The sequence below is a fragment of the Neofelis nebulosa genome, chromosome 4 (genome assembly GCF_028018385.1).
Source record: "Neofelis nebulosa isolate mNeoNeb1 chromosome 4, mNeoNeb1.pri, whole genome shotgun sequence".
Classification (NCBI taxonomy): domain Eukaryota; kingdom Metazoa; phylum Chordata; class Mammalia; order Carnivora; family Felidae; genus Neofelis; species Neofelis nebulosa.
This window is the reverse complement of record NC_080785.1, coordinates 116,300,372-117,314,856: the sequence shown is the minus strand read 5'-3', so window position 1 is coordinate 117,314,856 and position 1,014,485 is coordinate 116,300,372. Positions and strand designations below refer to the sequence as shown.

Below are 1,014,485 nucleotides of genomic sequence, written 5' to 3'. Positions count from 1 at the left end.
GGCCATTAGAATGTATTATTCTATGAAGAATCTGTTCAAGTCTTTGCCCTGTTTTTAAAAAAGCTTTTTTTTATTATTCATTTTTATTTATAAATAGAAAAGAAATACTCTACGACTCATCCTGTCTTGGAAATAATTAGAAATTGATTCATTGGTGCTGTGATACGCGTAACATGTTCCCAGGTTGGGGTTCTCTCTATTCTGTAGCTAAGGTCTCTTCTAGGGGATGTTCAGTTATTAGAAGATGGAACCTCTCTGAAGAACCTCTAGCAGGGAGGATGGAGGTCATGATGTATCCTCGGTTGGCACTATTACTTGTTAAGTCTCCATGGAGAACACTGGCTTTCACATTGTCCATGTACTTCTTTCCAGCTCATTGACTGAATATTTTAATACTTGGTAATCTAATTTATAAAAGTTGAATCAATCATCTGTTGAGGTAACTTAACTATTGGCTTCCCATCCAACATCTATTTCCCCCTTCCTTCCTACTTTTTACTTTGTTTAGTATCCATTCCTTCCCCATTCAGCCAGTTGCTGCAGAGAAGGTTGACAGCACCCCAAAATCCAGGCTGGGCCTCAGTGGTTTGAAAGTAATGCTGTTCCTGATTTTTGCAACTGGCTTAGGATGGGCACATGAGCTACTTCTGGCCATGAGATGTAAGGGCATGACTGTTGAGGGCTTTTGGGAAAAGTTTCCTCTTTATTGAGAGAAAAACCTCAAGAAGATGAGCTCTCTTTGCTGCTTTGGGACATTTCTTTGTCCATATGTGATGCCTGGGGTCACTTGAAATAGCTTACTACCAGACTGAAAAAATAATCTGACACTGAGGACTTCCAAGCAGAGAGATGTACAAAAATCTGAGTCCTTGACACCAACATTCAGCCACCAAAGCACTCAATCTAGAGGGCTCCTTCTGCCTCTGGACTGCAAGCTTCCTGAGTCAATAAATTTTCTTACTGATTAAACTAGTTACCTGCAGCTAAAAGCCTCCTAACACAAATGCTGTGTGTATTGCTATTTATTTTATTATTTTATTAAACTATATAACAAAGTATATAGTTCAGTGTTCTTAATATATTCATAAGGTTGTGCAACCACCTCCACTATTTAATTCCAGAACATTTTCATCACCCAAAAGGGAATCCTGTACCTATTAGCAGCCACTCCCAATTCCCCTCCCCCAGCAGCACCTGGCAACCCTTAATCTACTGACAGTCTGACTCTATGAATTTTCCTATTCTGGAAATTTTATGTATACGGAATCATACAATATATGGCCTTATAAGTTTAGCTTCTTTTACTTGGCATAATGTTTTCAATATTCATCCATGTTTATATCTCCATTCCTTTTTATGGCTGAATAATATTCCATTGTATGGATAGACCACATTTATTTATCCATTCACCAGTTGGTGGATATTTGGATTCTTTCTACCATTTGGCTCTTATGCATAACGTTGCTCTGAATATTTGTGCACAATTTTTTGTGTGAACACATGTTTTCCAGTTCTCTTGGGCATATACCTGGGGGTGATATTGTTGGGCCATATAGAAGTCTATGTTTAACTTTTGGAGGAACTGCCAACCTGTTTTCTACAGCAGCTTATACCATTTTACATTCCCACTAGCAGTATATAAGGGTTACAGGGTCTCTACATCCTTGCCAACACTTGTTATTGCTGGGTTTTGTTTTTTTTTTTTTTCATTCTGGTCATCATAGTGTGATGTGAAATCTTCATAGATGTGAAGTGGTACCTTGTTGGGATTTTGATTTGCATTTCCTAAATTACTAGTGATATGAGTTTCATGTGCTTATTGGCACTTGTACATCTTCTTTGGAGAAATGTCTTTTCAAATCCTTTGTTTTTAAATTGGGTTGTTTTTTATTGTTGAGTTATAAGGGTTTTTTATATATTCTGAACATTAGATCTTTGTCAGAGATATGGTTTGCAAATATTTTCTTCCATTCTGTGGGTTGTCTTTTTTCATTTCATTGATGGTGTCCTTTAAAGCACAAAAGTGTTTAATTTTGATGAAGTCCAATTTGATTTTTTGTTTATGTTTTTCATGTCTAAGAAACTATCATCTTTTTTTTTAAGTTTACATATTTATTTTGGGAGAGAGTGTGCATGTGAGTGAGGGAGGGGAAGAGAGAGAGAGGGAGAGAGAATTCCAAGCAGGGATTCTAACAGCACTAACAGCCCACAGCCCAATTTGGGACAGGATCTCAGGAACCATGAGATCATGACCTGAACTGAAATCAAGAGTCAGACGCTTAACCGACTGAGCCACCCAGCCATCCCTAAGAAACCATTGTCTAATCCAGCTAAAACTAATACCTATGTTTCCTCCAAGAGTTCTTCAGCTTTGGCTCTTACTGTATGATCTCTGATTCAATTTGTATGTGGATATCCAGTTCTCCTAGAACCTTTTGTTGAAAACATAATTCTGTCATGGTACTCTGTCAGAAGCCCAGTCATAAGTGCAGGGGCTTCTTTCTGGACTCTCTATTCCAGATATATATATATATATATATATATATATATATATATATATATATATATATAATTCTATTCCATATATATATATACATATGTATATACATATACACTCATATATGTGTGTGTATATATATATATATATATATACACACTCATGTAGTACCATAGTCTTGACTCCTGTAGGTTTGAAGTAAGTTTTGAAATTAGGAAGTATGATTTCTCCAATTTTGTTGTTAATTTTGAAGATTGTTTTAGCTATTCTGGCTCTCTTGCATTTCCATATGAATTTTAGGATCAGCTTATCAAAGAAAAAGGATCAGCTTATCAATTTCTGCCAAAAAAAGGGACAACTATTTTAAAAGAGAATGCATTGAATCTGTAGATAAATGTGGACAGTATTACCCTCTTGACAATATTAAGTCTTACCCATGAACACAAATGTCTTTCTAGTCTTTTTCAGTTTATTTATTTTGAGAAAGAGAGACAGATGTCCCCTGGGGAAGGGACAGAGAGAGGGAGAAACAAAATCCCAAGCAGGCTCCATGCTGTTAGCACAGAGCCTGATGCGGGGCTCAAATCTGTGAACTGTGAGATCATGACCTGAGCCGAGATCAAGAGTTGGATACTTAACTGACTGAGCCTCTCAGGTGCCTTAACACACATGTCCTTCCATTCAGTTAGGTCTTTTTGTAGTTATTTTCAAAGGACTTTGTAGTTTTCAGTGTAAAAGTCTCTCACCTCTTTTGTTTAAATTGCTAAGAATTTTCATCTTTTGATTGTAAACGGAATTGTTTTGTTGTTGTTGTTGTTATTTTGCTTGTTTTTTTAAAAATTTATTTATTGTCTAATTTACATCCAAGTTAGTTAGCATATGGTGCAATGATTTCAGAAGTAGATTCCTTAAGTCCCTTACCAATTTAGCCCATCCCTCCTCCCACAATCCCTCTAGTAACCCTCTGTTTGTTCTCCATATTTATGAGTCTCTTATGTTTTGTTCCCCTCCCTGTTTTTACATTATTTTTGTTTCCCTTCCCTTATGTTCATCTATTTTGTATCTTAAAGTCCTCATATGAGTGAATTCCTATGATATTTGTCTTTCTCTGACTAATTTCTCTGAGCATAATACCCTCTAGTTCCATCTACATAGTTGCAAATGGCAAGATTTCATTCTTTTTGATTGCCGAGTAATACTTCATTGTATGTATGTGTGTGTGTATATATATATATATATATATATATATATATATATATATATATGCCACATCTTCTTTATCCAGTCATCCACCAATGGAAATTTGGGCTCTTTCCATACTTTGGCTATTGTTGACAGTGCTGCTATAAACATTGGGGTGCATGTGCCCCTTCGCACACCTGTATCCCTTGGATGAATACCTAGTATCTCAGTTTCTGGGTCATTGGGTAGTTCTATTTTCAGTTTTTTGAGGAACCTCCATACTGTTTTCCAAAGTGGCTGCACCAGTTTGCATTCCCACCAGCAATGCAAAAGGGTTCCTCTTTCTCTGCATCCTTGCCAACATCTGTCGTTGCCTGAGTTGTTAATGTTAGCCTTTCTGACAGGTGTGAGGTGACATCTCATTGTAGTTTTGATTTGTATTTCTCTGATTATGAGTGATGGTGAACGTTTTTTCATGTGTCTGCCATCTGGATGTCTTCTTTTTGGAAGTGTCTATTCATGTCTTTTGCCCATTTCTTCACTGGATTATTTGGTTTTGGGTGTTGAGTTTGGTAAGTTCTTTATAGATTTTGGATACTAACCCTTTATCTGATATGTCATTTGAAAATATCTTCTCCCATTCTGTCAGTTGCCTTTTAGTTTTGCTGAGTGTTTCCTTCGCTGTGCAGAAGCTTTTTATTTCGATGAGGTCCCACTAGTTCATTTTGTCTTTTGTTTCCCTTGCCTCCAGAGATATGTTGAGTAAGAAGTTGCTGTGGCTGAGGTGAAAGAGGTTTCTGCCTGCTTTCTCCTCTAGAATGTCGATGGCTTCCCATCTTAAATTTAGGTCTTTCATCCATTTTGAGTTTATTTTTTTATTTGGTGTAAGAAATTTGTCCAGGTTCATTTTTCTGCATGTTGCTGTCCACTTTTCCCTGCCCCACTTGCTGAAGAGACTGTCTTTATTCCATTGGGTATTCTTTCCTCCTTTGTCATAGATTAGTTGGCCATACATTTGTGGGTCCATTTCTGGGTTCTCAATTCTGTTCCATTGATCTGTCTGTTTTTGTTCCAGTACCATGCTATCTTGATGACTACAGCTTTGTGATACATCTTGAAGTCTGGAAGTGTGATGCCTCCAGCTTCAGTTTTCTCTTTCAAGATTGCTTTGGTCATCCAGGGTCTTTTCAGGTTCCATACAAATTTTAGGATTGTTTTTTCTAGCTCTGTGAAGAATGCTGGTGTTATTTTGATAGGGATTGTATTGAATATGTAGATTGCTCTGGGTAGTATTGATATTTTAACAATGTTTGTTCTTCCATTCCAGGAGCATGGAATATTTTTCCATTTTTTGGTTTCTTCTTCAATTTCTTTCAAATAGTTTTCAGTGTATAGATTTTTCACCTCCTTGATTAGATTTATTTCTAGGTATTTTATGGGTTTTGGTGCAATGTAAATGGGATAAATTCCTTCATTTCTCTTACTGTTGCTTCATTATTGGTGTAGAGTGCAACCTATTTCTGTGCATTGGTTTTATATCCTGCAACTTTTCTGAAATGATGGATCAGTTCTAGCAGTTTTTTGGTGGAATCTTTTGGGTTTTCCATATAAAGTATCATGTCATCTATGAAGAGTGAAAGTTTGACTTCCTTCTGGCCAATTTGGATGCCTTTTATTCTTTTGTGTTGTCTGATTGCTGAGGCTAAGACTGCCAACACTATGTTGAATAACAGTAGACATCCCTGTCGTGTTCCTGACCTTAGGGGGAAAGCTCTTAGCTTTTCCCCATTGAGGATGGTGTTATCAGTGAGACTTTCATATATGGCTTTTATGATCTTGAGGTATGATCCTTCAATCCCTACTTTCTTGAGGGTTTTTATCAAGAAAGGAAGCTATATTTTGTCAAATGCTTTCTCTGCATCTATTGAGAGGATCATGTGGTTCTTGTCCTTTCTTTTATTGACGTGATGTATCACACTTATTGATTTGTGGATATTGAACCAGCCCTGGATCCCAGGTATAAATCCCACTGGGTCATGGTGAATAATTCTTTTAATGTATTGCTGGATCGGGTTGGCTAATATCTTCTTGAGGATTTTCGCATCCATGTTCATCAGGGAAATTGGTCTATGCTTCTCCTTTTTTAGTGGGGTCTTTGTCTGGTTTTGGAATCAAGGTAATGCTGGATTCACAGAAAAAGTTTGGAAGTTTTCCTTCCATTTCTATTTTTTTGGAACAGCTTCAAAAGCATAGGTGTTAACTCTTCTTTAAATGTTTGGTAGAATTCCTTGGAAAGCCATCCGGCCCTGGTCTCTTGCTTTTTGGGAGATTTTTGATTACTAATTTGATTTCTTTACTAGTTATGGGTCTGTTCAAATTTTCTATTTCTCCTATTTCAGTTTTGGTAGTTTAGGAATGTCTCTAGGAATTTGTCCATTTCTTCCAGATTGCCCATTTTAGTGGCTTATAATTGCTCATAATATTCTCTTATTATTGTTCATATTTCTGCAGCGTTGGTTGTGATCTCTCCTCTTTCATTCTTGATTTTATTTATTTGGGTCCTTCCCTTTTTCTTTTTGATCAAAGTGGCTAGAGGTTTATCAATTTTGTTAACTCTTTCGAAGAACAAGCCTCTGGTTTCATTGATCTGTTCTACTATTGGGTTTTGGGGGTTTTTTTTGTTGTTGTTGTTGTTTGGTTTTTGTTTTTTTGTTTTGTTTTGTTTTGGTTTTGGTTTTGATAGCATTGATTTCTGCTCTAATCTTTCTTATTTCCTGTCTTCTGCTGGCTTTGGATTTTATTTGCTGTTCTTTTTCCAGCTCTTTGAGGTGTAAGGTTAAGTTGTATATCTTTCTTCCTTCTTTAGAAGGCTCGGATTGCTATGTACTTCCCTCTTATCCTCACCTTTGCTGCGTCCCAGAGGTTTTGGGCTGTGGTGTTGTCATTTTCATTGGCTTCCATGTACTTTTTAATTCCCTCTTTAATTTCTTGGTTAGTACATTCATTCTTTAGTAGGATGTTGTTCAGTCTCCAAGTATTTGTTATCTTTCCAATTTTTTTCTTGTGGTTAATTTAGACTTTCATAGCGTTGTGGTCTGAAAACATGCACAGTATGATCTCGATCTTTTTGTACTTGTTGAGGGCTGATTTGTGTCCCAGCATGTGGTCTATTCTGGAGAATGTTCCATGTGCACTCGAGAAGAATGTGTATTCTCCTGCTTTAGGATGAAATGTTCTGAATATATCTGTTAAGTCCATATGGTCCAGTGTGTCATTCAAAGCCATTGTTTCCTTGTTGCTTTTCTGTTTAGACAATCTGTCCATTGCTGTGAGTGGGGTATTGAAGTCCCCTACTATTATGGTATTAGTATCAATGAGTTTCTTTATATTTGTGATTAATTGATTTTTATATTTGGGTGTTCCACGTTTGGAACACAAATGTTTATAATTGTTAGGTCTTCTTGGTGGATAGACCCCTTAATTATGATATAATTCCCTTTTTTATCTCTTGTTATAGTCTTTATTTTAAAATCTAGATTGTCTGATATAAGTATGGCTACTCCAGCTTTCTTTTGGAGACCATTAGCAAGATAGATGGTTCTCCATCCCTTTACTTTCAATCTGAAGGTGTCTTTAGGTCTAAAGTGGGTCTCTTGTAAACAGCATGTAGATGGATCTTGTTTTCTTATCCATTCTGTTACTGTATGTCTTGATTGGAGCATTTAGACCATTGACATTTAGAGCGAGTACTGAAAGATATGAGTTTATTGCCATTATGTCGCCTGTAGAGTCAGAGTTTCTGGTAGTGTTCTCTGGTCCTTTCTAGTCTTTGTTGCTTATGGTCTTTTGGTTTTTGTTGTTGTTGTTGTTGTTGTTGTTTTTCTGTCTTTTCTCCCCTCAGAGATTCCCCCTTAAAATTTAGTGCAGGACTTGTTTAGTGGTCACAAACTCCTTTAATTTTTGTTTGTCTGTGAAACTTTTTGTCTCTCCTTCTATTTTGAATGACAGCCTTGCTGGGTAAAGAATTCTTGGCTGCATATTTTTCTGATTCAGCACACTGAATATATCCTGCCACTCCTTTCTGGCCTGCCAAGTTTCTGTGGATAGTCTGCTGCAAACCTGATCTGTCTTCCCTTGTAGGTTAGGGACTTTTTTCCCCTTGCTGCTTTCATGATTCTCTCCTTGCCTGAGTACCCTGTGAATTTGACTATGACATGCCATGTTGATGGTAAATTTTTGTTGAATTTAATTGGAGTCCTCTGGTCTTCCTAGGTTTTGATGTCTGTGTCTTTCCCCAGGTTAGGAAAGTTTTCCACTATGATTTGCTCACATAAATTTCTACCCCTTTTTCTCTCTCTTCATCTTCTGGGATCCCTATGATTCTGATGTTATTCCATTGTAATGAGTCACTGAGTTCTCTAATTTTCATTTTGTGCTCTTTTGCCTTAGTTTCCCTCTTTTTTTCTGCTTCATTATTCTCCATAAACTTGTCCTCTATGTCACTGATTCGCTGCTCTGCCTCATCCATCCTTGCCTCCATGGCATCCATTCTAGATTGCAGCTCAGTTATAGCATTTTTTATTTCATCCTGACTAGATTTTACTTCTTTTATCTCCACAGAAAGAGATTCTAATCTATTTTCAACCCCAGCTAGTATTATTATTATTGTGGTTCTAAATTCTGGTTCAGACATCTTGCTTGTATCTGTGTTGATTAAGCCCTTGCTGTCATTTCTTCCTGTTCTTTCTTTTGGGGTGAATTCCTTCATTTAGTCATTTTGGAGGAAGAAAGAGAATTCATAACGTAAAAAAATTTAAAATTAAAAACAACACAAAGAAATCAAATAAAGGATGCTGGACCCTAGGTATGTTTTGGTCTGGTTGTTGAAAGAAGCTTGATAGATTAGAGAAAAAAGGGAAAGATAAGAAAAGAAAAAAAGGAACAAAAAGGGAAAGATAAGAAAAGAAAAAAAGGAACAAAAAGGAAAACGTTTGAAAATTTGAAAAAAATGAATGCAATAAAATAGAATAAAATGTAGTGATGAAAGTAAAAGAGAATTTTTAAAATTTACAAAACTAAAAAATATAGTAGAAAAAATTAAAGAAAAATGTTTTTAATAAAAATGAAAAATAAAAACAGAGTTTTCTTTCTGTATTCAAGAATAAGAAAAGAAAAGAAAAAGAAAAAACATTGAATAAAAGGACCAGTGAACACAATGAAGTATGACTGAAGTTACATCTGGTTTCCCATTGACGTCATGCTATGAAGCACTTTATACTCTGTAAACCAAACAGGCAGAGACATGTGTTGGTCAAGAGCGCTGTTGGCCCATTTGGGTGGGGTTTAGTGTGATGGCTCTGTTCTCCACTAGATGATGCTGCTTAGCTTCCTTGGGTGGATTGACATGGTTCGCGTAGGCACGTATGCGCATGCGCAGGAGGGGTGAAAGTGGCCTCACCCAGCTACCCGCTCTCTAGTATCAGAACTCTGTGTTCTCACTGACCAGCAATCAAGCAACCCTCCTTTGTCTCTGACTTCTCTCCACTCTCTGCTTCTACACTGTCTGTGACCAAACTGTCAGGATACCAGGTGGCACCTCCATCCTGAGTTTTATCTCAAATGGGGCTGTGTTTCCCAACCACTCACTTCTGAGGGACGGCAGCTTTCACCCGCTAAGACCTTCTAGGGGAGGGTCTTGCTGAGGAATGGCCAGGTGCCCACCCACCCCCAAGAATGTTCTGGAGACCACATTGCTGCCGATGCCCAGAGACTGCGGCTGGGTGCCAGCCTGCCCCAGAAAAAGTTCAGGAGATTGTGCAGCTGCAGTGTTTCAGGGATTATGGAAAATCACAACACACATCTGGAGCCAGGCTTCGCCTTTAATGTCCTTGTTCCAGAACCAGTGAATGTGGTTGTTCTCCAGGGTCTGCTGGCACCTTTGCCTTGGGAGTGCTGCAGAGCCTCTACAGATGTCCTCCAATAGGGGAACCGCCTCTCCCCTGTGGCCTGAGGATCCCCAGACCTCACTCTGCTCTTGGGGATTTGCCCTTCCCACCAGAGCACTGCCAGGTATCGAGCTACGGAGTTTCAGACTCTGTGCTCCCCCTCTTTATAGAGTCATAATGGAATTTAAACCCTCTTCTTTCTCCTTTCTCCCTTTTTAGTTCAGTCCCCATGGCTGTTTCCACTTTTCAACTTTCTCTCCAGCTCCTTTTGGGGGGTTGCTTTTCCCATACTCTCCCCCGCATCTGTGTCCTCTCTCCACAAGCAAAAACAGCTCCCTGCCCTCCACGGCTTCTCTCTCTCCCGGTTTACCTCTCCACATGGCATACCTGCCGAGTTCTGTGGTTCAGGTTGTGCAGATTGTTGTGTTAATCTTCAAGTCAGTTTTCTAGGTGTGCAAGATGGTTTAGTGTTGATGTGGCTGCATTTCAGGGATGAGAGACACAAAAAAACTTCCATGCTGTTCCGCCATGGTGGCCTCTCCCTCAGAATTGTTTTTTTAATCTCATTTTTTGGATTATGCATTGCTAGTACATAGAAATAGAATTGATTTTTGTACATTTATATTGTGCCCTGAAACCTTCCTATACTCAGTTATTAGCCCAATAGTTCCTTTCTTCTTTCTTTCCTTTCTCCCTTCTTTCTTTACTTGTAATTTCTTCTTCTTTCTCCTCTTCCTCTTCTTCTCCTTCTTCTCCTTCTCCTCCTTCTTCTTTCTGGTGTTCATTTCTTAGGATTTTCCATATTCATGATTATGTCTTCTGAAAATAGAGACAGTTTCTGTCTTTCCAATGTGGAGACTTTTCTTTTTCTTGCCTGATTTTCCTGGCTATAACCTACATTATAATAGTGAATAGAAGTGATGAGAATAGATACCCTTGTCTCATTCATTATCTTAGAGGGAAAGCTTTCAGTCTTTCACTAGTAAGTAGCAGTAGTTTTTTCACAGATATCTTTCGTCAAATTGAGAATGTTATATATTTCTGTTCCTAGTGGGTTGAGATTTTTTTATCATGCAAAGGTATTGGGTTTTGTCAAATGCTCTTTTCTACAACTATTGAGATGACCATGTGATTTTTGTTTATTGTTCTATTGATATGATTACTTGATTTTTGGATGATGAACTAACCTTGCTTTTCTGGGATAAATCTGATTTTGTAATAGTGCATAATCCTTCCTATAGGTTGGTAGATTCAGTTTACTATGATTTTGTTGAGGACTTTGCATCTATATTTACAAAGGATATTGTCTATATATAATTGTCCATATATAACAAAGCATGTTGGTCAGTGGTTTTCTTATGCCTTTTTCCTGGTTTAGGTATCAAGGTAACTTTGGCCCTTTATAATTTTTATTTCTGTAAGGTTGGTAATAGTGTCCCCTCTTTTATTTCTGATTTTAGTAATTTGAGTCTTCTCTCTTCTGTTCCTGGTGATCTGGTCAAATGTTTGCAATTTTATCTTTTCAAACAAACAACTTTTGGTTGTATTAATTTTCTGTATTGTTTTTCTGTACTCTCTTAGTCATTTCTACCATAATCCTTATTATTTATTTCCTTTTGCTCACTTTTAGTTCAATTTGCTCCTCTTTCTCTAGTTTCTTAGAGGTATTAATTAAAGATAGGTTATCGATTTGACATTTTTCTCCTTTTTTTAAAGTTTATTTATTTATTTTGAGAGAGAGCAAGTGTGTGAGCGCACTTGTGGGGAAGGGGAAGAGAGCAAGGGAGAGAGAGAATCCCAAGCAGGCTACGTGCTGTCAGCGTGGAGTCAGATTTGGTCAGTCTGATAGTTCTCCTTGTCCTAAAGTCAGTTTTGTCTGATATTTACACAATAACACCAGCTTTCTTTAGCTTACCATTTGTGTGGTGTATCTTTTTCTGTCTTTTGTACTAGTGCATAGCCCTAATGCTTGATCTTTACTCTTAAGGTGTAGCCTTTCTGAGATGTCAAATGAATGTCCAAGATACTCAGTGTGGTCTGTCCACTGTGACTGCTATGGAACTCCATCAGGTGACCACCAGTGTCTTCATTCAACCCTTAGTGACAGCATTTACTCTCTGCTGGGCCTTGCAGAGTCTCCCTGTACATGTGCACCACAGCCCCTGGCCAAGAACCTATCAGAAACACCCACATGGACTTCTCCCCCTATCATCCTCCCCTGCATAACTCCCTTCCCTCTGGTACTTTGCCCTGCTAATATCAACGACTTCAGCAGATTCAAACTCTGCTCTCTGCCACCATCCTACACTGTGGTCTGGAAAGCACCTCTAGGCTGAACATCAGGGTGAACATGATGCTTCACTTGTGTGTGTCCCTTCTTTCCCTCTGGCTATTGCATTTTTCATGGATGAAAGTGAAATTCCCATTATTACTTTTTTTAATTTCATAAGTTAAAATGAACACCATAAAAGATTAAAAGTATATAGGAAGTTATATGGTAAAGGGTAAGTACCTCCACCATCTTGACTCTAAATATCCCAGTTTCCCTCCCCAGAGGCAACCAATGTCACCAGCATCTTAGCTATCCTTTCAGAGCTATTCTATAGCCATTCCTTTTTAAAAGCAAGAACTACAGTATATCACAAACCTGGCCTAACAGGCACTTCTGATGTCCTGGCCATACTCTGTGTACTTGCTGTACACACTGACTCTGCTTCCAACTCCAAGCACCTGAGTTTTCTTGCCTACAGGTTTCTTTTGGTCACAGGAGTCCTCTAGCATGCTCCAGGGCAGAGTATTGTAGTGCCAGGAACTTAATCCCTCCCTCTAAGAATTGACATCAACCAATGAGTAGCAGGAGTCCATATATCAGAACGCCATCTTCTTGCCTCTCTATTGAGATCACTGAAGTGTGTTCAACACTGTTTCCTAGAGCTCCCCAGAGGGATTGAGGCTCAGTTACTGAAAAATTAATTTGCTCAGTAGCATACCCTTTGTTGGCTCCTCCCCCTTTCTCATCTCACTTCCCTCTCCCCTACCAGTGCTTCCTGGGATAAACTATTTATATCCACTTTTCTGTCTCAAGGTCTGCTTCTGGGGAAATGTGACCCAAGACACTGTATCTTAAAGTTTGATTTGTTTGTCTAGCAATAGATGTCTGAGATCACTCCACACTGATTCCAGCATCCAACCACTGGTCGACACTGCCATGTGGCTCAGGCCACCATTGCCTCTCCTCTGGATTACTCTGCAGTGACATCCGAAAAGTTTTTCATGCTTTTGCTATTGTCTCCCATTCCCAGCCCATCTTCAACCCAACACCGGGAGTCCTGCTAACTCTTTCAGGACCTGCTCCTGCTAACTCTCCTCTGCTCAGAGCCCTCTACTAGCTCCCTATCACAGAGTAAATACTGAAGTCCTTGATGGCCATTAGGACCCTATATGAACTGACCTCACTTATTCTCTCCCCCTTACTTTGTTCCAACCACTCTGGTCTCCTATATTTCTGGAATATACCAGGTACTCTTCCACTCACCTGGGCACTCTTGAGCCTTTGCTCTGGCTGTTGCCTCTGCCTGGGGAACTCTTCTTCAGGTATCTCTATAGCTAGCTCAGTCACTTCATTAAAAAAAATTTTTTTTAATTTATTTATTTTTGAGAGACAGAGAGAGACAGAGCATGAACAGGGGAGGGGCAGAGAGAGAGGGAGACACAGAATCCAAAGCAGGCTCTAGGCTCTGAGCTGTCAGCACAGAGCCCGACACGGGGCTTGAACCCATGAACCATAAGATCATGACCTGAGCTGAAGTCGGACGTTCAACCAACTGAGCCACCCAGGCACCCCTAGCTCTGTCACATCTTTCAGGACTTCATTCACACACCTTCTGTGTGAGGCCTTCTAAAGAAACAGTCTAAATTTTAACACTACTCCTGCACCATTCCTATCTTCTTTCCCTGTCTTATTTTTTCTCTTTATCACTTCTCACCAACATGCAATGCCCTTGTTCTTCTTTGAATGTCTGTTATCTTCTCACTAGCCAAATGTGAAAACAATCTCAATATAGTGTATTATTATTACCACCTTCGTCATCCTATTTTATCCAGAACTGGTTTATAACCTGGGCACGCTGTGCTGTAGTCATTCACACGTCTGTCTTCCTCATCAGGTGTTCTTCAGTCCTGGGCTCAGGGCTGTTTGAGCTACGTGTCCTCGTGCCCAAGACAGGGTCTGACAAAGCCAAGACCCCTGTAAGTATGTGTTTAATGAAGCCAGGGGTGTCCCTTTCTGGCACCAGGTATGGAACAGGCATCAGATCAGACACCAAAATGAAACCAGAAGGAGAAAGCTTTCTTTGAGCATCTGGAATTGGCAAGACTGCCTTCGGGGCAGAGAGAGGAAGGTTCTGGTTAATTCCCCAGGCTCACTGGTAAAAGTCCTCAGCACAAACTTCAGGACTACTGGGGAGGGATGGACAGAGACATGGGGCCCAGGACTCTGGCTGAGCTGGGTTTAAGTCCTGCTCTGACACCACCTGTGTGACTTTGGACAAGTCCCTTCATCTCCATGCGCCTTGTTGCCTCATCTGCAAAAAGGGCATGATGGTATTTACCTCAGGGCGTGACTGTGTGCTTTGGGGTACCACTGTGGCACCTGACACAAAATGGATGCTGAATATATGACCATAGTAGGCAAGTTTTACCAAGCATTTCCCATGTGCCCAGCATCATAAATAACCCTTCATAAGCACAATCTCATGTAATCTTCACAGAACACTCCACCAGGGAGGCACTATCATCACCTACGTTTTACAGATGAGGAAATCAAGGTTTAGAGAAGTAATGTGATTTTGCCCAAAGTGACCCAGCTAATTAGATACAGAGCAGACTTCAAACCAAACATGTCCGACTCAGAATCTATGCTCTTACTCTCTCCCTTTCCACAGACATTCTCAGGGGTTCCTTCTCTTCTCCTGCCCCGGAAGGAGCAGGAGGCAGCATTACCTAGAGGTCAGGGACCTGCTTATTGAAGATACTGTGTTTACCTTTCAGCTCTCTCACTTACTGGCTGTGTGTCATTGAGCAAATTTCTGGCACATTCTGAGCCTCTGTTTCTGTATTCATTTCCCAGCGCTGATGTAATGAATTACCATAACTCAGTGGCTTAAAACAACATAGAATTATTATCTCACAGTCTGCAGCTCAGGAGTCCAAGGAGCTCAGCTGGGCACTGTGCTTGGAGTCTCACAAGGCTACAGTGAAGGTGTTGGCCAGCCTGGGCCCTTACCCGGAGGCTCTGGGGAAGAACCCACTTTGGAGTGGAGGCAGGTCGTAGGCAGGATTCAGATCGTGTGGCTGCAGGACTGAGGTCCTGTTTCCTTGCCAGATGTCTGCTGGGAACCAGCCTCTGCTCCCAAGGGCTGCCAGCTCTCCTTCTCAGGCTGGTCCAGTCTCTCCCATGCTTTGGATCTCTCCAGCTGCTCCTTCTGCTGCTTCTTTCTCACCCCAGCTCTAGAAAGCTCTCTGCTTTTAACAACTCATGTAATTAGATTGGTTCCACCAGACAGTCTCCCTATTTTAAGATCTGTACGTTTAACTACGTCTGCAAAGTCTTTTTGCCATGTAACATAGCATAGTCACGTGTCTTTGGGATTAGGCCATTGACATCTTTGGGAGCCATTCTGCCTTCCACAGTTTCTTTTGTTCCTTTATGCAGCGAGTATTTATTAGCTTTGTAGCAGATACCATCAGGTGCTGTCAGTGCATGGCCAGCCCAGCTCCCCACCGCCGGCACCCACATCAGCTGGATGCAAGCTTTTTCCAGATGCCAGAGTGACTTTGTGGAGTCCATAGAGTAGGACAGAAGTGCTGGGGACCTCACACCCACCCAGGAGCAACCCTCAACCTATGGCTGGTGCAATTAGTGGCTAAGCCCCAACTCCATCACTCTTCAGATGGGGTAACTCGGAGGGGTGCATCTATACTGGCTCCAGACAGGTTTCATCTCCAGCTGTCCACACTGGTAACTTAACAGAGCAGTTTCCTGGGTTCCCCCTTTTTCTGCTCACTCCTTATTGCCTACCTCCGATCTTGCCAAACAAACTATTTCTGCTGGTCCCTCATCTCAGGGTCCCCTTCTGGGGCAACCAAGACAAGCACTTGCAACATGACAGACACTACTCTAGGCAGTTTTAATATCTCTGTTTTACACATGGGGAAACTGAATCACAGAGGAGTGGTTTGCCCACACAGGTAGCATCTGGCAGTCAGGATTCGAACCCAGGCAGTCTGGTTACAGGGTCCCTGCTCTTATTAGACCATGCTGGCTTTTCCCTCAGCCATAAGTTAAAACCATGTTCTCCATCTCATAGTGTCACTGAGGAATTAAATGAGATAGTGCCTGTAAAGGCTCCATTGTAACAACGGCACACAGTGAGCACTCCGTAATTGACAACCAGAAACAACACCACCACTGCTAATAGTGGTAGTAATAATTCCCTCAGACGCAACTCTGAGGCCAAAGGCTGGGCCAGTGGCTGGCCAGTTTAAAGAGGACCGGTCACTGTACAGGCAGATCCATTATCTGGCAGGGACTAAATAGCCTGGTTAAGTGCAGAGGAAGGTGGTAGGTGTTGTTATAGCAACTGATGAGTCTTTCTGTGTCCTCACAGCCAAGTGGGCGGTGGAGCAGGGGAGGAGAAGCTCCAGATAGGAAGCCAGCAAGGAAGCAAAGTGGGGGGGGGGCAGACCAAGGGACATCCCCCCTCCTTGCCCCATCCTGGCCTGACAGCCATGACTTCTATGCCCTGAGACTAGCAGGGCGCTAGGCAGGCTGCTTCCCTGCTGGGGCTGGGGGCACAGAGGTGCTCGGAGGCCAGGCACAGGGGAAAGCACAGGAGCCGTACCTTCAGGCCCTCAGCTCTGAGTAACCACGGGCAGTCAGTAAGCTTTGTGGAGCCAGGAAAGCAGGTCCCTCGCCCAGGGCAGAGTGAGTGCTCTGGAAGCACTCTTCCGAGAATAGAATCTGGCAGCTTTGACAAGGGACCGGTCTGGTCCTTGTGGACGTGGGCAGAAGAGCTTGCTAATAATGCCTAATGGTGCAGCCATGTCCAAGCTGAGAAGCCAGATAACCTCTCTTCCCTCTCTCCCTCCCTCTGCCTGCTATGGTACTGATTCATATCTTTGCACTGTCATCCTCCACGAGTGGTGTGGCCTCCCTCCCATCTGTCAGTCCATCCATCCATCCATCCGTCTGACCACCCACGCACGTACTGAACTCTGCTGCATGCCAGGGAGTGAGCAAGGTGTGTGGGATTCAGCTGTAAACAAGAGAATCATGATGTTGACCTTCTCAAAACTCATAGACTTATGGGAGAGGCAGACAGACAGGCAGATGATGACCCCACAGAGAGGAGAGCACACAATGTAGGTGGTAGACCAGGGGTTCCCAGCTGATGGCCTGTGGGATGAGTTCATCCCATTGATCTGTTTTTAGAGTATTTTGAAAATAAGAACACTTAACATGAAATTCTTAGTTTTTAGTTTCTCATGAAAAATAAGGGGATCTGGTCCCTGAGGTTCATGGTGGCAGTTGCTAGAACCTAGCAGCAGAACCCCTCAAGTTCTCTCCAGCTCCCGCTGCTCCATGTTACCCTACACCTGGCCTAGCTCCTCCAGGCATTTCAATCAGCCTGCCAGGAGCAGGGTCAAGAGGACTCAAGACAGCAAAAAAATACCTCAACCTCAAAGGTCTATCCTCTGAATAGCTAACAAGGCTGCGTCACGGTGGAAATCACAGCCCTTGCTCTGGTGATGCTATAGATGGAAATGTATACGCTGGGGAGAGATGGGGTGAAGGCTTCAGGGAGCACCATCCTAAACACAGGCTTGGGGACCCTCAGGCTGATATCACCAGGTGGGGGGCCCTGAGGACCATCAATAACCCGGCCAAGTCTCCAGCATAGGTGTCCTGGCTGCCGCATCTGCTTCTGTAGCTTTGCCCAATTCAGGGCATTCTCTAAGCTCATTTCACCCCCCAAGATGGTTCTGGGCTCTCACTCTAGGCATGTCTTATAGGAACTTGGATTAAGGAATTCACTGGAGATCTGTGCTTCAGCTAGGGGTCTTAGGATGCAAACAACAGAAAGGGACTCAAGCTAACATAAGCAAAAAGGAACTTAGTGGATTCATATCGGGGGATCAGAACTAAGAGAAGGCTGGAGAACTTGGCTGGGATGGAGGCAGGAGCCAAAGCAGTGCCAGAAGGTGAGGATGCTAGGACCTCCAGAGTGGGACTGTAGTGAGGGCAGTCTGGTCAGTGTGCCACCACCGATGAGTAAAGTCCAGCTACTTTCATGTCCTTGTCCTTCTGTTAGAGTTTCAGATTCCAAAGAGATATGATCAATGCGCTTGTTGATGGGTCCTCGGTCAACCTTCCAGGCAGGAGGAGGTTTCTCCCCCTCCCCCGCCTTCACTCCTATTAGCTATACCAAAGGGTAGAGGGAACTCCTCAAAAGAAAATTGTCAGAGGGGCGCCTGGGTGGCGCAGTCGGTTAAGCGTCCGACTTCAGCCAGGTCACGATCTCGCGGTCCGTGAGTTCGAGCCCCGCGTCAGGCTCTGGGCCGATGGCTCGGAGCCTGGAGCCTGTTTCCGATTCTGTGTCTCCCTCTCTCTCTGCCCCTCCCCCGTTCATGCTCTGTCTCTCTCTGTCCCAAAATAAATTAAAAATGTTGAAAAAAAAATTAAAAAAAAAAAAGAAAATTGTCAGGGATTGGAGTAAGACTTTTTTGATATGCCTAATTTTGTAGATTTGACTCGGGAAACATCCAACTACTTTACATGATTATAAAATAAAATTAAAGTTTAAAAAATCACTAAAAGTAAAAAATAAAATAAAACAAGCCTTGAAAACACCATTGTTGGGGGACCTGGGTGGCTCAGTCAGTTAAGCGTCCAACTCTTCGTTTGGGTTCAGGTCATGATCTCACGTTTCATGAGACCAAGCCCCGTGTCAGACTCTGTGCTAACAGTGCAGAGCCTGCTTGACATTCTCTCTCCCTCTCTCTCTGCCCCTCCCCTGCTTGGTCTCTCTCTCGTTCTCTCTCTCACAAATAAATCAACTTAAAAAAAAACTTTGCTGATATAACCACAAAGAGAAGAATTATGATTAAAGATAGAGTAATTTGACTGTACACCTCCAGTAGGATATACCTGAAGAGCCCTAAGGAGAGAAATGACTGCAAAAGACAAATGTGTTAAGTGCCTACCATGTGTCACCTTCATGGGAGATGATAGGGAACACTGATAAATAAGGCAAACATCCCTACCCTGTGGAATCTGTTGTTTTGTGGCCTCTGCTATCTGCAACCTTTTCCAATATCATCCCAACCTCCTTAAAAATTTTTTTACTATAGGTGCGCCTGGGTGTCTCAGTCGGTTGAGCGTCCAACTTCGGCTCAGGCCGTGATCTTGCGGTTCAAGTGTTTGAGCCCCACACTGGGCTCTGTGCTGACAACTTTGAGCCTGGAGCCTGCCTCAGATTCTCTGTCTCCCTCTCTCTCTGCCCTTCCCCTGCTCATGCTCTCTCTCTCTCTCTCTCTTTTTTTCCTCTCTCTCTCAAAAATAAATAAAAACATCAAAAATTAAAAAAAAATTTACTTATGGAAAATGTCAAACATATACACAAGTAGACAGAATAGCATAACAAGACCCATGTGTCCTTCACCTGGAACCCCCCATTATCATTCCTGTTTTGTTCCACCCCACCCCCCCTTTACTCTGTTACCTCCCATATTACGCTAAAGCAAATTCCAGATTCCATATTATTTCAACGTGCCTTCATAAATATTTCAGTATGTCTCCCCAAAAGATAATAACTCTCTAAAAGAATAAATAACCACAATACCATGATCACATGTAGAACAAATAACTCTCAGTAGCATCAAATCTTCAGTGTTCAGATGTCCAATTATCTCATAATCACTATAAAACATTTTGCAGATTGTTTACAGATTGTTTGCTTCAACAGGATCAAATAAGGTTCACACACTGTGATTGGTAGATATGTATGTTTCTAGAGACTCTATTAATTTATGGGTTTTCTATTACTTTTCCCCTTTAAAATGTATTTTTAAAAAAACTGGATTGCTTTTTCTGTAGAGTTCTCCAGAAAATCAGAGTTTGTGGATTTTGGAGACTGCATCAGCGTGGTGATATTCACACATTCCTCTGTCTTCTGAATTTCCTAGGAACTGGTAGTTGATCAGAGCTGTGGTGTCCAAGATAGTAGCTGCCAGCCACACGTGGCTGCTGAGTACTTGAATGTGGCTTGTCCAGGTTGAGATGTGTGTAAAAGGATCGAAAAGAGTTCACTGATCATTTTTTGTGTTGATTATATGTTGAAATGATAATATGTTGGGTTAAATAAGATCTATTATTAAAATTAATTCCACCTCTTTCTGTTTACTCTTTTTCAGCATACTTTCCAGAAAACTTAAAATTACATATGTGACCTGGGTAACTCGCATTTGTGTGTATTTCACTGAATAGTCCTGAGCTAAGGGCTTGATCAGATTTAGGTTCAATTTTCCAGCAATTTCAGGGCAATGCTGTGTTCTTCCATCTGGAGGCACTTAGTGCCTGCTGGCCTCCCTTTTTGTGATGCTTGTGGCCACTGACGCTCAAAGCCTGGTGCGTGAATCTACGAGCGGTTGCAAAATTCTGATATTCTCATGCTATTGTTTCATCTTTCTTTATTAGCTGCCATCTATAAAGAGAAACTTCTTGGGACACCTGGGTGGCTCAGTCAGTTAAGCGTCCGACTCTTGGTTTTGGTCAGGTCATGATCTCACAGTTCATGAACTCGAGCCCCACATTGGGCTCTGTGCTGACGGCTCAGAGCCTACTTGGGATTCTGTCTCCTCTCTCTCTGACCCTCCTCCCCCCTCTCAAAAATAAATAAATAAATTAATAAATTAATTAATTAATATAAATTATATACACACACACATATTTAAGAGAGAGAGAGAAACTTCTTGTCATCTTAGGGAATTTAAGTCATCTCTTCAGAGAGGTTTCCCCTGACATCCCTGTATAGGGTAATTCATGGTAGTCCTTTTCATTGCCCTATTTGTCTCCTTCATGGCCCTTGTCACCGTATGCCATTATCACTGTATCTGCTTGCTTGCCCGGTGCTACAGGAGTATAAGCCCCAGGAGGGAAAGGACCAGTTCTGGTTTCCTCATCCATGAAATCCCAGTGTCCCACCCTAAGGAGGTGCTAGAGAAGGGTCTGTGGAATGAAGGGAGGGATTCTGAAATGGACAAAGCTCCAAATCATAACACAGGAAACCGGAGCTTGAATCCCAGCTCTGCCACAAGCTGAGGGTTGGTTCCAGCCTCTTCAGGCCTCAGTTACCTCCAATGGGGCAAGCAGGTGGGCAGTCCAGTCACTGGAGCACAGTTTCAGCCCTGATGGGCTCTCATTCTGCAAATCTGGCTTCTCCTCAGCTCATGCTTCTAGAGGCCTCTCTCCCACCAGGGCTGAGCTGGGGCCAGGTGGCAGATGATTAAAGCGACACCCCACAGCTAAGAAATCCAAAAGCTAATTAACTGCAGCCCAGCAGACTCAAAGGAAGCCAGTCTGGCCGCTGCACTGATGGTGGGTGGCATTAATACCTAATGGTCTATTCTAATCGCTGTCTTTCCTCAAGTTCCTCCTGTTTCCCAAAGCACTTTCAATCAAGCAAAGAGCATCCACAGAGTGAGTGCTTCTGAGCCCTGTCCCCTGGAGGAAAGAGGCCAGGAAACAGAAAGCCACCCCACCAGGAGCTAACAAGTAAGCTGGCCAGACAAGATGTAACATTCAGGGAGGGGGGAAAAAGCTATCAGGACAGGGTGAGGGTGTGCCACACCTCTCTAGTGTTTGTCCCTCACAGCATGCAGGGTCATTCATCTCCATGAATGGGATTATCCCGCCTGGCCTTTGGGGAAACTGAGGCTCAAGATCAGGACCGCTTTGGCGAAGGTTATACAGGTAGTGAGTGGCAGGGGTGGGAAGGCAACCCACAGTGATCTATTCATTCACTGATGATAGTGAGGGGGCACCTGCTGTGTGCTGGACAGTATGCCATGCATGGGGAGTACACAGACATCTTAGGGCAGGTTCCCGGGAAGGGCAGCCCCAGTCGGGATACTAATGTACATGTGGGGTGGGAGCTAAGTGAGGATGCGACCTTTGCAGGGAGGCCGGCTTTATTCTGGCCCTTCAAGGGTGCGTAGCTGAGCTGGTCCCACCTTGAGGCCAGGGGGCAGGATTTTGGACCTGTATCAGTCATGGGCCGCAGACCCTCCCAGGGGTGGAAGGCAGGACCTCGCAAGCAAGGGGGCTCCCATTTGGCTGAGGGAAATTCTCAGAAGAACTGGGAGGGACACCAAGGGGACACCCTATAGTAGGTAGTACAGGAGGTAAACACGGTTCCTACTTCCAGGGCCTTGCAGTTGCAAGGGACCGTTGTATCAAGGAACACCCCTAGACCTGCTGATGCCGCCCTGTAAGGATCCTTGCACTTATGCTTCTCATGGGAAGTAGAAGAGATTAACGGTCGTTATGACAATTTCGTGAGAACTACTATGTGCTGAGCACCGTTCTAAGCACTTGAGATAGAATAGTGGAGTGGGACACCGGGGTGGCTCAGTCAGCTAATGTCCAGCTTCAGCTCAGGTCATGAGCTCAGGGTTTGTGGGTTCAAGCCCCTCATCAGGCTCTGTGTTGACAGCTCAGAACCTGGAGCCTGCTTCTGATTCTTTGTCTCCCTCCACCCCCTCTCTGCCCCTCCCCTGCTTGCACTTTGTCTCTCTCTCTCTCTCTCTCTCTTAAAAATAAATAAAATATTCTTTAAAACTTAAAAGAATAGTGCAGAGAAAAAAAAGTCAGAGCTTCTATTCTGATGGGGGATGGTGCCACCCTGCTACACAACTCTAGGAGGTGCCATTGTCCTATCACATTGAAGTCTGTGTGAATAGTGACTTCTGGAACTGTGCAGTGCACACCCTGTGCCACAGACCACAGCTACACCACTTGGGGGAAACAGATAATAAACAACATAGGGAAGTACAATATGTGTCACAGTAGATGGCGAAAAATGCTGAGGAACATAAAGCAGAGAATACAGAGAGGGTGTGGACATGTGGGAGGGTGCAATTTTATGCACTGCCAGGGACAAGCTCACCGAGAAGATTACTGCATCCGTCAGCATCCCAGCAGGGAACAGCTGGCACACCGAAGTGGGTCATTGGAGGAGAATTAGCGGAGGGACTATTTACCATGATGTGAGCAGGATGGGGAGAAACCAGGAACAGTGGAGTGAGACTACTATGACCCTGAGGCTGGCGGCAGCAGTGGGAGGAGGGGAGGTACACATGACAGAAGGCAGAGACTATATAGGGAGGGCACCTGACAGGGCCACCACCAGCCTTCAACAGTCACCTAGGAGGGAGCCCTGGGAATAAATACCTGACCTCGCTGCTTTTCATGGTGCCCTCTGTAGGCCAAACACAATGGAAGCCAGTGGGTGAAAGTTCTGTTGATTTAGTGCCTACAGTCAGCACCCAGGAGATGGAGCAGGGTGGAAGTCGGTGGAGAGTGGATCCAGGAGTGCAAACAGAAGCTACACAATGACATTAGAGCAGAGACCTAAAGAGGATAAATTCCAGTGGACATCTGGGAAAGAGTATTCCAATCAGAGGGAAGAGCATGAGCAAAGGTCCTGCGGTGGAAGGGTGACTGGGGCGTCTATGCCACAGCAGACTGGCCTCTGGCTGGAGCGGAGTGAGGGCAGTGGATGAAATCAGAAGGTAACAAGAGGCTAGGTAGAGACGATTGTCTAGGTGTTTGAGATGAGGAGCCCTGGGAGGGTGCTGAGCAGAGGAGGGGCCCTCTCTGGCTTCTGTCTTGACAGATTCCTCCGGCTCAGTGCAGAGTTGAGGCGCAGCAGGGCAGAGGTGGAGGCAGGGAGAGCAGAGAGGAGGCTCTGCATCAGCCCAGGTGAGAGACAGAGGCTGGGACAGAGTGACAGGAGCAGAGGTGGTGACATGCGGTTGGATGTTGATTCTGTTTTGAAGGTAGAGCGACAGGCTCTTCTGATGGATTGGTTTGGGGGTCTGGGAGCAAAAGAACTTGTTAGTCTTGTCTGTTATCCTTCAGCAACTTATTCATAGCTGATGTGCACTCTTGCTAAGATGTAGTTTCGGGAAGGAGAAGCTACAATATCTACAAATTCCCTGTGAAGCTCTTCTGGGGGTTATTGTTGGTCAGGGGCAGGGGATAGAGCATAAGGGCAGTGTTGTGATTCTGCTTAAAAGTGATGTCTTTGTTTCTTAGAGTTATTTTCTGAAATGCTTGCAGTTGAAGCCATAAAAAGACTAGAATTTGCTGCCTAATAATGTGGGAGTGAGCAAGACTACAGAGGAAATGGGTTGCCACAAATTGGGAGTTACTGAAATTGGCTGGTGGCATGTGGGGTCAATTACACTATGCTCTCTACTTGTGTGTAGTTTTTAAAAAAATTTTTTAACATTTATTTATTTTTGAGAAACAGAGTGAGACAAAGCGTGAGCAGGGGAGGGGCAGAGAGAGAAGGAGAAACAGAATCTGAAGCAGGCTCCAGGTTCTGAGCAAGTGTTCAGCACAGAGCCCAATGCAGAGCTCGAACCCACGAAACGTGAGATCATGACCTGAGCCGAAGTCAGTCACTTAACCAACTGAGTTACCCTGGCGCCCCTTTCGTTTTTCTAAAATGAAAGGTTTTTTAAGATCTATACTGTGGATCCTTGTGATGGAACTGTTCTGTATCTTGACTATGGCGGGGGGGGGGGAGAGTCATATGAATCTACATAGAGGATAAATTTGCAAAGAACCAATTCTGCACACACACACACACACACACACACACATTAATGAATGCATCTAAAACTGAATAGTCAGAAGATTGTATCAATGTCAACATCCTGTCAATATCAATATTAGGCTATCCTTGTGAAAGGTGTTGCCATGGAGAGAAATCCGGGGAAGAGTATAACAGACCTCTCCACAGTATTTCTTAAAGCTGCATGTAAATCTACAATTATCTCAAAAAATTTTTTAAAGTCCCCATAAAAGATTAGAGGAGAAATTAACAAGTGTTGGAAAGGTTGTGGAGAAATTGGAATGCTTGTAGATTGTTAATAGGAATGTGAAATAGTGCAGATGCTGTGGAAAACAGTAAGGTAATTCCTCAAAAAATTACACAGAGAATTACTATATGATCTAGCAACTTCACTTTTGGGAATATACCAAATGAATAAAAAACAAGGACTTAAAGAGACACTTCTATACACATGTTCATGGCAGCATTATTCACAAAAGCCAAAAGGTGAAAACAATATATATCCATTGAATGGATAAATAAAATGTGGTAAATTCATGCAATAAAATATTATTCAGCCTTAAAAAGGAAGGAAATTCTGACACATGCTATAATATGGATGAACGTTGACAACAGTGTGGTAACTGAGATAAGCCAATCACAAAAGGGCAAATATTGTATTATTCCACCTCTGTGAGGTCCCTAGAGGAGTCAAGGTCATAGAGACAACAAGTAGAACGGTGGGTGCCAGGGGCTGTGGGGTGGGGAATGGGGAATTCATGTTTAATGGGGACAGAGTTTCAGTCGGGGAAGATAAAGAGTTCTGGAGATGGATGGTGGTGATGGTTGCACAACAGCGTGAACATACTCAATGCCACTGAAATGTACACTTAAAAATGGTTGAAATGGCGAATTTTGTGTTATGTATTTTATAACAATTTAAAAAAGAGATGAGAGGAAAGCACGTTCATTGATGTTTCAAAAAAGGTAAAAATGGGTTATAATCAGATGTCAACAGATTCCCTCATTCTCTGACTAGAATGACATAATCAAAGGCAGAGGGAGCCATTGACAGATTCTTCTACGTGTCCTATGTTTCCATTAAAATGCCGTCAAAAGAATCCCAGGCAGTGCTCTTCCAGACAGTGGTGACATTCCCCAATATGGGAGTCACTAAAACAGTGAGAAATCAACCACCAAATGACCAACCAACACCTGTGTGCCAACCATACAAGAGGCGTCACCAGACTCTGATAACATATATTGGAGGCACAAGCAACTGGTTAACTCCTACATATCCTTCAGATCCTAGCTCCAATGTCCCTTTGTCAAGGAAGTCTTCCCTGATTCCCTGGGATAGATGGTGCATCTCTATTTCAAGATCACTACGTATCCCAGTTTGCCCAAGATAGTCCCAGTTTATGACACTTGTCCAGGCATAATTATTAACAGCACTCACTTTCACTTACAGAAGGGTCCAGATTTAGATGGTAAATCAAATGGTCATCCACCCGTTGCAGACCTTTCTAGCATCCCTTAATTGTGACTAGTTCACTGTGTAATGTCTCTCCAGCTGTGGTGTAAAAGCTCCCAGAGAGCAGGGACATGCCTGCCTTGTTCACTGCCAAAGTCTCACTGTCTCTCTGTTTATTAGGAGCTCGGTAATACTGATTGGATGAATGAATGTTTCCACTGCTTTGTGAGTGTCTGTGGTGGCCGTGGAGCTGCCCCTATAAGACTCCCTGAGAAGGGGCACCTGGGTGGCTGAATCGGTTAAGCATTTGACTCTTGGTTCCGCTTAGATGATTTCACAGTTTGTGAGTTTGAGTCCTGCATCCAACTCTGCACTGACAATGCAGAACCTGCTGGAAATTCTCTCTCTCTCTCTCTCTCTCTCTCTCTTTCTCTCCCTCTCAAAATAAATAAATAAGCTTAAAAAAATATTTAAAAATATTTTAAAAATGTAAAAGGTCTCCCTTCTAGGAAGAGTGTAATTGGCTGACTGCCTCCAGCGGCTGCCCCAGGTGGCTCCAGGGCATGGTGGTGGTAAGAGAGCTTGGTCTTCCCTCCCAGTGGAGACCCTACAGTCAGCCAGTCTTTGCCCTGGGGCTCTCCATCGGCCTGGCCTCAGCTTTCTCAGTGCCACTAAAAGTCCAAGGCCTCTTCCTACTCAGCTTTCACAGGTGTCCGAATTGCACTTGGACGTGAGGCTCTTCTGTCTCCTTCTGTTCCTCCTCCCCTTTATTATTCCTCACAAGCAGCTCCCCGCAAGGTCCTCTGCACACCTCTTGTCTTGGGGTCTGCTTCTCAGGGGACCTGGACTAGTGTTCCGTCACCATAAGACCATGAGGTGGTAACATGGGTCTGATTCTCTTCTCATGAAAACACACCCCCACCTCCTCTGGAAGGAGAGGAGCCGCTGCCCAGCCCACTCTCTCATTGCTCTTGTTCTGGCCAGAGCTGTTTTGCTTCCACAGATTTTTCTTTGCCATTTTCCACTTATTCTTCACCAATTAGCTCAAGAAAATGTCTCCATCCCTCTCCCTCCTTCCCTCTCTCTTTCTTTCTTTCTCTTTTTCTCTCTGGGTCTCAACCTTTGAGAGTTTCTCTCCAACTCTGACTTTAACTCCCTCTTTCAAACATTGGCTTTATGCACATGAGTTTCTCCCGTGACATAAGCTAAATCAAAACGAGTAAGAGTAAGATAAGAAGACCTGTACAACTTGCAAGGGCCTTGACAGTGTCCAGACGTTGTCATCAGCATCTCCACAAATGTCTCGTCTCCTCTAATTAAATCTGCCTTTCTCCAGCTGCAATATTCAAGATCAATTAAACAGATAAGGGGCGTTGATTCAATGGCTCTAGCTCCAGCAGCACACAAGCTTGGCTGCACATTAGAATCCCCTGGAAGCTTCTTAAAAACAGCAATGCCCGGGACCCACTGCCAAAGGATTAAAATGCTGATGCCAGGGCCCCACTCCAGAAGGTTCAGATTTGATTGTTTGGAGGTGCATCCTGGGCCTCAGCTTCCCGAGGGATTGGATTGTGCAGTCGGGGTTAGGTACCACTGATACAAGAAGTTTCCCACGTGGGTTAGTTAATCCTGTCTGGTGGGTGCTGCTGTCTCATTTTGCAGGTGACGACACTGAGGCGCTGAGACTTGGAGACTCTAAGAGGCTCTGAGACTTGAAGGAGAATCCAAATGCTCTGATCTTTTGCTGGGAAGAGGGAGCATCAGAGATGGGAGAAGGGCCAGCAACCTCCCTCTTTTCTCCCCCCAGTCTATCTCCACCCAAGCAATTCACCAGCTGTCATTTATGGTGTCATTCTCTACTATAAGACTGGAGGCCCTGTTGTTATAAGAGTTTTTCTTATGCAAACATCCTGTAACAGTTATTTATCTGATTACCGCCACCTCAGGGGTCAGAGTCTTATTGTCATGGATTTGACTATAGAGCCCAGCACTGTGCTTGGCCAAAAGTAAATGCTTTAAAAATGTTGAAAGATTATTTGGACATATGTTGAATGGGAGGAATGGATAGATAGACAGATGGACAGATGTGAATGGATCGTGATAAGCAGATATACGGATTTGAATGAATGAATGGGCAGTAGATTGGATGGATGGATGAATGGATGGATGGACGGTTAGATGGGTAAATGACTGCAAGAATAAATTTGTCTATAGCCTGCCTTGTGTCACAAAGGATTTGAGATGCTCAAAAAGATTCAAGATACTTATAATAAAATTTAAAAGTAGAATTTTAGTGCAGTCTCTGTACCTGGCTTCACTCTAGGCATTAGAACGCATCTGTGAACAAGAGACAAAGATTCTTCCCCTTGTGACCCTTATATTTTGGCAGCATGAAACAGACAATAAACAATAAACATAACAAATGAATAAATTATATGGAGTATGTTAGAAGGCTAAGAGCTATTAGTGAGAGAAAAGAGCAGGGAAAGAGAGACTGGAAAAGCCAAAGAGGGGACACCATTCTAAACAGGGAGAGGAGGGAAGGACTCATGGAGAAAAGCAAAGACCTCTGAGCAAAGACCGGAATGAGATGAGGAAGGGAGCCCTGCAGGGACCTAGGGGGAGAGCATCCCAGGTGGGGGAGAGGGCCTGTGCAAAGGTTTTGAGTGGGAGTGTGCCTCTCTGTTTGAGGGATAATATCAGAGGCCAAGCACCTGGAGCAAAGTCAGTGGATGGGAGAGTAGGGGATCAGAGGTCACAGAGTGGCCAGATCACATAAGGCCTTGTTCATGATGGTGAGAACTTTGGTGTTTTTGCTGAGTGATGTGAGAGCCACAGGAGGGTGTTGAGCAGAGGAGGGATGAGACCTGGCTTAGATTTTAAAAGGATCCTTTGGGCCACTCTTTTAAATCAGTAGACCACCGGAGGTTGGACTCAAAGCAGCATGAGCAATGAGAGGGGCGCCTGGGTGACTCAGTGGGTTGAGCATCCAGCTTCACCTCAGGTCATGATCTCAGTGTTCGTGGGTTCGAGCCCCATGTCCAGTTCTGTGCTGACAGCTCGGAGCCTGGAGCCTGCTTCGGATTCTGTCTCTGTCTCTCTCTGCCCCTCCCCTGCTCACGCTCTGTCTCTGTCTCTGTCTCTCTCTCAAAAAGTAAATAAACATTAAAAAAAAAAAAGAAAGGGCAATGAGAAGTCAGCCAGCTAAGAGGGGATGGGGGCTCACACCAGAGCAGGGGCAGCAGAAGCGATGAGAGGTGGTTAGAGTGTGGGTATCTTCTGAGGTGAATCTAGCAGGAGCTCATGGCAGTTTGGGTATGGGTGTGAGAGGAAGAGAGGAATCAGCTTTGCTGCTGGCAGTTTTGGCCTGAGTAACTGCAAAAAAGCAGTGGCCACCAATCTAAATGGGGACAGTTGGGGTCAGGCCAGGATTTGGGGAGGGGCACAATCAGGAGATCAGTTTTGGACATGAGAGGTTTTGATGTGCATGGGCATCCAGTGGAGATGTCAAACAGGCAGTCGAAATTCAAGAGAGGTCTAGGCTGCAGACATAAATGTGGAGTCACACACACACACACACACACACATAAATGGTATTTAAAGTGCTGACGTTGGGTGAGGTTAACAAGACAGTGATACAGAAGAGAAGAGCCTCGAGGACCAAGCTTGGTGTCATCCCAGCATCAAGAGGCTGTGGAGAAAAGAAAATCAGTGAAGGAGAAGGGGAGACCAGTGAGGTAGGGGGATGAGTGGGAGAGCACAGGGTCCTAGAAATCCGATAAGAGAAGGGAGCGGTCACCTGTGCCAACCCATGTAAGAGATGGAGCTGAGGATTGGGCATGGATTTTGCCATGAGGAGGCCACTGGCCATCTTCACTAAAGGTGCACCCGTAGTGCAGCAGGAGTGGCCGCCTAATTGGGATGGGTTTATGAAGAAGGGGAGGGAGGTATCAGAAGGACTGAGGATAGACGGTTCCTTTGAGGAGTTTTGCTGCAAAGGAGAGTGGTAGCTTGTTACTTGGGGGTTCCCAGTGACCTTGTCTCCTGGTATTGGAGTCCTTGTATAGTCCCTTCCCCTGGATCTAGGCTGTTCCTGTGACTTTACCCAACAAAATGTGACAGAAGTCATGCTGTGCCATTTCTAGGCCTAAACCTTAAGACAGCCTGGAAGCTTCTGCCCTGCTGGACCCCAGGCAGCATGCTGTAAGAAACCCACGCCACACGGCAGGCCACATGCAGGAGAGAATGGAGGCCCTGCGCTCAACAGGCCAAACCAAGCTCCAGCCAGCGGCTGGCACCAACCACAGGCCTTCTAAGATCTCAGCCCAGTGGAGCCTCTAGAAGGCTACAGCCCCAGCTGTATCACCACATGTCTCAGGTGAGCTGCCCGGCAGAGCCCTGTCAATCCACAGTACGGAGAGATAATAAAATAATGGTGATTGTTCAAAAAGCATTAAGTTAGGGGTGAATGGCTACACAGCAATAACTAACCCAAACAGGGAGACACATAGGAGTAGTTACAGGGGAAGAGGAGTCAAGATTTTCTTAATGGTGATGGCATCACGATTTTTTTTATTGAGTTATAATTGACATACAATATCATATTCATTTCAAGTGTACAAGACAGTGCTTCGATATTATTATATATTACAAAATGATCACCATTATAGACCTAGCTACCATCTGTCACCATACAAAGTCATTATAATATTATTGGCTATACTCCCTATGCTCTACATGACATCCCTGTGACTTATTTATTTAATAAGTAGAATTTTGTACCTCTTAATCCCCTTCACCCATTTCACCCCTCCTTCTGCCCCTACCCTCTGGCCACCATCTGTTTGTTCTCTGTGCCTATGAGTCTGTTCCGGTTTTGTTTTGTTTTGTTTTTTGTTTGTTTTGTTTTGTTTGTTCTCTTTCTTAGATCCCACATTTAAGTGAAGGCGTACTGTATTTGTCTTTCACCATCTGACTTATTTCACTGAGTATAGTCCCACTTGTTTATTTTTGCTTTTGTTTCTCTTATGTGTGGAGAGAGATCCAAAGAATGTTGCTAAGACTGATGTCAAAGAGATTACTGCATATGTTTTCTTGCAGGAATTTCATGGTTTTGGGTGTTACATTCAAGTCCTTAGTCCATTAAAAAATTTTTTTTTGATGTTTATTTATTTCTGAGCGACAGAGACAGAGCATGAGTGAGGGAGGGGCAGAGAGAGAGAGGGAGACACAGAATCTGAAGCAGGCTCCAGGCTGCAAGCTGTCAGCACAGAACCCAGTTCAGGGCTCAAACCCACAAACTGCAAGATCATGACCTGAGCCAAAGTTGGACACTTAACCGACTGAGCCACCCAGGCGCCCCAAGCCCTTAGTCCATTTTGAGTTTATTTTTGTAGACGGTGTAAGATAGTGATTCAGTTTCACTCTTGTGCATGTAGCTGCCCAGATTTTTGTTGTTGTTTTAAAGATGGGATAAATAATGACATGTTTGTATGCTGATGAGAATGATCCAGAAGAGGTTAAAAATGATGCTGTGGGAAAAGAGAGCAGATGAAGGGGGATGGGGCCCAGGGCACAAGAAGAGGTACACGAGCTCATGGGCAGTTCACCTGTGGCAGCAAGTAGGAAGCCTGAGTACGTGGGTGGAGACACTGGTAGGGAGGTCAGTGCATGGTGGGTGTGTGAACATTCTGACTGCTTTGATTTTGTCAGTGAATAGGAAGTGGAGAGTGTGGGCGGTGGGGGTTGGGGGGAGGCACTAAGGTTGTAGGGGAGCAGAGGAGTGAAACAGTAGTCTAACAGAGCTGGAGAGCCAATGGATAGACAGGTACAGCCCAATTGCCAGGCAGTACCAAGGGCTCTCTTGACGTTCAAGGTCACGAATTTTGAAGTGAGCACAGTCAGAGTGGCTGTCCAGCTGCTGCTGCGTGGGGGGTGGACACAGCATTGGCTGAGAGTGGACATGACCAGAGCTGTGGCTCTGCCAAGCGAGTACGGAAAACACAAATAATAAATGAAGAAAAGCAATTCAGTGGGGAGAGCAATTCAGATCAAAAGCTCAAGACGGTGGGGTGGGGGGGTGCAAAATTAGAAAGCCAGACCCTGGAAGGGTGGGGGAAGGAGGGAGGGAGGGAGGGAGGAAGGGAGGAAAGAGAGAGAGAAAATAAAGAAGTAGTATGATCCTGTTTTAGATTGGTATTGTTAGGCAACTGCACCTGAGTGGGGATGAGGTTCAGGTCCGGTAAGGAACACATCTGGACAAGGAGTGAGATGGACAGCTGAAGCCCTTGCCCCAGCCAATCCCCTCCTCACCACAGTCCCCACCCTGCCCCAAGACAAATTGTCTCCTTTCAAATTTGGTTCCAGTTCTATTTGCTGTAGGATGGAGCTTCCTGTTTCCCTCCCTCCCTAGACTTCCCCTTCCCAGCTCATTAGGGACTGCACCCCAAGAGGCTTCTCTCCCCAGAACATCCTTAATAGCCAAATCCAGCGGGGAGAAGTATTTCCAGCAGGGCAGCAGGAAAACCAGCTTTTGGCTTCCAGTCTGGGAAAGTGAGGTGGCCAGCCACACGCAGCCTGGACCTAGTGACCTCTCGCTGGAGGCACATCTCAGAATTCTGGGAGGAGAACCAGATCTCGTCAGAAGATGGGGCCCCCTCGCTCTCCCACAGCTTTCTGTGTATCCTCAGAGTGGTCAGCGGCTCTCCTGGTTCTCAGCGGTCACTTGTTAAAAAAATACAGATGACAGGGCCCCTACCAGAAACCGGCAGTAAGATCCAGGGATCCTTATTTCTCACAAGTTCTCCTAGTGATCCTAAGCCACAGCCAAGGTCAAAAACTACCAATCTGTCTCTTTGGGCCTCGGTTTCCCCATCTGTTATAAAAGTTAACCGAAAGGTCTAGAGGTGCTTTCCAGGCACACACGTGGTTTGAGCTCCACAACAGCCCAGAGGGTGTCATTATTTCCAGTTATGAGATGGGAAGAAGGGGGGTTTAATAGAGGCAAAGGGATGAGGGATGGGCCACGGAATCTCTGAGGGTTTTTTCAGTGTTGGGGTTTGAGGAATCTGGGAGGGTCTGGGTGGGCTGGCGGAATCTGCCTCCCAATACCTAGGGCTGACTCAGGCTCTCACACACCCCAGAAGTTCAGGTGAGTCCTATGAGCACCAGGTGGGGCCGGTGCGTCCAAGGAAAAGCACGTCACTGCACATACGTAAGTGAGGTTCCCTCCCCTCCCCCACACCCTTTCTCTTCCTCACACCACCCCCCCCCCCAGCTCCTCCCTGACCTGTTGCCGCCCAACCCATGAGGTATTTTGGAACTCTCCACTGCCATCGCTTTACTCTTTCCTATGTCGGAGTGAGTGATTTCTGCCCAGCGTGGAGACGAGGTGAGTTGGAAAATTGGGAAAAGGTTCAGTCTGGCTGAGTCACTTCAAGGAGGAAGGTGGAGAGAGCAGTCTGAGCCAAATGCCACTGCTTCCATGTGCGTCTTCCGTCTTGACAGTAGACATTGAGAAGTGGTTGGCGAGGGGAGCCCCATGACGGCATTCTCAGTTAAGAAAAGTCACTCTGCTCCCGTGCTGATGGAAGGGAGAATGTATTGGAAGAAGCAAGCCAGGAGGTCTACGTATAATTATGGAGCTGTTGAAATCCTTCAGGTAACCCTGGCCTAGACCAGGGAGTGGGAGGAGGAGAAAGGACAGGAGGTGACCGCTACAGTGGCAGATGATTAGCCTGAGGGGGCGCTGGTTTTTGGCTTGAGAGCCTGAATGATTGTAGGTATTGTTCACTGAGAAGGGGAACACAAGAGGGAGGGGAACATGTTATCTTCAGAATTATGCACTGAGCCCCCCTGGAACATGGGACTTTGTAAAGGTACTGAAGTGCTAACATGTCCTCTTGGGTGAGATGTCTGGGAGACTGTTTCTGTCTTCATGGTGGGAGAATGTCTGGTGTTCTGTCACTAAGGTTAAGGTCCCTATCAGCCCCACAAGAGCCCTCCCCACCAGAGAATGGGAAGAAATATTTTCAAATCATATATGTGATAGGGGTCTAGTATCTAGATTCTATATAGAATTCTCACAAATCACTACTTAAAAGCAAGCAATTCAACTAAAACATGGACAAGGTATCTGAATAGACATTTTTCCACAGAAGCTATACAAATGGCTAATAAGCATATGAAAAGATGCTCAATATCGTTAGTCATTAGGGAAATGCAAATCAAAATCACAATGAGGTATCATTTCACACCCACTAGGACAGCTATATAAAAAACAAGACAAGTGTTGGCAAGGCTATGGAGACTTTGGAACCCTGCAACATCGCTGATGGGAGTGGAAAATAGTGCAGCTGTTCTGGAAAGCAGCTTGGTGGCTCCCCAAAAGTTAGGCATAGAATTACTATATGACCCAGCAGTTCCATTCCCACATGTGTACGCAAGAAAACAAAATACATATATTCACGCAAAAACTTGTACAAGAATGTTCATAGCAGCGTTATTCATAACAGCCCAAAAGAAGTAACAACCCAGTGCCCATCAGCTGATGAAAGGATACAGAAAAATGTGGAATATCCATACAGTAGAATATTATTCAGCCATAAAAAGGAAAGAAGTCCCACTATAGCATAGGTAAACTTTGAAAGCGTCATGCTAAGTGAAAGAAGATGGTCACATTAGACAACATGTGGTAGAGTGGATTCCATATGTATGAAAGTGCAGAAATCTATAGAGACAGAAAGTGGATTAGTGGTTGCCAGGGAATGAGGGAAGGGGGAATCAGGAGATATGGAATTATTTTGGGGGGTAATGGTAGGTAGTGGCAATGGTTGCAAAATATTGTGAATATACTAAAACCACCCAAGAAGCAAAATAAGCCCTTCTTCCTGCTGTAGGCACTGTGGTTGGCCTTGGCCCCAGCTCCAAGATCTCTCACTCTGCACAACCCTTTGGCTGCAATTCTAACACTCAAATTCTTCAGCCAAGCCTCTTCCACAGACCCAGACTTGCTCAGTCTTTCCATTCCAACTATGCTCCCTTTTTGCCTTCACATCCCCAGGAGCCTCCCAGGGGCTCACCCCACCCCATTAGCCCTCCATGCCCCTTCCTCTCCACCAGGCCACCTCCCCATTTCAGAACCCGGCTCCCTGCTCACCTCTTCCTGGAACCTCCCCTAGAGGGTCCCCCAGTGGCCTCCCATCAGCCCTTTGCATTTGTAAAGACACCAAATTGCCAAGTCTTAACCTGGGCTCTGCCACTGAAGGCCTCTGTGACTCTTCAAGAATCATATAACATTTTCTGGGTCTCACTGTCCCCATCTGTAAAATGTACACTGCCATGTGTCTTAGTCTGCTCAGACTTCCATGAAATACCCTGAACTGGGTGGCTTAAACAACATAAATTTATTTTCTCACCATTCTGGAGGCTGGAAGTCTGAGATCAGGGTGCCAGCATGGTCGGGTTCTGGTGACAGCTCTATTCCTGGCATATAGATAAGCCACCTTCTTGCTGTCTTCACATGGCCTTTTCTCTGCATTTGTGCATAGAAAGAAGGACAGAGAGGGAGGAAGAGAAAGAGAGAGAAAAGGGGAAGGAAGAGGAAGAAGAGGAGAAGAAGGAAAAAGGAGGGAGGGAGGGAGAGATGGAGAGAGAGAAGGGAGGGAGAAAGAAAGGGAGAGAGACAAAGTTCTCCTTGGTGTCTCTTCTTATAAGGCCACTAATCCTATCATGAGGCCCCACCGTCAAGACCTCATCTAGCCCACATTACCTCCCAAAGGCCCCACCTCCAAGGGGTTAGGGTTTCAACAAACAAATTTGGTTCAGAGAGGGGAGACACAAACAGTCCATAAATCCGTGCTTATTTGCTGAGTGAGAATCCATGGAATTCTGTAGGTTTAAGGCTTTATATATGCAACATGCCAGGCCCTTGTGAAGGGTTATTATTTTTCATCAATCCCATATAAGCATGTGTGTGTTTCTTGGCAAGTGAATACCATATGCCCTTCATAAGCATATGACCTCCAGTCTGGTGCTCAAGGGCAGGGGATGTGTCTGCTGCTTTTGAATGTTCTCTTAAACTATGAGAAACTACCAGGAGCCAGAATCCAAAATTCTTCTCTCCCTCCTGGGATCCTAGAGCCCTATTGCCTTGGGTCATACATATTTGAGTTTCTGACTCTCAGGCCTGACCATCAGGTTCTTAAGTGCAGGGGCTCTGCAGGGAGACACTTCACCACCCTACACCTCAGTTTTTTGTCTGTAAAACAAGGATAAGAGTACCCATCTCACAGCATTCCTGGGAGAGTTAAATGAAAAACCACATTGTAAGCTCTCAATAAATGTCAGTGATAAAGATGAATATGATGTATTGGTTACCTATTGCTGCATAATAAATCACCCCGACACTTAGTGACTCGAAACATCAATAATCATGTGTTCTCTCTCGTGGTTTTAGTGGATGAAGAATTCAGGAGTATCTTGGATGGGGAATTCTATCCCCAGGTTCCTCATGAGGCTGAGGCTTTAGTCATCTGCAGCCTTGACGGAGCTAAAGGATCCAGTTCCAAGTGGCTCACTCACATGTCCCCAAATTGGTGCTGGCTGTTGGGGTGGGTGGGTGGGGGCCTTGGTTCGTCTCCATATGGGCCTTCCCACAGAACTCCTTGAGTGTCCTTATAACATGGTAGCTGGCTTACCCAGTGAACCATCCAAGAATCCAAGGAGGAAGCTACAATACCTTTTATGATCTAGATTCAGAAGCCACATGCTGTCACTCCTGCAAGACTCTATGGGTCAATGCAGGCCAACCCTAATTTAATATGGGCTATGCACAAACATAAATACCAGGAGGTGAATGTCATTGGACCCGTCTTGAAGACCCAACTACCACAGATGATGAGAGTATATTCTTTCATGTGAGATCAGGTGTCCAACAACTAGAAAGTAGCATAGCCAGGATTTGAATTCAAGTCTGTCTAGCTCAGACTACAAGATCTTAACCACTACCCTTTGTTGACATCCATTTTCTTCATGCAAACAATCACATACTCATTCAGCAAACCTTATCTAAGCACCCACTGTACTATGAGTGCACTAGATGTTGGCAATGCCCTTGTTCTCAAGGAGACCCAGTCTAGAGGGGGTGTGGATGGCAGAGCTGGATCCAGCTCCCAAGTCCTATGGCTTCTCATTCGCTGTTCTTTCTGTTCTGGGATACTTGCATCAGAGGGGAAAATGAAGCCTCACAACTCTTTTGGCAGAAAGAGGTGGAGGGGAATTATAGAAAATGAACTGAATGTGAAACCAGGAGTTCTGGGTCTAGGTCTTTGACATTTTTGATGCCTCTGATGCCTTTTTGATAAGTCCCCTCCCCTCTCTGGGCTCAATTCCAGAATTGCCTGTAAGGAACTTACGTGTGCAAATAGTTCATTCAGTGTCATTTATCAAGCACATACTATGGACCATATACTGGTCTCAGTGCTGGGAACACAGCGAGGAACAAGATAGAGTCCCTGCCTTCCAGCTCCTCACATTCCAATGTAGGCTGAGAGACAATAAACAAACCAACAAAGAAAAAGACCACTTGGGAAAGCCATGAGAACCATAAAGGGTGAAGTGATAGGCAGGGGGGGCGCTACTTTATCCAAGGAAGGCTTCTCCAAAGGGTGGGAACTGAGTACAGACTGAATGATGGCGAAGTGACCATGGAAAGATTATGGGGGGGTGGGAGAGAGGATGAGGGTCCCAGGCAGAGGGACCATCGAGTGCAGAGGCCCCAGGACAAGAGATTGCTGTGTTTGCCTGCATCAAGGAGACTAGAGTGGCTGAAGGATAGTGAGCCCAGGGAGGAGGGCAGCAGATGAGGACACAGGGGTACAAGGGTAGATGATGGGGACACTTGCAGACCTCAGAGAGACGTGTGCACTGAATTTTAAGTGGGGTAGAAAGCCTTTGGACGATTTTCAATAGAATGATCTAATATGTATCAAAAGGGCGCTCTACCTATTGTGTGGGAGTGGGTTGCTTGTCTCTCTAATATATTCTTTAACAAGTTTTTATTAACTTTTTTATTGTGGTAAAATATACACAACATAAAATTTACCATTTTAGTCACTTTTAAGTTTACAATTTAGTGGCATTAAATACATATAAAATGTTGTGCAATCATCACCACTACCCATTTCTAGAACTTTTACATCGTCCCTAACAGAAACTCTACACCTATATTAAGCGTTTCAGGGGAGCCTATAGTCATGTGAAATCTTTCAGCTAAAAGTGACAAAAAGCCCAACTCAAGTAGAATTACCCCAAGAAGAGAAGCTGTTGTTTCACAAAAGCGAAAAGTATAGGTTAGTCTTCAGGCATGACTGGATCTAGGAGTCCAAGCAATATAATCAGGAAAAGGGCTCTCTTTCTTTTGGCCCTGTTTACTCAAGTGCTGGCTTTATTCTCAGGCAGGCTTTCCCTTCTTGGTGGCAAAGAGGGCTGTCAGCATCACCAGGCTTCCATTTCACCAGCTCAGCAACCCCAGGAGAAAAGACAGGATTGTTTTCCAAGAATTCCAGCAAAATTTCCAGGGCTAACTCTCATTGGATCAATCTGGGTCATGTGCCAATCCCTGAACCAATCACTGCATTCCACCAGAGAGCTCAAACATGCTGATTGGTCAGGGTCACATGTCCTACAGCTGAGAAGTGGAGTCACCCCCACTTTAGGTGCACAGCTGGAGGTTAGGAAGGAACTCAGTTTTTGCAGGAAAAGCAGGGTTCTGTCACAAGAGAAAGGGGGAAACAGGAGCTGGACAGGCAAAACAACATCAGGCCAACCACCACAACACTTAAAGATGTTACCTCTTCCTATCTTTTTCTCAGCAAATGGCTCCACCCTAGCATGAAAGGAAAAATCCTGACAGTCTCCATAACTATTTCCCCTTCCCCCCAGTATTACCAGTTGCCAAAGCGTTTTTCCTCAACCCCTGGAAGCTCTTCTCTCAACCCCAATCCCTTTTACCCCTGCCAGAACTCAGACCACATAGCCCCAGCTCTTGGATTATTGCAACCCCCTCTATACCACTGTCCTCTCTTCTTCCTTAGAGAGCTTTTCTAAAGTCCAAATCTGACCACAACTTTCAGGACCTTCTTTGAGCTCCCCTTCAGCTTATAAGGCTTAGTCAGGTCTGACTGCTGCATGCATCTGCAGTCTCATCCCCCACCACACCCCCACCCCAGTCAAATTCTCTTGGAATTCACCCAGTGCCTTTGCATGCTGTTCCTTGTGCCTGGAATGCCCTTATTGACATCTTCTGCTTCACCTTCAGTTCAAATCTTTTGAAGTTCAGTTGAGCCATCACTTGTCCCAGGAAGGCTTCCTTGGGAACTTCTGCATCCCACAACCACCCCACACACAGTGTAGTTAATACCCCTCCTGGGTTCCCACAGAGTGCTACGTGCTTACCTCTTCATAGTGCCGAGGGTAGCATATTACTTTTGAAATAGTAGCCTGTGTGTGTTTTTAACTAAAATGAAATTTTAAAAACTGAGGTATGATTTACATATAGTAAAATGTACAAATACTGAAATTTTTATCTATACGCTTGCCTGTGCTGTATCTCTCTCTCTCTCTCAAAAATAAATAAACATTAAATAAAAAAAAAAAAACAAAACGGGGCACCTGAGTGGCTCAGTGAGTTAAGCATCCGACTTTGGCTCAGGTCATGATCTTGTAGTTCATGGGTTCAAGCCCTCCATCGGGCTCTGTGCTGACAGCTCAGAGCCTGGAGCCTGCTTCAGATTTCTGTGTCTCCCTCTCTCTCTCTGCCCTTCCCTGGCTTATGCTCACTTTCTGTCTCTCTATCAAAAAGAAATAAACATTTTTTAAAAACTTAAAAATTTTACCTTTGTATATACCTGTGTCACCATCCCAAAGATCGAAGTGTAGAATTGTTCTAACACCTGCTTCCATTGCCCCTTCTAGGTCAAAAACAGTCCCGTTCCCCACCTCTCCCCCAGAGGCAACCACTTGTAAAACCATAGATTAGGTTTGCCAGTTACTGAATTTCACATAAGTAGAATTATATAATATTCACCTTTTTTTTTTTTTTTGCATTTGGTTTCTCTTATTCAACATAATGATTTTTTTCTTCTGTGTTGTTGTGGGCAGCAATCATTCATCCACTTTGATTACTGTGTGGTATCCCATACTATGGATTTACCACACTATTTATTCAAACTCCTATTTGAGTAGATAGTTAGGTTGTCTCCGGCTTGGACCATTATGAATAAAGCTGTTAAGATTTATGTACAGTTTTTGTGGACATGTTTTCATTTCTCTCAGGGACATACCTGTGAGTGGAATTTCTGGATCTCAGGCCGATCTTTGTTTATTAAAGTTGCCAAGCAGTTTTCCAAAGTACCTGTGCCATTTTGCATCTCCACCAGGTGTGTATGAGAGTTCCAGGGGCTCCACATCCTCGCCAACACTTGATGTTGTCACTTGTCTTAAGCTTAGCTGTTCTGATGGCAGACGTGGGGGAAGCTCCTTGGGTTGTTTTTCATTCTTGCTAATTTCTGTTACCCGGAAGTCTTATCTTAAGATATTGTCTCAAGGCTACTTCCTTTTTCTGGCTCTGCCAAAATAAAATAAAAAATAAAAAAATAAAACAAAATCTTTTCTTAGCTTTTGAGTTTCTAAAGTCTAGGATCATGAGAGCAACAGGAAAAGGTTGTTGTATACTGATGACATGATGAATATGGGAAAATGCAGGGTATTGAGGAGCAAGGCTCCCCTCCCTGAAACTAGATAAGAGCTTCCAGATGTAAAAATGTGTTAAGGAAACCTAACTCAGAATTGAAGTAGGGAAGCCATGGTAGAAGCTTGTGTAGCACAGCAGGAAGAAGAAAGCTTTCCTCTGGATGGGCAAAGGAGGGTGCCCTTGCCTGTAGCCCAGGAGAGGCCCCCACTTCTTCAAACTCTCATTTTCCTCCAATGAACTTGGGTTCAAAACACCCCCCCAACTCCATTTTTTCCTTTATAAAGAACACTCTCCTCCTTTGTTCTGGAGATTTGCTTATGGTCCCTTACAGTTCGCTTGTCCTGAATTACAATTCTCTGCTATTTCTGAATGAACTGGATTTGGCTGGCTGAATCACTTACCTTTTTCTTTTAAAAGGTTGACACAGACAAGAGTAGGAGAGAGAGCTGGAGCAGCAGCAAAGGGAGAGATGGGTGGTAAGAGCTCCTGAGGAAAGGGACACTTGAACCTGCCCCTTCTCTGGACATATCCGAGCTTGGAGTAAAGCCCTAGAATCTCCAGATAAGTTCAAAGAAATTGAACGTGGAAAAGCCTGTGCTTACAGACAAATGGCTGTGTTTGGCTGGGCTGAAGAACCTCAAATGTCTACCAGAGTTCTCTGTACCCCAGGGGCCATGGGAGCTGAGCAATGGGTCCTGTGCATTTGGAAGGACCCAGGAGCAGCTGAGGGAGGAAATGAGACTTAGGGACAAGAGATAACTTAGCAGTGCCCTGTGCAGGTGGTGACCTCTCCTCAGACAGGAACAAAGATGTCTTAACAGATGCCAGAGTGGATAAGTGATGACGCACCCCAGATGTCCCCGCAGCAGTCCTCGAACTGACCTACTACCCCCAGAGAAATAGGAAAAACCTAACTTACCTGAGATTAAGGATTTCTACCCAAAATGGGCGATCAGAGCAGAGACTGAGCTCACCTAATAAAAACTAAAGTTACCTTTCTTGCTCACCTGAGTTCATGAACTGAAATTGGACCACTGTTGTACTTTTCACACTGTATTATATTTGTCTCTTTATTTTCCTTTCCTCTTCTTGAGACTAAGCAGCTGGAGGTCAGGAATAAGGTCTGATTTGTCCTGGAATCAGCAACCTTCTGTGCCAGGACCTGGCACACAGTAGAGGCTCAGTGAAGACTTGTCAAATGCTGATTGTAAGCTCCTTGAGGGAAGGGAAGAGGAAGAGAGCTAAATAGTTGAGCACGTCCTCTGTATAAAGCCCTGTGCCATATTGTACACATTGGCCACCCTATAAGGTTAGACTATGATTACCTCATTTTACGGATAAGCATATAACAGCCAACATTTACTGAGTACTCACCATGTGCTAGGCATTGCTCTTAGCATTTTTCATGTTAACTCATGTTCTCCTCCCAACTTCCTCTACAACCCAATGAGGTTAATACCACTATTATCCTCATATTATAGACAGGGAAACTGAGGCATAGAGCAATGAAGTGACTTGCTAAAAGTTGTGATAGGATTTGAGTCCAGGCTGATTGATTCCAACACATATGCGCCCATCTCCAGCCCGTTCCATTACCCATTTCCAGCCCGGTGCTCATGCTCCCTGCATGGTATGCCTGAAACCCTCTTCCTTCTTAATCCCTGCCCATCCTACTGGTGAACTCTTCACACCTTTTACACCTCCTCTGACTTCCTTGATGCTCAAGAGTAGAAATATGCATTCCAACCTCCCTTTACTCCTTTGTTCCCATAGCACTTTATTTTTGGGATTTGTGTGAGTTAGGATTAGTTTATCTGTATGAAAGAGAAGATCCAAAATAACAGGGTGATAAGCAAAATAAGTTTCTTTTTCATGTAAAAGAAGTATGGAGATAGACAGTGCAAGATGGATAAAGTCACATGACCACACCTTGCTGCAAGGGAGGCTGGGAAATCCAATCTTGTAGTTTGATATTGAAAGAATGGTTGTTAAGAGGCAAAGCACAGTCTCTACCATGTCACTGCTTTAGCATTTACCACATCATCCCTGGGATGGTGTCTTCGGATATCTTTCTGCACAGCTAGATTATCTTGAGGGCAGATTGTTGTCATCTTCACTCTCTTAGCCCAAAGTCAAGCACATGTGGAGATGCTTGAGATAGAGGAATAAGTGACTAGGTGTTATTTCTTTCAATGCCCCAGGGGCCCATAACATGGTTCTCGCTCACAGTAAGCCTCCAATAATTGTTCAACTGAAATGAATTTAAATGTTCTCGGCCTTAGTGTCCACATTTTTAAAATGGGTACAAATGACTTCAAAACTCACTCCTAGATTAGACATGGTCAGAGTCCACTGTATAAACTTTGAAAAATACCAGCTAAACATTAAAAAATGAAAACTTAGCCAGAGATAGATGCTGTATGTAGCTTTCAGTCTTCCAGTATTTCTTCTGACTAAACACATATACATGTTCTGCATATGAATAGAATCCCATGGTGCATACATTTCATAACTAGCCATTTTCACTTAAATAACGTATGACCCAACTTCTGTTTCTGCTCAAGACAAACTAGCTTGCAGAGAGCAATTCTCCCAATAAACAACTCGAAATCCTGGCTAGAACTGTCAAAAAGAACATGAAAATCTGTTAGAAGGCATCAGAGAGCTCTCCAGGAAGCCAAGACCTGAAGGATCAAGATCCCAGAATGAAAAGAAACACATAGAGGTGAGCCCAGTCTTCTGTGTGACTTCCCCCAGGCCTTTGCCAATTCCTAGGTAACTAGATGGGGAGACAGAAGCTGAGAAATGGAGAAGCAGTCATATGGGGCTGGAGGGGCAAAAAGAGTTTATGCTGAACCTATTTCTAGGCCATATGTGTTCTCCTGGAGTATATATGAACGTCCATTGGAGTTCACAGACATTTTCCATACGTAGAGTTTTTGGTCTCTGCAGTTTTTGGTTTGCAGCTTTACTGCCACTGCCAGGCTTAAGCTCCCCATTCGTCTCCACGCATCCTAGCCAGAGAGAGAGAAAGACAGAGACAGAGAGAGAGACAGAGAGAGAAAGGCAGATAGGTCAATTTAATCTCACTTCTGGTTTGTGATCTTTCAATGAATGAAAGTGCTTTTCTAAAAGGAAACCAAACACAGATCCTTTTATAACAGTTATTTGGGCATTTTCCCTAATTACCAAAGTAATACAAATTTACTAAAGAAATATTAGGTAATACAGATAAATAAACACCAAAAGCACTATCAATTTTCCTCTCAATTTTCCTCTCCTTCCCACTATGCCTAATGCAACTACTTTAGGGGTTTTTTTTTTATACACAAATAGGTATATTTTTTCACAAAGTGAGTTTATGCATACCTAGTCTTTTGTAACTTGCCCTTTTAACTTTACATAGCATAACCCATTTTGACGTAATTCCATAGTCTCTAATATTACCTTAACAGTTGTAGAATGGTCCATTCTTTCGAGATACTATAATTTATGTAACCAGTTCCCTATAGTTAGATATTTGGATTATTTTCCATCTTCTCCTATTGTATACAACACTGCAATGAACATCTTTATGTATATCTTGGTGATATCTAAATGATTATTTGCTCAGGAAAAACAGGGTATGGAAAAATAGACCGAACTTTTTATTTATTTTTATTTATTTTTAATATAATTTATTGTCAAATTGGCTTACATACAACACCCAGTGCTCATCCCAACAAATGCCCTCTTCAATGCGCAACACCCATTTCCCCTCTCTCCACCCCCCATCCACCCTCAGTTTGTTCTCTGTATTTAAGAGTCTCTTGTGGTTTGCCTCCCTCTCTCTAATTATTTTTCGCCCTCCCCTTCCCCCATGGTCTTCTGTTAAGTTTCTCAAGTTCCACATATGAGTGAAAACATATATCTATCCTTCTCTGACTGACTTATTTCACTCATAGACTGAACTGTCTTAAATGTTTATTTAATTTTGGGAGAGAGACGGGGACAGAATCCCACACAAACTCTACACTGTCAGCGCGGAGCCTGATGTGGGGCTCGAACTCATGAATCATGAGATCACGACCTGAACCAAAATCGGTGACTCAACCGAGTCACCCAGACACCCCTAGACCGAACATTTTTAAAGTCCTCAACATTTGCTTCCAAAGTGCCCTCCAGGAAGCCTGTATCAGTTCCCACTCCACCAGCAGTGTGCACTCCTAACCTATGTGCTTTACTTAAGTGGGGAAGGAAGGGGTAGGTCTTATTCCAGCTTGACATATGCCATTCTTGCTCACTTTCCTTTAAATAGATAAGCTTCACGGTGTGCCAGTCTAACGACATTTATAATGGAGAAGTCACACTAACTGTCCAAGGCCAGAAACTCTGGAACTGCATCTGGGCCAAGTTGAAAGGGTCAATTGCAATAACTCTAAATAACATGCTCGATACTTGGCTGTGAAGAACTAACATCTGTTCTCACAAACTGAACTGGAAGTATAACAAGAGAAGGGCCATCTTGCCTTCTTTGGGCAGCTATCTGAAAAATGACCAGTTGGAGCTCTCAGCACCCAGAGTGCAGAGTCCCTGGAGGAAATGGCTGAGTTCATAATGTGATGGGTGTGGGGAGCTGGACTGAGCACTCTTCCCAGGTCCCCTGGGCCATAGCTTGTTGCAGTCTGGGAGTCCAACATAAGTGGCATTCATTTCCTCTGGGTCTTAAAGGCTTTGTGATTTCTAGTGTCCCTGGGCAAATGCAAAGAAAATTCCTTTGGTTAGTGAGCGATATAACACTTTTCAGCTGTTACTTTAACTGGGATTTGTTTCAGTTCAAGGGGCATGGGTTCTATGACTGGGTTCTGTGGCTGCCCAGCACCAATGCCCCAATGCCCCATTATCCTGCTAAGAGCACCCTGATTTGCTTTTAGGGAACCATCCCCCACACAATCCTAGTCCTTATAACTTTGGAGGGGCTGACCCCACTTCCTGACTCTAGCTATAGATATGTAACTCAGGCTTAGCCAATCAGAGCAATTGTGATAGGTTCAGGGCTGGACATGTGACCCAATCCAGGCCAATGGGGGTCAACCCTGGGATTTTTGCTGGAAGTTTTAAGGTAGTGATCTCTTTGCTTTGAGGTGGCTTAATTGCCCATTTCTGCTTTCCTGTGGAAAGACTCAGCCTGCTAATAAAACAGACACAAAAGAAAACAGTCAAGACATAGAGGGAAACAGATTCATGACAACTTCCTTTGAGCTTCTGGCACAGACTATGTCTGAATCCAAAATGTCTTCTTAAAATTTTCAGTTCAGAACTCTTTTTGGCTGAACCTGGTTATAATTGGGTTTATGTTACCTACAACCAAAAGAATCACCACTAAAACCCTGGGTATGACACAAGTATCGTTAGTCTCATGTAACAGACGAGGTCATTGAGGCTCAGAGAAGCAAAGTAAGCACTGAACTAACAAGTGGTAGAACAGATACTTTTCATTTACCCCTTCTTAATCCATACCTCTAATCTCTACTCAGGGGCTCAACGAGTCCCCCTTTTCTAGCTTTCTTCCACCAAGCACACAAGTATGACCAGGCTCATGGAGCTAGACTTATCTAGGTTCCAGACCTGGTTCAGCATCTTCTTAACTGTCTGCTCTTGGAATGACTTGCTAGCTGTATATGCTGAACTAGTTTCTTCCCCGATTTGTGCCTCAGTTTTCTCATCTGCAAAATAGGAAGCTAACAATATCTCCCTCACAGAATTGTTGCGAGGAGTAGGTATATCAGATTATGTCTAATGATCTGAGAGCCTGGCACATGGTAAATATGAGAAAGGGCTTACTATTATTTTTCTTCTGCTGCCTATATGTTATTAGTAAGTTGGTTACCCACCTCTGTCTCACACACCCAGGATGTGGCCTGAGTTATGATCTATCAGTTCCAAATGCTGCAGCAAAACAAACAACACACACCCTGCCCGCCAGGGGCTTCAAATAATGTCTGACCTGCTCTTTCTAAAATGCTGATGTTTCTAAAAGTGGTGATCACTATGGGCTTAGTAGGCCTAACACCAGCCTGGGAAGTGAAACTTTGGAGAGGAATTTCAAGTAAGCAGACTTTTGCTGAATTGCAGAAAGGAGAGGGAATGGAAGTGGACCCAGACTTTTCCAAGCTCCCCCCAACCTCTTACTTCTGTCAGCCCCACAGCTGTAGGGGATAGACTGCATTTCTCTTAGAGTTTGTAACAGTTGCTACCCCAAGTGCTAACTCAATTCCTCCTAAAGGGGCATTAGTCTGGTAGAGTGTAAAATATGCCAGCCCTGGAGATTCACCAGGGAATGGAGGGGGGCTAACTGTGGATTCAGAGTGAGTTCTGGTTGAGGGGTATGCTAATGAATAGAAGTCTGGTTAGAGGAACAAAGGGGGAGTCCCTTGTCTCTCTGATTCATGAAGGTCAGAACTGGTACCCAGGGTGGTAACATGGCTTGTCAGCTATCCTGAACCCAAAGTCTCCTATCTCTGGGCATCACCATCAACGTTTTAATCCCTACCTTGCAGACAGGTTCAATGGTCTATGAACTACCATTTATGGAGTACTTGCTAAGTCTCTTATGTAAATGACCTCATAGGACTTTCCAGCAGTCCCAGGGAGATGAAGATTACAGCCCAATAACCGTGACCTTGGACCTTGTAACCAGGTTGCATAGAGTGGATTCCACACTAGCTGTGTGACCTTGAGCATGTTACTTAACCTAGACTCTGTACCTCAGTTTTCTCCTCTGTGAAATAGGAATAATAATAATTCTTACTTATTCAGGGTGTCATGAGGATTAAATGAGTAAGCACCTGTAGCTCTTAGAAGAGTACATGGCACTATGACAGCTGTTTTTATTAACTCTCATTTTGCACATGTGGACCCTGAGGCCAGAAAGAGGGATCATTAACATACCACACACAGCTTGTGAAGCTGGGTCTCAAACTAGTTTTAAGTGATCCCACAACTACTGAGTGGAATTGCCTTCTACTCAGAGGAAGCTAAAACCCCCACCATGCCCCCAACCCACATCCTACCCCCCCCCCCCCCCCCGCCAACAAACAGTTCTTTTCCTCTCTCCCTCTGAACTTGGGTGTCTCTTCTGAAGTGTTGAGATAAGATCTGAGGCCATAACTGCTTAGAGGTTCAAAAGTTTTCCCGGTGCTGAGGAAAGAAAACTTTGGCACTCCTCCCCAGTTTTGGAACTGAAGGCAGCCGGTAAGAATTCTCAGGCTCCCAGAGTCACGGGGCAGAGGCTCCGGGGGACCTGTAGAAGAACCACCCTCCACCCCCGCCCTTGCAGTCTCCCGTGGTCCCAACTCTAGGTTCAATCTAGCACAGGATGCCAATGGAAACATCTTCATTTTGAAACTTGAGCTCATCTGGAGGGGCTAAGGAGAAATAGATGAGGGGTGTGGCGTTCTAGACCTTGGCTGGCGGGGGGGGGGGGGGGGGGGGAATGTCTCTCTAGTTCGCCATGAAACCTCTAGGGTGGCGTCTCTGTCAATCTTACAGTTTCTGCATCTGTCTGGCTCTGTCCATCTGTTTCTATTTTGGCCTCTCCAGCAGGAATAAGTGGAGGTGGGGGCATCACTAGATATCTGTCGTTCAGTCTGTCATTGACTTTGCCAAACATCATCTCTCTGACTTTCTAGCTCTGCTTCTTTGTCTGGACTTACCTATTTCCGCCCGTCCGCCCGCCCTCAGGTAAGTGTGGGCGGTGGGGAGTTCTCGCCAGGGTTCTGACCCTTCCGAAACCCTTCTCTCCAAACCCGAGGAGCTGTCACGCTGCGCGGAGCTCGAGGCCGGGGTGCGCGGCAGGAGGCGGGAGAAGGTGTCCGAACCGAGCCACAGGCGCCCCCTCGCGCCCCCTCCCGGCGTGGGGGCGGCCCTGGGAGCGCGGAGCCGGAGGCGGGGGCGCCGCAGGCCCGCGGGCCCGGGTCTCCGCCTCCCTCCCTGGCTGGCCCCCCTCGGCGCGCCTCCTCCTCCGGAGCCCCGCCTCCGCAGTCCGCGCCCCCGCCGCCGCCGCCGCCGCCGCCGCCGCCGCCGCAGAGCATCGAGCAGCTTGGCCGCCGCGCCCGCCGCGCCACCAAACTTTCGCCGGAGCCGGCGCCGGTGAGTCAGAACGGAGCGCGGGCAGGGCGCGGGCAGGGCGCGGGCAGGGGCCGCAGCGGGGCCGCAGCGGCGGGGCGAGGCTGTGCGCTGGCCGCTGGGGTCTGGGCATCCCTGCGGAGCAGCACGGACCTCGGGAGCCGGCGGGCGCAGGGTGGGCGCGCTTGGGGGCCCTAGGGACACCGGCGGCTCGGGGAGGGTCCCGCGGCGCGGCTCGCTGCACTGCACCCGCCCTCATACTCCGTTCTAGCGCCTCGCCCCGACGCGCAGACACCTGTGGCTTCCCCGGGGTTCGCCAGGGCGCGCGCCCAGAGCGTCTGCCTCCGGGTTCTGGGGCGGAGAGGGCGAGTCCCCAGCTTTTCCAGAGCTGCCCCTGGAGCTGAGTTCGATGCTAACCGCAGTCCCAGCCCGTCTGTGGAGTGCGTTATCTGTGCCAGGCGCTGGGCATCCGGTGCCTGTTGGGATTCTCCCTGCAACGCCAGGAACCGGGTGTTATTACACCCATTTTAGAGAGGAGAAAACTGAGGCTTAGAGAGGGAAAGTTGTGCCAAGGAGGGCGACCAAGTCAAGGAGAGAACCAGGGTTTTGAGCCCCAGGAGGCCTGACTCAAACCACATAACCACACGCGGAGAAGCCCCTGGTTCAGCGTCACCGGGGTCCTCAATGGGAAGCATTGAGACCACCGCCAGAGGTCTTCGGCAAGCCCAGGAGGGACGGACCACCTCCTCATTGTACCGAGGGGAGGATCCTTTGGAAAAATGGGTGGCCATTACTGCTAGGGAGTGGATTTTGGTGGCCGAAGCGCGTAGGGGCTGCTCTTTCAGGGCAAGAGTGAGCGGGGACCAAATTCTGGAAGTTGCTCTGGATTTTTCTGGAAGGAGCCAGCGAAGTCAGGAGCAGACACTGGAGAGCAGCAGTTCTTTATGGATGTCGCTTTCTCCCCCTGGGTGACTGTCCCCCTCACACCCACCTCCCACCCCCCTCAGAAGACCCCTTCCAACGCCTTAATCTCTTTAAGGTGTCCTCTCTGCCTGGCAGCTAGTAGTGCAGAGATGCTGCGGGCAGAGTCGCTGTCCTCCGGCAGGGGGCTCCCACCTCAGACCTGGAGTCCGAAAAGAGGGGACAGTGCTTGTCCTGAGCCTGGCTGAAAGGTGCTGGGGAATTCCTTCTTTGGTGAGGGGTGGGCCACTGTGAGTGGAGCACAGATGGAGTGTATTTCCAGAACAGGAAAGAGAGGGGAGTTGGGGATCTGATATATGCCCATTCTTGGCAGTCAGGAACCAGCATGGACTGAGAGGGGGAGAGAGAGCACCGACTGTAGTGTCATTATGCATTATCCCATTTAGTTCTCACAGCAACCTTACAAGGTAGGCACTATTACTACTAACCTCATTGGACAGATGCTCTGTTGAGGCTCAGAGAGGTTAAGTGACTTGCCTGAGGTTGCCCAGCTGGTCCGTGGCAGAATTGGGATTTCAACACAAGTCTTACCTGACTCCTTCCAGATTATCAGTGAAACTCAGGCTGCAGATAGGTCCCTCCTTGTGGCTGGCAGAAGCAGAGTTAAAGAATGGGGTCCCTAATGCCTGCGCACCATTCTCCTTTTTCTCTCATGGATGTCCTCGAGGGGACCTGCTGCTGGGTGGGTCCTCATTCACAGGAATCCCTGCCAACCCCATGTAAGTACACTAATATGATTCAGGACTTGCTAGACCCTGCTATAAGCCCAAGGCCACCTGAGGCTACCTGGCTCTATCAAGAGGTATTGCCCCTGGTGGAGAGAGAATCTGTGGAGAGGGGAGGGAAAGCCTGGTACCGTTTTCCAGTGTGATGCAGAATCCTTCTAAGGCAAGAGTTGGCCCAGCACTCCCTGTCTGTGATTTCAGAGCTGGGTGGAGACTGGAGCAGCCTCAAGAGGCGCCTGCAGCCCGGGGGAGTTTGGGCAGTCCTGAGCTGGGAGTGGTCCCCCTTGGCCCTCAAGTGTCCAAGGAAGGAAGAACTTGTATGTGAACCTCCTGCCATTGGAGTCTGTCAGAATTCCATGTTTGCACTTTCCTTTTCACAGTGGAGTTGTGCCTGGTGGAAACGGAGTGGCCTTTTCATAACAAAGAGGAGGGAAGCATAGCAAATGCTGCAAAAGTGTGGATCCCGGGGCTGGCTCAAATTCCAGTGTTGTTTATGAGCTCTGTGGCCTTGGGCCAGTTGCTACGCCACTCTGTTCCTCAGTTTCCCCATTTCTAGAATAGGAATGTTCATAGCACCTCCCTCACTTTGTTGCTGAGAGAATTGCGTTCAGATGCACCAAGTACTTACATGGTGCCATGTCATACATAAAAGTGCTGTTTAAACGTTAGTTGTCATGAGTGTTAGTATTAAAGTCAAACAGGCCCAGCTTTATATCCTGGATCTGCCGTCTGCAAGCTGCCTCACCAGTGCAATCCTCTTGCTTTCTCTCATCTGTCAAGTGGGAGACGTAAGTGGTTTGTCCCAGAAATCTTAGTGTGGTCTCCAGCTTTAAATAGCCTGAAGCCCGATGTCTCAGGGCAGACTTACTGAAACTTCTGGCACTCCACTAGGAACTCATAAAATGCTAAGCGTTCCCATAATTGTCACTGTTAGGGTGAAGCCCACTGCTTCAAGCAGTTGCTTGAACTTCATTCTCTGGCTTGGTTCCGTGGGCCATGGGTTTGGGGCAATTTTCTAGTGTCTGTGGGCAGGACAAAGGTTCTTCCTATCTTTCCTACCTTCCTATCTTCTGTCTTAAAATCCTCTCTTCACAACATTTCTCAGGCCCAAGCCTGAGCCTCTTGGTGGTTATGGGATGGCAGAGGGTCGGTTTGAAGTTCGCTTCATAAGATCTGCCCCAGCTGCCCTGTCCTCACTAAGGCAAAGGCCTCAATAGAACACACTACTGAAGCCTGTCCTGTTGACTCGGGATATTTTGTGTACCTTCCAGGTAAGTGGAGTGGACACATCCAGAGTTCCAAAATTTTTTGCCCTTAAAGACAGAAAGTGAGGTAAAGAAACAAAAACAAAAACAAAAACAAACAAAAACAAAACAAACAAACAAAACCTCAGGGTTAGAACTCCAGCCCTAGACCTTTGAACTGAGTGACCTTGGGCATCAGTCTTTTTATCTGCAAAATGGTCTTTAATCGTATTTCCCAGTGTCTGGTTCTCAGGATTAATACCAAGACGGAAAAGCAGAGAAAAGAAGGAAAAAAGCAGATAGTACAAATGGCAAAGAATTACATGCAATTGTAAGTAATTCTCATTAGCATTCAGGCCAAGCCTTAGCAGTAATTGCTACTGATCCAAGACGTTTTATCTGAAAGATGTACCTGGCAGAGGGATCATTCAAGCCTCAGTCACCTGCTGCCCTCCCTTTCACAGTGACGCTGAGCATTTCTGAATCTTGGGATGTAATTATAATAAAGCTCCCGTATCTTATTTATAAGTGACTCACTTCTGCCATTAATGATGGCAGAGGACTCAGGCACACACTCATTGGGAACAATGCCGCTGATGCTGTGGAGGGCGGGGGGCAGGATGCCTCTCCTCTTTTATGCATTCATCTTTCCTGCTGTAATTCTCCAGTGATAATGCAGGAAGATCACATGGGCTGGGATCAAAGCTGACAGCTCTCAATTTGTGTAGCAGCTTGCATGGCAAGGCCCATTGAAACTTGCCTCTGCCAGCAGAATGGATGTTAGAAATCTTTACATCACAACAGAGAGGATGGAGTAGAGGAGATTGAGGAAGGCATCTCCAGGGAGTGATTAAAAGCATGGACTCTGGTGTTCAGCAGACCTGAGTTTGAATCTTCATTCTGCCAGCTCATTAGTTGTGGTATGACTTTTGGCTATCTTCCCACTATCCATTCTGATAGAGCAGGGACTTTGTCTGTCTCATTCACCATGGTATTCACAGCTCCTGGTGCATAGGAGGGGTTCATGAATGTCCGATGAATGAATAAATGGATCTATGAATGACAAGTTGCTTGATTGAACCTCAGCTTTCTCATCTGTCAAATGGAGTTAATATAACACCCACCTTGTAGGTTGTTGTGAGGACTGAATAAGGAAATGTTACGCACAGAGTAAGCACTCAGCAATGCCCTTAATGAGAAATTGATGAGCAGAGGCTGGCCTTATCCGGGAGGGAGAACTTTTTCCCCCACACTCAGACCAGTAAGAGGCAATAATGCTGGTCATAAGAATCCCTGTATTTACATAGCACTCTATAAAGTGCTTTCGTATCCATTGACCCCTAATAACTAGGAGGTGGAATATAAGCCCAGTTCACTCCGATCTGCTCCCTCTTTCTGCTGAGCTCTCTGTTGCTCCATTGGGGATGGGAAGGTGTAGTATTTAGTCTTCCATGAACATGGTATCTCTCTTCATTATTTAGGATAGCTTTAATTTCTTACAGTATAGTTTCTTAATTTCCCTTGGTGGTCTTGCACATCTTTGGTTAGATATAGTCCTATTTATTTGATATTTTGCATGCTATTATAAATTAAATATATATATGTGTATTTTTGCATTAATATTCTGTTGGTTACATTTTGGGAAAATATGTTAGCATCTTGTATATTGATTTGTATCTAGAAATCTTGCTAATGTCTCTTACTAATTAAAAAGATGTATTTGTAGATTCTTTTGGAAGAAGTGTTTATAGAATTGTAGGAGGTGCAGGTAACAGTTTTTCTTCCTTTCCAGTCCTTTCAGGGTTTTTCTTTTTTCTTTTTCTTTTCTCTTGCCTTACAGTCCTTAAGACTTCAGTATAAGAATGAATTAAAGAGGAAATACTGGGCATCTCGCCTTTTTTAACTCTTATGGAGCAGCTGTCCACATTTGACAATTAGGATAATGTTTACTCTAGGGTTTTGGTAGATAATTTTCATCAGATTAAAGAAGTTTCTTTCTATTCCCACTTTGCCACATGTTTATTTTTTTTTTCTTTTTCTTCTTCTTCTTTGTTTTTGTCTTCTTCTTAGGTCATAAATGGAAGTAGAGTTTTTGACATATTTTTTTTTCTACATCTGCTTAGATAGTCACATGATTTTTCTTTTTCAGCCTGTTAACATGGTAATCCACAGTGATTTTTGCACTTCTGGAATAAACCCAACTTGGGTCATCCTGTAGTATCTTTATTGCTGGATTATTTCTGCTCACCTGTTATTGAGGATTTTAGCATCATGTTTTCATACGTGAGATCCACTGGTGATTTTCCTTTCTGGTGCTTACTTGTCAGGCTTTGGTGTCAAGGTTACACTGGCCTCATGAAACGAGGTGGGCAGTGTTTCTACTTGTTCAGTTCTCTAGAAGAGATTGTGCAAGCTGGGTGGTGTTCATGTGAGGAGTTTGGTGAACTCAGCAATGAGGACCCAGAGGGTGGAAGCTGAAGAGAAGGGTGGGGAGGACAGCTGGTTTCAGCTCTGTCCAAAGTGGAACTTTCTACCAGTGGGAGGTTCAGGCTGCCTCAGGTAGGGGTTCGGGGACTCTGAAGCCGGCTGTCCTGAGTGCTGTGGGGAGAACCTAGCCTTGGACACTGGGTAGGGTTGTTGCAACCAGGGATCCTGGATGGATGGAGTTCAGCCTAGGGCAAGAGTCTGATGCCTGTGAGCTCCCCTTGAGCGTCTTCCTGCTACTAAAATTGACGTGGCTGCAGATAGTGTGCTCACAATGAATTATTACTCCCTGGTGCCCACAGATGGAGGGACTTGCCTCCACGGACCATTCATCTTCCAGCTGGTGGGAGAGGCTTTCCCTCTCTGTGATATCCATTTACTTGGAATCCCCAATTAGGACCTGGGGTCACACCCCTCCTACTGGTTCTGCCCCTCCCCCTGTCCCACTGCAGGTAGCTAGATTTGGGCAAACTTCTCTGCCTATTCTTCCCTCAATCCTCTTTCACAGAAGCTCCAGGCACTGTCCTAATTTGGATCCTGTATCTTAATCCCCATAATAATGCTACAAGGTAGTTACTAATATCTCCATTATTCACATTAGGAAAACAAGGTTTTTGGTTGTCATTATTTGAATGGTTTCATATTTCACACTAAGTTATCCTTCTCTAAGCTGTTTGAATTTGAGTGTAAGATACAGATCTGACTTAATTTCCCTTTCCCATATTTAACCAGTTGCCCCCATCCTGTTTACTCCATCTTTCTTCCTTTCCTCACCTGTGTGCCCCCTGTATCAGATACCAAAGCACCCTGTATGGTCAGAGGCAGAGCCGCAGCACTGGGCACCTCCCAGGGGTGCCGTTTGCACGGTTTCCTGTCTTGGGCATCAGGGTGTGTGACCGGGAAATCCTGTCATTAGTAGGTCTCTTTCCAGGCTGTCTATTCTGGTGTTGGACTTTCCACTGATTCAAGCGGCCAACCATCAGACAGGATCATGGCAGTAAACGGTGGGGAAATGCCAACCAGGCACAGCACAGGTGGAGAAGAGCGGGGGAGGCTTGTACCATGTCACTTTGATGATTATCTGTGTACTGTACTTTTTAATAGCTGGCAAAGGCGTCTGCTTCCCCCTGGCTTCTTCTTCTTCTTTTTCTCTTTTAAACTTTTCTAGGCAATTTTCACTCGGCTTATTCTTTCTGAGACCTTCGTTTATTTGCTAGCTGGCTTTTCTGTGTTCCTGGAGAAAACCATCATTAAATACATCCGTCCTACTGTCGCTCTCCCTGCCCTACACAAAACACTGTCCATCGCCAGCCCACACATGTGGTCTGGAACATCTGCCAATGACTGTTGATCCTGAGCCCATGACAGAAGCCTCATTTTCTTTCCTCTGTCCACGGCACCTAACTGCCTAACTGGATCCACCATAGTGGGCCTGACATGGGCCTCTGGCGGATCTAGTTTCCGCCTCCCTGGGGAAGGATGGTCTTAGGTCTTTAAAGTACTTCCCACGAGCTCCCCAGAGCACACTGGGGGGAAACCTGAATTCTGCATTTAAATCAGATCATCACAATCTCTTGAAAGCAAGTTCATGTGAGACAGAAAGAGATAAAATGTGGTTGTGTATGTACATTAAGTCATATAAATGATCCTCAGAATTCAGCGCAGGGTAAGAGCAAATATTCTAGGGCCAGATGATATAGGTTCGATTCTAGGTCCACCACTTTCCAGAGTGTGTCTGGGGCAAATCACCCCCCCATCTTTCCCTTGATCCCCTCAAGTATAGAGTGGGGTTAGTGACCATATTAACTTACAGCATCACTATGAGTAATGAACAAGTCATGAAGTTTGAAAGAATTAATATTTAAAAAGGATTTACCACAGTCTGGCAACTCATAAATGTTTATTAAGTACCAATTAATAAATACACTATATGGATTTCTTTTCCCCTAAGAAATTGGGAATCATTTTGTCATGTTCCAAAACAAACCCCACTGGGTTTTAAAAGTTGAAATTGAGTTCATCCCATATATCAATTTCTGACTCCTGTGTGATTGGTGCTTTCTGTGTGAAGATATGTTCTCAGATTAGACTGGAAGCTCCTTGAGGGTGCTTTGGGAATCTACTCCCGAAGCCAAGAGCACACTGTATACACTGTATGTTAGCTAACTTGACAATAAATTATATTTAAAAAATAAAAATAAAAAGTGCTAGGGGGCGCCTGGGTGGCTCAGATAGTTAAGTGTCCAATTTCGGCTCAGGTCATAATCTCACATTTCATGGGTTTGAGCCCGCATAGGGCTGTGCTGACAGCTCAGAGCCTGGAGCCTGCTTTGGATTCTGGGTCTCTTTCTCTCTCTGCCCCTCCCCTGCTCTCTCTCTCCCCCCCCCAAAAAAAAATAAATAAACATATAAAAATAAAAAATAAAAAATTCTAGAACTCAGAGGCAGTGAGTTTAGTGCCAATAGTTGGGGTTTCACATCCTGGTTACCTCTCTGACCTCAGAGGAGGCATTTTAACCCCCCTGGCCTTGGTTTTCTTATCTGTAAAAGGGAATAATAATACTAGTAATAATAATTCTCACAGCATTATTGAGAGTCTCTTCTCCCAAACTTGCAGTGACTATGCCTTCTCATCACTGAGGACTCAGATATCCCTTCCTTAGAGAGGCCTTCCCTCACCACCTTGTTTGGGTCACCACCCCCCACCCCCACCCCAATCCAGTTCCTCACCATTGATTTTCTTATAGGTCCCCATCAGACTGCCAGCTCCAGGAGTGTCAGGATGTTATCTGCCTCGTTTACTGCTATACCTACAGTGACTCCATTGACTGGCACAAGCACCTAGTAGGTGTGCACTGAAAAACATATTGGATGAAGAAAGTGAGATCACAGCTAGAGCCGTAAAGACAAGGACATGCCCCAGTCACGCAGGTGGCAATGAACACCATTGAGATGGCGAATGTCCCTGGTACTTTGTAGCATTCATACACCTAAAATTGCTTTTAGGCATTTCTAGAGTAGTAAGAAACACTGAACAAAGATGGGTTCTTTTCATGGTTGTAGCAGGAGCACAATCAATATTTGTCAGTCGTTTATTGATTGATTCTCACAGCACCCAACACTGGGCTTGACTGAGGCCATGAGAAACTCCATTGACAAGTTAGGAATGGAGGCAGGGTTTCTCTCGCTGTTCTCTCCTGTTGGGGCTAGAAGGGCCGATAAATAGCACTCCTTTGTCTGGCCTGACTTCAGGCCCAACTGAGAGTTGGCAGCAGGAGGACAGCATGTCACCATTGGCACTAATTGGAGTGACCTTGGAGCAGCGGGGTGGGCTAAGGCTGATTGCCAGAATTCGACGGGTGTCCCTGCCTGCCTGGGTGCTGGGCCCTGCAGAGGGCCCCTTCTCCCTCCTGGTGGGGAGCAGAGTCGGATACATGCTCCCTGCAGGTAGGCCGGCTCCTAAGGGAAGCAGAGAAGGGCATGAGTAACAGTTGCCTTATTTCATCTCTCAAACTCCCTCATAAACATGTGGGAGATATCTCTGTGAGATAAGAATTAGTGTGCCCATGTTATAGATAAAAACAACTGAGGTCTGAGATGTTGACTAACTTATGCTAGAGTGGAACTGGGGAGACCAGTAAGGAGGCTATTGCGGTTGTCCAGATGAGACAGGATGATCTCTTGGACCAGAGGGCGGTGGCCGTGGGGAGGCGGGGACACTGTTTTGGAGCAAATGGATTAGGACAGACAGGTGGTTGAACGTGGGAAGTCTGGCCGGGGCACTACTTGGGGGTCAGTATTAAAGCACCGCCATTGGGTAAACTCGTGGGTTTTTCTGCTTGCTTCTTGTGTTTAGGGTAGAATAGATGTAATCCTCCTGGGCAAAGATTATTCAGAGAATTAAGAATTCCACAGGCACCACATCAGCACATCTCAGAGGAACTGAAACTGATGATCGCTCACTTTCAATTGGAAGTGCTAGCTGGAGCGTGCTGGGAGAGAATGAAAACATACAGGGCTCAGGTTGGGGGCCAAGGGAAAAGACGCTTGGGTCTCTAAGAGGCCTTGTAAAGAAGTGGGTCCTTCACGGCCCCTCTCCCATTTCCTCCCTCCTTCAGAATTGACAGTTGCTGCCCCCACTGTCCTGTCATGTTCCCGGAGGCCCAGCTTGGGCTTAAGCCTTGCTCTCCCTCCCCAGGACCCCCTACTCAGCTTCCCTGCCCCCAGACAGCACCCTGATGTCCCCCCAAAGACTCTTTGCCAGGCACAAATCTGATCATGTCACTTCCCTGCTCAAAATCCAATGGCATCCTTTATAGCCATTAAGTAGAGTGAAACTCGAGTATCATCACTTGGAAAGATGGGAAAGATACATGGGAAATGTATCATTAAGTGAAAAGAGGATATGGCAGAATAGCTCTGACAACGTAGGATGGCACAGTGTGGTAGTCAAAAGCATGGGCTCTGGGGTCACGCTGAGTTTGATCCCCAGCTCTGCCACTTGGTAGCTGTGTGACCGGGAGCAGGTTATTTTTCTAAAAAAATTATTTAGTGTGTATTTATTTTTGAGAGGGGGGAGAGAGCGCACAAGGGGGGACGGGCAGAGAGAGGGAGCCAGAGGATCTGAAGTGGGCTCTGTGCTGACAGTAGAGAGCCCAATGTGGGGCTTGAACCCATGAGCTGTGAGATCATGACCTGAGCTGCAGTCGGACGCTCAACCAACTGAGCCACCCAGGCGCCCCCAGGAGCAAACTCTTAATGCCTCTGTGCCTCAGACTCCTCATCTGAACAATGGGAACGAAAGCAGTACTCAGCTCCCATAGGGCTGAGAGGGCTACAGGTGGGCTTAGCCCAGTGCTTGGCTCCTAGCAGCACTCAGTAAATGCCAGTCATTATCATGGCCATAATTGTATATGTTCGCATGCATTTATAGGCACCTCTCTCTCTTTTCATCTTATTCTTCAGAACTCAGATTAGAAGTCTCCTCTTCCAGGGGTGCCTGGGTGGTTTGGTCGGTTAGGTGTCCAACTGTTGATTTTGGCTCAGGTCATGATCTCATGGTTGTGAGATCAAACCCTGTGTTGGGCTCCGAGCTGAGCATGGAGCCTGCTTAAGATTCTCACTCTCCCTCTGCCCCTTCCTCCCATCTCTTTCTCTCTCTGTCTCTCTATCAAAAAAAAAAAAAGTCTCTTCTTCCAGGAAGCCTTGCCTAAACACCCCTTTCCCCTCCACTTAAAGGCTAGGTTTGAACTCTTCTCTGGACTCACAGCACCCCCTGGTCTTACTTCTACTATGCATATTACCCCATACTGTAACCATCTCTGTCTACTCATGGCTGTAAGCACCTAAGGACATGGCCTGTGGCTGGTTCCTCATTAGATTCCGGGTACCCATCACATTGGGAGGGACATAGGAAGCCCTCAGAAAATACTTGTTGGATGAAAGAATGGGAGAATGGATGAATGTGAGCAGGGCTTTGAAACATAAGGTTTCAATGGGTGGAGGTGTAGAGGAAGGACATTTTGGGCAGAGGGAACAGCATGAGCAAAGGCACAAGAGGTGGAAAGATGCACTCTCCAGGAAGAGCAAGCAGGCTGGTCAGACCACATCGTAAAGTGTGACCAGAGTAACAGAAAGTCCTGAAGGTTGGGAGGTAGGTAGGGAGCATAAAAAATGTCTTGTGTAAACAAAAGGAAAGTCGATGCAGTGAGGGTGGGCACAGAGAAGGAAGGGGTCTCTTGAGGGACATCATTTATACCCTGATCCTCCAGACTGGCTTAGGTGCCTTTGTGATGCCGTGTATTCAGCATCATGTAAAATAAATACCTAGTTTATCTGTCTCTTTCTACCTCTAGACTGCACACCCCTCAGAGATGGAAATTTATGTTTTCTCTCTCTTTTTTCTAAGACTCTCCTTGCCCACGAAGATCAGCTATTTCCTCCCCCACACCTGCTTTCCTCTGCCACATAGGGCTATAGATACGGTTTCTGTTGTGCCTTCCAGTATGTGGATCCTAGTACAAATCTCTCCAGGTTCTGTGGGAGTAGAGGGTTTGTAGCTTCTCCCCTTAATAGAACCATTCATAGGACTCTGCTTCCTTCATGGGATTCTTGTATCAAGCCAGAAACAGAAGGACTCTTGTAGTTCATTCCTCGGTCAGACGCGGACATCAGTCTTTTGACCAGAGGCCTGCAAAAGAAGAAGTTCTCAATTAAGTTCTTGGGGCTAAATGGGGTCCTTGCCAGATCCAAACAGGCAGTGCTGCCTGGGCCAGCAGCAGAGGTATGGGAAGATAAAAGCAGGAGTTGGAGTCTGTTTGGGGGGATTGTGCCCCTACTGTGTGCTGGGGATGTTGCAGTGGACAAACACACCCATTGCCTTTAAGGGATGGTGGAGAAGACAGATGCTGGACAAGTCACAGTGGAACAGGATGCAAGGTTCTCAGATGGGAAAGCGTAATGTTCTGGGAGGCTCAGAGAGGCTAAGTGACTCACCCAAGGTTGCACAGCCAGGGTAGCCAAGCTGGCATTTGAACTGAGATCCTCTGACCTCTTTCCTTAGTGCCATGAAGCCCCTCGAGGTAACTGCCTAAAACATTTTTAGAAGTTGCTCAGTGTAATGCAATCCTGATTCTTTGCTGGGTACCTCAGGACGCATTCTTCTATTCGTGTCATCCATAAATATAGAAAGCATATCTTTCTAGGGGCAAGTTCCAGGCAAGGTAGCAGGAATAAGTCACAAAGCTAAACCCTGGGTTTCCTGTGTTAAGTCCTCACTAATACCCAGAGTTTTCACTGTTTTCTCTCTGTTACAAGCAGAAAAAACAGACAAGTAGGGAAGAAAACTCAAGGGAACATTTGGCTCCACGGATTGGAGCAGAGAGCTTGAGTGAGGGACAGGGATTTGGACACCCGGGTCGCCCGTCAGTGCCGAGTTCCATAAGGGCGAGCTCACCATGGCTGTTCTGAACACCGAGGGCTTCCTCTGCGTCCCGGGTCGCTAGGGGAAACCAAGCATTTTCCTGATGAATGCATCTTAACTCCCTTTCATCCCAGACACAGAGCTCTGTGTTTGTGCACTAAATGTTACTTTGAAAACAGTGCAGTTGGGAGTGGATCTCGTCTTCTGGGCTTGTTGTTTTGTAATATTTCCCTCACACATCTTATTGGCCTCACCTAACACGAGGCACCGGTCATAATGGCATGCACTGAGCATTTACTCTGAGTTGGATGATGTGCTGAGCACTTTATATGTGTCACTTTATTTGGTCCTCTGAATAGCCTCGTGAGGTCAAGACTGTTGTTGCCCTGGGTCAGTGATGAGGAGCCCAGGATCACACAGCCAAAAAGTGGAGGAACTGGGATACAAAGCCAGTCTAGAGCCATGACAGAGTTGGCCCCAGAACCCAGGTCTTGTGACCCCTGTGGGCACCACCTCTGGCTTTGGGCAGACCGTTCTCTTTCTGAGACTTCTCACATCAGTTCCAGACTCCAAGCCAGAGTTCCGTCCATGGGGTGTTTGCACACCGGCCCCATCTGCACTGGACAACTTACCCTTCCCCAGACACACCTCATGAGGTATGGTGCCACCAGCCTCCCGCTTCCCCTGCCCACTCAAGCCCTAAGTTCCCACTGAACTGTACACGTAAAACAAGTGAGTTTTATTCTAGGGATTTTTTTATTGTGATAAAATATGCATCCTAAAGCGAGTGAATCTTACGGTATATAAACTATGTCTCTACAGCTGTTCTAAAAAAAAGAAAGGAGTTAGGAATGCTGGTTCCATGGTGACTCTTTCAGGAAGGCTTCCCTGTTAGCAGGTTGTTTGGGGTTATAGGGACTAGAGATGCACCCTGTTTAACCTCAGTTAATGGGGTTTATTTTCTGTGTATAGCGGGATGTGAGAAAGACAAAACACAGGGTCACCACCATACTGCCAGGCCCCACAGAGAGCTGGAGTGTTGTTTGGATCCACTGGAGACTCATTAGCCTATCCTGTCTCTACAGTAGTGTCCTCTGCTCCCTTCTCTAGGATGGAGACAACGAGGGGCCTGAGCTCCTCACTGCTTACTCCTTGGCTTTGGCTCTTCCTGCTTATGCCAACTAATTCTTCTTTTTGCTCCACTGCACCTTTCATTCATTCAGTAAACATTTACTGAGCACTTACTGTGTACCAGGCCCGCCTCTAGGCGCTTGGGATACGCCACAGACGAAGATTCCTGCCCAGGTGGGGCTTATAGTCTGCTTCCTGGATTCTGCTCACCCATGTGTCTGTTGTCCCTGGCTTCTGCTGGCCCGTGACGTGACATCTGTTGTGTTATCATTTCTGTGACCTCATAGCTTTTGATGTTTGTCCGTGATTTCTACCGACTATGGCTGCTTTGTATGTTTCACATTCTGCATTTTGAGAGGCAGTCTTCTAGTTCAGGTAGCCAGTATCTGGTTGTCCAGAAACTTTGCCCCAGGCCAGCCCACAGACAACCCGTGAATGCTGTCGAGGACCGTTCTGGGTGCTAAGGTAAAGGGATGAATGAGATGAAGGGTCCTGCCTTCTTAATACTTATGCTCTAGTGGAAGGATGGGCAAGGCGTAAATCAACAAATGAATATAAAATGCAGTGTTGACGAGCAGTAAGTGATAAGCAGGGTAGCAGATTGAGGGATGTCCATTTCCATAGGTAGGAGGGGTGGCATTCGAATCGAGTGAGGACCCGAAGCATGCTTATATCTGAGAAGGAAGCATTGTGGGCAGAGGAAACAGCAGGGCCCTGGGCTGGAAGTGGTTTGGAATGTTCTAGAAAGAGGGAGGAGGCCTGAGTAGCTAGAGCAGAGTATGCAAGGGCAAGTGTAGGGGATCGGGTCAGAGTCATGGGGCCAGACACGCAAGGCCCTGTTGGCCACTGTGAGGACCTGGCTTTTGTCCAGAAGACCCCGGGAACCTCCAGTGACATGATCAAATGTGCAGTAAAAAGCATCAACCTGGCTGCTGTGTGGACGATACACCGAAGGAAGGGAAGAGTAGTTCCAGGGAGGCTAATGCTGTCATACAAGCAAGGCCAGTGGTGGCCTAGACCAGGGTACAGTGTGGACACGAAGAGAAACAATGGGCTTCTGGGTCTCTTGTGAAGGTAGAACTGAGCGTAATGGTATACTTTCCTGATATACTTTCCCCCAGTCACCCAGGCGGACACAAAGGTTGCCTCCTGTCTGCTCCTGAGGTGCTTACCTTGCGTGCCACTGACGAGTTTCCCGATCTATAACGAGAGGATGATAATCACACCTCCCTCCTGGGGTCATTATGAGCGTGCAGGGCCCTAGCGGGGCCCCTGGTGCAAAGTGGGTGCCCGGTGAGTGATGGCCATTGTTGTCAGGAACATGGGAGGCAGGCAGCATGCAAGGGACCCCTCTGGGTTGGACTTCTCCCAGTGGACTTCAGGCAGCCCTGGTTCTGCTCTGACAGGCACCCTGGAGTCGGGACCTTTCAAGTTGAAAGTGGAGGGACAGACCCCTTTACTGAAATCCAAATAAGAGCCTGGGGCTTGCCCTAACTTATTTCAGTCCTCACGGCCCCTCAGAGCAATGGAACTCCACAGCCCCATTCTGCAGGGTCTCGGAGAGGTGAAGGGATTCACCTGAGGGCCTGTCGCAAGTGATGGGGTTTGGGCCTGAACAACTGATCCCTGGCCAAGAGTCAGGGTGGCATAGTGATGAAAGGCCAGGGCTTAGGGCCCACAGAAGTCTGAGTTTGAATCCTGGCTCTGCTCTGTATGGTCCTGAGCATGTCCCTTCCCCCTCTCTGTGCCTCAGTTTCCTTAGCTGTGAAAAATGGGACAACACTGGGCTCCTTGCTTGGTTGGGGTGAGGCCTAAGGGAGGTGCTGGATGTCAGGTCTTCAATGGGACCCACATAGAGCAGACATTCAACAGCTGAGACCTCTCCTGTGTTGCCCCCAGGCCTGTGTCTCTGTGGCTCCTGCCTGGCATCCCTGCCAGCAGTTTGAAGTAGATGCCTCGTTGCCAGATGCTGTCATGGAAACCAAGAGATGGGGGAGTAGGAGAGGCCTGGAGGAGGTCTGGGGGGAGGGGACATCATTCCCTTGCTCACCCTCTGGCCCACCTCAGCCAGCTCATTACAGCAGTGATGGCTCAGAGGAACAGAGTGGGGGCGGGAAGCCAGGCTGTGATGGAGGAGACAAAGGCTGGCTGGGCTCAACTGGAAGCTTTGTTCCTGTAGGGAGTGTGGGACACAGGGCACCACCTGTGGGGCCACTTGAAGCCACCTCCCAGGCCCCCCAAGGCTTGAGCAGGCTAGAGCCAGGATGTGACTCACTCTGGAATCCCTTGTCTAGCCGTTCCTTCTGCTCCCTTCAAGAGGCAATACATTCATTGTCTTGCCCTTTGAAACAGCCTCCCCACAGCATCTCTGTCAAGTCAAAGCCGACAACCCTTCTGACTGTTTCTCTGAATTGATATCAAAAATCAGTTGCTCGCTGTCTTGCAGCAAGAACAGCTCCATTTGGAGACCGAGTCTCCCCATCCAGGTGTCCTTCAAAAATTAGATCCCTTTTGACACCTTGTCTAGAGGAAATGGTCCTCCTCCCCCTTCTCTATGCCCCAGCCCTCTGGAACTACATCCCACACCTCGCCTTCCCACAGCATGTGGACGCTGTTAGGGCTCCCCTCCCCTATTCAGAAGGCACACCTGGAGCTCTGCAGCTTTGCAGGAACTCGGGAGGAGGACCCCAGGGCTTGCAGTCGTACAGAGCCGTGTTGGAATCCCCACTTGCTCTGCCGTTTACACACTGTGTGATGGGTCAGTGACCCCTGGGAGTCCCAGTTTTCTTACCGGTTCCAGGGGATTTGAGAGTAGGATCTGCCTCACGGGACTCAGTGAGTTGACCCAGGTAGAGCATCAGCAAACTGCATTACTGTGCTCGTCACTTCACACCTTTCTTTCAACTCAGGAGCAAGGAAGGAAGCAGAAAAAGACAACCCCTAGACACACTTTGTTTATAAAATTAAGCCCTTTCTCTTTAAGATGGATAGAATCTGCTAAAGGCTTTCCTTGGAGGAGATGTTCTCAGCTTTGGATCAGTGCGCCAGACATTTATTGCATACCTACTATGTGCCAGGCTCTGTGCTAGGTTCTGAGGAAATAATGGGGGGGCAAGGCTTTGGAACCTGCAGCATGGTGGGGAAGGCAGACCCATGTACAGTCAGTCTCCACGTGAGAAGATATGTGCTATGGTCTAAATGGACACAAGGACTGCAGCTGCAAGGATGCCCGTGGGGTTATGGGGCGGGCGGGGGGGGGGGTGCGGTGATACGTGATACTTATCTCAGCCTAAGGATGCAGTAGCATATTTTTCAAAGATAAGCAGGATGTAATTTAGCACAATCAGGTGAAATGAGCTCATAGGCAGAAGGTACAGCCTCAGCAGAGGGAAATAGCATCCCAACCAAATAGCATCGTGTGTCCAGGAAATCGGAAGGAGTTAGGGTTTGCCAGAGCATCAAGTCAAGCTCATGGGCAGGGGGTGGTCGGAGATGGACATGCCTAGAGAGTTAAGCAGGTCATTAGGGATTGACTCCCTTGGTCTAACCTAGAATCTTTTCATTGCAATGAAAGTTTCAGCATCCCTGGGAGACCAAGTGGGCGGGAAACTTTTTTTTATTTATTTTCCAGAAACTTGCACTTCGTGGAGTGGTCCCAGGACCAGCAGCAACTGCATAAGTTGGGAGTTTGTTAGAAATGGAGAACGTCAGGCCCCACTCCAGAGCTGCAGAATCGGACTCTGCGTTTTAACAAGGTGGCACATATGCAGCTTACAGAGTGAGGTGACGCAGTGCCGAAAAGCACCCAGACATCACCTGCTCTGCTCCCAGCTCCCTAGTAAACGTGGGCTCGTGGCTCTTCAAGCAGTGCAGGACCGTCATTAGGCCTGTGTCATTGGTCTTAGATGAAGGCTGGCAAGGGCACTGCCCCAATGTTGGGATAGCCCTAAACGGGGATATGTCTGAACTGCTTTTACCACCTCCCTGGAGTCTCTTGCCTGGTCTCAAGCAGAATCGAGTGGGACATATTAATACAACTTTTTTACTTATTCGGCAAGGGGGAAGCTTTCTCTGTTCCTTGTTAACAACAGTCTCCAAAAGAAAAGATATTTGGGCAGGAGATGTGGCAGGTGCTGCTTACTTGGCCCCCTCCCTGAGATGGCTTGTCTTCAGGGACAGGGTGCCTAGACCTTGTGCGTGTCACTTTTATAGCTTCTTTGTTCATCCATGTGTTCTCTTGAGAAAGGGACAGTGGCTACAAAGTCTCTTGTATCTCCCAGGACCTTGAAAATCAGACCAAGTGATTTGGACTTCTACCAGAGCACGAGGGAGCCACTGAGGAGTTCCAAGGAAGGGAGTAACAAGATGAACACTGCTGGTTGAAAGACCACTCTGCCAGCAGGGAGGAACTGGCATTAAGGGCTTGGAGACATCAGTGCAGAGGCTAGTGTTATTGGAGTCCAAGTGAGAAAGATGAGGTCTGGGTCTGGCCAGTGGCCCTGTTTGGTCACACTGCACCAGCCCATACTTTGCCTTGCTCAGTGGGTAATGTCGCACAAATTCCAAGTTTGTAACCTATCTAGTCTCCAGGAGACAGAAGCAGCTGCTAAGTTTGAAGCAGTCACTTAGAACTAGCTGAGAATAAAAATTGGAACCTTCTGCAGGTCATACGTGGCCAGTGAAGTCATCTATTTAGATCTGGACAGTTTAGGAACTGCTGGCCGGGCTCTCGACTTCCCTTGGGAACTCCCCCGAATTCTCACACCAGCCCCTGGGGTGGACGTGGAAGGGTCTGTTGAGGACTCAGGACCCCTGGGCCCAGCTGAGAAGGGGGAGGAGGAGAGAGAAACACAGCCTCAGAGTCCTTCTGTTGCCTTCGGTGAATCTCACTAGGGAGAAAGTGTTTCCCAAAGCCGCTCCGTGGAACCCTCAATAGAAGGAGGTTCCATGGTCGCATAAGTCTGGGAATGCGGCATATCACATCCCCTTCTTAGGGATTCACGATGCCCAGTAAAGCGTGAGGACTTCAGCTCAGACAGAACCTGGCTTTGAATCTCAGTTCCACCACTTCTTGGGTTGATTCAGTCTCATCTGCAAAATGGGAATAATGGCAGTACCAATGACATAAAGTTATCAGGAATATTTATGAGATAATGTGTAGCATCCGTCTTGTACATTAGGAAACACTAAAAGAGAAGCTTTAAAATTATGATATTTTAATAGTAGTAAATATTTGTATCAATAAATACAAATACAAATTATTACTGTCTTATTATTTTAACTTTAAAGGCTCTGAGAAATCCTGCAGTAGGATCTGCTTGACTTTGCTTAACCTAATGTTTCTGAACTTTATTTGATCTTGGAGTCTCCTTTTTCACGTAACATACAGGACTTTCTAAGAAATTCATGCTCTGTGGGACTCTGGGAAATACTGATTTTTGTGTTTAGGGAACAGTCTGGAGAAGTCAATGTCTCTGAACCAGGATCCAGTCTAAATATGGATCCTTGTGGGCATAAAGAGTTGTGTTTCATTCTCAGTGCCTTATCCATCTCCTTTTCCGCCTAAGATTGTCACTCAGGAAGAAAGGCATGAGCTAACCATGCCAGAGTTGTAGGGCTAGCAGTATGGGGTGAGGCTTGAGAGTCTGGCTCAGGCCTCAGAAAATCCTACTCATCCTTCAGTAACCCACTCCAGTGTTAACTTTTCTCGGAAGACTTCCCACCTTGCCAAGGCAAAATTACTTGACCTTTCCCACTTGAGAAGGCCCATAGCCTCTGGAGCAAATGTCACACTCAACATGTACCACGTTTAACTATAGTTATCTGTTATGTAACTGTCTCCTCCCAGCTAAACCATGTACTTCTTCAGAGCAGGAATCCATGTGTGTTATCTCAGGACTCTCAGACAACACTTCATCAAGACCAGATTTCATTCATCACCTTCTCTGAATTCCTTATGACTCAGCCAAAGAGAGGAGGAGTGAAGAGATAGGTCTGGCTCTTCTGAGGCTGGCAGAGGACATCTCCACCCTGACAACTCTGCTGGTTCCCATTGCCTTGGGGGAAAGAATCATTTCCCTCCGATGGCCACATGCATGGTTCAAGACCTGCCCAGGGTCTCTGAGAATAGAAGCCAGGAAGCAGGAGATGAAAACTGGGTGTACTGAGAGGAATAAAGAGAAGAGAAGAGGATAGTGAAAGAGCAGAGAAACCCACAAAGGAATGGTGATAAGAAAAGCCAGCTCCCAGGGCCCACTCCAGAGTTTGTATGCCATGAACTGTAAACTTGGCTTGTGTAGAGCTAGGTGAGGGCTCTGAGGCTGCCTAACCTTGGGAGGACACAGCTGTCTCCAGCACTCTGAGGCTGGCATGGGCCTAGTGCAGAGGGGCCCTGGCTGATCCTGGATGCTCAGAGGCCAGAGCCAGAAGCTGGGAGGCAACACCTGGCTGTCCCCATAGCCTACAGACTCAGCTCAGGGCATGCCAGAGCCCCAATGGTAGTGAGACGAGTGAGGAAGGTGAGCTCAAAGCCAGCGTGGAAACGGGAGGAGTTTTGGGCAATAGAATGCTCCCCCCACCCACACCACCCAGGGCAACCATTCAGTAGCATGTGAGGACTGATTCAGGCCTAGATCTAACATGGTCCCAGCAGGGGTGTCTTGGTTCCATGGTTCATATGGATCTCCCTTAGTGTCTGGAGATACCAGGATGCGGGTGTGGTTGAGACGTGAAACCTGGTCACATCTCAGAGTTCCAGCTGGGGAGGATCCTGTGGATAGGCGACAACAACAACATCATGATAAATCAGCTTCTGTTGTTACTGAGCACTTAATGTGTGCCCTGTCACAGTCAGCCTCATTTAACCTGCACTACAACCCGGGGGACAAGGCTATTTTACCCCGTTTTGCAGATAAGAAAGCTAAGGGCCAGCAGGGTTATACGAATTCCCCCAAGTCATATAACTTGTGAGTAGTAAACCTGGGTTTCAAATTAAGTCTTTCTGGTTCCCAAACCCTGGTGACTATCCTTAGGCTATACTACCTGTCATCCCAAGGAAATGGGAAAGATTCCCAGTCGTATGGACTAGACCAGTGGGTTTGCATCCCTCAGACCCAGTGCTCTCTTTTATTACTAATAGTTCGTGATACCCTCTTTCCCATCCTAAAATGCAGTTCATACATGGACCGAGCAATCTACCTACAAATATTAAAAATGGTAGTGGTAACAGTAGCCATACACTAATCTTGTGGTAAAGGAGACATAAGAGGAAAGCCATTTATAATGCAATACTAATACATGTTTCACTCCATAAATGCTTGGGCACACCCACACTCAAAGATCTTCTGAAGCAGACACATGCCTGCAGTCACATCTAGAATCAGGTAAAGGCATGGGTACAAAGGTAGGCAGATACAGGCGTGTTGAGTCAGCAAGTCAAATGCCACCCGGTGACTCAGTCCATGGTAAAGCTCCAAACAAAACAATGCATCACCTTCCCCGATGCATGATCAGGGCAGTATTAAACGATTCAGAGCAGATTGAAACCACGCAATGAATTCTTGTGTTTGTATGTAAATGGACGGAGGCGTTCTAGATTTAGATCGTTATAAACACGTGTCTCCACCTACACAGAGTCCAGGAAACATTTAAAAGTAGGCAAGACAAAGGACAGTGCTTGCTGTATGAGGCCTCACTCACTGCTGCCCGCTAAATGCCAGTTGTGCCCTCCAAATCATGGTGATGATTCAGAACACGCCCTCCATTTCCAGATGCTCCACAGCTGATACCTCCAGACGTCACCACCACCACCGCCTGTTGAAAGCCATCTCCTAGGCTAGCACGGTGGGGTGATGGGGTCTAAGGTTTAGAGAGGTACATGGGCACCATGATTCCCACCCCACCATGCTAGCTGTGTATTGCAGGCCTCTGGCTTCAGTTCCAGATGCCACCTGCTGGTGACACCTTCTGGTGTCCAGTGTCTCAAGTTGGCTCAGGACCTGGGCAGGATGAGCCTATATATAACCAAGTAGGAAAGAGAGAATAGAAATTAATGAATATTGAGTGTTTACTCTTAGCTAGGCCCAAGGTTATACTGTTAATGAGGGCTAAAGCCAAGATTCAGATAAGACTGACTCCAAAGGGGATAATCTCTAATTTTTTTTTTTAACATTTATTCCTTTTTTGAGAGACAGAGAGAGACAGTGTGAGCAGGGGGAGGACAGAGAGAGACACACACACACAGAATTCAAAGCAGGTTCCAGGCTCGAGCTATAAGCACAGAGCCTGACACGGGGCTCAAACTCACAAGCCGTGAGATTGTGACCTGAGCCGAAGTCAGATGCTTAACCGACTGAGCCACCCAGGTGCCCCAAAGGGGATAATTTCTATTGTGCTTTTTAAAAACTAAGGTTGCAATTTGGGAGATTAATGTAATGGGAGTGTTAAGGTAATGGTATATACTCCAGAGCACAGTATGGGGTCAAGTACAAACCCAGCCCTACTCTCCATCAGCTGAGTAACTTTGAAATGGCACTTCCTTCACTTTTTTTTCCTGGTGAACTCCTACTCATCCTTCAAAACCCAATTCAAACATTACCTCCTCTGTGAGTTATCCTCTGTGAGTTATCCCCTAGCTCCTCCAGGATGAGGGAGTAGTCCCTCCTTTGGGCTCTATGCCTCTATGCTCCCATCATTAACTCTTACCATGACACTTATCACCCTGTGTTGTGATTCCTGCTGTGTCTGTCTCTTCTACTTGATAATGAGCTCCTTGAGGGCAGAGACCTTGTCTGATTCGTTTTAACACCTCTGCTTCTTTCCCTCCACCCCCAGTGCCCAACACAGTGCCATCCAGGTCCATCACAGGCATGAAGAAGTAGAGAATTTATCTTTGACTGAATCAATTCACTTTGCCTGCTAAGTTGCTCACAGAGCAGACCCTTCATGCTGGGTGAGTAAGTGGAGCAGGTCACAGTCACCTGGGATTTATGAGCTGTTTATGGCTTCTCTTTAAACACAGCAGCTTCTCAGTTGGCACAGATAGAGACAGGAGTCAGCCTGTCCCTGCAGCAATTCAGCCTCCCTCTGAAGAGATGTATCCAAAAGAGTGCCCTCTGTGGGGGTTCTTTCAGACACATCTGCTTCCTGCAGGCATCTCTGTTATTTTGGCCCCTCTACCCCCACACCAGAGCTTCCCGAAGCCGAGAAGAGGGGGCTGGCTTGCATTTAGATCCAGGCCTTGGAGGGAGGAGATGCTGTTCGCCTGTCCCGGCCAGCATTCTTCGTCACGCAGCCTTCCGCCTCACGCATACTTAGTTCCTCTTGTCTCCCCTGGGGTTCAGGTTCATGTCCTACCCAGACTGTGACCTCCGAGCACCGTCCTCCTTTCCTTCAGGACCCAGCTTGTCCTCCTCACACCGGTGGGCCATACGTTTGGTCCATTCCCCCGCCTCATCTATGGGCATGTCCCTGTTAAAGAAAGGTGCCAAGTTCATGGGCTTTGGGAAGAGACCTGGTTTCAAATCCCAGGTCCTTATTTCCTAGCTAGGTGCGTGCAGTGGACAATGTTGGTGTTCTACCCTATGTCCTTTACAGTTTCTCTGTGACCTTCCTCCAACTCACGGTGCTTTTGCCTCCAAAGGTACACACCATGACCCTTCTCTGAAGGGCTGCTCTTGGGCTATGAGCCATTTTGTCCACAAGTGCAGAGATCCAGAAGTGTCCGAGAATTTATACGTTCACTCCCATCCCCTCAGCCCTGGACCAAAGACTGTTGGGTGTGGGAATCTGGAAGCCCATCTTCCATGCCTTGGCTGGGCCACCCCTGGGCTGTGTCAGACACTTCAGAACTCCCGCGCAGGATACCTGCTCGGCTCCCTCTCCTCACCCCCCTTTCTGCTTTCTCCCCAGACCCTTCCCTTGGCACATCTCTCACTTATGAATCCGTCCCTCTGGCTCTGTTTCTGGAGAACCTGGCTTAAGACAGTGCCTCAGGTGGGTAACTCCACACTTCTGAGCCTCTGTGTTCTCTTCCGAAACTTGAGGCTAGTAGTGCCTATGCCTTAGGGATTAAATAAAATAGATGCAAGGTTCCTGGCCTATGGCATGTTGGAAGCCCACACATAGTTCCTTTTTTTTCTTTTCAGAAAGTCAGCCAGAGAGCATGCGTCTGGAGAGTGGGAGCCCCAACTTGTGTTTCAGGAAGTCTCTTTGCCTCCCTAGACCTCAGTTTCTTTTTCTTTCTGAATAGCTTTGTTAGGATATACTTCACAGACCACACAATTCACCCATTTAAAGTGCACAATTCAGGGGCGCCTGGGTGGCTTAGTCGGTTGAGCGTCCGACTTCAGCTCAGGTCACGATCTCGCGGTCCGCGAGTTCGAGCCCCGCGTCGGGCTCTGGGCTGATGACTCAGAGCCTGGAGCTTGCTTCCGATTCTGTGTCTCCCTCTCTCTCTGCCCCTCCCCCGTTCATGCTGTGTCTCCCTCTGTCTCAAAAATAAATAAACGTTAAAAAAAATTAAAGTGCACAATTCAATGGTTTTTGGTATGTTTACAGAGATATGCAACCATCACCATGATCTAATTTTAAAACATTTTTATCACCCCACACAAAAAAGCCCTGACCCATTACAGTTACTCCCCATTTCCTCCCTCTTCCAGGCTCACCCCACAGCCCCTGGCAACCGCCAGTCCCCTTTCTGTCTCTATGGATTTGCCTCTTCTAGACATTTCCTGTAAGTGGAGTCATATAATGTGCGGTCTTTGGTGGCATCAGCTTCTTTCATTGAGCATAATGTTTTCAAGGTCTGTTCATGTTGTGGCCGGGGTCAGAATTTCGTTCCTTGTGGTGGCTGAGTAATCGATTGTATGGAGGGTGCACACTTTATGTATCCATTCATCATTGGATGAACATTTGGGTTGTTTCCACACTTGAGCTATTATGAATAATGCTGCTATGAACAACTTAAAAAAAAATTTTTTTTTAACGTTTTATTTATTTTTGAGAGAGAGAGAGAGAGAAAGCAAGCTGAGAAGGAGCAGAGAGAGAGGGAGACACAGAATCTGAAGCAGGCTCCAGGCTCTGAGCTGTCAGCACAGAGCCCGACATGGGGCTCAAACCCATGAGCTGTGAGATCATGACCTGAGCCGAAGTCAGGCGCTCAACTGAGAGAGCCACTCAGGCACCCCTGCTAGGAACAGGTTTTTATGTGGATATATGTTTTTATTTCTCTTGGCTACACACACACATGCACAAATTCCACTCCATGTATGTATATGTAGGAGTGGAATTTGTGTCATATGGTAACTGTGGGTTTGCTTAACTTTTTGAGGAATTGCCTATTTTTCAAAGAGGCTGTACTATTTTACAGTCTCATTGAAATGTATGAAGGTCTTAATTTCTCCCACATCCTCCACAACACCTACTTGTCTTTTTTATTTTAGCCTTGCCAGTGAGCGTGAAGTGGTATTTCATTGTGGTTTTGAGTTGCATTGCCCTGACGGCTAATGATGTTGAGCATCTTTTCATGTCCTTATTGAGTATTTACAGATCTTCAGATAAAGGTCCATTCAGAGTCTTTGCTTATTTTTACTTGGGCTGTTTGCTTTTTTATCGTTGATTCGTAAAAGTTCTTTATATTTTCTGGATTATTAGCTCGTTATCAGGTATATGACGCCTCAGTTCCCTCATCTATAACTTGCTGTTCCCAGGTTATGATACAAAGTATGTAAGGTGCCTGACAAATACCGGGTAGCTGTTAGTTGTTATCATTAATAGAACACACTTTTATTTTTTTAATTTATATTCAAGTTAGTGAACATACTGTGTAGTCTTGACTTCAGGAGTAGAGCCTGGTGATTCATCTCTTACATAGGACACCCAGTGCTCATCCCAGAAAGTGCCCTCCTTAATTCCCGTCACTGATTTAACCCATCCCCCAACCACCTCCCTCCAGGAACCCTCAGTTTGTTTTCTCTATTGAAGAGTCTCTTATGCTTTTCCTTCCTCTCTGTTTGTATCTCATTTTTCCTTCCCTTCCCCTGTGTTCATCTGCTCAGTCTCTCAAATTGCACATAGGAGTGAAATCATGCGATGTCTGTCTTTCACTGACTGACTTATTTCCCTTGGCATAATCTCCTCTAGTTCCATCCATGTGGTTGTAGGTAGAAAGATTTCATTCTTTTTCATCACTGAGTAGTATTCCATTGTGTATGTATACCACATCCTCTTTATCCATTCATCAGTCGAAGGACATCTGGGATTTGGGCTGTTTCCACAACTTGGCTATTGCAGATAGCGCTGCTGTAAACATTGGGGTGCAAGTGCCCCTTTGAATCAGCATTTTTGTATCCTTTGGATAAATTCTCAGTAGTACAATGGCTGGGTCGTAGGGTAGCTCTATTTTTAATTTTTGAGGAACCTCCGTACTGTTTTCCAGAGTGGCTGCACCAGCTTGTATTCCCACCAACAGTGCAAAAGGATTCCCCATTCTCCACATTCTCGCCAACATCTGTTGTCTCCTGAGTTGTTAATTTTAGCTGTTTCGGCCACTTTAGACAGGTGTGCGGTAGCATCTCAGTTCACAGGGCCAGATAGGCCTCCCGATAATATTCCATCTGTCCCTCTCCTCTATCAATTTCACAGATGAAGCAACTCATGCCAGAGAAGGAAAGTTACTTCCTCCTCTTGGATTCAGAAATGGCCTAAAGCATATCTGCAATGGAGCCCAGCTGTGTGACCTTGGGCAGGTTACTCCTCTCTGTGCACCCCCATGTTGTTATGTGTAAAAGGGAGGTGAAGGAGGGAGTGTAAGCTCACCTGCTCTGAGCAACTTCTATGTGGTAAGCATTGCCTGAAATGCTTCCAGGAGCATCTTCTCGTTCAGTCTTCCCAACTTCCCAAAGTCATACGTGTTCCTGCGTGCCCATTTACATGTAGAAACTGATACTCAGAGAGATGAAGTCCCTCACCTGAGGGCTCACGTCTGGGAAGTGACAGCATCGGGATTTTCTAACCCCAATGTCTGTCTTCTCTTTTGCTGCCACAACGCGTGTCCTGGGGTACTCCATCCTGGGTTACCCCAGGAAGGGACTTTTTCCTTTTTTTCTTTGCTAATATCGATTGTGATTATATCAGAAACTTTCTAATAACCACAGAGGACACCTGAGGAAAAAGGAAAACGCACTTCCCACTCTGATCCTATCTGATGCTTTCATCATCTTTAGACTTGGAAGATTTTAGGGGCACCTGGGTGGCTCAGTCGGTTAAGCGTCAGACTTCGGCTCAGGTCATGATTTCGCGGTCCGTGAGTTTGAGCCCCACGTCGGGCTCTGTGCTGACCGCTCAGAGCCTGGAGCCTATTTCAGATTCTGTGTCTCCCTCTCTCTCTGACCCTCCCCTTTTCATGCTCTGTCTCTCTCTGTCTCAAAAAGAAACGTTAAAAAAAAATTTAGACTTGCAAGATTTTGAATGTAGTCCAGGCCCAGCTGAGACCCACCTTTTTGAGGTGGTGGCCTGAGGAAGCCAGAAGTTTAACCATCCCCAAGGGCAACCCGAGCCTAGACTGTGCTGGCTTTGGGAGGTAAAGATCCCTTGGGCCTCTCCTTGTAGAAGTCAGGCAAGTCTGTGTTCTCACTGGGTGTGTGTATGGGGGGGGGGTCTCTTGGACAGGGGGGCTCAGATTCTAAAGCAGTGGTTCTTAGCCGAGAGTGATTTTGCCCCCACTGGAGTTTTTTCCCTACAGGTATTTTTGGTGGTTGTGACCTGGGGAGGGTTGGGAAGAGGTGCTACTGACCTTTCGAAGGTACAGGCCAGGGATGCTGCTAAACATCTTAGAGTGCCCAGGCAGCCCCCCAAAGAATTCTCTTGCCCCAAGGTGCCAGCAGTGCAGAGGCTGAGAAATTCTGTTCTAGGCAAATACAGCTGCAGGATCGGACCTGCTTTTCCCAGGGGCCCACAAGGGGCATGGGCACGTGTGTATGTGTGCATGGGGGTGACTACTGCTAAGGAAGATCTTCTCTACTTGATTCCTAGGGATCCTTGTCTTGTCCTGCCCCCCTTCCTATGTTCTGGGCTGGACGTTGCAAATAAACTTGTGATGAAGGCAGGCAGCAGGAAAGCTTGCTCTGTTGTTTTAAAGCACCCAGGATCCTGTTCCCCTGCTGGGAGGGGGCAGTTCCCTGCCACTCAGAGAGGCAGATGATGAAATGGTTGGCTCATGTTTTGTGAAGCCTGGCGCCTCTTGAGGGCAGGCCCCGTGTCTCATTCATTGCTCTTTCTCCGGTGCCCAGCACAGTAAATGAGCGTAGAAGGACTTTGCTGAATGAAAACTGGTGGCCAGAGAAGATATTTCCTGGTGGTTTAAGAGCCACCCCAGTCTTAGCCTATGGCCAGCCTCCCACCTCCCAACTTTTACGACCAAGTCACATGTTAATATAATGGAAGCAACTAGCTATGGCAAATTCGTTGCGTCTGACAGGCACAATTCTAAGTCGTTTACATACGTGAACTGAGTTCATCTTCACACAACCTATGAGAGAGAGATTATTGCTATATTCCTACTTGATGGATGAAGAAAGTGAGACAGAGAGGGTAAGTAACTTGTTTGCAGTCACACAGCTCAAAAGCAACAGAGGCAGAATCTGAACACAAGTGGTCTAGCTCCATGCTCTTTATCACTGGATATTTTGCTCCCTTTCTTAAAAGCTGCCAGCAAATCCCAGCCTGCCCTCCCCGTCTCATGTTTCTGGGGCCACCTTTCTCCCAGACAGACATAAGAAGCTAACAAGTCAGGCATTACTAATGGGAGCGGAGGAAGCACTTTCCTAACGTACCCAGATATTGTTTTTGAAGCCCGAATGAGAGAATCAGACTAATTGTGGTAGGATAAATGGGCATGGGGTTCATCCTTGGGGCTTCTGGCTTTATTTTTCCACTGTTTTTAGCTGTTCTTAAAACAAATAATGCTCATAAGGAAAAACTGCCGATAGCTGCTCATTGGATAGCAGGCCCCAGTCATACACCCTCAGACAAAAACCTGGGGGATTGTGAGAAAAGTCAAGTGCCTCTGGGTACTAGCACTATAGAGTCAGATTGAGGGGGTCTGGAGTGTGAACCTTATGAATGGGTATTTTTACCAAGCATCCCTGGAAATTCTGAAGTACAGCCAGAGAGGGCAGGAGTCTAGAGCATTGCCTGGGGGAGGAGTGGGGCTCAGAAACCTGCATTTTCAGACACCGAGGAAGAAATCAACTCCTGCTTCTCATTGATGATGAAAGCATCATTCAAGTTTTGTCTCACAATTGCCTCCTCCGGGAAGCCTCTCCTGATTCATAGAGGCGAATTGCTCCTTCCCTGACCCCTGCACAGCACTTGGTACACCCATTACAGTTGATGTCACAGAGTAGTTATTTGTTTATTTGGCCCTTTTGAGTGAGAACTGTGTTTTCTCAGCTTCTGCACATCCAACACGGACTCCAGCGCTGGATATGAAGTTGGTGCTGGATGCGTGTTTATTTATTTATTTTTAATGTTTATTTATCAGGTGCACAGACGGCTCAGTGGTTAAGCTTCAGCTTAGGTCACGATCTCATGGTTCGTGAGTTTGAGCCCCAGGTGGGGCTTGGGTTCGGCTCTGTGCTGACCGCTCATAACCCAGATCCTGCTTTGTATTCCCTCTCTCTGCCCCTCCCCCACTTGCTCTCTGTCTCTGTCTCTCAAAAAAATGAATAAACATTTAAAAAATGTTTTTTTATTTGTGAGAAAGTGTGAGAAAATGTGTGCTTGTGCACACGCACACATGGAGGAGGAGCAGAGAAAGAGGGAGAGAGAGAATATCCCAAGCAGGCTCCACGCTGTCAGCACAGAGCCCAGTGCGGGGTTCAAACCCACAAACCGTGAGATCACGACCTGAGCTGAAATCAGGAGTGGGACGCTCAACTGACGGAGCCCCCCCAGGCGCCCCTGGATGCGTGTTTATTGAACAAACAGGTGACCAAGCAGACAGGATACTTTGGCCTTTGTCGAGAGCTCCTGGTGGTCTGGCCTACAGACTGAGAAGACCTGAGTTCTAACTTTGTGACTCCCTATCATCTTGACTTTGGGCTATTCATGTGCTCAATGTGAGTCCTCATTTGCTCATCTGGAAAATGGGAATAATATTAGTGCTTTGCTCTTGGGGAGCTCCGATGATACAGGAAACAGTGTGATGGTGGTTTATAAACCCGAGGTGCCATGCTGATGTGGGGTGAAGGAGGAAGAGGATGTCCATCTTGTTCTGGAATGTGGGCATTCTGAGAGATGCTGCTTATGGCAACTTCTGGGCTCTGAGCCTGACTTCCCCGGGTCACGGCACTCAGGGGAAGCAGATGGAAGTTCCAGATATGAGCACGTGTGACTCCCAGGGAGCAGTTCACTGGGTTGTTTGGTATTATGTGGAAGCCTTGACCTCCAACCACCTTCCCTTGAGAGAGTTTTCCTGCTCTTTCTACCCACCTTGTGGGGCTCCTAAGGGGTCCCTAGACCCCTGCCAAGCAGGATCGGGCTGTACATTAAGTTCTTTTTAGTGCTGCAGCTCTAAGGTCAGACTTAGCATTCCAAAGGTCAGGCCCTTTCATCTTGCAAGGAACTTTCCCTTGAGAGTTCTATATCCTTGGGGTGTGCACAGCCAGAACTTCAGATTTATTAACCAGCTTTCAGAAAGCTGCACAGCTTGGCTCTGATAAATCAAAGTGATGGACATTGCTGGCCTGAGAACAAGGGACAGCAGCTCTGCCATGGTGGCGGTGCACTTAGTAGTCAAAACTGTGGCTTTTACTATCGCACTTTTGTCCATTACCAGATGACCGAATCCTGGAAGCATGACATAGGCATTATTATTATTATTATTATTATTATTATTATTATTATTATTATCATTTTGCAGAGAAGAAAACTGAGGCTGCGAGAGGTGAAATAACTTACCCAAGGGCAAACTGCTTCTCTCTTGAGAAAGCTGGGATCCAGCTCGGAGCTGGCTGATAACCATTCACTGCCCCTAAGTGGGTGAAGGGGAAGAAGAGGCTGACTTTTATGCCTGGGGTGTCCCCCTGTCTTGGGGGACCAGGATCTGGGGCCTCTCTGATCCCCCACCTCCAGGGTCAGGAGAGCATTAGCACCAGTTACAGGAAATAAAGTAGCACAGATTAGAAGATCTGGCTGTAGCCTCACCTGCACCACAGGTGTGCTTTGGTTAATGTGGTCATGCATGAAAGTGCCTGGCTCCAGAACAGGTAGGCAGCCCGACACACAGAAGAGCCTGGAAGTAGACCTGAATACTTAGGAGAATGTAATGTGTATGTAAGGTGGAACTGCACATCACTGGGGAAAAGACACGTCACTCAGTGAATGGTGTTGGAACAGTTGGAGAGCTGCCTGGGAAATACTAAGTTGCACCTCAACTCACTCATTTCACCAGAATTAATTCCAGATTGATCAAAAACTTAAATGAAAAAAAAGATAAAATACCAGTATTTGAAGAAGATAAGAGATTTTTAAAATAAGCTCAAATTGGATGGAGATGGCCTTTCTAAAGTACAATGTACAAAGATGCACCAAAAATGTTTGATAAATTCCAACTTAAATGTCTTTATTATAATACTATAAGCAAAGTCAAAAGACAAATAAGTCACCTGGAAAAAATATTTGTAAACATATATCCCACACATGAGCTGATTTTCTTAATATATAAGGAGTCCTTACAACCAGTAAGAAAAAGGTCAACCCCACAGAAAAAAAAGTCAAAGAACATGAACAGAAAAGGGGGGATTACAAAAGGCATTTAATCATGTAAAATGATGCTCAACCTCTCTTATTAGAAGGATTGTGAATTAAACTATGATCATATCACTCCAACTTACCAGAATGGCAAAGATTTAAAAGTTAGACAAGACATCCTGTTATCAAGGTTGTGCAGAAACAGACACCCTCAGAAATTGCTAATACTGCGCAAAGGGTACAGCCTACGGAGAGCACTTTGGATCTTACGAGATTTTAAATGCACAAATCCTTTGACTCAGCGATGCCACTTCCAGAAGTCCTTCCTACAGAAGACTAGCACCCAGGTGAATCAGCGATTGTATGAGGAGAGTCTGAAGTGGCAAAAGCTTGGAAATAACCATAAACACCCTCTATAAGATACTGGTTAAATAAAGGACCATATAGCCATAGATGTCTTGCTCGGTAACTGTGGAAAAGAGTGACTCCAATTCATATGAAATGACATAGAATGCCTTTCAAAGGCCATTTGTTTAAAAGAAAGAAAGAAAGGGAAGGAGGGAGGGAGAAGGAAGGAGCAAAGAGTTTATGTCAACACTTATGCTTCTGTGCACATAGTTTGGTGCAGGAGACACAGGGTGTTAGTAACAGAAGTGCTTCTGGGAATAAGATCTCAGTGGCTGGGGGAATGGGCTTAGTTTTTTCCTTTCTTTTTTCTTTTTTGATTGAAGTACAATTAACACAGTGTTATAACAATTTCAGATGTAATGATTCAGCAGCTCTGTACATTTCTCAGTGCTTGTCAAGATAAGTGTACTCTTAATCCCCTTCGGCTGTTTTACCCCTCCCCCCACCCACCTCCTCTCTGGTAACCATCAGTTTGTTCTCTGTGTTTAAGAGCCTGTTTTTTTTGTGGGGTTTTTTGGTCTTTTTTCTTTGTATTGTTTCTTAAATTCCACATATGAGTGAAATCATTTATTATTTGTCTTTGCGTGAGTTATTTCACTTCGCATTATATTGTCTAGGTCCATCCATGTTGTTGCTAATGACAAGATATCATTCTTTTTTATGGCTGTGTAATACTCTGTTGAGTGCGTGTGTATCTCACATCTTCTTTCTCCATTCATCTATCAGTGGACATAGGGTTGCTTCCCTATGTCGGCTATTGTAAATAATGCGGCAATAAACATAGGGGTGCATGGATCCTGTCGAATTAGTGATTTTGTTTTCTTTGGGTAAATAAACCAGTAGTAGAATTGCTGGACCATATGGTAGTTCTATTTTTAACTTTTTGAGGAACCTCCATACTGTTTTCCACAGTGGCTGCACCACTATGAATTCCCGCCAACAGTGCACAAGGGTTCCTTTTTCTCCACATCCTCACCAGCACTTGTTGTTTCTTGTGTTTTTTATTTTAACCATTCTGACAGGTGTAAAGTGATACCTCATTGTGGTTTTAATTTGCATTTCTCTGATGATGAGTGATGTTGAGCTTCTTTTCATGTGTCTGTTGGCCATCTGGATGTCTTCTTTGGATAAGTGTCTGTTCATGTCTTCTGCCCATTTTTAATCAGATTTTTGTTTTTTGGGTATTGAGTTGTATAAGTTATACATTTCGGACATTAACTTCTTATCAGAAATATCATTTGTAGATATTTTCTCCCATCCATTAGGTTGCTGTTTTGTTTTGTTGACAAGCTTTTTATTTTGGTGTAGTCCCAACAGTTTAATTTTGTACTCTATTTTCTTTAGTATCATTTTTTTCTAACTCTGGGCACAGGTGTATTTATGTGTGTGTGTGTGTGTGTGTGTGTGTGTGTGTGTGTGTATGAACAAAGCAATGCAAAAACATCTGGAAAATAGGGGGTACTTAATGTATCAGTTTCCTCCCCCCTCACTGAACCTCAGTTTCCCCTTCTGCTAAACTGGAATGCTAAATTCCAGCACTGCCATTCTCTCTGGGTCATTGTGAGCAGCAAAGGCAAGAGTCAAAAGAGAGCATGCTTTGAAAGGGGCCCATTAGTCTACTAATGTAGAATATCAGTAGTAATAGTATCATTGCTGTTTAAGGGCATCCCACATGTAGCCCCAAATAGGGCCCAGCCTGTTTGCCCTCATGGCTGAAACTCTCCCTCTCTCAGCCTCAGTGTTTTCATCTGTAAAGTAGGCCCATCTAGAGCTCATGTTGGGGGATTCCTGACCCTGCAGGTCCAGAAGGCTTCCTGCTTATTCCAGCAAGAGCCATCCTAGCTCCTCTCCTGCTCAGTTGACTAGAGGCCACCCCAGATCATGCGCTTATTAGCCTTCCATTCACCCTCAGGGTTATGTAATTCCAGACCTGGCTTCTTCCCAAACCTCAGGGTAGGGGGGATAGGAGGACCCAAAGGCCTGGAATGAATCAACCTCAGGGTCATTACCGTGAGCCCTGCTTGCCACTGAAGACAAAGATATCTTTTTCTTGTGGCAACAGAATGATCTTAGCAAACCAAAAGTCTTTTGTCTCCTGTGACACAAATGCGGGGAGCCCCTAGGAAACTGGGATAACCCATTTGGAAAGCCAACTGAAAATGTATCTTTAAAGTGTTTTTTTGCTGGCAACATGCAGGTGCCAGGTCTCCACAGTCCCCCCGGTTCACTTGTTTCCCCCATCCCTGGTGTCTGTGCCTGGGCTGCCGGCATAGAAAGTCCTTGTGACCCCTACTTGACCTATTCCTCTGCATGGAAGTAAGGTTCTTGGCTTAGTCATCTGCACCTTCCCATTCCTTCTGTCAGCCTGTGCTGCATGCTTGTTGACTTTAGAGATGAGTAAAGCTATGCCCAGAGAAGGGTGGTGAGTTATTCAAAGTCAACCAGTGGCAGGATGGCAGAGCCAGGACCAGAACACATTTGTGAGCCCAGAGGAGAATAGGGTGATAGATGATTCCTTCCTGTGGGAAGGGATCTTTCTCGAGCCCCCTTCTACCACCTGGGGTAAGGGGATCAGCAGCAGCTGCCAGGAATCCTCTTGAGCAGATGTTCTGACATATTGTGACCCACAATTGTTCCTATGAGTGTTGGGCAAGAAGGAGGACTTTGCAGAGTTCCAGGGTTTGGGAAGAAGGGAAAAATGTGGGAGGAACATTGGTCTACTGTTGGTGTGTTTGGGGTCCATGGACAAGCCATGCTGCCTCTCTGCATTGATTTCCATAGCTGTGATCCACCCACCTACCTCCAGGTGACCAAAGGGCCCAGAGGAAGGGCTTGAGAAGGGCTGGAAGCATTGCTGAGAGATGGAAACATCTCGTCATCTTGTCCTGGGTAGTCCTGTCCCCTCTTCTCTTTCTTCCTCTTCCAAGTGTGAACCAGGTGCCCCTAGTGTTTGCCCCCTAAACTAGTTTCAAGTTCAAAGGAGGTTAGACAAGAAATTATAATCTGGAGATGCCTGGGTGGCTCAGTTGGTTAAGCGTCGGACTCTTGACTTTGGCTCAGGTCATGATCTCACAATACATGAGTTCGAGCCCCACATTAGGCTCTGCGCTTATGGCATGGAGCCTGCTTTGGATTCTCTCTCTCTCTTCATCTCTCTCTGCTCCTCCCCTACTTGTATTTCCCTCTCTCTCTCTCAAAATAAATAAAATAAACATTAAAAACATTTTTAAAGAAAATATGTTCTGCAAGATGAATGTTGGAGGCTAGGGAGTCAGAGCGAAGGGGAATTAAGTACTCAGTTTAGGATGAGAAGGAACATCCAGGCTCAAGATCTCAAATTAGAATACAGTATTTATGGAGAGACAAAAATGCATCTTTAAATATTACTTTGGGAGTGACCACCCCTTGATGTTGCATATAAAGAGGCCATTCATACCTGACACATCATTGCTATTTGCTCCCGCCAGCAAGAAGAACCCCTAACGTGAGGTGTCTGTTGTTTCACAAATATGTTAACTCAGAAACAAGATCAAAGTCATAAGAAGACATTCAAACAGAGAGGGATCTCCTCTGAGGTGCCCTCATTTTGGGGTTAAGAAGGGTGAAGCCCAAAGATGGGACATCCCCTATTTTGATCACACAGTGCATTCCTGGTAGCTGCCCCAACTGTGCTTCAGACATTTCGCCCGAGCGTGTGCAGAAGTCCACAGAAGAAAATGCATGTCTGCTCTGCCTTTCCTCGCTATAAGATCCTAAATGCTTCCCGAAGGCAGGGGTGGCATTGGACTTGTCCACTCATCTCTGTCCCGTTGTGCATACATTCGGCAGAAACAAAGTATTTGCACATCAGTGATCTCTTCTGACCTTCATGGAAACCCTTTGAGTGAGCAGGCAGGTCTTGTTTCCATTGCACAGATGCCAGAGAGCGCTCAGCGAGGTGGGGTGTTTTGTCCAAGGTCACATGGCTCGTGTGTAACTGTAACCCAGATTCTTTACTGTCAGATAAATCTGCTGTCCTTCTGGATCCAGGGGACACCCTCAAGTTCATGTTGTAGACCAGCCCAATGATTAAGAGCATGGCTCTGCATTCATACTCCAGTTACTGAAGCCTTCTGTGACTCACTTTCTTCATCTGTAAAGTTAGGACGGTAATAGTACCCATCTGCCTCAAGAAGAAGTAAATAAATACATACAAAGCTCTTAGCATAGTGCTTGGGACATAGTTAGCACTCAGTGGATATTAGCCAGGCCACTAATGAGACACTTGGCATCAGTGGATGGGTAGTTTGGCAATTCTCAAAGGACCTTAGCAGTCCATGACATATAACAATTTGTTGTTTTTCTGAGACAGAAGTTAACTACTCACATGGAATGATATTATGATGATCATCTTAAAACATACACACATACTTTTTTCTGTGTGAAAAACGACCACTAGGGGAGTGAGAATAGTGTAAAGCCAGGTAATTGAGGGGAGAGACAGGCAGGAAGCATGTGTCTCTAGAATGACTGTGTGTAGGCAGAGAGCCAGGAGCCTTTCTGGAGCAGTACAGGAAGTTTCTGGGAAACCTTATGGATGTTGGCAGAAGGGTGTCATCCAAATGGCATTTAGCCAGGGCCCTGGAACACCCAGTCCTGCCTTGCAGGTCCCAAGGGGGGACGTAAGTACCCAGAGGACACTGAGCAAAATCTCAGTCTGCAACCCTGGCTCCAGAAACCCACCCACCTGGCCCCCGAGTGAGCATGACCAGACCAGACTGGAAGGGCCCCTTCCCTGGTCCTCACTCAAGCCCCAATGTTACCACCCCAATAACGAGAAGAGACCCAGTCGTCTCCCATGCTGTCCCAAGAGCTGCCCCAGTCTGCTCACCTCAGGGCTCCTGAGGACAGGGCAGTGGGCCAGCTACGTGGAAAGAAGAGCTGGTCCTCAAATTTGTTGGTTTGATACTGGGTTGTCCAAGCACAAATGCAGATAGACAGGTGGTGTACGTTAGTGGGTTGGAGTAAAATTGGCCATGCCCCAAGTATGGTATTAATGAGGTGTTTTATGACAGTTGTTTTCCCTAGAAGTGATAGAGAGTGATATATTGTCCAGGGTGGTACAGTGCAGTCAGAGAATATGGGAGATGGAGGCAAACGGACCAACAGCCAGATCCCAACTTTGGCCCTGTGTAATACTATGCATTTGGACAAGCCATCTCATTTCCCCAAGCCTCAGCTTTTTCAACTGTAAAATAGGAAGGATATCTCCTACCCTACTTGTTGTAAGGATTATTGATGATATAGGCACTTGCTTGGTGATGGCCATCACATCGGGGCTCCTACTCTATGCTGGATGCTTACCCACCTTCTCCCTAGTATTCTGCAAATTTCACAACTTTTGGTATACCAATGCACTAATATTTACCTAATAACTTTCTAAGTCAACTCACTTTTTAGTTTAAGCAATGTAACCATGAAATTACAGGTTTGATACGCTTTTTTTCCTAACATGCCTTACAACATATGCATAACTATTAAAACAACACTTTTCTTTGTGTGAGGCCAAAAAAAAAAAAAAAAAAAAAAGGAAGGAAGGAAGGAGAAAAGCATCAGTGTGCTAAGCAACATTGGTATGCACACCACACTTGGGGACGCCCAAATGTCCAAATTTAATTCCCAAGCCGTCCTGTCGGGAGGAGGATTTGGGAGGAGAATGACTCCCTTTTTCAAGATAAAGAAATGGATTTCCCGCTCAACAGCACACATCCAATCAGTACCTCTGAGAAGTCAGTTTGACATTCCTTCAAGACATTTTCTTTTTTTTTTTAAGTTTATTTATTTACTTTGAGACAGAGAAAGAGAGGGTGAGTGGAAGTGGGGTCAAAGAGAGAGGGAGAGAGAGACAGAATCCCAAGCAGGCTCCGCGCTGTCACTGCGGAGCCCGTGGATCTGGATGTGGGGCTCAACCTCACAAACCATGAGATCATGACCTGAGCAGAAGTCAGACGCTTAACCGACTGAGCCCCCCCAGCTGCCCCAAGACATTTTCTTGTTAAGAGGGATCTTTCAGACCCTCAATCTTCTTCTTGACTGTAACCAAAAAGAGAAAAACATGGTAGGGAGTGCTCCTTGGAACACGCAGCTTTCTGAGAGGTTGTTTTCCTTTTGAAAAGATTCATATTCATCTCAGTCCCTTGTAAATCAAACCTGAACCTCCAACGTGAGGGGAAAACGTAAACAACTTTGAATGGGTTGACTGGACGGTGCCAGCTGTGGGCCTTCAAAGCCAATTTGTGCTTCCAGCCAAACCATATTTAGGCATATCTGCCATGAGATTCCTTGACAACCTCCCTGCTCCCCCCTCCCCACACCCCAGCCCACCTTCGCACTCATGGGTTAGCTAGAAATCCCCTCCACCTCAGTGGAGGGCTTGGGGTGGTGGCCCTGTTGGACCTCAGGAATCTACATGTATTCATTGGAGCCAAGCCACCTTCACGACGGCATGCCTTAAATTATGAGGTATCTGGAGACTCTAGTCCTGAGGCACTGCCCCTTGCCTTTGTAGTGCTGTCCCTCTTGTAAAAGCCTCAGTTCAGGGGTGCTGCAAGAGTTCTCTAGGACTCTCTGGGCTGCAAGAGACAGAAGCCACCTCAACCAAAGAACTCCTCATAAGGATACAGAGGCATCCCAAGGAAATCAGGGCAGGACTGCAACAGAGCCTCAGGAAGGGCTGGAACCAGGAGCCACAGTGCATCAGAGCTCCCCGCCCCCTCCCCTGAAAGCCTTCCCTCTCCCAGTTACTTCCTATGTGTCTCATTTATGCCCTGTTCTGAGCAGATCATCTGTCCCTGCTTCCAGCATCCTTGGGGCAGAACGTGGCCATCCACAGCCACCCAGAGAGAGAGAGAGAGACTGAAGTGCTCTGTCAGGCCTAATCCCACGCTCCCAAGGAAGGGACTATACAGTCCGGCCTTCCAATCTCTTCTCCTCCCTGAGCCAGTGATCTTCTCACAACGTAATCTGGTCATTGTCCTCCTCCCCCTGTGTTTGCCTGTGTTATGGGTTTTGGATGTTTATTTGTCTATTTCTGTTCAACCGCTCACTCCACCAGGATGGGGATAGGTCTGTTTATGCTCCTAGCACCTAGCAGTTGCCCCTCAATAACAGCAATGCTTCTGCTGGAGCCTTGAACCTAGTCATCCCTCAGAGCCTTCCGGAGCAGCCGAGTTTCAAGCCCGTATAAAATATTTGAGATGCTGCGCTTTTGGAAACTGTGTACAATGCCATCATAGGAAATTATATCCCAAATCATAAGCAGCTGTTCAGCTCCTCAGAGTGTGGTCCATGGACCAGCAGCATCAGCATCTCCGGGGACCTTGTTAAAAATGCAGGATTTCAGACCCAACCCCAGCCCTACTCAGGAGGAATCTGTATTTTAACAAGTGTATTCACGTGCACATTAAGGTTTGAGGAGCACTGGGTTAGGACATCCTTTCATATGTTCCTATATCCTCCCTTGATTTCTTTGCATTTGTAAGTGCTTCTTTAGTGTTGGACTTCCTTTGTAGCCTGTGAGCCTCCTGAGGACAGGCGCCCTGGCTGTTTTGCCCAGCTCCTTAACCTCAGTGCCTGGGGTGTGGCCTGGTATACATGGTCAAGGATGGTTTTTTCCCCCTGAAATTATCCCCCAGAAAAGGGTCCATATGACATCTTTCATATTCTAGAATACTCCATAAGTCATTTGTTTTGAACAATAAGCCCTGTCTGGAAGAGGCATATTAATGTTGAAAATGACCTCAGTGCTAGTTTGGATGTTTATAGAGGTCACTCAATGGGTTCAGTGAACAATGCATAAGGAAATGCAACCCAATTTAGTCATCATTTCTGGAAAGTATGACTTCACGGTTGTAATCACTGGATATCACCGTACATGCCTTTTGAAGATCGTCTTAAAAAGTATTGCAGTATGCTGTTGTGTTGTAGGGTCGTGACATACATCCACTGAATTATTAAAAAAACAACAACAATAACAACAACAACAACAACAGCTCATTGAAGACTTTCCTCGCAGCTGCACACTGTCGCTCATGCTACAGCATCGGGTCGTGAGTAGAAAGTCCCTGCCTTGCCTTTTCCCAACAGGTCATTGAAGGTGATCAGTTTTACTTCCTGACCTGGGAAATGGGGATGCTGTTCTCCACCTCTGCTTGCCTTTTGGCATCATGTATTCCACTAACTGGCTGAGGGCTGGACATCCAGTTTTGCCTGGCCTCTGGGTTGGGTGTGCAGGGGGATGGTGGTGCCATTCTCTGGGATGGAGAAGGGAAGAATGGGGACTTTCTGTTGAAATGTCTGACTGAGCTGAGGAGGGAGATCCCCATCCCTGGGCCCACCCTTACAGCAAGAAAGTAAAAATATTCTGGGGGTGGGTGCAGCCATGGAGTTTGTGGTGGAAGGTGGGAGTGAAGGTTGTTTGGACCCACATTATAAGGGATCTTTGTGGAATTCACACTTTAGACATGGGGAGCCAGTGAAGAGTCAGGATGGTGGCATGATCTGATTGACATCTTAGGAAAATCCCTCTAATAACAACATAGAGAAGGGATCAGGGGGTGGGGGGCAAGACTGGAGGCAGACAGACCAGTGAGGAGACATGGGCCACCTGAACTGAGGCAGTGATAGGAAAACAAAAGGTGAGAAGGGTGGATGTATCAGAAGTTTCCAAAACAGACACAGGGTGGCGAGGAAAGAAAGTTACTGAAGGTAACTTCCTGCTTTCCAGGTGCATGGCTGATAAGGTGGGGGGACCCAGTCCCTGAGGTAGGTGCCCCGGGAGGAGGTTTGGAAATGCCAAGTTTGAGTTGCACCTCCAAGAGAAATTGTCCAGGAGACATTTAAATATGTGGGTGGGGCTGGGAAGACCTGGGCAGATTTAGGGGCCACCAGGATCAAAAGTGAGGGCAGGGATACAGAAGGCGAGAGCTGCTGTCCAGATGAGAGGCAATGGTGGCTCAGCCCAGAAACAGTGGCAAAATGACCCAGAGAAGTGGATGGAATTGAGAAACCTGTAGAAGGCAGAATGGACAGCACTCAGAGATGGTTGGAATGCCAGCGATGAACTGGAGGTGAAAGTCAGAGGTGGTTCCCCCTTTTCTAGCCACAGCATCTGAGAGGAGAGCAGTGCCACCCATGGGACAAGACGTAGTTTGTGGGGGCAAGATGATGACTTAGTTTGGGTTCTTCTCAAAGCAGAGCTTGAGGCAAGGATTTGGGTAAGCCATTTTTAAAGGAGGTGTTCCAGGTGGGAAGTGAGCCAGGCAAGGAGGCACGCTGATGAAAGTGTATTGTTGCACGGGTCGCTGCTGCGGGCGCCAGTGCCTCGGCCCACCTGGGAACTGATGACGGACTCTGGACCACACCTGACAATGGTCCCTGGTAGCTGGTTGAGCGTCGCTCCTGGGATGTTAACTCTCCAGCACTTCTATGCTGTTCCTTGTTGTGGGTGGAGAGAGAACTTTCTCTGGTGGTGTAGACAGCTGTCTCAGAGTAGACCAAGGAGGTGTGGGCAGGACACCAGAGGCGTTTGCTACAGGTCATGACACAGCTCAGATGGGTTGAGTCTCAGACATCTGAGACTTCCAGGCGGAGATGTCCCCAAACAGAAGATGATGACACTGCAGTAGGCATCAAGGATTCCTGACACTGTGCCCTGGAAGGGTGGTGGGTCTTTGTAAGTGTTTAGAGCCTGTAATTATCAGTGGTCTGGTTGGACCCCTCAGATGAACTCCTCTCCCACCCCTGGGGCTGGCTGAAAAGCCAGTGCTTTAGAGCTCAGTTCACTTCTCACAGAACAGTCATCAACTGTGAGTACATCCCTCCCTCCGTCTCTGTGTATTGAGAGTGCCACTTGTCAGTGGTTCCAAGAAGTGGGGCTCATTAGGCAGAGAGGAAGCTGGGGACCTGGAGAAGACAGGCTCATCTGAGAACAAACTAAGAGAGCTGGGGTGTGGTGGGGAGTGCCACCACGAGCACATCACCGAGCTAAGTGAGTAAGCGAGCAGAGAGTGAGTGGAAGGAGTGCCGGCCCAAGGGATGATGCCGTATCCCCGGTCCTCACTGCACCCTCTCTAGCCACAGAACGCAGGCAGGCATGGAACAGGTTCGCATTTCTTTTTCTTGCCCTTTGCAGTGGGACGATATGCTTCTCTCAGCACCACCCAGTAGAAATAGGATGCCAGCCACAAATGTAATTGGAAACATCCTAGTAGTCACAGTTTTCAAAGTAAAAAGAGACAGGTGCAATTCATTTCAATAGTAAATTTTATCTAACCCAATATCCAAAATACTATCATTTCAACATGTAACCAACATAAACAATTATGAATCAGATATTTTACATTTGGGGGTGTGGGGCTAAGTCTTCAAACCTGTGTGTATTTTACACTTAGAGCACATCTCAGTTCGGACCCACCACATTCAAGGACTCACTAGTCACATGTGGCTGTGACCACTTACTGGGTGGCCCCAGTCCAGCCTGTCTGCCTTAAAGAACCATGGAGAGGAGCCAGTTCAGCCCCACCCATCTCTCTCTGAGCATCTCTTCGTTGTAGGTTCTGATCATCATAATACAATAATTATGGTAATTGAGAATTACACTGTGGTGAGAGCTTTATGGACTTGACCTTATTTCAGCCACATGCCCTGCTACACATATATTATTATCCCTGTATTATGGGTGAAACAGTTCAGACTGAGTAGGGAATAGAACAGAGACATGGGCCCTGGTTCCAGCATTGAGGGGCCCGGGTTATCTTTTGTGCACAGATTGGAAGCCACTTCTGCACAAAGCCTTCCCAGAGCATTCCCCCGACACCAGCCACCATGAAGTCATTCCTCCCTCCCCTAGGCTCTTTGCTATCTGCGTATCTTGATAAACCATGCTTATATCTTCTCTCTCTGCTGCTTGTGAGCTCCCCAAGAAAAGGGCTGTGTGGCGGTCATTTGTGTATCTCCCTCCACCCCCCAATTTTACTCTGCACATAGTAGGTGCTTGAAAATGGGGAATAAATGGAAAGACAAGTAAATTAATATTAATATTGCTTCTTCCTAATTCATAAGAGAGAAAGCGTTTCCCCTAAGCATTCCCCCTGGCTGATAGATGAGTAACTCATTTCCCTGCTCTGGGGCTCAGCTTTTCCATCTGTAAAATGAGAAGGTTAGATTAAATCTCTCACTCCAAGAAATTCCATGACTTGGTAGCATTTTATGTTAAGGGTCTGCTCTGTGCAGGGCTCTGCAATACAGATAAGAATTAGACAGGTTTCCTTCCATCGAGATACTCAGGGTCTAGGGTGGAGGTTCTGTACCTTTGTGGGGGGGACTAGATCTCTTTGATGGCCTCTCCCCAGGGTGATGCTCCTCCCCTCTTTGAATCTGTGGGCAGTTTTAGGGAATCCATTCAGTTTAGACAAAAGCCTCCAGAGGCCCACTCCTTCCTTCCAGCCTTGTCTGAGCTGGAGCTAGGGGCCACGGAAGCATACCGTGTTCCCCAGAGGAGACTTCAGTGCAGAAGGAGAGGCAGATGTGCAAATAAACCACTTGTCTCCAGCTGGAGAGGTGCTGAAACACGCAGGCCCTGGTGACTGCTGGAGCTGCTGGGGAATGCTGGGGAAAGGCCTGCTGGTTGTTAGGAGTTTGCTGGGTTCTCAAATGAAGAAGGCCTCTTTCAGGGAAAGCACACGGCACGTGCACATGCCCCGGGGTGTGAAAGGGTGCCGGCTTTTATGGACACTGAGTAACTATGCCTCTAGAACAAAGCAGAGATGAAACCGGGGAGATGGGGGTGGGAGGGGCAGGGCGGCAGAAAGGACAGAGAATGGCAAGCGGGAGAGGAGCCAAGGGGAGGTGGCCGAGTACTGGGTACTTCGGGACATGCCGTAAGAGTGGGGATCAGGGCGGGAAGTCTCTACAGAGGTTCACAAGGACCTCAGGTCAGACGTGGGCCTTCCAAGAAACGGGCTGAAAAGTCAACACAACCTCAGACCCTGTGGGACAAGGGCTGTCTGTAAATTCAAGGTGTTTCCAAGGCTGTCGCTGCCCCCTGAGAAGGAGCCTTCCGGGCAGAAAGCTGTCCTAACCGGGCCTCATCATGGGCCTGCTGAGCTGCCAATAGGAAGCAGGTCTAGCTTGGAAAAATGAAAGCAGGGAGCTTTTCCCTTTGTGTGGTCCCATGGCGACTCTAACTCTGGCCCTGTACCGGCCTCCAGAGGCTGTGGTTAACATTTGGGGAAGTTAAAGGAAATCATTTTCTGGCTGCCCAGGCCCCGGCGGGCCTTCCTTTTTGCTAGAATTGCCTCAGCAAGGTGTCTCCACATGGCTCCCCTCACACTGGGCAGGCACCAGGCGGAGAGAGCGGAATGCCTTTGAATCATTCAAAGCTGAGAGTGTGGGTTTTTCCTTAATATGTGTAGTGGTGTGGTAGATGGAGTATTTCATGGTGGGGAGATGAAAAGGAACCTTTGGGAACAAATTAACTAGATCCTTTCTAAGGTTCCTTCCAGATTTAACACCCTGATCCTGCGTGGTGCCAGCCTCTAGGCTGTGTACCCTCTGCTGTCCCCTAACCAGACTGCTTTTTGAGCTAGTTATACAGATGCTTCTGACTGCTCCTTAATCAAAAGGAATGGGGGCAGGAGGTGATGGTCCATTGGGACCTATTGTGTGCCAAAAATTGTGGGGTTTTTCTGAAGTTGTTTTTTTTTTTAAATTTTTGAGAGAGAGAGAGAGAGCATGAGCGGGCCAGGGGCTGACAGAGAAGGGGACAGAGGATCTGAATCTAGCTCTGCACTGACAGTGAGCCTGACGTGGTGCTCGAGCTCACGAACCACAAGATCATGCCCTGACACAAAGTCGGACGCTCAACTGACTGAGCCACCCGGGTGCCCCCCAATTTGTTTACAATAACATGACGTGAGGGAGGGGGTTATGATTCTCATTTGACAGATGCATTCACTGAGGCTCAGGGAGATGTGCACATTTAATATGAATACAGGACCCGTGTGATAAACCCTAAGCCAGGAGCTAGAGAAACAACAGAGAACACAATGTAAGTGTTGCCCACGCTCAAGGAGCTTACTGTCTAGTAGGGGAGAGAGAGACCCTAGTGAAACACCCCCACACGTAAATGGTATTAGGAGAGTCAAGTCTGGGCTAGGGAAGACTTCCTGGAGGAGGTGACCCTTGAGTTCAGATTGGAAGCATGAGTAAGTATTAACGAAGCAGAGAGTCGGGAGCCGGATGATCAAGCAGAGGGAAAAGCACTTTCAAAGCCCTTGAGGCAGGAAGGAGCTTCGATCTTTCCCAGGGCTCAGAGGTGTGTGTGGCTAGAGCATGGAGAGGGTCATAGAAGGCGATATTCACTGAATCCTGGGAGGAGTAGACGGGGATCAGCACCACATGACCTCCTGAGTCCAGAGTGAGCAAAGAGATTGCATGAGAAAGAGAGCAAACTAGATTCTAGGTTCTGTGCCTGTCATACCTGTGATCTCATTCAATCCTGGAAGCCACCCAGGGGTAAATATTTTCGCCATTCCATTTTATGCAGGAGAAAACTGAGGCTCAGAGAAGGCAAGTAAGCATGGCCCCACGGCTGGTCAGAGGTGGCGCTGGGCATCCTACCACATTCAGTTCCAAAGCCCAGGCCCTCCTCAGCTTCTCACCTCAAGGGCCTGGACACGGCAGGTGCCATCCCCACACCACCCGCCTGCCACGAGCCTCCTCTTCCAGGTGCAAGATTTCCCGCAGGGAGAGCCCGGGCACACGCCCCTCAGCCCCGTGTTTTTGGCTTCTGGCCTGCCTCTGTGGCATCCTTGCTTGGAATCAGACAGAGAAACTTGGGGTCTGGTAATTGTATTCCATTAAGCCTAATTAAGATGCAAATTTGTACAGTTAATGAAGAAGGCAATTTGGAGGCAGTTTGGCTGGTGACACAGGACCCTCCTCGGTGCCGCTCCTCTCAGTAGGTGGGTCTGAGGATATGGAAAATGTATGCACCGCCACTCACCAAGCTGCCTCTGGCCGCTCTCCAGGGATCAATCCTTTCTGCTGAAGAAGGACAACCCAGCCCAGGTAGAACACACTGTGCACAAACGACTCAGATCACATAATCCCTGACGCGGGGATCACCTCGTTCTGGGCCCTTGGACCCCCACGCACAGGCTCTGCCCTGCCCAGGTCCCCTTATGTGGGTAGGAGGGCCAGAAGCAGTTTTCTGGAACCAGACTGCCTGGGTTCGAATCCTGATCCACCCTCACCAGCTGTGTCTTTGGGCAAGTTTCTTAACCTGGCTGGGCCTCAGTTTCTTCCTCTATGAAATGGGACACAAATAGGTCACTGTGAAGATGAAGTCAGATAATGCATGGAAAGTGCTTAGCAAGCCCCTGGCACGTGGATGTTGGCCACTGTGGGTAGCAGTTCTGCCCCCAAATCCTAGGCTCACAAACTTCTTTTTGCTGCCGTCAGAGGTCTCTCGCCTTGGAGTTGGACTTTACTCAGGTCCTGGATCCCCTGTCCCTGTGGTCCACCTGGCTGCAAAGCTAGGGTACACCCAGCCTCTGACCTTTGACATGGATTGCCACTTATGGTTGGTTGTTCTCCCATCCTTGGATACCAGAATTGGCCTCTGACCTGGACTTTCTTTCAGTACCTGATCCCACTCCTCCTACCACCTGGCTCCCCCTGCACCTGTGGCCAGATTCATTTATAAATACATTACTCAACTGAAATCATCATGATTATAGCTGATATTTGTGGAGGGCTCACTGGGTCAAGCTCTTTGCCTACAATCATGTTATTTTGTCCTCACAACAATTTATAGATGCAGAAGCTGAGACTCAGAGAGGTAGAGTGACTTGTCCAGGGTCACACGGCTGGTATGGTGGGGAACTGAGCTCAAACTATGTCTGTCTGGCTTTTTAAGCCTTTTGTCAAGCTACTCGAGAATTCCCAGGTGCCTGCCATGAGCCAGGCCCTATGCCCAGCACCTGGGGCAGAAAACACTGTCTGTAACTTCGAGGGCCTCGCAGACTTGTAGGAAAGAACAGACAGGAGGACAGACCGTAACAGCAGGGTGAAGTCCTGTGGCGGAGGGAACCCATGGGGGGAGCACTTGGCTAGGGAGTTGAAGGATGGGTGGAAGTCTCTGGAGATTTGCAGTGGAAAGGGCATTCCTGGAGGTGGGGAACAGCAGGAGCAGTGGCATGGAGGTGTGAGATACTTGGGTGTATTGAAGTTTGGGGGTCAGGAGTTGGTAGGCAGGGAGTGGCAGTGGGAGGGGGAGCCAGGAAAGGCAGGTGGAAGCCAGATCACGCTGACCCTCAAAGGCCAGGCCAAGTCAGAACTTGGCAGAGGTTTAGAGTGACGTGTTCAAGACTCAGACAGACCTGGGCTTGAGTCTGAGCTTTTCCGCTCACTGGCTGTGTGACCTTAGACAAGACTTTACCTCTCTGAGCCTTGGTTTCTTGGTCTATAGAATGGAGGGGGGTGGTAATCAAAAGGCCTCCCTTCCAGATTTGTTGCAGGAAGATGCACAAATGATCAGGACCGTCTTTGCAAAGTGAACCTTCCATATGCACACACTGTTGCCCTCATTTGGGAGGCTAGGAGATAGGGAGCCACTGCAAGAGCCAGGGGACAGGGGTGGCCATCCCCTCATGTCCACTGGGTCTGTCTAGCCTGTGCCCTGACAGCTGTCAAGAGGGATGGGTTTTGTGGACCACCCAAACCAGATCAGTGGGTAGAGAAAAGGGGGAGGTTTCCTCATTCAGAAGTTTATTGTTTAAAGGTGAGAACAGTCTTTCCACATTGTACAGTGTATACAAGAGTGGGGCAAAGAAGAACTTAAAACTGTGTATTTCAGGGGTGCCTGGGTGGCTTAGTGGATTAAGCGTCCAACTTCATCTCAGGTCATGATCTCCTGGTTAGTGGGTTTGAGCCAACCCTCTAACCATGGGTCATGACTGTTGGGCTCCGTGCTGATGGAGTGGAGCCTGCTTGGGATTCTCTCTCTCCCTCTTTCTCTCTCTCTCCCCCCACCCCACCCCTTCCCCGTATGCTCGCAGGCTCTCTCACTCTCAAAATAAATAAATACACTTTAAAATATTTAAAAAATAAAATGGTATAAGGGTGTATATTACAAACTTTCAGATTCCCTTCACAATCTTTTCGCATCTGTTTCTTGTTGTACCCATTCTTCCCTTAACACTTTACCTTAAATGAATTTTATATTGACTTTTTTTTTTTGCTTAACTTTGTCCTGACACAATACTATTTATTAAATCAAAAGCTTAAAAAAAAAATGTCACTTAAAATCCTACCGAGATAAAACTGGGGATTTTCAGGAAACTTTTCTCCCAGGATACACACTTATCCAATTTTGCATAATATGATTATACACTATTTTGTGCCCTTCTTAATTTGACAGCCATGAACATCTTCCCACATCAACAGAAAAAGCCACATCATTATTAACAGCTGCATTTTTTCTCAGTGTTCACATGAGCCAATATTTAACCAATCCCGTAATGATTGTTGTTTATATAGTTTCTGGTTTTCCAATAATAGAAACAACTCTGGTGAACACCTCTTTGTATGCTGTGGGATGACAGATTCTCAGAAGTAGGATTGCTGAGGAAAAGGATGTATATTTTAAAGACTTTGAGTACAAAAAAAAATTACCAAACTGCACTCCTGGAAGAGAGCCCTAATTTATCCCACCACAGCTGTAAGAATGCCAGCTTCCTGCACATTCATCTGCCTTGGATTGCTCATGTTGATAGGAAAATAAAAAAAGCCCAATTAGGAAATACAGTTGACCCTTGAACAACACAGGTTTGAACTGCATGGGTCCACTCGCATATAGATTTTTTAACAGTATAAGACTGTAAATGTATTTTCTCTTCCTTATGGTTTTCTTCACATTTTCTTTTCTCTAGCTTACTATAAGAATACAGTATCTAATACATACATAAAATATGTGTTGATGGATTGTTTATGTTATCGGTAAGGCTTCCAGCTAATAGTAGGCCATTAATAGTTAAGTTTGGGGTGAGTCAAAAGTTATACATGGGTTTTTGACTGTACGAGGGGGTGGGGGGTTGGTCCCATGACTCCCATGTTGTGCAAGGGTCAACTGTACTTAGCAAAGAGATTTGGAAATTGTTTATTTGTGATGGTAATTTTTTGAGAGAGAGAGGACAAGCAAGGGAGAGAGGCAGAGGAAGAGAGAGAGAGAATCTTAAATAGGCTCCATGCTCAGTGTAGAGACCAACGTGGGGCTTGATCCCACGACCCTGGGATCATGACCTGAGCCAAAACCAAGAGTTGGATGTGCAACTAACTAAGCCACACAGGTGCCCGTGATGGTAATTTTTATGTAGAGGCTCTTTATTCTTTTCTTGGCACATCTGATCTGATAATAAAACTGCTTCTGGTCTGTTTGGTGGAATTAAATCTATCAGTAGTTTACAGTGTTTGCCTCTTAGCCCTGTGACTTCCAGAATCTCTTCTGTCTTAGCTCAGGCTGCCACAGCAAAGTACCATCGACTGGGCGAGTAAACAACAGACATTTACTTCTTACTGTTCTGGAGGGTAGGAAGCCCAGGACCAGAGTGTCAGTATGGTCAGGCTCTTGGCAAGGGCTTCCTTCCTGGCTTGCAGACAGCCTCCTTCTCACTGTGTCCTCTCATGGCAGAGAGAGGACCCTCTGGTGTCTTTTCCTCATCTTATAAAGGCACTAATCCTATCATGGGGTCTCTACTCTCATAACCTCCTCTAAACCTCATTATCTCCTAAAAGCTCCATGTCCAAATACTATCACATTGGAGTTAGGGCTTCAACATATGAATCGAGGCGACGCAAGCATTCAGTCCATGGCATCTTCTGTGAAGACAAGTTTGGGAACCAGTGGGCTAGATCAGCACTTTCATGTGAGTTTTGTCTCTCCAGCGGTAGCCAATCAGCCCAGTTGTCTATTGAGTCTCTACTACATGCCACGCTCTGTTCGGTATACTCTCTTTGTGTATTGTGTCAGTGGAACATCCCTACAGGGAAGTAATTATTAACTCCATTTTGCAGAGGAAGATCCTGAGGCTCAGCTAGTAAGAGATGGAGCTCTGATTGGGAGGCTAACTCCAATTCCCTGCCCATTGTCACTCTGCTGCCTCCCCAGATAGACTGTAGACATGACTTGTGGAGGGTAGGGGTATGTCGTGCTTGTCTCTGGGTCCTATCCCAATGTCAACACAAGGTAGATAGAATCTAGTCCAGCTCTTTATGGGTAGAGTGAAGACCTTAGCGTTAGATGACTTGGGTTTGAATCCCCCCTCTGCCCTTACCAGCTCTGTGGCTTTGTCTTTGGCTTTACATCTCATAAATGGGGTTCATAATCTCTACTTTGAAAAACTGCTTTGAGGACAAAACCACAAATAATGTATGCACCTGGTACATAGTAACTACTAAATAAACTTCCTATTTTTGGTATATTCATTTAGTCCCCCAAAGACCCCTGGATCCAATGAATGGAGCACCATGGAGTTAGAGATAATTCCATGGACTCTCAGTATAATAACATCATTCATTCACTGATTCATTCACTCAGCAAATATTGATGCAGTGCCTGTTATGTGCCAAGCATCAAAATCCAGAGATGAACAAGATAAAAGGTCAGCTCCCAATGAGCTTACCTGCTAGGGGGATTGAGATAGAAGATAAAGTAGCAAGCAAATAAATCTATTTCAGTCGTGCTGGGTGCTATGAGGAAAAAAAGAAAGCAGGATAAGAGAAAATATCAAGCAAGCAAGTGAAGAGATAGAAATAACAAAAGAGAAGGCTTGGGCAGGAGAATTCCTTAGACCAAACGGACAAGTAGGGATCAGACCAGAGATAAAAATGAACGCACATGGGAAATTTTTAATTAGCAAATTTGGTGCCTAAAGGAATCAGCTAACAGAGCTCTCAAGCCAACGTTGTAAATCCTGAGGAAGGGGGTGCCAGCCAGGCGCTAGAGCTAGTGGCCCCCAATTGCAGTGATTATAATAATCACAGACGTTGCCCATTGAGCTCTTTTGTTTCCAGCTGCTAGGGGAGTACATTATTGCCGCCACATCAATTCAGCACAATGAGAAATGAAATAGTATTTCATAATCAGGATGAGACCTTGTTTTACCTTTCACACCAGAGCAGGTCTGACACCCTCCCCAGTTCTGGCCGTAGGCAGGGCAGCTCCAGACCCCAGGGCGTGGGCCTCAGGACCCAAAGAGCAAACCGTGGGCAGTGTTGGAAGCTCAAGTCAGGATAATAAATGCAGAGCGCTGGGATGGACCTCAGCAAGGAGTGGGCTTTCAAGATTCTTCTCTGCTGAGATTTGCCTAGGAGAGTTCTCAGCCCTGCCAGGAACTAAAACATCCTTCTTGAGAAAGGATCTGGGGCCACTTCCTGTAAGCTTAGATGCATGCAGCTCCTGGCCTTGTTCCTATGGTTTGGGCAGTGTTTCAGATCAGAATCATCCGGGACTCCTTATTTGAAATGCAGCTTCTGGGCCTCATGCCAGACCTCCTGGGTCCAGTTCCCCGAAACCTGCCTTTTGACAGGCTCCTCAATGGTTCCTGTGGCCTCCAGAGTTGGGGAATGGTTGGTTCGTAGGGGGGTACCCTTCAGGAGAATATTTGCAACCAGGATTGTCCTAGGACCACCAGAGCATGTGCCTGCTGCTGTCAGATGGCACTTGCCAGTCAGGCTCAGGGGCAGGGGCCTGGCCACATCCCCAGCACTGTATTTTTGCCTCAGAGAGAACTGCAGCAGGAACAAAGGCAGGAATTTCAGGACTTGGTCTCTGTCATGCTGTGAGGCAGTCTATGTGAGAAGGCTCTGACATACTTCTAATGAGAAGGAAAAAGAAAAAGCTTTGTAGATATATATTCTGGAAGCAAATGTGTGACTTTCAAATGGATTGTTTTCCAGCCTGGACACAATTTTCATTTCTCTCTGGTGAGTCATTACAGAAGTTACCTTTTTTTCTCTGCTTCTTTCAAGCGAAGGACACGTTTCATGGAGGGGCTGAGACCATCCCAGGGACAGGCCTAGCAAGTTTACACTTTGCCGAGTCCAGTTAGAGGACCCACTGAGGCCATCACAGGACCTCACCAGTCCTGTGCTGTGGGGGCCACAGACTCTCCTGACAACCAAAGGGATGGTCATGCCATCCCTGTTAGATCAGGGTTGTTTTCAGGCTATATAGCTGCCATCATGGTGGGTTTAATGAGAAAATGTCCACAAGTACCCTTTGGCATTCATGCAAATAACAATCAGACCATATGGCATAGTAATGAAGAGCATGGGTTCTGGGAACCATCTTCCAGCAGCTTCTCATCTCACTCAAAGTCAAAACCAAAGTACCTACCACATCTGCAAGGCCCCATGTGAACTAATCCCTGCCATCCTCTGCCTTCCTCTGTCACTCAGCTCCAGACATACTGATATCCTTGGTGTTTATCAAACATGTGAAAGATGTGTCCACCCCAGGGCCTTTGCACAGGCTGTTCCCGCCTCCTGTGATGCTTTCTTCTAGACCTTTGCATAACTCATTCCCTCACTTCCTTAGGCCTCTGCCCACGTGCCACCACATCACCCTGACCATCCTTTATACAATAGCACACTGACCCCAGCCATAATAACCTTCTTGTTTTCTCAGAGCATTTATCACTGCCTAATGTAGTATTTATTTACTGTTTTGTTTTTTTGTTTTTTTATAAACTGGCTCTGCTCACCAGAATGGATGGGAACTTTGTCTGACTTGGTTACTGCTATTTTCCCAACATCTAGTATATGTCTAGTGTATTATAGACCCTTAATATTGATTGATTACTTGATTGAATGAATGCCTAGCTTTGTTTCTTGCTAACTGGGTGACCTTGAGCTTCTTAGCAGTTTCCAAGTCTATAAAACGGACATGATAATAGAGGCTTACGTATTAAATGTAAGTCCTTTGCATGGCCAACACAATACAAGTGCTCCCTGGTGATAACTGACCTTAGACTATTATTACTTAGACCAAAAAATTAAGATAGAATGTACTAAAGAAAAGGAAAGAAGTGTGCAAAAGGCTGTCATGCTGAGAGATGACAGAGGTTCTGACCGGGTCAGGTGGTAGGAATCAGAAAAGCACCTCAGTAGGGGTAGCACTTGAGCTGGGCCTTTGGGTTGGGCAGGATCTCAGCAGGTCAGGAGGTCAGTACATTTTATAGAATGGTGGTGCAACAAAAAGGAACTGCGTGAGCAAAGACACAGGAGGCAGAGAGTTCAGGGACTGGTCAGGCTTGCTTTTTTTTTTTTTTTTTTTTCCCCGTTAAAAAAAACCGCTTTTAAAGTAAGAAGTGAGGAGGTATTGTATACAATCAAATAAAAATTCAGGTTCTGCCTCCTGTCAGCTCTGTGTCCTGTGACATTACTTAACCTCTCTAAGCCCTGGTTTCCTTATCTGGAAAAGAAATTTTAAAAGTACTTAGCTCCTAGCATTGTGCTGGCCATTTAACAAGACAATGCGTATAATCCCCTAGCACCACACCTGGATTCTAGTAAGAGCTATAAATGTGAGTTGGTGGTCCTGGAAAGAAGCAGACCTGGGGGTAAGGAGCCCCGGGTGAAGTCTTCACCTCCACCCCTGACGTGCTTGGTGATTTTGCCAAAGTCGCTTGTCTGAGGTCCAGTGCCTCCTGATTCTCCTGAAAATCCTGTCCTCTGTAAGAACTAATTACTGAGGCTGGTAGCTGCTTGCTGGGACCTGTGGCACTCGGGGCTGAACCTGCTCATACTTGTGTTTCCTCCAACAGAGCAGAGCCTCCCGTGGCCCCAGGAAGCAGCAGGCAGTGAGAGGTGTGGAGTCCCCAGTGCCTTCCTGTGCATGCCTGTAGCAGGTGAAAATGCACTGGAGACACAAGACGGAGACAGTAAATTGCTTCCTGTTGTCTTATGTCGGGAAAATAGTGCTGCTTTTACCCTTCTAGGCTTGGGCTGCCTCCCACAAGCCTTGTTTGCCTCTCCCACCTTTCTACTGCCTTTACCAGGCTGTGTGAGCTTAAAGAACAGACAAGTGGAGAGCAGTGACTCGGGAAGGCTTCCCTGCCTCTCATAGTCGTTTTTCCTAGCCAGTGTCCTTCACAATCCTGCTTCCTCAGGACAGGGAAAGAGACAGCCAACCCTTGATTCCTTGACTGTATTGAGAGGAGAGACTAAGTCAGATGGAGGAGTCACTGAGGTTGCTGCTCCCTGAATATCTGGACACGCGAATAGGAGTTCGTAAGAAAATGTAAAATATAATTCAGTCAGTGCACTGGCATCTACTAGACATTCACATTTAATCTACCTTGAATTCTCAGGAAGATTCTAAGAACCCCCTTCAACTGACAAATCCTTTCATGTTAGACACCTCCCCACCCCAGAATGCTGCAAGGAGTTGTTTGACCTGTTTTTCTGTTTCTCTCCCTTCCCTTCCCTTCCCTTCCCTTCCCTTCCCTTCCCTTCCCTTCCCTTCCCTCCCTTCCTTTTTCTTTCTTTCTTTCTTTCTTTCTTTCTTTCTTTCTTTCTTTCTTTCTTTCTTTCTTTCCTTCCTTCCTTCCTTCCTTCCTTCCTTCCTTCCTTCCTTCCTTTTTTTTCTTTCTTTCTTTCTTTCTTTCTTTCTTTCTTTCTTTCTTTCTCTCTCTTTCTTCCTTCCTTTCTTTTCTTTTTGCATTTGTTTTCTTTTCTTTCTCTCTTTTTCTTTCTGTCTTTCTTTCTGTCTTTCTTTCTCTTTCTCTCTTATTGTGGAAAAATGAACAGAACATAAAACTTATATTTTCACCATTTTTATGTGTATAGTTCAGCAACATTAAGTGTATTCACATTATCATGCAGCCATCACCACCATCCATCTCTAGAACCTTTTTCATCTTACAAAATTAAACCTCTGTACCCATCAAACACTAACTTCCCATTCCCCCTTTCCCTAGCCTTGGCAGCCATCATTCGACTTTCTGTCTCCACAGATTTGCCCTAAGGATAGAATCGTACAATGTTTGTCTTTTGTGACTTGCTTTTTCACTTAGTACAATTTCCTCTAGGCTCATCCCGGTTGTAGTATGTATCAGAATTTCATTCCTTTTTGAGGCTGAATGATATTCCATTATATGCACAGACCACATTGTGTTTATTCATTCATCTGTTGGTGGATTGCTTCCACCCTTTGAGTGATGCCACTCTGAACATGATTATATCAGTTTCTCCTTCAAATTGTGCATTAATCCTTTCTTCCAATTATTGTGTAGTTGTTCTGATGGCAGTTAGCTAACACCTCTCTTTAACATCTACACCCTGGGCTCAGGAACTGGGGGAATAGCAAAGCAGCAGGAGGCAAGGGTCAGGGTGGGGGTGAGGGACAGCCAGGGTTGGTCAAGACAAGGAACCAAAAAAAATGCTGTATATTCACAGCTGTAACTTCCCTGGATTAGGAAGGTTCTCTTGGTAACCATTTATGAAGACTATGATTATTTCCTAGTGTCTGTGATTGTTTTCATAAGAAGCTAAGTGGTTCCCATGTTATTATAAAACCCAAGAGTTGTATGGAATTTTAACTGAAATACCAAAATCTAAGGCTATTTGCCTGTCATTCATCCATTTGTTCAACTTCTTCTGAGTTTACTGCTCTATTTAAATTGTTACAATCAGTGGAGGTTTTACTGAGTTCTGGCAAACAGAAAGAGGGGGGAAAAATCAGTAGAAAAAAGTAGAATTGAAGCAGATTCCCATTTAGGAAAAAGATGGGAGGCTGACAAGAAAGTACAGTGGTTCAGGTTGCTGACTGCTGACACATTGTGTGGCCAGGGCCAAATTACATACATGTCCAGGCAGAGCAAGTGGTCCTCTATACCAGTGTGGTGTCAAGGCACTGGGAAGAATCCATCCTCCATCCTGAGTCAACTCCACCTCTCCCTTCCAATCAAGGTGCCTCACATTCCACCATTCAAGCACATTAGACATGCAATGATAGTTGTCCAAATGTGTCAGAAAGGGTTTTCCATTTTCAGAGCCACTCTCTAAAATGCAGATGTTCCTTCAAGAGAAGTCTGAATTTTATAGCCATAAGGACTTTTAGAGTTCCTCTAGCTCAATTGTTATCAAACTGTACTCTGAGGAATTTCTGGGCATACTGGGGCAAAGAAGGTCACAAGAGTCAAGCAGATAGGGCTCTGGGACCCCCATTCCTCCCCCACTAGTCAGAGCAATCTGCTTTTATCTGATTATAAACTTTTTTTTATATATATATAAGAACCAGTAGTTGAACTACCAAGGAAAGTGGTGTGGGATTTGAAAGCATCTGATCTAGTGCAACCCCTTTGTTTGACAGAGGAGGTCCAGAGAAGCTGAAAGTCACACAGCAAATTCATTCAACAAATATTTACCAAGCACCTACTATGAGCCAGACACACAGTAAACAAACATGAGTGGACAAATCCTGTGCCAGGAAGAATGGGCTCTTCTCTTTAGGGTGGGTCCTCTGCAGATTTGCAGAGGATGGGGATTGGACACATGGGGAGCGTCAGCAGGGAAGGGGACAGCCTTCCCCCCACCACAACGTGTGCCTGCCAGATTAGCCTTGTACCCCACATATGAGCGATGTCATCTCTCCTGTACATGCAAAAAGGAACAGGCATATGTTCTCCTTAGCGTATTGTTCTCCCACTGTATTGTTCCATCCTTGCTGATGCCCTACAATATGTGTACCTACTGTGTGCTGAGCAGTGCTGGCATATGAGGCTATAAAGCTGATGAGGGCATGGCTCCTGTTGCCAAGGAACCTCCTGCCTAACAGGAAAGAGAAAAGCTCCAGACAAATGACCACGCTGCAGAGTCAGCACTAAATGCCAGCCTTGGCATTAGGAAGGGAAGAGACACATCTATCCAGGGGAATGGGTCCTCTCTTATCTTCCTAGATTTTTAGTTAGGAACTTGGATGTTGGAGTCTGGAAGCCCTGGATTCAAAGCCCAGCTGGGCCATGGAACCATGGAGTCTGGGCAAGGGACAGGAACAGAGTTTCATATGAAAAATGTGGGTGATAATGATAGTTCCTTCCTGATGGGGTTGCTGTGAGATTATACATGATGAACACTTAACCTCAATAGATGTAGCTCTTATTTCTAGGGTTTACAAATAAGGCAATGGTGGGAGAGAAACATTCCAGACAAAGGCACTGCCCAGATACAGCGCCCTGAGGGCAAAGCAGGCAGCCTTGAACAGGACACTCCATGTGCTGGTGCAAAGAGCCATGGAAAGGAAGGTGTGATGGCAAATGACACAGGAAGGTGGATCCAGTGGCAGTAGGGCTCTTCCCATCCCAGATTGAGGACATAGGCCCCCTAAAATCGTTTATTAGCTTTGATCGTTTTCTTATAGAATCCTTGGGATTTTGTGTATGTAAGATCTTGTCATCTGCAAACAGAGAGGTTTTACTTCTTCAAGTCTGGATGCCTTTATTTCATTCTCATGCCTAATTGCTGGGCTGCCTTTAGCTCCTTTTATTTTTGGCTAGGTGAGAACCAGGCCTGGCAGGGTCAGAGAGAGGGACAGACTACCCTTTGGAGGGCTGGCCAGACAAGGGAGGGCACGCAGGCATAGCCCTGTGAGTGCCAGGGCAGACCTCTCAAGCCCCACTGTGACAAGTGCTCCCAAGCTAATGAGCAGAGGGGAGGACACAGGGAAATGCTTTTCTGTAGCACTCATAGCTGGAGCATATTTCTAGAGCATTCAGTAACTGGTTCTTGAGCAGCTCCCTGGTTCTTGGGGCTGAGGGCACAGAGATGACTCAGACTTAAATTTGGCACCCACGGTCTAATGAAAAAGTCTGATCAGTAATTAAGGTATTACAACTCAGCTTGACAAGGGTTACAACAGAGGTCTGTACAAAGTTCAGAAAAAACCTAGGGAAGGAAGCCAAGGAGCCCCGTCTACTAGAACTCAGCCTTAAAGGAAGTGACATCAGAGCTGGTTGTAAAGAATTAATTGAGTGTATTGCCAGGCGGAGAAGAGAGGAACAGGCAGCCCAGGAAGAGAGAACAGCATTTGCAAAGGTATGAGGGTGTGCGAGAGCCAGGCCTGTGGAGACAAAGTGGAGTATCGAAGAGGGAAGTTGGGTCCCGATGGAAAAGGCTCTTGTGTGAGGTCAAAGGTTTTAACATGCAATGCGCCACACTGCTTGGCCCTCTCCCTCGGTTTCCAGAGTAGACTATGGTTTTGAGTACTTCTCTTTGGGGCTTCTGTGGTGCTGATCGGAGTAATGGGCAAAGAAGACAAGGCACCAAGAAAGCGAAGTGGATTTATATTAGAAGTGCAAGGTGCCCTTCAGCTAGGTCAGAGAGATTGGTGTGTGGAAGATAGAAAAAATGCGAAGAGGGAACAAATGCAAGCTACAGTTTTTGAGGGGAGAAAGGGAGATTTGCTGGCAAGCAGCTGACACAGGAAGTGGCACAGTAGGGTAATGGATGGGAGAAGAGGTGCTGTGGGAGTTGTTTTGTTTTGTTTTTGTTTTTGTTTTTGATTTTACCTCTCTTAGAATCTTTGGTAAATGTTTAAGTTATTTTCCAGCTGTTTTCTTCCTGGATGTTGGACTTGAATCTCTTCTGAATGCAGTACCATGGTTAGACTGGACACAAGACAGCCCAGTTTCATTTGGGTTGCCAAATGGGGAGGTGGGGGTTATCCTGTGTGTCCTATTTGTGGCCTGGCAGCCATGGCAAGCCATTAGAGTTTCATTGGGAGAAAGAGGTGATTGGATGTGTGGTTTTTTAGAAAGATTATGTGGCTTCTGGGTTGAGGGGACCCAGATCAGAATCAGGATGACTATTTAGGAAGCTGTGAAACAGTTGAGCAGAGATATTATCTACGTCTGAACCAGAGCAGCAGTGGCCCAAATGGCCATTATCTCTGCTTTTTAGCAATCTGTGGTGCAAATCTTAAAGCAGCTCTAAGTACGAGAGGCCAGCAGTTGGGAAGGAAATTCCCTTTAACTGTGGGGTAGTTCAGATTTTAATACCCTACCCTAGGGCCTTAGATTTTCTTTGTGTAACTACACACCAGGAAGGAAGTTTATTTGAGTAGGACAGGGTTTCACCTGAGAGACTCACCTGTCACTTCTGCAGTGCTTGGAGACATCTAGACAGGACCACTTTCTTTTTGGTCTGTTGACTCACACATACACTCCAGGAAGTTTCTCTCTGGGAATTTATAGAGTCTGTCCTTACATTTGCAGAAGGAAGCAGCCACATGTAAGGTTTGCAGTCAGTCACTGGGGAGATGATTGCTGTTGGCACTGGCCAATTAACCAGCAGGACAGAAAGTTCTTGGATGAACAAGGACACAGCTCCAGCCTTCCCAAAGGCACATTGGAACAGGGGGAGAAGTGGGAGCCTTACTCATGTTTCCATCTCCAGCAGCTTGGCCTAGCATAACACCTGGTACTGCATCATTGCTTAATTAATAGTTCCTGAATATATTAATGAATTAGCATAACAAGAAGCCCTGAAAATGGTCACATTAGGTCAGGATTGTGATGTGTTAAAAAGAATTCATCCATTCACTCATTCATTATTTACTCAGCTCCTCCTGCCATTCAGCTTTGGATTAGGCAATGGTTCATAGTCTTGGCTGAATCTGAAGAGTTTTCAAAAATCCTGATACTCAGACCACACGCCAATCAAAATCAGAATCATTTGTGAGGGTGGGAACCAGACATTAGTGGTTTTTGGTTTGTTAAGTCTCCCTGTAGGATTCCAGTGTGCAGCCACAGTTAAGAACCTATGGGCTAGGTACTGGAATAATAGGTGAATATCATATTGTCCCTGCCCTTATAAGGATCAAAGTCTAAGTGAAGGATACCTGAGTTAATTAATTAATTAATTAATTAATTAATTCAGTCATTCATTCTCTCACTCATCCATCCATCCATCCATCCATCCATTAGAATACAGAACATTAAATGCCTTAATGGAGATATGGAAACAATACTGTGGAAATCCACAGGAAGAAATGTTTACATGTGGCTAAAGGATATAAAAAAGCTTCAAAGAGGAAGGAAATTTTAACATGAGTTTTGTATGATAAATAGAAGTTCAGTGGTGCCTGGCTGACTCAGTCAGAAGAGAATGTGACTCTCGATCTCAGGGTCATGGGTTCAAGCCCCACATTGGGTGTAGAGATTACGTAAACAAACAAACTTTGAAAAGAGAAGTTCATCATCTTCCTTCCTTCCTCCATCCTTTTCTTCCTTCCTGTCTTCCTCCCTTCTTTTCTTCCCATCTTCTTTATCGACTTTCCATCCCTCTCTTTCTCCTTTTCATCCTCCTCACCTGGTTGTTGCAGGCAGGCTCTGAGGTAGGCCCCGAAGGAGAGAATAGTGTATGAAAATGAGGTCCCCGCTCTGAAGGTACATCCTCTTCCACAAGGAGGGAATAACATGTGTAGAGCTTGAAGGCTGAAAGAACTTGGGGTGTCTGGGGACAGTGGTTTCATTATTATTGGAGTATACAACATCATGCCAGCAGCCTAAAGAATTTGGACTTTTCCTTAAAGGCATTTAGGAGCGTAATGATGGTGTGATGAGATTTAAAACAGTGCTTACCACATTTTAGGTGGCACCTGAAGTGACTATAAATTGCACACTGTCACGGTGTTGATTAATATTGAGTCACGTTGGTTTTCATTTCTTCTGATTACTTGCAGGAGAGTCTCAATTTAGTACAGGTAGATCTTTAATACCTATATTGCAAGTATTCATCTTTTTTTTTTTTTAATGAAGAACCTTCCTCAAAATATCTGGCTAGAATTTAATCACATTGTTTTGTTGTCATCCTATTTATTTTAATATAAAGCTTCTAGTAAATGGCAAAAAAAAAACCCAACAAAAAACAAAAACAGAAGACTGGCTTTTCATATGTGGTAGTAAAATAAACTTGAGCTTTAAAAAAAAAGTGGATCTGTTAAAAATATACATCAAGTAAATGATGGTACAAAAAACACATTGATGCAGCAAAGATTATAATGGGAGTAGGTAAATCACAGAAGGAGAGATCCATCCAGTTCATCAGTTTTTCTCTTTATGGGTCACGCTTTTGGTGTCAAGTCTAAGAACTCTTTGCTTAGCCCTGGACCCTGAAGATTTCCTCTAATAAATTTTTCTAAAAGGTTTATGGTTTCATGTTTTACATTTAAGTCTGTGAACCACTTTGGGTTCATTTTCTTATGAAGTATGAGGTTCCGAGTGAGGGTCCGTTTTCTTTTTTGCCTATGGATATCCAACTGGTCTAACTCCATCTGTTGAACACACCTTTTCTCCAGGTAAATTGATTTTGCACCTGTGTCAAAAATCTCCTGGACATATTTGTGCAGGTGTGTTTCTTGGTTCTCTATTCTGTTCCATTGGTCTGTGTCTACCCCTCCACCAATGCTATGGTCTTGATTATTGTAGCTATATAATCCGTCTTAATATCAGGTAGTCGGATTGCTCCCATTTTATTCTTCTTTTAAAAAATAATTTTACCTATTCCAGTTCCTTTGTCTTTCCCTATAAATTTTAGAATGGTCTCCTCTGTATCTACAAGGCATCTTGCTGAGATTTGGATAGGAATGCCATTAAATCTGTACATTGATTTGGGGAGAGTTGACACATTTACTATGCTGAATCTTCTAATCTGTGAGCACTGCATATCTCCCCATTTATTTAGATCCTTTATTTCTTTCATCAGCATTCTGTAGTTTTTAGCATACAAGTTCTTCTTTTGGAAGAACTTATACAAATTCTTCTTTTGGAAGAACTTATACAAGTTCTTCTTTTGGAAATGTATTGATTTCCTGTCATTCCGTAAGGGTATTGTCGCCAAGTGTGAGATTCTGAGTTGACATTTCTTTTCCTTTGGCATCTGAAAATATTGCATCACTTCCTTTGCATCTCCATATTTTCTGGTGAGAGATCTACTGTCTTTCTCATAGTCAGGTGTTTTTCTCTGGCTGCTTTTAAGACTTTTTCCTTTAGTTTTCCAAAGTTTAATGTGTCCTGGTGTGGGTTTTGAGAGAGGGTTATCCTGTTTGAGGTTTACCCAGCTTCTTGATTCTGTGGGTTTATGTCTCTTTACCAAATGTAGGGAGTTTTCAGCCACTATTTCTTCAGGTACCTTTTCATCCCCACTCTTTTTCTTGTCAACTTCCAGGACTATGACTACATGAATGTGAGGTCTTTTGTTATACAGTCCCACAGATCCCTGGGGCTCTGTTCTTTTTTTTTTTTTTTTCTTCTAGACTGTTTTCCTTCTGATGTTCAGATTGGGTTGTTTCTATGTCTTCCAATTACTGATTCTTTCCTCTGTTTCCTCCATCCTGATGTTGAGCCCAACCATTGAGTTTTTATTTCAGTTACCAGATTTTTCAGTTCTAAAATTTCCATTTGGTTCTTTTTTTTCCTTCTTCTTCTGTTTCTTTGCCCAGATTTTCTATTTTTTCATGTGTTGCAAGCATGGTCCCATTTGCACATTGAAGCATTTTTATGATGGTTACTCTAAAATGTTTGTCGGCTCATCCTAGCATCCCTGTCATCTTGGCAGTGGTATCATGATTGCTTTAAAAAATTTTTTGATATAAAGTCTTCCCAGTTTTCCATATGAGAAATGATTTTCAACTAAAATGCATGCATTTTAGGGGTGCATTTGAGACTCTGGATCATATTAAGTTTTCTGTTTTATGAGACACCTCTTTGGCAGGGGAAGCAGGGGGCAGTGGGAGGAGGGTGTACTGCCTCATTACTTCCAGGTGGGGGTAGAAGTCCAGGTTCCCTGCTCAGCTTCTGTGACATCTGAAGAGGGAGGGTTCTTCATTACTTATGAGGCCGGGGAAGTTCTGGCTCCCTACCAGGCCTCCAGGAATAACTCCCTGGCTGGGAGGGGTAGAGGTGCCTCCTTACTGTTCCACATGTGGCCTCCACTGACTCTGGAGGGATGGGGTACAGGGCCTGTCTCTGCCTGAGGAGGATGAAAGTCCCTCCGAGGGAATGTAGGACCACCACTCCAGCAGGAAGGTCAGGTTACTTTGTAGCCTGGCAAGGGGGGACATCTTGGCTCCACCCAGCCTCTGCTAGCCAGGATGGGAACGCGGCTCTGGTGTTTTCTGTGGTGTTTGGCTGAAAATAGAGCAGTTTTCATCTAGAAGTTTTCTATTTTGCTAGGCTGCCCCTTTCCTGTCTTTTTAGCTTGAAGTCTCAGATATATAGGGCCAAACAAGAGCCCAGGGAACTCATCACTGTGTCATTCTTTGGGTCCTGGGATTCCTAGCTGGTCTGCCTTTGCCTCTCCACCTTTTAGACTTGTCTTATGTTTGTTTTAAGTATAATGTTCAGGGTTTTTCATTGTATTTGGCAGAAAAATAGGGAAAAATAGGGAAAAGTGACTGTACTTAATCCCCCCTGAACCAGATGTGCCAGTATGTTTTAAGAGGTCTCCAGGTACCCAGGGTTGAGAACCACTGATATAGGCCATAAGCTTCATGAGGGCTGGGGTTGTGTCTATTCTTTACCTGTAATAACTTCTGTACCTGATGCCTCAATAAGGATTTTTTGGATGGATGGATCGGTGGAAGGAAGGGAGGATGGATGGGTGGGCAGGTGGATGGGTTGGTGGATGGATGAATAAATGAATGCATATGAGAATGGAACGAGCAGCCAGAATGATTCACTCTCACCAATGCCCCCATACACACATACCTCAGTCTAGCTAGACACACGCCTGGCCCCAGCACCAGTAGGGGGCTTGGCCAGCAGGTGGCGCTGAGGAGCCCCAGGTGTGGTCCTGGGATGACTGCTGCAGTGAGGTCACTTGACTGAAGGAGACAGACATTAAAGAAACTCCCAATTACCTAGGAGCACTCTCTTATAAACATCTCATCTGCTTCTCCTTTCTCTTCTGCCAGCTCTTTTATTTACCTCAATATCATAAATACTTCTTTTTTTCTCTCTCTCAAGAAGAGAACAGACTGGATAACTTTGATCATCAAAAGTGCCTTTCTCAAGGCTTAATCTCCAGGGATTTGGAACAAAAATAAAACATTATTCATCATGTCCTGAAATGATACGTGTGTGTATGCTGGGCCCGGTGGTGTGTGCAGTGTCTTTGTCTAATGTTAGCACAGATGTTCATAGTTCCAATTCCATGAAATCTTTATTTGAAGTGTCTATTCACTTCTCTCTTTCTTACTAGAGTGAAAAGGTGAGTGAGCTAGAGCAGGAGGTCTGAAGCCCACTCAAATATCCTAGAAGGTGGGTATTACTTGGGCCTTTAGCGAACTTGGTCTTCAGTCATTTTTGGACCTTAGTGCAGGGCACCAAGCCCCATAAATTCCAGAAATCTCTGTTTCCACACCATTAAAATGGAAGAAAAAAAAATGATCCCTTTATCATAAAGTCAGTGTGAGAATTCAGTGAAGCAACATGGAAACCCTCCTAGCCCAATGCTGGTATGTAGGAAACCTTTGAAATCTTACTTTTCTTTTTGTTCATTGCTTTTCAAGGCCAGAGAGTAAGAGAGAATGGAGCTGAGATTTTTATACTCCTCTGTTTACCATTTAGTGGTAATCATCCTTCAGTGTCCCATCCCTGGCCTCATTTCAGTATCCCAGCCTGTCCCACCAGGGGTAGGGCATGGGAAGCAGAGACAAACAAGTCCAACCTCCCAAAGTCTTAAGCCAAGTTATCAATGAGAGAAGATCACAGAGGCACAGGAGGAGAGGGGTGATGTCACTCAGTCACGTCCATTCCACTTCTAAGGATTAAGAAGTTATGTGTAACATTGTGCCCCTTCCACAAGAAACCACGAGATTTATTTTATCTAAAACTCAGTTCCAGCTAAAGCTGTCTTTCTGTTAAGCAACTATTTTGCTTTCATGCAAACAACACTAGAATCTTGTAATTGATCCTGTTTTCTTCTTTGTTCTGGCTCCTGGGAAGCTCAGAGTCAAAACTGTGGTCCAACTCTAGTGGTCCATTAGGATCCACCTTAGTTTCATCCTTATTTGCCTAACATTCTTTACTCCCCTTTAAAAAAAAATCCTAGTGCCTGGTAGGTATTTTTAGGGAGCAATACTAGTGTATGAAGATAGGTTTTTAAAACAGACAGAGATATGGAAACCTAGACAGCCCCTTGCTTGAACTACTGAATTTTTTTTAATCAACTTTTTTTGAGATATAATTTACATACTATGAAATTCACCCATTCTAAGTAAATCATACAATTCAATTATTGTTAGTAAATTTCCAGAGTTATACAATCATCATCAGAATTCAATTTTAGGGCATTGCCATGACTCTCAAAGATTCCTTCCTGTTTCCACGTCTAGTTTCGGGCAACCACTAATCTACTTTCTGTCTCTATGGATATCCTATTGTGGACTTTTTACGTGAGTGGAATCATACAGTGTGTTGCCTTTTGTGTCTACCTTCTTTAGGAGTTAGCATTTTGGTTTTGCAATTTATCCTTGCTATAACATGCATCAGTACTTGGTTTTTTGGTTTTTTTTAATTGACAACTAACATTCCATTGCATAGTTATACCGTCTTTTGATTATCCATTCACCAGTTGATGAAAATCTGGGTTGTTTCTACTTTTCGGCTATTATTAATAATGCTAGAAATAGTCACATGCAAATCTGTGTGTGGATCTCTTGAGTAGATATCTCGGTGTGGAACCACTTGTTATTATGATAACTATGTTTAACTGTTTGAGAAACTACCAGACTTTTCCACAGTGGATACACCATTTTACATTCCCACCAGCAGTATATGAGGATCCTAATTTCGCCACAGTCTTATCATTATCTGTCTTTTAAAAGTATAGTCATCCAGTAGACGTGAAGTGGTGTCTCATTGTGATTTTGATTTGCATTTCCCTGATGACCAGTGGTGTGGAGCATCTTTCCACAAGCTTCTGAACCACTCCTGTACCTTCTTCAGTGAACTCTCTATTCAGATCCTTTGCCCATTTTTAAATTGGGTTATTTGTCTTATTGAGTTGGAACAATTCTCCAAATATTCTGGATACATCAGACATACAATCTATCAGATATATGATGTACAAATATTTTCTCCCATTCTGTAGCTTTTTCCTTTCTTAGTGGTGCCTTTTGAAACATAAGAGTTTTAAATTTTGACGAAGTCTAACTTAGCAATTTTTCTCTGTATGGGTTGTACCTCTGGTGTTGTATCTAAGAAATCTTCAGCTAACTCTAGGTCTCGAAGCTTTTCTCTTATGATTTCTTCTGATAGTTTTAAGAGGTTTAGCCGTTACATTTAGGACTAATGTCAGTTTGAGTTAGTTTTTGTGTGTGGTGTGAGGGAAAGGTCTAGATTCATTATTGTGCATGGAGAGGTCAGTTATTGCACCACTGGAGCCATTTCATTTGTCCCCTGCCTTCTTCTCTCCCTTCCTCTACTTCAGCATGCCTGCAGATGAGCAACACCGCTCCTCAGTGGCAGCCGTGGCCCCCACTTTCTTGTCACTTCAGTTCATGAGACCAACAGACTCTCTTGGCTGTACAACCCCAGTCCCAGTTTTCCAGAAGAGAGAATGGGACTTGGCCCTTCCAGGTCAGAGGACATCCCCTAGTCCAAACACATGTCTAAGGATCAGATTTACCCTGCCAGGGGCCCACCCCTAGGTGGATGATGGTCCTCAGAGAAGGAAGCTGGTGAGCTGGGCAAATACCCCCACAAGGAGTCTATTCCAGGGTCATTTCTAGGGTCATTATCTTATATTTGGCATTCCGGATTCCCTTTGAACTAGCTTGACATTTCCAGCTTGGGGCTCACACAGGTCATGCCCTCAGAATTTGTTTTTGCTTGACCTGCATTCAAGTGCTCAAGAAAACAAATAAAACAATTGAATAGTTGGCATTTTAAAACTAAAAGATTTCGTGTACAAATCCAGCTTTTATGCTTCATTTTAAAAATAGGCAGATCTGGGTCTACAGCAGTTGGTGGCATCTGAGCAAAGAATATACCCTCCAGGGTGCCCCAGTCCCCTCCACTCCCTCTTGCTCCACACACAGTCCCCGTTCTTTTTTTTTTTTTTTTTTTTTATTGTTTATTATTTTTGAGAGAGAGAGAGAGACTGAGAGCAAACAGGGAAGGGGCAGATAGAGAGGGAGACACAATCAGAAGTAGGCTCCAGGCTCTGAGCTCTCAGGACAGAGCCCGACGTGGGCCTCGAACTCACAGACCGTGAGATCATGACCTGAGCTGAAGTCAGACACTTAACCGACTGAGCCACCCAGGTGCCCCTAGTCCCGCATTCTTATTAACTTTCCCTCCCTGACTCTGTGAGACATTTGAATATGTGCCTGCACCCCCAGAAAACTCTTCAGGGGTGCTCTCATCTGCCTCTTGCATCTTATCCAGAGACTAACTCTTAACCCAGCACTGCCCTCGATTCGAAGTCAGACATGTTCCTGCAGCACTGAGTTCATAACAGGATTTTGCTATTTGCAGTCTGCTTTCTGCACCATGTGTCAGTAGCATTGACACCCAAGTCTGGGTGTTTTATGGAAATTATGCCTTGGCCAGATTCGGTGAGAATCTGCTGCACTTGGGGTACTTCATGCATGGCACCTCTCTTGTGTAATTAGAGCAAATAAATTAATATTCAGACTTACTTGACTAAAATAAGCATCCAGCGCCAAGGATTCCCAGCGAGTAAAACAGTTGGGAATAGGGAGTGGTGGGTGAGGCACTTTAGAATCCATCAAGAAAGGAATCCCAAACTCTCACTTTTCACTAAAGAAAATAAAAGCTGTGTTAAGACTGTGGAAGAGTTTCCTTTGAAAACATTTTTTTCCAGTGGAATACCTCTATTTTGTTTTGAAAAATGAATGCAGTTCGTTCCTGCTTTTTTCCCTGTTACAAAACTAAGATGCTCTCATTGTTGATATCTGGGGAAATGCCAGGAATAATCAACATCACCTCCCACCCAGAGGAAACCATTGTTAACATAACGTAATAGAGACTCACCCTCATTCTAAACCTGATAATAGAATCATCCTGCACAAACAACATCTGTTATAAATTTAATTTCATTATAAGCATTTTTCCGTATAACTAATGGTGCTCCATAAATGTGATTATCAATGACCGCATGATATTCTACTCTGTAGCTATCCCATAATGTATTTCATTTCCAAATGTTAGATTTATTTCCTCATACTGGCTATCATAAATGATGTTGCAGTAAGCATCCTTGTGTGTGAATCTGTACTCATCTTTTGGATTAGCATGAGAGAAATTTCTAATAATGAAGTTTCCAGGGGCACCTGGGTGGCTCAGCTGGTTGAGCGTCCAGCTTCGGCTCAGGTCGTGATCTCACAGTTCATGAGTTTGAGCCCGCATCAGGCTCTGTACTGGCAGCTCAGAGCCTGGAGCCTGCTTTGGAATCTGTGTCTCCCTCTGTCTCTGCTCCTCCCCAGCTCATGCTCTGTCTCTTTCTCTCTCTCTCTCCTTCAAAAATAAATAAAAACATTAAAAAAAAAGTTTCCAGCAAAAAGTAGAAAAGTTACATGAAAGGTATCAATATTTCATCAATTAGCATAAATCTTACCTCGAATTTGTGTTGGTCTAGACATCCTCATGAAAAATATGCCCATGTCTTCTGTAGTTAGATCCTCCTTCCTGTGTCTCTTGCTGGCTCTCATCCATGTGGTTTTCCAGAGTCCATCCAACAAACTTCTTTTGAGATCTGTTATGTGCCGGCCTGATGCCAACATGGGAGAATGGCAGTGAGTGAAAAGGTGTTGCCCCCGCCATGAAGGATGAGACGTACCCTTGATGGTGACCGGTGTCTCACTTCAGAAACAGAAATAGTGGATGCTTTCCATGTTCTAGACGTGCTCCCTGTTTAGTTAGGGAGAATCAGCTAAAGAAAGAATAGTAAGCTAGGTGATGTAAAGGGAAGTGTTAGAAGTGATGTGGGGACACCAAAGGGGGTGCTTTAAGGCAAATGGTGTCCCAGAGGGGGGAAACAGCACAAGCAAAGGCATAGAGATGTAAAGACTCACCATTCCTGCAATTCCCTCCCAATTCCTCGAACTCAGCTCTGTACTTTCATTCTTTCTTCTCTTCATCCTTAAATTCTTCTGCCTTCCTCCTGGAGAACTTCTACTCATCCTTCAAAGCCCAGCTCACAGAACACTCCTTCTCCAGTGTTCTTCTTGGCATCCATACTCCACCTTGAGAGTGGCTGTTTCTCCTTCCTCTGTCCTGTCAGCTGCTTTGATCTTACCTCAGTCATCATTTTTGTCCCAGTTACATTCTAGAATTTTTAACGTTTCAAAAAATTTTTTTTTAATTTTTGATACTGTTCATTTATCTTTTGTCTTTATTCTCACGTTAATTGACGAACTCCTTGAAGTCAGGGGTAGTGTATCAGTTAAGATTCAGTTTGGCTGTGTGTGATAGAAAACCTATGCTACCTAGAAGTGGAGAGCCCTGACTTATTTGGCAGCTCTTATAGTCATCAGAGACCTCAGCTCCATCCAAATTGCTGCTTCAATGTTCTTGTTTTTTGACTCTTCCTCATGGTCCCAACAAGGCTGCTTAAGCCCTGTTCATCCTATCAATATTCTGGCCAGCTGGAAGAATGAAGGGCCAAAGAAAAGAATACATCCTCCCTTTAGGGCTGCTTTTTGTAAGTTGCAAACTACACTTCTGTTTCCATTTCATCGGAACTTAGTCACATGACCATACCTAGATACAAAGGAGTCTGGAAAATGTAGTCTGTACTCCAGGCAGCTGTGTATTCAGCTAAAAAATAGAAGTCTGTTACTAAATAGAGGAGAAATAATTGTGGAAGACCATTGGCAGGTTTTGCCACAGTGAAAAACAAGGTCAAAGATGATTCCTCTGAGTCAGACTGGGCCAGCTCTGGGATCATTGTGTTACCCAGAAATGGAAGAAAACACAACAGCTACTATTAGTTGAGTATGTCCTATATGTCAGGCACTGTACTAGGTGCTTCCACCCTATTTTAGAGATGAGGAAAATGTAGACTTGGTGCAGTGAAATATCTGGCCCAGCTAATTAGAGCAGAAACAAGATTAGAGCAGAGATTAGCTGGTTTACAAAGTTTAGGTTCTTAACCACTGGCCAATTCTTCCATCCAAGTGAGCTCCACGCCTTCTGTGAATCAGCATTGCTGAAATGGCTAGAAAAGTGGGAAGGTGAGGCCACTGGGAGCCTCATTTAATGTCTAGCATCTCTCCAAACCCACCAATTCCTCTTGCCTTCCCTTCCTATTAGCAGAGATCCCTACCTATTGGTCTCTTTTTTATCTAAAACCAATATCTGCAAGTTCTACTTAGGTAAATAGTTGCCACTGAGAAAGGAGTATTTCTAATTTGGAGTGAGGTCCAGGACACCTCTTCTTGCATACCTCCCATGATGGGGGGCTTACTATATCAAGGCAATTCATTGCATTGCTTTTAGTGGAGAACTGTATTCTTTGGCAGTTCGAGGTGCTTATTCTTCAGTTAGTTCTCAACTAAGGACCATTTTGCCTCCCAACGGATATCTGGCAATGTCTAGAGATATTTTGGTCTGTCATGACTGGGAATGGATGAGAGGGTGCTACTGGAATCTAGTGAGTAGAGGCCAGGGATGCTGCTAAACATTCAACAAAGCACAGGACAGTCCTTCACAGCAAATAATTATCCAGCTCAAAATGTCAACAGGACAAAGGTTGAGAAATAGACTAAGGTTTGAATCTTGACATCGCCAGTCTCTTCCTAGCTGTGTGACCCTGAGTAGGTTGCCTTGCCTCTCTGAGCCTGAGCTGTTTCCTCGTGTCTACCTTGGTGATCATCACATGCCCTCCCTATGTGCTTGTGGCAGGCATTTAATAACTGATATCTGAAAAGCCCAGAGCTTGGCTCCTTACCATCGTAGCTGCTCTCATCAACATTCCCAGGATGTGGAAGGAACGTTGACTACCTTTGTTTATTTGCTGGCACATGGGCCTGATTAGATTACACTGTTTGTAATCTTTCTGGAAAAAGTCCCACTGCAGCTAATGGTTTTGGAATGGAGCCATTCCCTTAATTCAAAATTAATGGCTTGCTCGTGCACACAAGCCTCTTAGAGAGAAGGGATTCATTTCTGCTGATCCCCCAGTCCTTGTCACCTGGGAATTGTCAGAGCTTTCCCACCCCACTGTCTCAACAACCCTCCCGACAGCCCAGGGAGGTAATGATGCTTTCCCTACTTTACAGGGAAGGTAATTGGAGACGTGGCTGTTGACCCAAGCTCTGCACAGCCCATCAAGTGGCAGAGCCCGGGTGAGAACTTTCTCCTTCCATCACCCGCTTCTTTAGGGACATAGTGCTATAAGGAAGCTACAGGTGCCCACCTTTCTCCCCCAATTGCCCTGTCCACAGTGCCTCCTCCAGCTTCTATTCCCTGTCCCCCAGAGCACACCCTCTAGCCTGCACCATCTCTGTAGGCTTGGCCTTGATCCCAGAGACGGGCACCTCAGAACCTGATGGGGTCTGGGCAGCCTGAAGGGAGCATGGATGGCCTCCCGTGTAGCATTAGGTGCAATGAGGATCCACGTCCCCGGATACTTCCTGCTCTCAGCCTGATGTCCCTTTGGCATTTATAGAGAGAAAACCATTCAACCATCAGTTTTTCAAAATGCAGATGTCCGAGGGAAGGGAAAGCACCTTGCATTAGTTATCTCACTGAGTAGGGCATGTTCAGGGATTGGGTAAGAGGAATGGAGACCAGGAATGGCATACGAGCCTGTGACCCAGGCAGCCACACAGGCCCTGTGCTCAGGAGGGCCCCTGTCTCGGTTTCATGTTCTGCTGTTGCCATCTTGAAATTCTTAATAATTTTTTAATATTTAATTTTGCCCTGGGCCCTGAAAATTACATAGCCAGCCCTGAGTGAGACAGGAGGTCAGTGTTGATGTGGCTGCTCCTTCTACCCTCTGGGTGCCCACCCTGTGGGACCCACTTTTTAGGGTTCCCTCAGGCTTCCTCCTCTTTCCCTGACACCCTCACCCCCACCCCGCATTCCTCAGGGGAGGCAGGTGCCAAGATAGGTCTGTAGTCAGCAGGTGGGTGCTCCATTTGCCTTTCCAGGAATCCTGCTCAATTCCATGGTTTCAGAGAACAAAGTGGATTTTCTTACTTCTGAAGCAGATCACTGAGCCGAAAGGAACTTTTCACCAGTAGATATCTGTTGAATGATTTGTAACACCCTGCCCCTCACTCACTGACTCATCCCTTTACCAAATATGCATTTATCTTTGTCTAAGCAAAATAACATGTCCAAGCTACAAAGGAGAACATGTGATAAAGAACTGTGCTTACAGAGATAGGAAGATAAATATATATAAATTTATATATATTTATATATATTACTTATATAAATATATATGTGATATTAATTTATATGTGTGTAAATTTATAAAAATATATTTATGTGATATTAATTTATATGTGTGTAAATTTATATATATATATAAATTTATATATATTTTTATATATGTGATATAGAACTGTGATATATATATGTGATAAAGAACTGTGCTTACAGAGATAGGAAGATAAATATATATATAAATTTATATATTTATATATATTATTTATATAAATATATATGTGATATTAATTTATATGTGTGTAAATTTATATAAATATATTTATGTGATATTAATTTATGTGTGTAAATTTATATATATATAAATTTATATATTTATATATATTATATAAATATATGTGATATTAATTTATATGTGTGTAAATTTATATAAATATATTTATGTGATATTAATTTATGTGTGTAAATTTATATATATATAAATTTATATATTTATATATATTATATAAATATATATGTGATATTAATTTATATGTGTGTAAATTTATATAAATATATTTATGTGATATTAATTTATGTGTGTAAATTTATATATATAAAATTTATATATTTATATATTATTTATATAAATATATATGTGATATTAATTTATGTGTGTAAATTTATATAAATATATTTATGTGATATTAATTTATGTGTGTAAATTTATATATATATAAATTTATATATTTATATATATTATATAAATATATATGTGATATTAATTTATATGTGTGTAAATTTATATAAATATATTTGTGTGATATTAATTTATGTGTGTAAATTTATATATATATAAATTTATATATTTATATATATTATATATAAATTTATATATTTATATATATTATATATATAAATATATATGTGATATTAATTTATATGTGTGTAAATTTATATAAATATATTTATGTGATATTAATTTATGTGTGTAAATTTATATATATATGAATTTATATATATTTATATATATTATTTATATAAATACATATGTGATATTAATTTTCCCCAACATTTTCTCACTCAAAATATTGATAGAAAAGTTGGAAGCAATGTACAGCGAACACCTATATATCTACCACCTAGGTTACAAATTAACATTTTGCTCTTTTTGCTTGATTATATGTCTGTTCATTTATCCGTTCTTCTAACCAGCTATCCATCCAACTTGTTTTTTTGATTCATTTCAAAGTAAGCTGCAGACCTCAGTAGATTTCACCCCTAAACACTTAATATGCAACACTAATTTCTTTTCGGGGTGCCTGGGTGGCTCCATCAGTTAAGTGGCGGACTTTTGATTTTGGCTTAGGTCATGGTCCCAGGGTTGTGGGATCGAGCCCCACATTAGAGTCCACGCTGAACATGGAGCCTTCTTGGGATTCTCTCTCTCTCTTCCTCTGTTCCTTCCCTGCTCTCTCTCTCTCTCTCTCTCTCTCTCTCTCTCTCTCAAAAATTTTTTTTCCTTTTTTAGTCAAAAGGTAAAAAGTAATGATTTTTATATAAAAACAAATCATTTTCTGTCAAATACAATTATTGAATGACAAATAGTGTACACATAGTGAAAAGAAATTCTTGGTTCCCCTCTGTGTGCAATGAGGCAGAGAGAGAAATAAGAGAGAACTTTCCTCAAGGTAACAAGGAGAAAAGAGAAACATCTCTGTAACAGAGGGTGGTTGGAGCTACCTTGAGAATACCAAGCTGTGGGAATGTTTTAGGGAACAGCTTCCTGCTTCCTCCCAATCAAAACTGAAAATCTGAGATGAACTTCCTTAGCCTCTTTCCTCCTTGAGGTGGCTGCGGACTATTCCAGGGGGTGTGAACTTGGGCAGAACTGAAGGTGAAACTGCAAGGTCCTGGGTCTGGGATGTAGAAGTGGAGAAAGGTACAGGCTGATGTGGTGGATTTGGGGGTTATTATCCTCACAGAGCTGATGGCTGGGGTGGACGGGGTTGAGTGGGGAAGGCTCTCAGGCTGACAGCGGAGAGTGACAGGAGCAGAGAGCAGGACTGGGGCACAATAGAAGATGATGCTGTTCAGAAGAGGCACATTCAAAGAAGGTGGAGGGTTGCTCTGGCGGGCAGTTCAGAGCTGGAGGAGAATATAGAAAAGTACCCAAAGCAAGCCTCTAAACAGGGTACTTGGAAAAAGCCTGTAGCGATCACCTGTGCCATCTTTCACATTTGACCCGTGAGAAATTGTAGGCTGAGAGACCACTCTGAGTATTCGTGGCAGAGCTGGGGCAAAATTGGTGCTACCCAGATGGTGCTTTTCCAACAAAGTAACTCAAGGGTTCCTTCCACAAGGATCAAATGCCTTAAGGTCTTGCTTTTTATTTTTAAAAATATCACACAAATTTAGCTTTCTTCTCAAGAATTTGTCTGGCTTTGTCTTAATGTTACAGTAGTCTGTTTTTGCTAAATTACTGAGAGATATTTACACTCTGTTAGGGTTTCTAAATTTTCTTCAGAATCATACTACTTTTTGATGAATATCAAAATCTCACAACCTCTTCCAGAAGTTTTAATTCCCTGCTTCCACCTCCCACCCCAATTAAGGATCATCAATAACAGTATACAATGTGTTTTCAGTGTAGCCTTACTAGCAAAGAAAGTGTTGTTACATATTACTTTGCACAGTTTATAAAATGAAATTTTTTTCAAATATAAAAACAAAATAAGTAAAAAAAGTTAAAATATGTTTTCTCAAACAACATAACTCCCTTCCCTTTTGAGAACCATTAGTCTAAAGGGATGTGTAGATTTATTCCATGCTTTGGGCACCCTTGTAACCTCCCCCGTATCAGTTAGAGATGCTTTTGGCTGCAAGTAAAAACTCCCACAACAGTGACTTAAGCAAAGAAGACATTTCATTATTTCCCATTAATAACCAGTATGAAGGAAGAAGATTCCAGGGTTAGTTCAGCAGCTCAGTGATAATAGGACTCTGGGTTGGCATCACAGTGGTTTTCTTGGTATTTCCCTGATGGCCCCAAGATGACTGCCATAAGCCCCAAGCATCACCTCCTATAGGGAGAAGGGGGCAAGAAGCAAAACTTTTCTTTGTTTTGATCATTTGTCAGAGAGAAAGAAATTTCTAGAACCCTGGCTTTGCCATGAGACTTCCCCATCTACTTTCTTGGCCACAGTTGTGTCTTGTGCCCAATCCTAGACCAGCCACTGGCAAAGAGGAACTAGAGTGCCGTATCCAGCTCAGACCAGTCATGATGCAGCCCACCTTCCCAGAACACATGCCACATGGGACCTACACAAACTTTGCATTGCTTTTGCCCAACTCCCTCGCTAGAATGTAAACTCCATGGGGGCAGAGATTTTTGTTTTGTTCACTGCTATATTTCCAACACCCAGAACAATGCCAGGAATTCACTAAATAGTCATTGAATGAGTGAAGAAATGAATGACTAAGGAAGGAAGGGGATTTGGACCGTAGGCTGTATCTGCTGCTCCCAACAGCATACAACCCCATTTAGATCAACTTGATGGTACCAAGTGACTCTACCGATCTCCAAGGCTCTGGCCTTAATCCTTGTGTCTTTCTTCCTAGGGAGGGAGCCCCAGCTGGAGGCTGCTCTTGTGCCAATGACCCTTCCCAATTCTTCCTGTGTCATAGAAGACAAGATGTGCGAGGGGAATAAGACCACCATAGCCAACCCCCAACTGATGCCCCTGGTGGTGTTCCTGAGTGCCATCTCCTTGGTCACCGTGGGACTCAACCTGTTGGTCCTCTACGCTGTACGGAGTGAGCGGAAGCTACACACTGTGGGGAACCTGTACATTGTCAGCCTTTCTGTGGCAGACCTGATCGTGGGAGCTGTTGTCATGCCCATGAACATCCTCTACCTCCTCATGTCCAGGTGGTCCCTGGGCCACCCTCTCTGCCTCTTTTGGCTTTCCATGGACTATGTGGCCAGCACCGCATCAATTTTTAGTGTCTTCATCTTGTGCATCGATCGCTATCGCTCTGTCCAGCAGCCCCTCCGATATCTTAAGTATCGTACCAAGACCCGAGCATCAGCCACCATCTTGGGGGCCTGGTTTCTCTCCTTCCTGTGGGTTATTCCAATTCTGGGATGGCATCACTTTATGTCACCGGCCTCGGGACACCGGGAAGACAAGTGCGAAACAGACTTCTATGATGTCACCTGGTTCAAGATCATGACCGCCATCATCAACTTCTACCTGCCCACCTTGCTCATGCTCTGGTTCTATGCCAAGATCTACAAGGCTGTACGGCAGCACTGTCAGCACCGAGAGCTCATCAATGGATCCCTCCCTTCCTTCTCTGAAATTAAGCTGAAGCCAGAGAACCCCAAGGTGGGGGCCAAGAAACCAGGGAAGGAGTCTCCCTGGGAGGTTCTGAAAAGGAAATCAAAAGATGCCAGTGGTGAGCCTGTCATGAAGCCACCATCCCAAGACTCAGAGGAGATGAAATGCCCAGGTGTCTTCAGCCAAGAAGAGGACAGAGAAATGGACAAACTCCACTGCTTTCCACTTAACATTGTGCAGATGCAGACTGAGGCAGAGGGGAGTGGCAGGAGTTATGTAGCTATCAACCAGAGCCAGGGCCAGCTGGAGATAGATGAACAGAGCCTGAGAATGCGTGTGGCCAATGAGATATCAGAGGATCAAATCCTAGGTGATAGCCAATCCTTTTCCCGGACAGACTCAGACACGCCCCCAGAGTCAGCATCAGGGAAAAGCAAACCTAGAAGTGGGTCTAGCACAGGACTGGATTACATCAAGTACACTTGGAAGAGGCTCCGCTCACATTCCAGACAGTACGTGTCTGGGTTGCACATGAACCGAGAACGGAAGGCTGCCAAACAATTGGGTTTTATTATGGCGGCCTTCATCCTTTGCTGGATTCCTTACTTTATCTTCTTCATGGTCATTGCCTTCTGCAAAAGCTGTTGCAATGAGCATGTGCATATGTTCACCATCTGGCTTGGCTATATCAACTCCACGCTGAACCCCCTCATTTACCCCTTGTGCAATGAAAACTTCAAGAAGACATTCAAGAAAATTCTCCACATTCGCTCTTAAGGGAGGCTACAAGGGGATGCAACCAAAGTGACACTTAGGCTGTCCCTGAAGAAAATGGAGGATGAGACCTGTGAGTTGCCAGGCACCTGGGCTTTCCAGAGTCAAAAGAATAGTCTTAAGGACTAGGTAGCTTGGAAGGTTCTTAGACCCATTGGCAGAATAGCACATGTTGGTGGTCAGCAGAGAGATTGTACTCTGAGTAGAAAGCAGGATATTTCCAAGAGAATCAGACCTGGATGAGTTCTCCTGCTCCTCAGGAAATGTGGGAGCCTCAGACTCTCACTGTCATTCAAGTTTTCAGACTTGAATTAATTGGAAACTGAAGGGACACGTAGGTAGAGTTTTACTGGAGAATTAGAACTCTCAAGCCTTCCTGGAATGGAGTTCTATGACTGTGCAGAGACCTCACATATGCAGATAGATGCTGTCCCCTTCCAGGGATCACCTTGATAGGCATGACAGCTATTCCATTGTGACTGTCACTTCTCAGAACACCTCTCCTCTGAGCCTCTCCTACAGCTTTCTCCAGAACCAGTGTCTGAACCACCTTGGAAATTCTGCTTTATTATTTCTCACTCATGCACATCTTAGAGTTGATAGGAAATTTTTCAGCTTGTACATTTCCTTGTTTGCAACCCCAAATTCCTTTTGGCTATTAACAGAATAATGATAAAAGCTGCCTTCAAAAGAAAAAGAAAAGGCGTGTTTTTAATGGTTGCACAATGAAAGCATTAAAAAAGGGAATGGGGAGAAGAAAACTATATCTCTTGAGTGCTGGGCCAGGCTTACCCCCCTTAAGCTCCGTGACACTCCATAGCAGGTGGATGGTGTCACTAGAAGAGCAAATTGTGATGTAGCAAGGTGACATAAAGTGCCCAACATCACACAGCTAGTAATGTGAGAGAGTTAGAATGAGAACCCTGTGGGGTTCTGGCTCATTGTAACACGTTTCCTCCAAAAGGCAAAAATTTGTCCTGTTAAGTATGTGCATGTGTGTGCACACACACACACACAGACACACACACACACACACACACACACACATGCACGCACAACTATTCCTAAGAGTGGTGACAATTCTCAAAAGGATATGCTGAGAGAAGGAAAAGCTGGCATAGAATATTCCTGAGGCGGCAGAAGGTGATACTTTGAAGGGACAGTATGCATTTTTATTTGTGAGTTCTGCTGTATTCATTGAAGAAAAGTCATCATGTTCTTTTATACTCACACCTCTTTAGTAAAAACTAGCAAAGGCATGGGACGTACAGTTTTCCTTGGTGTTTACATTGCAATCTGGTTGTGATTTATATTTTAAAACTTAATGCTAAACTGTAATGTATGTAGCCAAATGGAGTGCATGTACAAGCTGGTATTTTGTGTCCTGTGTTCCTGTTCGCATGATGTTAAAAATGACAGATTTTTACCTGCCTAAAATATGATATTTGAAACTACCTTGTTATGAGTTTGATTTATTTAATTCTCCCTGAGTCTCTTGGACTGAGAAGATGTATTGAAACATGCTGTCAAATATTATAAGATATGATACAGGATTGCTCTTTGGTTTCTGGTCGCATGTGTAAATGTCTTTAGGAAAGAACTTTTTATAACAAGCCTCACTGTCTGCTTGGCATCCCCCAAAGCTCTTCTTGGTCAAAATTGGGGGAGCTAATGAGACTTTTATCCTGGTTTTGAAAGCTGTAGCTGGTCTGTTTCTAGGTCAAAAAGCCTTTCCCAGAAGACCTGTGAGAGACTTGCTCCCCAAGATCCCTCAGCTTGCTCCCCAAGATCCCTCATAATGAAGGAGTTTTAAAAAGATCACCTCCCACAGACAAATGGCTAAGTGCCCATTATTCATGTTGATGAATGGTTGAGGCAACTAGTGAAGAAAAGTGGTTATAAGCTCTGACTTTGGGTCAAAGAGACCTGCATCTGAGTCTGATAAGAAGAAATGGTCAATATAAATTGTCAGAACACAAAAAGCCAGGCCCGTGCATTATTGAATACAGTGTTTATGGTGCATGCAGAGCATCTGGTACATGGTGGGGACTCATATGTAGTTTTAAAACATACTGTGCATATCATATGCCAGGCCCCATGCTTTACCACTGTTATCTAATTCAGCCTTTACACGGATCTCATGAGGGAGACTTCTGTATTTTTACAGCTAGGCAAACTGAGGCACAGAAAGAAACTGAGGAATGGGCAGACAGAAAAGGAGAAGTAGGAAGTGGGGGGCAGAAAGAGCATAAACCAAATGGCATAATATTCATGCACTCAAGAAAAATCTACATTCAAAAACATATTCTTCATTAATGTATTCATAAGTTAAATATATTCAAAGGGAAAATAAACCATCCTTAGCTTTTGATAAGTAGAAATTCCTTCAAATGATTCTCTTAAGATCATGTGAAAACCGGTCAACTACTGCATCACATAAATCTTTAAAAGCTTGTGAAACTATGCCACCTAATAGAAATTTCTATAAATCGTAGAAGCTGGTCATGTTAATAAAAGTGTTCATTCAGAAAAGCCATTAGTCTGCAGATTGGCCATTTGATGATTTGGTCATTTGGCTACTTGGCTTGCAGAAAATTGCTGGTCTCTCTTTTTAAGATGGGCCTTCCAGAGGAGATTTAAGTCAATACAGGGTGAAAAGGCTGCTGGCTGAGATGCATTCTAAGTTCCTTAAATAAATAATGCTTTTAAGATCTAATTTGCCAATATGTCATTCCACAGTGTTTTGGGCTTTCAACGCCTAGGCTGTGCAGCATATGCTTCCCATTGAGCTGCAAGACAAATGATGAAGGTGGATTGACCTGAATCTCTGTGATCTTGAATAAATGTCATGGGCCTCATTGCCTTGCTGTGTCCAAGAACATTCTCTGCCTTTTTCTGTGTCCTTGTCTGGCCTCTTTCATGATGCTCCATCATCTTGGTGCCCCAAGGCATGAGCATCAGTTCCAAAGTCCAAAGCTTAAAGAATCATCCTGTGTCTACCTTTGCTGCAATCAACTCTGAAGGGGATTGGGGGTCAGGTGGGACATGTGGTACAAACATGGCTGAAGGACCAACAGTTCCTAGAGAAGTGGAATCATTGTGAGCTGGGTTGAAACTCCAAAAGGTGTTAACTATAAGAATCTTGAAGTCTAGCAGAGGAAACAAGCTTTTAAAGAACTAACTCAACCCAGGCTCATATAGAGTGAAGCCTAGAGGTAGATGGGTGTCATCCTACTGTTGTTTTTTTTTTAATCAAGTTTGTTACATTCAAAATATACAGTAAAATTTACCCATTTATAATGTAGAGGTCAATGAATCTTGACAGATGTACACACCCATGTCATCCCCATTTCAGTCAAGATATAGAACATTTCCATCATCCCAGCAAGTTCCTCATGCTCCCTCTATGCTCCAGGCAACCAGTGATCTGACTTCTAGACACTATAGATTAGTTTGGCTGATTCTGTAACTTTGCATAAATGGAATTATATGGTATGTATTCTTTTTTTTCCATTTTGTCTAAGATTCACCCACCTTTCAATCAGGTTTATTATTATTATTAATGTTATTAAAGTATAGTTGACAGTGTTATATTAGTTTGCAGTGTACCTGTAGTGATTTGACAATTTTATACATTACTCACTGCTCACCACAGTAAGTGTAGTCATCATACAACGTGATTATAATACTACTGACCGTATTCTCTATGCTGTACTTTTCATCTCCATGATTTACTTATTTTACAACAGGAATTTTGTGCCTCTTAATCCCTTTCACCTATTTTGCCCACCACCCCACCCCCCTCCCTTCTGGCAACCACCAGTTTGTCTCTGTATTTATAAGTCTGTTTCTTTTTTTTTAATTTATTTATTTAAATTCAAGTTAGTTAACATACAGCGTAGTATTGGTTTTGGCTGTAGAACCCAGTGATTCATCACTTACATATGACACCCAGTGCTCATCCCAACAAGTGCCTCCTTAATGCCCATCACCCATTAGCCCATCCCCCCACCGCCCCTCCAGCAATCCTCAGTTTGTTCTCTGTATTTAAGAGTCTCTTATGGTTTGCCTCTCTATTTTTATCTTATTTTACTTTTCCTTCCCTTCCCCTAAGTTCATCTATATTTCTTAAATTCCACATATGAGTGAAAACATATGATATTTGTCTTTCTCTGCCTGACTTATTTTGCTTAGCATAATATCCCTTAGTTCCAACCACATTGTTGTAAATGGCAAGATTTCATTCTTTTTTTTAATGTTTTTATTTATTTGAGAGAGAGAGAGAGAGAGAGAGAGAGACTGAGTGTGAGTGGGGGTGGGGCAGAGAGAGAGAGGGAGACACAGAATCCAAGACAGGCTCCAGGCTCTGAGCTGTCAGCACAGAGCCCGACATGGGGCTTGAACTCAGAAACCATGAGATCATGACCTGAGCCAAAGCCGGAGGCTTAACCAACTAAGCCACCCAGGTGCTCCTCTACATATATGGATCTTTATCCATTCATCAGTTGATGGACATTTGGGCTCTTTCCATAATTTGGCTATTGTTGATAGCACTGCTATAAACATTGGGGTGCATGTGTCCCTTTGAATCAGCATTTTTTTTAAATTTTTTTAACGTTTATTTATTTTTGAGACAGAGAGAGACAGAGCATGAACAGGGGAGGGGGAGAGAGAGGGAGACACAGAATCTGAAACAGGCTCCAGGCTCTGAGCCGTCAGCACAGAGCCTGACGCGGGGCTTGAACTCACGGACTGTGAGATCATGACCTGAGCCGAAGTTAGACACTCAACCGACCAAGCCACCCAGGCGCCCCTGAATCAGCATTTTTGTATCCTTTGGATAAATACCTAGTAGTGCAATTGCTGGGTCATGGGGTGGTTCTATTTTTAATTTTTTGAGGAATCTCCATATTGTTTTACAGAGTGGCTACACCAGTTTGGATTCCACCAGCAGTGCAAAAGGGTTCCCCTTTCTCCACATCCTCACCAACATCTGTTATTTTCTGAGTTGTTCATTTTAGCCATTTTGACAGGTGTGAGGTGGTATCTCACTGTGGCCCTGATTTGTATTTCTCTGATGATGAGTGATATTGAACATCTTTTCATGTGTCTATTAGCCAACTGGATGTCTTCTTTGGAAAAGAGTCTATTCATGTATTCTGCCCATTTCTTAACTGGGTTATTTGTTTTTTGGGTGTTGAATTTGATAAGTTCTTTATACATTTTGGGTACTAACCCTTTATCAGATATGTTGTTTGCAAATATCTTCTCCCATTCTGTCAGTTGTCTTTTAGGGTTGTTGATTGTTTCCTTCACTGTGCAGAATCTTTTTGTCTTGATGAGGTCCCAGTAGTTCATTTTTTTTATTTCTCCTGCCTCCGGAGATGTCTAGTAAGAAGTTACTGTGGCCAAAGTCAAAAAGTTTGCTGCTGTTTTCTCCTGTAGCATTTTGATGGTTTCCCGTCCAACATTTAGGTCTGTCAGCCCCTTTGCATTTATTTTTCTGTATGGTATAAGAAAGTGGTCCAGTTTCATTCTTCTGCAGGTCACCGTCCAGTTTTTCCCAGCACCATTTGCTAAAAAGGCTTTTTTCCATTGGATACTCTCTCCTGCTTTCTCAATGATTAGTTGGCCACACATTTGTGGGTCCATTTCTGGGTTCTCTATTCTGTTCCATGGATCTATGTGTCTGTTTTGTTTGTTCATTGGTTTGTTTTTTAGATTCCACATATAAGTGAAATAATATAGTATTTGACTTTCTCTATCTGACTTACTTAGCTTCATAGGTCTTTCATAGGCCCTTCCTTGTTGTTGCAAATAGCAAGATTTCATTCCTTGTTTATGGCTGAGTAATATTCCAAAGTGTGTGTGTGTGTGTGTGTGTGTGTGTGTGTGTTTGTAATAACTTCTTTATCTTTTCATCTATTGATTGACACTTGGGCTGCTTCTGTATCTTGGTTATTGTAAATAATGCTGCAGCAAACAGAGGGGTGCGTATATCTTTTAAAGTTAGTGTTTTTGTTTTCTTTGGGTAAATACCCAATAGTGGAATTACTGGATCATATGGTATTTCTATTTTTAATTTTTTGAGGGACCTCCACTCTGTTTTCCACAGTGGTTTCACCAATTTATATTCCCAACAGTGCACAAAAGTTCCCTTTCCTCCATGCCTTTGCCAACACTTGTTATTTCTTGTCTTTTTTCATACTAGCCATTCTGACAGCTGTGAGGGGATATTACTGTAAGATATTACTATAGTTTTTATTTGCATTTCCCTGATAATTAGTGGACATTGAGCCTCTTTTCATGCGTCTGTTAGCCTTCTTTAAGTCTTTGGAGAAATGTATACTCAAGTCCTCTGCCCAATTTTTAATGGGATTATTAGTGTGTGTGTGTGTGTGTGTGTGTGTGTGTGTGTTGAGTTGTATAAATTCTTTATATGTTTTGGATATTAATTCCTTATCAGATATACCATTTGCAAATACCTTCTCCCATTCACTAGGTTGTTTTTGTTTTGTTGGTGATTTATGATGTGTAAAAGCTTTTTATTTTGCTGTAGTCCCACTAGTTTATTTTTGCTTTTGTTTCCCTTGCCTGATGAGACATATCCATAAATACGTTGCTAAGGCCAATGTCCAAGGGATTACTGCCTATGCTTTCTTGTAGGGGTTTTATGGTTTCAGGTCACTTAGGTTTTTAATCCATTTTGTGTTTATTGTTGTGTGTGGTGTATGAAAGTGCTCCAGGTTCATTCTTTTTCATGTGGCTGTCCCGTTTCCCCAGCACCATTTATTGAAGAGACTGTCTTATCTTCACTGTATATTCTTGCCTTCTTTGTAGTAAATTAATTGACCATATAAATGTGGGTTTATTTCTGGGCTCTCTGACCTGTTCCACTGATCGATGTATCTATTTTTCTGCCAGTCTCATACTGTTATTACTACATCTTTGTAGTATATATTGAAATCTGAGATTATACCTCCAGCTTTACTCTTCTTTCTCAAGATTGCTTTGGCTATTTGGGGTCTTTTTTGGTTCCATACAAATTTTAGGAGTATTTGTTCTAGTTCTATGAAAAATTCTATTGGTATTTTGATAAGAATTGCAATGAATCTGTAGATTGCTCTGGGAAGTATGGACATTTTAACAATATTCTTCCAATCCATGACCATGGAACATCTTTCCATTTGTGTCATCTTCAATTTCTTTCATCAATGTCTTATAGTTTTCAGAATATGTCTTTCACCTCCTTGGTTAAATTTATTCCTAAGTATTCTTTTTGGTGCATCAACTGGGTTTTGAAGACAGACAGGGTTACACAAACAGAGGAAGTATGAGGCTATTGCAGGGGTGGAGATATAAAAGAGCAGAGAGTGCTTAAAACACCAGAATTAATTTGATGTGACCCAAGCATGCAGTCTGAGGAGGCAGTGGCAGGAGCGGAGACTGCTATAGGGAAAGAATTTGCAATGTTGAATTTGACCTGAGCCTTGCACTCCTGAAGCTATGGCTTTTCAACACCCTCCTTCCACTTTTTTTTTTGTGCTCCATAAAGAATTTATGGCAAAGAAATATCCATTCCCTTATGACTTAGGTAAGACTCATGGATACTTGTTCACCTGCGACAAGGCAAGACAATCCTTCTGAACTAATCGTTGCCTTAAAATGTTTAGCTGAGCTACTTGTATCCACTGATCAATCAAAACAAAATGCTTTATTAACCAACTTTAGTTAAGCTTCTCCCATACCCTTCAGGTTCCTTATTTTTGATTTACCCTCAGCCTGAGCCAGCATACGACCCCTCCAGAGAATAGGCTGACGTCAAGGTAAAATATTCTCTGATCTACTACTATCCAATCAAGCCACCCTTTACTCCCACTTTCCCACACCCAGTTCTTTCTAGCCTTCTTCATTCTTCCTTTTGAAGGAAAAATCCTTTTTGCCTAGCCCTTAAGACACTTGCAGATCTTTAGGTCAGAGTGGCTCCCTATTGCAATAGTCCCTTCCCTCCCTTTCCCCCTACCCCTTGCAATAATCCTTTTGAATAAAGTATCTCCTTACTAAATCTGGATTTGTTTTCTTATTTGGCAGAGTCAAACACACTTGCGTTAGAATCCTATCCCCAAAGCTCTTTAACCTTCAGCAAGACACTTAACTTTTCCTAGTCTCTGTTCATGTGTAAGATGGGGGAGAATATGATACGTTTCAGGGCCTTTGTGGAGATTAGAAGATATGACAGCCTGGAAACATAGTAGTTAATAGTAGTCATTACTGTTACTATTGAATCTTTTGAGCCACATCAGAGTCACTTTCATTCCTTATGAACGAATGCCCTTATATGTCACATTAAGTTTGTACTCATTGTGTCTTCAGTACCTGACCAATGCTTGGCACATAGTATATGCTCAATAAATAATTTGGCATGACTGCCTTTATCCCACTGACAGCGGGGAGCTATGAGAATTATGCCTAGTTTAGAAAGAGCAGGTTAATCACTGGCGACCTTCACGGGCTTTTACCTATTAAAATTCTCATCTGTCTTCACACATGCCTCCTCACTGACACCTGGGATACGTTTAATGCCGCCTCTCTTGGAAAATGGAAATGACCGTAATTCCTGTCATCCTCTGAAATCGAGAGAAAGCGGAGGAGTTTTTTTCAAAGCATGACAGGCATAGACGCATTCCCATAGCCAATAAAGTGGCTTATCACCCGAAGCTCAGCCCTTATCAGAGGGCCTCGCCCACCTGCTGATGCTCCGCCTTCCCGGCAACTCAAGATCCTCCCACTCAGGCTGGTGCTAGGGGCTCATTTACCAAGTTGGCTCGCGCCTCCGTGTGCGCATGCGCACCACTGACCGCAGGCGGACGGGGCGGGGACAATTGCGTCATCGGGGCGCGCGCTGCGGCCGACGCTGTGGTTGCCGGAAGTTGAGTGGCGGTAAGTGAGCCGCGCTGCGGAGGGAGTAGTGGGGTCCTGCGGGATGGGTTTTGGAGGCCTGGCGGGAAGGGGTGAGCTCGGCTGTGAGGACGAGGGTCGTGGCAGAATTCAGGTTCCTTCCTCCTCCAGGGAGTCACTGACTCCAGCTCTCGCCCTCCTCCTGCCACGTCCCGTCGGACTGGTTTCAGCCCGGGGTCTTCTGACTAGAAACCTCCTGATGTTCTCAGTCCCTCCTGGCGTCTGGCAGGGATGGTTCTCAACCTTCGATGTTGGGACACCAGAGATAGGACGCCAGTTCTCATCCTGGCTTTGCCCGGGATTTGCTGTGTGACTCTGGCATGTCACCTCTTTGTGAGCCTCTCTTCCCTCATCTGTAAAATGGGAGTGATAAAAACGTCATTTGTGAAGCCAGGGTGTTAAATGAAGTCACTTCTTTCTCAGGGCATTCTAAGCTAAGGTTTTCGACTCTTCAGTTTGGTCCAGGGATTACAAACTTTAGTGCTTATTCTATCAGGTAAAGTATAAATGTAGGTGTAAGGAATTTCCATGTCAGAAAAAGTCAAACTTATATTTTTACTGAGTTGAGTTTTATAAGCAAGCACAGTACTAACATTTATGAAATTGGAGAAGTGAAGACAAAACTTTTGTGTTGCACGCGTGTAATCTCTTGATTTTTAAACACTGACGACTACAATTTTTTTCAAAGCTAATTAAACAAAATTTTTTTAATTCTGTAAATAATTTTTTTAATTCTAAGTTTTTTAATTTAATTAAATTTTTAATTTAATTTTTTTAAATTAATTTTTTAATGTGCCGGAACTCAACTTCCGGCAAATACACAGGTGTATCTGTGATTGCCAGTTCCAGACCTTCAGACCTCTGGGTCCCAGTCTGCCTTTCCCATTGCATACTTGCATTTCTTCTATGACACCCCTGCCCACTGGTTAAATTTCTTTGGTGGCAGAAAACTATTTCTGGTTATTCTTGTTTGGATTTCCCCTAACTCTGATTTAAGTCTATACCATAATCTCGGCTCATTGTCCCTCCTTCAGACTCTTCGGATCTCCCTTCCAATTTATTGCCCACACATCCTTGAAGGCTGCTGGTTTGTTTTCCTCTTCACACCATTTCTTCTCCAGGCTGAGCACATTTAATATATTTACCTGTAGTAAACTCCATAACAACCAAAAATTTTGTGATGTGCCAAGCATTACCATAAGTACTGGTGATGGGGGGGGGGGTAAAATTAGACCGATTTCAGGGAGCCTACTTTTTGATCCTGGTGGTGGCAGTTGTGGTGATTGCCAATAATACAGAGCTTTTAGTGGGTGGTAGGTGTTTCAGATCCTGTTAGTATCCTGTTCAGATACTATCAAAAAAAGAAAAAGAAATGGTAATGGGATGGAGAGTACCTGTGGGTAAGCAGAGGGAGCTGTTTTAAAAGCTAGCTGGTTGGGGTGACTTCTCTGAGGAGGTGACTTTGGAACTAACACTTGAATGAAGAAAAAGCCAGCCTTGCGAAAGCTCATCTTGCCTAATTATACTTCCATCCCCCAGTTCTGTGCTGTAGTCTTGTTAAACTGTTTACGGGTTGTATCTCACTTGTAGCCTTTGGCTCCTGCTGCTCCTGCTTCCTAAAAGATCTCCCCTTCCCCCTCCCATTTTTCTTGGCCAACTCCTCCCTGCCCCTCATGTGACAAGATTGTGAAATTCTTAAAGGAGTTGTGTACCGGACTCTTGTTCAAGATGCCCATCCCTGTCCTTGAGGAATTCACTATTTTTTAAGTCAAGGACATAGACAACAGCACTGTGGAATGCAGCTATTGTAGAGATTTGCCAGAGGAGGACTTAGGGTGATCACAAGTCAGGCTGAGGCATCAGAGAAGTTTTCTGTGAGGAGGCGTCGCTTTACTCAAGGCCTGAAGGATGAGCAAGATTAGTCAGGTGAAGAGGCATGGGAGGTGGGATGACATTGCAGACATTGGGAGTGGGGAGGACTGTAGGTAACTTGCATCGTTCACCTCGGCTAAGAAGTGACTGTGGAAACGTAAGCAGGAGGCAGATCACAAAGGACCTTGCGGGCAATATAAGGTTGTATAATCTAATATATGATATATAATTAGGAGCACAGAATTTGGACTGTAAGTTACATGCTGGCTTTGCCATTGAACTAGTTTTGCTACCTGGGGCTGGTCACTCCCTTTCTAAACTTCAGTTTCCTTATCTGTAAGCCATCCTCCCAGGGTTGCTGTGAGGATTGAATGGTATATGTTACCCACTTGCTAGATGGTAAATGATCAATAGTAGCAGTTAATATTACCGTGCGAAGAAGTTTGCACTTTATTTTGAAAGTGTGGTGTCAGAGAGTTGCAGTGAAAGTTGAAGAAGGGGTGTGATGTGCTCTCATCTATTTTAAGTTTTTTAAATATTTATTTATTTTTGAGAGACAGAGAGCCAGCAGGGGAGGGGCCGAGAGAGGGGGGAGACACAGAATCCGAAGTGGACTCCAGGCTCTGAGCTGTCAGCACAGAGCCTGACGCGGGGCTCGAACCCATGAACTGTGAGATCATGACCTGAGCCGAAGTCGGACTCAACCGACTGAGACACCCAGACGCCCCTGCTCTCATCTGTTTTAAATTACTCAGGCTCTCCCATGGTGACTACACTGGACAGGGCAGACCCAGCAGGAAGACCAGTCAGGGCACTGTTCTGTGGTCCACGTAGCGGAGGAGGAAGGCCTGAACCAAGGCAGTGGCTAAGCCAAGGGAGAAAGATGGGTGGGTTTAAGGGGTAAAGGAGGTGCTGGACTGGTAGCTGGATAACACCACATGGGGAGAGGAGGAAGGTGAATTGGGATACGGGGTGCTGAGGGATGGATCCTGTGTGTGGACATAAGTAATAACAAAATTCTTTTGATTAGTGGCCCTTGGTTATCCCTCACTTCCTTGGAGGTTTTATTTGGAAATCCAAATGGCCTCTTTTATCCACTTTTCCCTTTGGGAAATGAAGTTCAGGACTGCCTTCCTCCTCCTTTTTCTGTTTCCTGATCCTTCTACCTATCTCCAGTATAAGTAAGACCTGGTTGTGTATTCAAGGAAGAATAATTAGATGCTGCTTTGTTACCCAGTAGGGAGTATCCATCTCTGTGGTCTTGGCAGACTGGGTAACAGCTCAGTCTCATTCCAGCCTCTGCAACCCTCCCCACCCCCACCCCCCCAACCATGATCACCTTTGGGCTTTTCTCACCTTCTTTGTGATTACTTTCCTTTGAACTTGTTCCTGTTTGACAGTCTCTCCTTGAGTGTGTAGTATAGAAAGGAAGTCCTCTTTTCTCTAGGAGTCTGACCAGAGGGAGCAGGACTGTACTTTTTTTGTGGAGACCTGAGGCCCCCTGTCTTTGCTGTAGACACACCTGCCCTTGACACTGTCACGCTGTGGGCTCCCAGCACTGCTTGACACTCCCCCTTGTGTTTGGACAGCTCTCTTGCCCATGTTCTTGTCTTTCAGATTTCCATTCCTCTCCTAGCCTCCTAACCTGGACTTTGACTTCACTAAGTTGCAGCCATCAATGAAGGCTCCTCAGCTTCTGTCACTTACTGACTTGTCTCCAGCTGACTGTATCACTTCACCTCTGTGAGAGAAATGTGTTTAAGGCTGATTCTTTTACTTGTGCTGAGGTTCCATTGTTCTGTTTGTTTCCTGTTTAACCATCTCTTCTTATTTAAATATCTGGAAAAGACGAAACACCTTCACATCACATCACATCACATCACATCACATCACATCACATCACATCACATCACATCACATCACATCACATCATCTCTTCCCATCCACGTTTGTTGACTTCCTGAAGTCATCATTTGCTAAAATCCTTCTTCTGTCCCACCTGTCCTCCAAAATTGGCCTTCCTCGTCTTCAGACCTTCACGTTGCCCGAACCCCTGAAAGTTTTCCCTTACCTTTTGAATTCTGAGCACATTTCATATTGCTGATATTCCTTTGTGTTATCTGTCTGGCCATTTCCCCCTCAGCTTCCATTGTGGGTCCCGCCCCCTCCTTTTGTTCATTAAATGCTAGTTTTCTCCAAGGTTCTGCCTTATACTCTGTGCTCTTCTCACCCACAACTTCAACTCCCACTTATGTGCCAAGGACCCCTGTTCTGTATGTTGAGCTGAGATCTCTCCTGCAGGCCAGGCCTCAGACTCAGTGAGTCCAAAATTAATCTCAGGAGCTTCCCTCCAAAGCTGCCCTTCTTTCTACATCCTTTCCTCTGACTCATTCCCCTTCTTCCATTTAGTCATTCCCATCAGAGCACTGCAGTTGTCTTGGCCTTTTCCCTCTCCTCCCATCCCAGGCAGTCATCAGAGTTCTACAGATTCTCCTTCCTTGATGTCTCCTGACACATTTTCTCCTCCATCACTTCTCCCATTACCTTAGTTCAGGCTCTTCTTGCTTCTTGCCTGTATTCCTGCACAACCACTGAGCCGCTTGCCCTGTCTGGTGCTCACTGGTACTGGAGTATCATTCCTAAAATACAGATCTTTGCTAAAATACAAATCCCTGCTTCTTCAGTCCAATTTAGATACCCCTCCGTCCTCCCATAACACCCTGTACAAACACTTATACTATACCATATGGTACTTGCTTTATCCACAGATTGCTATACTGTCATTCCTGGTATGTATAACCCTCAAAACTTAGGTCCTGAAAGGCAGAGACCTTAGTCTCTTTTGCCATTGAGTGCTGAAATACAGCACGGGAACTGTACATAACATAATGTTTGTTGAAGGGATAACTAAATGGAAATCCCCATGTCTTTCACACATGTTTTGTTGATAACGTCAGTCCTATTTTAGAATGACTTCTGTATCAGATACATGCATTTTCTTTTTTTAAAATTTTTAAGTGTTTATTATTCTGAGAGAGAGAGAGCTCGTGCACAAGTGAGGGAGGGGCAGAGATAGAGGGAGGCACAATACGCTGAGCTGTCAGCCAGAGCCTGATGTGCGGCTCAAATTCATGGACCACAACATCATGACCTGAGCCAAAGTCGGATGCTTAACTGACTGAGCCACCCAGGTGCCCCTCAGGTACATGCATTTTCTAATCGAATCCTCACAATAATTCTGTACAGCAGATAGTGTCCCATCTTACAGGTGGGGAAGAAGGCTCAGAAAAGTTAAATGACTTGCCTGAGGTTGTGTGGCTAGACGTAGCAGATGTGGGGTTTTTTAATTTTTATTTACTTTTATTTTTTTAATGTTTATTCATTTTTTGAGAGAGAGAGAGAGGGAGACACAGAATCTGAAGCAGGCTCCAGGCTCCAAGATGTCAGCACAGAGCCTTACACGGGGCTTGACCCCACAAACTGTGAGATCATGACCTGAGTTGGATGCTTCACGGACTGAGCTACCCAGACACCCCTCAGAGGTGGGATTTTAACTGCAGTCTCTCTGGCTCATGAAGCTGTGTCCTTCCATTATCATACTGCCTGTTATCAACAGTTCCATTATCAACAGTGCCTGCACTGTTGTCCAGCTGTTTTTTTGGACTGAGGTTTAAGACCCTGTATTTACCTCTGAAATTTTTAGTCTTGTTAAAATAGGCCTGTTATTCCAGGTGGTCAGAATCTTTTGTATTGTGAAGTTTTGTTATCCATCATATTGCCTATTCCTTCCTGCTTCGTGTCATGTATAGAATTGATAAGCAAACCTGTATCAATCATCAAAGTCACTGGTAAATGTAGTAAGTATACCTTTTTGAATATATTTGTTTATGTGGTTTATGTGTCTTTTTCCCTGCTCTAAGCCCCTAACACAATGTTCAGCACACATCAAACACTTAGTAAATATTGATGAATATTCATTCATGTAGATAAATAAAAATAAATAGATTAGGACCAAAGACTGAACCAATGACTTATCACAGTTAGCCCCTTTCTTTTATATATATGTATATTTTTGTTTATACATATAATTGTATTTATTATACTACTTATTATTAAGATTTATTTTTGGGAGGGAATCCCAAGCAGGCTCCATGCTGTCAGCACAGAGCCCAATGCAGGGCTCGATCTCACAAACCATGAGATCATTTCCTGAGCTGAGATCAAGAGTCGGATGTTTAACCAACTGAGCCACCCAGATGCCCCTATTAGTTCCTTTCTTATTAACACCAGTTCATACCGTAACCAGCATTCTTCAGATGAGAATTGGTTTTCTCATCTCATCTCACCATCGAATTACTGGTTCGTAGTCTCTCTGATTATGTTGGAATCCAATTATGACAGCTTCATCTTGTCTACCAGGATATTTGGAGTGGTCTTTTCAGAGGCCTTCCTAGGTCCAGATATCCTATATCCTATATCTGGTTCTTCTTTGATCAAGGAAGAAATGCAGTTATTCTCACGACTCCTTCTTAAACCATAGTGGCCTCTTAGGATTAATACTCAAGACTACCATATACAGTTGTGCAGGTTGTGCGCTGCCCAAGAGGCCACATCTGAGGGGGTTTTGTTTGGATCATAGGCATCATGAATTTACTTTTGTAGTGACGATTTTCTGGCAGACAAAGGTAAAATGTCTTGGGTCAACCTAATCAATGTATTACAACAATTTTCTAAGGAAAGGAAGTAAAATGTCTCCAGGAGGGGGTATAGTTTTCTAATTGCACAGAAGTGACATGTGGTCTGGAATGGCCCACATGCCACCTTTCCTGAGCAAAACCTCTGTCCACTAGGCTGTAGAATCCATCCTTATTCTTATCTTTGGAAATCAAATATTTTGGAAATCTGGTAACATGTGTTGGGTTGGCCCAATTTTTCAGCACCTCTTCCTTTTCCAGGAGTTCTTAGATATCACCAGAAATGAAACCACAGAGCCTCTGTTACTCAGAAACTAGCCTCCATAACTCAGCCAGCTTTTAGGAAACCATGCCACATTTTACCTGTTGGTTGACATGAAGGCTCTCTAGCGATGCCGGTGAATCCAGGTGGCTGTCCCTCGTATATAGAATGAAGCAACATGACACTGTTGATTGGTGCAGTTAACAAAAAGGACTCTGAAGCAGGCATGCTGTTTCCATCTTCCTTGTGTTGTCTTTCTCCTCTCTCACAGGCTCTCTCAGCTTTTACTATCCCTCCCTCGTGGGCTTGCCACGCCCCACAACACTGGTATCCAGTGCGTCCATTCTCAAAAACAGGCTGAACAAGAGCATGTTGTATGTGAAGGTTAAGGTTATTATAGCAGAAGGAAAACAAAGGAAAAACTTCCAGGAGTAACCAGTGAGCATGAAGGTTACAGTTTGAAGACAGTGGAGGTGACTGCCAGTTCTCTCATTGACCAAGGTGGCATGCATGGAGGTGAGGGAGACAACCCGTCCATAATAGCAGTTATCCTGCCTGCTTATGTGATCAGCTGTGGCCACCTAACAGTACAGTCACACACACAAAAAAGCCGCTTTCGATGACTCGGTGTCTTGTGGAGACCTCAGTTTGGCCCAGGGGCATCTTGACTGTAATGCGATTTTTAAAAGGAATTGAGGCTTCCGAACCCAGCTGGTTCCCCTGTAGAAGTCCTGAGTTTTCATCTTCCAGTAAAGCCTAATCTGTCTTCGAAGTTTGGAACTTTGCCCCCCTCCTTTTGGAAGGGAGGGCCTGTAAACCTCCCTCTTTGGCAGCCTTGCACATTATTTCCAAAACTCGTGAAGTTGCAGGACGTCATTAGCCGGCAAAATGTGCATTGGCTTCGTATGCCAAAGAGGACCCCTCCCCACTCCTGGCCATCTCCCCTTTTTTTTTTTTTTTTTTTTTTAACCCATCAGCTTACATACTCTGTTTGTCAGCAGGACTTGGCCATGTGGTTTGGTGCTTATTTTAATGACTGCCAGAGCTCACAGCCCCGCAGCTGGGAAAATGAGAACAGAAGTCTGCTCTATGTGCTCCATTTTGGCCCAGAGACGGTACTTCAGGGCCAAATTGCGGTTGTTCTGGCTCTTCTGCTAAGTGAATGGCCCCACGTAGCCTGCGAGAAATTGAACTCAAAGTGCTCCTAACCCTTAGCACTTGTTCCTCTGGACTTGCCCTTGATGACCTATAGCAGGAGACCATCTGTTTCATTTTAATTAAACCTCTGCTGTGACTGCAGTGCTCCTTTGAGGGAGGTGAGGCTTACACAAGGCACGTTTGAGATGGAGAAAGTTTCACAGTGAGCACGGAGAAGGGCAGCTGCATTAGGCAGGCAGCGTTGGCTAATGTGAGGTACGGGGCATGTGTTGACAATCTGAGGGCACTACCACTTAGGCTGACTGCGCCAGGCCCCTGAACAGGCACATCACGCCCTTTCTCATTTAGCTCTCCCAACAACCTCACGGGTTGGCTGGAATTATCCTTATTTTACAGATGAGGAAATCAAGGCACAGGGGATGAAGTTACCCGCCCAAGGCTCCTCAGCCAGTGAGAGGTGGAATTGGGAACTCATGCTTGGGTCTCTCTGAAGACCGGGCTCCCCACTGTCACATTAGCATCCTTTCTCTGAACGACTGGAAGTTCCCCTGCCCTCCCCAAACAAACAAACAAACAAACAAAACCCCAACAACATACAGGGAAAAGTCAGAGCAAGGCATTTTTATTAGAACAGTTAGGCTAGTCTGTTTCTCTGCTGTCCCTCCAAGGGTTTAGTTTCCCTGAAGACAGGTTTGTTTGTTTCATCACTGTGATTTTTGTTCATTTTCTACCAGTTGACTTCTTCATTTCCAGAAATCCTACCCTGGCTTAATATCTGCTGCATCCAATCCTATTGCCTACCCTCCCTTGGAGGGAGACCAGTTGGACAGACTCACCAGGGAGCATTCCTGGTCCAATTAATTACATAAGCAGTAAAGCCAAAATACTTCCGTCTTCAGCATCTTTAATAACAAATGCCAGAAAAATTTATGGAAATGATATTTCTTTTATACTTATTTAGAGCAATGAGTTTCTTTTCACCAAAGCTAGATTTTAAATAGGTCATCTGTTAACTATTAAGTGAATACAGGAAGGTTCTGTGTAGGATCATTATAGCTTGAATATAGGGCTTTCGATTTTACTTTTTTTGTTCAGGTATAGTATGCATATGGTAAAGTACATTAATCGTAAATATATAGCTCATGGGTTTTTGTATATGTATGTGCTCTGAAACCACCTCCCAGCTCAAGGAAAATGGAATGTTTCCAGCTCCCCAGGAGGCTTCTTACTGCCCCTTTCCAGTCAGTAGCCCCATCCCACCCTGTAATTACTATTCTAACTTCTTTCACGTAATTGGTTTTGCCTGTTCAGTGTAGCATAGGCTGGGTGTGTGCAGGCGCTAAAATTGTCTTCATGTTTTATTTTGGAACAGTTCCAAATTTGCAGAAACCTTACAAGAATAAGACAGACCTCTCATATACCCTTCTCCAGAGATTCCAGGCAGATTTTGTCCCAGTAGCACCCTTTATGAAAGCAGAGTGTCAAGCCAGCATCACATGTTGCCCCCGGTCATCGTGTCTTTCTCTTTTACTCTGGAACAATTCCCTAGTCTTCTCTTGACCTTGACACTTTTTTTTTTAATGTTTATTTATTTTTGAGAGAGAGAATGTGAGCAGGGAAGGGGCAGAGAGAGAGAGACAGAGAGAGACAGAGAGAGAGGCAGACACAGAATCGGAAGCAGGCTCCAGGTTCTGAGCTGTCAGCACAGAGCCCATCATGGGCTCAAACTCATGAACCAAGAGATCATGATCTGAGCTGAAGTTGGACGCTTAACCGACTGAGCCACCCAGGTGCCCCAAGATCTTGACACCTTTGAAGATTGTAAGCCAGTCTCAGTCATTTTGTAGAATGTTTTCCAGTTTGGGTTTACCTCACGTTTCTTCTCAATGAGACCCACGTCATATGCTTTCAGCGGAGTGGTATGGATGTTTGTGCTTTTCACTGCATTCTATCAGATAGCATATGTATCTGTGTCCCATTGCTGCTGGTGTTGACTTCAATCCCTGCATTAAGATGGTGTCTGCCAGATTTTGTCACTGTAGAGTTACTTTTTCTCTCCTTTGAAATTAATAGTTGTTTTTTTGTTTGTTTTTTGGTGGAGAGATACTTTGAGACTGTGGATGTAGGCTTTTGACTTCTGTACCTATGGGAATACTTTCAGGAAGAAAGATCTATACTAACTTTATACTTGGTTGGGTGGGACTTCATTTCAGTTGATTTGTACATGCATATCTCTTATCCACTAAGATCTTAGTCCTGAAAAACGATAACATATTTATTTCTAAGTCATATGGCATATTTCCAAGTGTTCTTCATGATTGCTTGCTCTAATCTCCATATTCCATTGTAATAAGCTTGGAGTTTGTCTTTCCAGTCATAGAAGCCTGGGTTATTTCTTTCTCTTGCTTCTTTTATGGGAAGGTACCCATAAAAGGTTTCTAGAACTCATCTTAGTAACATTTGGGAGCCGTTCTGCAAGTGATTATGGTGTATTGAGGGGGATATGAGCCAGGATCTGTATCTGTAGAATTTACAATCAGGTTGATGGAGGTAGACAGATCAGCAAAATGCTGAACAGTAATACTAAATGTAGAGGTAGTTTAGAGACAGAAGTGGTTAACCAAAGCCAAGGGAGAAGAGAAAGCAATGGGTAAAGAGAGTGAAAGGGAGCTCTGGGAAGGCTTTATGGAGCAAATAACCTCTGAGCTGGATTTTGAAAAGTGCCAGTCACAGGAGTAGGGATGCCTATCAGACACAGGGAGCTGTTTGTTCAGGGTTGTGGAGGCAGGACAACAGGTGTGTTAGAGGGGCACCAAGCAGCTGGATGTTTCTTCAGCATCAAGTCAGAGGTGAAGAGTGGCGGGGCCACTAGGGTGGCCCCAGAAAAGTTGGGAGGCAGTATCAGGGATCAAGGAAAAAGTAGGAAGGAAACCATCAGAGGTGTGGTAACATGCCTGTTTTGCATGTGCATTGCCACTAATGCCATCTCCTTGCATGTTATGAGCTTCAGTAAATGTTAACTGAACTTCACGGTAGCTTACTGATGCTGATATATGTGTGTGTGAGTGCTCGTATAGACTACGTTTTCCAGTTCATAAAGATGTATTTGCAGCATCACAAGGTTTCTCTCATGGACCAGCAACTGTAACCTTGCAACCTGCTTCACCCAAATAACAGGTTTGGAAGATCATCTAGTCTGAGGGTCTGCAAACTACAGCCTGCAGGTCAGATCCTGACCCACACCTTTGTGTGTGTGTGTGTGTGTGTGTGTGTGTGTGTGTGTGTGCGCGCGCGCGCACAGTCCATAAGCTAAGGATTGTTTGTACATTTTTCAAGAGTTGTAAAAAAGAAGAAGAAACTATGACAGAAACTGTTTTGGCATGAAATGACTAAAATATTTACTGTCTGGCCCTTGTCAGAAAAAGCCTGCCAAACCCTGGGCTCGTCTGACTGCCTGATACAGTAAACCTTTGTACAATATGACTTGGCAAATAATCATCTTAATATATGCTTGAACACTTCCACTAATGGAAAATTCATTATCTCTCTGGCCAATCTGTTTCTTATTTGGACAATTCAGGCTATTAGTAATTTGTAAAGTCTGCTGTAATTTGTCTCATTACTGCCTCCATGTAGTGGCCCTTTTTGAGGGGAAGGGAACTATTATTTCATGTCAACATTTACTGAGCTCCTAATATATTCTAGGCAGTGTGGTAAGTGCTGAAGAAAGATGAATAAGACATGATTGTTGCATCAGAGATCTCTCAGGTGTTATTTCTTGGAACCAAAGCAGTTGTGCTGGTAGTCTTATGTCTCCTTCATTCCCCATCTTGCCATTGGGTTAGGACTTTTTTCTTTAATTATTGTATTTATTTCTGTATTGTTGTTCTACATACACAAAATTCATTGTATTTTGAACACAAAATTCATTGAAGTCTGAACACAAAATTCAAAGGGAATAGGGCCAGACAGTTTAAAATAACTCTCTCCACACCCCTGTCTCCTGACTCCATAGCTTCTTTCTTGGGAGGCAAGCACTATTACCCATTTCCTGTGGGGATTTGACTTTGAAGAATAGCACTACCCAAGGTTTAGGACCATTTGGACAGAAACTTTTGGTAAATATTCAGACAGTGGTATTTTTTGAGCTTGTCCTTATGTAATTTGCTGAGTGTGACTTAGTTTTATTTTCATAAAAGCCTAAAATTTGCACCACTTTTGGGTGGTAGACACAGCCCCAAAAGGGTTTGTATTGCTTAACCACCCATCTGCGATTTCAGTTTAACCTTGGCTGGATGTTTTGGTTACTGCTGGGATTCTTTTCCATTACAGCATTGAATCTTCATCAGATCCTTTCCTCTTTCAGTGGAAGTGACACAATCCCATCTTGTGTAACTCCTGGGTTTCACATCCCAGATATGATAGAAATAGTCTGAAATAAAGTTAACTCACACTTATATTGATGCCTCTGTCAGTTTCTTTCCTGGAATATGTCCGTATGTAGTGTTGAGGTATGATGAAAGTCCTATTTTAACTTTCTAAGCTAAGCAGAAGCTAGAATTCTGACCTTGGGGATATATAGGCAAGCCTTAATTTTCATGAAGCAGGTGATGTTTGGATATAGGTTAGTTACACATAAATGACTTTGCACCTGTAACTTACTGCTCCCTCCAGATTTCTATTCTGATCATTTCCTCTTAAATCTTCCCTTCCAGCTTAAGGAAGATGGCAGCATGACATAGATGTATAGGTTCCTAAGTGATACATTTATACTTGCATATCATATTTAGATGTTTCCAGCAAATTCCCCATCACGTGTTGCTGCTCCTGCTGCATAGGACCCTTCTGTTTTCTGAGCCTGTCAAGCAGGAGTTCAGCAGCTGAATACCAACCACATCCTCTTGTGAAATAGGCTCTTGGGTTCTGTTTGAAATTTCTTAAAGATCAAATAAGTCAGAAAATGTTTGAAGGATGTGCCTTTTATGTAGATTACTGTCTTAGTATGCCTGTCGGTTATCTTCTAAGTGGTCTTCCTGAATCACTTTTTCTCAGCCACTGAAGTGCTGTACAGAAGAGTTTTCTCTTTTGTTTCTGGCGCTGGTAAAATTCCATCTTGATGACCTCAGTAGGTCGTCAAGATGATGGTGAGTTCCTGTTAACCTTTAAGAGTAAGTTGTGGATGACTAAAGCATTTAGGGACCTGATGACCCATCCCGTGGAGGATCTCAGAGATCCATTTGTACCACTGTCTGCACTGTGTTGATTTCCTTCCATATTGGATGATTACTCTGGCCATGACCTTTTTCTTTTGACCCTGTTGGAGAGGAGGTTAGTATGTAAATGTTTTTCAAAATGGTTATTGTTTTTAGCATATGTGGGGCTGATGGGTAATATTCAGGCTCTGAAAAGGGGTGTCTTCTTTCAAGGCGATACACTATAGTGATGAGAGTTGGGGCTTTGCCGCCAGTCAACCTGGGTTATAATCTCAGCTCTTCTACTCCCTAACTGAGTGACTTTGGGCAAGTGACTTGATATTTCAGTGTCTCCATTTCTGTTCTGTAAAGTAGGCACAATGCAACCACTTTGGGGTTGTCATCAGATAATATGTAGAATGTTTAGTGCTTGGCACAGAATATACATTCAATTAGAACAGTTACTACTACTACTGCTGTTATTTAAAAAGTTTTTTAGGGGCACCTGGGTGGCTCAGTCGGTTAAGCGTCCGACTTCAGCTCAGGTCACGATCTCACGGTCCGTGAGTTCGAGCCCCGCGTCGGGCTCTGGGCTGATGATGGCCCAGGGCCTGGAGACTGCTTCCGATTCTGTGTCTCCCTCTCTCTCTGACCCTCCCCCGTTCATGCTCTGCCTCTCTCTGTCTCAAAAATAAATAAACGTTAAAAAAATATTTAAAAATAAATAAAAGTTTTTTAAAAGGTATGATCAAAAAAGTAAGTATGATTCATGATGGCAAATCCTGTAATGGAAGTTTTCATCTGTCATTACAGAGAAGGGGGCCATTGATGCCCACTGACTGTGGGCATTAATGAGAGCTTCATCAAGAATCTTAGTAGATGAGAGGAATTTCCCTGGTAGAGAGGGGGAGAGGTCTCCTAGGGAAAGGTGAAAGGCTGGGAAACTCTCTGTGGAGTAAAGCCAGTAAGATTTTGTTTGTTTAAACAAGGGAGCCCCCTGCACAGATCAGATCTGGTGGCAACGTGACAACTTGTTTGGAGAAGACAGGGACAGAAGGCAGTGACCTGTGAGCATATTACTGCAGGAGCCAAGGTGTGAGATGGTGGGCCTGATGTGTGGCGGGGAGGACGGAGAGAAGAGAAGCTGACTTGGACAGGAAGCACGAAATCACATGTTTGGAATATGGACTTTGGGTCCTTGTCCTCTTCCCTCTTCCACTTTCCTACCTGTATGTCCTTCTGTGGACTTCTTACCTCTCTCAACCTCAGTTTCTTCCTCTTCAAAATTGGAACTGTCACTTCCTAGGGCTTTTTGGAGGAGTAAATTCAGGTGCACACCCTGCTGTGGTGCCTGGTCCCTGTCAATGCTGCGTAGCTGTCGCTGTCATCTTCGTCTCATTCCGGAGGCCCGTTTAAGTTTGAACCTCTAGCAATTAGTGATTTATTGAATATGAGAGAGAGGAGAATTGAAGATGACTTTGAGGTTTTGACCTTGGATGTAGGTGGTACTATTATGTAAACTAGGACATGCAGGAAAAGGGGCAGAATTTTGCAAAAAGAAATGTTTAGTTTGTATTTGTCAAACTTGAGACGTCTCTGAGAAATTCAAGTCCTGGCTTTAGTATACGTGTTGCTAAAGCGAGCACGTCCAAGTCCTGGCTTGCTTGCCTGACTGCCTGCCTTATTTATTTATTTATTTATTTATTTATTTATTTATTTAAATTTATTGTCAAATTGGCTTCCCTACAGCACCCATTGCTCATCCCAACAAGTGCCCTCCTCAATGCCCATCACCCACTTTCCCCTCTCCCCTTCCCCCATCTCCCCTTCCCCTCAGTTTGTTCTCTGTATTTAAGAGTCTCCTTTGGTTTGCCTTCCTCCCTCTCTGTAACTTTTTTTTTCCCTTCCTTTCCCCCATGGTCTTCTGTTAAGGTTCTCAAGATCCAAATATGAGTGAAAACATAAGGTATCTATCTTTCTCTGACTGACTGACTTCACTTAGCATGACGCCCTCCAGTTCCATCCACGTTGCTGCAAATGGCCACATTTCATTTTTTCTCATTGCCAAGTAGTATTCCATTGTATATATAAACCACATCTTCTTTATCCATTCATCAGTTGATGGTAAGTCCTGGCTTTAAACTCACTTATACAGTTGACCCTTGAACAACTTGAGGAACAGGGTGCTGATCCCTATCCATGCCAACTTTTGACTCCCCCAAATCCATGTATAACTTCTGACTCCCCCAAAACTTAACTACAAATTATATATATTTCTCTTAATTCCAAAATCAGCCAAGTTGGGAAAACTGAAAGCTAGGTAATAATCTTGGCTCAAAACTCAGGCAGTAGGTGTGAACGATAGTCATAGTGTGACTCTTCATACCTTCTGCTGTAGAAATATTACTCTGTCTGGTCACAGGGATGGACAGGATGGAACGTGAAGAGACCTCCCCCACTTCTGCTTTTCGGAAATATCAAGTTCTCTAGTGTTGTGCTGGAGGAGGTGTATCCCTGAGAGTGTGTGCAGGGGTAGGGGAGTTATAGTGTGTGCGTGCCTGATTGCTGGGGGAGGGGTCAGAGGGAGATTTCAGGAGGAGAAATATTAAAATACATATATAGTAGAGTAAGATGCAAATTTTCCATGCATTTAAAAGATAAAAGATGAGATGTCAAAAAAAAAAAAATTCGGGTACTGTGGTTAGGTGGGCCAGAAACTTTTTTGTTCTCCTCAGGGGGGGTGCTCAAGTGCTTTCATTCAGAGCTGTGACAGGGCTTTGTGTTTCTGACCGGCTGGGCCTGGGTTTTTTACTTGTGAAGTTCTCCAGGATCACACAGGAGGGCACAAATTTCTGAGACTATGATTATGTCGAAGAAGGAGTAGTAGCACTTGTACACCAGTCAGACCGACTTGAACAAGAAAGGAAGATGCACAGAGGTGAAGGCCAGAAAGGCCTTAGAAAAAGGACTTCACTTAGAAAATCAGTTGTGTTGCCAGGAGGCTAAACTTGGCAACACGGGCACATTACTCAGGGTGGTTTTCAGTTATGTCTTCAGGTAGCCTGCATAGCTCCCATCACTTTTTGTTTGTTTTGATTATGCCTTATTATAAATGTTTTTTTTTTCTTTCTCACCACATTTGATGCCATTTTGCTGTGTTCCGTTTTGTTTTTTAGTAGGCGAGAAATAATGGCAGCAGCTACGGGGGATCCTGGGCTCTCCAAATTGCAGTTTGCTCCCTTTAGCAGTGCCTTGGATGTTGGATTCTGGCACGAGTTGACCCAGAGGAAACTGAATGAATATCGGCTGGATGAAGCTCCCAAGGACATTAAGGGATATTACTACAATGGTAGGAGACAGTTTACTCCGTATGCCATCATCTTCTGTCACCTTCTCTGCCCTCCAGAATAGGGTCAACTTTCCTTTAGAAAGGGACACTCTTGTCTTGTATAATTAATGATCTTCACTGTTTTCTATTTTTACTTCTTGTCTTAATTTCTTTCGTTTGTCATTCTTTAAATTTGTTTATTTGCTTATTTTTATTTGAGTGTAGTTCAGCCGCAATGTTACGTTAGTTTCAGGCTTACAACATAGCAATTCAACAAGTTTATAGGTTATGCTGTGCTCACCACAACTGTAGCTACCGTCTGTCACCATACAACACGATCACAGTGACGTTGACTGTATTCCCTATGCTGCACATTTTATCCCCCTTTTACTTCCTGACTTTTGACCCAAGTTCATTTTCACTTCTTTCCCTCTGTTGTGGGGAAAAGAAAGGGAGTAGCGAGACCCCAGTTAATTAATCCAAAGAATGAATACTGATTACTTAGAATTGCTGGGGGAGGAGATTAGAAATCATTTCCCCCAGTGAATCTTTCTTTTTTTTTTTTTTTTTTATTCTTGACAAATTTCTGAGATTCAGAAAAGCTGTGGCATCTTCTGCTAAGTCCCTGTTGAGTATGGATGACCAGAATTGCACAGGGCAGTTTGGGCTCAAGAAAAAGAACAAAATTATTCACAAACGTTTTAGTTATGAATGCTGCTATTACTGACTCATAATGGAAAATGTGATAATGCTTCTGTCCAGGTGATTCTGCTGGGCTTCCAGCTCGCTTAACATTGGAGTTCAGTGCTTTTGACATGTGAGTATTTTTTTTTTTTTTTTTTTTTGCTTAAAATCTAAAAGTGTTTGCTTTTTGTGAGGAGTGAGCATTCTTAACTTTGCACATAGGTGGACCACAGGGAGAACTGGGGGAGCCCCCGGGAGCAGGGCCAGGTCCTTGATTCTTTTGTCCCCACTATAGCACAGAGACAAGTGTTAGATGCTTAGGACTATCAGATATATTATTTTCAGCAGGTAATTATCAGAGCCTGTTAGGTCCAAGTATCATCTAGATTAATTGAGATTTAGATAATATCCCACCTGCTTTTGATTTTAGTTAGTACTTTGTGATCCTTTATTGGTACTTCTTGACTTACTCCTTTAGATGCCTATCCATGGGCATCAGTGAACATATTTATTAGACTACTTCTGTATACAAGCCACTGTGTAAGGCATTATATTATGGGAATACTCAAAGAAATATGACATATCCCCTCAAAGGGTCTTTTTTCCCTGGTTGAAGGCCACAGGGAGCGCTGGAGAGAAGACAGACATTCATTAACTTAATTATGTGGGTGTTTTCACATACATAATCCTTTTCAGACCTGCCAGATGTGAATAATCTCTATTTTTTCAGACAAGGAAACAATGGGTCAGAAGGTAAAGTGGCTTGCCCAAGGTCACATGTGGCTAAATTTAGGAAGCAGGGATGAGAGAAAAGTGAAGTAATTTCTGAGGTTGTAGTCTTAGTAGCTGGGGGCATTTTATTATCTTCTACAGAGATAGACCAGGAAGTAGATACAATTTTAAGAAGAGGTGAGCTTGGTTTAGAACCTGTTGAGTTTGAGATGGCATCATCTGGTAGAAGTGCCCTGGAGGCACTGGAGTCAAGGAGGAAGAGTCATCCAGGTAGAGGAGTCGTGAGGCCATGAGAGAGGAAGACTGTTGTGTAAGAAGAACAAAGGACCAGAACAGGGAATGGATCTGATTGGGGAGTCTGCAAAGGAAGACACGGAACTAGCAGAGTAGGCAAGAACTGTCGCAGAGGAAGAACCAGAAAAGCGTTACAGAAACCAAAGATGTATGCTTTCAGGAAGGAAAGAGATGATCAACAATATCAGAAACAGAAAGGTCAGAGTTCAGTGCAAGGGTCATTGGATTTGTTGATTAGGCCCTTTGCAGTTCTTGAGAATTGTTTCCCAAAGTGAATTTTACACAGAAGGGTGGAGCAGAAACCGTGTTGAGGGGCTATAAGACAATTAAAGGTTGAAGAATGGAAAGCTTCAGAGTGGTCAACGTTTTTTGCTTTCTCCACATTAGCAGTATCAAGTTGCAGGATGTGGGGAAGGCCACGTGGTCTTTGTAAGTACCGCTTGGCTTTTCAGAGTAGCAGTAGTCAAAGACTAGGGTGTTCCGAGTAAAGTATCCCTAGAATATATCTTTTATTTTTATTTGTTTGTTTATTTATTTATTTTTGGCTTTTTAAGTTTTTTTTTTTTTAATTCCAGTTAGTTAACATACAGTGTTGTATTAGTTTCAGATATACGATGTAGTGAGTCAACCTGGTGCTCACCGTGCCAAGTGTACTCCCCAGTCCCCATCACCTATTTAGCCCATGCCCTTATCCCCTGCCCCTCTGGCAATCATCAGTTTGTTTTCTACAATTAAGAGTCTGTTTCTTGATGTCTCTCTCTCTCTCTCTCTCTTTTTTATCCCCTTTGCTCATTAATTTTCTTTCTTAAGTGCCACATATGAGTGAAATCATATGGTATTTGTCTTTCTCTATTTCACCTCCCATTATACTCTTTAGCTTTATCCATGTCATTCCAGATGGCAAGATTTCATTCTTTTTTATGGCTAAATAATGTTCCATCATATATATTATACATACATACCACATCTTCCTTATCCATTATATCCAATTATCCACACACACACACACACACACACATACACACACACACGTCAATTGATGGACACTTGGGCTGCTTCCATAATTTGGCTATTGTATAATGCTGCTGTAAACATAGGGGTGCATGTATCTCTTTGAAACAGTGTTTTTGTATTCTTTGGGTAAATACCCAGTAGTGTGATTGGTAGAATGTAGGGTAGTTCTATTTTTAACTTTTTGAGGACCCTCCATACTGTTTTCCACAGTGGCTGTACCAGTTTACATTCCCACCAGCAGGGCATGAGGATTCCTTTTCTCCATATCCTTGACAACACCTGTTGTTTATGTTGTTGATTTTAGCCTTAGAATGTATTTTTTAAATCTCTCCAAAAGTCAATGCATTTGATTCCTGTATATCAAATTGCAAAATTTAATTGCATAAGATAAATCCAAGATGATATTAGCCCTTTCCTCTATAGCAGGTAAGTCAGAGATTTGATATGAGATAAATAATACCCCATACTTTGAGGGGAAGAATGGCTTAGGATAAATAAAATGCAGTCTTGATAAAAATATATTAGTCTTTATACCTTTAAAAGGTATGTGTTGGTGTTTCTTGTTGTCTTCAGAGGTTTCTTGCTCTGTAATAAATTCCTTGTGATTGCTTGTCAGAACAAATCAAATCCTAGTAATCGGTCTCTTGTTTTGGTAGAGACTAACTTACCTTTGAAGCAATTGCAAGATAATAAGGAAAAGAACCAGCAGAGTACAAGCATTAAATTATCTGAAGATGATCAAGGGAGTATATCAACAGTGTAGTTTTAATGTGATCTGGAGAATCTAACATTCCTTGCAAGCTAGACTTGCTCCCACCTTTATTCTGACACTAGACTGGTTTTAATGAAGATTTTAATAGTTTTATCCTTTGGAACAATCAACTATAGAAAAAGCTGTTCACAGAAGTTAGGTTTGATCAGATAACAAAATCCAAACATCTTACACTTGAGTGATCCAGAAATTTTGGTTGAAGGAGATAAGAAAATCTGTGATCGTGCAGGTATGACTTTTACATAAATTGCTCTATTTGGTCATATTTTTTCATTGTGCTGTTGAATACTCACAGTGTGCAAGGCTGTGTGGTGGGCCCTTGCGGGGATGAGCAGGAATGAGACATGGCCCCAGTGGTGGAGCTGGACCTGGAAGGCCTGTATCTACATTGGATTAACTCTGTTACCTAGGATAAGTCTTTTTAGTTTCTTCCTCTTCAGTTTCCTCATCTCGAGTGCTTGGCTTCTGATGTTCCTTCTGCTTTTAAAAGTCTGTGATTTTCTGAATCTCTCTGTCTTAGGATGATTGGTGCTTTGGTCTTAGTATTTGTGTCCCTGTCCAAATTCGTATGTTGAAAACCTAATGCCCAAGGTGATGGTATCAGGAGGTGGGGCGTTTAGGAGGAGGTTAGGTCAGGAGGCAGACCCCTCATGAATGGGATTGGTGCCTTATAATAGACCCCCAGGCGGCTAACCCGCCCCTTCTACCCCTTGAGGTAGACTTGGGCAGTCTGTGACGGGAACAGGGCTTTCACCAGAACCTGACCATGCTGGCACCTTGATCTTGACTTCCAGCCTCTAGAACTATGAGAAATAAATTTCTGTTGTTAATAAGCCACCTGGTCGGTGGCATTTTGTTGCAGCAGACCAAACAGACTAAGGCAGCTAGGGAGTTTAATGAAAGTGCTTGGAGCTCCACAGAAGAAAGGAGTTCTTCGTATCCAAATTATTTTCATTATTAATCTTCCTTTGTTTTTATTGCTGTTCATTGGCTTGGTTTGTAGGGCAAATCTATAAATTTATTCATCAGACACTGAATGTCTCATAAGTGCAGGATGTGTAGGTGTTAGGAACACAAAGACTTAGGAAACACAGAGCTCTGGATAGAGGTAGAAAACAAATATTTGCATTGTAGTGTGCTCTGTGCTGTAATACATGTGAAGAGGTAATCGTTATTTTGGAAATACTTATTGATTGCTTCCTCTGTGTTGTAACAATAGAACATGGTAGGCACTGGGCATGCAGAGAAGAATAAGACACAGCTGAAAAGCTCTCAGTCCTAGTACTCGTTTATAGATGCCAGGCATATCTCAGCTTCACGTAGCCCCAGATCAATCCCTTATCCTTGGAGTCCCCGGAAGCCTAATGGGGACTCTCTGCCAGCAGTTAGCACCGTAAGATCCTCCTCTCTACACATATTAGACTCAGTTAGTGGTGAAGTAGTATTTTGTCAGGCATCAACTATCTTTCACTGGAGATTGCTGTCTTTGGGTAGGGTGTACTGCTGAACCAGTCCCACAAATGTAATGGCCCAAACACAAAGGAGGTTTATTTCTTGCCCACTTAATAGTCCAGTGTTCTGGACTATGGCTGCCTCATTCTGGAGGGCTTGCTTGAAACTGAATTGTCAGGGGCATCTCGTTGGCTCAGTGGAGCATGCGACTCTTGATCTCAGGGTCATGAGTTCAAGCCTCACATTGGGTGTGGAGCCTACTTAAAAAAAAAAAGAAAAATGACAGGGCGCCTGGGTGACTCAGTCAGTTAAGTGTCCAACTTCAGCTCAGCTCATGATCTCACAATTCGTGAATTTGAGCCCCATGTTGGGCTCTGTGCTGACAATGTGGAGCCTGGAGCCCGCTTCGAGTTCAGTGTCTCCCTCTCTCTGCCCCTCCTCTGCCCCTGCTCACACTCTGTCTCTCTCTCTCAAAAATAAATAAACATTAAAAAAAAAAAAGTAAAAAAAACCCAAACAAACCAAAAAACTGAATTGTCACTTTACCTTGCCGGGTAGAGACATGCTTCCCTTCACTTAGGTTAATTGGTAGGAGCGTGAGGGCTTACCTGTCTTATAAGGAAGACTGGGAAACATGGTGCCCAGCTACAAGCTGCACATATGTACTCTATTTCTGTTTAAAAAGAAAAGAATAGATTTTGGTGGACATTCTCGGCATAAATGTGAAACTGACTTATTAAAAAAAGTTTTCGTTTCTCTGGGCTTTCCCTTGAGGAACTTTGTAGTCATAAGAAGTATTTTCTTTTCTAAGCCTCAAGTTGGACATGATTAGGGCATAACCTTTGCCCTTAAAAAAAAAAAAACTTTAAAAAATAGTTAAGGAATGTAAGACTCGTAGGCAAAATCATCTGGGACACAGGCTCTTAGTCTCCGTTAACTCCTTAGCCCCTAACACGTCTGATGTGTGCTAGTTGCTCAAATAACTTGAAATGTTGAAAGCAGTCTAAATGCATGGCTGTCAAAATGGGATGTGGTGTGGGTGGTCGAGAGACACCGGTGGACTCTGTTAGAACATGTTGCAAACAGAAACTCACAGATTATTAGGGAAAGCAGAGATACTGGCACATGCCCCCAGGCTGAGTATGACTTCCTAGGTTCCTAGGGCATGCAGAGCTGTGCGTGTGGAGCAAAGGTTCCTCCAGGTGTGAAGAACAGCCTCTGTCTTTCTTTTGGGGGATTTATCCTGTCGTGGCCACCACCCTGCCTGTGTGTTCTGGAAGCTCTGGCCACATGCCTGCCTTTGGCCAGGTGTAAATAACAGGTGCAAACCAGCTTCAGTACTTTCCACAGTAAGCACCGTGAGACTGAGTGAAGTGAAGGCCAAGTTTCTAGAAGTAGCATCCCCAAGCAGGCCCAAGCTAGAGGCCTTTCTAAGATCAATCCTTTACCTGGTTAGTCTATATATCATTGTGAATTCACTGTTGGCTTTACTATATGGGGAAGATTTCTAATTCTGATCTCCTAGCAGCTTTATTTAGATATAATTTATATACCACAAAATTCACCCTTTTAAAATGTGTAATTCAGCAGTTTTTAGTGTATTCACCAGGTTGAGCTGCTGCCATCACCAATTTCAGAACATTTTCATCATTCTGGAAAGAAAGCCTAATCCCATTAGCAGTTACTCTCCCTTCTTCCCTCCTCCCACCCCTGTCCCCCGCCCCCTCCCCCTAGCCTGGCAACCACAATCTGCTTTCTGTGTATGGATTTGATTATTCTGGACATTTCATATCAATGGAATTGTAGGAAACTAAACTAATATGTATCTAGGATCCAGGATTTGGACCACATTCTCTTGTTTCCAAGTCCAGGGCTCTTTCCACTCCTCATCTGAGCCACTTCTGTGCAGAACAAGTGAACTTGAACTTGGAGAGATTGGCAGAATGGCTTTCCCTCCCACTATCACCCTTTAAATTTATTTCCTTGGCCACATCCCCTGGTAGAGCTTTACTCATGAAAAGTTCTTCTCCTTTGAGACTTCGGTTGTCCGCTCTGATTAACTTGCATGAGTACTGATGTTCTAGGAGCCTGGCCAGTGTGCTGGCAGTTGCTCAAATTCTTGTGATGACACTTTGATACTGCATTCACACACCTGGGACATTCGGGCACTTAGGAAGAAGGGTACCTTCCTCTTGTGCTAGTATCAGATTAGCTCAGAGGTTTGCTCCTTCTGTTTCAGCAGTAATTTCTTGAAGCCGAGTCTGAATGTAGAAGGCCTAATGTGCCAACCACTGTGCTTCCTTCCTCCAACCTCTAGGCTGAGTTTTGCCCCTTTTTGATGTCTCTTTCTCCTTAAGACTGTCTTTGATGTCCTCCTATCACATGGCTGAAAAATATTTTATTAGAGTAGCATTGTGAGAAGCAACCTGTTTGCTGACTTGTCACCCTCCAAGGGAAGGCTCTGACCATGTAAAGTTACTTTTTCCCCAGGATTTGACATTTGAGCCCCACAGACAGCATTTGGCAGAGCCCTCTGCCCCCATTGCACCCCTCCACACCTCTTCTAGGTTTTGATCTTCTGCTTGCAGCCCTTTTGGACCCAGTTTTACACAGACTCCAAGTGAAGAGACACAAGGTCTTTGAAACCACACAGCTCCCATCAGTGCAGTCATTAAAAATGTATATTCTCTCTGCAGTAGTTATAATTGACAACGATATTAGGCGTATGTAACCTCTGAAACACAAATCAGTCATTTCAGAGAAGAGACCAGATGTTTCCACATCTGAATTTGTATTCAGAAGTAACTCATCTTCTGCTCCCCTGATTTTGACTATAAGGGGACAGTGTAGAGTGCGACACACATGTGACACAACAGATTGGTAGGTAGCCCAGGTATGACACATATTGTCTGTATGACTCAGACGACCACCAGGAGTTTGCTTAGCAGCAGCTCTGCATGAAACCTGTTTGGGCTGGGGAGGTCTGGGGACAGTCAGAAGAAGGAGACGAGTTCCCTGCCTGCAGGGAGCTTGCTGTCCTCTAGTTAGGTGTATATGACAATCTAAAATGGGACGCTCAGTTTCCTGTGCCAGCCATTACCAGAGGAAATGGGAGGGGCCTCCTGGAAAGAAAGGGTTTGGAGCAGAGCCTTGAGGCCTGGGAGGGTTTGAGTGGGGAGTAGGCAGTAGGCAGCCCACTACCTTGGAGTGGGCTAGTTCTGGCTTTAGATTCCAGCTCTGGCTATTTTTATGTGACCTTAGGCAAGTTACTTAAAGCTTTAACTGAAAGAAAAAGCTGTTAAGAAAATTCAAACATTGTGTAGTTCTTGGCACAGTAGAAGTTCAATAAATGATGCTTCCCTTTCGGGTTAAAGATGGGAAACAGTAAAAACTAGGAAATCAACTTATACTGGAGGAGGGGCAGTGGAAGAACAACATGCCAAGAGATTAGGGTAAAGGGAATATAGAGGCTGTGTGTGTGTGTGTGTGTGTGTGTGTGTGTGTGTGTGTGTGTGTTTGTGTGCGCGCGCGCACAGTGCCTATTTTTAGTTCCTAAGCGAGGATATTCATCTTTTCCCAAAGAAATGTGTGATTGATCTTCTCTTTGCCCTACAGAGCACTGTCTTTTGTCTCCCAATGCTGTCCTGGCTGTGCCTGCCTAACCATGTTTCTCCTGTGTCCAGGAGTGCTCCCACCCCAGCCCACTGCTGTCCGGCTATTGGAATGCTCTTTAACACCAACACACTCGAGGCTTTCAAGGCCGCAGATAAGAAGCTACTTTTGGAACAAGCAGCAGACGAGGTTAGCTGGGAAAAGATGATGTATGTATTCTGTTTTCCGTGGTCTCGGTAGGCGCAGTGTCTCTGATCAGGTGCATGCGTCTGTCATGGAAACTAGCATATAGTCGGTACTTGAAGATAGTTGTGGGCTTTGGTTTATTTCCCCAGCTCTCCTGCGTTGGTGGGAAAGTCAGGGAGAAGATATTCAGGCTTTCAGCTGGGGATAGGCAGGAGTTTCATCACAGGGCAGTTGTGAAAGCTTTGCTGTTGCTCTCTAATTAGCATTCTGAAGCAGCTTGACCTGTCCCTGAGAGTTCTATTCCTGTGTCTGCATGGCCTTGGGTTCTCTGTTCTTTGTGCTCCTTGGCTTTCCAGTCCAGTCCTAAGCACTGTAATGCTCTCTGAAATGATCGCATAGTCTCTCCAGTATACTTCAGGCTAAATATAAACTATTCCATCTGATTTACAAGGCACCTGTGGCCTGGCCTCTGTGGTCTCTGTGGCTTTTATCTCCTGTCACTCTTGCCCTCACCTTCTCTGACCCTGTCGTAGCAAATCACTTATAATTACTCCACCTACTTTGGTTCTCACCTCTGTCCTTGGGACATGGTGTTCTCTCTGCCGGGAGTGTCTTTCCCTTAACTTGTTCATATCTGAGTTAGTGTGAGGAATTAAAATGGTAGGACAGTTTATCCCAATCCCCTCTAACCCACTTAATCGAGTGGTCTTCTCACTAGTCTTAAATGAAAGAGTCTTATTTAGGTGGGTGCCATGGTCAGAGAAGGAAGTCTTCTGCCTTTGGTATCCCTTACATCGCTCGAGATGCATGTAGCTTGTGTCCCAGGTGATGATGGTTGTCCTTGGCCTGCCACTCAACTGCTCCTGGGCTTCTGCTGTGGCTGCACATTTAAAAGGCTGTCTCCAAAGAGTTGGGTCAGGTCCTCATCCACCATCAAAAATCACAGATTGCTTCCCACAGAAATCCCACCCCTTGTGCTGGGGCTCAGCCTTCACCCCTGTCCACACTCCCCAGCAGTTCCCACCCTCTCAGTTTATCAGAAGCGGGGCCTGCTCTTCTCTGGTCCAGCTCCTCCAAGGTGATCATGTCAATAGCAGGAACTTCTCTTTGCTAATTTCCCTCTTCCACCCAGTGGCTCCTGTGGGTGCAACCATTTGTCTTGTTTAGTAACACAAAGTATAGCAGCTAATCTTAGCTACTAAAACATCTTGTGATCAACAGCTGCAGCCCAGTGCCAGCTTCTGCTTCTGGCCACAGTACTTGCTGAGTATGCATCAACTCCTCATTGTCTTACCTTCCTGTCTCAGGGCAAGATAATCCCAAACAACACTTCCAGAAATCCCCTATACCTAGTTCAAATCACCGCTTCCCGGAACCCCTTCCTGCTTCCTTTCCCTCCCACCTCCCCAGCCCAGTTTGGAGCTCCTCCCAAGATTTCCACATCTTTTTGAAGTAGCACATCCTACCTGTTGGTGCATTCAGACAATTATGCCTGTCTCCCTCCTGGGACCCAAAGCTTCTTGAGGGTAGGGACTGTGTCTTTTATTCTGTAATCCTGATGTGCCTGGTAGATAATAGGCAGTTAGTAAATATTTGTTGGAGGAAATAATGAAGGCATGAAAATGTCCTGGTTGCCTCCTTGGATGCTGAGACTCACTGAGAGGAGGACTCTGCATTCTCTCCGTTTCCCCAGGCCCCTCATGGAGTGTGGCTGGTGGAGAGGCCGTGCAGAGTGGCCAGAGTGAGGTAACAACCCACTTTATTGCCTGGGGTGAGTGGTGCTGGGCCCTGGTGCTCTTCACCTCTGTGCTTCTCTTGAGAGTGAGAAACTCAGAGAGGCCTGAGAACCTGCCTTGACACTTCTCTTTCTTCTGGCAGATTTGGGAAGCCATAAAATCGGGCGCTGCCCTCGAAAACCCTGTCCTCCTCAACAAGTTCCTCCTCTTGACATTTGCAGTAAGTAAATAGAATCTCGGTCACATTTAGACTGCTGAGATGCCCTGGCCGAGCCCTGGGTGCCAATAGGGCAGTCTGTGTGCTTCTCACTGAAGCTATTACCTGGTGTTATTTAAATCAGAGCTGGTCAAGAAACACTCATTTGATTAGTGGCCCGAAGGCGCTGGCACTTATCACCGGTGCAAAATTAATTCATTCTTACTGATCTTACATACTGCATGGTTTATGTAACACAGTGACGCAAGTCTTGTCATTCGGGACACAATAAAATCAGCTTCAGGGAATAGTGGTTCTTTGTTGCTAAAGTCTTTATTCAGTATAGTCTGTGGGGCTCAGTTGCTGGGTCCACCACCATAAGAAAAAGATGACATCTTGGCTATCCTCCAGCAGCTTCTGGACTAGAGGAGTTCACACTGCTCTACACAGTTTGTCCACACAGTTGTGTTGTTTTTTTTTTATTATTAAAAATTTTTTTTTACATTTATTTATTTTTGATAGAGACAGAGCACAAATGGGGGAGGGGCAGAGAGAGAAGGAGACACAGAATCAGAAGCAGGCTCCAGGCTCTGAGCTGTCAGCACAGAGACTGATGTGGGGCTTGAACTCACCAGCCATGAGATCATGACCCGAGAGGAAGTCGGATGCTTAACTGACTGAGCCACCCAGGTCCCCCAACAGTTGTGGTTTTTTAAGAAAGAAAAATGTTTTGTGTAAATGTAACATCTGCTGCCTAGGGAAGTAGGGGGAAGGACTTGGTCTTGGTGATGGGTGATATGGGGAAATGAAAGGGTTGATGATAGAGATATGAGCCACACACACACACACACACACTTAACACACATACATGCAGGTGTATGTACACATATATGTACATGAGTGTATGTCTCTATGTATCTACATATGAAATGAATTTAGCCTTTATAATTAGGTTGACTATATAATATTCTGTCAAGTGTATGTTCTATAGGTTCTTGTACATCTAGGTTGTTTCTAATATTCACTATTTTGTAAAATGCTGCAGTGAACAATATTGGCCATACCGATTTTTTTTTCCTGTTCATTTTATTTCTTTAGGATAAATTCTCTAGAGAAGGCATATAAACGTATCGACGTTGATGTGTATTAAGTGTACTGTTTTACCAGCTTCATCAGCTTTGAATATTAATCTTCTTCCCCACATCTATCTTCCTCCTTCCTTCCTTCCTTTCTTTCTTTTTTTATTTTCTTCTTTTCCTTTTTCCTTCCCTTCCCTTCCCTTCCCTTCCCTTCCCTCCCCTTCCCTTCATCCTCCCCTCCCCCCTCTCCTCCACTAACCTCTTTCTTTCACCAAGTTATAGGTCTTACCTTTCTTCCTACCCCATGAACTAATCCTGTTTCTTCTGAATGCTGCCTGATTTGCTGCCCAAGGCAAAGGAGAGAATGATAAAAGTCATACTGAAGGTCATGCCAAAGGCTGGCTATCTATAAGGAGCACATTTCCTAACGAGTTATAATGCTTTCTGTGTAATAGTGGGGGAGATAGAAAAATGTTTAAATTCTTCATGAGATTACTAGCTGCAATTTGGCATTAATAATTTGTCTGTAAATTTGAGCAGTTTTGTAGATCTGCCACTAAGAGAGAGATAAGTGGTGCTAGTTAAAGATTTCTGGGTTTGTTATTTTAACATCAATATATTTTCTGTACCAAGAATTCTAGTTAGTAGAATCTGACAATTTGCATTTAATAAGAAAAATAACATTAGCTCTTACTTAAAGTCTTAAGGCATTTCCTAGAGTTAGCGCGTGTATTGGCCCTGTTGCCCTTTTTACTGACCATTCTTAGCCTACCTTAACAAAAAAAATTAAGTCTCTGTCTTTTAAAATCTTCAAATACAAAGGGCTTTGTGTTTAATTTTATCAAGATCCTTTGTATCCTGAAAAGAATTCTAAGAAATTCAAGCCTTTTGACTTTTGAAGATGATCTGATAAAGCTTCTTAGAAATTATGAAGTCCTTCATCTTGAATTGTTTAACCTTTGACTAAAGATCAGTTATGACAGATCATTTAAATACAAAGAAGAGAGTATAATCTCTGGAGGTACTTTTGCTTTTCTTTCTGCTGTTTTTAGGATTCAAAGGAACAGGCACTTCATTAATTTCTATTTTGTAGTTTGTTTTGCTATTGTCAAAAGGGAATTGTCAGTTGATCAATTAATGGCAGAATTAGAGACTGGAATCTATAATGACTAGGCTTTCTCATCTAGACACACATTTATGTATACATTTATATTTATTTAAAAAGTTATCTAGTATGATTTCATTTATATGAAAATCTCAGAATAGTCAAATTCATTGAGACAGAAAATAGATTAGTGGTTCCTAGGGGTTGGGAAGAAGGGGGAATGGGGAATTCTGTGAATGGGTATTTCTGACTAATAAACTAATGGGAGTTTCTACTATTGGAGTTTTCTTTTTGGGGCAATGAAAATGTTCTGCAATTGAGTGATGGTGGTACAACCTTGTCAGTACCCCCAGACAAACATTCAGGTGTATATTTTAACATGGTAAATTTTATGGTATGTGAAATCTGTCGCAAAAAGTCATCAAACAACTATCTATTGTTTATTCTTAGTAAGATTAAAGAAGAAACGTTGATTAGCCAAATAAACAGACTGATGGAGAAGCTGCCAGACACTGAGATAACTGTGAGATCCCACAATATGAGTGATTCAGGCCACAAAGGCTGCAAGAGTTCAGGGCAAAAGCATCCAACCTGGGTGGAAACAGTTATCTAGAACAGCTTCATGAGTCATTGCCCCTGCCTCACTTCCCCTGGTGGGGGAGCCATCAAATACACCCCTGAAGATGTAATCTCATATCGCTGATGCTCCTTTGCTCTTAGAACCTCTTCTGTGACTCATGACTCACTTTATCTCTGCCTGTATAGAGAGTGAGCTGCCCAAGGGCTGGACTGGGTTTTATTTATCTTCTTATTGTCAGAGTGTCTAATGTATTACCTTGTACATAGCAAGTGCCTAATAATTATTGACCTGAATTTCACCAACAAAGTATTTCTGAAAGCAGCATGTTATTATCTCAGGCATGTATAGGTTATGGATAGCACAGCTTCTTCAATACCATGCTAATTCATTTGACTGTGAAGAGCGATAACCATGTTTGGTGGCTGTGCCTCCCCAGATGGGTCGTTGAGTATGTGTGGTTCTGCGGAGGAAGCTGATATTTTGGAAATGGAATTCTGCTTCCCTCTCCACTAATCAATATCTTTGTTTGGCTGAAGTTCTTTTCTTCACCCCCCTATAAGCTTCAGTTTTCTGTCTGTAAAATGGGATAATAGTTACCTCTTGGGATGGTTTTGTGTACTACACAGTGATGATGATAATTGTCAACACTTTCTTTAGCAAGTAGATGATAAATATGTTTATCATGATATATTATTGTTTGGTGTGTGGGTATATTTTAGGAGAAAGACAGAAATTCTGTATTCTATCCTGAGTTCTGTTGGAGATAAGACTTTCTGACCAGGTGATTCTATGTTGTGCACCTCAATGTGTCTTAAGTGGTGTTGGGGAATTACATCAATGAATGCATTTCAGTTTCATCATTGGTTATAATCCTCTTATATTCTTTCTTCTAGGATCTAAAGAAGTATCACTTCTACTATTGGTTTTGCTTCCCTGCTCTCTGCCTTCCAGAGAGTCTACCCCTCATTCAGGGGCCAGTGGGCTTGGATCAAAGGTTTTCTCCAAAACAGGTATCAACAAATAAAGCAAAATGCAGGTAAAATTGGACTTAATGAGCTTGAGTACTTTATCTAAAGACAGGCAGTTGTCTGAATGAAGAGTTGGTCACTGTGGAATCCTCCAAAGGTGGCACTAGGAGCAGACTTATTTACAAAATGTTTGTAGAATCATTCCAAAGGAGTAGTCCAAGATACTTTTCCAGGTATTCAGTGACATTTGCTGAAAGGCTAAGCCAGTAGAGGAGCTATAGGAACATGTTGAAAGTCTGCAAGAATTTGCCAAAATGTGGTTTTCACTTTCATTGTAGAAGATCCCAAGGCACTAGTATACTTTGGGAAGAGAGTCTTTGAAACCAAATAGAAGACATTCCACTACCCTCACACCAAGTTGTGGAACTTCTACATCAGGAATGGTACACACAAAGGTAGTCTTTGTGGTCTAAGGAAGACCATAAGAAAGAGGTGGTCTGAAGGAGGGCAATGAAAATAATCAAACTAGTACAACACAGACCCTCAACCAGATATTCTGATTGTCATTGAGGCAAGGTTTGAGTGGCAGGATGATTTGGATTCATGAAGCATGTCAGTCATTAAACCATGGATTCTAACACCAGGGAGAAACCCTTATTGATGAAAAATTAGTAATTTTGTTTAGTATAAATCAAAGGTTGTGGTTTTGTGGAACTAGTTTCCCAAGAATAAGTGTAAGTAGAGGAAAAGGATTACGCCACGAGGACTGACTGCTGATGGATATGGAATTTCTTTTAAGAGCGACATACATGTTGTAAAATCATTATATTGATGGGGCTCCCAGTTGGCTCAGTTGGAAAAGCATCTGACTCTTGATCTCACGGTCATGAGTTCAAGCCCCACATTGAGTATAGAGATTACTTAAAAAAAAAAAAAAAAAAAGGCAACTTTAAAATTAGTTGATGGTTACATAATCCTGTGAACATGCTTAAAACGCACTTAATTATGTATTTTATGTGGGTGAATTATATAATAAGTGAGGTGTGTCTCAATAATGCTGTTATTTTATGGAGAGGTTCAGGGTAAAATTAATCAGTGATGGATTCAGTGCTTGGTTATTACAGGAGCTAAATAATGTTTGGAGCTCTCTCTGTACACCTTTGTGGTTAACATCTTAGGGAACCACCATGCTCCACCATAAAAATGTCTCCTTGTGTTCCTAAGACACCACCATGCACATGGGAAGTGTTACACAGAAGTGAAGTGGTATTATTTGGAGGGCACTTCTGTGTTCATTTGCTGCAAAAGAGTAACAGGGGTATGCTCAGTCATTTCCAGTCTTCTGGCTTGAAAATACCTTTTATGTTAATTTTTAGCTCAGAATTAGATGTGTGATTGGAGAATAACTCAATGTTTCCTGTTCTTAGATTCAAGCCCTTGAGCATGCATATGATGATCTTTGTCAAACAGAAGGAGTCCCAGCGCTACCTTACTTCTTAATCAAGTATGATGAGAATGTGGTGCTGGTTTCCCTGCTTAAACACTACGGTGATTTCTTCCAAGACCAAAGGACAAAGGTCAGAGAAACTCTGAGTTTCATTTTATTATCCATTAAGAAAGAAAAAAATCTGATGTTCATGTTATGATAGACTACTACACAATTCAAACTCACTTAGATTTCTTTGGCCCTCCAAAGAATGTTGTAGAACGTTTCTTTGTCTTCACCCTCTCCCACCCCCTGCCATTCCCAGATCACTTTCTCCTCCATTTACCTAGCTCACCTCCTATTGGGTTCCTCACTTCCTATTAGTGTTAAAGTTATTTCAGTTTTTGTTGCACTATATTTTGCATCTATATTTTAACTTATTTCTAGAGTTACCATGTATTTCAGGCCCTGCTTACCTCTCTCCTGGACAGTTAGTCGTTTTGCTTCTGTCTTGCACACCACCACAATAGAAGAATCTGCTTTAAACTGCTCACATCCACCCTATCTTTCAATGATCACAAGTTAATGGTGTCTTCCTTCTGGCTCCAAGCCACCTTTCCTGCCTCATTCTTCCACTATTTTCCTCATAAACCATTGTTCCAACCAAGTTTTCCTGTTGTTGTTGGTTTTTTTTAATGTTTATTTTTATTTTTGAGAGGGGGCAACAGAGAGAGCAAGATGGACGATCCAAAGTAGGCTCTGCGCTGACAGTGCAGAGAGCTTGAAGCAGGGCTTGAACTCACAAACCGTGAGATCATGACCTGAGCCAAAGTCAGACACTTAACCAACTGAGCCTCCCAAGCACCCCCCACGTTTTCCTGTTTTTAACTAGACAACCCCACCACCGACTAATCAAGTCTACCTAGGACTTTTTCTATATCTCTCTTTGACCTTGCATTGTGTCATCTGAAATCTCTACCTGTGAAGATCTTAAGAAACTCTCCTTGTTGGGATCCTAGCTCCACAGTGAAGCCTTCTCATAGATCTTCCCTTTTCTGATCTCACTACATTTATTCCCTGTTCTTCATTTACTGTTCTGTCCTAGATAGTAAGCTCCCAAGGGCAGGACTGTGTCTTATGTATCTGCATCTCCATAGTGTCTAGCACTTGTCTTAGGTCCTCAATAAAAATTCTTCTGAATGAATCAAAAAGTACTGTGAGTGCCTTTTAGAAGTAATGAGAGATGTAGTAAGCTATCTCAGCCATATAGGAGATTGTAAATTAAAAATAAAAAATTAATGAATTTTATGAAGTCGTGAAATCAAGTGGGATAATTTCACTAACCATGTAGACATATCAGAGTTGAGAAAAGAGAGACCTCTAACTGATGTCCTTATTATTCCTTAGCCTGAACTTAAGATACTTTAAGTACATTTTTTCCCCATTTACATTAGCATTTTCCTTCACAAAATAATACTTTCTTCAGTGCTATGCACTCTATTTTCTATCCTCTTCTTTTCTGTCTTTTTGAAAAATACCAGTTGTGATCCACTAAGTGATTTGGACTCCAAAATGGGTCATCACTGTAGTTTGGACAATGTTGTGTGCCAAGTTTGAGAATACTGTCAGATAAATGAACTACACTAAGTATGGTTCCATTCGTTATTTTCATTTCCAGCTGCATCTTTCTGCTTTTAAATTCTCACAAAGCTATTCAACTATTATTTTAAGTTTTTGTTTCTTAAGTAAGCATTTTGTATATCTCCTACTAATCTTTTCCTGTTTTTCAAAGACTAAGATTATACTATATTCTCTTTTGTAGATTTTAGCATGATACTGTCGCAGTCTGTATCAACATCCTTTCTGATAGATAGATAACGTGACATTTTTGACTTCTAGTTTTTTCATACGTCTTCCTTATTAGGATTCTCCTTGTGCATCAAATTCCTGCCATCCCCCCACTTACCTTGAATTATTTCTTGGGAAGGAAGAGTTTCTAGATAGAGAATGACTGGGTTAAAGAGTTTGGACACTTGAAGGTGTCCGATCGGTAGTGTCCTGCTAAGTGTTTGACAGCTAGCTCTCAGGTGGGGCAAAACCCTGACTGTGTAGCGTTTGCTTCTTCCTGGGGTTCCAGTACTCCCGCTGTGGCCGGCATCAGGCTACCAGTGTGAGGTCCCAGAGCGCAGAGATGGGGAGAGTTGGTAACAGCTCTCCCCTTTCTGTTCCAGCCAGCTCTGGCTCACCATTGCTTATTATAACTGGGACTCACACACTGTGTAGTATGCCCTCCTGCCAGCCATGCACCTTTTACCAGCATTGGGATGTTACACATTTTACACATCTGCATTGGTTAAGGACTGGCCTTGTTTAAGTTCTTATTTCCCTCAGCGAAATGTTATTCCACACTGGTCACGGTGATGCTGCATCACCAACAATTAGTTGTCTTTCAAGCCACTGCTTGTGATTCCATCAAAAACAGCCCATATCACTGTTCTGTTGCCAGTCTTTTAGGAAAGCTTGCTTGGGTCTTCTGCTTTCTTCAGAGTAGTCATTGAAGATTGGATGTTTGGGATACATTTTGTAATTTTAACAACATTAGCCTTTAATTCTAGGGTTTTAAAAATCTTCGGACAAGAGTGATGGCCAAGGAGCAGCAATTGGTATGCTATTAGCAGGGCTATTTCTTCACTTAGCAAACTCCACATCTTGGCAGCTGTCTGTGACATCGCTGTGCATTAGATACTTGAATTTTTGTCCTGTACTTTTAAAACATGTAATCACCTTTGCGCATTTCCTGTTACATCAAGTGTTTGAGTAATAGATGTCCATTTGTCAGAGAAGTGTGTTTTATGGGATCAGTGTGGAAATTTCTCTAGCCCAGGGTACTCAAGTTGACAATTTCACCCTCTTTTCTTTCTCACATTGAACTTTTTCAGCAAATAGCTGGGTGGACCATAGCCAGAACATGACTGAACCACTTCAGTGAATTGTGTGCTCTCAGCCAAGTAGAAAGGAGCATTTATTTCGTCAGCCTTATAAACAAAGTTGTTTTTTTTTTCCAATTACATTTTGTTTTTTTCTACTGATTTGTGTGATAAAAGGAAGTGATTTGCCTAGCTTCACAGAATGACTTTGTGGCAAAGCCAATTGGAGAACGCAGAACTCCTATCCCATGGTTATTTCTGACTGCTGCTCCCACCAAACAAAAAAAATCTATTTACCCAAACAGTTTAGCTGGCCTACCTAGCATTGTGCTGACTAATAATTCCTACAATGATTGAGGTACCTGATTTGGTTCTGAAAGCACTTAAAGATTTTGAAATCACTTTTGAATCATCAAAGAAATACTAAATGACGTTCAGCCTCATGTCAAATGTGTTCCGTCATTTTCCTGTCTGGATGCTTGCTTTTTGTACTCATGCATGCCTCACGTGGGTAAGAGAGTTACTCTGAAGCATCTCCACGTCGACCTCCCTTTATGGGTGATAGATTTCTCTTTAGCAGTTCATTCCAGCCCTGTAGCTCCTCTTAGGTCAGGTTGCTCTAAGAAACTTATTCCTGTTTTTTCCTACTCAGAAAAAGATTTCTTTTCTTTTTTTTTCTTATTGCCTTCCTACCTCCTGGCCTTTGTATTTAGTGTCAGAAATATGCTCATTCTTTGAAATTAGGCACCCACCTGTAGTATCTAATATGATAGTCTAACTTCTTTAATTTAAATTCACTTAGTTCTGAGGCATCCAGGTGGCTTGGTCAGTTAAACGTCCAACTCTTGATATAGGCTCAGGTCATGATCCTGCATTTGTGATCTCACGGTCATGAAGTTGAGCCCCGCATCGGGCTCTCCGCTGAGTGTGGAGGCTGCTTGGGATTCTCTCTCTCCCTCTCTGTCTCTCTCTCTGCCCCTTCCCTGCTCACACACATACACTCTCTCTCTCTCCCTCAAAATAAATAAATAAATTCACTTACTTCCAACTCTGCATTTATAGATGATAACACCTAAATGTAGAAAATATTTGATAAACTGGAATTTATCCCCTTGTTTTCTCTGCGGGTTAGGAAAAGAGAACCTTGAGACTGAAGGTAGAGAACTATGTAACAGTAAGATTGAACTGAACAGAGAGGTTAGTGAAGTTACTACAATAGAGTTTATTTACATTGCTGTTATAGTTCACATCATTAAGTGCTTGCCTTGTTTCCAGTGTCTGTGTCCAGACAGAGTTCTCCAAAGATGAGAAACCTGGCATAGAGAGGTCATATGAGAGTAGGTGACTCAGGACATTGGATAAGAGTCCAGGTTTATTGAGTCACATTTGAAAGTTTGAAACTCAAGAATCTCTATACAAAAAGTATTCTCTGGATTGATACTATCTGGATTCTTCCCAAATAAAACTTAAGTAGCCTTTAGACACCCAGTAAGATTGAACCTAAGAAGTTTATATTGTCTTATAACCTATGTAGGATTTTTTTTCCTCTTTAATGTTCTTTAAAGTTCTGTAATTCTGAAACTAGAAGGAATCCTTTGAGATGAAATGATACAACCTCTCCATTTTATAGGTGAGGAAAGCACTTCTCCAAGGTCTGTTTTCCCCCTATACTTGTATGCCTGCCTACTCACACCCTAAGGCTGAAAATCAGGTAGCTGTAGAATTAGGACGCATGCCTGCTGACTTCCACATCAGCTTTTTTCACCACGTCAGGTCATTTCCTTCTAAGCTGCTTGAAATGTCACAGAAGTAGAATGCAGGTGTCTCCCCTCTCCCCCTTTTCTTGCTGGATAATAGAGTTGTACATGTCTTTGATGAATTTTTAAAAATTTGAAGTTGAAGCGATGATCAATAAATGTAGTTTGTCCAGCAGATGCCTTCTGTCATGATTGACAGCAGGCAACAAAAGTGTCCCAGGTGGTGGTGGTGGCAAACGGGACCAGAAGAATTCAAGGCAGACAGCTTCTTTGTTCATAGGGAGCCCTGGGTGGGGAAACATCATTCTTCGAGTTCTCTCGCTTCTCAGAGCAAACCCTGTGAGATTAAACTGTCACATTCTTACCCCGGAGAATCCCAGGGTCAAAATGTCACTGGAGGGAGAACCTGTGCTGTTGAGAAAGGACAGGGGAAGAAAAGGAGCCAGCTGAGATGCTGCACCATGGTCCTCGATGTGAGCTTCAGCCATCACCTCCCTCCAGCCGCCCCCCAGGATCCCTGCCTGGAGATGGGGCATGAGAGACGGAGCTTTCCATATAGCGGGGCATGGAGAAACTGGCCGGTTCTGTCATTTGTTCGGCACAGTTTGCTGATTAGCCGGTACCATGCCAGGCACCAGGGATGGAAAGATGCACATGATAGACGACCTTGCTCCAACACTCACAGAGCTTAGAGGCCAGCAAGAGAAACAGATGTGAAATGCATCCTGTGTGACCTCCATTCTAAAATGCTTTCTTCTTCACATTTTAATTTTTCTAAAGTCAGGAATTTCTTGCAGTTGTTTTGTATCTTTGATGTCGTGACATTTCCTTTTCTGTACAGTTTGAGAGTGGATTTTATAATCTGTGGTGCCTTTGAATCAAGAAAATACCCTGGTTTAACAAATAATCACAACCACCGTGGGAAAAACATAGTATGCAATGAACTCCATTTTAAGCAATCCTAGACCTGAGGTGGCTAGTGCCAAAATGATGGTGCACACAGAATCACCAGAGGAGGTCACAAAGCACGTGGGTAATGGTACCGAGGGAGTGTGTGTGTGGTGGACCGTACTTTGAGAAATCGCTACAGACTCTCAGGAGGTCTTTGTAACTTGGCTGTACTTTAGAATCACCTGGGGAGCTTTTAAATAAAACAACTAATGGCTCAAGCCACGTGCCAGACTGATGAATGAGAACTTCTGGAGATGGGACCCAGGCAACAGGAATTTTGAAAGCTTCCCAAGTGATTCTCCTGCACATTCACATGTGAAGACCAAGGCTGGAGAGGGTTGAGGGGCAGAGTAGTGCTCCCTACTCACTGCAGATCACCTGGGTCCTTGTTAAAATGCAGATTCCGATCCAGCAAGGCTGGAGACAGGGAGTCTGAGATTCTGCATTTTTAAAAAATGTTTATTTATTTTTGAGAGAGAGAAAGAAACAGAGTGTGGGAAGGGGCAGAGAGAGGGGGAGACGCAGAATCTGAAGTAGGCTCCAGGCTCTGAGCTGTCAGCACGGAGTCCAACACTCGGCTCGAACTCATGAATTGTGAGATCATGACCTGAGCCAAAGTTGGATGCTTAACTGACTGAGTCACCCAGGCACCCCTGAGATTCTGCATTTCTGACAGATTCCCAGGTGATGCTCTGCTGGTGCATGGACCACATTTTACAGAGAATGGAAAGACAGAGCCAATCCAGACTTTTCAAGGTAATGAAAAATGGCCCCCCAGGCTTTTTTTCTTTTGTCTACAAGACCACCTTCTGTAATGGTTTGCAGAGTAAGTCTGTGGACAGGTCCAACTGCATCAGAATTACTTAGGCGAGGCTCATGACTGGGGATTTGAAGGCACCGATAATAATATTAGCAGCACTACACGTGTGGGGGTTTCATGTCAGTATCACACTCTAATCCTCACTACCTCTCCGTGAAATAGGTGCATGCTTTGATTCAGATTTTAAAAGCTGAGGCCTGAAGAATTTGACTCATTTGCCCTAGGCCACTCGTGTAGTAGGGGACAGTACTCAGAATAGTCTCTGCAAACTCTATTTGTAAAAGCTTCCTGGATGCTGATGTTTCATCTCCTGTGGAAAAAGAAATCTCAAATAAAGATATTCTGTATTTCCTGAAATGATGCTCATACATTTGGATCTGCATTGAATTAAATATGAATCTGTCTGTGTGCGTTAAAGACATGAAATGGATCTAGGCAAAAATGTTTAGTGTTAGGAGTAAGAAAATTTCATACAGGGAGGGTAGCAAAAACAGAATATCCTTCAAATAATACAATAATTGTCTGATAAGACAATAGTAAAATTCATTTTCAGATATTTTTACTGAGCACAGATGAAGGCTAATTAATTGTCCTTCAATAGGAAATAGAAAAAAGTTATTGTACACCAAAACAATGAAATGCTCTTCAGCCACTATTGACAGTGATTGTAGACTGATATTTATTGGCAGAGAAGAGAATTCACAATAGAATAAGAGATATAAAACAGTATCTATAGCATGATATAATTTTTCTTTAGCAATAAAATTATATACTAAAATAATTGTACAAGTTATACTAATAAAATATATTTATTCAAAGATAAAGTTATGGGAGGTTACACACCAAGGTGTTAATGTTGGTTTTCTCTGGATGGTGATCTTAGAGACCTACCTTCCTTCCTTCCTTCTTTCCTTCCTTCCTTCCTTCTTTCCTTCCTTCCTTCCTTCCTTCCTTCCTTCCTTCCTTCCTTCCTTCCTTCCTGTCTGTCTTTTGTTTCCTTTCTTTCCTTTCTCTGAATATGGGTTAAGATTCTGCTTTGTGTTTAACATATTAAGCATTTCAGTAAATAAATGGAATTGTTCGAACTGATCCCATTCTTATAAAACTAACTGGATCTAGAATAACCAAAATTCTGCCGTGTTTTTATTTAACCCAAAAATACACCTATAAAGGAAACCTGTGGGTTGATTTATGGTTCTCTCCCAGCTATCTTTCTTCCCTTCCTGACTTCCTCTCTCCTTTCACTCACTCACCCTTTTCCTTCCCTCCATCCATCCATTCATCCATCCATCCATCCATCCATCTTTTCATCATTCAGCATGCATTCACTAAGTATCTGCTGTGTATATATGAACTGATCATGGGGAGATGAAAAAGATACTCCCTGGTCTCTAGATGCTCGCTGCTTCTTTTTTTTGGATACACTTTTCATTTTGGAGTAATTTTAGATTTATAAAAATTTGAAAGTACAGTAGAGGGAGGGTTCCCATATACCCTCTCCCAGCTTCAGTTTCTGTAATGTTACCACCATACATTAGCATGTTACCTTTGTCAAAACTGAGAAACTGGCATTTAGGTTACTATTACCTAAACTCTAGACGTTATTCAGCTTTTACCCGTTTTTCTCACATCTTCCTTCTGTTTCAGGAGCCATTCCAGGAGACCACATTGCATTTTGTTGTCATGGCTCTTTTGTCTCTTCTGGTCTATAGCAGTTTCTCAGGCTTTCCTTGTTTTTGATCACCTTGACAGTTTCGAAGAGTATTGGACAGTTATTTTGATAGAATGCCCCTGAATTTTGGTTTGTCTGATGTTTTTGTATGATTAGGGTTATGGGTTTTGAGAAAGAGTGCCACTAAGGTGAAATAGCCTGGTCATCACATCATATCAGGGGTACCTGCTACTCACATGGCATCCCTGATGTTGTTAAACTTGACCACTTGGTTAAGGTAGTCTTTGCCAGGTTTCTCCATTGTGTGGTTACTCTTTTTTTCTTTGGAAGTGGGTCACTAAGTCTGGCCCACTGTCAAGGAGGAGAAGGATTAAGCTCTACTCCTGGAGGAGGCAGTATCTGTATATATTGTTTGGAAATCTTCTGTAAGGAAGACTTGTCTTTTCCCCTTCATATATTTGTTTATTCCATCATTTATTTGTATCAGTGTGGACTCCTAGGTATTTATTTAGTACTTTGCATTATAATCCAATACCACGTTATTTATTTTGTTGCTCAGATGGTTCCAGCCTTGGCCATCGAATGCTGTTTCTGTTGGTTCTTGTGTCCCCTTGATGTGCCCCCATGCTTTTGTTTGTTGAGCACTTCCTTACTTTTTTTTTTTTTTTAGTTTATTTATTTTGAGAGAGAGACTGCATGCACGCACACAAGCTGGGGAGGGGGAGAGAAAGGGAGAGGCAGAATCCCAAGCAGGTTCTATGCTATCAGCACAGAGCCCAGTGTGGGGCTTGAACTCACAAACTGTGAGATCATGACCTGATCTCATGAGTCAAGCTCAAGAGTCAGACACTTAGCTGACTATGCCACCTGCACCCCCTTCCTTACTCTCTGGTATACAAGATGCTACAGTCTCTTCTTGTGTTTTCCCTGTTCCAGCCCTAGAATTAGCCATGCATTCAAGGAGCCCTGATTCCTTTTATTGGAGGATGGTATTTAGAAATTAAGATCTGGGTGCTGCATGCTCATTGTCTTTTGAAAGGAAGAAGAGAAAATGAAAAATGGTATGTGTAATGTACAAATTGCTATGGAAGCACAACGGACAGAGTGACTGTTCCCACTAAAGGGAGTCTTCACTGAAGAAATGGTATTTGAAGTTGAATAGAGTTTTCCAGACAGAAGTCAGGGTTGAGGGAGTTGGAGGGGGAAGGAGTAGAAAGAAATATATGTTAGCAGTATCAAGAGCATCTGACTGTAGACTTAGAATGGCAGTGGCCCTTCTTTTATTTTCTCAGTACATAAACATTAGCAATCTTCACAGATTGTTATCTTTTTATTAGAGGATGGTCTCTGTGTGAGCTTTGACAGTTGACTGTCTTCTCACCCCCTGTTTTCCCATGCAGTCTTTCTTCTTTCTACATGTACCTAGTTCCTACTCTGCCAGGCCTACTGCAAGGCATTGGGGTGGTGCAGAGAAGAATTTTATAGCCCCTCCATCCAGAAGTTCTGGGGTCTGGTGTGAGATCCTTTTGCTTTCTTCTCTTCCCTCTAGCCCTTCATCAAGTGTCTAATTCTTAGTGCTTTTGCAGAACAGCCTATAAAGGCAAGAGGAAGTATTAGCAGTGTCTGTACTGTGAAACTGACACAATGCTTGACTCACAAAGTCTTTTCTGTTCACAGATAACGATTGGTGTATATGATCCCTGTAACTTAGCCCAGCACCCTGGATGGCCTTTGAGGAATCTTTTGGTCCTAGCAGCCCACCGATGGTATTTACATGTGTGTGTCTGTGTCTCTGTCTGTGTCTGTCTGTGTGTCTCAGTCTACCTATTTTGGACATTGTGTCTGCCTATATCTGTCTCTTTTTTCCCCCAAATGCATGTTTTCATTTCTGGCATGGAAACCACATAATAAATCCATAAGTCAGTCATGATCCAATTTCCATCAATGATGAACCCCTAAGTAGGTGTGTTATGGAGCTGCAGATTCTGACCATACTGCAGTGAAGATATTTCAGAGTAGGGGCAATCACCCAGAGGTCCCAGTCCCCAAATTCTCCAGCCCCTCCCTCCACCTGTCTGGGTCACTCTCAGATCGATTTTCCTACTGTTACCATCTTCCTCTTCTCCTAGCCCTAAAATAATGAAAACAGGGTATCTAAGAGGTCAGTATACATTTGAAAAGATGCTCAACATCATTATTCAGTGGACATAAAATATAATGAGATACTACTCAGTATTAGAGATAATGAGGTACCATGCTGAGATACTACTACATACCTACCAAATGACTTAAAAAAGATGACAAAAAAAAAATGACAATACCAAGTGTTGTTAAAGATGTGAATCAGTTGGAGCCCTCAAACACTGCTAGGAAACTGGCAGCATCCCCCAAACTTAAAACTATCTGTGGCTCAGTGATTTCTTTCTCAGGTACATAATGCACAGAAATGTGTACTCAGATAGATATAAGCAAACACACGTGCAAGAATTTTTATAGCGGCAGTATTCTTAATAATCAAACACCGGAAATAACCCGGATGTCCTTCAACAATGAAATGGATAAGAAATTGTGGTGTATTCATTGTGATGGAATGTGATGTTGTAGCGAATCTGAGTGAAATACTGATACAAGTATCAACACGGATGACCTAATGTTGAGTAAAACAAGCTGTACCTAGGAGAATACGTACTCTGTGATTCCTTCTAGGTAAAGATGAGACCAGACAAAACCCAGGAATGGACGTGGACAGTAGAGTAGTAGTTACTCTTGAAGGGGGGTAGGCAGTGACTGGGAGAAGGCATGAGATGAGCTCCTTTATATTTAAGATTTGTGTACTTGTCTTTGTATCTGTTTTACTTACATAAAAGTGCTTAAAACAAATGAAGATAGCTAAATTATAGATTTTCCCCAGAGGGAGAATGGTTACACTTGCTTATCCAGGTGGTGAGTCTGTAGAGTGCACACAGGCCTCCTAACTAGTACTGACTGAGGTGCTGTTTCACAGAATATGAGTTCAGGGAGTGAGAAGGAGGCCCAGAAGAAACCATGTATGTCTTAGAGGTTCTTTTTAACATCTTGCAATCTCTTTTCCCCTGCATTGATGATTCATTTGTTAGAATTATTTATTTGCAACATGATTGTTATATAAAATTCACTTAGAAAGCAATCACAGCCAACTCACTGCTCAGCCTCTAAACATTTGGACAAAGGAGAGCATACGTGTATGCATTCAAAATCTCTCAGAGGTTAAAACCATGCCCCAGGGGTGTCAGGGAGGCATAATTACAATGCTTTGAATACTCCAACTGGTTTTGCTGAAGGTCTTATGAGAGCTCTTTCTTTTCCTTCCTTAAAAAAAAAATGAATTAATTAAAACCTGGCACCTGACATCAGGAGTAGCAGTTTCCAGTCTGTTGAAGTCCTCTGCTTCCGAGACCGCACCATGCAGGGGGTGAGAGACATCGCCCACAGCATCGTCTTCGAAGTGAAGCTTCCAGAAATGGCATTTAGCCCAGGTAATTTGCCGGTCGTTGAGAATGCATATAATTATCATTTATCAGAAACCTCAGCAAGTCTAACTTTCCTTTCATCCCTTCACAATGGCAGCAGAAGGTAGAGAAAAGTACAGCTCTTACCTCTTTGCCCATGGGAACACCTCTCTTGAACAGAGGGCACTGCTCTGCTATTCAGAAAGCAACAAAGGCAAAGATTGTCCTCAGGAAATTTCCTCCAGGCCTTTTTTTTTTTTTTTTTTTTTTTCCGGACTTGAAGATTTTTTTTTCTCCCTTCCTAGTTTTTGTTTCATATAAAATCTTTATTCCTGACCTTTCTTAGAGGAAGAATGAAATATTAATTTATTTACAGATTTATTTGTTACATAAAGTTATATGTGATCCTGTTCTCCACATAGTAAACCAGTTAGCAAAAGTGCCATTTCTCCTTCCGTGTTTAATATTCTTTGTAAGATCCTGTGTGGTAGATATCATAAGTTAGGAAACTTGGGCTCACAGGTATTTTATAGGGGTGTGTGTGTGTGTGTGTGTGTGTGTATGCATATGTTTATGTGTTTATATACATGTCACAAAGATAGAATACATACTCAAATTCGAGTAAAATAAAGATGATAATACCCACCTCATGGAATATTCCCTAGGGCAAATCTGGGTCCTGTGTAAAAGATATGCAATGTCTGGCGTAGGTATTTAATAAATGCTAATTTATGTTAATTTCTTATCTTACGCCAATCCCAGCACTCTCCAAAACGATCCCTCAGATTTCTATGACTTTCATGCTTTCCAGGGTACCTTTACATATGTTGTTTAATCTGCTTTTCACCACATCTGCGTTGTTCAAGACACATTGCTTTCTTTATAGTCTAGGGTCATGTGCTTAAGAGTGTGTGTGTCAGGGAGGGCAGTGGTAACATCTCTTCTGAGATGTCATTTCTGGAGTGCAGAAGTCAGAAGGCTTTAGGATTGACTCTGACAGCATTTTATTGGTGATTCTTTGCCACAGCACTGATAAGTGTCTTAAATAGATTTCTCGGAAAGATTGAGGGTGGACTCGGCTTGGTCAAGCAGAGGAGAAGGCTGTAAGTTCAGAGCCCTAAGAAATTCACTGCTTCCCTGCTGTCTAGATAGTTGCATTTGATTTAGCACCCTCTTCTGGCACATTGTAAAATAGCTTCCATGTACTCTTAGCTTAGGTGCCATACCTTTGTTATTAAACTGCAATTTGTAGATAGTTCTAGGGGAATGGGTGAGTTAACTAACAAGTAATATGTGTCTGGTCTATGCCCCACAGGCCACTAGATGCCTTCCAGACTAACTCACTCACTCAATCTTGCCAGCCACCCTACAGAGGAGGTACTTTTGTTTCCATTTTTATGATAAAGTCATTGGATGATTCTTCCTCCCCATTCCCAATTATCTTGCTGATATGTGGTGAAGCTGGCAAACCCCAGAAACATTGCACATTTCCTTTTGAAAAAGATGTTTTTTGTCATCCAGTAATGCCTCTGCTACATTTTTTTATGCTTGATACTGAGTGTAGATTATGTGATTTAGGAAAGGCAAGTTTTCTTTCTTTTTTCATGTAAATTAATATTATCCCTCTTAGCTACAAATAAAACCTTAAATAAAACTTTGTAAAGAGTTATTCTATAGCATAACATGAACTGAAGGTATTGATATAGTAGTAGTTTATGCTATTTCGAAGACATCCTGTAGTTGCAATGGCACTGGTATGAGAAGTATGGTTTTAAATATCCTCTGTCATCTTTGGCTCCTCGTGGTATGGCCAAGCCCACTGTCCACTGCTGATAGAAAAATTATTCTGGTAGCCGGCAGAAGGAGGCAGCAGACTCTGCAGAGAGTGGGAGATCCTTCATTTCACGTCCTTGATGTTCTCCTCCTGATTGTTCACCTGTGAGAAAACAAGACCTAATTTTCCCCCTAAAACAAAATGTTTTTCTATTTGGGGCATGTCTTATGGATGTGATTTATATAGAGGCAGATAGGATAGATCAAGTATATTTTTTTCATTATTAATAAGCTTAAGGTATATCTAATTTTCTTAGAAATGGCTGTAACATTTTGAGAACAGAGATGTTTTCACTTGAAATGAGATTTTATTTGTACCATGACTTCTTATCTGTAACAGGAGAAAGCTTAGGCCAGGGTTATTAATTGCAGAACTAGACTGTGTGGTTTGAAGTTCTTTTCAAGTTTTTGGCTATATGTTAGGGATGCATTTTTTTTTTTTTTTTGGAAATTAAATGTAAGACTAGTGAGAAAAGCAGACAAAATATGAATTAGTAGCATGTCTGAACTCCTTCCCCAGAAAAAAGAATTTTGAACTCTTAACCTTTTTTAAGAACTCAAATCTATTACATCAGTTCTAATTTTTTGTTATATTAAAAAAACACATGTGTGCATCAGAGTGCCTGAGTTGTAATGGGAAGGGACATTTGTTTTCTGGCTCCTCACTGTGAATGATATGTCCAGCCATACTGGGGCCCAAGTAGCTTTCGAGGATAGTTGGCCCCAAGGTTTTCCCTTCGTCATCCTATCGCAGAAAGGAAAGATTGTGTCAAGGAAATCTACACCTTCTAGGTCCCATAATTATATTGAGCAATACTATTTTTAAAAACTAAGGTCAAAAGTGGAAAAGTTCCCAAGGAAAGGAAAATAGAAGTGTTGACAGCCATCTAAAAGTAGGAGAATGGCCAAAGAACACCAGAATACAAATTAGAAACATAGACTTCTTCCCAGTAGTCCTGTACATTTTTAAGTCCAGGAGTTTCTGTTCCTTCAAAGACTGTTACTTAAGGCAGATACTGGAGGGGACGCTGGCAGGGTAGATTGTGACTGAGTGAATTCCCTGTTACAGAGTAGAGGCTTTCTTGTGAATCTCACGTACTTGGTGAGAAAGGGAGAGTAACAGAGGTCCTAAGATGTGAAGAGGGTAATAGAGTGAATGGCCCCCCCATTAGCAGATTGCCAGCAAGGAAGTCAGGTTACCATTAAGGTAAGAAAGTGAGACTTATAAGAGGATTTTGTAATAATAGAATAGAGCAGCCACAGGATCCTTATCCTCCAGTGCTGCTACACAGCATTGCCTGTAGCACACTTCAAGAACTGGGATTGGAAATTCAGAGGCACCGATTGCAGAGATTAAAAGAAGTTGGTAGAGAAGAGAGAAGTCAGGGAAGGGGAAAGACTGACTAGATAAGGATGAGCTTAAAGGAGAGGGCAGCTTAACAAAGGGACAGGATAGGTGTGTGGAGACAGGGTTGAGAGGTGGAGCAGAGTGCTGTGGTAAGGATGAGGAACGGAAAGGATGCACTGAACGTAGAGGTTCAAATCCTGATGGGAAGCTCAGCAGAAAGTGTGCTGCAGTCATGATGGCTGGTCTTCCGCGGATAAGAGAGCCTTGCACCGGGTTATACCTATCCCAAGTTGGGTTGTCTTTTTTCGAGCAGCTCCCAGGAACTGCAGAAGTTGAGGCGGCTCAGGCCAGAGTCCAGGGCTATTTCAGAAGCCCCTCTGCAGGAAAACCCTGGTCTCTCAGCGAGGGTCCTGGTAGTAGAGGAAGGTGTTGAGCAACTGCTTCAAGTACATGCAAATTCAGGTCCCTGAGCCGCTTTGAGAAAGAAGTGAACTGAAAGCTTCTTAATGTGTGCGCCATCTTGCCACTTGACTTACATGTTTTTATTCGTCCCTCCTTCATTAAACGTACTATTTTATTTGCCTTAAGATTGTCCCAAAGCAGTCGGATGGGAAAAAAACCAGAAAGGCGGCATGGGACCGAGGATGGTGAACCTCAGTGAATGTATGGACCCTAAAAGGTATATTTTGGAAGCTGTTTTCTCCCAAGGGGACCGTTGGTAATGAGGACACACAGCAGGTTCTGTCAGGCCAACCACATCGCTCACATCAGTGCAGGGGGTACCATTCACATTGACAATGAGTGTTACTCCACTCTTTGCTGCCTGACTTGATTTAAGTGTGGTTGTGAGAATTAACCACCTGATGGAGGTCCTGAAGGGCACACAGTTCATCTGGTCTTCTAGACATTATAAATTTTGTTCTTGCTTTGATCTGAGTCTCTCAAACCTAGTTAGTTACAGATACCTGCTACCTTGTAGTCCTTATTCGTGGCCTTTTAATTTCATCCTATTAGCCTACATTGAAGGACGTTATAAGAAATATTTCATAGAAATTAGTGTTGTATTTAAGGGATAAAAGTGCACCCTTTTTTGAGGGGCCAGTGACTCCTCTAAGTGGTCATGCTTCCATTTTCACTTTGGCTGCTAGGGACTCGGTATCAGATTTGTGGCCTGTCGGTAGCAGTTACGGAGATCCACACGGGCACACGTGCTGTGCTGTTTCTCCTCGCTGTTTCCCTCAAGCTTCATCTTATTTTCCCTGTGATCTCATTTTGCTTAGTTAGGATTTGGTCCTCATTTTCTTATTCAGGTGCTTTCTATCTTTTTAAGACAAGATTGGGGCATAAATGAGTGACTGAATGGATAAATAATTCTGTCGTTTTCTAGGTTAGCTGAGTCATCAGTGGATTTAAATCTCAAATTGATGTGTTGGAGATTGGTCCCTACTCTGGACTTAGACAAGGTTGTGTCTGTCAAGTGTCTGCTGCTTGGAGCTGGCACCTTGGGTTGTAATGTCGCTAGGACACTGATGGTAAGTTTGTGGGGGCCAAATGGTACCTCTGAAGCCGTGGCTTCTCCTCTTATCTTAATATACCAGATTGCTTTCCTCCTCCCAGAGTTACCTACTCCTCTTTCCCTCCCATCCTTCCTTCTTCCCTCCCTCTTTCCCTTTCTTTTTTCTTTTGTCAGTTATCTTTTTAATTATAAAAGGAACTCATACTTTTATCACAAAGTAGAAACAGAAGGTCTTTCTCTACCTTCCTCTCGTCCCACTTTCCAGAATTCAGCAGACTTCCTAGATTAGTACACAGTATGTCCTTCCCTGACGTTTTCATAGGCACTTGCAAATAAAGAGAGGGACATTTGTCACCTTTGCTGTCATTTATTTATATTTGCAAAAATTGGATCATAGCATACTGTCTATAACAGGTTTTTATTCTTAACTCAATAGAAAAATAATTGTGGCTCTCTATATGTTCTATATTTGGTATATGTAGTATTTTGTTGTATGACTCTGCCCTCACTTTATTTCGATTTCAGCATATTTTTTTGAGATACTGTTGAAATGAACATTTTTAGATCTTTACATATCTATGGGATTATTTGTTTAGGCAGAAATCCCTATAAGTAGAATTATTATGTTAGGATGTATTGTGTGTATGCTATATGTATATGTGTGTATACTGTGTATATATATATGTATAGTATATACACACATACATACATACATATATATACTATACACAATATATACTATATATACTATTATATATATATATTATATACTATATACTATATATACTATATATATATACAATATATAATACGTATATATGGGTTTTTTTCAAACTAAATCACCTTCCCAAAACATTTTATGAGCCTGTACTTTTAGAAACATATATGACTTTTTAAGTTGCTTTTCTTTTACTAGTGAGGGTGAGTCTTTAGTTTTGTTTCCTTTGTGAATTTTATTCTATTCATGTGATTTTATAATTAATTGACACAAAATACATATGGTATTCTCTTAGCATCTTTTTTTTTTTTTTTTTTTTTTAACGTTTATTGATTTTTGAGACAGAGACAGAGCATGAACGGGGGAGGGGCAGAGAGAGAGAGGGAGACACAGAACCGGAAGCAGGCTCCAGGCTCTGGGCCATCAGCCCAGAGCCCGACGCGGGGCTCGAACTCACGGACCGCGAGATCGTGACCTGAGCTGAAGTCGGACGCTTAACCGACTGAGCCACCCAGGCGCCCCTCTTAGCATCTTTTAAAACTCTCTTTATCTTTTTAAAAATCTTTCCTCATTCCTAATGTTGCATGTGTATGTTTTCTCTTTTTTTCTCTTATTCAGACTTGCCAGGGAGCCTTGTCTACTGTATCAGTCTTTTTGGAGGGCTAAGTCCTTGATTTATTTTTTAGTTCTATAGTTTTTGTTTTTGTTTTGTATTGCTTTCAGATTCATTAACATCTATTTTTATCTTCATTAGTATCTTCCTCTCTTTGTGGAATTTATTTTATTATTCTTTTTCTGGCTTCCATAATTAGGTGCTTAGGTTTTCTTAATATTTTTAAAAATGATAAAGTCAGTAGAGACCCACTGTAGAAAACTTGTAAAGTATAAAAGTTACGAAGCAGGAAAAGAAGATACCCATTTTCCTACCACTTTTTCACTTATTTCCTTTCAATATTTGTTAAATACATATTTAAAATTTTTATTTGATTTATAATAATGCTCCTTGCTAATTTATCTGTTACCCTTGTAAACACTTTCTCATGTCATTAGAAATGATGCTTATAAAGCATTTTTAATGACTAGAATATGCCTTCTTCTATGATGAATATAATGTACTGAGACACTCCCCTAATGGTAGGCATTAATATGTTTCCAATATTTTACAACTATAAATTATGTTGTGGAGCATTTTTGTTCATATTTCAGATTACTTCCTAGGATAGATTGCTGTAAGTATTTTCTTAGGATATATTGCTACAAGTAGGTTGAAAGATATGAACATTTGAAAGATTCTAGATACATATTGCCAAATTGCTTTCCAGAAAAATTAGATCAGTTTACATTCTCAACCCGTGCAATAGTTTTTTTCATCTCCACATCCTCACCAGCACTGAGTATTATCATTTTCTTCAATGAGTATTATCGTTTCCTTTAATCTTTACAGATTAGCCATTTAAACCGTGTAGCATCCCAGGAAGCCAAAAGTTAAGTGCAAACCCGCACTCACATGTGGCTAACCCATAGTATGTTTGTAATTTATTTGGCTTTCTTCCCACTGCCCAGTATGTTCCCAGACTGCCTTCCTTGCAGTCCTCTCAGCATTGCTTTAAGGAATGTAAAAACACTTGAGAAGTAAATGTCCTCAAACCAAGCACAAGTGACTTTTGGGTTGTTCTTGTCTTTATTCCACCTCCACAGTAGGTTGCTTAGCTGATGAAAGTCACTTACAAAACTGGGTGAGTAGATCTGAGTTTACCAGTGGGCTTTCAAAACCGATAATGTAAAAACTATGCTTTTGAAAGGATAGATTCTGGCCTTTCATTCTCAACCCTGAAAATGAATCTTGGGTACTAGTTGACTGTCCCCTGGGAACCGTCAGTTTAATTGAGTTTCAGAGTCCCTAATGGAAGGCTATTGAAATAAGAGAGAGAGCAGAATTAGCTTTGTAGCCAATCATGGCAGGGGCTTCTCTTCGATCACTGTGCCTATTTATGATATGCTGAAATGCACACACTACACCCCACCCTCCAGAAAGCAGTCATCTCTATTTGGTTGCAACTCTCAGGATCTCAACCCTTCCCACCATTAACCAGATCTATGACCTTCAGTGATTTCTGGGCTACACTTTGCATATCTGTGAAACAAAACAGTTGGACTAAGGATGTTAGAGATGCCATCTCAGTTTAAAATTGTGTGGTTCTATAATACTTTAAAGGAATTATAATTAAAGTGTATGAAATCATGCAAACTATTTGAGAGAATATAGAATTGTCCCCTGTATTACCGAATATTAACAAGCCCTTTATGTCTTCAGTAGTACAAAATCTTCTGCGATGTTATACAACAGAAAATAACTTGTAAGTCATTTTTCTGAGGCATTAATTCAGGCTTTAAGTGAGTTTTAATGTGAGCTGTTATTTATATTTAATTACTCATTAAGGGAAAGCAAGGACATTTGGGGGCTTATCGCTAATTCTTTTAAGACAGCAACATAGACAATTCTCATGGGACTCACCTCCAACTCTTTCTCTGGTGCCACTGTCAAAAATAATGACTTATTAGACCCACTCTGACATTTCTTAGATTCATTACTGCAGGAAACTAGGCACCGGGTGTATAATTATTTTTGTCTTTTAAAGGAAGCTGGCCTTCTGTTAATCAAAAACTGAATTTGCACAATTCAGTTTCTAAAGTTTCCTGTATTTTGAGATTCCCAAGGTATTGCAAAACTAAACCTCTTTATAAGTTGCAAGAGAGACACCCTGTGAAATGTTCATCAGAAACACACCATGATCTCTTGTTTCCATGCAGGGTTGGGGTGTCAGACACATCACATTTGTGGACAATGCCAACATCTCCTACTCCAATCCTGTGAGGCAGCCTCTCTATGAATTTGAAGATTGCCTAGCAGGTGGTAAGCCCAAGGCCCTGGCTGCAGCAGAGCGGCTCCAGAAAATATTCCCTGGAGTGGTATGTTGATGCTATTCAGGAATGTTGGAGGTTTTCTCCTGTAGCTTTCCGTGCTTAATTTTGGGGAATGAGGGCCTGTGGTATTGGTAAAAGAGAGTCAGATGTTTGTCACTTACTACCTGGGCCTTCATCATATGGCTAAGCCTCTCCTTATCTCAGAGATGGGGATTAAAAAACAAAACAAAACTCGTGTTTATTATTGTGAAAATAAAATGAAGAGTGAGAAAATGTTTTTGTGAGTGGCAAAGTATTACCTGAGTTTAAGTTGAGGAATTTGGGAGTATGCGTATATTTATATCCAGCTTTGTTTGAAAGGGATTTATTTATTTTTTATTTTTTTTTAATGTTTATTTATTTTTGAGAGACAGAGCATGAGTGGGGGAGGGATAGAGAAAGAGAGGGAGACACAGAATCCGAAGCAGGCTCCAGGCGCTGAGCTGTCAGCACAGAGCCCGACGTGGGGCTCGAACTGTGAGATCATGACCTGAGCTGAAGTCGGATATTTAACCAACCGAGCCACTCAGGCGCCCCGAAAGGGATTTATGATAGCTCAGATACAGGATGTTATTTTTCCTTCATCACCAAAATACTCAATAGTTACTGAATACAGGTTTATGAAGTTAAATTGGATGTAAGTCCACACAGAAGGATGATGTGGCTACCTGAGCTGCTTGTATTTGAATCAGACTGTTCCCTTTAAAAACATACTAGATAATAAGAGACAAGTCATTTAGCTCATTTGATTCAAAATCTGGCAAGATTTTTTTTTTTTTTTTTGAGGTCATCCACAAAAGAGAATCTGCAACTTGCACACTTAATCAGTTGGTCTGACAGAAGTTAGATTAGATATCTCCGAAGCATCTGCGACCACTTAGTGCCACAAGAGGCTCTCGGCCTCAGCTAAAAGATAGCCCACTTTCTCAAAGTTTTTCTGTGTAATCACTCAGTATTATATTCATTTATTTCAGAATCTTTTGCTTGAAAAGAAGCAACATTGATGGTTTTGTTCATTTCACCAGCAATCTTGAGGAGCATGGTTTATTGGGTTTAATTCAACACTAATGATTAAGCGCCCACTGTGTATCCAGTTAAGTGCTAGAGGCCAAAAAGAAAAATGTTACAACCCTGTCAATTGAGGAGGCGTATTAGTTAGCTTTCTGCCACATTATTGCATATCACACAGTCCTAACCTCTCCCTGCCTTGTTATTATAAGCATTTATCTCAGGCTCCCAGGTCTGCAGATTGACTGTAGCTTAGCTGCTGGGCTAGGCTGGACTCCAGGCTTTAAGTCAGGTTCCAATTTGCTCTGTAAGTCATTGTTTTAAAATCTGGGCTTACAGAGCAACAGTCTGGGTCATGCTCTTCTTCTGGTAGAAGGTGGGAGTGTAAAAGGATTGGTGAAAACTTATTATACCTCTAAAACCTCAGCTCACCAGTGACACAGTGTAGCATCTTCCATTTATATGCCCAAGCCAGTCACAGGGCCAAGCGCAAAGTCAGTGGGGTTTGTCAGAATACTCTGCCTTTCTAGTGGGAGGTCCTGCAAAGTCATCTGGCAAAGGGCAAAGACATTCTATTAGTGGGAGGCAGTGCATAGTTGGGAAGAATAATCCAGTCTGTCACTGGAGAGTGTTATGAGCTCCCCTCAGGGCTGAAACAGACCTGGCTTTGAATCTGAATTCAGCTACTTTCTAGTTGCCTGAAATTTTTCCTTGCCCAAATGGTCTGTGACCCAATGCAGTCCCCCCTATTTATTTGTACAGCTGTTCTGTTACTTATTAAATATTTCAGGCCTTCCGTATGCTAGGGACTGGGGCACAAGCAGGAAAAGTTCTCTCTCCTCTCCGTGGAGCTTCTATAGTCCAGAGGGGTACATGGTCCCTAACACCTAATTTTGTAAACAGTTGTAATTGTTAAGTGCATGAAAAAGGAGTTCGGTTTCTGTGAGGGCGTTTACCAGGCAGCCTGACCTAAGCTAGACTCCCTTGAGGAAGCTAAGTCCTGAAGGATGAGTGAGTGGGAGTCAGCTAGATGAAGGGTGGCAGAGCTGTCTGCAAACGCCTGAGGCAGGAGACAGCATGGTGTTTCTGTGGAACTGAAGGAAAACCAGGAAGGGAAGCACTGACGTCAAGGAAGACAGAGAAGGGGCTAGGGCAGAAGCAAAGGCCGGGTCACGCTGGGCCTTTGAGATCAAGTTCACCTTTTCTTGAAACCATCAGCTTACCAGGGTCGAACCTCCTCTTCAGCACTTACATTGTGCTACTGTGTTTTCCCTACTGGGTTATTCAGTCCTGGAGGCCAGGAGCCAGGGTTTTTATACTTTCATCCTTCCTGCCTTGTAAGCAATAATAGATAATGTACAGAACCCATTAAAGTACTAGTGTAATCCATCCATTTCCTGCAAAGTACTTGTGAAACTATTTCACCTGCCAATTACCCAGACTTACGGCATTTTCTTTGTATGTTCAGTTTGGTGTAGTTTTTTCATTCAGCAGATACTTACTCATCCCCTTACACCAGGCCACAGACACAGGCTAGTCCTAAGTGAACAAGATGTGAAAAGAACTGCTCTGCTACAAATACCCTGTCTAATCCCGGGGTTGAATTAATTGAGTCGGAAACAAAGTAACCTTTAAAAAATCAAATAAATATTTGAAATTACCTTTTTTTTTTTTTTTTTTTTTTTTTTTTTTTTTAAATACAAGGCAATGTAGGATTGTGGAACCACACCAGAGGTTTTAAAACCCAACTCTGGACATCTGTTTACAACCCTGATGAGTAAATGGTATTGGACCAGCTCTTCTATCATAAACAATTACACAGCTGGGTAAAATATATAAAATGACTCTCTCCAGGCAGTGGAGTAGTGAAAGGCCATGGTCCTAGACAGAAGGGAAAGAAGGAATGTTTGTCCCAGCCCATTGCGTGGAGGTACTTTCTGGCCTTTGCTAGAGCCCATGAGGAGCCCAAGGAGATATTCTTGGGTTTGATGAGCTGAGGAAACTGAGATCTGAGTTCAGAGCAGCTAAGGGGGCTGAAACATGCAGGACAGAGTATCAGACATGCAGGAGCTGAGCAGAGGAGGGGTCTGGATAGCATCTTGAGCCTTTGACCAGCTCAAGTCACATGTGTTCAGGGCATGACTCTGTAAAGCCGGGCAAAAAAGCACTACCATCTATTGTGAGTGGAATGGAGACTTCAGAGCTACCCCAAGGCCATGAGACATTGGAGACTCACCTATCCAGAGTGGAGCTCCCTCATTGAACACCCTGAGCCCTTAGGTGACACCCCAGTAAGGTCAGAACTACACATAAAAGCTAAACCACAGAGCTTCCAGCAGAAAGCAGCATAGTGTTCTCGTGATAAACAGATTATCTAGGACCCAGGAAATACTGACCATAAGTGGAAAAATGGGTAGCTTGGATCTCATCAAAACCTAAAATTTTCAGGGGCACATGCATGGCTCAGTTGGTTAAGCATCTAACTCTTGATTTTGGTTCAGGTCATGATCTCACAGTTTATGCGATCAAGCCCTGAGTTGGGCTCTGTTCTGTGAGATACTTAGGATTCTCTGTCTCCCTCTTCTTTGCCTCTCTCTCTCTCATTCTGTCTCTTTCCCTCTCTCTCAAAATAAACATAAAACACACACAAACACACACACACACAACCTAAAACATCTGCTTCTCAAAAGGTGCCATTAACAGAATGAAAAAGGTGGCCAAAACCCTACAGGGTAGGTCTATTTGGCGAGAAGCTGTTCCCCAGAATCCATAAACAACCCCTACCACTCGGTAATAAAAGGACAGACAAGTCTTTTTTTAAGGGGGACAGATTGTGGAGGTACTGATTTCATAGTGAAGATCTATAAATGGCCAGGGCACACATAAAAACGCTCAACTTTTGTAGTCTCAGGAAAATATGAGTTAACACCATGGAGATCTATCACTATCCTCACTGCAGTGGGTCAAGTTAAAAAGACTGACAGGGGGGCACCTGGGTGGCTCAGTTGGTTGAGCGTCTGACTTCGGCTCAGGTCATGATCTCACAGTTTGTGAGTTCAAGCCCCGCATCGGTCTCTGTGCTGACAGCTCGGAGCCTGGAGCCTGCCTAGGTTTCTGTGTGTCCCGTTCTCTCTGCCCCTCCCCCACTCACACTCTGTGTCTCTCTCAAAAATAAACATTAAAAAAAAAAAAAAAAAAAAGACTGACAAGGCTGAATGTTGTCAGGCTGTGGAGCAACCAGAACTCTGCTACTAAAACAACCACTTTGTAAATCAGCTCAACAGGTTCTCATGAAACTACACCTACCTAATTACCCAGAAATCCCACTCGTGGATGTTTACCTAAAAGAAACGAAAACGTATATACCCTAAAACACTTATGGAAGAATGTCCATAGCAGCTTTGTTCCTAATGGCCAAAATTTAGAAATAACCCAAATAGCTGTCAGTGAGAGATTGAATAAACAAATCGAGGTATTTTCACAATGCAAAAAGGAGCATGCTCTTGGTACTTAACAATATGGGCAAACCTCAGAAGCATTATGCTGAGCAAAAGAAGCCAAACACCAACAGATGTATACCATAGGATATCATTTATATGAGGTTCTAGAATAGGCAAAAACTAATCTAGGGTTTAAAAGGTGGTTGCATCAGTGGTTGTCCCAGTGGCGGTGAGGAGTAGTGGGGATTGACTGGGAAGGGGCACACGAGCATATTCTGGGGTGATGAAAATGTCCTGTGTCTTAAGGTATATACAGTGGTTCACCTGCAGTTTGTTGAAACACAGCCAACTGTACACTTAAAATCTATGTATTACACTCTTCTGTAAACTATACTTCACCCTGACTACACATATGAATCATGGGGGTAGTTTGAGAAAATATTGATGGCAGGGTCCCCTCCCAGAAATTCCAGTTGAGATAGTCTGGGGAGAAGCCTGGGCATCAGGAATTTTCAAAACTCTTTGGGTGGTTCTAATGCACAGCCAAGGTTGAAAACTACTATGTTGAAACTTGCCAAATTCTGGCCTCAGGCGTGTGGACCAAATGGTGGGCTGAGAGCCAGTCCTACAGAGGCTTGCTGGCTGCAATTTTAGCAAGCAGAGAACGATTTAGGTTAGTAAAGTGGGTATGGATCTGTATTACTGAAAAGGTCAGAATTGGCGTTGATTAATTATGCTTTGGTGTCACTATTGTACCTAAATAATACCAAGATCAAGCTACCATCTTCTCAAATGCTTTGTCAATTGTAATACAACAGTAAGGTATTAACATTACTGTGGTCTTTGCTTATTGTTTACCACAGTATTGAGTATATACATGATACTTAATGAGTGAATTCCTCAATGAGGTCCAGATAGTTGTCTTTGTAATGTTTTCATTGCCAAATTGGACTTGTTTTGAACGCTCTTTCTGAAGTCCTTTCTGCTTGGTGTCTTTTCCTGCTTTGCTTGCAACATTTTTTTTTCTTTCATTCTTTTAAATATCGTTGCCTTTGCTACCACTGTCACTTTCTTGAATTCCAGAGATTAGGTTCAAAGTTTAAGATAAGGAGAAAATAGCTACAATCCACAAAATAGAATTTTCCTTTGTAAAAGGACCTACTTATTCTGCCCCCTGAGCTGTTTTTCTAGTAGGTGACGGGTTTTGGCAAATGAACGAGAAAGTTGATGTTTTCACACTCCTCCTTGTGGCCAGCACTATGCAGGGGATTAAGGGTGTATGTAGTTTGTGACTCTACAACACTTTCTTTTCTGTGGACAGTTAATGTCCCTGACTTCACTGACACCCATATGTGACTCACTGTTAATCTGCCAAGACACTGTGGGGCCAGCAGGGGACAAATAGTACATTACAGAGCTGTTCTAAAGCCCCTGAGGAGAACCCAGGCCACCAGGTAACTTCTATGGACAAGGAATGAAGCTTCACTTCAGTACCACACTCTGCTACAGCTCAGCCCCTGTCCCTTTCCCTCTCAAACAAATATCTGCACACTCCTAAGTAGATTTTCTGATTGTAAGTTAGCAAGTACAGTTTTTAGTTTAGAGAGGTTTTTTTAAAAATGCATATACCCCTAAGAAGATTAAGACAGTCAGTCATACTAATCTTACATAAATTTATTAAATCAAATGTTTTCTGTTATAATATCCTATTTGGAGATGTTATGCACTAAGAAAATCAGTGGGGTGGGGGGCAATTTGGGAAGAAGTAGGGAGAAACAACTCAGCTAGACAGAGGGGACTTGGGCAGACACAGGGCATTTTGATAGAGGTTCTTGGCCTCAGATTATAGGAAAAAGTCAAAGGCACCATTTTCTTCAGTGTCCCCCTTGGCTCAGATGGACATGCCTCCCTCCTTTGGAACTAGGATCCGTATGTCTCTACTTGCTGCTATATATATCCAGGCTCAGGGACCTGGGGATGACAGGATAAGATAGTCTAGGATGTAGAGGTGAAGAAGGTCAGGGCACGGGTAGCAAAAGGAACAAGCAGCATGATCGTGCACAGAGAAATTTCTGGTTGCAACTGACCACACTTACATGTTCGTAGCTATGGGGAGACACAGGTTCTAAGATACCACCTGTGTTTGCTTCAGACATCCGTATATCTGGGTTTTTCCCTAGAATGCCAGAGGGTTCAACATGAGCATCCCCATGCCTGGACACCCAGTGAACTTCTCCAGCGTCACCTTGGAGCAGGCCCGCAAAGACGTGGAGCACCTGGAGCAGCTCATCGAAAGCCATGATGTCGTGTTCCTGTTGATGGACACCAGAGAGAGCCGCTGGCTCCCTGCCGTCATTGCTGCGAGCAAAAGAAAGGTAGAGTGTGTGGATCCTGGGCTCTTGTTTCTGGTTGTGACTTAATGTACCATCACCCTGGAGGGAGAGGTGTCCTCTGTCTGCCTTCCTTCCAGAAGAGAGATGTGCTGTGTGTGACCCAGTGACATGGTGCCAAAGGGCTTCCGCTGGTACGTACTGTCTTTGCCTCACGCATCACTGTCCAGTATAATAGTTATTCTTTACTATTTAATTTTCATAGGAACCTTTTGAGACACTGTATCTCAAAGGGATATTCTACTTACATTAAAACGTAAGCTCCAAGGGGCACCTGGGTGGCTCACTTTATTGGGCATTCAACTTTGGCTCAGGTCATGATGATCTCCTGGCTCAAGAGTTTGAGCCCTTCATCAGCTCAGAGCCTGGAGCCTGCTTCAGATTCTGTGTCTCCTTCTCTCTCTCTGCCCCTCCCCTGCTCATGCTTTGTCTCTCTCTCTCTCTCAAAAACAAATAAACATTTAAAAAAAATCTTTTTTTAAACATAAGCTCCAAGAGGACAAAGACGCTCTTATTTACTCTTTGGTCAGTGACACATTCAAGGGCCAACAGTAGTGAATGGTTAAATAAATCCTAGTACATAAATGTGATGGAATAATACGCAGCCATGCACAACGTGTTTTCAAAAACTTTAATAACATGGAACATACCACATTATGTTAAATAAGCAAGATATGATATTGTATATATTTAATATAAATTGTTTATATAAACACATAAACATTGTATCTGTTTGGGCGAGGACGTCGGGAGGGGAGGCAAGAAGGGAGAAAGGAAGGGAGGGAAAGAGAGATCGGGAGAAAACAATGGGAAGAAATACCCCAAATTATTAGTAATAAGTGTTTGAGCCATGAGATTGTGATTTTTTTTTCTGTTACAGTTTTTCTTTATTTTCCAACTTTCTTTATAACCAGAAATTTCACAGAATAAGTTATAAGTAAGAGAAGTTCTTCTAGTACAAATGAGAAAACAAACGTCCTTAAAAATCTGTGTGAAGTTCTTCTATTACAAATGAGAAAACAGTCGTCCTTAAAAATCTGCATAGTGTGTGAATCATATCTCAGTGAAGCTGTTATAAAAAAAGAAAATCTATGTAGGCGTGTCAGATGATAGCATATGGTGGAAAGAATGAGGTTGAGAACTCTCTAGACTTGGTTTGATGCATTTACCTCTTACCAGCTAAGTGACCTTGGGCATGTTAGTGAGCTGACTGCTCTGACTTTCAGGATCCTCATCTGTAATTGGAAATGTGTGCTGGGAGTTTTAAATGAAACCAAATGAGATAATTATTGTTAATTACTGGTCAAGGGTTTGTGTGTGTGTGTGTGTGTGTGTGTGCACTTAATAAATCCTCAGTATTGGGTAGCTTTTACTAGTATTGGCTTCCAAGACTCTAATTATACTCATACGCAATTACTTATAAAATAAATTCTGAAAGTTGACCAAGTATGAAATTAGCCACGGCTTAAAATATAAGTGTCTCTTAACTCTAGACTTTTATTCCTTGAAATCCACAGCTTGTCATCAATGCTGCCTTGGGGTTTGACACATTTGTTGTCATGAGACATGGCTTGAAGAAACCTAAGCAGCAAGGAGCTGGGGACTTGTGTCCTGGCCACCTTGTGGCACCTGCCGACCTCCTGGGCTCATCGCTTTTTGCCAACATACCCGGCTACAAACTTGGCTGCTATTTCTGCAATGATGTGGTGGCCCCAGGAGATGTAAGTGGATTTCTCTGTGCTTCCAAATATTTCCTACAACTGTCTTGTCCACTGGGGCAAAGAGGCCCGACTGTCTTTTATGACTATTTAAATATTGTCTTTTAACAAAGAGAAGAATTCTCCAATTTGGGGGGTGACATTATCCCACCATAACCCTTGATTGGCGTCGTCAGCTGTGCACAGCTGTTCCTTGTTCACTAATATAAACGTAGTGACCAACCACTTTTGTAGAAAGCCCAGCAGGGAAACTGCAGGATAGACTGGTCCCTGGAAGCACTCTCTCCTTTGAAGAGAGCATTAAGTAAGGGGTCTGAAGACTTGGACACTGCCTCATGGGGTGATTCCAAATAAGGCTCTTACGCTTTCTTTGCTTCTGCAGAATCGGGCTGGGCCCCTTATAAGGTTGTTAGATTTAGCAAGTGAAAATATATGGGCTTCCCAGTTAACTTGGAATCTCAGGTAAACAATATTTTAGTATAAATTTGTCCCATGCAATATTCAAGACCTGCTCATACTAAAAAAATATTTCTTGTCTATCTAAAGTTCAAATTTATCTGGGCATCTTGTGTTTTATCTGCCAACCCCAGTAAGGGAGGGAAGAATACTTTCCCTGACTACTCATAGTGCAAGGTGGGTCAAAAGTGAAAGTGCTCTGAACAGTAAGCAGTACACTGTTCACATGTAAGATTCTGCCTATAGTGTTAGTGCCTCCACACAAGGCACAGTCTGTAGGAATGGTCTCTTACCAGAACAGATCATCATGCACAGTGAAGGAAAGCATAGGTGTCTCTCTACCCTCCTCTTCATTTTCCCCTTCTTTTAAAACTTGTTCCTGAATAACTCCTACCTCTTTTGTATGACTGGTTTTTATGGCCTCCCAGTATAAAGAAAAAAAGATAAATATTCTCCATGTGAAGAAGGCTGACTTTATGATCTTCATCAGTGGTATTATACAGCTGGTCCCATTATTTCCTCATTATCAACAAGTAGGATTGTGGGTCGAGTAAAGTTGTATCTGTTCATAAGGTGAAAATTTCAGATTCAAAATTATCCCTAACAACCTCTTAATTTGCCTAAAGGTGGAAGATCAGAATTTCTTTAGTTGCAACTAAAGACGATTTGTGTTTGAAGCCCTGTCATAGCAAAACTACTTGTATTTCAGCCCAGGGGTCACATTCAGGGGGACACAATGCCCACACTGTGAGAGGCACATAGGAACTGAGGACTGGAGGAAAGGCACGTTATTTATTGTCCTGCCTCACAGGCACTCTGAGGCATTGGCTCAGTTAGAGTGGCAGGGCAGAATCATTTGTGCTATTCAAATGATTATTCCTCTCCATGTCTCTGTTCCTCAGCTATCAAGCACAGAGGATTGAATTTGAATCAGTTAAAAGAGCATATGGTGCAACTCCATGTATGAGGCAGTTAGGCCCCTAATCTTTAATTTGTTCATAACTATTACTCCTTTTTAGCATATTACCTCATTTAGTTACCTAAGTTATGTGTTTTGTTTTTCTTGGTACTTACAAGAGATGATGTTATTTGAGGCTGAATGTTCTTTGCCCACAGTGAGTGAGTTATCTGGTTATGTTGTATCGCTTTATCATGGACGAGTTTCATGCTTCAAACAGCGACAGTTGAGTGGACTAGAACTTTGAGCACACATCAATGATTCTTTCTCTGTAGTCAACAAGAGACCGGACCTTGGACCAGCAGTGCACTGTGAGTCGCCCAGGACTGGCCATGATTGCAGGAGCCTTGGCAGTGGAATTGATGGTTTCTGTTTTGCAGCATCCAGACGGGTGAGTTTACTGTTTAGACATGGTTATTTAAACAAAGAAAACTTTCGTGTCTCCCTTGGCCTTTTCTTGGCCTGACTCTTCTGAGCATTGTGTTGTTCTTTCTGTCCTCAAAAACACAAGACTGAAAAGCCTGGTCTGATTCATTGGCCTGGGGGGAACTTGTCATGTGATCTTTGGGGCTACATCTCTGCATCCTTCTGGAATTGACCTCTCCTGGAATTATTTGGTAACTGACGATAAGGAAAAACAAACATTTTGGTGGGGGCCTTTGGGACCTTCATGCTTTTATTCTGTTAGTAGGTTTTAATCTTAACTGTGAACATTTTGTAAGACAATGCATGAATCCCATGTGATAGAAATTGCACTGGGCTGTATGTGACATCTTCAGTGATACGGCCAAATGGGACTTTATTTTGCTTACGCAGCAAGAAGCCTAGAGGCAGGCAGTCCATAGTTGCTACACAGGCTTTGTTATGCTATCAGGGACTCAAGTTCCTTCTTATCATTCACTCAGCCACTCTTAGCTTTCTTCCTTATGCTTGTCACCTTGTGGTCACCAGATGATTGCTTCACCTCCAATGTCGCTTCTGTGTTAAAGTTAAGAACACATGTCAGCTTAGCTGAGGTTCCCCTCTTTTAAAGAGCTTTCCTGGAAGACTCACCCATTGATTCTAACCCCTGTATCACATGGCCACCCTTTGCTGCAGGGAAGACTGACAAATATGATTGTTTTGCTTGGGCATACTACCTCTCCAAAAAAAGTTGTGGTAAGATAGACATGGAGAAGGGTATTGGATAGGCAAACAGCAGTGTCTGCACACTAATTTTTTTAAATTATGCATATATTTTAAACCCCAGGAGAGATTATTATATAGTTGGTATTCATTATGTTTGGCTAACATTTTCCTTTTTTGTTACTTTTCATTTCCTTTTGCATCTTCGAGCTTCCAGCCGAGGCTATTACTCTTCTGACAGAAGAATGCCTTTTATTATTAACTTCAGGAATGCTATGAACAAGATATTTCAATTTTTTGTCAGTCTGAGAATGTCTTTATCTTCATTCTTAGAAGATATTTGTGCTGAGTGTAGAATTCTAGATTGGTGGTAATTTTCTTTCAGCACATTTAGAGTAAAAAACTAGTGTTTCTGGCTGCTTTTATTGTTGTTGAGCAGTTTGGTGTTTATCTCACTGCTGCTCCTTTGATACAGTTTGTTTCTCTCCCTCTTTCCCTGCCCTGAGTTGCTTTTAAGGTTTTCTTATTGTCTCTGGTTTTCAGAAGTTGGACTATCATATACCTACTTCTGTATTTATTCTGGTTGTGTTTTCTAGTGCTTCTTGAATCCATGGCTTGATGCTTTTCATCTGTTGTGTAAAATTCTCAGCCATTATCTCTTTAAAATATGACTTCTGCCCCTTTCTGTCTTCTTTCCTTTTGAGTCTTTGATTACGTATCAGAATTAACCTATGCCCTTTTCTGTATTTTCCAGTACTTTGTCTTTCCTTGCTTTAGTCTGCCCATTTGCTTTTGGCTTCCAGTTTGCTAATTCCTATTTCTTCTGTATCTAAGATGTGTCAAGCCATCCACTGAGTTTTTGTGTTTTTTTTATTGTTTATTTATTTTTGAGAGAGACAGAGCATGAATGGGGGTCTGGGGGGCAGAGAGAGAGGGAGACACAGAATTCAAAGCAGGCTGCAGGCTCTGAGCTTCAGCATGGAGCCTGACGCAGGGCTCGAACTCAACGAGCTGTGAAATCATGACCTGAACTGAAGTCAGAAGCTCAGCTGACTGAGCCACCCAGGCAACCCTGAGTTTTAATTTAATTATTTTATGTTTCAGTTCTAAAATTTCCATTTGATCTTATTTTATACATTTCCTGATCTCTACTGAAATTGTGACTTTGATCTTTGTCATTACTTGAAAACACTTAATTGTGTTTTTAAGTCCTTAATCAGATACCCCCATTATCTGGATCTCCTGTAAGTCTGTTCCTCTTGTCTATTGGTTTTTGGGTTGTTTATTTGTTTTTTGGCTTTTGGTTATCTATTATCTCCTCCAATACCTGGTATTTTTTTCTTTTCTTTTTTTTTTTTTTGTTTTTGTTTTTAAACAAAACCTTTGTATTATGGAAAACTCAAACATACATGAAAGAAAAAACATACAGAAAATAATAAATGCCATTATATATACATACCATCCAGCCTCAACAGTTACCGACATATGGCCAGGCATTATTTATCTATACAGCTATCCACATTTTTTCTCTTCCCACTGGCTTATTTTATTTTTTTTATTTATTTTTTTTAATGTTTATTTATTTTTGAGACAGAGAGAGACAGAGCATGAACAGGGGAGGCTCAGAGAGAGGGAGACACAGAATCTGAAACAGGCTTCAGGCTCCGAGCTGTCAGCACAGAGCCCGATGCGGGGCTCAAACTCACGGACCGTGAGATCATGACCTGAGCCGAAGTCGGCCGCTCAACCGACTGAGCCACCCAGGCGTCCCGCCACTGGCTTATTTTAAAGCAAATCCAAGACATAGCATTTATCTTTTTATAATACCTTATGATAAAGTGTCCCTACTATTTTACATATAAAGACAAATTAAAAGTGATGCTTTCATATTACCTCATATCCAGTTAGTTTTTAATTTACCTCAGTTTCTCGAATCTGCTTCTTGTTGTTGTTGTTGTTGTTGTTGTTGTTGTTGTTGTTTTGCTTGGTTATTTTTGAATGACTACTGGACATTTTTTATGAAAAATTACAGAGATGAGGTAATTTACATTTCCTTCTGGCAAACTGCTAGGCAAAGTGGATTAGCAGTACTAGAACTAGAATTAGGGCTTCTCTATTTCTGATTCATTCCCTAGGATGTAGCCCACCTTGTTCCCAGCCCAAAGCCTGACATATTTTCCATAATTTCTCCTTATTGTCAGACCCCAAACTCTAGTTTTTCCTTCCAGTCCATTTGTCTGTCCATATAACTCTTCAGCCTCTGATCCTATAGCCACTGCTTTTGGAGGTTGGCAATCACTATGGCAGAAAGCTCCCCTTTGCAAATGCCTTGTTTACCTCATGGGCTTCTCTCCTCTCACAGATCTTGGCTCTGCTATTCTGCTATTGTGACAACCTGGTCTACCAATGCCATACCATTTTTTAAAAATATATTTTTTTAATTTATTAAACACTCATAGTGTAGTAAGCTTGCATGTGAGCATAGAGAAATGAGCAGGCTGGTGTGTTTTGCTTCAACTTGACCTTGGCTTTTTAGTAGTCTATATGTTTACCATACTGTATATATGTTGTATTAAAGATACAAAACTTGGCACAATTGTGATCTGCTCCAGGCAAGAAGACCTTGCTTTATGACCTACAAACAGTAGATTCATCTTGTAATAAATAGAAGTGAGACAAAATTAATTAAAAAAATAGAATCAGTAACTGTTTTAAGGTTTATTTATTTTTGAGAGAGACAGAGACAGAGACAGAGCACAAGTGGGGGAAGGTTGGGGGGGGGGGTGGACACAGAATCTGAAGTGGGTTCCAGGCTCTGTGTCAGCACAGAGTCTGACATGGGGCTTGAACCATAAACCATGAGATCATGACCTGAGCCGAAGTCAGACCCTTAACCGACTGAGCCACCCAGGTGCCCCAAATCAGTAATTTTAAGAAAGAAAGAAGGAAGGAGGGAAAAGACGAGAAAGAGATGGAGGAAAGAAAAGGAAAGGAAACAAAAAAGAAAATAAATGATTAAACACTTGAAGATTCTCTCCATAACTGTCTAAGGCTCTGCTGCCATGTGTAGGCTAATGAAGGCTGACTGAAGCCAAAAGGACGTTTACACCTGCCTATCTGACAAATACACTGTAATTTGTTTTATTTGTCAGGTACTCATATAGTGCTTGCTTTGTTCTAGGCACTGTTCCAATCACTTTGCAGGAGTAACTCATTTAATCCTTATAGCAAACCTATTAGGAAAGAACTATTATCTGACCTGTTTTTGATGGGAAAATTGAGGCACGGGGAGGCTAAATTGTTGAAACTTACATAGCTGGTAAGTGGTAAAACGGGCCTTTTACTCAGCCAGTTTGGCTCCAAACTCTGTTTTTAATCACCCTGCTATACTGTTTGTAACACAGGCAGGAGAGAATTGAATTTTCAAAAGATTTGTTTTTCCAATTCTCAGAAATTAACTTGAATATTCTATTGATTTCATGATTCAAGGGTGTTTTTTTTTTTTCTATGCAAAATCAAAAAGACGACCTCTGTACAGTGTTGGCGGCATACGTAGCTAGTCTGGGTGCAACAGAGTTAAGCGAAAATAAACAGCTTTTTTTTTACTTCCTCTCATCTGCGTCATCCCCCTGGGCTACCCCTGCCTTCTCAGTGTCGTGCGGCCTCCTGACGGGGCATATCTGGGACCAAATCTTGGAGAGACGATTCCACGATTCCTTGATGCGACCCCTCTCTCTCCGACGTTCACCCTGGTTGTAGGACAAAACCAGGTCCTATGTCGTGTGTCTTCTGTATCGTAAGGAAACATCTCACTGTTGTTCGGGAAGGAGTGCATTCATTCTCCTTCCCAAATAATCCCTCACTGTTCTGCCTCACAGTAGCATTCATATCACCTCAGTTAATTAAGGTGGGAAAGTTTTCCATTTCAAAATTTCAGTACAGAAAGGTGCCACGGTTTTTGACAAGACTCTCTCTCAGAGTCAGGGAGTTGACCTTAATTGACTTATCATATGCCAAGCATCGCACTTGGCAGTTTTTCCAACTTATTCCTGATTTAGTCCTCATAACTGTCTTGTTCCTATTTTATAGTTAATGCAGTTAATGGACCCAGAGCACAGAGAAGTTAAGCAGCTTGTCTGGGGTCACAAGCTCTGGCCTTTCTGACTCCAAAAATTCATGTTGCCTTTTTTTTCTTCTTCTCCCCTCTTCTTCCTCCTTCCCTCCAGCAGAAATTAGGTTTTCATTAGCTCTCCCCCTGGCCAAATTGTCCTCACAGGTGTCAAATATAAACTTTCGTTAAATGAGTGGCTCTAATTGTTTTTCTTTTCTCAGGGGCTACGCCATTGCCAGCAGCAGTGATGACCGCATGAATGAACCGCCAACCTCTCTCGGCCTTGTGCCTCACCAGGTTAGTGATCTGGAAATGAAGGCATAATTCTGGACCCGGTCCCAGCACTCAGAGGGAATGCATTTGGGGTCACTTGACCACACCATCAGCTCAGCCCACCACTTTTCCACACTTCTTATCCTCTAGCTGCCCTTGAGTTTCAGTGGGTTCACTTTAAGACCACCTACAAGGTATCCCATTCTGTAGGATGGCCGTGAGGAGAATTCATGAACAAGCAGCAGCATCCAGCCTTTGATGCATTTAGCATGTTGACCAAAGGTCTCATAATGGAGAAGCAAGAACAGACTTCGGAACTGGCCAGACGGCAGTTTAAATCCCAGCCCTACAGTTATTAAGACGGCCTTCCTTGGCCAAATCCCTAAACTTGTCTGAGCCCCAGTTTTCCCATGTATAAAATGGAGACAGTCATACTGACCTCACATGGTAGTTGCAGAGACCAGAGATGGTCTGCAGAGGGCTCAACAGTGGCGCTGGCATGTCACAGGCCCTCAGTGAAGGGTGCTTGCTATTTTTGTTGCTGTCGTTTGTTAATATTATTGACTCCCTAGCTACATAAAAAGCCTTCTGGGTATGCATGGGAAAACCATTAGAGGTGTCAAAAAATCGGGTTTCTTTTCAGAAAAAGAATCTGAAGTATCATGAAAGAAGATCCATCGCATAGAGAGGGAAAGAGAAAAAAAGTAGTGGAACGAAAACTCAAATTCACGTTGCCTCGCCAGTAGTTTTGTTACTGTGTTTTTTGGAGGAATAAAGACGTATTCCAATCTCACTTTTTGGAAGTCATTTCTCTAGGCACCATACGTGTATTTCAGTGTGTAAGAGGAAGGCTGACCCCTGTGAAGAGGTGATGGCACCCCACAGTCCTGTCTTGGGGTGTGAGGACAGGCTCAGAGCTGAGGGTGAGAGCAGCCCACTGAGCCCACATTTGTCTCCGCCTGCCTCCCCACCACCTGCCTCCTGTCCTCTAGGACAGCCCTGTCATTTTCCATTTGAGGATTCGAATCAGAAGAGAGGACATTATTTGCCCAAAGCCACAGACACAGGCAGTGGATGAGCCAAAACCCACACCTAAACTTGCACTCCTACTGGTGTCCTTCGTGAAGTTTTGTGAGTGAAACTTCCCTGGCCTGCCCAATGGAAGCGTTCCCTTCAGGTCACTCCTCCAGCCCTCCTGCGCTAAGACATCCATCAGACACCTTGTGTTAGGTCACTGACCCTCCCCGAGCTTCAGTTTCCATATCAGTAAAAGCAAGTGCTTTACCTCGTGTCCAGGATTATGTCTGTTATGAGGCTTTGTAAACCATAAAGCAGTGCAAATGCAGCTTTTCCAGTCTGCCTCACACAAGGTGCCATTTATTTGACATGAATGTGTTAATCTTTCTAGAGAGACATTTCGGGTAGGACCCAAAAGACGCTGTAGTAACCCTCCATCAGAAGGAAGCCGCCCTCCAGAGCCGACCCTTGTATTTATGCTCTCGAATCTCCTTCGAATCCCCACCCACTTCCCCTCTTCACACGTCTCCAGTCCCTTTCTTCTGACCTTGAGATGTGCCCTCATCTCCTTTGTAGATCTCGTACTGAGAAGGGCCTTAATTAAATTTTCAGTCATGCCCCTGCACTTCTTTCCTTCTTTAAGTCCTTTATGTTAAATCACAGTTGTTGTAGTTTTCTCAGTGCTGAGGCCAGAGGGCAAAACAGTCCCTTTATTGAAGGGGTCCAGTGTCAAAATGCATGTGCCCATGTTTTTAAAGTACTATGGCAACTAATCCCTCTCAGTGTCATTTACCCCCATTGAGCCTCACAATTGTTTGTCATTCACCGACTCTTCTGGTTCTTTCTCCTCGTTTTCAAATGTCTGAAGGATTATTTTGGTTGTTGGCCATCTCTTCATTTAGTCTTTTCAAAGGCTGAAGAATAACCCAGCCATATATGGAAAAAGCCCAGTGCTTGTGGGTGATTAGTTGCTTACATTATTTCAAGTTTCAAGCCTTTATTTTTAGCTACTATCTAAAAAAGACAGTGGAGAAAGAACTTTAAAATTAATCAGGGTTGTGTGGTTCCTATTTATAGGCTTTAAATTTCTTCTTTTTTTTTTAAGTGGAGTAAGTCCATTTATGCAACTGTGTTTTGATTAGGAGAACATCGTTTCCACAAAAACACTGGGCTGTGTTGCAATGCCCTGCTGCAGACTCAGCACTTCCCTCCTCCTTTTCCTGGCTCTTCAGATTTCCTCTTGGATAGGAACTTAGTAAACCCCTTTTGTGTGCTTTGCATACAAAGAACAACCCGTGAGTTCCCTGGGCTCCTTTTTTTGTTCCCCAAAGGAGAGTGTGTGCTAATTGGCCCCTGTGGAAGGAGCTGTAGTAGAAAAGTGATAGCCCTTGGCCAGGAATCACAAGGGCCCCCCACCAGCAGCTCATTGTGTAATCTGGAGAAAGTTGCTTAACTTAGCCTGTGGGCTCTGTGTCCCTGCTCTCCATGTCAGACTGGGGAGGCATGAGGATTACTTACTTGATCTGCCCGTGGGACCACAGGCAGAATTTGGCCCAGCCAGAGATTGGCCAAGTGCAGGAAAAGGCTTGATTAGGCTCTGACATTGAGTGGTAGTCAGCCCGGGGGGGAAAAAAAAAAAACACCTCTGATTGATTTTGAAAACCATGAGAAAACCATTTGAAGGTAAGAAAATAGGCTTACGGGTTTACTCTTTTTTAAAAGTGTCTGGCCCAGTGTACGTGGACGGGATTCTGCAAGCAGCCACCAATAAGTGTAGCCCTCTTTCTGTCTGTAAAGACAATGGTTTTGGCAATTTAAATCATCATTTTATTGATGTATAAAATGCATCAACTCATACAAATCATTAAGTATACAACTTGGATTATCACAAAGTAAGCACCATTTATGTACCCAGCACAAAGATCAAAATAAAATGTTATCAAGCATCCCCAAAGCCCCCTTTGTGCTTCTTCCAATTATTATTGCATCCTTCTTACACACAGGCAAGCATCTCTTGACTCTTAACACCATGGGACACCTTTGTCTAATTTTGGACTTTCTGTAAAAGAAATAATATAGTATAGTGTCCTCTTTGGAGCCTGGCTTCTTTTGTAGAGAAAACTTTTTCATTGCAGATCTTAGCATAGTATTATTCCTTTTGCTTCCCATCAAGTGGGATCTTAAAAACAAACAAAAAAAAGTTGTCTTTTCCTGGCTCCTGGGTGGTAGCTGAGTTATTAAAAAGTTAAAAAAAGGTATAGGCCACTCCTGATATCTCCGGGAAGTGACGGAAATTGGCAGCCTGTGGAGCTGCTGATCATTTGACTGGACCTCTGTCAGAAAATGAAAAACAAGGTGGCAGTCCAGTAGTCGTCCAAACACCACAGTCATTAATATAGCAGTCAGCTCCTATCCCACTTGTGGACCAGGCAGTTCACATTTTTTGTCTTTGGGTGAATGTACTCTTGGCTCTCAAGTACTGATGAATAAAGACCGTGAATATGTATGCCCTTCCTAGGGGTTTGGACTTGCCAACCCCATGGTTCTCTTGGGCTCTTGAATTCTTTCTTTTAATTACTTTCAGAAAAGCAGAACAAAGCCCAAACTAGGGCAGGACCCTGGGAGAGACCTGGCCTGGGAAATCTCGGAGACAAGTGTGATAGAGAGCTGGGGTCGCTAGCTATGCCTTGGGCTGCTAGTTATTTGGCCTGTCTGCACAGGCTGTGCCCCCACAAATCCTCAGGCCTTTTGCTTTTAATAAGCTCCCTTTGCTCGGAAATGCTTATTGCAGTGTGCCTCTGGGGATATGAATGGACTGACTGCTGAAGAAAGAGATTAAGAAGATAAGCAATAAAAGCCCATTTCCTGAGAGGTAGCCCAAAAAAGGGAGTCTCCTTCCCCCGCTGTTTCTATACCCGTCCGATTGATGATAATGGGAATGGCAGGAAAAAGGGACAGTCTAAATGTCTGGTGTTTCTCTATATCAGATGTTGTGGTTTGTGACCTATCCATCCTCCCAGACCCCCTTCCATTCAGCTCTCCCATCAGCAGATGATTTCCAAACACTGTGCCAGGTACCATGATGTTCACAGAAGTTCAGTAACTGGCACAAGGTCACCCAGTGTTTATCCCCTTTTGCTTTTGGAGTCCTCTAAGGTTGTGGATATACCCTACACTATTTGGATGTGGTAGGACCTGGTTCCAGCTGGAGGCCCCTGAATAGAAAGAGGGATCTGGTACAAGGTCTGACAATATCCGTGCTTTCTGTGTGGGGCCCTAGAAGAAGAGACGGGGATTGGCCTTACTTGGTACATGACGGAGGGGATGAAGTACACCTGGTGCCAGAGCTCAGATGTGCCTTAGCATCTCTTGTCCCAGAGGACTGGGGCATAAGTTTACCAGTTCAAGGATGTTATTTGTGCTCTATGAGTTTTGCTCACCTGATGAAGCCGTCCTGTTTGAGAGGTCCCACGTGGGAGGCAGCCCAAAGGCTTTGTGATCATCTAGATCCGATTAGAATCCTGCGTTTGCATCTTAATTTCATTTTCATCCATCCATTCTTTAGCTCCTATTACAAAAGGATTTGAGGCAGCTCTCATCACTTGTTACTATGTGGCCTTGGACAGGTTACCAATCCTCTCTGAATTTCATATTTTATACCAGTAAAATGGGAATAATCATGGGGCACCTGGGTGGCTCAGTTGGTTGAGCGTCCCACTCCTGATTTCAGCTCAGGTCATGATCTCACAGTTCATGAGTTTGAGCCCCGTGTTGGGCTCTATGCTGACAGTGTAGAACCTGCTTGGGATTCTCTCTCCCCTCTCTCTCTGCCCTTCCCTTGCTCTCTCTGTCTCTCTCTCTCTCTCTCACTCAAAATAAATAAATAAACTTAAAAACATGATTGTCACTTCAATGTTTTAAAAAGAATGGGGATAATTATATAATATACTCCTGGAATTAACGTACAGATTACATCACATTTATCAAGCACAGTTCCGGGCACATCAGGGACACTTGTAAATATTGGTTTTATCTTTCTCTTTTGCTTTTAATTAAAATGGTAAAATGGGAGCTTCTGTGCTCTGCTAAAAAGGAAGTTACAAAGAATCTTCATAAAACTCTGGAAGCAATGAGTGTGTTTGGAAGGGTTGCAAAGACTGGCCAGCTCCATTCTGCAGGATTTTTCTAAGAATGATGCTGGCTCGTTTCCAGCTCAGTTCTTCTGTCCCTCGGTGACTCCAGTTTGATAAGGAGAGGTGGATCTTTGGGAGTCGCCGACGCCATTGTCTGAAATGAAGATGACTGTGCTGTGCCTGGGGTTTTGCAATTGCTCAACTCCCCATTTTGACATTTATTTTGATTAAGACTCTTTTCAGCATCCAAGAGTGAGCTCTTGGAGTTTGGAGTTCATTTTTATTTATTCAAACTCCAAGCTCTAGAAGTACTGCCAGGCTTGCCGGAAGCTGGTGTGAAGTCAAGGCAGCAGGTTCCGTTGTGGCTGTGCTGCGCCTCCTCAGAGTGGCTATATGTCTGTGGGCGTTGGGTGTCTGCTCCCCATCGAGGCAAGGTGGGCTTGGAGCTCAGGCTGATTTCACTCAGTTTTGGCATGCACACTGCCTGTGGTAGCCCAGAATGGAAGGGGCCCCTTTCTTCTCCTGATCTACTGACTTTGTAGCCAACTGGGCATAAACGACTGAAGATAATTTCATTTACCCAGGCCCTGATAGCCCCTATCTAGGTATTGTGTTTTTGGGTTTTGTAGGGCTGTGTGTTTGTTTGTTTGTTTGTTTTAATTCCTATGGCCTTCTTTTTCCTTCTTCCTTTTTTTTTTTTTTTTTTTTTTTAAACCTCACCCATGCTCTGCAGCTGTCTTCCCCAAGCTTTGGAGCCAGAAGGAACAGAACTCCGAATCCTGGCTTTGTCATTTAGTGGTTGTGGAACCTTGGGCAAGTGATGCTACTTCCCCGAGAAAGTTGTGAGGGTACATTGAGATAAGTGTGCAGAAACACCCAAGAGCACAGGGCACAGGATGGTATTCCCTCTCTTCCTGTTTTCCATGTTATTCCAGGACATGCCTTCCCGCACAGCTTGCAAGGAGGAGAGGGAGCAGCTGTTTTCGTGGAAGAGAGAAAGGAGAGGGGTTAAGCACTGTAGGGGAGGGACAGGAGAGGCAGAGAAGATGGGTGAGAAAGATGTTTGGTGAGTTTGAGGCCCTGCAGGGCCGCGGGCGTGCCAGTAACAGAGCTAGGAAAGCACAGTAAATAAGGTTGAGGGGAAGCAGTCAGGATCCGCTGGGCCATTTGAAAGGCCTGGACCCTCACCCTAAAAGCAGTAGAAAGTCATGAGCTGGATATGCCATGGTAAGATTTGGCTGCTGCCTGGAGAATGGACTGGAGGAGATCTAAGTGGGTCTGGGTATAGACTAGCCATATATATATATACATATATGTGTATATATATATGTTAATATATGTATGTGTATATATATACGTGTATATACATATATATATATACACACATGCATACATACACACACTGTATATATATTAGCTGGCCTTTATGTGGAAGACCGCCTAATCCAGGGGTTCCCATGTCCAGCTGTGCCTCAGAGTCACCTTGGGAGCCATTTCAGAATTACATTTCCCGGCCCTTTTCCAGATCCACTGAGTGACAGTCTCCAGAGACATTAGGCATTTGAGAACCACAGCTTCAGTCTATTAAAAATAAATGGCTTCTCGGTGTCATCCTAAGGGACAAAACACAATTCTCGTCAAGTTAACACAGACCAAATCCTGCTCTTTGAACATGCCTTTGAGTTTTGCGCTCCCATCAACATGAGTTCGGTTTCCAGAAGGACCCTTGACACCTTGTCCCTAGCACACACCTCCAGCCTAAGCATGTGTTCTGCCTGTGCGCCTATGGAGCTAATTAGGCATGCACAGGTGTGCCTAATGATTTGGGCTGGGATCACCCACTGTGCTGCTGGGACCGCTCAGGAGGGAGGCCAAAGAGAGTTTAAAGGCCCCGCTCTGAGACTTTTGCATATCTCCTGCCGGGTTTTTACTCCTGCTGATAAGGGGAGCCTGTCCTGCTCACTAGGCCCTGTCAGCCAAATGCAAACACCACCTAGCGCCTCACTAGGATTTGACCTGGGGGATTTCACCTCAGGCTGCTTTCACCCTTGTTGGGGCCTGTGGGCCATGAGAACTAAGGGAGCCAAGAAACCACAGTGGACTGTGTTTCTTCTAGGTTCTGTCATTCCCAGGTGGGCCTTTAAGGATTCAGGGGGTAGCAGTGATACCTCTTAGAGTTGGTTTGTGTGTGATTTTTTTTTTTTTTTCCTAGAAGGCAATGCAGAAAACTGAAGCTGGAGATTATTTTGAGCATGGGAGACTGGGGGGGCAATACGGACTTATAATTTTCCTTTGTGCCTTTCTGAACTGTTCTGAGAATGTTAAGATTATAAACAGTTTTTTTTAATTTACCCTTTTGAGGTATAATTTATTTTTTTAATGTTTATTATTTTTGAGAGAGACAGAGACTGTGTGAGTGGGGGAGGGGCAGAGAGAGAGACACATACATACATACATACATACATACATACATAATCCTAAGCAAGCTCCAGGCTCTGAGCTGTCAGCACAGATCCCAACTTGGGGCTAAAACTCATGAGTTGTGAGATCATGACCTGAGCCGAAGTCGGACGCCCAACCAACTGAGCCACGTAGGCGCCCCTTGAGGTATAATTTATGTATGCTCATTTAAGTGTGCATTTTAATGAATTTTGAGTGCATACACTCCACTCGTATATAACCACTACCACTCCAAGTGAGATACAGAACATTCCCAATCACCCCCAGAATTTGCTTTGTGCCTTTACTTGGTTAATATCCCCACCCTCAGTCCTAGGCATCCACAGATCCATTACCATATGGGCCATTTAAATTTTTTCCTTATTCTTTTCTGTGTTGAGAGGAAAAAAACAATATAAACTTAAAAAATAAAATGTGCAGGGAAGCAGGCAAGGTTTGGCCCCTCTAAGGAATTGCTCTTACTAGCCTGAAAGTTAGGTGGAGAGGCCTATGTGTGTTTGTAAAATTAGCACTTTCCCCCTCTCAGTATTCAGAGGAGATGATTTAAAAGGAAGTTAAATATTTAAATATTTTGTTTAAATACGAAAATGGGAGTAAATCTCCTGTTGGAGTATGGGTTATTTTTTGTTGTTGTTTGCTCTTCTGTTTTCTGTCATGGGCTCATTGTTTTTATTTATAGGTAGAGTTAAATCTTTAAAAATAGTTCTTTAATGCCTGCCCCACCCCCATAAGGAAAGATTGACAGCAAATACTAATAATAGACTAAGAGGTGACAGTAAACTGTGTGCAGTCCCCAAAGTTAGAGAACTTATCTTGAGCAGTGTCGGGAGGCCTTACTTATTAGTTCCCATGTGGATGGGGAAATGACTTTAATATCATTTTATAAAGCCTTTTCATTTGCACATTATTTGGGATGTGGGCAAAATGAGGTGTGGTGGTGCTATCTTTAGAAAACATGGAAAGAATGGGAGGTTTGCTAAATGCTTCCATCTGTTTTCTGACATCTAACGGGAGATGTTGAGTGTTTAGAGCAAACCACAGGAAGGTGTGAATAAGGTTGATAACCGAAAGCCCCTGTTTCACATGCTTGCCTGATGAGAATCACCTGGGGGCTCTTGTTAAGCATACTGATCCTCAGGCCTTACCCCAGGCCTTTTGAATCAAGTTCCAGGGGATTCTTCTTATCGGGCAAATTCAGAAAAATGCTGAATGAGCATAATGCTTCCTATACCTTCTAAGTAGGCACACTTCTAAGTAGGAAGGTGATGGTGAGTTTTTCTCTGCCTAAGCAAAGGACAAATCCTTATAAACTTCTTGGATTGTGAATTGAGGACTGGCCTCTTAAATAGGTGTGAAAATATTTATAAGGATTTTGCCTAGGGTGCCTGGATTTTAGATTTCTCTGCGATTTCTGTGCATGTCTAAGGAAGGGGCTAAAATTTTAAGTAGCAACCTCTGCTCTTTAAATTTTACACATTTCTTGTAAGCTTGAGGGAATGCAGAGCATATTGTGGAAGCTCAGTGCATTTTTAATACTGGGGATTTAAAGCATTGTTGATGGGGAAGGGCTTCAAATTGCCTGGAAAATGTAAATGGTGTTAAGTTGGAGTTTTTCTTGTGGTCTGTCTGGGACTTGTTTTCTGTGTATAGTTCAGATATGAATAATTTGATAGGCTTTGGGATTTTTGTGTTTTTGTCATTCATTTCATAATAATATGCAGTCTCTCTTATAAGCATATCACTGTGCTGTGGGCAAATGGATATAGTTCAACCTGTGTCTTGCCCTCTAAAAGCAAGAGAAATAAAAAAATATTTTTAAGTAATAGTAGCACACAAGCTGATTCTAAAACTCAGAGAAAGACAAATGACCCAGAATAGCCAAAATAATCTTGAATAAGAACAAAATTAGAAGACTCGCACTTCCCCAATTTTAAAACTGATGACAAAGCTACTATAATCAAGACAGTGTTGTATTATCATAAGGATAGATTTATAGACCAACAGAATAGAATTGAGAGTCCAGAAATGAACCTTTACACGTATGGTCATTTGATGACCACTCAACTGGGGAAGAAGAGTCTTGTCAATGAAATGCCGCGACAACTGGATTTGTACATGCAGAGGAATGAATTTGGACCCTTAATGTACAAAAGTTAACTCTAAATGATCATAGACATAAATATAACAGCTAAAACTGTAAAACTGGAAGAAAACTTAATAATCCTCATGACCTTGGGTCAGACAATGGCCTCTTGTATATGACACCATAAGACAAAGCAGCCAAAGAAAAAATAAATAGGACTTCATGAAAATAAAAAGTCTTGTGCTTCACAGGACACCATCAAGAAAGTGAAAAGATGACCCACAGAAGGGGAGAAAATATTTGCAAATCTTATGTGAAAAGAAGCTTCTATCTAGAATATATTAAAAAAAAAAAAAACTCTTAAAATTCAACAATAAAAAATTCCAGTTAAAAATTTGGCTAAGAATTTGAATGGTCTTTTCTCCAAAGAAGCTATATACATGGTCAAGAAGCACATGGAAAAATGTTCAACATTATTAGTCATTACAGAAATGCAGACCAAACCTCAATGAGCTACCACTTCAGACTCACTGGGATGGCTGTACTCAAAGAGACCGTATGAAGTGTTGACCCTGAAGTCAGAAATGTAATATGGTACAGTCACTTGGGAAGAGTTTGGCAGTTCCTTAAAATGTTAAACATATAGTTACCATGTGACTCATTAATTCCTAAAATAATTGGAGTTACTGCATCTGCCCAATTTTGTAGATACCCAAAAGAAACGTTCAACTGATGGATAAACAAAATATGGTGTATCTATTTAACAGAATACTATTTGGCAATAAATAGGAATGACGTACAGATACTTGGTGTAAAATGCATGAGAACATGCTAAGAACAAGAAGCCAGTCTTGTATGATCCCTTTCTAGGAAATAAGCAAAATAGACAAATCAGTAGAAATAGAAAGTAGATTAGTGGTTTCCTGGGGAAAGTGAAGAATGGGCACTAATTGTTTATAGGTTCACGGTTTCTTTTTGGGGTGATGGAAATGTTCTGAAATTAGATATTGGTGATAATTATTCCATGAATATACTAAAAGCCTCTGAATTGTATACTTTAAAAAGATAAATTTTATGGTACATGAATTATATCCCACTAACATGCTGTTTTTTGTTTTTGTTTTTTTGTTTTTTTAATAACTAACGGAAGGTATTTAGTGGTAAATATCAAAAGGAAGGATTCCAGATGATGGAACATTGTCTCTATGCTTGGTGTAGGTAGATTGAGGATTTATGAAAGAGGTGTGTTTGCATTGAGTGGCTTTTAAGGAAGATGAAGACTTGGCTATGTAGCTGTTTCCAAAAGGAAGAGTTCTGAGTCACAGAATTCAGCCTAAGATGAGGTCAGGAACTCAGGAATGTCTTTGGAAGTCCAGCTTGGTAGTTATACGGGGCCAGTGAGAAGTTTCAATTTAAGACATAACTGGAAAGGCAGGATGGTCCCAGATGAGTGGGGTGGGGGTGGAATCTTGAATGCCAGCATAAGGAATTTTCTGCTGTAGAAAATTAATAAAAAGTGACACATCTTGGAGCTGTGTATTGGAAAAATTAATCAATGGCAGAATGTTGCATTAAATGGAAGGGAGAGAGCTCACCTGTGGAGATAACCATTAGGAGTCTGATGCAATTGGTTTGAGAAGGTTTTCCTTTTTAAAATTACCTGAAACTAATTGATTGAGCCCTGGGCCTTCTGATACCAACTTGGTGAATTTGAAAGGCCTCATACACAGATGTTATTTTTACTTCATTTCCTGAGAAAATGAATCACAGTTTCCTAGTAAAGAGCTGTCTGGGGGTGCTAAACAATAGTATGTGGGCCCATGCTTGGCCAGTCCATTCATTTTGGTCTCTTTTTCTTCTGTTACTCACCACCTGTGTTTTTTGTTTTTATTTTTTCCTTTCCTGCCTTCCTTCCTGCTTGGTCTTCTGTCTCTCTTACCTTCAAAACTTTCACCTTCCATCTGCAATCATGAGACAGTTTAGCAGAGAAAATTGCCAATATTTCTTTGTACAACGTAAAACTAGATATTAGTTGTAGGAGAAAAAAGAATGAAGAAAATCTTTTCATGAAGCCCATATGGAGGCAGTAATATAGGCTATATCAGTGAATACTTTAATGGAAAATATGCAAAATATGATAACATTTTTCCTTAAGTGAATTTAATATAAAAGGAATTGAGGTGTGAGAAGGCTCACTATGAGAATTCTTTTAAGCCTGTAACTTGCTGATCTCATAGGATCTCAGCATTCCCATTTATGACCTACTTCAAAAGTCTTTTCTAGAAGTTTGATGTCTCCTGTTTTGGTATCCTGAATAGCAAACTTAAGACTCTGATTGTGCCTCCAGTCCTGTATGGTGAAATGGTCACCCACATTCCTGAGACTGAAAGAACTAGAAGATTGTCACATTTTCACAGGTTCACAATGAGGCCATTTAACTAATCTCAGCTATCTAATTTATCATTTCTACCAAATGGTCTTTTGATCTTGGATTGCATCATTAAGGGTATTTGAAAGATTGCCATGGCCATTTTGATTTTCCAGTCTGAACATGAAATTAGACAGGTGCAGTGTGGGCATGAAGGTGGAGTTATCACATTGCAGCAGGAAGCCTGTTTGTTTAAAGAGTTTGTCAGGTTTTGTTTATTTTTCTTTTGGGGTGAGTGTGGGTAGGGTGGCTAAAGGCAGCAAAGGTGAGGCTTGGTCCTTTTGCTCTTTTCAGGTGACACTGTTGATTTGTGTTGAGACCTAATATCGAAAACAAACCTGTGATACCCTGAGAGAAAGGGAGGGAGGGGGTGAGGTAGGAGAGTAGGGGGCAGGAGGGAGGGTCAGGGCCACGTTTGGAGTCAAGACTCCTACTTTTGAATCTTAGCTCTGCCACTTTCTGTTTTCCTGAGCCAAGTTGCTTCACCTTTCTGAGCCTGAGTTTTATCAACATAAAATGGGGGCAGTTGGGAAGATGAAATAAATTAACTCATGAGAGGATTCATGTTGTCTGACTTATTATAAATGCTGAGTCCTGTGGACACTTCAGCGTTTACCATTCATGTTTTTTGTAATAATATGTTAATGATATACACAACAGTTTAAAACTCTCCTTTTGGTGTAAGTATAGTTCTAGAGGGGTATAATGTTCTCAATAAATGACTTAAATCATAGTTTGTGGAACCTGGTCACTTACAGTGGATATCCTTTAAAATGGCAGCCAGTTGTAGTCTAGAAGTTTATGCTCAAGGTGGCACTGTTTCCCCATAAATTTGGTGATTTTTTTTTTTTTTTTTTTTTTTTTTTTAATCAATCCCTGTCTGTTTCAAGTCAAGCAAATAACCGGATATATATTTAACACCTTCTCTGCCTCGGATAGTCCCCAGGCCTTCTCACCTGTGACACCCCACCCACTATCATACCCTAGATACTCAAGTTTACCAATATTCACTATAACTTGCATGTGAGAGGTGAGCCATCATTAAACTAGTTGATCTGTTAAATTTTTTAAGACATTTCTTACAACAATACTTTACAGTTTACTGCTTTCATTGTGTATTTTGGTGTTTTTAGGTCTCACATACATGAAAAGGTTGTAGGCCCCGGCTCCTAATGTAATAAAGGACATGATACAGTTCTTCCTCAAACTGATTGTGGTACAAGGGAAAATCTCTATGCCGAACTTTATTTTTGCTAGTAATCTGTATCAGGACCACCATATTGTTTGCCACTTCTTGTCAGAAACTACAAATATGTTTCACAGGTATGGGCGTTCTGAGCTTGATGTGAATTGTTTTGTTTTGTTTTTAGATCCGGGGATTTCTGTCACGATTTGATAATGTCCTTCCTGTCAGCCTGGCATTTGACAAATGTACAGCTTGTTCTTCCAAAGTAAGTCACTCTGCATTTGAGGGACTTGGTTTTAAAACTGAGCCCATCACTGTACCAGCCAGAGGCACTGAAACCAACTGAGAACTTTTCGGCAGGGAGGGGTGGGGTCTAAAAAACTGGAAAGGATTTTCTAGGTGTTGCTGATCTGTATTCATTCTCACAGAGAAACCAGCCTGAGAAATTTTGATTTATAGTGTACAAAGAGAGACTGAATTAGATAATACAGTTCTGTATCGATACTTGCATCATGTTAATTTTCAACTTGAATATGAACTTCAGTAGGTTTTGTTCTTCCCCTGAGGTTCCTCCTTTGCATGGACCATCATAGAGCAATTTTTAAGTGTTACTCAGATGAGGGGGGGATACTAGGCAGTCCTGGTGGTGTGTCTTTTGGAGATCTACATAATGACAAAAAATAAACAGAGATTAGGGGCCTGGATAGGGAGCCCATCAAAGGGCCCCTTCAGCTTTGATCTTTCCAGAGGCTCTAAAAATAGAGCTGGTATGTCCTCCATTGTAATGGGAAACGGCTGATGTATCTCAAAACCACAGTGATGACATCTCATTTTTTTTTTAATTGTTTTAACGTTTATTTATTATTGAGAGACAGAGACAGAGCATGAGCAGGGGAGGGGCAGAGAGAGAGGAGGAGACACAGAATCTGAATCAGGCTCCAGGCTCCGAGCTGTCAGCGGAGCCCAACGCGGGGCTCAAACTCACAAACTGCAAGATCATGACCTGAGACGAAGTCAGACACTTAACCAACTGAGCCACCCAGGTGCCACACATCTCATTTTTTAATAGGTCTAGATATAGTCTAAGTTAGCTGTGCCTGTATACCGTGTGTTATAGCTAATTTTCTTTTGTATGCCTCTAAGCCTTCTGATGCTCAGTGATATAACCTGGGTTTTTAAAACCCAAGCTTATTGACAAGGCTTTCATGTTCAAGCGTTATGCAAAATAGAGTTGGGATCATTAATCCCAAACTCTGGCCTCTCAGTTCTAATTCAGGACTTCTTTGCCACGTAGCCTACATTTGGCAGTATGGAAGGGATTGAATTCTAGGGAAATTCCCTCCACTCTGAGTTGATAAGGTTTAAAAAACACAAACAAAAACTTTGGGGCACCTGGGTGGCTCAGTCGGTTAAGGGTTCAACTTCAGCTCAGGTCATAATCTCAAGGTTTGTGGGTTTGAGCCCCACATTGGGCTCTGTGCTGCAGCTTGGAGCCTGGAGCCTGCTTCGGATTCTGTGTCTCCTTCTCTCTCTGCCCCTTCCCCACTCACACTTTGTCTTTGTCCGTCTTTCAAAAATAAATAAAAAAATAACAAAAGTAAAAATTAAAAAAACTTTACTTGGGTCATATCCTATGAGAAGCACAATCCTAACCAGGTTCTCTAACAGCTTAACTCAGATTTGAGAATGTTGATAAATTTGGTTAATTTTTGTTGCTTAAACATTTAGAGCAGTTTTTTTGTTCAAAAAGTAAACTGGGGTACTTGGGTGGCTCAGTCAGTCAAGTGTCTAACTTTGGCTCAGGTCATGATCTCACGGTTCACGAGTTCGAGCCCCGCATCGGGTTCTTTGCTGACAACTCAGAGCCTGGAGCCTGCTTCGGATTCTGTTTCTCCCTTACTCTGTGCCCCTCCCATGCTCATGCTCTGTTTCTCTCTCAAGAATGAATAAACAGTAAAAAAAAAATTCAAAAAATAGGGGCGCCTGGGTGGCTCAGTTGGTTAAGCAACCGGCTCGTGATTTCAGCTCAGGTCATGATCTCATGGTTCATGAGTTCAAGCCCTGTATTGGACTCTGCACTGACAGCACTGGAGCCTGCTTGGGATTCTCTCTCTCTCTCTGTCTCTCTCTGTCTCTCTCTCTCTCTCTCTCTCTTTCCCTCCCCTGCTTGTGCACAAGTGCTCTTTCTCTCTCTCAAAATAAATAAATATGAAAAAAATAAAAAATTAAAAAAAATTAAATTATGAACCATAATTTAAAAAAGAATAAAAAATGAAGTAAACTAAGCAGTGTTATTATTATGCATCCCAAGTGTCCGTGTTGGGATTTAAAGCTTACCACTTGGTCACTAGTTACTCATAAGTTAATTCTTTTTGTCATCTCTTTGAGATATCTTCTATCTGTTCAAGTCAAGGCCTCAAGGATGTCTACATGCACTTCTGTCTTCAGAAATGCAAGTTTAAGATTATATGCTTTATAGTGAGCACATTTTGTTTTCTTTGAATGGCTCGTTAATTGGTCTCAAAATAACTTGGCAGTATTAATTTTCATACTGAAATCATTTGGCACAGGTGCCCAAAGATTTTCTGTGGCTTTATGCAGATTAGACTAGTCAATGAAATAAAGATAATTGAGTTTTCTAAGTGAAATGCAAGCACTCCAATTCCTTCTTGTTGACTTTCTTAATTGAGTTAGTCCTGGAGATACTGTTTGTGAAGAATCACAAGCATACCAGCTAACCAAGGTCCCTTATTTTCTTTAAGAAAGAATCACTTTGCATTTTTCTTTCACACTTATTGTAAGCATTACATTAAATATAGGTATCACTTTTTTGTTAGCAAACTTAATTCTTCTTGGTGGTCATTCTGAGAGTCCTGCTTTACATAAACATGTTGGACGATTTAATACAAACTGCCTTGGATTTTAACAGCTGTGCTATTCCCATAGCGATCACTTTTCATGTGGTCTGGGTATTAAATTTCTTTTGTGCTGAAAAGGTTGCTTCACTGGCGCACGTATTTCCTTACAGTAGAAACACGGCCTTTACTTACTTGGCGAACTTCTTTATTCGCTTAGAAGAATGTCATTCTCTATTATCTGCAAACCCAACATTAATACTTTGAAATGACAAATCCAATTACAGTTTCATCTCTGTGCATGTGAATTTTTCTTAATGCATACTTAGCATAATATTTTTATACTGAGTCATATCATAGTTGTTATTGTTTCAGAAAGATTCTTTGGGGCTAAAAATGACTTTTTAAAAATTCTCCTTTGATATCCATGAAGTAATTTTTTCCTGTGGTAGTTTTTGATATTTTTGCTTCCCCCCCCTCCCCCTCCAGGACCAAGGCCTCATTTGTGTCTTAATTTAATACAAATGTAGGCAGAAAGATGGGGGAGATAGAATAAGCTCTCAGTGCCGAGTAATAATGCTCTGTTGATCACCGTGTTTATATACATGTATAGACCTTTTATAAGGCCTGAGGTGGGGAAAAATATACTTCTCTGTGACTGGGAAGGCTGAATCATCTACACATAAATCATTTCTTATCTTGTTTGGTTTTAACTTGGCACTGTTCAAACTTACAGAAAAATTACTGAAGAATCTGGAGGAAGAGGGTAGTGAAAAGGCTCTTTCGTTCCAATTTCCGTATATCATAAGACTTTCTAAAATGACAATGTCTGCCACTGGAATTTCAAAAAATCGTATTTGAAGCTATACAAGTTGTTTTTAGTTCTCAAAAGGAATTTAGAACCGAGTCAAGTTTTGTAGATTGCTACCAGAGGGAAAAATAGAATTTTAAAACCAATGTTCTTAAAAGAATTTCTCATGATACATTGAATTAGTTATTATGAACTTTCACCTAAATATTTTGGGGGGAAGCTTAGGGTCTTTGTGGGGGGGTAACTTTCTATTTTGATATAATTTTACACTTACAGAAAAGTTGGAAGAATAGTGCAGGGAACCTCCTTATATTATACCCAGATTGACCAATTGTTTCTATTTTGCCCCATTCGTGTATGTGCCCACTACCCTCCCTCCCTCCTCTCTTCTTCCTCCCTACCTTTCTCTTTTTCTTGAAAATTTGAGAGTAAGTTGGAGACCTTGTGGTTCTTTCCAACTAAACACTGTACTTCAGTGTGAATTTTCCTAAGAAAAAGGAGTTTCAGGCAGTTTAATGTTGCCACAATACTAATCTAATCCAGTCTGTATTTCAAATGTTGTTATTTGTACCAGAAATGTTCTTTATTGTTTTTTTCTCCCAGTCCAATTCAGGATCTAATTCAGGATCGAGCATGAATTTAGTTATCATATCAATCTGGAAAAGTTCCTTAGCCTTTCTTTGTTTTTCTTAACCTCAATATTTTGATATTTTTGCCAGTTATTTTGTAGCATTTCTCTCATTTTGGGTTTGTCTGATGTTTCCCTATGATTAGAGTCAGGTTATGAATTTTTGGTAGAGGTACCAAAGATGTGATGATATATCTTTGTGTCAGGAGGCACATAATGTATTTTATCTCCTTTGGTGATGCTAATTTTCCCCTTCCTATATTTGTAACTACCTTCCCCAATGGTGAGAAACCTGGCTGTCATTATCCTGGATGTATTTACTCACTTCTCAAGTCTGGAATACATAGAAAGTAGTTGTTTCGTTTTGTTTTTTTTTTTAATGTGTTTATGTTTATTTATTCTGAGAGAGAGCAGGGGAGGTGGGGGGGGGGTGAAGAGAGAGAGAAAGAGAGAGAAGAGCCCAAGCAGGCTTCTCACTGTCAGCATAGAGCCCGATGTGTGGCTTGATCCCACAAACTTTGAGATCATGACCTGAGCTGAAATCAAGAGTCAGACACTCAACCAACTGAGCCACCCAGACGCCCCCATGGAAAGGGAGTTCAAAACTGCTAGCCCATATTACTGCAGAAAATAAACCTACTAATTAGAGTTCGATTTTTGTGCGTGGTTCTTATTTCCTAGGTAGAATTTATATACAGTGGAATGCATGAATCTTAAGAGAGAACACTTCTTTATGTTTTGACGAATGTACACATGTATGTAACCCACGTTTCAATCAAGATATAGACTGTTTTCCTTCAGCTCAGAAAGTCCCCTTGTCCTACTTTCCGGTCTGTCTCGAGGAAGGGGGACAGTATGTTGAATATTATGACCATTTTCTTTGCCTATAAGGAGAAAGCTGAGCACCTTCTGGTGTTTTATGCAACCATAGCCCAGTTCCTGGGACCCAGAAGTTGACTAGAAACTTGTCGTGGATCAGTAGTCCAGAGCAGGGCTGTGCCTGAGGCAACTGCAGTGGATATTCTTGTGGTTATTGCACAGTCTGCCACCCACAATCTTTGTGATACTGCAAGAATAGCCTTTTAGGAAGAAGCAGGCCCCATTCTTTGTTTTCATACCATCTGGGACTTGCCCACTGCACAGATGTAGCAAGATGTGCCCAGAAACCTGATCTTGGGATTTTAATTAGCAATTAGCAACCCTAATAATACCTTTGGTGTTTACTCTGCCACAGGCTCTTCTGTTGATGGGTTATGATTAAACTTCCCAAAGTGATTGCTGTTAACCTTTTGTGTGCATCTGTGTTCTGTGTCTTGAGGAACGATAGGGGTGTAGGAATAATACATGTTAGCTGGTATCCTCATAGAATAAATTATATGTTTTTGTTTGTTTGTTTGTTTTTGCCTTTATCCTAGCCAACCATTCGATTTTTTTTTTGTATTATGTAATCCTAACTTTCTTCTATCATATTTCCTTATTACTTAAAAAGCATGAGATAACAGTATTCAGCTTAGCTATTTAAGCTTTGTATAAGAAAAAAACTGTCCCTGAGCAATCTGGTGCCTGAGATTCTACAAATGCACCCTTTAGAGGATAGAAAGACAAGTCATAGGGGTGCCTGGGTGGCTCAGTTGGTTAAGCAACCGACTTTGGCTCAGGTCATGATCTCAGGTCTGTGAGTTCAAGCCCCGCGTTGAGCTCTGTGCTGACACCTTAGAGCCTGGAGCCTACTTCAGATTCTGTGTCTCCCCTTCTCTCTACCCCTCCCCTGCTCATGCTCTGTGTCTCTCTGTCTCTCAATAATAAATAAATGTTAAAGAAAAAATTTTTTAAAAAAAGACAAGTCATAGATATGCAAAGAGAGGTTAAAGTTTTGCTGTATGGCTGTTAGCTGGTATTCATTTTATTCAACTGCCATTTGAATCCCTGCAGTGGACAAAGATGATAAAAATAGCCACTGCCTTTAAGGAATGCTATCTAGAGGATGAGACTGACCTATAAGCCAGCAGTGATATATAAACCATATCATGATATGCTCTGCAGTCAAGGTACATCCTCTTGTGGTAGTGTCATATTCCTACTCATTTTTCAAACAGGAGAGAACGGGGTGGTCTTGCAGAAAGTGACTTCTGAGTTGATGTTAAAGGATGAGTGGGAATTTCTAGAAACACGTGGGAGATAGAACAAGATGAAGGCATTGTAGACAGGGGGGATTGCATGAATAATAGTCACAAGAAAGAAAACATGGCACATTTATGAAGCTGTTCAGTATAGCAGTTGTGACAGTACTGGACACCCAGATCCGTACAGACTGTCCTGTTTGTGAGTGCTATTTCAATTTCAGCTCTTCTTGAGTTGGAATGTGGTAGACTTGGTCTAGCATTTGAGGCTGCCATTTTGAATTTTACAATTCCATTTAAAATGGTTTCTCATCTAGCACCAATCATAGGGAGTTTCCTAGCCTAAGGAGTCCAGCAGCTGCAACAGGGTGGTGTAGAGGCCAGGAAGTCATTCAGGGGATTTCCAGGGTCTTGGCTCTGAGTCCCTTGCTGGCTGCCTGAGTGACCACAAGCAAGGTGCTGCCTGCTCTGTCCACCTCCTTTACTTCTTTTGTTAAATGAGTCAGTCAGATGAACAAAGCTTTGGCTCTCTATTGACACTCAAAGTTAGTAGCTCTTATATTTTCCTTTCTTAATTTTATTCTTTATTCCACAGCAATCTATTTTAATTATAGAAAAATCAGAAAATATATTTAAGGTTAAAGAGGATAATCAACCATATTCCAGCCACTCAGACCACAGTTAGCCATTGATCTCTGCCCTTCTTGACTTAAGAAAGACAATTGCTATGTATAGAGGTATGTATAGATAATTTTTCTCTCTGAACATTCCTATTGTATGTCTGAAATTAGCTTTCGAGAGAGGGATTTATGGTGCTTCATCAAGGATACTCCCTGCTTCTCTGAGTTGATAGGGTTTTAAATCTCAGTCATTTATAAGGACTGGCCAGAGCCCAGTCGGAAGAGCTCTCCAAAGTTTGTGCCAGGAATTTTTGCATACAGCTTCTCAGTGGCAAATATTACTCAAAACTGGGCTGCAGCCAGCTTTTCCTTCTCCTGTCCAAAAGGGACATAAATCTCTGATTTGGAAAATGATGAGTAACCCCCAGGTTCCCTTTCCCTATCTCATTTACCCAGTGAGGCCTCCAGTCTTCTGTTGTAATGTGTGATGGATTCCATGTGCATGGTCGTGTTGTATAAGCTGTATCCCACATCTTGTGCTTAGCAACTAGTGTTTCCCAGTCTCCAGAGCTGCTTGGTTCCCTAATGGAGGCAGAATATCCAGCCAGAAGCAGTATGGAGTATGTAACTGCAAGCTCTAACCTTGGAGCTCTTGGCTCTTCACCTCCTTGAAAAACCTTGGACATTTCTCCCTTTGCTTCAATTTCCTCATCCATAGAGTGGGGAAAATATTTTCTGTTTCCCAGGGAAATTGCAATGGCTGACGTGTATCCAGTTCCCTGTGACCAAGTACCAAGGCCTTTGCCCACTCCTGGGACTGGTGTTGACATCAGAAATGAGAAAACAAAGACCCCTGTGATTGAAATAGGTCACCCGGGGTGTGTGGAACCCTCTCTGGGCTCACTGTACAAGCAGGTACAATGAGAGTCCTGACTGAAGGTCAAGGCTGCCCTGGCTTTAAGAAGCTGAGAAACCTTCCATCATGACTCATGACAAGTACTGCCAAAACCTTCTCCTCGAGTCCAGAGAACTGCGCCTTGCTTGCTACCTCTGACCAGTGGTCTTCTGAGACGTCCTAATTGGTAGTTAAAGCTTGTACTGCTTACTCCTCTCCCTGTCACCTGAGGTCACAAAGGCATGCCTAGTTTGCTTGAACACATTTTTTTCTTACAGGATCCTTTTATGATCCAGACCAGAAAGTTTAGTACTGTGTTCTTACATGGTTCCACTGGCTGCCCGGCCCAAGCATAATCTTCAGATTGTTGAAAATCTGGGTTCCTATTAGTTTGGAATTAATCTCACTCACTTTTAGGCTCTTTTCCCCTCCCCCACCCTAAGCCCATCTCTTGACAGAGTGGTTCTTAACACTGAGTCCTGGACCTTGTGCAGAGTGACCAGAGCAGTAGACCCTGCTTCTCTGGGGAAAAAAATTAAAATTAAAATAAAAAAAAATGCAAAGCCACACACAGTTTTACAGACAATTTCAGTGACTCCATGAAGTCCCAGAAACATGCCTGTGGATCCTAGGAAAGCACCCTTGTACTATGAGTTTTTCTTTGCTGCCATTCCCAAGCTGTCCTGGGTGAGACACTGGGGAATGAATGTTGCAAGTAGCCCCACCATGACCTCTTGTATGGCTTTGGAAAGTTGCCATCTCTCTCTGGGGACTCATTTACCTCAGCTGTAGTAAAGGGAGATTCAGGAGCGCATTTACCACTGGATTTTGTTTTATGACTCTGAGATTGTGCAGTCTCTTGATCACCATTTCTTCAGGCCCAACTATGTTTAGGACAGGGAAGATACTGACCCTGCTCAGAGCTCTGAGAGTTCTCGCATCTCTGGTGGTGCACCGATTTGACTCCTGATGGACAAAGAGCCCCAACTATCATCTGTTCATGTTCCTTCCTTTTTCATATAAAGATATATGTGTATTTTATAATTTATATTTATGTTCATACTTCATACATTCATTTATACTCATAAAATATTTATATATGATATTCATGAGACATCTTCCCTTCTCTCTCCACCCTCAGTAGCTTTGGAAGTAAGGGGGGGCGCAGGGCGGATCATGGTAGTTACTGCTGGGTTTTTGAAATAAGGGAGCCATCAACTTGGGGAGCTTTTTATGGATGTATGTGCTTGTACATGGACAAGTTGTATACAACATATAACTGACTGTTTACACTGAATACTAAAAACACCCAGATATATCTTTATGTGAGTTTATTTTAATGACTCTTGGCATAATAGTTCACATGAGCAGACATTAAAGCTCCTAATTCATGATACATTTTTGAAGGACACAGAGGTGAATAAAAGCCTCTGAAGTTTCTGATGATGTCCTTCTGAACAAGATAGTAAACTTACATTACATGATTCAATATAACTTGCTATACTTGAATTATATAAACATCTTTACTCAAGAAATGTTCCTACCTTGGAAGGGGTAACTAGTTTTTAGTAAATGGTAGGAAATGATCAGGTAGATGTTTTGAATGGCAGAAAAAAGTAACGATTCAGTAGGTGAACAAATGAACAGCAGAACCAGAGAAGGAAGAAAGAAGATAGCTCTGCCCTGCAGGAACTCAGTCAGACAGGTGGCTAGGGCTCAGCAGCAGGATGCCCTTTGCCTGTTAGCGCCAAGGTGTGGTTTATCCTTACGCCATAAATGCCATAAGTGGTGCTATCACTGAATGTTACGTTTCAGTGTTCTGAATATTTATTCAGCTGATCTCCTTTTTCAGCTTTTACTGTCTCCTTTGCTTTAGTTGATGCTTTCGCTGATTTGTTATTAGATTGGAAGATCATTTTTAGAGGATATTAAAACAAGGGGCCTTTGGGATTCATCAAAGATGACCTAACATTTTATTAAAGGACACATTTTGGCAATGAGTTCTTTGAAGGGTTTTGCTTGCTCTCCTGCAGGATTTTTAAGAGTCTCCATTTTATTTTTTCTAAAAAGCCTTCCAATACCCTGTCCAGGTATTTCTAAAAGTACTTAAACCACCATAGCCTTTTTTGCCATAGAAGATGTGGAAAGAACTGTTTGAGAACATCCTATTCTTAAAGCTGCTGTCATTATAACTTATAAAATATTTTATGTGATGATAAATTCTGGAGTGTCTGGCCCTCCCTAGTTTTTTTGTTTGTTTTTTGTTTTGGGGTGTGTGTGTGTGTGTGTGTTTAAGTAAACTCTGTACTGCACATGGGGCTCGAACTTATGACCCTGAGATCAAGAGTTGTGTGCTCTCCGAGCTGAGCCAGCCAGGTGCCCCTGGCCTTCCCTAGTTTTAAATAAGTTTTTATCATAGAAATTAAAGTTTTTTTCTTTAAGTTTTTTTTTTTAATGTTTGTTTATTATTGAGAGAGAGAGACAGAGAGATAGAGTACAAGCAGGAGAAGGGCAGAGAGAGAGGGAAACACAGAATCCGAACCAGGCTCCAGGCTCTGAGCTGTCAGCACAGAGCCCGACGCGGGGCTCGAACCCACGAACCATGAGATCATGACCTGAGCCGAAGTTGAACATTTAACCAACTGAGCCACCCAGGTGCCCCAAAGTTGTTTTTTTCTTCACAAGGAAGAAAAGACTGCATGCTTCTCTTTTCTAGAATTTCTAGTGGCTGATTAAAGTGCACACCAAAGTTTGACATCTTGACTTCATAGCCATCCGACTAAAATGGGAAAATTTTAGTGATCCTTTCTTCTGTGATCCTGAAACAGCTGCAAGTGTGCCAAATGTAAGCACTCAGTGGGAGAATAGATGTAGCGAGTTTTTGCAAATCAGAGGAACCGTGTACTTGCATGTGTGTGTATCCAGCAGGGTCTTGAGGAATGGCAGTATATGTGGGATAACTGACCCGCCTCCCATGAGGACTGTTCTGAATAGTCCCATTGCCTGTAGTCAGAACTTACCTGTCCTCCTGACTCTAGACAGCCTTGGTGTCTTTGTAGTTGACTCTGGATTCCGTAGAGCATTTGGATACTTTAAAGACCTTTGTCTCCCACTTGGGATAGAAGTCCATGCAAAAGCATATATTTTCATGTTATTTATAAAGGTGGGAGAGGAAATTTGGGTTTCTCCCAGTTCTCAGTTGTACTTGACATTTCCCTTTTATATCCGCTCTCTCATGAAGGACCCTGAAGGGGGAAATGGTAACAAAAGTGGGAATTGAGGCAAGTTATTTATTGTTGTGTTAATACCTCTCACATATCCCAGACGTGGGACATGAGCCCAATATTGCTCTTATGGGCCACTATCTAGATTTTCTGTTAGTTCAATTTGACCCGGCAGACTTGACTCCAACCATAATGCAAGCAGGCTTTAAAAAATAAACAAGTGCAAACCGATTTACCAGTAGAGTAACGTGTGTACCAAAGAAAACAAAAACATGCACGCGTCACTTGGCTCTACTGGAGGAGTAAGAGTTGTATTTCCTAACATCTGCCGTTTGTTGCCTAATCGCTTACTGTTTCCTATTATTGAGAATATTCCAGTAGGCACTTAATACCTGAAAAATGAGGCCTGTGACACCCTAGCACCCTCTGTGCAAAAGAACTGCAAGTCCCAAGAAGAGGGCCATCTCCCAGGGTCCCTGGGGGAGACGGTGTACTTGCCTCAGCTCTGCCGTGCAGGCTCAGGACATTTGACAAGTTCTTCTGGGGAAATTGCTTCAGATCTCACAATATTTTCCTCTTAATAGCCTCAGCAGTGGTGAGTTCTTGACCTTTGAGGGTGGGTTTGATTTTTTGGAAAGACTAGAAGTAATTTGAAGCTGCATGTTGTGAATCAAGGGAACAAGCAGTTTGCAAGAAAAACTTTAAAATTAGAAAGAAAAAAAAAAAGCACTGCAACAGCTTCAGACAGTTTGTGGGGTCTGATTAAGTGAGCTCACCAGTTCAAGGGAGCTCGGAGCTGGCTGAGAGATAACAGGACTTTTTGATACGGTTTGTGCCATAGAAAAGGCACTGGCTTGGGCATCCAACTCTTGATTTCGGCTCAGTTCATGATCCCAGGGTTGTGGGATCAAACCCTGTGTCAGGCTCCTGGCTAAGCATAGAAGCTGCTCTCTCTCTCTCTGCCCCCTCCCCTGCTTGGATGCTCGCTTGCTCTCTAAAGATTTTTTAAAAACCCTTAAAGAAAGAAATGAGCACTGGCTTCAGAGACGACGCTACCCACTAACTGTGTCACCAATGACAAGTATCTCAGACTTTCTGTGCTTCACTTGGCTGGAAAAAAGTTAAGATACCTTTTTAGGGGCAGTGAAGATTAAACGAGAGCTTGTGTGCCACTGTCCTATATGATTGGTACTGTAAGTGTGTTTAATTGTTCGTTCTTTAAAGCAGAAATCAGGTGCAATTCCCATCTCCTTTCCTAAGTGGACTCACTTCATAATTATAGCCATAAAGTCTTTCTATCCTTAGAGGTTGAAAAGGGAAGGAAACCAAAAGGATGAGCATTTCTTTTGAAAGGGCATGGCCTCAAGAGGTGAGCAAATATTAATGTGTAGGTTATTACATTCTGTGTCTTTTTCTCTCCTTTTCACTTTTCTTTTCTAGTTGGCAGTTAATCTTAATCCAGCGTTTTCATTATTAACCAAAATGAAGCTGAGGTTTAATGTTCCCAGGAATGTGTGCTAGGGGAGGAGGCGAATCTTCATATTTGCCGAAGTTACTGGGCAGGTATCTGTGACCAGTGTCAGGCCCACAATTCCAGAGGAGCAGGTATGAACCTTAAGAAAGACATCTTGGCTATGTTCCCTCTGAATTCTGAATACCTGTGTGTTCTTAGAGGGCAGGGATGTAAGAGACTCAGGATGGTAGTTCTGTGACAGCACCAGGCCTCCTGCAGTCCATGCTCCTGCCCCTGTCCTACACTGCTCCTCGGAAGCCTTTCTCTAGCCTCAAGCATCTTGGCTTTCCTTGCCACGGCTCTGAGTGAGGTTGGAGGCCAGAGCAACACTCACAGGGAGGGCCAGCTGCCTTGGCTTCATCATGTTAACTGCTGCAGTGTTTCCCTCTTTTTGGGCACATGTTGTGGATGTCTTCCCAATGTCCTTTTCAAGCTTTCCAGGAAGTGGCTAGCAAGAAGGCTACCCAATCTATCAGGTCAAGATTTCATTAAGCTAGGAGAAATGACATGGAAGTCCAGGATTTCCAGTGCTCTCAGTTCACTTACCTACCATGTTAAACATCTCTCTGACAGTGATGTGACTAACACTCACAGAATCCTTATGTACTGTCCTTGGGGGAGTGTGAGGGGGAAGCTTCCATTTAAAAGTTTTAGCAGGGGTGTCTGGGTGACTCAGTCGGTTAAGCATCTGGCTCCTGGTTTTGGCTCAGGCCTGGTCTCACGGTTCGTGAGATCAAGCCCCATGTTGGGCCCACACTGACAGTGAGGGGCCTGCTTGGAATTCTCTCCCCTGTCTCTTTGCCTCTCCCCTGCTCATGCGTTCTCTTTCTCTCTCTCTTTTGAATAAACTTAATTTTCTTTTAATTTTTAATGCTTATTTTTGAGAGCAAGACAGAGACAGAGCATGAGCAGGGGAGGGTCAGAGAGAGAGGGAGACACAGAGTCTAAAGCAGGCTTCAGGCTCTGAGCCATCAACACAGAGCCTGATGTGGGGCTCGAACTCGAACTGTAAGATTGTGACCTGAGCCAAAGACGGATGCTTAACCTATTGAGCCACTCAGGCACCCCATTGAATAAATAAACTGAAAGAAAGAAAGAAAGAAAGAAAGAAAGAAAGAGAGAGAGAGAGAGAGAGAGAGAGAGAGAGAGAGAGAAAGAAAGAGAAAGAAAGAAAGAAAGAAAGAAAGAAAGAAAGAAAGAAAGAAAGAAAGAAAGAAAGAAAGAAAGAAAGAAAGAAAAAGACAGATGGGAGGGAGGAAGGAAGGAAGGAAGGAAGGAAGGAAGGAAGGAAGGAAGGAAGGAAGGAAGAAAGAAAGAAAGAAAGAAAGAAAGAAAGAAAGAAGGGAGGGAGGGAGGGAGGGAGAGAGAGAGAAAGAAAGAAAGAAAGTAAGTTAGTTTAGCAGTTTTTAGGACTGGTTGGTTAAGCTCCATGGTGAACCATTTGGTTATCCTTGGGGGACTTGTCCTTTTAAAGGAGAATCCCGACACCCAGAAGAATGTATCATTTTCCTACTGTGATATTAGGAACATTGTGGGCACTAGGGCAACTTCTATGTGCCCTCCAGCACAGGTGCATGGCATGGGGATGAGAGTTTCAAAGTTTTTCCTCAAGAAATTGTTTATGACTGGGGCGCCTGGGTGGCTCAGTCAGTTAAGCACGATCTCATCGTTCGAGAGTTCGAGCCCCACGTCTGGTTCTGTGCTGACAGCTCGGAGCCTGGAGCCTGCTTCGGATTCTGTGTCTCCCTTTCTCTCTGCCCCTTCCCCGCTCATGCTCTGTCTGTCTCTTTCTCTCAAAAATAAACATTAAATGCTTTTTAAAAATTGTTTATGACAAACATAGTTCACTAGACTTTTTGGTTAATTTTCGGCTTAAATATTTTTTAAAACATTTGGAAGGTACGGACATGCAGCTGCTAAGAATCCAAGACAGGACTGTTTTTGAAAATACAAATGCTTCTGTTTTGCATTTACTTAAGGAAGTTGCCTCCCATCTATTCCTGTGAATACAGATACTGTTTAAATGATACCATTTTGAGTAAAATACAGTGTCCAGGTGGTTTGGGGGAAATCAGTGGGAAAAAGTTAAAAACAAAACAAAACAAAGAAACCTACAACACTTGGGTATCACTGCATTCCAGGGGCCAAGAGACAGAATGATGGTATTTCTGGCAGGCTTCCAGGCCCAGCAAAACCCACACCCCAAGGCTGTCTCTGTAGCTTCCTGTGGTTTTCCCACTGAAGAGAAACAGCCTTTCTGTTGGATGGTCCAAGTTAGGATGGCAAGTTTGTACATTAGCTTGATCAGCACGATATTCCTGCTTTGAGGTTATTTCCCAACAGGATCCATTTGGGAAATTTGATGCACCACAGTTGTTGCAGACTGAACTGCATTTTAATCCTGTTGGTAGAAATCAGTAGCTTCCAGTAATTACAGGTTATCTTGCTGCCGTGTGGTTTGTAACAATGAAGTCAAGTCTCAGACCACATTTTGCCACACATGTGAACATTTGTTAGCAAGCAGATGCGAAAGCTGGTCATTCAGCCTGTTCTTGGAGACTGAAAAAGCCCAACCTCGTCCTTTTCATATGTATCTCACATCAGCTATTCAGTAGAGACACATATAAATGTATCCTTTTTAAAGGACATGTCTAACCTTTTGGTTGGAAGCTTCTGTTAACTGTCCAGACCCAGGACAGGAAGCTTAGGCCCAGAGTGCCCCTGCAAAGAGTGGTAGGCTGCCTGGTCTGCCAGACTCTTATAATCCACATGTATACATAAGGTTCTGTTTCCAACCAACCCATATATCCTGAGCACTGTTCCTTTCATCCAAAAAATCATTCCCCCACCCCCTCCTTTATTCTCATGAGGGAAACCCTCCAGTGTAGATTTAGGTAGCTACAGTTGATACACTCTGATTTGGGAGGTTGGATTTCTTCTACTTAGTCTTTCAAATGAGAACCAGCCACATGTATATTATGCAGTCCTGATTTGGGTGCCTCAGATACAAAGTAGATACCCCTAGGAACGAGAGAGTGTGTGGTGCACATCATACGTGTACACACTATGTATGCTGAACTATTTTAAAATATAGATAGTACTCTAAGCATTCCTTTATTTGCACCTGGAATATTGTGTCTTGTGTAATGTTGTCAGCCACTGATGAGTGACCTGAAATGTCAGTTGACCACTGGCCTGCTATGATGAGTTAATCAGAGCCATGGATGAATGGTTCGCTTGTGGGACAGAAAAAGAGAATCAGTTTTGTAGGCTTTTTCAAGCTCTTGCACATGCCTCCATCTAATCTTCTAACACGTGTGGAAGTATCTTCCATGCAATTTGCAGAGAAATCTTTGTGCATAGTCATAGAGCAAATAAATTATAGGAACTGTAACTTGAACTTTTGTTCTTTATAGTTCCTCTGCACTGTAAGAGTAAATTGCTACCGAGGAGAGCGATCATGATTCCTCAAGGAATCCAATAGCACTTTCACTTTGGGGCAGGTGTGGGCAAGGTAAGGCCGTGTGCTAAAGATATGATACATAAAAGAATGTTGGGAGATGAGTAGTTTAACTTGTGGTAAGCCATATAATTCAAACCAGTTCTTTTACTGAAGTCATCTAAAGAAAGTAGATAAATCATTCCTTTGTAATCTTCTTAAACATTGAAGAACTAATAAATTGTGAGGAATTATTGAGTTGAGATTTGGGAGAGAGTGTGACACAGAGGAGTGAGCCTAACACTGGGGCCACCTTTGTCTTAAGGGCATTTGCTGATCAGGAAAAGGAAGCTGAGAGCCTGAGCTCACCTTTGGTGTCCTTTCAGGGTTAAAAATTATAGTCTGGGTCTTGTCAAGCTTAGGAAACCTGGTAAGCCACTTCCCCCTTTGAGTTGGACACCCCTAAGAGATACACTTAGGAGTAATGGTAATTGGAAGTGAACCAACTCTCAGACTGGCTGCAGCTCTGTTTCATATTATCTGAGTGGCCCACAAACTTTAAGGTTTACTTGGATTAAGATGAATGCCTGTAGCTAGTGCCCATAGGTGCCAGGTCGAAAGAAATGATATCTTTAGTAGAGGAGGATATGATGATCCTAATCCTCAAATTACTTCTGCAAATAATTTTTCCATTACAGTATCCAGCCACAATCAGAGGTAACCAGGCACACAAAGAAAGAAGACACCAAGCATATGAACCAGCAGAAGCAACATGCAACAGAAATAGACACACAGAGACTCTAGGTATTGGACTTACCAGAAGCAGATGATAAAATACCAGTTATAGGATTGAAAGAAAGAAAAGCCAAACTTGAGTTTCAGCAGGGACTGAAAGTTCTAAAATGTGGCTTTGTACATTAAAAAAAAAAATCAAATAAATTCTACAACTAAAATACAAAAACAAAGTGAATGGGTTTATAGGCAGTTAGACACAGCAAAGAGCAAATCTATAAACTGAAAGCATAGGTTAGAAGAAACTGTTCAAGGTGAAGCATGGAGAGGTAGAACAATGGGAAATTTAAAAGAGAAGATAAGAATGCTCTTATCACTGAGTAAATTACAACGGTTTCAGGAGCTCTATGCTGGGGACTGGGGGCAGAGACCAATATAATATTTTTTCTGTTATCTCACAGAAGCATACAAAAAAAAGTTAGTGATGGTTGTTAAAAAATCTGATCAACATGATTAAGAAATCTATTCTGGTGAACACACTGCACCAAAGTGTGAAGCACATTCTTGTCAAGCACACAACACAATGTTTTACAAGAATTTACCATAGACTGGATCACTGAGCAAGTCCCACAAATTTCAAAGATTGAAACTATACAGAATGTATACTTTTATCCCAATGTAATTATGCTAGAAATCAGAGACAGACTAGAAAATCATCTCCATGTCTTTATTTGGAAATTCAAGTATATAGGCCTAAAAAAGTTATGAATTAAAGAAGATAGAATGGAAATTAAGAAATATTTTAAATGAATAAGTATTTCTTGTAAAAATGTATAGGGTGCAGATAAAGGAGTACCTAAATAGAAAAATGGGTATCCTTAAAAGAAAAAAAAGGCCTAAAATTAATGAGCAAATATTTATCTTAAGAAGTCAAAAAAAGCATAACAAATACAAACAAACAGAAGACAGAAACTAAAAAGAAGAATAGAAAGAAGATGAATAAAGCCAGGAGTGTAGAAGCATCTATAAAATTGGGAAACCTCTGGTGAGGCCAACCAAGAGGGCACAGAAAACACAATTAACGTGTATCTTAAGAACAAAGTATTGAATTTTTATTGTATTTACTTTTTTAAAGAACTTTTTTTTTTTTAACATTTTTTCAAATTATTTTAGAGAGAGGGTGAGACCACAAGTGGAGAGGGGCAGAGGGAGAGAGAGACAGAGAGAGAAAGAGAATGAATCTTAAGCAGGCTTCACGCTCAGTGTGGAACCCGACTTGGGGCTTGATCCCATGACCCTGGGATCAGGACCTGAGCCGAAATCAAAAGTCAGATGCTCAACTGACCAAGCCACCTAGGTGCCCCTCCTGTTCTTGATAGTAATGTAGGGGCTCACTCTGCAGTTTTTTAAGCTGTAATGTTTTATATCTGTATTATTTCACAACAAAAAGGTTAAAATAATGAATAAGCATTCTGCTGCTCATTCTCACCCATAATTTACATTGTAAATTTATATTTACATTTACAAATGTAAATTTACATTTACATTAATTTTAGCCATACACAAAAGGGTCTCAACCCGACAAACTGCTTTTTAAGAGAATGCTCATCCTAGCCTGAAGGTTTCTAACACAAGAGTAGAGGCAGCCTACTGGTAGATCACACAACCCAGTAACTTAGGCCATAAGGGGCTGAGTCCAAAGGAACTTACCTACACCGTAGTTAATGTAAGCCAGTGTATTTATATTTTTTGAAATTGAGACTCTCCCATGTGTTCCCTGTTATGTTAGGCACCCAAACACACAAGCTTACAAAGCAGGCTGGTAAACACACAAGGGGAGCAAACTAGTTTCAAAAGGACAGGAAACAAATGGGGGACAATGGCCGCTGGAGCTCAGGTTCTCTCTGAGGGGCAGCTTGAGCCCAACTCCGATGGATCACCGACTTGCGGAAATTTCGGAGTAATGTTGCCAGACCTTCTGTTGTTTGTTTGTTTTAAGAGTAAATGGAAATTTGAATTTTAAAGTCAAAGCATTTGATTTTTAAGTGTTAATTCAAGAATATGTTTTCCCCCAGATATGCCATGAATCAAATCAAACCTGTGTCTGGGATATTTCCAGGCAAGCACTATTAGTTTATGGCAGTGACATCAAGGGCCGTACAGATGGAGATAGAGAATAATGTATAAAATAATATAATCAAATGCCTAGTTTTTCTCAGTGGACGTTGCCTGCCAAATGTGTGCTTGTGTAATTCTCAGCTCCAAAATTAAAGGAAACTCACTGAACCAAAATTCACACATTACAAAAGTCACCTGGGATAATAATTTTCTTAAGGAGAGCTGGCTCTCTGTGCAGGGGAACTAAAAACTTTTTTTACCATACAGAATTTATCAAAGTGTTTGACTAAAACTGCTAAATAAACAGTAATATCACACAGTAATTTATTTCTTTTAGGAGGAACAGCTAAAGATGAGTTTTTAAAGTTAAGGAAACATACATGCTTCTTCATGGGTTGAGTGTAAGAGAAGGTGTCCCGCTTAAATAAAGGGGGCTGTTTTCAAAGCGTGGTCCTAAGACCCCCAGCATCCTGTCTTTTGGGAACTAGCTAGAAATGCAAAATTTTTGACCCCACCCTAGACTTAATGAGAAACTGGGAATGTGGCTCAGCTTTCTGTTTTAACATGCCCTTGGGGGATTCTGATGTATGCTCTGGTCTGAGAACCTTGGCTCATTAGTTTTTGTGCTTTGTGACTTATTTTGAAGAACGACTTTAGAAAGCTGTACTTTGTTATATTAATGTTTCAAGTATAATTTGTTAATGTTTTGGCATCCTCCAAATGATCCTTCAAAGAATATCTTCAGTTTGTTGTAGTCAAGAAAAAATATGATTTGGGTTAAAAATGAGCAGGAAAAGTTATAGCCCTAAAAATTTCATTTTATATTAAAGATTTGTATACTTTCTTTGCTTTCCTTATCCCCCATTCATATAATGAAATAGATACATTTTTCAAGGATTTTTTTTTTTTTTTTTACTGTTAAGGGTACTGGGGAGAAGGTAGTAAGACAACGGGATTATCAACAGCAATTACATTTTTTAAGATGCTGGGCATTTCAGCTCTGTGTTCAGATGAGAATATAGAGAGGTGGGGATAGTTCTTGTCTGATTCCTTCTGTTTAGATAATGAAGGATGAGAGGTTACTTAAGAAACACAACTTGTACCTAGATAGACATTTAACTTACATATTTTTTTTAGGATTTTTTTTTTCTCTGTGAGTTACTTGCATTTAGTTGGGGTGAAAAGTCTTCCTTTTACATTTTAGTGTTAATTAATACTTGGGTAGGTAAGATAGTCCAATTCCTTTTCCCTAACTTGCTTTTGTAAATAGAAATGAAACGATAAAATAAAAACAAACAACAAAGCGTTAGTGTATAAGCAAGCCTGAGACCAAAGAATGAATCTCACAAGTGTAAAAATAGTTCTGCATGCATTGTACATTATGGTAGATATTTGGTTGTCTCCTTGACAAAAGTTAGTACCCCTGTACGCTTCTGTTCGTAGCAGCATTATTCACGATAGCTAAAACATGGAAACACCCGTGTCCATCTAGAGAAAAATCAATAAACAGAATGTGGTCTGTACATATAATGGAATATTATTCACCCTCCAAAGGGAAGGAAGTTCTCATATACTCTACAACACAGAGGAACCTTGAGGACATTGTGCTAAGTCAGTCACAAAAAGACAAACAATGCATGACTCCACTTACATAAGGTACTTAGGGTAGTCAGATTCACAGAGACGGGAAGTAGAATGATTACCGGGGGCTGGAGGAGAATGGTGAGTTAGTGTTTAATGGGTGTAGAGTTTCAGTTTTGCAAGATGACAAGAATTCTGGAGATGGATGGTGGTGGTGATGGTTGTGCAACATTGTTTATGTACTTAATGCCACTGAACTACACACTTCAAAATATTTAGGATGGGGCGCCTGGGTGGCTCAGTTAAGTGTCCAATCTTGGTTTTGGCTCAGGTTCATGGTTCGTGAGTTCAAGCTCACGCATCAGACTCCACGCCGTCAGCACAGACTCTGCTTGGGGTTCTTTCTCACTCCCTCTCTCTGCCCCTCCCCTGCTCACTCTGTCTCTCTCAAACTACATAAATAAACATAAAAATTTTTTTTTTAATATTTAAGATAGTAAAGTTTTTGTTTATTTTACCACCACCACCACCCACTACCACAACAACAAACTGGGAAAAAAAAAAGATGGTATTTTTTATACAGAAACATACAGAATTTCCCCAAGATGCCTGTAATCTAGAGCAGGCTCTATAAATACTCAAATGAATGTATTGAATGGCTTGGGCTATAATTATTCTTAGAGTGGCTTTTTGTTTTCATTTCTCCAGTTTGCCTCTTTGTTGACTTCTGTCTGTATTTAAAATAAGCCCTCCTCAGATTTACACTATGCAATAGTGTAAGTCTAAAAAATAGATTAGTTGGTTAGAGCATCCATTTATAAATATTTCGATCATTATAATATCATGGTCATTAAGTAATTCAAATTTGTAAAGTCGAATTATTTGAGACAACCTTATATTGCTTTTATGATAGAGATAAAAAGAGAGCTATTTTAGATTTAGATTTAGAGAAAGTTGTTTGTGGCAGGTTAGCTTTTTTTTTTTTTTTTTTTTTTTTTTTTTGGAGGCAGGGAGGTTGGGCAAATTAGCTTTTCCACAAAGGGTCTGCAGTTCTTTGATCTTTTACCACTCCCCAAAACTTGAAGGTTGTGAAATCTTTTTTTTTTTTTTTTTTTTTTTTTTTTTTTTAATTTTATTTTTTTTTTTAACATTTTTTATTTATTTTTGGGACAGAGAGAGACAGAGCATGAACGGGGGAGGGGCAGAGAGAGAGGGAGACACAGAATCGGAAACAGGCTCCAGGCTCCGAGCCATCAGCCCAGAGCCTGACGCGGGGCTCGAACTCACGGACCGCGAGATCGTGACCTGGCTGAAGTCGGACGCTTAACCGACTGCGCCACCCAGGCGCCCCTCTTTTTTTTTTTTTTTAATTTAGATATAGTGCAACAATGATTTCAGCAGTAGATTCCTTAATGCCCCTTACCATTTAGCCCATGCCCCCTCCCACAACCCCTCCAGTAACCCTCAGTTTGTTGTGTGTATTTAAGAGTCTCTTAGGTTTTTGTCCCCCTCCCTGTTTTTATATTATTTTTGCTTCCCTTCCCTTATGTTCATCTGTTTTGTCTCTTAAAGTCCTCATATGAGCGAAGTCATAGGGTATTTGTCTTTCTCTGACTGACTAATTTCACTTAGCATAATACTCTCCAGTTCCATCCACGTAGTTGCAAATGGCAAGATTTCATTCTTTTTGATTGCCGAGTAATACTCCATTGTGTGTGTGTGTGTGTGTGTGTGTGTGTGTGTGTATATGTGTGTGTGTGTGTGTGTGTGTGTGTGTGTGTGTATATACATGTATATATATACACATATATACCACTTCTTTATCCATTCATCCAGAGATGGACATTTGGGCTCTTTCCATACTTTGGCTATTGTCGATAGTGCTGCTATAAACATGAGGGTGCATGTATCCCTTCGAAACAGCACACCTGTATCCCTTGGGTAAATGCCTAGTAGTGCAATTGCTGGGTGGTAGGGTAGTTCTATTTTTAGTTTTTTGAGGAACCTCCATACTGTTTTCCAGAGTGGCTGCGCCAGTTTGCATTCCCACCAGCAGTACAAAAGGGATCCTCTTTAAGGTTGTGAAACCTTCTAAGGAGAACTTCCTTTTTCATCTCTTTCTCCTCATTTATATATGTTTCTTGATCTTTACAAGAATCTTCAGAAGTATTATTGATCTTTTAAGATGATAAACCAGACTTGGTACTTACTTAGTTCCAAACAACTCTAATTGGAAACGACACATTTTTAAGAAGTAGTCCACAGATTGGTAAGGGAGAGGTTAAGTGCATCTGTCCATCTGTCCATCAATCCACCCCTCCATCCCTCACTTCATATAGTGTTTTTAATTACTCAAGCTGCTTTACAGATACCTTACACTGGATCCTCATACTAACAGCTCATTATAAATCTTTTTTATTATTATTAAACACAATTCACATATTATAAAATTCACCACTTTGATTTAAAGTATACAGTTCTTTGGTTTTTAAGTATATTCACAAGTTTGTGCAACCATCACACTAACTACAGACTATTTTCATCACCCCCAAACCAACCTCATAATCCCAGTATCCATTAGTAGTCATTCCACCCATTTTCAGCCTCCTCTACACTCTGGCAAGCACTTATCTACTATCTTTCTCTATGGATTTTCCTATCCTGGACATCTCATATAAATGGAACCATACATGTAGCCTTTTGCAAAGAGCCTCTTTCGTTTAGCATAATGCTTTCAAGGTTCATCCATAATGTAGCATGTGTCAGCACTTCATTTCTTTTTAAGGCTAAAAAATATTCCATTATATGGATATACCACATTTTTTTTATCCATTCATCAACTGATGAATATTTGGGTTGTTTCCATTTGGAGCACCTATGAACAATGCTGCTACAAACATTTGTGTATAAGCTTTTGCGTGAACATATGTTCTCAGTTCTCCTGGCTGTATACCTAGGAGTATAATTATTGGGTCATATGGTAACTCTGTTTAACATTTTATAAAACTGCCAAACTGTTTTCCACAACAGCTGTACCATTTTAAATTCCCATTAGCGTGGGAGGATTTTGTTCTCCCTCTTCTTGTCAACATTTGTTATTTTCTCTTTTTTATTGTAACTATCTTACTGGGTGTGAAGTGGTATATTTCAGTGTGGTTTTGATTTGCATTTCCCTAATGACCAGTGATGTTGAGTATCTATTCATGTGCTTGTTGGACATTGGTTTATCTTTTTTGGGGGACGTGTCTATTCACTCCCTTTGTCCATTAAAAAAAAAGTTATTTATGCCTTTTAATTGAGATGTCATAAGAGTTCTTTATATCAAACCCTCATCAGATATGTAATTTGCAGATACTTTCTTGATGTATCCTTTGAAGCACAATATGTTTTAATATTAATGACATCCTAATTTGGGGAGGGCATAGGTGGGTTGAATATAATTTTGTTGCCACATCTAACTCTTTTCCGACCCAAGTTCATAAGGATTTAGTGATTTCTTCTATGAGTGTAATTGTTATAGCTCTTACCTTTGGATCAATAATCCATTTTCAGTTAATTTTTGTATATTGTATGTGGTAAGGGTTTAACTTTATTCTTTTCCATGTAGTGGATACTTAATTTTTCCAGTACTATTTGTTAAAAAGTATTTTTCCTACCCCTGTTATCTTGTTGTTCTTGGCACAAATGGAAGGGTTTAGTTTTGGACTCTATTCCATTGATTTATATGTCTGTCCTTCTGCTGGTACCATCAAGTATTGATTATTGTATCTTTCTAGTAAGTTTTGAAATCATGGAATGTGAGATCTCCAACTTTGTTCGTTTTTCAAGATTATTTTGGCTATTCTAGGTCCCTTAGGTTTCCATATGAATTTTAGGGTCAGATCCTGATCCGTCCCCATCTACTAAAAGCCAGCTGGGATCACACTGAACATTAGATTAATTTAGGGTATATTGCCATCTTACCAACATTACGTCTTGTAATTGGTGAACTTGGGATATCTTTGTATTAAGAACTTTTTGCAATGTAGTTTTCAGCATACATGTATTGCACTTATTTTATTAAGTTTATTCCTAGATATTTTATTCCTTTGATGCTGTTATCAGTGGCATTGTTTTCTTAATTTCTTCTTTGAATAATTCATGGCTGGTGTATAGAAATAAAATTGATTTTTGTATATGGCTCTTGTATCCTACCAGAGTAGAATGAACTCTTCAAGAGGAGGAGTGCTTGATGTACTTATTTGCTCTAAGAGTGTTTATGGATTCCTTATGCTTTTCCATGTACAAGGTCATGTCTTCTGAAAATAGAGTATTACTTCTTCCTTTCCAGTCCAGATCCAATCTAGACAGATGCTTTTATTTCTTTTTCTTGCCTATTACCATGACTAGAACTTACAATACAGTGTTGAATAGAAGTGGCAAAAGTGGGAATCTTTGTCTTTTCCTGATGTTAGTGGGAAAGCTTTCAATCTCTCACAATTAAGTATAATATTGATGCTTATTAATGCCCTTTAGGAAGTTGAGGAAATTCTCCATTACAAGCTTATTATTTATATAAAAGGGTGTTGGATTTTGTTAAATGCTTTTTCTGTGTTTATTTAGATGATGGTGTGGTTTTTGTTCTTTATTAATATGAATTACATTGATTTTCACATGTTAAACCAGGCTTGCTTTCCAGGGATAAATCTCACTTTTTCATACCCTATAATCCTTTTTATATGTTTCTGGAGATTCAGTTTGCTAATTAAAAAAATTTTTTTTAAGCTTTATTTATTTAAGCAGTCCCCACACCCAATGTGGGGCTCAAAGTCACAATCAAGATCAAGAGTCGCATGCTTTTCTGACTGAGCCAGCTAGGCACCCCAGTTTGCTAATATTTTGTTAAAGATGCTTGCATTTATATTCATAAGGGACATCGGTCTTTGGTTTTAATTGTGATGTCTCTGTCTGGTTCTGTATCAAGATGATACTGGTCTGGGGGCACCTAGGTGGTTCATTTTGGCTCAGGTCATGATCTCACAGTTCATGGGTTTGAGCCCCACTTCAGGCTCTGTGCTGACAGCTTGGAGTCTAGAGCCTGCTTTGGATTCTTTGTTTCCCTCTCTCTGTCTCTGGCTCTCTCAAAAATAAATACACATTAAAAATTTTTAGGGGGCTCCTGGATGACTCAGTCGGTTAAGCGTCCGACTTCGGCTCAGGTCATGATCTCGCAGTCCGTGAGTTCGAGCCCCATGTTGGGCTCTGTTCTGACAGATCAGAGCCTAGAGCCTGTTTCAGATTCTGTGTCTCTCTTTTTCTTTCTCCTCCCCCACTCATGCTCTGTCTCTCTCTTCTCAAAAATAAATAAACGTTAGAAAAAAAATTTTTTAGGATAACTCTGGTCTCAAAATGAGTTGAGGCATGTTTCTTCCTTTTCTGTTGTTCAGGGGTATTTGTGAAAGATTGGTTAATTCTTTAAATGTCTGGTAAAATTTATCAGCAAATCCCTCTACTTCTGAGCTTTTCTTTGTGGGAAGTTTGTGATTAGTAATTCAGTCTCTTCAGTTTTCGTGAGTCTATTAGGATTTTCATTTTTTTTTTTTTAGTCATTTCAGTACTTAGTGACTTTGTCAAAAATTTTCCATTTTTATCTAGATTATCTAATGTATTGGCAACAGTTGTTTACAGTATTTCCATATAATTTTTATTTCTGTAAGATTGACAGTAATATCCCCTCTCTCATTGATGATATGGTAATTTAAATCATCTCCCTTCAATATTTGGTCAGTCTGGATAAAAGTTTTGTCAATTTTGTTTGTCTTCTGAAAAGATTTTATTTCTTCTCAATTATTTGTATTTTTTTCTTTATGCTTGCTTTGTGTTTACATTGCTTTTTTGTTTTGTTCTTAGGTTGGAAAGTTAGGTTATTGATTTGAAATCAGTCTTCTTTAATATCGGCATTTATAGCTATAAATTTCCCTCTGAGCACTGCATTCAGTGCATCTTACAACTTTTGGTATGTTACATGTCTTATTTTTTTTTAATTTTCATTCATCTCAAAGTATTTTTTAATTTCCCTTGTGATTTCTTATTTGATCCATTTCTTTAAGGGTGTGTTGTTTAATATCCACGTATCTGTGAGTTTCCCAAATTTCTTTTGTTATTGATACCCAATTTCATTCCATTGTGATCAGAGAACATAATTTTATGATTTCACCTTATTTTACTTATTGAGTCATGTTTTATGGTGTTAACACATGGTGTATCCTGGAGAATGTTCCATGAGCCTTTGTGAGAATATATTTTCTGCTGTTACTGGATGTAGTGTTCTGTAGATGCTAATCAGATTTAGTTGGTATATAATGTTCAAGTCTTCTGTTTGTTTGGTGATCTTTCTAGTTATATCCATTATTGAAAGTGCAGTATTGAAGTCTCTAACTATTACTGTTTAATTGTGTATTTTTACCTTCAATTCTGTCTGTTCTTTGCATAATGTATTTTTGGGCTGTGTTGATAGATAACATAAGATTTTAAGTATTGTATCTTCTCAATATATTGACCCTTTTATCATATTTTATGCCCTTCTTTGTTGCTAGTAACAATTTTTGTCTTAAAGTGTCTTTTGTTTGATGTTAGTATAGTCTCTCCAGTTAACGGTCTTTTGGGTTCTTTTTTAAACACCTTTTTTGAGATATTATTAACATATAAAAATTATACATATTTAAGGTGTATGACTTGCTGTGTGTGTGTATGTGTTGAAATGATTACCACAACTAAGCTAGTTAACATATCCATCACCTATACATAGTTGCCAGTGTGTGAGTGTGTGTGTGTGTGTGTGTGTGTATGTGTGTTGAGAAGTTTAATATAAGATCTATCCTCTTAGAAAATTTCAGGTATGCAATATGGTATTATTAACTGTCATCACCATACTGTACATTATATCTTCAAAACTTATTTATAGTGCATAATTAAAACTGTGTGGAATATTTTTTATATTGTTTTACTTTCAACCTATTCATGTCTTTGCATCTAAAATGAATCTCTTATAGACAGCATATAGTTGCATGATGTTTTTTGTTTTATCCATCCATTCTGCCGTGTCTGCCTTTTAGTTGGCGGGTTTAATTCATTTACATTTAATGTAATTACTGATGAAATCGAATTTATGTCTGCAATTTTGATCTTTGGTTTTTATGTGTCTTATGCCTTTTTTTTCTTTCTTTCTGAATTCCTCTATTTTTCTGTATTCCACCTTTTTTTGTGTTAAATAGACATTTTACTTTTTTTTCTTTTTAAGTATGCTCCAAGCCCAGCATGAAGCCCAATACAAGGGGCTTGAACTTACAACCCTGAGATCAAGAACTGAGCTGCAATCAGGGGTCAAACACTTAACGGACCAGGCACCCCAAAATAGATCTTTTCTAATGTGCCATTTTAATTCCCGTGTTCTCTCTCTCTCTCTCTCTCTCATATACATACACACTTTTTTTTAGTTATTCTTTCAGTGGCTGCTCCAGAGATTAAAATTAAAATACTAACTTATAACCATGTGTTTTGGTTTAACATCACCTTAATTTGAATAATAGATAAAAACTTTGCTCCATTGTACCTTGGTTTGCCTCCCCTTCCTTTGGGCTTCCTATCACACAGATTAAATCTTTATACTTTATATGACAACACAGATGTATAATTACTGCTTTTTGCATTTGTATTTTATTTTTTATGCATTTGTGTTTAAAAAAATTTTTTTAACATTTATTTATTTTTGAGAGAGTGAGAGAGACAGAGTGTGAGCAAAGGGAGGGGCAGAGAGAGAGAGAGGGAGACACAGAATCCAAAGCAGTCTCCAGGCTGTGAGCTGTCAGCACAGAGCCTGACGTGGGGCTCGAACTCACAAACTGTGAGATTGTGACCTGAGCCAAAGTCAGACATTTGACTGAGCCACCCAGGCACCCCTGCATTATTTGTATTTTAAATCACATAGAAGAAAAAAATAATTACAAAGAAAAATGCATTTGTTGTCTTTTATATTTGTCTATGTAGTTTCCTTTATCTGTGTTCTTTATTTCCTCTTGTGGATCTGAGTTACTATTTAGTGACCTCTCATTTCACTCTGAAGTACTCACTTTAGCATTTCTTACAGGGCAGGTTTGCTGGTGATGAATTTTGTTTTTCTGGGAATGTGTTTTGTTTATCTTGTTTTTGTTTATCTGGGAATGTGTTAATTTCTCCTTCACTTTTGAAGGTTAGTTTTGCTGGACATGGAATTTTTGGTTGACAGTCCTATGCTTTCAACACTTGGAATGTTTCATCCCATTACTTTTGATTCCTTTAGATCTGATGAGAAATTGGCTATTAATGATCCTCTTTACATGATAGGTTATTTCTCTCTTGGATTTGCAAGGTCATCTCTTTGTCTTTTGACAGTTTATGATGTGTCTAGATATGGATTTCTTTGAGTTTATGCTACTTGCAGGTGACTTACATTTACATATTCTTCCATGGTTTATACATTCTTCGATATGTAGATTACTGTTTTTTATCAAATTTGGGAAGTTTTTTGCCATTATTTCCTCAAATATTCTTTCTGCCCTTCTCTTCTGGAACTCCTTTTAGGCACATGTTTGTATGCTTGATGATGTCATATGGGTCTCTGAGGTTTTGTTCATTTTTCTTTGTTCCTCAGACTGGATACTTTTTTTTAAAAAAGTTTATTTAGTTTGAAATAGAGAGGGAGGGAGGGACAGAGAGAAAGGGAGAGAGAGAATCCCAAGCAGGCTCCGTGCTGAGAATGCAGAGCATAATGCGGGGCTCAGTCCCACGAACTGTACAATGATGACCTGAGCTGAAACCAAGATTTGGATGTTTAACTTACTGAGCCACAAGGTGCCTCTGGATACTTTCAATTAACCTATCTTCAAATTCACTGATTCTTTCTTTACGATGCCTGAAACTGATTTCAGTCTCTCTAGTGAATTTTTCAGTTGTATTTTTCAACTCCAGAATTTCTCTTTGGCTCTTTTTTTTTTTAATTAAAAAAATTTTTGTAGTGTTTATTTATTTTTGAGAGAGACAGAGACAGAATGCAAGTGGGTTAGGGGCAGAGAGAGAGGGAGACACAGAATCCGAAGCAGGCTCCAGGCTCTGAGCTGTCAGCACAGTGCCCGACGCGGGGCTCAAACTCACGAGCTGTGAGATCATGACCTGAGCTGAAGTCGGACACTCAACCGACTGAGCCACCAGGTGCCCTCTCTTTGGCTCTTCTTTATAATTTCTCCCTCTTGATATTCTCTATTTAGGTGAGGCATCATTTTCATGCTTATTTTTAGATACTTAGACATGGTTTCTTTCAGTTCTTTGAATTTACTTAAAATAGCAGTTTTAAAGTCTTCGTTTAGTAAGTTCCTCAGGAATGATTTCTGTTGAATGTTTTTGATTTGTTTTGGTTTCTGTGTATGGGACATACTGTCTGGTTTCTTTGCATATCCAGTAATTTTTGTTGAGAATTGGACATGTTAAATAATACAATATGTTAACTCTGGAAATCAGATTCTCTGCCCTGCCATGGTTTATTGTTGTTCTTTGCTGCTGCTGTTGTTGTTTGTTAGTTACTTTTCTGAACTACTTTCATTAAGTTGGTGTTCTTTGTCCTGTGTGACCATGAAGTTTCTCCTTGGTTAGCTTGGTGGTCATCTAGTGATTAGAGAGAGATTTTTCTTAACCTCCTGGAACTGCTAAATCAGTCTTTGCTGAGGTGCTCTGTGTATGTATTGGGGAATGCCTTCACTGCTGAGCCAGGCAGTTAAGAGCTTTGCCTTACCTCTCATCTCCTGCTTGCACAAATACTCAGAGCCAGCTAGAGGTGAGAGCTTAGGTCCTTCTCAGATCTTTCCTGAGCATGTGCACAACTTCAGGCATATACCTCACCCTGTGCCTGGGCACGGTCTTCTAGATTCCCAAAAATACGTTGGAGCTTTTCAAAGTCTCTTACGGTATTCCCCAGATTTTTGTTTTAAGCTCTTTGGTTAGCTTACTGTTGCAGCACCTCTTATCCACCATCTCAGGAGATCAGGATGTTAAACAGTTGTTCCTGATACTTTTCAACAAGTAGCCCTGGGAGAAAGGCTTTCACACAGCATGAGTTCTGAGTCAGGTCAAATAAAAACAACATGAAGGCAGGATGTCCTTGGGAACCGCCAAACAGGTGGCCATTTTCTGTAAAAAAAAAAAACTTTGAAGGAGCTTCAGCCCCAGTCTACCCCCTCCAGTGGCTCCCAGGCTGGTTTTCACTGATTCTGAAGGCTACAGGCTTCAAGGCTACAGTGGAGCTGGAGGGGGAATGGGGATGGGAATGGAGCATGTTAAAAGCCTCAAAGCCCATTGTTTTTACAGAGATTCAGATGTTTTCTTGAATAAAGACTTCCCAGACTGTGTCACGGTTCTCTTTTCTCTTCTGGAAGAGAGGATTTATAGAGGTCCTTACTCTGTTATCATCAATGACATCTCTGTGTGTCTTCCTGTCACATATTTTCTATATTTATCAAGCCTTATTTGGCAATAATGACATTGTTAAAGTAATAAATGCGTAACATTTCTGTTTCTCTTCATAAAGCTTTCTCTGTCAGTAATTGGCATCATGAAATCCTTTTTGTATCTCAGTGCGTAGGGAAACAGGCATGGAGTGGCATCCCCATTTTAGAGATGAGCAAACAGGCTCAAAAAGGTGAAGTGTTTTCAAATTACTCCCAGTTATGTGTTAATTCCCAGTTATTAGTTTCTTCTGCCCAGTTGACTCGAGCAGAATTGTGATTTTGGTATGTGGAAAAAAAAAACAAGATATAATATTTGGTTTTATAATTTTTTTTTTTTAATGTTAGAGAGCACGAGTGGGGGAGAAAGGCAGAGAGAGAGAAAGAATCTTAAGCTTAAACAGGCTCCATGCTTAGTGCAGAGCCCAATGCAGGGATTGATCCCACAACCCTGGGCTTGTGACCTGAGCTGAAATCAAGAGTCAGACGCTCAAATGACTGAGCCACTCAAGTGTTCCAGTATTTGATTTTTTTTTTTAGTTTATTTATTTATTTTGAGAGAGAGAGAGAGAGAGAGCAAGGGAGCGCACAGGTGGGGGAGTAACAGAGAGAGGGAGAGAGAGAGAATCCCAAGCAGTCTCCTCACTATCAATGCAGAGCCCGATGTGGGGCTTGAACTCAAGAAATGTGAGATTATGACCTGAGCCAAAAATCAAGAGTCGGCTGCTTAACTGACTGAGCCACCCAGGCGTCCCTGTAATATTTGATTTTTTAAATGCAGTTATGTGTTATACCATAAGAAGTTTAATTAAAATAGTAAAGTGTTGGGACTTCTATTCCATAATCGGTTATCTCGATGTTGATACTATTTGCTGTTTTGACCTGAACTCTCCCACATCCTCTAAATTATAGTTGTACCCATTTTGCATTTGGATGCCTAAGATTGTACACTATACAGTGACTTTAAGGAAAGAGAGATCTGTTTTATATTTTTGGTATTCTAGTAATACAATTACATATCTTGAACTCAGATCTTTCTTTTTTTGAAGTTTGGCCTTCTAAATCCTGCCTGTGTCCAATAGAGGAAGAGGAAGTTAACAGCAGCAAATTTAGTTAGATTGATAGCTACATGTTTCCATATGAAGCTGTTTCTCATCCGTCATTTGCTCTATATCACTGACATATATAGAAACAGAAACAAAGTTACTGAACATGTGGCCGATAGTTGGAAATGCCATCAACTCTTGATTACCAGGGATAGTGAAACAGAGCATTTCCTTCAATCCCTTTGGCAACTTAGTGTGTCCTGGAGAGTGAGGTCAGAATATAAAAGGGAAGAAAAGATCCTAGAGAGTGGAAGTGATCAGGCAAGACTTGCTGCAGGAGCTACTACTTGAGCTGAACTTTGATGGAAGTGAAAGATCTCCCTTGATGGGGAAGACAGGAGGTCACTCTCAGTGGGTAGCACCAAGAGGGAACCAGAAAGGAGCTGGGAGCAGTGAGGGTGGGACAGTAGCTTTAAGGTCTGCTGAAACCAGAACTTTTTTTCCCTCTTCTTTGGTTCTTTTTTATTATTTTGACAGGAATCCCAGACATCAAGAGACAGAAACTGATGAGGTGGTTTCCTGGTCTTATTTAGTGATGCTTCCAGCTCATTATCTAAAGTGAGGCTTCTCTGTGCTGGAAGGGCCCTCTTAGCAACAGAACTGGAAAACAGAAGGTTTTGCCCTCAACTTGGAGCAAAGCCTCTGCAGACTACTGGGTGACTGAACCTCAGATGGGAGTGTTTTGACCCTTCTTTTATGGATTCTCATAGGATGGGAATTAAAAGTATTGGTGGCTCCCAGCGATACTCTTTTATTACCCTGTCTGGAATATTGGGCTAGCTTTCCCTGAGTATTTGAGAAATCAGGACACATGTATATTCTTTTTTTTTTTTTTTTAACATTTATTTATTTTTAAGAGAGAGGGAGAAAGATAGAGACAGAATCCAAAGCAGACTCCAGGCTCTGAGCTGTCAGCACAGAACCAGATGCGGGGCTTGAACCCACGAACTGTGAGATCATGACCTGAGCCCAAGTCAGACGCTCAACTGACTGAGCCACTCAGGCACCCAGGACCCATGTATATTTTAAAACCTTTTAGAGTAAGTATAGTTTCTAAACAACAGAGACTTTAAATAAGTGATTTGCAGACACTGCATGAAAATACATAAGCTAAAAAAAATACATAAGCTATTTTTGGGGGGTCGGGTACTTAGTTCCTCATATCCTTATTTAAGAATAGACAAGAGTTGTAAGCCATGAATCTCTTCTTCTCATGAAATGTAAATCGTTGCATGGTGCTGTCAGATCTTAGACCCTATGAAAGGCATTCTCTAGAGAGTTGTCCCAAATTGGAGTGTTCTGGAGAAACTTAAGTGCCTAGCTAGGGGGTATGGGTTTGGTCTAGTAAAGAGTTGACAGAAAATCTCAGCGAGAGAACAGATACTCCTAAAACCATGTCTTAAGAGGAGATTCTACCATCTTTGGGGTGCCTGGGAGGCTCAGTTGATGAAGCATCTGACTCTTGATTTCAGCTCAGGTTGCGATCTCACAGTTCGTGAGTTCGAGGCCCGCATTGGGCCCTGTGCTGATAGCACAGAGCCTGCTTAGGATTTCTCTCCCCCTTCTCTCTGCCCCTCCCCACTCGTGCTCTCTATCTCAAAATAAATAAATGAATTTTTAAAAAAAGATTCTACCATCTTTGTCCAGTTGTCCGCATGTCACCAGTAAAGCCAACCTGGCCTGTAAAACAGTTAGGTGAGGATAATCATGTTTATCAGGAAAGGATCCATATCTGTATATTTAAAAAGTCTTTCTTATTTCTCTATTTAGCAAACTCCCCCAGCTCCTTTACAGTATTTATAACCTATCAAAATGCAATGTGTACACTTCTGAGGACCCTGTATTCTTACTTAGAAGGTGCAATATGCTTTATGTAGTTTGTTGCAGTGCTCAAATTCATTGTGATGGTGTCTTTTTGGGGGTGGGGGTAATTTAAAACACATTTTCAAATCCCTTTAAGAAGGTCAAATTGTTTGTAGGGGAAAATATCCTTGTACCTTTTATAAGCTGCTTATACTCGTAACACAGATTAACTTCCCAGCACATAAAGGGAATACTAGAAAACCCTTGCATGATTAAATATGCCCCTGGAGGATTAAGTTTTTCCACATATTTTTGAAGCCAGAGCTATGAATAACGTTTCAGCATTTAACTTTCTGTACATCCTGATTATGGGGGAGGCTTTCACTCCTACTGCTCTTGCTGTTAGTTTTTCTGCTTTTCAGATTTGTAGCACTGCGAATTATCTGTGGAAACATGGCTTGAAATCTGAAAGGTTAATTAAGGTCCAACATAGTATCATCTCTGGAATTATTCCAGGTTTTTTTTCAAAGTTTTTGTCCATTTTTCCAACCTGTTCTTCTTTTACCTTACTGCACACCTGGCACAAAATACCTAGTTGGTGAGCTTAGTCGTTTAGAAATAAGTGATCACTAAGCACACAGTATTTATCATTTTGAAAAAGATCACTTAATTTTCATGCATTTTTCCTAAGATAAAATTCTGGTTTGTAAGCAATCTCTTTATTCCTGAGGGATTCAGTTACCAAGTGCCTTTTTATCCAGGCATAGGGTGGTCAGATTAATTTACTGGAGCTAATCAGCCAAAGGCTCAGCTTTGTGTGCCTTGAGGCATTCTGGTCACCCCTTGCTCCCCCTTAATCCCTGTGTACCTCTTCCCTGCAGGTCTTAGGTTAACCTTCCTTGGCTTCTTTCATAGGTATTCAGCAGCCCCTTGATTTCCTTGACGTCTGTGGTACCTTTATCCTGTCCCCAAGCTTACATAGGTCCTTAACCACATTTTCCCCCCAAACTTCTATTTTCTGTCCTGAGCAGGGGCCTCCACTTCCTTTCTCACATTCCCCATGCAGCTGTGCCAGACCATCACCACCCTCCTCAAGCTCTGTGGTCCACCTCATCCCCTTCTCTGGCAGCAGGTGACAGTACTGCCTCCTGTCAGACTCCAGAACTTGTCAGCCCCCAGTTCGCTACTCTCCTAACTCACCACTACAGCTGCTTTGCTTCCTGTGGCTGAAGGAGGGCTCCCCTCTTTGCTCCAACTTCATCAGGCTTTAGAGTTCTTCTTCCTCTTGCACGACCTTCCTCCAGCATTAGGGGGGAAATAGAGATTTTACTATTATTTAAATAAGTCACGCATGCCCCTGGTTTTAAAAATTCAAGCGGTATAAAAGAATTTACAGGGGCAACTACTTGATGCCAGTTGTATGTGTGTATTCTTCCAGAGATCTTATATGCATGAACAAGCATACACACAGGTCACATTTCCCTTTCTTCCTCTTTCCTCCTCTACCTTTATTTCAAAAACATTAATACTAGATGCTTGGTCTGTACATTGCTTTTAATATATCCGTATGTCTTGGAAATAGGTTTATATCAATACTCTAGAGCTACTCCATTCTTTTAATGGATCTAGACTATGCCCTTGCTTGTAAATACACCATAATTTTGTTAATCAGCCCCCTATTAAAGAGTCATTGCTTCTCATCTTTTGTTGCTGCAGTGTTTCAGTGAGCATCATTACACGCTGATTTTTTTTTTTTTTTTTTTTTTTTTTTTGCCCATGAAGAACTGTATCTGTGTGAAAGGTCTTTGAAATGGAATTGCTAGATCGAAGAGTATATACATTTTTATTTCTGAATGGATGAATTTGTAAACTTAATTAACTAATTAATTAATTATGGCAGCTTTGTTCACAACTGCCAAAGCTTAGAAGCAACCAACATGTCTTTCAGTGGGTGAATGGATAAACAAACTGTGGTACATACAACAAAAGAATATTACTTACCACTAAAAAAAAAAAAAAAAAAAAAAAAGACTATTGAGTCATGCACAGACATGGCAGAACCTTAAATGCATGTGACTAAGTGAAAGAAGCCCATTTGAAAGGGCTACAAACTGTATGACAGTCTGGAAAAGGCACCATTATGGAAATAGTAAAAGGGTCAGTGGTTGTTAGGCTGGGGTGGGTGGGAGATGACTAGGCAGAGCACAGGGGATTTTTAGGGTAGTGAAAATATAATGATTGGTATATATCTATTCTCCCCCTCTCCCCCCATTTTTCTGTTTCTAATATTACTGCTTTTCCAGCCTTTCTATTCATGTGTAATTGATTTCTCGGATTTCTCTTCAGTGTCTGCTATCTTTTTGATACATTCATCTCTTTATTTCCTCTGAGTTTTGACACGATTTCTGAGATATTCGGCTTTACTGTTTCCTTTCTAATTTTCACAATTCCTGTGATCTTTGAATTTTTAAATATGATAATCATTTTTTTTTCCTTCTAAGAACTCATATTGTTCCCCTGTCAAGACTGTGGGCCTTTAATCTTATTATTGAAGAAAAATATATATACAAAAAGGTACTTGATGGCTTTTTACAAAGTACACCAACATCCAGATAAAGAAACAAATAGTATTCCTTGTGCCCCTTCTATGTATAGTTCCTCCGTGGGTAACCACTCTCCTGACTTAGATTCATTTTTTGTCTGTTCTTTTTTTTCTTTTTTTTCTTTTTTTCCCAATATATGAAATTTATTGTCAAATTGGTTTCCATACAACACCCAGTGCTCATCCCAAAAGGTGCCCTCCTCAATACCCATCCCCCACCCTCCCCTCCCTCCCACCCCCCATCAACCCTCAGTTTGTTCTCAGTTTTTGTTTTTTTTTTTTAAATTTTTTTTTAACGTTTATTTATTTTTGAGACAGAGAGAGACAGAGCATGAACGGGGGAGGGGCAGAGAGAGAGGGAGACACAGAATCTGAAACAGGCTCCAGGCTCTGAGCAGTCAGCACAGAGCCCGACGCGGGGCTGAAACTCACATACCGCGAGATCGTGACCTGAGCCAAAGTCGGATGCTTAACCGACTGAGCCACCCAGGCGCCCCTATTCTCAGTTTTTAACAGTCTCTTATGCTTTGGCTCTCTCCCACTCTAACCTCTTTTTTTTTTTTTTTTTCCTTCCCCTCCCCCATGGGTTTCTGTTAAGTTTCTCAGGATCCACATAAGAGTGAAACCATGTGGTATCTGTCTTTCTCTGTGTGGCTTATTTCACTTAGCATCACACTCTCCAGTTCCATCCACGTTGCTACAAAGGGCCATATTTCATTCTTTCTCATTGCCACTGTCTTTTCTTTTTTTTTTTAATTTTATACATATAAATGTAACCATACAGTACATATTGCTTCCCTCTTCTTTTGTTTAACATTATGTTTGTGAGAGTTATCTCTGTTGTTGCATGTAGATATCATTATTTTCATTGCTAAGTGATATTCCATTGCATAAATATACCAGTTTGTTCATTCATTCTACTATTGATGGACGTTTGAGTAGGATCTAGTTTGGACTATCATAAATAGTGCTACTATAGACACTTTGGGTCTTCTGATGCATACCTGAATACATTTTGTTATTGGTACATATATCTAGGAATATAATTGCTTGATCATAGGGCATGTAAGTGTTAAGACTCTAAAGTAGCTCTCCCATTTTGCATTCCTGTGAAAATCCTCGTTGTTCTACCTTCTTGCCAGTACTTGGTAACTTCTTTTTAATTTTAGCCATTTTGGTGGGTTAAAGTAGGAATTCCTTGTGGTTTTAGTTTTCGTTTCCCTAATCACTTGTAATGTTAAGCAACTTTTCATATGTTTATTGGCTATTTGGATATCCTCTGTTGTGACATGCCTGGTGAAATTTATTTTTACCTTGTTAAACTATTCTGTTATTTAAAAACATATGGCTAGCCAGTAGATCACATTTCCCATCCATTGGTCCCTCTTTTCCTTTATCCCTTTTAATTTTTTTCTTGGTTCTTCTCTGGCCTGTAATTTTTTTTTCCTAAGAAGTGAAATTTAGAATCAGGTAACCATAGCTTTTCTAGAATTTTTAGTAAGTTTGCATGAAACTTACATTTTATTTGAGAAAAATTATCATCTGAATTGGAAGATGATATTGTCATTCTTTCTAAGCAGGGGAAAATGGTAAATACTAAGTCCTCCCAATGTTTGCCCACCAGATTGCATTATTATCCTCATATTTAATTTCTAGTTTTAGTTTCATTCTTGATAGGTGCTTGTAGAAGTGAAAATTTTATAATACGCTTTTAAATCCTACAACACCCTTTTTAAAAAAATTTAATGTTTTACAGGTTCTTGATCAATATGAACGAGAAGGATTTAATTTCCTAGCAAAGGTGTTTAATTCTTCACATTCCTTCTTAGAAGACTTGACCGGTCTCACATTGCTGCATCAAGAGACCCAAGCTGCTGAGGTAAGAATAAAGCAAGCTTTCTGTACTGAGGACTGATGTGTTTGAAACCTACTTGATATTCAGATTTATGGAAAAGTAGGGAAGTGGTTAATTAGGATTTTTTTTCCCTTAGAACAAACATCACTAAATAAGTCTGCTAGTTATCAGAGGAGAATGGACCTTCTGAAATTGCTGTATGTTCATGTGTGCAGATTGTTGTATAGTAGGTGCCCAATGTACATAATTAAAGGGAGTATAGCTTACTGATTTTCAGGCACCTCTGGTCCTTTCTGAAGAACACCATGCCTGTAGCCATTGGAGAGTTGGCTCTAATGTCCATAGCTCAAAATGTAAGACAGGGAAGACTGGGTTCTGGCCATGTTCAGAGAGAATATGCCTGGCTTTTATTTCATGATTGGATGCATCTTCTTAGGCCACCAAACCCTACCGTGAATGGCTTCTCCGGTCACAACCTGATAGTTATGCTTTGCTTGTCAATTAGAATGTATTGCAAATCTTAATTTCCTTAACTTTCCTTAATTTGCTTGACCATAGGGCAATATGTGTGTGTTAATTTTCCTTAATTTCCTTAACTTCTTCAGAAGTTCTTAGGAAAAATGGCCTGTCTTAGCATTTCCACAAGCTACATAAGGAAAACCTTGTGTGCCTGTGTCCTGCAGGAGTGGAACACTTGCAAAGAGGCCTTTAGTCCTATAGTCCTATTTATTGATTACCACCCCATTCCCACCCTTGCCCAGGGTTGTGTGTCTTCACTGTTGGGACAGGCCCCAGTGGTCACTGAGTAGACATTCAGGCCCAGTACTGGACTAGCTGGTGGCAAACTAAAGCTGCTGTTGGGCAGACTGGGGCTAGCCTTGAATAAGGGTGGAACTGCCAGAGTCCAATCCTTTGACACTCTCAACAGACTGAGGTGAGAGTTGTAGGCACACCCGAGAGGCAAGATAGTACATCTCTAATACGACTTTTAACACTGAAATCAGTTCTGGGGTACCTGGCTGGCTTAGTCGGAAGAGCACGTGACTCGATCTGGGGGTCCTGAGTTTGAGCACTGCTTGCCGTGGTATCCTCTGGGCAGTCAGTAGATACAGTATCCAACTTACAGCCAATAGTTAGACCCACGCAGAGTCTCTCAGCTTCAGTCTCAGAAGATGAATGGAATCTTTGCTGAACTTTAAGAGACTTTGAGATTTTCCCCAGAACTGTGATTGGTTCCCAGAGGGTTCAGAATGTTATGGTGGTCATGGCCACTGTATTATCCTTTGAGCAGCACTGTACTGCCTGATGATAAGGGAAAAATAACTTACAGGTCTTTTCCACCATGCAATTGTTTGACTAGTTGGCTGGGGGAATATTTCTACCCAGATAGAAACAATTCTTCTCTTTTGTTGGCTAGATGAATTGCAACTTGAAATTGACCCCAAATCTCACCTTTTAAAACAGAGCAGATGCGGGGCGCCTGGGTGGCGCAGTCGATTAAGCGTCCGACTTCAGCCAGGTCACGATCTCGCGGTCCGTGAGTTCGAGCCCCGCGTCAGGCTCTGGGCTGATGGCTCGGAGCCTGGAGCCTGTTTCCGATTCTGTGTCTCCCTCTCTCTGCCCCTCCCCCGTTCATGCTCTGTCTGTCTCTCTCTGTCCCAAAAATAAATAAAAAAAAAACGTTGGAAAAAAAAAATTAAAAAAAAAAAAAAAAAAAAAAAACAGAGCAGATGCTAGGATAATGGACAGATTCCTTGATAAAATCTGGCTTGTTTTGCATTTGAATTGCATTAATAGCCTTTTCAAAGAAGGAAGAGAAAGGGAAGTTTAAGAGAGCAATAGTGACTAAATAGATGGTGGGGCAGCAGGGGACATGGCTTCATCCACAAGCCTGAGATTGCTTTTTGAAGTTTTCCTCCATTAAATTATATTTAGAGGTTTGGAATCATAAGCCACACATCAAATTTTTGATTAGAGATGGTAGACTGTTTGGCTTGTGAGCCAGATATGGCTTGCAGGTGTGTTTTGTTTGGCTTGCCCTGTGTGTTAAATCCTGAATAAACTCAACATTTAAAACTTGTGAGTTTTGGGGCGCCTGGGTGGCTTGGTCGGTTAAGCGTCCGACTTCAGCTCAGGTCATGATCTCACGGCCCGTGAGTTCGAGCCCCGCATCGGGCTCCGGGCTGACAGCTCAGAGCCTGGGGCCTGTTTTGGATTCTGTGTCTCCCTCTCTCTGACCCTCCCCCGTTCATGCTCTGTCTCTCTCTGCCTCAAAAAATAAATAAACGTTAAAAAAAAAAAAATTTAAAACTTGTGAGTTTTGCATAAAAATCTGAATTTTCCCATTTCTGACTTCTTTGAAAAATCAGATCTGGTGTGCCGAGGCCTGCATTTCTTAATAGTGTTGGTTAGCTGGAATCAGGATACAAATTTTATAGTTAAATAATGTACTTTATATGAAATTTATTCTGCATGAAAAGGAAATCTTCTACACTTGTTCCTTACCACCCAGTTTCCTTCCTAGAGACAAACACTGTTGTTGGTTTTTGCCCAAAGGTATTTTCTAGGTGATATTCTCCATTTAAATGATGCTCTTGAGCTAATAACCCTTCCAGTATTGGAATTTGGAATCATTATCTTGGAATTTAGAATCCTTCCATTCATTAGGTTGTCTTTTAGTTTTGTAGATTGTTTCCTTCACTGTGCAGTAGATTTTTATATTGATGTAGTCCCAACAGTTTATTTTTGCTATTATTTCCTTTGCCCCAAGAAACATATCTAGAAAAATGTTGCTACATCCCATCTTAGAGAGATTACTGTTTATGCTCTGTTCAAGGATTTTATGTTTCAGGTCTTGTATTTAGTTCTGTAATCCATTTTGAGTTTATTCTTGTGTATGATGAAAGCAAGTGGTCTAGTTTCATTCTTTTGCATGTAGCTGTCCAGTTTTCCTGGCACCATTTGTTGAAGAGACTGTCTTTTTCCCGTTGTATATTCTTGCCTCCTTTGTCAAAGACCAATTGACCATATAGTGGGTTCATTTCTGGGGTTTATGTTCTGTTCCATTGATCTTCATGTCTATTTTTTTTTTAATTTTTTTTTTCAACGTTTTTTATTATTTATTTTTGGGACAGAGAGAGACAGAGCATGAACAGGGGAGGGGCAGAGAGAGAGGGAGACACAGAATCGGAAACAGGCTCCAGGCTCCGAGCCATCAGCCCAGAGCCTGACGCGGGGCTCGAACTCACGGACCGCGAGATCGTGACCTGGCTGAAGTCGGACGCTTAACCGGCTGCGCCACCCAGGCGCCCCCTTCATGTCTATTTTTATGCCAGTACCATATTGCTTTAATTACTAGCACTTTGTAATAGAACTTGAAATATAGAATTGTAGTACCTCCAGTTCTGCTTTTCTTTTCAAGATTGTTTGGCTATTTGCAAACTTTTCTGGTTTCATATAAATTTTAGGATTGTTTGCTCTAGTTCTGTGAAAAATGATGTTGGTATTTTGAAAGGGATTGGACTAAATCTATAGATTTCTCTGTGTAGTGTAGACATTTTAACAATATTTGTTCTTCCAACCCATGAGCATGGAATGTCTTTCCACTTCTTTGCATCATCTTGAATTTCTTTCATCAATGTTTTATAGTTCTCAGAGTCTTTCACCTCCTTGGTGAAGTTAATTCCTAGAGATTTTATTGTTTTGGGTGCAATTCTAAATGGGATTGTTTTCTTATTTTCTCTTTATGCTGCTTCGTTATTAGTGTATAAGAATGCAACAGATTTCTGTACATTGATTGTGTGTCCTGCAACTTTACTGAACTCATTTATTAGTTCTAGTAGTTTTTTTTTGTGGACTCTTTTGGGTTTCTTACATAGAATATCATATCATCTACAAATAGAGTTTTACTTCTTTTTTACCAATTTGGATGCCTTTATTTCTTTATGTTGTCTAATTGCTGCGGCTAGGACTTCCAGTACTATGTTGAATAAAAGTGGTGAGAGTGGGCATCCTTGTCTTGTTCCTGACCTTAAGGGAAAAGCTCTGGTTTTTTCACCAGTGAGTATGATGTTGGCTGTGAGCTTTTAATAGGAGACCTTTATTAGGTTGAGATATGTTTCCTCTAGACCTACTCTGCAGAGGGTTTTGTTTTTGTTTTTATCATGAATGGATGTTATACTTCATCAAATGCTTTTTCTGCATCTATTGAAATGATGATATGGTTTTTATCTTTTCTCTTATTGATGTGATGTATCATGTGGATTGTTTTGTGAATATTGAACTACCCTTGCATCTGGGAATAAATCCCACTTAATTGTGGTGTATGATTTTTTTTTAATGTATTGGATTCAGTTTTCTAATATTTTGTTGGGGGTTTTTGTATTTATATCCATGAAAGATATTTGGCTGCAATTCTCTTCTCGTAGCATCTTTTTCTGGTTGTGGTATCAGGGTGATACTGGCCTCATAGAGTGAATTTGGATGTTTTCCTTCCTTTTTTATATTTTGGAATGGTTTGAGAATAAGTATTAACTCTTCTTTAAATGTTGGGTAGAATTCACCTGTGAAGTCCTGTATTTTTTTGTTAGGAGGTTTTTGATTACTATTTCAATGGCTGGTAATCAGTCTGTTCAAATTTCCTGTTTATTCTTGCTTCCGTTTTGGGAGGTTCTGTGTTTCTAGGAATTTATCCATTTCTTCTGAGTTGTCCAGTTTGTTGGCATACAGGTTTTCACGATATTCTTTTATAATTGTTTATATTTCTGTGGTGTGGTGGTTGTTTCTCCTCTTTCATTGGTGATTTTGTTTAATGGGGTTCTCTTTCTCCCTCTCTCTTTTTAATGAGTCTGACTAGAAATGTATCAATTTTGTTGATCTTTTCAAAGAAACAGCTCCTGGTTTCATTGACTTCGTCTATTGTTTTTTTAGTTTCTTTATCATTGATTTTTGCTCTAATCTTTATTATTTTCTTCCTTTTGCTGGGTTTGGGTTTTGTTTGTTCTTTTTCTAGCTTAGGTGTTAGTTTAGGTTGTTTATTTGAGATTTTTCTTGCTTCCTGATGTAGGTCTGTATTGCTGTAAACTTCCCTCTTATAACCACTTTTGCTGGGGACGCCTGGGTGGCTCAATCAGTTAAGCACCCGACTTTGGCTCAGGTCATGATCTCATGGTTTGTGGGTTTGAGCCCCGCATCAGGCTCTGTGCTGACAGCTCAGAGCCTGGAGCCTGCTTTCAATTCTGTGTCTCCCTCCCCTGTCCATGATGTGTCTCTGTCTCTCAAAAATAAATAAACATAAAAAAAAAGAACCACTTTTGCTATATCCCAAAGATTTCGACTGTTGTTTTCATTTTTACTTGTTTCCATGTAATTTTCAATTTCTTCTTTGATTTCTTGGTTGACCCATTCATTGTTTAGTAACATGTTATTTAAAGCCATGCGTTCATGCTCTTTCCAGATTTCTTTCTTGTGACTGATTTCTGGTTTCATAACATTGTGGTCAGAAAAGATGTATGGTATGACTTCTCTTTTTTTTTAATTTGTTGAGACTTGTTTTGTGGCCTAATATGTGATCTGTTCTGGAGAATGGTCCATGTGCACTTGAAAAGAATGCATATTCTGCTGTTTTAAGATTGTATGTTCTGAATATGTCTGTTAGATCCTTCTGGTCCAGTGTGTCATTCAAAGCCATTGTTACCTTGTTGACTTCCTGTTTGGATCATCTGTCCATCAGTGTAAGTGGGGTGTTCAAGTCGACTACTATTACTATGGATTATTTCCTTTATGTTTGTTATTAAGTGTTTTATGTATTTCACTCTTCTAAATAGGACTGTGTTTTAAGGTAGTGCTCAACAGAAGACCTCATAACAAGAAAACTCATTGCCTTACATTATTTTACATTACTGTGAAAAATATGTATGTGTAAATAAACATATATATCAAAAAATATATACATATCTGTGTGGAGGTAGAGTTTTGATTTATATATTTGATTCCCAGTGCATTAACAGGTATTGAGTAATGAAAATACAAAATTCTGCATCCTGTATGAAAACGTCCCAATTTATTTATTTTAGCAATGCAATCAAGAATGCTCAGTTCTCATCTTGGGCTGTTTTTATACTTCAACACTCAAATTGCAAAACATTCAACCAGATAATTATATATGATTGTATACTTTTATATATTGTTTATAAAATATGTGTTTGTACAAATACTGTTTTTTATGACAAGAATTACTGAACATCTTTAAAAATTTTGATAGCAAAGCCCTGTGCTGGTAACTGAATACGAAAGTTAATGAGATGAACTCATAGTCTAATATAAGAAACAGATGTAAATAGTGCATTCTAATATCATCACAAGTATTTTAGCCATTTATATATATTAAGTGCTCAGAGAGCAGTTACTCCTGCCTGGGGAGTAGCACGCCAAGGAAAGTTTTATATATAAGGAAACAAGTTTGCAGTTAAATTTTAAAATTTAATTATTTTTTTAATTTAATTTTTTATTGAGTGATAATTGACATACAACATTATATTAGTGTCAGGTGTTCAATGTAATGATTTGATATTTGTATATATTCCAAAATGATCACCACAATAATTTTAGTTAACATCCATCACCAGTTAGGGGTTTTTTTTAGTTTTTTTTTTTTTTTCTCATCTGGCTTTTTATAATTTTTTTAACTTAAATTTTAGTTAACATACCGTGCAATATTAGTTTTAGGAGTAGAAGTCAGGACTCACCACTTAAATACATCACCCAGTGCTTATCACAACAAGTGCCCTCCTTAGTACCTATCACCTATCTAGCCTATTTCCCACCCACCTCCCTCTGTCAGCTCATAGTTTGTTATCTATCATTAAGTCTCTTGTGGTTCATTTCCCCTTCCTATATGTTCACCTCTTTTGTTTTTTAAATTCCCCATATGAGTGAAATCATAAGGTATATGTCTTTCTCTGAGTGACTTATTTTGCTTAGCATAATACATTCTAGCTCCATCTGTGTCATTGCAAATGGCAAGATTTCATTCTTTTTGCTGGCTAATTAATATTCTACTTTATATATGTACCACATATATACCTCCTTATCCATTCATCAGTCGATGGACATTTGGGTTCTCTCCATAGTTTGGCTATTGTTGACAGTGCTGCTATAAACATTGGGGTGCATGTACCCCTTTGAATCTGAATTTTTGTATCCTTTGGGTAAATACCAAGTAGTACATTGCTGGATCATAGGGTAGTTCTATTTTTGGTTTTTTGAGGAACCTCCATGCTGTTCTCCAGAGTGGCTGTACCAGTTTGCCTTTCCACAACAGTACAAGTGGGTTCCCCTTTCTCTGCATCCTGCGTCAACACCTGTTGTTTCTGGTGTTGTTACTTTTAACGATTCTGACAGGTATGAGGTGGAGTCTTTATTGGCTTTTATTTGTACTTTCCTGCTGATGAGTGATGTTGAGCATCTTTTCATGTTAGCCATCTGGATGTCTTCTCTGGAAAAGTGTCTATTCATGTCTTCTGCCCATTTATTCACTGGGTTATTTGTTTTTTGGGTGTTGAGTTTGATAAGTTCTTTATAGATTTTGGTACTACATCACCAGTTATTTTAAAGGATGAGTAGGCTATCTTTAAAAATAAAAATGGGTAGGGATGGGACACCTGCTGGCTCAGTCAGTTGAACATCTGACTCAGGTCATGATCTTGTGGTTGGTGGATTTGAGCCCTACATTGGGCCCACTGCTGTCAGCATGTCAGCGCAGAGCCTGCTTTGGATCCTCTGTCCCCCTCTCTCTGCCCCTTGCCAGCTGTGTTCTCCCCAAAATAAATAAATACATAAAATTAAATTAAATTAAAAATAAAATAAAATAAAATAAAATAAAAAGAGTAGGGAAAGAGAAGGGAAGTGGAGGAGGGCATTCTAGGCTGAATAAAGGTCTCAGAGGCTAAGAGTCTTTAGTGTGTTACTCAGAATCTTGAGCATGCAGTTGGAGCCAGAATTATCTGAAATCAGATGAGGTGTTCTTTTTTAAATTAAAAAAAATGTTTGTTTAATGTTTATTTATTTTTGAGACAAAGAGAGACAGAGCATGAATGGGGGAGGGTGAGAGAGAGAGGGAGACACAGAATCTGAAGCAGGCTCCAGGCTCTGAGCTGTCAGCACAGAGCCTGACGCGGGGCTCGAACTCACGGACTGCGAGATCGTGACCTGAGCCGAAGTCGGATGCTTAACTGACCGAGCCACCCAGGTGCCCCAAGGTGTTCTTTTTTAAATAACTGCTTTATTGAGTTGTAATTTATATACCATGAACTTTACCTTTTAAAAAAATGTACAATTCAGTGGTTTTTAGTGCATTCAGACTTGTTGTGCTACTCTTACTACTAAGTTTAGAACATTTTCATCACCCAGAAACAAACTTCATATTCACTCAACAGTCACTCCTCATTCCCCCTTCCTTCCAGGCCTGGCAACCGCTACTGTACTTTCTGCATGGATTTGCCTATTCTGGACATGTCGTGTAAATGAAATCAAATGATATGGGGCATTTTGTGTCTGCTGTCTTTAACTTGGCCTGATGTTTTCAAGGCTCATCTATGTTGTAGCAAGATAATTCTCCTTTCATTAAAGAAAGAAAAGTTTTGATGCTATTAAACAATCTCCTAACCTTTTAACATCTGTGGTCTGTCTCCCAAAATACGGACCCTTTATGAAGGAAGAGTGCAAAGCTGATCCTACCTGAGACCACAAATCCCTTTCTTTTCATAAAACGGAACAGAGAAGTAATGGATTAGAAGATACATTCAAGACAGATTCACCCAGATTTAGTGAGATTGGCTAATGCAACTCAATTGTTTGCACCCATTTTTCTTCCATCATCAAATAGCCCCAGATGAATGCCAGTCTAGGTTACTAGTGTAATCATAGTGCTATTGAGATTGAGATTAACAGACAAATCACCAGTTTGTTTTCTGTTGGAGAAGCGGTTGAGGTGCAAGGTGCAGAGTGGGGACTGGATAGTGGTGATGGGGGCGAGGGGCAGACAGATCAGACTTACAAAATGAGTTTGCTTCGGGGTGATTTTGAGGTAATGGAATAAATGAGTGGAAATGATTGAATGGTATTAGAGTTAGGATGGTGATAGATCTTGGAGAACAAGAGGAAGACTGGGCTGCAGTAAAAAGATGTTTAAATGAGAAATATGTGTGGTATATTAATTTTATCTTCAGTTGCAACGTTAAAAATACCCCCCTCATAAATGTTTTTGCAGTGTTATGTTTCCTAATGAAGGGGTCTTGGACAGAGACCCATGTCCTTTGTAGCCCATCTAGCTGCCAAATTATAGTTACATTCTACCCGTGAGGTATTAGAAGGCTCCATGGAGGAAAGCCCTCCACTCAGCTTTTTGCCTTCTTAACATGTTGCCATCCAAATAGGGAATTTTGAGTGAAGTTCTGTTCTCTCTCTCTCTCTCTCTCTCTCTCTCTATATATATATATATATATATACACACACACACACACACACACATATATACATACGTACGTATATATATATGTATATATATAATTTAAATTCCGGTTAGTTAACATAGAGTGTAATAATGGTTTCAGGAGTAAAATTTAGTGATTCATCACTTATATATAACACCCTGTGCTCATCCCAACAAGTGTCCTCCTTAATGCCCATCACTCAATTAGCCCATCCCCCTACCCAACACCCCTCCAGCAGCCCTCAGTTTGTTCTCTGTATTTAAGAGTTTTCTTATCGTTTGCCTCCCATTCTGTTTTTATATTATTTCTTCTTCCCCACACCTTCTTTATCCATTCATCAGTTGATGGACATTTGGACTCTCTCCATAATTTGGCTGTTGTTGATAGTGCTGCTATAAACATGGGGTGCATGTGTCCCTTTGAAACAGCACACCTGTATCCCTGGGATAAATACCTAGAAGTGCAATTGCTGGGTTGTAGGGTTGTTCTATTTTTATTTTTTTGAGGAACCTCCATACTGTCTTCCAGAGTGGCTGCCCAGTTTGCATTCCCACCAATAGTGCAAAAGTGTTACCCTTTTTCCTCATCCTCACCAATATCTGTCATTTCCTGAGTTGTTGATATTAGCCATTCTGACAGGTGTAAAGTGGTATCTCATCGTGGTTTTGATTTGTATTTCCTTGATAAGGAGTGATGTTGAAAAGACACATCTTTTCATGTGTCTGTTAGCCATTTGGATGTCTTCTTTTAAAAAGTGTTGTTCATGTCTTTTGCCTTTTTCTTCACTGGTTTACTTGTTTTTTAGATGTTGAGTTTGAGAAGCTCTGTATAGATTTTGGATACTAACCCTTTATTGGATATATTATTTGCAAATATGCAAAGTTCTGATCTTTACTTTCAAGAGCCTTTTTGAAAATGGATTTGGATACTTAGAGATTGATCCCAGTCCCTATTGCTCATCCTTGTCTATTTATCCCAGTTGGAACAAAAGGAAATGGCCTTAAAATTGATGAAGCACAAGATGTCTAAGTCATGAAGCTGTTGAAGTGCTTACCAAATGCTTTTAAAATTGCTGAATTTGTTGAAGAAAGGCTCAGTCTAAATCAAACATGCAAATGACTTAGCCATCTTTTCATAAAATTTGCTGCGATTTATCTTCTGTGGAAAATGCCAAATAAAAAAAAAAAGAAAATGCCAAATAATTTTCAAATCTGGTCTAAGAGAGAAAAGACTGATTCATAACACAGTTAATAAAGCAAGCTATATCCTTGAGAAATTCAAATAACAAAATTCCACAACCTAATTTTCCTGAAACACTTCATTCTCATTTTTGAAGGTTTGCAAGTTCTGTGATTCCCGGATTAATTTTAGGCTATGTTTTCTTCCTTTGCCTTGACTATATCATCAGTATGTGATGCTGTGTCATGCAGTTATGATTTCAGGAATGCAGTTAAAACACTTCATTAAGATAATTTGCGTGTTTATCGAGTGTTTGCTAAGCAGAACTATGTTCTGCAGAATCAGGATAAATGAATGATTCTTAAAAAAATAAACTTCAATGTAAGAAGTTTAAGATGTACAATCACAAACAGGCTGACAGAAATAAACAAGGCTGAGCCAAAGGGTTGACTCTGAATTAAAACTCAGATTCTGACTCATCTACTACAGAATTTGGAATTCTAGAAAATAAAGTGCCCATTTCTCTCATAGCAGGAAAGTCATATGAAAAACATTATAGTCATGTGATATGACTTCATTGGCATGACAGTTTACTATTCAGCAAAGTAAATAACACAATTAACAAGTGTTTCTGCTGGGCCTTTTACACTTAGACTGAGTTTTTGGCCTCTCCCCCTCACAGATGGTTTTGATTTGGTTCCTGTGGAATATTTTTGTTTTGTTTTGTTTTGTATTTAACAACAATCAGATATTTATGTACAGCTTCATCAAGAGACTCTGATGACAAATATGCCTTTGGAGGCCAGTAGAAGCTGTGGGAAACCCCCGTGTCAGCACTTAGACCTGTTTCCAATGGAGAGAAATCACTGTGCAGACTGACCTAGCCTGCTCATGAATCCAGTTCTCTTTTCACAAAGCCTTCTACAAGCCCACTTCCAGCCTACACTGACCCATCCTGAGACTGTATCCTGCCTTGATTTTTCCTTATGCAGCAATCCCTCGAGACACAGCCTTGGCCTTCTCTCCTAATTGAGGGGGAAAGGCAGAAATAGCAGGCAGAAAGCCATTTAATTCTTAGATTGGAAACTGGAGCCTGGTTTTTGAAATAAAGCTTGGCAGCATCCCTTCAGAACTCACTTTATAAAATGAATCCCTTTTATTTGCTGTCAGAGTTATCTACATGAATTTGAGATGTTTAGATAAGTTGGTGTTGAGGAAGGATCCAATTGGAGGATAAATAATGAAGTTTGGCCAGAATCCCTCCCCTCCCAAAGAGCAGTCTTGGATGGTATAATCCACTTGGAGGTCTACAGGAGAGAGAAGAGGATCATACATGGTAAAAGCAGAGTTAAAACAGTTAATATTAAGTAAGAAATAGAACATGGTTGCTGCATCCTTCTTAAATTTTAGTCTTTGTTCTGCTAGTGTTCTCCCAAGTACTTGGGTGAATAACTTCAACATTTTGTACATCAGCTTCCCCACTTAAAGAGATTGAACCATTTGTGAAATCCTGTTTTTAGCTCTAATAATTCAGTGGTTTTGTTTCAAATTTAGCTGGTATGGCCAAGAAGTAAAAAGATAGCCAATTTTTATGTCAGAATGTTTTAAAATGTATCAAAGATGATTACTTTTTATATATTTTATAACTATTCTTTGATATCTATCCTATCTGGGTTGTCATTGCTAAAAACACGTTTTACGTTCTTTTGAGATTTAGATCTATTTTGAGCCATAAAATTACATTTCTCATGCTTTATTGTTGGTTGGTGTGAATAGCAGAATATATAAATCCAATATGGTATAAGCCAGCCTAATAACTTACATCATTGGTCCAGTCTTGATGCCCTGGACTTTTGGCTTTTTTTTTAAAGTCTTCCCACACCATAATGGAGTATGTTCCCTAAATCTGCCACTCCCGACCTCTTGGTATAGCTTTTAGAGATGAACTCCAAAGCCTTAAGTAATGGCAGCATCTTTAGAATGTTGAATGCATAATATCCAAGAATTTTCTTTAAAAATAAGCATATTGCATTATAATACTTAGAGTGAATGAGTAGCCTGAACCTTGGCATGGTCAGAAGGCCTGAATGCACATACCAGCTCCAGCAAGGAGCTCCAGTCCCAAGACTGCTGCCTTTCAACTATCTACATTGTGCAGGGCACAGCCATGTGCAGCAGCCCTGTGTGAGACCTTGGGTCATCTACCTAGTTACATTGCGTTTTGTTTTCTTCATTTGTATAATTGGATCAGTAACTCCTATTCCTTACAACCACTGTGAGCATTAAATAAGAAAGTACCTAACAAAAGAAAAGACAGATTGGAGTACATCAAAATTTAAAACTTTATGCTTTAAATAGTTTTTTTGCAAGTCATATCTTATCAGGAAGTGGTATCCAGAATATATCAGAAATTCTTGTAGCTCAAAAAGAAAAAGGCACAAACCCAGTTAAAAATTGGGCAACAGATTTAAATAGACATATCTCAAAAAAGGATATACATATGTCCAATAAGTACATGAAAAGATGCCCAGTATCGTCAGCCATCAAGAAAATGAAAATCAAAACCACTGAGATACCACTTCATACCTACTGAGGTGGCTATAATCAAAAAGACAGACAATAAAAAGAGTTTCCGAGGATGTGAAGAAACTGGAACCCTCATATGTTGCTGGTGGGAATGTAAAATGGTGCAGCCACTGTGGTAAACAGTGCTGTAGTTTCTCAAAAAGTTAAGCACAGAGTTACCATTTGGCTCAGCAATTCCACCCAAAGGTATATAACCCAGAGACATGAAAACATATGTTCATACAAAAACATGTATACTGTTGTTGATCACATTTTTTATTTATAATAGCCCCAAGGTAGAAGCAACCCAGAGGTCCATCTAGTGAATGGATCAATGAAATGTGGGTGTTACACTGGAAAATACTGGAATATTATCTGGCAATAAAAAGGAAAGCACTACTGACACATACTATAACAGGTGAACCTGCTCAAGTGAAAAAAACTGGTCACCAAAGGCTACATATTACAGGATTTCATTTATATGAAATGTCCAGAATTTAAAAAAACCTGGAGGCAGACAGTAGGTTCAAGGTTGCCAGGGAATGGGGGTAGGGGCTGGGGAAGAAATGAGGAATAACTGTATGGTAAGGGTTTTTTTCTGGAGGCGATGTCCTAATCTTAGATTGTGATGGCTGCACGGCTATGAATATACTAAAACCACTGTGTCCGCTTTAAGTGGGTGAATTGTATGGTATGTGAATTATATCTCAATAAAGATGTTTGACCAAGAGAAAAGAAAGCATGTAGCCCCAGTGCACATAGCTGGGACTCGGTGTGCTTCTTTATCCTTAACTTTTCTGTCTGGCTTCTAAGGACATTAGTGTTGACTTTCTGTTGTGATGGGCTGTCAGAGCATGTTAGCTTATTGTATGTAGAAATGAAGTTTGTGTAGATGTGATAGTGATTTTTTCCCCCATTTTTATTGTGCCTCAGTGTTTTCAAAGCCTTAGTCTCTGCTCAGCTCATTTCACCCTTTCTTGCACTATGCCTAGCACCTACACACCAACACATCACAAACACACTCACACATTTTCTCTTTTTCTGAACCACCTGAAAGCAAGTTCCACATACAATGACACATCACCCCTAAATTTTTAGCATGAATCTCCTAAGAATACAGATATTCTCTTGTGTCGGCAGAATACCATTACTGTCACAGAATAATGAACAATAATTTCACCATGACATCTAAAATCCAGTATGTATTCCTATTTTCTCAGTAGTCCACAAAATTTTAAAAGCACCTTTTAAACCACTGTTTGCTTTTTTTCCTCAGGTTTGTAAGTTTATATTTAAAAAGCTGTTAAAAAGAAATAAAAATTAAACATCAATCACTTGGTATATAAACTTGATCTTATCTCTTAGTTCTTAACATCCTGATTTCTAAATACGGAGACACAGCTACCCTATTAGGAAGCACACCCCAGAACTCCCACTACTCCAGACAGGCTTATTCCAGGTGAGGTATCTCAAGGTATCACCTGGGCATCTTGGTCTGATTGAGGCAACCTCATAGCCACCCAGCCCAGAGCACTGGGTTCCTTCTCACCCTCCTGTGGGGGTACCCAGTGCCTGAGGCTGTTGAGGAGGTAGAAATGGGACTGTGAAGACTGTTTTCATTATGTTGTAAAGCCAAACAGCAACAAAACATTTAAGACATGAGGTTACATTGATCAGCTAAACTATCAGGGTGGTTTTTCTGAATTCTGTTGTCTTAAGAGTGGAATGGAATACTGCTTAGCCTGATCCAGTCAGAAGCTCTCGCTGACAGTTATGCATGCCTTTGAATTATAAAAACAGTAAGATAAAGTAGTACATTTTGTTGGGTAGGAGGGATTTTTTAAGATGTAGTCTGAGAGAGAGAGAGAGAGAGAGTAGGGGTTAGGAAGAAGGCCGCTGGCCCTGACTTTCCTCCTGGACCAGCAATAGAGGGTCCTAGGGAGATGTGACTGCAGTGTGCCCTGTGACCGTTATTCCAGGGGCTATATTTGCACAGCTGACCCTTCTCATTTGCAAACATAACAGCTGCTATGTTGAATTTGGGGGGCTTCCATGTTTTGATACTGTAAAATTAAATTGACTCTTGGTTCTGAAATCTTAGTTTTGATCCGTCTTGCTTTGCCATTAGCTGTAGGAGGGCAAGGAGGAAAGGGATGTGAGAGATTCTAAGGTGTATATTGTGTTTAAATTAAATATTTTTCATGTTTAATCATGGCTTCTGTCAATCAACAAATGTTGACCCTTTGTCAAGTTCATGGTGGTGGGGGGATCATGGCTTCTGTCAATCAACAAATGGTGACCCCTGGTCAAGTTCATGGTGGTGGGGGAATTCAAAGAATACATACATGCCAAGCCTTCAGGAAGCTGACATGGCATAGTTAGAGCAGTAAACAGATGAGTAACCGAGTCTGCAGGGCAGTATGTGAGCATGAAGAGCTGGACACATGGTGTGGTAAGTCCTGCAGGATTTCAGAAGCATAGGATACAGAGAGGGCTCCTGGCAAGAGTTAGATTTTGAACTGGTCCTTAAAGGTGGGCGCTACAGGTGTAGCAGAGGAGAAGGAGAGAAGGCATTCCAGAATGGCCTGTGGCATGGGAACATCCGGGATCCCTGATGAAGAGTGCCAAGAGAGACCTAGCAACTAATGTTGATTACATTATCTGCAATTTTCCTGGAGCTTTCATACCTAGACTTTTGGTGCCATACCAGTCTTATGAGGTCGACATTACATTTTACAGCTCAGAGAAGTGAATTGATCTGCTACCTTGACTGGACACTGTTAACCTTAACTTTGCAGTGTTACTCTACATCTCGAGGTTTACAATATGCTTACGTGCCTGAGAGCAGACAGGAAGGTCTGGATGCGTTCTGCCTTACAGGGAGTGCCTCTGCTTCCACACCGAGCAGTTTCAAAAAGCAATTTTGCTCTTTGTTTCTTTCCAACTGTATTCTTGAATAGCATGATATATTTCACTGTCCCATCCTAGAGCCTGGTCAGCCAACTCCACTGTGCTTTCTTGTTCTTGAACTGTCTTTAGGAACAGACTGGCATCTTAAAATCCATGGGAATGAGGTTGTACTCATTCATGATTCCATCTCCAGACTTTACCAATGGGAAAGGGGCAGATAAGAAACAACTTGTTTCTTCCTGGCCTTCTCTTTTTCCTAAATTGTAAAGAGAAATTAAGAGCTTGCCCCCATTTGTCTTTATTCAACCATCTGGTTAAAAAAAAAAAAAAAAAAACAGTGCTAAACTGGAAATATTTACATCTTATTGTTGCAAACAAATCATTGAGTTTCTAATTGCAAGCACAGTAAACTGCTGTGGGTTGGTTTGTGTTTAATTATGCTACTAAACTTAAGGTCTTGCATTTTCCTTACTGTAATCTTAGGCCATACCTAGTTCTGCTTAACATTTTATTAGAAGGAAACAAACTTTACTTTAAAAAAGATTTTTAAGATATTTCATTTTCATACAGGACACACACACATGTAACACTGATGATACACTTTGTCAAACTTCCAGTTCTAAGCATTGAATTGATGTTTTAAAACACCAGCTCATGGGGTGCCTGGGTGGTTCAGTTGGTTGAGCGTCTGACTTCAGCTCAGGTTGTGATCTCACGGTTCATGAGTTCGAGCCCCACATGGGACTCTGTGCTGACAGCTTGGAGCCTGAAGCCTCCTTTGGATTCTGTGTCTCCATCTCTGTCACTGTCCCAACCCCACTTGTGCTCTGTCTCTCTGTCTCAAAGATAAATAAACATTAAAAAATAAAAAATTAATTAAAAACACCAGTTTAGTACCAACTCTTTAGAGATAACTATTTCAAGTTTCATTGTTCTAATATTGATTGGTTTATTTATCCTCTGCTCCCTCCTTCCCCTTTCTCTTCCTCTCAGTGGTGACCAGTGGAAATAAAACTTTATACTTTAATACCCTGAAAACTAGATTGAAATGATATTAAGCCTAACTCCCTTCAGCCCTTAATGGCATGGGCCTAGAAACAGAGTATTCTCGTGGAAGGAAATACAGGTTTTGAGTCTTGAAGAGTAAGGATTTGTTCCTGACTTCCTCTTGCCTGAGCTTCATGTGTAAAATGGGATATAATACCTGCCCCCACAAAGTTGGCATTATAATGTGCTCTAAAATCTTAGAAGTATAATGTAAACATAACTTCTTGTAAGCTAAATGCAAATGAACCAAGTGAAAAACTGCCATAGTTTTTAAAGTAATTTTTTTCTTCATATACCATTAAACCTCTGAACATAAGTGTCTTGAATTAAAGTGTAAACAATCTTTTAAAATAATTTGTTTAAATGGATTTTGAGTGTCAAAGAGATGAGCAATAGATAGTTTTGTTGTAGAAGAACCTATAGAAAACTACTTGGTTCTAGTCCAGGTATACACATTAACTTCAATTGCAAGTTTTTAGTTAATCGTGATCTTTAAAAGAAGTGAAATAAGTCATACAAAGAAAGACAGATACCATATTTTTTCACTCTTAAGTGGATCCTGAGAAACTTAACAGAAGACCATGGGGGAGGGGAAGGGGAAAAAAAAAAGAGAGGGAGGAAGGTAAACTATAAGAGACTCTTAAAAACTGGGAATAAACTGAGGGTTGATAGGGGGTGGGAGGGAGGGGAAAGTGGGTGATGGGTATTGAGGGGGGCACCTGTTGGGATGAGCACTGGGTGTTGTATGGAAACCAATTTGACAATAAATTTCATATTAAAAAAAATAAAAGAACATTCTCACCTATTCTGATATGAACTGCTCAAAAGGACAGCTGAATAGATGTGTCTCTAGAGTGCCCCCTTATGTTCTCTCCAGCTCTGTCGCAAGTACTTCTGTACCACTGCCCCATCCTCTCCCCACTCCAGACTGAGTGGACCTAGTCCTTCCCGTCAAGCTCTGTTTCTTCCCCTTGTTACTTCTGCTGGCCCTTCTAATTCACGTACCAGCCTCTTCTGAGAAGTGCTTTCTGACTCTCTCCTTCCCACTGAGGCTGAGGTACAGATGAGATTCTGTAAATGAAAGCCCAAAAGCACCATGCACATTTGGGGCAATTTGTATTATTACTTGGGAGCAGAGGAATAGCTTGATCCAAACAATGCTTTAGGGAAATACAGATGGCAAAGATCAAGAGATTTTTCCCCCTGCTTTTTTCTTTTATATCTTGATGTTTTCACATGAGCGATCACATAAGCCAGAAATCTTATACATTATGTATAATGTAAGAGAATAACTATCATGTTAACACACAGATAAAAAAAAAATACAGCATTTCCTTTCACCCCTCTCATGTTTGGCTTCCTGGATCACAACCTTCCAGGTAAATACCCTACCGACTCCTGTGATAGTTATTTCCCTGCCTTTCTTGACAGTTTCTGTCAGGTATATGAGCAACATAATTCACTTGGCCTGACTCTGAACTTTATAAATGGAAGTAATAAGTCCTGTATGATCTTTTGTGTCTTGTTTCTTTTGCTCAACATTAGGAAGGTTACTCATGTTGTTGTGTGCAGCTGAAGTTTGCTCCTTTTCATTGCTGTATAGTACTGTATAGTTTACATAGGCTGCAGTTTACCTATTCTACTGTAGATGGATACTTGTAGCCCTTCCAGTTTGGAGCTGTAATAAAGAGTGTGGATTGGAGTGTTATTGTAATGCAGCATTCCTCTAGGTCAGTGTTCCTTATCTTTTTTTTTTTTTTTTTTTCTTTATCACCTCCCCTAAGGAACTTCATGTCATATACTAAATAAAGATATTGGCTGGGGGAGAGGGGTGGTTCTCAACCCTGGCTGCCTCTTAGAATTGTCTTTGCAAAAAGATCTATGTTTAGAGCATACTTCTATACTAAAAGTTTGATTCAATTGGATTAGAAATTTCTATATCCCTCCCAACCGAAGATTCAATGATATTGATAGAATAAGTCTTTTGACACCTAGGTTCCATGCTTTGAATTATTCTCCTTGTATGTATCCTACATTACGTATGTCAGGGGACTACTTCTCTGTAGGACTATAATTTGTTTTTGAAGAAGAATTTAGTCCATGGAGGAAAGATGGTATCAGCATTCAAAAAACTTCTTTTGTAGCTGATTTACTTTGAACACTGATAGGGTTTTCTTTCATTGATACCTGTCATGACAAAACATACATCCAAAGACCACGCTAAGATATCATCATTGAGAATGAATGAGGCATATGTCAGATTATGGTGTCCGGGCCAAGTACAGCCTGACAAGGCTGAACTCATGAATTCCTGACATTTGGCTTCTTGCTATAAGATTCTATCCCATTGCCAGAAGCCGGATTTTCAGTTCCATTCAGACAAAGGGCTGCTCAGGCCCAGAACCAAGGCACAAAGTGAACTAGCTGTGCTCCGGGAAGAGTTAGTCAAAACCACGGCTCTCCTGGACGGCGCTGTAGGTCAGTGGTTATTGGGGCTGGGGAGGGGTACTACGAGAGGGCATTATACCATTCCATGTACCTCTTCATAAGTCTTCAGAAGTCCCCAGAATGAAAAGGTTTTTAAGAAACCACTCTCCTGGTGTTGAGTCAGCTGTGTTTTCTTGTGCTCACCTGCCTTTCATAACATAGGTGATTGCATGCGATCAGTATCTGACCCTTGTGCAGCACTTGTGTTTTTCAGAGAGTTTACTTGCATTTACTCAGTTGGTCATCATAGCAGTCATTTCAGGGAAAAGCCTTTTGTAGTCCTGTAGACCCTGGTTATGATGGCAGAAACCAAAAGCTCAAACTGGATTTAACATAAATTTGTAACTAGGCCATGGAGTCTTGGCTCCAGGGATTCTACATAGAGGGGCTTAATGTGACAACTATCTTTGTCTTTATTGCTCGTCTTTGTCCCCTCATTTTCTCTCACTACAAACAGGTTCTCTTTCTTGTTTAGCAAAAAACACTGCCTCAGGCAGTTCCAAAATCTCATTCTTCCTTTAGGAGCTTCTTCCCTGGTGGCTCCAAAAGGAAAACCCCGGGACACATATGATTGACCAGGCCTGAGTCACATGCCTCTTCTGGACCACTGGCAGTAGACAGGGTTGGGCTGCCGTGATTGGCCAGCTTGGGCCACAGGCAGGGTGTGGTGATTGGCAGCCCCCTCAGAACCATGTGGTTAGGGTGAGAGGGGCATGAATGCCTCTGAGGAGCTGATGTGGGTGGATGGGTGCTGGGCAAACAGAGAGATGTCCATTCTATTCTTAAGACTGCTCCTCTGTGTATTCTCCCCACTAAACAGTTCTAGTTTTCTATTAGCAATTTCAAATTAAAGACTTTTCATGTAAATTTTGAAATCCATTCCCCAGATTTGCTCCCAAGCTTGACTTACTCTGCTTTCTGAATTTACCTCATCTTCTCACCTAATCACGGGTACCATTAAGAGCTCTTTATTCATTGGGGCGCCTTGCTAGTTTAGTCGGAGGAGCACACAACTCTTGATCTCGGGGTCGTGAGTTCAAGCCCCATGTGGGGTATAGAGATTACTCAATAAATAAATAAATTTTAAAAAAAGAGCTCTTTATTCATTGAGTCCTTAGCAAACTAGCTGTTCAATCTCCTTCACAACCAGCCCCAAAGGGAGAAAGGATTTTCTCCCAGATTGTACTTTCTCTACAGTACACAAATGTCTAATTCTAGGTCAAGACTCAGCTATCCCTTTTCCCAAACTCCCACACCATGGCGAGGCCACACCTCTTAGGGTGGGGAAGGGGTGTGCTCTGGTGGCCTCTGCTGACCAAGTGTGAGCAGGGGAGTGGAAGACAGGGGCCAATGTGTGCCTTCATCCTTCGGTCGAGACAGTGATGGTCAGTAACAGTGTCACTGCCTCAAGACATGGGCCTTTAGTCTCTTCTACAGTCTCAAAAATTACTTACCATGCTGAAACTTGTTGATAAACCCAGATCTGTAATTAGGAACATAAATGACACAATACAGGCCTCGCACAAATGAACGGTTGTGGGGTATTATGGGCCCCTGTGGATTATTTGACTGAAGAAAAGGAGGGGGGAAAGTTGGTTGCTGTTGGACAAATTGCTACCAGATGTAGATTTCAATAAACACCACACTGTTGTTCTCTTGCCCGAAGGTGCTATGAATTTCTTGAGGCAACAGAGCAATCAGTGAAGTGGTGAGTGTTCCAGCATGAATGGAGCCTCCTGGTGTTCCCTGGTCCTGGGTGTTTGTCCACAAAATGCAAGGCAGCCCCAGGGGCCTCTCTCCCCTACCTGACATTTTACAGGAGAGTTCAATACTTAAAATGTAGCAACCAGATCCTGTGGAACGTAAAAGAAGCCTGGAAACTGTGGCTGGAATGTCACACACACACACACACACACACACACACACACACGCAAAAGTGTTGTGGTTGGGGGGAAGGGGATGTTTTCAGAGAAGAAGGATCAGTTTTTCTTACAGATGTTACTTGCAGTAGCCATAGGATGAACCTGCCTCAGTTAGTAAATAGGTGAGAGCTGGCCTGTGCTACATGATGAAGAAAGCCCACTTTCCTTCTCTTTACTGAACTTACGGATGAGAGACACAAGGGCATTCAAGCAGTAGGTACAATAAAAAATAGCCTTCAGTGTCCTGTGGAGGAGTCCTATGTGAACTTGCAACACGGAAGCAGCTTGTCCATCTTCACTGACTATTGCCATAGGCCGGCCAGCACGTGAGCCTGAGAATTTGAGACTGGAAGGTCCCAAAACCATCATGCTATAGCTTGAAGGGAATGGAAAGGGGAGAAAGAGAGATGGAGACTGAGAGAGGGAGGGAGAATGTGATTGATTTTAGTTTAGTATACTAACAAGCTTCTCATGTTTTGTAGACTAGAGTGAGTTCCCTGAGCCTTCTCTTGGTCATGGTTCTTTAATAAAAAGTTAAGCGCCAAACATGTGGTTGGCCTAAATCCAGCATGCATGTTTGCATCACTTTGTGGTTCTCTGCTCCTCTCTTTTCAGTTAGATATTCAGCTTCTTGAAGGCAAGGACCACATTTCTTCCTTATTGTTATTGACTAACAGCTGCTTTGCACACAAGGTATATGTGGGTTAAATGCCAAAAGAGAAAAACCAGTTTTACATGAGCAACACATGAGCTACTGAGACAGCATTTTTTATTTGAATTGTATGTAGGAGTTTGAGGGGGCATAGGAGCTAATTGGAAGATCTGGGCTTGAAATTAGTTCAGCAGCATCAAGTTTGTATTTGACCCTCAGTTAACAAATCTCTGCCTTGACTTGAGCTGTAGGGGCTTCCCATCCCACAGGGTGGTCTGTCTTCTTTGGACAGTGATGATGTGATGGCTGACTTCTGAGGACTTGCTGTGCTCCAGATGTCATGCTCAATATTTTTTCGGGTTATCTCATTTTATTTTCGCAAGCCCATTATTTGATAGATGAGGAAATTGAGGTGCATACAGGCTAAGTTATTCAAGTTCATGTAGCTAGTAAGTATCAGAGCCAAGTAGTTTGGCTCCAGAGGCTGTGTTCTTAACTACTGCTTTGTAGTGCCTTTATTTGTTGGGCCTACGTATAGCAGGTTGACTTCCTCCTCTAAATGGCAGGCCTTTGTATGTTTGGCCATGGCTCTCACATTGTCCAAACTTCTGTCCTACAGATTTGTGCTTGGGTAAATCATCATGGTCTGTGGTCCCTGCCTTTCAAGTCAGAAACTGGGTCTTGCCAGAACATGAAGACTCTCTGGGTCTAATTCCCAACAGCTGATCTCCTAAGCGATTGAAGTATAAGTGAGGCTGTTTAATTTATTCTACCACTCCCCATACATACATGGGGAGACAGTTGGTGATCAGAAGATGTTATGATTGCCCCGTTGGAGCTGTGATACCCCAAGTACTACAGGGGTCTGCTTTCCAGTAAGATCACCTTGCTAATTTCTGGACAGCTGCAGAGACAGTAACAAATTTTTTCACAAATTCTGAGACTTTTTCAAACATCACATGGACTCTGTTACTATCTATAAACAGTCTTGTAGAGTTATTTACATAGGTTTATTTATTTATTTTTTTTAATGTTTATTCATTTTTGAGACAGGGAGAGACAGAGCATGAACAAGGGAGGGTCAGAGAGAGGGAGACACAGAACACGAAGCAGGCTCCAGGCTCTGAGCTGTCAGCACAGAGCCCGACGCGGGGCTAGAACTCACGGACCGCAAGATCATGACCTGAGCCGAAGTCGGCCACCCAACCGACTGAGCCACCCAGGCGCCCCAGGTTTATTTTTTTTTAATATATCTCCTGAGATCCCTCCTTTGTCACTTTGCAGATGGAAATTCCCAATCCCTTCAACTGCTTTTCTACAGTCTCTTCAGATGACTAACTTCCACACATGGCTAAAGTCCTTCAGGGCACATGAGTTCTTACTCATTCCATTCTGCAAGCTTAACCTTACATTCAAGATCTTCAGAGAGAACTCAGTGTATCCCCCCTCTGATATGCTAAATAGTTATTATCACATAGGAAAATACCAAATACCTTGTTAGAAACCTGAGAAAAATATTCCTTTGATTTGTGTGTGTGTGTGTGTGTGTGTGTGTTCCAGTATAGTTAACATGTAATACCAGTTTCAGGTGTACAACGTAGTGATTCAATATTACCATACATCACCTGTTGCTCATCACCACAAGTGCGATCTTTAATCCCCATCACCTATTTAACCTAACCCTCCACCCCCTCAGCCATCAGTTTTTTCTCTGTTCCTTTGATTTTAATGTAAAGAAGAAGACAAGCTGGGTGCATTTAAAAACAACCCAAGACTTCTGAGTCGTTAACCAAAGACAGAATCTTTTGAAAAGGGCAGGTCAGGTATAGGTGCTTGATCAAATAGGAGTAAAGGTAGACATTTGTAGGTCTGATCAGCACATGGGATGGAGCACTGGGTAGCATCTACCCAATAGAGTTGAACCCAAAGGGAAATGATGAGCCTTTTGGCCTGAATATCCCACTGGTACAAAGGGCCTCTGCTAGCTAATATGCATGTGGCTGTTGTGCCCAAGAGGAAACACTGAGAATTCTGCACTCAGCGTGTTTGTTGTTGGACTGTGGGTAACTGGAAGGCAGACAATAGATTTTACTTAAGTTTGTGATTGCAGCACCTGGAGTGAGAGCTCATACCTAGAAAATACACTAAAGGGTCTTTAAAAAAAAATGAATGATATTCAATTTATATAAAATATCCAGAATAGGAAAATCTACAGAGACATAAATTAGATTGGTAATTGCCAGGAGCTGGGGGCGGGGGGTGGGCGCAGTTGGTGGTGAGTTAGGGGTGGAGGGAGAGTTGGGGGAAGATCAGATAATAACTGCTAATAGATACTAGGCTTCTTTTGAGGATGGTGAAATGCTCTGGAATTATATTGTGATAATGGTTGCACAACTCTGCGAGTATACTAAAATCACTGAATTGCATACTTCAAACAGGCAAATTGTATGTTTTGTGAATTATATCTCAATAAATTTCATTTAAAAGTGAATGGGAAGGTGAAACAAAAAAAGCCCACTAGACATCAAGCATACTATGGTAGGGAAAAGACTAGGGGCATTCTGAAAAGGAAATTATCTCATGCCAGTTTGAGCTACAACTAGAGTCCTTTGGAAGTTAGCCCTTGAGGACTGGAGAACCAGTTGACTAGCTTACACAGGCTTGAGATCCATAATAAAGAGCATTTTAAAGTTGAATCACCTTAGAGTTGAAAACTTAAGATTGGAGGACTGAGGTTTACTGGGTAGAGCTGAACACTTTTCTAGAACAGCAAGTATTGCAGATACTAGTGTTCAGACCCATTCTGTTTAGTATTTTTTTGTGGACAGTAAATCTCTTAGTTTCCAGTAATATTCCACAGTTCACCAGCATTCAATAAGCATCTACTTTGTGCCAGCTGGCAAAACCTGGGAGGCTCAGTTCTTGTGCATGAAATGTGCACGGTCTCCGGGCCCTGCAGGCACAGTTCCATTCTGGTAGGGATAGGCCCACTGACTGCTGAACTAAGCAATCTGGTAAAACCCAGAAAGGATATTGCAAACAGCCCCTCCTTTCTTACCAAGCATAGAGTATCTGCAGCTCTGTCCAACATGCCTAAAGAGAGCCACACTGCAATGAGAAGATTCACTGTACAGTGGAAGGAGGGTGGTCAGTTTGATGTTGAGGGGGCTGAGAGGTCTCAGGATTCCCGGGCAAGAGCATAGAGAGTCACGGGCCTTCTTGCCATGGGGCCTGAGCACTGAATGTCCCTGAAGTGCAGAAAGTCCTGTCCACAGCTTTATTGACTTTTTTCCCACCTAGAAACAAGCCAAGAAGTTTCAGAGTAATCCAGAATCATCTTCACAAAAGATAATACCAGAAAACTCAGAGGGATAAAAAGATATGCTTGCTAAAAACACTATTTCCCAGCTTCGGCTGGCCCTTGGAGCCAACAAAAGCAAAGCCTCATCAGTATTTAATGAGAGAGAGGGAACAGCTAGAAAGGGGCGGAGAAGTAGACAGAAGGAGGCTATTTAAAAGGCCCTAAAGTGCTGCAGCTGTTTTGGCTAATTTTTCTCATTTCAGTGATGTTCCAAGCTCTTTGTCTTCTCTGTGAGGCGAATTCATTTGTCTCTCTCATGAGTCATGCTGCCCACAAATAATCTCTCTTGGAGTAGCCCTTATGAAAATAGACAATTCACATTGCATTGTGTGAATTGGCAGTTGTGTGTCCCTTCCCTGGGTGGGCCACACTGTGTCTGCTCTGTGTGCATCCACACATGTCAGGACTTCTAAGGTCTAGCACGCCCTCGGTGTGCTCAGTGACAGTGGGGCACAGAAGGAGACATCTGGACTCCCAGATGGAGGCAAGGAGGGAAGTCTGCAGACAACAGTGCCTGGTCAGCTGACTGCTCCCTCCTAAAAGTTTCTAGATTTCATAGATGTTACTCTCTCCACAAGGATTTTATAGGAATTATCTGTGAAAAAGTAAACATCAGAGGAAATTCTGTGTAAATAAATATTACTGTCATTTAAACCTGGATCTTGCAAATTGAGCTTGTCCTTTTAGGTAGTATTTTCTTTACTCTCTGGCCAGCAGATCTGACCAACCAGCATTTTTCTTTAAGATTTCCCTAGGGAGACTCTGAGCTCTTTAGAGAGTACAATGGGTCCCTTTTGTGTTTGCTGCCTAGCAAAATTTCTTCTTCCCTAATAATCATCTTGGTTTTATTCTGAGAGACCATGTAGGTGCTTTTCTGGTGGAGTTGGCTCCCCCTTTTGCTCAGGTAATTGTAGCCCAAGTCAGTCAATACATCATTTTCCGCTGGCCATGATGATTGGTGCAGAAATGGGCATCTGACCCAGTCATTACCAATGAGATCTGAGGAGACTTTGGCTAGAAGGCTGGGGTCAGGGCTTGGAGCTTTGCCACTGTGAGCTCTGGGGGGTGGGGGGTGGGGCAGCTCTCTAGTGATTATGAGTGGAGAGCCAGTTTGAGCTTGGAGACCACACATGGAAGAGAGCCGAGTCTAACTGAGGAGGGAGAGGGCGAGGACAAGGACGGTCATGGTGTTATCCTCTAAGCCTTGAGCCAAGCTGCCCTGAAAGCACCATTATCCTGGTCTTTCCAGGCATGTGAGCCAAAAAGTTCCCGTTTGGCTTGAGTTAATCAGGGTCAAGTTTGCTGTCACTTGCATGAGTTTTAACTCATTCAGGGGCACTGTTTCACTCATACCCAACATCTAGCAGAGTGCCTCCTGGCATGTAGAGGACGCTCAGTATGTGTTTATTTATGCACAAATTTTCTTTCAGTTGAACAGTTGTTTACTGAACACTTATGAGGAACAAATGTATTGTTCTGGATCCTATAGGACTGCACTGTCCAAAATGGCAGCCAGAAGCCATATGTGGCTCTTTAAATTTAAGTTAATGACAATTAGGGGTGCCTGGGCAGCTCAGTTGGTTAAGCGTCTGACTTTAGCTCAGGTCACGATCTCACGGTTTGTGAGTTTGAGCCCCGTGGTGGGCTTGCTATTGTCAACACAGAGCCCACTTTGGATCCTCTATCCCCCTCTCTCTGCCCTACCCCCCACTCTCGTGTACTCTATCTCTCTTTCAAAAGTAAATAAACATGTAAAAAATATATATATAGGGACACCTGGTTGGCTTAGTCAGTTGAGCGTCTGACTTCACCTCAGGTCATGATCTCACAGTTCGTGGGTTTGAGCCCCACATCAGGCTCTGTGCTTACAGCTCAGAGCCCAGAGCCTGTTTCACATTCTGTCTCTCTCTGTCTCTCAAAAATGAATAAACATTAAAAAAAAAAAAAAGTTAAATAAAAATAGTAAATTAAATTAATGACAAATAAAATTAAAACTTCAGTTCCTAAATCATACTATCCACACTGCAAGTGCTCAGTGCTCCTCTTTTGGACAGTGCAGATACAGACATTTCCATCATTGCAGAAAGTTCTATTGGACAACAGTACTGTAGAGAATACAAACATACATAAGACTCAGACCATGCTTCCAGGAAACTATATTTCCAGGAAACATTGCAGATGTTTGTTTTGAAATGATCAATAGCACAATGTACAGAACAATAGTCTGACCTATTGAAAAGAGTGATTTATGAAAGATCAGCTTTATTTCTCTCACGTATAATTATGTATAAATTCTAATGTAGTAGTGTGATGAAAAAATTACCATATAGAGCCACACATTATACAAAATGAGGTATACATAAATGTTCTTTCATGCAAGAGGAACTAGCATTTACTGGACCTGAACAGCCCGAAGGTACTTAAAATGCCTTGTTGACTTTCGGAGACTTTTCAGGAAATAAGTCATTGATTTTTAAGTGGAATGTCACTTGAGTAGTAAAGTCCTCAAATTTCTCACAGAGTTCGTTCCTTCTCTTTACCCAGTAAGATTTGCATGTGCCAAGCCATAACGATGGTGATGCTAAAATAGCCTGGTCCAGAGTAATCAGTTTCTGGCAGGCGGCTCCCAGACATCCGGTGAGCCTCTTCTGCTCTTTGATGTCCCACATCCAGTTCACCACCCTCTCCCTCAGAGTAGGGTGCCTGAAGCATACATATTCTGACTTCTGCAGTACTCATTTTGAAGAGATGCGGAAGTGGCTTCTCCATAGTTTCCGACTCTGGGGGCCTCCATTTCTCCTAACAGCTGTGGGAGAGACTGACAGAGAGGTTGTCAGCATACTGTTCATTGTTAACCTGGAAGCCAGCAGCACTCACAGAGCTGAACGGATTCTGCCCTCACCAGGGGCTCTTGTCCACCCCTCTGATTTCACCCATGCTGGCCACAACTATATCTTCAGCCTCATATCTTTAATTCCCCCAGTGAAGTCTCCCACCTTAACCAAACCAGTTTACTCAAAGTCCTAGAGCATCTATGTCCTTTGGCTTGTACTGCATTCCTATCTATCCACCCTACCTCCAGTTAAGGATTTCTCCTCAAAACTTAAATACCTCTTTCAATCCACCCAACCCAGAAATTCTTTATCCCTCCTTTGAGCCTCTGCGGTATTGTCTGTACTATTGGTTTTTTTTATAACAGCTTTATTGAGATGTAATTCCTGTAGCCTTCAATTCACCCTTAAAAAAAAACAAAACAAAACAATTCAGTGTTTTTTTAAAAAATATTCAGAGTTGTAGGGGCGCCTGGGTGGCTCAGTCGGTTGAGTGTCCGACTTCAGCTCAGGACATGATATCACACTCCGTGAGTTCAAGCCCCACATCGGGCTCTGTGCTGACAGCTCAGAGCCTGGAGCCTGCTTCAGATTCTGTGTCGCCCCCTCTCTCTGCCCCTCCCCCGCTCATGCTCTGTCTCAAAAAATAAATAAAAACATTAAAAAATTTTTTTAATATTCAGAGTTGTACAATTGTCACCATGATCTATATAGAATATTTTCATTACCCCCAAAAAGAAACCCTGTACTCTTCAGCAGTCAGTCTTCATTTCCTCCATGCTCGCTTACTCCCACCCCCCAGCCCTAGGCAATGACAAATCTACTTTCTGTGTCTATAGATTTGCCCTTTCTGGACATGTCATATAAATGGAATCCTACAACGTGTGGTCTTCTGTGACTGGCTTCCTCCACTTAGCATAATGTTTTCAAGGATCATCCATGTTGTACTGTGTGTCAATACTTCATTCCTTTTTTAAGTTGGGTAATTTTCCATTATATGGATGGACCACATTTTGTTGAGCCACTCATTTGATGGGCATCTGGGTTGTTTCCATTGGGGGCTGTTATGAACAATTATACTGTGAACATTTGTGTACAAGTTTTTAGGTGAACATACATTTTCATGTCTCTTGGTTATACACGTAGGAGTAAAATTGTTGGGTTATATGGTAATTCTGTGTTTTTTACCTTTTTAGGGACAGCATGATAGATTCTGATACTTAAATCCTGTGGTATTTAGTTTATCATTATTACATTTTGCCTTCCTTAGGAAATTTAAACCTTTGAGGGCAGGGGAAAAAAAGCCTTATTTTTTTCTTTTTTTATTTATTCCACCCAGTACCTACCATCATGTTCACCTAACAATAACAACAACAACAAAACACAGTCACTGTTAAGACATGAAAATGTGTTGGAAAGGAGTAGAGACTTGTGACATTCTCTTCCTTGTTTGATCCTAATTTATGTCCCCCTTTTCTGTGACTGCTGCATCTCTATTCTTTTCTAAAGTATTTCGTCTCCTGGAGGTCCGGGTAGTGGAGGTGAACTACCTGCAGATGGTCAGCGTACAGCACCCCAGAGGTCTGCACGTTTTGAGGGAAATGTGCTTTGGGACACACAAGGAAGCTTCCAACCTGTCTCCTTGCAGACAGCACTGTTCTCTGCTGCTGAGAAAGGTCCGCTTGTGTGGAGTAATAAGGTACCTCCACGAAGCAGGGCTTCACAAGGTCTTTCTGCGTGTCTCTTGCCAATAATTAAAACATGTAAAGACATGATAAAAGCCATTAAAAGGAAAAAATACCTTCCTGCTTTTTTCTGCCTTGATCAAACCCTATGAAAACAACTTTAGTAAAGGAGAGGAAGGGTGCCAAGTTTATAAAACAGAGGCCCTACATCTGTCTTTGGGTCCACCATGAGGGGCTAAGACCGGAAGTGTATTTTCCCAAACTTTTGCCGGCAGGAAGAACTATACTAGACGGCCTTGTGGGTAACTGGTTGTTTTCTCAGTTGGTGAAATCACTGGGTGTGTTAAGCAGCTGGTCTGGAGCTAGTGGGGCAACAATTCTGTCTGGTTGTCTAGCAGCAGATGGCAGCTGTGGGTGATGATCGGCAGAAGGCAGAAGGCTGAAGGCTGAAGGCTGAAGGCTGCACTTCCCAGTCTGAAAGACAAAGTGCAAGTCAAAGAGAAATGCATCTCATTGGGACCTAATTGGTCTTTCGTGAGCCATTATCAAGAGTTCTTACAGTGCCTGAAAGAATTGATCTCTACCCAGAAGTTAAGGCAACACCAATAGAAAACTATACTAGTCCAGAGATGACAGATAAATGTAATTTGTGTGCCTCACTTATCAATTGCTTATGGCCACATGGAAGGCTGTGTTGGGAAGGATTTTTGAGGCCAATTTCAGGCTCAGCAGGAAAGATGGTCATATACTGAATTAGTGGTGTCTGTAGTGAATACCTAAGAGATTAAGAAGTAGCATGTGTGTTGAATAGTTGCCCTAGACCTTGAGCTCCTCGATAACCAGGACAGTCTGTCTAGTCTCAGAACCTGGCTTATAGGAAGTCAGCAGTAGGGATGTACTGGTTGAATAAGTGATTTAATTTCCTAGTTTTGGAATTGGCCCATAATTCTCAGTAAATGACACATGTTAAATGCCTTAACAGTAAATGAATTTTTTGCAACAGAGATATTTCCCAGAGAACTTTGATTTTCATGGAGCTCTTGCCTTGATGTTTTCAAAACAGCTTTCCATTTTGCTACAATGAAACAATACATTTCAAAAGGTTTTCATTTAAATTGGCTACTCAAAACAAATTTCCTCATTTTCCATTTCAGTGGCCTAAAGAGGCATCTTGGTATTTTAGAAAGAATACCAGCCTAGAATTCAGATTTGGGTTTTACTTACAGCTCAGCCATGAACATACTACGTGACCATAAGCTAGTCACTTCTCCATTTTGGGTCTTAGTGCCCTCCAAAACATTAGACAATTGAAGTCCATGAGCTCTTTGATTCTGTGAATCAGGATAGAAGATGAAGAAGAAAGGGAGTTTCAACAAGATTATCTTACTCTCTTCAGCCTAGCTGATTTGCTTCTCTGATTTCAGCTTTCCTTTCTGTCCTAAGAGCAATGATCTTAGGGTAAGGAGGGGGGAATGACATTTTTAACCATGATCACTACAGTGAAGGGTCCACATAATGAAAGCCTTATCTGATGTCTCTGCAGAATGTTACATGAGATTTGCCCTATATTCCAAGATGATTATGGTGCACATGTTGCATAAAAATAAAATGTATCATCTCAGACAAATGTCTTGGCTGACATTCACCAAGGATCTGACAAATAAATGTTTTTGTATTTATATATATCCTGCCTGATTCAAAAAAAAAAAAGATTTAAGAAAGTTATGCTCAATACCATAGAAATAATGAAGCCTAGGGGCACCTCTCTGGCTCTGTAGGTTAAGCCGCCAACTTTGGCGCAGGTAATGATCTCACAGTCTGTGAGTTCATGCCCTTCACTGGGCTGTGTGCTGACAGCTCAGAGCCTGGAGCCTGCTTCAGATTCTTTGTCTCCCTCTCTCTCTGCCCCTCCTCCACTCATGCTCTGTCTCTCTTGCTCTCAAAAATAAATAAACATTGGGGTGCCTGGGTAGCTCAGTCGGTTAAGCGTCCAACTTTGGCTCGGGTCATGAACTCGCTTTCGTGAATTCAGGCCTGTATCAGGTTCTGTGCTGACAGCTCAGAACCTGGAGCCTGCTTCAGAATTTGCGTCTCCCTCTCTCTCTGCTCCTCCCCTTCTCGCGCTTTTTGTCCCTCTCTCAAAAATAAATACAGATTAAAAAAAAATTTTAATAAATAAATAAATGTTAAAAAAAAATTTAAAAAGAAATAATTAAGCCTAAAAACCTTTAGAATGAGAAAGGACAAGAGCAAAGTTGTGTTGTTGTTGTTGTTGTTGTTGTTGTTGTTTTTAAGCCATTATTTTAGGAAACTTAAACTAAGGAAAGCTTCCAAAGTTGAACATGAAATGTAACTTCCTCGTTCCTGTCAGTCAGAGCAAAGAGGGAGGTAATGGGCTACCTTGTTCTCCTTATCTGACAATAGCCAGGGTTAATTGGCTTTGGAGAAAAAAAGGAGACTGCAAGCACAATTTGTTATCCTTCCATGCTTGTTCTAATAGCCTCTTATCAAAGCAGTAGCTATCAGTTAATAAAGAAACTACCGGAATGTGAACAAGAGTGCCAACATAGACCAAGCCTTACTTCTCTGGTTGTTTATCAGACTGTAGCTAGGCCACATATTTAGTAGCTGATGCTTACTCTTACGGTGCTTATGTGCTAGACACTGTTCTAAGTACCTTACCTATATTAATATATGAAATTCTTCCAGTAGCCATGTGAGTTAGGAACAGTGCTTTTAGATCTGTGATCTTAACCACTGCAGCATACTGCCTCTCCCATATCTGAAATCATGTGGTGATTTAACTCACCACCAGTTACACAGCTCAGCTCCCCAGGGATGAGCCGTCTCAGCTCAGAATGTTTCATTTACAGCAGCAGTAATCACTTACAAAGTAGACAGTTGCAGTGCTTCATAACTGGTTTGCTTTCTGAGTTAACTGGGTCTTTTCACATTGTTTTAAGGTGGCATCTTGAATTCCAAAGAGCAGTGTAGGCTTTCTTGAGCATTCCTTTGTCCATCTCATTGCTGGGGTGCAGAGCACTGTACGGTCAGCCATGTGTCTTCTCATTGTCAGGTATCTTTAGTCTACATCAGGCTTGCTAAATCAGCCAGCTCCAGCTGAGCTGGAGCAGAGGAGGTGGCTGCCTGGAAAACTGTGTTGAGAAGGGTTTGCAGGCCTGGTTCAGATGTGATGAGAGAAAGGTTCATGACTGAATAGTAACATCTGCCATGGGCAAGCACAAGTGTATGTCTTTGCCATCCACGATCCAGGTCAGGATCAGAGGTTCCCTCCGAACTGCGTGGCTTCTGAGGTTATTTTTCCTTCAAGAGGAGAACAGGCTGTAGTGATTCACATAATTCATTAATTCATCCTACAAAAATTTATTAAGTCCTGCTTTGTACAAGACACACATTAGAAAGATGAATAAGTCAAAGTTTCTATCTCCACAAATTTTCTTCCAGAGATCTATAAATTTTAGCAGTTTCTATACAGTGAGATAATAAGCATTCTTAGAAAGTACTGTTGGAGCACAAAGGAAAGAGCTGCTGTCCTTGCCTGGGAAGGGCGGACAGGTGCCAGTTAATCTAAATCCTAACTCAGTTCCCATGTGTGAGCCTGGAAGGGAGTGTGTTTTGAGAGCCACCTGGCATCACCAATGTCCCCCATTGTTTTTGTTACTATCATATTCAGAATACATACACCACCCCCATTAGTAAGGCATTTCTTTTGAGTCGCAATGCAGTGGAACACCCAGGAAGAGAGAATGAAACTAATTCATCAAGGGAGCGCCTGGGTGGCTCAGTTGGTTGAGCGTCCGACTTCAACTCAGGTCATGATCTCGCAGTTTGTGGGTTTGAGCCCCACATCAGGCTCTGTGCTAACTGCACAGAGGCTGGAGCCTGCTTCGGATTCTGTGTCTCCCTCTCTCTCTCTGCCCCTTCCCTGCTCATGCTCTGTCTCTCTGTGCTCTCAAAAATGAATAAACGTTAGGGGCGCCTGGGTGGCGCAGTCGGTTAAGCGTCCGACTTCAGCCAGGTCACGATCTCGCGGTCCGTGAGTTCGAGCCCCGCGTCAGGCTCTGGGCTGATGGCTCGGAGCCTGGAGCCTGTTTCCGATTCTGTGTCTCCCTCTCTCTCTGCCCCTCCCCCGTTCATGCTCTGTCTCTCTCTGTCCCAAAAATAAATAAAAAACGTTGAAAAAAAATTAAAAAAAAAAAAAAAAAAAAAAAAAAAAAAAAAAAAATGAATAAACGTTAATAAAAAAAATTTTTTTAAAAAACTAATCCATCATGTTGGGTCAGTATTTTACAAGTATAGCTCTGAGTATGACCTTTGGGTAACATGAAGCCAGAGAAATAGGGAGTCAGTACTGGACAGGTGAAATAGGACACTAAAAGGAAAAATCAGGAATGCCAGGGATGAGCCAGCATTGGCATTTTCTCCCAGGCCAGTTCTGTGTCCATTGGGAAATCCGTTCTCTGCAGACATATGGAAACTACGGGGAACAGTGGTTGGGGTCAGAAATGGCATCACTGGGGCTGAAAAGCCCCAAAGTCATTTTGGAGCTAATCTTTGTGTTTAGAAAGAGCTTTGCCCTAATCCTGTTTAGGATTTCTGTAGCCTGTTCCCTTAAGAGAAGTCACAAGGCTTTCACGTTTCCCTTCTCAGTGCCTTGTGAAGACAGGTACATAAAATCCCCACTTGCAGGTGAGGAAGTTGAATTTGTGGTGTGAGATTACACAGTGATTGAGCAAAGACTCACAAGTGAGCGCTTCCTCTCTCTTACCCCCACATTTGCCTTTAAATTTAATGCTTAGAATGGTGGTTTTAAGAAAATAATAAAGCTTTATATTGTATTTAATCATCAAAAAGCAAAAGATTAAAACCAAGAAGACACTTTAGAGATAATCTTATCCAATTCTCTTGTTCCAAGATGTGGAATCTGAATCCAGGGGACATCTCCCAGGAACTTGAAGGGTCCAGCCATTAAAAGCTACTCGGTCCTCATGGTTTCTGTTTCTGACTGGAAGCCACTGCCTTCAAGAGCTGTTTATGAGCCTCTGCTTCTCCTTCTGGGACTCAATTTAAGGACTTCTGCTGGGTCTCTGCCCTCAGTTTGCATCTGGGTTCAGGGCCTTCCCGTCACAGTTGTTAAAAGCCCTGACCCCACCCATAGATTTCTGTCCATTTATCAGAGTCCCATCATTTCTGTTACAACTGCTAACTTCAGCTTGCAGCAACAAAAAACCAGCTTTTGCAGTTCAAAAAGACTCAGATTGCTGACTGAAAGCATAAGGTCTCCCTTTAAGGTGTTTTCCTTAAAGGTTTCCCTTTAAGGAAAACTAAAGGTTTCCTTTAGTTCTACGCCCTTATCTGCTTCCGTCTGCTTCACCTTGCACTGAAGGATCTCTTTCTTGCCCCTTATGAAAGGTCGTAAGAAGTAGACAGTGCCTCCAATAATCTGATGCTTCCCTAAGTCCCCTAAACCTTTGGCCTCACTAAACCGATTATTTTACCGCCTGTAGCAGCAATTGGGAATTTTTCTGCCCGAGATGGGGGGTTTCTTATGGCCTCACTCCCACCTCATCTCTCGCTTTTCTGCATTTAGACTTGCTCACTTCCAGCTCCCCATTCCTGGTACCATTTCTGAATTATTCATGACCCTGTTGGTTTCAAGTGAAATAGACCCAACTTGAATTACCAGAGACAAACAGAAATACTGGAGCATTGCACACAACTGAAAGAAAGGTTAATCGGGCACACTTTGGGAAAAGCCGCAGTTCAGGAGTAACAGGAACTGGGGTTCCCCCTGCAGACAGGCTTCTTCCGTAAGACAGGAAACATGGCTGCTGGCAGCACAAGGGCCTCCTAATTCATAGCTACAGTCACCCCACATGGATTTGCCTCTCATGTCCCAGATTCAGAACCGAGAGCCCAGCTTGGGTCTCTTGCTTTTTGGGGGGCTAGTCAAGTTGGGCCAGAGAGGCAGGGTCTGGAGCGTGGTTAGCATGGGGGAAAGAGGCAGTCCCCATCAGAAGGTGTTTGCTGTTACCAGAAACCCCAAGGGAGCTGGGCTTTCAAAACTAAAGGTGTCTGATACAAACCTGAGAGTCCATCACAAAAGGAATGACTCAGAGCAGGTTGGAAAACAAGAGGCATAATATGCTTTTTAAAAAATACTATATATTCAATAAAGCTTTCCTAACCAATTTTCCCTTAATTGACTCTCCTGATTAATTAACTGCACTCTCTTGTTAAAGCATTATCTGGTACCAGCAGAGGCTGGATGCTTCCAAATAGTAGTCTGGTTTCTAGAACACCTGCACATTTCTGCTCCCACCAGTTGAGGGGTATGCCTTCCAAAACCTGGGAACGCCAGATGGACTTGTAATTACACTGTTTAATGAAGTATCCTCCTAATGAAAAAACAATGCAAAAAGGAAGTTAAGAAAATCAGGTTTGATGCAGAAAGAATTGAGGACAGCCAGCAGCTAAAAGCAATGGCTCTTCTGCAGTGGGGGAGAGGGTTTTACCTTTTGTTCAGAAGAGGTTCTGGAGTCTCATCCCCTGTATTGAAATTCTAGCTGTGTTACCTTGGGCAGTAGCAGCAGCATCTTGAGACTTAGTCCTTTATTGTAAAATGGAAACAGTAACAACTTCTTTGGGGGAACTGTTAGGATTAAGCAAGATGATGTATTTAAAGCACTGAACACATTTTTTGGCACATAGGAAGCACGCAACAAATGAGAGATCTTGTATCATCGTCATCATCTTTATTATAATTATTATTAACAGCCACTACTTGAAGGGAGACACATATATTGACACTGTTTCACACCTAGTCTTATGTTAAATGGTATAATGAGAGGATTTTATTTCTATTAAAGAATTTAATAAACTTACTTCTTTTAATAACAATCAGAGGTGATTGCTTAACCAGAGAGCAAATTAATTAAAATTAATTAACCATTAATTTTTTTAATATAGAAGGAAACCTCCAAAAAGTTCTAGAGATACATGAAAACCTGACTTATTAGGATGAGTCTGTAGCAAGTCCATCCTCCTTCCCAAGTATGTTTGGTTTTTATTAAAAAAAAAATTTTTTTTAAATGGTTAAGCCAGGGGAAAAAATCTGAAAGCAGGGGAGATAATTAGAAAGTCTTCATGTAGCTTTAAGGAGCATCTTTGTTGCAGCAGAAGCCATGTTGGCTCTATTCATAACTCTGCTTTCTGGACCAGTATTCTAGAAGTTGGTACTTTCTTTTCATTTGTGTTTTTCACAGAAGGCAGCAAAATTTAGTTCTAAGTATATTTCGGGCATCTGGATTCTAGTCAGCATTTCTGGCTCTGTTTTAGAACCTAAAGTCTGCGGCTTATTCCTAATGTGGAAAATGGAATAATCCCCCAGGCACAAGAAGAAGAACTCCAACATTCAGGCTGCCGTTACTATAGCGAGACAGTGCTACAGACATCACAAGACTTGTTATACAAGGAAACATGATTACAGCGGATTAGAAAAACTTGCCAGAGCCTTGAAGGATTTATTGGTTTTTGAATTCTGAATGAGACATAAATATGTTTTTTCCCCCTTAATTCTGGACCCCATATGGAGAAGGTGAGAAAATTCTTCACCAAATTCTAGAATGCTTAGCTGCTAAAGATTGGTTGGGTATCATGTCCAAGTCATATTGCAAAGGGCATGAATGCTTGCTTGGCAGAGATGCAAAACAGTCACTCCTTTCTGTCTGCACTGCCAAGTTAGTTACTGCCCTGTCTCCCACTGGGAGAAAAATGTAGCTCCTTGGGGAGTCTTCTGTAAGGCAGCATGGTGTAATGGAAAAAGCAATGCACTCAGAGGCACGAGGCCTGGATTGCAGCTTCTGCACTCCTAAGTGCTGTGATTTTCAACAGGTTACTTAAACTCTCTGAGCCTTAGTGTCCTTTTGTCAAATACGGGGATAGTAATTCCCATCTCAGAGGGTGGCGTTGAGGATTAAAGTATGTTAAGTATCATGTAGGAAATCTCAAACGTTAGTTGCATTAGCATCAAAATGTCAGCCTGTAGTACACACATGTGAGTTCATAGATCTCAGAATTTTGCTGATATCCTAAAGGGAGGGAGTTAAAAAATAAGGATTATCTGTCATCTTATCTATTCTCCAGATTCTTTGGTTTCTCTGGAAGCTGAAGAGATAGCATGGGATAGTGGTTAGGAACAGCTTTGGAATCAGACGGACCTAAGTTTATTTTTTTTTTTATTTTTATTTTTTTTAATTTATTTTTGGGACAGAGAGAGACAGAGCATGAACGGGGGAGGGGCAGAGAGAGGGAGACACAGAATCGGAAACAGGCTCCAGGCTCCGAGCCATCAGCCCAGAGCCTGACGCGGGGCTCGAACTCACGGACCGCGAGATCGTGACCTGGCTGAAGTCGGACGCTTAACCAACTGCGCCACCCAGGCGCCCCTTGACGGACCTAAGTTTAAATTCACTACTTGCTAGCCATGAAGCATTGAACAATTCACTTGACGTCTGTTACCTTAGTTTCCCCATCTGTAAAATGGATATAAAAATAGTACCTCAACTGGGCTGCCTAGGTGGCTTAGTGAGTTGAGCATCCGACTCTCAGTTTTGGCTCAGGTCAAGATCTCACAGTTTCATGGATTCGAGCCCCAATTTGGGCTCTGTGCTGATGGTACAGAGCCTACTTGGGATTCTCTCTTCTCCCTCCCTCTCTGCCCCTCCCCTGCTCACGATGTCTCTGTCTCTCTCTAAATAAATAAACTTAAACCTTTAAAAAAAAGATAGTACCCCAACCATTCTTTATCCCGTTGTCCTATTTTATTCTCTGTATGGCACTTATCGCTATCTGAAATTATTTGTGTTGATTTCCTGCCTTCTACTCCATCCCCCACTCAGATCCCCATAAGGGCAAAGACTTTATATGTGTTGTTTACCACTTTACATGTCTTGCCTAAGATAGTGACTGGTACATTATTGTTATTCTTTTCACCTTTAACTTCTGTTTTTTAAAAAATTCCCCTCCCAGTATCATGACTAAATTTATATACAGTAGCTGAGTTAGAAACCAGGCAGAGGTGTTTTGTATTTGGAAATACCTGTGTTCTTACAGTTGAGTTTCTATTTCCTGAAGATGCTTACTCAGCCTTCAATGGCACAGTTTGACTTGTGACATCAGAGGATTGACAGACAGAAGTCTGACTCAGGGACTGAGCTAGGAAAGAGCATGACTTTCAGCCCTGCTCACCCTTTGAGGGATGGCTGGACAGGGCTCAAAAAGGTCTTGGATTTCAGTGCATCTAGGAAGGTATTTAGCAAATTATTTTTAACCATTTGGATTTGGTACAGATCACCAGAGGAATCTGCTGTCTGTGCGTAAGTGAAGAATGAGAACGGAAGGACTAGGTGTAGCTGAGGGGGAGAGAACAGCCTTCCCTGCTGCTTCCCAGGGGAACCCAGGACCTGGCTCCCTCCCCACCTCACATCCCCAGAGCATCTTCTTTGACTTGAATAGACCTAGCACATTGGACACCACTAAGACTCCAAGGTGCTCCACAACCACTGAGAGTTAGGCACACTGCAGACAGAATACGTTTGGCCTGAGTTTCAACCTCACTCATTAGCCCTCTCCCTGGGAAGAGGTGGCATTCATGGCAGTGAACTGTATGCACAACAGTCACTCCTTTCTGTCTACACTGCCAAGTTTGATACTGCCTTGTCTCCCAGTGAAAACCGAGTCCTGAGAAGAGGAGCTCTTGACTCTCCTACCTCGTTCTTCCAAGCCCTGTGAACTGGTTCCTCTAATTCTTGTGGGACCAACCCTGGCCTGCAGGCAAGGCAAGGATGGTTCCTGAACACCCAGGGGTTGTACACAAAAGGTTGCATGTATGTGTGCTATGTGGGTGGAGGCTCAATGTCTTTCAATTCTCCAGAGGTATCTTTGGTCTAAAGTAGGTTTGGAACCCCTGGCCTAAGGGGACCTAACATTTTATATATTTTTTATATTTTTTATATATTTTTTGTATTTATATACATATATATACGTATATATATATAAATATATATATATATGTGTGTATATATATATATATATATATATATATATATATATATATATATTTTGTTTGTTTGTTTAGTGTTTGCGAACTCTGCAGCTTTGCTCTCTGGCACCCAAAGCTCTGTGGGTGGGTCGAAGATGTGCAGCTGCCCAATCTTGTTGGGGTTTTGCATTATGGCTATCTCATCTCTTCCTGACTTTGCTCATTTGCACGAACAATTAAGCCAGGCCCATTGGCAGCCAAGTCCCGACTTGTCCACACAGGGTTTGGTTGAAGAGGATAGTAGGAAATTCTATAACATCTGTCCCAAGATGTCTCTGTAAATTTGGCGTGAGGAATAAGATAAAGCCACGTCATCAAGAAACGTATTAGTCCCCTCAGTTTCTTTGGTCACAAAACATTCCCCACCGTTCTCATACTCTTAGTGGAGGGGCGACAGTAGAACAAGCTTTTCACTGACGAAACGCAGGATGAGCCCCGCGTTTCTGCATCCCGAAGAACGAACACTCATTCCCCTTCTGCCCAGCACCCTCCACTGCGGCCTGACTAGATTTCTTACAGGCCTTCAGAGTTAGTCCATGTTTTAACTACCCAGCCAAGTGCTTCTGCCTTGCTCTTACCACAAAAGTCTATTAACTGTAAGGTCTGGAAGTGAAAAGCTGCTGCTAGGTGTGAGTGTTCCTGTTGTTTTTTTTTTTTAATGTTTATTTATTTTTGAGAGAGAGAGAGAGCATATGTGTGCATGCATGTTTGGGGCGGAGGGGTGGAGGTGCACAGAGAGAGGGAGAGAGAGGATCCAAAGCAGGCTCCATGACGACAGCAGAGAACCTGACGCAGGGCTCAAACTCAAGAACCGTGAGATCATGTCCTGAGCCTGGGACACTTAACCAAACTGAGCCACCCAGGCACCCCTGTGTCTTTGTTACTTGAATACTTCATCTTTAGCAGGAGGATGGCAGCTTCTATGTATTGAGTGTTTATCACATGCCAGGCTCTGTGCAGTACTCTATGACATTTGTCTCATTCAGTCCTTATCCTGAGGCAAATGTCAGTATTCCCATTTTACAGATGAGCAAGTTGAGGTTCAGAGAGGTATAGTCGGTGATCAGGTATACAAAAAGTGTAGGGATGCCATAGCATAGGAGGACCCAAGGGCCACCAGCAGATATGAAGCAGAGGCACTATCCTGAAGCTGAGTCACAGGGTAGATGAAATTTAGTTTGGAAAAAGAGCTGAGACCCGGAGTCTGAGGAAAGCACAGACACTTATTACCATCTCCCTATATTACTCTTGTTTGGTCTTTGTCATTTAAGATGCAGATAATCACCTTGACCAGAATTCTCGTCATCTGTATGGGATTAGTATTCGTTGTTTTCTGAATTAGAACTATAGACACTTGCCTGTTAGTCTGGTCTGGCTTCCCTCCATCAAAGTCTCACAGCCACTTCCTATTGACAAGCACAGGCCCCCGGTGAGTCCTGCCTTCAGTCCCTGTCCCCTCCAGCCCACCTTCCAGCGGCCACCAGGCTTCCTTTCTGTCACATGGATCTGAGCGTGTTCCTCAAGGACTAGGAGGCTAAACTTTGCCTTGGGAGAAGATTGGCCCCTCGGTGTGGCAGTCACAGCCAGCTCCCGCGCACAGCAGACTCCAGACCAGCTCTCAGACTTGTCAGTCCCTGCCACCCTGGACTTCTCCCTGTCCCCTGGCACTTACTCTCGCCACCTGGCAACTGCGTGCTCATCCTTCAACCTTTCATCATTTCAGAAGGCTCCCCTGGGTCTCTTCTCACCCTTGTCATACTGGATCATCATTGTTAGTTTCTTGAGAATAAGAACAGTGTCTTAATTACCTTTATATTTTCATTACCTAACATATACCTGACATATGCACACCACTTACTAAGAACAATTTTGAAAGAATGAATGACTGTTTGACTCTAATGGGGAAGTGAAGGTGAGGGATCAGGGACATAATAAAGAGAAGGTCTCCTTCTGTCTACAGTAATCTCACAGTGCCATTGTCTCATGTATATGTATATTTGTATCTCATACATATATGCATTGGGTCTGATGGAATTGCTGGTATGAGAACTATAGATGCTTTCCTAGCATTTCACGTACTCTCTTTCTCTCCCTCCCCCACCCCTCTCTCTCTCTCTCTCTCTCTCTCTCTCTTTTAGGAGAACTCAGAAAAGTACTTTATGGACTGCTTTTTAAGATAACTCTTTTAGGATTAAACTCTGTATCAGTCCGGCTCTTTGGTTTGGAAGTTAGACACTAACTCAAAGAAATTTGAGCAAATGTGAGGTTTCATATGTCCAGGTAACTGAAAAATTCATGGGTAGTTCTAGCTTTAGGAAGTGCTAGACCCAGGTGTTCAAAAAATGTCCATGGTGACCTTCCTATCTCCTTCTCTTGCCTGGCTTTTCTCTGCACTGTTTCATTCTTGGGCAGGCTCTCGCCTCGTGAGAACAAGATGGCACTGGTGGCTTCAGGCTTACGTCCCCAGGCTTAGCAACAACCGTGGAAAGAGAGTCTTGTCCCTATCAGCCCTGAGGTCCTGTTCCACTGGTTGCTAGTGACCCAGTTACCATGATGGGGGCAGGTGGGTAACTCCCACTTGTCAGAGCTGGGATATGTTCCCATCTCTGGTGGCAATGGGGTAGACAGCCCCCCAAAATCACATGACCTGAGAGTCACGGAGAAGTTGTGAAAAATTAGGAAACTGGTGTGGTTATCCTAGAGATAATGATGCAGCAGGCTGAGCAAACTGAGTGGCAGACATCCTTCGAGGTTACCTTTCTTTTCTGTTGCTAATAGTTCTCTTATTTCCTAGAGCTAAATGGTGTGATAGACCCCAAGCAGGTGGCTTGTCTTGTCCTTTTTCTGTAAACAACTGACCCCCTGCCCCCAGGTTTGTTAAAAACAGTCAGCTGACTGCTTTCTCTGACTTACTTCTTATCCTAGCCTTTGTGATTGGTCCAACAGCTCCATTGTGTGAGAGCCACGGAATAACAAATGGACGGATTTGAATACCACAGTTTCTCCTGAGGACTTGTGTTTCTTGATAAGATCAAGGCACAGTTAAATTCCCAGGGGTTTTTAATTGGAATCCTGCCATAAGTTCTCTGCTACCATATAGATTTAAAGCAAATACTGTTCTCAGGAACGTGCTCTCCCTCTACTTTCTTTCTGTAGTTTACTAGTGATTTTTGATCTTCACTGCTTCTGACTGCCACTTGTCACCATGACCAAGCCACAAAATACCAATATTGGTAGATCCTTTTTTATTTTTTTAATGTTTATTCATTTTTTGAGAGAGGGAGAGACAGAGTGTGAGCAGGGTAGGGGCACAGAAAGAGGGAGAGACAGAATCTGAAGCAGGCTCTGCCTTCTGAGCTGTCAGCACAGAGCCGGATGTGGGGCTCAAACCCACGAACCATGAGATCATGACCTGAGCTGAAGTTGGACGCTTAACCGACTGAGCCACTTAGGTGCTCCAGTGGATCCTTCTTAAATGGGGAGTAATAATAAAACTTTACAGCACTTTGGCCCTTGTTTTATTTCTTCCAACTGATAGTTTCTTTTCTTTTCCCATTGCACTTCCTATACTTGTTTCCTAGCATGCTTTCCATCCCAATTTGGCTGCTACCTAGCAATTTTTTTTTTTTTTTGAATTCCTACCACCTACCAGGACAGAAATTGTAAATTACGGAGTACCTGTTTCTGTTAATGATATCAGTAGGCCTTTTATGAAAATCATGCCATTTCTTTCTCTTAGCAATGCTTTATGGGATGCGTATCATCATCACCACTTAAAAGAGGCTAAGTGAGGATAAATAATTTGCCCAACATCCTACAACTGGTGGAATATGTGGGATTCAGTTCCGAGTCTGCTAAACCTCAAAGCCCTTTCTCCAAGAATTAGGCTAGGAACTCTAAGATACTAGAATAGTATAAGGTCCAACTTCTGACCTGAAGTCATAGGGATAAGACTGACACATTTGAAACAAGAGTGAATTTAAGGTAGGGTCGCTTCTAAGTGCCATGTGATATGGTAGAGTTGACTGTTCAAGAAATGGTGAATTCTGCCTCCCAATCCCACTCTACTGCTATCTGAACCTGACTGGGAATATATATAAATATTTAATCAAGAGTTTATTTTAAATGTTACCCCAGCCCTTGTTGCACAGTATACTCATTCACCACTTTGTTTACGATGCACCGTAAATTGAGACGCTATGTCTCCTCACCCTTCTGTCAAACCCAGAAACATTTGTGAGCCCTAAGTGTCTTTACACATGTTCACCCTTGTGTCCACTGCCTTTCAAGTTTCATGAGCTCTTTGATAAGCACAGGTCACAGTTAGGAGCTCTCCTTTGCACACCTGATTTGGCAAGACTGTAGCCAACAGGAGGTTTTTATCTCTGCCCTGGATGTCTGCAACTTGGTTGAACTCAGTGCAGGTCAGTTCAGCAGAGGCCTACTGAGTGCCTAGTCAGTGGCAGCTGGCGTGCAGGGCCCTGTGTAGGAGTACAGCTTGTTCATTCAGTGTCTGTTGTCAGGCCCCTTGGAAGCACTGGTGGTTGTGACACACAGGGCAAGGTCTCTATTTTCATGGAGCTTCGTAAACAAGCAAACAGAAGGTGCTTTCTGCTCATGTTGAGCACAAAGATGAAAACAAAACAGAGTGTTGGGATCAATTGAATTGGTTTGGGAATGGAGGAAGAGAAAATACAGGTCAGGAGTTGGACAGTTTATTCCAGCAGGTGAGTACAGGCTCTTCTGAGAAGGCAGCATCTGAGTAGAGAAGGGAGCCAGACCTGTGAGGGTCTGGGGGAAGAGCCTGTGGGCAGGGAAGCATCCTGTACAAAGACGTAGGCTAGGAACAAGCTTGTTCAACCTAAGAAACGAAGGAAATGTAGCCAGCATGATGAAAACACAGGGAGTGGGAGGCGAGTGGTAGGAAGTGAGGTTGGAGACACAGGCAGGGAGCAAGGAACAGGGGTTCTCATAGGCCATGAGAAGGAGCTAGTGTTGTGTTTTAAGCATGAGAGTGACAGGGAGTGATTTGCATATTTTTTAAAGCCTTGACTGCTATGTGGGGAATGGATCAGGGTGTGAAAAGGTAGGAACAAAAATGTTTGGTGTGAGCGGCTGAACAAGATGAGTTATGTTCTTATAATTATTGATGTTGTCCTATACCTGGTGGAGAAATTTGAAGTGGGTTTTTCTCCTAGAGGCAATGATGTGTGTCAATAATAGCTCCTACTTATTGAACATTTATCAGTGCCAGTCACATGGCTTACCGTGCATTTCTCATCAAGTCCTCACACATACGAAGAACCTTATGAACTGAGTTTATTATCGATGTCACTTTTTATAAAGGAAGCAACTGAAATGGGGAGACCCTGGATACTGACCACTCTTTAGTGAGGAGAGGGAGCAGGAATGGCATGATGGCCAGGCACCGAACTCCTGGAAGGGGGCTGGGAGACTGTCAGTAAGTACACTGGAGTTTGGCTGTGACTTTGAGGTGCAAAGAAGAGTCAGTCCTGGTGATGGTGAAGAACCTGTGTTAGGAGCACACATCCAAGGGCAGCCTTCACTGTGTCAACCACTGTGGCCAGTGCTGTGGGAAAGTCTTAGATGAAATGGATGCTGATGCTGGCACTTAATAGTTCAGTAATTAGAGGCGCCTCTAGTGCAAACTAGAAAGTAGGTCCAACTTCTGGAAGGAGAATTTGTTGATATACTTAAAATGTCAGAAAAAGTCCTGGTGTATTCACTGAATTCCTGCACTTTCTCCAAGGTCAGTTTTAAGCTAGCATGGTCTTGGAAAATCTGTCCTGACCTGTCTGTGTCCTCTACCCCCAGTTCATCTTGGTCCTTTGTCTCTTTCTCTCTCTCTGTCCCCCCCCCGCCCCCCCCCCCCCATCACACGCACACATACGAATGCCAGGAACTGGGCTTTCTGGGGCATCTCAGGAGTTCCAGGGTAGCTTATTCTGTCCTGTGTGTTCACCTTGGGACACAAATGATCCCCAGTTGGTGATATGTTTCCCTCAAGTGCTCAGGGCCTTTTCGCAGCCCCAAGACATCATCATGACCTCCTGAGGACCAGGTGCTTATGTAGGCACCTAATAAGGGTTGGGTCCTGCCCCTTTGTACCTTGAGGTACCAGGAAAGCTGTTGGAGTCCAATCTGCTCCTACCTTTAGGAACCATTTTTGGTTTTATTTTTGCATTCCTTTCTTCTTCCTGTGTTGCTCTTAATTTGCTCCCAGCATTCATTTTAGCAAAACGTGTTTATCATTGGCCAGGCTCCGTATCAGTTGGTAGAAAAGCAGTTCTAGGAACTGAACTTAACTTGTTAGCCAAATACTCCATGCATCAGCAGGGGTAGTAGCTGTCAGTTGATCTGAGTTTTATGTGATGAGATTTTTTTTCTTGTTTTTTGTTTTCCCCCCTCAGACGAGAACTACTGTTTGCTAGCACTGAGATCATCAAAACCATTTCAATTTAGGTCTTTGTGTGAGAATATATAGCTCCCAAAGATACAGGTCTGGCCTAGGAAAGTGAGGACAAAAAGTAAATAACGTCGGTAGAAGGGGAATGATTACTGATACCAGGTAGGTTGAATGGCAACTCACTTACTTTTCAATGATATTATACAAATCAAATAAAATCCTATTCCCTTTTATTTTATTTTAGTTAAGTATTATTGTCCAAAATGAAAATCAGATGTTTTTCTTCTTTTTCATTTTTTTTTTCCAAAGCAAATGGTTGCAAACACTTAATATAATTTACTGGAGCTTTTTTTTTTTAAAGAACATTTACATTACTTTCTTTTATGCATGCAGTAACTTTTGATCAGAACATGACTCCACTCTCTTGTTTAATGTTGAGCATCTGGATTAAAGGCTTCTTTTAATCTTAAATACAGATTATGGACTCTCTTTCCCTTTAAGCAAACCGCCATAAAACCTTGGCTCTTTTCCAGTTTTCTTCATTAAAGCTCTCTTTATTATAGTGTTTTTGGATGGCAGTCATTAAATGATTGTTATGCACAATGGGCACTTGATTATAATTATTTAACTGGCAATCAGTTATTGCAGCAATTTGGTGGTGTAATTAAAAGGGAGCATGTTGGTACCTGCCAGCATCTTTGAGATCTTCAGCTCTGGATTAGGGAAAGAAGCAGAATCTAAACATATGAACAGGAAGAATCAAGCACTTCTATGAATGGAAGCTTTTCTTTTACTCTTCCCCAATCTGGTTCTTGGCCTCTTTCTTCCATAAGGTGGGTGAACAATAGTGATCAAATAAGATGCGGGTAAGAATTTTTGTGCTACAAACTCCTGAATCAATCAATACATTCAGCAACAAATATAAATTTGCTCCATGTGCTGAGAAATGCTGAATGCATAGAAGTATATTTATAGAAGTCTGCTTTTTTAAACACAAACATTTTTTCCCACTCTGATCTAGGCATTTCAGCATTTCTTTCATGACCTATAAATGGCAATGGGATGCCACTAGCAAAAAGTTGGCATAAAAGATGAGTGGCATTCACACCACACCTGGAAAGCCATTAATCACTAAAGAAGTTAGTAACAACGTGATTCCCAAGTTAAGATGGTCCACTGCATGATTCAGAATTCTTTGAGCGTGACAAACATCTAATCCTAACCAACCTTAGCAAAGAAGACATTTCTTGGCTTATGTAGCTGGAATGTTATTGGAACCGCTATTAGGACTAAAGGAAGAGCTGCATGAACCAGGGCTCAGGGTTAGGAACTGGGACCCAGTTCCTCTCAAGACTCACTTTCTGTTCACCTCTCAGCTGAGCCTACCTGTGTTTGGCCTTGTTCTGAGGATGGGCTTCTAGGCCTTTCCCCATGGCAGGGAACGTGGCCATTAGTAGCCCCAGATTCTGATCTTCCTTGCTGAGCAACTCCAGTGGCAACATGTATTTTCTGTCTCTCATAAACCTGTCTCAAGGAATCACAGTACTTCTGATTGGCCATACCTGGGTCATACACCACCCAGTGAACTAATTATTGTTGCCAAGCCAAGGAAATGACACATATGATTGGCCAAGCCTAGGGGTACCTGCATGGCTTAGTCAGTTCAGCGTCTCACTCTTGATCTGGCTCAGGTCATGATCTCAAGGTTTGTGAGTGTGTGCCCCACATTGGGCTCTGCACTGACAGCACAGGGCCTGCTTGGGATTCTGTCTCTCCCTCTCTCTGCCCCTCCCCCACTAGCTCGCTCTCTGTCTCTCTCTTTCAAAATAAATAAAAAAAAAACGATTGGCCAAGCCTGGATCACATGTCATCCCTGGGAGTAGGGTAAGGAAGATGGAGTCTGTGATTGACCGTCCTATCAGAGACCTTGATGTGTCCCCATAGGTGGTTCACCAATGACTAAGAAAAACACAATGATTATTTTAGAGAATGAATGTGAAAATCTGAATTATCCAAACCTAAAAATGTACTCTACGTGTTTTCCCAAAATGGATCTCCTTCTTTCTTTTAGAAGTATTCCACCTTTGTAAGACTGAGTTATAAAAATGTCCATCTAAGTTTCAAATGATTGCCTAACTTTATCTGTAGTCATCCTTTTTAAAAAAAATTTTTTTTAATGTTTATTATTTGAGAGAGAGAGAGGGAGCAAGCAGGGGAGGGGCAGAGAGAGAGGGAGACACAGAATCAGAAGCAGGCTCCAGGCTCTGAGCTGCCAGCACAGAGCCCGACTTGGGGCTTGAACCCACAGACCACGAGATCATGACCTGAGCTGAAGTCAGCCGCTTAACCGACTGAGCCACCCAGGCACTCCTCTGCAGTCATTCTTGAGCCCTGAATAGTGTGATCCGAGGACGGGGTCCTGATGAGATGGAACAGGCACAAATAAAGATGGCATGGCCACCGTAGCTGTGCTACTACAAGGGACTAAGGGTCCGGAGTTCCAGGGAACACAGTTTTCAACTACTGCCTCAGAGTATCAAACCACTTAACCACAGTTCTGGATAATAAAAATCTCCATTTTTCTCTTGGTTTAGTTCCACATTTGAACCTGTGAGGGCAAAGGCTAAACAGTCTGCAAAATGGCAGACTTAAAGAGCAAAAGGCCTTTATTTTTATTATTTTTTTAATGTTTATTTTGAAAGAGAGAATACATGTCTGAAAGGGGGAAGGGCAGAGAGAGAGGGAGACAGAGGATCTGAAACGGGGCTCTGAGCTGACAGCAGAGAGCCCAATGCAGGGCTCGAACCCACAAGCCATGAGATCATGACCTGAGCCAAAGTCAGATGCTTAACTGAGAGCAACTGCTCATCTGACGGTGGTGCCCAGCAAAAGACCTTTAAAGTGAAAGAAAACATTCGATGAAAATTTAAAAGTGCTTTTCCTACCCCTCCCCTTCACCAACTGAACATGATCTAATCAATAAGGGAAGTATGAATCATGCTATTTATTAAGCATATAAGGAAGATAATCAAATTGTCCAAGCTCAAACTTGGATAAAAATAAATTCTCAATTTCCTATTTATCTTATTAACCAATGCACATTTATTTTTGTTATGTACTTATTTGTACAACTGAGATATTTAAGTTCAGCGCAACTTAAACCACTAATGAAATACTACCCTACCTGAACTCTGGAGCGGGGGGCAAGGAATCCACTTCTTCAAATCAAGTAAGTGCATGTGTATTTACACACACACACTTTTTTAGTTTGTGGATATTGGACAGTGCTAGAGGAGTTTCTTGGGAATCTAATCTTCTCAATGGCAAGCTCCAGCATTGCCTCTGCCAGTAGTTGAGTTCATAGGGACCTCATGCCAATTTTCTTTTCACATATGTGAAATAACAGTTTGGCACATAGCAAACGAAACAGTGACACCATAGAGAAGACTAGTGCTTTTTAAGAAGTGAAATGGGCAGATTCAGAACTAATTTTTTCTCTAGGTGAACTGAGTTTAAATTAAATTAAATGTTGCAAGAGATTACAGTATTTGTGTGACTTTCAAAAAGTCAAAGGCCGCGGCAATAAAGTATTTTCATTTTATAGAGTTTTTCTTGGAAAGGCTGCGTGCCATATGACAGCAGAGTGCTTAAAAACCCAGAGGCTGGTGCCAGCACAAAATCCAAACATCATAAAGTTACTTCCAAAGCCCCGATAATTATCTGTCCCCTCTCTTGGAACAGAGCATCTCTCAACTAGACCAAATCTGCCAGCTCAGAATCACCTTCCTAGCCCAGGGTTTTGAGTATGAAGCTATGGAGAAGGCACGTTCGCTGGGAAGGAAAGGAAAAGTTACTGAACAACAACTGTCAGATGAATCAAAAACCACAGACATTAGCACTGTCCAAGTGAGCATTTTTTTTTTCTCTAGCAAAATTTCTTTCTTTCTTTTTTTTTTTTTTAACCAAAGAAAGACAAGGGAGGCCAACCAATGGCCCAGGGGCTGTGGCTGTATGCATATCTGGTCCTTTAGTCAGTTTTTGAAAATCCAGCTAACTTGCTCCCAGCAAAATGCCTACCTCCAACCCTCTCCACTTAGAGCAGTATGCCTTTACCAGATTGGATCATTCTGAAGTAAAGGGGCTGCTTGTTCAGGTTTTGCATGCTTCGGTGGTACCTTGGAATCAGTAAAAAGCCTTGTGATCTGTGCTTCTCTGCTTCCCCAATTTTACCCAAAGGGTGCTGGGGGAGACTTGCCTTCTGCCTATGCTGCTTCTATACGCAGAAGCCCTCTGAAAGCCTTGCTGACCAGGACTTGAGATCCATGTTCTTCAGTGAATTTCCATCAGAGGGTCTCTGCCAAGTCACATAAATCTGTCAAAGAAGGCTTGTCTAGGAGAGCACCGAGTCCCTGTCCACAGAGTGTTGGCTCAACAACCATCCTCGAGTGCTTGCTGGCCAGGCCTCTCGTCTTTCCCACCCCCTTCATTAGACTTCACTACCACCTGCTAATGCATCTAAAAGGAGCAAGAGGTCTTGGTCACAACAGATGATTAGAGTTGATGCCAGAAGTGTAAACAAGTCATAAATTACTCTTAATTCTTCTTGGCTATGGATGCTGTTAGTCTTTAGTGATGGAAAAATATACTCATTTTAATCTCTTTTATTTATATAATATAATAGTTGGTCTTCTCATATGACTATAAATCTCACTTTTCTTTAACAAGCATTTCCTAAGCGTGTGCTCTGGGCAAAGTACTGTGCAAGCTGCTACTCTTGAGAACAGATAAGGGAGTTCGTGTTTAGTGGGGACAGAGTTTCAGTCCAGAAAGATGAAAAAGTTCTGGTGATAGATGGTGGTGATGGTTGTACAACAGTGTGAATGTACTTAATGCCATTGAACTGTACATTTTAAAATGGCTAAAATGGTAGATTTTCTTAAATATTTTTAGCACAGAATAAATTAGAGGTCTTAAACTTTTTTTTTCAGTAAAGATTAGTTATTTGTTGTAAGATGTCAGTTCCACATATATCCTATCCTATATCCAGCAAAATAAAAGTGTGTGGGACTAATCACAAAAATCTAGAATTCTACATTTCTTGTATTTCACATAGCAAGTACTGAGGTCATTATTTCACTGATTTCTCCTATTGTCAGAATACTATATAAGGTCATATTTAAGTTAACAAATGATTATCCTCTGCGATCGAAGTGAAGAGTCTCAGCAATTGCATTGTAAAACGAACCACTGAGTCAGGCCTTCTACTTAACGTCCATACCACAGGGCCCCAAAATGACCAGAGCTTTGTTGAGCTTGGGGAACAGAGAATCAGATCCTTTCTTGGGGCCTGCTAAAGTGGAGAAAGCCCTGGCCTTCAGGCTCTGGTTCCTGCCTCTGCATTTGGCCAGTGCTACAAGTGTGGGCAGGCCATCTCGTCTTCATGGGCTGCTGTGTCCTAATCTGTAAAATGGGAGTGAAGATGCCCTCCATGCAGGCTGTTGGGAGTAAACATGCAGACACTTGTGAAAACACTTAGTGCTGGGCTGGGGGCATAACAGGTGATAAGTCAGTGCCATCTCCCTTGCCCCTGAGGCTTTTGTGACAAAGGATCCTAATGTAGTGGGTGTCTGAGACAGCCTCCAGAGCGCCCTTCATCCCACATGTGTGGGAGTACGTGAGCCTCCTCCTGAAAATCTTTTCTCCCTCTGCTGATACCCAGGTCTCCTCTCCAGTCATTCTCTAAACTCTGCTCTCCTGCTCTGCCTGCCTTTGAACTGGGAAGTTCATGATGCCAATTTATTGATGTTGTGTGAGAGGGGAAATGGCCTGCCCCCGGCCCCACGTCACCAGCAGCTGTGGAAGCACAGCAGTGCTCCGTGTCTTTTGGTGTTGGGTCTCCTGCTCTTTCATGAGCCCAAGGCCTCACTGTCTCGCTTCTCAGACCCAGTACCTTTCCCTAGGGTTCAAATGTCTTCCCCTTGGTTTCCTGTGACCTCTTCTCCCTCAGTTGGGAGCTAGGAGCAAAGGAAGGTACCTGTTACCCCAGACCTGTGTCTTTTAGTCTGGTAGCTTGGCCCCAGCACTCCCTCTTCCTGCAGGTCTGCAAAGCTGTACCTGGGAACTGTTACCCTTCCTTCCTTGTGGATCCACGCTGTTCCTCTGGCTCCAGAGGACAGCCCGGCCTTGTATCAGACCTCACCAAGACCTAGAATTCAGTTTGTTGAAGATTAAAGTACTTTGATGGGTGGCATAAATTATCAGCTTCCCCAGGTTCACGACATCTGACTGATAAACATCTGGGTGATAAAGAGCTGGGCACCCCTTCCATACCAGCACTGCAAGCTAGTGCCAGGCTACCAAGTTTGTGGTTTCAACCCTTTTATTATTGTTTTTAACTTTTTAATTCAAAACTGTGTAATTTATATACAATTAAATCTTAATTGTGTACAGATCTTCAGTATACATCTCAGTTTTTATGATCTGCGCATCTGTATCAATACTACCCAGACTGAGATTCAGAACATTCCCTGTGCTCCAGAGCCTTGGAACCCCTTCCTGTCAGTACCCCCACAAAGGCAACTACTGCTCCAATCTCTATCATTTTAGATTGGATTGGGTTCTTGTCTTTTCTGCACCTACTCCCACCCTTAAATCCCAATTTTCTATTTAATATCATTTAAGAATTCGAAATTGGTTATTGCCTGTTGTGACCGAAAAGAAACAAAGTAGTGGTCATTTTAGAAATGCTTCTTCTGCCCTCCCCACCTACAAACATTCTAATGTGCCCTCTGCCCCCACCAGCCCCATCAACCAGGTCATGGTCAGGGAGGTGAGATCCCCACCCTTTCTGGTCAGTTATGCTCTGTCCCAGAGTCTGAAAAGGAATAGAAACAGAAGCTCTGGGACCTTAGTCCTGTTTTCCTGGGCCCAAACCTCAAGGTATAATACTTTCTAAGCTGAGCAAGAGTGTGGTTCTTAGAATCATCAGATACCCATTGAGCTTCCAACATACTCAGATTCCTGTTTTCCTTTTTCTGTCAAAGTAGGTTTATCTTTCCCCTGATTATGTTTTCAGTTTCCTCAGGAATGAGGAATGCATTTGATGAGGAATATCACCATCGCACTCCCCTTTCAGCATGTTAATGTTGACCATCTTGAACTGTTTGTACTGGGGAGTATTATGAGAAGATGATTTTATAGGAGGTACACAGAAGCCCCCATTTTGGCATGTACTGCCATACTCAAATCCTTATATTTAAAAATGGAGCTTAGTCTGTTTATCCTACAGTAAAAATACATACAAGAAGCTATTATTATATTGACATTGGAGCCAAACAGGAAATCACAGGATTCACAGATGTTATCTGCTTTAATGCAGTGGGTTTTCTACACACTGACTTTGTAGCCAATCAGGATAGACTCCATAAAAGGATTTAAGGAACATGTTATTGACATAATGTGTATTTCTTGGGCTTTGCAGACTATATTGTGTTCCCAGAGTTCTGAGGGCGAAAGTGAGAAGGAGGCTTAGAGAGAGATGAACAGCAAGAAAGAATTGAGATCGATTCCATCATTACCATGAAAATATAATTATAACATTCTTTAATATGGGGTAGATTTTGGTATAATTCAACAATGTATGTAAGCACTTATTATATGCACAGAATTGTGCCTAAAGCAGTTTGCAGCCCAAAGGGAAGGTAATATGTCAAAAGGAGTAAGTCCTCAAAACTGACTTTTTAAAATTTTTTTAATGTTTATTTATTTTTGAGAGAGAGAGCATGATGAGGGGAGGGGCACAGAGAGAAGGGGACAGAATCTGAAGCAGGCTGCAGACTCTGAGCTGACAGCACAGAGCCCGACACAGGGCTCGAACTCATGAACCAGAGATCAGAGACCTGAACCAAAGTCAGATGTTTAACCAACTGAGCCACCCAGGCACCCCAAAACTGTCTTTTTCAACATTTTTATCCATGATTAGATTAGGACAAAATTGGCACATGTAGCTGATTCATGGGTGATTGCTAAACCTGGAAGAGACTGAAAACAAGCCCTAAAGAGATCATGACAGATGGGAGGCTGAACCTAGAAAGTTGAAATACAGCAGGCACAAGTGTAAGTCCTTAGATCATTTTTTACAAAGCTTCTGTGAGTATTGAGTGGGGGAGATACAAAAAACATCAGCACTTGGGAGAAGAGGTTGTGGACGCTTGCAGGCACAGCGTGGGTGAAGCAGTAGTATGAAGAGGTGTAACAGTAGCTTCTGCACTGTGAACTCATGCTTCTCAAGATTCCATTACACACACTCGAAGCTGCTGAACAGAAGGAATAGGCGACCTCATGACTGTGTGTGGGTGTGGAGGACTCACATTTATGGGGGATGGACTTCATACCAGTCGAAGGGCCCCGGTGGCCACTTGTCAGAGGGATTGTGGAAGAGATCTGTGTGCCCTGTAGGTGTGGAACAGGCCTCATCCAACCCTGATTCCCTATGGTTGTTTGTGTGCACGTGTGACCTCAGCGCACAGTGCAGGGTTGGGTGACCTCCAGTAAGATGGCCATGGGCTAGAACATCTGGGGAAGGAGGCAGGAGCTGACATGCATCTTGAAGTGTGACAGAATTGAGGAGTACAAGGCGAAGATAGACAGGCATGGGATGTGAGGGGTGTGTTGGGAGACAATGCAAGAGAAGTTTGGGTCGATAGGGTGGAACAATAGAGTGAGAAACCCTAGAGGATGGAGATTTGGACACCCTTGTTCTCACGTGGTCTCCTACAAGGACACAGGGTGACACAGACCCCAACCCTACAACCTTGGTGATATTAGCAGTTCCCTGTTTTGTTGGTTGATAGGCAGTGGGGGTGTCCAGACCAAACCACTCAAAAGTTATTTCTAGTACAGAAGGGTCACAGTCAGTTTCCTCTTTTTTTTCTCTCTCTTTTCATGCTTATTCATTTATTTTGAGAGAACACATGTTCACAGGTGGGGAAGGGGCAGAGACAGAGGAGGAAAGAGAAAATCCCAGCACACAGAGCCTGATGCAGGGCTTAAACCCACAAACCATGAGATCATGACCTGAGCTGAAATCAAGAGTCAGTTGCTTAACCAAATGAGCTACCCAGGTGCCCCCACAGCCAGTTTCCTAAAGGCCATGGGGGAAAGGCACCTTGTCAGGACATGAGCAGTAAGGCTTATGCACCTGCAGCCTCAGTGGAGGTTTTGCATTTGTACCAATGCTATGTTTCTAAACTTTCCAAAGCTTCAGGTTGTCATTCCCAGAGGCCATCATTCTAACCAAGTTTCTGTTTTGCCTTTGTTCATAAATGAGGCTTGAGAGAGCCCTTCTGTAGGTAAAACACTTTATCTAGTTTTATTTCCAACATTCACCCTTTATTTTCTTTATTTATTTATTTATTTATTTATTTATTTATTTATTTATTTTTTTTTTATTTTGGGACAGAGAGAGACAGAGCATGAACGGGGGAGGGGCAGAGAGAGAGGGAGACACAGAATCGGAAACAGGCTCCAGGCTCCGAGCCATCAGCCCAGAGCCTGACGCGGGGCTCGAACTCACGGACCGCGAGATCGTGACCTGGCTGAAGTCGGACGCTTAACCGACTGCGCCACCCAGGCGCCCCACACCCTTTATTTTCTCTTGACTGAACAGCCAACAGCAAGATGCAGAGCGTATTCAGGGGACATTGACTCAGTTCATTTGCACTGTAAGGACTTGCACTGCATCATGTTACTTTTTGCAAACACATCACAGTTGTATTTCCAGGCATTTTCTGTGCAGAAAATGGCCCTACGACGTGAGTAAGTTAGGGCTCATTCCCCATCTTGCAGATGAGGATATTAATGCAGGAGAGGTGAACTGAAGTGGGGAGAGTAGTTTAGTTAATGTGGAGAACAGCCCATTTTACGAATGGAAAGGCCATTGGAAGTGGGACATTTTTGCTCTTTAACTAAAGAAACATTACAGAGAAAGGGTTTGGCGTTGGCAAGGCCAAGTTAAACAGGATACAGCATTCTCTCCCAGTGTTTCCACCACCACGCCCCGTCCTCACTCCGGTGCTTGCGGGTCACTTCCTAATCTGTGAATGGGTTCGCTGACCTGTAAGCAAGGATGGGAGGTGGAGATTTCACTTGCACAAACCCATCGAAGGAAGTCATTCTGCAAGTTTCCCAAGGATGAGGGAATGTTTTTTTCTTCTCCCTCTGTTGCCACTCCCCCTCCTGTTCCACTGTAAAACAACCTCAGCCTCACTACCCGAGCAAAAACTGTAACCCAGAGCTACGTTCAGAGGCCTGCTGTGGCCGTGTTTATCTTGGTCTTCTTTGGAGGCTACTGAGGTTTTGTGCCCCCCCACTAGTCCAGTGCCTCTAAAAAGACATTTCAGGGCTATCAAAGAGACTGCAATATCCGGGGGCCATTTAAAAAGCCAGAGACATGTTCTGTGACTCATCACCAAGTCCTGATATTCAATAATCCCATCACCCTAGGGGGTCCCAAATACTGTCTCATTTGATCTTCTACCCAGTTTGAATAAAGAATCAGGAGGGCTTTACAGGCTGATTGCATAGGATGCATTATCATTCCTTCTGAAGTTAGGAAAAATAAAGCTGTTATTGCTTGAATTAAAACAAAATAAACACAAGCCCATAGGACTTTCCTAATGTCCTTTCTGATGTGGCCTTTACTGGGTGTTTCTTGTGTTTGTAATTGTGTCAAGTTCTAAGTCCGTCATTCTGCTCCATGATTTCCCTTGATTTTCCATCGTCTTCTCCTTGTCATACTCAGATGCTTCTACTCTGTCTTCATGCAGGTTGTACAGAGCTTGTTTATTCCCTCAAGACACAAAGCAGATCATTTGCTTAATTTTTATTTTCAATGTTGTCTGTGAGTCGTCATCATGGGGCAGCTTTGGTACATGAGGCTGATCTTTGTTCCCTGGAAGTCTCTGCCAATATTCCGGCCTGTTGTATACATTCACTGCTATTATCATAATAATAGTTTACAGAAGCCCAGATTATGATATTTTAATAATATAGAGCCCTTTGTTGGTATAAATGCTTCATGCAAATTGGAATGAAATATTAAAACCGCAATTTTGGCTCTACTTATCAGTATACAAAAAGATTGGACCTGATTCCTCAGATAGAAATGAGCCCTTGTTGGCAATTTAGGATTTCTTCATGTCTTACATCGTAGTGCCCTCATTTTAAGAGCAAAGAAGTGGAGATCTAGGACTACTCTTTGGTGAGTTTTTGGTCAAGATGACATTGAGTTCCAAATATCCTGGCTCTCAATCCAGTATTTTTCTCTCCTATGTTTAACCCCTCTTTTTGTATACTTTCCTAGAAGCAAGGCTGTGATCTCCAAGTGGAATTTCTGTAAACTCAATTCCAGCATGCCCCAGTTAAAAGAATCCTAAAACAGCAATTTTCCAAGCATGCAATCAAGGGCTATGATTCCTGTTCTCAGGATTATAGCTTTGGGAACTTTGCAGTGTAGACTCCTGTGCACTGTGGCTGCTGAGGGAGGGGCCTAACACCTACTGTGTATTCTATCAGGCTTTTCCTACATAGGGGCTTTGCTATTTCAGGTGGTATCATTTCCTACCTTCTCACCCTCCATCTACTACCCCGCTTGGATTAATCTTCCACAAACACTGGTTGTTACTGATCACTGCTGTGACCAAACACCTTCCTCCGATCAAAGCTCCAAACTCTTCAGCTGCTTCTTCAGCCCCCTCCTGCCCCCCGCCAGACCACTGTCCTCACCGTCTCCAGAACAGGCCATATTGATTCCCAATCTTCTTTGCTCTTGTAAAAGCTCTCCTCCTGTCTTTGGTTCAGGCATGCCCACCCTGCAGGAGCCCGGCCAGTCCCACTTGTTTGACTCCGTCCTAGGCCGTGCTGCAGCCTGGCTGTACATCCCTCAGGCTGACCTCCTGAAATGTGTGCTGATTCTATGAGAGTGTACAACTGCAGCCGTTGACATCCTGATTGCATCACTGTCCTGAGCTCTGGTCTCTGAAACTCAGCTATGAGCTCCCAGAGAAGTTCTCAGACTTTCTCAGTTCACAGTGCTCTCAGAGTCTCAGGGATTATTTCACAGAGCCACTGGGCCAAAAGAAATACAGGGAGGTTTCATTTATGAAGCATTTAGGACTCAATAAGTAGTCCTGTCCTAACAGTTGAATAGCTCTTTGAAAAAATACTGCACACAAATGGAAAGAAAACATCACTGTTTTATTCTGAAATAAACAATTATTTACTAATAGGTTATAGGTTCCTGTTGGGTACTGCACAGCTTCCCAAAGCTTGGAATCAGATGGGACACTGACACATTCCTTTCATGTTCTATGTTTTCATATAATACTTTTATAATACGACTGCCCAAAACCCAGTTTTGCAAAGGTACGAGATCATCAAAAAGAATATAGCACAAACTAAAATGTTGAAGCTATAAACTACCTTGATTTGGTAGTTTCTGTAGTGCCTGGTAGATACTGTGTATCATGTTTTCCTGAAATTTTTAAAATATCCCATCCCATGGTACAAATTCACTGCAGTGCCCCGAGGCACTGAGGCACACGCTTTGGGAACCACACCTCTGGTGTAATATCTCCCATGCTAATCATGTGTGTTCCCCAAAGTGCATTGAGCAATGCAATCTTCATAGTGGTAGCCAATTAATACTTTATGAGGATTTTAATCCTTGACCGTCTGATAGAGGCCATAAGCATCACAAAATCAGCAGTGTGTTGAGTTCTCTGGCATGGCAATAATTCAAGTTAAGTCCATTTCAGTATCTTTTGGGGGAATGTGTAAAGGAAATTCCTATACTAAATGGAGGTTGGCTTAAGTGTCCTTTAAATCCCATTCCACTGGTAAGGTTCTTTAATTCAGTAGAAGCCATATGTCATAGAGGATCGACATAAGCACAACGGCATGACAAGAGGGTTAAGTTTAAGGATGAAACATCTCAAACCCCTAGGCAAAAAATATAAAAATATTTGAATTCTAACTTGCTAAATTTGATATGGAGGTAGAGACATAAAGCCGCTGTTTCCTTAATTAATAAGGTAGATTCGTTGATAAACCGTTTTTCTTTCAGTTGCCACAGAAATTGGCCATATAGGAGGACACTGAGAAAACCACAGTACATATCAGAAAAGTAGAAGTAGCACACACAAAAAAATCTGATCATCTATAATACAACTAAAAAAATACAAATTAAGAAAAATTAACACATGAGAATAAAATGCCACTGGGAGTTTTAAAAACTCCTGTTGGGTCAGTGAGGAAATCAGAATGAAAATGGTAGATTATCTAGAAATAATGTGAACATGCTACACATAAATATTTTTTGACACACTAATATAATACTTAGGAAAATTTACCAACCTAAGTTCTCTTATGAATAACAAAAATGAATGAAAATAAGAGAAATGGTGCATCAAACTTAGGACATTATAAAAAATTAACCCACAGATGGCAGAAGAAAAATCTTAGAAAAGTACCTACGACACAGTAAGCACTTAATAGATGCTAGCCATTATTATTATTTACCTGTCACAAAAGTTGAGGAGTTTCTATTTGAATGGTACAGAAAAGTCTCCTGGATGTAGTACTAAATTTGAAAAGCAAGGCTCACTTTTGAGATAGCTGGGGAAGGTGGAATATGGACTCCATATTAGATGATTGATAGGATTGAATTAATGTTAATTTTCATGAGTATGATGATGTCATTATGGGTGTGCAGGAGGGTGCCCTTATTCTTACAGGACACATGCTGGTGCATTCAGAAGTATCATGATGTCTGTTGTATACTTTTCAGTGATTCGGTAAAAAATAAACATAGATGAAGAGAAAAATGTGGGAAAATATCAATACATTTATGTGAATAGGATCAAGGTGTTGATTCAAGCTTCCTCTAAGTTTGAAGCTTTGCAAAAGATAAAAAAGATATTACCAAAAACCAAGGTATAGGACATGTGTAGCGTGTTTTTTAAGAACTATATGTGTGTATGTGTGTGTGTGTGTTTATATGTCTACATGCTTGTATAATGCATGAACTCTAAGGGATATACCAGAAATTGAGTGATTGCTACTGGGGAAAGGAATTGGTTGGCTGGGGACAGGACTGGAAAGAAACTTAGCTTTTGAATTTGTACTGTATGCTTCCATTTTCTATCTTAATTGGAAAAATAAAGCTATTGTAATGTTTTTTGTTTTTTTTTAAACCCTATGTCCTGTGCTCAGTTTCACTGTTGTGCCATCACTGTATAAATGAAATAATTTATGCCCAGGGTGGGGCAAAGACTACTTACGAAGTGCCTTCACTCTGTGCAGATTTCTTGGATGGTTCCCTCCTTGCTCTGTTGGGAGTCTGCTGCGGGTTTCCTGTGGGTCAGAAGCCTGAATGCCTCCTGCCCCAGCATCCGGCCCCCTCCCGCACACAGCACCCTTTGACTTTGGCTCTGTGGGGGTTTCATGAAGACGTTTTCACAGCTGGTGGAAGGTGGTGGGCAAATGGGACGGTCCTCAGAGGCAAAGGTGTGGGCTTCCTGTTTTTGCTGTGACTCAGACATGTGGGAGAGCGTTTCTGTTCAACACTCTTAATAAATAACTTGCTCACCCTGACAAGTGAGACTCCCCAGTGCCAGAGTTCAGGACAAGAGGCACCTGATCCTCTAGGCTTCTTCATGGTGAAAACCAGAACTGACAGTCTTTTGGATGTGGCTTGTGGTGCCAGTGATTTCGGAGCTGGAAGGGATATACTTGAGAGATCCAAACTATCCACTTTATAAATGAAGCCCCTGAGGCCAGGAGAGGTCCACTGACTTGGACGAGTGACACAGCCGGTAACCAACCATACGTCCCCTGAGCTATCTCTGCAGGGTTCTTTCCATGACCCTGCAGCCACCTGAGAGGCTGGGGACTCTGGCGCAGGCCTTAAACTCATTACACTGGGCAGATGCTTACTTTCTCTCAAAAGAAAAGGGTGCAGTGCAGTGTGGCCTAAAGGTCAAGGAGGGAGAGGGGGATGAGAAAGAAGGCACGGTTTACTAAAAACCGTTATTTTGTCCATGCAAGGTCTCACAGGGAACCCAATTCACCTCTTACTTGAAAGAGACTGATAAACTTGTGAGGATTTTATCCTTTGCCCTCAGAGTATTAAAATACTAACACTGAAGACTTTACATAGAATATTTGAGAACTTTTTTTTCACTATTAACTTTATTAAGAAATACTTCAGGGGACGCCTGGGTGGCTCAGTCAGTAGACGTCTGACTTCAGCTCAGGTCATGATCTCACGGTTCGTGAGTTTGAGCCCCACATCAGGCTCTGTGCTGACAGCTCAGAGCCTGGAGCCTGCTTCGGATTCTGTGTCTCCCTCTCTCTCTGCTCCTCCCCCACTCACACTCTGTCTCTCTCTCAAAAATAAATAAAAACATTAAAACAACAAAAAAAATTTTTTAAAAAGAAATACTTCAGGGGCGCCTAGGTGGCTCAGTCGGTTAAGCATCTGACTTCAGCTCAGGTCATGATCTTGAGATTCGTGAGATCAAGCCCCGTGTTGGGCTCTGTGCTGACAGCTCAGAGCCTGGAGCCTGCTTCGGATTCTGTGTCTCCCTCTCTCTCTGCCCCTCCCCTGCTCATGCTCTCTCTCTCTCTCTCTCGCTCTCTCTCTCTCTCTCTCTCTCTCTCTGTCAAAAATAAATAAACATTAAAAACAAAAATTTTAAAAAAGAAAAAAGAAATACCTCAGGGGGCACCAGGGTGGCTCAGTCAGTTAAGCATCTGCCTCTTGGTTTTGGCTCAGGTCATGATCTCAGGGTTCATGAGTTTGAGCCCCAAGACAGGCTCTGCACTGACAATGCGGGGCCTGCTTGGAATTCTCTCTGCCCCTCTCCCAATCATGCACTCTGTCTTTCTCAAAATAAATAAATAAACTTAAAAAAAAATAAGGAAATACTTCAGACTTGCAAAAAAGACTTAGTGAGTATAATGAAAACCTACATACTACACTCAGCCAAAGCAGGACATGAACTATTTAGTTGAAGCCCCGGCCCATTTCCTGATCACAGGCCTTCCCTCTCCCCTCCCCGAGACGTAAGCCCCGCTCTTAATATAGTACTTATCATTGCTCTGTGTGCCTTTATACCCTGACTGCATGTGTGATGTCTCCCTAGATAAGGTATCACCTTGTTTTCCATAAAATGTCATAGAGAGGGTGTCATGTTGTACATATCCTTCCACTATTATCTTTTTCCACTCAAGAGTATATTTTTGAGGAGGAGCCAAGATGGTGGAACAGCATGGAAGTTTTTTGTGTGTCTCGCATCCATGAAATACAGCCAGACCAACACTAAACCATCCTACGCACCTAGAAAACTGATTCGAGGATTAACACAACAGTCTGCACAACCTGAACCACAGAATTCAGCAGGAATTCACCCCAAAAGAAAGAGCATGAAGAAATGACAGCCAGGAATTTAACCAACACAGATACAACAAGATGTCTGAACCAGAATTTAGAATCACATAATAAGAATACTAGCTGGAGTAAAAAATAGAGTAGAATCCTTTTCTGCAGAGATAAAGAAGTAAAAAATAAAATGAAATAAAAAATGCTATAACTGAGCTGCAATCATGGATGGATGCAGTGGCAGCAAGGATGGATGAGGCAGAATCAATGATATAGAGGACAAACTTATAGAGAATAATGAAGCAGAAAAAAAAGGGAGATTAAAGCCAAAGAGCATGATTTAAGAATTAGAGAAATCAGTGACTCATTAAAAAGGAACATCAGGGGGTCTCAGAAGATGAAGAGAGAGAAAAAGGGGTAGAAGGGTTATGTGAGCAAATCATAGCAGAAAACTTTCCTAACCTGGGGAAAGACACCCATATCAAAACCCAGGAAGCACAGAGGACTCCCATAAGATTCAACAAAAACCAACCATCAACAAGGCATATCATAGTCAAATTCACAAAATACTCAGGCAAGGAGAGAATCATGAAAGCAGCAAGGGGAAAAAAAGTCCCTAACCTACAAGGGAAGACAGATCAGGTTTGCAGCAGACTATCCACAGAAACTTGGCAGGCCAGAAAGGAGTGGCAGGATATATTCAGTGTGCTGAATCAGAAAAATATGCAGCCAAGAATTCTTTATCCAGCAAGGCTGTCATTCAAAATAGAAGGAGAGATAAAAAGTTTCCCAGACAAACAAAAGTTAAAGGAGTGTGTGACCACTAAACCAGCCCTGCAAGAAATTTTAAGAAATTCTCTCTGAGGGGAGAAAAGATAAAACACACACACACACACACACACACACACACACACACACACACACCAAAAGCAAAAAAAGATTAGAAAGGCCCAGAAAACACCACCAGAAACTCCAACTCTACAGGCGTCATAATGGCAATAAATTCATATCTTTCAGTACTCACTCTAAATGTCAATGCACTCAATGCTACAATCAAAAGACATAGGGTAACAGAATGGATAAGAAAACAAGATCCATCTATATGCTGTTAATAAGAGACCCACTTTAGACCTAAAGACACCTTCAGATTGAAAATAAGGGGATGGAGAACCATCTATCATGCTAATGGTCAACAAAAGAAAGCTGAAGTAGCCATACTTATATCAGACAATCTAGACTTTAAAATAAAGATTGTATCAAGAGATGCAGAAGGGCATTATATCATAATCAAGGGGTCTACAGACCAAGAAGACTTAACAGTTGTAAACATCTATGCGTCAAGTGAGAGCACCCAAATATATAAATCAATTAATCACAAACATAAACTCATCGATAGTAATACCATAATAGTAGGAGACTTCAACACCCCACTCACAGCAATGGACAGATCATCTAATCAAAAAATCAACAAGGAAACAATGACTTTGAATGACACACTGGACCAGATGGACGTAACAGATATATTCAGAACATTTCATCCTAAAGCAGCAGAATGTACGTTCTTCTCCAGTGCACATGGAACGTTCTCCAGAATAGACCATATACTGGGACACAAATCAGCCCTAAGTAAGTACAAAAAGATCGAGATCATACCATGCATATTTTCAGACCACAACGCTATGAAACTCGAAATCAGCCACAAGAAAAAATTTGGAAAGGTAACAAATACTTGGAGACTGAAGAACATCCTACTAAAGAATGAATGGGTTAATCAAGCAGTTAAAGAGGAAATTAAAAACTATATGGAAGTCAATGAAAATTATAACACCACAACCCAAAACCTCTGGGTCGCAGCAAAGGCAGTCATAAGAGGAAAGTATATAGCAATCCAGGCCTTCCTAAAAGAAGAAAGGTCTCAGATACACAACCTAACCTTACACCTTAAGGAGCTGGAAAAAGAACAGCAAATAAAACCCCAAACCAGCAGAAGACAGGAAATAATAAAGATTAGAGCAGAAATTAATGCTGTCGAAACCAAAAAAACGGTAGAACAGATCAATGAAACCAGAAGCTGGTTCTTTGAAAGAATTAACAAAATTGATAAACCACTAGCCAGTTTGATCAAAAAGAAAAAGGAAATGACCCAAATAAATAAAATCAAGAGTGAAAGAGAGATCACAACCAGCACAGCAGAAATGAAAACAATAAGAGAATATTATGAGCAATTATATGCCAATAAAATGGGCAATCTGGAAGAAATGGACAAATTCCTAGAAACATATACACTACCAAAACTGAAACAGGAAGAAATAGAAGCTTCGAAGAGACCCATAACCAGTAATGAAATCGAATTAGTAATCAAAAATCTGCCAAAAAACAAGAGTCCAGGGCCAGATGGCTTTCCAGGGGAATTCTGCCAAACATTTAAAGAAGAGTTAACACCTATTCTTTAAGCTGTTCCAAAAAATAGAAATGGAAGGAAAACTTCCAAACTCTTTCTATGAAGCCAGAATTACCTTGATTCCAAAACCAGAGACCCCACTAAAAAGGAGAACTATAGACCCATTTCCCTGCTGAACATGGACGCAAAAATTCTCAACTAGATATTAGCCAACCGGATCCAACAATACATTTAAAAAATTATTCACCATGACCAAATGGGATTTATACCTGGGATGCAGGGCTGCTGGTTCAATATTCGCAAAACAATCAATGTGATTCATCACATCAATAAAAGAAAGGACAAGAACCACATGATCCTCTCAATGGATGCAGAGAAAGCATTTGACAAAATACAGCATCCTTTCTTGATAAAAAACCCTTAAGAAAATAGGAATAGAAGGATCATACCTTGAGATCATAAAAGCCATATATGAAAGACCCAATGCTGATATCATCCTCTATGGGGAAAAACTGAGAGCTTTTCCCTCAAGGCCAGGAACATGACAGGGATGTCCACTCTCACCACTGTTGTTCAACATAGTACTGGAAGTCTTAGCCTCAGCAATCAGATAACAAAGAAATAACAGGCATCCAAATTGGCCAGGAGGAGGTCAAACTTTCACTCCACAGATGACATGATACACTATATGGAAAACCCAAAAGATTCCACCAAAAAACTGCTAAAACTGATCCATGAATTCAGCAAAGTGGCAGGATATAAAATTAATGCACAGAAGTCAGTTGCATTCCTATACACCAACTGTGAAGCAACAGAAAGAGAAATCAAGGAATCAATCCCATTTACAATTGCAAATACCTAGGAATAAATCTAACCAAAGAGGTGAAAAATCTATACACTGAAAACTATACAAAGCCTATGAAAGAATTTGAAGAAGAAACAAAAAAATGGAAAAAGATGCCATGCTCCTGGATAGGAAGAACAGATATTGTTAAAATGTCGATACTACCCAAAGCAGTCTACATATTCAATGCAATCCCTATCAAAATAACACCATTCTTCACAGAGCTAAAACAAATAATCCTAAAATTTGTATAGAACCAGAAAAGACCCCGAATAGCCAAAGCGATCTTGAAAAAGAAAACCAAAGCAGGAGTCATCACAATCCCAGACTTCAATCTATACTATAAAGCTGTAATTATCAAGACAGTATGGTACTGGCACAAGAACAGACACTCAGATCAATGGAACAGAACAGAGAACCCAGAAATGGACCCACAAACGTATGGCCAACTAATCTTTGACAAAGCAGGAAAGAATATCAAATGGAATAAAGACAGTCTCTTCAGCAAGTGGTTCTGGGAAAACTGGACAGCAACATGCAGAAGAATGAACCTGGACTACTTTCTTACACCATTCACAAAAATAAACTCAAAATGGACGAAAGACCTCAATGTAAGACAGGAAGCCATCAAAATCCTCGAGGAGAAAGCAGGCAAAAACCTCTTTGACCTTGGCCACAGCAACTTCTTACTCAACACATCTCCAGAGGCAAGGGAAACAAAAGTAAAAATGAACTACGGGGACCTCATCAAAATAAAAAGCTTCTGCACAGCGAAGGAAACAATCAACAAAACTAAAAGACAACCAACAGAATGGGAGAAGATATTTGCAAACTACATATCAGATAAAGGGTTAGTATCCAAAATCTATAAAGAACTTATCAAACTCAACACCCAAAAAACAAATAATCCAGTGAAGAAATGGGTAAAAGACATGAATAGACACTTCTCCAAAGAAGACTTCCAGATGGCCAACTGACACATGAAAAAATGCTCAACATTACTCATCATCAGGGAAATACAAATCAAAACCACAATGAGATACCACCTTACACCTGTCAGAATGGCTAACATTAACAACTCAGGCAACAACAGATGTTGGGGAGGATGTGGAGAAGGAGGATCTCTTTTGCATTGTTGGTGGGAAGGCAAGCTGGTGCAGCCACTCTGGAAAACAGTATGGAGGTTCCTCAAAAAACTAAAAATAGAACTACCCTACGACCCAGCAATTGCACTACTAGGCATTTATCCACGGGATACAGGTGTGCTGTTTCGAAGGGACACATGCACCCCTGTGTTTATAGCAGCACTATCAACAATAACTAAAGTATGTAAAGAGCCCAAATGTCCATTGATGGGTGAATGGATAAAGAAGATGTGGTATATATATACACAATGGAGTATTACTCAGCAATCAAAAAGAATGAAATCTTGCTATATGCAATTACGTGGATGGAACTAGAGGGTACTATGCTAAGTGAAATTAGTCAGAGAAAGACAAAAATCATATGAGTTCACTCAAATGAGGACTTTAAGAGACAAAACAGATGAACATAAGGGAAGGGAAGCAAAAATACTATAAAAACAGGGAGGGGCACAAAACAGAAGAGACTCATAAATATAGAGAACAAACTGAGGGTTATGGGAGGGGTTGTGGGAGGGGGAATGAGCTAAATGGGTAAGGGGCATTAAGGAATCTACTCCTGAAATCATTGTTGCACTATATGCTAACTAATTTGGTTGTAAATTTTAAAAAATAAAAAATAAAATTAAAAAAAGAGTATGTTTTTGAGATTCATCCATACTGCTGCGTGTAGCCCCAGTTCAGCCATTTTCACCAGGGCAGAACATTTTATTGATCACATATTTGCAAACATATCCATTCTTCTGTTTTAACCATTTAGGTTGTTTTCAACCTTTGATTCAAACAGTGGCCCAACAAACATCTTTGCACTTGTTCCTTGTGCACACAGTATTCACCTTTTCTCACTATTGCTGTATCCTTCATTGATCTACACAAAGAACAAATGGTTCTGTCCCTTTTTGTTTGAGAAATTCATGATTCAAGGGTGCCTGGGTGGCTTAGTTGGTTAAGTGCCTGACTTTGGCTCAAGTCATGATCTCACAGTTTGTTGGTTCGAGCCCGGCATCAGGCTCTGTGGAAACAGATCAGAACCTGGAGCCTGCTTCAGATTCCGTGTCTCCGTCTCTTTCTGCCCCTCCCCCACTAGCACTCTGTCTCTCTCTCTCTCTCAAAACTAAATAAACATTAAAAAAAAATTCATGATTCAGGAAAGTGGGTGTTTCTCTGAGAGACAGCACTTTGATTTACCTCAGGGTTTTAATTTGGAGAATGCTGTATTAAATCATCTGGGAAATTTTTTTTTCCTCCAAATTAACTCAGGTCTTTACCACAGACCTACTGAAGTTGAAGTGTCTCTGTGGGGAAGAAAAGCTCCTTTGGAGAAGCTCCTAATGACTGAAGCCCTCCACTGATTTACCACCCAGCTGTACTTAGGCAGTCTACGCACCCACACACATATCTCACTAGACTCTGGTTATGATGCTCAAAAAAGTGGGCAGATCCTGTGAGAGGAAATGACCTTTCAGCGGAGTACCCACTGTGATCATCAGACACCACTGTGGTGCAGTCCTGGCCTGCTGGTGATACCATTTGACTTCCATCCATATCATCCCTTTTAGGCACCTGTATTTATGGCAGGTTGGCTGATTTGTATTTCTTCTGTGTTAGAAAAGGCTCATCCTCTGTAACCCCAGATACTGGGGCAATCACTTATTCTAGTATCAAACTAGATAATAGGGATCATAGCCCTGCTTTCAGTAAGATTGCATTCTCGTGCTAAAGGCTTTAGGCACATGCATTTAGAATTGTAACACCTTATATAGGCCACTTGATATGTACAAGGGAAGGGTATAGAGTGTCAAAGAGGGAAATGATTCCAGTTTGGGGACAGGGAAAGACTTCATGGAAGAGGGACCATTTCAGCTTTATCTAAAAGGGCTAACAGAGAAGACGAACAATAAGAATAGCAGGTTCAAAGGCACAGATGTTACCTTTTTTAAGTAACTGGAGAGTAGGGTGCATGTAGGGATGATGCAGAAAGGTGAAGGTTGAAAGGTAGTAAGGTAGGTAGGTTGAGACTAGACTGAGAAGCATTTTGAATGGACTTCATTCATCATGATGAGGGACCCATCATTCCTCATGATGGGGGACCCATTGAATCCTGTTAAGCAGAGAAGAGACACGGTAAGCACTGTTAGAAAAATGCCTTTGGCAGCCAGGAAAGACTTGAATTGGAAAGGGACAGCTAGAGGTCTGATCAGGAGATAAGAGGAGGCAGTAACAATAGAAAAAAGGAAGGAAAGGATGAATTTGAAGACAGCTACTCTGTCATGAATGAGCAAAATGTAGATTGATGGAGAGACCAACTATGAAAACAAGAGACAACAAAATGGAGTATAACATGGAAGTAATCGTATAAATATCTAAATAAGGTTCAGAGTTTGAGGTGCATGAAAGAAATGAGCATTAGTTAAAAGTAGAACCATTCCACGTGTTTTAACTATCATGTATTGATTTCTGCACATGCTCAAGACAGGAAAGGGGAGAAGTCTTCTGCATTTGGAATCAGGAAGCCAGCATTTAGTGTCCCTGCCCTGCTTCTTGACTGTCTTTGAGACCTTGTGCAAGCCAGTTGACCTTTCTAAGTCTGCAGTCCCTTCCATCATAAAACAGGATTTGTCTGTTGCCCCAGTATCCCTTCCAGACCTAATATCTTCCAGTCTCTTTTTCTTGCCTGATTGCCCTAGACATGCCCTATTAGCTTTTAGACCTTAATTCTAGTTCATACTGTGACTTCTCCTTGGACCTTCGGGTTACTTAGACATGTGTTGCTTAATTTCCAGGCATTTGGAGGTTTTTCTTGTCTTTCTGTTCTCGTACTTTAATTCATTTCCACAGTGGTCAGAAAACATGATTTTAATGCTTTGACATTTGTTGAGATCTACTCTATGGTTAAGAATATAATCTATTTGGGTAAATGTGCCATGTGCACTTGAAAAGAATCTATATCCTGCAGTTGTTGCCTATATAATTCTATGTTTGTCAGTTAAATTGAGTGGATTAGTCGTGTTCAAATCTTCTGTATCCTTGCTGATTTTTTGTCTGCTGATTCTGTTAGTGAGAGGTGTGTTAAAATTTCCGGTGGTGACTGTAGATTTGTCTGTATCTTTTTCTTATTCTCAGCTTTGTTTTTTCTTCAAGAACTTATAAGCTACATTATTTGATGCATAAATGTTTAGGGCAGTGATATCTTTCTGTGGCATTGACCCTTTTATCATTGTGAAATGTCTCTAGTTCTCCCTTGTGATAACTCTTACTTTAATATCTGTTCATCTAATATTGATGTAACAGAACTTCTTTTTGTTATTTGCATGGTATAAAATCAAAAGTGAATTGCTGGCTTTTTGTAGTTGTATCTATGTTTCTTAAAGTCCAATATAATAGTTTTTGTCTTTTAATTAGGTTGGTTATGCCATTTACATGTAACTACTGGTTTAGTTAGGTTTAATTCTCTTGTCATTTGTTTTATCTGCTCTGTTTTTTTTCTCCTTTGCTTGTTTTTCTTTGCCTTTATTTTACTTATTTATTTTAAATATTTTTCTTTTTTATTCTTTTTTTTTAAGTAAACTCTACCCCTAACATGGAGCTCAAGCTCATGAAATTTCCAAATTAATCTATTACAGTTTCCCTCACCATTGCCCAAGTAAGCAAGAAACTTAAAACAGTGTATTCCATTTTCTCCTTACCAACTTTTTGTTATACTTGCCATATATTTTATTTCTATGTAAGTAATAAACCGCACAAACCATTATTATTGTTGTTGTTGTTTTAATGGTCACTTGTCTTTATATTTACCTATATATTTACATTTTGTAGCTACTGATTCTTTCTTAAAATTGTATGCTTCCATATCAGAGCTTTTGCCCTTGAGCCTGAAGAACATTCCATCATATATTCATCATATCCTTTATTATTACTTGTAGAGCAATTCTCTACAAGAAATGAACACTTGTTTTTTTGTTCTTCTGAGAGCATCTTTACTTCACATTTCTTTCTAAAGGGCATCCTCCTTGGGTATAGAATTTTTGGTTGACTTTTTTTCCTTCAGAACTTTAAAAATTTTTTACTTTGTGTATTTTTTCTTAAGAAGCCAACATTCTTTTTTTTTTTCACTTTTTTAAAAAATTCCAGTATCGTTAACATATAGTATTGTATTAGTTTCAGGTATCTCAATATAGTGATTCAAAAGTTCTGTACATCTAGACATGACTCAGTGCTCATCATGATAAGTGTGCTCTTTAAAAAAAAATTTTTTTTTAAGTTTATATTAAGAGAGAAAGAGAGTGCATAAGTAGGGAAGGTGCAGAGAGAAGGAGAGAGAAAGAATCCCAAGCAGGCTCTGCAATGTCAGTGCAGAGCCCAATGCAGGCCTCGAACTCACTAAACGTGAGATCATGACCTGAGCTGAAATCAAGAGTTTGGATGCTTAACCGACTGAGCCACCCAGGCACTCCACTAAGTGTACTCTTAATCCCCTTCACCTATTTCATCCATTCCCCCACCCATTTCCCCTCTGGTGACCATCAGTTTTCAATAGAGTCTGTTTTTGTTTGTCTCTCTTTCTCCTTGTTTGGTTTCTTAAATTCCACGTACGAGTGAAATCATATGGCATTTGTCTTTCTCTGACTTATTTCACTTAGCATTATACCCTCTGGATCCATCCATATTGTTGCAAATGGCAAGGCTTCATTCTTTTTTATGGCTGAGTAATATTCCTGTGTGTGTTTGTGTGCACGCGCCCGTGTGTGTGTGTGCCACATCTTCTTATTCATTCATCTATTGATGAATGCTGTCATAATTTGGTGACTGTAAATAATGCTGCTATAAACATAGGAGTGCATTTATCCCTTTGATTTAGTGTTTTCATATTCTTTGGGTAAATACCCATTAGTAGAATTACTGGATCATATGGTAATTCTATTTTTAATTTTTTAAGGAACCTCCAAACTGTTTTCCACAGTGGCTGTACCAGTTTTACATTCCCACCAACAGTGCAGGAGGGTACATTTTCTCTACATCCTTGCCACCATTTGTTGTTTCTTGTGTTTTTTTATTTTAGCCATTCTGACAGATGTGAAGTGATAACCTCATTGTGGTTTCGATATACATTTCCCTGACAGTGAGTGGTGTTGAATATCTTTTCGTGAGTCTGTTGGCCATCTGGATGTCTTCTTTGGAGCATTGTCTGTTCATGTCTTCTGCCCATTTTTAAATTAGACTATTTTATTTTTTGGTGTTGAGTTATATAAATTCTTTATATATTTTAAATGATAACCCTTTATATGTCATTTGCAAATATCTTCTCCCATTCAGTAGGTTGCCTTTCAGTTTTGTTGACTGTTTCCTTTGATGCACAGAAGTTTTTAATTTTGATATAGCCCCAACAGTTTATTTTTGCTTTTGTTTCCCTTGCCTCAGGAGACATATCTAGAAAAATGTTGCTATGTTCCATGTCGGAGACATTATTGCCTATGCTCTCTTCTAGGATTTTTATGGCTTCAGGTCTCACATTTAGGTCCTTAATCCACTTTGAGTTAATTTTTAGTGTGTGGTGTAATAAAATGGTCCAGTTTCATTTTTTTTGCATGTAGCCATCCAGTTTTCTCAATACCATTTGTCGAAAGGACTGTCTTTTTCCCATTGCATGTTCTTGCCTCCTTTGTTAAAGATTAATTGACCATATAATTGTGGGTTTATTTCTTTTTCATTGATCTATGTATCTATTTTTGTGCCAGTAACATACTTTATGATTATTACAGCTTTGTAGTGTATCTTGAAATCTAGGATTATGGTACCTCCAGTTTTGTTCTTTTTTCTTTTTTTTTTTTTTTCCTATAAGAATTGCTTTAGTTATTTGGGGTCTTTTGTGGTTCCATGCAAATTTTAGGATTATTTGTTCTAGTTCTATGAAAAATGCTATTGATATTTTGATAGGAATTACATTAAATTTGTTCTTCCAATCCATGTGAAAGCAATATATTTCCATTTGTTTCTATCATCTTGAATTTCTTTCATCAGTGTTTTATAGTTTTCAGAGTACAGGTCTTTCAACTCTTTGGTTAAGTGTATTCCCAGGTATTTAATCATTTTTGGTGAAATTGTAAATGAGATTGTTTTCTTAATTTCTCTTTCTGATACTTAATTATTAGTGTACAGAAATGCAGTGGATTTCTCTATATCATTTTTTTATCCTGAGACCTTACTGAATTTATTTATCAATTCTAGTAGTTTTTTGATGGAGTCTTGGGGGATTTTTATATATAGTACTATGTCATCTGCAAATAGTGAAAGTTTTACTTCTTCCTTACCAGTTTGGATTCCTTTTATTCCTTTTTCTTATCTGATTACTGTGGTTAGGACTTCTAGTACTATGCTAAATAAAAGTGGTGAGAGTGGACATGTTTGTGTCCCCTGCTTTGGGGGAAAACCCTCAGTTTTGCCCCAGTAAGGATGTTAGCTGTGAATTTTTTATAGATGGCCTTTATTATGTTGAGGTTTGTTCCCTCTAAACCCACTTTGTTGAGAGTTTTTATCATGAATGGGTGTTATACTTTATAAAATGCACTTTTTTTTTTTTTTGCCTATGTTAAAATGATCCTGTGGTTTTTATCCTTTCTCTTATTGATGCAATTTATCACACTGATTGACTTGTAAATATTGAACCACTCTTGCATCCAAGGAATAAAACCCACTTGATCATGGTGAATGATTTGTATTAGTGTATGGTTGGGTCAGTTTGCTAATATTTTGTTTGCATCTATGTTCATCAGAGATACTGGTCTGTAGTTCTCTTTTTGTTTGTAGTATTTTCATCTGACTTTTGTATTAGGGTAATGCTGGCCTCATAGAATAAATTTGGAAGCTTTCCTTCCTCTTCTGCTTTTTGGAATAGTTTAAGAAAAATAGGTGTATTAACTCTTCTGTAAATGTTTGTTAGAGGGGTGCCTGGTGGCTCAGTTAGTTAAGCAGCCAACTTCAGTCAGGTCATGACCTCGCGGTTTGTGGGTTTGAGCCCCGTGTCGGGTTTTGTGCTGACAGCTCAGAACCTGGAGCCTGCTTTAGATTCTATGTCTCCCTCTCTCTCTGCTCTCCCCTGATCACGCTCTTTCTCTCTCTCTCTCTCAAAAATAAACATTAAAAAAAAATGTTTGTCAGAAACTCTGCCCATGCCTCTGTCGTAGAACAGCCTTTGGCGGCCTTCTCTGCAAATGGGCTCTATGGCCTGGCGTCCTCATCCCTGCCACCTGTGATCACAGGCCAAGGCCCCTGAGGAGTCACCACCAAGGTTTCCACCAGCCCACAAGCAACAGTGTGGCAGCCATCCCCTCCAGTGTCTCATTTATGGTCACCCACAACTATTATCCAGCACCACCTGGATTCCACTTCTAGTAACAGAAGTGCAGAGTATCCTGGGGATACCATCCCCCACCACCCTGGTCTCCCCAAGGCCAACCTGGGTCACTGGTGGGCAGGCTTCTTTTTTGGGAAGTCTACACTCCTATTTATGGCTACAGTATTGGAGTCCCTAAAACACTTGGAATCTCCCCAGGCCTCCAGTGGCACAGTCACCTGTGATTTGGCTCTGGAAGCCATGAAGAAGCAGCCTCATGGCCAGCCTGGCAAAGCCAACACCGGGCCCCCATCCTGAGTGGCCACCACCAGCCACCAGGCTTCATGAGGTCCTAGGTTCATCAGAGCCACTCCCCTCCTCTCCCCTTTCCTCCTCTCCCTTACCCCCCCTTTCTTCCTCTTCCCTCCTCTCCCTTCCCCTCCCCTCCTCATAGACTAGAGGCTGCAACAAGCAGAAGCAGTTGGTATCTTTTGTATCAAAACAGCAAAACACCAAAAAGGAAGTTAAGAGAACCCCACTCTTTACTATCCAAGCCACATTCAAGCCTTCGTGACACCCTGTAATAGTGTGCCTTGCACCAAGTCTAAAATAAACTCCAAGAAACTAGTAAAGAAAAAAAAAAGATTTGGTAGAATTCATCTATGAAGCCATCTGGTCCTGAACTTTTGTTTGCTGGGATTTTTTTTATTCCTGGTAATCGATCTATTCAAATTTTTTATTAATCCCTGCTTCGATTTTGAGAGGTTACATGTTTCTAAGAATTTATCCATTAGGTTGTCCAGTTTATTGGCATATAATTTTCCATAATATTCTCATATAATCCTTTGTATTTCTGTGGTATTGGTTTATTACTCTTTCATACCTGATTTTGAGTCCTCTCTTTCTCTCTCCTTCCCCCTCCCCCTCCATCCTCCTCCGTCTCTTCTCTTTTTCTCCTCTCCTCTCCTCTCCTCTTCTCTCTCTCTCTCTCTCTCTCTCTCTCTCTCTTTCTCTCTCTTTCTCTCTCTTTCAATGAGTCTGGCTAAAGATTTGTCAATTTTGTTGATCTTTTCAAAGAACCAGCCCCTGGTTTCATTGTGCGTTTTTTTGGTTCTAGTTCATTTATTTCTACTTTAATCTTTATCATTTTCTTTCTCCTACTGATTTGGGGTTTTGTTTGTTCATTTTCTTTATTTTATTTTATTTTTTTAATGTTTTTTATTTATTTTTGGGACAGAGAGAGACAGAGCATGAACGGGCGGGAGAGGGGCAGAGAGAGAGGGAGACACAGAATCGGAAACAGGCTCCAGGCTCCGAGCCATCAGCCCAGAGCCTGATGCGGGGCTCGAACTCACGGACCGCGAGATCGTGACCTGGCTGAAGTCGGACGCTTAACCGACTGCGCCACCCAGGCGCCCCTGTTTGTTCATTTTCTAAATCTTTTAGGTGTAAGGTTAGGTTGTTTGTGTGAGATTTTTCTTGCTTCTTGAGGTAAGCCTATATTGCTGTAAATTTCCATCTTAGAACCACTTTTGTTGCATCCCAAAGATTTTGGACCATTGTGTTTTCATTTTCATTTGTCTCTGTATTTAATTTTGATTTCCTCTTTGATTTCTTGGTTGACCCGTTCATTGCTTAGTAGCATTTTTGTTTGTTTTTAATGTTTATTATTAATTTAGAGAGAGAAAGAGAGAGAGAGTATGCATGTGAGTGGGGGAGGGGCAGAGAGAGAGAGAGACAGAGAATACCAAGCAGGACATGCAGTGTCAGTGCAGAGCCTGACACGGGGCTGTATCTCACAAATCATGAGATCATGACTTGATCTGAAATCAAGACTTGGATGTTTAACCAACTGAGCCTCCCAGGTGCCCCTAGTAGCGTGTTTTTAACCTCCATCAACATTCATTCTTTAAAAAAAATTTTTTTGGGTTTATTTATTTACAAGCGGGGTAAGGTCCGAGAGAGAGGAGAAAGAGAGCGCCAAGCAGGCACTGTACTGCCAGAGCAGAGCCCAACATGGGGCTTGAACTCATGAAACTGTGAGACCATGACCTGAACCAAAACCAAGAGTCAGCCCCTTAATCAGTTGAACCAGCCAGATGCCCCAACATTTATTCTTATTGTTGATTCCTGAAAGGCAATGTGTCTTCTTTTTTTTTTTTGTGGCTACTTTTAAGATTTACTTTTTATCTTTGCTTTTTATCAATTTGTAGGCTCTCTTTATTATCTTACCTGAGGATCCCTGAGCTTCTTCAATCTGTGGGGAAGATATGTCCTCACATTTTGAACATTATTTGCCATTTTTTCAAATTTGTCTTCTTTTCCATTCTCAAAAATTTTTTCTACCTACTGAGAGTCTTATTACATGCTTGTTAGACATTCTGACCATGTGTCAAATCTATATTACTTTCTATTTGCTTTTCTTTTGTGCTTTATTTTGGGCATATAGTATAGACCTATCTACTGATTCACTAATCCTGTCTGCTGCTGTATCTAGTCCACTGTTAAACCCATCCAGTGAGTTCTTAATCTCTGATACTGTTTTGGAAGTTGTAGAAAGTTTTTTGGATTTTTTTATTTTTGTAGATCCTGCATTCAAATAACCTATCTTTTCATCCAGTTTTTCTGCCCTTTTTCTTTTGAAAGTTATTTTGAAATCATTGCTAAATCAAATATGTGGATCAACTCTGCTTTTAATCACTGTTTTATCTCTTGATAATTGGGGCTTTTACAGTTTTCCAGGGTGGGAGAGAATATTTAGTAAATATTTATTATATGCTAAACACTGTAAATGATAGATTTACTCCAGATTGTGTTGTAGTATTCTATAGAATATTTAAATTTGTTCAGTCAGCTAAGTTACTAGAAGACCAGTTTGATTCTTTTGAGACCTTATTTAGGGAAGATCTATTTCCGTGTCCCCTTACTGCTCAGTATGATTGATAATCTTATGGGTGGCTTTTCTGAGTTGTAAGTAAATGTTTGGTACGCTCACCTATGTCTTCTACTCTGCCTTGGCCCCAAATCCAACATCTTTCCAATAGTGTTTAATACCTAATTCCATTCACTCACAGTTCTCAGCTTCACAGCACATACTTTCTTCCCAGACTTTTACGAGTCTCAGCCATCACTCAGTAGCCTGAGAATCAGCCAAGGAGCCAAGAGCAATTTCCATGTAGATTTCTGGGTTCAGTCCCTCATGTTCAACCATTTCTACCACCTGGCTCCCCAAACCTCAGCCATCTTAGTGACATTGAACTTACATTTCTGCCTCACCCCTCTATCAAATCCCTGCTGGAGTTTCTGTGTTGGTTGCTGCTCTTTGAGCCTGGTAACTGTTATTTTATATATTTGTCAAGTTTTTATTGTTGATGGCAGGAACATGAGACTGACACCATCTACTTTATCATAGAAATAGAAGGTAGCATTTTGCTATCTTGGTTTTAGTTACATGTTTTTAGACACCCATTTTTAAAGGTGTGATATATGGATAATTTTTATTTTAAATTTACTTCAGGGTAACTATTATTCAGTAACATTTCCCAACATTGCTATTTAGATGGGAAATGACTATTTTTTAGCTTTATCTTTATGAATGTATGAAGGTTTCATTTAGCCTCTTCAGCTTTGGTGCTCACTGTATTAAGAGATAGCTTCTTTGACATTTGCTTGGTTTGAAAATTGTCTAGTGTTGAGAGTCTGCTCTGGCTTGACCCAATTTCCTGGTAAGCATAGTCCCAGTAACAGCACATCTTGGCAAAATGGACTTGTTGTCCTGGGTGACTGATTATGGCAGCCATTAGAGTTTAATATCTTTGGCCTTCAGTTTTATCTCCTGTGAAAATTCAGCCACTTCAGGGGAAGAATGGCAGAGTAGGCTGTATTAGTCATTCATATGAAAACAATTTATCAGATCCCTTCTTATAGACCTGGTTTAATAGTAGCTGGGGAGAAACTTTTGTAGTAAACTCCTTGGTGTCTGAGGCAGTGAACAGGGACATACAAGGCGGGAAAGTGTACATAAAATAGAAGGGATAAAAAAGATAAATCTTATCATTGTTTTAACCCTTCCCATGGAGCTAGGCTCCTTCAGTTATTTTATCTGTTTCCTCAAGAAGTTCTTAGTGCATTGTGATAGGAACTATGGCAATAAAGCAAAGTCTAAAATTATACAAATAGGGGCACTTGGGTGGCTCAGTCACTTGAGCATCTGACTCTTGATTTCAGATCAGGTCATGATGCCAGGGTTGTAGGATCGAGCCCCATGTCAGGCCTCTGCACTGAGCTTGGAGCCTGCTTAAGATTCTCTCCCCTGCTCACTCTCTTTCTCTATCTCTCAAATAAAGAATAAAATGATACAAATAGGGTGATAATAAAGAGTAAAATCTAAAATGATTAAGGTAGGCTGGAGATATGCCAGAAATCAGCAACATTGGTTTCTTCCTAGGGGGGCTTTTGAGTATGCCTAGGGGGGCTGGGCATTAAGGATGGGAGAGAGACTTCATTATGTAATCTTTTCTCCTCCTGAAACTTGAACCATCTAAATATGTTACTCTCAAAAAAAAAAAAAATCAAGCATGTTTATTTTTTATCCTTCCTATAACATCCTGAGAGTAAAAGGATATTATTATTATTTAAAAATATTTTTAATGTTTATTTATTTTCGAGAGAGACAGAGTGCAAGGAGGGGAGGGGCAGAGAGAGAGAGGGAGACACAGAATCAGCACAGAGCCCAACATGGGGCTCAAACACCAGGACTGCAAGATCATCACCTGAGCCAAAGTCAAGACGTGTAACTGACTGAGCCGCCCAGGCACCCCAAGGGATATTATTTTTAAACCCTCAAAGATAATAAAAATAGGAGAGCAAACAATGGCAACAAAAAAATTGGAGTCTGGAAAGATGGCACTGTAGACTGAATGCTTGTGTCCCACTAAAATTCAAATGCTGATCACCAATGTGATGGTAGTTGGAGATGTGGGGCCTTTGGGAGGTGACTAGGTCATGATGGCATTAGTAACCTTATGAAGCAGACCTCAAAGAGGTCCCTTGCCCCTTTCACCATGTGAGGACACAGTGAGAAGGTGTGATCTATGATCTAGGATCTATGTGATCTATGATCTACATCTATGATCTAGGAAGCAGAATGTCACCAGACACCAAATCTGCAGGCACTTTGATCTTGGACTTCTCAGCCTCCAGAACTATGAAAAATAAATGATTATTGCTTAAGTTACCAAACCTGTGGTGTTTTGATATAGCAGCCCAAACTAAGACAGATGGACAGCAAGGAAGTTAAATTCTAAGCCAGCCAATAGAGAGCCAGTTGTTTCCACAGAGCTACCTGAAGGCTTGGGAGTTGGGGACAGTAGATACATCTGAAAATGAGACTTAAAACAGGGTTGTTTGAAAGTCTGACTTAAGAGGCAGTTAGATCCCTAGCCTTTCATGCTAGCTCTGCACAATAGGACACCTGCCCACCCCCACCCCCAACTCCAGGTAGGAAACTGAAATTTTACTTTCTGGTGAGAATAAAACAGAGTTTCTGGACAAGGCCATAGCAGAGTTGAAATTAGGGTATGCAGCGCTGCAAACACGAGATTAAACAAATGTTTACATATCAAATACAGAGAGACCAAACCTTCTGCCCACACCCGGCTACCACAGCTAGGTCGTCAAGCTTAAGTACCTCCAAGACAGGAGAGAGGATTCTCTGTCTCCGGAATCTGACCACCCTGAAGAGAAAATGTCAAGAGCTCTGTGACATGACAGCTCAGCCAGATGACCATACAGGGAAATCCACAGTAGACCTCAGACAGCTTTTGAGTAACTCATTACATAGGAGCAGAAACCAAGTATTGCCAGGCATCTAACTTGAAAGACAGAGACTAAACTAAATTTGAAGGAAATATACTGTGTCAAGAGAAGAACATTTTAGATAGTCGAAAAATTTTCTCTATTATTTATGTTCTCAATGAGTCAAAGATATTAAATTCATGAAACAACAAAGGGCCATGAAAAGTGATATTCAGATAATGAAAAAGAACTCTCAGACATTAAAAATATAATAATTTGGGGGCGCCTGGGTGGCTCAGTCATTTAAGCATCTGACTTCAGCTTAGGTCATGATTTCGTGGTTCACGAGTTCAAGCCTCTGTGCTGACAGCTCGGAGCCTGGTGCCTGCTTCAGATCTGTGTTTTCTTCTCTGTCTGCCCCTCCCCTGCTTGTTCTCTATCTCTCTCTCCCTCCCTCTCTCTCTCTCTCTCTCTCTCTCTCAAAAATAAAACATTAAAATTTTTTTAATACTTAGTAATTTTAAAATTCAACAGGGTTAAATAATAAAATTCAGAGTGTCTTCTAGAAACTAAGACAAAAGGACAAAGAAATGAAAAATAGGAGAGAAAAGATAAGCAAAGTAGTGGATCAGGGTAGGAGTGCCAACATCCGACGACAGAAGTTGCAGAAAGAAAAACAGAAGACACATCAGAAAAAAATATAGAAGGAGATAAAGAAAATTTCCCAAAATTGGAAGGTTCAAGATTGTAACATTCAGTGCTGTCAGCACAGAGCCCAGCACAGAACTCAAACCCATGAACCACGAGATCATGACCCAAGCCAAAGTTGGCCACTTAACCCCCTGAGTGACCCAGGTGCTCCAAAAGACTTGAGATTCTAGATTAGAAGGGTCTGCTTACTACCCAGAGCAGTGAATGGCAATAACCCAACACCAAGGCCCATCATAATGAAATTTCAGAACTCTGGGTAAAAAAATCCCTACCTCTTAAAGAGAGGAAAAAATAGGGTCATATATAAAGAACCAAAAATCAGAATGGTTTTCGACTTCTCAATAACTACCCTGGAAACCAGAAGCCAATGAAACAGTGCTTTCAAACCATGAAGGAAAATTATTTCTAATCTACAATTCTGTATCCAGCCAAATTGTTAATTGAATATGAAGCTAGAATAAACATATTTTCAGATACACAAAAAATTTACGTTTTATTCACTCTTTTTGAGGAAACCACTGAAGGACAAATGCTGGAAAAACAAGAATAAACCAAGAAAGAGAAAGACATGGAAAATGGGAATGGGGGGATGGTACACAAGAGGGAGAGAGTCAGAGGAATCCTCAGAATAATAGTGAAGGGAAATCTCAGAATGACAGACCTGAAGCAGTAAAAGCAACTAAAACAGATCGGATCAGGGTGGAAGGCTCCAACACATTTTGTTAAGAAAGTGAAATTGCTTAAATACCTAATGTGTCTGAGCATTTATTTAGGAGATTTAGACAGTTGGCAGAAAGTTTGGGATTAAATTATGGGTAAATACTTAAGAACACAGTAAAACAAAAAAGACAGTTGTTAAGTCCAGGGAAACAACGTTGCAGAAGAAATGTAAAAGAAATCCTAGCATATTACACAGCTCACCTTGATATAACACTTAGATACTGATCAAAATGGAATTATAATTATATTGGCAAGATAAAAGGAGGGGTAGGTAAGAGTTTGTGATTGTGGGGGTGAGGGAGCATTTAGTAGAAGATAGCTAAATCCTCATCTACCAAATGGGAAATAGATACCTAAAGCTTAAACCTGAGGGAGGAAAATCATGAACTCAAGAAGTAGCAATATAGACATTAAAGATTTTGTACCCAATTCCTATTTCAGGAGGAGGGGGGTTCCCCACACACCACACACTTCTTTGACACAGCTGAGTGTCCTACCATTCAACTCAATTCTGGCACTATCTACCCAGAGCTAATGTCAGCTTGCACTGGTTAAAGCTTAGTCCCACAGGATTGCCCTCCGCTTCAGGTGCCAGTCACAAGTCCATGTTATTATCTGTACTTCTGACCAGTGGACTATAAGTCAGCAGTTCCCATGACCCCCTCCTTGGGCTCAGTTAATTTGCTCATGGCTCACAGAACTCAGGAAACCATCTTACTAGATTACTGACTTTTTACAAAGGATATTAAAGTATACGAATCAACAGCCAGATGAAGAGATACATAGGGTGAACAACAAAGGAGCTTGTGTCCTTTTAGAGTTTGGGGCCCAGCACAGTGGCACAAAGGAGTGTTCTAGTTCACCAATGTGGAAGCTCTCTGAACCTCATCCTTTTGAGTTTTTATGGCGCCTTCGTTATATAGGAATGATTAATTAAATCATTGGTCATTGGTTATTGATTCAATCTCCATTTCCCCAGAAATTACGGGGTGAGACTGACATTCAAAGCATTCAGAATGCTGGAAAGCACATGGTGTGGTGATGGTAAGATCTGGAATTGACTCCTGGCTCTACTATCAAAGTCACCTAACCTCTTTGAGAATAAGATAGGGGCACTAATAATCACAGGGTGATAATAGGTATCAGGCAGAATAATGTATATGGGAATGCTTTGTAACTAGAATATTCCTATTACAAGTATTGGTTTCAATTAGTTCCTTTAAGTGTTGAGTTTGTCTGTACAAATGTACCTTCTATCCCTGGTACATTAATATTATTGACTCCAGGTAGGCTTGTGTATTAATTAAGGTATAGGTTAAAGTACTGTTAATAGGGAGATCCAAAAATATGGCAGTTCAAACAAGACAGAAATCTGTTTCTCTCTCATATAACGGTCTTGAGCTATGCTATCCAATATGGTAGCCACTAGGTACATGTGGCTATTTACATTTAAACAATTACAATTAAATAAAATTTAAAATTCAGTTCCTCAGTTGCACTGGCCACATTTCAAACACCTAGTAGCCAGTTGACTAGAGGCTGTTGTATTGAACAGCACATAGAGAACACTTCCCTCATCACGGAAAGTTCTGTTGGGCAGCCCTGACCTAGAGGAGCGGTCCAAAACTTCAAGGGTAGCTCTGGTATACAAGGTCATCCATGGACCTGAGTTTCATGAATACTTTTGCCCTGCTATCCTCTAGTAAGACTTCATAACACATTTTTGGTGCCTTTAGTCCCTTTGGCATTATGATAAAGCCTACAGACTACCTCACAGAGTAATATTTTTAAATGTATAAGATAAAATGCATAGAATTACAATGGCAATTAATTATGTTGAAATATAATTGTCAAAGTATAAAACAATAAACTCACGATATAGTAGTCTGTGCTTTATTAATACACCAAGTAATGATCTAGTGGCAAATCTAATGGCTACTGTAATTTCATAGTATTGATGAGTGTGTGTGATTTTTCAAGATAATCCACAACAAGTATAATGTGATATGTACATATCTGTATTTTCAGTTAGTGACAGTCATGGATATGGCAAATACTACTATGGTTTGTTCCCTACATATTAACTGAAGGAAATGCTAAGTTTCAGATAGAGGCTAGTAAAAATAAAGTTACATAGTTTTCTTCCCATCCAAGTTTACAAACTAACATTTCTATTTATGGACCCCTTGGGGGGGGGTGTGGAATCCAGGGTTAAGGAGCCCTGCTGGGTGATGTCAAAGCTGGCTTGGCAATGCCAGGTCTATACTCTAGAATGTGGGAAGGGGAGAGTAAATAATTTCTCTTTTAAAGGACATGACCTGGAAGTTGTTCCCATCCCATTGGCCAGCAGGCAGTCACATGACCACCTGTAGTATAAGGCAAGCTGGGAAATGTAGTCTTGAGGGTAGCCCTTTACCTTGCTATTAAAAAGCTTGGAGGAGTTCTGTTAGTAAAAGGAAAAAGGGAAGAAGCAGTATTAGGATAAATAGCAGTCTCAGCTTGGTTCTTCAGTATGGAATTAAAACAAAAAATTTGTTTTTATTCTTAAAAAATGGCTCTTTTTTTCCTAACAGTCTGTGTACTCTTCAGGTCTAAGTCAGAAATGTGAGAAAGAATTTCACTCTTACTAACCGTGGATGGGCTTCCACAGTGTCACCAGTTCCTGAGGTATACAGTGTCTAAGGGATGTAACAAATTTGGAGCTGATGTTCCCCAATTCTGTGCATATGCTGGCAACCTTGTTATTAGTTCACAGACAACAGTTTCACCCCTCTCAGAGTGTATGTGTTCATGCTCAAAGCAGACTCAGTATGCCATTATCTGTACTGAGGGAAGCAGTAACAAATTAGGCGTCTACTCCTGTCACCAGTGACCAGTAGTCTATGTGCAAGAGAGCATAAAAAGTAGGAGGCAGGCTTTTTCCCAACAAACATTCCTTGAGCAAATGCCCTTTAAAGTTTAAAATAACAACTCTTTGGGTTGTACAGGCCTTTAACTTTTTAGAGAGCTTGAAGTACCTTAACTCTTCTTATTTTATTAAAGTACCCAGATCATGGGGGGTTTTCGTTATTTTTTTTTTAACTTAGTTAAATAAATAGCAGTTTTGATTCAGCACCACATGGCCAACAGCTTTTAGCTTATAAATGAAGAGTCTGAAAAGGCATACTTACAGGCGAGCCCGGTTGGCTTCTGGCAGGAGTGAGGCCGAGCTGGTCCAAGCCCAGAGAGCACTTAAAGGGCCAGGCAACCCCTCATGCACACCTCTCGTCTCCATCCTGGGGGGTTCTGGTGGAACATGAAAACTCAGTATTATTTACTTTAAAGTTCCTGATTGTGAGCTCCCAAGGGGCAGGCACTGGGGTCTTCCTAGCCCCCCCGAATGCTGGTGCAATTCCCTGTACATCACAGGCGCTAGACATATGTTTGCTGACAAATCGCTTCTATTTTATGAGCATTTATAATGGCCTTTTAAATAAGTGCCATTTTAAAGTTTGCTGAATGAAGTGTGGTTTTTATTTAGTCTTAGGGTCACCATTGTTTTATTTGTTTGGCCACCCTTCCCCCCAGTCCATCGCCAGTTTAAAAATGTGATTCACCAGGAAAATATGACTCCATTAATTGAATTAATTTTAGAGCCAACTTTTCAGGAACCTGTCTATTTCTGTAAAGTGAGATCCACTCGCAAGTGTACCATTTGGTGCCAGCACTCAAATTTTCCCTGACTCAGTTGCTCCAGTGGTGTTTCAAATGTCTTCCCATTATATCAGGCAGCCAGTGCCCCATACTTGTGAGGATTATTTACAGGGTCTTGTGATTCAGCCCAGGATCTGATAGTGATCTTGGTCGGGTGATATAAATAGTCTAGGATTTGCCAATGGCTATTTTTATAAGGGAAGCTTTCGAAGTTGATTTCTTTGAACCCAGAATGACTTTCTCCCTCTGGCTTCCCCTGTTTTCCTCTGCCACTGGGGAGATCCTCTTTTCTGCGGGCCTGTCTTTACACCTCCTCCAGCCAGCTGGTGTCTGCAGAAATCAGAAGGAAGATACGTGTTTGACACAGAGTTGCCTGAAATCCTATATCTTCACCCCCTCTCAGTATCATCTTTCTTTCATCCGGCCCAAGAATGGCACCCACCCCGCCCATCAGGCCACAGGATCTGTGGGACTAGCCGCCTTGTCTGAAATAGATACCCAATGGCTCTCAGGCAGGACAATTCCCTACATTCATACCTGAATGTATATTTTACAATATTACCTTTTATTTGTCTTTGTAGACTTGCCCCTGCCCCAAGTTGGGGGGAAAAAAAAACCACCCAAAACGCTCAGTAGAGTTACTGTTGATGAACCAGACAGCCTCATTTGAGGTAACCCCAACTGTATGTGTGGCCAACACCCCTGCCCCGGGTGGTACAGACTCTAGAGTGCCTGCTCAGGCCTTCCCTGAGGATGTCTTGGCCCCACGTCTCCAGAGCTCTCTTTCCTCCTTGTGAGGTACCCCTCCCCCCGCCCCACACACACAGTACATGTGCTGTCAGCCAGGAGAGGCTCGCCTTGGGGTGCCACCCTCTCTTTGCATCCTTTCCCCAGGTTTTCATGCTGAAAACAGCACATTCTCAACATGAAGCAAAAATTGATCCTGCTCTTTTTCATCCTGTGTTTTTGACCATGCTGTTCTTGGCACTCAAGCTTCTAGGCTTGGGGGTAGAATTGATAGCTTCAAGTGTAATAAGTTAAATTGGTCGGCAGTATGCCATGTGTAGCCTTAGCTCCCCTGGATAATTTACCAGCATCTGTGGCTTCTCCCACCCAGTGGCCTTGAGTGTCTCCTTAACTTCACAACTAGCTTGCCTCTTGGAGCCCTGCCCCCTCCCTCCCACCCCCCAGTCAGCTCTGAGGGCTGGAGATCTTTCTTACTTCTTGGGCCAAGTACTGGAAGTAAAAGAGATTGTTTCAGTCTCTGAGTTCCACCCCAGGGTCAAGGGCCCCAGAGCCTGGTGCTGCAGTCTGGCCAAAGGGACCACAAAACCAGGTCACCAGTCAGTCCATCCATGCCCTGAGCTTTGGTTCTGCCTCTGCCTGGGATTAATTGTCCCATCTCAGGATAACTATGAAGATCAAATAAGGTATTAATACTTGAAATACTTTATGAAAGGTAGAAAGATAACAGCAAGAATAAAAAATAGTGGGTACTATTTTATGGGCATCTCTTGTGTCCCAGGTACTTTGTTTAGTGCTTTATGGGAACTATCTCATTTACTCCTGACAACTACTCTTTGAAAGTATTAATATGCCCGTTTTATAGAAAAGGGAAAGTGAGGCTCAAAAAAATGAAGTTACTGGTCAGGATGCCATACCTAGAGAAAGTGGTAGAGTCAAAATTTGAGTCTGGTCAGGGTGAATTTAAGGCCTACGCTCTCATCTATTAAGTAGAATATTTCCCTTCCCATTTCAGGATTGGTAAGAGAAACATAATTAACTTCAGAGGTGGGAATTTACAGCATTTTGTTTGGGATATGTATTTTACCCTCCATTTTCGAGTCAACAAGCAAGTTTCTTGTGCTTAGGCCTTATGTCCGGAGCAGAAGGAACTCAGTGGTTTTCCCACTGGGAGAGGGAGACATGAGATGTGTCTGTCTGTTCCAGGAAATGCCACCCCCTCTTGTCACCCACACTGCACCACCCCAGTGCACTGACGATACATTAGCCAACTCAATGATGACTCTGTTGTGTAAGCCACTAGCTGTCAAGATGACTAAGGCTCAGACAGTGCTCCCTGCATTTCTGTTTCTGTGGTTGACAGTGGATTGAGTAGGACATTTAGGCCTGCTCTACTTGTAAGAACCTTTGGGCAGGTGAGTTCATCAAGCCCTGGCATAGCACATGGTTAGCCACAGGAGAATGAGACATAAAAGGCTTGGTTCCTGTGTGGGGTCGCCATCCTGTAGCAAAGACAGGACAGGCATTGTGACTAATCAGTGTGTGTATAATTGGCAGTGTAGAAAGAAGTGCATCCACCAGGAAAATTCAGAGAAGGGGAAGCCTCCATGAGAGTTTGATCTGGTTGCTGGCGCATATGGGTAGAATGGCAAGGAGAGTGAAGAATGTTCCAGATATGAGAAACAGCCAGGCGTATCTGGTCAAGATCTCAAAACGCTTTGTTCCTGGAAGAATTTTATATAAATTGGGTTTTAATCTTAATTCAAGAAAAGGCACATATTAAAACTTGCCACTTTTCAGAGTGTTTATGTCTTAACTGAGAAATCGTGTAATTCTGCTCAACATGTCTAAGTGTATGTTTACAAAACCTGTAACTGTCAGTAAGGGAATTTAAGGGCAGTAAGGAAGATTATAGTGATGGTGGCTACATAGACATATGTGTGTGTTAAAACTCACAGAATTGTTGGGGCGCCTGGGTGGCTCAGTCGTTTAAGCGTCCGACTTTGGCTCAGGTCATGATCTCACGGTTTGTGAGTTCAAGCCCCACGTCAGGCTCTGTGCTGACAGCTAGGAGCCTGGAGCCTGCTTCCGATTCTGTGTCGCCCTCTCTCTGCCCCCCCTCACTTGTGCTCTGTCTCTATCAAAAATAAAATAAATGTAAAAAAAAATTTTTTTTAACCTCAGAATTGTTCACCCCAAAAAGTCAGTTTATTACCATATGTAGATTTTTAAATGATTATTTTTAAGTGCATAAGGTTAATCCTTCCCCTCCAACAGCTTATAGCTTAATGAAAGACGAGACAGTAAACTGTCAGGGCACCTGGGTCACTCAGTTGGTTAAGTGTCCAACTCTTGGTTTCGGCTCAGGTCATGATCTCATGGTTTGTGGGTTCGAGTCCCACATCAGGCTCCATACTTACAGTGTGGAGCCTGCTTGGGATTCTGTCTTTCTCTCTCTGCCCCTCCCCTCCTCTCTCTCTCTCTCTCTCTCTCTCTCTCTCTCTCTCTCTCAAATAAACTTTTAAAAATTAAAAAAAAAAAAAAAAAAAAGAGGAAACTGTCTTCCTTAGGTAATGTAGTGTGTGACAACAGAGGTTGAACAGAAGAACATTGTGGGGGCTTGAAGCCAGCACAGAGCACTGCTGGCTGGAGAAACCCAAACCATTCTGATAGTGCGTGGCAATATGCAGTGAGATCTGGGAGTGAGAGACTGCCAGAATAAAGGCATGGGAGCAGGGAGGTGTGTTTTGAAACAGCTCACATTCTCTTTGGGGTGTGTGTGTGTGTGTGTGTGTGTGTGTGGTGTGTTTAACATACGACATAATTCCTAAGCTGGTATTTGTTGAGCACCCACTCTGTGCCATCAGAGTACTGGGGATTCCGAGATGAGTCCTCATCTGCATTTCCACCTCACCAGAGAAGATACACAGATGGCAGAACAGCATATGAAAAGATGCTCTATATCATCTGTCATTGGGGGATTACAAATTAAAAGCAATGATGAGATTCCACTACAGACCTGTTAAGGTGGCCCAAATCCAAAACACTGACAACAACAAATGCTGGCAAAGATACGGAGCAACAGGAGCCCTCATTCACTGCTGGTGGGAATGCAAAATGGTACAGCCACTTTGGAAGACAGTGAGACAGTTTCGTACAAAGCTAAACATAGTCTTAGAATCCATTCAGCAATCCTACTCCTTGGTATTTACCCAAGTGAGTTGAAAGCTTAAGTCCACACAAAAATCTGCACACATATATTTATAGCAACTTTATTCGTAATTGCCAAAACTTGGAGGCTCCAAGATGTCCTTCAGTAGGTGAATAAACTATGATACATCCAGACAATGGAATATTATTCAGTGCTAAAAAGAAATGAGCCATCAAGCCATGGGAAGACACAGAAGAAACTTCAGTGCATATTACTAAGTGAAAGAAGCCAGCCTGAAAAGGCCACGTATGGTATGACTCCCACTATGTGACAGTCTGGAAAGGGAAAACAATGGAGGCAGGAAAAGATCCGTGGTTGCCAAGGGCTGGTCGGGGGTAAGTGAGAAAACAAGTAGGCAGAGCACAGAGGAGTTTTAGGCAGTGGGAAAAAAACCCTATCCCTGTTCTCAAGGATGTCTGGGCTAGCTGGGGGACACAGACCCCCCAGATCAGAGGGAGGTAGAGAAAGTACCCAGAAGAAGCCAGAGAAAGGAACTGACTGGCCATAGGGGGCTTTGCTAGAGGTTTTCTAGGGGAAGAGATACATCTTAGAGATGTATCTCTAGATACATCTAGAGATGACTAGAAAGAGCTGCAAAGAGAAAGAAAGGAAGAATATTCTAGGCCACAGAAACTTCACATGCAAAGGCCTAGAGATGAGAGAGAGAGGAAGAGAAACCATCTGTGACATAAGAGCCGCTCAGCAAAGCTGGGAAGGACAGACAGGGAGGCTGATGCCCGGACGGGCTGGGCCGTGCGAGGCTTGCTGAGGCACACAAGTACACGAACTTCATGTTTAGAGCTGTGGGGAGAACCACGGGGTTTTGAGCAGGATGACATGATCAGAAAGATCCCTGCTTCAGAAAGATGGCCACAGAGTGGAGAACAGATTGCAGATGATAGGCTGGCTCAAGGAGGACAGTGGCTTGGCTAAGAGCAGGCCAGAAAGACGTGGATGAGCTGAGAAAGTAGAATCTGCAGATGCTGGTGATTGGTTGGGTGGTGAGTAAGAGAGAGGAAGGACTCTGGTACCTCTCTGGGCTCTGGTTCTGGTTTAGACAGCCAGTGGTGGCGGGAGCAGGGGGTGCGGGATCCACAAAGGAGGATGAGGGTCAGGGAGAGGAGGGTTGGGGAATAGGCTAGAAAGGGGGATTAGAACAGTGCTGTTTGCCAACGTGAACACTAGGTAAGGGAAGCCCAGGGAAGACACAGCCTCATTGCAAGTCGCTGTTTTGTTACTGCTCTTTTCTTTGGTAACATCAGACTTCAGCCAGACCCTGGAATATAGATGGACATCTGGGAATTGTTAGATTCTAGAATAAACATCTGACAGCCTTTGCATTCCCAAAGTGGCCCATACCCAAACTGACAATCGGGAGCTTGCCTGGAGAAAAACTTGATATGAGCCTCAAAGCCAATGTAGTTAATTAAAAGAGAATAGCTTTTATTAAATTTTAACAATTATTTCTTGAAGTATTGAATTCAGATGGTAAGGTAAACAGTAGAAACAACCTTAATCTTTCTTGACCCCAGTTTTCTCATCTGGTAAATGAGGGAAACAGACCTGTTGATCTCAAAGTTCCCTTCCAGCTCTGAAATTCTAGCCTAATAAAATTTTTCATCAAGGTTTTTTTTTAAAAAAACTTCTATGTGAATAAACATAGAGCTCTCCCTTATTGAGCCTCAAACATTTTTTAATCCAAAATTTTAATGTTGAAACTCCATCTTGTCAGATTTCCCGGAGTGTAAATCCTCTGACCAGTATGCTGTTATTGTTTGAAAATACTGTAACCTCTGAAGCTCTGACTGAGGGAGGAAAGAGGGGGAGGGAGGAAAGAAGAAGGGGGGGGGGGGAAGTTCCATGTTTCCAGCAGTGAATTTCCTGATACTAATGCTAGGAAAGCCTTACAACAATCTTGCGTCCTATAAGGAACCCAGGCGCAGTTATAATCCTCATTTTTTGTTCGTGATAACTAATTTTACATACTCCTTAATCCTCATGGCCATATGATGTGAGTAGGTGTGTTATCTTCCTCACTTTACAGATGAGGAAACTGAGGCAGAAAGTGGTGAAGTGACTTGCCTGAGCTTACACTCAGTGAATGGCAGAGCCAGGGTTCAAGATGTGGGGGTTCGGCTCTGGCGCACATGCTCTGATCACTCTGTCATGCTGTTCTCACTGCAGTGAGCACGAGTGTGGGGCATTTCAATTGTAAATACTCTCTCCCATTGTCTTCATCAACCACTAAGTAAAATGTGTATTTAAACTACACATTCCCCATGTCTCCTGGCCAGAAACAGACACAGTATCTTGGTTTTACATCTTTGTTCATGTTTTAGGCCTTGATCTTACAGTAAGCATCTGTCTCACTTGGGAAGTTGAAGCCTTACTAGGTTACCTGCAAGTGTTTTCCAAGGCTGTGAGTGTGGCCCAGCAGCTGTGTAGGAAAGTGTTGGAGTGAGGAAGGACTTAGGAATACCTCTCTTCTTCCACTCAAGGCTGAGTGGGGATTTGGTTGCCAGGCATTTTTTCCTGGTCCCCTAATGCCCCCACACTGTGGCTGGTGAGAGAGATCCTTCCCTCTTGTTGCCACCATGTAGTTAGCTAAAAATGAAGAAGTCATTCCTAATTATTGCCACAGCAGGCAGCGTCATGGGGAATGGCCAGGTGCAAAGGGAATGATACTTTTTTCGAAGAACAGTCAGGATCCAACTCCTGCTGAGAACCTCAGATATAAATTGAGGATCACTCTGGTATGAGGGAATGCACAGAGGCAGGGTAAGTACCAGTGAGAAGTGTCTTGTGGTCTTGGGGAACCTCAGGCCCCCACTGCCTTTGCTTCAGGCTGAATAAGCACCCTGCTTAACAGCCTCTGCCTCCATCAAGCCCATTTCACATTGCCCATCTGGGCTAATTATAAGCAGTAGCATTAGCAGAAGTAATATTTTGTGTTTTACACTGTACAAAGTGCTTTAACTTGCACTGTCTCATTTGATCTTCATGGCAAAACTATGAAGCAGGTGATATCCACATTTTACAGATGAAGAGGTCCAGAGTGCCAGAGATGGCACCTGTATCAAAGTCAGGAGACTTCCTACTGTACTTCAGGAGCGAATGAGGACTTAGGGAAGCCTGTGTGTCCTTTTGGGGGTGGGGGTGAAGGTAGCACTAATTGCTGACCTCTAAGATGCATCAGAATCACTGGGGGTGTGGGGGCGGGGTGGGGGGTATGGGGAGGGAGGTTTAAAAACTAAAGATGCATGGATCTTACCTGAGATGTAACACAAGGAAATCACCAAGTCTAGGCACCCAGCATATGAGTTTTAGAAAAAGAAAAGCTCCATAGTCAGTTCTGATGTACACCCAAGGTTGAAAAACACTTGTACTCAGAGTTCTTCTGAATGTACCGGAATAGTCTGATGAAGCCTCGTATCCATCAAGGTAAATAGCTGTTCCCTTAGGGAAAACAAATCTTAAGATTTGGTCCCTAATCTCCAGGAATTTCTAATCTGGTTGGTATAAGACATGTATACAGGTAAAGAGACAGCACAGTGGCCCCGGTCTACCAGCATCTAAGACCTGGGTAGTCAGAGTATCAGAGCAGTCCACAAGACATGCAGGGGGAGGACACAGAAGAAAGGTTTGGGTCACTGAGATGATCAATTTGGCCAGAGCAAAGCGTTCATGTGAGCGAGATGTAGGAGATGAAGCTTCTCAGACAGAAGTCATATCGTACAGGGTTTTCCCTGCCAGCCTGAAGAACTACAGATTAGCCCCCAACAGCACATGCACTTGGGGGGGCATTTAAAGCAGAATATAATCAGATATGTTTTACAAACAGTCCCCGTTTTAATGATGAAGAAATAAATAGATGAGGGTAATTATTTCAGACCCCGTGCTTCCTTGGTGGAACAGATCTGGGTAGTGACTGTCACTCAAGATTTTGTTCTGATGATCGCAACCAGCCCTCTTTGTCAGTGCAGAGGGATACAGCACACACAAGTCGTCTTCCATTCCAGCTCCCAGTATTCTTTGTTGTCGGTGAAGTCTGTTAGAGTTTTCGTACAACCTGCAGTGTTTTTTCATCCCCGTTGTCTTCACTTTCTCCTTGCTTTCCCCACTCTCAGATAATGACACTTTTAATTTGGCATTGTAGAATGGATATTGTTTGGGGACCACATTCATACAGGTTGAGGCTGTGCTGTCCCTGACAGCTGTCTCTGAGCTGTCCCTGACAGCTATACCCAAATGGCAGCTCTGTGCTTGAGACCCTGCACACAAACTTACTTAATTTCCCTAAGAATCTAGTAAGACCCAGATACTGAGGCTCAGCAAAATTCAGTAAACTTACCCAGAGTCACACGGCTAAGAAGGTGCTGAGCTGGGATTTGAACCCACGTCGAGCAGACCACCTCTGCTGACCCCTCTCCCCCCCACCCCCCCCCCCGCCCAATTCTCTTCTGCTAAGCATGCTGCTTTACCATGACAAGCACCCATGGTTACAATGCCTTTTCTGCCAGTATTCTAGTAGAGAACTAGCATGTCTGAAATCTACTGCCTTCCTCTTGTTTGTTCATTCACTAAACAAGTGGAAGTGCTATATCCACCTCCCTCACTGGGACGTTTCGAGGATTAAAGAGATACAATCCCCGTAAGCATTTTGGCTTACAACTCAGCAGGAAGTACCTGCTGAACAGGAGCCCTTATGGCCACTACTCCTGGCTGCTGTGCCTGGCACCATCCCAGATGGGCTGGAGAAACACACATGAGGAAGTCGTGTCCCTGCCCGGGAAGAGCTCAAGCCCAGCTGAAGAAACGGCCCCCAAACAAATAACACACATATAGTGAAAGCAGGACCTCAGCAAAGACTGCACCTCTGAGCCTGCCTTCTTGCCTCACAGAGGAAATTACAATGACCTGACAAGCATGGTTCTGGAAACCACTGTGGGTCTGGCCCTCAGCTTGTCAGGATGTCAGCAGTGTGTTTCAGATGTGGCTCCTCCCTATTTAAAAAGTCACTATTTGGTAGGATCCCTCACTTTCCTCTGCCTCACATCTCACTCACCCCTGAGAATGAGGCACAGTCAGCTTGGAGTCCTCTCCAGGGGACTAATACCCTGCAAACACTCGAGCGTTTCCTAGCACAAAGGCTGTCATGTTAGCATAACTCCAGGTAGCTATTGTTTCAGGCCACACGTGGGGATTGAGAGGAAGAATAGTGGAATGGACAGCTATAGACCATCATGTTCACTGTTGTCTTTTTTGTAACATGGGGATGACGGTAAAAATGTCTGCCTAACAGAGGTGTTGGAGGGATCACCCCGACACACCATCAGTCATGACACAATAGGTGTAATGCACTTGGGATCTGTAAAGCACTAGCAGAAGTTAGTTGCCGTTAGTAAGGATGAGGTGGGAAGGCCAGGAACCCATGAAACAGCTGAATGGACAAGAATGCCTCTGTTCACACCATGTGCTGACAAAGTACTAACGGAAATCAGAGTGGCTGGCACCAGCCTGGGAAAGGGTGGCTGAGAACAGCATCACAGAGGTGGTGACTCAATCCCGGAGACTATGGGCATGCTGTCAGGGAGAAGAACAGGCACACATTCTAGGTGGGAGGAAAGGCGCACCGAGTAGCAGGATAGTGAGAAGGAGCAAGCCGCCTAAGGGGCAGTGGAGACCCTCTAATGCGAGACTCTGCACCCAAACAACCTCTGTCTAATCTGCTGCCAGGGCCTGCCAGGGGATCGGCTTTGCATGGCCCTCCCAGGAAGCTTTGTGGGGAATTTTCCATGTGCTTAATGATTCTAGATTGCTTGCTGCTGACAATAGGAACAGAGTAGGTAAATGTTTGAGTGCTACTGGTATTGTACTAACCCTTTATGTCCTTGGTCTTTACCATGACCACGTGAGGTAGCTACCATTGTTATCCTCATTGTATAGAAAGGGACACTGAGGGGCACAGAGTTTATGTGACTTGCTCCCAGGTCATTAGCTAATAAGTGGCCAAGCCAGAGTTCCCCTGCACAGCTGTCCATCTCCACAGTACGAGCCCTTAACCTAGCAGTACAAGGTTCATCTTGAGAGGAGATTTTTATGCCTCCCAAGCCCATTCACTTCCTTTTATCTACTTCTGTTGAGACCTTCCCCAATGAAGAATTGAACCATAGCAGAGACGGCAAATCTTTTTGGTGGAGTGTCAGGGAACCCTAACATCCTAAAGCCGGGAGTTGAGTATCTTTGGAACTTGCCACCCTTTTGTGTGTTGGCTACTCTCCTAACTACAGGTGGGTTTGCAGTAATTTGGAATGTGACCCTGTGCTAGGAGGGAATTCCTGAATAAACTCAGGGCTTGCTAATCAAAGAGGAGCTAAGAGCCTCACACAGTTCACAGCTCTGCAGGTCAGTCAAGTGAATCAGCAGGGGTGGGCAAGGCCACGATACACCTCTTCTGTGAAGTGTCTGCACAGGGCTGGGAGGGGCTTGGAACAGAAGCAGTCATGCCCCAAGGCAACAGACATGATATTAATGGAATTTAGACTAAATTCTGTCAAAATGGTCCACCCAATTTTAAAAGTATTTGCTGGCCAGTTCCAAGGGACTGAATAACGAATTCAAACAAACTTCAACCTTCAGACCAGCCTATTGAATGCTCACTGTGTGTCCTCTCCTCTGAGCCTGAAATGTCCGCGTTCAAGCACGGCCACGTCAGTCAGTGGCAGGGCTGCCGGGAGATGTGGGCAGGCGGTGAGCATCCGCGCTGCTTTGATTTAGTGTTTGAAAGCTGCTTTTCACAAGCTAATAGACAGCTCTGGATCTAGAATCAAACAGAGCGGAGTTCAAGTCCCAGCCAGCCACCCACCAGCCATATGGCCTCAAGCCACTTGCTATTCCTCTCTCCACCTTGTTTCCCCACCTGTAAAATGGACATATTGAGACCTCTTAGGGCTTTGTCACAGGGGCTAATGAAATTGTGTGATCACACTTTGTAAAGTACCTGGTAAATGTGGTGATGTAATTTTGTGTCATATAGGAAATGCTTCCTCCGGTCCTTGTAACACCCAATGCACATCCTTCTTGAGAACATCCCCAAAGTGTAAGGATCGACCTGAAATCATGATGACAGTTTTGTAAATGGTTTGTGAATGTTTGGCCTGTAAACTAAACTTAGTACCTTTCCCTCCTCATTCTTTGCGGAGGGCTGTGGAGGAGGGAGGGGATGTTCAATTCTGTTAAAATGATCTTCCAAAAATTCTTACCCAACAGTGATTTTACCCTCTATCCTGGTGACCCATTACCTGCAAGGCATATCCATGTAGCTTGTCCGTAGGCCTAGAGAGAGCAACGGGGAGAATGCTTTTTAATTTGTACCGTATGCAAGACTCGTTCCCAGTCTACCTTTTGGCAGAGGTGAAGTACTCCAAAGTGTTTGATTTAGAGTAATGGGGAAATCTGCCCTGCCTTTCCTCTGGGAGTCCTAAATGTTGATTTGCCTTTGGGAGGGCAGGGGTTTCGGTGAAACCTGATTTACTGCATCACCCTGGTACTGATTTCCTTTCGCATACTCTAAAGGAAGTGCTCTGGTAATATTGGCAGCGGTTTTAAAATGTCGGTTCTGGAAATGAAACTGCACCTTGTGATGTTAGAATAATTATACCACACTCAGTCTCTGATTTCAGCCAACACAACAGTTGCTAAATCCAGCTAACATGGAAAAACTGGACAAGAAGGGGAAAATTCAACCAAACCCGTGGCAAGGGATGGAGAAGGGGGCCTTGGTCAGACACACAATCTTGTATTTCCGTTTGTCTGTTGCTAACTGGAATACATGGTGGCCCCCGGCCCAGGCCCCCACCCCTTTGTTTTCTGTAGCCCTAAGCTCTGCATGTTGACACTGGCTGTGGGAACTCTTATGATTGAGCTGAAAGAACTGCTTTTATCATTTCAAGTATGCAGCCCCGGGCCAAAACAGGCAACACAGTTGGTAAAAGTCTCTGTTCAAAAGCAGTCTGAAACATCCTCTGTTTTTCTCACCTGAGTGTCCCCATCAAAAGGAACCCCCACACCTCTCCACAATTCAGTGTGCCATACCTCTCTCTGATTGTCTGTCTGGCAGGCTCCCCCAGGTCAGCTGACTGACCCAGTTAACTGGCTCCCCCGGGTTAACTGTGGTTTAGTTAAGCTGAATTTGAAGAGTGGAAGATGAAGGCAGGCATTTCCTCCCAGCTACTGACAGGGCAGCCCATTCCGCTGCTGGAAATCTGCATTGGAAAGCTGAAAAATGGGATTTGGGGCTTCCCTGACTGTGGCATGTTAGAGAAACAGAAAAGTGTCATTGTATAAAATGGTGGCAGCTGGTACACATTTCCCAAGAAAGCAGAAGTGTTCTAATAATGAACATATAGTCTGTTTTTAATGCTATTAATAGATACCAAGCATTCCGAGTCTGTAGCAGGACCCCCATTATCCTGTCATCTTCCAGGTGAGGGGCCGTGCTCTATAATCGTTAAGAACACAACTCTTTATCAGTGAGCAGATGCTTAAAATGACACAGCAACAAAGCCACATATTCTCTGTTGTCTCCAGCTGCTTCAGGATTTAGGATGGGACTTAAGGACATTTATCTTAGTGTGCTCAAATCCCACATTAGCTATTTCCCAAGGAGTAGAAGAAAGTGTCCCTCCTCTTTGCTCTGAGTGATTGACTTTATGCATAAGAGATTTGCAGTAAATCCTCGGTAGGGTTTTTTACTGTCTTGCCCTGGTGTTTGATAAGTACTCACTTGTTAGTTGATTGAGCATCTTTAATGTATCCAGTACAAATATCTAGTTATAGACCTTTTTTTTTGTTTGCTTTTTTAAATCAAAGGACCAGGAACTGAGAAACTTTGTAGCCTTTATTTTCTCACATACAAAACAGATTCACCTGTCTCACAAGATGATTTTGAGGATCTAAAATGTTACTGTGCTGGTTGACTAGACTCGTTAAAAGGCACAACTGTTGTCCCTACTCATAGAATGTCTCTACTTCAAATATATGGATGTTCACACCAAACAGTTCTCCAGTCCTCTACAGACACTGCCTGCATGTCCTGCAATTTAATTTGATTCTGACACTGTCTACCTGGAGGTGGTATCAGATCCCACAGGTTAAGAGCTCACAGTCTCACAGGACTACCCACCCCCCCCCACCCCCCCACTTAAGATGCCACTTGTGGGGCACCTGGGTGGCTCAGTTGGTTCAGCATCCGACTTCAGCTCAGGTCATGATCTCATGGTTTGTGGGTTCGAGCTCCGGGTTGGCCTCTGTGCTGACGGCTCGGAGCCTGGAGCCTGCTTCGGATCTGTATCTTCCTCTCTTTCTGCCCCTCCCCTGCTCACACTCTGTTTCTCTCTCTCTCTCTCTCTCTCTCTCTCTCTCTCTCTCTCTCTCAAAAGTAAATAGACATTAAAAAAAATTTAATTTTGAAAAAAAGATGGCACTTGCTCATAGTAGGTCCCCAGGTTTCCCACAGCCTCTGTCTCACCTGACTACAAATGAGGGATTCCCGCTACCGCCTGCTCAGATTCAGTGATTTGCTAAAACCAACTCATAGAACTCAGGAGAACAGTTTACTTACCAGTTTCTGGTTCATTATAAAAAGATACAACTCAGGAACAGCCAGGCAAAAGAGATGCCATAGGCAAGGTATGAGGGAAGAAGGGGTGTGGAGTGTCCCTGTCCTCTGCTACCTTCTCCCCACCTCCCTGTGTTCAACCCAGAAGCTCTCCAAACTCCATCCTTCGGGGGATTTTGATGAAGGATTCATCATGTAGGCATGATTGATTGATAACTAAATCTCCAGCTCCTCTCCCCTCCCCCAAGGGTGGTAGGTGGGGTTAAGAGTTCCAGGCTTCTGATGTGACTCGGTCTTTCTGGGGACCAGCTGCCATCCTGAAGCCATCCAGGAGCCTACCAAGACTCACCTCATTAGAACAAAAAATGCTCCTGTCACCCAGAATTCCAAAGGTTTTAGGAGCTCTGGCCAGGAGCCACAGACAAAGACCAAAATACATATATCTTTTTGTTGGTGGTGATGTTTATCCATATTTATCATTTGTTTATGTGTTAAATGTTTACTGAATCATTCCTTTGGCCAAGACTCTGACTAGGTACTGAGGACACAGAGGAAAGAAAATTCTTGCCTTCAGGGAGTTTCTAGCCTGATCACCTCACTCATGTGTTTCCTTCTTTTATTAAGCAGTCTACTTTTATCCTCCAGAACTATTTTCTTCTTTAGATTCCCCAAAACTTTCTAGGGCAAGCAACTTTCTCCGTGAAGCTTTCCCAGACCAAGTGAGGCTCTATATTTCAATTTCTCCAACATAAAATAAAGCCTAAAGGGACCTAACTATATTTCCAAAGGTTCTCACAGGGTTAAAGCAGAATTTTTAAAAAAAGGTTTTATACCTTTAGGAAAAATTTACCAAGTGGGTGGCATTTTACTGTCAGTTCTAAGATGTGTTTGCCTGGAGAAATTCTTGTTTTGTTTTGTCTTTTGGTTTATTTATTGTTTTTTAGTACCAGCTTTATTGAGATATAATTCACAATCATATAATTTACCCACCTGAAGTATACATTTGAACAGTTTTTAGTATTTTTACAGACTTGTGCAAACATCACCACAATCAATTTTAGAACATTTTCATCACCCCGAAAAGAAATGCCATTTCTTTTGGTAGCCACTCAACTCGTCTTTCCTTTATCAGTGCATTTCTTAGTATACACAATAATATTGCACTCAGTAAACTGTAAAATGCTATGCTGATATAGATGTGATGATTGCTGCTCTGTTTTTCAAATTTACAGGCAGAGTATGAGATTCTGTAACCTTGGGCGGTAACCTTCCCTCAGAAATCCTTGCCATGGTAGAATTTTGACTTTGTTTTTAAATTGCCAGCTTCTAAACAAGGAGATTGTCAATAATGCCTCTGATTCCTTCTGTTACATTTTTCAAATTGGTTATTATTGATATATAAGCAGAACTATTGTTGTACATTGCCTATGTGTCCAAAAACATTGTTGACTTACCTCATTAGTTTTCATAGTTTGTCTGAAAACCCTTTTATTTTTTTTTATTTATTTACTTTTAAAGATTTTATTTGTAACTAACCTCTACATCCAACGTGGGGCTCAAACTCACTACCCCGAGATCAAGAGTCGCACGCTCCATTGACCGAGCCAGCTGGGTGCCTCTGAAAATCCTTTTAGATTTTCCATGTAGACTGTCATATCTTTTTTCAGTTAACAATAGTTTGGGCTCTTCTTATCCAATTCGTATACACCCTTGCTTTTTCTTATTTTGTTTCATTAGCTAAGGCTAATCCAAAATATGTTGAATCAAAGTACTAATAGCAGATTCCTTGAATGTTCCTTGAACTGTTCCTGACTTTACTGAGAATGCTTCTAAAGTTTTAACATTTTCATGATATTCATTGTAGATTTTATTAGATTAAGGAATCTTCCTTTGTTACAGATTTGATATTTTGCTAAAATTGTGAGAGAATGTTATATTCTCCTGATCTATTAAGATGTTTAAATTTTTTATCCTCTTATAAAAATGAGTAGAATGGTATATATTAAGATACTATATATATATATATATATATATATATATATATATATAATTTTTGTTTGTTTGTTTAATGTTGAACTATCTTTGCATTCCTGAGATACTATCATTCTCCTCTACCTGTCCCCAAATGATTATCTCCTATAGTTAAGAATATACATTCCTGGGAACTCCTGGGTTATCAGTGACACTGGATTATTTTCCATATTATGCAAATGCCTCACAACATTTATCAGTATGTATCAGGATCGGGTGGGAAGGAACACAGGCATTGTAGGCCTGTGTAGACCCCAAAGACTTTGAGAAGCAAACATATCAAAGTTTGAGAAACTTGTATCCTAGAAAAGACTTTAACTGCATTGGAAACAGTATACTACCTTCCTACTTTAAGATTTATTACCCTTATCTATGCAGAAATTCAACAGGGACCTGATTTGGTATTTATCCTGTTTCCATGCCTATTGGTTTGAATCATTAAATCTTCCCCACTTTGCCTGCTGCTTGAAGGTCACCCATGCAGTCATTTCTGTTTCACTTGTGGACTTGCTATCACCTTTGCATTTGGGGGACCATGGGAGTCTATGCAGCAAAGAAAATAAACACATGAATGAAGTAAGGTTCTGTTTGCCATTCTAGTTTCACAAGAGAAGGTTTTCTATACTGAACCCTGTTTTCAGCCCACAAGAATGTTGAGTCCATTTCAACCAGCATCTATTGAGCTGCTATTGTTAAATCAGCAAGTGTCAGCCCCTGCTCAAGTGTCCAGGTATATCAAAGTCACAATGGCATACACCTTACAGAAGTATAAATCCTCTCTCCTGCCTTCAGAGGGCTTAGAGTCAGTCATTTATTGTCACTAATATCTAGCGAGCCAGATGGCCATGTACCTTTTTTGTGCCATTCACCATCAGAGACCTTAAGAAGACTACAGTACGAAAGGCTGGTCTCTGACATCACAGTCTAATAACATCATGTCCATAGGAGGGACAATGCAAAGTATACCTAGAAAATGTAAAGTAACCAAAATGCAAATGAATACATTTTAAAGATCTGATTGGCTTTATCGAATGATTCATGAATTGGGCAGACTCCCATCTAGCAATAGAAAGGAACTGCATTAAATTGCAGCAAAGGAAAGGTTCTTAAAAGCAGAGAGGGAACAGAAAAAAAAGGAAATTATTAGGAAAGAATGCATTGTTTCAGGCAAGGATGCCCTCTTAAGGAGAACCAAAGGGGTCTCTCAGCAGATTACTTCCTCATGCTGATTAAAAGTCACATTTAGGGGAAAGTTGTAACTGCGCTTGGGTTGAGTAATAGGTCTTGGTTTGCTGAAGTGTGGCTTAGTACAGGTGACTCCATTTCAGATCTGTTATTTCTTTTTAACAAAAGTTAAAAGTTGGGGTGCCTGGGTGGCTCAGTCGGTTAAGCGTCCAACATCGGCTTGGTCATGATCTCGCGGTTCATGGGTTCGAGCCCCGTTTCAGGCTCTGTGCCGACAGCTCAGAGCCTGGAGCCTGCTTCTGTTTCTGTGTCTCCCTCTCTCTCTGCCCCTCCCCCATTCACACTCTGTCTCTCTCTGCCTTTCAAAAAGGAATAAATTTAAAAAAAAATTTTTTTTAAGTTAAAAGCAACATTACAAGAGTAAGGTCACAACTGAAGAACACAAGGGAAGTCATAAATAGAATGTTGTTGAACCCCCATAACTACATAAGCAGTTGGGTTGTCAGTGGGGCCAACAAAGGTGGGAGAAGGCTTTCTGCAAAAGGGATAAGAGTTGCAAACGTGGGCCTGGGGGGACGTTTTGGTGAGAAAAATATTGCCAGAAAGCATGGTTGACAGCAAGGGATAGTACATGCAGGTGACAGCGGGAACCGTCCAGTGTAGCTAGATAAGAGGGCACATGAAAGGAGTGGAAGGAAGGACTAGGAGTTAAGAGCCCAAGGGTCACGTTCTGGGACAGTCAAAAGCCAGCCTGGGTTTGTTTCTCCCCCTGAGGGCGCTGGGGCACATATGGCTCTGCGACATTGTCACCTGCAGGCACTGGTTCTCTCCCCTGCTCTTTGCCCTGTTCTTACCCTCACAGTGACTGAGGAGAGAGGAGGAGCCTACAGCCTTTCTCTCACACTCACTCCTTTTTAATTTGAAAGCAGTAGAGCAGGTGCGTCACTGGCATTTGTGGCCATGCCTCTCGCTCTGGCTGGAGGGTGTCGGGTTAGAGGCAGGCGTGCAGACTGCATGACCCACGCAGAGCGAGCCGGTGCAGAGGCATTGCAACATCCTCCCCACCTCAGCAGACATGACTAAACAAACCGTCTGCTTTGAACAATTAATCCGTTTGTCAGAGCAGCTCACAGGGCGAGTGAGGCCTTGCAAGCGGTGACACGTTCTCCACAGCAACAGTCCTGGGTGTGTGTCTGCAGACACTTCCTTCTGTTGAGAGTGTTGCCAGCCCATGTTGAACACGCTAAGATAAACTTTGAAGGAAGTGCAACCCTTTGAATGTAAAGAGCCACGGTGACCTGGGCTATGCCTTGGCCCACAAGTTGCTTCCAGAACTCCTTTGGTTGGTTTTCTGAGAAACTTGGATGCTGAAGTGGGAAGTGATGATTTGCTTTAGCTGAAACAGAAATGCAAGAAAAATCCAAATTCTTTCCAACCAGTACCCAACCTGGACCTCATCATGAAATGTGCCCCCTCCTTTGCCTTCCCGACTCCTCCCTCGGCTGGTGACCTTCATTTAGCCATGATCTTTCTCTCTCCAATTCTCTGTACTCGTTTGCTTTATTCTTTAAAATGAGGACTGCCTTCCTCCCTGTGGTGACCAGGTGACTGTCCCCTCCCCATAGGAGTGTGTAATAAGGTAGAGCCAGCTTCACCTCCCTCAGCCCAGTGGTCTCAGTTAATAAGTTACAGAGTCGAGACTAAAATCCACTTGTCCCAATCCAGGCCTGGCACCCGGGGTTGGGGGGGGAGAGGGGAGCAGGGACCGTGCATGGTCCTCAGCCAGTGCTAGGGTCCTGGGGGAAGCGGGGAGCAAGAGTGTCAGGGTGAGGACCTACTGTCCTAGCCACAAGCTGGAGAGGTGGGAGGACCTGGGGACAGAAGGGGACTTCACTGTCACTTCAGGCTTGGCAGTTACTTACCTCTCAGCCTCTATGTAAACCTGCCTGGGGAGGCAAACACCTTACCCCCAAGGATACCCCACTCCCTTGCACCAAGCCTTTGCCAGATGGCACTAAGAGTGTCACCCTTTTGTAATCATCCTTAAGCCCAAGGAACAGTCAAATAAATGATGTACAAATCTGTGTGTCAGCTTTCACCCTGACTGCAGAGCATTTTGCTTCTTAAATAGCTTAAAACAGGCCTAATAATAGTAGTCGTAACAGCACCTAACATTTATTGAGTGCCTGTTGTATGCCAAGCAGTGTTCTAAGTAAACACTTTGCTGGCATCCAATTCCATCAATCAGTTTTAATTTAATCATAAATTCTAATTATTTGATTTTCCCCAGAAGCATTGTTTAGAAAGTGACAACTTGTTAAGACTTAGAAATGAAAAGATTGTATTTCATGCCGACAGACAGCCGAGTCCGTCCCTAAGCCTCTGGTGCTAGGCAGTGTGCAGGCCTGCAGACACTGGTTGGGGGGCAGTGTTGCCATGAGGGTGCTTGAGATTCAAAATGGTGAGAAGAGAATTTGTAGGATGTGGCTTATTCTTTAATTCCTTCATTGCACAAGCATTTGTTGAGGCTGACTTATGATTTATGCATGGTTTATAATTTATTGAGCAGTTACTGGCTCTAAGTGAGATTCTGCAGGCACAAAGCTTAGGCGCAGCGCCTGGCCTGGAGCGCATCATCTGCAATTAGCAAACCAGAGGTGCCCTGTGCTGGCCGCCCAAGAGAGGAGGAGGGCAGAGGGCTGGGTCTGGAAGGGTGAGTCGGAGGTACCCAGAAGGGAGATGGAACAGGTGGTTGAGAACACAGGCCTCTCTCCCCAAGTCACCAATCGCACCATCTCCCTATAGGGTGACAGTGGACGTAGGTAACATAGGAGTGGTGTTTACCACAGTATCCAGCAAGCTGGAAAAATGAGCTTTGTTGTCATTAGAGTAAAAGGGCTCTGACAGAGGCCCTGAGTTTTATTCATTTTGTCTGTATGCCATCCCCTAGCCTACCAGCTGGGTACCCAAGTGCTAAGCTGGAGGCTTTCCCAGGAGGGTGGAGAAGAGGAGCACGCCCCAGCCTGAGAGAGGAGGGCTGGAGGAAGGGCCCCAAGACAGGAACAGCCTGGAGGGGCGCCTTTGTGCAGAGCAGAGAGGGAGGGTGCAGGCTCAGGGCTCTGTACCCCAGGAGTCCCTGACCTCATGCCCCCCTCCCCCCAGTGCCACCTGGGGGCATGGTCTGCCTGGAGTAGTCTCTTCCCCCAGCCCCACTCTTCCAGCCCCTTTCATCATCATGGTGCATGTGCATTTAAACTTAGCAGGACACATGCCAATGAAAACAAAGAAAATGATCTCTTAGCGGTTATTTATATTGTAAACCTTCTCTGGAGTGACTTTTTTCCTAGTTCAGCTTGCAATAATTTATTAAGAAAGATAAAGTGATTTTTAAGTGTGATTTTAAAGAGCTAGGACCATCCACAATCTTGCTCTGTGTTATTCTTCTGCTTGGGTTTGATGTTTCCAGTGTGAACTTTGATTTACCTCCTTCTCAGGGTAGTTTGGAGCCACTGAGAGAAGTCCCGTTCTGTGAAAATAGTCACCCATTACAGAAATACATTGAAGCAGAAACTCTTTTCTGAAAAGACTGAAAACTGTCGTTAAAAAACTGCTTTCTGAGAAGAGAGAAAAGATGGGAAGGAATACTGATTCTTTAAGGATTTTGGTTCTTGAAGCCACGGCTGTTCGTTTGTTCTTTGTTAACCAAAGCGCAGCCTTCTGAACTTAGTGCCTGCTGATTATCAACAACAGTAAAAAGAGAAAAATGAAAGAAACTAAAAGCAGGAAACACTGAATTGCTTATAAAGTGGATTTTTTTTAAAAATGTGTTTATGAAGAAATTGAACTCCCCTTCTTTTCTGCTCTTAAAACTTTAAGCTCTTTCAAAGTTTTGGCAGTTTTTAAAAACTTGTAGTGTATCTTCAGGCCCAGGTTTCCCACTATTAGAAATGTGTAGCCACAAAGGAGGACTCCAGAATTATGGTACCTGTGAACGGTCTGGGCTGGAAAAGTACTGACCAGAGGGAAGCCTCAGGCTGGGGCCCTGGGGCTCAATGCCTCTTCCTCCCTCCTGGTGAGAAGCTGCATGTCCGTCCAGTTTGCATGGCTGTCCCCCACCGCCAGGCCACGTGCCATCTTCACCTGTAGCTGAGGATGTTCAATCTGAACGAAAAAGGAACTTGGGATCCTAACAACGCGTAGTGAAAAGCTTCTAGAGTCTTAACACCGTGCCCTTCTGTTGTAAGTTGGACTTTACCAATTCTGTGCCAGCGGGCAGATGTTCTGCACCAGCATCTATATTTAGGTGTGGTCATGAGATTGCCAAGGTAAAGAAAGGCATGGTTGGTGTCACCTCAGCATGCTTTTTGTCTTGGAACAGAGGCCCTGTGTTGCCCTGGGGGTTAAGCGCTCTCAAGGAGGAGAAGGCCTCTGCCCAAAGCCCAGGCAATTTGGAAGGCAACAGAGCCCTTCCTGAATGACTGTCCTTCATGCTGGGTGGCTACGTGCTGCCAGGCAGGGACTGGACACTGTGGCTCCTATTTGCTGTCCTGTCCTTAAGGGAGCCGCTGCACACTCTTTGTTAGCAGGCCTGGCAGTCACACCCTGAATGACCCAGCAATGCCCGGTAGATCGTCGTCTCTCAAAAGCCAATGTTCTTCAACCCACAGAGGGGAGCTGCTCTCTCCTGGCTCGGTCTTCTGTGTTGTGGAGCACCTGGGGGATGGAGCCCCAGTCACTGCTTGCCATCACATACCTGGCTGCCTTGGGACCTCGTTAGTGTCCCTCACATCCCACAGTGGCTCAGCTCAAGCAACCTCACTGTAGATTCAGCAGGCTTTAGCCACCTGGCAGCCCAGATGCTTTTCCCAGTTTGGGACTCCTACCCCAAATTCTCCTGTGCCTATCCTTTCCTTACTTCCTGACAGGGGCCTCCATTCCAGCTGGCCTTCAGTCCTCTTCCTGAACCTCCTCACCCAGTGTCTTTGTTTCCTTGTATTGTCCAACTCTCCTACCAGTTCACACCCTCATTCACTTTCACCTGCTCCAGGAAGCCTTCTGTAAAGGGCAGAAGAATGATTTCATCCTTGGATACCTTGCTTAGAGGCCTCCCTCTTGGCCATGCTGGCATTCCTTCTGGAATGTTCCATCCTTCGAGCTCTAGAATGAGACTATCCCATGCAGAGCCTCAGCTTAGTTTCCAGCCCTATATTCCCTCTAGCTAGGACCACTCCCCTGGGCTCATCTATCAGAAACCTTGTCTAATGTTATCCAAGGTGTGCCTTATCTTTCTCTGGGCAGACTGAAGGCTGCCTGGGATGGGGGCATCCTCTGTTAGTCTTTTTTGTGTCCCTAGTAACACTTACCACAGTGCCCATGGCCCTAGCATGGAACCCCAACTTCTATCAGCCTGAAAGTCTCCTGCATCAGCCCCTCCCAGAGCAGGTAGAAGAGCATGTGCATAACAAGAGGAGGTTCACAGCAAGCCTCCTTTCACAGGCTTGGGGAGGAGATGATGGGACTTCATGGGCTTGCTGGGGGGCCCTCTGAGATGATGGCTGTAAACCCAACGGGAGGACCAGCCGTTCGGGTGGATGTGGCATTTGAGGTCCAGGCTTCTTCAGAGGAGGGTTGGGACCTATCAGTTTTCAAATATCCAGGTCCAGGCTCTTTGGCACAGAGGTTGGGGGAGCCCAGGATGATGCCAGGCTCTGGCTTCTGGGAGAGCAGTGGAGTGTGCTCTGCCATGCCTTCCAGAGCCCTTTGGAACTCTCCGGGACCCAGGGCTCCCACTGGCCTTGTACCCCCACTCTCCTGGTAAGACACATCAGTGCTTTTTGACCCCACTGAAAATGAACCCCAAAGCTTACCTTACCTTCAGAGGGGCAAAAAGCAGTTCCATATGGGATGGACAGAGCCCCCTGCCAAACCACTGTCAGGCCTGGCCTCAGGCTGGGCCTCCATTCACAGGTTCAGGATGGGGCTTCACACCTGGCCAGTGGAGATAAGAGATTTCCCTTCTCCACTTAGCAGGTTAGGGCCAGCCAAGCCAATAGGGGGAGTTTGGAAGGGCTGCCCCAGGGCCCACAGGAGCAGGACTGGGGCGGAACTGAGAGGCTTCAGTGGGTTTGAAATAGCTCATTTGGGACAAATTAGGTAGCAAAAGAAACGTCTTTAACGACTTAGTGAGGGTAGCCTTCAGCTGGCCCACTCAGCCCCTCCCCCTGTGGGCTCCAGGAAGCGTGCCCGCCCTGTTCCATCAGCAGCAACCATCATCACGGACTCCTTTTGTTCCGTCCTGCCCAGGGAGCCTAGGTTTCAGGATAGGTCAGTGCCTTCCCAGGACCTTCGCCGGAACTACAGAGGAAGAAAGCCAAAACTTCCTTTTTCCAAGCAAAGTGCAGAGTTTCACACACACCTAGGGAGGATGTTTGTGTTCCTTTGAGGTCACTGCCCTTGTTTTCAGAGTAAACTTTTGTGTGAGTGCACTCCAAAAGGGGGAGTCCATGGAGAGGGGATGCTCTCGCCTCTGTTTCCACAGGCGTGCACCTAGCCTGAGCCTGAGGTCCTGACCCAGGAGAGCCAAGGACCACCCTGGTAGACCTAAGCTCTGCTTATGACCTTGCTTAGGCCATGTACCCTCTCTGGGCCTCGGTTTCCCCTTCTGTAACAGTGGGGACTAAACACATGTAAGATCATTTGTAACTCTGACATTTTAGGATTCTGATCATAACTATTTATGAAAATGTTGATCATCCCTCCAAAATACACTTCAGATATGCACACTGCTCTCCATTTCTCCTGGCACTGACCATGATCCTGTCATTTCAGTGGTATAGAATAAGCTCAGACTCTTTACCACGGACTCTCTGATGACGGATTTGCCATACGTCTGCCTGGGGCTCTTCCCACCCTGACTGCAGGAACTGCTGTCAGCCTCGGGGCAAGCCACGCCCTCTCCTGCCTGCTTCTCCCGTACCTGCTGTTCCGTCCACCGAAAAGCCGCCCTCCCTCCACCCCTTAATGGGCTGACTCCTTCCCATCTTTCAGATCTCGGCTTAAATGTCACCTCCTAGAGGCCCGACTCAAAATCCCTGTCTATAGTAATGTTTCTCTGTTATTCTACCTCTCACTCCGTGTTTATTTTCCGTCACGGTCCGTAAATGTCTTGAAGCCATTTTCTTGGGTCTGGTGGTGTGTTAGTCTCTTGTTTGCCTGCACTAGAATGTGGGCTTCACACAAGTGGGGACCTCCAAGAGTGAGGGCTTTCCTTATCAGTCCCCATCACTACTGAACACCCAGAGCCTCGCACAGTGCCTGCTACGCAGCAGGTGTTCCATAAATGTTTGTTGAATGGATGCATGGTTGAATGGATGGATACCCCTCCATAAAGAGCTCCCGTTTTTCCTCTTGACGGCTCAGGCCCCATTTTCCCTCTACGATCTGGATGTAGCAAAAGGGAGATTATAAAGCAAACCAAATGTCTGTTGTGAATCCGTTAGTAGCCGAGCGGTGTTTTTACTCCCCACTCTGCTGTTTGTTCCCGCAGCCTCTGCACAGTTGGACCAGATACCGCCAGTGTGATTTCCTAAGGGTTAGTGTTTTCCAGTCATTATTTTATTTACCCTTGGTGACCTTTGTGAGGTCGATGATAGAGGCCAGGTCTCGGAGATTAAGTAACCTTGCCTGAGATCTCAGAGCTAGTAAGTGGTAGAGCCTTGCCCCAAGCCCGGTGCTGTTTCCTTCACGCCCCATGCCACCGAGCCAAGCTGTGGCCCTGAACATGGCAGGAGCCCAGGAATGGTGGAGCCAGAGCCAGCATTGTGTGTGACTTCAGGTGGCCTTTATTGTCCACCTAGCTAGGAGAAACTTGCAGCCCAGTTCTGGCATCCCTGAGTGTCAGGGGAACCTGAGGTAAGGTCTTGGGATTTCTAGAGACCTGTTGTCATAGAGAGCATGGGGGTTGTGTTAGGGTTAGTGATAAAGCCTAGGGGGTGGGCTGGGTGATGCTGGCCCCTCAGCAGTAACCTGTCAGCTGCTTGAGGAAGGCCTTTCTGAAGGCCAGCACAGAGCCTGCCCTTCAAAGAATAGTTCTTTTGGTAGGACATCCGCATGGAGCCTCAAAATAGGCCTATTTGCCAGAAGCTGCAGTGGAGAAGAGAACACAAGGTATGAAGCCTGAAAGACCTGGGTTTGAACCTCAGCTCTGCTATATACAAGCTATGTGAACCTGGCCAAGGCATCTGCCCTCTGTTTTAATATGATGCAGAGTCAATACTTCCTAATTCTTGTGCCTGAGTGAGTGCGTGAAGAAATCACATCTAAGATGCCCTCATCCTGAAGGGACAACAGAAAAGAGGAAATAGCTTTGTGTTATTTTCAGCATGAAAAACTTTAATTGGGCTATATATGAAATGGATTACTCACAACTTAGAAGAGCTTATCAATAAATATTAATGATAGGAACAGAGATTCATTTCTTCAGGTTGTAAAGTTGTGTGCTCACTGATATGAAACAAGTAACAGTACACACTCCTGTCTCTACCCTGTCAGCCACTATTTGAGCACTTTGTATTCCCTTTAATTGTCACAACAGCCCCATAAGGAAGATACAGTTTGGGCTTTGTTTTTCAGATGAGAAAAATGGAGGCACAGAGAGATTAAGAAAGTTGCCCAAGGTCACACAGCCAGCAAGTAAATGGCAGAGCAGGGACATAGTCCGGGAAGTCTGACTTCAGAGTCTGAGAAGCTCTTAGCTCCTGGGCTACGTGATTTGGTGTTGTTTGGTGACCAAAGGGGAGTTCCATGCAGGACGCAGGGTAAGAGGAGGACCATTTAGCTGGAGAAGTATGGGAACCCTGGATCATAATGATTCTGTTCTGCCTAAAACGATTGGAAATGAGACTTCTAGATAAAATGTTTGGGAGCCAGTGTTGGTAAGAAAAGGGTAGAAATGGGGTCTGTCTTTAGGATTGCCCACCCTCTGCCATTTTAGAAAGGACAGTATTCCTCTTTTATACTTTTGGAAACTATTATAATTATGTGTTTCTGTTCTGTGAACTCTCCCTTTTTAGCTATGTTTCTTTTTTTGCTGAATATTTTTTTTTTGCTGAATTTTTAAAAGATCAGATTTATTGAGGTGTAATTCACGAATGTAAATGTGTACATTTCTATGAGTTTTGACAAACTTACACACCTGTGTATAACCACCACCACAAGCAAAATAGGGACAATTTCTATCACCCCAAAAGGTAAAACTTTCCCTGAGGCCCTATATAGTCAGATCACACCCAGCCCCAGACAACCAAGGGTCTGCTTTCCATCATTACAGATTCCATTTGTATTTTCCAAGGTTCTGTACAAATGGAACTATATTTTGTGTTTTCTTTTTCTTTTTTACTTTTTAAATTTATTTTTGTCAAGACATAATTCATATACAACACTGTGTAAGTTTAAGGTATCCAGTGTTGATCTGATACTTTTATATATGGCATTGTGATTGCCAGATTACCACGTTAGTGTTGGCTAATCCCTCTACCAAGTTACAGTTACTTCTTTTCTGTGGTGGGAAAAATTAAGATCTAGTCTCATAGCAGCCTTGATGTATATAATAAAGTGTTGTTGACTCTAATCACTCTGCTGTGCATTAGATCTCTAGACTTACTCATCTACTGGTGGCCAGTTTGTACCCTTAAACCACATTTCCCGAATTTTCTCACCATCATCCCTAGCTCCTGGTAACCACCATTCTATTCTCTGCTTATGAGTTCACCTCTTTTAGATTCCACATGTCCTGGGTATCGTACAGTGTTTGTATTTCTCTGATGTATCTCACTTCGAGTAATGCCCTCAAGGACCATCCATGTTGTCACAAATGGCAGGATTTCCTTTTTCTCGTGGCTGAATAATAATTCGATTGTGTTTATATAACACATCTTCTTTATCCATTCATCTGTTGACGGACACTTAGATTGTTTCCATAGCTTGGCTATTGTGAATGATATCACAGGGAACATGGGGGTGGGTGCATCAGTCTCTTTGATGTCATGTTTTCATGCCCTTTGGATATATACCCAGGAGTGGAATTGCTGGATCATATAGTGGTCCTATTTTTAATTTTTAAAGGAGTCTTCCTACTGTTTTCCATAGTGGCTGAACCAGTTCCCACCAGCAGTGTAGGTGGGAACCTACTCTTTTCTCTACATCCTCACCAAAACTTCTCTTACCTTCCTGACAATAGTTGTCCTAACGGGTGTGAGGTGATATCTCATTCCAATTTGCATTTACCTTATGGTTAGTGATACTGAACACACTTTCATGGACCCGTTAGCCATTTAGGTGTCTTCTTTGGAAAAATGTCTACTTAGTTCCTCTGCCCATTTTGTCATCAGATTGTTTATTTTCTTTTTTTGTTATTGAGTTGTATGAGTTCTTTATGTATTTTGGGTATTAACCTCTTAACTTATACATGGTTTGCAGACATTTTCTCCCATTCCATAGGTTACCTTTTCATTTTATGGGTGGTGGTGGTGGTTATTGTGTTTTGGTGGGTTTGTCTTGCAGAAGCTTTCTGGTTCTACTTGTTGAATTTTGCTTTTGCCACTTTTGTGCTTTTCGTGTAGTGTCTAAAAAAAATCATTGCCAGGACGCCTAGGTGGCTCAGTTGGTTAAGCGTCTGACTTCAGCTCAGATCATGATCTCACGGTTTGTAGGTTTGAGCCCTGCATTAGGCTCTGTGCTGACAGCTCAGAGCCTGGAGCCTGCTTTGGATTCTGTGTCTCCCTCTCTCTCTCTGCCTGCCTCTCTCTCTCTCTCTCTCTCTCTCTCTCTCTCAAAAATAAATAAAAACATTAAAAAATGTTTAGGGGCGCCTGGGTGGCTCAGTCGGTTGGGCGTCCGACTTCAGCTCGGGTCACGATCTCACGGTCTGTGGGTTCAAGCCCCGCGTCGGGCTCTGGGCTGATGATGGCTCGGGGCCTGGAGCCTGCTTCCAATTCTGTGTCTCCCTCTCTCTCTGCCCCTCCCCCACTCATGCTCTGTCTCTCTCAGTCTCAAAAATAAATAAACATTAAAAAAAAAATTTTTTTTTTTTTAAATGTTTAAAAAATCATTGCCAAGACCAACATCAAGGAGCTTCTTTCCTATGTTTTCTTGCAGGAGTTTTGCAGTGGGAGGTCTTGTGTTTAAGTCTTTAATCCACTTCAAGTTAAGTTTTGTGAGCAGTGTCACATAGGGGTCCAGCTTCATTGTTTTGCATGTGATGATCTAGTTCTCTCAGCACTGTTTGTTGAAGAGACTTCCCTTTCCCCACTAAGTGTTCTTTTTTTTTTTTATGTTTACTTATTTTTGAGAGAGAGAGAGAGAGAGCAAGAGCGAGCGCGCCCAAGCTGGGGAGGGGCAGAGAGAGAGATGAAGGCACAGAATCTGAAGCAGGCGCTATGCTTAGCTGTCAGCACAGAGCCCAATGTGGGGCTCGAACTCATGAGCTGTGAGATCATGACCTGAGCTGAAGTCGGATGCCCAACCAACTGAGCCACCCAGGCACCCCTCTCCACTAAGTGTTGTTGACACCCTTGGCAAAAATCAGTTGACTGTAAAAAATGGGGGTTTAGGGGCGCCTGGGTGGCGCAGTCGGTTAAGCGTCCGACTTCAGCCAGGTCACGATCTCGCGGTCCGTGAGTTCGAGCCCCGCGTCAGGCTCTGGGCTGATGGCTCGGAGCCTGGAGCCTGTTTCCGATTCTGTGTCTCCCTCTCTCTCTGCCCCTCCCCCGTTCATGCTCTGTCTCTCTCTGTCCCAAAAATAAATAAAAAATGTTGAAAAAAAAATTAAAAAAAAAAAAAAAATGGGGGTTTATTCCTGGGTTCACAGTTCTATTCTGTTGGTCTAGGTCTCTCTTTTTATGCCAGTACCATACTGGTTTAATTACTATAGATTTGCAATATAATTTGAGGTCAGGAAGCATGGTGTTGGGATACCTGCTGGCTCAGTAGAAGAGCATTCAGCTCTTGACCTCAGGATCAAGTCCCACATTGGATGTAGAAGTTATTTAAATAAATAAAACTAAAAACAAAACAAACAAACAAACACAGGAAGCTTGATCTTTCCAGCTCTGTTCTTCTTTCTCAGGATTGCTTTGACTGTTTGGGGTCTTTTGTGGTTCCATATACATTTTTGGATTATTTTTTTGAATCCCATGTTAAGTCCTATTTTGTCTGGCTTCTTTGGGCCAGCATATTGTTGAGATCCATCCCTGTTGTTGTGTCTCAGTAGTTGGTCCCTTTTTACTGCCGAATAGTATCCTATTTTATGAATATATCAAATTGTTCCTTCACTCACTTACTGATGAGTATTTGGATTGTTTCCACTTTGGGACTGTCGTAAATGAAGCTCCAGTGTGTGTTTATGTACAAGTCTTTGTGTGGAAACGTACTCTCATTTCTTTTAAGCGATTTCCTAGGACTGGAATTGCTGGGTTTAAATGGAAGTATACGTTTGATCTCTTAAGAAACTATCAAACTGGTTTGTAAAGTAGCTGCACCGCTTGCTGTTACCGCCACTAACATCTGAGAGTTCTGGTTGCTCTGCCTCCTGGTCAGAACGTAGGGCCCGGCGGTCTTCCCTTGTCGCTGGGTGGCTGGGTATATGGTGGTAGTTTGTGGTTTTGATGGCAGTCCTCTGGTGACAGTGGATGCCTGCCATCTGTGTGTCTTCTTTTCGTGACGTCTCTTTCAAACCTTTTGCCACAGTTTCCATGGGGTTATTTACCTCATTATTGGGTTGCAAGAGTTCTTTATATTTTCCAGACGTAGGTCCTTTTTCCGATACACGCACTGCATATATTTTCCCCATATCTTTGGCTTGCCTTTTCATTTTCTTAATGTCTTTAAGAACGAAAAAGTTCTGATTATTTAACAAAGTCGAGTTTATTCATTTTTTTTTATGGTTCATACTTATAGTATCTTAAGAATTCTTTGCCTGCCCCAGAGTCTCATTAATTTTTTTATGTTCTTTTTTTTTTTTTTACAAGTCTTATACTTTGAGCTTTTACATATACTTCCATGTTTCATTTCAAGTTAATTTCTGTATATGGCTTGAAGTAAGCATTGAGGTTTGTTTTTCTCCATATGGATATCTAATTATGCCCACATCATTTGTTGAAAAGACTCTCTTTTCCTTAGTGAATTACTGTGGCACCTTTGTTGAAAGTTGGTCGACCCCATATACGTGTGGGTCTATTTCTGCCTCTCTCCTCTTCTCTGTCTTTATTTCAGTGTCTCACCATCTGATTCCTGCAGCTTTATACATAAGGTCAGGGGCCGGTGTCTGTGTCATCCCATGATCTCTGCTGGTGGCGCCCAGAGGCAGCACCCTCAGGGCTCCATGCAAGGATACCAAACATTGTGTTGAATGTCTGCCAGGGACTGAATCAGGGCCCTCTCGTGATATTCCAGGTCACCCGCCTTTGCATTATTTAAAGTTTCAAAATTCTCTCTTACCAAGTGAAGGCTCTATATGTTTATATCCCGTTCTCACCTCACTCTAGAGCTCTCAGCCCTCCCGCTTTTCTCCTTTCCCTTCTCCCTCTCTCCAGTATTGACCCCAGAAGGCCTTTGAGGTAGAGAACAAAGATGCCAAAGTGTCTGCCTTTTTACAGGGGGCACTTTTCAGAAAGTTTTCTAAGGCAGTGAAAAGAAGAACTACATAATGGAAACCATTTTGCAGCCTCCAGCACGGCCATTTATCTCAATAACCATTTCATTTAAAATGTGGGCCAAACATATAAATCATATCTTGAAAGAAAGTATGTTGGTGCCACAGAAATTGCCCTGTATTCTTACCACCTAATTTGAAAAATGTGTTTTGAAGCTGGGAAGAAAGCAAACAAGCCTGGGGCCCGGCTGCCCTTCTCCTACATGTCCCCTTCCTTCCCTCTGTCCCCAAAATAAATCCACACTACTCCCCAAAGTAAGTAGAGAAGCTGAAGCACGTAACACACACCCTGTTGTTAGTCCTTCTCTGGGACTGCCGCTGCTATTTTGGAGCCTTCGCCTTTGAATGTCGCTTGGTAATGAGGAGTTGAGAGCCCAAAACCCAGGCTGCTCCCCACGGTCCTTGGACTCGACTGACCCCTCTCAGGCCTCAGTCGCACCCTCGTCCTTAGGCAACAAACACTCGTTAGAGTGCTCAGATACTGGTGCTCATTTAAGGACAGGTCCAGAGGGAGGGTGCTAAATATAGCAGGGTCCCAAGGCCCATTTCCAGACTAATCAAACGGGGAGACACTGGGCAGCCTGTGCTGGGGGCTGGGAATTCCAGGGTCCTAGTCCATGGTCAAAATGGCAGCATCTCCATGCAGGCCCAAGGTTTCTTATTTTGTTTCTCGCCAGTTCTTGGGAGGGAGAGCAGAAAGTAACAGCGGGATGCCTCCGCCCCGTGGGCGGCTGGGCACTTCAGTAGCCGGTGCGCTGGCTCGGCTCCAAGGGTCCGCACGGGGTGGCAGCACCCTCACCCCCACCCAGCTCCATACCACATCGTCTTCTGATCCCAAAAGAGGCATGTGAGCATCAGAGAAAAACCTAAAATAAAGAATAAAATTGGCACCCATGACCCCACCCCTTGGAGGTTATTGTTCAGTTTTGCTTTTTCCTTCTAGGTTTTTTTGTAACCATGGGTGTAAGTGATTGGAGCACAAGGTTTTGTTTTCTCTTTTAACGTATACGTTTCTGACAGTTTTCTTGTATCATTGGAACTTGCTTGAAAACATGTTAATTGCCTGCCCAGTACTCATCCTGTACGTAGGCCAAGCTCTCCCGCTCAGTCTCCCCTGGTGTGATGACAGGGATCCCGGTTTCTCTCTTCTGCCCCAAGGGATGGCTTGAGACTCCTGTCCTCCATGAGACATACCTTCTCCCTCTGCATCCTTCTGTTCTGGCCTCGGAGGCCCACTAAGCCCCTGGTTGGAAGGTGGAAACAATCAGCCCTTCCTCAGGTGGATGGTCACGGAGCCTCCCTGCCACCCACTGGGTATTGTCACCTGGGTCTGTACCTCACCAGATGGAGGGGAGCCACAACCTTGACCTTATTCTCTCTTTTTCCTCCCGCTGGCCTACTAGCTGCTCTTGGCAGCCTGTTCTCTGCTGCTTTCCTCCTGTGCTTCAAGAGGACCACCTTCCGGGCATCCCTCCCCAGAGCGTCCTGTCCCCTGTCTTGGTGTTTCAGGTGTAAGCTGTGTTTTCTCAGTACCCAGGCCAGCGAACTTCGGAACTGCTGAGTGCCTCCCCAGCACTTCTGAGTGCGGGCCAGGTGTGTTAGCCTGTCTTTTTGTCTGGATCTAGGTTTCGAAATAGGAGGCCACTTTTTCAGACTCCCTCTTGTCATTCGCAGCCCAGAGCATCTCTGCTGGGGGAGCCGTGGGGGAGGATTGGGGACAGAGGCCCCTCGAAGGTAGCGTGCAAGCCGCATGTGTGCACAGGCCCGGGCCGTGCCTCCTCTCTCGATGTGTCTTTGATCAGTTGTGCAGCCAGACAGAGGCATCTTTCCCACCCCACCGCAGGGGGAGAGGCACCCCATCCTGCCGCCAGCATGAAACATTTCCTTTCTCCTTTGTCTTCCCTCACCATTGGCTCACCAGCGTGCTTTGTATAACTCATTATTTGCATCTTACCAGCTGACTTGGCCACAACTTTTTCTTTCTAGTAAAACCTTAACCTTGTTCGGGAACCCCTGGAGCAATGGGTCATAGGGCAGCGCACACTGGGGCCCTGCACTGGCAACAGTGGGGGTGGAAATGGGGAAGGCTGGTGACGTCTCCACCAGAGGACTCTTGTGCCAGAAGTTGCCCCAAGAGTTTTAGCTACCTCTCAGCCTCTTCCCTTCTGCAGCCCTCAGCTGCCTGGTATCTGAGAGGCTGCTGAGTTTGGGGCTGGGTTTTCCACGAGAAGAAGGGCTGGGTCATAATCCCTCTCTCAAATTAGGTGCCCAGGAGAGGCCAGGCTGGAGGAGGTAGTGAATGTTTAGGGCCCAAGGTTGGAAGAGCAAGGAGGCATCTGGAAAAAGGAAGGTACCAGAACAGTCATGTATAAGAAAAATTGCAGAGCCCTGGGGATGGGATGGGGAAGGAATCATTTCATCTCCACTGAAGGAGGGTGAAAAGGGTATGTGGATGGAGTGTGAGCAAGGGACCCTGGGTGCGGTGACAGACAGGGCACCTAGAAGTCCCCTGCAGGGTGTGGGTGTTCGATCACCAGGGTGGCCCTAGCCATCTCCTCCACACTTCCTGGTGCAGACTCTGCCCTTTCTCTTCTCTCTTGTTCGCCCCTTATGGCCATCACCTGCTTATACCAGCAGGCCTAGCCAGTTCACATCAGCTACCCTTGCCTTAGTAGAAAGGCAGAAGGATCTGGAAGTTTTCAGATCCCATGGTACAGACATGGATGCTGGGGCACACAGGCTGTCCTCTCGCATTCTGGACTTACTGTCACTTCTGAGTTGGCCCTCGTCCCCATGGAGCTCCAGGTGGGAATCTGAGAACTGGGAAGTCAGAACCTGGTCCTTTACCCAGTGGCACCTCAGGTGGCCCTCCCCAGGCCCACACTGCAGGAGTAGACCTGGGTTGGGCATGGTCACAGGATAGCCTGAAAGGCCCACCATCTAGGGAGGCTCCCCTCCTACTAGATACAGAGCATCCTGCACTGGGACCCTTAGAATCTAGAAGCAAGAAATGGCCACCACTGTGCATTACCTTGGCCTGGTTTGGGACCTGATGGTGGGGCCCAGGAAAGACAATAAGGGTCTCTGTGGTCTGGAGCCTGGGCCTCCCTTGGAAAGTTGGCTCTGCTGCCTGCTTACTCTGTGGGCTCCTTGCCCTACCCGCAGCCTTGCCCTACCATCCTTTGGGGTTTGGAGGGCAGGGATTGACTTGTTGGAGTCCCCAGCAACCATCTAGACTGAGGAACACTTATCTTTACTGTTTGATTCTTGGGTATTACGTTCTCATCAAAAGTCCCTCTTTCCTTTCTCCACTGTGATATCATATACAGAGCAGAAGGTTCCAAATCACTGTTCATTCAAAGGCTGTGTATGGGGCCAGACTCTGTGCCAGAGCTGGAGGCACAGCATTGAACTCAGTCTGGGCCCAACCCTCAGGTGGTTCACATTCCCAGAGGGAGTCAGGCAGATGCACAGACTAGGATGTAGTGACAGATTATGGTAGGGGCACCGGAGGAACCAAATGGGCTGTTTGCACCAGAGAATGAGGGAAGGCTGTTTCAGATGGGTGACCAGGGAAGACACCAGCAGCCATACGCAGGCAGGAGCCAGCCAGGCAAGGTGGTCATGGGGAGGATCTTCCATGGCTAAGGGAAGCATGTGTGAGAACCCAGCACAGGGGAGAAGCTCTCAAGCTCAGGTGGATGGAAGCATTGAGTGAGGAGTCCTGGGAGGTGAGATTGTGGAGGTGGACAGGGCTGGGCATGGGGCCTGGTGGCACAGAAACAACTATGGATCGCACTCTCCCTGTGAATGGCACTCAGGGACTGTGGAGACCCAGGGGGAGTGACCAGGGGGCAATGACACCTTAGGACAACAGATCCTGTACTCTGGTGGGCATCCAGAGTCTACAGAGTGACCCCGGAAGTAGCCTGCCTCCCTCCTCAGGCTGTCAGGGTATCTCCCCCGGGGGCTGTGGCAAAGACCTGCAGGACGCCCCTGTGGTGGGGTGGGGCAGGGGTTTTGCCAGACTCTGGCCTGCAGTCTGCCATCTGTTCCTCCCCACTTTTTGCTCCCCCTGCCAGGCCACCTACTCCCCTCCCTTCCTGTCCATGAACCTGACCTAGGATGTCAGGGACCAAGGGCAGGTCCACCATCTGCTGGGAGCCCTACAATCCCTGTCCTATCTCTGGGTCTCGGCCATGATTGGTCCCCTGTCCTGGGCAGCCCTGCCTGGCTTGGCCCTCCAGTGGCATGTGTCTCTGGCTGGCTGCCCTCCAAAATCTTTTTGGAGCTATCTTCTGGATGCCTGCTGTCCTCCTCCTCCGCTGGTCCCCATGGTCCCTCACAGGTACTCTGAAGGAGCTCACAGACAACCAGACCCCCATCCCTCAGATGAAAAGGGGCTTAATGCCCTCCACTGGTTTCCCACAGTTTAGAGAAAGGTACTGACCACCTGGATGGCAAGAAATGAAGGACATCCCTCACCCTTCACCTAGTGCTGCCTACCCAGTGAATGTTCTTTGGTGGGTGATTATACATGAGCGAATGAATGAATGGTTATGTGTGTCATGCATTTGGAAACATGATGGAGGCTTCATTCTTTCCCAAGTGGACAGAACCCTGGCCGGGAAGTCTGTTGGGAAGCCCAGTCTGATGTCCTCATCTGGTCCCCGGCCAATGCCACCGCCTAGGCCCTGGTCTCTGTCCTTCCCACAGAAAGACACATACCTGTGAGGATCCCAGAGAGGAGGTGTGGGGAGCAGGGCTGCTCAGAGGCCCAGAGAGATCTGGACATTTCCATATTTACATTAAAAAAATAAAGAAACGCCAAAACCGGGTTTCAGAAACTGTATTTTAAATGTTTACATTTAACAAATGAACACTGTTAACACAGACACACAAATATAATCGTGCCATTCACAGGGTAATTACAGTGTTTATAAAAGAAAAACCTTGGTTCATGGCAGGCTCCAGGCAGTGTGGTCCAGAAGGGGACCCAAGTTTGGAATTGGATGATGGACGGCTTTAAGGAAAATGTGCCTGTCTCATTTGGAGAGAGCGAAAAAGTGAAACCTTAGGGCCCTTTGGGCGTGTGCGGTCCAGCTACCCATTCTGTCCGGCCTCTCATGATGAGTCCCGATGTTGGAAGGTCCCCCTGACTCATAGCAGTGGCCCCAGCCCTGCTGTCCTCACGCCTACACTGGCTTGAAGAGCCAGAGCTCCTCCCCCTGCTGCAGGGCCGCCAGGGGACAGGCCTCAGGGTAGGAGCTGGGGCTCCCCTCCTGACCGGGGGGGGGGGGGCAGAAGACAGGTGGGGGGACCCCGGCAGCCGGGACAGTTTGGAGGCTGGCCTGGCCCGTCGCAAACCCTGGGTTTCCCCATGGTTCCTGTGGGTGCTGTTGGCCGGGGAGGCCGCTCATTGTGTGTCAGCATGACAGAGGGTCGGTCCAGGAAGCAGGTTCAGAGACTGTCCTTCATCGTTTTTTTTAGAAAGAATTGTGTTTAACAATAAGGAAGTGGTGAGATCAAGTGGAAACAGCCTCCGTTCTCCCCCTTACCAGCTCGGCCTCCTTGACGAGTTACATCATTTCCTCTGGGTCAGTTGCCTGTTTTGTAAATGGTCACAGCACTGTACTCGGGCTCCTGAGAAGACTGAGCGCAGGCGTGCGTTTGGCCGGATGGTACTACACCGTCCTGACAGACGACACCTCCACGCGTCAGTTCGTGGCCATCAGTGTTGTTTCTACTTTGGGACTATTACGAATAATGCTGTGAAGGCTCGTGTACAGGTTTTTGTGTGGACATAGGTTTTCTGTTCTCTTGGGTACACACCCACCAGTGGAATTGCTGGGCCATCGAACAGCCAGACTGTTGTCCACAGCGGCTGCGCCATGTTCCATTTTCCCTAGCAGCGTCTGGGGATTCCAGTTCCTCCACATCCTCGCCAGCACCTATTATCTGACTTTTCGATGAAAGCCGTCCTTCCTTGTGGGTACGACGTGGCATCTCCTTGTGGTTCTGATTTGCATTTTCCTAATGACTAATGACGTTCAAGTATCTTTCATGTTCTTCTGAGCCATTTGTCTTTCTTGGAGAAATGTCTACTCAGCTCCTTTGCCTGTTCATAAATTAGGTTGTCTTTTTGCTACTGAGTTGCAAATGGTCTAGAAACAAGCCCCTTATCAGATCTATGATTTGCACGTATTTTCTCCCATTTCTGTGGGTTGTATTTTCACTTTCCTAAGAATGTCCTTTGAAGCACACATTTTGTAAATTTTGATGAAGTCCAGTGCACCCGTTGTTTTGTCCTGCTTGCTGTGCTTTCAGTTGTTTTTCTTCTTGATTTAATATTTTGAATATAGAAACACTTACCTGATGCTCCAGTGCAAAGGTATGCTCATCTCAAAAATGAATAAACGTTAAGAAAAAAATTTTTTTAAAAGTATGCTCAGATCAGCCTCACGTCCATTCCCCCACCATCAGTAGCCATTAAAATGAATTTCCAGTTTATCATTTGTGTTTTTATTTTTTGCAAAAATAAAAGAATATAAAACTGTTCATATTTCCTCTTCCATCTCTTCCCCCATTTGTCTTTCTCTTGCTAAGTAAATCCTGGAAATGGCACCCTACTGTTCGTTGAACTTCCTTGCCGTGTTTCAGGGCCACAGTGGTCCCTGATGGGGGGAGGGGCACGTGCAGCGAATGAAAGGCTCAGCTAACTGGTTCCCCACTGAGGGTCACTTGGGTTGTTTCCAACAACCCATGGGGCAACGAATCATGTCCTTGTGTGTTTGTGGAGGTGTATCTTTAGGACAGACTCCTAACAGTAAGCCTGCTGGGTCAAACTTTGAGACAGGTAGTTCTGTTGGATACTCCACAGGGGCCTTGCCGTTTGTGTCCCACCAGCATCGAAGGGGAGTGCCGTTTTCCCACAGATTCGCAGAATGTAATGCCAAGCTTTGGGATTTTTGCCCATCGGATAGGTGAGAAAATGTTCTGTCTAGTTTAAAAAAAAAAAAGTCAACTTTATTAAGGTGTATAATTTCTGTACAATAAAATACATCCATTTAAAGTGCATGGTTCGGTGAGTTCTGACAGGCCATCTACTTTCTGTCTCCATAAATTAGTTTGGCCACGTCGAGAATTTTAGATACATGGGTCCATATGGTATATATGGATCTTTTGTGCCAGGCTTATTTGACTCCACATAATGACTCTGAGATACATACGCGTCGCTTGCGTGCATTTGTAGTTTGTTCCTTTGAGGGTGAGTAGTACCCACTGTATGGATGTACCTCTGTTTGTTTCTCTGTTTGCCTGGCAAGAGTCATCTGGGTTGATTCCAGTTTGTGCCTATTAGGAATAGAGCTGCTGTGAACATAATTGCAGCAGTCTTTTTGTGGACACGTGTTCTCGTGCCTTTGGGGTACATAGGAGTGGACTGGCTGCATCGTGTGGATGTTTCACTGTACAAGTCACCAGACCTTGCTCCCAAGTGGTTTTGCCAGTTTCTGCCCCTGCCCGCAGCTGTGCGAGACTTCCTGTTGCTCCACAGCCTGACACAATTTTGTTGTTACCGGCCTAGTTTCATTTTGGCGGTTCTAGAAGGTACAGTGTGGTGCCTCTTTCTGGTTTGCATTTCCCTGAGGACTAAGGATGCTGAGCACCTCTTCAGGTTCTTACTGGCCATTATATTTCCTTCATTGTGAAGTGTCTATTCACATCTTTTGCCCATAAGAAAAAAACAAAACAAACAAAAAAAACAGGTTACCTGTCTACTATTGAGCAGTAGGAGTTCTTTATATATTCTGGTTACAAGTCCTTTTTATATACACTATGGATATTTTTCTTTCTAGTGGAATAAAGATGAGAAGTTTTGATTTTTGTGAAGACTCAATATTCTTTCTGGTTAGCATTTTTTGTATCCTATGAAATTTTAGCATTTCTCTTATTCTGAGCAGTTGAACCCCTTTTCTTATGTTTAAAGGCTCTTTTCCATTTTTTCTGTGACCTGCCAATGTCCTTGGTTTGTTTAAGAAAGAATCAATATAGGGGCCCCTGGGTGGCCCAGTCAGTTAAGCATCGACTTGGGCTCAGGTCATGATCTTGCGGTTCGTGGGTTCGAGCCCTGCCTCAGGTTCTGTGCTGACATCTCAGAGCCTGGAGCCTGCTTCAAATTCTATATGTCCCTCTCTTTCTGCCCTTCCCCCACTCTCGCTCTGTCTCTCTCAAAAATGGATAATAAAAACATTTTTTAAAAAGGGGTGCCTGGGTGGCTCAGTCGGGCCAACTTCAGCTCAGGTCATGATCTCAAGGTTCATGGGTTCGAGGTCCCACATAGAGCTTTGTGCCGAGAGCTCAGAGCCCGGAGCCTGCTTCGGATTCTGTGTCTCCTGCTCTTTCTGCTCCTCCCCCACTCAAGCTCTGTCTCTCTCAAAAATGAATAAACGTTAAAAAAAAAAAAAAAAAAGAATAAGTTTATTGGTCTTTCTCATCTTGATTATTTTTATTTTTTTTTAATGTTTTATTTATTTTTGAGACAGGGAGCATGAGCAGGGGAGGGGCAGTGAGAGAGGGAGACACAGAATCTGAAGCAGGCTCCAGGCTCTCAGCTGTCAGTACAGAGCCTGACGTGAGGATTGAACCCACAGACCACAAGATCATGACCCAAGCTGAAGTCAGTCACTTAACCAACCAAGCCACCCAGGCGCCCCTTCTCTTCTTCATTTTTAAGAGCTATTTGTAATTTAGGGAGATTAGCCCTTTATGCAGTGTTTTCTCCCACTTGGTTGTCTTTTCAACTTTGCATAGAATGATTTTTCTATGTATAATTGCACACATGTGTTTTCACATAATCCAGTGTATCTGTTTTATTGCTTAAAGATTTTAAGCTATAGGCTCCCCACTCCCAGGTTATAAAGGAGCTTACCCACATGTACCTCTAGTATTTGTATGATTTTGCTGTTGTACATTTAGACCTGTCCCATTTGGAGTAGATTCTGGTATACAATGAGAAATGGAATCAGTTTTATCTTTTTTTTAAGTTTATATATTTTGAGGTGGGGGCAGGGGGAGAGGCAGAGAGAGAATCCTAAGCAGGCTCCACACCGTCAGTGCAGAATCATGAGATCATGACCTGAGCTGCAACTAAGAGTCAGATGCTTAACCGACTGAGTCACCCAGGCGCCCCAGTTTTATCTTTTTGCAAATGACTGTCTGGTTGTCCCCATATCCTCTATTAAAAAGTCCATCTTTTGGTAGTGATTTGAGATCATATTCCCCAGACCTTTATCATTAAGATACTAAATTTCCATATGTACTTGGACATACTGTTCTGTTGTTTCTGGACTCATTTTGTTCCATTGGCCCATCTGTCTGTTCCCATGGTGATGTAACCTTCTCTAAATTGGAGACTTTATGACATGTTTGAACATACAGAACCTCCTCGTTGCTTGTCTTTGCCAAGGTTTTCCTAGATACTCTTGCTTATTTGTTTTTCCTCATAAACCTTAGAACCAGCTTGTCTAGCTCCAGAAAAGATACTTGTTGATTTTTTAAAATTGAAAGTGTGGTAAATCTCTCTATGAACTTGGGTGAAGTTGACATGTTTATTGCTGTTGAATCGCCCTGTGCACAAACAAGGAACATTTCCCCCATTCGTTTCAGTTTCCTTTCCATAAGACTCTCGGGAGGACCCCTGCAGGACTGTGTGGGAGGGCTTTCTCCATGTGGATGTCAGACATTTCGTGTAGGTTCATTCCGAGTTGGATCCCTTGCATCGCTTATAATGGGCTCTTCTCTCTCACTCTTTGCCAACTGGATACTGTTTGCATATATGGAGGCTAGAATTTGTTGTTGGTAATTTTATACCTTGCTCTCTTACTGAACACTTTATTGTCTTTATTCATATTAGCTTTTATTTTCTTGGGTTTTCTAGGTGTACTTGAATATCATCTGCAAAAAGGAGATCATTTATCTCTTCCTTAGAGTATGTGTATTTTTATTTTTTTATGTTTATTTTGAGACAGAGAGAGAGCATGAACAGGGGAGGGGCAGAGAGAGACATGGAGAGAGAGAATCCCAAGCTCCGTGCTGACAGCGCAGAGCCCAACACGGGGCTCGAACCCACAAACCATATCGTGACCTGAGCTGAAATCAAGAGTCGGGAGCTTAACCGACTGAGCCACCCAGGCGCCCCTGAATGTTGTTAAAGCTTTGCATTATATATTGCCAGATCTCTTCTGTTAAAAAATATGGTACCAATTTATATTCCTTCTGGAAGTGTTTTGCCACTCCCTTGCCAGCACTGAGTATCAACACATTTTAAATCTTTGCCAGTTTAATACAACCTTCATTCATCCTGAAGAGGACATCCACAGGGCCCCCTTCTATGCCAGGTGTGTGAGGGAGGCTGAGGACACAGCAGGGAGCAGACTGATCCCGGCGCCCCCACTCTCGAGTCCTTATTCTAGAGTGAGAGGACGCTGTCGTTTGTTTTTTCCTCCCCAGCTTTACCGAGCAGTGACTGACACAAATTGTATAAATTTAGGTTTTACAAAGTGGTGATTTCATATACATTATGAAATGATTGCCACTATTAACTACTGTAGCCATCACCTCACGTGGTTATTGTGGTGTGCGTGTGTGTGTGTGTGGAGAACACTTAAGATCTATTCCCTCGGCCAGTTTCAAGTAGATAGTATTTTTCGCTGTAGTTGCCGTGCTCTGTATGCGGGACCTCCAGAACCGACTCCTCTTATAACGCAAAGTTTGTACCCTTTGCCCCACATCTCATTTCCCCCCAGCCCCTGGCAACCAACCTTCTGCTCTCTGGTTCTCTGAGTTCAGCTTTTTTAGATTCCACCCAGAAGTGAGATCGTAATGCGTTGTGGAGCCTTAAGTTTCTAGAAGCTTACAGTTAAGCTTTCCTGAGCCCAGAGGATGGGAAAAGGACTGGCTACCCTAGTGGAGAAACCCTCTTCAGGCCCAGGGAACTCCTAGAAAATCCCCCAGCAGTTATGTAAAACCCATTACCCCCCGCCCCCCCTCTGGGGAGTCCTGGCATCATAAGCCCTCTGGACGCCTCACTTGATGCCCTGCACCACCTGGGGGCTCCAGGAGCCAGGGCCAGAGCCTGCACCTCTCCTGCTCCTCCCCCCCCAACGGTGTGCAAAGGCAGGGCTGGGTGCTGAGGACCCTTCCCCATAGCTGAGATGCAACCAAACGGGTGATAAAGTGGATGGAGGCTCCCTGGAACTCCTGCTTTCCCGTAAAGCCCTACCCTGGGCCTGGCCCCCCAGTGTCCTATGAGAAACCCCATCTATTCACAGAGGGCACTGCCTGTTGACACAGACCTCCCAGGCCCTGGTTGGCATCTCTCCCACCTCTGGCAGGCTACAGCCCACAGGCCGTGGCCCCTTCCTCTGTGCGGCCTGCCCTGGGCAGCCCCGGTTGTTCACATACTTCTTCCCACACACCTGTGCTCCCAGCTCCACACCTTGCTGTCTGTGTAATCCAGGGCAAGCCGTCTTACCTCCCTGAATGTGTTTCCATCCACACCTCCCAGGCTATTGTGAGGAGTGGAGGAGGGAGTATTTGCACCAGGTCTATGCAGCTGTAGCACAGGAAGGGGCTCCACAAACATGTTTATTGAATGAGTGAAAAGAATGGATGAACCTCACCAGCGAACCCTCTGGTGGCTGGTTTCCCAGTCAGGGGGTCTGAACCAGAGGATTATCACAAACGTGGGCTCCTGAGTGCACCCTTGGTTCGAGATGCAGCCACCCCCGGCCCCCACCACCACCAAATCCCATCGAGGGCCCAGGCCCCAGAGTCTATTTCAAGTCGTACTGTGGATCTGCTGGGTGGGGAGCTAGACCCAGAGAAAGGCAGGGCCTGCCTGGCCTCATTCAGGTGGCCAGACCCCAGACCGAGCTCCTCCCCACCCGTCCCTGCTCCTGCCGGCATCCGGATCTTGGCTTGCGCATCCCATCTTGATATCTCAGGACAGTAGGGTGTATGTAGAAAGGGGGATGGGTGTGAGAGGCACAGCCACCACCAGCCCTCGGCCCAGGCAACTGGGACCTCAGGATAAAGGAAATTTCCTTCTCTCTGTATTTATTTTCCACATCCTTGACTTTGAAAGCCAAGCTGGTGTTGATATTTACCTTGGCCGGGCCTCCCCATCTCCCTGGGCCAGCCTCGTGTAAACATGATGTTCCTTCTCAGCTCTGCTAGGATTGAGGTGGCCTTTTGCAACCAATTCTAGGAATTTTGAAAGTCTGGAGGCATAAGTTCAGGGACCAGCCCCCCCAGGGATCCCAGGGTGTGAGGAGCCCTGGGGGGGCCTCCGTGCTGGCCTCGGGCTCCCTCTCAGGGATTCCTGCAGATAGCTGCAGCAAAAGAGCCAGACCTCGGGGGGACAGCTAGATGGGCATCCAGGCCTGCTCCTTCGTCTCACAGCAGCACGGCTGAGGAAGCCCCGCTCTCCCCATGAAGGTTGGCCCCAGAAGTTTGGGGCTCACCAGAGACACACAAGGAGGGACAGAGAGAGGATCTGGCTGTCTCCCCTGGGGCTGGTGGGCAGAGAGCTTACAAGGGACAGACAGCTCTTCGGTGCTTGTCCACGTGTGCCATCTGTAGTGCATTTGGCACCTGGACCGCAGCTGACATGCCGCCCAAGAGTGGGAACCTGCCACGGTGGGAAGTGTGTGCGCAGGCAGGCTGGGCCCCCTCAGAGCAAGCGCACGAGCCAGATCTCCTGCACTCAGTGAGGGCAGACAGTGCGCAGCGAGGTGGTTGGAGAGGATGATTTGGGATGGTGGTCGGTGCTGCAGAAACGAGGCAGCGGGGCCAGTCGGGGCAGGGATGGCTGCTGTGCGGTGGACGGTGCAGGTAAGGGGTGTTCACGCTCCCTGTTCAAATCTCAGCACCCCGCCCCCAGGCTAGCCACTGGTTCACTCACTCAGCAGTGAGGCCTCAGGTAAATGACCTCCCTTCTCTGGGATTTGCTCTCATTATACAAGAAATAGGGTGTCTGTCCTTAGTGCCAAGGGTGTCTTGAGGCGTGCAGTGAGTCATCTGCAGGTGGGAGCCATCATTCTTGTCATCACCCAGCGCAGGTTTGAGCCCACATCAGCGGGCACCACCGGCCAGCTGAACACTGAACGTCCCCCCTTCTCTACACAGATCTGGGACATGAGCGACGATGAGACGGTCTGATGCAGCCCACCCTCGTGTGGCTGGCTTCTCCCTGGCTGCCTGTGGAGGACTTCTCTGTTGCCCGAATGCGACTGCCACCTCCAGGATAGGTGACTCTGGGCCCTGCGCCCCTCCCATCTTTCTGGTCCCCTCCTCTGCATACCTTGAGGACCAGGGCCCCCTCTCCACTGCCCAGGAGCTTCTGGGGTTCTCCATTTCTCCTGATTCATGATCCTGCCAGTTCTGAGCTAAATAATAACCTTGGCTTTGGCATTGCCACTGATCTTGGACTTGGTTCCCTCCACGAGTTCTTTTTTCTTCTTCTTCTGGTCGTTTGGTAGTCAAAACTCCCAGGATCCTTCCTACCTTGGCCCCGGCTGGGGCAGCAATGAGGACAGGGAAGAAGTCAGCCCTACACACAGCCAATGGGGAAATGAGAAACCAGCTCCTTCCGGCAGCCACTGTGGGGGCAGCACCAGGGTCCCTGGACCACAATGCAAACCCCAGAGAGGGGCCTGTGGGCACCAGCGAGGGCTGATGTGCCTGTGAGCTCTGTCAGCCTGGTCTGCTGGAGAGGGAGGGGAAGAGAGCTGACCTCCATGTGGAACAGAAGGGCCCACACTCGTTCCAGTGAACCCAGAACTCCAGTATGGACAGACAGCGACCCAGACGGCTCCTCCGCCGCTTGGCCTGTCCTCATGTGTGGGCAGAGCATCTGTCTGTCCCTGCTCAGGGGAAGAAAGAAGTTGCCACTGCCGCCTGGGCAGGTGCCCCTCCTGCCCCGGAGAGGAGGCCTTGGCACCCAAGCCCGCTCTCCTGCAGCCAAGTGAGGGGCACGCCTGCCCCACCCAGGGGTGCCCTCTACTGTATCAGGCCCAGGACCCAGGCTAGAGTGGAGTCTGAGGCTGGCTCTTACAAGAGTGGGGATTCTGCAGGCCAGGTGCTCAGCAGTGTTCCGGCCTGTGTGGGATCTGTTGGTGCAGGGCCACTGAGCCCTCCCCGGGGCCCACGGGTCACACACACAGCCTGTGGTTTAAGAGCACTTTATTATTGTTCTTAAGGCTACTTTTAAGTACAAAAAAAAAGATGGCCTGCCAAACCTTTTTTTTTTCTTCCAGGAAAACAGGCCACAGAGAATGGTATATTACAGATTTACAAACATGGAGAGAACGGTCAGAACTCACTGCAACGGCGTGGCTCTGTGAAGAACTCACTGTGCTCCTCCCGAGGCCAGGGAGTGTGTCCTTTCCCAGTGAAATGTTTGGTTTTCTGCTTCCCCACTTGCCGGTGCCCCTCCAGGGTACCGCCTATCCCAGATAGGCCAGCGCCCGGGGGCCGTTCCTCCCAAAGCAACGGCCTCGCTTGTGGACAGACTAGATGGCTGTCCCAGGAGCCTGCTCTTCACAGAGCCCACCGGCAGTGGGGTTGTTTTCCTGTGAACGCTCAGTAGCCTGTAGCAATAACAAACTAGTGGCTATTAAGGCAGATGCAGTGTTCTCATAGAATAACTGTGTTCCTGCACTTTTACAGACAAATCTACGACAAAAAAAAAAAAAAAAAAAAGATCAACTTTTTTTTCCAAACCAAAAAAAAAAAATGATTACAATAGGAAAGGGGAAAATTAAATAGCTACATATCATTAACAAATTAATTGTTCTTCAAAAAATACCTACAAATTTCTCTGTACATTCTTTACGCACAGCGTAATGATGGTCTTAAAGTTACCTATATAAAAAAAGTGTTCTGATTTCTTCCTACAGAAAATATAGGGGCCTGAATGCGAAAGCCTGGAAGCCCAGTTAAGTGGGAGTGAAATGTGTGCAGGGGCAAGAGGAGAAGGGCTTTTCTTTCGCCTTTTGAAAGACCTGCGGCCACCCTGTGACCACAGCAAGAGCCAATCCGCTGACCTTTATTTCCCAGTGACCATTTTCAAAATTAACCAGCTAACTTGTATTTTTCTTACACTGAAAACCAGCCTGGAGGGCTCCCGCGAGTCCACGGTGCCTCACGGGGGGGAGGGGAGGCGGTCACGCCTGTGTCACCAGGGCAGGTGTCTTCTTAAGCCCTCTGGTGGGTGAGGCTGGAATGTCGCACGGTGGAGGGGTGGGGAGAATAGAAATGTACGTTTAACACAAAAAAGAGGAGCAGCTGTTGAACATCCACAGCTGTGTCCGTCATGCTTTCTTCTTTGCCTAATTTCTAGTTAGTAGCTATTACTATAGCAAACAATAATAAATGCAGTAATAACTGTATAAAGTCAGAGGAATGTATACTGCCTTGGCCCCAGCGTACGAGGAAGCACACAAAATACCATATCACAGATTGTCAGTAATCTGCTGTTCAGCCAAAAGGGTTGAAAGGGAACAGTTTCTGCATGGAGGGAAGTTGGAAGACACAAATCCCAACTCCCCTGGGCACTAGTAATAAGCAGACAGGGATGCAAAAAATAAATGTCAGCCGGCAGCAAAAACTCCAGCATCCTGCACCGCGGCTGACCAACGACTCGACTGCCCGTCTCCAGGGCCGGGCAGCCCCGCGCTGCTCAGGAGTAGTGTGACGACCAAACACAAATCTCAGAGTACAACTGTACCAGCAGTAAGTATATCTAGGACTGTAACTGACAAAAATAAACTAATTCTGAAAAGAAGCTAGTAAGTATTAAGGTTCTTGTTTACTATCTATACAATTAATAGAAACCAGCTATTTTTCTCCATTAAAACATGCATCACGTTGAAAGCACTATAGAATCGTCCAACCTCAGCTCTAGTCTAACAAACTGCAGTGTTTAGGAAAGGTAAAAATGCCCGTGATTGGTAGAGTCTGCAGTCCAGTTGCGAGCACCTGAAATCTAGAGAGAAAGACCTATAACCTGTATGAGACTTCCCCTTCCAAAGCTGTTTTGTCTAAATTAAAACAAAACAAAACAAAAAAAAAAAACAACAAAAACACAAATGGTCAGAAATGTCATCCTTAAACCCTTTGTTTTTCAGCAGTTTGCCCTCAGAGTACTAGCATCTCACATAAAGTTGTCAGGCAGGCAACTTTAGCCCTCCTCCAATAGTGCAAATCAGACGCGACAGTTCTCTGTTCTCTTCAAGTAGACGCGCGCGCGCGCGCGCACGCACGCGCGGGCCGGACCAAACACGCAATGGAAGCTAAGCCACACACACCCTGGTCTCGAGAAGCAAATAAAAAGCACAAAGCATTTGAGTCACCAACGTCATGGCCTGTGACTGAGAAAGCGTGCGCCGTGGAGTCCTGGCCCCCGTCAGGGCAGTGGACCTGCATCAGAGGTCTCTTTGGTAACTGAGGCAGGAAGGTAGGACGCTACATCGGATGCTCCACGTGCAGCTCCTGCTCTCGTGTCGGAGGGCCCCCAGGTACGAATACCAAGCAAGTACAAAACAGAACAAAAATCCCAACGACATGGTTTTTGCGAATAAACCATCCCTTCCCTACCCTTCCCCCTACCCCACCCCCCACAAAATTTTTTTTTTTTCTGTGTTTTAAGCACTGACTGTTCAAAGCTCAGGCAAACCATGCAGATTGACATCTTGTTCAAGGGTGGTGCTCCCTTCACGAGACCACGGAGGGAGAGTGACTGTGGCTGACCATGTGCGCCGAGGGGCTGGAGGGCTGGCCCCTGCGAGAGGCTGACTCGGGGCTGCTGGATGCGCCATCCTTGGCCGCCTTGATCTGAAGCCACGTATCACCCAGGGCTTTGGCAAAGTGGTCGTCCACGGAGCCCGTGATGGACACCGAGTTGGGCGCCGGCTCGGGCTCCTTGTAGTTCTTGCCCAGGCTCCTGCGGAAGTGCTCCTCCACCACGGGGTCACAGGTGGTGGTGGCTGTTGGGGGGTAGGACAGCAGTCGGTCAGGGCTCTGGGGACAGAGGGCCCGTCTCCACCCGCCCTAGCTGGGCATTTGGGCAGGTCGCTTCTCTGAACACAGCAACGTGCCACCCTGGACTAGGTGTGAGTTCAGAGAGAGAGTGCGTGGTCTTAAGTAATTGTAGATCTTGTCCCGCTACAGCGGGATCCTGGAGGTTTCTTCCCTCTGTCCCACTCAAGCCAGACACAATGCTGGGTGCCTGTGGGCTCAAAAACAACTCACACTTTTTCGACCTCTATAGAACAAGCTCCAGGGGCTAGTTGTTCCGTCCACGGCACAATGCCGAACTGCAAACACTGCACTTGAATCCTACCCAACGAGGAAGCCCGAGCCCCCGCCCGGCTGCCTCCCACCCCACACACAGGGTGACTTACAGCTCGGGGCCCTCCGGTAGCTGGCTGGCCCGGCCGCCACACAGCCGCTGTGCGCGATGGGGCAGTGCGAGAGGTTACAGTTGCGGGTGCTGGCCGAGGCACACGTGATCACCGAAGGCCGATTCTGGGGAGAAGAGGAGGCTGGGGTCAGCTGCGGCTTCGGCAGGCAGACAGGGAGTGGCGTCGCTTGCTCGCCCCAGCTGGGACCCCAGTCCTTCCACACGCGGTGCAGCTGCGAGGGAAGACGTGTCTCCGTGTCCCTCCACCACCGTGGACAGGCACCCATCCTGCCTGCAGGGAACGCGGCTCCTCTGCGCAAGGCCCTTGTCAGCACCCTCCCCTCCTCTGCCGTGAGCGTGTCCCGCAGCCCTTCCTGATGAGAGACAAAGTGAAGCCCAGCCCATCTGCTGCCTCTGACTTCAAAACTGAAGAGAACCTGCTAAACCACAGCGAATTCAGTGAGCGGGGCCTCGGTGGGTACATGAGAAGCCTTCACAGCCCCTCCAGTCAAGTCCCCAGAGCAAGCCCAGTCCCTGCCTCTCTCACGGTGTGCCCTGTACCCCTCCGGGTGCTCTAAGCCATCCCAGGACCCTTCCGACATACTCCCGGTTTCTGCTTAAGCTAGAGACAGCTCCAGTCGGTTTCTACTATGACCACACAAATCACGACGGAGGCAGAAATACAGGATGTATCCCACCCCTCACCCCCTCTGCTCTGCCGACACTCTCCCCTGCCCCAAGAACATCAATACTGTCTGCCTGGTAAACTCTGCTCATCCTTTAAAACCTCATTCACCTATCCTCTCTGTGAAGACTTTTATGGCCACCTGCACGTTCAGCAAGTCAATCACCCCTTCTAAGTGCACCCAGAAGACACCGGCACCTGGCTCCTCTAGCCCAGGCACACTTGAGAGCAAGGACCAGGAAGCATTTCTGGATCCCCAGACCTTGGCCTGGTATCCAGGACAGAGAAGGTGTGTGAATCAAATAGCCGCCTAAGGTTCCAGCCAGGAAAGACCTCTCCTGACAGTGCAGAAGACAAGATGGAGAAGGATGTGCCCTGAGTTGCAAGACAACTGGAAGACAGCTGGTTGAAGGGCCGCCCAGAGGGCCCAGGGGAGAGGGCAATGTCAGTGTGAGGGGGATCAGGGCTCATCCACCCCTGGCCTTCCCTTTAAAGATTTCAACCAGTAGCCAGGATAAAGATACAAAAAGCTTGCACAGCAAACCTTCCCATGATGGGAAATGAACAGGAGTGAAAAACACGTTCTGTGATAAAGATCTGGACCTACAAGGATGAGCCAGGACGTGCTTGGATCTAACATGAAATTACTCACATCCAAGATGGGGGAAGATGTGGCTTAGCAGCAGCACGTTAAGGAAAAGTAGGGAGTTTCATTTATTAGCTCAACACATCAGCAATGGGGATGGAGTAAGTGCAACCCATCCCGGTATGGGCAAAAATGGCGCCACGAGAACAAGGCTCAGAGGCCAAGTAGACCTGCAGTGAATGCCAGCCCTCCACTCATCAGGCAGTAGCCACACCCCTCTAGCCTCCATTTCTCCACGTGTGAGAAAGGAAGAGGAGCAGCTGCAAAGGGGTTGGAGGACCACCTGAGGTGAGGGGTTGGGGGCCAAGCCCGTGGTGACAGGGGAGTCCTGCCCTTCAGGGGCTGGTCATGCTGCCCATGGAGGACAGCCTGCAGCTTGAAGCCTACCTTCCGAAGGGTCTTTTTAATGCTGAGCCCATGTTCTCCCCACCTCCTGACCTCCATCCACGAGGCAGGGCTAAGATAGCCGTGGCCAAAGTGACCTTGCCCTGTAGGCCAAGCTGGAAATCTGACCCAGGCACGGGGCCAGCTACTAAGTGAGGCTCAGTAGGAGACTGAGATTGGTCTCAGGAGCCATGGGATGGCTGTGCCAACCTGGCTAGGTGGGTGAGCAGCAGAGATCCGGGCTGGTGCAGAGCCAGGGGAGGGAGAGCCTGGCTTCCTCACCAGCTCTCCCAGGCAAGGGCCGGCCCTTCCTTCCTGGTAACTGCTGTACCCATGACCCTGGGCTCCAGGAGACGGCCCGGGGTCCTCCCAATAAAACTCCCTTCCTTTTGTGCTTACGTCAGCTCAGGCTGGTTTTTGTTCCTTGGAACTGGAGTCCTGGCTGACGCAATGTCGCAAAGTGGGGACATGTTTTGGGGAGGTGGTCACAGAAGGCAAAGAAATGTAAAGCGTCCTAGAATGAATTTAGAGAAGCTTGGAATAAAGCTAGAAGAATAAAGTCAACGTGCGGCCTTTATTTCAGCCACTCCCGGACAGAATATGGCCGCCTAGCAGGGGCCAGCAACACAGAACCACCGATGAACAAGGGGATGCTGTGAAGACATTCTAACTTCACTCCTGGCAGCAGGTCATCTCTAGGGCACCTCCCGAGATGGAGGGAACACGGTGGCTGTGCACATGGACAACAGGGGGCAGTCTCATCTCCTCCCCCCCTTCCCCCCAACCCACCTGGCAGAGGGCTCCCAGGATAGGCCACACCACCACCCTCCTGTTCCGAGCTCAGGCCCATCTCCCTGACTCTGGCCGAATGCACACTGTGCTTCAGCACCACACACCCACCTGGAACAGACTGTGAGCTCATGGGATGCAAACTCCTCCCCCAACACCCTAGTTTTCCAGATAGAGAAACCAAAGGCCCGAAATGAGTAACCTGCTGGAGCCTCCACAGCAAACCAGCAGCAGGGCCAGGCTGAGAATGTGTCACTCACACTCCACTCACTCCTCTCCCCACCCACATTGGCTGCATGTGGAACCGACGCTGCCCTGGAGAAAGACCGACCACGTGAGAACCATCCCAATGGACACTATCCCCCAGGTTAGTATTTAACCTTAGCCTGCATCTCCCCATTTGCTGTCAAAGCCACTCTCACGGTCTCTTCTGGAGCTTCCTTTAGGACACACGATCCCCTCAGAGCCGCCATCACAAGAACACGAAGTGGGGTGACATTTTCTGCAGCCTCCCCAGACATGCCTCTCTGGGAACTTTCCTTTTCTGGTTCCCGGAGATGTGAGTCACATTTTCCACCCAACAGAGGAAGGCTTCCCCTGGCTGCCCTGCACTGCCTGTCCTGCCTGCCCACCGCACACAGCTGTGCCGCTGCTCCAGGAAGCCCCCACCCAGTCCTCTCCCTTGCTCAGAGCTGCAGGACGGCAAACTCACTTCCCCACAGGAGCCACCCTGACCGCTCACAAATAAAACAGAACCCCAGCAAACAGCCTCTGAGCTGACCATGTTGCTCACCTCTGTGTGGTCAGCAGAGTACCGGGCACAGAACTCGGTAATGTCTGAGCAGTAGCTCAGGTTCTAGTGACCGGCCACACCACACCACACTGACAAAGGAGGGAGCATTGAGCGGTTACCCCATGAAGGAAACACACATGAATGATAACCTTTGCTTCATCACCACCCCCAACGTTAAGTGAAAGCTTAGGGGTGTGGCCACCACATCCTTTGGCTTCCCCGGAAAGCTGTCAGCCTGCCCCACAGCCATGGCTTTGTTCTCCATCCAGGGATCCCCTAAGAACTCAGGTGGGAATTCAAGGTTCTCAGTCCTAGAAAGCCTGCTCCACAGCCGCACAGCACATCGGACAGGCCAGGGACCTTCCTGCTGGGGGGCGGGGGGCAGCCAGGCACGTTTTACCGTAGGGTCAGGGAGACCACGGTAAAAGAGCCAAGTCACTGTGTCCAGCAGCATACTTCTCACACAGCAAATGTGACCCAAACCAACCAGAAGACCCTCAAAGTCATGGAAACCCATGATCCAAGAAACACTAAAGCTTCAGAGACAGCTGTTCTGGGCAGACATGGCTCCAGGGGCTCCAGGGAGCTTCTTCCCCCAAGCCACCATGGGCTTAGAGACTGATCTTCCCAGTGGAATCCCACCCCCACCTTGCCAAAGGACTCCCCGCGGCAGTGGCTGCAGCCAGAGGGCTGAATTCCCTGTTCCTAGAATCAAATTCTCTGATGCCTAAAACACCTCTACTGTGGGCTCTGAGTGCAATCCTCTTTGCATGCACCCACTCCCCTGACTTGACTGCAAGCTCCTTCCGGGTTGGAAACGTATTCCACTCATGCGTCTCTGTACCTCCAGAGCTTTGCCGAGTGCCCGAGGCACGGGCAGTACTAGTAAGTGTGCAGTGTCTGTCTACAGATACGTTAATATAGTTATTTGATAACCAGTCTCCTCTACACTAAAACCGTGAGTGCCCTTATCTTGCCTGCCCAGCTTCTAGCATGCTCGGACATGGTAGGTATCTACCCCGTTCTGTTACATGAATGAACGAAACAAACGGGATGCAGATGTCTGGCTCCCCTGTGGGAAATGCAACCGTTCGTCGGCCTTACTGGATTCACAGGCACTGGCACGACTTCATCCGATGCCAAGGCCCTGCCGACAGCAGTTACTACAGACTAGATCAGAGACTGGCGCCAGGCGTGCTGGGCCAGCTGTGTCAGGAGGGGTGGCCGGAAGCCCAGCCACAGGCACTTCGGTGGGGGGCTGCAGGAAAGCAGAGGGGAGCCCAGAAGCAGAGCCCGGGGCCTCCAGCTGCACACAGCATCTCCTCAGGACCCGGCACCTTCCTCCACTCACTGCCAGTCGATCTTAAACAAACGGTGACAGCGGGACCTATTAGGTCACAAGGCCCTAGCGGTTCAGAGAGAAACACCATGGGCTCATGCAGGGATTCCAAACCTCAATGCCAATGCTTCCTTTCGTATTTCCCCAGGAGCCCCATTTTTGAAATATTGGGTTTTTAATCAAGCGAACTGTGTTTATTAAGTAATAATTTAATTTCCTTATTTTCCTTTAATAAAAAACATTCCTATCTGCCAATCACAGATTTCTCACCAGCATGAACTAATAACCCCTCTGACCACTGACTTTATAGAATTCCAACCCAAAGCAAAGCAACCTGACATTTAACTTCGTCACAGTGTGACCTTGTAACAGGCCGCCACCTCCCTCCCGGTCCTCTGCCCCGTGGTCTCCACCCGGGCCGCGGTCCCCACACCCCTGGACCGATGACCGGCCGCCAACCTGAGCCCTCCTGGACAAAGGCATACCTGCTGCCGCTCCGCAGGGGTCAGCGTGGGCGCGATGCCAGCCGGCCTGCTGGCGTCCATGCTGTTCTTGGTCAGCGCCAGGGGCTGCTCCATGCTGAGGCTGGGGAGGGATGTGTACAGGTGGTTGCCGTGAAGGCTCATGGTGGGGGCCACGGCACGCTCGATGGGGCTGCGGCTGCGCTCCCGGGGGTCTTTTCGGCAGTCTCCGTTGGCAGTCTTGTTCCTGAAAAAGAGGAATGAGCGCTCGGATGGAAACCCTGGCATGCTCTGAATGGCGAAGGGGAGACCGGCCTTGCACCGGGTGCCTCATGCTGATTATTTAATTCCTCACCGCACTAGGGAGAAATATCTCATCACCATCGTCATCTCCATTTGCCGAGGCTCAGGCCAAAGAGCTCCAGTAAGGCGAGGAACCCCCGTGCTCACCCAGGTCGGTGTGACGCCAGAGCCCCAGGGTCTGAGGTCGGCCGTGTGGGGCCATCCAAGCGAAGATGCCACCCCTCGGCTCAGCACCCTGCCCCTGAGCGGGGATGTGCTTGCAGAGCCCTTCCATAATAAACTCCGCTTGCTCGGAGCCTGGAGAACTTGCCTGCGTGCTCCAGGCCGGCTTGGTTTGACAAGGATCTGCCACTCGGCATAATCCAAAGTCACCAGATGCCTCCAACGTGGAGGATCGTGTTCTAAGCCTCCACCAGCAGCATTAGCTCTCTGGATCTTCCCCACAGCACGAAGGAGGTGCCTCAACTACTTTCTTTCCACGTGACAGAACCGAGACTCAGGGCTGTGGTGCCACACTGGCTGAGAACTGGTGCCGTCTGCCCTGGCTCCGAGCGTGCAGCTCTACCATCCAGAACATACCGACCACAGCAGTCCACTTGAGGGAAGTCCCTCAACGGACACTCCCAAAGCCCTCAGCTGTGTGGAACATGGGTGGGGCTATAAACACCACCCCCACCTGCAACCTGAGTGACCCGGTCCAAAGGCAGCATCCTATATTGCATCTGTTAGAGAATGCTACATACAGCGTGGGTGACTGGCAAGGCACAGCCGATAAAAGACCAGGAACACCATTGTGGGCTCAGCCCAGGTCCCTCCTCCCCTGTTTATTCCTGGGGTTCTTTCTGCCTTGGGTCTCAGCCCCCACAGTCCACCATGTTCTTTACTGCCAGGACAATCTTTTTTTTTTTTTTTGTAACAAATGAGAAGTCTTTTAACTAGAAATGTGGTGGGTAATTTCAATGACTTTTCTTTAAGGGATGCAAATTATTCTCAGAGTCCACAGCCACCATCCGCCTCAGGGGGCAGCCTGTTTCACAGCAGAGAAGCTTGGGCTCGTGCACTGAGAAACCCAGAGAAATCAACAGTCACAGCCCGCCTCTCCGCCTGAATCAGATGAAAGGTAAGCTAGTATTTTATGCACCCAGGCATGCCTTCTCCCACTGCAGACTCACAGGCAGTTGTAGGAAATGAACACACGGCGATCCCATATACCCTTTGCCCTGCTTCCCCCAATGGTGACGTAGGATGGCACCACACCCAGGCTACCCACACTCAATCTGCCCACCTGATGCAGGTGTCCACTTTACTTGTTTTCATCCCAGCGTGAGCTCTGTATAACGCAGATCCGACCACATCATGCCCTTAGTTACAATTTTCAGCAGCTTGGCACCGCCTTCTCGCCAGAGTCCCAAAGGCCGACCACCTTCCCATCCTCACACCCCCAAGCGTAGTGCTCTGCAGTTCCGACAGTCTACTTGCCATTCTTCAGGTAAGATGTGCCAGTGCCACTTTCTGTGGCTAATGGTATATGTGTGTGCCCCCTCCCCCCCCACACACACACACAGCACTCACTGCTAACCATGCCTGCAGCTTTAGGAGCTGTGCTCTGGATACCCAAGGGCCCAAGCAAATCTTTAATAAAAAGCTCATCACACCAATATTAACAAAGTCTTCATCTGCGCCCCCGCCCCCCCTTTCCGGGGGCTTCCAGAACCACACCAAGCCCTGCTCATCCTGTACCCTCACTGCCCGGCACGCTACCCAGCGTGGTAGGCCATGGTGAGGACTGTGAGTGAACAAAAAGGAAGCCGTACACGGGTGACCGGGGAAGGAAAGGCAGGCCCCACGGCCACGGAACGAAGGATGGGCAGAATCGTGAAGGAGTGAGAGCAGAGGGGCCGCTTGCGAGTATGTTCACACCTTTCAGGTGGATTGTGTGCCAGGATCAGTACGCCATCAGGGGCTAGGTGGAAAGAGCAGGAGATGTGGCAAACTCCAGCCCCAAGCTTTAGTTCCACTCACCATCTCACAGGCAAGCCACTCAGCCCAGTGCCCTCATCTACCATGTGGTCACAGTACAATATGCCTCGGAGGGGTTTAAATAGGGACTGGACATAATACAGACCCAATAATCGTACTAGCACAGGGCAAGTGAGCAGTGAACGCGGAGGGACACATCAGCTGTAAGCCTAAGTAATTCACTGCGTAAGCCACAGCTTTTCATTTATGGGTGATTTTTCTCCCTCTTATCCTCTGAGTTGACTATATAGAATGACTTAAAAGCAGTTTGAGAATAAATTTTCAGCCTATTAAGGCAATCACGGGAGAATATGTTCTGGTCAAACAGTTCCATATATGCTACATATACCCCAACAATTTTTGAAGAATTACAAAAACCAAACAAAACAAAAAAACCTTAATTTTGAAACCCGCCTGTCCACAATTCCATCTTCCTGTGATGATTCAGAAGACATTACAGGGCTTCCCAACGAACGCCTCCGGGGCTATGAGAGCAAACAGCCATAATCACACGGCATAGATGAGGCCGTTTCGCTGGACAGACTTCCAGCCAGTCGGACCCGAGATAAACTGGACTTTACCTAAATGGAAATTTATCGCTAAACATGCAATTTATCAGACTAGGGAAAAACTACATTGTCACAATACTCCTCTTCAGTATCAGGTTTTCTTCTCAATCTGGATAAGACGTAATGCTTGATAAGGTGCGTGAACTGCTTCCCTGAGACTATCTTCTCCCTGCCCGCCAAAATGAGGTTCCTGGAGCCTACTGAACACACTCCAGAAACTCTGGACGGAATGATGAGCTTCCCAGTCCGAATCTGCCTCTGTCCAATTCAGACTCCAGTTTATCAAGCAACGTTGACTGAGCCCCTATCCTGTGAAGGCCACAGAAAGTAAGACACAGCCCTGCCTTTTCACAGGCTCATGACCCGGCTGTAGCAGAGAGGCCTGGGGAGGGGCCAGGCTCACACATGACAGCTAGAGCCCCGGGGAAGCCAGCACGTGCCACATCACAGACAGGGGAGAATGCGGGAAAGAGCCAAAGGATGAAGAGTAGCCTAGGCTGGTGGGAAGAAGCAGCCTGAAGCTCAGGCCGTACATACCTGTGACCATCCAACGTCAGAGTCACCAGCACAGACCTACTACAGCACCGGTGATCCTCCGAATCTCATGCCCAAGTGGCACTTCAATACTGACAAGGCACAGTGAGGTGTATCAACCCAGCCGGGCCTCCGGACAGTCAACTGACGCGCAGGGATTAGTAAACCACGTTATAGGGGAAAGGGATGTCCCAAGGCAGTAGTGAATGGTCTAAAGGCATCTGGCTAACAGGGCAATGCCATACCCACAAAGTGTGCCCCCGAAACCCGCTCTGCACCCACACCGCCCTGGGGAGCAGGAGACGAGAACTCTGGGAAAGCTAACCAGAAAACTGATCAGCTGCAAACATGACACAGTGGGACATCACGGATCAGACAAGACACTGAAAACACAGAAAGAAAACGTCTGAAGTACCTGGCATTTAATTTTAGTAAAATTATATATTACTCACATTTCCAGCTCACTTTCCTGGTTCCCGGAGCTTAACGACAGACACTGTTTTCCATGTTTCCCCCTCCTCCAGTGAATCATACCCAAGGCTCCACTGCTTCCCAGAGCATCATGTGCTCTCACGGACAGCAGACAAACCGCACGCTTCCTGCCTGCCAGATCCAAGTCGCCCCCGTCGTAGTTAAAGACAAAGTTTGCTCAGGAAAAACCCACTACAGCCCCATCAGAGCCTAAAGGGCTCCCAGGTGCCTTGATGCCACGGCCGGGCTGCTGCCTCCGATGCACCCGGCCCCCTTCCTGAGAACCCACACTCATCCTGGGGTGGGATTGCCAGTGCCAACTGTTTCAGGAGAAAAAACGGAAAGGTGGGTGGGGGTGTGTGTCCATGGGGGGGGTGGGGAACAAGGGTAAAGAGGTGGTAAAAAAGAAGATGCATATTACACTTTCCTCCAGGACAAAGCGTTCCGGGGAACGGACACCACATGCTCCCTCTGCCCTCTCTGAGCTGAGAAATCAGAAGTGTCTACTGTGCTTGGGGAAAAGTAAGCTGGATTCCAAGCACTGAGACTGTGAAAGAATCACGTGAAAAAAGTGCACCGTGTCCATTTGTATTCTCATTAAAATGGGATTTTCCTGCCCTTAAACAGGAGCTTGGACCTGAAACCAAACCCTTGGGAAGGTACTACTTGATGTTCTTGGGCCTTGACTGAATTCCATTAACTACTGACGGCCATTAAATAAACCAATGTGAGTCTGAATTCCTCCAGCAGGGGAAGGGATCTGTGTATAAGACATTGTAGGTGTTGCTTTCGAGGAAATATTCTGGGCCCCAAAGGCCCCCATGCTGCAGGTCTCTCGGCCCAGGTGGGTGTGGTGGGGCCCACTCAAGATCCCAGGCCCAGGTCCCGGTGACACACCGAACATCCCTGAAGTGACAGAGTGCCCTGTGGGGTGGGGCACCAGAGCAGTCCTGGCGGGGGTGAAGTGAGGGTCTGTGGCAGCCTCCACTGGTGCATGAGGGCTTAGTGCAGACAGAGCACTAAGGACCCAGGAGCAGGGGTGAGGTGGGGGGAGCAGGAGCCCATGGGGTGAGGGTCGCAGCCAAGATGCAATTGTCTCCTCAGCATAGTGCTCCTCCTGCTCCCATTTCACTCCTCACAGGAATGGTCGCCCTCTGGGAACGAACAGGACAGTTCACAGTTCGTGAACAAACAAATGTTCACAGTCTAGCACAATCAGCTCAGTAAAGCAGCTTTGGTTTTAAAAAAGCTTCCCCAAGACAACATACTTAATGCCACTGAATGGAACACTAAAAATGGCTGGGGGTGGGCGGGTGGGGGAGCGGTGCCTGAGTGGCTCAGTCAGTTAAGCATCAGTCTCAGGTCATGATCTCATGGTTCCAGCCCTGCAATGGACTGTCAGCACAGAGCCCGCTTTGGATCCTCTGTCTCCCCTCTTTCTCTTTCCGCCCCTCCCCCACTGGTGTGCGGGTTCTCCCTCTCTCTCAAAAATAAATGTTTTTTAAAAATGGCTAGGGGCGCCTGGGTGGCTGTTGGTTAAGCATCCGACTTTGGCTCAGGTTCTTGTGGTTCATGAGTTCAAGCCCCACGTTGGGCTCTGGGCCGACAGCTTAGAACCTGAAGCCTGCTTTGAATTCTGTCTCCTTCTCTCTCTGTCCCTCCCCTGCTCAGGCTCGGTCTCTCTGGCTCTCAAAAATAAATAAACATTAAAAAAAAATTTTTTTTTAATGGCTAAAGGGGTGCCTGCCTGGCTCAGTCTGAAGGGCATGTGACTTTTTTTTTTTTTTTTTTTTTTTTAACGAGAACTCAAGTGAGAAAGCAAGCATGAATGAGGGACGAGGGACGAGGGACGGGCAGGGACAGAAAGCCAGAGGAAGAGAGAGACGGAGAAAGAGGGAGAGGGAGGGAGAGGGAGAGAGAGGAGAAGAAGAGAGAGAGGGAGAGAGAGGGAGAGAGAGGGAGAGAGAGGGAGAGAGAGAGAATATCTCAGGCAGGCTCCATGATCAGCACACAGCCTGATGTGGGGCTCAATCCCACAACCCTGGGATCATGATCTGAGACAAAATCAACAGTCGGATGCTCAACTGACTGAGCCACCCAGGCGCCCTGAGCATGTGACTCTTGATCTCACGGTCATGAGTTCCAGCCCCACTAGGTGTAGGGATTACTAAAAAAATAACACTACATTTTTTTAAAAAATGGCTAGAATGGTACACTGTATGGTAAATATGCTTTACCAGAATTAAAATTAATGATTTTCTCAAATTAAAGACAAAAAGCATCCCACAGCCACCACTTACCGGGATCCCCCTGGGTTTGTGATGGTGTAGGTGGTGCCATCTCACTCGTGCAGGAAAGAGGAGCAGAATGGTAGAGGTGAACACTTAGCCAAGGATGGAGGGGGAGGCAGGGCATCAACCATCCTCCCCCTGGGTTGCTACAACAGCCCTTCACCACCTCCTGTTTGCTCCATGCTGCCGGGAGACCCTGTAGGCCTGGTCCTGTAGGCCTTGCTCTCCAGTCAGCCAGCTCCACGGGGTGCTCCAGAGGGCCCTGCACCCCTATGCTCTGCTGTCTCCCCAATGCCCTGCGCAGGGCTGAGCACACGGTGAATAAGTGAATTATTTAAGTACCTACATTACGTGCGTGTCCAGTGAACCGCATCTGTGGTAAATGAAAAGGGAATTAAGGAAATTTCAGGGGCAATTCCTAGCAGGAGAGACTTTCTTAAAGAGCAGAATTCAGGGAGCATTTAAATATGGAGAATAAGCAGTAGTGAAGATACCTTCCCCATTTTCTGCCGTCTCCCCCATTCTCCCCTAGGGCATCCAAACCTCACATACCCCCTCTTGCTTTCTCCTTGTGAGCAGGGTAACCCACAGCTTCCCGACATGCTTCCAGATGTGTCCCCAAGCATCCTGGTCAAGCCTGTCCCTCCTTAGTACCAACTACAGACAGGAAGCAGAGGGGGCGGGGACACTGCCAGGGCACTGCTGTACAGAGGGAAGGCAGAGACACCCTCCTGGGTGCAAACTGATGAGCTGCGTGTCACAGGCAAGAAAAGTTGGGAAATGTTGCCATTCACGGTGTCGCAAAGACAGAGAACAATCTGGGACCTCTGCTTTGGTCACGAACATGTCCTGGCCAGCAGTGCAAAGCAGATGGAGACTGCCTTTGACTTGAACTCTAGGGAGAGACTGTGTTGCACACGACAACTATCATCCCTCAGCATCACTTAACAATCAAGACAAAAGCCAGAGCCCTGCCACCCTCAGAGGTTCAAGGGAATCCAACCTGTGCCTGAAGGGCACTACAACTGGTGACTTACAGGGTTACCACATCTATCCACCCACGTAACTTTTCCCCCTATGACTCCCTGACAAAGGTAGTGTCCCCCACTGATAGCTCAGATTTCAGAAAACGATGACACAGAACCAAGCCACACACTCCCCACTTGCTCTATCGCATGACATTTGTGACGTGCAGTCACAAATACAGTATCTTTATTATCGCGAACTATCACTTATTGAACGCTACATGCCAGGTCATATTCTAGACTGTAATGTGTTATTCAATCTCTCACTACGCTACACAGTAAGTATCATCATGCCCATTTTATAGAGGAGTAAACAGGTTCAGAGAGGTCAAGTAGTTCATCTAAAGCTGCAAAACCAGAACCGTACAAGGATTCTAATTTCTATTTGACTGGTTCCAAAGCCTTTCCTTTTCATCTTTCCCTCTCAAGCAAGGGGGAGAGTGGTACAGAAAACTACCAACACCTATGAACCTACCATCCAAGACTAACAGATGAAATTACATATTGTATTTGCTTCAGACCTTTTCTTTCCTCTTCTAGGAAACGCTGGCAGCCATCAGTACAGGAGAACAGGGCAGACTCCACTGAAACCCTTCCTCTGTGATCGCCCCCCAGGCTCGTTCCCCTCTTCAGCTCTGGATGCACCGCTGTCCTGTATTTGGGGAATCTTCCTATTCGTGCTTATGAACTCTCACCACATAGGAGTAGATCTGTAAACAGTATGTAGCACACTTTTTAAAAAATTTGTTTTATTTATTTATTTATTTATTGAAAGAAAAGGAAAAGGAAAAGGAAAAGGAAAAGGAAAAGGAAAAGGAAAAGGAAGGAAAGGAAAGGAAAGGAAAGGAAAGGAAAGAAAAGAAAAGAAAAGAAGAGAAGAGAAGAGAAGAGAAGAGAAGAGAAGAGAAGAGAAGAGAAGAGAAAAGAAAAGAAAAGAAAAGAAAAGAAAAGAAAAGAAAAGAAAAGAAAAGAAAAGAAAAGAAAAGAAAAGAAAAGAAAAAGAGAATCCCAAGCAGGCTCTGTGCCCGATGAGTGGCTCGAACTCACAAACAATGAGATCACGACCTGAGCTGAAATCAAGAGTCGAACAGTCAACCGACTAAGCCCCCCGGGCGCCCCATTAACACGTTTTAAATTTACATCATGGTATCAATCACACTGTACATACTGCTTTGCAGTCATGCTTTCCTCCCTCACGTGGCTTTGGGGCTCTCCCCACGTTCCGACCTAGAGATCTAGTAATCTACCTGCTGTGTGGTATTCCTTCATAGGAACACACCATAATGTATTTATCCATTTCTCTACTGACAGGCATCCAGACCATCCCTGGTTTTCCCTCATTATAAATAACCCCATGGTGTTTCCATCTCTGCACATCCCTTTGTGCCTGGGTGTGGGGGTCTCTCAGGATCTCTCAGGCAGATATCTAAAGTACACTGCTGGGTTGCAGTGCTCACACAGATGTTGCCAAAACCCTTTACGATGTGGCCGTCCACTCTGTCTGTACCTGCCTCTGCCAGCTGGACATCACCGTCCCTACCAACGTGCATCCTCTGTGGCATCCAGCTTTGGCAGTCTGCGGATCTCTGTCATTCTCGCAGTGCGGAGTCAGTCCTCCTGGCTGTTTTAACTTGCATTTCTCTAGTTGCCAGCGCAGGTGAGCCTATTTTCATATACGTATTGGTCATTCTACCTCCTTGGCTTTTAATTTGTTACAGGTTGAATTGTGCTTCCCCCAAAAGATGCTCAAGTCCTAACCTCCAGGACCTGTAAATGTGATGTCACTTGGAAAGAGTCTTTGCAGATAATCTAGTTAAGACGAGGTCATGAGAGCGGGTCCTAATCCAACACGACTGGAGTCCTTATACACAGGGGGTAATTTGAACCAAGTGATAAACCCATAAGGGGGGGAAACAACGTGAAGATACACGGAGAATGCCATCTACAAGCCAAGGAACGCTGGAGGCCACCAGAAGCAAGGAGAGAGGCAAGAGCAGGTTCATAGTCACAGCTCTCAAGAAGGAACCAACCTTGCTGACATCTTGATCTTAGACTTTGTAGCCTCTGTCCAGAACTGTGAGACAACATGATTCTGCGGTTTAAGCCCCCTACTTCGTGGTGCTTTGTCAGGGCATTCCTAGGAAACAAATACAACTTCCACAGCCTTTCCCTGCCATTACTTTATGCTTCTTTAGATATTCTCCACAGGCAGGGTTTCTTCTGCTTCATCTATGATACACGCGCACACGCACGCACGCACACACACACACACACACACACCACGAATGTTTTATAACTTCATTTTCAAATAGGTTCATAAGATCCACTGGACCTTGTCATGCAAGCCTGTCATTATGAGGCATATTTAATGAGCACCAAGAAATGACAGCACAAGCTGAGACTGTGTGTGTGAGGCCAGGCCTGCCAATAAGAAGCTGCCCCCTGACTTCACCTCCAAGAGCAATTGAGGAAGCCAGGAAAAGGCAACCCCATCTGCCCCCACAAACAAGGGAAGAAGCTCATCAGCCAAATTATAATCCAAAACCTTGTGGCTCAGTAACATTTTGGACAGATGAAGGCACGGACAACCCACCAGATCTTTCCATCATTCCTACAGCGATGGGCCCATTGATAACCAAACCCTCGAGCCCACGGGCCAGCTGTACACTGTCCCCGCTTGCATTCACTGCTTGTGCCTGCCCTCTGGGTCATCCGCCGCTGTTCCCTTGGAGCATGGAGGGAACTGGCGTTCAGAGGTGGAACAGCTGGTAGGAGGTGGGGCAGGGACTCAGATGAGGCCAACCTTGCCTCTTCTGCTGAAACTGCCTGCAAGGGTTTCAGAAATAGCACATTTCTCTAGTGCTGGCGTGTAGGGGAATCACAAGCAGTGGACAGTGTAAGAACAACTACATATCTAAGTGACATTTCTGAGATCACTGATGTGGACTCTCTCTGTATAAAGGAGTCAAGGGTTTCCAATCAAAGCCTTCTCAAAAAGGGGAGGCACTAAATCAGCATAACAACATCTCCATATATTCTTGAGCCTTCGAGATTCCTCAGACATCCCTCTTGTTCCTCCAGCAGGTCAGCCCTAGTGAGCATTTTGTAAACTCCTGCCCTTCTTTCTGCAGGGGACTAGAAGGATCTCCGGGGGAAAGGGGGTCTCTCTTTTCCTCAAGCACAGTTACTATGCAGATCTGCACGAGGGACTCCAGGGCACCCAGGAAGCCTGACTGAGGTCACCTGGAGCCATGCAGTTGCACTTACCCATCACAGCCACTTAGGTAAAGCTTCTACATAAAACCGAAATGTAAGTCATAAGTGAGAAAACATTTTTTAACTATTTTAGTTAGAAACCTGTCTGAAACATCCTAGAACTCACTTCTTTCCTTTCCTGGAAGCCGTGTGGCGGTTTCCTCCTGGAGAAGTGTGCCTGCCACCGCGGGGAGCGCTTCTCTCTCCCTTCTCCTCGTGCTGGGCCAGGAAGCCACTAAGTGGGTTTGCTAGAACAATGTGTAAAGTAAGAGTACACAGGCCCTGAGTGAGTGCAGGATGCACCACGGCACCCCACCCGCCCCGTGCACGGCTCCAGCATGCAGACACCCGACCTGCTGCACAAAGGAAGAGCTTTCCAGGCCTGTCACCCACGGGAGGCAAGACTCTCAGAGATGTTAGTGGGCAGGGCAGAGCCCTCACAGATAGCAGAGAGACTCCAGCCACATTTCCAAACAGCTCAACCCTATGTAAATAAGGTACTGGTTTTCTTTGACTGGAACTGTCTACACATGTTTTCCATCATTAGCTGAGATCAGAGGAAAAACTAACGTCTGAGAAAAGAGGTAAAAACCCCAAGAACATGACTTTAAAGCATCTCTTCCCTCCCCCCATGTTGGTCACAACTGCCACCAAGACAGTGGGCCTCCACCTGCGAGCCAGGGCCCCGGGGACTTAGCACTGCCGGGACCGGGATCTGTGTGCGCTGCCTACCCTTGAACGGATCACATGTCCCACACGTGTACACTCAAGAGCTTTCAAGTGGATGGAGATGTAGCTGAGATAAATAAAATTTAAATTAATTTAAAATTCCTACTGCTACTAAATCGGTAGTAGCTTTGTCGTTATGTATTCTCTCAATGAAGGGTATTTTAAAAAATACACCCACTATCGTATTTTTGGCATTAATGGGAGCCCTTGTACCAGAGACAGGATGGAAAACATTATGTCTTCTCTTCTGTAACTAAGCTGTAATGTCTGAGGCAGACCAAAGCCTAGAAAAGACCATCTACCTCCCTTCACAACAACAGAGGCATCAATATGGTGACGTTTTGCTCCACTGTCCTAATTTAGGGAATGCTTGCGACAGCTGGGACAAGGATAGGAGAAAGCGGGGGCAAAGGGATCTGCCCACCGAGACTGTCCGGTGCCAGCCCAGGCTTAACTGGGGTCAACCCAGATGCTCAGCTCTCCCTGCTGTGTCCCATCCCCCACCCCCACCCCCCAGTCTGATTCTAAACTCCACAGACAACACCTTACTTACACTAGAAAAGTAGAGTGTGGGACCCGCCGCTTTACACTCCCCTCCTCAGGGAGGAGGAGGGCGGAAGCACCCCACTTCTTAGCTGTCCACAGACCTGAGACCCAGAGAGAAGAAAGGTCCCTCCGCACACAGCTGGAGTGAAGCAAACTAGGCAGAGTGACTTTCGTGCACGGTGCGCTGTTCCCAAGAGTCCGTCACCCGTATGCAGAACAGTGCCTGGCACACAGTAACGAACTTCTGGAGCAACCAACCAAAGGGCACATGAACTCTTAGGGAAAAACCAGCCCAAACTGGTCTGAACAAGTCAGAGGAGCTCATGAAGCTGGTGACAGGAGAGCCAACTCCAGCCACCGCAAACCCCATAGAAAAAAGTGGTCTGAAAACACCTTCCATCATCATTTCTGCTTCCGTTCTTCCAGGTTGGTACCAAGCCACCTTTCGTAATTCCATTCAACTTCTTCTGAAGGCTCACTCTTAGTTTTTACTCTGCATTTTGCAGCAAATCACTGGACTATATTATAAAGCTGTTTCACAAAAAGATTTGGGTGCACTGTCCTACCCAAAGGAAGAGAGCTTCATGGTAAGATGGCTGTAAACAAAGGAGAGAATGAGCAACCATGGCCTCCTGAAGATGGCCATACCACTCCTTTTTTTTAAGTTAAAGTGTAGTCGATGCACAATGTTACATTAGTTTCAGGTGGACAACAGTGATCCAATACTTCTATACATATGCTGTCCTCACCACAAGTGTAGCTACCATCTGTCCCCACGCAACCCTCTGACAGTACCACTGACTATATTCCCTATGTTGTGCCTTTCACCCCAGTGACTCATTCATTCCCTAACTGGAGGGTGGCTACTTCTTAAACACTTCCGGGGATGGGCACTTACTTTCTCTTCAGGCAATTCACTCAATGACTGAAGAGCTTCAATGAAAGATTCTTCCTCCTAATGAATGAAATCTGCTTTCCAGTTCAACTCTTGGGTCAAAGGTTTGAACCTTTGGAAAACCGTTGGAAAAATTCAATGGAGCCTCTTTCCTCTTCCAAGCCCTGGAAACTGCCGTCAGCCCTGCCATGCCCAGATTTCTCTTCAGCAAAAAACTGCTGCAAATTGTACTGGACCCCTTACCATCTTGACACCCACCTCCACCTGCCTTACAAATTAACATTCATCTTTGAGTGTGGTGCCCAGAACTAAACCTAATACTCCAGATGTGATCTAACACAGGGCATGCAGGAAAAGAGCATCCCTTTCAATGTATGGTAGCCTATTTCTGAACCAAACATCAGCACATGAGGTCTAATAAAAACTAAGGTTAACAGAACGCTCGAAATCAGGATTATTTCAACAGCCTCAGTCACCTGGAACTACATTTTTAACGGCATTACCCAAGATGCCAACAGTCACTCCAGGACCCGTGTCACATAGGAGGTGTGTGGTCATCTGAATTCCTCCCACTATTTTTTTCCCTTTAAATTCAGCTATATTTGTGACCGAACCTTGGCAAGAATTACAAATGGGTTACTCCACATTCACATCACATGTGCTGCACATCGGAGACAGACTGGCCAATGCCCTTGCCGCACCATAGGCTTTGTCACTACTCCCTCTTCCCTATGCACACCCGCAGGCCGCCTTCCTGCACTCAACGCCGGTGGCCACCAGCTCCCAGTGATCTCGTGACTTCTTGATATTAGAGGATAACCTCTAATTTGGTGCATTTATTCAACACTAAACAAAAATTAGAAAGCCAATTTTTCTCTCGAAACCACCCACCTACCTTGACTGACATCAGAAACTTTGTGGGCAAAATTACTGAGTTAAATTACTATATGTAACTGTACTAAAAAGTTTGAAAATTTAAGTATTGTATATATAAACTGATTAAATATTCATCTAATATAATGAGGGCTCTACCCAATATTCTTTAAAATAGTAATAAAGAACCTCAAAGACCTTCTGAGAGCAAATTATGGAGTACATTAATGCTAGGCATTTAGTCCATTAATTCCCTCTGGGCATTCAGGCAGTCCGGTCGGAACCCCATCTTTCAAAGACTAGAGAAAAAATTGGCCTTTTTTTTTTTTAAACATTACAAGATAGGAATGAGATATGAATTAAAGATTGTTTTGAGGACCCTCATATGCTTGGAAAGGCTATTATATACTAACAATTGATAGGGAAATTACTCATCAATCTCTATTCTTAAAGCAAAGTTCCCAAGGGATCTGAAAAAAACAACAGAGATGGCCTATCTCATTTTTGTATGAGTTATAAAGTTGCATTTATTTTTTTTTAAGTTTTATTTATTTATTTTGAGAGAACGAGTGGGGAAGGGGCGGAGAAAGAGGGGGGAGAGAGATCCCAAGCAGGCTCTGAGTTGTCAGCACAGAGCCTGACGTGGGACTCAAATTCACAAGCCATGAGATCATGATCTGAACTCGAAGCAAGAGTCAGATGCTTAACCAACTGAGCCATGAGGCATCCCTAAAGTTGCAATGCTTTACAAATATTCTCATTTGCAAACTTCATAAAATTCAGAACTATCTCTAAGTGTCTGCTTAGCTTTGTTTTACATGACTAACGTCTAAGAGCCATCCCCTGGGCTATTAAAAATCATGTCCGTATCCGAAACCTGAAACCCGGAAAAGAAATGGGGAAAGGAACCTCAGGGAACTTGATGATTCTGTTCAACACTGAGATGGCATTTTCCCCAAAATCTTGAGTCAATGATTCCAGACCTTTTGGAGAACCTCTAGAGTCCGTCCCCCAATACCCCAGTGACACACCCCTCTCCTTTTCTTGAGGAGTTCAAAACCAAACGATAATGGTTAATCCTACCTGCCCTTTAAATTAAAATCACCACCCCCAGAGTCCTCACACTGTGATTCTCTATTATTAGGCACCAAATATCAAATCCTCGGGGGCTGGTCTTCTGCTGTCTTCCAAACCACTTACCTCCTCCTTACACACCACTCATCTCAATGGAGTATGGAACACATGATAGATTCATTATTGTCTATTCAAGTGAACTGAAGATAGATATATATATAGATATACATATATATATATATTTTTTTTACTGTGGTAAAATACACAAAAAATTTGCCATTTTAGTCATTTTTAAGGACACCATTGAGTGGCCTTAAATATTCACACTGCTGTGCAGCCATCACCACCATCTCCAGAATGTTCATCTTCCCAAAATGAAACTCTGTCCCCATGAAACACGAACTCCCCATTCTCCCCTCCCCCTTCACCTGACAGCCACCCTCCTCGCATAAATGGAATTGTGTACGATTTCATCTTTTGTGACTGGTGCACTTCACTTGGCAGAAGGTCTTCAAGGTTCATCCACATTACAGCGTGTATCAGAGTTGTGTTCCCTTTTCAAGGCTGAATAAACACTCCATTGTGTGCACACATATTTTGTGTATCTATTCATCCAGTGATGGACGTTTGGGTTGTTCGCCCCCTTCTTGGGGGTGAATAATGTGAATAATGGTGCTATGAACAAAGATGTGCAAAAACTGGTTTGCTGGTTTGAGTCCCTGCTTTCACTTCCTTGGGGCACATGCCAGTAAGCAGACTTGCTGGATCATATGGTTATTCTATGTGAAACTGTTTGCCCTTACAAGCCTTGACAAATCATCTACATGTCTGTCCCTCTCTACTAGAGAAAAATAAAAGGTTTCCAAAACGATGGGTCTTGGCTCACAACAACAACAAAAACGCAAGTCTTGGTAAACACAGCCCAAGTGGCCCATGAGAGAAATACTCATGAATAATGTAAATATTTGACATAAAAATTAAATAAACAAAGAACATCCATCACCCAGCTCACCAAAGTCAGCAAACTCAGGGACACACACGGACCACAGTCAATGATGCTGTAATCACCAGTGAGCATTCTGGGAGACTCACAAGCTACATACTTGTGGTTCTCATTTCTCACTGTGGGCCTTTAAAAATTAGTTCAGGTCGTCCAAGGATGGCTACTGTTAATAATAGTAATAACTACCACTTGTATAACATTAGCATACAGTTTTACACAGTGTTTTGCACATATATTATCGTTAACAAATCTTCTTCAGTCTGCAATTCCTTGGCAACTGCCCTGAAAATGTGTTTCTCAAACGATGAAACGAAAACCCCGCTGTGCCTACCTGTGTGGGCAGGTGGGAGCGCCTGGACGCCCAGCTCTCAGGTGGTCAGTTCAGAGCAAGGAGGCGAGAAGAGGGTAGGGGGGTAGGAGGCCGCTCTGTGGAGTTATTTGACGGGTTACTGAGAGATGAAACCAAAGTGCTCACTTTCTATTAAATGTGAAGGATCTCTTGGTCACTAATTGACCCTGCATCTAGAACAACTTACAGACAGGGGACACAAGGAGAATTTCCACGGAGGGAAGTGGTCAAATAGCTGAGGTCAAAACCTCCAGACTGCAATTGTGGCCAAGGGCTTTTATTTCCCTTGTAATTTTCTTTAAGAATAAATGTTAAACCTAAAACATACCCCCTTTTGGAGGCCAACCTGGCAGCTGAAGGGAATAGGAAGAAAAAGCACCCTGTACTCCATGAATCAGCAGCCACTCAAACTATGCACCATTGTCTGGAGGCAGTCACATGATAGCCCGGCCTGGCAATAACACGTCAGCCATCACCTGGAACCTGGTTACTTCCAATCCATTAAGGCAACAATTACTAGTGTGCATTAACCCTTACAGCCTACACGAGTCACCGGTGGCCAGCCCAGCAGCCCCATTAACAGCCCTCTCTCTCCTGCCAGGTCCTCTCAGAAGCAGCACCGGGGACACGGCTCTGATTGGGACGAGGTGCCATCTGGTGAGGGGAGAGGGCTGAGCAGGAAAATCACTGCTGTCCCTTCTGAGCACAGTCAACTCTACCTCTCCCAGGACTCGCTGCCTCATAGTTTAAATTAATTACAGCTGAAAATACAGGGTTGCCATCTGGTTTGAAAAAGCAAGGATAAGGGAATAAAATGAAAGGGTTTTTGGTACTAACCTCACTTTAATCATTGCCAAAGAGCATGAAGACAGCCCCGCGTCCTCCCACAAGAAAGCCTTGGGCCTCACAAACTTGGCAAGCAGGCCCAGGCACAAAAGTGGGTAGGCAGATCGCCTGTCAGAATAAGAGTCCCCGTCTAGGAGGAGAGTTGCAAGGTAAGGGGCCTGCCTGCCCCCACACTGCAAGGAAAAGTTTCCTGTGGGTCCTGGGATAGGTTAGTAACTCCTGGGAGGGTTTATTTACAGAGGGGGTCTTGCCAAAACGTTACATGCATCGTTACAGTTCCATTTCGTGAGCAAATAGATGTGCTGTCAGAATTATAGCATGCGATTTCCTCTTTCTTTGTTTCTCCATCTTCCATAGCATAAGGCTTTTATAAAACTCTAAATAAGGCTAAACAAAACACAGGAGAGGAAGGTTGCTGGAGAAGGGAGCCAGCCCTGACGGCACCATGCATGCACCTCCATGGCACCCCTTGCATCTGGGCCCTCAGTGAAGGAATGTCAGAAATCCCCATTTTTCTTGCGCTGCAGCCACAACTCACTTGTGTTTCATAGGACGCAACTTCCTTCTGCTTTCCTCCCACCAGCAGAATCCTGGATCAGAGGCTCTTTTCTGTTAGGACTCGGGCTGCAGAGAAACTCTGACTGTGGGCAGGGGGAAGGCAAAGGTACCGCAGCAGTACTTGCCTTTCTCTTCACGGGCATTCAGTGGGTGCAAAAAACTACCATGTCTGCAGCCGTCTCCATCGACAGTACCCTAGCGTCAAGGGGCCCACCAACAAGGGCATCAAGCCAGATTTTCAACCCACTTTGAATCATCTCCTGCCCACCATCTGAGTTCGTTTCGACCCAGGTGAGTTTTGCAAACAAAACCTGGAGGTACCGGAGTCCGGCTGCTTTCAGAAAGTAATCCCCACTGAGGCACAACGGTGTTTATTGGAACAAACTCTAATTAATAGCTTACAGTCTTTCATAAACCAGAGATCAGGATGCTAACAGAGAAAGGAAAAGCGGATTATGAAGACCGGCATTTCTGTTCTGGGTAAACACACATCTTCAACTCAAAAATGATTCGAAAGTTGTCTTTCCAAATCCTGCCCTGACAGAATCATTGTCTATAGCAACAGTGTCCATAACATTCAAAATCTCAGGAGTGTAACTTTCGAGTAAATGGTACATCTGTCAAACCACAGGAAACATCTGGTAAAATGGTTAAATAAAAACAGAATTTAAACTTCTGATTTCAGAGCTTACTTATGGTACCCAACAAGAGGCTATTAAAACAAATACCGAAAGCACTCTGGCCATTCACAGTGCTGAATGGCGGTGAAAAATGTCCTTGAGGGGCAAGGGAGGGAGAAAGCAGACAAGTCAGGAAAAGGCAGGCGGTGCCCCTGCCCTCACACCACCACCCGGCACTTCTTCAGGCACAGCTATGTCCCCTCCCCTAGCCAGGGCTGACTCCTGCCCTGCACACCCACATCCCCCATGCCACCCACAAAGTAGGCACTTGGGAAATGCTGGGTAAAATGAACTAGTGAAGTAATAACACAAACGACATGCTTCTCTCCAGTTCACAGCTAACATGTATTTAGCAGACACAATGATCCTACCATCAAAACAGCACAGATATATGTGTTACAAGATATTAACCAACACACTGCAGTCCCTTCCAGAACACTCTAGAAGCCTTTTCCATTAAAGAAAAGATTGATTCAACCACTTCCAAATTTTAAACATCTCTATTTCAAAAACACATTAATGTTGAAAAGCAAACGACAAATTAGGAAATTATTTTCCTAACACATCTGATGAAGGATCCTTTACGTGAAAAGTGCTAACACATTAAGAGAAAGAAGATGAATGCCCTAATGGGGGAAAGAAAAAAAAAAAAAAAAAAGGACAAAGATACAGTCACAAAAGAAATCCAAATGGCCAATAAGCATATGAAAAGATCATTCAAGTTCCCTAACAGCAGAGAGGGGAAAAAAGGGCAAATTACCACAATGATTCCCCTATGAATCTTGCAAAAATTAAATACATGGTAACAGTCACCTGTGTGATGATGCAGGGAGACAGGGCATGCATACAGTGACTAGTGGGAATGTGTATCAGTGAACCTGGTAGAGACCAAGCTGGCAAAATAAACGAGCCAAAGTAGAAATGGGTGCCCTCTGACCCTGAAATTCCATCTCAAGAAAAATGGGAAATATGGCATATGAACAAGGATGTATATACACACATCATCCCACAAGTTTCACAAATAACAGTAAAACACTGTAAACAACCCAAGGATCTGCATTTGCTAACAAGTTCTTTGGGTTATAAGCAACATAAAACAAGGCTAGCTAGTTGAAGGGGAATTTACTGGAAGGATACTGTGCTACATTTCTTGGAAATGAAAGAAGAGTTAAACAACCAATCCTGGAAAAGGAAAAAAAGGAGGCAATCCCAGGACCTCGGCAATAGGAGGGGGAAGGAGCATGGAGCTCCTGTGAGCCACAGCAGCTGCTGCCTGGAGCTCAGCACCGGGCAAGACGCTTGGCTGGGAGGCACCACTGCCAACAGTTCCAGGTCTTACTGCTCGGTCACCAGGGTAACGCCACAGTCACCTTTCCAGGTCCTACACAGACACCCACATCCCATCACAGCACCAGTGAGCAATTACTGCCATCAAGTCTTAAGAATTCTGGGACTGTTTTTATTAGATACCATACATGCTGCTGAAAATTAGAAGACACCTACACACACACACACACACACACACACACAGCACCAGTTTTCAGTCAAGAGATTTCACCTGAGCTTCAAATGAATTACTTGTCAGTAAGAAATTGTCAGTAAGATCACACAGGAAGCAATATATGTGGTTTTGCTGGAGTTCTGTAGATTTGGGGGACAAAGGAACAGAGAATGCTCTATCTTTGCCATGAATAAGTGAAGGTACTAGAATTTTTTTTCTTTTAAGTAAAACTGTTGGAATTATGGGCTAGAAATTGAAATGAACCTTTTGGGCAGTAATAAAAATCTATGAAAAAGGTGATTTAAGCTAACTTAGAGAGCAGGCATGGAATTTTTTTTTTTAAGTACGCTTCACACCCAGTGCAGGGCCCAGTGCAAGGTCCAAACTCACGACCTGGAATCAAGACCTGAGCCAAGATCAAGAATCAGACACTTAACCAACTGAGCCACTCAGGCTTCCCCAGGCATGAAAATTTTAATTTGTTCCATGTACTCATCCATCTTGTGTTCCAGACCCCTTGCTGCCTCCTTCACCAGGACTTCTGTCCCTTTCACTCCTCCCCGGTTTCTGAACTTGCACTTCCCACTACATAACAACCGCACACATATCCCAATACCGCCTTTATTTATCATGTACAATGGCATCCCTCCCAGGGCTCACAGACAAACCATCTCCCTGCCAGAGGTCCAACTGGTATCCCGAGGGAGACCTCATGAGGCAATGACACTTGTCCCGGTCCAGGTCCCCCTTTCCCTTAGCCACCAAAACACCAATCACCACCCACCCACCCTGCAAAAATGGGAAAATCTATTCTAGATTAAATGCAAAGTGTACTTTGTAATTGAATCCCGAATTAAAGAGAACACAACTATAAAGGACATTACTCAATGTGAATATATTAGTAAACTGGATCACATCATTGTTAAAACACATATAAAAGAGAAAGCAAATTTGGCAAAATATTAACAACTGGTGAATCTAGTGAAGGGTGCTCATTTAACTAGTTGTTCAATATTTCTAGAGATCTGAACTCTTTCCAAAATAAAAAATTGGGGTGGGATACGGTGGAGGGAAAGAAGATTGCCAGGTCAGATGATCGCCAACTTTGAATGGTATGTCTAGAATGATCTAACCGGGGCGCCTGGGTGGCGCAGTCGGTTAAGCGTCCGACTTCAGCCAGGTCACGATCTCGCGGTCCGTGAGTTCGAGCCCCGCGTCAGGCTCTGGGCTGATGGCTCGGAGCCTGGAGCCTGTTTCCGATTCTGTGTCTCCCTCTCTCTCTGCCCCTCCCCCGTTTATGCTCTGTCTCTCTCTGTCCCAAAAATAAATTAAAAAAAAAAAAAACGTTGGAAAAAAAAATTTTTTTTAGAATGATCTAACCAAGTACAGGCGAAGTGGGATGTTGGGGACCCTTGAATGGTCTTACAGAAGAGCTGACACAGGGATATGGGAAGGAAGCTGTGTGATGGAGATGCCATACACATTAAGATGCCGTGGGCAAAGAAAATGCTGGCTTCAAATACCACCCTCAAAAGGAAAGTCATGAGGCAGGTTGGATAATCCAAATGGCCCACGAGCTGCTTCCCACCTTCTGTGTAGCTTGCCTATACATTATTTTAAAATTTAACCACAGTTAAGGAGTATTTCAATGATCCATAGTCCAAGAAGGCCCTCTACTGAGAAGTGGGAAAAGGGAGTTTGGGACAGATCACCATAATCCTTGAAAGTCACCCTGAAGAACTTGGATTTTATCTTGCCAAAAAGAAGTCAGAGCTACCGCCCACGAATAAACTTTGTCTCATCCTTCAAATAGGCTCTCAGGAATACGTGCCGACTAGGGCACTATGCAGCCATCAGCCCCTTTCAGCAAGATCTCCATTCCCAAGCTTTATCTACGATTCACAGCTCCTAGAGAAAGCTGTTTCCATCGGTTGATATAACTTGCTCTAAAGCTAAAAGCCTAACACAAAATGATGCAGGATCATTCAAACCCAACACACAGGGAAATGGGGCTGCTAGTGATGCAAGCCCAAAGCTATCACACACAACTAAAATAAACAAAATGAATCTTTTAGAATAGCCAAATAAACACTTCCGCTTCGAGAACTTTTTAGGTAGACTGGAAACAACACCAAAAGTAGCAAACACTTAGGCAGAGATTTGTTTGCTGTTCTAGTAAGAACAGATCTACTCTTTGGATTGATTTCCACCCGGAAGAAATGTCTGGCCATCCCTCTGAACTGCGAGGTGCACCCAAGCTGAAGTGAACTTCTCATTCCCACATACCTTATGCGCACACAGGGGTCAGAACACAAAGCGTAAGAAGAAATATAAATAGAGGAGTTGGGGGTGGGGGAACCACATTTCATTCACACAATAAACTCTGAAGGCTTATTAACTCAGAGTCAACATCAGGAAAAGATAATTTGATCCAAAACAAGCATCACAAGCAGGACTAGTGATTCAGACTGTAAACTGCAACGGCCCAGGTCCTCGGGATTTGCACTTTCCTGTCTTGGGGAAACAAGGGGTAGGGGAAATGAAGGCAGTGGAGGTAGTGATGGTGGGGTTCCCTCTGTTCCAGAATGTTCCCTGAACTAAAACATTGAGCCTACAAGGAAAACATGGAAACAGAGTAAGTGGTACCACTCAGGGTTTATTACATATTTGAAAACAATTCTTAAAATCTTCCCCAAAGGGAAGTTTTGACAGTGCTCTCATAGTGACTTGTTCTTCATTCAAACACTTATTTAGCACCTAGCAAGTGGACACTGTGCTGGGTGTTAGTGCAACCGACAGGAGTAAGACTCCGCTCCCTCCCTGGAGGGCCCTGCAGTCTGGGAAGTGGAGCAGACAGATGGACACACCATTACAGCAAAATGTTATCATTTTATACAAAGAGATGTTCATCGCAAAGCAAAATGAACCATCATTTGCCAAGAGAGGGAGGCAAGGAAAGTGTACCAGGAAGGAGTTAAGGCACATGGGCTCACCTCAGCAAGGCAGAAGCACACGGGCAGAAGCCCCCAAACGCAGACGTCTGTTCAGTGTTTTCTGGAGCTGACTGGGAGTCATGGAAGATTCCAAGAAGAGAGTAAGACTTCAGAAACCTTCCGAAGTGGCAAGACCAGTAAAGAGAGCACTGTCATGGAAATGGGGTTCTAAACTATGGCCCAGGCCAGTACTGACATGGACAACAGTTAGTAGACTGATGCAGCAGGCTGTGCATCAGCGGGTTCGACATCAGAGAGGAGGCGACTTCCAAGCCAAGTGGAAAGACAGCCGTTCCATCATGAAGACAGGGGACAGACGTGTCGAAGAAGGGAGCTACTAAAATCAATTCCAGCCAAGCATTGCTGACCTGAGGAGCACACACAGTATCCAGGAGGCAGGTGGCTCTGGTGAGGGTGAAGGGTAGGACTCAGCGAGACATAAAGATTTGGGAAGCCTCTACCTGGAGAGGTAGGTAATTCAAGCCCTGAGTTGTTGGCATGTGACTTCTTCAGAAGGATCTGCACAGTAAGAAGGATGCAGCCCTGCAGAATGGCAATAATGCCTTAGTCTTTGAAAGATCCTGAGTGGAGTGGGCACAGAAGTAGGAGGGGAACCAAAGAAAGCAAGAAAGGGCCATGGGAATCAAGGGAAAAGAGACTTACAAGGAAGAGGAAGTCCAATAAGGTAAGGAATTGCAGGTTTCCTTCTAGATCTGGCAATGAGTGGGTCCCTAGTGAATGAGGGAGAGAAGTTTCATTAAAACTGCTAGCAGAGATCAAGGCACTGGACTGGGAAGTGGATATGGAAGTAGAGATGATCTGCTCCCTAGAAACAGCCCCAAGGGGAGGAGAGAACTAGGGATGGAAGATGAGGGACATAAGTTCAAGGAAGGGAGGACCTCGGGCTTTGCTCAACTTCTCTGGACTCACGGAACGTCCCGGAGAGCCCCAGGCAGGAAAGATGGCAGCCAACAGTCCCAAATCCAGGAATTACATAGTCATTTCATTGCAACAGTTGGTACAACAGTACAGCACCAGACCTTTGAGAGTCTGAAAGTTCATAATGGAATTTTGAAACCAAATAAAATGTTCTTTTTGTTAGGCAAGTAGGTTCCCTGGAATATTCCTAATAGGTCTCATTAGAAAGGGATAAAGAATCCATGGCCAGTCATATGTGATTAACCCTGGGCTAAATGATGTTTCTGTACATCGGACTTCTCAAAGCCTGAAATGTGCTACCATGCACGACCAGACCCAGAAGACTGGGTTAAGTACTTCCCAAACTTATGCCAGGGAACACCTTTTTCCTTAGAGCATCTGGAGGCAAGAGCATTCTGAGACCATCTATGGGCAATGGTGCCTTGATTCCCTAAGGAGTGTTACATAAGCAGTCACACGCAGGAAATCACTCCTGATGTGTTAGAAAACCCCACAACCACTCTTTGATGGGCTCAATGACAGAGACAAATTTAGGGAGGCAAAGAGGTTTCAGTTCTCAGACTTGCTTCTCAAGTGACCCAACCTAGTTAAGAGTTGGTTTGTTTCTTCCACTCGACCTTCAGCCAGTTTCTGGAGCTGGTTTCTATGTGGACGCATTAGCTGCATTTCTTAGATCTCTTCAAGGAAGGGAAGGCAAGAGGTAGGATAATTTTGAGGAGAGTATGCTGGTGAAATTGGTTTCCTTCTTTTCTGCAGTACATGTTGCCTCTCTTGGGGCCATGAAGGCTTGGATCCAGACGTCAGATCCCTTGTTTGGCAAGGTTTCCAGCTACTGCCAGATTCAGAACACTACTGCAACATTAAGTTCTCTAATTATGCTTTGGAGACAATTTGTGAAGAATTTTCAAAATGGAGAGGGAAGGAGGAGGAGGGCTGCTTTATGCAGAGATTTAGCAAAGAAGATAGAGACCAAGTGGTGGCACTTATCAAATAAAAACACCAGACACAGAATGCTGGGCTTGTAAATGACCTCACTATGTGTGAGCTACATATAGCACAGGCAAATGGTGGGGTTATAAGCAAGATCCTAGAGGAAAATAAAAGAACCATCAGCACTCACACACAGACCATGTTTCTTAGCTTTCTTCTTTCTGGTCCTTGGTCAAATCTACTCAAATGACAGCACTTCATATACTTGGACAAACTGGCTTTGTATGGCAATAAGAGGTTTGTGTGGTCATAAAGCAACATCAAGATTAATCCTCTATGTATAAAAATAGCTGCCATTGTGTTCCCAGGGCAGAAGCATCTTCAAGACAACGGCACTCCAAAAAGAGCTTTGGAGCACAGAGAATCAGAGTGGGAGGGAGAAACAGCCAAATCCTGTGTTGTTTTCTTTCCTCAACTTCTGAACAAATGCCTCTGACTTCCTCTGTAAATAAAAAGTCCTTTTTCCTATTTTAATGTGCCACTTTAAAAAGTGACTTTACTCATCCTAATGGAAGTTTTCTGATATATCCCTAATGTTCTTTAATTCCTCTCTAGGAAAAAAGTCCTTCTTTCTCAAGGTTCTCATCCCACTTTTACATTCTTTGTGACAAAGATAAGCAAGCACCACAGAGGTCCCCAGAGCAGACCAGAAGGCAAACGATGATAGCCCTATTTTCTCTACTTCTTTGCTTCTTGGCACTCCTGGCATTTCTTTACTCTGTGTGTTATTTGGCAGAAGAATACCAGTAGCGGGATGGGTATCTCCCTTTCCAGCTCTCTGCAAAGACTCTTAAGGCAGAAGTGATGCCTGCTGGGAAAAGGCTGATGTCAGCTCTTAAAAGCACAGCTCCCTGCTCGGATAAGGAGGTCTTTGTTTTCAGCTGAACTGTGAAAATGAGAAAATGCCTCTAGCCTGACAAACAAGCAACCCACACAACACAGGTCAGGCCTGTGACCTTTATTTAAAGGTACCACACTTCATTAGCAAAACACTTGCATGGAACTCACAGATGCGCCTTTAACGCCACACGGGAGCAGGAGCAGCCATAAAAAAACCCAGCTTCGGGGCGCCTGGGTGGCTCGGTTGGTTAAGCGTCCGACTTCAGCTCAGGTCATGATCTCACGGTCTGTGAGTTCGAGCCCCGCGTCGGGCTCTGTGCTGATAGCTCGGAGCCTGGAGCCTGTTTCGGGTTCTGTGTCTCCCTCTCTCTCTGCTCCTCCCCTGTTCATGCTCTGTCTCTCTCTGTCTCAAAAATAAATAAACATTAAAAAAAAAAAAAAAAAAAAAAAACCCGGCTTTGTTTCCATCCCTGTTAAGGCTGACCCAAAGCTCTGGCTATGGTGTTAGGGGCACAGTCTCACACTAAACAGGTCTCAGATTATACTTCCTTAATGTGAAACATTTATTAGACCCAGGCTCCCTCATTTATTTTTTTTAAAGTAAATGCACATATTTGCTACACGTGAGAGGAGAGATTTTTTTTTTTTAAATCTTGTTTCACATTATCTCAGTTTCTAAGTTAGTTATTTAGGATAACTAAAATAAGGCTATAAAACAGCCTCCTGAATCCCTCAGAACACTTTTGGGAGTACCAAAATACTGTGTGTAGATGTACAGAAAAATACAGAATTTCAAAGCTAAAATGTCCCAAGTTTGAATGACGCCAAGAAGGATGTGGGAGAAAAGAGGGTACGTAGTTTGAAGGATTCTATTTCAAGAGCCTCTCATTTATGAAATCTGGAGCAGGGGTGGGGGGGTGGGGGGAGGATGTGTCTCTGTAGACTTAAAGCCAATTTTAAACTGCTCCAGTGTGAATCTGTTAGACTAAGGTTACTATTGGCCTGTGCGCCACTAACTTAAAATTGGGTTAGAAATTTTAAATAAGAATTAAAACAATTTAAAAAGCACTTTCCTGGGCATAAACCAACCAACCCGCTTGTTTCTTCTTGCAGGGGTCCTCACCTGCACAGACACACCGTTTCCAGCCTCTTCAACAGAAGCTACGTGGCAGCTCAGCATCTCTGACGGGGCAAGCACTGCTTGGGAGGCTTTGCCTCGTGGAAGTTCTAAGGGCTGACAGCCCTTCATCACCTTAGGTCCCTGGTTCCTGCTGAAGCGATATCTCCACCTCTCAGCCCCAAAGCATTATCAGCTATGTTTTGAGAGTGCTTAAATAGAAGATCGTTCAAAACTATAAGGCTTTAGGGTACTTTGACAAATGATTCATAGAGACTGGATAACCAAGCTATTAATATAAATGTAACCTGCTCACTTAGAGCACTGGCTTTAGAATCAGACAGCCTGGGTTTTGATTCCTGTCCCCGTGACCTACTAGCTAGCCATGCAACCTTGACCAAGTTACAGAACCTCTCTGGGCCTCATTTTTACCATCTGTAAGTGGTGATAATCATAGTATCCACATCACAGGGCTGTGAGGATGGGATGAGATTATGCCCATGAAGCACTCAGCACAGTGCTCTCGATACACAATAAAGAGTCAACAGTCACTGTTATTAATAAGCCCTGATGCAAAGGCTCTCCTGATTCTCTGGACGCTGGCAATGCTGACCTCTCTCCATGCTCAGTGATAAAGTTTGCCTCTCTGGAAGGCTTATGAAGACTCACACACATCTGTAACATGCTGTCTATAAATATGTATTATTTTACCTTACAAAGTCCCAGTTGTCAGTAGGGTCAAGGTACTAAAATAGCCCTAACTCTCCCATTTCCTCTGGGTCTAGAGTTAATATGAAATGAGGAATTGCTTCCTTTACTTTCATGAAGTTTGGGGAATAGTCTCTTGGTAGAGTGTGTCCATATGTATCCTAAAGGTACTACAGGAACTAAAGGCACTAAACATACTCAGGAGATACAAGAAACACAGTGTGATCACATTGCCAAGCATTTTATGCACAGACATCACAAACTATAAATACTCCAGAACATTTGAGGTACCATTTACACAATCAACTCCATTGCACAAAAGTAAACGAAGTCCACAGGAAAACCCCAAAACCCATTTGAGCTAGTAATCAATAAGGTGTTTTGTTTTTTGTTGTTGTTGTTTTTTTTTTTTTTACTGAGTTTCTATTCTATGACCAGCACTTGATATCAAACGCTGCCTCCAACTTTTTCTCAAGCTGACAGAAGTACTGGTTTTGAGTTTGTCAGTTTTTCCCTCTTTTCTATTCATGCTTATGGAGGGAAGAGTGAACTAACTTGGGCCATGGGGTGGGGGGGAAGGGGGTAAGAATATGGAGTGGAGGGGAGGAGAAAGCTAGGCACGAGGAGAAAAGAGAGAAAAAGGAGAAGCAGAGGAAAACAGAGGAGCCCAGAGACTGGATCCGCAATCAAGGATAAAGCAGAATTGGCTACATTAGGCTTGAGAAAAAACTTCAAAAGAGTGGTCACAGAAGCAAAGACAACAACAATGGACACATTTCACACCAGGACAGTATTTCAAAGGAGCGCCACCCCTGAGGAGAGGCACTGTTTTCTTTCACTAGCCCTTCCTCAGTGTAGATTGCTAACTTGGTCTGTGGCAAACTCAGCTGCTTAGAACACAGGGCTAGTGACCATGGCTTTGATCCCAGTATGAGCTTATGGGTTTTCGCCCATCTGAGGCCAGGGGCAACTACTTTGCAACTGTAGAGCATTGATCAAAAGAGGATGCCTGCCCCAGTTGGAACATGAGCTCAGAGAGCAGTCTCTTGAAAGTGGGTCTAATTCAATTCAACACAGAAATTATTTAGTACCTACCATATACTGGACATTGGACTGGTGAAGTGTCATAAATGTACGATGTCCATCTTTTAAGATGCATGTAATCCTGTCTCAGGTAAGAAACAGCTATGGCATAATCAAAGGATCTTTGGTTTTGTGTCACACACAACAGGGTTAATCCCACCTCCACTACTTTGAACACACGGTCTTCTCAGAGCCTCAGTTTCTGCTTCTGTAAGTAACAGAGCTCTTATACACATGCACACACCTTAAAGAGTCACATTTGGGGCGCCTGGGTGGCTCAGTCGGTTAAGCGGCCGACTTCAGCTCAGGTCATGATCTCGCGGTCCGTGAGTTCGAGCCCCGCGTCGGGCTCTGTGCTGACAGCTCAGAGCCTGGAGCCTGTTTCAGATTCTGTGTCTCCCTCTCTCTGACCCTCCCCCGTTCATGCTCTGTCTCTCTCTGTCTCAAAAAAAAAAAAATAAAATAAAATAAAAAAAAAAAAATAAAAAAAAAAAAAAAAGAGTCACATTTATTACGAGAGTTAAGTGAGATAATATAGTTAAAGTGTCTAGCATAGGATAAGTATACAGTAAGCACTCAATAAATGTTCCCTTCCTCTCACAGGTGACTGACTGAACAGTTCAATAGCAAACCTTCAACACACACAAACCCTACCACATACTTTCATACACACAGAGATGAAAACTGCTTCATATCCAAAAATCATCTTAGACTGTACTCTTCAGCACAGGAGTTATCGGTCAAGCAGCCCAAAACAAGTCTCAAAACCAATATGAGTTTAGCCTGCTGTTATAATGCATCAATTGTGTGCCTTCAAGAATTTTTACTATACTGATACACAAGCTACTAGAAATGCACAAGATTATCATGGGGTGCCTGGGTGGCTCAGTGGGTTAAGCATCCGACTTTAGCTCAGGTCATGATCTCAGGGCTCGTTAGTTCAAGCCCTGCATCCACTTCTGTGCTGACAGCTCAGAGCCCGGAGCCTGCTTTGGATTCTGTGTCTCCCTCTCTCTCTCTGCCCCTCCCCCACTCACACTGTGCCTCTCTCTCAAAAATAAATCAACATTAAAAAAAATTTTTTTAAAAATGCACAAGATTATCTACTGAAGCATTATCAGTATTGTAAAACGTTGGAAATTACCTAAATACCCAAAAGAGAGGGGACTGGTTACATGAATTCTGGCACATGCAGGCAGTGGAATGCTATGCAGCTGGAAATAAGGATGCAGAAGTGGCAAGAAAACACCTCCGCGGGATATGGTTGAATGAAAATACCAGAGTTCAAACAAGCATAAAGTGTTTCCTTATGTGTAAGAGAAGGAAGGGAAATTGAGAAACCATTCACCTATCTGCTTACTTTACCAAAGAAACACAAAAAGGTTAACACCCTACAGAAGGAGCAAAAGGAAGGAAGGAGACGGCACAGAGTGACGCTCCTCACACTTTCAAATACTTTTTAATATAGCTTTGACTTTTAGAAGTATGTTAATGGTATACATGTTGAAAAAGTAAAATGAAATCAACAAGGGTGGAAAAAAATCTACAGCTGAATGCAAACAGAAATGAGTGAGTCCAACTATATATTTTAGTTAACTCAATACTGGGGGGCGTGGGAGGGTATGTAATGGACTACAAAGTTGTAAGTATTTTGGTTTACCCTCAGCACAGAACAAAAAAAGAACTGCCAACAAATCTTTAACTCTTATTAGGTTTCTTCTGCTAATTGGTATGGGCACAGCAATTCTGAAACTATTTTATGTGAACTATAGGAATGAACAATAAATAAATGTGTTGCTGGGAAGAAGGGAGATGCAAATATGGAATGGGGGAGGGTGAGGAAGAACTCTGTGGAATTGGATTAGAATTGGGAGTATTAATAATAACTGATGATTTCCTAGCTGTTTCCCCTGAAAGGGTCTAGAAAGAGTGCTGTTCAAAAGAACTTTCTGTGATAGTAGAAATATTCTATGTCTGGACTGTCCAATATGGTAGCAGCTAGCCACATGTGGCTGCTGAGTTTGAAATATGGCCAGTGTAACAGAAAAACTGAAATTTTAATTTTTATTTAATTTTACATTTGAATTGCCATGAGCAGCTAGTGTCTATGATATTAGACAACTCAAATCTAAAGGCAATGACACCATACTAATACCTAGCACCCAGACTGTGGCTTCTAAATCCTATTCTCCACTAAAAGGAACCAGGGTCCCCTGGAGAAATGGTTGATTGATTCCACGGCTGGCACAGGTAGGTTACAAGAGGATCATGTTTGCTAGAAAATAACAAAGTGCTTTATTCACCACATTCACAGCTATAAAACAGGAATCCAAGAGTCCATATGGGTAAGAGAGAAGGGAAAAGGGAGCTCTTCCTTAGTAGATCACACTTGAATATCAGGATCCTAGAAAAGAATTACTTCTTGGCATTTCCATGAAAGGAATCCCAATAGCCATGCTCCTATACCTTACTTAATCCACTTCCTTTCTAAGAGATGCGGTATCTTTCATATTCTTAACACTTAAGAGACTATTTATTTATTTATTTCTGAGTCACCATATCAACAAGAAAATTAATGAGGAGTTCAAATGAGTATCAAGGGTTAGAATAGGAGCCCAGGAATTCTCAATTTCCAAGTTCCAGAGACTAAGGAAACTCTCTTCTCTCTCCTCCTCTTCCCTGAATCAAATCAGATGAAATTTAGTCATTCTCTGTAGCTTTCTACTCTGGCTCAGAGACACTTAATCTCCTCCTTTCTACTGGAAAATATCTCAGTATGATGGTTGTAATGAAATGTAGCCAAGCTTGCATCTTTGAAACGCTCTTACTAGCTGTCAAAACTGTTTTTCAACAACACTACACTCCATGCCCAGAATTACTGTGATTTCTTTAGTGATAAAGTAAACAAAACACATTTTCACTACACAACATTAACACGTACTGAGAAGACAGAAAGCAAAAATCATTTTGTAATCTCCTTAAAGAGACAAATATACTAGACCATTCTTCTCCAAACAGGTATCAGTTTGTAATTTATTATAAAAAAAATTCCTTAGGTATATTAAATAAAAATGAGGGAACAGGCCATAGCTCCAAGAGAAAATGTTTCACCAAATCAAACAATAATAGTAAATATCCTACAACATGAAGAAGTAATAGATACAGCATCTTTCCAATCTGTGTACAAAATCTGTCATTCGGCTCTTGGAGGATACAAACAGAAACATTGTTACTATTGCTGAAACGAACAATTATCACAGGTGAACAGAGAGGCCAGAATTAACTGATTGTACACTGACCACCTTTCTTCCATAAGTCTAGGGAGGATGGCCCATGGGGCTGCTGCTATTTCTATATTCCTGAAACTCTGCATGATGACATCAACTGTTGAGTTGAACATGAAATCTAGCAATTCTATTCACACTTTAAATTATTTGTAGTGTCCTCAATGTAATTGTAACATAGTATGAATTATTTATAGTCACCTATACTTCAAGCTCATATGTGCAACGACCCAAGGAATCACGAAGTCATTTTCTAACTGCCTTAACACTGTAATAATAATATTACTGATGACTCAGGCAGGGGGTGCTCCCCACTGGCCCCGCGCTGCATTTACAACCATCCGGTGAGGGAACAACTACCATTACTTCCACTGAAAGATAAAGAAGCTGAAATTTAAGCCCAAGACATTCTGACTGAAAGTCACACACACTCAGACATTAAATTCACCACAATAGTATTTTTATTCTCTATTGCTGTTACCAATATCAGAATAAGTAACTTATTAATAGTAAAAGTAATAGCTACTATCAACTGAGTGTCGCACTGCACCAGACTCCTTGCACATGGTGGTTCTCGAGCTCACAGCAGCCCTCACATGAACTGATATCATTGCCATTTTACAAAGAAGGATATTGGGCCCAGGTAAATTAAGTGACGGTCCAAGGAAGTGGCAGAAATTGAAATTTAAACCAAGGCATGTTTGCTCACAGTATATACCGTTTCAGGGCCACCTCCCCTTTCCGTCCAAAAACAAAAACAAAAACAAACAAACAAAAAAACCCCCAAATGTCTATTTGGGTTTCAGGAAAGAGGACAAGGAGAAGAAGAAATTCCTCATAACAAAAGAAGGAACAAACAGTTGAGCACCCAGGATCTAAATGACCAGCCTCTCCCTATCTGGGAGAGCTCATTGTTTTGCAGTGAGTGCCTTGTCTCTGGATTCCTGATTGTAGCAAATTCCAGGGCTCCAGACTGCAGCTCAGCCTCTGACTAACACTACAGTGATTTATTTGAGGATAAATACCTCTGTCAGTGTGTCTTATGACTGAACACAACAGTCCAAGCGGGATGGAATGCATGGAATGCCCAGGGCTGCTGGCGCTGAGGCAGCAGAGGGCTGCTGGCCTTATCGGCTACCTCTCACTGCGCAAGGTCTCCTCCAATGAGAAAACAGGAACTCTCTGAGCACTCATGTTCCTGCCAGAAACAGCAGCATCCTCAGAAATCAGAACTGGGGAAGCCAAGCATTTTGAATAATTATGTAACATTAATTCATGCCCAGGGAAGGCGGGGGATGAGGAGGATCTTTTTACCTGGATATACAAAGCTACGCCTTCTAATAATCAGGCCTACCTCCCCCTCTGACAAGCTCCCACACTCTGATAACGCCTAACGGCTACACAGTTGCCAGAGCAGACTCTCCGGGCAGCTGGCTGGTGTCTCCAAGTCCTGAAAACATGTGAAAAAGCATTCGACCCCCTTTGTGGGGCATGCGTAGTAAGAAGAAAGGGCAAAGAGGAACCCACAACAAGGCGCACAGAAGCATAGCTGTTTTCCTAATGTGAATGTGGTCACGCTGCACACATTCAGAGAAATTTCATTTCAACCCCTCTGTGTTACAAGTCAGGAAACTGAGGCCCAGAGAGTTGAAGCAGCTCATGTGATGATCATAAACAGTGATGGTGGCTGACGGAGGACTGGTGCTCAAACAGCTACAACAGGCTCACACGCCAGAAGTGATGAGCAGCACGTTATCACAAACACAAAAAACCCTCTTTCCCACCTTAGGAAGGTCTTCCGTTTTTACCCTGAGCACACAAGGTGAGAATTAATACATATACTGTCAAGAAGTCAACAGCAGCTTAACACGACCTCCCAATGCCTACGTCATTCACCTTACCGCGTCTCATTCATTTAGCATCTCCCATCATCACAAGAAGGGTGAATACTGTGCAATAGATATTCTGAGAGAGAGAGAGCACACTCACACAACTTTTATTACAGCTTACGGTTATAACTGTTCCATTATTAGTGACTGTCACCAATCTCTTACTGTGCCTAATTTATCAATTAAACTTGCTCATAGATATGTATGTCTAGGAAAAAACAGAGCATATGCAGGGTCTGGTACTGTCTGCATATCAGGCATCCACGGGGAGTCTTGGAACATATACCCCGCAGATGAGGGGGAACTACCGTACTTTTTCACGTACAATTCTAGACTCCCAAGCAAAACATGTTACATAAGCCTGTCTAGTCGCTAACCTTTCCTTCCATTTCCCGGCCCATAAGACATTCACCAAAGATTGATTCTCCTAACAACCATCATCGGTACAGGCCAGACAAGGCAGTCTTCAGTCAACCACCCCCAAGATGCCGGAGGAGAAAGCTAACATCCACGGGAGCACACACACAGGGTCAGGAGGAAGGAAAGAAGAGGTCACCTCTCCACAAGTGGTTACAATCGGTTCATCTCCTGCCTGGCAGGTAAGCATCACTCATCCGTCACTTCACAGCTGGCACAAAGTTGCCAGAGAAACACGGCCCCAGCACAGAATGCACGGAAGCCAACCCCAGAAGACCCTCGCTTCAGAAAGAGGGAACTTACAGATGGGGGTTGAAGATGCGACTCATCTTGGAAGCATGGTCGTTTTCACAGTCCAAGCCATCATCCCCTTGCTCTAGGCTGAACTTTCTCTTGCTGGGACTGATGGGCGGGGGGCCTGTGCGGTGACTGGTGAGGGCAGATGCCACAGGGAGGGTCTGCATCCTGGGTTCTCCCCTGAGAGCAGCTTCACCTAAGCAAAGAGAGAGGTCGTCGTCATCAATGAGCAGAAAAAACACCCCACCGCAGCGCCCCGCTTCCCCGCCCACCCCTTGCAAAAAGACTCCCGTGGAAAGTTTTGGCACATGACAGGCTGCCTGCCATTCTCAGAACACGGCCTGAGTGCAAGGTTAGCTGCCAAGCACAAGGCATTTTACATAAATGTGGTTTTCTACACAATAACTCATTCCCCTCTCCCAGCTTTACTGAGATGTAACTGACATACAACACTGCCAGTTTAAGGTGTACAATGTGTTGATTTGATACACTTATATATTGCTAACCCCTCCATCATGTCACATAATGACCATTTCTTCAATAACTCTTTAGGGTAGAGTTTAAAATTAAAAGTAACAAATAAAGTAACAGAACGGTAAAAGTATTGACCACAAACCATCTCAAAAGTTAATTTAAAACAATAAAGGTCTTTTCAACCCTGTACCTGTAAGAGAATGACCTAACACAGGCTTCATTAGAACCTGAGTAGAAACTCACTTTTCTTGCCTGCTACATTTTTATTACATTTTTGGTATGTTATTTTTTTTTTAAGAATGAGGAAAATTTATAGGTTCATAATTCACATATTTGCCCCAAAAGTTAAAAGAAATAAAAACACATTGTTTAATGAAAAATAAACATTTCGTTCTTACAGAACACTAAAAATGGCACATTAAATATGTTTTGGCTATTATCAGCACAAAGTTCCTGCATAGGATTTGACCTGCACAGGTGCAGTTCTCACACATTTTCGAGGCTGAACACTCGAATTAGAAATCACATTGTGACCTGACTCCAAATCTTGGTGTTTTTCATTCCTGTAATTACAAAGGCTTTGCAGCAGGCAGTAACTCTGTGCTTCATTATTAACTAAAATAAGCATGACCCTTTATTATAATAAAGGTTTTATATCTTCTAACGTTTATAAACAAGAGTAATAATTACTTGAAGAGAAAATTTCAAGTTTTCTAAGTCATATGGGTGAGGGGGGGTACCTAAGATTTTCACAAATAATAACCCTTTTGTTGTGCTATTCTTATTGGTCTCTAAGGCCTGACCAATTTTGTTTCTACTCGGTCACAATTTGAGAGAAATATTAGGATAAAGTCAACTTCATCCGAAACCTTGTGGTACCTAAGACAGGAAACCTTTGTTTGCCACCACTAATTTTCATATCATCACAGATGTGTGCACAGGCTTAACAGTCGTTTGCTTCATACACATATGACAAATATGATTTTGTTAGGGAAAGGAGTGAGGGAAAAACCTCCTGAATGTTTACCAGGAAAAATAAAACTTTTGCCAATTGAGTCAGCAAGATATAAACTAGCAAATATACAGTGACCCCATAACACACCTCCAGGCAGGATTTCTTTTAGGGATTTTGGCCCCAAAGCAAACTGGAACTTTCCATTTCAAAGAAATAGCTAAAAACAGGCCATAGGCTTCCCTGCCACATTCAGACATTCAGCAGGATTTTGTTTGTCCTCTACTTCCTATTTATGAATTTTTGATTGAAAGGAGCAAGCAAACAGGGGAGCCTGGGTGGCTTGGTTGGTTGAGCAAAGTCCAACTCTGGACTTTGGCTCAGATCATGATCCCAGGGTTGTGAGACTGAGCCCCACATCAGGCTCTGCACTAAGTGTGGAGCCTGCTTAAGATTCTGTCTCTCCCTCTTCCCCTCTGCCTCTCTCCCCCACTTGTGCTCGCTCACTCTCTAAAATTAAAAAAATTAAAAAAAATTTTACAAAGCAAACAAAAAAGCCATGCTAACTAATATTTATACTGTGATAAATCAGAAAATATTCTTTCCAAATACACCCCCCTCTCTTGTACCCTCCTCCTCCACAGAAAGGAAAGGGGAATTTCCAATGTAAAACGTCAGTAGCCCAGCTAACTTTTGGAGCAGCCCTGATGGCAACCCCCAGGAACTCAGCAATTGCAAATCAAGTCTCCTCAACATGGCACAGAGAGCCACCATGCCCGCCACCCTATGTTTCTCCACATCCTTGGCAGGTTCTGTGGGGAGGAGTAGTCCGGCTCTGTGTGGACCCCTGGGCTTTGGAACCATTTTATCAGATGCCAGATGTGGAACAACAGCAGTTGCCATGGAAACCTACCACCACAGCAACAAATTCAAATCCCCCCCCCCAAAAAAAAGTCACTCATCACAACACTAGAATACACTGCTAAGCAAAAAGCAAAACTCTTGCAGTAAGAACAACGTTCCCACTCTACTCCCCAATTTCCATCTTAACATAAGCTTGTTTGTGTTTGTTGGCAGTCTACATTCATCCAACAAATGCCCCGCTTATCTTTAAGACCGAAATCGCTGGTGTCTGACACAGAGAGAAGAAAGTCTACAGGAATCCCTTGAAAACTGGGATTTCTAACCTGGAGGGTAAAGGACCCACAGAGGAACCACGGGTGGTTCTTCCCCCTGAGGGGCTGTGATGAAACTATACCAACCCCCCTAGAGACAATGGGGACATGCATGCTGTTAGTGCTAGGAGGGGCCTTGTACACGTGGATTGCCTCAATGGACAGAGAAAACTGTGTGCCCAGACATGCAGGGAACTACCCAGGGTTAACAGATTTAGTGCAAACAAGAACCCGTGCTCTCTGCCTATCAGAATGACATCTCCTTGTAAATGCTGTGCAAGGCCCACATGTGGCTTACAGCGGAGGAACTGAGGGTATAAGGGAAGGAATCCACAGTTAGAAGTACAGAAACAGGTCTGGTCAGTTAGACACCTTCATTTTTGGGCCTCCACTCAAGGACGCTAGTCCGACTCCTTTTATTATAAAGTAGGATTTGCTACTATTATTGTATAAGTGGCAAAGGAAGGTTAAAATAATTTTAGTAAAATAGAGGAGAACACATAGTCTGAGAGTCAAGACACTGGCAGGACACTGTCACTTTATTTAGAACCAGGAGAATATGGGCACACGCTTCCCCTCGAAGTCCTGCCTCCAACAAGGGGCTGGACTAGCTAACACCTAACTCTCCTGCAGCCCTCCGAATTAGCGACCCAACTCTGATCCACGGCCCTGTACTGGATCAAGTACAAACCAGCCAACATTTACTAAGTGATTACTCCTTGTTTAACACCAAACCAAGGCAGCAAAAGGCACAGTTTGTGTCTCAGGTGCCATAGGTTTAAAAAACTAAAAAGCGAACCCATAGTCAACTCAACTTGGAAACCACAAGATTAAACAAAGTTCACACAAATTTCTTCACTACAGACCTCTGTGTCCTCTAAAGCACTTGTCTGTCTCCAAGCCAGAAACATGGCTGTGCCGATTTTACTCACGCCCACCCCCATGCTCCTACACATTTCTGTAAACTCAGTCTTCCACAGCAGCGTTCTGGCTAGGTCAACCCACTGTAACCCCAAACGGCGGGGACTTGAAGGTCACTGATGAGATACCCTGCAGGCTGCTTCTCCATTTATAACCAACAAGTGGTCTCATGACCCTCCCAGCCTTTGCTCCTAGTATCCCCCTTTGTGAACTCTGGGAATGTCAGCCCTAGAGGTTAAACTAGACTGGACACCACAGCACAAAGACCTCACTCTCTAACCCCAGGGCTTCTTCCTCCAATCTTCTTCTTACACTTAAATCCTACGTATCCGGCAAAGGCCACTTAAAATGCCTCCTCCTGCAGACTGTCTTCCTTGACTCCTCAATCTTAAAGCTATCTCTCTTGGGTTGAGCATTCAGCTCTTGATTTCAGCTCAGGTCATGATCCCAGGGTTGTGGGATCAAGCCTCAAGTCGGGCTCCATGTTGAGCAAGGACCTTGCTTAAGATTCCCCCTCTCTCTCTCTCTCTCTCTCTCTCTCTCTCTCTCTGCCCCTCCCTTGCTCTCATGTGTACACGTGTGTGCATGCACGCACACACACACACACACCTCTCTCTCTAAAATAAAAATAAAGTCATCTCTTCTGAATACCCATAGAAATTTATCCCTATGATACTTCCCTTCCTACCTTGTTTTATGCTCCTTGAAGCAGGAGACGTTTAATTCCTTTCATATACTCAAGAATGCAGAGTACAATACCTTCCACATAGTAAATGGATGGTAAACATTGACTGAGTGAATAAATGAGGCATGGCAATGGGGTGCCCAGATGAGAGAGTTATAGGATATGTTACAGATCAAAGTTGTGAGAATAAAGAATATTAAAAGTTTTAGTTAAGAATATTATTTAAAAAAAAACTCTCAGAACTCAGCAATAAAAAGAACTCAATTTAAAAATAGGAAAAGATCTATGGGGCACCAGGGTGGCTCAGTCAGTTAAGCATTCGACTCTGGTCATGATCTCGCAGTTGATGAGTTCGAGCCCTGCGTCAGGCTCTGTCCTGACAGCTCAGAGCCTGGAGCCTGCTTGGGATTCTGTGTCTCCCTCTCTCTCTCTGCCCCTCCCCCACTTGTGCTCTATGTCTCAAAAATAAACATTAAAAAAATTAAAAAATAAAAATAGGAAAAGACCTAAATAGACATTTCTCAAAGAAAGATATCTATCATCTCAAAGAAAGATGGCTATCATTTGCCATCACAAATCAAACACAAATAAAAACCACAATGAGACACCACTATACACACACCAGGAGGGCTCATCAGAAGACAGAAAAGAACAAGTGTTGACAAGAACGTGGGGCATTTGGAACCTTTGTGCACTGCTGGTATGAATATAAAATGTTGCAACTGCCATGGAAAACAATTTTGGGAAGTTCCCCAAATGGTTAAACATCGAGTTACCGCATGACCCAGCAATTTCACTCGGAGGCATACAACCAGGAGAAATTAAAACATATATTCATATAAACACTTATACATGAATGTTCACAGCATTATTCATAATAGCCAAAACCCCAAATGTCCCCCAACTGACAAGTGGGTACACAAAACATGTCTATCCAGAAGATGGAACATTATTCAGCCATAAAAAGCAATGAAGTACGGATTCATGCTGCAACATGGATGAACCTAGAAAACAGTACGTTCAGTGAAGGCAGCCAGACACAAAGGGTTGCTACTGATTCCATTTACATGAAATGTCCAGAATAGGCAAATTAAAGACACAAAAAATAGATTTGTGCTGGAGGCTGCGAGGAGGAGCAATGGGAAGTGACTGCCAGGGAGTGGAGGGTTTCTTTTGGGAGTGATGAAAATGTTCTAACATGGATGGTGGGGGCAGGGGAGGCTCAGTCGGTTAAGCTCTTTTGGGGGTGATGGAAATGTTCTAACATGGATTGGGGGAGGCGGGGGCTGGGTGGCTCAGTCGGTTAAGCATCCACTTCAGCTCAGGTTATGATCTCACGATTCGTGGGTTCGAGTCCCGCACCCAGCTGTGCTGACAGCTCAGAGCCTGGAGCCTGCACTTCAGATTCTGTGTCTCCCTCTCGCTGCCCCCCTGCCCACTCTCTCTCAAAAATAAATAAATAGACATTTTAAAAAATGCTCTAAAATGGATTGTGGTGAAAGTTGAACAATCTGTGAATATACTCAAAACCACTGGGCTGTATATGCTACATGGGTGAATTGTATTGGTATGTGAATATCTCTACTAAAGCTGTTACCCTCACCACTAAAAAATAAAAAAAATATTTATAAGTAGATGACAAAAGACTCCAGTATCATTAGTTCCTTTCCTATCTCAAGTTTTTCACACTGAACTGTTCAATGAGAACAAGCATCCATTAATTTTCCCTGGAATGAAGATAAACCTTGTGTTATTATAGCTACAGCTCTCTACAATGTTACACTTGGGTAGTTTTTTAAAAAAACTATTAATTTAAGCAAAAACAGGTCAGGTAGGCACTTGGATTCACCAAGGGAACCCTTCACCAAGGGTTCTATTAAGGTCCAGCTCAGCTTTTAATCAGACCTTGTGTGAGCCCCCCTTGCATGCTGAGGGCTGTGTGAAGTGCTGTGAAAAAGCAAATGACCTAACAGACTCTGACCACATGCAGGGAAGGAAAGAATACACAACAAAAGGAACTTAATCTGAGGTGTAAAAGACTTTTTGCACTTGAATTAGCGTATATTCTAAATTTCACAATGATTTGGTAACTGAAAAAGAAAAGTATCTTTTTCAGAAATAAACAGGAGAAAGGAGATCCAAGGAACTCAGTGTTTTAAGTTTCTCAAGCTGGTCTCACTAGGATTGTCAACTTTAAAAAAATATATATATATGATTGTAACAAAGTAAGTTTAGTTTTTAAAATGCATTTGGCCTCTTTATATAGGGATGGGTTACTAAGAAAATGCCCAACACATGCAAAGATTACATAACTGCTGTTCTCAGTCCTGGTGGCAGTTCTAACATAGGGATCAAAAATATTCCTTAAATATGTCTTCCAACTGGAGATGAGCAAAGATTTTTGGCCCAAAATTTCATAAAAATCAGCACCTATTAATTTCAATGGGGAAAAAAAAGAGTTGAACAGAAAGATAAAGAAAACCGCTTAGCTTTATGATGTGCCATATAATGATTCTGGTGAACTATCAGAATAAAATTCTGCTTTCTAGTCAGAATACGGTGGAGGGAAAGCAAGGCATGGGGACAAGACCCAGGGACATGTGGCCTAGTTTCAGAATCCTGCACAGATTCTAAGACTCCTTACTTCCTACATTTTAATATAGCTGAGCTTAAAGTTTGTCTTACATTCAATTAGCATATTTTCAAAAGAGAGACAGATTCTTTCTTAGTGGGACGTGAAATAATGGTTGGTCTTAGACTGGATACAATATGGAACCAAACTGGAGGGCCTTCAAAACAGCACTGGTCTCATTAGCCTGTTTCTTCATTTGTAAAATTAAGTGATTTGATTATACCACCTTAATGGCTTAACTTTTGCTCTAAATGTCTCCTCCATTTTACGTAAGGGCTATCTTCCAAAGTTAAGTCATACTTTAGCTGCCGATGAAGAAATACTCAACTTTTATAGGACACACCTTACACAACAGAAGAAAAAAGTGATTCCACTATGTATGCTTAACTAATTTACTTCATCCTTGAAGGGGATGTGATTAAAAATCAAGGAGACTTCCAATTCTCAGTGGTCAAGTTTCACTCACATATTCAAATACCCTAAGAGCACTGTAGTTAGTATGCTGAAACTGGAAATAACTATCATCTGGTCCACAAAATGCAGATTCGACCCTCATACAACGTGATGATGAAGGCCAAGGTCTTCAACATGGAGGTGAGACAACTAATTTGGTTCAGTGACCATAAGGGATTCCAGGGAAAAGCAGAGGCAGCTTTGGAACCCGGGTCCCTCAGCCCCCGGTCACCGCATTGCTTCACCAGCTCTGTGAGCCAATCGCCACACGAGGATTTGTGACTGCATTCAAGACTGTGGCCTGCCTCACGAGGAATTCATGAAAATCATGGTATTGACTATCATTTTATGGAGATTAGTCAAACAGCACAAGGCTGAAATGACAGTGTCTTTGTGTTTACGGAGAAGGGGAAGGTACGAGTGTACTAAAAAAAGTTATCTTGCCCTTACCCTTAACAAGGGCAGATTTTCCACAAAAATCTGTATTGCCTTCCATACTCAAAACCTTTCTTCCACAATTTAAATCGTCGCTGTGTTTAAGACTTTAGGTTCTACTCCCTTCCCCATCCCTTTTATCATGTTTGAACCTAAATAAAAAAAAAACAAAAAAAAACCCAAAAAACCCACAGCTTGGTTCCCACCCCCCACCAAAAGCCTCTCGGCTACGTGGGACCGTCTCCTGTCTGACCACAGCCCAGGGGGAGCAGACTGACATCACCCTACTGGCGAGAGGCACCCAGATAAAACAACTGCTCTCCCCTCACGCTCAGGACCGTGCAGGGCAGCGGCCGCGGCATATTCATTTTCTTTCAAATAATACTTCTTTGTCTCAGGGACCAGCAGCTGGAGAGAAGACCGTGAAGTCAACCTCTTTCACACAGTTCAACTGGGGGCTCTCCCCATTCTGGTTCCCTTTTTTCTTTTTTTAAAGGAGGGCTGTTAGGCAACATGATGAAACCCGGCGAGCCAGAAGAGATAAAAGACGTGACGTAGCGTCTGCCAGCGGTGCAAGGATTACCAGCGATTCTACAGGGCAATGACCACGCCCCCTCGCCCCCACCCCTTTCCCACAGCGGCTCTCAGCAGCCCAGAGCCCCATGTCACATCTGGAGGCCAAACCTCAGCAAAAGGTTACTCGGATGCAGCCAGCCAGGCGGGGGAAGCCGTGTGAGTGCAGACCCCCAGCTGAGCATCATTTGAGCGGCTCTGGGCTTTTCTTTAGGGCAACAAGGAGATTGTTGAGGAAAAAAGAAAAAAAAAGAAAGAAAAAACCCTTACAGCATATTACTGACTGCTAATAATATAACTAAGGATTAACAAAACATAGTAAAATGTGGCGTTGCAACATACATACGCCTTCGTAATCAGAATTTCAAATAATCCTGTAAATGTTACACTTTGTCAGAAGTTTCCTGTATCTTACGCCAAGTATATTTTATTTTTAAAGCATTTAAAAATGTGATTATTCCGGTTTTTCCTCACTATGGTCCCATAACGGAAGAAGGTTAAGAATGATTCCCTAACTGCAGCTAAGGAGATTAATGTGTCAAGAATTAAGTGAATTGCTTAGGTCATAAAGCTGATCCACAGAAGAGCTGGAAGGATAAGCCAGGCATTTAGATTCCCCCATTTTCATATTCTTTTTAGATATGCAGGATTCTTTACAGGTTAAGGAAAAGAAGTGGGAAGAAGACAGGTAAAGGGGAGAGTCCCTGCAGAGCAGGTGGGGGGTTCACCCAGATTACAATTCAGCAAGTCTGGCTGGCACCTGCTCCCAGACAATGCCAGTATGGCTGGTATTATCAGGGTGGAGGATGTCCACAACTCTTAATAGTTTTGTTTTATTATTTTATTTTATTTCACTTTACTATTTTAATTTTTATTTTAGAGAGAGGCATGAGTAGGGGTAAGGCGGAAAGGGAGGGAGAGGGAGAGAGAAAGAGAGAGAATCTTAGGCAGACTCCATGCTCAGTGAGGAGCCCTACATAGGGCTCAATCCCTCCACCCTGGGATCATGACCTGAGCCAAAATCACGAGTGGGACACTCAACCAATTGAGCCACCCAAGCTCCCCTACAATCCTTAATGGTTTTAAACATCTGTAATTCCATAGGGATTAGAGGAGGGAGGGTTAAAAAAAGAACCGCAGGGGAATAGTAAAATGTCTGGAATTCTCAATCTCCATTCTGAACAGACAATAAAATGTTTAGGAAAGGTTAATCTAAATATCAAAAAGTACTAACTAGCTGAAGATATATTAAAGTCAATTCAAAATTATTATATTCACACCCATATGTTGCTATTCATTTAACAAGTTTTATACCACTTAAAATAATTTTGTTGTGTTTGTTGTTAAAAAAAAAAGAAAAGAAAGAAAATCCATGCACTATCATTTGCTCTACTGAATTCAATTTACAAGTTAACTGTACCTTCTTCATGGATTACGCAATACTGGAATCTGGGGGAAATTATCACAAAGTAAGAGAAGTGAAATTAATGTCTTATTATAAATGTCACTTCAGCTCAAAGAAAAACTCCATTATCTAACAATGACATAATTAGGGAAGATCAGCAGATCTCAGTTCCAAGTCGGGTTTTGGCTTTCTAAATCATAATTGGGACTCAAAAAGATCAAACAATTGACCATGTCCTCCGTTTTCTGAGCCAGACCAATGACCACACCAGCTTCTACTCTTGGTCCTCCAATCCTAGGCTAAGGCTCTGCAGGGAGTCCAGAGTCAATCAGGAAGCTGAGTTTCAGAGTGTGAGCCCTGCTTTCCTGTACCGGTGAGGCCGGAAGGGCTGTGTCTGCCCGGATATTAGAACATGGATACAATGTGTCACGTGTCCTCACAAATCCCTATCTGAGGTCCTGGCACCAACGCATGACCCCAGAGGCAGCTCAAGAAACTTTTAGTGCCAGGCATACAGAACCCTCCTAATGGAAAAGGCCCTGTTTTTAACAGCAGAAATTCTTCACTGTATTTACCAGAAAATCCACTTTGGTGACATGTTACTGTTAATGAGGAGAATTATGGAAGTAAAGTTTTTACAGCTGGTATTAGAATCAGGCTCAATTTCCTCCATGGTAGAGCTCATACATGCTTAGAAGGAATCGCTGAACAAAGTAAAGCAAAAAAAGACTTGCTCTGCGGCACCTGGGTGGCTCGGTTGGTTGGGCAGGCGGCCGACTTTGCCTCAGGTCATGATCTCACAGCCCATGAGTCTGTGGGTTCAAGCCCTGTGTTGGGCTCTGTGCTGACAGCTTGGAGTATGCAGCCTGCTTCGGATTGTGTCTCCCACTCTCTCTGCCCCCCTCCCTCCCCCTCCCTCTCTCTCTCAAAAATAAATGAACATTAAAAAAAAATTTTTTAAAGGCTTGTTCTAACCTCTTCAACAGTTGAACTGCCTCATGAGGGACGTGCATTAAAATAGAGAAATTAAGCTGTGGGAAAATAGTAAACATAAGTGGTTAATGTAAGCGGGTAAAAATTCCCAAAGAAACTCTCTCTTTAAGCCCTTTAAAATGCAACAGGTTAAACATCAAAGATAGTATGTTAATATCTGCATTTTCAAAACATTCTTTACTTGAAGGGAATTCTGGAGGGTTTGACTGGGGCAGGGGCTCTGGGAGAGTTAAGTCTTAGAATCAGTCACTGACCACTAAGGAAGGAAAAAAAAAAAAAAAGACAATTCTGGGAGGGAAAGGTGGGACTGGAAAATTAAACTTGTGCTTCCTCTGATTTCCCATAATCTTTGGAATGGACTCATCACAGTATGCCTATAGAAGAGTTTACTCATGCCCAGCTCTCTTTGCAACACCAAGCACAGGGCCACGAGTGTCTCGCTTCTTCCTGTACCCCTGACCACACTAGCCATGTGCAGAGAAACTCAGTATAAGTGGGCTTTGGAATCAGAAGAAGGTATGATCTTAGCAATGTCTCTTCACTTCTCTTGAACCCCCATTTCTTTTTTTTTTCAATATATGAAATTTATTGTCAAATTGGTTTCCATACAACACCCAGTGCTCATCCCAAAAGGTGCCCTCCTCTATACCCATCACCCACCCTCCCCTCCCTCCCACCCCCCATCAACCCTCAGTTTGTTCTCAGTTTTTAAGAGTCTTGGGGCGCCTGGGTGGCGCAGTCGGTTAAGCGTCCGACTTCAGCCAGGTCACGATCTCGCGGTCCGTAGTTCGAGCCCCGCGTCAGGCTCTGGGCTGATGGCTCGGAGCCTGGAGCCTGTTTCCGATTCTGTGTCTCCCTCTCTCTCTGCCCCTCCCCCGTTCATGCTCTGTCTCTCTCTGTCCCAAAAATAAATTAAAAACGTTGAAAAAACAAAAAATTTAAAAAAAAAAAAAAAAGAGTCTCTTATGCTTTGGCTCTCTCCCACTCTAACCTCTTTTTTTTTTTTCCTTCCCCTCCCCCATGGGTTTCTGTTAAGTTTCTCAGGATCCACATAAGAGTGAACACATATGGTATCTGTCTTTCTCTGTATGACTTATTTCACTCAGCATCACACTCTCCAGTTCCATCCACGTTGCTACAAAGGGCCATATTTCATTCTTTCTCCGTGCCACGTAGTACTCCATTGTGTATATAAACCACAATTTCTTTATCCATTCATCAGTTGATGGACATTTAGGCTCTTTCCATAATTTGGCTATTGTTGAGAGTGCTGCTATAAACATTGGGGTACAAGTGCCCCTATGCATCAGTACTCCTGTATCCCTTGGGTAAATTCCTAGCAGTGCTATTGCTGGGTCATAGGGTAGGTCTATTTTTAATTTTCTGAGGAACCTCCACACTGTTTTCCAGAGTGGCTGCACCAGTTTGCATTCCCACCAACAGTGCAAGAGTGAACCCCCATTTCTTCATCTACCTTGAGAGATTGTTGTCAGAAGCACTGAAAACTTATAGAAAGTTTCCAGTCCAGAAGAGGCCATGTATTATACTATGTGTCTAATTCCATCAGTTGACAGTCCCATTTAAAGGATGGGATGGTGGGGGAAAAGGAGACTTCTCCAAACGTCACTCTCACTATTCATGAGAACTCCTCTCTTCTCATCAAGTTAGCACATATAGTTTCCACTAACTAACTGAGAAGGTCAGGAGACACCGTGTCAAGGAGCATGGGTGTGTGAGCATTCCCAATCTGCCCCACCAGGAGCCAGCAGATGATCCTGGGGCAGCTACCTGACTTCCTACAACTGTTTCCATATGTGTGAAAATGCCCGTATGAACCTACACATGGACCCTGAGCTATTTCAAAGATTAAACAAGAAACCTGGCACAGTGCCTAACACATAGTTGGTGCTCAGTAAAATAGCACCTCTTCCTTCCCAGGCACACTCTCAACTCAGTATGCTTGCTTCCATGCACATTTCTCCCCACTAAGATGCATTCAGAATTCCTCTGGACCAATTCATATTCATCTCCACTTTCAAAACCCAACCCACAGGCACCCTGCCACCCCCAGCCCCAAGAATATCTGTTCTGACACCATCTGGTAGAGCTGACACGGCTGTCCTGAGTGACATTCTAGTACTGTCTGCCTCCAACTCAAAAGCTACAGATATTTTTTTTAACTTTCTTTATTTTGGAGAGAGAGGGAGCACAAGGAGGGGAGGGGCAGAGAGAGAGAGAGAGAGAGAGAGAGAGAGAGAGAGAAAATCCCAAGCAGGTTCCGTGCTGTCAACGCAGAGCCCAACACGGCCTCAATCCCCAAAACTGTGAGATTACAACCCGAGATGAAATCAAGAGTTGGACGCTTAACTGACTAAGCCACCCAGGTGCCCCCAAAAGGTACAGATTTTTGACCAATACCACCATGTTTGCTACGGTCTCCAAAGATAAATAGGCAATCTTGTTCTCTGCAATATATTCTAGTCCAGACCCTGAGGAGTAAGAGCAGGCTCCCAGGAACCGATACAAAATTCTTACACAAACTGGCATATGGACGGTTGATGGTCACATACAGGCCTACCTATTCCAAACATGAAATCTCATTATCAGCTCCAAACTCCCTCAACAGAGCTAAAGCAGGCAGGTAGCTAGGATGTAACAAATACCCTAAGTCAAATATTCTGCTATCCCACAGAGATGCATTAATTCACTGTATTACTTATCATGAAACATGCTGGTTTCAGAAGTCACTGAGTGAATTTTCCAAGGATTAAAACAGGACACAAAGTTCAAATACTGAGAGAGTGGCACACGATACTGAGAGAGTGACAGCAACATTAAAAACTCAGGCATGGACATAATTCAAGTGCCTAACAACCATGAAGACTGTAATAAAATGAGCCACTCAAAGTAACATTCTGTAAACTTTATTAGTGAAAGAGTTAAATACAGGAGTAATTTTTTCCCAACTTTTTATTTCAAAAAAAAAAAAAAAAATGTTAAGCTACTGAAAGTTGAATGGACAATGAATATCCCACTTCCTATACCTAGATTCACCTAGCATAAGCATCCTGTCAGTGTTTTATCTATACTCACTTTTTTTTTTTGCTATAACTGCTATAGTCTTTTATAAAGTAACTTGTAGGAGGCACTTGGGTGGCTCGGTCAGTTAAGCATCTGACTCTTGATTTCAGCTGAGGTCACAATCTCACCGTTTTTGAGTTCGAGCCCCACATCTGGCTCTGCACTGACAGTGTGGAGCCTGCTTGGGATTCTCTCTCTCCCCCTCTATCTCTGCCCCTCCCATGCTCTCTCTTTCTCACTCTCTCAAGATAATAAACTTAAAAATTAATAATAATAATAATAATAATAATAATAGAGGATCACAAAGCGCTTTTGATTATGTAGGTTCTACCTATCAACAATTCCTATATTAGGAATTAAAATGAAGAAAATGTTCAAATATTAATTTGAAGATAAACTTAGCACATCAAAAAAAGCAGCAGCAGCTATGGGCATCTTGTAAAAGGAGGGCATTAATTTTAGCTGTACCAGTTAAGAATAAGGATTTGAAAAATAAGTAGGATTTGGACACTTGAAATGATGGGTATGGGCATTCCAGGAGGGGACAGCTGCATGAGTAAATGGAGAGAGCAAGGATGACGTCATATGTGTGCACGTGTGCACAAGGTCAATCTAACTGTTATGAAGGGCTCATTCCTTTTAGTGGTAAAGAGTTAAAGCTAAATAGATAGATGGGTCAGATAACACAGAGAGTGTTTAGGTATGACAAGCAACTGATAGGGAGCCACATAAGTGTTGACGCGGCAAAGGCAAATCTTCAGGCGCTTCTGGGATGGACACACCTGAGCGCGGGGGTAGGGCAGTGATGCACGTGTAAGGTGTGAGGGTCAACAACATTCACATCTACGAGGGTAGTGAAGAGGCAAGTCCAAGAGGTGCTTTAAGGAAAGATCTTTATAAACTGAGAAACCATGCAAACTGGAAAAGCTGAAAGCTATACTCTTTTTCTACCTTATCAAGATAAAAGAGGAAAAATAAAGATTGAGTTAGCAGTGTGAGTCTATATTTCAAGTTCTCCAAAGTGATCTAACAAAGGCTAATGAGCTTTCTACATCCACATTTTTGTTATGACATTTTTAATATTCTAATGAAATTCTTTTTATTGCTGGAGAAAAATTTCAGTATGCCAAAACTCATTTTCTTTAAATAAAATAATAGAGATATCTATTGTTTTAGTTGCAGGAAGTATGCTAAGATTTTCCAACTGTCCGTGAATAATCAAAACTCATTTCACAGGGGTGCCTGGGTGGCTCAGTCGGTTAAGCGTCCAATGTAAGTAATGCTACTTACATTTCATCATGACTCAGGTCATGATCTCGTGGTTTGTGAGTTCGAGCCCTGTGTCAGACTCTGTGCTGAAGCTCATAGCCTGGAGCCTGCTTCGGATTCTGTGTCTCCCTCTCTCTCTGTCCCTCCCCCACTTGTGCTCTGTCTCTCTCTGTCTCTCAAAAGTGAATAAATGTAAAAAAAAAAAAAAAAAATTCATTTCATAGGTGTTTCCCGGGTAACATCTGAGTTGTAAAGAACAAATATCAAGTATCTCAATAATACATACTTATAAAATAAAAATTTTTAACAGTGATTTAAAACAGACTCAAATGAAATCCACCCTATGTTGAAATAAACCAATCCTAAACAATTATAATATAACATCCTTCATTAAATTAGTGTCAAGCTAATATGCAGTTATGTTAGTTTTTTTTTTTTCATAGCATGCAGTATATTTTGGTCCTTTTATGGAAAAATTTTACTCAGTAATTATAGTTTACATAAGCTATGACTGAAAAATGTTTGCATTCCCCAACCAAAAACTAAAACACTATTGTACTTGAAGTCTAAAAGTACACTAACTAGCCCGAGAGAGTATTAAACCATTTATTGCAGGTTTACTGGAGAGGCACACAGTTAATTTCATCTTTCGATAATAGTATTTAATACCAAAATGTATTTTTGTTTTACATTACAAACAGAGGTATGGTAATAGCATACAGCATCACCAAACACTATGCGAATCTGAGAGTAGCTTTGTGAAGGGACTATTGCAGATTTGTTTCCTAGGTTTTAACATTAATTGGAAATCTTAAGATCTTTATGCAAAAAAGTGTATTACATCAAGGAAAACTTTATTTTTTATATACATATTTTTTACTTCAGAGAGAGTACGTGAGCAGGGGAAAGAGGCAGAGAGAGAGAGAGAAGTCTTTTTAAACAATTATGGTTTTTGTCCTCCTGCTTATATTTTTTTTAAGTTTATTTATATTTATTTTCAGAGAGCAGGGGAGTGGGGAAGGGGCAGAGAAACAGGGACAGAAAGAGAACCCCAAGCAGGCTCCTTACTGTCAGCACAGATCCCAACATGGGGCTTGAACCCACAAACCAGGAGATCATGAACTGAGCCAAAATCAAGAATTGGACACTCAACCGACTGAGCCACCCAGGTGCCCCAAGCACTTTTTGTATCCTTATCAAGTGCCAAGAAAAGATACTGTTAAATACAAACTAAAAACTTGTAACAGTTAATCTGAAAACAAATATTCCACTAGCATGCAGAATTTGATGTGTTTCTCAAACACAATGCATCCCCATGATGCAGAGTTTTATAGGCAAGTTTGAACATGAAGGGGGTTCCCCAAATTAAACAACTTCAAATATTAGGGGAGGGGATGCTACTTACATTTCATCTCTACTTCTCTCCATCCTGTCTACCCCCCTCCACCTTTCTTTTAAAGTTTACATTAGCCAGTGAGCAAATTTTATCAATGAAAGGCCAGGAAGGACTGAGTCCTCTGGTGTATTTACTTAAGATATGAAGGTCAAACAACCACTGGGCTCATAAAAGTTGTGGCCGGTTCAGGGCCTACACTTCAGGTCTCTCCTTACCTCCAAGTGACTCATTAGGAAGCAAAAGAAAGAGGAAAACTGAGCTGATCAAAGGCTGGGCTGTCATTAAGTGAAAATGAGGGAAGATGAAAGGCTTGCCCTCCACTTCAAAGGTACAGAGGAGCCTGGGTGAGCTGACAGCGGGAGCCCCTGGATCCGAGGTGCAGACATTCCTCAAGCTGCTGTGTCCCCGCTCCGTAAAACAGAAACTCCAATGGTTTCCTCCTGAATGTACAGAGGGGTGGGTTTCCCCAAAGTATCAAGGGACAAACCTCACTGCAGAAATGAAAATGAGGAAAGTTGATGGGGCTCCAGGGCAGCTGCCAAAGGTGGCTCCCTGAAACAGCATGCAGTTACACCGAAGCCAAGTTTCTCCCTGGGCTTTCATGCATGTAAGGAAACAAATCTTCATTCTGAGAGGTCTGGGACGAAGCAGCAGGTCCACTTCCCCAGCAGTTTAATGCAGGGTACTCAGTGTGTTCATGCAGAAAGCCATCCCAGACTTGCTGGAGTCTACAGGGGGGGAATAGAGCTGGTCTAGAACCAGACAGGGCTAGGGAGCAGGGGCAGGAAAGTCAGGTGGATTTAGGATGTCACTACAGTTCCCTCATCCTATCCTGTCCCTTCCCCAGACCCCGACTTCCCACCCATTCACAGTATTTCCACACACAGAGGCTCCTTCAGGCAGGAAAGATTTTACATTAGAAGGGGGACCCTAAGTCATCTAGTCTAATCTCCATCCCAAGATAGACTCCCTGGAATGACTATAAAATGGGGGAAATGTGCACTCACTACCTCACCTCCTTTAACACATGAGCAACCTTATCTATGTAGTTTTGACCATCCTGGAGACTTTTCATCGAATTTGCAAGGCCCTCCCACCCTGTAATTTATGGTTAGTAACAGAAGTGCATGTACGTGCAGAGGAAGCACATATAGCCCCCTATTCTACCCAAAGTTAATAATCAGGATGATAGGGAACCCTGAGGAGCATTTACTTGGTGTTGCAAAGCTTATATACACGAATTCATTTCATCCTTCTAATTACCTATGAAGTAGGTATTCTTATTGAGTCTCATTTTACAGAGGAGGAAACGGAAGCAAAAAGGTGGCATATCAAGTTGCCCAAGGTCACATGCCATTCAGAGACGTTTAACGGAGCAGATGGTACTCCGGCTGGGTCTTGAAGGATAAGCAGGAGTTTGCCAGAGAAAATATCCCGCAGACCAGACAAGCACTCAGTGAAGGATGGTGGGAAAACGCATGGGCAACCCAGCCACTAGAATATACATGGCAAAGTGAAAGTGCATTAAAGAGACAGGCAGAGAAAGGCCCATTAACAGTGATGCTGGGGGACACCTTGGGCTTAGGCTATCTAAAGGCTTTAGTGGCTAGAAGCCCCCTCAAATAAATACTCATTACAAGCAGTTAGCTTGCTATGCAGACGAGTTCAAGACAAGACCATGAGCCCTGCTTCCTTCCACTTCCAATCAGACTGCTGTCACTGGAGTTCTCCTGCATGGAAATTCTGCAGTAGCCTTTTCTACTGGGCCATGCTCAAGCAAGTTTGGACTGTATTTTGCAGGCAATGGGGAGCAGCCAATGATGGCCTTCAACCTGGAAAGCGACATACCCCCATATATACGTGGCCATCTGCACATCTGCCCTTGTTGACTGGATTCACCTAGAATTCCATCCCCATATTCTGCTCATCATCACCAAACACCCCCACCCACAACTTACTTTCTAAAGATTATCTTACTTTACAACATGCATGATGCCAACTTGTTTCTTATATAATAACTAGTACTGATCAGAAAGAAAGCCTGACACTAGGCTGTCAGCTCCTTGAGAAGAGCACTGGACACAAAGCCTGGTGCTCAAATATTCACTGGATGGCCCTCTAGGTGCCATTAATAAGGCTCATCACCTAACTGGTAATACTTTGCAAAATGTTTTCATGGAAGCAAATGGTATGTGCAGAACTTCAAGAATAAATTAAAGGAGTATCAATACAAACAATAGCCTTCCCTTCAAATCTCCAAACTGTATCATAGTTTTATTAAGATATAATTCATATACTACACAATTCACCCCTTTAAAGTGTCCAATTCAATGTGTTTTAGTATATGCCTAAGGTCATGCCACAATCACCACAATCTTTTTTAAGATTTTATGTTTAAGTAATCTACTACACCCAACATGGAGGCTGAACTTACGACCCCGAGATCGAATCACATGCTCTGCCAACTGGGCCAGCCAGGCACTCCAACAATCACTACCATCTAATTTTAGAATAGTTCTTCCCCCCAAAAAAATTAGCAGTCAGTACCCAGACTGTATCCCCTCTCTCCAGCCCCTGGCAATACTACCCTATTTTCTGTCTCTATATATTTATCTCTTCTAGACATTTCATATAAATAGAATCATATTGTAGTCTTTGTGTCTGGCTTCCTTCACATAGCATAATGTTTTCAAGGTGCATCCATGTTGTAATATGCATGGGTACTGTGTTACTTTTCAATGACAAATAATACTCCATTGTATGGGCTATAACACAACATACTTATCCATTCATCAGCTGATGGATACTCACACTGATCCTACTGTTTGGCTATTATGAATAATGCTGCTATGGATGTCAGTGTGAGGCCGTGTTTTCCATTCTCTTGGGTGTATATCCAGGAATGGAATTGCTGGGTCAAATGGCAACCCCAAGTTTAACATTCTGAGGAACTACCAAACTGTTTCCCCTAAGTGGCTGTGCCTAAAATTTACAATCCCACCAGCAATGTATGAGAGTTCCAATCTCTTTATACCCTCATCAGCCCTTGTTACAGTCTTTTTTTTTTTTTTTTTAATTTTAGCCATCTTAGTGGGTGTGAAGTTGTATTTCACTGTAGTTTCAATTTGCACTTTCCTAGTGACTAATGATATTGAGGCTTCTTTTCATGTGCTCATTGACTATTAGTATATCTTCTTTGGAGAAACGTCTATTCAAATCCTTTGTTCAATTAAAAAAAATTTTTATGTTTACTCATTTTTGAGAGCAAGAGAGACAGAGCATGAGTGGGGGAGAGACAGAGAGAGAGAGAGGGAGACACAGAATCCAAAGCAGCCTCCAGGCTCTGAGCTGTGAACACAGAGCCCAACATGGGACCTGAACCCACGAACTTTGAGATCATGACCTGAGCCACAGTTGAACGCTCAACTGACTGAGCCACCTAGGTGTCCCTGTCCAATTTTAAATTGGGTTACTGTCCACGTATTGTTGAGGTGTAAGAGTTCTTCATATGTTCTGGATACAAACCCCTTACCAGATATATGATTTGTATAAATGTTCTTCCATTCTGTGGATTGTGCTTTCATTCAAATCTATTATTACCATTACCTATGGCCTTCAGATTTACGAACAAAAAAAAGACCCCTCACACAAAATCTGACTCTTATTCTTATCTCTTACAAGGCATGGGAATGTTATAACAAATGCTCTTCTGAGAGCCATTATCTTCCCATCCTGTTTCCTGATAGCCCAGCCTGTGTTGAACACCAAGGGCCCAGCCATGGCTAAATGCCCACCACATCCACCTAGGTGGCAAACTCCAGGAAAATAAACAACAGTGACATTCACTATAGACATTCTGCCCGTTTTAGAAATTCCATCCATCTTCCCAAAGCCGTGCTTTAATGGTTTTACAAAATAAAGAAATATAATGTCACGCTATTAATAGACTGCAGAACCTACATGTGTCTTGCCAGCCTATTTTCTTTAAAACCATGTTGACAATGATTGTTAAAACTGCTCCCATGCTAGAATGCTCCTTAACTGTTTTAGCCTTGACATGAGGTCAATGGGAATTAGACTAATGAAGAAATAAAACCAAACTGAAACATTGTAATTTGGGGCCTCCTAGACTATATTAAACTTTTGGCAAATTAGATGGATGAGTGGTTGCAACCACTGACATTCATATTTCACTCTTAGTTCTCCAGGGTCCTCATTCTCTCTGTGCCATTAACCTTTAGGGTCTAGCTCTTTGTCAATCTCACTTCAACCATGTGTTCTAAGGATTACAGAATCAGTAATTCCACAGCACATTATGGCACAGACCCGGTCAGATCAGACAGACAGATGTGAGCTCATGTAATTGAGAGGTTTCCATCTGTCGCATTGAAAACTAAGGCCTGAAAGACTCTCACATTTTCTTTCGTTCAGGGCTGTTCAGACATGGCCCATGTACTTAAGCGCTGGGTAGTTCTGCAAACATCTTAAATGGCTAGTGTTTCTGCCTTTCTTGCCAAAGGTGAGTGGATATTCATGGAAGATGCTCACATTAGACCTAGTACGGATCCCAAGCATGGCTGAAAGCACAGAGGTGATAATTCCAGGTGGAGAAAGTGACATCACCTCCTACATATCCAAATCCTAGCTTCCACATCAGCCCACACATAATCAGGTCCCCTCACTGGGACAGCACATTATCTACTGGAATAATATCAAGGCACTGTAGACTTTCTGGGAGGGAAAAGAAGAAGGAATCCATGAAGAAAAAGCAGTAAAGGCTCTTGTATTAGCAAAGAGTTAAAAATAGGTGTCATACAAAAGAGACATTCTATTTTTATAGCAGGATTTTCTGTAAGTGGCTAATGAATATTTCTATGCCTACTCAAATGAAACTGACTCCATGTGACAAATGCATTACTGGAAATTTGGGAATAAATTAACTTTTGGTTAAGTATGATCTTGATCTACTGAGCTCCTAGTTAGAGCAAAAGTAGGTCCCATTCATTTTTATCAATCTATGGAAATTTTCCTTATTGTTTCTCATTCAGCTACTCCTATTCTCCGCTTGGTACAATGCTTTTCAAAGTGTGGTCTCTGGAGCACCTGCATCAGAACCACCTGAGACACTTATTTAAGATGCATTTTCCTAAGCCCGACCCCAGTCCTCATGAAAAAGTTGTCCAGGGACCCTAAAAATCTATAATTTTAGCATGTTCCCCAGGAGGTTCCCTGCATTTTGCTTGTATCTTCTCTTGGGCCCCATCCAGTCTCCAAACTGATCAATAGTGTAATCAATCAATACTATGATCAATCAAACATTTCCAACTGCCTAAGGGGTATTGGAGCAGTGATTGGTGGAAGGGAAAACTGATGGCTGTGAGTATCTTAATGCTCAAGCATTCAATCAAGAAATGACTGAAGAGCTGGGGTTCAGAAATAGAGTTTAGGCTCTCCCCATTACCACCAGCCAACAATAGCAGGTGAAATCGCTAAAGATAGCCTTTAGAAGAGCTCACCTCTGTTTTCAAACAAAGATGTATTTCTCTATTTTTTTTTTTTTATGTTCACTTCTTTAGAGGCTAGAATCTGCACTTAAGTGACCCTCACTGGTGCCTCAGTTTCTTTACACAGAAAATGGATATGCCATCTACTGCCTTATATTCTCTTTAATGTGTATACTGCCATATATTTCCTATGTCTTTTGCATAACAAAAGAACTCAGGCCCCCAAAAGCTTTCAATTGTGCAATAAAAGCCTTGAGATATTCAATAACAGCCTAATAGATTCTAGGTCCAATTCATCAATTTCTCAAAGCCCAGAAAAACAAAAGGAACAGGGAAGGGAGCAAAGAGAAATTTCTACTTTAACTCCAGGAACTTGTTGTAACTTGCTCAGTGGGAAACTGCTCACATTTTCCCAACTAACTCCTCATGATTAAATTGAGGCCAGCTACAAAGCCACCATGATCACTCTCTGAGAGGTCAGAGCAGGTAAACTGAGGACGGCATGAAGACCTGTTCAGCGTGACTGGTGTCAGTGGAGGGAGAGATCAAAATTCTCTGGTGGATCTGCCTTGTAAAACGTCATTCTGTAAATACTTGGAGAATATAAGAAATAAAGTAAAAATAATTGAGAAATAAAATAATAAAATAATTTAGAAAAAAATCACATGCCAACTTCTAAGGTTTCTCTTTCTCTTTTCAAAACTTCAGAAGTACCAGAAGCTTTTTCCTTTTGGCCCAGATTGTTTTTCAGTGCTACTTCGGGACAGAAGGTATCGCTCAGGAGGGCCGTGTGCTGCCATTTGTGTCGGATCATTCATCTATGGCAGCACATTTCTTTTAAATCCTACAAGCATTTGACATTCTATCTTCTCTGACCCCATGACAACTGAGAGCAAAACTACACAACACTTAGTTTACAACCCATTCTGGTGTAGGTTGAATGACATTTGGTTCATTTGGTTCAAAGTACAGGCTTGAAAATGCCCAAGACCAACTATCTATCTATATCCATACAGATAGATATGGATACAGATGTAGGTATATATTTTCAAATTTATGTATAATGTATGGATATAGATATCTATCAATAAATAATCCACATGAAATTACAGATCTAAAATAAAAAGCCAATTTCACTGCCATACACACACACACACACACACACACACACACACACACACGAATACATAAAATTTTATGTATCTACACAAAATCACCACATCTAAAGTGTAAATTACCCGAGAGCCAGGAGTCTACCAACTTCACAAATAGCTACTGCCCTGTGCACCGTGTCAACAGGGGAGTGAAGCCAAATGCAATAAAGACAAGCCAGAGATTGTCAGCTTACCTGTAAGCAGAAATTATCACTCAGGTACTAAAAATAAACCACACTATTGCTCTAGAGAACTTATACCACTGGGATGGGCCCATGACATCTTTGCCGGAGTGCGGGTACAAATCAGCAAACAAAATGGCTTGTTTTTCTCTTGCTTTTTCATAGCTGAAGAAGAGTGAGGAAGGCATTGTAGTCTGTATAACTGCTCAGCCCAACCTTTACACAGGAGCTGTTGCTGCTTCTTGAAACATATTATCTCTTGGATAAATAAAATGTGGTATACCCATACAAGGGGCTGTATTCAGCAATAAAAAGGAATTAAGTACCGATACATGCTCCAACATAAGTGAACCTTTCATCATGCTTAGTCACAAAGGACCATAATATTGTATGATTCCATTTATATGAAATGTTCAGAATAAGCAGATCTGTAGAGACAGAAGGTAGACTTGGGGTTACCAGGGTCTGGAAGGAGAAGGAGGTGGAGAGTGATCACTAACAAGTATAAGGTTTCTTTGGAAGGTGATGAAAATGCTCTTGACTTAGATCATGGTGATGGTTGCCCAACTGTGAATATATTAAAACCACAGAGTTGTAACACTTTACAGGGGTGAATTTTGTTTAAAAATACTAAATTTTAAAATAACTATCACCTTTAAAAACCTATAGCAGAAACAGAACCAACAATGAGGTGAGTAAATATGGTAGCTCTTTATCTTTCCAAGATTCTCAGCGAGCCCTGGGCATTGTAAGAGCTAGTTAAGCAACCGCTACAGCTGCAACGATACCTAAAATGAGGTAAATCGGGAGCCTGGGGGGGGCTCGGTTGGCTTGACTCTTGATTTCAGCTCAGGTCATGATCTCACTGTTCTGTTAGTGAAATCAAGCCCTGCATTGGACTCTGTACTGACAGCACAGAGCCCGCTTGGGATTCATATTCATTCATTCTCTCTCTCTCCCTCTCTCTCTCTCTCAAAATAAAAACACTTTAAAAATAAAATGAGGCAAATCAAACATGGTAGGGAAATCCTGAGCACAAAAAAATGTGCAAAAAAATAAAAACACCCTACATACATATGACACAAAATCAAAATAACAGGAGTCGCTGTATGGGTGGATGAGTATTGAGGTGTCCTCTCATTCTCCTCTTGTTACTTAAAAGATAAGCCCCTGGGAAAGGAAGGAATTTGAAGTTTTGTTTCCTCATGACACATCAGATCTAGCATATTTGGAGATTTCATAACCTTAACAAGGTAGTAACATATTTTAAGGTGCCATGCGTATTTCCCACCCTAGACACCATTTCCCTCTAGACACCACTGTGATAGCTATGAGCTGTGATTATCCCACCTCTTTAATGGGAAAGGAAGGTTCATTCTACAAAAACTCACTTACAGGTAAACTAAGTGGCATTCACATCTTTCATAAAGTGAAACAGGTTGCTAGAAGGCCACCAATAGCCTCACTGCACGAAATACAATCAGGGAGCAAAGCTGAGCAGAATAAAGACAAAGCCAGAAACTATCAGTCTATACAGTTTAACGATCAAATTATCTCTACCCCCTATAAAAGAAGGGCTCTACAGGGGTGCCTGGGTGGCTCCTTGGGTTGGTTAAGCATCCAACTCTTGATCTTGGCTCAAGTCATGGTCTCACAGCTTGTGCGATCGAGCCCCACATCGGGCTCTGTGCCAACAACACAGAACCTGCTTAAGATTCTCTCTCTCTCTGCCCATCTCCCGCTCATAGGCACACTCTCTCTTTCAAAATAAATAAATAAACTTTAAAAAGAAAAAAAAGGGGGGCTCTATGATCTCAGATCATCACACATTTACTTAGTGCCTGTCATGGTCACAAACAATGACAAGTGCTACTGGCAGAGAATATACAAAGGACGCCAGACTCCCTTCCCTCAAGTAACTTACACTTTAAATGTAGTGGTTTCCTATCTAGATGGCAGTGAAATTGAATTTAAAAGTTTTTGTTAAACATTCAAAGGTGTCTTGTTATTTTCAAAGTACTCACTCTAGAATGATGTGTACCTACTTATTCCAAAGAAAACTCACTCATTAAAACTGTCACTCCACGTGTGGAACTGGCTTTGAAATTACAGAAAAAAACTAGCTCATCATTTTATAGGCATACTTACACAGAACTGTGCCTGGCCAACAGTAAGTACTCTACAAGTGTCATATATGTCCGAAGTGTCTTGTATATATCTGTGTGTGTGTGTGTGTGTATATATCTGTATATATGTTATATATATAACATATAATACATATGTGTGTATGCATTCACGTACACACATGTATACAGTCACTAACCATCATATAAAATATTCCAAAGAATATACCTCAGACCTTGAAGGCAAGTTCAAAAAAAAAAAAAAAAACAAACAAACCCAACAATGTTCTGAGAATGAGATCACCACAATGTTAGGTTAAATGTGTAATTTTCCAAGGTAATTACTGTGAAGACAAGTTTGAACACCTTACTTATTTAGATGTGTAAGTTATTACATTTGTTTGCTTTTAATGTCACACTTTATTTACATTAAAGATAACAAAATACAAGGTGATACAACTGCCAAATGAATATTACAGGCTATAAACCCTACAGAAATTCAAAAGAGGAGGATATAAACATCGTCATACATGAAAGAAGACAAGGCATCTTGTTAGCCATGGAGGATTTGAAAGGTTGCACACAGTACAATCCCTGCCAACAAAAAGTTTCAGATAAAGTTTCACAGAGGGAGGCTCAGCTACACCCTGAAGGATATACAGAATTCACATAGCTGGAAAGGAGCAGGAAGAACATTCCAAACTGGGGGGAAATTAAAATTGTCTACAGAGGGAATGGTAGACAAACCAGAAGATAAATCAAACTGTGGAGCTAAGAGAGCTTATTCCCTGAGCTTTATTTTAACAGGCCAGTGGTTGGATGAATCATTACCAAGTAAGAAATAAAGCAACACTACGCTAAAGGAAAAGTGTTCCCAAAAAAAGAGTCCTCTGTGCCACGTTGGTGTTTGTTCACATCCCTCAATCTAGCTGCTTGCTGGTTTCCATGGTTTGGATTTACCCATTTGGAAAAACAACCCCTCCTTTGACAATACCAAAATCACTACCTCTGTCTGAAATTAGACAAGAAATATACACATATTCCAGCCTCTGAGATGATCAACCCATCAAAAGTTAAGAATATGTCTTTTCACACATAATACCAAACAGCAATGGAAAACAAGTAATGAATTTTAAGTTAACAATGAAAAACACCTTAATATTGTCCATAAACCTCCAGCAAAGCTAAAATGCAGAAGACGGGCTAACCCAAGTACTGGTGAGGATGTACAGTTCCTGGAACCCTTCTATAACACTAGTAGGAGAGTAAGACAGTATGATCACTTGGAAAACAGATGAGAGTTTCTAATACAAAGTTAAACATACCCAAATGACCCAGAAATTCCACACGTAAGTATTTATCCAAAAGAAAGGAGTGTGTATGTCCACAAAAAGGCCTGCACAAAAACGTTGAGGTTGTACCACAAAGTGAATGAATTTAATACCAGAGTTGTACACCTAATAATAGTTAAGATGACAAATTTTAGTGTATGTTTATTTTACCACAAAAAAAAAAAATGTTTACAGCAATTTAAAACTAGAAGCAATGCAAAGGTCTACCAACCTTAGAATAGATAAGCAAATTGTGACATACTCACATAATGGACTATAGCACAGCAATACAAAAGAATAAAGTACTGATCCATACAACAACATGGGTGAATCTCAAAAATATTGTGTTGAGCACAAAAAGTTGGAATCAAATGATTCTATTTATATGAAGCTCAAAAGTAAACAAAACTAATCCAGGACTAGGGAAGGTCAAAATAGTGGTTCTCTTTGTTGGGGGAGGTGTATGGCCTGTCCAAGGAAACATGAAGGAACACTCTGGGGTAATGGAAATGTTCTATATCTTGATCTGGGTTCTTCCAAAAGGTAATAATTATAGGGGAAAAAAATTCATTATAAGCCATGCCCTTAAGATTTCACCGTAATCAATTATGCGTCAATAAAAACAAAGGAAGAAAAACAAAAATTGAACAGGTGGAACATCCCAGTAGTCTATTATACATGTGAAGTCCAAGGTTTACATTTTATCCAGCCCTTCCCAAATACTCTTATCACAAAATAAAGAGCACACAATAAAAATTCTCCCTGGGGTGTTGGAAGATCTATTCTGTTCAGGGCAAGAACTTTAAAGGTCTGATCGGAAAAGTTTAAGAAGAACATACAATTGATGCCTTGAGCCGTTTAGAAATTCACTGAATTTTTTAAATTCTAAATATATTTTATTCCTCTTAGGACCCCAAAAAAAATTTGACTTTTTTTTTTTTTTTTTTTTTTTTTTTTAAGAAAAAGTTGAGGGGCACCTGGGTGGCTCAGTCAGTTAAGCGTCCTAACTTCAGCTCAGGTCATGATCTCATGGTGAGTTCAAACCCCGCCCCGCCAGGCTCTGTGTAGACAGCTCAGAGCCTGGACCCTGCTTCAGATTCTGTGTCTCCCTCTGTCTCCGCCCCAACCCCCCGCTCCCGTTCTGTGTCTCTCTCTCTTTCTCTCAAAAATAAATAAACATTAAAAAATTTTTAACGAAAAAGTTGGTAATAGTACAATAAATGTTAGTTCTCAACGTAAAATGGAGTGATGCAGTCTGACTCTCCGACCGTAGTTTAAAAGCCAAGTAAAAGATCCAACTTCTAAAATTCTAAAGGAAATTTTCTAAAAGTTTCCTCAATATACGTTTAATTAATTAATTAATGTAATCTCTACACCTCATGTGGGGCTCAAACTCAGAACCCCAAGATTAAGAGTCACACACCCTTCCAACTGATCTAGCCAGGCACCTCTCCTCAAAATACTTTTAAATCCTTCACAGCATCATGAGGGAAATAAATCATCCACTCAAATCTATATTTTGAAGTTTAACAATAAGAGCAGTCACTTTTTTAAGTATGGCTGTAACTATTCCAAACAGTAAATCAGCTAATAGACGTCAACCTGTAATAATGACCTATTCATAATCTATAATTATCTTATGTACCTGTTCACGGTATCTCCCCTGCCAGAATGGAGCTCCAAAAATCCAGGGATATCACTACTTGTTTTCTTAACAGCTATACCCCCCACACATAAAACAGTGCCTAGCACACAATAGGCATTAAGTATTTTCCCATAAATGATCAGTTATCTACTAGACTATCCACAGTGCAGAAACTAGGAAACAAGAATAAGAGCAGTTATTTACAACCAACCAGCCCATTTGCAATGTTTCTATACAGAAACTGAGCCTCAAAGAGTTTTCTTTCTTCCCCTCTCCTTTTCAACCCTCCTTTCCCAGCTGCCATTCCTTCCTCTAAGAAGGACATTCTAAGAGTTAACCAACTCTCTTGTGTTACCAAATAATGGAGTATCCTTGGGTTAATCACACAATTTCAATGTTTCTCTCTTTAACAAAAAGACACTGGAGGAGATTCATACCTAAGTAGACACCATGGCGCTTGGTGCTAAGAACAGAGGTGAAAGACCAAGTTCTAGCTGTCCCGAGATTATAGTGAGGCAGACAGAGGAGTATTTAACAAAGAGAGATAAATTCTCTGACAAAAGCATGCATGGCATGCCATGAAAACACAAACACAACACAAAACCCAGCTAAAAAGGCAGAGGTGAGGAGGGTCACTTTCTAGAAGACTCTGCACTTGAGAGACTAATAAAATCCAAGACAAAGAGCAGGGGGGATTTCAGAGACAGGCAATGGTTCATCCAAAGGAAATACAGCTAACCCTTGAACAAAGTGGGTTGGAAGTGTTCTGGTCCCCTTACGTGTTTTGGTTTTCTTTTCCAGTAAATACAGCACAGTTCTGTACATGTACTTCCTCTTCCTTATGATTTTTTATTAACATTTCCTTTTCTCTAGCTTACTTGATTATAAAAATATAGTATATAACGCACACAACATACAAAATATACATTAATTACTGTTTATGTTATAGTATCAGTAAGGCTTCCAGTCAACAGTAGGCTATTAGTAGTCAAGTTTTGGAGAAGTCAAAAGTTACATGCATGTTTTCAAGTGCATGGGAGGTGGCGGGGGGAGGGTGGATAGGCACCCCTAATCCTCATGTTGCTCGAGGGTCAACTGTAGTTTGATGTATCTGGACTATAGGGTGTGGGTGAAGGAATAATTGAAGATTAAGGCTGGAACAGTACATAAGGGATGGCATTCTGGTAATATAATGAATAAAAGCCTAGACAGGAACAGTACTGCAGGCAAGGGTTAGTTGTAGAGTTATTTTAGGAATAAAAAAGAAAATCGATGGAGCCCTAACTAGAAGAAGAGCTCCTAGAACCTCTTCCACTTCTGATTGTCTTCTTTGTTCCTCGGTGACCATTCTTGCCCAGAGCTTCACTTATTCTCTACCCCAAAGTCATATCACTCTAGACCTATATACCCAACCTTAAAATATTTAGCTCTTCTTTGAAATTTCAAAGGTCTTTCAAACTCAACGTATCCAAAAGTAAACTCATGACCTCATCCCAGAACCCAGTCCTCTCCCTTGGTTTCCCATCTCTGCAAATGGCAGCACACTCCACTCATGTGGCCAAGCTGGAAACCTAGGAGGCACTCTCAACATCTTCTGTATCTTGTCCCTCATCCCCTGCTCTAATCTCTCACCATGTCCTTCCTGTCAGTCTCCTCTCTAAATAGTCTTAGTTTGTCTACTACTCTCCTTTTCCACGACCACCACCACAGTTTGGGTTTCTACCATCTCTTGCCTAAACCACTGCAACAGGTTTACATTCTCTATTTCTTTATTCCCTCCTTCTTCCCTTCCAACCTATTCTCAAGTTGTAACCACAGTTTGCTCATTTTGAATGTTTATCAGCCTGCCTCACTCTTTAATACCCTCCTACCAACCCCAGAAGCTCTAGAAAGCCCCTGCTGATGTTACTCACTATATGCTTGCCAGCACCTCACTCCCGATGGAGAGAACACTCAAAAAAGTGTTTGAGCCAAGGGATATAAGAATTTTAAGATTTTGGAAGGAATCAACACCAAATGGTACTAAAAGTTTCAACAGGTAAGGGCTAAAAAGTGCCCCCTCAAGCTACCATGAAGGATATCATTTAGTGACCTTGTCCAGAACAACTTTGGCGGAGTTGTGGGAACAGAAATCAGACAACAATGGATTGAGGAGAGACTGGGCAGAAGGGAACCAGAAATAGGTTGACCACATTCTTCCAAAAACCTGGATGGCAAAGAAAAGAGTCTAATAATAGCTGCAGCGGGGGGGTTGGGGTGGGGGCGGCAAAAGATTTAGGGATGAGTTTGGTTTTGTTTTGAAGTTGGGAGAGACCTGTGTGCATAAACACATGATGAAGAGAAAGAACCAGGAGAGGAAGAAGGGGGAAATCAGAAAAGAAACAGATCATAAAGTCCCTGAGGCCAGAAGAGCTGGGACCAGTGAGCCACCAATCAAAGAATTAAAATTCGCCTTTTGCTGATCCTAAGGGAAAGGGAAGAAACATGGAGTTAGATTCAGAAGAGTCTGCAGGTGAAAAAGGACGATGTGGTGGTTCTTCTAGTTTCTTCTTAAAGGATATATAAGGGTTCTTCCAGCTCTATAAGAGGCCTTTTCCCGCTCTGTGTCGTACAAAATACAGAACCAAGTACAGCATGTATATTCTATTTATCGGACACCAAGAGCGATGTTTGATGTCTGCTACTGGTTCTAGAATTCTAGTCCGCCTCTTCCCCTACCAACATCAGCCATCCTTTACTGGTATAAAGCCTATCAGAGAAAAATGGCTCCCAATCATGGTCTCCAGAAACTGGTGGTAACTGTTCCCAAATCTGAATTCAGGAGAGCAGTGCTAGAAAACTTTTTATAGGTTTTATCCTGAGAATGACTACTATTTTCCATTTCTTGTGCCCTCTGCTCAGTAGAACGTAGAGAGCCTGGTATAGCTGTTACTGTGTATTCCTTTAAAGAAAGCTACTCAAAGCCCTCTCATGGGTGATTTTATGCATTGGCAAAAAGGTCATAGCTTTTCAGCAGGAAAATAAAACAACAGTTCTCTTTGGGGTCAGCCAATAGTTTATCAGCTGCTCATCAGAAAAAAAAAAAAAAAGCAACAACAATCGTTTAAAAGGACACACATAGTAAGAATGGGAGAAAATGGGTACCGGAAAGAGCTGTTGACATTAAATTAAAATTTTAAATTAATCCCTTGTCACTTTAATAGTGCTGCCACATAATGGAAGATGTGTGTTTGTTTTCCAAGGGGGAAAAGTGTCCAGAAATTTGCACTCATCACTCCCTTAACTGTTATCAGGGAAGAAGCACAGGCTTACTCTGTCCAGCTGGACTTGGGGTAGTGTAAACAACTTTGCTAAATTGCTTGGCAGAACGCATCTGCAACAAATCATTAAATTCTAGAATTCACTCTATTAAAATCAAATCATTAGCCAAGAACAATTAACAGGCAACTATTTTTATGCAAAACAGATATAAAATAAAAATCAAGAGCAATACATATGGATGATTCTTTTTCATTCATAATTTTAGATGGTGCATAATGCAGACTATTGTTTCAGATCTTTGTTGCCCTCGGACAGCCATCTCTCTACAATGTAGAGTATTGTTTGAATACTGGAACAACCCAAGCTTTTTCTGTGTATCTAAAAGTCCCTGGATTAACATCCAAAAAAATCTGGCACTGCAACAAAGTTGACTTGTAACAAGTCTCAGCCTTTAAGCAAATTGCTTATTAATGCAGAACGAAAGTCGTTGTTCAGATCCTAATTAAGGTATGTTTCTCAAGTGTCCCCCAACTCTGCATTCACCAAAACTGGGCAGAATTTCTCAAACGCACCATTTCCCATTACAGCCTGGATAACAGAAGGCTTTGACAGGTGATGAAGACTGTGAACAAAACACTGGCTGAAAACAAAGTTTGGACCAAACTCTGTTTAAAAGTGACCAGCAGGTGAGCAAGAAGGATGCTGGGGCGTCCACACATGTTCCACAGCCAAGATTCTCCACACCTGAAGATAAGCTGGCTTCATATGGAAAAGACAAAGACATCTCCATTGTAAAAAGTCTCATAAGTAAGAAACAAAAGAAGACATAGAAAATAATTCTGATTATACAGGGCTTAAAAAAAAAAAAACAGACAAAACTTTGTGATGACTTCTTGGGGCTGAGAGGAATATGACAGGGAGAGAATACTTGAGGGAGGTGATTGATTATTTCCTGACATGGTAGTGATTACAAGGTTGTTCCTTTTTAAATTACACATATGTTTCATGCACGTTTATGTACATACAACACATTTCATAATAAAAAATGTTGAGAGAGAGAGAGAGAGAGAGAGAGAGAGAGAGAGAGAGAGAGAACCCAAGACTTAATACATACCAGCAGAGCACAGGCTTTCCATATACATTTAAGAGAATGGATACTGGGTGGGAAAAGGACAGAACTGTTTTCTGCCATCACTTACTAAATATACCTGTTTATTATGTTTAGAGACTTCTTTGCAAACAAACAAGTAAAATATTAAAGAGTTCAGAAAGATCATTTAAATGGCCACAAATTAAAGATAACTTTAAGAATAGATTTTCTATTTTACTTAAGGGAAATAAACATTCTTTCAACTAGTAGTAATTCACATTGTTAGGATTTAAACATAATCTGTATATAATACCCTGAAATTAAAACAATCTATAGTATTTTTTTTAAAGGGGGGGGGGTGGGAAGTACAGAAAAGGCGGCAAGATAACAAAGCAAAACTGAAGGAAATAATTCCTTAGAATTTAGCAGAACACAACATTCAGGAAGGCAAAGAGAGAACAAATGGAGAACGTAAAATCGTTTTCAGACTCTACTTTTAAAATTAAGTGTCCGTGGCTGAAGTTTTTGGGGGGGGGGGCATAGGGGGTGGCCGATATATGAGTTGATTAAAAAATATAACAGGGAGAGGGACTATTTTGTAGAACAAACTGATATGGCTGAGCAAGACTAGAAAATACTTCCAATGAGCTCAGTATGCACTACAGAGATCCCACTAAACATAAACAGTCATTGAATAAATGCTCAGATAAGGAGATAAAACAAATCTAGCCAGAAACAATCCCTGGTAAGACTGGTTTTATAGATTTGTATACATGCATAAGTGCTAAGTCTGGATCCAATTTCTTCAGACAAAACCAAGTTTTCTGCAACAGCCTCACAATTGAGCAGAGCAAGGCTGTACTGAGAGGTCTGGAATCTTCTCACATGCTGAGGGGGATTTTTTTGTATCTTATGGCATGTTTAAAAAAAATCTTTACAGCAACAAATCCAAACACGCTAGGAATAGAAGGCCATGCAGACAATAGGGAAGGGAAGGAGGAAGGAAGGAAGAGAAATCTGCCTTCCAAAACAAAGCCATGTGTAGGCTCCAAGAGATAAACAGCCAAGTAAAATAATCCTTCCAGAGGAGAGTAGAGAAACGAGGGCAGAGAGCTAGAAGGAAGGAGGCTATAATCACACCTTCCCTTCACAAACTGTAATTTGAAGAAATACAAACTGGCCAGATCTCTCGAAGGAGATCTCTTGGGCTCACCTGGGCATGTTGTACTAACCAAGCTCCTTTCAGCCTTCCTTTCCTCTGCCTTCTCCTTCAGGTCTCGTCTCCTCCCCTCCCCTTCCCCCTCTCCCTGTCCCTCTTCCTCTCCCACTCTCTCCCTCTCTCTCTCCTCACTCCTGACCCTCTCCTGCAAATAAAATGGTAAAGTAAAACCAATTTCCACAGCAAAATAGTTGCAGATGTTCTACTTCAGAATACACCTCTGGATCAAGAGCTGGTCACTTGATACGCAGGCCTGGGGAACACAGGGGGGTTCAAATGGCTCTGCTCTGTGGCCTTTTCACCTTGACAGTACCCAGTGCTCTAAGTTTTCCTGATGCCTCTGAACTCATTAGACAAAGGACACTAAACTGCTGCTGGTTAGACAGGCAGAAAACAAAAGAAATCCCTCACCTAACCTCGTATCCCTGGCAGAGTCTCAGGCCACAACTCTTGTGTGCATTTTCCTTTCGATTCCAGAAAATTAATTTCAGTGCAGCCTGTGATGAAATAAGTGATAATTATGTTCTAAGACAACGAACAGCTCAAAATCTCAGGAACTCAGAATCTTAAGCTTTCCGATGATTGCAATATACAATTTATTCTTACTTTCTCCCAAAATAAATCGCACTATTAAATTAAAAGGGGAGAATTCTTCTACCAAATTACACACTAATGGCTCTTAACCCATAATTAAAGTATCACTAACAGCAGCTTAAAGCCACGGCCAACCATGAGCACATTTATTAGGACCTATGTTTTCAGCACCACGTAATTATGTAAATATAACCGTCAGCCATCTTGAGAAAAATCAATGGTCTAACCAGTTCCCTGCTCCCTTGGGAAAACACTCTTGGTAAAGTGGCATTACACAGGGCCTCCTGCTCTGCACAGTCAGAAAAAAAGTAAGCAAACCTAAGCACCAGAGCAGAAGAAGCACAAATTCCAACAAGGCTGGTCACCCAGCGTCCTCATGACTCTTTCCTGAACATCACAACAGCCTGGAAACCCAGACCAGCAACTGGCTTCACAGCAATGAGGACTCCAGGACAGGTTCGCTGTGTGTTGTAATCCAAGATGCCACCCCTGTGGCTGGGAGCTGGGAGCACCCCCAGGACCAAGCACAGTCCCTATCATAGAGGGGCTATTAATTAAGAAGACAAGGCGTAAAATAATCTTGGAGGCAGGAATGCTGTAGAAAAATCAGAGACTAATCAAACCCACTAAATCCCCCACCACAGCTCATTTCTGCCACAAACAACTTACCTCTCTGGGCTTCAGTTTCCTTGGCCAAAAAAAAAAAAAAAAAAAAAAAAAAAAGTCAAATGTCTAAGATCTATCTAAGGCCCTGTACAGCTCTGCAATTATGAGATAATTAGAGAATACAAGATTTTTATAATGAAATGCTAAATTGTACAGTAGGGACTACACCACCAGTGGAGAGATTTCATGGATTTTTTTGAGTCAGCCACTTACTGAGAGCCAAATCGGGCACCATGCCAGGACTCCAGGATGCAGTAGTGCCCAAGACAGACTGTCCTGCCTTCATGAAGCTTTCCAGTCTACTAGTGGATTATTCTCAGGAGTTCACAGGGGAAAAACGAAGGCTGAGGTTGGCCTATGACCTCTTCATGGAGATAGAGGCAAAATTGGAGTTCGAGTGGGTTTAATTTGAACATTCAATAGGGTCATAAGTTAACTATTGAGGGTTGTGGAAACAAACCATAAAGGTTTTGAAGAGACACATTAACACAAGCAGAGTTCTGCTAATTTGCCCATTACCAATGAAGGTAATTGGTTTGCAGAAATCAGATTCTTTCTGTCCTTTGCCAATCTTCTCCTTCTCCTGCCAGTGGGCCCCACCCCAAACCTTCTTCCTTTATTTCTTTTTCAATTATGCTTACAGACTACTAAGGTGAAAGCGGCAGTCACCGAGCAGAGTCCACATCTGAGCCACTGGAGTCGCTTTCCATGTGGGATTTCAGAAAGGCCTTGTATGCTACAAGATAATTGGCTAAAAAAGATCTAGTTGTGGGAACACTGCCACAGAGGCTGAAGAAAGACAGTGCAGACACATGGTTTATTTAGCAGAGTAGAGCCAAGTACAATACACAGGAATATGGTATGATTGACCTAGAGAATAAGAACAACCATCAACATCTTGATTTGTAAAACCAAAACTTCAGAAAATTAAATTGTCCCTTATTCTTAAGAGATGTAAAACTTGCCTGTGTCCTAAGTGAAATCAAATGCTGCCTACAACTGTACGTTCCATTTTCCAAATAACTTCCCTGGAATGCTGGTGAGCTGCTATGTTTAATACGAACATTTCCAAAGTACTGGATTTACAATAATAGTAAAGGTTCCTACTTTTCTTACCAAAAAAAAAAAAAAAAAAAAAAAAATCCCATCTGAGATTTATGTTCATCTTCAAAAACACCCTTTGAGTTCAGAGCAGATGTGTGCAGTGTTTATACTAAGAAAACCACTAGGGCATAAACTACCCACTATAAACACCACTCGAATTTTGCTGTGCTTTTCTTCATTTCCTGTTATTTATTTTGGTGTTAAAATAATGTTAACTTTCGTAGTAAGGAAAATAGCAGCAGATGTTTAAACCAAACAGACTATGGCAAATCATCCTATGTATCTACTCAACTTTCAAAATCAAAGTTTCTTCCTCCCAAATAGACAGGGGGCTGCAAGCATACTACTTTCGAGTATCATTACACACTACGGAACAACAAATCAACCTGGACAAGTTTTCCATAAGCTTTTCCTCACTACCCCCAACTGGAGATATAAAAAATTAATGTGGTATCAATTTCCTCGCAATCCCAATACTCCTCTCTTAGGCTGATCATTACGTTCTGTTTTGAAAATATCATATTACTCAACGACAAAGACAAGCCAACAGATATTGCCTTAAAAGTTTTGATTTCCTGTTCACTGAAAAAAAGAAAAGTTTAAAAAACTACAGTATGTTAATTTCACAAGCAACATTTTAAAGGAGTGTCTGCCTTTTAAATGAGTGACTTCAGAAGCAACAGGCTACTCAAAGAAGCAGATTCAAAGAAAGCAATTCACCAAAAATCTCTTTAATGGAACAAGCAGGAGTTTAAAAATATATACCTTAAAAAAAATTCTTAAGTATGAGATCTTTATCCACAGAGTTAAGTAAAAAACAGTATGAATGAGATTTTATTTTCCTTGAAGGGGAAAGGGTTAGTTTTCAATTGATTAGACAACAGGCCTGCAATTTTTACATGAAAAATTCAAGTTTCTTCAATGTTTTCTTTTTCAAAAGAAACATTCAGTTCACTATTAAGAGAAAACATGGAAGCTACCCGTCCTGAATCAGAAAGGAGATGTCTCCTCCTCGATTTGTATGTGGTTACAACAAAAAACACTCCTTCTGCCAAGCTGAATTCCCCCGGAGATGCCTCTCCGGCCACTCAAACCCTGGCCATTACCACTTTTTCAAATCGCACGTAGATAATGTTCCAACAGATTAAGAAATCACTTTTTCTCTTCTTCCTACTAACAGAGACAGCTTGAAACACTACAAGCCAGTGGGGAAACACCTCATGGATTAGCAGGAGGCAATAAACAATAAGAATTTAGCATAGGTTCTTTCTTTCTTTCTTTCAATTTAGCTTTCTGGTTGGTGCATTGTGCAATCACTTCCACAAGGGACTGGAGTGTGGAGGGAACATCCTTCAATGTCAGAACTCTCTCAGCGCTGTACAGGAAATGGGAAGTCAGACAAAGAGCCAGTCTGTGCTTTGTGACATGGGTGCCCTTCCAGTCCCCTAAACTGAACAGAAAAATTCTTCATTGTTTGGGACAATCACTTCTGAAAACAAAAACTCACTGTAACTTTCCGTTCCCCTCTCCATGAAAATCCAAAGCACTGACTGCAATACAGTATAAATACTGTCCACAGTGTAGGTTTAAAATAAGTATCAAAGCAGGGAAAGAAAGAAAGAAAGAAAGAAAAAAAAAACACAACACGTTTAACTTTTACTGGGTCCTGGAAGTTCTTCCTCTAAAGAAAACAGCAACAGAAATAAAAAATAATCATATAATCAAGAGTTAAAAATTTGAAGAGTTAATATGTTGCAAGCAAAAAGCAAACTTTTTTAACAGTTTATATTTCACCGCCTTCCCTCCCCCACCGTAACCCTGAAGGCTAAGATAGGAAACAACAAACTTTGTATTGAAAATAGTACATAACAGACACTCGCCTTTCAAAGCCCCCTGAAATCCCAAGAAAGAGAACAAAATACACAGAAGGCATTCAGAACCCTCAAGGAGGAGTGGCCTTGACAAAAGCAATGGAAGAGCAATTTCTAGAACAGAACCTCTACCTTCATAGCACAGGATGCCGATATTGTTGTTCATCTTGTCCAAGTACTGGTAGTTCAACAGATCCATCTTCATAAATAGCATTTATTGGGCTAGCACAGAAAACCAGCTCTCTGCTTTCGCCCCAAAAGAGTACGTTTCAAAAATCAGTTACTGTTGAGTAGCTCCTGGCTTTCTCTTAAACTTCACAAAGACGGGAGGCCCAGCCTCAGATGATCAAAACAAAGTATGTAAAAGTTAAAAAAAAAAAAGAAAGAAAGAAAAGAAAAAGAAAAACAAAAAAAAAGAGGGGGGAAAAAAAACACACGCACAAAAAAAAATCAAACTCGCACAAAACCCTTCAAGGGTTTATTTGTAGATGGTCTATGTTTTGTATCCTCAATCAAGCACTTAGAAACCGTTTCTGAAGTCTTTACGAGTCTTTCTTCGAAATAAAAAAGGAGTGGAAACAAAAAACACGAAGCACATTTCCTAGGACAAAGCCACGCTCGCTTTCCTCACAGCCCGCTGCAAGTTAACTGCGCTGACATGCTGGCTATGCTTGGTATGACTCGTATGTAAACGAGCTTCCTCTTCCCAGCGGGAGGGAGCACGGAGCATGCTCACTGAATCCCTGGAGCTCTTCAAATGTCAGGGATATTTTCTGCACAAGATCAGTCTCTAAATGTATTAAGTGTTTGAAAGAAAGAGAAAGAGGAGGTGGAGAGCCTGCACAGAGGGGCCGTGCAGAGCTGCTCTTGACGGGAAGCAGGCTTGCCACTGCACAACCGGAGGAGGAGAAAGAAAACCCAGGAAGTTTCTTTTTCAGGAGCTGAGTAAAAAGTAAAAAATCCATCATGGAAGCAAACGTCCGTGGAACTTAACTTTGCTGTACCTTCCTGTTGGGGTTCAGAAACCCACAGTGGTTTTGCTGTGGGATATATTCCACCCATATTTGTAAGGCTCCTTTTTTCTTCCTTTCTTTCCAAAATTGTTTTATAATATCCATTTATACTTTAACAGTGTTTCAAATTTTGATGTTAATGTTAACATGTAACTTCTCTCCTAATCCTCATAACAACTCACATGAACAGGGCAGGGATGGTATCACCTTTTTACAGCAGAAGAAACTGAGGCTCAGAGGGATTAAATGACTGGCCCATGACCCCAAAACAGTTGGTAGAACTACTTTTAGGATTTTTTTTTTCCCCTAATAACTTTTCAAAAAAAAAACAAGGAGGGAAAGAGAGAGAAAGAAGAAACAGAGAGAGAGGGGCGATTAAGCAAGTAAGACTGATAATACCCAAAACCAAATGCCTACTTGAAATTATGGGGTGTGGGGCAGAATAAAATTATTTTCATTTTGCACACATGAAAGCTGTTCCATCTGTGTATTCATGGCTAGTAGCATGCTGCTATGCTGTTCCTTACTGGAAGGACCGGAGCCTTAAACTTTGCATGTCTCCAATATCTAGCACAAGCAGGTACCCAAAAGCTGTTTACTGAATGAGTAAATCACTGAACGTTCAGAGCCTTTGGCACATAAAGAGCACACCAGCAAATAGGGGGAAAAATAGTTTTGTCTTTGCAGACTGTAGATAGCTCTTGGCACCACAAATAGAATAATAATTCACCAAAGGAAGTGTTCATATGTTGATATTATTGTATGCTATTTGGAGACTTAGAAAATACCAAGGAATGTGTTATACTGTAGACCAAGACAATTTGCAGACAAATTTTAATATGCTAAAATAAGAGTTGAATAAACAATTTCAAGGGCTGATATGTTAAAAATCCAGCGACAGTTGCATTTTGGATAATAGGCATGCACACAGCAAGTTGTTCTAATCCAGTCTTATCAGGAGATTCATACAATACCCAATACTACTGCCATCACTGGATAGCTGTAGGTGAAGCAGACAACAGAAAAATGAAGCTTTAATTTATAAGGGTATTTATTAACACTAGGTTACATATCCTAGAGTCTGAATAAGCTATGCTGAAAAGATACATATACTATCAATTATAATTAAAATAATGGCATTTGACAGAGAGGGTCAGAAAAAAGCTCTTAGAGCATCTACTATACACAGATTACTGCATTTCAAACAATCTCAATATCTTTAAGCATCAGATCAAATTCAAATGATAGTTGTAGAGTACAATCACTGTGCTGTTCTTTGACATAAGGTCTCAATCAAAAAACATGATGAGTCATTAGCCTGTCCCCTATGGGAGAAAGCTGGCTGCATATTAGAATTAACGTGGACTTTAAAAAAATCCTAGTGCTGAGGTGGCATCCCAAACTAATCTGAGGAGGTGAGACCCATGGTCTGTATCATTTCTGAAGAGTCCTGGGTGATTCTAATATGCAATCAAGGTTAAAAACCACTGCTTTTATCTGAGGAAAAAAAAAAAAATTACCCCCCTTAAGATACTTCATTTTAAACCCTTCTTCTGAGAAGGTTTTCTTTTTAAAAACATAGTGGTTTTAGGAGCTCCTGGGTGGCTCATTCGGTTAAGCATCCGACTCTTGGTTCGGCTCAAGTCATGATCTCATGGTTTGTGAGTTTGAGCCCCACTCCATGCTCTAACAGTGCAGAGCCTGCTGGGGATTCTCTCTCCCTCTCTCTCTCTGCCCCTCCCCCACTCACGCTGTCTCTGTCTCTCTCAAAAATAAACTTAAAATAAAATATAGTGCTTTAACCAGATTTAAACAAAAACAGTTGTAAAGATAGGAGTACTTAGTAACTTCCCCTAAATGACCCTGTGACACTTACAATGGGATTCTCTCAGCCTGAGTGGGTCCCATAAGTGTACCTTGATTTGTGTTCAGAATGATCTGTGGCAAAATTCCCAGCACCCAGACACATCTTCCCTACTCATGTAGGAAGCCAGTGTGGTGCTACTCACAAGTGGTCCACAGAGGGGTTCAAGAAATGGATGCTACTATCCATAAGAGAGAGATACAGAAATGGAGAGTGCACATTTCCAAATTTTTATAGCAGTTTGACAGAGTAATTTTATGTCTCTTAAATCTGCATTTTAAAAAATGAGCGCTGGGGCCCCTGGTTGATTCAGTAGATGGAACATGCGACTCTTGATCTTGGGGTTGTAAATTCGAGCCCCACATTGGGTACAGAGATTACTTTAAAAAAAATTTTTAGGGGTGCCTGGGTGGCTCAGTCAGTTAAGCATCCAACTTCGGCTCAGGTCATGATCTTACAGTCCGTGAGTTCGAGCCCCGCGTCGGGCTGTGCTGACAGCTCAGAGCCTGGAGCCTGTTTCAGATTCTTTGTCTCCCTCTCTCTGACCCTCCCCTGTTCATGCTCTGTCTCTCCCTGTCTCAAAAATAAATAAAACGTTAAAAAAATTAGAAAAAAAAAATAGAATGACACGAGGAAGTGCTATACTCTGTACTGTATAACAGTACTACATAGGTTAACTGAATACAATCAAAATAGGATATAAAAGCAGTGTGTATTCTGGACACCAATTTTGCTTCTATATTAATGAATATATACACATACATAGAGAAAAAGTGTATGTCTTAAAGAGACAGTAAAGAGTATCAAAATAACAGTGCCTGTCTTTGAGTGACGGGCATTTTTGACATTTTTCTGTATTTCTAATTTACCTACAAAGAGTATATTTCCAGACAGAATCAAGGTGAGGGTGCAGGTTCCCCACTTATTAAAAAAGCAGGTGCATAATGAGAAAACATGCCCTGGTAAGGCCTAAGTGGTGAATCATATGTTTGTTTGTTTTTTTTAACACCACAATACACCCTTTTAATTTAGATTTAACAACTAAAGATGCCAAACATGAGACCTTTGTAAGATTCAAAGACGTTTAAGATGTTTATTCAAAGATGTCCTAAAGAAACTAAAAAGAAACTCCCTGTACGGGAGTGCCTGGGTAGCTCGGTCAGGTGGGCATCTGACTTCAGCTCAGGTCATGATCTCACACTCCGTGAGTTCGAGCCCCACGTCAGGCTCTGTGCTGACAGCTCGGAACCTGGAGTCTGCTTCGGATTCTGTGTCTCCCTCTGTCTGTGCCCTTCCCCTGCTCGTAGTCTCTCTCTCTCTTTCTCAAAAATAAATAAACATTAAAAAATTTTTTAAAAAGGAGAAATTCCCTGTACTTTAAACTTTCAGAACACGTAGACATGTATGCATATGCTTTCTGTCTTCTGTTGTTTACCTGTTATTTCATGTATTAGTATCGGTTCCCCAAACAGACCCTAAGCTTCTGGAGAGAAAAAATGGAGCTTCAGTTTTTGGTATAAAGCTCCCCACAGCATACACTAAGCGCTCCCTAAGTATTCACCATGGCAGCATCTCAACATCTTTGTGGGAAAATGATGGCCAAATGGTGACAGCAGCCCAGGCTGGTTACTAGGTTAAATCGCTGGATTTGCTAGAGAGTGGATTACCAATTCAGAATAGAATCACCAAAACTGTGAGCTGCTTAATAAAAGCTGGGAGATCAAATTCACTCTCCAGACACTTTTTTTTAAAAACAAAATGCTCTCGTTAGAACATGTAGAGAGAAGGGAACTTTTTTTTCATTTGGATTTTTTTAAGTTTTTATATTTAAATTCCAGTTAGTTAACATACAGAGTAGTATTAGTTCCAGGTGTATAATATGTGATTCAACACTTTCATACAACACCCAGTGCTCATCACAACAAGTGCCCTCCTTAGTCCCCCATCACCTATCTAACCCATCCCCCACCCAACTCCCCTCTAATACCATCAGTTTGTTCTCTGTATAGTTAAGAGTCTGTTTCTTGGTTTGCCTCTCTCGCTCTTTTTTTCCCTATAATCATTTGTTTTCTTTCTTAAACTTCACATATGAGCACAATCATATGATATTTATCTTTTTCTGACTGACTTACTTCACTTAGCATAATATTCTCTAGCTCCATCCACATTGTTGCAAATGGCAAGTTTACATCCTCTTTTATTCCACTGTGCACATACACCCCGTCATCTTTATCCATTCATCCATCGACGGACACTTAATCCGCTTCCATAATTTGGCTATTGTAGACAGTGCTGTTATAAGCATCAGGGGACATGTATGGAGAAGGGAATATTTTAATGTTAAGTCTAACAATAATCTCTTCAAAGACACTGGGAAATATAAATAACCCTACTGCGTTATTTGGCTCCTCCAGAGGATTTAACTGCTCTCTTCTTCCCAGGATTCTAAGTTAGATACTTAGCTAGTGTTTTCATTTTAAAGTATTCTCTTCACTGAGCATTTATCCTCTTCAAATCACTGTATCCTGATATATAACAATCACAACAGACCTAACCAAAAGAAGAAAGGAAGCTTGACTATACCTTGACTTAATGTATCAGTTGAACAAGAAGTTGGCTGTCTAAAAATATTTCAAAGCATCTCTAGAATCCACTGCCATTTATGGGTACATTCCTCAAAATAATACGACAGCAGCAAGAGTGAAGATGATGCTGATGCTTGCACAACACTTCCTTGGTCAAGGCACTTTCCCTTTTTTATCTAATTATAGTAATTACTAAGACAAAGGTCTTAATGAACCTAGTCTTAAAATGTCTTAAACTCCAAAGTCTTAAATGAACCTAGACTGCGTGTCAAGAAAGAAGACTTAAGAAACCAAACTTCCTTTTCTGTTAACTATTATTTAGAATGCAAAGTTCTGTGGCTCATTGAAGGCCTAGCTACAATCCCAACTTCTCTAAGAACCCCATTAGCTCAGATTAATCTGCATCATTCCACCTTATTTTAGATATACTGCGCTTAATTCTAAAACAAGGGAGACTATGAGATAATTTATGTATCTCTCCCCAACCAGTTTATAAAGGCTGCTTTGCACACAGTAGGTCTTCAAAAACATAGCTGTTGAGCTGAAGGAGATACCAAAACAAAACAATTTTCAAAGGCCTCAAGTATCCATGAGGTGAACCTACATATCTATTAGGCTTCCTAGATCACTGAATTTCCTTTCAAAGAAAGACTTCCTAAGTATACAGTAAAATATTGTTTATTTCTCTAACTTGGAGCTGCTCACAGTGAAATGATGAAAAATAAACAGTATTTTGTCAAATTTTTCACGAAAGCAAAAACCATTAAGCTATATGTCTTGACTTTTATTGTTAATAAAATAGTGCCATTTCTAAGTTAAAACACTCTCAACTTTAAGATTTTATTTTTAAAGTAATCTCTATACCCAACATGAGGCTCAAATTCACGACCCCAAGATCATTGCATGCTCCATTGACTGAGAGAGCCAGTCAGGCTCCCCAAAACACTCTCACCTTCAATTAAGTATTAGTAGATTATTTGCTGTAATATAGTAGTACTTTAACACAAATATATGTACAGTACTCTAAAAATAACTTTAAAATGGTTCTTCAAAACAAAGATTTAAACTTTCAATACAACAGCACCCTCTAGGGGTGAATTTTAAAATGCAAAGATAATTTTGAGAAGGCAAACTGCACAATTTGGGCCATTCTCATCTGATATACATTATATTTCAAACACAGTGAGCCTATTTTATTTAAAAGTCACACAATGAGCCTCCTATTTTATTTAAAAGTCACAGCAAATATCTTTTAACAAACAGTTGAACTGTCACTAAACTCTGCAAAAATTAAAATACAAACAAAACTAGTTCAATTGTTCTCAAATGACTGAATAGGAAATCTGCTTTATTAACATGATTTAAGATATAAATAGTATTTAAAAGTACTATTTTATATTTTATATATATATATATATATATTGAAGTGCAATTGACATATAATACTATATTGGTTTCAGGTGTACCACATAGTGAATCAATATATATTATCTACATGCACACACATATATATATATATATATATATATATATATATATATATATACACACACACACACACACACACACACACACACATTGCCAAGTGATCACCATGATAAACTTAGCTAACATCTTTGGACTGATGTCTTAAATCAGAATAAATCAGTACTGGGAGAAGGAATTGAATCAATTAGCTTTTAAGGAAGGAGAAATCTCTTGCAAAGCACCATAACATTAGTTTTACAACTAGTACCTTATATGCTTAACAACACAATGTTTTCTTGTAACATTTTATTATTATTTTAGAGGTTTTCGTTACTAAAAACAACCTAGGTTCAGTAAATCCCATCCAAAGGACCCTCACAAATAAAATATTATTCTGATGTTCACATTCTCACAAATCCTAATCACCCATAGATGTATCCCTTCACAGTTGGCTAGAACTGCTTTCCATGGTAAAAATCAGAGAAGAAATCCAATGAAGGAAAAGTCCCAGGTATTTAACATACAAAGGACTAAAATCACTGATAGCCCCAATATGTGACCCAATCTTCAATTAACAGTTCAATCTGCCTTCACAGTGCTTTAGTACACAGCATTTTTCCACCTCCAAAATCACCCACGCACCCAGTCAGGATCCAGTCTAGAACACAGATCCCACAGCAGGCATTTTAAAGAGAATTTTAATGCCTCCCTGCCTGTGCCCCCTTCTAGTAACTACCTCCATAAGGTAATTATTATCCTAACCTTTACCAGTGTAAATTAGTTGGACCACTTCATACAAATAGAACGGTGTGCCATGGACTCTTCTGTGGTTGGATTCTCTCAACTTGTTTATGAGTGGTGCCTTTATTTTTATATGTGGCTGAAAACTCATTCCTTTTCACTGCTGTATAGCATTCTGTTGCCTTAAGAGACGACACTTCTTCGAGTTCACTGTTGATGGGCATCTCGGCAGTTTCTATTTGGGGGCTATTCTAATTATGTTTGCCACCAATATTCTTAGCACATGTCTTTGGTGAGCATACGGCTGCCTTGGGTATTTTTTGTTGTTGTTTCTGGTGAGGACTGAAATCAGATTAATATATGTCTTCCCACTTTATTTTTTTTACAGCTTTACCTTTTTTAAATCTTTTCCACTGAAGTATAGTTGACACACCATGTTGACGCACAAGTGTAGTTGGACACAGTGACAACGCAGCAGTTGTACCAATACATACACCTGCCGGAAGCGTAGGGACTTTAGGGTGCTCCACATCCTTGCTTTCCACCTTTTCATTCCCACTACTCTGCTAAGTGCGGACCAGCCCCACTGCGGTTTTACTTTGCACTTCCCTGCCCGATAGTAAAACTCCTAAATGCTCGTACGAGGCAGAAGGATAGGATTCACCACACGGACAGAGGGAAAGAGTCTAGGCCAGTGCCTCTCAACCAGGCAATTGTGCTGCCCCCCACCTGGGGGACACTGGGCGATGCCTGGCTGTCATAACTTGGGAGCGCTTACTGGCATCTAACAGATGGAGGCCAAGGACACTGCCAAACGTGCTACAATACAGAGGACAGCCCCCACAACGAAGAATTAGCTAGGCCAAAATGGCAATGATGTCATTATCAAAAAACCCTGGTTTAAGCAAACAATTATTAGAATTCTTCTCCTTAGCCACACAATCAACGGCTGGTACAGCTCAAGAGGCCAATTTCCTATTTTCTCAATAGGTTATTTTCTTCCTAAAGTTGAAGGGACAGAAGAGCCTGGAGCTTGCTTCTGATTCTGTGTCTCCCTCTCTCTCTGCCCCTCCCCCGTTCATGCTGTGTCTCTCTCTGTCTCAAAAATAAATAAACGTTAAAAATAAATAAATAAATAAATAAATAAATCTGGGGAAGGACACAGTGGGGCCCTGAAAGATGTATTTTGAATTTACACCCAGGAAACAGCTGTGCTCAGTACAGTTTAAAAATAGCTCCCCATATAACTCTCACATGTGGCCCGTCCCCCTGAGGTTCAGGAGTTCTGCAGTGGGGATGTTGAGTTGAAATTAGTAAAAGAGCATCACGCTGAGGAAACCCCTTGCCATTCACACCCTCCAGAGTTCAAGGGCATCCCAATGAGTTACTCCTGGACAGGACTAGGGGGCGACGTGAGCCAACTTTAGACACAGCTCAACCTCGTTTCCACTGAGAAGCTGGACTGTGAACCCCATAATTTGACTTTACACAGTGTAAGAGACAACTGAGCCCCCGCATTCTCAGCCTTCTTCAACCACTGACATTCAGTAGCCAGAATAAAACCAGAAATTTATAAACTGCCAATATTCAACTGTTTTGAGACCTGAAATGCATACACCAGGCTTTCCTACTTATCCTCACGTGGGTAAGGGTGTATAGTGTGTGAGGGGTCCTGGAAACAAGACAGGGCATTTACTGGTGGAGCAGAGTAGCATTTCCACAGTATGTATGTCTAGTCAAGGCTGGTGATGGTGAATTTTTAGTGACTTAGAGCACCATGAATCTCCCTTCAGAGGACTTAGACAGCTGTAATGTCACATTGGTATGGTCCTCTGATTAATATCTATCTTATCACTGTTTCCCCAGTCCATACACACTGTCTGGCACCTGGTAGGTGATCAGTATAGAACTAGGTTTCTAACCAGACTTAGAAGACTAGCGATATTCCAGCCTCCCGAGGAATCAGTGAGTACTGTGGACCCAGGAAGAGTAAACCACAGCCCTGGAGGGAGGGGAGGCAGACCCTAAGGAAAGGGAGAAGAGGGCCTAGGAATTAAGGGCTAATCCAAGGAGGAAGGGCTGTAGGGGAATAGGGCCATCCACAAAGGAAGCCAGGAATGGGGAGGAAAAGAGGAGAAAGAAGGTAAAACTGGAAGCTGATAGCCATGATAAGCTTACCCCTTGCACTCTGCAATCTCAGACTGGCATTCCAGTAGGAAAAAAGCACTAGAGTCAGTCAGAAAAGTTAGGTTCCTATCCCCTAGAGAATTTTCCTTCTTCCAGCCTCAATTTCCTGATCTGCAAAAGAAGGATGATAAAATTTCACTTGCCCATTACATAGGGCAGCCAAGGACCCAGGGAAGGACAGCTATTACAGCGATGCATGAATTACAAAGCACATACAAATGGAGTGAATTATTACTGCCATTCTTTCCACAGATGATGAGGTTTCTTGGTATCCCGTGAGGAGAAGCAGAGCCTGTTCAGACATTAGACTGCCCTGCCCACTCCCAACTCCCAAAGAACTTCAAACAGAAACATCTATAAAAACGCGGGAACAAAGGTCGACTTTTTGCCGGTTAGCAGTTTCCTTATGCTTAATTAGACCTATGTGGATTTCTGAGAGTCCAGGAATGCCCCTGCCACATACCTCTTCTGTGCATCCTGAGGACGGAAAAGTAATTTAAGACAGCTGTGGATCTGCAAAGGAATCTGCACACCCAAAGGAATCCACACACATCTTTTTTAACTTTAAAAATATGACCTCGATGCATGTTCAGTTAAATTTAGCAACCTTACCCTAAAAGCTGTCAAATATTTAAAAATCACGGCGACTACTTCTCCATTATTTAAATGGAACAAAAGCTTCTCCTGCAGACTGCGTTAAAAACAGGGATCTGACACCAGAGCGGATTTACTCAGCTGACCTCACACAAATGTACTTCCTTTACTTACATATTTCCCCAAGCCTCATTTCTTCTTTCTAATGCACCATACATCCCCCTTCAATAAACTACATTCTTCCTTCAACCTCTATGGTGCATACATCAGCCTTAAAATTCTAAGGTTCTGGGTAATTCCTCTGTTCCCTTTTGCCCTTCATCCATACCCAACCTTAGGCTGCTACGTTCATTTGCAATCTCAAGACAGAATTTCATGTTTTGGATAATAAATGGCAGTAATTATTACTTAGAGATGGCTGTTGCTGCTGGGTTTATGGAGGTTTTTCTTAGGTTTTTCCGATGTGAAGGCATGTGGAGAGAGTGTGTTTGCTATACTTCCCAGGGCAAAAAAAAAAAAAAAAAAAGAGGACACACACACACACACTTTTACCCTAACAATGGACATGAAGATATTGTTTAGATCATTTCCTGGTAGTTTGAATTAACAATAGTAACAACGGGCAAGAGGGCTTAAAGTAACCAAAAGTTCTACATTTCTTGGGGAGAACACGAAGGCGAGCCAAGCCACCACTACCTAGAGGAGATCTGGCTTTTCAGCTCAATAAGAATGAAAAGATCTAGGGGCGCCCTGGTGGCTCAGTGAGTTGAGCAGCTGACTTTATCTCAGGTCATGATCTCGTAGTTCATGTGTTTGGGCTCTGTGCTGACAGCTCGGAGCCCGGAGCCTGCTTCGGATTCTGTGTCTCCCTCTCCCTCTGCCCCTCCCCCCACTTATGCTTGCTCTCCCTTTCTCTCTCTCTCTCAAATAAACAAACTTTTAAAAAACGAAAAGATCTAAAATTCCTGGTTGTCTTTAGTTCCAGGTAAGGCTAGTTACTAGAGGGTTAAGCAGCCTAACCACCCCTAAACGTTTCACATATAATCCTATTACTTTTGAATGGCTCTCAGTGTTCTTTGAAATTCTACTTGTTCAAGGATTCCTGTTACAGAATATCTGTGCTAACAGCCCCGCAGTACACGCTGCCAAGAAGAAAATTATGATCCTTGTTGCACTAATGCCAATTTACATGGCATCAAAACAAACTATTCTTCCTGCTCTTTCTTCTCCATTTTCCCAGTAAAACAAGTTTTAAAAAGAGAAGGAGAAACATGAGAAAACACAGCTTTGCACCTGCACACTGAGTGCCATTTCCCGCACAAATAACCAAATGACCATATTTTATTTACAGATGCTCTAAAAATACATCTGCTTCCAAAGAGCAGGCTAAAATACTTCTAGTTTGGCCTGGAACCACCAAGGAAAGGTACCCCAATACATTTTCCTTTGGAAGGCTGACACGTTAAAAAAAAAAAACAAAAAAAAAACCGCTTTCCTTCTCGTGTTTAATCAAACCTTCCAATCATCCTATGACAGAGCACTGCAGTGCGTTCACTGATCAAATATCATGATTAATTAAAGAACCAGCTGCCCATTTTAATAAACTGGGAAGGCCAGAGAGAAAAGAAACACATGAACTCTTTCTAGACCTTTCTTTTAACACCTGGCACGTGGCCCACTAATCCCCATGAAAGAAAAATCAAGCCTTCTATTCTCACTTGTAAATGCACATTTAGTCAGCAAGCAACAAAAGATAAGAGAGTGTGAATAACTTGCCTAATATGCAGTTATAAAATACTTAAACGCCCACTATGTGCACCGAGTACATGAAGGTGAAAATATTCTGAAGACCTGAAAAGTTCTATTTGGCTGTTGCCAGAAGACACTACATAGAAGACACTATACAGCATTTCTATTGTTGATAAAAGAGTGTTGCTGAGCTCTAGAATTAGAGACATCCATCCTACAAGACTACCCATACAAACTGACCCCTACCCTCCAAGCCTCAGGTACAAAGTGATCCTGCCCAGGATCACAGTAGAGGTAAAAATCCACCCAGCACAGGTACAATGTTCCTGGCTCCAAGCACTGTTCACTTGTCTTTGGGACCCTAAACAAACGGCAAGCAAGACATCCATACACAATACCACCAGAGTGCCATGTTAATGCTCACAACGCTTCACCGGCCTAGAAGAGACTGGGGCCCAAACATAAATAACGTATAGTCCCTGTCCTTGAAGAGCTTCCAACTGAAGACAGACAACAAGAACTACAGACAAACAATAGGAAGCAAAGGGGGGAGAGATCCTATTTCTGAAGAGACGTAGGTACGGCTTCATAAAGAGAGTGCATTTGTCTGCACCCTCACAAGAACAGAGTTTCAAAGAAGGCTTGAGGGTCAAAGCGTTCCCAACAGTATTTCCTAAGACATCAACAAAATAAAATATTTGATACAGCTCAATGAGATTTCCAGAGGCATATTAAGTGAACTTTCAGGCATTAGTCAGGGCAAAAGTAACTTCAAATAATGAAATACTTAAAATGTGCAATCCTAAGAGGCCAGAAGCTAGTCAAAAGCAGGTTCCAATCTTGGATCTGTCCCAGAACAGCTATGTGAGTACACATGTATTATGTAATGCCTTGGATCTGGCTCTCCATCTTTGAAAAATGGGGAGAATGCTAACACCTTCAAAAGACTGATCTTTCTATGGGTGGCTCCATCGGTTAAGCATCCTACTTCTGCTCAGGTCTTGATCTCACCATTGGTGAGTTCGAGCCCCGCATCGGGCTCTGTGTTGACAGCCCAGAGCCTGGAGCCTGCTTCAGATTATGTGTTTCCCTCTCTCTCTGCTCCTCCCCTGCTTGTGCTCACTCTCTCTCTCTCTCTCAAAAATAAACATTTAAAAAAAGACTAATCATTCTCCTTGGATGCCACCACTTCTAACATGCTATTTAATACAGTCTGTTATAATCATGCATGGCTTTATCTTCCCTACAGACCAAGAGCTCCCTGAGAGTCAACCTCTTTGCTTATTAACTCTGAAATAGCCCAGGACTGCCTGGGTGGCTCAGTTAGCTAAGAGGCTGACTTCAGCTCAGGTCATGTATCGCATAGTTTGTAGGTTTGAGCCCCGTGTCTGGCTCTATGCCAGCAGCTCAGAGTCTAGAGCCTGCTTCAGATTCTGTGTCTCCCTCTCTCTGCCCCTTTCCCACTTGCACTCTCTCTCTCTCAAAAATAAAATTAAACCATTAAAAAAAAAAATCTGAGGATCCACATAAGAGTGAAAACATGGTATCTGTCTTTCTCCGTATGACTTATCTCACTGGATCCTGAGAAACTTAACAGAAGACCATGGGGGAGGGGAAGGAAAAAAAAAAAAAAGAGAGGGAAGGAGCCAAACCATAGGAGACTCTTAAAAACTGAGAACAAACTGAGGGTTGATGGGGGGTGGGAGGGAGGGGACGGTGGGTGATGGGCATTGAGGGGGGCACCTGTTGGGATGAGCACTGGGTGTTGTATGGAAACCAATTTGACAATAAATTTCATATAAAATAAAATAAGATAAAATAAAATAACATAACATAACATAACATAACATAAAATAAAATAAAATAAAATAAAAATCTGATAAAAAAAAATCTAGCACCAGTAGGCACCCAATACATGCCAAATTCTCTTTCTACTGGATTTCTATTCACTATGAAAATTCTTGCCTTTGTACTATAGACTGTTCTTCAAATTCTGAAACAATCCCAATTTCAAAATCTGAGTTTCATCTTGCACACTTTAGCGTATCTCTAGTCCAGTAGGATTTTTTTGTGCAATCAGTGCTATAGGTTTAAAAAATGTTATCTGTCTCTTTGGGGACCTGGGCATATGAAATGCTGGTGAAAAATCATTTACATTGAATTCTTAAAATTAAAAAACTTTGACATTCTAAGACTCAAGCTTTATTTTAATGGAAATTTCATTTCAGCTCTGCTTCCATAATAGATCAAGAACACAGAACACCAAACAGCATCAAAAACAGTCCACTGCATGGTTCTGTTTCATCAGAGTAGCTGTGGGACAAAGCAGCTAAGCTATCATACACAAATGTCTTCACAAAAATGAAAACATACACCTGGCTTGTTTGTTTATGCAAGCACTGAGTAAGAAGGACCTGGGTATACCTATTTTGTGGGGCAGCCCAAATTCCTGCTCTGCTGGGAAGGAGGAACACCCTCAGGATGGAGTGCCGATAACAAAGTGCTGCGAGCTAACGGCACCAGCACTTTTCCCAAACGCTCCCCAATCACCAACATTCAGCAAATTGCTACCACAGAAGGAACAAGCCCCATTTAAAATTGGTATGGGGGCGCCTGGGTGGCTCAGTCGGTTGAGTGGCCGACTTTGGCTCAGGTCATGATCTCACTCAGGTCCGTGAGTTCGAGCCCTGCGTCAGGCTCTGTGCTGACAGCTCAGAGCCTGGAGCCCGTTTCAGATTCTGTGTCTCCCTCTCTCTGACCCTCCCCCATTCATGCTCTGTCTCTCTGTCTCAAAAAAATAAACAAACATTAAAAAAAAAAAAAAAAAACCTAGGTATGAACGAGGGGTGCCTCGGTGGCTCAGTCAGTTAAGTTTCTGACTCTCGATTTTGGCTCAGGTCATGATCTCATGCTCGTGAGAGATCAAGTCCAGAGTCGGGCTCCACGTTGAGTATGGAGCCTGATAGGGATTCTCTCTCTCCCTCTCTCTCTTCCCCTCCCCCACTCACCTTTTCTCTCTTTCTCAAAATAGATAAACATCAAAAAAATTTTTTTGAGTAATAATGAGAAACGAACCATCACCAAATGATGCAAGATAAAAGAAGGAAAGAAAAGTAACAAGGTGTTAAAACACACCAGGGAAATTATGCTGCACAGAATTTTGAAAGTTATGAACCAATATATCTCTGTGATATGTACCAAAAAAAGAAGAAGAAAAGGCATAACCTCTCTGAAGTAAGAGCTCTATTTTTAAGAAACAGGATGACAACACGGGGAGATGAAAAGATAGCTAGCAGAGTTCAGGAAAGAAATAGAAAAAAAGTAGTCTGTGACGGAAATGGATGCTGCATTAAAAGCAATAAAAGAAACAGACATGAATAAAAACGCCACTGGGTATACAGAGGACAGGCTGCAAGAAATCACAGTGGTTGGTTCAAGGGTAAGTACAAGATTTGCACATGTTTGCTGTAGATTTTCTAGAAAGAAGCCGAAGAGACTGGAAGAGACAGTCTCCTCTGGCTTATACAATGTAGCCATGCTGCTGGACAAAGCCACATACCCAAGAAAATCACAGGTAAATGAAGCCAGAACCTGGTAACACCAGGATCCTTTGAATCTCACTGCCCCTGAAGCCCATCCTACCTCTGGACTTTTCAGCTACGTGAATTAATAAGTTCCTTTTATTTTTAAAATCATTTGATTCAGTTTTCCATTACTTGGAACTGAAAGCTTCTTGATCAGATGGAAAAACAACCGAAATAGAAAAGGCAAATTTTTCATAATTTTAAAATAATACACTGGGAAGCCAAAAGGCGGGGGGGGGGGGGGGGGGGGGATGTTGGAAAAAGTATTGAAAACAATAGGAGAAGGTAGTAAAGTGGCTTGTTGTAAAGTTAACTTATAAAAATCCAGTATAAAAATAATTTTTGGGGGCGCCTGGGTGGCTCAGTTGGTTGAGCAGCCGACTTCGGCTCAGGTCATGATCTCGCGGTCAGTGAGTTCGAGCCCCGCGTCGGGCTCTGTGCTGACAGCTCAGAGCCTGGAGCCTGCTTCAGATTCTGTGTCTCCTTCTCTCTGACCCTCCCCCGTTCATGCTCTGTCTCTCCCTGTCTCAAAAATAAATAAACGTTAAAAAAAATAATAATAATAATAATTTTTGGAGGCACTTGGGTGGCTGTCACTTAAGTGTCTAATTCTTGATTTCAGCTCAGGTCATGATCTCACAGTTCATGGGATCGAGCCCTGCTTCGGGCCCTGTGCTGACAGTGGGATTCTCTCTCTCCCTCTCTGCCCCTCCCCACTCAAGCTCTCCTTCTCTCTCAAAATAAATAAATTTTTTTAAAAAGTTAATAATACTTGGTGTGTGGTAGACACAATGTGATGGCTAACTCACAGTACACTCCCAACTCCCTTCCCCCTTATTACCTCCACTAGAGGAGCTAGGAAAACTGAATATTCCAGAGTTCTCATAGCTAGGAGTAGCTAGGGAATACAGGCCTGACCAACGAGACGTAAACATAAGTCTGCTTTGGCTTCTAGAAAAGTTTGTGCTTTTCCTAATAAAAAGGTCAGTCTGGGCTCATTATACCGTTTTTTTTCTGCCTTTCCTGACTATCTGGAATGCACATATGATACCTGGAGATAAGGCAGCCATTTTGTGACCATAAAGCAAATAGCTACAAAAGAAACTTAATAGTGGTTACCCGAGAAAAAGTAGGAACTTGAGATGGGAAAGACTTTCTTCACTGGCTGACTTTTTTTCTCTAAACATTTTATAACCAAAACTGATAAAATAAGAATTATTTGGTAACTACAGGAGGAGAGATTATGAAGGGTCCTACAAAGTAGTTAAGAGGTTTTAGACAAGGGACAAGTAAAAGTTGGGTAAGCAAAATAGCAAGGGGAAACAATATTCAGGCTACAAAAATGACATGAGCCACTGAGTTTACCAAAGCAAAGGGTTTGGGGTAGTGAAAAGCAACAGAAAATATACCTGAAAAGATAAAAGGGGCCAGAGGATGAGGACCAGGACGTGACTCTGTACAGCAACATAAAATAGTCAAGAACAGCTATTGGTTCCTTTTAGGGAGAGGAAGGCAGTGATATAATAAAAACAGTATCTGAGTATCAGTCTGGGATACAGAATAAGCTGGGAAAGAAGCAAAAGGAAAAGGAGGTGGAAATCACAACTAATTCATCCCACTTAATTCCCAGGTTTCAAAATTAAATTAGCAATACCTGATAAAAAAAAAAAATTATGTTGGTGCATTATGTTGAAGAATTTGGACAGCTCTGTCATTATGCACTATTTATATATCATGATTTCTTTTTCTTTCTCTCTTTTTTTTTTTTTTTTTTTTTGAGGGCGAGTGAGCAAGCAGGGGAGGGACAGAGACAATCCCAAGCAGGCTCTGAGCTGTCAGCACAGAGCCCAATGAGGGGCTTGATCTCATGGATCGAGAGATCATGACCTGAGCTGAAACCAAGAGTCAGACGCTTAACTGACTGAGCCACCCAGATGCCCCTATCATCATTTCTGACATTAGCGAAATGATGGATTTAATTTCTCTGTGCTAAACATTAAGGTAACAGAATACATTTGCCATTTCTTTTTCCATTATACTGGAAGTATAAATTCCATCTAAATAGCTCCACAAAGGAGAGCAGCTTCTAGACAGACCAATCCCTAGAAGGAAGGCAACTATAGTCCGATCTACCACATTTGCAGAGAGATCATAAAAGAGCACGCAGTCAGGAATCTGAAGACTTGGGTTCTGGTTTCAAGTCTATTTCTAGTTCCCTGCATGGTCTTGGACAAGCCACCCTCTCTTTCTGAAGCTTGGCACTCATCTATAAAACAAAGGAGTTAGACTAAAAGTGTGCTATAATTCTCTTAACTGTGAAACTTTATGAATAGTTTCGCCTTAGAGCTGGCAGTAATGGCAACTGAGAACCTGGGTCCAGAACTCCAGAGCTAGAACTGAACAACAGAGACAGGTACTAAAAGGTTACCACTGACACCCCGAACATGCATCACTCCAATCAGCTATATAAAACTTCTTGAATATTGAAGAAGTCCTACCCTCAGGAACCTGTATGATCCAAGTTCCTATGTACCTTGAATATGGAGATCTTAATAGCTACCAGAAAGTATATCATCCATAATATATATAAGGCTTCTGAGAGGCATCTGGGTGGCTCCTGGGTGGTCGATTAAGCATCCAACTTTGGCTGAGGTCACGATCTCGCTGTTCAGAGTTCGAGCCCCACATTGAGCTCTGTGCTGAGAGCTCAGAGAATGGAGCCTATTTCAGATTCTGTGTCTCCCTTTCTCTCTCTCTTTGCCCCTCCCTGCTCATGCGTGCTCACGCTCGCTCTCTCTCTCTAAAATAAATAAACGTTAAAAATTATAAGGCTTTTGAAAAAAATGTATTAATAGCTTGATATTACAAAGAGTAAAAATTTACTCAGAATACAACCATCTTAATGTATAAAGGATTTTCATTTATTATACGAGCTCCTTCTCTTCTATTTCTTTAACACAGTAAGAAAACATGGTATATGCATGTAACGGGTATTTTTCAGCCTTGAAAAGGGAGGAAATCCTGCCATATGCAACGAGATGGATGGACCGGGAGCTAAGTGAGAGAAGCCAATCACAGAAGGACAAATACCGTATGATTCCCCTTACATGAGGAATCCAAGGCAGTCAAATTCATGGAAAGAGTAGAAGGTTGGTTGCCAGGGGAAGGGGGCAATGGGGAGTTACTGTTCAACAGTTGCACAGTGTCAGCTCTACAAGGTAAGTTCCAGAGCTCGGGTGTACAATGTGGTGTCTATACTTAACAATCCTGTTGTGTGCGCTTAAAAATGCGTTAAGAGGGTAGGTTGCATGTTGACTATTGTTCCCACAATTGAAAAAAATACCTACTGAAGAATGTTATCCTTTATCATATTTTTTGCTTTTACACACAATGCTGCGATGACTATCTCATAAATGAATTCTTATGCCTTTAGTTAAAAAGGTCAGTTAGATAAACTGCAGAAATTATACATTCAGTCTTTCAGTTGGTGCTTTCTCTATATCATCAGTGCCTTAGATATGGACTTTTTCATTGTTAATTAAGTTAATGCATTGATAGAAATTTTACACTGAGACATTCTCTTTTGTAAATCCACATCTTCAAGTACCTTACTAAAGATTTTTTTTTTTTTAGTTTTTTGACTGAAGAAGGATGTTTATAGCATTGAGATGCAACCCATGGTAAGGCAAGGGGATGAGTCATACATAGCAGGATGCAGCCAGGCTGTGGCTGCATGGCCATCAGAAGTCTCAATAGAAAAGCATTTAAAATCTTTTTAACTAAATGGCAGGAAGTAGACTTAAATGGCTAAGCATTTGGTTTGAGCATTTCACTGACCAATGTATAAAAACCAAAGCACCTGAGGGGCACCTGGGTGGCTCAGTCAGTTGGGCGTCCATCAGACCTCTGCTCAGGTCGTGGTCTTGTGATTTGTGAGTTTGAGCCCCGCATCAGGCTCTGTGCTGACAGCTTGGAGCCTGGAGCCTGCTTCAGATTCTGTGTCTCCCCCTCTCTCTGCCCCTCCCATGCTCATGCTCTGTCTCTCTCTGTCTCTCAACAATAAACATTAATAAATAAATAAACAAACAAACAAACAAACAAAGCATCTGCGAGTTGGAAAGGCTCTGAGGGTTATCTGCATCTCACCACCTCCTTAGAGTTGAAGAAATCACTGCACAAAAGACCCACGAGTGGATGGTGGCCCCCCTTCAGCTCCAGCTATTGGGGGCTTAGCATCTCATCTGGGAGCTTGTAATTCCATTACTAGACAACTCTTACTGTTAGACATTCCTTCTTTCCAATGAACTAAAATCAATTCCTGTAATTGATTTTACAGGATTTTACAATTCCCAGATCCCAGTTAGACCCACTGGAACAACACTGGATAAGCCTATTCCCTCAGCTAAAACAAGAACATCTGTCATTTAGAAATCAGCTCTCCTATTTCTATCCCTAGCTCCTTCAATTCTTATCTCAGTTTTTTGTTTGTTTGTTTGTTTTTGAGAGAGAGAGAGAGAGAGTACGAGTGGGATGAGGGCCAGAGAGAGGGAATCCCAAACGGGCTCTGTGCTGTCAGTGCAGAGCCCAATCTGGGGCTTGATCCCACAAACCACAAGATCATGACCTGAGCCGAAATCAAGAGTTAGATGCTCAACTGACTGAGTCACCCAGGCACCCCTACTCTTATCTCAGTTCTAACCCTGCATCATTCTATTCCACTTCCTTCTTCGTGTGAATGGAGTTTGTTACTGACCCTCTTTTTTTTTTTTAATTCTTTTTTTTAACATTTATTTATTATTGAGAGACAGAGAGAGACAGACCGTGAGTGGGGAGGGGAGGGGAGGGGAGGGGCGGGGCAGAGAGAGAGGGAGACACAGAATCTGAAGCAGGCTCCAGGCTCTGAGCTGTCAGCACAGAGCCTGACGCGGGGCTCAAACCGGGAGATCATGACCTGAGCCCATATTGGATGCTCAACCGACTGAGCCACCCAGGCGCCCCATGTTACTGACCCTCTTTTAAAAATGGTATACAGGTGAACACGGTATTTCAGGAGACAGCTGGCCAACAGAACGGATTACTTATTCCTATGATCTGATATTTCTACACTATTGAGTCTCTACTTTCTTCTGCTTCTTCTGTTTTAGATTATGTAACTTAATTCCCTCCTTTATGTTCCTTGCTCCAGGAGCAATTGAAATAAACCAAAACAATGCAAAAACAAAATAAAGATACCACATAGCACTGAATACTATTTACTAGGTAAGTTTCAAAAGGTAGTTGAGAAAAATTAGAATGGGGGGCGGGGAGGGGCAGCGGCAGGGGCTGTCTCAACAGAGAAATTCTATGCATAAGAATCCAGAGAGTAAATTACCTGATAATTGAAATTCTATTTGCTTGTGGAATTTTGCCAAGTAAAACTATGGTATGATCACAGTTGGAAACAGACTCCTTTAAATTGCTATTATCTCATCAAGATAAACATTTTAACTTGTTGTCAATTTAAAATACCTATCTAAACTCAATGACATAGGCACACATAGGCTAAACTACCCAGGGTAGTTACAAGAAGCAATCGCAGTGCACTCCTATTTGTTTGGGAGAAACAGAATATTAATTAAAAGCTCTGGTTAAGTCGGTTACCCCTTATAAATAATTAATTTTCAATTACTTGGAAGACAATCACAGAACAGCTATTTACATAAACACTCAGAGCAGAGTGCACGTAGAACCACAACTCAGCCTTCCTCCAATGTTCCTGAATGCTTTAAGCCAGGTTCTCACTAAGAAAATCAATTATCTCAGCCCAGGGTTACGTACAAAGCAGGGAATGAGCTCACACCAATATACCAGTAATTGGTAACCATCTATCCCAGTTTTCTAAGACAATCCCAACTTTACGTATTTTTTTTTTCCAATATAGGCAATTCTTTTAAAATACAGTTAAACAGGGGAGCCTGGGTGGCTCAGTCACTAAAGCGTCTGACTTCGGCTCAGGTCATGATCTCGCAGTTTGTGGGTTCAAGCCCCGTGTCAGGCTCTGTGCTGACAGCTCAGAGCCTGGAACCTGCTTCAGATTCTGTATCTCTCCCTCTCTCTACCCCTCCCATGCTCATACTCTGTGTGTCTCTGTCTCTTAATAATAAACATTAAAAAAAAAATTTTAAATACAGTTAAATAGACGTAGATTCTCTGCCTTAGTAATTCTCTACCTTAGTGATAATACCTATATGACATACAAATCAAAACAAAACTGCGACATGTCCTAGTATTTGAAGAAAAATTATTATAACTGTCCCACAACTAGCAAACCACCTTAAAAACCTCCCTAACACAGAAACACATATATATATACAAAAATACACATGACCACATTATTTATAATTTAAAAAAACTGAAAACCTAATAAACTAAAAAAATAAATTACAGAACATCTACATAATGTAAGCATTTACAAAGATGATGTAGGGGCCCCTGGGTGGCTCAGTTAAACGTCTGACTCTTGATTTCAGCTCAGGTCATGATCTCACGGTTCGTGGGTTCGGGCCCCACGTCGGGCTCAGTGTTGACAGCTCGATGGAGCCTGCTTGGGATTCTTTCTCTCCCTCTCTCTCTCTGCCTCTCCCCCCTCAAAAAATAAACATTTAAAATATAAAATAAAAATAGTGTATATCTAGCTAACAATACATAAATATTATATTAGATATAATTCTATTTTTTTATATTTAGTATACACTTGCACAGAAAAATGTTTGAAGCCTATACACCAAAACTAGTAAATCATCTTATAGGCAGAAGGAAGGACTTCAGGTAGTTTTTGTTATTGTTTTGTATATATTTTCCAATTTTTAACAAATAAGCAAAAAGCAAATGACAAAACGCTTGTAGCATTTTTTAAGTATCAACTAATGGTTTATTTTCTGTCATTTGTCTCTCAGGAGTCATAGAAGTTTATTGCATTAAAATCTCTGAAAATATATATACCTCCATATATCTACACACACACACACACACACACACACACACGCACGCACACAGAGTCATTTGTAAAAAGCCATTCCAAGGGTTTCTGATATGCCCCAGAGGTAAAATGCTTTCCACATAAAAGAGACACTAGTCTAGACTTTGGTGAGAGAGGCAGACTTGTCAAGAGTTATTACTGGAAACAATTTCCTCAAAGAGAATATAGTTCTGGAACTAAACATCTCACCAGAAATCAGAATAGATGTTTAACCTTTGAGATTTGTCCAAAATGGGCCTTTTCTTGGTTGAAACTCTCCCAGCCCCAAATGCCTACAACTCACAGAATTCTCTCTCAGAAAATAAAACTGACCATTCAATTAGCCAAAGTGAATTCTCATTCTCTTTTTCCTCTAAGGCAGCATCTTCCCACATTTCTTACAGGACATACGTAGCACTTTTTGGAGATTCTGTCATGACTACAGGGAGTTTCCTTTAATGTCTCTAGTTAAGTTTTTTGATAAATTTGATGAGTTCCAAAATACAGTTCCAAATGTTGCTTACCAAGATGAAAAAATTTTAATGTCTTCACTTACTCTAAAAATTTCACCATATTCAAATCCCAACATGCCTTCATGCACCGGTAACTTTGCCAAAGCCAATTTATACCATACTGCCGGCCCACAACCTAGGGAATGAGTAACTTCTGAGTGGGCAGAGGGAACTGGCTAAGCAGCTGCGGAGGAAGGAGATCCCTTACCAGATCAGTCTCCTATAAAGAAAACCAAGTCCTGTCCGTGCATGCAGGTGACTAACCCTACACCAGAATACCACCAGTTTGGGGAAAGATGAGATGGTATTCCTTCATTCAGCACATATTTACTGATCGCCTGCCACATGCCAGGCACCATTCTAGGCAGTGGAGATTCTGTAACGCATAAAACAAGACAAAAATCCTGGTCTCATTGATCATACATTCTAATGTATGCGAGAGACAAGTTCGACAAAAATAAAGCAGGAATGTGCAGTCAAGTCACAGATGGGAACAAGGCAGGGGACAAGGAAGGTTGCTCTGAGAAGGTGCACTTGAGTGAAGATAAGAAGGAAAGGAAGCAATAACCCATGAGGATATCTGAAGGAAGATCATTCTATGCTGACAGAACAGCAAGTGCAAAGGTCCTGAGGCAGGAGGTGAGGGAGGACATACTTCCCATAGCAGTGAGGAGGCCCTCTTGCCCTCAGAGGTTATAGAAGAACATCAGCTTGAATCTCAGTTTGAGAGGGAAAGCCACTAGAAGGTTTTTGAACAGAGGAGTGACATAATCTGATTTACATTAAAAAAAATTTTTGTTTTAATGTTTATTTTTGAGAGAGAAAGAGGGGCATGAGGGAGGGGCAGACAGAGAGTGAGGCATAGAATCTGAAGCAGGCTCCAGGCTCACAGCTGTCAGCACAGAGCCCGACGCCGGGCTTGAACCCAAGAACTGTGAGATCATAACCTGAGCCAAAGTGAGACAACCAACCAACTGAGCCACCCAGGTGCCCCTGATTTACATTTTTTTTTTTTTAAGTAAGCTCTATGCCCATCACCCAACATGGAGCTTAAACTAATGACCCAGGGAGTGAGCCACCCAGGCACCCCAAAATGATTTACTTTTTTTTTTATTTACTTTTTTTTTTTTAGGTTTATTTTCCTTGAAAGAGAGAATGAGCAGTGTAGGGACCAAGAGAGGATCCCAAGGAGGCTCCATGCTGTCAGCATGGAGCCCAACATGGGGCTCAAACCCACAAACAGGGAGATGATGAGCTGAGCTGAAATCAAGAGTCCGAGGGACACTTTACCAACTGAGCCCCAGGCACCTCTGATAAACATTTTTAAAGGATTACTGTAGCAACAGCCTTGAGAACAGACTGAAAAGGGATAGTTAGCAGTTGACAGCAGCTGAGAAGTTTCTGTAGTAATCCAGGCAAAGAGGTGTCTGAGGTCTAGGGTGGTAGCAATGATGATGGTGAAAAGTGGTCAGATTGGGAATATATTTGAAGGTAGATGCAACACAATTTGCTCGTGGGTAGTCTGTAAGACGTGAGAGGAAGACAGTCAAGGAGGACTCTAAGGGTTTTGGCCTCCACATAAAACATTTTAATGTGTATTTGGGTGTAACTACTGCTGAAACGCTGAAAACAGGCTTGGAAATCCAGGGCCAAGGGGACTGTAAGCTATAAAAGGTCCTCTACAGGGACCTGTAAACCTATAGGCTTCTAAGACTCCATGAAACACCCAACTTACAAATAAATTCACTGCAATAGCTAGTCACTTAGAAAATGTTAATGCTGACCTAGTTTTACTCACTCCCACTCGCGTCTTTGCAGAGGTACATTTTTAAGAAACGTGTTTGTCCTCATAAATCACTAATAATACATTCTTTAGTTCTCACTCTTAGTAACTTCTCTGCAGCCACAACGAACTCCCCTTCCTTGGAGAAGTTCTCTGCACTGCTCTGCGGGTACTCCTACCTTCCTGATTCCTTCCCTGATTGTACTTTCTCATTCAACACACCTTGATGCTGATCTTTTGCAAAGTTCTATCCTCCTTTATTTTTTCTTCTGTCTCAAAGCCTTTCGCTCAACAATTTTAAATCACTTCACGCAACAATCCCTTGAAAGAGCACACAGATTTCCATCTCTAGCTTGACTCTCTTTGGACCATAGTTTGCTATTTCAAGTGGCATCCTCAACAAATGTGCTTTTATATCCTGCAGCCTCTCAGATTCACTGAGTCCTAAACTAAGGTTCTAATCTTTGCTTCTTCTCATTGGCTAAAGAGAAGGGAGCATAACTTTGAAAGACAGCTTGGACTTACTTTGATAGCTAATATGGAACAACATAAGACTGGTGAGTTTCCTGATATCTTTCCCTCTGAATTTACATAACATGTTATCTGTCACAGTATAATGTCACACTCTACCTGATCGAAAGATAAAAAGTGACATAGCCTATTTATATATCTATATATATACTATATATACACATACTATGATATATACTATTTACCATCAATCTGATTGCTTTAGATTGCTTTAACTTCTCTATTAGACCATATAATCATTTAGGACCTATATGATTCAGTTTATGTAACTTCTGCATAGTACCAGTGCACACAGACTTTGTGCACCGAATTTTGCACACAGAAGGGCCACAATATTTGCTGTATCAGAAACAAATGCAGGGGCGCCTGGGTGGCTCAGTCAGTTAAGTGTCTGACTTCAGCTCAGGTCATGATCTTGGGGTTCATGAGTTCGAGACCCGCAGACAGCTCGGAGCCTGAAGCCTGCTCCGGATTTTTTGTCTCCATCTCTCTCTCTGCCCCTCCTCAGCTCGCTCTCTGTCTCTCTTTCTCTCTTTCAAAAATAAATAAACATTAAAAAAATTTAAAGAAAAAGAAACAAATGTAAAAGACGGTGGGAAGTAACCAAACATCAAAGCCAACTCATTAATAATTTCGTCAAAAGGCACTTCCTTTTAAACTCTCTAAATACCATTACCACTTGGATGGCACTTTCTTCATTCTGCAATTAACAAAGACTACTTACAAATAAAGAGCCTTTCTGACATACTTCATGAGGGCCTTCAATTCCTACCTTGAGCCACAGGAAGCAACGCATTTCTTCAAAATATAAACAAAAACAAATGAAAAACAAACAAAAAAAAAACATGAGCAAACAAACCAACCTTAAGAGTCTATTCTGAGGACAGATTTTTAAACATCAAACAGCTTTATATTCTCATCTTCTAAATCCAAAATATACCCTCTCAGATTTCTATATGCACCATGCAATTTCCTTATTAAAATGATCAAATCCATTCTTCCCTTGCTACTGAAAGTGAGGCCACCAACAGTACCACCAACACCAGCAGCTGGTCAGAAAAGCAGACCGAAGGGCCCTCCCCAAGCTACTGAAGCAGACAAGCTCTTCAGGTCAAACAGTGGAAGGACAGCTCTGTCCCACTGCCAGAGTTACATTTTGAAAACAGTCCTCAAAATGTCGTTCTCTCATCAAAAACCATCAATGGCCACAAGATAAAATCCAAACATCTTAGCAGGAAGTGAAGGGTCTTCATTACATAACTGCAACTGTCTTCCCATTAAATCAATAAACACATGCTGACCGCCCGATATATAGCAAGCACTTTCGCAGGTAGCAAGGATGTACCTGATGTCCCTGCTCTCATGGAGCTTCCTCCCAGTGGGGTAAACTCTGCTTCATCACCCGTGCTCTGGTCACCCTACCCATTCACCCTTTTCCAATTGTATCCATGCACTTTACTGACTTCATGCCAGGGTTCACACTGTTCCCTTTATCCAGAATTTCTTTTATACCTTAAAAACTCCTTTCAACTCAAAGACCACCAATAAAACCACTTCCACACATCCCGTGGCCTGTCCCTGACTAAATACCAACCAGGCTGATATACTCTCTCCTTTCTCTGGGCTCCCATTTATCCTCTAATACAGTGAGGGTTGCACCCTTAAATTGTGATTCATATTTAAATATCTCTTTCTGCTCCACTGGGTGATGTGTGCACCTCAAGGTCAGGACCATATATTATTCATCTTCGTAGCCTTGGCACCTAGCACATGGCTTGGAACTAAAAAACAATTACATGTTTTCCAAAATGCAACTCGGAGACAAATATGGTCTTTTCCTCTAGATCTTTTTTTTCAAAATGATCTTTTTTTGTCTTTTTTTCAAAATGACATTATTTTAAATGATGGAAAATATTTTTTTTTACATTTTTTATTTATTTTTAATAGAGAGAGACAGAGCACAAGTGGGGGAGGGGCAGAGAGAGACAGAGACACAGAACCCAAAGCAGGCTCCAGGCTCCGAGCTGTCAGCGCAGAGCCCGATGCAGGGCTCGAACCCACAAACCGCAAGATCATGACCTGAGCCGAAGTCGGAGTCTTAACCGACTGACCCACCCAGGAGCCCCTAAATGATGGAAAATACTATTTGAAGATGTAATTAGAATTTTAGGAAACATCTAATCATTTAAATAAGTGACTGTAAATGAAAGAGGTAATTAAGATAGGTAATACAACTGCTATTCTGAAACAAAGCTTAAATGTTAATAAAAGTGATTATTTGGGTCCATTTCATAAACTCCTCCCTAAGGCAATTCCAAAAATATCTTGAACCAGGGCACCTAGGTGGCTCAGTCAGGTGACTTGTCTGACTCTTGGTTTTAGCTCAGGTCATGATCTCACAGTTACTGGGATGGAGGCTGCATCTGGCTCCAAAGCACACACCTGTTTGGGATTCTCCCTCTCTCTCTCTGCCCCTCCCCTGCTCATGTGTTCCCTCCCTCCCTCTCTCTCTCAAAATAATAAATAAACACTTAAAAACAAATGTCTTGAGTCATGACAGTATCACTGTAACATTTTTATCCTAGAGTAACGGTTAGAACATTCTTTGGAATATATCAATTCTGGCACGCTTCTTTAAAACTAAATAGAATCCCGCTTCCAGCAGGTAAGACTCCTGTTAGGAAGACCACATTTTCAGGAACGCATTACATATAAAAGCAGGAACCTCTTTATTTCTTTTACCAGATAAAAGCAAAACTATTCAGATTGGAGACAGGCTACCAGAACCTCTTCCTACCATTCTTCCTCCTCCCACCCACACCCTTGGCCTCTGAGGCACCCCCCACACGGAACCCCTAGATTATCCAGGAAACATTCAGAACACAAAGGACCAATAAAAAGAAAACCGAAGTATAACATGGGGATTTGTCCTGATCCCTAATATTAGGGCCTTGGAAAAGTACTGTGTGGGCCTCAGTTTCTTCGTACCTAAAATAAAGCTTAGGTTCCGAAAATGCTATTATTTTCAAACATCTTCAATGCTGGAGACAGAGCATGTAATAATTTACCTGAATCCCAGGGGCTCTTTCAGGGTCCATACACATGGTTACTACCTGAATTCCACTTAATCAAGTAACCATCATTAAATGCTTTCCAACATTCATACCTCAAATACGTATATTCATTTCTAAATTATATATAATGTCAAAATCTATAAAATTTCACTTTCTCTTTCAGCTAAAAATAAATATAAAAAGAACTTCTATAGTGACCTGGGCCATTGCCTCTGGTGCCCAATGACTGGGAGGCCAGTGGAGTCTGGCACCAATATAAAGGAGCAGGCCCAACCACGTGAAGGACACGGTGCTGGGGGGGGTGGGGGGCTGGGGGGTGAAGACAAGTAGCAGGAGTCCCTGCCCTGAAGAAGATTATACGCTTTAAATATGTACAATTATATTTGCCAATTATAGCTCAATAGAGCTGGAGGGCAAAATGGGCCTCCTCCCTCTCAAAAAAGAAAGAAAATATAAAAATACAGAGAACGTTTTTACCACGTGTGGAGCTGTGCTTCTCAAATTGGAGAGTGCACAGGACTCACCTGGGGATCTGGCCCCAAGGCATCTTCTCCATCAGTACTTCTGTTCTGAGGACCAGCCCCCAGGTGACACCGTGGACCACCTTGGAGCAGCAAGAGGTAGAGAATATATTCTCTGTACCAATATGCTTCCTAAAGGGGCTCATTTTGAGAATATATAATCTAAAAATTTACTGTGGGTTTTTTGTTTGTTTTTGTTGTTTTTATTTCAACTGGGAAAACTGCACAAAGCCAGACCCTGGCTCAAAGCCCAGGATCCCAGCCACACGCCTCTTAAAAATAGGTTTTCAAAATGCCTAGCATTTTTTCAAAAAAAGAGTAGGATATTTGGCTAAAATTCTAGCAAAGTTCTTGATAACGATCCAATTATTTTTTTTTATTAACTTCATCCTTATTTCAGTTTTCACTTCCCGCTCTACCCTGTCATTAAAATGTGTCACAAAACTGAGAAATCTCTACTGCTCTTGCTCGCCAGGTAGACGAAATCCCTTCTGCCATCTCTGCTTGTCTCCTACAAAGCAAAGGAAGAGTTTTCTCCTGGCAAGTTTTCTAAATTCTTTTGTTTTTGTTTGTTTGTTTTTTATTTCAGCTTTACTCAGGTATACCTAACATATAAAATTATGGACTATTTTAAGCATACACCATGGTGCCTCAATATACATCTACATTATGAGAGGATCTCCCCCATCTAGTTAATTAACATGTCCACCACTGTACTTACTTGTTTGTTCATTTATTTACTTAGGTAGAACATTTAAGTTGTCTTAGCAAATTCAATTTGACAATGCAGTGTTATCACCACGTTCTGCATTACAGTCTCAGACCTTATTCACCTAATAGCTGAAAGTTGGAACCCTTTTACCAACCTCTCCCTCTTTCTAAATTCTTTAAGATTCCCAATGGCACAAAATATCGTGCCAGGGAGTAATGGAATCAGGAAACCAAGCACTTTTGGACTTTCTGAAAGTTCACGGTAACTTCAAATCATCATCCCAAAGAGAGGGCAATTAGGAGTCTTCTTTGCAAAGCAAAAACTATTTAACAACAAAAACTAGAATTTAAGTACAGAAGGTCAACTTCAAAAGAATTCAGGATGCAAAGATATTTTCAGACAACCAGGCAGTAAATTGATTTTCAAAGACTGTACTCTCAGTATTAAAATGACTCCAGAAGGGGCACCTGGGTGGCTCAGTCAGTTGAGTGCCCGACTTGGGCACAGGTCATGATCTCACAGTCTGTGGGTTCAAGCCCCGCTTCAGGCTCTGTGCTGACAGCTCAGAGCCTGGAGCCTGCTTCAGATTCTGTGTCTCCCTCTGTGTCCCTGCCCCACTCTCTCTCAAAAAATAAACATTAAAAAAAAGTTTTTTTAATTTTTTTTTTAATACCTCAAGAAAAAAGCATATGCTTTCTTTAGGGTTTAGTGGGTTTTTTTCCTTGTTCAAAATTCTACTTTCCTATTATTTTCTTACTTTAAAAACCATTTTCATTCTCTCTCACATTCACTATCTCTGGAGCAGTATCCTTGACAAATTCTTCACAATTGCCCATGAGTATTCCAGCACAGGAACAGGTTGGCAAGTCAAAACCTGTGCAAACACCACCTGTTGAACTTCTGTAAGGTAATGACATATGCATCCTGAGCTCTATTCATCATCATTCCCTTGCTGAGACTTTGCTAAAATTCTTAAGCGCAGCAAGAGAGACTTTCAAACAGCTTTCTCCAGGCTCTTCATTTTATAGGTGAGGTTAATGGACTCCCTCAAAGCTATGCCGCTACTGAAACTGGGTCTCCTGGTTTTCTCATCTGTGCAGTTTTAAATTTTCCACAGGCAGGCTGAGGCAGCCAATTTTGAGAAATAAAAGCCATTCATAAACATTTACCTTAGAAGTTACCAACAACAAGAAATTCTATGACAAGGACAAAGACTGAAAAAGAAAGGGCAGACGTCACACTGAATATTTGGGGCCAGCTACTCGCAGAACTGAATTTAGAACAGCAACTTCCCCCTCATCTATTCTACCAGGCCAGGTTCCACAGCAAATCTCTGCTGTTCAGCAAAGGAAGGAAATCCGTTTTTATTGAGTACAACCAAGTACAAGCAGAGCAAAAGACAATCAGTGAAGGATCACTCGTAACTACAAGAATTCAAGTTCAATTCTCAGAAAAATTTAGACTATGCAACTGCTAAAAATATGAACAAAGACCACTGAACCTTAGTTAAGACATTCATGTATTATTTAATGATATACTATTTTATTTTATTTGAGAGAGAGAGAGAGGGCGGGGGTAGAGAGGGGAGGGGGGGAGGGAGGGAGGGGAGAGAGAGAGAGAGAGAGAGAGAGAGAGAGAGAGAGAGAGAGAGAGAGAGAGAGAGAATCTTAAACAGGCTCTAGGCTCTCAGCAGGGACCCCAATGTGGGCCTCGATCCCACAACTCTGGGATAGCGATCTGAGACTAAATCGAGAGCGGGATGGATGTTCAACCAACTGAGCCACCCAAGCGCCACTATACTTTTATTTTATATTGGAGGAAATTAAAAGAGGCATCTCAGGGGTGCCTCATTGGCTCAGTCAGTTGGGCATCCCACTCTTGATTTCAGCTCAGGTCATGATCTCACAGTTTGTGAGTTTGAGCCCCACATCGGGCTCCACGCTGACAGGGTAGAGCTTGCTGGGGATTCTCCCTCTCTCCCTCTCTCTCTGCCCCTCACCTGCTCATGTGCACGTGCACCCTCTCTCTCTATTCCTCTCAAAACACTGACAAATATTTATCAGAAAGTGTAATTAAAAAGACTTTTTAAAAAAAGAAAAAAAGAAGCATTCCAGATTGAAGAACGTTGAAAGCCCCATGTAACTCCATGAGAGCAGGGTTTCTGGAGTGTTCGTGGCTATGTTCCAGGGCCCAGAAGAGTGACAAACACGGAGCAGGTGCTCCACATACAAGTGAATGAATGACTCCAAGGGGGAAAGGGAAAAAGAGAAGAAAGCTACAGGGCACAGAGAGATACATTAAATCCACCGGGGTGGCTGTTTATGGGATGGGAAATGGGGATACAGTGTAATAAACAGATAAACCAGAACTGAACTTCATATGGATCAATGACAGATAATAAGCCATGACTTGAGGTTCAGCCAAGGAAAAGAGAGAAAACCTTGGGAGAAATAGGAAAAGGCAGGGATAGAGAAGAATGCTTAACCTTTAGGCATTAGCAAGTGACTCCTCTACCTTCAGAAGCCTCAAAAAACAAGCTGTGGGGACAATGCCTACCTTTAGGTTCTCAGTCCCCCACTTATTGACAAATATTTGTCAGTAAGAATGATTAAACAGGCAACTCCAAATAATAATTACTAGTTTGGAAAGAAGGAATCTTAGAATCCCATTTACCTATATCCTATCTTAAAAAAAAAAAAAAGTGTGCATTTTCAGATTAACCTGAACTAACCTGAGGATGAAAACAAAAAATACTACAGCAAGATACCAAAAACAACATGGTACTATTTCCTCAGCCAGTTGTCACTAGTAAGCCACGCAAATTTGGATACATAAGAGTTTTTTTTAAACATCTAGAACATAAACATAGTATTTTCTGTAAATACTGTATTATCACCATTCTAATGTTGTATTATCATAATATTCCCTCTATCACAAGCTCTGACCTCCAAGAAAGCATTACATAAGAGATTCTGCTTTTACTCATGAACTCAGTTTATATATTACTAAATCTAATTATCTTAAAGGCTAATTCTTTTTTTTTTTTTTTAATGTTTTTATTTATTTTTGAGAGAGCAAGACAGTGTGAGCAGGGGAGGGACAGAGAGAGAGGGAGGGAGACACAGAATCTGAAGCAGGCTCCAGGCTCCAGCTGTGAGCACAGAGTGCAACACAGGGCTCGAACCCACAAACCATGAGATTATGACCTGAGCTGAAGTCAGACGCCCAACTGACTCGCCACCCCAGGCACCCCTAAGAGCTAATTGTATACCATTATAACACCGACTTTCAAGAGTTAAGAGCTTGAAAATAAGTTAAGTTATAAATAAATAAGGGTTTTTTTGATTTTGTTTTGTTTTGTTTTGCTAAGTTGGCTTTACAACTCAGCATGGAGTCCAACACAGGGCTTGAACTCCTGACCATGAGATCAAAACCTGAGCTGAGATCAAGAGTTGGAAGCTTAACTGACTGACCCACACAGGCACCCCGGTTCTTTTTTTTTTTTTTTTTTTTTTTTTTTTTTTTTTTTTTTTTTTGCAGGTGGGATTGTGGGTTTTAGGGTTTTGTATTTTTTTTTTTTTTGCTTTCTCTAAAGAGATCTTCAGTTATCCTGATTCTAACTACATTCATTCATTCATTTATTTTTAACTGAAATATAATTGAGATGTAATTATGTCAGTTTCAGGTGGACAATGTAATGATTCAATATTGTATATATTGTGAAATTGTCACAATAGGTCTAGTTAACATCTAACACCACATATAGTTACAATTTCTTCTGATGAGAACTTTAAAGATCTACATTAAGCAACATTCAAATACACAATACAGTATTGTTAACTATAGTCACCATGCTGTAGGTTACATCCCAGGTCTTATTTATTTTATAACTAGAAATGTGTACCTTTTGACACCCTTTACCCATTTCACCCACCATGCCCCTCCCTGCCTCTGGCAACCACCAATCTCTTCTCTGTATGTATGAGTCTTCTTCATTTTAAGATTCCACATATAAGTGAGACCCTATGGCCATTTGTCTTTCCCTGGCTTATTCCACTTAGCAGGATGCCCTCAAGGTCCATCCATACTGTTGCAAATGACAAGAGTTCCTTCTTTTTTTTATAGCTGAGTAGTATTCCAGTGTAAACAAATACACCACATTTTCTTTACCCGTTCATCCCCTGATTGACATTTAGATTGCCTCCAGGTCTTAACTAATGTGAATAATGCTCCAATGAACATGCAAGTGCATCTATCTCTTCAATATCCTATTTTTGTTTCCTTCAGATAAACACCCAGAAGTAGGATTGCTGGGGACCTGCGTGGCTCAGTTGGTTAAGTGTCTGACTTCCGCTCAGGTCATGACCTCAGGGTTCCTGAGTTCAAATCCTGCATCAGGCTAGCTGCTGTTAGCACAAAGCCTGCCTCGGATCTCTCACTCTCTCTCTGCCCTCCCCCTGCTCATGTGCTCTCTCTCAAAAATAAATAAACAAAAAAAAAAAAAAAAGGACTGCTGGATCATATGGTAGTTCGATTTTAATTTTTTTGAGAAACCTCCACCTGTTTTCTGCAGTGGCTGCACCAATTTACATTCCTATCCACAGGGCACCAGGGCTCCCTTTTCTCTACATCCTTGCCAGCACTTGTTGTTTCTTGTCTTTTTGAGAAATACCATTCTGTCAGGTGCAAGGTGATATCTCATGTTCCTAATTTTAAAATCTTCTGTGTAATAAGAGCACTGTATACTTTTTACACTTTTAACACTGTGACAAGACATCTCATGGGAGCCTCACCCGAAGCAGACAGGGCAGGTATTAGTTTCACTAAGAAAAATGGAATACAATAAGCTTAAATAAACAACACAGTTCTTGCCAAAGCAAGGGCTAAAAAAAAAAAAAAAAAAAAAAACAGGTCTCCAAAACATATATTTAGCTTCAAATTTCATCATTAGCTCAATGTTTTTCCACTTCAACAAACACCCTCGCAATCACTTACAAAAGAGGACAGTGAAAGAGGGGTTTGCAAAGGGAAGGAAGCCCAGATAAGCATCCCAAGTGCAATTCCATGCAAACAAACACTTGCTGGAAGCCTGTCACACATGCGGCACTGTTCTAGATGCTGCGGCTTCAGCAATGAACAAGACACATTCCCAGCCCTCCCAGAGCTTACTTTCCAGTGAAGGACAAATACATGATATAATACCACGAAATAACAAGTGCTATAAAAAGAAATGCAGGCTTCACTTATAAGAGGAATCTGCAAAGGCCAAACTCATAAAAACAGAGTAAAATGTTTACCAGGGGCTGGGAGGTACTGCAACAGAAGTGTTGTTTAAAGGTACAAACTTGCAACCAGTAAATAAATGCACAGTATAGTGAATACAGACAAAGACAGTACATTACAATCATCAGACTTGCTAAGAGACTGGATTTCAATTATTCCAAGCCACAAAAAAATGATAATTATGTAACATGATAGAGGTAGTAACTATTGCTACAGTGGCAATCATATTACAAAACACACCTGCATCAAATCAACATGTTGTGCACCTTGTATTTATGCAATGTCATATGCCAAATATATTTCAATTAAAAAAAGAAATGCAGGTTATACAACACTACAAATACGCTACTCCGTAAGCATACTAACCACCAATGAACCATACACTTTAAGGTGGTCAGCAGTGTGGCCGATCTGTTTTTAAAATGCAGCTTATGGGGCGCCTGAGTGGCTCAGTCAGTCAAGTGTCCAACTCTTCATTTCATCTCAGGTGATGACCTCACAGTCCTGACACTGGGCCCTGCCTGCATCAAGCTTGGCGCTGAACATGGAGCTTAAGATTCTCTCTCTCTCTCCCTCTGCCCCTCCCCTGCACATGCACACACGCACACGCACGCATGCACTCTCTCTCTCTCTCTCTCTCAAAAAATACAAAAGTAAAACGCAGCTTATCAGTGGAGTTGGGTACTGAACTTCACGATTCTGTGCTACTTTAAACCCCTACCCAAGTGACGATGGCAGATTGATTATACATCCTCATCTGGTACCCAGAATGCCAGCAGACAGGCTTCTGGACTCTAGGGAGCTCTGATAAACTGACCAACTCAAGATAAAAAGACCCACAATATTGACAATGGACGTTCCCCAACAGATGGTCCTAAGAGATCACCTATAGTGGGGTTCAGAGTACAAGCTTTCCTCCCCCTGTTCCTGAACTCAGTCATTTCTTCCCATAACTTAATCATGAGTAGACAAGCAGATATTTGAGAAAAGCTACTCACATGCAAGAAAGAGACCAAATCAAACCAAAAAAAAAAGCAAATCAAGCAACCCAAAGACTATGCAAGAAGGAAAACACTTTCATGTATCAATCACCTCAGGGAAATATAACACTGGTGAAAGAGAGTATGACTTTTAAAAAAGAGCTCCGGGGCGCCTGGGTGGCGCAGTCGGTTGGGCGTCCGACTTCAGCCAGGTCACGATCTCGCGGTCCGTGAGTTCGAGCCCCGCGTCAGGCTCTGGGCTGATGGCTCGGAGCCTGGAGCCTGTTTCCGATTCTGTGTCTCCCTCTCTCTCTGCCCCTCCCCTGTTCATGCTCTGTTTCTCTCTGTCCCAAAAATAAATAAAAAACGTTGAAAAAAAAATTAAAAAAGAGCTCCAGAAAATTAAAATAATGATAGAAGTCTTAAAAATAATCAGAAGGATGGGAAAATATAGTTAAGAAAAATCTTCCACAAAGTAGAATAAAAAATCAAGAAAGAAGAAAGGAAGAGAAGGGTGAAAAGATTAGAAGAACGGTCCAGGAAATCCAACATCTGAAAAATTTGCCTGAAGGAGAGAAGAAAGAAAGCAGATAAGAAAAATCATCAATAAAATCACTTCAGAAATTTTCCCAGGAATGTGTTTCCAAATACAAGGAGCTCCCTGAGTCTCCAATAAAATGAATCAAAAGAAACCCAGAGCAAGTCACAGCACTGCCAAATTTCACCACATTTGGGGACAAAAAGACAATTCCAAAAATTCCCTCAGAAAAAAACTGGCCACATATTAACACGTAAGAAATCAAAATGGCTTCAGATTTCCTAACAGTAAGACAATGCCAGAAGGCAATGGAGCTTGCCTCCAAAATTCTAGAGGAAAATTTCCAACTGAGAACTCTGTACTCAAACTACTCATCCAATGTGGATGTAGAATAAAGGTGTCTTCTGCAAGATCTCAAAACCTTCCACACACTCTTCCTCAGGATAAGCTCTTCCAAAATATGAGAGTAGGTCTGGAAAGAGAAATACAAGAGACACAGGACACAGAAGAAATGTGAAGGAATCCACAGATGAACGTGAAGAGGGATCCCAGCATGCCTCCTGTGTGTCCTCAACCCCGGGCAACCATCCAGACGACCAGCACCTATAGAGTGTGCACCCTGTCCCTGTGGGCATTCTCTTTTCAGGCACTATGTTCAGCAATTATAGTGCATCATCTCATTTAAATTATATAGTAACCCTGTGAGATGAGCTACTATTAACTGTCATTATGGCTCCTTTGTACATGAGAAAACTGAGGTTCAGACAGATTCATTTCCCCAAATGTCACATGGCTGTGAGTGGCAGAGTTGAAAATTCACACCCGAACCTGTTAGCCTTTTACGCCTGTGCTTGTGACCACTATAGGATACTGTGAGATGGAACAGACATTTGGAAACCTGAAAGAGGAGGGAAAGGAAACAAGGATAAGAAAGCAAAGAGGACAGGTACATGCAACAAGATATAAAGAAAGAGACTACCATTCATGGGTAACACTGTTATGTATTTATTTTCTGATTTCAACAACTTTTCCAAATTAAAAAAACAAAGAGGAAACAGATGAAGGAAGAGGGAGAGAGGAAAGTGGCAAGTGAAGGGGAAAATGGAAAGAAATAGGAAAAAGTCATAGCATTAAGAAATACAGTTGGAATGACATGCTCAGTCAGGACTTCAAAAAGTACAGTCTTTAATGGCACATCATAATTCAAGTGACATTGGGTCCAATCCATTACTAAGTAATCACATCCAACAGGATCCCATATTCCTTCAACTCACCTTTTCAGATTTCATCAAAATGCAACAGGTCAGAAAACCTAATAACAGGCACACTTAATCATTTTTAGATTCCTTTCTTAAGAGACTAGGCAAAATACATCATTCAGTTAATAATTTTCAACTAAAGCAAAAGTCTTGTATACTATATTCAATAGGCTTGAAAACCCCTACTCAATAAAACTAATTGCTAAATTAACTAGGTTCATGTTGGAGTCAGTAACAGAGGTCTGACTTGATTTGGGTGTTTTCCTTTGATTTTATTCTCATACAATAATGTATGCTTAACTTCCATAAATATATACTTTGCCTTCAAGAGAACCTAATTTATTTTATCACATGTATTCTTTACTCTCACTCTCTCTTAACAGCTACTCTTCCCATGTAATCTCCAAAAAAACAGAAAACCAAGAACTATGAGCAATTCAAAAATCCTCATGGATTTGTGCAATTAAAAAATAGTTTTAGTAAATAAATAAATAAATAAATAAATAAATAAATAAATAAATAAAAATGAATAGATGGGGGGCCCCGGGTAGCTCAGTTGGTTGAGACTCTTGACCTCAGCTCAGATCTTGATCTCAGGGCTGTGAGTCAAGCCCTGCATTAGGCTCTGCACTGGGCATCAAGCCTACTGTAAAAAATTAAAATATTAATTTTAGAACAATTCTGGGCGATTATTCATCTCAGTGAATAATCAAAGAAATCCAAAAGAATGTGGCATTGAAGTACAACATTTTGTCTACTGAATCACAAACTTTGAAAAAAGAAAAAGAGGCCCAGGGTGCTTGAGTGGCTCAGTTGGTTAAGTTACAGAGAGGGAGGGAGGCAAACCACAAGAGACTTTTAAATACAGAGAACAAACTCAGGGTGGATTGGGAGATGGGGAAATAGGGGAGAGGGGAAAGTGGGTGATGGGCAGTGAGGAGGGCACTTGATGGGATGAGCGCTGGGTGTTGTTTGTAACCCAATTTGACAATAAATTATATTCATTAAAAAAAGAAAAAAGCATCCAACTTTCGATCTCAACTCAGGTAATGGTAATGATCTCACGGCTAGTGAGTTCGAGCCCCATATCAGGCTGTGCGCTGACAGCATGGAGCCTGGTTGGGAGTCTTATTTCCCTCTCTCTCTCTCTCTCTGCCCCTACCCCTGCTCAAGCTCTCTTTCTCCTTCTCTCTCGAAAATAAATAAACATTAAAAAAAAAAAAAAAGCCAGTATCTAATACAGGTGAAATTGATATAACTATTTTGTGTCACAAAAAATTGGTACAAACTTTTTAAAAAACTTTATAAAAAAACATTTAAAAAATTATATTCTTTGACCCAGTGATCTTGGTGGAACTAGGAAATAACTGACTTGAAGCCAGGAAATAACTAAGAAAAAAAAATGCAGTAAGAAAATAGTCACTAGCTACAGTAACTATTTACAAGCAAACCATTTAATAAAAGAGGGAATGATGAATAAGTAAATTATGTCCTACCAACTCCATAAGAGCACTACGAAATAGGTTAAACATTTGATAATTTTACATTTAACCCATTAAATTTTTTGAAAACAATAAAAAAATCAAATAAGGACATATAAACCAATCATAATTCTACCACTAAGGGATTACTACAGCTAAAATTGACACATGCTTTCTCCTATGTGACACAAACACATTTTTGGCACAATTAGTGTCATACCATATGAGTAATTTTGTTAAGAATTTACATTGTTTTTAATATTTTATAATATTAATAGTTTTACAACGCCACAATAAGCACCACTGTGTAAGTCTCAGGTTACTTTCTTAGGATAAATCCCTGGAAGAATTACTAAATTAGTTAAGTATGGAGAGTCTACTCATTTGTACTCCCAATCAGTGAGAATGAATATGAGTTGTTGGATTTTTTTTTTATTTTTTTTTAATGTTTGTTCATTTTTGAGAGACAGAGCACGAGTGGGAGAAGGGGCAGAGACAGAGGGAGACACATAATCTGAAGCAGGCTCCAGGCTCTGAGCCGTCAGCACAGAGTCCAATGCGGGGCTCAAACTCCCAGACCGCGAGATCACGGCCTGAGCTCAAGTCAGACGCTTAACTGACTGAGCCACCCAGGCGCCTCTGAGTTGTTGGATTTTTTTAAAAAACAGAGTGCAAATTTTAAAAAGTGCTATAATGAAGAGAATATATGTGAACAAACAGGAGAAGAGAACACACAAGTAATCTTATTTTTTAAAATTTCATTTAATGTTGCAGCCGTATTGCTTCACAATTTAAATTACTAATTTCATGGGCTAGCTTCAATGAAAACTATTATTCTCAGTGCTCTTTTCACAAGAACAGAATCCTTAAAGATTCATACCAAATAATATACCTCAGACCCATAGCTAAATTCTTATTTCCATGGTATTTTTCACTCCAGAGATAAGAGAGTGTTATTCTGACCTACATACTAATTATCTTCTAGCAGGAATGCCATTCCTGGTCACAATGTTGAATTCCTTTTAAACTGGTTTTTGTTTAGCTGTGACCCTCAACATATCATCCTAATCCAACTGAAACCATAAGAGAGCCCATTATAACTTCCCCCTAATTGTTTATGTTGTAAATATTTCATAAAACAAGTATATTCATATTTTAAAAATCAGAGCCAAGAGATGTTCCTAAGGAAGGCCATCACATTTTTAAATATTCCCTATTATTACAACCATGTGCTATTTCCCACAGCAGTATGATAATCAAGTATCCCAACACACTACCAAATTCATTCCTACTAAGAGAAATAATATTCAATTTTAAATGAAATAACTATTTTGCTTGAAGTACTACACAAAGATACTTTGGGAGGTCAAAATGTGTGGGACAGGGCACCTGGGTGGCTCCATTGGTTAAGTGACCGACTTTGGCTCAGATCATGATCTCACAGTTCATGAGTTCAAGCACCACGTCAGGCTCTGTGCTGACAGCTCAGAGCCTCAAGCCTACTTCAGATTCTGTGTCTCCCCTCTCTCTACCCCTCCCCTGCTCATGCTCTGTGTCTCTCTGTCTCTCAATAATAAATAAGCGTTAAAAAATTTTTTAAAAATGTGTGGGAGAAACAGACTGACCAGTAATAATTCGAATACAAGGCAGACTATACTAAAATACAGGGTCACATAATATACTAAGATTGACTGCAGAAGGGCAGTGGGGAGAATAGTAGGATGACATGGGCTGCCTTGGTAAACCACTTTTTTCTCATGGACAGCACTTATGCCAAGTCCCTTAACATAACTCTAAATAAAATGTGCATGATTAATTCCCAATGGTCAATTCAATGTTCACCTACAACCAAAACAGCATAGTGGAAAGGATATGCACTATAAAGACAGTCAAGTCTGATTTCCTACCCATCTCTGCCACCAACTGGCTATGAGGATGACTGACAACAGTTCCAATCTACCAAAGCAGATGATACCTGTATGTCATTACTTAGCATGGCATCTGACATGCCAGAAGCATTCAATACATGTTTGTTGAATGGATGGATAGAGAGGTGGAATTACTTTGAGGATTACATGCGGAAATTCTCGCACCATTATAATAGGTACTTGGTAAATGGCAGCTGCCTTATCCTACCTACTTCCCTTCTGTCCCACATCTGCTGTGGGTTTCTGTCCCTCACAGAGATCTCTTTCCATGGAATCCACTGTTATTCTTTCTGGAATAAATTCCAAATTCACATTTCTAGAAATGATAATCTGACCAGATATCAATAATGTTTTGTCATCTTTTCCTCCAAATTAGCTCCCCTTCTAAACTTCTTTTTTTTCCTCAACGAAGCAACCAAAACTAAGCATCTACCATGAGTTCTATTCTGTGCTGGGCTTAAAATGCAGAATCCCACCTTCAATAATTTTATACCGAGGGGCACCTGGGTGGCTCAGTAGGTTGAGCGTCCAACTTCAGCTCAGGTCATGATTTCACATTCGTGGGTTCAAGCCCTGAGTGAGGCTCTGTGCTGACAGCTCAGAGCCTGGAGCCTGCTTCAGATTCTGTGTCTCCCTCTCTCTGCCCCTTCCCTGCTCATGCTCTGTCTCTCTCTCTCTCTCTCAAAAATGAATAAACGTTAAAAAAATTTTTTTAATAAAAATAAAAAATAATTTTATACCTACTTGTAAATAATAAACTAACAACATGCAAAATAGAAAATAGTAAGCTGTTCATTCCATGTATCTAAAAGTTACTTAACTGAAAATTCAACTATATGTGATAAAAGTAGTTTTTCTCTGGTTTTTTGTTTGTTTGTTTTAAAGACTACAGGACAGCCATGATAGAAGTATACACACAAGTTTGGAACTAGTAATTCATGTCTGGAAACTCATCATAAAGAAATAACCCTAAAGGGGAGAAGGAGATGAAAAGTTATTTAAACAAAAGATGTTCATTGTAGTATCATGCATAAAACAGGAAAAATTAGAAATAACTTTAAAATTGAACAGTAAAGGAGTATCTGGTTTCTTTCAGTTTTTATTACCAAAGTATAGTTGACATACAACGTTAGAGTTGTTTCAGGTGCACAACATAGTGATTTGACAATTCTATACATTATTCAACGCTCACCACAGTAAGTGAATCAAGTGTAGTCACCATCTGTCACCATACAACGTTAGTATAATATTACTGACTATATATTCTTTAGGCTGTACTTTTGTTTTATGGGTTGTTTTTTTTTTTGGTTTTTTTTTTTGCACATAGTAACAACCATTTATTTACTTTTGAGCATTAAGGGAGTTCAGCTCATCTGAGCTGTATTTGGCTAATCTTTTTTTTTTTTTTTTAAATATAACTTACTGTCAAATTGGTTTCCATACAACACACAGTGCTCATCCCAACAAGTGCCCTCTTCAATGCCCTATGCTGTAGTTTTTATCCCCATGACTTACTTATTTTATGACTAGAACTTTGTACTTCTTAATCCCCTTAACCTATTTCATCTACCTGCCTACCCGCCTTCACTCTGGCAACCAGTTTTATTTTCTGCATTTATGAGTCTGTTTGTGGTGGGGGTTGTTTATTCATTTGTTTTGTTTTTAAGATTCCACATGTAAGTGAAATCATATGGTATTTGTCTTTCTTTTATTTCACTTAGCATAATATCCTCTAGGTCCATCCATGTTGTTGCAAATGGCAAGATTTCATTATCTTTTTATGGCTAATATCCCATTGTATGTATATGTATATGTATACATATATGTATATAAATACACACCACATATTCTTTATCTGTTCATCTCTAGACATACACTTAGGTTGCTTCCATATCTTAGCTATACATTGTAAATAATGCCAGAATAAAGATATGGGTGTATATATTTTTTCAAATGTGTGTTTTCATTTTCTCTAGGTAAATACCCACTAGTGGAATTACTGGATTATAGGGTAGTTCTATTTTTAATTTTTTGAAGAACCCCCATAATGTTTTCCACAAGGGCTGTATCAATTTGTATTCTCACCAAGAGTGCATGAGAGTTCCTCTTCCTCCACATCCTTGCCAACACTTGTTATTTCTTGTCCTTTCGGTACTAACCTTTCGTACTGGTGAGGGGTGATATCTCATTGTAATTTTGATTTGTGTTTCCCTGATGATTAGTGATGTTGAGCATCTTTTCATATGCCTGTTGGTCATCTCCATGTCTTCTCTGAAATATCTATTCATGTCCTCTGCCCATTTTTAATCATATTATTTACTTTTTGTGTTGCACTGTGTAAGTTCTTTATATTTTGAGGACATTAACTCCTCAATGGATAAATCATTTGCCAATATCCTCACCTATTCAGTAGATTGCCTTTTAATTTTGTCAACAGTTTCCTTCGTTGTGCAAAAGATTTTTATCTAATCAAAAAGATGAAAGAGCTATACTCTGAAAACTATAAAGAACTGAGAAAGAAATTGAAGACAATACAACAAATGGAAAAATATTACCCGCTCATGGGTTGGAAGAATATTATTAAAATGCCCATACTACCCAAAGCAATCTAGAGATTCAGTGTTATCCCTACTAAAATACCAAGAGTATTTTTCACAGAACCCAAATAAATAATCCTTTAATGTAAATGGAACCACCAAAGATCTCAAATAGCCAAAGCAATCTTGAGAAAGAAGAACAAAGATGAAGTATCACAATCCCAGATTTCAAGATATACTATAATGCTGTAATAATCAAAACAGTACGGTACCAGTACAAAAATAAACACACAGATCAACAAAACAGGATAAAAAATACCAGAAATAAACCCACGTTTATATGGTCAATTAATCTATGACAAAGGAGGCAAGAATATACAATGAGGATAAGACAGTTTCTTCAGCAAGTGGCCTTGGGAAAAATGGACAGATATATGCAAAAGAATCAAACTGGACCACTTTCATACACCACACACCAAAATAAATTCAAAATGAATTAAAGACCTAAATGTGAGTCTTGAAACCATGAAACTCTTTAAAAAAAAAAAAAAAAGGCAATAATCTCTTGGACATCAGCCTCAACAACACATTTACAGATATATCTCCTCAGGCAGGGGAAAGAGAAGCAGCAAGAAATTCATGAGACAACACCAGAATGAAAGGAACCTCTGTTGTGGCCCAGGCACTGGACGGTATATTATACAACCATTAAAGTATTTGAAAACATTTCCTAACATTAAAAATGTTCACAATCTCTTAAGTTAAAAGGATATTAAGTATATCCAACAAACAGTAAGTGATAACATGAAATAAGAATTACATGGAAAAAATTATAGAAATAGAGCAAAATAGTAATTGTGATGTTCTGGATGGTAGTATTATGAGTTTTTTCTTCCTACTTTTCTGTATTTATCAGACTTTCTTCACTGAGCAGGTATTATTTGTATAGTAAAAATTTAATAAATGTTTCAACATTCTAGGAACATGCAATTCTCATGCATTTTAGTCAGAACAGAATTCTTCACCTGGAGCCCAGTATATCTTTCTTTCTTCATTTATTCATGAGTCTGGCTCTGCTCTAGACAATAAGAATACAGCAGTAAACAATACGTACCATAAGATCATGCAACACAGCATGACATTGCCCTAAGGAAGGCATAGTACCTAGGGCCTACAACATTTTTGGGGACCTATGAAAATGTTTCAAAATCAGAAGAGAACAATGAAATTTTAGGCTGAACAGAATGTTTTAATAAGTAATATTAATATAGTCATCTTTATACTAATGCAGTCATAAAACACAATTTTTGAAACTTTTTTTATGAAAAAAGGCACCTACAAAGGCAAAAGTGCCTCAGACTCATGAAAGTCATACTGTGGCCCTAGGAGACATTCATGCTGAGGACCAAATATAAAGAAGGAGCCAGCAATTCAGATTTAGAAGAGTATTTCAGTTACAGTAGCTGGAACAAAGGTCCTAAAAATGGCTTAAAAGCTAATAGTATGTATGGGAAAGGTAGTACTATGACAATGGCCTTGTTTGAACTACCTCTAAAAAGTATAAAAACAACTTGGAATAAAATTAATAATGCGAAGGGATTTAGAAATTTAACCATGGAGGCAAAAGTTCTGTACACAAAAAACTGTAAGACATCAATGAAAGAAATTGATGACACACAAAAAAATGGACAGATATCTCCTGCTCATGGACTAGAAGAATTACTATTATTAAAATGTCCAGGGGCACCTGCGGCAACTCAGTCAGTTGAGCATCTGACTCTTGATTTCAGCTTGGGTCATGATCCCCGGGTTGTGGGACTGAGCCCCACGTAGGGCTCCACGCCAAACATGGAACCTGCCTGAGACTCTCTCCTTCTCCCCCACTCACATACAATCTAAAAATATTTATTTTTAAAATAATAAATAACACCCAAAAAACAAGGTTCCAGAGCCAGATGGCTTTCCAGGGGAATTCTACCAAGCATTTAAAGAAGAGTTAACACCTATTCTCTTGAAGGTGTTCCAAAAAATAGTAATGGAAGGAAAATTTCCAAACTCTTTGTATGAAGCCAGCATTACCTTGATTCCAAAACCAGACAAGACCCCACTAAAAAGGAGAACTACACACCAATTTCCCTGATGAACATGGATGCAAAAATCCTCAACAAGATACTAGCCAACAGAATCCAACAACATTACATTAAAAAAATTATTCACCATGATCAAGTGGGATTTACACCTGGGATGCAGGGCTCGTTCAATATCTGCAAAACAATGAATGTGATACATCACATCAATAAAACAAAGGACAAGAACCACATGATCCTCTCAATAGATGCAGAGAAAGCATTTGACAAAATACAGCATCCTTTCTTGATAAAAACCCTCAAGAAAGTAGGGAGAGAACCATCATACGCCGTGATCATAAAAGCCATATATGAAAGACCCAACGCTAATATCATCCTCAATGGAGAAAAACTGAGTTCTCCTAAGGTCAGGAACAAGACAGGATGTTCACTCTCACCACTGTTATTCAACATAGTACTGGAAGTCTTAGCCTTAGCAATCAGACAACACAAAGAAATAAAAGGCATCCAAATTGGCCAGGAGGAGGTCAAACTTTCACTCTTTGCAGATGACATGATACTCTATATGGAAAACCCTAAAGATTCCACCATTTCCAAAAGAAGACATCCAGATGGCCAAATGACACATGAAAAAAATGCTCAACATCACTCATCATCAGGGAAATAAATACAAATCAAAACCACAATGAGAGACCACCTCACACCTGTCAGAATGGCTAACATTAACAACTCAGGCAACAACAGATGTTGGCAAGGATGCAGAGAAAGAGGATCTCTTTGGTACTGATGGTGGGAATGCAAACTGGGGCAGCCACTCTAGAAAACAGTTTGAGGAACAGTGGAGGTTCCTCAAAAAATTAAAAATAGAACTACCCTATGACCTAGGAATTGCACTACTAGGTATTTACCCAAGGGATACAGGTATGCTGTTTTGAAGGGACCCCCCAATGTTTATAGCAGCACTATCAACAATAGCCAAAGTATAGAAAGAGCCCAAATGTCCATCGTTGGATTAATGGATAAAGAAGATGTGTTATATATATACAATGGAGTATTACACGGCAATCAAAAAGAATGAAATCTTGCCATTTGCAACTACGTGAATGGAACTAGAGGGTATTATGCTAAGCGAAATTAGAGAAAGACAATTATCACATGACTTCACTCATATAAGGAATTTAAGATACAAAACATGCACATAAGGGAAGGGAAGCAAAAATAATATAAAAACAGGGAGGGGGACAAAACATGAAGAGACTCTTAAATATGGAGAACAAACAGGGTTACTGGAGGGGTTGTGGGAGGTGGGATGGGCTAAATGGGTAAGGGGCATTAGGAATCTAATGAAATCTTTGTTGTACTACATGCTAACTAACTTGGATGTTAAGTTTAAAAATAAATAAATAATTTGAAAATAATAATAATAATTAAAATGTTCATACTCTTCAAAGCAGTCTACAGATTCAATGCAATCTCTATCAAAATTCCAATGGCATTTTTCACAGAAATAGAAAAAAAAATCTCAAAATTTGTATGGAATCATAAAAGACCCTAAATAGCCAAAGCGATTTGCAGAAAGAAGAACAAAGAACAAAGCTGCAGGCATCATACTTCTTGATTTCAAACTATATTAGAAAGCCATAGTAATCAAAACAGTAAGTTTTTATGTCTACATAAAAACAGACACATAGACCAATGAAACACAATTGAGAACCCAAAAATAAACATACAGACATATAGTCAACTAAACTATTACAGGGGTGCCAAGAATACAGGCTTGAGAAAGCCATACACCATATACAAAAATCAACTCGAAATGGATTAAAGACTTAATGTAAGAACTGAAACCACAGAACTCCTTAAAAAAAAAACACAGGGGGTAAGATCTTTGATACTAATTCTAGCAATGATTTTTTGGATATGATACCAAAAGCACAAGAAACAAAAGCAAAAATAAACAGAACTGCATCACACTAAGTTTCTGCACAGCAAAAGAAAAATCAACAAAATCAAAAGGCAACCCACAGAATAGGGAAAAAATTTGCAAACTATGTATCTGATAAGGAGTTGATATTCAAAATACATAAGGAATTCATACAACTCAATAGCAAAAAAGCAAATTACCTGATCAAAAAATGGTGAAGGATTTGAATAGACATTTTTCCAAAGAAAACATACAAATAGCCAACAGATATATGAAAAGCTGCTAAACATCAACGAATCATCAGGGAAATGCAAATCAAAACCACAACGAAATAATCACTTCACAGGTGTTAGGATGACTATTATCAAAAAGACAAGATAACAAATGTTGGCAAGGACACGGAGAAAAGGAAACCCTTGTAAAACTGTTACCTGGAATGTAAATTGGTATGGCCTCTGTGGAAAACAGCAAGGAGTTTCCTCAAAAAATTAAAAATAGAGCTACCATATGATCCAGCAATCCCACTTCTAGGTATATACAAAAAGGAAATGAAAATAACATCTGGAGGAGATATGTGCACTCCCATGTTCATTGCAGCCTTATTCACAAATAGCTAAGATAGAGAAAGAACCTATTAATGGATGACTGGATAAAGAAAATGTGTGCATATGTACACAATGGAGTATTATGCACACACACACATACACTCACAAAGAAAGAAATCCTGCCATTTGCGACAATATGAATGAATCTGGAGGACATGTTAACTGAAATAAACCAAAGACAAATACTGTACAATCTCTCTTATACATGAAATCTAAAAAAGTCAAACTCATAGAAACAGACAGTAGAAAAGTAATTACCAGGGGTTGCCGGTGATGGGAGAAATGGGGAGATGTTGGTTAAAGGGCATAAACGTTCAGTTAATAGATAAATAAGTTCTGAGGATCTAATGTACAGTATGGTGATTACAGGTAAAAATACTGTATTTTATACTTGAAATTTGCTGATGGAGTAGATCTTAAGCGTTCACTCCACATACACACAAAAAATTTGCTAATGTGAGGTGATGAATGTATTAGTTTGATTGTGGTAATCATTTACATTGTATATGTATATCAAACCATCATGCTGCACATCATAAGCATATACAATTTTGTTTGTCAATTACACCTCAATAAATCTGCAGGAAAAAAGAAAGAAAGGAGATCACATAAGAAATAGGTGAGGGGTGCTTGGGTGGCTCAGTCAGGTAAGCATCTGACTTGACTTCAGCTCAGGTCATGATCTCATGGTTGGTAAGATCGAGCCCTGCATCAGGCTCTGTGCTAACAGCACAGAGCCTACTTGGGATTCTCTCTCCCTACTCTTCCCCTCCTCAAAATAAATAAATAAACGGAAAGGAAAGGAAAGAAAATAGGTAAGACAATGAGGCATTTCAATAGAATCTAAAGAAGAGACTTAAGGAAATGTGACTACTTTCTTCAACTTTCCTAAGGATGGAAACTGGAACAATTCCAAGGATTGGAAGAGATATTCTGAGTAGCTAGAAGTGTGTCTAAGGAAAGAAAGTTACAAGGATGTAGATTTTCACTCAATAATAAAATTGCTCTAACTCCTCAGTGTTCAACACTGAGGGTGTAGTGGAGTTATAAATTCTCCATCTCTTAGATTCAAGCAGAGGACAGAGAGCCGAACATCAGGAATATTGCAGAGAGCACCTCTGCATCAGAAAGAAGACTGAATAAGAGAATAACCAAGGTCCTGTCCATCCCTGTAATCCTACATATGTTTGCACAGAAGTCATCATAGGGAAGCAGAGGTCTGCTACAAGCTGGGTTCACCAGAAAACAGACTGAAACAGAGACACTGGCAGGACCTTGTTGTGACTGCGTGATAGCTCAACTTCTTCTGCTCCTGTGCCATTCCCTTCCCCCACAGGGACCATCCTGACAGCACGCCTCCAACCAACTTTCTGCACACTATCTCCATCTACTCCGTAAAACTTGATTTAATTGTAAAATGCTTTTGTTGCTATGGACTGTAGTTTTTTGTTATTGTTTGTAATGTTTATTTTTGAGAGAGCGAGTGAGCAAGCATGCACACAAGTCGGGGAGGGGCAGGGAGAGAGAGGGAGACACAGAATCCAAAGCAGGCTCCAGATTCTGAGCTGTCAGCACAGAGCCCAACATGGGGCTTAAACCCACGAACTGTGAGACCTGAGCCATCTGAAGTCGGATGCTTAACAGACTAAGCCACCCAGGCACCCAGCTATGGATTGTAGTTTTTACACTTGATCTTAGCCAAAAGGCCAAGAAGTGATAGGATTGTAGTTTTTAAAACGTTTAATAAATACCGCTCTAGTTATCCTGATTTCAATATTACCCCATTTTAATCACTGTATAGTAATGCATATTGGAGATCTTTAATGCCTGATACAGCAAGTCCCTTTCCTCCCCACCCTTTATTTTTCAAAAATTTTGAGGGCGCTTGGGTGGCTCAGTCGGTTAAGCGTCCGACTTCAGCTCAGGTCATGATCTCACAGTTCATGAGTTCGAGCCCCCCGTCGGGCTCTGTGCTGACAGCTCAGAGCCTGGAGCCTGCTTCACATTCTGTGTCTCCCTCTCTCTCTGCCCCTTCCCTGCTCATCCTCTGTCTCTGTCTCAAAAATAAACATTTAAAAAAAAATTTTTTTTTAATTTGACATAAACTTTATATTCGGCTTATCAAGTTAAAAATTACATTTGATATTCTGATGATTATACTGAATTATTGAATTTGATTAGAATTACATAGAATATGAATGTAACTGACATCTTTATTTGACTGAATCAAAATACAGTATTTTCTTTTATTCAGATCATCTTTATGCTACTCAACAGTTTTTTGTTTTGTTTTTTTTAACAGGGGCTTTTTTGTTTGTTTTTTAATGTTTATTTATTTTGAAAGAGAGCGACCATGAGCAGGAGAGGGGCAGAGAGAGTGGGAGAGAGAATCTTAAATAGGCCCCATGCCCAGCATGGAGCCCAACTCAGGGCTTGATCTCATGACTGCAAGATCATGACCTGAGCCAATATCAACAGTCAGACACTTAACTGACTAAGCCACCCAGATGCTCTGCCATTCAACAATTTTATGATTTATTCACATAGGTCTTATGTGTTTCTTGTTATGTGTTTTCCTAAATATTTTATATCTATGGTTAATATGTGAATGAGACTTTTTTTAGAGATAATTTCTAACTGGTTATTACCAAGTGAGTAAGGATAATATTGATTTTTTTTCTTAATTTTTTTTTTTTTTTTTGAGAGAGAGAAAGAGAAAATAAGCGGGGGAGGAGCAGAGGGAGAGAGAGAGAATCTTCGCATGCTCCACACCTAGCGCAGGGCCCAACACCGGGCTCAATCTCACAACCGCGAGATCATGACCTGAGCCAAAATCAAGAGTCACCACTCAGGTACCCCAAAGATAATTGATTTTTTAAATGCTACTGTTATAACCAGCCACCTTGAGTCTTTTATTAGTCCTGGCAGTTTATTCCTATTACAATACACAGGGAATTTATGATTTTTCTAATAGACTACTTATAAACATCTGAAAATTATAGTTTGACTATACCTTCTCAGTTTTTAAAAATTCACTAGCTAGAATTCAATCCCTATCAAAATAACAGCAGCATTTTTCCAGAACTAGAACAAACAATCCTAAAATTTATATGGAATCACAAAAGATCCCGAATAGCCCAAGCAATCCTGAAAAAGAAGAACAAAACTGGAGGTGTCAAAATTCCAGACTTCAAGTTACATTACAAAACTGCTGTAATCAAAACAGTATGGGACTGGCACAAAAAGAGACACAGAGATCAATGGGAAAGAAAAGAAAACCCAGAAATAAACCCACAATTATATGGTCAATTAATCTTTGACAAAGGAGGCAAGAATATACAATGGGAAAAAGTCTCTTCAACAAATAGTGTTGGGAAAACTGGACAGCTACATTGAAAAGAATGAAGCCAGATGACTTTCTTACATCATACAAAAAAATAAACTCAAAATGGATTAAAGACCTAAATGTAAAGACCTGAAACCATAAAATTCCTAGAAGAGAGCACAGGTAATAATTTCTCTGACGTCAGTGGTAGTAACATTTTTCCAGATATGATTACTGAGACAAGGGAAATAAAAAAGCTAAAATAAACTACTGGGACTACATCAAACTTAAAAACTTCTGCACAGCAAAGAAACAATTAACAAAACTAAAAGACAGCCTACTGAATGGAAAAAGATAGTTGCAAATAGCATATCCAATAGTTAGTATCCAAAATATAGAGAGAACTTATATAAAACTTATCAGAAAAACAAACAATCCAATTAAAAAACAGGCAGAAAACATGAAAAGACATTTCTCCAAAGACATCCATATCAAGAGACACATGAAAAGATGCTCAACATCATTCATCACCAGGGAAATGCAAATCAAAACTACAATGAGATATCACCTCACATGGGTCTGAATGGCTAAAATCAAAAACACAAGAAATAACAAGTGTTGGCAAGGATGTGGAGAAAAAAGAACCCTCGTACACTGTTGGTGGAAATGCGAGCTGTATTTGTGGAAAACAGTATGAAGCTTCCTCAAAAAGTTAAAAATAGAACTACCCTATAATCCAGTAGTTGCACTACTGGGTATTTACCAAAAAAAGACAGGGGCGCCTGGGTGGCTCCGTCAGCTGGGCATCTGACTTCAGCTCACGTTGTGATCTCGTGATCTGTGGGTTCGAGCCCTGCATCGGGATCTGTGCCGACAGCCCAAAGCCTGAACCTGCTCCGGATTCTGTGTCTCCCTCTTTCTCTGCTCCTCCCCTGCTCACGCTCTGTCTCTCTCTCAAAAATAAACATTAAAAAAATTAAAAAAAAAAAAAACACTAATTCAAAGGGATATATGCATCATTAATTATAATAGCCAAATATGGAAACTGCCTAAGTCTCCACAGACAGATAAATGGATAAAGAAGATACAGTGTGTGTGTGTGTGTGTGTGTGTGAATGCATGTATATACATATATACATACATAAATTCACACACACACACACACTATATGTATGATAGAACATTATTCAGCCATAATAAAGAATGAAATCCTGCCATTTGTAACAACACAGATGGAGCTAGAGAGTATACTGCTAAGTGAAATAAGACAAAGACCCCATATGATTTTGGTCATATATTGAATTTAAGAAACAAATGAGCAAAGGAGAAAAAAAAAAAAAAAAAAGACAAACCAAAAAAGACTCTTAATAGAGAACTGATGGTTACCATAGGGGAGATGGGAGAGAGGATGGGTAAAATACATGATGGGGATTAAAGAGGACCCTTACCATGATGAGCACTGAGTAATGTAAATAATTGCTGAATCGCTATATTGTAGCTTGAAACTAATGTAACACTGTATGTTAACTATAACAGAACTAAAATAAAATTAAAACTTGAAAAAAAAATTAACTAGGTAGAACCTGAAGATCAATGCTATTTGAGTTGTCTTGCCCCTGACTTGAACTGTTTCACCATTAAACATATTGATTATAGGTTTCTAAAAGGTAACTTTTATCAATGCAAGAAAGTTTCTTTTGAATCACATCATGCTAAGTTTTTGTCATAAATTGATACTAAATTTCATCAAATACTTTTTGGATTTCTGTCATGAATGTTATACAGATTTTTCTTCTTTTAATCTACTAAGGTAATACAAATAATGTATTACATTATAAGATTCCTGTTACTGAACTGTCCTTGCATTCCGGTGATGCGAACAACTTACTTGAACACGTAATGTGTTACTTTTTTACTACACTGCTAGACTGATTTTTGTAACATTTAATTTAGGATTCTCATGTCTATGTTATAAGTGAAACTGACTTATATACATACGCTTTGTGCCTTCTTTGTACATTTTGGTATCATAGTGATATTACCCTTACAGAAGGAGTCAGAAAGTGCTCTCTACACACCAGAAAAGTGTTATAGGGAAATTTGTTTCTTGAAGATTTGGTAAAATTCACTTATTAAGCCATCTGGGCCTCATATCTCAGACTACTTTTTCAATTTTTCCCATAATCATTGACCAATTCAAATCTTCTACCTCTCAATGATTCACATTAAAGCATCCGTTTCACCTACATTTTTCACTCTTTGTTATATCTATCTGTACTCGTGATTATGCCACTCTTATCATCTCTAATGTTCTGTAATTGTATATATTCTCATTTCCCTAATCAAATTCACCAAAGAATTTGTCATTTGTTGGCCTATTTAAAAAACAAAACAAAACAGTTTTTGATTTTGTTTAGATTTACTAATTTTTATTTACAAAAATAAAAGCAGAGATCAATTATTTTCTTTCTACTCTGGTGCTATTATTATTACTACTACTACTATCAATATTTTGGTTGTTCACTGGGCCCATTAATTTCCTATTTTTCTAATAAATGCATTTTCTCAATACTTCTTTGGCCTCATCCCACCAGAACTTCCATCTGATGGATGTTTAAGATCTCTATTACTTCCTAATTTCCTTGTGATATTCTCCAAAATTTTGGATACTCAACAAAATTTTGTTGCCTATCTTCCAGATTACCAAATTTGTCTTTAATCACATCTGCCTAATTCTCAAGCAGATGTGCCTAACCTTTTAAGTTCAATAGTACTAGTTTAAATTTCCATGAACTTTATTGCATAATCTTTTTTCATACCAGGCTATTATCTAACATATTCACCATCTCACATCTTTTTGAAGATACCAACTAATATGTTTTCAGCTTCTCCTATATTCCCCAAATTCTGCTTACTCTGGGTCTTTCTTTCATCCTATGTGTTTTCCATGAATGCTGGATGACCCTTTGACATTCATTCACACTTCAGAATAAAAGACGAGGTCAATCAACAAGGGCAGCTAATGCATGTCGGGGCTAGCGGCAGGTCTTTCCTTGGGGAGAGTCCCCATTCGGCTCTATGTAAGAGTAGAAGAGGTGTCCAGTGACAGGCTTTGCTTTGGGGTGTATGAGTGGGAAACAAGCAAGAAAATAGGCTGGGAGACAAATACACAAAACTGCCTAGATAAGAAAGTTTCCTCTAGGGGGGAAGGATTTTTGTGGACACTGCCTATGGGAAGGAAGGCTTACATTGTCTTGCCCACCCCGCTTTTTGTTGGGGGTGACCACCCTAATGTTAAGCTCCACTCTGCTTCTCTCTCAGATCCCTACACCCACCTGAGGAGTCCTCCCAAGAGAGAGCATTCACATTTTTCACAGTACAGGTCTCAGCTCTTAGCCGGAGGGTCACAGTTATAAATGGAATACTGTAGTTTCTCGAATTTGGCTCTAGGGCCCCTTCCTGTCAGTAGCGGTTAGGTTAGTCACCGTAAGCTCTGCTTTTAATTCCATTTTCTTTTGCACCTGTGTTTTGGGTTATGATTTTTTAATTTTTATTTCCTTTTGTCAATCTAACCCCACCTGTTTCCAATTTTCCAGGAATTCTTCTTAACTTTTGGTCTACTAAAGGTAGGTACATTTTCTGGCTTTCTAACAGTATAACAGATTTTCTTTTAATGTCTGTATTTTGTTATTTTAAAGGATTTTTGGTAAGAGGGGAGCTAAAGGCATATGTTCAGGCTGACATTTTATCCCCAAAGTCCAGTTTGTTTTACAAAGTTCCTAAATGAAATATTCCTTTGTAATTTAAACTCTTTTATTCAAAGCACCCCAACTAACACTTTGCTAAGGAAAAGAAAAATCACTCTTCTCAACCCTTGCTTACTGCTGAACAAAACAGATTTCTGCTTTTTCAAGTTCATTAAAAAAGTGACTACAATCCAGTTAAACATGGCAAGTTCCATGAAAGAAATGACATTTAATATTTTTCAGAGGGAGAAACACACACACACACACACACACACACACACACACACATATATATATAAAATCTGATGAGAAAGGCAGTCCTAGAGAAAGAAATGGTAACTTCTCCAGATTTCAAATGGAAAGATTTATTCATTTCATTTACAAGGGATCAAGAGTTTGATCCAATAAATAGGCAGTTACAATAAATCTAAAACCACTAAGGATATAGCAGTTTGATATTTCAAACTTGGCTCTATTTCCCCTAAAAGTGAAAACCCAAACGTATTGCTTCTGCAAATTACACCCACATCAAATATCAATTCAATAAGTATTTCATAAGTGTGTAACATAAATCTTTAAAGAAAGCAAAGCAGGGGCACCTGGGTGGCTCAGTCGGTTAAGTTTCTGACTTTAGCTCAGGTCATGATCTCGTGGTTCATGAGTTCAAGCCCCGTGTTGGGCTCTGTGCTGACAGCTCAGAGCCTGCAGCGTGCTTCAGATTCTATGTCTCCCTCTCTCTCTGCCCCTCCTGCATTCACACTCTGTCTGTGTGGGTCTCTCAAAAATAAATAAATATTTTTAAAAAATTTTTTTAAAGAAAGCAAAAGCAGATGAAGACAACATGTGGCCTGTCCTTAAACAACAGAAAATCTAAAGAAGAAAAATTAATCCAAATTAATTTCCATATCAAGTTAATGATAGATACTAGGAGAGAGTTTAATATTAAATACCACCTCTTTAGCTCTTCAAGAATTACCATAGTCATGGGGCACCTGGGTGGCTCAGTTGGTTAAGCGTCCGACTTTGGTTCAAGTCGTGATCTCGCCGTTTGTGGGTTCGACTCCCACGTCTGGCTCTGTGCTGACAGGTCAGAGCCTGGAGCCTGTTTCAGATTCTGTGTGTCCTCTCTCTCTGCCCCTCCCTCGCTCACACTCTGTTTCTCTCAAAAATAAACATTACCAAAAAAAAGAAAAGAAAAAAGAAAAGAACTGCTATAGTCATTCCCAACCACAATGAGAGAAGGGAGAGAAGCTAAAGTAAATTGCTTTTTTAAAAAACCTATTATTAAAAAAATAAATAAATAAATAATAAAAAATAAAAAAAATAAAAAACCTATTATTATAGGTTATGTTAATATAAGTATTGAAACTAGACCAAAAAGCATATACTAGATACTTACAAGACAATCTTGGCAAGGAAATGCTTGTTTGGCTCACATGAAATTTTAAAAATCTAGACATTTTACATAAAAATCCAGGATTCAGTTTGTCTTGAACAATCAGAAAATTTGACAAATCCAGCCCATAGTCCCATGTGAAAGCAGAAACCAGGAGCCAGTGGCATGCTAGTAAATGGTAACAAGTGGCTGTGTTGGGAGGAAAAACCAAAAAAGCCCACATCTGTGGCTTTTGCCATGGTGTAAATACCCCCACCGTGGCTGAGGACAAGTTTCCAACATGAGGTCCCAGCTGAGATGCACACAGCTGGCTCTCAGGAGCCAGCTCTGACAGTGACCGCAGCTAGATGATGGCTGCCTCCTGGAAAGGGGTCAAGAGCTGTGTTCTCCAGGATTCCCTCCTCCCTAAGGTCTTACACTTGGCAGCTTCGTGCACTTGGCACCAGTCCGCCCTCCCACCCCCTGCTATTCCCTCCACCCCAAAGAACTCCAGATCAAAGCTGGTGGCAGTACCAGGTACACTATAGCCAGATCACACACAAAAATCATTGCTTAGGTCCCAGGGCACCTAGATGGGTCAGTCAGTTACATGTCCGACTTTAGCTCAAGTCATGATCTCAAGGTTCGTGAGTTCAAGCCCCACACTGAGGAGCCAGGGGTGGCAGAGAAGACAGTGACTCCCAAAGGTGAGTTTAGAAGACATACTCAACAAATGGCTGCAGGTGTGGGGGATGTGCGGAGAAGATCCTGATTAGGGCAGCGATTCTCCAGATGCAGAGAGGGAAAGAGAGAACCCCCCAGGAGGGAGGAACATGCTGGGAAGCAAAGGGGACACTGAGGAAGATGGGCATCAAATGAAAAAATAAGTACTTCATCCAAGGAGTCTCAACTCTGACATTTTAAATTGAATTGCAACCAACATTAAAATTAGCTCATTATAGGGGCGCCTGGGTGGCTCAGTCAGTTAAGCGTCCGACTTCAGCTCAGGTAACGATCTCGCGGTCCGTGAGTTCGAGCCCCGCATCGGGCTCTGGGCTGATGGCTCAGAGCCTGGAGCCTGCTTCCGATTCTGTGTCTCCCTCTCTCTCTGCCCCTCCCCAGTTCATGCTCTGTCTCTCTCTGTCCCAAAAATAAATAAACGTTAAAAATTTTTAAAAAAAAAAAAATTAGCTCATTATATTTTCATGTGTATTAAAGGAAAGTGTGGGTTTCTAAAGACTGAGAAATATTGGGTTAAAAGAAACATAATAAACCATCCTCAAGTGGCTAAAGAGGTATTCAGTGGAAGAATCTATTTCCAACATCCATTATCCTAATTAACAAACCATTATTTCCACTGGCGGAGATCCATTTCTAACATGTAGTATGCTAATTTGAGTTGATATAAAAGCACAAAAACTAGCAGAGACATTTGTAGTAGCTATCTCTGGAGGGCAGCCCTTCTGACTATATGCCAGGTGCTGACCCTGGGAGGCAACCTTTGATTAAAGCGGCTGACCACACCTAGAGTGTCTTAAGTTAGCACATAAATACTATCCCGCCTTATGTTTTATGAACCTTTTAAAAGTAAAATAAACTTTTGGGAGATGGTATTTTCAATGCCACTGTTCAGAAAAGGGAAATAATTGAAAGCACAAAGCATATTATTAGTGAATCCAACCTTTAGAAAGGGCAGTAAATTCAGTCCTTATTTTGAAAATCAAAAGGCTTAGGAACACGGAGTCAGAGGAGGCAGCTCCCCAAGACCACGTGATTCCCTGCCCTGGAGAATGTTGCACTCCCCACCCCAGCAACAGCTGCCACTCAGTTATTAACTGCACCTCTGACAATCCTGGCGTGGGACTGCATACGAAGGCACAGAAAGGAGAGACATAGGGCAAGTGTTTTGTTTTGTTTCAGTTTTTTTACACTTTAATCTTGAATTCGGCATCCAACTTTTCCAAGCTTAATTTTTTCTCTGACACCTCCCACTCAGCCTACTGCAAAAGTTCTTGTTATAACCATCAGATGAAAATGTTTGGCAAACTATTATTATCAAGTGGAATACAGTACTCCTTTTGGTTTGTACATTATTAGTAATAGTGACCATTGTAATGAGTCATTTTTGCTAGTGTTAAAAAAATTAATTCCTTAGAGACGAGCCTTTTACTACAGCAGTTACTTTACTACCAACAGAGGTTTATAAAATGCCAACCACATGCATCAAATGGCACGTGCTTGGAATATGAAGTGGTGCGGAACAGGGGCCTTGCCTTGATCAAGTCTAGGATCTAACAGACTCAAAGAACCTTAGGTCAGAGAGTGTGGCCACCCACCCGCTGCCAACTCTCTTCTACAATGACTAAACAGTGGTTATCTCTTCTCCGCTTGAACACTTTAGCAATAAGGGATCTGTTACTCAGTGAGGCCACCCATGCCATCAGACCCTCTTAACTGAAAGATATTTACTAGAAAAGAAAGTCCCATATAAAGAGAAGTTCTGTGGGGCCCCTGGGTGGCTCAGCTGGTTAAGCATACGACTATTGATTTCGGTTCAGGTCATGATCTCATGGTTTGAGATGGAGCCCTGCAGTCAGCTCTGCACTGACAGCGTGGAGCCTACCTGGGATTCTCTCTGTCCCTCTCTCTAACCCTCCCCCATTCATGCCGGTGCTCCCTCACTCCCTCTCAAAATACATAAGTAAACTTAAAAAAAAAAAAGTTCTGTGGCAGTGGGCATCTGAGTCATGGACACACAAGAGAAAGCACAGTTCCTGTGGTTCCTGAATACGTGCTACCACACATCCTAAATATTTCACTGATTATAGCTACTTAATACTTATGAAATGTTATTTCACTGGTTGGGAAACATTTTCCAAAGAAAAACCTCTTTGCTAACTTATTACTGGAGGTAGTAAAATAGAAGCTTTCTATGTATGTATGTATGTATGCATGCACTTTCAATCATTCAGCAGTCAAGTCTTCAATGCCCTCCCTCTGAGAAGGCACACAGAGAAAAATTAAGGGCTTAAGCTTCAGAGTCCAGCTACTTGACTTCAAATCTCAGCACTGCCACACCACTTAAGGGTCCTTATTTATTAGTATAATCAAGTACTGTAATTAGTATTCAAATTACTTAAAGTATGTAAGCCTCAGTTCCCTTCTCTAGAGTATGGGACTCATTAAAACACCTACTTAACAAGGTTTTCATGAGAACAAAATGAGGTAATACAGTGATTAAACTGAGGTCCACAGACAAAGCTCAGAGGTCTGTGACAATTTTTACTTGTGTTGTTATTTCAAACAGAATCTTTTTAAAAATCTGACATAAGCAGGAGCGCCTGGGTGGCTTAGTTGGTAGAAACATGTGACTCTTATTCTCCAAGTCATGAGTTCAAGTCCCACACCAGACCTAGCGTTTACTTTAAAAAAAAGAAAATCTTGGGTTGGGGGACGAGAAATCTGACATAACCATATTCTGAATCAGACATCTACGATACAACCAGGTATACTGGCACATGATTTCAGAGATGTTTGCATTTCTTCCTAGTCTAATGAGAAAATGACAGAAATTAAGTCTAATATGAAATTGAAACATCTGCACTAGGAAAAACATTACCACCATCTGTGCAATGACATATCTTCTTACAAGAGTGTGCAAAGATAAAAGTGGGGAGGAAACTGTATCAGAGGACACACAGCAGTACAGGCACCCTGACATTGAAGAATCAACCCCAGCATGGCAGCGGTATCATACTAGTGGAAGAGGCTTTAGTTGTAGCCCATTACCATCTACTGTATCATGTCTAACTTCTATGGCTATATTTAAATTATAAATTCATATTCTGGTTATGACATTGTACACGAACTAATGCATAAAGGTTTTACGCCTACTATTACGCTTATGTATTTAAGTAACATTTTAATAAAGATAAGCATTTTGTGATTATGCAAGACAGTATTCTCATTTGTAGGAAACATATTTACTTAGGAGTAAAGAGGCATGATACCTCCTACTCTCAGGTGTTTCAGGAAAAATAATCTGCATATACATATGTGTATATATGTATATGTGTGTGTACATATATATATACACACACATATACATATATACACATATGTGTATATATATGTGTGTATATGATACACACATATATATACACATATGTGTATATATGTGTACACATATACACACATACATATACATATGTGTACATATATACACATATGTATATGTAAATATATGCACATATACATGAGAGAGACAGTGTCAAAGGAAATGGTACAAAATATAAATGGTTAATTTGGTTAAAGAATACATGATAGCCAAGGAATTATAGCACCTGACACTTAGGGGGATCTAGCCCCTCCTTAAAGATCCAGATCCAGAATTCCCCAAAGGGTATTATTAGACCAATGACTCTCAGCTGGGAAGAGGGACCCACCATCAGAATCACCGAGTCAGGCATTTTCAGAATGCTTACAAACACCCGTTCTTCCTCTCTTTGGGAACCATTGCCGCAATAAGCTACTGTCATGGATGGAAATGCGTGGTATCCCTCTCAGGTGTTTTAAGATACCAAGAATAAAAATAACTAATGCAATAAAACAAAACCATCAAATTGGGCTACAAATGATCAGATGGGTGTCCTCTCCATCAGTGCCTATTAGGTAGGCTCAACAGTGTCAAGGTACAGTTAGGAGCACACTTTAGGGAACAAGATGGAGCTAATTAGATTTAACCAAAGGGGAGTAACCAGAATTTGAGCCCTGACTCTAAAATGTGGGAACAATGTAGCCTGAGAACATGGAAGAAGTGTGTCTAAACAGTCACGTTTGCTCACAACTGGTGTGCCAAGACCTCCAGTCCTCTTGAAAGGAACTGATGTCATTCCTGTCTAGTCACCGATATATTCCAGCATGTCTGAATCCTCTGGCTCACTGTATTTTCATAACCCATGTGTTAGTCAAGTCTTCCCAGCACCTAAATGGAGGAGCCAGCAGCAAGTTTATCCAACAAAAGAGATATAAAGCAAATCATGTTTTTTCAAGTGCATTCATTAGTGAATCCTAAAGTCTATTTAATGAGTCATGACCCAACTTTCATAAAAACAAAGCAGAATATAAAGAACAGAACAGGCACATCTCCATGCACTCAGGGTAATTTCTGCTTCATGAAGCTTTTGTACCATTTATGTCAATATATCAGTACAATATAAATGCTTTTCTACCCTGTGCCATGGTCAGAAATGTTTGAAAGGTACCCTAATAGACGCTGGGAGGAAAAACAAGAGACTAAGAGGATAGAGGAAGAAAGAGACAGGAGCAGATCCAGCCAATATGCTCAAAGCAAAGTGGTGGCTAAAGCCCCTGTAACCTGTGCACACAGCAGCCAGTTACTATACTGATACAGAGGCTGGTCAGGATCTTGCAGGAAGGAAATTTACCTGCGAAAACAGGACACGAGTGCAACTGATCATCATGTTATAATTAATCAGACAAGCTTTTTTTCCTTTTTAAGGCAAAATAGACTACAACCTATATACATGAAAATATCCCATGTATCGGGGGGCGGGGGGGGCATCAGTCCCCTCTAATAAGAAAAGCTGTATTCCTGGCCATTCTTTACTTGGAAGGATTATGGTAATTTACACTTCATCATTCAGTCAACTTGCAGTGAACTTCACCAAGTGAGGAGTTCGTGAATTTCTAGGAGCAAGTGGGTGCAGCAGCAACCCCTACAAAGACTGGCTTGTGTTCCTGTTCTCCCCACTTCAATCACACCAACTTTATCCCATTTTTCCTGATCGTATGCACGCTCATCAGAGCGAATCCAAAGTGCTATCTCCTCCACCAAAATCCTCAAAACCAAAATTTCACAGTTCTTAAAATTATTTTTTTAATGTTTATTTATGAGAGAGAGCACACACAAGCAGGGGAGGGACAGAGAGAGAGGGACAGAGGATTGAAAGCAGGCTCCGCCCTGACAGCATCAAGCCCAACGTGGGCCTGAACTCACTAACAGCAAGATCATGACCTGAGCCAAGGTGAGACACTCAACTAACTGACGCACCCAGGTGCCCCTCAAAATTATTTTATTCTAAGTGAAAACGTCAGCAGATACAAGATCTTGTCATCAGAAGTCACATGAACAGAATTACCAAAAATATTTTGTAAAAATCACAATAAAATAAAGTATGTTAAAGACGCACCAAAGTGGTGGCGCCTGGGTAGCTCGGTGGGTTAAGCGTCTGACTTCGGCTCAGGTCATGATCTCATGGTTGGTAAGTTAGAGCCCCACATCGGGTTCTGTGCTGACAGCCCGGAGCCTGTTTCAGATTCTGTGTCTCCCTATCTCTCTGCCCCTCCCCTGCTTGCTCGCTTGCTCGCTCTCTCTGTCAAAAATAAAGCAAAACATTAAAAAAAAAATACATAAATTAAAAAAAAAAAAAAGACACACCAAGGTGTTGTTCTAAACATCAGTGTTAACATGTCTTATCCTCAAATTTTGTTCAATTTTGGCTACTAAAAATAAACCTGGAAAAAGGTTGGGGTCGTCCCAGCACCAGCATTAATTACTACTGAAAGAAGAGATTCCTGCACCACAGGGAAAAATGGGCAATCTCATGTTGTATTCTCATTAAGTACCTTCCAGGATTACCCTGGGTGCTGATTAAATCAATGTCCCATGAGCGGTGGAATGATTATTTTAAGTAAATGTATTCCTTCTAGGCCATCCAGATAAGTGACTATTGTGTGACTACAAAACCACCATTTCACTATTGACTTCAGCTCTACAGTGTACCATTGAGATATTTCTTCTATTCTCTGCTAGTAGACATAATGAAGCCTTAAGGCTATCAGGTATTACAGATCCAAGTCCTAATAGGTACTGTTCTCTTCAAAATACTCAAACAATAACATCTTCAAAAATGCCTAAGTTTTCAGTTCTCCATGAGCAAAAGAAAAGAGAATCATTTAGGTCACCTACAGGAGTCGGGAAACCGATCTCAAGTAGTAGAACATTTTTCTGTTTGTAATAAGACACCCAAATCAGATTACATACACAAGACTTTTTTAAATGTTGAGGAGAATGCTAAATGTAAGAGCAATTTACAACAAAAGCTAAAATAGAACTAATCTGGGGCAGAGAAAGCTAATTCAAGCTGAACAAGCCCAAGTAGGTCTTAAGAAATCTACTGGAAGACTCTGAACTTAATGCTCAACTTTGCCTATAAATAGAATAAATGTTAACATACTTACATGACTAGATAATAGAAAATACAATGAATGCCTGGTTTTTGAGCTCTGTGCTCCTGTGGGTGATGATGCACAGAGCATCATAGCAAAAAAGTTTCTCAAAAATGTTGCCTGATGTTAATAATAATGACTATACACATCTTTGGACTTTTTCCCTCTTCTTTAAACGTGAAAAATGATCCTGAGAAACTGAAGTCATTCCAGAGGGATTCCAGAATCATGCCAGAGTCCAAAGAAGAATATTCCAGAATGAAGGCTACTCTGTGATCGTTCTGGCCTTGTATACGCATATATCCTTACTCTGCAAATCATTAACAGATGTGTTGAACACAGGAAGAAAATAAGAATTCCTGTCTCCCTTGGCATTATCGTTCTATTTCTATCACCAAGTATGCCCAGTCTCCCCCTTCTATGCATTTTATAGCTGCAAGTGTCTAAGTTCATAAGCTCCATAAAGGCAGTGGCTGTCCCTTGTTCATCTATGTGTGCCCCTTTTATATAAGAATTCAACCCTTGTTCATTGAACTGGTAACTATACAGGTCTCCTGCCTGAACACAGTGACCCTGAAGCTGGGCTCCAGAATCGAACCTGAGAAGGTAGGAGAAAAAGAAGACACTTTTACTCTCTACATCCAGGACACGAAGGGCAGCCTCAAGGTCATTACTTCCATTTATCATTTGTATGAACACTATCTTGTTTTACTGATCCTAACTAAATGCGGGCATTATACAACAGAAATTAAAAATACTATCTAGGGGCACCTGAGTGGCTCAGTTGGTTAAGCATTCGACTTCACCTCAGGTCATGATCTCACAGGTCATGGGTTCAAGTCCTGCCTTGGGCTCGATGCTAACACCTCAGAGCCTAGAGCCTACTTCAGTTTCTGTGCCTCCCTCTCGCTCTGCCCCTCCCCCACTCACTATTGGGCGCGCGCGCTCTCTCTCTCAAAATGAATAAACATTAAAAAAAGTTTTGTAATACTATCTAATAAAGTATAAAAACTTCTAAATTAACTATATTCATACTTAATGAAGCTTGTAACTAGCTATTCAAGTCAGCAACATGTACTGCAATCTTAGAGACATAAGGGAGCTTTTCATGCTTTTCAGCAATCTTAGATAAAAGCCCACAACCTGAGTTGCCTCTCCCTAACTTAGCGTCCCTAGAAATGATACATAACATCCCTGAGTTTCGATTTCTTTAGGAAGGGATAATTATACTACACCAATGGATAGTTATATCCCCCCCCCCAACAATCCAAAACCTAAATAAATGTAAATTATGCAAGAGGTTTAAAAAAAAAAAAAAAACCCTCTAATTGTTACCTCATCCAATCACTAGTTTAAAGATAACCTCGTGTGAGTGTTGGTGTTAGGAGAGGGTGGGAAGACCCAGGCACACTGATAATACACAGGACTAGAATAAGCCCAACCACAAGCCAACAAAACTGCCCAAAGTGAACAGATTATGGCAATCCCCACCAGGAGCCAAGAGCTAAGATAGGCACTATCTATACAATAGCCCATTTAATCCTCACAAATACTTTGTAAGCGTTATTTCATGTTAGGAATGAGGAAACTGAGGCTTAGAAAAATAAAAGTCCTAGACAGTAAAAAGGCAGAGCTTACATTTTAAGGATATGCACTTTCCAGTCTGCCTATTCATTAAGACTTGAATTGGAAAGTAGTTCATCTTTAAGAATTTATAGTGTATACTGTATGCTAGCCAACTTGACAATACATTATATTTTTAAAAAATCTATAAAGAACTTATCAAACTCAATACCCAAAAAGCAAATAATCCAGTGAAGAAATTGGCAAAAGACATGAACACTTTTCCAAAGAAGACATCCAGATGACTAACAGACAGATGAAAAGATCTCAACATCACTCATTATCAGGAAAATACAAATCAAAACCACAGTGAGACACCACCTCACATTGGTCAGAATGGTTAAAATTATCAACTCAGGAAACAACAGATGTTGGTGAGGATGCGGAGAAAGGGGAACCCTTTTGCATTACTGGTGGGAATGCAAACTGGTGCAGCCACTCTGAAGAACAGTGTGGAGGTTCCTCAAAAAATTAAAAATAGAACTACCCTATGACCCAGCAATTGCAATACTAGTTTTTATCCAAAGGATACAGAAATACGAAAATGCTGATTTGAAGGGGCACATATACCCCAATGTTTACAGCAGCCCTATCAATAATAACCAAAGTATGGAAAGAGCCCAAATGTCCATCAACTGATGAATGGATAAAGAAGATACAGTGTGTGTGTGTGTGTGCATGTATGTGTATATAATGGAATATTACTCAACAATCAAAAAGAAAGAAATTTTGCCATTTGCAAAAATATGGATGAAACTAGAATGTATGCTAAGCAAAATAAGTCCATCAGAGAAAGACAAATATCACATGATTTCACTCATATGTGGAATTTAAGAAACAAAACAGAAAGGAAGGAAAAATAAGATAAAAACAGGGAGGCAAACCATAAGAGAATCTTAAATACAGAAAACAGGGCTGCTGGAGTGATGTTAGTGGGGGGATGGACTAAATGGGAGATGGGCAATAAGGAGGGCACTTGTTGGGATGAGCAATGGGTACCATACATAAGTGACAAGTCACTAAATTCTACTCCTGAAACCATTATTACACTATATGTTAACTTGGATTTCAATAAAAACATAAAAATTAAATAAAAAAAGAATTTATAGTGTATAAAAGCTCAACCTTAGAAATTTTTTTGTTTTTAGCATTTTAGTGCTCAGAAAAAGAAAACTTGGTTCCCACATAAAAGTCACCCTTGCAAATACTGTTCGACAAGCAATTTTAACTTTGAAAAAGAACTTATTTAAAAACTTAAATAAAAACTTACTAAAAACCCTAGGATGAGCAGGAAAACCACTTTAACACATTGTGGAATAACCTCATGGAGAACAATGTCATGTTCTTTTTCCTTTCACCTGTCCCCCACCACATTAGTGAATTTTCCCCCCAATATTTGCTGTTTCTCACTCACGCAAATGGAATTTTCAATACTATTTTCCATCACATACATACGTGCTACCTATGACAGGAATGCTCTTGGATGATTTTTTCCACCTCTAGTTCTCTCCTGGTCAATTTGTCTGTCAAGCAACACATATTTATGTAAACTTCCAGAGTCCCTAAGTGTCTCTTAAGGACTATCTCCACTCAAGAGCTGGGAAGCCAGGAAGGACAGGACTTCCTCGAGTTAACCCTTGGAGCTGTGGTATCCAAAGATGACATTTACAAGACTTACATGTTCTAGCACTTGAAAATGAAAAGGAGAATACTAAGTTGTTCTGAGAACAACCAAAGTTAACTGCACATAACCATCAAACTGTGTGGAGAAACATGTGAGTCTATCATAATGCAGGAGACAAGGGGACACAGGTAAAAAGTGCTTTAAAACAGGTTCATGACTTACGTTTTTCATCATCAGCATGCACAAGAGACGCTGCCCTTGACAAAACATCCAATGGCGTCTCCATTCCTGGTTGGAGCCTAGACAGAAAAAAAAAAGAGAGACAAAGAATAGAATTTAAATAGAATTCAAAGGACTCCTTAAGAATTCTGGTAGTTAACAATTAGAATGATTCCCCCATGAAATGCAAATCACAATCCTGAGGATGAAAATCTTCCCAATCTGTGAAGAAATGCAGTGGATTTGGTTCAGGCACAAATAGAGGAAAGGGTTAAATTCCATTCTGTGTACTAAGCTAAACCTTGCAGATTCCAGGAAACAGCTAGTGTTAGAACTAAAAGAAGGGATATTGTGAATATTCATGCCCATGTTATTTGTGCTTATAAATGTTTATGTGCGTGCATAAAAACATGCCCATTCAGACATACCAAGTAAAAAACAGCTTCGGAACAAAGGCTACTCTATGAACGTAGTGGTACTACCAGTCTGAGATTCCTGTTGTGGTGGTGGTGGTTGTTGGTTTATTAGTTTTAACAAAAATGACTAAGCTCAAACCATTCTGTTCATTCACCTACTTAGCTGAGAGACTCTTTGTGACCTTGTCACTTAATATACTCAATGTACTAGTGAAAGGTCTGTGAATTCCAGGGGTGAGTTAAATAGTATTTGAAGTCCAATAAGAATCTTTATTTTAAAATGAGTTAAATGGCATTTTAACTTAAGTAGTATTCTAAGCCCAATATGTTTATCTTTCTTTAAAATTTTTTTATGTTTATTTTTGACAGAGAGACAGAGACAGAGAGAGAGAACGCGTGAGCACGCGCGCGCGCATGAGTGGGGGAGGGGCAGAGAGAGAGAGAGAGAGGGAGAGGGAAACACAGAATCTGAAGCAGGCTCTGGGCTCTGAGCCGTCAGCACAGAGCCCGACGCGGGGCTCGAACTCATGGACCGTCAGATCATGACCTGAGCCGAAGTCGGATGCAAACAGACTGAGCCACCCAGGCGCCCCTGTGTATCTTTATTTTAAAATATGTTTTGGGGAGCCTGGGTGGCTCAGTCGGTTAAGCATCTGACTTCAGCTCGGGTCATGATCTCACGGTTCGTGAGTTCGAGCCCCACACTGGGCTCTGTGCTGATGGCTAGGAGCCCGGAGTCTGCTTCAGATTCTGTGTCTCCCTCTCTCTAACCCTCCCCTGCTCGCATTCTCTCTTTCTCAAAAATAAATAAACATTAAAAAAACATTTTAAATGTGTGTTGTAAGTACCCACTATCACCACCACCCATCACCAATTTATCTACTGCCATGTTTTCTAATAAGCCTGGGTTTTATTTTTAATTGTTTTCTTAAATTACAGCATACATATAAAAGCAAAGACTGCAGAACATTTAAAGATGGTGGGTGGAAAACCTAGAAAATCAGGCCACCTCGCCCAATTTTTCTTTTCCAGATTACTTACACACACACACACATACACAGGCACACATACACAATTACTGGGAAAACAGACATACTCTATTAGTTCAACTGAGAGAAATATCTTCTTAACTATACCCTTTAAAGACAGCAATGGAACACCTGCTTGGGATTCTCTCCCTCCCTCTCCCTCTGCTCCTACCCCGCTCACGTGCCCACACTCTCTCAAAAAGATAAATTAATTAAAAAAGACACTCAGCATTTAATCAGACTTCTTCAACACTTACTGAGTAACTACTAGGTATGTGCCACTTACAAGACATGGTGGATCAGCTTGCTTTATAATATTCGTATTTCAGGTCCCCAAAGAAACATCAAGTCTTGACTGGCAACGTAATTTCATTCAACAAACGTGAACTATGGGGACGCCTGGGTGGCTCAGTCAGTTAAGGGTCCAACAGCAGCTCAGGTCATGATCTCACTGTTGGCTTCTGAGCCTGAGCCCCACGTAGGGCTCTCTGCCCACAGAGCCCACTTCGGATCCCGTCTCCCTCTCTCTCTCTCTGCCCCTCCCCTGCTCATTCTCGCTTTCTCTCAAAAATAAATAAACATTAAAAAAAAATTATCTACTAGGTGCTGCCAAGGTGGGAAAAAAAAAATCAAAGGCCAGTAGTTGTTTTCAAAGAGCTTTCAATCTGTACAGTAGACGTGCCTACAAGAAAGTAGTTTAAGGCAGTGTTTTCTAAAGTGTTTTGTACTATATGTTCATATTTTACAAGAAAAAATTTTTCTAGAAATAAGTTCAGGAAACACTGAAGTAAACTGAACTAAGCAGCTTCCTGTGCTTGGAATATACTGCTAGGCATTCCTCCTGGAGAGGCTCAGGCAGTGGGGGTATTTACCTCTGGATAGATGAAATCTCTCAAATTTCACTGGCCATTCATTTAACCTGAAACATCTCTTAGGGAACACTTAGGGAAATAATGGATTAAGGTAAAGTGTGCTAAGTGCCACAACAGTGGTATAAACAAAATCCTACAGAAATACAGATGAATTCTGAAAGACTGTAGAGAAAACAGAACCATGAGCTGAACCTCTGAAGAATGGATAAAAAAGTTCTTCCAGAATGGAAGAACAAAAGGACAATCTATTCAGGAACAAGTTGCCCCAATCAGCTAGAAGACAAGAATAAAACGGGAATAGGAAGTAGGAGACAGGGATGGGAGTTTCGATCGGGGCCACATTATGGAAGGACTGAGGGCTCTGACAAAAGTTGGGTTTGATTGTGTACGTGTTAGGGATCCACTGCAACCTCTGAGCAGAGAACTGACTTGGTCATCTACATATTCAATGAAAATTATTCTGATAGGACCATGTAGTCCCATTCTACAGAATGGGAAGCTAAAGACAGGGTAAACAATATGAAAGAGCTACGCAGAAGGTAATGAGGGGCACTGTTAAGGGAGCTGTGGGGACAGGAGAAAACCAGAGACAAACTGACAGGGTTTGGAAGGTCTCGAAATATGAGAGGAGACAAAGACAAATACTGTTTAGTTTCTTATATGTGAAATCTAGAAGAAAAACAAATTAATCGAGACAGAGAACAGTTTGCTGGTTACAGGGTGGGGTAAGGAGGGATAGGTGAAAGTGGTTGACAAAAATAAATCAATTGCTCATCAACACCAGAAATGGGGGCTGTCAGTCACTGCAAGAGCAGTGACGTCATAAACCAGAGTTCATTTCTTCTTTTTCAGAGACAAGGGAAGAGGAGTAAAATCAGAAGAATAAAAGAAAATGTAATGGCATTCACATTCATAATCGTCTTGGTAAGATAGAAAAGATCACCTCCTGAGAGTAAGGATTTTTGAACTTGTTCAAAGAAGAAGAAAGGTTTGCTGAACTCCCAAGAACTCCGTCTTACCATCTTTATCTAAGCCAGTTTCCTATTCAGGCAAGATTTGGGCTTAAAGTCTTTTATTTGGATTAAGTAAATGCTGATAACCATTCTACTCCATAATACAAAATTTAGACTCAAATTCCTTAATTTCCCCATGAAATTGAAGTTCTAAATGACCTTGCCTTCCTGATCACACACTCTTGACTCTCCTCCAGCAACGTGAAAATTCTAAACCCAAATAGATACCCATTAACACATGCCTTAAGTTATGCAAATTACAAGTGTTGTGCATAGAAGCAAAATATCAAAGCATAAAAACATCAAATAACACAAATAAGTAGATGCAGAATCTTAGCATCTAGGAGATTACATATTTAAATGTATTCAGATACTATGAATTCCAAACCCCCAAGCGACTTAACGTTCAAAGTAGGCAGATAAGAGATTAGGTGTTTAAGGTTCACCTGCAAGGCACCTGCCATCTGCTGCAACCTTATTAATGAAACCAATCAATTTTTATTACACAATTATTCTAAGTTCAGGGAAGTACTCAAAAGAAAAGAGAAACAGAAGATAAGATCTCTGCTTTCAAGGAGTTACGTTCTTGTAAGGAATAAGATAACAGACAAATCTTTTAAGGGACTAGGATAAAAAACAAATTTAAAAGAGCATAATAAAAGACAATATATAATTTAAAACCAAAATGTGTACTGTGTGATAAAACAGAGATGAGCATCAGCTCAAAGTGTATACCTTGCGAACATCTATTCTTTGGTTGGTGTGCACATGTGTGTGCCTCTAAAAGCAACTTCAAAGATTCCCTTCCCTAGTTTCTCTCCCTCAGGCTGTCATGCTCCTCTCTGACTTCTCTTATGTACCAGATCACACCATTGGAATATGTCCTGAGTGCAAGGACTCTGTCTTATCCTTACATGTTACAGTCATGTTGGATCAAAAGTCTCAGGAAAGGCACAGAGGCGGAATGAAAACCCGAGACATTCTCACAATGGAGAATCTTGGATAAGGAGCAGTAGAATCTAAGCAGGGTAAACACGATGTGGGTGGACAGAGGAAAAAGCAGAAGGCTAGCCAACCAGGTTCACACTGAACATAGCAGGAAACAGGCAGCAACTATTAGTCCCTGAGCGAGCTGGTGATCTGATGTTAATGAGATTTTCATTTAGCAGTTCTGGGGAGGACAGTCTGACTTGATGAAGTCAAGTGAGAAGTCACTGGAAGCAGATCAGTCAGGAGGCTCCTCCAGGAACCAGGTGTGAGATAAGGGAAGCAGGGGCTGGTTCAATAAAGGTGGGAGATGAGGTCCAGCAACTAGGCATTACCTAGCCACAAAAAAAACCTAAGCAAATAAAGGTGGAAGATAACAGTAATAAAAAAATAAAAAAAAATAAAAAAAATTATGGAAAAAAAAACTTCTGAATTTTACACCTTGTACAATATCCACAACCCCCCCCCCCCAAAAAAACAATAAAACATGTTAGTAAAAAGTAAGGGGAGCTGGGGGGAAACAATGATTACAGTATTTGATGGAGGGCCACACAACACTGAGAGGCAAATTAGCAGATTGGTTATTTAAGAGGATGATCTTTGGACACCAACCTGGCTGAGTTTGAATTGGGCTCAGCCACTTCCTATCTGTGTATCCCTGGAAAATGACTTTACCTCTGTGTGTCTGTTTCCTCATCTGTAAAATGGGGATATGAATTAATATTACTCCCCTCATAGGGTGTTATGAGAAATGGATGGCCTTTATATGTATTAATATTTGTCAAAACTTTTGCAAACATATTAAATAAACTGCAAATGATGGTAAACGTATTGAAAAAAGGGTACTGACCACAACTTTACATAGCGATGCCTCTAAGATGGATGAAAGCTGATACCTGAAGGAGAGGAATTAGCCTTGTGAAGCACGGCAGGGAGGAGACAAAGAGCATTTGCAAAATACCCAAGACAGACCCACGCTGGGCATGGAGATGTGGAGGGAATGACCTCAGGGCAGGAAACAAGGGGGAGAGGACAGGAGGTGGTGGCAGGGAATTGGGCAAGGGCAGATCAAGCATACTCTGCAGGGTGTGACAAAGCTGAGATTTTATTCTTCGTCAGTGCAAAGCCCTTGAATAGTCTGAATGGTTTGAAACAGGGGAGAGAAATTCCTGGTTTATCTGTATCCTTTATGAACCAAAAATCATCTGCTCCCTTTTGCCAAAGATTATGCAGCATCTGGAAAATAAAGCTAAGTACATCTCAGTAACAGGTCCTCCTTTCTGTGACAGTTTTTACACTATAAAATCATGATAAGCAAAAATATAATCACTTGAAATGCTCAGGCCTGAAATGTAGCCCCATTAAGGTGAGAAGAAGATGGTTCTGGAAAAAGACTTCAACTGCACCTGTAAAGGTATTCTACTGTACTGCAATCCACTTCTGGTCTATCCATTCACCTTCATTGGGGATTTTTGACAAATATGAACATAAGTCATCATGAATAGAACATACATTTTGTTTTGTTTTACAAGCAACGGTCAGTATTTTCTGACCCATATTCTTTTCTTTGGACTCCCTTATCGCCAATAATAATGCTCTTACAAATAGCTTAAGGTGCAGAATTAGAATAAGAGGTATCAATTCTAAAGCTACTAAAATTTAGGGACATTCAGTGCTAATGACAATCTCAGCTATAAATTTGAATGCCATTATTTTGGACGTCCACAAAGAACTGTCCCTTTTTGATCAATAAGAGGACAAAAGCACCTGTCTCAGAAACAGAATTATGGGGCACACGGGTGGCTCAGTCAGTTAAGCGTCCAACTCTTGGTTTCGTCTCAGGTCACAATCTCACAGTTTCGTGGGGTCGAGCCCCACATCCAGCTCTGTGCTGATAGCAGAGAGCCTGCTTGGGATTCTCTGTCTCCCTCTCTCTCTGCCCTTCCGCCATTCATGCTGTCTCTCTCAAAATACATAAACTTTAAAAAAAATTAAAGAAATAGAATTACAAGATGTATTCAAATTTTTTTTCCAGGCAAAAGAACAGAATTTCAAGATATGTTATGCGAATGTTCTAAGGAGATTTCCCAGGTGAAAGTTACAGCACCAGGACTATCTCACTCCATGGTTCTTCCAGGAACAGTGGCCTAACTACAGTATAATTGAGGAAAGAGTATGAGAACATGAAGCAACCATCCTGGCTAGAGGTAGAAGCCAGTAGAGGTGGGAAGAAGCACATTCAAACCTCCTGATGTTCCTGCCACACTGTCACTTGCCCAAAAAAACAGAAACAGGAAGACAGCACTATCCTGGGTACTGATGGCATCTCCAGTTTCCAGATGCACACTATTCAGTATCTCTAATTCCTGTTGGCCCTGTTCCATCCCTCTACCCCCTGCAATCAGAGCCACTTCCTGGGATAATCTAAAGCAGCCTTGGCTAATAAAGTACAACTGGAGCACAAGCTCCAACTTGTGCACAAGCACAAGTATGAACTCTCACGCCACAGCACAAGGTATGTGACCCTTTTGCCCATCAAGAATTTAGAGGCTTTGAGTCTCTCCTATTTCCGTTAGAACTGTATACAGACATTACAGAAAAGGAAAAGGCACCTCACTGCCCTGAAGCAATATCACACTGTGGTCGATCTGATGAGCAGTCTGTCCAGTAGGAAGGATAACCGAAATGAAATTTCAGACCAAATTATCACCAGATCCAGACAGCCACGGGCAGGCATGGCTTTGGGCGCATCAAGAAGGTGAGCATTCCCCTTCTGATTCTTCTCCACAGTGTGTCCAATTGATGCCCCCCCGCCCCAGCTTCTTGCAACACATAATCTTCTTGTTAACATCCAATTCTCAGACCATCCCTCTATGTTCTTGCTGAAAATATCTCTCATTTGTGTAATCCTTTTTTTTTCTTCTCAACACTTTGCCATCTGTTACATCAATACAGCCAGAACTTTAGTGGCACAAAACCTAAGTTTGAGCCCTACTTTAACACTTTCACTCAGTCAGTTTCCTTCTAGGCTCTGCTCTACAGAGCTAACACTAATTGTGTGGGCCATTTCACCTCTCCAGGCTCAAGTTTCCTCACTTAGAATAGCAGTAATGTTGCCTCCTGCATATGGTCACAAACTTGGCGTGTGGATTCAAGGATACAACGTTACTGAAAATGCCCTGTAAATTCAATTGAGAAATATATGTCAGCCTCAAACAGCCACCACCATCTTAAGGTTGTAGGGCACACACTTTTCCAAAGCACACTCATGTAAATTACTTCATTGGATTCTCACTGCAACTTGGCCAAACAAGATTATTCATATTCTCCTACAGATGAAAACCCAAAGTGCCAAGAATCTAAGTGACTTCCAGAAGAAGCTAAGACTAGAATCCAAGTCCCCTGACTCACCATCCAATGCTATTTTTACTCCACTTAAGCGGATTTTCATAAAGACTTTTGAAGAAAAGCAGTTACTTATTTTTAGTTTAAGTTACATCCCTTCCCCCCACCCCCGCCCAAAAAACCTTTCATCATCAACCAAGGCAAGACTTGTAGTCTATGTTCTTTCCCTACACCTTGAGATACATCAGGCAATAACCTGACAGTTTCTCAAGTAAGCAAAGGGAAACAAATCCTCCCCTCTTGCAAACGCGAAAACGCTGCCATATTATACTTTCTTTGAACAGAGCTGAGCACGGAGTCACGCGAATAGTAACCAAGCCAGGTGAGAAAATGCTCCCAGAAGATGTTCTGAAAGTAGAGCAAAGCAACATTGTCAATAGCTGCAGCCGTAGGTTCCTGGGGCCAATGCAACACGGCCTGTAAACATAGGCCCTCAACCCTTCAGGCTCCAAGAACAGGCTCAGTATTAGGAAGGATGGCTTCTACTCAGTCACGTTCAAGAAAACCTGTTGTCTGAGTTACGATGGATAACGGTTAGGGATCAGTGAATGGTACTTTCAAATGTTCACCTAATTGTTTGTGTTTCTCACCACTTTAAATGGTACACCACATTACTAAATAGAGGCCAGCCCTTATTCAAAATACTCTTTCAAAAGTCATACTACTTAAAGAGCATAAACAGATGGATCCTACGCTAGGTCAGCGTTCCTTACCGAGGCATATCCCTGGCATGAATACTCGATCCATACTCCATACCAAGTACAATGTCAGGACGTGGCCGCCCTCTGCTTACATACAACTCACTTCTACACATACCCTCTCCTGAAAATGTATCTGAAGGCCAAATGTATTAAATCTGAATATACTTACATGCTCTATGCCCACTTCCAGAGAATTGAAAATATATGTGCATAAAATCCCTAGTTAGGCTGCTTTCAGGTGCTTGCCGACCTCAAGCATAACCCCCAGAATAAGAGTCAGCTGGTGGCAGTCCTTCCAGTGTCCTAGAAAGCTATAAAACTTGCTAAGTTGGGACAGTTCTGTACCCTTCCCATAATGAATGACATCATGCCCCTCCTGTGAAAAGAGACAGTCTGTAGGTTGGGCAGCCGTCCATCTCTCATCCTCCAAAGTAGGATTTGTGAGATGTTGGAATTAAGTAATCCCAGGTGCGCACCATCAATTCGGCCCTGCCTACTGCTCATCACCACCTCTGATCGTTTCCCAGGGGAACAAAATCCCAGCCAGCTTAGGTGGAATAAAAGGTACCGCTCTGGAGGGAAACTCCCAAATGAACGCTCGACTCAACCACCTCTGGTCTTCCGATACTAAAATGACCCAAGTCTTGACTCTATGGACCTCCTTATCTAGCCCTCCCCCAGGGGTGTGGTGTGTTAGGGATGTGCTATTCAGTCATCCTGATGACCCAGCAACACAAGCTAACAAACACTGCTACTGTGCAGTAACTAGATCCTCAGTTCCTGTTCTACAGTTTGGTATTAATGTCAGCCATGCACAGGCAGTAGGAAAGCTGACCATGTGCCCGCTGAGGGCCAGCTACGTAAGCCTGATGCTGCAAAACTAAACTCAGGTTACAGCATATTTCCTTTCATGCGAGGCTGCCTGATGCTGGGGTAAAATTCTCACTGCTGGCTGAAGTTCACGCATCTCTCTCAAGGGTCCCCTAGAAACTGTATGGTGGGCCCATATTAACACCACTGTTGTCTAAGGAAAAGATAAGAAAATTCAAGTGTGGACATTTCGTTTAGATGACCAATTCCCACCATTTTTCGACACTGCTGTCAAATAAAACAGAACTATCCTTTTCTTTCTCATGTTTAGGCTCTTGTGAATCTGTCTCTTCATTCCCAAGTCCTCAGCCTTCTATAGCACTGCATATGAAATAAGGGAAACGCGTCATCATTTTTAGTTTACTCTGGATATGCTTGTTCTTGCCGTTTCTCTTATTTGGATACTTAGAATTTCCTATTCACAAGCCCTCAGGTGCCTGTCCTCTCAGAACGAGAGGACACCCAAGAATGAGAAACGTGAATTTGCATCAAAGTCCAAAATGGCAAATTTTCCATAACACCCAGGTCTAACTATATACACTGGTCCAAAATCTCAACTCAGCCTATTAAAGCCTAGATAGAGCCTTCTAACCCATGACACATTCTGTCGTTAGGAAGCACTCTAGTTACCAGCATCAGTAAACATGCTTTCTCATTATTCACAGTAGTCACACTCGCTAAGGTGTCCAGTAACACTGAACTCGTGAATATGAACCACTGCTCCTAGGGGAAGTACACAGTTAGGTTCCTTCAAGCCGCTGGTTACATTTCTGTCAATTGATCAATACATCATCTTGTTTCATGAGTGTTTCTGTTTAAAGACATCTTATTTGAGATCTATTATCGATTCATAAACATTGAGTTCATGGCCAACAGCACTACAATTCATGCCTGAAGGAAGCTTATCTAATGCACACATTTTCCCTGAAGGCACATCACAGCCTTCTGGCTCTTGGGAACCCTGGACAGCACTTCAGCACTATGCTTGGGGGCCATTAGAAGCAGCAAAAACACCAACAGAAAGCCCCCAAATGAGAAACATGGGGCACACAAGAGACCACAAGTAAGAGTACAGTATGAGAGCTGAAACAAGTCAGAGTCTTGCCTTGTTTGACCTCACCTGAGGATGCACACTTGGGGAGACTCAAATTTTTCACCACTCTGTGCATGTGCATGGATGACAGAGACAGTGCTGCAAGTTCGAATTTGAGGTCACAAATAACTTTTAGTGAGTAGATAAACTCGCAAATTCGAGGATGGGCTGTATCTGGTTATTGGACCTGAGGTATGAGACAGAGTATATTCCGTAAGATTCTCCTCCTTTGCAAAGGAACTGTCATACTGCATCCCAGGTAGCAAGAATTTTTCTGGTTTCAGCACCTCCTACTTACACTCCGCCTTTCCTACCTTGGCAACTTATACTATCAAAATTTGGCGGTCCAATTTCTTTCTTTCTTTCAAAGTTTATTTATTTACTTTGAGAGAGAGTGAAAGAGTGTGCAGGGGCAAAGAGGAAAAGAGAGAGAATCCCAAGCAGGCTCCTCACTGACAGTGCTGAGCCCAACACAAGGCTCATGACCTGAGCTGAAACCTAGAGTCCAGATACTCAACCAGCTCAACCAACTGAGCCACCCAGGCACCCCGGCAGTCCCAACTGCTAAGCAGTTGTTGTTGCTATCGTCATTTTAACATGGACATATTCTAAATGGCTACAGACTGTTGGCAGCATTCATTCCCTTTTCTTGTCTATTAGGATCTCACATATCAACGTCATTACCTTTAGATGGGATCCCTAAAACAATCACAAATGAGCTTCAGTTAACACAACTTGCACAAACTTAACGCACAAAAAAAAACTTCCTTTCACCAGGTTCTGCAACAGCTTATCTAACATACGCCAAAATCCAGACTTGACATGTTAAGATTGCCACACTGTCATAATTTTAGTCACATTAACTATTTCCCAATGTATGTGACTTTTACCTCCTGAATTTACAACTCTTATTGTTTTATTAAGTCATACTCAAAAGTGCAAAACAACTTTTAAGATGGCTATTTTACTTATCTGTTTTAATGTTTATGTATTTTTGAAGGGGGGGTGGGGAGGAGAGGCAGAGAAAGAGGGAGACACAGAATCACAAGCAGGCTCTGAGCTGTTAGCACACAAGCTGTGAGATCATGACCTGAGCTGAAGTCAGCTGCTTGTGTATCTGGCTGTTTTCATCACCAGTCTTACTCAGAGGCTTTCTTCCACGTGCTTTTGCAGCCACTGTCTTATGTGAGCTGTCATAAATGAACATCTGAGGTCATTATGAGGCAGGAATGCAGGTGTGATTCTGGCCTTTTGCAGAAGAGCAAGAAGAGACATGGAGAGGCTAAGTGGCTTAGCTCGGAATCACACAAAAGAACCAACTGCAGAACCCAGATCTGGTGCAGTGCTTGTCCCCACATGGCTGTCCCTGCTCTCAAAGAGCAGTTAATTAAGGTGTACATTTCCATTCATTAAAAATGTTATTTGTGGGGTGCCTGGGTGGCTCAGTGGGTTAAGCTTTCGACTTCCGCTCAGGTCATGATCTTGTGGTTCGTGGGTTCCAGTCCCACATATGGCTCTGTGCTGACACCTCAGAGCCTGGAGCCTGCTTCAGATTCGGTGTCTCCCTCTCTGTCCCTCTCCCGCTTGTGCACACGCACTCTCTCTCTCTCTCTCAAAAAATAAACATTAAGAATAATTTTTTAATGTTATTTGTATTTCTTAATGTAATATGTGAGTCAAAATCATTTTATTAATTTTTTTCCACGTTTATTTTCAAGAGAAAGAGAGTGTGAGTGGGGGAGGGGCAGAGAAAGAGGGAAACACAGAACCCTAAGGCAGGCTCCAGGCTCTGAGCTGTCAGCACAGAGCCTGACACAGGCCGAGCTCCCGAACTGTGAGATCATGACCTGAGCCGAAGTTGGATGCTTAACCGACTGAGCCACCCAGGTGTCCCTTTTACTTATCATTTTAATTAGGCAAACTAGAAGCAGCACAGCAAAACTATCCAGGAAGGAACCTAGAAAAGACACAAAGTAAAATCTTCCTCTGGATTTGTTCTGGCAACCATCAGAGGCTGGCAACAAGGCTGACTCCATAAGCAGTTAAAAGGAATTTCCCATTACAGAACTCATAAAACAGAACATCTGAAAGTAAAAGTTTTGGTTTCACAATGATCAAGTCTGTAAGTGAACTAGTCAGGTAAACTCACAGTTCTAAATCAGCTGGGGGAAGTGGCAACCACTGTGGTTAAGAAGCTCTCTGAAATCCTCAAAGACTTTTGTAAATAACATAATACCAACTACTTTTCAAGGCATATTATTTCCTGTAATTCCTGAACCTCTGTGATGTATTGGATCAGATACTATTACCCTCTTACAGAGGAGAATCAAATACAAAGGTTAAGTAGAGGTAACTTTTTCTGGTCACAAACTTAGGTGACGTAGGTGACACAGACTGGACTTAAAGTCATGTCTCCAGAAACAAGCAAGAGCTGTTTTCACTACAACATTCACAGTTTGGGAATGTAGTCCATGGTTATTTATAACAGAATTATCTTAATTGTATTGTGTTTTGGTCAACATAAAAATTAGTTTGCATTCCCCTTCCAAATGGAAAGCAAAAAGCAAGCTGCCCAGAGTGTGACAAAACCAGTGGCAGGGGAAATCAGCCTGGGATTAATATTTTGCCAAAATTAAATAACAATTTGAGAGGTTTACATCATTTCAACCATGGGGGAGATGATTTTCAGGCAGATGTAAGAGGAAACACACAAAAGAAAACAAACACAAAATCGTGTCTTGAGTATACAACAAACTTCTAAAGTATCTCTAAACCCATTAAAGTTCAGGCTTTAAGATTTAGAGACGATAATAAACTTGTTCCAAGATCGCGTCATCAGTACAGCCTTAAGGCACTGACCCTAAAGCTCTTTCAACTACACACGCTACCCTTCACAGTGCTGCGCAGCAAGGAGGAAAAACAATGAACATCTCAAGGCGGTGGGGTAGAGCAAAGAGTTAAAGTGTGGTATGTTAAAATGGCATGCAAAACTAACCTTTGAATACTAACTAATAGGAAAACTATCATTTTAGTTTTGTCTTTGAACGTTCAGAGGAAACAAATAGTCAAGGTAAGCTGGGGTTTAGATACAGATTTGTAAAATCTGCAAACTGAGAGACAGCACCTTTCAGAGAGAGCAACCAGCTGCTGATAAAAACTAGAAGAGCAGCCTCCACTCCCCGCCCCCGGGCTGCTGGTTCTTATTAACCACCGAGAAGGAAATACAACCAGCAAAAACATACAGCACCAATGATCAAAGTGAAACCGATTTTTTTAAAATTATCTAGCTTAAATAGACGAATATATGTCAATAAAATGCATAGACTAAGTAGCGCCAACAAGCACTGTCATCCTAACCTAAGACATTTCAATGTCTCAGTGTCAGGAATCAAAGAAGACTTTAAGAAAAAAAAAAAAAAAAAGGAAAGACCTTTGCTTTTCGGCGAGGCCTGCACTCGGTGCTGGAAGAGTGTGCCGTTTTGTTTTGAGGAGGGGCAGGGAATATAGGAAGAGAAAAGCGAGACCCATCCCAGCGGCCCATCCTCAGCCCCTTCCCGCAGTCGTACACCCAGCCCTCCGGTGCCGCTGGCCAGGACCAAGGGTCTACAGGGCTCCGGACCCCTTCCCGGCCCCGTGCCTCGCATTCCCAGGACGCCTTCCTCTCGGGACCCCTCCAGGAGCCGGACCTCCCTTTGAGAGCCCCGGAGCTTCGGCTCCCCACCGGGAGCCTCAAGTTGCCCCGCGAGAACCAGCCGCCTCCTCCCTCCCGGAGGAAGCCCTCAGGGCAGCTCCAAGTCAGCCCACCCGGGAGTCCCCCCGCAGGCCGGCCCCTCGCGGGCCCGGTTCTCCCGCACTCACCGCCGGGCGGCTCTGGGCTCGCCCGCCTCGGGCCGGCCGGGCCCCGTGGGGGGCGGGGGCGGGCGTGGAGGCGGGACCGCCGAGCGCGCGGGGCGCACTCCGGGGGCGCGCCGACGCACAGGCGCGCTCGCGCCCGCGCTCCCGCACCGACTCCCCCGCTGCACGCCCACACGCACACGCGGGCGGCGCGCGCCTGGCCGACTCCGCGGCGGACGCGAGCGCGGAAGCGCGAGGAATCCCTGGAATGAGGCGCCGCCCGCCCGCCCTCAGCCCGGCTCCGCCGGGCTCCCCCTGGCCCGCCAGAACACGCCCCCCGGACACGCCCCTCCTACCGAGCAGGTGGGCGGCCGAGCCCAGGTGAGCCGGCTGGGAAGCGGGGGCGGGGCCCCGCGCGCCAGGGAGAGGCTTGTTTCCCCTCCCCCCTCCCGCCGCACGCCCCGCGGCCGCTCGCACCTACCCGGCGGGCGCCGACGCGCTCGGGCGGGGGACGCCTGCTGCAGGCCTGGAGCGGCGCTGGGCCCCCGGAGGAGGCGCCAGTTCCCGAGGGCGCGAGGACCCGGCATCTCACGCATATCTCTACCCCCGAAAGGCCCAGCCAGTGGGAACTCACCTTCGGTGTACACGCACCAACGAACCTTTCGTGGCGCCCAGGTGCCTGCTGCTCTGGGCCAGGCACGTTCCCCACACGCACACAGTGGGCCCACGCACCCAGTGCACACAGTACACGTGACACCGACATCCACGGTCTAGCCTTACTCCACACCCACTGGGTCTGCTGCCCCTTCCCCGCCACGCACAGCCAAGCAAGTGCCAGAGTATTTGAGCCAGACCCGCAGCACCTACGCGGTGCTCGGCTTCAGACCCGCACGCTTCCCCTTCCTCCAGCGGCAGCCCCTGGAAGGGTGTACGACTTCTCCAGCGCCCGGAGGTCGGCGCTCACACCCGGCTCGCCCGCGAGACCTCAGCGCACGCGGGGGACTACAGTCCCCGGGACGCGGACCTGGACCGCTGCCTCACTTTCTCGTTACCCACACACCCCAGCCACACTGCCCAGACAGGCCGGAGGCCACACGTACCTGCAGGTACAGGTCGCACTTGCTTGGGGAAGTGTATACTCAGGTGCCACTGCGATCAGAACGGCCGCTGCAGTCCGGGGCACTCTGACGCGGCTCGGTTTCCTCCCATTACAGCATTTTACACTCCTCCACTCACTCTCCACTTCACACACACACACGCACACACACTCACGCCCCAGGCGCTCGGCAGCGTCTTTCCTCCCCCTCCCTCGCCCGGAGGAGGAAGTCCTAGTAAATGAAAACAGTGTGGAAGGGAGGGAGCAGAGGAGGAAGGGAGGGAGGTCGGGGTGGAAAGAGCCCCCTCCAGCCGCTCACACAGCAGTGTTTGCTGTGTTTGGCAAACTCCTGGAGTCCACAACCCAGGCTGTTCTGAAATGCGCCCGGGGAGGGGCAAAGGGGAGGAGGTGAAACATTTCTAATTGGTGCAGGTTCTTATTACAGCAGCAGCGTAGACATGTGACCACGAAAAGAAAAGCCCTGTCTTTAATTTTTTCCTGTCATTCTCTAGAGATTTGGTGGTGGGGGGGTAGGAGGGGTGGAGGCCTAATACTCCGGTCCCCGGCAGCCCTTGCCCCATTGTTTTCTCATACTGCCACAATTAAGAAAACATTTGCTTAACATATCCAGCCGCTAACTTCATAAAATAAATAGCCAGAAACTGGACTTCCTCTGGTTTGCTTTAAATGGCTTCATGTTGCTCGCCTCCTGGCTGTTTTCAAACCTTAGTCGTTATTTGGAGCTCCTACTATAGGGCTTTCTCTGGGAGAAGGCTCCGCTGAGAGGCAAAGATAACAGTAAAAACAAATACCAGCTGAGATTAATGATGGGGGAGACGGGCTGCTCTGCAGTTTTCACACTGTTTTCCCATCTATTACCTCACAGCATATTTCCTCATTTGATCTGAGCCCCTGTTGGAAAGCAGAACAGGTATTAACGGTTCTGCTACTGCCAGCTTAAATGTTTTACCTGAAGCAGATAGAGGTGTACCAGAGCCTGGGGCTTATGGCCCCTTGTGAAATACACTCTCCTCCAGGCCACACAGGACCACTGCAAATGGACAGCCCAAGTGACAAGGCAGTCTCAGAAGCATGGCTGCCCCAGGTTTCCCAGTTCCCAGATTAAAATTCACAGATTTAAGCTGGGAAGGCTCCCAGTCTTCCCAAGGATACTTTTACTTCGACTCCATGTTAGTACATCAGTAGTCTCAGAGTAGGGGGGAAAAAACCTGAAAAGATCATAAAGAGGAGGTTTTCACCCTGCCAAGTTAGGGCAGGGCATGAGAAAAGAGTGAGGGCTCCTTGGGCAGATTTCAGGAAGCATGGCAAGACAGAAAGAGGGCTTTGGATTTGGAAAGACCTGGATTTGAATCCAAACTGTACCTCTGTTAGTTGCAGGACTTTGGGCATGGGATCAAGTGCAATTTTCTCATCTGTAAAACAGAGATAATAATGCTTACCTTGGACATCCAAGGACTAGGGACCAAGGACTAGGCCAAATATTTGATGAATATTCACATCTCCCTCCTTCTCTCTTCCTACCTTAAATCCAGTCCTGCTGTGGCACCCTATAAACAGACACCCACCTTCACATCCAGGGATAGAAAAATGATTTGCCCAGAGAATGAATGCAAATGAATGATGATAGCAATAATAATGCAACTGCACATTTACAAAATGGCTGTGGGGTTTACAAAGTGTTCCCACATATCATTATCTCATTTGATTTTTATGACAATCCTGCCATTTGTATGCTGCTAAATGATTTCCATTTGGGGTCAGTGTGGAGGTCCTAAAGCTGCCTCTTTAATTTCCATCACTGCTCAGAGCAAACCTTACTCTGCAGATAAATCATGGGGACAGAGGGCCTTTTCTCATGGATGTGACCAGTCTTCGACCTTTCCACGAATTAATCTCACTGCTTCCCTTACATCAGGATTAGTGTGACTTCCTCTGGCAACATCTAAGCATGGTTGTTTTAGTCTGGCTGTTTTAGTTGTACAGAAGAAGGACACACTCAGTATCCTAAGAAAAAGGGGGTGTGCCGTCAAGATATAGGTGGACTGGACCTGGAACATGTCAGGTACATAGAATATTCACATAATGGGATATTAACACCCTAAACAAATGACTTTCACCGACCTGTAACAATAGGGATAAATCTGGACAATATTATGTGGAAAAAAGTAAGTTCCAAAAGATCGTACGCAGCATAATATCCTATCTGTAATGTTATAAATAAAATGAAAAATAATTGTAGGAATATATACACCTGCGATAAAACTAATACAAAGGAAGTAAGAGGATGATGATCCAAGGATTCAGAATGGTAATTACCTAGGGAAGAGACTGGATGGTAGGGGTGGGAGCGAACCATTGCCTAAATGGAGGTTATTGTCAGGTTCCTTACCTTTGGGCTGTGGGTACACAGGTTCACTAGGAAAAATAACTACTTAAATGATGATTGCACAACAATGTGAATGCCACTGCACCAGACATTTAAAAATGGTTAAAATAGTAAAATTTGTTATCTGTATTGTACCATAAAAAAAAAAAAAAGGAGCTATAGGAAAAACAAATTGAGCAAATTTCTAAAAACAAAAACAAAACAAAAATTGCTGAGTTGCTACCTGAAAAACAAAGATAGGTTGTACATTGACCACTAAATGAGAATGTGTTTCAAATCAAGGATTTTATAAACACTACAGAAATCTATTTTTTTAAGTAAGCTCTGTGCCCAACATGGGGCTTGAACTCACAACCCCGAGATCAAGAGTCTCATGCTCTACCGACTGAGCCAGCCAGGTGTCCCCTAGAAATTTATTTTTTTAAAAAAGAGAATGAAAATAATCAAAGGTGTGGGTGAGTGGAGTTCGAGGAGAAACAAAATCGGCCCTGAGTTGATCTTGGTTGGAGCCAAGTGATGGGTACAGGGGAGAGTGTTGTTATACTGTTCTGTCTACTCTTGTATGTGTTTGAAATTATTATATTAAAACATTAAAGAATTAAAAGGAAAAGAAAGTGCCAAGAACCAGAAGAACCTCTATGGACCATTATCCTGCTTTTTCAACAGGCCACAGTGTCATTGGTCAGTCTTCCTCTGTTTCTCTGTGCTGCCTCCTGTGTTTAATTCCTTCTCACCCCTCCACCAAGGAACTTCCTTATCACTTCGACTCCGTATAGGTCCTTTTGGCTTTTGCTTCCCTGGTAGTGGAATCCCTTTGTATCTTCAGAGACGATCTGATTCTTCTTTCTACTAATCCATAGAAACAGCATCAATCTGGGGTGCCTGGGTGGCTCAGTTGGTTAAGTGTCCAACTCTTGGTTTCAGCTCAGGTCATGATCTTACAGTTCATGAGTTTGAGGCCCCCATCCAGCTCCGTGCTGACAGTGCAGAGCCTGCTTGGGATCTCTCTTTTCGTCTCTCTCTGCCTCTACTCTGCTCTCTCTCTCTCTCTGTCTCTAAATAAATAAATAAACTTAAAAAAAAATGGCATCAATCTAATCTATGTTGAAGTGCGTTGTCCATGAGGGTCCATGAAAGTCCGTGAAGTCAGGCATGGTCCAGCAGGAGAAAGGATAGGGCAGGGAGAGTGGGAACTACAGGGTATATAACAGAGCTGCTAGCAGGTGGAGCGGGGGCAGCACCAAGTCTCTTACCAATGCAACTTTGAAAGACCCTCAGGAGTTCATTTAAATGAGAATAAGGTCTTTGTTTTCCATGTGTTCCTTATGACTTGTGAAGGCTCTCCAATTACTCAGTATTATAAAAACATGGGGTTTTTTCACACCAAATTACCAATAAGTAATTTATTTTCCAATTTGTCCTCCCATGTCATACTTCCAAGGGGGAATTGGGGAAACAACAATGGCTGCTAATCTGAAATGCTCATAGTGCAGATAGACTCATTCTTCTCTATGCATTAACCTAACGAGGAAGAATGTCTTTTACTACCCCATGGCCCATTGCTTATAATGTGCTCACATGAATTTCTCCTGTTCTTTTCTTCTCTTCGGTCCAAATTGTTCCACGAAGAGCACCGAGGAGACAGAAGACCTGCGTTCTTGTTCAGAAGGTGTGTGTTCTCTGGGTGACAGTGTGAGCCTGTGAAAGTCATTTTATACATATGGGTCTAAGTCTCCACATCTATGAAGAGCTTAGATCAGATCAGGTTTGGCAAACAGGTGTTATCTTGAGCACCAGATCTGTCTGGAGTCCTCTCTTGAGAAGGACTCTGAAGCCACAATTGAGGTTTAATGGAAGAAGAGTGTCAAGATTGATTAGTGATGTCTGCTGTGGACAGGGAATGGGAACTGGTGTATGGAATGTTTGCCATTTCTGATCTACAAGAGCTCTAAAAATCCCTTCTAGCCATAACTTCCCTTTACTCATAGAGTGGGAACAGGTAAATTTCTACTTTTCCAGAGGCCAAAGTAACCAGTGGAAAACTCAAATGATCTTATTTCAGTGCAAGAATACAGAATAAGAAATTATCTAAAGTAATAATGATACCTGGGGCCACCTGGGTGGGTCAGTCATTTGAGTGTCCGACTTCAGCTCAGGTCATGATCTCACGATTCGTGAGTTCAAGCCCCACATCAGGCTCTGTGCTGACAGCTCAGAGCCTGGAGCCTGCTTCAGATTCTGTTTCTCCCTCTCTCTCTCTCTCTCTCTCTCTGCCCCTTCCCTGCTCGCACTCTCTCTCTCTCTCTCTCAAAAATAAATAAACATTAAAATAAACAAATAAATAAAGTTAATAATGATACCTAACATTTAATGAGCACAGGCTATGATCTGGACACTGTTCTAATTGCTCTTAGGACAATTATCTGCCCACAACAGCCTTTTGAGGTAAGGGCTGTAAATATCCCCATATTTAAGCAAATGAAGAAACTGAAGCATAGAGATGTTAAATAACTTGGTCCAAGTTCTTAAAGATAATAATGGTGCAACTAGAATGGAACCTGGCAACCTAATTATGGAGTCCACGTGGTTGGCTTGTCACTCCACATCAGACATCCCCTGGAAGCCTGCTGGTAATGCAGACTCTTAGACCCCAACCAGACCTACTGAATTAGAATCTGCACTTCAACAAACTCCTCAGATAATTCATATTCACATCACCCTTTGAGAAGCATGGTCTACACCATATTGTCTCCCAGGAAGAGATTAGCTACCATGATTAAATGTTTACAATATGCATGTTCTGTGCTAAGCGTTATGCCTATATAATTGCATTTAATTCACGTAAAAATCCTAGAAGGGAAATCCTACAAGATCAATAGATTGATCAAGGTCAATATTCTGGTTGTGATATTATATTGTAGTTTTGCAAGATGTTACCACTTGGGGAAAGGATACTTACGATCTTTCTGTATTCCCTCTTACAATTACATGCAAATCTATAATTATCTCAAAATAAAAAGTGTAATTAAACAATCCTATGATGTAGGTTTTACTTTTCCTACTTTGATTGTTGAGAAAACAAAAGGTTTAAAAAGGCTAAGCAACCCAACTTTGCAAATAAGCATTGAGGTCCTACTATGTGCAGGCACTGGGGACACAGCAGTGAACAAACATTGCTCACTGAGCTGTCACTCTAGTGAAGGCAGTAAGAATTCAAACTAAGATCTGGCTTGCTAAATCCTCTACTGCTCAGATTTTGGGGCTGTGGTCACAGGATCAGAATGTGGTAAATAACAGAGCTACGAATGGTTAACACATTTGCAGAATTTCTAGGCAGATATACATATGAAAGCATCTAGCAGGGCCAGGCGCAAAATAAGCACTCAGTGAATTCCCTTTCTTTCTTTTCTTGCAACCACCTGCGAGCCCAGAAGTGACCCTCACCACCACCATGACCCAACATGAATTTTACCCTTCACCCAACTGGATGGAGTCCAGTGATGGGACCATTTTGGGTGGTAGTAACCCGAGCCTCAAACTGCTTGTGGAATTCAGTGAGGGCAATGTTCCAAGGTTCAGGGAGGTACCATTTGAAACCTGTCAAGGAGTCAGTGGTGAGCATTTTTCTGAATGTCAGCTCTTTTCACAGCATGGTTCTGAATGAGTACCCTGAAGCAACACAAGATTTGTGCCAGAACAACTGCTCAGACTTGGGATCTCTGAGTGATATCTGTCTAACTGATCCAAAGATTGGAATTATCCTCACACAAGGAATTTTCCTTCAAATACTGTAGAAACAATTCATCTTGGCAATAGATGCTTGCCATCTTTCTTAGAGACAAACCAGTGGGCCGGGGCAGGAGAAAATAAAAGCCATTTTCCTGAGAAAAGAATGTTGTAGATGCTGGATTCAAGGTTGTCGAGAGTCTGACCACTGGTAACTAGCTAACTCTCAGACAGAGAGAGTCTGAGAGTTGGGGAACTTACCAGAAATAAGCATGTGTTGGGGCTCCTGGGTGGTTCATTCTGTTAAGCGTCTGACTGTTGATTTCGGCTGAGGGAATGATCTTGCGGTCCGTGAGCTCACGCCCCGCGTCAGGCTATGCACTGGTGGTGCAAAGCCTGCTTGGGATTCTGTCTCTCCCTCTGCCTCTCTCTTTGCCTCTCCCCCACTCTCGAACTTGTGTGCTCTCGCTCTCTCTCTCAAAATAAATAAATAAACTTAAAAAAAAAAAAAGAAATGAGCGTGTGGTTTTCCTCTGAGTGTAGAATCACTCAGAGGACACCACCGCCTAGGAGGGAAGTTCTTCCAACCAAGATTGACTTGTCTCTCTTGCCTCCAATTCTTCCTTTGCATTCAACTCTTACAAGCATGTGCTATATATAGGCAGGGAGAAAGTAAACAAGGAAGGAAGGAGATAACATTCCTGGATGACAACTACATGCCAGCCACGTTGCTGAGCATTCCCATTTAGTGCAATTTGATCCTGTGAGGAAGATGTTAGTGACCCCATTCTACAGATGAAACAATGGGGCCTCAGAGAGGACACAACATTTGCCTCAGTAGTGCAGAGCCAGGATTCAAACCAGCTGTCCTGATTCTGATTCAACAACCTTTCAATGATACCACTAAGTTCTCCCAGAAAAGACCCTTTCAAGATTCTCTCGGTAAACTATTATATCTACCCTTGTAAACCAACACTCCACCTCTGAAGGGAAATATCTCCTCTTGGTGTGCCATCCCCTATGGGCTACAATATGGAACTGAAATTTACTGAGGTTCTAGCATCATTTTTGACATTGTTTGTCAAAGGATGGAAAAACACTTGGCACATGATAATTGCTGAGATACCAGCGTCAGCCAAACCAGAGTTCAAACCTCAGTCCCACCATCTTCCTCTCCTCTCCTATACATTCCTACTTAGAAAGGTGTTGATAAGACAAGCACTGACAGGGGCGCCTGGGTGGTTCAGTCGGTTAAGCATCGGACTCTTGGTTTCAACTCAGGTCACAATCTCATGGTTTTGTGAGTTTGAGTCCCGCATCGGGCTCTGCACTGACAGTGTGGAACCTGCTTGGGATTCTCTCTCTTCCTCTCTCTCTGCCCCTCCCCAACTTGCACTGTCTCTGCCTTTCTCAAAATAAATTTTAAAAATTAAAAAAAAAAAAAAGACAAGTACTGATAGGCAAATACTGTGTGATCTCAGTTATACGTGGACTAGGAAGGAAGGAAGGAAGGAAAACAATAAAAAAAAAAAAAAAAGAAAGAAACAGAAACCAAACTCGTAGAAAAAGAGAACAGATTTGTGATAGCCAGAGACAGAATTGGGGAATGATCAGAGTAAGGGGGCCAAAAGATGCAAACTTCCAGTCATAAGATAAGCACTAGGGATGCACGACTTGATGACCATTGCTAGCACGGTCGTATGGTATATACTTAAAAGTTGTGAAGACAGTAGTAAATCCTAAGAGTTCTCATCACAAGAAAAACAGGGGGGAAAAAAACATTTTTTTCTCTTTCTTTTTTTTTTTGTATCTATATGAGATGATGGCTGTCAACTAAATATTGTGGTAATTATTTCACAATATGTGTGTGTAAGTCAAGTCATTATGGGAGACAGTGCTGTGTGTCAATCATACCACCATAAAACTGGAGAAAAAAAGAAGCCCTAACTGGAAAAAAAAAAAAAAAACAAAACAGATTCAGGGTTATTTGTTTTAAAGCATTATTAAGTACTTTTAAAAATAGTAAAATTACTTAGTGGCTGTTTTTCCACTTCCTCATTCATCTGTTTGACCCTAGAGTTGATTACATAAGACAGCTTTAAAATCCAAGTCAAGCCTCCTTGAGCTGATGAATTTCTATGAGCTTGTGTATATATAAATATATACATAAGAATATAAATATTCTTAGGAGGGCATATACACATATGTATTTATTTATATGTTGTATATATCTATATGTATAATTTATATATTATCTATTTTAATGTATATATTTCTTTAAGCTTTTATTTTTTAAGTAATTTTGACAGTCAACATGGGGCTCAAACTCACAACCCCGAGATCAAGAGTTGTACGGTCTACTGACTGATTCAGCCAGGCACCCTGCTTGTATATATGTATATTTTGTAATGTATTTGTATACTTTAGAACAGTCACAGATACAATGAAAGTGGCTCCAGTTCAAAGTCTAATGTGCTTCTACTGCATATAGTGCTGAAATCCCCAGGAAGCAGACTGTGTTTGTATTTAGGGCACCACAATGTACAAAACTATTTTTGAAAGAATTTGATATATATAAATAAATAGTCACCTTGGGCAAACTATGTCTTCATTATATTATGTTTACAGTTTAATATTCTTCTGAATTACATATATGAAGAGGCACCATAATCTTTCCAGTGCTGATTGGCAGTGGGGGAAATGGGTTTGGGTCCAAAATAGACGCGATTTCTGCACAGAAGGAAAAAAGGACAAGGGTGTTTTTTCCCCTTCCAGAGTGGGAGCTTTCCAAAGAACAGGAAGCTGTTCACTCCCTCCATTCCTTCTGTGTAAGCACCTTTGGTTTGCCACTTACCATTCTAGGTATTAAAACTGTGGCTATCATTGAAACAGACAAGGTCCTGCCCTGAAGGAGCTTATGTTCTAATGGGGAGGTGTTGGGGAGAAGGCAGAAAGAGAGACAACTAGCCAGGAAGCATAATTTAAGTCACATAAGTTAACTTAACTTAAAAGTAGACAGGCTATAACAAGGAGTTCAGACTATTCTAATGCAAAAGGAAGCCATTTGAGGGGGCTTAGGGAAAGGGGTAATACAAGTTTGAGTTCTAAAAAGACCTCTCTGATGGTTATGTGGAGAATAGTCCTTTTGGGTTGTATAACAAAAATACCATAGATGAGGGAGCTTAAACAACAAACTTTTATTTCTCACAGTTCTGGAGGCTGGGAAGTCCAAGATCAAGGTGTCCAATATATTCAGTGTCTGGTGAATACCAGCTTCCTGGTTCCTAGGTGGACAGTTTTTTTGCTGTGTCTTCACATGGTAGAAGGGGCAAGGGGGGTCTCCGAGGTCTTGTATAAGCGCACTAAACCCATTCATGAGGACTCTGCTGTCATGACTTCATCACCTTCCTAGAAGCCCCACCTCCTAACACGATCACATGGGGATGAGGTTTCAGCATGTGAATCTGCAGGGGGACAAACACACAGTCTCTAGCTGGCAGGGAGATAGAAACAAGGAGATGAGTTAGGAGACTTTCACAATCTTTCAGATGAAAGGGGATGGTGTTTCAAAACGAAACGAGATTGAGGAAGGCAGGTGAACAAATTTGAGATATATTTTGTTGACGTATCAGTTAAGGCAATGTCAGCTATTATAACATTTGACCCCAAAAGCTGAGTGGTTTTTTACACAAAGTCCAAACGGTGTTCTAGAAAAACAAGTGGCTGTTCTGCAAGTTGTGACTCAGGGATCCAGGATCTCTCAGTCTTATGACTCTGTAGCCCTAGGACCTCAGAATCCTTTGCAGGGTCTTCTTCGTCCAGCAGATGGAGAAAGAGAGCACAGAGAGGGCATGCATGCTTCTTCAGGGGCCTACGCACAGATCACTCCCACATAATCCTAATGGTGAGAACCAGTCACATGGCCTCACCCCAATGATGGGGAGCCAAGAAATGTGGTCCCCGTGTGGGCAGCCACTTCCGGTCAACAGTTCCACACTACTGGAAAGGAACATAGATCCTTGGTGTTCAAGTGGCCATTTCTGTCATGGTAGAGTTGTCCATTTTTCTGGTGGGTTACACACAGGGGTTGAAAGAAAGTGAGGCCCCCAGGATGACTCATTGGCTTTTGGCCTGAGCAAAGGTGGAAGGTGGTCATTAACTGACAAGGGAAGTTGGGGGAGGAGCAGATTTATACTAGGGGCAGGAGATCTCAAGAGACCCATTTTGGACATATGTAGTATGAGTTGCCTTGAAACATCCAAAAGGAAATGTTGAAAAAGGCAGCTGGGTATGTGAGTCTGGGCTGCAAAGGAAGGGTCAAGACTAAAGATTTAAGTGTTGCATTTCCCCTTTACCCAGTGGCTTCTGATCCTAACACCTCCTCATACAGGTGTGGGCCCCTCGTTACACTTGACACTCAGAGCATTAACTGCAATAGCACAACTTCACCCTTCTTTAGAGATCATTGTAATTTTATTACCCATGAAATGATAGCTGTTACTATTACGTGCATTCACTCATTCAACACGTAGTTTATTGAGTGTCTAGTGTGTGCTGGACACTGGTGGTTCGCAAATAGTCCGTGCCTCATGAAGATGCCATTCTAGTAGGAGAAGATCATAAACAGAGAAGTACACCTGCCCTAGAGAATGATAGGTGGGGTAAATGAGAAAGTACCAGGGAAGTCATGCCCTGGAGTTACTAGAAGCAGAGAGACTTCTATACAAAGGAGCACTTGAGCAGAAACCTGAGGGAAGGTGAGGGAGCAAACTATGTGTCTGTGTGGGGGAAGATGGTGCCAGGTGAGGGCAGAGCAAATGCAAAGGCTCAGAGGCAGAAGAGTTAAGTACCTGGCATGTTCCAAAACCAGCCATGAGGCCGGTGTGGCTGGAGTAGGTGGGAACAGAGAAGAGCGGTAGAGGATGAGGTCAGAGAGGTGGGGGGTTGGCCGGCCATGTAACTGGTTTCTTCCCTACACCTTCATGTAACTGGAGAAGGAGGGAGAAAAACAAACCTATTTCCTAGTGCAGAAATCTTTGCAAGGAAAGCAACATGCAAGCAATAACTTCCTGTGCAACCCCCAAAATGAAACACTTTCAAAGTGGAGTATTTGCAACCAAAATAAGAAAGGGTTACAGTTTCACAACATGGAGCATAGAATGCTCAGTGTTTCCAGTTTATAGCAGGTTTACTTCACAGTTAATTGCAGCCACATGTGAAGTGTACCCACCGGGGAAGCATTTTTAGCAAGCACCATCAGAGACCTGAGCAAACACGTCCCATCCCTGGTGCTCAGAGCACGACCAGTTGTGTGATTAGCTCAGGAGGATGGGAACCTTAAAATCCTGCAATGATAAATACTTTGTTTTCTGAATACTCCAGAAACTGAGCCAGAAGCCTTTTATCAGCAGGTTTTTATAACGTTAGAAGAAGCTGGTGTAAGTGAAAAAAAAAAAAAAAAAAAACACCTTTTTTCGTGGGGAAGTTTCTCAGGCTTGTTAAGTTACCTTGAGTGGCTCCCTTTTAATCTGCCCACTGTGGTGAGAACCATGAAACAGAAATACCCACGGTGGAGTCTGGGCCTTTCGGAACTGCTTTTAATCATGGAGGGACTCGCTGGACAGTGCTCAGCAGTGACCACAAACGTGTGGGCAGGGCTCTACAGTTGATGTTCATGAGGTCGTCTTAGTTAATGCTGACATCCCTGGAATTGGTCCCATTTTCTCTTTTTTATAGGAAAATGTGGGTTGTGGCTATCAACTAGGTTTTGGCTCCCCAGCATCTAGAGGTCCCTCCTATTTGGGGGAAATTCTACGTTGGCTGGGACTACGGAAGTCAAAGGGTGCCCCATGGCCCCTCCCTGGCAGCCAGGAGGTGAGCAGATGCCAGGGCGGGGTCTAGGCTCAGCCAACTGGATGTTCCTGGGGAACATGGGGGATCTTGGTGGGTGGCAATGTCTCGAGTCCTGGAAGGGTAGTGCCCAGGCAAAGTGGTGAATCCACTGCTGGGAGAGTCAGAGGTGCTTTTGGCCCCACTGTCTCAAGGAAGCCCTGCCCACCCTCTTTGGCTTTTACCACGTTCTGAGTCTGTCCCACCTGGTTTTCAGCCACCCAATACCCCACTTGGTAAACTCCGTTTCTGCTTATATTACCAGAGACCATTTCTGTTCACTGTAAGCTAGAGCCCTGGCTTAATATTAAATAATTTGCAGACCCCAATAAAGAACAAAAATTCTGGACACCCAGAGTTGATGTGCATTATTTTTGCTCTCATGTCACTCAAATATGTACACCATAAAACCAAGCATAAACTCCTTAGAGGCTTGGAGCTAGTTCTTAAGCAACTAGAGAACACAAACACATTAGCAAGGTAAATACAAGCAATGCCGCAAAATCACCAATGCTGAAATTAACAGCATTGACCTAATATGACAGATGGTGCTGTTTTATGAAACTAAATGGCTGTTAGTAATGTGAAAATGGAACTGACTGATCTGGGCTCATGTGTTCTCATTTTGTTACTACCATGGGCCACTTGATGACTTAATTCTACCTCTTTTCTCCATTCAAACCACTATGAGCACTTCATTCATATAGCTTGAGGTCATTTGCTCTTTTTTTTTTTTTTTTTTTTTTGTTATGGGTGCACCATTTGCTAATGAAGATTGCTGATGTTCTTTGGTTCTTTGGCTGGAACCATTAAAATTATTCTACTTGGCCATAATGCCATTGCAAACGTAACCACAAATGCAGGGGCTCGGGGCGCCTGGGTGGCGCAGTCGGTTAAGCGTCCGACTTCAGCCAGGTCACGATCTCGCGGTCCGTGAGTTCGAGCCCCGCGTCAGGCTCTGGGCTGATGGCTCGGAGCCTGGAGCCTGTTTCCGATTCTGTGTCTCCCTCTCTCTCTGCCCCTCCCCCATTCATGCTCTGTCTCTCTCTCTGTCCCAAAAATAAATAAAAAACGTTGAAAAAAAAATTAAAAAAAAAAAAAATGCAGGGGCTCAATCAGCTAGAAGGATCCTCCAAATAACCCAATATTTGCTTATATCAATGTTTTAAAGGTTAACCTCAAGAATACTAAATTTTAAAAATTCTCATACAAAATTCTCATCAATTCCCAAGAATACATTTGCAAACCTAAGTTTCAGAAATCCCATGGCAAAGTAGTCAAGGAGTATAAGCTTTGAGTTAAAGAAAAGAAATTCTGGTTCTGAATCCTTTAATAGTCTTGGAATTGTGAGTGAGTTGTAATCTGAGCCTTAATTTTCTTACCTGTAAAACGGAACAATAATACCTATCTTTCAGGACAGTTGTGTTAAACAAGATGATCGTGTAACAATCATAAATGATACTCGTTGTTATAGTTGTCCTGACATTCAAATTGGAATATTTGCCCAGTTCATACCAGTTGGTCCCAGAGACAGACCTAGCTCAGATCCTCTCAACATGTTACCCTTTGCTTTTAAAAGCACCTGTGCTGAGCAGTGTGCGGCCCCTAGGGACATCTGCCTACCTTTTAGGGCCGTGTTCATAGGGAGTTGTTGTGTCTGTGAGATTTACACTCTGCAGGAAATTACTCATTCCAGGTTAATTTCACTGATGATCATTAAAAAAACAAAAAACAAAAAACAAAGAAACAAACAAAAAACCTGATCACATCATTCCCCTACTTAGAAACTGTCCATTTCCTGTTGTTTATACCTGTGGTTCATTGGGTCCCCTGATCAACAGGGATTTGTTAGAAAAGTAAATGCAAATTCTCAGGCCGCACCCCAGACATACTCCTGCTGAAACTCTGGTGGTGTGGCCCAGGAATTGGTATTTCAACAAGCCCCCTAGGGTGATCTCGAAACAAGCTAAAGTTTAAAAACTACTGCTTTATAGGACCAAGTCCAAACTTCCTTAGCACAACATTCACAGCTCTTCCTGTTCTGGTCCCAGGCTACTTTCCTAGCCTCTTTTCCTAACACTCCTGAAAATACCTTATGCTCTAGCACCATCAAACTTCACTCTCTGTCTTTTAAAAAAAAAAAATGTTTATTTATTTATTTTGAGAGAGAGACAGAGAGACAGAGAGAGAGAGAGAGAGAGAGAGAGAGAGAGAGAGAGAGAGAATCTCAAGCAGGCTCCACGCTATCAGTGCAGAGCCCAATGCGGGGCTCCATCTCACAAACCATGAGATCATGACCGGAGCCGAAATCAAGAGTTGGACGCCCAACCGACTGAACCACCCATGTGCCCCTACTTTCCGTCTTAAACATGACAGGCCCTCTGATGCCTCGGTACATGCAGTGTGGTCCCCCTACTGGGCATTTCTTCAAAAAGTCTCATCCTCTGTGCAGCTTCCCCTGATTGCTTCAAGGCTGGAAGTGTGGCTCTGCAGCCTTTATGTCACATTTCTATTACACACACAGGTGGTTGTCACACTGTATTGTCTCTAATTAGTTCCTGAGAAGGCTAGTTACCAGTCATTTTCCATTTTCCCCTTGTCCCAACAAGAAAGCGTGGATTTCCCAGCTCCCTTGCCAATAGGAGTAGTCAATGAGATGCAAACAGAGGCTGATGGGCTTTGGGGGTGCTTGATGATTGGGCTGACAGGCAGTCTGCTGCTCTCCCTTCCTGCTTATACCAGCCAGGCTGCATTGCCCAGCTTGCAGCCATGGGTAAGCTTGAGGCTGGGAGATGCATGCTAAGGATGACAGAGAAAAAAACATAGCAGCAGCCTGGACGTTGGTGACATTGTGAGGCCACTGCACAGTCCCTGGACCTTTGTCCCCTGGCTTCAGTTCACACGATATTCAAATAAATCCTTTTCTTTCTTTCTTTCTTTCTTTCTTTCTTTCTTTCTTTCTTTCCTTCTTTCTTTCTGTAAATCCCTTTCTTGTTGGAGCCACTTTTCTCCCTGAGTCTAACAACATGGTGTCTCAAAGGCAGGACCGTCTTACTCACTGCTGAATCTATGTGCCTGGCACAGAGCCTGACCCATAGCAGATGCTTAATAAATGCTTGAGGAAGGAAGGAAAGAACAAATCCTTATTATGTCTGTTGCAGAAGGAACCAGAGCTTGCATATTGGGCCTACAGTTGCCTTTCTGGACACTGGGAAACCACATCAGGTTAAAAGTAAAGAAAAGTCTTTTAAATTTTATTTTAAATTAAAATGTCACAGTTTTGGGGGCACCTGGGTGGCTCAGTTGATTAAGCATCCGACTTCGGCTCAGGTCATGATCTCACGGCTTGTGAGTTCGAGCCCCGCATCGGGCTCTGTGCTGGCAGCTCAGAGCCTGGAGCGGATTCTGTGTCTCCCTCTATCTGTCTGCCCCTCCCCGGCTCATGTTCTCTCTGTCTCTCAAAAAATAAATGTTAAGAAAAAATTTTTAAATGTCACAGTTGCAACTTAAAGCAGGATAACATTATCCTACCATTGGACAGAGCATGGGTGCTAAATGAAGCCATGCGTCACTCCTGCTTCAAATCCTTCAACAGTTCCCCACAGCTCTTAAAGTCTGAAGTCCCTAGTGCTATTTGATTTTTCACTTTTAAAAATTTCTGTGGTGTTAACTGTGGATTCCTATGTGATTGTAATAAATAATACAGAGAGATCTCATGCGCCTTTGCTGGTTTTTCTCCAACGCAAATTATACGGTACAACATTGTAACCAGAAAATTGACATTGATGCAGTCCACCACTCTGATTCACTCCCCACTTTTTGCCTGTACTCACTTGTGTGTGTTTAATTCTTTACCATTTTATCATGTGTAGGTATCCACATATCCACCTCCACAGTCAAGACACAGAATATTTCCATGACCATGAGGATCCTTTTATCCCCACACTTACCTCCCCCACACTGTGCCCTCTCCCCCTATCCCAGACCCTCGGCAACCGCCAATCTATTCCCCATTTCTAAAATTTTGCCATTTTATTTACTTTTTAAGTTTCTTTCTTTATTTTTGAGAGAGAGAGAGAGGGAGAGAGAGAGAGAGAGAGAGAGATAGCAGGGAGAGGCAGAGAGAGAAGAGAGAGGATCCCAAGCAGGCTCCATGCTCAGCACAGAGCCACAAGGAGAGGCTCAATCCCATGACCCTGGGGATCACAATCTGAGCCCAAACCAAGAGTTGGACGCTCAACTGACTGAGCCACCCAGGCACCCGTTTTGTTTTGTTTTTGTTTTTTGAGAGAGAGTAAAATTTTGTCATTTTAAAATGTTCTAGAAAAGGGGTGCCTGAGTGACTCACGTCGGTTCAAAGTCTGACTTCAGGTCAGGTCATGATTTCATGGTTTGTAGTTTGAGCCCCACATTGGGCTCTCTGCTGTCAGCATGGAGCCCGCTTCAGATCAGATCCTCTGTCCCCCTCTTTCTCTGCCCCTCCCCCACTCATGTTCATGTGCACTCTCTCTCTCTCAAAAATAAATACATATTAAAAAATTAACAAATATATAAAGAAAATGTTCTAGAGATGGACTAACACAGTGTACCACTTTTGGAGACTGGCTTTTTTCCCTTGGCATAATCCTCCAGAGAGCTACCTAAATTGTTTTGTGTATCAATCTTGCCCTTCCTTTCACCACTGAGTGATGAATACCAGTTTAACCATTCCCCCACTGAGGGACAGCTGGGCTATTTCCAGTTTGGGGTTATCACAAGTAAAGATGCCTATGAACATTCCTGTACAATTTCGTGTGTGAACATGCCCACTACTTTTTGAACCCCTTCCTAAGATTGAAGTGTTCCCTGCCTTATAAGTCCTGACTACTGAAGACAGAAGCCAGAAAGACTCCTTTTCCCAAGTTGTATCTGAGGTACTTAGGCTCCATCCATCAGACACATATGAGATTTTGTTCACATGTGGGCTGTGTGAGGACCCAGGTACTCCAGAGACTTTTAGGATAAGAGAAGTGGAAATCAGCTTTTGGAGGGCAGCAATTATAGAGGTCTGGGTGTCCATATCACTGCAGCCAGTGAGCAGCAGTGACTATACCAGTAATGGGGGTGGCAGTGGTGTCTTTGGTGAAACTCCTGTGAGGTGGTTTGGGCATTTTTTCCCTGGTCCCTTGGCCTCCCAGCCCCCCTCTATGCCCCTCATGGAGAGGCAAACTACCTAATACTCTTTTAAAAATTTATTTTCTGCTTAAATAAGGTTAGGTAGATTCTATTGTTTGCAACTAAGAACTCCAACCAACCTCCTTCTCTAGCCTCTTCTCTGGCCAGCCACTTCTTACACCAAGTGCCCCAGCTATTCCACACACGCCACTTCCAGTTTCCCAAATATACTGGCTTCATGTACTTCCCCGTTTATGGCGCTTCTCATACTGTATTAACATTGTTTACTTATCTGTTCCTCTCAGAACCATGCCCACATCCCTAACCTCTGTCACACTCCTACTGCCCTTAGGATTTGCTCAACCAATATTCAAATGATTGCTTATCTTAATCTTTGATGACGTAAAAACAACGCCTGTGACCAGTACTGTCATGGTCACTTCACCACTCTGAGCTAGAGTTTCATTATAAAATGGAGTAACATTACTAAGAGAAGGACAATTTAGAACAATCCAATTTAAAAATGGGCAAGACACTTGCATAGGTATCTTTCTAAAGAAGATACATAAATGGCCAATAAACACATGAAAAGATGTTCAACATCACTAATAATTAAGGAGATGCAAATTAAAACCACAGTGAACTACCACGTCACACTTAATAGGATGGCTGCTACCAAACAACATCAACAACAACAACAACAACACCCCCAGAAAACCACAAGTGTTGGAAAGAATGTGGAGAAACTGGAACCCTTGTGCACTGTTGGTGAGAATGTGAGGTGGGACAGCCCCTGTGGAAAACAATATGGTGCTTCCTCCAAAAATTAAAACTTTTTTTTTAATGTTTATTTATTTTTGACAGAGAGAGAGAGACAGAGCGCAAGCAGGGGAGGGGCAGAGAGAGAGGGAGACACAGAATCAAAAGCAGGTTCCAGGCTCTGAGCTGCCAGCACAGAGCCCAATGCGGGGCTCGAACTCACAGACCGCGAGATCATGACCTGGCTGAAGTTGGACGCTCAACTGACTGAGCCACCCAGGTGCCCCATCCTCCAAAAATTAAAGATAGAACGATCATATGATCCAAAGATCCCACGTTCAGTAATATATCCCCCCAAATTGAAAGGAGGGTCTTAAAGAGATGTTTGTACACCCATGTTTATAGCAGCAATATTCACAGCAGCCAGAAGATAGAAGGAAGCAACTTAAGTGTCCATGGAGGATGAATGGACAAGCACAATGTGGTGTATGCATACAAAGAAATATTATCAGACTTAAAAAGGAAGGAAATTCTAACACATGCTACGTGGATGAAACCTGAGGACCCTATGCTAAGTGAAATAAACCAGCACAAAAATACAGATACCAGGGTGCTCAGGTGGCTCAGTCAGTTAAACATCCAACTTCAGCCCCATTGAGCTCTGCACTGACAGTGCAGAGTCTGCTTGGGATTCTCTCTCTCCCTCTCTCTCTGACCCTCCCCCCCTTCAAAATAAGTAAATAAGCATTAAAAAAGAGACAGATACTATATGATTTCACCTGCTTGAGGTAGTTAGAGCAGTCAAATTCTTAGAGACCGAAAGTAGAATCATGGTTGCCAGGGAATGGGAGTTATTGTTTAATGGGGAAAGAGTTTCATTTTTGCAAGATGAAAAGTATTCTGAAGATGGATTGTGGTGATGGTGCACAACAGTATGAATGTACTTAATGCCACAAAACTTTACACTTAAAAAATGGTTCAGATATAAATTTTGTTTGTCTTTTTTTTTTTAAAGACACACATGCGCGCGCGCGCACACACACACACACACACACAGACGTAAGAGTCAGGGAGGGGCAGAGGGAGAGAGAGAATCCCAAGCAGGCTCCACACTATCGGTGCAGAGCCCGACTTGGGGCTCAAACTCATGAGCCGTGAGATCATGACCTGAGCCACAACCAAGAGTCGGGCGCTTAACTGACTGAGCCACCCAGGCGCCCCATAAGAGTAACAAACTACGATGAGTTAACCATTTTATATCCACTAGAATGGCTGAAACATTATCAGGCGCTGGCAAAGATATAAAGCAATTAGAGTTCTCATACGCTGTTTAACCCTTTTTATAAACATCTAAAAATGTAAACATACACTTATCATGTGATCCTGCAATTCTAACTAAAGCCAGATATATACCCGAGAAATGAAATGTTACAAAGACTTGTACACAATGTCAGAACAGATTTGATTATAATAGTCAAAGACCATACACAAGTTAAATGTCCAGCAACAGGTAAATAAATATAAAACAAATTGTAATATATCCATACAATGGAATACTCCTCAGCAACAAACAGAATGAACCACTAATACGTGTAACAACATAGAATCTCAAAACGTTACGCTGAGAAAGCCCAAGATATAAAAGACTAAATACTGTATGATTTCATCTACATGAAATTCCAGAAAGACAAATCTAATATATGGTGATAGAAACGAGTTCAGTGGTTACCAGGGATAAGGCCAGAGGGAATGACTGCAAAGAGGCATGAGGGAACTTTCTGGAGTGGCGGAAATAGTTTGTATCTTGATTGCTGGTTTCATAGGTGTATGCATTTGTCAAAAGTCCTTGAGCCATACACTTGAAATAGATGTAGATGATACTTCAATAAAGTTTAAAAATGTTAGTGGGACACAGTATTTACATATCAAACACTAGATCCCAACTCTTCAGCCTTAAAGTAATTAGAGTGTCTCATAGTAATGTTAAGTTTTTTGTACTTTTATTTGCAATAGTAAAATGAGAAAGAAAAGAAATAGAGATTGACATTTTTTTTGAGAGTTCTCTCAGTGGGAGTTATCAGAGGAGTCATCTGGATGGTACAGTGGAAAGCATGAGATTTGAACTGATGGCAATTATTTTGATATTACAATGAGCGCTTGTGGTGGTGGGTCCTGCTTGGCACTTTCACACATATATTATCATTTGACCCTTAACACCCTAGGAAGCAAATTTCACTTCACCCATGCTTAGAATTGAGGAAAGAGGCTCAGATTTGCTAAATAACTTACTTGTCACACAGCCAATAAGCAATTGAACTAGGACTTGAACCTCATACTCTTTTGACGACACACCTGGAAACCAGAATCCTATATTCATATACCTTGAGTCCTGACCACCCAAACCTGTTTCCTTTGCTTTACAATGACTAGGGTCCCCAGGAAGGACCCTGAATTCTCTGTAACTCCAACCTACATAGGTAAGACGCAGCGACAATGGACTAGCTAGTCCATTGGTTCCTACAGTTGATCAGGATCTGTTGGCAGTTTTTTCTCTTTCAGCCATTTATGTCTTTCTATTTACAGTTGTGTTCAACACAAACTAATTCCATAACATGAGAAGTGCTATGAATCAAAGCATAAACACATAAACATACAACCCAAAATGGATGTACAGAATTGAGATATGAAGCAAGGTAGGGTATTCATTCACACCCAAAGTAACTTGAGATCTGCTGGATCTGCTTGTTTAAGTTTGGTTTCTGAGGATGGCAAGAATTGACTTTGGGTTTTTTGTTGTTGCGGTTGTTTTGTTTTGTTTTGTTTTTTTGAGAGAGAGAGAGGAGGCACAAGTGAGCGGGGGGCACACAGAGACAGAGAGAGAAGGGGGGTTCACCCAAAGCAGGGCTTGTGTTTTTACACAAAGTGGAGCTCGTGCTCACCCGAAGTGGGGCTTGAACTCACGAACTGTGAGATTGTAACCTGAGCCAAATTCAGATGTTTAACTGACTAAGCCACCCAGGGGCCCCAAATTGACTTTGGCTTTTAAGACTACTGTGGCCATATTGGATACTGGAACATCTTGGCAACAGTTTGTGCCCACGTGAACAAAGACTTCAGGGAATGTCTATTTCTAAAAAGCTTTCTCTGTATCAAGGCCATTGTAAAAGATCTCCTTTCTAGAATCAAGTCCACAGTAGGCTTCCAACCCTTTTAGACCTATGTTCTAACCCTCTGAAAATATCGACCAGTTGTAACAGATGTCCTGATCACTCACATCATTCTGATGACTAAAGACTTGTGGCTTGGATTGACATCCTACTTCAATAAAATCTATTGCCGAGTCTGAACATAAACAAACTAAAGCCCAGTTCACTCTCAACTCACCAGATGCACAGGCTGACATAATAGTCGTACTGGTCAGGACTCTTTTTCACCCATGAGAAGAATTTATTTGCTCTTGTAACTGAAGCGTTCAGAGGGAACTGGCTCCAGACGGGGCTTGTTTCCAGAGAGCCCACCTGTCACTGAGGCTCCAGTTACACTCTTCCTCAGCTCTCTCTCTGTGGACCTGTTTTATCTGCAGGTTCCACATTCTATTTGGCAGTAGTAAAATGGCTACTGCGGGTCCGAGTTGTATACTCTTATATCACAACATCCAGAGGAAGAGGAAGAGTCTCTTCTAGGAGTTTCCAGAACAGACTTTTACTCAGAAGCCTAAAAGCAAGCATCTTCTTAGACATACTTGGCTGTGATCTGGTCATATGTTGAGCCCTGAGTCAAATGCTGCAGGAGGCAGCACATCACTGTGACCAGCAAGCCCTTGCTCTAGTGGGGTCACACCCACCAAACCACATGGTCAAGAACAGGGAAGAATGAATCCCCCAAAGGACAATCAGGACAGCATAGGTAAGTAGGTCCTAGAAGGCAATCGGCACATTTCCTCCTGAGCAGCTTCCTCTACACTTTGAACTGACTGGCTTAACCCCAAGGCACATCAAGTCTGAATGTTGTTCAGTCCTTTGCTCACTGAAACTCCTTGTAGACTTTGCCACTGTTGATCCTTCTTGAAATTCCTCACTGTAAAGGTTCGCAAGCCTGGCTTTCACCGGAGTACATCAAAGTGGAGAATTTTATGCTTATCAATGCTCAGGGATTTAAGTTCTGTGGGTATGAGGTTAGCACAAGGGGCGGGCATCTGTATATTTACAAGGCTTCGTGGGTGACTTGGATGCAAACAGTCCTGATTGAGAACCACTGTCCTGGGCTCCTGTGGCATCACCCTCTTCTGGTCCATTCATTCATTCTGCAGAAATTTACTGAGTGTGTACTAGGTGCCAGACACTCAGGTAGGTGCTAAGACATGGCAGACAAGCTCATTGTCCTTATGGAGCTTCTATTTTAGTGGGGGATGTGGAGAAAGGCAAATGAACAAGTAAATGTTCCAAAGATTTCAGACAGTGCTTTGAGCTATAGAGGAAATAAATCAAGAGGAAGTGATAGGAATAAAGATTTGCATTAGGATGGTCAAAAATGGCTGCCCTACATTATTCATAGGAGCCAGGATATGGAGGCAACCTAAATGTCTATCGACAGGTGAATGGATAAAGAAAATGTGATATATATAAATGATAGAATGTTATTCAGTCTTTAAAAAGAAGGAAATCCTGCCATTCGTGCCAATGTGGATGGACCTGGAGGACATTATAATAAGTGAAATAAGCTAGATGTAGGAAGACAAATACTGCATAAGTCCATTGATATAGGGAATCAAAAAGAATCAAACTAATACAAGGAGAGACTGGAGTGGTGGTTGCCAGGGGCTGGGAGAGGACGAAATGGCAGAAGTGATGGTCAGAGAGTACAAAGTTTTCACTTATGCAAGATCAATAATTTCTGGAGACCTACCATACAGCATAGTGCCTATAGCTAACAGTACTATAGCGTGTACTTAAAATTTGCTAAGAGGATAGATTTTTTTTTGAAGAGTACCCACTGAATCATTTCATTTTTTTCAAGATTTTTTTTATTTTTGAGAGAGAGAGAGTGGGAGAGGGACAGAAGGGGTGGGGACAGAGGATCTGAAGCAGGATCCATGGTGACAGCAAAAAAGAACAATGCAGGGCTCAAACTCACAAATTGTGAGATCATGACCTGAGCTGAAGTCAGACGCTTAACAGACTGAGCCACCCACATGCTCCCTGAATGATTTAATTTTTATATAGGCCAAAAATAAGTAAAAGTAAATAATATACAGCTTATGGATTTTATGTATGTATGAATATGCATATATACAGACCTGTAGTATATAAGTAAAAACAAATAAACTAATGATACAGCCTTCAGGGCACACTTACATTTGGACAGGGAAGAGGAGCATGCAGCCAATGAAAGCACACAGTGGCATCAAAGGTACTATTAATATTCTATTTCTTTTTTAAAAAAAATTTATTTAAATTCTAGTTAGTTAACATATAGTGTAATATTGGCTTCAGAAGTAGAATTGAATGATTCATCACTTACATATAACACCCAGTGCTCATCACAACAGGTGCCCTCCTTAATGCCCATCACCCATTTAACCCATCCTCTGCCCACCTCTCTCCATTCTCTGACTTTGTTCTCCATCATTAAAACTCTTTTATGGTTTGTTTCCCTCTCTCTCTCTTTTCCCCTTTCTGTATGTTCATCTGTTTTGTTTCTTAAATTCCACATATGAGTGAAATCACATATTTGTCTTTCTCTGACTTATTTCGCTTAGCATAATACCCTCTAGTTCCATTGTTCCATCTAGTTCCTATCTAGTTCCACAGCACATTGTTGCAAGTGCCAAGGTTCCATTCTTTTTGAAGGCTGAATAATATTCCATTGTACATGTATACCACATCTTCTTTATCCATTCAACAGTTAATAGACATTTGGGCTCTTTCCATAGTTTGACTATTGTTGATAGTGCTGCTATAAACATCAGGGTGTATGTGCCCGTTTGAATCTGTATTTTTGTATCCTTTGGGTAAATATCTAATAGTCCAATTGCTGGGTCATAGGGTAGTTCTATTTTTTAACTTTTTGAGGAACCCCTACACTGTTTTCCAGACTGGCTGCACCAGTTTGCATTCCCACCAACAGTCCAAGAGGGTTCCCCTTTCTCTTCATCCTCGCCAACATCTGTTATTCCCCATGTCATTAATTTTAACCATTCTGACGGTGTGAGGTGGTATCTCATCATGGTTTTGATTTGTATTTCCCTGACGATGAGTAATATTGAGCATCTTTTCATGTGCCTGTTAGCCATCTGGACGTAAGAGGATAGATCTTATATTAGGTGCTCTTACCACAAACAAAAATAATAAAGGGAAGCAGAGGAAGCTTCGGGAGGTGATGAATATATTTATGGCTTTGATGGTGGCAATGGTCACAGATGTACACTTATCCCCAAACTCACTGAGTTGTACACACTAAGTCTGTAAAGCTTTTTACATGTTAATCACACCTTAGTAAAAAAAATTCTTTTAAGACTGCCTTAGAAGGTGGTGAATGTCAGAAGGAGCAGACCTAAAACAGGAATGTACTTAACACACCCAAATAAAGAGGAAGGTCAAGTGTCTGATCCAAGGAAGGGAGTGCAAAAGACAAGGAGGTTAAGTGGACAGCGCAGGATCTCTCTGGGGTCTGTGGGCAGCAGTAAGGAATTCAGATTTATTCTCAACACACTGGGAAGCCTCAGGTTCTCCTCATATATTTCCTGCATGTCTCTATGGTTGTTTTCTGAACTGCCTTTTCTCTACCTGAGCCTTGTGTGTTACTATTCTCCCAGCTTCTTTCGTTGACCCCCGCTCTCATTCTACCTGGGTGGGTGGGGACCCTGGGCCTTGGACTCTTGTATCAAACGCAGGCTGGACCCTCCATCTGTCTGTCCCACAGGCTCCTCTGACTTGTGCAAAGCCATCCTGCAGCACCCTCTTCCATCCGCTCCACGTGCTCTCTCTCCAGCCCAGGCGATGACTAACTGCTGCTACCCAGACACCCAACCTAGAAACTTGAGTTTCACTCAGAGTCCCTCCCTCTCCCACCCGTCCTCCAGCCGATCAATTACCAATTTTTTTTTAACTTCCAAAATATTTTTCATGTTTCTTTCCCTCACTATCCTGCCTAATCCAGATGGCAGCGCTAAACTGGATGACCACAGCTCTTCTTCCATAGATGGCTGCAACAGCCCCCTAATGAGTCCCTCTCCCGGCGGTCTGCTTAAATGTGCTCTTCACACTGACCGCCAGGGTGAACCTGCTAACACATGAGTCTGCCCCGGATGCAACTGGGGAAGTCTGACTGCTCGTGGGGTGGTGGGATCCACTTTCTTTGCCTTCCTCCCCCACACTGTCCTTCCAGGCCTTGGCAGATGCCTCGGTTGGGATAACAAAAGGAAACCTTGGGAAAGGGATTGAGGGAAGAGAAAGAGAGGAGAGGAGTAAGCATAACAACATGTGGACATCAAAGATAGGCAGAGAGGGGCGTTCTCATGGTTTTGTGGAAAGTCTGGAACTGGCAGGCACCTCCCTGACATGACCTACGGCTCCAAGGCAACTCACTGCTCCATCCTGAGGCTCCAGGCAGAAACTAGGAAGAGTGGGCTCCTGGAGAGGGAATGTGAAAGGGCTAAGGGACCAGGGGCCGTGAGGGGATTGCACAGGGGTCCAAGCACCCGTGTCAGAGGACACATTCCTGTGGAGGAGCTGCGAAAACGAACTGAGACGAGGAGAACCAGCGCTCAGCACTCTGAGCACTCAGGAAACAGGTGCGAATGTTGAGCTTGAACTTGAAGACAAGGATCATTTCCCATGTGTTTGCGACCAATGTGTACTCAATGGCCCGTGGTAAGGCTGCTTGATGATGTGCCCCTTCTGTCACTGTGAAGGGATCTGGTGCTGCAAAAGACCCTCATGACCTGCCGTCCTCCCATACACCTCTCCTGACTCCTCCTCTCTCACCTTCCCTGGGCGGATGCCTCCATTCCTGTAAAGCATTTGCTTGCTCATGCTTCTCTAATATGCCACACTGTTCTCACCACCTGCATAAAACACACTCCCTTGCCCATCTCCTGGCTACTATCTATCTGTCCTTATGATGGACATTAGATGTTTGAGTATTTTATAATGGGGGGGGGAGGGGAGAAGGCCGTGTTGGGCATCACGTGGTCCTGGATTAGAACTCCAGCTTTACGGCTTACTCACTGAGACCTTAGCAACCATTCTATCTTATTATTAGCAAAATAGAGTGATAATCCCTTCCTTGCAGGTCTTTCTGAGGCTCAAATGGACTTATATAAAGTGCCTGGCACCAAGTAGGGGTGCCTGGGTGGCTCAGTTAAGCACCCGACTTTGGCTCAGGTCATGATCTTGAGGTTTGTGGGTTCCATCCCCGCATCGGGCTCTGTGCTGACAGCTTGGAACCTGATGCCTGTTTCAGATTCTGTGTCTCTGTCTCTGTCCGTCCTCCATTCGTGCTGTCTCTCAAAAATAAATAAATGTTAAAAAAATTTTTTTAAGTGCCTGGCACAAAGGAGGTACTCAGTAAATGTTAAATCTCTTTCTTGCCCTTGAGATACTCAAAAGACGTTGGTTTTAATTTCAGAGTCATTGGAGAGCTACTATTTGTAGGATGCTACCAGCAGTATCTGACAGCACTGCCTTTCCCTTCTTCCTTGACTTCTTCTTACTGGTCAGCGTCAATGCAATTCTCATTTATTATGTATTGAAAGTGATGCATTTTCCATGCGGAGTCATAGGCAGGAGCGATCATTTACTGGGCGTCCGCCCTGTGCCTGGCCTTTGTTGGGCATTTTCCAGCTAGTTTCTTGGTTCATATTCACAAAGACTCTTCGGGGGTTGGTAGTATTAATCACTATCCTATATGTGACCAAACCGAGGCTCCAAGAAATTAAATACCTACGCTGAAGTCACACAGCCAGTAACTGATAGATCCAAGATAGAAATCCAATTTTCGGGATGTCAGAGCCCATGTTCTTTCAAATAGACCACATTTCCTTTCATGAAATATAACAATAGTAATAGAAATGGCTAAACATTTAGTGATTACCTGTGTGCTGGTTATGGTTATAGCTCTGTATATGTATTAATTTAATTAACCTTGGCATGCATCCTATGAAGTCATTATTGCTATTCCACTTCACAGAGAAGAAATAAAGCATAAGGAGGTTAAAATACTTGCCCAGATCAGGAAACTGAGTCTGTTTGTATATATAAAGTATGTCACAGAATACTGCAATTTTAAACTATCTTCTTTCTTCAATGAATATAAGATCCATGATCAAATGACAGAGAGAAAGTGGGAAAGTCTGACAAACAACGAAGGTTTGTTAAAAGGATGTAAGCTGTTACATTGAAATTCAAGGGAGGGGAAGTCCTGAGTGTATGCAGGTTTGAAAACCAGTGAGCAGAGGCACTGTTCTCCTGGTCTCTGCATGTGCAGTGGAGGGCACCACCCCAGAGGGACAGGCTGGATCCTGAGGGTCACAAGTTTGTCACCTATCTCTGGAGACCCACGGAATCATAAGCCTTCCAAAGATGATTAGCGGCCCAAGACAGCAAGGACAGCCTCTTCCAACCAGCAACTTGCACAGCTGACAACTTGCACAATCCCTCGGGAGTGTGTCACCATGATGTCACCTTGTTTATTCCCCGCAGGGGAATCGGGCCCCACTGGGGTTTGATTAACTGCCGGCTACAGGCAGCAAAATGACAATGCTTTTTAACCTATTCTTCAGACCATCAGGAGCTCTCTGTCTAAAAGTCACGTAGAAGTAAATCACGGGGTCGTTTAATCTTTGCTCTGATTCTGCGATTTAGAAGCAATTCTGTGTCACTTCCCTTCAATCACTGGGTATGTCACCACTTAAGGGTAGTGTGCAAATCATTCATGCAGAGAACATGTATTCACTGAGAGTGTCTCATATGTCTAGTCACAGAGTAGGTTCTCTGGACATGTTAGTGAATAAAAATGATACAGTCCTGGGGCGCCTGGGTGGCTCAATCAGTTAAGCGCCAGGCTCTTGATTTTGGCTCAGGTTATGATCTCGTGGTATCATGAGATCGAACCCCATGTGCTGACCGCATGGAGCCTGCTTGGGGTTCTCTCTCCCTCTCTATCTTTCTTCCCTTCCCCTGCTCACGTTCACGGTGTGCTCTTTCTCTCTCTCTCAAAATAAACAAACATTAAAAAAAAAAAAAGAATGATATAGTCCCAGTTGGTTAGGGTCTGAGTGTAGTTGGGAAGAAAGATATTTAAGAAGCAACTAGAGTTTACTAGAGTTTATTAAAGGCAGTGTACAGAGAACTATGGGAGCATACAACAAAGGCCCCAACCCAGTCTGCTTCTCCGCAGAATTGATACCTGAGGTCTAAAGGTTGTGTAGGAATAAGATCTGCACAGGAAGGAAAAAACAGGATCTGGAGGGCAAGAGATAGCACAGTCCAAGCTGCCTGCAGTCGGTTAAATGTCTGCCTTCAGCTCAGGTCATGATCTCACCGTTCATGAGTTTGAGCCCCTCATCAGGCTCTGTGCTGACAGCCCAGAGCCTGGAACATGTTTTGGAGTCTGTGTCTCCCTCTTTCTCTGCCCCTCCCCTGCTCATTCTCTGTCTCTCTCTCTCTCTCTCTCTCTCTCTCTCTCTCTCTCTCTCAAAAATAAATAAACATTAAAAAATTAAAAAGATGACGGATCCAATAATAATATTTCCAGAACACGCAATTATAGTCATTCTGGATGGGTAAGTTGCTGTCCTCTCAGGAAGCTTTTCAATTTAAGGAAATAACTTCCTTGTCAAACAAAGCTTGTTTTCTTCCCTGTAATGCAAGCAATTGCCTACTTTTCTCCCCAAAGCCAGGAAGCCAACCTACTGCCTTATCTGACAACCCAAGAGCTAGTGAGTATAACATTCCAAAACATGTTAAGGAGTTCCCTCCCTGGTGGCACCTATAGTCCTTAAAGCAACTCAGCATTTCCTCTGGTATTCTACCACTGATTTAGGAGCTGCCTTTTCTATTCTTTTTGTTTGTTTGTTTTTTGAGAGAGAGAGAGAGAGAGAGAATGAATGTGAGTGAGTTGGGGGGAGGGCAGAGGGGGCAGAAGGAGACAATCTTAAGCAGGCTCCACACTCAGTGCAGAGCCCAATGTGGGGCTTGATCCCACAATCCTGGGATCACAACTTGAGCCCAAATCAAAAGTCAGATGCTCAACCAGCTGAGCCACCCAGGCACCCCTATTTTTTATTAACACTTCATTATAAATGGTTTTATTTTTATTTTCAGCATTTTCTTCTCTTTCATATCTACTTTTTCACTTCTTCCCATTTTTATTTTTTAATGTCTTGTCCTTTTACAAATAATAGATGCTGTTTCTCCCTCTATCCCTTAGAGGACTGTAGACACGATCATCTTAAAGTCATCTTCAGGTGGCTTTATTATTTCCATTTTACCCGGAATAGATTCATCTCCTGGTTGTTGATTTTGTTTGGCTCTGTGTTTTAGCATTGATTTTCTTTCCTTTTTTTTTTTTAAGATTTTATTTTTAAGTAATCTCTACACCCAACATGGGGCTCGAACCCATCACCCTGAGATCAAGAGCTGTATGCTCCACTGACTGAAACAGCCAGGTGCCTCCGCATTGATTTTCTTCATAGTGTTTGGGAATTCTGGGGATTCTCTCAACTTTTCCAGTGCCCCTGCTGCACCCCTTCCCTGTCTAGCAGTTTCCGGTTGCCTGAGTCTGGCCTTTCACCTTGCCCAGCCCTTGCTGCATGACCCTTCCCTACCTAGCACTTCAGGCACTATTATTTGATGAGCATTTGCCTCCCAATGTGGACACAGATTTCTCTTCTATGAATTGAAGCTCTTAAAGCTCTTAAAAGACAGAACACAAAAAAATTGGTAAATTAAGTTCATTCCGTGGTGTCCTTCATTGTTCTGGAATTTTTACTTCTTGCTCTAATTGTGACCTAAAATGTGAAACAACACAATACAAAATAATAATACAATTCTGTGATCCTGGGTTATTTGTGACTTTAGCCAAGTCACATAATAGGTAAGGGTCAGAACCTGTACCACACCCCAGATCTCTTCATTTATTTTCTTTTTTCTTTTATTTGAGCGGGGGAGGCATGATTTGGGGAGGGGGCAGAGGAAGAGAGAGAGAGAGGGAGGAAGGGAGGGAGGGAGGGAGAGAGGGAGAGGGAGAGGGAGAGAGAGAGAGAGAGAGAGAGAGAATCTTAAGCAGGCTCCACGCTCAGCACAGAGCCCGACACGGGGCTCAATCCCCACAACGTTGGATCATGACCTGAGCCGAAATCAGGAGTCAGACGCTTAACCAACTGAGCCACCCAGGTGCCCCCAGATCTTTTCATTTCTAATCTTTGTATTGCCTAGAATATCAGCGTTATTTCTACTGTCACATTGTTTTTCTAAAACAACACATCAAAAGCGCCAGAAACGTGAAGATGACCTTCATTATCGTTCTTGTTTTAATCTTATCTTTGATTGTTAAGACAAAACATTTGGAGAATCACTGATTTTTATTATTACAGATCTCTCTGTTTTTTTCCTGTGGGTTTTGCTGTTGTTTGTTACATTTTATAGGTACAGTACCGGGTGTACAGACGACACAGACTCTTTTGCAAACTTGGTGCTGAGCGAGGTGCCAGGCCCTGATGCGTGTTTGCAGAGATGCTCCAAACAGTTATCCTAAAGGTCACACAATCTTACACAACCTTAAAGCTCACGTGTGCCAGGCAGGTGCCCGTGTCACATAATCTGACACTTTTCAATAAAAAGTAGATGTCTAGCCACATTTGATTTAATCATATACAAACCTTTTCATATAGAAGACATCACAAATCACACACATTTCTAAAAAATAGCTTTTTTAGAATACATATCCTGAGTTTCAGGAAGGAAAATACAGTTAAAGTGTCAGATCACGATTTGTATGAACTGCTTTGTGACTCAGTCAACCGCCTGCCGACCTCAGGGTGCAAACCTTAGCTGGCCTCACCCCTCCTGTGTTTTTTCCCACAAGCTTTTGTGGCTTTTATTTAAAATAATATTAGTTTGAGCCTCCAATGTAACCAGGCCTTTGTTCTCCTCTTCCTATTGATCCTCTAGCACAACTGACAATAGAGGCCTTTTCTCTGGCTCTGGTTAAATACAAACCCATTATCGAGTGGGCCTGAGAACCTCCTGGGCTTAGGGTTCTTACCACCAGGCCCAGTCGCCTACAGATACACAGCAGGGACAACAGCGCACACATCGCCATGCTTGGTATTATCATCATCATCATAACTACTGTTTATTGAGCCCTTACATTGGGGCAGGTACTCTACTGAGCCTTTACATGAATTGGTTATTCGTGTAATTTTAACCCTCACAACAACTCTATGGAGTAGATACTACAATTTTCTTTTTACAGAAAATGAAAGTGAGATTCAAAGAAGTTAAAATTTTATCCAGAGCCACAGAGCTACAAGAGGTAGACAAGATTCAAAACCAAGTCACCTCTGGTTTTGAATCCTTCTCATATCCCACATTAAATATTAGGGATATATAATACACACACAGGCATACAGAAATAAACGAGTTGAGTTGCAGCTGACTATTTTATGTAAGATCATATTAGGTAGCCATTTAAACATTCATTAATGGTTTTAGGTTTTCTTTTCACTTTTTGGAGTTAATTAATATTTTTGTTGCCTCCAACACTTTGAAAAATTCATAGGGTCTGTGAGCCAGGCCTGTGGTTCCTAACAAGTAAAAGATGCCATCCCATAGCAACATCATTTAAGGAGCATTAAGGAAATTCTTATTTGGAGAGGAGAGAAATAGGAAAGAGGTAGAATATGTTTTGTTTTGTTTTTTAAGTTTATTTATTTGTTTATTTTGAGAGACAGAGAAAGCGTGAGTGGGGGAAGGGTGGAGAAAGAGGGAGAATCCCAAGCATGCTCTGCGTGGAGCCCAATGTGGGGCTTGATCTCAGAGCCGTGAGATCGTGACCCGAGCTGAAACCAAGAATCCAACATTTAACTGACTGAGCCACTCAGGCACCCCTAATTTTTTACTTTTAGATCATTGTAGATTTACATGCACTTGTAAGAAATAATAGAGAGAGAGATCCCATGTACCTCTTACCCAGTTTCTCCCAGTGGTAACTAACATCTTGCAAAACTATAGTACAATTTCCCAACCAGGATGTTGAATTGATAGAATTCACCAATTTTAGTTCTCACTTGATGCAGAGTACTTGAAAAAAACAACACCCATATCATATAATCCACTACCATAAAATTAACCCATTTAAAGTGCACAGTTCAATGGTGTTAGTACATTCACAGAGCTATACAAGCATCACCATTGTCTAATTCTGTAACATTTTCATCACCCCCAAAAGAAACTCCCTACCCATTAGCAGTTACTGCTTATCTCCTCCCCACCCTCATCCGCACTCAACCCAGGCCACCACTAATCTGCTTTCTGTCTCTATGGATTTGTTCATTCTGGACATTCTATACAAGGGCAGTTTATACACTACGTGGCATTTTGTGGCAGGCTTCTCTTAGCATAATGTTTTCAAGGTTCATACATCTTGTAGTATGTATCAGAATTTCATTCGTTTTTAAGGTTGACTAATATTTCATGGTATGGAATATTCCACATATTATTTATCCATTCATCAGTCAATGGACATTTTCATTGTGTATACATTTTTGCTATTTTAAGCAGTGCTGCTATGAAATGTATTATAAATAATGCTGCTATGAATATTGCTGTGCATGTTTTTGTGTGGAGGCATGTTTTCATTCCTCTGGAGGATATGCTTGGGAGTGGAATTGCTGTGTGACTTGGTAACTTATGGAACTGTGAAACTGTTTTCTACAACATTCTACATACCATGTCACATTCCCACCAGCAATGTACATGGTTCCAACTACTCCACATCCTCATCAACACTTGCCATTATCTGTCTTTTTTATTATAGTCATTCCAGTGGCTGGGAAGTGGTATCTCATTGTAGTTTTAATTTGCATTGTCCTAATGGCTAATGAGGTTGACCACCTTTTCATGTGTTTGTTGGCCATTTGCATATCTTTGGATGGAGGTAGACTACTTTTTTTTAAGGTTTGTTTTTAAGGTTTATTTATTTTTGAGAGAGAGAGAGAGAGAGAGACAGAGTGCAAGTGGGAGAGGGGTAGAGAGAGAGGGAGACACAGAATCTGAAGCAGGCTCCAGGCTCTGAGCTGTCAGCACAGAGCCCGACACGGGGCTCAAGCTCACCAAGTGAGGGTTCATGACCTGAGCCGAAGTCAGATGCTTAACTGACTGAGCCACCCACGTGCCCAGGATGGAGGTACACTACTTTTAAAAGTCCTGAATGTACTTGATGATAAAGTGAATGTGACAATATGTTTCGTGCATTTTGATGTTAGAATAGAAGGAAAATATATATATATATATTGTATACTCTTACAAACTCACTCATTAAGACATTTTCTGAGCACCTATGATATTCCGGCTACCAGGAAGTACAGAGATGAGAAAAAACCAGAGAGTCAATCATGAGAGATGGCATTAGATAAGTCGTTACAGTCAGGTTCCTGGTACTTTTATAAAGGTCTGTTTCTGACTTACTTGTAACATCTAGATGATTCATCTTCGTTCCTGTCAGAGGCAGAAAGGCAATGAGACAAGGTCCCCGATCTCTAGTAGCTCACTGCCTAGTGGTGGAGACAAACACATAAACACATCATGCAATCCCATTTGGTCAATACAATGGCAGTCATCTGTCCAAAGAGCTGTGGGAGCATAGAGGAAGGAGCAATTAATTCTGCTGGTATGTAGGAAGGGGGCTTCGGGGAGGTGACATTTGAATTTAGTGTTAAAGGATATCCAGAGGGGGGCGCCTGGGTGGCTGTCAGTTAGGCGTCTGATTTCAGTGCAGGTCATGATCTCACAGTTCGTGAGTTTGAGCCCCATGTTGAGCTCTGTGCTGACAGCTCAGAGCCTGGATCCTGCTTCAGATTCTGTGTCTCCCTGTCTCTCTCTGCCCCTCCCTTGCTTGCACTCTGTCTCTCAGAAATGAAAAAATGTTAAAAAAATTTTAAAAAAGAAAGGATGTTCAGAGGTTTGGCAGATGGAGAAAGTGGAAGGTCATTTTAGGCATCAGGCACACCGTGGACAAAGGCATGACTGGTGATGTCAGAGGCGAGCAAGAGCAGAGGTGAAGGGTGCACAGGAGGGATGGACGGTAGCACGGGCGGGTTGTGTAGAGCCACACCAATAAGTTCTGCTTATGCTCTGTCAGTTTTGAAAATGTTTGTCTTTGTTTTGAAGCAGAAGAATGGCATGATCACATCTGAAGCTTGAGAGATCCCTCTGGGGACAGCCAGCGAGATGAATTAAGAGGTTTGCAAACTCTGTAAAGGGCCAAGTAGCACATAGCCTTGCCGAAATATGATCTTTGTCACAACCTCTCAACTCTGCTCTTGAGGCGTGAAAGCAGCCACAGACAATACCCGAATGTATAAGCCTAGCTGTGTCCTAATACAACTTTATTGCTAAAAAGAGGAGGAACGGATGTGTCTGGGGGGCTGTGGTTTATTGCCTCATGGATTAGATGAAGGGAAGAATGAGAGCAAGTAGACTCCGGACTATCCAGAAGTTCTCCCGTTAGTGGTGAAAATCAAAATGGAGCAAAGGAAGTATGATTTTTTAACTGAGCCAGAGGATGTCTTCAGACTTCAAGAAGAGTCAGGTCCTCAGTATGGGCTGGGCTGGAAAATAGAACTCTGCTTCCCACCCACCAGCCATTGTTTCTTACAAGGCCAGGCAGTACGCCAGGCAGGCGCCAAAGCCCGACACTCATTTGGGTCACTGGAGTTCTCTGCAGGGCCTGTGTCAGGGAGGGGGGAGATACAGAGCCTATACTAGAGACAGTCCTCCCAAGGAACCCACAGCCCAGGCAAGGAGAAGCTCGGGTAATAAGGTACAAAGTCTTGGCAAAGCATCATTTGGTCTGAGACAGGAAGGCTTGATTCCAGTTAATTTAAGTAAAGAAGAGTGTGTTCAGGGCACCTCCTAGAACTCACACTGAGCCAGGAGCTGCAAAGTTAGGAGCAAGTGCCTCTCTTGGTCTCTCAGTGTCTGCTGCAGGCTTTGCATATCCGTTTTTCACCCTGGTGTGCAGATGACTCAATAGTCAGCATGGGGTGGAGACACGGAGAAGGTCTATGAGTGGCCTTATAAAAATATGCAGGCTTTCAAACAGCCGTTTACAAAGTTCTGCCTGCTGACAAAAACTGTCAAGCTTCTTTGCTCTTGGCTAGGATTATGTCAACCCAAGGTAGTAACACTGGTTATCACATACTAATCAGCCACTGTGATTGGCTGCCGGTGACATAATAGAAATTCATGAACATGATTGGCGGGCCAGCCACCCCAGCTGAGCCTCAGAGCAGGAAGGTGGAGGACAGGAGTGGCATGTGTCCAGTATGGGATCACAAGAGCAGGAGGGGAGGGGAGGGGGAGAAACGACCAAAATCTTTTAAGGCATCAAGCAGTCTTTGAAATAATAAAGAGGGTCTTCAAGGTAGTGAAAACTGGGTATGGTCCCCAAAGTGCACGTGGGTTCTTTTGTGTTGCTTCAGGCTCCTCCTGTACCAGGTGTCTCTCTCTCTCTCCCCAGTGACTTGCAGACAAGTGCTGACACGCCTCCCTCCATTCCTGGTCCCTTTCTCTCTGCCCAGACCAGCTCTCTGGAGCCCCTAGGCTGGCAGCCAGCTTCCCCCACGCTTCAGCCCAGCCCAGCCTGAGGACCTGGGCCCTTCCCTGCTCCAAGTGGCCACCATATCAGCTTCCCGAGCTGCGGCCTTGTGTGGGGACAAGGCACCTACCTTGACAAATTCTGCAAACAGCCAAGCCACAGCAGGAAGAATACACATAACAAGAAACACAAACATGTGGGCCGTCAGGAGTGTTTTCTCTAACACGAGCAGTAACTAGGGACTGAGGACTGGCTCACCTGGTGAGTCACTGCACATTGTCTCCTCTTGGCTGGCCACCAGAAGAGAATACATGCCACAGCCAGTGGCCTCCAGGGACAACGTGGGGCATTTTAGAAAGGCTCTGGGTTGGCAGAAGAGAACAGTACAGCATGGCGGGGAGGCCACTGGGAGTTGGGATTCTATGCCTGGCTCAGGGCACACTTGCTGTGTGACGTTGGGCTCCTCTGTGAGTCTCTGTTGCCTCATCTGTTGCATGGGGGGAAACAACTCAATCGTCTCTAGGCCTTTTCCAGCTTAGTTTTTCTCCACTGATGGAACAATGATGTTTCAGCAACTGGACGAAGCATTCTGATGCCATTAACACTAACAATACTTGCCCTATATTAAGCTTCCTACTGTGGGCCTGGCACCGTGCCAGGGACTTCACATACACGAATGCTAATCTTGAGAACAATCCTGCCAAGGAGGTATTATCTCCTTCTTAAAGAAGAGGAAGCAAGTGAGTTCCAAGAGATTAAGTAACTTGCCCACTGTCACACAGCTAATAATCTTGATTTAAACCCAGGTCTTTCTGACTCCAAAGTACCCTACGTGTGATCTTTTTTTTCTTTCCGATTTGCTTAAAAAAAAAAAAAAAGCTAAAGACTAGTACTTTGTTAATTTTTTTCTCCCAACATTTTCCTTTGATGACTACTATCAAGTACTAGGAGAATATCCAAACCTACTGGCAAATGGATATTGGCAATGAATGTCGTGGAGACACTTGGAAACTGGACCCTGAGTGGCTCAATAGCTTGTTCCTCCTGTGAGCCAGTACGCTTATGGCTGTGATTTTATTCTCTAACAGTCTGCACAATTAATTAAGCAGGTGTTTCTAGCCTGACCTACAAGCGAAATCCACCAATGTATTTGGAGCTAAGTCATCGTTTGTATAACGAGGCACAGAAATGCCAGTGTTTCATCATCCTCTGCAAAGGAAGCTGCCTTGCAGGTGCTCTGTCACCTAAAACAGGTTTGAGCACCCTTGTCCTCTGACTCTGTGAATGTTCTGTGTATGCACAGGAAAACTTCCTGGACAAAACAGAGCAAGGGAGAGTTCTGCCACTTCTTGCCACCATCCCAGCTCAGGCAGTTGTTTTCTTTTCTTCCCTGGGAATCAGAAAGTATTCTTTCCCTTTAAATGTGCACCTGGAAAGTTCCCTATCAAACCAAGCTGACCTAGGCAGGCTCCCCATCCTGCCAACAAAAGCAGTAATTGAGTTCCAGAGTGGCTAGTAACTAGATGGCCAGGCTAGCACAGGCTGACTAGTTGTGCAATGGGCAGAAGCAGGAGCATGTTCCACGAAGCAGCCACACACCACAGGCCCAAGGGCAGAGCCTGCAATCTCCTGGCTCCCAAGACTGCCCCTGGACCTTACCTCTTGCCCTTTGAGGTCCAAACTGCTGAGCCAGAATACTTTTCTTATTACTATCTCCAAATGACCTCCCCTACATTCCCTGCAGGCTTTAGAATCCTGCTCACCATCTTCTTTTCTGTCATATTCCCTGCCACCATCCTGGAGATTTCTTTCTTTATTTTTTAAAAAGATTTTATTTTTAAGTAATCTCTACACCCAAAGTGGGGCTTGAACTCACAACCCTGAGAATTAAGAGTTTCATGCCCTATTGACTAAGCCAGCCAGGTGCCCCGAGAATTTTTTTTTAAGTTTATTTATTTATTTTGAGAGAGAGAGAGAGAGGGCAGGGGAGGGGCAGAAATAGAGGGAGAGAGAGAAAGAATCCCAAGCAGGTCCTGGGCTATCAGTGTGGAGTCGGATGCGGGGCTTGACTCCCAAACTGTGAGATCATGACCTGAGCTGAAAGAGTCAGACGCTTAACCGACTGAGCCACCCAGGTGCCCCAGAGAAGTTTTAAAATAAAATCATGCCACTATGCTAGTGGAGGTAACTTAATTCAGATCCAGATGTCATGATTATTTACTGAGCTCCTCTTGGGAGCTATGTGTTACTATGCATGTTGTCCCATTCAATCCTAAAGGTAACCAATGGAGCTTTTGCTTTTTTATTCAGAGCTCATGTAGCTCTATGAAGGGTTTGGGCGTCTCCCTAAAGGGGCTGAGGTGCTACTGTGTGAGGTCAGGATTAATACTAATGCAGTTTTACAGATAAGGAAACTGAGCATTAGAATAAATGTTGTCCTCAAGCCCATAGAGTAACTGGCATAATGGAAACTTGAACTTAAATCTAAGAAGCATAGTGAGAAGGGCAGAGTGCAAATGGGAATATGAACACCTACCTGGCAGGGTTATTGTAGAGAGATTGATGTACTTAGGTGAAGTGCAGGAGAGCAGGAGGTACTCAGGCAGTGTTACCTTTTTTCTCCTATGGTCCTTCAGATTTGGAGCCATTCTACCTTGCTGCTTTGTGATCACTGGGATTCTTTGGGGAAGATGCCTGTAATCTTACAGCAGATAAAAAGCTACCATTGTTGGTCAATCTGAGACTCATGCCAACCCTTGCAAGGTAGTTATCTCATTTTCCAGAAAAGGAAGCCCAACTTCTTGGAGGATAAAGGAGGGCCACTCAGCTGATAAGCAGTAGGGTTGGGATTTGAGCCTGGGTCTGACTATCCCGAGAGGCCACATCTTTCCCTTTCAACTATGTGGTGACTTTCTGAGTTAAGAAGCTTTTCACACCCATAAGCATAGAAAAATTACATATTTCCTTTTATTTTTTTATTTTTTTTTTTTTAATTTTTTTTTTCAACATTTTTTATTTATTTTTGGGACAGAGAGAGACAGAGCATGAACGGGGGAGGGGCAGAGAGAGAGGGAGACACAGAATCGGAAACAGGCTCCAGGCTCCGAGCCATCAGCCCAGAGCCTGACGCGGGGCTCGAACTCACGGACCGCGAGATCGTGACCTGGCTGAAGTCGGACGCTTAACCGACTGCGCCACCCAGGCGCCCCTACATATTTCCTTTTAATAAGTTAATACTGTGTGGAAATATTTGGGAATTGGAAAGTAAGGAGGCACTCTCTTCTGTCTTGCAAATAAAGAGGAAGGAGACAGAGAAGAGTGTTAGCTGCATAATCATATGGACATATGTAATCACGTGTAAAATAATCACATAGTTTAAGGTTCACATGCCAACCTGATGAAAACAGCCTGGTTAGTACATATTTTAAAAACAAACGTATTTTACATTTATAAGTGAGTTAAACATTTCTAAAATTCTCATTCTTTTGTTGGAAAAAAGATCTTTTGCTTTTTTGGTCTTGAATAAAAATATCTGGAAAACATATGTTTGTTGTTCTAGTTAAATAAAACCATTGACATCGCGGCATTTGTGCTAGCTGTGACTGTACTCCTAATGAAAATAGTGAAAAGATGACCTCAAACCCTTCCCTGACCTGCAGAGTTGGAAATGGGTCATCTCCCAGTGAATTCACAGTTATCTGCTTCGATTAGCTTCATATTCTGGAATAGCTCCAGAATTCAAAAAAAACAAAAAAACAAATTATTTGCAGCATCTGGTCTTCCCAAAAAGGAAACCTTAAAATTAACTCTGCGTTAAGAAAGATGCATAATAAGGTTGTGTTAAACAACTCGAGTGTGCTTACAAGAGAAAAACTTATATGGAATCTTCTATTGCAGGGATCAAATCAGGTCTAAATAAGTATTAAAGTTACAATTTAAGTGCATTTGATTAAAGAGTCCCATCAAGGTCTTTGAACTAAGACATAGACTGGAACCCTACTCACTTGGTTCCAAACAGTTTTTCAATATAAAGAACATGTAATTGGGCAAGGAACAGGGGTCAAAAACACAAATCCCGCAGGGTCAGGCAGGTAATGTAAACCAGAGTTTGGAGAGACAGGTTCCCCTCACCTGTAAGATGAAGGTAATGAAAATACAAATCTCACAGTACTGTTGTAAGGATTAAATTAGATAATGCCCGCGAAAATGCAGAGACATGGTTGTCGCTGTTAAGTCTCTGTACAAATAGTAACCATTGTTATTGCGGGATCTTCGCCTGCTTGCTTTCTTTGAAGGACATCATGACTTCCTAATAAGCTCCCTTGTCTTTCACATACCCTTGACACACCCCCGTCTTTCTTCTTTCCCATCTGTGAGGAAGCTAAAAATCCGATAAAATTGCATAGCAGCATCTGAAAGCCAAAGTGAAACAAAATGGGATGTTCTTGCTTCATCATTTTCCTGAACCAGCTTTTGTGAGAGTTTACTATGGGCAAGGCATGGGTGGCTGGAAGAGATGAATAGAGTTCTTACCAGCCATCAAATGAAGAGAGAAAGAGCCTTTTTCCCACTGCAGAAAGAAACCAGTATATAGACTGTCAGAAAACATCCATGAGGGCACTGCCCAGTGGAGATACAATGGGAGGCACACCTGTTAATTTTCAACTGTTTAGTAGCATGTTAAAAAAAAAAGTAAAAAGGAACAGGTGAAATTGGTATTAATATTAGCATTAAAAGTATATTTTGGGGGCATGTGGGTGGCTCAGTCAATTAAGTGTCCGACTTCGCTCAGGTCATGATCTCACGGTTCATGAGTTCGAGCCCCGTGTTGGGCTCTGTGCTGACAGCTCGGAGCCTGGAGCCTGCTTTGGATTCTGTGTCTCCCTTTCTCTCTGCCCCTCATCCGTTCACACTCTATCTCCCTCTCTCAAAAATAAATAAACCTTAAAAAAATTTAAAAATATATATTTTTTGGCTAATGTTTTCAAAATAATTATTTCAATACGCAATCAACGTAAAAAAATTATTGAGACATCTACATTCCTTTTGTCATACAAAAGCTTTGAAATGTGGTGTATACTCTATACTTACATCACTCCTCGATTTGGACCAGTCATATTTCAAGGGCTCTATGGCTACATGTGTTTGGTGGCCACCATATTGGCAAGGAGGTCTATGAGACCTCTAGAAAAAAGTGCTCAAGAAAAATGTTAACAAATAGGGTACCTGGGTGGCTCAGTCAATTAAGTGTCTGACTCTTTTTTTTTTTTTTTTAATTTATTGTCAAGTTAGCTACCCTATGGTGTAGTCTTGGCTTCAGGAGTAGATACCCGTGATTCATCACTTACATACAACACCCAGTGCTCATCCCAACCAGTGCTCTCCTCAATGCCTATCACCCATTTTCCCCACCCTCCCAACCCCCCACCCTCATCAACCCTCAGTTTGTCCTTTGTATTTAAGACTCTCTTATGGTTTGCCTCCCTCCCTGTTTGTATCTTATTTTTCCTTTCCTTCCCCTATGGTCATGTTAAGTTTCTCAAATTCCACATATGAGTGAAATCATATGATACCTGTCTTTCTCTGACTGACTTATTTCACTTAGCATAATACCCTCCAGTTCCATCCAAAGCATCTGACTCTTGATTTCAGCTCAGGTCTTGATCTCAGGGTCGTGAGTTAAAACCCCACATTGGGGTCCACGCTGGGTGTGGAGCCAGCTTAAAAAAATAAAAGAGTGTTAACATATAAACATTTAATGTTTGAATGTTTCTTCTACATTATGGGGGCTCTGAAGTTTTATCAGCTGAAAAAGGTCCAGAAGGCCCTTTTGACTTCAGCACCATTCAGATTCCCTCCAGAAACACAGCAAACATTCCTCCAGCTGACAGTTCACAGTTGGGTCTTTCTGTGGGCTTTGCCACCAGCCAAAGGAAGTTGCCTTGATCAGGGTAGGCCCCACATCCAATAACTTGTTGTTGCATTAGTAAGAAGTCCTGACTGCCTTGTCTCAGTTTGGGACCACCCTGCAAAGCCACCCAGCTCCAGAGCTTCCTGAAGGAATGGCTGAGGCCCCTGTTACAGCTGCATCCCAGCTCAATTCGTCCCTCTGCCTGATCCTGCTGCCCTCACTTTTTTTTTTAATGTTTAGTTATTATTATTTATTTTTATATTAAAAATTTTTTAAGTTTATTTATTTATTTTGAGAGAGAGCAAGAGAGCACAAGTGAGGTAGGGGCAGAGAGAGAGGGAAAGAAAACTCCAAGCAGGCTCCACACTGTCAATGCAGAGCCCAACGTGGGGCTCAAACACATGAACTGTGAGATCATGACCTGAGCCGAGATCAAGAGTGGAACGCTTAACTGACTGAGCCACTCAGGTGCCCCTGTTTGTTATTTTTGAGAGAAAGAGAGAGAGAGCTGGGGGTGGGGGGTGGGGAGGGGGGACAAAGGATCTGAAGCAGGCTCTGTGCTGACTGCAGAGATCCAGATGTGGGTCTTGAACTCGCAAATGCTGAGATCATGACCTGAGCCAAAGTCAGACACTTAACTGACTGAGCCACCCAGATGCCTCTGCCCTCACTTTCTTACAGGTATCACTCTTGAGAGCATGCTTCCATACCCCTCCTGCAAGCAGATTCCCTTCTCAGAGCCCGTTTCCTGAGGAATCCTCCTAAAACTTCTACCCCGTGTTAGGTTGCCCTTCATAAGGACAGCAGCTGTATTAACAGACTGACATTTTTCTGTGTCATACTTGCACAAGGACCCTGAAGTCTGTGGGCCTCTTGTCAGATGATTGGCTATTTATCTGCACAAAGGAGGAAAATATGTAATCACTGCAAGTTCCCTGGTACAAGTCGCTCCAGGTTTTAGGAACGATACTTGGGTCTCCAATTTCTGTAAAAAAAGAAAATAGGGAGAAACCTGCCACCTGCCACTCAATATACAAACGAGGTAAGAGTGGATGTCACCGTGGCCCGTCTTGTTAGCCATGCTTCCTCATGTAGTGAGGTTTGTAGATTCTCAATTCAAAGGTCCCAACAACCTTTCTGAGAGCAACCCTGGGCCAGGGACAGGCTGAGGAATCCTATCTTCTGGTAGAGGACGGTAAGCAGTGTAGCTAACATCCAGGTTATCTTTGGCATAGCATTGGAGAGGGAACAAAGGGAATGTGATACCCTTTGATTTGTCTCCTTGTCCTGAAGTCTAGCTTGGCTTAAAAGATGACACACAGCTCTGGTGGGAGACCCTCAGACAAAACCCTAAATTCTCAAGCAAAAAAAAAAAAACCCAAAAATGTCCTACTACCTGCTCTTTGTCACCTCCTTACTTTTCCAGCCTTTAGGCTCGTTCTTACTTGCTCTTTCTCCACCCACTCAACTTCTCTCGTTCCTTCAAGACCATCTCAAAGGGTTTCTCCTCCATGAAACCTTCTTTCATTTTGAAGGTTTATATATAATTCATATACCATTCTATTTACCATTTATGTATTTAAACTATTGAATTTTAAGTACAATTCAATGGTTTATGGTATATTCACAGTTGTGCAACCATCCATCACCAAAATCACTTTTAGAACATTTTCTAAAATGTTTTTCTTTTTTTTCTTTTTTTAAGTTTATTTATTTTGAGAGAGACATAGACAGCATGAGTAGAGGAGGGGCAGAGAGAGAGAGGGAGAGAGAGAGAGAATCCCAAGCAGGCTCTGCACAGCCAGCACAGAGCCTGATGTGGGGCTTGAACTCATGAAACCACGAGATCATGACCTGAGCTGAAACCGAGTCAACGCTTAACTGACTGAGCCATACAGGCACCCCTCTTGTAGAACATTTTCAAAAACATTTTCAGGGGCGCCTGGGTGGCTCAGTCGGTAAAGCGGCCGACTTCGGCTCAGGTCATGATCTCGTGGTCCGTGAGTTCGAGCCCCGCGTCGGGCTCTGTGCTGACAGCTCAGAGCCTGGACCCTGCTTCGGATTCTGTGTCTCCCTCTCTCTCTGACCCTCCCCCATTCATGCTCTGTCTCTCTGTGTCTCAAAAATAAACATTATGGGGCGCCTGGGTGGCTCAGTCGGTTAAGCGGCTGACTTCAGCTCAGGTCATGATCTCGCGGTCCGTGAGTTCGAGCCCCGCGTCGGGCTCTGTGCTGACAGCTCAGAGCCTGGAGCCCGTTTCAGATTCTGTGTCTCCCTCTCTCTCTGCCCCTCCCCTGTTCATGCTCTGTCTCTCTCTCTGTCTCAAAAATAAATAAACGTTAAAAAAATAAATAAATAAATAAATAAATAAATAAACATTAAAAAAAAAAAATTAAAAAAAAAAAAAAAAAAAACATTTTCAAAAAGGCACCCTGCATCCCTTAGCTGTCACTCCCAAGCCCCCCATTACCCATCTCCAGCCACGGGTAACTATTAATTAATTTCTGTCTCTCTATAGTAGCATAATGTTTTCAAGGTTCATCCATGTTGTAGGATGTTGTATTTCATTATTTTTTTACATGTTTATTTATTTATTTTGAGAGAGAGAGAGAGAGAGAGAGAGAGAGAGAGAGAGAGAGAGAATCTCAAGCAGGCTTCACACTGTCAGCTCGGAGCCTGATGTGGGGCTCAACCTCACGAACCCTGAGATCATGACCTGAGCTGAGATCAAAAGTCCGATGACCGACTGAGCCACCCAGTGCCCCTTCAATCTTTTTAAATGCTGAATAATATTCCATTGTGTGGGATATGCCATATTTTATTTATTCATTCATCAGTGATGGATATTAGGTTATTTCCACTTCTTGGCTGTTGTGGATAATGGTGCTATGCATATTCTTGTACAAGTTTTTTGTGGGCATATGTTTTCATTTCTCTTGGCTATATAGCTATAAGTGGAATTGTTGGATCATATGGTAACTCTATGTTTAGCCATTTGAAGAACTGCCAGCCTGTTTTCCACAGCAGCTGTGCTATTTCACATTCCTGCAAGCAATGTATGAGGGTTGCAATTTCTCCACACCTTCATCAACGCTTGCTATTTTCTATCTTTTGATTATAGCCACCCTGGTGGGTATACAGTGGTATCTCGTTGTGATTCAATTTGCATTTTCCTGATGACTGATGTTGAGCATCTTTCCATGTGCTTACTGGCCATTTGTGTATCTTCTTTGCAGGAATGTGTATCCAGATCTTCTGCCCATTTTAAAACATGGTAACTTATCTTTTTATTATTGAATTATAAGTGTTTCTATATATTCTAGGTATAAGTACCTTGTTAAATATATGATTTGCAAATATTTTCTCTCATTTTTCTGTGGATTGCCTTTTCACCTTCTTGATGGTGTCCTTTGAAGCACGTAAGTTTTAAATTTCGATGATATTCCATTTGTCTATTTTTTTTTTCTTTTGTTGCTTGTGCTTTTGGTGTCATGTCTAAGAAGCCATGGACTAATCCAAGGTTATGAAGATTTAGTCATCTTTTATTCTAAGAGTTTTATAGTTTTAGCTGTTATATTCAGGCTTAGATCCATTTGAGATAATTTTCATACATGGTGGGAGGTAAGGGTTCAACTTCATTCTCTTGATGTGGATATCCGCTTGTCCCAGCACTGTTTGTTGAAAAAAATCATTTTTCCCTCATTTATGTCTGGGTGCCCTTGCCAAAAATTAAGAAATCAACTGAATGCATGAAACCTTTTTTGATCCTCCCAACTGAATGAGGACCCAGGTCGATGGAGTAGCCTCTATCTGGAATACTGCCAGTCCTGTGGCAGAGGGAAAATGAGACATGGTAAACTCTGGACTGGCTCTTAAAATTTTGCTCAGAAGTGACACATATCACTCCCATTCCCACTTCATTAGCCAAAAAAAGTCATAAGGCCAAACTGATGTCCTTGGAGAGAAGAAAATTACTCCTCCCATAGGGTGGGGAACTGCAGGGAAGGAAAACAGATTATTCTGGGGAACAGTAATACAATTTAATCCTTCCTCACCGTCCCCTGTATGACCCGACACCTTGTTCTTTTGGTGTTCTTCTGACCTGTCCATTACCCCTTAGCTTTCTTTCCCTGCCTCTTTCATGTTGGTGTTTCCCGGTGTTGTGAGCTTGGCTCTCTTCTCTTCATACTCTATAGACTTCCTAGGGGAATCTCGTCCATTCCAACAATCTACTACCTGCCAACTCTCCTAGTTACACTTCCAGCTTCTGACCTGTGTGGCCAACTGACTACTGAATATCTCCCACAGACATTCCAAACTCAGCATGCCGAGACCTGAATTTATCACTGTCTTCATGCCACCCCAAATCTGCACCTCCTCCTGAATCCCCAGTTTGGGAAATAGCACACCATTCTCCCAGTTGTCCCAGCCAGAACCCTGGCACCTTCTTCATATCCAACCACCAAGTTGTACTGAGTCCACTTCCTGAACATCACTTGAATTCGTCCCTTTTGGTCCCTTCTCAATGAGTCTGCTCTAGGTTGCCATTATCTCTCATTTGGATGATTGGTCTTGTCCCTTCTAGTCCATTCTTCATGTTGCAGACAAAACGATTTTTATAAAATGCAAATCCAGTTTGGCCACTCTCCAGTCCCCCACTGGCTCTCCACTGCTCCGGGGATAATGATTAACATCACTAAGAGGCCTTAGGAGACCTTTTATGATCTGACTTCTGTTATTTCTCTAGCCTCACTTTTGTACAGTATCTGCCTGGCATTTTATTCATCTTGAGCTAGCTTTAGTTCCCTAAACACATTGTGATGTCTCCATTCAGGGCTTTTGAGCGAGCACTTCCCTGTGCCCGGGATAGTCTTTCCTTCTCTGCAGGGTAACTCCTACTTGTTCATAAAGCAACGGGCTGAACACCACTTAGTCCTTCTCTTCAGACTGGATGAACACTAAGTGATTGAAAGATAGTTTAGCAAAGAGATTAAGAGGCAGGACTCTGCAAACTGATGGCCCAGTTTTGAATCCTGGCTGTCATCTACCAGCTTTGAAATGGCATGCAAGGCCTAACTCCTCTGTGCCTCTGTTTCCTCAGGCATAAATTAGGGAATAGGAAGAGTCCCTATTACATAAGGCTGTGATGGGGATTAAATGAATAAATCTATGACAAGTGTTTAAAATAGCGCCTGACACTATTCTAAGGGCTCAACAAGTATTTGCTGTTACTTTTATGTATCTCCATAGCACCCTATAGTTAAGCATTTATTGGATGAATATAATTCCCAATTTACTTACCTGACTGCTTCACTGCATTGTAAGACCCTTAGATTTGGGACAGTGTCTTATTCATTATTGGTGCTTCAGTTCCTGACACACAATATTTGTTAAATGACTCAATTAATGAATGAATGAACTGGTCTTCATGCAATGATCCCTTCTCATCTTGTGTTATGAGGATAAATTCTGTCCTCCCTACTTGATATACCGTAAGCTTACTGAGGGCAGGATCACAAGTATGGTCAACTCAGCACATTCCTTCTCCCTCCAACCCAACATTGCTTAGCAATATTGAATTAATACCAGTTGAATTAAATTCTCCTCCCTGAGAGATTTATGCCTTTTTCCTGCTTTTTCACTTGCCATAACCTCCAATCTATTTCCACATAACCCATTTTAACCTGAAATCCCAGGGAAAGACTTTCCTGTATCTGTTGCCCAACTGTTAGAGTAGGTTAGTTATACAAGAAGGGATTGAGGACAATAAAACTCAAGTTAAGGGTTAGAAGTTACATTTAGGTGGGGTGTCCTGTAATTTTTGAAAATAATATTGAGCTGAGAGATTTTGTTCCTCATTATCTTGTAAAAGCTACTGAAATCCAAGGCCTTGTTATAATTTACCTGCATGCTGGGTGGGTGGAACAGCAGGCTTAAGTGAAAGGGGAATTAAGTAGGATGTAGAGAGGCAAGTTTTAGTACAGGCTGTCGACAAATATATGTGACCTTGGAAGTCACCGCCTCTCTGGGACTTACTTGTCCCACCTGTAAAGTGAAAGAGTATAAATGGTCTCCCAAGTTCACCATAAATTCTGACATATCATGCATCATCTCTCCAGAAGCAGCTCATTCTAGGAAGGAATTTTCTATTGTTCCACTTGATCTCAGAAGAAACAGAAATGGTGTAAAAAAAACCATACCAGGTGTCTTTAGCTCCATGGCCAGTGATAACTGATAATAATCATAGAAATAATCTGGACAATCCAGGGATTATCCACATCTTACGGGTAAGACCTGAAGTGGAATGTGATACTGGAGAATAGTCTTTTGAGTGGGACAGACCTGAATTCAAGTCCCAACTTAGCCATGTACTAGTTATGGAGCCATGGGCCAGTGGGCCTGTTATTTAACTTCTTTACCCTGGGTTTCCTTGGTTGTAAAAAACTGGGGCTCATATCTATGTTGTAGAAGTAGCCTAAGGATTAAATGAAGCAGTTCATGTATCACACCTGGTGTTTTGGCCTTGAAGAAATGTCAGGTCATTTTCCCTGTTCCGTTCAATCCTTCACTTGTTAAAAGTACTTTCACAGATACCCACCTGTGCCTATAAAACTAATTCATTTGCTCCTTACCACAAGTTGGGATTTGGAGAACGTGCATTTCTGTGGGTTAGACTAGCTCAGTAACTTTTTGGTAGGACAGTGTCTAGAGCAATGAGCATCTTCTCTGAGTCTAATGCAGCGGTATCTGGTTGTTAAAGGTGACGGCCAGCTCCAGGACAACAGAAGGGCAAGGCTCAGGAGGGAGACATGGGACTTGAAGACACATCGACCACATAGTACCTAAAAGGAATTCATGATTGAGCTGGTAGTGCAATCCAAGACTCTGGCCATAGAGACCCCTCAGCAACCCCCCAGGGAGCTACAGAATTACTAAGAAGTTCTGTGACAAAGTATGAAGGAATATCTCTGACCACATGGACATTCTGACATTCATCTAGGCGTCACTTGGGTTCTGACATATGATTGTGGGCCAAGGCAGCCCATCAGTGTTGTATAGTGTTGTATTTATGGTCTTAGCCAACTATGTTTTCTCCAGTCTCCCAAAGCCTGCTCACCTTCGAGCGGAGTGTGAACACTCAAGCATCAACTCCTTCAGAGAGGGCCCAATGTCACCTGGCTGATTTGTGGTACAGCTGACCTGGAATCTGATCATGAGGCTATGGTCACCAAATCCAAAGCTTTTTCCAAGGTCACCTGGGTAATAAAGGGAAATGTTATCACTAGAAGCCAGGACTCTCAATTTGTGAGGAAGCACTCTTTTGGGGATCAGGCCTTTCATTAGATGACTGTAAATTTTGGAACAGTGTTTTAAAGAATTCTGGACAGAAATCAGAGAAATTTCTTTATTTAAGCTTTATTTAGTTAACTGGTTAGTTTTGCATGGCAGTGAATAAAAGAGTCTCCAAAAGACAGGTATCAGTCAAATGGAAGTAATATCAACAATAACACTACCCTTTAGTGAGCACCTATTATGTGCTCAGTTGTGGAATAGCACAGTGGTTAAGAACACTGAGCTCGATTCAGACTATTCAAATGTTTGGATTTGAAATCTTGGCTTTCCCATCTAACTAGCAGTGTGACTTTGGGAAAATTACTTAACCTGAGCTTCAGTTTCCTCATTTATAAGTTGGATAATAGTGCCTACTGATAGTATTGCTATGAAGATAAGAGTCATGAGAAATGTTCTGCAGAATAGTAAGCGCTATCAAATTCTCACTGTTCAATACGTAAAACCTGGAGCCATGCTCAACAGTAAAAGTTAACAAGAGTTAACTAGAGCAATCCAATAAGGACACAGCTCCTTCAGGAATGAGGATTTGGGTCACCTCATCAGGAAAGGTCCTGGCATCCACACCTTCCCCACATCCCATGAGCTTGAGGGACAGCTGGCTCTTGGGTTGGAGCAAGTGGTTCAGGCCTAAGCTTATCAGCCATGCTTCTGTACTTACTGGCTCAGGGATGGGCAAGTGACCCACTTAGGGCCCATGAAACCAGACGGAGGCCTGCTGGGAGCTGCTGGAAAGTTTTCTTGCTTTTCTAAGAGGAAGTTTGAAGGAAACCTGCTCTGTCTCCCCAAATGCAAATGGGGAAGCATATAGCCCTTGAAGTTGTTGCCAGCAGTCTCAGAACTATGAGGGGGAGCCAGCCTCAGCATAAGGCCCACACCACAAAAGGCAGAGAGGAGTTGGAGAGAAACAGTCCTGAGCGATCCTGTCAACCTGCTGATCAAACCAACCCTGAAGCCCACCACACTGTTAGCTTTTCAGTTCTTTGAGCTAATGTATTGTTTGTTGTTCAAGGCCCTCTGCGGTGGGTTGCCTATTACTCAAACATTCCTGTTACGATAGGGAAGGCTCTGCAAGTGATGGTCACAGGCTCCTCACCCACAAGTCACTGTCATACACCTTCTAGGAGAACAAAGAGAAATGTAAAAAGCCTAGGTCTAGGAAAATGTTGACATGACACTTGTGAGCTCTCAATGGAAAAAGCCAGGTGAAGAGGAGACTTCAGAGACAGAGGTAGCCACACTTCCCTGCTTGTCACCCGTGGGCTGTATGTCCACAACTGTACGCATAATTTCTCCGTTCACTGACTCTCACGTACCAAAACGCAGACCACAGCTAAAGCTCCTATGTGAGCAGGACACAGATGGTTTTGTATGTAAAGAGGATTCTTCTCTTCTCATGGTAAGTCCTCAAAGGCATTTGGGTCTCCCCTGGATAAATGTCTAACACATACGTTTCAAAATCAAATATTATACAAACCAAGGTATCTTCAAATTCAAGCAGTGCGTCAAAGTGACAAACGCTGTTCTGTCAAAAAGGATCACTTTATTCAACTATACATAACATATACAAAAGCAAGCAAAATCAGGATGTTTTCCTCAGCCATCCTTTCCACATTTTGTGTAGTTTTAGTGAACTATAAACCACTGTTTTCTTCATGCCTACAAGACAAAAAGAAGAGATGGTTAGAAAGTTGGGGCTTGATGACCAGATACTCTGCTAGAGCTTCCATGATATTCTCATCAGAGACCTGTCTTTGGAAGGCAGCAGTGATAGGCTGATTGGTGGGGCCCAGGAGACCCTGGGAGCCGAAGATGATTAAGGATCACCATGGTCAACATAAGGGGGAGAGATTCTGATTTAGGCATTACTGCCACAGTGACATGAATGCCAAAGGTACCTGAGTTAATGGGATAAGTGAATCTTTCGAGTTACGAGCCTATCGAGTCTATCGTCAGCCTTTGACTTCAGTAGCTCTTTTAAAAACGAGAAAGGATGGGGCACCTGGGTGGCTCAGTCGGTTAAGCGGCTGACTTCGGCTCAGGTCATGATCTCACTGTCCGTGGGTACGAGCCCCGCGTCGGGCTCTGTGCTGACAGTTCAGAGCCTGGAGCCTGTTTCAGATTCTGTGTCTCCCTCTCTCTCTCTGACCCTCCCCTGTTCATGCTCTGTCTCTCCCTGTCTCAAAAATAAATAAAACATTAAATAAAAAAATAAATAAAACATTAAATAAAAAAATAAAAACGAGAAAGGAAAACAAAGACAAAACGCTGCATGTAAATGGACATCCGCAGCCCCCCTTCTGACTCCCAGTGCCTGCATCCCAACCACCCCCAGTTCCCTGCCACTGCGTCACTGAGTACCCCACCGGCCTGCCCAGAACGGGTATCACTTCCATCCTTCTCCGTCTGTTCACTCCATCCCCCTTTCAGATTCCTTCTGCAGAAGTGCCTTCCTGGATGCCCCAGGCCGATTCAGATGCTGCTCCTCCTGGTCCCACAGCACCTGTGCTGGCCACGCGTACAGCACTTACCACACTGCGTGGTGCTTGTCAGTTTACTGAGCTGTCCCTCTGCCTAGACTGGGAGCTCCTTAAGGACAGGGAGCATGCCTCATTTGTCCCTGTATCCCCATCATCTAGTACAGTGCCTGGCATATAGCAGGTATTCGGTAAACGTTTTTGAAATGATGTGACAGATGCACCTCATCCAGATATGCGACCTTCTAGCTCCCCACCTACTTAATCACAAGTACCTGATGAAACCGGAGGAGAGGCTCTCTGGGGGCCAATGGGACAGAAGTAAAATGGGATAGAATAATGGGATGCTATTTGTCTGTCAGATCTAATAGGATCCAATTTGCAGACGGTATTATGGGCTCAACTTCCTTTGTGCTGAGGATGAGATCATTTAGTCTGTGTTTCAGGGTGTGGCCCAAAGATCCCAACAGTCTTTTTCATCATGAGATACAAATTGTGGTGTGTGTTGCAAGTCTGAAACACACACTTCTGACAGTGCACCTTAAGCTTTGTGGATGAGTAACAGGATTAACTCTGGAGACTCCTACTATGGGGGTTTGAGTGGTCTCTTGAAAATACCTGGGTGTATTACCTGGAAGCTGCCCAGTCCACTCAGAACCTTCGAAGAAGCTACTGCAGGCAGTGGTGGGTAAAAAGGCAGCATATCAGGAAAATTGTTAGCGAATACTTCTATAAACTCTGGCCCAGCTTTTCTACTGATTATTTGCAAACTGACATAGCGTAGTCAAGAAACTCAGAGCTCCTTTCTCTGCCTCCGCCTCTTTTAATTTTCTCCCTGGAGCAACCACTTTGGTGAACCTCACCCAGTTGAGCATTGAGACTGGAAACTTATTACGTAAGGTTCTTTTTTTTAATATTCCAGCCGGAGCCAATCAAGACACTAAGCAGAACACAGGTGGTGCATACAGTAAGGTTCAACATAGCAACCCCAGGGCATTGAGTCACAGCTAGAGGAAGATGCATCAACCATGGTTAAGTCCCAGCGCAACTTCACAAACCTTACGTACAGACTCCTTGGAGCATAACATTTAAGGTAAATACCTAAAGTACATGAGCGTCACCATGTAGCCATGTTTTGCTGCTACTGCACAGAAACCTCTCTTCGTTGAAAACGGTCTCTCCCTTTGATGGCTCTGACAGAGTGAGTCTCAGAAAGACTGCAGGAGGGAACTGTGTTAGAAAGAGCACTGGAATAGGAGTCAAGAGACCTGAAATCTAGTTGCAGCTGGACCACAAACTTACAGTTTGTGACTCACTCTCTCTGCACCTTGACTTTCCCATCTGCAAAAAGACTGGTTGGACTAGTTCAGGGTTCTCTAACAACGTCAGTCTGTAGGAAAGTGAGGAGGAAACTGTAGGAAAGTTTGCTGTCTGTGTGCACGTGTGCATTTCTGTGCAGAGTGTGCAGTTTTTGTCAGATTTTCACAGGGAGTCAGGATTTGCAGAAGGTTAAGAACCAACAGATTGGAACAAAGAATTCTTTCGGCCTTAATATTCTAACTGCAGTTCAGGTAGAAGAATAACAGTGCATGAGGTTGGGAGTGGGCAACATTTCCTAAACAGGGCACAAAAGCTGCTCCCATAAAGGACATTGATAAACTGGACTGAAAAAAATTAAGAGCATCTTTTCATCCAAAGATACCATCGAGTAAAGGATCTATACACTTAAAATTATAGAAAGCTTATAGAAGAAATTGAAGAAAACACAAAGAAATGGAAAAATATTCCATGCTCATGGACTGGAAGGACAAATATTATTAAAATGTCAATACTACTCAAAGCAATCTACACATTCAATATAATTCCTATCAAAATAACACCAGCATTCTCACAGAGCTAGAACAAATGATTCTAAAATTTGGGGGCGCCTGGGTGGCGCAGTCGGTTAAGCGTCCGACTTCAGCCAGGTCACGATCTCGCGGTCTGTGAGTTCGAGCCCCGCGTCGGGCTCTGGGCCGATGGCTCGGAGCCTGGAGCCTGTTTCCGATTCTGTGTCTCCCTCTCTCTCTGCCCCTCCCCCGTTCATGCTCTGTCTCTCTCTGTCCCAAAAATAAATAAAAAACGTTGGAAAAAAAAAAAAAAAATTTTAAAATTTGTATGGAACCAGAAAAGTCCCCAAATAGCCAAAGTAATGTTAAAAAAGAAAACCAAAGCTGGAGGCATCACAATTCCAGACTTCAAGCTGTATTACAAAGTTGTAATCAAAAAGAGACACATAGATTAATGGAATAGAATAGAGAACCCAGAAATGGACCCATAAATGTGTGGCCAACTAACATTTGACAAAGCAGGAGAGAAAATGGAAAAAAAGACAGCTTCTTCAGCAAATGGTGTTAGGAAAACCAGACAGCAACATGCAGAAGAATTAACATGGACGACTTTCTTACACCATACACAAAAATAAACCCAAAATGGATGAAGACCTAAATGTAAGACAAGAAACAATAAAAATCCTAGAGGAGAAAATAGGCAACAACCTCTTTGACTTTGGCCACAGCAACTTCTTACTAGACATGACTCTAGAGGCAAGGGAAATAAAAGCAAAAAGGAACAAGTGGGACCTCATCAAAGTGAAAAGTTTCTGTACAGTGAAGGAAACAATCAACAAACTAAAAGGCAATTGACAGAATGGGAGAAGATATTTGCAAATGACATATAAGATAAAGGGTTAGTATCCAAAATCTATAAAGAACTTATCAATCTTAACACCCAAAAAACAAATAATCCAGTGAAGAAATGGGCAAAAGACATGAATAGACACTTTTCCAAAGAAGTCATCCAGATAGCTAACAGACATGAAAAGATCCTCAGCATCTCTCATCATCAGGGAAATACAAATTAAAACCACAAAGAGATACCATGCCACATCTGTCAGAAAGGCTAAAATGAACAACTCAGGAAGCAACAGATGTTGGTGAGCATGTGAAGAAAGGGGAATACTTCTGCACTGCTGGTGGGAATGCAAACTGGTACAGCCACTCTGAAAAACAGTATGAAGGCTCATCAAAAAAATTAAAAATAGAGTCACCCTGTGACCCAGTAACTGCACTAGTAGGTATTTATCCAAAGGACACTGGAGTGCTGATTGAAAGGGGCACATGTACTCCAATGTTTATAGCAGCACTATTGATAATAGCCAAAGTATGGAAAGAGCCCAAGAGTCCATCCACTGATGAATGGATAAAGAAGACGGATAAAGAATACCTAAAGTACATGAGCATCACCATGTAGCCATGTTTTGCTGTTCTGTATATATACAATGGAATATTACTCAGCAATCAAAAAGAATGAAATCTTGCCATTTGTAATAATGTGGATGGAACTACAGTGTATTATGCTAAGCGATAAGTCAGTCAGAGAAAGACAAATATCATATGATTTCACTCATATGTGGAATTTAAGAAATAAAACAGAAAGGAAGGAAAAATAAGGTATAAGCAGAGAGGGAGGCAAACAATAAGAGACTCTTCAATACAGAGAACTGAGGGCTGCTGGAGGGGTGGCGGGTGGGGGCATTAGCTAAATGGGAGATAAGCATTAAGGAGGGCACTTGTTGGGATGAGCACTGGATGTTATATGTAAGTGATGAATCACCAAATTCTACTGAAACTATTACTACACTATATACAATTAACTTGGACTTAAATAAAATTAAAAAAAAATACACCATCAAGATAGTGAAGTGACAACCACCATGTGGGAGACTTTCGCACTATGCATATCAGACAAAAGACCTGTATCCAGACTTTACAGAGAATTCAGTAAGAAAAGGTAGACAATTCAGGGGCACCTGGGTGGCTCACTCAGTTGGGCGTCCGACTTCAGCTCAGGTCATGATCTCACGGCTTGTGAATTTGAGCCCCGCATCCAGGTCTGTGCTGACAGCTCAGAGCCTGGAGCCTGCTTTGGATTCTGGGTCTCCTCTCTCTGCCCCTCCCCTGCTCGTGCTCTGTCTCTCTGTCTCTGTCTCTGTCTCTCTCAAAAATGAACATTAAAAAAAAATGAAAAACACGAAAAGATAGACAATTCAGTAGAAAAATGAGCAAAAAAACTAGAATAGGCACTTCACAAAAGAGGGTATCCAAATAAACATGGAACAAACGCCCAGCTTCGTTAGCCATCAGAAAAATGTAAATTAAAACTCCAATATGATACCACTACTGACCCCTCAGGGTGCCTAAAATGAAAAAAAATATAGTATCAAGTAAGGAGGAGCTGCACCAGGAGCTCAGTTAGTGGGAGTGTAATTTGGACAACTATTGGGTAGTATTACCAAAGTTGAACATTCACATACTTTATGATCTTGTAATTCCACCCCTAAGTATGCACCCAGGAGAAATGCACAGGTTTGCTCACCAAAAGGCAGGTACAGAAACATTCACAGTGGCACTACCTATAATGGCCCCAGAGTGGAACCAACCCAAGAAACCATTAACATAGAGTGGGTAAACTGTGGTATAATCATACAGTGGGCTCGTGGCAATGAGGATAAATGAACTATTGCTGCTCCCACCACCATGTTGAATCTCATTGATCTAATGGGGAGTGAAAGACACAGGAGACTACATATTTGCTTAAAGTTCAAAATGGGCACAACAGAAGCATGGCATTGGAAGTCAAACACTAGTTACTACTGGAGGAACAGTGACCTTGACTGGCACACCGTCTGGGGGATGGTTCTGTTCTATTTCTTCATCTGGGTCTAGGTTCATGAGTGTTCACTTTGTGAAAATTCACCAAATTTCTGATATATGCATTTTCTGTACATATGGAGATCTTTTTTCTACTACCAAAAGCCTCGAATCTTTGATTTATTCGGTCACTGAAATACACTGAGCCAGTATTTATTGAGCATCTATATAATACTAGACACCGAGCTAGCTGTTGGGAATACTGGTATGGACAACAGTTATGGTTTCTGCTCTTACAGTTTACAATCCACAGAATTCTACTTGGCTTACCTTAAGTCTACTTTTGGTTTCTGCTCTCTTTCTATAGAAAAGGATGGTGATTTAGGAAGTCTGTATTTAGAATGTGTCTTGGGGGAAGACATTTAGAACCACCGTCATTGTCTTTGCTCCTTCTCCAAAGGATAAAGATGGAATATCTCTTTAGATACCGTGTCTTTAGACAGATTCTTATCTACCTAAAGTGAGTCATTATGGATTTTGATTAGTATCTAAAGTCAGACCTGTTTTGGAAGCATATAGAAATCTACTTCAACATATGGCTCCTAAGGTTTTACTTCTGTTGATTTCTAGCTTGTTCCATGTGACCTGCAGCAAAGTTACTCACATGTAAGACCATGAATCCCTATGTGACTTTAAACAAGACGGGTCTGATGACAGACACGGTTCTCCAGGAAGTAATGTGAGGCAGAGACAGGAGTAGGTTGTGAGAGGGCTCTCCGTTCCCATAATTCTACTTTTCAGATATTTATGAGGGAAAATCAGCAAGCCCCCAAACAGTCTTCCAATTATTTTCCAACCATAGACATTATCTACGAAGAAAATCTCTTGAAGCAGAAGTACAACTTATTTTAAGGACTCTTGCGTTAAATAATAAGCTGGAAAAAAAAAAACCCATAACTATTATACGTTCTTCTTATTTAATATGTAGGTACCAAAAAATGGAAGAAGTGTTTTAGTAATAAGAAATCAGAAGCAGAGGATAATCAATGATCATTCTATCATGTTCCAGGAAAGGGCTGGTAAGGAACCCTTCAGGTATGTCAGAAACTTTTTAGGAACAAGACTAAACCTGTTTTGTTAATTCAGTTGAATCCTTTGAAGCTAGAGAGGTAAATAGGTATCTGTCTCCAGAGTCAATTATGACTGACCAGGAAGTGAGGTGGGGAAAAATAAAGCAAGATTTCAGAAATTAAACTCATCATCCTCCCTGACTGCCCCCACCTCTGGGAATGGCAGCAACATCCATTGCTTTCCAAGCCAGAAACCTGGGAGTTCTGTTTGACTCCTCTCTCTCCTTCACTTCCCATGTCCCTCCAATCATCTGGAACAGGTAACTTGCCCTCTCAATATTGTGTACATCTCTCCTCTCTGCCTGCAATGACCTGAGTTCAGACTGCCTAACTCCTCCACGGACTGGCTGCAACCAGAGCTAATCAGTTTCCCGAGCAATAGCTTTATCTCCTTTCCCTCTCTTCTCTATTCTCTGTAGCCATCGAGGTCTTGCTACAATCCTTCAGTGGCTTCCCTCTGCCCTCAAAATAAACTCTGAATTCCTCTGCCTGGCTTTTCAGGCCCCCCTTCACTGGCTTCTGCTTACTTCTCATCACTATATTCCACCATCTCTCTCTTATTCCCATACCAGAATACTGAAGCAGGTTGTTAACGGGAAGGCTGCTGCTGATCAGCATATGACAGATTGTGGGGCGCCTGGGTGGCTCACTTGGTTAAGCGTCTGACTTCGGCCTAGGTCATGATCTTGTGGTTCACGAGTTCGAGCCCTGCATCAGGCTCTGTGCTGACAGCTTGGAGCCTGGAACCTGCTTCGGGTTCTGTGTCTCCCTCTCTCTCTGCCCCTACCCTGCTTGTGCTCTGTCTCTCTCTCAAAAAAAAAAAAGAATATGAGAGGTTGCTTAGCTGGTCTTCTGTGACCAGTCTGAGATGTGATGCCATCTGCTGCCACCATGAAAAGAGGAGCAGGCCAGTATCAGGAGACTAAATGGCCTTTCACTTCTCCTGAGCTGCTGGTGAGTTAGTCTAAAAGGGGAAAACAGTGTTTGGCTTTGGAGGTAGTAAGACCACATGAGAACAGGCAATCGTGCTATCGAACAGTTTGTTAGAAAAGGCAATCCTCTGGGCTGGTTATAGATGCCTGGCCTCTATCTTTCCTAGGAATAGAGTGAAATTTAGATCTAGACTCACCCAAGTTTATAAAGCACCTACTAGGTACATACTGGACCCTCTCAGAACATGTACTGAGCTGGGTATTAGTAACCCCTCCATTTCAAGGAAGAAGGGCTAATTAACATACCAAGGTTACAGAGGCAACAAATGAATAACTGCAACACAAGTCCAGGTCTTCTGACCCGAAGCTTAGCTCCTTGGTTAGCTATGTACCTCTGAAGCTAAGCATATTTCAATATAAAAGGTATTCATTAGCTAAGGGGGAAGTCTGAACCTTCCTTTTCACCCCTCCCCCCCAGTGGGAGGCTATGAAGGGAGGCATGAGAATGGCTAATAACGAATACAAACTCCATCAAATACACTGGGATTCTCACCTGCACATGATGCACCAGCTAGCTGAAAAACTGAACACAGGTAGGACTTGGTGGATTTTGTCTTAGTGCAGCAAGCAGAACAACAGCCATGACCACAACAAAAGGACTTCTAAAGAACAATGTACAGAAGCATAGAGGTTCAGAACCTTGATGTGAAAAGAGAGGGAAGACAAACAGTAAACCAGCCACTCAGGCCCTTTTGTTTGTAGTTTACTCCCACTGGAGACCTGGTTAATGGGTGGGCTCGTGCCATCTGAATATGACAGTGCAAAGACGCATATTCTAAGGAGGGGTCACGAAACCTTTTAGGTGATAATAGCAAAAAGGGAAAGACCAGGCACAGTGCTGGATGTGTTTATATATCCTACGATGTAATTTTCACAAGCTGGTGAGGCAGGTTTAATTATCCCTATGAAATTAAAACTCAGAAAAATTAGGTAACTTGCCCAAGGCACAGTACTTAAGTTGGAATATGAACCCTAGTCTCTGGGGCTCATAAACCCCTGCCCTTGGCCTGGGCTGCCTTCATCACAGCCCCAAACCACCGTAAAACCAGAGAAGCCAGAGTGTGAGGTCAGTAAACCCATAGACCTTGAAGGGATGCCCAACACTTTTCACAATTTCTGCACCCTCAGAGCAGGCTGCATACATTCTGTTACTCTGGGCTTCCACAATCCGATAAGGCATCTTTAGAAAGGAAAAGGAAGCAGGCAGTGAGCACTCAGGGGAACCAGCACTGGGCACTAGGAATGGCCACAAGGAAACACTGGGCTGTGGCTTCTGTTAGGTGTCACCCACTGCCCTCTGCTGGCCACTGGAAAGAATGAGTGGAAAGAGGACCAAAGATTCATTTCAGGTTGAAGCTCAAGATGATGATGGATTTAGAAAAATGCTTTATTAGAGAAAAATTCAAACTATAATAGAATATTACAGTATGTCTCATTTCTTCACCCAGCTTCAACAATATATCAACTCATGGCCAATCTGGTGTTATCTACCCCTTACCCACTTCCCTCCACCATGTTTGATTTTGAAGCAAATCCCAGACATCCTGTCCTTTCATCTGTAAAAATTTTAATTTAATTTCTAAAAGAAACATTTTAAAACATGATCACAACTAAAAAAAAAATCCATGAATCTAATAATTCTTTAAAGCATAAGAGGCTCAAAATAAAAAAAAAAAAAAATAAATAAAGCATTCAGCCCCACCCAAGAAGCTGCAATCATGCAAATCACAGATTAATAGCCTGAACCACCCAAGCAAACAAAGACGCCTCATCTTCACCTTGCTAGGATAAGCCAGCAGGATCATAGATTAAATATCTTAATTGGAAATGCAAAGCTATACACTCCTGAGTGGTAGCAAAATCTTTAGCTGAGTAGATTTGGCACATGTGCTACTAAATCTTTGTTGAATTTTTGGCTGAATCTTCCCAAAGATTCAGAAAGGCAACACTGTGTCCTCGAGGCCAAACACTGTGTTGGGTATCCAGGCAGCTGGGGTGAGAGGTTAAGAGGTGTGACCACACCAGCTTCCTGGCAATCTCAGCCCAGGGATCAGAATCAGGCTGGGAGATTACTCGCTTCTCTGGGTTAGCTCTGTGCCATCTATCCCTTGTTACTGCAAATTTATACATCTAGTTTATGAACTCCTTGAAGGCAGGATGGTGTTGTGTTCACTTCTGTATCCTGCATGGCTAGCACATGAGAGAGGCTCAGTAGATGGTCACATCACAAAAGACTGAACTAGGAAAGTCCATCATTTGACAATACCAAGTACTGGAGAAAATGGGGGGGCGGGGGGAATGAGAACTCTCCTTTACTGCTAGTAGGACTATAGATTGATACAATCATTCTGGAGGGCAGTGTAGCAATATTCAAAGCTATGTTCAAATGCTTAGGCCCATAAGACAACAGCAGGATGTTTAAAAAAAAATGTTTTTAAATGTACATTCAGAGAATAAAAAACAAAACAAAACAGAAAGAGCTCCTGGAAATTAAAACATATAATAGCACAAACAAAAACCTCAATAGAAGGGTTGGAAACTACAGTTGAGAAAATCTCCCAGAAAGCAGAGCAAAAAGATAAAGAGATAAAAACAAAAACACAGATGAAAGAAAACCAAAGGGCTCTTCAAAACCAAAGGAGTCCAATATCTGAAAAAAAGGAGTTCCAGAAAGAGAAGAGAGAAAACAGATGAGAACTTAAAGCAACAATAAAAGAACATTTTCTTATATTCTTTTTTTCTGAGTTTCCAAAATGAAAGGGCAATGAGTACCCAGTAAAATAGATAAAAACAGATTCATTATCAAAGTATATCCCTGAGAAATGTTAGAGCCCTGGGGCAAGAGAAGACCTAATCGGCTTCCAGAAAGAACACACATGAAGGACTGAGAAGCAGGATGGTGTTGGGCCTCGATAGCAATCCTCAAGTGGGAAGACAATTGGAATAATAATATTGAAATTCTTTAAAAAGTGATTTCTATCTCTCTCCAGCCTAAGTGTCAATTCCATGTGAGGGTAAGCTCAAGATATTTCGAGTTGTATACGGTCTCCAGAGTTGCCTCCTTGCATCCTTTCTTAGGAAATGACTGGATGGCGTGCTTCCCCAAAATGAGAGCGGGCACCGCAAAAACAAAAGGCACAAGAGTCAGGAGACGGGATCCCTCTCGCAAGACATGGAAGATGATCTACGTGGGAAAAGACAGTGGTGCAGGGAAAGCAAAGCGTATGATGTGGCTCACCTATGAATCACAATAGCAGAGTCATATGCTGTAAACTCAGGCAACTGACTTCGTCGAAGCAACTACCTTAGGACCAAGGGATGGGAGTGGTGAGTATGTGGGGCAGGGTGGGTGTGAGAGCCAAATTCTAACCTGCCAGAGCGAGCAGTCAACAGATGATGCCTGGAACTGAAACGGAGGGAGGCAGCAGCATGCACCCACTACAGAGAAAACGGGCAGGGCAGACAAAGCACCCATTACGGGTCTCTGGAGAGGGGCAGTGGGGGGAAGGGCAAGGTACTGCCGCTTTTGCAACAATATGCACAGGTAACTTTCAGAAATCCAAAAGCCAGGGGACAAGCTGTATATGAGGAGTTGTTCAGAGAACTGAGAGGGGAGCAAGGCTTCCAACATCACCTCCCATGGTTTGACTTCTCTAGACCAGATGACAGTTCCATTTTGTCTGTCTGTACGCCATTGGTATGTCCTAGTTCATGCCCATCAGAATTCAGCACTTCAGAAGTACTTGCAGGATACAGATAAAGCTTTATGTTTTAATCAGGAGTGCTGAGGCCACTCAATCCAGGAGGCACATCAAGCATAGATTTTCCAAAGTTCTTACCGGCAGTGAAAATGCCTTTGGTGCTCTGTTTCATACTAGAAGGTCTCACAATTGCTGAAAGCCCTGTGAGAAAAAACCAACAAGGAGGCCAAAAAAGCCAGATGTTAGCCATCTTAACACTTTTAAAACCTAAAACTAAATGTTCTTTCCAGTTATCCAGTAAAATGAGCAAATCCATCTCTGTCCTGGTGTCACAGAATGACAGTGGGAAGGGTATCAGGATTGAGGGCCAGAAGCCCAGAGCCGCCGGCCATGTCACCAACTTGTGAGCACAAGCAAATGCCTGGTCCCCTCTGGGCCTGGTCCTCCTCACCTTTATTAATAGGGGGTGGATTAAGTCACCCTCAAAGGTCATTTTATGACTTTAAATCTGCTTAAGGCTGCTGGTTCTCAACCCCAAGATTTGAAATGACTTAAAAGAAAAACCCCAAAGTTTCTGCCTAGGAGAAGAGCTTTCATTCTGAAAACATATACAGGACTCCTGTGACCAGAATCATGTTAAAGTGGGAAAGAGCAAACAATATGCCTCCTCACTCATCTTCAGAATAGGTACATGGTAACCTGAATGCATGCTCTGACAGCCCGGGGCAGGTCCCCGAGAGAGTACGTGGGTCCGCCCACTGGAGTTAACGCTCAGTACCGTCACGGTCAAGAGCACCTAGCGCAGGAGCCCGCATCCTTGAGGAGTTCATAAAATACGTACTCAGTAAAACAGGAAAACATGGTATGTGGGGGAGGGAGTTGTTTTCAATCGTAACTATTTCTTTACTGACTGCCTTTCTACATTATCTTTAACACCTCCAAAAGGAAGTGGATCTCCGAAGATAAGATTTTTGGGTAAACATGAGGAAGGCTCTGGGGATAATATGTGGAACATATTACGGGCCACGTCAGAGGGAATCTAGTGAACACAGAGACACATCGAAGGGGAGTTGGCTGATGAAAACTGTATTCCTGATGTTACAAAAGCACTAAAAGTTACCAGTCTCCTTCCTTCTCAGACCACCGTGAAGAACACAGAGGAGTCTTTGGAATAACTTCTAGAAGTTATGCTCTTGGAACCAAAACAAACATTGTTTCCCCCTTTGACAGTGATTTAGGACCCAGGAATCTGAAAACAGAAGTACTTACGCCACCCTGCTTCAAACAAATGACAATTTAGATTTGGAAAAACCCCAGATTGTTAGTGCTTTCTTCTTCCCTGAGACAATCTGTCTCTTGATCTCAATTAAGCAAAAAGAATAAAGAATATGTCTCCGTCACAAAGTTTGCTTTTTACCCACGGCCAGCACTTCCTCAACGTCAAATTCATAAACATACCTCGTCGCACCACCTCTCCACAGTCTGGATCATGAGCAACTTGTAATAAAGTTTCTTCCACATCTCTGTTTTTTCCAGGAGGGTCCATAACATGATTTATTTGTTGCTGTAAGGTTTTGGGCAATGTCATTAGCTGAGTGAATTGTCCTTCTGGGCTTTTATCTATCTAAGGAAAAAAAAAAAGATAATATCTATGGTAAGTTCTTTGAATTCTATAAAGATTCAAGGACATATGGCTTTCAAGTCACACAAACATACATGAACCCATACCCTGGGCGGCATACTAAGGAGACTTACTCCTTTTCTGAAACTGAATGCCTAAGAGTTCAGATCCTATGTTCCTTCAAAAAAGCCACTTCTTTTCCTATCATAGTCCATTTTTACATGAGAAAAGAATAGAAGCCTCTTTCAAGGATCAATTTCTCACTCTCAGTTTTAAAATTTCTATTTGTCTTAAATCCAGCAGTTAAAGGAAGTGAGGCTACAGTTAACATTCACTGAGGTTCAGCAAATCCAGGCACTCAAACTCTCTCTCCATTTTAAACAGAGGGGCAGGGCGCTGAGTGACACACCCAGGATTATACAGCCAGTAGGAGAGAGGGGTGCTCTAACCTCGTGTCTCCTGCCTTCTGGGCCTTTGACTTACCATGCTGTGTTTCATAAGCTGTAGGAATAAATTGATGACAAGGACTAAGCTTATTCACTTTTAATCTCCCAGCACACAGGAGGTAGTCAAAAAACATTGGTTGAATAAAGGAATGTATACCTGCATCAATAAAACTTAGTTGTCATTATTTCTTACCTAGGATTAGGTAAGAAATAGAAACCAGGGGTTTCTATTCCCAAGAATTCTAAATACATCAAGTTGAAAGACAAATACAGAAACAAAACATACAAAACTATGCATCAGACTTTACTTTGAATCAAAAGTTAGCCACAGAGCCGAGGCCACACCTTGCTTCCCTAACTCCAGTTTAATATACTTTGCTTCATGGAACTAAGTTTTTACAAAATCATGTAAACATTGACTGCCTGCCCAGGTGAGAACCAGTAACCCTGCCCTCAACAACTCATCCATTATTTTCCAGGTAAGAATCTGTCTTGTATTCTTTCAACAAATGTTTAGGTTTTAACTTTGACTAAGAGAACAATAAGAAAAAAATTAGACAAATGTATTCAGATTCAGATTTTCCAGATATGACTAACATCTTAACAATTAGAATTCACTCATTCTACCACCTTTTTTCATTCCACAAGTATTTATTGAGTATTAATGCCTGGATTTTCTAGTTTTCTATAAAATTGATGCAAATAAGAAGAAAATACTATTATCTTGTGGCTCCAGTAAAAGTAAAGGTTTTTTTTTTAACCTGAATATTTCATATTCATCATTAAGATGGTTCTAAATTCACAGGATTTGACCACTGTTCAGCTTTGCTTAGACAAAGGACAAAAAATACGGACATTTTTGTAGATTTGCTAGAAATAACATTTATGGACTCCATATTTTGGGGCTAAGAATTGAGATTAGCCAAAAAGACCTTATATTTCTGTAAGGGTTTATCTATGAAACTTTCAGGAATTTCAGAGATGCCAAATGGCTTGAGTAATATGAGGAATTAAAAAATAGTATTTGCAGGGCATCTGGGTGGCTCAGTAGGTTAAGCATCCGACTTGGGCCCAGGTCATGATCTCATGGTTCAATCCCGCATCAGACTCTGTGCTGACAACTCAGAGCCTGGAGACTTCCTTTGGATTCTGTGTCTCCCTCTCTCTCTGCCCCTCCCTGGCTCACATGCGCTCTTTCTCTCTTGCTCTCTGTCAAAAATAAATAAAAACATTTTTTTTAATTAAAAAAAAAGTATTTGCTACTGCTTTCTCTTGAGGAAAAGAATGCACTGGAATTTTTGCTTATAGGCATGTGTAAGAGACAAAATATTAGGTGACATGTTCAAATAAATTGCTAAATTCTGTGTAATCATCTTTACTCTTTGATTCTCCATTAAAACATGGTAGTGAAAGCATTCAGCTAAATTGTGAGAGTCAAACTGCATTTTATTTTATTTTATTTTTTAATTTTTTTTTAATGTTTATTTATTTTTGAGACAGAGAGAAACAGAGCATGAACAGGGGAGGGGCAGAGAGAGAGGGAGACACAGAATCTGAAACAGGCTCCAGGCTCTGAGCTGTCAGCACAGAGCCCGATGCGGGGCTTGAACTCACGGACTGTGAGATCATGACCTGAGCCGAAGTCGGATGCTTAACCGACCGAGCCACCCAGGCGCCCCTCAAACTGCATTGTAAAAGCAGATATGGAAAAGACCACATACTGTATGTTTCCATTTATGTGAAGTGTCCAGAACAGACAAATCCATAGAAGCAGAAAACAGATTAGGGGTTGCCTGTGGGGAACGGGAGCTAGGGACTGCTAACAAGGATGTTTTTGGACTGATGGAAATGTCAAATTAGACTGTAGTGACAGTTGCACAGCTCTGTAAATATACTAAAAACCACTGAATTTTATGGTATGTGAATTATATCTCAATACAACTGACATTTTAAAAAAGCAGATGAGCTAAAGAGCCAAGGTACTCATTCCACTAGCTGCTGGGAAAATCAGCTGAATCCCTCTCTTACAGTCTCTCTCAGACTTATCCTCAACCAAAGGGAGCTGATTGGATCCCAAGATGAGAAGATGAAGGGGTACCACTGGCCTCTCTTCCCCAAGCTAGGATAACTAGGAAGGGCCATCTAGCTCTACAGCGCCACCATAGGATCAGATGAGGGCTTGCTTGAGATCCACTCAATTCCCATCCTACCAATAGGTACCAGGAATGGTCCTAAAAAGCATATTCCATGATGGCATTCTGGAGTTGTCATAATATGGAAGCGAGTGGAAGCCTCTGAAGCTGCCATTTTTACCTCTTATCCAACAGAGTAACTAAAAAAAACCCAACACATTTCAGGAGGAAAGGCAGAGATTAATGCCATCTGTAAACCTAAAGATGCAGGGGTGTGATGTTTAATTTTGTGTCACTTGGCTAGGCTATAGTGCTCAGTTGCTTGGTCCAACATAATTAACATTTAAGTCAGTAGACTCTGAGTAAAGCAGATTACACTCTAGAATGCAGGTGGGCCTCATCTAATCAGTCAAAGGCCTTAAGAAGAAAGACTCAAGTCTCCTGAGGAAGAAGGAATTCTGCCTCCAGATAGCCCTCAGACTTAAAACTACTCTTCCCGGGTCTCCAGCCTGCTGGCTCTTCCCTGTAAATTTCAAACTTGACAGACCCCACAATTTAATTCCTTAAAATCTCAATCTCTCTCTCCACACACACACACACACACACACACACACACACACACACACACACACACAGACTGGCTCTGTTTCTTTGGAGAACCCTATTGGTTTCCATCATATTTCCAAGAAGTCTGGCCCTCACAAAAGCCAAATGGGTTCTGGAAGATTATAGTAGACTACCACAACTCAACCAAGTAGAAGTCCCTGTTACATCTCCTGTAGATGTGGTAAGTCTGCTAGAGCAAGTCAACAGAACTTCAGGTATCTGGATGGGGCCAAGACCTGAGGAATGCATTCTTTTCCATTCTTACTGGGCAGCTGGATCAGAAGCAGCTCACATTCATGAGACAGACAACAGTATCTCTTATGGTTTGCTTCAGGGCTATGTTAACTCTCCCATCCTCTGTCATAAGATAGCCCAAGAAAACCAGACTATTTGGACATTCTGTATAATCTCATGCTGGTCCACTACATCAATGGTATGTTGCTACTGTTACCTGATAAACAACAAGGGGTAAGCACACTGGAGTCCTTGATAGATAGACATACTCCAGAGGGTAGAAGTTTCAGGAGCCTACCACATCAGTAGTTAAAATTTTTTTTTTTCAACGTTTTTTATTTATTTTTGGGACAGAGAGAGACAGAGCATGAACGGGGGAGGGGCAGAGAGAGAGGGAGACACAGAATCGGAAACAGGCTCCAGGCTCCGAGCCATCAGCCCAGAGCCTGACGCGGGGCTCGAACTCACGGACCGCGAGATCGTGACCTGGCTGAAGTCGGACGCTTAACCGACTGCGCCACCCAGGCGCCCCTACCACATCAGTAGTTTAAACACATCAGTATTTAGGCGTCGAGTGGTGTGAAGCATGCTGGGACATCCTCCCCAAAGTTAAGATCAGTTTCTTGCATCTCGCACCTCTCACTGCTAAGATTGAAGCATGATGCCTGGTAGGCCCTCCAGATTTTGGAGGCAGCATATTCCACACTTGGGTGTCATGCTCAGACCCATTTACCAAGTGATATAAAAGGATGTCAGGTTGGTGAGGCTCAGAGCAGAAAAGAGCTCTACGAAAGATCCAGGCAGTAGTGCAAGCAGCCCCACCCCTTGGGCCACACAACCCTGTAAACTCTATAGTACGAAGTGTATCTTCAGTATAAAAAGAAGCCACAGGAAGCTTGTGGTAGGCTCCCTCGAGGAGATCACAATGTGGACTGCTAGGGTTCTGGGGCAAGGCCCTGCCATATGCAGTGAAGAATCATACACCATTTGAAATCAGCTCCTAGATACAAGATGGAGAGATGGAGAGATGGAGCTCCTAACCATGGGTCACCAAGTCACCATGCATCAAGAACTGCCCATCACGAGCTGGAACCTCCTGTATCCATCAAGTCTTAAGGTCAGGCAGGCTCAACAGTATTGCACTGAAGATGAAAGGGGTATACTAGCATTGGACAGAAGTAAGGCCAGAAGTAGTGAGCTCCACAAACAGGAAGCCTAGGCCCCCATAATATCTACTGTGCATTGGCACAACCGTGTACAGCTGTACAACGTAGAGTACAGCACAGTTGTTCCAGTGCATACCGTTCTACTTTCCCATTGGGTCATGCATATGGCTACAGGGAGGTTCCCTTGTGATTGGATTTTGGGGGAAGATAAGGGATGAGCTTGCTTCATGGAGGATTTGACTTGGCATGTACAAACTAAAAATGATGCATTACAGCCTCACTCAGGGATGGCCCTGAAAGACATTAAGGGAAAATCTTCCCAAATGGGTATGCTTCAGGGAGTGTACCTGGTCATGCACACAACATGGAAAAGTGGGCCCAGGTAAGAATATACAAAGACTCATGGGGACCAAAGCATGGTTCGTTGGTTGGTTGCACCTAAAAGGAAAAAGATTGGAAGACTGAAGACAAAAAACTGGGCAGAAGAGGCATGTGGATGGACCTACTGGCGGTGGGCATAGGTGTTAGGATCTTTGTATTGTATGTTAATGTCCAGCATGAGCATCCTTCACAAAAGAACCAACAATAACCAAAAGAAAAACTCAGCCAGTTGATTCAACAGCCTTTGTCATCCCAGTGCTGGCATCTGGCTTCTCGAAGGAGTAGCCATGGTGACGGGGATAGAGGCTCTGCCTAGGCCTAAGGCTGACTTAGCTACTGCTGCTTTGGAAACTCTATCCTGACAGCAACAGAAGCCAACACTGAGATCCTGAAAATAGGACCATCTCTTGAGAATAACCAGCCACTTGGTGGAGGCTGACTACATTGAACCCCTTCCACATGGGAAGGGGCAGCAATTCATCTCGGTTGGAAATAACACATATATTGAGTATGGGTTTGCCTTTCCTGCCCGTAGGACCTAGCCAGCACCATTCCAGGGCTTACAGAATACTTGCTTCCCCAACATGGTTGTGCTGTGTAACATCACTTAGGGGACCCACTTTAGAGCACAAGAGGTACACAGATGTAGCAATGGCACAGGACCATGGCTCCACTCTTCCTACCAAACACTGCACCAAGTCTGCCAGACTCATAGAGCAGTTCTCAAAAAGGGGAAACTTGGGGCCCACATCACAAAGAATCATCCAGCCTAAAATGCCAATAGTGCTGCCGGTAAAAAATGCTATGGCCGAACAATGAAGAATAGCTGAGGCAGCAGCTTGGAGACGGTACTCTGTGAGCATGCGGGGTGCAGTGCACATCCTAAAGTAATGCCTGCTATCTAGTACTATGTTCTCAACTGGTGGAATACATAGGTCTGGGAACCAAGGCGTATAACAGACGGCCTTGCCTACCAACATTCCCAGTGACCCACTTGGGAAATGTGCGCTTCCCATCTCCATAACTTTAGGACTTTAAACTTGAAGCTAGGACTGCCACCTACTGCCTTCAGATCCCATGCCAGCAGACACTGAAAGGAGTCACCATATTGGCAGAAGTAACAGATCCTCATCATCAGGGGTAGGGCTGCTGGCACAATCTCTCAGCATCACTTGCCCAATGTTGGTGGTAGATGGAAAGGGCAGCAACCATAGCCTGAGATGGGCACGGTAATCGGTCTCAGGCCCCTCAGGGATGAAGGTCTGGGCCACCAGGTTGAGCCCAACACAAATGCCAGATGAGGGTGAGGGGAATTTAGAATAGGTAGTCACTGAGGGAGCAGGTGGGTGTCAGTTACAGCTTCAGACCAGATGCAGCCTGGGAACTGTAGTTCATCTTACCCCCTCAAGTTTCCCCAGGCGAAGAGAACAATGAGAACTTAAGATTATGCAGACTTTCACAGGCCATAGTGAGGAACTTGGAAACGTTTATATTCACAGTCAAAGAAAATTTCCAGCCCTTTGCCCTTGCTCAGTTTCCCAAAAGTTTCCTGAAAGTTGGCAGGTAGGCATGTTATCCTTCCTGATCCCGAACCAGGGAGTAGATGATGTCCCTTTGGACAAATCCTACAGATACAGATACTTGGGGTCCTCTAAAGAAAAAGCCAGGTCCCTCTTGCCCCATAATCCTGCAGTGAAGCCCATAGCTGACGAGCCCTGTCCATCACAAAGAACTTCCAGTCTGCATTTTCAGAGAGTGCCTCTCTTTTTAAAAACAGGACACAAAGGATATCCAAACATTTGAGGAAAGCTTCTAACAGCAGACAAGGGTGAATCAAATGAAAAAGGTATCTAAGAGAAACAGAGATCATGTAGGGACAAAGATAGAACTTCAAAAATTATAATAAAGACTACTAAAGGGCTGAGGAAAGCTAATGCATTTGTAAAACAAGAACAGGATGCTATAAGAAAAAAAGAACATTCAGAGGAAATTAAAAATTCAATAGAAGTGCTACAAGATCAATTTGAAAAATCCTTCTGGAAAGCAGAACAAAATCCCAAAGGAAACAGGGAAGAGGAAAGAGAAACAAAAAGATCAAACCAGGCGGTCTGACAACCAGTTAACAGAAATTCCAGGAAGAACAAAGTAAGAAAATGGGTATGAAGAAAATTATTATAGAAATAATAAAATTTCCTAGAACTGGAGCTCATGAATTTCCAGACTGAAAAGGTTCATGAAATGCCAGAATAATAGTGAAAAACACATATATAAAGACAAACCATCATGAAATTTAAGAACATTAGAAAAAAGGAAAAGATCCTAAACACTGTCCAAGAGCTAAAAAGGTCACATCTAAAGGACAGGCAATCTGAATGTCATTGGACTTTTTTTTTTTTAAGTTTATTGATCTATTTTTGAGAGAGAGAGAAAGAGAGAGAAAAAAATGTGCATGAACAGGAGAGGGGCAGAGAGACAGGGAGAGAGAGAATCACATGGTGCAGGGCTTGATCCCAAGAACTGTGAGATCACGACATGAGCTAAAACCAAGAGCTGGACACTTAACCAACTTAGCCACCCAGGCACCCATGCCGCTGGACTTTTTAACACAACACTCAGAAACTAGAAGAAGTGAAGCTACGACTTAAAAAGTCTACGGGAAAATTATTTCCAACCTAGAATGTGATATGTACCCCATCAGTCAGTGCAAGGGTAGAATTTTCAGATGTACATAGTCTCAAAAAATTTACCTTCCTTGCAACCAATGTTAGAGAGGTACTAGAAGGTACAATTCACCAAAATTAAAGTGTTACCATGAAAGAGGAAGATAAAAGATGCAGAAAATAAAAAAATTACCAAAGAAGAGAGGCAGAAAAAATCCCCAGGGTGATAATGAAAAGATGTTCCAGGAGAAGAGCTGTGCAGCAAGCCTAGAAAACAACCAGTCCAGAAAAGACAGGGTACGCAGGGCTCTAGGAAGAAATGTCCCCAAGAAAAACAAGAAATGGAAAATACCTGATGTTTGTCTATAAGGGGAGAAGCTATAAAGATTTATAAGAGGGTATGAATTAGTGATAGGTACACAGAAAACCAAGCAAATGAAGAAAATGAGACAATTATTAACTCCAAGAAAAACAAATTTGTTCAGGAAAGGAAGTTTCATAGTAGTATACCTCAGCAATGAAGAAAAATAAGTTCTCATAATAAATATTGAATATTAACCTAACCGAAAATTATGAAATAACTATATGTGAAGCAAGAGGAAGTGAGGTGGCAAGGGAAGTGTGGGGGGGTGGGGGTACGTACGCACATGCGTGAGTGCACGTTGATGGGAGTGGCATAAGAGTAAAAAAATCCTCTTCTTTCACAGACGGGTGACAAAAATGCAGCATAAAAGAGGGGAAAGCAAGAAATAACAGTCAAATCATATTGTTTAGAGACATGGAGGTAAACATCAGGCCTTCTAGCGAGAGGGTAGCCCTCACCTCTGGGAAGCAGCACTGAGGAGTAGGAAAGTGCACAGGAGGGAACCGCTACTTTTCGTTATAAACTGTGAGGTACCACTTGGTTTTTAAACCACGTGCATGTTGGGTGCCTGGGTGGGTCAGTCAGTTAAGTGTCCACTCTTGGTTTCGGCTCAGGTCATGATCGTGGTTCATGAGCTTGAGCCCTGCATCAGGCTCTGTGCTGCTAGTGCAGAGTCTGCTTGGGATTCTTTCTCTCCCTCTCTCTCAAAATAAATAAGTAGACTTAAAAAAAAAAAAAACACCCCATATGCATGCATTATGTTGACAAAAGTAAAAATTTAAAAAAAAAAAACCTTATTAGGTGTCCCTTTTATTTGGAAGAGGAAGAGCATTAAAAAGGTAAAATACAGGGTGGGGGGGCGGTGCCTGGGTGGCTCAGTAGGTTAAGCATCCAACCGACTCAGGTCATCATCTCAGCTTTGTGAGTTCTAGTCGGGTTCTGTGCTGACAGTTCAGAGCCTGGAGCCTGCTTCGGATTCTGTGTTTCCTCCTCTGTCTGCCCTCCCATGCTCATGCTCTATCTCTCCTTGTCTCTCAATAATAAATAAATGTTAAAAAAATTTTTTTTTAAAAAAGTAAAATGCAGGGGTGCCTGGGTGGTTCAGTCGTTGAGCTTCTGACTTTGGCTCACGTCATGATCTCACTTTCTTGGGTTTGAGCCCTGCATCGGGCTCTATGCTGACAGCTCAAAGCCTGAACCCTGCTTGGGACTCTGAGTCTCCCTCTCTCTCTGCCCCTTCCCTGCTTGTGCTCTGTCCCTCTCTGTCTCTTAAAAAAAAAAAAAAAGTAAAATACAGTGTTCTTTATGGTAACCATAAAATAAAAACCCGTGTTTTTTATAGTTTAAAAAAAACCCTTAAATCCAAATCACTTTCCTCAAAGGAAAAGTTCTTTAATACTTATTTTCAAATACTTAATAATATAATTTTTAAAGATACTCTGAAAGAAAGTTTTATTTGATATTTCAAAAGGGAAGTTCCAAGACATAATAAACATAACAACTGGGGAAAAATAAGCATCAGAATAATATGTGTAAGTAAGAGTCCATTTATATAAAACAAAACCAAAGACCAAACTTCTTCATACATGTGTATATGTACAAATAAATACAAAAATGCACACAAAAGATCTGGGAGAATATATGTTTTTGTTTTTTTTTTTCAACTTTTTAAATTTATTTTTGGGACAGAGAGAGACAGAGCATGAATGGGGGAGGGGCAGAGAGAGAGGGAGACACAGAATCGGAAACAGGCTCCAGGCTCCGAGCCATCGGCCCAGAGCCTGACGCGGGGCTCGAACTCACGGACCGCGAGATCGTGACCTGGCTGAAGTCGGACGCTTAACCGACTGCGCCACCCAGGCGCCCCATCTGGGAGAATATATGCCAAACTGTCAGTAAGGTTACATCTGGGGACACAAATGGGATTGGGGACGAAAAGAAGGTAAATCTGAGAGTTTATTTTCACTCATTTTTGATTGGTAATTAGTATGCATAATAAGAATTTCAAATGGCAAAAAAAGATAAACGTGGTGAAGACAGGTCCCTCTCCCATGTCAGCCCTGGTTCCTCTCCCCAAAGGTGGCCTCTTATTACTAGTCTCTTGTGTTACTTTTTAGCATTATTCCAAATACACAGAAGAGTATGTTTCCATATGAAACTTACTTTTTAAATTGCAAATGTTATCACACTAGTCATACTGTTCTAACCCTTACTTCTTCCTCTTAAAATAGCTCTTGCCTTAGGAACAATGTAAATTATTTCCCACACACAGTTTACCTCCAGTCTGCCTTGCTGGATTTTATACACCACTTGGGGATTCTCCTGCAGTATGCTGCCATAGAGCTCACGAAAGTGGGCTATGTTGGGCTTCACAATATTCAACACTTTTGTCTTATCCTCTCCAACCACCATCCGAAAGTCGCCTGGTTAAAACAAATGGAAAAACAAATTTTTCCTTGAGAGTCCACATCCTAATCTATAAACTACAGCCCCAAATTCATCCTGCACTAGCTCAAGATAGCAGCATCCCACATTCAAAACATTTGCTTTTCCTCTTTGAAGCCGTGAATACATTACCCAAGGAATGCGGATGCTTGTGAGGGGGAAAAGAGAGCCTCCAAATCATAAAGCCCTTTATGCTGGTTAAAATACGGTTACCTGGGGCGCCTGGGTGGCGCAGTCGGTTAAGCGTCCGACTTCAGCCAGGTCACGATCTCGCGGTCCGTGAGTTCGAGCCCCGCGTCAGGCTCTGGGCTGATGGCTCGGAGCCTGGAGCCTGTTTCCGATTCTGTGTCTCCCTCTCTCTCTGCCCCTCCCCCGTTCATGCTCTGTCTCTCTCTGTCCCAAAAATAAAAATAAAAAAACGTTGAAAAAAAAAAAAAATAAAATACGGTTACCTAAGCACAAAAGGTAATCATCATTGAGAAGCGGATTTGTTTTTGTTTTTTTTTAAAAAAACTTTTTAATGTTTATTTTTGACAGAGAGACAGAAATAGACCATGAGTGGGGGAGGGGCAGAGAGAGAGGGAGACACAGAATCTGAAGCAGGCTCCAGGCTCTGACCTGTCAGCACAGAGCCCGACGCGGGACTTGAACTCACGAACCGTGAGATCATGACCTGAGCCAAAGCCGGACGTTCAACCGACTGAGCCACCCAGGCTTCCCTGTTTTTGTTTTTCCAATGTAGAAGGTCCTATACTTATGATGGTTCATCCTGTGAACAAAACTCTGCCTGGGACCAATCATGGAGCTGGGGGTTGTGTGTCTCCTTAGATGCGTCCTTGCTATTGCTACTTGCTACTGCTTACTCAGCTTGAACCTTTTTCCTGCGTTTGCATGAGTGCCTCTGAGATACTTGATGAATATAAAAGGACCTTATATTTGAGCGCAAGAGCAGTGAGTGTTAAAAGTTCTAGTAAGAAGAGGTTTACGTTTAAGATGAACTTCTTGTAAGCAGGTATCATTTTTTAAGTTGCAACTGGTGAGGAATGAGGAATGTTACATTTACCTACATGTGAGGTAAATGTGAGGATGAATTGAGCTGCAGAATATATAGTTCTGAAGGATAACGCTACTTTTGACATAAATTTAAGTGCCCTGGCCTGCCTATGACAATTATCAGCAAGATGGGGGAGGGGAGGGAGATGATAAAATGTGAAAACTTGAGGGAACGCCTACTGGGCTAATGTGCATTCAAAACAGGCTGGGCACATGTGAGGACCTCCCAGTTACCTGGGAGAAAGCACTGTGGCTGAAGCTTTTGTTGGACAGGGAGAAAGTCCTCCATGTAAATGGTGAGGTAGCAAGGGAGATACCCCAGCTGCTGAGAAATTCCTGGGGAAGAGGTGACAGTGTAATTCATCATCCAAACCAGGTCGCTTCTGAGAGTGAAGGTGGCATGATGAATAATTACACTAGGATAAGTAAAAACTGGGCAAACCCAAACATACGGTGAACCTTGCCAATTTATTTCCTCTGGGGAGACAGGAGAGGAGGGATCATTGAAATTCTTATGGGCCACTACAGGTATTCCTAGAGCAAACTTTTGCTTTGTTTTGGAAAAAATAAAGACACCCAATAGTATGTACTTCAGTAAGGAATAAAATATGCTGGGTTTTGAAGCTTCCGAAGACCAATTTATGCTACAATTTTATGGAAAGCAGCGGGGGACTGCAAGCTTCATGAAAACAGACTTAGAAACAGCCTCTGGAACCCAATCTTGGCATATCAGATCTGTTCAGGGCGGTGAGCAGAAATGCGTTCCGGTCATAACAGGCTGCCCAAATATGAACAAACTTATTTTTTTCACTATTTTAAAGGGAAAGAGAGTTAACATAGTTACGTCTTGGGATGACTGCCAGAGAGAGTGCAGAGAAATCAGTCCTTTCATATAATATTATTGACTTCATAAACTGGTAAAATCCTTCGGAAAGCAGGGAATGAGACAACCCCACCTCTGGAGAGTAAGCCTAAAGAAACAGACCCAAACAGAGGTCAGGTGGTAATGCCCGCTGAGCATCTGGTAGGGCCAGGAACTGTTGCGAGTGCTTTGCTGTATTACCTCGTTCAATCCGCACATCCCTATCCTCTCAGGTAGATAGTATTCTATACCCCATTTAGCATCAGGGCAACAAGGACGGAGATGAAATGACCCAGTAAGTAAGTGAATATGCTACATACATACAACTGTTCACTGAGGCACCATTTATAATACCGAAACACTGGAAGCAGCCCAAATGTCCAACAGCAGGGGAACGTATAAATTACAGTGGTACACCCACACCCTACCACAGAAGTGTATGGCCATTAAAGAATTACAGTAGTCACACACAGTGAGATGGAAAATGATCATATAATAAGCAAGAAACTAAGACACAAAAGTACAAGAAAACTTGGTAAAAAACCAACAGGGAAAACAAGACAAAAAGATTACAGAAAAATGTTATTTTTGCTCTAATAAGTACACATTTATTGTGGTATGTGTGTGCTTTGCACTGTTACTTTGTTTAGTCCTGGCAAAGCCTTCTAAAGAAGGTACTAAGTATTCCCAATTTTATAGATGAAGAGATTGAGGTGCAAAGGTCCAGCCACCTCTCAGTATCAGGGGAGTGATATTTTAGGTGACTAGTGTTACACTACTTTGCAATTTTCCTCCATTTCCCTCACTTCTATAATGTTGGCACATTACTTCTAGCATTTTTATTATTTATTTATTTAAAAAAAATTATATTTTATTTATTTTTGAGAGCAAGAAAGACAGAGCACGAGCAGGGGAGGGGCAGAGAGAGATGGAGACACAGAATCCAAAGCAGGCTCTAGGCTATGAGCTGTCAGCACAGAGCGGTAGGCGGGGCTCAAACTCACAGACTGCAAGATGGTGAGCTGAGCCAAAGTCGGATGCTTAACCGACTGAGCCACCCAGGCGCCCCTCTAGCATTTTTAAACAGATGCATGGGATGCTGACGTGCTAACTTGGCAAATGTGAATGGGGAGGAGCTGGGTTAACTTTCCTTTGTGTAAATCCTTGTGCTTTTATTTAGAGCCTATAAATGGATTCTATCGATCTTTGAAGGGATAGGACATCATCCAACTCTGAATCCAACCTGGCTGGCTCTGAAGTGAAACATCAGTTTGCATCATTGTTGAGTTCTACACATTTGTGTCATTTCTTCTCTTTCTGTGCATTCCACAAAGTGTTCTTGTATGTTAGACAGTAACTTTCTGAAAGCATGGCTGTATTTTACTAAAATGTAACAGCTGACTAATGCAAATCCTCGCCAAAAGAACAATGGCATGTCATGATTAAAGGAAAGACCTGGAAAATACTAGGGATTCTCTGAGAGCAAGGACTGGGGCTTCTCCACCCCTGCATCTCCAGCTCCTTGTGTGCTGCCTGGCACAGGGAAGGCACATCAGTAAATGTCTGCTGAACTGAATTTGTCCAGCTGCCGTGCAGCACAACTAGGTCAGCCACAGGGAGGAGCAAGCGAATGGGCTTATGACCTGCTTCTTCAGAACATGAATAAAATCGTGGGCACAGCATGACCCAGCACTTTGATCATAAGAATCAAGTTTTCTTACCTCCAGAGACGTTTGCAACAAAACACAGGGACTGAGAAAAACCGACTGCTTTTATTTTATACCTTGACTGCTAAGTTTAAATCTTGACCGCTCCAGCCAGAGAACTGCCAGTCTAGTAACAATGGGTAACCAAAAGGATAATTTCTCTTCAACTTTGAAATGAAACAAACCCAGAGACTTGTGAAGCATCTGTAGTCAGCCTGCTTTGTGATTCTAGCATGCCTCCAGTGGTCAGGGGCCTTATTACCAAGGTAGGGATGTAAGGGGCTACAGCATACAGCGGTGAGGCCCTGGCTCTCAAGTCTGGCAGGGTCTCAGGGGGACTGGAGATTAACCTTTCCGAGTCGGTTTCTTCTCTGTAAAATGGCTATAACAATCATACTGACCTCACAAGGTTATTTTTATTTTTTTATTTGAGAGAGAGAGAGAGAACGTGCAAGCATGTGCAAGTGGTGGGGAGAGAGAAAGAGAACCCCAAGCAGGACCCATGCTTAGCATGGCTTGATCTCACAACCCTGGGATCGTGACCTGAGCGGAAATCAAGAGGTGGGCACTCACTGGGTGTCAGTGTCAAATGAGCCACCCAGGCGCCACACAGAGTCCTTTTTAGATTTAAATGAGTTAAGGCAGTAGAGAACGCTTCATAAATAGGAAAGTAGACAGTACTGTTGCTGTGATAATGTATTTGGGACGGGGAAAGGATACAGGGCAGAGGAGGCCCTGAGTCCTTGAAGATAATAACTGGCTAACTTTTCCCTCTTAAACTAACTGCAACACAGCCGCTATTTCAGTTCAATAAATATTTGGGTGGCTAGTAAGTACCAGAAGCTGTGCCAGACATCAGAGATATAAAGATATACGCCCTGCTTGAGGCAGCAAGTGCTGTGAAAACAGATCATTTCAGTGAGGGTTACAGAAGTGGAATTTCTTATGTGGTAGTGTTTAAGAAAAGGAGCCCAAATTGGATGTTGATATGGCAGAATAATATTCTTTTTTTTAACAGCGTTTTTTGAGATGTAATTCACATACCATACAATTCACACATGTAAAATATACAATTCAATTTTTTAAGTATTTTTAGAATATATTAGAGGGTTATATAACATTGAATTTTAGAACATTTTGGCCTCCCTAAAAGAAACCCTGTACCCATTAGCAGCCACTCTCTGTCTCCCTCCACCCTTCCAACCCCAGCCCTAGATAAAGACTAATCTACTTTCTGTATGTGTAGATTTGCCCATTCTGCACATTTTATGTAAATAGAATTGTACAATAAATGGTCTTTTATGACTTAGTGTTATGTTTTCAAAGTTTGTCATGTTGTACCATGTATTAATACTCATTTCCTGTTCATGGCTAAATCATGGTCCATTGGATAGCTATATCACATTTTTTTATCCATTCCTCAGCTGAGGGACATTTGGGTTGTTTCTACTTTTGGGCTTTTTTTTTTTTTTGAATAATGCTGCTATGAACATTTGTGTACAAGTTTTCGTGTGGATATGTGTTCTCATTTCTTTTAGGTAGATACTTAAGAGTAGAATTGCTGGGCCATATGGTAACTCTATGTTTAATATTTTCAGGAACGGCCAAACTGTTTTTCCAAAGCAGCTTCACCATTTTATAATCCCACCAACAATGCATGCAAGTTTCAACTTCTCCACATCTTCATCCACACTTGTTCTTGTCTTTTTGATTATAGCCATTGTATGAAGCACTGTTTCTGTGGCGTTAACTGGCATTTCTCTAATGACTAATGATGCCAAGCATCTTTTCATGTGCTTGCTTGCTATTTGTATACTTTCTTTGAAAACATGTCTATTCAAATTCTTTGCCCATTTTTATACTGGGTTACTTGTTTTCTTATTGCATTCCAAGAATTCTTTATACTAATTCCTTATCAGATACATGATTTGTAAATCTCTTCTCCCATTTATCTAATTTTCCCATTTATCTATTTTTTTGCTGTTGTTGTTTGTGCTTTTGGTATCTATCTAGGAAACCACTACCTAACCCAAAGTCACTCTAAGAGCTTTATAGATTTAGCTCTTATATCCATGATCCATTTTGAGTTAATTTTCTACATAGTATGAGTTAGGAGTCCAACTTCATTCTTTTGCATGTGTACAAAATAATACCTATTTTAAGATGACTAAGACAGCATGTCTAGGAGGCGGTCTAACACACCATTCAAATTGCAACTCCCAAAATATCTCCATGGTGTTAGAAAAGGCACCATATCCCACTAACTCATAATGTAGAAGAGAATGAGATAAGAATAAACAGCTGATGCACTTGGTGATACAAATTTGAATCACCTTTCTTTTCATACTTGAGTGAACACAAAATGGCTGAGTGTAGAAAGGGACAGGGAGGAATCTGGTTTACGATACTGGTTCAGGAAGGCACCAGTATCACAGCCATTTATCTGTTCATTCACCTAGTATGTGTCAGGTACCACTATAAGCATGGGGTAGAGTGAGCCAAAAAAGACAAACATTTCTGCCCTTTACATCCTAGTAGTGGAACAGAGACCAAACACAAACCAACAAGTGAATAAAATAACGAGTGTATCAGACAACAGGAAGTGCTGTGAAAAAAACACAAGCAGAAAAAGATGACAAGGTGGGTGTGGGGGCGGGGGAGGGAGGGAGGTGGGGAGCCACATCCAGGGCCCTGAGGCGTGGGGGAAGACTGTCCCACGTATGAACCAGGAATCACACCCGCCACCACAGATCCTTTGTAGCAGAGCAAAGGTTCTAGAGCCAGACCACTTTTGTTTAAATCCAAGCTTACAAGCTACTTAGCTTCTCTGGGCTTCACTACCTCAAATGTAAGATGGAAGCAATAATAGTAGCTAGTTTATAAGATTCAGGGATTAAATGAGTTAATACATGTAAAACACTTAGAACAGTATCTGACACACAGTAAGAATCCAAAAACATTAGCTATTATTGACAATTAATATCCCTTCTGGAGTACTGCTTTCTCAGAAATTACCAAGTGACTAAGCACAGAGTTCCAACTGAGGCTTCAGCAAAAGCTCAAGCTTGGCAAGCAGAGAGAAATATGCTTCCAAATTACTGAAATAGTCAATCTCCAATATGCAAGTTATCCAGTGACACTGCTTGGAAGGTTTCAGATGGTGTGACTCTCATAGAATAAAACTTAATAACTCTCACTCCAGAGAAAGTTTCTTCACTGGCTCTTACCAGGGTCCAGAAATGAGGATGTTTACTCACACTTTACAGGGCTGGCACCCATTACTAATTTTTTTTTTTTCCTCCAAGAATCACTCAACTGGCAACTTCCTTGCTTTGTCTTATTCCTAGAAGTAGCTGAGCCTGAATTCAGACAACCTGGCATTGAAAGAAACCCATTCTCTCTTTTACATAAGAGTGCTTAAAGGTGTTTTTTACTTCTCAAGGACAGGAAAGGGCCAAATAATCCACTTGATGTAAGTGAACTCTAACGCCTCCTAATTTTGACAAGCACTATTTGGCAACATGTAACAAGTTTTGTAATTCTTATAACTAACAATATAATTCCATTTTGGAGAACATATCCAAGGAAGTTCATGGCCCTCTCTGCCCCCTTCCCCTACAAAGTAATTTCTCCAAAGTGATTCACAGCAGTGTCATTAATAAAATGACAAATGGAGCCAAACTGAGTGTCCATCTACCACTGAACGAGCAAATAATGGTGTCTCAACTTAAGAAAAACTTACGCGGCCAGCAATGATACACGATAACAGTAATGAATAATAACAGTAATCATTTTCTGAGAACCAACTATCAATGAGGTGTGATGTTGGGACTTTTATATATATTATCTCATTGAAAACCTTATTATAGAACAGTTCTTTTTGTTTTACAAAAAGAAAATGGGCTCGGAGAGGTTCAAGCACTTCTACAAAGCTAGTCTTCAAAGTCAGGGCTGACTGCCATCTTTCTCTTTCTTTTGTCTACAACCTCAAGTGGCTGTGCTAGTATCTATAAACACCACGTATCTAAGATAACAATGGCTGAGCATTTACTGTGTGCCAACCACTGTGTTAAGTACATTTACATGTATGATTTAATTTAATCCATATAAAACCCTTCTTTAGAAATGAAGAAACTGAGTCACAAGGTGCTAAGAAACTTGCCTAAAAACAAAAAAATTAAGAGTGCAGCTGAGATTCGAACCCATGCCTCTGACTCTAGAGTTCCAGCTCTTAAACGCTTCACTAATTCTGCTTTCGGTGAAGTAATACAATGTTTCAAAAAAAAAAAAAAAAAAAGCAAGGTACAAAATAAGATACTTGATTTAAGAAGGACTTGACACGAATTTGAATTTGTACGTTTCTCTGAGGTGCTGCTCTAGTTCGAGCCCTCATCACCATTCACACCCTGTCCATCCACCCAACAGAGATGTGCAGGGTGCCCACTATGTACCATGGCATTGTCCCAGAGGCTGGGGATGCACAGCCGGCCAAATGCGAACACAGTCCTAACTATCTTGCTGTCTGCCTGCACGGCTCTCATGGTGGGAGGGGGCCCTCCACATGGGTCCTCATCTGTGGTGCTCAGTTCAGATGTCACCCCCCATCTCCCCCGGAGGCCTTCCCTGGTTACACTAATGTAACACGTACACATTCGCCTCCCTCCCCTGTTCTAGTGCTGCCACGTGTTTGCTGACTGACTTTTCAACCAGAATCAAAGCCCCACAGTGGCAGGGACAATGCTTGCCTTAATTACTTCCTTCATTCCCAGAGCTTAAAGAGTGCTTGGCATAGGAGACTCTCATCATTATTTGTTGAGTAAGACTTTTTCCTGTTTTAGTCTCTCTGCCTCCTGCACAGTGTTGGCAAAATGATCTTTCCACAGCAATGAATCTCCCACCATCTTGCAATGCCTGAGACCTGTGGCTCCTGCTTGTGTACAGGGTGTCAAATTCCACTTTCATTTACCTTTGTATTCAATGCCTTGCCTGGCCTGGCCAGCACACAACCTCTTCTCCAAAATACCAGAGAGGCAGTGAAGTTAAATGGTGAAGAGTGTGGGCTAAAATTGTAGCTCCAGGGGAGCCTGGGTGGATCAGTCAGTTAAGCATCTCTTTTTTTTAATGTTTAGTTATTTTTGAGAGACAGAGAGAGAGAGAGACAGAGCACAAGCAGGGGAGGGGCAGAGAGAGAGAGGGAGACACAGAATCCAAAGCAGGCTCCAGGCTCTGAGCTGTCAGCACAGAGCTGGACATGGGGCTTGAACTCAGGAACTGTGAGATTATGACCTGAATTGAAGACAGATGCCTAACTGACTGAGCCACCCAGGCGCCCCTACTAAGCATCTAACTCTTGATTTCAGCTCAGGTCATAATCTCAGGGTTTGTGAGTTCAAGCCCCATGTTGGGTTCTGCACTGACAGTGTGGAGCCTGCTTGGGATTCTCTCTCTCTCTCTCTCTCTCTCTGCCCCTCCCTCACTCTCTCTTTCTCTCAAGATAAAAAACATTTAAAAAATAAATAAATAAATAAAATTCTAGCTCCACTACCTACTAACCTACCAGACAAATGACCTTAGACAGATTTGGGCCTCAGTTTTCTAATCTTAAAATTGGGCAATAAATCAGCACACAAAGGAATGGGTTATTGTGAAGGTTAAACTAGTTATTCAATCAAAAATATTGAGAGTCGTTCCTGGCACATAATAATGACTACTGTTTTCTACCATGAGCCATGGACTTCAGTCACATCTATCTATTCCTTCTTCCCTAAACAAGCTGTGTTCTTTCACACTCTGTGCTTTTTTTACACGTGTTGTTTTTAAGCCTATCACTGACTCACTATGACTGCATGTTTATTAATGTGAAGTTCCTTAGAGCAGAAATTATAGCTTTAATTCTTCATGAGGTATGGGACGCTGATTCATTTGATAAATGTTAAACCAGGATCATTATGTAAAATTAGTCATTTTAATAGTTTGTACTTACATGAGAAAGGTCAAGGTGACCCTTTAAAGCTCATTTGGTTTTCCTTTTCTGTTTACTTAAGTGCTGACTTCTAAGAATAAGTGAAGGATTAGAAAGCTTACGCCTTCCCAATTTTCAGGCTCTCATCTTCCACCTACTCCTTTCTCACCATCATTTACAACAAAGCCGTCAAGACCGACCCCCAAGGCAAAGTGATCCTTAAATACTATATAAAATTGTAAGGGGTTATTATTACTACTGGTAATACAGACAGCTCTTGTCTCTGCTAGTAACTATGGGCAGGAACTTGCCCAATAATATGGAGAGATGGTGTTTCCTGTCTCCCCATCCCCACCCCCTTCCAGGGAGAAATGCTGACCTACGCAGGTTAGGAACAACATATTGTCTCTCACATGGAAACGGTGCAAAATAAATGTCAAAGCTGTAAATAAAAATGAGATTGGTGGATAATTTAAAGTTTGCAATATTCCGGGGGCTTGGGAGATTTAGGTGGTTTGCAGAAAGGTTAGAATCCAATCAGTTCAAGCATACTGGGTTCTCAGAAGTCTAGGAAAGGCAAGAGGAAAAGCTTGCCTTTCAACACATGGCCTGAGGCAGGTCTCATACCTGTGAAAGGTATCTACCTGCAGGGCCTAGATCCTTCCCTATCCTCACTAGTCCACTCTAATTCCATTATATTATAGAGTAGGTAACCATTAATTGTGCTGTGTCCTGGCCTAGGAACAACCATCATATAATGTCGTCCTAATGGAAAAGTATGTTCCCATTTCTAACCACCAGCTAATAGAATGCTCTTTGCAGAGTGTCTCACATATAAGCTAGGGACCGCACCAAGCTGGATTCAGTTCCCTCTGGAGAACATGTGCCAAATGTTGTGTTCTACATTTTGCAGTAAAAAGAAGCCAACCTCCGTGAAGTGAGTAACGTGGGATCCTTGGTCAAATTCTCAGATCCAAATCTGGGTTAAGCAATAAATAATATAACAATAAGAGAGCAAGAGGAGACCAGATAAGAAATGGGAAAAAGTGGAAGCTGAGAAAGTTGGAGTCAGGCACACCAAGGTGAGGACCTGCCTTATAGGAAGCGCGCTCGCTCTCTCTCTCTCTCTCTCTCTCTCTGCCCTTCTCCTAGGAGCCCAGGGCAAGCTCCATGCCACTATTAGATATGAGCTCAGACATCACTATCTTAGAGGGTCCTCCCTGACTATCCACCGTTACGGTGGCCTCCATCTTGAGTTATTTTCTTCTCTTCATTGCACTTACCACTCTCTGAAATGACCTTACTGCTTCTTTACTGTCTGGCTCTACCTAAGAGAACATGAACTCCTTGAGGAGTCTCACTCACATCATGCTCACCAGTGTATACGCAGGACCTGGGGCAGTGTGTGCCACATGGAAGGCACACTGGAAATGTCTGTTGAACAAACAGGCTTGTTGTGTGAGGTTTCAATGATGGAATAAATGATCAACTTTTCTGTAGAACTAACCTCCCCTCAACCCACCTACCTACTCATCTATCTACTTACCCACCTACCTATCTGTGTCTGGTATAGCACTGCTATACTGCTGTATAATAATTATTATAAAAGAAGCAAAAACAGAGAATGATACTGTTATGAGTCAGCAAGTACTCACTGAACACCCAATACCTGTTTCACAGTACAGGAGAAGAGAAGGGTATAAATCACGGCCCTTCCAGGAGACAAAGCAAAAGTCAGCTGAAGACTGATTGCAGCTTGAATGCTAACTTAAAGTCTGCTCATAGGTGCAGGGAGTTATGTCATTTGATAAACTTCTTTAGTCAATGGTCAGAATGTATAGGAACTCCTAGAATCCAGCCAACACTCTGCTGATGTTGATCATGGGGAGAAAATGGAAGAGCAGCAGTGGTGTGGGCAAAGCAGAAATCAGCTCTGCACCTCTCCCACCAAGTTAGCCCTTCAAAAAAGGCTCTGGGTCTATCTTTCTTCACAGGGGGGCATGGGGGCCCCCTTTGCCCACATGTGGCGTGGAGGCCCATTCATCCTGGTACTTAGCCGCACCAGCCTTTGCTCCTCCACTTTCTGCCGAAAGGCAGGGCTGCTGCCACGTGGGGCTGGAAGTGACCAGGATGGAGGTTTTGTCACTTCCTTTCTCCCCAGTATTGCAACTGCAGCTGTAGTCCTGCAAGCTGCCTTTCAGGGAAAAAAAAAGACTGAAGAACAGGCCTTAGTGGTCTCTTTCAGCATTAGATTTCCATGAAATCTTATCTGTACAGGGATTCAGAAAATGAGTAAACTGCTTTTGCAGTGTTTTGAGCATAGTTCCTTGACTCACACTTAAAAGCTGGGAAAGAAGACATTTATTTAAGACAGTGGTTTTCAAACTATTTTAAAAGTAGCAGACTACTCTTTTGTAAATGAAGTTTTACATGGATCCTTACTACAATAAACAGGAAGGGGGACTCCCCTCAGGTTGTGGCCAGGTCAGGGGCTAGGGGCCAGGGGCTTTATTTTCTCAGCTTTCCCCTTCCCCTCTGAAGGGGGCCCTTGACATATCTGAGGAACACAACTGGTTTAAGGAGAAAGGGAAAGGAAGTTAAGATTGATAAAGAAAGTATTGAATGGGGAAGAAGCGAAAGCTTTTCCTTAATGTGCAAGGAGAGGTGGAGCTGGAAAGTCACCACTTTGTAACCATCATAGTAAAGACTGGTTCAAGCAAGAATCATCACTGAATGCTTAATCTAGGAAGGAAAGTTTGACAGGAAGCAGAATATATTCATGATCTTCAAATGTCTCCCCATGGATTGCTTAGAAGAGAGAAAACTCTGCTTATCAGGGCACAAACATCACTGGTCTGAGACTTCAAAATGTGAGTATCATGAAAGACAAAAAAAGGCTAAGGAAGTGTTTCAGATTAAAAGATAAAAGAGAGAGGACATCTTAATAAATGTGATCCCTGACCGGATCATGTACTTGAGGGGGGAAAAAACACTAAAAAGGACATCACTGTGACCAGCAATAACATATGGACTATGGATCCTCAATTTGATAAAAGTACTGTATTGGTGATAAACTTCCTGAATTTGGTAACTGTACTGTGGTTATGTAAGAGAACATCCTTGTTCTTGGGAAACATATACTGAAGCATTTGGCCTGACAGGGACAGGATATGAATGACCTACTCTCAAATAGTTCAGAAAAAAAAAACATAATACAGTATTTGCAGATACAGAGAGAGCAGTGGTTTTCCGAGTGGGATCCATAGAGGTGCAATGGCATCATCCACTTTCCAGAAATACAAATTCTTAGGTTCCACCCCCCAGACCTACCAAAGCAGCTGTGTGTGGGTGGGCCCAGGAGTCTGTTTTTACAAGCCCTCCAGGGGATTCTGATGCACACTAGAGTCAGAAAACCACTGGTACAAAGAGAATGACAACACAAATGTGGTGAAACATTAAAATTGGCAAATCTGGGGAAAGGGTATATGGGAGTTTTTTATATCATTATTGAAACTCTTCTGTCAGTTTGAAATTGTTTCAAAATGAAAATGAACAGTAACAACAACAACAACAGCAAGATTACCCTGGGGTGATCTATATACAGATGTGGGAAGGAGAGACCTTGGAGGCAAATCATGGGGTTCCTGCAGGAACGTGCACGGGAAGTGATGGGATCCAGGACGAAGGGTGCCATGCCTCCTGTGTAGCGTGAGGAGTGAAATGTTGGTCTGCACAACAAATCTCCTTGCAGAAAACGTGAGCACCAGATCTACTAACCTGAATAAGACAGTCCAGCAATCTCTATAAAGAGGTCCTCTTCAGAAAAGCTTTCGGGTAGCATGAGGAAAGCCGTGGTCACAGCACTCTTCAGATTTTTATCAAGGGCTGACCTAAGAGCAACATTCTCATTCATTGCTATGATTTTCACCTGCAAAAAAGCAGAACATTCAGAAGAAAAATTGCAGGAGTAGAGTATTGCTCAAGCTACGGGTTTACACATGCACTGGAGCTGTCCCAAACCCTTAGCCCAAAAGATCTTAGAAGATTAGGCCAGCCAACACAAAATAATTGCTATTCTAATAAGCAATCCCAGAGGCTTGCATTTGATGCTAAACCAAAGATACCAGATACAAGAAAGAAAAGAAAGAAAAATTTCTCTCAAATGAATAAACTCTCCATGGGTTTTGAAAAAGAAGTCAGTATAAAAGGAATGAATGTCCTTCGGGAAATTTTGTATTTTACAATTTTATAGTCTCAGTCTTCTTTACTTAATTTCATGATAGAGAAAGGCATTTAACTCCTTTATTTAGAACTCACCTTTGTTCTTATCCATATATAACCTAAGCACTTCATGCTTTATTTTGAACTTCACTAAGGAAAAAGGAAAGAAAATTAGCTACAGTAGAAGCAGATGGCTTTGGGGATAGGTATGGGTTCAGGTCTAGGGATTTACTAGCTGTATGAATTTGGGCAAATTATTTAACTTCTCTGAACTTAAGTCCTCATCTACAACATGAGGATAAATACGCAGCAAAGAATTGTTTCAAAGATCGAATGAAATGATAAATGAAAACTATCTCATGTACTAGTGAGTGACTTGGTCAATAAAAAGGATTTTTCTTCTGAATACACCCACCAGAAGCTGCTCTCTTTGACTTCCACCAAGTCCATTAAACTACACATTGGTCCAGTCTGTTCTGAGATTCTCTGTTTTGAAGACTGCACTGTAAAGTCAAGAAAATGTGTTCAACAAGGCTATGATGGCAGGGGGCTGGGGATGGTATCTAGGACAGGGATGCCCAGGTTTGGGGTACTCACAGGTGTGAAAACATTAAAAAGTATGGGAACTGATGATATTGGTTGGCCAGCTTTTTTAAAATAAATAAATGAATGAATAAAAGGAATATGGGGGGGGGGGGTCAGAGAAAGAAAATGTGTTCAAGACCCAGCTCCACCTCTTACTAGCTCTGTGACTATGGCCATAATCCCTTATCAGTAAAATGGGGTTAATAACAGAACCAAATTGATAAGGTTGTTGGTTAGATCATGAGATACTGCATATGGACCCGTAGCTTCCTTCCTTCTGGGTCTTTCTTGCGGCGTGATTCAAGAGCTTCTCTGGGCGAGGGGTTGTCACCTTTAATAAGCACCAGAATCTCTTGGGAGAGCTTGTGAAAATGCATATTATTAGGTCCACCCCCAGAGTTTCTGATTCAGTGGGCCTGGGCCAGGCCTGAAAATGTACATTTCTAACAAGTCCCCAGTAATGTTAATGCTGCTGGTTCAGGAACCACATTTTGAGAACCACTGCTCTTAAGTACATACTTAGAAGCAGAAATGCCAAGTTGCTCTTCGGAGTGGCTGTGCCAATTTCCACTCCCAGCATGATCCATAAACCATCAGGCTGCTTCTGACTGATTTTCTTAACAAGGAAGGGGTCTAGAAGTCCCTAATAAAGACTCACACGAGCGAAATGGATTCGCTTTCTGTACACAATGTGGCGCTGTCACCAAATCTTCCTCCATTCTAGAGAATAGGGCTTAAGTTGCCTTTTGTCAAAGGAAGATGATTTCTTAGAAAAATTAAGATGGCACATAAAAGACATACACTATGAGAAACTCTGAAGTTTTATTGGATGGCAAGGATAAAGGAGGGATGTCTGTCTCAAAATAGAGTTTCTTTTTTTAATTGTAAAAAACAGCATTATGAAACATAACTATTTTATAAACTTAAGAACCTCACTTCTATCTTTCACCTTTTGTCCCTACTTTTTTTCTAAGGGCATATTTATAACATCCAAACGTCTCAAATGTAGGTAAGCCACTTTATTCACTACTACCAACTCCTCCCTTGTAATTACAGCACTTAATAGCCCTTAATTAAGCCTTTCAGCACTTGGGTGAGTTTAGCATTATTGCAATCATCTGCAGAAAGTAAAACGAAGGTGCAGTCCAGTAGCCTGACTTGCCCAAGGTTGCATAATGAGTCGATGGCAAAAATCAGGGTAACACCCTTATACTTGGCAAATCCTGCTCTAAATATTTTGAATTACTCTCATGCATTTAGTTAGGGATCTGTTCTGGCTAACTTTTTTTTTTTTTTTTTTTGGTGCTGGTTAATTTATCTTGAAAAGATGATTAAAAGCTATGTTAGGGTGCTATAATAACACCTATATTTATTCCTTGAATAACTTTCACGAACTTTGTATTCCATATAGAATCATGGATCTAGAAGGGGAACCTCCTTACCTTACTAATGGGGAGACTGAGGCCCGGAGGGCTAAAAGACTCCCCCTTGAGAAGCACCCCAAGAGAGGACATAGGTCCCTGATTTATCCAGAGCTCTTTCTACAACCCTGTGACACAGGTTTACTTCCAAAACCCTATTTGTCATCCTCATTCATCAGGTCCTGCTCAATAATTCTTCATCCTCTCTCTTTTTGGTGGCTTTTACAGAAAATAAAAACAGAGGTTATTCTGAGATGCTAACCAATCACAGATGCAAAGAGTAACTTTGGGGAAAACGTTCCTATTCAAAGCAATACACTTGTTCTCTAAGAAAGCTGTTCTACTTAGGTTGTAGAAAAGCAGTCTGTTTGCTACTTAAGGTTAAGAGAGTAAAAATAAAAGCATCCTTACTCAAAGGAAAAATGTCAATTCAGAAGACTCTGCTACTGTGCTGATCTGGCTCTCCAGTGTAAGGTGACCTAGGAACTTGTCTCAGCAGCACTGTTATTTGTGGTTCAGAGTGAAAAGCCAGCGAACTCTTGGGACGCTGCCAGAGAGGCCTGGGAAAAAAAGAAAGTCCTCAGATTTGTGAATAGCTGTTTGTATCTTACTGGGAATGCCCCGACCTGAACCACACAGATAGCATTAGCACTACTGCCAAGGAGAAAAATCTTTACTGGGAAGAGGAAGGGGCAATGCTTGAAGGGACTTTCAAAAGCCCAACTGGGAGAGATTTGTGAGTACCTTTCAAAACAGAAAAAAAAGAGAGTCACATGTGGTTTCCTCTATAATACGGTCATAGGGAGACAGTCCTTGAATTGCAAAAAGTGAAGTTACAGTTCACAAGGAACACAGCCCTACCTAGTGTTCAAACACTCAACCAAATGACACTTCTCACAGAAGTTTCCCATTCCAAATGACCAGAAAGACTAATTTTTCTAAATGGTTACTGCTTGAGGACTAAGAAGAAATGCTGAACATTCGAGCTAGTTGAAACCTTATAATATGCCTGTTGGACTGCAGGCTTTTCCAGGGTCAGCAATGTGGTGTTATTATTTTTTTTATTCCTTTAGCAACCACAGAGAAAAAACTTAGTTGTCTGAATAAGTATATTAATGGTTCAAATTTTGCATTTCAAAGGCTAGGGAGCAAACATTTGCTCACAACTGGGCAGAGCCCAAACCAGTAAGTCAGGTTTTCCAACTCTCTTTCAGGGATCTTTAATACCACTGGGAATTTTCTATCTGCAAAAAGCAAATCAATAAATTTACAATATGGTAATAATTGCAAAACTGTGAATATACTAAAAACCACTGAACTGAACACTTTAAATGGATGAACTGTATGATATATGAATTATGTCAATAATTTGTTATAAAAAAGCTATATTACTAGCAAAATATTGACATTGTATGTCAATGTGAATGTCTTAAAAATTCAAGCCAAATTGTCTAAACATAGATATACAAAAACCCAGACTTAGGTTAAATAAATTAGGGGAATGACTTAATTTTTACTTTAGAGTTCTTTTGACCTAAAAAAGGATTGGCCACAAGATTCTGTTATTTAAATTTCATATTTCATAGAAATATGATTTGGGAAATGACTCGGAAACTTAAAGCTGCCCTAGAAATAAAAATAGTTCATCTCCTCAATTACAAGGTAAGTTAATGGTAAAGTATAATAGAAATTTAATTTACACTCAATTTTTTCCAGAAATGTCCATCTTTTTATATTTTATATTTATTTCTTATATATATATATTTTTAGAGAGAGAACACACACAAGTGGGGGAGAGGGACAGAGGGAGAGGGAGGGAGGGAGAGAGGGGGGGAGAGGGGGGGAGAGGGGGGGAGAGAGGGGGAGAGGGGGAGAGGCGGAGAGAGAGAGAGAGAGAGAGAGAGAGAATGAGAATCTTAAGCAGGCTCCAGGCTCAACACAGAACTTGTTGTTGGGCTCAGTCCCACAACTCTTGGATCATGACCTGAAGAGAAATCAAGAGCCATTCACTCAACTGACTCAGCCACCCAGGCGCTCCTATATTTCTTTTTTTATTATTATTAATAAACTTTATTTTTTATAGCAGTTTTAGAGTTATAGCAAAACTGGAAAGTACAGTGAATTCCCACATACCCTCTGTATATTCCTTTTAAAGACATGAACTGAGAAATTCTATTTGCAATATGGAAGACAATTTTAGAGCTTTAGACAATATCATTTAACATAAATACTTCTTTGAAAATACATAAAAGCATACTCATATTCTCACAATTCTAAGATCTTCAATTTTTTTTTTGTCCACAATGCTATCAACCCTCTTTTTATCAGATTTGTTCGTTTCATTACTATTTGCTGCCACCTAGTGGCAAAAATCATTGGTTTAAAGATAGCTATCACCAAATTCTCTGGTTAGCAGTGATTTCTAGGTGATAGGGAAGCTGCTAATGGGTGAAAGTTAATTTGCCCATTTATAATTTTTTATTTTATTTTTTACCATGTGTTATTTTCAAGTGATTCTTAAGATAGCCTAGTTTTCTTGAGTTAGAAACTTAATAAGCCTGAAGAATAGTCATCATTCTTGATAACATTTTCTTTTTCAAGTTAGATGAGAAATGCAATTTTTATCAAGATGGGTGTAGCAGCTACTACTTGTCTTGAGTTGCTGGTTTTATTTTACCAGGATATGTGACATTTAGATGAAATCTGAGGTCATTTCCAGGGCTTAAATTCTGAGATTTCACGGTGTTTCATTTTCTAAAGCTTATTTAAAAAAAAATGGAAATATTGTAAGCACAAATCATAGTACAGAGCATAATACAACATTTTCACATTCAGTATCTCACTTTATCTCAAAATAACTGAGATAGGCAAGGACAAAGAGAAAGTAAAGATCATTTCCTGAGTATCTACTAAGTGCCAGACATTTTTTTTTTTTACAAATGTTTATTTATTTTTGAAAGAGAGAGAGATAGAGTGCAAGTGGAGGAGGGGCAGAGAGAGAGGGAGACACAGAATCCAAAGCAGGCTCCAGGCTCTGAGCTGTCAGCACAGAGCCCGAAGTGGGGCTCAAACTCACGAACTGCAAGACCATGACCTGAGCCGAAGCTGGACACTTAACCAACTGAGCCACCCAGGCGCCCAGTGCTAGGCATTTTAGATTTAGGCATTTCTCAAATCCCTTTTAAGGTTGGTGTCTGTAAGCCTCATACACAGATGAGGATGTCCCAAGGCTCAGGGAAATTAAGTCATTGGTGCAGGGTCACATAGCTCAGAGCTGGGATTCAAGCCCTAGATCTGAGTCTAAAATACCCATGTTCTTTCCAGCATTTCCGTTCTGCTTCCACTAGTCACTGCCTTCGTGAGGCAGGCAGGACAAGCACTGTATTTATCCTAGATAAATTACCTGAGGTTCAAAAAGATCAAACAAGTTTCCCAAGTTCACATAAACAGCTAATAAGTGGCATGAATGAATAAGACCCAAGGCTTCTAATTCCACTTGCATTACTCTTCCATCAGGCTACACATTTTGTAAATTAAAAAAGAAAAAAATGGAAAGAAAATTAACATATACAAATTTTCAATTACATCTATTTGTTCAATTATTTTACTGATTATCCAGCTTTACTAGATTGTCTTTATTAATTATGCAGCTTAGAAATGCAAAATTCATCTACATAAATATGAAGTTATTTCAGTAAGCCTATTGCTTCTGGACTTAAATGTTTTTAGTGAAGCGCACAAGTTTAAAGGGAACAGCTTGACAAATTTTCATACATAGACTTACCCATGTAACTATTGCCCTGATCAAGTGGTTCTGGATGTTCTAATGAGCTGCACTATTAAATTCTAAGCCCAGAAGCAAGGCAAGAGAATTGTGACTGCCCATGTATATCAAGAGAGATTTTTATGGCACAACCAAGTGAGCTAAGGTTGTATAAATCTTTTAATTTTTGCCGTAAATGACAAAAAAGGGAGCAGCATAGTCCCTCTTATGGGAAACATTTGAGAACAATCCATGTACCCTGTTGTGGGGCCTGAGACTCTCTAACAGCACAAAAATCGTTCCTTGCTGTGACATTAGCAACTGTGACTATGTCACACAGTTCTTAAACTATGAAAAGACTCCTTCATGGAAAATAGGCTATATATCAGCAAAAAAGAAGAAATGTAATATGTAAATACATGTCAAAAGTTCAAGTCCTTTCCACTTTTTTCCTATGCCCAGGGGGAAGCCTTCCCCCCATAGCCTCCTCTAGTAGAATCCCAAATGAGGGAAGGACTTATTGCAGGATCTCACCACTGGCCTGAGGAGAGTAAGAAAGGAGATCAGAATCTACTCCCCTCTGAATGACTACCTGGTTTATTCCTTTATTCAACAAATGGTTGCTGAATGCTTACTGTGTGCCAGGCATTGTCCCAGGCACTGATGGGATACGTCAGTGGACAAAAACTGCCCTGTGGCACTTACATTCCGAAATGGTGATCTGGGTCATGCTGATAGAGGCTCCATTGAGGCACTGAGCACCTCTTTTGCCATCCAAAGGTACTGCCATCTATAGGTACTGACTCTGAGGCTGATCCATTCAGACAACTGGACTATCTTTAGAGAGTGGGCAGGGGTAGTGTGGGTAATATCTGGATATTGTTTGGCACTGAATTCTATAGGGACTTAAAGGAATCTGAAATGCATTTTTGTTTCTTGGAGTTCCATCTCAATGCAATCACAAAGACGAACGCAGGGTTAGGTTCAGAGAGGAGAGACATCCTTAACTGTGGCAGCCAATAAAACACTTGCTCACCGGTTTCTGGAGTCGTCCAGCAATGTATAAATTATTCCAGTTGAGGAGATCTTCAATCAAAATACTAGTGCTAATGACCCCATATTTGATAAGCTGGAAAAGAAGAGAAATGGGCATCAAGGAGGGCAAAATACCATACTATTGCTTTTGCAAATGCAAAACCTAAGGTAATAAATTTCTGAACAGAGTAGCACCTAGATTTCCAAAGCCATTTAAAATCTACCTTGTGAAAACACAAAATCTGTCACAAAGGATTAGTTTCCAAGACTGATCTGTCCCCTCAGTGATGTGAGGTGAAGTGACCACTATCTTTACTCAGGCTCTTGTGATGTTAAAGGCACAACGGCTCTTAGGTGCTGTCTAGTACATATTGGTCCTCCCTGGATTGGAAATAAAAACCGAGTCTGGGGGCACCTGGGTGGCGCAGTCGGTTGGGCGTCCGACTTCAGCCAGGTCACGATCTCGCGGTCCGTGGGTTCGAGCCCCGCGTCAGGCTCTGGGTTGATGGCTCAGAGCCTGGAGCCTGTTTCCGATTCTGTGTCTCCCTCTCTCTCTGCCCCTCCCCTGTTCATGCTCTGTCTCTCTCTGTCCCAAAAATAAATAAATGTGGAAAAAAAAAATTAAAAAAAAAAAATAAATAAAATAAAAAAAATAAAAATAAAAACCGAGTCTGTACCACAGACAGTGTGAGAAGCCAAGATATAGTTCATGGTTCTCATCTGAGAAATAAGAAACCTAATAAATGGCATAACCATGGTAGCAGTGTAAAAACTAGGTCCCTGAATTTCAGTCTGGGCTTCCAACATTCATTTCATCACAGAATACGAGACATTTTCTCTAGAAGTTTTCACCAAATTCCTTTACATGGTTAACTTCCCTTTTGCTACTGAATATTTCAAACACTTTTGTAATTACAAAGCCACATCTCCAAAAATTAAACCTCTTTATCAGAGCTAAACACATGGAATTATGGCCAAGCTCATTTCAAAAGCAATTTGTGCAAACCCTAAATGTAGTTGTTCCAGGTTACAAAATCCCATTTGCTTCAATGAATAACTTCAGACTCACTTTGCTAAACTTCAGTATCCAAACAGCCTTCTCAGGCTACGAATATCTAAAAAGTAGCTAAAGAATTTCAATTAAAAAGTACAGTCTCTTTGGCATATAATTATGCCCCAACATTTGGTTACTGGAGCTTGTAATATTGTTTGAAACCACTAATTAGAGATAGGCTCAGCATAATACTAATTATGGAGAAAGAACAAAGCTATGTGTTTGGCATGACTGAAGCAGACATGAAAAGCTGCACCGAGCAACAATCTCGCCTCCGATCTGGCTGCAATACTGCAGAAAAAGCCCTTCTTGTTGCAGGCATGTAACAGCTGGGAGGTAATGGAAACACCACTGACCTGAAAGTCACTAACTGTCACTAACGAGTCGCATGACCTTATGAAAGCCATGTTCACTCTCTGAACCTTCATCTTTTCAACTGCAAAATGCAGGTGGAGCAGGATTAGACCTCAACCAGAAAAGTATACATCTAGCCCAGAGGCTATGCAGACATCACCAATCATAGTGCCCATTCCCGCCAAGATCAGACAGGTCTTCAAAATCCTTCTCAGGTCAATACTCCAACCTCCTGCCCTTCAAAGTGTGATCCATTGACCAGCAGCATCAGCATCAGCATCACTTGGGAGCTTGTCAAAAAATGCAGAACCTCAGGCTCCATTCCAGACCAAGTGAGTCATAATCTGCACTTCAAGGAGATCCTCAGGGATGATTTATGGGCACATCAAAGCAGGATTGATCTAAGCAATCAGCAGCATGAAGCAGAACTGGCATAGCTGGCAGAATCTGTATGTCAACACTAGCCCAGCTAATCTCTGGGAGGGATGTGACATAGTCCCCCATTGGTCCTCTCAGGCTGCGGTCCTGCCCAGGTCTTGGGAGCTCTCTTAGAGACTGGACCCCTTCATGTGAAAGACCCCTTGGCAGGGTTCCTGCTGTCAGACAACACTCTGCTGGGATCTGTGCATCTTATCTGCTCTCCAGCAGGGAGACGGGGTGCATCCTCAAATTCTACCCACTTGCTGGCACCAGGAGGTTCCTATCATGTGGCATCACATTCTCCCAATTACCCTCTTCACTTCCAACTTCTTCCTGGGAGTATCTGCCCCTCCATATAGATAAGACTAATTTTCACGCTCATCCTTAATGGGCCTGCCTATTCCTCCCACTGACCAAACTAGTGGTTCTCAAAGTGTTTCCCAGACCAGCAGCATCAGCATCATTTGGAAGTTTGTTTGAAATGCAAATCCTCGTTACTAAGACAGTAATCTTAAAAGTTCTTATCATAAGAAAAAAAAAATGTAACTATGTGTGGTGATGAATGTTAGCTAAATTTATTATGGTAATCATCCTGCAATACACACACATATCAAATTATTACATTGTACACCTAAAACTAACACAATGCTATATAACTATATCTCAATAGAAAAAATACAGGGACACCTGGGTGGCTCAGTTGGTTAAGCCTCCGACTTTGGCTCAGGTCATGATCTTGCGGTTCATGAGTTGGAGCCCCGCATTGGGCTCTGTACTGACGGCTCAGAGCCTGGAGCCTGCTTCAGATTCTCTGTCTCCCTCTCTCTCTGCCCCTCCCCTACTCCCTCTCTCAAAAATAAACATTAAAATTTTTTTTTTAAAAAGAAAAGAAAAATACAAATTCTCAAGCCTTACCCCAGACCTACTGAATCAGAAACTCTGGAGATGGGGAACTGCAATCTGTGTGTCCAAGAGGCACCCTAGTGGGTCTGATGCTCATTAAAATTTGAGAACCACTGGCCAAAGGCAAAACTTAAAGACAGTTACTCTCAACCACCTTTATCCAGCAGGAATGCGAACAGTTCCTAATTGCAAGAACATATATATTCAGCTGGTATTCTAATATTTAATTTAATAACCACCCAAGTTACAACAAAGGTCCGAAGTCACTTACCCTACCATCACACATGATCAATGGATTATAGTAGACTCCAGCGCCATAGTTATTCTGTACAGTGGTGATAATCTTGGGCCCCAAAACTTTTAGGAAAGAGTAATGATTCCAATTTTTTTTCAGGTTCTTTGAATGCCATGCAACAGGGTCATCTACTGTGAAAACAAAGTCCAGCATGGCATTCTGGGAATGAAGAAAAGAGAATGATTTTAGTTTTGATTCCTAGAAAGGCACCTAAATAGAGTGGAAAGCTCCAACATTCTACGCCATTATGAGTAATAAAATAGAAGACCTGAAGCTGTCAGCAAAAATGTAAGCAAGTCTCTGGTACCAATTTGAGCTTGTTTTCATCAATACACATAGTAACAGCAGTACTGTCCTGCCCAACATGTACTCTTCCAAATACTTTGAATTATATGCACCATAATTCATTCTATCTTCAAAATAATCCTGCAAGATAGGTACTGTTATCATCCTAATTTTAGAGAAAAAGAAACCAAGGCACAGAGTAAGTTCCATGCCTGTGGACACAAAGCCAGTGAGTGGCAGACACAGTCTGGTTACAAATTCTTTGTGCTGAACCTTATGCCACCTGGCCTTTCATCTAAATGTGTCCCACTCTTCTTCCGGATCAAACAACACAGTATGGCAAAGCTCTGTAAAATATTATAGAAAGGGAAATAAGTTATTTTAACTCTTGGCCATTCACCAACCACTCACTGAGTACCTACAAGGAGCTCTGATAGATCTTGGGGTAGAGATTAAAAAAAGTCTACTGGGGAGAAGAGACGAATTATCACTAAATGAACTTGACAGAGGAATGCAAAATGTACTAATTTCACTTACAGTGGGGTCAGAACAGGAAGCAGAAATCTTGCTATAAAATCATATTCTTCAAGACTCTGATAAATCTTAGTCCTGAAGAATGTGCAAGAATTAAGCAGGCTTGGTGGAAATATTAGAAGGATGGGGAAGGGAAGGGAGTCCTGTTAAAGGAAAGCATTCTTGTAGATATGAGAGCTGGCCATGTTCCTGATGCTGCATTGAGTTTGATGTGGCTGGAATAGAACACAAGCAGGGGGTGGTGATGAGACCAGAGACGGAGGCTGGTTGCCAGGCTAAAAAAATTTCCTACAGAAGAGCTCCTTGGAGGGTAGACAGACTAAAGGCCGGGAAACCACACAGGCGGTTAATTGCAAAATTCCCATTGAGAAATGAAAAAGATACTAAGTAAGGCACTGAGGGTAGGGACTGATCTGAAACTTCCTGTTGGAATCTATAAGACTTGTTATCTTGTAGGGAATGAGGGTGAGGGAAAGGGAAGAAAGGGCCTGTTCTTGGAGGAAATTCCAGGTCTACTCAAAGGAAAATCTTCATGCAAAAATGAAGAAGTGGCTATTGAATCAGGAGGCTAAGGCCTGCTCTAAGTTTTTCAAAATGTAATCCACAAACCACTGGTGAAACTGAAGATTTGGGGTGGACATGTTTTTTAAAAATGTATAATTGGGGCGCCTGGGTGGCGCAGTCGGTTAAGCGTCCGACTTCAGCCAGGTCACGATCTCGCGGTCCGTGAGTTCGAGCCCCGCGTCGGGCTCTGGGCTGATGGCTCGGAGCCTGGAGCCTGTTTCCGATTCTGTGTCTCCCTCTCTCTCTGCCCCTCCCCCGTTCATGCTCTGTCTCTCTCTGTCCCAAAAATAAATAAAAAACGTTGAAAAAAAAATTAAAAAAAATAAATAAATAAAAATAAAAATGTATAATTATGTTAATACAGGTTAGAAAAAATAACTAGCCTATAATAATCTATAGAATTTCCTACAATCTATAATTTTTCACATATTGTCAATTTAAAGCAAAATATCACTTAAATACAGTATAGTTGGGAAAAAGGAAACCCAAGCAACAGCATAGATGGCTCCACCAGGAAGTGAACAAACTTTAACCTAAGGGCAGATTACAGCCAGGTGTCCAAATCCAAGAGGGGCCCTATCACAATCTGCACACTTCTTTTTCCTTAGTTTATTAAAGAAGACAGTGAATTGTTAGGCTGTGCATGAACTGCCGCAAGTAAAAATCCAGTTCACCAGACAACATCTCTATTTAGACTCCATTTCCTTTTATGTTAATTCAGCAAAAGCTCTAAAGCCTTAGCGGAGAGTCATTAACAGCCCCATTTAAATGAAAATATTTGCCTGCCACTTCTCTGCAAGGTCTTGAATCTTGTCTCCACCTTGAAAGCAAACTTTTTTCCATTTTATTTACGGCGGTGGGGGTGGGGGTGGGGGTGGGGGTGGGGGAGGGTGGGGAGGGACTGCAACACAAGGAACACCGTACCCTCACTCCTGTTGCGCTCAGACAACTTTGAAGAGTAACAACTCATAGTCCTAAATAGACTCTTGTTAAATGTTCTGAGCATTGGTAAATACACTGGTCACTCACTAACTTTTGCTGATAACTTCCCTGAGTCTGCCCTGGCCCTTCAGCTTCCTGAAGTCAAGAGGCTCATTTTGTATTTTTTCCCACAGCGATACATGTGACTTTCAAATTTGGCTGCGTTATCATAATCAGCAGGGTATTTTTTAAAATATCTGAAGCCCAGGTCTGAGCCTACACCAAGTAAATCAGAATCTCCGCAAGTGGAACCCAGGCATCAGCATTTTAAAGTTTCTCGGAAAACTCCAATGTTCTGCCAAGGCTGAGTACGCTGAACCAGCACCAGGCAAATATCTCCTTCCTTCCATCTTGCCTCTGCATCAGCTTTCCCCTCCCCATAACTGCATCTCCTGTTCTAGATCGGAGATAAGTGGGTTCCTACTTATCCTCCAAAATTCAGCTCATGATGTCATTATACCAGGAACACTTTCCCACAGTTTGCACTTTGCTAGCTGATATGTGGAGTGCTCGTAGTAGAGGCAGCTCTAGGGCTCTGGAGGGATCCAAGGCAAAAGGCACCTCGTGAGATGAGGCCGATTCCCGACGTGGGGCCTGCCCCGGGGCCAGGCTCACCTTCTGGTCTGAACTGGGCCCCACCTGGCGGTACACCCCGGAGCCGTAGGCGAAAGCCAGGCTCAGCTCCTCGGGGAAGTGAGACAGGATCTTGCGGAAGGCCACCCCCGAGCTCTGCAGCGCCTGAAGCGCCATGCGTTCGGGGCTCAGAGACACGGCGCTTAGAGGGGCAGAGCAGGACGGAGAGCGGGGGGGGGGGGGGGGGGGGGGGGGCAGATACCGGGCCAGGCAGTTAAGGGTGGGGAGTTGGAAGCAGCAGAAGACTGCAGCCGGGGGTGGGAAGTGGAGGGACAGGCGAGGGCTCGGGGCTACAGGCCAGCCCCAGCCCAGGACCGAGAAGAGCCGGGGGGTGGTCCAGGTGGTCGGCGGTCAGGCCGGCGGAGCTGCCAAACCCGACCACGCCTCTCGCCAGCACACGCGCTTCAAAGGCGCAAGAGATGACGCTCTTCCGCGGGTGGGGACGCGAGGGCTCCGCGGAGACCCCTGGTGGTCGGAGGAGCGCGCTGCAGGCTAGCCGCCTAGGCAAGTGACTTGGAAAGACGGGTGCGGAAGAGTGTCAGCTACTTGTAAGAATCCGTGTTTGTTCTCGTCTCAAACACATTTCAATAAATGGCTATAAAATCATGCATGTGTATTGAAGAATATTTTTAATGAGGTGAAATTCACACAACTAACGTAAAAGTGTACACTTTATGTGCAATTCAGTGGCAGTACATCACAATGTTGTGTTACCATCGTCTCTACCCAGCTCCAAAATTGAAGATTTTGAAGGTTTAGGAAATCACACATAAAATTAAAATCATGTCCATTTCCACCATCCAGAGATGATCACTGTTAAGATTTAGCTGTGATTTTTTTTTTCTTTCTCCCTTAAAGCTCTTTTCAAATCCAGTGATGGGTATGAAAGTGTTCATGCATGGTAAAGACTGCACCAATGTTCTCTGAAGTTTGTATTTCATTCTAAGGGTGATGAAGAGCCTTTGCCTCTTTGCCTTTGGGATTGGGCTCACAGAGGGCACATCAAATGCAATTTCTGGAGGAAATAGGACCCCAGGTGAGAGCTCACCTGTTTAAGTATAACTAGAGAAACTTGATAAAAATCACAGGGCCATTCAGGATGTACTTTAACTTCCAGGACATAGACTTTTTAGATACTTGTTTCTTCTTCCCTGGCATACATTGCCTTTCAAAAAGCCTAAGTGGTAATAGGTGAACTCAGGTAATGTTGATGCCTTTCACATGCAGTTTTCAAGGAGTCCCCTCTACTACCGGATGGCAGGAAGTTACTATCTCCACATTACAGATGAGAAAGCTAACATGTTAGAGAGAGAAAGCAATGTGCTTAGGATCACAATAGCCTGTGGCAAAAGGGGAGCTAAAATCCAGGGCTGAATGTTAGTTTAGATTAGAATGGGGTAAGCAGGGGGAGGGAGAGCAGTTAGGATGTTGTTACCATAGTTTCACTGGGAACTAAAGATGCCTGGCCTGGGATGATAGAGGCAAGGATGAGATTAATTTAATTTGAAAAGTAATTATGTGAATTCAAACTCTGTAGGATCTCAGGGTCTATAAAGGGGAGGGACAAGCAAATCCAGAACTTGTAACATGCAGTAATGAAGCTGGGGCACCCAGCATCTGGCGAGACCTCTGATATGGGAGCATTGATCAGTTCTGGCTCTGTGGGGAGAGACCAGAGGAGATTTTGCAGTGATGGCATCTGAGCGGGGGCTTGAAGAATGGGTAGGATTTTATCAGGCAGAAGATAGATGAAAGGAAGTTTTACAAAGAGATTGATAGGCCATGATGACAATAGTTATAGGTAATATTTGTTCATTTATTTATCATTCCCAAGCACTTTCTTTTTTAAAAATTTTAATTCTGGTGTAGTTAACATTCCGTGTTACATTAGTTTCAGGTGTTCATTATGGTGATTTAACAGTTCCAAATATTACTGCGGGCTCATCAAGATAAATTCCCAAGTGCTTTCTATACTTAACTCTTTTCACCATTCCAAAGACCCCAGTAGGCAGGTTCTCTAAACTCGTTTTTCACGTAAGGAAACAGACAGCCTAACAGGAGAAGCAAATTTCTCAAAGTCACACGGTTAGGAGAGTGGAGAAGTTGGGATTTGAACCCAAGGCTCTGGAACTCCAAAGGCCAAGCTGTTTACCACCATGTTTTAGTGCCTTCTAAAATGGCCGACCTGTGAGGCAAGGGAAGCAAAAGGGAAATCTGTCAGCTAAGGTTTTAAGGAGCAGCAGCAATAGCCAGAGGTACAACCCAGAGACCAGAATAAGGGCGGCGGAAGGGAGACACAGTGTGTCTCAATCTCCCAGCGCGAGCACAGCCATTTTGGACTAAATAGCACCGGACTAAACAGCATTCGGACTAAATAGCACCCTTGCCCAGATTGTCAGAATCTGAAACACACTCGCTGCAGAATTACGCTAAAACCTTTCACCCAAATACAGTGAATAAATCTCCACCAGCTGTGTTTCTTTCGTTCTTCCTTACAGGAAATAATTCAACTTTGTTTTGTATTCCCCCCCTCCCCGCTCTTTGCAAATAAAAATGTAAACATTACAAAAACACGTATACCATCCCTCAGAAACAGCCACTGGTAATCTCTGGTACATATTCCTCCAGATATTTTTCTATATACATGTTAACATTAAAAATATTAAAAAAATTTTTTTAATGTTTATTTTATTTCTAAGGGAGAGAGTGCGTGCGCGAGCATGAGCGGGGGAGGGGCAGAGAGAGACACACACAGAATCCAAAGCAGGCTCCAGGCTCTGAGTTGTCAGCACAGGGTCTGACACGGGGCTCTAAACTCAACAAACCTTGAGATCATAACCTGAGCTGAAGTCAGATGCTTAACCGAGTGAGCTGCCCAGGTGCCCCAACACTAAAAACATGTTAAATGGAATCATATGATAGATAGTATTTTGCAATGTGCCCTTTTCACTTAACATACTGGGGACATCTTTCTGTGTCAAATATATAGATCTATGTCATCCCATTTACTAGCAGCAAATTTTTCTAAACTATGGATATGCCATCGTTTGTTTAAACATTTTCATATTGACAGAGCTCATTTCCATTTTTCAAACATGCAAACAATGCTACGGTGAACATCCTCATACAAGGACCTTTGTGTACATGTGCAAATATTACTATAAAGTAGATTCTTAGAAGTGGAATTGCTGGGTCAAAGCGTCAGCGCCTTGCTAAAACCCCCTCTGAAAGGTTGTACCAATTCACACTGCCACCCATGAGGGTCAGCCCTTGATATAAATAAAGATTCTGCAATGTTCTCCATTTTTCTCCCTTACAGGCATTCACAACTAATTATCAGTAATTTTCATTTTCACAAACACTTTCCTTCCTGATAATGCAAAACCACCAGCTGGAAAGTTCCATCACATTCCTGTGTGCGTTTTGCTTTTCCCCAGAAAGAGGCAGAAGCAATAGCAGAGAACACATTTGTATTCTTCAGCAGAAACCTCCTCGCTTCTAGCAGTTCATCCGTTCCCTTTTAAATTACCATGGCTTGCTAAGTTAGAAACTCTTAAAAAGCCTTGGTGTTCTATATAATCACTTTAGGGTTCTGTTGGAACTCTCATACCAATGAAATACAAATGTTAGAGAGCCCTTTACACTGCAGATAAATGCCACTTGATTTGACTGAATGTTGGGCCTCATTTTTCTGATTTATCATCCAGCTGTTGGTTTTATATCATTAACAATGACCTTGTCAGGTTGGGTTTTACTAGGACAAGGCTCACCTATTCCATTTTTTAAAAGGCCTTGTGAAATCTCTATATTTTTATACCTTAGTTTTTCATCTAATCAGTGGTTTAAGTAAAGGACAGAAAATATTTTGGGAGAGAAAATCCAAGCTCTGTGTTTCTTATGATCAGTCATATGTTCATTATTTGTCTGGTGATGGAAGTGAAGAAGACGGGTCTTGATCTCTGCCCATCAAAGGAAGTTCACCTTGTCATATCCGTCCATTCTCAGCTGATTTTTGATGTAGAATAATTGGCTCAGACTGAGGACATCATTTACTATCTTTAGTCTCTCATCAGGGATGCTCATGTACCCCCCTGAGTTTGAATCTGGCCCTAAGATTTAATAGCGGTGTGATGGTTGGCAAGACAACCGAGAAGCATTCTGTGCCTTCATTTCCACATTTACAGAATGGCCATAGTAATAACACCTACATTATAGGATTGTTGGGACAGTAAATGGATGAATGGTATCCAGAAAGTACATAGAATAATGCCTGCCACAGAGTAAGCTCTCAAATATCTCATTGAATTCTTTTTTTTTTTTTTTAACGTTTATTTATTTTTGAGACAGGGAGAGACAGAGCATGAACGGGGGAGGGTCGGAAAGAGAGGGAGACACAGAATCTGAAACAGGCTCCAGGCTCTGAGCTGTCAGCACAGAGCCTGACACGGGGCTTGAACTCACGGACCGCGAGATCATGACCTGAGCCGAAGTCGGCCGCTTAACCGACTGAGCCACCCAGGCGCCCCTCATCTCATTGACTTCTTAAGAGACAATGTACAAGAGGAATTAAGAAGCGTTGTTAAACCTAACATCTTCATGACATTTAGCATTTCACATGAAGCACTTTTCCGGACATGATTTTATTTAATTCTTAAAACAAATCCTGGGAAATGAATGGTTATTATTCCAATTTTACAGATGGATAAACTGAAGTGTAGAAAATGAAGTGGTTTGTCCGAAGGCACAGAGCTAATAGCAGCCCCTGCCAATACAGCATCCAAGTCTAATCCTTTTCCTCTTGCACCATAAAAATAACAGAAACTGTTCATTTTCCTAAGGGATTTGTTCACTCATTCATTCATTCACTCATTCACTGTCTCACTGAAATCTTCCTCATTTCTTAATCCTAGCTCAAATAGCACCTCCTTCTAACTGGGAGTAATTGTGCTTACCTCACAGGATTGTCATAACAGCTAAAGTGGTTAACATAAATGAAGTGCTTAGGAAAATACTTGATATGTAGTGGATATTGTGTATGTGTTTGCCATTATTATTAATTATTATTACCTATTGTCCCTGAAATTTAAGCAAGTCAGCAACTGTCTACTTTATCTCTTTGTAAAACTGGCCCTAAATTTTGGGAGAAACTGAGTTGGCAAAGACCCCAGTTAGAGGAGAAAGAATTAATCACTGTATACCAAGTCTATCTTTAGCCACCAAAGTCTATAATCTAGATTTGGTGTAGAGCAGCATGTCCCAAAGTGGGTTTTCACTGAATTATTATTATTCAGAGTTATTTGAAAAAAAAATCACGGTCAGCTGAGTTTGGGAAACTGGATTAAATAGAAGCACATAGATTTCTTTGCTGTGGGATTTCTCAGAGCATTAATAGATCAATATGCATTGTGAATCTCTAAAAGAAAAACAGAGCACATAGCACTTTTCAGTTTCCCAGACTATGTCTTCCTCTTCTCTCCCTCCCTCCTCCTCTCCCTTCCCCCTCTCCTCTCTCAACATCTTTTGGAACAAGTATTTCATGGCATCAATTTGGAAACATTGGTGCCAAGCACTCCTTTGCTGCCAGAGAATCATATCATGGTCCCAAACCAATCAAGACCTCTTTTGCCTGAGGGCACAAGAGGATGCCGTAACCTAAGAGAGAAACTAAGAAGAAGCATGAATTACAGGTGTAATGTGTGGTTGTAAAAACCCAAGAATATCTATGCCTTTTATTCTGAGGATGTCTTTGTTTAGACTCCAAACTGACAAAATTCTTTGAATGATCTTCTTGTTTAGGATGCCACTCTCCAAATCTCCAGGGTTTGAGCATGTGACCCTTTGCCTGGTATATTACTACTTTGGGCATCACCTGGGCCTCCTCATGGATGGAAATGATTGAAGAAGAAATACTACAGCTAATGCCCACACACCTCTTTATTAGTATTTCCATGGATGAAACACCAAAGCCCAATGGGGAAAGTACTCATAGTATGATGTTATTTTTTCTTTTACTTTTATTTTAAAAAGTATCATGGCTTTTTGACCTTTTGTTGATGCATAGCTCTGTGAATTTTAACACATTTATAGATTTTAACCACAATTAAGATATAGAACAGTTCCCTCACCCCCAAAACATCTTTTTGTGTGGTATTCACCACCATTTCTATATCCATCTTGGTGAGGTGTCTGGTCAAATCTTTTGCTTATTTTGTTATTGTTGTTGAATTGTTTGTTTTCTTCCTGTTGAGTTTTGAAAGTTCTTTATATGTTCTGGTTACAAGTTCTTTGTCAGATATGTTATTTGCAAATACTTTCTCCTACTTTGTAACTAATCTTGTTATTCTTTTGAAAAGTTTTACTTTTCATTGAGTCTGATTTATCAATAGGTGATAATTTTTTCTTTTAAAAACCATATTTTGGGTGTCACATCTAAGAACTCTGCTTAATCCTAAGACCAAAAAGCTTTTTCTCCATACTTTGTTCTCAATGTTTTAGAATTTTAGGTTATACAATTAGATCTTATCCATTTTGAATTAATTTCTCTATAAATTGTGCAGTTTAACTCAAGGTTTATTTTCTTAAGTAGGTAGGTATAAACTTCCCAGCAATAATTGTTAAAAAGATTGTTCTTTCTCTGTTGAATTGCCTTTGCACTTTTGTGAAAAATCAATTGGTTATGGTTTATGTGGTGTATTTCTGGACTCTCCATTCTGTTCCATTAATCTATATGTCTGTTCCTCCTCTATTACCACATTGTCTTGATTAGTGGAGATTTATAATGTCTTAAAATTGGGTAGTGTGATTCATTCAATTTTATTCTTGTTTTTTTTTAAATTATTTTGTATTCTAATTCTTTTGCCTTTCCCTGTATTTTAGAATCAGCTTGTCTATATTTGCAAAAATACCACTGGAATTTGTACTGGAATTATGCTAAATCTATAGATAAATATGGGAAGAATTGACTTCTTTACTATGTTGTGTCTTCCAATCCATGAATATTGTATGTCAGTCTCTCCATTTATTCATGTTTCTTTAGTAGTTTCTTTCTTTTATCACTTAAAATATTTTCTGGCACAGACCAGAAAGATGGGGACTTATCTATCCTGTTCTGCTGCTCACTTTCAATTAGTACACCCACATCTGGGGTCAAGAAAGAGAAAAATAAGTAGGTGTGCCCTACCTCTCTAGGACCACATCTCTTCTGATCAGAAAAGAAGTGTCCCACATCTCTCAGAGTTTCAGGTTCCTGTGAGTCCCTGTTGCTACTGCTGTCACTGCTATTGCTCACAGTTGCTTGGAGACTAGTGCAAAGGAGATGAGGGGAAAAAAAAGAAAAGAAAAACCCTCAGGTGACACCCTTATCCTGCTCCTAGAGCCATAACTAGAGGACTTCTCTCTGTCCTTGTAAATGTCCTCTTCTAGGTTGGGGCTGTGTTGAGTCCACACTGGGAGACAATGGAGTAAAAAAAAAAGGGGGGGGGGCAAACTGTCTTTCAGTTTAATCAAAATTCTAGTCTTCTTCCCTAATATGCTATTATTTATTTTTCAGAGACCTCAAATATTTGCTTCGAGCATCATTTTTAGGTTTTATAGCTGCATTCAGTGGGTGAGAGAGGGTAGTGTGCTAATTCCATCTTAACTGGAACAAAAGCCCCTCTGATATTATTTAGATGATGAAACTCAGGCCCTCAGAGATTAAGGAAATATCTTTAAGGTTACACCAAAAGTGATGAAGCCAGAATTTGAAACTGAATCTGTATGAGTACAATCTACACAATCTACATGCTACATTTTTTAAAAAGTCAAGTTTATTGAGGTACAATTCAATTATAATAAAAGTCACCTTTTCAAAAGTATACTGTTCAATGAGTTTTGACAAATACATAGTTGTGTAAACACCACTATAACTAATGTATCAAATATTTTTATCACTACTCCAAAAAGCTCCACCATGATCCTTTCTAGTTTATCTCTTACTTGTATCACCAGCTCTTGTCAACCACCGATATGATTTCTGTCTTTATAGTGTTGCCTTTTTAAAAATATTATATAATGCCATGTAATGGAATCATATAGAATATAGGTTTTTGTCTCTGGCTTCTTTCATTTAACATTAATGCTATTGAGATTCATCCATGATGTGTGTGTGTGTGTATGTGTGTGTGTGTGTGTGTGTGTGTGTGTGTGTGTAACAGAGAGAGAGAGAGAGAGAGAGAGAGAAAATTTTGTTCTTTTTTATTGCCAATTGGTATTGTTTTATAGCTAGATCACAATTCGTTTATCCATTCACCTGCTGATGGAATTTGGATTGTGTTGTTCTAGTTTTAGAAAATTATGAATAAAGTCTATATTCTCTCTCTCTTTCTCTCTCTCTCTCTTTTCTTGTAAGTAGGCTTCACACCTAGTACAGAGCGCAATGCAGGGCTTGAACTCACGACCCTGAGATCAAGACCTGAGCTGAGATCAAGAGTCGGATACTTAACCTACTGAGCCACCCAGGTGCCCTTAAAAATCTATATTCTTTCATCACTGAACTATGTGTCCTGGAATAACATAGTTAGAATTGAAAGGAACCTTCAAGATGGAATGGCTTAGTTAACTCCAGTAACGTAAATGACGATGTCCATTTATTTACTAGATGCCAGACCCTGTGGTAGGCATTTTACACACACTTATTTAACTCAAACCTTACATTGTTTCTGTGTTTACAATGCTTAGATAATTTCCAACCTTCTCACCACCAAGGACCCATTTTTATGAGTTTCTCATGATGTATTCATTCAACATAGATTTTATGAGTGTGTGTGTGTGTGTGTGTGTGTGCGTGTGCTTGTGTGTGTGTGTGTGTGCGTGCACCAAGCACTGGCTGGACCCTGAGTCTATAAAAGGGAAAAGAAGAGACCTAGTCTCTGCCTCCTTAAAGTTTACAATCTGCTATAGCTATACTCTGTGGGATCTACCTTTTGAAATAATTTCTACCACACAAAATGCATTTATTAAGTGTAACCCATTTCTTCATCTGTAGAACACTTGGGGTAAGAGTAAGGTCATAGGATTAGCAAACAAAACATTTCTGTTCCCACTCTTATGCTTTGAGAGATGTGTTCATTTGGCTAATTTGTGCTACACACAATAGGTCTGGCCTCAAGGTGGCTTAAAATAAATTTCAGAGGTAAAGTAGGCTTCAGGTATAGTATAGGGCTCTGGCTCCATTTTTCTTATCTTGTTTTAGATTCTATTTCTTAGCTTGGCTTCTTGGTTTCAAGATGGTTGTGGGTGTCAACTGAAGCAGCATGCTTCCTCATTCCAAGTCTCTCTCTGTCCTCCTTATTCCTTTTAGCCTGATTGGGTCACATGCTAACCCCCTGGACCAATAACAGTTGACAAAAGACTGACATGCACTCATTGGCTTGAGTCTAAGTACCTGAATTAATCATGAGCAAGGTGGATTATCTTAGTCTAATAGACAATCTCCTAGAGCTGAGGGAGCTTTCCCCCTTCCTGGAGAAGGGGTAAATTCCTTGGATAAAATAAAGTCTGCTAGTATGGATCCAGCAACTCCACTTCTGGGTATATATCCAAAGGAAATGAAAACAGAATATTGAAGAGATATATGCACTCCTGTGTTTATTGCAGCATTATTCACAATAGCCAAAATATGGAAGCAACTTAAGTGCCTGTTAACAGGTGAGTGGATAAAGAAGATGTGGTGTATACATATAATGGAACATTATTCATTCATGAGAAAGAGCCGTTCATTCATGGATGGACCTTGAGGACATTATACTAAGTGATATAAGTCAGACAGAGGAAGACAAATACTGTATGGTATCACTTATATGCGGAATATACAAAGCCAAACTCGTAAAAACAGAGTAAAATGGTGGTTACTGGGGTTGGGAGGAGAATAAGAAAGATGTTGTTTAAGGGTACAAATTGCACCTAGTAGTAAATAAGTCCTAGAGATTTCATGCACAATACAGTGAATAAAGACAAAAATATTGTATTATAATCATCAAACATCTAAGAAAGTAGATATTAATTATTCCAATCACAAAGAAGAAATGGTAATTATGTGACATGATAGAAATGCTAACTATCATTACAGTGGCAATCATATTAAAATACATAAATGTATCAAACCAACAAGCGTACACCTTAAATTTAAACAATGTTATATGTGGGGCGCCTGGGTGGCTCAGTTGGTTAAGCGTCCAGCTTTGGTTCAGGTCATGATCTCACAGTTTGTGAGTTCGAGCCCTGCATCGGGCTCTGTTCTGACAGTTCAGAGCCTGGAGCCTGCTTCAGATTCTGTGTCTCCCTCTCTCTCTGCCCCTCCCCTGCTCACACTGTGTCTCTCTCTCTCTCTCTCAAAGATAAATAAACATTAAAAAAATAAACACTGTTATATGTTAAATATATCTCTATTAAAAAATAATCTGCTCCTAAGAAGGCGGGGAGGAACAATGGGAATAGACAGTCGGTTGGCAGAAATAATATTGTGTGTTTACCACACTTGTTCCTTCCTTCTGGGCACCCAGGAAGATTACACTTCTCAGTGAGGTTGGAGTCCTATGATTGAGATCTGGCCAATCGCAGAAGGAGGCAGAAGGAGTGATGTGAAACTCACCTAGGCATTGCCCTTTAAAACCATCTCATGCACTTTCCCATACTCTTTCTTCCCTGTAGGTAAGTTGACATAGTATGATAGGGGAGAAGGCTAGCCAAGCCACACTGCACTGAGACATGAGCAAGAACTAAACTTTCATGGTGTTAAGCTCCTGAGATTTGGGGGGTTATTTAGTACTATAGCATAGCATACGGGATCCTGATGGATACAGTAGGGCAGTAGTTTTGAAAGTGTGGTCCTCAAACCAGCAGCTTCCAGATTCTCTAAGGCCTTGTTAGATGTTAATTCTCTGGTCCCCACCCCGTGTCTATTGTAACAATATATGGGGGTGGGGGGGTGGGCAGGACCTAGCACCTTTTGGTTTAACAAGCCCTCCAGGTGATTCTGTGGCAAGCTACAGTTTGAGAATTGCTAATTTAGGGAATCAAGAGTGTCAGTGTCTGTGGTCAGAGACCAGTGTCTCTGGTCTTTTCAGCTGCCTTGTAACAGGTGCCATGTTCCTCTTCTCTCCCAGCTGCTGAGCCTGACTCCAGTTGACATAGGACCTGAAGGCACTACTTCATCTGTGATGATGTTTCTGTCTGCCATAGGTACCTGTGCCCATTCAGGTGTGATGTCCTTCCCTTCTCCTCCAGCTGTAGGTGGTGTGGCCCGAGCTCAAACTGCTGTGCCCTTTGCTGGCTCTGAAATACTTCTCCAGTTAGCTTCCATGGTGACAGTCCCCTCCCCCTGCAGCAGTAGCACCGTTACATAAGCAGCTTAAATCCTTCCCTCCCTCCTCTATAAAAATTATAACTAATAACCTGTGAAGCCTGATGTTTTTTATTGCTCTGGGCAGGCTTTCGGAAGGTAAAAGAATAATTTTATTAGGTTTTATTTTGAAATATTGAGTGTAACCAGAGGATCTTTTAAATTGCATTTGGAGTCCACAGGGGTCCTGAGGCTCTAAGCTAGAATAGTAGCACTGATCTAATCCTACCCACCTCATTTAAAAAAAAATTTTTTTTTTACTGTTTTTATTATTTATTTTTGAGAGAGAGAGAGAGAGAGAGAGAGAGAGAGAGAGAGAGAGAGAGAGAGAAACAGAGTGTGAGCAGGGAAGGGGCAGAGAGCGAAGGAGACACAGAATCCAAAGCAGACTCCAGGCTCTGAGCTGTCAGCACAGAGCCCGACACAGAGCTCAAACTAGTGAACTGCGAGATGGTGACCTGAGCAGAGAAGTCAGATGCTTAACCGACTGAGCCACCCAGGTGCTTTTTACACACTTTTTAAAAAATTTTTTAATGTTTTATTTTATTTTTGAGACAGAGAGAGACAGAGCATGAACGGGGGGGAGGGTCAGAGAGAGAGGGAGACACAGAATCTGAAACAGGCTCTGGGCTCTGAGCTGTCAGCACAGAGCCCGATGTGGGGCTCGAACTCACGGACCGCGAAATCATGACCTGAGCCGAAGTCGGCCGCTTAACCGACTGAGCCACCCAGGCGCCCCACCTTATTTTTGAGCAAAGCCATGATGTTCAAGGAGGTGCATGGGCCTCCCCAGTGCCTCCAAACTTAGTAACGTGTCTTGAATAGGGTTTTGACCTTTGATGATCAAACTGCTATCTTTTTAAAAACACAGTGGAGGGGCGCCTGGGTGGCGCAGTCGGTTAAGCGGCCGACTTCAGCCAGGTCACGATCTTGCGGTCCGTGAGTTCGAGCCCCGCGTCAGGCTCTGGGCTGATGGCTCAGAGCCTGGAACGTGTTTCCGACTCTGTGTCTCCCTCTCTCTCTGCCCCTCCCCCGTTCATGCTCTGTCTCTCTCTGTCCCAAAAATAAATAAAAAACGTTGGGAAAAAAAATTAAAAAAAAAAAAAAAAAAACCACAGTGGTAAGTGTAGGCAACTTTAAACATTCTTTTTCGTTATTGTGATAAAATATACCTAACATAAAACTTAGCGTTTTAACCATTTTTAAGCGCACATTTCAGTGGCATTATGTACATTCACATTGTTGTGCAACCATCACCACCAGCCATCTCCAGAATGTTTCCATCATTCCAGACTGAAACTCTGTACTCACTAAACACTCACTCTCCATTCCTTCCTCCCCTAACCCCTGAAAACCACAATCTTATTTTCCATCTCTATGAATTGGACTACTCTAGGTACTTCACATAAGTGGAATCATACGGCATTTACCTTTTTGCGACTGACTTATTTCACTTAGCATAATGTCCAAGGTTCGTCCATGTTGTAGCATGTGTCAGAATCTCCTTTTTTAAGACTGAATAATATTCCACTGTATGTATGGACCACATTCATCTGTCAATGGACACTTGGGTTGCTTCCTCTCATTGTTTGGATGTTGGGAATAACGCTGCAGTGAACATGGGTGTGCAAATATCTGTTTGAGTCCCTGCTTTCAATGCTCTTGAGCATACACCCAGAAGTAGAGTTGCTAAATCATGTGGTAATTCTATTTAATTTTTTGAGGCATTGCCATACTTATTATATTTTTTTTGCTTCCAGCCATCCTAGCAAGTGTGAAATGGTATCTCACTTTGGTTTCGATTTGCATTTCCATGATGGGAAGGGGTTTCAAATTTTATCCAAGGTTTTTCTTCTAGGAGTTTTACAGTTTAAGCTCCTCTATTTACGCCTTTGATCCATTTTGCATTAATTTTTGTATATGATGAGGTAGGGTTTCTACTCGATTCTTTTGCATGTGGCTATCCAGTTGTTTCAGCACCATTTGTTGAAAAGATTCTTCATTGAATTATTTCAGCACCCTTGTCACAAATCAATAACCATAGAGGTAAGGATTTATTTCCAGACAGTCACTTTTATTCCATTGATCTATATGTCTATCCTTAGGCTAGTACCCCACCATCTTGATTACTATAGCATTGTCTATTCCGGATCCCTTGATTGTCTACATGAATTTTAGGATCAACTCTTCAATTTCTGCCAAGAAACCAGCTTAGATTTTGATAAGGATTGCACTGAATATGCAGATGAATTTGGGGAGTCCTAATTATTCCAGAGTCTAGTTTATGTTGTGGTTGAGGCAAGCACAGAGAGAATAAGGAAGTCAGCTTCCCTGAGTCTCAGAGGTGATCCTTGAAAAGAGTTTGAAGCACAAAGAGAAGTTAGCAAGAAGAAAGGCAGGGGGAGAGAGAAGCATTTGAGACTAGTGAATAAGTGTGTACAGAGCCTGGGGTGTTTGTGTGTGTGTGTGTGTGTGTGTGTGAGAGAGAGAGAGAGAGACAGACAGAGACAGAGAGACTGAAAGACTGAGAGAGACAGAGAGACAGAGACAGAGAGAGACTGATTGATGACGGACATAAAAAGAGATAAAGAACAGAGAGACGAGGACAGAAGGAGACATTTAACGGGGTTGTGGAAGAGAGAGAAGAGAGATGAGACACAGAGACAGAGATTGAAAGAGATATGAGGATAGAAGATGAAGTATTGAGGAAGTGCGAGTAGCTTAGTTATGTGGAATGAGCGCCGAGTGATAAGTCTGGAGAGATAGCAGAAACCAGATCATGAAGGACTTCTGAAAGCATACTGACTCATTGTTCTGGTTTCTGGAGACAGGACTCTATTTATTCTCTTGTCCCCCTGTGCCCCCACTCTATCGGGGAGAATGCCACTTCAGGGCTACAGTTAACAATGTCATCTCAGGCCCTGTGTTCAACAGTCCTCAACATATTTGTGTATTCACCTTTCCCAGAGAACAGTTACCAGAGTAAATGGCTGCAGATCCCTTTAGGAAAAGACTGGGAATCATTACTGTGCATACAGGCCGTGGTGTTACAAGGGTCCTTCCTCCAGAGGACCCAGACTCCCATTCAGTCAGTAAATTCAAGGACCAAAAACTGGCCCAGGTCTGGAACTGGGCAAAGGATCAAGCTTTTTCTTGAGACAACTGTCCTAAGCCTAAGATCATTCCCCCTTGATCTCCTCTGATTGTACAAGCTGCCCATCTATTTTGCCCAAGGATGTTGTGCACTATTAACCAGCTCTGTGGGTCAGGCCCCTTGGCTGCCACTCCGACCCTGCTGTTCACTATGATAATTGCATCCACCTGGCTTCTGGCGATTAAATGCCACCACCTGGCCTCTATTTTGGGGTCCTATCACCTCTGCTGCTATCAATGAGCCTAGTTCTTACCCTTCCTTCCTACTGCCAGTCCCGGCTTATGGAAGAGAGCCATTCATCACTGAATTATTAGTGATACCAGTGTCCCCCTCACCACCCCATTCTTAAAGTCTTGGTAAATGATGTATCCTCTGGGCCTTCCCATGAAACACAATCTTCTGGCAAGGCTTTGGTCTGTCATAGTATATCCATTTCCCTGAGCATTTTAATATTCTCTTCTGTGGTCACCCATGGCAATTGGAACTTCACTTAGCATGAGCCATCACTTTTTCCATGCTTTCAGGAACCATCTACAGGGTGAATTTATACCATCTCCTGGAGTTCTCTGCCAGGGTGTTAATTTCTGTATCTGGGGAGAGTGCTTGGCAATCGATAAATACTCTGGAATCCAATCTCATGTTCTTGATCATAAGCCCCCTTGATCAAACATTCTTAGAATCCAATCCTACCTGTGTTTCCCTAGTTTTTGGAAATATAAGCTTGCTAGGTCTTACAGCTCTTTTGAGATGTAGCCCTTTTCCTCCCCTACCTGGTCCACCATGTCACCTAGCTATAGACCTGGTAGCCTGGATGGGAGGTGGGGACAGATCCTAAGTGGAGGTACTTGTTGTCTTGTTATAGAGAGGCCTCTCCATGGTTTCCAAGTAAGAGGCAAGGGGAGTGCTCTTACTAAGAAGGGGTGGACCACTTATGCTGGCTTGGGGCTTCTAGAGGAGGTCTAGAACAGATACTCCCTTCCTGAGTGTCAGGGGCCCATGTTTTCCAAACCTGGGCCCTGATCTTGGCTTGACATATCTGCCTTGACTGAGCAGTTAAGCTTCCCTGCAACTTGGGCCTCTATTAGGTCTTGGGCCTGGTGCTTGGCTTCCTGCCCTCCTGGGGGAGGAGATGAGAGCCCCTCTGTAAGGTATCAGGAGTTCCCTTGGCTTTCACAGGTGGATTTCAATTGCCTACTGATCCAGCAGCTTCTCATGATCTCTATGAAAGGCATCAATGGTGTTATGCAATAACCATCTATAGTAGGTTGAAGTGTGACTCCCAGAAGATATGTGTACCCCAAACCTCAGAATGTGGCCTTACTTGGAAACAGGGTCTTTACAGATGTAAAGGATCTTGAGATGAGATCATCCTGGATTTAGGGTATGCCCTACATCTAATAGCTCATTTTAAGAGAAGGGATAGGGATATTTGAGACACATTGGTACAGAAGGAAGAAGGCAGTGTGAAGATGGAGGTAGAGTTTGGAGTTGCAAAGCCCCCAAGAGTTGCCAGCAGCCATGAGGAGAGAGGCATGCAACGGATTCTCCCTCAGAGCCTCCAGAAGGAACCAACCCTGCTAACCCTTCAATTTTGGGCATTTGGCCTCCAGAACTGTGAAGGAATCTATTTCTGTTGTTTGAAAATGCCACGTTTGTGGTAATTTGTTATGACAGCATTAGGAAAGTACTCCCCCACCCAATCCCATTGTCCTCATAGCTACTACATGCCCATACGTCTGAACACTTGATAGATCACACCAGCTTGTGGTTGCCAGTGGTACATGCCATCCCGATTCACTACAGGTGAATGTTTTAACAATTGGGCTAGGGGCACCTGGGTGGCAGAGTCGGTTAAGCGTCCGACTTCAGCCAGGTCACGATCTGACGGTCCGTGAGTTCGAGCCCCGCGTCAGGCTCTGGGCTGATGGCTCGGAGCCTGGAGCCTGTTTCCGATTCTGTGTCTCCCTCTCTCTCTGCCCCTCCCCCGTTCATGCTCTGTCTCTCTCTGTCCCAAAAATAAATAAAAAAACGTTGAAAAAAAATTAAAAAACAAACAAACAATTGGGCTATTATCACCTTGTGCTGGGGGCTGTCTGTACTGCACCTGCCATTAGTGGTGGGGTCTTCATTGATGAGCGATTTAGGTCTAAACCCCTCATCTATTGCCTGTTTTCTGAGACTCCTTCTGATCCCAACTGTCACAGTTTGGATTCTCTGTAAGTGGTTTCTGAGATAAGACTTGGCACGCAGGATATTTAATAGGGATCACTGGCTGTGGCAGGGAAAGGGAGGAGGTAGACCGAGCAGAGGGAGAAGTCAAACTGTAATGCAGACATAAGAGAGCCTTGGCCAGACCTACCAGGACTACAACACAGTGAGCTAAGATGAGCGCACTCTCCAATCCCCACTGTAATTAATCTTTGGATGAGGACACCCCCTGAAGCCAACCCCTCAGAAGCTGTCAGCTGAGACAAAAAGTTCTTTTAAGGGGCATCTGGACAGCTCACATCTGTGTTCACTGCTTCAGCATAAAGGTGAAAGAAGTCTTATCCTCATTAACAGATGAGAAAACTGAACCTGAAAAAGGCTAAGTAACCAGCCCTGCAATAGCAATTAGCAGAATCAAACTCTGAATCTTCCAGAAAGAAGGAAACTAAGATTGAGGGTTACTCTGTGCGAGGCACTTTAGGAAATTTCACATTTATTTCCTCTTGGTTCCTCATAATATTGAATGCCATTCATTACTTTCTTTAAATTTTTAAAATAATTTTTAAATGTTTGTTTATTTTTGAGAGAGAGAGAGAACACAAGCTGGAGAGGGGCAGAGAGAGAGAGAGGGAGACACAGAATCCAAAGCAGGCTCTGGGCTCCAAGCTGTCAGCGCAGAGCCCAACGAGGGGCTCGAACTCACAAACCATGAGATCATGACCTGAGCCAAAGTCGGACACTCAACCGAATGAGCCACCCAGATGCCTCTAATTTTTTTTTAAGTAGACTTCATGGCCCACACAGAGCCCAAGGTGGAGCCCAATGCAGAGCCCAACGTGGAACTTGAACTCAAGTCCCTGAGATCAAGACCTGAGCTGAGATCAAGGGTCAGATGCTTAACTGACTGAGCCATCCAGGTGGCCCACTTTCTCTAATTTTAGAACAGAACTAAAGCCTAGGGGAGTTAAGCATTTTGCCCAAGGCCAATGGGGTTGGTAAGAAATGGAAATAGTTAGAATTTGAACCTAGGTCTGTGTGTTTCCATAATCCTTTAAGAAGCCGGGAGGGAACATTACCTCTCATGTACTTATAGTCAAAAATGTAGAGAGGAGCATTCCATAATTAACTAGAGCTCAACTATTATCCAGGGAAAGGCAAAGTGTGTTTCTAGTCTTTATTTAGAACAACAAGATTGCAGGCAAAATCTGAATCAGAGATATCATCTGGCAGCTTTGCAGGAGGCTCCTTGTTGGAAGGTTTGATTCCTTCTTGGATGATGTGGAATGAGCTAAGTGGTTAGTCATACATGTGACAGAAAAACAAGACTGGCTTATTGGTAAAATCTAGGAAAAAAGAAAGGCTTTTTAAAATAAGCACTGACAGTTTGCTATGAGAGAATTCTGGTGTTGGAGTCAGAAAGCCTCAGATTTTTAAAATAATTCTTTTTCTGATTACAAAAGTAATTTATGGATATTATATGAGAGTACTGAGCAGCAAATAGAGGAAAATTACAATCATTTAGATCTCCACCACAGAGATAATCCTTGCTAATGTTTGGATGCTGAGCCTTCTAGTTTTTTCTCTTGTGAATAAATAACTACTGATAGATCTAATATATTCATGTAAAGTATATATACGCATTTATAGATAATGTTTTATAGGTTTTATTTTACCAATATGGTACCTATAATGTACAGATTACTTTTTAATATTTTATTTATTTATTTATTTCAGATGACCCTTTTACAAATATTTATTTATTTATTTATTTATTTATTTATTTATTTATTTATTTAGAGAGATAGCAAACACACCCATGGAAGGGGCAGAGAGAGAAGGAGAGAGAGGGAATCCCAAGCAGGCTCCTGCTGTCAGCGCAGAGCCTGATGAAGGGCCCGATACGACAAAGAGATCGTGACCTGAGCTGAAATCAAGGGTCAGATGCTCAACCAACTAAGCCACCCAGGCGCCCCTGTAACTTGAATTTTTTTTAAGTTGGTGCTAAAATGGAGCTCTTGAGTCATATTTACAAGATCCCAATTTTTTTTTACTAAGATATAATCGACATATAACATCGTAGCAGTGTTAGGTGTACAACGTAAATGATATGTTCTACGTACGTGTTGTGAAGTGTTTACCAGAATAAGTTTAGTTAACATCCATTACCACACAGTTACAGATTTGTTGTTGTGATGAGAAATTTTAAGATCTACCCTCTTGGGGTGCCTTAGTGGTTCAGTTGGTTGAGCCTCTGATTCTTGGTTTGGGCTCAGGTCATGACCCCAGGGTTGTGGGATAGAGCCCCGCGTCGGACTCTGTGCTGCTCATGGAGCCTGCTTAAGATTCGTCTCTCTCTCCCCCGCCCCTCTCTCCCATTTGTGGGCTCTCTGTCTCTTTCTCTCAAAAAAATAAATATAAAAAAAATCTACTCTCTTTGCAACTTTCAAATATAATACACAGTATTAGTAACTATAGTCACCATGCTGTGTATGACATCCCCAGAACTTATTTATCTTATAATCGGAAGTCTGTACTTTTGACCACCTTCACCCGTTTTCCCTACCCCCACCCACAAGACCCCAATCTTGTCTCCACTACTTCCTGTATAACCAAAGGCAAATTCCTAATCCTCTCTCCAGGACTCAGTTTCCTCACCTGACAAATGGAAGTTATAATAGTGCCTACATCACAATGTTGTTGTGAGCAGTGTAGGTAAATCTGTTGTTTTAGTGCATGGTACATTATAAGTAGTCAAATACAGTTGTCCTTACAAATACAATTGTTAGGGGCGCCTGGGTGGCTCAGTCAGTTGAGTGACCGACTTCGGCCCAGGTCATGATCTCACGGTTTGTGAGTTCAAGCCCCGCGTCGGGCTCTGTGCTCACAGCTTGGAGCCTGGAGCCTGCTTCCGATTCTGTGTCTCCCACTCTCTGCCCCTCCCCCACTCATGCTCTGCCTCTCTCTGTCTCAGAAATAAATAAACACACAAAAAAAGAAAAAAAACAAATAACAATTATTAGTTATTATTAGAAGAGGAGAACCTATTGTTATGCCCAGAATTCGTGATCCCCAAAGACCACCAGGGAGCCGAGTCCGATGTAAAAGCAAAAGAGCCTACCTGCACCAACACAACAGTGAGATACGGGAGAGAGAGCGAGTTTCAAAAGGACAAAGGTTTTATTGGGGCCTAGGGGCAGTTGGTGAGGTAACGGCTGTGGCCTCAGCCGATTGGCTGGGGCAGGGTCCGAGTCCTGTTAGGCAGGTGAGTGGGGGGTTACTCAAGGGGAGGAGGTGTGGTCAAGGTGAAGGACACAGAACAAGATGGAGTCGGCTGGCGTAGGCCCGCCTTTCACTATGTCATACAGTAACTTCTTTGGTTGCCATTAGTATTTTCAATTCCTCCTTGACCCTTTTCTTTTGAGTTTATTTTTTTAATTAATTAATTAATTAATTATTTTAATATGAAATTTATTGTCAAATTGGTTTCCATACAACACCAAGGGCTCATCCCAACAGGTGCCCTCCTCAATGCCCATCACCTACTTTCTACTCCCTCCCACCTCCCATCAACCCTAAGTTTATTCTCAGTTTTTAAGAGTCTCTCATGATTTGCCTCCTTCCCTCTCTGTAACATTTTTTCCCCTTCCCCTCCCACCATGGTCTTCTGTTAAGTTTCTCAGGATCTCCATAAGAGTGAAAACATATGGTATCTGTCTTTCTCTGTATGACTTATTTCACTTAGCATAACACTCTCCAGTTCCATCCACATTGCTACAAAAGGCCATATTTCATTCTTTCTCATTGCCACATAGTATTCCATTGTGTATATAAACCACAACTTCTTTATCCATCCATCAGTTGATGGACATTTAGGCTCTTTCCATAATTTGGCTATTGTTGAAAGTGCTGCTATAAACATTGGGGTACAAGTGCCCCTATGCATCAGCACTCCTGTATCCCTTGGGTAAACCCCTAGCATATGACTCCTCTACCCTTTCTTAACCTACCTTACCTCACCCTTCAGCCATCAGCTAAGCAATTGTTTTCAAATTACATCCTGTGTCAGAATGGCTTGGAGGGCTAGTTAAAACATTGCTGAGCCCTACTCTCAGAGCTTCCCCCTCAGAAGGTCTGAGAATTTGTACTTGTAACAGTGCTGATGTGGTTGATGCTAACCACCGAGCTAGATTATTCTGGGACAAATTATCCTAGGAAAGGGATGTGTTGGCGGAGGAAAGAGTGCTGCTTCTGGCTTTTGAGTTCCCAAAGCCTAGGCTTTCAAGAGAATGAAAAGAACTCAGGGCATATTCAGCACATTTGAGAGAAGAATTTGAGGATTCAGACCAAGGCTTCTTGTCCTCAAAACTACAGGATGATTTTCTGTGCCAGGAGAGGAGAAGGACAGAGAGGGCATGAAGAGGCAGAGAATTTGTGGGTTTGGACCTGAAGGGACCGCATGGACAGGAGCTGAGCCAGCCTCTGCTCACCATCCAGCTTCTACCAGAGTGAATGCTCTCCCTTACCCGCAACCAGAAGAATTTGAGAAATGAATCAGTGTCTGTGGGCTACCCTGCCTCTGTTTTAAGGGCTCTGCTGTCTCTTGCTGGTGAGGAATGAGGACCTCTTTCAACAGCATCCAGAGGGGCCCTGCGGGAGTAATGCCTACCTGCACCCCCAAGACTTTGCTCAGTCCCTGTCCAGCTGCATTGTGTGGGGCATGGGGTAACTATGGCAACGACTCCTCTTAGCTTTTCCATGGACACTCCTAATCCTTCTGAGACGGCCCTAGATGTACCACTGAAGGAGTGAGTGGACTCAGAAAAATTGCATCCCGTTGATTCCTTTTCCTGGATGTGAAATCTGATGTTTCAGAATCTGAATTTCTTCATGGGATTGGGAGAACTGAGTGAGAAACGTTACTGTTTTTATTATTTAAAAATATTTTTTTCAAAGTTTATTCATTTTTGAGAGACAGAAAACCTGTGTGTGAGCGGGGGAGGGGCAGAGAGACAGAGGGACAGAGGATCTGTCTGAAGTGGGCTCTGCGCTGACAGCGTAGAGTCTGATGCAGGCTCAAACTCACAAACTCTGAGATCCTCACCTGAGCCGAAGTTGGACACTTAACCAACTGAGCCATCCAGGTGCCCCTGAGTGAGAAAATTTACATGAAAGTATTTTCCACAGTACCAGTAGATCCTCAACAAAGTGAGTTTACTGATCCTTCCCTTCTCATCTGGAAGTGATCAGTAGAGGATGGGTGGGTGGGTGGATGGATGGATGGATACAGCAGCACTCTACCTACACTACAGGTTTTCCCAGGACATGGTACCTGCTTTTGCTTACATTGGCTTTTTTTTTTTTTTAGTACCCACTGAAACTTCCTGAGAGATAGGTATGATTATCCCCAGTCTACAGATAAATAAGGAAACCCAGAAACCAAGGCTCAGTGAGGTTGAGCAATTTATCCAGGATTCATCTGCTGGCAAGTGGCAATGCAAACTGCAAACCCAAGTCTGTATTAGTTGGAAAAAAGGGAGGGGTAGAGAGAGGATAATCAAAAGGATGAGTTAGAATGACATTCTTGGTGGATTTCCAGAGGTAAAAAGTAGAGACTCATAGAACTGAATTTACTATACATTACCTTCTGTTTTCTTCACATTTACATTGTTGTTAAAGGTACAACTTTCTTCAGTTAAAAAGATTAAAGCATAATTTACATGCAGTAAAATTCACCTTTGTAGTGTTTAGTTCTGTTAAGTGTTGACAAATGTCACAAATACTACACCATAATCAAGATATAGAAGAGCCCTATCCCCCACCCAAAATTAGTTTAGTTCTGTTAAGTGTTGACAAATGTCACAAATACTACACCATAATCAAGATATAGAAGAGCCCTATCCCCCACCCAAATTTCCCAAACTCTCAGCCTCTGGCATCTCCTACTCTGCTTTCTGACCTTATAGTTTTGCCATTGCAAGAATGTCATATGCATGGAATTGTATGATATCTGGCGTTTTGAGTCTGGCTTAATTCACTTTACATATCTGTATAGTGCATCTTTAAATGTTTCCTAGGTATAGTCTCTTGATTATAATTCTCATAAACTCTTTGTTTTTTTCTTTTCAAGGATGCAGGGAAAAAACTCTGTAATTTTCCAAAGGCAATTTCTCCTTAAACAGTAAAAAAAAAAAAAAAAAAAGGACAGAGGGCGGGGAGAGGTGGGGAAGGAAGATTTAAGTTGTTTCCTCTTTAAATCTTCTATGCCGTAGGAAGCACAGCACAGAGTCTGGTTAACTTTTCATAATGTCAAACACAAAAACCCACTTAAACCTAGGTGATTAGTCATTCCTGATTAAACCTTCAGGAGACTCTTAGGACCTGGGGCAACAATAAAGAGAAATGAGTCTTGATTTTAGGCAATGTAAGAACTAACTCCCATAAATAAGGTACTTGCTTGCTTAGAAGCAGGGTGATGTGGTGGATTGGTTAGAAGAAAGCAGAGCAGATAGGAGATGACAAGGATAATAGAGGATGTGGATTTCACTGGCCAGGAGACACGAAGACCAAGGAGCAAGTTCTATATCCATCCACCTTTTCATCAACCCATTCATCATCCATCAATCCATTAATTCAACAATTATCTTTGGAACACATGTGTCATACAAGAGTAAACAACATATAGTTCTGCTCCTCCATGAGGTCACATGTAGGGCTTCCAGATACAGTTCCATAGGATGTACACTGCATAACTTCAGGGGTCACTACTTACATCATTGTGTCTGATGAGTTGTGCAATGTATAACCCATGCTGCTCAGCCCCAGTCTAGACAGGAAGACAAACAAGTAAACAGGCAGTTGTGGTACAGTATTTAAGATAAGTAAGAAGGGAGACTGTGCGAGCCAAGAGGAGGGGTACTTAATCAAGTCATTGGACATGGGGGTGGATTTCACTTAATATCTAAACTGAGCCCTGTAAAAAGTGGAAGTTAACTGGGGGAAGATGTGGGAAGAAAAAGTTCCAAGCAGAGGAAATAGCATTTGAAAAGCCCTAGAGGCCTTCTTTTGCTTGGTACATTCAGGGATTTGGGACCAGTTTATGTAGTTGGAATGAGGAGGGAGGGATAGACAAAGAACGTGACAGATGAATTTAGAGAGGTTTGCAGGGGCCACATCAGAGGAGGTCTGGTAGGGGAGGCTAAGGGGATGGACTTTATCCTGAGGCCATTGAGAACCAACTGGAGGAGGACATGACATGGCCAGAGTTGCTGTTTGGAATGATCACTCTGGCTGCTATGTGAAAGACAGGTTGGGAGGGCACCAGATGGGAAGCATGGAGTTTGGTTAGAAGGCTGGGCCAGTTACCTGGGTGAGAGATGAGAGAGCTTAGAGTAAGGTCATGGTAGTGGGTTTGAAAGAAGGGGACAGACATGAACTATGTTAGGAGGTAGAATTGTCAGGATTTGGTGATTGATCAGATAACAGGAGATAGAGAGGCTAGGAATGAGGGGTGGCCCAGGTTGCTGCTTGACACTTGGGTACATAGTGGGGCCATTAACTGAGATGAACGAGGGAGGTGAGGTTCATCGGTAAGGTAATGAGCTCTATTTGGGTTATGTTGAGTCTGAGATCCCTGTGGGACCACAGGTGTTGATGAACACAGCATATAGAGCTCTGATGCTTGGGAGGGTAATACGGAGGTCCTCATACCCCCACAGTCACTGGAGATGATATTCCAGGCACCTCATGAGAGTGAGAAAAAAAGACCTAGATTGGAGCTCCAGGAAGCACTGAATCTAAGAGACACACTGATGTCAAGGAGAAGAAGCCAAGGAGAGCCACCCCATTTTCTTCTTCCTGCTGCTTCCTGGGTTGTCAAGTTTGACTCTGGCCAGAGTACAGTGGGGTGAGGGTGATTTCCAAGCTCCTAAAACATTCATCACAGCAGCCCCAACAGTCATCACAGAGCCTGGCAAGTAAAGGTGCTGATCTGATAGTGGTTTTAAAAAAAAGATTGGGGGCGCCTGGGTGGCGCAGTCGGTTAAGCGTCCGACTTCAGCCAGGTCACGATCTCACGGTCCGTGAGTTCGAGCCCCGCGTCAGGCTCTGGGCTGATGGCTCGGAGCCTGGAGCCTGTTTCCGATTCTGTGTCTCCCTCTCTCTCTGCCCCTCCCCCGTTCATGCTCTGTCTCTCTCTGTCCCAAAAATAAATAAAAAACGTTGAAAAAAAAAAATTTAAAAAAAAGATTGAATGAATATGTTAAAAAGTGGGACTATAAAGCATGGAGACTTCAAAAACAATATAACAGTGCTTATAAATCCAAAAACATGTTCCCTGCAAAGCAGTCACCTTAATGAATATTTATCTCCATATAGGAAAAGCCTCTTAGAGTATGCAAGCAAAGACAGATATCATTTAGATCTGATGTAGCCTGTGTCGGGCTCTGTGCTGACAGCTCAGAGCCTGGAGCCTGCTTTGGATTCTGTCTTCCTCTCTCTCTGCCCCTCCCCGCCCCCCTCTCAAAAATAAAAAAATTGAAACATCAGAAAAATGTAATTTAAAAATCTTAAAGATTGAAAGGCAAGTGACAAATTAGGAAAAGTGAACTATAGGACACCAAAAGGGTGGGCTTTCCTAGTACATAAGTATGTGTAACAAAAAGAAAAAGAAAGAGATACATATTTCAATGTGAAATTAACCAAAACTTATGAATAGGCAACTCACAAAAGGACAAATACAAATAAGAAATAAACCTATAAAAAGTTCCATCATATTAATAGTCAAAATAACATTGTTCAGTTACCAACTTGGTAATGAATTTTGAAAGTTTTAAAAATATACAGACTCTGGGGTGCCTTGGTGGCTCAGTCGGTTACGCGTCCAACTCTGGATTTTAGCTGGGGTCAAGATCTCACAGGTTTGTGAGTTCAAGCCCCCCATCGGGCTCTGTGCTGATGGCACGGAGCCTGCTTGGGATTCCCTCCCTCCTCTCTCTCTGCCCCTCCCCTGCTTGTGTGTGTGCTCTCTCTCCCTCTCTCTCAAAATAAACGAACTTTAAAATAAAAATAAAACTAGATGTACTCTTTCATGTAGAAATTCCACAAGTAGAAATTTATATTAAGGATAATCAGGAATGTGCAAAAAATATATTAATACAAAAACTGCATCATAATTTTAGTAACAACGAAATTGGAAACAACAAAAACAATGACAGGAAATTGCAGATGACTTTCTTTTCTATTTTCTATAGTAAAGGGAAATGGCCTTTACAATTTGGGCAACAAATAAATTCTGCTTTTTCTAAAAGGGAAAAAGAATTCTGCTTTTTCTAAAAGGGAAAATTTGTGGTCCACCTTGACCACAAATATTCTTTTGGAGGGCTGCTGCTGTTCAGAATCTTCTAGGGCCCCCTCTGCAGCAGTCTTAAGAGCTAGTTTCTGTGACACATAAGAAATTGATCATATTATTCCATAGTTATCACTTCATTTTGGGTCAAATACGGCCATGATTCACTTCTATCATTCACCTTATTCATCTGTTTCTATACCAAATGACTTCAGGATCTTCTGAAAAATCACTCTACTAAAGTACAAAAATTTCCCCTTCACTGAAGGAATGCAAACGAATGTTGTTTGGATTTTAGGAATATATATATATATATACATATATATATATATATATATATATATATATATATATATACAGGAATATATATATATATACATATATATATGTATATATATATATGCTTATCACAGTGCTCAGCATATGGAGCTCAATAAATAGTAGCAGTTGTTATTCCCATTTTCTTATTTTGTTTTATTTATTTCCTCATTTGTCTAGGAGGCCAGATTGCTGAGGCCAGATGGGTGAATTCTCCAGCCAATGCTTTTGATAAAATACTGAGTCATTCCATCACTTTTTTGGAGCTGGACACTCAGTAGCCTCCCACCTTAAAATGTCAAGATTCCAGGAACCAGAGAAGCAAATGAATAATGTCTAATCAACTGCCTTAACAACACTCACGTACTATACGAGTGGACATTGTAGTTCCTCAATACACATCAATATGTGATCTTTGAGGTAAAGGCAGCTTGCCTTGGTCTGCCCTCCACTGTCATCTAGGGGTGGGGAGGGGAAGTGCTGCCTGTAATGCCTTGTGGTACCACCTGGGGAAGATCGTGGGCTGCACAGTGTCACCTCTACAAGGAGCTCAAGCTGGTCTTCCCCAGCTCCAAAGCAGGGTCTGGATGGAGGTGAAAAGATAGAGGAAATCTGAAAACAGACCTCAGAATGCGACAGACCTTTGAATCTAAGCTCTGTCACAGCTGCACGACTTCATCACTCTCTATCTCTGAGTTTCATACTCTTAAAAAGGGGATATAATAATGGCTGTTTCATAGGGATCTTGTATGATGGATTGAGACAACAAAAATAACCACCTAAAATAACATCTGATACATTGCTCTACAGATGGTATCTCTAGTAAAAGATTCAAAGCACATGATTAATAAATGCTGCTAGGGGAGTGTAAAGTGATCATAAATAAAACTAGCTGGGGATGGGGGAGGAATTCTCCGGACTTTTCCTATCCTTGAAATTTCAGGATCACACTTCTCTCTCTTCCCTCTGCTGAATCCACTGCTGGGGCCACGTGTCCCACAGGCAGGCTTTGGCCCCTTGGGAGACCTACCTATGCTGAATAGTGGGAAATAGGGGTAGAGTAGACGGCTCAGGACAGCAGCTCTGCACAGAGTCAGAAGAGCCAGGGTGAAAGCATGGGGCTGGAAAAAGAGAACAGGGATGGCAAACAGTTCTCATTTTGCACACCCAATCTGTTTGGGGAGTAGATGAATGTGTTGAGAAGGAATCTGGGGTTGAGTTCAAGAGTGAGGGTTGTGATCAATTAGCAATGTCTGCTGCAGTTGTGGGATAGGGAACTGGTGCCAATATCTGCCCTCTGTGATCTGACAAAGTGCTATCCAATCCTGGTCCATGGACCAGAGCTCATCTGCAAGCTACTAGAAACTGGTCTGTGACAAGGTAAGAGCAGAAATTGAGAGTAAGTCTTTAAAATTTTTCATCGCAATTTGACAGAGTAATTTTATTGAATCTATTGAATCTAATTGAATCTATTGAATTTATTGAATCTATTGAATCTAATAATAAAACATACAGGCTTTTATTTTGGACGTATTTTTTCTTATTTTTTTTCTAGATAATTCACTTTTATTACATTTTATAAAATTATTAGTCCGTGACATAACAAGGGAAAAAATGGTTCTTCACCAAAGAGTCTTTCAGAAGCAGTGGCTGAGAGCTTCAGGTGAAAGGGGCAAAAGGAGTTTTTTCCTTTTTTTAATTAATTTTTTAATGTTTATTTATTTTTGAGAGAGACAGAGAGTGAGTGGGAGAGGAGCAGAGAGAGAGGGAGACACAGAATCTGAAGCAGGCTCCAGGGTCTGAGCTATCAGCAACAGAGCCCGACGTGGGCTCGAACCCATGAGCCGTGAGATCATGACCTGAGCCGAAGTTGGATGCTTAATCGACTGAGTCACCAAGGTGCCCCAAAAGGAGGTTTTTCTGCTCCTGTGTGGACTACCAAACTGATTAGAACAGGAGTCAACAGTGTAAGGAGTGGGTATTGCGTACATTTCTGCGAATCTCCCTTAGGAAACTGCAGCAGTCAGTGAGTTCAAGTTTGAGACCCTGGCTGCCTTTGCTTCAGAGAATGGGCAGTAATCTGAATACTCCCATTTGCCATTTCTGCTTATTGTCCTCCCAAAGGTTGATTGCTTTTGGGAAAACTGAGGCAGGTCAACAAATACGACCTAAGTTCTCACAAAAAGTTTCCAAGGTGGAGTTATCAGCAGGTATCTATAGCTTCCAATGGAGACTACAGGAAGAGAATGGTCACACGTGGATATGTTTACAGGCCTCCTGTGTGGCAGGCCCCAAGATGCACCACTAAGTGGATGACACAGGTGGCAAGTGTGGTAGACTGCCTGCTACCTCAGTTCTGGATCCTTAGAACTAAGGGTATGTATGTTTCCTCTGTTCAACTTAGCGGCGGATTTGGGCAGTCTGATTTCTATAGCAGGCTGAGCAAGCTAGGGAATGACAACTGTCAAGAAATCATTTATATTGAAATCACAAAATAAAAAGTGCATGGTAGGGAAAAGCAGATGAAAGCTGAAAGCTTAGCAGAAAATTGTAATCATGTAGGCAGACAATGCAAAGGAAGGATGGGTAGGTGGATGGCAGCCCTCCCCCTCACCTGGGAGATGTTTCAACTCACCCAGAAGCAAGAATGTCTTTCCTGCAGCCAAGGTTTTGCACAGTGACTCCAGAGGCTCCATGCTCAGGGAGTGTGGGACCAGTGTTGGTAGAGGTTGCATGTTGTAGTGGTCTAGAGGTAAGGATGGAGTTGGACCAACTTGGGTTCCAATACCAATCTGCCGCTTACTAGCTGTGCCTTCAAGGGATAGTTGCCTTACTGTGGTGACTCACAGTTTGCCTCATCTTTAATATGGGGATAATATTAGGGCTGCCTCCTAGGTTACTCAGGTTCCTTTAGCACATTCCCGTGGGGTGGGCTCCAAAAAGAGTTGAGCTGAGCTAAACATGAGACTCCCTCTGGTCCGATTCCTTTAGGTTTTCAGATGTGGAAACTGAAGCTCAGGGAGAGGAGAGAAATTGCTTAAGATTAAATTTGCTGGGGTGTCTGGGTAGCTCAGTTGGTTGGGTGTCTGACTTTGGCTCAGGTCATGATCTCATGTTTTGTGAGTTCGAGCCCCACATCAGGCTCTGCTGACAGCTCAGAGCAGAAGCAGAACCTGCTTTGGGTTCTGTGTCTCTCTTTCTCTGCCCCTCCCCCACTCATTCTCTCTCGCTCTCTCTCTCTCTCTCTCTCTCTATCAAAAAAATAAAAATAAACATTAAAAAGGTTAAAAAAACCAAATTGAATATGCCAAGTAGTGCTGGGATTGGGTCTAAACTCCAGCTTTTTCAGCTTACTAGCTAGCTAAAAAAATTCAAAACTGCTTTGTCATCCAGTTTGAAAAGTGTGCAAAACCAAATGGTTTCCTAGTTTTTAGCTTCCTCATGTGTGTAGCCAAAGTCCCAACTCAAGCCTGAGTGCGGATTCAGATGCAAATCCTGACTCCCTAGCATACCAGTATTTCCTGGGAAAGAGCTCATCCTAAGGAGAGGAGGCAACTAACATAACGAGCTTGAGTCACTAGTAAATTACGCTCTTCAGATAGGGTCATGAGTAGAGTGTGGTGGGTCTCAATTGGTTCTGGGTTCAGATCTAGACACTTGTGTTGAGGTCCTTGCAAAGAAGAGGATTGTAATTGCTCTGTTTTACTAAAAAGTCTATGATGTTTTGCACATGAGCAGCATTACTCTGCGACAGTTCTAACAGAGGGTAGCACGAAAGGAGATGAGAAGCATTCACTCCACTTGTTTGCTACATCACAGGGCAGCCTGACCTCCTGGAGGCTTCAGTTGTGGCAGAAGATGGTGTTGTCCAGAGGGACTCAGAGATCCTCAGTGGGTGTGTGAGAGAGCAGGCAGAAGCCTGTGATGGTAGAGATAAGTCTATCTAACTTATAGTAGACACTACTAGTTGTCTACCCAATACCATTCCCTCTTCTTTGGTAACCGAACTGCCATCTTGTTCAAAGAGGCAATGTGTCTGGCCCAGATTATGGATCCGGGCTAAGTCAATTATAATAATTGCATGGCCCCTCTTTCCCAGGCTCCCTTGAAGTTGAAATGACCATGTGACCTAATACTGGTCACTGTGCCTTTAGGGGCAATCTGCTCTGGGGACATCTGGGAAAGTGTTCAGGGTAGAAACATGGATCCCTTTCTTTTTCTTCCGGCATGAATGTGGCTTTGATGGCTGGGGCTGCAGCAGCCATTTATTTAGAATCTCCATTAGCTGACTCAGGCAAAACAAAACAATACAAAACAAAGCAAAATGAAACAGCCTCCTATTTGTTTATGCCACAAAGGTCAGGTTTTCCTTTCTTTGGGGCAGAAAGCATTCCTAACTTGATAAACACACATAAAGAATGAAAGCATAGGGGCACCTGGGTGGCTCAGTTGGTTAAGTATCTGACTCCAGCTCATGTCATGATCTTGCAGTTTGTGAGTTCAAGCCCCGCATCAGGCTCTGTGCTGACAGCTCGGAGCCTGGTGCCTGCTTCAGATTCTGTGTCTCCCTCTCTCTTTCCCCCTCCTCCACTCATGCTCTATCTCTCTCTCAAAAATAAATAAACATTAAAAAAAATTTTTTTAATAAAAAAGAATGAAAGCATAGTTATTGGAAAGGAAGCAACTAAATACATCATCATTTTTAGATATTATAATTGTGTACATTAAAAAATCCAAAAGAATCTACACAAAATGATTAAATTAATAAGTGAATTTAGCAAGATCACTGGATACAAGATCAATATACAAAAATAATTTTATTTCTAGCAACACATTGAAAATGAAATTTTTAAAAATCGATTTATAACGGCATAAAAGGCACCAGCTATCTAGGAATAAATTCAATGAAAGATATATAAGATCTAAAAACAAAAACAAAAAACAAACCCAAAACATTATGGAGGGAAACTAAAGAAGATCTAAGCAAACAAACAAACAAACAAAAAACCTGAGGGATATTTCATTAGGAAGACTCATTATTGTAAACATGACAATTCTCACTACGTTTACTCATAATTTTAGTGCAATCTCAACTTTAAAAAATTCCAACAGGTATTTTGGTGAAGATTGACAAACTTGGCAAAGAATTAAGAATAGCCAAAGCAGAGGTGCCTGGGTAGCTCAGTCAGTTAAGCGTCCGACTTCAGCTCAGATCATGATCTCACAGTCAGTGAGTTTGAACCCCGTGTCAGGCTCTGTGCTGACAGCTCAGAGCCTGGAGCCTGCTTTGGATTCTGTGTCTCCCTTTCTCTCTGTCCCTCCCCTGATTGTGCTCTCTCTCTCTCTCTCTCTCTCAAAAATAAATAAACATTAAAAAAAAATGTTAAAAAAAAAGAATAGCCAAAGCAATCTTGAAGAACAATGTTGTCTTACCTACTAGAGTTTTTATGTTACTAGTGTGATGTGAAGTTGTAACATAAAGCTTATAGTCATTAAGACAGTGTGGCATTGGCCCAAGGATATACCAACAGAATGGGATAGAGAGGCAACTACATTATAGCTACATTAACTACATTCTTCAAACATGAGGAATGAATGAGGCTAGACACAAAAGGGTACATATTATACGACTAGATTTATATAAAGTTCAAAAAGGGGCAAAGATGGTAGGATGTTAGATAGTTGGCACTGGGAAAAGAAGTTACCCTGGGGTGGGTGTTAGGGACTGAAACTGAGCTGGAGGGCACTTCTGGGCTGTTTCTTTATCTGGGTTTTGGTAGTAGGCAATATTCACCTGGTGAAAATTCTTGAAGCTGTACACTTATGACTCATGCACTTTCCTAATTTCTGTTATCCTTCTATAAAATGTTTACAATTAAAATTTTTTGAATGTTTGTTTATTTTTGAGAGAGAGAGAGAGAGAGCATGAGAGGGGCAGAGGAGGAGACACAGAATCCGAAGCAGGCTCCAGGCTCTGAGCTGTCAGCACAGAGCCTGATGCGGGGCTCGAAATCACAAGCAGCGAGATCATGACCTGCGCCAAAGTTGGACGCTCAACCGACTGAGCCACCCAGTCGCCCCGTTTACAACTAAATTTTTAAAAGAGTGTGGGCTCTGGAATCGGATGGATTGGATTCAAATCCTGACTTGGCCTCTTATTGTCTGTGTCTTTAGAGAAGTTAAAACCTAATGCCTGTGTCCCAGTTTCTTCACATGTAATTTGGAATGAAAATAGTACCTACCTCATAGAACTGTCCCAAGGAGCAAATGAGTTAATATATACAAAACCCGTAAAACCATCTCTGGTGAATTATAAGCATTCTATGAAGATTGGCTATTATTATTCCTATTATATGACAATTTGCAGCCTAAGCTGGTGAGAAGAAGCTTTATAACTAGGGAGGAACTGGGAAGTTTAGTATCTAGGTTTTGTAGCCAGAATGACTAAAACAACAACAACAACAACAAACCAACGAATCAAGATGGTCTCCCAAACTATTTGCTTGTATGCTTGCTAGCTGGAGAGTTTCCAAACCAAGATGCATCTGAGCCAACAAAAGAGCTTGAAATCCACCAAGGATTCCAGTTATTCACTGGTTTGTTAGCTAGCTCCGAATTTGAGGGAAGACGTTTCCTCATTAGCTTGCAAGTTTAAAAAAAAAAAAAAAGGCAATTCAAAGTCTTTGCTCACTATTTTGTTAGCTAGCTAACAGCCTAAAATTGAAGACTGCTACCTTTTTGCTTAGTTTCTTTTACTAAAACATTCTTAGTTGTGAGTTGCTAAAAAGCAGACTTAGGATTCGTGATGATTCTAGGTCTTTGTTGGTGGACAGGTTGGAAAGACTTCACCATGTTTTTCTCCTGGCTATCTGCCTGAAGGCCTTGTCTCTAATTACGGAAGAAAACCTTTTGTCCTCAAGTGAAAGGGTTTTCAGGCTTCAGAGATCAGATAGGAGGTAGATAATGTTGGACCCTGGGAATCACCTTGGTAGAGGACATAGGACCATATCGTGCCCTGCGGTGGAGAGCACAAAATAAGAACGAGTAACAACCTGGTTCTTTAGAACCAAAACCTGCCAGCTGGTTCGGAAAGTCACCTGGTCTTTTTTTTTTTTTTCTTTCCTTTTTCTAAGATAGGAAATTAAATGACCACACCTGTAATTGTTTCTGCACGAAGCCTTTAGAATAGAGGGCTTGTCTTTCCAGATCCCCAGGGCATATTAAAACAGCAGAAAGCTCTGATGAAAAGCCAAAGACTAGTGGCTCCTGAAGGATCTCTCTTTCTCTGGTGCCGGGGCCCTTCAAAGCTGAGTACTGAATTCATTTGTTTCTCTCTTTGGGGCCTTCAAGCCGTCTCAAAGTCTGTCCCTTTCCTCACTAGAGAAAAAACTCTTGGAGAGATGGATGTGGGTACAGAGAACAGCTGGACTTTGTGTCTCCCCAACTCAGCAGGGATAATTATTACACAGCTTAGTTGGAGGAAGAATATGTCTTTCTTTGTGTAAAGGCCAAAGCAGGCAGTGATCTATGAAGCAAGCTCAGCTCTGAAGAAGGAGAAGGAAAATATAAAGTGGCTAGGAGCTGGGATGAAGTTCAAACCCCAGCACTGCCACTTACTAGTTGTGTGACCTCCCGACCTGTGAACTTGAATCCCTTTACTTGTTCAGAGGGGCCAAGAGCACCGACTTCATAGTGTGGTGGAGAGGACTAAATGAGATAACGTGCAGAGAATACTTAGCGTGGGGCCTGGCACAGAGCGAGCCATCGGAAAATGACAGCTTTTATCACTCGTGTCAGGTGGTACCTCTCATGGCTTCTGAAATTATAGCTGGCTTTCTTTGACATCCCTTCTCTGCTTTGAGTCTTCCAAATGAATTTTGTGGTTAGAATGTTTGTCTGTCTCTGGTGGTCTGGTATTCTAGTTCATCAGGCCAAGGACGTCTGTCCCTTGGAGACATTTCGCCTGGATAATTAGCAAGAAATTGAGTTAGGGGCTGCTACAATTTTCTCAACGTTGTCCAATCATGCCTCTCTCATCTCAGGGCTGGGGCGGCCTGGCTTTTGTCTTCATCGTCAAAAGACTGTAAGTGTGGGTGTGAGGTGAGTTCAGCCCTCAGCTGCTCGTGACATTTGGAAGGTTGCCAGAGGGAGAGGAAAGTGGCTACATCCACATTTGTCTGCTTTTGTCTGCCAACAGCTGGTGGAGTAAGAGCAGGTGTCTCTCTCCTAGACTACACCCTGCTTGCGCTACTGGCCTGGCCCACTTCTTGCTTGCAAGTTCAAGATTGGGGCCCCTGCCTATGCTACCTCTTTGTGCCCTATTTTCTGGGCACCCCCCCCCCTCAAATAATGATAATATTAGTGATAATAGTATCAGTTGCCATTTTGTATACTCTTTTCACAAGATGCTTGGCTGTGGGATCACATCCTACCCTGGCCACTTATTAGCTCTATGAATTTAAACTATGATTTTTACCTAAATCGGTGGTTCTCAAACTTTGCTATTCAGTAGAATCATCTAGGTAGCTTCTGAAAATTCCAATGCCTGGGGCTCCTGGGTGGCTCATGGGTTAAGCGTCTGACTCTTGATTTTGGCTCAGGTCATGATCTTACAGTTCCTGAGTTCCAGCCCCGCATCGGGCTCTGTGCTGACAGTGTGGATGGAGCCTGTTTGGGGATTCTCTCCGCCCCTACCCCACGTGCACACACACACACACACACACACACACACTCTCTCTCTCTCTCTCTCTCTCAAAATGATAAATAAACATAAAAGAATTTATGTTAAAAAAAAAAAAAGAAAATTCCAATACCCAGGCTTACTAATTGCATCAGAATCTGTGGGGGCAGAACCCTGGGCATGAGAATTTCTAGCAATTCCAATATGCAGCTCTCTGAGGACCAGTAAGCTGACTCCCCAGCCTAGTTTCTTCCACTTGGTGTGGTCCTCAGACCAGCTGTGTTGACATCACTTGCAAGGTTGCTAAAACCTGGGGACCTCAGGCCTCACCCCAGACTACCGAATCAGAATCCCCAGGTGATTCTCCTGTGCACTGAAGTGCATGGGAGAAGCACTCCTGTAAGTCTCGCTCTCCTCATCTGTAACATAGGGGTTATACACACCCATTGTGTTTCTCCAACTTACCTGATCAGAAGAGTCACCTGGAGTGTGTGATGAGAATATAGATTCATTAGGCCTCACCCCTACCTCATCAGTCCCCCTGAATCAGAATGTCCAGGGTGAGAGTCAGTGAATCTGTATGAATACCATGTTCCCTTCAGGTGATTCTTATATAACCAGGCAAGTTTGGGAAACCCTGAATCATAATCCTCAAAGGACTATTGTCAAGACTGAGAAAATTAAGCTCTATTTTTGTTATTATTGTCATATATTGAGGGTTTACTATTGTGTGACACAGTGCTAGCTGCTTTGTGAACACTCTATTGAATGAGAAAAATACTGTCTCCATTTTACACAGAAAGAAACTGAATTTCAGAGAAGGAAAGTGACTTACTCTAAGTTGCACAGCTGAGGCACAACTAAGCCAGGCTATCTCCAAAGCCCAATCTCTTCACCACTCCCTGCTTTCATGGACGTTTAATTCATGCTTTTTTTTTTTTTTTCTGCTTCAAGAAGAAGAAAGTTGGGGAGTTCTGGAAGATGGCGGCGTAGGAGGACGCTGGGCTCACCGCGCATCCTGCTGATCACTTAGATTCCACCTACACCTGCCTAAAGAACCCAGAAAACCGCCAGAGGATTAGCAGAAAGGAGTCTTCAGAGCCAAGCGCAGACAAGAGGCCGACGGAAGAGGGTAGGAAGGGCGGCGAGGCGGTGCGCGCTCCACGGACTGGCGGGAGGGAGCCGGGGCGGAGGGGCGGCTCGCCGGCCAAGCAGAGTCCCTGAGTCTGGCTGGCAAAAGCGGAGGGGCCGGACGGACTGTGTTCCGACAGCAAGCGCGACTTAGCGTCTGGGAGGTCATAAGTTAACAGCTCTGCTCAGAAAGCGGGAAGGCTGGAGGACAAAGGGAGGGAGAGCTGCTGAGCCCCCAGAAGGCAGAGCTCAGCTTGGCGGGGAACAAAGGCGCTCACCAGCGCCATCTCCCCCGCCCATCCCCCAGCCAAAATCCCAAAGGGAACCAGTTCCTGCCAGGGAACTTGCTCGCTCCGCGCAAACACCCAACTCTGTGCTTCTGCGGAGCCAAACCTCCGGCATCGGATCTGACTCCCTCCCGCTGCCACAGGGCCCCTCCTGAAGTGGATCACCTAAGGAGAAGCGAGCTAAGCCTGCCCCTCCTGCCCCCGTGCACCTTGCCTACCCACCCCAGCTAATACGCCAGATCCCCAGCACCACAAGCCTGGCAGTGTGCAAGTAGCCCAGACGGGCCACGCCACCCCACAGTGAATCCCGCCCCTAGGAGAGGGGAAGAGAAGGCACTCACCAGTCTGACTGTGGCCCCAGCGGTGGGCTGGGGGCAGACATCAGGTCGGACTGCGGCCCCGCCCACCAACTCCAGTTATACACCACAGCACGGGGGAAGTGCCCTGCAGGTCCTCACCACTCCAGGGACTATCCAAAATGACCAAACGGAAGAATTCCCCTCAGAAGAATCTCCAGGAAATAACAACAGCTAATGAACTGATCAAAAAGGATTTAAATAATATAACAGAAAGTGAATTTAGAATAATAGTCATAAAATTAATCGCTGGGCTTGAAAACAGTATACAGGACAGCAGAGAATCTCTTGCCACAGAGATCAAGGGACTAAGGAACAGTCACGAGGAGCTGAAAAACGCTTTAAACGAAATGCAAAACAAAATGGAAACCACGACGGCTCGGATTGAAGAGGCAGAGGAGAGAATAGGTGAACTAGAAGATAAAGTTATGGAGAAAGAGGAAGCTGAAAGAAAGAGAGATAAAAAAATCCAGGAGTATGAGGGGAAAATTAGAGAACTAAGTGATACACTAAAAAGAAATAATATACGCATAATTGGTATCCCAGAGGAGGAAGAGAGAGGGAAAGGTGCTGAAGGGGTACTTGAAGAAATTATAGCTGAGAACTTCCCTGAACTGGGGAAGGAAAAAGGCATTGAAATCCAAGAGGCACAGAGAACTCCCTTCAGACGTAACTTGAATCGATCTTCTGCACGACATATCATAGTGAAACTGGCAAAATACAAGGATAAAGAGAAAATTCTGAAAGCAGCAAGGGATAAACGTGCCCTCACATATAAAGGGAGACCTATAAGACTCGTGACTGATCTCTCCTTTGAAACTTGGCAGGCCAGAAAGGCTTGGCACGATATCTTCAGTGTGCTAAACAGAAAAAATATGCAGCCGAGAATCCTTTATCCAGCAAGTCTGTCATTTAGAATAGAAGGAGAGATAAAGGTCTTCCCAAACAAAGAAGAAGAAAGTTCACCTTTAAGCCAGCTGTTAGAATTCCAGATTCATCTACCAGTTCATGTACCTGCCCAGCTGATTTATTCACCCGATATTTATTGAGCACTAGAGATGGGCCAGACACTGTGCCAGGCAGTGGGGATGCAGCCATGAACAAGGCAAGCATGGCTCATTGGAGCTTAGAGTTCAGTGAGGGAGACAAACCATCTGCAGGTAATCCCACGAATGGTAATTGATTACAACTGGGACAAGTGCTGGAAGGCCCACATAGTCTAAGGGACCCTAGACTCTGGATCCAGGGCAGGCTTCCTGGAGGAAGTGGCTTTGATGCTGAGGCTTGAGGGATGAGCAGGAGTTACCAGGCCAGGAGGCAAGGGGACAGTGTCCCAGCAGAGGTACCAGCATGTGTGAAGGCCCAATAGCAAGACGTGTTCATGGGACCGACAGACTCAAGCTCTCAACTTCCGACCCAGGGTTTCACTGACATGAATCCAGTGTCTTCCCTGGAGCCAGAGTGATCTAAAATACAAATATTCCCACTCCAACCATCTGTTAAAAACCCCTCTGATTGGATCCAGTGCTAACATATTGGGCAGGAATTTAAGACCCTTTGATGATATGTGTCTCACAGCCTGCATATTTTTTCCTCAATATCTTCTTTCAGTGAGTCTGTATCTTATCATAAGTGACTCACATCCATCCATTCATCCATCCAACCATCCATCCATCCACCCACCCATCCACCAGGCATCTATCTGTCTATCCATCTATCCATCATCTAGTTTGGGGGAGGAGAGGACTATTTTACTTGTTATTCAATGCAGAGCTCAAATCTTGCCACCAGGTAGAATTAGTTGACCCCTGCTCTCTGTTCCTGTACTACTTTATTCATACTTTGCTACAGCCAAAGCTGACTACAGATATGTGGGTACCCTGGGCAGTGTTTTATTTAAAATTAACCAGATTATGCTTTAGTAGTAACAAATTAGCCATGAAATCTCTGTGGTTGAACATAACAAAATTTCTTTTTAACAACTATATTGAGATAAAACTCGTATATCATAAAATTCACCCATTTAAAGCACACAATTAAAGGCTTTTAGTCTATTTACAGAGTTGTGCCACCATGACCCCTTATCTAATTTTAGAACATTTTATCACCTTAAGAAACTGTACCCATTAACAGTCTCTCCTTATTCCCTTTACCAACCCAGCCCCTGGCAACCACTTATCTATTTTCTTTGTGGATTTGCCTCTTTTGGACATTTCATATAAATGGAATCCTACAATATGTGGCCTTCTGTGTCTGGCTTTTTCACTTAGCATGATGTTTTCCGGATTTTTTTCACCTTGTCGCATGTATCGGTATTTCTTTTTATGGCTGAATGATATTTGATTGCATGGATATACCAAATTTAACTTATCCATTTATTATTTTATGGACATTTGGGTTGTTCTACTTTTGGGCTATTCTGAAAAATTTATTTCTTCGTTGGTCAAAGTTCACTGAGACCCCATCCAACCCCCTAGGGCAGTGTTCTCCATGTGACAACACTCATTGAGTCGGGCCACTTCGGTTTTGTGGCTCCCTTATCTCAACACAAGACCTCTTCATTTGTCATAGCAAGGGGAGAGAAAAGCAAGGAGAATGTACATCTACTTGTAGATGCTTCGGCCTAGAATTGACATGTGGCCTATGCGTATAGCCTGCGGTCTGGAACTAGGCATGTAGCCCTGCATAGTTGCAAAGGGGCTGAATAGTGCACTTGTGTTGGGTGCTCAGAAAGAAAAACAAGGCCAGATAATGGTGAACACAAGTGATATCTATCTCAGGCAGGCTAATAATTTGGCATTGCTTCAAAATGTTATTCCTCAAATATTTGGTAAAGGGAATTTAGAGAAGAGGCTGAATGCTGTTGAGTGTTAACAATGAAAACAAATACTCCTCTTGGCAGTTTATAGTCTCTCTGTTGTCCAAGCAAAACAGCTCTGGGTTCAAACTTACATGTCCATTCAGCAAAACAAAACGCCTGCCATTAATCTGAACCCTCCTCCCTAAAAGGCAGGTTAGTGGTTAGGAGTGCTGATTTGGAATCAGTGCTGAGAATTTACAAATTCTGGCTTCACCACCCTGGACACATAGTAGCTGTTCAATACAATATGACAATAATATAAATAGCAAAGAGTTATGTAACACCTACAAAGTGTCAGGCACCCTTCTAGGTGCTTTATATATTTTAACCCACTGAATCCTCACCACAACCCTATAAGATTAAGTAATATTATCCCAAGCAAACTGTGGCACAGAAACATTAGGTAATTTGACATACAGCTTTTTTTTTAACTTATTTATTTTTATTTTTTTTAATTTTTTTTTTTGAGACAGAGAGAGATAGAGCACGAACAGGGGAAGTGCAGAGTGAGAGGGAGACCCAGAATCCGAAGCAGGCTCCAGGCTCTGAGCTGTCAGCACAGAGCCCTTTGCGGGGCTCAAATTCACGAACCGTGTGATCATGACCTGAGCTGAAGCCAGACGCTTAACCAACTGAGCCATCCAGGCACTCCTACCTACAGCTTCTAAATGTCCAAGCCATGATTTCAACCATTTGTGTTCAAAACTATATGCTACTAAGAAATTCCTTTACTTAGCAGACTGAGTTCTCAAAGTCTGCTCCTAAATCCACTTGCTTAAAGTCCTGAGGGATGCCCATCATACAAGTAACTGCTCTGTTGACAAAGAGCAGAGTTGATGACCTTCTACTTTGGCACATGCTTACCCACAGTTGAGATTTCAAAAGTTGTTGAACTTCTGTATTATGGCAAGAATGACTATTACTGTGATTAACTGAGCATGTACTAAGCATCGGATACCACACGAGAAGCTTTCACTCATGCTGTTTCGTAAAATTACTAAACTAGCCTATGAGATAAGTGATACTATTTTCATTTAACAAATGAAGAATTTGGGGCCCAGAGAGTTGAATAACTTGCTCAAGGTGTCATAGGTTGTAAGGGGTGGAATCAGGAATTGTACTCAGATGTAGCTGAAGACACTTTCCTGGGGATGGCAGTTGGGAAGGTTGGGCAGAGAATATGAGGAGGGAGCAGAGAGGAAAGGAGAGGCAGGATGCAGGTAGAGAGGCATGGGAAGTCAGTATAGGCTTAATGGGAACCCCACTAAATGTTGCTTGGAAGGTGGGAAATCGGGCTTTTGTGTTGTGCTTAATTAATCTTCACTTGCCTCTTTGTTAGTGTAACCGTGAAGTTTCATGTGTAAACTCCCTGATCTTATTTACTTATTTATTTATTTATTGAGAAAGAGAGAGAGAGAGAGAGAGAGAGAGAGAGAGAGAGAGAGAGAGAGAGAAAACGAACACAAGTAGGGGACAGGCAGAAAGAAGGAGAGACAGAATCCCAAGCAGGCTCCACACCACCAGCACAGAGCCCAATGCAGGTCTGAACCTACAAACCGTGAGATCATGACTTGAGCCGAGATCAAGAGCCAGTTGTTTGACTGCACCACCCAAGTGCCCCTAAACTTCCTGATCTTTAATAGCAAAAATCAGAGTATTTGGAATCTGGGTAGTTGAATTCTTTGTTCACTGTTATAATTTGCTATACGTCCTTGGAAAAGTCATTTTACTTCTGAGTTTTATGTTCTCTTAAAACAAGGGTAAGATTATCTAGGACAGGGAGTTGGGAGGATCAAACGAGGCAGTGCAGGGGTGCCTGGGTAGTTCAGTTGGCTAAGTGTCTGATTCTTGATTTCAGCTCAGGTCACAATCTCATGATTCAGGGGATGAAGCTCTATGTTGGGCTCTGCACTGACAGTGTGGAGCCTGCTTGGGATTCTCCCTCACTCTCCTCTCTCTCGGCCCCTCTTCTGCTCATGCTCACGATCTCTCTCTCTCAAAATAAATAAACATTTTTAAGAAACAAATGAGGCAGTGTATTTGATTTCTAAGTATTATTTATTTGTATTTAAATATAGCACTCATTATAAACACATTTGTCAATGGTGGAAAAATTGGAAGACAGAAAGAAGCACGAATTAGAAACAACATAAATATCCTTTGTGGTAGGCACCATGGGCTGGCTAACCTGACGCCAACCTGCCCCGCCCCGTCCCCCTCCCCCCGCCCCCCCCCCACCGCTGCCTCCGCCCCGTTTTTTTCTGTCTCCCTTGAACGTGAGGTAGCATGCAACCCAGTTCCGTCCAATGAGATGAAAGTGTCAGGCTTTGCTTTTCCAGCTCAGATGAACAGATGGGGTTTGTGCCATCCCTTCTTCCTTGAGTGTGGAATGCAATGTGTGAGTTGCAACCATCTTGAGACCACAGGGAAAGGCCAAGAGAACCGCACAGATGCTACCCCGTGACAATGTTGTGTTGCTGAGCCAATGCTAGCATCCACCTACAACCAGACTTCTTTTGTGAGAAGAATAAACCCTTGTTATTTTAAGCCACTGTTAGTTGGATTCTCTGTAACTTCTATCATAACTGTTACATTAATACACTCCTAGCATCCAGAGATCATAACCAATAACATCTCAGTGTGCATATTTTCAGATCTTTTCCAAAATATATGTAGCAGAAAACTATTTTGAATTATTAAGAGGTTGTTCCCTCCTAACACATGCTACCTGTACCTTTTGTGTTCTGTGCCCAGCATTTGATCATTTTCCAGGCATTACTCATGAGGGAAAATAAGGATTCTAGAAAAACAAAAAGCCAAATTCTTGGCCAATCCTAAGGGGACTTAAAAACCTATAGCAGAGACAAAAGTTTGGAAGTGGAAGTACCTTTGATACAAAAGAGTCAGGGTTTTTTGGCAGGAATAAAAAAAAAATGTTTACCTCTGGATTTGCAACAGCCTGACTTTATGTATAAAAGAACAAACCTGGGAACCTCAGATGAATGTTTGGAGGATAAACCCCAGAATGAAGAAGAATGAGGGTGCAAAAAACAAAAACAAAAAAAGCTATAGGTTGGACTATCTGGAGGAGAAAAGGTGCATTGGAGGGATGAAAACAGAGCTGACCTATTACCTGGATTTGGAGGAGGGGCTCAGAACTCAGGCCCACACCTGAGACTGGAAGTGGGTATTAGGAATTCTAAATGGGTTTCACGAGAATAAAAAAGCAAAAGGCACCTGAGCCTCTCTTCCCAGGATGTAAGTTCATTAAAGTCACTCCATCTCAAACCTAGTACCTTGAGGGGGTAATGTTGCTGAGCAGGGATGGCAGGGCCGAAGGCATCCCTTCAGATGAGGGAGAGCATCTAAGAGTTCCCCAGTGACCCCCTGTGATGGGACCAAACAGGCTGAGAACAAATTGGGAAAAGGTAGACCAGGAGTGTGTAGGCTTTTCAACCAACAGCCAGGAGAGAACTATAGACGTTAGCAGCAGACGCCAGAACTTGATAACGATGACCAGGTAAGATAACTGCAGAGGCCAGGGAAGAGCAGAGGGTAGCACAAGACCAGATGCCACTCCTCTGAACTCCAGGGCAAGGCATCTGACCATGGAAGAAGTGGAGAAACAGGAAGGAACAGGAAATGGGGAGGATCTTGAACTGCCCACCTGAAATCAGGAAGTGTCTGAGTTGCTATGAATCGCAAGGTTAAGTTTTCTACAATCAGCAGGAATGTGGGCTAGGAGCCTAAGACAAGTTCAGTTTAAAGAAATAAATAAAGCTATTTTTTTTTTGACACCTAAGAATGTATTTTGTAGCTTTTAGCTCACTACCATACATACCTATATTTATAATGTAATTGTAATTTTTCCCATTTGGAAGAGTATTGCAGAAATTATTTTGTAAATGTCTGTTTCTCAAATATACTATGAGCGTCTTTCTATGTCGACAAATATTAATTTGTAATAGTGATTCTTAAAGTGTTTTTGGAAACCTTTGAGAATATGATAAGAATTATTTACCTGGAAAAATGCACATATGCATCCATACAAAAATGTCTCTGTATAATTTAAGGGTACCTGTTTAAGAACACAAGGTTAAAAATCCCTTGTTTTCAATGCAATTTTCAATAACTGGATGTTATACATTATATGGCCACCCCACCATTTATTTCACCAACCTATTGTTGGATAGTTAGACTCTAGTTTTTCTGTTATAGATAATCTTTATGATAATTTTCTAGAAGCAGAATTGCTAGTCGTAGTAGGAATTTTGCCCTGCAAAAAAAACACAGAATACCTGAATAACAGTGGTTTATTTTTCTCACATAACAAAAGATTCAGAAGGAGCAGCTAGATGTCAACTCAATAATGACACCAAGGACCCATACTTTTGTTCTACTATGCTTAGCTTTTTGTCTTGTCACCTCATGGTTCCAATATGGCTGTTGCAGAGCCAGATACCATGTCTTTATTTCAGGCAAGAAAAAGAGGGAAAGGCAATTCTTTTCATCAGGAAAGCAGACTTCTGCATAAGTCTCAATAGCCAGAACTAGATCTCAAGACTGTAGGTTTCTAGGGGCGCCTGGGTGGCTCAGTCGGTTGAGCATCCGACTTCAGCTCAGGTCACGATCTCACGGTCTGCGAGTTCGAGCCCCGCGTCAGGCTCTGGGCTGATGGCTCAGAGCCTGGAGCTTGCTTCCAATTCTGTGTCTCCCTCTCTCTCTGCCCCTCCCCCATTCATGCTGTGTCTCTCTCTGTCTCAAAAATAAATAAACGTTAAAAAAAAAATTAAAAAAAAAAAAAGACTAGGTTTCTAAAGGAGACTTAAAAAGTGATTATTTAGTTTTTCCAGGCTTTTTTAGTGGAAGCAGTTAAGGGAGAAGAGTGTTGGTGGTGGGCTGTGGGTTAATCAGTCTGCCACATGGGGCCCAAATTTTAAAGGATCTGATCTACTGAGGCAACATATTTGGAAGGGCTTTGTAAACCAAAAACTTCTGCACAAATGTGAAGTATATAATTTATTAGAAGTGATGCTGTGTTTTCTCAGCAAATCAAATATGTAGTATTATTGCTAACTCCTGGGCAACTGCCTTGCTAATTGGCCACCTCTGTTCAGAAATACATTGTTAAAAGGCTCTTTTTGTAGTAACAGCTTTTCCATACCAGTGACCAAATTACTTGTTTATACCCTGTTTCGATATTTCATTCACCTCCTACTGGGGTGTTAGGGAAACAACCTTAGGCATGGAGTCCAAAGAACTGAGTTCACTTCTTAGCTCTGCTACCTGATCACAAGAAAGACAGCTCTTGGATTCCTTATGAGTAGGATATGAATAATAATTTCTACTTTACAGCATTGCTAGAAGGACCAGATGAGATTATGGAGGAGAAAGTACTATGAAGTGGAATATAGGTATCTTTGTTGTTAAGCAGTCATTCTTACTGGCCACTTTGGGATCTGTTGAACCAAGGGCAGGGCCTGTGGTTTGCTAGTAAATGGACCCTCCAAACATTTCCCCCCTTGATTTGTAGTGTTTGGTGATATTCATGGAATAAATACTCTCACCATGGCCAACATCAGGCTACCAACAGTTTAACAACCAGCAGAAATTTTGCAGATAATTCCCAGATATTTAACAAATCTTCCTATTAGTTGGTACAAGCCAGCTCCAGTGTACCACTGGCCCAGAGCCCAAAATCAGCCACCTTGCAGCTAGGTGTCCTGGCTGAATCAGAATCAGCATGTGGATACACCTGGCAGTAGTTACCACACATTTCTCAATTTCTCATTTCATCCCCAATGTCTATCTCCACACACACACACACACACACACACACACACACATGCACGCGTGCACACACACACATACACACAACACACACCTGGGTATGTGAAAGGAATTTGTAAACTCCAAAGGGCTATCCTCATGTAAGTTGTTTGATGAACTGATTTTTAGTAGTGATTAGTTCTAAGCCTATGAACAAAGGATTTGAGTTACAAGAGGAGAGAAGTCATTGAGAACTAATCCTGTACATGTAATTCCTCAGTTTGGTAAGTGACAGAAACCCAATTGCAACTGACTTAAGTAGAAAGGAAAACTTCCCCCGCCTATATGGCCAACTCATCTACAACAAAGGAGATAAGAATATACAATGGAGAAAAGAGAGTTTTTTCCATAAATGGTGCCACGAAAATTGGACAGCCATATGCAAAAGAATGAAACTGGACCACTTTTTTACACCATACACAAAAATTAACTCAATATGGATTGAAGACATAAATGTGAGACTGAAACCATGAAACTCCTAAAAGAAAACACAGGCAGTAATCCCTTGGACATTGGACTTAGCAAGGTATTTATGGAAATGTCTCCTCAGGCAAGGGAAACAGAAGCAAAAATAAACTATTGGGGCTATGCCAAAATTAAAAAATTTAAAAAAAAATTTTTTTTAGGGGTGCTTGGGTGGCTCAGTTAAGCGTCCAACTTTGGCTTGAGTCATGATCTCATGGTTCATGAGTTCAAGGCCCACGTGGGGCTCTGGGCTGACAGCTCAGAGCCTGGAGCCTGGATCCTGCTTCAGATTCTGTGTCTCCCCCTCTCTCTCTCCCTCTCTGCCCCTTCCCCCTTGTGCGCTCTCTCTCTCAGAAATAAGTAAATAACATTTTTTAAAAAAGTATTTGCTTGAACTCATGAACCATGAGATCATGAGCTGAGCCAAAGTCAGATGCTTAACTGACTGAGCCACCCAGGTGCCCCAATAAAAAGCTTTTGCACAACAAAGGAAACCATCAACAAAACAAAAAGGCAACCTACTGAATGGGGTGAGATATTTGCAAATGATATATCTAGTAAGAGGTTAATATCCAAAATATGTAAAGAACTAATAAAACTCATTGCCAAAAAAACCTCCCAAATAATCCAATGAAAAAATAGAGAACCTGAGTAAACATTTTTCCAAAGAAAACATCCATATGGTCAATGGACACATGAAAAGATAGTCAACATCACTCATCATCAGGGAAATGCAAATTAAAACCACGAGATATCACCTCACACCAATCAGAATGGATGGTTAGTATAAAAAAGACAAGAAATAACAAGTGTTGGTGAGGATGTGGAGAAAAGGAACCCTCATGCACTGTTATTGGGAATGTAAATTGGTGCAACCACTGTGGAACACAGCATGGAGCTTCCTCAAAAAATAAAAAGTAGATTTAAAAAATAGTAATTCCACTGCTTGATATTTACCCAAAGAAAATGAAATCACTAATGCAGAAAGATATATGCACCCCTATCTTTATTACAGTATTATTTACAATAGCTGAGACTTAGAAGCAACTCAAGTGACTATCGACTGAAGAATGATAAAGAAGATGTGTGTATATATATACAATGGAATATTACTTAGCCATAAAAAAGAATGAGATCTTGTCTTTTGCAACAACATGGATGAACCTAGAGGGTATTATGATAAATGAAATAAGTCAGACAGAGAAAGACAAATATATGATTTTATCTATATGTGGAATCTAAAAAACAACAAACAAACTCAGACTCTCAAATATAAAGAATAAACTGGTGGTTTCCAGGACATGGAGGAGGGGAAATGAACAGAGAAAGAAAGAAAGAAAGAAAGAAAGAAAGAAAGAAAGAAAGAAAGAAAGAAAGAAAGAAAAGAAAGAAAGAAAGAAAGAAAGAAAGAAAGAGAGAGAGAAAGGAAGGAAGGAAGAGAAAGAAAGAAAGAAAGAAAGAAAGAAAGAGAAAGAAAGAAAGAAAGAAAGAAAGAAAGAAAGAAAGAAAGAAAGAAAGAAAGAAAAGCTTATTGGTTCACATAACCAAGATGTTCAGGGCAAATGGCTTTAGGCAAGGCTAGATCCAGGTACTCTAATAATGTAACCAGGATCTCAGGTATGTTTTCCCCTCTCAGTGGCAAAGCAACCACTAGAAGTTCCAGTTTAGCAACCCTGATGAAAAGAGAGCACTTCTTTCTTGATAGTGTCAGTAAAACTCCCCCAAATTACTCATTTTTACATCAGTCTGTGGTTCCCAAGAAGGTCATATTAACATTATTACTTTTTTTCTTTTAAACTGCTTGTAAACGTGGCCCCTCAGATATTCCTAAAAGTCCCTCTTGGGTATGGTCATATGGACTCCCAAATCAGTCTGGGCTATTGCTTCAGCGAAACTTTGCAGCTGTCCACTGCTACACTCCAGAACCACAAGATGAAAAAGCTGTGGGCCCTGTTCCCTGAGCCCACAGGTCAGGTGGGAGAGGAGATAAACTATAAATGCCACATCCTAAACACTTACTCTAGGCCAGGTACTTTACATGACTTTGTCCTTCAGTCCTCTCAACAACCCTTTGAGGTATGTATTAGGACCTGCATTTTACACGTGGTAAAACTGTTGGCTAAAAATCTTGTCCAGGTTAACTCAGCTAGTAAGAGGTAGGTAGCCAGGATCTAGCATTCTTTCTTGTTTCCCTATTTCCTTCAGGAAAGAAGGAAATCTAACTCAATTTGATATTATCCCCAACTCCAAAACAGTGTTCTCCTCACAAGAGATGCTCAATTAAAATTATATGAATGTAAAAACCTGTTCCTCAGAGGGTCACTGATCTGAAGGGGTGAGTTCACTGGTGCAGGGCAGTGTTATGGGCTGAATTATTTCCTCCACAATTCATTTATTGCAGTCCTAACTCTCCAGTACAGCAGAATGTGACTGTATTTGGAGATAGGATCTTTAAAAAGGTAATTAAGCTAAAATCAGACCATTAGGGTGGGCCATCATCCAATATGACTGGTGTCCTTTTAAGAAGAGATTAGGATACAAAGACCCAGGAAGGAAGAAAGATCACGTGAGGACACACAGAGAAGGTGGCCATCTGCAAGCCAAGTGGAGGGGCTTCAGAAGAAACCAATCTTGCAGACAACTCAATCTTGGATTTCTGGCCTTTAGAAGTGTCAGAAAATAAATTTCTGTTGTTTAAGGCACCTGGTCTCTGGTACTTTGCTATGGCAGCCTAGCAAACTAATACAGCCAGGAATATCTTGGAAAAAGCAGAGTCAGAATAGAGGAGGAATGTCTTTTGTTGACTGTCAAAAAATTACCTAGGTAATAATATATGCACATTCAAACAGCATGAAGCCTCCCTCCTACCTGCACCCCACCTCCATCCCCACCTGTTTTCCCTCCTGGGAGGCAAGTGGTTACCAGCCTCTCAGGTTTCCTCCTGGTTATTCATTTTTGTTCTCTCTCCACAAATGTATATTTAAATTATTTTTCTCACCCTATACACACTGTTTTGCACTTTGCTTTTTTGTTTAATAAACATCCTGATGATCCTGCAATAATGACTTTAACAAAGCACGTTTGGAAAGTCAGAAAAACACCCTGGTGAATCACTAACATGATTAAAAACTAAAAGCAGTGCATTAAAACAGCACCGCCGCCCTGTCAGATATTTTCAGCCTGCTGCATTCTGTGGAGCAGGGGGGAGAGGCCTCAGAAGCAGGTGAGATGGGGCACTGGCTAGAGAGGAGCCTGACCCTCACAGGAGGGCAAACCTTTGGTTATTCACCCCACTCTTAACCCTCCTCTCTGCCCTTCTCTCCCTCACACACAAAGTAGGTCAGCTTGAGAGACACTGCCTTGAGTGAGCAGGAGGGAGAATGGTCCATGCTGAGTGGGAGGGCACGATTCTGGGCCCATATTGGGATGCCATCTGTAATTGTAGACTCTCGGAACTGCAAGAGATCTTAAGGATCATCTTGTATAATTCCTTCATTTTACAGATGGGGAAGCTGAGCCCACAGGGGGAAAAATGGAACCTACTTAAAGTCACATAGGTGGATGGGGACAGAGCAGGGACTAGAATATGGATGTCCTGCCACACAGTCCAGTGCTCTTTTGAAGTTGCCATAATGCCTCTGTTGTTTCTGTAATCTTTGTCTAGATGTCCAGATTTTACTTTGTCTTCTTCGTCATCATGCCCTGTGTATCTCCCCTCTGTAACTGAAAGTAAGAGAATAGACCTGAAGTCAGACTGCCTGAATTTCAATACTGGTTGCCCTCATGGAGATGGGTTACAAGGGGGAAGTTAATTAGCCTCTTGGTGCCTCAATTTCCTCTTCTACAAAATGGGAATTATCAGAATATCTACCTCTCAACGTTGTTGACAGGGTGGCCATGTTGTATAACTCCGAGCAGCACCATTCAGACCATAGTCCACCATGCAGGTGATATATGAGTACTATTCCCTGGAATTGTGCAGTGCACAGCCTAGACACAGTGGTCCTGGCTAGGATGAGTTAATGAAATCATGGTTACCAATTCTCTAGCATACAAAAAGCTCATTAAATATTGGCTATTATCATCACCATCATCAGTTTTATTGTCATCATGAAGGACCAATTGCCTTGTTTTTAGAAACAGCAAGGAATGGCAGAAATCAGTAGAAAGTCATCTTTTTGTAAACTTCATTTCTGTTATAAAGGTAATATGCATTCAAAACAGAAAACCTGGAAAACACATATAAGAAAAAACCGAAACAACAAAAATGTATAATCTCACCAACCAGAAATAACCTTTTTTGATGAATGATATGTTTTTCCAGATCTTTTTTTTCCTGACTGCTTTTTTTAAAAAATAATTTTTTAATGTTTATTTGAGAGGGAGAGAGAGAGTGAACAAGAGCAGAGAAGGGGCAGAGAAAGAGGGAGAGAGAGTCTCAGGCAGGCTCTGGGCTGTCAGCGCAGAGCCTGTTGCAGGGCTCCAACTCACAGACTGTGAGGTCATGACCTGAGCCAAGATCAAGAGCCAGATGCTCAACCGACTGAGCCACCCAGGAGCCCCTCTGCCTGCTTTTTTACTTACTAATACCTTGGGAATGCTTTTCCATGTTAATATATTCTAATCTATAACATTAGCTTCAATGAAAAGAGTAGAGCATAGTGGGTAAGAGCATGGACCCTGGATCTAGATGGCCTGGGTTCAACTGTCAGCTCTGCCACTTTCTAGCTTGTGTGACTTTAGGCAAGACAATCTCTCTGTGCTTCAATTTCCTCACCTGTAAAACAGGGCTAATAAATACAACATCTACCCTGTAGAATTGTAGTGAGGATTAAATGAGCTAACATATCTAAAGTCCTTTGAGAGCAATTGGTAAGAATGTCATATGACTGTTTTTAGATCAGTCCATTAAAAAAAGATACTATAATTTGCTAAGCTGGTTCACTGTTGTTGGCCCTTTAGATGATTTCCATTTTTTTTCCTATCATAAATAATATGGCCACAAATATCCCCAACCATCTATCTTTGAGCACATCTATGGTTATTTTATTAAATTCCTAGAAATGGAATCACTGATTTATAGAGGATGTACTTGCCAAATTATCCCAAGTTTGTTCCGATATACATCCTGGCAACATTTGAAAAGATAGGAGAGAGCATGACTCCCTGAGGTCCTGGGAAACAGAACAGGAAACTGTGAGGACACAAATTGGGGCTAGAGGATGTGCTTTAGTTGTTAGTAGATCCATATAGTTTCCTGGAGACGCCATGTCTGCCCTTTGCAGAGTAATGCCATGTTTTCCAAACTTCAATCATTTCAGTATCACCTTCATGATATTTTCCACACCCAAGAACCATCTATACTATAGTTAATATTTAAAAATAGATTTACTTTAAAAAATACATTTGAAATTTAAAAGAAAACTTTATTGTTTTATTTTTTGAGAGAGTGCATGCACATGTGTGATTAGGGGGAGGGGCAGAAGGAGAGAGAGAGAGAATCTCAAGCAGGCTCCACACTCAGCATGGAGCCTGATGTGGGGTCGATCCCATGACCCTGGGATCATGACCTGAGCTGAAATCAAGAGTTAGGCGCTCAACTGACTGAGCCACCCAGGCACCCGTGAAGTTTAAAAGAAAACTTTAAGTCACTACTATAAATCACTCCCATAAAAAAGAAAGTAACTATAAAAAAATAAATATAATAAACCATAACAAAAGCAAATTGTTATTAAATTGTAGCTACACACTGTAACCTGGGGAGGCTCTGAGCTCTAGGCCCTGAACTTTGCATCGTTAGAGAGGAAAATTAGAAAATTAGCAAGCACTAGAGAGGTGTTAAAGACTTTATAGCACCAAACTGACACTTTCCCCTTAGTCTACACAGAAGGTGCATTGAAGTGGGTGCATTGAAGAGGGTGCTTTGAAGAGGGTGCAAAAGTGCACTGAAAAGTGATTTTTTTTGAAAGGTGGGGACATGTGATTTTAAGTTAAAGGACCTGTGAATTTGCCTCCTAAAATTGTCTCTATAACCATCATTTTCCTCACTTGGGGAATATCAGCCAAAATTGCCACACTGAAGGATAGCTTCCTAGGTGTGAAAGAACTCCTACTGTCCATGCTCATGGAATCTTCTCAATAACCCTACCAAGAGTGCTGTAATTATCACCTCCATTTTACAGATGAGGAAACTGAGGCATGGAAAGGTTAACTAAAATGCCCAAGATTGCTATAGCTATTTGGTAGGAGAATTGGGATATGGAACTCAGGTGTTTTGGCTCCAAAGTCTAAGTTCCTAAATTGTATATCTATAATATACGTTATATACATAATATATTGATGTATTAATATTTATAATATTAAATAATATATCTAATAAATATACATGAACGGTATAGATGGTCCCATTACCAGTTATGAGCTGTATCCCTGGTCTCTCATAGATGTAAAGGTATATTTAGACAATGGGACTTACCTTGAACCCCCTTAAACATGTCTGATAATTGGCTTCGTACCTTGCTAACTTGACCCTGACCTTGCTTTGACCTTGACCTTTCTTTCTTTTTTTTTTTTAATGTTTTTATTTATTTCTGAGACAGAGAGAGACAGAACATGAGGGCGGGAGGGGCAGAAAGAGAGGGAGACACAGAATCAGAAGAAGGCTCCATGCTCTGAGCTGTTAGCACAGAGCCCCACACAGGGCTGGAACTCACAAACCGAGAGATCATGACCTGAGCCGAAGTTGGTCACTCAACTGACCGAGCCACCCAGGCGCCCCTTGACCTTTCATTGGTAACTAGACTGGTGACTTTGAGACTCTGAAACCCTTTGCTAGCACTGATAGCTGAAGACCTCGCACCAGGGATGCTTGGGTCTTGAGGTGAGTATTACATTTGCATGAGATTTGTGGAGGCTACAACGGAGAAGGGAATGACTTTGCCAAGGATGCAGAGTGAATTACTGGGGGAGCCTGAACTAAAACCCAAATCTGCTGAGTCCCACTTGGATCCACCACATCCTGCAGCTTTCTTAAGTTACGTGGACAATTTGCCTTCATAATAATTGTCTTATTGTGTTTTCCAGAGTCAGTTGCAATCTTGGGAGATAGGTAGGTATTATTGTGGAGTGCTTTATTTTTTTTTAACATTTTTAAATGTTTATTTATTTTTGACAGAGAGAGAGAGAGAGACAGAGCATGAGCGGGGGAGGGGCAGAGAGAGCGGGAGACACAGAATCCGAAGCAGGCTCCAGGCTCTAAGCTGTCAGCACAGAGCCCGACTCAGGGCTTGAACTCATGGACTCTTGAGATCATGAGCTGAGTTGAAGTCGGACGCTTGACTGACTGAGCCACCCAGGCTCATTTTAGGGTGCTTTATAAATAAGGTAACTGAGGTTGTGCTCAGGGTCACATAGCTAATAAGTAGCAGAGCCTATTGTACACACAAGAAAAAATTCTGTCAGAAAGGGGCATAATTAGGACTACAACCCAGTCCTATTGGCTTTAAGTCCAGATTTCTTCCTACAAAATATCCCATAACTATTTTGGCTTCTTCAGTTTCCTAGATCCTGATGCTAACTCTCATTTCCTAAGATTTTCAATCTTACCTCTTTTCCAGTAGGGATGGGGGAATGGTGCCAAGTATGAGTGATTCATACTGATGTGTGAATGACTATACCTAGCTTCATATGTTTCCCCATCTGAGTGTGTTTGCACTTAGAGAGGTTGTTCTCAATGGAAACTATATTTGTAATCTATTGCTATATAACAAATAACCCTAAAACTTAGTGACTTGATACAATAATAATCATTTGTTATCTCTCACAATTTCTGTGAATCTGGAACTCAGGGCAGAGAGAAGTCTTTACTCTGTTACATGATGTGTTGGTCCTCAGCTGCAAGACTCAAAGTCTAGGGCAGAAATCATCTGAAGACACAGGTACTCACATATCTGGTGGGTGGTGTTGGTTGGCAGCTGGCACATTTACTTGTGGCCTATCCATGCAGTCTGAATGTCCTCTCAATTTAATAACTGGGTTCCCAGGGCAAGTATCCCAAAAGAGACAAGATAGAATGCATATTACCTTTTATGACCTAGTGTTGTTTCTTCTTCATTTCACTGATTGAGGTGGTACCAAAAGTCTACTCAGTTTCAAGGGATGGTAACATGGACCCCACTTCTCAAAGGAGGAATGCCAATGTCATATTATAAGATCTTGTGGGACAGATATGTATTAGTGCAACTGACTTTGGAAAACATAATCTGGCACAACTCTCTAATGGTGTGGATGGAGTTTTGGGGTGATGGTGGGATTCGGAGCTGGTGGCCAAAAAAGAATTCTTGAAGATGTCTTTGGTGCAAAAAGGTGACTTATTAATGCATGGGGACAGTACCCACGGGCAGAAAGAGCTGCACAGGTGTTGTGCAGAGTGACTGCTTATATACTGTGGAGTTGGGGGAGGTAAAATCAAGAGAAAGTTTTTTAAAGGGATTTTCCTACGCTAAAGAGGATTTACAGATTACTGGAGGCCTAGGTATTGGCAGGCTAAGATTGTTTTTCCCTCTAGCAAAGCAATATTAAGATAGTAGGGAGTTCCTGAAGATTAGGCTATTAATGAGATAATTGTAAACTGTTGGAGACTTTATCAGTTTAGCCATTTATTTTCTGTCCTTTCCTTTGTTCTTGGGCAGCCTAGAGTGCCTGAGGAATATACATGTATCCTACCTGGGAGGAGGGTGGTTTGCAGGATATCAGCTTGCCCTATGCTCCCTCATTAGTGGGATTTCATACATGTAATGTGGTCTGTGGGAACAGAGTTTTGGGCAGTGGGGATTCCTTCTAGTATGGCTCCAATCAGATCTCATTGCTCCTGGGGTCATTTTGCTCCAAATTCCTACATTCATAATTCTGCTTTTGCTCTCCCTTTATACTGTGGGAAGTTGTGATCCATTTTTCTCAGAGGGCTCAGACAGCCCTCACCACTGACAGACAGGGGCATGATCCTGCCTGCCAAGAGGACCTGACACTGACAATGAACAGAAATAAAAAATGCTGATCTGCTTCTGGTCTATCGGATGGAGCCCAGCCAGCAATGACTAGAAAGTTTCCTGCTTTGAAGTAGACCTTCCCTGGGCCTTAGAGGAAGCTTACAGACTGAAGATGGGCTCTGGGTAAGGAAATGTGTGTGTTGGGGAAGAGAGGTACCAAGATCTGTCCAGCAAAGTGGTGGCAGTTCCAGAATTTCTATATGAGGGGTTTATGGGCAGCAATCCGTTGAAAGAAAGAATTGGAAGTTTCATTTGCACAGCACTTTACATACGTTTGAGAAGGCATTAGTTGTCTGTTTCAAAGATTTGGGAATGGGGGCTGCCTTAGTTTAGATCTGACCAGAAGCAGACCCTGAGATAAAGATTGAAGAACGGGGAAGTGAGACAGTAAAGGAAGGTAGACAGTAAAGGGCACGTTTTGTCAAGCCAGCTATCATTGTGGGTGAATGGGGCTTATCTTGCTGGGGGAAAAAATGGTAAAGTGAGTGTAAAACTCTCATCTTCAGAGTTATCCCACCCAAGAAGTGAACAGAGCTGGGGTATTGGTGTTCCAGTTGCCATCAGAGCTGCTCTTGTAGAGCAGGATTTAACTCCATCCTGATGTTCTATTCAGAGAAAGCTTGCAAGGCTTTGGAGAAAGTGTTTTTTTTTCTTCGAGAGACTGCATGTGAGCAGGGGAGGGGCAGAAGGAGAAGGGGAGACAGAATTTTTTTAAGTTTATTTATTTTTGAGAGAGAGAGAGAGAGAGAGAGAGAGACAGACAGACAGACAGACAGACAGGAGGGGCAGAGAGAGAGAAGGAGAAAGAGAATCCCAAGCAGGCTCTGTACTGAAAGTGCAGAACTCAATGTAAGACTCCATCTCATGAACACTGAGATTATGACCTGAGCTGAGATCAAGAGTCGGATGCTTGGGGTGCCTGGGTGGCTCAGTCGGTTAAGCAACTGACTTCAGCTCAGGTCATGATCTCACAGTTCGTGGGTCTGAGCCCTGTGTCGGGCTCTGTGCTGACAGCTCCGAGCCTGGAGCCTGCTTCAGATTCTGTGTCTTCCTCTCTCTCTGTCCCTCCCCCACTCTCATTCTGTCTCCCTCTCTCTCAAAAATAATTTAATTTAAAAACATTAAAAAAAAAACATTAAGATGCTTAACCAACTGAGCCATGCCGGCACCCCCAAGAGAGTGGATTTTAAGCAGTCTCCATGCCCAGAACAGAGCCAGACATGGAACTGGATCTCACAAGCCTGAGATCATGACCTGAGCCAAAATCAAGAGTCAGATGCTTAACCAACTGAGCCTCCCAGGTGCCCCTGGAGAAAGTCTTTAAAGCCCATCCATTACCCAAAACTCCTGTCTGGAAAGAAAGGATCAAAAAGGTTTTATAGATGATGAAAATGTTCCAGAATTACAGGTGTATCTCATTGTATTGCACTTTACTTTATTACACTTACTGGGTTTTTTACAAATTGAAGGTTTGTGGCAAGACTTTGTGCAGAGCAAGACTATTGGTGCCATTTTCCCAACAGCATTTGCTTACTTCGTGTCTTGTGTCATATTTTGGTTTTTCTCACAATAGTTCAAACTTTTTCATTAATATTATACGTGAATTCTGCCATCTCATGATACAACAATAATGGATGAGGAATTTCTTCTCATGGATGAGCAAAGTGGTTTCGTGAAATGGAATGTACTCCTGGTGAAGATGTTGTGAGGCTTGTTGAAATGACAACAAAGGACTTAGAATATTACATCACGTTTGTTGATAAAGCACTGGAAGGGTTTGAAAGAAGTTCTACTCTGAATATAAAATGCTATCAAACAGCATTGCCTGCTACGGAGAAATCATTTATGAAAGGGAGAGTCATTTGATGAAACAAACTTAATTGTTGTCTTATTTTAAGAAATTGCTACAGCCACCTCAACCTTCAACATCTACCACCCTGATCAGTCAGCAGCCATCAACATCAAAACAAGACACTCCACCAGCAAAAAGACTACAATTTGCTGAAAGCCCTGATGATGCTTAACACTTAAAAAAATTTTTTTTAATGTTTATTTTTGAGAGAGAGATAGAGAGAGACAAAGTACAAGTGGGAGAGGAGCAAAGAGAGAGACACACACAGAATCCGAAGCAGGCTCCAGGCTCTGAGCTGTCAGCACAGAGCCTGATGCAGGGCTCTAACTCACAAACTGGGAGACCATGACCTGAGCTGAAGTTGGATGCTCAATCAACTGAGCTACCCAGGCATCCCAGTGCTTAGCACTTTTTAGCAATAAAGTATTTTTAATTAAAGTTATGTGCTTTATTTTTTTTAGACATAATGCTATTGCACACTGAATATAGTATAGTGTAAACATAACTTTTATATGCACTGGGAAACCAACAAATTCATTTGACTCACTTTACTGTGATATTTGTTTCAATGTGTTGGTGTGGAACCAAACCCACAATATCTTTGAGATATGCCTGTAGATAGTGGTGATGATTGTATAATTTTATGAATATACTAAAGACCCCTGGATTATTTACTTTGAAAGGGTGGATTCTATGGTATGTAAGTTATATCTCAATTAAAAAATGATTTACACAGGATAGGCATAAAGATCAATGGAACAGAACTGGGAATCTCAAAATAAATCCTTATTTTTATAGCCAACTGATTTTTGGCGGTTGTTATTGGATTTAGGGCTCACTGGGTAATCCAGGATGATTATCCCCTAAGATCCTTAACTTAACGATATCTATGAAGACTTTTTTTTTTTTTCCAAATAAGATTGTGTTCACAGGTTCTAGGGATTAGGATGTGGACATACATATCTTTTTTTTGGGGGGGGGGTTACCATTCAACACAACACAAACCCCATTTTACAGATGATAAAACTGAGTAATTTACTAAAGCAACACAGCTGGAAATAGCAGAGCAGAGATGTGAATCCAGGCAGTTGGGCTCCAAAGCCCATGTTTTTAATCCCAGAGAAATGAAGGGACAAGACCAGATAAGATTTTTCCAGCTGCATGGTAAAGGATGGATGGGAGAGGAGAGACAGGTGGCGCATAGACAAATTAAGAGGTGATTATAACAATCCTAGGCAGACATTGAGGAAGGATTGGACTAAAACAGTGACAAATGAATGGAGAGAAGAGGAAGAGGCCCTATATCCCATTCTAGTAATTGGTTCTTTCCTAGCCTTCCATGGGGTAGATTGTCCACATGGACTTCAGGCCATAAAACTTGTTTCCTTAGGGTCTGGATTATGCCTTTCCTGCCCACTGTGATGGAGATGGGATAGAGGGATGTCCTCAGAGATGCTGCTATGAAATCTCTTATCTCCCCACCCCTCCCTGTACACACATTTAAGTAAAACTGGGGAAAAGGAACTTCCAAAGGTGGTCTGGACTTTGGTAAGTGTCATAGCTCAGGTATGTGTCTTGGGTACTTATCTGGACTTGGTTACATGTCTAGTTTTTGCCATAACAAAATACCACAGACTGGGTGGCTTACATAACAGAATTTTATTTCTCACATTCCTGGGGCCTGGAAATCCAAGATCTACTGGAGACCCTGGAGAGTCAATGGTGTAAATTCCAGTCCATGTCCAAGTATGAAGGCAGGAGAAGACCACTGTCCCACTCAAAGACAGTCAGGCAGAGGGAAAGAATTCTTTTTCACTCAAAATTTAATCTATTCAGAATTTCAACGGATTGAATGGGGCCTCCCCCATACTGGGGTGGGGGGACAATCTGCTTTATTCATTCTACTTATCCAAATGTTAATCTTAGAAATAACCTCAGAGACACACCTAGAAATAACATTTAACCAAATAACTGGATACCCTATGGCCCAGTAAAGTTTACACATAAAATTAACTATCACAAGTTAATATCTGTCTTAATTCAGGCTGCCATAACAAAATATCATAGAATAGGTAGCTTAAATAAGAGAAATCTATTTTCTCACAGTTCTGGAGGCTGGAAGTCTGATATTAGGGTGATATTGGGTTCTGGTGAGAACCTCTTCCTGGCTTGCAGATGGCAGCCTCATCACTGTGTCCTCACATGATGGGGAGAGAGAGCAAGTGCTCTGGTGTCTCTTTTTATAAAGGAACTCATCCCATCATGAGGGACCTTCATGACTTCATCTAAACCTAATCATCTCCCAAAGGCCCCATCTCCAAACATCATCACATTGGAAGCTACAGCTTCAACATATGAATCTGGGGAGGACAATCCAGTCCATGAGAGTGGGGAGAGCTATCTTTTAGCAGGACTTCCCTCCAAGCATCAATAGTTCCCTCAGACCAAAGCCTAAAGGCCAACTCCTAAAAATCTAGACCCTTCCTTCTTTCCAGAATTTAACTCCTGTGCTCAAATCCCCTATAATCACCCTCTGTTCCATCAGGTGACCTGAGGCTTGTACCAGTTGTTTGAGAAGTGAGACTGATGGCTACAGTCACAAAAGTAATGGATTTCGTTTAGCCAGTGAGATTGATTGGTGAATCCTGACACTGTAGAATTAGGTATGGCCCAATAGAAAGAATTGGGGATCAGAATCCAACAGATGTGGGTTCACATTATGGTTCTGTCCCCTACTTGCTCTGAGAACTCTGCCAACCTACTTAACCCCTTTGAGCGCCTATGTTCTCGTTTATGGAAAAGGAAAAATACTAATACCTATCTCAAGGGGCATATAGTGAGGATTCAAGAAGATAATGCCTCAAATGCTACCATTACAAGTCTAAGGACACCAAGGACAGAGGAGCATCATCATTACTAATGAAGTACTATTTTCATAGCTTATATTTATTCTGTATTTACTACACACTGGGTACTATGCTTAGAATTTTACATGTGTGATCTCATTTAGTTCTCCAATAAATGTATGAGGTAGGTTCTGGTGTTACCCTCATTTTACTGATGAAGAAACTGAGTCCAAGAAAGTTATGTAGATTGCCAAAGGCCCCTGAGCCTCAGCTCATTGGATCAGGATTGGATACCTGACCCAGGTTGAATCACTTAGATTCTCTCTCCCAGAAATTGCGAATTGGATTTCAGATGCTTGATACTCTCTGCTGGTCACTCAAAATGAAGACATGTGAACTTGGGAGCTACAGAGTAGTCATTAATGGTTAGGTATACACAAAGGCAGAAATTCTGTAGAGAGTGAAGCAGACACAAAGACAGAAACAGGAGAATGAGGCTGTGGAGAAAGAGAAGATGAGAGAGACTCTCTGGATTCCCCAGTTAGACTTCTTGCCTATGTTAGTCATGACTAGGATGTAAATGATAGAAATCTGCCTCCTACTGGTTTAAATGGAAAATAATCAATCCATTGGCTCTAAGAATAACACTGACTTCAGGCATACCTTGATTCAATATGTTCAATATTGTCTGGAACCTGTCTCTGTTCTTTGATCTGCTTTCTTCTGTGTTAGTGTCAGCTTCAAGCAAGCTCTTTCCATGGTGGAAAGATGGCTACCAGAAGCCCCAGGCACAGAACTAGTGCAGGGCTTTCATCTTGCAGAGACTATCTCTTTCCCAAAAGTTCTAAGAAAGGACTCATCATTGAGTCATTGGCTGGCATTGCCCATCTCTGAGGCTAACACTATGTTCAAGGAGATGGAATGCATAATTGACCACATATGGTTCCAGGGGTTGGAGTCACTTAGACTCAAATCACATAGACTGAGAGGGGAAAAGTGGCTCCCCAAAGAAATACTCATCAGAGGAAGGGGGGCTGGAAATAGGGCAATAAATACAATAGGTGTTCATCACATGTTACTCTATTCTCATAATAAATTTCTTTCTTTTAGCCAGCTTAAAATGGTTTAGAGGAGAAATCTGTTGTGACTTAAAGAACCCTTGACAGAGATAGCCAGATTTCTACCATGTGGTTCCAGATATCCTGCCCTACCTTCTAATACCCTTCTTCACCCAGCCACCAGCCCCAAAGTCTTGTCCTACCTGCTCTCATACCTAATTGTAATCGCAGATAAAGATTGCTACATTTTTTTAAAAGTAGGTTGGGGTGCCTGGATGGCTCAGTTGGTTAAGCATTTGACTTCGGCTTTGGTCATGTTCTCACAGTTCGTGGGTTCACGCCCATGTTGGGATCTGTGCTAACAGCTCAGATCTTGGAGCCTGCTTCAGATTCTGTGTCTCCCCGTATCTCTGCCCCTCCCCTGCTCTGTCTCTTTCTCTCTCAAAAATAAATAAACATTAAAAAAAATAATAAAAGTAGGCCTCACGCCCAATAGGGAGTCCAATGTGGAACTTGAACTCACCACCCTGAGAATAAGACTGGAGCTGAGATCAAGAGTAGGATGCTTAACCAACTGAGCCACTTAAGATTGCTACATTTTCCACTCTACCAGCCTGATGCAGACTAGCATCTTGAAGCCATGCTGAAGATGGCAGATTCTCAAGGTAGAAAGAACTTGGTTCTTAAAGAACCACCTATCGATCAGGAACATATATGTTGGAGTACATGTACACAAGAAATAATCTATTGTGTTAAACTGAGATTTGAGAGTTAGTGTGTTTCAACAGATACCATTACCTTAATTAAGAGAAAAATAAAGAAGGCTGGTTTAAGGACTTTAGACTTGACTTTCAAGACTGGTTAGCCTTACCATCAGGGGTCTTAGTTGCAAACAACAGAAACTGACTCTGGATTGTATAAGCAAGAAAGAAGTTGTGTAGGGATAGGACATGGTGTAGTTCACTGAATTTCCAGCAAGACTAGGGATCCAGGATTGGGAAATGGACAGGAGAGAAGGAAATTATATAGCCAGAATCACAGGCAAAATCAACCTTGGAACCAGACTGTTGGGAACACTGCCACTCTCACTGCTGAACATTGGACAGTCCAGGTTGCACAGCCTACACCTGCAGCCCTGGATACCTCTGCCACTTCCACCTCTAGAAGTTGGGTGTTGGGGATGCTACTCTGTGTTTGTTTCTTTTCATCACCAACTCCAGATTCAAAATCCCAAAAGGGTACATCAACTTGGCCAAATCTAGGTCACATTCCCAGTCCTCTAGTTGCCAGAAAGTCTGAGACAGAGATTGTATCTGCACTTTTCAGCTTCTACATTAGGAGGCACTTTTGTCTTCTACCAACTGTTAGAGAGAAAGAGATTTCCCAAACTAGGAATGGTATCAACCAAACTGCCCCTCCCAAACTATGCAAATCCAAATCAACAGCAACAACAACTACTACTATCATTACTACTGCTGCTAAAACAAATGACCACTGAAGGGTTTTAAGCAGGGAAGTGGCATTATCAAATACATGTTAGAAAGATGCTTTTGTTGGCTAAATGTAGTTAGGATTTGGACTTCTTCCAATTCTTCCAGGCTGGGGGTAGGGAAACAAATGAGGAGCCTCTCAGAGTGTGTCTGTGGAAGAGCCACATCAGGCATCACCTGGGAGCTTGTTAGAAATGTAGAATCTGGGGTGCCTGGCTGGCTCAGTTAGTAGAGCATGCAACTCTTGATCTCAGGGTCAGGAGTTCAAGTACCACGTTGGGCATGGAGCCTACTTAAAAAAAAAAAAAGAAAGAAAGAAAGAAAGAAAGAAAGAAAGAAAGAAAGAAAGAAAGAAAGAAAGAAAGAAAGAAAGAAAGGAAAGAAATGCAGAATCCCCCTCCACTCCTGAGCTGGTCTAGTGCAGTGCTTTTCAAACTCTGAAGTGTATATGAATTACCAGGGATATTGGTGAAATGCAGATCCCGATTCTGTAGGTCTTGGTGGGGGAGCTGCAATTCTGCCTTTCCAACAAGTTCTCAATTGATGCCAATGCTGCTAGTCCAGGACGACATTTGAAGTAGCAAGGATCTAAGACAGGATGAGGGATTGACCTAGGTTACTGGCAGTGGGATGGTGAGGTTCCATCTCCTCTGAAGGAGATGGAATTGACAAGATTAGGCAAAGGTTCTGATATGTGGTAAAATCAAGGATGTATTCTAAGTTTCTGGTTTGCATAACTAGGTGGCGTTATGCAAAGCGTTTGGGGATTTTTTTTTTTTTCTGATCTACATTTCTTATAAAGAGCCTGCATTTACTTGTGCATTAAAGAGAGGGGAGACAAAAGAAATCAATGATGCTGTAAGCAGCCCAGGTAAGTAAGGAGGTATTTTAAAATATGATAAACATCTTTAACTTTTGATGAATAAAATATATACTTTTCTGTCTAATAGTTTCTTGGGCATGATCCATGCTGAATTGCTACAAACTATTCAGCTGCTAGAATCCTACAATATTCCCACAAAGACTTAATAAAATATGATATTTTTTTCTTCCTTGTTAATTTAAGAACTAATCATGGTATAATGCTGACCAGGTGTGACATAGTGATTTCTCTTTAAAAATAGTTTCTAGGGAGCTGATGATGAAAACATAAGGGGGATAATGTACTTCTTTCAATACTGAACCCAATTAATTTCAGTGACTCATAAGTGCTAGGGTGAGAAATTAGATTATTAAAGCTACATTTGTTTAAGAAAGAAATAATTTTCCTTCTTCTCAATAGACTTGTAATTGTTTTAGACATAAATTGCTCTGTGAAGTTAGGTTGGAGAATTCAGTAAAACTAAAGGAAGGCTCATCCCCAAGCTTTATTGAAAGAATAGCCAACTATCTGGTTACAGGCTGCTGGCTGAGGTAGAATTGGTCATCCTGTAACATGAAGCAATGATGGTCATAGCTAATACTTACTGAGCCCTTCCATGCACCATACAGCTTGTTGAGTTTCTCACAGCACCCTGAGATACATACATTTATTTTATTTTATTTTTATTGAAGTATAATTGACATTTAACATTCTATTAGTTGCGGTGTCCAACATAATGGTGAACATTTGTATACACTGAGAAATGATCACCACAATAAGTCTAGTTTGTGTCTGTCACCATACAAAGTGACAAAATTTTTTTCCTATGATAAGAATTTTTAAGATTTCCTTTCTTAGCAACTTTCGAATTTGCAATACAGTGTTATTGACTATAGTCATCATGGTGTATGTTACATTCCCATGACTTATTTATTTTATACCTGGAAGTTTGTACCTCTTGATCCCCTTCACTCCTCTAATCTCCCCTCCCCTCTGGCAATCACCAGCTACTCTCTGTAACTGTGAATTTTGTTTTGATTGTTAAGTTTTTAGTATATGTGCTGCTGAAGTGAGCACTGTTTGTTTTGTTTTCAAAAATGTCACATATAAGTTAAATCATACAGTATTTGTCTTTCTCCATCTGACTTATTTCACTTAGCATAATACTGAGGTAGGCACTTTTAATTCCCATTCTATAGATGGAGAAAATAAGGCTTAGTGAGGGTCACTGGCTTGTCAAATTCTCTCAGATGGTAAGCGACAGACCCTCATCCAGGTTTGACTGCTTGCAGAACTATGACCCTTAAAAACCTACCCCTGAATTCTAGAATGTTAAGCAAGAGAATATAAGGTACATCTTCTAAGGTTTACATATGAGGAAAGCAAAGTTCAGGTAATTCCTGGTTCAGTGTGGTTTCTGATGATGCACCACACTGCCTTTTACTGAAACTGACCAAATCTATAAAGTTAGTGAAATGGATCTGATTCTAATGCATATAAGTGGTTCCCTATTGGTATGACTGTGAGAGCCCTGGGAAGACTGTTTTCTCCAAGATATGCTTTCCCTCATTAGATGGTCTCTGAGGTTCTAACATTAAATATTAATTCCTCTAAGTTAGGCCATTATTTTTTTTAATGTTTATTTATTTACTTTCATGTGAGAGAGAGGCAGGGAGAGAGGGAGACAGAATCCCAAGCAAACCCCATGCTATCAGCGCAGAGTCCAAGGTGGGGCTCAAACTCACAAACTGTGAGATCATGACCTGAGGAGAAACCGAGAGTCGGATGCTCAACTGATTGAGCCACCCAGGCGTTCTGTTAGGCCTTTCTTATACCCTTGTTAAAATGCAACTGCTCAAGCATGTCAGTGTGGATGTGTGCATACCCCTTCCTTGAGAGAGGTTTTAACTGGGGAGAAGGAACCAAGAGGGGCAACAGAGGCAGACTGAGATGAGTCTTGGGTCAAGAGAAAAGGAATAAGGAAAAAGATGAAAAACAGGGGGTCTGGGGACCTGAATGACAAATCTCTCAAATTAATTTGTTGAAGAACTGATGTGAAGAGGGGGAACTCTTAGGGTTAATGATACATGTTTGTTTTGAATAAAGATAGCATTAAGCAGATCTGATTCTCTCACTAAGATCACCTATAAAGACAATATAGATATGGAGCAGAGCTATAAAAAGCTTGGAGGAAAAGCCCTGAATTTGGCACTTCCTTATTTTCTGACCCTGAACAAGGCTTTCCACTCCACTTGGCTTTAGATATTTTTTAAAAAATTATTTAAAAATATTTATTTATTTTTGAGAGAGAGAGAGAGAGAGAAAGACAGAGCATGAGGGGGAGAGGGGCAGAGAGAGAGGGAGACACAGATTCCAAAGCAGGCTCCAGGCTCTGAGTTGTGAGCACAGACCCCGATGCGGGGCTTGAACTCACGAACCATGAGATCATGATCTGAGCTGAAGTCGGACGCCTAACCAGCTGAGCCATCCAGGAGCCCCAGCTTTTTTTTTTTTTTTAAATGATTTGTGTGTTTTATTAGATAGATAGAGATAGAGTGTGTGTGTGAGCATGCTGGGGGGAGGAGCAGAGAGAGAGAGAAAGAGAGAAAGAGAGAGGGAGAATCTCAAGCAGGCTCCATATTCCCAATGTGGGGCTCAATCCCACAACCCTGGGATCATGACCTGAGTGAGATCAGGAGTCAGATGCTCAACCAACTGAGCCACCCAGGTGCCCCTCCCAGCTTCAACTTTTAACATGAGTTGCTGTCAGGTGGGGGCAAGAGAGGAAGGGCCATAACTGATAACTGATGTGGCTGCTGGGTAGATGATATTTTTGAAACACCCTGAATCTATTCTAGGATTAAATCCTCCTAGAGCCTATCTATGCAGGACATGCTTCAAATAAGGCTGACACTGAGCATCCTTAGAGAGACTTCTCACTTCCCAGCAGCTTCTGTGGTTCACATTCCTCTCCTGTTAGGGATAATTAGTGGAATAGCCTCAGTTGTCCTTCTTAGCATTCTTGTTTGGCCAGAGAAGTCTCTGGCACATTCCTTTTCCTAGAGGAGTCCTTTGTCACCTCTGACTGAAGCAGGAGAAACAGTTTACATAATGGTGTTCGCACTGATGCTTCAAACTAATTTTTTCTCCAATTACCACATTTTCTGACAGCTAGTTTAGAAGTTGTTACCAATTTTTTTTTTAAGCTGGAGAGCTTTCAATTATAGACCTAAGTTTATCAGAACATAACTCTAAAGAATAGAGCTTCAGATTTTAAAACAGAGATAATGAGAGATATTTCACCAATGACACAGATTTAGGGAAGAAGGTGATTCCTCCTCCGAGGAATCTTAGTGAAAGATATTAATGTTTGGGAATTTCCTCAATTAATCTCATAGGTGAAATCCTTCATAAAGCAGCTTATCTTGGATTGTGGCTCAGCTTGGCACAAACCTATCTGTGTGATAAACTTACGTGACAGACCTATGGACACAGCTGATCAAAAAGGAAAGCCTGATAAAGCAGGCAAGGCCCTGACCACTAGCAGGCATTTATGTAGATGTTTTTTGTGAAACCCAGGGTTTGACATAATCCCTCAAACCATGGATATAGTTGTCCCCTGTTGTTACATGGCCATGATGGGAAAGAACTATGAGTTGATTAAAATAAAAACTGGAGATAAACAGTCTTCTGCTATGAAAAAATATGAGTACTTTTAGCTTCAAGAGTCAGAAGTGCCTGGGTTAGAATCCTTGCTTTGCTGCTAACTAGCTAAGCAACTCCAGAGCAAGACCCTACACTTCTCTGAGCTTCAGAATCGTCTTGTGTTTGGTGGGATGGTGTACAGAGGGACGGGACACAAGGATGCAATGAAAGTGCTAAACACAGGGCCTAGAGAATGATAAGATCTCCATGCTTCGGTGAAGGGTAGCTTTAAGACCATTTCCTGGCATCTACCCCCAATCTCATTCCCGATTTTAATTTAGCTTCTCCTATCCCATGTGGTCATGCCACTCTGGTCATACCTCAGCCCACTTCTTAGACTCTACACACCAGAAAAGTAAATAAAGGGGTCATTGATGCAGTGTAGATAGATTGAGGGCATCATGCAGATCTTAAATGGCTCTACTGGCTCCCCATTGCCTCAGAATCAAATTAATTCTCCTTGGCAAGGGAGGCAGGATTGTGATAAAGGGCCCTGCCTCTGGAATTAGCTGGATTTGAATCCCAGGTCTGCCCCATCCTTCCCGTTTGACTTTGGTGAAGTCACTCCACTTTCTGAACATGAATATTTTCAGTGGTAAAAATAAAAAAAAGGGATTATAATAGTGCCAATTTCATAAGATTGTTGAAAAGATTATATGAGATAATTAATGCATGTGAAGTTTTTAGCATGAACCTGGCACACATCAGTCACATAATTAGTGTTTTCTATTGTTACTATTTATTATCATTATCATTATTTTATATTGTTAATTTTTAAATTTAATTTTATTATTATTTATTACCACTTGGTTTCAACTTGCTTGTCAGCCTTATTTCCCTCCAGCCATACTTCATACAACACCATGCTTCAGCCACTTTGAAATACCACTAAAAATGAACTGAACAGTATAATGAATAGAGTTAATAATACTGTACTACATACTTGCAAATTCTAAAAGAGTAGATTATTAAATGTTCCACCACAAAAAATAAATGGTAATTATGTGATGCGATGCTGGTGTTAGCTAATGCTATGATGATAATAATTTTGCAATATTTGAGTGTATCCAATCAACATGTTGCTTAAACTCACACAGTGTCATATGCCAATTACACCTTTGTAAGCAGGGGGGGAAAAAACTTAAAAAAAAAAACCCCAATGCATTGAGCTCCTACTATATTCCAGGCCATTTCTAAGTGTGGATACTCACTCAAAAATTCAACTCTGTTTTTTAAGACATGGGAACTTATGGTGTAGTTAAAGTCTGTTTGCTATTTCTAAAAGTTTCTCATACTTTTATGTCATCATCTCTGTGTAGATGCCCTTTCTGCTGCCTAGCAAGACCTTTCTTCCTTCTCTCATTGGTGGTCTTATTTATCCCTTAAAAGCCAGCTTGACTGTAAAATAGTTCCTGATATCTTACAGCAGAATTGAATGTTCTCTGCTCTTTGATGCCATAGCACCTTGCATATAATTCTATTATACTAGTTATTGTATTGGGATGTTTATATGACTATTCCTGCTGCTAGAGCAGGAGCTAATTGAAATCAGGGGCCTCTGTCTCATTCATCCAACGATTATTTATTAAGCCTTCTGTGCCTGGTACCACTACACATGCTCAGACATCAGAGATATAATGCACATTCCTGCTCTTAAAGAATTCATAGTTTAGTAAAGAAGCAGTCATTTATCCATAAAATTCAATTCAAATTGATGATTGTTATAGGGCATACTCACATCAGTCTCATTTGTCTGGACATTCCTTGTCTGTAGGCCCTGTGAGTTGGCTTGGTTTGAATCCTATCACCAGAAACATTTCCCCCTAAAGATTGGCTTCCATGCTGAAATTTCACCATTTAAGTTTGTCTACTCTAGGTCTGTATTAGTCAGGATTCTTTTGGTTGCAAGTGACAGAAACCCAACTGAAACTAGTGTAAGCCAAAAGAGGAACTTATTGGCTCACCACAGAAAAGGTGAACAGCCAAATTATGTGAAAAAGCAGGGAAATCTGGATTTCAGGAAGAAGTGCCATCAGAGGCTCAGAACCAGGATTATCTTTATATCCCTTTTCTCAGTTGTGTTGATGTCATTCTTAATGCCAACCAGCTTTCTCTCTGCATGGTGGTGCTGGAGGCTATGTAAATACACCACTCAGATCTCCTTGAGGTGATCAGGAGCATGAGCCTGAGACACTCGAGAGAGGTCACTGACCAAAGGTCCCAGCTGCTGAAATTCATTGCTTCTATTTGCCCTGAGGTTATGATCTCCTTGGGTTGCTCCATGGGAGTGACTGACTGAGTGTGTCAGGCTTCTCCTGGGAAGACCAGAACCCCTTGATGATTGATTTTGGCTTGAGGACTCCCCAACAGCCTTGTCAAACCTTCCTTGGACTGGTTGGTAGTCTTGGAAGCTAATTTCCTCTGTCACTTGGAGTCAGACTTGCATTATAGTCTAATGATTCTCTCCACCTTCCTGGCTTCCTTTCCATTTTCTCTTACTGTGATTGACCCAATATTAATCCGCGTGCATTTAATCCTGTTTTAGTGTCTGCTTCTCAGAGTACTGGAGTAATAGACTCCTTCAAGAGAGTTTACCATGAGAGCAGAATTGACTGAAGAGCCTGGTTCACTCTTGTGGATGCACAACAGCATTTTGCTGAGGCCACGCTTTTCCCAGACTATTTCCAGCCAATAAATGAGCATGGTGGCAGGGGAGGGGGGTGCAGGCTAATGCTAGTCCATGTCTCTAATGGGAAATTTTGGCTTGACAACCCCCCATAGGCCTGGCCAAGCTTTCTAAGAACTGTGCTTAGAACTGAGACTCTTCCTAACCAATCTTCCTTCCTTCCCTCTCTCCTTTCATAGGCGTCAGTCCTGCATTGCAGTCTGAGCCTCCCCCTGCCCTACTCCTGCTCCCTCCCTTTTATACTTCACAGGTGTTTCTTTAAGAAATCTCTTCCATGGGGTGCCTAGGTGGCTGTTAGTTAAGCATCTGATTCTTGATTTTGGCTCAGGTCATGATCTCACTGTTGTGAGATTGTATCAGGACCCCACATAGGGGTTCGAACCCCATATCATTCTCTGCATTATGCAGAGATTGGGATTCTTTCTCTCCCTCTCTCTCTACCCCTCCCCAACTCAAGCTCATGCTCTCTCTCAAAATAAATAAATAAACTTTAAAAAATTTAAAAAAAAAAATTTTTTTTTTCAACGTTTTTATTTATTTTTGGGACAGAGAGAGACAGAGCATGAACGGGGGAGGGGCAGAGAGAGAGGGAGACACAGAATCGGAAACAGGCTCCAGGCTCCGAGCCATCAGCCCAGAGCCTGACGCGGGGCTCGAACTCACAGACCGCGAGATCGTGACCTGGCTGAAGTCGGACGCTTAACCGACTGCGCCACCCAGGCGCCCCAACTTTAAAAAATTTTTAAAAGGGGCATCTGGGTGGCTCAGTCAGTTAGGCGTCCGATTTAAGCTCAGGTCATGATCTCACAGCTTGTGAGTTCCAGCCCTGCATTGGACTCTGTGCTGACAGCTCAGAGCCTGGAATCTGCTTTGGATTCTATGTCTCCCTCTCTCTCTGCCCCTCCCCCACTCACTCTCTGTCTCTTTCTCTCTCAAAAATAAATAAACATTAAAAGACTTTTTTTAATTAAAAAAAAAAAAGAAAGAAAGAAATCTCTTCCATGTCTAATCCCATCCCAGTTAACTGCTTTTCAGAAGACCTGAACTAGCACAGGTGGCAAAAAGGGATTTGAATAGGTCTTGCATTTTTGCCCTACATTTACCACTACCATTAAGACCAGTAATTATTCTTTAATCTATTTGTTAAAAAACAAACAAACAAACAAACAAAAAAAACCTCCCAGAGAAAGACTCTGGGTGGGGTTGGCCTGCGTCAGATGAACCAATCAACTGTAGTCAAGAAAGTGAATCATGTGAAACATGGCAGCCATGTGGATGGAGTTTGGGAGAAAGGACCCAAGAAAAGGTTGGGGAAGAGGATGCAATACAGATGCAATTAAAATTTTCCACAGGGTCTTGGAGGCATTGCAGGTTTTCAGAACTTCTTGGAAAATCCATGATAAAAGGGGAGTTAGATTCATTCTTAAACCTTATCAGCTGGTGTCTGGAGGGTACCAATGATGGTGAACTGAGAATAAAGCACTATGAATAGTACCCAGGGGAGAAAAGCAGCATCAAGCCTGGGCAGGAACTCTGTGATGGGAGTCGGAATGCACTTGTATCTTCCTAGTAACAACACTTGTGTCTTCTTACCAATTCTGTTAGGGGCCAGCCTTATCTGAGTCCCCCTCAGTGGAGGAACAACATATAGTCCTTAACTACTATAATGGTTATGCAAATCTAAAATTGTTCAGGAGCTCTAAGATCCAAAGTCCAGTGGAGAGACAAGATACAAAAACCCAGAAGGGGCCAGAGGCAAGGATCAAAGTCTGGGAACGGAGCCAGGAGTTTGGACCCAAGAGGGAGATTGTTTGGGTAGGCAGATCAGATAGCAATGGAAATCGACTGGCCTTGAAGGATTGCTTAAGGTATCAACTACCATTTATAGCTTGCTTTTAAGGTCTGGCAGGAATGTGATGTGTGGGTGGGATGGTTTCATTGAAAGGTCCAGTGGTGGAACAGTCATGGCACAGTGCAAAATGTGTACACTGAACCCTTAATGTGAGCCCAATTGAGCCATAATTATAGATTTGTATATTTGGAGCCTTAATGGAATTTTCCAGGAGAATTCAGGGCCAGAGAGCCCTGTGCAAATCAACAGAAATCTGGAATTCCTGGGTATCAGAGACTTTGGGAAAGAGAATAACAGCAGAAGAGGATTTGAGGTATTTGTTTTGTATAGATCTTCTGAGATAAAAGGGGATGACTTTGTGACAGCAAAATGCAGAATAGATCCCCAGGTGTTAAGCTTGGGAAATCAGAGGTCTAGAACCCTGTGCTTATCCTGCACAGCCACTAAGCTGTCAAACGCACTCTCTTCCAGGTATATGCAAGGTGCCCTTCATGCATTTACTATATGCCAGACAATGTCCTAGCATTTTTCTTTTTTTCTTTGTCTTTTTTGGGAAAAAGAGAAAATGTGCGTGCTCATGCCTGCATGCACACAAGTGGGGAAGAGGCAGAGGGAGAAGGAGGGCAAGGATCTTTAAGGGAATGACCCCTTTCATTCCCCTCAGGAGGGTGACCTTGCCGGAAACAATGTGTTCTTTGCTAATACTTTCTTATTTCTGCCCTCTTTCTGTTGAGCATGGAACCTGACACAGCGCTTGATCTCACAACCATGAGATCATGACCTGAGCTGAAATCAAGAGTTGGACTCTTAACCGACTGAGCCACCAGGCGCCCCTGTCATAGCATTTTTCATGCATCATTTCTTTGAATCTTAGAAAAACCCCAAGTGGTAATTACTATAATTGTTCCCATTTCACAGATGAGAAAATTGAGGGTCATAGAATGAAGTCAATTGCTGAAGTCACACAGCTAACAGAAAGTAGATCTGCAGCTTGAACACCAAAGACTGTGTAATTGGTCACCTCACTAAGCTCCCCCACCCTGCTTTTAACTCCCTTAGTTACCAACTTTAGTTGTTTTTCCATGTACTCCTTTGATGCTGATAGTTACCCCTTCAGCTAGTACTCAGGGTCATACTGATTATTATTAAAACATAACTTTTTGTTTGTTTTTTTTTAACTTGAAATTTTTTTGAAAACGAGGTAATATACAGGAAAATGGTATAAAATTTAGAGATACAAAAGACCATACGGTTATTTCCCCATCACCCAGTTATCTTATTAAGCATGTTAAAAAGAAGACAGCAGGTCCAAAATGGAGTCACTTGTACTAGACCCCACATCAGCATTGTTTTGTTCCTTAAACAATATGGGAGTTCCTCAAAAGGTTAAAAAAAGGACCTTCCCTACAATCCAGCAATCTTACTACTAGGTATTTACCCAAAGAATAAAAAAATACTAATTCAGAGGGATACATGCACCCTATTCTTTATAGCAGCATTGTCTATAATAGCCAGATTATGGAAACAGCCCAAGTGCCCATTGATTGATGAAAGGATAAAGAATGTGATATATGTGTGTGTGTGTATATATATATATATATATATATATATATACACACACGTGTGTGTGTGTGTGTGATATATGCCATACACACACACACACACACACACACACACACACTGGAATATTACTCAGCCTTAAAAAGAATGAAATCTTGCCTTTTGCAACAACATGGATGGAGCTAGAGAGTATTATGTTAAGTGAAAAAATCGGTCAGAGAAAGATAAATACCATATGATTTCACTCATATGTGGAATTTAAGAGACAAAACAAATGGGCAAAGGGACAAAAAAAGGAGGGGACGCAAACCAAGAAACAGATTCTTAACTATGGAGAACAAACTGATGGTTACCAGAGGGGAGGTAGGGTGGGATGGGTTAAATAGGCGATGGGGATTAAGGAGAGCATTGTTGTGATGAGCACCAGGTGTTGTATGGAAGTGTTGAATCCCTCTATTGTACACCTAAAACTAATATTACACTGTATATTAACTAAATGGAATTTAAATAAAAACTTTAAAAACTTTTCCTTTTCTACAGTTCAGCAGATCTCCTTTCTATTGCTCAATAGGATGCTGCCTGATTCATGAATCATTGAATAAAGCCAATTTGATCTTGAAATTTACTCAGCTGAATTTTTGTTGTTTAAAATGCATGAGGTTTAGAGGTCATTTGTATTTTCTTTCTTTCATGTCTATTACCTATTTTGCTATAGAATTGTTTTTTTTTTCCTTACTGATATGTGGAAGCTTTTATTATAAGGGAATTAGTTCCATGCCTGTGGTATGAATTGCCAGTATTTTTCCCAGTTTGTCTTTTTGCCTTTTGAATATATGAAGGTTTTTTCCATGGAGAAATGTTTGGCAGTCTAATTTATCAATTTTTAAAAATTTTATGACTGGGATCTGTCATTCTTAGGTTATTCCTTAGTCCAAGATTATAAAACAAAATACCCTGTGTTTTCCTCTATTATTGTTTTGGCTTTGATCCATCTGAAAAATTTTTGATGTAATGTGTGAGATATGGATCCAATTTAAATTGATAAGTTTCAAGTTATTCCAACAATGTTTATTGAGTAATCTTGTTCCCCACTGCTTTGAAATGCCACATTTATTCTATGCTAGATTTCTGGATATATTTAGCTTTATTTCTGAGTTGTCTATTTATTGATTGTTTAAATCACTGCAGCTCAATATCATGTTTTAATATGTAGTAGAGCCGGCCACTCTCTTTCTTCTCTTCCTTTTCAGAATTCACCTAGCTTCTGCTTGTTTCTTTTCTTTTCAAAGATTTTATTTTTTTTTTCTTTTTCTTTTTCAACGTTTTTTAAAATTTATTTTTGGGACAGAGAGAGACAGACAGAGCATGAACGGGAGAGGGGCAGAGAGAGAGGGAGACACAGAATCGGAAACAGGCTCCAGGCTCCGAGCCATCAGCCCAGAGCCCGACGCGGGGCTCGAACTCACGGACCACGAGATCGTGACCTGGCTGAAGTCGGACGCTTAACCGACTGCGCCACCCAGGCGCCCCTCAAAGATTTTATTTTTAAGTAATCTCTATACCCAACGTGGGGCCCAAACTAACAACTCTGAAATCAAGAGTCGCCTGCTCTCCTAACTGAGCCAGCCAGGCACCCCTCTGCTTGATTATTTTCTATATGAATTTCAGAGTTGGTTTGTCTAGTTCCCCCAAGAAACCTGTCAGTATCTTTTCTACTGGAATTGCATTAAATTTAGGGAGAAATGACATCTTTATGACGTTGAGTCTTCCTACCCAAGAAAAAGACATAGCTTTTTTTAAGTGTTCTTTGGCATCCCTTAGTAACATTATTTTTTCTTTTTTTTTTAAATTTTTTTATGTTTATTCATTTTTGAAACAGAGAAAGACAGAGCACAAGCAGGGGTGGGGCAGATAGAGAGGGGGACACAGAATCCGAAGCAGGCTCCAGGCTCTGAGCTGTCAGCACAGAGCCCGATGCGGGGCTCAAACTTACGAACGGTGAGCTCATGACCTGAGCCGAAGCCAGACGCTCAACCGACTGAGCCACCCAGGCACCCCAACATTAATTTTTTTCAAATAGAATTTGAATACATCTTTTTAACTTTACTGATGGATAACTTATCTTTTTATTGCTATATAAGTATTTGTTCTTTCCTCCATGTACTCTAACTGGATGTTCTTTTGGCAACAATTTAAGATCTCCATGGTGGCAGTATTGCCTCACGGTATCTTGAGAAACATCATATCTGATTTGATTTGGGTTCCAGTTCCTGCTGCCAGCTTGCAGGCAAGACCTAGACCCTCTGAGGGTTCTGGCCCAGGGAATGCCCTGTCCATACACCTTAAGCACTTCTAGAGTGGGTGCCATGGATACTAAAACAGGTTGATGGTGTTATATGTGTTATAAACAACTACAAATCTGTATGAATTGAATGCCTTTTCATGCACTGTAAGGTGTCTGTCCACCCCAGGGCAAAAGATGGGAAACTAAAGCTTATGTTGCTTCAAGATGAGACTCTTTAGATGGATTTTTCTTTGGTGTCCTGTAACTGCTCACCTTGAGGAAATTGATATAGCATTCAGTATTACACTTTCTAAAGATGTAGTATGATTTTCTCCTCAAATCACAAAAGACAATAGGGAGTCAGGTATGCTACCAGAAAAATGGATTATTGAGCTGGCATTGGAATTTGTCAATGTTCATTAGCATTCTCAATCAGCATTAATATATAATGAGCACCTACTATTTATGTGCCATTCTGTGCTAGGAGCTCTGGACACAGAAGTGAATAAAGTCACAATTCCTTTCCTTTTTTTTTAATTTTTTTTTTCAACGTTTTTTATTTATTTTTGGGACAGAGAGAGACAGAGCATGAACGGGGAAGGGGCAGAGAGAGAGGGAGACACAGAATCGGAAACAGGCTCCAGGCTCCGAGCCATCAACCCAGAGCCTGACGCGGGGCTCGAACTCACGGACCGCGAGATCGTGACCTGGTTGAAGTCGGACGCTTAACCGACTGCGCCACCCAGGCGCCCCCACAATTCCTTTCCTTAGAGGAGTCCACAGTCAAGTGGGGATAATAGGTAGAAACTCACTATAATGCACTAGATTAAATATTCTATAGAGTTAAGATCAACATGTTCTGGGAATGCAGAGAAGGGGTTGTGAAATTAATTTGGTATTAGCAGTATTGGCTTTTGAGTCGGGCCTTGAAAGATAAGAAGCAGTTAGCTAGTTTGACAAGGGTAGCAGGTGGTACTAGTAACCTGTAACTCTCTATTTAAATGCTAGCTTTGGTGAAGAGATATGCCTGGCTCTTGTAGAAGGCAGGCTGCTGGGGGAGCTAATGCTCCCAGGAGCAGTACTCAACCAGTTTTGAATGGGATCTGACCGATAATTGCCCTAGTTTTCTCACCCCTTGAGTGGGATAACTCCAAGATATGCCTTACAATATCTACCAGGGTTGCTGAGTAGGATTGGGCCCCAGCCACCCAAAGTGATAATGCTTTTCCCTGATTTCTTCCTTTCCTGGTCTCACTTGTCCGTGTCCCCACTGGGGCTTCCTGGGAATCATCTCTGAACAAACTATTTGCACTCAAATCCTAGTTTCAGGGTCTGCTCCTGGGAAACTGACCCAACAGAGCAAAGCACAGAGTGCATTACCAGAAGAGGGAAGAACATCAGCAAAGGCACATACATATGACAACTTGCCTTCTTTTGGGCCCAGAAAGCAGTTGCAGATGGTTGCAGACCAGTTCAAGGAAGGCTAGGAGATGAGCTGAAAAAGCAGCATGGAGAATCACAAATGCCTGGCTACCAAGTGGCATTTATCCTCTTGTGAAGGAAGGACGATATGATGAGAATGGGATTTTTTAGAAGTCCCTCGGATGATTTGGTGGCGGGTAAGGGCACTGTCTGGGGAGGAGGGAGACTGAAGACCTTCATCTCCTCCTTCCTAATATTTTTGGCCAAGGCTTGGGACTCCAAGCTCCAGCTCTGTAGTGCTATCTATAGGGCTCAGGCCCTCACCTGGGAGCGCCTCCCGCCTTCCTACTGATTGGTTGCTGCCTTCATCACTGGCCAGACCAGGCCAAGGAGTTGCGGGGGGTGCAGCTGCTGTCTCCGGAGGTGGGCGGAGCTCTTTCAACAGCCGGTGCTGTTGCCAGGCCCTGGCGGCTGTCTATCCCCAGCGCCTGCACAGACTGAATTTTCCTTTCTGCAGCTGCGCTTTCGCGCTCACCACTTGCCTGTCTCCACTCTCCATGTGGGGCTCATCTGAAGCTTCCTATTCAGTCATTGATATTCTCATCCTGTTGTTGGCTTCTGTCAATGGGCGAATTGGGAGGCTTTTTTGCATAAAGGCTGGGGAAGGACCAGGTGCTTTTCCTGTCTGCCTGGATACTGAGGGGTGTTTTGTTTTGTTTTGTTTTGTTTTTTGAGCAGGTGTCATAAGCAGTCTTTGGCCTTGTTTTCTTTTCGTTCTGCCTTTTATTCTTTCATCTTTCTTCTGCCTTTCCTTCCTCCTGCCAGGCCTTGGATGAAGCATTCTGGATTCAGAGATGATTTAGTTGAAATCTCTGCCACCAGAAAGATCTGTTTAATGAAGGAAACAGAACATGATCCAATAATTACAATACCATTTGCTGAGTTCTACAATTGAGTTATTTATGTACTTTACTATATTTTTAAATGTTTGTTTATTTATTTATTTATTTTGAGAGAGAGAGAGAGAGAGAGAGAAAGAGAGGGGAGGGAAGGGCAGAGAGAGAAGAGAGAGAGAATAGCAAGCAGGCTCCATGCTGTTGGTGCGGAGCTCAACACAGGGCTTGATCCCACCAACTGTGAGATCATGGGTTAGGGCATGGAGGAGGGAGGCATAGTCAGGGAAGGCTTCACAGAGGTAGTGGTGCCTGAACTGCATTTGGAAGGATTGGTTATAGTCATGAGCACCTGCTAACTACCAGGCACCATGCTAGGCCCTTTTAGCTCGAGTCCTCATGACAACATTATGAGGTAGATAGTCCTACTATACAGAAGAAGAAAACCTCAGGGATATTAGATAAATTAGCTGAGATCATAAATCTGTAAATGGTACTGTCAGGATTCCAAAATAGCTCTACTTTCTGCAAAGCTTGTGGTTGTCCCATTGCACCATGCTGCAAAGCATGGGGAAGGGTGTCTCAAGTGGAGGGAACAGCTTGGGCAAAGGCTTGGAAGCACAATAGAGATGACATATGGGGTAATTTTTTGGAACCCTTGGCTGCCATGCTCACTAGTCCCCAGCACTTTCTAAAGTGCTCACTGTGGCTTGTAGGAAAAGCAAGTGGCAAGTAAATGTTTAAGTCTTTCTCTTAAAATTGTGAAATAGAGTTTCAATATCAGCTCTTTTGTGACAGGCTGTGTGACCTTGGAGAAGTCTTTTCCCCTCTTGGAGCCTCTGTTTCCTTATTTAAGTGAGAGTATGTATCCTACCTTGTAGAGCTGTAAGAATTCAAGGCAATGTGTGAACCGATCATTACTATCGATCTGTTCAAGGTGACTTTAGGATAACCAGGACTGGCTCCTGATGGAGGGGTTGGCTGAATCATCAGGCAGAGGGACTTTTAGATAATTGGATGGGGGAATGCCTTCCATCCTCCAAGAAATGAGAATGCTGGCAGAAAGCCTACTGCTAGCCTGCTTCAAATGGACCAGATGCTATTTTGGAGATGAGAAAAGACATTCTCTTGACACTGGCAGTGTAGGAAGATAAAAACCAAGAAATAGGAAAACTGACCCACTCCTGATCAGGAACAAGGGACAGGAAAGCCAGACAGGTGTCTTCAGCTATCCAGAGGGCCTCCAGCCCTGGCAGAGTCCTGCAGACCCTGGGACTTAGGGGAGGGGACGAAGAGAAAGTGCTGATGGGCTTTCAGGCTGAATCACACTCATTAAAACAACAGTCAAGCATTCGACCTTGGACTATGACTCTGTTTTTCTCAGATCCCTGGAGCTGGCTGTTTTCTAGAGAAGAAATGGGGCCATCTGCTCAGAGCTGGTCCTGGCACTAAAGAACCTTTCCCCAGGGACAGCTGTGCAGGAACTCATACAATGCGGTGTCAAGGGTGGGGGTGGGAGAAATGTACTCTCAATGTGTAGACACTTACATTAAGAAGTCATGCTGGGGCACCTAGGTAGCTCATTCGGTTCAGCATCTGACTCTTGATTTCAGCTCAGGACATGATCCCAGGGTGGTGGGATCGAATACTACATAGGGCTCTGTGCTGAGTGTGGAGCCTGCTTAAGATTTTTTTTTTCTCTCTCTCTCCCTCCGTCTGCCCCTTTGTCCCACGCTCTCTCTCTCTCTTAAAAAAAAGAAAGAAAGAAAGAAAGAAAGAAAGAAAGCCATTGATTATTTATGCCACTTCACCAATAAAGAAGTAGATGTCTTTTTCTTTTCTTTTTCACACAAATCCTCAGATTCCAAGCAGAGATATTATAACCATACCTTCAAAATAAATCTTCACTTAAGAATATCATAGACTTTGAGCCTATGAATCTCTCCTGACCTCGTCCTTTTACACCTGAGGAAACTGAGACTCAAAATGAAATTGACTTCAGAATATTACATAGCTATTAAGCTATTAAGTGGTGAATGAGGGATTCAAATATTTGTCTCCAATTCAGAACATATGTTTCATTATATTTCCCTCTTTAAAATAATTGCTGTCATGAATATGTGCCAGACATTGTTTTGAGCACTGTTCATACATGATCTCACTTAATTTTCTTCAGAAACTCTGCAAAGAGTGATTAACCCCACTTTACAGATAAATAAGTTGAGTCTCATTAAATAAATTGCATGAGATTGCTTTGCTAATAAGCAGCTGAGGCAGAGGATAAACCCACAGGGGGTTGACACTAAAAATCTAATTGGTTCACAATCTAAGAGTATTCAAAAGATTATAAACACAACAGCTCATTCACTGGCATCTTGTAAATATCTCTTCCTACTACCTGGCAGGAGCCTCCTTGAAGAGGAACTGTACCAAGTAGAGACAGGGTGTTGTCTTCTACACCCACTCAGCACAGAAAGCTCAGTGTTATCCCTGGGGTGGGTTGAATGCTAAGTGGAAAGGATGCTCTTTCACTTATCCATGAAGTGGTGTGAGGAAGCTACTAGAAAACAACCTCTGATGAATCCTCTGAGTTTCTCAGGCGGGGGAGACCGACTCTGTGCTGCTCCTCTGTGCATGACAGTAATGTTCCTCTATCACCATAGCAACAAACAATACACCCGCATCCCACAAGAGGCCGGAGCTGCTCTGTGGGGAGTTGTGGTCCAAGCTGGGTGGGAGTAGGAGTAGGGTGTATGGGGGAAGGGGTGTTTCACCAGTTTGATTCTTTCTGCTTGAAGCCAGCTTGTTCCTGAGGGCAGGAATGTTTATACAGGATGCCAAGCCTCCTATATCTGCAGGATTTGGGGCAAAGGGAGATGACAGGGAAGCTGAGAGCCCAGGAGGGCACATTATTTCTTCCATGGCTTCCAATGAAATGTACTTATTCGGCAAGCTGCTGATGAATGGCACCTTTCTAAGGGGCCTGCCAGAGTATTCTAATGGGGAATCTTATGGGCCTTGCAAACAACCAGACCTGCCTTCCATCTCCACAATTTTTTAATTCTAAGATTTCATGTTAGTTGGTATAACCTCTTTGAAGTCTAATTGCTTCAATGGCAAAAACGGGATATTTAACACCTCCCCTGAGGGAGATTAAATGAGATAACACATGAGCAGTTTCTGGCATGTGGTCAGCATCTAATCAGTTGTAGTCATTATTGTGTCCCCAATACTGTCAGAGAAATGGAGACTTGGCAAGTGGACCATCTCCGACTCCTTGAAGTCAGGGAAAGACTTGGACTTAGAAGTTTCCTGGGTGCCTCTGCTTCTCTCTCTTTCTCTCTCTGTCTTTCTTCCTAAAGCCATGCTCAGTGTTTGCTCCCCAGACTCAGCCCCTGTATTGCCTGGCTCAGCCTGGTGACATCAGATGCTTACTTCCCCCTGTGGGGCTCCGCTCACAGAATCTCACAACACTAGACCTTGGGGATCACCCAGCTTAGGTCCCTCTCCCTCATTTTCCAGGTCAGGAAATGGAAGCCTGGAGGGAGAAGTGCATTGTTCAAGGTCACCCAGGGAGGTAGAAGCCATTAGTTGAAGGGATTGTTGCATTCATTTTAGCAGGTGTGATTAAGCCTGGGAGTAGCTGCAGAGGACCCACCTCATGCTTTTCATGAAATCTCTTGGGTGCGTGGCTTTAGGATAAGTGTGTGTGGGGAGAGTCCTTTTTTTGTAGTTTAGTTGTGCTGGTGAGTTCTGTGATTCCCCTGGCGTCAGGAATATTAATAGCTAACATTTGCACAGTGCTTTACAGCTTATAAGGTACACTCATATACTTGATCTTATTTAGCCTTGGTAGTAGTCCTTCCAGGTCATTATGATAATCACACCATTCTTTTACAGATGAGAAAACTGAGGCTGAAAGTGATTTGTTCAAAGTTACACAGTTACCGTGGGGTAGATTTAAGAATTAAACTTCTATTTGTGTGATTCCTAATTACAGCACACTGGCCCAGCTGACATGGCCACCTATGGAGAATGCAGTGTCAGGCACACAGCTGTTCTCTATCCACAGGTGGAGGAGGAAGGCATCCACAGGGCTGATGTCACGAAAGGCCCTTGAGTGAAGGTGACAAAGTCAATTCAGTTGGGTTCTCCAAATGACAGGTAACATACGTGTGGAAAGCAATATTGATGCCTTTTCTGGTAAAGCTTTTCACTTTCAAAGTGTTCTTATATTATCTCATGAGAGACCCAAGGCACACCTGTCCCTCCCTGTTTACGTAAGAGGCCCAGAGAACTGAGCAACTTGTTGAAAATTGCAAAGGCAAGAGGCCCAGAGAACTGAGCAACTTGTTGAAAATTGCAAAGCCAAGTAGTGATGGGACCTATAGTTTCTGAATTTCAAATTCTTTCTACATCTCTTTAGGGCAGGGGGTCTGAATGGGGTCCCTGATCCTGAGACGTGAGCAAGGGCCAAAGGTGGCATGTTCTAGCAAACTCCCTCATTTGAGAGAACACTGGACAACAAGTGTTTGGTCAGGTGGCTTGGTGTGTCAGCTTTTCCTTTAAGCTCTTTTTTTGAGCTCTGTCTGCCTTTCTCCCTGTGAGCATTCTTTGCTGCATTGTTGTTCAGGGGAAGAGAGAAATCAGAGAAGCGATAAAGCATTTAAATTCATTCCTGATTTTAGCAGGATTCTTTGATCTGCAGTCACCAGATGTGTGCCTGTGTTTACAACTCAGTGGGAAGATAAAGATTATGCAAGGAAGAACATTACACAGTCCTGGGCTTCTAAAACTAGTAGAGACCTCTGAAATTCTGACATTTGGCTTAGTCGGTCATTGAGTGATTCAGAAAGGTGGGGGAGGCCTTTCCACTGATTGCTCTGAGAGAAATGCCTTCTGCCTAGAGCTGGGAATGGCTGCTTGGTCTCAGAAGGAGATAGGGAGAAAAGGCCTAAATAGTGCCAGAATTGTATATTTTGTAGAATTTTCAAGGCCTGCTTCCCCTTCAATTCCAGAGAAAAGACAAGACATATGATAGACTGAAAGTGCTGTATTCTTCCTGCCCCTGGAATCTGGATCCACAGGTAAGGATAAGGGAAAGATTTTCATTATAGCTCATTAAAAACCCAAGCCCACTTACAAGCACGTGTCTTTGCATGTTGCACAGACACTTCTTGGCAAGGACTCAGAAGAGTATGGAGAATACTGGTTGAAGCAGATGTGATTTATAGTTGTGCCAACTAATCAAAATCTTCTGCTCATATACAACTGATTAATGACCACACATTCCCAATTATAAGAAAACAGTCTGTTTTTCCATAAGAATAATATCCTTATTTAAACCTACCAGAAAATAACAATAAATTCATGGAATATTTAATAAATATGTTTCAATGGTCTTGTGGGCCTACATTGTCTCAATGAAGCAATCTCAACCTAAGTAGTTCTTTGGGAACATTCTGGTCTCGCACCCGAGATTGGGACACCAATTGTGTGTTAGGTGTTATATCAGGCTTCATAGAACATTTTGAGTGGGACGGAAGACAGAATCCCTCACCTTGAGGTGATTGCCAGCTAAAAAGAAAGCTGGATAGACACTAACAACATGAACATACATACAAGTACAGCCTCTCAGAGCCTCCTTACAAATATTTAAGGGTATACTTTATGCCAGGTGCTATTCCAAGGCTTAAAGGCTATAGTGATAACACAGGTGGGGTCTTTGCCTTTGAGGAGTAGATCAATACATTTTCATCACATGCCTAGTCCAGCTTCTCTGTCTCTGCTTTTCCTGTCCTCTCTGTCTTGGTTGCCGTCTCCACCCTGTCCTGGGTATCTAAATTCCACCCATTTCACAATGCCTGAGCCGTACTTCCTCTGTGAAATCCTCTTACACCTCAAAGATCTCTTCTTCCTCTGGCTCTTTTAACACTCACTGCCTGCTCCACTTTCTGGTCATTCACAGACTGCCCTGCTATTGCTGGTTATGTGTTCACATGTTTATGAGCTGTCTTTTTAAGGGCATAACTTGGGTTTTATTCATTCTTGAATCTTGTTTACCTTTGAGTGCTTAGCATAATACCCTGTATGTATTAGGTACTCACAACATGTTTTTTAACTGGTTGATTTAAAAATATTATACATATACTACACCCCTAATGGTTAAGGGGAACTGCTTAGTGAAATATAAAAAAGATAACCCAATTTAAAAAGGGGGGGCGCCTGGGTGGCTCAGTTGGTTGAGCGTCGACTTTGGCTCAGGTCTTGATCTCGCGGTTCATGGGTTCAAGCCCCATCGTTGGGCTCTGTGCTGACAGCTGGGAGCCTGGAGCCTGCTTAAGATTCTGTGTCTCCCTTTCTGTTTCTGCCCCTTCCTCACTCGCACTCTGTCTCTCTCTCTGTCAAAAATAAATAAACATTAAAAAAAAGATAAACACACATCTGAAAAATCGAAGTGATACAGTTATGAAATCCCATCATTAGAGATTCATACCTTTGTAAAAGATTCATCTGACACTCTAAAAAATACTTCCAGGAAGGGCGATACCCTAAATTGAATTTATTTAGTTATCAGTGACATATCAGTTTTATTCTCCAACAGACATAAGAGCTGAATTGGGTAAGATTACAGTTCAACTTTCAAACAGCTGAGTCCTTACTGCATGCCAAGCACTGTGCTTCATATTGGGGTCCAAGATGGCTAAAACATAATCCTATCCTTGAAAATCTTACATACAAGTCACAAGAATATTTCATTATAATTTTTAAGGGGCTATGACAAAACCAAGTATAGGTAATGAACACTTAGTCTGCCTTGGAGGATTGAGGGAAGGCTTCTTGGAGGAGTCATCAACTAGCATTCCTCCATACCTTCTCTGAGTGCTTTCCCCATTTCTCTGCTGGTAAACTCTTACAGCTGCTTCAAGATCCACTTCCAATGTCACCTCCTCTGGGAAAGCCATTTTTTTTTTAAGTTTATTTATTTATTTTGAGAGAGAAAGAGAGAGAGAATCCCAAGCAAGTTCGGCACTGTCAGGGCAGAGCCTAATGTGGGGCTCAATCTCACAAACCTTGAGATCAGAGCCAGCGTCAGAGTTCCACACTTAACCAAATGAGCCACCCAGGTGCCCCCTGAGAAGCCATGCTTCCCTCATGCCTTGGTGCCCCTAACCCACTTTGCCCAACTGTGTTATAGCATTTCTCACATCTTATTGTGGTTAATTGTTCCTGTGTTTATCCTCCCCATACTCTCCTCTGTCCCATATAGATTATGAACTTCCCACAGACAGGGGTCACTTCCCATTCATATCAGTTTATCCAGCTCTTACCACTGCCTGGCACATGGTAGATGGGAAGACCACTGCATTATTATGCATTATTATACTGAGAACTGGCTCAAATAAGAATCTAGCCACCACTACTAGAAGACCCACTGTGTGCTGGGTGCTTTATATATACACAATCTCATTTATTCTGTGTATGTAACAATTTTGAAAAGTGTTATCTCCCCATGGCATAACATATAAACTTGTTGAATCATTATTTTGTACACCTGAAGCTAATGTAATGTTGTGTGTCAACTATACTCAAATTAAAAAAAATTTAAAGTGTTATCTTTTTTATCAGATAGAGAAAAGAGGTTCAGAGGCTAATCTGCCTGAGGTCACACATCACCCAGAGTGGCCTGAATATAAAGTACTATATCTGCGGTGTCCTGTTCCAATACAACACCAATCCAATACCAATACAACACAGGGATTAAGTATATCTCATGAGAGGTGAAAACAAAGGTCCAGAGGTCATACAAGATTTAGGGAGAGCACATGGGAAGGTGATAATCAGAGGTCTTCACGGAGGTGGAGACAGATCTAGCCAATGAATGAACTGGAAAAAACAAATAGAAGAATTTTGAAGAGATAAACTTCTTGGTACTCCATAGGCTGCAGCCCTGCCTGACAGGTGAACACAGAAGTTGTGGGGGACCCTTAGATATCCCACTTGGAGGCAAGGGATCCCCAGCCTTACACATAGCTTCTTTTCTCTGGTTCGTGGGGAGGGGGAGAGAAGTAGGAGCTCTTAAGTGAGCCATCCCTAAAGTGCAGGCACCAAAAATGCACCCCGCAGACCCGGTGGAGGGATCTATTACCTTATTTCCCCAAAGTAGAGGAGATGACCCTTTGCTTTCCCACTAGGTCATGTCTGCGTCACCTTGGGATGGAAGGGATGTCTTTCTCACCCAGCATTGAGGAAGGGGTAGTTAGTTATTTTTTGTCTCACCATAGGAGAGAGAGAGAGAGAGAGAGAGAGAGAGAGAGAGAGAGAGAGAGTGAGTGTGTGTGTGTGTGCGCGCGCGCTAGTGGGTGCAGATTATTCCTTCCTCCCTCACCCGGAGGTTGAGTAGATGGCACCTTTCTCCTAGCTTTGGGAAAGGAGGTGGTTCTTTTCTTTCTCACTACAGGGAGTGTGTGTGTGTGTGTGTGTGTGTGCACGCGTGCCAGCGTCACGGGACTGGCTTTTTTCCTCAACTAATGGTGGGGAGGCTGACACCTGTCTTCCCTCCAAAGAGCGTGGGGACAGTCTCCTTCGTCTCCATATCGGATGGGACCTGTCTCTTTCATCCCCAGCCAAATAGGTGGTAGGGGTCTCGGTCCCCTTTTCCCTGTTTTCGGGGAGCATGACTGGTTCCCACGCTCTCCCCACAGAGCTCCGCTCAGGTTGCGGGAGGCCTGGCGGTCCCTGAGGGTTAGGACCCCAGACCTAGCGGCTTAGGCGCCCGGCGCGCAGGCGGCGAGTCGGGGGCGGTGCCCGCTCTGCGGCGCGGGGCGGGGCGAGCAGTGGCCCCGCCCCAGGCCCCGCCCGCTCCCTGGCGCGGAGCCTCCAGCCGCCCGGCCCGCCCGGCCCAGTGCACCGCGGCTGTCTGCTGGGCTAGCGCGCCGCGGACCCGGCCGCAGCCTCCTCAACCGCCTCAGCCGCCTCAGCGCTCCAGCCGCCGTCGCCGCCTCAGTCTCGCCCTCCGCGCCGCCCGGCCTCGCCGCCTCGCGCGCCCCCAGCCCCTCAAGCCAGATGATGAACTTCCTGAGGCGCCGGCTGTCGGACAGCAGCTTCATCGCCAACCTGCCCAATGGCTACATGACCGACCTGCAGCGGCCCGAGCCCCAGCAGCCGCCGCCGCCGCCCCCCGGTCCGGGCGCGGCCTCGGCCTCGTCGGCGCCCCCGGCCGCCTCGCCGGGCCCCGAGCGGAGGCCGCTGCCGGCCTCGGCTCCCGCGCCGCAACCCGCGCCACAGGCGGCCCCGGCGCCGTCGGTGGGCAGCAGCTTCTTCAGCTCGCTGTCCCAAGCCGTGAAGCAGACGGCCGCCTCGGCCGGCCTGGTGGACGCGCCCGCGCCCGCGCCCGCCGCCGCCAGGAAGGCCAAGGTGCTGCTGGTCGTCGACGAGCCTCACACCGACTGGTAGGTGCCCGGCCGCCGCCGCCGCTCGGGGCTCCCGGGGCCTGCCGGGCAGCTGTGGAGGCCGCGGGGAAGGCGGTCCCGGGGCGCCAAGGAAACGTTTCGGACCCGGGAGAAGGGGGGGTCTGCATGGTCCCGCAGTGGGGAGATGGCGGGTGAGCGTGCGTATGGGGGGGGGGGGGCGGTGGAAAGGTGAATCCTGAGGTGAAATATTTCCTCGATTCTCTCAAATCCCTCACGACACATAAAAAGAGCTACTTTCTGCAACAGGGAAGAATCTTAAAAAATAGAGTTTTGTTTGTTTGTTTTCCAAGGGGAGGTGGTGCAGAGGAAGCCGACTTTCAGCCTAGACACATCAAAGCTCAGGTGAAACATTCAAAGCCAACAACAATTCTATATCGTGAGTCACGGAGTGAATTTGCAGTGGAGATCGGTGTTGTGCGGGGAGAGGGTGGTGGGGATAGATTTCACCTGGCTGGATGAGGGCTTGTATCCGTAGTGACATCAACGTTGGTCAAGGCACACATGTGAAAGCCCAGGTGTACAGAGACTTGTTCCCATGGAGCATGGCTTAAGTCTGTTTAAGAATATTAAAATTCTTGTATTTTGTGCAGCAGGGAGGGGATTTGTGGATTTTTTCATTTGTTTTTGTTTTAGGGAAAAATATGTGTGTGGGAGGGGGTTGTGGAAGTGATGGCCTTTTCCAGCTGGAAAGATGACTGAGGTAAAATATTCTGGATCGTTAAAGGGGCACAAACAAATAGAGATCTACCTTAATGCAGTAGACGGCAACTTCAAGAATTCTTTCTTTCTTTCTTTCTTTCTTTCTTTCTTTCTTTCTTTCTTTCTTTCTTTTTTTTTTTTTTTTAAGGGATATTCAACTTAGAATGGTGAAGGCTGGGGGGAAATGTTACCTCTAGTTGGTAAAAGCTGAATGAGGTTCATTTAAGACACATCAGTTTAAAGAGGTTCTATTTTATGTAGCAGGAAGTTGGCCCAGGGGATGAATGGGGTGGGTGGTGATGGTGGAATTGATTGGTGAAGGGCTTGAAGAAATGAAGAGGCAAGAGCCTGGTTGCCCCCCGCCCCAGGAATACGGGGAGGGTTTTATTTTTTTCGTTCTCACAGGGGTTGAGGTTACAGACTGGACCCAAGTGCTTCCTCTCGAGAGTGAGGCACAGAGGGACCACAGAGCTGTTTATCTCCATTTCCTCTTTTGGCTTGCTTCACTGCTTTTCTCTATCATTTTCTCACTGGGAGACTTGGAGGGAGGGAGTACTGGCGTGGGTGTGATGGAAGTGAGATGTAGATGTGGAGATGCACTCCGGCTGGCCCCCAATATGACTACTTTGAATAGTCATTTGGGTGACTTGCGTAGTTGCCTTTTCTCAGAACAGTGGAGTAAAAAATCTTAAGGGAACTTTGTTAGGAAATGACAAAGGTACTTGCAGGAGTGTTTGCAGAAAGTTAAGAGTATATGATGGTACCATAGGGAGCCCCCTGTAATTACTCTTAGTTCAAATCAGCAAGTGCTTATTAAGTGAGAAAGGTAGGTAACTAAGCTTTACTGAACATATGTTATATGTCAAACCCTGTACTAGGTGCTCTAATATATAGCTCATTAAATTCTTACCACAAAACTGAGGCTTACAAAAAATGGATAATGTGTTCCAAGTCATAGAGCCAGCAGATAGTAGACCCACGATTTGAACTTAGGCCCGTTTGACTCCAGTAGTGCCACTCCACTATGCTATGTTCCCTTACTATTTTGTTATTATTGGCAATATTAATAATTAGCTCCCTCTATAGGGTAGGCACTGTAGGGGCCTTACAGAGAGCTCACATTTGGGGAGACAAAATGGAAACATGAAATGGTTAACAAAAAAGAATCTAGAATTATTTCAGACTAGTGTTTCAGGCATTCAATAAATGAAGTGAATGGGAGAGCCAGAGTTATAGGAGAAAGCTTCACAAAAGATGAGTCTTGAAGAAAGGCCAGGAAAAGGAGGGGAAAAATGGGAATGATATTGGTGCTTCGTTTTTTTATGCAAGAATCTGACACTCCTGTACCTTGTCCTGATCTCCTATCCTGTTGAAGGCATTTGTTTTGGGTTTAATTACCAGTTAGGTACCTGCAGGTAGGAAGACACTCATTTGTACGTGTATGATGTGGCTGCTGTAGATTTGTGTTTATCACTAACTGCTTCAGTGGCTTGAGATTTGAAACTCTTGTTGGGTATTTTATTCTCTAGGAAGACTGCCTGCCCGGCATGAACCAGAGAATTTGCTTTGCCCTGGAGACTAGACTTCTGATGGAAGTAATAGAAGCCATTTTCCTTTGGGCTGACTCCCAGCTGTTTTCGAATTTTCTCTGAAGTAATAACATTGATTTATTAAAACTCATAAACCCAGTTTGAGTTTAGTGCTTGACAGCATTTGATGCTTCTCTGTTTCTGTGCTTAATAGCAATTCTCAGGATTGCAGATTTTGTCTGATATCATGCCTAAATGTGTTAAAAACATCTCAGTTAAATATTGTTGAATGGTTTTATTGGAAGTTCTCTGTAAGTTAAGGAGCAGGTGCCTGCTTATGACAAGCAGAGTGCCTTAACAAGGTGCTTTTTGCTCTAAAGGCAAATTTTAGTAAATTTGTTTTATTGTTTAAACTGTCTAGATACCATTCAGTGAGCAGGTGTCATATGTGCCTACTATTATTTTTCTGATGCTTGACTAGGAAGTCAGAGTGTAACTTCCCAGTAGAATTTAAGAATATCAGTCTCATCTGAATTATAGAATGCTAAAATAAAGAGGGTTTTAACAAGCATTTAAATAATTGGAGATTTAAAAGAAGGGCTTTAAATAGGCAGCCTTCAGAGCAACCTTAATATAGATTAAGATTCCTTCTAATGTTTACCAGTGTAATTGTGAACAATGGAATTTGGGGACTTTGCCACTGACTAGGTTGATGGGAAAATTGGAGGATATTTCTGTCTCTTTTGATTGAACTGTGTTTTCATTGGTTGCTAAAGATCTTTAGGTTAATTGCGCAGTGAAGAATCATTGAAAAAATGTATCTGCTTCACTAAAAAATGAAATCAAGATCATTATATCCCTTATTAGTAATTGTTAATATTTTAAAAATATATACATATTGCCTGACAATGCATGTTTTCTTTTAAGGTTCATGTCTAAGGTTGAAGTGCAGTTAAGATTGAACTCTAGGAGCACGTGGGTGACTCAGTCAGTTGGGCATCTAACTCTTGATTTCAGCACAGGTTATGATCCCAGGGTTGTGGGGTTGAGCCCTGAGTCAGGTTCCACGCTGAGCATGGAGCCTGCTTAAGATATTTTTTTTTTCTCTCTCTCTCTCTCCCTCCCCCTCCCTCTCCCTGGCACCTCCCCTGCTCTTGCTCTCTCTCTCTAAAAAAATAAATAAATAAAATAAAATCACTGAACTCTAATGATCTCTGTGTTTAAACAAGGAACAAGCGTCCATTTGGATATGTTGTTTTTTTCTGCATATTCCACTCTCAATGGTGAAAAGGTAAGTTTTCTCTCAGATTTTCCTGACTCCATTTTCAGTGATTTCAATAACAGTGATGAAGTGAAATTTTTCATCTTAGCATCTCTCAATGTTTGGTTTGAAAATCAGTGTAGCACAGGCATTCTAGAGACTATCTAGATGTTCTAGAAACTGCAGATATGGTAAATCCACAGGTGTTTATGGAGCATCTTCTCTGTATAAGGTATATATTCTAAGAAAAAGGAGACATAGTATCTCTCTTTTAAGATCTTTCTGTCAAGATGGATAGATAAGCATACATTTTTTTTTTTAATTTACTAAAAACTACCCCTTGTATTCAAAGAATAATAGTCCTTGGATTAACAGCATTGACATCAACCAGGAGCTTATTAAACTACAGATTATCAGGTCCTCATGCCTACTGAATCGTAATTTGCATTTGAATAAAATCTCTAAGTGATTCACCTGTACATTAAATTTAAGATACACTGAACTAAACGGTATGTAATTAGTGCTAAAGGTGTGGCAACAACACCAACTACTGTCATTTATTGGGTAACTGCTATATGTGAAATGTTGTATTAATAAGCTTTTTAAAAATATTATTGAATCTCTACCATAGCAGTGTAGTACTATAGAAGTTTAAAAGAATGAAAAATGGGTGCGGGCTAGAAGTGGGAAGGGAATGCTTCATGGAAATATTGAGATTTGAATTGAACCTTGAAGAATTCGAATAAAAAAAGATAGGTTTGGCTCAGTCCGGAGAATGGATAGTATAAGGAAAGTACAGCGGTAGAAAAGACAAAGGCCGTGAAAAGACTGGATTGATGAATTACTAGGCAGCACCTACTTTCATTCTTTTATGGTCCAACCTTGGCCATATTATTAAGAGTAGGGGAATTCAAAGTATGGTAGTCTGAACCAGTGCTTGTGAGAGGCTCTAGAAAAATATTTGAATTGGAACTTGGGAGGAAGCTCAAATGAGGTTTGAGGTTTCTGTCTGCTAAATATTTTGTCTGTGTGTCCTGTTTCTGACTGGTGAACATAAACACACTGATTCCATAAAATGTCATTGTTCGTAAGAGCAGTAGGCTATAGCTTAGAATTCTAGATGGTTAGAGCTGGAAGATCATCTGGGTACTTTATAAATGGGAGAAATCTTGATCTGAAGAGGGGACAGTGAGTTGTTCAAGGTTATTTAACTAGTTAATGGCAAAACCAGAACTAGAATCTAGAACTTCAGTCTCTCTACTAAGCTGTCTCTCCCCACTATACCACTCTATCCCTCTGTTTTGCTATCTTTCTACCTTTCTAACTTTTATCTTTTTCCATCCCTGATTCTTTCAAGGACTGATAGAGACTTTTCCTTTTATAATTATAGCATTTGAACTCGAAAGAACCTGAATGATCATCTAGCTGTGGAGAAATGGAATGATTTGCCCACCAATAAGAAGTTAGAGAATGGAGACTAGAACTTACATCATCTGACTCCAACTCAAATTTCTTTCTACTCTTTTTGTTTTTTTAATAACTGATATAATTTTCTGAAAAGATTGATTTAAGCATCTGCAATGGTGACTTCAACCTTCACTCCTGGCTCAATCCTGATGGAGGTAATTTGTTTAACAATCCCAGAAGGACTGAAAATCAGTAAGTCGCTTGTGGATCCTCATCTGAAAATGATTCCAAGTCTTAGAACCTTCACCACAAGGAGATTTTCCTTTAGTGATTCTCAGAGTCTTGGCAACTGAACTGGTCCTTTCACTTTGAGATTCTTTTCCTTTGTACCTCTGGTCAAGTCAGCACATACGTTCTCCAAAGATACCGGGTTGTGGCTGGTTAGAGTTTTTCTGAATTGTTGAATTCCTGCCTCTGGTTCCTGAGTGTTTTCCCAGTGCTTTTAAAAGCCATGACTGTGGAGTGGCTTCCTGATCATCTTGTTCCTGGGCAAGAGTGAACACTGGTGAGTCAGGAGCAGGAGCAAGGCATCCAGGGCTCCACTATAGCTGCGACCGCATCTTCCTTAAAGAGGTCTTTCTACTCTTAAGTCACTCTTTAAGCAGATCCCTCAAATTAATCCTTTTTCTCCTTAAAAATACTATTTTTGTCTGTTTTAAAGATTCTTTGTGGAATTCTTTAATGCATACTTTAAAAAGAGCCACACGAGTATCATGCTATATTCACACCAATTTCACTGTCTTATTTGTGTTATTGTTGTTTCAGGAAAGGTTATTGTAAAGTGGTTGAAGGAGATTCTTAGAGGCCTAGTAATCAAAATCCAAAAATATAATAAGGTTAGTTGGACTGTGGTACAATGATGACCTTCCTTTCAGGGACCCATTTTTACCAGTGTCCCTCTCTACTTGAGATTGCTTCCTGTCTTTCTGTACCAAGTTCAGATCTTTAATAACATTAGCCTTTTCAGTATCTTGCTAAGCAAGAAGTAGTGGAGACCCAAACAGTAAGTTTTCCAGAGTTGTATACCTTCCTCTAAAATTGGTAAAACAGTTAACTGGGATATGTTCAGTGCAGCTGAACATCTAACATAAGCCAGATGCTGGAGATATAAGGATAAGTTGGGCATAGGCCTTGTTTATGAGGATCCTCCAGTCCAAGAGGAAAGACGACAGACATTTAAAAAAAATTTTTTTAACGTTTATTTATTTTTGAGAGATACAGAGACAGAGTGTGAGCGGGGGGAAGGGCAGAGAGAGAGACACAGAATCTGAAGCAGGCTCCAGGCTCTGAGCTGTCAACACAGAGCCTGACGCGGGGCTCGAACTCCCTAACCATAAAATGATGACCTGAGCCAAAGTCAGATGCTTAACTGACTGAGCCACCCAGGTGCCCCAAAGAGGACAGATATTTAAATAGGATTTATTATAGTATGGTAATTAGCATGTGTACGATACTATGAGAACACAGAGGTGGGTTGTCCTGGGAAATGAAGATGTGGGTAGAAATGATTAGGCCGTTAAAAATGTGCCATTGTGTATCCTTAGGTAAACTATTTTGCCTCCTTGGTTGATTTTGTAAAATCTGTCAAATGAGAGGATTGAAACAGACATTCTCTAAGATCCTTTACAGCACTATATTATTTCCATGTTACAGTTTTGTGCTATTTTCTTTAAAAAAAAACTTAATAATTTATTCTATGGCATAATGCTTGTAAATCTTTGGAAGAAGAAGCATAGGTCAATAAATGACTAAACATATCTTTGGATGAAAGGCTCATCTTTGAGTACTCTCCATTCAGTAGCTCTTTCTTACCTCCTCAAAGATGGGAATTGGGGACATGTGGTTGAATTTCTTTCTTCCTGATAGACCTAAGAACTTTCGTATACGTATGTTGAAGTATTGGCTGAAAGCCTTTATTTCTTGATCCCTGCCATATACACTGTGCTGAGCAGTTTATATAACATACGCATACACATTGTCTTACTTTATTCTCACAGTGATCCTGAACAGTAGAAAGAATATTTCATAGATGAGTAAACAAACTCATAAAAGTAATCACTTGCTCAATATTAAATAGTTAAGCTGTTAAGCTGAAATTTCAGGATCTGAACCCAGATTGCCAGATTCCTACACACACACACAAAAGACAAACTTGCCAGCAGAAAAAATTTGATTATTTTTTATTATAAAAATGTTGTTTCTTTTGCAAAATGATTTACCATATGATTCATTAATTAAAAAAAATATATATATATATTTAAATTTATACCTGAGTGAGTTAGCATATAGTGCGATAATGATTTCAGGAGTAGAATCCAGTGATTTACTTAAATAGTAAGCACCCCACTGCTTTTGGAGTTACTCAATTTACAAAAATTTTATATATACACAGCTTTTTCAGGATCATATCCTTTTTTTTTTTTTTAATTTTTTTTTTTAACGTTTATTTATTTTTGAGACAGAGTCAGAGCATGAACGGGGGAGGGTCAGAGAGAGGGAGACACAGAATCTGAAACAGGCTCCAGGCTGTGAGCTGTCAGCACAGAGCCCGACGTGGGGCTCAAACTCACGGACCGTGAGATCATGACCTGAGCCGAAGTTGGCCGCTTAACCGACTGAGCCACCCAGGTGCCCCAGGATCATATCCTTAAAGAGAGTGAGGGCATGGTTAAATGTAGTGGCCTCAGGATGTAGAGTTGCATACTGTTTTTAGTGTTTAATGGCACTCATGCTATATGTGCCCCTCTAAATCTTGTAGGACCTTCTGCATACTCATTGGATGGCATTTTCATTCTTTGTTTTAGCTTTCCACGTAGATGCAATTGAATACCACAAGGCTACATATAGTTTTCCAGAGAGAGGAGAGGATGATAAAAAAGGTTTCTCTATTCTGCAGACATTACTTCAATGCAGCAGAAGGAAGTAACCTAGAATAGGGCAGGAGACCTATAGAAAGAATAAAGTGAGCAAATACCATAGATCTCTGAACTCTAAAGATGCCCATTCAGCGTGCCTATGAATGGGAGGAAGTATACTGGCCTTGTTTGTTGCTTGACAGCAGGCATTTCTGAAATTGTAATCAGTTCATGTAAAATTACAAAGCAGATTATGATTATATTCAGTCACTCTACACTTCTCTTTTCAGCAGCATGAAACAATATGAACATATAGGACTAAGGGTCAGAAGACCTAGGGTTGAGACCTGGCTCCACCATCAACCATATGACCCTATCAGAGTTACATAACCTCACTGAGCCCCCTTTCCCTCTATTTGACACATTTTTCATTAGACACTTACTATATGCCAGACAGTATTTTGGGTTCTGGAATAATACAGACAAAAATTCCCTTATGTGTAAAATGGAATAATAGCATATATATCTCATAGCGATGTCATGAGAATTGAATAAAACAAAGTTTTGGAAAAGCATTTTGTAAAGGGTAAAGAGCCATACTAGTGATTGTTGCATCCTTCCTTGTTTCCACATGCAGGTACCCAACCTATCTTGGTCCTTTTGTTGAGTTCCCCAGATCTTATTGTGCAGTTTTATGATCTATTTTGCACATTTCAGGGGTGAGAAATATCTTAATTTTTTTAGATTGAAGTCTGTTCATACCCAGAATTTTTGAAGGTTTTCTTCGGTATTTTTTGAAAGGAAACATAATTTAGTCTGTTTTTTTGTTTTTTTAAATAAGAAACATTACCCATTTGACTCAGCTATATTAACAATTAGGGATAGGACCACATAAATCCTTATTTTATTTAATAAATGAATTCTAAAATAGCTCTGCTGCAGTTTCACTTGTGACTAATTAAGGAAGGGTGGTTACAGAGGGAGAAATGAAGGAAGAGAGAAACATAGAATGGCTTTAAAAGGTGTTCCTGTATTATTTTCTCCTATTCAATCTATCTTTCATATTGCATTCAGAATATTCTTTAAAAAAATTTTTTTTTTACGTTTACTTATTTTTGAGAGAGCACGAGCAAGGGAGGGGCAGAGAGAGAGGGAGACTCAGAAACTGAAGCAGGCTCCAGGCTCTGAGCTGTCAGCACAGAGCCAGATGCTGGGCTTGAACACATGAATCATGAGATCATGACTTGACCCAAAGCTTAACCAATTTCAGAGTATTCTTAAAACAAAAGCATTCACTGATTTTCTAGAGTTAATTTCCTTTTAAACATTCTTCTCTCATTGTTGCTTGTGAGGATTATTTACAACCTCTAGTTTATCTTTTCAGATTCATTTGTCACTACTCTCTCAATCCTAAACTTTGGCTATATTCTGGATTACACTCTTTCTGAACACGTAACTTGGGTTTCAGTATTCTCTGCTATTATTACACAGTTCCTTTAAAATGCTCTTCTTCTGCTTCTCTCTCTTACCTCAATGCTCATTTTCTTTATCCCATTTTCAGAGCATGAGGATACTGTCTATTGTTTAAAAAAGCCCCATCTCCTCCAGCCTTCTCCATGTCTTTGCTCTAAATTTCACCCCTTCTATTTCCTTCTTTTCATACTCTCGTTTTCTACTGGTTGATCCATCCTTGTAAAGAAAGGAACAAGCAAAATCTGCTCTTTGCCTTCTTAATCACTCTTCCAGATATGAAAGAGAAATCTCACTCTTGTCCCCACTTCCTTATCCTATATTTGCCCCCTTGCACTGAGAGCTTTTACCTTTTCCATAATACTGAAATTGTTCTTGCTAGGTTACCTCATTGCTAAATCCAAAGGAAGGTGTCAGTTTGTACTTTAACTGATTGGCTTGATACTGTTTATCTTCTATTTGGAAGTCCCTTGGTTTCTGAATATGGCAATCTTTTTTTCATACTGTCTTTTTAAAGTTCCTTCTCTTCTTGGTCTTTTCCTTTGCTTACCTCATTAAATGTAGGTGTTCCTCAGGGCCCCATCTTCTGCCCATTTCCTTTTTCACTCTACATATTTTCCCTGGTCCATCCACTCTCAAGATTTCAGTTACTTCCTAAATGCAGTCAGTTCTCAAATCTCAACCTTTAGACCAGAACGTTGTCCTGATCTTTACATGTATGTTTAGTTGCCTGCTGGACATCTCCATTTGGGTGGTTAAAGGTGACTCAAGGTCATTTGTTTCAGTATTGAATTCCTTATCTTCCCTTCCTATTCCAGCTCTTCTTATATTCTCTGTCTCAACTGAGGACACCATTAGTTGTCTGTTTCAATTTCTCATTAATTTCACCTAGAACTTTTGCACGCCTCATCATGATTTCCACTTAATAGCTTGAATGAACTATTTAAAATACAAATGTGACTCTTTGACTCCTTTGCTTAATGCGTTTCGTGTCCTATCCCATGTCTGATATGTAAAGTTCATGGCCTCCTGTGATTTGACCCCTGCTTACTTCTTCAATCTCCTAACCATTTCCATCCCTAAACTTCAGTTTACAGGATTATTGAACTATTTGCAGTTCCATATACACATTATGGCATTCCTTCCCTTTGTTTATGCTGTCCACTCCTCCTGCAATTGCTTTTCTTCTACTTTCCTTCCTTTTCTTGACTAAACGCATATTCACCTTTTGAGACTGAGATGAATATTTCCTTTATCAGAAATCCTTCTCTTAGCTCCTGGAATATATCGGGCATCTCTGTCCGCTCCATGCCCTCTTTCAGTCATGTGGATATCTTTATCACTGGACTCAACACAATGATTGGTTTATGTGATAGAGAGTTCTTTGCAGCAGGCTTAGGGTTTTACTCATTTTTATATCCTTAGCATCCAGCAGAGTGTCTGACACATAGTTTGAGTTCAGTAAATCTTTGCCAAATTGAACCTAGGAGAGTGAGATCTAGAGAATGAAAAAAAGGATAGACGGGAACAATGGTGAGGAAGAAGTATTCTAGGATTAGAGTATATGTTATTATGTTGGAAATCATCTTTACTTACTGCAAATATAACTCTTTTTTTTTTAATATATTTTTTAACGTTTTATTTATTTTTGAGACAGGGAGAGACAGAGCATGAACAGGGGAGGATCAGAGAGAGGGTTGAGGTTCTCCTCCATAGATTATATTGACACTTAGCTCTCAAGAAGCTCATTTTTCTGAAGTTCTTCTCTTCCCTAAGCATGAAATACTCATCTTGGGCCACCCAACATGCTTGTTTCTTTTTCCTTAGTGAAAAAATTCTTTTGGTTTACCCAAAGGATAATTCTGGAGAACTAAACAACATTGTGACTGAAAAATGTTGAAATACACAGTAAGCTTTTCATGATCTGACTTTGCTTACCTCTTCAGTTCTGTCTTTGACCCCCACCCACTTTGATAGCCATGACAAACTACTCAGGTTTAATGGAATGTGCCATGCCCCTATGTTTTACTACTCCTACTACCTGAAAGGCTTCTTCTGTGTTTTTGCCTGAATAATTTTCAAGACTCAGTTCAGTTGTTGACTGTTAATAGAGTCAAGACTAGATTTACTCCTTCCTTAGTTCTTTCAATTTGTGTTAGAAACCATAATATACTTGCTTGTCTCATAGCAATTAACTTGTTGTATTATAATCAGGTTTTACTTGTCTCTCTTCTCATCTTCTCACCTTCAACACAGATCTCCTTGAAGACAATGACTATAACTTTAATTTTGGTATCCCCAGCATTTGGTATGACAAAGAGGGTTTTCAATAATTATTTGTTGGATCAGTCAATGACTTACGAAAAAATTTCTGAGAGACAGAGAGAGAGAGTGAGTGTGAGTATATGAGCGGGGGCAGAGCAGAGAGAGGGAGACACAGAATCCAAAGCAGGCTCCAGGCTCTGAGCTGTCAGCACAGAACCCGATGCAGGGCTCGAACTTCACAAACTGCAAGATCATGACCTGAGCCGAAGTCGGACACTTAACCGACTGAACCACCCAGGGGCCCCAAAAATATTTTTACAAATTGTAAAATGGTATAAAAGCATTAATTATTGTTACTAGCCTCCCTTGATGATAAACCTGCTCTTCCACTCTCTAACATACTCTTTTCTGATGGGCATAAACATTCCATGCTTGTTCTTGGGAGAATAGCCATGTACTCTCGATTTCTTCCCCTCTTTCAGCCTAGCCACTAACATGTCTTTGCTTACTTGAGCCTTTCTCAAATTTTGGAGTCAGTTCTTTCTTTTTTCCTTCTGTCTAGGACCATTCATCCATTCCAGTCCTCCTAGTTACAGCTATAATAACTTTCCAGGATATATACCTCTTATTTATTTCTCTGTTCAAGAGACCTAGCAACTTTATGCAGTAACTTTAGCTTGAGGTAATCCTGCAAAAAGAGGCTTGGACTTTGTAGGAGGCAACTGAAGTCCCTTTTGTTCTGTTGTGGACTCTAATCCTTGAAAGGCCCTAATATTCATAATAAAAACTCAATTGAATACTGTTTCTTTTATACTTCCAGGTTCCAGTAATAATCCAGAGAGGGAGCTGTATGTGGGGGGGGACATGCTGGAGTGTCCTATGCCCCAAGTCTCATGGTGCAGGGCTCCAAATTTGAGGGTATGTAGTGGGATGTGGTAGACCCTGTGACACAACTCTAGGGTTACATATGGATATATTTCCCTCTTCAGCCCCTATTATTCCCTGATGGTGAGAATTTAAATTCTGTTGAGTGCTAATTAATGCTTTACCTATTAGACAAAAGGGCACCAATGAAAGATTGATCTGCTAATCAATCAGCAAACATCTAACTCCAGTGTGTTAGTTGCCATTAAGACCACAAAACCAGCTAAATACTTAGATAATTATAGAATATATGCTTTCAGTCTTGAGAAGTTGTGCAGAATCTCAAGGAAGACAAAAATTAGGAGAGTATGGTAGAAAGAACATTGAACACATTTTAAAATATCCAGATTCAAGTGTCTACTCTGCCAGTTAACTTTTTGCGTCACCAAAGGCAATTTAAGTCTTTAAGCTTCAATTTCTATTTCAAAAATTAGGGATTTGTGTTAAATCATTTATCTTCAGAAATCAAGTGATTTTTAGAAATCAAGTGAGTTCTACAGTTTAGATTGTTTGACAGTATAAAGGGTTTTTCAGATGAAGGAAGAGATTGCTGTGGGCTGAGGAAGTCAGAAAATGTTTCACATAAGGGGTAGATCTGAGCTAGCCTTTCAAGGCTGAGGGAGATTTAGATTAATGAGGAAGGAGAGATGCATTTCACTTAAAAGGAAAAGAAAGCAAAAGCATAACAGTAATGGGTAATGTGTGTGTAGAGAAGATTTAAGCTAGTTAGTGTACAGGTTTCAGGGCAGGGAAAAGAGAAAGTTTGGGTAAGCAGAGTGGGAGAAATGATGATCATAATACATAATCTATTGGGTATATGACAGGCATTGTTCTATGCAGATTTATTAACTTATTTACTAGGTTATGAAATAGGTTATTATTATTAACTTAATTTTACAAGTGAGGAAACTAAAGCTCATAGTGAATCCAGGGTTTGAACCCAGGTAGTCTAGTTCTGAGTCCATGCTTTTAATCAATTTGTTGTGTAATCACTAGAGAACAGTGTTCCAAATTGCTTGTGCCTGAACACCTTGATGTTTCTTATCTTCAATGACAGAGACACACATTTGACCTTGGGCAATTTCTTATTCTGTCTGAACTTCAGTTTCTTCATCTGTAAAGAGGAAATAAAATATATCTCAAAGGGTTCTTATGAGAACCTATTGAAATAAACTGAAAACATCTAATCATAGTCTGGGACATAGAGATGTTCAATAAGTGTTCCACCATGATGAGCAGATTTTGACAACAGCATACCATATGAGTATTTGTAGGAGACTTCAAGTCAAGTAAAATTATTTGTAGACAGATTTCCATGACACTAAAAATAATTTAGAAAAAATAGGACAAACCTAGATGAATATTCCTTCATTTTGGTTGTAGTAGTTGGTTACATATAGTTTAGAGAACATTGATTACTAGTGTTTTGAAAGTCTTGGGGGAAGATATTTTTGAGATAGCTTTGTTCTTTGAGTGCTATCACATTCATTGTCTCATTTAATCCTCTACATGATAGTATTTGTGGGGCATAATTAATGTTATCCTCATTTTATGCATGAAGGAATTAAGATGGGGAGATGACCCAAGCTCACATAGCCGGGAAGTGATAGAGTCAGGACTAGAACCCAGGACTAAACTTCTTTGACTTTGGATTTTGTATATTTTTCTACTAGCTTCCTAGACAGAGTTGCTGGTGTCATAGAACTAGGTGGATAGCTAATCTAGTTGGAAGCTTATATTAAGTGGACAAGAATATCAGTTCTTTCAGCCATTTAACAGACATCTTTGTTTTCCAAGGATATTAAGCTTAATGATTTCTCTTTAATGCTACCTCGAAATTCTCTTGCAGAAACTTCTGGGTTCTGACACAAAAAGCCAATGAACAGTGCCATTGAAGGTGGTGACAGGAAGGTTGAGACTGATACTTTTTGGAAAGAAGGGAACAAAAAACCTCAAGAAGCATCATAATGTTCTGGAAAGCATAGGAGATTTGGAGTCAGATGGTCTGGGTGAATTCAGGTATAGCAAGTTGCTATCCTTTTCTGAATCTCAGTTTCTTCATCCTTAAAATTGTAGTAATAATGCCTGCCCCTCTTTCTTCATGGATTGTTGTGAGGTCAAATAGCAAACTGTAACACACAGATTTAAATATATATGGACTGAAGCTATTGCAACAGGTAGGATTGAGAGTTGATATGAAGAAGAATTCTCAATTTCCTCTTAAGTATTGTCATGGGCAGTTTTTCTAGTTATTAGGAGTAGGAATTTAGGGGAGCAAATATATTTTTCCTAGTATCAGGGCTGTTGATTATAGTAAGAACTGTGGAGGTGGTGAATTTTGTTGTGGTTGTTGTTGCTGTTTTACTTTTCTGTGCCTTCTCTCCCTGTTGACACCTTTCATTCTGAGTCCATGGACATATGTCCTGTGACTTGGGTGGCACTCATTCCAGAGGTAAACATATTTTTCTGAAACAATTTGGGACAGGAGGTCTTATTTTTCAGTGCAAGAATTAGTCTGGTGATTTTTAGGAGCTGAAATGAGGAATTTGGAGGAAATTTTAGTGGCTGGACACAGTGGTGGTTGGAACCTCCTCGAAGTCAGGAGGTTCGTGGAAATTGTAGGCCAGATTATTGTCGGTGTCCCTATCTCCTAGCCTTTAATTTTCAGTAGGCTAAATTAATCTTTGCTCAGCTAGAAGTTGTTAATGGTTATTGGCAATTCCTTTTCACAGGTTTTTGCTTTTTCATAGAAGGAGTTGGAAAATAGAACAATTTCTCTAATCCTAAATAACGAATAGTGGAATTCCAGCCCTAAGATTGGGAGCAGAGGAGAGTCCTTCCTTATTGCTACTTGCCCACATGAAAAGTCTTCTCTTTGAAAGAATAAATTGTCAGTTGACTTGGCAAAGTAGGATTAGGCTGATTTTCCTTTAGCTCCTAGATGACTTATACAGTCATTTTGGTTGAAAAAAATATACTCAACTTAACTTTGACCCTGGAAGGAAATTTAGGATTCTGTAATAAAGTCATACATATAAGTAAAACTTGATAATTTCTTATGTACTTTGACTTACAGGTGTCATCTCACTCAATTGTTACCTTAACCTTGTGATGTAATTTGGTATAACTTCCTGTTTTGATTATGAAACCAAAGCTCAGGTAGATTGTGATTTGTGTATATAGTTACAACATGAAATAGGTAGAGTGACATCTAAAATCTAGATTCTTCTTTCTCTGTGCTTTTTTCTCCTTACTTCAGTGCCTCTTTTCTCTATGTAGCTAAACTACTTTCTGAGCCATTAGTCAATTAGGACACTTTTGCCTAAAAGCACTAAGGATGGATAAAAAAATTGCTTAAGCTGGAAAGAGCCTGTATGGCCTGTGACAGGTGCTGCGTAGGTTGGTTGAAAAACAACTTAAAGATAATCTCCTTTCCCTATGTGTTTTTGTTAATACTTATAATATTTTTATGATTTATAATCCTTCTGGTGTTTCTGGTATATTTCAGACTGATTTTAAGTTGTCAGGAAAGGGGATTTTTGACTCCAGAGCTCAATTCCTTTAAAGCTTCTTATTTTCCTTTGTACCTGGAAATTTATTTCTTAGCCAGATTTTAGGATGGTGTCAAATTTAAGTTCCTACTAAAAAGACTGTTCTCTGTGATCTATTTTTTTCTGCCTTCTTTTTTTCAGGTAGCCAGTCCCTCTTGCTACATCCTACCCCTTAATTCCAGCAATAATTATATGCAAAGTTCTGAGAGTCAAAGGGCAGTGGGTTTGGGGGTAGGGCAAGGATATGAAGCTCCTGTCCCTTCTGATTCCATGTGTTCCTCCCAAATCCTGGGAATACCTAGCACCCTCTGTCTTTTTCCACACCTTTTAGGAGCATCTCAGCAGTGGTCTTGAGGAAATAAAGACTTCCCAGAGATTTTTCAATGGTTGGTTTGGTTTTTCCCATCAATAGAGCTTAAAAAAAAAAAAAGGCACGTACAGATCAGCCTTTTGCTTACTTTTAGTGGTCTCCTTTCCCTCTCCATCTTGAGGGTATTTATTATGAAGTTTCCCATGTTATTTCATTCATTTTTTCATGAATTATTCTGTAGGAACTGGCACTATAATGCTGAGCACAAGACACATTGTCCCATCTTCACAAAACTTATAGTTTATTTGGAAAGATAGTCAAACAAGCAATGTAATAAAGTAGGATTTATAGGTATATCAGCATGATTAAAGAAAGTTTTAAACAGAACATATTTCTCTCATAATTTTGCCATAGCAATAGAGAAGCTGCTTCTACATTTTTCCACATTCTCTTCCAATATTTGACTATATGCAAACTTATTTTTTACATAATTGTGATTGTTATGTAGCCATAATTTCATATTGTTTTTTCAGTTATAATTTTTACATGTTGTTACTTATATATTTTTTTCATAGCACTTGTACCATGATTTATCCAATTATATTTCTATTAGAGAACTGTATTGACTTCAAATTTTTCATGATTATTGCATAGTAAGACTATAGGCATTCTCAATTTTCAGGTAAGACTATAGGCATTCTCAATTTTCAGGAAAGGAACTACTTGATAAAAAATTATGAAATATGTAGCTTTTGATAGATATTACTATACTGTTTCCTATAAAAAGTTTTTCCTGTTTGTAGTCCATCAACCATTTCTACCTCACTTTTCAGCACATTATTATTTTTTTTAATATTAATAGGAGTAAAAGCAATATTTGAGTGTTTTTAAAAAATATGTGTATTTATTTGTTTTGAGAGTGGGGGAGGAGCAGAAGAGAGAGGGAGAGTGAGAATCCATGAGGGGCTTGAACTCAGAAACTGTGAGATCATGACCTGAAATCAAGAGTCAGATGCTTAACTGACTGAGCCAGCCAGCCACCCCAAAGCAATATTTGAGTGTTTTAACATGCATTTCTATGAATACAGGTAAAGTTAAATGTTTTCCCTAATGTTTGTTTATAAATATGTGAAACAATTTCTCTGGACTTGGGAAGTTTACTTGTTGATTTGCTTGGGACATTTTGATTTTGAATGGGACATTTATTGTTGATGAGGAGGAATGGATGACAGTGGGTAGAATGTCTTCCTGGGGATTACGTCTAACTTGGCAAAAACTTTTGTAATGGTGGAGTCAAGAGTTGGATTCTTTGAGCTAAAATCAGTACTGCACGTGGGGTATACTAGGCTGTGAGTTCTTTTAGGGCAAAGGCTATGTTTTATTATTTGCCTCAGCTTTTTAGCATGCTGGCTGATAGTAGGCCTCAAAAAATTATTGAAGGAATATGAATTTCTTGGGAGCACTGGATAAGTTCCTTCTCTAAATATTATTCTCATCTCTTCTTAAATTGCCTAAAATGTCACCATTTAAGATTTTTTCTTTGGATCTTAAAGATTTTCTAGTCTTGGAGTCCTCTAGGAATTTATTAATACCTATAGGAGGATGACTATGGTGGTCTCAGGAATCATATTGGAGATTACAACCACACTGAGAGCAACACTCCGTATGGATGGAATATAGAATAGACACCTGGTGGTGGAGGAGTGGAGATGGGGTGAGAGATGCTCAGAAGAGTAGTAGGAAGTTGTCGAAATAAACCTTATCTATCTCAGAGAATCCCAGGAATATGAGAATTGGAAAGTAATCTTAGTGGTCACCTGAGCCTTGGTGTCATTATGTATAAATGTCAATGAGAATGTCTACTTTCTAGGGTTATCATGAGATTTTATTGAAATTAAGTAGTTTATGACAGTGCTTTGTAAACTCTGAAGTGCTATGTGGAAAAAAAAATCATTGTTATCATCACCATCTCATGTAGGAAACCAAAAATAGGGAGATAAAGTTACTTTTATTTTTTCCCAGGAGCTAGATTTATTTTTTATACTTTGCTGCCAATCTTTATCATATGAAGATGAAATAGAACTTTCTTTTTTTTTATTTTTTTTAATTTTTTTTTTTTTTTTTTCAACGTTTTTTTATTTTATTTTTGGGACAGAGAGAGACATAGCATGAACGGGGGAGGGGCAGAGAGAGAGGGAGACACAGAATCGGAAACAGGCTCCAGGCTCTGGGCCATCAGCCCAGAGCCCGACGCGGGGCTCGAACTCACGGACCGCGAGATCGTGACCTGGCTGAAGTCGGACGCTTAACCGACTGCGCCACCCAGGCGCCCCAAATAGAACTTTCTAAAGTATTATTTCCCCCCAAGGGAATAGGGAGGATGGAGGATGGAGGGTAATTTTGAGGGGTGAATAGACTTTCTTAAGCTTTTTACTACTTTTGCAAATGATTAGTTTTCTTCTCAGTCCTTTTCCTAGGGTTGAATGAAAATAACAAGAAGAAGGTAAAACAACACAAGTATGGCAGAGTGGGCCATATTCAGATGCAGTCAGTGATTTGATAAGAAGGAATCATGAGCTGATCCTGGAATAGTAGATTGGGATCTGATAAGAAGAACCTTGAATGCAAAGCTCAGAGATGTAGTCAGTGGGGAATAGTGAAGGTTTTGGAGCAAGAGAGTGATTCAATCAGTGCCTTCCTTGGGAAGGTTTATCTGGAGACAGTGTAGAAATGGAGGAGGAAGAACTTGTGTTGGCCTGGAGACTTTAGGAGCATATTTTGGTTGTCCATCTATGAGATACTGGAGGCTTATAGTAGTGGGACCATGACAGTGAAGAAGGGGTTGATAGAAGGATGTCAGAGAGTGTAGTCCTTGGCTAAAGGAGCTCTGGGGCTTTATGACCTTCAGTCTATTATCTCTTCCAGAGGCCTGTTTTCCTGGTAAACTTTTTAAACATTGAAGTATTAAAGTGCCAAATAATAAATATATAGTTCATTGGGTTTTTGCAAAGTATAAAGTACAACACAAGTCAAGATACACAACATAACCAATACCTGCTAAGCTTCTATAATGCCCTCTTCTTGATGACCCTGAAAGCCCATACTATACATGGGCCCCCTTCTGAGACTTAGTACTTATTTGTCCCTGCAAACAGCAGCCTCCTAACTAGGTAACCCTCCCTGTGCCCTCCCCCGCCCCAGTCCCTCAGTCTCTTCTGCCTCCCCACGGAATCTCTTAGCAGCCAGTCATTAAGACTGTCTCAAGGTAGGTATTATACTGGCATATCTTTTGCTCCAGCTGGCAGGCTGACGGAAGAAGCTCCCATAGCATTTTTAAGGCTAGTTAAACCTCTTATTTCTCTCTCTCATCAGTTTTCTTCATGTAGCTTTTTACCCCCAAGAGTAGGAAGACAAGAATGACAAGTAATAGGGCTAGCTGACAGGAGACATGGCCCTAGTACTAAATTATTGTATGCCCTTAAATATCACATATCCCTTCTCCTGATTGAAGTTTTATAATTTATAAAAAGAAGGTGTTGGATTGGGGTAACTGGTTCCACAGACCATTCTCGGGGCTTACTGTGGGAAGACTCAAGTGGAGATACTTTGGATCCTCTCTGTATTATTACAACCAGAGCAACTCTGGTTTTATTTGTTGCGTATGTATTGACCTTTCTCCTGAGATTTTAGTTAAAGCAAAGGATTATATAACAAATATATTCTTGAAATCCACTAGACTTAGAAGATCTCTTACAAGTGAAAGTATTGTGAAAACTTTGTGAAAGATTATGAATGGCACAACAAGGATGAGCAAAATTTTTACCTTTAACATTTTCTTTGTATGCACAAGGCCTTCATGCTATCCTCTGACCCTGAGGGAATGGAGGAGGTATACTTAATTTTGTCTAGATTGGGAAGGATTAACCAAAGAGGAGGCATCGGAGCTGAATTTAAAGGAAGAATAGAAATTCACAGGGTGAATTAGGAGATTGAGGGGAATAAGGCATTTCAGGAAGAGGAATGAGGCAGGAAGGCATGAAAAGATACTTATTTTGGAAATATTGTATTCTTGGTGTAGATATGTGTATGATGAAAAGGGGAACAAAGGAATGCTAGATGATATGGGTTGAGAGGTCAATGGGCTCTTTTTTAAAGGGTCTTGAACATTATAGTTATAGTGACGAGGACTAATGAAAAATTGTAAACATCATTTGAATTAGCACTGCTAGATGAATTTGGGGCTCCTTTAGATTCAGGACCCTTGATCCGCACAGCAGTGTTTATAGCTATGGCAATTGTGAAGCTCACACACTAAGAAGTGATTTTGATTAGAGAGAGCCTTGGATCTATCCTAATTTCTTCTTCTTAATTGGCTTAGAGTATCAGATATATGTGTAATGCTTGTATAAAACAAAAGACTAGGGGAGTAAAAGAGGCCCTGTTGATGGGCAGCCAGTCTCCACACTGTAATGAACTCAGTGGTGTCCTTCCCATTTAAACTCATCATCAGAGGTGGAAGTGGCAAGATTGTAGTTTTACCTCCTGTGTGAAAAATTAGAGTCAGTCTTGTGGCTCAGGCTTTTCAGATCTCCTCATTCTGCCCCTGGAAACATGTGTTTATTTGTAATGCATTGCATTTGTGGTAGTTGGAGCAGCGTGCCTTTTGTTTCTTCTGTCAAACACCTGTCTCTCTGCCTAGAGAGCCTCAGAACCTGATGTAATGAGCCTGTGAATTGTATTAGGTTGGGAATCAGGTTCCAAATTAAACACATATGAAGGTGTCCCACCCATTTGCTCCATTTTTTTCATTTGTGCCCTTGAGACGTCCCTAGATATCATGAGTCCCTAGATCCACCGGTTGGGGACACATTTCATGTTGGGGCACAGTATCTGCCCATTTGGGGCCAATGTCAGCTTCATCCATTTTACAAAACTGAGAAGGACTGAACTGACATTGAAAAGTTACTATGACTAGGCACTTAACATATATTATCTCTTTGAATCTTTGCACTTTCAGAGAGGTGCTGTTGCCATTTTACATATAAGCAGATGGTTAAGTAACTTCCCCAAAGTTGCATACAGCTAGAAAGTGGTGAGGATTTGAATTTTTGTCTGAGTTGAAAATCCGTGTTTTTTTCTACTTCTTGACTCTGAAGGCAGAATAATTATGCTATTAGAGTCATAGAAATTTCACAGCCGAGTGGGAAAAAGCTTAGGGGAAGGACTTAAGGCATCAAGGTCAGAAAAGAGGTTTTGGAAAATTGACATTTAATCAGAAGTAGAAGGTATACAAAGTAATAAGTTATAAGCAATTCTAGTATTTACCCCACTTTGGGAATGAAGCAGATTATGCTGTGGCTAGTGATGAGTTTAGATAATTTCCAGGTATGAGTCAGAGCAGGAGATTGATATGCTATGTAGCTAGGGCTTTCTTTTAAAAAAATGAGATATAATTTTAATACCATGAAATTCACCTTTGGGACACCTGGGTGGCTCAGTCAGTTGAGTGTTTGACTCTTGATTTCAGCTCAGGTCATGATCCCAGGGTTATAGGATTGATCCCCACTTTAGGCTCCCTGCTGAGCATGGAACCTGCTTGAGATTCTCTCTCCCTTGGTCCTCCCTCCCCCACTCATACTCTCTCGCTCCCTCTCTCTCTCTCTCAAAAAATCACCTTTTTAAAGTATACAATTCACTGATTTTAGTATATTCACAAGGTTGTGTAACCATCAGCACTACTTCCAGAACATCTTCATCATTCCAGAAAGAAGCCCTATACCCTTTGGCAGTCGTTCCCCATATCCCCTTTCCCTAGCCCCAGGCTAATCTACTTTTTGTTTATGTGGATTTGCCTATTCTAGACATTTTATGTGTGTGGAATTATATAATATGTGACCCTTTCTTCTATGTTCAGCTTCTTTCACTTAACATAGTGTTTTCAAGGTTTATCCACATTGCAGCATCTATTAGTGCTTAGTTCCTTTTTTAAAAAAAGTTGATTTATTTATTTTGAGAGAGAGAGAGTAAGCAGGTGAGGTGTGGGGCAGGGGTGCGGGGGGAGAGAAAAAGAATCCCAAGCAGGCTCCAAACTGGCAGTGTGACATGGCTTGAGCTGAAATCAAGAGTTGGACGCTTAACTGACTAAGCCTCCCAGGCACCCTAGTACTTGGTTCCTTGTTATAGATTTTATTCCTTTTTTCCTTTCTATACAATATTCTATTGTATGGATAACCATATTTTATCCATTTATCAGTTGATGGACATTTGAGTTTTTAACACTTCTGTGCTATTATGAATAAGACTGTTATGAGTGTTTATGTACAAATTGTTACATTAACATATGTTTTCAGTTCTTTTAGGTATTTCTCCAGAGTGGAATTGCTGGGTCATGTAGTAACTCTTTTCAACTTTTTGAGGACCTCCAAACAGTTTTCCAAAGTGGCTGGTACCATTTTACATTCCTACCAGGAATGTCTGATGGTTTCACTTTCTTTACATCCTTGATGATACCTACTGTCCTTTTTTTTTTTTTTATGGCTATCTTAGTGTGTGTGATTTTGACTTACGTATCCCTACTGATTAATGATGCTGATCATCTTTTTCATGGGCTTATTGACTATTTGTATGCTTTTTGGAGAAATGTCTATTCAAATCCTTTCCCATTTTTTAATTGGGTTAATTGGGTTGATTTAATTGGGTTTTTGGTTATTAGAGTTCCTCACATGTTATAGATATAAAGGACCTTACCAGAGATATGATTTGCTAATATTTTCTCCCATTCGCTGGGTTGTCTTTTCACTTTTTTTGTCTTCCTTATTTGACGTTGTTGTTTGATATTGTTTTTTAAAGCATGAAGTTTTTTTTTTTTTTTTTTTTTTAATTTTTTTTTCAACGTTTTTAATTTATTTTTGGGACAGAGAGAGACAGAGCATGAACGGGGGAGGGGCAGAGAGAGAGGGAGACACAGAATCGGAAACAGGCTCCAGGCTCCGAGCCATCAGCCCAGAGCCTGACGCGGGGCTCGAACCCACAGACCGCGAGATCATGACCTGAGCCGAAGTCGGCCGCTTAACCGACTGAGCCACCCAGGCGCCCCAAGCATGAAGTTTTTAATTTTGATGAAGTCCAATTTATTTTTTATTTCTTATGTTTTTGACATATATCTAGGAAACCATTTCTTATTTCAAGGTTACAAATATTTACATGATCTGTGTTTTCTTCTAGTTTTTAGTTGTATCTCTCACATTTGGGGTTTTGAATCATTTTGCATTAATTTTTACGTGTTGGGTTCTTATACATGTGGATATTTGTTTTTCCCAGCATCATTTGTGGGAAATGCTTGTTTCCCCCATTGAATTGTCTTGACACACTTGTTGAAAATCAATTAATGGTAGAGTTATGGGTTCATTTTTGGATTCTCAGCTCTATTCTATTGATCCAGCAGATTCCAATGGTTCATTATCTACGTCAATACCAACACCATGCTGTCTTCATTATGTAATTTTGTAAGTTTTGAAACTGGAAAGTGTAAGTCCTCCAACTTTCTTTTCCAAGATTTTTGTCTATTCTGGGTTCCTTGAATTTCCTGATGGATCTTAGCATCAGTTTGTCAATTTCTGCAAAAAGAGCTGGAATTTTGATACAGATTGCGTTGATCTATAGATTACTTTGAAGATTATTGACATCTAGTAAATCTTACAATTCATGGACATAGTTGTCTTTCCATTTATTTTGATTTTTTAAAATTTCTTTCAAAACTGTTTTGTAGTTTTCATTGTATAAGTCTTCTACTTCCTTTTCAACATTTATTCCCAATAATTTTAGTATTTTTGGTGCTATTATAAATGGAGTTCTTTTCTAAATCTTATTTTATTTATTTCATTTTTGAATTATTACTATATATAGAAATACAACTGACTTTTGCATATTGATTACCTCTTGCAACCTTGCTGAACTCCCTTATTAATTTAATTATCTAATTGTGTGTATATATTTCTTAGAATTTTGTATATATTAGATCCTATCATCTGTAAGTAGAGATAGTTTTTCTTCTTTCTTTCCAATTTGGATGCCTTTTGTATCTTTTTCTTGCCTAATTGTCTTGGCTGGAATCTCTAGTACAATGCTAAGTAAAAGTAGAGAGAGCAAACATCTTTGTCTTATTGCTGATCTTTGGGGGAAAGCCTTTAGTCTTTCACCATTAGCGTAATGTTAACTGTGTTTTGGGTTTTTTGTTTTTGTTTTTTTAATAGATCCCCTTTATGAGGTTGAGGAAGTTCCCTTTGATTCCTAGATTGCTGACTGTTTTTACGATGAAAGAGTGTTAGATTTTGTCAAATGCTTTTTCTATGCCTATTGAAGTGACCATGTGGTTTTTATCCTTTATTCATATGGTGTATTGCATTAACTGATACTCATATGTTGAACCAACCTTGCATTCCTGGGATAAATTTCATTTAGTCATGGTATATAATCCCTTTTATATATTATTAGGTTTGGTTTGCTAACATTTTTTTTGTAGCTGGGAGATATTTAGTAGATCTTCTGATATTATGCAAGGAGAAATGGAAGGTGCCTCATATTATTCCACTAACTGCTATGTGCCACCACCTTGCTAAAGGCCTTACATATGTTACCTTATTTAAGCTTCTATCTTGCAGATGAGAAAACAAAGGGGCAAAGGTTTTTTTTTTGTTGTTGTTGTTGTTTGTTTGTTTGTTTGTGTTGGTTGTTCGGCACTTACCCTGTCTTAAATTGATGTTTGATGCTGCAAGGAAAAGAATTGAGATGGAACCAAATAAAACAATGGATTTTTTGAAGGTGTGTTCTGAGTTGTAAAATTAGTTTTATGTATGGAGTAACAGAACTGAACCTGTCATGAGTGTCATCATAGACTAGATATGTTATATCAGGTGAGGCATTGAAGATAGAGAGAAACTAACGTTTTTCTTAATTGTATGGCCACTCTTTTTTTGATATCAGGTAGTGCCTAAATCAAAGCCATCTTTAAGCCTCAGGCTTAAAGAAGACACGTTTCCTGCCCTTGAGTAATTAATAGTCTAGTTGTGGATGACATGCAAGCTGTACAGTGAGATTCTAGGCCTCTAGCAAAGGTGGGCACTGGTGTTGGGAGAGTCTGGAATATTCATTGTATACTTAGATGATGGTGATGATGACAATGATAATAATAATAATAATAATAATAATAATAATAATAATAAAGTATGGAGTGATTAGGTATGAAGTATACTGGTTAGTGATTTGGGAGATTTGTGGTCATGTTTGAGGAGGAGAGGCTCTCTGAGTGCTCAACAGTTTGATCATCATGAATTAGGATTGTATGGGCATTCAGCTTCCCAAAGGTGATTGGAATTTGATGAGAGATGGCAAGTGTGTAGCTGCAGATAGAAATGGCAGTGAAAGTAGACTTTAGAATGGAAAAATAGGAGGTAGGAAGTCTTTGGATTGGCAAATGAATCTAGTTTTGATGAATAGGAGATAAGAATGGTGATTGGTTACTTCTGATGGAAGCCAGGGTAAGGCAGAGGGTGTGGTAGAGAGCTTTAGTGGTGTTGGCAAATTCTATTCCTTAAAGTGAATGGTAGGTCCATGAGAGTTCTTTTTATTAGTAGGCTTTATAACTTATTTATGTTACATTTAAAAATATATCTAATGTTTCAAAAAAGGAGGAGAAGAAAGAAAGAAAAGAAAAGAAAGGAATAGAATTAAGTCCCAGCAAGGAACTAATGTGTTAATAATGGAAATGTCAGGTAGCCTTTGCTTAATGTATGTTTTATTATAGCCATCTTGCCTATTTGGAGTCATTAGAGGAATATGTGCTTCTCTATTCTCTTCCATAATCTATAACTGAAAAGGTAATTTCTTAGGGCTGGGTTTTGGGAAGAGGAAAAAAGATGAAGATTTGAAACAGATTTTGTTTCTCCTTTTCAGAGGAGAAAGTGGTAGGTGTGGGAGTGGGAGCTCATGTGTTCAGGCATCAAACTTGGCAGACAACTCCTTCAGAGCAGATGGAGTGAGGATTTCATCGCCTGACAGACTGACTCAGACCTGCCTCCCTGCAGCCAGCCACTACTGGGCATGGTTTGAATCTCTGTCAAAAGCTGCAGGATCATGTTATTCCTCCTTCTACTCTAGCAGTGGCTAACTCTAACCTTCCCAGGTGAAGAACTGTCCAGGACTCAAGGGAGCCAAGTGTTTCTTCAAGGATCTGATGATATATTTGACCTTGGTCATTTGCAGAGATAGTGGCTTTGATGAAATGGGCATTTCTTAGGTGGTGTTTAAGCAGAGGCTGTAACTTCCAACAGATGACTCCTCCCATCAGTGTTGCTTTAGGGAGGGTTTTTGCATTGGATTGGATTGGATTGCCTATGTGTCCTCCATGCTTCTTTTCTGCCCTGAGGAGATGAGATGTGAAGTGGAAGCTTCTCTACAATCCAGTGATTGGCTTAGTGAGGTCAGCAGAAGAAAATTCCCTGGGAAAGGCTTGGAGTTACTGCCTGAGAAGTAAGCGGCTTTCCAGAAATTACAGATCTTGCTGCCAGTCACGATTTTAGCAACCAGTGAAGATGAACATGTTCTGGATTAGGGCCACAGCCTTTTAGTTGATATCCTTGCCTTTAGTCTCTCTCCTGCCAATCCTGTAAATGCTGCCAGGCTTTTTTCCCTAAAACTCTGCTTTCATCATGGCACTCTTCATTCAGGTATCTGTCATAGCTGCTGCTCTGCTTCAAGTCTAAGCATAGTGTCTAGCCTTGAAATTTTTTACATCTGGACTTCATGTTTTATTTTCTTGCCCAGCATTCATTCTGTTCTTCTTTAGCTAAAACCTACCTGCCCTCTAAGACTTAGCTCAATTTCTTCCTCCTTCATGGTAGTGTTTGTCACTGTCATCTGAATTCTGTGAAACATATATGATAACTTCCAGATAATTCAGTGGTAAATTATTTCATAATCTCTATTTATATATGGACCATCGTGTGTAAGATGATGCTTGGTACTTACCAGTATATTTTGTTAAATAATTAAACATTGAAAGTTTTGTAAATAATAACTAGTATTTGTATATTATATTTGTATCTTAATTCTTCCCCTCCTTTTTTTTTACATTCCTATTTAAAGATAAAGAAATTGAATCTTTTTTTTTTTAAATTTTTTAAATCTTTATTGATTTTTGAGACAGAGAGAGAGCATGAACGGGGGAGGTTCAGAGAGAGAGGGAGACACAGAATCTGAAACAGGCTCCAGGCTCTGAGCTGTCAGCACAGAGCCTGATGTGGGGCTCGAACTCACAGACTGTGAGATCATGACCTGAGCCGAAGTCGGATGCTCAACCGACTGAGCCACCCAGGCACCCCAAGAAATTGAATCTTGAAGAGTTGATGTAATTTGCCCAAGGTCTCACAGTTGCTATGGTAGAGAGAGAACTGGAGCCCAGATTTTTGGGTCTGTTGAAAATGTTGACTTGCCTCAGGCCTTCTTAAAATCCCAGTTTTTCTTAAGGTATTTGTTGATAGTGTTATTTAATTCCATGGAAATATTGTGGGAGTGCACTGAAAAGGTAAGGTCTTCCTGTGAACTGGACAGTTACAAAACATGTTGGGAATCTTTCAAACTCAAATGAATCTGAAGAAGGGAAGTTGGGTAGGTTGATTAGGCCACTCAGATTCATGTCCACCCAGCACCTTAGAATGTGACCTTTTTTTGGAAATAGTTTTTGCAGATGTAATTAGTTAAGGATCTTGAGATGAAATCACCCTAGATTTAGGGTGGGCTCTAAATCCAAAGACTGGTGGTACTTATAAGGATAAGAGGGGATACAGAGAGAAACAGAAAGGAGAAGGCCATGTGGAGATGGAGACAGAGATTGCTGATAGCCCCTAGAAGCTGGAAGAAGCAAGGAACCCAGGCTTCCTTATAGCCTTCAGAAGGAACATAACCCTGCCAACACCTTGATTTCAGACTTCTAGCCTCCAAAACTGTGAGAGATGTTTAGATGTTTTAAGCCACTACATTTATGGTGATATGTAATGGCAGCCTTAGGAAATTAAAACAGAAGGTAAGAAGAATTAGTATTTACTAAAAGGTCTGTTATATACCAGACATGTTCTAGGCACTCTAGTATGTTGTTTTATGTTGTCTTCCAACAACTTTATGTAGGTAAGGGTTATTTATCCATAATTTACAGGTCAGAAAAACAAGGCTCAGAAAAATAAAATTAAAAATTGTGTTTTAAGACCCTTCAATCATGTTGTTGTCAGCTATGTACTTTTTTTTTCTTCTGTAGATTGCCTGAGGAACTTAATTTTGCAGCCCCCAGAGTGACTGGGCACTGAATTGTGATGGTCCATCCCCACTAGATTAGTTAAAGATGTGAAACATGGATTAGTCAAAAGAGGGCCAGAAGTCTCATATGACCTTTCTTTTGGGATTAACGTCCAACATCTGTCTCCTCCAGCATCCTTACCTATTCCTTACCTCCTACATATTCACACCTTCTTCATGACACTTTCCCAGATTCTCCTCTCCCTGATATTCTTCTTTCTCTTTATCTCTTTCTCATATGAAATTTTATAGCATTTTATCTGTTTGAACTTTATTGCACTTAAAACAGTCTTTTTTATTATGCAATTTCTGTTTCTTATTTGCCCACGTATATTGTAGGTTTCTTGAAGATGGGAATCTTGTCATTTTTTAATTTTCCATATTACCTGCTAGGAATCCTTACATGTAACATCTGCTAATTAATTATTAGGTGAATTTCTGTTTTCCTCTTCTCACACTTTACCACTTTCCTTTGGAAGGTAAAGTTTGTCTTTGGTCTCTTCTGTCTGTCTTCTCAGTGACATCGTTATGTCTTGTGATGCACCCCACACCATCTCTGAGCCATCTTGTCTGCTGATTCTCACTCAATTCTCTTCTCAAGTGATTGCTGTGCTGTGGACAAAATCATTTTATATGAGATTTATCGTAATTCTTTCACAATGTGTTATAATTATGTTAGATGTCTTCTTCCCAAACTGCAAACTCCTCAAAAGGAAAGGTTTTTCTTGCTTATTCTTATACCCAAAATACCTCCTAGCTTTTTGCTTTACATTCATTAAATGTTGGCTGAGTGGGTAATTTAAAGGTGTTTTTCTTCCTAGAATGTCTGTATTTTTCTAAGAAAACTGGTAGCTCAACAGAACTTCCAAAGCCTGTTGAATTTGGTGGTGGAATTCAAAAAAATATTAATAAGTGAGGTAGAGGTTTGAATTGCGAGCTTTTTGATCCCCCTAATATTCAACATTATAGGTTACCCACTATTTTATATAGCTGATCCTGCCAAGTGTAGATGGGAAGTAGATCATAAGGCCAAGATCATCTTGAAAAGTGATTCTGAAACTCTCCATATGGAACAGAATTATTTCCTGGAGAGTTTTGTGAAGCTGTCTTTTTATGAAAATAGCTTTTAAGAAACAAAGCAAAACATTTTAAGCTTTAGATAATTCAAGACAGAGCTGATTGAGATCCTGTTTTACAGTTTCTTCCTCCTGGAAGAATAGTATAGTATGATAGCATAGTATAATAGAAAGAACACTGAATTAGGAGTCACAGTGCAAGTTCTGGTCCCAGATATGACACTATTTAGTTATATGATTATATTAGACTATTGTTTTTGTTTTTGCTTCCCAGTGTCTATTTCCCCTTCTTTTAGCATCAGTACTCAGATTTTACTCTGAGGAGTCATCTCCTCCCCAGAATTCAGGCTTTGAGATTTGGACAGAGCCCACTTTACCCCTGGCTCCAGGGATGGACATGTGGTTCATGTTTTGCTAATTAGAGTATTACATTCTTTTGATCATGGATACTGACTTAGGGATGGACACCAATCTCGGTTTAGATCTATGGCTCTGATTTTAGGTTAGTTTTTTTGAGAAGATATGTATTCTTTTTATACTGGATGTGAACCTGGGAGTATCTAAGTTTGGGGTCCTCAGGAGAAGTTCTGCCTGGGAGTGAAGCCACAGCAGATGGAGAGCAACCAGGTGTTTTGACGTCCTAAAATCTGTTGAACTCAAAACCTGGACTTTTCAAATATGTGAATTAGTAAATTATATATTTGCCTAGTTTACAGTTGCAAATGTAAGAGTTCTAATTTAAAAAGTGACATTAAGCTTTTCTGAGTACCTTTAAAATAAGTACACTGGGCTCATTAAGAGGTAGATTTACTACTGTCTTGATACATGTTTGAGATAAACTGGATTTTTTCACCAGAATAATCCAGATATGTGGTATAGATATTCTTGGTACTACTAGATTGTCACTGCATTTCCATATAGTTAAGTCTGATGTTTCAATGGATTTATAAAATCTTAGTATAGTATTTGTAACCTTGGCCAAATCTCAACCTCTGAATTTTAGTTTCTTTTCTTAGGATGCTGATACTGATAACTCTTTTGTTCAACTCACAAAGTCAAATGGTGGAATGAAATCAGAGGGTCAGATAAAAAGTATAATTTCGACCTTAAAGGATGGGTAGGATTCAGATGAGGGGAGGAGAGGTAGGGCATGAACATGAACAGTATGAGCAAAGGCAAAAAAGAATGGGAATTCTTCTGTAAGTCAAACTTTTTTATACTTCTGGTGGAATATTAGGTTTCATTTTGTCTTTTTCACTATCTAAGTAATTAGGATATTGAAAGATTTGAAATAGGATCCTTGTGGAAAAGTAAAGCGTTCCAGAAACGATTTAGTAACTCTCTAAAATTATTTTGCCCTGTGGTCAAAATAATTCTAAGCAACTATTTTCCATACTTTCATAGGAAAGAACTAGGGGAATACATAGGAGATATTTAGAATCTTATAAAGACATTTATTTAAACATTAGAATCCCTCAAAATAGGAGTCTTTTTATCTTGGGTGATGGTTACCTAGTGTGGAGACCCTGAGATCTCGAGACCAGCCATTGGCATCCCTTTTCACTTAACTCTACCTGGTCATGATTTCTTATTGTGAACTACAGCACATTCCTTCTAGTGGGGAATAAGAACAATACCTATAATGTAGGTTTTCTATATTTTGTGCTCTTTGGTATAGGGTTTATAGAATTCATAGAACTTCAGCGCTGAAAGAGTAATAATAATAATAATAATAATAATAATAATAATAATAATATAGTAACTATTGAGTACTAGATGTGTGCTATCTACTGTGCTAATCTCTTTACATATTTAATTCTTACAATTATTCTATCAGATATTGTAGTTATTTCTATTTTATGCATGAAGAGATTGAAGATTACAAAAGTTAAATGTACTCCAGGTCATTCAGCTAAGAAGTTGCAGAGCTGGAATTATTATAAATCTGTATGCCTTAAGGATTGTATGATCCAGAGGTTCCCAGCCTGGGCTTTCCAGGTGGTAATTTTGAGTCTTAGTCCCTGAACTTTCAATCCAGTCATTCCACTATGCCACCACCAGGGGGCTGTACCTGTGGTGTAACAAAATCTGTGCTAAAAATGAACTTAAAAGGCGTTTACTGCATTTAGTATTTTAGGGTGTGTTTTTTTAACCTCAGCGACTGCTTAAGATTGAGATATTATTATAAGTTAGAACTATCAGAATTTAATATTTTTCTGATACAATAAAAGAGTGAATAAAAAAATACATAAATTAATTTGTCATTTGCTGTAAATAAGGGTTTTGTTAAAATGTAAAATAAGTTAAAACGAGATACTAACAATGAAAAGAAATGTATTTCAGGTTTTCTTTTCTGGGTTAAATAAATAAATGGCCATACTGTTATTCTATTTGAATAGATATTTTTATTGTGTTTTTTGTTTTGTCCTTGAAAGATTCTATTGCTTAGACCACTACCGGTATTGCCACCACTAATAACAATCATTTGACTAACCTTTTGTATTTTACATAGTACTTTCTCATATGTTATTGCCCCAGACAAAATTAATTTTTCCATCTTTTCTGTTTCCATAGGCCTCTGCACATAGCCATGCATTGTGTTTTAACTATTTTTTATGTCATTTACCCCCCACAGTTCCCCACACCCCATTCCCAGAACAGTATTCATAGTCAGCTGATTTGTGGTCCTTGTGGGGTTGGAGTACTGCCATGTTGAGTGGTGGGGCGCTTAGGACTGCCTCCCAGAAGCACAAGAGAGAATTATGCAGAATTTGAATCTGCTGGAGTCATGAAGAAAAAAGTTAAAGTCAGTTATGGTTAGAAATAAAGTGAAGGTTGAATTTATAGCATAGTGTAGTGGGAAAATAAGATTAGACTTTGGAGTCCAAGGAATTCTTTCCTTTCCCCATTTACCAGACATTTATTCATTGTCAAAGCACCCTGTACTTCTTGACAATGGTATTTATTATAACTGAAATTTAATAATTATTTGTGTAATGATTATATTTTCCTCTAGCAAACATATTTAATCAGGAAAGAGACTGTTAGTATTGTTCAGTTGCATTCTCTGCACCTAGCACAGCAACTGATATAGTTTAGGTGCTCAGTAAATATTTGTTGAATGAATACATGGATGAATGTCTGGTAAATTGGGGGGAGGGTTAAAATTGGCTTGACCAAATCTGAAGGTTTGGAAAAGGTTTCACTGAGGATATTACATTCCAACTGAGATCTGAAGGATGAATAGGAGTTTGCTAGGCAAATGAGGAGAACCACATTCCGGGAGAAAGAACATTTGTGAAGCTTCTAAAAAGGAAAGAGCATAGTTTGAAGAAATGCATTTCCATGTTACTGGAATGTAGAGAAGGGAGAGAGGTATAAAATGAGAATTAACAAAGTTTAGGTCATGCAGAGGCTTAAAGCTTTGCTAAGTATTTTGTACTTTATTCTAATAGAAATGAGAAACTATAACAGTTTTGATAGATGAGAGCCATGATTAAATATTTTTTTGAAATGACTGCTCTGGCTGCAATCTAGTGGAGACTGAATTGGAGGAGGGGAAATGTGGATGCTGGGAAATGATTAAAAGGCCATTTCAGGAGCCCAGGTGAGAGATGACATTGGCTTGGACCAAAATAGTGGCAGTGGAGATGGAGAGAGGTGGAATAACATAAGAAATATTTAATAGATACAATTATCAGGACGTGATGATTGATAGGAGATGAAGGAGAGGGATGTAGCAAAATATGTCTACTAGATTTCTGGGTGGGCACTTGGGTGGATGCGGGTGATGTTTATCAGATGAGGAGTACTAGAAAGCCTAAAGGAAGAGATTTTAGGGGGAGATGAGGAGAGTTATTTTAGACATGTTACATTGAAGTGCCTATGACACATCCATCTAAAGGATCATTATGAGCAGTTGGGTATATCGGTTTGAGCTTCAGGAAGGTGTATTTTTTTCCATATGAGGACAGAAAGAACTACTTTATTCATTTTTTTCATGACTGCATGGCATTTCATTGTATATACTAAAGTACTGATTATATGCCATAAGTAACTGAAGGAAAAGGTAAATAATGAGAGAGAAGAATAATTGATAATATTATTTAAAAAATATTTTTAGTGTTTATTTATTTTTGAGAGAGACAGAGTGTGAGTGGGGGAGACACAGAGAGGGAAGGAGACACACAACCTGAAGCAGGCTCCATGCTCTGAGCTGTAAGCACAGAGCCAGACATGGGCTCGAACTCCTGAAGTGTGAGATCATGACCTGAGCCAAAGTTGGATGCTTAACTGACTGAGCCACCCAGGTGCCCCAATAATGTTATTTTTAACAGCAAGAGGGAATTAGGTCCAGCTCACAGGTGGTTTTGGTCTTAGATAAGAGGAGAGCCACTTGATTTATTATTTTAACAGAAGGGATGGAGGAGAATATGGACGAAGACACAGAAAGTTGTGTAGATTGGATGGTGGGAAGTTGAGGATATATCCATCTGGTGGATTCTATTTTCTCTGTTAAGTAGGAGGCTAGGTCATCTACTGAGAACGAGGAAGGAAGGGGTGCTATTTGAAGGGAATAAATAGGATTTAAAATTACCACTGTCTTTTGACCAAACACATGATTTATTGACAGTTAAAAGCCTTGTTGAGGTGCCAGTCTGCCCTGCTTTTCTTTTTTTCATTCCTCAGCAACTTGGGGTATACTTGAAGAAGGTGGATAATTGAGCTTATCAAGGGGTTTTGAGGTTTTATCAAGTGGAGAGGGTGAAAGGTAAAGGAAATTTAGGTTCTTGAAATACTAGGTCATGGAATCCAAGTTGAATAGAGAGGCAAAAGAAGATAGGAGGGGAGTAGGGACAGGGGCAGTGGTTCTCAAACTTTAGTGTGTGCATTCAGAATTATCTGGAGGATTTATTAAGGTGAAGATTGGTTTCGTTTGTAAAATAGGAGGTAAAGTTCTGGTGTCTTTCTCACTTGGTGGTTGTAGATGTTAGGGAGGCATCATGTGAATTTTCTCTTTAATTCGAAGAGAGCTATTAACATACTTTTTGCTCAGCTGTTCAGATTTAAGGTGGTTCAATAAATTATAAATTAGCAAATAACTCTGGAGTGAAAATACTTTAGCTCCCCCCACCCCTTTAGTACCTGATTGGGAGATCCTCTACAAGTTACATACTTTGTGTATTCCAACCTTTTGCTCTGACTTATAGGCAAAGTAGCCATTACTTGTCTTTAGTGGATTGAACATTTTGTGTGACCCCAGTTGAAAGAGTTTTTAAAATGAGGGAATCAAGGGGTGCCTGGGTGGCTCAGTCTGTTAAGCGCCTGACATCGGCTCAGGTCATGATCTCATGGTTCCCGAGTTTGAGTCCCACATTGGGGTCTATTGACAGCTCAGAGTCTGGAGCCTGCTTCAGATGCCGTGTCTTCCTCTCTCTCTGCCCCTCCCCTGCTCATGCACATGCAATCTCTCTCTAAAAAATAAAAAACATGTAAAAATTTAAAATAAAATGAGGCAATCACCATTTCCTATGTTTTACTTTCCCAAGGGGATGGTATGAGATTTCATTCTTTTTTTAACAAAAGTTTTTTTAATTCTTTTGAGGTGGTTTTTAACATACAAAGTCTCCGTTTCACTTATAGAGTTCAGTGATTATTATAAAGATGGTGGCAATAGCTAACTTTTATTGAGCACTAATTGTGTGCCAGGCATTGTTCCAGTTACACAGTGCAATGCTTTAATGCAGTATTTAATTTAATCCTCTCAGTAGGCTTATGAGGGCATATACTATTTTTCCCTTTTTTTATAAATAAGTCAAGCGTGACTTAAGAAAGGTAAGTAATATGCCCAAGTAATGGGCATAGTAAGTGCCCATAGGTAAGTAATGTTCCCAAGCGTGACTTAAGGAAGGTAAGTAATATGCCCAAGTAATGGGCATAATAAGTGATAGTTAGCGTTCAAATCCAAGTTTGTCCAATTTCAAGCCTCGGTTTACAATTGCTATACAGGAATTGTAGCAGTCAACACAGTAGTGCCTACTTTTAGTCATTGTATCAGCTGCTTTATTAATTTTGCAATCACGCAGACTTACACTCTGGAAGCTTTATGTGTCAGTCTTTTGAGTTCTGTGTAAGATGGGATTATCAGAATTTCATGAATATGCAGGTGAGACATGGTGAAACTTGATGTTTGGAGATGCTTATGGTCCCATCTTTGTTTGTTTGTTTATTAGAGAGTGAGTGAGTGTGTGTGTGTGTGTGTGTGTGTGTGTGTGTGTGAGAGAGAGAGAGAGAGAGAGAGAGAGAGAGAGAGAGAGGGAGAGGAGGCGCAGAGAGAAAGACACAGAATCTGAAGCAGGTCAGCACAGAGCCTGAAAAGTGGCTCGAACTCAAAAACCTGACCTGAGCTGAAGTCGGACACTTAACCGACTGAGCCACCCAGGGGCCCTGCTTATGGTCTCATCTTTATCATTCATTCAACAAGTATCAGTGAACACTTAGGGGGAGGGTATATCAGTCCATTGTGCTAGGTGTATTATAAAACAGTCTAAATTCTTATCAGCTTAGTATAACTTTGGGAAGTTTAACATTGGGGATCAAAGGAGAAGTAGAGAAGAATTGTGGAAAGAACATTACATTGAAGGTTGAGAGACTTAGGTTCTAGTCTGGTACTGGAATGCTATAGATGACCTGAAGTTTGTAAAGGAAATGGTACAGTACTTCCTGTAAAATGACTAGTACGTGTTGAATGAAAACTGTGGTTTGGAATTCATTTTGTTTTGCAGTCCTGTGTTCTCTGTTATGGCATTCTTCTCTTTTGTTTGTTCATATATCCATTGGGCAGTGCATATATTTGTGTCACACCACACAATCTATGTGTGGTTGATAGATTTGGAAATTTAAGTCCAGAGTAGAAGGCAAATACGAGGCAGAGATTAAATCAGCACCCTGGAGAGCTCCAAGTGAGCGCTGGAGCTGCACATCACAAACCACTCTCAGTAGTTCTTAGGCTATCAATGATTGTAATTCTCTGCAAGAAACTTAGAATGCTTGCGGATCCTTAAGTTACTCTCTTCATTTAGTGTAGATTCTTTGACAGTAATGGTTACAGTTTGGAATGATTTCATACATTTGTAGACTTGAAAAGATCTTCATTTTAAAAAGAGGGAGAGAGAACAGAGACCCAGAGGGAGAATAGCAAAAGGATAAGTGCCTTGCCAAGGGATTTTAGCAAGTCGTTAGAAAAGTCTGGACAAGAATCCAAGTCTTCTGACATGCAGGCCAGTGCTTAGTATGTGATGATAGACCTACCTGTCTTTGACTCTTTAAGTGTCCTCTCAGTAAAAGCAGTTCAGATTATGAGGATAAAAGAAGTAATAAATCCTACAGAATATGTTTAAAAAATTATAGCTTTTCTGGATGAACAGGAATTTAAGATGATTGCATAGGACTGTGGCAAGGGGAAATATTCAGGTTCTATTAGTGGCTTTCAGTGGACAATATTTTTTTTATTAGACTATAAGCAGAGGGCACTACGCTGAGAGATGAATTGCTACATTGTTCTACGTCTCTGACAGAGGGACACAGACTGATAATTTCTCCTCCAAAGCTACTGTTGATCTTCTAGTTTTGGGTAGTGGCGGTCTGTTCCTCAAATTCTGCTGCCCCAGTAAGTTTTCTTAGTACAGATGAATCTCCAAATTTCAGAACTGAAATGTCTTAGAGCTCCTATGGTCTACCTCCTTTATTTTATGGAATACTTTAAAATGTTTGTTTATTTATTTTGAGAGAGAGAGAGCAGAGGAGGGGCAGAGAGAAAGAGAAACCCAAGCAGGCTTGCACTTTCAGTACAGAGCCCGATGTGGAGCTTGAACTCACGAAACATGAGATTATGACCTGAGCTGAAATCAAGAGTCAGATGCTTAACCGACTGAGCCACCCAGGCATCCCTGGACTACCTTAGTTTTGAGCTACTCTTTAACATTAAGTGAGTCCTAGAGCTCTGAAATGGAAAACTTAGACTAGTTCTTGCATCACCCCACTTGGAGATGGCTTACCAAAGACCTTCTCTGGACCAGAGGGTATATTTCTTAAATGGGTTAATTGCAAAGACTGTCTCTTGAATCACACTGTACAAAAGCATCTGCTTCAAGACTTGCATGTACCTGAGGTATTAGGATCTCACCTCTTCAGGCAAAAACTCTCAGATATTCATTCAGCTTCTCCAAGAAAGAAGCTTTTCAGAGGCCAGAAATCTTATTAAATCCACCATATATTTCCCATGGGGCCTCTGCTTCTGAGTTGGCTCCCTGCTAGTTTCCTCTGCCATTCTGTTTCTTTATGTTGTGCTTTTTAATGATGATAATTCTTTGGCTTTGACTAGTGTTTTGGTTTTAAAGCATGTTAACACATCCTTATTTAATCCTCAAACCAATCATATGAGATGAATATTATCCACATTTTAGTATCTAGATTCAGCAAACATTTATTGAATGCTACCTACACACTAGACATTTTGCTAGACTGTCTCATATATATGATTTAAAATTTTTGTTTAGTGTTTAATTAGCTGTGTGACTTTTTAAATTTTTTTTTACATTTATTTAACTTTGAGAGACAGAACACAAGTGGGGGAGGGGCAGAGATAGGAGGAGACACAGAATCCAAGCAGGCTTCAGGCTCCAAGCTGTCAGCACAGAGCCTAACGTGAGGCTCGAACCCACAAACTGTGAGATCATGACCTGAGCCAAAGGTGGATGCTTAACCGACTGAGCCACCCAGGCACCCCTCTGTGTGGCTTTTTAAAAATATAATTTATTGTCAAATTGGCTTATATACAACACCCAATGCTCATCCCAACAAGTGCTCTCCTCAATGCCCTTCACCCACTTTCCCCTCTCCCCCACTGGCCCCCCGCCATCAATCCTCAGTTCTCTGTATTTAAGAATCTTTTATGTTTTGCCTTCCTCCCTCTCTGTAACTATTTTTTTCCTCTTCCCTTCCCCCATGTTCTTCTATTAAGTTTCTCAAGATCCACATATGAATTAAAACATGATATCTGTCTTTGACTGACTTCACTTAGCATAATACCCTCCAGTTCCATCCACGTGGCTGCAAATGGCATGATTTTATTCTTTCTCATTGCCAAGTAGTATTCCATTGTATATATGAACCACATCTTTATCCATTTATCAGTTGATGGACATTTACGCTCTTTCCATAATTTGGCTATTGTTGAAAGCACTGCTATAAACATAGGGGTACATGTGCCCCTATGCATCAGGACTCCTGTATTCCTTGGATAAATTTCTAGTAGTGCTATTGCTGGGTCATAGGGTAGTTCTATTTTTAATTTTTTGAGGAACCTCCACACTGTTTTCCAGAGTGGCTGCACCAGTTTGCATTCCCACCAACAGTGCAAGAGGGTTCCCGTTTCTCCACATCTTCACCAGCATCTATAGTCTCCTGATTTGTTCATTTTAGCCACTCTGACCTGTGTGAGGCGGTATCTCAGTGTGGCTTTGATTTGTATTTCCCTGATGATGAGTGGTGTTGAGCATCATTTCATGTGTCAGTTGGCCATCTGGATGTCTTCTTTGGAAAAGTGTCTATTCATGTCTTCTGCCCATTCCTTCACTGGATTATTTGTTTTTTGGGTGTGGAGTTTGGTGAGTTCTTTATAGATTTTGGATACTAACCCTTTATCTGATAGGTCATTTGCAAATATCTTGTCCCATTCCATCTGTTGTCTTTTAGTGTTGTTGATGGTTTCCTTTGCTGTGCAGAAGCTTTTTATCATGATGAGGTCCCAATAGTTCATTTTTGCTGTTAATTCCCTTGCCTTTGGAATTGTGTTGAGTAAGAAATTGCTGTGGCTGAGGTCAAAGAGGTTGTCACCTGCTTTCTCCTGTAGGGTTTTGATGGTTTCCCGTCTCACATTCAGATGTTTCATCCATTTTGAGCTTATGTTTGTGTATGCTGTAAGCAAGTGGTCTAGTTTCATTCTTCTACATGTTGCTGTCCAGTTCTCCCAGCACCACTTGCTAAAGAGACTGTCTTTTTTTCCATTGGATACTATTTCCTGCTTTGTCAAAGATTAGTTGGCCATACATTTGTAGGTCCTATTCTGGGTTCTCTATTCTATTCCCTTTGTCTATATGTCTGTTTTTGTGCCAATACCATACTGTCTTGTTGATTACAGCTTTATAGTAGAGGCTAAAGTCTGGGATTGTGTTGTCTTCTGCTTTGGTTTTCTACTTCAGTATTACTTTGGCTATTTGGGGTCTTTTGTGGTTCCATTCAAATTTTAGAATTGTTTATTCTAGCTTTGAGAAGAATGCCAGTGCAATTTTGACTGGGATTGCATTGAACGTGTAGATTGCTTTGGGTAGTATTGATATTTTAACAATATTTATTTTTCCAATCCATGAGCATGGAATGTTTTTCCATTCTTTGTGTTGTCTTCAATTTCCTTAATAAGCTTTCTATAGTTTTCAGCATACAGGTCTTTTACATCTTTGGTTAGGTTTATTCCTAGGTATTTTATGGTTCTTGGTGCAGTTGTAAGTGGGATCAGTTTCTTTATTTCTCTTTCTGTTGCTTCATTATTGGTGTATAAAAATGCAACCAATTTCTGTACATTAATTTTGTACCCTGCGACTTTTGCTGAATTCATGTATCAGTTCTAGCAGTCTTTTGGGGGAGTATTTCAGATTTTCCATGTAGAGTTTCATGTCACCTGAGAAAAGTGAAAGTTTGACTTCTTTGCCAATTTTGATGCCTTTTATTTCATTTTGTTGTCTGATTGCTGATTCCAGGACTTCCAAAACTAATGTTAAATAACAGTGGGGTGACAGTGGACATCTGTCGTGTTCCTGATCTCAGGGGAAAAGCTCTCAGTTTCCCCCCACCCATTGAAGATGATATTAGCTGTGGGATTTTCATGTATGGCTTTTATGATGCTTAAGTATGTTCCTTCTATCCCAACTTTCTTGAAGGTTTTTATTAGGAAAGGATGCTGTATTTTGTAAAATGCTTTTTCTGCATCTATTTACAGGATCATATGGTTCTTATCCTTTCTTTTACTAATGTGATGTATCACATTGATTGATTTGCGAATATTCAACCAGCCCTGCACTGGGCCAGATGGACTTGACAGATATATTTAGGACTTTTCATCCTAAAGCAGAATATACATTCTTCTTTAGTGCACATGGAACATTCTCTAAGATAGATCACAAACTGGGTCATAAAACAGCCCTTAATAAATATAAAATAATTGAGATCATACCATGCACACTTTTAGATCACAATGCTATGAAACTTGAAATCAACCACAGGAAAAAGTTTGGAAAACCTCCAAATGCATTGAGGTTAAAGAACATCTTACTAAAGAATGAATGGGTCAACTAGGCAATTAAAGAAGAAATTAAAAAGTGTATGGAAACAAATGAAAATGAAAACAAAACAATCCAAACCCTTTGGGATGCGGGGAAGGCAGTTGTAAGAGGAAAATACTTTGCATTTCAGGCCTATCTCAAGAAATAAGAAAAGTTCTCATGTGTATGATTTTTAAAAGTCTCATAGTATCTCAGTAAGTTATTGTTCACATGTACAGAAGAAAAACTAGAAGCTTAAAGAGGTTAAGTAAGGAACTTCTGTTCTACTCATTTCTGGCTTTTTTGTTTGTTTGGTTTGTTTGTTTCTAAATACCTGACACCTGATTAGAACTGTGGTTAGCACTTAGGGAGAAGCAATAGACATGTTTGATATTATCAAATTTATGCAGTGTCTGAGGGAGTCAAGATTTGTAAAGACAAGGTAGAATTTAATCTAATATTAAAAGTTGACTATTGGTTATACTTCCAAGAAAAAAAAATTAAGTTGACTCTTAGAAGAGGGGAAAAAACCAAATCTGAGTGGACCAGAGAAATTAATACAGGCTTATGGAGAGAAGATAGAACCTTAATTGAGGGATCTGGAGCCTTTTTGGGTCCCTGATCTGTGGATAACAAGATAAAGAGTTAGGTTAGGAATGGTAAACTAGATAGAGATATTGGTGGGAAGAGAGATTAGAGCCAGGAAAACAAGTTAGGTTATTTTAATCAAAATTACCTGTAGAAGCCAGGTATGATCATATCTTCCTACTTACTAGGGAAAGGAGTTTTTGGTTGTTTTTTTTTTATTAAAAAATTTTTTTTTAACGTTTATTTATTTTTGAGACAGAGAGCATGAACGGGGGAGGGTCAGAGAGAGAGGGAGACACAGAATCTGAAACAGGCTCCAGGCTCTGAGCAGTCAGCACAGAGCCCGACGCGGGGCTCGAACTCACGGACCGTGAGATCATGACCTGAGCCGAAGTCGGCCACCTAACCAACTGAGCCACCCAGGTGCCCTGGTTGTTGTTGTTGTTGTTGTTTTTTTTAAAATACCAAAGGGTCATAATATTCTTAAAATTCTTAGCTTTGCCCCATTCAGTTTAGCTTTCAAAGAAATGGTAGGTCGGGGATTTGGTTTCATAGCCCACTTTTCTTCCTTTGATCCCAAAATGCTGCTCTGAACTTGCTGCTGTTTTTCATGCCTCTTTCTGTTTTTTCAGTATACTTCCACACGTTTCATTTTGCCTTTACAACAACCCTGCTGCAAAAGGCATGACAGGTATTATTTCCATTTGGCAAGTGAAGAGACTGAGACAAAGGTAAACTAGGCAACTTGTGCAAGATCACACATTGAATTACTTGAGGGCTAAGAATAGGATTCTGATTGTGTAGTCCTTCTTTCTCATTACCTGGTAGAGAGAATTTTAGCTCTCATACTCATCCTCTACTCTCCATCTACCAAATTTAATTACTCCACAGTTTGTACTTATATCAGTGATTAGTGTTTACGTTATTATAATTATGTAAATGCTGTTTTCTACAGAGTTAGATGATATATACCATGATTACAATGCTTACCATACACAATTCCCCCAACATGCTGCACCCTGGAGTTAACAATATTCTGATGTTTTTCTTTGAATAATTTTTACAAACAAATTAAAAACTTACATGGTTTCTCAGAATCCATTATATATTTGTGACTTGCTCCATGTTCCTTAGACAACAGCTTGAAGCAAGCATTAAATGCTAATTCTGGGAGGTGCAACGTCAGGGCAGCAAGAATGATGAAGGTAGAGGAAAGTGAGGCAGGACAAATAGGAAGCAAATGCAAGGTGATGCATTACTTCACTGGCTACTGCTTTGCAACAAGCTATGAAGAGATAACAGCTGGTCATTTGGCAGATTTCATTACTCACCCACTCAGGACATTTCCTTATGGGCTGTACTGAAAATTGCTAGAATAATCTACCAGAAAGAGGGAAAGGGATTTTATCTTTTAATTTTCCTATGTTTTCTGCTTCCCACTAGTTAAAATTTTCCCCATGAAGAATAAACTCTCTCCCCACCCTTCTTGTATGTACCATCAGATGTGTCTTTGGCAATTTGGGGGAAGCGACATTCTACTATCCATAGTGTGATACTTTATCTGAATCTGGAAGTTGTGGGAGGAGCCAGAGACACCCCGAGTGGAACTCTTTGAGCCCCCACAGAATCACTATGGTGGCAGCTCAAGACAGAGTAAAACCAAGAGAATCTGATGAGGAGCAAGAGATGGGTCTAATACAATCAAGTACTAACAATATCTGAAAAATCTACCAATTGTCCCTTCTTCTGTCCCCTCTCTGGAGATCTCCCTCCCAGAAATCTCCATTCTGTTTCAAGCTGTATATTCGCTTTCTAGGCCTGTTGTATTCAGGGGCTTCTTTTTACTGCTGTCTTAGGGAGTAGCTACTGTTTGACAGATCCCACTTTTTCCTTTTTGCTTTACTTTACTCCAGGAGCACAACTTCTAGGAGTTTTTTTTAAAGAAAGGGTACCTAAGAGATGAATCTTCTGAGAAATTGCATGTTCAAAAATTTTGTTATTCTACTCATACATTTGATTTACAGTGTAGTAGAGTATAGAATTGTAGGTTGAAAATAATTCTTCGCCAAAATTTAGAAAATTACTTCTTTCTTCTAGCATCTTGTATTACTGTTGAGAAGTTTAACATTGATAGGTCAAGAAGGCAGAATTAAAAATTAAAAAAATTTTTTTGAACGTTTATTCACTTTTGAGACAGAGAGAGACAGAGCATGAATGGGGGAAGGTCAGAGAGAGAGGGAGACACAGAATCTGAAACAGGCTCCAGGCTGTGAGCTGTCAGCACAGAGCCCGATGCGGGGCTCGAACTCATGGACCGCGAGATCATGACCTGAGCCGAAGTTGGACGCCCAACCGACTGAGCCACCCAGACGCCCCAATAGTTAATGCAATTTAAAAATATCTAGTATTGAATAATAAAACATTACACAGTATTTGAGGGATAAAACAAAAATGAGTATAGAAGAAAATTTATCTTCTAAAATACATATATTAGATAAGAAAGCCTTAATGATTACAGCTTTGTAATAAAGCTTGAAGTTTGGAATTGTGATTCCTCTTACCATGCTTTTCTTTTTCAACATTACTTTGGCTATTTGAGGTGTTTTCTTGTTCCATACAAATTTTAAATAGTTTGTTCTAACTCTGTGAAAAATGCTGGCATTATTTTGACAGGGATTGCATTGAATGTGTAGATTGCTTTGGGTAGTATAGACATTTTAGCAATATTTGTCTTTCCAATCCATAAGCATGGAATATTTTTCTATTTCTTTCTTTCATCTTCAATTTCTTTCATAAGTGTTCTATAGTTTTCACTATACAGATCTTTTAATCTTTTTGGTTAGGTTTATTCCTAAGTATCTTATGGTTGTTGGTACAAGTGTAAATGGGATCGACTTCTTGCTTTCTCTTTCTGCTGTTTCATTATTGGTGTACAGAAATGCAACAGATTTCTATACACTGGTTTTATATTCTGCAACTTTACAGAATTTATGGATCAGTTTTAGTAATTTTTTGGTGGAGTTTTTCAGGTTTTCCACATGGAGTATCATGTTGTCTGCAAAGAATGAAAGTTTGACCTCTTCCTTGCTGGTTTGGATGTCTTTTATTTCTTTTTGTTGTCTGATTGCTGAGGCTAGGACTTCCAGTACTGTGTTGAACAATGGTGAGAGTAGACATCCCTGTCATGTTCCTTACTGTAGAGGAAAAGCTGTCAGTTTTTCCCCAATGAGGATGATACTAGCTGTGGGTCTTTCATATATGGCCTTTATGATGTTGTGGTATGTTCCTTCTATCCCTACTTTCTTGAGTTTTTTTTTTTTTTTAATCAAAAACGGATGCTGTATTTTGTCAAATGCTTTTTTGGCATCTATTGAGAGGATCATATGGTTCTTATCCTTTTGTTGATTAATGTGTATCACATTGATTGATTTGTGGATATTGAACCACCCCACAGCCCAGGAATAAATCCCACTTGATCATGGTGAATAATTCTTTTAATGTACTGTTGGATTTGATTTGCCAGTATCTTGTTGAGAATTTCTGCATCCATGTTCATTAGGGATGTTGGTCTGTAATTCTCTTTTTCAGTGGGGTCTTTGTCTGCTTTTCCAGACTTCAAGCTATCCTACAAATCTGTAATCATCAAGACAGTATTGTCCTGGCACAAAAACAGACACATAGATCAATAGAACAGAATAGAGAACCCAGAAATGGATAGAAAACTATTTGGTCAACTCATTTTTGACAAATCAAGAAAGAATGTCCAATGGAAAAAAGACTTTAAACAAATGGTGCTGGAAAAACTGGACAGTAACATGTAGAAGAATGAAACTGGACCAATTTATAACACCATACAGAAAAACAAATATAAAATGGATGAAACACCTAAATGTGAGACAGGAAACCATCAAAATCCTAGAGGATGACACAGGCAGCATCCTTTTTGACTTTAGCCATAGCAACTTCTTACTAGACAGGTCTCTGGAGGCAAGGGAAACAAAAGCAAAAGTGAACTATTGAGACTTCATCAAGATAAAAAGTCTTCTGCACAGTGAAGGAAACAACAAAACTAAAAGAAAACTTACAGAATGGGAGAAGATATTTGTAAATGACATATCAGATAAAGGACTAGCATCCAAAATGTATAAAGAACTTACCAAACTTGACACCTAAAAAATAAATAATCCAGTTAAGAAATGGGCAAAAGACATGAACAGATACTTCTCCAAAGAAGACATACCAGTGGCTAACACACACATGAAAAAATGGTCGACATCAGTCATCATCAGGGAAATACAAATCAAAACCACAATGAGATACCACCTCACATCTGTCAGAAAGGCTAAAATTAACAACTCAGGAAACAACAGATGTTGGCGAGGATGCAGAGTAAGGGGAAGCCTCTTATACTGTTGGTGGGAACACAAACTGGTGCAGCCACTTTGGAAAACAGAATGCAGATTCCTCATAAAATTAAAAATAGAACTACCCTATGACACAGCAATTGCACTACTAGGTATTTATCCAGAGGATACAAGAGTGCTGATTCGAAGGGGCATGTGCACTCCAAAGTTTATAGAAGCACTATGATCAATAGCCAAATATTGAAAGAGCCCAAATGACCATCGACTGATGAATGGATAAAGAAGATGTGGTGTGTGTGTGTGTGTGTGTGTGTGTGTGTGTACACACACATCTTTGTAATTGTGAATCTTCTAGTTCATAAACATGATGTATCCCACCATTTATTTGATGCTTCTGTAACCTCCCTCAGTTTCATTTTGTTGTTTTTCAGTGTGGAAGTCTTTCACATATTTTGTTGTCTTCATCCATGGGTGCTTGGTGGCTTTTTTTAAATGTTATTATAAATGGTATTACTCTTTGGATTTTATTTTTATTTATTGGTTGCTGGGATATAGAAATAAAATTTTGCATAAAAATGACAAAAATAGAGTATTTCCATTTTTCAGCTCCTAGTGCAAAATGTATCTAAACATTGAACATCAGCAGCAGTTAATATCACACACAAAAAAGAGACAAGCAGACATTATGCACTCCTGATAAAAGAACATAAAGGCATCTAACATGAGTCTGATCAAGCCTCTGGATCCAGCTGACAATTTGTAGGAAGTACATAGGGCTGAGGAACATGTTGATCTTCCCTGTGGAAAATTCTGTGTATGGGTCAGTGGCTCCATGTTCTTCAACAGATCCACCACAAGAGGAAGAAACAGATGAAGGAGGGAATCCTGTGGATTAAAAGGGATTTAGAAGACATATACCATTTTTTTAAATGGGCATCTCTATAATGTCTAAGACTGTACACTGGGGTGCAAACATCAGAAGGTGATTACTAAAAACTCAGGATAGAGGTTACTTTATGGGGAGGGGAGGAGAGGGGAATAGGTTAAGGTTGTGATAGGGTACCAAGGAAGCTGCTGGTAGGCAAAATTCTATTTCTTAACCTGAACGGTGGATATATGGGTGTTTACCTCCTAACAACTCATCAAACTCATTAAGCAATACATTTTTTGGTGTGGCTTTCTGTATCTTCGTTTTATTTTATGACATAAAGATTAAAAAAATATATTTTGTGGTAATGAACAAGAGGATTAGTGGGCAGAGAGGACGAAAGAAGGGAGTTTTATATATTAATTTTGTTGACCACTCTATGCTGATCTTTGTGCTAGGGCATTTCACAGATATTATCTTCATGTTCAAAACCATCCCTGTTTCGTTGAAAATCAGCCTTTGATACAAGGGTTTTTCTTAAGTTTTTATTTATTTTTGAGACAGACACAGAGCGTGAGCAGGGGAGGGGCAGAGAGAGGGAGAGACACAGAATCTGAAGCAGGCTCCAGGCTCTGAGCTGTCAGCACAGAGCCTGACGCGGGGCTCGAAGTCATGGAGTGTGAGATGATGACGTGAGCTGAAGTCGGGCGCTTAACTGACTGAGCCACCCAGGCACCCCCTTTGACACAGGGTTTAATAAAAAAAGCCAAAAACTATCCTTGTTTACCAAGTCTCGTAGAGATTAAATAAATTGCTCATGGTAACAAATAGTAGAGGAAAAATTCAAGCCCAAACCTGATCTGGTTCTAAAGTACAGAGTCCTTTTACTTTCCTCATTAGAGTGATGTTGGCAAGTAGAAGTGTGGGTGGTTTATTAATTTCTCTCTAAGTGGCAATAGTATTTACCCTCTGGTAGTCACCCTTAAAGTTTTGTACTTTGTGTATATTAAAAATTGTATGGAAGCGTGTGTATTAAATTCTAACAAAAAAAATGATAGTTTTAAGCAGATAATATCAGATGTGAAAATACAGTGATACTTTTAAATCTTCTGTTTTCTAGTGAAACATGAACAAAGATATTTGAAATAAATGTCAAATACAGTCCAGAAGCTGAGCAGTACCAGAACAGTCTTAAAAATATAGAAATATAGGGTTCAGGGAGGGACTTTATTTTCAGTATTTTATGTTGCATTGATTTTAGCCCTGTACAATATAAACTTGGATTAGACATGCCTGTAGGCTGAGTAAGAGTAATCTATTACTTCTTTGGTTACAGCTTGATTTCAGAAAGTTGGTTTTATATTTATAACTTTAATTTTGAGTTAGATTCAGTTCTCTCAGCATCTTATCTGTTAATAACTTAATTTTTACTCTTACTTTACAGGGATTGACCTTTTCTACTCTCTCTGGTGTTTTGCTTTATCCACTTCTTTGGCTTGCTTTTCTTGTTACTATAGGACAAACGGAAGATTTTATGAAAAAATATAATGCAAATACTTAAAATAAGTATATAAATTGAGTTGGTTCTATAAAAGTGCTAAAACTAAAAAATAACTATATAAATATACTTCAAACACATTCTGTATTTTGATCATTTTAGAATGTAGCTTCTCAAGTGTGTCCTACTACCTACATCAAAATCACCTAGGAAAGTATTTTAAGAACATACTCCATAGGTCCCATCCTGTTTAACAAGTGACTGTGCCTAGAATTTGATCTTTATCTTTTTGTCAGTTTCCCTATTTATTTCTTAACCTGTTTAAATTTCTTTAGACATGTTTTTTTCTTTTTTTTACCTTTAATTCCAGTATAGTTAACATACAGTGTTATAATAGTTTTAGGTATGCAACATAGCAAGTCGATAATTTTAGACTTTTTACTTAGTGTTCCTCATAAGTGCACTTTTTAACCCCCTTCAACTATTTCACCCATCCCCTCACCCTCCTCTCTTCTGATAGCCATCAATCTGTTCTCTATGTTAAGAGCCTGGTTTTTGGTTTGTCTCTTTTTTCTGTTTGTTTTGTTTCTTAAATTCCACATATGAGTGAAATCATGTGGTCTTTATCTTTCTCTGACTGACATATTTCACTTAGCATTGTGCCCTCTAGATCTATCCATGTTGTTGCAAATGGGAAGATTTCATTATTTATATATCTGCTTTATCCATTCATCTATTGATGGATACTTGGGTTGTTTCCATAATTTGGCTGTTATAAATAATGCTGCACTAAACATAGGGATGCATATATCTTTTCAAATTAGCGTTTTCATTTTCTTTGGGTAAATACCCTGTAGTGGAATTACTGGATCATATCATAATTCTATTTTTAACTTTTTGAGTAACCTCCATACTGTTTTTCACAGCACCTGCGCCAGTTTGCATTTGACTTATTTAAATTTCTTATCTATAATATCCATAAGAACATGTAGATATCAATAGGCCATCTGAAGGTTATTTGATAGACCATTTGCATGTTTTTGAAATAATAGGTTTGATGTAAGTTGGAGATCTTGACAGCATGAATACATTTTCTTTCCAACAAATTAATGATCCCTTTAATAGTAAATGATTTCTGAATGATTCTCAGCTGCATTATCAAAGACATTAAATTAAGATATGCTGTTATGCTGTGTGTATGTGTGTGTGTGTGTGTGTGTGTGTGTGTATATATATATATATATATATATATATATATATATATATATATATAAAAGGAATCAAGACTTAGAATTTTTTTCCCCAGAATGAGTGTCAGTTATTCCAGTCATTAACCTTTGTATGTTTGTGTGGTGTAAGATAACAGTAATTTACTTTTTTTCCTGACAAGCAATTGTTTCTTCTCTGTTTAAATATGCTAGTGGTAGGAAATTTTCTCCTGATGCAAACTGTTCCTTGAAATGATGGACAGGTTGCCTCTATTATTATCTCTTATTCTAGTATTAGCCCTTCTGGTAACAATTAAGCTCTAGCATTTCGAAGTGGGCCCAGTGAATAAATCAAGATAAAAGCGTTGAGGAAGGGAATACAAAGGCCGTGTTGAAACAAGGAGAGAGGCATGGGCAGAGAGAAACCCAGAAAGAAGCATGGGGACTGGAAATCTCTTTGATAATTTTGTTTTCCCTGACCTAGTCCAAAGATTCTGTTGGGAGTGTCATAACAGTGCTGAGGTTAGTTTCTAAAAAGAACACTTGTGTTGATCATCCCTCTCCCCCACCACATGCCATTCCCAAGAGTTCCTTCTCATTCCAGTCCCATACTAGTTTAAACTACTTTCTCACCTTATAAAACCATCCCCTAATGATATCACTGTGACCCCACATCACCACCAGTTGGAACGAGGGAAACTTAGTATTTGTCCAAGAGCCGAATCCAACACTGAGGCATATCTAAATCTGCCTGCCAGGTTACCTGAATCTCATATACTATGTTGCTCAAGTGATTGTTCAAGAGAGCAACTGATTAAACCAAAGGATGAAAATGTGAGCAGCAGGTATCAGTTTTGACATATAAAGAACTTAGAAATTAGCACTTACACCCTTACACAAGAAACAACAAAATGAAAATCAGTAACTCTTCTTGGACAATAAGAAATCAGTAATAAGTAAGTTTTCTTATCATAGAACTTGAGATTGCTACCCTAAAATATGGAGAGTTAGGTGAATTTAGAAAATCATAGTTGAGATCTGCTTATTGGAGCAGAAACTGCTGGAGTCATGAACTGTTAGGAGCACTTAATTGATAATTTTGATGAATTGCTGGAAGCTGAGTGTGGACTAGTTTGAGAATGAAAAACTCCTGGGTTTGTAATCTTAGAGAAGACTAAGATTCTTCTTAGAAAAGAAACCCACACTATCATGGGTTTTACATCCAGGATCTCACTGTGAAGAGCCAAGAAGGATCTTGTTTTGATTCTGGCAGGAAGAGAACAAGAGGAACCATTATAAAATATACCTACAGCTTTCATAATAAAGGTCTCCTCTTTAGGGGAAGAGACTTTACCAGAGCTTATCCTACCTGGGAAAAGGACATTTCTTCAACTCTACCCGTCTCCACTCTTACTGTCTCAACTCAAGTGAGGAGAGAGGATAGAAGCTGAGAAATGCTTGTGAAGGACACATGCCCACCATAAGACTGAGATTTAATCATAAGATTATAGAATGCTTCCCCCCCCCATCTTACTGTTACACCAATAGGGCTCTGATAGAATAACTGGATTACAGCCAAAGTAGCTTCAACACACAGACTCTATGGGGGAGAGGGCAGGGGGGGCGTAGTTCTCAGGGAAACCATGACAACAGGGGAGATACAAATGGATGCTAGAGGAATTTGAAGACTCTGGCACCTACTGATATGCCAAATATTATACAGCCAAACTCTTAGCAGATAACCTAAAACATCACACTAAAGGAGTATTTACCCTAGCTCTGATTCCTGATAAATCATGTCTGGCTTTCAACAAAAAATTACAAGGCATGCTAAAAGGAATAGGAAAACACAATTTGAAGAGAGAAAGCAAGCATGAAAACAGACTCAAATGGCACAAATTTTGGAATCATCAGACAGGAAATTTAAAGTAACAGTGATTAACAGGTTAAGGAATATATGAAAAATTAGACAATGTGAAAGATAACATAGGCAGAGAGATGAAAACTAAGAAAGAATGAAAAAGAAATGGAAGTGACATCAGCATCATGGTATGAGTCATTCCCTTTTTCTTTTTTATTTACAACTAATTGGATGTTTATAACCAAAAAAACAAAACAAAAAACCTGTACAGCATTCCAGCACATCCAAGATATCCACCCATCTGTGTACCTGAAAGTGGGTTGATTGGACCTTGGAGGAGGCTGTGGAGCAAGGGAATTGGCAGTGGAACCTGTGGCAGCAGAGGAATCAGTGGCAGGTTCAGCAGCGGGACAGCAGAATCTTTATGACACAGGAGGAGTAAAGTGAAGGCACTTGAAAAACATGGTGTGCTTTCAATTTTAGTGGCCAATCAGCTCTGGTAAGAGAAACCAAAAACTTGTGCTATAGCACCACCTTCTGGAAAGCAAAAGAAAGACTCCTAATCACCAACCTTTTGAACTGTTAGAATTAAAATAAACAATGTCCTCCCTAAATAAGGAAGGTGTTTGCTACTTCAGATGTGGCGGCAGAGGCCCTTATCAACCCCTTGAAAAGTCATGGTAGTACAGTATCACCAAAAGAAAATGACAGTTTTCCAGCACTGAATCCAAAGGTGTGGAATATAGTGGTCTAACTGATAAAGAATTCAAAAGAGCTATTATAAAGAAATTCAACAAGTTACAAGAAAAATTACAAAGGCAATGCAGTGATTTCAGGAATAAAATTAATGAAAAGTAGTACTTTACTAAAGAGAATAAATTCTGAAAAAGAACTAAACAAATTCTGGAGTTGAAGAACTCAAAAAATACCATGAAGAATGCATTTGAATGCATTGGAAATAGAACAGATGAAAGAATTAGCAAGCTAAAAGATAGGAATCTAGAAATGATTCAAGGGAGAGAAGACAGAGAAGTAAGATTTTTAAAAAGTGAAGAAAGCCCATGAGAGTTATTACACTCCATTAGAAAAGCCAGCATAAGTATAAAGATTATTCCAGAAGGAGAAGGGAGGGTGAAGGGTCAGAGAGTTTATTTAAAGAAATAATAGCTGAGAACTTCCCAAACCTGGAGAAGAAACTGGTTATTCAAGTCCACAAAGCTGATAGAACACCTTATTATCTCAGTGCAAAATGACTATCTCAAATACATATTATATTAAAACTGTTAAAAGTCTATGATAAAGAATTTTTTTTCAATATATGAAATTTATTGTCAAATTGGTTTCCATACAACACCCAGTGCTCATCCCAAAAGGTGCCCTCCTCAATACCCATCACCCACCCTCCCCTCCCTCCCACCCCCCATCAACCCTCAGTTTGTTCTCAGTTTTCAAGAGTCTCTTATGCTTTGGTCCTCTCCCACTCTAACCTCTTTTTTTTTTTTCTTTTTTTTCCTTCCCTTCACCCATGGGTTCCTGTTAAGTTTCTCAGGATCCACATAAGAGTGAAAACATATGGTATCTGTCTTTCTCTGTATGGCTATTTCACTTAGTATCACACTCTCCAGTTCCATCCACGTTGCTACAAAGGGCCATATTTCATTCTTTCTCATTGCCATGTAGTACTCCATTGTGTATATAAACCACAATTTCTTTATCCATTCATCAGTTGATGGACATTTAGGCTCTTTCCACAATTTGGCTGTTGTTGAGAGTGCTGCTATAAACATTGGGGTACAAGTGCCCCTATGCATCAGTACCCCTGTATCCCTTGGGTAAATTCCTAGCAGTGCTATTGCTGGGTCATAGGGTAGGTCTATTTTTAATTTTTTGAGGAACCTCCACACTGTTTTCCAGAGTGGCTGCACCAGTTTGCATTCCCACCAACAGTGCAAGAGGGTTCCCGTTTTTCCACAACCTCTCCAGCATTTATAGTCTCCTGATTTGTTCATTTTGGCCACTCTGACTGGCGTGAGGTGATATCTGAGTGTGGTTTTGATTTGTATTTCCCTGATAAGGAGCGACGTTGAGCATCTTTTCATGTGCCTGTTGGCCATCCGGATGTCTTCTTTAGAGAAGTGTCTATTCATGTTTTCTGCCCATTTCTTCACTGGGTTATTTGTTTTTCGGGTGTGGAGTTTGGTGAGCTCTTTATAGATTTTGGATACTAGCCCTTTGTCCGATATGTCATTTGCAAATATCTTTTCCCATTCCGTTGGTTGCCTTTTAGTTTTGTTGGTTGTTTCCTTTGCTGTGCAGAAGCTTTTTATCTTCATAAGGTCCCAGTAATTCATTTTTGCTTTTAATTCCCTTGCCTTTGGGGATGTGTTGAGTAAGAGATTGCTACGGCTGAGGTCAGAGAGGTCTTTTCCTGCTTTCTCCTCTAGGGTTTTGATGGTTTCCTGTCTCACATTCAGGTTCTTTATCCATTTTGAGTTTATTTTTGTGAATGGTGTGAGAAAGTGGTCTAGTTTCAACCTTCTGCATGTTGCTGTCCAGTTCCCCCAGCACCATTTGTTAAAGAGACTGTCTTTTTTCCATTGGATGTTCTTTCCTGCTTTGTCAAAGATTAGTTGGCCATACGTTTGTGGGTCTAGTTCTGGGGTTTCTATTCTACTCCATTGGTCTATGTGTCTGTTTTTGTGCCATATGATAAAGAATTTTAAAGGCAGCCAAGCAAGGAAAAGACAGTAACCTGCAAAGGAGCACCTATTAGGCTATCAGCACATTTCTCAGCAGAAACTCTACAAGCCAGTAGAGAGTGGAATGACATGTTTAAAATACTGAAAGTTAAAACGTCCAACCACAAAAGGCTACCTAGTGTATAGAAGATATTTGCTGATCAAATCTGATAAGGGGTTACTATCCAAAATATATAAATTATATAATTCAACACTAAAATAAAAAAACAATCCAATTAAAAAGTGGGCAGAGACCTGAATAGACGTTTCCAAAGAAGATATACAGATTGCCAATAGACACATGAAAAGATGCTCAACATCTCTACTCATCAAGGAAATGTAAATCAAAATCACAATGAGATAATATATCACAACAGTCAGAATGGTTAGTATCAAAAAGACAAGAAATAAGTGTTGGAGAGGATGTGGAGAAAAAGGAACCCTTGTGCATTGCTAGTGGGAATGTAAATTGGTCTAAACACTAAGGAAAACAATATAGAGGTTCCTCAAAAATTTAGAAATAGATCTCCCTTATGATCCTGCAACTTCACTTCTGGGTATATCTTCAAAGGAAATGAGAACAGGATTTCAGTGAGATATATGCACTCCCTTGCTTATCACAGCATTATTTATAAAAGCCAGGATATGGAATCAACCTAAATGTCAACCAGTGGATGAACAGATAAAAAAAAGATGTATATATACACGATGGAATATTCAACCATAAGAAAGGGGAGGATATTTCTCTATTTGCAACAACATGGATGGCCCTTGAGCACATTATGCTAAGCAAAATAAGTTAGAGAAAGGTAAGTGCTATGTGATACCACTTATATTAGAATCTAAAAAAGTTAAATCTGTATAAAACAGAGTAAAATAGTGGTTACCTAGGGATGGGGGGCGGAATAAGAGTGGTGGTGCTTAAGGGTATAAACCTGTAACAAGTAGGAAATAAACCATAGAGATTTAATGCACAATATAATGAATATAGGCAATAATCTTGTGCTGTTAATTATGTAATGTGATAAATATCACTACATCACAACTAAATTACAATGTATAAATCATGCTGTATACCTTAAACTTACACAATATTACATGTCAAAGTTATTCAATTTAAAAAAATGTGAGAAATAACACAAAAGCAATGAAGAATGCTTTTAACACAAAAGCAATGAAAAATGCTTTTAACACAAAAGCAATGAAAAATGCTTTTGTGGGCTAATCAATAGACTGGACATAGCCAAGGAAGTTATCAGCATACTTGAAGATATGGCAATAGAAACTTCTCTGGCAGAAATGCGAAGAGAAGAGTTAAAAAAACAGAACATCCAAGAATCATGGGGCAGTTTCAACAGATTTAACATATGTGTAGTTAGAATATCAAAAGAATAAATATTTGAATAATAATGACCAAAATTTAATGCTGAAACAGTCTTTGACAAAATAGAAGTGAATTTTCTCAACCTGATAAAGAACATCTTACCAAAAACCTACAGCTAACATCATACTTAATGATGAAAAACTGTGTGCTTTCTCCCTAAGATTGGGAATAAGACAGACATGTCCTTTCTCACCATTCTTTTTCAACACGGTACTGAATGACCTTAGCTGGTGCAATAAGAGAAGAAAAGGAAATCAAATGTGTGTAGATTGAAAAAGAAGAGATAAAACTCTTCGTTCACAGATGACATGACTGTCTATGTAGAATGTTACTAAGAATTGACCAAAAAACTCCTGGAACTGGTAAGTGTATAGAGCAAGGTTGCAGGATACAAAGTTAATATATAAAGTCATATACAATATATATTGTTTTCCTATGTACCAGCAATGAACAATTGGAATTTGAAATTGGCTAAATCTACCATTTATAATACCATTACAAAAAACTAAAAAACTGACATATAAATCTAACAAAATATGTGCAGGACATTTATATAGAAAAAAACCCCACCAAAACTAATGAAGGAAATAAAAGATCTAAATAAATGGCGAGTTGTATTATGGTCATAGGTTGGAAAACAATATTATTAGGATGTCAGTCCTTCCCAACTTGATCTATGGATTCAATGAAATCCCAATAAAAATTCCAGCAAACTATTTTGTTAAATACCAACAAACTGATTCTAAAGTTTATGTAGAGAGACAAAAGATTTGGAATAGTTAACATCAACAGGAGGAAGAACAAGGTTGGAAGATTCACATTTCCTGGTTGCAAGACTTACTATCAAGCTGCAGTGATCAGGGCAGTATACTACTGGTGCAAGAATAGACAAATGGATCAATGGAACAGAACAGAGAGTTCGGAAATGGACCCACACAAATATAGTCAAGTGACATTTGACAATTACATAGAAAAAGGATAATCTTTTCAACAAATAATGCTGGCAAAATTGGACATCCCTGTGCAAAAAAATCCTAGACACAGATTTTACATCATTGACAAAAATTATTTCAAAACGAATCTTTTTGGACCACAATCTAAATGCAAGGCTATAAACCTTCTAGAAGAAAACATAGTAAATCCAGGCGACCTTGGTTTTGGCAGAGTTTTCAGCTATAGCACCAGAAGCACAGTCCATAGAAGAAAAAATTGGTAAGTTGGATCTTATTAAACTAAAACCTTGCTCTGTGAAAGACACTGTTAAGAGAATAAAAAAAAACCAAAAAACCACAGACTGGGGGAAAATATTTGGAAAACACGTATCTGATAAGGGACTTATATCCAAATATACAAAGAACTCCGAGACTCAACAATAAGAAGTGTACACTTTGGAACACAGTTTGGCAGTTTCTTATGGAGCTAAACATAATCTTATAAGATCTAGCATTCATACTTCTAGGTATTTACCCAACCAATTTGAAAACATATGCCTGCACAAAAACTGATGTGCACATGTTTATAGCAATTTTATTTATAGTGGCCAGAAACTAGAAGGAATCACCATGTCCTCCAACAGATGAAGGAATCCACACAATGAATATTACTTAATGATAAAAAGAAATGAGCTATCAAGCCACATGGATGAATCTTAAAAGCATATTGCTAAGTGAAAGAAGCCAAATTGAAAGGGCTACATGCTGTATGATTCCAAATATATGACATTTTGGAAAAGGCAAAACTAGGTAAAAAGATCAGTGGTTACCCAGGAAAGGGGGAGGAGGGAACCTGAATTGGTGAAACATAGGGGATTTTTTGTTGGGTAGTGATACTGTAATTGTGGATATATGACACTATTCATTTGTCAAAATCTTTGGAACTCAGAAGCACAAAGAGTGAACTGTAATGTTTGGAAATTAAAAAAAAAATCATTTGGGAGGTTGAGTGATCCCAATATGAATACAGAATGTAACAGACGTAGAAATGTATGAAACATCCTCACTGAAGTGAATGAATTTCTCCTGCTGCTATATTCCTTGACTTAACACCATCAATAATTTATTTTTTTCTCTATTGTATGTATGTTGGGAAGCACTCTTAAATCCTTTGTGAAAGGATTTAAATATTAAAATTACTCATGGGTGAGTGGTTAAAGCTGTTATTGGTAAGAACAATAAGTAGGAAGTCAGACGACTAGGGTTCTCATATGAGCTGGATCACTGATTAGTCATTTACTTTTCCTAGTCTCAACATCCCCACTTGCAAAATGAAAGAATTACATAACTTCTAAGGCCATTTCCTGATATAAAGTCAGTATATATGTCATTCTCATCTCACTAACTATGTGAATGTTCTGTAACAGCAGAAATTGTCTCCTTGCTTGCAGAGCATTGTACACAGGGCTGAATTGAACATTTTTCTAGGCTCTTTTTCCTGTACATGGAGTCATTGTTGCTGGTATTTTCAAGTTGAAATCAGACTGTCATTTTTACTAAAATATGGGAAAATACATTCATTTCACATTACTCTCAGAAATGCCGACTTTGCTGCAGACATTGTTAGCTATTTGCACATATCCTAGGGCTTTTTGTAGGGCTTTGACAAATAAGTGGCTATACTTATGCCAAAAGCATTGGTGTTTTGTTTGGTCCCATTTGTCAACTGAGTTACTACAATCTCTGTAGTGTCCATTGATATAGTAATATAGGATTGTCAAGCATTCAGGGATAAGACAGCAAATGTATATCATTGATGTGTTATTGATGAAAGCCAGGTAGGAGGAAATTTAAGAGAACTGAACTTGGAATGCCAAATTCTGGTTTTGGCTTGCCTCTGATTTTTATGTTTTACTTTCTTTTAAAAATTTAATTCCAGGGGCGCCTGTGTGGCGCAGTCGGTTAAGCGTCCGACTTCAGCCAGGTCACGATCTCGCGGTCCGTGAGTTCGAGCCCCGCGTCAGGCTCTGGGCTGATGGCTCGGAGCCTGGAGCCTGTTTCCGATTCTGTGTCTCCCTCTCTCTCTGCCCCTCCCCCGTTCATGCTCTGTCTCTCTCTGTCCCAAAATAAATAAAAAACGTTGAAAAAAAAATTTAAAAAAAAATTAATTCCAGTATAGTTAACATACAGTGTTACATTAGTTTCAGGTATACAGTATAGTGATTCAGCAATTATAAACATTACTCAGTGCTCATCATGATGAATGTTTTCTTGTATTTTCACTTTTGAAACAATAAAGTTTTTTGTTTTTTTTTTTTTTAAAAACCTTACCCCAACATTATTGATCTGAAATCACTCTACACATAATTTCTGATCTTTTAACCTTAGGAAAATACCATACCTTTTAGGTTTTTAAATTCTTCATCTTCACACTGAGGAGTTGGGCAAGATCATTGCTTCAGTCTTTTCCAGAGCTAACATTCGAGAATTTGTGTGGCTTAAGTATTAGGTTGCAGATGATAGGCTTTGCTTGGAGTTCCTCATGTGTGATAAAAGTATCAAGAATCACACCCAGATTCATAGCTTGAACCTAGAACACTAAGAAAATCAATATTTTCTCCTAGATAATACCTCTGTAATGATTGTATCTTAGGTCTTTAAGCACTATCAGCAGTATTACCTCCAAGATGGTTTCACTTTATAGTCTTTGCAGTTCTATTATAACAGTAAGGTTTAAGTGAAGTCAGACAAATCCAACCTAAGAATTTGCATTGGTGCATTTGACAGAAAATTGTCAAACCTTTAGTGGGTATCTACCCAGCTCTTTGGAAGATTTATGCTGCTATAAATGAAGCTTCATCAAGCATTCCAAGTAGCATCAGTTTCTCCCTCTGTCCTAAATCATTCCCATCAACATATCACAAGCTCTGGCTCACTTAGCTTAAAAAAAAAAAAAAAATCTCCTTGACTCCCATACTCCCATTGTCCTTGGTTCCTTTCCTGGAAAAACTTCGCAAACACAATCTGTATCCATGTCTTCACTTCTCAAGTTTTCTTTAAATTTTTAAAATTAAAATGTAGATGAACTCAATTATTATAATGTATTTGGCATGAGCTTGATATCTCTTTTTATGGAAACATTTAAAGTTCCACCTTTCATGTCTGAAAATATACTACTTTTGCACTTAATAGTTTGCTAGCTTTAGGATTTTACGTTGGAAATTATTTTCCCTTAGAATGTTGAAGGCATTGCTCAGTTATCTTCTGGATTGTAGTATTGTTCCCAGGAAGTTCAAAGCCACTTTGGTTTCCTAATCTTTTGTATGTTATCTGATACCAACCCTTTTTTCTGAAAGTTTTTAGAATTTTCTCTTTGACTTGCTCTTCTGAAATTTACAATGATGAACCTTGGTGAGTGAGAATCAATTTATGCTAAGCTCTATGAAGCCATTTCTTTAAGTCTAGAAAACAAGCCCAATTCTGGGACACTTTCTTATATTTTTTCATTGTTGATTTTAAACTCATATTTTTCTGGCTTGTCTTTCTAGAACTACTGTTATTTGGATGTTAAAACTTCTGAACTAGTCAGGTAATTTTCTTAATTTTTTTGTCTTCTGTTTTCCATCTCTGAGTGTTTCTGTATTTTTAGGAAAATTTCCTCAACTTTCTTCCAAAGTTCCTATTGAGTTTTCTTTGAGTGATATTATTTGTTTCTCTTAAAAAATTTTCCCATGTAAAGTGTACACTTTAATGGTTTCTATTATATCTAAGAATTGTGCAAGTATCACCACAGTTGATTTTAGAACATTTTCTTCACTCCAGAAATAAACTGTACCCATTAGCAGTCACACTCCAAGGAAATGCCACATTGTTTTTATAAGTTGATGGACATCTCATCAATTGATGGACATTTGGGTTTTTGGCTATTCTAAACGATGCTGCTATGAACATTCATGTATAAATTTTTGTGTGATATGTTTTTCATTTATCTAGGGAACATACTTAGTAGTGGAATTGCTGGGTCAAATGGTGACTGTATGTTTAACCATTTGAGGAACTGCCAAACTGTTATCCACAGCAACTGCAGCATTTTACACTCCCATTAGCTGTGTATGAGGGCTCCAATTTCTCCACATCCTCACCAACTCTTGTTCTTTTCTTTTTTATCGTAGTCATCCTATTTGGTTATGAATTGGTACCTCATTGTGGTTTTGATTTATGTTTTCCTGATGGTTAATGATATTGGACATTTTTTCATATGATATTTGCTATTTGTATATGTTCTTAGGAGAAATGTCTATTTGGATCTTTTGATAATTTTTTACTTGTGTTATTTTTTTATTGTGTTGTAAAAGTTCTTTATTTATTGTGGATACTAGACCCTTATCAAATATATAATTTAAAAATGCTTCTCCTTTTCTGAAGGTTATCTTTTCACTTTATTTAATGGTATCTTTGGAAGCACAAAGTTTTTGATTTTCATGAAGTTCAATTTATTTTTTCTGTTGGTTTTGCTTTTGAGATCATATCTAAGAAACTATTGTCTAATCCAAGGTCACAAAAATTTACTGTCCTCTTCTTAAGATTTTGCTCTTACATTTAGGCCTTTTATCTATTTTGAGCTAATTTCTGCATATGGTATTAAATAGAAGTCCAAATTCATCCTTTTACACATGTATATACAGTTGTCCCACCACCATTTGTGGAAAATATTCTTCTTTATTGCCTCATCTTTCTACCCTTATCAAAAACCATTGGATCATAAATGTGAGGGTTTATTTCTGTGCTTCTATATATATTTTTAACTTACAAGAACTCATTGTTTTTCTCTGATTATTCTGTTTTCATCCTATGTTTCTACCATAGGGCCATTATCTTTCTGAGGATATTAATGATAGCCTTTAAAGCTTTCACTTCTCTGCAAAGTCTCTGTTTCTGTAGGTTGCTTTTTGATCTGTTCAGGGGTTTGTTTCATTTTGTAATATCTACAAAAATGTGTGTTATTCTCAGTTACCTGCTCAAGTCTAAAGATGGGTACTAAAGGCTGATTGAAAGCTCTGTGGGTTTGGTTGAGCTTATCTACTATGGGTCTCTGTAGGGTGACCCAGCTAGACCTGATCAATGTTTCAGTATGTTAAAATATTTTTCTTTTACATCTTTGGTTAGGTTTATTCCTAGGTATCTTATGGTTTTTCGTACAATTGTAAATGGAATTGATTCTTTGATTTCTCTTTATGCTGCTTCATTATTGGTGTATAGAAATGCAATAGATTCCTGTATGTTTATTTTTTTTATCCTGAAACTTTACTAAATTCATGTATGAGTTCTAACAATTTTTTGGTGGAGTCTTTTGGGTTTTCCAGATAGAGTATCATGTCATATGCAAAAAATGAAAGTTTGACTTCTTCTGTGCTGATTTGGATGCCTCTTATTTCTTTTTATTATCTGACTGCCAGAGCTAGGACTTCCAGGACTATGTTAAATAACAGTGTTGAGAGTGGACATCTCTGTCTTGTTCCTGGCCATAGAGGAAAAGCTCTCAGTTTTCCCCCATTGAAGATGATATTAGCTGTGGGATTTTAATAAATGGCCTTTATTATGTTGAGGTATGTTTCCTCTAACCCTACTTTGTGGAGGATTTTTATTATAAATGGATGTTGTATGTTGTCAAGTGTTTTTTCTGCGTCTATTGAAAATATCATATAGTTATTATCCTGAAAACTATTAAAACACTGATGAAAGAAATTCATGACACAAAGAAATGGAAAAACATTCCATGCTCATGGATTGGAAGAACAAATATTGTTAAAATGTCTATACTACCCAAAGCAATCTACAGATTTAATGCAATCCCTATCAAAATGCCAGCAGCATTTTTCTTTTCTTTCTTTTCTTTCTTTTTTATAATTTTTATTTAAATGCTAGCTAGTTAACATGTAGTGTAATGTTGGTTTCAGGAGTAGAATTTAGTGATTCATCATTTACATATAACACCCAGTGCTCATCATAACAGGTGCCCTCCACAATATCCATCACCCATTTAGCTCATCCTTCACCCACCTCCCTTCATGAACCCTTGGTTTGTTCTCCATCATTAAGAGTCTCTTATGGTTTGTTAATCTCTTTTTTTTTCCCTTCCCATATGTTCATCTGTTTTGTTTCCTAAATTCCACATAGGAGTGAAATCATATAGTATTTGTTTTTCTCTGACTTAGTTCACTTAGTATAATACACTCTAGTTCCATCCATATCATTGCAAATGGCAAGATTTCATTCTTTTTGATGGCTGAGTAATATTCTGTTGTGTGTGTGTATGTGTGTATGTATGTATACGTACATATATACACACACACACACAGTATCTTCTTTATCCATTCATTAGTCAATGGAAACTTTGGCTCTTTCCATAATTTGGCTATTGTTGATAATGCTGCTATAAACATCGGGGTGTATATACCCCATTCAATCTCTATTTTTGTATTCTTTGGGTAGATACCTAGTAGTGGAATTCCTGGATCATAGGGTAGTTCTATATTTTAAGTTTTTCAAGAACCTCCATACTGTTTTCCAGAATGGCTACACCAGTTTACATTCCCACCAACAGTGTAAGAGGGTTCCCCATCCCATATCATTTTCCACAGAGTTATAACAAACAATCCTAAAATTTGTATGGAACCACAAAAGACCCCGAATAGCCAAAGCAACCTTGAAAAAGAAAAGCAAAGCTGGAGGCATCACAATTCCAGACTTCAAGTTATATTACAAAGCTCTTGTGATCAAGACAGTATGGTACTAGCACAAAAATAGACATCTAGATCAATGGAAGAGAATAGAAAACCCAGAAATGAACTCACAGCTCTGTAGTCAATCTGTGACAAAGGAGGCAAGAATATACAATGGGAAAATGTCTCTTCAACAAATGGCATTGGGACAACTGGACAGCAACATGCAAAAGAATGAAACTGGACCACTTTCTTACACCATACACAAAAATCAAAATGGATGAAAGACCTCAATGTGGACCAGGAACCATTAAAAGCCTGGAGGAGAACATGGGCAGTAACCTCTCTGACATGGGCCATGGCAACTTCTTACTAAATATTTCTCCTGGGGTAAGAAAAACAAAAGCAAAAATAAACTATTGGGACTTCATCAAAATAAAAATCTTATGCAGAGCAAAGGAAACAATCAACAAAACTAAAAGGCAGCCTACAGAATGGGAGAAGATATTTAAAAATGACATCTTATAAAGAAGATAACATCTAAGATATATAAAGAAGTTAAAAACTTCAACACCCAAAAAACAAATAATCCAATTAATAAATGGACAGAACACATGAATAGGCATTTTTCCCAGAAGACATACAGATGCCTGACAGACACATGAAACGATGCTCAACATCACTCATCATCAGGGAAATACAAACCAAAACTACAATGAGATATGACCTCAAACCACTCAAAATGGCTAAGCTTAACAATATAAGAAACAATAGGTGCTGGCGAGGGTGTGGATAAAGGGGAATCCTCTTACAAACTAATGCAGCTACTCTGGAAAACAGTATGGAGGTTCTTTAAAAAGTTAAAAATAGAACCACCCTATGATCCAGCAATTGCACTATAAGTATTTACCCAGAGGATACAAAAATACTAATTTGAAGGGATATGTGCATCCCGATGTTTATAGAAATATTATTGACAGTAGCCAAATTATGGAAACAGCCCAAATGTCCATCAACTGGTGAATGGATAAAGAGGATGTGTTATGTGCACACACACACAGGAATATTTGCTTTTAAAAAAGGAATGAAATCTTGCCATTTGCAATGGTGTAGATGGAGCTAGAGAGTATTATGCTAAGAGAAATAAGTCAGAGAAAAGACAAATACCATATGATTTCACTCATATGTGGAATTTAAGAAATAAAACACATGATCATGGGGGGAAAGGAGGAAAACCAAGAAAGAGACTCTTAACTAGAGAGATCAAACTGATGGTTACCAGAGAGGAACTTGGTGGGGGATGGTTTAGATAGGTGATGGGTATTAAGGGGTGCACTTGTGTTGAGCACTGGTGTTGTATTTGTGTTGAATCACTAAATTGTACACTTGAATATAATATTACACTGTATGTTAACTAACTGGAATTTAAAAACAAAAAAATCTATTTCTTAAACAGTTCAGAAGGGTCTCTCACTCCTCTTCCTAGGAGAGTATAATCATAAATTCCAGAATTCTGGAATTTCATTATGGCATGGGCTGGGGTCTCTCAACAGTGAGAAAGTAAACTCTTAATCTACTCTGTTTTCAACGAAATATCCCTAAACTTTAAACATGCCCAGTGACCCCTATGCCAAAAAATCCTTTTTTTTAATCTCTCCTGAGAATTAACTCTAGTTTTCTGTCTGAATTAAGAGGGGTCAGGAGAAATTTGTTACTGAGCTAAGTGTAGCCATAGAGGATACAGAGGCCTAACTGCTTCTTAATACTTAATTGATCTGATTGCTTTTACCTGTAATGCCACTTCCAGGCATCTGGGCCTTTGGGGAATTTCATAATATCAACCATGATGCTTCTCTGCTATCGGTTACTGCTTCTTCCATTTTCCACTGTCCACAATCTTGTGGCTGTCATTCCTTCTATTCTCTTTATACTTGTATGTTTATACCTTAAAAAGAAAAACAAAAATTAGGCAACCCTTTATATTAATTATAGTTGGATTTCTGGAGATAACAATTAAATATTTATGTTCATTTTGTCATCTTTAACCAGCAACAGAATATTAAAAAGTATTTTTGTTACTGATTTCTGATTTAGTGCATTGGAGCCAGGGATTGAAACTTTGATATTTGTTGAGGTTTAGAACCTTGAATAAATCAATTTTTATAACTTTTCCATGTGTGCTTAAGAAGAGTATGTGTTAACTATAGAACTTTGGCTGAGTATCTGTGTCGTGATTTTCTTCGTGCTGGTCATGACCTCAAGGAGTTTATTGGCACGTGCTGTATGTCAGGGGTTTTTAACTTGATTGTGCTTGGCCATGAGGTACAGCTTTCCTTCACATGCTGTATGTATCTGTGACCACTCTTGGGCATACTGCAGTCTTTAATCATGCAGTTTAAAACTGTTGTGGCACAAGTATTCTTGTCTAAATAAAATTTATTAGTATGACCTATATAGAGAGATATTTACACTTTTTTTAAAAATGTTCATTTATTTTTGAAAGAGAGGGAAAATGTGTGTGCATGAGGGAGAGAGGGAGGGGCAGAGAGAGGGGGACAGAGTATCCCAAGTCAGTGCAGGTCTTGAACTCATTAACTGTGAGATCATGACTTGAGCCAAAGTCGAATGTTTAACTGAGTCACCCAGGTGCCCTGAGCTATATACACTTTTGATTGTTTTCTACATGTCTGCAAATAAATGCAATTTGTGACCTGTATTAATGATTTAGTATAAAGTGGGAAAACTAGATTAAAGTATTTGTCTTAAAAAATGAGATGGAGGGGCACCTGGGTGGCTCAGTCAGTTAAGCCTCCGACTTCAGCTCAGGTCATGATCTCATAGTTCATGGGTTCAAGCCCCGATTCAGGCTCTGTGCTGACAGCTCAGAGCCTGGAGCCTGCTTCTAATTCTGTGTCTCCCTCTCTGTCCCACCCCCACTTGTGCTCTGTCTCTCTCTGTCTGTCAAAAATAAGTAAATGTTAAAAAAAGAAATTAAATAAGGATGTTCTTTGGCATATAATTCTTGGTATCTAAGCCATTTCTTGGATTAAGTTTGTTAATTTTTATTCACGTATTCATGGACTTAATAATTTACTTCCTGATTTATCAGTTAAAGAGGTTTGATGAAGTCTACCACTTCAGTTGTGAATTTTCAGTTTTTCTTTACTGTCAAAAGTTCTGTCAACTTTTGCTTCATGTATTTGGAAACTGTCACTTAGGGCCATACATGTTTCCAAGTAGTTATATCTTCTTGGTAGATTGCTGCTATTAATTGTATATAATAAGCTTTTATCCCTCTATCAGTGCTTTTTGACTTTAGTTCTGCTTTATATGATATATAAAACTGTGAGATATGTACTCTGATATATTTTTTCCATCTTTCAACTTTCCACATTTATATATTTTTAATGTTTTCTTTTTGAGAGAGAGAGAAAAAGCATGAGTGGGGGAGGGGCAGAGAGAGAGGGGGAGGTGGGGACAGAGGATCCAAAGCAGGCTCTGCACTGACAGCAGCAAGCCTGGTGCAGCGCTCAAACTCACAAACCATGACCTGAGCTGAAGCTGGACGCTCAACCCACTGAGCCACCCAGGCACCCCTCCACATTTATATATTTTAGATGCATCTCTTGTAAACAGAATATAAATGGATCAAAAATTAATCTGACAATTTTTTCTTAACTTGGAATTTTTCATTTTTTATATTACTGATACATTGAATTAATTTCTGCTGTTTGCATTTTGTTCATTACCCTGCTTTTACTATTCGTTGTTTTCTCCTTCCTACCTATTATCACATTGCTAATATTTTTTCCTCCCTGCTTTCCCCTCTCCACTAGTGTGGAAGTTATACATTCTATTTGTATTCCTTTAGTGAATACTCTTAAAATTATAAAGTTGTAGTTGACCTAAAATCTAAATTAATCAATTTCTTTATTCTCTGGAACAATTCTACAATCTTAATCTGATTATTCTTTTCATCTTATTTGTTATTATTGTCTACCTTTTAGACTTCACTTGCTTTTATTCAAATTAGTCATTATTATTTTGTTTTGTAGCTTGGCTTTATATAGAAATCTCAGTTCCAGCATCTGCCTTGTGCAGTTGGACATCAACATCCAAGTCCATATTATTTGTAATAATGATAGGTTGGGGGGGAAAACCCAGATGTTTATTAAGATACATCCACCCAATGGTATGCAATAGAACCATAAAAAGGAATGAGAACTTATCTTTCAGATATAAGTGAAAAAAGCAAGGTACAGAACAGTATAGTATAATTTTATTTAAGAAGTAAGTGCATGAGTATATTTTTTCAAAAAGAAACACTGAAGGAAACTAATAAAAATTATTAACTGTGGGAGATACGGTCATTGGAGAACTAGATGGACAGGACAGGATTGAAAATAAGACTTCTCAAAATATACATTCTTATTCAGTACCAGGTTCTGAGGAACTCTAAATTTAGGGGCTGGATAAAAGGAAGGGGAAGAGCAAAAGGGACTGAGAATAGGAAGTGAGATAGGAAGAAAGGCACTCTCCTGACTTGGTTAAACAGCCCTGTCTTATACTCTCTATAAGCAATCTCACATCATCAATGCTTGGCAAAGCTTATTTCCTTCATAGTGCTTATCAGTATCAGTAATTGTATATTTACTTTTTCTCTTTCTCTACTAGAATGTAAAACCCATTAGAGATTGTGTAGTGCCTAGAATAATGTTTGGGACATAGGTATTCAACTAATATTTGTTGAATGAAAAAGTAGAAGCAGCATGTGCAAATCTGTAGGGGCATGAAAACACACACATATTGGAGAACATAAGCCATTCAACAGAAGGGAATATATTTCGTGTGTGTTGGAAGGAGGACAGATAGCTAGGTAAGGCAAGGCTGGGAATTGCTCAATACTCAGAGCTCTGAGTTTTAAAACTCAATTCATCTCCTCTGGTTCTCAAGATGCACGAGAGTTACATTAGGCTTAAGTTAATTATGTAAGTACTTTCCTTTTAAACATGCTTACATTTCTTCTGCTCCCTGTTACTTTGGTCATAGCATGTGACCTTGAACTTGGAAGAAAAAGGTATATAGGTTCTTGCCCTCAGGGCTTAATATTAAAAATATTTATGGGGTGCCTGGGTGGCTCAGTCATTTAGCATCCGACTTCAGCTCAGGTCATGATCTTACAGTCTGTGAGTTCCAGCCCCACGTCGGGCTCTGTGCTGACAGCTCATAGCCTGGAGCCTGCTTCAGATTCTGTGTCTCCCTCTCTCTCTGCCCCTCCCCTGCTCATGCTCTGTCTCTCTCATCTCAAAAATAAATAAAAACATTAAACAGTATTTATAATTTTCCCACAGGGGGAAAAAATGAGGTATTTGTCCAGCTCATGAACGTTCTCCTTTTCTGAGAACTCTTCCTGTCCCCTCTGCTCAGTTGATTGGACCAACGGTAGACAATGGAACCAAGTCAGGTTAATCCCTGGAAACTGGAAATTAGGCCTGAGAGACATTACTTTGGAAAAGAAGGAAAGCCAGGCATAAGAAAGAGAAACTTTGGTTTCTGATGACTACAGTTTCTTCTTATTCTAGTTCCTCACGAGGCTCAGTTCGCTGAGATCTCTGAGATATCACTTACAATAAATTCTTCTTTTTTGTTAAGGTAATTTACCGTGAGTTTTTTTCTTGTTATCAAAAGAAATGTTAGATGCCACTTTCCTGAGGTACCTGGGTGGCCCATTCAATTAAGTGTCTGACTTCAGCTCTGGTCATGATCTCATGGTTAATGAATTCAAGCCTCTCATCGGGCTCTGTGTTCACAATGTGGAGACTGCTTGGGATTCTCTCTTTCTGACCCTCCTCAACTTGTGCTTTCTCTCTCTCTCAAAATAAATAAATAAACTTAGAAAAAAAAAACATGCCTCTTTCCTTCCCAGCTTTACTAATTTTAAATTACATTGCACATCTGTTTAATACTTTATAGCTTCCTAATACTATCATTATTTCATTTTCCTCACAACAATATGAAGGTTAGACAATATTTTCTCAATTTGATAAATAAGGAAACTGAGGCAAAGACTGATGAAGTGACTTGACTAGGTCCTTATAGATGTGGTGACTCTCTATGTATCATTCCATCTCTAAATTAGCTTGAGGTCATCACACAGGTTGTTTTCACAACATAGAGCTTCATTTTCTCCATTGAAGAAGAATTGAGATAGCAGGAAAAACTTTAACATTAAATAATATAATGAGACATTTATTCTATTTGGAGAAAAATTAGTTGGAGTACTATGGATTTTTCTCTGCCTAACATAAGTGTAGGCTCTTAAGGAAGGATGTCCTGTATTATAGTAGAAGAGTGAAATGTCATGCAATTCCCTTTTTTTGTGGCTGATGCTGAGTTTCTTTCTTAGCCTTGCAGGTTTTTTTTTTTTTTAATTAAAAATTAAATCTTCTGGGTCATTGTTGGAAAAGATACTCTATTCTTTCTCTTTCCCTGATAACAAATTCCTATGTAGTAAGAATTACTGAGACAATATTTTCTTCTATATTTGGCCAGTGATTTTTTTTAATGTTTATTTTTGAGAGAGAGACAGAGAGAATGCAAGCAGGGAATCCCGGGGCAGAGAGAGAGAGGAAAACAAAGAATCTGAAGCAGTCTCCAGGCTTTGAACTGTCAGCACAGAGCCCAGCGCGGGGCTCGAACTCGTGAGCCATGAGATCATGATCTGAGCCAAAGTCTGACACTTAATCAACTGAGCCACCTAGGTGCCTCTTGGCCAGTGATTTAAAGATATGCTTTCCATTTCTGAAATCTCATTAGGAGTACATAAATGCTTTTCTTTTAATTTAAGTTTTTATTTAAATTCCAGGTAGTTAACATACAGTGTAACATTAGTTTTGGGTGTAGAATTTAGTGATTCAACCCTTACATACAACACTGGGTGATCATCACAACTCCCTCCTTAATCCCCAATACCTATTTAATCCATCCTCGTATCAACCTCCCCTCTGGTCCGTCTGTTTTTTTTTTTTTTTCTATAGGTAAGGGTCTTTCTTGGTTTTCCTACCCCCTCCTCATGTTGGTTTGTTTTGTTTCTTAAATTCCACATATGAGTGAGATCGTATGGTGTTTGTCTTTGTCTGCCTGACTTATTTTGCTTAAAACAGTATGGAGAAAGGGGAACCCTCTTACCCCAGGAATGCAAACTGGTACAACCACTCTGGAAAAGTCAGAGACTTAAAAATAGAACTACCCTACAATCCAGCAGTTGCACTACTTACTAGGTATTTGCTCTGATGTTTATAGCCGCATTATTAATAATAGCCAAATTATGGAAAGAGCCCAAATGTCCATCAACTGATGAATAAAGATGTGGTGTATATATTTTACATATATATGTACATATTATACACACACATATATATACACACATATATAATATATATACAATGGAATAATAGCCATAAAAAAATGTAATCTTGCCCTAAATGCCTTTTGAAATTATTTACTTATTAAGAAAAGCATGTGTAATGCCTGTTACTTGCAACACTGGGTCATGTGTGAAAATTTGAAATACTGAGTTAGTTACTGTCTGTGAAGAGCACACAGGTGGTAATAATAGTCAACACTTCTTGAGTAGTTGCTATTTGTCAGGCACTATTCTAAATGCTTCAGAATATATATTAATTTAATCCTCACAACAATCTTGTGAGGTAGGTATTATTATTATTACCATTTTATAAATGAGGATTTTTAGGAACAAGCTCAAGTCACACAGCTAGTTAGTTGTAGTGCCAGGACTAGAATACGTACCTGCTTCACTTCAAAGTTTGTGCTTTTCTTATTGTGCTATGCTGCCTTTAGAGGCAGGAAAAAGGAGGCTAACGGAGTAATGCCATTGTGTGGTGATAGGACTCAGTTGGGATGAATTCACTCTAAGGAAAACTCATGTAAAAATAAGCCTGGCCACAGATTTCAATTAAACTTTGTAGAATTTTTCAGGGTATTTGCTGCCTTAATTGTGGTGGAAGGAAATGTTCAACTATAAGAATTTGAAGGCTGATAGTTTAGAGGAGAGATAATTTACTTTTTTTTTTTTAATTTTAGAGACAAAGTGCAAGTGGGGCAGAGAGGATGAGAGGGAGAGGGGGTGAGAAAGAGACAGAGAGAGAGAATCCCAAACACGTTCCATGCCCAGTGCAGAGCCCAAAGTGGGCTGATCCCATGACCCTAGGATCATGACCTGAGCTGAAATCAAAAGTCAGATGCTCAACTGACTGAGCCACCCAGGCACCCCTAGAGGAAAGATAATTTAATTGTTAAGTAGTATGAAGAAAGTAAATAGCATCATCTGTTAATGTATTTTTACTGATGAGAGAATTTATCACATCTGGATTTAGAATTAGAGCATTTTTAGAGAGCAAACAATGAAGTTTGGTCAAAGGATAATCTACACTGTTATCCTGGTGGTGCTTAGCATATAAATGCTTTATAAGTGCTCATTGAATAAACAAGTAGAAAGCTGCCTTTACTTATGCACACATCATCGTCTTTTCTAATACAGTGGTGTATGTCCATAATATCAAATCACAAAAAGAGCTACTTGAAAGGAAAATGGAATATGTGATACTACCTTCTGCTAGTTTCTGAGGGAATAAGCTATTGTTCCAGATATTTTGCATTTCTACAGTACAAAGGTAGCTGAGAGATGATTTGCTTTTTTTTTGACATTCCTCAGCTTAGTTCATATTATTAGGTTGTTCATTTTAGATATTTGGGCCTTTAGTTTCTTCCCTTCATTTACTTTTTTGTTATTTTTACCAAAGTAAATTGCAAAAGAAAGAACATTTGAGAAGGCAATTCAGATCATGATCAGCATGTTATAATAGACCTGAAGAATGTGTTCTGTACACTTCTGGGATTAGAAAACATTCTGAAATTGGATTGATGATTTCTAACAGTACTTGAAAAATAGAGAATCAGAATCTCAGAGGTATTTTTCTCAATAACCATCCAATCCATATTTCTGCCACCACACATGCCCCCTCCCAGACCAATCTCTAGCTCTGAGTAAATGGATTGATTTGTAATATCTTTTCCCACCTATCTATATGCCACCCTTTCTTCAAGGCCAAGTCAAGTAGTATTTCCTCCAGGGAGCTTTTCTAAAACATCGTTCTTTCTTTGTATGATTATTGGTTTGTCATTAACTTTAGCCTTTTTTCTAAGGTGAACGGAAGGCCCAATGGGTAGAAACTAAGGAAGACAGAATAAGGCTCAGTATGTGTGTCAAAACAGTGTGTCACTGGTTTCTCTAAGATCATCCCTAGATTTGATGATTCGTTAATTAGGAGAATTCTCAGAACTGTGTACAGTCATACTCAGAGCTATGATTTATTATAGTGAAGGGATATTAAACAAAATCAGCTTAGGGAAAAGATGCATGTGGTGAAGTCTGAAGGAAACCAGGTGCAAGTTTCCAAGAGTCTTCTTTGGTAGAGTCACACAGGACGTATTTAATTCCTGCAGCAGTATTTTGACAAGTGTAAAATGTTGTCTACCAAGGAAGCTTATCAAACACTCAGAGCCTAAAGTTTTTACTGGGGGCTGGTCATGTAGGCACCCTCTACTTACCACATGCCCTAATTCCACACCCCTAGAAAGAAAGTAGGTGTTCATCATAAACCACATTGTCTGTATAAATAGTTTAGGCATAGTGAGCTATTCTTATGAGTTCTGGGAATGGTGGTACCCTCCTGAAATCTAAGTTCCTAGCTACTAGCCAGGGATCAACCTTGCTGGAAGGACTTTCTTTTTTTTTTTTTTAATTTTTTTTTCAACGTTTTTTATTTATTTTTTTTGGGACAGAGAGAGACAGAGCATGAACGGGGGAGGGGCAGAGAGAGAGGGAGACACAGAATCGGAAACAGGCTCCAGGCTCCGAGCCATCAGCCCAGAGCCTGACGCGGGGCTCGAACTCACGGACCGCGAGATCATGACCTGGCTGAAGTCGGACGCTTAACCGACTGCGCCACCCAGGCGCCCCAAGACTTTCTAATAATAGCATTCTTAAGCCTGGTATGTTAACTTTTTATGGTATTGGGAATCTTTTTAATGTGCTTACAGAAGGTGAAATAGACTAACTTAGGAAGTAAATATTACAGTGTTAGAAGACATTTAAAAATAAGTTGGTTAAAAACTTGTATGAAAACTTTTAGAGAAAAAAAAGTTTTAGAGGAGATACATCCATTGCTATTATCCAAATTCTAGGACTTTTTAAATCCCATAAGATATATTATCTTGTAGTTTCTTTTCTCCTTGTGTTAGTCCTTTAATACACAGGAGAATGGCACTGTATTAGAAGAAACCTGAGTTCTTACTTAGTGCTGCCACTCTTTACTTGTCTCCTTCATTTTTCTTATTTGTTTATAAAGTACTTAAACTTAAAAAAAAGTATTTATTTGTTATTTCAGAGCATGCTCTGCACCGTCAGCATGCGAAGCCCGGCATGGGTTTTGATCCCACAAACTGTGAGATCATGACCTGAGCTGAAATCAAGTTGGACCTTAACTGACTGAACCACCCAGGTGCCCCAAGAACTTAAACTTTTTGATCTCAAAGTTTTGTGTAGCTCTCATATTTCTGGTCCTTGAGGGACTCCACTGGATTACTTTGATTAATAAAAAGCTCTTGATGATACTAAGGTAAAAATCTAATTATCTTTAATGTCTAACCATTCCTTTTGTTCTTAATTATGTCTTTTGGATAGGTCTGCTCCATTTCTCACCTGAATGCCTGTGATTAAGAGTTCTACCATTCTTGGTGTTGATGCTAATGAATCTTAGAGACTAAAGTTTGAGTTTAGCTTCTTACCCTAGGTTGATGGAAACGGGGCAGTAAGGAATGGGGAAACTTGAGGGAGAGCTCAAGACAAGGGAAATGTTTGTGCCTTCCTACCACAGTTCTCCCTTAGACTTGGTAACCCTTCAGGTTTAGGAAAACACTCAGAAAATATTCAAAGTGCTTGAATGTTCCTAAACTCCTGTGTCCCTATAACTTACATCTCTGTGGACTGTAGTGATTCTTCCTAAGCATAAAGAGACTGCTGTTGGCCCTTCATCACCAGTGATCTATGGTGAGGATGGGGCAGAGCTCAGCCATTTGCTAGTTTTAATCTGTCTGGAAACAGGAGTCCACTGGAATTGAAGAAGCCTCACCTCTCCATCTACCTGGCAGAATTATCATGACATCTAAATTTTACTCTCATAAGGTGTCAGTACTCTACCAAGTAGAAAGTGACCACTTCTAGGGAGCAAGAAATCCTTAGAGGCCACATAATGTTTTTCATGGGTTGGAGTGGGAAGAGGAGAATGCAAAGACAGTCTGTTGTCCAGACATGTTTCTCCCACTCATGTAATTCAGAAATCCTATTTTGGCATCCCTGTTAGGTCATCCAGGTTTAAATTAAAACCATTCATTGAGCAGGAGCTTATTTCTGCACCTTAAGATACTCCATGTGATCACTCTGAATATTTTTTATAATGTTAACGTGAAAGCTGCTTCCCTGTAAGATCTAAACATTTTTAATTTTTCTAATTATACTTGTTAGTGTTTTTCAGACTGCTCTGTTTTTTTCTGAGGAGTCCTTCAAAATATTATTGTATTTTACAATAATACAAATTATTGCACTGCATCTGGAAAATACAATTCATTAAATTGATATGCAAATTAGTTATTCAGATTTAGTCAGGACAGTGGATCAGATGAGAATCTAGAAGGAATAATTAACTTTTGAGCAATCCTTGGTAAATAGTGTTATATTAGCCTCTAGGGAACCTAAGGGCATTAGATGTCTAGGGGGAGTCAGGGGAAGATAGTTGGAGATTGGCAGATGGCTCAGAAAGGTAGACAAAGTATCCCAACAGTTCCCTGTTACCTAAGAGTGAATGGAGTACAGGGGGATATCCTGGACTGGATTTAAGAGTCCTGGGTTTTAGGGGCGCCTGGGTGGCTCAGTCAGTTGAGCGTCTGGCTTCGGCTCAGGTCATGATCTCGCAGTCTGAGTTTGAGCCCCGCATCGGGCTCTGTGCTGATAGTTCAGAGCCTGGAGCCTGCTTCAGATTCTGTGTCCCCCTCTCTCTCTGCCCCTCCCCTACTCATGCTCTGTCTCTCTCTGTCTCAGAAATAAACATTAAAAAAAAAAAAAAAAAGAGTCCTGGGTTTTAGTCTTGCCTTTACTCCCAGTGAGCTCTATAATTTTGGGTAGTCACTTCTAGTGCCTAGTTTTCTTATCTGTAATGTAAGAAAATGTAATAGGCACTAGGTAGCCCTTAAAGCACTCTAGGCTATGATTACCAGGAAATAGACTAACTACATTTTAAGACAGTTTCTACCTAGATGTCTAACTTGCCCTCTAGGGACACACATATCTTCAAGACTAGCAAATTTACTTCTAAGCATTTTTTTTTTCTTTTGATGGGTTCCTTGGTCCTTGTGAGTTACAAAATCAGTAGCTTCTTAAGAGATTTACATCCAGAGGTGATGAAGAGAGTAAGTCTCTGGCTGTGGCCTTCAGAAAGATTTAAGCGATTTTCCTACAAATATGTTGTCATTTAAAACATTTTTTTTTTGCTTATAATATACATTTATTATTTTCTTCTCACCAACAGTTTTTTTTTGTTTTTATTTAAATTCCAGTTAATATGCAGTGTAATATTAGTTTCAGGTGTACAGTGTAGTGAGTCAACACTTCCATGAAATGTGTTATTGTTTTATAAAAAAAAATTTAATGCTTATTTATTTTTGAGAGAGAGAGTGATAGAATGTGAGTGGGGATCCCAGGGCAGAGAGAGAGAGGGGGGGAGACAAAGAATCTGAAGCAGGCTCCAGGCTCTGAGCTGTCAGCACAGAGCCTGATACAGGACTTAAACTCATGAACAGTGAGATCATAACCAGAGCCAAAGTCAGATGCTTAACTGACTGATCCACCCAGATGCCCCTGTGTTTTTATTTTTAAATGACTATGAGGAAAGGCAGGAATGAGTCCAAGATGGTGGGGTAGGAAGATCCTGAACTCATGGATCATTTCCCTCTGAAAAACATCTGAAAACTAGATGAACTGCTTTTTACAACAAAGGATAAAAAGATCATTTTGAGACAGAGGAGTAGGAGATGCAGAGACAAAGTCTCACACAAAACCCCATCCCCAGTCTGGGGACAAACAATAGGGAGGGTCTCACTGGAAGGGCACTTCTTCTGGAGTAGGAGGGGTTGCCCTCACTTTGGGGACCTCAGCCCCTGAGGTCTATACTGAAAAGATGAGCCTCCAGAACCTCTGACTTGGAAAACCAACAGGGCTGATGTTGGGGTTCCTGAAGTGCTATAGAAAAATGACATTCCCTTCTTGGAGGGCTCACATGTGGGCTTACTTGCCTGGAGACCCAGTGAAAAATGGCAGTTTGAGAAGTCCCTAGACTATGTGTAAGAGAGTTTCACTTGATGATCTGGAGCCATCAACTGGAGAGACACAGGACAGCTGAAACTCCCAGAGATGGAGGGATTGGCAGATGTCATTCTTGCACTCTCCAAAGAGTCTGCTACCACAAGCAGGCAAGCTTGGATGTGGCACCTTGTTGGAATGTGTGGGGGTGACCAGTCACAGCACTTGCTGAAGCTGGAGAGTATGGGCAGTTGCAGCATGCCTCCACTCCCTAGCTGGGTTGGGTGAGTACAAGTGGTTATAGAGTTCTCCCACTCCCTACCAAAAGTGTGTGAGGATAGGCAGTTGTGACACTCTCCTTCCCCCTGGCTGGGGCTGGCAACAGATGCATGCAGTTAAGACATTCTCTTCCTACAAATGCCCCTTCCACCCTGCTCTGTTGTTTTTCTGAAGCTGGCAATTGTGCCCCACTCACTGTAATCTACAGCTGTCTTACTAAAGCCATCCCATGCAACCTACACAGGAGACATCCCTTGATTACCTGGTCCTGGTGGCCCAGAGTGCTGGTGTTCCAGAAATCTATGGGACTATAACAATCAGGAAGACAGTTATTGGCACTACACCACTCCCAGGACACTCCGCAGACAGCAGACTGAAACACAACCCCAATTTTCCTGTCAAAGAGGCCTCTTTACTTAGCCTGGAGCTTCAGACTAAGGAATAGGCTTCAGGTTTCCCATACATCTAGAGGCTAAGTAGGCACTCCCAGGGAGACACCATCCTTTTGCATACCCTTGGCCTCACTACAGTTCTATGAGACTTCCCAGGGAGGAGCTTATATATTTGTCTAGAGCCCCAGTTTTTGTAGCTGTGGCCCAGGGGACACCTTCAGATCTCCTAGCTTACAGTTAGCTTGAAACTAGGTGCTAAATGATATTCCTCTGCTTGGATCACTGACTGGTCTTGGCACACCTTCAACAATGAGGACCTACCAGGCAGTTTAGATAATCAAAAAGGTTTGGGGAACAACCAAGAGAGAGGATAAGGTTGAACAAGAAGGATCATCACCTATACAAGGCCACTCCTTCAAGACATAGAGGTAGCTTTTTCACCTGATATACAGATACAAACACAGAGTCAAGCAAAATGAGGAAACAGAAATTTGTTTCAAATAAAGAAATAAGGCAAAACCTCAAAAAAAGGCCTTAGTGATATGGAGATAATCAATCTACCTGATAAAGAATTTGAAGTAATAATCATAAAGATGCTAACCAAAGTCAGGAGAAGAATGGATGAACACAATGAGAACTTCAACAGAGAGAAACCAAAGAGAAGAAAGTACCAAACGGAAGTCATGGAGCTGAAGAATACAATAACTAAACCAAAAAATATAGTACAGTGATTCCACAATATAATGAAGTATAAGAATGGATCCATGAGCTGGAAGATAAAGAATGAAATGCAATCAGACAGAGCAGCACAAAGAAAAAAGAATTTTAAAACAATGAAGATAACCTAAGGAACTTCTGGGACAATATCAAGTGGAATATCATTTGCATTATAGGGGTCCTAGAAGGAGAAAAGAGAGAAAAGCGGGCACAAAACTTATTTGCAGAAATAATGGCTGGAAACTTTCCTAACCTAAGGAAGAAAACAGATATCCAGGTCCAGGAAACCCAGAGATTTCCAGATATGATGAACCCAAAGAGAGCTACACCAAGACATATTGTAAATAAAATGTCAAAAGTTAAAGAGAGAATCATAAAAGTAGCAAGTTTCATACAAGGGAAACCCCATAAGTTTATCAGATTTCTTAGCAGAAACTTTGCAAAGCAGAAGGGAGTGGTATGACCTATTCAAAGTCCTGAAAGACAAAAAAAAACAAAACAAAACAAAAAAAACTTCCAACTAAGAATACTCTATCTGATAAGATTATCATTCAGATTTTAAAAAGAGATAAAGAGTTTTCCAGACTAGCAAAAGATGAAGAGGTCATCACTACTAAAGTGGCCTTACAAGAAATATTAAAGGGACTTCTTTAAGCTGAAAGAAATGGTACTCATTTTACAAAAGTAAAAATCTCACTGAAAAAGGTAAATCTACAGTAAAGATAGTGCTACTAAGAAAGCTACTAAGATTAAAAACACAAGTAGTAAAATGAACTAAAACTTCTAATTAGCAAAGGGATACATTAAAAGATGCAGAAGTGACATCAAAAACATAAAATGTTGGAGAGGAGTAAAATTTAGAGTTTTGAAATGTGTCCAGATTTAAGTTGGCATCAACTTAAAATAGACTTATATACACATGATGATGATATATGTGAACCTCACAATAACTACAAAGCAAAAATTTTTGGTACATATACAAAAGAAAATGAGAAAGGAATCTAAACATAACATTAAGGAGTCATCAAATCACAGAGACAAAGGAACAAAGACTGAAAACAGCGAGAAAACAACAAAATAGCAATATGTAACACCTACCACTAATAAGTTTAAATGTAAACGGACTGAATTCCCCAATCAGAGACATGGAGTGGCTGAATGGTTAAAAACAAAACCAAAAAACAAGACTGCCTCCAAGAGACTGTCTTCAGAAGTAAAGACACACAGAGGCTGAAAGTGAAGGAATAGAAAAACATATTCCACGTAAAGGGAAACAAAAAGCTGGTGTAGCTATACTCATATCAGGCAAGATAGACTCTAAAACAAAGATTATAGTAAAAGACAAAAAGGGGCACTGCATAGTGATAAAGGTGTCAACCCAGCAAGAAGATATAACATTTATAAATATCTGCACACACAACATAGGAACACCAAAATATGAAGCAAATGTTAACCTAAAGGGAGAAATTGACAGCAATACAATAATAATAGGGGATTTTTAAACCCCACTTACATTACTGGATAGATAAGCCAGACAGAATATCAATAAGGAGATATTGGCTTTAAACAACACATTAGACCAGATGGACATAATAGATATATACAGAACATTCCAGCCAAAAGCAGCAAAATACACATTCTTCTCAAGTGCACATGTAACATTCTCTGGGTAGATCACATGTTAGGCCACAAAACAAGTCTCAGTAAATTCAAGAAGACTGAAATCATATCAAGCATTTTTTATTGATCCCAATGGTATGAAACTAGAAATAAATTACAAGAAAATGAAAAATTGTAAGTACATGGAGATTAAACATGTTACTGAACAACTGAGTCATGGGAGAAATCAAAGGAGAAATTAAAAAATACCTAGAGACAAATGAAATAAAACCAAAATTTATGAGCTGCAGTAAAAGCAGTTCTAAGAGGGGAGTTTATAGCAAAATTGTTCTACCTCAAGAAATAAAAGAAATCTCAAATAAACTATTAAACTTTACATCTAAAAGAACAAGCCCAACATTAGCAGAAGGAAAGAAATAGAGCAGAAATAGGTGAAATAGAGACTAAAAAGACAATAGAAAAAAAAAATCAATGAAACTAAGAGCTGGTTCTTTGGAAAAAAAAAAAAAAAAATTGACCTGTAGCTAGACTTGCCACAAAAAAGAGAGACAGGGCTCAAATAAATGAAATCAGAAATGATGCCATGAAAATACAAAAGATAAGAAACTGCTATGAACAGATTATGCACCAACAAATTGGACAATCTAGAAAAAAAAATTTCTAAAAACATAGTCTTTCGAGACTGAATGAAAATCTAGATAGATGGATTACTAGCAAGGAAATTGAATCAGTAATCAAAAACCTCCCAACAAACAAAGTTCTACTACCAGACTGCTTCACTGGTGAATTCTACCAAACATTCAAAGAAGATTTAATACTATTCTTCTCAAACTTTTCCAAAAAATTGAAGAGGAGAGAATGCTTGCAAACTCGACAATACCCTCATACCAAAATCAGACAAAGATACCACCAAAAAAAAAAAAAAAAAAAAAAAAAAAAGAAAGAAAGAAAGAAAGAAAAAAAAGAAACAGGCTAATATCCCTGGTGAACATAGATACAAAATCCTCAAGAAAATATTAGCAAACTTGGGGTGCCTGGGTGGCTCAGTTGGTTAAGCTTCCACCTCTTGGTTTTGACTCAGGTCATGATCTCCTGGATCATCAGATCAAGCCCTGCAGTCAGCTCTGCACTGACAATGCAAAGCCTGCTTGGGATTTTCTCTCTGCTCCTCCCCCACTATTGCTCTCCCTCTCTGTTAAAATAAATAAACATTAAAAAGAAGTATTAGCAAACGCAGTTCAACAATACATTAAAAGGATCATACACCATGATCAAGTGGTATTTATTCCACAGATGCAAGGATGTTTCAACATTTGTAAATCACTCAATGTGATACACAACATTAACAAAATGAAAGATAAAAAACATGATTATCTCAATAGATTCAGAAAAAATTGACAAAATTCAACATCCATTTGTGATAAAAACTCTCAACAAAGTGGGTATAGAGGGAACATACCTCAACATAATAAAGGTCATAATAACAAACCCATAGCTGTTATCATACTCAGTATTGAAACACTGAAAGCTTTTTCTCTAAGATCAGAAATAATACAAGGATACCCAGTATCTCCACTTTTATTCAACATAGTATTGGGAGTCCTAGCCTAGCAATTAGGCAAGATAAAGAGATAAAAGACATGCAAATTGAAAAAAGTAAAACTGTCACTAATTGAAGGAAACATGATACTATATAGAGAAAACCATAAAGACTCCACCAAAAACCTGTTAGAACTAATAAATGAATTCAGCAAAATTTCAGGATATAAAATTAACATACAAAAATCTGAAATCTGTTGCATTTCTGTACATTAATAATGAACTATTAGAGAAATCAAGAAAACAAACCTACCTACAATTGCAACATAAAGAATAAAATATGTAGGAATAAATTTAACCAAGGAGGTGAAAGATCTGTACGCTGAAAACTATAAAACATTAAGGAAAGAAATAAGACACCAATAAATGGAAAGATATTCTGTGCTCATGGATTAGAAGAATTGTTATTATTAAAATTCCATACTACCCAAAGCAATCTACAGATTCAGTGCAATCCTTGTCAAAGTTCTAATGATATTTCTTACAGAGCTATAACAAATAATTCTAAAATTTGTATGGAACCCCAAAGACCTCAAATAGCCAAAACAGTTTTGAGAAAGAACAAAGTATCATATTCCCTGATTTCAGAATATATTACACAGCTATAGTAATCAAAGCAGTATAATATTGGTATAGAAACAGACATATAGATCAATGGAACAAAATACAGAGCCCAGAAATAAACCTATGTATATGTGGTCAATTAACTTCTGACAAAGGAGGCAAGAATATAAAATAGGGTAAGGACTCTGTCTTCAACAAATGGTGTTGAAAAACTGGACAACTAAATGCAAAAGAATGAAAATGGACTACAATCTTACACTATATACAAAAGTCAATTCAAAAATGGATTAAAAACTTGATTGTAAGACCTGAAACCATAAGACTCCCAGAAGAAAATAGGTTGTAAGCTCCTTAACATTGGTCTCATGGTGGTGGTGGTGGTGCTGGTGCTGGTGCTGGTAGTGGTTTAGATCTGACTCCAAAGGCAAGGGAAACAAAAACAAAAAAAAAATTATTAGGACTATATCAAACTAGAAAACTTCTGCACAGTGAAGGAAATCATCTAAAAAATGAAAAGGCAACCTAAAAAATGGGAGAAAATATTTGCAAGTCATATATCAATAAGGGGTTAATATCCAAAAATATAAAGAACTAAACTCAATAGCAAAACAAAAGCAAACAATCCAATAAGAAAATGGGTAGAGGATCTGAATATACATCTCTCCAAAGAAGATATACAGATGGCCAATGAGCATGTAAAAAGATACACAACATCACTAATCATCAGGGAAATGCAAATCAAAACTACAGTGAGCTATCACCTTTTACCTGTCAGAATGGTTATTATCAAAGAGATAAGAAATAGAAAATGTTGGCAAGGATGTGAAGAAAAGGGAACCCTCCTTAAACTTAAAAAGAAGGGGGGCATCTGGGTGGTTCAGTCGTTTAAGTGTCCAACTCTTGATTTCGATCTCACAATTCATGGTCATGATCTCACAATTCATGAGTTGGAGCCCCGCCTTGGGCTCCACACTGACAGTGCAGAGCCTGCTTGGGATTCTCTCTCTCCCTCTTTCTCTGCCCCTCACACATGCGTGTTCTCTCTCTCTGTCTCTGTCTCTCAAATAAACTGGGGTGTCTCTCAAATAAACTGGGATACTGGGTATCCTTGTATTATTTCTGATCTTAGAGAAAAAGCTTTCAGTGTTTCAATACTGAGTATGATAACAGCTATGGGTTTGTTATTATGACCTTTATTATGTTGAGGTATGTTCCCTCTATACCCACTTTGTTGAGAGTTTTTATCACAAATGGATGTTGAATTTTGTCAATTTTTTCTGAATCTATTGAGATAATCATGTTTTTTATCTTGTGGTCTTTTATCGTGTGGCTCAGTTGGTTAAGCATCCAGCTTCAGCTCAGGTCATGATCTCGGATTGTGTTTCGAGCCCTGTGTTGGGCTCTGTGCTGACAGCCTGGAGCCTGCTTCAGGTTCTGTGTCTCCTTCTCTTTCTGTCTGTCTGTCTCTCAAAAATGAATAAACACTAAAAAAAAAATAATAATAATAATAAAAAGAAATCCTCCTGCACCACTGGTGGGAATGTAAGTTGGTGCAGCTACTTTGGAAAGCAATATGGATGTTTTTCAAAAATTAAAAATAGAGCTATGATCTAACAGTTTCACTACTGGGTATCTATCTGAAGAAAATGAAAACATGAATTTGAAAGGATGTATGCATCCATATGTTCATTGAAGCATTATTTCCAACAGTCAAGATATGGAAACAACCAAGGTATCCATCAATGGATGAATGGATAGAGAAGATGTGGTATGTATATATGATGAAATACTATTCAGCCTTAAAAAAGATGAAATCTTGCCTTTGCAGCACCATGGATGGACCTTGAGGGTATTATGCTAAGTGAGTAAGTGAGATGGAGACAAATACCATATGGTTTCACCTATATGTGAAATGTAAAAAACCAAGCAAGCCAAGAAACAAAACAAAACCTTCTCCCAGGGGAGAGGACAAAAATGGGTGAATGGGATTAAGAAGTACAAACTTCCAGTTACAAAATAAATAAGTCATGGGGATATAATGTACATCATAAAAAAATATAGTCATAACATTGTGTTAACTTTTAAGATGGCAGATGTAACTAGACTTATTGTGGTAACCATTTTGCAGTGTATACAAATGTTGAATCACTATGCTTTATACCTGAAACGAAAATATGTCAGTCTTACCATGTCTTCCCCCTACCCACAAAAAGATCATGATGAAACTTAGCTTGTCTCTGAATAGCTAGGCAGGACTCAGCAGGTTTCAGATAATCTCTATGACCACGTAAATGAAACAGGACAAATTCAAGGTCCCATGGAAGCACCAAATGCAAACACTGAGTTCATGTAAGTTACAACAGCCCAAAAAGAGAGTTGACATAATAAAGTAGAAAGAATACTAAATAGAGAGTCTGAAGCTCCAGTTTAGGCCTGGCTCTGCCACTTCCTGGCTAGTGAGACCCTGAGCTAGTGAATTTACTTCTCTGTGCCTTAGAATCTTTAGGTGTAAAATAAGAGTGTTAACTTACAAGTAACTGAGTGAGGCCTGACAACTCTGAAGTAAGAGGAATGGAGCTAGAAGCCCCTGAATGGAGAGTCATCTGGGATGACAGGAGGGTTAGCAGGATGTTCCTGGCCAAGAGCCTAGTAACGAAGCTTTACTTCTTACTGTACCTTGGCTTAAGTGAAATTGTGTTTTGTCCTGATTGTGCCACTGAAAGACTGGCTAGGTAGTGCTTTTCTAACTTTCTTCCCACAGATACCCATAATGACAGAGGAAGGTGAACTCTAAGGTTTTGGTGGGAGAGGGGAACAGTATAGCTTTAAACACTTTACTTCAAGTTGAGCAATAGATATATTTAAAATGTTATATTAAGACAATCTCATGTAAACATAAAAAATTCTATTCTGTAATATATTTTTGTTTTACTATCAACATAGAGCTTTAAATTATTTTTAGGGAAAAGAAAATTTAAAACTATTTCCTCTGTCTCTTCCCCTCATAATCTCAGTAGACAGAAGGCCTAAGTCTGGAATAATGATAAACACTAAACTGTTTATATGAGTTTATTTTCAGAGGAGAAATAGAAAAGGACTTTCATTTAAGTTTTTATTTTTATATTGAATGTATTGCAAGTATATACTCAGAAAAAGTAGAATTTTAAAAATACCCACCTTTGGAGTGCCCAGGTGGCTCAGTTAGTTGAGCGACCAACTTCGGTTCACATCATGATCTCACAGTTGGTGGGTTTAAGCCCCACATTGGGCTCTGTGCTGACAGCTCAGAGCCTGGAGCCTGCTTTGGATTCTGTGTCTCCCTCTCTCTCTGCCCCTCCCTGGCTCACACTCTCTCTCTCTCTCTCAAAAATAAATAAACATTTTTTAAAATGATAAAATAGCATCCACCTAAAAAACCGTTGCATGAAATTGATACTACAGGAAGGGTCTCTGTGCATATTCCATGGAGATATGTGCTTTTTGATACATTGTTCCCATTTAAGGAGCATGGGGCTATAGGAGAAGATAACAACCTTGCCTTAATCTTTTCTTAGAAATAATTTGACATTGTATAGCCTATGTGATAGCTTTTACTGTTAGTATTTCCCACACTGTTTTAATCTGTGTAGGCAAACCTGGTTATCCCAACTATGGGGAGGAGAGGTGTGATTGTTACAGTCTTTTTGAGAAGCAGCATGATGTAATAGGAAAACGACTTGGCTTTGGAATAAAAAAAAAAAAAGTCATTTATTCTTCTATCAATCTATGTATTTGTGCAAAAAACCCAAAATTTGCAAAACAAGTTGAGTTCTATTTATGAATTATGAGAACTTGGCAAGATATCTAACTTCTCTGAACTTCCATGACTTTATTCAGAAATTATCCCTACATCCTCTTAGGGTTGTTATGAAAATTAAGTGAGATAATATATGCATAAGTGCCTAACATACCAGTTGGTACATAATAGACACTTAATGAACTTTATTTTCCTTGCTTCTTTCTGCTTGTTGAGGAAACACTTTATTCCTTTCAAAAAGCTTTCATATTCAAGGTCTGTTTTGATCCTCATAGCTCAGGTGATATCATCTTTACTTTAAAATAAGGGAAGGTGACTGGGCGGGGGTAGTGACTTATGTGCTGTTACTATATTTTAATATAAGCAGAAGAGCCAGGACTTGAAGGCAGGTTTTTTGATTTGCCACAGGGCTTTTTTCCATACTTAATTTGGTGGAATTTCTTTTGTCTTTAAATTAGATTGTGTGTATTATTTATGGTAGGTATTCTGTCAAAACAACAAAATCTCAAGACTTAGTGGGAATTCAACAGTGGTCTAGCCTCTGTATCTTGCCCCTTATTCAACATCTCTGCCAGGTATTTATTGGAAGAGAGGATTTGACCATCAAATAAATATAAGACAGCAGGCTATGTAGAAGTGTTTAAGACATTACTTGGAAGTTGTGAGGCATATGTGGTGTAGCAAAATGAATAGCAAGCCTTCTAATTAAAACTTTTGGAATTGAGGTTCAGAACTACTTTGGCCAACTCACAAAATAATTGTACAGAACAGGTATTAACCATCGATAGAGGGAAATGTCACAGTAAAGGTAATTAAGGCAAATTACTACAGATTGTTCTTTATTTTTTGTCCAGGAAAATTTTTATTTTTTTGTTAAAAACATTTTTTTAATGTGTATTTACTTTTGAGAGAGAGAGAGAGAGAGGGTGAGCAGGCAAGGGATAGAGAAAGGGAGACACAGAATCTGGAACAGACTTCAGGCTCTCAGCTGTCAGTACAGAGCCCAATGCGGGGCTTGAACTCATGAACCACGAGATCATGACCTGAGCCAAAGTCAGACACTTACTTGACTGAGCCACTCGGGCGCCTCTGGAAATTTTTTTTTTATTCTTTTTTTCTTTTTCTTTTTATTTTTTAATGTTTATTCATTTTTGATAGAGACAGAGAGGGAGGGGCAGCAAGAGAGAGGGAGACACAGAATCCAAAGCAGCTCCAGGCTCTGAGCTGTCAGCACAGAGCCTGATGCGGGGCTCAGACCCATGAAGCGCAAGATCATGACCTGAGCTGAAGTTGGATGTTCAGCCAACTGAGCCACCCAGGTGCCCCTGGAAAATTCTTTTTTTTTTTTTTTTTAAAGGTGAGTTTTTTTTTTCCCCCCTATGGTCAGGAAAAAGCAAGGAAGTCCGCTCTCACCATTACTATTTAACATAATGGTGGAAGTCCTAGCCTCAGCAGTCAGACAACAGAAAGAAAGAAAAGGATCCAAATTAGCAAGGAAGAAGTCAAACTTTCACTAGTTGCAGATGACATGATACTCTATATAGAAAACCTGAAAGAACCCACCAAAAACTTACTAGAACTAATACATGAAGTCAGCAGTCATAGGATTTAAAATCAGGAATCTTTTGCATTTCTATATACCAATAATGAAGTAGCAAAAAAGAAATCAAGAAATTCATCCCATTTATAATTGCATCAGAAACAGTATGATACCTAGGACTAAATCTAACTAAAGTTATAAAAGATCTATACTCTGAAAACTATAGAACACTTATGAAATAAATCACAAAGGACACAAAGAAATGGAAAAGTATTCTATGCTCATGGATTGGAAGAATTGTTAAAATGTCTATACTACCCAAAGCAATCTACAGATTTAATGCAATCCGTATCAAAATACCACCAACATTTTTCACAGAGCTGCAACAATCTTAAAATTTGTGTAGAACCACAAACACTGAATACCCAAAGCAATCCTGAAAAAGAAAAGCAAAACCGGAGGCATCAGGATTTGGGATTTCAAACTATATTACAAAGGTGTAGTTATCAAGATAGTATGGTACTGGGACAAACACAGACACATAGATCAATGGAACAGAATTGAAAACCCAGAAAAATGGATCCCCAACCATATGGTCAATTAATCTTTGACAAAGCAGGAAAGAATACCCAATGGAAAAAAGTCTCTCCAACAAATGGTGTTGGGAAAACTGGACAGCAACATGCAAAATTATAAAATTGGACCACTTTCTTACACCATGCACAAAATAAATTCAAAATGGATAAAAGACCTAAATGTGAACCTGGAAACCATCAGAAGCCTAGAGGAGAATACAAGCAACAACCTCTTCGACTTTGGCCGGAGCGACTTATCAGGCTGGATCAAGGTTGTGAAGATCCTTAAAAACCAGGCAGAGTTTGACTTGAAAACATTTTTTATTTTATTATTATTTTTAAAGTTTATTTATTTTGAAAGAGAGAAAGCTCAAGCGGGGAAGGGGCAGAGAGAGGGAGACACAGAATCGGAAGCAGTCTCCAGGCTGTGAGCTGTCAGCACAGAGCCCTATATGGGGCTCAAACCCACGAACTCTGAGATCATGACCTGAGCCAAAGCTGGATGTTGAACCTACTGAGCCACCCAGGCTCCCCTTGAAGACATTTTTTAAAAATCCAAAGAGTGACATGATCAAATAGACTTTTCAGAAGATCATGTAGTATGGCTACAGTAGTCATATAGTCCTCAATTTTCTGAATCTTCGAATGCCTGGAAAGATAGTACTTCAGGCCTTTAGAATTCGCTGCTGGCTTGGAATTGGAGATTCTTAGAATTGGAGGGGATCTTAAGTATTATTTAGTCTAGCAGTTATCAGTCTTCTTATGCATCAGAAATTCATGTAGAACTTTAAAAAAAATTAAGATTCCCAATTTCCTCAGATTTCTTTAATCAGATCTGCTGTGTTGAGATCCTTGATTTTTCTTTTAATAAGCTTTCCAGATGATTTTCATAACCAGTCAGAACTGTGGGTCAGTGTTTAAGAACCACAGGTCTAGACCAATCCTTCTGTTTCTTATCCAGTTCCCACCACTTCATGAGTGGAAATTTGCTTTCAGCTCTAACATTTTCTTGACTTGGCATTTCCCTTTACATACCTACTTTCAAACAAAAGCCAAAGCAGAATTAACGACAACAAAAATACCCAGCCACTTATTGTTTACCTATTATATCTCTCATGCTGTTCTGGGTGTTTATCCATGTTATCTTATAATTCTTAAAATAACTCTGTGCGGAAGGTATTTTTATTCTCATTTTTAAAGAGGTTACAAAACACTCAAAGCCACATAGCTTTGTAGTTGATTGAACTGAATCTTCAAACTGAGGTTAATTCTGTGCTTTATTTAATGTTTGCTGTTGCTTCCAATGTCACCTTTTGTTGTGACTCTGCTAAGTAGATCTCTTCTTCATCAGTGATGAGGATTACGAATTTAGGTCCTCAGATCCAGTCTGGCCTGAAGGCACTCTACCTTGTTCTCTTCTATCCAAATCCTTGTCCTCATCATAACCTGGTTCATTCATGAAGCCTTCTTACTATATTTCTACCTGTTGAGCTCTTTCTAAGCCCATCTGAATTCAGAACACTTAGTAGATATACCATTTACTTGGAATCCCTTCACCACTCAGGTTATTTCATTTCTCATAGATTATTATGTCCTTAGCCAGACAGTAAGTTTCTTGGGATAAGGGACTGCATTTCATATATCATTGTGTTCTAAATCCTCTAGTGTTTCAAAATGTTTTACATAGTTGGAACACAATATTTATTGATTGACCACGTGGAACATTTGGGAGATGAGAGAAGAGACTATTGGGCCAGAGGTTGAGGTGATTTTTGAAATCATCTTTTAGGTTTCTTGACCAGTATTAAAGAGCTATTGGCGCTCTGAGAATAGCTCTATAATATTTTTCCATTTCCCACCTTTTTCTCACTTTTCTCAGCAGGGGACCTAATGACTCTCCTTCTCTAGGTTCTGTTGGCCATCCTAATAACCCTTCCTCTCCTGCAGCGTCCCTTTGACCTTGAACTTACCACTTCCCTGCTTTGAGCCTCTGTGCCATCATTAGTAAAATAAGATCAAGGTAACTGTTAAGTTTCTTTCCAGCTCTCATATTCTATGGTGCCGTTGTCTAGAAGCTCTGTTGAATGAGGAAGCAAATTATATATCACATTTCCTTGTCATTGTAGAAACCAAATGGGTCTGCTGAACAGGTTCTGGAGAATAAAAATTTCTTCATCCAAGCACCAGACTTAATGGGCATATTAGTATTGGTGGTCTCTGTAGGCTTTTTATCAAAGGAAACTTCAGACACAGGAATGGTGATATTTGTCAGTGTTAGCTGCAACTGAGAGATATAAGCTAAGAAAATGTGATTGATGTCATTAGACCCATTTTGACAGTGTGATATTATTCTCAAAGCACACCCCAGCATCGAATTATTTTTATCTCATGTGGGTCAGAGTCTGGGTCCTGTTCCCCTTCCCTGGGAAGGTGGGTAGACAGTTTAATGATGGTTTTGCCTACCAGGACATTTGGTCTTAATAATGAGCTCAGATGTTTCTTTGTTCCATTGGGAACTTAAACTGTAACAAGGAAGCTTAGTAGTAAAAATACTTCGATGTGGGAAAAAAATAAGCATCTTTCGCTGAAATCAGGTTGCTCACATCACTGACCCTGGGTATGTTATTCTTTCCATCTTAGGATCCTTTTTTTCTGAGTGTCCTGCCCCTCTTCGCTGATATTATCACTAAATATCCTAACTGTACTAATAGGTCTTTTTCAAAAGCCCACTCCTATCCCCATCTCCCTAGTTGCCCTTTCTCTTTTTCTGTAATTCTATTTTAAGAAGTCTCTGGGGCGCCTGGGTGACTCAGTCGGGTAAATGTCTGACTTCTGCTCAAGTCATGATCTCGCAGTCCATGAGTTCCAGCCTTCCGTCGGGCTCTGTGCTGACAGCTTAGTGCCTGGAGCTGCTTTGGATTTTGTGTCTCCCTATCTCTCTATGCCCCTCCTCTGCTTGTGCTCTGTATCTCTCTCAAAAATAAATATTAAAATTTTTTTTAAAAAAAATCTCTGTATGCAATTTAATGCTTAGTTCTCTATTGTCTCATATTGGTATCTCATTATTTTATGTGTGGTCATTTGTCCCCTTAAATTAATTGCTTCTTGAAGGCAAGGAACAATCTATGTTCATCTCCGTAATCCTATCACTAGGATGGCTCCAGAAACAATATAGAGGAGGGAGCGAAGGAGTGTAGGGGACTTAACATTTATTGAATTTATGTCTTATACTAGGGATATATACGTTATTATTTTTAAAACTTTATAATAGCCTAAAGTTAGGAAATATTAGGTCCATTTTACTCCTAAGGAAACTTCACCTCAGAGAGGTGAAGTCGTGGGGAGGGAGGTCAGAAGCAGTGTTGAATCAGTCATGTTTAGTATTATATTTCTCCTCTGCCATTTTCTTTTTGTCTTAGTACAGTAAGTTATTTAATCTCTCTGAGCTTCAGTTTCAAAATAGAGATAATATCTAACCTACTGGGTACTTGTGAACCTTAATAAGAAAGATAATATAAATAAGGAACCTTTGGATGCTTTGCCCATGGACAGTTAATAATGAGACATGAAGACAGAATGGACAGGACTTGCTATTGGATTGGTTGTAGTACACAAGAGGAGAAAAAAGTGAAGCAGGACTCCCTGTGTCTATATTGAACAACTGAGAAAATCATGATATAATTTACAGAGTCTGGAACACTAGAAGCAAAACAATTGTGAAAGGGAAATGTTGAATAATTTTGAGATGTTGAATAGGTAACTGAATATACAAGTCTACAGCTCAAAGGAGTGATCTGAGACAAAGATACAGGAGTTGTTGGCCTACATGTGGTAATCAAAGCCCTCAGGTAGAAGAGTAAGAGCAGAGTGAGATTATCTAAATTCTGAAGAACTTCAAAATTTAAAAGTGAGAATAACCCAACAAAGGCAACTTTATTTTTTTGTTGTTTAAAAAAAAATTTTTTTTTATTTAGCCCTCTGGATTATTTTTTAAAAATTTTTTTTTCAATATATGAAGTTTATTGTCATATTGGCTTCCATACAACACCCAGTGCTCATCCCAAAAGGCCCTCCTCAATACCCATCACCCATCCTCCCCTCCCTCCCACCCCCCATCAACCCTCAGTTTGTTCTCAGTTTTTAAGAACAAAGGCAACTTTAGATAGGTAGCCAGATAGGTTGGAAACCAGGAAAGTGTAGTGTCACAGAGCCCAAGGGAAGAAAACATTTCAAGCAACAATTGCCACACATAATATCTTTTTCATCTTCCATTTACTCTTCAACCCAGTATAGTCTGGCTTCTGAACCATCCCCTCAACTGCACTGAAATGGCTCTTTTCAAGGAACCATTATCCACAGTTGGACAAATTCAGTGGGCATTTCTCCATCCTCATTGCACTTACTATGCTAGCAGCATTTAGCACTGTCTACCATTCCCTCCTTCTTTCCCCTACTTCCATGGCTCCTTTTTTTTAGAACCCTGTCATAGCTATTCTCCCTCTACATGATCCCTAAATGTAGGGATTCCTCAGAGCTCAGAACCAAGTTGTTTTCTCTTTCTGAAAATTCTTTTCTTAGGTGTTCTCAACCATTGCCATTGATTTCTGACCATCTTGGTCTTATAACTTCCAAATGTTTATTTCCAATAAGACCTCTCCTGTGAGTTTTAATTTTCTGCATAATATCTCCATTTACATGTTATGTTATATATATCCCCCAAAGCACTGTCTTTAGACTAGCCTATCTACTTTTTCTGCTTTCAGTCTTGTCTTCCTATAATTCTTTCTCCATACTGCAGGGAAAGAGATTTATTAAAAATATAACTTTGGTAGGGCATGTATGAGTTAAAGGTGAAATTAATCACTTTCACATTAAAACAGATTCTTTTTGGTTCCTTCAGAACCCTACAGTAGGCTAGGGGGTGGCTTGGAAAAGAACCAAGGTGTCTGAAGAACCAGTCCAGAGCTCCAGAAGGACACTTTTACTAATATTCCAAGTGACATTTTCTCCAAGTTGAATAAAAAGAAAGCACATGGATTTTCTATTTATTCTGTTAATTATAAGACTCTTGCTATTAGATATGTATTAAAAAATTAATTTGTGATCATCAGCTTCTGCTTATGCCTGAGGGCTCACTGCCTTTGATGAGGTTGGTTCTTACTATCAGCAGGATGATAACTTCTTTATTGAGAATCAGTTCAAAAAAACATATCCTCAGTTTCTTCTCTGTGTTAAATTTTAGGTATACAAAAATGAGTAACATCTATACCTTCTATTTTATGTCCTCCAAATCCACAGTGTAATAAAGCAGACAGAGTAGATTAAATATTAGCTATAACAGATGCACGTAAAGAGGGTTTTAGGGGAAGATGCAGGGGTGATTGATTTGGCTGTGGAGTAGATGGAGTAAAGAAGACCTAATAGAGGAGTTAATATTTGAACTAGATCAATCAGAATTTGCCATAACAGGGAGAGCATATTTTGCAATAAAACATCACAGGTGTAAAAATACGTCAGAGAATGATGTGGAAATATTTCATAAAATTGTACAGTGACTTTAAATTCTGAGGAAAGAAACTGTGCACCAGAAGATAGAGACTCTGAGGAAACAGAAATAAGGAAAAGTGAAAAGTGTATCAAGTTAAGAATTGCCTAAGTCAAGAAGGAAACAGAGTTAGGTCAGTGAGAATGATGGAATGAGGACTCCTGACAATTCTCTCCATAAAAGCTATGTAATCACCTCTATGAATCAGTAGCAAAAAAAACTCTCAAAAAAGCACTGAGCTTTTGGGCAAAACGTGTCCCAATGTAGGTTGTCGGAACTGTGGAAATTAAGTAAAGGTCTGAAGCAAACCAAAGAGCATTTTCAAGAAAAATGGCTGAGTCTCAATGAGAATGAAGATGGAGCTCTTTCAAAGCCCCATCCCCAAAGAATTCTTGATTTGTTTGATAGTTCCCTGAAATACTCCATTGGCAAGGCTTATTTTTATTAACCTGACTGGAAGCTTGCCTGGTGAGAAAAGTCTTTTCTATGGGGGCATTTTCTAAAAACAATTGGTGGCACTTGTTTAACATCATGACTTCCTTAGGTGGCAGAGACTTAAAAGGAAAAGTTGAGGAATGAGATGTCTAGAGAGGACTTCATATTATTTGAAATTAGAAAGGCATGCACATGTGCAGGGCTCTGTGCATGTGCAGGATTTGTAGGCTACAGCAGAGTTGTAAGCAGCCTGGCTGAGTGTTGAAGTCCTATCCCAACACACACAGATCCTTTAGGAAAGACTATACTTATTGGTTCCAGGCACTTCAGGAAATCTCTGTTCAATCACTAGCAGACCACTAAGCTAACCAAGCAGAGACCTCACTAGCCACACACAAAGAATACAGACTTTTTCTAGCAAAGTCACTAAACAAACAAACAGCAGCAGTAGCTCTTTGACTTATTCCCATGTGATCTCATTTATATGTGGAATTTAAACAATACAAAAACAAAACAAACCAAAATCTTAGATACCAGAGAACAGATTGGTAGTTGCCAGAGTTAAGGGATGGGTGGGAGAAGTGGTTGATGGGAATCAAAAAGTACACACTTCTTATAAATAACTTATGGGGATATAACGTACAGCGTATTCAGTATAATTAACAATATTGTATATTTGAAAGTTGCTTAGAGAGTAGATCTTAAAAGTTCCCATCACAAGAAAAAATTGTAATTATATAAGGTGGTGAATGTTAACTAGACTTACTGCGATTATTCTTTCACAATATATGCAAATGTTGCATCATTGTATACCTGAAACCAATGTAATGTTATATGTCCATTATACCTCAGTTTTAAAAAAGAATTAAAGGAAAATATGAGAATTATGTATCCCCAAATAGAGAATAGCAATAAACAGATAGAAAGTATGTAAGGATATATAAAATAGAACCATAAAAATGTCACACACACACACATATGTATGTGTGTGTGTGTGTGTGTGTGTGTGTGTGTATAGAGAGAGAGAGAGAGAGAGAGAGAGAAAAGACATTCTGCAGTTAAAAGTACAATAAATGAAATGAAAATTTCACTAGAGATGTTCAACAGCAGATTTTAGCAGGCAGAAAACAAGAATCTGTGAACTAGAAGATTGGTCTATTGAGATTATATAATCTGTAGAACAGAAGAAAAAAGAAGAAAAATGAACAGAGCCCGAGAGACCTGTAGATCATTGTCAAGCATACTAACATAAACAATGGGAGTCCCAAAAGGAGAGAGAAAAAGCAGAAAGACTATTTGACAAAATAATGGTAGAAAACTTCTCAAATTTGATGAAATACCAAAGAAGCTCAATAAACTCCAAGTCGCACTAATTCAAAAGAGATCTACACTTAAGTCATCATAACCAAATTGTCAAAGCCAGACCTGAAGACAATCTTGACAGCATAAAAGAGAATGACTCATCATGTATAGGGGGATCCTTGAAGAGATTAACAATTTATTTTTCACCAGAAATGATGGAGGCCAGAAGGCAGTGGGATGACCTATTCAAAATGCCAAAAAAAAAAAAAAAAAAAAAAAAAAACTTTCAATGAAGAATTCTATATCTAACATTATCATTCAAAAATGTCGGAGAAATTAAGACATTCCCAGATTGAGAGAGAGTGGGAGAGGTAGAGAGAAGGAATTCATTGCTGGCAATGAATAGATTTAAAATAGACTTAAAGTCACAGGTTAAAAGCAAAAGTATGAAAAATATATATCATGCAGATAATCAAAAGAGAGTGGGAGTGGCTACACTAATATTGGGCAAAACAGACTAGACAAAAATTATTACTAGAACAAATTACAGTATATATTGATAAAAGGTCAATCTATCCATTGGCAAGGCTTATCAGGAAGATATAACAGTTACAAACATACATCTAAATATACAAAGTCACCAAAAAAAAAGCTCAAAAACTGACATAATTGAAGGAAGAAAGTGACAGTTCAATAATAATAGCTGAAAACTTGAGTTCTTCACTTTGAATAATGGAAATATTATGTAAACAGATGATCAGTAAGGAAATAGAAGAATGACATTAGAAGCCTGCTAGACCCAAGAGGCATTTATAGAGCACTTCACCCAACAATGGAGGAATGCTCATTCTTCTCAAATGCACATGGAGCATTCTTCAAAATAGGCCATATATTAATCCATAAAGCAAGTCTTAATAAATTTTAAGGAATTTATCATACAAAGTATATACTCCAAATACAATGAAATGCAATTATAAATCAATAACAAAAGGAAATTTAAGAAATTCACGGGGCGCCTGGGTGGCGCAGTCGGTTAAGCGTCCGACTTCAGCCAGGTCACGATCTCGCGGTCCGTGAGTTCGAGCCCCGCGTCAGGCTCTGGGCTGATGGCTCGGAGCCTGGAGCCTATTTCCGATTCTGTGTCTCCCTCTCTCTCTGCCCCTCCCCCGTTCATGCTCTGTCTCTCTGTCCCAAAAATAAATAAAAAACGTTGAAAAAAAATTAAAAAAAAAAAGAAGTTCACAAATATGTGGAAATTAAACAACACATTCTTAACCAATGAGTTAAAGCAGAAATCACAGGGAAAATTAGAACATACTTTGAGATTAATGAAAACAAAACCACAGCATACCAAAATTTATGGGATGTGATTAAAGCAATGCTTAGATGGAAATTTATACCTATACTATATTAAGAAAAAAGAATGATTTTAAATAGATAACCCTTGACCTTAAAAAAAAAAAAAAACTAGAAAAAAGCAAACTAAATCCAAAGAAAGCAGGGGGCGCCTGTGTGGCTCAGTTGGTTAAGCATCCAACTTCAGCTCAGGTCATTATCTCATGGCTCATGAGTTTGAGTCCCACAGTTGGCTCTGTACTGACAACTCAGAGCCTGGAGCCTGGTTCAGATTCTGTGTCTCTGTCCCTCTCTCTCTGTCCCTCTCCTGCTTGTGATCTGTCTCTCTGTCTCTCAAAAATAAATAAACATTAAAAAAATAATAAGTCCAAAGCAAGAAAGAAGACAGTAAAGATTAGAGTGGAAAGAAATAAAATAGAGAATAGAAAAACAATAGAGAAAAATCAATGAAACCAAAAGTTGGTTCTTTGAAAAGCTCAACAAAATTGACAAATCTTTTGCTAGACTGATCAAGAAAAAGATATAAGATTCATATTACTAAAACCAAGAATGAAAGAAAGGAAGTTACTATTGGTCTTAGAGAATTAAAAAGGATTTTAGGGGAACACTATGATTTCTTACTCCAGTAAATTAGATAATCTAGTTAAAATGTCAACTTTCTAGAAAGACACAAAATGCTGAAACTAACTCAAGAAAAAATAGAAAACCTGAAGAGACCCATAAAAGAAATTGAATTAATAATTTTTAAAATAATCCCATACAGAAAAGCTCATGACCAGATGGCTTCACTGGTGATTTCGAGCAGATATTTCAAGAAGAATTAACATTGATCCTTCACAGACTCTTCCAAAAGATGAAAGAGAAGGGAACATTTTTTTTTTCAATGTATGAAGTTTATTGTCAAATTGGTTTCCATACAACACCCAATGCTCATCCCAAAAGGTGCCCTCCTCAATACCCATCACCCACCCTCCCCTCCCTCCCACCCCCCATCAACCCTCAGTTCTCAGTTTTTTGTTGTTGTTGTTGTTTTGTTTTTTTTTTTAATTTTTTTTCAACGTTTTTTATTTATTTTTGGGACATAGACAGAGCATGAACGGGGGAGGGGCAGAGAGAGAGGGAGACACAGAATCGGAAACAGGCTCCAGGCTCTGAGCCATCAGCCCAGAGCCTGACGCGGGGCTCGAACTCACGGACCGCGAGATCGTGACCTGGCTGAAGTCGGACGCTTAACCGACTGCGCCACCCAGGCGCCCCAGTTCTCAGTTTTTAAGAGTCTCTTATGCTTTGGCTCTCTCCCAGTCTAACCTCCTTTTTTTTTTTTCCCTTCCCCTCCACCATGGGTTTCTGTTAAGTTTCTCAGGATCCACATAAGAGTGAAAACATATGGTATCTGTCTTTCTCTGTATGGCTTATTTCGCTTAGCATAACATTCTCCAGTTCCATCCATGTTGCTACAAAGGGCCATATTTCATTCTTGCTCATTGCCACGTAGTACTCCATTGTGTACGTAAACCACAATTTCTTTATCCATTCATCAGTTGATGGACATTTAGGCTCTTTCCACAATTTGGCTATTGTTGAGAGTGCTGCTATAAACATTGGGGTACAAGTGCCCCTATGCATCAGTACTCCTGTATCCCTTGGATAAATTCCTAGCAGTGCTATTGCTGGGTCATAGGGTAGGTCTATTTTTAATTTTTTGAGGAACCTCCACACTGTTTTCCAGAGTGGCTGCACCAATTTGCATTCCCACCAACAGTGCACGAGGGTTGAGAAGGGAACATTTTCTAACTCATCCTATGAGGCCATATTACCCTGATACCAAAACCAGGTAACACATTACAAGAAAAGAAAATTATGGAACAATATTTCTTGAGGCGACTGAGTGGCTCAGTCAGTTAAGCATCTGACTCCCGCTCAGGTCATGATCTCACAGTTTATGAGTTCCAGTCCCACATTGTGTTCTCTGCTGTCAGCACAGAGCCTGCTTTGAATCCTCAGTCTCTCTCTGTCTTTCCCTTTCCCTCCTCTCAAAAATAAATAAACATTAAAAAAAAGAAAATATTCCTTGTGAACATATATGCAAACATTCTCAATAAAATAACAGGGAATTGAATTTGCCCCCATATTAAAAGGATTATGTATCACGACCAAGTGGGATATACCCCAGCAATGTAAAGTTGATTGAACACATGAAAATCAGTATAATACACGATATTAATATAATAAAAACCCATATGATCATCTCAATAAACACAGAGAAAGCATTTGACAAAATCTGGCACCTTTTCATGATAAAAACATTTAATTACCTAGGAATCAAAGGGGACTTCCTCTATCAAAAAAATCCACAACTAATACCATACTAATGGTGAATGAAAACTAAGATTGGAAATGTGACAAGGATGTCCACTGTTACCATTTCTATTCGACTTTCTACTGTAGATTCTAACCAAGGCAATTAGGCAAGATAAAGAAATCAAAGTCTTCTAGGTTGTAAAGGAAAAATTCATTTACATTTCTAGATGCTAACAACTAATCATCTGAAAATGAAATTTAGAGAACAATTCCATTTATAATAGTATCAAAAGGAATAAAATACTCAGGAATAAATTTAACAAAAGTGCAAGACTTGTACACTGGGAAGTACAAAACGTTGAAAGAAATTTAAGATCTAAATAGAAATGTGTTCATGGATCAGAAGATGGTATTACTCTCCAAATTGATCTGCAGATTTGAGGCAGTTTATTTCCAAATTCCACCTATTTTTTTTTCTTTGCATGAATTAAGCTGATTTTATTTTATTTTATTTTATTTTATTTTATTTTATTTTATTTTATTTTTATTTTATTTTATTTTATTTTTTAACGTTTATTTTTGAGACAGAGAGAGACACAGCACGAACAGGGGAGGGTCAGAGAGAAAGGGAGACACAGAATCCGAAATAGGCTCTAGGCTCCAAGCTGTCAGCACAGAGCCTGACGCGGGGCTCAAACTCACGGACCACGAGATCATGACCTGAGCCGAAGTCGGACACGTAACCGACTGAGCCACTCAGTCTCCCCAACAAGCTGATTTTAATATGATGTGGAAATTCGAGGGACCCAGATAGCCAAAAAAATCTTTAACTTTTTTTTTTAATACTTATTTATTTTTGAGACAGAGCTTGAGCAGGGGAGGGGCAGAAAGAGAGACACAGACTCCAAAGCAGGCTCCAGGCTCCAGCCTGTCAGCACAGAGCCTGAAGTGGGGCTCAAACTCATAGACCATGAAATCATGACCTGAGCTGAAGTCAGATCCTTAATTGGCTGAGCTGCCCAGGCGCCCCACCAAAACAATCTTTAAAAGGACAATTGGAGGACTCAAAATTCCTAATTTGAAAAGTTACTACAGAGTATGATTTCAAAGCTATATGCTTCTTGGTCTTTTGGCTAAGATCAAGTGTGATTACAAAACTATTGTAATCAAAACGGTGTGGTACTGGCATATGGGTCAAACATATATAGGTGAATTAAATAGAATTGATTGTCCAGAAATAAACCCATATTTATCTATGGTCAATGATTTTCTTCTTCTTTTTTTTTTTTTTTTTAAATTTTTTTTTCAACGTTTTTTTTTAATTTATTTTTGGGACAGAGAGAGACAGAGCATGAACGGGGGAGGGGCAGAGAGAGAGGGAGACACAGAATCAGAAACAGGCTCCAGGCTCCGAGCCATCAGCCCAGAGCCTGACGCGGGGCTCGAACTCACGGACCGCGAGATCGTGACCTGGTTGAAGTCGGACGCTTAACCGACTGCGCCACCCAGGCGCCCCTCTTCTTCTTTTTTTTAAAATGTATTTATTTTTGAGAGAGAGAGAGAGAGAGAGAGAGAATCCCAAGCAGGCTTTGTACTGTCAGAGCAGAGTCTGATGTGGTGCTCAAACTCAATAACTGTGATATCATTACCTGAGCTGAAATCAGGAGTCTGGTGTTTAACCAACTCAGCCACCCAGGTGCACCTTTGGTCAATCATTTCCAACAAGGGTGCCAAGACAATTCAATGGGGGCAAAAAGTCTTTTCAATAAATGGTGCTGGAGCAACTGAATATCTACATGCAAAAGAATTAAATTGGATTCCTACCTCACACTATATAAAAAAAACTAAGTATATATGATAGGCTTACATATAAGAGCTGAAACTATAAGATGCTTAGAAGGAACTATGGATGTTAGTCTTTCTGACCTTGGATTAGACAGTGGTTTCTTAGATATGACACCAAAAGCATAAGCAATAAAAATAAAAATGATAAATGTCTTCAAGATTAAAAATGTTTATGCTTCAGATACTGTTTATTAGAAAATAGAAGAGAGGGGCACCTGGGTGGCTTGGTGGGTTAAGCGTCCAACTTCGGCTCAGGTCATTATCTCACGGTCCGTGAGTTCGAGTCCCGCGTTGGGCTCTGTGCTGACAGCTCAGAGCCTGGAGCCTGTTTCAGATTCTGTGTCTCCCTCTCTCTCTGCCCCTCCCCTGTTCATGCTCTGTCTCTCTCTGTCTCAAAAATAAAAATAACGTTAAAAAAAATTTAAAAAAAAAAGAAAATAGAAAATAATGGCAATAAAGTTCATTCTTGCCCCAAATTCAAACCAATATTTGTTTCTGTCATTTATTACTAATTTTTACCTCCCAACCTCTATTCCTTTTCCAGATTAGGCCCTGAACCATTGCTTTACCATATCTTAATGCAAAGTCTTGGAAATAATGGGGTATAATTAACTATCATTCCTTAGATGTATTGCCTCTTCTTCCTTGAGTAGATGGCCGAGAATTGTTGTCTTTGAGATTTTTTTTTTTTAATGAGAAAGTCATGGAACTCAGATGGATTTATACTTAATGTGATATTTTCAGAAGTTGAAGTAGAGGCTAGAACATACTGTTTGTCAAGTTTAAACTCAGGATATGGAGTGAGAGCATTGTTAGAAGCTAGGCAGAAACAGAGGCTATACTGAACTACAACAGCTAGAATAGGGGGAAGAAGTGTAATAAAGACATAGTCCTATAGGAATAAAGAGCATTGAGGGATCAGGTAAGATTTCAAATGGCTTATAAAATGGAATAAAATGAAGCCATAAGGAATATGATGAAGCTATTTATATACTGAAACAGAACAATTTCTAAGATATCTTATTAAAAAGATAAAGCACAAAGAGTATATACAATATGTTACCCTTTGCATTAAAAGAGGAAAAATTATACATTTTATTACTAACATAAGCATAGAGTATCTCTGGAAAGAGGCAAAGAAGTTGAAGACATTTGCTGCCTTTGGGGATGGAAACTGGATGGATTTTACTGTAATAAACTGTCAGCATGGTGGGATAGATATTTTGAAGATTCTTCCGATGATAACTAGATTGTTGATGACCTACAGTAAAAATTTTATCTTTGACCATTTTAGGCCCTCAAAAAGAAGGAAAATCTCCAAATTGCCCTACCCCCCATCCCTCTATGAATATTAAAAAAAGGATAAGGAAAAAAAGTGAGTGCAAACTGAAATGAGAACTGTAAGCAATAAACAAATCCAAAAGCTGAATTATCTTTGGGAAAAAAGCTGACTGATATCAACACTGGGATCCACAGGCCAAGCATTGTGTCTTCTGAAATGTGGTTCTGACCCTGAAACTTTGCTGCTGACCGCATTAAGACTGTTTCTCAAAGTGGTCTAAAACGGCAAATTTGATAATGTTATACTCCACCCAACCCTCAACTGAAAGCATTTATATGCAAAGATTTTCTGGAGGATAACATCCTTAACTTAGGTATTGAGGATGCCCAAAGATTAAGTTCAAATAGGAGTTGACAAGCAAAGATTACCAAAATTATGAGGAAACAAGGCACCCGTGAGTGAGCTACATCAGAAATAACAAACAGCAGATTCAGACTCCCAAGGACTTCAGATATTAGAGGTTTCAAGAAAAGAAAGTAAAATCTTTATGAAAGACATGTTTAAGGAATTATGAAATAATTAGCAAGACTTGAAAAGAACAAATTAGAACTTTTAGAAATAAAAATTATGGAGTTCCGGAAGATGGCGGCGTAGGAGGACGCTGGGCTCACCGCGCGTCCTGCTGATCACTTAGATTCCACCTATACCTGCCTAAATAACCCAGAAAACCGCCAGAGGATTAGCAGAACGGAGTCTCCGGAGCCAAGCGCAGACGAGAGGCCCACAGAAGAGGGTAGGAAGGGCGGCGAGGCGGTGCGCGCTCCACGGACTGGCGGGAGGGAGCCGGGGCGGAGGGGCGGCTCGCCGGCCAAGCAGAGCCCCCGAGTCGGGATGGCAAAAGCGGAGGGGCCGGATGGACTGTGTTCCGACAGCAAGCTCGACTTAGCGTCTGGGAGGTCAGAAGTTAACAGCTCTGCTCAGAAAGCGGGAAGGCTGGAGGACAAAGGGAGGGAGAGCTGCTGAGCCCCCGGACGGCAGAGCTCAGCTTGGCGGGGAACAAAGGCGCTCGCCAGCACCATCTCCCCCGCCCATCCCCCAGCCAAAATCCCAAAGAGAACCAGTTCCTGCCAGGGAACTTGCTCGCTCCGCGCAAACACCCAACTCTGTGCTTCTGCGGAGCCAAACCTCCGGCAGTGGATCTGACTCCCTCCCGCTGCCACAGGGCCCCTCCTGAAGTGGATCACCTAAGGAGAAGCGAGCTAAGCCTGCCCCTCCCGCCCCCGTGCACCTTGCCTAACCACCCCAGCTAATACGCCAGCTCCCCAGCACCACAAGCCTGGCAGTGTGCAAGTAGACCAGACGGGCCACACCACCCCACAGTGAATCCCGCCCCTAGGAGAGGGGAAGAGAAGGCACACACCAGTCTGACTGTGGCCCCAGCGGTGGGCTGGGGGCAGACATCAGGTCGGACTGCGGCCCCGCCCACCAACTCCAGTTATACACCACAGCACGGGGGAAGTGCCCTGCAGGTCCTCACCACCCCAGGGACTATCCAAAATGACCAAACGGAAGAATTCCCCTCAGAAGAATCTCCAGGAAATAACAACAGCTAATGAACTGATCAAAAAGGATTTAAATAATATAACAGAAAGTGAATTTAGAATAATAGTCATAAAATTAATCGCTGGGCTTGAAAACAGTATACAGGACAGCAGAGAATCTCTTGCTACAGAGATCAAGGGACTAAGGCACAGTCACGAGGAGCTGAAAAACGCTTTAAACGAAATGCAAAACAAAATGGAAACCACGACGGCTCGGATTGAAGAGGCAGAGGAGAGAATAGGTGAACTAGAAGATAAAGTTATGGAGAAAGAGGAAGCTGAAAGAAAGAGAGATAAAAAAATCCAGGAGTATGAGGGGAAAATTAGAGAACTAAGTGATACACTAAAAAGAAATAATATACGCATAATTGGTATTCCAGAGGAGGAAGAGAGAGGGAAAGGTGCTGAAGGGGTACTTGAAGAAATTATAGCTGAGAACTTCCCTGAACTGGGGAAGGAAAAAGGCATTGAAATCCAAGAGGCACAGAGAACTCCCTTCAGACGTAACTTGAATCGATCTTCTGCACGACATATCATAGTGAAACTGGCAAAATACAAGGATAAAGAGAAAATTCTGAAAGCAGCAAGGGATAAACGTGCCCTCACATATAAAGGGAGACCTATAAGACTCGTGACTGATCTCTCCTTTGAAACTTGGCAGGCCAGAAAGGCTTGGCACGATATCTTCAGTGTGCTAAACAGAAAAAATATGCAGCCGAGAATCCTTTATCCAGCAAGTCTGTCATTTAGAATAGAAGGAGAGATAAAGGTCTTCCCAAACAAACAAAAACTGAAGGAATTTGTCACCACGAAACCAGCCCTACAAGAGATCCTAAGGGGGATCCTGTGAGACAAAGTACCAGAGACATCACTACAAGCATAAAACATACAGACATCACAATGACTCTAAACCCGTATCTTTCTATAATAACACTGAATGTAAATGGATTAAATGCACCAACCAAAAGACATAGGGTATCAGAATGGATAAAAAAACAAGACCCATCTATTTGCTGTCTACAAGAGACTCATTTGAGATCTGAGGACACCTTTAGATTGAGAGTGAGGGGATGGAGAACTATTTATCATGCTACTGGAAGCCAAAAGAAAGCTGGAGTAGCCATACTTATATCAGACAAACTAGACTTTAAATTAAAGGCTGTAACAAGAGATGAAGAAGGGCATTATATAATAATTACAGGGTCTATCCATCAGGAAGAGCTAACAATTATAAATGTCTATGCGCCAAATACCGGAGCCCCCAGATATATAAAACAGTTACTCATAAACATAAGCAACCTTATTGATAAGAATGTGGTCATTGCAGGGGACTTTAACACCCCACTTACAGAAATGGATAGATCATCTAGACACACAGTCAATAAAGAAACAAGGGCCCTGAATGATAAATTGGATCAGATGGACTTGACAGATATATTTAGAACTCTGCATCCCAAAGCAACAGAATATACTTTCTTCTCGAGTTCACATGGAACATTCTCCAAGATAGATCATATACTGGGTCACAAAACAGCCCTTCATAAGTTTACAAGAATTGAAATTATACCATGCATACTTTCAGACCACAATGCTATGAAGCTTGAAATCAACCACAGGAAAAAGTCTGGAAAACCTCCAAAAGCATGGAGGTTAAAGAACACCCTACTAACGAATGAGTGGGTCAACCAGGCAATTAGAGAAGAAATTAAAAAATATATGGAAACAAACGAAAATGAAAATACAACAATCCAAACGCTTTGGGATGCAGCGAAGGCAGTCCTGAGAGGAAAATACATTGCAATCCAGGCCTATCTCAAGAAACAAGAAAAATCCCAAATACAAAATCTAACAGCACACCTAAAGGAAATAGAAGCAGAACAGCAAAGGCAGCCTAAACCCAGCAGAAGAAGAGAAATCATAAAGATCAGAGCAGAAATAAATAATATAGAATCTAAAAAAACTGTAGAGCAGATCAACGAAACCAAGAGTTGGTTTTTTGAAAAAATAAACAAAATTGACAAACCTCTAGCCAGGCTTCTCAAAAAGAAAAGGGAGATGACCCAAATAGATAAAATCATGAATGAAAATGGAAATATTACAACCAATCCCTCAGAGATACAAACAATTATCAGGGAATACTATGAAAAATTATATGCCAACAAATTGGACAACCTTGAAGAAATGGACAAATTCCTAAACACCCACACTCTTCCAAAACTCAATCAGGAGGAAATAGAAAGCTTGAACAGACCCATAACCAGCGAAGAAATTGAATCGGTTATCAAAAATCTCCCAACAAATAAGAGTCCAGGACCAGATGGCTTCCCAGGGGAGTTCTACCAGACATTTAAAGCAGAGATAATACCTATCCTTCTCAAGCTATTCCAAGAAATAGAAAGGGAAGGAAAACTTCCAGACTCATTCTATGAAGCCAGTATTACTTTGATTCCTAAACCAGACAGAGACCCAGTAAAAAAAGAGAACTACAGGCCAATATCCCTGATGAATATGGATGCAAAAATTCTCAATAAGATACTAGCAAATCGAATTCAACAGCATATAAAAAGGATTATTCACCATGATCAAGTGGGATTCATTCCTGGGATGCAGGGCTGGTTCAACATTCGCAAATCGATCAACGTGATACATCACATTAACAAAAAAAAAGAGAAGAACCATATGATCCTGTCAATCGATGCAGAAAAGGCCTTTGACAAAATCCAGCACCCTTTCTTAATAAAAACCCTTGAGAAAGTCGGGATAGAAGGAACATACTTAAAGATCATAAAAGCCATTTATGAAAAGCCCACAGCTAACATCATCCTCAATGGGGAAAAACTGAGAGCTTTTTCCCTGAGATCAGGAACACGACAGGGATGCCCACTCTCACCGCTGTTGTTTAATATAGTGCTGGAAGTTCTAGCATCAGCAATCAGACAACAAAAGGAAATCAAAGGCATCCAAATTGGCAAAGATGAAGTCAAGCTTTCGCTTTTTGCAGATGACATGATATTATACATGGAAAATCCGATAGACTCCACCAAAAGTCTGCTAGAACTGATACATGAATTCAGCAAAGTTGCAGGATACAAAATCAATGTACAGAAATCAGTTGCATTCTTATACACTAACAATGAAGCCACAGAAAGACAAATAAAGAAACTAATCCCATTCACAATTGCACCAGGAAGCATAAAATACCTAGGAATAAATCTAACCAAAGATGTAAAAGATCTGTATGCTGAAAACTATAGAAAGCTTATGCAGGTAATTGAAGAAGATATAAAGAAATGGAAAGACATTCCCTGCTCATGGATTGGAAGAACAAATATTGTCAAAATGTCAATACTACCCAAAGCTATCTACACATTCAATGCAATCCCAATCAAAATTGCACCAGCATTCTTCTTGAAACTAGAACAAGCCATCCTAAAATTCATATGGAACCACAAAAGGCCCCGAATAGCCAAAGTAATTTTGAAGAAGAAGACCAAAGCAGGAGGCATCACAATCCCAGACTTTAGCCTCTACTACAAAGCTGTCATCATCAAGACAGCATGGTATTGGCATAAAAACAGACACATAGACCAATGGAATCGAATAGAAACCCCAGAACTAGACCCACAAACGTATGGCCAACTCATTTTTGACAAAGCAGGAAAGAACATCCAATGGAAAAAAGACAGTCTCTTTAACAAATGGTGCTGGGAGAACTGGACAGCAACATGCAGAAGGTTGAAACTAGACCACTTTCTCACACCATTCACAAAAATAAACTCAAAATGGATAAAGGACCTGAATGTGAGACAGGAAACCATCAAAACCTTAGAGGAGAAAGCAGGAAAAGACCTCTCTGACCTCAGCCGTAGCAATCTCTTACTCGGCACATCCCCAAAGGCAAGGGAATTAAAAGCAAAAGTGAATTACTGGGACCTTATGAAGATAAAAAGCTTCTGCACAGCAAAGGAAACAACCAACAAAACTAAAAGGCAACCAACGGAATGGGAAAAGATATTTGCAAATGACACATCGGACAAAGGGCTAGTATCCAAAATCTATAAAGAGCTCATCAAACTCCACACCCGAAAAACAAATAACCCAGTGAAGAAATGGGCAGAAAACATGAATAGACACTTCTCTAAAGAAGACATCCGGATGGCCAACAGGCACATGAAAAGATGTTCAACGTCGCTCCTCATCAGGGAAATACAAATCAAAACCACACTCAGATACCACCTCACGCCAGTCAGAGTGGCCAAAATGAAGAAATCAGGAGACTATAGATGCTGGAGAGGATGTGGAGAAATGGGAACCCTCTTGCACTGTTGGTGGGAATGCAAATTGGTGCAGCCGCTCTGGAAAGCAGTGTGGAGGTTCCTCAGAAAATTAAAAATAGACCTACCCTATGACCCAGCAATAGCACTGCTAGGAATTTATCCAAGGGATACAGGAGTACTGATGCATAGGGGCACTTGTACCCCAATGTTTATAGCAGCACTCTCAACAATAGCCAAATTATGGAAAGAGCCTAAATGTCCATCAACTGATGAATGGATAAAGAAATTGTGGTTTATATACACAATGGAATACTACGTGGCAATGAGAAAAAATGAAATATGGCCTTTTGTAGCAACGTGGATGGAACTGGAGAGTGTGATGCTAAGTGAAATAAGCCATACAGAGAAAGACAGATACCATATGGTTTCACTCTTATGTGGATCCTGAGAAACGTAACAGAAACCCATGGGGGAGGGGAAGGGAAAAAAAAAAAAAAAAAGAGGTTAGAGTGGGAGAGAGCCAAAGCATAAGAGACTGTTAAAAACTGAGAACAAACTGAGGGTTGATGGGGGGTGGGAGGGAGGGCAGGGTGGGTGATGGGTATTGAGGAGGGCACCTTTTGGGATGAGCACTGGGTGTTGTATGGAAACCAATTTGACAGTAAATTTCATATATTAAAAAAAATAAAATAAAATAAAAATTATTGAAAAACTCAATAGATTGGATTGAATAGCAGATTCAATTATAGCTGCAGAGAAAATGAACAAATTTGAATATTGACCTAAAGAAATTGCCTAGAATACAGTACAGAGAGACAAGTAGATGGAAAATATGAAAGTGAAGTTGTGATATGGAAAATAGAATTAAAAGGTCTGAAATACATCTACACTGTTGTCCTAGAGATGAAGAAATAAAAGAGAGTCATTATCCAAAAAGATAATGGTAAGAATGTGAGCTGATAAACCTGAATCTCCAGAGGAAGCATACAAGATTTTTTTAAATACAGGGGGCAAAAAAATCCCACCTTATAATAAATACATTGTAGTGAAACTAGAATACTAAAAAGAGAACATCTTAAAAATAATCAGAATAAAAAGATCACCTTACAGTAGTCAGCAATGCTATTACAAATATTTCATTTTCTTTTTGCCTGTAGTAGGATTGTATTCCTTATTCAGTGAAGTGTGGAATGTGACTTTCTTTGGCCAATGAAATGTGAACAAAATGAATGTCCTTTCCTGGAAGACCTGTATGTGGTTTTATCATTTCCCTTTTTCTTGTCTAGACTGTTATGGAAGCATGTGTCAAGATAGAACCTTTGAAAACCTGAGTCCCTGAGTGCCTGAAGGACAGAAACTTGTGCAACTTGTGTAGAAAATGTAGTGTGAGCAAGAAGTAAACTTCTGTTGGGTTAAACCACAGAGATTTAGGGAATTATTTATTACTGAAGCATAACATAGTTTATTTGATTGATACAGATAACAGATCCTCAGTAATGATAATAGGAGCCAGAGGAACTAAAATTATATTTCCAAAGTGATGAGAGAAAATAAGTGACAACTTACAATTATGTGACTGTAATTACTAATACTTATTTAGAATTTGCAATGTGCCAGATACAGTTATAAGAGCTTTATATTAATCCAATGAATCCTCACAACAGCTCTCTGAGGTAGGTATTGTTATTATCAGATGAGGAAACTGAGAGAAATGATGTGAATTTCATATAGTCTACAGTTAGTAATGGATGGAACAGGGATTCAAAATCAGGCACCTGCTCTACTCCACTAATCTAATACTGTCTTTCAAGAATGAAGGTGAACCATTTAGCAGAGCTTTGTTTAAGGAATATTAGTAATAAGGAAAATAATCCCAGAGGTAAAGTCTCAGATGTAAGAAGGAAAGGTGAGGAAAGAAATTAAGAAACTTTTCTCTGTAGGTCTAAATGAACACTGTGTATATAAAATAATGATAATATATAATTATGGAATTTAAAATGACAGAATTAAATTCCCAGACAACAATAGTGTGTCAGTCTAAAGGGAGATGGTTGAAGTATTCTAAGGCCTTGCTTCTCAGGAGCATTGCATCAGTTGGGAGTTTAGAAATGCAAAATACCACACTCAACTCACAATTACTGAATTGGAATTGCTGTTTTAAGCACTCGGCAGGTGATTCATATGAACATTAAAACTGAGAAGCACTCTTCTAAGGTCCTTGAATTGTTTGGGAAGGGGATTATGATACCAATTAACTTCAAATATAATTAAGAGAAACAATATAATTTGAAGAATAACCAATGAAAGAAAAGAAATAACATGTATATAATTTCTAAATTAGCACAGGACTGGGAAAATTAACAAAAGAGAAGGGGGCAGGAAAAGAGAAAAAATACAGGGCAAATGGAAAGCACAGTTGAGTTGAAGCATAACAGACATTCCAGTAAATGTGAGTGGCCAAAATTTACCAGTTAAAAGAGAGGGGGGAAAAAAGTAAAAGTGATTATCAAATAGCATTTTAAAATGCTATTTTTAAAATGCTAAAATTTAAAATTTAGAAACACACCCAAAACATAAGGTCATAAGAGTAAAAATATCAAAAAGGTATACCAGGCAAACACTAAACCTGAGAATGCTGAGGTAGCAGTAATACCTCTACAAAACTAGAAAGAAAAACAAAAAAGGTTGGGTGACCAGGTTAATATCAGACAAAATGCATTTTAAGAGGAAAGGTTTAACTCAATTAGAAGATTAAAAAAAAAAGTTGAAATATATAGGGCAAAATTGATAGAACCACAGGGAGAAATTTACAAATCCAGTATGTCACTAGGAGATTTCAATACGTCTTTCTTATTTTAAGGCCAAGCATCAAAAAAAAGCAGTAAAGATGTGCAACATTTGAACAATATAATTAATATGCATGATCTAATAGGCATATGTACAAATCATCCTTCCAAAATTAGAGAATACACATACAATTCCAAGGTAATGTTTTGTTGTATCAGTTCACTATTGCTACTTAACAACACCCATTTGTTAGCTCACAGTTCTGTAGGTCAGTAGTCTGACATAGTGTGGCTGTGTTCTCTGCTTCGGGTATCATAAGTGTCAGCTGTGCTGCTGGGGATGCAGGAGAAAAATCTGCTTGAAATCTCATTCTTGATGCTGGCAGAATTCAGTTCCTTGTGATTATAGGACTGAGATCCTATTTTTTTGCTAGCTGTCAGCCAGGGGAGAGGTTGCCTGAATTCCTTAATATGTGGCCTTTTCAATCTTTAACCCACCAATGGCACCTCTTTCTTGTGCTTCAAATCTCTAACTTGCCCTTCAACCACCAGCTGGAGAAAAGTCTCAGCTTTAAAAAGGCATCTGTGATTGGGTTGGGGCCCCCTAAATAGTTTCCCTGTATGAAAGTCAGCTGTGCCTTATAATGGCCTATTCATGTGAGTAAAATCCACCATACTTAACAATCCTGGGGTTAGACTGGGAAATCTGGGTTCACCTTAGAGTTATGCCTACTACATTTGTGTAAATGTTTTATCTAATTTACTGGATCGGACGAGTCTTTAGGGCAGGTTAATGTCTGGCACGTACTAACACTTAGTAAATACTGATGTTATCATTGACTAATAGTGTATTAGAAGTATGAGATTATAATCTTATTCATGTTTATTCCCTAGTATTTAGTATAGTGTATGATTTATACTATAGTTTTAGCAATATTTAGATGAATACATAAAAGAATGAGTAATTATGTAATTCAGGGCAATGGCCACTATTCTATTATATAGCATGATATATTTTTCTAAAATGTGTAATTCAGTTTGAAATTTCTTTGTAGTTTTAATAAAATGACAGTACAGAATGAATCTTCTAGTTTTTTAATTAATGGTTTAAAAGCAAAATTATGAAAATTATTCACATAAATATCTTTTCTATTTTTTACTGGTATAAAGTAATGAGCACTGGAATAGGAAATGAAAGATTCAGATTTTTATTCTGCCATTAACTAAATAGAGGGGTGTGTGTGTGTGTGTGTGTTTTCAGGGTGAAGACAATTTGGATTAGATAATCTTTTAATTCCAATGTCCAATGCTACTGTTTCATATACTACTCAAGAGTTCAAACATAATATTTAACATAACAGTGTGCCTTATACATTCAGGTACCCAGCAGAAGTATTCCAACTAAAGGAAAAAATACTTGAAGTTAGGCTTCAGAGAGATTAATGGATTCCACCAGTAGCTTCCAAGACAAATTTATCTTTGGAATTGCAAGTTTATTACCCTGGGACTGTCTAATGCTAATGTTTTCCTTCCTGCTTGAGTAGCTTTTTAACCTGCAGTTTTGAGTGATGGTTATTGTTGCAATTTAATGACATTTGCTCAGCCCTTATTGACTATCTGCTCAAATAATAGATTAGCAGATACTAATCCCATCAGAGGGCTTGTCTGTGTAATGATGTCACTGTAATCATTCTGGGTAATTTAATTCTCTGCTTAGCTCAGTTGCTAATGGTCATCCAGAGAGGTCATTCCCTTTTAAGATGACTCAAGTGGAGGCTTCTGGCATATGGTACTGTATTTTAAAGAATCCTACATAAGGAGGAGCAATATGACTTACCATATCTCATCTTTCAGTGCAGGATGCATTTTCTTTTTATTAAAATACATTTAAAATTATTTATTTATTTTAATTTAAATCCAAGTTAGTTAACATGGAATGTAATAATAATTTCAGCAATAGAATTTAGTGATTCATCACTTACATATAACATCCAGTGCTCATCCCAACAAGTGCTGTCCTCAGTGCCCATCACCCGTTTAGCCCATCCCCCTATCCAACACCCCACAAGCAACCCTCAATTTGTTCTCTTTTTTTGAGTGTCTTATGATTTGTCTCCCTCTCTGTTTTTATATTATTTTTGATTCCCTTCCTTTATATTCATCTGTTTTGTATCTTAAATTCCACATATGAGTGAAATCAGGTTATTTGTCTTTCTCTGACTGACTTATTTCTCTTAGCATAATACACTCTAGTTCCATCCACATTGTTGCAAATGGCAAGATTTCATTCTTTTTGATTGCCGAGTAATACTCATTGTATATGTATGCCACATCTTCTTTATCCATTCATCCATCGATGGACATTTGGGCTCTTTCCATACTTTGGCTATTGTCGATAGTGCTGCTATAAACATGGGGGTGCATGTGTCCCTTCAAACAGCACACCTGTATCCCGTGGATAAATGCCTAGTAGTGCAATTGCTGGGTCATAGGGTAGTTCTATTTTTAGTTTTTTGAGTAACCTCCATACTATTTTCCAGAGTGGCTGCACCAGCTTGCATTCCCATAGGCCACATACTCTTTATCCATTCATCCGTCGATGGACATTTGGGCTGTTTGCATATTTTGGCTCTTGTCAATAGCACTGCTGTAAACATTGGGGTGCATGTTCCTCTTTGAATCAGCACTGCTGTATCCTTTGGATAAATGCCTAGTGCAATTGCTGGGTCGTAGGGCAATTCTACTTTTAATTTTTTCAGGAACCTGCATACCATTTTCCAGAGCAGCTGCACCAGTTTGCATTCCCATAAGCAGTGTGAAAGGGTTCAGTGTGGGATGAGTTTTAACCCAACATTTCCTAAAATTATTTGCCTACAGAAGACCTGCCACAGAACCCAATAAATGTCACAGAACACAGTTTTGGAAAGGCTGATTTTTTTTCTAATCTAAGAAACTAAGACTAACTCTTTAGGAACATTATAGAGAACTTTTATTGGAAGTACCTTTAGACATTATCTGGTTGAACTCTTGAAGAGAGTTGCCCAAATAATGAGTTGGTGACACTGCTTCAGTGAAAGTAATCCAGATGTCTTGTGTCTCACTTCTGTGTTTTTCTTACTATATCGCAGTTCTTAATAAAATGATAAAATCACCTCAGTTCTATGAACCATTAGCCCTTTTTTCTGAAAATGACCAGACATTTAAGATCAACTGGGCTTCAGTTTGAAGATAGGAGTGAAAAGAGGGCTTTGATTTAAAGCATATACTGGTTTTTGTTTAAGGAATGTCACAAGACAGCCATTTTCAACTCCAGTTCAATTTTTTTGTATACGGAGTCCCTCTTTCTTATCTGCCTTTCCCCCTTCAGAAGTAAAATCTATTATTAAGTTATCAGACTCCACTGTAAACTAAATGAGTCACCTTCTTTTCTAACATCTATATTATTAGAATGTGTGTTCCAAGTAGGGACTTGCATCCTTCATAAATTATTTAATATGTTTTTCTTGGTTTGTTTTTTATTTCTTTTTGTTTGGTTAGTGTTTAAGTTATAATTGTTCTGTCAGCCAGTTTTTCCAGAGCTTTTCTTGACCCTTCACTTAAGGGTGAGAGGAAAAAAATAGATGGAGAGTTTCAGGAAGGGAAGCTGTATAGAAAAAACTCAAATACCTGTTCCTAATATTGAGCTATCTGATTTTTTTAAAATGTGGTCATAAAGATACAATGAGCTCTTTCCATACTTAAATAAACAGTTTGCAGTTTATTCTTGCTTACAGCTTGTAATTCCATCCCTAAATATCTATTTCTTTACGTGTTGAAGATTTTTTCAAGTTTTTTTTTTTTTTTTTTTTTTTTTAGTAATCCTACACCCATTGTGGAGCTTGAATTTACAATCCCGAAATCAAGAGGATGCTCTTGCAACTGAGCCAACCAAGTGCCCCCATGTTGAAGATGTCTCATTCTTGCTTTCTCTTGCCAGAAAGTGCCATTGTCAGAAATCATTTTTGGGAGAATATTTTCTAGGAAATTGAAATAAGTTGGATTCAGGATAGGAACACAATTGGAGGTCAGGGGACATGGAGAAGTGTAAAGCAAGAAACAGAAAGAAGGCACGGGAGACACAGCTACTAAAGGCACAGTAGTGGAAAGTACTTGGACTCTGAAGTCACGTCTTTCTGATTTTGAGCTCTGTCATTTTGGATTAGGTATTTAATCTTTCTGAGTTCATTATCTGATCTCTAAAATGAGGATACTAATCTTCAGAATTATGAAGAATTACATAAATTAAAAATATGAGTATTTATTATCATATTCATCAACCAATTAGGGCTTCCCTGTGGGAAGATTGAGAAACATTTTTAATTTCTCCTTTTTTTGAAATATTTATGTAGTATTGAAAAACCAGTAAAGGTATTTTTGCTTTAATATAAAAAAGAAATTTGTGAAGTGCCTGACATTTATTAAGTGCTCTTTCCTTTCCTTCTTTCCCCAGCACACTCTCCATCACCAAAGTTCCTTGATTTTTTTCTTACCTACCACCTGTTTCCTCCATAAGGAAGAAAATAAGACCCAACTAGACAGACATCTCCTCTCCTGGGTTTGGGGTACAGGGGTGAAAGGAGGAAACTCTGCATATCTAGGCTCTCTTACAGAGGCAATAAAGTATATAGATTCAGGACTTAAGCTTGGGAGAAATTCAGATATGAATATATCCTGTCTCCTATCATTTACCAGCTGAATAACCAAGACAAGTTATTTCGATACAACTTGTTTTTTTTTTTCTCCCTTTTAAAATGTCGGTAATTATAGTACTTATCTAGAAGAGTTGTGGTTTATATATATACTTAGCATAGTATCTGGCACACTGTACTGCTCAATGAATGTTAGTTGCCATTGTTGTTGTTATTATCATCATAATCAGTATTATCATCATCTCATCACACCGAGATCCCCTTCAGATCCTTAGACAACCCTAAATAAACTTTCACAGAATTGGCAATTCCTAAACAGTTTGATAGGATGGCTCAGAGAAAGTAGTCTTCATTTTTTAGCAGGTCGTTCTTTATAGATCTTTCTCTTCTTTTGAGACTTCTGACTCAAAAGCTTTGAATTGCCTTTTGGTGTCAGTATATTGCCCACTCTTCCTGCCTACCAGATAGTCCTAGTTAATTGAATTTTATTTAAAGAAGAGAAATCTGGAACTCCTTAGCCATCAGTTCACTGCATTAGGCCATTTATCTCCGGGGATATTGACTACTGTTCCACATTGAAGAATAAGAGGATCTTTGGTCAGTGTACTATGGTGAATCATTTTGGGATCCCTAGGCAATTAAATGATTTAGAAAAGGACTCTCAGTACCTGATAAAGTGATATGGAATCTGTGGCATGGCATCATTGTTGTGTCAGCTAGTCTTCTGGAAATGAAAATTTTTAGAAAATACTTAGGACATTGGGAGAAACTCCTAGGTAAGACCCCTGGGTGATTGTTGGTATGGTTTATCTCCATAGAATCTCTAAGAGGAGGACTGTGTTCAATGCTGAAAAACATGAGAGTGGTGTTAACTTAAGGGGAGGTTTGACAGAGGTGCTTTGAGTCTAGATGAGAAGAGACATCAGCATTCTCCTTGGAATCTGAAAGCACAGTACCTGTGTGCAAGCTGCAGGTTGACTATCTGCTATCTCCCTACCCATTGTTCTATTTCTTGGATCAAAGCCACTGTCTTTGAGGGCATTCCTGGCAGCTTCACAGTCAGATTCAATTAATTCATTTTATTCCTATATTCAGATTTGTTTAACCACCTCTGTCAACTGAATTGTGACATGGTTTTAATTCATTTCTCTATTTGGGGATCTCTCTCCTGTGCTCAGACACAGCTTGCACCTATGGAGGATATAGACATATAGGCCATACTTTCAAATTTTTTACAATGAAGTTAGAAGGCTGTTAAACCATTGAATCTCTCACATTTGCATAATATTTAGAAGTTTGCAAAATGTTGAACATAATTCTCTTCAGTTATCACAGTGAGCTGTATAATCCTTGTTAACTATTAGGTAGATTTTGTAGATGAAGACTTTAAAGTGGAGAACAAGAAATGTGTCCACCAGGGTCATAGCACACCTCTAGTGAATGGTGGACTAAAACATGAACCCATTTCACCTGCCTCCAAGTGAAAGCTCATTGACTATGCCTCCAGTGCCTCCATGGATATCTCGCAATGCACTTAAAAATTTTTATATATAATACTTTAAGAAGTAAGTCATATCAAGTTAGCATTTGGTATGTGCCTGTGGTGGTATAAACAGTAAGTTCTATGGTAGTCTGGAGAGGAATGATCATGGATTGTAATGATTCAGGAAGGCTTTGTAGAGTAGGTAAGATTTGAGTTGGGCCTTAAATGAATGGAGGAACTGTCAAGGGGTTATTTGGTGTCTGTTCTTCTGAGTGACCAAGCTTTCTTGTGCAGAGGACTTTGTGTAAGTTCTAAACTCAGTGCTGGTGATCTTTGTCTATCATCCTAAAAATGCATTTCATCCTCCTGTCTATTCCACTCTCTAGGAATGATTGTGACCCAGATCAGCATCCTAGTTCTGTGTGTTGATATTTTCATGCAGTGTTTTGTTTTGTTTTGTTTTTTTCACCAAGGCATTCCTGTGGAGAAGAGAGTACGTATTATAACCCAAACAGCTGCTGGCATTAACTTGAAATATATTAAGTCTTGTTTTGATTTTTAAATATATGTAAAATTTTCTTTATACTGCATAATATTTATAATCGTTTAAGGTAAAAACTTTTAAAAAAAAGAGAAAAAATAATTAAGTAAAAATGATGCTTCAAGAAGACAGGCCATATTTACCTTCCCTCTTTTTTAAAAATTGTGGTATAGTGAACATAATATAAGTTTCACCGTTTTAACTGTTCTGAAGTATGCAATTCTATTCTTAGTATACTAAGTGGCATTTAGTACATTCACAATGTTTTGCAGCGATCACCACTGTCTAATTCCAAAACATTTTCATCACCCAGAAGGAAACCCGGTACTCATTAAGCATTCATGCCCCATTTCCCCATCCCACAGCCCTGACAACTACTATTCTGCTTTCTGTTTCTATGGATTTGCTTTTTCTGGGTATTTACTATAAATGAAATCAAAGAATGTGGTCTTTTGTGTCTGACTTCTTTCACTGAGCATGTTTTTAAGGTTCATTCTTGTTGTATGTGTCAGTACTTTGTTCCTTTTATGGTTAAATTTTGTTTATTCATCAGTTGATAGACATTTAGCACATGAATGTTTCTATCTTTTCCCTATTAGAAATCGTGCTGCTATGAACATTCATGTAAAAGATTTGTTTGAACATTTGTTTTCAATTTGGGAGTACATACCAAGGAGTGGAGTTGTTGAGTCATGTTAATTCTATGTTTAACTTTCTGAGGAACCACCAAATTGTTTTCTGCAGTGCTGCACCAATTTACATGACCACAAGCAATGTATGAGAGTTTCCATTTCTCCACAAGCTCACCAACACTTGTTATTATCCATTTTTTTATTACAGCCATCCTAGTGGGTGTGAAGTGGTATCTTATTGTGGTTTTGATATGGTCATTCCCCTAATGACTAATGATGTTGAGCATCTTTTCATGTGCTTGTTGGCTGTTTTTATGTATTCTTAGAAAAATGTCTATTCAGGTCCCTTGCCCATTTTAAAATTGGGTTGTTTGTCTTTTTGTTAAACTGTAAGAGTTCTTTATATATTCTGGATACTATACCTTTATCAGATATATGATTTGCAAATATTTTCTCCCATTCTTTGAGTTGTATTTTCATTTCCTAATGGTGTCCTATGATGCACAAAAGTTCTTTATGAAGTCTAATTTATATTTTCTTTGGATACTTGTGTTTTTGGTGTATATCTTAAAAACATTGCCTAATCCAAAGTTATTAAGATTTATTCCTATGGGGGCGCCTGGGTGGCGCAGTCGGTTAAGCGTCCGACTTCAGCCAGGTCACCATCTCGCGGTCCGTGAGTTCGAGCCCCGCGTCAGGCGCTGAGCTGATGGCTCGGAGCCTGGAGCCTGTTTCCGATTCTGTGTCTCCCTCTCTTTCTGCCCCTCCCCCGTTCATGCTCTGTCTCTCTCTGTCCCAAAAATAAAAAAAAAAAAAAGTTAAAAAAAATTTTTTTTAAATAAAAAAAAATTAAAAAAAAAAGATTTATTCCTATGTTTTCTTTTAACAGTTTTATAGTTTTATATCTTATACTTAAGGCTATGATCCATTTTGAGTTAATATCTATATCTAATGTGAGGTAAGTGTCCATCCAAATTCCCACTTTTGCATGTGGATATCCAGTTGTCCCAGCACCATTTATTGAAAAGACTATTCTTTCCCCATTGACTAGTCTTGGCACCATTATTGAAAATCAGTTAGCCATAGATATATGGGTTTATTTCTGGACTCTCCATTCTATCCCATTGATCTGTATGTCTATTCTTAAGCCAGACCACACTACCTTGATTTCTGTGACTTTGTAGTAGTTGGAGTGTGAGTGAGTCCTCCAATCGTGTTCATTTTCAAAATTGTTTTACCTGTTTTCAGTCCCTTGACGTTCCATAAAAATACTTGTATCAGTGTTTTCATTTCTGCAAAAAGTCTATTAAGCTTTTGGTATGGATTGCATTGAATCTATAAAGCACTTAGGGGAATATGGCCACCTTAACAATATTATTTCTTTCCATTTGTTTAGATCATCTTTAATTACTTTTAGCAATGTTTTGTAGTTTTTATTATACATATCTTTCATTCCCCTGGTTAAATTTATTCCTAAGTATTTTGTTATCTATGTTGCTATTATAAATGGAATTGTTTTCTTAATTTTCTTTTCAGATTGTTAATTGCTAGAATACAATTGATTGTTGCTCGTTGATTTCCTATCATTCAAGTTTGCTGAATTCATTTATTCTAGTTTGTGTGTGTGTGTGTGTGTGTGTGTGTGTGTGTGTGTGTGTGTGTGTATTCTTTAGTTTTACGCATAAGGTGTAAATTCTTCCTTCCCCACTTTTAAAGAAATATTACCCGTTGCATAATACTACTTCACTTTACTGGGAGTACACATATCCCAATGTGAGAAACCATTCTGACTTATTTCTTTTCACTTTACAATTTGCAAAGTGCTTTTGCATCTAATTTTATTCTTTTAATAACAAAATGGCCAATAATATCTCATTTTACAGATAAGGACACTGAGGCTGTCAGAGTTTAATGATTTATTGTAGGCTCACACAGCTTCAGTTAGAGCTGAAGTCTTCTCACTAGAAGTCTAGCATTCTTTTGCTTGAACTCTAATTCCTTCATGTATTTGCTGTAGTGAGTAGAACTTGGGCCACAGTAGTTTTTGTGTAAATTTGAGAGGCCAATCCTGTGGCTAGGGTCAGCATGCAGTAAAATAAAAAAATGAAACCAACATATGTTCTCAAAAAGACGCACACGAGAATGTTCATAGCTCTTTATTTGTAATAGCTCCAAACCAGAAATACCCCAGGAATCCATCATGGAGACTGAATAAACAAATTCTTACATTCTATACTGGAATACTACTCAGTAATAAAAGGAACAAATTACTGAGCATAGAGCACATGAATAATCTTTAAAAGATTATGCTGAGTGAAAAAGCCTTACTGGATGATTTCATTTATATGAACAACTAGAAGAGACAAAACTATTACAGAAAAAGTCATATCAGTGATGGCTTCTGGAGGTGTGGTGGGGATTGATAGGAAAGGGGTATGAGGAAGTAGTCTGGGGTGATAGTAATGTTCTATATACTTACAGAGGTTTGATTACATAGGGGTGTGCTCTTGTCAAAACTCAGCAAATGAACTTAATATTTGAGCATTTCATTGTATGTAAATGTTATCTCAAAAGAAGAAAAAAATCAAGTATTAAACTTAATGATATGCATTCTGAAGTATTTAGGGGGAAGTGTATTGATGCTTGCAATTTACTTTGACATTGATCAAAAATAAGATGGATCAATGGATGGATAGAGGTATAGAAAGTTGGACAGATATGTCATAAATCAAGTATGGTACAGTAGTTTTCCCATATTCACAGCTTCAGTTACCTGTGGTCAGCCATGGTCTGAACGTAGATGATCCTCCTGATGTATGGTCCTTAGGTCAATAGTAGCCTCACACTTGATCACTGTGCCTACATCATTCACCTCACTTCATCTCATCACATAGGCATTTTGTCATCCCTTATCATCACAAGAAGAAGGGCGAGTACAGCACAATAAGACATTTTGAGAGAGAGATCATATTCACATAACTTCTATTATAGTATATTATTATAATTGTTCTGTTTTATTATTATTTGTTGATCTCTTATTGTACCTAACTTATAAATTAAACTTTATCATAGTTACGTATGTATAGGAAAAAACAGTACATATAGGATTCAGTACTATCTATGGTTTCAGGTGTCCACTGAGGGTTTTGGAATGTGTATCTGCCTCAAATAAGGGGGGACCTACTGTAAAATGTTTTTTTTTTGAGAGATAAGTGAGCAGGGAGCAAAGAGAGAGAATCCCAGGAGGGGCAGATAGGGAGAGAAAAAGAGAGAAGCAAGATTGGTGTTTTTACCCAAAGTGGGGCTCGTGTTGACTCGAAGTGGGGGTTGAGCTCACCTGAAGCTGGACTCCTGCTCACCCACTATGGGACTTGAACTCACAAACCGTGAGATAATGACCTGAGCTGAAGTCAGATGCTTAACAACTGAGCCACCCAGGTGCCCGCTACTGTATAATTATAATGCTAATGATAGAATTTGGTGGTGAGTTCTCTGTAAAATTCTTTCAAATCTCACCTTTGCTCTATGTTTGAAATTCCCCATAATAAAATGTTGAGGGAGGAAAGGAAACCAAGTTTGGAAACGTAGTTCCTCTTCAAGCACGCTCTCCTACCCACCTTCTCCTCAGCTTAATAAGATGGGTATAATGTTACATAAAGGCAAATGCCAAGCAAGATGAGGGTAGCAAGAGTTTACTTACCAGGCTCCAAGCTGGCATGACAACTTTCTATTATTCTTGACTCCTTTATTAGTCTGGAACTCTTTCTTTGTTGTTACCCAGAGTCTGTCCACTTATGTTCCTGAGAAACTTGCCTATCAGTCTTCAATTTTCTTAATTATGAAATTTATTTTATTAATTTACTAATTACAAAACCTGTTTCTGTTGGAGAAATGTCTTATTGCCTTGAAAAGATTTCACTGTTGTTATTCCAAAGAATCATCTAATTTTCATCTGAACAAAGGCATTTTTGGGGAGAAAGAATAGTCCATTGGGAAACAGGAGATTTGTATTCTGGAGTAGACTCAGGTAAATGACTTGTGCAAAGTCAAACAATTGATAAATGGTAGAGCCAGAATTTGGACCCGGGAGTGCCTAATTCCAATATAGGAATATAGTTGTTCCAATAAAGAGCAACCCCGTTGCTCTTTAGGACCTAAAGGAATGTGTGATGGCGTTTCAGAGAGCAAGGACAGTTTTCACCCTTTAAATTCTGCTGTATGGACAGTTACTACTTTAGAACCTAGCCCTGGAAGTATATCAACTTTTGGAGGACTAAAGCTTACAGCCAGCTCTTAGTAGCAGCATAAAAAGTTTCAATCTTCATATCCTTAGGTTATTTTCCTACTTTACTTACAAAAAGCTCTCCTAGAAAACTGGTGTGAAAAACATGAGTGAATTTTTGTGCCGTATATCAGATGAAACCATCCAGGGTTCAGGAATTCCTAGTGTTTAAGACCTCTTTAATCCTTTATTCATTCTACATTTGTAATAGCCTGTTCATGGTCCTTCTTAAAAAACTTAAATCCCAAGGACTTCTGACTAAGGATCTTTGATGTTTGTGTCCCTAATTTTACATTATGGCAAGAGATTATGTTGTGGAAGTACTATTTTGCTCCCCCAGAATACCACTCACAAACATTCTGTGAACTTGTGATGAATTGGGGTTACTACTGGCTTCCTCAGAGCAAGATTTGGACTTGTACATCTCCTAGTACAGTTCTTCCTAGCATAGAATAGATATTAAAGAATTTTAAAAGATTAATTGAATTAAAGATTTTACTTCACTTTGGGAGGAGTGCCTATTATTTTAACTAGACATTTCTCAGCCAAGATTGTCAGGCCCCTGAATAAGTCATTATGTTAGGATCAGAGGGTTAACAACAGCCTAGAAAAGATGGACTGATTTGTGGATCTGTATGCCAGCTCTTTTTGGAGAGGGAGAGCAGAGAAAGGGTGGGAGAAGTGGGGAAGAGATTGGGGACACAGTTGGGAGAAGGAACAGGCAGCTAGGAATGCAGAGGGGAAAAATAGAGGACCTGAGAGAATAGTGGCTATTAGCTCACCCTTGTTTTGTGACAGGTGGGTGATTGGCTGCAAATGAGTTTTTGCTGGAGAACTGTTTCCTCAGAGTGGCCAGAATAGCCACTGAACTGGGTTTGACCTTAGTAGTCACCATCCTCACAACCCTATTCTAGTCTTGTGGGACCTTGGGATGCCAAGCAAGCTTTACAAGTTTTGTGGAAAAAGAGGGAAGGAGGCTTTAAATAACAGCTCTCTCCTTCACAATCAAGTCTCAGACATTCTAGAGAGGTTCCCTCTTGTGACTACAGATGTTGCTGTAAGCTTTAGAGTCTAGGGCACTCTTGATTATAGTTTAACCTCAGAGGGAAGCAAAAAACATTACAATTTCAGTGTCACCCAAGAGTTTTCTATAGATTACATTGGTTAGAAGTTACATAAAATCAGTGTAGTTAGTTACAACCACATGTCCCTTTCCCACCTTCATGGATATGTAGAAAGACTCGCTTAAGATGTACTATCACCCTGGTTTTGCCTTGCTCACAAAAGCTTCCAAATACAGAATCAATGGATCCAGTCTTTATTCCTAGAGAAAACTACAAAGCAATTTATTCCATTCATTCAGCATATATTTATTGAGTGACAGCTTTGCTAGGTGCTTTAGGCTCAATGTTGAGATAGATGAATTTAGTCTCTAAATTGTGCCTTACCAAGGTACAATCTTTAGAAAAAAAGGAATATTCTATTTTGTTGAATTCTGATCTCAAATTCTACAAAGAAATGCTAGAAATTACTTAGACATACTGCTCTGGATTTTGTACTGATCAGTGCTGGCTCATATATCTCATCATTCATTGTTTATAAAGGCCCTGGGAGACAGAGAACTAACTATATCCCAGCCCACCCTACCAAATAATATTGGAACTAACAACACTCTGGATGATATGAGTGGGTAGTGCCAGAAACTGTTATATAACCTTCCAAAAATTCTGCCTTAAGGTTGCAGTTAGAGTTGTCAAGTTTTAAATCCTCTCCCTTGTGTCTGTATATTTTCTACCTTTTGCCCTTTTGGGAAGGGACAGAGCATCCTACCCAGAAGTTAGTGACATCTTCCCTAGAGGCAAGAGTCAGTCTTCCTGGAGCGAGTTGGAAAGTGGGGATTCCCAGGTCTTCCTGTCTTGGCCCTCCGTGCCACATTCTACTCAGCCTTAATTCTGAGCTCCTACTACATGGAAGATATTAGAAGATACGGTGGCTGTGGAGATGAATATGGCATGGCTATTGCTTTAAAAAATGTCGTCTGATACAGGAGATAGGATGTATATAGGAAGAGCTAAATGAGAAGCAAGAATAGGAAATTTCAGATGAGTGATGTTTGTGCAGGAAGAGGTAGCATGGAGAAATGGAAAGAGCAGGGACCTTATAGTTAGAAGTCCCAGGTTCAAAGCCTTGGTCTTATGTTCATGAGCAAATAAACCTTTTTTTTCCCTTGGCTGACTCATCTATAAAATGGGGATAATGATCCTCACCCTGCCTAATTCTCAAGGTTGTAGTAAGGGTCAAGTGAGATATTATAGTATGAGAAACTTTGGAAAACACAATTTAAAATACAAACACAGGGGCGCCTGGGTGGCTCAGTCGGTTAAGCGGCCGACTTCGGCTCAGGTCATGATCTCGCGGTCCGTGGGTTCGAGCCCCGCGTCGGGCTCTGTGCTGACAGCTCAGAGCCTGGAGCCTGTTTCAGATTCTGTGTCTCCCTCTCTCTGACCCTCCCCTGTTCATGCTCTGTCTCTCCCTGTCTCAAAAATAAATAAAATGTTTAAAAAAATAAATAAAATAAAATAAAATAAAATAAAATACAAACACAGGCAGACAAGTGAAGAGTGGTCTTATCCAATTTTACAGATGAGGAAACATGCATAGAAAGATGAAAAAACTTACTGAAAGTCCTGTGTGCTTGTGATGAAAAGAGCCACCTGTAGTTTAGACACAGAACAGAATGCCTATTTCCATTTTTCATCTCCTTTATAGACCTCATCTGCTCCAAGACTGTAAAGTAGCCATTATGCTGTTGCCACCATATAAAGTATGTTTAGGTTTAGAATATGAGGAAGTTTAGGGGTCCATATTTTATCCTAAGGATATTGGTTATAGGGATATACTGTCATCTTATTCATTTACCTCGGCAAAGGTTTAACATAGCACTGTCTAATAGAAATAAAATATGAATTGCAAATGTAAGCCTTCTATGAAATTTTAAATTTTCTAGTAGCCACAGTAAGAAAAAAGGAAACAGATGAAATTAATAATATATTTTGTTTAACACAATATTTATGAAATATTCTCATTCCATCATGTGATCAGTCTAAAAAAATCATTAAAGAGATATTTACTTTCTTTTTTTCACACTAAATCTTTGAAGCTGATGAGTACTTTTCCTCCCAGCACATCTCAGCTTGTATTAGCCACATTTCAGGTGCTCAGTAGTCATATGTGGCTCGTGGCTACTCTATTGGACAATGTAGCTTTCCACAATCTTCTTTTTTCCCACCTTTCAGTGGCACCTTCATTCCTATTCTTACCTTCATTCTAACCTTCATTCCTATCTTCACTATTTTCTTTGAATAGATCTGTTTATTTTCCCTTTCTTTGGTCCTTAGAGAACCTAGGCTTCTTTTCTGTTTAAGTGCCAGATATCCTTCTTTGGTTAGATAAGAAAATTCTCTTCTAGCTACTATTTTAAATCAGCTTGTGTTCCTTATACTATGCCTTTCCTTCTCTGCAAATATTCAGCTCTTTTGAATGAGTTTTCCATCTCATTTTGCTTCTATGTCTATCTCTTTTACTAAATTTTGTACTCCTTAAGGACAAAGATAGTGCTTTGTTCATTTCTCTGATCTCAGCCCCATAGTACAGTTTCTGGCCCTTAGCAGAAATTTGGTAAGTTTTTAATAATTGAACAAATAAACAAACTTTTCCTGGATACCTCTCCAGCTCCTTTTTCCTCTTCTACAGCGATTTTTCTCTGTAGCGATACTTTTTATTACAGAGCTATGCTGTGGCACATAAAGGCCACCCTTGTTTTTTGTGGTTTTAATTATTTGCAGGAAAACACATAGCCAGAATTTTAGACCGTATTCCACAGTTCTTTCCAGAAACCTTTTCTTTAGTCTCTTTTTAGGTTACATGATTTTACCTGTGTTGGGAAAGCCTATGGAGTCTATTAGGCTTGGCTCTTTAATTGCCTGCTTGACTCTTGACGTTTCTCCCAGGTTCATTTGCCTGTCCTTCTTGCCTTCATACTTTCTAATCTTCATACCTGCCTTTGTGCTCTGTCCAGACTTTCCTGTCACTATGAGTATCTTACACAGTCTCAGCCCCAGTTGACCTGAAGGTGGGTACTCCCTAACAGCAACTTAATGTGAAACCACACAGTCATAGAACCCTGAAGTTAGAAACAATGTTAGAGGTTCACGTCCAGAGGTCTTCCTACCTTAAAGTAGTTGAATTTTTTTTTAAGCAAAGCTTTAGGCACAACCCTATATATAAAACTGGTGAAAATAGAGCTGCTTCAATGAAATAGGGTTAGAGGTTCCTAGAGCTAGTCGGGGACTCCACAGGACATGGTTTGAGAACCACTAATCTAGTTCTATTCCACAGTACAAATGGGTAAACAGAGACCTAGAGAAGCGAAACAACTTGCTTAATCTGCACAGAAAGCTAGTGACAGGATCTGGACTAGAACCCAGGTTTCTTTTCCAGGTCAGTGTGCTTTTAACCACAATTGAATGTTTGGAGTCTCATTTCCCAAGGGGAGAAAACAGTAACAATGAGTCTTTTATTTTACTCTGCTTGATGAGATCTGACAGGGTCTACCTCTTCTTCCCTTCTACTAAGTCAGGTTGGCCCCTCTTGTTATTGTTTTTCTCTAGAACCCAGGCTGGGGCTTGCCTTAGCCTTTGTTCTGTTCCCAGTTTTTGTAGTGCCAAGAAGGATAGGGAGAGAGCGGATTCAGGCAGGTCATGGTGGAACAGATGTTTCCTGTCCCTTGGCTAGTCTGGCTGTGTCTTTCAGAGGCAGCCGAATGCCATGGCCAGGTGTGTCTTTCAGGGCCTTCCAAGCCCTCGGAGGTGGTAGGTGTTTGTAACCGCAATTTCCTCACTAGCTTCTGTTTTTCAAAGGCCTCTAGCCACTACCCGAGGGAATACATCTAAACCTCTACTTTGGGAGTCATCAATCATTCAGAGCTCTCTGGGTCTGGCCATAATCTACCTCTGTATTCTTATTTTCCAGTGTCCCCTTCATGCATCCTATGTTTTCTCCCAGACCACTGTGTTTTCATCCCTTCCACCTCATCTTCACCTGTTAAAATATTATTCATCCCTCCAGATCAAGCTTAAATGCCACCTTCTTTAAGAAGCCTTTCTCAGTGTCCAACCTTATACAACCTCCCTCTGTTGTAGCTTTCTTTTTATAGCCTCATCTCCCATTATTCCCTGCCTCATATTTTATGTACAACAACTTTGTACATACCATGTTATTTCTCACTTCCATGTCTTTGCTTATGCTGTGCATTTGCCTATAATTCCATGTCCTAATTTTTACTTCACTTTTGCCTGGCTAACTCCTATTTAAATTTCAGATGGGCGGGGCGCCTGGGTGGCGCAGTCGGTTAAGCGTCCGACTTCAGCCAGGTCACGATCTCGCGGTCCGTGAGTTCGAGCCCCGCGTCAGGCTCTGGGCTGATGGCTCGGAGCCTGGAGCCTGTTTCCGATTCTGTGTCTCCCTCTCTCTCTGCCCCTCCCCCGTTCATGCTCTGTCTCTCTCTGTCCCAAAAATAAATAAAAAACGTTGAAAAAAAAAAAAAAAAAAAAAAATTTAAATTTCAGATGGGCACAGGCATCACTTTTTTCAGGATGGCTTCCCTGACCCTTTCACTCTGAGTTAGGCTATTCCCATAATAGAATATACCTACCTCTGTCTCTATATACTGTATTTTATCTATTTGTATCTAACTCCCACACTGGACAATGTTCCAAGAGAGATATCTGTGCCTTATATTTTCTATTGCTAGCATCTAGCAATATCTCACTAATAGTAAATGCCAAACAAATATTCATGGGATAGGTGAATAAATAATTTTATACTATTTTAATACTTTTATACTAGTATAATATCTACATTGAAAAAAGCCTGTCTACCACGAGACTACAAGTTCTGTAACAGCAGGGACAGGGTTTGAGTCTTACTCACCTTTTTGTCCCTCATAGGGCCTTATTCATAATAGGTGTAACAGCTGGGGTTTTCCAGAGAAACAGAAGCAATAGGAGATATGTAGATACATAGATTTATTCTAAGGAATTGGCTCAAATGTAATTTAAGGAATTTTAAGGAACTCAGGCAAGAATCGATACTGCAGACTTAAGTCTGAAATCTGTTAAGAGAGGCCATTAGGCCATCAGGCAGGATTTCTACGTTAGTCTTGGGACAGAATTCCTTCTCTGAGAAATCTCAGTTTTTGCTTTTAAAGCCTTCAACTGATTGGATGAGGCCCACACACAATTATCAAGGATAATCTCCTTTACCTAAAGTCAACGGATTGTGAATATTAATCGTATCTACAAAATACCTTCACAACAACATCTAGACTAGCATTCAACCAAATAATGGGGCACCTAGCCAAGGTGGAACATAAAACTTAATAATCACAATAAGTGACCAATGTTTGCTGAATTGAAGCATGCTTTTGAGCTTCCTATCTGACGCTCAGAAAAAGAGAACAATCTTACTTCTGTGTCCAGCAATAATTTGAGCTCAATAACCTGAAAATCCTCTACCCACTAAACTCCTAAAAGTTCTGAATGAAAAATAATAAATTCTTTAAAATACGTAACTGAGTTTGCAAGAAAGTAAGGGACTCTTTGGAGGCCAAAAAGGAGACAGAATGTGTAGTAAGGTCTATAGGATGATGCATCAGGCCTCTTGGAATATCTGTCTTGGTAATCTTGGGACTTGGATTTTAATATGTATACAAGAACAGGAGATGAATCTTTATGAGACAGGCATTAAAGTTGAGACCTGCAAGTGAGTCTTACACCTTCAGTAAAATGGTGGATAGAAAACAAAATCTCATTGGGGTGCCTGGGTGGCTCAGTTGGTTAAGCGTCTAACTTTTGGTTTTAGCTCAAGTCATGATCTCATGGTTCGCGAGTTTGAGCCCCATGTCAGGGTCAGTGCTGACAGCACCGAGCCTGCTTGTGGTTCTCGCTATGGCCCTCTCCAGCTGACTCTCTCTCTCTCTCAAAATAAAGAAACTTAAAAGAAAAAAGAAAAAAACCTCAGCAATATGTGGACACAAGAAAGTTGTCATTCTCAGCCTATACTCTGGATAAAAAAAAAAAAAAGTTTCTTTCTGAGAATTCAAAACCATAGGTCTATCTTAAATTGGGTGTGGAATTTGGATTTATACTACCTGTGTAGTCTGAGGTCCTACAAGTTGATTAATTAACAAAAAATATGCCCAACCAACAATACCCCAAGGTGCCTAGCAAAAGAAAACATGAACTTTTCTTAAGATGAAAAAGATCTAAAACTATAAGATGATAATAAAAAGATCTATAAAATTAATATATTTAAAATTATTAAGGATAAAAAAGAATTTAAAATATAAGGCATATATGACAAATAGAATTTTTAGAAATCAAAAAATATAGTAATCTAAATTAAAAATCTGTACTATTTAAACAGGAGATTAGATGCTGCTGAAGAAAAAATTGGTGAATTGGAAATTAAGGCAGAAATTACCCATGATACCCCTTAAAGAGTCAAAGAGAAGAAAAAAATATGAAAACAAAGAGACAAGGAGGATAGAATGAGAAGATCCAATATATGTTTAATAGAAGGCCCAATATATGTTCTAGAAGGCAAGAATGGAGAAAATGGAAAGGGGCGATATGCAGAAGTAATGGTTGATATTTTTCCAAAATTGATGAAAAACCTCAATTAGGTCTTTGAATTCCAAAGGATAAATTAAAATAAAGTCACTTCTAGACATATTTTAGTGAAACTGTACAACTACAAAGACAAAAATTAAATCTTAAGAGCAGCTAAAGACAAGAGATAACCTACTAGAAATCACAAATTGAAAACAGTGCCAAAATAAACAAAGGAATGATCTCAAAAGCTGAGAGACACAAAACCCACTCAGTCTAGAACTTACCACGTAGTTAAAACTTCATTCAAGAATAAGGGTAGGGGCAGCTGGGTGGCTCAGTTGGTTAAGTGTGTGACTTTGGCTCACATCATGATCTCGCAGTCTGTGAGTTAGAGCCCCATGTTAGGCTCTGTGCTGACAGCTCAGAGCCTGGAGCCTGCTTCAGATTCTGTGTGTGTGTCTGTCTCTCTACTCCTTCTTGTTCATTCTCTCTCTCTCTCTCTCTCCCCCTCTCCCTCTCCCTCTCCCTCTCTCTCAAAAATAAATAAACATTAAAAAAAAGAATAAGGGTCAAGTGGAAATAATTTTAGACAGATAAAGACATCAAGTTTACATCTCAGAGATCATTTCTGAAAAGACTACTGAAAATGGATATTCTTCAGGAAGCAGAAAATTGAATCCAAAAGGAAGTAGTAACATGAAAATAGCAATAGGGAGCAGAGAAGTTGGTAAACATGTGAGTAAATCTAAAACAAAACAAAACAACAGAAAAAGCTTGACTGTATGGAATAACAACAAAAGCAATGACTAATTTAGGGAGTATAAAAAAAAGGGATATTAAAATATTGGGCAATAGTAGTAAGTGACATGGCAGGGGAATAAAGAGAAAAGTGGAGTGATCAGTCTTAAATCACACTACAATTTGGGAGGACAATAGAGCTACTGATTAATTTTATACCTGAAAAGTAAAGTATGCATGTTAAAAGAAGAATTAAGGGTAACCACACAAATGAATACAAATAAAATGTATAATTGCCAGACTATTAAAGGGGAAAGATTTGCACCAGGGACCCCATACAAGAAAGATTAACTCTGCATACTTTGTAATAGCAAACATTCAGAATAACTTAAGTGTGCATCAGTGGGAGGAAAGTTAAATTTGATATATTCAAACAATGAAAATAAATGAATCAGTGTTTTATGCATTGCCACAAATACACATAAAAATTATAACATTGAGAGGAAAAAGGCAGCTTACAGGCAGATAAATACAGAATAACACCACTTACATAAAGCCCCAAAACAAGCAAAAGAGTACTACATATAGTTTATCAATACACACAGTAGTAAAATTGTATAAATATGTATATGGAAATAATAAACATTAATTCAGAATAGTTATCCCTGGGAAGAAGAGGTAGGGGAATGAAATTGAAGAGGAATGTGCAAGAAGTTTCAACAGTGAAACTTCTATTTCTTTTTTTTTTTCATCTGAAGAAAATGTAGAAAAATATTAAGATTTGACAAAGCTTAGTATTGGGGGATAAACAGGTATTTGTTATGTCATTCTTTAAATATTTCTATATACTAGGGCACCTGGGTGGCTCAGTTGGTTAAGCATCGCACTCTTGATTTTGGCTCAGGTCATAATCTCACAGTCATTAAATCATGAGATCGAACCATATGTCGGTCTCTGCACTGGGCATGGAGCATGCTTAAGATTTTCTCTGTCAAACGGGAACCCTCTTGCACTGTTGGTAGGAATGCAAACTGGTGCAGCCGCTCTGGAAAACAGTGTGGAGGTTCCTCAAAAAATTAAAAATAGACCTACCCTATGACCCAGCAATAGCACTGCTAGGAATTGACCCAAGGGATAGAGGAGTGCTGATGCATAGGGGCACTTGTACCCCAATGTTTATAGCAGCACTTTCAACAATAGCCAAATTATGGAAAGAGCCTAAATGTCCATTTAGGACTGATGAATGGATAAAGAAATTGTGGTTTATATACACAATGGAATACTATGTGGCAATGAGAAAGAATGAAATATGGCCTTTTGTAGCAACGTGGATGGAACTGGAGAGTGTTATGCTAAGTGAAATAAGTCATACAGAGAAAGACAGATACCATATGTTTTCACTCTTATGGAGATCCTGAGAAACTTAACAAGACCATGGTGAAGGGGAAGGAAAAAAAAAAAAGAGAGGGAGGGAGCCAAAGCATAAGAGACTCTTAAAAACTGAGAACAAACTGAGGGTTGATGGGGGGTGGGAGAGAGGGGAGGGTGGGTGATGGGTATTGAGGAGGGCACCTGTTGGGATGAGCACTGGGTGTGGTATGGAAACCAATTTGACACTAAATTTCATATTAAAAAAAAAAAAGATTCTCTCTCTCCCTCTGCCCCTCCCCCACTTGTATGTGCACATGCATGTGATCTCTCAAATAAATAAATAAACAAATAAACACATATTTCTGTATTCTTGAAATCTTTATTTAGACAATTAGTGAACTTATATTTGGAGAAATGTGTATAGGTATTTGAGGATTATAATTAGTTAAGTTTATTTTTTTCACAGTAAGGTCTGATATAAAGTGGTGGCAGAAATTTAAACAGACATCACTTCCAAAATCATGTTTTCTCTAAGTGGTAGTTTGCCATGAGAGAACAACACTGAATAAAATCTCAGATTTGTCCAACTTCCAATATTTGCTTCTTAACTCAGGTTTGATCTGACCAATCCAGAAGAATTTCGTTAAGTTCTATTCATCATGCCCTAATAACATAAATTGGAGGAGGCTTTAGGCTGAGGCTATTTGAGAGAATAGCGATGGTGTAGCTTGAAGAAGTGAAGTCTTAAGGAGGCCCGTTCACTGTCCTGAAAGGCAGACACGTACAAGAAAGGAACAGACTGGTTTTATGTGGGCAAAGCAAAAACCAAATAGCAAACTTAAAGATGGCAGATTTTGGCTCAGTGTAAAAATCAACTGTCTGAAAATGAAAACAAAAAGTAATAGTAATTTTTATTACTGAAAATATGACAGTAATTTTACTGAAAAATAGTAATTTTTTGATGATCCCTTGTTATGAACATTGTAGACCAGATTTTACATTGGTGTAAAAGTTGGATTTGATGACCTAGTTTTAAGCTTCCTACATATGAATGATAATTAAATCTTTAATCTTTTTTTTTTTTTTTTTTTTTTGAGAGAGAGAGAGAGCATGGATAAGCAGGGGAGGAGCAGAGGGAGAGAATCTTAAGCAGGCTCCACGCCCAGCGTAGGGCTTGAGCTCACAACTGTGAGATCATGGCCTGAGCTGAAATCAAAAGTTGGGTGCTTAACCGAGACTGAGCCATCCAGGTGCCCCAGATTATTAAGTCTTTAAGCCGTTCGAGTGAACATAGTCACATAGCAGAAATTTTGACACGGAGAAAGACTACTCTTGGCCTCAGGATTTCAGCTCTATCTTAGGAAAATCCCCAACGTACAGAATCTGGAACCTGGGAAATAAACAACACTTACGTAGAAATCTCCCTTCAAGAGAGTACTGTGAAGGTGACTGTTTCTTTATTCCCCAAATTCCAAATTATTGGATTCACAGGTCCTCAGAGGCCCCTCTCTTGGTCATTGGCAAACCAGGAAGCGAGGAACTGGCTCCATCCTACCTTTCAGCCTATTCCTACTGCCCTATCACTTCCTCTCTGAAATATGTGTATTCTATATTATACTGTAACTGTACCACCACTTAGCAGGGTTTTGTGAATTACACTTTCATGCTGCAATACTTTTGTTTAAGCCACGTCTCTGCTTGAAATGGCCTTTCTGCATCACACATTGAAAATCCTACTACTTAACTCCTATACTGTAAGAACCTGAAAATGCCTTTAGAAACCATGTGATTAAATCTCCATATTTACATATAAAGAAAATGTAATTCAGGTGAATTTCTAAACTATGCAAAATTTCTTCCTTTCACCCTGTGATCAGAATTTATCACTCCTTTTTCTGTACTGTAGCACAAACAGAAAACCATGTAGAATGTTTGAGACCTTATCTGTTCTAAATTGACAATATCTGTGAAGGTTAAGTATCTTGACTTTAAAAGAGCACAAGGAATTTTTATTTTTAATTGTGATAAAATACACATAACATAAAATTTACTATCTTAACCATTTTTAAGTGTACATTTAGTTCAGTAGCATTAAGTATATTCACAGTGTTGTACAACCAATCTCCTTTCATCTTATAAAATTGAATCTCTATGTCCATCAAACAACAAATCCCCACAGAGCACAAATGTTTTATGTAAAGTGTGATCAAAGAAATAATGGAATTTTTAAAGTTTATCTGTCTTAACTAAAAAGAAACTGAAATCTTTAAGAGCTGGAAAATTATGTAGAAGCCTGATGAACAAAAGATACTTCTCTTAAAATCTGCTCTGGGAAAAATGAAGAGAATTAATGGTTATAATGGTTGATTATTACAGAAAAGTTACCAAATTGTATCTAAAGGTGTTGGTTGTCTTTACTGTCTTGTATAAGTATCTATTTTTAAAGCTATACTTTTATTACAGAAATCATACTTGAGGGGCGCTGGGTGGCTCAGTCAGTTAAGTGTCTAACCCTTGATTTTAGGTCATGATCTCACCATTTATGAGATTGAGCTCCACATCAGGCTCTGCACTGACAGCGCATGACTTGGGATTCTCTTTCCCCCTCTCTCTCTCTGCCTCTATCACACTCCCTCTCCCTCTTTCTCAAAATAAGTAAATAAACATTTTTTAAAAACACAAAAATCATACTTGCTAGGAAATCATTTTTAAAAAAGATTTTTTATTATGTTTATTTATTTTGAGAGAGAGAGAGAGAGAGAGAGAGAGAGAGAGAGACAGAACATTAGCAGAGGAGGAACAGAGAGAGGGAGACACAGAATCTGAAGCAGGCTCCAGTCTCTGAACTGTCAGCCCAGAGGCTGACGTGGGGCTCAAACCCACGAATCATGAGATCATGACCTGAGCCAAAGTCAAATGCTCAACCAAATGAGCCAGCCAGACACCCCTCTAGGAAACCATTTTTAAATAAGAATATAAATTATTACACTCAATTGTTATTATTACAAAATTTTATTTAATCAAAAGTAAAAAATTTTAAAGCATGCATAAAAGTGAATATCTTAGAAAAATGTTAGTAAATTGTGAGATTTTCAAAAATGAATACTCTTTAAAAATTATTTTTGAATAATTTCACATTTCAGAAATAGTGTGAAGTGGTTAATAAGATCTGCTCTGGAATCATGACCACAAACCCTGAATCCATCACTCAATAGTTACATGACTTGAACAAATTAATTAATCTCTCTGTGTCTTAGTTATCTGTTGGATTAGGAGATGATCTTGTCTACCTTATATGACATAAGGATTAATTGAATAAGGTGTGTAAATTCAGCATAGTAACTAGTGCTTACTGTAGTTAATAAATATTAGCTATTATTAATTTTACTGTAGTTAATATAATTCTGGTACTTGGACTCTCTGATAAATAATCTGCTCTACTGCTGTTAACACTAATTTATTCTTTGTGCTGGAACTGTGTGAGGTCTATAGTCTTTCCTTAACCTTCCCCCTACCCAGTGCTTTGCATATTGTTGGACAAATAGTAGGTACCTAATCTAAAAAATCTTTGTTGAATGAATGATGAAAATGTTTTTAAAGGTTTATGGAACATATTTCATTATAATAGCACTGAATAACAAACTCCTTTTCAAAGGAATATATCTAACACTAAAAAATGAACTGGGTTTTCAATCAGTTTGGGTTGATTTTTAAAACTAGTCTTTTGGGCTTGTTATATGTGAAGAGCATTTCAATGGATCATGAGAGATGGCTGAAATGATGGACAAATTCACTGAGGAGAAGAGAGCCAGAACACCACCATATATCTTTGCACTTCTATACTAAGGCATGAACTTCTTTCCAGATTCATTGCATACTAAACTTGGTGTAATGAGAAGAGCATTGGATTGAGAAAAGATGGGCTTTCCCACAGGGTTCTTGTGAGCACTGGTGGTATAGTAGTGAGCAAAGCTGCCTTCCACAGGATTCCCACTCCATGACCTTGGAAGACCATTTTTCCTCTTTAAGTGTCCGTTTCTTTGCCTGTGAAAATGAGAGAAAACCAGGGCTCCTGGTGGCCCAGTCGGTTAAGCATCCAACTGGATTTTGGCTCAGGTCATGATCTCATGGTTCATGAGTTCAAGCCTCATGTGGGGCTCCATGCTGACAGTGTGGAGCCTGCTTGAGATTCTCTCTCTTTCCCCTTCTTTCTCTGCCCCTACCCCCACTCACACACGCACACATGTGCTCTCTCTCTCTCTGTCTCTCAAATAAATAAAAAACCTAAAAAAATGAGAGTATACCATCTAAGGTCCATTTTTCCATTCAGAATATGTGTGGTTCCATTTTGCTAAACTTGGGTGCATCTGGGAACATGTGGCATGTCTCTTGCAGGACAGTGCCAGTTATTCTCCCACCCTGCCAAAATTCAGTTGTTAGTGCCTATTCTGTGAGTAATATCTCCCCCTGAATTGGTGCCAGTTGGAAAATTGTAGAATGGAATGTGCCACCTGGGTTTGGATTTGGAAATCCAAAGTATTGTTGCCTTGAGGTACAAGGATGTTTCTACTGAGCCATGGTGGTGAGTAGGCTGGTAACGACCGTTTTCTCTTGGACCAGGAAATGAGGGTCAAATCTCCTTTACTAATGATAGCAGAATGAAGAGAGCACTCTTATTTCCTTCCAACAATTTGCTATGTGAACTGTGATGCAATTATCACAAACAGAATCAAAGTATCAGTAAAGTGATAAAAATAAATAAAACTTACCTAATGCTTTTGTAATGCAGAGCTGTTTATATTCTTTATCATACTTGATCTCACAAGCACCTTGAATGGAATTCAAGCCCTCCGTTTCCACATCCTATAATGTCACTTACAGATCTCTGTTCAATTACAGTGTTCCTTGATTTGGGGAGAGTTGCCTTTCTTGCTCTAGAGGGGCAACATGGTGGAATGGAAAGGGAATATGGTCTACCTCTAACTAAGTGTTAGACCTTGAATTAGTCAAGTATTACCCCTTTCTGGGACTCTGTTTCTTCATAAATAAAAAGCCTCTAAGCGAAAATTTCCCTCTCAGAAGGCTGAGGAAGTATGTTATTAAAGTCTCACATGACAGTAAAGTCTTATAACACTTTAATAACTAGTATGCTGACATGTACCTAGAATAGAACAATAAGACAGAGGATGGTCTCATCAAATATTAGAGTGACCATATTTCTGTCTTTAATTGTAAATACCTGATCAACATTCAAACAAAGAATCCATTTGGTTGAAATGCTCTGCATTTCAAAGGACTCACACAAGCACATTGTTTAATCCAGTGATTTTTACGTAGACAGGGGAAGAGAGGTACCTAAAATGTGTGGCTGAGTGCTGTGCTAGATACTGTACATACTTATATTTGTTCAGCAAATATTATTGGGCACCTAATATGTACCAGACATTATAATAGAGCTGACATGGGATTGATATAGCAGTTACTATGACAGGTAGGTCCCTGTTATCGTGGAACTTACATTTTGATTGGGGAGATAGATAATAGTCAAAGAAAATTTTTAAATGAATATAATGTCTTTGAAGATAATAGAATGACTGGGAGGGGAAGGGACTACCTTAGCTCAGGTAGTCTGGAAAAACATAACAAGGTAATGTATAAACTGAGACTCAAATAGTAAGAAACAGCAGAACGTGCAAAGATCTAGGGGAAGGATATATCCTGCAGCAAGTGCAAAGCCCAAGAGAGGTGAGGTGGTAAGTTTAGCTCATTTGAGGAATACATTAAAATAATTTAAATCTCACAAATTTTAGAAATAGGTATTATCTTTATCCTATAAAGATACAGAGAAATAAAGGTAGTAAATTTCAGGTAGTAAATTGAGGATCTGAGACTTAAACCCAAGTTAATCTGGTTCCACTCAGCAATTGATTGAAATGCAAAATTTCTGAGTTGGCTTGAATAACTTGTTTCTTTGTGACCCAGTGGGAAAGGTACTCTTTCTTCATTTTGATTCAGGGTGTATATACCTCAACTAAAAGATGTAAATGGCTATTTGCTTTTGGCATTGGATGAACATATAGCACTGTGTATTCTTGTATGATACTACTTTATGTATTGTGGTTCCTCATTCCTCGAGTCTCAGATGGGTGGGTGTCCTCTGTCAGGAATCAAGCAACAGGTCTTTATTAAGGATTTTGTTATGGGGCTGAATGTTCGTGTGTCCTGTTCCCCCCCACCTCCACCCACCAATCCACCTGCTGCCAAATTCATGTGTTGAAGTTCTAACTCCCAATGTGATGGTATTTGGAGGTGGGGCCTTTGGGAGGTAGTTAGGTCTGGATGAGGTCATGAGGGTAGAGCCCCCATGATAGAATTAGTGTTTTTTTTTTCAATATATGAAATTTATTGTCAAATTGGTTTCCATACAACACCCAGTGCTCATCCCAAAAGGTGCCCTCCTCAATACCCATCACCCACCCTCCCCTCCCTCCCACCCCCCATCAACCCTCAGTTTGTTCTCAGTTTTTAACAGTCTCCTATGCTTTGGCTCTCTCCCACTCTAACCTCTTTTTTTTTTTTTCTTTCCTTCCCCTCCCCCATGGGTTTCTGTTAAGTTTCTCAGGATCCACATAAGAGTGAAACCATATGGTATCTGTCTTTCTCTGTATGGCTTATTTCACTTAGCATCACACTCTCCAGTTCCATCCACGTTGCTACAAAAGGTCATATTTCATTCAGAATTAGTGTTTTTATAAAAAGAAAACAGAGAGCTCTTTCTCTCTCTCTCTACCATGTGAGAACACAGCAAGAAGGTGGGTCTTTCCAAGCCAGGAAGAGGATCTTACTGAGTAGACTGGCACCTTGATCTAGACTTCCCAGCCTCTAGAACTGTGAGAAATAAATGTCTATTGTTTAAGCACCCAGTCTATGGTATTTTACTATAGCAGTCCGAGGAGATAGATATCTGTATCTATACATCTTTATCTATGTTATACATAGATAACATAAGTAAATAATACATAGATAATAGATAATATATATTATTTCTCTATATATTTATCTGTAGGTCAATAGAGAGAGGTAGATAGGTAGGTAGGTAGATAGACATAGACATAGATAGATTAGATGGATGATAGATAGATAGATAGATAGATAGATAGATAGATAGGGAAAGAGAAGGAGATTTATTGTAAAGAATTGGCTCACACAGTTATAGAGACTGAGAAGTTCCAAGATCTGTGGGCAAACTGGAGACCCAGGAGAGCCGATGGAATAGTTCCAAGTCTGAAGACCTAAGCACCGGGAAAGTTGTAAGTTTCAGTCTGAGTCCAAAGGCAGGCGAAGACTGAGACCTAGCTCAAAGACAGTCAGAGAGAGAGTGAATTCTTCCTTACTCCATCTTTTTGTTCTCTTCAGGCCTTCAATAAGTTGGATTAGGTGCACTTACATTGGGGAGGGCAATCTGCTTTACTCAGTTCTAACTCAAATGTTAATGTCATCCAGAAACACCCTCACCAGAATAATGATTAGGCAAATATCTGGACCCCTGTGGCCTTGTCAAGTTGAAACATAAAATTAACTCTCCCCGTTTTGCTTTATTTAAGGCAGTGGTGAGTGTGAGGGTGTGTGTGTGTGAGGCAGTAGGAAGGAAATATAAGACAGTCTGCACCCTCAGAAGGCTCTGATACAGTAGGAAGAGGCACACATAAATGAAAAATCAGTGGGTTATACTAAACTGTGTCTCTCTAAAGTGACAAGGGAATGGGTTTCAGACTAAGCTTTCAAAGGAAAGGAAAACCACTATCAGAGGGAAGGACAGGAAAGGTTTCATAAAGGAGGAGGAACTTGTTTTGGACCTTGAAGAATGAGAAGAGGTGATTTCCTTCCTTTTTTTTAACATTAATTTTCAAATGGTCTTTAATAAGTTTTAGGATACATGCAAAGATAATTCATAAAATTTGTACCAGAAAAGAAAATATAAGACTCTCCATCCAATTTTGTTGAGGCTACAATAGCCTTAACAATAATTTGGATAAGAGCAAAGAGAAAAGGATTTATATCCCATTCCACCTACAAATTTAGATGCAGTCATTCTTTGTAACATGTTATTAATAGAGTCTGATTAGGTATCAAAAAGAACATTGTATAATAAAGTAAGACTTGTTCCTGGATCCAAAAGCTGGAAGAAAAGTACAAAGTCTATGATTGCTTCACAGGTGAATTCTCTTAAACATTTATGGTAGAGAATACAAGTTCCACAAACATTCTTACTCCCAGCTCATTCTGTGAAGCCACATTATTACTCTGACATCAAACAAGACAAAAACACCACAAAAAAAGAAAACTCACAAACCAAAATCCCCAATAAACATAGATTCAACAATTCCTAAATAACATTTTAGTGATAGCACTTTAGCATTTTAGATGATCCCATGATATATAAAAAGGATCATGCTTTGGGGCACCTGGATGGCTCAATTAACCTGGATGGTTAACGTCCAGCTTCGGCTCAGGTCATGATCTTAAGGTTTGAGAGTTCGAGCCCCACATCGGGCTCTCTGCTGTCAGCGCAGAGCCGGCTTCAGATCTTTGGCTCCCTCTCTCTCTGCCCCTCCCCTACTTGTACTTGTGCTCTCTCTCTCAAAAATAAATAAACATTTTTTAAAAAGAAAGCAAAGGATTATGCATGATGACCCAATGGGGTTCATCCCAGGGACTCAAAATTCATATAACATTTCAATATCAATCAATGTAATTCACCACAGCAGCAAATATAATAAGAAAAACAATAAGATCTCAATAGATGCATAAAAATCCTTCGAGATTACCTTTTGTGGTGTGTGTATGTGTTAAGAACACAGTAAATTTTGTGGTGAGAACTCTCAGAAAATTTCAAGAATACAATACAGAATTGTTACCTGATGTACTTTAGATCCTCAAAACTCATTCATCTTGCCTAACTGAAACTTTGGAATCTTTGACCAACATCTAATTGCTGCCTCCCCAGCCCCTGACAACCACCATTCTACTCTCTGCTTCTAAGTTTGACTATTTTATGTTCTACATGTAAGTGGCATTATGCAGTATTTATCTGTACCTGGCTTATTTTACTTAGCATAATGTCCTCCAGGTTCATCCATGTCATTGCAAATGACAGAGCTACATTTTTAAAGGCTGAATAATATTCCATTGTACATATACATCACACTTTCTTTATCCATTTGCCCATCACTAGACATTTAGGTTGTTTCCACATCTTGGCTATTGTGAGAAAGAGGTGATTTCTAAGCAGACCAAAGCACAGAGGCAGTAGTTTGATGAGAGGTAGCTGGGAAACAGCGTCTGCATGGTAGATTGATGTAGTAGTACCATTCAGTGTCTGAATGGTGGTAGGACAGGGCTCCTACATATGCTGGTGCAGGTTTTTCACCATACAAGTGCATTTGAGTGCGGAGACTAGTGAGGGATGAAACTCAGCCCCACCTTCTTTTTGCCAGTCCAGGGTACCTGGGTACAGGAATGTGTCCACCTGGAGTAAAGGGTGCTTTTTTTTCTAATTCACACAACAACTCTGCAGCTGTCTTGCAGGAGGGAAATGGTAGGAGATAAATTTGAAATAGAAGGATGGGGCCACATTATACAGAATGTTCCTTGGGGCGCCTGGGTGGCGCAGTCGGTTGGGCGTCCGACTTCAGCCAGGTCACGATCTCGCAGTCCGTGAGTTCGAGCCCCGCGTCAGGCTCTGGGCTGATGGCTCGGAGCCTGGAGCCTGTTTCCGATTCTGTGTCTCCCTCTCTCTCTGCCTCTCCCCCGTTCATGCTCTGTCTCTCTGTCCCAAAAATAAATAAATGTTGAAAAAAAAATTAAAAAAAAAGAATGTTCCTTTATATCTTGACTGCTATAAATGGATGGAAACGTGCAGCTTTGATGGTAATGGTGGGTATGATTTGTGACCCTCCACTGGAGTTAAACCTAGGGCTTTGCCAGGGCTAGGAACCATGTTTATCTAGCATAAAATAAATCTGTATCTTTTGAAAATTATATTTGCTTGATGTTTCTCTAAAGCAAACTTCATAACTGACCCATTTTGCTCCAAAATCAAATCAGCCTGATTTAATTTTACAAGCCAGTCATGGAAAGAGAATTTGTCCCATGACTCCAAAGCATTCTGTTCTGTAGCTCCACTATAATTATAGACAAATGCATCTAATCTTCCCATCATGTGTTCTGAATTACAGGATTCTTTTTTTTTCTTCTGTATTCGATAATCTTATCTTGTTATACTGCATCATTTAATTATTCCCCAAAATAGAGATCTTCAGAAAATCTGCTCAGAAAAAGTGATTTAGTGTTCCTAACTGAAGTCAAACTGGGGTGTTTACTTAGAAATTAGTCATTTTCAGAGCTTTGAGTTTTTGCTGTTTTTCTTAAGGGGTCTCATCTGCCATCTAAGGCTATTGAAGTTGTCCCACAGATAACTTAAGGGAATATATAAATTCCAGAGACATGGACTCTGTAGGTATCCTCAGAGACCTACAAGCCCAGGACTCTTTCACAATGAGCAAATGTGCCAAATAGTAGGACAGGAATTGGGAATACAAAAATGAATAGAGCACAGTCCTCATCTGAGAAAGTAAACAGTCTCTAAATTTGATCATCAGAGGTCCTGAAATTTAATTTTACCAGCTCTGCCACCTACTAACTACTACCTTTAAGCAAGTCACTTAATTTTTCTGAGCCTCATTTTCCTATAAAACCTGTAACATTGCGATGACATTCCTGTAAGGCATGAAGTATCATGAGATTAATTGGTTATCTGGGATGAATGACGTATGCAGTCATTCAGTGTTATTTCCCTCCTTCATATTACTTCTGTCCTCTTTGGATCTTTACCTTTACAGTCTGAAGATTTTATTGAAGTCTTTCCTAACATCAGAGCCTTTACATTTTGTTCTTCTTTCCCTGAGCCATTTCTACTTTCATTATGTTATTTGTTTTTAGACAAGTGGACCTAATATGCTGAGTCAAAAATATGGACATCCTATAGTTTGTACAAGGTGAGGTCAGAGTGTAAGAAACTCTTTATTACTTTAAAAAATTTTTTTAAATGTTCATTTTTGAAAGAGAGAGAGACAGAAACAGACAGAGCATGAGCGGGGGAGGGGCAGAGAGAGAGACACGGAATCCGAAGCAGGCTCCAGGGTCCGAGCTATCAGCACAGAGCCTGACATGGGGCTCAAACTCATGGACTGTGAGATCATAACCTGAGCCGAAGTCCGATGCTCAACTGACTGAACCACCCAGGAGCCCCTGTAAGAAACTCTTTGTATTGGGTTTCCAGTAAACTTTCTGATGATACCCAACATTTTAAAATCTTTCACTCTTGATCTTTTTGTGTTTTGTCTGTGACATTGTACAGGATTGATGTCTTTTTTTTTTCCTCTCCTGTCATTTCAGGTTCCTTTACTGGATTGTAGTTGAACACTCATGATCCTGTGATAAGATCATTTCCCCTGAATGTGTTTTCTTACACTTAGTCACATTAAAACTCCTCTGCCACTTTTCTGCCCACGTCCACATCTTCTTTCAGTTTATCCCTAATCAGCTTGGCATTTTAATCCCTGGAAGAGCTGAATGCCATCTGCAACTTGGCAATTTCCCCTTGTACTCTCTTCCAGATCATTTATATGAATGTTAACTAAGACACCATGCAACTTGCTTTCTATGTAAGAAGTGCCTTGTTGCAGAGCATTTGATAGAACAATTTAATCACTGAATTAATAACATCAAGGACTAGCCACAGAACTTTTTATCCGGAAAAGTGTTCACTCATTCCTGTTGTTTGCTTCTCATTCCTAAACCAATTATCTGTAACAGACATTTCTCCACATACTGGGTTTTATGGTTTGTGAATTAGAAAACAAGTCCAAATTTGAGTTAAGAACCCTTTACCAATATTAAGACCCTGACTATTTTAGGTCTGATTTATGTCTCTGTTCCAGAACATCTTTAGTAGGAATCATATACCACTTTCTATCATTTCATTAAATCCTCTTAGCTAATATCTTCTTAAATATCTTCTTAAATAACTGTCATTTTCCAGGCAGGTGCTAGGTTTCTAGGCCTAATCAATTAAGTTATCAATTGAGTTGCCAGATGAATGCTGTGCAGTAGCTATCGGTTTGGTTGTGTACTGGTAAGATAGCAAGTCCTGAAATCTACTTACTGCACCAGCTTCCCAGATGATCTCAAGCCCTGGTTTGTTCCCTCCAGTCTCTCCCACATTCCAGATAAGTGGTTTCTCAGATCTTAGGCACAACTGATCACGTCACCTCCCTGCTTAACATCTTTGACAGTATTTTTAAATTTTTCTAATGTTTATTTATTTTTGAGGGAGAGAAAGAAACAGAGCACAAGCAGGAGAGGGGCAGAGAGAGAGAGACACAGAATCCGAAGTAGGCTCCTGGCTCTGAGCTGTCAGCACAGAGCGCAATGCGGGGGCTTGAACTCACGAACTACAAGATCATGACCTGAGTTGAAGTTGGATACTTAACCGACTGGGCCACCCAGGCACCCCTCTTTGACAGTATTTTTGGAGACAATTGGGAAAATTTTAAAGATGTTAAAATTTATTTTAACAGTAAAGATGTTAAAAATTATTAATTATTAATACTACATTAAGTGTTAAAAAGTCATTACCCAGGATAGCCAAACTCATAGACAGAAAGTAGATTATCAGGGATGAGATGGGGATGGGATATGGGCAGTTATTGTTTCATGGCTCCAGTTTCTATTTGGAATGGCGAAAAATTTTGGAAATAGTGATGATGACTGCACGTTGTGAATGTATTTAACACCACTGAATTTTAGACTTAAAAATGTTTAAATGGCAAATTTTGTTATGTATATTTTGCTACAATAAAAAATGCATCATTGCCAGAGACAGTATTTAAAGTGTTATAGAAGAAATGGTATGAAATTTTGGATTTGTTTTAAAACACTCAAACAATAGTCTCAACAGTGAGGGTGATAGTTGAAAATGATGGGCAAAATATTGATAACTGATGAGGGTAGTTTTTTCACAATAAAAAGTTTTAAAAACTTGTAAACTAGCCATTAAGTCCCAACTATTCAGCCTGACATCTGAACCCTTTGCCGGTTAGATGCTTCCCTTTCTCTGTACCTGCAGCTCTCACTGCTCAGCTTACAGTGTCCTTCCCTGCAGTCAGGGGGTCCACCGCAGTGTTCTGTGCTTACGTAGCTTCTGTGCCTTTATACTCAGCCATTCAATTCTGCTTCCTTCTTCTTATGTGGCAAATTCCTACTCATTCTTTAAGACTTTAAGATTCCCTTTCTAGAGACCTCCTAGACTTCTCCAGGCAAAGAGAATTCCCTCCTTTGAGTTCCTAACATGCCTTGTTTGTACTTCCGCTATAGCTTATATCCTAAATTTATATTTATACCTTTTATTTATGCTTCTGTTCTCCACTAATCTGTAAGCTTCGTAAAGGTAGAGGGAACTTTTTTTTCACTGTACATGTTTCTGAGTTATATGAAACTTCTGTTGTTTTAGTTGTGCACTTCAAGTATTTTTTAAAGAAAGATTGAAAGGTGGGAATGTGAATACTGGTTATAAATCTTAAGAGTTGAAAAAGAACTTAGCAATTGCCTGTATTGGTAATGGACATCATTCTCCTTTTCTAGACTGTGCTTTCTCTACTTGGCAACTGCTGATGCATTTTTACAGTTCCAGCACCTACTATTGGGTACTCAATAAATTGTTGTTGAATTTATTGACAAATTGTAGCCTTTCCTTCTAGAGATTGCAAAAAGCCAGATATGTAGCTTGGGGTATATGGACACACACTTTCCAGAAGAAAGTGAATTTTCAGGCATGGTTTGTCAAGGCAGCAAATGAGCACCTGGAGGGATATTCCTGGGCTAGTGGGGTTGGTGGCAGTACACATCTTGCCAGTGGGTGGCGGCAGGACCTCATAAACCCTCTGCAAGACTAGCAGGCCTAATTTTACCCTTTGAGTGTAGGGTGGGAAATAGGAATCCTCTAATATTTCCAGTTTACTTTCTAACTTCTTCATGCCTAGAGATGCTTGGCTGAAAGAACAAGGCCAGTGAGACAGTGAGTGCCAGAAACTAAGCACCTTGTTAAAGATAAGTGTCCACACCAGTGCCAGGTATTTACTAAGTGCTAGACTGGTTCCAGAGCTCTAAGAATGCTTGTTAGTGCTTTCATATTCTAGATTGGGGTTTTGATCCCTATATAAACCTCAGGCACCTAGGGAAGATTTACACTTAAGGCTGTTTTTAGGCCCTTTAGTTCCAGTGTGGTTGGAGATTTAGAACAGATTTTCATGTGGGGAAGAAAGAATAGATGCGCACGTGCCCTCAGATGCACAATGCAGGAAGAAAGGAGGAACTTGGGCCTGCAGTGACAGGCTCTGTTCAGTCAATCCTGAAGGTGGCCCCTTCTGGTTTTCTCCATTTGTCTGGCCAAAACCATCACTCCTAACATTAACATACCATTAACTCCAGTTAATAAGCAAGCCCTGATTATGAACCTAGGTAAGTACATAGCTCAGTGAAGGAGTTAGAAATTTATGGACACAATGATTATGTTTGTACAGGCCTTAGCTCAGAGCATATAAGCAGACAACAGCACATAATCATTATTAAAAATCCAAAATGTTCTGGAAAATCCAGGGCTCACTTGTGGGTGGTCCTTGCACCAAGCATTATTACAGGTGGGAGAGGGGTATTCCAGATTATTAGACAACTGAGTTTGAAAGGTGGTATCAGATGATGATGCTGTGAGCCAAATATCATAAGCAGACAATAAATGGGATGAAAGTTCAGAGGAGGAAGAGGCCATGTTGGCTGTGGTAATAATAAAACAGCAGTAATACCTGGTACATAAATATCTGTTGCATTTTGCTAATAGTAGTTTGTATTTACATAGCATTTCAGAGTTTCCAAAACACTTTCATGTCCGTTATTCTCATCTGGCTTTATTAAGTCTTCACAATGACCTGTGAGTAAGGTATTAATAAATGAGGTAAAATATATAAAATAAAATACTTAGAATAGTGGCTAGCACACAGTGTATGCTTGCTATGAGTATTACAATTATTATCAGCCCTGTTTTATACATGAGGAAACTAAGGCTCAGAGAGGCAACTATTGTCAAGTCAGACTCCTGAAAAGGGGTAGAACTAGGCCTGAACCCAACAAAACTGGCTTCTATTTCTAGACCTTTCTCCATTCTATTTAGAGACCTTTCTCCATTATCCCATGCATAAAACAGGGAGAATTTAAGTTGGGCTTGCCTAGGTTGGGCCAACAAGTTTTGAGGCGGCCTTAGCAGAGAAGTGTTTTGAAATTGTGTTCCTCAGCCTCATAAGCCCTAGTTGAATAGGAATTGGTGAGATTGGTGAATGTGTTCATTGCCTTGAGTAAGAAGAGTTAAATCTAGAAGGCTCTACTCATTTTAGCAATAAGGGAAGATGGTTCATTGCCTGGCCCATCAAGGAAGCTGCAAGCCATTAAACTCACATAGATCCTCAGCTGCTAGGCTTGTTAAGAAAAGGTACAATAGGGGGAAATTGACAACACAGGCACCATAGATATTTTTAGTCTGTACTTCAAGGATGTACATCTTGGGTTCTGTTTAGGGTTGAGAACAAGGAGGTGAATTTGGGTTGATTTGACAAGATTGCCAGTCAGAAAGTCCTTCTCTGTGCCCTGTTTATGCAAGAGACTATGGGGTTAGGGAGGGAGGAAGGGAACTAAGGGAGGTGAAGTAACTTTCCCAAACTTTCAAACACTGAGGAGAGTGGTGTATTTTTCTTGGGGTATCAGGGGAGGGTGGGGAGGGCAGTGTGACAATGTCAGTAAAAACTGTAACTCTGTATGTTCCTTGCACCAGCAGTTCTGCAATAAATTGTTTATCCTTCTAATGTACAACATGGTGACTATAGTTAATAAAATTGTACAGTGTACTTGAAGTTTTCTAAGAGATTAAATCTTAAGTGTCCTCACCACACACACAAAATGGTAACTGTGTGAGGTGATAGACATGTAATATGGTAATCCCAATTCACAAAGTATGGGTATATTAAATCATGATATACACTAAATGTATACAATTTTATTTGTCAATTCTACCTCAGTACAGCTAGGAAAAATAAGTTCTTTATCCTATGGATAGATTCTCTCTTTTTTTTTTTAATGTTTATTTATTTATTTTGAGACAGAGCAAGGGAAGGGGAGAGAAAGAATTCCAAGCAGGCTCTGCACTGTCAGCACAGAGCCTGAGGCAGAGCTCAATCTCAGGAACCCATGAGATCATGACCTGAGCCAAAATCAAGAGGCAAATGCTTAACCAGCTGAGCCACCCAGGTGCCCCTCTATGGATATATTCTTAAATGTTAGCCATTATAGCACTGTTTATAATGTCAAAAATAACCCCCAAACTGGAAATCTAAACACTCACCAATATATATTGGTGAAATTACTGTATGACTTTCAAATAGAATTTCTTGCAACTATTAGAAAGAGGTCCATCAGTATGTGCTGAAAGCATATCACTAAGATGTTTTATCAAGTGCAATAAAAATCAAGATTCAAAAAAGAAGAGTTTATGTAGCATGATACTATATGTATATATGAAGCATATATGTATGCAGATAACATACACACATTTTCCCCACACTGGAAGGATATGCTTGCAACTGGTAATGAGGATTATGTGTGATGAAAACGGAAAGGGAAAGGAGAAACTTATTTTTTATCTTATTCTTTTATGTGCTTTTGAAGGTAGATTTTGGTTGATTTCACCACATGACATACCTTTTTTGTTGTTGTTTAATTTAAGCCACTTGCCTAAGGTCACAGAGCCGGGAAAGGTTAAGGCTAGGATTTCAGAGCATTGTGATTCACAGCTTCTCTGGATTCTAACACACTGCCTCCCAACAGTGCTCTCTTAATATCAGCAGGTACTTCTGTCACTTCTGTCACTTGCTTGTAAGTTACAAGCAAGATTCTTCATAAAAATATCTAGAACCAAAATTTCCAAGGGCCAGAGCTGGGAGAATGTGCTCATTCTCCAGAAAACGTCTCTGCCCCATCCACTTGCTATCTCAGCTTCTTTTTTATAAGATTGGCTCAGCCAAGAGAGGTCAGTGACCCAGAGCCAGGAAACACAGACCAAGATTTTCAACCGGACAAATTACCTTAAGGAAAAAGCATTAAGATCATTGGAGAGGTGGGGCTGGGGAGAAGGCATGAAAACAGTATCGTTAGCTGACTTGGTCACTGGGCAGGTGCAGGAAGTGGCAGCTAAACCCAGCCAGAATCTATAAATATACTTCAGTATCAGTGTTTAAAACTCACAAAATAAGCAAGTGCAAGTGAATTAAAATACTTGGTGACACGTAAGCACCTAGATGTAAACTCTTAGTTCTAGGCTTAACCCCTATGAACTTTTCTGTGGTTTGGGCATATTATTTAACTGCTCTGGGTTTCAATTTCCCCATCAGTCAGATGGACAGCACTATCTGCCCTGGCTGCCTCACCAAGTTGTAAGGGACAAATAAGGCAAGGAATGTGCTTTGAAAGTGCAAGGTATCATACTGAATGAGAGGTTATTGTTAATGGCTCTGAGACTTACCTCACAGAACAAGAGCTATTTTGAGACAGGAAGATAGAAGGAAGCATCAGAAAAGCATTGCTGATAACAAGGTAGACACACCTCATCAACACAAGAAAGGAACCTCTAGGGTCATTTACTCCATTTCTCCTTTTTATAGTCATGGAAAAGATCTCCAGAGTCCAAAATCTACAGAGCAGTGATAGTGCCACTATAGACTATCATTTAAATTCATAAATAAGATGGAACTGTAGCCAAGGAGACAGGATAGGGTACAGGCCCCTTGCTGGAGGGGCTTACAGACCTATGGATGTTGAACAGGGTTCTGTAAGCAAGCTGATGAAGCTCACTAAGGTATTGGAACAAAGGTTGGGGGGATAGGCTTCAGTGATCCAGCTCCAGGATGGCTGAGTACCTCTGGGGAGCAATTTAAGGGTGGCCAGGGACTTAGGACAAGTGATAACTTCCTAGAACGGACTGTTCCAGAATCCAGAGAGGAAAGGAAATATCTTGGCCTTGTCCTGGGTAGTTCACAGGAACCAGGGTAGGAAGTATTTGTAGTGGAAATAGTGCTCACAACATCAAGTCCTTTTGAGCGGAAGAAGGAAAATAGGGAAAAAACATGCAATGTAGCACAAATGACGAGTCAGTTTTTGTAATGGTGGGAGTGAAGATGGAGAGAATGAATCAGCAGAGGGAGACAGTACTATACAGTCCCAAGGGCACTGAACCCACACGTGGGTGTGAATACTGACTGGCTCTGTCACTAACTTGCCATGTGACCTTGAATATGCCATTTTCCTCCTCTGAGTCTTGGTTTCCTCCTCTCAGAAATGAATACCTTTCTGTCTCATAAGTTGTTATGAGGATTAAGAGAGATCTTCTTGAAAGCAACGTACATACAATTCCTGGAACATGATGTCCAATTCCTGGAACATGATGTCTCCCTTTATTTTGGAGAGGGACTCCTAGAAACCCACCAGTGAAATATGCTAATTTGAAATTTCAAGCACTGGGAAAGTGGGACCAACCCAGCTAACAGGTATAGTGTGGAAAGGCCCTTTTCCCATATGGAGAAGTAGCCTAAATGGACAGATAAGAAAATCTTATGGGGGTGAGGATGGGGAGTTAAGAGCAAGGTAGGAATGGATAGAAATATAAACATAAACACAGTCCATTTATGAGGGGCTCTGAAGACACTGATGCATTAATATGACATTCCTCTAGATCCATGACAAGATAGGAATATAATAATTACTATATAACTCAGCCTGACTAATTTTCTTGACTGAAATTCAGAAATACAAGATAGGTTTTGTGTTCAATTATAGCAGCATTCCTCAGCCTCTTCCCTTTTAAAATTTATTTTCTGGTATAATTAACTCTGTCATTCATTGATTGTCCTTTAATCCTTATTTTGTTGGTTATATTTGCCTTTTAAATTATTAATTGCCTCAAATCCTTTTTGGAAGTATGGGTATGAAGGGGTAAAATGATAACAGTTTCTTTAAAAACTCCAAGGGCAGAGCCCAAGTAGAAAATCAGAGTGACTTGTGGGATAGAGGAAGATAAGCAAAGTATATGTGTAAGACTGACCTGCTCTTTACAAGGAATAACATTAGGGGAATCCCTACTTCTAGACTTCTTTTGTAGCCCAAAGACCAAGGATGTTATCATAAAAATTGCAAAATCTAGGAGTGAAAAAGTGCTTTGGATTATTTTATGTGTAGGCAAGTTGAGCATAAAGGAGAGGAAGTGGTTTGTTTGCTTGAGGCTGTCTCATGATGATCCAGTAGCTGAGTTATAGGGTCCAACCCTCTCATTCTGGGGTTCTCTCTACTATGGTCCTCTTCTTTATGATCGTGAATTCCTGATCTCAAACACTTCTATGATACTAATTTGTGTGGGGTTTTTTTTTCCCTTTTTCCAGGGCCAAGTGCTTCCGGGGCAAAAAAGTCCTTGGAGATTATGATATCAAAGTGGAACAGGTAATCACCCTGAAGCCCAGAGTTACATCTGCATCATCATTATTCTTTCTTGACATCCCACAGTGAACCATCTAGTTCTTCAGAGTAGAGTTCAGTGTCTGTCACTGGATTCTAGGCTCTCCATCTCCTTCCCTCACCCCTCTCCCTGGGGATTTTCTGCCTATGAGATATGGTTATGAAGGCTGCATTTCAACTTCCTGACTTTTTTTCATGGTGCTGGTGTCTGTAAAGAAGGGAGGAGTGTGGCTCTTAGGGACTTCTTGCAGTACACAGTTCTCAGGCTGAGGAAAACCTTAGGCGAATGTTTTCCTGGGACACTGGCCATACCTCCGTATTGTTGGTTGCATGATTTTCCTGGGTTGGCACATATCTGGCATTCAGTTGTGCAGCCTCCAGTGGTGCCTATTCTGGGTGTGAGACTACACTGCAGAGAGAATTTCAAAAGAACACCTTGTTTGTAATGTAGTAAAGTCCTGAAATCACCCCCCCCCTTTTTTTAATCTTCCTCTACCCTTTGCATTGTAATAGATAGAGATAATTAAGTCCATTTGGGTGGAGAAGCGGTGTCCATTTGGGTGGAGAAGCGGTGTCCAGTTGAAACAATGCATGTATTTTCTATGTAATAATAGAAGTTACTTGTCATTCCTTACACAGAGTGCTGTGATTTACAGAGTACTCTCCTATGCATTGTTGCATTCAGTTCTTAAAACAACTTGTTAGATAGGCAGGGTTGATTAAAAATTATTCCCATTTTATAGATGAAAGAAACCCTCCCCGCCTCCCACCCTGAGAAGTGAAGTGACTTGCTTAAAGTCTTATGGAGCTAAATGGGGGCAGAGCAGAAGTAAAACCCTGTTGCCTAAACTAAAACCTGGTGTTTTTATGTTGAAACTGACAGAGGGCATGTTGCCTCAGTTTGTGTTCCTGCTGTGTAGAAAGTCAGCACAGGGGAGTCAGAACACCTGAACTTTGCTTCAGTCTCTGCCAACACTAAGTTTTATTTCCCAGAAAAGTCACTTAACTGCTTCTTTGGTAAATAGGGAGAATTCTCTCTGTCCTTCTTACCTCACAGAGTTGCTATGAGAGCTGGATGAGATCAGTTTGTGAAAATATTTGAAAACTGAATAAATGTTTAGGGGGAAAGCTGCTGCTGCTCTGGGGAGAACTTGGCAAAGAATTGTGATCTTATTTCCCTACCGTTATTTTTATTTATTTATTTATTTTTATTTTTATTTTATTTTTTACAATTTTAACTATAGTTAAAAAAAACCAAAACATGTAACATGTAATGTACCCTCTTAATCCCCTACTGTTATTTTCCAGGCGGAATTTTCAGAGCTCAACCTGGTGGCCCATGCAGATGGGACGTATGCTGTGGATATGCAGGTGCTCCGGAATGGCACAAGGGTTGTCCGGTAAGCTCCTTTCTGTCCCCAGGGTCACTGTCACTGTCTTCGGAGTTATTGTCTCTGGTTTGCAGAGGTGGTTTCAAAGTCAAGTGTTGGATTGAGAAGGCAGTGCTGTGTATATTGTGCAGAAGTTAATGATGTGTGCTATGTACAAGTAGTAGAGGAAGGCAGAGAAAACTAAGGCAGAGCTCTTAGTCCATTGGTAGAGAAAGGACTCAGGACTCATTTAGACGTAACTAGAGTCCTATTAGGGGAGTTCTAGACCCCAGCACCCCTTCCACCAGTGTGATTTTGTGCTTTTATATTTTCCCTGGAAAATAGGATTCCTTCGCTTAAAAAAAAAGGTTTGAAAACCTCTGATCTAGTTCAGCCTTCTATTTTGCATTGATTTTCTTCAATTTACTCAGTGAGTTGCTGGCAGGACCTTGTGTTTCTCTATTCTTTTTTTTTTTTTAATTTTTTTTTTTAATGTTTATTTTTGAGACAGAGAGAGACAGAGCATGAATGGGGGAGGGGCAGAGAGAGAGGGAGACACAGAATCGGAAGCAGGCTCCAGGCTCTGAGCCATCAGCCCAGAGCCTGACGCGGGGCTCGAACTCACGAACCGCGAGATCGTGACCTGAGCCGAAGTTGGATGCTCAACCGACTGAGCCACCCAGGCGCCCCTATTCTCTTAACCCCTAGCCCTGTATTCTTTCAACCCCCATCCCTGTATTCTTTCTATATTCCTTAGTTCTGGGAATTCATAAGTCTGATAGGAAAGTCTAGGTTGGAAGGGACATTGTGGATGGAAGAAAATTTGCAGTTAACAGGACACTCACATGCCAGGTGGTGTGTTGGATCATATCACTTATAGATGTGATCAAATCTAATACAACAATTCTGTTAGGGGAGGTAATGAGAATTCCAGATTGGGAAAAATGGTTCCCACAGTGTCATTCTTCCGAGGGGTCCAGCATGGCATCAGGTTTTTAGACTTCAGAATCTTGCTCCAGGAAGAATCTTCACTTTATCCTCTTCCCTACCTCCGTCTGCAGCATCCTGACACTGAGGTCTCCAGTGTCCAACAGGAACTGGCTCAGTGACAAGGAAGGCAAAACTCAGGTGTCAGGAACTTAACAACAGGGAAATGTAAACTCCTCCATCCTGGAGACTGAGGAGGACAGTAAAAGAGATGTCCGTTCAGGTAGGGAGTGAGCTCAAGAAAACGATGGGCTCCTCCAGCTGCAGGTAGAATGAGTCATAGGGATGCATGCACAGAAGCAGGTGGTGACAGAAAAGTCCATAGTGGGTGTCAGGAGGAATCTGGCAAGAATAAGGCAGGCCCTTCCAGGTACGAGTGTAGGAACTTGAGAGCTGGCCTGTGTAGGAAGTCTGCAGCTCAGTTCCTATAACTGATATGTAAGTTTTGATCTCAGGCATATAGGCTGGAGCCAGTTTCCCAGAACTTGGGCACAAGGAAGTCAGAACAGCTCTAGCACATGCCATACTGACTTGATGCTAAGTCCCTTGCGTGACTGAGGAGGGCTTCTTCCAACCCCACATTAAAAAGACTGGTCTTTGAGGCCAGGTGGTACTGGAGCTGCAGATCGGGGTTGGATGGGTGGCCTGGGCAGAGAACCAGGTAGGTCACTGCATACGGTATGAAACTGGCAAGCTCTAGAGCCTTGAGGGTGGATGCTGCCACAGAACTGACTCTCTGGAAAGATGGGGTTCCTCTGGAGTCAGGGCATGAAGATGGAGCAGCTGAGGCAAGGAGCTTTGCTGGCTAGAGGGGAAACACAGGAAGCCTTCCCATGCATGGGAACATTCTGTACTCCCAGTGCTTCCTGTAGCCATTGCTCAACCTCAGTTCTTCGAGAAATGTTTGCACCCCTCTCTAGCATACGCTTTGGAAGGATAACATCGGGAAGCTTGGCATCTGTTCTCAGTCAGCCTGAACCCTTACTCTCCTGGGGGCCTGATCAGCTTTAAGCAGTTGGAAGAGGGCACTGAGATCAGGGATCTCCGTGGCAGGGTTGTGAAGTCAGCCACATATGTTGTCCTTAGAGTCTTCTGGGATCCTCTTGGAGCACGAACTCTGAAGCCACAAGGAACTTCTGCTCTCACATTTCCCCATATTCTTGTTCATTTAAGGTGTATGGGTCTGAAAGTACTTCTTCCCTCCTGAGGAATTTGTACCTTAGAAAAAGACAATGCTTAATCCAGAGGAATAAGGGAACTTCATACATCTGTTCCTTAAATTTCCTCTGAGAAGTACCATAATACCTCACTTCCTAGTCCATGAAAGAATAATAATAATAAAATGAGGGGCTTACAGCAGGTGGCCCTGAATATCCCTTTTCTATCTAGGGCTTTGGAAATAGGAGACGAGATGATGTGTGACCTGAGATGCTGGTTGATGGGAAACTTGCCTCTACATTTTTACCAGGTCCTTCCGGCCAGACTTTGTGCTTATCCGGCAGCATGCATTTGGCATGGCAGAGAATGAGGACTTCCGCCACCTGATTATTGGCATGCAGTATGCAGGCCTCCCCAGCATCAACTCACTGGAATCCATTTACAACTTCTGTGACAAGCCATGGGTGGTGAGTGAGATCCCCTTCTCCCCAGATCCTGTAGCTCCCAGTCCCCCAGGGGGGACCACTGATAATCAAGGAGCATTAGGCAAAGCTGTGAGGATATGGGAGGAGCTTCAAATGGGACAAGGGGTAGGGAAGGCTCTCACAATAAAACATTATCATCATGGGCTGGGCTGCCTTTGCTGCAGAGTGGACCTTTGGTCTCACAACAAAGCCACACAAAGCTTCTATAAAGAATTCTTTACGAGTCAGTAGGCTGTGCCCTCAGCCATAAGATACAACAATAAAAATACCTGTTTCTTGGCTCTGAAGGGCTATTAGAAAGGCCTGAGGCTGTGGGGACCCAGCTCCTATAACTGCTGCTCCAGCCTGCCCTCTTAGAAGGAAACACCTGCCCCTAATCACATCCTCTTCCTCTTGTTTTTCAAAAATCATTTCAGCTATCACACACTGACTTTCCAAGGGTGCAAGCTGCACACACTGTGACGTTCTCCGACCCCAAGCCTCTCCACCACCCAGGGAGCTGGAGGGGGTGTTTTTTAACCAGGTGGAGCCATCACCTCTGCTCTTGATCTCTTCCTCACACCTGAATTCACAATATTTCCTGTTCTCTTACAAACCCAGGAGACCTGACAATGTAAGAGAAAGACCAATGAATGAGGAGTCAGAAGATCCGGGAGTTGCTGTGGTTGAGGAGGGCAGGTTGGGTTCCTGGTCACCAGTCATTCAGCCTTTCTCTTTGGACTGAGATACCTAAGAATCCCAGAGTTTTGCAGAAGCAGGCTAAAAGAATTATATGATTTGAATATGTTGCTAATCACAGAAGATCATATTTGAGGCCTTCAAGTTTCTTCTCTGGGGACCTCCCTTTTCTCCTCAGTCACACAACCTTCCCTACTGCAAATAAGCCCTAATCCTTTCCTTCCCTACCTTTCCAATACCTGTTAGAATTTGGCTCCCTCCTGGCCACACAGGGTGATTCTGCTATTATTAGTTTTTTTCTTCTAACTAAACCTCTCTGTGCCTGGTTTCTTTGTCTGTAAAGTAGGAATAATAGCAGTGACTGTCACCAGTTTGTCAGCCTGGTTGTTACTGTCCCCTAGTATTTGGGATCCCTTAAAGAAACTAGTCCTCTGCTTTATGTTCCAAAACTATGCCAGAGGCCAGGGTGGGAGGATCAGGGAGCCTGTGCCTAGGGCTTTGCCCCTCCTGGGATCTGGGATCTGGTGAGGGTTCACATTCTCACCCATTCATAATCCCAGCACATTGCCTTTGGCATCACATGAGAACTGCAAGGCTCCCTGGCCAGACACCAAGTTCTCCCTTCATTTTCATTAGGCAGCTGCCACACTAATGGCATTTTATATATTGTTCTCTGCCTGTTAATGGGAGTGAACAAATTTGGTGACTGTGAAGGGAAGGTCCCTCTGAAATGATGACTTTGGTTCATATTTTCTGTATTTCTTTATTGCGTTGGGAACTCAGGCTGCTTTCAGTGTGAGGCTTCAGTTGGATTGTCAAGGCTCTACCTTGCATCACCATGTCTCTGACCATATCTGCTATGGTCAAGAGACCTGCTTGGTCAAGGCAGGCACACTGGGATTTTGGAAACAGAAGTAGCCCTATCAATGAAGGTAGCATTCCAGAAGAAGCCAGAATGCCACCATCCCATATTGCTGCAATTTTATCTAAAAATCCTATCACTCTAAGTTTTTTAGAGACAGAAGCATGAGAGTTGAATTAAAGCATTTATTTCCAGAAGTGCTAAGGATAACTTACTAAATTCAGACTTATCTTGAAATCTCATTTCTTCCAAAAAATCTTTCCCAATTCTCTGAAGAAGTGGTAAAATGAACATTATCTTCCTATTCATTGCCAACATCACCCCAGCACCTAAATCCATTGTCTATGCATAGACCCTTATCAGATATTACATTTGTTTAATTGGTAACTGTGTGCTTGTGACTTCATCTAAGTTTCCAAGGAGGCAGGGGTTAGATGCCAAACCCAGTACCTTGAGCAGACAGGGATTGCCAGAGATAAAGTGGAGGAGGGTGGGGTGAGCTCCCAGGGATCTAACTAGTGCCTGGGAACTGGCTGCCATTTTAGTCTTGCTGTTCCAGGACTCTGGGATTCCGCCGTGGGCCTTCCTGGCATCGCTGTGGTGTCTGTGTAACTCTCCCACATGCTGGAAAGATAAAACCCCACATGCCTTGGTGCCATGCCAATGCGTGGGCTGCAGCAGGACAGAGGTTGTTAGGCAGAGCTGGCATCAGTTTGCTGGCGATGCTGGAGAGCGTTGGGAGCTCAGGAAGGTATCCAGAGGCAGAACAGGAGTCCAGCCTGGCCAAGGTGGGTAGATAGGACTTAAAGGTCAGATGGGGTGATGGAGAGAATCAGAGAAGGCAGGAAAAGTCTGAGGGGTTGGTCTTGACAGTCAAAGCAAGTTGACAAACCAAAGAATGGCAAGGACAGCAGGGTATACAGTGGAGTATGCAGTGGGCAGGAAGAGACCTACCTGGGTTCTGTCCCAACTCCAGGTATCATCTGGGGGCCTATGCTTTCCTTTGCTTCTCTAGCCTCAGTCTCTTCATGTGTAAAATGAGATGTCTGGTCCAGAGACTCTGTAAAGTGTCTTTCAATAATAAAATCTTGGGGGCCTGAGAGTCCCTGACTCATAGTTTCAGTCCTGGAGGACTTCAAGATCCAGAGTCACTAGCCGTGTCACAAAGGGGAATGACCCAGAAATTCCAACATTTTCCAGCATTTCAAAAATAATAGGAAAATTCTGTCTTTGCCAACAAAAGGACCACAACATATGATCACTTAAACTGCAGTTTGATGATGGAGTTTGGGAGGAAATATAATAAAATGATATTCCTTTATGGTAAAAAGTTTGAAGAACTGATCAAATTCATTCCTTTCATTTTATATATGAAGAAAATGAGGCCTGGAAAGGAGAAATTATTTGTTCAAGGGCACCCAGCAAGTTCAAGGCAGAACAAGAACCAGAAGACTCCAGTTTTCTAAAAACCCTGTTCGAGCTTTTACTCCTCCCCTCATTCCCCTCTCCCGCCTCCCCACCATCCTCACTAGTGCATACACCAACATCCCTTATACAGAATAGGACCTGAGCTTTTGAAAGATGTTCTAGCTTTTCTTTCTCTGATAAATGGAAGGCACGTTTGATCTGGCAACTTTTCCTTCTAGCAGTTCCAGGTATCAGTGGCTTAGAGTATAAACTAACCTAGTAGCACTAGAGGGAAGATGCTGGATTACCCCTACTGCCAGTGCACTGGGGATAGGTGTGTGGGTAGGGTGTATGAATGGATGGAGCAGAAAAGTCCTGTGTGTTTCCTGTGGGAAGAGCATGGTCTTTGCAGAGTCTAAAAGGTAGCTACGTGAAAGAGTAGGAAGAGTTATATATTAGGAATAAAGGAGCCTTGGTTATGAATCCAGCTTAAGTATTATGTGACTTTGGGCAAGTGACCTCACTGGGCTTCAGTTTCTTCCTTATAAACTGTGGGAGCAAGGTGTTCCAGGAGGTGCTAGATGTTTGCCAAAGGCTTTTCAACCCTCACATTGTAAGTATGTGTATCTCACCTCTTCTTCATAGAGTTATTCTGGTTTCTCATAGGTAAAGGGTCCAGTGAGTTGAGTTCTTAGATGAATAGGAAGTCCTGGAGAGACTGGGTCTGTCTATCCTGCATACCATGAGCATCAAAATCTTCCTAAAGAGCAGCTTTATTCATAACCTGCTGCTTAAATTCTTATGACTCCATACTGCCTGCAGAAAAAAGCTACCATTCCTTTCCTAGCATTTGAACTTTCAAGACTTGGCCCCATGTTACCTGTCCAGCTTTATCACTTGCCATCTCTGGAGTGTTTAGAGTTAGGGACCCAAATTTCAATCCCAGCTTCATCTCTTTGCAGCTCTGTGACTTTAGGCAACTTTTCTACTTTCTCTGAGCCTCATACGCAAAATGAAGAGGATAAAATACCTAGTTCATCAATTTGGTATGAGGACTGAATATTATTAAAATTGTATAATTATAAAATTCATTCAGTAATGAATGTTACTTCATTCTCTCTCCCTTCCCCAACTAATGCATATGTTCCCCAAAAATAAGAATTGTGCACCTCTTTTATATCCTCAGAGTGTTTTGCATAAAGCTCCCAACAGAGCAAATACTCAATAAATGTTTGTTATATAGATTGATGTTTGTCTGTTCCAGTTGTCTAGATAATCTGAAACATTTGCTTCTCTTTTGCAGTTTGCCCAGCTGGTCGCCATCTACAAGACATTGGGAGGAGAAAAGTTCCCACTCATTGAGCAGACATACTACCCCAACCATAAAGAGATGGTAGGTGATTGAGTGGGGACTCTAGTCCCTCTGCTGTTTACATTCTGAGCTTAGCCTCATGGTGATTATGGGGCTCAAAAAAGGGCCTCGGCATTTTTGAAAGACACTCTGTTGGGGTTGAACTGTGGACCTGCTTTGTGGGGCTAGAGCAGCTGAATTTTATTTTATTTTATTTTATTTTATTTTATTTTATTTTATTTATTTTTTTTTTTTTTAATTTTTTTTTAACATTTATTTATTTTTGAGACAGAGAGAGACACAGCGTGAACGGGGGAGGGGCAGAGAGAGAGGGAGACACAGAATCGGAAGCAAGCTCCAGGTTCTGAGCCATCAGCCCAGAGCCCGACGCGGGGCTCGAACTCGCGGACCGCAAGGTCGTGACCTGAGCTGAAGTCGGACGCTTAACCGACTGAGCCACCCAGGCGCCCCATAGAGCAGCTGAATTTTAGCTGATAACCCCTTGTCTCCAAGGGGTTATTGGAGACCGAAGAGTGAAGAGCAGAAACAAGGGCATTTTATCAAGCTGAGAAAGTAACAAACCTATGGATCAGCAATCAGAAGATCCCACTGTTTTGGGTTCTAGCTCTGGCCCTGCCACAGGTCACTGGGTTAGTTAGATTCCCTGTATGTCAGTTTCCCACTCGGAATGTTAAATGCACATATTATTCCTGACCAGGATATCTAATATAGTACTTACAAAATGTGAATGAAATTCTTTAAGTAATAGCCTTCTGGAAAAGTGTGAAGCACTCCTCAGATGTAAGGTATTGTTCCTATTATTTTTCACCAGGCCCTTCCCTTGGCTTCCTCAAGATTACAGTCAGACTGGATTAACACTATGCCTTCTCTGAGGCCATACTAGGATATCAGAAGGAGCAGAGAGATGGTTTGGTTGGCTGGGACAGAGGCTATTGCTAATGTTTGTCCTTCATGACAACTTCTAGCTCCAGTTTAACTCCCTTCTTTCTCTCTGTCCCCACATCCTCTGCCCCAGGGTTGCATGGTCTGTTGGTGATCCTGCTTAACCTACCAATGAAGACTTACTGCCATAGCATTCCAGTATTGTACTCTGGGACAGAGATCATGTTTATTTCCCCTCCCACTCCCTACTCCAAAAGGGATCTCCATTTGAACCATTTCTGTGAATTATCTGGCATATTGTGCATGGGCCAAACCACACATAAAAGATGAATAGCATCCTTGAGCCTTGAAAAGAACTACCGTCTTCATTTTTGCCAGGGCAAGGCTCTGGAACTTTAAGCCCTCATCCTTAATAAATTCTTGAGATGAGCATAAGGGCTTTCCCTTTCAGGGCAAGCCAGGAAGCCTTGCACAGTCTAAGGAACCCTAAGGGGTCTGTGCCTTGGAGTTCTCAGGGACTCTAATACACAGTGGTGAGGGGACTGAGCTGAGGAGCAGACAGGGAACAAAGCTGGCTTTTTCCTGCCATAACGCCTAGCAGGGCTGGCCACTGAAAACAGTTGTAAGAGTTGCAAAGTATGTTCCCCATCTACCATCTTTTTCCCCCAAGGGCCCTTGTGTTATTTCTCTCCTGTCCTCTATCCTGAAATTTTCCCTCAAGAGAGGACCTCCTAAGATCTCTCTGAGGTGTTAAGAGCTAAAGAGAAATTTCATCTCTACAAGAGAAAGGCTTTTTTTTTTTTGGCTTAAAAAAATTCTGAATTAGGAATGAAAACATTAGTAATTGAGTAGAGAAGAACTTTCTAAAAGAAACAGGAGAAGCTTTATGCACATCAGTTGAAGGCATTAAGGATAATTAACCTGGAGAAGTAATACCTAAGTCTATTCTTGTCCACAGAGGTATGCTAACTGGGCCAGATCCTCTGCCAGGAATGACGTAGAGGGGAATTACAGCATGTGGGGGAAGGTTAGGCCACTGCAGGTCTCCCCCTGAATGACTCTGTACCCCTCAAGTCTCTCCCCCAAACAGATGAAAGTATATGAGAGGATTAGGATGAGTGGGACATGAGTAGAGGACATACAGCCATAGTGTATTGTTCTTTTCACTCCTCCAAATCAGCTTGTTTCTGATTCTGTCAGCCCACCTTCTGGTATTGTACATCACAAGGCCACATCATCTCATATGTATAATAATCACCATTTCTCCCTTATCAGATCAGTTACAGTAAGAGAAAACACATTCTCCCAGGGAGAAAAGTGAATAGTTCTGGCTATAGAAAATAAACTAAGCCAGAATCAAAACTTCAGTAGCAGGGCTTAGCTAGACTGAAAGGGTTTGGGAAGCAGGGGAGATGAGCTAAAGGCAGGCTAGAAAAGTCAAGTGACTTTTCCTGGCCTTTGACAGGTTCTGGGATGGTATTTGGATACAAGTTGTAACAAGCCCCATCCCTGCCCTAACACTAGCCAGATCATCTACTTGGTACTTCCCATTGGCTGGCAGTGATGAAACAGGTGGTGACGGCCAGAGCTCCACAGGGAAGGAGAACTGGCTTAGGCTTCAGGACTCTTGAAGGAAAGCGGTGGTCATTGGCCCATACTAGGGCTGGATGATGTCAACAAACTCCTTCCTGAGGGGCAGGCGGCCCTGGTACCAGCTGCAGGTGCCATCGACATGCTTCATGCAGATATAATGCTGGGCCTGGTACCCATAGAGCTTCCGTTCCAACAGCCAGTCTGTCCAGAGGCACTCATTGGGGGCGGAGATGGTACAGGGCACTGTATAGCAGGTGGTAATCTAGGGTCATACCACATAACATCAATGTGAGTAGAGCGTCCTTTTTCCATTATTGCCTTTCAGACTCCTACATTATCTGTACAACCCAGCTTAAATGCCCCTGACTTATAAAGCTTTTCCTAGTCCCCAGACTTCCTCCTGAGCTCCCCATCCCTTATGCTCCTAATATATAGCATTGCCTGTCTAATGATGTTTCTGGAGTCAGACAGGCCTAACAGTCTTTACCACTGACCTTGAGCAAATCACTTCACTTCTTAAAGCATTAATTTCTTCACCTTAAAATGGAAATCTTAATTCTTCATAAATTTGTTATAAAGACTAAATTGAACATTTTAAATAAATAGACTATTATAAGGCCTGGCAAAAGTAGACTTTCATTAAATGATAGCTATATTATCTCAAACTTTTTATGATGGCTACCTTCCTAGCCAAAATGTAAGTACTTTGAGATCATGGACTATGGACCATCTTGCTTTCCCATCCCCAACTTCATACAGTGACTGATCCATGGCAGATTTCAAATATAGTATGGTAAGTGAATAAATGCATACACAAAGGAAGGAATACATGAAGAGTGAGACTGCAAGGCTCAGACCACTCCCCGTCCCTGAAAGACCTTGGAAATGGACATTCCCTTACTTGGCAGCCACAGTTCAGATGGTAGTGGTGATTCAGACTTTCTCTCTGCAAAAAGGACAGGTTCTCCCAAGGTTCGATGTAGTTACACAGATGGATGAAGACTTTTCCATCACTGAGGATCTGACCTTCAAGGGGAATGGAGGAAAACCTAGCATGAGGAATCTATTCATGGAGACCAGGAGCCCAGGTCCTCAAAGATACTGTCATTGCAGACTCTTCAATGGCTTTTTGATGGCAGTGTTGACTTGGGACTCAATGAAAGAACCAAAAAAAACTCTATAATTTTTACATCAAAGATATTAGCAGACTATGTTTGTATGAGAGAGAGTTGTGGGTTGAAGACTTTTTCCTTAGCATGGTACAGAGAGAAAAACATGGGCTTTAAGGTCAGACTCTTGATGTAACCCCCTTCTTTTCTCTCATTTAGAGCTATGACCTTAAGAAAGTCATATAACTTCTCAGCTGGAACATGAAAGTAATAATTTGTTGTCAAGATTAAATGAGAGAATATCTGTAAAGTTCCCAGCACAGCTTGGGTCCACAGAAGGTTCCATAAATAATAGGTCCCTTCCTCTTTCCAACCCTTCCCAATAACTACACAACCTAATCTCCTGCCCTGTTGAAACTTTTCTTGGTGAGTCTTTCTCCTTCCCCATAGGAAAATTCCCCCTCTTTACTTATCAAACTTTTTCCTATCTTCCAAAGACTGTTTTCAGTACCACCTCATCCTCCCAGCCATCTCTGGCCACGCTCGCTCACACCTCTCTTAGAACTTCAGTCATTCAGTTACTCACTGAGCAACTACTATGACGTGGCACTAGAAATACAGAAATAAATATGACAGAATCTCTGCCCCCAAGAAGCTTTATAAGCAGTAGGGCAGACAGATAAGTAGGTAAAAATTACACTGCTGTGTGATTATATACAAGATACAGTACAAGAATGAAACAAAGCATAATTATCTCTGTCTGTGGAAGGAGATGGGGACAAGGAAGGTGTCTCAGAGGAGATGATGCTTCTGTGGGGCCTTGAAGGGATGGATAGAAGTTCACTTGCAAGACACATAAGGGAAAGGACTTCTGGACATTGGGGCTACACTGTGCAGGGTGGCAGGGTGCAGCCCAGAAGAACACCTTCTGCAACTGCAAGTAGTTTAGTTCAGCTCTGGGGGGAAATGAGGGTCTGGGAACTGTCACTCACACACGGCAGGAGACAAAGTTGGAGAGGTCGGCGTGTTCTGATCATAAGGGCTTTCAACATTAGGCAAAAGAGCTTGTGCTTTCTCCTGAAGAGCTTAGGTACCACTGATGATTCTTCAGCAGACTTGTGGGTTTTTTTATCCCCACTCTCAGTTAGACCTGACATTTTTGAGAGAAGAGGGCATGTCTCCTCCCCTTGATGCACCACAGTGCCTGGCAGAGGCAGGGCACATGGAAGAAATGAGGTGGCCTCATCTGCTAGTCCTGGGACCTAAAGGGCTCAGTGGCATGCCTTGCCTCTGTCTCTCCCATCCAGAGGCCCCCAGATTAACACAATTCCACATCCTTAGATCTGGGGAGCCCCTACCAGTGTGGCCTCCAGAGGCTATGACTTCTCAAGAGCCAAGCCTGGACTGTGAACTCTTTGGGGACTGTGACCTATCACTGAGTCTTGACCCTCCTGCCCAAGGCCTGGCAGCGAGTAGGTGGTCATTATTGCTGAATGGATGGACAGATAATGTAAAGTCCTCCTGTTCTCCCCAACTGCTGTGTTTTTCTTTTCCTTGCCTTCTTTTCAAATATTTTTCATCCTTTAGGGGAAAGTTAGGTCCCACCAACAATTAGCTTCCCTAATTGTTTGCAACCACACAAATACCTATTTTCCTTGAACTCACAGCATAATTTAATATTGCATTCATTCACTTATGGAGTCATATTCTTGAGTGGTACCTTGACTGTTATGTCCCAACCAATTGGATATGGAGACCTGCCTGGGCCCGAGTTCATAGAGTTCATAACCATGTTAGATTCAAGGCTCCTGTTAAGACCTGTGATTTACTGTACCCCTAGAATATGACCTGTGATGTGAGTTAGCCACAGAGGCACATTTTGAGCCAAGAGCATGACCCAATGTGGCTATATAAAGTTACTGTAATAACTGTCATATGTGTGTTGGGGGGTGAGGTTGCACAGGCACAATCCTCGTTTACTCTGTGAAACCAAGACATCACCTGTAGTGCAGTGTCCAGTTTACGGTCCTGTGCTAGAGGAGGGACAGGCTATATCCCATTTGAGAAGGTGTCCAGGATAGGAAGGGGTCTTGGAACCACAGCCAGCAAGCCTGGAGCTAGAGTATTTGTATCCATGGTCCTCCGGCCTCTAAAGGATCATCATAGAGCAGAGGCCATAGCTGAACCCACAAAGGGCAGTTTCAAAGAGGCAGATTTTTGGCTCAAGGTGTCAAAAACCTTATACCAATTAAAACTGCTTAAAAATAGAACCAGCTGCCCTAGGCTGGGAGAGCAGTCTGTCCTTAAAATAGTGAAGCAGTCCAAGATCAGTGTAGTGAAGACTCTTGCATTGAAAGGAAGGTTAACACGGCTCCTCCCAACTCCGAGGCTGCCTCTTAGTAACACAACTCTGTTTTATGCCCAAGAAAAGGCCACCTGGCTCAGCTTGCTGCCCAAGGACAGCCCTGACTCTTCCTTGGCTGTCTTCCTTAGGACAGAGACTGTTAGGGTTGCTTGTTGGTCTTTAACTTACCAGTCAAGAGATATTGCTTCTGGCTGTTAGCTTCTAGTTTTACACCACAGAGAGAGGAATCAAAAGGTGTATAGATATACTGAACATCCTTGACTTTCTCAAACCCTTTAAACATCTGAAAGGCAATTACCAAAAAAAAAAAAAAAAAAAAAGCAGTATTGGGTCAGGGAGTATACTTTATATCTTAACAGGAAAAACCTCTCATTTCTCAATCTAAAAACATTAGGCAAAAGTCTAGTTCAGAATTTGGTAGCCCAGCTTCTCTCTTAAGAAAAATCTAAACCTTGGTTTATTCCAGTGAGAATACCTCCAGGATAGACAGCTGTACGACTAGATGGACACTGAGGGTCTGTGGGACCTGCTCCCAACACATCAACCACTTCCACTCCAGCATCAATACCCCAGGATCAATGAGCCAGTCGCCTGACCTACCAGCCCAACTCCCAGTAGACAGACCCCACTCCTCCCAGCAGCCCAAGGAGGTTAATGCCCTGTCCTGTCCCCATGTACCTTTATCTGTTTGATTTCATACCGGATCATTTTTTGAGTGTCAGTGGGGTCTGCACTGGCAGGAACTACCTTCTCACTGGAGATTTTGGCCCGTATGGCTGCATAAAAAGAGAAGAGAGGGGACCTTCAGCAACCTGTGGGAGCAGTCCACCTGGTATCTGAATGACCTGAGGCCCCTGGAGAATTTTATAAGGGAATTCTGGGTTTAGGTCTCATTGGGTTGTGAGGGGGACCATTTTGTGTAAGAGTGGGGGCCCAAAAACAATTCCTCTGCAGTTACTGAAAGTTCCAAACCCCTCAGGCCTGCTGGGTCCTACAATCTTTAGAGTTTACCTGCTAGTTTTGAGAGTCTAGTTTTCCATAGCCCAGATTGCAGTGGGTTGGAGGTAGGTGCCAGGGTAGAGGAGGGAGGAGATGCCCCTTGAGTTTGCAGTCTTCTACCTATGTAGCCTGAGGCCTCAACAGAGCCCACCCAGAGCTGACATTAGTAAATGTTTATTGAATTAATAAATATGTTCTGACCCTGCACAGTTTGTCTCTTGCCATGTGGGCATTAATCAAAAACTGGCTGTAAAGTTCTTCCTCTGTGCCTGGCCCAACGCTAGGTACTAGGTCTGTAAACATGATTAAGCATCACCTATCCTGCAGGACTCTTGGTCTAGTATAGAACACTTACAAAGAACAACAGCACAGCATGGTGGGAACACAAAAATGTAAGAGATACTGTGGTAGCACCAAGGAGTCCAAAAGTCTTCAGAGGAGAGATATTTGAGTAAGAACTTGAAGGATAAATGGGAGTTTGCCGGGAATTTAAGGGTGTGGGGGAAGGGCATTCCAGGCAGAGGAAAGAGAAAAAGGGCAAAAGGTGTGTCTTGGGGTTTGGGGGGCGGCATGGAGACAACATCAGTTATAGGCTTGGAAACAGTGGATGTTTATAATGAAAGCCCAATCCCCTGGCTCCTGGCTCCCCTTCCCTGCATCCAGTAGTTCAGAATAATCACTGAATATCTCTTGTCATTGTTCTTCAACGACACTCCATAATTTCAGTAGGCAGGGGTGAGGGGGTCGCTATAGGGGTCCCTTAGACTGTCTTTCATTTCCTTGCAACTTGCAAGGTTGCTATGGCACCGGCCCTGCCCCACCCATCAGCCCCAATAGGAGGCAACTGGTGCAGTATTTGATCTCCTCCCTCTCCCTGCAGACTACAGGTTTGCAGCTTGGCCCCATACCAACCCCACATAACCACCCCCCGCTGTGGACCTCACAGGCCTCCGGGGACTCACCGAGCGCTGAGTGGCAGACGTGCTGCTGGGGGTGCGCAGGGGCGCAGCTGCACGCCTCGCTCATCCCTGGCGGCCGCAGCAGTGCCAGCAGCCGCAGCAACAGCGCCCAGCTCGGCGCGGTCCGGGGGCTCCGGGGCATGACACCGCAAATCCCTGCTGAGCCTGTGGGGTCTGTGGGACCAAACAGGCCCTCCAGGGTTCATCCAGAACGCGTCGCGCCCCTTGCCCCAGGCTTTTTGAGGTGGACCTAGGGCCAATCCCGCCCGGATGGGCTCCTCCCTCCTTTGGCTGTAGGCCACCCACGGCTGCAGGACCCGCAGCCCTCCTGACTGGCAGGCTCAGTAAGATGAAGAGGGAAGCCAGGAGAGAGGCCCTTAGCCTCTATTTCCCTGCCTAAGCAATTAAGCCTTATAGAAGTAGAGGGAAGGCACTGGGAAAGGGGATGGTGTCAAGGCAGAAAGACAGCGCAACAAAGACAAATGCATGAGGGCAGAAAGACAGAGGGGCTGTGATTCAAGCTGAAGGAATAAGGGTGAGGAGAGCACAAACAGAAAGTGAGACAGGCAGAGTCAGAGAGAGGCAGACGGAATTACAACAGGCAAAAGAGACAGTGACAGAGAGGACGGACCCCTTGCTGAGCTGCACACTGGGAATGAGACAAGCTACTCAGGGCTTCTTTCAGCTGCAGGAAGTGTTTTCAATGCCCTATTTATGAGGCTCCAAAGCAACAGCAAACAGTAATGGAATAGGACAGAGAAAGTTGGGGTGTGTGTGTGTGTCTTGGCTCTGTCGGCTGGGGGGTGGGGCGAGATGTCAGAGAAAGCAGCCAGTGCTTTTAGAAACCTTTTCCCATGTCCAGAGCCTCAGACTCTGCAGATGGCTGAGGACAGTGCTCTTGGTGGGGGCTCAAAGCGCAGGGTATCCCAACACTCAGGGCAAACCTGGGACCTCAAAGTCCTCTCCAGACCGTAGGCCACGCTGATTGCTATATTCTGTCATTACTCGCTGGAGAGACTGTGTCTTGTCATAGAAGGTGGAGCAGCTTAGAAAACAAAGAAGCAAGGTACATGGGGTCACTTCAACCAGAACCATGCCCTCTATGTTTGACAGAGCACAATGCTCCAAGTCTCCAAATAGAAAGAGATACATGAGATTATTGCAGGATGTTTCCACACAGTGCTGGACTAGAAGGTAGGAGGCTGGGTTCCAATTGTGTCACAAGGTAGCTTTGCAGCCTTTGCCTCTCTGCACCTCACTTTCTTCTCCATAAAATTGGCTTGAACTACATCTTTCCAAGGCCCTTTTGCCCCAGCTTCAACCGGCCTCACCCAGGAACCCTGAAATCCTCAGATCAGGTACTCCCAGTATCTGGTCACACTTAGGGTTCCCATGGGAATCTGACTTTTCATCAGAGTCAACTTTAATTTTTTCTGAAGACTTCTCATTTTGATGTGGAAATGATGTTTGAAAAGAAGTAAATTGAAGGAGAGCTGAGTCTGACTGAGAAAGATGAGATCTGGTGACCAGGTTGGTTCTTCATATAACACCCAGACCAAGATAGAGCCTGACGTATTTATTATTGGACGGACCCCAAAAAGCATCCACTCCAGTCTCTTCATTTGGCAGATGTGAAGACAGAGTCTCAGTGAGGTAAAGTGACTTTCAGAAAGCTAGTAGCAAAGAGGACTAGAATGCAAGTCTCCTGATATATGCAGGGAGCCCTCCAACATGGTACTTCCTCCGTCCTCACTTTGTAACCACTTGAAATCCTGCCTTTGGAGGGTAGTTCTCCTTTTAAGTTTCTATTGTCCCTCTGTTAAAATATGGCTACTTCAAGATAGAGTTTAAGGATGTCTTTCAAAAGATAAACATGTTGAATTCTTATGTCAGCTCTCTTCCGAACTCCAAACTGGGCAGAAAGAGATCTTAGCATACTAAGCTGTGTTTGGTAGTGAGTTTGGGGTGTTGGTGAGCAGCGCAGACAGTGTGAAAGAGAGGGAGAAAAGCCAGGTTCAGTATAGGAAAGCTGGAGGTTTGAAGGGGGAGGGAAGGGTACTAAAAGGTACATGACAAAAGGGGCATTAAGATTCCAAAGATACTGTTCTTGGGGCACCTGGGTGGCTCAGAGGGTTAAGCTGTCAGCTCAGGTCATGATCTCCCAGTTAGTGAGTCAGAGCCCCACGTTGGGCTCTGTGCTGATAGCTTGGAGCCTGGGGCCTGCTTCAGATTCTGTGTCTCCCTTTCTTTGTGCCTCTCTCCTGCTAGTGCTCTCTCTCTCTCTCTCTCTCTCAAGAATAAATAGACATTAAAAATTTTTTTAAAAAAACCACAAAGATACATTTCTTTCTTTTTTTTTTTAATGTTTACTTTTTTAGTTTTGAGAGAGAGAGTGAGCAATTGGGGAAGGGGCAGAGAGAGAGGGGGACAGATGATCCGAAGTGGGCTCTGTCCTGACAGCAGAGAGACTGATGAGGGGTTGAACTCACGAACCATGAGATCATGTCCTGAGCTGGAGTTGGACGCTTAACTAACTGAGCCACCCAGTAGCCCCGGTACATTTCTTTTCAAATTCAGGTTTATTAAAATACAACTTACATACAGCAAAATTCACCCTTTTAAAGATTATTTATTTATTTATTTATTTATTTATTTTTATTTCTCTTTGGCTAAGGACAGGTCCTGCCCAGAGTTTGTCTAATGCAGAGAAGGTTGAAGCAATGAATTTTAAAGATGTAAAGAGTACTCAGTGGCAGAGAGGGGCAAGTCACTGTCACTCTATGGGCCTCAGTTTTTTAATTTGTCAACCAAGTAGGTTGGGCTGGTACTTTAAAGGGCCCTTCCAAGGGTATTACCAAGAAAAATACTTGTAAGATTCCACAGAGAGTGAGGCACACTCTGACCAGTTCATTCCTTTCTCCTCTGCTTTCAGCTGACACTGCCTACATTCCCTGTGGTGGTGAAGATTGGCCATGCTCACTCAGGCATGGGCAAGGTAAGGCCAGGGTTTGCTGCACTTTGGGGTTGAGGCCAAGAAGGGTAATTTTCAGAGAGCCTGGTTATGGACTGGCTCCTTTCTCTATGAATTCTTTCCAAGGAGGTGATTTGGCCCCTCTGAAGGCATGAGTGTTACCCAAACAGACCTTTTCCAACAAACAGAGTACAGGCTTGGGCCTTGGGCCCTTTGTAGCAAGTGTGGGTCCTGAGTTCTAGGAGGGGAAGCTAGAGAGTAAGGGCTTCCTCTGGAGATGTGGCATCCAGGTTTGCATCTGGATGAGCAACATCTTGATGGGTTTAGCTCAGGGTTATTGTGATTCTCAGTATCTGCATTTGTGTGTCTCCTTTTCTCCCTCTCTGCCTTGCTTTAACATTAGGTCAAAGTGGAAAACCACTACGACTTCCAGGACATTGCTAGTGTGGTGGCTCTCACCCAGACCTATGCCACAGCAGAGCCTTTTATTGATGCCAAGTATGACATCCGGGTCCAGAAGATAGGCAACAACTACAAGGCTTATATGTGAGTGGGGTTGGGGTCTCAGCACATACTCTTCAATTTCTCCTCAGCCCAGTGGAAAATCTGAGGCTCCAGGTAGCAGTCAACTCTCAGTTTAACCTCATCTGGCCCAAAAGGCAGAGAACAGAAAGAGAGTGCCATACAAGCCAGGGACTCCTAGCCTGAGTTCCTTTCATGTCAGAGGAGGGCCCATGAACTAAGATGAGAAATAAAATTAATATTTATTTTCACTAGCCTCTAAGTGAAATTTGGCATCTCCTCAGTTATAAACCAAGACAACAGGCTACAGTAGTAGTAACAGCACATGTGACCTTGTCACTAAAGGTAATCACAGAGATTTTGGGGGTTTTTCCCCTAGATTTTTGTTTGCATTCTAGTTCATTAACATATAGTATAATGTTGGTTTCAGAAGCACAATTTAGTGATTCATCACTTACATATAATACCCAGTACTCATCATAACAAGTGCCCTCCTTAATACCCATCACCCACATAGCCCATCTCCCACTCAACTCCCTCCATCAACCCTCAGTTTGTTCTTTTTTGTTAAGAGTGTCTTATGGTTTGCCTCCCTCTCTCTTTTTTTTTTTTCCCTTCCCATATATTCATCTATGTTGTTTCCTAAATTTCACACAGGAGTGAAATTATATGGTATTTGTCTTTCTCTAATTGACTTATTTCTTAGTATAATACACTCTAGCTCCATCCATGTCATTGCAAATGGCAAGATTTCATTCTTTTCTTTTTTTATTTTAATTTTGAGAGAGAGACAGAGTGTGAATGGGGTAGGAGCAGAGAGAGAGGGAGACACAGAATCTGAAGCAGGCTTCAGACTCTGAGCTATTGACACAGAGCCTGATGTGGGGCTCGAACTCATGGACCGTGAGATCATGACCTGAGCCAAAGTCAGACACTTACCCTTAACCAACTGAGCTACCCAGGCACCCTGAGATTTCATTCTTTTTGATGGCTGAGTAATATTCCTGTGTGTGTGTGTGTGTGTGTGTGTGTGTGTGTGTGTGTGTGTGTACATACCACATCTTCTTTATCTATTCATCAGTCGATGGACATTTGAGCTCTTATGTTGCTATAAACATTGGGGTACATGTATCCCTTCAAATCTGTATTTTTGTATCCTTTGGGCAAACACCTAGAAGTTCAGTTGCTGGATCATAGGTTAGTTCTATCTTTAACTTTTTGAAGAACTTCCATACTCTTTTCCAGAATGGCCTCATCAGTTTTCATTCCCACCAACAATGTAAGAGGCTTCCCCTTTCTCTGCATCTTTACCAACATTTGTTGTTCCTTATGTTGTTCATTTTAGCCATTCTGACAGGTGTGAGGTGGTATCTCATCGTGGTTTTGATTTGTATTTCCCTGATGGTGAGTGATGTTGAGCATCTTTTCATGTGTCTATTAGCTATCTGGATGTCTTCTTTAGAAAAGTATCTATTAATGCCTTCTGCCCATTTCTTCACTGGATTATTTGCTTTTTGAATGTTGAATTTGTTAAGTTCTTTGTATATTTTGGATACTAACCCTTTATTAGATATGTCATTTGCAAATTTCTTCTCTCATTCCACAGCCTGCCTTTTAATGTTGTTGATTCTTTCCTTTGCCATGCAGAAGCTTTTTATTTTGATGTGGTCCCAAAAGTTCATTTTTGCTTTTATTTCCCTTGCCTCTGGTGACATGTCTAGTAAGAAGTTGCCCTGGCCAAGGTCAAAGAGGTTGCTCCCTGTGTTCTCCTCTGGGATTTTGATGGTTTCCTGTCTCAGATTTAGATCTTTTATCCATTTTGAATTTATTTTTGTGTGTGATGTAAGAAAGTGATCCAGTTTCATTCTTTTACATGTCGCCATCCATTTTTCCCAACACCCTTTGTTGAAGACACTGTCTTTTTTCTATTGGATATTTTTTCCTGCTTTGTTGAAAATTAGTTAACCATATAACTGTGGGTCCATTTCTGGGTTTTCTATTCTGTTCCATTGATCTATGTGTCTGTTTTTGTGCCAGTAACTTACTGTCTTGATGACTACAGCTTTGTAATATAGCTTAAAGTCCACAATCATGATGCCTTCAACTTTGCTTTTCTTTTTCAGGATTGCTTTGGCTATTTGAGGTCTTTTGTTGTTCCATACAAATTTTAGGACTGTTCGTTCTAATTCTGTGAAAAATGCTGGTGGTATTTTGATAGGGATTACATTAAGTGTGTAGACTGCTTTGGGCAGTATAGACATTTTAACAATGTTTGTTCTTCCAATCCATAAGCATGGAATTTTTTCCCATTTCTTTTTGTCACCTTCAATTTCTTTCGTAAGTGTTCTATAGTTTTCAGAGTACAGATCTTTTACCTCTTTGGTTAGGTTTATTACTAGGTATATAATTGTTTTTGATGCAATGATCAATTCCTTGATTTCTTTTTCTGCTACTTCATTATTGGTGTTTAGAAATGCAACAGGTTTCTGTACATTGACTTTATATTCTGCAACTTTGCTGAATTCATGTATTAGTTCTAGCAAGTTTTTCATGGACTGTGTCAGGTTTTCTACCTAGAGTATCATGTCATCTACAAATAGTGAAAGTTTGACTTCTTTCTTGCCAATTTGGAGGCCTATTATTTCTTTTTGTTATCTGATTGCTGAGGCTAAGACTTCCAGTATTATGTTAAATAATAATGGTGAGAGTGGACATCCCTGTCTTGTTCCTGACCATAGAGGAAAAGCTCTCAGTTTTTCCCTATTGAGATGATATTAGCTGCAGGTCTTTCTTATATGGCTTTTATGATGTTGAGGTACTTTGTTGAGGGTTTTTTTTTAAATCAAGAATGGATGCTGTATTTTCTCAAGTGCTTTTTCTGCATTTATTGAGAGATCACATGGTTCTTATCCTTTCTTTTATTGATGTGGCATATCATATTGATTGATTTGTGAATATTGAACCAGCCCTACAGCCCAGGGATAAATCCTACTTGGTTGTGTGAATAATTCTTTTAAGATACTGTTGGATTTGATTTGCTAGTATCTTCTTGAGAATTGTTGCATCCATATTCATCAGGGATATTGGCTTGTAGTTCTCCTTTTCAGTGGGATCTTTGTCTGGTTTTGAAATCAAGGTAATGCTGGCTTCATAGAATGAATTTGGAAGTTTTCCTTCCATTTCTATTTTTTGGAATAGTTTGAGAAGATTAGGTATTAACTCTTCTTTAAATGTCTGGTAGAATTCCTCTGGGAAGCCATCTGGCCCTGGACTTTTGTTTCTTAGGAGATTTTTGATTATTGATTAACTTTATTATGAATCTGTTAAAGTTTTCTATTTCTTCCTGTTTCAGTTTTGATAGTTTGTATGTTTCTAGGAATTTTTCCATTTCTTCCAGATTGCCCAGTTTGTTGGGATATAATTTTTCATAATATTCTACTTTTTTTTTCTGAAGTTTATTTATTTTGAGCGAGAGAGAGCATGAGCAGGGGAGGGGCAGAAAGAGAGGGAGAGAGAGGATCCAAAGTAGGCTCCGTGCTCTCAGCGCAGAGTCTGATGCGGGGCTTGAACCCTGAGCCAAAATCAAGAGTTGGACACTTAACCGATTGAGCCACCCAGGTGCCTCTCATAATATTCTCTTATAATTGTATTTTTGTGGTGTTGGTTGTGATCTCTCCCTCCTTCATTCATGATTTTATTTATTTGGGTGCTTTCTCTTTTCTTTTTAAGTCTGGGTAGGGGTTTATCAATTATATTAATTCTTTCAAAGAACCAACTCTTAATTTCATTGATTTGATCTGTTTTTTGTTTGTTTTTGTATCATTTATTTCTGCCCTAATCTCTATTATTTCCCTTCTTCTGCTCTCTCTCTCTCTTTTTTTAGGCTTTATTTGCTATTCCTTTTCTAGCTCCTTTAGACATAAAGGATTCCTTTTTATACACTGAAAGGAATCCATAGATTTCACCAGGCTGCCAGAACTCAGAAAAGGTTAAGACACTCCTAATAAAAATATATAGCCCTGAAAAGACTACAGAGCATTAAAAGCTTATTGGTTATGAGAAGAGATGACTTCTCCACATGACTGTGTCCATTTGCCAGAATGGAAAGTTAAAAGTTTCCTCCATTTGAATTTAGAGAAAGAAAAGATTTCAGGATGACCTGATCTTCTATAATATACATAAGAATGCAAATAGCTTATTATAATTCCAATTTTGGAAATATTAGCCTCTCACTTTTTAATAAATATAGCATAGTATTTCCTTTACAAACAAGAACATTATAACCAGGATTTGACTTTGCCGCTCAGCACTTGAGCAGACTTTAAGGTTGAGCAGCTTCCCTTTCCCTCGCCCAGCCATTTCCACTGTTCTTCCATCATTATCTCCCTTCAGTGTTTGTACTCCCCACCCCTGGAATTAGGAGCCCTTCCCTACACCCCCTTCTTCTCATAATTCTGCACACACCTCTAGCTTAGCCCTCTTCACACACAGGAATTCCTGTCACCCTCCTCTGAACTCCCTGGGGAGGGACAGTGGAACCATCTCTGCAACCCCATCAGCTTGTGTAGCAGCAGGCACAGAGTAGGCAGCCAGTAAGTACTCAGGGAAGAGCCCTTGTACAGGACTGAAGCACAGAATTATTTTTACTTGTTTGGACTAGATTACTGCTTTTTAAAAGTTTATAATTTTTTATTTAAAATCTTACTGCTTCAGAAAGGAATTTAGGGTTGTTTTAAAATTGTACACAATGTAAGACAAGATCGTTTAAAAGATCATTATAAAAAGTAGCTAAAAGAAGCAGAAAAATCAATATGTGTAGGCACCTAGGAAAGCAGATTTCCTATCCTTTACTTTTAAAAGTAAATACATAAATACAAAATGTTTATGACAGTGGAGCAAGAGTACCTTGATCTTTAAAAGGAGTTGCCACTTTTTTAAGGTTCAGGTTTCCAAAAGCATTTTCATTGAAGCATAAGAAAAGAGAATCCTCTAATATTTATGAAGGATGGGCAACCAAAGAAACTTTAGAAAACATTTACTTACTTTTTGATTTGCAAGGGGCAGTGATTTAGGTGAATATTCAGGTCCTTGCAGCTCCTCTTCCCCAAGCTTTTAGCTATCCCCTTGCTTTCAGAAGGAATTGACCTGGTAATAGCCACAATAAGGTTTAAGAGTCTTCCCTTCTCCCTTAGCTCTCACCCTAGAGATCCAGAGACAGCCATATTTGGTGAAAAGAGGGTGCTGTTCCCTCTCTATTCTCAGTAGGTGATAATGTGCATCTGTCTGTGGAGGTCAGATGACCTTCAAGTCCTGAGAGGTAGTTGAGCTGTCACTGAGTGGCTTCTGGGTGCTCCTTACACTCCCCCAGGTCCCAGGTAGCCTGTATGGATCTATGCCCTGTATTCTCATTGTTAGAGAAAGGTGTGAAGTGTAAGGGACATTATTACTTACTCAGTTTCCAGGACAGTATTTGTACCGTGGCCCTGTGCTGGGGACCTGGAAGCGAGTGATTCTTTGCCCCTGCCCTTGAGGAGCTCAGCCTGGTCACAGGGACGCACCCGTAAACCACCAGTGTTAGGAAGACAGTGCTATTTTTATTATGATCTTATTTTATTATGATTTTATTATGTGTGTCTCTACTCAGATTTTGCAAGTCAGTCAGCTGTTAGTTGTTTGTTTTTTTCTGAACTAGGCCGTGGGGTATGGGGGGAGCCCAGCACAATGAGGGAATCAAGAGTCTTAGATTTTTTATCTGATGTCTAATTTCACTAGATACATAACCTTCGGCAAGTCATTTAACCTTTCTGAGTCTTAATCTCCTTGTCTGTAAAGTTGGTGTGAGGATGTCAGCCTACTCACAACAGGGGTTTGCACTGAGGCTCTGGTGAGGGGGTTGTGGAGGAAGAGCCTTGGAAAGTAGTCAGTACTGTACAAATGTGAAGGGTTCGTATTACCGTATCAGTCAACTAACTAGGCTGCCTCAGGGCTCTGAAAAGTAGCCATATGTCTAGATTTCTCAGTGTCTGAGACCAGACCTCTGGAGAAGGTACTCCTGGGAACTGCTGAGTGGAGACTGCCACGTGCATCCAGTCTCCAAATGGTATCACGTGACAAGGGCAGCACATGAATGGCTCTGTCAGTAGTGTGAGCAGGGCTTTTCTGTCCCCTAGGCAATCCCCTTCCTCTTGACTCTGTATGAGTGAGGACTAATAATTAAGAAGGCCTATTTTTGGTGTTTTACAATTCATTTAAAACTGTATCAATTGATCCTCATGACAAACCTGTGTTTACACGGGGATAAGAGGCTCAGAGAAGTGAAGTGACTTGCCCATGGTCACCCAGCCAGTTAAAAGCAAATCCAGAACAGAAACCAGGTCATCTACCTCCAATTTAGTCCAAGACTAGTTGACTCTAATACCTGCTCATGGATGGAGAGGGTGCAGAGGGCACAGCAGAGAAGTCACAGGTCGGTGACTTGATTCTATCAGTTGCATTTGATGGATGAGGCAACTTAAGCCTGAAGAAGTTAACTGACTTGCCCAGAGTCACATTGTTAATACTGCAGACTGTCAGAAATTAACTGTTGAATGAATAAATAAGTGAGCTAGTAAGGAAGCCACGGAACCCTGAGAGTGTTCCCAAGATCAATAGAATTCAGTCTGTATATACCAACTCAGCCCAGATACTAAGTGGGTAGGCTGCAAGTGGTTTATAGACTTGTACACATAAGACTTAGCTCAAATAGCTAATGTAAAAAGTAGATCTAGGATTGTAAGTGAGGTATAGGCAACGTCCTTTAGGGGTTCGGGAAAATAAGTGTTCATCTGATGGAAAAGATCTGGGAAACCTCCCTGGAGCCACAGCAGTCTGGGCTGGACTATAGAGAGGAGGAGGACACTGAGGGCAGGGTTTGGCAGAGGTAGCCAGCTTCTAGGCTCAGCAGAAAGGTGCCTTGGCTACTGAGGCAAGAAGCAAGTGGGGGAAGCAGCAGTGAACTAAAATTCTGGAAAGTTTCATGTCCCCATCTTGCTGGTACGGCTCACTGCCTGTCCTATCCTGGTGGGACCTTGTTACAGGAGGACGTCGATCTCAGGGAACTGGAAGACAAACACTGGCTCTGCAATGCTGGAGCAGATTGCCATGTCAGAAAGGTGAGTGAGAGAAGTTGTCCACCCCCCAGCCCAACTTCCCTAGATGAAGAGGTAAAAGAAGTGACTCCTGCCCAAAGGGAGCCTCTAATCAGGACAGAACACAAAGGCCCAAGTAGCCAGGTAATGAGATCAGGCAGGACTGGGTTATATGCTAAATTATGAAGATAAAGACTGAACACTATGTAGAAGCTCCAAGAAAGGAGCAGTTACTGTGTACTGGAATAGCCAAGGAAGGCCACCTAGAGTATATGAGACCTGCTTTGAGCCTGGAAACATGGGTGGGATCTGGAGAGCAAAGTGAGAGGGCATTCTACAGAAGGCAATGTGCTTGATGGGGGTAGAGGGAGGGAAGGAGGAGAAGGGTGGAATGGGAGAGCTGGAGACAGGAAGGAGAGCATGCAGTAGCAAGCAGGTTTGATATGAGCTAACATCCCAGACTCAGAACACCTTCCCATCACCTCCAGGTACAAGCTGTGGGTGGATACCTGCTCTGAGATGTTTGGTGGCCTGGATATCTGTGCTGTCAAAGCTGTACATGGTAAAGATGGGAAAGACTACATTTTTGAGGTAAGTCTGGCCCAAGGAATATCTCAGTAAGAGACACCCCCCAAAGCTGGAGGCCACGCTCTTGGCTTGAGAACTATGTGGGCTGCCCAAACCGCATTTAGTCTCTGAGGCCAGGGGATGGTTCCCACTCAATACGTCCAATGGCTGTGCATAGCAAAACATCTTCACCCGTAGGAAGCTATTGTTTGCAACTAGCTCGGCTGACCCACATCAAGGGTAAGAGATGCCAGGTCTGGGTTCCTGGAGTTCTAGTCTAATGCTGTTCCTCTGGGAACACTGTAGTGATTTACCATTCTTGGTCTTAGAAAGCTGGACTTGGGAATCATTCGGTTCAGTCTCATTTTGTAGATGAGAAAACTAAAGCCCAATGCCATGAGCGTGTGCTCAAGGCCATGGAGTGAATTGGTGTCTCAATCTGGGCTAGAGCTTAGGTCTCCTGGATGCAGGAGATTCTTCTTAGCATCTCTCTGAGGCTTAGAGATACTTTATTCAGTCTGGTCCTCTAACACAACTTTGCTGACTCCCTTTTCCCATATTAAAGGGAAAGTGAGTAGCAGTACGAATCATTCATACACTTTCTTGCCCAATCTTTCTGGGAACAGGAAAGGCTCCTTGCCAGGAGTTGGTGGTGTTTGCAGAGGATTTGTGTCAGGAGCCCAAAGTGAGCTTCAGAATCTACTCCATGATCTGCTTGGCATGTAGTGTCCTGGATAATCATACATCCCCTCTCTCAGTGGGCCTGTTTTCTCATCATAAATGAGAGCTGGACTACAGGGTCTATGGTCCTGGTTAGGCAGTCTCTTCCTAAAGGAGGAAAACATTTATCCAGACATTGAGGTACAGGAAGAATCAGGATGGTGGTGAAAGGGAAGGAATCCCAGGTCATGAGCAAAAGCAGAAATCTAGTTGTTTAATGGGCAGAATATGTGTGGAGACAGAAACTGCATGGGTGAAAAATCTCAGAGACGAAAACTGCCTACTCTTAACTACAAGTTAGGGAGTGACCTTCATGTGTCCTGCCTGCAAACCTCTGAGCCCTAGAGCCATACTGTCTTCTTCAGCTACCAATCTTTCAACCTCACTGAGCCCTTGCCTGGGTAAAGTTTGGTGGGGAGGACCTTAGGCAAAGGTTTGCCAGAGAAGGGGACACAGGTCTATTTCTGCAAAAGAACTTGCTTCCAGCTCAAGATAAGAATGCCAGTTTCATCCCCAACCTATCTCTGATGCCTTACGTCCTACTCATTCTAAAAGTCTATTCCAGGCCTTTGATGTTTCCAGACTCTTTCCTAACCTGAGCTACATCTTCCACCAGGTCATGGACTGTAGTATGCCACTGATTGGTGAACACCAGGTGGAAGACAGACAACTCATCACCGAACTGGTCATCAGCAAGATGAACCAGCTGCTGTCCAGGACCCCTGTCCTGTCCCCTCAGAGACCCTTAACCACCCAGCAGCCACAGGTAAGCAGCAGGAAGAGACATGGGAGAACCAAGAACCATTCCCAAGCCCACTGCTCTAGACTTTGGTGGCTCCAAGATGGAGGAGGCTTCTCATTAGGAGTCTGCAATAGCAGCTATAGAACTGTCCAGAAATGGAGTATTGGCTCTCTTCTCTCTGAACTTGAAGTCTCTGGGGGAACCATAGCCCATTTTCCCTTGGGATACTCCCACTTTTAAATGGGAGGGGTCTCTGAGGGGGTGCTGGGTCTGACCTCTCAACAAGTGTTTACTGTCTATGAGGGCTCTGCTGCATTTGTAGAGAAAGAAGGGTGTTTATCAGAAATCTGCTGGTCTAGCAGTGCCTGGGTGACTCAGTCCATTAAGCATCCAACTCATGATCTCTTGATTCATGAGATTGAGCCACATGTTGGGCTGTGCGCTGACAGCATGGAGACTGCTTGGGATTCTCTCTCTCCCTTTCTTGCTCTCTACTCCTCCCCTGTACTCTCTTTCTCTCTCTCAAAATAAATAAATAAATTTTAAAAAGAAAGAAATATGTTGGTCTAGAGAGAAGAGGGGGTCATTCTCCTCCCTCATTCTGGAAGAGAGTAACAAGGTAAAGCTCAAACTAGAAATCTGCTTTCCTTTCTAAGGGAGAGAGACAGCTTTCTTCAGTTGACTATGGTATGTGACTCATGACCAATCACATTCACAGCGACAGAATCCAAACCTCAGGTGGGAAATCCACACTGAAGCTTTTGTGGCTCAGGTCCTGTGGCTCTAGAATGGGCCAAAGAAAGGCAAGACTGAGGGTGTTAAATCCCATCTAGGAGATATCTCACTTTGCAAAAATATCCCCTAACTTTCTTCCCACTGAATTTTTGCATAATGAAGTGGTAAGAGCTTGAGATAATGAATCTAAGAACTGAATCCTAGTCTAGCTGTTCCCCTAAACAGCTGTGTGATTTGGGGCAGTGGGGGGTGGGTGGTGGGTGGGAATTACTACCCTTTCTAGGGTTCAAGTTTTATTACTTGTACGTGAAAATCACTCAGAAATCTTTCTTTCAAAATCATACTTAAGACAATTAGAGAGGTAGAATAGAATAGTGATTTCAGAGTATAGGCTTTAAAGAGAGAACTACCCAAGTTTGAATCCTGGACCCTCTATTTACTGGCTTTGTGACCTTAGACACTTATATGTGGCTCAGCAGAGATGACAATGGCACCCCTCTCCTAGGGTTATTATGAGAATTAAATGAAGTAAAGAACCTAAAATATAGCATACATAGTGTATCATAAGTGTTCAATAAAAGTTACTTGCTATTATTAAGTAAGTAAGCAGCCTCTGGGCTTGGGTTCCCTGCAACCTTAGGCTTCGATATCATCACCCCCTTTCCTAAAGATCAGTGCCTCACTGGGATTATACTGCAAACAGAAGCCAAGTAATTGGATTCTCAAAATACTTCAGTAAGAAAGAAGAGGAGTGGGGGAGGGAAAAACAGGATAAACCAGCCTGGATTATTTGGTATAGAAGCAAATTACCCCACATTTTCTTCTTATCAATTGAATATCACAGAATCATAGCATAGGAGCATGATTGATATTCAAAATAATGGACCTGAACCATCAAGAATCAGTTACTTGTAAGTCAGTATTCCACATGCTGTTTAAGGAAGCTAGAAACGTAATGTATGAGAAATATTTCTGTAGAAATGACTAAATTAAAACAGTGTGACCATTCGTAAGTCAATTCTTTCTCTGGATGTCAGTTTCTCCACCTATAATATTAGATAGATCTAAATACCTTTCGAGCTCTGAAAATTTGAGTAAAATACTTCTATTCTGGCTGATGTTGGATAAATGGGAGTTTCTGGGCTAATAGATTTACTTCTGGTGTCCAAGTTGAGAGTAGCCACCTGCAGTGGGATGCTATCATATATCAGCTCTTACAGGTGTCTCATACCTTCTGTAGCAGGCTCATGCTGTGTCAAACCTCTGGGCAGGTGCAAGCATCTGTTTCTGTACATCAGGAATGTTAGTCACTAGAGAATTACAATAGGGTAATTAACAGAACAAAGATTAATTGCTTGTTAGAGATATAATCCCATTATTTAAAATTTATACTTAATTTGGTGTGATAAAAAAAACTTTCGGGGCACCTAAGTGGTTTAGTCGGTTAAGCGTATGACTTCAGCCCAGGTCATGATCTCACAGTTTGTGAGTTCGAGCCCTGCGTCAGGCTCTGTGCTGACAGCTTGGAGCCTGGAGCCTGCTTCGGATTCTGTGTCTCTCTCCCTCTCTCTGCCCCTCCCCAACTCATGCTCCTACTCTGTCTCTGTCAAAAATAAATAAACTTAAAAAAATTTTAATAAACAAACAAACAAACAAACTTTCCTGGTTTAAAAATATCAGATCTGTGGTTAGATTTTATGATTTTGTAAAGCTAATGGATCAGCAGATTGTTGCTTGTCCCTGCCTGGGAGGAACAGTAACAGGTAGCCTCCTTCCTGAGAAATACAGAGAACATCTGGTTGCAGCTTAAAGAATTTATACAGAGTAGGACAGGCTCATGCTGCCCAGGCAAGATAAACAAAAATGGGCTGTTCTGGGATTCTTTGAGGATCCCTGAAGTCCTTTTATAAATAGGAGTGTGCACAACTCTCTTGGCCTTCTACAGGAAAGTCATTTTGGACTAGAAGGAAGAGGAGACCTAAGTTCAGCCTTGTCCTTGCCACTGACTCACCAAGTGACCTGGGATAGATATCGTCCTGTTTCTGTTTCTGTGTCTCAGCATCTTCATGTGTAAAATGAAGGACTGAACAAAAAAAAACGCTAACATGTCTTCTAGCAATGAAATTTAGATTATACAGAAATGATATCTGAAGCATAAAAGTTCAGTAACAAAGAAATCACCAAAAAATATTGTCCACCCCACAAAAAGCATTAGTTCTATTTTGGTACAAGCCCCTTACTCTGCAAACATTACATATTGCAACTTAAATATTCTAAAGAAAAATGGGAGGTAAGAAACATAGTAAGGAATGAGCTTTCCTAGATATAGGAGCTCCTACAAAAATCCCCTTGTAGCAAAGCCAGACTGGCTCAAGGATAAGCTTTTCTCTGCTCAGGCTCACATTCAAAGCTACACTAAGATATTGTGGGAAGCACATTATGCTGGGAGTTAGGACACTCAGGGGTTCGTCCTACTCTATCCTGATATTATGTGACCTTGGGTAAGTCTTTCCCCATCTCTAAGTCTCTAATTCCTCACTTACGGAATGAAGTTGGATCAGATGATATCTAGATCCCTTTGAATTCTAAAGTCACATGAAACCTGGAGTCAGCCCAACTGCAAAGTCTGAGAGTACAGTCTTCCACAAGACTGCCTTCACTCCTGATACCAACAGAAAGTTCAGAGTTCGCAAGAGTTCTCTGGAAGGACTCACATAACTTACTGAAAGCTGTTATACTCACAGGTGTATTATAGGAAAGGATACAGGTCAAAAATGAACCAAAGGAAGAATGCACAGGGCAGAGTCTGGGAGATTCCAAACATGAAGCTTTCATTGTCCTAAGGACCCATTAACCTCTCAGCATCCTTATGTGACAGTACACATGGTGCTAATCAGGGAAGCTCATCTGAGATTTGGTGTTCATAGTTTTTATTGGTTTTCATGTAACAGTTTTGCTCGACTGATTGATCACCTGTTTGAACTTGGTCTCCAGTATCACCATACTCAAAGTCAAATTAATACCATGTGGCCCCACGGGCTACTGTGAGTCACCTCATCAGCATATATTATCAAATGTGATCTGAGGGCTCTCACCACAAATAACAGGGACACTCCTATTGCTCAGGAAATCCCAAGAATTTTCCTTCCAAAAGTAGGGGGACAAAGGCCAGATTTCTTACCTCCCAGGAGTTGGGGGACAAAGGCCAGATTTCTCTTTGGGCAAGGCCAAATTCTTTACTCCATATATGATTAAATTAGCTTAGCCAATGTTTCTTGAATATTTCAGACCCTGTGGGCAAGGGACATGCCTTTTTCATCTGTCTTTCCACTGACTAGCACAGGCCTAGCCCAACATATGTGCTTAAAATTAGTCATTAGACTTAGGGCTACAGTGATGAATGAGATATAGTTCCTGTCCAAAAGATGTTCATATTCTAAATTCATATCATGACTGAATTCACAGAGGTCATCACCATTGGTCAGATGGTACCTTCTTATATTCTCTGTTAGTTTCTTCCTGAACCTTGTGCCTTGACCCCAGCCCCCCTAAAGACAGAAATACCAGTCTGTCACACTTGGCAAAATGCTGCTACTTGGGCTGGAAGTCATGACTGAACTGGTCATATTTCCACCTCCTATTTCTCCCTGATGATAGCATATTTCCACTGGTTATGATTGAGGAGACATTTCAGTCATCCTGGCTCCAGGCCCATGGAGTGTCAGACCAGATTGCTTCCATATTCCCACTATTACATCTGCCAGTTAATCTGCATCTTTAGCCACATGATCTGCTTCTAAGACCCACCCTTCACTGGTGATCTGGATGCCACATCCTTTTGGCTTTCAAGTTATCCCTATTTTCTCCATCATCAATTTCTTCTCTCTAGAAGATTTTCACATCTACCCACAAACATCTGCCATTTAGAAAAATGAAATAATAACCAATCCCACCATCCCACTGAAATTGCTCTTGTCACAGTGACTCCAAGTCACTGAGTTCTGATCTTCCCATCTTCTTATCTTGCATGACTTCTCAGTAGCCTTGATGCAGTTGCCCACACTCCCTCCTTCTTGAAACACTTTCCTTTCCAGGCCTCAATGACCCTGTTCTTGCCTGGTCTTCATTCTACCTCATTGATTTCTCCTTCTCACCTCCTTTGCTGGCTTCTCCACTTGTGTTAAACCTCCAAATGTTGGTGCCCTAGAATGTGGTCTGTGTACATTCCTTGGCGATCTCAGCCAGCCCATATCTATCTCCTGCTCTGACCACTCCTTGAACTCCAGATTCACATTTTTAACTCTTGCTTGACATCTTTATTTGCATGTCTGAAGGCATCATAAATATAACAAGGCCAAAACAGAACTCTTTTTTTCCCCTTAAATTTGTCTTCCTTCCAATTTTTCCCAAGCAACTCACGTAGACCCCTGCCTGCCTCTTTGCCCTCATACCATCCTAGCTCTTCTTCACTGTGCCCCAGCCACACTGGTAGGGGCCATCGCATCAGCTGTGTCCTCTCTCTGAAATGCTCTTCCCCTTTTTTTGCATGGCTGGCTCCTTCATGACAGTCCAACTGAAATTGCCTCAACCATCCAATCCGAAGGTACCACCGGTTACCACCTCCGCTTCTTGAATTTGCTGCATAGCTCTTGCTATCAGCTAAAATCATTCTCATCTCTTTATGCCTTTGACTCTTCCAGTAGCATGTAAGGATCTGGAGAGTAGGGGTCTGTTCACTGCTGTGTCTCTAGGGCCTGCAGAGTAGCTGGTAATTTGTAGCCACTGAATACATCATGAGTATACTGAGGAGTGGGCGAGAGTGATGTGGCCAGATACAGACAGTCCTCAGTAGAAAAGTTAACAATAACAAAACTAAGTCTGTCTGCTTTTTATTATCGTTATGTGATAGCAATTCTATGCAAATGACAGTGACTAAAATACTCCTCCTACCCAGGCAAACCACTCCTCCTTCTCCTCCCCTTGATATGGTATTGCAGTACATATTTGTTGAATGAGTTCCCAGATGGAATAAGTGTCTTTAACAGCCCTTAAAGCATATTAGAGTTGGTGTCAGGATCCTGTGAGTGATTTTGGTAGTGTGAAAATGGAAGGGCTATAAGCCAAGGGACATTACCTGGGTCCCAGCCAGAACTCTGTACAGTACACTGAGACCTTAGGTGCTGTCATTAAGTCACATTCCATTCCTCACAATCAGACCCCTCTTGCTGGCCTCTTTCTTCCATGGCTCTGGCAGCTCAGGCTGAAAGAACTTCTGGCCTGAGTCACAAGCCCTAAGAGCTGCTTCTTGCCCAGTATTCTAGGTCAAGACCAGGACAATTTATCTACCTTTCTCTTTCTCCCTCTCTATCCTTGTCTGCAGCTCTACTGTTACAGCTCTCATTTCTTTGACTCTAGAAGAGCACCTAAAGGAGGCTGAGGGGGAGGTGAGTAGAGGGCACACCTTACCTTGTTGTCAGCCAGCCTCCTAGCCTGAGACAGACTAATTATAGAAGACAAAGAGCAAAGTCGTTTGAGCAGACTCAAGCTAGCTGCTGTGCCCAGTTCGAAGGAATAGGGGCAGGGTTGTAAAAGGCACTGCTATGTTGCTGAGGGCAGGGAGGCAAGTGGCAAAGCCTTATCTGGCTAATGACAACCTGAACTCAGATTGGCTGTACTGCCAGCTTTGGAGCTGCCCTAAGAGTTGGCCAGGGCAAGTGACTCTGAAGTGCTTTTGGGAGACTGTTCTCAAGGTGGCAGTGACACCTGGTGGCCAGTGATAGCCAAAGCCTCCAGGCTATATACTTTTGAAACCTTCCTATAGGCCATGCCCTTGCATCCCCTCCACACATTCACCAACCCTTGGGGTCTGTCTTCTGGGATCTGAGTTGAGCCTGGGGCTCTGGAGAGGTGTATGCTGCTCCTGAGACTACTGGGAACCAAGGAGAGAACTTCGGGTAGACAAAGCTTCAGGTCACGCCAGCAGAGGTGGGATCCTGGTGCTCTCCTTCAGGTGGCGAATCTTTGTTCATACCCCACCACACTGCTTCCACTTTTTAAAGTTTCCTGTAATGTCTTCCGGAGTCAAAGGGCTGAATTGCTAATGCAGGGATTTCAGACACCAATGGGCTTTCTGTTTGGCTTGCAGGTTATACCCAGGAGAAGTGATTCTAAGACTCAGCCTTTGGAAGTATTTAGTACACATATGGTGTCCGGGAGGAAAATGAGCCTCTTCCCCTACCTTGAGCTGATCAGACCACAACTGCAATGTGGTTTCCAGTCTGAGAATCACAGTATAAACAAGGACAACCTCTAACTCTAAGAATGTGCTCAGAGGAAAGAATGTGGGGGTTGGGGCATTTGGCAAATCAACGACTTAATGTTAAAGGAGATCCAGTTGAATAGCAATACTCTCAAGGAGCCCATGACTGAGTACCTTCAGGTCTCTGGTGCCTGGTGCCCAAAGGCAAACCTGCTGGAAGACAGGAGTAAACTAACACTAGGAGAGGAAATGGCTGCCCTGGGAACTGGTGTGTGTGGCTGCCACGTCACTGCTGATGTTCTTGCAGGGGCAAGATGAGTACATGTCAGGGCTATGGTGAAAGTGTGGGCTGGGGGCTAGGGCTGTTGGTGCAGGTAGCTTAAAATCCCTTTCCAGATCTGAGATGCTGTGTACTAGCCACAGACCTGGAAAGGGCAGTGATGAGACTTCAGAACCGAAAGACTGAGGCCCACAGACCTGCAGCCTGTGGCCTCTGGTGGGACATTCTACCAGTCCTTTTTACTGGTTCTCTGGACTAAAGAGATACTGAAAACATTTCCAGCCAGGTCTTTCTAGCCACAGAGGCTCAAAAAGATGAAGTCTCTTGAATACAAGGACACAAAGACTGAGAAGGGGTTTCAGTGGGGTCTAAAGTGCCATGCAGTTAGTGAAGGGATGCAACTCAGATCCCAAACATGAGACTAAGAGGGACTCACATAGCTTAGAAGAAGTAAATTTAGGACAAATGAAAGGTCTTCCTGCTTCCCACAGCAGGACTGGCTTTAGGGAATTAGTTCCCCAGTGAGTATAAGCTGAAAATGTGAGATTTGAAGCAGGTTCAGATAAAGTCACTAGTGACCAGATCCTTTAGCAGACTATTAAGGGAAACTGACTATTTTCAGGCTGTCTTAACTTTTAAGGGACATCTTTAATCACTTGAAGCTGACATTCTGACCTCGGGTGACCTGGCCCTCAGTGCCTCCATAGGTCTCATGGATTGCCCCCGTGGGACACTTCTTATGTCCTTAGGAAATCACTGATCATGGGAGGGCCCCAATCCAGGAGATGAGCTCTGCCCTCAGAGTAGCAATTTCCCTCGTGAAAGGAGGAGGAAGAAGAGCTCATCCTTGGGAACCTTTTATAACCTTTCCGAGGAAGGAAGGTGGGCACTGGTGACTGCTGGGGTGATCTCAGAAAGATCCCAAGGTGCCTGAAAACATGCTGTCCCCTTTGCTCTAACTGAACCTACAACCTCCCAACCACATTCCTTCCTGCTGCCTCATTCCCCCTGGGGTCTTAGACCGGGGGAGCAGAGCCTAGGGGAGCTGATCAGAATAGCTCTGTGGCGTGTCCGGCAAGGAGCTTGGCCTGGCCTCTTTCCTGGGGCCAGACCCTGAGACCCTTTCCCAATTTCCTGTCTCAGATATGCTGAGCAAGCACAGGCCTTCCTCCTTGGTGGGGGCAGCTGGACTCGGGCCAACAACTCTGAAAAGTTGAGTCACTCAGTGTCTTTCCTTCCTCAGCTTTCCGTCCTGCTGGGACCTCAGATAGGAGCTCCTGTCTCCCAGCTTGTCTGCTGAAAGCCACAGGGTAGCAAGTTAAAGGTGCCTTTGACAAAACCCCACAAACCCTCATCCATGGGCTTGCTTTCTCTTCTAGACTGTGATTGCCTGTCCATTTACCTCAACAGCTAATATTTACTGTTTCTGAAATGACTTTTCTGCATCTTCAGGGGCCTCACTGGAACAAGTTAGTGATAATACAGAGGGCATGGTATAGCCTAACCCAGAATCCCCTACATACTGAGCCACTGTGCACCAGGTGAAAGGAAGCCACCCAACAATACTTTCTCCATTGACACATGAAATTCTAGAGCTTCATTAAAGCTGCATTCCTTTGGATTGATATTTATTATTATTTAAATAATAGTAATGATGGTCACATATACCAATGCCTTGCCTAGCACTGTACAGTTTACAAAGCACAGTCACTATTTTGAGCCTCACCACCCTATGTGAAATGGTTTGGGCTGGTATTTCTATCTCTGTTTCATACATCAGCAAAGAGAATGCAAATGACTTCTCCAGAGTCACACAGTCACACAGGAGTGCTGGATCTTCTGATCCACAGTTCAGGTAGTGGTCTACAATAATAGGCACTATGCCTTTTTCATGTCCCCACCAGAGCACAGGGGAAGGTAAGAATGGAGAGAGCTGGGCCTTTGTGGCCTTGTGTAAGGGAAACCCTTTCTTTCCTGAAAACCAAGTGCTAAACTTAGCCAACCTAGAGGAGCCTCTGAACTATACCTGCCTCTCTCCTGTCTCCCTGATTTCTCAGATTACTAAAGCCCAATGGGTTCATCAGAGTGGGATACCAGCCCAACCAGCTTTGATGGAGAGCAGCAGCCCTCTACTTGCCAAGGCCCTCAAAGCCTGTGCCTCTGCTCAGGCCCAGTAGCCCTGGCATCTTGCTGGGCTCAAGACCTGCAGCTAAGAAAGGCTTGTCTCCTATCTCAGACACCTAGAGAAATGAAAAATGCATGAAAGAATTAATGGAATCCCAGAGACAGAACAGCTTGTAGAAGACCTCTGGCTTCAACTTGATGACGTCCTCCACAGTATCTCTGATCAGAGTTTGTCCTGGCCCTGTTTAAACACCTCTAAGGCCAGGAAGATCATTACAACCCAAGCTAGCCCTTGACCTTGATCAGATTTACATTTGACTAACTTTGATTTTCTACTCAGTCCTAGGTGTTTCCACGGTTACCTCACTTAGTCCTTCTAATCTGCCTATTTAAAAAACTGAGACTCAGAGATTAAGTAACTTTCTCAAAGTCACATGAGGAAAGATGTCATTTCCACACTTTTCACCATCCTGTGTGCTCCATGTACCCATTTTAATTCCACTGGTGTCACCCTTAAAGAAGCACCAGAATTGGTTGCGGTGCTCTCTTGTGGGGCTTATCAGCCCAAAGAGCAGTGAACCTGTGACTTCCCTTTCTGAAGCCTCTCTAGCGTAAAATTTTTTGGCAACGGCATTGTAAATGGACAACCTCTGAGCTTTTTGTCATTCTATAAGCCCAGGGTTGTTTGTTTGTTTTGTTTGTTTGTTTGTTTTTTCCCCTTAAGGGGCTGTAAGGCCATTTATTCCCCCTTCTTTTTTGAGTGCAGCTGGGCACAAGCACTGGACTACACGTTCTTACCTGTTTGAGTCAACTCAACTTCCTGAGGGAAACTGTAGCTCAGTCTGGCCATGAGCTCCTGCTGTGGGCTGGCTATAGGCCAGACTTTGGCAGTGACGCCAGAGTGGCCAGACTTCTGTGGAATTAAGCATCCCAGGCAGTTCTTGGTGACTGGAGACAGATCCCATGGTAGCCAAACCCCACGGGAATACCCCTCAGCCCCAACAGATGGAAGGCTTGTGGGCGGAGCCAGAGACTCTCAGCCTGGTAAAGGACAGTCCTAGGGGACTCTCGTCCTGCCCCACATAGTCCCTGGGAAGTCTTCAGTCCACAACCTCAGTGGAGCCAGGGAAGGGAGAAGCTCCCTAGGCGCCAGACAAGGGTGGCCAAAGCATATTCCCAGGCTCCAGCTCAAAGGACCGCCTCTGGGAGCTCTTTCTCTGAAGCTTTTAGAAGTGAAACTTTTGGGCTCAGTTTATCCTTGGGTGTCTTATTTTTATATTTCTTAGGCTGAGAAGAGCCAGGGCCAGCCTTCATTGGTATGATTACCCGTGTCAAGTCATCCAGTCAGTGTCTGGTGTTCTACCATTAGAGTTTAATCTATGGGATTTTAAAGTCCCTCCCCCCCCCCCGCCCCCCGCCAACACACCCTGCCACCAGAATCATAAACTGTCAGGATACAAGGAACCATGGTGTTCACCTAATCTATCTCATGTTTAGTGAAAGAATATCTCTACAATATCTTTGTCAGGTAATTCTCTAGCCTCTGCTGAACACACCCACCCCCCAAGATAGCCTCTTCTACTGTTTTTGCTATATAAAGTTCTTCCTGTAACTGAAAGTCTACTTTTCCAGAGCTTTTGCCCATTGGCCCTGGCTCTGCTCTCTTGTTATATGGTCTTCCATAGCCCTATCTGAAAATAACAATTCTCTGAGAGGAGAACATCTTAAGCTATTCTTGATCAATGTCTGAGGTGATTGGCAGCAGTCAGTGGTATGAGGTGAGGCCTTGGGGAAAGGGAACTGGCAAGAGACAGTCTAGTGGCTCCACAAACTGTATGAATTTGGTGTCTTTCATCTGAGTATCCTTTTCAGTCAATTAGAGGGCATAACACTGATGGCTTGTCAGGGAGCCCAGAGGAGGCTTTGTTATCACAATTAAATAAAGTTCTCCAAAGCCTAGGAATAGAGCACTGCAGGGGGTATTCCATCATGGGAGTAAGACAGAGTTTCAGAAGAAATTCCTTATCAGCATCACCATGACCATCATCTGCTGCATTTACTTAGCACCTACCAGGGTCAAATGCTTATAGGTAGGTAGGTAGGTAGGTAGGTAGATAGATAGATAGATAGATAGATAGATAGATAATCTCACTTCTTTTGAAGAAAGATGGGTGCAGAGGAGTGAAATAACTTGCCCAAGGTCACAAAGCTAGTTAGTGGCAGATTTGAATTGAACCCAAGGTCTTCCCAACCCAAAAAACCTAAATTCCTCAATCACTCTGCTGCCCAATCTTAAAGACTTGCTGCTGGAGACCTAGGCAGCAGTGTGTGTGTGTGTGTGTGTGTGTGTGTGTGTGTGTGTGTGTGTTGGGACGTGGGGCTGATGCCCAACCTAGTCAGAGCATGTGAGAAGCCCAGGTAGAAAGGCTATCCTGCTATCCTGGTGCACCCATTACCAGACACTGTATCCTGGCCCCAGACTTCTCCAGTTGGCAGCCAGGTTGAGAGAGAAGAGATCACAGTGAGAAAGAACCCTTGGGCCTAAGGTTTCCCTGACTTCAGCTGGGTTAGGTGGTCTTGGTGGAAGCAATTTCTGATTCTTTGAGACTTGTTTTAATTTTATTTTCTGTACCTGATATACAGGCAGATACCTCTGCTGGCCTCAATTTTAATTCCCTAACTTGAACATTTCCAGAGCTGCTCACTGGATTTGATACCAAATTCAATACAATTTAACTTCTATGATTTAACAACATTTGTCTTCTAAAGACTTATACTCTAGTCCTTTTTGGATTTTCACTGTTACTGTGTTTGCATGTTCATTTATTTAACAAGCATTTATTAAGGATATCTTATTATACTCAGCCCTGTGCTTGATGCTGTTGGTAAAATTTTGATAGTCTTGAATTTTCCAAAATATTCCTGATTCCAACTGTTTGAATTTTTTAAATAAATAGTTCCTGTACCAGGCCTTATATCCCACTTTTTCTTTGAAAACAATGGGCATTGTATTTGTTGGAAATTCAAGAGAAGATGAAGACACATAGTTCTCTGAAGCATCTGTCTTCTTGGGGGCATCATCCCCAGTCTTCAGGATAAAAACAAAGGCTCTCTTCAGTAGTATGAGTCTCCAAAGTGCTGTTTCAGGATTTCAGAGAAGACATCACAGTCGAAAGGTTTCAAGGATGAGGTAGAAAGTGACTTAAACCTCTAGGATGTGTTGGATGGGATTGGTAGAACAGGAGAAAAGGCATTCCTGGAAGATAATCAGCACAAACAATGGAGTGGCCTACCCTAGAGAATAAACAGTGAGGGGTCAGGCCTAGAGGGAACAGGTGTGTTTAGGGCATGAGGCAAAGGGAAGGCTAGGAAGGTCAATTCCAACCATGCTGAAGCAAGTTTTGGATGTCAGCCTGAAGGATGTGGTTGTCATCTTGCTGGTAATGGGAAGAAAATATGAGCATCAGACTGCCTGGCCTCACAGCCCAGCTGCATCAGCCTCTACTGTGTGACTCTGTGAAAATTACATGACTTAGCTAGGCCTCAATTTCCTTATCTAAAAATTAGAGATGTTGATAATAATAGCATCTACCTCATAGAGGTCTTATGAGGTTTTTGGCAATACTGCATGAAAGTTCCCAGTATGTTACCTGGCACATATGCAGCATTAGCTATAAATTATTTAGAGCAGTAAAGTGACACAATTAGGAAAGGAGTATAGGAGAACAGCAGGTAGGCATGGAGAGAATAGATTGGAGAGAGAGGAGACTATTTTGGTAGTGGTAAAGTAGTAGGAGTACTAGTACTAGGAGTCTAGTAGTCTAAGCAAGAAATGGTACAGGCCTGACCAGCATTGGTTAGAAGAAGGTGGTGAATCTTAGATGTTGAGAGAGAAAAGCTGATGGGTCTTGGTGCTGACTGGATGGTGTGGTCTCTGGCTGGTGTGTTGGGTGTGGGTATTTTGGTGCCAGAGCTCAGAACAAGCATGGACCCCATGACAAGGCTTGGAAGAAGGGGAGGGAAAGTATTGGTGCGATTGCTTGCTGTGATCTGTGAGGGGGTGGGGAATGTAGATAGAACACACACCCTCTGATGTGGTGGCGCTAAGGACATTTCAAAGGTCCCCTGCCTCCCACTGCCCCAAATCCTCTTAGTAGAACAGTTTTAAGCAAGGTTGTTAAAGACCATGACACTGGAGAGGGTAACACTTTGGCTCTCCTTGAGTGGAGCTGAAAACAGGCCTTAATAGGCAGGAGAAGAGACTGATGGTGAGAATCAGAGGCCCATAGGAAATAAGGAACAGGAGGAGAGATGGTTTTCATGTGGGAGTAGGGCCGAGGGGCACTGAAAGAGGAAGTGGGAGAATGCTAATGACATTCTCAGCCCATTTCACAGCCTTGCCCTTGCAGCTCCCTCTGTGACATCACCATCAGCACACTTGGCAGCCCTTAGGTTTTACAGACCATTTCCCTTTTACTGAATTTAAGCTCCAAGTCCTCACTGCCTTAATTCAAATGTAAGACAAACTGAAGTCACGTGCATATTTGATCCTGTCTGGGCATAATCAGAATCCTAGCTGGGAGGAGAGGGAGCTTGGGAGTGGAGCCATGTTATTGGGTAAAATGTGATTACGCTATCTGAGAAGGAAAAACAGCCTGGCCTTGAGCACTTTTACTAGCATTAACATCTTACTGCTTCCCTCTGGGTAAGAAGGGTTTCTGGGGTCGGGGGAAACAGACTACTTGCCCCCTCCTTTAAGTCCTTCCCTGTGGGGGTTCCAGTGCAGCCCGAAGAGTGGATCTGACCCCAGAGCCAGCCCAGAGCTGATCCCACCCCAGAATTAACTCCACAGAAGAAGTGAAGCAAGTCTAGGCTAGTCATCTAGTCCAGCCCCTGCTCTCAGGACCCTTAGAATCGCCTAAGGCAACCCACTCTCTGGAGTTTGGTGTTGATCTTTCCTTCAGGAAGCCGGGCCATGAGTATGAGGGGAAACTGGACAGCAGGCAGCCACCAGAGAAGAAACCAGATGCTGTTAGAAGATTCAAAGCTTCTGAACAGAATATGTCTAAAAGGGAGGGAAATGAGAAGCGGGGAGGGGGGCACTGCCTACCAGTATGGGACTAAGGCCCAGACCCCCTAGACCTGTGCCCCAGCAACACTCCAGATGTTGAGATCTCCCTTGAGGCATTTCTGGAACAGCAGAAGCCTCTAGGCCAGATCCCATGGATCCCATCAGATCCCACTACACTCATGCCATGGAGCCACAGGGTTTCTCTTTGGAATCCGCTCAGAGTTTTGTTTTTATCTCTTTTGCATTTTGTCTTCCAGAGTGGAACACTTAAGGATCCGGACTCAAGCAAGACCCCACCTCAGCGGCCAGCCCCTCAAGGTTGTTTACAGTATATTCTCGACTGTAATGGCATTGCAGTAGGGCCCAAACAAGTCCAAGCTTCTTAAAGTGATTGGTAGTTCATTTTTCAAAGCAGAAATTTTAAGCCAAAAACAAACAAGGAAAGAAAGGAAAGCGGGGAGGGGAGCAACACTCCCCCCACCCCCCAGTGGTGCCGTTTCTGCGTTCTTTCAATGCTGACTGGACTGTGTTTTCCTATGCAGTGTCAGCTCCTCTGTCTGGTTGTTTACCTGTTCCTGTTCGTGCTTGTAATGCTCACTTATGTTTCTCTGTATAACTTGTGATTCCAGGGCTGTTTGTCAACAGTGTACAAAAGAATTGTGCCTCTCCCAAGTCCAGTGTGACTATCTTCTGGGTGGTTTGATAGTATTTTTTAAAGTATTACATAATGTGGGGTGAAATAGAACTGAGGGGGGTGGACAGGGGAGAAATAAAGACCACAAAAATAAAACCCAACTCCTCTCCTTCTCCCCCCCAGACTCAGATTAAAGGACCCCCCCACCCCCTGCTTACCTCCATGAGTGTGCTTGGGATCTTCAATGAATTGTGCTTTTTGCTTCCTTTCTGCATGACTATGGTAAATAGATAGAAGTTTAAGAGATTTTCAAGGTCTAATTTCCATAGCTTCATCCGTTGAATCTGAAGGCATCCACCTTTTTCTCCATTTGCTAAAAATTTGGTGCAGTTTGATTTTATGTGAATAGGCTGGCTGTGCCTGTAGAGCTCTTGTGTTTTTAGTGATGACATGAAATATAAAGAACAAGCTATTTCCAGGAATGTGTTCTGTATTTTACATCGAAGTGTACCTTCTTTTTTATTATTAACTAATTAGCTATGAGATTAGACAAAAAAAAAAAAAAATGGGGCCGCTGATGTGCAATATCAAAGTGAACTTGTGAGTATTTTCTGTGTGTTGATCTCAGTCCCCCTAAGTTGTTTCTTCTTTGTTGCTGTTTCTGAATTGGCCATATTATGCGCTTCTGTGAAACTGAGGCTGCTTTTTATTCCCCAAAGCTTGACCTATGTACAGAGATGATTCTGTAGTGATTTTGGACATAGGATGCAGGAAGCTACTGAAAGTCTGAGAAGGATTCAGCCACTGTGCTCTTGGCCTCTCCCTAGGCATCATGAGACCAAATAAAAAATGTCCCATTTCACAGAGCGGGTACACTGCTACAGAAGTCTGAGGTGGACTCCTGCTTTCATTTCCAGCTCTGACAAGAGCCCTCCAGAAGTCAGAGAATGAGGGTTTTTCTTTTTCCTGGGAAGAACTGTCTCCAATTTTAGCTTGTGTGTGTTTGGGGCAGAGGCTCCACAGCCATGGCTCTTGAAGAAACCTTACCAGTTTGCCCTCTTTCCTCTGACACACAGTTCCTGGGCAGTGATGAGGCAGGTATTTAAAGCAGGCCTCGGCTTCAGTGCCTCCTCCTGCCATCTCCTAGCCAGGTTGGGACGGGCACTGAGTGGTCTCCTCTGGCATGATGGTCCGTGGGAGATCATGCTAGCAGTTTGCATTTTAGAGAAATGCTTCTAGCTCTACTTTCACATTCCTCTCACTTCTATACTGACATGTTACTGTTCTGGATTCCAGGTCAGAGGAATAAATAGTGCCGATAGTACGATTTATGTGTCCAGGGGCACGTGCCCCAGTTTCTCCTTGGGTTGCTGGCAAATTCTGAGGCTACAGGGAAATGCACTGAGTGTGAGTGTTCTCATCTGTGACCCCTCCCTTAGATGATGGTGGTGATGGTCGATCTGTTGTAAATATATACACATATGCATTTACGCACTTCCAGGTGGGTTGCATAAGAATCAGGTCCTTAAATACCTCCCAATCTGATGAAATGGTAGAAAGGAATAAAGCAACATTTCCCAGAATGGAGGAATACCTTTTATTTATTTTTTACTTATTATTTATTATTATTTTTTGTCCAAGCAGTGAGCTGATAGTGGTGTTGCTTCTCTGCATGTTATCAGTGTGAACATCTAGGTGCTTTTCATGTGACATTTGTGAGCCACAAATACAAAGTTGCCATTTGAATTCAGTCAGGCTCCAGGGTGGCTTTAGCCAAGGTTCTCAGGTGGGGGAGAAACTGATTAGGGCTCCTACTGCCAAATGCAAGCAGGCAGCGTATCCTGACTATTATGTGCCCTCAGGCAGCATGCTAAGGAACAACTCTGTGGCCTGGGGGACATCCGTGTCACAGTATAGGATTGCTGTTCAGGTGTTTTGTACCCATTTCTTTTCTGATGTTGTCCCCTTTTTTTGTACCGATCCAGCTGGGAGAACCTCAGCCAATGCTGGAAGAGTGATTTAAGTACCTCTCTTTTGTGACTCTCTTGTACAGCTTAATGTGCAATAAAGGAAAAGTTATATCTGTCTTCAGTGTTAAGTTGTAAAGTTTCTGGCTATTCAAGCATCTCTGTACAAGTGGGAAAGAATTCAGGTTCCTGGTACAAGAGGCTGAGCTATCAACCTGCTGTACTTTACAAGAAAAGGCTATAATACAAACGATGCCAAACTTTGGAAGAGGCAGAACTGGTTAACGTGGAATATGCTGATCTTTCGTCTTCATCTTCACTGGTTATCTGATTTGAACTTGGAACTTCAAGTTTTCAATGCAAAACTCCATTTCCTTATTCCTTTATGTATTTATTTATGTATAACTAACCCTGGTATTTACTGGTAATTGATAAAGTGGAGCCCATGCCATGTGGTAGGGAGATGGGCTGATGATCATGGGTGCACAGTGTTGTAGATGTATAAATCTGCCTCTCTAGAGGGTATGGGTATTCTGGTGTTTCTAGGAAACTAAGTTACAACACAACTCTTAGCTTCTCCTGAGTTTCTAGAAGCCCACTCCTTACAGCGGGCCCATGAATGTGGACTCTGGGAATGAGACTGAGAAATTGGATCTCTCCGACCAATTATGCATCATTTCCACTAGTCAGTATGCACTGATGGGGACATCTTTTGACTTTTGAGTACAGGAACGCCCTTAGCAAAATCTGAGCAATCAGGTATCACACTTACTGCCTGACAAGCCCCAGAGGAAGGATGGCCTTTTTTTTCTCTCCAGGCCACCAGATGGTTTTCTGTCTCATGCTGGGAGAACAGTATCCCTACCCTTTGGGGGGCAGGTGGGGCTCTTTGCCAGATGGTGCCCACAACATCCCCGGGGGAGCATAGGACTTGGGTTTCTGGAAAATTTCCACCACATACATCTGGGAGGGAATGGAGCCCCCTGAGGATGGTACTAAGGGGCAAAAGAGCACATGGAAACAAAGGATTGACCCTAGTCATGTGCATGGGCTAATGTTAAAATGAAGCTCTGGTGGGGCGGGGTGTGACAATCAGACATGTGCAGGTCAGGAGCCAGACAAAGGCCAGCTGGGTAAAACCATCACAAGTCTGTGATCATCAATGGTCATAAAGCACACAATGCTTTTTGAAAAACTTTCTGGTCCATTAACATCTTTGAAACACTACCTGAACACTGTCTGAAAGACAACTAAGACTAGGGGTTACTTTTTAATAGTTTTATGGTTGTAAACACCAAGGTGCAGAGAAGTTTGCTGACTTGCTCACGGAGTCACTAGTAGACTCTGTCTTGGTTTTTCTGACGCCCAGCCCTGTGCTCTTTCCACTGCCCTGTACTATGTCTGCTGCGTGGAACTCGAGGCCTTCTAGGCCTGCATGGGGTGGGTTGCCCTAAACCTAAGGAACCTCTGGAGAGGAGGGTTGGGCTCCCTGTGGTCTGGGAGGATTTCTGTAAAAGAGCTTGCCTCTGACCAGGGCTGCTCCTGTCATGGTTTCTTCCCTGTCCTGACTTCTGTGCCTGAGGGGCTGTGTCTCTGAGGTGGAGCTAGTGGTGGTTGGATGAATGGGGGAAGCCAGGGACTGGCTCTGGAGCCCTTCAGAGCCTCTGGGTGGCTTCTCATAATAGAGCTTATCCTTTTGGTAATTAACTAACCCCACCCCATAAGACGTAGATTCTAATAAGGAAACCCTTTGATATGGTTAAATTATGAAGTTTTTCTTGTACTGAACCTAGGGGGCCCTGGGCAACCCCAAGGAATGCAACCCCCAGGCAAGGTGCTGCCTCCACGCCGGCCTCCCCCTGGACCATCACTGCCACCTTCCTCCTCTTCCTCCTCCTCCTCTTCTTCCTCCACCACCCACGGAGATGCACCCTCCAGCAGCAGCTCCCTGGCAGAGGTCCAGCCACCCCCGGCTGCTCCACCACAGAAGCCCCAGCCTCACCCACAGCTCAAGTAAGAGACGACTCAGCAGCTCCTTCCCCTCTCCCCTTCCTGCCCCTCCTCACAGGACTTAGGCTTCAGAGCTGCTAGAAAGCACCTTCAATCAGGCTTCCTTCTACAGATATTTTTGTGGGGCTTTTTTGGGGTTTTGGTTCTGGGTTATTTTTTTGGTTGGGGGCATGGTTGGGGTTGATCAGGGAGGGTAGGAAAGAGGGAAGTGAAAGTCTAAGGTCTAGCCAGAAGTACAAACCCTCCCCTTTCTTCCTGGGGAATACCAACAAGGCAGAGTTACTGCCCCCTTTCCTATTCTTATATTAGCTTAGGGTTGTTGTTTCTTTCTCTTTTTTTTAAATCCTGTCTCCCACTCTTTTTTTCCATTCCTTTTCTGTGTGTGTGTCTCTCTCTCTCTTTCAAAATTAAAAAGAAAAAAAAAATCCTCTTTCCTGCCTCTGACTCACAGTTTAGGGTGTGCAATCAGCAAGCCTGCCCAGAAGGAAAAGGGGGAAGTAGTTAAATCCATTTCAACTTTTTACCTTCAGCTTTGTCAGAAGGAGCTTGGTTTCTGGTTATGGTCAGAGGAGGGCCCAGATAGATACCCCGAGGAACTCCATCTTCTTGGGCTTCCTCACTCCCTAGAAGCCCTCACCACACTGCCCTGCAAGCCCTCACCACACTGCCCTGCTTCAGAGGAAGAACTGAGGGCCCCTAGAAAGCAGTAATGCTGTACTTGGGATAGACAGCATCTGGGTGAGGATGGTGGTCAGTTCTACCCTCTTCCCCAGAACCAGAGACACCTCTCCGTACTGTCCCCAAATAGACCCCTGTCATCACTGCAGCAGAGACAGCTGTAGCCTTGTGGGGATGGGAGTGACCCACCAGTGCTTCTCAGAGTGAGGTGATTGGAATCTTCAGGGAGGGAGGAAAGGGAGGCACTTAGAGATAGTCTAGGCATTGTAGAGATGAGTAAACTGCTCAGAGAGATTTGGTTAATTTTCTTTTTCAAAACCACTTTGTCAGTTAGTAGCAGAGCCAGGATTAGGGCTCAGGTCATCCAGATAACTACTCTCTCTAGGTCTTTCAGCCCTCATGACTGGAGGGGCATCACCCATTCCTGCTCCCCAGCTCTAGCTGGTGGCACATTTCACATCTCACCTGCCCCATAACCTCCCCTCAATACGATTGTTTTCTGCGTGCTGACTTTTAAAATCTCTCCTGCCTTCTCATTAGCCAACTCTGGCCCCAGTCTGAGGGCAGATCTTTGGGTTGCCACTGCCTTTGGGCTGAAATATCGAATAGAGCCAGCCTCTGACAACAGGCAGGAGGCTTATACGTGGTGCCCCTGGCTGTACATGCAGAAGAGGGCCCCCTCCCAGAGGCAAGCATGTTGGGGCTCACCCCCAACCCTAATGAAAGACAGGCCATTTATTTACAGTCACTGCAGGAGAAAAACTGCTCACACTCTGTAGAAGGGAATTTCTGGGTCTGAACCCCAAATTTCAGGGAAGACTGAGAGTTCTAAGACACCAGGAGAAGAGTTCTGCAGCCAAAAACCATCAGGATAGAGACACAGTGAAAGTCAAGGAGATATGATAGACCACTAGAGTCATCAGATCTCATATCTTCTCAAATGCTGGGCTTGGTCTCCCCTTGACCTTCTTGCCTTCACAGTTTTTCTCTCTGAATCTCTAGTCTCTCAAGGGAAAAATTCCTCCCTAAAATGTGTGATTTGGGTTTGTAATTAGAAAACCCAATATGTATCCACATATACACATGTGTCCACCTGGTATGTTTCTCTTTTGCCCCTGGATTCCCTGAACCCCACAGACCTCATCAGGGCTCCTCCAAGGAAGGCCATAAGGGCGGTCATGTCCATTTTAAGAACAGATAAATTGAAACATTTGTTTATTCCAAGTTTACTTGGAATGAGAGAAAAAAGCAGAGTATAAAGACCCCACAAATGAGAAACCGAGTCCCAGAGAAGCACAAGAGCGCGAGAAGGGCAGATCCAAGACTTTGACTCAGGTCTTCTGATGACTTCACCACTTGACAGTTGGTGGGAGAGAGAGTGCAGAGTCTAGGGTCCCCTAGTTGCTATATTTCATTAGAAGGGAAGGGTGTGAGATTCCTAGATTAGTCCTTACCAAGTAGGGACTCTGAAATGTAACCTGTGGGCCCTTTAGTTCAGCATTAAATAAAAGGAACAGATGAGTCACACTCCTCCTTCTTTCCCTTCTCTCTCTTTTCCCCTTCTCCCTCTCTCCCTTCTCTTTTTCCCCCTTCTTCCTCTCTCCCATGCTGCCCCCATCCTTTCCTGTCTTAGCAGCACTGAAGGTGAGGGTAATAGCACAGGGGCCACCCTGGGTCTTGGTAACCCTCCACTACTGGCTTTCTCCTCCATCACCCTGGTCTCCTTTCGGGGGGGAGTGGGGGTTCGGTTGTGTATCCTCATGTCACCCTCCTTCCCTGCCTCACTGGGAACACCCCCTCTCATGTTCTCTCTGGTTTTTATCTTCAAGCAAGTCGCAGTCCCTGACAAATGCCTTCAGCTTCTCTGAGTCCTCCTTCTTCCGGTCTTCAGCCAATGAGGATGAAGCCAAAGCGGAGACCATCCGGAGCTTGAGGAAGTCCTTTGCCAGCCTCTTTTCAGATTAGCTCTCCAGATACACTGGGGCACCTAGCCCACCGGGAAAGGCATCTGAGACATTTGACAATAGTCAGCCATGCTTGGTGGTGATGTCCCATGACCTTGATGTGTGTGCCCCTTCCTCTGCTCTGTTGTGCTAAGTGATATTGTGCAGCTTAGAAAAGACGATGTGAAACTCTCAGGGCAGGTGCCTAACCAGGAAAGGGTACCTGACTTCAGGTAGAATAGAGCTGTTTTCCTGTAGTCCTGACAGCTTCCTCTCAGGTCATCATTCGCTGTGAGTTTAGTGGCCTTATTGTGATAGCGCCATCATGTCTTACTCTTCTTCATGAAACCAGAATTCCCTTCACTGAGAACTCTTGGTAGCTTAACCCAGCTCAGATGCAGTGCTAAGCATGCCCCCCGCTTTAGTCAGTGCTGCCTGTTTAGGGAGCATACACCTACCCAAAAATGCTCTTGGCTCTAAGTGTTAGGAACTTACCCACACTTGGATCCTTTGTCATACCTGTTCACTGTTTGAAACACACCTGCCCAACACAAGACATTCCTCCACCACTATCATGGTAAAGTACCTTTAGTCTGTTGATTCTGGAGAGAACAGATCTACAGCACTCCCCGCCCCTTTTCTCTCCTCTGGAGAGCAGTTCTTATGTGCGTGCTGCAGTGATCTTGAGCTCTGAAGCTGCACTGTAGAGAATGCATGCCACTGTAACAGCAGTATGCCAAGTTTTGTGTTCATCTCCAAATAAATGTTAAGACCTTTGGTGTAATAAAAGCAGCAGCATTAACCAGCATTTGATTCAGCCATGAGGTCTCCCCTAGGCCACCCTTTTGGTTGAGAGAGTGTATGTGAGGCATATGTGTGTGCTTGCAAGTGTAGGGAAGGGAAAAGTCCAGGAGAGTGAAGCTGTTTGTGCCAGTATGTTTGTGAATGTGCTTATGTGTGAGTGACTGTTTGCAAGTGGTTGAGAGTATGGCTATCCTTTAGATGCCACTTATGCTGGGCCTCCTGACACCTCCCGGTGAATGTTTCCTGCAGGACAACTGAACATTCTTCAGTAACTCAGCATTTCCACCAGTTTTACTGAATTTTTAGCCTTTCTAATGTGCATAGGACCCTGCTCCTGGGGCAGTCAAGTTAGACCTACTTGTCTGGTCCATCAAGCTCCTCAGCTAAAACCCACATGGTGGTACCAACAAGGCTGGACCCATCTGCTCTGATGAGTGGAGTCCCACAGGCCTGGCCCCAGGCATCCGAAAGAGGCCTGTGATTGAGGGTGGGCTCTGAGGGACTTCACTCTGGCTTCTTCAACAAGAGTAGGTTCCCGAAGACCACAAGTACTGTGAAGATAAACTCAACATGTGCACTAATAAATGGAAATCAGTATATTAACATGATATCTATATAATTTCCTACACATACCCATCCTAACTCAGCAAAATAGCTTTCAGCCAAATGCCACTATCTTGCTAACCCTCCTCACAAGCAGTAGATGCTGAGAAGGCAGAAGGTGAAGTTGTCTGCCACTAGTGTCGCCTTTCTAATTCAGCCCATGATTTCAGGGTTCAAGGATCCAGAACGCTACCTTCTTCTTACACTTAAAAAACAAGAAGTAGAACTTCCCACTGAGTGACCCCTGGGAGTGTGGGGGCATGGCAGCCCTCCTCCCTCAACAACACACATAACTAGGGAACAAACTATTAACAAACTAAATAAAAAGGTGGGGGCAGGGAACTCCCTATACTCCAGGGAATTGACCTTCAGGGTTACTTCTATATCCAGCAAAGAGTCTGCCACTTGTAGTCACTTATGTCCCTCCTGATTCTAAAAATATTTAATAGGATGTGTTAATTAATCAAAAAGCATTTATTGAGCACTTACTATGAGCGTAAACATTGTGATGGAGTCAAAGAAATATGTACCAGCACTTTCATAGTGCTTACTAAGTTTCAGGCACAATTCTAAGTACTTAGCATATATCAATTCATTTATTCCCTCCAACAATCCTATATTATGGGTATTGTTACTATTTTACAAATGAAGAAATGGAGGCACATCCAGATTCAATAACCTGCTCAAGTTCACCCAGCTGATATGCAGTGGAGCTGGGATTTGAACCCACACAGTGTAGCAGTATAACTCATGGCCTGGACAGCTTTGCTGTATTTTTATTTTACCTGGCAAAGGAAACAAGATGTAGTTTTACTGAATGGTACATAATGTGAAAGCAAAGTAAGAAATACACACAAAAATTCTTTGCACCCATACCTTCCTCCTTCCTTTACCTTCTATCAGTTGGCCCCAGGGAGAAGAGGGGTGGGAGAAGGTTGGAGAACTTATCAGTGTTGACCCCCCATCCTAGAACCATGAGTAACACACACAATATATCTTATTCTGATTGAATATAGTTATGGTTCTTAAAAAATTACTCATTCTTTCACATGTGATGTCAGACCAAAAACCACAAGTGGCTTATTTAGAAAATGAGTCAGCCAGGAACTGCTAGGGTGACAAAAAGGGGAGGCATTTACTATAGGTCATGTAGCACCCTGGTCCAAAGGACACATGGATTCTATTCAACTCTTAGTAATGGAGTGGGGCCAGAGGTGGGGGAGTTCCATTTTGAAACACCCCTCTTGGTACGTAATAAAGCTGGCCCCAGAGACTAAGAAATTTGCCACTTGCAACAATCAGTAAATATTTGATGAATACCATGGTTAAAAAAATGACCTAAGGGTTGGTGATAGTCCACTATAGATCTTGAAGCCTTCAGTCTGCAGGCCAATTGTGACCACTCTACAGCCATCTCTGCAGCTGACGGGGATTCCCTACCCACATCTTTACCCCAGAGTAATAGAGATAGAACACCTCATCCCTACCACATGGAACTCCCCATATCCTTGGGTCAAGATGAATTAATTCTGTTTATGTATTTGTTCAAAACTCTTTATTGTATACTTACCAAGCTCAATACATTTTGTAGGAAGAATATAAAAATGAGTTAAGCAAAGATTCTGCTCTCATAAAGTTTACCATCCAGTAGGGGAGGTAGCATATATACAAATATAAAGAAGAAATTGGCCAATGTCATAAGATAAATGCAGTCAAAATGTTAGTTTGGAAAAAAATTAAGCTTGATAGGTATTGGTGAGGATATGGGAGACAAAACTCTCATACACTGCAAGTGGGAACATATGTTGGTACTGCCACTTTGAGGAACAATTTGGCAATATCTAATGCACAAACCCTATAATTCAATAATTTCTAGACATTCATTCTAGAGAATCTCTTGCACATGTACTCAAGGAGGCAAGTAAAAGCATATTAGCTGCAGCACCATTTGTGCAAAATAGAAACAACCAACTTTCTGTCATGGAATTAGAACATAAATTGTGATTTACTCATAAATTGGAATACCGTATAGAAGTTAAATAAAAATATTTGAGGAATCCAGTTAAGTTCAGATAAGATACGGAAGGAGTATGAAAAATATGAGTGAAATAACAGTAAAATGGACAAGTAGTAGGTGTTATGGGAGTGGAGCATACCTGTAGCTTGGGTGTTCAGAGAACGGGGCACCTTACTAGTGAGCTGTGAGCAGCCCACAGGATGAGGAGACATGGCCACTGGGAAAATGGGGTGAGCACACAGAATGCAGTCACTGAATTGTACAACTGGAAATTTCATCTAGTTCTGTCCTCTCATTTTACAGATGAGAAAACTGAAGCCCAGGCAACTTAAGGAACTGGCCAAGGTCATGAAGAAACTTAGTAATAGCAGTAATGACTCTTAGTCCTAGGTGCCTGATGGGCCTTTAGAGACACTGTCCATCATGAGATAAATGAATGGGTTTCATTTCCAGGAGCCCTCCTGGGAGGAAGAGGCTTACAAAGCATTTCAGAGGCCAGGAAAGAAATGGGATGAGACAATGCTGGGCCACAGGAAGAGCCTGGAATCAAATATGGGTTTAAATCCTGTCTTTGCCAATTGTTAGCTAGTTGACTTTGATTATAGCTTTTCTATAATCTGAGGAGATTATTTTAATAATTCAATAAGCTAAGTCTCTTCAGGAAATGGTGCTGGGAAAACTGGACAGCTGCCTGCAAAAGAATGAGCCTGCACCACTTTCTTACACTGTACACAAAATAAACTCAAAATGGATTAAAGGCCTAAATGTGAGAGCTGATACCATACAATTCCTAGAAGAAAGCAGGCAGTAATTTCTCTAACATTGGCTACTGAAACATTTTTCTAGATATGCCTCCTCTGGCAAAGGAAATGAGACAAAAGCCAAATTAAACAAGTGAGACCCACCAAAATAAAAAGCTTCTGCACAGCAAAGGGAACCATCAACAAAACAGAAAGGTAATCTACTGAATGGGAGAAGATACTTGCAAGTGATATATCCTATAAAGGGTTAATATTCAAAGTATATAAAGAACTTACACAACTCAACACACACACACACACACAGAATCCAATTTTTAAAAAATGGGCAGAGGATCTGAATAGGCATTTTTCATATACAAATGGCCAAAACTCATGAAAAGATGCTCAACACTGCTAATAATTAGGGGATTGCAAATTAAAACCACAGTGAAATACCACTTCACACCTGTTACAATGGCTAAAATCAAAAACAAGAAATAAGTGTCGGCGAGGATGAAGAGAAAAGGGAAACCTCGTGCACTGTTGATGGGAATGCAAACTGGTATAGCCACAGTGGAAAACAGTATAGAGTTTCCTCAAAAAATTAAAAATAGAATTACCATATGATCCAGCAATTCCACTACTGGGTATTTACCCAAATAAAATGAAAGCACTAATTCAAAAAGATATATGCACCCCTACGTTTATTACAGCATTATTTACAATAGCCAAGATAGGGAAGCAATCCAAGCATCCATCAGAATGGATAAAGAAGATGTGGTCTATATATACTATGGAATATCACTCAGCCATAAAAAAGATTGAAATCTTGCCATTTGCAACAACATGAATGGACCTAGAGGATATAATGCTAAGTGAAATAAGGGTCATAAAGGGGTGCCTGGGTGTTTCAGTCAGTTAAGCATCCAACTCTTGATATTGGCTCAGGTCATGATCTCACAATTTGTGGGTTCAAGCTGTGCATGAGACTCTGTGCTGATAGTGTGGAGCCTGCTCAGGATTCTCTCCTCTCTCTTTGCCCTTCCCCCATTCATTCTCTCTCTCTCTCCCTCTCTCTTTCTCAAAAGAAAACTTAAAAGTCAGAGAAAGACAAATACCATATGATTTCATTCATGTGGAATTTAAGAAATAAGACAAATGAACAAATGAAGGGAAAAAAGGAACAAACAAAAACCAGACTCTTTAAACAAATTTTTTTTAGTGTTTATTTATTTTTAAGAGAGAGAGAGACAGAGCACAAGTGGGGGGAGGAGCAGAGAGAGAGGGAGACCCAGAATCTGAAGCAGGCTCCAGGCTCTGAGCTGTCAGCACAGAGCCCAGCATGGGGCTGGAACTCACAAACTGTGAGATCATGATCTGAGCCGAAGTCGGACGATCAACCTAGTGAGCCACCCAGGTGCCTCAGAACAGACTCTTAAGTACAGAGAACAAACTGGTGGTTGCCAGAGGGGATGTGGCTGAGAGGATGGGTGAAATAGATAAAGGAAATTAAGAGTACACTTATCTTGATGAGCACTGAAAAATATATACAATTGTTGGATTATTATATTGCATATCTGAAACTAATATAACACTGTATGTTAGTTATACTTGAATAAAAAAAATAATTAAATGAATTAATTAATCTAAAGTCTGTTCTAACAGTGGTTGGCGTATGAGAGGATCACAAGAAATCCTCTGCCTCATGAAGAGAACACCAGTGGAATCCCCCCTTGGCCAGGACTCCTCCAGAAGCAGCTAAAAAAATGTCAGTCGTGCTTTTCTTCATCTCCTGTAACCAGGTGGGCCTCTAGGGCAATTTCAGCCCATTAGATGCCTTTTCCTAGGGCTATGTCTTTTTAAGATTAAGTTGGTTATATTGAGTTGAGGGAAGACACCTGAGGAGGCAAATACTGCTGCCCTAGGCATCCATCCCACTAGCAATGAGCGTGCACACGCACACACGCACATGCACACACACAGCCAAAACCACTGCAGCTATGGAAATGACCACACAAACCCCAGATGACTTCTAATGGGCTAAATTTTAGACACTCATACTATGTGATCATTCCTATAGTGGTGTGGTTTCCTTCAAACAATTCCTTTGGGAGCCTAAACATTTATTCCAACAAGCCTGTTGCTTATGCTCAGAAAATGGTTCCCCTCAGATCTGTAACCCTCAAATTTGAATTTCTGTGATTATTGGAAGATCAGGAGTTCATTACCTGGGAAAATACAGATTCCCATGCAAACTGTCCTGCATATTGCACATTTTGGCAGGTCCTCAACACACACAAAAAAATAGTTAAGAATCATTGTTTTAGGGAGTGAATTTTGATTTAAATAAAACACTTAAGGGGTGCCTGGGTGACTCAGTCAGTTGAGCTCCTGACTTTGGCTCAGGTCATGATCTCGAGATTCATGAGTATGAGCCCCATGTTGGGCTCTCTGCTGACAGCTCAGAGCCTGGAGCCTCCTTTGAATTCTCTCACTCTGCCCCTTCCCTGCACGTGCTCTGTCTCTCAAAAAAATGAAATAAAACGTTAAAAATTTTTTAAACATTTAAAATTCTTTTGGGGTCAACTCTCATGATTAAGGTAGATCACATATAAGGTTCAAAATGAAATGTAACTATAAGTTAATGAGAAAAATTTGTGTAGTTTATAAACTGGTTCTGAAGGAAACTAATCCCATTAAAGGAGTCTCATATGTTTGGAATTATTTCTCTTTGAAATAAATGTCAAGCCTCATCAAGATTCCTGATTTTGTCAGAGAGACGATGCATTTCAACAGGCAAATTCTATTGTTTGTTAAAAATAACCTTATTACTATCTAATTCTCAAGCCAAGCACAGACTACTTTCAGAATAATGTTTTTCTCCTCAAATACTCATAATCACCATCCCTTACATTTGTATAGTATTTTACAATTTATATAGCACCTTGCAATTTAAAGGCACTTTACAGTTTATAAAGCACTGAGTCTTCTATCTTTTTGTTAGATTCTCACAACAGCCCCATGAAGCTATCTCATTACATGTGATTTCTGAGTGAGCTTTGGACTCCCACTTGAAAGGTACTCTTCCTTCTACAAATCTCCTTGGACTTCAAAGCCTGTTGATTGTAAACATGTAGGGAAAATAATGCAATTATTGATTCTGTCTGATGTTACTTCCCTATTCAACACCATATCACTTTTTGAGAACTTGCTTTCTTTCTTGGATACTGATGTAGTCACACACACACACACAAACACACACACATTTGTGCTCGTCCATTGGTCATATTTTCAGGTATCTTTTTTTCTCTTGTTTCATGGTCCATACTCCCCAGCCTGGCACCTTTATCAAGCAAATAACCTGAGAGAGAAAGGGGAGGAGCGAACACCAAAGAGCTGTTCCAGGGAACCCATGCCATGTGTAAATAAATGTTCCCCAGGGAATGCCACCCCTCTCATTTTCATCCACTTCCATATCCGTATATATCTCTTTTGATAAGAGTATCCACCCTTCAGTTAAGTCCTTCACAACAGAAAGCCACAGCCATCCCAGTGAATCAGGTTAAGTTCAGTGACCACCTAACAAACCCTGGTTGTTCTAGATCCAATTCTTGAGTAAGGGGCATTATTAGCTCTGTTGGATTACTGATGAGATGAAACAGGTTTGGATTCTTGGATCCACTCTAGAGCTAATGGTAATGGTAATGATAGAGAGTTGAAAGACTGTGTCCAAAGGAGCCCTATAGATGGCTCAACCAAACCTGACTTATCCATACTCTGAAGACCTTCAAACCAACCCTGAGATCTGAGTGGCTTGATGAGTAGACTGGAATGACATTTGGGCTGCTCATTTGCCTTTGGAGTTTCACTGCGCTAACACACTATAACTCCTGGGATCTAAAGACACTTTGGGTTTGAATATTTAACACTAAAGCAGTGAGCAGTCAATAGATTATTTCTTCTTAAAGACTTTTCCTCTATTCTGTCTCCATAGCTATTATTCTGGGGTAAGACCTTTATTCATACCTCTTATTGTTTCAGTCTCCTAATTGGTCTTCCTGGTTTCAACCTCTTGCCTATTTCTGCAAGGTACACTTCTTTTAAGATCTGTGATTATCAAAATCTTTCAGTGGATTTCCAGTTAGAGAGTGGAACCCTAATTCTTTATCTTGGTAGTTAAGCCCACCTAGAGTCTGGCCTCAATTTAGCAGGGAGGCATTACGTCTATGGTTAACTATTTGGGCTTTGGGGTTAGACAAACCTGGTTTCAGTGGGGGTTCTATCACTTGTTAACTGTGTGACCTTGGGCAAAATGACTAAACCTCTCTAAATCCTAGTTTCATTACTTGAAATGATTGTAGTTGTAATAGTACATATGTATGAGATAATGCATGTAAAGTGCTATGTGCAGGTATTGCACACATATAAAGAAAATTCTAACACATTTTATTTATCATTATTATTGTTTTTCCACCATATCTTCCCCATATTTAGTTGTAGCTAAGCTGATGTAGCTGTCCTTGTTTTTGCATTCTTCCTCTATATGCTCACTTTATTGTTTTTTTGGCGATCTTCAGCTCCTTAAAAATTACTTTTTTTCTCTTCATTACTTGTCCAAATCATGCATATCCTTCAATACCCAGCTGAAATATCACCTACTCCATGAAGCATTTTTTTCCACCTGAGTAGTCTGTGGTTGTTGTCTCTCCTTTAAACTCTTAGAATACACTTATTGTTTCTACTGCTTACATAGATGTTTTGCAAGTTCACACAATTTTATTAAAATGTGTATATTTATTTCATCTCTTTGTTCTATTCATATCTTGAACTCTTGTTGATTTTTTTTTATGTTGAATTATTTTCTCCCACTTTTCATCTATCAAAGTCTATGTTTTAGGCTATTCTGAACCATATATTTTTCCCAACATTGTATTTTGAAAATTTTAAGATACACAGCTAGTTGAAGTAATTATACAAGAAATACCCTTATACTCACTACCTATATTCCACAATTCACATTGTATTATGCTTGCTTTATCCCATATCTATCCACCCCTCTATGCATCCAACAATCAATCTTACATTTTTAATGCATTTCATAGTAAGTTGCAGACATCAGAACAGTCACAAATCATGACACAAATTAGCTCCATCTGGTGAAGATTTTGAGGATCTACTTTATCTCCTGGTTTTGTAGATGAAAAAACTAAAGACCTAAGATATTAAGCAATTAATTCAACGTTGGTTGGTTAATCATCAAGTATATACTGATCACCTGCTATGTCCCTGGTATTCTGCCAGGTCCTACAAATATAGTAATGAACAAAACAGTTCTGCCATCATGAAGCTTACAGCCTAACGGAGAAGATAGGTAATTGAACAGATCATTACAAATAGTTAAATAATAAAGTACTTGGGGATCCAAATAAGTCTGGTGATTTAGAAAAAGGATCCTAAAAGGAGTCACTATTTACTGCTCTGATCTCCAGACCCTTACTCCTGGTGATATCCAAAGACTTTCATGTATAATGATGATCTATTTTTTTTCTGTATGAATAAATGACTGTAGTATAGAATTATTCTTGTTGTAAATATAAGAGAAATTCACAAATTCTTCCAGAGGAGACCAAATACTGCAGGACAGAGTTGAAGGTGTAGTTTCTATGGAAGAAAAGATTCTCAGGAACATGGAGAAGTTAGCCTGAGCCCAGGAGTTAAAGCTGTGAACTTTTTATAAATAGCAGTCTCTCAGGAGCTAGGGCAAAGATGTTCAGGTCAGACTATAGGAAGCATATGAATTCAGGCAAAAGGAACTCTAGACTTGCAGGAAGCTCAATTTAGGGTGGGACCAAAGAATTACAAATACAAGGATTTCATTAAGAGTGACCTCCTCTCAGGCTCTGTGCTGACAGCTCAGAGCCTGGAGCCTGTTTCAGATTCTGTGTCTCCCTCTCTCTGACCCTCTCCCATTCATGCTCTGTCTCTCCCTGTCTCAAAAATAAATAAACGTTAAAAAAAATTTTTTTTAAAAAAAGAGTGGCCTCCTCAGCTGGACTTTGTACCTATTTTTAGACTTGTAATTTCCTAGTAGACTGAGTATGTGTGAGTGAAATATAACTTTATGTTAGGAAATTTCTATAGTTTCTCTCCTATTAAGTGATTTAAGGATTCTACAGTATCTCTTCCAAGTTTGTACTGTTTGGATCTATTTTTATGTTCTAAGGTAAAGAAATGGGTCCATCACTAGTCTCAAGACAAGAGACTAGGCAAAAGATTTATCAAGGCTTTAGATCTGATCTTTGGAATTCTGAAGCCAGAATTTTGCCACTAAGTTAAGTTCATGGATTGAGCATATTTCCCTAAGACTGCCCTTTCAAAGAACATTGTTACAACTGGAGAGAGTAGCTTTCTTCTTTCTTTCTTTCTTTCTTTCTTTCTTTCTTTCTTTCTTTCTTTCTTTCTTTCTTTCTTTCTTTCACAATCTTTTTAATACTTTTTTGCTGAGGTATAATTGACATATAACATTATATTAGTTTCAGGTGGACAACATAATGATTTGATATTTATGTATATTGCAAAATTATCACCACCTGAAGTCTAGTTAACATCCATCACCACACAATTACAAAATTCTTTTCTTGTGATGAGAACTTTTAGGATCTACTTTCTCAGCAACTTTCAAATATGCAATATGGTATTATTTACTACAGTCAGCAAGCTGTTCATTACATTCTCATGACTTAACTTATTTTATAACTGGAGGTTTGTACCTTTTTACCCTATCAACTATTTTGCCCAACCCCCACCACCCCACCTCTGGCAACCACCAGTCTGTTCTCTGTATCTATGAGGCCAGTTTTTTGTTTTTGTTTTTTAGATTCCACATATAAGTGAGATCATAAGGTATTTTTTTTCCTCCGTCTTCTTTCACTCAGCATAATGCCCTCATGGTCCCTCTGTGTTGTCACAAATGGCAAGATTTTGTTATTTTTATGGCTGAATAATATTCTGTCATGTATATATATGACATTTTTTAATCCATTCATCCATCAGTGGATACTTATGTTGCTTCTATATCTTGTCTACTAGAAATAATGCTGCAATGAACATAGCGGTGCGTATACCTGTCAAGTTAGTGTTTTCATTTTCTTCAGATAAATACCCAGAAGTGCAATTGATAGATCATATGGTAGTTCTATTTTTAGTTTTTCAAAGTACCTCCATACTATTTGCTACAGTGGCTGCGCCAATTTGCATTCCCACCAACAGTACATGAGGGTTTCCTTTTCTCCACATCCTCATCAATATGTAACTATCTGTTGTCCTTCTGATAATAGTCATCCTAACAGGTATGAGGTGATACCTCCTTGTGGTTTTGATTTGCATTTCCCTGATGCAAAAGTGATGTTGGGTACATTTTCATGTATCTGTTGACTATCTGTATGCCTGTTTTGAAAAAAAAAAAATGTCTATTCAGATCTTCTGCCCATTTTTTAATCAGACTGTTTTTGCTATTGAGTTGTATGCATTCTTTATATATTTTGGCTTTTAAGCCCTTATCAGATATAAGATATACAAATATTTTCTCCCATTCAGTAGGTTGCCTCTCATTTTGTTGATGGTTTCCTTTGCTGTGCAGAAGCTTTTCAGTTTGATGTGATCCCAATTGCTTATTTTTGCTTTTGTTGCTTTTGCTTTTGGTGTCAAATCCAAAACAATATCACCAAGATCAATGTTAAGGAGTTTACTGCCTGTCTTCTAGGAGTTTTATGGTTTCAGGTCTTATATTCAAGTCTTTAATCCATTTTGAGTTAGGTTTTGTGTATGGTGTAAGAAAGTAGTCCAGTCTCTCTGTCTCTCTCTCTTTCTTCTTTCTTTTCTTTTCTTTTTTATTTCTGTTTTTTTTTTTTTTTTTTTTTTTGCATGTGGCTATCCAGTTTTTTTTAACACTATTTATTGAAGAGAATGTCCTTTCCTCATTGTATATTCTTGGCTCCTTTGTTGTAAAGTAATTGTCAGTTTATTTCTGGACTCTCCATTCTGTTCCATTTGTCTATGTGTTTTTATCCCAATAACCATATTCTTTTGCTTACTATAGCTTTGGCATATAGTTTGAAATCAGAGAGTGTGATGCCTCCAGTGTTGTTCTTCTTTCTCAAGATTGCCTTGGCTATTCGGGGTCTTTTGTGGTTCCATACAAATTTTAGAATTTTTCTTTTTTATTTATTTACATTTGGTAAGTAGACCATTTGTAGATAACCCTAAAAACTAATGGAATGAATGCATGTCATCAACATGGAGGACTCTGAGTATTTTGGATTATTGTTCCCAATTATTCATTCTCCTCCTTTCTTTAACTGAGGACATGTCCCCATCCATTGCCAAGTGATTTATCTCCCTTGTCCCAATGACATGGGGCTTGGTTATGGGATTTATTTTGGCCAGTGGTATGGAAACCAACAGAATTTACTCCATGAATGCCAATTCATTTGGTTCTCCCACTTCCACAGAAATCGTCAGATTAAGTCCTAGAATGGAAAGAAAAGTGGAACAGAACTACCACCAATTTGAGACTGCCAACACATAATGTAAGTGATAAAAGCATGTTTATGTTATAAGCAATTGGTGTTATAGAGTTGTTTATTTCTACAGCAAAGCTGACTGATATATGTCAACAAAAGTGTATTGAAACTAACCCTTCCCCAAAGTTTGCCTAGAGTAGGTGAGATACTTTAAAAAGTTATTTTTTTCAGCTATCTACTGCAATATTGAAGGAAGGTGGTTTGGAAATTAAAGGAGACTAATTCAAGTAAATAAGTATAGTATAGAAAGATATCAAACCTGCCTTGGGAAGAGGAAATGGTATTTCCTTGATTTAAAAATCTGTACATTAGTTTGTTATATTCTCCGTAGGCTCCCTAGACAATCCTTCTTAAACTTTCAAGTTTGATTTCTCTCAGAAAAGTCATGGCCTATAAAATGACTAATAGTATTATTGAAAAGTGAGGTTGATTTGAATATTTAATAAAATACTTTCAAGCACTCTACTTGAAAATAAATCTTTTTTTTTCAAGCAACTATGACATAGAAATCAGCAGGCTCTGTAGATTTTTATCTGAAAGTATGGTTAGATTCTCTTCTTATGGATAGAAGTACAGCCCAGCAATGCCTTTTATAAGATCTACTAAACTTTGCGAGGACCATCTAAAATCTAATAGGAGTAGGGGTGCCTGGGTGGCTCAGTTGGTTAAACACCTGACCGGCTTAGATCATGATCTTGCAGTTCATGAGTTCTAGCCCCATACTGGGCTCTCTGCTGTCAGCATGAAGCCTGCTTCGGATCCTCTGTCTCCCTCTCTCTGCACCTCCCCTGCTCATGCACATGCACATTCTCTCTCAAAAATAAATAAACATTAAAAAATAAATAAATGAAATCTAATAGGAGGGGTGCCTGGATGGCTCAGTCGGTTAAGCATCCAGCTCTTGATTTCAGCTCAGGTCATGATCTCATGGTTGGTGAGACTGAGCCCCACGTCTGGTGCTGCACTGACAGTGTGGAGCCAGTTTGGGATTTTTCTCTCTTCTTGTTCTCTGTCCCTACCCTGCTCATGCTTTCTCTCTCTCAAAATAAATAAGCATTAAAAAAATCTAATATAGGAATGAAAAATCAGAGCATTCTAAAAAGTCCTGAATTTCTAACTTATTAACTGGGCCACGATTTTGGAGTCTTTGATGCTGTTTTCAAAAGCAAACATTACTCTTATTTAAGTCCTCTAACTTTGTATCCTTGTACTGTTCTGGCTGCTCTCAGATCCCCTTCCCCATCCATTCTGAAAAAGTAAGACAGATAAAGCCCAAAGTCACTTTCATCAAAGCACATACCTGACTCATACTCCACTACCTAGAGCATGAAGGCCAAACTACAACTTGCCATCAAAGCCCTCTGCAAATAAACCCACTATTAGGTGTTAGCTTCCTACAACACAAATCCTCCACTCAAGACTAATGATCTACTCGCTATTCTTCAAATATAACTTGTACTTTTCTGCCTATTCACCTCTGCTCATGAGGTTAGAGATATGTTCTCTCTCTCTCTCTCTCTCACTCTCTTCTGCATGTCCAAATACTCCTTACCCATCAAGCCCCCACTCACATTTCACTAATGAAGCCATCCATGACAACATAATTACAAGGGACTTGGGTCTTATTACTATCACAAGGAACATGGGATCATACAGGCTTTTGGGAACCCAATATTGCCTGACCTAGTGAAGTCAAAGGACAATAATTTATTACCATAATTTCTTAGGGGCTAAATAGCATGCCCATAAGGCAAAAAGGTAAACATCACATAGAAGCCTATTCTATAAGGCCAGATTCTGCTGTGGGCAATTTAGTTGGAATTTAGGACAAATGCATACACCAAAATCACCTTTTTAAAGTAATGGTTACTGCTGAAGCAATCTTTTAATAACCTGAAAACCCCTTAAAGATTGTGGGTTCTTAGGGTACAAGAAGAGTAAGTCTTGAAGGTGGGGGGATCTGTGCATTCTTTAGAAAACTTATACATTATAAATATTATTTGTAGTCTGTTAGTTTTCATGCTTAATTTTTTTGGTAATAATTATTATTTTCAAAAGGTTTTACGTTGGGGCACCTGGGTGGCTTAGTTGGTTAAGCATCTGACTTTGGCTCAGGTCATGATCTCACAGTCTGTGAGTTCCATGCCCTGCGTCAGGCTCTGTACTGACAGCTCAGAGTCTGGAGACTGCTTCCGATTCTGTCTCTCTCTCGCTCGCTCTGCCCCTCACCTGCTCATGCTCTGTCTGTCTCTCTCTCAACAGTAAATAAACATTAAAACTTTTTTTAAAAAGGTTTTTTACATTAAATCTTAATGTATAAAACAGATCAAACTTATTTTGATTAAAGCAGGACAAGTAGGTCAGGCACACCACTAAGTTGACCTATTGTACCTTTATCCCAAGGTGATCTCTGCTTCCCTTCCACGAGTGCCAAGTGTCTAAAAAACAGTTAATCACTTGTCTAGTCCAACTCTGCTATCCAGTCTAAAGCATCTCTGATGATTTTTCATCCAGCCTGTCTTCAAATCTAAGATTTTAGACTTCCTGTTTGGCTGAATCTGAGCTATAAGCTAATATTATAACTATTCTCAAAAAGGAGAAGTAGCAGCTGCTCAAATCAAAATCCACTTGGAATGAACACATCAGTAACCTTCAACAGATAGGAATATGTGCCGTTCATGCCAAAGTACTCAGACAGCAATGAGGAAAGGGACTTCATGTCAACCTCTGGGTAAGAGCCAACTGCCTCCAGCCCAGTGAAGACAGGCAGGAGGAGTTCTATGGAGTGTGCCTTGGGAAGTGGGACAAGGCTCTTCGGCACTGTCTCTATTCCTCACAATTACTTCAAGCCTCAGGGCTGCTGGCTGTTTGAAATGTCATTGCTATTAAAAACATTTACCCTAAGTGACAGGATCAATCTGATGAAAAGTTACAAAGACGAAGGGTAGAGAACATTAAAAATGTGTATCACATTGCCATGTTTTCACTCACACTCCTCCCAGGTCTCTCTCTCTTTCATGATGAAGTCCAAGACCATGGATGGGATCTTTCAGGATCACAAAATACATGTATATTTCCTTTCATGGAAAAAGGAACTTCTTAAAAACCAATAATCTTTTTTTTTCTTATTTTTTATTTTTTTTTTTATTTTTAAAAAAAATTTTTTTTTAACGTTTATTTATTTTTGAGACAGAGAGAGACAGAGCATGAACGGGGGAGGGTCAGAGAGAGGGAGACACAGAATCTGAAACAGGCTCCAGGCTCTGAGCTGTCAGCACAGAGCCCGACGCGGGGCTTGAACTCACAGACCGCGAGATCATGACCTGAGCCGAAGTTGGCCGCTTAACTGACTGAGCCACCCAGGTGCCCCAACCAATAATCTTTTAAATGGCATTGTGGGAAGAAGGATTCTTCATGCCAGGTTCTACATCCAAATGAACTGAGGAAAGGTACCATGTGACAGATAATCATGGATAAATACAATAGGAAGCTTAACTTCCTCCTGGAGATTGTCCAGAGCCTCTTGGCACTAAGCCAGTGTTCCCACTCCTGCTCCTGAGGTAGGTGTTCTTGCTTTCCAACAAACCCTCACAGGCGCCAGTGTTATAAGATAGAAGGTAGAGAGGAAGGCACAACTCTGTATGAAAGGAAGTGATTCATTTTAAAATATACTGCATTTAAATATAATATTAAAGTGAGTATTAGATTCTACACTCTACTGTGAGTAAGGGTATGGCTGCTAGAAGCCGAAATGGGAAAAAACCCAAAACAACCAAAGTTGGATTTTGGTAGATGTGCACCAGCCCATGGGTAAAATGCTAGCCAGGTGCCTACTGGAAGCATGTATATCGGGGAGCACAAAAGAGAAGGGTGTTTCTGAGAAAATACCTGGCAAACCCTCAGAACATAGAACTCAGGCAAACAGAACCATGAAACAAATACAACATAAACCTACCAATTAACCACTTTGCTTCTGCTGAATTACGCTGTGAGTGGTAGCATTCTTCCAAATATAGATGGTGTGTTATTTAAAGAGTAGTAACAAGGTGCTGGCATAGGGGTTTCATGTTGTTAATATATGAATAGGAATCATTTAGGCTTCTTGCTGGAGGAGCCCTTGCTGGAGATATAGTATGTGCAATTTCTGCTGTCAACAGAACCCAGTGTGGTATGTCTTTAGTGGGATGAAATGACACTGAGCAGTGGCCCTGAGAGCAAGGGGCTCTGGTTGGTAATAGCCAGAATTATATTTAGTCTCCTGAACTTTTACCACCTTTGCTTTATTCTAAACTCACCTCCTGTAAGTTTTCTACTTAGCTGCAGTCAGTCTAGGTGTGAGGCACATAATGAAGGCGTTTGCTTTTTCTTTGAGAGCCATAAACTCTTTCTGAGGGGAGGAACAACTGCTTTTTTAAAAACAGAAACTTAAAATCCAATTTGTAAATGTACATTTAAAATACTTGAATCCTGTGGGGCACTTGGGTGGCTCAGTTGGGTAAGTCTGATTTCGGCTTAGGTCATGATCTTGCAGTTCACAAGTTCGAGCCCCGCTTCTGTCTCTGTGCTGACAGCTCAGAGCCTGGAGCCTGCTTCGGATTCTGTGTCTCCCATCTATCTCTGCCCCTCCCCCACTTGTGCACACACAAGCTCTCTTTCTTGCTCTCAAAAATAAACATTTAAAAAAAATTTTTAAAGCTGGTTCACTGAAAAAATTAACAAATATAAATGATCCAAAGCCAACCTGATTTTGAAAAAGGAGAGGAAGCCTAAAGACACAGCATAAGAAATGGCAAGAGGAGAGTAACCATCAAAAGAGAAGCAATTTTAAAAACTACAATTCTAAGCAAGTACATTAGAAATTGTATACTAAATAGATAACTTGCTAGGATAGCAGTTCTCAAATTTGGGGGGCTCCTGAAAATTACTGAAAATACAGAAGAACTTTCATTTATGTGAGTTGTATCTATTACTGTTTACCATGTTTGATATTAAATTTGACAACTTAAACAGTATTTGTGTAGTAATTAAAATTTTAAATAATTATAAACCCATTGCATGTTAACATAAATAACAATTTTAGGAAAAATAAAAATTCTGTTCTCCTTGAAAAATTACTGAGAAGAGTGGCTTCTTTACATTTTTGCAGATCTCTTTAACATCTGGCTTAATAGAAGACAGCTGGGGGTTCCTGGGTGACTCAGGTGGTTTAGTGTCTGACTCTTGATTTCAGTTCAGCTCATGATCTCAGTGTCATGGGACCAAGCCCCACGTTGGAGCTTGCTTAAACTCCAACTCCGTGTGGAGCCTGCTTAAAATTCTCTGTGTCTCCCTCTGCCCCTCTGCCCTGCTCACACACAGTCTAAAATTAAAAAAAAAAAAAAAAAGACAACTGGATTCTCACCTGTTTCTGTACTGAGTTTATTGTCATATGCTGTAGCTTCTGAATACCTCTACTATGTATTAGTGAGAGAATGAGAGGGAAAGACTTGGACACTTGATGTTCTAGGAAAATATACTTTAGAAAAAATAAATGTATATAATTTACTCATTCCAGAATGCAAGAATGCTTCAATATTAGGAAATCATCAGTCATCATAAGTCAAACAAATAAGTCATCATATTAGTAGATGGAAGCATTTGACAAAATTAAAAACCCAGTCCTGATAGAAGTACTCAATAAAATAGGAACCAACGGATACTTTCTTAAAATCATAAAATACAAAAATTATGTTATTTCATTAGCATGAATTTATGTATACCCTGATTTTATGCTTTGCTTTTAATTTTATGTATGATATAGATGTAGATATGGAGATGGAGATAGAGACAGAGACAGAGACAGAGAGAGATAGAGACAACATAGAGTTAGAGAAAGAGGTATCTTAGCCCCCCAGACCAGCATCTTATTTAATGGGATACCCCAAAGGCATTCCCACTAACGTCAGGTTTAAGACAAGGGTGACCACAGTCACCATTATTATTAACCTGATATTGGAGGTACAAGTCAATGCTGTTTTATAAGTGAAAGCAATTAGAGGCATAGGAATTGGAAAAGAGGGATAAAATTATCTTTTGGGGGAAAACCAAGAGAATTGATGGAAAACCACAAATTAGAGACTTTAGTTAAGAAGCAGGAAATTAGGTCTCCTCCCACACACTTATTTAACATGCCATATTCCTGTGTATTCTCTGTTTTGTTCCATTAGTCTGTTTTTTTTCTATTTGTAGACCAGTATCACACAGTTTTAATTACTATAACTTTATGATATGTTTTTATTGTTAGGAAAATCCTAGCCTTTTCTCCTTTTTCAGAGTTGTCTTGATGATTTTCTCTTGTACTTTTTATATTCTATATGAAACTTAGGTTAAGTTCCATTAAAAAGCCTTTTGATACACCTCTCTGTTTATTGCAGTACTATTTGCGATAGCTAAATTATGGAAGCAGCCCAAGTGGTCATGGATTGATGAATGGATAAAGGAGATGTGGTATGTATATACAATGGAATACTACCCAGAAATAAAAAGGATGAAATAAAAGGCTGAAATCTTGCCATTTACAACAACATGGTTGAATCTAGAGGGTATAATGCTAAGTGAAATAAATCAGTCAGAGAAAGACAAATACCATATGATTTCACTCATATGTAGAATTTAAGAAATAAAACACATGAGCAAGAGAAAAAAAAGAGAGAAACCAAGAAACAGACACCTAAAGTATATATAGAACAAACTGATGGTTACCAGAGGGGATTGTGGGGATGGATGAAATAGGTAATGGGGATTAAGGCATACGCTTATCATGATGAGCACTGAATAATGCATAGAATTGTTGAATCACTATATTGTACACCTGAAACTAGTGTAACACTGTATCTTAACTATACTGGAATTTTTTTTAAAGCCTTTTGAGGGGCTTCAGGGTGACTCAGTTGCTTAAGCATCCAACTTTTGATTTCAGCTCAGGTCATGATCTCACGGTTCATGAGTGTCACTGTCAGTGACCCGTGTCACTGTCAGTGGGGAGCCTGCTTGGGATTCTCTCTCTTTCTCTCTCTGCCCCTCCCCCCATCAAGATAAATAAATAAACTTTAAAAATAAATAAATCAGTAAATAAATAGCCTTTGACATTATGATTGGGAAGGCACTACATTTACATATTTATTTCCCAGGAGAATTGACATCTCTAAAATATATGACTTCCCATGTCATAGTGTATGCTGTTCTTCTAAGCATGGCCTTCCCTGACCACCCTCTTGTAAATCGCATCCCCCCAACACTCCCTACCTTCCTCCCCTGCTTTATTTTTCTCCATTGCACTTGTCTCCATCTAACATACTTTATATGTTACTTTTTATTTTGTTTATCATCTGTCTCCCCTTTACTAGAATAGAAGTTTCATGAGGACAAGTACCTTTGTTTTCTCTGTGGCTATAAATAGCCCCAATGCCTAAGATGGCACCTGACACTTAACAAGTGCTCAACAAATATTTGCTGATAAATTAATTAATACAACCGGGTCTTTTATTCCTTAAATAACACTTTACAGTTTTCTTCATATATAACTTGCTAATTTCTTGAAGATTTGTTCCAGTTATGTTGTTGCTATTGTGAATTTTATTCCACTTAACTTTCTAACTGATTAGAAATTAGAAAATTTTAATAGTTTCTTACTTGATTCTCTTGGACCTTCTAGATTAACGATCATATAATTTGCAAATATTGTCTCTTCCTTTCTGATATTTATACCTGAAATCTTCTCCTGTTTTATATTTTCATTGGTGGGGACCTCCAACAAAATGTTAAAAATTATGAGTAAGGAGCATCCTTGTCTTGTTTCTAACTTTTAGGAGATGTTCATCATAGTAATTAGTACATATGATTAAATATGGTAAATGGACTTTATCAGGTTAAGGAAGTTTCCTTTTGTTCCTAGGAAATAGGAAGCACAAAAGTTTTAAATTTTAATGTACTCAAATTATTAATATTTTTCTCTATGGTTTGTATTTTCTGTGTCTTATTTGAGAAAGCTTTCTTTACCTCAAGGTTATACAGACACTTTCCTACATTTCTTTCTATAAATCTGCCACTACCATTTGGGCCTTTGGTGTACCTGAAATTAATATTTGTGGTATTGCGATGTAGGGATATTTTCATTTCTCTCCTACGTGGACAACCATGATCCCAGCGTCACTTCTTGAACAATCCTCATCCACTTGCAATGATATTTCTATCATACATCAATGCTTGGGTCTATTTGTGACTTCTCAGATGTGTTCCATTAATTCATTCATCTATCCTTGCACAAATACTGCACTATCTTCCTATAATGAACAAATCTTACTACATGATAGGAAAAGTCCCTTATCACATTCTCCTCGAAATTGTCTTTGTGATTCTTGGCTCTCTGTCCTTCCATAGAATTTTAGGATCAGTTTGTCAGGTTGACAAATTAACCCTGTTGAATTTTTATTGAAATTATATTAAATGTATAGATGAATTTCATGGAGAAGTGCCATTTTCACACACTGGGTCTCTTAGTCCATAAATGGGATCTATATCTCTCCATTTATTTAGGACTTCTTTTATGTTCTTTAATAGTGTTTTAAATTATCTTCACATAATTATCTTGCATAATCTTTCTTTAATTTATTCCTGGATAGCCTGTAGTTTTTTGTTATTATGATAAATATCCTTTATTTTGTTATATTTTCTAATTGACTTACTACTGGTGCATAGGAATGCTATCGGCTTTTCTAAATGCTGATTTCTCCAGGAATCTTGCAGCATTCACTCATTAGTTGTATGTTTACAAATTTTTGGATTTTCCATGTAGATATCCATATTGTCTACCAAGAAGGACTATTTTCAATCTTCCTTTACAATCCTTTAGCCTCTCCAATTTACTTACCCTACCTCTTGATGAACAGAGGTTCTTAACTTTAATTAAGTCCTAGTTATCAAGATTTTCCTTCTTGTTATTGCTTTCTGTTCCTGTTTAATAAATTGTTCGTATTCTTCTATGTTCTGAAATCTTTATTGTTTTTCCTTTTATATTTAGATCTACAAATCATCTGGAATTGATTAGTGTATGTAGTAGGAGATAGGAGTCAAGACTTATTTATTTTTCCATATGGATATCAAATCAGTTCAGTAACATTAAATGAAAAGACAACTGACAGCCTACTAAATTATGGTGACAACTTGTCATAAATCTCTGGAGATCTGTTTTAGAACCCCCTACTATGTTTTAATGGTCTATCATTTTGTAAATAGCATATTGTCTGAATTACTGTATTTTATAGCAAATTGTGTTGTCAAGTAGCTCCAATATCAATGTTCATCAGAATTATCTTAGTATTCTTCAGCTTATCAGTTTCCACAAAAAGCCTTCTGAAATTTTTATTAGTATAATATCAACTGGAAGACTTGACACATTTACAATATTGAGACTACCAACTCATAAATGTGATATATCCTTCTATTTATTTAGGTCTTCTTCAGTTCCTCTAAGTAATGTTTTGTAGTTTTCTGTGTAGAGTCTTCCACATCTTCTGCTAGATTTTTTTCCTAGATAAATGATTTTTTTCTATTATAAATACATATATATGTATAACATATATGTTTAGGGGCGCCTGGGTGGCTCAGTCGGTTGGGCGTCTGACTTCGGCTCAGGTCATGATCTCGTGGTCCGTGAGTTTGAGCCCCGTGTCGGGCTCTGTGCTGACAGCTCAGAGCCTGGAGCCTGTTTCAGATTCTGTGTCTCCCTCTCTCTCTGACCTTCCCCCATTCATGCTCTGTCTCTCTCTGTCTCAAAAATGAATAAACGTTAAAAAAAAATTTTTTTTTAAAGAAAAAGAAAATGATCACTTTTTTTATTTGGGAAGTTTTTCTTTAGACTAATGTAATTTTTTTTTACTTAAATATTTGAAAATTCACTGATGAAGCCATCTGAGCCTGGAATTTTCTTCATGAGAAAGTTTTAAACTAAAATTCAGTCTCCTTAGTAGATAGAGGACAGTTCACATTTTCTGTCTTTTTTTGTCTGTATTGGTAGGATGTGTTTTTCCAAGAATTGTCCACTGACTTAAAATTTCAATTTAACTTTGGCGTAAAGTTTTCCATGGTATCTCATCTTCTTAAATTTTTTTTAATTTAAATTTTAGTTAGCATGAAGTGCAATATTGATTTCAAGAGTAAAATTGAGTGATTCATCACTTAAACATACAACACCCAGTGCTCATCACAAGTGCCCTCCTTAGTACCCATCACCCATCTAGCCCATCTCCCACACACCTCCCTCCATCACCCCTCAGTCTGTTCTCTATTGTTAAGAGTCTCTTGTGGTTTGTTTCCCTCTCTTCTCTTCCCCCCTGCCACTTCCCATACGTTCATCTGCTTTGTTTCTTAAATTCCACATATAAGTGAAATCATGTGATATTTGTTTTTCTCTGATTGACATATCTCATCTTTTTAATATCTGTAGTATCTTATACTTATGTTTTTTTTAATACAAATATTGGTAATTCTGCTTTGTCTAGAGTTATTACAACTACAACTGTTTTTGTATCATTGTTTGTGTGTTAGTAAGTCTACCATAACAAAATACCACAGACTGAATGGCTTGAACAACAGAAATGTATTTTTTTACAGCCTGGAGGCCAGAAGTCCAAGATCAAGGTATCAGCAGGTTTGGTGTCTCCTGAAACCACTCTCCTTGGCTTGCAAATGCCAGCCTTCTTGCTATACCCTCGCATGGACTTTTCTCGGTGCATGAACATCCCTAGTGTCTCTTGTAATCCTAACATCCTCTTCTTATAGGGACACCAGTCAGATGGGATTAGGGCCAATCCCAATGCCCTCATTTTTAACTTAATTACCTCTTGTAAGTCTCTATTTTCAAATACAGCCATGTTCTGAGGTAGTAGGGTTAGAACTTCGCCACATGAATTCAAGGGGACACAGTTCCGTTAGCCTGGCCTATCTTTTCCCTTACCAGCAATCTTTCTGTGTCCTATAATGAAGGTGGATATCTTCACTACAGATACATATATTTAGACAGACAACATATATTTGGATTACTTTAATTTATGTAGACAATCTCTGCCCTTTAAATGGAGTTATTAGTCTATATGCAGTTAATGTAATTGTAGGATATTTGGCTCAAATCTACCATCCAATTTTTTTTTTCAATTTGTCCAATATATCCTTTGCCTTTTAACCAACTGAGCCACCCAGGCACCCCCTTCCTTTGCCTTTTTAAACTCATTTTATGTTTTCTTTTGGATCAACTAAGAGACTTTTATTATTTCATTTTACCTCTTCTCTTAGCTTGAATTTATTCAATTATTGTCTTTTCTGTTATTGTTCCCCTAGAGATTACAATGTGTATTCACTGAAAGCTTTATTTTAAGAGATTTAATTCACACACCAAGCAATTCATCCACGTGAAAGGTCCATGTCAGTGCTATTTAGTATATTCACAGGTTTGTCCAACCATTCTATACCTGTTTGGAACATTCTTACCACCTCATAAAGAAACCAGGTACCATTAATTGTCACTCTCTACCTCTCCTTCAGCCCTAGGCCACTGCTAATCTATTTTCTGTCTTTATAGATTTGTCTATCCTGGACATTCAATATAAATGGATTCATACAAGATGTGGTCTTTTGTGACTGACTTCTTTCTCTAAGCATAATGTTCATACATCTTGTAGCATGTATCCATGCTTCATTTCTTAATTGATGAGTAATATTCCATTGTATGAATATATCACATTTTATTTATCCATTCATTAGTGATGGGCATTTGGGTTGTCTCCACATTTGGGCTACTATAAATACCAATATTTGTGTACCAGCTTTTGCATGGACATGTGTTTTAAATTCTTTTGGATATATACCCCAAAAAGGAATTGCTGGTTCTTATGGTAACTGTTTAGTATTTTTGAGAAACTGCCAGACTTTTTCCAAAGAAACTGTACAATTTCATATTCCTATCATCAGTGTATGAGGGTTCCAGTCTCTTCACATCTTTGCCAATGTTGGTAATAATAGGTCTTTTTTATGACAGCCATCCAGTGAATGAGAAGTAGTATTTCACTGTGGTTATAATTTGCATTTTCCTAATGGCTAGTCATCTTCAACATCTTTTCATGTGCTTTTTGGCCATTTATGTATCTTTTTTGGATAAATGTCTATTCAGATTCTTTATTTATTTTTAAAATGGGCAATTTAACTTTTTGTTGTTGAATTATAAGAGTTCTTTATATATTCTGGATACTAGGCCATTAAAATGTGGAAAAATTCTCTCCCATTCTGTTGATTGTCTTTTGAAGCACAAAAGTTTTTAATTTTGTTGATTTCCAATCTATTTTTCTATGCTTGCATGTGCTTTAGTTGTCATGTAGGTTTATACCACTATTTTTTTCTAGGTCTTTTATATTTTTAGTTCTTACAATTAGACATTTGATCCATTTTGAATTAGTTTTGTGTATGGTATGAGGTAAGGGTCCAACTTTATTCTTTTGCATGTGTGTATCCAATTAGATCCAACACCATTTCTTGAAAAAACTACTCTTTGTTCCATTGAATTGTTTTGGCACCTTTTTTGAAAATCAATTGACCATAAATGTAAGAACCTTTTAAGGTTTTGCTTTTTTTTTTCAATGTTTATTTATTTTTGAGAGAGAGACAGAGCATGAACAGGGGAGGGACAGAGAGAGAGGGAGACACAGAATCCAAAGCAGGTTTCAGGCTCTGAGCTGTCAGCACAGAGCTGGACGCAGGGCTTGAACCCACAAACCATGAGATCATGACCTGAGCCTAAGTCAGACACTCAGCTGACTGAGGCACCGCCCCCTTAAGGTTTTGCTTTTTATATTTTGCAGTCATTTATGCATATTTGAAGCAGATAAGGTATGTGGAAGTATGAACTTACTGCAGCATTGTTAATGGAAAGTCACTATATTTATTTCACACTCATCTCTTTTTTAAGTTTATTTGTTTATTTTGAGAGAGAGAGAGCAGGGGAGGGACAGAGAGAGAATACCAAGCAGGCTCCACACTGTCATCACAGAGCCTGATGTGGGACTTGAAGTCACAAACCATGAGATCATGATCTGAGCAGAAATCAAGAGTCAGAAGCTCAACTGACTGTGCCACCCAGCTATTTCACACTCTTCTGCTATTAGCTCAGGAATTAATGTCTTTATTGAGTTTAATGCTTCTATTATCATGCTATTGATTTCCTTCAAATATTTGGTGATTCTTTTTATATGCTTATACTGTGTGTGAGATCCTTCTGTGAATGCTTTTTCTGTTTGCCATTATCTAAATCAGATACCAAAATAAGGAGGGCAGATATCTTCCAAATGTGATATTATAGTGGTCTGGGTTTTGGCTGTGGAGATTTCCTGTCTCTCCTGGTTGACTTCTACTGGCACACTGGACTACTTTTATTATTCTAGTCCCCAAATTCAATACATTCAAAGGATTAAAGGCCTAAATGTGAGACATGAAACCATAAAATCCTAGAGGAGAACACAGGCAGTAGCCTCTTTGACATAGGCTATAGCAACTTCCTACTAGATATGTCTCCTGAGGCAAGGGAAAAAAAGCAAAAATAAACTATTGGGGCTTCATCAAAATAAAAAGCTTCTGTACAGTGAAGGAAACAATCAACAAAACTAAAGGGTAACCTACAGAATGGGAGAAGATATTTGCAAATGACATATCTGATAAAGGGTTAGTATCCACAATATATATAGAACTTATAACACTCAACACCCAAAAAAATGAATAATCGAATTAAAAAATGGGCAGAAGATATGAATAGACTTTTTTTCAAAGAAGAGATGCAGATGGCAAACAGACACATGAAAATATGCTCAACATCACTGATCATCAGGGAAATGCAAATCAAAACTACAATAAGATATCACCTCACACCTGTCAGAATGGCTGAAATCAACAACACAAAAAGGAACAGGTGTTGGAGAAGATGTGGAGAAAGGGGGACGCTCTTGCACTGTTGGTGGGAATGCACACTGGTATAGCCACTCTGTAAAATAGTATGGATATTCCTCAAAAAGTTAAAAAAAGAATTACTCTATGATCCAGCAACTGCACTACTAGGTATTTACCCAGGGAATACAAAAATACTAATCCAAAGGAATACAAACACCCTGATGTTTATATCAGCATTATCAACAATAGCCAAATTATGGAAACATCCCCAGTGTCCACCGACTGATGAATGGATAAAGAAGATACACACACACACACACATACACACACACACACACACAATGGAATATTACTCAGCCATAAAAAGAGTGAAATCTTGCCATCTGCAATGACATGGATGGAGCTAGAGAGTATTATACTAAGCAAAATATGTTAGAGAAAGACGAATGCCATATGATTTCATTCATATGTGGAATTTAACAAACAAAATAAATGGGCAAAGGAGAAAAAAATAGGGAGACAAACCAAGAAACAGAATCTTAACCACGGAGAACAAACTGATGATTACCAGAAGGAAGATGGGGGTGGTGATGGGTTAAATAGGTGATGGGTATTAAGGAGGGCACTTGTGATGAGCATGGGGTGTCGTATGGAAGTGTTGAATATTATATTGCACACCTGAAACTAATATTACACTGTATGTTAATTAACTGGAATTTAAACTTTAAAAAAAAATTTTTTTTTTAAATGTTCGGTAGTCATCGAAGAAGGTAGTGTTTTCACCTCTTTTTTTTTTTAACTTTTAACTTTTATTTATTTTTGAGACAGAGAGAGACAGAGCATGAACGGGGGAGGGTCAGAGAGAGGGAGACACAGAATCTGAAACAGGCTCCAGGCTCCGAGCTGTCAGCACAGAGCCCGACGCGGGGCTCGAACTCACGGACTGTGAGATCATGACCTGAGCCGAAGTCGGCCGCTCAACCGACTGAGCCACCCAGGCGCCCCTTAAAAAATTTTTTTAACTTAAAAAAAAGAAAGAAGGTGGGGCGCTCGGATGGCTCAGTTGGGTGACCGTCTGACTTCAGCTCAAGTCATGGTCTCGCAGTTCGTGAGTTTGAGCCCCGCGTCGGGTTCTGTGCTAACAAACAGCTCAGAGCCTGGAGCCTGCTTCAGATTCTGTATCTCTCTCTCTCTCTCCCTCCCCTGCTCATGCTCTTCCTCTCTCTGTCTCTCAAAAATAAATAAATGTTAAAAAAAAATTTTTTTTAAAGAAAGAAGGTAATAACAAAGAACAGAGTGGAAATAAATAAAATAGACAAAAGACAATAAGGCAATAGAAAAGATCAATGAAACTAAGAACTTATCTTTTGAAAAGAAAAACAGAAAATCCTGATTTAACCTGATTTAATGCTTGAAACCACTCTGAACTTCTTATGCTTTTTCAGTAACTGTTTCTCATACATGCTTTGATTATGGTTTCCTCTGCATTTTTTTCTCCATAGATTTGGTCAAACCTTCTATTTTTCACACATTGCTCAAAGTTCTGATCTGCAATAGTTTTTTTCTTGCTTTCTTACTATTTATTCTTTATACACACATATATTTTTGTCATTATATAGAGTTATGCATAGGAAGAATGTATAGATTTGTTTCACATTTATTTCACTATCTTAATTCAATTTATGTATTTCAATAAAAAATGAATTTTCTCAAGAAACACTTTTCTGGATAAAGATATAAAGCAGATCTTAGAACATTTAAGACACTAAAAGAATGCTATCATATACTTCAGAGATATCCAATTATGAATAATTGGAATTACTAACTATAAATCATTAGTCATAGGGCTCACACAGTGCTCTGACATAGTTGAAATGCATTAAGTATTTACTGAATGAACGATAAACATGGCATAGTTTTTATAAAGGCAGCCATCCCCAAAACAGGTGCATTAGAATCATCTGGATTCCAGGGACATAGAGATCTTAAATTAAGTAGCTCTGTGTAGATAGAATGTGATAAAGGAATATGGTTTTTACAGCATTCCCCCAGTGACTCTGCTAGGTAGCCAGGTTTGGAAACTATTTTAGGGCAGTCTTAGGAGTTTGAATTTTACATGCTGAATTAAAAAAAAAAAGCTGAGGCGCCTGGGTGGCTCACTAGGTTGATCGTCCGACTTCGGCTCAGATCATGATCTCACAGTTTGTGAGTTCCAGCCCCACGCTGGGCTCTGTGCTGACAGCTCAGAGCCTGGAGCCTGCTTCAGATTCTGTGTCTCCCTCTCCCTCTGCTCCTACCCTGCTTGCACTCTGTCTCTCTCTCTCTCTCTCTCTCAAAAAATAAACATTTAAAAAAATGAAATATAAATAAAATAAAAAATAAAAAAGCTAAGTTTCTATTTATGTCTCTGTAGGTTTACAATAATAGAATAAAATAAAATATATAAAAATTAAAAAAAAAATTTTAAGGTGTGTCTGGTAGCTCAGTTGGTTGAGTATCTAACTCTTGATTTTGGCTCAGGTCATGATCCCAGGGTCATGGGATTGCACCTTGCATTGGGCTCCACACTCAACGTGGAGCCTGCTTAAGATCCTCTCTTTTTCCCTCTGGCCTTTTCCTCAGTTCATGCTCTCTCTCTCTCTCTCTCTCTCTCTCTCTCTCTCTCTCTCTAAAATAAAGTAAAACATATAAAAATGTTTAAAAATTTTAAAAATATAATAATAGAATTTATATAGTATTTTGCCATTTGCAAAAGACTTTTACATAATTCTCTCATTTGACACTCACATAGTCCTATATGATACATGTTATAAATTAAGTCTAAAGTAAGCAGGAAAGAAAAGCTAGTACTAATTGTATCCTTTCCAAATACTGTGCTAAGTAATTTAACTTAAATCATCTCATTTAATTAAGAGCCTTTCATAAATCATTCTTGCCCAATAGATAAGAAAATTGAGGATCAAAGACCTATGTTACCTGCCAAAGGACACATAGCTAAGTGAGCTCCAGGATCAGTAGACTGGGCTCAGTTCCTAGTTTTGTCTATTATGAGCGTATACACTTTAGCAAAGTTATTTAACCTTTCCAATTTTCAGTTTCAGTTTTCATATTCCCCAGTAAATGGGTAATAATAATAATAATAATAATAATACCTACTTCACAGGTTGATTCACTGGGAAGATTCAGTAAGGGAAGTCATGCAAAGAACTTAGCACACTGCCAGGCACCTGCTAAACCATCATAGATGTTAGCTATTATTATTATTATTGTTGTTATTATTATTATTATTAGGTTTCTCTCCAAAGCCTACACTTATTTCATCATGCCAATTTATTTTCATAAAAGAATGTGATAAAGAAAAACGTATGCAATGCTTGTTGATTCTTTATTGTTTATTAATGATACCTTACCTCTAATATTTTTAATTTTATTAATGTTTATTTATTTTTGAGAGAGAGAGAGAGAGAGACAGAGTGCAAATCGGGGAGGGTCAGAGAGAGAAGGAGACACAGAATGTGAAGCAGGGTCCAGGCTCCGAGCTGTCAGCACAGAGCCCAATGCAGGGCTTGAACCGTGAGATCATGACCTGAGGTGAAGTCAAACACTTAACAGACTGAGCCACCCAAGGTGCCCCACAAGAATTTCTTAAATGTACTTTGCATATTGTTACAAATGTACAATTAATAGGGTTTGAATGAACATATTTAATGCTTTGTTGTACTTGGTTGTATGTAAGTTTTATGGTGAAAGCCCATCCCCCCCTTCTTGCTGAATCTACATTATTCTTAGGTGTTAGAAGGCTAGACTAAGCCTTGCCCCTTTATGGTAGTATGAAACTGTAAAAAGATGTGATTATAATTTGTTATGTGTAATAATTATCTACATACTTGTCTGAAGAAAGGCATACAGAGACAAGGCCATGTCTTTTTTTTTTTAATTTTTTTTTTAACGTTTTATTTATTTTTGAGACAGAGAGAGACAGAGCATGAGCGGGGGAGGGGCAGAGAGAGAGGGAGACACAGAATCGGAAGCAGGCTCCAGGCTCTGAGCCATCAGCCCAGAGCCCGACGCTGGGCTCGAACTCACGGACCGCGAGATCGTGACCTGAGCTGAAGTCGGCCGCTTAACCAACTGAGCCACCCAGGCACCCCTAGCCATGTCTTAATTCAACTTTGTATCCCCTCCCTGGCATTTAGTGCAAAGTTGTGTTGCATTAAACCAACCTATTAACTGAATGTTACCATAATCTGTATTTTAAAAACTTTAAAAAATAAACTTCTTTGAGGCATAGTTTATACACAATAACATATCCTCATTTAAAAAAATTTTTTTTAATGTTTATATCTTTTTGAGACAGAGAGAGACAGAGCATGAATGGGGGAGGGTCAGAGAGAGAGGGAGACACAGAATCCAAAGCAGACTCCAGGCTCTGAGCTGTCAGCACAGAGCCCAATGCGGGGCTCGAACTCACAGACCGTGAGATCATGACCTGAGCTGAAGTCGGATGCTTAACCTACTGAGCCATCCAGGAGCCCCAACATATACTCATTTTTAAAACATACATAGTTTGATGAGCTTTAAAAAATGATTATACCCATGTAATCACCCACCCATCAGGATATAGACCATTTCTATCACCCCCAAAAGTCCCCTTGTGCCCTTTGTAGTCAATCCCTGTCCTTCTCTACCAGCCAGCCAGCCCTGGGCTGAAGGCAACCATTGATCTGATTTCAAACACTAGTATTACCTGGGCTAGAATTTCACTTAAATCAAATCACAAAGAGGGTACTCTTTTGTATCTGACTTCTTTCGCTCAGCATATTATTTTTGAGAATAATTCTTGTTGCCTATAGCAATAGTTCATCCCTTCCTATTGCTGACTGGTAGTCCATGTATATCACAATTGGTTTATCTGTTCATCTCTTGATGGACGTTTGAGTTGTTTACAGTTTGGGACTATTATAAATGAAAGTGCCATAAACATCCATTTATAAGTCTTTGTGTGGACATGATTTTATTTTTCTTGAGGAGTATTTAAGAGTGAAATTTCTAGGTCAGATGGTAAGACTGTATTAACTTTATAAGAGACTGCCAAATAGTTTTCCCAAGTGGTTGGACTGCCAGCAATGTGTAGCAGTCCTGAGTGTTCCTACCCTTGCCAAAACTTGATAGTATGTCTTTTTGATGTTAACCATTCCAAAGGGTGCATAGTGGTATCTCATTATGGTTTTAAGTTACATTTTCCTGATGACTAATGATGTTAAGCATCTTTTCATGTGCTTATTGGACATTTGTAAATCCTCTTTTGTGAAGTCACTATTCAAACCTTTTCCCACTTAAAAATTATTGGCCTGTTTGTCTTCTTAATACATATGAGTTCTTTATATTTCCTGGATACAAGTCTCTTGTCAGTTATACGTATTATGAATATTCTAGTCTGTGGCTTATCCTCATTTTCTTAATAGATTCCTCCTAAGAGTAGATTTACAATCTTGATGGTATCAAATTTATCTATTTTTCTCTTATGCTCAGTTCTTTTTGCATCTTATACAAGAAATTTTTGCTTATCCTGAAGTTGTGAAGATTTTTCCCCTTTTTTTCTAGAGCTTGCAATTTTTAAATATTGTATATAGGCCTATGATCCATTTTGAGCTAGTTTAGTGAACTGAAATTTGAGGCTCATTTTTTCCATATAGATATCTAGCATTGTTTCCATGTAGATATTCTAGCATTATTTGTTGAAAATATTTTTCCATCCCCATTGCATTACCTTGGATTTTTTGTGTTGAAAATCAATTCTATATTGTGTGTGTATGTATATATATGTATATGTATATGTGTATGTCTCATGGTTTCATTGATCAATCTATATGCCCATAACACACTGTCTTGGTTATTATAGGTTTATACTAAGTCAGGTAATATAATTTTCAAATTTGTCTTGGCTAATCTAGGTATCTCATGTTCCCATATAATTTTTATTGTTTTTAAGTTTATTTATTTATTTTGAGAGAGAAAGAGAATGTGTGCATGAGCAGGGGAGGGACAGAGAGAGAGGGAGAGAGAAAATCCCAAGTATGTTCCGGGCTGTCAGCCTGGAGCCCAATGCAGGCTCGATCTCACAAATCATGAGATCATGACCTGAGCCAAAATCAAGAGTCAGATACTTAACCAACTGAACTACCCAGGCGCCCTTCCATATAATTTTTAGATTCAGCTTGTACATTTCTTTTCTTTAGAAAGGCTATTGGGACTTTGATTTGGATTATGTTGAATCTATAGATCAATTTGAGAAGAACCAAGTCTTTTTATCCATAAACATGATTTACCTCTGTATTTATTTTAGCCATGTTTGTAGTTTTCAGAGTGTAAGTCTTATACATATTTTGTCAAATTCTCCCCTATGTAATTTAGGTTTAGGGATGTTCTTATAAGTGCATTTTTAATTTTACTTTCCACTTACTTGCCAGTATGTAGAAATACAAATGAATTTGTATTTTGATCTGTAACTCTGCTAATTTCACTTAGCAGTGTACTGGGGTTTTACTTTTCCCGAATTCTTGTCAGCCTTTATTATTTGTCTTTTGGGTTATAGCCACCCTGGTGAGTATGAAGTGGTATCCCATTGTGGTTTTTATTTCCATTTCCATGATGGCTACTGATTCTAAGCACCTTTTTATGTCCTTATTGGTCATTTGTATATCTTCTTTGGAAGAATATCTGTTAAATTCTGCTTTGCCTATTTTTTAAATTTGCCTATTTGTCTTTTTATTGCTGAGTTGCAAGCATCCTTTATATATTTTAGATAATATCCTTTTACTTTTGACTAATGTGTGTCTTTATAGGTAAACTCACTTTTTGCAAAAAGCATACTACTAGGACTTTTTTAAAAACTTCAGGCTGAAATTATTTGCCCTTTAATTGGAGTGCCTTGATCATTTACATTTATATAATTATAGATACAGTTGAATTCAGGTCTGTTGTCTTGCTATTTGTTTCTTATTTGTCACTTCTTTTTTTCTCCTTTTTTAAATATTTTCTTGCATCCTTTGGATTAATTCAATATTCTTTAGAGTACCATTTTATATCTTTGGCATATTAGGTATATATTTTGTGTTGCCTTTTGCATTTGCTCTAGATTTACAATACGCATCTTTGTATCATTTTTTAACTTTATATGCAGCTAAATAATATACTTTTTCACACACAGTGTAAAAATCTTAAAAGAATATACTCCTGGTCATGAAAAATAGAGGAGAAAGCTTCAAGGTCAATGCCTTCACCGAAATAAATACTAACCCAGAAAAAGTCAGAACCAACTATTTCAGAACTCTGGAACCTGGCCAGACATTTACACCATCCACTAGAACACTGGGTGAAAGGAGAGGCTACCAAACCTTGGTAAGAGAGCAGCATGCATGAACCAGCTACCGTGTCCCATTCTTCAGTCCCTCTGTTGCTGTGAGGGTAATGCCTGCACTCCTAAGGTGGCTGGTTGGAGCCAATCTTGTCCCCCCAGCTTTGGCTTGTGCCTTTTGTTCAATCTGGTGGCTCCCTGGGGGACCAGCACAGACACTTACCTCTGTTTCAACCCTCTCAGGTTGTGATGACGTCCCTGACAGCATCTATCAGAAGATTTAAAGAGATAGAACACATTCTTGAGGGGATCAGACTCTTCCAGTCATAGGCTGACTTCAAAAATAACAACAGAAACTTCAGCGACCACACACAGCAAGGAATACAGGCTCTGCAAAAAATAGTTGGGAAAAGTCACTATTAAAATAGACAACTGCAGGGGTGTGTGGGTGGCTCAGTCAGTTGAGCGTCCAACTGACTTAAGTTCAGCCCAGGTCATGTTCTCACGATTTGTGAGATCAAGCCCACCGTGAGGCTTTGTGCTGACAGCATGGACCCTGCTTGGGATTCTCTCTCTATGCCACTTCCCCATTTGCACATGTTCTCTCTCTTTCTCAAGATAAATAAATAAATAAATAAACATTAGAAAAAATAAAATAGACAATTGCAGCCCTCAATAGCCATCTCTGCGAAGGGTGAGTCTGAGTTCCAGACTTACCACATTATAATATTCACAATGTTCAGGTCTCAGCAACAACAACAGCAACAACAACAAATACAATGCATACAAAGAAACAGGGAAATGTGGCTCATTCACAAGGAAATAAGGACTTGACAGTTTTGACATATGAAAATCTGTGTAATACACCATGTTAATAGAACAAAAGGAAGAAAAACCACATGATCATCTCAACTGACACAGAAAACGCATTTCACAAAACCCAACACCCTTTTGTGATAAAAACACTCAACAAACTAGTAAGATGAAGTATCTTCATAACCATATGTTAGAAGCATATATGAAAAACCCTAGTGAAATTTAATAGCGAAATACTGAAAACTCTTCTCCTAAGATCAGAAACAAAACAAGGTTACCTGCTTCTGATATTCCTTTCCTTTTTAATATTTATGTATTTTTGAGAGAGAGAGATACAGAATGTGAGCAAGAGAGGGGCAGAGAGAGAGGGAGACACAGAATCCCAAACAAAGCAGGCTCCAGGTTCTGAGCTGTCAGCACAGAGCCCAATGTGGGGCTGGAACTCATGAACCGTGAGATCACGACCTGAGCCAAAGTTGGATGCTCAACTGACTGAGCCACCCAGGTGCCCCCGCTTCTGATACATCTATTCAACCTAGTGCTGGGAGTTCTAGAAAGAATAATTTTTAAGCAATAAAAAGAAATTAAAAGCATCCAAATTGGAAAGAAAGAATAAAAATGAACTCTTTTGCAGATAACACAATCTTATATGTAGAAAAGTCTAATGAATCTGCTCCCACAAAACCCTGTTATAACTAATAAACAAATTCAGCCAAATTGTGAGATACAAAATAAACACATGAAAATCAGTTGCCTTTCTATATGCTATCAATGAACAATCCAAAAAGGAAATTAAGAAAGCAATTTCATTTTTAATAACATCAAAAATAATAAAATAGTTACACATAAATTCAACAAAGCAAGCGTAAAACTTAAACGCTGTGAACTGCAAAGTATTGCTTAAAGAAATTGAAGACCTAAATGAACAGAAAAACATTCCCTATTGGGGCGCCAAGGTGGCTCAGTCGGCTGAGTGTCCTACTTCAGGACATGATCTCACGGTTCATGGGTTCGAGCCCCACGTCCAGCTCTGTGCTGACAGCTCAGGGCCTGGAGCCTGCTTCTGATTCTGTGTCTCCCTCTCTCTCTGCTGCTCCCCCACTCACCCTGACTCTCTCTCTCTCTCTCTCAAAAATAAACATTTTAAAAAAGGCTAATCATTCTCCTTGGATGCCACTGCTTCTATCATGGTATTTAATACAGTCTGTTATAATCATGCATGGCTTTATCTTCCCTGCAGAGCAAGAGCTCCCTGAGAGTCAATCTCTTTGCTTATTAACTCTCAAACAGCCCAGGGGCACCTGGGTGGCTCAGTTGGGTAAGTGTCTGACTTCGGTGCAGGTCATGATCTCATAGTTTGTAGGTTCGAGCCCCGTGTCTGGCTCTGTGCCAGCAGTTCAGAGTCTGGAGCCTGCTTCAGATTCTGTGTCTCCCTCTCTCTGCTCTTCCCCCACTCACACTCTGTGTCTCTCTCTCTGTCAAAAATAAATAAAAAACATTTTAAAAAATCTTTAAAAAAAAGAAAAACATCCATGTTTATAGATCAGAGACTTATATTGTTAAGGTGATAATACTATGCAAAGTTGTTTACAGATTCAGTGCAAACCCTATCAAAATCCCAACTGTGTTTTCATATAGAATTTCAAGGTACCCCACATGACCAAAATCATCTTGAAAAAGAACTAAGTTGGAGAATTCATACTTCACAATTTCAAAGGTATAGCATTGTGCTACTGGGCATAAGGAGAGATATGTAGACCAATGGAATAGAATTGAGAGCCCATAACTTGACATCTAGGGTCGCTTTTTGACAAGAGTGCCAAGACTATTCAATGGGGAAAAGACAGTCTTCAATAAATGGTGCTGGGAATATTGGATATCCACATATACAGATGAAGTCAGACCCTTAACTTACCTAAATTTTAGAACTAAAACTCTTAAAACATCTAAGAAAATATAGAGCAAATCTTCACAGCTTTGGATTTGGCAATGGCTTCATAACTGTGACATCAAAAGCACAGGTAACAAGAAGAGAAATAGATAAATTTGAGTCTATTAAAATTAAAAGCTTTTGTGCATCAAAGGAAACTATCAAGAGAATGAAAAACAACATGCAGTATGGGAGAAAATATTTGCAAATCATATAGATGATAAAGGTTTAATGTTAAGAATATATAAAGAACTCTACAACGTAACAACAAAAAGACAAACAACATTAAGACAAACAATTATAAAGTGGGCAAAGGACTTGAATAGACATTTTCCAAAGAAGATACACAAATGGCAAACAAATGCCTGAAAAGATGCTAAACGTCATTAGTCATTAGGAAAGTGCAAATCAAAACCACAGTGAAATGCTGTGTCCCACCTAATAGAATGGATATTATCTACCCCCAAAATAACGAAATAACAAATGTTGGCGAGGATGTAGACATAACTGAACTCTCATATAATGCTGGTGGGAATGTAGAATAGTGTGGCCATTGTGGAAACAGCTTGGTGGTTCCTCAAAAAGTTAAACAAATTCCACTCCTAGATATACCCAAAATAATTGAAAACAGGGACTCAGATCCCTGAATATTAATGTTCATTAGCAGTGTTATTCACAGTCACCAAAAGGTGGGACAGCCCAACTTTCCGTCCACAGGTGAATGGATAAACAAAATGCGGTATTATGTAAAATGAAATGTTATTCAGCCATTGGAAGGAATGGAGTTCTGACACATGCTACCACATGGATGAAACTTGAAAACATCGTGAAATAAGCCAGGTAGCAAAGGACAAATATGGCATGATTTAACTTATATGAAATAACTGGAAGAGGCAAATTCATAACTATATATTAAAAATGGTTATAAAGGAAAATTTTATGTAACATATTTTACCACAATAAAAAATGCAAAAAAAAGATATTCCATTCCTCTCTCCTGCTTTTGTATACTTTCTGAATTCTATATATGTTATAAATACTCCATACATTGAATTCAATACACTCACTACAATCAAAAAAGAAGAAAATCTTTCATATTTACCCACACATTTATAATGTCTGAGATTCATCATTCCTTTGTGTAAATCCAAGCTTCCCTCTGATATCATTGTCCTTCATCCTGAATAACTTTCGAAACATTTCTTGCATGCTTGTGAGCTGCTGATGAATTCTCCCAGGGGTTGTTTGTCTAATGATGGCATTATTTCACCTTGATTTTTAGAGATATTTTCACTGTATATTTTTTCCTTTCAGCATTTAACAATCATCTGGTTTCTGAGAAAAAGTAAGAAGTTATTCTTATCTTTGTTTCTTCTGTATTATAATGTGTCTTTTTCTCTCTGGCTGCTTTAAAATGTTTCTCTTTATAACTTTTTTTCAACAATTTGGTTATGATGTGTCTTGTTAGTTTCCTTCGTATTAATTTTGCTTGGGATTCACTGAGCCTCTTTGATTTGTGAGCATAGATTGTTTGCTTTTTAATTTGGGGGGAAATTGGTCTTTATTTCTTCATTTTTTTTCTGTTTCTCTTCCTTCTCAGACTTTAATTATATTTGTGTTAGGCCATTGCATATTGCCACACAAGTCACAAGGCTCTATTTTTTTTTCTTGATAGTTTTCTTCCATATTTAGTCTACATAGTTTCTATAGCTATGACTTCAATTTCTCTGACCTTCTTTTATATTTCCTAAAATACTGTTAATCTCATCCACTTTTTCACTTCAGATATCCTATTTTTCAGCTCTAGAATATCCATCCAGTCCTTTCACATATCTTTAATTTCACTCTTCATTGTGTTCCTGTATTTATTCAAACCCTTGAGTACACTTACAGTAGCTTTTAAAGTTTTATGATAGTGCCATCTTCTCTGTCATTTTTATGACTGTCCTTATTGACTAATTTTTATTATAGCTATAGATCACATTTCCTGCTTCTTCACAAGTCTAACAATTTTTTCTTAGATACTGGGCAGTGTGATATTTTTTGTGTTGATTGTTTGGATTTGTTATCTTCCTTCAAAGAGTATTGTGGGATTTTGGCAGACAGTTAAAATACTTGGAGATAAACTTGGTCCTTTCAAGGCTTGGTTTTTAAGTTTTGTTTTATAGGTGTGGAATATCCTTAATCTATGGTTACTTTAGCCCTACTTCTAAGGCATGGTCTTCCTGAGGGCTTTACTGAATGTGCCAGGTGTTTAAAGAGGTCTATACTTGAATGTCTTCCAGCATTGTGTGAGCTCTATGAATTATACTCTGTGAATTGAACTATAAGCTTATAGCTCCCTGATAGTTATGTTTTCCCCCGTAATTGTTATAATTCTTACTATCCCTGCCTTGTGTAGTCCCATTCTATGCATGCTCTGTTTAGTATTCAGGCACAGACTAAAGGGGAACTCATGCAAACTTCTGGAGCTTTTCTCTGTATACCTCCCTCCTTACCATTACTCTACTGCATAGACTCCAGCCTCCTCAGACTCCCGGAACTCTAATCTCTGTCTCCTCACTTAGGATCACCTGCATGTTCTGCTTGGGTTCCCCACCTCTATACCATAGTCCAGAAAGTGCCTTGGCAGAAAGCTGGGGTGATCATAGGACTTGCTTCTTTTGTTTCTCTTCTCTTAAGGATCACAATCCTGAGACACCTGGATGGCTCAGTCAGTTAGGCTGAGTCAGTTAAGCCAAGTCCAACTCTTGGTTTTGGCTTAGGTCATGATCTCACTGTCATGAGATCGAGCCCTGCATCAGGCTCAGTTTGGAGGCTGCTTAAGATTCTCCTTCACCTCTCCCTCTGCCCCTCCCCCCAACTCAGACTCTCTCTCTCTCTCTTTTTTTCTCTCTCTCTCTCTCAAAGAAAATAATCACAGTCCTCTTCTCTCTATTGTCTAATGTCTGAAAACAGTTGTTTCATAAATTTTGTTCAGTTTTCTAGTCATTTACAGTGGGAGGACAATCTGGTTCCAGTTCTTCTGCCGTGGCTGGAAGTAGAACTATAATTTGCTTTTTTCTGTTTAGTATTCAGGCACAGACTAAACAGACGTGGAACAATAATAGCTTACAGCTGTGTTGCCATTTAAGGTAAATGAAGAATGAGTGAATGAATAGAATGATATATTGTAAAATAAATTGCCGATGGTATAATCAGACCCCCTATAGCTTGGAGAAACTTTAAGCTCTTACTTTAAACAAGAATTCCTTAAGTAGTGTTACCAGTTTAATTTAAGTTTCTTTCTTCCTCTGGGTCAGGCATGCTTTAGAAATTACCCCTTCACAATGGGTCTTTAATTGATCATTAACACCAATGGAATGCTACCTCAAGTAACTTAAGCTCTTTTCTGTGATTTCCTCCAACATAAAGTTAGGAACACTGAGTATATTCCCAATTTGCCTTATTTCACTGAGGGACAAATAGCAAGCTCCAGCTTGTTCTTGTGATATTAGAATTAAGTCATCCAATCATGTCTTCAAAGTCAGGTATACTAATATTTTTGTGATTTCATAAGGAAAATAAAGTCTTTCTTTGTAAGATCTGAAAGTGTAAGCATCTGCTTTTGAGACTATAGCCAATTTCCTCACTCAATTTATGTTGAGTGTTTGGATTTTTTTTAACTATGGGGACATGATTAACAGTTTGAACAGGTCTCACAGATTTTTATGTACACTTTCAGATAGATGCCTCCACTTTGAGGCTTACATCAGACTAGATATTTTATCTGAGTAGAAAATTAAGATAAATGTGAAGGTGAATCTCTTAAGTATAAAAATCTATGATTTGAGTTAGCTTGTGTTATGTCTGGTGGAGACTACAGGAGATGTTAAGTAATTTCAAGCAAAAAGGGAAGTAAAAGAGACATGATTATTTTTGCTTGTTAATATTTAGTCAGGTGCCCACAGCACTCCTGGTGTTGTGTTGAAGACACAGTGTAACCAAAACTGTTACCTGTGTAACAGGTGGATTTAGTTAGCAGAGCATGAGACAAATGTGTCATGCTTTTCTGTGAAAACACAGCAATCAAAATGAAAGTCACAAATGCTGTATAAGCTGGGAAGCTTGACTGAGAACAAAGAAAGATGAGGGGAAGAGAAAGGCAGAGAATGAATATGATTTGCATAATTTAAGATGAGAAGATTTCCAGAATCTCAAAGAGATATTAGCACTTCCATGCTCCTTGATGCACTATTCACAATAGCCAAGATATGGAACAGCCTATGTGTCCTTTGGCAGATGAATGGATAAAGAAAATGTGGCATATACATATAATGGAATGTTACTGAGCCTCAAAAATGAAGGAAATTCTGCAATTTGTGCCAATGCGGATGGACCTTGAAGACCATTATGCTTGGTTAAAAAAAAAAAAAAAAAGCCAGACACAGAAAGACACATACTGCATGATTCCGCTTATTTGACTATCTAAGGTAGTCAAATTTGTAGAATGAAAGAGTAGAATGGTGGTTGCCAGGGGCTGCGGGGAGGAGAAAACGGGGAGTTACTCATAAAGGGGCATAAAGTTTCAGTTAAACAAGATGAATGAGCTCTAGAGATCGGCTGCACAACATTGTACCTACAGTCAACAACACTGTATTGTACACTTAAAAATCTGTCAAGAGGGTAGATCTCATGTTAAATGTTCTTATTACAATTTGAAAAAAAAAGATGAGAGGATTCCTACTTTTATTTGTGGTATAGAGATCTTTTTTTTTTTTTTTTTTTTTTAAATTTTTTAATATATGAAATTTACTGTCAAATTGGTTTTCATACAACACCCAGTGCTCATCCCAAAAGGTGCCCTCCTCAATACCCATCACCCACCCTGCCCTCCCTCCCACCCCCCATCAACCCTCAGTTTGTTCTCAGTTTTTAACAGTCTCTTATGCTTTGGCTCTCTCCCACTCTAACCTCTTTTTTTTTTTTTTTTTCCCTTCCCCTCCCCCATGGGTTTCTGTTACGTTTCTCAGGATCCACATAAAAGTGAAACCATATGGTATCTGTCTTTCTCTGTATGGCTTATTTCACTTAGCATCACACTCTCCAGTTCCATCCACGTTGCTACAAAAGGCCATATTTCATTCTTTCTCATTGCCACGTAGTATTCCATTGTGTATATAAACCACAATTTCTTTATCCATTCATCAGTTGATGGACATTTAGGCTCTTTCCATAATTTGGCGATTGTTGAGAGTGCTGCTATAAACATTGGGGTACAAGTGCCCCTATGCATCAGTACTCCTGTATCCCTTGGATAAATTCCTAGCAGTGCTATTGCTGGGTCATAGGGTAGGTCTATTTTTAATTTTTTGAGGAACCTCCACACTGCTTTCCAGAGCGGCTGCACCAATTTGCATTCCCACCAAGAGTGCAAGAGGGTTCCCGTCTCTCCACATCCTCTCCAGCATCTATAGTCTCCTGATTTCTTCATTTTGGCCACTCTGACTGGCGTGAGGTGGTATCTGAGTGTGGTTTTGATTTGTATTTCCCTGATGAGGAGCGACGTTGAACATCTTTTCATGTGCCTGTTGGCCATCCGGATGTCTTCTTTAGAGAAGTGTCTATTCATGTTTTCTGCCCATTTCTTCACTGGGTTATTTGTTTTTCGGGTGTGGAGTTTGATGAGCTCTTTATAGATTTTGGATACAAGCCCTTTGTCCGATGTGTCATTTGCAAATATCTTTTCCCATTCCGTTGGTTGCCTTTTAGTTTTGTTGGTTGTTTCCTTTGCTGTGCAGAAGCTTTTTATCTTCATAAGGTCCCAGTAATTCACTTTTGCTTTTAATTCCCTTGCCTTTGGGGATGTGCCGAGTAGGAGATTGCTACGGCTGAGGTCAGAGAGGTCTTTTCCTGCTTTCTCCTCTAAGGTTTTGATGGTTTCCTGTCTCACATTCAGGTCCTTTATCCATTTTGAGTTTATTTTTGTGAATGGTGTGAGAAAGTGGTCTAGTTTCAACCTTCTGCATGTTGCTGTCCAGTTCTCCCAGCACCATTTGTTAAAGAGACTGTCTTTTTTCCATTGGATGTTCTTTCCTGCTTTGTCAAAAATGAGTTGGCCATACGTTTGTGGGTCTAGTTCTGGGGTTTCTATTCGATTCCATTGGTCTATGTGTCTGTTTTTATGCCAATACCATGCTGTCTTGATGATGACAGCTTTGTAGTAGAGGCTAAAGTCTGGGATTGTGATGCCTCCTGCTTTGGTCTTCTTCTTCAAAATTACTTTGGCTATTCGGGGCCTTTTGTGGTTCCATATGAATTTTAGGATTGCTTGTTCTAGTTTCAAGAAGAATGCTGGTGCAATTTTGATTGGGATTGCATTGAATGTGTAGATAGCTTTGGGTAGTATTGACATTTTGACAATATTTATTCTTCCAATCCATGAGCAGGGAATGTCTTTCCATTTCTTTATATCTTCTTCAATTACCTGCATAAGCTTTCTATAGTTTTCAGCATACAGATCTTTTACATCTTTGGTTAGATTTATTCCTAGGTATTTTATGCTTCTTGGTGCAATTGTGAATGGGATCAGTTTCTTTGTGGTATAGAGATCTTATAGGAATGTTAAAAAGACTTCAAGGTTAAAAAAAAAAAAAAGACATTTTTTTTTGAAGTCCAGGCCTGTAATGACTTTCAGGTTTTCGACACATGCCTCGTTCTTTGACTTTATGAATGGAAAAAGGTGGCATGTATCCACTGGCTTAATCTAAGGTGTCAACAATCCCTCTCCAAAGCTATATTGAAATAAGAGGAGTGCCTACAATTACTAAAGATCTTCCGGTGATAACAGAGAAATTGCATAAACTTCTGGCTAATGCATCAGAATGATTCAGCATTTCACAAAAAAATTTACTTCCACTGACTTTCCAGTGAGATACATTTTCAGGAATACTTTCTCCTCATACTTAGCTGAGTCAGTGGAAAGGCAACAACTGCGCACTCCTAAAGCAGTCATGGCTTCGGAAGGCTGGTCAGAGCCCTACTTTTGCTATGTCTTCTTTAGAACTTTCCCCTCTGAAAGCAGTAGGAAATAGACTGGGTGACCACGCCAGGGCAGAATCCTGCCTGCTGGCACAGTTTACCTACGCTAGGTTAGCAAGGGTGAGATGGCTGGTGAGGCAGAGAGCATGCTCTGAACTCCTTGTAATTGAATTGTCTAATACACCTGAAAGAATCTGCACCCAGCTTCTTGCTTATCAAGTGTACTCCCTAGGGGACCTGATTAAGGAAGGAAAGAAATAGGATATTGGAGCCACTGCCACAGATCTGCGGTGTGAGCATCTACGTAATAAAGGCCTTGCTGAAGCCATGCCTATTAACCTTTAACTTCCAAGCCTACCCATATAGTAAACACTGGGCTATACAGATTCTTCAGAGAATGTGCAGGAGTCTGTAGCCAAGTTTTCTGGGTAAGTATGAATGAACATCAAGCTTATTAAAAGTTAACTATTCTAAAAGGAAATTTATTTTTCTTTTATAAATAAAATGTTTAGAATACAATTTTCTTTTTTTTAATGTTTATTTATTTTTGAGAGGGAGACAGAGGGCAAGCGGGGGAGGAGCAGAGAGAGGGAGACACAGATCTGAAGCAGACTCCAGGCTCTGAGCTGTCAGCACAAAGCCTGACGTGGGGCTCAGATCATGACTTGAGCCAGAGTCAGACGCTTAACTGCCTGAGCCACTCAGACGCCCCTATAATACAATTTTCTTGAACACCTAATCATTATAAACAGCAGTCATAGTGATGAGCTATAACGTGGTGATGCCCTTAGGTATAATGAGATGCTAGGACACTTTTTCCCTATGATACTAAATGGTTCCAAACTTCTGTCCCTTTTAAGTTGTTGGTTTTTTTTTTCTTCTCGTGTCATTTTCTTTGGCACTTCCCTCACAGATACGGTATTAGTGGTCACTACTTCCTGTTATTAAGAAATTTTTTAATACTTCTCTTAATTTGTTATTATTGGATATGGGCATAGATGATATATTGCCAGATTTCCTGTGCAGAGACTCGCCAATGAATCTAGTTCACTAGCTTTGGTGCATAGACTTGGTGGCATCTGTTTTGTCTGTTCAAAGGTATTTTTTATCACGATTTTTTTTGGGGAAAGATAGGTGAGGGTTGCTTAGGAGCTGAACTCTTGTTTGTTGATGTTTTGCTACTATTTTATATACTTTTTTTTTTTTTTACACAGTGAAGAGTAGTTTGCATACTATCAAGCAGAGTAGTGGATGCTGTGGTGCAGGACCCCAAATGTTCCTTCAGGACTGGGGTATTCTCTCCCCCAGAAGTTGACAGCATTAGCTAAATCTTAAATCTCTCTGGGCACTGCCCTCAGCCACAGGGAGCTGCTTTGCCCCAGTCTGCTGCCTCCGCAGGTGCAGCTGACATCCAGTGACCAGTTTGTGTGAGTACACATTGGTCCAGACTTCTTACCTTTACTGAAGACAACTTTGAAAGGCCATCTCAGTTCCAGAACTTTCTGTGGGATTGGCTAAAGCCATCATTGTCACCGCACCACTGCTTCTCCTGACCAGTCCTGCTCCCCTTAGTCCCCTTCTAGGTATTGCTCCAGAGAGAATTCCCATTGAACCTCCTCAGGCAAATCTCTATCCCAGACACTAGCCCAGGATTTCCATCTCAAGTGACCCCCCCATAAGAGAGTCAGTAATAAGTTCCTCAGCCAAGGGCAGCTGGGCTAGTGACGTTCTTCACAATTCTGTGACACGAACATTATGCATTTGGGTAGTACCTCTATCTTGCCTCCTCTTCTACTCCAACTTCTTGACGTCCATACTTTCTACAGAATTTCTTCTTTGAGTGGAGATTTTGAAGTTTACTAGCTGAGGTCATAAAAATCAGGATTCAAAAGATAGACTATAGGGGCGCCTGGGTGGCGCAGTCGGTTAAGCGTCCGACTTCAGCCAGGTCACGATCTCGCGGTCCGTGAGTTCGAGCCCCGCGTCAGGCTCTGGGCTGATGGCTCGGAGCCTGGAGCCTGTTTCCGATTCTGTGTCTCCCTCTCTCTCTGCCCCTCCCCCGTTCATGCTCTGTCTCTCTCTGTCCCAAAAATAAAAATTAAAAAAAAAAAAAAAAAAAAGATAGACTATAAGCTAACATTTATTTGGATAACGACTTTTATTGAAGAGGTTTTATTTAGACCTTTGCTTATAGGTTCTGAAGTATCAAGGGCTTTTTCATGTTACATTATTTTATTTCTTCAATGTCAGAAGTATTCATTTTGATAAGCCTCTGTGTTTCCATTATTCTTTGAAACCAAAATTTATGTTCCAACATAAAAGAATATTTATGAACATGTATTTTCCTACCATGGCCTTCTTCAAATTCCCTAGCTCTCCTGTTCTGGTTTCTAAAACATAGACAAGTGTTATATATCTTCATTATTTTCTTTGATTTAAGGTCTCCATGCTACTATTATGATAGCTTACTCTGGTAATCTCCATGCCCCTTTCATTCTTTTGTTGTTGTTGTTATTTTATTGAGGTATAGTTAACAATCCCACCCTATTAATTTCACCTGGCAGTTTCTAGTCTCAAACTATTTATTTTTTTACTTATTTTTTGAAGTTTATATTTATTTATATTGAGAGAGAGTGTGTGTGCACACGCAGGGGAGAGGCAGAGAGAGAGAATCCCAAGCAGGCCCTGCACTGCCAGTGCAAAGCCAGACTTGGGGCTCGATCTCACAGAACATGAGACCATGACCTGAGCTGAAATCAAGAGTCAGACACTTAACTGACTGAGCCACCCAAGCGCCCCTAGTCTTAAACTATTTAAATAGCTGGGTTCACCAACTTGAATGCAGGGATTTAAAAAGAAATGGAAAAAATGCCAAGCATGCTAATGTAGTAACAATTTTAATTTAATTAAATCATGTATAAACAACAAAAAAAGTATCACTGATCAAAACCAGCATACCCTAAACTAAGGTCACCTATTTCACAGAGAAAAAAACTTGGAAGGGACCTCAGCGAGGTCACCTAATCTAAGCACCTTATTCTATGGATGAAACCTAGAGAGGAGAAGCGAATTCCCCAGTATGTGGCAACCAAAGCTGGATCTCTTGACTATTGGTTCAGAAATCTCACTACTTTACCACATAACCACTGAATTCCTTTTACTTTTTCTCCAAATCACTTCATGAAGCCAGAGCATTTTCTTGGTTCAATACTTTGGAGACCACAGTTATTTTAACTTAGTTGTTCTTTGAACCTCAAGTGGGTTTCTGGCATTCCCACTTCCTAATTCTGTTATGCAACCCATCAGCCTAATTTAACCAACATGAGTTCACTTGGGTGAGGAAATATTTAGGCACTTTTATCAATATCAGGTTTTCCTTTTTTTTTTTTTTTAAATGTTTATTTACTTTTGAGACAGAGAGAGACACAGCATGAGCAGGGAAGGGACAGAGAGAGAGGGAGACACAGAATGTGAAGCAGGCTCCAGGCTCCAAGCTGTCAGCACAGAGCCCGACGCAGGGCTTGAACTCACGAACTGTGAGATCATGACCTGAGCTGAAGTCGGACACTTAACCGACTGAGCCACCCAGGTGCCCCAGGTTTTCCTTTTTATTTTTTATTTTTTTTTTTTATTTATTTATTTTTTTATAAATTTTTTTTTTTCAACATTTTTTATTTACCTTTGGGACAGAGAGAGACAGAGCATGAACGGGGAGGGGCAGAGAGAGAGGGAGACACAGAATCGGAAACAGGCTCCAGGCTCCGAGCCATCAGCCCAGAGCCTGACGCGGGGCTCGAACTCACGGACCGCGAGATCGTGACCTGGCTGAAGTCGGACGCCCAACCGACTGCGCCACCCAGGCGCCCCCAGGTTTTCCTTTTTAAAGAATAACCTGATTTGGGGTGCCTGGGTGGCTCAGTCAGTTAAGCATCTGACTTCAGCTCAGGTTATGATCTCGCGGTTCATGAGTTCCAGCCCTGCTTTGGGCTCTGTGCTGATGGCTCAGAGCCTGGAGCCTGCTTCAGATTCTGTGTCTCCCTCTCTCTCAGCCCCTCCCCCACTCACACTGTCTCTCTTACTCAAAGATAAATAAACATTAAAAAAAAAACAAGTTTTTAAAGAATAACCTGATAAGACCTTTCAATAAGCTCAGCTTGAACCCAGCATGCTAAAATAATTGTCAGAAAATGTTCATGTTCCTTTTATAAAGTGCCTCACATAATACACTTCTTTGTGTGACATCTAGCTTTACCTGTGGTAGGATGAAACTCTTATTCCAACCAAAAGTATATGCACATTGGTTCCCTTCCATGTACTTAGGATTCATATAAAATAAATTGGTTAACTAAATAAGTAACAAATGAACAACGAGTTATACAAATATTTATCATGGGAAGAGTTTCAATTTGAATAAGAGAATTACTCTAGAAAGATAAGAATGACGCCAACTGGTGGGAGCAGGGACTCTGATTCTATTTTACAAATATTTTCCTTTCATATCTCTGGTCTTTGTCAATCTCTTCAGAGTCACCAAGGCAGACGGGCAATTGGCAGTTTCTTGCAATAAATTATTTTGCTTAGAAAGCCTGCATAGCAGGTATTGCCTGACTTAGCTGGAAACGATAAACTAGCAATGTTGTTATTCGAGTTAGAAGGACCAAAGGAGCCTAAAGTTACCTGCTGTGTTGTCATGATATCTGCTTAAGAGAGTGATAAAGAACTTCAGTCTGGGGGAGTCAGAGACTTCAGCATGACACAAAGAACTGGAATTCTCCAAAGCCTTCCATTTAGGTTAAATTTACCCAGAGAGGAAGCCAGATCCAGTCTTGACCTCACATACAACTCCATTCTCTAGCAACATCTCCAAAGATATCACAGACCTACAAAGGTTTCAGTTATAGAAATGTTTCTTAGTTCCCTGGTTTCTTATGAAGTTTTATCACATGGCTGGTATGGGTGAATCTGGCCTTGCTTCTTAGTTTTGTGAAGGGACCACACCAGAGTGAACCACGTCCCTACTCTGGGTTTGGTGGGGGCTGATATGGATGGCACTGTGGGCATTTCAACATCCTGCTGCCTCTCTGGAGCCAGGAACTCTCATTTACAAATTCTTGACCCTCCTCCTGCACCAACCCCACCGTCTCCACCCCCAACAACAACCTCCTGGCATTCTTTACCAGGGCACTGAGATTCATGCTGAGACCTGCTTCCTTACAAAGGACTTGTTTCCTTCCTATCTGGCATATCCCAGGTAGAAATCACGTTTCATAATGTTTTTCTCCTTTTGTTCTCAGATGTTCTAAGTCGGCTCCCTGCAGTGCATGTCAACATTAGAACACCTGGGGCAGAGCTGGCTCTCAGAACAACAGGAGAGACTTGCCAATGAGCTTGCTTAGGATTTCTCTGCAGTGGGGATTTGGGGACTGGGGCCTGTTTGGAATGTCAGAGAGAACTTGAGGAGGGGAGGAGTGTCACTGCTTCCTATTAGAACATGACAGAAAGCCACACAGATCATTTTAAAGAAGCCAAGGTTTTGACTGGATGTGAGAAGGCATGATTTAGAAGAGGTCACAGATCACTGCTGCCTTCTTGTTCAGCATACTCTGGTTTTGTTTCCTCTGTCACGATTGGAAGAGGATGTGTTGCTAACTAACCTATCAAGCTGCTCTTGTATAATGTGGGGTCCACAATCCACTCTTGAGGGGAGTAAAAAAAGCTACTGAATGGATATACCACAAGAAGCCTCCATTACTTTATCTTTTCCAGCACTAAGTATGTTGGTTCATTAAAGTCCAGACTTTCGCTGGCACCACCTTGGCCTCTCACGGTCACCTCCACAAAATCCCCAAATGAGTCAGCTGAAATGGGAAAGAGTAAAGAGGTGTGTTTCTGGCTCCTCCACTCAAGACTCTGAGCAATGAATGACTGCAAACAAAGTCTTTCAACCTGCAAGTCTCAAGGGCAGGGTGTGAGCAGGTGTGCAGCATGGTGCATGTTCAGCAGGTCGGACATGTGTACTTTCCTTCCATTTAATAACTAATTCTCCCCACTGAGCTGCAGTCCAGCTTCACCAACCTTCAAAACCCTTGTGTTTTAGGGCCAGGGATCAAGTGTTCCCTCTTTCTCTGCAGTGATTTTTCCCCCAGTTGCTCATGTTCTAAACATGTTTATTAATTAAATTTGGCCTCTCTGGACGATTTTCCGGAAAGATTTTTTTTCACACGTTGAAGTCAAGCATCTGCACACAGCAGGATTGACACTTTATCGATAGCCAAGTATGCAGATGGAAAAGCCTGCAAGCTGTCTTGTATGACCACCGAACCCTACCTTCCATGCAATTCTTCAAGTTCCGCATAACTAGAAGGAGTTATTTGCTGGCTAACAGAGAAGACAAGATCACTCCTCTCATACCTCTGTGGAATGTTGCTAGGTAAGAAGAAATAAGGATTGTTCATCCACAGCCTGGGGAGTCCAGTAGTCTGGACTCTTGTGAAGGACCAGCACATATTTTGTAAGAATCCTGGATTGTTTTCCTTGATGTGAGGCTTAAAAATCTAGAAAAACATTATGAAATGTGATTTCTACCTATTTAGCAATGTGGTATTAGATTTAAACACACACACACACACACACACACACACGCACACACACACATACACACCTCTGTGGGGACAAATTTTAACCTGTATCTTGGAACCCCTGGTTAAATCCCAGGAGACAAAGGAAGACAGACCTTGTAAAGAGGGGTTTCAGCACATGGACTTGAATCAGACTGCCTGTGTTCAGATACTGACTCCTTTACTTACTAAGTTAGGCAAGCTACTTAATGTCTTTGTGCTTCAGTTACCCAATCTGTAAAATGGGGACAATAGTAGTTTCTACTTCATAGGGTTGTTATGACAATTGAATTAAAATGTGTAAAGTGTTGGGGTGCCTGGCTGGCTCAGTCAATAGATTCTTGATCACAGGGTTGTGAGTTCAAGTCTCACATTGGGTATAGAGATTACTTAAAAATAAAATCTTGGGGTGCTTGGATGGCTTAGTTGGTTGAGCATCCGACTTGATTTCAGCTCAGGTCATGATCTTATGGTCATGAGATGAAGCCCTGCATCAGGCTCCATGCTGAGCATAGAGTCTGCTTAAGATTATTCTCTCCCCCTCCATTTGCCCCTCCCCCACTTACCCTTTCAATCTCTCTCTCTCTCAAACAACAACAACAACAACAACAACAACTTAAAGGGCACCTGGGTGGTTGAGTTGGTTAAATGTCAGACTCTTGATCTTGGCTCAGGTCTTGATCTCAGGGTCATGAGTTTGAGCCCCATATTGAGCTCAGTGGTGGGCGTGAAGCCTACTTTTAAAAAATCTCTTAAAAAAATAAAATAATACAAAAATTTTAAAGTGCTTAGAGGTATGTCTGGCACATAGTAAGCTCTATACAGGTGTTTGTTAGCCAAATTTTTTAAAAATGTGTTACAACTGTACTAGCTTGCTAGGGCTGCCATAATAATACTGCAGACTGGGTGGCTTAAACAACAGAAATTTATTGTCTCACAGTTCTGGAGGCCGGAGGTCCAAAACGAAGGTTTCAGCAGGATTGATTCCTCCTGAGGGTAGTGAGGGAAGAATCTCCCCAGGCCTCTCTCCTTGGCTTGTAGATGGCAGCCTTCTCCCTTTGTCTTCACATTACCTTCCTTCCATACGTGCGTGTGTTCAAATTTTCTCCTCTTATAAGGACACCAGTGATACTGCATTAGGGCCACCCTAATGACCTCATTGCAACTTAATCACAACAATAAAGGCTCTGTCTCCAAATACAGTCACAATCTGACGTACTGGAAGTTAGGACTTCAATATATGAATGGGGGCGGGGGGGAGGAGGCACAGAAGATGACATATAATTCAGCCCCTAACAGAAATTTTACATGAGCTCCTCTGTCTCCAGAGGGGCTATGTACGGTTGAAATAGCCACGTGTAAAAACAGCTTCCAAACCATGTGGAAGGGGGCCCTTTTATCTGCATGTTTCTCCTTTAAACCTGTTATATTCATTTATCAAACTAAAACTATACTTATAGGATACACCTCTCCTGGTTAGAGTGGGAGAGAGCCAAAGCATAAGAGACTCTTAAAAACTGAGAGCAAACTGAGGGTTGATGGGGGGTGGGAGGGAGGGGAGGATGGGTGATGGGCATTGAAGAGGGCATCTTTTGGGATGAGCACTGGGTGTTGTATGGAAACCAATTTGACAATAAATTTCATATATTAAAAAAAATAAACATCACGTGAGAAAAAAAAAAAAAGGATACACCTCTCCTGGGAACTTGATGACTTCAATAACCCCAGACTATTTCTTTAGAGCAGGGCATTTAAGTGTCAAGTATGGCTTATTTAACGGGTCCAAAGTTCATTTTTTTAGTTCAGTTGGATTCTCCCTAGTTCTAGTACCCTTTCATTCAAATCTATCAATATTAGTTAGGCTGTGATGTCATCAGTCATAAGCCTTCATCTTTAGAGTAGGAGTCCTAGTCCTTTAAGACAGTTCACATACACTCAACATGCTTTTTGAGTAATTAAAACTTTTTGCTTCTGATTCTTCTTCATGACATGCCTTCATGGGTGAGAGACAGAACTCTCTGTACCAGCCAATGTTTGTAAGGACTTTAGCTTGTGAAAGACTGGATACATGTTAGTGTCACCCAGACAAAAAAAATATAATGTTCTAACTGGAGAAAAAAAACCAGAGAAATATCATAGGATTCATCAATTTTAGAAATAGTAAAGAGAATAAAATCCAAGTATAAGTTAGGATAAATTGAAAGGAAATTTTAAAAATCAATAATCCCCCAAACAGTTAGGTTTTGAGCTTCTTTAGAGCAATGCCATTCTTTTATTCTCCTTTCTCTCTTTTTTAATCCTCCATATAATTCTGGAGATATAATTGTGCTCCATGAATATTTCTGTGTTAAAAACAATTTAATTGAGGCTAAGGTTTAAAAGAGGTAATCTTAGAGTTTATCTGAAGGACGCTGATGAAACTCATTACATATCAAAGGCAGCGCAAGTTGCAAATATGAACAGACTCATAAAAGGAGCTTGGAAGTAGAGAATTTTTCTCTTAAAGAATCATTACTAAAAGGGGAAAAAAATCCAAAACAGTGTCACACAAGTGAGGAAAAATCTACTTGATTTGAGATCAGAGTTTTGCCCTCCTGCCTTAAGCATAAGAAGAAAGAACAAGAAACCACAGACCTTAGAAGGACATTCATCTAGATCAAACCACTCATTTTACAGATGTACAAACAGAGGCCCAGCCATACTAACAGTCCAAGATTATGCAGTTAACTGTTAACGGGATTACCAAGCTGTTTTCCTGATTTCCACACTCTGTGCTTCCTCCCTTCTTCCTGATGGATCTATTTAGTGAAGAAATTATTTAAAACATGCTTCAGATTCCTGACGTGTACCACTAAGAAGAGGGAAAGGAACTGCTAGACGTGGAAAGCACACACAGTAGCCAAGAAGTGGAAGCATTGCCAGTGTCCACCGATGGATGGAAGGGTAAACCACGTGTGGTCTGGAACACAGTGGAACTTCATCAGCCTGGAAAAGCAATGAGATTCCAACATGTGCTACAACATGGACATTATGTTGAGTGAAACCATTCAGGAAAGCACAAATGCAGTAAGACTCCACTTATATGAGGTACTTAGAGTGGTCAGAGTGGTCAGATTCATAGAAACACAAAGTAGAATGGTGGCTGCAGGGGACTGAGAAGGGGGAGGGGAGGAAGGAATTGTTATTGAATGGGTGCGGTTTCAGCTGTGCAAGATGAAAATATTCTGGAGGTTGGTTGTCCATCAGAGTGAATATATTTAACACTACTGAACTGTGCACTTAGAGGGACGCCTGGGTGGCTCAGTCAGTTAAGCTTCTGACTTTGGCTCAGGTCATGATCTCACAGCTCGTGAGATGTGCGCTCTACATGGGTCTCTGCACTGATGGCTCAGAGCCTGGAACCCACCTTGGATTCTGTGCCTCCCTCTCTCTCTGCCCCTCCCCCACTCACACTCTGTCTCTCTTTCTCAAAAATAAACACTAAAAACCTTTTTTTAATGATAAAAGGGTACATTTTATATTATGTGTGTGTGGGTTTTTTTTTTTTACCACAACTAAAACAAACAAAAAGGAAAGAAGAGATGAGCACAAAATAATAAAAGAGAAAAAAGCCAAAGAAGGCACAAAGTCAAAGGAAAAGCAAGAGAAAAGAGCAAAGATAAGCAGTTTCTCCCAGCCATGGGGCTCCTCACCACCTGCAACCCCCAAATCCAGCCTTCTGTTTTGATTCTTAGATCCATTTACTGTACTGGTCCATCTGCTTACCAAAACCACTCTGCTGTTCATGTCAGATCTCCCTGCTCTGCTGTCAAATTTCTTTTTTTTTAATGTTTATTTATTTTGAGACACAGAGCATGAGTGGGGGAGGGGCAGAGAAAGAGGGGGACACAGAATCCAAAGCAGGCTCCAGGTTCTGAGCTGTCAGCACTGAGCCTGACACAGGGCTCGAACCCACAAACCGTGAGATTATGACCTGAGCTAAAGTCAACGCTTAACCGACTTAGCCACCCAGACGCCCCTTTGCTGTCATATTTCTGATCCCAATGTCTATGCCCAAACCCATAACAACACACACACACACACACACACACACACACACACACACACAGAGCAGCACACACTGTGGTAAGCCAAAAACCCTCCTGGACCATTCTGTAATCCTCTCCTCCCCAGGGTTGACCTGTCCCCAAAGCCAAAATCCTTGTCATCCCTTCTAGTCTGTAGGTAGCCAAGGATCAGAACTAAACCAAACCATGAAGATAAGATCTATTTCAGGAATCTCTTTCTTTATTCCCTTGGCTCTGGCTGCCCAGCGCCCTCATGCAGCTCCTGGGCACACAACAGGCACTTACTGTGCTGAACCCGGAGATTGTTTGGGTCAATGCCATTGCTTTGCACAACTTTCTCTATGTGGTTTCTTCACGTGGTTCTTGCACGTGGCTCTCCTTCCCTCCATCTCTATGCCATCCTACCCCTTGCTAGTGTCACTGTCATTCCTACACACAATCTAAGTTTGCTCTCTGGTAACTGTCATACTAAAAATAGAATCAGACTACAGAAATCCTATTGTGACTATATGGAGAGATAGCAGTTTATTTGTAGGTGTTGATCTCTCAAGGAATATTTGCATTATAGCAGGTAACAGTTCAAATGGCCATGTCTCTAGTGGTGAGATTTTTGCTGTCAGAGACAGGCCTCAGGGAACATGATTTTAGAGGTGCAAGGCTTTTGAGGAACGTGTCCAAAGGACATCAAGCTCTGTGTCTTACTTGTTTCCTGCTTTCCCACTCCTGAGACAGCTGCCTTGTCTCTTTAGAGTGTCACCTTAGAGGAAACGCTTGCAGTGTTTTGGTGCTTGGCCTCATAGTCAGAGAGATAACATGATAAAGTCCTACCTTTGGGTAGTTTATAATCCATATTTACTGACTTGCCCAGCAAAAATTGCTGTTTATTCAGGTGGTCAAGTCTGACAAATTCTCATTGGGAGACTTGAAAAGAATGGCCAGAGGAAACATAATTCTTAAATTCCTGGTAAACAAAGTTTCAGTCTCTCACAAAACCTTTTCCCTGGGGAGGGTGGGTGATGAGCATTGAGGAAGGCACCTGTTAGGATGAGCACTGGGAGTTGTATGGAAACCAATTTGACAATAAATTTAATATTTAAAAAAACAATAGTCAAAGTATGGAGAGAGCCCAAATGTCCATCAATGGATGAATGGATAAAGAAGATGTGGTATATATATACAATAGAGTATTACTCGGCAATCAAAAAGAAGGAAATCTTGTCATTTGCAACTACGTGGATGGAACTAGAGGGTATTATGGTAAGTGAAATTAGTCAGTCAGAGAAAGACAAATATCATATGACTTCACTCATATGAGGACTTTAAGACACAGAACAGATGAGCATAAGGGAAGGGAAGCAAAAAGAATATAAAAACAGGGAGGGGGACAAAATGTAAGAGACTCTTAAAAATGGAGAACAAACAGAGGGTTACTGGAGGGGTTGTGGGAGGGGGGATGAGCTAAATGGGTAAGATGCATTAAGGAATCTACTCCTGAAATCATTGTTGCACTATATGCTAACTAACTTGGATGTAAGTTAAAAAACAAACAAACAACAACAACAACAACAACAACAAAAACCCTTTTCCCAAACCTGCTGCTTTTGCATAGGACGCAAATTCTTGCTTAAGCTCCGTCTTTTAAATTTTCCTCTATGTTTGTTCAAGAAGCTAGTGATATATGGTCAAAAATTGCTAAGGAAGGTGGAAAAGAAATAGAAAGTACAAGTAATACGGAATTATCAGCTCATTATTTTACTGGGGACCAACTTGGCCAACATGATCTTTTTAAAATTATGTTTTTCTAATATGACTGGGTACATGTGGATTGTAGAAGTGAACCCCTACACAATAAATTCTTCACTGAAAAGCACTTCAAGGAATGGCACATATATCCCCAAATCACCAAAAGATGGTCAAGCACTGGGGTATATTCATAGCTCACCTTACGGTTGATGGGGAGATTCGCTAGTCATTCTGAATGCCGTTATGTAAAGATGTGCAGCTTCCTGTACATCTTTTTAATGGTAGCTCATCTTTGGTTCTCTAGTGAGACACCCAAATATCTGAATGTCACTCTTTGTACTAATAAATGGATTTTCTGTTCTCACTCACCTTGAGTTGTGGGAATGAAAAATCAGATCATGTTCACTGTTTTTCATTGAACTTGGCTTAAGAGATCTCTCCCTCCCTCCAGTTTTCCTTGTAGTGCTTTTTCCTCAAAGTGTCACATGAAATAAGGGAAGAATCTTTCCTATAGCAACATTTAAAGCCACCACCAGGTCTCTAGCACAAGTTTAAACCCAGAGAAAGCTCAAAATGAGCATTTGTTTTCCAAGGAAGAACAGTACCAATAAACCATCTCTCTAACACAGACTGCCTTCAAACAAGCAAAAAAAAGATCTATTTGCCAATAAACCAATGAAGCTGCCCAGCCATGCTAGCTGTTACGGTGCTTGATAGCTAGAACATCTTCAAAAGGCAAATCCAATTCTGTTAGAAAAGGAGTTAAGCTAACACTCCTGGGTAATCCAATAAAGCTTCCAGTAATTCTGCTTCTGTTTTCCTACTCTCAGTTATTTTATTTTTGTCTTTTGCTTATCATTTGGAATGGTGACTCATATTTGCTACTGGGCAGTTATCTTTCACTACTCAACTTTCATTTTCAACTGTGGGCACACTGAACCCTTTTCAATAGTATGGAATTCCTTTTCTAGGAAACATGTTTTGGCAAATCCTGGAGAACATAAACTCCGTAAGTCTTATTTATAAACAGGTTACCTCCTTTCGTCTCATAAAAAGGTCTTTTTTCTTTTAAATGCACATTAACAGGGGGCGCCTGGGTGGCTCAGTTGGTTAAGCGTCTGACTTCAGCTCAGGTCACGATCTCGCGGTCCCGTGGTTCGAGCCCCGCGTCGAGCTCTGGGCTGATGGCTCAGAGCCTGGAGCCTGCTTCCGATTCTGTGTCTCCCTCTCTCTCTGCCCCTCCCCCGTTCATGCTGTGTCTCTCTCTGTCTCAAAAATAAATAAACGTTAAAAAAAATTTTTTTTAAATATAAACTGCTAATAAAAAAAAAAATAAATGCACATTAACAGGGAAGAAATACCAGTCTTTTCAAGAGCTAAAATCTTATTGAACCTGTATTTCAACTATTGTTCTTATCTACTTGGATTCCAATATTTTTTGAATGGACTAAATGAAACCTGGTTATTAGGGACCAGGAAAGAAAGCTGTCTCTCCTAGGATCCCCTCAAACTTAATTAACTAACAGTTTGGCTAGGGATGGACCCTACAGAAATTTAATCAATGTTCTTCTGCCAAAACTAATGTTTTATTCTTGGTCTTTGTTGTTGTCGTCTAATTTTTTTTAGTGTTTATTTTTGAGAGATAGATAGAGTGTGAGTGGGGAGGGGCAGAGAGAAGGAGACAGAATCTGAGGCAGGCTCCAGGCTCCGAGCTGTTAGCACAGAGCCCAACACGGGGCCCAAACCCATAAACTGCGAGATCATGACATGGGCCAAAGTCGGACACTCAACCAACTGAGCCACCCAAGTACCCTTATTCTTGGTCTTTGAAAGGAAGAGTAAAACAAATAATAAAGATGTTTCTATAAAGATTTGTAAGCATCTGGGATTAAAACGTCTGCATTTGCACCACATTTTATAATTGTTGTCATCATCACATTGAAAAATACTTATTAAGCCCTTGAGACTGTATGGTGCTGTGGTAAGCAATGTGCAAAGAGAACTACATAGATATAATTCCCATTTTGCTGGGTGGAAAGGGGAAGCTAACACTGAGGCACAACATGAAGAATGTAGATTTATTCCAGTGGGTGATGATTTATGAAGATTTAAAAAATAGGTGTGGGTTTTTTGTTTTGTTTTGTCTTCACAGTTAAATTTGTTCAAAAGCAAAATAATCATGGAACTGTGGAAGTAGAAGAAATCTTCAGGATCATCCAGACCTTTTATTTTTTATTTTATTTTTATAGAACACTTTTACGTTATAGAATCATGAACTGCCTACAAGAGACCCAAAGTGATTTTTCCAAAGTTACAGAAATTAAAGACATACTCGGGATTACAACCTAGGAACCCTAAGTCCAAATTTAATATTCTTTTCAATGCACCATTTTCCCACAACATTTTCAAACACACATGAATAAGTTATTACAGATGCTATCTCAGCAAAGATTTGAGAATTATAAGGTTAGAGTTAGAGGATTAATTTAAGAGAACAAGGAAAAGATGAGAGGCAAGACAAGAGCATGCCTGAGAGAAAGAAAAGTTTAAGAGGCAAGTGGAAATAAGGGGGGAATGCAAGTTAACATGCAGTGCCTCTCACAAATGAGAAGCAGTGTGACGTGAGGAATATAGTAGAGAACATGGCGCCCAGTGACAGGGTACCTGGGCTTGGCTTGTCATTAGCTCCAGAACTGCGGATCAGTTCCTTAATATCTCTGCACCTTTGTTCCTTCATGGATAAGACAGAAGAGTTGAACTGAATTCCCTCAAACGTGTCCTTTCTGGCTGTCACATGGTACAACTCTGTTATTTGATGGGCACCAAAACATAGGTGGTTCTGGAAAGAGAGTCCTATATTGTTATGGAAGAGTGTGTAAACTTCCCACAGGGCCACCAGTGAAAAGGTAGTAGTCCTGAGCCAAGAAGAATGATCTCTTTCACTAAAATCCTCAGAAACTCAGAAAATCAGGAAGTATTTTCTTTTTTTTCCTATCTCATTTACTTCTTTACCACACAGGAGGATTTGGTTTGGGTCGTTATTTGCTTCTATATTAGAGCCATGGGAGCCTGATTTTTTGTTGTTGGCTCTAGGTCCATATCTATGCATATAAACATATATATTAATAACTTTAGAAGTTATTGGTAAGGGAAGCATTTCTTTCTTTCTTTTTTTGTTTTTATTTTTTTGGGTTTGTTTGTTTGTTTGTTTGTTTACTCATTTGGTTAAACTCTCCCCTCTCTCTTAAGTTCCAAATCTGGGGTAGTGTGTTTAGGGTAATGTTCCTCTAGTAGAGTGAATGCTTCTCACTCCTGACTCTCTCCAGGGGGGTGCTATGGTTAGAGAGGATATTCATTCTTGCACTGTCCTCGGTTCAAGAAAAAAAGACAACTAAGTCACACGTGCTTGGTACAGAAATGTTATCTTTAAAAATGCAGCTACCAGGTTGTATGCTGACAACCAAGCAGAGCACTGAAATACATTTAACAAACTCCTGATCCTGGGTTGTACCTCAGGGTACAAATCTTTTTTGAATTTTTTGCTTGATACACTAAATAAAATGATCAAACTTGTGTGTATGATTATTAAAGCAAAGAGTTGCAATCAAACTCATTTCAGCAAAAAATCCAGCTAGCTTAAAGCAGATTTAAACAAAGCTGTGTACTTTGCAGAGCCCATTTCCTGAGGCCTGAGATAAGAGCAATGAGCATCTAGTCATACCATCCCAAATATCTGGACACAACCTGCAAGTTTCTGTGGAATGTCTTTGTGTTTTGGGTTATGTCATTTGTATGTTTTGTCTACATGGCACCAAATATCTAGATGTTTGGGAACATCCAGATGATGGACTTAAAAATTCTTGTTTTGATGGGATTTGGGCATTATAACCAAGAAGCATTTCCAATCAGTAACATTGACATCATCAACCTTTGAAAAAGCATATGCTTCTTTTCATTTTTGATCGACATGAGAGTAAAAACTCCATAACTATAACATTATAATTCAGTTTTGCATATTAACTTCCATTTCAAAAATATAGTATGAAATGCCATAAATTATAAAGCAAAGAAAATGCCTCTAAAGTTTTAGAAACTTCTCCCTTGTTGTCTACTTCTCTGTTTTTCCTTTTTTACATTAAAAATTTGATCTTTGCCTTATTGCAACTATGAAGAAATCTAAATCTGAATAGCCCTTTTTATAATAGTCAGTCATTGTTTGTACTTGCAAAACTGGATTAAGAAATCACTGGTATTCTTAACACATGTTTTTTTTTTTGCCAAAGAAAATTCAGCATATTTCTGCTTAGCCTTGAAATTTCCACCAACCAGACTGAGTGATTGTGTACCACCCACACTGTTCTCCTTGGCTCCCCTACTTCCCCAGGGAAATCTCAGCTTGAAACCCATATAACATGTATAAACTCCTCTTGTGCCTTGTTGTGTTACACCTGTCCTGCAGGTGAAATGATTCCCCAGCTGTGCCACTTTATGAGATCTAGCACTTAGTCCATAAAAATCAAATAAACATCTTTTCTATGTTTTCCCCTTTCCGTCCTGTTCTGTGTCTAAAATTATAGACTACATCCTTCTATTTGATGGGAACACCTCTCTCTGTTCTTCCTTTTCTTATTTTTAGGCATCAAACTCCTCCTGGATCATAATTACTTTCTTAAGCATGAGCATATTACAGCACATGTAATGAATACAGCTTTCTCCTTTCATTCCGCAAATACCTGAATTATTCAAAATCCACCCTTCCTTTTCCCCTCCCCTTCCAAACCAACACACATCACACACACACACACACACACACACACACACACAGCTTTTAATTTTTTTTAAATTTTGTTTAATGTTTATTTATTTTTGAAGGAGAGAGAGAGACAGAGTGCGAGTGGGGGAAGGCAGAAGAGAGGGAGACACAGAATCCAAAGCAGGCTCCAGGCTCCGAGCTGTCAGCACAGAGCCCGATACAGGGATCAAACTCACAAGCTATGACATCATGACCTGAGCTGAAGTCAGTCGCTTAACCGATTGAGCCACCCAGGCACCCTGCACAAACAGAGCTTTTAAAAATTAACATAAACTAAATTTTGTCTTGAATATAACAATCAAACCTTTCTAATTGGCAGCTCCCCCTTGCTTTACTTCTATCCTAGTACTATCGAAAAAAGAAATATAAAATAAATGCATTATTAATTGTCATAATAAGTAGATATTAGGAATTTTAAAATGTTCTCCTTTATTCAAACAAGACATGCAATAAGTGAACAAATAGTATTATAAACCTTATTACAAACAAAGAATGCCCCTCAAAACTACAATCCATTTCTTCAGACGACTGTTTCTGAGTTCTGCTTCTCAGACACTTTTCAGTGTCTTTTACCACCTTCTTCTGCTCTTTCCGCTTCTTCTGAGAGTTCCCTCCATATTTCTGATTGTTTGCCTATGCTGCTTTTTCTTTATTAGTCACCTTGGGTGTTATCTAGCTTGCAACTATAGAAGCTGTGAATTTAGCACTCTTCCCGCATTAACCCCCTGTCCTTTCTTTCTTTCCTTCTTTCCTTTCTCAACATATTTCTATCACAAGTTTTAGACAAATGAACATTCTGTGTTTACATTATTATTGCCATGTACATATTATTCATGAGTGAGCCAATAGTATATAGTATTTCCTTTTCTGTACGTTTATTTTTCCTGGAGTTAGTCATTGCCCCTCACTTTTTTTTTTCCACTATCTATTTTTACCAAACTCTTCAAAGGAGTCATAAAACTCCTTTAAACAAGTCAGCCACCTCAGGTGATCTATTGGTTTCATCCAGGGGGAATTGGGTGACATCTTTCTGGAATTTCTCCATCCCCCTACTCCAAGTTGGGATTAGTTGTTCTTTTTGGCCTCTTACAAAGTTGCTGATGTTGCCATTACCATCATCCTGGGAATTGTCTTTCCTTTCTCCAGAGTTGTTTCCCCAGTCTCCTGGATTCTTGTCTTCTTTGTTATTGGTTTGCTCCACACCTTTGTCAGAGTACATCATCTAGTAGCTTCCCAAGGAATTTGAGAGAAGCAATTTTCAACATCTTTTTATTTGAAATAGCTTCAAGATTACATGGGTGTAATCATATATTATAGTTTTCCCCAGATTTTCCTGTTCTTAACATTTTTGCCCCATTAGTGTGCACATACACACACACACGAAAGTGTGTTAATATGTATACAAAATATTTTTCCTGAACCATTTACAACTAAGTTCTATATATAAAGGCCCTTTATCCCTGAATATTTCAATATATATTTTATAAGAATAAAGATATCTATATCTCTTATATATTTATAGGTCTATCATCAACTTTGATAAATTTGACCTTGACATAATAATCTACCATTCATATTCCAATAGATCAATTTTGTCAGTTGATCCAGAAATGTTTTTTTTTAATTTTTTTTAATGTTTATTTATTTCTGAGACAGAGAGAGACAGAGCATGAGTGGGGGAGGGGCAGAGAGAGAGGGAGACACAGAATCAGAAGCAGGCTCCAGGCTCTGAGCTGTCAGCACAGAGCCTGACGCGGGGCTCGAACTCACAAACCGCGAGATCATGACCAGAGCCGAAGTCGGTCGCTCAACCGACTGAGCCACCCAGGCACCCCAGAAGTGTTGTTTTTTTTTAATATATTTTATGCCCCTACAGGATCCAGTCTAAGATCAGGTATTGCATTTAGATGTCATTAATCCCCTTTAATCTGGGATAATTCTATAGTCTATCTTTGTCTTTTATGATGCTTTTTTTATAAAAAAAAAAAAATACCACCAACCCTCCCCCCCGCTTTTTAAACAGGATGCTCCTCATTTTGGTTTCCTGATGTTTCTTCATGGTTAGATTCAAGTTGTAGATTCCTCATCAGAGTTCCTAGTCCTATATGCTTTTTAGGGCATCACATTTGGAGACATCCATGTATCTTTGCCCCTTTGGTGATGTTAATTTTGGTCACCTGGTCAAGGTGATATTTAATTTTTTCCCTGTTAGATAGTTTGTTTTTCCCCTTGCAATAAGTAATTTGTGGGAATACACTTTAAGACCATGCTAATGTTCTCTTCGTTGTAATTTCCCTCAAATTTTGCATCCATTGATGATTCTTGACTAAACCAATCTTTATTTTGATGGCTGCAAATGATGATTCAACTCTTGTACTCCCTTCACATTTACACATTTACAAGTAAATGCTCAGCATTCTACTAAAAGATCCTGCCTTTCCCTTCCCATATATCCATCTGTCCGTCCTCCTGTCTCCTATCTATCTACATCTATCTATCTATCTATCTATCTATCATCTCTCTATTCTTGAGATGGATTTCTTTTTTCCCAATGGTTTATAATTTGTTACTGTTCCTACTCTCTCTTTCTAGAATTCCTATTTTTCAAATTCTGGCATGATCCTCTAATTTACTTCTCTTTTCTGTTTTTCACCTTTTGGTCTTTTAATTCTACTTTCTGAGACAGTTCCTCAATTATATCTCCTAATCCTTATATTGACTTTTTTTTAATTTTAGCTATCACAATTTTAATTTTCGAGAGATCTTTCTTGTTTCTGATTTTACTTATGTCTTGGATGCAGTATATACTTTTCTTTCAGAATATGACTGAACCTGTTTTCTGCTCTCTGCATTGTTTCTATTTCTTTGCTGTGAGATTTTGTGGGTTTTTTTCAGACTATTGAAACCAAATTATTATTATTTTATTATTACTTGTGTGCCTGTCATGTTGGAGGTGTTCCTCAAATGTCTAGTGATCTTTGACAGATTCTACTTAAGAGTGAGGCATGGCAGGGCTTGCTGACTTGTGGGCTTCAAGCCATGTGATTTGGTAGGGCCTATTTGTTTCACTGAGATGTCTCCAAATGTCAGTGTCTACATTTGTCTCCTCTTGAGGCAGTTTCTCCAGGGAGAATCATCCAATCTTCTGGTTGGGGGAAAGTGTGATGGCTGTGGGGATGGATGGGGAGTTAGAGGGCTGATTGGGGGCAAGAGGAAGCTATAAGCTTGGATGCTGGAGCACAAAGGTGGTGCTTTTGCAATGTGCTCACCCACACCCTCCATTATGCCTACAGTCCCTTCTCCCAGAGCCTCTCACTTTCAATTTCTTCAAGGAATTCATCTCTATTCTTGTATAGGCTAAGAGAGGAGTAGTCACCTAACTAGGTGGAGTAATGAAGTAGATGTGGGGAGCTAAATGCTTGTGGCACAGACTTTCAACCAGTCCTCAATCCTCTCCATCCCAAGGTTCACCTGATGCCTCAATTCCTGAACTTTTTAGAGTTCTGTAGAATGAATTAACTGTCTTCTCATTGCCTTCTGCCATCTGTAGATTTAGGTTTTAGCTTTCTCCATTCCATTAAGTCAGTTATGACAGGTCCTTCTACTTCCCGTGTCTTAGAAATTTGTGGAATCTTGCATCCATTGTCATCTCCTCTCTCACTCTCTCTGTACTAATGAGTGTATGCCATTTGAAATTCTTATTCTGTCTTTGATGATGCTTCATAGAGGAACAGAGGTAAAGATATGGATTTGATCCATCTTATCAATTAGAATATAAACAAAAATTTGAAATAGGAAGCAAAGTCTTAAGATTAGAATTAGCATTCTGGCCACTTGCACTTAATCCTTTCCAATTCAAGTGGAAATGGCTGCTTGATGTGAGTTCTGGACACATAAGTTTGTTTTGTGATTAAGGGAAAAGACAGGGTCCTAAGGGATTAGTTTGTGGGGAGGAGTCTATATTCCACCATTTAAGATGACAATTCAGATATAAGAGAGGAAGCAGTGATGGATTTAATGGGAAATTTAATCATAAAATAGAACTTAAAGAGGTGCAAGCTTCCAGTTATAAAATAAATCACAGAGATGAAAAGAACAGCATAGGGAATATTGTCAATAATACTGTAATAACATTGAATGATGATGGATAGTGACTACACTTATGGCAACCACCAAATGATGTATAGAATTGCCAAATCAGTATGTTGTACACCTGAAACTAATACAATATTATATTTTAATTATACCTCAATTTAAAAAGGATAACAGAACTTAATTTTCACGTGTTCAACAACTTCTAATGTCAGACAGCCATTATGTGCCAGCCACCATACTAGGTGCTTACTTCCTAAATGTTCTTGTTAGATCATCATTAATATCCTCAGCAGGAGAAAGTGTGTTCTTGACAGGAATGCAGACAAACTCAAGTTACAAAGATGAAATAAGGAAACTGTGGTTGACTCTATACAGTAATAAAACTGGAGAGTGACTATAAAATATAATCTGTAAAGGGTGCAGTTTGACTTATCTCAGAGGGATTTGCCCAATAAAATATTACTTAGGTATCTAAGGAGCCTGTATTTTATGATTTCATGACTAACTAGAAATTAAGCAATTTGGCTGAATCAATAGTTTATTTATATTCATATTTTGGGGCGCCTGGGTGGCTCGGTCGTTTGAGTGTCCGACTTCAGCTCGGGTCATGATCTCATGGTTCATTGAGTTCGAGCCCCAAATTGGGCTCTGTGCTGACAGCTTAGAGCCTGGAGCCTGCTTCAGATTCTGTGTCTTCCTCTCTCTCTCTGCCTCTCTCTCTCTCTCTCTCAAAAATAAACATTAAAAGAATTATAAATATTCATATTTTTGTGAAACCACAGCCAGTTTGGGGATAAAGTTTATCTTATCAAATAGTGACATAAGGTAGGAAAAGGAAGATCCATTGGATGGTCTACCACAAAAAGGGGAAGAAAATCCATACGTTGTTCAGGATTTTCAACTTGATACTCCATTAAAACCTTACTGAGTTTTAGTTAAATTATGTGACAAAGGAAGGAAGGAATAGTTTGCCTACACAATTCCTTCACAGACTTTGTTGTTGGTAAGGGGTAAAGGGAAGGGAGATTGTGGAACCCTCTACAATATATTGTTGAATGAAAGGAGGTCATGATGTGTCTATAATATGCAGTCTGTATGAGAGCATCTAGAAGTGTTTACAAATGGTTAAAAGAGGTTATGTCAGAAGCACCCGGTTGGCTCAGTTGGTTAAGTGTCTGACTCTTGGTTTCAGCTCAGGTCATGATCTCACCGTTCATGGGTTCCAGCCCTGCATCAGGCTCTGTGCTGTCAGCGTGGAGCCTGCTTAGGATTCTCTCTCTCTCTCTCTCTCTCTCTGCCCCTCACCCACTGCCTTTCTCTCTAAAAATAAATAAACTTAGAAAGATTTTTTTATATTAATTTAAAAAAGAGGTTATGTCAAATTTGCAGGCTACATTAGGCCAACTGATGATATCCTCATTCCCCACATGTGGTCAATGAAGTGGAGGGGAGCCTGCGTGGCTCAGTCAGTTAAGCATCTGGCTCTTGATTTCAGCTCAGGTCATGATCTCACAGTTCATGGGTTTGAACCTCGCATCAGAGTCTGTGCTGTCAGCATGGACCCTGCTTGAGATCCTCTCTCCCTCCCTCTCTCTCTGTACCTCCCTGCTTGTGAGCATGCGTGTTCTCTCTCTCACAAAACAAATAAATAAAGAAACTTTTAAAACATGATGTGGGGCAGAAAAAATCTAATCTACTGTTAATGGAATTGAAAATTAGTACAGCTACTTTGGAGAGTAATCCAGCTTCACATCAGAAAAATGCAAAATAAAACAGCAATGAGATACCATTTGGTGCACATCAGATTGGAAACAAATTTAAAATTTTACAATACAAAGCATGGGCAAGCAGGTGGGAAAGTTGATACTGTGTATTCTTGCTGCAGTTTAAATCCAAAGGACCACTTTGGAGACCATTTTGGCATTTGCCAACAAAGTTGAAAATAAGCGTATGCTGTGACTCAGACATTGCAGGTTTTCATTTTATTTCAACTCTCTGTTGATTGAATTATATCAAGTAGACTTTTCAGAAATGGTCTATCTCCAGAACCCTTGCTTATCCAACACTATTATCTATATGTTGCCTGTATGTATCTGTTGCCTAAAGGACACTCAGTTTAGAACTTTTCAGTCAAATCCCTTATCTCTCAAAGCATTTAGGTGTTGCTTCACTGTTTTCAGATGAATGTTTAAGAGAAGTCTCAAGCTAACTTAATTCCTTTTCCCTGTGTAGGAGGCTTGACCCCTTTTCCGGGAAGTCTATAGGAATTTCAGTAATATTTCCATCACGGAATATATCTTTGACTTGGTTCTCCACATATTCACTCTGTGCCTTTTTATTTCTAACATGTTTCTTTGTTCTGGGACTGTACCATTTTCTCCTCAGTTCCTTCTGTTGACATTTCCAGCTCCTTCTAGAACTTAGGCTGTCATTGTGTTACTTCATGTTCTTCTAAATTTCCTCAAGAGTGTGAAGAATATAGTATCTAAACATTTCTTTTCCTTCCAGGATAACTTTTCTTCCAGTTTGGATTCTCCACTGCATTTCTTTCCTTCGGGGGTGGGGGTGGGGGGCTATGGAGGGAGACTAACAAATTTTTGCACAGGTCCCATTTCACCTAGTTTTGCCTCCTACCTTGGCTTGACAATCCTATCCTGGCCTTTTTGCCCCCAAATAATGTAGGCAGATTCTCCTTAACTCCAGACCTTGTTCATCTGGTTAATATTTGAATCTCTCCCTCAGAACATGATTTTAAGGGCCATGTTAATGGGTTGTGGTTTTGTTCTATTTTTGACCTGCCTGTGGGAGCAGGAAGGGGCTGGAGAGTTTGCAACTTGGAGAGATGAGACCATGGAACTTCCTCACCTCTTTAATGAGCCCTGCATAACAAGACCATTCTGTTGAGTTGGGGGAGGCAAGGGTCTGGCCTTGCAGGCAAATAGTTGGGGTCACTGAGGTTCTCTTGAGTTTCACTCTGTTCCCCTGCTTCAGGGTCATTAAGCTGGTGTATTGAGTGTGCAAGCATTGGGTGTTTCAATTTTCACTTTGGTGTGACCTAATGTTCTCCCTCCCATCTGCCATCCAGGGATTTTATTGGCACCTTGAACAAAAACAAAAACAAAGACAAACAAATAAACAAAATCCTCTTTTACTTTACACCAAAGGAAAAAAGATGTGAATTCTATGAGTTTTTCTAAATTGGGCTCATACTATTTATCTGAGGCTGGAGGGTGGGGCTTCAAGTTAGAAGTTCCTACCTTCTAAAAAAAAAAAAAAGAGGTTAGAGTGGGAGAGAGACAAAGCATAAGAGACTCTTAAAAACTGAGAACAAACTGAGGGTTGATGGGGGGTGGGAGGGCAAGGAAGGTAGGTGATGGGCATTGAAGAGGGCATCTTTTGGGATGAGCACTGGGTGTTGTATGGAAACCAATTTGACAATAAATTTCATATATTAAAAAAAATTAAAAAAAACACATTATGAAAAAAAAAAGAAGTTCCTACCTTCTGTCATTTACATTCCCACTCTTGGTACCACCAAACCTCACTCAGCAAGGTTTTCCAGAATTTTATCTGCCCACACTGATTGCCTCACTGTGTTTCTCTCTTAAAGTCAAGAGTCTATTTCCTGCATCTCCTTCTAATTTGTTAAAATTTGTGTTATATTGGGTGATATTCTTGAAGTTTCTAGAATAAGATAGACACCCTGGCTGGTCTGCAGCATCAATTACATACCTTTGCTCTTTTCACTTCATTTTTTGTGTGTGGCTTAATTTAGGGGAGGAAAGTTCTTTGGTGGCCCTGAACTTTGACTATCATCTAACAGTCTTTCCAAGTTCATATTGTATATATCCTCTCTGTGCATTGGGTTAAGTACAGAAGACTATTTACATTGAAGTGTGTTTTTTTTCTTTTCTTTTCTTTTCTTTTCTTTTCTTTTCTTTTTTCTTTTCTTTTCGAGAGAGGGTTCGTGAGCAGGGGAGAGGGGCAAGGGGAGAGAATCCGAAGCAGACTCCACACTGAGTGTGGCTCAATCCCACAACCCTGGGATCACAACCTGCGCCGAAATCAAGACTTGGACACTTAACCACTGAGCCACTCAGGTGTCCCTGCCTTGAAGTTTGCTAATGGTAAATTGTGCCCTCAAATTCTTATGTGAATGTTTTCACCTGTTCTTCTTTTAAAAATCTTTTGTGTTCATCGTAGCTCTTTCTATATTCTTATTCCTACAAGCAGCCCACAATCCAGAAGAAGATGGAACATAAGATCTTTTAAACAAAATACATTTGATTACTTTCAACGCTTGGAGGAAAGGAGTAACTACAATAACAACACAATTAGAGCAGACAATTCTATTTAGGTTAGTGAGTCACATTATCCTAAAGGTTATCTGTCTGTTTTTAGCTTACCTTTAATATCCATAAGAAGAGTATGAAGAAATATAATCCCTTCCAAGATATTCTTAAATTAGGTTTACAGAGTTATTTTTGTCAGTTTTTACTTTCTTTTCTTTTTCTTTTTTACAATATCTTCTACTTAAATATACCCAACTTACATTCATACACAAAAAGGCCACTTGAGGAGGATTTATATTAATAGTCTAACACTAAAATGTCAATAGGAAAATCATAAAATGACATCGACAAGCCATTTAATGAAAAAAAAACCACAATTAAAAAAATACATTAAAAATGACGCTCACCTCATTAGTTACCAAATACATTTCAATTAGAAGAAAATACCACTATTTGCTTATCAGAGTCACAAAGATAAAAAATAATAATTTTGTTCTAAGTGTTGAAAAGAATGTAATGAGATGCTCTGATTTATATATAAATAAAAGAGAATACAACCTTGATGGAATGTAATTTAAAAATTAATAGGAAGAAAAATTTGAGGTTTTTGCCTTGACCTAGACATTCTACTGCAAGGAAACTATCCCAAAGAAATGACCAGGGAAGAGTATCAGTATTTATGTACAAGAATATTTATTGCACTATTACTTATAAGAAGAAAAAAATCGAAAGCAACCTAACGTCAAGTACTAGGGTAATGCCTAAATAAATTGTATGACTGATAATGAAATATTAAGCAATCATTAAAATTGTGTTTTGGAACAATTTTAGCAGCATGGGAAAGTACAAACTGTAACGTTAAGGGAAGAAAGCAGGCTATTCTATTTATGCTAAATAACAATGTATCATACACATAAAATAAATCTGGAAATATATACACCAAAATACCATCAGTGATTCCATCTGGGTAATGAGATAATAGGTAATCTTTATCTTAGTCTTTAAATTTCATTATATTTTCCAAATGTAATTCTTTAGTGAGCATGCATTATTTTATAATAAAGTTGATTTTAAAAATATATTTATATACGCTATACATGATATCTGTATATCTACATTATGTCCTCAGCAGGACAGGGACATATTATACCCTTAAAATGACATATGAGGTCTTTCATGATAAGTTCCCTACTTACCTCATTTTATTTTTTACTCTTCTCAGATCTTTCCACTTCATTTTAGTCATGCTGAACTACTTACAATCTATCCAAACGTGTTTATCTACAGATGCTGGGTTGTTTTTTTTTTTCTTTCCTTCCTGGAATGCCGTGGGCTTGATTTCAGGAGCAGAGATATTCATTCCTTTGGAGGAGAGACTTGTAAGAACAAGACAGGACCTAAGGTCTAGGGGGTTCTGGGGTATCAGGCAAAACACCAAGACAGGAATTCAGGCAGAAAAATAGGGTAGAACCCCAGTTATCAGAATCAAGACACCAAGAATCACACTAACAAAGGATACCATAAATGCACTGGAACTTTCTGTGAGTCCTGGCTAACAGCCACTTGACCCCGAGTCCATAATGCCCAGCTAAAACATTGTAGTCCTCACTCCCTGAGAAATGGCCATATTTTCACTGAAAAACAAAAATCTAAATCAATAAATAAACAAATTCTAAAGCTAAATAAAAACCAACTTACAATTCTTACATCATTGTTTACCTTCATGAGGATGAAATCATGAAGAACTTGTTACATCCTTAATCCTTACTGAATAATCATATAGGTCAACCTCTGGCAAGCTTCGCCTAAATATGAGCCTCTGAACCTCTTTCACATCGTGGAGCCTATAGAAAATGGCATTTATGTGGCATACAGGGGTATATCCAAGAGGACGCTTGTGGACAAAGATCATTCTTGGGTCTCTATGGGCCCCGGGCCCTGCCCAACCTCCCTTACGACTGAAGTGATCAGTATCTCCGCACACCTGAGACACATTCCCTGCACATCAGCTCTGATCTACATCATTCCAAGCAGAGACACATCTAGTCTGTTTGGAAATGTCCCCAGGAAAGGAGTTTCTACCCTTCTTCCTGAGGTAAACCTTTCCCTCAGATTTTGCTACGTGAATACCTGCCAGAGATCCCTTATTTTAAACACATGCTAACCTAGCTCATTTTTTAGGACTTTATTTTAGGTGCACAGCCATGATTGCATACTTTAAAAAAGCAATTTCCTGTCCTTTTCTTTTGTATAGCACCCTCCTCTTACACATACCTGACATACAGTGGCCAGACTATGACTTGCATTTTCATAGATTGCTTCATAAGTATCTTTTCAATCAGGAGTCAGCAAAATTCTACAGGTAGATACAGAAGTAAATCAGTTAGAATCAGCCAGCAGTTATTTTCCTCCAGTTGTGTGGGACCATATCATAGATTCTTGGCGAAGGAACACAGAACAAAAGAAAGAGAAGACATGACAAGTTTGTGTGGACCACTATCTTCTGGAGTTTTATTATTCATTGAAAACAGACTTATCTCCCCCTTTCTTATTCTCTGCTAAAGGACTAGCTCTAAGTGTCCTGCTTAATTTTGGTAATTATATTTCAAAGGAATAATGGACATGGCATTTATCTGGAAGCACTGATGGCCACTTATTTTTAAATAAATAATATAATGATATCTCTTACAAACTACTTGGGTTTCATTTCTTGCCACCAAGAAGAGAAATATGATCAAGTATCTTTCAACTTTTTAAAATTGCCGTTTACATGACCGGTTCCTACCATGAGTGGTTAATGGGAAGGAGTGGCAGTCTAGACTTTAGATTCTCTGTTTTTTTCTGTTCCTCTTCTCTCTCCCCACCCCCGCTTCTCCAGTGTCTGTGCTTAAAGCTGTATAATCATGTATTTTTTTCCTACGGCCAAATACTTCCTTAAAATGATACATATACCCCTTACACTAGAAAGTAGTGGCTACTTACTGCCCCTTGCTTAGTTCTTGTTTTCTTGATAAATAATACTTAGTCTTAATAGTGACAGTGGCAGCCTTAGAAGAATATCAAAAAGGGGATTTAAGTAAGTGACCTACTCTATGCATCTCGAAGAATATCTAGATGCAGGACAAGCAAAGCTTTCTCATAACTTTTTAACAGAAACTAGTGATTATATGGGATCAGTATTTTTTTTTTCAGTGCATATAAACTATGTTATTTGCCATAGGTTTATAGAATGGGATGTGTGGGCAGGCTTTTATGAAGCTGTTTTCTTTCATCTTAGTCAACATGCTCACAATTTGGTGACCTGCCAATGGATTAGGGGCGGGGCCTTGTGTTATGGCTTTATAGGGCAATTGGCTAGGCTTTTCTAGCCCATGTGGATGACTGAAAGTAGGGCCAGCCCACAGCCTACCCAGCCATGTTTTTCTTATTTTAAAAATAGCTAAATTATACCCAGCAACTTTACTCCTAGGTATTTAGCCAAGAAAAATGGAGACACATATCTACATAAAAACTTGTGCACAAATGTTAATACCAACATTATTCATAGCAGCCAAAAAAGGAAAGCGATCCAAATGTCCATCAGCTGATGAATGTGTAAACAAAATGTGGTCTGTCCATACAATAGAATATTATCCAGCAATAAAGAGCAATGAGGTACATGCTACAACATGGATGTGCCTCAAAAACATGCTAAGCGTTAGGGCACCTGGGTGGCTCAGTTAAGCATCCGACTTCGGCTCAGGTCACGATCTCATGAGTTCGAGCCCACCTCAGGCTCTGTGTTGACAGCTCAGAGCCTGAAGCCTGCTTTAGATTCTGTGCCTCCCTCTCACTCTGCCCCTCCCTCCACTCATGCTATGTCTCTCTTTCTCAAAAATAAATAAACATTTAAAAAAAATTTTTTTTAAAAGCATTCTGTGAAATAAGCCAGTCACAAGACACCACAGTTACATGTACATGAAATGTTCAGAATAGGCATATCTATAAAGACAGTAGATTCGGTTGCCATAGCTGGGGGAGGGGGAGGTGAGGAAAAGGGGGGAATGACTATTAATAGGTATGGGGTTTCTTTTGGGGGAGATAAAAATGTTTTAATATTGGTTGTGGTGATATTTGCACAATTCTGAATACACTGAGAACCACCGAACTGTGCACTTTAAATAGATTATTGGCAGGTATGTGAATTATATCTCAATAAAACTGTTATGACAGTAATAGCTCAATTATAACTCTCTGCCCAGTAAGGGTGGGTTGGGAATAGTGACTTCCTTCCCAAGAGTACATTACAGAAGGTGTGGGGGGTGGGGAGAAAGAGTCACTTCACAGGGAGGAAACCGGACAAATATGTCAGCCACGCAATCAGGTTGACATGGTATGTTGAGAATGCCACTTTGCCTTTATGGTCTTTCTCCCCCAAACCCCTACCTCTGAATAAAGTATAGACTTTAATAATAATATAGTCTTTAATAGTAATAGATACATATTGGTCCATTAATTGTGACAAGGTTACCATACTAATGTAATATGTAAATAACAGAGGAAACTGGGGGGATAATAATAGTGCCTACTTCATTGGTTTTGGGGATTTAAATAATTTAAGCCATTTATATATAATGTTTGAACAGTGCCTGACAAATGGTAAGTGCTTGATAAGTGCTAGCTATTGTTACTACTATAGTTACCCCGCTTTCTTTCTGGTATTTTATTTTAAAATGAGACAGCGATTAAGAAAAAAGTCTACCTAGGAGCGCCTGGGTGGCTCAGTCAGTTAAGCGTCCAACTTCGGCTCAGGTCATGATCTCGTGGTTTGTGGGTTTGAGCCCCACGTGGGACTCTGGGCTGACAGCTCAGAGCCTGGAGCCTGCTTCAGATTCTGTGTCTCCCTCTCTCTCTGCCCCTCCCCCACTCATTATCTCTCTCTCTCTCTCTCTCTCTCTCTCTCTGCCTCTCTCTCCCTCTCTCTCAAAAATAAATAAACATTTTAAAAAAGAAAGAAAAAAGAAAAAAGTCTACCTAGTACAACTATTACCTGACTGTTTTTGTAAGAGGTTCAGAAATGCTTCCTTTTTACAATGTTTATTAAGTAAATGAGTGCCTGTTTCAGAGGGAGGTGATAAAGAATTGAATATGTAGGTACTTTTTTCTCTTTAAACCTCTACATTTTATATGGAATGGGAAGGAAGTAAAAGAATATATATACCCAAGGGGGAAAATATAAAGTCAATATATTATTTTGAATTCAGAATTAGTGGGGGACAAATAAATGAGAAAAGTACCATTTCCTTGCATAGAATCTCATGCACAGAACAAGTAAATGGCAAAATTAAATTTAATTAAAATTTTTTCACTGTTTCACTGTTTCACCTTTATCTGATGACCATCCTCAGGGGCAGTAAAATATCAATGGGAAACTGCATAAGAAACTCTAAATACAACTAGTACCCAAACAAAAACCACCTGGCTACAAATATTACATACATATAAAAGATAGGCATAAAATCCTGAATACCCAGATGAGCAACAGATAAATAATAAATGCTTTTTTAGTATACATATGTCTCAAAAATTGCATGAGAATAGTTATACTAGACAATTATTCATCATTTATCTGAAATTTATATTTAACCAAGTGTCCTACATCTTTATTTGCTAAATCTAGCAACTATCCCCAAGGGTAAGTATGCTTTTCAAAGTTTATGATGTTTTCTTTCTAAAATTATCATAAGAAACTTTAAAAAATTAACAGTAGGGGCGCCTGGGTGGCGCAGTCGGTTAAGCGTCCGACTTCAGCCAGGTCACGATCTCGCGGTCCGTGAGTTCGAGCCCCGCGTCAGGCTCTGGGCTGATGGCTCGGAGCCTGGAGCCTGTTTCCCATTCTGTGTCTCCCTCTCTCTCTGCCCCTCCCCCGTTCATGCTCTGTCTCTCTCTGTCCCAAAAATAAATAAAAAATGTTGAAAAAAAATAAATAAATAAAAAATAAAAATAAAAAATTAACAGTAGCCCCTCTGCATATCTCATACATTTTCTAAGCAGTAATTCTGCAAGCCATAGTTAAGAATGCTTTCTTCCTGTCAAAGGTCACTGACCCATAGAAAAAAAATTAGAAGTTACAGCAATTCTATCTTTAAAGAAATACAAATGTATCAAATCGCCAGCTCTCTCATCTAAATTCAAGAAAGAAAAATGGAGAAAACATGAATAAATGAAAGGGAAACAGAGCCAAGAGCAAACACAGAGACAGAGGGAGGCCTGCAGACAGACCTAGAAAAAGATCAAGGCAAAATGCAGAGGCGGGAAAAGGCGAGGGAGAAGACATCCTAGCTCTGACATGGTGTCAGGGGAGGTGTAGGCTAAGAGGCTACGGGCTTCAGCGGGTAGTGGTCACCACACCCCGACCAATGTCCCCCCAGGGACCAGAGGCGTGTACTCTGAGGGGTGGATGTGAAC

General features: G+C 41.7%; 7 protein-coding genes, 3 long non-coding RNA genes, 1 other non-coding gene and 2 pseudogenes across 32 annotated transcripts; 5 read left to right on the top strand and 8 right to left on the bottom strand.

Moving 5' to 3' along the window:
- Positions 1–39,653: 39,653 nt before the first annotated feature.
- Positions 39,654–49,647, bottom strand: LOC131508587 (uncharacterized). The gene is made up of 6 exons (XM_058723570.1): positions 49,456–49,647; positions 49,152–49,347; positions 48,445–49,050; positions 46,358–46,455; positions 41,758–41,965; positions 39,654–40,624 (listed from the first exon to the last, which is right to left on the bottom strand). Exons 1-5 carry the CDS (start codon positions 49,645–49,647, stop codon positions 41,945–41,947), a joined length of 1,113 nt encoding a protein of 370 aa, XP_058579553.1. The 3' UTR covers positions 39,654–40,624; positions 41,758–41,944.
- HRH1 (histamine receptor H1) lies at positions 48,773–127,518 on the top strand. 3 transcript variants are annotated; one of them, XM_058725982.1, is made up of 3 exons: positions 48,805–48,880; positions 102,372–102,488; positions 124,569–127,518. In XM_058725982.1, the coding sequence occupies exons 2-3, from the start codon at positions 102,443–102,445 to the stop codon at positions 126,065–126,067; spliced, it is 1,545 nt and encodes a 514-aa protein (XP_058581965.1). In that variant the 5' UTR covers positions 48,805–48,880; positions 102,372–102,442; the 3' UTR covers positions 126,068–127,518. The 3 variants fall into 3 exon arrangements, with proteins under 3 accessions (XP_058581966.1, XP_058581965.1, XP_058581967.1); XM_058725983.1 differs by lacking the exon at positions 102,372–102,488 and having other exon boundaries at positions 48,773–48,880; XM_058725984.1 differs by lacking the exons at positions 48,805–48,880; positions 102,372–102,488 and adding an exon at positions 106,547–106,641.
- Positions 127,519–134,880: 7,362 nt separating this feature from the next.
- On the top strand, positions 134,881–384,303 carry ATG7 (autophagy related 7). 5 transcript variants are annotated; one of them, XM_058725977.1, is made up of 19 exons: positions 134,881–135,004; positions 151,377–151,549; positions 152,291–152,345; positions 160,160–160,277; positions 162,153–162,230; positions 165,864–165,980; positions 167,366–167,515; positions 177,169–177,257; positions 178,885–179,006; positions 182,749–182,839; positions 183,548–183,692; positions 187,206–187,364; positions 193,987–194,181; positions 195,714–195,917; positions 197,604–197,719; positions 202,786–202,861; positions 216,329–216,409; positions 254,459–254,581; positions 384,002–384,303. In XM_058725977.1, the coding sequence occupies exons 2-19, from the start codon at positions 151,390–151,392 to the stop codon at positions 384,032–384,034; spliced, it is 2,112 nt and encodes a 703-aa protein (XP_058581960.1). In that variant the 5' UTR covers positions 134,881–135,004; positions 151,377–151,389; the 3' UTR covers positions 384,035–384,303. The 5 variants fall into 5 exon arrangements, with proteins under 5 accessions (XP_058581960.1, XP_058581963.1, XP_058581961.1 ...); XM_058725978.1 differs by having other exon boundaries at positions 134,930–135,004; positions 151,380–151,549; XM_058725979.1 differs by lacking the exon at positions 134,881–135,004 and adding an exon at positions 148,132–148,336.
- Positions 216,545–219,875, bottom strand: LOC131509809 (uncharacterized). The gene is made up of 2 exons (XR_009260705.1): positions 219,734–219,875; positions 216,545–216,807 (listed from the first exon to the last, which is right to left on the bottom strand). It is a non-coding gene; the product is annotated as an uncharacterized LOC131509809 (long non-coding RNA).
- LOC131508331 (pancreatic progenitor cell differentiation and proliferation factor-like) lies at positions 329,206–330,349 on the top strand (annotated as a pseudogene).
- A 737-nt stretch (positions 384,304–385,040) lies between the features above and the next one.
- VGLL4 (vestigial like family member 4) lies at positions 385,041–548,954 on the bottom strand. Of its 6 annotated transcripts, none has more exons than XM_058725988.1 (6): positions 548,659–548,954; positions 533,343–533,419; positions 427,459–427,648; positions 393,399–393,621; positions 388,279–388,402; positions 385,041–387,861 (listed from the first exon to the last, which is right to left on the bottom strand). In XM_058725988.1, exons 2-6 carry the CDS (start codon positions 533,404–533,406, stop codon positions 387,590–387,592), a joined length of 873 nt encoding a protein of 290 aa, XP_058581971.1. In that variant the 5' UTR covers positions 533,407–533,419; positions 548,659–548,954; the 3' UTR covers positions 385,041–387,589. The 6 variants fall into 6 exon arrangements, with proteins under 6 accessions (XP_058581971.1, XP_058581970.1, XP_058581969.1 ...); XM_058725987.1 differs by lacking the exon at positions 548,659–548,954 and adding an exon at positions 547,583–547,714; XM_058725986.1 differs by lacking the exons at positions 533,343–533,419; positions 548,659–548,954 and adding an exon at positions 465,773–466,351.
- Positions 393,621–407,673, top strand: LOC131509808 (uncharacterized). Of its 5 annotated transcripts, none has more exons than XR_009260703.1 (5): positions 393,621–394,797; positions 395,000–396,794; positions 397,704–397,997; positions 401,127–401,305; positions 402,305–407,673. It is a non-coding gene; the product is annotated as an uncharacterized LOC131509808 (long non-coding RNA). The 5 variants fall into 5 exon arrangements; XR_009260704.1 differs by lacking the exon at positions 402,305–407,673 and having other exon boundaries at positions 395,000–395,166; positions 396,620–396,794; positions 401,127–401,362; XR_009260700.1 differs by lacking the exon at positions 402,305–407,673 and having other exon boundaries at positions 395,000–395,166; positions 401,127–401,362.
- A 2,434-nt stretch (positions 548,955–551,388) lies between the features above and the next one.
- Positions 551,389–551,461, bottom strand: TRNAK-CUU (transfer RNA lysine (anticodon CUU)). The gene has a single exon. It is a non-coding gene; the product is annotated as a tRNA-Lys (tRNA).
- Positions 551,462–599,193: 47,732 nt separating this feature from the next.
- On the bottom strand, positions 599,194–649,743 carry TAMM41 (TAM41 mitochondrial translocator assembly and maintenance homolog). Of its 7 annotated transcripts, XR_009260699.1 has the most exons (9): positions 649,276–649,743; positions 646,327–646,509; positions 643,326–643,418; positions 636,077–636,227; positions 622,549–622,694; positions 612,120–612,285; positions 610,800–610,862; positions 607,454–607,562; positions 599,194–599,329 (listed from the first exon to the last, which is right to left on the bottom strand). XR_009260699.1 is itself a non-coding variant. In XM_058725970.1 (8 exons), the coding sequence occupies exons 1-8, from the start codon at positions 649,462–649,464 to the stop codon at positions 599,253–599,255; spliced, it is 1,068 nt and encodes a 355-aa protein (XP_058581953.1). In that variant the 5' UTR covers positions 649,465–649,743; the 3' UTR covers positions 599,194–599,252. The 7 variants fall into 7 exon arrangements, 6 of the variants coding, with proteins under 6 accessions (XP_058581953.1, XP_058581954.1, XP_058581955.1 ...); XM_058725970.1 differs by lacking the exon at positions 607,454–607,562; XM_058725971.1 differs by lacking the exon at positions 607,454–607,562 and having other exon boundaries at positions 649,330–649,743.
- An 86,130-nt stretch (positions 649,744–735,873) lies between these two features.
- SYN2 (synapsin II) lies at positions 735,874–939,385 on the top strand. Its single transcript, XM_058725967.1, has 13 exons — positions 735,874–736,367; positions 887,929–887,986; positions 889,310–889,401; positions 891,827–891,983; positions 896,252–896,341; positions 907,160–907,222; positions 907,602–907,744; positions 914,797–914,871; positions 915,336–915,438; positions 916,751–916,900; positions 931,603–931,663; positions 935,740–935,959; positions 938,464–939,385. Exons 1-13 carry the CDS (start codon positions 735,982–735,984, stop codon positions 938,597–938,599), a joined length of 1,734 nt encoding a protein of 577 aa, XP_058581950.1. The 5' UTR covers positions 735,874–735,981; the 3' UTR covers positions 938,600–939,385.
- On the bottom strand, positions 741,445–741,797 carry LOC131509802 (small ribosomal subunit protein uS10-like; annotated as a pseudogene).
- LOC131509803 (uncharacterized) lies at positions 893,713–896,257 on the bottom strand. Its single transcript, XR_009260698.1, has 2 exons — positions 894,496–896,257; positions 893,713–894,320 (listed from the first exon to the last, which is right to left on the bottom strand). It is a non-coding gene; the product is annotated as an uncharacterized LOC131509803 (long non-coding RNA).
- On the bottom strand, positions 896,855–904,918 carry TIMP4 (TIMP metallopeptidase inhibitor 4). The gene is made up of 5 exons (XM_058725969.1): positions 904,231–904,918; positions 902,948–903,045; positions 902,438–902,552; positions 899,697–899,821; positions 896,855–899,057 (listed from the first exon to the last, which is right to left on the bottom strand). Exons 1-5 carry the CDS (start codon positions 904,367–904,369, stop codon positions 898,860–898,862), a joined length of 675 nt encoding a protein of 224 aa, XP_058581952.1. The 5' UTR covers positions 904,370–904,918; the 3' UTR covers positions 896,855–898,859.
- Positions 939,386–1,014,485: the final 75,100 nt, after the last annotated feature.

Excerpts from the sequence above, each read along its gene's own strand:
- LOC131508587 (XM_058723570.1), bottom strand. The coding sequence starts at position 49,647 with ATGGCCACCCATTTTTCCAAAGGATCCTCCCCTCGGTACAATGAGGAG. Across the intron at positions 49,348-49,455 it reads TCCTGGGGCTCAAAACCCTG|GGAGAATCCCAACAGGCACC; the intron begins GTTCTCTCCTTG and ends CTGGCGTTGCAG. Across the intron at positions 46,456-48,444 it reads GGGCGGACGGGCGGAAATAG|ATGAGAAAACTGAGGCACAA; the intron begins GTAAGTCCAGAC and ends CCTATTTTGCAG.
- HRH1 (XM_058725982.1), top strand. The coding sequence starts at position 102,443 with ATGCCTGTAGCAGGTGAAAATGCACTGGAGACACAAGACGGAGACA. Across the intron at positions 102,489-124,568 it reads GGAGACACAAGACGGAGACA|GGAGGGAGCCCCAGCTGGAG; the intron begins GTAAATTGCTTC and ends CTTTCTTCCTAG.
- ATG7 (XM_058725977.1), top strand. The coding sequence starts at position 151,390 with ATGGCAGCAGCTACGGGGGATCCTGGGCTCTCCAAATTGCAGTTTGCT. Across the intron at positions 160,278-162,152 it reads TGGAACAAGCAGCAGACGAG|ATTTGGGAAGCCATAAAATC; the intron begins GTTAGCTGGGAA and ends TTCTTCTGGCAG. Across the intron at positions 216,410-254,458 it reads GTACAGCTTGTTCTTCCAAA|GTTCTTGATCAATATGAACG; the intron begins GTAAGTCACTCT and ends AATGTTTTACAG.
- VGLL4 (XM_058725986.1), bottom strand. The coding sequence starts at position 465,854 with ATGCTATTTATGAAGATGGATCTGTTGAACTACCAGTACTTGGACAAG. Across the intron at positions 427,649-465,772 it reads CGGCATCCTGTGCTATGAAG|GTGAAGCTGCTCTCAGGGGA; the intron begins GTAGAGGTTCTG and ends CTCTTTGCTTAG. Across the intron at positions 393,622-427,458 it reads CGCATCTTCAACCCCCATCT|GAACAAGACTGCCAACGGAG; the intron begins GTAAGTTCCCTC and ends CCTCTTTTTCAG.
- TAMM41 (XM_058725970.1), bottom strand. The coding sequence starts at position 649,464 with ATGGCGCTTCAGGCGCTGCAGAGCTCGGGGGTGGCCTTCCGCAAGATC. Across the intron at positions 643,419-646,326 it reads TGATCATGTGTGATGGTAGG|CTTATCAAATATGGGGTCAT; the intron begins GTAAGTGACTTC and ends CTTCTTTTCCAG. Across the intron at positions 610,863-612,119 it reads TGGAGAGGTGGTGCGACGAG|GGCTTTCAGCAATTGTGAGA; the intron begins GTATGTTTATGA and ends TTTTTCTCACAG.
- SYN2 (XM_058725967.1), top strand. The coding sequence starts at position 735,982 with ATGATGAACTTCCTGAGGCGCCGGCTGTCGGACAGCAGCTTCATCGCC. Across the intron at positions 889,402-891,826 it reads AATGGCACAAGGGTTGTCCG|GTCCTTCCGGCCAGACTTTG; the intron begins GTAAGCTCCTTT and ends CATTTTTACCAG. Across the intron at positions 907,745-914,796 it reads AACAACTACAAGGCTTATAT|GAGGACGTCGATCTCAGGGA; the intron begins GTGAGTGGGGTT and ends ACCTTGTTACAG.
- TIMP4 (XM_058725969.1), bottom strand. The coding sequence starts at position 904,369 with ATGCCCCGGAGCCCCCGGACCGCGCCGAGCTGGGCGCTGTTGCTGCGG. Across the intron at positions 902,553-902,947 it reads ATGAAATCAAACAGATAAAG|ATGTTTAAAGGGTTTGAGAA; the intron begins GTACATGGGGAC and ends ATTGCCTTTCAG. Across the intron at positions 899,058-899,696 it reads ATCTGAACTGTGGCTGCCAA|ATTACCACCTGCTATACAGT; the intron begins GTAAGGGAATGT and ends GTATGACCCTAG.